This window comes from Triturus cristatus, chromosome 4_1, assembly GCF_964204655.1.
Source record: "Triturus cristatus chromosome 4_1, aTriCri1.1, whole genome shotgun sequence".
Lineage (NCBI taxonomy): Eukaryota > Metazoa > Chordata > Amphibia > Caudata > Salamandridae > Triturus > Triturus cristatus.
The window spans coordinates 989,503,425-990,656,857 of record NC_140585.1 but is presented as its reverse complement, the minus strand read 5'-3'; positions in this window follow the sequence as shown (position 1 = coordinate 990,656,857).

Sequence of the window (1,153,433 nt, the reverse complement as noted above, 5' to 3'; positions counted from 1 at the left end):
CTTCATATTTGAGGGATACCACTGATTTTATCACTATGACACATGATATGTACGAGGAGGATTACCATCTGTTAAATGGCATTGAGGCCACTGAATTCTAGGCTATCAAATATAGTGATGAGACAGATGAATATCGATATTTCTTTTTGGCAAGAGCACACTGAAGAATGCTCAGTATACAGAGGTTATCATGGAGATGATTAAGTTATGTTTGGCGAATAATATTTTCATGTTTAAAGGTGAGCTATTTAGACAACTTAGAGTAATGACCATGGGTACCTGGTACTCAATGATTTATTTGTTGTTTGTTGGGTAGGGAAGAGCTAGCCACACAATCTATTGCATCACTTAATGCAAATGATATCAATCTCAGATTTACTGGTAATATGAGTGAATATACAATTGAGATTTTAACCATTCAAATGGAGGTGGTAGAAGATCCTTTGCAAAAGAGTCTGACCAGAAAAACCGCTGCCGGAAATAGCAAATTTAAATACTATAAATGACCATTTCCACCATTGAAGTGAAGCATTCCATATGGAGAACTCCACTGGCTTGTTGGAATTGGAGCTCTGATGTAGTGTAACAGAAGGAGAAAGATATCACGTGCTAAAGATTTAAGGAACGTGGGTGCCTGGCTGGTATTCCTTGTAAAGCAGTAGAGAGGACAGATATCCCATTAAGTGGGAGAAAAAAGACAAAAAAGAAGGAAAAGTCTTTCACAATGATAATGATGACAAACAATCAGATTGCTTTTTTCCCGTTTTCAAAAAACACTTGAGAATAATGCAGAGTGACATGATACGAGGACATTTGATTAGTTCTTGACCTCAGATTACCACAGAAAATAACCCTTCCTATGAGACAAATTAGTGGATGGTTTTTGCCACGTGCCTAAATCAAGAGGGTAATTTATTTTGGTGTATGCAGTGTAACATATGGAACCATGCATAAATAGACAAACATATAGGGTATTGTCTGATAACAATGTGAGAAAGTTCAAGAAAAGAACAACCACTAATTCCGATTCTGTTGCCTGCCCAGTTTGTATTTTGTAGGCCTCACCACATTTCCTTTGAGTAAATTAATATTTGAACAGCTATGGGCCATCAGGAGTCAGGAGTAAGGATCATATATGCCTAGTTAAATTTAATTTTAAAGTCCCACGGCAGAATGCCCAAACTGTTGGATTTCTTTTTCTGATACAATAAGTTTTATTAAATCCATGGGTGGGGAATTTTTCCTTGACTCTGAGGAGGTAGGCATCACTTTATCTCATAAATAAAATCCAATGAGCATGAATATCGTGGAAGGGTTATGGCTTAATATCAGATCCTGAACAATGAGTGTTGAACTTTTTGTGCACTGTAAATTGCAAAATACTGTAACATACCTCACATACCAGTAGAGAAGCTGAAAGACAGCATTATATGCCAAAGGATCAAATGTCCAGTGATTCAAAATATATGTATATGGGGAATGATTATATTGGCACAAAAATTAATTACATACAAGTTTGATGCATAAGTTTGGTGCATAATACCAGTGATTATATTTGCAAATAATATCAATTGATTCACAATATATATGAGTTCCCATTTGGATGAGTTACGTAATTGGCTGATCATTTATTAATTGCAAATAGGTCTAAAGAATATCATCTGCATATATGTCTCTCCGGGCCCATTATATGTTCCCATGGTGTTTCCTTGAGAAAAGAAATGATGTGAAAAAGCTTGCCATTTTATTATTAAAATTATTTAATTTGCTAAATTTGTTATGTTGTTCTAGTTTCATCAAATTTTGAGGCATATGTTTCTTCCTTTAATAAGTTCTGTGTAAAACATAATATTTTCATATTTTTTTGCATTATGTTCAACTATGAGTAGTATTTTTACTATATCAGTTAGAAATATGTGACATGTGAAGTAAACATCACAATTTCTATGTTTCTTGGTTTTGAGCAAGGCTGCTTGAGCTTAAGCACATTAACCAGTATGTGGAGATGCATTGTAAGGCAAAATGGTACTAGGGCATTGCTGATGTCATTGGAATGGGGGGGCTTGGTAATGTTCTAGAAAATGTTGTTAATGTTTCATTAGGCTGGAGGTTACCAACGTGTGTAGAAGTGCATTCAATAAAGAAGATACATGAAGGAACTTACCGTTACGTACCTGTTTACTACACAGTTGCTTGCTAAATTCCTGCATTACTTGGTTTGGAGAGAGTGTATTTTTCCTTTACTGCCGCCGTTTGAGAAATGTTTACATGAGTAAAGACGGCTGCTTGTTCTCACTTGCATGACACATCAATCGTGCAAGGTGCTTACAGTCTGGTATGTGCAAGCAACTGAATGGAATACTTTTTTTATGTTATCATTCTAATTAAATTAAGCTACATCTGTTTATTAACTATGCTTAATAATGATGAAATCGCGCCGTGTGACTTAGTGGTCGCCATGGAGTGGAGGACTCAAGGTAGTGACCCAATAATGTAGTGGGGTTGATAAAGTAGGAAGACTGCTTTCACAAAGCCCCATTGTTTTTCTCCATATTGTGCTTGTGCACAGATGATGTGACATATATAAGTATCGAGCCCACCCACACACCATTAGTGCAAGGATGTATGTGTGGGGCACTGGCGGCCAAACAAATAGACACATCTCTTACTCATGACCTAATGCATAACTGGGGCCGGTGCAAGCACAATGCACTCCTGGGATAAGACTGTGTTTATTGTTGTGCCTGCTGTCGTTATGAAGGCTATAAGTATTGGTGTACATGTAGTTGTTCCGTCCCCTTATTCAGAGATAGGAATGAATCAGCCAGTTTCCATGTAACGACCCTTTAAGGCCTGTCATCAGCAGACCCTCCTTCCTCACAGGAACTACCAGAGGGGCGTCAATGCACACTGAAGAGGGCAGGTTATGCAGCGCTGCCATCCCAGCCCTGCGCTACACGAAGGTCCCATTTGTGAACTGGGACCTCAGTGGCAAACTGCACAGTGCTTATTGCACCTGTTTTGTGGCTCTGTGCCTCAAGATCCACAAATGATATAAGCAGACTTCCATATATCTATTGTCCATATGTACTGCATGCCTCAAGACATTCTTTTTTAGGTCTGGGGTTTGACAATGCTATTGTTCTTGAAATAGAAGCAAGAACTCTACTGCCAACCTATTGAGTTTCTGTCAAAAATATGAGTTTGGGCTCCATGCTCCTGAGATCCCTCACTGAAACGTCAGTATAGTATTGTTATTCATGTCACTACTACATCCACACAGTAAAACATTTCACAGGCTGACTTCACAGCAGATTTTTCTCAGAACTTCTCAGTCCTTGTCCTCATGTGTTCCAGGTTCATGCAGCAGGTGCACCTCCTGATGCTGACCGCTCAGCATTCCTCTCAACCGTGCACGCGGATGCGGGTGACGGTCACCCTCAGTGGTGGATCCCTTGATGTCCTTCCAGAGCTTGCACCACGAGTTGGCTGGAGAGGTGGGAGTCAGCAGTCCGATAACACTCAGCAGTCATTCTTTTTTTTTGTGTTGAATTTTTTTTATTGAGTTTTATAAGACTAATACATCAGAGCATAAATAACAATAAATAAAGAGAAAATAAATCCATGTTGAGAGAAACAGGGTACTGGTGAATAAATACGATATAAATATGCATTTAAACAAATAAATACTAGTTGAAGTAACAATTAGATCAAAACATAGAATGATACATAATAAATAAATAACCTATAAGAAAAAAGAAAAAGGGGGAAAATCTAGAAAATGAAAGTGCAGAAAATATAAATGAATAAAACGAAGAAAAAGTAATTAGATAGAGACAGAAGAACGCATCAACGGATGAAACAAAGGATAAAAGAGGGTAAAAGCTGATTAATGTGCTTGGGTAAAAGTGGAAGCAGGGGATTCAGTAGTATTTGATTTAAGAAATGGAGACCAAATTCGGAGAAAAACGTCAGCTTGGTCCTGAAGATTATAAATCGTGCGTTCATGGGAGGCTGTTTGCATCATTGCCACCAACCAATCTTCCTGCGAGGGAGGTAAAGATGATTTCCAATGACGTAGTATACATATTTTGGCAGTAGCAAGTGAGGTATGAAAAAGGCGGAGTTGTGGTTTCGAGAGCTTTGGGGAGTGACGTAAATCATGCAAGAGAATGTTAGTTGGCGTGAGTGGCAATTTTAGGGGCATAGTGGAATTCAAAGTAGTACCAATGTAAGTCCAATAAGATTGGATACTAGGACATTCACAAATGATATGAGTAATATCACAACCTGAATTGGCACATCTCCAGCAGTTAGAATGAGAGAGAAGACCAGCTTTGTGTAATTTGACTGGGGACCAATGCCAATCATGCAGTATTTTGAAAAGAGAAAATTTGAGCCTTGATTCACGAGCTCCCTTGTTTAAATTCTCTAGAATCAAATCCCATTCAGTATCAGAGAAGGAAATTGAGAGGCGAGATTGCCATTTACGCTGAAGATCATGTGAAAGGGATTTAGAAAAAAGATGAGATGAAAAGATTTTGTATATACCAGAAGTAACACCTTTAAATTTCCCCCAAATGTGCAAATAGGATAATATAGGAGAGTCTTGCAGTAGCCACGGTGATGACCCCATATGGGTCTTCAAACATTGCTGAAGCTGAAGGTATTTAGAAGAGTGATGTAGAGGAAGATCAAATTCTACCCTGAGCTGAGAGAATGGCTTAAAATCCCCATCATGCAGAAGTTGATCCGGATAAAGGATACCTGCAGCTCGCCACTCAGGCCAGGATAACATACGACCATTGATACGAATACCCGAGTTATTCCATAGGGGAGCCTTGATATGAATTCTCGGATTGGAGCCTAACAACCTGTGACTTCTCTGCCAAGATTTATGCATGGCAGATAATATCGGGTTTTTCGGGTCGAGACGACTAGTACCACTACCATACAAAGGGATAAGATTTGATTCTGAGGATAGAAGATGTCGTTCTGTTTGAACCCATTGTGGTAAGTCTTTGATACCAGGTAAAAAATATGAGAGTTGGGAAATATGTAACGCCAAAGAGTAGTGTTCAATGGATGGAAGGCCAATTCCGCCAGATAACTGATGAGCCTTTAACTTAGTTATAGCAAGGCGAGGCTTAGCAGTACCCCAAATGAAGGTTTTAATCTGGGCATCTACTGACCGAAGTAAGGATAAGGGAATCTGTAGGGGAAGCATACCTAAAATGTATATAAATCTCGGGAGAGTAACCATTTTAACAGCCTGGGTTCTACCCCAAAGAGAAAGACCCAAAGCCTTCCATTTATCAAAATCCCGTTGCATTTGGGAGATAAGAGGAGACAAATTATCTGCAACCATGTCTTGTAACCCTTTATTAACTAGGACACCCAAGTATTTGAGGCGTGAAGGCTGCCAGTGAAAAGGAAATCCAAAAATAGCTGCTTTTGTAGTACCGTTAGAAATGGGTAAAGCCTCACTCTTGTCCCAATTAATCTTGTAACCTGAAAAGGAAGAGAAATCATTAATAATTTGAAGAAGAGAAGGGATCGACCGAGGAAGACGAGTAAGGGTGAGTAAGATGTCATCAGCATACAGGTATATTTTGGAATGTCCAATTGGGAGGGGGATACCAGAGACCTCATCAGATTGACGAATGGTAGCAGCCAAAGGCTCCATAGCCAAAAGAAACAGAAGGGGGGATAATGGACAACCTTGGCGTGTCCCTCTTTTAATCGTAAAGGTGTCAGACAGAAACCCACCACAATTCACTTGGGCATAAGGATGATTATAAAGTAAGCGTACCTTATCAATAAATTTCGTACCTAAACCAAATCTATCCATGACCGTGAAGAGATAATTCCATTCGATACGATCGAACGCTTTTTCTGCGTCAAGTGAAAGGGCTAACGCATCGTCTGTAAGATGTTGAGCTGACCACAGTGCATGGGCCAGAGAACGCAAATGGTTCCGGGAAGAACGTCCCGGTACAAAGCCTACTTGGGAATGGTGTATCAAAGAAGGCAAGACTTTACGCAAACGAGACGCAAGGATACTAGACAGGATTTTAATATCAGAGTTCAACAGAGAAATAGGACGATAACTGCTGCAAAGCTGGGGATCTTTACCCGGCTTTGGAAGCACAACAATGATAGCTTTGTTAGAAAGGGGGCCTAGTGAAGAGGCATTATCCGCCTCCTGGAATGCGGCATGTAGAGTGTCAATAATATTGTGACCTGCCCATCGATAAAATTCAGGAGGAAATCCATCCTCTCCAGGGGCCTTGTGATAGGGCAGGGCCGCGACCGCACTAGAACCCTCATCCCTAGTTATGTCACCCTCAAGAATGGCTCTGCCATCCGCTGAGAAAGAAGGAAGATGCACCTTTGCAAGAAATGCTGTCATCTTATCCGAATCCACTCGATTATCAGAAGTGTAAAGGGATTCGTAAAAGGAGGCGAATTCATTAACAATGTCTTGAGGCTTTGTGCACAAGTGTCCTTGCGCAGATCTAATGGCCGGAATGGCCATAGACGCCTCCCTCTGACGCAACTGCGCGGCTAATAACCTTCCCGCCTTTTCTCCTTGCTCGTAAGCTCGACCTTTCATTTTCTGTAAAGCGTATTCTGCTTTAGATGTAAAAAGACTGTTTAAGGCCATTCGGGCTTGTTCGAGCGATTTACGATTTTGTAAGGATGGAGAAGTGATGTATAGGCGAGAATAGGTTTGTATGTCATGTTCGAGCTCAACTTGTCTCCTTGCATTTTGCTTATTAGCGATTGCTGCATCACGCATTAATTGTCCCCTTAAAGTAGCCTTAGCTGCAGCCCAAAGAGTCCTGCTGGAGGCCACGGACCCCTGATTCGTAGAAAGATAAGTTTGAAGGTGTGATTGCAGTTGGGATTTACCAACAGGAGTCTTGTGTCGCTGAATATTCATACGCCAGGGCTTACTTCCAGGCCTAGAAAGTCCCAGCTCAAGGGAAAGGAGAACCGGAGAGTGGTCAGACAGTGCCGCTTCCAGAATGCAGGAATCGGTGACCAGCTGAACTGCGTTATGTGAGATGAGGAAATAGTCAAGACGAGAAAACGTACCATGAGCCGATGAAAAGAAAGTATATTCCTTATCCGTTGGATGGCTAAAACGCCAATGATCAACCAACCCAATATCTGATATGATGTCACCTAACAAAGCTCTATCTGACGCATTGCCCCTATCTAATGGACCAGTTTTATCTAGAATGGAGTCTTGCGTCACATTCCAGTCTCCACCAATCAAATATTGCGATGCATTAATTTCAAGCAACAAGCGGGATAGTTGAAGAAAGAATGTTTTTTTGGTACCCGTGGGGGCATAAACAGACCCTACACAAATGTGGGACTCACCAATTTTAAGTTTAGCAAATACATAGCGGCCATTTACATCTGACCATGTTTTAGAGACAGTGACCGGAAGGGATTTGCGAAGAAGAATTGCAACTCCACACTTGCGGAGGGGACCTGCGTCCGTGGATTCATCTTGTTGAATGCTGCTATGTATAACCTTGCCCACCCAATCTCTACAGAGTTTATCTGATTCTAGAGCATCCAAATGGGTCTCTTGAAGCAAGGCTACGTCTACATGCTTAGTCTGCAGATAAGAGAGTACTTTCTTCCGTTTTATGTAATGGGTGAGACCATGTACATTCCAAGTAATTGCATTAAGAGAATGTGTTTTTGCCATTTTAGAATAATGCAAATATCAGGGACAGAAGAATGAAGCACAAAACAATGTGTTAAACCAAACAAAGGAAAAAGAAAAAGAAATGACAAAAAGAAGGGGAGACGAAAATAAAATAAATGGAAACGATACTCTGTTTTAAGTGGGATACATGAAGGAGACAATAAGAAGAATAATGAAGAAAGGAGATGAGATTTAGAGAAGTGATACAATAATAAAGAAAACTATAAAATATTGAATAGTAGTAGGGAGAGATCAAGAAACCGTAAACTGTTACCCGCGGGTCTGGGCGCACTAGAGCGCCACCGCGGGAAAAGACCCCACAGAAAAAGAGAAAGGATTAGGAAAGTAATAATGATATAGAAGGAAAGCCCAGAAGAGCATTGTGAAAAAGAACATAAGTACGATAGAAGGGTAGAAAGAGCAAAAAAGAAATTGAGAAGCAGCATTACTTAAAAAGAGAGATCTAGTAACAATTAAATGTGAAGTAACCTAAGAGCATAAGGCATACAATGTGCATATAAATAAGCATAGACCAACATGCAAGCGTGTAAGTAGAGTAATAAAACTGTAATCAAACAATTAGGCGCCAAGGCACCCAAGTAAATGCATAACCAGTAAAAAATATATGCAGTAAATTGTAACATGTAGAGCAATGAATACAGGAAGAAGAAAGAGTAATATTATAAGGCAGAGAAATAACAGAAAACAGAGTGAAAGAGAAAGGAAATAAAGTAGAAAGCTAGTGAGAAAGAGATAAAAAAAGGCAAGCAGACATTATAAGAACAGCAAAACATGTCAAAAATGCGGTAATTAATTAACAATAGAAATAAGACTCACAAGGAAAAGGAGTCTATAGTTTACTGCCAATAGGATTGAAGATAGCAACTTCCAGGAGAAAAAGAATTATTCAGTCCGCATCTGAAGGAGTTTTAAGAGGAGAACGGGACTTGTCTCTTTGCAAATCTTGTGAGAATGTAGCAGCCGAAACCGATTGTATTGCAGATTTCCTATCTTCCTGTGAGCGATGAAGTCGTTCAAGGTCCCTACCCCGAGGTCGAGGGCTACTGGGAGGGCGCCTGCTGCGATCTGACAATGGAGTAGAAGACTTAGAGGGTGATTGGGACTGAACTTGCTGAGAAGATGTAGTGAGAACCTCCATCTCTTGAGGGTGAAGACAGTCCAGAAATTGCTGAAGATGCTCTGGGTCAAAAAAGTCCTTAGAGACTCCATCTTTGGTAACGCGAAAACGTGCAGGCTCAAATAGGCCATATTTGATGCCTAATTGGCGTAATTGAGGTCGCATGGAGAGAAAGGCTTTCCGCCGCTCATTGGTTTCCTTGGAGAAATCAGCTGCCATGAAAATGCGATGGCCTTCAAAGGAGAAGGAGCCTTGAAGCCGAGCAGCAGACAGTATTTGTCTTGTTTGTTCATGGCGAAGAAAACAGGCAATAATCGGCCGTGGGCGCGCAGCAGAATCACCACGGGGAGGACCAATTCTATGAGCCCGCTGTATCTCCAGAGGTGGATTGAAAGAAATGCCAGTCAGCTTTGGGAGTATGCGACACAGAAATACACTGGAACTCTGCCCTTCAATGCGCTCTGGAAAGCCAAAAAAACGGATATTGTCCCTCCTACTTCTGTCTTCCAAATCAATGAGTTTACTATGGAAGAGTAAAAGGTCCCGGTCTTGATTTGGAAGGGAGTCCAATCGATTCTCCACTGCCAGAACTCTAGAGTCAAGGGATTCAACCTTCGCATTAAAGCTGGTAAATTCTGTTTTAATTGATTTAGTCTCCTCAGCTAATGATGTAATTGTAAGGTTCATGTCATCTAATCGACGACTAACCTCTGATATTTCGTGCAGAATACGTTGCAGAGTCGCCGCCGACGCCTGCCCACCATTAGAGGCCGAAGCCTGAGGTGAAGCGGAAGGAGATGAGGCATTGCCTTTTGTTGGCATATTGGTGGACTGCTTGAGAGCTTCTGCAAAAAGAAGTGGCTTAGAAGTCTTATTTCCTTGCTTAGGAGCAGACATTTGAGGAGAATGTTTGATAAAAACTTTGAAAATACGTAAGGACGTCTTGCTGTGAGGAAATGCTTATAGGTAATCACAAAAAATACCGTGAAGTACCAGGACATGCAAAAGTAATACAATTAATAACTGTATATGTATGATATTAATATGCTAATTACCTCAAGAGGAGCTTATGTCACATTTCTAGACACTAAAATGTAAAAGTACATCATATAGAGGAGAAATCACTGTTTAGTAACCCCCAAAAACCATGAGCACAGTATCATTACATTTGTGGATATAGTATCAGCTGCCGCTATGTTCAAAGGCACGTAAATAGAACTGAGATAAGATGAAACAGCGCTTATGGCGATGGTAAACACAGTTACATTTACAGCAAAATAAACAAGACTGCAGAATGCAAGGTAGTCATGGACCATATCAGAGCAGAGAATACACAGCCTGACTGAAAAAGTTGACGAGGGCACTATAATGGTATTGGAAGAAGGCACACTCTTATGTGAGTCACACAGACTGCGCTAGAGAAAGCCATTTCCATGAAGCACCAACTGTAACCAAAGTCAAAGGGCGCGAAACTGCAGCTGTAGCAAAGGTGAGACAACTCCTGATGAGGCGCACAATGACTGAATGAGGCGGGTGGCATAGGCGCCACAACAAAATTGTAGAAGGAATGAATCCTACCAGTAGCAGAGCATCAGCACGTCAAGAACCATGACTCCTGTCAGGCGGTATTTCTGAGAGAAATATTGCAGCTGGCAAATTGAAGGAGGTGCGGTTTCATGAGGAGGCAGATACTCAGCAGTAGCAACGGAGGCGTGTCTTCATGAGGAAGGCGCTCGACAATAGTAACGAAGGCGCGGCCTCATGAGGAGGCAGGCGCTCGTCGTCAGCAATGGAGGCGCGGCCTCATGAGGAAGCAAGCGCTCTTCAGCAGCAACAAAGGCGCGGCCTCATAGGGGGGGGCAGGCGCTCTTCGTGAACAACAGAGGCGCGGCTTCAGGAGGAAGAAGAGGCAGCCTAAGGAAACACGTCAGGCAGACTGCGCCGGACATGCATCTCCACACAACCCCGTCAAGACGGTCAGTACTAGGGAGACTTCGCCGTCACATCGCTGGAAACACGCCCAAATCTTGCCCACCACCTTCCGGCTGCCGCAGGGCAAGAAAAGAGGACTCCAAAGCCGACGTGAGGTAAGAAATTTCCGTTAGGGGTCCATCCCGTGGCGGAGCTCACTCGTCAGGCGGCCATCTTCCTGCGTGGCCAGACCACGCCCCAGCAGTCATTCTAACAGTAACAATATGAGCATTGTGGTTTCTCTTTCCAGGTACAATTTGACCCACTCTGTCTGTGTTAAAGTAAGAATGAGAAATGTAGTTCTTTTTAAGTGGTGGACCTTATGGTCTCGTATTAGGCTGAGCTCATCGGCATACTCAGCCTATATAAACACAGTGTAACAACTATTATCTGTGTTTGTTTCATAACAGAACAATGACATAAAGATGTGGTACTGTGCAGTCCCACATCTTCATAATGCTTGATCAGCCATAAAATAAAATGCAATCAGGGACCCTCTTCAGCCAGGAACTTGGAACAGTTTTCTGGCTAGGGCATTTGTACAGATGGTCTACTCTTCCTGATACTTTTCACGTCCAGCCACCAACAGGGATTCCACTTCAAGAAGGCAGTCACATGGCTGTGACATAAGGACTGTGCGCGTAACTTTCTTTGCTTTGGCAAAACAGAGGGCCTGATTTAGTTCTTGGCGGATGGGTTACTACGTCACAACCAGTGGCGTAACGAAACTTGAGGGGCCACCGCGCAAAGTGCAGGGAGGGAGCCCCATGCTCCGGACCCAGTCAGGAGCTGGCCCATCCGTGCACAGTGCAGGAAGGGGCCCTCTGGTGCTCAGGGGCCATTTCGCACCACGGGGCAATTGTTATTCCACTGGTCACAATAGTGACAAATATCCCATCCACTGAAAAATAAATCCAATTGGATTTAATGGGATATATATTTTAGCGGACAGAATTTGTGATGGAGTAACCTGTCCACCAAGACCTAAACAAGGCCCTCAGAGTTATATAAATAGCCTATTTTGTTTCTTGTTAGCAGATCGTTTCTTTAGACACGTCAGAAGACATTACATTTGTGGACGTGATTGGCACCATCTTTCTGCAAAAATGAAGCCCAGAAAAAGAACTTATCGTCCAGATAATGAAATCCAGTTCAAGAGCATGAAGGACAACACCAAAGTAATAACTTGCAATGAGCCAAGTGAGGATAGAGATCACTCAAAAAGAGTGGTAAAAAAACTATTTTTTCGTACCCAGACACTGTCTAGGCTTTGTAAGTAACAGGAGCCATTATTACCAATTTTGATGACCTCTAAAAGAAGAAAGGCCATAGAACCAATAGAACTCGTCACCAGTGCAGGCACTATTACACTATACTATAACACACTGCAGAAACTGGAATGCATTTTAAATGCACGTCCGCAGAGAACAGGTGCTCAGTAACAAGCAAACCAAATCCCCAAATCCCAGAATTAGTGTGTAAGCGGCTGCAAACATAGACATGCCTATTTGTACACGCATGTGTTTGTATGAATTAGCACATTAAACCCAGATATATTTGTTTTGCCAGTGCTTATCTTCTAAGTTCTCAAAAACATCTTACAACGATTCGCAGGAGACGCGTGGGAAGGAGCATGATAGCAAAATCGTGAAAGCCACTACTCCATGTCTCAAAACATGAAGCTGAGGTTTCTGGCCAGAAGCAACAACAGAGAGCGTTTGAAACAAAAAACACTAAAGCATTGAAACCTAAACTAAAGTACTGGGAGGTCTCTTGTTCACCAACGTCAGTGCCTTTCAATATCACATTTCAAAAACCTATTAGGCACATTTAAAACCATCTAAATATCAACTGAACCGTGTATCTAAGTTGGAACATTCTATACAGGAATATGTTTAGGAGTTCTGTAATTTGAAGCATTGGTAAAAAAAAACACAGACAGCTGTCAAGGGACCACATGTGAAGAAATCCACTAGCATTAATGTTATCTGGAAAAAAAAACATAGCGCAGATGCATTTTCTGTAAGTCATTCGGGTGTGCTGTAGGCAACACAATGTTTAGTCGTGAATAATATGTATTACTCCTCATTTTATATGTCTTTATTTACTTATAAGGGACGAGTAGCCAAAATTCTCATGCAGCAACCTTTGTCTCCTAAATTCCTCCTTGATAGTTCGAAAATCTTCTACCAACCAACTAAAAGTAAACACACGGGTCAGTTTACATTGCCATCTCTCGTCAAGCAGTTTTATTACAAGCATCTTTCTAATAGTCTTGGAACATTATTTCACAAAATACATGAAAATATCAGGTAAATTAGAGAAACAGCATAGCTCGCATAATAATGCAAGGCAGACATCTCTTCTTTGGTTGCAGTATTTTCAAAAAGTAGAAACAAAGAGGCCACACATCCAGGATCTTGTAAGGCTTCATAATCTACAGGTTACAAGTATGAATATATGTTTTGTAATAGTATCGTGGGAAAGTGAAGATAGAAATCCCATTCATATTGTTGCAAGCCAATTTAACAAGAAGGGTAAAGCTGTAATAAAATAAGTAACCCTAGATTAATACGTTGGTGGTCTTACCTCCCTGATGTCTTTCAAAATGTAGATACACTTGCTAATGTTATACTTTCACACGTGATATTAATTTAAAATGTTACGCATTTGTCTTACTACTATATGTATAGCACAACCAATGTATAAACTCAGAGAGCTGAGAAATAACTAGACATGCAGCCTTGATCACATAGCGCTTTGTGTGAACATGTGCAGAATATATACAGGTGGATGCAGTAGTCTGATTGCTATGTCTATGGCAGTGAGTAAGTAATTTTACTACATCTTTTACTATGCAATTACAGCGTCATGCGTGTCATTTTACTGCAAGGAGGAAATCAAGCAATTAATGACATGGCAAGATTATGAGACAACAGAAGGAACAGACTAGGTTCATAATGAAAGCAAAAAGTCCTCTGGCGGCTCAATTTCAAAAAGAAACTTCAGTTTGAAATGTAAAATGCAGACTTCACTCCTGTATATGTGTATAAATCCATCAACTTGTGACGATCCAGCCGCACTCTCTCCGCAAATCCAACAAAGGTAACACATGAAATCAGATGTATTTTTGGTTATACATTCATAAGGTTTTTTTCCTTTTCTTTTTTCAGTCGAATATATTGGACAAGTTGTCCCAGAGCAATTCATAATGACATAGACCCACTGGGGCTGAATTTAGTGCATTTGTTAGCATTTAATAGGACTTGCAATGCATAAGCAATCCAGTTGTATTTTTTTCAATTTTTGTACTTAGCCATGCATTATAAACATGTTCCAAAATGGCTGCCGGTTTTACCTTTAGAATTAGTGCAGATTGTATGCCTCTTTCTATTTCTATTATGTTTGAAACTTTATTTAATACCTGCATGGTGAACATAGCAGTGTCGCAAACAAGGCTTTCAAGCCGAAACTCGTAGACGTTGCCTGCCTGTGCTTTGTGCTTATTAAAATAATTTTCGCTTCCACGGAGTGCCATCTCCTGCTTGACTTTGCTGGAGTTGTCTTGCATATATAGCGTCCGGGCGCGGATGCCGACAAGTACCTACTGCGATTTGGATGCAAGCCGCATGTGTTCCTTAGTCTCCGATTGAAGACGGCGTGCCCCCCGCGATCGATCTGGTAGCAGCACAGCCCTTAAGGTAAGTCGGGGCAGGAAGGGGCCGGAGGGCTTACACTCGTCTCATTCGGCCTGGGAAACTATGCGCTAACTAAGTTTCTATAGCGGGAGCCGTATAAGACCGGTTTCTGTGCATTTCCGCATACCGGTTCTTATGTGGAAGTAACGATACGGATTGGACTGGGTTCCATCCACAGTACGTCTATTCGCAAAAGCGACATGGCAGAAGAAGAGATTAATGCCAGACTCAAATCGGCTGAGGGACTATTCAGAGATGGACCAAGCAATAATAACACAGCAGGAGCATCACAAATAGACACTGCTGATAAAGATTCCTTTAATTCACTCAGCGGTTAATTGAAGAAATTCACTAAAATAGAAGTTTCGAAATGGTGGGAGATACAATCCCTAAGGAGATACATCGAGGTGGGCAGAGCACCACGCGGGTTAAGGATAATGATAACCCCCACATATGAAAATCCCCATCTGGTATTAATCAAGGAATGGGCAGAATTGAATGCCGAAAGCTCTAAACAGATGATATTATTGTTAATAAAGTATGCTACTATTGACAGCGATAACATTATTCAACAGATCAAGGATGTTTCAGTCCAGCTTAATCTGCTAGCCGACAAAGAAGTTGTTGAAAAATTTATGAAAGACATGAAAGAACGAATTAAAAAAGATGAGGATATCATAACAGCAAGCAAGGCGCACAAGTTCCAGCTCGATAGAAGGGACTATGAAACAGGAAGGATCTATACCTTCTCGCGAAAGTACGACAACATATAGAGGGAGAGAATGGAAGTGACAAACAAAGTTAGACAAGAAGTATCATTGAGTGATTTGAGCTCAGACACAGGGTCTGAATCAGACAGGGAAGGTGCAACTGAAAATCTGAAAATCACGTCAGTCCAAGAGGAATTCGGTTGTTTATGCTTGGGACGCTATACAAAAAATCCCCCAATACCCCAACAGAAAAGAGGAAGAGGAACGCGAGGAGGGGCGGCAAGGGGAAGAGGAAATGGAGAAAAGGAGGGAGCAGTGACGAGGAGCCAAACCAAGATGTAGAACATGACAATATGGTAATAAAACTCAGTCAGGCTGTATTAACCACAGAAGACACACGCATTCTAAATTTGGGACTCTCATACTGCCTGAGTCTAAGTTCAACTATGACCAAACACGTATTGACCTTTATCAGTTTATACGTAAGCTGAAATTAAGAAAGTACTTTAAACAACAAGTTAAGAGTGGCAGCAGGAATATAGCTACTTCTGGGGGCGAACAAGACAATAGATTGTCTAATGTAGACACTAATCTTCTCAATATTCTACATTAACTGGAATTGGAGGGTGGTATAGATCCCTATCCAGTGTCCTCATTAGATGAAAATCCCACATCCACAGTAAAATCACCGTTCACACCTAAATCTATATTCAACCCCATTCTTCCAGTTGATAATATTGACATTTTTAATGACGCCATGGTTGAGGAAATGAAGAACATCAAACAGAAAGAACTCAAGAATAATCACAGGCCTACACCTAGGTAAAGGGAACTCAATGAGGTACTCACCAAGTGGTCATCAGAAACTAATTGTGTTATACGAAACGCCGCTAAGGTCATTTGGCCACTTAAGATGTATGTAGATGAAGCCAATCTCCAACTGAAAGACACCTCATCTTATATAAACATAACCATTCCATTTGTAAACTTTATATCGATCAAAAGATCATAAAAGCCGCATAAAATACATTTAGACAGGTAATAAAAACATTAAAAAACAAATAATTTAAAATGGACCAAGACAGAGTATAAATAAGAGCAAGACATTATTTGAAACTAAGACGCTTGATCCACATTGCTTGTAAAAAACGTGAAACAGCAAAAACTACAACAGTCCTTTTATCACTAGCTAAGATGCGATGGGCTTCAATACATCTTGTGAATCCTAGACTTTTACATAAAGGAATAAGCCAGTATTTCCTAGGAGCTCTATATGCGACACAGAGAAATAGTACATGTATTAAGGACTCAGTCGACCTTCCACAGGCTGGGCAAGTTGTTTCTGCGTTTTTTGACCAGTTCTTGGTAAAATCCCTGAGTGGTAAGGTGCCCAACCTGAATTGAATGTATAATTTCCTCGCCAAAGGTGGACACAATTCATTCAGGAAAGGCTCAAAGACATACTGGTCTTTAATAGATAAAAATTGCCTTGAAAGACTACCGAGTGTTTTACTTCCCTGTAGTACACTTAGCCTATGCTGTCTATATGCCTGGACCAGTTTTACACGAGGAAGGGTCGAAGAAAATACACCAGGATTAGTCCAAAGTTCAGACAAGCCAATCTTAAAGCACATTTCCTTGATATAGACAAGCCAAGGAAACTTCTTAGAAGTGCATAGTGCTAGTATTGAGCCAAGATCACTACAATAAAGTCTTAGCTCCTCAGTGAGCCACACTCTTCGCCAATACGTTAAAGGACGTAAGCCAGCTTCTTCGTCTATTGGTCGAATTGCCAGATCAAGACGTAATGGGATTAGAGGGGTACTTTGCGGTAGTCCCAATAAAAGTCTAATAAACTTGTTCTCGAGTAGAGAAAGACTTTTCATCTGGGAGTGGCCCCACAATTCTGCCCCGTATAAAGCTGCATTTCTCACTTGTATTTTATAGATTTCTGCGGCGGGGCCAGGAGCCTTGTATGTAGCGTATCTAGAAGTTCTTAGAATCGCTCCAGAGAGTTGGGCAAGCCGCATAGCTGCTTTATCTAATTGAGGAGCCCAGGAAAAAGACTCAGAAAGTGCAATTCCCAAATATTCAAACAATGAAACCTTTTCTAGGGTCGTTCCATTGAGTGTGGGATTAGATCGTGTTAAACTAGCTGGATTAAAAACCATATATTTGGTTTTCGAAATGTTTATTTCGAGCCCATGGTCTACACAGAATGCTGAGAAACTGTCTAAAATACGTTGAGCACCCATCTGGGATTTAGATAACAATAAAGTGTCATCTGCAAAGAGCATAACTGGAACCTTTCTACCATTGAGTCTAGGGGAGTCACCATTATCCGTCCTGTTGATATGAGATACCAGTGCATTAACATATAGGCAGAACAGGGTAGGGGCTAGTACGCATCCCTGCCTGACACCTCTGTCGACTGGAAAGCGCGCTGTTAGTTGGCCTGCCTTCCCATATCTGACCTGAGCATAGTTACCAGTATGCAATCTAATAATCATAGCTAATAGGTCCGGGGGGACTCCCATCTCATGTAGTACAGCCCAAAGTTTAGCTCTCGGAACCATATCGAAGGCTGATTTCAGGTCGACAAATATCAGGTAGAGACTGCCACCCTCCACTGATACTGTCTTCCAAAATAGTAGTTGCAGCCTTAAAAGTTGATCAACAGTTGACACCCTTTTCCTAAATCCCGCCTGTAGGTCACTCAGAATGTTCATCTCTTCCATCCATAAATGCAGATGATTAAGTAATATTCTTGCAAACAACTTTTGGGCAACATCTATTAGGCTAATTGGCCTGTAATTTACAGGAAGCAAAGGTGATCCCTTTTTGAATATGGGAAATATTTCAGCTCCTAGCCACGTATCTGGGATACTCATACCTTTCATAATTGCGTTAAATATGGTCCATAAATATGGTACCCATATGGAAGGTTCTTCTTTATACAAATCCATAACATAACATGGGGAGAGTATGAAAAACTAAGGAATAACTTCTACGATGACCTACTAACATGGCGTGATCTTGGTTTAATTACACTGGAGGAATCCAGTTTCCTCAAAATAAAATCTCCTAGGGTAACTATTTTGTATCTCCTTCCCAAGGTGCATAAAATAGTGAATGTCCTCCAGTTAGGCCCATCATCTCTGCAATAGGAAGTCTGTTGGAAAAAGTTTCCAAATATGTAGATTTTTAACTGCAACTGATGGTTAGGGATTTACCATCCTGCATACAGGACACAACAGGCTTCCTAAAGCAAATCTTTGATATTCACTGGGAGGCAGATTTCCTAATTGTGTGCCTTGATATCAACTCCCTTGATACGAGTATCCGCCACAAAGATGGACTGAAGGCTGTCGTACACTTCTTGGACTGTAGGCCTAGACAATTTGTAGATCACAACAAAATGTTGATTGCAATGATTAAGTGGTGTTTAACTTGTAATATTTTCCTTTTTGACAATAAACTGTATAAACAGCAACAGGGGACAGCTATGGGTACCTGCTTTGCCCCCAGCTATGCAAGTTTGCATATGGGCTGGTGGGCGGAGCAGGTGCTCCATGGGCCAGAAATGGAGAAGTGGTCGCCACACATTGTGACGTGGTTGAAGTACATTGATGACCTTTTCATTCTTTGGAAAGGCAATCTATCTTCTGTGATAGAGTTTGTTGAGTGTATTAACTCCAACAGCCTAAATCTACTGTTCACAAGCAGAATCAGCGATACTGAAATTGAATTCTTAGAAGTGAAAGTAGAAGTAAAACAACAACATCCATGTATCACGATTTACCACAAACCAACAGGAGGCAACACAACACTACATGCTAACAGTTCACACCCACAACCACTCAAGAATAGCATCCCCTACGGTGAGCTATTACGGGCCAAAATAATCTATGGCTCTAACAGGGAATACGAGTAGGCAGAAAGAGAAATCTGTACTAGACTAAAAGCCAGAGGTTATCAAAGCCATGTTTTAGATCATGCTAAAATTAAAGCTAGCAAAGATTTAGAGGAGGGAGGGAAGGTGAAGCCTGTTACAAGGTTTATCACCACCTATAATCAACATCATAAGGAATTGAGGAATGCCTTAAACAGGCACTGGCATTTGGTCAAGCTAGATTCCGTTAAAGGTAAATACATGTCTCGTAAAACTGATTTAACATATAGACACTCCCCGACAATAGGAAATAAACTGGTTAACATCTACATTAGCACACAGCAACAGTGGATCAAATCTAACAAAGGGTTCAAGAAATTAACAAAGTGTAAGGCATGCATGCATGGCAAAAATGTAATAGAGGTAGCAACCTGTTTCGGTGAGCACTTAAAAATTTCGTAACCAATAAATTGTAAGTCAGATTATGTGGTCTATTGGAATGTCCAAGCCCTAAAGGTTATGTTGGAAGCACCAAGTTAGAGTCACACAAGCGGGTCTTACAACATCTGCGTGCTATTAAGAATGCTGACATAACATATCCAGTAGCACGTCACTTTATGGAACACCACAATAGGGATTCTTCCAAGTTAACTTATTGTATCCTAGATCAAGTTGTCAAAACACTGAGAGGGTGTGACAGAGAGAAAACCCTGGGACAACTTGAATGCAGCTACATTTTGAGAATGGGTACGAAGGAACTGCTAGACATGAACATTGCTGAGGAGAGGTATACTTTTCTATAAAAAGGCGCCCATTCGATGTTATTTCTGCAGAATGTTTATAAATTTAGAGCTCTTTTGTCTCTGAACCCTTTCTCTGGACCTTGATACGTAATGGTCTGTGCATTTCTGTAACATGTCTTTTAGAGGTTTTTTAATTGTTTAATTTCAACTTGCTTTGTTTGTCACCAAAACAAGGGTTCTAACACTATATGTCTTTTTCATTTTTGTTGTAGGTTATCCAGATGGATTACCAAGATTAGACAGCGAAAGAGCTAAAATATCAAAAAAATTTTGTGATCATTTTTTCATTTTATTGTTATTTAACTTTTTTTTAGCACACGCATGATATTTTGCTGCACATTTACTTCAAATGGAATAACTTACGGCTATGGTTAGAATTGGCTTATCATTGGTAGCAGTCGTTTGGTAATTTTAGGACGAGATGTCCCTTGTACATGCATGGATGATTTTACCCACTGGGGCTGCAATTCTATTATAATCTTAAATCTGTATTTTTGGTTATACATTCAAAGTCTTTTTTATTTTCTTTTGTCAGTCGAATATATAGGACAAGTTGTCCTAGATCTATTTATTGTGACATAGGCCCACTAGGGCTGAATTTAGTGCATTTTGTCAGCATTTAATGGGACTTGCAATGTATAAGCAATCCAGTTGTATTTATTTACATTTTTTGTATATAGCCATGCATTATAAACATGTTCCAAAATGGCCGACTGTTTTACCTTTAGAATTAGTGCAGATTGTATGCCTCTTTCTATGTCTATTATGTTTGAAAATTTTATTTAATACTTCCATGGTGAACATAGCAGTGTCGTGAACAAGGCTTTCAAGCTGAAACGTTGCCTGCCTTTGCTTAGTCCTTAATAAAATCATTTTCACTTCTACTGAGTGCTGTGTCCTGCTTGAGTTTGCTGAAGTTGTATACATATATATATATATATATATCCATCAACTTGTGACAATCCAGCCGCACTCTCCCTGCAAATCCAACAAAGGTAACACATGAAATCCAGATGCTGATTTAATTTTAATTTTTCATTAGAAAGCAACGTCCAACACAGGACACCAAAGCGTTTTGCTTATGCCTTCAACCTGGGAAACCCCATAACCCGCAACAATTGTGTTACTTACCTGATCCTAGCTCTTTTCCTGTCAACAGCATCTAGACTGCCTACCTCACCATTGTGTCTCAGGGAGGCAGCCATGTTGGAGCTACATGTAGCCTTATATTTCCAAATGTATTACACTACATTCTATTTGTCAATCCATATACAAGCCACATTTTAAAAGATTGTTTTCGCTGTCTCCACATACAGATCCAATTTAAAAAATATTTTTCAATGGCTCCATATCATTACCATTTATCAACTCATATATCTAGCTTATCTCATGAAACGCCATATTATTAAAAATCGAGCGCTGGTGCATACATTTCGGGTGCATCACTCAAACCACAAGTTTATATTTTTCAGTATCTGGAACCTAATTTTCAGCATTTGAGTATCTATATCTATCACATCTGCTGTTGTTTCCCATTGAGATGCCCAAACAACCACTATATATTGGTCTCCGCATGGGACCAACTCAATGCTTAACATTCTTTGTTGTATCTCATTGCTATTGCACAAGTCACCTAAAGTGCAAGTGCATACTTATAAACAATTTTCCACAGGTATCATCCATCCCTCAAATATGGTGCAAATGCTTTTCTTAAAAAAATATCTCTGGGCTCTCATTTCTGCCACCTAAAGTGCAAAATGCATAATCGGAAACAATTTCTTTAAAGCGTCAAACATGTCACAGTTAAAGTTCCAGTGCTGTTTCTAAACAGATAACTCTATGCTTTCATTTCTGCAAAAATACATCTAAGATATGGATACATGTTTGTAAACATTCTTTTTAAAATCTTATCCCCTTTGGTGCTCATGACTGAATGGTTCTATCATGAGTACCAGTGCTCCTGTGCTCATGACGGAACCATTCCGTCATGTACAGTGCACACTAGCCACACAAAATCCATCTGCTGCAGACAGCAGAGGCATTTCCTTTTCTTTATTTCTGCCTTGGGAGATGGGGAAGAACTTCCCCAACCTCCAGAGGATTTTTTTTCAATGTAATGATTATCGCACTCATTGCGCACTGACGCCATTACATCGAAAATGAAACCAAAACTTAGTTTCAGTTTTAGTTTCATTGTTTCGGTGCTCATGGGGCTATCTCAGCATGACAGGGGTATTGTTGGAAAGGGTAGAATCTCTCTTTTCCAATAGTACCCTTCCCTAGTGGATCCTAGGTTGGGGCTTGATCCCCGAGCAGGGATCCACCCACTAAGCACCAGGGAGGATGGAGCAGCCCTAGGCAAGGCCCTTTGCCCCCCTCAGCAAAAGTGAGGTATCATTTTTATCTTGAGACCAAGGGGAACTCTATGTGGTAGGACATTTGTGCCCGCACATTGATCCCAAACATAAATGTTGCGGGATCCACACAAGCCATACATCCCTGGACTCCCCCAGGTGTCTAGATTCCAGAAATGTGTGGGCTTGGTAGGTTTCCCTAGATGGCTGCCAAGCCCGGGATCAAAAACACAGGTGCCCTACTTGCAAAACCGGGTTGTTTTGTGATAGATAATTTTGAAGTCTCCACAATACATTTTGGGCCCTTCCCTGATGTCGGTACTTGGCCCACCCACACAAGTGAGGTATCATTTTAATTGGGAGACCTGGGGGAACGCTGCTTGGCAGATCATTTGTGTCAGAGCAGTGATCCTACAACTTTCCCACACAGAAATGTGAGAAAAATGTGATTTTTTTCATCTAAATTTGAGGTTTGCACAGGATTCTGGGTAGGAAAGCGTTGGGAGAACCACGCAAGTCACACTTCCCTGGACTCTTCCGGGTGTCTAGTTTTTGAAAATGTCTGGTATTGGTAGTTTTCCCTAGATGGCCGCCAAGCCTGGGATCAAAAATGCAGGTGACTCGCTCATAATGCAAGGTCTTTTTGTAATCGATCATTTTGAAGTCTCCACAGTACGTTTTGGGCCATTCCATGTCACAGGATGTACCATTTTTATCAAGAGACTTTGGGGAATGCTGGGTGGGTGGAAGTTTGTGGATCCACACAGATTCCAGAACTTTCCATCACAGAATTGTGAGGAATTTATTTGTTTTTGTTTTTACAAAGTTTGAGGTTTGCAAGGTATTCTGGACTATAGAGCCTGATGAAAGCCACACAAGGCACCTCATTCTGCATTCCCCTGGATGTCTAGTTTTCAAAAATGTATAGGCCTGCTAGGTTTCCTTAGGTGCTGGCAGAGCTAGGGTCCAAAATCCACAGCGAGAAACATTGTGCAAAAAGGGTCAGTTTTCACTGGAAAAATGTGATGTGTCCATATTACATTTTGGGAGTTTATTTTCATGGGTTCTAGGCTTACACAAGTGAGGCACCATTTTAATTGGAAGATTTTGGGGAATGCTGGGTGGCTGGATCTTTGTGGCTCCCCGCAGATTCCAGAACTTTCCATCATAGAAATTTGAGGAACATGTTTTATTTTGCAAAGTTTGAGGTTTACAAGGGATTTTGGTTAACAGAACTGGATGAGAGCCACACAAGTCACTCCATCCTGGATTCCCCTAGATGTGTCATTTTAAAAAAATGTGTGTGTTTGCTAGGTTTTTTTAGGTGCTGGCAGAGCTAGGGTCCAAAATCCACAACTAGGCACATTGAGAAAAAAAGGTCAGTTGTGATGTGTCCACGTTGTGTTTTGGGCCGTTTTCTGTCGCGGGTACTAGGCCTACCTACAGAAGTGAGGTGCCAATGATATCGGGAGACTTTGGGGAATGCTTGGTGACTGAAAGTTTGTGGCTTCCCACAGATTCCAGAACGTTCCATCATAGAAATGTTAGGAAAATTCGTTTTTCGTGACATAATTTGAGGTTTGCAAGGGATTCTGGGTATTGGAACCTAGTGAGAGCCGCACAAGTCACCCCATCACGAATTCCCCTGGGTGTCTTGTTTTAAAAAATGTATAGGTGTGCTAGGCTTCCTTAGGTGCCGGCGGCAGCTATCTAGGGAAACCTACCAGACCCACACATTTCTGGAAACTAGACACCCGGGGGAGTCCAGCAAGAAATGGCTTGCATGGGTCCCCCATCATTCTCCTACCCAGAATCCCCTGTAAACCTCAGATTTTGCCGAAAAATTCACTTTTTCCTCAAATCTCTGTGTGGGAAAAATCCGGACTCTGTGTGGATCCACAAATTTCCTCCCACCCAGCATTCCCCCAGGTCTCCCGATAAAAATGGTACCTCACTTGTGTGGGTAGGCATAGTTGCTGCAACAGGAAATGGCCCATATCATACTGTGGAGACTTCAAAATTACCTATAGCAAAACAACCTGGTTTTGGTGGGGGCATCTGAGATTTTGGCCCCGGGCTCGGCAGCCATCTTAGGAAAGTACCAAACCCAAAAAGTTTTTAAAACTAGACACCCGGGGGAGTCCAATGAGGTATGGCTTGTGTGGATCCCCCAACGTTTTCCTACCCAGAATGCCATGCAAACCTCAAATTTAGCTGAAAAAAACCATATTTTCCACATATTTTTGTGTGGAATCACCGTGCCGGCACAAATGTCCGAACCCACAGTGTTCCCTTTAGTGTCCTGAGTAAAATGATACCTCACTTGTTTTCATACCCAGAATGCCATGCAAACCGCAAAAAGGTATAGGTTTTCTAGGTTTCCCTAGGTGCCGGCAGAGCTATGGTTCAAAAACTACAGCTATGCACTTTGCCAAAAAAGGGTAAGTTTTCATTGCGAAATTGAGGTGTGTCCACGTTGCGTTTTGCGCCGTTTCTTGTCTCGGGCACTAGGCCGACCCACACAAGTGAGGTACCATTTTTCTTGGAAGTCTTTGGGGAACGCTGGGTGGGTGGAAATTTGTGGGTCCACGCAGATTCCAGAACTTTCTATCACAGAAATGTGGGGAAAATTTGTTTTTTTGACAATTTTTTAGGTTTGCAAGGGATTCTGGGTAACAGAAGAACCTGGTGGGAGGCAGTCAAGTCACCCCATCCTGGATTTCCCTGGGTGTCTAGTTTTAAAAAATGTATAGGTTTGCTAGGTTTCTTTAGGTGCCGGCAGAGCTAGGGTCCAAAATCCACAACTAGGCACATTGAGAAAAAAAGTTCCGTTTTCACTGGAAAATGTGATGTGCCCACGTTGTGTTTTGGGCCATTTTCTATCATGGGTACTAGGCCTACCTACACAAGTGAGGTGCCAATAATATCGGGAGACTTTGGGGAATGCTTGGTGACTGGAAGTTTGTGGCTTCCCACAGTTTCCAGAACTTTCCATCACAGAAATGTTAGGAAAATTCAATTTTCGTGACATAATTTGAGGTTTGCAAGGGATTCTGGGTAACTGAACCTAGTGAGAGCCACACAAGTCACCGCATCACGAATTCCCCGGGGTGTCTTGTTTTAAAAAATGTATAGGTGTGCTAGGCTTCCTTAGGTGCCGGCGGAGCTAGGGTCCAAAATCCACAGCTAGGCACATGGTGAAAAAAGGGTCTGTTTTCACTGGGAGGTTTCCTGTTGTGGACAATAGACCTTCCCACACAAGTGAGGTACCATTTTTATTGGGAGGCTTTGGAGAGTGCTGGATGTGTTTATAGAATCATGGATTTCCACCCTGATACTCAACTTCTCACCATTGAGGTTATATTTATGATTGATTACGTTTTTTGCAATGTGCATTGCTTGCTATTATTGATAACAGCACCTCCTCTTCTATTATTAGAATTGCAATTGAAATTACATTTTCATCATATTTCGCTATTTGTGGTAATTGGGAAACATCATTACGAGAGCTGTCATTCACAGAGTAATAAGTACCATCTTAAGATGACCCCCACATTAACATCACACTGTGTAGAGTGCACAGAACGTTATCACTTTTGATTAAATGTTATACGTGGCATATTCCTGCTGGGTTTAAATTGTGAATGAATTGTTACTAAAACTGACATTGAAGAAGGCATCATGCCGAAATGCATCTGTCAGTGCTTTTTGACTAAGCCAATAACTACATTTTGTTGATGTTGACCCGCGAGTGCACCCGTAACTGGCTACACTACTGTGGCTGCTGGAGTTTGTTGCTGTTCTGTGGTTCACTACTGCTGGAGTTACACCCACGATGTGAGGGGCGGCAGAAGGTGGAGCATATTGAAAGATGGATACATATATAGACCCATTGAGTATTATGCACATAACAAAATGTTATTGGATCTTACAAAATTCTGTCTGGAAAATAACTTTTTTTTGTTTAACCAGCAGTAATACCATCAGGTAAGAGGCGTAGCTATGGGGGTGAGCTTTTCCCCTAGCTACGCCTGCTTAGATATGGGATGGTGGGAGAGGATGATTTTAACAACACAGTATGCGGATATTATGACACAGAATATTGTCAAGTGGGTCTGTTATATAGATGACCTTTTTGTGGTTTGGAGTGGGGACAGAGGTAGTGCAGAAGAGTTTATATCCAAATTGAATATCAATTAACTCAATCTGCACTTTACCCACAGTATCAGTGATAATTCCATCACCTTTCTAGATGTTGAGGTATTTGTTGCTAAAGGAAGATTGGAAACTAAACTCCATCGTAAACCAACTGCCGGCAACACCATACTCCATTCAACCAGCTTCCACCCCAAACACACCATCTGCAGCATTCCCTACGGCGATATGCTTAGAATCCATAGAATATGCAGCAGGGAGGAAGACTTATTAGAGGCACAGGATGAGTGCAAGAAGAGATTTCTAGAAAGAGGCTATTCCACCTGTATAGTAGATGATGCAATTAAATATACAAGATCATTATCCCGTAACAGCCTGTTAAACAAATCACCACGAGACAACAATAAGACCCATAAGACACTAGACCAATCAAGCGGTAGTCCAAGACTTATCCTCACTTACAACAAACAAAAGGATAGTCTATCCAGTATACTGAGAAAAAATTGGCATCTGATTTTAAGTGACTCCATATTAGCTGAGAAAATATCATGCACTCCTACGATTACCTATAGAAGGGCCCCTAGTACCAGGGACTTAGTGGTTAAAAATAGCCCAGAGAGCAAAATAGCCAGTAACTGGCTAACTAACTGCCGGAGGTTTTTCAAATGTTCAAACTGTAGAGCTTGTTAATATGGAATGAATGAAACCACCTTCATTTCACCCTTTAACGAGAAGCCCCACATAATTGACAAGTGGTTAACCTGTAAATCGGAAATTGCTGTTTATGTGCTGGAGTGCGCTTGTGGACTGCGGTACATTGGCAGTACGAAACTGCAAGTCCACAAGAGAGTGCTACAGTACATAAGGGTCATTACCAATGAAGATCCAAATTACCCTGTGGCACGTCGCTTCAGGGAGGTCCATGAGAAAGAGCTGGACAAACTGAAGTATTACGTAATAGATATGGTGCCACCACTCAAACGAGGAGGTAGCAGGGAGGTCATTCTTAGACGTCTTGAGACCAAATACATCTTAGAATTGGATAGCAAGAGTCCGAATGGTTTAAATACAACTGAGAATCTACACACCTGGTTGTTAAAGGCCCATAGTATTGAGACTAGTTAAAATTCCTTTATAAGTCAGCACAATATAGAGATACCCGACAATTGAAGTATTGAATGGATGAGTTATGGATACAAACATTACCTAATAGGATATTAATTAGTTATTCCCTTTGCTGATCCCCCTTCCTACTTACTTTGTTTCCCCATTCCGAGCTACCGAGGAGTTCTGATTTAGTCCTCCTATGGCAAGCTGAACAAATTTTATCACTTGAAGCAATTTATTTATAGGGTTTTTTTAGTCAGACACTACAAAGGGAATACAACCTTTTGTTGTAGTTCTCAGCACTTTTTTTTAGATATTTGGTTTTAACAGATTGTGGGAACAGCAAACTTTATCACTGTAGTAATTTTAAATACAGGACATTTGTAGAAGAAATAAGATTTTATAATGCGAGGTTTGCACAGGTGGAGCAGACCATTCAGGAGAATTATTTGCACATCATATCAATTGTTTACAATATTTTACAACACTCAGTAAATATTGAGGATATCATGTATTCAAACAGATACTATTATGATTATTGCACATGATGCTCAATGCAAGGTCAAGGTATTTAAACCGATATTTTTGCGTAGTTTGCACATTTTATCAATTGTTTACAATTTTTTACAAAATTGGGGTAATTATTGTAGATATCATGTATTTATACAGATAGTGGTGCACTTATTGCACATGCTGCACAAGTCAAAGCCAATATTTTATACCAATTTTATTGTGAAATTATGCACAGAAGAATCGATTTGGGCCAAAGAATATGAACATTATACTGCGCTATTTTGCACATGTAAAGTGAACTGTACATAAGATTATTGATTACAGTCATCAATTTCCTGTATAGCTTGTGATATAACTGTGATAATGCTGTTAAGTAAACAAACGGGCAGTCTGTTTTCAGTTGTTACTTGCACTGGCACTTTAAATTGTGGGGGAATTATGGGTACGTCATGTGATCAAGGTCTCTAGGGGCTGAAACGCATCATGGTGGCTGAGCACGTTTTTAAATAAAGAAATTGCACGCAGTTAAGAGGTGTCCGTTCCCTTTCTGATTCCGGTGGCAGGGAATCGAGCAGAAGTGGTATGATGGATATATATACATATATATATATTCACCAAAAAAACAACAGTTGCATGGATGTTACAGTTAAGCTGACATTGCACTCATACAAAACCAGAGAAATTCAGCAGTTAAAGTTAGCTGAGCTAAATATAACTTGCACCTCTGCAATGTACTGCTTATGACCTCACATATTACATCACTCATGACATGGTCAGTGACATCACTGATAACTTCACTGATGACATCGTCCATTGACTGAGAGTGTTTTTAATATATACCAAGGTATATTGGTGAATCAGTGGATGTTTAAGTGCCTGCATAGATGATTCAGTAGGTGTGTGACTGACTGTCTAAGTGGCTGAATGGGTAGGTGAGTGGGTGTGTGAGTGGCTGTATGGGTGATTGATTGGTTGTCTGAGTACCTGGATGGGTGGGTGTATGAGTGTCTGTGTGGGTGGGTGAGGGGGTGTGTGACTGCCTATATGGATAACTGAGTGGGCGAGTGAGTGGCTGTATGGGTTAGTGAGTGCATCTGTGAGAGGCTGTATGGTTGACTGAGATTGTGCATGGCTTTGTTGGTGAGTGAATGGATGTGTCAGTGGTATTTGGGGGTGTGACTGCATATGTTAAAGGCAGTATAGGTGAGTGTTGGATTATATGAGTGACTATGTGTGAGTGAGTGATTGTGAGAGTGGCTGTACAGGTTAGTGTGTGCTAGTGTCAGTGACAGTATAGGTGAGTAAGTGTGTGTTAGCATATGTATGAATTAGTCAGTGGGTGTGTGTATAACTGTATAGGTGTGTCATTGACTCTATGAGTGAATGAGCAGGTGTGTGAGTAGCTCTATCAGTGACTGTCAGAATGTGAGTGTCTGTAAGGGTATATAAGTCGATATATCAATGGCTGTATTAGTGAGTGAGTTAGATTATGAGTGACTATATGGGTGACTGAGTGGATGTGTGTGTAGACCTATGAATCAGTGAGTGGGTGTGTAAGTACTGGTATGGGTATGTCAATGGTTTTGAGAATGGTAGTGTGGAAGTTGGAGTGGGTGTATGGAAGGTTATATTGGGGTGTGAGTGGGTGCATCAGAGATTCTCTGGATCATGTCATCAGTGATGTCATTTGAGATATCATCAGTGATGCCATCAGTGATGTTGTCAGTGATGTCACAGTGATGGCCATTAGTTCAGCCAACTCTTACTGCTGAATTTATCTGGTTTTGTATGATTGCAATGTCAGCCTCACTTAACTATAATGCCCCTGTATGTATATATAACTTTCCCTGTCCTCTCTCTAAGGAGACAACTATTATCCAATGGGACTCAGCTTCTTTGGTATTTAGATAACACCCGGTGAAAGCTCAATGTTTGAACGATCCAGCACAATACTGGCATTGAGGAAGGCAACTGCCGAAAAGCATCGCCAGGTGCTGTATTTGAGGACAATGCGTTATTTTGCTGTGCCATATGGTGTGAATAAAACTTGATGCAGAGGAACTCATGCATGTGTAGCGGGATTGGTGTTTTATATATATATATATATATATATATATATATATATATATATATATATATATATATATTACCCGTAGGTAGTTATAGTTAGGACCCTGTTTCCATAGGAAATCCGCAACATTCTATTTGGAATAACTTTGACGCCGGTCGACGAATCCTCGCTAAATTTTCCAAACTAATGGGGCGCTACGCTCCGCTCCTACCCTGAAAGTCTCGGGGGGATTCGTCAAGCGGGGGCTGAGAAAAAAGGGGGGTCCCAAAACGCGTTTTCCCCATGCATTTTTCTATAGGACCTTTAGACACAGCTACAGCCCGAACGGCTGAACAGAATTACTTGTAATTTGGCAGAGAGGTAGTCCGCAGGTCAAGGATGTGCCTTTTGTAGGTCTGGTGTAAATTTGTTCAGTAGTTCCTGAGAAAATAGCATTTAAATCAATATATATATCTGTAAGCGCTTACCGTAAGCTTACCGTAAGCTTACCGTACGTGTACGGTGCCGTGCGCGAGCTCAAATCTGATTGGTTGTCACATGACTGTAAACATTCGAATCGAACGAAATCAGGAAGTGTCGGCCGCCATTTCGTGTGTTTCACACAGAAAAAAAAAGGGAGATAACGTGAAAAGGGGGCAAGGAAGAGAGTTACAGACCCCCTAACATTTGAAAGGGGGTCAAAGAAGGACACAAAAGTACAAAAAAACCATTTATTAATTTTTAAAAAAAAACGCGGAGTACGCATACGGTAAGCTTACCGTACGCGTACGGTAGAAAAAAAAAATAAAAAAAGAAATAAAATTCAGATTTAAGTGTTTAGATATTAGGGGGCTCTAAAAAGAGCCGTTGTGTTTATGAAGTGATTTTTTAGTGGTACCTACAAGTAAGTACCGATGCAGAGTCTAAGGTTCAAGAGGAAGACTCTGTTCCCTTCATCGGTGAAGTGTACATCATCTCCTCTATAAATGTCTTGCATGTCGTAACGCAAGTTGTTGTGGTAAATGGAACCCATACCATAGTCTCGGAGGAAAGCAGAAACAGATTTGTTGACGTGCTTTCTTGCTTTGTCAATCTGCGGACAAAAATGATTGGACCAGTTCCATTTTTGCCTTTGGCATATGTTAGAATACACAAAGGCAGTTTTAGGGAAAAGTGAAAACAGTTGTGCAAAGGTCTCCTTTATAAGCATTTCCAGACCTACCCCAGTCAAAGTGCCTAGGTCATTGCCACCACAGTGCACTATTATGAGGTCAGGGTGTTGGATTTGCATGAAGGATTTCACCAATGGCATCAATTGGTGCCACTTTAATCCTCTCTGACCAATCCATTTAATGTCTACATTTGGCAAAGCAAGGTCTCTCACCATACCTGTTTTCTCTGCATACTTTTCACTCCAGAAGACAGAGCTGTGCCCTACAATCCACACTGTGAACATCTTCAAAGGAGATCTGGATGCACTCGGGAGGTGTATTTCAGTAGAATGGGAAAAAGAAATGAAAGACAGTTTGGAAATGGAGGCATACATATTTTTTTTAAATAAAAAGAACTCATTGGCTGTTTCATACCATTCTACACTAAAAACTAGGCTGTATGTGTCAATTTATAGAAGCATGTTTTGTATTGGTACAGAAAAATGTGTTACCAAAGAACATTACTATGGATTTGCTGTTAGGTTAGAAAAGTCAAGCACTCTTGCTCTTTGGAAATGAAACATTGTGTGGTGAACTTCTGACCTGACTTCACACAGCAGTGTTCCATGAGCTGTTGCTATGGTAGCAGGCAGAAGTCAAGTTGGGGGAAGGGTACTAGGCAGAAGTCAAGTTGGGGGAAGGGTACTTTTGGAAAAGGGTTGGTTTTCAACCAATAGAAATGTGTGATTACATTTGAAAAAAAGGGGGAAGCACTGAGATTTGAAATTAACATGTATATATGTGGAAAAAGAGAGGGAAACATTGCCATTATCTGGTTCTGCTGAGAGGAGAGAGGTGTACAGAACAGAGATCCTGGCTCTGATAATCTGCTGTTTGAGTGCCACATTTCTTTCACAACTAACTAATTTTAAAGGTGAGTTATGAGTTTGAGAGGGGATGTATGTGGTAAATTAAGAAATTAATAATAGAATTGGAATTCCTTTTGTTGAAGTTGTGTTTATCATTTTGTGTTTTGGGACTCTTAGCACACACCCGGCTGCTTATCCTGTAGAATCATGCATAGTATTCACAACCGAGTGGGGTTTGAGGTTGCAGTCAGTAATGCAAATACATTCAGCATCACTAAGGCTGGTTGCCCTTGCTGGAGTGTAGTCAGTCACCCAGGTTACACATGTTCCTGGTCTCAAAAAGCTGTATGGACATGTGCTGTTTTCAGAATCTGAAAAGTGGATTGAAAATGTGTCAGACTGTAAAAGTACTTATCACTTGCCAAAAAAAGAGTAGTAAGTGTGCTTTCAAATTGGCAAATAAATTTCGTTTTCTGCCTAATATCAAACCATGACTCTGTGTGCAAAGAGGAATTGTTGACAGACATTTATTGCGTATTACTCTGGTAATTTTACATTTGCATTAGTAGGAAAGGGGCAGCTATTTTTCTGCAGAAGCAGACTCTTAGCACACACCCAGCTGCTTATCCTGTAGAATCATGCATAGTATTCACAACCGAGTGGGGTTTGAGGTTGCAGTCAGTAATGCAAATACATTCAGCATCACTAAGGCTGGTTGCCCTTGCTGGAGTGTAGTCATTCACCCAGGTTACACATGTTCCTGGTCTCAAAAAGCTGTTTGGACATGTGCTGTTTTCAGAATCTGAAAAGTGGATTGAAAATGTGTCAGACTGTAAAAGTACTTATCACTTGCCAAAAAAAGAGTAGTAAGTGTGCTTTCAAATTGGCAAAGAAATTTCGTTTTCTGCCTAATATCAAACCATGACTCTGTGTGCAAAGAGGAATTGTTGACAGACATTTATTGCATATTACTCTGGTAATTTTAGATTTGCATTAGTAGGAAAGGGGCAGCTATTTTTCTGCAGAAGCAGACTCTTAGCACACACCCAGCTGCTTATCATGTAGAATCATGCATAGTATTCACAACCGAGTGGGGTTTGAGGTTGCAGTGAGTAATGCAAATACATTCAACATCACTAAGGCTGGTTGCTTTTGCTGGAGTGTAGTCAGTCACCCAGGTTACACATGTTCCTGGACTCAAAAAGCTGTTTGGACATGTGCTGTTTTCAGAATCTGAAAAGTGGATTGAAAATGTGTCAGACTGTAAAAGTACTTATCACTTGCCAAAAAAAGAGTAGTAAGTGTGCTTTCAAATTGGCAAAGAAATTTAGTTTTCTGCCTAATATCAAACCATGACTCTGTGTGCAAAGAGGAATTGTTGACAGACATTTATTGCGTATTACTCTGGTAATTTTACATTTGCATTAGTAGGAAAGGGGCAGCTATTTTTCTGCAGAAGCAGACTCTTAGCACACACCCAGCTGCTTATCATGTAGAATCATGCATAGTATTCACAACCGAGTGGGGTTTGAGGTTGCAGTGAGTAATGCAAATACATTCAACATCACTAAGACTGGTTGCTTTTGCTGGATTGTAGTCAGTCACCCAGGTTACACATGTTCCTGGACTCAAAAAGCTGTTTGGACATGTGCTGTTTTCAGAATCTGAAAAGTGGATTGAAAATGTGTCAGACTGTAAAAGTACTTATCACTTGCCAAAAAAAGAGTAGTAAGTGTGCTTTCAAATTGGCAAAGAAATTTCGTTTTCTGCCTAATATCAAACCATGACGCTGTGTGCAAAGAGGAATTGTTGACAGACATTTATTGCGTATTACTCTGGTAATTTTACATTTGCATTAGTAGGAAAGGGGCAGCTATTTTTCTGCAGAAGCAGACTCTTACCACACACCCAGCTGCTTATCATGTAGAATCATGCATAGTATTCACAACCGAGTGGGGTTTGAGGTTGCATTGAGTAATGCAAATACATTCAACATCACTAAGGCTGGTTGCTTTTGCTGGAGTGTAGCCAGTCACCCAGGTTACACATGTTCCTGGACTCAAAAAGCTGTTTGGACATGTGCTGTTTTCAGAATCTGAAAAGTGGATTGAAAATGTGTCAGACTGTAAAAGTACTTATCACTTGCCAAAAAAAGAGTAGTAAGTGTGCTTTCAAATTGGCAAAGAAATTTCGTTTTCTGCCTAATATCAAACCATGACTCTGTGTGCAAAGAGGAATCGTTGACAGACATTGTTTGCGTATTACTCTGGTAATTTTACATTTGCATTAGTAGGAAAGGGGCAGCTATTTTTCTGCAGAAGCAGACTCTTACCACACACCCAGCTGCTTATCCTGTAGAATCATGCATAGTATTCACAACTGAGTGGGGTTTGAGGTTGCAGTCAGTAATGCAAATACATTCAACATCACTAAGGCTGGTTGCCCTTGCTGGAGTGTAGTCATTCACCCAGGTTACACATGTTCCTGGTCTCAAAAAGCTGTTTGGACATGTGCTGTTTTCAGAATCTGAAAAGTGGATTGAAAATGTGTCAGACTGTAAAAGTACTTATCACTTGCCAAAAAAAGAGTAGTAAGTGTGCTTTCAAATTGGCAAAGAAATTTCGTTTTCTGCCTAATATCAAACCATGACTCTGTGTGCAAAGAGGAATTATAGACAGAGATTTATTGCGTATTACTCTGGTAATTTTACATTTGCATTAGTAGGAAAGGGGCAGCTATTTTTCTGCAGAAGCAGACTCTTAGCACACACCAAGCTACTTACCCTGTAGAATCATGCATAGTATTGACAACCGAGTGGGGTTTGAGGTTGCAGTGAGTAATGCAAATACATTCAGCATCACTAAGGCTGGTTGCCCTTGCTGGAGTGTAGTCATTCACCCAGGTTACACATGTTCCTGGTCTCAAAAAGCTGTTTGGACATGTGCTGTTTTCAGAATCTGAAAAGTGGATTGAAAATGTGTCAGACTGTAAAAGTACTTATCACTTGCCAAAAAAAGAGTAGTAAGTGTGCTTTCAAATTGGCAAAGAAATTTCGTTTTCTGCCTAATATCAAACCATGACTCTGTGTGCAAAGAGGAATTGTTGACAGACATTTATTGCGTATTACTCTGGTAATTTTACATTTGCATTAGTAGGAAAGGGGCAGCTATTTTTCTGCAGAAGCAGACTCTTAGCACACACCCAGCTGCTTATCCTGTAGAATCATGCATAGTATTCACAACCGAGTGGGGTTTGAGGTTGCAGTCAGTAATGCAAATACATTCAGCATCACTAAGGCTGGTTGCCCTTGCTGGAGTGTAGTCAGTCACCCAGGTTACACATGTTCCTGGTCTCAAAAAGCTGTTTGGACATGTGCTGTTTTCAGAATCTGAAAAGTGGATTGAAAATGTGTCAGACTGTAAAAGTACTTATCACTTGCCAAAAAAAGAGTAGTAAGTGTGCTTTCAAATTGGCAAAGAAATTTCGTTTTCTGCCTAATATCAAACCATGACTCTGTGTGCAAAGAGGAATTATAGTCAGAGATTTATTGCGTATTACTCTGGTAATTTTACATTTGCATTAGTAGGAAAGGGGCAGCTATTTTTCTGCAGAAGCAGACTCTTAGCACACACCCAGCTGCTTATCCTGTAGAATCATGCATAGTATTCAACACCGAGTGGGGTTTGAGGTTGCAGTCAGTAATGCAAATACATTCAGCATCACTAAGGCTGGTTGCCCTTGCTGGAGTGTAGTCAGTCACCCAGGTTACACATGTTCCTGGTCTCAAAAAGCTGTTTGGACATGTGCTGTTTTCAGAATCTGAAAAGTGGATTGAAAATGTGTCAGACTGTAAAAGTACTTATCACTTGCCAAAAAAAGAGTAGTAAGTGTGCTTTCAAATTGGCAAAGAAATTTCGTTTTCTGCCTAATATCAAATCATGACTCTGTGTGTACACAGGAATCGTTTTTAGATATTTAATTTGTGATGGTGTTATTGTGATTTTCACTTGTAGGAAAGGGGTACATGGTATTTTAAGATTTGAAAAGATCATAAAAAATATAGTAATATATTTAAATAAAATAAAGGATTTTTTTTAGTTTTTTTCAGGTATTGCTGAAGAGCAGTGAACAAAGTTTAAGATGCCTACAAAATCCAGACTAAGGAAAAACCACAAAAAAAATCTATATTTGAAGACAACTGGAGGACCTAAGTTAGTTGGAGATGCTCATGTTGGGAAAAAGAGAAAGTCTTCTGGTAAACAGACAAACGATTTTTTAAACAATATCTTCAAAAAAAGGAAAAATGTACAAAATGTCTGTACTGGAAATAATGTTTTAAATAGAAAACAACAGGAAAACATTGAGCATTTAGTTAATGCAAATATACCTTCAGAAACAATAAAGATTAACTTAAAAAGAAAAACAGCGTTTAAAGAGATTCGTAGAAAAATGTTTCAGAGAAGAGTTATGTCCAATTTGATAAAGGATGTGAAGAAATAGAAGAAAAAAGCAAAATTTTACAAGAGAAAAAAAGAAATTGAAGCCATTGTAGCAAAGGCTTTAGAATTAAAAAGGAAACAATTCATTTTAATTTTGAACAGGATGCGTACATTAGATAAAATGGTCAATGTACTGAAATCACAAAGCAAAAGGAAAAGACTAGTGAAAAGAACAAACTTTTGTAAAGTGTTTTTAGGAGAATGGATGCATAGTTCAAGTAGTGAACCTTTTTTTAATGAAGAGAGTTATCTTCAAAGTAATAGTTTGCTGCATGCAGTTGACACCAGAGGTCGTGCTTATGAAGTGAAAAATGGTTGTATAATGCAGAAGGAGAAAATGGTTCCAAGAGATGAGGAACAAGTGATGGCGGATGAGGCTATGGGGAGACGTCCTAAAGCCCCAGTGTATACTTGGAATTGTAGTAGTATTTGCACTGTGCGTCAGGAATCTATTGATAAATTTCATGAGTTTCTAAGAGAATATAGTAAAAAAAGTGTTAAACAGAAGATTAAGGTGCTTCAAAGTCTAGATCCATGCAGAGTGAGAGAGAATACTGGTTTGCAGGGACATTCTCTGGCTTGTCTATCTAGAAAAGTGTGTAAAAGTGTTTTTCATCATTTTAGGATGCTGGCTGTTCATCATACTGAAATGAGAAAGTTTATGAGACGATTGTATTTTGCTAAAAGTCCAGCAATAAAGTTAGATGAATTGAATAGGGCTCTGTTCCGTGGATCAGTATCAGATGTAGAGAAGGTTACTGATGAAATTCAGTTTAGTTACTTTGGTCCAGAACAAGACAGTGCAGGTAATGACACAGTTATTGAGGAAGAAGTGGAAGAGAATGTAGAACCCTCTGTAAGTAAGAAATTTAATGATCACATGACAAAAATTGCAATAATCTCTAATGAAAGACCAAATATTACTTGTATTTGTTGCCGCAGAACTCATTATAAAAAACAAACCCGGAATGTTGATCTCTATAGAAAAAGTGAAAATGAAGATAATTATAAGTGGAAGGATTTTGCCACATATATATTTCTTGAAAATTGTTTTGAATTGGGTGAAGATCAGCGTATTTGTAAATACTGTTATAATAAGTTAGAAGAAAATAGAATGCCGACCAGAGCTGTACATAATAATTTAGAATTGGATGCTATTCCTGCCGAACTTTCTGAATTAAATACATATGAGTCTATACTTATTCAATGTGTTCATCCGTTCCAGACCATAGTACGTATGGAGCCCAAAACTGGTCAATTACCTCCTTCAGATTTACTGAGAGGTTTAAAAGGTAGAGTGGTGTATTTGCCCTTGGATTTGAAAAAAAACATGGAAACTATTGATGCAGATACTTTGGAAACTGAACCATTAGTTATTCTGGTTAATGGTGTACCTACAAAGAATAAGAAGATTTGGCAGGAGCTGGTAGATGTACGGAAAGTACAAAGAGCAAATTTGTATTTGAAAAGGAATAACAAATGGTATGAATCAATTTATATAGAAGAAGAACAAGAAGATTTACAAGAAGACACAGAAACACCAACTGGACAAATTGAAAAAGTGGACAAGTCAAAGGAAGAAGAAATTTATGAACATTTTAGCATACATCCTCTTCATTCAAAAGAAGTTATGGGAAACACTATTGATCTGTTTCAGATGAAGAAAGCAAAAAGGACTCCCGTGAGTGTATGGGAGGAGAGCTTGGAAGCTCGATGTTTTCCCCAGCTGTTTCCTACAGGAAAAGGAGGACGATACGATGAACGTCCAGAACAGATTCCAGCTTCTGAGTATCGGACTACAAAACTATATGCAGAAGATCCAAGATTTCGACAAAGTATTCCTTATTTGTTCCATCTTTTATTTGAAAGCGACTTGTCTGCATTATCTTATGCAGTAAATCACATTTTAAAAAGTGGAGTACATTTACAAAATGTGTCTGCTAAGGATTTTATGGAGAAAGTGCAGCACCGAGATGATCATTTGGAAACACAACTGATCAATCTGATGGCTTGTCAGCGTGGGACAAATGAATATTGGTACCGACGCCATGGTGAATTAAAATGCATGTTACGGAATTTAGGAACTCCAACATGGTTCCTTACCCTAAGCTGTGCCGAGTACGCTTGGGATGATTTACTGGATTTTCTACGAGAGGCAAATTCAAACATTAAAAACATCGAATACAAGACAGCAGGAGAACTGTGCCCATTGGATCCGGTTAATGTTTGCAGATATTTCAATCATAGATTTGAGGCCATGATGTGCTTCATCTGCAATAAAAAAAATCCACCTCTTGGAGAAGTTGTGGATTTCTTTTGGAGAAAAGAGTACCAGGCAAGAGGTGCTCCTCATATTCATATGCTGTTGTGGATCAAGGATGCCCCAAAGTTTGGAACAGATACTGATGAAGCAGTGTTATCTTTCATTGAAGAATATGCAACATGTGCTATACCAAAAAGCACAGAAGAGAAAAAGTTAAAGGAGCAAGTTTTACGTTTCCAAAGTCATCGGTGTGGAAAATACTGTCGACGGAAATACAAGAGCAAAGATAAATTCTACACTAAATGTCGATTTGGATTTCCTAGACCTGTTCTTTCAAAAGGAAGAGTAAACAGTTTTATGTCAGCTGTGAGACATACTATTACAAGAAAATCACCTAAGAATACCTACAACCTAAAAAGAAAAGAAGAATCAAAAAATATAAATGACTACAACCCAGTCATTTTATCCATGTGGAATGCTAACATGGATATACAGTATGTAGCTGACAATTCCATTGCTGTTGCTCGATATGTAACGTCTTACATTACTAAATCAGAAAAAACTGAATTGAAAGAAATGTAGGAAGAGATTTCTCACGAGAAGACTGTCAGTAAGAAGCTATACAGTTTCAGTTTAAAGATGTTATCGCATCGAGAAATTGGATCCTACGAATGTTCAGATAGGTTATCTTCTGCAAGTCTCTACTCGAAATCAAGAAGAATAATTTGGGCAAGTTTAGGCCTTGCAGCAATGAGAAATCGGGTACGGAAATCTGTTGGAGAAATTGAATATTTGGCCGAGAATGACCCAGAAAGTACAGATATTTTGAAATCAAACATGTTGGACACATATTACCCAAAGAGATGTCTTCATCTAGAGAACATGTGTCTCTATGAAGTGCTGCAGAACTACATTTATTCACGGAAAGCCACAGAAGACATCAACAATGGAAAATATAAAGTCATTGGTGAGGAAGGATGTTTGGTGAAGCAAACAAAAGGAAGTTTGATTAATCACAGGAAGCTCAGTTGCGAAACTACTGACAAAAAGGAATTTTACTACTTGGCTCTTTTACAGCTGTTTAAACCATGGTGTTCAGAGGACGAACTACTGGGAGAATTTCAAACCTATGAAGATTCCTTTAATGCTTGCAAAGACAGCATGGAATGCAGTACTTTCACAAATTATGTGCAAATGTTAAATGAAGAAATTGAACAGGAAACTACAATTGCAGCTGAAGTAGCTAGAGACAGTTCTCAAGACAGCCAAAGTTCTGGAACACTCAGTCAAGATCCCCTAGGACAACCAATCATTGAAAATGAAGCTGCAATAGCTATGACTGAAGTGGAAACTGCTATGAATCAAGCTCAAGAAGAATTAATAGACTTACCAAATTTGGAAAGACAACTGAATGAAGAGCAGCAACAAATTTATGAAGAGATCAGAAACAAAATTGATCACGGATTACTACATGAAAAAAAAGAGTGCTCATGCACATCATTTCAACCAATCAGGATGTATGTAAGCGGACAAGCTGGAACTGGAAAAAGTTTCTTAATAAAAGTCATCAGAAGCTCCCTACAGCAAAAAACGGATTCAACTTTGTCTTGTGTGGTTACTGCTCCAACTGGGTTAGCAGCATATAACATAAAAGGAATCACCTTACATCGTTTGCTAATGTTACCAGTGGAGCATGAGAACAAAATACAATACCACAAGCTAACTGGAGAAGCATGCTTGGAAGTTTCAAGAGTATTGAAGAAGATGCAAGTTCTCATTATTGATGAGGTGAGCATGGTATCAAACTTAATGCTTGCCTTTGTGCATTTAAGAATGCAGCAAATTCTAAGGACAGACTATGACGTGTTATTTGGTGGAAAACATGTTATAGTTTTTGGGGATCTTCTACAGCTTACTCCAGTTAAAGGACAACCAGTGTTTAATACTGTGACACATGAAGACACAAAGAAGTCATTGGGAAGCATTGGTAATGCAAATACTTGGTCCTTCTTTGAGTACAAGGAACTTACTACTAATATGAGGCAAGCAAACGATGAAGAATATGGAAGTATTCTGAAAGATATCAGAATTGGACTACTCACTGAAGCTGGCACGAAAGCATTACAGAGTCGGTTGCTACATAATTTATTCCCAAAGGAAGAAATAGTTGCAGAGAAAATATACAAGAACATTGCAGAAAAGAAAAGTGTCATCTGCTTAATGCCAACTCTACGTGAATGCTCAATATTCAATGAGGAACTTTTGAAATTGGAAAAGGAAGAGATTAGGAAATTGGAAGCAGTGGACAAAATTCAGCATGAAAGAATTACTATTACATTAACAGGCAAACTGAAAAATAAATTGGATTCACTAGAGAAGAACATTTCCAAAACTGCTGGATTAGAAAAAAATCTATATGTTTGCATGAACTGTAGAGTATTTTTAAGGAGAAATTTGGATGTTGAAAAAGGTTTAGTGAATGGAGCTATGGGAAGAGTTGTGGGTTTTATTAATTACCAGAAAAAAGATGGAATTGAATGTTTAAAAATAAAATTTGATCAGATAGAAGAAGTTATAGACATTTGTCGTTGTACAGTTCATTTCATGCTTGTGAAAGACTTATATGTACGTAGGAAACAGTTTCCGTTTTCTCTAGCATATGCTGTAACTATTCACAAGTCTCAAGGATTGACTGTAGATTGTGCTTTTGTGAACATTGGTTCAACTGTGTTCAAAGAAGGTATGGCTTATGTTGCTTTGTCACGAGTGAAAACATTATCTGGTTTATTTATGATAGACTTTGATGACTCAAAAGTTAGTGCTGATGCAAATTGTGTAAAGGAGTATAATAGATTAAGAAGAACCTATGCTCCTCATTTAGGTCAGTATCCTGTGTTGGAAAAACGTGTTGTTTCTCGGAAAAGGAGAATTGAGAATGTCTGTAATGAGGATGTAGAGAAGAGAAAAAAAAAGAGGAGTGATGTAATTGCAAGCAAAAAGAAAAAGGAAAATGTTGAAGAGGTTGTTGGTTGTCATTTTGAAAATAGCTCTGGTGTCAACTGCTACGCTAATGTAGCGCTGAATGTTGTATTTTATCTTGAAAGTTTGCAAGAGCAGATAATAGTAAATCAGAGAAAAAGATTCTGTTCTGAGTTGAGTCTCCTTTTTGAAAAGCTGAGTAATGATAAAACTAAAATAGAAAGTGCTACTGAAATTAGAAAACTTTTAGATGTATGTTCAGGATGTACACAGTTTTCTCAAAATGTACAGCAAGACGCACAGGAATTCTTGATGTATTTTCTTCAGGTACTGGAAGAAGAAGGGGTACAAATTGAAAATATGTTTGGTGTCTCTTATAAATGGGAACATAGTTGTGAAAACTGTTTCAATACATGTGGCTCTAATGTTGATTCTGAAAGGTTTATTTATTTAACATTGCCAGAGAGTAAAACAGTCACTTTTGCTAAATTAGTTAAAGATGCTAATCATAGCATGGAATGCGGTGAGTGTAAATCTGACATGTTTTCAACGTTAATTTTAAAGGAATACGGAGAGTATGTAATTTTAATGATGCAACGATGTAGAGCTGAGGGTTCAAAATTGGATACTTTAATAAAGAAGTTTATAGGACAGCAATTATCAATTTCAGGAAAAACTTTTGTAACAGTTGCAATAATTTTCCATGATGGACCTACTGTAACTTCTGGTCATTACACAGTTTATCTAAAATGTAAAAAAGGCTGGACAATGTGTAATGATTGTCAATTGGTTTTTAAGCAACGTTTGCCTTTTGATTTAGCAAATTCCTATCTAATCTTCCTGAAACCTAAATTTTAGAGAGAATTGGCAACATCTGTACAAAACAATTTTACCATTTTATTGGATTACCATTGGAATTTTCAAATAAAAAGATTTTTCAAATTACCATTTGGCCTAAAGGAAAGGTAACTAATTGTATTGTGGACTTATTTAATTCCTAATTAATCTTTCGGAAACCAAAATTTTAGAGAGAATCGGTAACATCTGTACAATTTAAATTTTGGAATTTTATTGGATTACCATTGGAAATTTAATCAAAAAAGATTTTTAAAATTACCATTTGGCCTAAAGGAAAGGTAACCAATTGTATTGTGGACTTATTTAATTCCTAATTAATCTTTCGGAAACCAAAATTTTAGAGAGAATTGGTAACATCTGTACAATTTAAATTTTGGAATTTTATTGGATTACCATTGGAAATTTAATCAAAAAAGAATTTTAAAATTACCATTTGGCCTAAAGGAAAGGTAACCATATGTATTGTGGAGTTATTTAAGATATATTATTTTTGTGATTATGCTTCTGAAACAAAAAAGTCAGACGGTATTTTTTAGAAATAGTTATTGTTATTAGATGATATTTTTTTTGAATATTTTGCATTTCTATAATGTTATGTTTAAGTGAGAAGAGATTCTGGGCTTTTTTAAAACAATCTTTGAGATTGTTATTTTTGTAAGTGATGAATGCAATTGCTTTCACGATTTATAGTGAAATGCAATATATTCTGAAAACAGCAAAAAAATGGCAAAAAATTGTTTTTTGAAAATATGTAAATACGTATACTGTATTATAAAATGTTTTATTAAATATTAATACTTTTTTCTTTTTTTTTCAGATTGAGAAAGAAAATTTTCGAAAAATAAAACCATTTTTACAAGCAATTTCAATTAAATTTAAATTGATAATTAAATTTTTGGGTGGGTCAGGTAAGTCAGAAATTAGATGGTCCCTTTTTTCCACTTCTCCTCAAACTGATTTTCAGTATTTCGTTATTAATCCCTCAAAAAAAGTTTTAAAGAAAAAATTAAAAAAAGTTGAGAGGTAAGGTTGGCTCTTAAATGAGCCGTTGTGTTCATGCAGGGACAGAGGAAAGGAAGAATGGGAATATTAGCTGGTAGGACAAAAGTGCTGGTCTATTCTGTTGTTAATTAGGGGAACACTGGTCTCCCCACGAACAATTAGACCATGGCAATTTGAGCACCGCATTGTAACCCTCGCAAATCGATGGTTAGTTTCCAGAGGACCAGAAAAAGGTGAATCTGCCCCCACAGATGAAGGGCTCAGCTGAGCTGCCGAAGATGGACTCGGCTGAGCTGCTGTGGATGTGCTTGCTCGACTTACTGAAGGGTTTCCTCTAGTATGTCAAGCATGTGTCCTAGGGTGTACATCCTCAAGGTGTCTTAACATAGTTTGATTCCCAAAGGAATACTTCTTGTTAGGATTACCTCTAGAAAGTACACGCTGGCACAGCTTGCAAGTCACTAAAGCAGCATTTACTTTTTTCTCGCCCTCAGGAAAAGTAAAATACTCCCATATAAAAGAGCTCTTCTGTTTCCTCCTTCTCTGCCTGATGGTGGTGCTGCTGGCCTCACTCTCAGAAGAGGAGTGCTGGTCTGCCATCGTATCCCAAAGACAACTCAGCTCCTTCTCCTAAGGGATCACAAGCAGAAATGAGGGGAATGGGTGTGGTGTAGGAGAGTTCTAGAACTGAAACTACTTTAAACCAATCAAAAGTTTTGTTTCTTGATCACATGACCCACCGTGCGCGTATGTTACGCTTACGGAGCGCTTATGGAGCGCTTACGGTAAAAGTACGCATGCGCGTATAAAAGACACGCGCACGCGCGCATGCGTATAACAGGCTCGCCCCAACACTTCCGCGTAACGTGCACGTGTAGCGTTTGCGCTTACGCGCCGCGTACGCAGTACGCACAGCTGCGTAAATTGCGTAACCATACGCAAAAAGAGTAGAAATATTACGTACATTACGCAAACCGTACGCTTACCGTGAGCTTACCGTACGCGCACGTTAAAAAAAAAAAACAAAAAAATGGAAAAAAAGAATCACTATGTTATACTAATATATCTTACCTGTTTGGTAAAAAAAAAATGAGAAAAAATAAAATATTGCAGAGTTTTTAAAATTTAAGCATAGTGTTTAAAGAGAATATAAAGTAAAAAAAAAAAAATGTAAAAAACCTTGCAAATTAAAAAAAAAAAATCACACGTTTAATATTAGAATTTGTATTTAAAAAACCATACAAAATCACTGAAAAAACCATGGGTTTCACACACATTATAGGTAAGAATTAGCATTTAAAAAACCGTACAAATTCACTGAAAAAACCATGGGTTTCACACACGTTATAGTTAGGAATTAGCATTTAAAAAACCTTGCAAATTCAGTGAAAAACCATGGGTTTCAAACATGTTATAGTTAGGAATTAGCATTTAAAAAACCTTGCAAATTCAGTGAAAAAACCATAGGTTTCACACACGTTATAGTTAGCTGGACATTTCACTCGTAAAAATCCATTGAAATTCCCCCGTTATAGTTAGTTAAGCTAACTATAACTCGCGCACCCGCAATCCACTGCTGATGACGTCACATATTACATCACTCATGACATGGTCAGTGACATCACTCATGACATCACTGATGACATCTCAAATGACATCACTGATGACATCATCCTTGTGACAGAGTGGCAGACCTCCTCTCACCCTAATATAACCTTTGAAACACACATTCAAAAATAGAGACTAAAATTTTCCAAAAAATGGACATACCAATACCAGTTACAACAACCTCTTCAGTAATTCTAAGATCCACATACACATCCACATATTCACGAACAGTCCTGTACAGTCACTCATACATGTACTCATTCATCATATGTACTCATACACCTATACATCCTGCTACACAATGCCACTCATCCACAGACTTACTGACTCACATACTCACTCATGAAAATAAAGAATCAAACATAGATTTATTTGCATATGCAGTTATACACACACCACCACACTTACTTCTACGGAAACTTACACATACTTAGTCTTTTAAACAATCACTTATAGAAACACATACTTATTCATACAGGAACTCTTTCAATCTCTCACTCTCACATATACTCACTTATATACACCAATAGTCACATATACTAGTTTAAAACATATGTAGTTACTCATAAAGACACTATTGAGACAGTCATTCACTCACTAACACACCCATACACACACTCATCAACCCACACAGTCCTGCACACATGTTGTGTTCAACACATACAACCAGTGAGTCACTCATTCATGCACCTGTGCACTACGTAATACCCCCCACCGAACCATGCAGACACTCAGACTGATACTCAAAAAACCACCTAATATCCTATATAAACACCCATGTAGCTGCTCACCAACCCATGCAGCCACTTATACACAAAGTGAGAGACTGATACAGATAATTACATATTTAAACATTACTCAGTAAGCCATATATTCACTAAGATACACTTAATCAGTCAGTTATACAATCAATTTTTCAAAAACAAATCATCCATTTAGACACTTATATACCCATGTATTCTTCCATCGTCCGTGAGATATACATATATAAAACATATTTAATTTTCAGAAAAATACACATTCACTGGATGATGTGATCAGTGATGTCAATTGAGATGTCATCAGTGATGTCATGAGTGATGTCACTGACCATGTCATGAGTGATGTAATATGTGACGTCATCAGCAGTGGATTGCGGGTGCGCGAGTTATAGTTAGCTTAACTAACTATAACGGGGGAATTTCAATGGTTTTTTACGAGTGAAATGTCCAGCTAACTACAACGTGTGTGAAACCTATGGTTTTTTCACTGAATTTGCAAGGTTTTTTAAATGCTAATTCCTAACTATAACATGTGTGAAACCCATGGTTTTTTCACTGAATATATATATATATATACATATATATATATTCACTGAAAAAACCATAGGTTTCAGGGACGTTATAGTTAGTTGGACATTTTACTAGTACAAAATAATAGAAATTCCCCGTTATGGTTAGTTCAGCTAACTATAACTCGCGCACCCACAATGCACTGCTGATGACATCACATATTACATCATTGATGACATGGTCAGTGACATCACTGATGACATCATTGATGACATCTCAAATGACATCACTGATGACATCATCCAGTGACAGTGTTTTTCTATCAAGAGTAAATATGTATTATATATATGCCAAGGTGTATTGAAGAATAAGTGGGTGTATAAGTGTCTGGATTGAGGATTTAGTAGGTGCGTGACTGACTGTTTAAGTGAGTGATTACATGTGTCTTACTGAATGCATGGGTTAGTGACTAAACTGTGTAAATGTCTGTATTAGTCTGTCTCTTGTTGTATAAGCTGCTGCATTGGTTTCTCAGTAGCTACATGAGTGTCTATATGGGTTATCGATTGGTTGCCTGAGTATTTGTATGGGTGCATGAGTGTGTGCTTGGGTGGGTGGAAGGTGTGTGACTGTGCATAGATGTTTGAGTGGTTGATTCACAGTGTATATGGGTTAAAGAGTGCATGTGGAAACAGCTGTATGGGTGGGTGAGTGTGTGTATGGGTGTGTTGGTGAGTGAATGGATGTCTCAGTGGTACATGTCCAAGTAACTACATATGTAAAAGGCAGAGGATGTGTGAGTTGAAGTATATAAATGACTATACGTGAGAGTCAGTGATTGTGAGAGTGGCTGTATGGATGAGTGTTTACTTGTATAAGTGATTGCATAAGAGAGTCTGTATGCATTTGTTTTTGTTTGAATAAGTGATGTGGTGTGTGTATAACTGTATAGGTCAGTAAATGGAAGTGTGATTGATTCTTTGCATGAATGACTACATGTGTGAGTAACTCAGGATGAGTGGTGGTGTGTGAGTGCATGTATAGGTGTATGAGTGCTTATGATCTTGATGTATTGATGAGTGACTGCATGTATCTGTGATTGCATGGGTGAATGAGTGGATGTGTGTGTAGACCTAGGAATCAGTGAGTACATATGTAGTAACTGGTATTGGCGTGTCAATGGTTTCGAAAATGGTAGTCTGTATTTTACAGTGAGTGTATCAAAGGTTATATTAGAGTGTGAAGAGGTGCATCAGATCTTCACGTGGATGATGTCATCAGTGATGACATCAGTGATGTTATTTAAGATGTAATTAGTGATGTCATCAGTGATGTCACTTAGTATGTCATGAATGATGTAATATGTGACGTCATCAGCAGTGCATTGCGGGTGCGCGAGTTATAGTTAGCTGAACTTACTATAACGGGGGAATTTCTATGGTTTTGTACGAGTGAAATGTCCAACTAGAACATCCCTGAAACCTAAGGTTTTTTCAGTGAATTTCTAAGGTTTTTTAAATGCTAATTTCTAACTATAACTTGCCTGAAATCTATGGTTTTTTCAGTGAATTTCAAAGGTTTTTTAAATGCCAATTTCTAATTTTAATGGTCATTAAATCTATGCTTTTTTCTGTGATTTTAAAGTATCATCCCATTCTCAACCTGGTGAAAACTACAGATATCGCCAGTTTTCCAGCGATAGCTTCCGCTAAAAAAATCGCCATAAATGAGAGCGACAACTAACGCTAATAATATGCAGAGTAGGCATTCCCGTGCAAAAATAACTTGAAAAAACCACTTCCCAATATTTTCAATGACCAGCTAAATCTGCGATCCAAAAACAGGCGAAAAGCCGCGTTAGCCGTAAGAATTTAACACCTGCCTTTTACTGGTGTAAAGTAGGACGACTACCTACAGTATAAAACGGAGCCCAGCCCAGAGCCACGTCTGAAGACCAAAACATGTGATAGAGCTACTGATCATACAGCTCCGACACCCAAGAAGGCCACAACACCCACCACCACCACCAACCCCAGGACCTCCCCCCCGGAACCATCCCACTACCACTGAGGCAGCGCAGAACAGGACAGCGGACCTTCCCAAAACAGCATGGCCCCTCAGCCACACAATAGCTGAATGTTGGGAGATGTGGCAACCAAGTATATGGGAAGGACGCAAGTCACCCATCAATAACAATGCACACAATGCCAAGTGTAGTGGTGATGTGCTAGACAGACCTCACTATGCAGAGCACAGACCTCTCCATGTGTATCTATACTGCTGGTGTTTGTAATGTTGTGGACAGTGGACGCAACCATGTTACCTCAGGCAGTGGGAAAGATCTCGGTCATGTAGCTGTGTTGTCCTCTCCTGTAAGCGGAAGCGGAGTGGGCTGGTCCAACGTAAGCCACTCCAGAGTAGGAGTGTGAATAAATAGGCCAGGACTCTGGGTGTGGTTCACTTCTGGGAAGGCCAACGTGTCTGCCACTGCGGCAGCCCTCACCCTGCCACGAGGCCACTGCCGTGACCACCGCCTTCCGCGACACAGGCCCCCTGGAACCAAGCGGCACAGCACCACAGAGTTACGTCTGTACAGACTACTGCCTTCGATGTACACTGCGGACAGAAGGGCTCACAATTCAGATTGAGTTGCGATTCCAGATGACGCAGTCCAGAAGGCAAGAGACATTGCTCCCAGTGCAGCCTGCCCGGACCACGCATCATCGCAGACTGCGCACACGCTGAGTGCTTCAGGTGCCACTAACTCAGTGCACCACAAATCAGAGCCATGTGGCCTTATTGAGGTAGAATTAATTGGACAAAATACATTTCTCCCAGTGCGGACCGCCCGGATCATGCATCATCACAGGCTGCGCTCATGCTGAGAGCTTTAGGTGCCACTAACTCTGCACCACAAGTCATCGCCACGTTGCCTTATTAAGGCAGAATTCATTATGCAAAAGACATTGCTACCAGTGCGGCACGTCCTGACCACGCATCATCTCTGACTGCGCACACGCTGAATGCTTCAGGTGCCACTAACTCTGTGCAGCTCAAGTCAACGCCACGTGGCTGTCTGTCCTTGCTGATCGCTGCCTCCGGCCTACACTGTGGTTAGCAGGGCTGACAATTCAGATAGAGTCGTGATTGCAGATGATGTAGTCCAGTAGGCAGCAGACATTGCATCCAGTGCCTCCCGCCGGACCATGCATCATCGCTGGCTGCGCACACTCCGAGTGCTTCAGGTACCACTAAGTCTGTGCAGCTCAAGTCAATGCCACGTGGCTGTGGGCCCTTCCTGACCGCTGCCTCCGGCCTACACTGCGGTCAGCATGACTCACAATTCAACATTAGTATTTATGCAAATTGTGTAAGAGACTATAATCGCTTAAGAAGACCAAATGCTCCCAATCTGTGCAGCTAAAGTCAATGCCACATGGCTGTGGGCCTTTGCTGACCGCTGCCTCCGGCCTACACTGTGGTCAGCTGGGCTCACAATTTAAATTCAGTCTTGATTCATTAATTTCAGAGTCCAGTAGGCAACTAACTATAACGTCCCCGAAACACACACATTACGACAATGTAATCCATACATATTTCATCTTTTGTTACCTACACTTCGGTCAGCAGAGCTCATAATTTACATTGAGACATGATTTATTAATTGCAGACAGAATTGTACTCTATGTCCTCGGATTTTGTCAAGAGGAAGTGACAAAAAGCATTCCTTGATGTCTGTGCTGACTACTGCCTTCCATCTACATTGCGGACAGCAGGGCTCACAATTCAGATCGAGTTGCGATTGCAGATGATGCAGTCCAGTAGGCAACAGACATTGCTACCAGTGTGGCCCTCCCGGACCACGCATCATCGCTAGCTGTGCACACGCGGAATGCTTCTGATCCCCCTACCTCAGTGCACAACAACTCATGGACCCTTTATGATAGAATCTTTTCTGTATGATTTCAGATCTGCTGACCCTACCTCAGTGTACCACAGTGTCATTAACCCTTTACGATAGAATCTTTTGTGTATTATTTCACATCTGGTGCCTCTACCTTAGTGCAGCACAAGTCATGGACCCTTTATGATTGAATCTCTGTGTGTGATCCGATAATTACTGTTGTACTTGTTGGCAGCACCAACCATTTCCTGAGGGCTGCTTACACTCACCCCACACGCATCCAGCACAGACATCACTGGACATGTGACCCTGGTAATAAAAAGGGGCCGAGTGCACGTGGCCTTACCTTATCTAACTGTGTCCATGTGTTCATTATGTATGCATGATGCTGCCCCTGGACCCTACCACATTACATTCTGCTGTGGACACCGCTTGCAACCATGTTACCTCTGGCAGTGGGGAAAACTTTGGTTATGTAACTTTGTCTCGGTCATTGTATAAGTACATCGGTAGAGACTGGATCATTAGAGTACTGCAAGGAGAGTGTATAGTGAATTTAAAAGTGCTTCGGAATTGCGATTGGATAAGTACATATGTTGGCGGAGCCTAACCACTGAGCACAAGCTTTGCTCTAATTGACTGCCCTCCATGTGCCAAAAACGGAAATTTGGGCTTTGCATGGCCCTGTATTGCTACAGCTGCAACAATCCACTGAATGTGCAATAAACATTCATATCCACACAGATATGTCATGTGCACGATCTTTCATGTGTGGAAGTATGGATGAATGTAGGGTCAGTGATTCCCCCTACCTTCCATGTTGGCCATGTTTTGGGACTTGGGTCAAAGGGTGACACATTTGCGCTTGCGGCCCGGGTGGCGGCAGCACTACAAGAAGGACACCTGCATCAGTTGATTCCTCATACAGCCCAGGACGGAACCACGTCCAGAGCTCCGGAGTCATTTTTCACAGACTCACGCAGGACTGGCATACGCCAGGCCAGCCCATTCCGCTTACGCATACAGGGAGGTACAACAACGCTACATGGCCCAGATTTTCATTGCAGTGATCTGCTGCTCACAGCAGGTCTAGTTATCATTACGCCACAGTCACTCCCTGATGGCTGGTTTACACCCATCAAGCACAGGCGTCACAGAACACATAACCCTGCCAATAAAAAGGACCAGGCGCATGTGCTCCACGCCATTTTCATTTCAGACTTGGTGGCACCGGATGCAGTGCTGCTGGCACAGGCACACCGCTAGGCCTGGGCGGTAAAATCCGTTCCGCCCGCGGAATTTGCGGAATTTGGGTAATTTCGCGTTCCGCGGAGAACGCGAAATTGCCCAAAAATCTGCATTCCGCGACTTCGCGAAATTTTTGGCTTGTTCGCGTTCTCAATATGCGTGTTCGCGAGATATTTCAACCCGAGCACGCAAACAGCGATCGCGAACAGGAAAAAAGTATCGCGAACAAGCAATTCCGCGTGTTCGCGGAATTTCTGCGTGTTCGCGGAGATTTTTTACCGTTTCGCGGAGATTTGCGTAACGCGATTACGCAAATTCCGCCCACCCCTACACACCGCCACGGGACGGTGACTTTCGGTGCACTGAGGTAGGGGCACTGTAAGTACAGAAAGGGTGTGCAGCCTGCAAATGATGGCCGTCCCGGCGGTCCGGACAGGTCAGGTTTTGAGTGCCCTGCTGGACCACAGTGTAGGCCTGAGCCATCGAACAGCAAGGGCCTACCGCCATGTGGCATGGCCTCACTGGTCACAGAGTTAGTGGCACCGCAAGGGCTGAGCAAGTGTGCAACCTGCGATGATGGCTGGTGCACTGGTATGTCCTCTGCCATGGTAAAATCAAGACACAGCACCAAATGTGAGACCTGGTGGCCTGCTGAGCGGGGCTGCATGATGTGGAGGGTGCCTGTCTGCAGGCCCCGGGCTTGGGGCTTGCAGTGGCACATGGTGGGCCCTCTTTTCTACACGCAGGTGGCGGAAGGTGAGCAGTGAGGCCTGGGTGCGCGGGGCGGGCAGACACCTCTGGGCGGTGGGAGTGGATGGGGTGCAGCGGCCTGGGTGCGCAGGAGCAGACAGACACCTCTGGTGAGTGGGAGTGGATGGGGTGCAGCAGCCTGGGTGCGCAGGGTGGGCAGACACCTCTGGGCGGCGGGAGTGGATGGGGTGCAACAGCCTGGGTGTGCAGGGGCAGGACAGCGATTTAGGCATGTGCAGTTGTATGTACTCTGCCATTACTGATTCTATACTATGTTTTAGATGAGTGAGCTTGAGGGCTGCAAGTGGTTGGAGACATACCGGTGGCGGAAAGGTGAGCTGTAAGGGTTTTGTCCACAGTGTCAGCACTCACTCTCCCTCTCTATCTCTTCCTTTCTCTCCCTCACAGTCTTTCTCTTTCTCTCTTCCTCTCTCTCTCACTTTCTCTCTCTTCCTCTCTCTCACACTATTTATCTCTTTCTCTCTCTCTTCCTCTCTCTCACAGTTTCTCTTTTTCTCTCTTTGTCTCTCTCGCACTCTTTATTTCTTTCTCTCTCTGGTCCTCTCTCACTCTTTCTCTCTCTCTATCTCTCCTTTGATGGGCGCATGACGCACAATCTTATCTAGCTTTTTGTCTTGCAGGCTGTTATTCACAGATTGTCGAGGGATGACACGCCATGGCTGTACCTACTTTTATTTTGTTGTTTTGTTTAAATAAAATGTGTTATATGTAAATCCATCGATGACTGAGATTCTCATTTGCCCATCCTCACATGCATCTTTTTTATTATAGTTGTGCGACGTCACCCAATTTGTTACGTTCCAGATTTCGGAAGGTTGCTGTCACATTTGTTTGTCGGGTGGGGGATCAGGGAGGAATGGCGGACAAGGGGCTGGTGGCGAGGGGTGTCAGGGCACTGTTGGGTGTCCGAGGTGCAAGATCGTTGGCTCCATTGCATCTGTTGTCATTCAGGTGTGGCTGCGGGCTGGGCTCCCTTTCATGTTGCAGGTTGTAGTCCGACTTTACACCAGGTCAGAGCACGTCCAAACTTCCTGGTGCTAACGCACCTTATTGCCTGTTTTGTACTCTCTTCGCCGATCTTGCTGGTGGTTGAGAAAGTTGCAAAGTGGCGTGTTCGCTGCTTTTTGCACGGGAACGCCTACTCTGCATCTCATTAGCAATATTTGCCCGGGCTCATCCTTGACGATGCTTTTTGAGGCTGCTATCACTGGTAAACTGGTGATATGGGCTGTTTACACCAGCTTGTGAATGGTGCGCTAAATTTATCACCATTTTTTCTGCGATAAAGTGCTATTAACTCAGAGATGTGTCCTTGAGAATATGCTTCTCTGTGTTTTAAAGACCTGAGAAGTACTCGAGTGCCGCGCTGAGAGCCACACACCCAGTGCGTTCACGCTTCTTATTTACTAGGGGGCTGCTCTAGGGTCCCGACTCCAAACTTTTTTGAAAAATAAAAAGCATTCACTTTCATTAATTTACATTTGCCTGGGGAGCCCATCCCCCAAGGCATGCCCACATCTACATATTTTTTATTTTATTTTTCCAAGGAGAGGGGGGCAGTGTGGCCCCCCTCCCAGGCCACTTCTGGCCCCAGGGACCCATCCCCTGGGGCCTGGCCTCTCTGTTGGTGATTGTTGGGGGAGCCCCAATGCCCCCACGGTCCCACCGGCTCCCCGACTCCTGAGGGAGCTGGCATTCCTTTTGGGCAACAGGACCTGCTAACATACAGATCCCCTTGCCCAAAAGCAATCCTGCTTTGCTTCATTGAACCGAGAGCAGGTTTTCCTCCTCTCGCTTCAATGAAGCAACCAGGGTTGGCTATGACAGTGTGCGAGACATGCTTCCACCCTCTCATACCAAACAACAATATCCTCGGGGTGAGCTCCCTGGGACATTGCAAGAACCGGCCCTGGGGACCGCCACATGAAGGGCTCCAGCAGGGGCGCCGCGCAGCCCTCTCCCTCTATTTTCAAAACTCTGGAGGGGTGGTGTTCCCCGGGGCTTCGGGGAACCTGCAAAGCCCCCCTGCATATTTAATTAAAGCCCCGGGGAGTGGCGATCCCCGGAGCTTGGGGGGGCATCGAACACCCCCCAAAAATGACAAAACAAGCCCTGGGGAGGTGACGGTCCCTCGGACTGAGGGAGGGCCATGTGCCCTCCCGCTCCTAATTTACATAGCCCAAAGTAGGTGGTGGTCCCTGCGTCTGCAGAGGCCCGCAGGCCCCCGCAATATAATTATAGGATTGCCCCCAGAACCTGGCCCACCCGGGGGCTCATTTAAATGAAGTAGGTCAGCCCCCGCTTTTTTTTTCCCGTCCAGATTCACTCACCCAGCGCGCATTCTGATGTTTTTATTTTTAAATAAAAATAATTTTTGGTCCTGGGGGTCCTTGTGGGACCCCCGTGAGCAGAACAAGGGGGTCAGGGTGTTTCTACCCTGCCCCCTTTTCTTCTCCTTTAACCCCTTGTGTGCCCATGACGAGCTGGACTCGTCATGGGCCGCGGTTGCGCTGTGCCCATGACGAGTCCAGCTCGTCATGAACCCTGTCCGCTAATGCAACGGCCGGCACAGGGCGGGGAAAGGGCGTGGCACACAAGGGGTTAATCTTTTTTCAACTGTTTTCTTGTGACTCGGTTTTACCGAGTCACAAGATGGCTGCCAATAATTCCTGGTTTGGAGTGTTGGCAGCCAATCACAGTGAAGTGCATGGTCAGGAGGGTGTGCGAACCCACCGCTGCCCCAGATATCGAAACTTTAATTTTTTGAATTTCTCAGCAACTACCAAATGGATTTACACCATTTAAAAAAAAGGCGCTTTCTGAATCAAGCACTACCTTTTTGCCAAATTTGGTGTAGTTCCGTTCAGCAGTTCGGGCTGTAGCCTTGGCTAAAGTTTCTTATGGGAAATTGATTTTTTTACTCTTATTTTTTTAATTTCTCAGCAACTACTGAACGGATTTTCACCATTTAAAAAAAAAGGTTGCTTTCTGAACCAAGAGCTACCTTTCTACGAGATTTGGTGTAAAATCAGTTCAGCAGTTCGGCTATAGCCTGTCTCAAAATTTTCTATGGAAATTAACACATGAAAAACTTGTTTAGGGACCCCCTTTTTTCTCACCCCCCGCTTGAAGAATCACCCTAGGATAGGAGCTGACCTGGATAGACTTTGTTTTGGAAGAATTTCGCAAAGATTTGTCAAACGATGCCAAAGTTATTAGCAAATCAAAAAAAAAATGTCCTATGGAAACTAGGTTCTAACTATAACTACCGACTGGCGACCACCGTATAATATCTATCTATCTATCTATCTATCTATCTATCTATCTATCTATCTATCTATCTATCTATCTATCTATCTATCTATCTATCTATCTATCTATCTATCTATCTATCTATCTATCTATCTATCTATCTATCTATCTATCTATCTATTCACTGAAAAAAACATAGGTTTTACAGACGTTATAGTTAGGAATTAGCATTTAAAAAACCTTAGTAATTCACTGAAAAAACCATAGGTTTCAGGGACGTTATAGTTAATTGGACATTTGACTAATATAAAACCAGAGAAATTCACCAGCTATAGTTAGTTGAGCTAACTATAACTTGCGCTCCTGCAATGCACTGCTGATGATGTCACATATTACATTATTCATGACATGGCAGTGACATCACTGATGACATCACTGATGAAATCTCAAATGACATCACGGATGACATCACTGATGACATCATCCAAGTGATAATCTGATGCACATACTGATGCCCTAATATAAACTATGCTACTTGCACTCTAAAATACAGACAACTATTTTTGAAACCATACACACAAGAATGCCTGATACTACATAGCACCGACTATTTCCTTGGTCTATACACACATCCAGTGTCCTACACATACAGTTACTCATCAATGCAAAACAAAACAATTCAAATACCATTTCTGCTGTCAACAGTGTAGACTATTCAGTGTTCCTTTGCACTTGCAAATTACATTTGGTCATTGTACTAAACCTACAAGTCATTTCAAAAAATGTCTTCAAAGAAGTATACTAAAAACATAATATGTATATTCCAATAAACGTTGTAGTTACTTGACTACTGGATTCTATAATTAAACAATCAGCACTCGATCTGAATTGCGAACACTTCTTTCTGCATTGTAGGCCAGACTCACTATTCATTAACACCTGACAGCCATGTACCGTTCAATTAGAAAGCATGGACTTGCTTGCAGCAGATCAGAAGGGGTACACAGAAATATTATCAAACTTCAACTTCTGACATCCTCAATCATACAATCAAGACCCCATTTCACTGTTCGGACATGCTGTACCACAGTGTACTCCACCGACTAGTGTCAACCAAGCACAATAATAATATGCAACACCGAGTCTGATGCACCTCAACTGAGGGAGTTCTATGAAAACCAAGCAACAAGTAATATCGGACATCTTCCATTCTAGGATCAAGACACCATTCCACTGTTGGGACCTAGAGTTGGTTGCACCTGGTTGAACAGAGTACTTTCATCTCCACACTGAAATGCAGTTCTAACATCCTCCATTGTGGGATCAAAAGACCGTTCCACTGTTGGAACCTACAGTTCGTTGCATCTGATCAGAGGGGGTACACAAAAATCATCACACACTTTAACTTCTAACATCCTTAATCACAGAATCAAGACCCCGTTTCACTGTTTGGACCTGCTGTACCATGGTGTATTCCACTGACTGGTGTCAACGAAGCAGAATAATCATGTGCAACAGTTAACTACGGAAGCACAGTGTCTGATGCACCTCAACGGAGGAAGTTCCATGAAAACCAAGCAACAAGTAATATTGGACATCTTCCATTCTTGGATCAAGACACCATTCCACTATTAGGACCTAGAGCTGGTTGCACCTGGTCGAAGGTGGTACACAGAAATAAACACAGACTTTAACTTCTGACATCCTCAATAATAGAATCAAGACCCTGTTTCAGTATTTGGACCTGGTGTGCCGCGGTGTACTCCAGTGACTACACTCAACCAACCCCAATAATCCTGTACAGCAGTTAGCTACGGAAGCACAGAGTCTGATGCACCTCAACAGAGGGAGTTCTGTGAAAAACAAGCAGCAGGTAATATCGGACATCATCCATGGTGGAATCAAGACACCGTTCCACCGTTGGGACCTAGAGTTAGTTGCACCTGGTCGAAGGGAGTACCTTCATCTCCACTCTCAGATGCAGTTGTAACATCGTCCATTGTGGGATCAAGACGCCATTCCACTGTTGGGACCTAGAGTTGATTGCACCTGGTCAGAGGGGGTACACAGAAATTATCACAGACCTTAACTTCTGACATCCTAAATCATATAATAAAGACACAATTTCACTGTTCGGGCCTGCTGTACGCATTGCAATTTCAACTTCATGCATAGCAATGGCTGCTTCATTTTCCAGTATTGCTCATCCAAGAAGATCATGACTACATGGACAGCTAGTTTCACTATCTTGAGAACTTTCATGACTAATTTCAGCTGTAATAGTCTTTTTCTGTTCAACTTCATCATTCAACATTTTAAATATATAGCAAAAAATGTACATGCAACACTACTATTACATGTATTACAAGAATCTTCATAATAGTCAAAGTCTCAAAATAATTCACTTTCACTACACCATGGCTTAAACAGTTGAAGAAGGGCTAAATAGTAAAATTCTCCCTTATCTAAACTTTCACAACTAACTTTCTTGTGGTTTATGAGATTACTCTTTGCATGTTTTACTAAACAACCATGACATCCAACTACTGCATATTTTCCTTCTTTTACATTCTCTTTAACATTTCAAGCTGTAATGTTGAAGTACTTCATACAGACATAGCTGTTACAGAGGTTGACTCCTTTTCGGTTAGTACGTGTCCAACATATTAGTTTTAAGATTGTCTGTACTGTCTGCTTCATTTACTGCTAATTCTTCAATTTCTTCAAATCATTTCAAGACTCCATTTCGTTTGCAGGCAAGACCTAAACTTACCCAAATGATTCCTCGTGACTTTGAATTTAAACTTGAAGAGCACAATCAGTCTGAACATTCATACAATCCAATTTCTCGGTGGGAAAGCATTTTCAAAGTAAAGCTGTACAATTCTTTACTAAGGCTTTTCTCTTGTGTAATTTCTTCCCACAGTTCTTTCATCTCTATTTTTCCTGATTTTGTTATGTACGATGTAACATAACATGCAACAGCAATTGAGTTATCTGCAACATACTGAATGTCCATGTTAGCATTCCACATTTTTAAAATGACTGGATTGTAATCGTTGATATACTTTGACACTTCTCTTGTTTTTAACTTGCAGTTATTCTTTTGAGATGTCCGAGTTATTGTGTGCCTTACAGAAGAAAAAAAATAATGTACTCTTCCTTGACAAATGACTGGACAGGAGAAACCAAATCGACATCTGGTGTAAAATCTTGCTTGAAAGTTGTTTTTTCTTCTGCAATACTTTCAACAACTGTGACTTTGGAAATGTAAAACTTGCTATCTCAAGCTTCTATCTCCTTCTTCTCTCTGTATCTCACATGTCACATACTATTCAATGAAAGAGAATACTGTTTCATCAGAATCATTTCCAAATTTAGGTTCATCCTTGATCCATAGTAGCATATGTATATGAGGTGCACCTCTTGCTTGATACTCCTTTCTCCAAAAGAAATCGGTAACCTCTCCAAGAGCTATATTCTTTTTATTGCAGATAAAAGACATTATAGGTTGAAACCTATCATTACAATATCTGCACACATATACAGGATACAATGAACACAGTTCACCACGAGTCTTTATTTCAAAATTATTTATATTGGAATTCGCTTCTCTTAGAAAGTCAAGCAAATCTTCCCATGCATACTCTGCACAGCTAAGTGAGACAAACCATGTTCTTGTACCTACGTTCCGTAACATACACTGGAGTTCTTCATGATGACAATACCAATACTCATTTGTTCCACGTTGACATGCCATCAAATTGATTAAGTGTCCTTCTAAATTTTCATCTTTTTCTTCTTGAAGTTTCTCCAAAAATTATTTCGCAGAAAGAACTTATTGATGAACTTTAGTTTTAAGTATGTGGTTCACTGCATACGACAAAGAAGACAGATCACTTTCAAACAAAAAGATGAAATATGTATAAAATCTAGGTTCTTCAGAATATAATCTGAAATTTCAAGTGGTCAAATAGAGAAAGTGGACAAGTCAAGGACTGAAGATATTTATGAACATTACACAATATGTCCTTTGTATTCAAAAGAAGTAATAGGAAGCAGCATTGAGTTATTTGAAATGTAAAAAGCACAGGGAACTCCAATAAGTGTATGGGAGAAAACCTTGGAAGGTCATTATTTTCCACAGCTGTTTCCTACAGGAGAAGGTGGACGGTATAATGATCCACCTGTACCGATTGCAGCTTCAGAATATCGATCAACAAGATTCATCTTCTAAACTAATTACCTGTTCACCCACATTTACAGTTTTTTAATAAATATTGTTCTCTATAGGATATAAAGTAGCCTTTTCAACTTTATTAACAGCCACAAAATCTTTGCATATTTTCCGACTTTTTGTTACTACAACATTTACTAGAATGACTACTGCCTAATTTTCCTCTTTCACTCCAGCAATAGTTTCAATATTTTTCTTAAAATCCAAAGGTAAGTACACCACTCTTCCTTCAAACCTCTTTGCAAGTCTGTTGGTGACAGTTTACATGTTTTAGGCTCCATCCGAATTATAGTTTGAAAAGAATTAACACATTGAATTAGAACAGACTCATATGTATTCAATTCTGCCAGTTCCTCCGGAATAGCTACTAATTCTAAGTTATTATGTACTGCTCGAAAAGGCATTTTGTTCTCTTCTAATTTGTTATAACAATATTTACATATACGTTGATCACTACGTAACTCAAATTGACCTTCCACCAACAAGTAAATTGTAAATTCTACCCACTTACCATTGTTCTCCTTTTCACTTTTCAAATACAAATCAACATTCCTACTTTGAATTTTATAATCAGTACGTCGACAACAAACACAAACATAGTCTCGTATTTCACACCACACTACATTAAGCATTCCAATTTCTTCTTCAATCTGGTGCTAATCACTTTCCCATCTCCTCCAACATCTGTAATTGTCAAACTTTCACGTTCTATGAACTGTTCCTCTGAACCAAAATATCGCATTTTAGTATCATCACACTTTTTTTGAACAACTAATAAAGAAGCATATAAAAGACATGTACTCAGTTCACTTAAAAATAATGCAGAACTTTTTACATAGTACACTTTCCTCACAAACTTCTGCATTTCTGAATAACATACTGCTAACATCCTCAACTGCTAAAAAATACTTTTACAAACTTTTCTTCAAAGACAAGCCAGAGAATGCACATACTTCTCAGTATATTTTCTCACGTGACATAGATGTAGTCCTTATAACAACTTAACGTTCTGTTTAATACTTTCTCTTCAAAATCACAATGAATAACTTCTGTTTTAAATTGAAAGCACTATCCACTATACTTTCAATACGCTGTTTCTCTTTCAATTCAAAAACATTCCTTTTATATTTGAAGCATTCATTCATTGAATTCTGAATCACTCTAGATCGAAAAAGTCTCCGACAATCTTCATGCGACTCCTTTTGTCTCCGAGTAACAGATACTATTTCTTTATCATCTTTCCTTTTCCTGGTATTTGAAATTGAACTCTGCTTCACCTTACTTGAAAAATTCCTATTTTTCCTCTTGTGTGATCCTTTTCTCATCGTGTACTTATAGTAGAACAAAGTTTTTCTGTACTACTCCCATTTTTTCCAAATACAAACTTTTGCCTTTTGCACAAATATACATTTTTCCTCTCTTTTCTTTTTTTTTTTTTACTTCTTCTTGGCATTTCCGAATTTTAATCCAAATGAAATAATTTTCTGAAAAAAAAAATAGATTCAATTATTTTTCACATTTATTCACTATGTTAAAATTATAACCTACAATTACAAAACTTCCACTAACGACTTCCACACCCAGTGCTGCAACGTGATTGAACACGACAGAGCAGCATTAACATGACAAGTAGTGCCATAGAACATACAGAAAGTATTTATTTAATTATTTACAAACACCTTTACAATTTATATGTCACTGCACTACCTCGTACTTTTCACCTCTCCGCCGCACCCCACCACCCCACACCACTCTCTCTGCACCCCACCCCAGACAACTTTATAGATAGTATTTTTCAAATTTTTTAATCTATGTACTTAAGATGACATTATCAACCAAAAAGCACACACAAAAATTACCATATTAGCCTACAATTTTATCTACAACTTTCCAAACATAACACTGCCCCCAAGGTTTTAAGTGCGGAGGGGTGTCTGTGGGTGTCTGAGCAACAGCACTTTATTTTAGGTGGCCTCGAAACAGGTCTTTATGGGGGTCTACTTTCGGGTCTCGCAAACCTCATGCCTTTTTTTTTTCTTTATTGCACTGCAGTGAGACTGTGAGAGCATGCACATTACTCACTACTTATAAGTGCAGACATCATGCCAGGTGGCTCGCATTGTAGGAGAAGGGAAACCCTTTAAAAAGACACTTTTTCTCTCATAATTTCCATTTCCTTTTTGCAACGCAGCAGCAACATCATCGTGGGGTAATTAGCAAACACACCACCAGGCGTGCATCGCCCATTGCCCCGGACTCTCTCAAACAGCTTCCCGAGCGCACACACACAGCCGCACCTGAGTACTTCACAGGTTTTCAAAAGATCATTTTTTGGTAAAGAAAATTCAGTTCTTTTTCACCTCTTTTTACAGCCCCTACATCCCCACTCTGCCTATTGCTGAAAAAATTAGGCTCCCCCGAAATTTCGCTCTGGGTGCGCCTCTTCAAACGACCACAAGCAAGCAGCTCCAGCACGAACTTGCTCTGACCTCACACATTCTCTTGTTTTAGGGCTACAAAAACACACGCTTTGCTTGCCTCGCTTAGTTTTCACACCCCCTCTTTAATATAAAAATAATGAAAAGCTTTCCACTTACTTTTATATTCCTATACTGTACTTCACATGGAAATATAGAAATCAAGGTTCTCACCACACCAAATTACCTCTCTGGTATACTTTCTCAAATGCAAGAAATACAGGTATTCAGTATCTGTCAGTCACAGCCACTTTTAAACAGTGTACCTATATACAACTCGACAAAACGTTATGTTTCTATATTAACATCTTACACTTAAAAGCTCCTTTACATTTCTTTCGCTATATGTACCTTTCTTTAAAACACCACCAGAGAATGATGGTGAAGAATGCTCCACAAAGAGCAACTCAAAGCTTTGTCATTCTTTATAAAATAATCTGCCTGTCAATGCTTTTCCCAAACCTTTTTGACCCCTTAACAGGCTGGATGGATGAGTATAATACGTCCTATTTAGGATCGGAGGCGGACGATGTCCGAAAATAAGAACGTATAGTTGAATAAAAGGCGAGTAGATGCATGGCCAGATGCATCAATGCATATATACATAGATGGATGTATCAATGTATGAATGGAAGGATAAATGGATACAGGGACCAGTACTTATGATAGACTGGTGGACTGATAGATGCTTAGGATTGGTTATGGGACAGATATATCTATGGATATATAGGCGTATGGCTGAATGAATGACACAGTGCTTACATTAGGCGAGTGCGCTCATAGATGCTTACGATAAGTGCAGGAACAGATGTATGTATGTATATAAGTAGGAATGTATGCATCAATTAAAAGATGGTTGGATGGTGCAGTGCTTAGCATAGATGAATGCTGGGCTTTAATTGGGCCGGGTCTGAGGATCAGCACTTATTTTCAAGGAGCCTCCAAAAGGGTCTCTATCAGGCTCTATTTTCAGCCCTTGCAAACATAGTAAATTTTATTTTCAGCCCTTGCAAACATAGTCAAATTTTTTTTATTGCACTGCAGTGAGAGCATGCACATCGATGTACGCATGCTTATTTTGCTCACTACTGAGAACTGGAGACATCACGCTATGTTACCCACGTTGTATAAGGAAGGGAAATCCTTTAAAGAATGTTTTTTTCCAAACGTGGGATAATTGGAGAGGATTTTCTAAAGCACACAAGGAAACATGCAAATTTGCGAGTAAAACATATACCATGCCATAGGGCACTTTATAAGTGCTCCCATTGGTACTACATCACCTTTATTAGCTCAACATCTGCACGTTACTATATTCTGTGTTTTAATCAGAAACATACCCACCTCCCCCACACCCACAACCACCCACGCCCTTCCTTAACCATACAAAATCAAAAAGAAACCCCCACCATTCAAAGTAGCACCACTATACCCATACACAGGCTTAATTTTGACAGGTGTGTGCCGGAACACTTATCAGCAAAAACTATTCAAACATTGCAGATTGGCGGGTAACACATAAACCATCCCATGGCACTGTTTATAAATGGGCCCAGTGAAACTACCTTTAGTAACTACACATGCCCACGTTACAAATATCTGTCTTATAATCAGCAACATATTAACCTTACAAAATCAAACAACGAGCCCCAGCACTCCCATTGCTGCCACTATAGCCATACATAGACTTAATGTCTACAGGTGTCTGCAGGAACGCTCATCAGCAAAAGCTATTAAAACCTGCAATTTTGCAACTCACACATACACCATACCATAAGACGGTTTATAATAGTCACAGTACTACTACACCACCTCAACACCCGCCCTTGCTTAACTTTACGCAATAAAAGAAAGGGCCCCACAAACGTAGAATTGCCACTATAGCCATACAGAGGCTTAATTTCAACAGATGTCTCCCGAAAAGCTCATCAGCAAAACGTATTAAAACATGCAAATTTGCGGGTAAAACATATACCATGCCATATGGCACTTTATAAGTGCTCCCAGTGGTACTACATCACCTTTAGTACCTCCACATCTCCACGTTACTATATTCTGTGTTTCAAACAGCAACATTATTACCTCCCCCACCCCCGCCCGTGCTTAACAGAACAAAATCAAACAGAAATCCCTCCATTCCTAGTAGCGCCACTATACCTATATACAACGTTAATTTTAACAAGTGTCTGCCGGAACACTTATCAGCAAAAAGTATTCAAACATGCAAATTGGCGGGTAAAACATAAACCATCCCATAGCACGGTTTATAAATGGGCCCAGTCGAACTACACCACCTTTACTGGCTAGACATCTATATGTTTCGAAAGTCGCTTAAACACTCTGTAGAGTGTATAGCAGAGCATGGGGAGAGTAAACAAAGTTCTAATTCCCAAACTTTTGATATACAGTCCCTTTACTGTATCCATATTAAAGATATTAAATGGAATGAATAAATTGGCGAGTGTCTCAAAAGGGATAGTGAAGCTCACCATCAGTAAAACACGAACCACTTCAACACCTACATATATCCGCCACAGCGACACAGCCTGACAAATAGTATCACTTATAATCACATGTAGTTCTCTAATGTCAACAAAGTCATACAGAAAATATACAGCACATTTAATTTTTTTTATCTCTCACACATTTATAAAACATCTCTTCTAAAGAAGCACTCCCCAACTACTTCTATTCCATAAGAACAGACAATAATTAATATGTTTACTACCATATATTTTAGTATATCTACCTTTTTATTATTCACTAGTCAGAAACTACAAAAACTATTAACTATACCCAAATGCAAACCAGAAACCATATTCTAATTATATCTCAACTTAGGATCACATGATTCAAACTATGCGTACATATAAAAGGAACGTATCACTTTTCCTATCTCCATCTCCTCTCCATGTAATCTCCAAACACTGTGTACACAGCCCCACTGTACAACAACCTACCCTGACTTACATACAAACCTACCTCTCAGTGTCAAAAATAAGACCACAACCTGCCCACACAACATTTCTGCATTTCGTGGTATCGCTTTTAACTTAATAACACATACGTCTCCTACCGCCACCACCCACCCCACTATTTCCACAAAAAGTATCAGTTGCAAACGTGCAACATTTTCTTTATCTCCCCAAATACATTACAAACTCAAATTAACGCTGTACCTCATTTTCAAAACAATACAGTCCTATAAAGATGACAAACTACACTTCTTCTCTGTGAAAAATTCCTAAACATATATAAAATACTTATATTACAACAGCTCAAATTTTATGCATATTTCATAACCAATATCAAACACCACACTTTACTAACACTATATTACATTGAAATAAAAAAATATTTTCAAAATTAAAAACATCACCTCAAATACTTAATCAAAACTATAAAACACATAACCCACCTTGTTCATTTCTAACTCACCTTTGTAGTTGTTATCCAGATTTCAAATGACACACGCATACAATTCTCTCTTTCTCACATAGTACATGTAAAGCTCCGACTTCATCAAGAATGAAACCAGGAATGGCACAATTTCTCTGTCGCTCCACACATAAATACATGTAAAGAACAAATCAGAATACTTCATTCCTTCAACGACATTCCAAAACTTACCTCCATTGGTTAATTTTGAATTTTCCTTCCGAAAAGCTACTTATTATTCCGCGCCACATACAGGTCACAAGTTCAACCTATTTTATCACCACACTTTCTGGAACCTTCTACAACACCTGCAGGTTAAAAGTAATTTTTTTTTTTAACCTAACGACATACTTTTGCAACATTTTATCGAACATTTGACGGCATGTGCACGTTAAAAGTTCACAATAGGGGTCAGTAGTTCATCAGCTTTATTCCCAACTCCAGCAGCACCTCACCTTATGACCCCAGCACCATCGGACCCGTAGGAGTCAGTGCTTTCCACTTTCCAAATACCAAATTCATTTCATACACACAAATTTACCTTCGCACTCCCTATATAACACCCCCTAAGCACCATACACAAGTTACAATGTTCGAAACAAAAGTTCCTCCAAGTAGCTATAACTACATGCTAACACTACTTGCACAGATGTGGCACAGCAGCCAGAGCACATGACTTCACAGCATATGACACACGGTGTGGGCTCACGCTTTCATCTCCGAGTCCGGTAGCAGCTCAGCCTAGGATCATGAGACTCTACACACTACCTCACATATTTTCCGTACCCCAGAACTTTCAGACCAGTACGGGTCAGTAGTTCGTCCTAGTAGTTATAAACACATGCTGACACTACTTCCACAGCTGTACTGCAGCGGCCACGGCACATGACTTCACAGCATAAGACACACAATTTAGACTCACGCTCTAATCTGCGAGTCCCGCACTACCTCACCTTAGCAGCATCACACTCTAGGCAATACCTCACTTAATTTTCGTAGCCTAGCACTTTCACACCGGTATGTATGATTAGTTCACTCCGCACCCCCTCTATAGCACACCCTAAACACCCCACAGAGTTTAGAGTGCTCCTACCCTCCTATTTCCCACTTTTTCCACCCTTTTTTTCCCTTACTCGCTTCAACGGAATCACAAAATTTCGGCCAGCACTTCCTCCTTCCACGAGCCTCTAGACAATACCTCACATATTTTCCGTACCTAGGACTTTCACACCACTACGGGTCAGTAGTTTATCCTAGTAGGTATAAACACATGCTGACGCTACTTCCACAACTGTACTGCAGCAGCCAGGGCACATGACTTCACAGCATAAGACACACAGTGTGGGCTCACGCTTTAATCCTCGAGTCGTGCACAAGCTCACCTTAGAAACATCACACACTAGCCAATACCTCACTTAATTTTCGTAGCCTAGAACTTTCACACCAGTAGGTATGATTAGTTCACTTCGCACCCCCTCTATAGCACGCCCTAAACACCCCACAAAAGTTACAGTGCTCCGACCCTCCTCTTTCCCACATTTTTCACCATTTTTTCCCTTACTCGCTTCAATGGAATCACAAAATGGCGGCCAACACTTCCTAGTTGCAAACGCTCGCAGCGCTCGCAGCCAATCCACAGTAAGCTCATGCTCATAACGCCTCAGCCAATCAGATGGCAGAATTCCCAAATATATATATCTGTAAATTTCGATACTTCTCAAAAACTACTGAACGAATTTACACCAAATAAACAAAAGCGTGCTTTCTAGACCAAGACCCTGCTCCCTGACAAATGTGGGGTAATTCCGTTCACCCGTTCGACCTGTAGCCTTGTCTAAAGTTTCCTATGGAAATTAACATTGAAAAAATATGTTTTGGGACCCCCCTTTTTTCTCGGCCCCCCCTTGACAAATCACCGCCAAACTTTCAACATAGGAGCTGATCTCAACAAAGAATTTGTTTTGAAAATTTCCCGAAGATTCATCAATCGGCGCCAAAGTTATTGCGAATAGAACGTTGCCATTTTCCTATAGTAACTAGGACCTAGCTATAACTACCTACTGGCGACCGCCAGTTGGTAATATATATATATATATATATATATATATATATATATATATATATATATATATATATATATATATATTACCTACTGTCGCCAGTAGGTAGTTATAGTTAGGACCCCTTTCCCATAGGAAATCCGCAACATTCTATTTTGAATAACTTTGGCGTCGGTCGACGAATCCTCGCGAATTTCTCAAAATAGGTGGGGCGCTACGCTCCGCTCCTACCCTGAAAGTCTCGGGGGGATTCGTCAAGCGGGGGCTGAGATAAAAGGGGGGTCCCAAAACGCGTTTTTCCCATGCATTTTTCCATAGGACCTTTAGACAGGGCTACAGCCCGAACGGCTGAACAGAATTACTAGAAATTTGGCAGAGAGGTAGTCCCTAGGTCAAGGAAGTGCCTTTTGTAGGTTTGGTGTAAATCTGTTCAGTAGGTCCTGAGAAAATAGCATTTAAATCAATATATATATCTGAGCCAGCTTACGGTACGCTTACCGTAAGCTTACCGTACGCGTACGGTGGCGTGCGCGAGCGCGATTCTGATTGGCTGTTAGATCTTAGTAAACATTCGAATCGGCCGAAACCAGGAAGCGGCGGCCGCCATTTTGTGTGTTTCACTCAGAAAAAAAAGAGTGAAAACAAGAAAAGGGGGCAAGGAGGAGAGTTACAGACCCCCTTACATTTGTGAGGGGGTCAAAGAAGGACAGAAAAGTACAAAGAAAACATTTATTGATTTTAAAGGAGCGTTCTTGTGAGTGCTGGTGTTTTTGCCACGAGCTTGGGATTCGGAATCCGCACGGTTTCTGTCACCGTGCATGAAAGCACCCGATCGCGAGTGCAGGGACTAAGACGGAGTGAGAGCAGGATAAACAATTCCCTTCACCGCCGAGAACTGTAAGTTGCAACATTGTATCATCGGTCCGGTGAAGCTGTATCGGAAACGTAGCAGCTGGCGCTTCAAAGATGAAACTGACCCGAAGCGCGGGACAACAGTATACGAGCTTTGAGGACGCTCAGTGAACTTTCTCGGCAGATCGAAAGAACGCAACACACGTAAACCAGCAGCAAACACAAGCTTTATAATATGTTTGATGAAGAGGCCCGACGCGAGGCAGCCACAGAAATTTTTAAAAAACATAAAGACTCGCCAAGCAGCGAAGGAGATAGCGGAAATACACGTACAACAGCCAATGGCAGCAACCTCCTCAAAAACCAGTTTTCCCAACTAGAGAAACTATACGAAAGGGAAACCCGCAAGTGGTGGGAGGCAACCTCACTTCAGAATTATATTGAAGTGGGGAGGATCCCGCGGGGGCTTAGAATTTACACGGTCCCCGCGTATGAAAATTCAAACCCGTTACTGTTGGAGGAATGGGCACAACATACGGCGGAATCATCAAAAGGGATGCTAATCATCCTCATTAAATTTGCTTGGAGTGACAGAGAGCAAATTCTGTTGGAGATCGAGGAATTGGAAAAACGCATTACTGAAAATTCCGACACCAACAAACAAAATGAACTTCGTGAGGATATGAAAAAGCGTCTAAAAGTCTACGAACAAAAGATTAAACAACGGAAGCAGGACAAATTCGAAAGAGACGAGCGAGACTATTCACAAGGTCGTATCTTGACATTTGCAAAAAGATATGAGCAATCAAGAAAGCAGTTATTAACCGATAAAAGCAAACTTGCTGTTGAACATAGGGAGACCTCGGAGTCTGAAGTCACAGATCAGAGTGAGGACGAAGGATTGAGAGAACGCAGAACCTCAAAACCAACACGCAGTGCTGGCCCTACATCGGCACCTTTTTTAGAGGAATTCCAGGTAATCAGGGAAACGTGGAACAAAGGAGGAAGAGGCAAACCACCAGAGAAGTCGCAACAGAGACAAAGAAAAGCAAACGCAGGACGAGGAGAGGAGGGTGGCGCAAGCAGCAGCAACGCATCGCCGAGAGTAACTCGGAGCAGAAAACAATGGAACAAGAGATAAATACCGAAACTCTTACCGTTGTGAACCTCACATCAAGGAAACTGAGTAAAGCAGAAGAGGAAACGTTACAAGTGGGTCTGAGTTTCTGCCCTATGAAAACGTCAGAATATACACAAACAAAAATTGATGTTTTTAAATTTTGCAGAAAAGTTAAACTGCTTAAGTTCTTTAAAGGTAAGGAACGCACCACTCTGGACAGAAACGTAGGGGATATACGGAGAGAAGACAATCTGACAGCGAGTGATGTGGAAACCTTGGCAGTCCTGCAGGACCTGGCAGATGAAGGAAATCCGACAACATTGATTCCACCGTCCACAAGACGTGTAGGAGAAGAACAAATCAATCCCGGCAGTCCCTTCAAACCACAGTCAAAATTCTGCCCGTTAATGCCAGCTGACGCCATCGACGTCTTTACTGATGCGATCACAAAGGACCTCTTAAGGCTTCGCCACACAGATAAAAGAAACAGAAGTGGGAACAACATCACGGAATCACAAATAAAAGCAATTATGGATTTGAAACAGGACAAAAACATTGTGTGCAAACCATCCGATAAAGGAGGGAATGTGGTTTTATTGACCAAAGACTACTACATTAAAGAAGCAATGACACAGTTGAATGATGGGACAAGCTACATTCGAGTGACAAGAAGAGTGTTCGAAGAAAGTGTGAACACATACAGATCATTACTAAATAGATGGTATCATAGAGGAATGCTTAACAAGGAGGAATTTGCCTATCTGGAGTGCAAACATCCCCGTGTACCAACTTTTTACCATCTCCCGAAACTGCACAAGAATGCAACCTGCCCACCGGGTCGTCCCATTGTTTCATCGATAGGAAGTTTGACGGAACACATGTCAAGGTTTGTGGACTTTTTTCTTTTTGATTTTGTTAAAGAATTGGCTTCGTACACAAGAGACACTAAGGACTTTTTAAAGCGAATTGATGAACTGATCTGGGATGAAAGCATGGTAATGATAACACTAGACATCTCGAGTCTGTACACGAGCATTGATCACCTCCAAGGACTAGAGGCAATCAAATGGTTTCTAGGAAGAAAATCTATGAACTTATTTGAACACAATTGTATGATTATTGAATTTGTTGAATTCTGTTTATGCAATAATATATTCCTCTTCCAAGACCAACTCTTCAAACAGATACGCGGTACTGCGATGGGCACCTGCTTCGCCCCCAGCTACGCGAACCTTTTCGTGGGCTGGTGGGAGGAGCGGGTGGCCTGGGCAGAACCGGTTAATGCAGAATGGAACACTAGAGTTGTGAGCTGGAGCAGGTACATAGATGACCTATTTATCATCTATAGAGGTACCGAACAATCAGCTAGGGACTACATTGATATATTAAACACCAATATATTAAACCTGAAATTCACAGGAGTGGTGAGTAAAGAAAGTGTAGAATTTTTGGATCTGAAGGTATTTCCTGAGGGGGCAGACTGTGCACGGCGTTGCACAGGAAACCAACCGCGGGAAATTCCGTACTACACGCGAGTAGCTGTCACCCGGGGAAAACTATAACAAGTATCCCATACGGGGAATTGTTGAGAATCAAAAGAAACTGTACACGTCCATGTGACTATACAGTAGCAGCAAGGGAAAGCATGAACAGATTCAAAATGAGAGGGTACAGACAGGAGACTCTGGAAGAAGCCATGCTAAAAGTAGAAAAGAAATCCAGAAAAGAGTTGCTAGATGAGAACAGTACGATCAAAGACAGGAAAAAACAAATGGAAGGAACTAAAAATAACTTGAGGATGATCACAGATCACTCTGGGGATGCGGGAGCAATTAGAAAAATCTTTGTTAAACATTGGCACATCCTGAGATCAGACCCAACAATAGGGGAGGATCTGCCGAAAGCTCCCTTACTCACTTTTAGACGAGCTAAATCCCTACGCAACACACTGGTCCAAAGCCACTGCGAGAGTGACAGTAAAGTTCAACATTTTGGCAAACTTGCAGGTTTCTACCCATGTCTTAAATGTAGGGCATGCAAGAATAGCAAAAAAACACTGGAGTATAAGGTACCTGGAATGAGGGAACCGAAGAAAATCAAAACTCTAATGAACTGCAACACTACCCACACGGTATATTGTTTGATATGTCCGTGTGGGTTGAGATATATTGGCAGTACAATTCACCAGACAAAGATCAGAATTTTAGAACATCTCAGGGCCATACAAAATAGAGATCCCACCTATCCGGTGGCACGGCATTTTGAGATGTTCCATCAAAGTAACAGAGACCTTTTAAGCTTCTTTTGCATGGACCAAGTGCCCAATAATGTGAGAGGTGGTAACAGACTGTTGCAACTAGGCAGACTGGAATCACGACACATTATTGATAACCAGACCAAAAGACCAGGTGGCCTCAACAGTGGGGAAGAAATGGCTGTACATTTATAATATTCTCTACTCTGTAAGGTCTTGTGTCTTTTTGTTTTTTTTTGTTTTTTTGTTTTTTGTTCTAAAAAATGAGAGATCATCGGGTTAATTATTATGAGAACATATAATAGGATGCAAAGCCCATCCAGGGCATAATTGTAAAGTTTTCTGTTTTTTATGCAACCAATGACTATATTATGTTTTTTGTAGTCTGTTACAGCCCATCCAGGGCAAAATGTCTATGTTTATTTGAATATAATGCATATTACGAACCCATCTTAAGATGGATGACACCTTCACTGAAGCAAGTGTAGTTGTCCCTTGTTGATGTCTCCTAATGTAAAGATATTTAAATCTGTGGAAAACTGGCGCCGGCCTCTATTGACAAAGGCGGCAAGCCGAAACGCGTCTAGTGTGTGTGTTAAACCTTTCAAATAAATATCTGAAAGGAGCGTTCTTGTGAGTGCTGGTGTTTTTGCCACGAGCTTGGGATTCGGAATCCGCACGGTTTCTGTCACCGTGCATGAAAGCACCCGATCGCGAGTGCAGGGACTAAGACGGAGTGAGAGCAGGATATATATATATATATATATATATATATATATATATATATATATATTACCTACTGGCGGTCGCCAGTAGGTAGTTATAGTTAGGACCCCTTTTCCATAGGAAATCCGCAACATTCTATTTTGAATAACTTTGGCGTCGGTCGACGAATCCTCGCGAATTTCTCAAAATAGGTGGGGCGCTACGCTCCGCTCCTACCCTGAAAGTCTCGGGGGGATTCGTCAAGCGGGGGCTGAGATAAAAGGGGGGTCCCAAAACGCGTTTTTCCCATGCATTTTTCCATAGGACCTTTAGACAGGGCTACAGCCCGAACGGCTGAACAGAATTACTAGAAATTTGGCAGAGAGGTAGTCCCTAGGTCAAGGAAGTGCCTTTTGTAGGTTTGGTGTAAATCTGTTCAGTAGGTCCTGAGAAAATAGCATTTAAATCAATATATATATCTGAGCCAGCTTACGGTACGCTTACCGTAAGCTTACCGTACGCGTACGGTGGCGTGCGCGAGCGCGATTCTGATTGGCTGTTAGATCTTAGTAAACATTCGAATCGGCCGAAACCAGGAAGCGGCGGCCGCCATTTTGTGTGTTTCACTCAGAAAAAAAAGAGTGAAAACAAGAAAAGGGGGCAAGGAGGAGAGTTACAGACCCCCTTACATTTGTGAGGGGGTCAAAGAAGGACAGAAAAGTACAAAGAAAACATTTATTGATTTTAAAAAAAATCATGGGGTACGCGTACGGTAAGCTTACGGTAAGCGTACGGAAGAAAAAAAAAATTAAAAAAGAAATGAAATGCAGATTTAAGAGTTTAGATATTAGGGGGCTCTAAAAAGAGCCGTTGTGTTTATGAAGTGATTTTTTAAGTGGTACCTACAAGTAAGTACCGATGCAGAGTCTAAGGTTCAAGAGGAAGACTGTTCCCTTCATCATTGAAGTGCACACCATCTCCTCTATAAATGTCTTGCATGTCATAACGCAAGTTGTTGTGGTAAATGGCACCCATACCATAGTCACGGAGGAAAGCAGAAACAGATTTGTTGACGTGCTTTCTTGCTTTGTCAATTTGCGGACAGAAATGATTGGACCAGTTCCATTTTTGCCTTTGGCATATGTTGGAAAACACAAAGGCAGTTTTAGGGAAAAGTGAAAACAGTTGTGCAAAGGTGTCCTTCATAGGCATTTCCAGACCTACCTCAGTCAAAGTCCCTAGGTCATTGCCACCACAGTGCACTATTATGAGGTCAGGGTGTTGGATTTGCATGAAGGATTTCACCAATGGCATCAATTGGTGCCACTTTAACCCTCTCTGACCAATCCATTTAATGTCTACATTTGGCAAAGCAAGGTCTCTCACCATACCTGTTTTCTCTGCAAACTTTTCACTCCAGAAGACATAGCTGTGCCCTACAATCCACACTGTGAACATCTTCAAAGGAGAACTGGATGCACTCAGGAGGTGTCTTTCAGTAGAATGGCAATATGAAAAGAAAGACAGTTTGGAAATGGAGGCATACATATTTTTTTCAAAACAAAAAGAACTGATTGGCTGTTTCATACCATTCTAGAATAAAAACTAGGCTGTATGTGCAAATTAATAGAAGCATGTTTTGTATTGGTACAAAAAAATGTGTTACCAAAGAACAGTACTATGGATTTGCTGTTAGGTTTGAAAAGTCAAGCACTCTTGCTCTGTGGAATTGAAACATTGTGTGGCGAACTTCTGACCTAACTCCACACAGCAGTGTTCCATGAGCTGTTGCTATGGTAGCAGGCAGAAGTCAAGTTGGGGGAAGGGTACTAGGCAGAAGTCAAGTTGGGGGCAGGGTACTTTTGGAAAAGGGTTGGTTTTCAACCAATAGAAATGTGTGATTACATTTGAAAAAAAGGGGGAAGCACTGAGATTTGAAACTTACATGTATATGTGTGGAAAAATAGAGGGAAAGTTTGCCATTATCTGGTTCTGCTGAGAGGAGAGAGGTGTAGAGAACAGAGATCCTGGCTCTGATAATCTGCTGTTTGAGTGCCACATTTCTTTCACAACTAACTAATTTTAAAGGTGAGTTTAGAGTTTGAGAGGGGATGTATATGGTAAATTAAGAAATGAATAATAGAATTGGAGTTCCTTTTGTAGAAGTTGTGTTTATTATTTTCTGTTTTGGGAGAAATTTAAATGTGAGGAACATGTAAAATAATATGGACAATTTTTTCATGATAAATTAAGGTGTACTGGTAAAAATAAGGAATACTTTAAGGGTTTGAGGTTGCAGTCAGTAATGCAAATACATTCAGCATCACTAAGGCTGGTTGCCCTTGCTGGAGTGTAGGCAGTCACCGAGGATACACATGGTGGTGGTCTGAAAAAGCAGTTTGGACATGGGCTTTTTAAAAAAATCTAAAAAGTGGATTCATAATGTGTCAGTCTGTAAAAGTGATTTTCACTTGCCAAAAAAAAAGAGCAGTAAGTGTGCATTTAAATTGGCAAAGAAATTTCGTTTTGTGACTAATGTGAAAACATGACTCTGTGTGCAAATAGGAATTACAGGCAGAGATTTATTGCGTTTTGCTCTGGTGATTTCACAGTTGCATTAGTAGGAAAAAGGGGGAGCGATTTTTGGGGGGAAGAAGCAGACTCTTAGCACACACCCAGCTCCTTTCCATGTATAATCATGCACAGTATTTAGAAGCGAGTGGGGTTTTCAGGTTTCAGTCTGTAATGCAAATACATTCAGCATCACTAAGGCTGGTTGCCCTTGCTGGAGTGTAGGCAGTCACCGAGGATACACATGGTGGTGGTCTGAAAAAGCAGTCTGGACATGTGCAATTTAAACAATCTAAAAAGTGGATTCATAATGTGTCAGTCTGTAAAAGTGATTTTCACTTGCCAAAAAAAAAGAGCAGTAAGTGTGCATTTAAATTGGCAAAGAAATTTCGTTTTGGGACTAATGTGAAAACATGACTCTGTGTGCAAATAGGAATTACAGGCAGAGATTTATTGCGTTTTGCTCTGGTGATTTCACAGTTGCATTAGTAGGAAAAAGGGGGAGCGATTTTTTGGGGGAAGAAGCAGACTCTTAGCACACACCCAGCTCCTTTCCATGTATAATCATGCACAGTATTTAGAAGCGAGTGGGGTTTTGAGGTTTCAGTCTGTAATGCAAATACATTCAGCATCACTAAGGCTGGTTGCCCTTGCTGGAGTGTAGGCAGTCACCGAGGATACACATGGTGGTGGTCTGAAAAAGCAGTCTGGACATGGGCTTTTAAAAAAATCTGAAAAGTGGTTTCATAATGTGTCAGTCTGTAAAAGTGATTTTCACTTGCCAAAAAAAAAGAGCAGTAAGTGTGCATTCAAATTGGCAAAGAAATTTCGTTTTGGGACTAATGTGAAAACATGACTCTGTGTGCAAATAGGAATTACAGGCAGAGATTTATTGCGTTTTGCTCTGGTGATTTCACAGTTGAATTAGTAGGAAAAAGGGGGAGCGATTTTTTTGGTGCAGAAGCAGACTCTTAGCACACACCCAGCTCCTTTCCATGTATAATCATGCACAGTATTTACAAGCGAGTGGGGTTTTGAGGTTTCAGTCTGTAATGCAAATACATTCAGCATCACTAAGGCTGGTTGCCCTTGCTGGAGTGTAGGCAGTCACCGAGGATACACATGGTGGTGGTCTGAAAAAGCAGTCTGGACATGGCCTTTTAAAAAAATCTGAAAAGTGGTTTCATAATGTGTCAGTCTGTAAAAGTGATTTTCACTTGCCAAAAAAAAAGAGCAGTAAGTGTGCATTCAAATTGGCAAAGAAATTTCGTTTTGGGACTAATGTGAAAACATGACTCTGTGTGCAAATAGGAATTACAGGCAGAGATTTATTGCGTTTTGCTCTGGTGATTTCACAGTTGCATTAGTAGGAAAAAGGGGGAGCGATTTTTTGGGGGAAGAAGCAGACTCTTAGCACACACCCAGCTGCTTACCATGTGGAATCATGCACAGTATTTAGAAGCGAGTGGGGTTTTGAGGTTTCAGTCTGTAATGCAAATACATTCAGCATCACTAAGGCTGGTTGCCCTTGCTGGAGTGTAGGCAGTCACCGAGGATACACATGGTGGTGGTCTGAAAAAGCAGTCTGGACATGGGCTTTTTTAAAAAAATCTGAAAAGTGGTTTCATAATGTGTCAGTCTGTAAAAGTGATTTTCACTTGCCAAAAAAAAAGAGCAGTAAGTGTGCATTCAAATTGGCAAAGAAATTTCGTTTTGGGACTAATGTGAAAACATGACTCTGTGTGCAAATAGGATTTACAGGCAGAGATTTATTGCGTTTTGTTCTGGTGATTTCACAGTTGCATTAGTAGGAAAAAGGGGGAGCGATTTTTTGGGGGAAGAAGCAGACTCTTAGCACACACCCAGCTCCTTTCCATGTATAATCATGCACAGTATTTACAAGCGAGTGGGGTTTTCAGGTTTCAGTCTGTAATGCAAATACATTCAGCATCACTAAGGCTGGTTGCCCTTGCTGGAGTGTAGGCAGTCACCGAGGATACACATGGTGGTGGTCTGAAAAAGCAGTCTGGACATGGGCTTTTTTAAAAAAATCTAAAAAGTGGATTCATAATGTGTCAGTCTGTAAAAGTGATTTTCACTTGCCAAAAAATAAGAGCAGTAAGTGTGCATTCAAATTGGCACAGAAATTTCGTTTTGGGACTAATGTGAAAACATGACTCTGTGTGGAAATAGGAATTACAGGCAGAGATTTATTGCGTTTTGCTCTGGTGATTTCACAGTTGCATTAGTAGGAAAAAGGGGGAGCGATTTTTTGGGGGAAGAAGCAGACTCTTAGCAGACACCCAGCTCCTTTCCATGTATAATCATGCACAGTATTTACAAGCGAGTGGGGTTTTCAGGTTTCAGTCTGTAATGCAAATACATTCAGCATCACTAAGGCTGGTTGCCCTTGCTGGAGTGTAGGCAGTCACCGAGGATACACATGGTGGTGGTCTGAAAAAGCAGTCTGGACATGGGCTTTTTAAAAAAAATCTGAAAAGTGGTTTCATAATGTGTCAGTCTGTAAAAGTGATTTTCACTTGCCAAAAAAAAAGAGCAGTAAGTGTGCATTTAAATTGGCAAAGAAATTTCGTTTTGGGACTAATGTGAAAACATGACTCTGTGTGCAAATAGGAATTACAGGCAGAGATTTATTGCGTTTTGCTCTGGTGATTTCACAGTTGCATTAGTAGGAAAAAGGGGGAGCGATTTTTTGGGGGAAGAAGCAGACTCTTAGCACACACCCAGCTCCTTTCCATGTATAATCATGCACAGTATTTAGAAGCGAGTGGGGTTTTGAGGTTTCAGTCTGTAATGCAAATACATTCAGCATCACTAAGGCTGGTTGCCCTTGCTGGAGTGTAGGCAGTCACCGAGGATACACATGGTGGTGGTCTGAAAAAGCAGTCTGGACATGGGCTTTTAAAAAAATCTGAAAAGTGGTTTCATAATGTGTCAGTCTGTAAAAGTGATTTTCACTTGCCAAAAAAAAAGAGCAGTAAGTGTGCATTCAAATTGGCAAAGAAATTTCGTTTTGGGACTAATGTGAAAACATGACTCTGTGTGCAAATAGGAATTACAGGCAGAGATTTATTGCGTTTTGCTCTGGTGATTTCACAGTTGAATTAGTAGGAAAAAGGGGGAGCGATTTTTTTGGTGCAGAAGCAGACTCTTAGCACACACCCAGCTCCTTTCCATGTATAATCATGCACAGTATTTACAAGCGAGTGGGGTTTTGAGGTTTCAGTCTGTAATGCAAATACATTCAGCATCACTAAGGCTGGTTGCCCTTGCTGGAGTGTAGGCAGTCACCGAGGATACACATGGTGGTGGTCTGAAAAAGCAGTCTGGACATGGCCTTTTAAAAAAATCTGAAAAGTGGTTTCATAATGTGTCAGTCTGTAAAAGTGATTTTCACTTGCCAAAAAAAAAGAGCAGTAAGTGTGCATTCAAATTGGCAAAGAAATTTCGTTTTGGGACTAATGTGAAAACATGACTCTGTGTGCAAATAGGAATTACAGGCAGAGATTTATTGCGTTTTGCTCTGGTGATTTCACAGTTGCATTAGTAGGAAAAAGGGGGAGCGATTTTTTGGGGGAAGAAGCAGACTCTTAGCACACACCCAGCTGCTTACCATGTGGAATCATGCACAGTATTTAGAAGCGAGTGGGGTTTTGAGGTTTCAGTCTGTAATGCAAATACATTCAGCATCACTAAGGCTGGTTGCCCTTGCTGGAGTGTAGGCAGTCACCGAGGATACACATGGTGGTGGTCTGAAAAAGCAGTCTGGACATGGGCTTTTTTAAAAAAATCTGAAAAGTGGTTTCATAATGTGTCAGTCTGTAAAAGTGATTTTCACTTGCCAAAAAAAAAGAGCAGTAAGTGTGCATTCAAATTGGCAAAGAAATTTCGTTTTGGGACTAATGTGAAAACATGACTCTGTGTGCAAATAGGATTTACAGGCAGAGATTTATTGCGTTTTGTTCTGGTGATTTCACAGTTGCATTAGTAGGAAAAAGGGGGAGCGATTTTTTGGGGGAAGAAGCAGACTCTTAGCACACACCCAGCTCCTTTCCATGTATAATCATGCACAGTATTTACAAGCGAGTGGGGTTTTCAGGTTTCAGTCTGTAATGCAAATACATTCAGCATCACTAAGGCTGGTTGCCCTTGCTGGAGTGTAGGCAGTCACCGAGGATACACATGGTGGTGGTCTGAAAAAGCAGTCTGGACATGGGCTTTTTTAAAAAAATCTGAAAAGTGGTTTCATAATGTGTCAGTCTGTAAAAGTGATTTTCACTTGCCAAAAAAAAAGAGCAGTAAGTGTGCATTTAAATTGGCAAAGAAATTTCGTTTTGTGACTAATGTGAAAACATGACTGTGTGCAAATAGGAATTACAGGCAGAGATTTATTGCGTTTTGCTCTGGTGATTTCACAGTTGCATTAGTAGGAAAAAGGGGGAGCGATTTTTTGGGGGAAGAAGCAGACTCTTAGCACACACCCAGCTCCTTTCCATGTATAATCATGCACAGTGTTTAGAAGCGAGTGGGGTTTTCAGGTTTCAGTCTGTAATGCAAATACATTCAGCATCACTAAGGCTGGTTGCCCTTGCTGGAGTGTAGGCAGTCACCGAGGATACACATGGTGGTGGTCTGAAAAAGCAGTCTGGACATGGGCTTTTTTAAAAAAATCTAAAAAGTGGATTCATAATGTGTCAGTCTGTAAAAGTGATTTTCACTTGCCAAAAAAAAAGAGCAGTAAGTGTGCATTCAAATTGGCACAGAAATTTCGTTTTGAGACTAATGTGAAAACATGACTCTGTGTGGAAATAGGAATTACAGGCAGAGATTTATTGCGTTTTGCTCTGGTGATTTCACAGTTGCATTAGTAGGAAAAAGGGGGAGCGATTTTTTGGGGGAAGAAGCAGACTCTTAGCAGACACCCAGCTCCTTTCCATGTATAATCATGCACAGTATTTACAAGCGAGTGGGGTTTTCAGGTTTCAGTCTGTAATGCAAATACATTCAGCATCACTAAGGCTGGTTGCCCTTGCTGGAGTGTAGGCAGTCACCGAGGATACACATGGTGGTGGTCTGAAAAAGCAGTCTGGACATGGGCTTTTTTAAAAAAATCTGAAAAGTGGTTTCATAATGTGTCAGTCTGTAAAAGTGATTTTCACTTGCCAAAAAAAAAGAGCAGTAAGTGTGCATTCAAATTGGCAAAGAAATTTCGTTTTGGGACTAATGTGAAAACATGACTCTGTGTGCAAATAGGAATTACAGGCAGAGATTTATTGCGTTTTGCTCTGGTGATTTCACAGTTGCATTAGTAGGAAAAAGGGGGAGCGATTTTTTTGGTGCAGAAGCAGACTCTTAGCACACACCCAGCTCCTTTCCATGTATAATCATGCACAGTATTTACAAGCGAGTGGGGTTTTGAGGTTTCAGTCTGTAATGCAAATACATTCAGCATCACTAAGGCTGGTTGCCCTTGCTGGAGTGTAGGTAGTCACCGAGGATACACATGGTGGTGGTCTGAAAAAGCAGTCTGGACATGGGCTTTTTTAAAAAACTGAAAAGTGGTTTCATAATGTGTCAGTCTGTAAAAGTGATTTTAACTTGCCAAAAAAAAAGAGCAGTAAGTGTGCATTCAAATTGGCAAAGAAATTACGTTTTGTGACTATTGTGAAAAGAAATGTAGTAATATATTTAAATAAAATAAAGGATTTTTTTTTTAGTTTTTTTCAGGTATTGCTGAAGAGCAGTGGACAAAATTTAAGATGCCTACAAAATCCAGAGTTCAAAAAACGCACAAAAAAAACCTATATTTGAAGACAACTAGAGGACCAAAGTTAGTAGAAGATGCTCATGTTGGGAAAAAGAAAAAATCTTCTGGTAAGCAGAAAAAACAATTTCTAAAAAATATATTCAAAAGAATGAAAAATGTACAAAATGTCTGTACTCGAAAGGATGTTTTGAACAAAAAAGGAGAGGAAAAAATTGACAATTTAGTTAATGCAAATATACCTTCAGCAACTGAAAAGATTTATATAAATAGAAAAACAGCGTTTAAAGAGATACGTAGAAAAATGTTTCAGAGAAGAGTTATGTCCAATTTGATGAAGGATGTGAAGAAATATAAGAAAAAGACAAAGTTTTATAAAAGAAAAAAAGAAATAGAAGCCATTGCAGCAAAGGCATTAGAATTAAAAAGGAAACTATTCATTTTGATTTTGAATAGGATGCGTACATTAGACAAAATGGTTAATGTACTGAAATCACATAGCAAAAGGAAAAGAGTAGTGAACAGAACAAACTTTTGTAAAGTGTTTTTAGGAAAGTGGATGCATAGTTCAAGTAGTGAACCTTTTTTTAATGAAGAGAGCTATTTTCAAAGTAATAGTTTGCTGCATGCAGTTGACACCAGAGGTCGTTCTTACGAAGTAAAAAATGGTTGCATAATGGAGAAGGAGATAATGGTTCCAAGAGATGAGGTGCAAGTGATGGCAGATGAGGCTATGGGGAGACGTCCTAAAGCCCCAGTGTACACTTGGAATTGTAGTAGTATTTGCACTGTGCGTCAGGAATCTATTGACAAATTTCGAGAGTTTCTAAGAGAATATAGTAAAAAAAGTATAAAACAGAAGATTAAGGTGCTTCAAAGTCTGGATCCATGCAGAGTGAGAGAGAATACTGGTTTGCAGGGTCATTCTCTGGCTTGTCTATCTAGAAAAGTGTGCAATAGTGTTTTCCATCATTTTAGGATGCTGGCTGTTCATCATACTGAAATGAGAAAGTTTGTGAGACGGTTGTATTTTGCCAAAAGTCCAGCAATAAAGTTAAATGAATTGAATAGGGCTCTGTTCCGAGGAACGGTATCAGATGTAGAGAAGGTTGTTGATGAAATTCAGTTTTGTTACTTTGGTCCTGAACAAAACAGTGCAGAGAAGGACATAGTAAATGAGGAAGAAGTGGAAGAGAATGTAGAACCCTCTGTAAGTAACACATTTAATGATCATATAACAAAATTTGCAATAGTCTCTAATGAAAGACCAAATTTTACTTGTATTTGTTGCCGCAGAACTCATTATAGAAAACAAACTAGGAATGTTGATCTCTACAGAAAGAGTGAAAATGAAGATAATTATAAGTGGAAGGATTTTGCCACATATATATTTCTAGAAAATTGTTTTGATTTGGGTGAAGATCAGCGTATTTGTAAATACTGTTACAACAAGTTAGAGGAAAATAGAATGCCGACCAGAGCTGTACATAATAATTTAGAATTGGATGCTATTCCTGCTGAACTTTCTGAATTAAATACATATGAGTCTATACTCATTCAATGTGTTCATCCGTTCCAGACCATAGTACGTATGGAGCCCAAAACTGGTAAATTACCTCCTTCTGATTTACAGAGAGGTTTAAACGGAAGAGTGGTGTATTTGCCCTTGGATTTGAAAAAAAATATGGAAACTATTGATGCGGATACTTTGGAAACTGAACCATTAATTATTCTGGTTAATGGTGTACCTACAAAGAATAAGAAGATTTGGCAGGAGCTGGCAGATGTGCGGAAAGTACAAAGAGCACATTTGTATTTGAAAAGGAATAACAAATGGTATGAATCAATTTATATAGAAGAAGAAGAAGAAGAAGATTTACAAGAAGACACAGAAACACCAACTGGACAAATTGAAAAAGTGGACAAGTCAAAGGAAGAAGAAATTTATGAACATTTTAGCATACATCCTCTTCATTCAAAAGAAGTTATGGGAGATAATATTGATCTCTTTCAGATGAAGAAAGCAAAAGGAACTCCCGTGAGTGTATGGGAGGAGAGCTTGGAAGCTCGATGTTTTCCCCAGCTGTTTCCTAAAGGAAAAGGAGGACGATACGATGAACGTCCAGAACAGATTCCAGCTTCTGAGTATCGGACTACAAGACTATATGCTGAAGATCCCAGATTTCGACAAAGTATTCCTTATTTGTTCCATCTTTTATTTGAAAGCGACTTGTCTGCACTGTCTTATGCAGTAAATCACATTTTAAAAAGTGGAGTACATTTACAAAATGTGTCTGCTAAGGATTTTATGGAGAAAGTGCAGCACCGAGATGATCATTTGGAAACACAACTGATCAATCTGATGGCTTGTCAGCGTGGGACAAATGAATATTGGTACCGACGCCATGGTGAACTAAAATGCATGTTACGGAATTTAGGAACACCAACATGGTTCGTTACCCTAAGCTGTGCGGAGTACGCTTGGGATGATTTACTGGATTTTCTACGAGAGGCAAATTCAAACATTAAAAACATTGAATACAAGACAGCAGGAGAACTGTGCTCATTGGATCCGGTTAATGTTTGCAGATATTTCAATCATAGATTTGAGGCTATGATGTCCTTCATCTGCAATAAAAAAAATCCACCTCTTGGAGAAGTAGTAGATTTCTTTTGGAGAAAAGAGTACCAGGCAAGAGGTGCTCCTCATATTCATATGCTGTTGTGGATCAAGGATGCCCCAAAGTTTGGAACAGATACTGATGAAGCAGTGTTATCTTTCATTGAAGAAAATGCAACATGTGCTATACCAAAAAGCACAGAAGAGAAAAAGTTAAAGGAGCAAGTTTTACGTTTCCAAAGTCATCGGTGTGGAAAATACTGTCGACGGAAATACAAGAGCAAAGATAAATACTACACTAAATGTCGATTTGGATTTCCTAGACCTGTTCTTTCAAATGGAAGAGTCAACAGTTTTATGTCAGCTGTGAGACATACTATCACAAGGAAATCACCTAAGAATACCTACAACCTAAAAAGAAAAGATGAATCCAAAAATATAAATGACTACAACCCAGTCATTTTATCCATGTGGAACGCTAACATGGATATACAGTATGTAGCTGACAATTCCATTGCTGTTGCTCGATATGTAACTTCTTACATTACGAAATCAGAAAAAACAGAATTGAAGGAAATGTGGGAAGAGATTTCTCACGAGAAGACTGTCAGTAAGAAGCTGTACAGTTTCAGTTTGAAGATGTTATCGCATCGAGAAATTGGATCCTACGAATGTTCAGATAGGTTATCTTCTGCAAGTCTCTACTCGAAGTCAAGAAGAATAATTTGGGCAAGTTTAGGCCTTGCAGCAATGAGAAATCGGGTACTGAAATCTGTTGGAGAAATTGAATATTTGGCCGAGAATGACCCAGAAAGTACAGATATTTTGAAATCAAACATGTTGGACACATATTATCCCAAGAGAAGTCAACATCTGGAGAACATGTGTCTCTATGAAGTGCTGCAGAACTACATTTATTCACGGAAAGCCGCAGAAGACATCAACAATGGAAAATATAAAGTCGTTGGTGAGGAAGGATGTTTGGTGAAGCAAACAAAAGGAAGTTTGATAAATCACAGGAAGCTGAGTTGCGACACTACTGACAAGAAGGAATTTTACTACTTGGCTCTTTTACAGTTGTTTAAACCATGGCGTACAGAGGATGAACTACTGGGAGAATTTCAAAGCTATGAAGATTCTTTTAATGCTTGCAAAGACAGCATACAATGCAGTACATTCTCAAGTTATCTGCAAATGTTAAATGAAGAAATTGAACAGGAAACTACAATTGCAGCAGAAATAGCTAGAGACAGTTCTCAGGACAGCCAAAGTTCAGGAACACTCAGTCAAGATCCCCTAGGACAACCAATCGTTGAAAATGAAGCATCAATAGCCATGAATGAAGTGGAAACGGCTATGAATCAAGCTCAAGAAAAATTTATAGACTTAGAAAATTTGGAAAGACAACTGAATCAAGAGCAGCAACAAATTTATGAAGAGATCAGAAACAAAATTGAACACGGATTTCTACATGAAAAAAAAGAGTGCTCATGCACATCATTTCATCCAATCAGGATGTATGTAAGCGGACAAGCTGGAACTGGAAAAAGTTTCCTTATAAAAGTCATCAGAAGCTACCTACAGCAAAAAACAGATTCTACTTTGTCTTGTGTGGTTACTGCTCCAACTGGGTTAGCAGCATATAACATAAAAGGAATCACTTTACATCGTTTGCTAATGTTACCAGTGGAGCATGAGAACAAAATACAATACAACAAGCTAACTGGAGAAGCATCCTTGGAAGTTTCAAGAGTATTGAAGAAGATGCAAGTTCTCATTATTGATGAGGTGAGCATGGTATCAAACTTAATGCTTGCCTTTGTGCATTTAAGAATGCAGCAAATTTTGAAGACAGACTATGACATGTTATTTGGTGGAAAACACGTCATAGTTTTTGGAGATCTTTTGCAACTTACTCCAGTTAAAGGACAACCAGTGTTTAGTACTGTCACACATGAAGACACGAAGAAGTCATTGGGAAGCATCGGAAATACAAATATTTGGTCCTTCTTTGAGTACAAGGAACTTACTACTAATATGAGGCAAGCAAGCGATGAAGAATATGGAAGTATTCTGAAAGATATCAGAATTGGACTACTCACAGAAGTTGGCAAAAAAGCATTACAGAGTCGGCTGCTACATAATTTATTTCCAAAGGAAGAAATAGTTGCAGAGAAAATATACAAGAACATTGCAGAAAACAAAAGTGTCATCTGCTTAATGCCAACTCTACGTGAATGCTCAATATTTAATGAGGAGCTTTTGAAATTGGAAAAGGAAGAGATCAGGAAATTGGAAGCAGTGGACAAAATTGAGGATGGAAGAATTACTGTCACAGTAACAGGCAAACTGAAAAATAAATTGGACTCACTAGAGAAGAACATCTCCAAAACAGCTGGATTAGAAAAAAATCTATATGTTTGCATGATCTGTAGAGTATTTTTAAGAAGAAATTTGGATGTTGAAAAAGGTTTAGTTAATGGAGCTATGGGAAGAGTTGTGGGTTTTATTAATTATCAGAAAAAAGATGGAATTGAATGTTTAAAAATAAAATTTGATCAGATAGAAGAAGTTAAAGATATTTGTCGTTGTACAGTTCGTTTCATGCTTATGAAAGACTTATATGTACGTAGGAAGCAGTTTCCGTTTTCTCTAGCATATGCTGTAACTATTCACAAGTCTCAAGGATTGACTGTAGATTGTGCATTTGTGAACATTGGTTCAATTGTGTTCAAAGAAGGTATGGCATATGTTGCTTTGTCACGAGTGAAAACATTATCAAGTTTATTCATGATAGACTTTGATGATTCAAAAGTTAGTGCTGATACAAACTGTGTAAAGGAGTATAATAGATTAAGAAGAAGCTATGCTCCTCATTTAGGTCAGTATCCTGTGTTGGAGAAACGTGTAGTTTCTCGTAAAAGAAAAAATGAGAATATCTGTAATGAAGATGTAGAGAAGAGGAAAAAAAAGAGGAGTGATGTAATTGCAAGCAAAAAGAGTAAGGAAAAAGAAGAACAGGTTGTAGGATGTCATTTTGAAAATAGCTCTGGTGTCAACTGCTACGCAAATGTAGTGCTGAATGTTGCATTTTATCTGGAAAGTTTGCAAGAGCAGATAATAGTAAATCAGGGAAAAAGATTCTGTTCTGAGCTGAGTCTCCTTTTTCAAAAGCTGAGTAAAGATAAAACTCAAATAGAAAGTGCTACTGAAATTAGAAAACTTTTAGATATATGTTCAGGACGAACACAGTTTTCTCAAAATGTACAGCAAGATGCACAGGAATTCTTGATGTATTTTCTTCAGGTACTGGAAGAAGAAGGGGTTCCCATTGAAAATGTATTTGGTCTCTCTTATAAATGGGAACATAGTTGTGAAAACTGTTATAATATATGTGGCTCTAATGTTGATAATGAAAGGTTTATTTATTTGACATTGCCAGAGAGTAAAACAGTCACTTTTGCAAAATTAGTTAAAGATGCTAATCATAGCATGAAATGCGGTGAGTGTAAATCTGACATGTTTTCAACATTAATTTTAAAGGAATACGGACAGTATGTAATTTTAATGATGCAACGATGTAGAGCTGATGGTTCAAAATTGGATACTTTAATAAAGAAGTTTACAGGACAGCAATTATCAATTTCAGGAAAAACTTTTGTGTACTGTTGCAATAATTTTCCATGATGGACCTACTGTTACTTCTGGACATTACACAGTTTATCTTAAATGTGAAAAAGGCTGGACACTGTGTAATGATTCCCAATTGATTTTCAAACAACGTTTGCCTTTTGATTTAGCAAATTCCTATCTAATCTTCCTGAAACCTAAATTTTAGAGAAACTTGGCAAGATCTGGACAAAATACCATACCATTTTACTGGATTACCATTGGAATTTTCTAAAAAAAAGATTTTTTAAATTATCATTTGGCCTAATGGAAAGATAACCAATTGTAATGTGGACTTTTTTAATTTTTAATGAAACTTTCAAAAACCAATAATTTAGAGATAATCGGTAACATCTGCACAATTTAAATTTTGGAATGTTATTGGAGTGCCATTGGAAATTGTTTCAAAAATGATTTTAAAAATTACTATTTGGCCATGCGGAAAAGTAACCAATTCTATTGTGGACTTATTAAATTATTAAAAAAAAATTCTTGAACCAAAATGTTACAGAGAATCGGTGAGATCTGGACAAATTAAACTTTAGAATTTTATTGGATTACCGTTGGAAATTTAATCCCCAAAATTTTTTTAAATTACTATTTGGCCTAAAGGAAATGGAATCAGATGTATTGTGGAGTTATTTGAGATATAATATTGTGATTATACTTCTGAAACAAAAATATCAGACGGTATTTTAAAGAAATAAGTATTGTTTTTTGATGATATTATGCATTTCTGTAATGTTAAGTTTAAGTGAGAAGAGATTCTGGGCTTTTTTAATACAATCTTTGAGATTGTTATTTTTTTTTTGCCCGCTGTTAAATGATGAATGCAATTGCTTTCACAATTTAAAGTGAAATGCAATATATTCTGAAAACAGCAAAAATAAGGCAAAAATATTTTTTGGTAAATATGTAAATACGAGTACTGTATTTTAAAATGTTTAAAAAATATTAATACTTTTTTCTTTTTTTTCAGATTGATATAGAAAATTTTCGAAAACTAGAACCATTTTTAAAGCAATCTTTTTAAAAAAAAACAAATGAATAAATATTTTTTTGAGTGGGTATGGTAAGTCAATAATAATAATTGTAGTGTTTCAAAGTCCTTGTAATGTAACTATTGATTTTTAGTGTTTTTTTAAAAAAAAAAAAAAAAATTACGCGCACCGTACGCGTACGGTAAAAAAAAAAAAAACGTTTTTAAAAACATCTATAAAAAAAAGATGAAAGATAAGGTTGGCTCTTAAAAGAGCCGTTGTGTTCATGCAGGGAGAGAGGAAAGAAAGAATGGGAAAATTAGTCTCTGTGACAAGTGTGCTGATCTATTTTGAGGTTCACTAGGGAAACACTGGTCTCCCTATGACAAATTAGATCATGACAAGAGGCACATCGAATATCAACCCTCAGAAATCGAGGGTTAATTTCCAGAGGGCCAGCAAAAGGAGATGCTCCCCCCACAGATGAAGGGCTCACCTGACCTGCAGAAGAAGGAGTCAGCCCTGCAGATGATGGTCCAGGCTGAGCTGCTGTGGATGTGCTTGGTTGACTTTCTGAAGGGTTACCTCCAAAAAGTCGAGCATGTGTCCTTCTGTGTACATCCCTGAGGTGCCTCATCATGGTATGATTCCCAAAGGAATACTTCCTGTCAGGATTACCTCTTGAAAGTACACGCTTACACAGCTTACAAGTTACTAAGGGTGCATTTACCTTTTGCTGGCCTTCAGGAAAAGTAAAATAATCCCATACATAAGAGGTCTTTTGTTTCCTCGCTCTCTGCCTCAAGGTAGTGCTGCTAGTGCTAGCCTCACTCTCAGAAGAGCTCTGCTGGTCTGCCATCGTATCACAAAGACAACCCAGCTCCTTCTCCTAAGGGATCACAAGCAGAAATGAGGGGAATGGGTGTGGTGTAGGAGAGTTCTAGAACTGAAAGTAGTTTCAACCAATCAAAAGTTGTGTTTCATGATCACATGACCTACCGTACGCTTACGGTACGCTTACGGCAAAAGTGCACATGCGCGTAAAAAAGACACGCGCTTGCGCGCATGCGCATAACAGTCACTACCCGACACTTCCGCGTAACGTGCGCGTGTAGCGTACACGCGTACGCGTCCCACGCGGAGTACGTGCGGCTACGCAAATTGCGTAACTATACGCAACCAGCGTAGACAAATTACGGGCGTTGCGTAAACCGTACGCTTACCGTAAGCTTACGGTACGCATACTAAAAAAAAAGGAAAAAATGTACTGGAAAAAATTATAACATGTTTATTTTATGAAATATATTTAAAAAAACATATTAAAGAATTTTAAAAATTTAATCATAGTCTTTATAAAAGGTTAGAACATTAAATTAAAAATATGTTTAAAAAAATAGAAGAAAAAAAAAATTAGCATTTAAAAAACCTTGCAAATTCACTGAAAAAAACGTGGGTTTCACACACGTTATAGTTAGGAATTTGCATTTAAAAAACCTTGCTAATTCAATGAAAAAACCATAGGTTTCACACACGTTATAGTTAGGAATTAGCATTTAAAAAACCTTAGAAATTCAATGAAAAAACCAAAGGTTTCACACACGTTATAGTTAGCTGGACATTTTACTCGTAAAAAACCATTGAAATTCCCCCGTTATAGTTAGTTAAGCTAACTATAACTCGCGCGCCCGCAATGCACTGCTGATGACGTCACATATTACATCACTCATGACATGGTCAGTGACATCACTCATGACATCACTGATGACATCTCAAATGACATCACTGATGACATCACTAATGACATCATCCTTGTGATAGAGTGGCAGACCTCCTCTCACCCTAATATAACCTTTGATACACACATTCATAAATAGAGACTAAACTTTTCAAAACAATGGACATACCAATACCAGTTACAACAACCTCTTCAGTAATTCTAAGATCCACATACACATCCACTCATTCACCAACAGTCCTATACAGTCACTCATACATGTACTCACTCATCATATGTACTCATACACCTATACATCCTGTTACACAATGCCACTCATCCGTAGAGTTACTCACACACATAGTCACTCATGCTAATAAAGAATCAAACATACATTTACTTGCATATACAGTTATACACACACCACCACACTTACTTCTACAGAAACTTACACATACTTAGTCTTTAAAACAATCACTTATAGAAACACATACTTATTCATACAGGAACTCTTTCAATCTCTCACTCTCACATATACTCACTTATATACACCAATTGTCACATATACTAGTTTAAAACATATGTAGTTACTCATAAAGACACTATTGAGACAGTCATTCACTCACTAACACACCCATACACACACTCTTCCACCCATACAGTCCTGCACATATGCTGTCTTCAACACATACAAACAGTGAGTCACTCATTCATGCACTTATGCACTACGTAATACCCCCCACTGAACCATACAGACACACAGACACTCATACTGATACTCAAAAAAACAACTAATAACCTAAATAGACACTCATGTTGCTGCTCACCAACCCTTATACACAAAGTGAGAGACTGATACAGGTATTTACACATTTAAACATTACTCACTTAGCCATGTATTCAATAAGATACACTTAATCAGTCAGTAATACAATCAATTTTTCAAAAACAAATCATCCATTTAGACACTTATATACTCATTTATTCTTCCATCGACCTTGAGATATATAAAACATATTTAATTTTCAGAAAAACACACATTCACTGGATGATGTCATCAGTGATGTCATCAGTGATGTCATTTGAGATGTCATCAGTGATGTCATGAGTGATGTCACTGACCATGTCATGAGTGATGTAATATGTGACGTCATCAGCAGTGCATTGCGGGCGCGCGAGTTATAGTTAGCTGAACTAACTATAACAGGCGAATTTCTCTGGTTTTATATGAGTCAAATGTTCAACTAACTATAACGTCCCAGAAACCTATGTTTTTTTAGTGAATTTCAAAGGTTTTTTCAATGCTAATTCCTAATCATAATGTCTGTAAAACCTATGGTTTTTTCAGTGAATATATAGATATATATACACTCTGAAATGTGCCTCATGGCACACAACTGTTTGGGGGGCAAAGTCCACTTTACTCCTGAGGGACTTTGGGGGCCAAGAAGCCCTCCTGATACCTCCTGTAAGTCCTACACAGAGGAATTCCAGAGCGCTGATTGGAGGTCCAGCTCCCTTTCTTCACCACTCTGCAAACGTGACTTCTAGTTAAAGAAGCATTTGCAATGTAATAGGTCTCGCATTTGCGAGAGTTAGAGCTATTGGTGTGAATGTAAAAATTTTTTACTAAGGCTTTTTGGAGTGGAGTGGATGTACGTTGTGTGTAGTGCAATTATGTAGTATATTGTACAGTGAACTTATGTGTGTGAAAAGAATGTGGTATTTAGTTTATACGAATAATGTGAAGTGGAATTACACGTTATGGAGAGTAATTATGTGGTGTGGTAGTCTGTGTTGTGAAGTGGTAACCTCAGGTTTAGTCTTCCTCGTTTTCCATAGAAGCTAAACTTTAAACTCAATGAGGCAAAAAAAAGAAGCAACCACAGCAGAGGTATGAGCAGGGCCACTGGAACTATGTGACAGTTCAGCTGCATCAATTTTCGGATAATTATACATTTTCCACATTTGCCACATAATCATCTGCTGTATAATCCGCAGAGTTGAACAAAAAAACCTTATTTCTAGATCAAACGGCTCAAACGTTACCAAAAATGCAGCAACAAGTGTTACAGCGTGGTGGAAAGCCCTTTACAAAGCTAGAATGGTCACCTGTTACTTATTGTTAAATGTGGGTGTTAAATTGGTATTAATGGTGCACAAACCACTCTTGCTTCTTTCTGCAGCATTTTTGCCTTTTCTACACCTCTCTTGTTTCTTTCTGCAACTCTCTTTTCTCTTTTATCACTTCTGTTGCTTCTTTCTGTACCTCTGTTGCTACTTTAGCACTTCTCTTGCCTCTTTCTGCACTTTTCTTGTATACTTCTACACCTCTCTTGCCTCTTTCTGCACCTCTCTTGCCTCTTTCTGCACCTCTGTTGGTTCTTTCCGCAACCCTTCTGCCTCTTTCTGCCTCCTTTTCCCTCTTTCTGCACCCCTTTTCCCTCTTTCTGCACCTTTCTTGCCTTTTTCTGCACTCCTGTTCCCTCTTTTTGCACATCTCTTGCCTGTTTCTGCATCTCTCTTGCCTCTTTCTGCACTTCTGTTGCCCCTTTCTGCATTCCTGTTGATTCTTTCTGTACTTCTCTTGCCTCTTTCTGTAATTCTGTATTTCCGTGATTTCTCTTTGTACTTCTCTTGCTTCTTTCTGTATCCCTCTTGCCTCTTTCTGCCCTTCTCTTGCCTCTTTCTGCACTTCTCTTGCCTCTTTCTACATTTCTGTTGTTTCTTTCTGCACTTCTCTTGCCTCTTTCTACACCCCTCTTCCCTCTTTCTGCACCTCTGTTGTTTCTTTCTGTACTTCTCTTGCCTTTTTCTGCACCCCTCTTGCCTCTTTCTGTAGCTCTGTTGGTTCTTTCCTCATCCCTTCTGCCTCTTTCTGCCCCCTTTTCCCTCTTTCTGCACCCCTTTTGCCTCTTTCTGCAACTTTCTTACCTTTTTCTGTACCCCTGTTCCCTCCTTTTGCACATCTCTTGCCTGTTTCTGCATCTCTCTTTCCTCTTTCTGCACTTCTGTTGCCCCTTTCTGCATTTCTGTTGATTCTTTCTGTACTTCTCTTGCCTCTTTCTGTATTTCTATATTTCTAAGATTTCTCTTTGTACTTCTCTTGCTTTTTTCTGTGTCCCTCTTGCCTCTTTTTGCCCTTCTTTTGCCTCTTTCTGTGCTTCTCTTGCCTCTTTCTACTTTTTTGTTGCTTCTTTCTGCACCTCTTTTTCTGCACCCCTCTTGCCTCTTTCCGCACTCTTCATCCTTTTTTCTGTACCTCTTTTCCCTCTTGCTGTACCTCACTTGCCTCTTTCTGCAGTTCTCTTGTCTCTTTTTGCATCTCTTTTGCTTCTTTCTGCACCCTTCTTGCCTCTTTCGGCACCTCTGTTGGTTCTTTCCGCAACTCTCCTGCCTCTTTCTGCACCCATTTCCCCTCTTTCTATATCCCTTTTCCCTCTTTCTGCACCTTTCTTGCCTTTTTGTGCACCCCTGTTCTCTCTTTTTGCACATCTCTTGCCTGTTTCTGCATCTCTCTTGCATCTTTCTGCACTTCTGTTACCTCTTTCTACATTTCTGTTGCTTCTTTCTGTACTTTTCTCACCTCTTTCTATCTCGCCTCTTTCAAATAGGAAGTGCAATCTGTCAAGTTTAAAGATCTGCATGCTCTCGTAACTGAGGTATATGTCTACTTGTATATATATTCTCACATGTGTTATGCATCTGAAGATGATTGCTTAAAAAAGCGGGTAGCTTGTCTTATTGGAGATCAAATCTTCTCAGTTCTGCTCTGTCATTCATTTGCCCAGGCAGACATGTCATATGTATATACGTGTTATAGAGCCTCTCAAATATACTATTGAATACCCATGCACCTTGTATTATGATCAAAAACAAATATATACACCTTTTTGTACACAAATTTACAGAGTATGCTGTTTGAAAAACAGTTATTCAGGTATTTATATGTTTATTTTTATGGAACATGTCACTAGGTAAAAGTAGAGAGACACACATGCATACCTTCACAAACTTGGTCAGACTTACAACAGTGATATGGTTAGGATTACTGTTTTACATTAGGTAGGCCTAACATTCTGAGCAGTTGATGAATAGTAAACCTTCATGAGAAAAGTGAGGTTTAAGACATCTTGGGAGAAGGATTAGTGATTAAGCTACTTTGTATGAGTCTGTGGAAAGGTACAGTTGAAGTAGGCCTCTTTCTGCACCTCTGTTGCTTCTTTCTGAACTTTTTTTGCTTGTTTTTGCACCTTTTTTCCACTTTGTGGACTTCTGTTGCCTCTTTCTGCATTTGTCTTGCTGCTTTCTCTACCTTTCTTCCTCTTTATGCACCTCTCTTGCTTCTTTCTGTCAGAACTGGTAAATATTGTTGGGTTCCTCAATAGCGGTACCCTCAAAAAGCCCACCTTCCACCATCTTCGACTCAAGCTTAATTGCACTGAGGATCAAAGTGGCTAGATGGGGGAAGGGTACTGCAGTGAGTGAGACCTGGAACAAGACGTCCTGAGTTAGCTGTCCTGATATACCGTGTGAACTCTTGAACTAAACTATCATGGTTAAATAACAATAACATGCCTGTATAGAAAAGCAGGTTACTTATGAAACAGTCGTCACTCTAATACCTTCTTCACAATGAATAGAATTGCTGTTCCTATAATACCCAAAACAAAATATAGCAATATAGACTCTATGATTAATCTAGTACTTGCATAAACACTATGCTCCAGAGCGAGTCACACTTTCATATAAGAGAGTCTATTAGCTTTTGTTACACTGTCTCTTTCTTAAATTATGATTTGCATGTAACACTGTTAAGAATCACAGCACTAATTCCAACAAGCGTTTTTATAATGCACAACAGGTTTCAAATGCAAGGTTCGTTTCAACTTGTAATGTGAATATTATCTATGCACATGCCCAAGAAAGCGCTTCAGCGCGATGTGCCACGATCTAAATACAAATGTTCAAGAAAGGGTCTCAGTGCGTTGTGCCAAAGTCAATAAGCAAATGCTCAAGAAGCGCTCCAGCGCGATGTGCAATGTTCAATATGCAAATGCCCCAAAACACGCTTCAGCGCGATGTGTCACATTCAAAGATGCAAATGCCCAAAAAACGCTGCAGCACGATGTGCCAATATTCATTAAACAAATGCCCAACAAATCGCTTTGACAAAGAGAGCTCAAGTCAGCATGTTGTTCCTCTAAGCAAAATGGAACGATCCTACCTGATGGTGGTCAAGGTAAGGATCTACAACCTGCATTAAGTCGTCAAAGATCTTCTCACTGAAACCGGAGATCTGCTGCTGCTGCTCATGCTCAGAGTTCTCAATAACCAGCAAAGAGAAGAGGGTGTGGCTCCTATTTAAAGGCTTTCTCAAGCAGTTTCAAGATGACAGCTCTCAGGTAAACTACTGGAGCTGAGAAGGGCCAATAGTCCCTGGGCAGCAGACTATGAGTTTGAAGTCTGCAACAGTCTGTAACAAGCATTTGTACAAACAAGTGACAGTGTACACAATAAGCACTGGCAAAACCAATAAATAAGCACTGGTAATAGCAATAGAAAATACTAAAAGACATGTGATTGGCAGAATCATGACACTTTCTGCACTTCTCTTGCTTCTTTCTACACCTTCCTTTCTTTATATGTTCAACCTATGTAGGCATAGTTAGAAATTAGCATTTAAAAAATCTTAGAAATTCACTGAAAAAAACATATGTTTCAGGGATGTTATAGTTAGTATTAGCATTTATAAAACCTTAGAAATTTGCTGAAAAACCCACTGGTTTCATTGAAGTTATAGTTAGGAATTACCATTTATAAAACCTTAGATATTCACTAAAAAAACACAGGTTTCAGGGACGTTATAGTTAGTCTTATATTTCACTCATACAAAACCAGAGAATTTCAGCCATTATAGTTAGCTGAGCTAACTCTAACTCATGCCCCTGCAGTGCACTACTGATGATGTCACATATTACATCACTCATGACAAGGTCAGTGACATCACTGATGACATCTCAAATCCACTCATAGTCACTCATACACGCAGTTACTCATTAATACAACCACTGATATATGCACTCATATACCCATACAGATATTCACACACCGCCACTCATCCATAGAGTTACTCACACACCTAGTCAGTTACCCAAAGAAACAATCACAGTGCCATTTACTCATTATACACACACCACCTCACTTATTCATAGATACTAACACATACTTACTCTCTTATACAATCACTGACACAGGCACACATTCCTCCATACAGCCACTCTCACAATCACTCACTCTCACATATATCCACTTATACTCTCAAACACTCACATATACTGTCTTTTACATATGTAGTTACTCACACATGTACCACTGAGATATCCATTCACTCACCAACATAGCCATACACACACTCACCCACCCATGCAGCCCCTCACAAATGCACTCATGGACTGATACACCCAGTGAATCACCCACTCACACATCCACTAAGGCACCCATATAGGTACTCAGACAACCAATCATTAACCCATAAAGACACCCATGTCGCTACCCACCAAACCATGCAGCCACTTACACACCAACTGACAGACTGATACAGACATTCAGACAGATTGGTCATTCGCCCATGCATTCACTAAGACATGTTTAATCATTCACTTATACACTCAGTCATGCACCCAGTAAATCATCCATTCAGACACTCCTGCACCCACTCATTCTTCATATAAAACATTCTTAAACTTTTTAGAAACACTCAGTCACTGGATGATATCATTTGAGATGTCATCAGTGATGTCACTGACCATGTCAGGAGTGATGTAATATGTGATGTCATAAGCAGTGCATTGTGGGGGCACGAGTTATAGTTAGCTCAGCTAACTATAATGGTTGAAGTTCTCTGGTTTTGTACGAGTGAAATGTCAGCCTAACTATAACGTCCCTGAAACCTGTGTTGTTTTCAGTGAATATCTGAGGTTTTTTAAATGTTAATTCCTAACTATAACGTCCCTGAAACCTGTCACCCCTATTTCAGTTTACATTGAATTCGAGATTGCACTTCAGTAATGGGAGGGTGCCCGACATTGCCATAAAATGTGTACACTTGCTACGGCATGCTCCTTAATTTAGTGATCTTGTCAGAGTAGGGGTTTGGAATTTCTGAGATTTCGTCCTCATCAGGGAGTGACCTTTTAGAGGACATGATCTGACTTAAGGTCTCAAACATGCAGGACCTCAATTCCTGATGAAGGATTTTTTGCAGGCTTCGTTGTCTATGTTAGGAGTAGGGGCAGAAGCCTTGTCTAAGTCAGAGTCAGATATGGTATATAGGAAATGTTAACTTGTAAAAAATGGTGGTAAAGCCCTTTAATGAAAGATAATTAGGGAGGATTTCCCTTAATAATAGTGACAAGGTTTATAGATGAAGGAATGTCAAGAGAATAATGCCTCTCTTATTATAATTAATTTTGTTAGAGAATGTTGAAAAGGCCAGTTAAATTAGGATTTCCTGCAAAAAACCCTTTTTTTTATTAATAAGTTTGTAAAATAATAACTACTTGCGGATGTAATCCGAAATAATAAAAGGTAGCGATGCACAGCCGTGTTGGAGTGCGCGGCCTGCATCGGTGGAAAGAGGTGAAAAACTGAAGTTAAATGAAGACATTAGGTAAGCTCATTATGGCATGAGGAATTAGAACAAGGATGAAATTGAAGAATAATCGTTTACACAAAAACAAAATATTAAGGTTCGATTTAACATCTGAAAATCTTTAAATATATTCAAACATTAGAAATAGTATATACGCTGAAAGAAAAGGCAGGTTAATCTGGTCAGTCATGCAAGGATGGGACTAGGGAAGGGGGTGCAGGGAGATCTCCAAAAAATGGAGATCGGTATAGAGGCAGTACGAAGGGGGGGTGGGGTTAAGCCACACACAAGGCAACTTCAAAATAGAGATAAAAATGAATAATGGCAATGAAGGAAAATTAACTTATCTGCTTGGAGCCGCATTTAAAAGAGGAATAATGCATAATGTCAGCCTCCATGTCTTTAATGAAATCCAGATCCTCTAGTTATGGTAATATGAGAATCGCAATTCTCCCTCTTCTCTCTTTTACTGCAAAGAGGGTGGTTATCCAAGCTCTTATCCTCTCCCGCCTGGACTATGGCTACTCCCTTTACTTGGGAACCCCAAAAGATGCAATAAGTAAACTCCAGGTCATACAGAACTCTGATTCCTGGTTACTGTACAGTATACCCAGATACCAATCCACCATAAAAGCCCTGAACTTCCCAAAGTTGGCTCCCTGTGGCTGAGAGGATCAAATTTGAATCTCTCTGTATTGCCCACAGGGAGCTTTCAGATAAAGGGCCACTGATCTTCTGTTCTCTGCTCTATTCCCCTGGAAAAACCTTGCGATCCTCTAATGCACACCTGGGCAAAGTACCTAAGGTCAGAAGGGAAAGATTCGGAGGGCTCTCCTTTTCATATAATGGGGCCAGGCTGTGGAACAGTTTCCCTCTATCTCTATGTTCCATAAATAAGCTACTGCCCTTCTGGAAAATGCTCAAAATATTTTTCTTTTAGAACACCTACCGTCAATAGAGGAAAAAATAATTCTTTTGAAGATTCTGTTCCGCACTATCAGCAATGTTATGCCTACAGGTAGCTATGCGCTCTACAAGTGCTTTATAGTCTAGAATAGAATAGATTGGGACCAATGCCACTGATGTAGAATTTTATAGAAACTAAATGTTAGCCTGGCTTCACTCTGTGTTTTATCACGGTCATCTATAATGGAGAGTCACTCATCATCCTCAATGTCAATACTTAGTCTTGTTTCCCATCATAGATGGAGAGACTTTGCATTTAGTTGTAAGAAAAGAATGCGTATAGACGTTAGATGTAGCCCAGATATGATTTCTCAGCATTCTTACCATTATATGATGAAATGTAGGAGTGGATCTACTTTGGGTATATTTGGATGGATACCAAGAGTGACCTTGAGACTGCTGGAGATTTGTAGGTACCTCCATTGCTGTCATGGCTGTTGCCGAACTTCTGTGCAAAGGTGGAAAATGAGATTATGTCATTGTTTTGTATAAGATGCTCCTGATATCGTATTCCTTTGTCTGGCCTGAGGGACCAGCCTATTTCTTCCCTCCATTGCGTATTGTCTTGTTCCTCCAGATGGGGCATAACGTGTGCCCCTACAAAGCATATGACGTGGACTTCAGTATAGGCCTGGGCAAAATTTCCGTTCCGTTCGCGGAATTTGCGATAATTTGCCATTTCTGCGTTCCGCGGAGAGCGCGGAAATGTCAAAATTTCCGCATTCCGCAGCTTTGCGATAATTTGGTTCTTGCTCGCGCTGTAAAATAATACATTCTCGCGCGCGTGCGATCGCCTTACCTGAATCTCCGCGTTCGCCGACAAGTTTTCCCGATCCGGTCGCGTTCTCCATGAGTTGTTGTATTGTTTTAGCCATTTGCGCTGTCTCGCGACAGTTCGCGTCCGCAGTGACGTCATGCGTCGCACGATCACGTCTTTTTTCTCGCGATCATGCACCGCGAGACAACTGAAAACAAGATGGCCGCGCCCGCAAGCAACCACATGGGTAAGTTGGTGACCCGCAACCATGCAGAAAATCTCGCGAACATGCCGGAAAAAAACTTCCGCATCTTCGCGATATTTCCGCTTGTTTGCGGAGATTTTTAACATTTTCGCGATAATTTGCGAAAGTCGCTTCCGCAAATTCCGCCCACCCCTACTTCAGTATAGGATTAGAAGCATGTTGCGTTTGGGAGAGGCCAGTGTAAAGGCCAGGTCGTTATTATTCATGAGGAGGTGATGTTTAAGATAATATTAGTTTTATAGTAATAACAGTGGTATATGATTGGCAGGCAAATCTCGTTAACTTCCGTTTCTAAAGTCTGATCTGCTCAGCAATGAGCCTGATTTGTCATTCAATGTTGGATACCAGGTTGCTTATCTTACACTAGTGGTTGAATTCTAGCTTGTGAAGTTCCAGATAAAGAAAGGACTGTGACATACCAAGATTCATTTGTGCTGTGTGTTCCTAGATAATTTTTCAGAAATATGTACTAAACCTCTCAATTTACTACAATCAAAGAACAAAAGTATTAGCCAAATGCTTACTAATGGGGAAAAGAACAAAACAAACTTAACGGTTTAGCAGTGCGAAAGTTGCGTTATAAGTAGGTTTTAATTCTTGTCTGGGCTTGGCTCCAGTTCATCGCAAATGCACGTCTGTTGAAGTTAAATCAAAAGAGGAAGCCAGACTTTGGCATCACAGCTGCAATGAAAAGTGGATCCATATGTTGTACTCGGAGAAAAATCTCTTCACAGGAAGACATTCCAAAACACATTATCATGACACATGCAGACAAGTTCATTCCTTTTAATTCAAGTGTTGCAAAATTGCTGTATGCTGTATTGAAGAGGGAACAGAGAGTCGGCAGCTGCAAAGTGCAAAACCTGAGCGTAGAGGGAGATCTGTTTTAATCAGTTTTTACTCCACATGGCAATAATTGCACAAGAATCCCGCATTAATATGCTTAGTGACTTGAAGGCAAAACAACGAACATCTAGGAGCAATTCGACCTTCTCTGCAGCCATGGTGGAAATTCTGGGATCTCTATTAGCCACACTGATGAAGCACTGTCTGATTTCTGTGTACTACAGCCCCTCTCCCAGATCAAATAATTGCAAAGATTTGCCATACTACATTGTGGACCTCCATTAGAACAACTTTTCGTGCACTCATGATAATCAGTCTTACCACTCGTATCAGCACCAATAAAACACTTTTGATATAATGGGCACCCACTCCATGGATTATGAGGGATAGCTCACAGCAGTGATGCTATCTGTTCCAGACATGGACTTTGGTTCCTGGTTAGTCACAGCTCTCCACAGCCTCAGAAACAGTAATCTGTAATGGCAGAACGGACAGCTTTAGAACCACCTCCTCATTTTCCATATGAACCTGGATAAAGTGGTCTGGCAACCTGCATTTACGAAAATAATCCATGAATTAATTCTGCATTGGTACCGTCATGTGACCAGCTCCCAGGATCTCTTTGAATTCCAATCCCTGGTAAACTCTCTTGTGTCAACATGCACTTTTACATAAGCTGAAGTCTTAATATCTACAATAACATTGTTACTCAGTCAAACTAATTCTTGTTCAGCTAGGTTGATGATTTGGCTTTCATATTTTTGGACAACTACAATTTTTGGATTCTATGGTGCCTACCATTCCAGCCATAGTCCCGTATCCTATTTCCTCTGTAGAGCATAGGCTATATGACTAAAATTACCTGTTCATAGAAACAAATCAGTTGAGTTCCTGAAACTTCTAATACCCCGGGAGAAACTGCGTTTAGGAGCAGCTCTGCAGAAACATCTGATAAAACTTGTGAATGCTAATATTTTGGGCCTTTTCCCCTCTATGATCTGACTCTTAATCCCAGCAGAACCATATTCACATATGATTATTCATATTTTAAATGCAATTTCAGTTTTTTATGCATCAAGTATTATAAGATATGGCGTCATATGTACAAGCCCCTATCGCCACCACAATGTCACCTATAGTGACGTTGTGGTGGTGATAGGGGCTGCGCCTTATGTACAAGGCAGTGTTAAGCCACTTAACGTGGCTTATCGCTGCCTTCTACATAAGGCCCCCTTTCACGCTATTGTTAGCTTGAAAGGGGTGGGACCCGCAACACCCATTCATTTTGACGCTGCCTCCTATGTATAAAAGTGGCATACATAGGAGGCAGCGCCAAAATTAAGACCAGGTAAAAACTTAAGATGGCGAAATGAGGAGAAATGCATTATTTCTCCTCGTTTTTGCTTTTCCCATGTGTGCTGCTTTGTGCAAAAAGCTAAATGCCATTGTTTGTTTATGTACAGGAAGGTGTCCCTTCCTTTACGTAAACAAACTTTTTAAAAACATGCAATTTTGTCACTTTCATGTGTGCTGCATGAAGCAGCGCACATGAAAGTGACAGAATGGCATTTTAGGATTGTTTATTTGCAGGAAAGGACACCTTCCTACACATAAACAATCCTCCCCTGCACTCAGACACCCTTGCACCATGTTGCAAGGGTGCCTGCTTTGGCACTAAGGGCCATATGTATCACAATGTTCTTTTGTGATTCTCAAAATGCGATTTTTTGCGAATCAGTATTTGAGAATCGCAAAACGCTATGTATGTAGGATTTGCAAATCATTTTGCGAATCTTACATATTCCTTAATTGCGAATTGCAAATTGCAATTCGCAATTAAGGAATACCTCCCCATTCATTCCTATGGGCCTAGAGGCCCATATGAATGAATGGGAAGACATTCTCAATTTGCAATTCTCAATTAGAGAATCGCAAATTGAGAATGCAATTTCAAGGGTGCCAGGGTGTCAAAAGGACACCCTGTTGCACCCCTGAAATGTGCATGTATGCACATGTGGCACACATACATGCCCTAAGAGCATGGATGTGTGCCACATGGCACTTTGAAAAATGCAAAAAAGTGAATTTTTCAGAGAAATCGCAAATTACCACCAACTTGAAATTGGTGGTAATTTGTGATTCCTTAAGGCCAAATTGCACTTTTTCTGTGCTTCTTACATTGCATTTAAAGAATACCAATTTGTGATTCCTTAAATGCAATCGCAAAATAGGGAATCACAAATTTTTCGATTCCTTATTTTGCAAGGCAGTTTTTCTTTAATACATACCACTGAGCCCAATTGCGATCGCAAACGCCGAAATTCTGCAAATTTCGGCGTTTGCGATTGCAATTTGGAATGATACATATGGCCTTAAGTTGCTAAACTTAGCGCCATCACTGGGGAAAATGCAAGGCTGCACCACATTCTTGTGAATATGGTGCAGCCTTGCGGTTCAGCAGTGGCGGAGAGAGTTGTTAAGCCAGGAACAATTTAAAATGTAACTCAATAATAAAACTAAAACCTTCACTTCCAGTGTTTCCTCTTTACCCGCACTAACAATTTTATGGAAACCACACACAAACACTCACTTTTATCTTGTGGAGCTCTTTTGTTGTACCTTTAGGAGAGGAAAAAAAACACTGCCAGATATATTGAATGTAACCTCTGAAGGAAGCAGCTTTCCAGAGGTATCCTCAATATGGTAGCACATCAACAGCAACCATAAACATGAATATTAAAGAATCCTGAAGCAGAAGGCAATATCCTCTACTGACGTAGGAGGATTGTCAATTGTGCCTAGCCAACCTTCTGCAACTACCAGCATTAGAGCAACTTGCACAGAGTTTCACAAAATGGTTGTTCAGTGTTTTAATTGCTATCAACTTGTTTAAAAAGAAAATGATGACCTTATCAGATTAGAGAACATGAAGGGACACTGTTCACAAATCTTTTTTTTGGTTTTGTTTCATTGTAAAGCACGCGCATATGTGCTAATGTTATATTTGTCAAACACACTGGAAGCTCGTCAAGTGACAGAAAAGCAGGAAGATGTACCATCAGCCAACAATCTCTGGATATCACTTTTCATCAACTAGAATTGAAGTCTAAATGATGCTTGTCCCAAGATGCCATTTGAACATTTTAAAAGATTGTTTTCTTGTTGAAGAAACAGAATATTCTCTTAAGTTAATTTTTCTCATTCTTTCTTTATATAAACAGAAATATATAGTTAGGTACCTACATTACTTCAATAAATCATTTCTTGGATCTATGATAATTGAAAGAAAACATACACATAAGTTAATGTTACACGATATAGATTACAATATAAACTTTCTGCAATATAAATAGCTTAGTTAATAAAGAAACATTACAGAGCTGCAAATCTCTAAAGTAATTAAACATGCATCTTAAACATTTCATTTGAAGTTTTTTTGCTGCTCTCAGGTTTCATTCCGGGACACTTTACACAATGTACTGTATGAAGTCTCATCTTTGAACAGCATGGAAAAAGCAATCTCATAGATTGTAGATAAAAATCCCAGACTTGCACAGTATACTACTGTAAAAATAATCATACTATGCATGCACTCACTACAAAACCGTTAAAAATGTATTTAACGTCTACCAACATGAGCAGATGGGCCATGGACAATAAAAAAGAGTTCATGGGCCCTAAAAACAAGAACTATTTCATTAGATCCAACATTAACTGTAACACAAAATTTGTTGTTTACATCCTGGAGGGTGTTTGCAAATGTCAATATGTGGGCAGTACTATCAGCACCCTCAGAGAGAGAATTGGGGAGCATGCAAGAGCTCTCAAGCAGCAGGACCCAAGGTACCCCATGGCGCTACACCCAGTGGAATGGCCCTACCAGGGCTCTCATAAACGTTCCACCTTTTATGGAATCAACTTAATTGAACCCAGCCCCAGGGGAGGTAACAGAGAATTATGACTCAGACACACAGAGGCTACTTGGATTATGCGTCTGAGGTCAGTGGAGCTCGGTCTGAACAGCGACCACAAGATGCAGTACTCTTTGGGTGACTGATATAGGATGGGATTCTGAAATCTTAAGGTATTTTGTTCTCTGTTTGATTACATAGTGGTCTTTAATGACACTTTTCTGGATTATTTCCATGAGACTGGTGTTAGCTGCTGCAATGTATTAGGAATATTAGCTACTGTAATAATTCAATAGCAGATTTTACTATTACTCAACCTGTTTGCCACCGATTTTTCAGTTTTCAATATCCATTTAGGGGTTGTATCCTGTATACTCTGTTTGTCCCTTGTAACATGTATATGTTGTATTGATTAGAACATGATGATCTTCTCCAACGAGACTGTATATAATGGTATGTATCTCTGTTCCAATCATGCTTTGGCGTGAATATTAGATCAACCTGTCAACTCTAACTTCTATCCAATCATGCTTGCTCTATTTTCATTCTATCCCCACTTATGGGATTTCATTTTTGTGGTTTGCATTGTATTTTCTGTGTCCTGTGTTTACTTTGACTCACATACTCCGTTTTGACATTATCCTATGACGTACTTCAATTGTAGTGCTCTCATCTGGAGTGATGGACCCACGAGGTTTGAATCATAGCCCTAAGAGCTGGAAGAGCTAAGAGGTGTATAGGGACACATCTCTCTTCACAACCTTGACTTTGCTACTTATACCACTCTCGGCTATTAAAATTCAGAGGAATTGTCGTACTTTTGACTTGCATGTTCCGATGAGGTGGCATGAAATGTTGTATCCCACTTTATTCTACTCTTCTCGATATATCGCTGATTTGGTTTATCCCACTCTCTCCTATTTTCCTTGAAGTACGCACCTATATACATTACGTCCATCAACTTTAAGATTCTAAGTAGACATTGTAGTGTTGTGAAGTTATATGTAGTCCTTCATGAAAAATGATAGCTACCATTGTGTACGACATTCCAGAAATTGAAATTTGTCCAGCTTTAAAGTATGACATTTTAGATGTAATGTACACATCTAATCCGATCTACAAATTTGGGCCAGTCATGTTCTGGTTTGCATTTCTTATCAGGTTGTCAAATGGTACAGTTTTTGAATCCGATAATGTTAAATAGATGAACTTTTCAGAATTTATATTAGTAGCAGATGTAAAAGAGCAATCCACACAATTATGATTCCATTTGTAGCTTAGACCAAATAACTCTTCAATACTCACTTGCTCTTCTGAAGTCCAAGGATAACAATAATAAACTCTTGTTCATCTTGTTGAGAATTCTGGGGAAATTGTACGGAACTAGTGATTATATTTACTACATTTTGTATTCCTGAAGGAGAATGTAATACAGTCCTATCACTACGTAAATGTTGCAGCAAACAATACAGTTCTGAGCAGAGCCTGCTGTTTCTTTAATGCTCTATTGCATTTACCTATTGTGGCAAATGAAAGGCAACATTCAGAACTACATTAGCATAGCAGTTAATACCATTTGTATTTTACACTGAAAGCCTACAATTTCTCCTTCATTTTTGTTGTTTTTCATCTTCTTCTTATCCTCATCTTTATCTTTCTTTTGCAGAACATTCACCAATTTCTTACTAAGTTTCCATTTCTGTTTCTCATAAATGGGATACTCTCCTAAATGAGGAGCATATACACTTCTCAACCGATTATACTCTCTAAGACAACCAGTATAAGCACTAACTTTGTTTTCATCAAAATCAAGTAAAAACAAACTGGACAAAGTTCTAACTCATGACAATGCAACTTATGACATACCTTCTTTAAATACACTACTACCAATGTCAACATTATCTGCATCTACACTTGAACCCTGAGATTTGGGGATAGTTACTGCATACACTAGAGAGAATGGGAACTGGTGCTGCCTCACATATAAATCTTTGACAAGCAGAAACTGTACAACACACCGGCCAATCTGTTTCACACCATCAATCTGATCAAACTACATATTCAACTTAATTTCTATTTTGAAAATTAAGAAAATCAATTACTTTACCCATCGGTCCATTTACTAAGCCTTCCTCCACATTTACATTTCACCACAAAATTACTCTACAATTTCTACAAACACATAAACACATTTCTAGTCCAGCAGTCCTAGAAATAGATTTTTCCAAAGAATCAAAATTTGCTTGCAGTTTTTCAGTCAGCAGTATTGTTACACCTTGGTGCTCCATTTTGTCAATAGCTCAAAAAATTCCTTTTTTTCCACTTTCAGTAATTTTTCATTGGAATAACTGCACTCATGAAGTGTAGGTATTAAACACAGTATTGATTTATCAACTTCAATGAAATTGAACATGAGCTGTGCTGTTGTTTTCTTACAAGAGAATAGTTTTTTGATAAGTCAACTTTGTAAGATGCTCTTACTTTCCTTAGTAGGTACTCCAACTCTAATGTCCTTTAGAACATTTCCATATACCTCATCATAGGCTTGACACATATTTTTCAACAGTTCCTTGTATTGGAAATGCAGCCATATATTTACCTTTCCGATACTTACTAGTAAATTGCATGCTTGTTCATGCACAAGGGTCCTAAAAACAGATTCTTATTTTACAAGGGTTAGCTGCAGAAGATCACCAAACCCAATTAAATGCTTTCCTCCACAGATAACTTTGTACTCTGTTCTTAAAATGTGTTGTATTCATATGTGAATAAAAGCAAGCATTATGTTTGAGCCATGCTTACCTGATCAGTGATTAAAAGTTTCATTTTCTTCAAAACTCTTGCCAGCACATGACATGCTTCATCAGATAACTTCAGGTATTCCAGTTTATTGACATGCTCCACAGATACCATTAGTAGTTAAGTAGTCGATGTAGAGTAGTTTCTTTAGTATTGTATGCAGCTAATTCTGTTGGTGCTGTCACTACACACAACACATTTGATTCTGTTTTACTCTGTAAGTTCACATTCAGCACTTTAATTAAGAAGCTTTTCCCAATGCCAGCGTGACCATTAATGTATAACAAATTGGTTTTAAGGGAGAACAACTACATTCTTTCTTGTCATTGAAAAATTAATGTTCTACTTTCTTTTTTACTTCTATATAAATGTATTTATTTTTATTGCTGAGTTGTACAACTAACTGTTCAAGATCTTCAGTTTCCTATCTAGCTTCTTCCATTGCAGTTTCCATCTCATTCATTGCTATTGCAGCTTAATTTTTAGTAATTGGTGTTCATTGAGGATCTTGACTAAGTGGTGCAGAACTTTGACTGCTTTGAGAACGTCCCCTAGCTACTTCTGCAGCAAGTGCTTCTTCTTGTTGAATCTCATCACGTAACATTTGCATATAATGTTGGAAGACTGAACACTGAATACTGTCTTTCACAGCATTAAATGAATCTTCATCTCAGTCTTCCCGATTTTGTAATGTTTGAAGTGACATATCAAGCAACAGCATTAGAGTTGTCTGCAAATAATTGTATGTCCATATTTGCATTCCCCATTTTTCAGAATGACTGCATTGTAATCATTAATGTATTTGGACGCCTCTGTTCTTCTCAGGTTGTATGTATTTTTCAGTGTTACTGTATGTCTAACTGCACACAAAAAGCTGTTCACTCTTCCTTGTGAAATAATAGGTCATTGAAATCCAAAATGACATCTTGAGTAAACTATTCCTTTAGATCTATTTCTTATATGGTAGTATTATCCACATCTATGTGTTTCAAACCGCAGTCTTAGGCCTTTGTCGCTAGTATGTAAAATCTTTAGTGTATGATTACCTAAAATCCTTTACAAAAGCAATATGGATTTCATTATAAAACATGCCTCAAATTAAAAAATTTAAGTAGTTAAAGCATTTATAGCCCAAATAAAATTAACAATCTCAGCGGGTGCTACGTCCCAGTGATATTGGAGCTCAAGTCACTCAAGGTTGTTTTGTTTGGCCAATGCAAAAAGTGGCATCACTAGGCAAAACCAAAAGCTTTGGGTACGTGGGCATGCAGTATTATGTCATGCAAGCATGAATATAATTACATTATACGTGAGCATGCATCGGTAAATTGCAAGAATTACTACAGGGTGGTTTTGAAGCCCCCGGTATTTTACAGTCAGGCCAGTCATACATCTATCTCAGAGGCATTCACACCTGAAAGACTGGCAAGTAGGCCTGGTACATCCAAATACCAGGGAAAGTGTGCATGGGAGCAAACACATATAATGTAGGTTGAAAACAGTACTCCTCCCAAGACAATGAAAAATAAAATGTTAAAAAGAATCAGCGATGCAGGTGAAACACGTTAATCTATGTGACATGTTATTTGTGGGGATCTCCCCACTTGGTGTGTGGGGACAGACCCCTTTCCAAAGTGCAAGGTGGGTGTATAAAATCATTTTGTGCCAGATCATGTAAGAAGTTCCCACAAAAAGTGTTACTGCAGCAGTAGACGATCAGCAGCTTGTGTTTTATAGCCTTTCATATTTGTTTCTTGCGTGGTTCGTAGCATCCTTCCAGCTACCACGTAAAACTTGCCAACTGATGCAAGGGACTCGTAACATACTGTTCTATGACAGAGAGCACACACTCATCACTCTCTTTTCCAAATTATGGAGAATCTTTTATCCATAACGGCATGTAAATATGAGGAGCACCTCTTGCTTGGTACTCTTTGTGCCAAAAAGATCAGTTACTTCACCAAGTGAGAGATTACTTTTGTTACAGATGAAAGACAGCCTGACTTGGAATCTGTGGTTAAAATCTCTGCAAACATTAGCTGGTTCCAAAGAGCAAAGTTCTCCTACTGGCTCTACATTAATGTCCTCAATATTTGAATTTCCCTCTCTCAACAATTTAAGCAGATCATCCCAAGCATATTCAGCACAACTAAGTGTAACAAACCAAGTAGGTGCTCCTAGGTTTCTCATAATGCATTTGAATTACCTTGACGATGTTACCAATACTTATTTGTTCCCCATTGGCATGTCATGAAATTCATTAAGTTATGCTCCAAGTTTTCATTTTTTTCTTGAACTTTATCAACAAATTCCCTTGCAGACAAAGTTTGAAGGTTTGCTCCTGTCTTCAATATATGATTCACAGCATAAAGAAAGTCTCCACAAATAACTTTTAAACGGAAGATGAAATATATATGCAATGCACTGATGAAATTTTGGATCCTTTAAGCATAATCATGTTGAGCGTCATTCAGCTGCTGGTATCTGTACGGGACGGTCATCATACCGACCACCTACTTCAGTTGAAAACAGTTACAGAAAACAAAACACCTCTAAGCTTTTTCCCAGACACTTAAGGGACTTACTTTTGCTTGTTCATTTGAAAAAAATCAGTAGCATTGCCAATTACTTCTTTAGAATGTAGAAGGTGGATTCTATAGTGTTCATAAATTTCTTCTGATCTAGATCGATCCACTTTTTCAATCTGTCCACATGATGGTAAGGTATCATCTTGTACGCAAATTTATTTTTCAGCAACATCAACATTTCTATAGTAAATATTATTTTCAACATGGTGTAATGTTGATTTTTTAACTTTATTAACATCTACTAACTCTTGCCAATTTATTCCTATTGTTTGTTGGAACCCCATTTACTAAAATGGTAGGTGGTTCTTCTATCCCTGGATCTACTCCTACAGTTTCAATATTATTCTTAAAAACTTAAGGTACATACACAACTCTTTTTTTTGGTCTTCTATGAAGTTCACTTGAGGCAATTTACCTGTCTTTGGCTCCATACAAACAATTGCTTGAAAAGGATGTATGTACTGTATAAGAATTGATTCATAAACATTAAATGCTTTAAGCTCTTGTGGAATGTATACCATTTCTAACTTGTTATGTATACCTCTAACTGTCATTTTATAATTTTCTAATTTATCATAATAGTACTTACAGATAACCTGCACTGTAGACAAATTAAATCTTTCCTCAAGAAATAAATATGTATCAAATTCTTGCCACTTATCATTGTTTTCTTTGTTGAATTCAGAGTACACAACTGCATTCCAAATTTGCGTTTTGTAGTGAGTGCTTCGACAACAAATATAAACACAGTTTGGTCTTTCTGAGGAAACTGTGTTAAACTTTGTAATGTCTTGAGGAAAGTTTTCAGTTGTAATTTCTGTATCTTGTTTCTCTACACCTCCAGCTACCAACTCTACTTTTTTTGTTGTGTTATATATCCACTTTGGACTTGGACCACGAGGAATATATACTATTTTTGATTTACACGGACAGGAAATTTAATACACATACCTGTTAAATGTGATTGTTGGTGAGTATCTTTCTTTCTAAATATCAGGTTGTCAAACTTGTCTCAAGAAAGCACAGAAAAACCACTCTCATACAAGGCAACCTGTAATGACACCCTATTCAAGGTTACATAGACTGCAAACAAAATAGAAACCCAGCTTTCATTTTATTTAGTCTCCTTACCAATCATACAGCTCTTCTGAATGGTCACATTGCTTAACACTTTGTTTAATCCTCTGAAGAGAGCCCGCTGCGCTAGTGTGTTTAGGGGTTCTGCGAATTCCCAAAAAGATCTGAGAGTGTCACCGCTGCGCCCCTGTGTAACCTCACAGAAAATCCACGGATCGGCCTGGTAAATTGAGATCTTTTTTTAAAACTATTCCTACACACTACCACTTATATACCACTTCCTACAAATCCCAAAATTTAGACCCAAATAAAACTTATTAATTATTTTGTTTATAAACAATGTCTCCTTGCATTAACATTCTAGCCTTTTCTCTTCCTTTCACCCATACTCTTGTAGCTCTATTTTCAAGGTGACCAACAATGAAACATTCTCTGTTACGAGTAGGTCAAAAGTTCACAACTGTCTCTACAGCAGCATGATAACTTCCAAGGCAGATTTTGCAGATGTGGCTGAGTATATACAATTACAAACATATTTCTCATAACCAATCACACATGTTATTTTAAATTTAGTGCACAACCTAGTAGTAGTCCCCACCTTACTTACACCATCCAATCATATGTAATGTGTTAAACCTTACTTGCTAGAATAATTTTTAACTGACATCATTTTGAAACTGCCTCATTCAGCTGCAGACTTCTCCTGTGTGCTACTCCTCCATCCTTCAAAATGATTTGAGTGTGGATTGTGGGTCACAGCTTTGTGTTCTGGGTGAACATGTTTGCTTGAAACAGAGGAATTGACAAGGACCTAGGTTTGCCTAATGTGGATATTAATTGGTATGGCCAGAGAGGGGTTAAAGTGGCATCAATTGCATCCAGTGGTTAGAAGCATTATGGCGTGGCAACATCCATTCCAGATGTCCTGATTGTGCACTGTAGTGGCTATGAACTGTGCACACTGACAGGAGTAGGACTAGAAATCCTAAAGAAGGATACCTTTGAACAATTATTGCAACTTTGCCCTCACACTGCCTTGGTGTTTTCTAACAAATGCCGGAGGCAGAAATGGAACTGGTCTTCTGAATGTTTTCCACAGATAGAGAAAGCCAGGAAACATGTTAATAAAACTGTTTCAGCATTCCTCAGGGACCATAACATGGGCTCTGTCTAAAATAATAACCTGCGCTTCAACATGCATGTAATATACAGGACAGATGGTGTTCACTTCAAAGATGAAGACAACAGAGTGTTTCTGAATAACTTGAAACTCTGCATTCGCTCGTATATGTAGTCATCATATACTTACAATGAACACAAAAGCTCCCCTAAGAGCCACCCCATGTCCCAAACAAGTGTTATTTTCTACTGTAAATCCTCTTTTTTGTAAATGTCTGTGACGAGGTCTGTATAGGTATGTAAATGGGTGTTACTGTATTTCTAACAGTATTTGAAAGGTGTGACAAAGTCTGTAAAGGGTTTTCGATGGGTGTAACAGTGTCTGTATGGGTTTGTCAATGAGTGTGACAGTAACTGTTTAGGTAGATGTATGAGTGTCACTGTGTATATATGACTTTTTGAATGTGTTTCACAGTGTCTGTATGGGCACAGTGTCTGTATGGGTTTGCAAATGGGTGTGACTGTGTCTTTACTGGTTTTTTAATGAGATGACAGTGTCCATATGGATTTGGAATGGGCGTGACAGTCTCTATGAGTATATGAACGGGTGTAACAGTGTCTGTGTAGGTACATGAATGGGTGTGACAGTGTCTGTATGGGTTTGTAAATGGGTGTGACAGTGTCTGTATGGGGTTGTGAAAGGGTGGTATAGTGTCTCTAGCAGCATGTGACTGGGTGTGACAGTGTCTGAGTATGTGAATGGGTTTAAAAGTATATGCATGGGTTTGTAAATGGGTGTGACAGTGTCTGGTTAGGTTTGTGAATGGGTGTGACAGTGTGCCTATCAGTATGTGAATGAGTGTGAGAGTGTCTGTTTCGTTATGCCAATGGGTGTGACAGTGTCTATAGGTTTTTAAATGGGTGTGACAGTGTCTGTATAGGTTTGTGAATGGGTGTGAAATTGTGAACAGGTATGAAAGTGTCTTTGTTGATATATCTGAATGGGTGATACAGTACCTGTATGGGTTTGTGAATGGGTGTTCCAGTGTCTCTATGAATTTGTGAATGGGTATCACACTGTATGGGATTTTCAATAGGTGTAACAGTGACTGTATAGGTTAGTGAATGGGTGTCATAGAGTCTCTATGGGTATGTAAATGGGTGTCACACTGTCTCTGTAGCTCTATGAATGGTTGTGACAGTATCTGCATTGGTATAAGAGTGGGAGTGTACATTTCTGTATGGGTATGCAACTGGATGTGAGAGTATCTGCATGGGTATTTGAATGGGTGTGAGAGTAAAAATTAATGTATTTTTTACTCTTGCTAACTCAGTAGATCCCCATTGTCTGTATGGGATTTTCATTGTGTGTGACAGCAACTGTTTAGGTACATGAATGAGTGGCACGGTGTATGTGTGGCTTTGCAGTGTTTCTATGGGCTTTTAAATGAGTGTGACTGCATCTTTACAGGTAACTCATTGAATGCTTTCCAGCCTCTGGACCCTTGACCTTTAAATCCTTCATTACCTCTGTTGAAGCAGGTTCCCTTCTTGATCCTTGTCATCCTGCGGTGCTCGGCAAGCTTGATCCATTCTTGCTGGATTTACTCACTCAGCTGTTAAATGCCCCCCTCTTTAAAGGCATTGTTCGAAGAGTATGGAAACATTCAATGGTTATGCCTTAGCTTAAAAAAAAAACCTGGACCCATCTTTTTGGATGAATTACAAACCAATTTCTCTCTTGCCTACTTTGTCTAAAGCCTTTTAAAAAAATGTGAATAATCAACTCACACTGTACACCGAACACAACGGTTTGCTTCATCCTTCCCAATCAGGCTTTAGAGCCAGCCATTCTACAAAGTCTGCCGTATTGGCCGTAACAGATCTGTGAAAGCAACCATTGGATAATGGTGGCACCACCACACTGATTTTACTAGATATCAGTGCAGGGTTTGACACTGTGAACCGCAATATTCTTCTGCAAAGGCGAGAAGCTGCTGGGGTTCAGAACTTGGCTCTGGCTTGGCTAAGCTCATTCCATCAGGATCGGTTCTTCCATGTGCATTCCCATCAGAAATGGTCCAAATTATACACTCTATCATCTGGGGTTCCTCAGGGCTGCACCCTCAGCCCTCTTCTTTTTAACCTTTATGTAAGGCCTTTAGCTGACTTTTTGGAACAATACAGCCTCACACTTCTATCCTATGCCGATGACACCCAGATAATTGTCTCCTTTTCTTCCCAGGAGAATAAGAGTTCAGTGACACTGAACAACTGTCTTACTCAAGTCTGCTCCTGGATGAATTACGACTTTCTAAAGTTAAATGGAGACAAGACTGAGGTGCTGGTGCTGGGAAACCTTTCCCCTTTGTGGGGCTCGCATCAAAGGCCTGAGGTGATGGGCACTCTACCTGTTCTTATCCCACTAGTCAAAAACCTAGTTGTCTGGCTTGATGCAAATCTTTCTATGAGTTGTCAGATCTGTAAAATGGCTGCCACCTGCTTCGGCATTTTGAGATGGCTCAAAAAAATCATAGGGCGTCTTCCATTTTCTGCCCAACGAACTTTCATTCAGGCCTTGGCGATCTTGAGGCTCTGCTACAGAAATATCTTGTATTGTGGAGTCTTCAAATAATGCAGAACACAGCAGCAAGATGTCAACTGCATCGTCCCAAGCTCTATTCTACCGCTAACCTGCTCCGTGTACTGCACTGGGTCCATGTTGTACACAGCATCCAATTTAAGGCGCTCTGTTATGTACACAAATGTATTTCATACTCTGATCTCTCTTACTTAAGACATTTGGTGCTGCCTTAAACTCCTAGTAGTTCTTTACGCTCTACCAACTGGGACCTTGGAGTTGTTCCTCGAGTAAACACAGCCAGACAGGGAGGTCGAGCCTTCTCTTTCTTAGGCCCCAAGTTATGGAATTATCTCCCGACTGAGCTGAGATCATATTGCTCGTTCTCTGCTTTTCACAGAAAATTCAAAGCCTGGCTCTTTTAATCCCTGCCATCTATTGCAGTTGCTTCTCTGTTTCTGATACCCTATTGTAGCATAGCACTAGGAAACCTTTGTTAGGGTAGCCATGTGCTGTACAAATCTGAATAATAATAATAGTAGTAATAATACTAATACAAATAATGATAATGATAATTGTAATAATAATAATAATAATAATTTGGCAGATATTCACCACTATGTGCACTATAAAACAAACTAACACGCTCATTGGCTGATGTCATCAGTGATGTCATAAATGATGTCATGGAACATGCCAAGAGTGATATAATATGTGAGTTCATAACCAGTGCATTGTGGGGACGCAAGTTATAGTTAGCTCTGCTAAGTATAACTGGTGAATTTCTGAGTTTTTTATTAGTTGAATACGTTAATATAGTCACAGACACTCCAGTCCACAGGTGTCATAGTTCAAACAGCATTATTTCCCCATGACACGTTTCGGCTCAAATGATCGAGGGTAGCCACTCTGTAGTTATGGTCAGGATTCCCACGGATAGGAATTCCTCTGATTTTTGCTCGCTAATAACGCTTCACCCCGTTGATGAATATACACAAAACTTTGCAGACCTACTTCTTTTTCTACATTGGTGGATGACGCAATGTTTTCATGGTGATTAGTTAAGGGGTTGCAAAGAAAAAAGGGGTTTCAAAACACATTTTTACATCAGTGTATTTTCAATAGACTTTTTACAGAGATGTAGCTGGAAAACGGCCAGTCCGAAATTGGTCAGGTATATAGTTTGATGTGTTTAGATGATCCTTTTCGGTTCTAAAGGTAAGTAGGGTAATTATTGTAAATCTATAAAGGCACTAAATTTTAGTGATATCCTAGACTGTGGTAATCTGCGATAATTTTGCATTACTTGTAATCTGTTTTTTTCCTCCTTACTCCTTTTTGTACTGTGATTGTGCCCTTGTGTTAAGTCCGCCTGCTCTGCCCCTCTGGTTCCCACCACTGCGTCCCCTGTGGCCCCCCGCTCACCAATTCGCCCCGCTCCCGCCTCCCAGCTGCTCCTCCCTCCCACCTCCCCTTCTTATGGTGGCCGCTGTGCGGCCGCGCCACTGGTGCGCTGAAGGCGCGCCTAAGGCAAGTCCGTCTGCACCTGTTCGAGCCTGGACCGCGCCCAGCGCTAGACCCCGTGGCCCACGCGTACGCCACAATGCCCAATACCGCTAGGATGCCAGCACCCTCCACGCAGTCAACTCTGGCCGATCACATATCTGCTTCCAGGCCACCCCGAAGCGCATCCAAGGACCCTTCTACTGCCGGAACTGCAGCTACACCAGCCTCCATGTCCCCCACCACGCCCACCAGGGTAGGCCGCAACAACAACCTCCGATGCATACTACTCAACACCCGCTCCGCCCGCAAGCACGCCATCGAACTCTGGGACCTACTCGACTCTTCCTCCCCGGACGTTGCCTTCCTGACGGAGACCTGGATGAACCCCTCCTCTGCACCGACATCGCCATAGCCATCCCGGACAGCTACAAAATCACCCGCAGGGACTGCACTAAAGGAGCAGGAGGAGGACTCGCCATCGTCCACAGAAACACTCTCAGAATCTCGACCAGCACTGACGACACCCTCAGTACCGTCGAACACCTGCACTTCCAGATCCACATCGACCCCAACATCACACTGAGAGGAACGCTCATCTACAGACCCCCTGGCCCCCGGCCACAGTTCAGCGACTCCATCACCGACTACGTCAGCATGCACCCCCTTGCGTCCACGGACTACATCCTCCTCGGTGACCTGAACTTCTACCTCAAGAACACCAACGACAGCAACTCCACCACCCTGCTCGCCAACCTCGCCAACCTCGGACTCAGACAGCTCGTCATGACCCCCACCCACTCCGACGGACAGACGCCCGACCCCATCTTCTCCGCCAGCAACCACGTCACCTTCAGCCACACCACAGAACTCCACTGGACCGACCACCGCTGCATCCACTTCACCTTTGAGAAGCCCACCAAGCACCACCGCACACTACGGGCCCCCCACCGCTGCTGGAGCAAAGTCACCAAAGACCAGCTGAACATAACCCTTGCCTGAAACCCACCTACTGACACCGCCGACACCGACACGGCTGCCCACAACCTCAGGCAATGGATCGAGGACTGCGCCAACACTCTCGCCCCAATCAAGAAACCCTCTAACAGACGCACCAACAGAAAGGCCACCTGGTTCATCACCGACCTCCAGGCATCCAAGCAGGCCTGCCGCAGGCTCGAGAAGAAGTGGCACCACAAACAGACGCTGGACAACAGTGCAGCCTACAAGAGCGCCACCCACAGACACCACCAACTCATCCGAACCAACAAAAGGACTTCCTTCAAAGAACGCAATGACAACAACACACACAACAGCAAACAGCTCTTCAACATTGTGAAGGAACTCTCCAACCCCAGCGCCAACTCCGACATCCCGCCATTGCAAGACCTCTGCGACTCCCTAGCCACCTTCTTCCACCGCAAGATCGCAGACATCCATGACAGCTTCAACAACCAGGCCCTCCGACAGATACCGACACCCCAGATTCACTGCCCCGAAGCCACACCGACCCCCTGCTCTCCTGGACCCTCATCAATGACGAAGACACCATCAAAATCATGAACAGCATCCACTCCGGCTCACCATCAGACCCCTGCCCGCACCACATCTTCAACAAAGCAAGCTCCACCATCGTACCCCATCTCCGCAAGATCATCAACAACTCCTTCGAGACTGCCACCTTCCCGGAAATCTGGAAGCACGCCGAGATCAACGCCCTACCGAAGAAACCCAAGGCGGAACCCAAGGACCTCAAGAACTTCCGGCCCATCTCCTTACTCCCGTTCCCGGTGAAAGTTATCGAGAAAATCATCAACAGGCAACTGACCTCCTTCCTCGAAGAGAACAACATCCTGGACCCATCCCAATCCAGATTCCGCAGCAACCACAGCACCGAAACAGCCCTCATCGCCACCACCGACGACATTAAAGTCCTGCTGAACAAGGGAGAAACAGCGGCCCTCATCCTCCTGGACCTCTCGGCCGCCTTCAACACCATCTACCACCACACTCTACGCACACGCCTTCACAACGCAGGGATCCGCGACAAAGCCCTGGACTGGACCGCCTCCTTCCTCGCCGGCAGAACCCAAAATGTCCACTTCCCTCCATTCTGATCTAAAGACACCAAGATCATCTGCGGCGTACCTTCAACGTCTACATGGCACTGCTCGCCGAGATCGTCCGATCGCACGTCCTCAACATCATCTCATACGCCAATGACACTCAACTCATCCTCTCCCTCACCAAGGCCCCCACCTCAGCCAAAATCAACCTCCACGAAGGGATGAAGGCCTTCGCCGAATGGATGAAGAACAGCCACTTGAAACTGAACTCGGACAAGATGGAGGTCCTCATCATCGGATCCACCCCTTTGCCTGGGACGACTCATGGTGGCCGGCTGCACTGGGAGCTGCACCAACACCCACCGACCACGCACGCAACCTGGGAGTCATCCTGGACTCGTCACTGTCCATGACCCAGCAAGTCAACGCCATCTCCTCCTCCTGCTTCAACACCCTCTGCATGCTTTGCAAGATGTATAGATGGATCTCCACCGAAACGAGAAGGACGGTCACCCAGGCCCTCGTCAGCAGCAGGCTGGACTACGGCAACGCCCTCTACGCAGGAACCTCAGCAAAGCTCCAGAAACGACTACAACACATACAGAACACCTCTGCACGCCTCTTCCTCGACATCCCCCACCACAGCCATATCACATCCCACCTGAAAGGCATGCACTGGCTCCCCATCAACAAGAGTATCACCTTCAAACTCCTCACCCACGCTCACAAAGCACTCCACAATGCCGGACCAGTGCACCTCAACAAACCACCAGCTACACTCCGCTGACCTCGCCCTTGCCACCGTCCCCGGCATCTGACGAGATACCGCCGGCGGCAGATCTTTTTCCAACCTCGCCACCAAGACTTGGAACACCCTCCACCTACGACAGACCCAGGACCTGCTGACCTTCAGGAGACTTCTCAAGACCTGGCTGTTCGAGCAGTAGCAGCACCCCCACCAGCGCCTTGAGACCCTCACAGGTGAGTAGTGTGCTTTACAAATGGATTGATTGATTGATTGAAAGACAAGGCAATATATGATTAGCTAATGACTGCCTCTACAAAAGTAAAAGGCAGCTGTGTTGATTTTACTATGCTTTGCTTTTGCTCTGGGATAGAGCCGTAGTTAAAGTCAAGTGTTGGGTTTAGTTTTTTACCCTACCTATTATACTTTATTAAAGTAATGATAGGTAGAGGAATGTATTTATTATTCTATATATTTTTAAAACGTTCACAGAGTACTGCAAAACCATCTAGGAAGTACCTTAAACAATTTAAATATGTAAAAATATTAAAAATATACTCTATGGGACAGATGTATCAACGCATTTTGCAATCAAAAACTAGCCGATTTACAAAATATGCCCATTTGCGATCTCCAAAATGCGTTTTGCAATGTATCAAGCTTTAAGAAGTCACAATATGGGTAATCACAATTATTTACGATTACCTAAATTGCGAATGCAGTTAGGGAATCACAATTTGCGATTCCCTAAATGCTATTCTTGTAGCCATCGCAAATTGTGATTTGCTGTAAAGAATTGCTTATTACCACCAACTTCAAGTTGGTAGTAATTTGCGAGTTCCGAGAAAAATTTACTTTTTTGCATTTTTCAAAGTGCCATGTGGCACACATACATGCCCTTAGGGCATGTATGTGGGCCACATGTGCACACATGCACATTTTAAGGGTGCAACTGGGTGTCCTTTTGGAACCCTTGCACCCTTGAAATTGCATGCACAATTTGCGAGTACCTATTGGGTACTCGCAAATTGCGCATGCAATTCCCATTCATTCCTATGGGCCTCTTGGCCCAATAAAAATTAATGGGAAGCCATTCCTTATTTGTGACTCGCAATTTGCGACTCGCAAATAAGGAATGCATAGGAATTGCTATTTTAAATGCGAAACGTACATACATTCCATTTTGCGAGTCCTTAATAGCGAATCGGTAAAATTCGCAATTAAGGACTCGCAAAATGCAATTTTGATACATCTGGCCCCAAAACACAATAGTTCCCAAATATAGTGTAACACAGTGTATTTTCCAATTTATACATATTTATGTTCTAAAAAGAAAGGAGCACTGCGGTACTACATAGAAAGTACTGTGCTAGCTACAAAGGTTGAAAAATAAATGTAATTTGCAACAAATACAAGGTGCTACACTATATTTCACAAATATAGTGTATTATACTGGATCTGCATATTTTTTATATATTCCTTTTTTTATATTTTCCTGCAACTTCTGCAGTACTTTATAGGTACTAGCTCAGTACTACGTAAACATTTTACAAATATATAGAAATATATAAATACATTTTCATACCTATTACCACTTAATAAAGTGGAATTTGGAAGGGAACAACAATACTATTTGCTGCGTATATCTAAGACACTGAGCCAGAATACAGCCAAAGTGTGGTTACCATTTCAACTGTGTTTAATATTCAACATGAACTTCGCTACCCATTAGTAGTATGGTATAGGGGTAATGTTGAAAATAACACAAGCATCCTCCACCTATGGTGGTTGTATGTAGGATAGCAGTAAAGATGCTTCCTATTCTTCTGAGCTATTGTGCAATTACTTTTATAGCTCCAACAGTGTACCCCTTATATAGCCATGTGTACAAAGTAACGGACTGGACTCTCCTTTCAGACCTCTCTCTCAGATGATGAGTGTGCATAGTAGGATGTGTGGGGGTACTGACTTCTCTGCTAAGAACTCTCTCAGTAATGATGGGTGTGCGTAGTTGGTTGTGGAGAGGGACTGGGCTCTCCTTTTAGACCTCTCTCTAAGATGATGGGTGCACATAGTAGGGCGAGGACAAGGACTGGCCTCTCCTTTCAGACTGCTCTCACAGATGATGGGTGTGTGTGGTAGGGTGTGGGGAGGGACTGGGCTGTCCATTCGGACCTCTTTCTCAAATGATGGGTGAGTATAGTTCTGTTAACCCTTTCGATGTGCATGGCGGAGCGGTTCCATCATGGGCGTCGGTTGCGCGGTGCACGTGATGGAACCGCTCCGTCATGGCCCCGCTGCGCACAGAACCTTCAGCACAGTGCGGAAATCCGTGCCATGCTGAAGGGGTTAAGGGAGGGATTTGCCTCTCCTTTCAGAACCCTCGCTTAGGTGACAGGTGTGCTTAGTAGGGTGTGTGGAGGGACTGGCCTCTCCTTTCAGACCTCTCTCTCAGATGGTGGGTGTGCATAGTAGGGTGTGGGAAAGGACTGGCCTTTCCTTTCAAACATCAATCTCAGATGACGGATGTGTGTAGTAAGATGTGTGGAAAGACTGCCCTCTCCGAAGTGACCTCTCTCTATAATGATGGTTGTGCATAGTAGGGTGTGGGTAGGGACTGGGCTCTCCTTTCAGACTTCTCTCTCAGATGACAGATGTGCATAGTAGAAAGTGGGCAGGGACTGGCCTCTCCTTTCAGACTGCTCTCTCAGATGACAGATGTGTGTAGTAGGGTGTGGGGAGGGACTGAGCTCTCCTTTCACACCCCTTTCTCAGATGATAGTTGTGTGTAGTAGTGTTTGGGAAGGGACTGGCCTCTGCTTTCAGACTCCTCTCTCCGATGACATGAATGCATAGTAGGGTGTGTGGAGGGAGTGACCTCTCTACTAAGATTTCTCTCTGTAATGACAGGGGAGCGCAGTAGGGTGTGAAGAGGGACTGGCCTCTCCTTTCAGACCTCTCTCTCAGATAATGGGGGTGCATAGTAGGCTGTGTGGAAGGACTGACCTCTCTGCTGAGACCTCTCACTGTAATGATGGGTGTTCTTCATAGAGTGTAGAGAGGGACTGGGCTCTTCTTTCAGACCTCACTCACAGATGATGGGTGTGCATAATAGGAACTAGATGCTCCTTTTAGACCCCCTCTTTCAGATGACGAGTGTGAGTAGTAGGGTGTGGAGAGGGACTTGCTTCTTCGCTGAGACCCCTCTCTCTCAGAGGACTGGTTTGCACAGTACACTGCAGGAAGGGACTGGCCTCTCATTTCAGACCCCTCTGCCAGATGAAAGGTATGTGTAGGACAGTGTTGATGGAATGGCCTCTCCTTTCAGACATCTCTCAGATGACAGATGTGCATAGTAAGGTGTGTGGGTGGGCTGTCCTCTACTTTTAGACGTCTCTTTCACATGACTGGTGTGTAATAGGGTATGCGCATAGACTGTCCTCTCCTTTGATACTTTTCTCACACACATGATAGATGTTCTTTCAGACATCTTTATCAGATGATGGATGTTTGTAGTAGTATGTGAGGAAGGACTGGCCTCTCTTTTCATACCTCTCTCTCAGATAACGGATGCTCGTGCTAAGGTGTGGGGAGAGACTGGCTTCTCCACTGAGACCCCTCTATTCTATGATGGGTGTGCGTAGTAGGGTGAACAAAGAGTCTTAACTCTACTCAAAAAAGCTTCCCAAGCTAATGGGTGTAAATAGTATACTCTGATAAACACCATCTCCACTAACACTCCTTCCTATAGTAACAAGTGTGCATTCCAGAGTGTATTCAAAGATCATCTATTCCTACCTGATTTTCATGATCCTGTGTGAGTTTTGCGAGATCGTAATTTTTTTTTTAAAAGAACCTTCTACTTATCTCAGTACTTATGTCTTACACACTTCCTCTGAATAACAAGGGCTACAATATGCATTTCTACTGTAAGAATGTATTTAGTAACTCACACACATCTTTTTACTATTCGTTATCCCGCGAGAGTCCACCAAGATCATAAATTGCTTTTTAAACAATATAGAGTTATTTTCATCACAGCAGTTATGCCTTCGAGACCTCCTCTCCAAATCTATGGGGAGAGTATACCTTTCTGCTGCCCCATACACATCTTTTTTACTTCATTTCCTGCAATTTGTTGCAGTAAACAGTATTGGTGGCCATTTTATTTCTAAAACTCTAACAGCCAGTCAATCAGATCTCTCGCTCCTGCAAGACCCACAGGAGCCTCTCTCTCTTAGAAAAGTGGGAAGGCTCATAGAAAAATTGGGCGTCTCGCCCAATCATAGGGCTCCATTTTTTAATTCATGCTTTCACAAGGCGGTTTTGTTATTTGGCTCCTAATATCTCAAGAATTATTGAACAGATTCACACCAAATTACAAAAATCAGAATCTGTGGACCAAAATCTAACTTCCTGCTGAATTTGGTGAAATGCTATTCAGCAGTTTTTGCTGCAGCCCATCTTAAAGAAGTCTTTGGAAAATGCATAGTTGAGTTTGTGTTTTGGGGCCCCCCATTTTTTCTCAGCCCCTACTGACTGATCTAGGTCATTCCAGGAAGAAGATGAAGTGGATAAAAAAAAATTGGGAAAGTTTCTTGAAGATTGGTCAGACGGGGCCAAAGATATCAGCTTACCAAAAAACACTCAGCCTATTCAAAATCAGACCTAACTAAAAACACCTAGTAATGAACATCACTAGATAATATATGTATATTATGTACGTCTGGTCACCAGTAGGTAGCTATAGTTAGACCATGTTTCCATAGGAAAAGCATTTTTTTGACTTGCCTATTTCTTTAGCGCCATTTGACGAATCTTAACCAAATGTTCCAAATTAAAGTGATTCTTGTTGTGCATGGAAAGTTTTGGGGTGATCCATCAAGCAAGGGCTTAGAAAAAGGGAGGTAAAATAGTTTTTTTCCAATATTAACCTCCCTAGAGATTTTAGATACGATTACAGCCCAAACTGCTAGACAGAATTCCACCAAATGTGGCAAAAAAGCTAGCTTTTGGTCAAGAAAGAACCCTTTTTGTTATTTGTTGGAAATCTGTTCAGTAGTTTTTGACTTATTAATAAAAAATGGTATACATAGGGGCGCAGATCCTCTGAGGAGCCAACAGTCACCGTGCTGAAATGTGATTGGTTGTCAACACTTCACCCAGGGAATGTTGACAGCCATCTTGGGATTGTCAAGCAGGCAGGGAAACACACAAACCAATTGCCTTTACAGACATGGAGCTGCATTTTTAGCAGTCCCCTGTCTGTGAAAGCGATGCCGGCTCCCGCAGGTGGTGGGGAGCCAGCTGACACCACCAGGGTTTAAGGCTTCCCCCATGGTCCACAGGCTGCACACAGGGTGCCCTGGGGAGCATCCAGGAGACTTGGTCAGGCCCCAGGGGTTAAAGTCCCCAGAGCTGATATTGGCCTGAGGAGTGGGGCCACACAGCTCTTCTCCCCATTGAGGTAAGGCAGGGAGCAGCTCCCCTCCCACTTTTATTAATATATTTGGTCCCAGGCAGGTGGTGGTCCCCAGAGCCCAGGGACCTGTGTAGCCCGAACATAAGTTTAAGTTAGCCCCAGGGAGGTGGTGGGCCCCTCCATATATGAGAGCCCCAGGAGGGGCAGTCCATGTGGCCCCCCCTCCTTTGCTTAAAATAAAGCCCCGGGGAGGTGGCGGTCCCCAGGTCTAATAAGAGGGAAAATAGAGGGCACAAAAAGAAACAGAAAAGGCAAAACAGGGAGCAGAAAACTAGCTGAAAAGGCAAAACAGCGGTTTAGGAAAACAAGGTGGAAAGACAAAACAGAGCTGAAGAGGGCAAAACAAAGGGGAGAAAAATGAACAGGAAAGGCAAAACAGAGTGCAGAAAATGCAAAACAGTGCAGAAGAGGGCAAAAAAGAGAGCACTCAGACACACACACCCACTCACGGGCCAACTCAGAGACTCATGCACCCACTCAAAGACCCAATGAGACACTCATTCACCCACTCACAAACTGACTCAGAGATTCATGCACCCATTCACAGACCCACTCAGACACTCACACACCTGCTCACAGACCTGCTCAAACTCTCACACCCATTCACAGATCCACTCATACACTCACACACCCACTCACAGACACACTTAAACTCATGCACCCACTCACAGACCCACTCAGAGACTCATGCACACACTCACAGACCCACCCATGAGACTCACACACCTACTCACAGACCCACTGAAACACTCATACACCCACTCACAGACCCACTTAAGACACTCATGCACCCACTCACAGACCCACTCAGAGACTCACACATCCACTCACAAACCCACTCATAGACTCCCACTCACAGACCCACTCAGAGACTCACCCACTTACTCAAAGACCCACTTAGAGACTCATGCACTCACTCTAAGACCCACTCAGAGACTCATGCACCCACTCATGGATCCTCTCAGAGGCTCACACACCCACTCACAGACCTACTCAGACACCCAGACACCCACTGAAAGACCCACTCAGGCACTCTCACACCCACTCACTGACCTACTGAGACACTCATGCACTCATTCACACACTCACTCTTAAAGGTTAGTGGTTACAGTTAGGAATTACAATTCTAAAAACCTTAGCAATTCACTTAAAAAGCCAAAGGTAACAGGGACTTTATAGTTAGGAAACTACATTAAAACAAACTTAGAATGTCACTAAAAAAACAAAGGTTACAGGGGCGTTATAGTTAGGGTCAGATTTTATTCACACATGAGTCAAATTCAGCAGTTATAGTTAAGGGAGCACTGCTTATGCCATCATATAATAAATCACTCATGACATGTTCAGTGGAATCAGTGATGACATCTCAAATGACAGAGAGAAAGAACAGGAATGCACTGTATTGCTTAAATTCGGTGCTTTCCTGCTGTTTCACCTTGGCTTAGGGCAGCGCAGCAAGGTGCCATGCAGCCCCGTCCTTCACAAAAATTCCATGAATAATCCCCATGTTTTTCTACAACTACGAGCACCTTAGGACTCTCTTTACTGAGGTAACAAAAGAAGCACTTGTATTGCTGTTATATTGACTAAAGCTCGCCTTTTAACAAAATTAAGAGAAAATGCCAGTTGTAGAAATTGGTTCAATTGTCCTAGTGTCCTGAAATTAATATAATGCTTTAACTCAGACACTTTTGTTGTGTTTTGGGTGCAGTTGGCATCAAATGTGACCTAAAATAAGTACCGATAAAGGGATTTAAAAGGGCTGTGTCCTTGCTCCTGGACGATTTAATTCATACATGTATCAGACCGAAATAATGCATTAGTAAAATCTCATGGATTCCTGCCAGTGCTAAGAAAATTACGGATTCCGCTGATTTGGTCAGGGAAACTGCAGTGCTGCTCTTGCAATTCCCATTAACCCCGCACCCACTGTAGTTACCGGCACCTCGGGTATTTATTCATTAGGTGGGTTTAAGAGACAGAAATCTATCGACCTAGCAGTGAGGCTCCTCGGATATTTTTTACAGCAGAAAATGTCGTCAATTTCATTTTATGTAGAACCCATAATTGAAAAGTGAGTATTCTAAAATCTTCATTTTCTATGCCATAGTTTCTCTAATATAATAATGACATTTATAAGGCTCTGACATTAATACTAATTGTCCTATTTGTAGATGCAGTAATAGTACTTATGGTCTCTTTAATTGAACGAACTATCTTATATCAGACACATTACTCTCCCTCTAAGTGCAAAGCCATGTAAGAACACTGGCAACACATGAGAATCAATAAGTATAGAAACCGACTTGTCTCAAAAATGGAACTTAATATCATATCACAGCAATGGGTTCTGACCTAAGGCACAGTTATATTTTTACTGTCTTCGCAGTCCTACTAATTATGCTCTTACCACCTTGACTATGAACTATCTTTCTTTAAATGATACAGCAAAGGGGGTTTATTCCAGATATTTGCATCCAAGGGCTCGGCACATAGTTGTGTTCAATAAAGTACTTTCAAGTGGTCACGAAGTGATGTATTTAGCACGATGGAAAAAAACAGAAATGAATTAATAATCAGTTTATTGAAGACGAGGCAAATACAATTACAGCATATTCTAATTATTTGGCTGCTTATTTAGCAATCAGCATTTATGGTTTCAATAACTAACCTAGGCTTTAGTGTCAATAAGCATGAATGCTTCCTTTATGTAATTGACTGACGTGGTTTGCAACAGGTGAATTCTTTAAGGCTTCAAAGCTACACAAAGGCTAAATAAATCAAGTTGTATTATTAACTGACTTCATTCACATTAGTAAAATAGACGCTTTTCGGATGTGACACACAGCAGACACACAACACCTACCAGAATGCAATATTTGCGTTTCCAGGGTGAAGCCAGTTGTGTTTACAAGGCCCATCTTTATTTTGAACAATGTGTTAAACTATTGAGTGAAGACTCGTATTCATTTTTGACATTTTTGGGTATCAGTTGCCATGTAAGCATCCTCTTTGGTTAATGTAAGCATCCTCTTTGGTTAATGTAAGCATCCTCTTTGGTTAAATACTATACACCATGCTTGGTTTGCTTTAAATCAGTTGCTGTAAAACTATGTATTGATCTAAAGGGCTCAACATTTTATTTGAGCTCATGAATTTTAGAACGGCAAGATGGAGTTGATTGTTGCAATTCAGTTTCTTATAAACATTTGAATAAACTACAACTTCCTTAGGGGCCAGGTGAGAAAAATTGCTTCCAGCTGCTCTGTGGAGCGGAGTTGTGGGCGGTAGCCAATTTCACCCCCTTCCGATGCATTCCATATATGGTAGCATTCATCCATTGATGGGGTGAGCATCAACTTCGTTGTCTGGGACATACCATGGTGGATCAAGACGCCGTATTTACAGTGCATCCCAATCAACTGCAGCAGCCCCGGTGGCAATCTTGGACCTTAGGCTGGTTCAGAAAAGCAACCGTTGTGAAAGGCTGTGAACAGTCAGAGCAGCTTGCATGGAAGCACAATCTATTTGTTGTAAATTGGGCACTCGGATTTCCAATATAGCCCACCTAGTACCAGCAACAAATCAGAATTGCTCTCTGCATTCGGATATTCAGAGTATCTGAAGCCACAGCAGCCTTCTTGGACTACCTCAACTAGTCCTACTGTTAATGATGAACAGCTAGTAGCCCAGGGTGCCCTGTGTAGCTAAGCGGTGGCGGTTCCCAGCGGAACTGAAGTGCAGTACAGATTCACTGGCTTTCCCTTCTGCCTGCTGAAACGTGCAGTTTCTGCGCTTTTCATCCTATATGGAACTGTCTTACCTAACCCAAGTATATGCAAAGGAAAAGGATGGAAGTGAAAGAAATAGTCCTTTAGAATGTGCGTTACTCGACCTAAAATCTGTTTATTAATTGAAGCGTGTCATTCAAAGTGGATTGTAGAATTACACCAGAAACTTAGAATCGTTGAGGAGGAGGCATTTCTTCTCTTTCTGGGCTTACGAGGACCCCACAGCGCCACGGATTTACAAAGGAAGAATAAGCAGACCTGAATTTTAATATCAACCCAAAGAGTCAGACATTCCAACGTGTGGAATTTACCCTCCCCAGAAGTTATAATGCAGTATAAAGGCATGCATATAATTCCCATTAAAGGAAATTGCCTTTCTCCTGTCCAGGTAGCCATCAAATAGGGAAGCAATGGCCATAAGTACTTCATTCAGGTGTAAAATCTGGTTCTCTGGGAGTCAAAACAACACAAGAAGCCAGGATAGTATCAAAATAGAGGTTCAGAAAAGCACAACTGATTCCCCCCAAGAAAGACTTCTGCATTTAGAAAAGGTCTGAAGAAACATCTCTTCGAAGAAATCCCGTGTCCTAGACCAAAAAGGAGCCTTCCAGTTCCCATGCCCCATCTGGGCTCAACACAGAATAGGTCTCTCTCTTCACTCATCTCCAAATATGTTGTGCACGGTTTTCAATTGTCTCCCTAATCAATTGCGTGTACAGCACTTCCTCGCTCTATCGATAGGCCTTTACTTTCTGAGCCACAACATAGCTCTCCTATGCACACAGAGGCCTACATTGCCTGGGCTCAAGGCTTCAAGGACTTTTCTCTTTTTTTCCAATGTTTTCAAGTGTTCCTTTTCTCTTTTTATATAAACAATTCTGTTCTTGTTGTTTGAGTATTGTCAATTTTTGACTTACTAAGTGGTGAACTACTTTTCTTTACACCTTGGTATGTGCCACATCATATGCACTATGTTTTGGGTCCATAGGGTCTCGAACTACACTTCCCAATTTTTTATTTGCACGTGACATCACCTCCTGTCCCGATCCTGTCAGCCCCCCATTTCCTTTGTTTTTCCACTGGGGTCCCACTGTGATACAGGATTAGCTCCGGCTCTAGTAATTGTAATTCCACGGTCCCTGTTTGCATTGTTCTGCCAGGGCTCTCCATGAGCTGGTATGCGTTATTTCTTATGTGCCATGGTTTGGGTCCACAGGGACATGTACTACATTTCCCGATTTTCTATCTATGTGAATATCATACGCTGTGCTCCCCTTCCCTTGCCTTTTCACTGGGGCCCTCCTGTGCTGCAGGTTTACTTCCTGCCGACCTCTCATTTGCTCTTCAGTGTGCAGTGTAATTCCATGCTGCTTTTTCGCAAAGCTAAACCTGCCAGGGCTCACCTTGAGCAGTTTTCTGCTTCAAATTAGCCAGATTCCCCTGCCTCTTCCTTCAGGTAATTTTCCTGTTTCGTTTGGCTCTGTGTTGGGCTCGGAGATTGATCGCTCATTTCTCTGTTTTCTTTATATCTCCGTAGGAGCCTTCGGTGTATCTTGGCTGAGACGAACGGGCATATTAACAAGGGCCAGCGATAATTATCGCTGGCCCTCACATAGCGGTAGAAATATTATCGCCAGCTATCGCTGAAAATTATCGCCATGATAACGCTATATTAACAATACTTAGCACTATGGCGATAATATTTCAGCGATAGCGTTGTTTACCATGGAACATCGCTGGTTTTCCAGCGATGTTCCATGGAAAACAGCGATAACATTTATGATACGACCCTGTGGTCGTATCAGCATAATCCACCTACCATTATTAGTATGCCTTAGTCTGGAATTTAACAGACGTTAAATTCCAGCGTTAAGGCTGAGGTAGCGCGATATTTTTTATCACTGCACCTCCTGGTTAGTATCGCAAAGCTGCATTCGCGATATTTTCATGTGTTGTTTTCACAGCCACGCCTTCTTTGCATCTCATTAGCGATGCGAGGCGAGGCTGTGAAAAAACGGGCTCTACATCAAAGAAACACGCGCCAGCGTGTCTTTGATGATATTGCGATATAATTGTCGCCATTTATCGCCAGAAAACGGATGCTACAGCGGCGATAATTATATCGCCAGCCCTTGCTAATATGCCCCTTACTTTTGTGTACTGAAATATCTTTGCTCTATTCTTATAGTAATTTAGAGAAGCTTCATTTTTGGTTTGTTTTCTTTACTTCACTGCAGCCGCGGTCGGTAGTAGGAGTAACTGCAGGGCGGTGACGTGGGGAGGGGGAGGGACAGGGTGGGGGGTAGGAAACTATGGATTACGGAGGTTTACAGGTAAGTTAACATATAAATGAGTAAAACGAATTTTGTTGCGTGCACTGCATTGGGGATGCAGTGCACGCAACGAAATTCGTTTTATTCATACAAAGGTGGCGCTGTCTGGCTAATTTAATTATAGTTAATTATTAATTCAATATACTTTAAAAATAAGTATTACCTGTCTCCCAACCCCTTCTTATAGCTTATGGGCCTGAAATAGTCTGAATTGTAGCACTTGTAGGAATGTGATGGTTAGTAGTTGTGCTATTACCATCACTGGCTGCATGGTAAGGGCAATTTGTGGTGCAAGCTGCAGTGGCCTACTGAGCCCTGGCACTTACTTTATTACAAATTAAGCACTGACTGCAACCAGTTGACTACCATTGGTGTGCAGTGTTTTTTGGTGTTATTATCCTTTACATCTTTCAGAATAAATATTCCTTATTCCCTAATTCAATTTTTATCATTTTAGTGTCATTTTATTTATAAAAAGATTTTTTTTAAATCTAATTCGGTTAGGGATTTTTAGTGCTTGTTTTATTTGCTTTATTAATATTTTGGCACTATGTAAATACTTTACACATTTCTGATCTGTGCCATTGTTACTAGGGGATTGAGCACATGGTAATTTAGTGACTTTGAGGGTCCACCCTGACAATCTTTGTGATTATTTCTTCAGATGCGTAGTCACCCACCCCAAATGATAATCACATTTCTTACACTGGACTTTCGAGATTTTCACGGCCTGGGCTCAGAATATTACTAGGCTAAGTTTCAGAAATATACTCCTGCCCAGTAACTGAGATCTTCTGATGTGTTGTTGGTAAAGGTCCCCAGAAATTACACAGCCAGACTAGGCAAATGAGCATTTTCTCTAGTAGTGCCAAAGACCTGGAATGCATGCTGCTGCATCATTGGATCGGATTGCAACTATTAATCTTTAGGAACATACTTAGGACCTGGGGGCATATGTATGAAACCAAAATGTTAGTCGCAAACACTGCGAATCGCAAAAAACAGCGTTTGCGACTAAATATTCGCAATTTCATATGTATGACACACATTCCTAGTGCAAATTAAGAAATCGCTAAATTAGCGATTTCTTAGGCTGCGAAACTCCAAAATTGCGATTATGCTTGCGATTTCTTAAATTGCAATATTCTCAATTTGCGAAAGTCGCAAAAAGGATATCGCAAATTAAGAAATCGCAAGCAAATGTAAGAAAAATTCGCTAATTGCGAAATAACGAAATTCGCAAAATAAGAAATCGCAATTAACACCAAGTGCATGCAGGTGGTAAACAGGTGCAAGGTACTTAAACCACCCCACAATGCAACAGAACAAACCACAATGGCAGCACTGTTTGTGATAGCCGGGAGGCTGCGTATTCGGGCTCTTGCACAGAGGAGAATGAGACAGGAATGTATATTCAGGCTGCGCATCACTCTGTTCCAGCACACTGAAGAGGACATCCATGACAAGTACAGGCTGCACCCACAGACCATATTGGACCTGATTGACGAGCTGAAACCCTACTTGGAACACCCTACACGCAGGACACAAACAATTCCCACACATGTGTAGGTCCTGTGCTCCCTGCACCTCCTGGCGTCAGGGAGTTTTCAACGGGTCATAGCGGAGGTTGGTGGGGTGTCACAGAGTGCACTTTCGCGCTTCTTTCATGCCTTTCTAGATGCAATGCTACAGAGGCTCTCACATCACATATACTTCCCCACCACCCAACAGGCATTACAGCAAACAAAACTTGACTTCTACCAGATTGCACGTTTCCCCCACGTCATTGGCTTCATCGATGGGTCCCATGTTGTCATCACACCCCCATCAGCAACTGAATATGTCTACAGAAACCGTAAATGCTACCATTCCCTCAATATACAGATTGTGTGCAACGCAAAGTATATCATCAATGACATCGTATCCAAATACCTTGGCAGTACACATGACTCTTTCATCTTTAGACACAGTGGAATACACAGACGTCTGAGTGCTGGAGAGTTTGGGGAGGGATACCTGCTAGGTAAATACATGGCACACATCCATACATCCACTACATCACTGGAGGGTGGGGACATTGACTTACCTATTGTGTCTATCCCTGCAGGTGACAGTGCCTATGCAGTGCGGGACTTCATCCTGACCCCGTATCTGGATCCAGCCAATGCAAGTGGGAGGAGATACAACAGGGCACACAGATCTACACGCTGCGTCATTGAGCGTACGTTTGGAATCCTTAAGAGCCTGCATAAAAGTGGAGGCGCACTGTAGTACAGCCCTGAGACCTGCTGTAAAATCGTGGCAAGCTGTGCAATGCTCCATAACATGGCTATGAGGAAAGGCACCTGAATTGATGTGACCGATACAGACACATCGGATGACGATTGCCCTGCCCCCCCTGGCAGACCAGCATCAGGAGTCGGGGCAGCTGCTGGACGCCAGAGACGAACTGAGATCACACAAAACTACTTCTAGGTGAGCAATGATGACATGAGACAAAAAATCTTTCTAATGTGTGCTGTGTTTATTCACACTTCACAATCATTAAAAGTGTAGCTTTACCCAGCACATGTTATGCACACAGTGCAGGTACGGCACAAGTAACTGTGCAATTTGCATAGTTGGGTTACTTCACCCTTTTTTGATTCATTGTCACTGGACAGTTCACCTCCTTCGGTGACGCATTGGTGGTGTTTGGCATCCAGGCTGAGTGCCCTCCATGGTGTTCCTGGGTCCTGCACCCTGTCTCGAACTGTGCCGTCTTTCTCCAGGCAATGTAGGAGTGAGGCTGCTCCTTCTGAAGGTTTCTTCACTCTCGCCAGAGGCCATGAGAGCGCTGCCACCTGAGTTGGCCGTCTGCAGCTGCTCCACTGCACTGGTGACCTGTGCTAGCCCTCTGGCTATGTCCTGACAGCAGTGCGCCATTTCCACCTGCATTGTGACACTTCTGCGTGTCAGAGTGCTGGTGGTGGTGCAGAGGCGGTTCACGGCCTTGGTATATGTGTGAAGGCGTGCATTGGCACGTCGGGCTGCCTTCTCACTGGCGGCTTGGTTGTGCCTCAGAGTGTCACACAGGTCACGGATGGCACCTGCCATGGCCATGATGCCATCCCCCATGTTTTGCTGATCTTTGTGAATAAGGCATAGCTGCCTATTTATTGAACTCAAAGATTTACTTTGCAGGCGCTGTTCCTGCAGCATGCTGTGTTCCAGCCCAGAAAATATGGTTTCCTCCACTTCAGTGGCAGTGCTGCTCCTGGGCCTTGACCTGCGTGTATCCTGTGGTGGAATGCTTGGCCTTGGTGTGTCCTGACTGGGCATGTGTGACACACCCTGACTCCCCTCTCTTCTGTCACTGTCCTCCCCTGTGGCCGGTATGTCATCCTCAAATGGAGGCAGTGGGGGCACATGTGTGCGCTTCCTGCGCAGGATTGGTGTGTGCTCCGTATCATCACTGGAGTCCTCAGGATATGCAGGCTCCTCTCCCTCTGCACTGTCCTCACGTGCCCTGGATTGTGCTGTGGATGTAAAGGGGACTACATGAGTTTGTGTCTTTGTCTGCAATTTGCACTCAAAAAAGTTTCTACAGTTTGTATCGGCTAACTTCTGACACTGTATCATTCACTTATCCCCAACCCACATGTTGCATTAGATTTCCTATGTCTCATGGACACACTGTCAGACATATTACTACAAGTTCCATGATGCATTGCTGGGTGTGCTGTAAGACTTGGACTGGAATGACATTTTGTGAGGATATTTAGCGCATTTGGGAAAGTGTGCATGGGATGGGGATCAGTGCAGATTGATTTTGCATGCATCTTACCTTGGCTGCTGGATGCAGAGTCGAAGCTGTCAATGTCAGCCACACCACCGACGCTCTGAGGCAGGAGAGTGGACACCACAAGCTCCTCGTGGGGTGTTGGCTGTGCTGCTGTGGATGGTCCTCCCCCGGTCTGGTTTGCATCCTTTAGTCTGGCTGCCACCCTCTCTTTCGACCTCTGGCGCATATCATACCATCGCTTGCGCAATTCCTCGATGGTGCGATTGGTCACTCCCACAGCATTCACCTTCTGTTGAATGTCCAGCCAGATTTTGCGTTTCCTTGCTTCTGGGACCCGCAGTGCCTTTTTACAAAAAAGGAGCTCATGGCTGCATACCATCTCCTCTATGAGGACCTCCTGCTCCTTGTCAGAAAACTTGTGTTTTCTCTTCCTCTTCTCTGCATCCTAGCCCTCATGTTGCTTGTTGGACTCCATTGGTGTTTGTTCTCTCCTGGGATGCCTCCTCACACTCTCCAAACAGCCTCTGGGTGTGGCTCAGGTAAGCAGGTGCAGGAAATCACTCCCACTTCCTGTTTGTGATGTCATCAGGCTGCACCTGTATTGCAGATTTCAGTTTTTGCGATTTCTTAATTTGCGAATTTCGCAATTAAGGAATCGCAAATGATGTTTCTGAGACTTTTTTACGATTATTAAGAAATCGCGAAACATTTGCGATTTTTTTTTTTACATACCGATTTGCGAATCTCAAACCTCAAATCGCAAAATATCGCAATTTGAGATTCGCAAAACGGGAGTGTCATACATATGCCCCCTGGTATTTTAGTCAATAGGGAATTAGGATATAAACGCAGTTACATTCACAACAATCTTGGTCCAGTTAGTTCCAGGATGCCATTTTTTGTAACAGTGCGCTCTACAATTTGTCATTGCATTAACTTCTTCTTAGAAAAGTCTTTCTATAACAGATGAGTTTGAACAGATAGGGCTTGTAAGAAATTATGGTATTCTCAAGAGTCTCTTGGAGTAAATTTCTGAAACCAAAATTCATGACCGTATCCTACAGAGATGAAGTAAAGTTTGATACATAAAGGGGTATATTCATCAGAACATATGCAAAACATCACCAAAAATGTTAACGCAACTTTACACATCGCAGCCTATCGCGGTAAAATAACCCCGTGTCAACGTGGAATTCACAACAAATGGTGCCCCACATGGCCCCATGACCTTCCACTGACCCCCGATACACTCCGATGCACTCACCTTAGACAGCGACATGGACGGCCATATCCTGTTTGATGACCAATGACATGGCAACCAGAATGCGGACTGTACCCTTCCTCTTCCACAGTACTTGTCATGCCCGGATGGACTCTGGCTGGCCCCTCGCGGGCCCAGATTGTGTAGTGTGCTTGGCATTGCCCTGTACCGCTCCAGCTGCAAAACTGTGCTGAATGTGCAATAAACATCCAGTAACGCACTGCTGTGTTATGTCTTTCATCATTTATGTATGAATGTGTGGATGAATGTGGGGACAGTGATTTCCCTTGTGTCAATGATGCCCATCCTGTGGGATGCCAGTCAAAGGGTGCTACATTGCCTATTATGTTCCAGGTGCCGTAGACACTACAACAGGGACACACGCATCAGTCACTTCCATGTCCGGACATGGACTGAACCATGCCCAGAGCCCACGAGTCATTGTTGCAAGCCCTGCACTGGTCCGGTGTACGGCAGGCCAGACCACTCCGCTCACGTTCCGAGGGGGGCCCTCATTGCTACCCATCGCATGCATACTTGCTCGTGATGTGCATATCACTGGTCTAGTTGTCAGCATGTCACAGCCACTCCCTGAGGGCAGGTTTGCACACACACCACACCCATCCAGCACAGGCGTCACAGGCCATGTGACTCCGCCAACATAAGGGGCCGACGAAATCACATCCCCTCTGCCGGTGGTGACTGGATGATGGACGCTCCACGGTTCTCAATCATAAAGGGCCCATGAGTTGTTGCGCACAGGGTTAGTGGCACCCGAGGCCTTGCAGCTGTCATGGGCCTACCACCACTTGGCGCTGACTGGAGTTGCACAGGGTTAGTGGCACCCGGAGCGTTGTGGCCGGCACAGGCACTCCGCCACGGGACTGCGACTTTGGGTTCACTGAGGTACGGGCACCTTAAGTGCTGAGTGGGTGTGCAGCCTGCGATGATGCCCCATCCCGGCGGTCCAGACAGCTCAGGTTCTGTGTGCCCTGCTGGACCGCAGTGTAGGCCAGTGGGAAGCGCGGGCCTAATGCCACGTGGCGTCGCTTCCGGGATCAGAGTTAGTGGCACCTATTGGGCTGAGCGGGTGTGCAGCCTGCGATGAGGCCGGGTGCACTGGTATGTCCTCTGCCATGGAGTAATCAAGACCCAGCACTAAACATGAGACCTGGTGGCCTGCGGAGCGGGGCTACATGATGTGGAGGGTGCCATTTCCACATGCCCTGGGCTTGTGACTTGCAGCAGCACGTGGTGGGACCTCCTGTCTGCACGCTGGTGGTGGAAGGTGAGCAGTGAGGCCTGGGTGTTCATGGGCGGGCATGCTCTGATGGGCAGCAGGAGGGGCTGGGGTGCCTCTGCTTGGGTGTGCATGGGCGGCCAGGCGATGTCGTCTTGTGCAATTGTGTGTACTGTGCCAATCATGTATCTAGACTCTGTTTCAGATGACGGGTCTGTCTCAGATGTGTGACCTGGTGAACTGCAATACATACCGACAAGTGGTTGGAGAAACACCGGTGGCAGCAGGTGAGCAGTGTGGCCTGGGTGCGCAGGGGCGGCACTGTCACTCTCTCTCCCCCTCTCTTCTTCTCTCTCTCTCCCCCTCTCTTCTTTTCTCTCTCTCCCCTCTCGTCTTATCTCTCTCTCTCCCCCTCTTTTCTTCTCTCGCTCTCTCCCTCTATTCCTCTCTCTCTCCTTCGCTCTCTCTCTGCCCTTTGATGTGCGCAGGACACACCTTCTCATCATGATTTTTGTCTTGCAGGCTGTGACCTACGGATTGTCCCTAGGGGAGCCACCATATGTCTTCATTTAATTTCAGTGTTCATTTTAATAAAGTTTTATTTGCTGCTTCGAAAGTGAATGTGTAATGGTCATTTTTGTGACAACACATGCATGTCACCAGTTGTGATTGTGCGACATCATGCGGATTATTTTGTACATGTTTAGGTGTAGCTGATGTGGCATGTCTTTGGTCGGGGGGGTGCCGGGGAGGGGGGGGCCTGGGGGTGGTGGCGGCCGGTGTTGTTGCCCTTTCGGCCCTCCGGGCTGCATGTTCAGTTTCCCGGGTGCATCTAATGTTCTTCAGGTGTGACTCTGGGCTGGGCTCCATTTTGTGGTGCAGGCTGTGGTCCGGCTTTGCACCAGGTCAGAGCAGGTGTTATTTTCCTGCTGCTAACGCACCCTATCACCTGTTTTGTGTTCTTATCGCAGTTCTGGCTGGTCATTGTGAATGTTGTGGAGTTATGTTGTTGTGGCTTTTGGCACCGGAACGCCTACTCTGCATCTCATTAGCGATTGTTGCGGGGGTCATCTGTGGCGATGTTTTTTGTGGCGGCTATCGCGGGTATACTGGTGCTGTGGGCTGTTAACACCAGCTTGTGATTGGGGCGATAAGTTTATCGCAACTTTGGCTGCGATAAAGTGCCGTTAACTCGGCGATAGAGCCTTGTGAATATGCCCCAAAGAGTTTCACTGACAGCCTCAAATATTGCAAGCCTGATTTACGAAGAGTCTGTACACTCGTGATGGATCCTCTGCAGTCTTGGCAGGATCCCTGCGGTGAGAAACTGGAATACGGGGATCCCACCACGAGCGCAGAAATGCCCAATGACTGCAGAGCCTCAGTCGCAAGTGTGGAGATGCTCAGGTTCACATGCTTCATTAATATGAGGTATATGTCACACCAGGGAAAAAATTCATAGTAGCCAGTTCTAGAATCAGGCCCAATCTATATGCTATGTGTGCTATCCACTTTATTGCTGATTGTACCTCTGCACACTGTACTACTGCTTGTGCCCTGCCCACTGTCCACCTTGCTCAAATGAGAACTTATTGTTATTATAATTTTATTTTTACGTTTTTGCTCAGCTGGGGCGGGGCAGGGCTGCTCTGCTCGCGGAGCAGGGCAGGGGAGGAGTGGTTTGCCTACTCCAAGTACACAGGATACTTTCACCGGCTGTCTCGGGCCGGTCAAACCGTCATGCGCCCTTTACATGTTTTCCATATAGCCTGCATTACCGCCTGCATGGAGAACATGCCCAGCCTCCCATTATCTGTCAGAGTGCCGATCCACAGCGCTCAGGCCAATCACAATGCTAGATTGCATCACTGGGATTGGCTTCCAGGAGGCCGCGAGCCAGTGCTTCCTGCTTCCTGTCCTGGAAGTAGACAGAAGAGGACTGAGAGGAGGTGGAGGCAGAGGCAGACAGGTTAGTGTAATTAGATTTTTTTTTCACTCCTTTCCCCGATGACCTGCCCCCCCACCGTCATTAAATACCTGCCGCCTTTGTGTCTATTTCAGTCTGGACAGCCAGGCACCGCTTACTCTTTACACATTTTACTTACATGTGCAGTGGCGTCATTCGCAGTTGCATAAATACACATCTTTCTTTATTTTGAATATTACGAATGTCAGCTTCGTGGTAGAGTGGAATAACCGCACAGGCCTACAGGGCAAAAAAGGTATGAAGCATGAGCAAGTGCCCAAAATAGCAAAACCACAAAGCTTAGGAGTGGCCTAATCAGACGTAACCTCATTAAATGCAGTGACGAAACCTGCTAAAAGATACATTATGTGCATCAATCATTGTCTTAGTGCCTTTGAGCCCCATTATCCTAATACTACCCCTTCAATTATACCGCATAAAGTTCTACTGTGGAAAAAAATAAACATTTGCCTTTGGCACATCTTCCCCTATTAAAACATTTGCTAACTAATTAAGTAAGATATCTTTCTACACCTTTTTCAATGAGAATTATGTAACATTTAAGAATAGTATTAAATCTGGCTCTAAACGTGTTTACCATATACTTTATAATTCATTCCGTCAAAGTTTTGCCTGGAGCACAATCCTATTATAAATTTATTCTTCAGCACAAACCTGGACAGACGTGTCAGGGTGATTAACAGTGAACACATCCAAACTATAGCAGAAAAGTGTAATGATAGGGAAGTTGAGAATATGCGCGCTGCATCCACGTTTGTTGATATATAAGGTGAGATCAGGGCCATTTCTAGGTGTTTTGCCGCCCTAGGCAAGAATTGAAAAATGCCGCCCCCTCCCTTTTACTATCATCACTCTCTCCCCCGTCATCCAGGCTAGAAGAATTAATGCATTCGATATTCCCAAACTCATGTTTTTTGCCTCCCTCCCCCTTTTGCCGCCCTTGGCGGCCGCCTAGTCTTGCCTAATGGTAGAAACGGCCCTGGCGAGATCAGTAAAAATAGCTATTAAAGAAAAAAAGAGAGAGACTAGCAGTTATCATTAAACACAGGCGTGAGTTATAAAGGTGCAGTTGCGTAACTGCGATTTCTATATGACAAAAAAATTGAGAAGACCCTTTTTTGCACCCATGGGAACGATTGAAGTGATGAGAAGGCTCCTTCAGATTACGTCAATGACACAACCTTCTCAGACCAGGCATAGTAAGTCTTGGTTTTGAGACTTTTAACTTTTTTTACTTTCATTATTTCCAGTAATTTTCTTGATTTGCTCCAGGTCATATGTGATCCAATTGCAAAACTCATGTTGTTTTAAATGGAAAGAGCTGATAAATAATCAATGATTTAGATGTCATGGAGCAGATTTTACAACCAATCCTTGGTTCCAGAAGGAGTCAGTTCCGTGCAAATTGATCAGACGAGAATATGCATCCTTAGCTCGTGTAACAAGTCGATTTGCTTAATGTAATATGGACTTACGTGTAGTCAGTGCTGATTTGGAAAGGGCAGCCAGAAATGTATTTCCTCAATTTTGTGGGGGGTAGAACTAGGGTTTTGGGTAGTGATTTAAATTCCTTTGATAAGATCATCGGTTTGATGTTCGCAGTCAATTAATCTGGGAGAGAGCTAGTTTGCTGACTTTCATAATGTGACTTTGTATTTTACTGTGGAAAGGTATAATGAATTCCAGGGAACAGATAAACATAACCTAGTTAAAAGATTGACCCAATGCATTTGATTGATGCAACCAAGGTGGTATGTTATAGGTGAGTCAGTCCCAGGAAATAGCAAGAGAAACCCGGTTTTGGTGAGGTTTGGTGTTTGTGAGGTAGAGGTCATCCAAACGGCAGCTTGCACATAAGAGAGATTGAATTGACAACATTCTGTTTTCTATACGAAAACAAATAGCTCCTTGAAGTGGGCAAATCCATAACACTTAACTACATAATTGAATTAGATGTTCTTAGAAATGACTATAATTATAGCATCAAAAGTTACAAAAATAACTGGTGCTTATACGGAAAAATGTCAAGCATTCTTATCAGCATTTAAATAAATGGTACATAGATGCCTCTGGAGAGAACCCCTGGTTCACAGCGTTCAGAAATGTATTTCTAAATAACAAGCATTCACACATGCCAAAAGACCTCACAGCAATATACAAAACATCTCCAGGAAACGAGCTTGTGATTGAGTTTCCAGTCTCCCAGATTGGTGGATGCCCTGCACCCAGTGGCGGCTGACACATTGAAGAGATGGTTGCCAGGGTGTAGGGGGCATGGGGGAGCGCGAGGGTAGACTTTAATCATTTTAAAAAAGCACTTACCTGGAGCTGCAGCCACCTTCTGCGTCGCACCTCTGTATTCTCTTCCTGGTCCCAGGCTCCCAGGATACACTTGGGCAGACTCCCTGTGCAATCCCCACGCTGCTCTCATTCTATGAGAGCACTGCGGGGATTGGTCTGAGCGGGCTGAAAAGACACTCTGCTCAGACCAGGGAGTCTATAGGGTTTCTCCAGCGGGCTGTTCAATGCAGCGGGACTGGAGAAACTTACGTGCCCATATGTGTTTGGCAGGCCTGAGACGGCCAGTCAAACACTTATGCACACTTAGAGAGTGCATATAGCACTCCTCCTCTTCCCTCCCATGCCCCGGCCCAGCCCCACTCTGAATGCACTGGCTCAGAGCCAGCAAATGAAAAATAAAACGATTTAGGTAATCCTTTTATTTGTCACCTGCTGGCTCGGAGCCACTGGGGCAACGATCCTCTGCCATTGCGTAGAAGCCACCCCTGCCTGCAGCACCCTGGTGGAGACTGCCTGCAGCATCCTCACCTGCCTGGCAGGAAACTGTGAAAGTTTTTTGACCAAGTCCTGAAATTCACTTACTTTACAAGTAAATGCTGATTGGGCCGGCATATTTTTGGGCTCTCGTCATTTGATTTTGCTTTTCATAAACAACCCCTGTGCATCAGGCCGTTTGTTTTCTCTGCCTGGGTCCTCCATGAATCGCATAGCCAACTCAGGCAGGGGAACTAGTGTAATTGGCCCAAATCTAACTGGTGGAACCACTGATGAGCCAACGGGTCATAGGTTTATGACTGTGAGTCCTACTGAAGCTTTACCATCAGAAACTTGGCTGTTCTCTCACCTCTAAGCGGGGGGACTGGAGGGGTGGGGCTTATGCGAGTTTTATAGCAGCAAGAGCTCTGCCAGTTTGTATCAGAGATCCCACTCCACTAACATCTAAATAGCCCACTAAGTCTGTACCAGCTGGCACTTTATAGAATGAGTGAATAAAAACACGTTGAATCAATCAAAGTATTCACATGTAGGGCTACATAAACAAATGTGTGCTTAGAAAAAAAGCATGAATCAATGTATGACAATGATAAGGCCTTAAAACAGTCAAACAGCTGTTCCTGCTTCCCTGTTAATTCTTCCAGTGCCTAGTGCTGATTTCTCTTCCATTGTTCAGTCCTCCGACCATAGCTATCTGTTTCACCATTCAGACCCTCACCTTGAAACGATTTACACACACGCACATGGACACACACACACACGCGTGCGCACACACACACACTCTTAAATGTCACCAAACACCATAATGAGAGAAGTACTGAAAACCTGGAAAGAAAATAGTCAATTCTTCTAATGACTACAAAACATGGAGGGGGAAAGGCCACTGTATTATCCACCACTAATTGTCCTTCCACTCCTAACCTGTGGTAGTCTACTGTTAGAAATGGGGTTTCTGGTTGGCTAGGATATGCACCAAAGCCAGGCAGAACCCACCACTCTGTTCAGGGTAAGGAAGTTACACACCCAAGATAATCTCTGCTCACCCCCTTGATAGCAGTCAAGCTTATCCCAGATGCAATGTGTAAAGTGTTTGCACAACACATACACACACACACAGTATCACAATAAATACACCAGAAAAGAGACACCACACAGTAGTATATAAAAATACATATCAGTATTGCATATAAACATAAACCAAAACCACACAAACTAATAATCACGTTGCCAACCAGGCAATTGTCGTAACATCACAGTTAGTGCAATAAGATAAACATCATTTGTGTATTTTTAACTGACCATAGTAGGTTATGTATACTTTCGGATATGCACTTTATAATGCAGCTTCAATGTTTTGTTGTACTTTTATGGATGTTTTTTATGCATTTAAATAAAGACTACTTGACCTGGATAAAGACTTATATGTTGCACACGTTATAAAAATACTAGGACTGTACATATCATGCAGGTTCTGAATCAGTACTCATTATCTTGACAAAGCAGGCATCCAAATGACATACATATTAGAACATCTGAGCATGGAATGCAGTAGTTAGGTGAGGGAGAGAAAACATGTGAATCACCAAACACTATCAATAGTACACAAAGTACAAAGTGACACCATAGGCATATAGGTTGTAACAGTCCTGTACCTCTATAAGGTCATTCATTATACCCATGCTGTGCGCTGTGGTCCTTGCATTCCTATTCAGAGTCTTACAGTGATTTATAATTGCCACAGTTTCCAACTACGGCTTTGGGCTGTCATCAGGGGTTCTCTCCAGGTTTCCCCTACCAGTGGGAAAGCAGCCACAATGCCTCCACATGGTACGTCCCAAGAAAAAGGGTAGGGGCAGTTACACACTGTCCACATTGGCAAGGAGACCTCATTGTGTCCCCTGCTTATCAAACCCTTATAGGCAGCTTCCCATGAACGTGCAGTGGACCTGCCACCAGCACAGTAACTCGGCCTCTCACTCGGGTCCACCTGGAGACCTCCTGGGCCCTTCAGACCCCAGCTGGATCCCCCACAGAGCCGCCCGCTTAGTCCTACTCACCCCCACCCATATCTTGATGCTGTGATCGGCAGGGGTGACTGGTTCAGGCAGTGGCATAACGAACGTTCAAGGGGCCCCCCTGCAATATACACGGAGGGGCCCCGCTCTAGATTTATTCCGGAGCTCTCAGGCATAAGTACTGTGCCGAGGGGGGCCCCTCACACCGCGGGGGATGCGGGGGCCTGTGTTACGCCCCTGGGTTCAGGGTTCGGGACCAGCTCTCCATGAGGCATCCCTCAGCAGCCCAGGCACTGTGGCGTCTCTTCCTAGGGCATGGATTTGTTTTACGCTGGAGGGGTCTCACAAGGGAGATTTCCTCTGGGTGGTGATGATGGCGCTGATCAGGTGCCCGGCCCTTCACTCTGCAAGGTGGCACGTCACGGCCTCACTGTCTGGGGGCTGCACTGGGGGAAAACACAATCCGCCTCTCCTAGAGGAAGGGGAAAAGCGATCGACATTTTGTTTCAAATTGTATTCCTAAATATTGCATACTACTCTTTCTGGTACTTTCCATTTAATCTGATTTACATGCTGTAACTGCTGTAATCTATGGTTTTTGAAAAAAGCACAACTCAACCACTTATATGTTATGTAAAGAAGATGTACTGATTCTGTAGTATGATGTACATTTATATATGATGAGGAAGACATACATTTATTGTTATATATAGTTTCATGAAAAACATTTTTGCACTGTAATTTGTTTTCCTTTTTTTCTTTTTTGTTATAAGTTAATAAAATACATTTATACAGACACAAGCACGCCTCTAGATCTAACTATGTGTATACAAATACATATAACTTACACCCCCATGTAAGCATTATGCTTCTTAAAACTGATGTACAAGGAATAAATCCCTGTATATCTGAATCCATTTGTACATGTACAGAGTAGTTTATTTTTTTATTATTATATTTTTGATAGCTGATTTGTATTTTTTTATTTCAATATATCTGACCTAGAAACATACATGCAAATATAATCATGTGTTCCCATATGCATTCACATGAATCCCAACTCTACACAAAGTATAGACCCATATATCTCCATATTTTTCAGACTCATGACGATGTCTATAGATAAATATCTATATATGCATGTAAGCATGTAAAGATGCATGCATATTGCATATACACACATATGAGCACTAAATCACAGACTTTCTGGTTTTAAACTGGTGCAGTGCCACAAAGTGCGGCAGGCTAATAGTAGATAATTGATGGTTTGCTGTGGTGTTTACGCAGTGTGTAGCTTTTTTCTTGATTGTGCGCCTATAACAGAGAGACGTTGGTCTGCTAAACCTGGTGTCTTTCAGCAGGATGCTGTTGTCTATGGAGGTCAGTTCGATCTTTCATAGAATTAGGGTTTATTGCAATACTATTTCTTCCAGATTTCTGTTTTCTAGTGACCTCCTAAGAGTTTTCCACTTGTTGTTGGCATGTGTTTCAGCAACAAATCGTAGAAATTAATGTAATCTTCTTTGGCTGTTTTCTGTAAGGCAATAGGTATTGATACTGTGTATGTCATTATGAGGGTGACGTGTTGCTTGAGCTCCATGGAGAGCTGCGTGCCATAGGTTATGGATGGTGAAACAGTAAGCTGGCAGGGATTGTAATTCCAGCCTTGTAGATAACATCAGACTTATATTGTAATTACAAGATCCACCTCTGTATTTCCTAAATAGTGGTGGAACTGGTTGCAGTCCCACACGATCAATAATGCCTCGCTTTCTGTGTGTGAATATTGTTGCTCTGTTGCTGACACTGACAGAGGTCGACTTGTATAGATGACAATATTTCCTGCTTCTGAACTGTGTGTGTGGCAGCCAACCTAACAAGGCTGGCATCCACAATGATCTTTGTCAGGCATTTAAAATTGTGTGTTCCTCCAGGACAGTGTTTACCTTGTCAAATGAATTTTGTTGCCATTCAGAGCATATCCAAGCTGTTTTAGCGGTGATTGGTTGTGTTAGTGTTTCAAGCTATAGTTGCTAAATTGTATGAAAAACACGTTTTGCAAATCTCAAATTGCGATTTTTAGGGAATCGCAATTAGATAATCGCAAAATGCAATGTATGTAGGATTTGCTAAATATTTTGCGAATCCTACATATTCCTTATGTGCGAATCTCAAATTGACATTCGCAAATAAGGAATACCTTCCCATTCATTCCTATGGGCTAGAAGGCCCATAGGAATGAATGGGAAGACATTCTCAATTTGCGATTCCCAATTAGAGAATCGCAAATTGAGAATGTAATTTCAAGCAAATTGAGAATGGAATTTCAAGGTTGCATGGGTGTCAATAGGACACCCTGTTGCACCCATGAAATATGCATGTGTGCACATGTGGTGCTCATACATGCCCTAAGGGCATGTATGTGCGCCACATGGCACTTTGAAAAATGCAAAAAAGTTCATTTTTCAAAGAAATCGCAAATTACCACCAACCTGAAGTTGGTGGTAATTTGCGATTCCTTAAGCCAAAATCGCACAACTTGTGTGCTTCCTACATGGCATTTAAGGAATCGCAATTTGGGATTCCTTAAATGCATTTGCAAAATAGGGAATCGAAAATGTTGTGATTCCTTATTTTGCGAGTGGGTTTTTGTGTGCTACATTGCACACTGACTAAATTGCGATCTCAAACGCTGAAATTCTGCAAATACATATGGCCCTAAGTCTTTACTGAAAAGTAATTTGTTAAACCCAGAAAACGTCTTGTACCCAGTGCATTTTTGCACTTCTGGTATCTTTATGGCTAAGATCTTCCTAGTATCAGGAACTCTAAATCCTAGTCACTGCACATATGCCATCACAAGTTGCACAGAAGAAAGTACAGGTTTGATCATGGTGGTTTTAGAAGCGGGCAGATTGTCCCGCTAATGTTCAGAATTGGGTTTGTCCACAGGGAGCTGTCACTTCTGGACTACACAAAACGAAGATCCAGACCAAGAAGGGTAAGATTAACGTCCATATCCTGAGCTTTTGACACGTCAGTTTGGGAGTCTGACAATATTAATTCCTTAGTAAATAGAGATCCAAAAAGTTCAACTTTTTCAATCTCCCATTGACATTTGTTATTGTTTAGCATGTGGCCTTCTGTGCTCAACTTTTTCAACACATCTGTTACACTATTGATGTAGTGTTCGTGTTTGTTTGATAAGCACGTTTATGTCATTGCCTATGTTTAGCACTCCCGGCAGTCCAGGCAGGATTTGTTTGACTTTGCTCCGGAATGTTGGCTGCTGAAGAAATGCAACTAGGTTGTTATTGCTTATGAGACTTCACCCAACTCTAGCCAATGATACCAAAATATTAGGTTGAGCTTGGTGAAAATTGCTGATCCGTTTGTTTTTAAATTTGGTTGTCAAACACTGGTGTTATATGTCTTTCTTGTTGGATAGCCTTATTGGGTTTTCTTATATCCACACAAAGCATAATTTCATCTGGCCTCTTTGCCTGTGCTGCTACTACCACTGAGGACTCCGTGATTTAGGTCCTGTCACTTTTTCAATTGTGTTACTTTTTTCATCACTACAGGTCGTGTTCTAGCTTTTCCCTCAGTCGGAAATGAATCCAGCAGTGTGGTATGGCTATTGGTGGTACAGATTAATTAAGATGAAGCCCTGCATGTTTTGAATTTGGTTTTCCAATTCCTTCAAACAATTCGTGGTGCTTCCATAGTATTTCTTCAAACAGTTTTTCCTCCATAAAAGGTGCAATGTTGACAAGGTTTATCGCTCTTGCTGTTCTGAAACTTAAAAGTTTCCTCTAATATGGTTGTGTGGGAATTTCCTCAGTATCTCTGCTAGAGCTGCAGTGGTGCTTGACTGGCATATGAATATTCATATTGGCCTGATGCAGGCGATGTTTGTTTGTTGTTGATGCCCATGGGAATATGGTTACTTATGCCTCTGTGTGTATTAGTGCATAGAATCTCGCCCCTTGTATTTTCACATTACAAATAGGTAGCGGATGAACTGTTGTAGTTCAGTTCACAAACATGATGTTTCCAAACAAAATCATTGTTCTTTGCAAATGGGGTCTTTTCATCTTGGTAACGCGCTCTGTTTCCACATCACCTACTTTTGGCATGACATTTATTATTTTTTGACATGTCCTTTTCAATGTTCTGTGATATGTTTATGAATATTGACAACACTTATTGATTGAATAGTCTGTTGGTAAGATTGTGTATATTTATATCTATGTTCATATATTATTTATTGGTATATCCATGCTAGATACATTTCATCATAATCCAGAAAGACATATGAAATAAAATGAAGAAACATTGTGAATTACATAATTATATAAAAAAGGCTGTAAGCAAAAACCCGAGAATTATAGACCAATCAGCCTAATAGATGTGCTACAAAATATGTACGATAGGCAATTACTGAATATGCTGAACGAATGGATAGAGACGAATAACATAATGTCCCAGTACCAGGCAGGATTTAGAGCTCCCACAAGGACAGTGGACCAGGTCTTCAGACTTTTATGTATGATCTGGAAATACATTAAGGTAAAGGGGGGGCACATTTACATGGCATTTTTTAGATTTAAGAGCTGCCTTCGACCTTGTACCCAGATGTTTACTGTGGGACTCCCTAAAAAAACTGAAAGTTACAGATAGAAAGGCTTCACCGTGACAACTATACAAGAGTCCGCTGGGGCCCGAATAGTGAGCTTACGGAACCAATACCAATAGACAGAGGGGTGAGACAGGGGTGCGTACTCGCCCCCACCCTGTTCTCACTCTATATTAATGATGTAGTCGGCTTCCTTCAAAAAACAGAAAATGACCCCCCTAGAGATGAGTGGAAAACTGGTTCCAGCGCTGCTATTTGCTGATGATACTATCCTGATCTCGCAAACACATAGGGGACTGCAAAGCCTACTGAATGATTTAATAGATACTGCGGTATTAAAGGTCTGGAAATAAATACTAGTAAAACCAAGTACATGGCTATAAATCCCTGCAAAGGCACAAGAAAGGACTTTGAGATGAACAACCAAAAATTAGAAGATGTCCCTAGCTTTACTTATCTGGGAATATTGCTTGACTCGAAGCTCTCATGGAAACCGCAGGTAAACCAATCAGCGCTACAGCTTGCTCAGGGGGCAGGGGTTGTTCTTAAAAAGTACGGCTCATCATCAAGCAAACCCTTGACACCGGCACTCGAGCTATACAAATGCTAGGCCGATACAGCTGCCTTGTATGGATCAGAATTTTGGGGAATTAATGACACCACACAACTAGTAAATGGGGAAAACAAGTTTGTGAGGAAATGATCGGGGCTACCACCATCAACGCCACTTATCCCAATGTTCTATGATCTAAACATGAAACGCATAGGTCAAACTGCAACACTGCGACCATTGCTTTATTGGATCCATCTCTGCACAACACCAGAGCTAATGGTATATAGAGAGGTTGTAAGAGAACTCTAAGCCATTGATAGTTGCCTTACCTTTCCATGGCTAAGATTTGTTAAAAAATGGCTCACAGAACTAGGGGGAGTCATTAGGACCACCACCACTCAGGAAATTCCCACTGCCGAATTAGGCAATGGGAATCCCAATCTGTCCGCGGCGGACGGAAAATCCGTCCGCCATGGTTCCACGAGGCTGTCCTTTTCCGCCCGCCTTGCGGAAGCAAAACACAGGGCAGCATTGCGACGGTGCCTTGCAGGCACCGCCGTAGGGTTTACGATATCCCTTTCCCACTGTCTTTTCGCAGCGGTCATCCCACAGTGAAAAGGCAGACGGAGGCTGTATTCGGGGGCCCATTGCGGGCCCCCTCTGTGGTAGGGGGTTCACCGGGGGGGGGGTACCCATGGTACCCCCTGCATTTCCCTGCACTGCGTGGCAGGCACCACGTGGTGCCTGCCACATAGTGCAGGGAAATGCAGTGCATGCCATTTTAACATTGCGCACAGTGCTGCAGCCTACAGCACCGTCCGCAATGTTAAAGGCCCTGGATTGCACCCGCCAGTATGGCGGGCACATTCTAATTGCAGTGATGGGACCGCCACATGTCTGATGGGCGGTCCTGAACACCGCAACGATGGCGGGCGGACACTGGCAGTTCATTGGACTACAATTGTCAGAATTCAAGCAGCTTCCCCAATCAGTTAAAATGGCCACTGTAGTGTCTTTACTAGGGTGTCCTAAGCTCATAAAATGGCCCATGGCACGTACAGAGCATGCTTGATCATCTCTTAAGGGTCTTTCCTCTAATTGTGAGATCCTTTCTCTATTGTTGTGCCCCAGTCTGTTTATCTCTTTTTTAGAAATGTTTACATTTTTTTTATTTATATAACTGTACAATGGTTGTGCATCGCACTGTTGCCTTTATTTACATAGGCCGGCAGCCGCTGAGGGGAGAGGAGTACTTCTGCTGTCTTTGTTATGCAGACGAACTCCCTTCAGGGTCCACGCCTGCAAGATGACTCCAACAGACTGCTGCTGATGGGCATGTTACCGCTCACAGCTTGACTTCCTCAGTGAGAGGTGTCCTTCGCGAGCCAGTCTTTGTGTAGAGTCGGCTCATGGGTTTGTTTTTTCCCAAGAAGCTCCAGCTGCTATGGCAGTGGGGCACGGGCTCTTTTTGAAGAAAGTCAGCCTGCAGCAACAAATGGTGCAGGCCTGTCTTTGAAAGAAAAGACCTGTCCACGGCGAGGAGGTATTTCTCGGCCTTAAGGAGTCGAGGGAAAACACCAAAAAGTTATGTCGGGTACGGCGGTAGTAGGACCTCCGATTCGATGCAGTAAGAGAGGAGAAGTTAGATATGAAAACAACCAACCTCCTTCCCAGGGTTAGGAAAATACATTGGGAGACATTGGGAAGTTACACAATAACCTGGTTAAATGTGTCAGTATCAGGGTAATAGGGGATAGTATTCTTATTTTCTTTAGGCGAGGGTGGGATATATCAAGGTAAAATAACACACAGTAAGTATTAGTATTATAAGAGCTGTACTTATCTTGTGAGCAGCAGCAACAAAGAAGGGAGAACACTGCGTGTGGGGGGACTTAACAGCCTATTAGAATAGTATTGAAGTTCTATATCCTTCAATTGTTGCTGCTGTGAGCTGGCAATAAAGGAGATTTGCATAATCTTAGCCTCCATGTCATGCCATCAAATTCTACTTACAATTTGGAAAGTGCTATTTCTGCAAGACACAAAGCATGCCTGTAGGTCATCAATGACAGAACTAAAGGAGTCCACCCACTGTCAATGTAGTCAAGCGAACAGGTCTCCAACTACCTCAAACACAGAAAGGCACTCCAGATGTTCAGAAAGAGCTGATCATTCATTCTATACATCAGGGGCCCTATTACATAAATGGCGCACTTTCCCTGTTTGCGCCATGGAGCACCTTCAAATAGGTGCACCGGGCGCAAACAGGGAAAGTGCACCCTAATAGGTTGAATGCGCTGTCCTCAGGGCAGGTGCAAAATTGTGCTGCCCTGGGGGAAGTGCATTTAAGTGAAATACGGAGCTTATGCTTCAAAGCCGCTCTGTGTTTCACTGTGTAGGCAGGACCCACCTGCACTTTAAAGAGGGGAGAGAGATCCCCTTGCAGGCGGTGCAGTGAGTTACTGCATCAGCCTGCAAGGTAATTCTTGGGGGTCAATAGGAGCCCCTTGACTCCCTACAGAGGCCTGCCATCAGGGGGCGCACTGACAGTGCACCGCTTGTTTGTGGCGCACTGTCAGTGCTGCTCTTGCCAGTTTTTTTACAGTGTCCTTAATATGGCACAGGTGCAGAGGTGAAGAGATTCTCTCATTTGCATCGGGGAGTGAGGGAGCACCCTCTTGAGATAATGCTGGTGCATAACTGTATTACAGAAGGGGTCGTACAAGCATCTGAGGCCCCTTCTGTAATACCAAAGTATCCCGGGCCTGTACAAAGTGGGAGCAACCGCCTGTAGCACCCCTAGTGCTCTTATGTAATACGGACCTAGGTGTTTGTGTGCCGCAGTCGTTGCCATTGTCTCCATCCAGTCCTCAAGAGTGGAAGCTGCTGGTGTCGACCAGTTCTGGAAGAGGAATCATTTTGCAGATGAAAGGGCAGTGTCCATCCATGTCTTCTCATGTTTGTCCTGGGTTTCATGCAGCATGGCGAGGCCTGCAACGGGATGAAATCAATACTGCAATTGTCCTTGGTGACTCGCCATATCTACGTCCAGTAAGGTAGAATTGTGGGACATGACCAGAAGATGTATACGATATTGCAAACCGGTTGTTTACACAGGCGTGCTCGCACAATAATAAGAATATGACAATTAGAGACAGAGTAAAATGAATACCGTGTCCGCTCACATAAAGGCATGGAATAAAGTGGTTTGTTTAATTATTGTGATAGAAAGTTCTAAGTTTTTTTACTGTGCGTCCATCAACATTTGCAGTTTTAGCAGCAGCGTTTCTCAAAGTTTAAATGAAATGTGATCAGCAGTGTTTTAATGCCATGATGAATGAGCTCTTGATAAGGCATAAGGTGGGTGCTGCAATTTTGCTACTAGTAGTAGAGAGGATTGATTGGTGACCCTAATGTTAAGATTTCCAGGGACAGGAACTGCTTGTCGAAGAATATTAACAGTTTACATTTATAGTTTCTTTATTTCTTGTATTAAATTACCAGTTGCATAATGTTGCACATTCTGGCAATCAGAAGTAGCTTGAACTGGAACAATGGGAATTTACAATGGTAGTAAGTTGTCCATTGTATGTAAAATTCGGAAAAGTGGAAAGTAGACAGGATATGTGCTAACATCATAAGTGTTCCATGCAGTCCTTTTTGCAAGAAATATACCCAGATATCGTAAATGAGTGAGAAATAAAGAATTAGCCACCATTCATAGGGAGGAATATGCCAATCCTGCTTATGCGATTTTATTGAAGTAAAATGAATCCAAGAATGCATACATATTTCGCTGATTTATCACATAAGAAAAACCTAAATATATTTTAAGACTGGGAAACTAATATCCGTTTGTAATCATTATTGATGGCTAAAAGAAATATGAAATTTGCAAAATGAGATCACAAGACATCTCTGAACTGAAAGTAGAATTAGAACCATTGCATGTAAAAGATAGTATTCAACAAGTGGGAATAGATATTTGAAAACAGAGCAAAATACATTTTGAAAGAAAAAACTAGATAACTATAATGGGAACCTGAAGGACAACACACGGAGACACATTTATATGTGTTAGGTGCCTTCAATTTTTAAATGTGTATTTTAACAAACGTTATTGATAAGGGAGAATGAATCCTAAACATTGAATGGATTTTTAGAATTAAGTAACTCCTGTGTTAGCAGTAGAATAGTTTATTTAATGCAACTCAGAAAATCATTTAAACAGAGGAGGGTATGGGGCTATAAAAAAAAACAAGAGGTGAAAAACAAAGAGTAAAAGCAGACAGTCGGATGGTCACATGGCTGTCAAGAAATCAAAAGAACAGAAACAAAATGAATACACAAGTGGTTGTAGTATTACTAGTTACACTTTGGATTGAATATTAATAGTTAAACAATTGTCTGTTTTAAGAATATGTCTCTGATTGTTTGCATCCAGAAGAGAAATTGGCTTTCCTAATTTGAGAATCTACTTATTTAAAAACACCCCCAGATTAACTTTTTATGGATAGCAAATGAATTAATTTGAATATCAGAATAGAAGAAAGATCAAAAGTGGCAAGTGTTTTTTCAGTTCTGGGTATGGCAAAAGTGTTAACTTTAGAACTATTAAAATAAGACAACATTGAAGGGTATCATTGCCTTGAAATAATAAGAAACGATGAATGAGCCAATTTTTAGGCAAGGGCAGTGGATTCAAATGCGAAATAAACAATATTCCTATCAATGTGGATAGTATTTATACTAATACATTTCATAATATAGCACCCAATGATCCCAAATAAAACAAAGGGATGCACCAGACAATCAATCCTCAAGAGATTGCAGTGGAATTAATAAAAGTGGATTCCGCCTATATAATCAAACATTGGATAGAGGTGAAAATGCCATGCCCATGAATGCAATAGATTATTGGATTATTTATCACAAGATTTGAGAAAACCTTCGATTCCTCCTGTTAACAGAAACATTTCATGGGTTATGCTACTGAAGAACTTACTGGTTATCGAATCAAATAACTTTACAGGGAGAGAAATTCTAAGTAAGGATGTATAGAAATATGTGTACAAAAGATTTCTACAGTATCTATGCTTTGCCATCTGGTAATAGTACATACATCTTTACAGCAGCAACGAGGTCGACCCGCTATTTCAAGCCTTTAGAACCTTGCATTACTCATAAAACATTTGACAAACTTTGTTGACACTTTTTTGCAGGATTTATCTAGTTTATGACACAAAAAGGAACTGAACAGAATCGGTGATAATACATGATATGCGTACATTCATTACTGGTGCTTCATGTGGGCTCTTTGTATGAAATCTTACCAATTAGCACTGAAATCAGTTTTTAGAAATTTTTCAAAGATAGAGCAGCACATGTTGACTCTCAAACAGAAACGTAGTTGAAAATTAAAAATAAATTGCAACAGTAATGATTTATTAATTTTCCACAGTTAGGGCTTTACGAAAAACACATGGTACACCATTTGTGTAATTTTTTCTGTCTTCATGCACTATCCAAATGTTAGCTTACTGATAGAGGGAGTAGCTTTGAAACTCAGTACGCCATTTGGAATCAACATGTGTTATTAAGGCTCAACGGTATTGATGATTTCTCCCTTATAACAACAGCAAAATTAGAACTGAAAAACAAACTGATATACTGAATGATTTAATATTTGTGCAAAGATTGACTTACAATGACATTTACTATCCTATTTAACGGGTAGTTCATGGGAATTTAGATGCAACCTGCCTAAAAAACAAAGCAGATATGAACATTACTGCATGGAAGTGGTAAAGAGGCATTGCCCAGATGTCTTGGTAACACCTGGTAGATTTCCTGTGCCCATTAGGTATACCAAACTGCCGGGCAGAGTGGAGAAAAAAGTAAGATTTTCCATGAACCCTCTCCTACAGATTACCTGAAGAAGGATCCCTTTCGAAACTTCAAACATGCCTGCCAAGCAATGAGCGGTTATAGGTGAGTTCTTTTTACCCTTTCCCTCAAATCAGAACACACATAAGACATCTGAATTACTCTTATTAGAGTCTTTTCTAATTCATGGGAGCCTGCAATGTCTGTAGAGAAGCCTGACTTGAATTTCCTATTTTCTTATTAAAGTCAATTTTTGATGTCTCTCATCACCTGTAAAAAATGTACTAAAGTAACTGCTACACTGTAATGAGTTATTGCAGTGGAGGTCTTTCGTTGCAATGCTGGCAGCCAGCAGTAGAGAAAAGGCTTATGTTTAAACACTTAAAACATGAAATGGCTTTTCTTTCTTCTGAAATCCTTTTTTTTTTTAAATAAAGTGATCAGCATAAAGGAAACATTTTTATGTTAAGGTTGTCAAAGTTGTTTTTCAAATGTGCAATTTCGGGTAACAAATAATTGGTGCACACTAATGATTTTTGTGATGAATACAGTGGCAACCATGAATGAATGATACTGCACCTAAAACAATTTGATTATAATGCTGGGAAGTGTGATAATTAACATAGTTTAGCTATGTCACATTTTCGTGAAGGCACCATTTAAAATAGCACTTTGTACTGTTTTGCTAATCATCCTCCAGCACATTCCCTGTCCTAAAAAATTTCCCCTGCGAGTCGTTTGTCCGAATCAATTGGATATTTTCTTTGGGAGCATGTATTGTGAATTAAACTTTCAATCATGTTCCTGATGTATCTTTGTGAATGAAACTTCCGCAGGAAGTTTCATGCAGGCTTGCTAGCACACTTGTATAAGCATCTTTGTAGGGGAATGTTTCATATTGTATTTAACATCTCCGGACTGCTGTTGTTTTGGAAGCAAATGGAAGATTCCTAACTACTTAGAAATGGGTTAGTGCTATAAAACATTTAATAGTGATCACTCTTCTGATTTTTCCAACATGTGCTATCGCTAGTCATACCATGTTGAATCTGCAGGTTTGCTCATGCGTATGAGTAAAATATGAATAAAAACCCCTGGCTTTGGGGGTGGGAGAGAGACTTTTCGTTTTTTCCAAAAACTGTGTCCAATTATTTAGAGATATTTCTGTTCCCTTCATTTTTATATTTTAGGAAGACTTTACTGCTTGTTGGATATAAATGATTTTTTATTTCGATGTACTCTGTGTCTGTGCCTTCACACATTTTTCCGTCTCACCTTTTAAGATGTTTGTAATAAAACTCTTTAACTTATTAACAATCTGAAAATCAGGCATTGCATGGTCGCCAGTCTCTATATGATTGACTCTGCTAATTTGCTGGACCTGATGTCGCAAAAGTTGGTGACTTCTAACCCTAGATCAAGAGTGTTGGAGCTGAACTGCAAGAGGTAAATATTGGGGGTGAGAATATGGGGGTCTGGTTCCCACAAATCAACTGTGATTTTCGAGTCTCTAATGCCCAGTTCAAGGATGAAAGTAGTTTTTGGAACTTTGCCATACAATCCAGTGCTGGATATTCCTGAGAAGTGACTGGCTGTGCGTGCCTGAACAATTTGGAGTGAAAGTATGAATCGGGAGAAATGATTTTGTGAGTACACATTGAAGAATGGGTTAGTGAGACGGATTTTTGTTTCTGTTGTGAGTTGTTTGGGTATACAATGATGATCGTGGGTTCAATTTGAGGATTGCTCACTGTTGTGCTGATGCATTATTCTTATTTGTAGACACATTCTAGGAACTATTGGTCTATCAGTTGGTTTCGTTTGGTTATCAGATTCGTCAAAAATCAAGTTTTCAAGATATATTGACTGTACTTGCCTGTAGTTGTGATTTGTAGAGTGGGGCACCACCTACACATTGATAGGGATTCTAAACTAACAAATATCCTTTTTCTGGATTGTGTGTTTAATTTGAGTCAGTGAACTTCACTCGTGTGCACAGAACAAGCTCAAGTACTAGGGTAGATTATCACTGGACGGGAGTCTGTTAAGTGTGGATTTAAGTATTTTGTGGACCATTTCGGTACTTGATTTGGATTCTGTACTTGATTCTGAATTTTGCTTTTGTTTCTGAAGGTCCATAGGTTATGATTAAAATATTTTACTTGATTTACTTTTTCGCTTTAAGAGCTCGTTTTAAAACTTTTTATTGAGATAAGTGATTTGAAGAAATATCAAGAAAGATGGAAGAAAGGGACGGCAAATAAAAAGGGGCTGAATGTAAAGTAAGGGGTGTTACAAGTGATTTGGAAGTTACAGCAGAGACAGTTTTGGAATTCCCTTAAAGAGAGGTTCATGGAGGAAATAGTGCTCAAGCTGATGTATATGCATTTACACATAATTTTCCAAAGCTACACGGGGATCCTGCAAAATGTGTGATGAAGAACATAAGTTGAGACAAATTTCTCAAATGTTGTGGTCAGATTTGAATTCATTATTTGAAATAACGGTCCTGGGAGATTTGTGGTTGGAATGTAAGGCTGGATGGCTTACACAAGAACCAGCTAGGATTAGTCCTAACAATGCACCAGCTACAGAGGTAGCCAACAAATATATGGCTATTATTAAGTATTTGAAAAAATTAGTCCCTAAGAAGCATATTATTATGAAGTCATGGGCACGGATGCCCCTATCTATATTGGGTAGGTCGGCAATTTTCAAAATGGTGTCACTCCCTCGCCTTCACTACCAGCTTCAGAATCATCCTTTCAAATACCGCCCGCCTGGTTCCGACAGCTTAACTCCAGACTGAGCCGCTTCCTTTTGAATGATCAGGCCACTAGACTTGCGCTGAAAATATGCTTTCAGTCTACCTACTGTGGGGGGATAGCGACCACAGGCATTCATTCATATCATGCAGCATCTCATCACTTGGTGCTGAAAGATTGGTGGTAAGGGAATAGACATGAACCAGCATACCAGGTGGAATGGTGGCTCATGGGCAGCACATTACCGCATTTGCTCCTACATACTCCAAAAGAGCTCCGACGACTCCCGTCACCTACGTGGGTGGTTTTCAGAGTATGGAAGGAATCGCTGCGTAGAATGGGATGGTGGGAAAGACTGACGAGAGAGACGCCTCTCCGGCAGAGGGATCTTACGCCACAGGTGTCTACCCTGTTGGGGTTTCGGGAATGGGATGCCATAGGTATCTCTACATTGGGAGATGTGATGTGCAGCACCGTCCTGAAGTCCTTTCAGGAGCTCAAGAAGGAATTTGAGATGCTACATACTCAATTCTACAAGTACATGCAATTTTGCCATGCTCTAACACCGTGCATAGCGAACCTGGAACCTATCCCCGAGTTGAAACCGATAGAGGCTAAGGTTTCAGGGGCGATTTGGGAGACCACAAGACGGCAAAAATATACCAAACCATGGTGACGAATCTCTCTACGACCCTGGACTCACTCCGGGAGAGATTGCAGACAGACCATGGTCCCCTTGATAATAATGACTGGACGGAGACTTTAGAATCCCCGAGGGGAGCCGCAATAGCATCATGCCTAAGACTTATTCAGTTTATATACATACACCGCGCTTATTTTACTAAATATAGGTTTTGGAGGGCAGGCCTGATAGCTTCCCCTACGTGTCTCCACTGTGGCAGCGTGGAAGGCATGTTTATACACACCATTTGGGAATGCACTGTGCTTGGCCGATTTTGGACTGGGGTCATGACCTGCCTGTCGGAAGTACTGAGATGGGCAATATCCCTGTCTCCGAAGCTTGCTCTATTACATGTTGCTGAAGAGATTGGGGGAAACCTGCATAAAAGGCATCTGTTTTTCTTGGGCCTCGCCCTGGCTAAAAGGGATATAGCTAGGACATGGAAAGACCCAGCCCCTCCCAAGCTGGGAGCGTAGAAGGCGGGTCTGGATTGGTGCATGAGTCTGGAACAACCTATATTTAAGGCACGGGGTTGCCCGCAGAAACACTTCAAAATCTGGAAACGTTGGGCGGTCTTTCGTGGTCTCATTTTGGAACCCCCTCCACCACGCATTACTGATGTGGAAACCTTTTGATGACAAATCATGGGGAAAAGAAATGATACAAGGGCCTGCGTTGTATGTGATTTGGTTTGAAAGGTATGATAAACGGACTACTGCATTGTACACTGCACACCTGGTTTTAAGTTATGGGTTGCTGTTCACAAGCCTGAAATGTTTAATTTTGTATTCTGTAAATGTCATATGGAAGTCCCCAGCCTGGTTCTTACAATACTGACTAGTACTAATTGTATTTCTTCTGCTGGAAATGTAGCTGTCTTATCTGCTGACTTAATAAAAATGTATTTTGAAAAAAAAGAAGCATATTATTGGCTTAAGATTTCAAGAACTTCAACAGAGCCAAAAGAGTCAGTGCATTCCCTTTACGAGATGCTATTCCATATTTATAAGAAACACAGTGGAGTTGAAAACACATAGAAAGATGGGGTAGTGGTTTTATATCTACTTTCGTGAATGGATTGAGGCCAGCAATTAGCAATCATATTCAATGGAATGAATGGTGTTGGCAGACAAAGAGCATCAATGATATCTTGATGTTAGTGAATATGCACAATTCAGAACAGAATGTGCAGAGTCAGAAAACATTTTGAAAGCCAATGCCAACAGCTTCAGTAATGCATCAAAACTAGAGGAACTAGATGTCATATAATGCAGGTTACCAATTCATTGATTCTGAGTGAAAAGTTGGGTGAGACTAGTTCACAATGACAGTGTCTGAGTGGGAAGGAGGATTTCATGCTTTTAGCAATCCTAGAGGAAGACCAAAGTATCCCATACTTTGATGGAGAAATCTATGGCCATCCAGTTTCATTTTTGATTGATACAGGGGCTACCCCTTGCATGGATCATTCTGCAGATGTCCCAAACCTCCCTCTCTATGGAAGAGAGTTTTAGGAATACGGAATAAACAAATTGTTAACCAGGTTTGCAGCAAATGTTCCAGTCAAAATTGGCCAGATGGAAAATAAGCACCAGTTTATATTGTGTGACTCAAGTCCTGTGAATTTATTAGGAAAGGACTTGTTATGTAAAATGAATTGTGTGATATATTGCACACTGGATGGTGTTGCAATATAAGCACAAAATGAGTACTCTATGTTAAAAATGAGTTCATTAGAATCAAGAGTCAAATTGTTTCCAGTTTAAACCAAAGAAGCCCTGCCTCTGGATTTAAGGCATAAAGTTAGTGCAGTGCAAAGTTGCCCTCTCTTAACACATCAAAGACAACTTGACAATAATGATACCTGACACATGAATGACGTGCATTTTGCACATGATTCTCATGTGACACTGTGATCTGTGCATGCCTGAGAACACCATTGTGGAAATTCTTTACTGTAGAATCTATGGTTCCTCACATAGAATGCATACTAAAAGTTGAAAGAAATGCATTTGAATGTTTATTTAATAAAAAAACATCCTCGAATGAAGAAATATATAATAATGACGTAGGGATAATAGATTGATATGGATTAATAAAGGGAGCAATATGTAATAACAAATGTTTAAGCTTTATTGCAACTAAGAGATATTGTATTATATATAACATGTGCTATATTGCAAGAATGAATATTAGTAATGTGTAGTTTATTTCCAACCATCCTCTTCACGTTATTACTGAAACCTAATGCATGATCCTCAATGTGCGTAAATTTGTCTGTTCAACTCATAGAGTACAATGTGAATCCATGCAGAGATTGAAATTAATAGAATGGGCTTCTATTGATAATGCAACCAAAGGGGAGTTTCTGATGGACTCTATAACTTATCATTTGCCTGTCTGAGGAGGAGAGATGACTTTGGGCTTTCTTGAGGACTTTATGCTGAACTTCGTTTGCTAAACCCCTTTCTGCACACCCTATACAGAACCTTCCTCGGACTCCGACCCAAACAATTTCTCAAACTTTATTTCCCCTTGAATGGACTCTAAAAGAAATTCCTTTCTGTCCCTTTAATTCCCCTAAAAATGTGCTTTAGACTGATACTTATTTCCGACCTATCTAAGTCTCTTGACATAGCTTCCGAAATGCTTCTGCTGGTGTCATGTGCCTTATCCATATCATTTACTATAGATCTGCTTGACCCTGAACTCTTAACATTCTTATGCCTTGGTTTGTGCTTCGACAATTTAGATTGCTAATGTATAGAAAGGACCCTCTGAAATTATTCTCTGAGCATCAAATATCAATGTTATTGTTATGCATTGCAGCAACAGAGCTGCTTGTCTGAATTTCATTCAGAGGCTTGACCTCCCTGGTGCTATTTTATTCCTCTACAGTATGGTCTTAAGAATGATTTACCTGATTGTAATAAACACCCTTGAACTTGGCTACCGATTTCTAGTCTTTATTTTGTAGCCAAATTGATTGCACTGAAAATTGTGATTTGAATTGATCGGACTAGAATTGCTATCTCACTTTCCCCTAAGTGTGACTTACAAAGATTCATCGGAGGACCAAGTTAGAACGTAAGTAAGAGTTTATGATCCAGTAGAAGTGGAGGTAATTCCTCCACCACAGCATGGATCCAGTAATGCAGGATCAAAACTGCTGGATCACTGTCAATGATGAGGTATGTGATTTTTCTGGTGAGGAGAATGTTTTTGTTAAAAGAGGAAAGCCAGTCAAAAGAAAGTCAAGCCTGATGTAATATTCTCCAGAAAGTGACAGTACAGACTTACAAAAGAGGCAGAAGAAGGAATGAAGTCAGTAATCAAAAGGGGATTAGGTGGGGAATCCTCTGGGAGTTACTTGGTAGTCCTTGTAACTCTCCTGTAAATTAAAAAGACAAATGGCAAGTGGAGAATTGTACAGAATCTCCCAAAGTTTAACAAGGTACAGGTCCAATCTTACTTCACAGACAGCAGGACAGGCCTCAAGTAGAAGGGCAGTAGGGCAGTCCATCTACTGTAGCATTCACAGGTACAGAAGTATACAGAAGAGTGGGTCAGAGAGTCCCCTTTTTATTATTGGTTCCCACTTTCAAGTGAAAGAAACCTCTGGAATCCTTCCTCTACAGAAGGGTCTGGAATGTTCTGCCTCCTTGTCCTGGTCCTAGACTGTCTGGGGACACAAAAGGTTAGTGTTAAGTCCTCTGGGTATGAGCTTGGCCAGTGCATTTTAAGTGCAAATGTGATAGGTGATAGGTGACAGCTCCACTTCTCATCAGGCCAGGAGTGCCCATCCTTCCAAAACCCAGACCCTCTATTGTGGTAATGTCTGGTATGAATACACAAAGGGCAACTGTCAACTACTCCTAGTCATATGACTCAGGAACATGTTGCAGGCACCAAATGGTTAGAACAAAAAAGGTCAACTTTCTGAAAGTGGCATTTTCAGAATTGTGACTTAAAATCAAACTCTACCATCAAAGATTGCTTTAAATTACAATTTCACAAACACCTAACATGATGTTCCTACCTGCTCACTCACAAAATTTGTCACTTATAAAATGTAAGTTGATCACCCAATGTTATCCCATGGGAGAGGTAGGCCTTGCAGTAGTTAAACATGTAGGAAATTTTCCCTACCAAGATTTGTAAAATTTATAAGTACGTGTCCATTTTTTTAAATACAAACAACCCTGCCCTATTGGGTGCTGAGAGCCTACCATCTGGGTGTCTTATATGAATTAAAAAGGTAGGTTTGGGCCTGGAAAGAGGTTCATTTTTCCTGAGTGAAATGACAGTTTAAGCTGTACACACAGGCTGCAATGGTAGGCTTGAGATGTTTTAAAGGGCTAGGTAGTATTTAATTTACGGGCCAAATGGCACATGTAGTGTCATTTTACTAGGGATTTATAAGTAAATTAAATATTCCAAATTAATATAAGCAACCTCTACCATATTTTAAGAAGAGAGTACAAGCCCCTTAGCATTGGTTTGCAGTGGTAAAGTGTGCAGAGTCTTACTGCCGACAAAAACACATTCAGCAAAACAGGAGCAGTGAAGGCAAAGGGTTTGGGAGATAACCAACCTAAGACTGACAAGTCTAACAGTAAGTCATCTATCTTAGCCACCATATTAAAAGGATGCAAGAAAATTTCTGAAGAACGCATTTCTGAAATGATGAAATTGAGTTGGTCAAGTACCCAGAGGGAGGTTCGGATGTTTCTTGGAATTATTGGATACTGCTGTCAGTGGATTCCTAACATTACCTTTATAGCAAAGCCTTTAGTAAGACTGACATGTAGTGATGCCCCAGATCCAATACCATTTGATGATGAATGTGCTGATACATTTAAAAAACTGAAAGAGAGTTTGTGTCATGTGCCCACGCTTGGGATGCCTGGTTACAGTTTATTGTTTTTCCTATTTTGCCATGAGAGAGATGAATGTGTGCTTTTGATTCCTGCTAAAAAAGCACAGTGGTTTAATGCACCCAGTGGCATATCTTTCTGCTGTAATTCTACCAGGTTGTTTGAAATTGGTTGTAGATGTTTGCCTAGCTATTGAACAGAGTGAAGGAATTATGATGGGTCAATGTCCCTCATTTGGACGAAATCCTTTTGTCAAGAACGAGGATGCAACACAAGACAAATAGTAGACTGACTCGTTATGAGCAGATCATACTTGCAGTAAATCATATTTCCATTTGCAGATGCAGTGCCTTAAACCCAGCAACACTGTGTCGCATTTCAGTCAAGAGCTATGCGATAGGGAGAATGATGATGAGATTCATTGTACTGAGGCTACCGAGTTATGCACAAAACCAAGACAAGATTCACCCTTGCAGATGGCTGATCTGACATTGTTTGTTGATAATTCTTGCTTGAAATACCAATATGGAGCATTGAACGCTGCCTCTGCAGTATGCTGCATTGCCAGTCGTGCCAAGTGTCATGCATCAAAGGATAAACTGACGCAAATTAAGGCATCTTCCCTCCTGCACTTTATCAAATTGTCACTCAAAGTAAAGTGCTCATTCCGAGCTCCAGGTGATTACTGAAGCTACTTATAGTCCACATTCTACTGCAGGCCCGTCATTGGTTAACTGCATCCTTTGCTGACTGTGCGGGCATTTAGTTGCTGGCTGGGGTTTGAAAAGAGTTGGTTATGATGATTACATCGGAGGGCTGTGACTGGGGCACAGAGCAAACAGCAACAGGAGCATTTACAACTCAAAGTAAGATGAACAAGCATTTACAATGCAATGGTCTCGGCATTGTTACAGTTACAGTTATTGGCATTGCTCATGACATTATTTTTGTTTTTGTTTTTAAAACATCTCTCTCTCTCTCTCTCGCTCTCTCTCTCTCACACAAAAATAAGTCTTATTTTTGTGAGAGAGAGAGAGATGTTTTAAAAACAAAAACAAAAAAAATGTCATGAGCAATGCCAATAGCTCTAACTTTAACAATGCCGAGACCATTGCATTGCAAATGCTTGTTTGAGTTCCCATGATGTGAAAACAATTTACCGAGATGGGCATCCCCATCCCGACGTTAAAATATTACTGAGATGTAGCATTCTTTATGCATATTGCCAGATTAGGGTGCAACAGTAGTCGACTACACCGGAAAGACGTTTTGAGGATGTAAACACTTCTCAGAAGACAAGCTCTTTGACTACAGCCGACCTGCAATAGTGTGCCAAATGGCATGACATTTCATGCTTGTGTTAACAAGTACGATCATCGTGTCTAACACTGGGAGCCAGGGTGCAATGGGGAAGGGTGGTGGCAGACATCGCCACCTCACGGTCCCGTAGCATTGTTTATAGTCCATCTTTTCTGTGCAGACCACCCAAAAGCCTCTGCTCAAGGTGTCCTCTGCTTCCCACTCAGGAAACAACATGGCCATCCCTGTAAGGACTGCAGCTTTCCCGTCCTAACATACCAGGCACCACGGCTTCCGCCCTCCAATACCGCTCAGGACAAATTCATCCACTTCTCTGGACACCGACACCACTGCACACTGAGATGGCGAATGTACGTGGGGAGGATAACGTAAAGCGCATTCAGAATGAGTCGCTAGCGTGCGACTAGACACCGAAGACAGACAACGAAACGTCCTATAAAGCCTGTGAATCCTACCTCAAAAGACCGCTCGATCGCCATATTGGAACAAAGCTATTTCACACTAGTTTCATTTGTATGTATATATTTTTGCGATTTAATATTGCGCACTCATTACCCAGAGGTGATAGAGCGCTTTATAAAGGCGTATAAACTGATTTAAACAAAGGTGTTACACTTTCTACAATAGACAAAGAGCATCAAAGTGCCATGGGATATGAGATCAAGGCAGAGAGGTAAGCCTTAATGCACCGATCATTGTGGAAACTCCGAAGATGAGGCGTGTGGAATGGAGAATATAGAAATGAACTGAAATGTATTTAAAACAAGCATTAACAAGCAAACCACTGCCTAAGCACACCACTGCCTTTCTCCAAGGCGAAGCAGAAATGCCTCGGAGAAAGGCAGCGGCGTTTCCGGATTCGGGGTTGTGTTTTGCTTTTCTCTCCTCTTGCCATTGGCTGGAGGAGATAATTAGAAAAGTTGAAAAAAACACGCCCCCGAATCCGAAAAGGACGGGGCCTGTTCGGAGTGACGGACCTCTTCTCCAATGGCTGGCCAGCATTCAAGAGGCCAGCCAGTGGAGAAGAGGGGAGAAGAGGGGCGGGTTCAAGCCCCTCTTCTCCAAGTCATTATGTCTCACGAGCGAGACTGCGCAAGCGCAGCCTTCGCTAGCCGAGACCTAAAAAGGAGGACGGTCTGGGTTGCGAAGTCCCATGTGGCAGAAGAACTGTAAGTGTTTATGTGTTTTTGCCAATATAATCAGGTGTGCTCATACAGCAATGCCTGTGTTACTGTAGATTTCATACTCAGCTCGTACTCCAGCAATTCTCAAGTGGTTAAGCAGAAGTATAGATTGAGAGTAGCCTTCCTGGGGCAAGTATCCTTCCTGGTGCTGATTACAGGCTGAGAATCTCAGCAGTATTCATGCGTCTGCAAATTGAAACTTTGTTCATGTTACTTAGAGTGTATTTTTCTGTTTACTTTCCCATTTCCTTAGAATACTTTCCCTAAGGGAAGGGTATAAACTAACTAAATGCATAACAATTTCGTGGTTATTTTTCTTGTCGGGCATGCATCAGAACAATTTCTGTAATTTGCTCTCTGTTTATTTGTTTTAATGAGAATAGACTGTAGAGCTTGTCTCCCTCAGGATTGAAGGTTTTTGTGGCTTTTCATTTCAACGTGGCCTTGCCTGCCGACACTGCGTGCCAAGGCAATCTCTGTGCAGACCATAGCATTGGGAGTAGTTTGTGCATGCCTGTTTGTGTGGGTGCTCCAGGCATGTGTGAAATGCATTTCAACAACTGATGTATTCCAGAAACTGTATGCACACCTTATATATTATTGTGTCCCTGTGTAGATGGTGTCAGTGAGAAGTACGAATGGGCTAGTGGGCTACCAATAACATAATGTGCATTTGTACAGAAGTGTATTTTGGCGCTGATAACAGATGTTTATTGTTACTGAATGATACTCATTTTATCGACCTCAGAAAAATGAAAGGCTGAGTGGGCCCACCAGGATTTGCAACTGTGGCCATGAGGTCGAACACAGGTCCCTACAGTGGAAGCACTAGTCCACTAAGCCACGAGACCCAGCTTGAATAGACAGGAATGCATTTCATGCCTGCTTATATTTTGGTCAGAAAAACTGCTGTCAGTATTTTAAACTACAAAATCCTAAGGGCATTACCATGTTAAAATGTACAGTATGCAACTCCTACGTGTTCTTAACCCCTTCCATGCTGGGCGGATTCCCCTGCTGTGCTGATCTTTTCCTGCGCGGGCGTGGTCACGACGGAACGGTTCCGTCATGAGCACAGCTCAACCGTGGCTCATGACGGAACCGTTCCGTCATGAGCACCGAAGGGGTTAAACTAAGGAAAAAGAACATTTATTTACCATAGTTTAAGATGTAAAATGTGACATTTTCAGCAAGTTCTGGCTTTTCAGTTAATAGTGCATAAAAACTACCAGTACCAGAAGACAGGATAGTTTTGGATAGGAAAAGTCATGACTAGCTAAACATGTTACAGATTATAGGGCTTCTCCTGAAAGCTGTGCAGGATGTCAGCTCAACTGCCATGACAAGTTAATGCTGCTGCTGTTCGGACACCAGGGAGAATTCAGCCCTTCACACTCAAAGTGAGCCGTACAAGTTATACATGTGGTAGGATCAGAGTAAGAATAGAAAAAGAATTTGAAAAGAAGTGTGTTGTATGTTGTTGTTTACAAACCACGTGCGTGTCACACATAAGGCACTGAAATGTCACACTTAGTCATCCTGAAAACATGAAATTAAGCAAACTAACAGCTATACATTTCTGAAACATTAGAAAAGTCTACTTTACCGAATGTAACTTCCGCACAAGTGGCAGAGTTGGCTCCTCGCTGCCTATCAGAGAATTTGAATGTGATGATTTACCTAGACAACCAGTATCGTTTGGTGTTCATAATTATGGACAGCTAAGGTCACAAAGGACATCCCATAAAAAAATGTGTGTTCATGTTGGATTTGTAGAAAGCCATACTAAATCCAAAAGAAATTGCTTTTGTTAGGTTCATAGCCAATAAAGACTGGCACAGATATGATTATTCTTGGGAATAAATAAATGTATACCCTAACAACGTATGCGAATACATCGCATGCCATTACAACGCGGTCGTTACAACAACCGCGTTGTTAGAACACATGCCATTACATCGCAAGTCATTACTATGACTTGCTGTGGGGGGTGCGCTGGACTCAGGAATAGTATTATTCACTATTCCCACTACAGTTTGTGCAACAGCAGGAAAGGTGTTGGATTCTAAATCCAACACCACTGCGCCCCCTACAGCAAGTCGTAGTAATGACTTGCGATGTTACGGTATGTGTGGTAACAACGCTGTTTTTGTAACAAGTGCATTGTAATGGCACCGCATTGTGGAGACAGTGTTGTAAACGCTGTTTCCTGAAATGAATATGCAATTTAGGTGGCAAAATATTGTACATTATAAGAAGAGTCCATTGTATGGCTTGGGAGCTAATTCAGAACAAATTGTAGACAATGTGAATTGTTTCTTTTTGAATTTTATGCAGCCTTTGAGTAAATTGTGGGATTTTCAGGAGGATGCCCAAGAAAATGAGCAGAGAAAATGAGAGATTCAAGGTTACACACATTATTATTAAGATTTGTATATCAATGCAGAACATGAGTATGCACTTCCTAATTCGATGCTACATCCTATGTGGAAGTATCTGCACAATTAAATGCACTAAGGAAGAGATAATCTAGTTAGGATTTTCAAAAGGTACTGCGGGAATACATGATTTCCAAATGCTGCTGAGAATATCTGCAGCTGATGTTTGACATGCAACTTAAAAATTTAGGGGAAAAGAACAGTCACTATCATGAATCATGTTGGCAAATCAGAAGGCCCATTTCGAAGACTTCAAGCAGATTTTTATTGAGATGCAAAATTGTAATGGCTTGAAGTATGTTTTAGTAATTAACTGCTTGTTTTCCAAATGGGTGGAAGCATTTCCCACAAGGAGAGCAGATAACCATACAGTGTCAACATTCTTGGAGGAGTTGATACCATGATTTGGCCTTCCAACTTCTATTGAGACTGATCCTGCTGCATATTTTATAAACAATTTTTGTAGCATAATTTGTAAAGCCTTCAATATCAATTAGAGATTCCATTGTAGTAATCAGCCACAATCCTGCTGGTCCTGTGGAACGGGGAAATGACACTCTTAAGAACAAGCTGAACAAAGTGTGTGCTTCAACTGGTTTGAAGTGGCCTCATGCTCTTCCTCTGGTTTTGATGAGTATAAGAAGTACTCCTGAGAGAAATACTGGTTTAATGCCCCATATAGTAATCATGGGCATATCAATGAGGCTTGCATTTTACCTTTAGCTGCACTAGTTTTAATAACTGATGACATTGTGCTAAATTACTGCAAAGGTCTGGTTGATATGGTGAAATCTGTTTTTCACTAGGTGAATGTGGTAAGAGAAGCATACAAGGATATTCCATGTTATGGATTGAGTCCCGGGGATTGGATTGTAATCTGATAGCACGTCTGCAGGCATGCTTGAATAAGGGCTGGAATGGGCAATACCAGGTGATCCTGACAACACATACTGTGGTTAAGTGTGCAGCTGTGTCACAATAGATCCACACTGCTCAAAATCCAAGCTCAAACTTTTAGCATGAATCCAGAGGGCAGAGGGGTTAGTATTCTGAAACTTAAACTGGTGAAGCCTATGTGCAAACATAAACAGAGTAAAGTTTCAGGTTAATGAAAGCCCTGATGAAGAACCTGAAATTCCTGATGTCCAGTTTCAAAACAGTGATAGTAAAGAAGTGCTACAGTGCAAAAGACAAAGGTATGAGTGAAAGAAGTAATCTCTGATCTGAGCAGTGAAACGTTGCAGCTAAAAATCAGAGTTACTGAGATTCCAAAGGAAAGAAAAATGTCACTGTGAACAGAGCAGACAGAGACAGAGTTGATCAAAGTGCAAGCTCCTGCTCAAGTTTGACTTCGAGTCTGAGCACAAGTCAAAGTTCTTTAGAGAATAGAGCGATAAAGACTGTTACTGAGTAATAAAAAGCCTAAAAAGATCTTCCAATTTGTAAAAGGCAGCATTGTGAGACAAAAAGAAAACCAATTTTATTCAGAAACTAGTAGGAGTGAATCACTAGATGCATAAAAGGGCATCAAGAAAGATAATAATACAAAATATTTCTCATTTGAATGGGCGTGTTTAGCTACAGTTTCGAAAGAAGAAATTGAAGATGACAAATCATCGGTGAACCAGCGGCAGTACAGTTTTGAAAGTGAATCAGAAACTGAGTTTGAAACAGAAGAAGAAACACCTTAAATGTGCAAAAGAGGCTGTTGAATAAATGTGAAATCAAAAACTGATTACTAAGTGGCCTTGCTAAAAGACTTTAAAACTGACTTGGCAAACTTAAGGAAATTCATTTAACAATGTTTTATAAATTTTTGTAGCATTTCCTATTTTTTAGAAACCTAAAAAATCATTAGGTAGAGTCTGAATCTGATGAACTTTAAACAAACCTTCTTAAATTAACATACAAACTTTTGAAAAAATATCAGAGAAACTTATCCTTTTTTTGTTTTTATTGTTTTAATGAAAGAAGAAGAACATATTATTGTTTTAAAGAAAAGGTTAATTTTTTTATTTTTTAGCATACCACTTTTTTCTTTGAACAGATGATGGAATACAGCAGATGCTGTAAAATCGTAGGGTTGATGTTTTTAGTAATACTGATAGTTTCAGTGGGACTGTTGTTGTGCTTACCTGGGATATGTGTCAGGTCGTGTTAATGCTAATGTTTAATGTGTCTTTTGAGAATTTGCATATTAGGGAATATGATTGAGAAATCAACTATGGTAAGTTTTTGAGAGTGATTGCGCAAATCAGGCAAGAATACTAACCTTATTAAAGGTTACATGTGGATAGAGAGGAACTTGATTTCATAAGAGAATATAATGAGAAAGAAGTAATAGTGGCTAGAAACTGGGAAGAACAGAAAATTGAGTTGGAAGAAATAAAGGAAGAAGAGGAATTTAGATCATCAGGTTTGCATCCTAGATTGAGAATGGAGTAAGAAAGAAGAGGTGAGTTAGGTATATTAAGACGTAGCTCCACAAAGAGAAGCAAGGTAGAATTTGTAAGGGAGTGTGTCTGTGACAGAACTCCTAAAGTTAGCGGAAACTATTTACTTGGTGAAGAACCTATTACGAGGGAATTTATTATGTTTGTGTGAAGATTGCTTATTTTAATCTGCCAAGAAATTGGGCTGGCTCATGCTATCTTGCTTTAGTGGTTCCTACTGTTTACCATATGGATGAAATGAATGATGAACATAATTTGTGGAGAGTTTTGGACATGTAGTTTTAGATATATTAGGTGTTATTCCTTCTAAAAGAGTGGCAATAATTGATGTGAAAATTAGGTTTTGTTTACAGTGGTAGGTAAGCTTGTTGTAAATATGGCAGGGTATTTTAAGCTAGTAAATATAGAAATTGTAGCAATTTGGGCTAAAGCTATGCAATATCATCTTGCTTTAGATAGTGTTTAGGCAAAGGAATGAGGAGTCTGTAGTGTGATCAAGACAAAAATTGCTGTACATATATACCAGATGATAGTAGAGCTAGTGATTGTTTTGTTACTAATATGACTAATATGACTAATCTAACTCATGAGATTGGGTCTTTGGAGGAACCTGGTTTATGGGAAGCCATACGCTCATGGTTTAGTGAGTTAGAGAAGAGTTTTGGTGAGTGGTTAGGTAATATAGGTGCCGGTGTTTTTCAGTCAATCCCAATCCCTGTAATAATCATAATGATTTGAGCAATTGTTCTTTTCCTATTACTACAATTGTTAGAGTGAGTGCATGATTAGTAGATATAAAAATAAATGTAAAGGTGAAAATAGATAGAGGAAAAGGTAAAGGATGTTGGAAATGGAGACTTTTGAAGATCATGACTATAACCAGTTAAAGATGGCGGAGGAAAAGGCCAGAGGACAAGAGAGAGAAGAAGATGTCCACTGTTTTATGGCTTATTAATAAACGTTACTAATGGGCTTTAAGTGATGATAAAAAAATATTCAGAGGGGGGAAGGGTGTTGATGTTCTTTTCAAATGTGCAGTATTGGGTATCAAATAATTTGGTGCATACTAAATATTTTTATGATGAATATAGTCATAACCAATGAGTTAATGATGTTGCACTCGTAACAATTTAATTAAAATATGGGGCTGGTGGGATAAAGTTTTTAAATGGCAGTTTCTAGCATTTTGCTCATCTTGCCCCTTCTCATTCCCCATCCAAATCAATGTCCCCCTGCAAGTCTTCTCTCCCCAAGTTTTCGCGGAGCATAGGATACAGTAATACAATTGGTTATTTTCCTTAGAGAGCATGCATTGTGATGAAACATTCCATTGTGTTTCTGATGTATCTTTCTGCAGGACTCTGCCACTGGAACTTCTGATTCAGGCACAAGTGTAAAAATATTTGTTTGAGAATGTTTCGTATTGTATTTTACGTCTCTGGACTGCTGCTGCTGTGGAAGTGAATGGAAGATTCCTGACTACCTTAGAAACAGGTTAGTGCTATACAACTTTTAATGACAATCACAATTTCGATTGGTCCAATATGTGCTATCCCTAGTCATGCATGCTGAATCTGCAGTTTGCTCTGTATTTATATCTAAAAAATGTATTAAAAACATCTGGTTTTTGGGTGAGAGAAAAGACTTTTAATTTTCACTGAGAACTGTGTTTGATTATTTAGAGAATGTTCTTTTCCCTTATGATGCTGTATGTATTCCTACTTTGACTAACACTTAGAATTTAGAGACTTTACTGCTTGTTAGAGTGAAATGATTTCTGACTATTTACTCTGTATCTGAGCTTTCATCGCATTTACTGCATTTCCTGTATCACTTTAAAAAACATATTTGTAATTAAACTCTTTAACTTATTAACAATCTGGAACTCAGTCATTGAGTGGTCTCAGTCTCTATTTGGTTTACTCACTTACTTTGTTGGGCCTGAATTTGTGAAGGGTGTTGACTCTTATTGCTAAATCAAGGGAGCTGAAGTGCTAGAGGTAAATATTGGGACTAAGAAAATTATTGAGGTTGGGGCTCCCACAAAGTATGTATTTTTCCATAGATTACTACATGTAACTGCTTGTTTCTAAAACATCTGAGATACAGATTCTATTTACTTGACCTACATTAAACTGATTTTAATATTTGTTTGCAAAAATTACTAACTGATGTTTGGTGTGTTTACATTTACAGTTCAGATTCTACTTGTATTCCTCTTGTCTGCAGTGAACATGAAAGAGCAAGACACCAAGGAGTTTAATGATTTGTGGGAAGGGTGATGGAGTGACTATACATTATAAGGAATTTCATACTCTTGGCCACATATTAAAAGGATATTGCAGATCACCTCAGAATGTTATCCCTTATATGATAGGCTAACACAAAACAGAATATGTGCAAATGATAGTAGTAAAAGTGAGACTTATTGTGGCAACAGCAAAATTAAAAAACATATAGAATATGAGGAAAGATCATACTAATAATTTGGCAGCTAGAAATGTGAAATCCTTAGGGATGAGAAACAGAAGCTGTATACTGTAGCTAACACAATCCACAATGTGGTTCAAGCTGATGTTCCTCCCAGAAGCGAATAATCCCTCTCTACCTGAGACAGAGAACCATGCCCAACAGGCAGCCTTATTAGATAAGGAGCATGAGAAGTTGGCTTACTGATACAGAGATAGGCTGGGAAACATAACATGATAATCTGTGCTGTACTGCAAACACTTTTAGGTGGAAGGCAACACTATGAATACATGAAAAACAGAAGCAATCTGCAATTCTTGTATGAAAATTAGGCTCACTATCATAAAAGTATATTCTAATAAAAGGTCTAACAATAACATATAATAACATGCAAAAGCAGCACAATAGATGGGGACAACATATTATTATTGATAAGACAGAGGCCATACAATACACATTAATGTTCACACAGATGACAGCATAGTAAGGATATGGAAATTTGTGAAAATGTAGCATATTAAACCCCATCTCTTTGAATGCAACCATGAACTCAGACTGATGATTAATGAATTACATTATAAATGTTACTTAACTATAACAGCACCAAACAGTATTAACACTGTAAATGGTTTACAATCAGTGATAGAAATTATGCAATGGCTATGTCATAACTGAATAGAAAATATTGGATTCATTGAACCTTCTTTCTTCTTTTTTGTTTTTCTTTCTTCCTTTCATTCTTGACCAGGACAGTAGAGGGTTAAAAACGAATGATGATCTGAATAATACAGTAGATCATGTGAGTGATATTTAAAACCAATGTGGAACATTTTGTTGCATTACTGAAGCTTAGAAAAATGATGTGAACACTGTGTTTTCGTACTTCACAAAAAAAGACTAATTCGCCAAATTAAAAAAATCAAGCAGAACAAAAAAATCAGCAGCAGAGCCAAATATTCAAACTAAACCACACATTTGGCTGCATGCCTGAATTTTTGATGTTGAAAGATATCAGCTGTTGTGTACCTTGCATGCCATGCCTTCCTGCACTAAAACCTGCATTGCGAATAAAATTATCAAAATTTAAACCCCATAGAGTCAAAAGAGAGGGGCTGACAGTAAGAATCAGTTTGGAAAAAAGGGCCTTGTCATATTGGGTTGGGAATGCACTGGCTATGAGGCCATCTCTAAGATGATTTGTAACATGTATAATTTTATCTGTTTCATTAAGGGTGAAATCATCAGCATTGCATTTGGTGTGTGTGTTACGTTTTGCATGGCTTTTGTGCAAGCTATGGATTAAGCTCCTAAACATAACTTGCAGCCTTTTTTGTCTTTTGGGTTTTAGTTTGTATCATAGCTGCACTTTAACTGTAGATTTTTGGTGAATTTCTGAGTTTTTTAAACATGTTTAGATTTTGTAACCAATGCCAACCATATCTTCAATGTAACCTGTTTCACTGTATTTGGGGGTTCATTAATCATATACAACATCTAAGAGTGCCCTGATCCAACACTCAGCAATTGTCAATCTCCATCTGTGCATAGTGATCAGCTGTGCACAGCAGGAGTAGACTGACCCCAGGGTCTGGCCTCCAGGAAGGCTCTGTGCCCAATCTGCAGCTAAGGGTGGCCAACTCTAAGCACATGGCTGGCAGTAGGGGTTGGCCAGAGGGCTAAGTTATGTTATGTGTGCATTCTTATACACAACTGGCACATTTAAGTGGTCTTAGCTTATTTGCGTCTTCAATATTATTCCTATTTTAACTGTGGTTGTTTTTAGTGAATTTTATAGATTTTTCTTCTATTTGTGATCACCAGCAGCACACTGACTTTGGTCAGGCCCTGAACACGAGAACCAGGCTCACTCAACCGAAACCTGTGGCTCTGTGCAGCATCAGCTGTGTACACAGCAGCGTCCTGAGCTCAGTATGCTGAGGCGGCTCAATCCCCACTGTGAACAGCCTTCAGCTATTTGCAGAGAGCGTTGTGCACAGGGCCTTTACCCACCCACCTGTCCCCTCCCAACCGCAGCAGGAGTTGGCTACAGGGTCTGTCTGCAAGACATGTGAGATGGCCAACCACCAGTGGCTGCCCAACTCATACCATGGACGGCCTTTGCCCATCCATGCACAGCAAAGATTGGCTGCAATGCTCAACCTGCTGTGGTTGCCCAAACCCCCCTGCACACAGTCACACTTTTCACGTGGGTCGCACTCCGCTGGTCTTACTAGCAAGTAGCCCCATAGGATTCTGGATGATCGAGTAGCAGCGGCGAGTACACCTATGCTACAAAGTATAACCAATAAATGCCATCCCTGGACACGTGTTTCGAGGTAGTTGCCTCTCGTCAGCAGGGAGCAGGTCTGTGTGCGGGGTGCCGTAGACTGCCAAAAAATATTAGGTTTAAGTACCTTTCATGGCGGCGCGCGGGTACGGTATCCAGGCTCGTCAGCCAATCGCTCAGGGAGCTTCAAATACACTTTTCACGTGGGTCGCACTCCGCTGGTCTTACTAGCAAGTAGCCCCATAGGATTCTGGATGATCGAGTAGCAGCGGCGAGTAGACCTATGCTACAAAGTATAACCAATAAATGCCATCCCTGGACACGTGTTTCGAGGTAGTTGCCTCTCGTCAGCAGGGAGCAGGTCTGTGTGCGGGGTGCCGTAGACTGCCAAAAAATATGAGGTTTAAGTACCTTTCATGGCGGCGCACAGGTGCGGTATCCAGGCTCGTCAGCCAATCGCTCAGGGAGCTTCAAATACACTTTTCACGTGGGTCGCACTCCGCTGGTCTTACTAGCAAGTAGCCCCATAGGATTCTGGATGATCGAGTAGCAGCGGCGAGTACACCTATGCTACAAAGTATAACCAATAAATGCCATCCCTGGAGACGTGTTTCGAGGTAGTTGCCTCTCGTCAGCAGGGAGCAGGTCTGTGTGCGGGGTGCCGTAGACTGCCAAAAAATATGAGGTTTAAGTACCTTTCATGGCGGCGCGCGGGTACGGTATCCAGGCTCGTCAGCCAATCGCTCAGGGAGCTTTAAATACACTTTTCACGTGGGTCGCACTCCGCTGGTCTTACTAGCAAGTAGCCCCATAGGATTCTGGATGATCGAGTAGCAGCGGCGAGTACACCTATGCTACAAAGTATAACCAATAAATGCCATCCCTGGACACGTGTTTCGAGGTAGTTGCCTCTCGTCAGCAGGGAGCAGGTCTGTGTGCGGGGTGCCGTAGACTGCCAAAAAATATGAGGTTTAAGTACCTTTCATGACGGCGCGCGGGTGCGGTATCCAGGCTCGTCAGCCAATCGCTCAGGGAGCTTCAAATATACTTTTCACGTGGGTCGCACTCCGCTGGTCTTACTAGCAAGTAGCCCCATAGGATTCTGGATGATCGAGTAGTAGCGGCGAGTACACCTATGCTACAAAGTATAACCAATAAATGCCATCCCTGGACACGTGTTTCGAGGTAGTTGCCTCTCGTCAGCAGGGAGCAGGTCTGTGTGCGGGGTGCCGTAGACTGCCAAAAAATATGAGGTTTAAGTACCTTTCATGGCGGCGCGCGGGTGCGGTATCCAGGCTCGTCAGCCAATCGCTCAGGGAGCTTCAAATACACTTTTCACGTGGGTCGCACTCCGCTGGTCTTACTAGCAAGTAGCAAGGGGCCTTTTGATGGATCATCAGACACATTGTTAATACATTAATTTATAGTGATAACAGCTTGATCGTCAAAGAGACCATAGACAAACAGGATGAAATGCTAAGATGTGTCTTTTATTCATGCTCAGATGCCAACCTCACACTAAACACAGTCACATATGAGTTCCATATGGATCACTTAAACGTCTATGAATGTGTTTCCTCAGACAAGCCCCTGATAAGATGAAAGCACCCCGGCACCCCGTAATGGCGGTGATGTTTGTTCATTTCCAGGCATGGCAACTTACTGTGCAAGATATGTTAACATTTACGCAACCATCTGCGCTGTTTTGAGACAACTTACAAAACAAGCAAAAAATCTTTAAATGGATTGATGAATTTGCCAATGAGACAATCAAGAAAAGGGTCAGTGGAGCAAACATGGCATACATGAACCTCCAACTGTGAACAGAAATCATTGTGGGCACTAGCCCCATCAGGCAAGCTACTATCCTAGACCAACATGAGTAAGGTGACACCAGACATCAAATTGTATCAATATATATCAGCTGTAGCTGACTTAAACAAGCCTACTTGCCACTGGAAAGACGGTCATATGAAAATGATCACTTATTCATTAACGACGAACCACTCACAATCACAACAGCTCATTAGGCGCTGCTGACAATATTTGGCAAACCCAAAGCAAATATGCCATCTTGAATTGAACAACTGGAAATCTGGGTACAAGAATACATCTATATCATAAAACAGAAGCCGAGAAAGAATGAAAATCCAGCAGACTAGTTGTGTTCCGGTCTCTGACCCTGTCTCATTTGGACTATTCTAATGTTCTTTACCTAGGCTTACCTGAATATCTGACACCCCATCTTCAAGAATACTGCAGTCTAACTTCTGTTCAAACTTAAGATATGTATGCCAGTGTCTGGTTTTCGAAAGTAGCTGCATTGACTGCCTATCAACAAAAGAATCATCTTTAAAGCTCTGACTATTGCTTACCACACTTTATATGATAAGGGGCTCAAGTATCTAAAGACCATTTATAAGTACACCGTGTGGTTAATTTTCATTTAATCTATACCTACAAGATTGCATTAGTAAAATAAGCTGCCTTACACTCCTTCTGGACTAAGCCTGAAAGCTGCTCTCCACAGCTACCACTTAGAGAGCTTTCTAAGGGTGTCTAAGACCACTACAATAACCATAGGGGTTATCTGGATCAGTGAAAGAGGTCCACTTACATAAGTGTACATCATATACAGAGCCAGCCTCTCACAATGGTTTGCAGCGTTTGGGATTCAAGCCTGCATTGTTTTACCAGATAATCTTGGTGTTTATTAATTGAAAAACCATCACTAATACTAGGCACATATAATACAAGCTTAGAATAAATAAGTTCTACTGAACTTAGGGTTGGGTAGTTAAGGGTCTAGCACAACCCTTTCTCCAACCTCAGAGAGTTTAGTACCCACTAGGTTAGGTAGGTACAACACCTCACTACAGCTAGTATGTCTTCTAAAGGAGAAGCCAGTGGGTCTCTGCCTTCTAGATACAGTTACCTCAAGTTCCAGGAACTGAGGACCCTGTGTTCCTCTAGGAAGCTTAAGATGTGGAAAGGCCCTAATACTCAACACCTCCTAGAGGTGTTACTGTTGGATGACCTACAGAAAGCTAGTGGATCAGATGAACAGGACGGAATGGGTGGGCAGGGGACAGAAGATAGGTCAGGAGGGAACCCCTTTTTGACCTTAATTCTAACCCTTACCAGGAGGAGTCTCATTACTCCCACCTGGAGAACTCAGCTCCCCCAGAGGATAGTGAAGATGGCACAGAGGGTGCCCCTTGGAGTGGGTCTACCTTTGTTCCTTCTGGGAGGGTCCAGAGTAGACCAAGGAGGTCTAGATCCTCCTCTAGAGAATCCAATGCTTCAGGACATTCTATAGGGACCTCCATATCTAGTAAGAGGGACAGCTCTTTGGACAGGGAGTACCAACTGCTTGAACTTGAGAAAGCAAGACTTAGACTCAGGCAAGATCAGTTGGCCCTTGACAAAGAGTCCCTAGAAGTCCAGAAAGCTAGGAAGAAATCGGGACTAGAATCCCATGGTGGCAGCACCGGTGTCCCTAGAATCAGAAAAACGTTTTTGACCATAGGAACCTGAACAAGATTGCCCCTCCTTACAAGGAGGGGGATGACATCCATACATGGATAACTGCTTTGGAGAGGGCCTGTAAAGTTCAGAGGGTCCCTCAAGAGAAGTGTGCAGCTGTCTTGTGGCTCTCCTATGCTAACAAAGGTAGATATAAGCTCCTCACAGTTAAAGAAGAGGATGCTGACAATTACTCAGTACTGATGAGTGCTCTCATAGATGGGATTAGCTTAACAACTGAACAGTATAGGATTAAGTTCAGAGACACCCAGAAGGCACACACCCAGGACTAGGTAGATATTGTGGACAGTGCTATTATAGATCTAGAAGACTGGCTTCATGGAATCAAGGTACAGGACAACCAAGGAATGTACAATTTGATTATGAGGGAGCAGATCCTTAATAATTGTCAGAACCAGCTTTTGCATCAGTACCTAGTGGACTCCGATCTCAACTCTCCCCAAGAATTGGGAAAGAAGGCAGACAAATAGGTTTGCACCAGGGTTAAGCAGAAAAATCATGGATATGGAGGTGACTAGAAGAAGCAAGATTCTTCTGAAACTCAGGATAAGGGTGGGGACAAGGTTAAAGATAAGAAAGAGTCTTCCCAATGGCCCCAAAAACACGCATCCGGGAGTGAGTCCCAAAATTCCAAATAAGGCACAAATAAACCTTGGTGTTACTTCTGTAAGGTGAAGATCTATTGGACAAAAGATGCAGGTTGTCCAAAGACCAAGGAAACGACTCCTACTACCACTGCCCCTAAGGCACCTGCTCTCCCTAGCACTAGTACAAGTGATAATACAGCAAACAAGGGATTAGTGGGGTTAACCCTGGGTACTGAGATGGGTTCTCATTTAGTTAGGACTCCAGCTCAGGATGTTTTAGTCTGTGATGTTGGCATGGATCTTGCCACCTTACTGATAAGCCCTACTAACTTGGGCAAGTACAGACAACAGCATTTAATTAATGGAAAATAAGCAGTGGCTTATAGGGATTCAGGGGGCAGCGTCACTATGGTAACAGAGAAACTTGTATCCCCTGAACAGGTCATACTTGGACAAGTGTACCAAGTCACCAACACCAGCAATGTCAGGACTGGCCATTCCTTGGCAGTTGGGAACCTCAGCTGGCGAGGGGTAACTGGACCTAAGAGGGTTGTGGTATCTCCAGCCCTACCTGTAGATAGTCTGTTGGGCAATAATCTGTCAAACTTCAGCCTGGGCTGAAGTGGAGTTTAGGACTCATGCAGAGATGATGGGCATCTCTGCAAGTGTGTTTGCTGTCATCAGGGCTCAGGCCAAACAGCTCTCCACTGACAAACCACTGGACCCTGAAAAAATGGACTAAGTTCTTCCCAAGAGAAGGAGCAGGAAGGGTAAGCAATTGCCCTCCTCACAAACTCTCAGTGAAGACCAGCCTCCTGAGAGAGTTGATCTCAGCCCCTGTAAAGGACCTGTCCCAGAGTAACTTAGGCCTGACCAGGCAGAGTTCTTGGGGGCAGGAGCCCGTTTCAGGGAAGACTTGAGTTTAGAGCAGCAAATCTGCCCCTCTCTTGAACCCCTCTGACAGCAAGCTGCTGCTGAGGAAGCAGGGAATATCTTTTGGTCCCATAGGTTCTATTGGGAGGATGGCCTTCTATACTCTGAGGGTAGAGACCCCAAGCCTGGTGCCACAAGGAGGTTGGTAATACCCCAGACGTTCAGAGGTTTCCTACTCTCCCTAGCACATGACATTCCTCTTGCAGGACACTTAGGACAAAGCAGGACTTGGGACAGGCTTGTCCTTCACTTTCACTAGCCCCATATGTCTGAGGGCACAAAGGAGTTTTGTCACGCCTGTGCTACTTGCCAAGCCAGAGGTAAGTTAGGTGGCACCACAAAGGCCTCCTTAATTCTACTTCCAGTGGTTCGGGTCCCTTTTGAGAGGGTAGTAATTGACATTGTTTGTCCCTTGAACCCTCCAACTGCATCTGGGAACAGTTACATACTAGTGGTGGTGGACCATGCTATTAGGTACACAGAGGCTATTCCCCTTTGGACCACCACAGCTCCTGTGGTGGCTAGGGCCCTCATGGTAATCTTTTGCAGAGTGGGCTTCCCTAAGGAGGTCTTAACTGACAGAGATAACAACGTCATCTCAAGTTACATTACTGCAATGTGGAAAGAGTGTTGAGTGAACTATAAGTTTACCACACCCTACCATCCATTATGCAATGGGCTTCTTGAAAGGTTCAACAAGACCCTCAAGGGTATGACAATGGGACTCCCAGAAAATGGGATGTCTTACTACTCTGCCTTCTCCTTGCCTACAGAGAGGTTCCTCAAAATGGGGTTGGCTACAGCCCATTTGAGATTCTGTTTGGACATCCAGTTAGAGGTCCACTGTGCCTAGTAATAGAGGACTGGGAGCAACCTCTCAAACCTTCTAAATAGGACATTATGGACTATGTCCTTGGCCTGTGTTCTCACATGGCTGAGTACATGAAGAGGGCCAGCAAAAACCTGGAGGCCAGCCAAGAACTTCAAAAAGCTTGGCATGACCAAAGGCTGTCTTGACTGTTTACCAGCCAGGCCAGAAAGTGTGGGTATTGGATCCTGTGGCCCCAGCAGCATTCCAAGATAAGTGGAGTGGACCCCACATCATACATGAACAAAAGGGTGAAGTCACCTACTTGTTCGACCAAGGGTACTTCATGTGAACCGCCTGAAACCTTTTGTTGACAGGGCTGACATGGGCTTGGTCATGGCAACTGATGAGGGACAGGAGGAAGAGAGTGACCCTTTGCCTGATCTCCTCTCTCCGAACACTGATGATGGGTCAGTAGATGGAGTGGCCTTGGGAGGCAGCCTAACTGACCAGCAGCAAACTGATTGTAGGCAAGTCCTTCAACAGTACAGACATATGTTCTCCCTGACACCCAGTCAAACCCCCTGGTGTACCCATGAGGGGGACACAGGTGACAGTCTGCCTGTCAAGAGAAAAATCTACAGACAGCCTGGCCATGTCCGGGACTGCATCAGGACAGAGGTACAAACGATGCTGGTATTGGCGGAACCTCACACCAAGGGCGGTAAAAGAGAGATGAGGTTTTGTGTGGACTACAGAGGCCTCAATGCAGTCACTAGGACTGATGCTCATCCAATTCCCAGGGCAGATGAACTCATAGAGACTTTGGCCTCAGCCAAGTTTCTCAGTACATTAGACCTGACAGCTGGCTACTGACAAATCAGACTAGCTGAGGATGCCAAGCCAAAACCAGCATTCTCAACCTGTAGTGGGCATTATCAATTTATTGTGATTGTTTGAAGAATGTACCTGCCATATTTCAGAGGCTAATGAACAAAGTCTTAACATGTCTGGAAGCCTATAGTGCAGCCTATCTAGATGATTAGCTCCACCTGGCAAGATCACCTGGTCCACACCAGAAATGTTCTTGAGGCCCTGAAAAAGGCAGGCCTTACTATCAAGGCCACTAAGTGCCAGATAGGGCAGAGCAAGGTTGTGTACTTGGGCCACCTGGTAGTTGGAGGCCAGGTTCAACCACTGGAGAGCAAAATACAGACCATTGTGGACTGGGTTTCTCCCACTACCCAGACTCGGGTCAGGATTTTCTTGGGCTTGACTGTGTACTATAGAAGATTTGTGAAGAGATATGGGTCCATTGTGACTCCCCTGAATGATCTCACATCAAAAAGAATGCCCAAGAAAGTTCAGTGGACAGTAAGCTGTCAAAAGGCATTTGATGACCCGAAGTAGGCCATGTGCACTGCTCCCATACTGCAAAGTCCTGACTACTCCAAAACTTTCATTGTCCAGACAGATGCATCTGAGATAGGGGCAGGTGCTGTGTTATCACATATTAATGGAGAGGGCCAGGATCAACCAATAGCTTTTATCAGTGGAAGGTTGACCCCAGGGAGAAATGTTAGAATGCCTTTGATGGTGTCTGAGACTTGAAGAAGCTGAGGCCATACCTGTTTGTCACCCACTTGATTTTTCAGACAAACCACAAGCCCCTCTTATATCTTAAACAGATGAAGGGTGAAAACCCCAAACGTTTGAGGTGGTTCATTGCCCTACAGGGGATGGACTATACAGTGGAACATCGACCTCGGAGTAACCATGCCAATGCAGATTAACTTTACAGATATTTCCACTTAGAAAATGAAGACTCAACTGTGCAAGGTCAGTCTCATCTCCTTCATGTGGGGGGTAGTGTAGGAAAGTACCTTTGCCTGGTGCTATGCTGTTTCTGAGTAGACTGACTGGGATCCTACTAATCAGGACACCAGTCTCTCTGCTTTCTCCCCTAAATTGTTATGGCAAGTACATAGGTACATCCCAGATTGGATACTGGGGTACCCTTATAACGCCCTAGTATATGGTACTAAGGTACCCAGGGAATCATTCACACTGTCACTACAGGCCTGCCATTGCAGCCTGTGTAAGCTGGTGTTAACACCACATACAAAAGGTATAGGTTCCCTATATGTAAGTTCACTGCACTTAAAACCTATAAGTCATCCCTACAGCAGGCCTTTTCAATCCTGAAGGCAGGGTACCTGTTTCTGAGTGTGAGGGTGCCCCTGCATGAGCAGGACACCCCTACAGCCTTCGGAGTCCATTTTCCCAGGTTGTAAGTGAGACACCCATCTAACATATAGAGGGGCACAGTGTCATTACGCAATGACCATCTCAAAACTGGCTTAATTTACCCTGTCATGTTTGGTACCAAACATGTTGAAATCATACCACCACACCATAAACGGACTGGGAGATATGATTCCAAGCACTGTAAAGGCCCTCCGTTAGGCCCTCAGTGCTCCCGGTACCAGTCTGCTAGACCCGGACAGCACAACATGGCTGCTGCCGACCAGAGACACGATTCTGCCCTCCTGCTGCTGACCCAATCTTGAGCAGGAGAAGGCAGAACAATAGGTATCCTGTCACAGGGAGGTGTTACCACCTCTCAGACAGTGTTTATTGTATTTGGTGCCCTCCTTGCATAATCCAGTTCAAACCAGCTCAGGGAGCTGTTGGTTCCTGCTCTGGCGCAAAACTGGACAAAGGACATGGGAGTATCCTCCCCAATGTCCAACCCCTCCCCTGAGAGGGAACCTTGAATTATCCCAACCCTTTCCTTAGGGTACTTAAGGGCTTACCTGAGGGTGGGTCCCTAGATTCGTCGTGGAACATGATTTATTTCAGACACCACTTCAACTTCGACTGTCTGGGCACTCTGGACTTTGCTGGACTTTGCTCTGGACATCAAGGCTGCAACCAAGAAGACTCCTGCTGCTCTTGATCTCTTCACCCTGCTTGTCTGCTGCAACTTCGGTTCCTGTGCTCAATAAACAAAACCTTCCAAGGCCTGTGGGCATCCAAAACACCTGAAGGAATCTGTCTTGAAATGAAGGAGTCACTTCCCTGCATCTGCATTCACTGCAACTAAGCTGACCGGTCTACTGATCCTGGGCTTCCATGGACTCCAAAAGGCTTAGCAACACAGGTTGTGATTCTTCACATCCGATGAGGCCTGCCCTGTCCTCTCACCAAGTTTGTGGCCAGTATCCCTCATCGGAGCTGCAGGAACTGAGCTCCTGTGCACTGCGTCGACTTGCCGCTGCAAAGGCTTGTTGGCTTCCTTCCATCAAGGTCTTTGGGCTCCAAGTAGCCCCAACCTCAAGCATCTCCAGTGACCAGAATCTTTGACCATACCACATCGCTTGCACAGAGGCCTGCATCTTTTGGTGAGCTGCTTGAGGTCCTCTTGTGACTTCAGTGCCTCCAGCCTGTGACACCTGTTGAGGGTCACCTTTGAATTCCTTGGGTTCCTCTGATTGCTCAGGGCCTGACCTGACTTGCCTACTTATGGTGAGTTCCCTGGACCTTGCTAGTCCCGACACTGCACCTTCTTCGCTTTGCCCATTGTTTGCAGTTGCCAAGGCTTGTTGGTGCCCCCAACAAACACCGACCCCTCAACTCTTGACATCCAACGTGGGACAGCTCGTGAATGGCTCCTGGTCTTCCACAGCATAGCCTGGTCCTCACAGCTGCAGCTCCAAGGTCACCGCCATCTTCCCTGCAACACCCGACATTGGTGGGCACTCATCTTCCGTGCCCCCTGGTCACTCCTGAGTGATCTAGACTCTGTCCCCTCTGCTTGCAGGTACTCCTCACCTCAAATCCACCTTTGGATTCCACTGGACACTTTAACCTACCCCAGCAGTGGCATCTTCGTGAAGTCCTCCATTGGGTTTGACTGTGGTTTCCGACACCCCTTCACACCTATGAACCAGGTTTTTCCGGTGTAGGTAACGTGGGTACTAGGTTATCTACGGGTGGGGTGGCTCTCCAACCTTCTGTCTTCCACTGGGTTTCTTCAGGGTCCACTGATAAGGGTCCTCTTTCTTTAAAATTGCAACCGCGACTTACACATTGATTTGCACATAGATCGTGGTTGTGTTCCCACACTGCACACAACCTCCTTTGGGCTCCTAGATACTCACCTTGGGTGGTTGCTTGGGCCCCCAAGACTTTTATATCCTCTGGGTATATTCTTGACTCGAGTCGTGGTTCGCATACCACTATTTTAGTATATGGTTTGGTCTTCCACTGGCGAGCACTGTGTATTCTGTGCTACTTACGTGTTTTCATTGCACAGTATTGTGTGCATTGTGTATATCTCCAGGTAGGATCTGTATGTGTTAGTTAGTGTCTTGTAATAAATACATATTTTTATAAGTACACTGTGTAGTTCTTTTGCCTTTAATCTATACCTACAGGATTGCAGACCGAAAAGTTCCACTGTTTGAACTCTGTCAAATATGCAAGTGTACAGTCAATGGTTTGACTTTGTGAGTACAGTGTGAGTGGTGTGCCTGTGTATTTGCAGCATAAGCAGTGTGTCTGTTCACGTGCTAGATCATCATGGTGACTCTGAGCGCTGGGTGAGGGGTGTATCTTTGAGAGTGCAAGTGGTGAGCGGTGTGCTTGGTTGAGTGCAGGGTGAGCAGTGCACCTTTGTGGATGTGTGTGTGTCTACGAGTGCAGGGTGAAAAGTGTGGCCTTGGGATTGCAGAGGGAATGGTGTGCGTGAATGTGTGCGGGGCTATCGGTGCCTATGTGAGTGAGGGGTGTGCCTGTGTGAATGCAAGGTGGGAGGTGTGAGTTCAGGGTGAGGCACATCAATGCTAGATCTATTGGCATTGCCAACATTATTTTTATTTGTGGCAAATTAAAACAGAGAATATTTTCAAGCACAAGTTAAATCACGGAGGAAGAAGAAAGAAAAGAATTCCATATAAAATGTTTACATCATAGAAGAAGAAAAAACATTTTTAGGATTGTAAAATCCAATTTGCATGTGATACAAAGAATGAAAAACATACAGAAGAAGAAGAATGAACAAACTAATAGTTACAACATCTGCACAAAAAGAGAGCTGCTAAAGCTGAATGTTGTCTTCTTATATATAGACCACCAATAAATCATATATACTTTGAAAGTAGCAATGTTGTCTACTGGAAAACCTTTTGTTTCTTTATCATACATCATTACCCAAATGCCTTCCACTTACAATCAAAAATTGGTGAGGGAGAGTCCTTGCATTTTCGGCAATGATCAACCTCCCCATAAAAATTGCAAAACAATACCAGTGCATTTTCATTGTAAACTTTATCTGGTAACCTAAGAAAAAATGCCCATAACAGTTCATGTTACATCCACGCTGCCAATTTAAGATGAGTAAGTAAAGTTGTGAAATATTGGGAATGGGGTGAACATGAGAGCATAATGTATTTACCAGACAATTCAAACCATGCTGCCTTCAATGAGTGCATTAAAGTAAATGAAAAGCATTGCAGCTGTCAATTTCAGACCCCATTTTCCAGTTGAAAAAATTACAGTTTATATACATTTAAGTACAGTTGAATAAAAAATCTGTGTTTTAAGAATGTAAATTTGATCTAGGTATAAGTCAAGCATGTTGTTAGCTTTCATGCTATTTTACATCTTCATAATGTAATCTGCAAATACTTATAAAGGGTGGTTCTGGGAAGGCTGAATTCTTGTTGTTGTTCTATGAACAATATAAATATCTACCCTGGAAAGAGACCTTGCACCTGAATGCTACTGATTCTTTTCTATTGATTAGTTGTGCTATGGGAGAAGAATTCTGGGAGGAGTGTATAAATTAATCTGTACTATACTAGTAGTCTACCCCCTGCCTTGCCGTCACCACTGTACTCACCCAAAGAGTGCGCTTAACTGTTTTTAAATATTTAGATGAATCCTCTTTGAACAGATATTGCAGCTGTTGCCCATCTGGTATTAGATCTCATACTGAGGGGCTGATTCCGATGTCGGACGGACTTAGGTCCGTCCGACATCGGTCAGGAGCTATAACCGAGCGACCTGCTGTCGTCTGTTATGGCCCTGCAAGTACGATGCGACCGAACAGGGTTCGGTCGCACTCGTATACTTCACAATGCAAGCATCATTCCGAGCGGAATGCATGCTTGCATTGTGAAAAGCAGGGGTGCAGTTCATCCCTGCATCCTGTGGCCGGCACCCCAAGGTGCCTTCTACTGGGTGCAGGAATCCACAGAGGGGCAATATATGTGCCCCCAGGCCGCCATTCGGCAGTCTCGCACCCATGGGGGCCCTACTGTGGGCCTCAAAGACAGTTTCTGACTGCCTTTTTGTGCCGGAAAGACCGGCACGAAAAGGCAGTGAAAAACTGCCATTGTACTCCCTCGGTCGTAAAGAGGCAGCCGGGGGAGTACTGAGGGATTTCCGGACGGCGGACGAGCTCTCCGAGCCTGTCGTCAGCCATCCGGAAATCCAGTTGGATTCCTTTCCGACCGAGCCCATCGGAATTTTACATTGGCTATAACCATAGTAGGCATTTTTAACTTGTGACCTATAAGTCTCTGGTATAAAGTATACATTGTACCCAAGGCCTGTAAATGAAATGTTATTGGTAGATTGCAGTTCACATTGTGCCACCACTGTAGGGACAGTACAAACCATGACTACAGGCCTACCACTGTAGCCTGTTTGTGCAGTTTTTAAACTGCCATTATGACCTGCCAAAATAACCCCTTTTGACGTGCCTGAACCCGCCTTTTAAGTGGTAATATGTTACTCTTAAGTAGGCCTTAAATGGCCACAAGGTACGATATTGAAAAGTAGACCATGTAAAAGTAGAATATTAAACAGTAAGCTATTTTCTCTGTAGCAGGGTTAACTTCTCCATAGGAAAACACCTGGATGTATTAGTAAAGTTAATAAAGCAAGAACTGCCTAGGAACTAGCTACAAAGTTAATTCTTGGACTTCTTAAAATATTTATTATGAACCCAATTCATTGAAATAATCAGATTTGAACTAAATATTTTACAAAAGGTAGTTTTAAAAAGTCACCTTTCACTTGCCTGAAACCTCTATAAGTCCATGAGCATGAGCTTCCAACTGTCACCCACCCAACTGTCACCCATGAGCTCAATAGCTCTTTAATGAGATGTGAACTTGTTCCCAGAGCTGAAACAAAGTCGTTGGGTAGGGGGAGGTACTCTATTCCCCTGACAGGATGACCATCACAAATGTACACAAAAGTGGAAGAATTGAATTATTATCAGCCGCTTGTAATTACTCCTCATCTAAATCCCTTGTTAGTTTACATACCATGCCACCATAGAATGGACTCAGCTATATGCAATCAATCTTAACCCTGCTCCAATGGGAACAGTCAAGCCCGAACTGCCAAGCCAGGTTCTCACGGCACTGGAACACAAGAAACTGGCTTGGCGGTTTGAGCTGGACTGTTCCCAGGAGGAGCAGGGTCAATGCTTATGTGGCTATGGAGATTAATTCAAGCATTCCATCCATCACCTTGTTGATGTTGAGTATGATCATCTGGGCATGTAGCAAACACCTGGGCCTGTCCCATCTTTTGTCCCTCTAGCCACCACTGCACCAATACATTTGGGAGAGGAGCTGCCCCCAGAACTGGTTTTGAGTGGCCATAGAGGAGGAGACGCTCATTTTCCTAACTACACCTTTATGGCAGGCAAAAAGGAGCTCTTCCCAAGGGATGAGAGGTTTTGCCATGTTGGATTTAGTTAGAGAGGGGCACTCTGGGATTGTTTGCAGTAGTGTACACAGAAAATGCTGTGAATGTGGGCAGGGTTGCCCTGGGAGCTATTTCACTATTGGTTTGGGATGGGCCAGAAGTCACCCCCCACCCACAAGCTAGTGACAGGCATAAATGTGGCACCGCTGGGCACCATCTTCAGAACACTATTGGACCTGTGGAAGACAGAAGAAGGACCACACCTACTGTTGAGACCTGTGAGGAGAACTCCAAGGAGTGAACCTGATCCAATTTGTATCCAGGGGACAGTTGGCTGACCTAAAGGGACAGAGAAGCTGCAAGAAGCCCAGTTACCTGGAAGAGCCTAGCTGACCAGTTTCAACTGGGCCAGCCCTGGACCCTGCTGGTGGTTTCTGTTGGAGTGAGTCCTGAACTCCAAGAGCTGTAGCTGAGGTCTTGGAACCCTTGGCTGGTGTCACACTATAGTCACCATGCCTAAACCTGGAAACCAGGGACTTTACTAGCTTTTTTCCTGGAGAACAATTGAGGGCCGGGAGTGTCAAGCCAGCTGATCCACTGAGGGTTCATTGCCAGTGGGCTTCACTACCCTGAAGCACTCGCTAAGTTCTTCTCCTCAGCAGCAAATCCATATCAGCGAGCCCATCGATCCTTTCCTGGATACAGCTTTCATCCTTGCCCTGTTGAGGAAATTCCACTTCCAGTGCCTTATACAGTTTGGGCAACACCCAGCTTTGCACCAGTCAAGCCCAGAGACAGGTTTTTGATTCTGCAGCATATTCTGCATTTCAGGAGCATTTCCCCACGTCCATCAGGCCATGACAGATTGTTCAAAATGTAGCCTGTCATGGAACATTTGTTTGTCAAGTTTCCAGAGATTTAAACTCCTCAAATGAATGTACCTATCAACAAATCCTTGATCCTCTATAAAGGGTGACTGCTGTCCATCAGTACATACCAAGCTAAAGAGCTTGTTATGGCATCAAGCTATACATGTTGTGTGAGAGCTCAACTGTCTCTGTATTTAGCCTGAGAGTACACACTGGGAAGCATTCCACTATGGCTCCTCCTGGTTACCCTTCCAGGCTAGGAAATGCATGGTTTTTGGAAAGTTTGCAGTTTACAGGGCATTGTGGGTAAGAAATTACTGTGGGTTTCATGCAAGTAATACCACCATGGACTCCGCTACCTGTCCAATTCTCAAAAATGTCTGGGTTTGGTAAGATTCCATGCGTGGTGGCCGATCCCAGGCTCAGATATTGCAGCTACTTCCATTACAAAACAGGATTATTTTAACAGGAACTGTTGATGTCTCTATGTTGAGTTTGGAGGCCTTTGTGGAAATTCTGGGTGGTATAAATTTCATGGAAACTCCCAGCTTCTGGAGCTCTCCTACAGAAATATGTGGAAAATGTGTGCTTGTAGCCAAAGCATGAGGTATGCAAGGCATTATGGGTAGGAAACAGTGCTAGGATCCATGAAAGTGACTCAACCCTGGACTGCCTTAAGTGTCTAATTTAAAAAAATATCTGGATTTAGTAGGTTATCTTAGGTGGCGGCAGACCATGCCCCAAAATCCATAGCTACCCATATCTATAAAATTAGGCCTTTTTTCTTACGGAAAACATGATGTCTCCACATTGCTTTTTTGGGACTTCCGTGTTGCAGGCACCAGGCCGAGGGATCCAAGTACTGTTCAATTTTTCTTTGAAGAAGAAGTGTGGGAACACAGAGTAGTAGAATATTTGTTATTAATTTCTCTCCATTAATGGTTTCCAAATGTAGACCAGTTTGCAAGAAAATTCATAGTTTGAAAATTGCCCTCTGAATCATATGATAGTATGGGTAACCTCAAATTCAGAGGCATAAAAATACCCACGAAGTCCGTAGGTCACAACACGCCCATTCTGTAGTGGAACGCAATGGACCTGATTTTGAAGCATGCCATCAAGAGTCTCCTTGGCATAGCTGGGTTCTCATTTTTTGATGTGATATTTGATTTGGAGGACAAACTTAGCATATCCTCTCACTACCCCTTTTTTGATAATTAGCACTTCACACTTAGCCTTCATAACTTTTTTTTCACAAAAGATATCAGGCCAAATGTCTCTCCTTTTTTCCTACATCTTATGAATTCTAAAGGTAATCAGGGTTTGTGGATTACCCTGGTGGAACCAAGTGAATAGCCGAACTATAACAACATTTGATTTTTTGGGGTAAAAATTGGAAAAAGTGCTTTGCAAGAAAGCATATGGCTTTTTCATAGAAATGGCATCAACAAACTGTTTACTGTGCTGAGATTTACTATCTAGCCAGCTTACAGGAACAAGCAGAGTTGTAAAAGAAAACCTTTTCTACATTCGTTTTTGCATTTTTCTAACTGATAGCCAATTTTTCTTTTTTTTATAGGTTTAACCTACTTGCAGCTCGATTGTGGATAAGGTGTGAAACCCATGGGGGAAACCGGAAAAGTAAACATTTTCTGAAAACTAGACAACATTTCTAATTTAGCAAGGAATTACTTGTGGAGATTGCCCATGTAGTCCCTAAAGAAACTAATCATATAAATAACAAATAAAAGTAGTTGCTGCCAATGTTGTCATCTTTAATTTGATGCCCCGGGGCCATCTAACAAATGTAACATACAGTTACATACATAGGACATTTCTGGTTGCAACATTCAGAACCAACAACTTAGCTTGAACTAGATATCAGGTTTGCCTTCTTCTTACTCCAACAGAATGTACATACCTTAACTCTAAAATAAACTTAAAAAGCATCTACTTATACCCAGCCCCTAATTTAGGTTCCACCTCCTTCCTGGCAGACATAAAGAAAGACATACTTCCAGTTTGTTTCTGTCTCACAACCTACCTTCCCTTTAGGTGACTGCTTTTTTTCCTTTCTTTTTATATTCTCACCCTTTACATTCCTCATACCAGTGGCAATTGTCCCTGATTTAATTAAGGAATCCCATCCTCTGGTTTGGTATTAAAATGCAGCTATGATTGGGGTGTGGTGAGTTCCTCATACCCTAGGGTCCTGGTGCCACTGCACCTGCTACGGCATCTATAGGTACTGCACTGGCCTGTACTACCCTTGAGGCTGTGCCATACCCAGAACAGTTCTTTCTGGTCTGTCAGGGTATGTGAGTTTATTCAGTTGAAATGGTGATGCTCTAGCTGTCCACTCTATCTCCCCCAGCTCTCAGGCCTTACCACCTACTATTGTTCCCGCCCTGCAGTTTGGTCTTTATAATCCATTTGTTCTTTCAGTGTCTGATGCACAGTGTAAATCTGGGGGAACTCTCCTGCCCTGAAAGAGCTAAACCTATTTTACCCATGCATCGGATGGCCAGCACCCTACTAGGCAGAGACCTGGGTTTTACTATGGTCTTCAGGTGCTGGAAGCTTGGGAGAAGCTTGGGAGAAACTGGGCAGTCACTAGACCTTCCTTAACAGATAGCAGCCTAGATCTGTATTCTCACTGGCGGTGCAGTTGCCGCTACTGATGTTTCATATGACAACCCAAAGCATTCTGGGTGTTGGAGTTTTGCATGTGCTTCCAAGCACCAAATTTGATTTTTACACCTGTTGGTAATGATTTATATGTTAAAGACGCAGGACTGGATGCGGTATCTGTGATGCATGGAGTGTCCCCCTAGGTGGACCCGCTGAATTCCTGTACAGCTTGTGTCTTGTGTGATATTCCCCATTTTATTTTGCTTCCTCTGCATGCAGGATGTATATTAAGCAAGGATAGTACAAGGCTAGAGATACAGTTTCTGTGCTTTCTCGCTATGAAGTTAACACGTTTTCATTGTCAGTGACACTGCATTTTTACATTGGAATGCCATCGCAGGTGTTCTCTGCCTGAAAACGTGGACAAACCTCATTAAAACGGAAAGAAAGAAAAGAAAATAACCTGGGATGTGTAATTTATTTAGAAAAGCTGCTTATTTGGTTCTCTCTTGATTTGTCACTAACATGCATGAAACAGAAATTTAGCAAGGAGGTCAAATAAATGCTTCTGGTTGAGACAGGGTGTTAGCAACCATGTGTGTATCAGGTTCACCATACTGCCTGTTCAACCCGTACTCATCACTAAAAATATATACTTTCTCGATCCTTTTATCTACCTTGGATGCTTACAGGGTTATATATTTACCTGTTTGGTGAGCCCAGATAGCACAGGCCTAAAAGCTACTGCTATACGAGCAGAATATCATTGGTTTGAGACCCAACACCCTCTGCCACAATATTGAAATCATTCAAAAAGTTTTGGGAGGAATGCTTTCAAAGTCTATCAGTGGCAATTGCTCTAGGTAGCATTACAACCCATCGTTTTTCTTCTATTGTGCCTCTCTTGAAAAAGCCTCACCCTATGCAATTCAGTGCCATAGCTAAACTGGTCTGCAGTTGCTTGTGGTTCCTTCTAGCGGAGGTCTCACTTGGCAGTTTGGGATGTACTATTCCTATGAGGAGCTGAGAAAGTATTGATTTGCATATGACGTACTTTTGTCTGTAGTGGCATGATGGGTGAAAAATGATGGACTAGAATGTGCCTGAGCGACCACCAGCAGCTGTGCTTAATTCAAAGCATTCCATCCATCGCCTTGTTGTTTGTTGCCTTATAATTTATAAATTGATGATCTGATCGATAACTGCGTGGTATGTAGCACTACAATTAAAGTGAAGTGATAATGATTTCCTCTAATACATATCCGAAAATGTTTCTAGAATAGCTGTCATGATGCAGCTGTGGCTGCTTGACTTCTTAAAAAAATCACAGATCAAAAGATGATTTCTGAAAATGGATCTCAGCTAAGTGAACAGTTGCTACTTTCATGTGAAAATATTCAGTTTAGTCCTTATTTTGATGCCAATGGCAACATGCTGTTATGAGCGCCAAGAGTGCACTCCTGTTTCTGTTCTACGGAAACAAATTGAAAGCCAAAATCGAGTTTGAAATTAGAGTGCTTTCCGGTCTCAGTAAGTGCTCGATTTGACTCCTAAATACTGTTCATCTCCATGATCTGATATGTCTGGTCAATTACAAGTACATCTGTAAATCAATAAGTCAGCCTGAGGGAGCTGTGGGGCACACTTTCAATTTCTTTTTTTATTTTGAAAAACAAAATCACAAAGTTTAATTTTCTTTTTGAAGATGAAAAAAAACGCAATGATCCCCTCGCCATGACAATGTTCTTCCATGGCCAAGGGTCATTGAAATGTTTTTACGTTTACTTACTGTTATGTTTTGGATTGCGGCAAGTGAAGTAAAAACTTCCCATTTGTTTGCTCATTCTAAATAGGGCGAACAAAACTATACCAAAGAGGATGATGGACGGCTAAGTGAGCAAGGGACCCACATCTGGGCATACCCTGCCAACTTAGGGCAAACAAAACTATACCAAAGGGGATACCAAAGGGGATGATGGACGGAGCGCTGGAGCAAATCAAACACTTGCCCCCTTTCAACTGATCTGGGTTTAATCCATCATCATTCTTTAGCTCACTCCACCACACCAGTTCAGACATGGCCATATGCAAATCAGTCTGACCCTGTGCCTCATGGGAACAGTCCAGCCCGAACTGCCAAGCCATGTCTTCCCTGGACCAGAAACAAGCATCCTGGGACCGGTTTCAGGTTCATAACCCTCTTCAGCCAGGCTATCTTGAATCCTCCCTTGATGCTTGGTTCCAGTCCAGGGAGGACCTGGCTTGGCAGTTCGGGCTGGACTTTTCCCATGAGGCACATGGTCAAGACTGATTTGCATATGGCTGGGTTCAAACTGGAATGCCATGGTGAGCAAAAAAACGATGGATTTAGGCCCAGATCTCTACTGGGGTGAATGTATGACATTGTTATGCATTCTGTCGATCAACTGTTGTTTTTGCATTCTAAATAGGGGGCACACAAAAAGTAATACTTACTCAATCGAGCTTTTGGAGGAGTATGTCAGCTGCGGAGATGAAGAAATCTCCCCGCTGACATACCGAAGGTCCGCCTGACTCTAAATGAGATGGACGCACCTTCAGTATGGCAGAAAGGATACTCTGTTGCCTTTATGACAGCGCATCGTTAACACCATACTCTAAGTCTAGGCCTCTCTTTGCTTCAAGTGCCTATGTTCTCATTTCAGTAGAAGCATCACTTGAGGCCTAATGTTTAGATCTTTGACTCTTGGCATGCAAGTTAAGGGCTGATTTTCCCTGTGACTATGGTCAAGTATCTGCTAAAAGATCTTTTCAGACTCTAGGCTTTAGGATTGTTGTAATCAAAGCCTGGCAGATTTATTCAGATTTTGTTGCAGGAAAGTATCCATGTACAGCAGCCTCACCAGGAGCAGCCTGCCTGCTGCATTCACACTGATGGAAAAGCTAGGGGCAAAGCAACAGGGGGGATGCATAAATACATAAACAAGATATAACAAGGTTGACTGGTCAAAGTGTCTCCATTGTACAGTGCTCACCTCTTAGAAACATGCTTCTTGATTGGTAGCCCCAACATGTAGTGTTACTCAATTTAACGCAGGAAACAGCATCTTTTCAGTGCCTTTTAGGGATACAATGATTACCAATATTGCCCCTTGCGATCCACGTGGAAGAGTTTTTGAGGGGCTGATTTTCAGCTCTTGTTTCATATAGAGCTGGTCCTGAGTTTACTCTGTGATAGAAAATGTTATTTTTCTTATAGTTGGGATTCATCCTGCTTTATAGTCCTCTCTTGCTCTGGCTCAGTGCTGATCGCTCTTTAATGTTTTGATGTTTTACAAGTTTAAGGCAATTCTGTATAGTCTGCCCAGTCAGCCATGGAAGTCCCAAACCAGTCTTCCTGTCGCAGGCTTTATTGCAGCATGCTCTCTGTAACTGTCATTACATTTTGATCTTCCTCCTCTCCTCTCTTTGATTTGACTATGTATTTTCATTGAGGGCTAATGATTAAACACTCATCCATTTAGTCTAAGGGTTAAGAGTGCCATTGCAGCCACAAGCATTTGTCTGCTTAAAGGACTGTTCAATAACAAAGAATGTCATTGTTTTCCCAGTAAGTGAAAGAGTCATTGACTTTCATATTAAGAAACATCCTCTACAGTGATTTTTTTGGGAACCCTTTGCATGGGCCCTCTTGTTTTTTCTTGGGTTAGTACACAAATTAGAGAAGGTCGAGGTTTTCAACTATTTAGGGATTACCTTCGACAAACATCTCAATTTTAGTGCACTAACGACTGAAAAATGCAAACAGCACGTGAGCATCATGGGCTCAATCATGAATCGTGCCACGAGATTAGGTAGATGGTCAGTGCTGGAAATATTGAATTTATATAACTCAATTTGTTGTTCTAAAATTATGTATGGGAGTGAGGTCTGGGGATTTAGAAATGTGGACCCTATACAACTAGAGGAAAACAAGTTCCTTAGGAGGATCTTGCAGGTTCCCCAAAGCACACCGGCCCATATTATTCACGAGGAGCTAGGGATCCCGTATATCTCTGACAGATTAAGTTTTAGGCCGTTACTGTGCTGGATTAAAATCTGGACCAACCCCGAAGCAAGCCTAAGCAGAGAAATAATAACTGACTGCATTAACAGGGACAAAGGTCATAAGATTCCATGGCTTAAATATGTTCAAGATAAACTGGAGTGGCTGGGTTGTGCAAAATACTTTAGGGAACCATCGGCAATAACACCGCAGCTAAAGGGCACGTTAAAGGTAGAATACATGAGGCGGATAGCCTGTGCCAGGGAAGATAGTGAAATTCTGAAAGGGTCAGTGAGATCTCATATATTAACTAAATCTGTTGTAGGTCTCGAACCCTACCTGGCACTAATCTATAATAAAAATGATAGATTTTTAATGACCAGATTTAGACTGGATCTTTTACATCATATTTTAGCAGTTCCCGCGGGGTACACGAAAGAAATCGGTACAAAGGGTCCCTGTGGCTGCGATCTGGGATCTCCACAGGATACCCTACATTTTGTATTCTTTTGTCCTTTTTATGAATACCCGCGGGTTCTTTTTTTAAAAACCATCCTAAGAGCGAATAAATTTACCCAGGTTAGAGTAGCCCTCTTATACTTAAAACTGGCCGTGGAACCCTTCACATTGTTCTGTACTGTAAATTTTTTAAGACTAGCCGTGAAACTGAGGAAATCTAGAGGGGAGATATAAGTGAGTTTGATTGCCGGGCGCTGTAGGCATCCGGATTAAAAGGCCCCCCGTATGATAGTCTTACATTGTACACAGAACAGGAGATGATTCATGGAGTTGACACAAATGATGAATTGCAATGTTTACAGTACTTGGGATGTTATAAGAAGTTTGTTTTAATTAGGCTACGGCTTATTTTTAACGTGATTGATCTTATGTGTACTACGATCCTGTATTTTATTCACTGTCATAAGGTTGGTATACCCTACCTGCACAGATTTCATCGCACTGCACTTTATAATTTTTAATATGAAATTTAGTCTAAATCCTGAGCCCAATTTTGCTACTGATATCCTGGAATGGTCCATCAGATATGTTTTTAAAAAAAATATTTTAAGATGAATTGTTCACATTACTGTATTTGAAATGTGTAAATATATTGTTCTTTTATGGATGTTTTAATATCCGAATAAAGATACTTTTGATGATGATGACTGGTCAAAGTGTCTCCATTGTACAGTGCTCACCTCTTAGAAACATGCTTCTTGATTGGTAGCCCCAACATGTAGTGTTACTCAATTTAACGCAGGAAACAGCATCTTTTCAGTGCCTTTTAGGGATACAATGATTACCAATATTGCCCCTTGCGATCCACGTGGAAGAGTTTTTGAGGGGCTGATTTTCAGCTCTTGTTTCATATAGAGCTGGTCCTGAGTTTACTCTGTGATAGAAAATGTTATTTTTCTTATAGTTGGGATTCATCCTGCTTTATAGTCCTCTCTTGCTCTGGCTCAGTGCTGATCGCTCTTTAATGTTTTGATGTTTTACAAGTTTAAGGCAATTCTGTATAGTCTGCCCAGTCAGCCATGGAAGTCCCAAACCAGTCTTCCTGTCGCAGGCTTTATTGCAGCATGCTCTCTGTAACTGTCATTACATTTTGATCTTCCTCCTCTCCTCTCTTTGATTTGACTATGTATTTTCATTGAGGGCTAATGATTAAACACTCATCCATTTAGTCTAAGGGTTAAGAGTGCCATTGCAGCCACAAGCATTTGTCTGCTTAAAGGACTGTTCAATAACAAAGAATGTCATTGTTTTCCCAGTAAGTGAAAGAGTCATTGACTTTCATATTAAGAAACATCCTCTACAGTGATTTTTTTGGGAACCCTTTGCATGGGCCCTCTTGTTTTTTCTTGGGTTAGTACACGAATACCCTGTGATGGGTAGATAGTTGCATTTTTACCTATACTCTTTAATGGAAATGTGTACTTTAAATATTGAATCTACCACTGTATGGGTTGTGATTCGACTGGTCTTCCATTTCTATTTGAATTGTGAAAGGTTGGGTTGTGTGGTGTGTTCCTTTGTCTTCTTATTTCTCAATGATTTCCTTGAATGATTCCTAGTTGATCCTCTTCTAGATGGACACTGTACAAACGCTTGTCATACTAGAGCTGGAGACTTCTGCATTATATGAGCTCAGTGGTTCTGGCCTGTTCTCAGCTATGTGAAGCAGTAGGGCCCATCCTATGTTGGGCTTCCTGATCGTGTTCTAGAGAGAACTCTTGGACTTTCGATTGGGTGGTGATTAGTGGTACTCCAGCACAGGTCAGCATGGGAAGCAGGCCAAAACCTTCTCCAACATCAGTAGTACGATAGTACCTAAGAGTAGCTGATGCAAATAGGCTGTAACGGAACAGTGAATCCCAAATGATTTCTAAAAAAAACAAGAAGCGAGAATCTTGGTTTTGAGGTATCCTGTTATAAGTTAGTTAGTCTGGCAACTCATCAACGTCCTATAAAGTTCAGAATTGGTATGGTGGGATCCTTCCAGTGGGAAGCTTTTAGAGTTGGTTTGCTTCTCAGTGGGCATTCTGTTGTTACATGCTTTGTAGAGTACTTCTTATTGCCTCTTCTCCTGGGGGATCTAGGGTTTATGCTCTCTTCATACAATGTAAAAGAGCTTCCCTTTGTGTTTTATCACCACTTGTGACACCATATGTCCCAAAAGTAAATCCTCAAGGTTTTACTTTTGTGACCTTTTTTTCTGGTGGCTGTTTCACCAGTTCTACTAAACAGTACTTCTTGTTATCTAATTTTGATAATGAAGGTTTGGATGATTCCTGACTCTTTTTGGGTACTGTTTCAAAAGGACAGCTTCCATTTTTAGAAGGTCATGGAGCTCTTCTTTTCTGTGGCCTGATTTTCATTTACCATCATTCAAAATTCTGTCTTCTTTCACTTTGGTTGGTACAAGTTGGCTTCTGACTATGTACACTCCGTTTTATGAGCCTCAATGGGTCAGCTCCTTGTCTTCCCTTCTGTTTTTATTGTTTTCGGTGGTATTCCCTTTGGATTTTTTTCTGAAGGACTTGGGCATTGCAGTCTCTTTGGCATTCCTATTTTCCTGTTCACACCTTTCCAGTGGCAAGGGGGAGCAGAGCCTCTCCCATGTTTTTATTCATCAAATTGTGGCCTCATGGTGCCCCTGTCTACTGGCCTCAGAATAAAATCACTTTCAATGGTTCCAAATATCATTTTGGCTTCTGGGTATTTTCAATGTCTTTCTATCATCACTGTGGTCAGTTTTCTCTGCTAGGGTACATCCTCATGACGTTATGGACTAGGTTGAAGAAGATGAACTATGAAATAATGCATCTTCTACTTACTAGTAACCTTCATAGAGTCCTATTCTTTCTCGTCACAGTCCTAGATGCCAGCCCTTGCTAGTAAGTTGGTTTTGACCACAGGGCCGCTAAGGTGCTTTCTATTCAGGAAGTAAGATAGGTAAAGTCTTTCTTCATGACTTCTGGAGTCAAGTTTGGGACTGGATATAAATATTTCTTTTTAAGTTTATTGTAAGGGCTAAGGTAGATTAATCCTGTCTGTGTAAAGAAGCAAAAAATCATTATGTACGGACTGTGATGAGGATGACTGGGACTCAGAGTAACGAAGATTACCAGTAAGTAATTGTTGCATTCACTAATGCCTAAGGTGGTGAAACAACCCTGCTACAGCTCTTAACTATTTAAGATACCATTCATTCAAAAGTTGTGGCACAAACCATGCATTAAAATAGCCCTTGAACTGCTCTCTTAATGTAATAAGTCCCCTTATCTTAATGGTCTTAATGTCTGGGGGAACAGCAAGTACTAGGGCACATTTCTCTACAAAATTAGTGATACACAAACTGAACAAAAGTGAACTCTCCACTATAACTGCTGATCTGGCAGTAGCTGTATTTTGAGGTTCACTGATAGAACATCGATGACATAAATATTGATGTTCTAAATATCTAAAAAAAATATAGACTACAAAAATATCGACTCCAATACCTAAACAGGTAAGTACAAAAATATTGCATCAAAAATATTGATGTAAAAATATCGATTTACATAGATATATAAAATAAAATAATATATATTAAATATTAATATTAATTTTAACGAGATAAATCAAATCTAATATACATTTTATCAAAATATAACACATAAACTTAATTTAAAAAGAGATAAACACACAAACATAATAATTTATATATATATATATATATTATTTTTTTTCACTGAAAAAACCAAAGGTTTCAGGCACGTTATAGTTAGGAATTGGCATTTAAAAAACCTTAGAAATTCACTGAAAAAGCCATAGGTTTCAGGGGCGTTATAGTTAGCTGGACATTTCCCTCGTACAAAACCCTAGAAATTCCCCTATTATAGTTAGTTCAGCTAACTATAACTCGCGCCCCCGCAATGCACTGCTGATGACGTCACATATTACATCACTCATGACATGGTCAGTGACATCACTGATGACATCACTGATGACATCTCAAATGACATCACTGATGACATCACTGATGACATCATCCATTGAGTATGTGTTTCTGAACAGTTTTAATATGTTTAATATATATAGTGAAAGGCCTGTTGAAAAATAAGTGGGTGTACAAGTGTGTGAATGGATGATTTTCTAGGTGCGTAACTGACTCTATAAGTGAGTCATTAAATGTATCTTACTGCAGACTAGTGACTAAACTGTGTGAATGTCTGTATGTGTCTGTGTGTTGGTGTATAAGTGGCTGCATGGTTTTGTGAATAGCTATATGAGTGTCTATATGGGTTATTGATTGGTTGTCTGAGTATCTGTATGGGTGCCTGAGTGTTTGTGTGGGTAGGGTGTGTGTGACTCTGTGACTAGATGTGTGAGTGGGTGATTCAGTGGGTGCATGTTTTTAAGAGTGCATCTGTGATGCACTGTATGGTTGGGTGAGTGTATGTATGGGTGTGTTAGTGATTGAATGTATATCTCAGTTGTACATGTGTCAGTAACTACATATGTGAAACGCAGTGTATATGTGTGTAAGAGTATATAACTATCTATATGTGAGAGTGTGTGATTTTGGGAGTGGCTGAATGCGCCATAGTGCAAGGATATCTGTGTCATGTGCTGTTTGTTTTTTCTGCAGGAAGACACAGAATTTGTTAGTATTTTTATGAGTAAGTGAACTTGAGTGTTTTTAACTGTATAGGTGAGTAAATTTTACTGTGATTAATTATTTGCATGACTGACTAGATGTGTCAGTACCTCAATGGATGGTTGGCGGTGCATGAGTGTCTATATAGGTGTATAAATGCACAGAGTGACTGTAAGTATGAGTGGCTGTAGAGGTGAGTGAGTGGACATGTATGTAGACCCAAAAGTCAATTAGTGGGTGAGTAGTTATTGATATTGGAGTATCTATGGTTGTCAAAATGGCAGTCTGAAATTTTTAGTCGGTGTATCAAAGGTTATATTAGGGTGTGAGAAGATGCACTCATTTATCACATGGATGACATCATCAGTGATGTCATTTGAGATGTCATCAGTGATGTCATCAGTGATGTCACTGACCATGTCATGAGTGATGTAATATGTGACGTCATCAGCATTGCATTGCGGGGGCGCGAGATATAGTTAGCTTAACTAACTATAACAGGGGAATTTCTAGGTTTTTGTATGAGGGAAATGTCCAGCTAACTATAACACCCCTGAAACCTATGGTTTTTTCAGTGAATTTCTAAGGTTTTTTAAATGGCAATTCCTAACTATAACGTGCCTGAAACCTTTGGTTTTTTCAGTGAATTTCAAAGGTTTTTTAAATGCCAATTCCTAACTATAACGTGCATGAAACCTATGGTTTTCTCAGTGAATTTCAAAGGTTTTTTAAATGCTAATTCCTATCTTTAACTTATCTCTGAAGACGTCATGTTTAATGATTTTGATTGGATTTGTATATTTTTCAAATTCAGTGTGTCAAATTCATTAATTTTGTTTTTTTTATAGACTTTTTTATCACCATTTTTTAAACTTATTTTTTCAATTAATTCTTTTAAAAATTAAAAAATATTATTTGAAGTTAATTGCTTTTTCAAACATATTTTTTTATATTTTTCAAAATATTATTTGAACTACATGTGCAAAACTTTATTTTATATATATTTTTTTAAATGTTTTTGGATCCGCGCACCCTAAGCGCACCTTTCACGATTCATACGCGATAGCGTCCGCGCATGGTATGCGTCGGGTACGTGGTTAGTGCGCGATCGCTATGCGACCGGTACGCTACTCCCAGCCTATACGCGACATGTTCGATGTACGTAACGTGACGTTTACGCGCTTCCGCTATGCCTCATCTGCGTCTATGACGCGGTAGGTGCGCGGATCCCGCGATGTATTTAATATTTAAAAAACATATATATGTATTTCATGTGAATATTAATTGAAGACAAACTCTAAACTAGTCTTAAAACTAATATATTTTCACATCTAATCCTATAATTTTTTTTTAATTCAATTTCGCAAATGCGCGCTGGGTGCGTGCTGCGTAAGCGCACGGTGCGCGGATCCCATGTGACCTCCAAAAAAAGAGATTTGATTGGTTCATTACACTTCCTCTTCTAACTACTGAAAGACCCCACCCATTTCAATCATTCTTCTTTGAGCTTCTTTAGAGGAACATCTCATCTAGAAGAAACTTTTTGGGGAAGATTTCCACAGCTGCAATTTTTCTCGCACAACAACCAACATCTGAATCAGACCTTTCGTCCGATGAGGAATTTGTTGTGGAACCTCCACGCCAAGAAAGATACACCTCTGTGGTGTGAAAATTGTTTTCCTTCCCATAAGGACAAAACAAAACTAACTCCACTAAAGTGACATGTAAAATATGTCAAAGAGTGCTTTCCAGAGGAGATCCCTCAAAAAAATACTCTTGTGGGACGGCGAGTATGCTAAAACACCTGAAGACTCTGCATCCCGTGAACCTGGCCAGGCAGGAATGCAGAAGACTCCGACAGCAGCCTGAGCCAGCAGTGGCAAGCACTTCTGCAGCAACTTCTGCAGCATCACCATCAACCACTCACCTGGACATACGTCCTGAATTTGGAAAACTGAAAATAAGTTACATTAAGTGCAGCAAACTGCTATGTTACGGCGAGCAGTCAATTGACCTTATCTGCCGAGCACAGCAAAACCACAAGTGCTAAACTTGTGTTTATTTATTTTTTGGAGAAGTTAACTGTTTTGTTCTTGCTGTTGTCTTTTTTTCCTTTTGAAAAAAACAAAAATATAACAAAATTGTTCCAAAAAGTACAAAAAAATTAAAAAAGAAGAAAAAAAAAAGTTCTTATAAGAACTAACATTCCTGGTTTAAAAAAAGAACTAAATTTCTTTGTTAGTGTGTGAAAGATTAGATGAATGTATGAGTAGTACATAATTTACTGAATGAATGCATTAGTAGCGTATGGTGAATGTATAAGTGCAGAACTATGAGGAAGTGCTGCAGCATCACACAGTAACCTCTTTAACTGCAGTGTGCTGTAGTACTTCCGAAGCACAGGGATGCAACATATGTACATAAATGTGTTGCAAGTCTATGCTTCTCTCTGCACGGCTGCTTAAACTGCAGCCACGTAGTGACACAGGCACCCTTGCACCATAGTGCAAGGATATCTGTGTCATGTGCTGTTTGTTTTTCTGCAGGAAGTGTACCTTCCTGCACAAAAACAATGAGAAAATGCATTTTTCTCCTTCAATGTATGCTGAACATTTCAACATGCATTGAAGAAATAAAAATGTGGATAAATGAAAACAATTTTCCTTGTTGTGCTTTCCTACACCAATTTTAGAATGGTACAGCATTCACACACATATCGAGATTTATGATTTCTGATAAATCTAGACATATGTCTTGTTCTATGAGGATTCAGTGCAATCATGCACAACAACACTTATAGAACACCCTATCAACGCAAAGTGGGCTGCATGATGAGGTTGTATTTACATGGAGTATAAAAAGTGCACAGAGTGCCATTTCCTCTCTTTCTAAATATGAAACACTATCTTACACAATAACTATTTTACAAAAACTGTCATATTTCCGTTTTTAAAATTCGTAGTGAATGATAAAAGTAAGCACAGAGTTTTGTCTGCAAAGATGTTCAAAGAAGAATGATTGAAATGATTGCAGTGCTTAAATAGATAAAACGGTGAAATATTATGAACCCCTCAAATCTCTTTTTTTGCAGGTCACATGATATCTGATTATGGTCAGATTTCAAAAATACATAAACAGAGTGTTTTTAGAAACGTGTTTCAACTTTGTAGCTTCTTGCAGGCCTCTTCATTCTGCATATTCAGACTTAGTTAAACTTACCTTTACAGTAATATGAATAAAAAATGGTATTCATTTTTTGCTGCTTTTCGATCTAATATAAATTGTTAAAAATTGCCTATTTTAAATTTTGGATCTGTGAAAGACAAGAAAAAAAAATTATTACATATAATAATAATTTTTTTACAACACAACATAATGTCCACAAAGTAATGTATTTGCCTTTTTTGCTGTTCTCAGAATATATTGAATTTCACTAGAAATAGTGATTTCAATAGTACTCATCACTTAACAGCGGGCAAAAAAAAAACAATCAGAAAGATTGTTAAAAAAAAACCAACATACTATTCTCAGCAAAATACCAGAAAATACAAATCATACATATATGAAATGCTTACAGATTACAACATTTTATAACTTTAACTTATAAAAACTGTAAATGTTGCCGTATTAAAATAATCACCGAACAAATGACCACCAAAAAGTCCATAATTAAAAAAAATACCTTTCCTTGAGGCCAAATGGTATTTTAGCACTTCTTCTTTATGTAATTTGTCCAATGGTAGTCCTATTAAATTATAATAATAAATTCCTCAGAGAGTGAATTATTTTCCTAAAATTTTGGCTTTAAAAATATTAGGTAGGAATTTGGTAATTCACTAGGCAAACGTTGTTTGAAACCAACTGGGCATCATTGCAAAGTGTCCAGCCTTTGTCACATTTTAGATAGGCAGTGTAATGCCCAGATGTGGTGGAAGGAGCATCATGGAAAATTATTGCAATTGCTACAAAAGTCCTTCCTGATATTGATAGTTGTGCTGCTACAAATGGTTTTATTAAAGTATCCAATTTTCTTCCATCAGCTGTACAACGTTGCATCATTAAAATAATGTATTCTCCATATTTTCTTAAAAATAATGTGGATAACATTTCTGATTTACATTGGCTACACTCCATGTTTTGAATTGCACCTTTCACTAATTTATTGAAAGACACTGATTTATAGTCTGGTAATGTTACAGAAATCTCTCAGCGTCTACATTGGTGGTGCATGTATACATGCAATTTTCACAATAATGTTCCCATTTGTAAGAAAGGCCAAAAATATTTTCTATTTCTACACCTTCATTTTCAAAAATTGAAAGCATATACATTAAAAATTCCTGAGCATCTTGTTGGATATTTTGTGCAAATTGTGTAGAACCAGAACACACATCCAAAAGATTACGAACATCTGAAACAGATTGTATTTTACTTCTATCTGTTGTCAATTTTTCATAAACAGAATGCAACAGAGAACAACATCTTTTTTGCCAATTCTGCATAATTTGTGCTTGCAAACCTTCCAGATAAAAAACAACATACCACTACATTAGCATAGCAGTTGACACCAGAACTATTTTCAAAATGATAACCAACAATCTCTTCAACAGTGTCCAATTTCTTTTTACCTGCAATCCCAACATTATCTTCTTCTTTTCTTTTCTTGATACCTTCAGAACAGATAGTCTCTAACCTTCTTTTTTGACCAACCATTCGCTTTTCAAATACAGGATATTGACCTAAATTTGGAGCATACACCCTTCTTAACCTATTATACTATTTTACACAGTTTGCATCTGCAGTAACCTTTGTCTCATCAAAATCAATCAAAAACAAACCAGATAATGTTCTGACTCGCGACAAAGCAACATATGCCATACCCTCTTTAAATACAGTAGATCAAATGTTCACCAATGCACTGTCTACACTTAATCCTTGAGATTTATGAATAGTCACTGCATATGCCAAAGAAAATGGAAATTGTTTCCTATGGACATATAAATCTTTAACAAGCAAAAAACGAACTGAACAACGACCAATTTCTTTAACTTCATCAATCTGATCAAATTTAATTTTTAAAAATTCAATTCCTTCTTTTTTCTGATAATTCACAAAATCCACCACTTTACCCATTGCACCATTAACTAAACATTTCTCTACATCCAAATTACGCCTTAAAATTACCCGACAGTTTACACACACATACAGTGTCTTTTACAAACCAACAGTTTTAGATATTTTTTTTTCTAAACAATCTAGTTTTGATTTCAACTTACCCGTCAAAATAATAGTGATTCCTTCATGTAGTATTTTATCGATGGCTTCCATTTTCACAATTTCTTCATTTTCCAATTTTAATAATTCTTCGTTGAATATTGAACACTCACGCAGTGTCAGCATTAAGCAAATCACTGACTTTTTTTTAGCAATTTCCATGTACACTTTTGCAGCAACTGCATTTTCATTTGGAAAGACATTGTAAAGTAATCGACTCTCCAAAGATTCTTTCCCTTTTTTTGATAGAATTCCAATTCTTATATCTTGAAGAATAGTTCCATATTCAGCATCATTTGCCTGTCGCATATTTGTTGTTAGTTCCTTGTATTCAAAATTACTCCAAATGTTCACATTACCAACACTGCCAAGAGACTTTCTGGTATCTTCATGTGCAAGTGTTTTAAATATCGGTTGTCCTTTTACCGGTGTTAGTTGGAGTAGATCTCCAAAAACTATGACGTGTTTTCCTCCAAATAACACGTCATACTCTGTTTTAAGAATTTGCTGCATTCTTAAATGCACAAAGGCAAGCATCAAGTTTGAAACCATGCTCACCTCATCAATAATGAGAAGTTTCATTTTCTTCAGCCCTCTTGAAAATTCACAACAAGCTTCTCCAGATAGCTTGTGGTATTCCAATTCATTCTCATGCTCTACTGGCAGCATTAGTAAACGATGTATGTAATGTTATGTGCTGCCAACCCAGTTGGAGCAGTGACAACACAAGACAAATGTGACTCAGTTTTTTTTTGCAGATAACTTGCAATTACTTTAATTAAGAAACTCTTTCCTGTTCCAGCTTGACCACTCACATACATTTGGATAGGTTGAAATGATGTACATGAGCATCCTTTCTTTTCATGAAGTAATCCATGCTCAATCTGCTCTTTCACTTGCTGATATATTTCTTTCTGTTCAACATATAGTTGCTCTTCCAAGTTTCCTAACTGTATTGCATCTTCTTGTGCTTGATACATTGCTGTTTCCACCTCATTCATTGCAATCTCTGCTTCATTTTCAACAATTGGTTGTCCTAGTGGAACTTGACTCAGTACAGCAGAACTTTGACTGTCTTGAGAACTGTCTCTAGCAATCTCAGCTGCAATTGTAGCTTCTTGATCAATTTCATCATTCAACATTTTCACATATTTTGCAAAAGCACTGCATTGTATGCTATCTTTACAAGCATTAAATGAATCTTCATAGCTGGGAAAATCTCCAAGTAATTCCAGTTCAGAACGCCATGGTTTGAACATTTGCACAAGGGCTAAATAGTAAAATTCCCTTTTGTCAGCAGTGTCGCAACTCAGTTTTCTGTGATTAATTAAATTTCCTTTCCTTTGTTTCACCAGACATCCTTCGGAACCAATCACTCCATATTATCCATCGTTGATGTTCTCTGTAATATTCCGTTTAAAAGTGTAGTTTTGCAGCACTTCATAGAGACACATGTTCTCAAGATGATGACTTCTCTTTCGATAGTATGTGTCTAACATATTGGTTTTCAAAATATCTGTACTTTCTGGGTCATTTTCTGCTAAATATTCAATTTCTTGAACAGATTTCAGTACCCTATTTCGCATTCCTTCAAGACCTAGACTCATCCAAATGATTCTTCTACTTTTGGAATATAGACTTGCAGATGATAACCAATCTGAACATTTATATGCTCCAATTTCACGATGCGATAACATCTTCAACCTGAAACTGTATAATTTCTTACTTAGAGTCTTCTCGTGAGAAATCTCTTCCCACATTTCTTTCAATTCAGTCTTTTCTGATTTAGTAATGTAAGACGTTACATATCGAGCAACAGCAATGGAATTGTCCGCAACATACTGAATATCCATGTTAGCGTTCCACATGGATAAAATAACTGGATTGTAGTCATTTATGTATTTTGATTCTTCGCTTCTTCTTAAGTTGTAGGTGTTTTTCGGAGACTTTCTTGTGATGGTATGTCGTACAGCTGACATAATACTGTTCACTCTTCCTTTAGCTAATACAGGACGTGGAAATCCAAAACGACATTTGGTGTAGAACTTATCCTTTGACTTGTACTTTCGTCGACAGTATTTTCCACACCTATGGCTTTGAAATCGTAAGACTTGTTGTTTTAAGTTTTTCTCTTCTCTACTATTTGGATGAGCACATGTAGCATAATCTTCAATGAAAGACAAAACAGTTTCATCTGAATCTGTTCCAAATTTGGGGGCATCCTTGACCCATAACAACATATGTATATGAGGAGCACCTCTTGCTTGATACTCCTTTCTCCAAAAGAAATCCACAACTTCTCCAAGAGGAGGATTCTTTTTATTGCAGATGAAAAACATCATAGCTTCAAATCTATGATTGAAATATCTGCATACATTGACAGGATCCAAAGAGCACAATTCTCCAGGTGTCTTGTATTCAATATTTTTTATATTGCAATTTGCCTCTCGAAGAAATTCAAGTAAATCATCCCAAGCATACTCAGCACAGCTTAGTGTAACAAACCATGCAGGAGTTCCCAAGTTCCGTAGCATGCATTTCAGTTCTCCATGTCGACGGTACCAATATTCATTAGTCCCACGCTGACATGCCATCAGATTAATCAACTGAGATTCTAAATGATCATCTCTCTGATGCACTTTATCCATAAAATCCTTTGCAGTTACATTTTGAAGATGCATTCCAGTTTTTAAAATGTGATTTACTGCAAATGAAAGTCCAGACAAGTCACTTTCAAACAGAAGATGAAACATATAAGGGATACATTGTCGAAATCTTGGATCCTCTGCATATAATCTTGTTGTCCGATATTCAGATGCAGGAATCTGCACAGGACGTTCATCATATCGTCCACCTTTTCCTGTTGGAAACAACTGCGGGAAACAACGAGCTTCTAAGCTCTCTTCCCATACACTCATGGGACTTCCAGTTGCTTTTTTCATTTGAAACAACTCAATTGTATTCCCCATCACCTCTTTGGAATGAAGTGGATGTACACTGTAATGTTCATAGATCTCTTCACATCTGGACATGTCCACTTTTTCAATTTGTCCACTTGGGTGCCAATTCCGATCCGGTAAAAAAATTCCCCGTCCGACTCGTATCCGGATTTTTTTCCGTCCGAATCGTCAAAGTAGCGTACAAACTGCCAAGTACGATTCGAACGGAAAAAAGTCCATACGAATCGCATTGGGAAGATTTCCCCACACGTCCTCGGGTCGGGAAAAGTCACCGACACGTCCCCGGGCGAGAAACCCACCGTGCGGAAAAATAAAGTCCGACTGCGCAAGTACGATCCCTCCCGTCCTCCCCATTTCACAACCGTACGCAAAAAACACCGTCCGAACCGAACTCCCATAGCAACCATGGAGACATGTGCCCGCATACGCGCCGAACACCCCACCACCCCCCCGCCCGCGTATGTACGCCCCGAACCCCCACCCGTGTATGTACGGACCGAACCCCCACCCCAGCAGAGTATGTACGCCCCGAACCCCCACCCGTGTATGTACGCACCAAACACCCACCCGTGTATGTACGCCCCCGAACCCCCCCCAGCCGTGTATGTACGCACCGAACCACCAGCCGTGTATGTACGCCCCCGAACCCCCCCAGCCGTGTATGTACGCACCGAACCACCAGCCGTGTATGTACGCACCAAACCCCCACCCCAGCCGTGTATGTACGCACCGAACCACCAGCCGTGTATGTACGCCCCCGAACCCCCCCCAGCCGTGTATGTACGCACCGAACCACCAGCCGTGTATGTACGCACCAAACACCCACCCGTGTATGTACGCCCCCGAACCCCCCCCAGCCGTGTATGTACGCACCGAACCACCAGCCGTGTATGTACGCACCAAACACCCACCCGTGTATGTACGCCCCCGAACCCCCCCCCAGCCGTGTATGTACGCACCGAACCACCAGCCGTGTATGTACGCCCCCGAACCCCCCCCAGCCGTGTATGTACGCACCGAACCACCAGCCGTGTATGTACGCACCAAACCCCCACCCCAGCCGTGTATGTACGCACCGAACCACCAGCCGTGTATGTACGCACCAAACACCCACCCGTGTATGTACGCCCCCGAACCCCCCCCCAGCCGTGTATGTACGCACCGAACCACCAGCCGTGTATGTACGCCCCCGAACCCCCCCCAGCCGTGTATGTACGCACCGAACCACCAGCCGTGTATGTACGCACCAAACCCCCACCCCAGCCGTGTATGTACGCACCGAACCACCAGCCGTGTATGTACGCCCCCGAACCCCCCCCCAGCCGTGTATGTACGCACCGAACCACCAGCCGTGTATGTACGCACCAAACACCCACCCGTGTATGTACGCCCCCGAACCCCCCCCCAGCCGTGTATGTACGCACCGAACCACCACCCGTGTATGTACGCCCCCGAACCCCCCCCAGCCGTGTATGTACGCACCGAACCACCACCCGTGTATGTACGCCCCCGAACCCCCCCCAGCCGTGTATGTACGCACCGAACCACCAGCCGTGTATGTACGCACCAAACCCCCACCCCAGCCGTGTATGTACGCACCGAACCACCAGCCGTGTATGTACGCCCCCGAACCCCCCCCCAGCCGTGTATGTACGCACCTTACCACCAGCCGTGTATGTACGCACCAAACACCCACCCGTGTATGTACGCCCCCGAACCCCCCCCCAGCCGTGTATGTACGCACCGAACCACCACCCGTGTATGTACGCCCCCGAACCCCCCCCAGCCGTGTATGTACGCACCGAACCACCACCCGTGTATGTACGCCCCCGAACCCCCCCCAGCCGTGTATGTACGCACCGAACCACCAGCCGTGTATGTACGCACCAAACCCCCACCCCAGCCGTGTATGTACGCACCGAACCACCAGCCGTGTATGTACGCCCCCGAACCCCCACCCCAGCCGTGTATGTACGCACCAAACCCCCACCCCAGCCGTGTATGTACGCACCGAACCACCAGCCGTGTATGTACGCACCAAACCCCCACCCCAGCCGTGTATGTACGCACCGAACCACCAGCCGTGTATGTACGCCCCCGAACCCCCCCCAGCCATGTATGTACGCACCGAACCACCACCCGTGTATGTACGCACCAAACACCCACCCCAGCCGTGTATGTACGCACCGAACCACCACCCCACCAGGGAATGTACGGACCGCACCCCCACCAGTGCATGTACGGACCGTACTGACGCCAAAAAAACACGTACTGAACCCGGACAAACCATATTTACACAAGGAGAGTCAAGTAGAGTTTCCCCACACCACCAAACAGGCCCAACAACCCCACAAACATCACATACACTCACCTGCAACTGCCAAACTGCCAAACAGAGGCCCAAAACTCAATCACTCCTCATAACACACCCACACAAATTTCAAACACAGCCACACCCACAAATGGACCAATAAAAATGGACCACACACACAAACCATGAGCCTTTGCAACAGACCCACTGCTGCCAGAGCCCACAGACGACCCACACCACCATACTTGAACCTCACACTTGCATACCTTCACACAACCACCTACACAAACACCCCCTCATCACATTCACACACACACCTCCACTACCACACCCACACACCCACAGCCATCCACACCCACACCCCCACAACCATCCACACCCACACCCCACGCCATGTCCACCACCAAGAATCCAAAGTTCACAAAGGAGGAGCTGGAGATCCTTGTCGACGAAATCCTCAGAGTCGAGCCACAGCTCTTTGGGACATTGGTCAGACAGACCAGCATATCCGAAAAAACCGCCATGTGGCAGAGGATCGTCGATTCTGTGAATGCTGTTGGGACAACCAGAAGGACCAGGCACGAGTGCCAATCCAGGTGGTACGATCTGCGGAGGACGGTCAAGAGGAAGATGACTGACAATCACAACCAGGGGAACATCACTGGAGGAGGGCCGCCCCCCAGACCGGTACAATACCATCCCTGGGAGGAGAAGGTGATGTCCACGCTGGCGGTGGAGGGACTACACGGACTGCCAGGACTCCCAGACCCTGGTGAGTACACAAACAACTCACCTCACATGGGGGGGATGCCATACACAATCAATCATGCATGCCACCCCCCCCAAGCCACCACCGGACACAACAACACTCCACAAACACACACATGCCACTGGCGCCTCCATGCCCCATGCATCAATCAGGGCCATGCCAAGTCACAGGCCACACAAAACACCAACACAACACAGGATGTGGTCGATGCTGGGAGTGGGGGCAGCAAAACTAACATTGAGCAACTCACAAGCACACAACAATGCCCTCAGCCCATATGGCCCAGGGCACAGCCATACAAACTGTGTGTACCCACACAGTACTGTCTTGCCTGCAAATGATGGCTGCCATGCAGGATGCCATGGGTCTGAAGGCACAATTTGCACATAACAGCAGACAATGAAGATGCATCGCTCTGATAGAGTCTCAGCACACACCGCCACAGCAGCAGCCTACACTCAGACACACTGCCCAATGGGTGCCCGGAGAACAGGGACTAACTCACATGAACAAGCCAATGGCCATTCAAAGACCGGCTAACTGTGTGTGCCCAGGAAGCTGGCCTGAGGTGACAGAGAGTGACAAAGAGAGGGAGGGAGAGGGGGAATGAGAGGGAAGGAGACAGAGGGGGGACACAGGGAGACAGACAGAGGGAGGGAGTAGGGTGACAGAGGGAGACCGACAGAGGGAGGGAGGAGGGTGACAGAGGGAGGGAGGAAGGGAGACACAGGGAGACTAAATCACCCTTGGGTGGTGTGGCCATGTCCACTCGTCAGCCGGTGGACTGTGTGCATGCAGACCAGGTCTGGCAGTGCCTCAACCCCCCCTTCCGTAGATGAAGACCGGTCCATGTGTCAATCTGTGCACGAGTCCATCCGTGCTGCAGGCACAGACCTAACCACACACCCAGTATACCCACCCACCGTGTCGGTAAGAACCCTGTCACAAATGCTTCAGTCCCCTACCTGCAACATCAAATTGCCTTGCCAAAACACCATTTGGCCACGTACAGTGCAACACGTAAGGCGCCTCTGCATGGCTCGCTACGCCCGCACACCACACTGCTGACTGTGTACCCAAATAGATGCATCAACTAAGATTGTGTCTCACACATGCGTAAAGCCCTGACAGCTGTGGCCAAGGGACATAGCCATGCACAAGTGCACTGTGAGAGGAATGCAGGACAGATCCAACTACCCAGAGGAAGAGTGCCAAATCAGAAATGCATGCAACATGGATGCCACATGTGACACTGTTAACATTGTCTCTCTCACACACAGGTCAACGTCGACGAACACCCCCCAACACTGGGGGGGAAGTCACACAGGACCAGGCTCCGCGGGATGATGACCCCACCGCCAGCGATGACTCTCACCACTCCGTGGATGACCCAGACCAACCTGGCCCCTCTGGTGTCCAACCACCTGCAGCACCTGCGTCAGGTACAACTGTGCCAACCACCACCCCCATTCCTGCCACATCCCAGGAGACGTCCAGGAGCCCTGCCCGCACACGACCACCCAGCCAGTCTGCCCAGGAGGGACACGGTCCTCCGGGCACCCAGGAGGAGGCAGGCGGCAACGCAGATGCCATCCCTCAGGGGTCCCGGAGACCCGATGCACCCACAACGGCAGGCCAGGTGCACGTGGGCAGGGGTGGCGGGAGTGGAGGACGGCGGAGGCGCGAACCTGACCAGGCAGCTCAGGACCCGGTAGTGTCCCAGGTCAGCAACATCCTGGATACATACCGGCGTGACACCAGGGGCATGGACCAGATTGCGTCCACCCTCAATGACATCAAGGGGACCCTCCAGGAGATGAAGACCCTGCAGTCCCAGCAACATGCCTGTCAACTGCAACACCAAGGAAGGATGGAGGATAGACAGGCTGAGCTCGTGGCGGTGCAAACCCAAATGACCGGTGTACTCCGTCGGATTGCCGACAACATGGGCAACCCTCCCTGTGGCACCAGGCGAAGGCCATTACCAGACACAGGGAGGGATCAGGAGGAGGAGGATTCATCCGACGGAGCGTCACAGACATCGTCACGGACTGCTTCCGAGGGTCCCCGCAGGAAGGTGGGTCGTCCACGAAAAAGACTGTGAGAGTCAGCAGAACATCACCATCTCCCAGGTCACCTGGCCTGGCACCTGGCCCTCTGGCCCAATAGCAGCACATGACATTCTCTGCCACATGGACTTGCTGGTCACTGTCTGACCTATGTTGACGAAGACTGTGGCATGGACTCTGACATTTTGCTACGACAAGGATACCAACTCCCCCAGTGAACTTTGGATTCTACACTCCCGCTGTGCACCTCTTGTCATCCCCACAAACCCGTACCCCACCACAAATAAATTAATCACACTTACAAGATGATGCCGTGATTCTACATTATTACAATACATGTGTGTGTCGTACAGTCAAAGCATGCCTGATCTCAGAATTAACTCCAACCATCCAAACCGTGGGGTCGCAGTCTTGCCCAGGACACACATGGGTCCCAATGTCTCATCTGATACAGACATGGAGTACCAAACTCACCTGTGCTGGGCCCAACCAGCTGAGTGGTTCCCGCACAACTGTGGCTACAGACACATTCAGGGGAGCAACAGTCATGCGCAGAGGTCAGGGATCATGTGGAGTGACCTGGCTTGCCGCTCCCAGGTATGTCTAGACATGTGTCCCTACAATGTGCAGCATGCTTGCGTCAGGCGGATGTTGAGAATGGTGGCTAGGCCAAGGTTGGATGCATGGAGATGCCAGAATGCAGTTTAGGATCACTGTGCCACATGGTTGTGTTGGGGTTGTGGGCTGCATCATGAGTGTGGGCGTGGATCTAGAAGGTCATCCTGCAGCTGGCTGTGAAACATTCCCCCCATCCCGTTAGGACGTTGATGTGGCCTGGTTGCCCGACGCAGTAGCAGAGCTGTGCAGATGCACTCCGGATATGGACAAGTACCATGGGAGTCGTGAGGCACATGTCCGTAGACTGCAGGGTAGGATTCGACACGGATGTTGTAGTTGCCCTGGGGGATGGTCTCTCTTGCCTTGAGGTGGATGGAACTGTGCATCTTGTGCATAATACAGTTCCCACTCCCTGACAAACCCCTAGCATCTTGTCACTCTACACATAGACACATATGCACCACCTATGAAAACTATGCCAGACCTGCGGCACGCACAGTGGCAACAGGGCACCATTGACAGGGAAGAGGCACCTTGGAGACAGAGGGACAAATTTATTAGTCATGTGTGTTGGAATGACAATGATACTCTGTCAACACATACACAGGTCATGTGGATGAACATGTGGGAGCAACACTGGCACCCCCCATTGCAACACAGATGCTGGCATCCCATTGACCTGGCACACAAGTGACGGATAACAGCTAAACACCCCCTGCTGCCACGGAGAGGCCGCTATACACCATTGAGGCCCTGATGGGGCAATCACACACCATGTCAACCCGGTGCAACCTGTATGTTTCCGAGGCCAGTGTTACACACAATGATGGCCTCATCACAATCCCCAATCCCCTGCCACATGACAGTCACCAAGTCTGAGCATGGCTCCAGGTGAAGCCTGCCCCATGTCATGTTCCCCATGTAGGATCACCATGTATGCAAATGGAACACACATGAACCGGAGAAGTGCACACAGACTACAAACAATTCACACACCCAAAACGACGTGAGGCATCCCTTACCCTGAGGAGATTTCAATACTTGCCCGTGCATGTGACGCTGAATCAGCACATGTTGCTGTGTTCATGAGGAGTAGCAGGAGCACAACAATGCCACCAGCAGACAGCATGCACATGGACCTGTGGAAGAGAGACACACAAGGATTCAGCACAAAGGAGCACATCCGCAAGCATGTACTTAACACGTATCATGTTGTTAACATGACAGGTGACAATGATGACCCTCAGACAACATCCTTCCATTGCGCCATCACTTGAGTGACACTTCAATACACACCACTGACTCACTTGGCAGACATGCAGATGGACACACACATTGCAACACATACCACACACGGCCCAATGCGTGCACACTCAGACACTGGAACTCACCACTAAGCAAAGAAGTTGCGTATGAGCCGACTCCGCATGTCCTCCACAGCCTCCTCCTCCTCCACATCACTTGCCCCGTCACCAAGCCCTTCATCCTCCACGGGTGGATGGTCCTGGTCATCTTGATCCAGTATGAGTGGAACAGCTTCCTCCACTGCCATGTTGTGCAGCATGCAGCAGACGATGATGATCTTGCACACCTTCACCGGGGCATATGGGAGTGCTCCGCCGGTCTTGTGGAGGCACCGGAATCGGCTCTTCAGAAGTCCAAACGTCCTCTCAATGACTCTCCTGGTCCGCCCATGTGCGTTGTTGTAGCGGTGCTCGGCAGCCGTGCTGGGGTTGCGGACAGGCGTCATCAGCCATGGCATGTTGGGATAGCCAGCGTCCCCTACAAGGAAACATCATGGACAGAAGTGTGTCAGCACAGGCAGTGAGATTGGAAGATGACGCCAAACACTGAACTGCCAGAGTCTACCCACCAACAATACATGCTCGCTCGTTCCGCAGCTGCAGCATCATTTCTGGCACCCTGCTACGCCTCATGATGAAGGCATCGTGTGCTGATCCTGGAAAGCGAACACAGACATGTGAAATCACCATGTTGGACAGACACACCACAAGGGCATTAATGGAGTGATAATGTTTGCGATTCCTATACACCACCTCCTGTGCCTGTGGTGGTACCAACGCAACATGTGTCCCATCTATGGACCCAATGACATGGGGCATCCCTCCCAGGGCATAGAACTCACGCTTGACATCTGTCAACTGCTCACGATTTGGGAATTTAATGTACTCATCCAGGTGAACCAACATGGCCTCTAAGAAATCATGCAGAACACGGCTGAACATCGTCTGGGACATGCCCCCGACATCAGCAATGGTATGTTGGAACGTACCCGTGGCAAGGAAATGTAGGGCTGCCATCACCTTCAACTTGGGTGTCAGTGCACTTGGATACCTGTGGCGCGGGAGGAGTTGTGCTTCCAGCCGGCCAGTCAACTCATCAATCAACCGTTGGCTGAATCTGTAGCGGCGTATACAGTCCCGTTCATGCAGGGCAGCAATGTCTGGCATACGTCGAGGGAGAGGCGGAGCCCTGCAGTGAAATGGAAGGAACACCTAAGAGTGAGCACTGTACAACAACATCGTCAATGCACTGAGCACATGTTACACAGCCAATACACATATGCCACGTTGTGAGTCAGGTCTGTGCCACAGTTCCTGGACACGTACGCCAGTCAGGTTACACTCCTACCAAGGGACAGCCACTAACGGAGGGGGGCAAGATCACGATGACATGGCATGAGACTAGCTGTGGGCCAGTGTAAGTGAACATGCACACGCATCACAGGATTCACAGACATCCACACATGTGCAGAAGTAGTATGCGTATGGTACAGACAGGTAGTTGGATGCGATATGCACTGGTCACATGTCATAGGAATAGGACAGGCCACACACATTGCCTTTGAGGAGTACATGTCGAGACAGAACATACATAGGGAGCATGTGGATATGTACTTGTGTTGATACTCCGTGTAGTTGGATACATACACACCTCATGGCAAATCACATATGTGGGCTGGTGTGCGGAACAGTGTGCCATGCCCATCGACACACAGACACATGTTGGCAGCAGCAACTGCTGACGCATTGAACCACACACCTACAGCAAAATCATGGAAAGACATGCCACACACATGACATGGTTGCAGCGTGCAACGCAGCCATACACGTGTCATGTGTAATATTCCGTGTACCTGGCATCAGGGGACAGGTGCGGGTGTCCGTGACTGGGACATGCAAGTGACTCATGGCTCCACTAGTGTGTACGACATGCACACATGTCAAAGGAGTGCAGGGGATGTGTGGTACAATGCGCACCATCACACACGACATGTGTACACAGCTCATCGTACATGTGCTTTGCCCACACCTCAGGGGTAAAGTGCCACATCACATCCTGACACACCTGTGTCACACACAGATGGTATTGCACAGACAATGCATTGGTGTCCACCCTTGGCAATACCTGTCCGCTCCATTCCTGTCTGTGTGCCGCCTGTCACCACTGACAGTTGTTATACGCACCGTACATACGCTCGGAGCGCGTGTATAGGGTCCCTGGGCCAATATTGCCGCTGGCGTATGCGTACGCCACAGTAGTACGGACTGTACACGCGCTTGTGCGGTCCGGATCACAATATGGGCGCTGGCGTATGCGTACGCCACAGTAGTACGGACTGTACACGCACTTGTGCGGTCCGGATCACAATAAGGGCGCTGGCGTATGCGTACGCCACAGTAGTACGGACTGTACACGCGCTTGTGCGGTCCGGATCACAATAAGGGCGCTGGCGTATGCGTACGCCACAGTAGTACGGACTGTACACGCGCTTGTGCGGTCCGGATCACAATAAGGGCGCTGGCGTATGCGTACGCCACAGTAGTACGGACTGTACACGCGCTTGTGCGGTCCGGATCACAATAAGGGCGCTGGCGTATGCGTACGCCACAGTAGTACGGACTGTACACGCGCTTGTACGGTCCGTACTACTGTGGCGTACGCATACGCCAGCGCCCATATTGTGATCCGGACCGCACAAGCGCGTGTACAGTCCGTACTACTGTGGCGTACGCATACGCCAGCGCCCTTATTGTGATCCGGACCGCACAAGCGCGTGTACAGTCCGTACTACTGTGGCGTACGCATACGCCAGCGCCCATATTGTGATCCGGACCGCACAAGCGCGTGTACAGTCCGTACTACTGTGGCGTACGCATACGCCAGCGCCCTTATTGTGATCCGGACCGCACAAGCGCGTGTACAGTCCGTACTACTGTGGCGTACGCATACGCCAGCGCCCATATTGTGATCCGGACCGCACAAGCGCGTGTACAGTCCGTACTACTGTGGCGTACGCATACGCCAGCGCCCTTATTGTGATCCGGACCGCACAAGCGCGTGTACAGTCCGTACTACTGTGGCGTACGCATACGCCAGCGCCCATATTGTGATCCGGACCGTACAAGCGCATGTACGGTCGGTATCACTGCTTGTGGGGTGCCCTAGGGCGTGGAACGCACCGTACCTGTGTGTAAATGTATGAAAACACATAGGGGACACATGAGGGACAAGTATAAGGGCCTAAATGCCTGATGGTTGCCATGGAGACTGAGTTAAATTTTTGAATTTGAGCACCAGGTGCACAGCAGAAGTCAGTTTGAAAGAATCTACATTGTTGCAATGTGGATGTTGACTTGACATCATTATCAAAACTGAAACCATGCAAAGCCACACACTGGGGTAGGTTTGAAGGGATTGGATGAAACGTAGGATGCTAATGTGACTGACCAATCAATCTGTACTCCTATACATGAACAGGCCAGCCAGGCATATATAAGGCAGCCAGGTCCCATGAGAGAGCACTTGCCTGCACATCCATTCATCCATGACCACTGCTGCTGATAGTGATTCCTCTGGCACCATGTCCAGGACTGTGGAGAGGTCACAGCCATTCACCCAGGAGGAGAACCTTGCCCTGATAGATGTGATCCTCCCACAGTTCCAGAGCCTGTATGGTCGACCAGGGGTTCAGGTGAGTGCAGACTCCACTAGCTTAGACTGTGCCCCTTTTGTGTGACAGTGACTTCTGGCATTGTGTCCATGTGTGACAGACATGCACTGTTGTTTGGAGTGGGTCCCAGGGTGTGGAAGGCCTCATGTCACCCATGCAGAGCATGCTGTGTTTCCTGTGTGCACTCCTCACTTGCATAGTGCCTACTGTGACAATGAATGCAAGGTGCATGCCACATTCTGCCTGCATACTCCTCCTGGGGATGTTGTTTCCACAGTCCTGATGTGATCCTGTGTTCCCCCCAGTGTGACAGGTGTCAGTACCCATGGATGTGTGTTTGTTCAGTGTACCTGTGCTGTGAGTGTCCAAAGGCCGTGTTCGTCCCCTGCACATTGGTGTGTGTGTTAGTCCCCTGTCATGTGGGTGAGTGCATATGGGGAGTGTTGCACACAAGCAGCATGAGGGATGGATATGGCCTGGCCATCGGATGTGAGCAGGGAGCAGTGCTGTGTGCATGCCGTGCTGAGCCAGCCCCACACCTGTGACACCCCCGTCTACTGGCACATGGGCAGAGTGAGGTGTGTACCCGCAGTTGGCAATGCCATGTGATTGTCCTGTACCTGTGTGTGTCTGTGTACTCTGCTGAGGTAGCATCAGTGTGCTGGGGCAGGTGACTGCTGTGAGGTGCTGTACATAATCCTGGTGTAGCCTGTGAGGCACAGTGTGATCCCTGGTCAGTGAGTGTGTGGTACCCCTCATGCCACCCGTGTGCTTCCACTGGCACGTAGTGCATTTGGCCTTCCACAGTGGATAATGTCCCTATGACAAAGGTGCAATTAGTTGCATGCATACCATGGCCTGTTCATAATGAGGATTGTTCTATATGTGTGTCTCTGTGTCTTTGCTCATGTGGATTAATGTATTCTCTCTTTTGCATCCTCACAGGTAGGCGCCATTGCCAAGGGGGAGATCTGGAGGGAAGCCGTCAGTGCCGTGAGGGGTACAGAGGGTCGGAGGCGGAGCCTGTCTCAGGTGAGGAAACGCTGGCAGGACATCCGGTGCTGGACGAGGAGGATTGCACGGCTCCTGCTGGGGGACTCACCTGAGAGCCGTAAGAACCGTGGCCGCCGTCGTCTGACCCACATCCAGAAGCGTGTGCTGGCGGTGGTCTTCCCCGATATGGACAGGCGCCTACAGGAGAGGCAGCAGCAGGAAGGGGGTAGGTACATGTGTGTCAGTTGTGTGTCCCCAGCCAATGTAAGTGTGCAGTTGCATGGATACACTGCCAGGGTTTGATTGTGCAGTGCGTCAACTTCTCCACAAAGTAGCACAGTGCTGTTCTCACTCCCTCCCTTCCCCTCCTTGCAATGTGTTCCCTGGTCTGTCGCCACTCTTGCACAAGGTTATTTAGGCAGGCAGTTCATGCAGGTGCCCTATGCTATCAGCATCATGTGTGGGGGTGATGTGCCACAGGTATGGGGACCTTGCGTGTGCCATGGCCAATTTCAGTCATTGTGGTGTCCATGTCACTTGGCACTGATTGTGAATCACGACATAGGGGTGTGTCTCCAAAATGTACAGCCTTCCAGCATGCATGTCCAATTGTGTGCCCTCTGACATGATGTGCCTGAGTGGGAGGCCTGCTAAGTGCAGGGACGGTTGCTTAATTTGCAGTCATGTCCATCCTGGACCATGGAGGAGTGTGGGCACTACTGTGCCCTGGGGCACCTCTTCCTAGGTATCATGTGCGTCATCCAACAATATGGCCATTCACTGTGTCTTTGCCATGGGTTGCGTAGGGTGGCATTGTACCCTGGGCTCAACTGTTAGGACCTACAGGTTGCTACATGTGTCCACTGTACAGGGGGACCCATTTTGCTTGTGCATACTCACAGTGGGCATTACCTGTGTGTGTTGTTGAGACAATCTGATGATGTTTGCCTGTCAATGATGTGTGGACATGGCCACCAGGGGCTGTGTGTGTACAGTCATGAATTAGTGGAGGCCATGTGTTTCCATCCCAGAGTAAGAGGTGTACATACTTTCTCCGTCTCAATGAGATTGTCTCAGGTGTGGGTGGTTTGTGCGTACAAGGCCTACATGTCAGAAGCTTCATCCTCCTTGCTGGGTTTAGTCTGTGTGTGATGTTTGACTGGACATACGCTCAAGGTGCAGTGACCCTGTCATGTGTGGCCTGGTTTCATGTATTGCCTTTGCAGCATGCGGCAAGAGTAAATGGATATGATTCATGCTCATCCCTTTTTGACGACGCAGTGTGGTGCAGGTGCTGTGCACATTTGTCCCCAGAGGCTGACTCCTCTCTAAAATTTCAGGTGCAGTGATTTGCTGTTGTGTCATGATCTCCATTGTGTCTCAGTGGCATGGTGGGTAGAAAAACTGTGTGTTCCATGGCCTACATGTGTACATTGTTTTGTAGGTGTTACTCCTGTTGCTTTTCAGGCTATGCAATGTGACCTATGTATATTTGACTCATGTGACATAAGTGTACAGGTGTCTGATTTTCTCCTGTCTCTTCACCTTGCCCACAGCATCGCCGGGGGACACGGAAGGAGACACTAGCACGGACCGGGAGGAGAGATTGAGCACTAGTGCCAGCAGTGCTGTCCTGTCTGGCACATGGAGTGGCACGGAGGCCGAAGGGAGTGAGGCGGAGGACCTGTTGACTGCCAACACAGACTATGACGCAGACGGGTCCGAGGCTGAGCTCCCAGAGGTGGCGGAGTCTGCCCCCCCAGCTGATGGCAGCCCTCCACATCCCCCCGCCACCTCAGGTTCCATCACCGGCCTCCCACATGCTCGTGGCCCTTCCCTCCGTGCTCGGTCCCCACATGTCTCCTTCCTGCCAGGCACCGCACCCCCTGCCCCTGTCACCACTGCTGCGGTGAGTGCGGAGTCTGTGGACATCCTGAGGCAGTTGCAGGTTGGTCAGACTGCGATGCTAAATGTCCTCCATGCCCACACCCAGGTGCTGACCCAGATGGAGGCATACATGGAGGGCATGTCGGCTGCGCAGTCTGACCAACGGCAGTTGCTGAGGTCCATAGACTCCACACTGACTGCAGCACTGGATCTCCTGCAGCGCTGCGTAACACCCCCTACCCCTGCCCCATCCACAATTCCCACTCCCGTGCCTGTCCCACGCACATCCAGACGTCAGCGTGCACGCACCCCAACAGACACAGGCACCACACCACCAGGGAAGTCGAAGCGCACACCTCCTGTCACGCACACACAGGGTGAGGAAGGCACTCCCACTGGGTCGGGGGGGAAACGTAGAACACGCAGCCACAGTGGGAGTCCGCATTCCACACAACCCACTCCCTCCAAATCCACTCCCCTTAGCTCTCCTGGCCAACAGTCAGTGACAGCATCATACACTGCGAGTGTGCCCCCCAGCCCCAGGATGACACCACCCCGCAAGCGGTGGAGGCGGGACCCGGCCAGGGGAGTTGAGTCCCCCACCCTGTCCACACCCTCCCCCAGTGGCGCTGCGACCCATCCCTTTGCCCCCCCCCTCCTTGGGGCCTGTGGTTGGATTGGGTGCGGGGGAGTCGCTGGGGGAACTTGCCGACGTGTGCAGCGCCATTCTGTCCTCCACCTTTGGCGCTGGCACCCCCCCTGTGGCAGATTCATCCCTCCCTGCACCCACAACACCTACCCTTTCCCCTCCTGTCCCTGCGGTGCCTGTTTCCACCCTCCCCCCTGATGCCCCCTCTTCTGTGGATGAAATGGACTTGTGAACTGTGCAGGCAAGCTAGGGGACACACGTCCCGATGTGTACCCCCCCCCCCCGGACATTGCTGCTGGGCTGGCCCATGGCCCTTGTACATAGTGGACATTTTCTCTGATATATTTTCCTGCTGAATAAAGCCTTTTCTTTTTGTTTTGCACACTGATGCTTTCCTGGACTTGCTGTTGGTGCTGGTGCTCCCTGCGTTGGACTGGTGATAATGTGTTAGGGGTCTGTGAAATGTTGGAGTGTGCTGCTCATGGGGTGTACCCTGCCATCTGCGTGCCATCACAAAGGTCTCTGCAAATGGTATTTGGTCATGTTTGCTCTCACTGTATGGTGACATTGTCCCAAGGTGTGTTCCATCCTCTGTGGCCCAGGCCATTTTTCCTGCAGGGTGTCTCCCAAATGCTGTGCTGTGCTGTGTCTACATTTCCTGGATGTGTGAGGGTTGCCGTTCAATATAGCCATGCTGGCTCAGCGATGGCTCCGCCTGCATCTGGGGTATCACCCTTGTAGGTCACTGAACTTGTTGATGGGGTATATTGTCCGATGTCTGGGCACTGCTGGGAGTGATAGGTACACACCCCTCCTGTGTCTGGGCACTGCTGGGAGTGATAGGCACACACCCCTCCTGTGTCTGGGCACTGCTGGGAGGACCCTGCACCCACCCCTCCTGTGTCTGGGCACTGCTGGGGGTGTTTTGCACACCCCATTCTTATAGCAGGTTCGGTGCGTACATGCACGGGTGGGGGTTGGGTGCGTACATACACGGGTGGGGGTTCGGTCCGTACATACACGGGTGGGGGTTCGGGGCGTACATACTCTGCTGGGGTGGGGCTTCGGTCCGTAGATACACGGGTGGGGGTTCGGGGCGTACATACTCTGCTGGGGTGGGGGTTCGGTGCGTACATACACGGGTGGTGGTTCGGTGCGTACATACACGGCTGGGGGGGGGTTCGGGGGCGTACATACACGGGTGGTGGTTCGGTGCGTACATACACGGCTGGGGTGGGGGTTGGGTGCGTACATACACGGGTGGGGGTTCGGTCCGTACATACACGGGTGGGGGTTCGGGGCGTACATACTCTGCTGGGGTGGGGGTTCGGTCCGTACATACACGGGTGGTGGTTTGGTGCGTACATACACGGCTGGTGTGGGGGTTTGGTGCGTACATACACGGCTGGTGGTTCGGTGCGTACATACACGGCTGGGGGGGGTTCGGGGGCGTACATACACGGGTGAGTGTTTGGTGCGTACATACACGGGTGGTGGTTCGGTGCGTACATACACGGCTGGGGGGGGGTTCGGGGGCGTACATACACGGGTGGGTGTTTGGTGCGTACATACACGGGTGGTGGTTCGGGGCGTACATACTCTGCTGGGGTGGGTGTTAGGTGCGTACATACACGGGTGGTGGTTTGGTGCGTACATACACGGCTGGGGTGGGGGTTTGGTGCGTACATACACGGCTGGTGGTTCGGTGCGTACATACACGGCTGGGGGGGGTTCGGGGGCGTACATACACGGGTGGTGGTTTGGTGCGTACATACACGGCTGGGGTGGGGGTTCGGTGCGTACATACACGGGTGGTGGTTCGGTGCGTACATACACGGCTGGGGTGGGGGTTGGGTGCGTACATACACGGGTGGGGGTTCGGTCCGTACATACACGGGTGGGGGTTCGGGGCGTACATACTCTGCTGGGGTGGGGGTTCGGTCCGTACATACACGGGTGGGGGTTCGGGGCATACATACTCTGCTGGGGTGGGTGTTAGGTGCGTACATACACGGGTGGTGGTTTGGTGCGTACATACACGGCTGGGGTGGGGGTTTGGTGCGTACATACACGGCTGGTGGTTCGGTGCGTACATACACGGCTGGGGGGGGTTCGGGGGCGTACATACACGGGTGGTGGTTTGGTGCGTACATACACGGCTGGGGTGGGGGTTCGGTCCGTACATACACGGGTGGGGGTTCGGGGCGTACATACTCTGCTGGGGTGGGGGTTCGGTGCGTACATACACGGGTGGTGGTTCGGTGCGTACATACACGGCTGGGGTGGGGGTTTGGTGCGTACATACACGGCTGGTGTGGGGGTTTGGTGCGTACATACACGGGTGGTGGTTTGGTGCGTACATACACGGCTGGGGTGGGGGTTTGGTGCGTACTTACACGGCTGGTGTGGGGGTTTGGTGCGTACATACACGGCTGGTGGTTCGGTGCGTACATACACGGCTGGGGGGGGGTTCGGGGGCGTACATACACGGGTGGGTGTTTGGTGCGTACATACACGGGTGGTGGTTCGGGGCGTACATACTCTGCTGGGGTGGGTGTTAGGTGCGTACATACACGGGTGGTGGTTTGGTGCGTACATACACGGCTGGGGTGGGGGTTTGGTGCGTACATACACGGCTGGTGGTTCGGTGCGTACATACACGGCTGGGGGGGGTTCGGGGGCGTACATACACGGGTGGTGGTTTGGTGCGTACATACACGGCTGGGGTGGGGGTTCGGTGCGTACATACACGGGTGGTGGTTCGGTGCGTACATACACGGCTGGGGTGGGGGTTGGGTGCGTACATACACGGGTGGGGGTTCGGTCCGTACATACACGGGTGGGGGTTCGGGGCGTACATACTCTGCTGGGGTGGGGGTTCGGTCCGTACATACACGGGTGGGGGTTCGGGGCGTACATACTCTGCTGGGGTGGGTGTTAGGTGCGTACATACACGGGTGGTGGTTTGGTGCGTACATACACGGCTGGGGTGGGGGTTTTGTGCGTACATACACGGCTGGTGGTTCGGTGCGTACATACACGGCTGGGGGGGTTCGGGGGCGTACATACACGGGTGGTGGTTTGGTGCGTACATACACGGCTGGGGTGGGGGTTCGGTCCGTACATACACGGGTGGGGGTTCGGGGCGTACATACTCTGCTGGGGTGGGGGTTCGGTGCGTACATACACGGGTGGTGGTTCGGTGCGTACATACACGGCTGGGGTGGGGGTTTGGTGCGTACATACACGGCTGGTGTGGGGGTTTGGTGCGTACATACACGGGTGGTGGTTTGGTGCGTACATACACGGCTGGGGTGGGGGTTTGGTGCGTACTTACACGGCTGGTGTGGGGGTTTGGTGCGTACATACACGGCTGGGGGTTCGGGGCGTACATACCAGGGTGGGGTGGGGGTTCGGGGCGTACATGCACGGGTGGCGCTTGGGTGCGTACATACACGGGTGGGGGTTCGGGGCGTACATACCAGGGTGGGGTGGGGGTTCGGGGCGTACATACACGGGTGGCGCTTGGGTGCGTACATACACGGGTGGGGGTTCGGGGCGTACATACATGGGTGGGGGTTCGGGGCGTACATACACGAGTGGGGGTTCGGGGCGTACATGCACGGGTGGGGGTACGGGCCGTACTTCCACGGGTGGGGGTACGGTCCGTACATACCCCTGCCCACGCTCTGCGTGCCTGGGTACGGGCCGTACCCATGCCTTTGGTGGGTGGGTACGGTGCGTCCCACCATTGTTGCGGGGCCGTGGGGTCCGCACCGTACACAGGCCTTGGGGGCGTGGCTACGGGTCGTACCACGCGTACCCCTACATGACCCCAGCAATGCTGGTACGAGCTGTACCAAGGCCTTTCTGACGTGGGTACGGGCCGTACCGCTATTGTTGGAGTGACGTAGGGGGACGCGTGGTACGTTCCGTACCCACGCTCTTGCGGCCTGGGTAGGGTACGTACCGGTTCGCGTGACCATCCACTTCCGTTGTGGCGGACGCTTGCGTTGCTGGCCTCGCCCCCACCCCCTGGAAGTGACCAGGCCCTGATGGTCAGGTATGTCCAGGCCATGTGTGATTTGGTACCATGTGTTGGTGTTGTGTGTCCTGCCCCTGCCCCCCCCTTTGCCCCTGGTTGTTGTGCTGACCTTCTGCGGCGTCTGCGTCGGTTCCTGTACGCCAGGTGGACTGCTAGGAGGGCAGGGATGGCACGTAGGTTCGGGTCCATGTCTGTTCGTCGCGTCCAGCTGCTCCTTGCGTGTGTCGTCCTGATTTCCCAGCAGTTTTTGGCAGCCGGTAAATATTTTCCGTGCGGGATGACGTCGGTTCGAATCGTACTTCCTGGTTCGTGAAACGTAGGCTGGATGCGTACCGACGTCACGTCGGCTCCTTTCAGGATCGGAATTGTGTTTAGTTTCTGTTCGGTCGGTGTTTTGTTCGATTCGTACGGAAATGGTGTTTCCGTATGAATCGTACTTGCATTTTCGGATAGATTTCGCACCGGGTACGAGTCGGACGGAGAAAAGGCTCCGTCCGACGGTTCGTACCCGGTTTTTACCGGATCGGAATTGGCACCTTAATGTTTCACTATCTTCTGCTTAATCTATTTCTTCTTCTCCAACAAACACATTTCTATAGTACTCATTATTTTTTAACAGATACAATGATGCCTTTTGCACTTTTCTAACATCCACTAACTCTTGCCATATTTTCTTATTCTTACTAGGAACACCATTAACCAGAATGACTAGTGGCTCATTTTCTGCATGATCTACACCAATGGTTTCAACATTTTTCCTTAAATCTAATGGTAAATACACAACTCTTCCTTTCAATCCTGTTTGCAACTCTGATAGAGGTAATTTACTTGTTTTGGGCTCCATACGAACAATAGCCTGAAATGGGTGAACACATTGTATCAGAATAGACTCATACGTATTTAAATCTATCAGCTCTGGAGGAATAGCAACCAACTCTAGATTATTATGAACAGCTCTAGCAGGCATTTTATTCTCATCTAATTTATTATACCAATATTTGCAAATACGCTGCTCATATCCCAAATCAAAACAATCCTCTACCAGCAAATAAGTTGCAAATTCCATCCACTTATCATTATCTTCTATTTCACTCTTTAAATACAGATTGACACCCCTAGTCTGATTTTTATAGTGACTTCGCTGACAACAAATACAAGAAACATTTGGTCTTTCACCTGAAATTACCTTAAACTTTGTGATTTCATCCTCAAATTTTTCTGTAATTACGGGTTCTACATTGTCTTCAACATTTTGTTCTACTAATGTGTCAGTTTCTTCACTCTCTTGCTGAGGCCCAAAGTAACAAAACTCAATATCCTCACAGACCTGCTTCACATCTGATACTGACCCACGCAAAAGAGCACTGTTCAACTCACTTAACTTTAGTGCTGGACTTTTTGCATAATAGAACCTTCTCACTAACTTCCACATTTGAGTATGATGTACTGCCAGCATTCTGAAATGGTGAAAAACAATTTTACAAACTTTCCTAGAAAGACAAGCCAGAGAATGACCTTGCAAACCAGTATGTTTTCTCACTCTGCAAGGGTCTAGTCCTTGCAACAGCATAATCTTTTGTTTTACACTTTTTTTACTATAGGTTCGTAAAAAACTACATAATTTTTCAACAGATTCCTGTCGTACACTGCAAAGACTACTGCAATCCCAAGTGTACACAGGGTTTTTAGCACGTCTCCCTAAAACCTCATCAGCTATCACTTCTTCTGCATTTCTTTCAACCATTTTCTCTTTCTCCATTGGACAACCATCACTAACTTCATAACCTCTACCACTGGTGTCAACTGCATACAATAATTTTTCACTTAGTGAATAACTCTCTTCATTAAAAAAAGGCTCTGAACTAGAACTGTGTTTCCATTCTCCCAAAAAAACATCACAATTTTTTTTTTATTAATAATTCTTTTCCTCCTACTTTTGGCCTTCATTACATATATTGGTTTATCTAGTGATCAAATTCTGTTTAACAATAAAATAAACAGTTTCCTTTTTACTTCAAAAGCCTTCTCCACAATGCTTTCAATATGCTTCTTCTTTTTATAAAATAAAGCTCTCTTTTTATATTTCTTCACATCTTTCAGCAAATTATTCACTACCCTCTTGTAAAATATTTTTTTGCGTAATTCCTTATACTGATTTTGTCTTCTTTTACCATACTTTATCTCCTTTGACTGAACATTTGCTTTTTTACTTTTCCTCCTAATTTAATTTTTTTTCTTACTTAAAAAAATCTGTGAAACTGGAGCATTCTCTACATTTTGTTTGCTCCTACAAACATTTTTAATAAATTGCTTCGTGATCTTACCAGAAGGTTTTTTCCTTTTAGCCACATTATCTTGTACATTCAATACTTGCGGTTAATGTTTCTTCAAATAATCCTGCTGTCTCTGCTCTTTTCTTTTTTTCTGGCATAATTTCTCTATTTTAACGTTGAAAAACAGTATCTGTAAAAAAGAATCACAAATAAAAGTATATTAATAACTTGCAAATTTATACTATTCTATTACTGTACAAACACATTTTATATAAAAACTGACTAAGAAACTATGTCCCTGAACCACAAGTGTGACGATGATTAAAACACTAAATACATAGTGCATACTACTTTGAAGCAGTTCATGCCCTAAAGCCTACCTCACTAAAAGACTACATGCTAACTGACTGAATGATTACAATACTATAAGGAAACAAACTGAGTGAGTGACAGGGTGTTTCGTAGAAGTGTATGAATACTGACATGGATATTGATGGTGTGAAAAACAAGTGTGTAGGTGATTAGAGACCTACATGCATACTGGACATATGTTTCAATCCATCCATATGTTAAGGCCTGTCTCACTCCAATACTATTTGGATACTGATTAAATGATTAGAGTACTGCAAGGAGAGTGCCTGGGTGAGTTTATAAGTGTTCGGGTTTTGGCACACTCAATGGATTACTCCATGGTGCTGAATGGGTCACTAGAGGACTCCAAGGGGAGTGACAGAGTATTTGCTAGAAGTACTTGGATACTGACTAAATGATTAGAGTACTGCAAGGAGGGTGCCTGGGTGAATTTATCAGTGGTTGGGTTTTGATGCAGTCAATGGATTAGTACATGGTGCTGAAGGAGTCACTACAGGAGTGCAAAGGGAGTGACAGGATGTTTGCTGGAATTGTATGGATAATGACTGGTGAATCGCAGGTATGAAAGACAAGTGTGGAGATGGTTAGAGAACTACGTGCATAGTGGATAGGGGTTTGAAGCAGTCCATATGCTAAGGCCTGGTCACTGAATGAGCACTTGGGTACTGACTGAATGATTAGAGTACTGCAAGGACACTGCCTGGGTGAATTTATAAGTGTTTGGGTTTTGGTGCACTGAAAGGATTAGTACATAGTGCTGAATGGAACAGTAGTGTTGTACAAAGTCAGTGACAGGGTGTTTCCTGGAAGTGTATGGATATTGACTGGGGAATTGAAGGTGTGAAAGACAAGCGTATAGGTGGTTAGAGGACTGCATCCATACTGCATAGGCATTTAAAGCAGTCCATGTGCTAAGGCCTGGCTCACTGCATGAGTACTTGGGCACTGACTGAATGATTAGAGTACAACAAGGAGAGTCCCTGGGTGAATTTATAAGTGGTAGGATTTTGGTGCAGGGGATGGATTAGTACTTGGTACTGAATGGGTCACTAGAAGAGTGCAAAGGCAGTGACAGGATGTTTGCTGGTCTGTATGGATACTGACTAGGGAATTGAAAGTGTGAAAGACAAGTGTCTAGGTGATTAGAAGACTGCATGCATAGTAGATAGGGGTTTGAAGCAGTCCATGTGCTAAGGCCTGGCTCCCTGCATGAATACTTAGGCAGTGACTGAATCATTAGAGTACTGGAAAGTGAGTGTCTTGGTGAATGTATAAGTGTGTGGGTTTTGGCACAGTGAATGGATTACTACATGGTGCTCAATGGGTCACTAGAACACTGCAAAGGCAGTGACAGGGTGTTTCCTGGAAGTGTATGCATGCTGACTAGGGAATTGAAGGTGTGAAAAACAACTGTATAGGTGGTTAGAGAACTACATGCATACTGCATAGACATTTGAAGCAGTGTATTTGGTAATGAATGGTTCACAACATAAGTACTTAGAAACTAACTAAATCATCAGACTACTTCTAGGACAGTACCTGGGTAAAAATTTTAAATTTTCAGTTCTGGTGCAGTGAAGACAATACTACATGGTAGTGCACTTTAGTGTCAAAGCATGATTCATTTTTTCAATGCATAAGCAAACACTGCCTTCTAATGCTACTAAAACTTGACAACATGACAGGTTTAAAAACACTTATCTGCCACCAAATACATAATGTTACCAAATGCTTCTCTCACAGTGGTTCCCAAATGCACACAAACTCACAGTGTGATTCTAGACAAGCAACACTATCACTAGGAGTTTACCAACCCTCATTCACTACAGTGGAAGTGGTAAGGGAACTGCACACAATCTACATATTCCTCGACTGCAATACCTGACTCATTTAATCAACGCATAAGAAAAGACTCGCTTCTAATACTACTAAAACTTGACAACATGACAAGTTTTAAAAAAGTTTTCTGTCAGCAAATACACGATGTTACCAAACACTTCTCTCACAGTGGTTCCCAAATGCACACAGACTCACAGTGTGCTTCTAGACAATCACCACTATCCCTAGGAATATACCAAAACTCATTCACTACAGTGTAAGTGGTAAAGGAACTGCACACAATCTACATATTTCACGCCTGCACTTTAATGTCAATGTCTGACTAATTTAATCAACGCATAAGCAAATACTGGCTTCTAATGCTACTAAAACTTGACAACATGACAGGTTTTAAAACATTTATCTGTCAGTAAATACACGATGTTACCAAATAGTTCTCTCACAGTGGTTCCCAAATGCACACAGACTCACAGTGTGATTCTAGACAAGCACCACTATCCCTAGGAATATACCAAAACTCATTCACTACACTGAAAGTGGTAAAGGAAAGGCCCACACTCTACATATTTCACAACTACACTTTACTGTCAATACCTAACTCATTTAATGAAAGCATAAGCCATAACTGTCTTCTAATGCTACTAAAACTTGACAACATGACAGGTTTTAAAACATTTATCTGTCAGCAAATACACGATGTTACCAAACAGTTCTCTCACAGTGGTTCCCAAATGCACACAGACTCACAGTGTGATTCCAGACAAGCACCACTATCCCTAGGAGTTTACCAAAACCTATTCACTACAGTGAAAGTGGTAAAGGTACTGCACACAATCTACATATTTCACAACTGCACTTTAGTGTCAATGCCTGACTCATTTAATCAATGCATAAGCAAAGACTGGCTTCTAATGCTACTAAAACTTCACAACATGACATGTTTTAAAACACTTATCTGTCAGCAAATAGACGATGTTACCAAACGCTTCTCTCACAGTGGTTCACAAATGCACACAGACTCACAGTGTGATTCTAGACAAGCACCACTATCCCTAGGAGTTTACCAAAATGTATTCACTACAGTGAAAGTGGTAAAGGTACTGCACACAATTTACATATTTCACAACTGCACTTTAGTGTCAATGCCTGACTCATTTAATCAATGCATAAGCAAAGACTGGCTTCTAATGCTACTAAAACTTCACAACATGACATGTTTTAAAACACTTATCTGTCAGCAAATAGACGATGTTACCAAACGCTTCTCTCACAGTGGTTCACAAATGCACACAGACTCACAGTCTGACTCTAGACAAGCACCACTATCCCTAGGAATATACCAAAACTCATTCACTACACTGAAAGTGGTAAAGGAAAGGCCCACACTCTACATATTTCACAACTACACTTTACTGTCAATACCTAACTCATTTAATGAAAGCATAAGACATAACTGTCTTCGAATGCTACTAAAACTTGACATGACAGGTTTTAAAACATTTATCTGTCAGCAAATACACGATGTTACCAAACAGTTCTCTCACAGTGGTTCCCAACTACACACAGATTCACAGTGTGATTCTAGACAAGCACCACTATCCCTAGGAGTTTACCAAAACTTATTCACTACAGTGAAAGTGGTAAAGGTACTGCACACAATCTACATATTTCACAACTGCACTTTAGTGTCAATGCCTGACTCATTTAATCAATGCATAAGCAAAGACTGGCTTCTAATGCTACTAAAACTTGACAACATGACAGGTTTTAAAACATGTATCTGTCAGTAAATACACGATGTTACCAAATAGTTCTCTCACAGTGGTTCCCAAATGCACACAGACTCACAGTGTGATTCTAGACAAGCACCACTATCCCTAGGAATATACCAAAACTCATTCACTACACTGAAAGTGGTAAAGGAAAGGCCCACACTCTACATATTTCACAACTACACTTTACTGTCAATACCTAACTCATTTAATGAAAGCATAAGCCATAACTGTCTTCTAATGCTACTAAAACTTGACAACATGACAGGTTTTAAAACATTTATCTGTCAGCAAATACACGATGTTACCAAACAGTTCTCTCACAGTGGTTCCCAAATGCACACAGACTCACAGTGTGATTCTAGACAAGCACCACTATCCCTAGGAGTTTACCAAAACTTATTCACTACAGTGAAAGTGGTAAAGGTACTGCACACAATCTACATATTTCACAACTGCACTTTAGTGTCAATGCCTGACTCATTTAATCAATGCATAAGCAAAGACTGGCTTCTAATGCTACTAAAACTTCACAACATGACATGTTTTAAAACACTTATCTGTCAGCAAATAGACGATGTTACCAAACGCTTCTCTCACAGTGGTTCACAAATGCACACAGACTCACAGTGTGATTCTAGACAAGCACCACTATCCCTAGGAGTTTACCAAAACGTATTCACTACAGTGAAAGTGGTAAAGGTACTGCACACAATTTACATATTTCACAACTGCACTTTAGTGTCAATGCCTGACTCATTTAATCAATGCATAAGCAAAGACTGGCTTCTAATGCTACTAAAACTTCACAACATGACATGTTTTAAAACACTTATCTGTCAGCAAATAGACGATGTTACCAAACGCTTCTCTCACAGTGGTTCACAAATGCACACAGACTCACAGTCTGACTCTAGACAAGCACCACTATCCCTAGGAATATACCAAAACTCATTCACTACACTGAAAGTGGTAAAGGAAAGGCCCACACTCTACATATTTCACAACTACACTTTACTGTCAATACCTAACTCATTTAATGAAAGCATAAGACATAACTGTCTTCTAATGCTACTAAAACTTGACATGACAGGTTTTAAAACATTTATCTGTCAGCAAATACACGATGTTACCAAACAGTTCTCTCACAGTGGTTCCCAACTGCACACAGATTCACAGTGTGATTCTAGACAAGCACCACTATCCCTAGGAGTTTACCAAAACTTATTCACTACAGTGAAAGTGGTAAAGGTACTGCACACAATCTACATATTTCACAACTGCACTTTAGTGTCAATGCCTGACTCATTTAATCAATGCATAAGCAAAGACTGGCTTCTAATGCTACTAAAACTTGAAAACATGACATGTTTTAAATCACTTATCTGTCAGCAAATAGACGATGTTACCAAATAGTTCTCTCACAGTGGTTCCCAAATGCACACAGACTCACAGTGTGATTCTAGACAAGCACCACTATCCCTAGGAATATACCAAAACTCATTCACTACACTGAAAGTGGTAAAGGAAAGGCCTACACTCTACATATTTCACAACTACACTTTACTGTCAATACCTAACTCATTTAATGAAAGCATAAGCCATAACTGTCTTCTAATGCTACTAAAACTTGACAACATGACAGGTTTTAAAACATTTATCTGTCAGCAAATACCCGATGTTACCAAACAGTTCTCTCATAGTGGTTCCCAAATGCACACAGACTCACAGTGTGATTCTAGACAAGCACCACTATCCCTAGGAGTTTACCAAAACTTATTCACTACAGTGAAAGTGGTAAAGGTACTGCACACAATCTACATATTTCACAACTGCACTTTAGTGTCAATGCCTGACTCATTTAATCAATGCATAAGCAAAGACTGGCTTCTAATGCTACTAAAACTTCACAACATGACATGTTTTAAAACACTTATCTGTCAGCAAATAGACGATGTTACCAAACGCTTCTCTCACAGTGGTTCACAAATGCACACAGACTCACAGTGTGATTCTAGACAAGCACCACTATCCCTAGGAGTTTACCAAAACGTATTCACTACAGTGAAAGTGGTAAAGGTACTGCACACAATTTACATATTTCACAACTGCACTTTAGTGTCAATGCCTGACTCATTTAATCAATGCATAAGCAAAGACTGGCTTCTAATGCTACTAAAACTTCACAACATGACATGTTTTAAAACACTTATCTGTCAGCAAATAGACGATGTTACCAAACGCTTCTCTCACAGTGGTTCACAAATGCACACAGACTCACAGTCTGACTCTAGACAAGCACCACTATCCCTAGGAATATACCAAAACTCATTCACTACACTGAAAGTGGTAAAGGAAAGGCCCACACTCTACATATTTCACAACTACACTTTACTGTCAATACCTAACTCATTTAATGAAAGCATAAGACATAACTGTCTTCTAATGCTACTAAAACTTGACATGACAGGTTTTAAAACATTTATCTGTCAGCAAATACACGATGTTACCAAACAGTTCTCTCACAGTGGTTCCCAACTGCACACAGATTCACAGTGTGATTCTAGACAAGCACCACTATCCCTAGGAGTTTACCAAAACTTATTCACTACAGTGAAAGTGGTAAAGGTACTACACACAATCTACATATTTCACAACTGCACTTTAGTGTCAATGCCTGACTCGTTTAATCAATGCATAAGCAAAGACTGGCTTCTAATGCTACTAAAACTTGAAAACATGACATGTTTTAAATCACTTATCTGTCAGCAAATAGACGATGTTACCAAATGCTTCTCTCACAGTGGTTACAAATGCACACAGACTCACAGTGTGATTCTAGACAAACAACACTATCCCTTGCACTATACTAAAACACATTTCTTCATCTAGAGGAAGTACTACATTTTAGTATAGAAACATAACATAACTCCTTTCACAAATTCATAAACAATGTCTGGTTTCTAATTCTACCAAAATATAAAAACTGCACAGTTATCTGTCTGCAAACACATGAAAAACACAAATGCTTATCACAGAATGGTTTCTACATGCACACACACTGTCAATAAGATTGTAGAGATAAAACAGGTACTCCCTACACTTTAGCAGAAGAAATACATTAGTCTGATTAAAATCAAAATAGTCTACATACATCCCCTCACAATTAAATAACTCACCTTTCAAGATGTTTTGTAGATTAAGAAGTATATCAGTCACACACCAGATATCAGTCACACACCAGATTTTCTTATACAGAATCTCTGCACTGTGCACCTGTCAGCAGAACCAAAGAATGGCAAAGTTTCCCTCTCTTTTTCCACACATATACATGTAAACATCAAATCACACTCCTTCCCACATAAATTCAAAAGCAAACACACATTTCTATTGGTTAAACATTTCAACCCTTTTCAAATGACATAAACTTCAACCCTTCCCCCAATCTGCCTTCTGCCCGTTACCATAGAAACATGTCATGGAACACTATGCTGAGGACACAGGTCAGAAGTTCAGCACACACAGGTGCCGATTACGATCCGGTAAAAACCGGGTACGAACCGTCGGTCGGAGCGTTTTCTCCGTCCGACTCGTACCCGGTTGTAAAACTTTACAAACATGGAATTACGATTCGCACGGAAACACCATTTCCGTACGAATCGTAAAAAACACCGACCGACGAAATTATACGTACCAATGTGATCCGGGAATGCTGCGACGTGACGTCGGGACGCTTTCAGGCAGCGTTTCACGACCCAGGAAGTACGATTCGAACCGACAGAGGTCCGGACGGCAATATTTTCACGGCACCCAAAAAGTCCCGGAAAAGCGAAGTACGGCACAAAATGACCAGAGTAGGTGGCCCGGTACGCGCTGACCCCCCCCAGCCCCCGTATGTACGCACTGACCCACCCCCCCAGCCCCCGTACGTTCGAGCCGTACCCCCACCCGTGTATGTACACCCGTGTACGTGTCGTACCCCCCGTGTATGTACACCCGTGTACGTGTCGTACCCCCGTGTATGTACACCCGTGTACGTGTCGTACCCCCTTGTATGTACACCCGTGTACGTGTCATACCCCCGTGTATGTACACCCGTGTACGTGTCGTACCCCTGTGTATGTACACCCGTGTACGTGTCGAACCCCCGTGTATGTACACCCGTGTACGTGTCGTACCCCCATGTATGTACACCCGTGTACGTGTCATACCCCCGTGTATGTACACCCGTGTACGGGTCGTACCCCCGTGTATGTACACCCGTGTACGTGTCGTACCCCCGTGTATGTACACCGTGTACGTGTCATACCCCCGTGTATGTACACCCGTGTATGTGTCGTACCCCCGTGTATGTACACCCATGTACGTTCGAGTCGTACCCCCCGTGTATGTACACCCGTGTACGTGTCGAACCCCCCGTGTATGTACACCCGTGTACGTTCGAGTCGTACCCCCCCCCGTGTATGTACACCCGCGTACGTGTCGAACCCCCCGTGTATATACACCTGTGTACGTTCGAGTCGTACCCCCACCCGTGTATGTACGGTGTACATACACGGGTGGGGGTACGACTCAAACGTACGGGGGCTGGGGGGGTACGACTCGAACGTACGGGGGCTGGGGGGGCTGGGGGGGTCGGCGCGTACATATGGGGGACGGGAGGGGGGGATTCGACTCGTACATAGGAGGGCTGGGGGGAGTGTTGGGCGCGTATGCGGGCACATGTCTCCATGGTTGCTATGGGAGTTCGGTGCGGACGGTGTTTTTTCCATACGGTTGTAACATCGGACGCACGGGATGGATCGTAATTCCACGGTCGGACTTCACTTTTCACATTTGTACAGTAAATCGTCCGTGGACGTGTCGGACACATTTTCCGACCCGAGGACGTGTGGGGAATAATTCCCAATGCGATTCGTATGGACTTTTTCCCATGCGAATCGTAATTGGCAGTTTGTACGGCACTTGTACGATTCGTACGGTAAAAAGACCGGATACGAGTCGTACGGGGAATTATTTTACCGGATCGTAATCGGCACCACAATGTTGCTAATCAAGACAGCAAGTGTGCTTGACTTCTCAACATATCAGCTTATCATATATAATGTTCCTTACAATAAGTTTTTTTAACCAATAAGAATAATGCATTTAAAAAACAGAAATATGCACCCTACCTTTCAGTGTAGAAGGTTGGCAAACAACCAATGATTTCTTGTCTTTTTTCAAACTTGCATCTTAGCCACCATTTTAAAAACGTCTTACTTTCTAAACGGCCATTTCATTTAGAGAGACCATCTGAGTGCATCCAGACCTCCTTACAAGATGCTTACAGTGTGGATTGTGGGACACAGCTACATTTTCTGGAGCCAAAGGTATGCAGAAAACAAAGGCATTCAAAAGACCTAGGTTTGCCAAATGTAGACATTAAAGGGATTGGACAGAGAGGGTTAAAGTGGCACCAATTGATGCCATTGGTGAAATCCTTCATGCAAATCCAACACCCTGACCTCATAATAGTGCACTGTGGTGGCAATGACCTAGGCACTTTGACTGGGGTAGGTCTGGAAATGCTTATGAAGGACACCTTTGCAGAACTGATTTCACTTTTCCCTAAAACTGCCTTTGTGTATTCTAACATATGCCAAAGGCAGAAATGGAACTGGTCCGATCATTTTTGTCCACAGATTGAGAAAGCTAGGAAACATGTGAATAAATCTGTTTCTGCTTTTCTCCGAGACTACAGAATGGGGTCCATTTACAATAACAATCTGCACTTTCATATGCAAGAGATGTATAGGAGAGATGGAGTACACTTTACTGATGAAGGAAACAGAGTCTTCCTCAACCACTTTAGACTCTGTATAGGTACTTACTTATAAGTACCAAAAACTCTGAATGAACACAACGGCTCTTTTTAGAGCCACTCAAGAACAAAACACTTAAGGTTAATCTTTATCTCCCAACAATTTCATTTTTTTCCCTTGGATCCGCGAACCCACCGCAAGAGGATCCGCGCATCCAACGCAATAGGATGCGCGCACCGTGCGCACATTTCGCCGTATTTTTTTTTTAAAAAGAGGCCCCAGGGGGTCCTTCTGGGACCCCCTAAGCACCTCTAGAGGGTTAGAGTATTTCCACTCTGCCCCCTTTGTATGTTTTACACACTTTTTCCCCTTGCTTCTTCAGCCTCGCTTCTACCGAGGCAGAAAATGGCCGCCAACAGTTCCTGATTTCGAATGTAGAGAGACACTTGACAGCCAATTAGCATTCAGCGTGCGATCGGGAGGGTGCGCGCTTGGTTCGGGGAGGGTGCAATTCGGTGCAGGTAGGGTGCACGGATCCTCCGAGGCCATAGATATATATGTACTTTTAACTCTAATTTTCTCAGGAACTACGGAACGGATTCACACCATATATGCAAAAGGCATGAGTCCGACTTGGGGACTACCTCTTTGCCAAATTTGGTGTCATTCCGTTCAGCGGTTCGGGCTGTAGCTGCGACAACAGATCCTATGGGAAATTGCATGGGGAAAACGTGTTTTGGGACCCCCCTTTTTTCTCGGCCCCCACTTGACAGATTACCACAAAACTTTCAGGGTAGGAGTGGAGCGGAGCTGGCCAAAAGTTTGGAAAATTTCGCGAGGATTCGTCAACCGGCGGCAGACTTATTGGGAATAGAATGTTGCGGATTTCCTATGGAAAATAGGTCCTAACTATAACTACCTACTGGCGACCGCCAGTAGGTAATATATATATATATATATATATATATATATATATATATATATATATATATATATATATATATATATATATATATATATATATATATATATTGAACCAATCCTGAATTCTGAGCGCATACAAATCCAGGCGCTGACTCCGTGGGATGATAGATCAAAGAAATACTTTATTTCGCAAGGATGCCAAGACGCGTTTCGACGGGAAAACCGTCTTCTTCACTACATCTGGTCCCTCTACAGTGTTAGTTTATATCTCCGAAACGAGGCACATTCCACCATGGTTGCCACAGCAACTGTATACATAGACATAAAAGAAATAACAGGTATGTCTTAACCATAAAACAAAAAATTCAATACTGAATTGAAATACACATCGTATTTTTGACTTGTGAAACATTAATGCATTGTAACAAAAAGAGCACTATGGTTTAGTTTGACGTTTAAATGAAATGCATAAGTCATAGTAATGCAATGATTTGTGAAATACAATTTGTCAAACAAAGTATTTGCTTTTACTTTTACTTTTGAAGTAAAGCCCAAGTGGGCAGACAAGCACAAATGTTGAAAATAGAGCGTATATGGTAAAGGTGTATGTGCCAAGAAAAATTAAAGGATTAGGAAAAAACGAGAAGAAAAAAGGAACCATGTGTTAAGGATCAGAGTTCAGGAGCGGGATGTGTGCACAGTTGGCATTCCCTAGTTACTAAAGATGTACATTAAGTGCTTCGTCAGCATTCATCCCATTGGGGATCTTGCTATCCAGAAGTATGATGTATTTAGATTCCAGTCGTCTCAGACATAATTGTCTGTTCCCTCCCCTGATGTTTTTTGCAATACTGTCAATGACAAAATAGGATATTTCTTCTATTTTGCCCTCATGATGTAGATTGATGTGTCTCGCTACCGGATATGTCGGGTCATCATTTGTGATGGCCCTGAGGTGTTGTAATATCCGGACATGTACTGGATGTATCGTACTCCCCACATACAATTTGTTGCAGGTACAGCGGAGGACATATACTGCAAAATCCGTTTTGCAAGAAAAACTCCCTCGGATCTCAAATGGGGTTTTTCTAAGGGGAAGAGAAATGGTTCTTGTGTTCACACCATACTTGCAGGCTTTGCATTTAGAACACTTCTGAAAGCCCCTCTGGGGTCTGAGCCAAGTGCCCCCCTTGGTGTGTATAGGTGCATTATTAACCAATTCCTGATGCATGCTCTTTGCTTTTCTGAACACCAACTGGGGGAATTTGGTACAGATTGGTCCTATGGTGGGGTCATTTCGTACTAGGTGCCAGTGTCTGTAAAGAATCTTTCTTAGATTCTGGTGATAAGTGTTGTAACCTGTGATGATTCTGGGTGTGTAGTCTATTGTCTTCTGTGATTGTTGTGTGCTATCCTTGAAAATAAGTTCTTCCCGTTTAAATTTCTCACTTTTTTGTTGTGCTGATCTGAGTGTTTTGGTATCATAACCTCTATTCTTTAGCCGTGTGAAAAGACTGTCTGTAGATGTCTGAAGACTGGCTGGGGTGCTGCAGTTTCGTTTCATCCTCAAGCATTCTGCATATGGGATACTCTCTATGAGTTTGCGAGGATGGAAACTGTCAGCATGAAGGATAGCATTCCCTGACGTTGGTTTCCTAAACGTCCTAGATTGTATTTTCTGGTTCTCTATATACAATTCAAGATCTAAAAAGACAATAGATTTTTTGCTGGTAGTGCATGTGAACTTAAGATTAAGAGAGTTTTCGTTAATGTCAGACACAAAATCAATTGCACTTTGTTCAGTGCCCTGCCATAGGATAAAAATGTCGTCTATATATCTTTTATATAGAACGACATTGTTGGTGAAGTGACTTGCATATTTTTTCATGAGTACCTGCTCCTCCCACCAGCCCATATGCAAATTAGCATAGCTGGGAGCGAAGCAGGTACCCATGGCAGTCCCTTGTGTCTGCTTGTATAATAGCCTGTCAAAGATGAAGATTTTATTGTCCAGACACCACTCAGTCATATGTAATAACATGACTGTGTGGTGATGTAGCTGTATATATATATATATATATATATATATATATATATATATATATATATAGTTACTCAAAATTAATTAATCAACTATTATCTTTCATTTATTTTAAAAGTTTAAAAATGATATAAAAATATATATATATATATTTATATATATATATATCAATAATTTAAAATATAAAAAATGCTATAATAAATTAAATCATTAAACTATTAAAAATTATTTAAACTTACATTTTCCAGTACAATCAGTGAAATAGTAGGGTAAGTGTTGAATAGCGGAATAATTAAATTTACTATTCCCACTCCAGTGAGGTCAACAGTAGGGAAAGTGTTGGATAGTGAGGGGAAATAATTACTATTCCCACTCCAAAGAATGCAACAGTAGGGAAAATGTTTAATAGCAGAGGAGTAAAAGTTACTATTCTCACTCCAAAGAGTGCAACAGTAGAGAAAGTGTTGAATAGCGGAGGGGTAAAAATTACTTTTCCCATTCCAAAAAGTGACACAGTAGGGAAAGTGTTGGATAGCGGAGGGGTAAAAATTACTATACCCACTACAGTGAGTGCAACAATAGGATAAGTGTTGGATAGCAGAGGGGTAAAAATTACTATACCCACTCCAGTGAGTGCAACAATAGGATAAGTGTTGGATAGCAGAGGGGTAAAAATTACTATCCCCACTCCAGTCAGTGCAACGATAGGGAAAGTGTTGGATAGCGGAGGAGTAAACATTTATATTCCAACTCCAGTGAGTGCAACAAAAGGGAACGTGTTGGATAGCAAAGAGGTAAAATTTAGTATTCCCACTCCAGCAAGAGCAACAGTAGAGAAAGTGTTGGATAGGGAAGGGGAAAAAATTACTATATCCACTCCAAAGAGTGCAACAGAAGGGATAGTGTTGGGTAGCAGAGGGGTAAAAATTACTAATCACACGTCACTGAATGCAAGAGTAGAATAACTTTTGGATAGCGGATGGTTAAACATTTTTTTTCCCACTCCAGTGAATGTAACAATAGGGAAAGTGTTGGATAGCGGAGGGGTAAAAATTACTATTCCCACTCCAGTGAGTGCAACAGTAGAGAAAGTATTGGATAGCGGAGGGGAAAAAAATTACTATTCCCACTCCAGTGAGTGCAACAGTAGGGAAAGTATTGGATAGCGGAGGGGAAAAAATTTACTATTCCCACTCCAGTGAGTGCAACAGTAGGGAAAGTGTTGGATAGCAGAGGGGTAAAAATTACTATTCCAACTCCAGTGAGTGCAACAGTAGAGAAAATGTTGGATAGCGGAGGGTAAAAAATTACTATTCCCACTCCAGTGAGTGCAACATTTGGGCAAGTGTTGGCTAGCAAAGAGACAAACATCACTATTCACATTCAAACAGTTAAAAAAAATTACAATTTAAACAAATCCATAGAAATAAATAAACAATATTTAGAAATGAAAAATCAAATATATTAAATATGTAAAAAGAAAAAATATTATAATATTTATTACATATAAAATAACCTACAAATAATATATAATATAAAATAATACATGTATAAAAAAGTACTTCTTTTAAACTAGAAAATATTTACAAACAAATAAATTAATTAATACATAAATGTATTTATTGTATTTCCTACACTATAACACCACACACATAACAAAACACTTCAGCATTATTAATAACCCCCCAAAATTAACATAATTAATAATCAATTTAAAAAATAGTATTATTTAAAAAAACTAATAAACATTAATTGACTACACACACACTAACACTATGATATCCACAATACACACCTAAATTAAACTCTAAAATAATGAAAGACATTTAAAACTTATTTATAAATTAAAAAATATTGCTATTACCAAATAATAATGAAATAATTAAAATGTATTTAATACCCATGCGTTACCCTTTTTAAAGTAAAAACAACAGACAAAAAAATTAACAATTACCCAAAATAAATATAAAATAATTAATATTAATTAACAAATATATATTAATAAATTCAAATTACTTCCCACTCTTTACTCTTTTAAAAACAAAACACACACGTAAAATTAATTGCACAATTACCATAATTAATTACCAATTAGTAAATTAAAATTATTAACATCCAATTATTAATTCATCAAATAAAAATAAATTACTTCCCACCCTTAACTCCTATAAACACCAGAAGACACACCTAAAATTAATTACACAATTGCTATAATTAATTACCAATTAATGAATTAAAATTAATTAACAACCAATTAATAATTAATTAATAATAAATAATTTTACACATTTAACACTATAACATCTCCATCAAGTAAACAATAATAAATAAAAAATATTAAATACATTTAATGTAATTTAATTACTTCCCACCCTATTCCCCTATAAGCCCACAACCAGCTACGGAACTAAAAATGCAAAATTCAAGTTAAAATAAAATTAATAACTACTTAAAATGTAACACATATATTAAAAATAGAAACAATTCTTATACAAAAAAACATACAACACATAAAATATATACTAAAATACATAACATTAAAAAACAAACAATATTTTTAACAACTTAGGTGCCGATTCTGATCTGGGTCGGAAAGCTCTCCGACCGAGCCGGATTCGGAGTGTTTTCCGACCGTGCTGGACTCCTGCAGTCCGACCGAGTGAGTACGATGCGGCCGCATGCTGTCGGACTCGGTTTGGTCGGACTCCCATACAAGTCAATGGGAGCCAGTCGTACAACGCGTACATGGGCTCCCATTGACTGAATGGGTACGTCTCACACAAGGGCGCCCCCTACAGTGGGTACGCGTCGGTGCCATCCATACCGTATATGCCTGTGTTGGGGAGACCCTTGGGTCTCCCCCTGTGTACGAGTCGTAAGGCTGCGAGTGACGGGGGTCCGACGCGGACTCCCAAAGGCAGTTTTCCGGACGATTTGCGAGCTGGAAACTTCGGCTCGATCCGGCTGTCCGACATGTGCATCGAACTGGCTCGATCGGACTTCACCTCCATTGCACGGCACGGTTCGCTTACGGACGAGGCGTAAGGAGCAGTTCGTACCCGGAAACGAGTCTGTCGGCGAATTTCACGTTGCTCGCATCATACTTGCTCGCTCATACAGCTGTACGAGTCGGTCAGTAAACATGCGTATGGCTCGTACTTTTTACAGCCATATCGCGTTCGGCGCCCTTCCGAGCGAGATTGGAATCGGCCCCTATATTTTTGCAAACAATATTAAACACTTCGATATTTTTAAAATATTACTTACCTTAAGTCGATATTCTTGACCATGATATTATTGCTGTTGATATTTCTGACCCACGATATTTACAACTCAATATTTGTGCAATTCAATATTTTTCATTCGATATTCTGTCTCTGCACCGCATTTTTACCCAAGTGTCAGTATGGAGCTGAACAGTAAAATATAATAATGCTTGATTGATGCCCCAAATATGTACTTTCTGCCAAAGTACTACCCGATATTGTGTGTCAAATGCAGCAGCAAAGTTAGCAAAACATGCATAAAATTTGCATCCTTTTTTAACCACAGTTTACTTGTTTAATTTTTAAATAATTTCAATATTATAATGTAAACAAGCATTTACATGACCAAAAGGCCTTTGTAAGCTGGGTTGTTGGTTATTGTTTATTATGAGTATATGCAACAAACAGAAACCTAAATGTGGTGGCCATATGCCTACAATCTAAGTTTTAAATAAAAAAAATAACCATTGCCTATATTTTTAACAGTGTAGGTACTTCCTAACACAGAGGTGTAGTTAAAATATTTATAGAAACCCTTTATGGCTTTAACGCACATCTTAGAAAAATATGAGTCTTATCGGTGCAAAGAAAAGGTACTATTGGTTTTGAGCAACTGTGACCGGAAGACATCATTCAAACAGACAAGGATGGTTGAACAACAAAGGATAAAAAATGGAAAGAAAAATGAATTGACAAACTAAATTATTGCCTGTTCAGCCCTTGCACTAAAGTGCACTTCATTTTAGATGCATGTGCACATGTTATTAGGCAAATGCTTTCACTAAGAAGCTAAAAGAGCTGATGGTTGAAGTGGTCTGGCTCATTGGCCATGCTGAATGCTGTGCTGAGCAGAAGCAAAATGTGAACGAAATATGAACAGACCAATTGATGAAGTACTCCCAAAGCTACTGGGTGTTGGCACCTTGATTTTTGGTGGATGCAGACAATGAAATAAGATATCATTTGTTGGCTCATTTCGGTCACAGTGCAGCCTCTCTTTTTGTTTGGGAAGTGACTACTTGATAGAAGGAGTAAAGGAATATGAAAAATAAAAATGCTAATAAAATAAATATTTGAATATATATTACCCTGATTACCCTGTAATTATAGTTAGATCAGCATTCCCATAGAAAACATATTTTTCTGTTGCTAGTAAGGTTGACACTGTTTAAAAAATCTCCATGAACCATTCCCAAAAAGTGCTCTTTTTTAGCTAGTTTGTGCACAGAAAGTTTCGGGGTGATCTGTCAAGCGGTAACCAAGAAAAAAATAGGGGGTCCCAAAACACAAAATCTTCTTTAAGAAGCACTATTGCAAAAACCGCTGATTGAATTAACACCAAGGGGTCGATACCGATCCTGTAAAAAGGCCCTACGAATAGTCGTACGGAGCGTTTTCTCCGTACGACTCGTACCAGGTAAACTCATTTCACAACCTAGAAAGTACGATTCGTACAGAAAGCCTTTTTCTGTACGAATCGTACAAAAGACCGTACAGCAAAAAAATACCCACGATTCCGATCCGGAAATGCTTGTACGCGACGTCCGTACGTATTTCACCAGCGTTTTCCGGCCCAGCAAGTACGATTCGTACCGACGTCACTCCGTACGGCTCTTTGTTTACGGGAGCCAAACACAGCCAGAAAAGCAGAGTCCGACGCGAACCGCTACGCCACGGAGCCCAGGTACGCGACGTACAGACTGAACCCCATCGTACGTGTCATCCCGGTCCTCTTGGCCTACGACCTGGTGCACCGCACCCGACGCACACGCCGTAGAAGGTGAGAACAACATGCGTGGGTATGGTGCATACCACACGTACCCCTACGGCGCCATGACAACAGTGGTATGGACCGTACCCACGCATGAATGCGTGGGTACGGTGCGTACCACACGTACCCCTACGGCGCCATGACAACAGTGGTAAAGACCGTACCCACGCATTAATACGTGGGTATGGTGCGTACCCCTACGGCCCCATGAGTACTCAGGTACGGATCGTACCATACCACACGTACCCCGTTACGGCAGCAGGAACATTTGGATACGAGGCGTACACACGCCAGGAATGTGGGCATAGAGGACTGGCCCAGCATGTTACCTCCAAATTGTTGTGAGTGTAGGTCCTGGCCAGCAGTGTACAGCTCCAAGGGGGTGCGTGGGTGGGTGCAGAGGCCTCCCAGCAGTGGACAGACATATGAGGGGTGGGTGTAGAGGACTCCCAGCAGTGCCCAGACATATGAGGGGTGAATGCATATCACTACCAGCAGTGGACAGACATATGAGGGGTGGGTGCATATCATTACCAGCAGTGGACAGAGATCTGAGGGGTGGGTGCAGAGGCTTCACAGCAGTGCCCAGACATATGAGGGGTGGGTCCATATCACTACCAGCAGTGGACAGACATATGAGGGGTGGGTGTATATCACTACCAGCAGTGTCCAGACATATGAGGGGTGGGTGCAGAGGACTCCCAGCAGTGCCCAGACATATGAGGGGTGGGTGCATATTACTACGAGCAGTGGACAGACATATGAGGGGTGGGTGCAGAGGACTCCCAGCAGTGCCCAGACATATATGGGGTGGGTGCATATCACTACCAGCAGTGGACAGACATATGAGGGGTGGGTGTATATCACTACCAGAAGTGTCCAGACATATGAGGGGTGGGTGCAGAGGACTCCCAGCAGTGCCCAGACATATGAGGGGTGGGTGCATATCACTACCAGCAGTGGACAGACATATGAGGGGTGGGTGCAGAGGACTCCCAGCAGTGCCCAGACATATGAGGGGTGGGTGCAGAGGACTCCCGGCAGTGTCCAGACATATGAGGGGTGGGTGCATATCACTACCAGCAGTGGACAGAGATATGAGGGGTGGGTGCAGAGGACTCCCAGCAGTGCCCAGACATATGAGGGGTTGGTGCATATCACTACCAGCAGTGTCCTGACATATGAGGGGTGGGTGCATATCACTACCAGCAGTGGACAGAGATATGAGGGTAGGTGCATATCACTACCAGCAGTGTCCAGACATATGAGTGGTGGGTGCAGAGGACTCCCAGCAGTGTCCAGAGATATGAGGGGTGGGTGCATATCACTACCAGCAGCGTCCAGACCTATGAGGGGTGGGTGCAGAGGACTCCCAGCAGTGTCCAGAGATATGAGGGGTGGGTGCATATCACTACCAGCAGTGTCCAGACCTATGAGGGGTGGGTGCAGAGGACTCCCAGCAGTGCCCAGACATATGAGGGGTGGGTGCATATCACTACCAGCAATGGACAGACATTTGAGGGGTGGGTGCAGAGGACTCCCAACAGTGCCCAGACATATGAGGGGTGGGTGCATATCACTACCAGCAGTGTCCAGACATATGAGGGGTGGGTGCATATCACTACCAGCAGTGGACAGAGATATGGGGGTGGGTGCAGAGGACTCACAGCATTGCCCAGACATATGAGGGATGGGTGCAAAGGGCTCCCAGCAGTGCCCAGACATATGAGGGGTGGGTGCAGAGGACTCCCGGTAGTGTCAAGACATATGAGGGGTGGGTGCATATCACTACCAGCAGTGGACAGAGATATGAGGGGTGGGTGCAGAGGACTCCCAGCAGTGCCCAGACATATGAGGGGTTGGTGCATATCACTACCAGCAGTGTCCTGACATATGAGGGGTGGGTGCATATCACTACCAGCAGTGGACAGACATATGAGGGGTGGGTGCAGAGGACTCCCAGCAGTGCCCAGACATATGAGGGGTGGGTGCAGAGGACTCCCGGCAGTGTCCAGACATATGAGGGGTGGGTGCATATCACTACCAGCAGTGGACAGAGATATGAGGGGTGGGTACAGAGGACTCCCAGCAGTGCCCAGACATATGAGGGGTTGGTGCATATCACTACCAGCAGTGTCCTGACATATGAGGGGTGGGTGCATATCACTACCAGCAGTGGACAGAGATATGAGGGTAGGTGCATATCACTACCAGCAGTGTCCAGACATATGAGTGGTGGGTGCAGAGGACTCCCAGCAGTGTCCAGAGATATGAGGGGTGGGTGCATATCACTACCAGCAGCGTCCAGACCTATGAGGGGTGGGTGCAGAGGACTCCCAGCAGTGTCCAGAGATATGAGGGGTGGGTGCATATCACTACCAGCAGTGTCCAGACCTATGAGGGGTGGGTGCAGAGGACTCCCAGCAGTGCCCAGACATATGAGGGGTGGGTGCATATCACTACCAGCAATGGACAGACATTTGAGGGGTGGGTGCAGAGGACTCCCAACAGTGCCCAGACATATGAGGGGTGGGTGCATATCACTACCAGCAGTGTCCAGACATATGAGGGGTGGGTGCATATCACTACCAGCAGTGGACAGAGATATGGGGGTGGGTGCAGAGGACTCACAGCATTGCCCAGACATATGAGGGATGGGTGCAAAGGGCTCCCAGCAGTGTCCAGACATATGAGGGGTGGGTGCATATCACTACCAGCAGTGTCCAGAAATATGAGGGGTGGGTGCAGAGGACACCCTGCAGTGCCCAGCCATATGAGGGGTGGGTGCAGAGGACTCCCAGCAGTGCACTAACAGCAGTGGACAGAGATATGAGGGGTGGGTGCAGAGGACTCCCAGCAGTGCCCAGACATATGAGGGGTGGATGCATATCACTACCAGCAGTGTCTAGACATATGAGGGGTGGGTGCATATCACTACAAGCAGTGGACAGAGATATGGGGGTGGGTGCAGAGGACTCACAGCAGTGCCCAGACATATGAGGGGTGGGTGCCGAGGACTCCCAGCAGTGCCCAGACATATGAGGGGTGGGTGCATATCACTACCAGCAGTGTCCAGACATATGAGGGGTGGGTGCAGAGGACTCCCAGCAGTGTCCAGACATATGAGGGATGGGTGCATATCACTACCAGCAGTGGACCGACATATGGGGGTGGGTGCAGAGGACTCCCAGCAGTGTCCAGACATATGAGGGGTGGGTGCATATCACTACCAGCAGTGTCCAGACATATGAGGGGTGGGTGCCGAGGACTCCCAGCAGTGCCCAGACATATGAGGGGTGGGTGCATATCACTACCAGCAGTGGACAGACATATGAGGGGTGGGTGCAGAGGACTCCCAGCAGTGCCCAGACATATGAGGGGTGGGTGCATATCACTACCAGCAGTAAACAGACATATAAGGGGTGGGTGCAGAGGACTCTCAGCAGTGCCCAGACATATGAGGGGTGGGTGCATATCACTACCAGCAGTGTACAGACATATGAGGGGTGGGTGCATATCACTACCAGCAGTGGACAGACATATGAGGGGTGGGTGCAGAGGACTCCCAGCAGTGCCCAGACATAGGATTGGTGGGTGCATAGCACTACCAGCAGTGAACAGACATATGAGGGGTGGGTGCAGAGGACTACCAGCAGTGCCCAGACATATGAGGGCGGGTGCATATCACTACCAGCAGTGGACAGAGATATGAGGGGTGGGTGCAGGGGACTCCCAGCAGTGCCCAGACATTTGAGGGGTGGGTGCATATCACCACCAGCAGTGTCCAGACATATGAGGGATGGGTGCATATCACTACCAGCAGTGGACAGACATATGAGGGGTGGGTGCAGAGGACTCCCAGCAGTGCCCAGACATATGAGGGGTGGGTGCAGAGGACTCCCAGCAGTGCCCAGACATATGAAGGGTGGGTGCATATCACTACCAGCAGTGGACAGAGATATGAGGGGTGGGTGCAGAGGACTCCCAGCAGTGCCCAGACATATGAGGGGTGGGTGCATATCACTACCAGCAGTGTCCAGACATATGAGGGGTGGGTGCATATCAGTACCAGCAGTGGACAGAGATATGGGGGTGGGTGCAGAGGACTCACAGCAGTGCCCAGACATATGAGGGGTGGGTGCAGAGGACTCCCATCAGTGTCCAGACATATGAGGAGTGGGTGCATATCACTACCAGCAGTAGACAGACATATGTGGGGTGGGTGCATATCACTACCAGCAGTGGACAGACATATGAGGGGTGGGTGTATATCACTACCAGAGGTGTCCAGACATATGAGGGGTGGGTGCAGAGGACTCCCAGCAGTGCCCAGACATATGAGGGGTGGGTGCATATCACTACCAGCAGTGGACAGACATATGAGGGGTGGGTGCAGAGGACTCCCAGCAGTGCCCAGACATATGAGGGGTGGGTGCAGAGGACTCCCGGCAGTGTCCAGACATATGAGGGGTGGGTGCATATCACTACCAGCAGTGGACAGAGATATGAGGGGTGGGGCAGAGGACTCCCAGCAGTGCCCAGACATATGAGGGGTTGGTGCATATCACTACCAGCAGTGTCCTGACATATGAGGGGTGGGTGCATATCACTACCAGCAGTGGACAGAGATATGGGGGTAGGTGCATATCACTACCAGCAGTGTCCAGACATATGAGTGGTGGGTGCAGAGGACTCCCAGCAGTGTCCAGAGATATGAGGGGTGGGTGCATATCACTACCAGCAGCGTCCAGACCTATGAGGGGTGGGTGCAGAGGACTCCCAGCAGTGTCCAGAGATATGAGGGGTGGGTGCATATCACTACCAGCAGTGTCCAGACCTATGAGGGGTGGGTGCAGAGGACTCCCAGCAGTGCCCAGACATATGAGGGGTGGGTGCATATCACTACCAGCAATGGACAGACATTTGAGGGGTGGGTGCAGAGGACTCCCAACAGTGCCCAGACATATGAGGGGTGGGTGCATATCACTACCAGCAGTGTCCAGACATATGAGGGGTGGGTGCATATCACTACCAGCAGTGGACAGGGATATGGGGGTGGGTGCAGAGGACTCACAGCATTGCCCAGACATATGAGGGATGGGTGCAAAGGGCTCCCAGCAGTGTCCAGACATATGAGGGGTGGGTGCATATCACTACCAGCAGTGTCCAGAAATATGAGGGGTGGGTGCAGAGGACACCCTGCAGTGCCCAGCCATATGAGGGGTGGGTGCAGAGGACTCCCAGCAGTGCACTACCAGCAGTGGACAGAGATATGAGGGGTGGGTGCAGAGGACTCCCAGCAGTGCCCAGACATATGAGGGGTGGATGCATATCACTACCAGCAGTGTCTAGACATATGAGGGGTGGGTGCATATCACCACAAGCAGTGGACAGAGATATGGGGGTGGGTGCAGAGGACTCACAGCAGTGCCCAGACATATGAGGGGTGGGTGCCGAGGACTCCCAGCAGTGCCCAGACATATGAGGGGTGGGTGCATATCACTACCAGCAGTGTCCAGACATATGAGGGGTGGGTGCAGAGGACTCCCAGCAGTGTCCAGACATATGAGGGATGGGTGCATATCACTACCAGCAGTGGACCGACATATGGGGGTGGGTGCAGAGGACTCCCAGCAGTGTCCAGACATATGAGGGGTGGGTGCATATCACTACCAGCAGTGTCCAGACATATGAGGGGTGGGTGCCGAGGACTCCCAGCAGTGCCCAGACATATGAGGGGTGGGTGCATATGACTACCAGCAGTGGACAGACATATGAGGGGTGGGTGCAGAGGACTCCCAGCAGTGCCCAGACATATGAGGGGTGGGTGCATATCACTACCAGCAGTAAACAGACATATAAGGGGTGGGTGCAGAGGACTCTCAGCAGTGCCCAGACATATGAGGGGTGGGTGCATATCACTACCAGCAGTGTACAGACATACGAGGGGTGGGTGCATATCACTACCAGCAGTGGACAGACATATGAGGGGTGGGTGCAGAGGACTCCCAGCAGTGCCCAGACATAGGATTGGTGGGTGCATAGCACTACCAGCAGTGAACAGACATATGAGGGGTGGGTGCAGAGGACTACCAGCAGTGCCCAGACATATGAGGGCGGGTGCATATCACTACCAGCAGTGGACAGAGATATGAGGGGTGGGTGCAGGGGACTCCCAGCAGTGCCCAGACATTTGAGGGGTGGGTGCATATCACCACCAGCAGTGTCCAGACATATGAGGGATGGGTGCATATCACTACCAGCAGTGGACAGACATATGAGGGGTGGGTGCAGAGGACTCCCAGCAGTGCCCAGACATATGAGGGGTGGGTGCAGAGGACTCCCAGCAGTGCCCAGACATATGAAGGGTGGGTGCATATCACTACCAGCAGTGGACAGAGATATGAGGGGTGGGTGCAGAGGACTCCCAGCAGTGCCCAGACATATGAGGAGTGGGTGCATATCACTACCAGCAGTGTCCAGACATATGAGGGGTGGGTGCATATCAGTACCAGCAGTGGACAGAGATATGGGGGTGGGTGCAGAGGACTCACAGCAGTGCCCAGACATATGAGGGGTGGGTGCAGAGGACTCCCATCAGTGTCCAGACATATGAGGAGTGGGTGCATATCACTACCAGCAGTAGACAGACATATGGGGGTGGGTGCAGAGGACTCCCAGCAGTGCCCAGACATATGAGGGGTGGGTGCATATGACTACCAGCAGTGTCCAGACATATGAGGGGTGGGTGCAGAGGACTCCCAGCAGTGTCCAGATATATGAGGGATGGGTGCATATCACTACCAGCAGTGGATAGACATATGGGGGTGGGTGCAGAGGACTCCCAGCAGTGTCCAGACATATGAGGGGTGGGTGCATATCACTACCAGCAGTGTCCAGACATATGAGGGGTGGGTGCCGAGGACTCCCAGCAGTGCCAAGACATATGAGGGGTGGGTGCATATCACTACCAGCAGTGGACAGACATATAAGGGGTGGGTGCAGAGGACTCCTAGCAGTGCCCAGACATATGAGGGGTGGGTGCATGTCACTACCAGCAGTGTACAGACATATGAGGGGTGGGTGCATATCACTACCAGCAGTGGACAGAGATATGGGGGTAGGTGTATATCACTACCAGCAGTGTCCAGACATATGAGTGGTGCGTGCAGAGGACTCCCAGCAGTGTCCAGAGATATGAGGGGTGGGTGCATATCACTACCAGCAGCGTCCAGACCTATGAGGGGTGGGTGCAGAGGACTCCCAGCAGTGTCCAGAGATATGAGGGGTGGGTGCATATCACTACCAGCAGTGTCCAGACCTATGAGGGGTGGGTGCAGAGGACTCCCAGCAGTGCCCAGACATATGAGGGGTGGGTGCATATCACTACCAGCAATGGACAGACATTTGAGGGGTGGGTGCAGAGGACTCCCAACAGTGCCCAGACATATGAGGGGTGGGTGCATATCACTACCAGCAGTGTCCAGACATATGAGGGGTGGGTGCATATCACTACCAGCAGTGGACAGAGATATGGGGGTGGGTGCAGAGGACTCACAGCATTGCCCAGACATATGAGGGATGGGTGCAAAGGGCTCCCAGCAGTGTCCAGACATATGAGGGGTGGGTGCATATCACTACCAGCAGTGTCCAGAAATATGAGGGGTGGGTGCAGAGGACACCCTGCAGTGCCCAGCCATATGAGGGGTGGGTGCAGAGGACTCCCAGCAGTGCACTACCAGCAGTGGACAGAGATATGAGGGGTGGGTGCAGAGGACTCCCAGCAGTGCCCAGACATATGAGGGGTGGATGCATATCACTACCAGCAGTGTCTAGACATATGAGGGGTGGGTGCATATCACTACAAGCAGTGGACAGAGATATGGGGGTGGGTGCAGAGGACTCACAGCAGTGCCCAGACATATGAGGGGTGGGTGCCGAGGACTCCCAGCAGTGCCCAGACATATGAGGGGTGGGTGCATATCACTACCAGCAGTGTCCAGACATATGAGGGGTGGGTGCAGAGGACTCCCAGCAGTGTCCAGACATATGAGGGATGGGTGCATATCACTACCAGCAGTGGACCGACATATGGGGGTGGGTGCAGAGGACTCCCAGCAGTGTCCAGACATATGAGGGGTGGGTGCATATCACTACCAGCAGTGTCCAGACATATGAGGGGTGGGTGCCGAGGACTCCCAGCAGTGCCCAGACATATGAGGGGTGGGTGCATATCACTACCAGCAGTGGACAGACATATGAGGGGTGGGTGCAGAGGACTCCCAGCAGTGCCCAGACATATGAGGGGTGGGTGCATATCACTACCAGCAGTAAACAGACATATAAGGGGTGGGTGCAGAGGACTCTCAGCAGTGCCCAGACATATGAGGGGTGGGTGCATATCACTACCAGCAGTGTACAGACATATGAGGGGTGGGTGCATATCACTACCAGCAGTGGACAGACATATGAGGGGTGGGTGCAGAGGACTCCCAGCAGTGCCCAGACATAGGATTGGTGGGTGCATAGCACTACCAGCAGTGAACAGACATATGAGGGGTGGGTGCAGAGGACTACCAGCAGTGCCCAGACATATGAGGGCGGGTGCATATCACTACCAGCAGTGGACAGAGATATGAGGGGTGGGTGCAGGGGACTCCCAGCAGTGCCCAGACATTTGAGGGGTGGGTGCATATCACCACCAGCAGTGTCCAGACATATGAGGGATGGGTGCATATCACTACCAGCAGTGGACAGACATATGAGGGGTGGGTGCAGAGGACTCCCAGCAGTGCCCAGACATATGAGGGGTGGGTGCAGAGGACTCCCAGCAGTGCCCAGACATATGAAGGGTGGGTGCATATCACTACCAGCAGTGGACAGAGATATGAGGGGTGGGTGCAGAGGACTCCCAGCAGTGCCCAGACATATGAGGGGTGGGTGCATATCACTACCAGCAGTGTCCAGACATATGAGGGGTGGGTGCATATCAGTACCAGCAGTGGACAGAGATATGGGGGTGGGTGCAGAGGACTCACAGCAGTGCCCAGACATATGAGGGGTGGGTGCAGAGGACTCCCATCAGTGTCCAGACATATGAGGAGTGGGTGCATATCACTACCAGCAGTAGACAGACATATGGGGGTGGATGCAGAGGACTCCCAGCAGTGCCCAGACATATGAGGGGTGGGTGCATATGACTACCAGCAGTGTCCAGACATATGAGGGGTGGGTGCAGAGGACTCCCAGCAGTGTCCAGATATATGAGGGATGGGTGCATATCACTACCAGCAGTGGATAGACATATGGGGGTGGGTGCAGAGGACTCCCAGCAGTGTCCAGACATATGAGGGGTGGGTGCATATCACTACCAGCAGTGTCCAGACATATGAGGGGTGGGTGCCGAGGACTCCCAGCAGTGCCAAGACATATGAGGGGTGGGTGCATATCACTACCAGCAGTGGACAGACATATAAGGGGTGGGTGCAGAGGACTCTTAGCAGTGCCCAGACATATGAGGGGTGGGTGCATGTCACTACCAGCAGTGTACAGACATATGAGGGGTGGGTGCATATCACTACCAGCAGTGTACAGACATATGAGGGGTGGGTGCAGAGGACTCCCAGCAGTGCCCAGACATATGATTGGTGGGTGCATTGCACTACCAGCAGTGGACAGACATATGAGGGGTGGGTGCAGAGGACTACCAGCAGTGCCCAGACATATGAGGGGTGGGTGCATATCACTACCAGCAGTGGACAGAGATATGAGGGTTGGGTGCAGGGGACTCCCAGCAGTGCCCAGACATTTGAGGGGTGGGTGCATATCACCACCAGCAGTGTCCAGACATATGAGGGATGGGTGCATATCACTACCAGCAGTGGACAGACATATGAGGGGTGGGTGCAGAGGACTCCCAGCAGTGCCCAGACATATGAGGGGTGGGTGCAGAGGACTCCCAGCAGTGCCCAGACATATGAAGGGTGGGTGCATATCACTACCAGCAGTGGACAGAGATATGAGGGGTGGGTGCAGAGGACTCCCAGCAGTGCCCAGACATATGAGGGGTGGGTGCATATCACTACCAGCAGTGTCCAGACATATGAGGGGTGGGTGCATATCAGTACCAGCAGTGGACAGAGATATGGGGGTGGGTGCAGAGGACTCACAGCAGTGCCCAGACATATGAGGGGTGGGTGCAGAGGACTCCCATCAGTGTCCAGACATATGAGGGGTGGGTGCATATCACTACCAGCAGTAGACAGACATATGGGGGTGGGTGCAGAGGACTCACAGCAGTGTCCAGACATATGAGGAGTGGGTGCATATCACTACCAGCAGAGGACAGAGATATGACGGGTTGGGTGCAGAGGACTCCTGGCAGTGCCCTGACATATGAGGGGTGGGTTCAGAGGACTCCCAGCAGTGCCCCACTCCCAGGAGGATGGATTTCATTCACACACTGCATGACACACCACATGTGGGTGTGAGGAGATACAACACATGCATACCCACCCATGGCGGATGGCCACCAAAACACACCCTGATTTAATGCCAACAGACTGTATAGTCATGGAAATGCATACTAAAATAAGTTAGCCAAGGGGAAAACACACTGTCACGCACATCACAGGAGTGATAGGAATGTCCAGGTGCTGTTCCAGCCACCCAGATGTTGTCTCTCATGTAAGGAATAGGGTTCACTGCGACTAGATACAATGCCCACAATTGTCAGGTGCCCAAATACCCTGCATTACACGTGCCATTTGTGTGTTAGGCCGTGATTACACACATGCATAGTGCTGAAAAGAGGCAATTGGTCCCTGATGCCATTCCTACATACACAAAACACAAGTACAGTGACTGGCAAGGATGGCACAGACGATTCAGCAGGAGACATCGGTGAGCATGCATGGCCATTGTTGAAGGGATCCGTCACCAACAAAGGATATGTTGACACAGGTCAGCACAACAATTGTGCAACTGTTTGCAGGGAACATGTCAGGTGCCACAGAGGAAGGAACACTTCTTGGGACAATGTCTCACAATCCAAAGGAACACACACTACCAATTAATATTTTCACAGACATTGTGATGGCACACAGATACCATGGTCCACCTCATGACCATCATACTAAAACATTTCTCAGAACCCTGACACATTACCAGAACACCAACTTCATGGGCCTCATCACCAACATCAAGTACCTGAAATGCAATAGTGTGGAAACTAAAAGAAAAGGCTTTATTCAGCACACAAAAAACAAAATTGTTATAATACACTATTTACAAAGGCCAATGGCCAGTCCATAGTTCGATTCCAAGGGTGGACGTATGCGACTGTGTCCACCCCTACCTTGCCTGCACAAAGTCACATCAAGGTTTGTCGACCGGGGGGGGGCATCATCAGTGGGAGTACCAGGCACTGCAGGGACAGGAGTGGGTTGGGTAGGTGTGGTGGGTGCAGGGCCGGACTTATCCCCCACAGGGGGTGGTGCAGCGCCAAAGGTGGTAGTGAGCAGCTCGCTGCACACTGCTGCCAGGGCGTCCAGAGGAACCCCTGCACCGGAAGGAACACCAGGGCCAACGGAGGGGGGGGTTTCTGAGGGATGGGGTGCAGAGCTCTCGGGGGAGGTGGTGGACATGGGAGGGACTCAACTCCCCTGGCCGGAGACATCCTCAACCGCTTGCGGGGTGGTGTCACAGTGGGGCTGAGGGACAGACTAGCCATGTAGGTCACTTTGGGTGACATCTTGGCAGGGGAGCTAAGGGGAGTGGATTTGGAGGAAGTGGGTCGTGAGGACTGCGGACTCTGACTGTGGCTGCGTGTCTGCCATTTGCCCCCAGACCCTGCGGGTGTGACTACATCCCCCTGAGTGTGCGTGCCAGGAGGTGTGCGCTGTGCCTTAGTTGGGGGTATGCTGGATGTGTCTGTTGTGGTGTGTGCCTGTGACTGTCTGTGTGTGCTGTGGACAGGCATGGGAGAGGGCAGTGTGGCTGGGTCCGGGGTAGGGGGGGACGGAGCGTCGCAGGAGAGACACTGCTTCCGTCAGTGAAGAGTCCATGGACCGCAGAAACCTGCGTTGCTCATTCATTGTTGATGACATGCCCTCCACGAACGACACCAACTGTTTGAGCAGTCTAGTGTGTTCATGGAGGACATGCAGCATCGATGCCTGACCAACCTGCAACTGGTGCAGTGTGTCCACAGACTCTTCACTGAGGGAAGCAGGGGTGACAGGGGCAGGGGCTGCGGTGCCTGGTCTGACGGAGACACGGTGGGACCGTGCACGGACAGAAGGGACGGGAGCAACTGGGAGGGCGGAGATGGCAATGGAGGAGGCGGGTACAGATGGTGGGATGCTGCCAGATGTTGTTGCATCCTCCGCCTCCTCAAGGATGTCAGCCTGGGACCCGTCGGTGTCGTATATGCTCTCGCCTCCAGACAGGTCCTCCGACTGACTCCCCTCGCCCTCCGTGCCATTCTCTCCTGCTGACTCCACAGCACTGGTGGCACTGTCGCTGGGTCCCTCCTCAAGGTCCATGCCGGTGTCTCCCTCGCGTGTGGTTGATGATGCTGTGGGCAAGGAGAAGAAACCAGAAAGCATCAGTCACCTGTATACATCTGACACATGAGCACAAGAACAATTGGTCACAGTGCATATCAGGCAATGCATCATGAGTAACAGCTTGATTACTCCGCACATATGTAAGCCCTGTACTGCCCAGTTGGCAGACCCACCATGCCACTTTGACACCAGGAAACTCAATACACAAAAGGCCACAACTTGAATGAGCAATACACTGAGAAGCTAGTGTCTGTGAACCGGTGAGCACAGCAATACAATTAAGTCATGACACCTCTTGTTTACCCTGAAAGAAACAGGAGTGGTGCACTCAAGGTTAACTAACATACCTCAATACTCAAGGTGTCACCACACTCAGAGACCTGTAAGTCCCTTGGACCACAAAACGAACAAATGTTGGTACCTTGGGACTCACAAAACTTTAACCAATCTACATGTTTGGGATGTGTCAATAGGCCATTTTGCGAAAAGAACACTGATGTGCCTGCATGCAAGATGTTGCACAAGGCAGTGCACACAAAAGTACATTGACACTGTCATTGAAGAAGCTGGCACCTTTTCGGACGAGCCACTGTTAGAAATAGATGGTGTTTCAGAAAGTACATATACATGGGCCCAAGGTGGTCTGGACGTCTTGACACTCGTTAGTTTGTATCACCGACAACTAATGAGTCTCACAAAATCAAGACCACCGTGGGAATATGTATATGGAGAATCTGCAACAACATTTATTTATAACAGTGGCTTCATTGAAAAGGTGCCAACTTCTTCCATGACAGTGCCAATGTACTTTTGTGTGCACTGCCTTGTGCAACATATTGCATGCAGGCACATTAGTGTTCTTAACACAAATCAACAAATTTCCACATGTGAAACATGAACAACTGTTGACAAGTGCTGTGAGTGCCAAGGTACAAATCATGATGAGTAACAACTTGAATCATGTCAGTTGTCACCAGGCCATCCGTCACCTGATTACACGGGTTGGCTACACATATGACCTACTGCCTGTCATCTGGAGTGGCACACCCAGGACAATGCATAAGCTAATGGGCCTGCAATTGGGTGGTAAAAAAGACCAGCTGTACTGTGGGGACAAGCCTGAATGTACACACAGATGTCAGCACACATAGTCCAAACTGCGTTGCATCTGAACCACACACGTGCCAAAAATGTATGAGCAGGATTATTGTTGCTAAAAAAATGACACAGGCTGCAAAGCACGTACATTAAGCACTGGCCAGCATCACAGGGGCACTGCCCAGTGTATTTTAGTCCAGGCAATTCTCACACACAAGTCAGACCTGGCACTGAAAAATCAGAGTTGCACATGTATGCCTCTCCCGCACCCCCCTCCCCCAATACCTGAGTCAATGTGATTTATACAGATCAAGAAGTGACACCTCTTATTCAGGGTTACAACAACTGTGCTTGCAAAATTGCTTTATTGACACCACATCACCTCGTGGGGCTGACAACACATATTTGTGACAAACAACCATCAACAGATAGTTGTGAATAGCCACACAGGCACTGCCCAGTGTGAGTATGCACAAGCAAAATGTTGTATCCTTGTCCAGTGGACACATGTAGCACACATCAACCAAATAAAACTAGGCCAGGGAACAATGCCACAGAGGCAGACCTATGCAGCACACACAGAGAATGTGCACAGTGTTGGATGACACACATGATTAGGAGGCCAGGGTGTCTCAGGGGACTGTAGTGGGCACACTGCTCCATGGTCCTGGAATGAACTGACTCTACCATGTACAACCGTCATAGCACTATGCATATCTCACACTCACACTCATGCAAATCATGTCTGAGGCCACAACATTTCTCATGCATGCTGCAAGGGTGTCCAGTTGAAAGCTCACACTCCTATGTATAGAATCAGCATCAGTGACAACAACTATGGGCCCCCTACATAGTGAACCGCTCATGGCACAGGCAAGGTACCAACACAAGTCACAGACCACCCTCCCACATGATTCAGAAAGCAATGTGCACTTAGATGTACTGGCACCCTAGATGACCATGTGCAAATGTGATTACACACACACCAGGGGACACATGTCAAGGAGAGGAAGGGATGAAAAAGATCCCCAGGTGACATTTGGGAACAGAAAATGCACTGCACATATGAACTCTGGGAGTGTATTCATGCAAAATAGCACTTCCTAAAGCTGGCGACACATAACACAACAAAAAGCCATGTACCTACCCCCTCCTTGCTGCAGTCTCTCCTCTAACTGCCTTTCGAGGTCAGGGAAGAGCACCGCCAGGACACGTTTCATGTGGTGGGTCAGGTGTCGGTGCCTGCCGTGGCGGCGAGGTGGAGAGAGCTTGAGCTGGACCTGGGCGATCCGCCGGGTCCAGCACTGGATGTCCTGCCACCTCTTGTGGACCTGGACCAGCTGCTGATCACGCCCCCCGCAGTCCTCACGGCCCTGACGAAGTTGGTCCAGATGACCCCCTTCTCGTAGGCAGTTACCTGTCAGGATGACAAAGTGACACAACATCAATACACCTGCTCCATTTCCCAGAGACACACATTAGAACATCTTTGAAATGTTGAACAGGGCATAGGATGCTGACAGGAATAGCCTCATTCACAACATGCAATTGGCCTGTGTGCAAGCGCCAATGCAGTACATGGCATTGAAAGTCTACAGGTGGCATGAGGGGTGCAAAACACTCAATGAACATGCCACACACTGTGCAGCACATGCAACAGCAGGCTGATGGGCAGCACGTGCCATGCAGTCACATGTCCCACTCCACTGACGCACTCTCAGCAGACTAGACAGACACACCCAGCCACTGATCACTGGCCTGTCATTGACTACAGTAGATACAACCCTCACTCTGAACATGTTCCATTTGCCAGGGGGGAGTCACAGGTGTCGTGCCAGCTCTGCAAGTCAGACACAAAGCACAGCTCACTTGTCACATCAGATGGTTAGATCAGTAGCCTTCAACATGCAGCTGTGGTGCAACACTTCACATAGACACTCACCCGCATGACAAGGAACATTCACACATGCCAATGTCCATGAGGGCGTACACGTCATTTGGACACTCTCACCACAGGTCCATCCAACTCATACACATCTGTGGGTACAGTCACCTGTCACACCGGGGGGACCACTGAATCACCTCAGGACAACATGAATAAAAGCCCCCAAGGATTAGCCAGGCTGAATGTCTCATGCACTATGCAGTGAAAGTCACTGTAAGCACCATGCAAGTGAGGAGTGCACACAGGAAGTACATGATGCATTGCATGAGTGACATAAGCATGTCCCCCCCCCGGGATACACTGTGAACAACATTGCATGTCAGTCCCACCTGGACACAATATTGACAGTCACACAACAGGTGCATAGGCAAAGGTAGTGGACTCAGCACTCACCTGCTTCCCTGGTCTCCCATACAGGCTGGTGTACTGTGGGAGGAGGACGTCCAGCAGGGCCTGATTCTCCTCCAGGGTGAATGGCTGGGCCCTCTCCACAGCACGAGACATGGTCCAGGGAAGCAGAGACAGCAGCAATGTTGTCGACAGGAAAGTTGTGCAGGCAAGTGCCCTCTCATGGCTTCTGGCTGCCTTATATCTGTCTTGCTGAGGGCCATTCATGTTGAGGAGTTCATAGTGATTGGTCTGAATCATTCGCATCTTACGTTTACTCCAATCCCTTTAAACATACACCAGTGACAGCATTTGGATCGTTCAAATTTAGAGCATCATGTCAAGTCAATAACCACTTTGCAACATTGTATTTTGTGGCCAACTGACTTTTCCAGGACACCTGATGAAAAAATTTGAAGAGAAAACTCGGTATCCATGACAACCTGCATGCATTTAGGGCCTAATACTTGTCCCTTATGTGTCCCCTATGTAAATTTGAAAGCCACACACAGGTACGGTGCGTTTCACACGTACTCCTACGGCACCAGTTGCACAGTGCGTTTGACACGTACGTGTAGGCACTGGTAGTACACGTACGTGTACTACCAGGGCCTACACGTATGAGTACAACTAGTGCATACACATACGTGTACAAGTACGTGTACGCCCTGGTTGTACACGTATGTGTAGGCACTGGTAGTACACATACATGTACTACCAGGGCGTACACGTACTTGTGCACGTACGTGTACGCACTAGTTGTACTCGTACGTGTAGGCACTGGTAGTACACGTACGTCTACAACTAGTGCGTACACGTACGTGTACAGGTACGTGTACGCACTGGTAGTACACGTACGTGTACAACTACTGCGTACATGTACCTGTACACGTACGTGTACGCCCTGGTAGTACACGTACGTGTAGGCACTGGTAGTACACGGACGTGTACAACTAGTGCGTACACGTATGTGTACAAGTACGTGTACGCCCTGGTAGTACGCATACGTGTAGGCACTGGTAGTACACGTACGTCTACAACTAGTGCGTACACGTATGTGTACAGGTACGTGTACGCACTGGTAGTACACGTACGTGTACAACTAGTGCGTACACGTACCTGTACACGTACGTGTACGCACTGGTAGTACACGTACGTGTACAACTGGTGCATACACGTACGTGTACAAGTATGTGTACGCCCTGGTAGTACACGTACGTGTAGGCACTGGTAGTACACGGACGTGTACAACTAGTGTGTACACGTACGTGTACAAGTATGTGTACGCCCTTGTAGTACGCGTACGTGTAGGCACTGGTAGTACACGTACATCTACAACTAGTGCGTACACGTACGTGTACAGGTACGTGTATGCACTGGTAGTACATGTACGTGTACAACTAGTGCGTACACGTACCTGTACAAGTACGTGTACGCCCTGGTAGTACACATACGTGCAGGCACTAGTAGTACACGTATGTGTACTACCAGGGCGTACACGTACTTGTACACGTACGTGTACGCACTAGTTGTACTCGTACGTGTAGGCACTGGTAGTACACGTACGTCTACAACTAGTGCGTACACGTACGTGTACAGGTATGTGTATGCACTGGTAGCACACATACGTGAACAACTAGTGCATACACGTACCTGTACACGTACGTGTAGGCACTGGTAGTAAATGTACGTGTACAACTAGTGCGTACACGTACATGTACAGGTACGTGTACAGACTGGTAACACATGTACGTGTACAACTAGTGCATACACGTACCTGTACACCTACGTGTATGCACTGGTAGTACACGTATGTGTACAACTAGTGCATACACGTATGTGTACAGGTACATCTACGCACTGGTAGTACACGTACGTGTACAACTAGTGCTTACATGTACGTGTACAAGTACGTGTACGCCCTGGTAGTACACATACGTGTAGGCACTTGTAGTACACGTACGTCTACAACTAGTACGCACGTACCTGTACACGTACGTGTACGCACTGGTAGTACACGTACATGTACTACCATTGCCTACACGTACGGGTACGCATTTCACACGCTTACAATGGTGATACAGCCGTACACATGCCAGGAATGGAGGGCTACGAGTCGCACACAGATGTCCATCAGGTACTTGTCATTGCATACTTTCATGTGCAGGCCCTAGGTGTGTTAGCCAGTGATCTTGCACAGGTCCTCTCATCTAGTTGCACAATTGATGTGTTCTAACCTGTGGACACATGTCATGTGTGATGGGGCACGATGTGGCACACATCACCTTGACACTTGCTACATGTGTGTCTGTAGTCCAACTGTGTCATGCATAGCAGCAGTGGGTGGCACAGTCATCAACACCCGCACCTGTCTCCTGATGCCAGGGACAGGGACACTTTATCAACTGACCTGTCACGATCAGCGCGCCCCTTTGGGACTATGTCGGCTGTGTGTCATGTGTTTACATAAGCTTCATGTCAGTGTCCCGTCAACGGCATCTGCTGTTGCTGCACCCAACAAGGGTCTGTGTGGAGATGGGCATGTAACACATCTATGCACAGCATGCCACATGTGGATTCCCAAGGCTGTATGGTCTGTGTGCATGGGACAGCATATATTTTCAGTCATACATGTGTTTGTTGTCTCAATGGCTGTGTCTTTGTGTTGTCACGTGTACCCCTTCATCGCACAGTGTTTGACATGTACATTTGACATTCCATGTGACCTGTGCATGTGCCTTGCAGTCAGCTGTCTGGATGAGATGACATCCTACAAATGCAGCTATGTGGTTGTGTGTCACTCCGGTGATATCTGTGGCTCTTCACTCAGACTGGCCCCCAAATCTTTTCAGGGCATGTCATGTTGACTTGACAATCAACAGGTGTATCAGGAATTTTGTAGGAGTGCTAGCAAGCTGCCATCTGGGTCCTGGATGTGTTGCACACACCCGACTCCATAGTTACCTGAAGTGTACTAGCAGTGTAGCATGTGCTATGTTCATTGACATTGATGTTTGCCGACTCTCAAGCTTCATTCTTCAAAACTATGTTTTGCAGGACACCACCTGTCCCAAGACTAATGCCAGACTTGGGTGCCATGAGGGAACGTGCCTGCATCCGCCGTTTAAGATTCACTCAACATTTTATTGAGGACCTGACAAACAAGCTGGCACCACACCTCCAACCGCAACACAGGTATCCTACTGCGCTGACCCCCAAGATGAAGGTGATGGCAGCCTTACATTTTTTTGCCACAGGTACGTTTCAATTGACCATAGCTGATGTGGGTGGGATGTCCCAGACTATGTTCAGCCGTGTCCTGCGTGATGTTTTAGCAGCCATGTTGGAGCACCTTGATGAATTCATCAAATTTCCGAGTCCAGAGGGGTTGAGGGATGTCAAGGGGGATTTCTATGCCCTGGGTGGGATGCCCCATGTAATTGGGTCCATTGATGGTACACATGTGGCTTTTGTACCACCACAGGCACAGGAACAAGCCTATCGCAACCGCAAACATTACCACTCGATAAATGCCCTTGTGGTGTGTCTTGCTAACATGCTGATTTCCCATGTCTGTGCACGTTTTCCAGGATCAGCTCACGATGCCTACATCATGAGGCGTAGCAGGGTGCCACAAATGATGCTGCGGCTGCACAACGAACGAGCATGTCTTGTTGGTGGGTATAGTCTTTTTGTCCTATGTGTTGCGGTATCTTTGTCTCTTACGGCATCTCGTGACCCACTTATTTACATGATGTTTCCATGTAGGGGACTCTAGCTATCTCAACATGCCATGGCTGCTGACACCTCTCCGCAACCCAAGAACAGCTGCAGATCACCGGTACAACAATGCACACGGCCAGACCAGGCGAGTGATTGAGAGGACGTTTGGACTCCTGAAGAGCCGATTCCGGTGCCTGGACAAGACAGGCGGGTCCCTCCCTTATGCCCCGGAGAAGGTCTGCAAAATCTTCATTGTGTGCTGCATGCTGCACAACATGGCAGTTGACAAGGCTGTGCCACTCATCCTGGATCCAGATGAGCAGGAGCATCCACCCGTGGAGGATCAAGGGCTTGGTTACGAGGCTAGTGATGATGAGGAGGAGGGGGATGATATCCGGAGTCAGCTCATAAGCAACTTCTTCTCATAATGGTGAGTCACTGGCTATGAGTGTGCAAGCTTGTAGCGTTGAGTGGCATGTGTTGCAATGTGTGTGTCCAGCTGACTGAATGCAAAGTGACTTGGATGTGTGTTCTGATGTGTCACTCGAGTGCTGATGTCATGCAACACAGTTTTGCCGAGAGACTTGATTGGCAATTTACATGTGTCCAACATTGTTCCTGTTTTGTACACTTCCATGTGTGCGTTTAGAATCTTTTTTTGGTGACTTCTTGTGTGTCTGTCATTCCAAGGTATTTGGCACCTGTTGTCTGGTTGTGTCATTGTTGTCCTCCTGCTATTCCTTGTGTGGATTGCAACGTGTGCTGAATCAGCGTTCCATGCACGGACATGTGGAAATGTCAGTTTGGGTAAGTATTGCAGCAAGGCTTTTTGGTGGTGGTACAGGTTGTGAATGTGTGGTGACTGCTTCTGTGCATGTTGTGGTACCATGCATACATGTCTTCTCACCATGGAGCATATGACATGTAGCATCACTCCCATGACATGATAGTCAGCCTTCTTGACAGTCATCTGTAGTGGAATATGGCGCCTGAAAAAGGCCTCAATGTGTGTGTATCTTGGCTCTGAAAAATTGCAGATGCTACGGGTGGACATAGTGGGGGACATCACAACAACATGCTCTATGGGGAATTGCAGCCTCTCCGTGTGCAGCAGGATGTGTTTTGCTCATCCCCTTACCTTGTGTGCCAGTTCAATTGGGATTGACATCATCCGTGTTGTGAAGGGGGGGTCCAGCGTATGTCCCACATGTTCTGTCAACTGATCTGTGAGTCTGTTAATATGGAGGCATATCCCTTTGTGTGTGTATGTGGAATAAAGGTGTTCAGCACAATCCAAAGTGCCTCATCTCGGTCACTGCAGATCTCTTACCAGTTTGCATGCATCATCTATGGCATAATTGACAAAGATTGAGCATATGAGTGTATGTGTACTTTGGCAACACGCATGCAGTGCTTCATGGCTAATGATCTCTATTGTGTATGACGTACCTGGTTGTGTATGTATTTGTGCAGGTTGCTGCCCACAACGGGACGGGAATGCCTGCTGATGGTGTGTCTCCTTTGCGCATCTCCGCATTTTGTTGCCTGACACAGTGGCTGTCATTTATGGTGATTGATCATACACTTTCTGGGAGTGACCCATGAGTGAGCTGACACTCCTTCCTTGACATACACCTGTTGCACTGTGCCTTGCAGACCTCCTTGTCTTGGTGTGTTGATTTTTGCATGATTTCTAACCCCTTCCGCCTGCTGCTGCCTCACCTGCGGCCCGCCACTCCGAGTGCCCTGATTGTGCAACCCCCACGCCTCAGAAAGGCTCAGCCCTTCCCCCCCACCCAATTGTAATGCAGCCAGCAGCTTTTCTGTGCCACTGTAGCTCCAGTGCCGTGCCAAAGGCTGGACCGTCTGCGCCTGCAACATGCACAGTGCACGACCCTCTAGTCTTTGCATGACCCACGTCACACAACAGGCTCATGCTGCAGCCACTCTCCAAGCAATGTCCTCGTGACAATCCTCCTCCTGCCATCAGGCAACCCCTAAGCACACACACGACACCTTCGCATGCTGAGTGTGCTACTCCAACTGCCTACACAGCGCTGCCCAGCCTACCAGACCCTGTCATTACAACGAGGTTATGTGCCTCCTACTCCACACCCGCTCCATCCACCAGCACGCCATTGGACTCTGTTACCTCCTCAACACTACAGCCCAACACATCACCTTTGTTAGAACTGGGAATCTCTAGTTGGCACAGGTATGCACTTGCGACAAGCAGGGACTCTCAATTCTAAGTCAGAGTAAGGGTGTTAGAATTGGGAATCTCTAGTTGGCACAGGTATGCACTTGCGGCAAGCAGGGACTCTCAATTCTAAGTCAGAGTAAGGGGATCACCCTTTCAAATAACCTCTGCTCACCCTTTAGGTAGCGTAGCGCCAGCAGTCAAGACTATTCTCAGGGCGTCATAGGTTAAGCATTTGTGAACACATACAGTAATACAATGACACACCACAAATGGACACCAGTCAAGGTTATATCAAAAATAGGTTTCTTTATATAAGGCTTAGCACAAGACCAGAATAACGATTAAAATGACCACAGTATTATTTTAAAGTTCAATGTTCTTGTAAAAAGGCTTAAAATGCAAAAATAGGCTTCTTTTACTCAACTCTGCTTCTTGTCAGGCTTAGTACGGTTCGTACCTGGGTGTACGACTCGTCTGCATTAAAAACAAAAAAAGTACGAGTCAAACAATCGGTGCGGACTCCGGGGTCCGGGACGTGCACACTGCGGTGCGAACAGAACAAAGTACCTTAAGTTCGTGGGGTCCGCGACGGACAGTGCGGGACAAGTTGATGGGTCCGGGTCGTAGTTCGGCAGCGTATTCAGATGCTGGTCCGGTTGCGGCGTCGGGACGCGGAGTTGGTACGGGACCTTCAGGGATACGTGCGGATGGCCCATGTTAGAAAAGGTAGACGGACCGGGAGGGTCGGCCGGGGTCAGGAGGAGAGGTCTCCGGGGAGAGCCGTCTCCAGTGATCGTACAGACAAGTAACTTCCCCCCCACAGACAGATATCACACACGGATAAGGTTCAGTGTTCTTTATAAGCACTTATTTAAGGTACGGTTGAATGGTACAAGGAGGTCTGGACTCAGGGGTCCCCTCGATTATAGTCTCGCAAGGTAGGGAAGGGGGTAGCGGGACAGTCTATTTACCAATCAGGTAGTTCGGATGAGATGATGATGAGCTCACAATCCTCGAGCTTGGTGGTACGGGCCGCGGCAGCGCCAGCAGGTCCCGGTGTGGATGGTCAATACAACGGGCCGCGGCAGCGCCAGCAGGTCCCAGGAAGATGACTGTTGCAGAAGGCCGCGGCAGCGCCAGCAGGTCCCGGTGAGGATGGTCGTTACAACGGGCCGCGGCAGCGCCAGCAGGTCCCAGGAAGATGAATGTTGCAGAAGGCCGCGGCAGCGCCAGCAGGCAGGACGATGGTTCACAAGAGCGGGCTACGGCAGCGCCAGTAGACCGTCAAGGTTGAGTTCACTCGGTGTCTCTCGACTCCAGGATACAACTGCCTTCCTGCTCCGGAGCTGCCTCAGTTATAGGGCTGGTGCCCTTTGATGTTCGGACCCTCGCACTTGGAGGTCGGAGGGTCCGGGATGAAGGTGTCCAGACACCCAACAGGGGGTGGAGCCAGTGCCTGGGGGAGCTGGGGGCGATCGGCACCTGGCGGGGGAGAGCCCTTGACACTTCGTTCTCCCATTGACCTGCCAAGTGGTCCGCTCACCTCCTGGGTGGATGGTGGTGCCGGGATGTCGGGGCCGGCCAGGCCCGGGGTTAGGGTCGAGGGGAGGCCAGGCAGCCGCGTGGTGCAGGGCCCAAGATGGCGGCTTGGCCCGGCCGGGGAAGCCGGTGGGGCTGGACCCCGTGATGAGTAAGGGTCCGAGGGCAAAGGGTCCGTCGGGAGACGGAGTACAGGTGCTTGTCGCGGGGTTATGCCAGGTGGGCCGGAGTCCGGGCCCTGTCGAGCGGGGAGGGAGCAAGCCGTCTGTGAGGCCTGTCCAACATGCGTCCCCCCCAGCTGAAGGCGGGGAGAGTCACCCATCTCCTTGGGGACTCTCTTCGTCGAGGCGGAAAAAGCGGGACAGGCCATCCGCGTTGGCGTGGTCTTGGCCTGGTCGGTGCTCCACGGTGAAGTCCATTCCCTGCAGGGAAATGGACCAGCGCAAGAGTTTTGGGTTCTCCCCCCGCATCTGCATCAGCCATTGCAGGGGTCGATGGTCGGTTTGTACCCGGAAGTGGGTACCGAAGAGATAGGGTCGGAGCTTTTTGAGGGCCCACACTACTGCAAATGCCTCCCTCTCGATGGTGCTCCAACGCTGTTCTCGGGCCAGGAGACGTCGACTGATGAAGGCCACCGGCTGGTCATGACCTTCGGGGTTCAACTGAGAGAGGACGGCTCCGATGCCGTGGGCGGAGGCGTCGGTCTGCACCACAAATTCCCGACTGTAATCGGGGGCCTGGAGCACCGGGGCGGTGCACAGGGCGGCCTTCAGCTCCTCGAAGGCCGCTTGACAATCAGGAGTCCAGTTGACCCGCTTTGGTTGATTCTTGGATGTGAGACCCGTGAGGGGCCCCACGATGCTGCCGTAGTCCTTCACGAACCGCCGGTAGTAGCCGGTGAGCCCCAAGAAGGCTCGGACCTCGGTCTGGGTGACGGGGGGCTGCCAGGACTGGATGGCAGCAATCTTAAGTTGTAGTGGGGCCACCAGCCCGCTCCCCACTTGGTGCCCAAGGTAGGTCACAGACCCTTGGCCAATCTGGCACTTGCCGGCCTTAATGGTGAGGCCGGCCCGCTGGAGGGCTTGTAGGACCTCTTGGAGGTGACGGAGGTGGTCGGACCAGTGGCGGCTGTATACAGCGATATCGTCCAGGTAGGCAGCGCTGAATTCTTCAAGCCCCGCCAAGACCTGGTTCACAAGGCGTTGGAACGTGGCGGGGGCATTCTTCATGCCAAAGGGCATGACCTTAAATTGATAGTGGCCATCGGGGGTAGAGAAGGCTGACCGTTCCTGAGCCCTGGGTGTGAGGCCGATCTGCCAGTAGCCCGCCGTTAGGTCGAAGATACTAAGGTAGCGGGCGGCCCCCAGCCGGTCGATCAGCTCGTCTGCCCGGGGGATGGGATGAGCGTCGGTCCGGGTGACAGCGTTCAAGCCCCGGTAGTCGATGCAGAATCGCAGTTCAGGTGCGGTGCCGGGGGCAGCGGCTTTGGGAACCAGTACAACCGGACTGGCCCAGGGACTGTCCGAGGGCTCGATGACCCCGATCGTGAGCATCTTGGCCACTTCCTCCTGTATGCAGGCCCGTACCCGATCTGGTACGCGGTAGGCCCGGTGCCGGACAGGGGGACTGTCCCCGGTGTCTACGTCGTGCAAACACCAGGGGGTGACCCCGGGGGTGAGGGAGAACAGGGCAGCGAACTGCAGCAGGAGGTCCCGGCAGTCCTGGCGTTGCTCCGAAGTGAGGGCGTCAGAGAGCCGGACCCCGTCCACGGAGCCGTCCTTCTCCTGAGTCTTCAGGAGATCCGGGAGGGGCTCGGAGTCTTCTTCTGTGCCACTGTCTGTAGCCATCAAGAGGCTCAGTTCGGAGCGCACAAAGTGTGGTTTGAGCCGGTTGGTGTGGAGGACCCGAAGGGGGTTCCGGGAGGACCCCATGTCGATGAGGTAAGTGACGGGGCTTTTGCGCTCGACCACTTTGAAGGGCCCCGTCCACTTATCTTGCAGGGCACATGGTTCGGTGGGGGACATCACCCATACTTGCTGCCCAGGCTCGAATTCAACGGAGGAGGCATTGTGATCATACCACCTCTTCATGTCCTCCTGGCTGGCCTCGAGGTTCGCCTTGGCCATCTCCCTGAAGCGCCGGGTCTGGTTTCGTAAGGCCAGGATGTATTTGAAGACGTCTGGAGGGGTCGTTAGGGGGGCCATCTCCCAACCTTCCTTGACTAGGCTGAGGGGCCCCCGCACAGGGTGCCCGTATAGGAGTTCGAAGGGGCTAAAACCGAGGGACTTCTGGGGAACTTCCCGGTAGGCGAAGAGGAGGCACGGGAGCAGTACATCCCACTGGCGACGGAGAGGCTCTTCCAATCCCCCAATCATCCCTTTGAGAGTGCGGTTAAAACGCTCCACTAGTCCGTTCCCTTGGGGGTGATAGGGGGTCGTGAATCGGTAGGTGACCCCGCATTGTTGCCAGAGGGACTTCATGTATTTGGATATGAAATTCGTACCCCGGTCGCTGACGACTTCTCGGGGGAAGCCGACCCGGGAGAAGATCCCCATCAGGGCCCGGCCAACCACCGGAGCGGTCACTGTCCGTAGGGGTACCGCCTCGGGGTAGCGGGTGGCATGGTCCACTAGTACCAAGATGAACCTGTGTCCTTGGGCTGTGCGGGGGTCCAGAGGTCCCACAATGTCTATCCCCACCCTCTCGAACGGGGTGGTGACCACAGGGAAGGGTTGTAGAGGGGCCTTCAGCTTCCGGCCACTCTTCCCGCTGGCTTGGCATGTGGGGCAAGATCGGCAGTGGTTCAGGACGTCATTCCTCATTTTCGGCCAAAAAAAATGGGTCACCAGGCGACTGTACGTTTTGTCCTGGCCCAGGTGTCCAGCCAGGGGGACATCGTGGGCCAGGTTGAGCAGAAAGTCTCGGAAGCGGAGCGGTACCACCAGAACTCGACCGGCCCCCAGCTCGGCGATTCTTTGCTCGCTGTAGAGCAGGTCGTTATCCCAGTAGACCCAGTGGGTTCCGGTGGTGTCCCCGGCGTTTTGGGTGCTGGCTTGTTGGCGGAGTCCCTCGAGGGAGGGACAGGTCTTTTGTTCCTGGCGGAACTGTTCTTGGGTGGGCCCCCCTTCTTGCCGCCACTGAGCCAGATCCGGAAGGTCCTGGTGTGGCGCGTCTTCTTCGGTAGTCGGGTCCGGTAGGTCGGACTCGCCGTTGTCCTCTACAGGGGCAACCGGGGGCGGAGGTGCTGGCCATTCGGTTTCTTCTGATCGGGGGGCGGCACGGGCGGCCATGGATCGGGTGGTTATGCAGGCCCAGTCCGGGAGGCCCAGCATCCCCAAGTGCTCTCTTCTCTCGACGGTGGCCCACGGGGAACTCTCGAGGTCATTCCCCAGGAGGCAGTCCACGGGGGCATCGTCCCGGACCGTCACCTTCAGTAGGCCGGAGACCCCTCCCCATTCAAACGGGACGCAGGCCATCTTACACATGCTCTCAGAGTTGTCTGCCGAGCGGACGGGGCAGAGAATGTTCGGTAGGATCTGCTCGGGCTTCACCAGGTGACAGCGGACGGCCGTCACGCTGGCGCCGGTGTCACGCAAGACCTCGGCTCTCTGTCCATTAATGGTCACCCACTGACCGTATTTTCTGGTGTTGGCGGGTAGGGGGGCCCGCGGAACCATGTCTCTTCCCCCTAAGCATGCCAGGACCATGGCGGCCGGTTCCCACCCTTGCTGGGCCGGCTCATACTCTTCGGGTCCCTCCGATGATTGCTCTTCCCCTAGGGCAGCGGCAGCTACCTGGCGGGGCTTGGGTGTTTGGTTTAGCGGGCAGTTCGGATCATTGGCGTAGTGGCCTAGTCGCTGGCACCGGTGGCACGTGACGTTGGCTCGGTACCCAGGCCGCAACGGGGGGTTGCCCCGGCCGGCCGGAGCCGGGGTGCTGGCCACGGGTGTTGCGGGCAAGGCGTCTCTCCCTCGCCCCTGGCCCCCTCCTCCTCCCCGAGGACGGTGCTGGCCTTGGTTGTTTCTGTTCTGTTCGTGTGGCCCCCTCCGGCCCACTCGGGTGCTTTCCCATCGGTCAGCTTCGGCGGCGAGCTGCCGGGGGTCAGTCAGCTTACTGTCGAGTAGGTGCTGCCTGAGCTCGACGAAACAGTTGTTTGACAGGTGCTCCCATACCATAAGGTTGAAGAGTTGTTCGTAGGTGGTGACCTGACTTCCCTTGATCCAACCCTCGAAGGCCCGGCTGAAATAGTTCACGTACTCTACCCAAGTTGTACCTGGGATCCGGGTGCAATCTCTGAACCTCTGGCGGTACATCTCGGGCGTGAGGCCGTAGCGGGTGAGGAGGGCAGCCTTCATGTGGTCGTAGGACGACATTTGGTGATCGGGGAGCTGCAGCAGGGCATCGCGACCCTCGTTGATAAATCTCCCCCAAAGTCCGGCTCCCCAATCACTCCGGTCGATCCGGTGGGAGGTCATTGCGATCTCATAGGCTTTAAACCACTGTTGTATGTCGTCTTCTCGGACATACTCGCGGACCACATCCTTGGGGATGTGAACTTTTTTCTCAATTGGCCCCGGGGTGTGTGGTCGCTCAGGCACCCCCAGTTCCTTATTCTGTTTGCGCAGTTCTATTTCCGCCAGTCGGCGCTCGTGCTCGAGCGTTATTTTTTTCTCTTCCAGCTCTCTCTGTCTCTGCTTTTCCTCTCGTTCCTCTCGAAGCCGCATATGCTCGAGGTTGAGTTTCTGTTCAGCTAACTTGAGTTCCCCATCCATCTTGAGTCGTGCCATCTCTAATTCGTGTAATCTGACTCTGTCTCTTTCTCGTATCTCCTCCTGCGAGAGGCCCGTTCCCCGCTCCTCGGGAGCCGTGGCGTTCCCCTCTGGTGTGATGCTGTTTTGGTCTGGTGCGACGCTGCTTTGGTCGGGGGGTCCTGCGAATCCAGTTTCTGTCCATGACTCAAGAGCGCGCTTTAGATCATCCTTGGTACTCAGGCCGGTGGTAGCAATGCCAAGTTCTATGCAAAATTGTCTCAGTTCGTGGTGGTTGTATTCTTCTAATTTCTCCATTTGGAACTTCTCGGTGGAGCTGCTATCTTTGGTCGACATCGTGCTTTGTCGTGGGGTGAGCTACTCTCTGTACGATTACGCGTTGATTCGGATCGCGCCGCTGGCCACCAATGTTAGAAAAGGTAGACGGACCGGGAGGGTCGGCCGGGGTCAGGAGGAGAGGTCTCCGGGGAGAGCCGTCTCCAGTGATCGTACAGACAAGTAACTTCCCCCCCACAGACAGATATCACACACGGATAAGGTTCAGTGTTCTTTATAAGCACTTATTTAAGGTACGGTTGAATGGTACAAGGAGGTCTGGACTCAGGGGTCCCCTCGATTATAGTCTCGCAAGGTAGGGAAGGGGGTAGCGGGACAGTCTATTTACCAATCAGGTAGTTCGGATGAGATGATGATGAGCTCACAATCCTCGAGCTTGGTGGTACGGGCCGCGGCAGCGCCAGCAGGTCCCGGTGTGGATGGTCGATACAACGGGCCGCGGCAGCGCCAGCAGGTCCCAGGAAGATGACTGTTGCAGAAGGCCGCGGCAGCGCCAGCAGGTCCCGGTGAGGATGGTCGTTACAACGGGCCGCGGCAGCGCCAGCAGGTCCCAGGAAGATGAATGTTGCAGAAGGCCGCGGCAGCGCCAGCAGGCAGGACGATGGTTCACAAGAGCGGGCTACGGCAGCGCCAGTAGACCGTCAAGGTTGAGTTCACTCGGTGTCTCTCGACTCCAGGATACAACTGCCTTCCTGCTCCGGAGCTGCCTCAGTTATAGGGCTGGTGCCCTTTGATGTTCGGACCCTCGCACTTGGAGGTCGGAGGGTCCGGGATGAAGGTGTCCAGACACCCAACAGGGGGTGGAGCCAGTGCCTGGGGGAGCTGGGGGCGATCGGCACCTGGCGGGGGAGAGCCCTTGACACTTCGTTCTCCCATTGACCTGCCAAGTGGTCCGCTCACCTCCTGGGTGGATGGTGGTGCCGGGATGTCGGGGCCGGCCAGGCCCGGGGTTAGGGTCGAGGGGAGGCCAGGCGGCCGCGTGGTGCAGGGCCCAAGATGGCGGCTTGGCCCGGCCGGGGAAGCCGGTGGGGCTGGACCCCGTGATGAGTAAGGGTCCGAGGGCAAAGGGTCCGTCGGGAGACGGAGTACAGGTGCTTGTCGCGGGGTTATGCCAGGTGGGCCGGAGTCCGGGCCCTGTCGAGCGGGGAGGGAGCAAGCCGTCTGTGAGGCCTGTCCAACAGCCCAGATCAGCTTGCAGAGTCCGTGGCGTCGGCGTTCGAGCCGTACCTTCGGTGTGGATGGGCGGCTACACTTCTCGGTGCCGTACAGCGTACGGGGAGGATCAGCGTACGGCGGCTTCTCGGCTCTGAGTATGGCACGGTGCAGTACGTTAGCAGCGTACGGACCGTACCTGCGGGTCGATGGAGCTTGGGTCCGGCGTACAGGGTTCGGCAGCCAGTGTTGTACGTCTCGAATCAGCGGGGAAGGTTAGGTGCAATGCGGCCGGGAGGGATACGGCGCGTACTAACGCTTTTGGATCAGCGTAGACGCACGGTGCCGGGCGGCAAAGACACGGCTTCGCGGCGGATGTGGTACGATGCGTACTGGGGCCAAATCCAGCGGGAAACAAGCACAAATCGTCCAGGCAACTCAATTTTGGAAGGCAGATGAGTCCAATGGTCCTGGGACTCAGTTCAGGGGGCAAGCTCTTCTTCCAAGCCCTTGGAGATAGTTGAAAAACAAAGTGCAAAGTCTCTTTCAGTCTTTTCCTCTCCTTTCTCAGCAAGGCACCAACTGCAGGCCAATCCCCCAGGTCAGGGAAAGTTACTCCTCCTTCAGCTTCTTCCAGGTCCTTCTAGTCAGGCAGAGTTCCTTCGTGGTTCAATCAGGATCTGATTTCTTAGGAGCAGGGCTCCTACATTTATACCAAGTTTCTTTTGTCTTTACAGGCCAGGGGGGCCTTTGCATAATCCCAGTCCAGTTCTTTTCAGTGAGGAGCACTTTGTTGTTGGGACTCTGGCTTCTTCTTTCAGCAGGCAGGGCAGAGACATCAGACGCTCCCCAGGGGGTGGAGCCAGCATTGTGGTGGCAGAGCACTGCCCTATTCAGAGTCAAGGTGCACTCCTCCCATCCATCCTGGTGTAATCTCTCTATTCACCACCTGGTAGCCCCAGCCTGTCTCCTGGAACTTCCCAGCCCTGTCACTCAAGCTACACACAAAGAAGATAGCCCTCCCCTCCAGAGGCGGACTGAGATGGTTAGGAACGCAAAGGCTAACTTTCTAAAAGTAGCATTTGCAAACCCAGGATATTAAAACAACCTTTACTAAAAGATGTATTTTATTATTCTGAGTACAGGCATACTAAACATGAATTTCTACCATGCTTCCTGAGCCTGCTAGTATTATAGAGTGTTATAATCTAGCAGCCCATTCTGGCCTATGGAGAGCAGGTAGCCTTACAATAGTGAAAAACGAAAATGGCTGTAATTCACTATTAGGACATGCCACACACCTCAGGGCATGTCCTACCTTAGCCTTACAATGCACCCTGCCCTAGGGCCTATCATAGGGGTGACTAATATGAAGGTAAGGGAAGGTTTTGGGACTGGCAAGTGGGGACACTTGCCAAGTCAGCATGACAGTACCAGACTGCATGCAGGTTCTGCAATGGCAGACCTTAGACACATTTTACCAGGCTGCTTCTGTGGGTGGCACAAGCAGTGCTGCATGCCCACTAGCAGCATTTGGATATACAAGCCCTGGGCACCCCTGGTGCACTCTACTAGGGACTGATAGTAAACCAAGTAAGCCAAACATGGAAGTCAATTCACATAATACATTTTACCATAGGTAGAGCATATGCACCTTAGCACTGGTCAGCAGTGGTAAGGTGCCCAGAGTTATAAAACAGCCAACACCAGGTCAGAAAAAATACAGGAGGAAGGCAAAAAGTTTAGGGATGACCCTGCAAGAAGGGCCAAGTCCAACAAAGGGGATCACCCTTTCAAATAACCCCTGCTCACCCTTTAGGTAGTGTGGCGCAAGCAGTCAAGACTATTCTCAGGGCGTCATAGGTTAAGCATTTGTGAACACATACAGTAATACAATGACACACCACAAATGGACACCAGTCAAGGTTATATCACAAATAGTTCTCTTTATATAAGGCTTAGCACAAGACCAGACTAACGATTAAAATGACCACAGTAATATTTTAAAGTTCAATGTTCTTGTAAAAAGGCTTAAAATGCAAAAATAGGCTTCTTTTACTCAATTCTGCTTCATTTCAGGCTTTGTACGGTTCGTACCTGGGTGTGCGACTCGTCCACACTAAAAACAAGGAAAGGACGAGTCAAACAATCGGTGCGGACTCCGGGGTCCGTAACACGCACGCTGCGGTGCGAACAGAACAAAGTACCTTAAGTTCGTGGGGTCCGCGACGGACAGTGCGGGACAAGTTGATGGGTCAGGGTCGTAGTTCGGCAGCGTATTCAGATGCTGGTAGGGTCGCGGCGTCGGGACACGGCGTTGGTACAGGACCATCAGGGATAAATGCGGATGGCCCGGATCAGCTTGCAGAGTCCGTGGCGTTCGGCGTTCGAGCCGTACCTTCGGTGCGGATAAGCGGCGACACTTCTCGGCGCCGTACAGCGTACGGGGAGGATCAGCGTACTGCGGCTTCTCGGCTCTGAGTACGGCACGGTGCAGTACATTAGCAGCGTACGGACCGTACCTGCGGGACGATGGAGCTTGGGTCCGGCGTACAGGGTTCGGCAGCCAGTGTTGTACGTCTCGAATCGGCGGGGAAGGTTAGGTGCAATGCGGCCGGGAGGGATACGGCGCGTACTAACGCTTTTGGATCAGCGTAGACGCACGGTGCCGGGCGGCAAAGACACGGCTTTGCGGCGGATGGGGTACGAGGCGTACTGGGGCCAAATCCAGCGGGAAACAAGCACAAATCGTCCAGGCAACTCAATTTTGGAAGGCAGATGAGTCCAATGGTCCTGGGACTCAGTTCAGGGGGCAAGCTCTTCTTCCAAGCCCTTGGAGATAGTTGAAAAACAAAGTGCAAAGTCTCTTTCAGTCTTTTCCTCTCCTTTCTCAGCAAGGCACCAACTGCAGGCCAATCCCCCAGGTCAGGGAAAGTTACTCCTCCTTCAGCTTCTTCCAGGTCCTTCTGGTCAGGCAGAGTTTCTTCGTGGTTCAATCAGGATCTGATTTCTTAGGAGCAGGGCTCCTACATTTATACCAAGTTTCTTTAGTCTTTACAGGCCAGGGGGGCCTTTGCATAAACCCAGTCCAGTTCTTTTCAGTGAGGAGCACTTTGTTGTTGGGACTCTGGCTTCTTCTTTCAGCAGGCAGGGCAGAGACATCAGACGCTCCCCAGGGGGTGGAGCCAGCATTGTGGTGGCAGAGCACTGCCCTATTCAGAGTCAAGGTGCACTCCTCCCACCCATCCTGGTGTAATCTTTCTATTCACCACCTGGCAGCCCCAGCCTGTCTCCTGGAACTTCCCAGCCCTGTCACTCAAGCTACACACAAAGAAGATAGCCCTCCCCTCCAGAGGGGGACTGAAATGGTTAGGCACGCAAAGGCTAACTTTCTAAAAGTAGCATTTGCAAACCCAGGATATTAAAATAATCTTTGCTAAACGATGTATTTTATTATTATGAGTTCAGGCATACTAAACATTGAATTTCTACCATGCTTCCTGAGCCTGCTAGGATTATAGAGTGTTATAATCTAGCAGCCCATTCTGGCCTATGGAGAGCAGGTAGCCTTACAATAGTGAAAAACGAAAATGGCTGTAATTCACTATTAGGACATGCCACACACTTCAGGGCATGTCCTCCCTTATCCTTACAATGCACCCTGCCCTAGGGCCTACCATAGGGGTGACTAATATGAAGGTAAGGGAAGGTTTAGGGACTGGCAAGTGGGGACACTTGCCCAGTCAGCATGACAGTACCAGACTGCATGCAGGTTCTGCAATGGCAGACCTTAGACACATTTTACCAGGCTGCTTCTGTGGGTGGCACAACCAGTGCTGCAAGCCCACTATCAGCATTTGGATATACAAGCTCTTGGCACCCCTGGTGCACTCTACTAGGGACTTATAGTAAACCAAATAAGCCAAACATGGAATCCAATTCACATAATACATTTTACCATAGGGAGAGCATATGCACCTTAGCACTGGTCAGCAGTGGTAAGGTGCCCAGTCATAAAACAGCCAACACCGGGTCAGAAAAAATACAGGAGGAAGGCAAAAAGTTTAGGGATGACCCTGCAAAAAGGGCCAAGTCCAACAACCTTCATGACAGTAACCTGGACAAAAGCATCCTCAGCACATGACGTCTTCATTGCCATCTCAGACGGATCCAAGATCCCCCGCAGGGACGCCAACACCAATCCCGGGGGCTGAATTGCTAATTATTCACAAGTACACCCTCAGAGTCGCAAGTCCGGGTTCACAGCAACTCCCTAGCAACCCTCGGAGTAACACTCATCTACAGATCTGCAGGCCTACATCCACAATTCCACTAAGCCATCAACACGTACATCTGCATGCAGGCCCTCATCTCCACAGGCTACATGTGGCTGGGGGCCAGTAACTTCTTGCTGGAGGGGACACACACCACCATCCATCATTGGTCCATCAACATTTGAATCCACGTCTCCAACAAGCAACACAGTGCCACTCACCCCGCTACCGATCCCTCAAAGATGCCTGATGTAAGTCGCCACACACAAGCTGTGTGGGACACTCAAAACAACACCACCGCCACACCCTGCAAACTCACACACTGGATCAGCAACTGATCCATCAATCTTGCCACATTGACGGACTTTCCTGTGAAGCACAACAACAGTTAAGGTACCTGGGACAAGGCAGACCTACTGGACTCCTACAGACCTAGCCGCACTCTTGTGCAAACCTTGCAACACAAAGAGACATCATTTTCCTTACAGCCCTGGAAAACACCACACACAGCCATCACCATATCATCAGCAAGGCCAAGTGGAGATCCTTCAGATAGTGCCGAGACACCCAAACACATGACATCAAGGAGCTCATCAGCATTGTGAGTGAACCGACAGCAGATCTCCATCTAAGACACCCCACCCTTGCAAGGCAAATCCCATCCCTTGCTACTTTGTACCACTGCAAGCTCATGGCCATAAACAACAGCCTAGGCACACAGAGGCAGACAGCACTATTATCCGCTGGACAAACCCCCCTCAGGTTATGGACTCCCGTCAGCAGCAAGTACACAACCGGGATCATGTGCACCCTCCACTCTGGCTCTCCATCAGGCCCCTTCCCACACAACATCTCAACCACATCATTTGCCATCCTTGAGGCCCACGTCCTGCACGTCATGAATGTCTCCTTTGAGTTAGCCACATTCCATGGCTGCAGGAGGCATGCAGAGCCCCAGGCCCTTCTTAAACAACGGACGGCAGTACCGCAGGATCTCCTGCTACATCAGCCTACTTCCCCACCCAGCAAATGTCACCAGGAAGACACTCAACAAGCAACTGACCAATTTCCTACATGCAACCAGCTCCAGCCAACTGGCACCAGATCGTTTTACACAGTAATCACACCACTGCAACCATCATCATTACCAACACCAACGACTACTTTGCCCTGCTCAACAATGGTAAGGCCACCACCCTTGACCTTTCAACGCCATTCTACACCATGTGCTACCACACTGTCAGCTCACACATCTCCAACACTGGTATCCAGAGGAGGGCCCAGGATTCAATCAGGAAGTAGCTCTCCAGCAAGGCACAGGGAGTATGCCTCCACCCTGCAACATGTAATACACTGGGGTCATCTGTCCCATGCCACAGGGCTCTTCTCTCAGCGTGATGATCTTCAATGTCTCCATGACCCCCCTCTCCACCATCACATGCTCACACAACCTCATCATCATCTGGTATGCCATTGACACCCAGCTGCTCCTCAAACTCACCAAAGAGCCAGCCATTGCCAGATCCAAACTTCAAGAAGGCATGAGATCCGTTGATGAATGGCTGAACATCAGCCATCTGAGGCAGGACTTGGACAGGACAGAGGTCATCATCTGAGGATTGTCCCCTTATGGCTGGGTCAACTCCTTGCGTCCCACTGGTCTGTGCACCGCACCAGTACCCAGTGGCCACGCAGGCAAGCTGGTGTTCATCATGGACCCATCGCTCACAATTAACATGCAACTCACCAACATCTGTACCTCATGCTGCTCCACATGCTGCTGATGACCCCCAGATAGATCCACTCCAAGGCAAGACAGACCGTCCCCCTGGTCCAGGACACCAGCCGGCTCAAATACAGCAATGGCCTCTACAGAGGACAACAGCAAACATGCAGGAGAACTTATCCACATCCAGGGTGCATCCGCACACCTCATTTGCAACATCCCCCGCCCCAGCCACATCACCGTCCACCTGAGAGAGGTACAATGGCTCAATGTGTGCTGCAGGATCACCTTCAGACTCCTCAACCACACTCAGGAGGCAGTCCACAACCCCAGACCCAAACCGACCTTGGACGTGTGTCACCCAACACCCCGTTGGCCCTACTCCATGCAGCCCACCTTGCCCTGGCCACCATTCATCACATTCACATAACCTCTGCATGCAGGAGATAGTTCTCCCACCTTGCAAAACAGACCTGGTACTCCCTCCCCGGGTACATCAACATGACCCATGACCTCTACACCTTCATGTAACTCTTCCAAATTGGTCTGTCAGAGCAATATAGCAAGCCCCCCCTCAGCAGCTTGAGGCCATCACGGGTGAGTGTTAGGCTCCATGTCTGTATTTTGTGATGCATTGTGAGCCATGTGTGTCCTCGACCGGACTCAGATCCAAGTGTATGGATGGCTGGAGTTAGTTCCACACTCAGGCATACTTTAACATATTCCCACACATAGGTTGTGGACTCATGCTAAATGACTGCAACATGAAATTTCAATTATTAATTTTTTTATTTCGATCTCTGGGGCGTGATTTGTGCACAGAAAATGGGGAAATGCAGGGACCATAGAATCCAAAGTTCACAGGGGGAGATGGGATCCTTGGCATTTGAAGTCATCAGAGTCCAGCCCACAGTGTTTGGCATCATTGGTCAGACTGTGACCAGCAAGTCCATGTGGCAGATGATGTCAGTCAATGGGGTGATACTGTCGCACATGAAGGCCAGGTGCCTGGCCAGGTGACCTGGGAGATGTGGATGGCCCGCTGCCTCTCACGGTCTTTTCCGTGGACGACCAACCTTCCTCCGGGTACCCTCAGATGCAGGCCTTGACGATGTTTGGGACGCTCCGTCAGACGAATCCTCCTCCTCCTCCCTCCCTGTGGCTGGTGCTGGTCTGCACCTGGTGTCACAGGGAGGGTTGCCCATGTTGTCGGCGATCCGACGGAGTGAATGGCTTATGTCCCTTTGCACCGCCAGGAGCTCAGCCAGTCTTGCCTCCATCCGTCCTTGGTGTTGTTGTTGACTGGCGTGTTGCTCGGCCTGCTGGTTTTTGATCTCTGTGAGGGTCACCACTACCTGGCTGATCTCCCTGGTGTCACGACGGTATGCCTCCATGATGTTGCGGATGCGTGACATACTGGTCCCTTCGGCTGGCTGGTCAGGTTCTCGCCTCCGCCTGCCTCCACTCCAGCCACCCCTGCCCACATGAGCCGGGCCTGCCATTGTGGGCACATCGGGTCAACGGGACCCCTGAGGGATGGCAGTGGCGGTGTTGTCTGCCTCCTCCTGGGTGCCCGCGGCACCTTGTCCCTCCTGGTTAGACTGGCTCTGTTCACTGCAGGCAGGGCTCCTGGGTGTCTCCTGTGATGTGGCAGGAATGGGGGTGGTGGTTGGCACAGATGTTCCTGAACTAGGTGCTGCAGGGGCTTGGACACCAGAGGGTCCAGGTCGGTAGGGGCCATCCGCGGAGTGTTGAGAGGCGTCGCTGCTGGTGGGATCCGGTTCCTCCCAAGCCTGTGACTGTGATTCTTCCCCCCATTGTTGGGGTGATGTTCATCACGTTGCCCTGTGTGTGAGAGAGAGACAATGTTAAAGCTGTTTAATGCAAGTGGCACAGTTTCTCCAGGTAGTTGTATGTGCCTAGCATTCCCCTCAATGTTCACTTGTGTATGGGTATGTTGCGGGGGACAGATTCATATGTTCTCCTGAGTCTTTGACATGTCCATTTGTGGCTTGGGTGATTCTTCGGCTATGTATTGGTGTTGTTGTGTTACATGTCCTTTTGTGGCAGTGGGTAAATCCATTGCCTGTCCTGGTGGTGTCTGCTTGTGTAAGGGGTGTGTGTGACAGGGCCTGCTGGTGGGTGTAGTGTGATTTGGCACTGGGGCTCCCAGGTGATGTAGCTGTCCCCCCATGGAGCATGCTGCCATGATAGTGAGTGTGAGTTCCTGTCCTAGATATCTGACCTTGTTGTGTTGGTGTTTGTGTTTGCACTGGTCACAGGAGGGCCTTGTGCTGCCTACACCAGGGCCAAGTGTGAGCTATCTTGTCAGTACTTTCCCAATCCGTGGGCATTGCGCATGATGCATGGGTATGTAGCTGGGCCATATGGGATGAGGGCAATTGTGTCTGATTTGGAATTCAAACATGCGTTTTGGTGCACCCACCCTCCCAGCATACGGGACATCCATTCTTGGGTTGGTGCTTCGTGTAGCATGGGACATAGCATGGCCTTGCTTTCTCAAAGGAGCATACACATGTTATTGGCATTTGCGTTGTTTGTGACTGTGGTTCTGGCGGGTGAGGGCTTGGGGGTAGATGCGTGCATTTGGTGTAGTTGGGGTGTGGATGCCATTACCCCCATGTTATGTAAGTTGTTTGTGTACTCACCAGGCTCTGGAGGTCCTTGGAGTCCATGTACTCCCACCGGCGGAAGCATGGCCATCACCTTCTCCTCCCAGGGATGGTAAAGTACTGGTCTGCGGGGCGCACCACCTCCAGTGATGTTGGTCTGGGCGTGCTCTTCATTCATTTTTCTCTTGACCGCCCTCCGCAGATCGTACCACCTGGCTTGGCATTCATTCCTGGTCCTTCTGATGGGTGCAACAGCATTCACCCTCTCGACAATCCTCTGCCACAGGTGTGATTTTTCAGCTATGCTTCTCTGTCTGACCAATGTTCCAAACAGCTGTGGCTCGACTCTGATGACTTCGTTGACAAGGATGTCCAGCTCCTCCCTTGTGAACTTTGGATTCTTGTCGGTGGGCATGGTGTGGGGTGAGGGTGTGGATGGTTGTGGGTGTGTGGGTCTGAATGTGACGGTGTGTCTGTGAATGTGGAGAGGGGGTGTGTGTGTAGGTGTATATGTTTAGGTGGATGGGTGCAGTGGTTTGTGTGTGCTCTGTAGCAGTGGTGAGTCTGTTGCAAAGGATCATGGTTTGTGTGTGTGTGGTCCCTTTTTATTGGTCCATTTGTGGGTGGGGCTCAGTTTGAATTTTTGGTGGGTGTGTTATAAGGGGTGGTTGTGAGGTTGCCCCTCTGTTTGCCTGTTTGGATGTGTCCAGGTCAGTCCTTTTCATTTTTTGTGCAGTGTAGACATGTTTTGTGGTGTTGTGCGAGTCGAATAAGCCCTCCTTGTGCTGTTTTACAGTGTCCGTGGTTCAGTACGGTACAGGGGTACGAGTCATACAGCCACAAACCCCCATGCGTTGTGTATGTACGGCACGTACACGGACATTGCTATGTACGGTGCGTACACCCCGTTGCTTCTGTACGGTGCGGGTACGTAGACCGCCATCGCGTATGTACGGTGCATACCCACAACATCGCATACCCGCAACATCCGCCGTACATACGCGATGTTGGGGGTACGCACCGTACATTCGCAATGGGCTTACGGTGCGTACATACGTGCTGGGGGTACGCAACGTACATTCGCACTGGGGGTACGGTGCGTACCTACGCGCTGGGGGTACGCACCATACATTCGCGCTGGGGGTACGGTGCATACAAACTTCGCTTCATGGCGGGTAAAGTCATTCCCCATGTACAGGACATTTTCCGTACGAATCGTAAATTGTAACACCGGTCCGGATCGTACTAGTACGGTCGGACTTCATTTTTACGATTTGTACGGAGAAGTGTCCGGGTCCGTCTCGTACTAATTTTCCCACTACAATTCGTACGGATCGGGCCGATCCGTATGTACTTTTTCCCGTACGGATCGTACTTCACGGGTCGGACGTGACTTGTGCGATTCGTACAGAAAAAAATACAGATACGAGTCGTACGGGAAAAAAAAATACAGGATCGGAATCGACCCCCAAATTTGGCGGGAAGCTAAAGATTGGTGCGCAGATTGTGCTTTTATTGTTTGATGTAAATCTGTTCAGTAGTTTTTGAGAAATTAAGGTTAAAGAATATTTGTGTATTTGTACAGTTGGGTTCAAAGGACTACCCTGCCCCCCTAGGCCCCATTGGGGGGAGGTCCAGAGGGCCCCCTGGAAAAAAGTGAAAAACAAATTGCACTTTTTGGCGTAATCTGAAAAAAAATGGCAGCCCAGGGCCTCATTCTTAAATTACGGATATGGGATCACGCAGCCATTTTTTAACCCTGGGACCACATTCTCCAGGGTCCGATTTCAATAATTAGGTGAGGAGAGTATGTGGCCCCCTTACCTGAGCCAAATTGGGCTCCAGGTACCCTATCCTCTTGGGTCCAGAGCACTTTTTAAGGGAACAGGGGCAGGGAGACACACTCCCTAAACCTTTAAATGGCCTTGGGGACAAATTCCCCATGGTCCCTACTTTTATAAAAAGGCAGGGGGGCCACATGGTCCCACCGCCTGAGCCTTTAATTTCCCTGGTACCCCATCTCACATACTCTGCCCCCGGGCACAGCAATTTCCATGCCCACGTGGGCTAGGAAACTTGGGTTTTCTCCCACCTAGCGGGAGCATTTTTATAACTCCTACCAAACTAAAGCAAAAACAAAGGGGGTCATAACGATGGCGGATGGACGGCATTGTGCCGGGATTTGGGACCACCTGCCAATAATGCTACGGTCCCGCCATTCAGATGATCGCGTATCTCTGACATTGCAGCCAGCAGCACCCGCCACAATGTCCAAAATGCACAGTTTGGATTTCCCTGTAGTACGTGGAATGCACCACACGGTGCCTGCCACCTGGTGCAAGGAAATGTAGGGGGTACCATAGGTACTCCCCCAGTGCACACCCACCTCGCCAACACAAGGGTGGCCCGCTATAGGGCCCCAAATGCAATCCCTGCCAGCCTGTGAATGGTGGTTACACCGCCATGCACCGGCTGGTGGGGAGGCAGCACCGTAGTATGGCAGACAGTGCCTGCTAGGCACCGCCACCTATTGTTGATTCAGGGTGGGTCTGCCAGACAATTGTAACGGTTGCCCGTGGTGGACCCGTGGTGGGCGGTGTGCTGGCAGACGCAAAACACGTCCGCCACGGGTCCGCCACAGCCAATTTGGCTGGCAGAGAAGTGCTTTACGATGGCGGTGAAACCGCCATGGGAAGGCTGCTGGTGGTGGTTTCACCACCATCGTAATAACCCCCAAAGTCTGCACCCTGCAGGCAGGAACTTAATAAATGCTCCTGCCAGCTGGGAGAAGACTTGTTTTGGGCATTGAAACAGATCAAGATATTGCTCCTGCAAAGAGTGAGCAGCATGAGGGAAAAGATATTGGGTTGCAGGGACCCTGGGGCTTCCTGTGCGGCCCCCAACATTGGGTATGGTGGGTGCCCTTGGAGGGGACCAGGGCACACACCTATATTAAAATCAGACCCCGGAGAATGGGGTACATATGGCCAAAATAGGCTTGGGAAGGGGAAGGCTGCACAGGTCCTCTTCCCTTTAAAGACCATAAATAGATCTCGGGGATGGAGTCCTCAGGGTCTAATAAGGCTCAGGGATGGGAGCCATGTGGTCCCCCTCCCCTTTAAAAACACACATGGTCGACGGTTTCTCCTTTTAAATTGTTACTGACTATGCATAGGTTCCGAATCACCTACAAACTCTGCCTCCTTCTATATTAGTAGTATGCAACAGTGTTCCTGTGATTTGTTAGGTTGATGGACAGTGTTTTTCTTTACAACTGCACATGGCAAAATTATCTGAAGCTCTTGATGGAGGTGTATGCATCTTGTGATTTATTGGTGCACAGTCTCTTCTGTAATGACAGTCCAAGGTGAGTGGGTTCTTTCTCGTCGTCTCCTGGTCTGAGAGCAGTTGCGGCTCCTTGATATAAGCCGATTTGGAGTTGCTGCGCACGCAATGTAATTCATTCTATATATTTATTTATTTATTTACCCAACTCCGTTCGTCAGTATTCCAGAGTTTACAACCCCCCACCCTGCCCCTCCCCCGCCCCACCTCACCGCCCCGCAGCACTCCTTCGAGGAGCCACCACTGTCTGAGAGCAGAGTCCACGGTTCTCTCTTTTAATTGCTACTGAGTATGCAATGGTATCAATTCACCTACATGCTCTGCCCGTTTGGCCTGCCCCTTCCATGTTAGTAGTATGCAATGGTGTTCCTACCATTTTCCAGGCTGAGGAACATTGTGTTTTATCTATAATTGCACATTGAAAAATGATCTGAAATCCTTGATGGATGTGAATTAATTGTTGATACATTGAAGCGCAGTCTCTGCCGTAGTGACTCTCCGAGATAAGTGGGCTCTTTCTTGTCGCCTCCAGTTCTGAGAGCAGAGTCCATGGTTCTCTCTTTTAATTGCTTGCAAGTATGCATAGGCAACAGAGCTGGGTCCGGGTGAGTTGACCACAGGACCTAGCTGCAGGCCAGGTCCGTGTACCAACACCCTGTTGTTAACGGCCAAAGACAGTGTGTAGTGTAGGATTAGCTGGCTGTCTGGGGTTTGCTGCAGGGCCTGGCCGCGGTCGAAGCCCTGAGGTCAACCCCCACTGCTCACGGCAGTATATGTATGGTAATAAAATATTACTTTACATTTTAAAAATCTAGAAATTGACAAAAAAAACAAAGGTTAAAGTAACATCATAGTTAGGTGTGATAAAAAGATCTGTTTTTGTTTTTAAAAAAACATAGAAATTCACTGAAAAAAAACAATGGTAAAAGTAACATTACAGTTAGTTGAATATTTTTCAGTGACAATATTATCATTTTGAACAAAAAAACACAGAAATTTACCAGCTATACAGAGCTAACTATAACTTGCGTCCCGTCACGCACTGCGTAAGATCTCACATATTGCACCACTAATGACATGTTCTATTACATGATTTATGACATCACGGATGACATCTCAAATGACATCATTGATTACATCACTGAAAAGTTTCATGCATATTCATCAAACAGCGCACAAATAATTCAGAAAACAAAAATGCATTTCCTATAAAAAAGTTCAGTGCCAACAAATATGGACCCCCAAATGACTGAACAGGACAGGGCACAGTCAAGGTGCCAACACATGTCACAGACCACCCCCACACATGATGCAGAAAGCAATGTGCACTTGGATTAACTGGCAGCCTAGATGACCATGTGCAATAGTGATTACACACAGACCAAGGAACACATGTCAAGGAGGGGAAGGGAGGAAGAACAGCACCGGTTGACTTGGGGGAACAGGATATGCACTGCACATATAAACCCTGGCAGTGTATCCAGGCGACTGAGCACTTCCAAAAGCTGGTGAAACACAACAAGCACACATGTACCTACCCCCTCCTTGCTGCTGTCTCTCCTGTAACTGCCTATCCATGTCAGGGAAGACCACCGCCAGGACACGCCTCATCTGGTGGGTCAGGCGTCGGCGCCCGCCGTGGGGGCGTGGAGGTGAGTCCCCCAGCTGGACTAGGGTGATCCTCCGGGTCCAGCACCGGATGTCCTGCCACCGTTTTCGGACTTGGGCTAGGCACCGACTGCGTAGGCATTTACCTGTGACGATGACAAAGTGAGACAACATCACTACACCTGCTCCATGTCAGAGAGATACACATTTGAACATCTTTGATATGTTGAACAGGGCATAGGATGCTCCAAGGAATAGCATCTTTGTCATATGGACATTGGCCTCTGTGGAAGCCCCAATGCACTACATGGCATTGAAAGTACACAGGTGGCATGAGGGTTGCGACACACTCCATGATCATGGCACACACTGTGCATCACAAGCAACACAAGGCTGATGGACAGCACCTCCAAGCAGTTACATGCCCCAGGCCACTGACGCAACCTCAGCAGAGTACACAGGCACACACAGGCACAGATCAATCACCTGCCTTTGGCAACAGCGGATACAAACCTCACTCTGCACATGTGCCACTTGCCTGTGGGGTGTCACAGGTGTGGGGCTAGTTCAGCAAGTCAGACACACAGCACAGCTTACTTCTCACATCAGATGGGTAGAGCTGTTGCCTCCTCCATGCAGCTGTGGTGCAACACTTCACATAGACACTCACCCATATGACAAGGAACATTCACACACATCAATTTCCAGGGGGCATACACATCACTTGGACACTCTCACCACAGCTCCACTCAACTCACACACATCTGTGGGTACAGTCACCTGTCACACCAGGGGGACCACTGAATCACCTCAGGACTATAGACAAAAAATGCCACAAAGGATTAGCCAGGCTGAATGTGTCATGCACTATGCAGTGAATGTCACAGTAAGCACAAAGCAAGCGAGGAGTGCACACGTGAACTACATCATGCTCTGCATGGGACACATAAGCCATTCCCCCCCTGGAACCCACTCTAAACAACATTGCATGTCTGTCACACCTGGACACAATGCCAGAAGTGACAGTCACAAAAAAGGTGCACAGTCAAAGGTAGTGGAGTCAGCACTCACCTGCTCCCCTGGTCTCCCATACAGGCTGGTGTACTGTGGGAGGATGACATCCAGCAATGCCTCATTCTCCTCCTGGGTGAATGGCTGGGCCCTCTCCACAGACCATGACATGGTGCCAGAGGAATTGATTGAGATACAAGGAAACCCTATCCACAAGGAGCCTGGGTATTATGTGTTATAAGGAAACAATGGCTCGTGTGGATTAATATTTATCAATATAGTATATAATCTATGATAATAATCCAAAGAAAGAAAAAGGGTTAAGAGGGATGTCAGAAGAAAAGGCACAGCCATACACATTAGATCTTTTCTGTAAAGAATGTTTATATTTTATATAGCAAAAAAAGAAGTTTCATAAGAAGTGGACATAAATGTACAATATAGATTGACAATATTGATACGGTTTACAAATAGTGTCCCAGTGGAAGAAAATAATAAACCTAAACAAACAAATGACATAAAGTGCAACATACAAAAAAGGTTTCCATTTTTCTTTACAAAGGCAATCATAAACAATTAGTAATTCAAATTAACAACACTCAAGCATTCTAAGTGTCGATTAAGTGATTTGCCTTTCACGTCAACGGCGTTTCGACCCTATTCCAATTTAAAGGGTCTCGTCAGGACAGTCTAATATAGGGACACCTTAACGTCCAGAATGGATCTAACGTTTCAGTGTACGGTGACACCGTGCTCAAGGTGAAAATAAAATACTCACAGGAACCCAGCCGGGTGCCCTGTGAGATAAGACTCACGAAGAGGCAGTGGCCCACTATTGGTATGTTTATTCTTGACTCTGCTCAGTGCGAGGGTCTATTAGTATGTACCACCCACGAAGGCTGCAAACGCGAACTGCTGAATAGCTGTCGCTTCGTGTTCAAGAGTTCGATCAACTCTTTTCCTTACTTCCGGGTATACGAATGTCCCGTGAAGTGCTGCCGCAGGCGAACAGTGTTCTGTCTGCTAGGTGCCAGAGGAAGCATAGACAGCAGAAGTGTTGTCAACAGGAAAGTTGTGCAGGCAAGTGCCCTCTCATGGGTTCTGTCTGACTTATATCTGTCTTGCTGAGGGGCATTCATTTGGAGGAGTACATAGTGATTGGTCAGATTCATTCGCATCTTACGTTTACTCCAATCCCTTTCCACATACACCAGTGACAGCATTTGCATCGTTCAAATTTTGAGCATCATGTCAAGTCAACAACCACTTTGCAACATTGTATTTTGTGACCAACTGACTTTTCCAGGACACCTGATGGAAAAATGTGAACTGAAAACTATATCCATGACAACCGGCATGCATTTAGTGCCTAATACTTGTCCCTTATGTGTCCCCTATGTAGTTTTCAAATCCACACACAGGTAGGGTGCGTTTCACATGTACCCCTACGGCACCAGTTGCACAGTGCGTTTGACACGTACGTGTACACACTGGTAGTACACATACCTGTACGTGTACTACCAGTGCCTACACGTACGTGTACTACCAGTGCCTACACGTACGGGTACGCACTGGTAGTACACGTACGGGTACATGTACTACCAGTGCCTACACGTACGGGTACGCACTGGTAGTACACGTACGGGTACGTGTACTACCAGTGCCTACACGTACGTGTACTACCAGTGCCTACACGTATGGGTACGCATTGGTAGTACATGTACCCGTACGTGTACTACCAGTGCCTACACGTATGGGTACGCACTGGTAGTACACGTACGGGTACATGTACTACCAGTGCCTACACGTACGGGTACACACTGGTAGTACACGTACGTGTAGGCACTGGTAGTACACGTACGGGTACGTGTACTACCAGTGCCTACACATACGGGTACGCACTGGTAGTACACATACCCGTATGTGTACTACCAGTGCCTACACGTACGTGTACTACCAGTGCCTACACGTACGGGTACGTGTACACTGGTAGTACACGTACCCGTAGGTGTACTACCAGTGCCTACACGTACGAGTATGCACTGGTAGTACACGTACCCATACGTGTACTACCAGTGCCTACACGTACGTGTACTACCAGTGCCTACAAGTACGGGTACGCACTGGTAGTACACGTACCCATACGTGTACTACCAGTGCCTACATGTACGGGTACTACCAGTGCCTACACATATGGGTACGCACTGGTAGTACACATACGTGTAGGCACTGGTAGTACACATACAGGTATGTGTACTACCAGTGCGTACCTGTACGTGTAGGCACTGGTAGTACACGTACGTGTAGGCACTGGTAGTACACGTACGTGTGTACTGTCCGTACCACGTGTGCTCCTATGGTACCACTACTATAGTGATACGGACCGTACTTGTACGGTCCGTACCACGCGTACTCCTACGGCCACACAACTCTAGTGATACGGACCGTACACACGCCCTCAGAGCGTGTGTATGGTGCGTTTCACTCGCTTACACTGTTGATAGGATGTGCACACGAAAAGAGTGGAGGTCTCAGACTCGCACAAGGATGTACATCAAGTCATTGTCATTGCTGTCCTACATGTGCAGGGCCTAGGTGTGTCAGGCAGTGATATTGCACATGTCTCCTCATGTATTTGCACAATTGATGTGTGATGACCTGTGTACACATGTCATGTGTGATGGGGCACTATGTGGCACACTTCCCCTTCACGCTTTGCACATGTGTGCATGTAGTACAAACTTGTCAAGCACAGCATCACTGGTATGGCACAGTCAACACCACCCGCAACTGCCAGGGACAGGGACACTAACAACTGACATTTAACGACCAGCGTGCACCGATGTGACTATGTCATGTGTGTGTCATGTGTTCCCATGAGCTTGCTGTTGGTGTTCCGTCAACTGCATCTGCTGTTGACGGAACATGTGTCTGTGTGTAGATGGGCATGGCACACCATGCCACATGTGGATTTCCTCGTAACGTGTGTCTGTATGCATCGAACACTATATTTTGACATGAGGACATATCTGCGTCGTCTCAATGTCTGTGTTTTCTGTTTTCACGTGTACCCCTTCATCGCAATGTGTGTGATCTGTACATTTGTCATTCCATGTGATCTGTGCGTCTAGCTTGCCGTCAGATGTCTGTATGAGATGACATCCTTCAAATGCAGATATGTGGATGTATGTCACTCTTGTGATGTCTCTGGCTGTTCACTGACACTGGCCCACAGCTCGTTTCAGGGCATGTCATGTAGACTTGACAATCAACGGGTGTAGCTGGCTTTTCGTAGGAGTATCACCTGGCTGGCATACGTGTCCTGGATGTATTGCACAGACCAGATTCTGTATTTAGCAGATGTGTATTAGCAGTTGAGCATGTGCTCAGTTCATTGACATTAATGTTGTTATGTTCTCACTCTTCGTTATTCATTCCAATTTTCTGCAGGGCACCGCCTGTCCCCAGACCAATGCCAGCCTTGGGTGCCATGAGGGAACATGACTGCATACGACGTAACAGATTCACCCAACAGTTGATTGAGGACTTGACCGCCAAGCAGGCACCACACCTCCAACCATGACACAGGTATCCTACTGCGCTGACCCCCAAGATGAAGGTGATGGCAGCCCTACATTTTTTTGCCACAGGTACGTTTCAATTCACCATAGCTGATGTTGGTGGCATGTCACAGACGATGTTCAGCCATGTCCTGCATGATGTTTTAGCAGCCATGTTGGAGCACCTGGATGAATTCATCCATTTTCCGACTCCTGAGGAGATGACAGGTGTCAAGGGTGATTTCTATGCCCTGGGAGGGATGCCCCATGTCATTGGGTCCATTGATGGGACACATGTGGCTTTGGTACCACCACAGGCACAACCGTAAACATTACCACTCTATAAATGCCCTTGTGGTGTGTCTTGCTAACATGCTGATTTCCCATGTCTGTGCACGTTTTCCAGGGTCAGCACACGATGCCTACATCATGAGGCGTAGCAGGGTGCCACAAATGATGCTGCGGCTGAACAACGAACGAGCATGTCTTGTTGGTGGGTATACTCTGTTTGTCCTGTGTTTTGCGGTATCTTTGTATCTTACGGCATCTCCTGACCCACTTCTTTACATGATGTTTCCATGTAGGAGACTCTGGCTATCCCAACATGCCATGGCTGATGACGCCTCTCCGCAACCCAAGATCAGCTGCAGATCACTGTTACAACAATGCACACGGGCAGACCAGGCGAGTGATTGAGAGGACGTTTGGCTTCCTGAAGAGCCGATTCCGGTGCCTTCACAAGACAGGCGGGTCCCTCCCATATGCACGGCAAAGGTCTGCAAAATCTTCCTCGTGTGCTGCATGCTGCACAACATGGCCGTGGAGAAGGCAGTGCCATTCATCCTGGAGCACCATGAGCAGGAACATCCACCCGTGGAGGTTGAAGGGCTTGGTCACAAGGCAACTGAGGAGGAGGAGGAGGATATCCAGAGTCAGCTCATACGCAACTTCTTCTCATAATGGTGAGTCACTGGGTCTGAGTGTGCACTCTTGGAGCCTTGTGTTGCAATGTTTGTGTCCAGCTAACTGTATGCTAAGTGACTTAGATGTGTGTTCTGATGTGTCACTCGAGTGATGATGTCATTCCACACATTTTAGCTGAGACACTAAATTTTCAATTCGCATGGTGACAACATTATTCCTGTAGAGTAAATGACCATGTATGCGGATAACAAGCTTTTAGCTGACTTCTTGTGTGTCTGTCATCCACAGGTTTGTGCGCATGTTGTCTGGTCGTGTCATCGTTGGCCACCTGCTATTCCTCATGAGTATTAGAACGTGTGCTGAATCAGCGTTCCATGCACGGACATGGGGAAAAGTAATTTTGGGTGAGGATTGCAGCAAGGCATTTTGGGGGCGTTACGTGTTTGGAATGTGTGGGGACTGCTCCTGTGCATGTTGTGTTACCATGCATACATGTCGACTCACCATGGGGCACATGACATGTAGCATGACTCCCATGAATTGATAGTCAAACTTGGTGACAGTCATCTGTAATGGTTTGTGGATTCTGATGAAGGCATCAATGTGTGTAAAACTTCCCTCAGAAACATAAGGGATGCTACGGGTGGACATAGTGTGGGACATCCCCATAAGAGGCTCAATGGGGAATTGCAGCCTCTCCGTGTGCAGCAGGGGGTGTTTGGCTCATCCCCTTAACTTGTGTGCCAGGCCATTTGGATTTACAACATCTGTGTTGTGAAGGGGGTGTCCAGTGTAGGTCCCACATGTTCAGCCAAATGACCTGTGAGTCTGTTCATATTGATGCATTTCCCTTAGTGTGAGCCTGAGTAATAAAGGTGTTCCTCACCCTCCAAGGTGCCTCATCTCTGTCAATGCAGGTCTCTTGCCACTTTGCATGCGGCATCTCTGGCATAGTTGTCAAAGATTGTGCATATGAGTCTATGTGTAGTTTGGCAACATGCATGCAGTTCTTCCTGGGTTAGAATCTCTATTGTGCATGAAGTACATGGTTGTGTATGTATTTGGGCATGTTGGTCCCCACAACGGGCCGTCCACGCCTGCTGAGGGTGTGTCTCCTGTGCGCAGCTCGGCCTTCTGTTTCCTGATCCTGTGTCAGTCAACTTTGGTGATTGTGCATCCATTTTCTCTGGGTGTGCCATGGGTAACCGGACACTCCTTCCTTTACATACGCCTGTTGCAGTTGTCCTTTTTGACATCCTTGTCTTTGTGTGCTACTTCTGGCATAGTTTCCAGGACATGCCGCCTGCTGCTGCGGCCCCTGCAGCAAGGCCCCACAAAGTAGTGGGATTCGGCAACACACACACCTCAAAGATGCTCCTCCCTGCCTCCCTCCACCCATTCATTTGGCTGTCATCATCTTGTCTGTGCCACTGTTGCGGCCACGCGGTGCCAAAGGCAGGACCGTCAGCACATGCAACGTGCACATTGCACGACCCTCATGTCCTTGCATGACCCACATCACACTACAGTCTGATGTTGCAGCCACCCTCCAAGCAATGTCCATCCGAAAATCAACCACCTGCTCTCAGGCATACCCTAAGCGCACACACGACACCTTTGCATGCTGAGTGGGCAACTTCAACTGCCTACACAGCAGTGCCCCACCTTCCAGGCCCTGTCACACCAACCAGGTCATGTCCCTCCTACTCCACACGGGCTCCGTCCACCAGCAAGGCCATGGGAGTGGGACTCAAGCCTTCAGCATGTAGTATAGTGGCGTCATCTGGCACATGGCCCAGGGATCATCTCTCAGCGTGTCAATCTTCAATGTTTCCAGGACCCCCCTCTCCACCATCACATGCGCACACAACCTCATCATCATGTCGTATGCCATTGACAGCTAGGTGCTCCTCACCCTCACCAAAGACGCAGCCATTGCCAGTTCCAACATTCAAGAAGGCATGAGGTCCGTGGATGAATGGCTGAACATCAGCCACCTGAGGCTGGACTTGTACAGGACTGAGGTAATCATCTGAGGATTGTCCTAATACAGCTGGCTCAACTCCTTGTGTCCCACCCGCAGGGGCCCTACACAAGCACCCAGTGGCTATGCACATAAGATGGTGTGCATCATGGATTTGTCACTCACATTTGCCATGCAAATCACCAGCATCTTTACCTCATGCTGCAACACCCTCTGCATGATGCACATGATCCACAGATAGATCCACTCCAAGGAAAGACAGATCATCCCCCAGGTCCACGACACCAGCCGTGTCAACTACTGCCCCGCCCTCTACGGAGCAAGTACATCCAAACTCTCGGGAAACTTGTCCACATCCAGGGTGCATCTGCACACCTCAGCTTCAAAATCCCGCACCCCATCCACATCACCGTCCACCTGAGATAGCTGCAATGGATCACTGTCTGCTGCAGGATGACCTTCAGACTCCTCAACCACACTCAGGAGGCAGTCCACAACCCCAGACCAACCTTGCCCTGGCCACTATTCTTCACATCCACCGTACTCCAGCATGCAAGACATAGTTCTCACACCTGGCCAAACATACCTGGTACTCCCTCCCCAGGAACATCCACATGAGCCATGACCTCTACGCCTTAATGATACTCTTCAAAATTGGTCTGTCCGCACAGTATTGCAAGCCCCCCCTCAGCAGCTTGAGGCCATCACGGGTGAGTATTGTGCGCCATGTCTGTATTGGATGATACATTGTGACCCATGTGTGTCCTGTACCAGACTCAGATCCCAGGCTATGGATGGCTGGAGTTAGTTCAACACTCAGGCATAGTTTGACATTTCCCCACACGTAGGTTGTGTACTCATGCAAAATGACTGCAACATCTAATTTAAAAAGATGTACTTTTATTCTAGGTGGGGGGCGTATTTAGTGTTGAAAAATAGTTGCTATACAGTGTGCATAGAATCCAAAGTTCACAGGGGGAGATGGGATCCTTGTCATTTGAAGTCATCAGAGTCCAGCCCACAGTGTTTGGCATCATTGGTCAGACTGTGACCAGCAAGTCCATGTGGCAGAGAATGTCATTGAATGAGGTGCTGCTGTTGCGCATGAGGGCCAGGTGCCAGGCCAGGTGACCTGGGAGATGTGGATGGTCCGCTGCCTCTCATGGTCTTTTCCGTGGACGACCCACCTTCCTCGGGGGACCCTCAGATGCAGGCCTTGACGATGCTTCGGATGCTCCGTCGGACGAATCCTCCTCCTCCTCCCTCCCTGTGGCTGGTGGTGGTCTTCGCCTGGTGGCACAGGGAGGGTTGCCCATGTTGTCGGCGATCCGACGGAGTGAACAGCTTATGTTCGTTTGCACCGCCAGGAGCTCAGCCAGTCTTGCCTCCATCCGTCCTTGGTGTTGTTGTTGACTGGCGTGTTGCTCGGCCTGCTGGTTCTTAATATCTGTGACGGTCTCCACTACCTGGCTGATGGCCCTGGTGTCACGCCGGTATGTGTCCAGGATGTGGCGTATGTGTGACATACTGGTCCCTTCAGCTGGCTGGTCAGGTTCTCGCCTCCACCTGCCTCCACTCCCACCACCCCTGCCCACACGAGCCTGGCCTGCCGTTGTGGGCACATCGGGTCTACGGGACCCCTGAGGGATGTCATTTGCGGGGTTGTCTGCCTCCTCCTGGGTGCCCGGAGAACCTTGTCCCTCCAGGTCAGACTGGCTCAGTTGTTCAGTGTGGGCAGGGCTCCTGGGTGTCTCCTGGGATGTGGCAGGAATGGGAGTGGTGGAAGGCACAGATGTACCTGAAGCAGGTGCTGCAGGGGCTTGGGCACCAGAGGGTCTAGGTGGGTTGGGGTCATCCACGGAGTGTTGAGAGTCTTCGCTGCCAGTGGGATCAGCTTGTTGGGGGGAGATCCATGACATTGCCCTGTGTGTGAGAGAGAGACAATGTTAAGGATGTTTCATGCGACATCCATGTTTCATACATATTCAAGTTGGCACAGTTCCTCCAGGTAGTTGGAAGTGCCTAGCATTCCTCTCAATGTTCACTTGTGGATGGGTATGTTGCGGGGGACAGATTGATATGTTCTCATGAGTGTTTGGCATGTAGATTTTTGGCTTCGATGCTTCTTTGGCTATGGATTGATCTTGTTGTGTCACATGTCCATTGTGAGAGTGGGTAAATCCATTGCCTGCCCCGGGGGTGTGTGCTTGGGTAAGGGGTGTGTGTGACAGGGCCTGCTGTTGGGTGTAGTGTGATTTGGCATTGGGTCTCCCAGGTGATGTGTCTGTCCCCTCATGGAGCATGCTTGCATGACAGTGAGTGTGAGTTCCTGTCCTAGATATCTGAGCTTGTGGTGTTGATGTTTGAGTTTCCAGTGGTCACAGGAGGGCCTTGTGCTGCCTACAGCAGGGCCAAGTCTCAGCTACCTTGTCAGTACTTAGCCAGTCCCTGTGCATTGAGCATGGTGCATGGGTATGTACCTGGGCCATATGGGCTGGGGGCAATGATGTCTGCTTCTGAGTTGAACAATGTGTTTTTTGAGCCCCACCCTCCCAGCATCACGGACATCCAGTCTTGTGTTTGTGGTTCGTGTAGCCTGGGACATGGCATGGCCTTGCTTTGGGAATGGGGCATGGACATGTTAGTGGCATGAGCATTGTTTTTGTGTGTGGTTGTGTCAGGTGAGGGCTTGGGGGTAGTTGCGTGCATTTGGTGTAGTTGGGGTGTGGATGGCATTACCCCCATGTTATGTAAGTTGTTTGTTTACTCAACAGGCTCTGCCTCTCCTTGGACTCCGTGTACTCCCACCGGCGGAAGCAGGGCCATCACCTTCTCCTCCCAGGGATGGTAATGTACCGGTCTGCGGGGCAGCCCACCTCCAGTGATGTTGCTCTGGGCGTAGTCCTCGTTCATTTTGCGCTTGACTGCCCTCCGCAGATCGTACCACCTGGCTTGGCATTAATTCCTGGTCCTTCTGATGGGCGCAACAGCATTCACCCTATCGACGATCCTCTGCCACATGCGTGATTTTTCTGCTATGCTGGTCTGTCTGACCAATGTTCCAAAGAGCTGTGGCTCGACTCTGATGACTTTGTTGACAAGGATGTCCAGCTCCTCCCTCGTGAACTTTGGATTCTTGTCTGTGGGCATGGTGTGGGGTGTGGGTGTGGATGGTTGTGGGTGTGTGGGTGTGAATGTGACGGTGTGGGTCTGAATGTGAAGAGGGGGTCTGTGTGAAGGAGGTTGTGTGAAGGTGTGTACGTTAAGGTGTATGGGTGCAGTTGTTTGGGTGTGGTGTCTGTCAGCAGTGGGTCTGTTACAAAGGCTCATGGTTTGTGTGTGTGGGCCCTTTTTATTGGTCCATTTGTGGGTATGGCTGGGTTTGAAATTTTGGTGGCTGTCTTATAAGAGGTGATTGTGAGTTTGGGCCTCTGTTTGCCTGTTTGGATGTGCCAGGGCAGTCATTTAGATGTTTTTTCTACTATAGACATGTTTTATGGTGTTGTGCGAGTCAAATTGACCCTCCTTGTGCTGTTTTACAGTGTCCTGGTTCTGTACGAGTCGTTTTAGCGTATGTAAGGTGCGTACATACGCGATGTTGTTGTACAGTGCTCACATATGCAATGTTGTTGTATGGTTCGTACATACGCGATGCTGGGGTACAGTGCTGGGGTACGGTGCGTCCAAGTACGGGGCTGGGGTACGGTGTTGGGGTACGGTGCTGGGGTACGGTGCTGGGGTACGGTGAGTACAAGTACGGGGCTGGGGTACAGTGGTGGGGTACGGTGCATACATGTACGGGGCGTGGGTATGGTGTTGGGGTACGGTGTGGACATGTACGGGGCTGGGATACGGAGCATCCAAGTACGGGGCTGGGGTACGGTGTTGGGGTACGGTGCTGGGGTACGGTGTGTCCAAGTATGGGCTTGGGGTACGGCGCTGGGGTACGGTGTGTCCAAGTACGGGGCTGGGGTACGGCGCTGGGGTACGGAGCATACAAGTACGGGGCTGGCGTACGGTGCTGGGGTACGGTGCATACATGTACGGGGCTGGGGTATGGCGCTGGGGTACGGGGCTGGGGTATGGCGCTGGGGTACGGTGCGTCCAAGTACGGGCCTGGGGTACGGCACTGGGGTACGGTGCGTCCAAGTACGGGGATGGGGTACGGTGGTGGGGTATGGTGCATACAAGTACGGGGCTGGGTTACGGTGGTTGGGTACGGTGCGTTCATGTACGGGGCTGGGGTACGGTGGTGGGGTACAGTGCGTATACATACGGGGCTGGGCTACGGTGGTGGGGTACAGCTCGTACACGTATGGGGCTGGGGTAGAGTGCAGACATGGGGGGGTACGGTGCTGACATATGCGGGGGGAGTGGGGTGCTGTACGACTCGTATCCCGGGCACAAGTTTACCCGGAAACGAGTGGTACGGCATTCGCTCCGTACAGGGCCTTTTCCATGCTCTTGTGTTTTCGGAAGGGCGGTACAGATCGTACTGGCGCTTCAGTTTTACGATTTTTATGTAAAACTGTCCGGGTACGTCTCGTAGACTTTTCCCGAAGCGATTCGTATGTATTTTTCAGGTGCGAATCGTACTTCACCGGTTGTACGGGACTTGTACGATTCGTACGTAAAAAAATACGGATACGAGTCGTACGGTAATTTTTTTTAACGGATTGGAATCGGCACCTTTGTGAAATTTTAAAAATAAAAAATTACATGTTTTCTAGTTTTCAAATTTATACTTAAAAAAAAATTCAAATACACCAAGTTTAACCCCTTCTGTGCCACAGCCTTTCCCCCTCCTGTGCCGGGCGTTACATTAGTGGGTGGGGTTCATGACGAGATAGTCTCGTCATGGGCACAGCGCAACCGTGCTCCATGACGGGACTATCTCGTCATGGGCACTGAAGAGGTTAATTTTCAATCATAAAACTAAAATAAAATTCATATTTTTTTAATTCTCATACCTCATACAGAAACAAAATACAATTACATCCCAAAAATCGTTTTTTTTATATTATTTGGAAATTATTTTATTCTAACAATTTTTGGGGGAATACATTACAAAAATAAATGCAATTTAAAATTTGGAAAAATAATTTATTTCAAACAAATATACTTTAAATTTCTCCCCACCCTTATCCCCTACATACCCAAAATCCAGCTCCTAAAAAATATACATCAACATTTTTTTAAATATATTATTTCCTAAAAATAGAAATAAAAACTTTAAAAACTACAAATAACATCAACAAAATAAACATACATAATATACACATAATATACTTCAGAATAAAATTACAAAAAAATCGATATTATGAACAACTATATTTTTAACATTGACATTTTCAAATTCGATGACTTATAATTACACAAATTTGGATATCAATCACTTCGATATTCTTTTTCAATGATATTCTTGACTCGATATCCATGTCAGTCAATATTTCTGCTTTGTTATTCTGTCTCTGCACCATTATTAGCCTATTTGTTTATTTCCCTAGCACATTTTCTATCACATATTCATTCAAAGTGCTTTACAAAATTACATGATGTTGCTGCACAATCAATGCATGCCAAAATAATAACTTAAAATGTCGAGAAGAATAGAAAGAACGTAAAAACAAAATGATGCTCAAAAATCCAAAGGAGATAGATCATGACAATATAGTTTACCTTCAGAATGAATACATCTCTTGCAAAGGATGCCAATTCATAAGGAGCTATACCTCCAACCTTGCTTGCCATTTGATTGTGCAGAAAACCGGTCCTGAAGTCAAGCGCGCCAACATCATTAGAAGCTGTCTGGATGAGTTGGAAGCTATTTGCTTCCATCATGTCATATATTTTAGGTCAATCTGCCCCCAAGGGGCACAGAAGCCACAAGACCACTATGGATCATTTTACTTACAGCTTGTTGTTTTTCGGGAACGGCCTCTTGGGCAAGGGTCGCTCCCCTTTAGGGGGTACATGTTTTGGCTGTTTCTGCACCTTTGTGGAAAAATCGGCCATATAGACGTATCTGTCCCCAAGGGGGGCAGAAGACACTAGACCACCAGGGATTATTTTACCTGCTCATTGTTGTTTTTAAGGAGCGGCCCCTTGGGCAAGGGTCACTCCCCTTTATAAGGGACATTTATTTTGTCCATTTCTGCCCTCCCTTTGGGGGACGTTTGACCACATTTCTAGGCCCATCTGCCGCCAATGGAGGCAGAAGCCACTAGCCACCAGGTATTTATTTAGTTGTATATGTTGGGGAGTTGCCCCTTGGGGAAGGGTTATTCCCCTTTATTGGGGCATGTATTTTGGTCATGTCTGCCACCCTTGGGGACAGATTGGCCATATTTTTAGGCCTGATTGGCTCCACAGGAGGGCAGAAAACCATTAGACACCAGAGAATGTTTCTGTGTGTGTGTAATTTGGAGTTCAATTCATAGTCTGCGTTTACTTGGTGTGTGTGGGCTAGTGCTTGGCTGGCAGTGTGTGTGGACTGGTGCTTGGCTGGTGGTGTACATGAAGTGATGCTTGGCTGGTGGTGTGCGTGGACTGGTGCATGGTTGGTGGTGTGCGTGAAATCACCCTTTGCTGGTGGTGACTGTGGATGGTGTTTAGCTGACTTACCTTCATTCATCCATATTCCGGTGTTTACATTTCTCCTCCCCCGCCCCGCCTCACTGCCCCATGGAACTCCCTCCACGGACCGCTACTGGTTTTAGGGTGTAGAGTAGATACAGAAAAAGTTTTGTCCATACATTTATTTCAGTTTTTTATGGATGATGTTTTTTTGGAGGCGATTTTTGATCAGACTTATTTGTATGTTGAACAGTATTTGAGGGGCAACAGTCCCAGGCTTAATCCCCACTCTAGAGCTACCCGATGGACTCCCACAAATCGGAATGAGTTGGAGAAGTTGTTGGATTTAACTTTTTTGATGGGCCTGATAAGGAAGCCGTCACTGTCTTCATAATGGTCTAGCGGTCCCTTGATGGCAGCGGCTATATTTCCTGCAACCATGAATCGGAATCAGTATTTGCTTCTTCTTTGGATGCTTCATTTTGTTGATAATGCTTTAGTGTTACTGCAAGATCACTCTGATGGATTGTGACAGTCTTTGTAAGATTCGGCATGTCCTTGATCACTTTGCAGATCAATTTTCAGAGATCTCTGTTCCAGAGAAAGAAATTGCTGTGGATGAGTCTTTGGTCCGGTTCAAGGGCCAATTGAATAGGAGTGTCTGTCTGAGAGTAGTACTGGATATCTATAATTTCAGAGAGTACAGTGGAAGGGATTCCCTTATTGACCCCCTGGTTGTCCGTACACTTTTGGAGTTACTGATAAAATAGTTTGAGAACTTGGTACAGGATCTTTTAACAAAAGTCACCATTCATACATACATAACTTCTACACTGGTGTGCAATTGTTCAGGTATTTGTTCAACGGGGGACACTGTTGCTTATGGCACATTTTACTCCAATGGTAAAGGTTACCCAAAAGAGCTTGTTCGTAAAAAAACTTGAGAAGGGACAGTGCAGCGCCTTGCGTAGCGATGAACTTCTAGCTGCTGTGAAATATTTAGACAAGAGAGATGTCTACATGCCGATTACCATCCATGATGAAAGTACTTCACCTGTGACTGTTTGGGGTCAGGCTACTGAAGTGTACAAACCTGTGTGTATTTTAGACTTCAATAAGCACATATGGGGTTTAGATAAAGTAGATCAGTGGTTGGAGCCTTACACTGATGTTTGTAAGGCTTATATTTGGTATAAGAAGTTGGCTATCCATTTTCTCCATTTAGCAACCTTCAATCATTTTGTTGTATTCAAGGATTGTTCTCCAGATTCAAAGATTACATTTCTAACAAATGAAAAGGAGCATACAATTATATAATCAATATAGCTCAATTGACAGCATTAGGACAAGTTCCATATAATACTGAATCAGCAAGTAACATCCATTAACATTCCTCTGGAGCCTCGCATGTGTATTTCAAATCTGCTTCCAATTGGTTTGAGTTTTCTTTTTTGTTAAATAAAATTGTGATGGCGGTGTGCCTGAACTGGTGCTTGGCTGGTAGTGTGTGTGGACTGGCGTTTGGCTGGAGGTGTACATGGACTGGTGTTTGACTGGTGGTGTGCATGGACTGGCATTTGGCTGGAGGTATGCGTGGACTAGTGTTTGACTGGCAGAGTGCGTGGACTGACGCTTGGCTGGCAGTGTGCGTGGACTTGTGCTTGGCTGGCGCTGTGCATGGACTGGTGTTTGACTGGAATTGTGCTTAGACTGACACATGGCTGGCAGTGTGCATGGAATGGTGCTTGGCTGCCAGTGTGTGTGGATTGGCTTTTGGCTGGCGGTGTGTTAGTAGTGACTTGCTGCTGGTCACTAGACACACTGCTAGCCAAATGCCAGTGCACACACTTTGTCAGCCTTCAGCTGGTGTGATTGTGGTATCAGTCATGTGAGTGCACGAAAGTGATGGTCCATGAATGCCACTGTATGTTGATGTGAGTGTTGTAGTGTGCTGGGCCCACAGCTGGCGATGTGAATGGTCTTGTGTGTCTCACATATGAAAGGTGTTTGAATAGCCTTTGAAGCAGTTGCTGAGTCATTATTAGACATCCAAATTATCCATCACAAAATGACCTGGTTTGGAAGGAGATCACCTGGATTTTTGGTCCCGGGCACGGCAACCATCTAGGGAAACATACTAAACCCAGACATTTCTGAAAACTGGACACCTAGAAATCTCAGTGTTGAACTGATGCTTTCTTCAACCCTATTTTGGTCATCCCACTGCCAATAATGTTTTTTTAACATCTTGGTCGTCAATAATGGGTTAGACGGTGGATTGTGCCAAATAATTTTCAGACCTATGGCTATTAATTACTTTTTAATTTATCTAGGCCAGCTGATTTTAAGGAATCTGTCAGCCTTCATCATGTCCTTTAGGGCAATGGCATACTGGGCAAGTTTGGGTTGTTGCCATATCCTCCCCAAAACAACAAAGGGCAGAGCCTAGCTTTATCTGCTAGAGTGTTCCTACCCATGTCAATCATCAATGGCTTTAATAAGGTGGCAGCCGGACTGAGTTTCTCAAAAACCTTTTTTCGTATCTAGTCAGGAAAGATATGTTTGAAAATCCCCATATTTCAGATCCATACAGTTTGTTTTTGACACTTAACCACGAGCGCCAAAACTCCCAGGCCGCTTGCGAGCCTGCGCTAGATTTCTCACACCGCTAGCAAGCACCCACAAGACTTTGCGCTTACTCGCACGCCTTCCGGCCGCTACAGCACCAATCTAGCGTTCTTGGAGCAGATTGCGATCAAAAACGAAGCAGTCGAGCAGCTTTTAAGCTTGAGAATGCAGCCAAGAGGCATTTGGAGTGGATTTTCTTCTCAAACTGGCCTTTGGAGTTGTTTTTTTGTGTGAGAAAACATTTTTTCCAGAAGGAAGTGCCCCAGAGACTCCAGCTTCCTGTTCTTGTCCAGCAAGCTCCTCCCAGTGCTTTGTCCCTCTCCTGGTAACCTTTCAGTGGGATTTGGAGCTGGAAAGGAACACTCTTCTTATCTGCTGCAATTATACCATTGGATTTAAGGCTTTGTTTTTGAGATGTCACAAGTACGGCTAAATAACATAATTAATTATCTCTCATAAATTAGCCACACTTAGAAACTCTCTATGTTCACTACAAACACTGACAATAACACTTTATGCAAAGGACATACACAGCGCGAGACACGCACAGCGACCCGTGTCCGCCTTCAGTGTTGTCAGTTTCTTTTTCCAGATGCTACTCACACCGGCACTGATCGAAGACACTCAGAACACCAAGGTATTTAAACTCCCAAACTACAACGGCCCACATCGACGGAGTTCCGATGCAGGTGCAGTAGGTATGGGCAGAGAGCCGCATACCTTGACAAAGTAAGTGGGGTGTGCCAGGGGGATGTTTCTCTAACGAGCCGGCAAGCAGAGACAAGCTCTCACGCTGCCGGGCTTCATGCTACACACCTCTTTGTTTTTTTCTTTTCCTCAAAGCACGCAGTGTGTGACAATAGGTCTGACCCCCCAAGGAACTCATGGGGATCATTTCTTAAAATTTCAGAGTAAGAAAAACATCATTCTGGTAACTTTTATCACTCATGCCAAACAATGTTTATGCCCTAACGCTATTGAGCCACTGCACAGTAGCGCATAATTCGACGACATCTTTACCCAACGTCACGTTCCCCCCTCACAATCGCTCATTTACTGCATATGAGCACGGACACGATGCTACTCAATCACATAAATTAGTGTGTCAAAAGAAGCCATTTATTTCAAATGTCTGTTTGTATGTCTTTGTCTGTCTTTTTTATCCGAAACCGGTATTGAGCTACTAGAGGAAACCATCCTCTTCCAATTATCGCACCTTAGCGCGTGTGACACATTTTGGTCTGAAAACACACAGTTAGACCACCACTAATTACTACTCACATAGGTCCTGATTAAAGCCAGTTTACATTGAGACCTGGCTGAAACATGTTGACCACACAGGACATTGGAGACATAAATTACCTCCAGTAATATCCGCTTCTCTGTTTTTTAAGGCTGCCAAGGGCCCAATATTAAAATAGTTCTTTGAGCATATGGGGCCCTTTGGTCAGTTTTTTAACTCACATACTTTGTACTTTCACTGCACACAACCTGCTCCGCTGTAATCAGGCGTTGAAGCACTCCCAAGGTGCACTCGTGACCTTGGGTGGGACCCAATGATGAAGCATGCCACCAACTAGGTTGGTGGGTGAGGGTCTTCCTGAACAAAAAACAAATGTTTTTCCATTTGAAAACATACATATAGAGCTTCTACTCTGTATCTAGTTCCCATTGATCTTTGCATAGGCCACTATATGACTTTGTTGTTCACGAATCATTATGCCATATGGCCATATGGCCAAGGGCCATTTTGTATAGTTGGTGGCCACCGTAGGCCTGCATGTGTTCTTTGTTTCCAGGCCTACTGCTTGTTGTTGTTGTGACCATGTGGTTGGCGGACACTTTGTGTAGCCACCCTGTGTGCTTTCCCCATAGGACTACATTTCTTCTTTGCTCGTGGCCATGTACCCTTGCTGGTTGTTGTGACCATGTAGCTGGCACCCATTTTGTGTAGTCAGCCAGTGTGCTTTCCACAGAGGCCTTCATTTCTTCCATGTTTGTGGCCATGCCCCCTTGCTGGTTGTTGTTGGAACCATGTGGCTGGTGAACATTTTGTGTAGCAAGCCAATGTGCTTTTGCCATAGGCCTCCATGTCTTCTCTGTTTGTGACCATGCCTCCTTGCTGGTTGTTGTAGTGACCATGTGGCTGGCAGCCATTTTGTGTAGCCAGCCAATGTGCTTTCCTTGTAGACCTGCATGTTTTCTCTGTTTGTGGCCATGCCTCCTTGCTTGTTGTTGTTCTAATCATGTGGCTGGTGGCCATTTTGTGTAGCCACCCAGTGTGCTACTGCTTTCGCTACAGGCCTGCATATCTTCCCTTTGTTCCCCATCTCTCCTTGCTTGCTGTTTGACCATGTGGCTGCTGGCCATTTTGCGTAGGTATCCAGTGTGCTTTTGTCATATGTTTACATGTGTTGTTCTTCTTTCATTATGTTGTGACCATGCCTCCTTGCTTGTTGGTTCACCATGTGGTCAGTCAGTGGCCATTTTGCTAGATTTCTCACACCGCTAGCAAGCACCCACAAGACTTTGCGCTTACTTGCACGCCTTCCGGCCGCTACAGCACCAATCTAGCGCTCTTGGAGCAGATTGCGATCAAAAACGAAGCAGTCGAGCAGCTTTTAAGCTTGAGAATGCAGCCAAGAGGCATTTGGAGTGGATTTTCTTCTCAAACTGGCCTTTGGAGTTGTTTTTTTGTGTGAGAAAACATTTTTTCCAGAAGGAAGTGCCCCAGAGACTCCAGCTTCCTGTTCTTGTCCAGCAAGCTCCTCCCAGTGCTTTGTCCCTCTCCTGGTAACCTTTCAGTGGGATTTGGAGCTGGAAAGGAACACTCTTCTTATCTGCTGCAATTATACCATTGGATTTAAGGCTTTGTTTTTGAGATGTCACAAGTAAGTTGAAAAACTAGTGTATAAGGGTGGTGTTAGTTTGACTGGGAGCATGCACATGGATTTATTTGTACTTTTGTTCATTTTTTTAAATGTATTGTGGTGGGTGGCCTGCAGTTTTAGAACGGGCCTATTTTGATTTGTGCATGAAATGTATCTTCTTTTGTAAAGGAATAATGTTGCACAGTTCAGTACATTTTATTCTCCATTGATTTAATCCACTATGTGGCCTAGGCTACCAATGGAACTTCAAGCTAGTTGGCCCTGTACTATTGATGAGTGCATGAAACAACTTTTTCGGTGGTGTCTGTAGAACTGAAACATCATTTAGGCCATGGATGGCATTGGAATAAAATACAAAAAGTGTTTTTTTGGGTTCTCAAATTATTTTCCCCTGTAAACATTGTTTAGGTGGGGTAATGCATTTGGAGGATGTGTGTTGTTGTGAACATGTATAGTCGTGTTAAATTTCATTTTTGGCATTGCTGAATTAATGCTGTGTTCTCTGTGTCACATTGCCTCTTTTGTTTGGCCACTGTGTGTGTGTATGTGTGTTTGGCATAGGCCACTATATGATAAGTATCAAGCGAGAGAGAGAGGAAAAAGCATGCGCTAGTTCACTTCCCCTGTTGAGTATGCGAAGATCAATGGGAACTAGCTACATAGTAGAAGCTCCATGTGTATGTTTGTAAATGGAAAAACATTTGTTTTTTGTTTAGGCAGACCCTCACCCACCAACCTAGTTGGTGGCATGCTTCATCATCGGGTCCCACTCAAGGCCCTGAGTGCACTTTGGGTGTGCTTCGATGCCTGATTAAAGCGGAGCAGGTTGTGTGCAGTGAGTGTGCAGTGAAAGTACAAAGTATGTGAGTTAAAATACTGTCCAAAGGTCCCAGATGCTCAAAGAACTATTTTAATAGTGGACCCTTGACAGCCTTAAAAAATTAAGAGGTGGATATTACTGGAGGTAATTTATGGCTACAATATCCCGTGTGGTCACCATGTTTCAATCAGGTCTCAGTGCTAAACTGGCTTTCATCAGGATCTATGTGAGTAGTAATTAGTGGTGGTCTTACTGTGTGTTTTCAGACCAAAATTGGTCGCTAGTGCTAAGGTGCGATAATTGGAAGAGGATGGTTTCCTCTAGTAGCTCAATACCTTTAATTAATTTATCTTTTCTTTACCCCCTAAACCGCTAAAGCACAAAACACATAAATTAATTATCTCTCATAAATTAGCCACACTTAGAAACTCTCTATGTTCACTACAAACACTGACAATAACACTTTATGCAAAGGACATACACAGCGGGAGACACGCACAGCGACCCGTGTCCGCCTTCAGTGTTGTCAGTTTCTTTTTCCAGATGCTACTCACACCGGCACTGATCGAAGACACTCAGAACACCAAGGTATTTAAACTCCCAAACTACAACGGCCCACATCGACGGAGTTCCGATGCAGGTGCAGTAGGTATGGGCAGAGAGCCGCATACCTTGACAAAGTAAGTGGGGTGTGCCAGGGGGATGTTTCTCTAACGAGCCGGCAAGCAGAGACAAGCTCTCACGCTGCCGGGCTTCATGCTACACACCTCTTTGTTTTTTTCTTTTCCTCAAAGCACGCAGTGTGTGACAATAGGTCTGACCCCCCAAGGAACTCATGGGGATCATTTCTTAAAATTTCAGAGTAAGAAAAACATCATTCTGGTAACTTTTATCACTCATGCCAAACAATGTTTATGCCCTAACGCTATTGAGCCACTGCACAGTAGCGCATAATTCGACGACATCTTTACCCAACGTCACGTTCCCCCCTCACAATCGCTCATTTACTGCATATGAGCACGGACACGATGCTACTCAATCACATAAATTAGTGTGTCAAAAGAAGCCATTTATTTCAAATGTCTGTTTGTATGTCTTTGTCTGTCTTTTTTATCCGAAACCGGTATTGAGCTACTAGAGGAAACCATCCTCTTCCAATTATCGCACCTTAGCGCGTGTGACACATTTTGGTCTGAAAACACACAGTTAGACCACCACTAATTACTACTCACATAGGTCCTGATTAAAGCCAGTTTACATTGAGACCTGGCTGAAACATGTTGACCACACAGGACATTGGAGACATAAATTACCTCCAGTAATATCCGCTTCTCTGTTTTTTAAGGCTGCCAAGGGCCCAATATTAAAATAGTTCTTTGAGCATATGGGGCCCTTTGGTCAGTTTTTTAACTCACATACTTTGTACTTTCACTGCACACAACCTGCTCCGCTGTAATCAGGCGTTGAAGCACTCCCAAGGTGCACTCGTGACCTTGGGTGGGACCCAATGATGAAGCATGCCACCAACTAGGTTGGTGGGTGAGGGTCTTCCTGAACAAAAAACAAATGTTTTTCCATTTGAAAACATACATATAGAGCTTCTACTCTGTATCTAGTTCCCATTGATCTTTGCATAGGCCACTATATGACTTTGTTGTTCACGAATCATTATGCCATATGGCCATATGGCCAAGGGCCATTTTGTATAGTTGGTGGCCACCGTAGGCCTGCATGTGTTCTTTGTTTCCAGGCCTACTGCTTGTTGTTGTTGTGACCATGTGGTTGGCGGACACTTTGTGTAGCCACCCTGTGTGCTTTCCCCATAGGACTACATTTCTTCTTTGCTCGTGGCCATGTACCCTTGCTGGTTGTTGTGACCATGTAGCTGGCACCCATTTTGTGTAGTCAGCCAGTGTGCTTTCCACAGAGGCCTTCATTTCTTCCATGTTTGTGGCCATGCCCCCTTGCTGGTTGTTGTTGGAACCATGTGGCTGGTGAACATTTTGTGTAGCAAGCCAATGTGCTTTTGCCATAGGCCTCCATGTCTTCTCTGTTTGTGACCATGCCTCCTTGCTGGTTGTTGTAGTGACCATGTGGCTGGCAGCCATTTTGTGTAGCCAGCCAATGTGCTTTCCTTGTAGACCTGCATGTTTTCTCTGTTTGTGGCCATGCCTCCTTGCTTGTTGTTGTTCTAATCATGTGGCTGGTGGCCATTTTGTGTAGCCACCCAGTGTGCTACTGCTTTCGCTACAGGCCTGCATATCTTCCCTTTGTTCCCCATCTCTCCTTGCTTGCTGTTTGACCATGTGGCTGCTGGCCATTTTGCGTAGGTATCCAGTGTGCTTTTGTCATATGTTTACATGTGTTGTTCTTCTTTCATTATGTTGTGACCATGCCTCCTTGCTTGTTGGTTCACCATGTGGTCAGTCAGTGGCCATTTTGTGTAGGTAGCCAGTGTGTTTTTGCCATAGGCCTGAATGTCTTCTCTTTGTTCCCATTCCCAATGCCTCTTTGCTCTGTGTTGTTGTTGATGATCACATGGCAATGGCAGGCAGCCATTTTGTGTGTCACAACAGTGTGCTCTTCTGACATATGCTTCTATGCATGGTTTAGCACAGTTTAATAAATTAAAACGTATATGCTTGAGGATAATGTCACTTATTTATAATTATTATTTACATTTTTTTCAATTTGAGTTTTCATTTTTTTATTTTGTAATTATTTTGATATATTATTTTTAACCATTTTCATAACATCTGGCATCAATAAATCAACCCCATGTCTGCTAAGGATGCACAACAGCAATCATTGTCTAAGGATTATTTGATTGTCATTTGTCAGCTTTACCTCCTTGAGTGCCATATATGACATGATGCATTGCACTTAAAGCAAGCAGTTACAGATGTAATGTTTTGTTGTTGTTGTTGCTCTTTCTAATCCTTCCTGAGTGTACAGTCACCATGAAAGTTTATGTTGGTGTAGTTTTCTGTTTTATGAATGAACACTGTATACTATTGGTAATTATTTGTAATAACTTAAGTAACCACACTAAATTGTTTTTGTTACTACTTGAACTGCAACAATGCCACGTTTCACTGAGGTTTTTCTTGTTTCTTTTCTTTTAGATTTGCAAGAGAAGAGACATCACCCACAGTACTACCAGACAGACGGCCTTTACATGATGTGACACATGACTGACTATCCAACACCGTCATCTCTTCAGCTTGTTGTTAAGCTAAGTCCCACTGCCAAGTGACAGCTTCAAGATGGCCCAAAAGAAAGGTGCTACCAAGAAAAAGCTAGTTGGGAGCAGAATAAGCAGACTTCCACCACTGGCGTGCCAACCACAGCCTTTTTCAGGCAAGTTGTGCCTGCTGCACCGGCCTTGGACAAGCAAGCTGAGAGCAGCACTCTTGCATTAACAGCACCACCTCCCCAACCTAAGCCCATGACCATGTCTGTCAGTGATGCATCCAGTGCAATCATGTTGATGCCAACGAGTAGTGATGTTAAATTGGATTTGTCCCTTGCAAAGTAAGATACAATCTTTTCAGGAACCACATCAAAGTGGACAGCAGCCACTGCCAGCAATGGATTTGTCTGAAGTTGGAACAGAACAAGAGGTTGAGCTTCTGTAAAAGCAAAGTGTTGAACCTCCTCTTTTAGAATCATTGGCTCCCACATCCCCAGCAAAGAAAAGGAAGGCCACTTGCACCATTTTCTCCAAGTACCACTTCTGATGATGATGGTAGGGATATGGAGTGGATCTGGACAGAGACCAGGAGACAACAGGAGAGGCAAGGGAAAAGAAATGTTCCAGAAAGACATGGGGACAGATTTACAAGAAACTGACACATCTGTAGAGATGCATCAGTATCCCTGCACCAGACTGCAATACTCTTGCGCCACCATGGATGCGGCTTATTTACAATACGGAGCACCATGGCACAAGGATTGACAGATGCGTCAGAAATTGTGATGCATCTGGTGGCCCAAAAGTCACACATTGCTGGAGTCATATCTCAAGCATGACGCAACTCCTGCAATGCATGTTGTGGCCTATACTTATTGTACTGTGTCACTCCTTATGCCTGCTTCAAGCAGGCGTAAGGTTTTGACGCAGTGGCGCCGTAGAAGTGGTGCAGTGAAATCTTATATATTTCACTTTGCCACTTTTATGAGGCTTTGGTAACGCCCACCCTCCATACATTATACCTGACACAGGTATAATGTGAAGCATGGCTTTACAATGTGATGCATCTCCCTAGATGCATAACGTTGTTAATTGGCCGCATTGTTCACACTGCCGCTGCATCCCAAAAGCGACGCAACCGCAGTGCAAGTGTCGCAAGGGGCTTGTAAATCTGCCCCTTAGACTTATGGAAGGGGATGAAGAGGAAGATGACGATGACGATGGCGAGGTAGTCATGGTGGAAGGTGACACAGAGGAATCTAACATTGCTATTCAACCAGCTCTGAGGCATGTGGCACAGGTAGCACGCCACCAGCTCCCATATTTGCAAAGCCTAAGCTGAGACCAGCACCAATACCTGCCTAAGGAGAAGCAGAATGGCAATCGGCGACATGCTCACCTACCTCCAGTTCGTCTTCAGGCATTGGCAGTGGCCCGGTAAAAAAGTACTCCTCCCCAGTACGGAACTTTTTTACAGTTAGCAAAGAGGGGAAGCCCATTACAGTATGCACCATTTGCCACACAAATGTTCGTCGAGGTAAGCCTGGTACACATTATGGTACTGGAGGCCAGACAACTCATAAGAAAAAACACCACACAATCAAGTGGGAGCAGCACCTTAAAAAGATTGCTGAACGTTGTGGTGGTGGGGAGAGCCAGAGTACATCAGCTACAAGTCCAATTCGGGGGGAAGCGGATGATGATGAGGAAGAAGAGGAAGACATCTTCTTCACACAAAGCAGCCCTGTCTTGTAGCAGTGTGGCAGCAGATTCACCCACCTCAGTGACTTCACTATGGCACAAGAAGACTCAGAGTGAACTGATGGAGATACCGCAGCATACAGTGACTGCCCCACCAGCACGACACACATTGAGTCTACCACTAGCTTCTACTTCTCAAAATATGCCTGTGTTAGTGCCCCAAGAAAAGAAGAAAATCCAGGCTACTATCACAGGCATGTTTTAGACAGGGGGACCCTATGAGAGAAGCCACCCAACCGCACGTTTGTACAATGGGAAGCTGGCAAAAATGTCAGCGCTGGAACTCCTCCCTTTTTGATTTGTGGAAGGAGTGGGAGTTTTAAGATTTTTGGCAGCTATCTGCCTAAACTGGAAGGTACCAAGTAGGACCTATTTTGCCAGAGTGGCTGCACCAGCACTGCATCCCGATGTGCTGCAATTGGTTGGACAAGCTTTGCAGCAAAGTGTTGTTCATACCATCCACCTGATGACAGACATATAGACGAGTCATTAGGCGACTGATTACGTGTGCATCACTGCACACTGGATATCTTTTGTAGGGGTAAAGCAAAAGATATCTTCAGGTCTTAGCCCTGAAGAAAGTTTTAAGAGCGTTTGGCGTCAAGGATATTTCAGAGGCCTGTGTCTGGCCCATTGAATCAACCTGGTGGTACAAGACTTCCTCAAAAAGGAAGACATAGTCAGCAACATACTGACCACCTGCAGAAGACTCTGCACCCATTTCAGCCATTCCTTTAAAGCCTGGAAGCAGCTGTGCATTATTCAGCATATTAATAGAGCACCAGTTAAAGCCCTGATCCAGGAGGTGCAACACGTTGGAACTCCACCTTTTACATGCTGCAACATCTGTTTGAGCAGTGCAAACAGATCAATGACTATGTCATTTAAAGAGGAGGGGATGCAGTTGGGAAAGCTATGACTATGGATACGGTCAAATGTTCCTAGTCAAATGCCTGACACAGAGGCTACTCCTTTTGAGGTTTTCACATGGGAAGTTAGCAAGGAGGACAGTACGATGGGCCAAGCTATCCCTTTGCTGCATCTCCTACCAGGTAAAGAAGGCATCTGAAAGGTTCACCCCTGCAGGTGTGAATGAAAACACAGAAGCACATGCCTCGGTTTAGAGCTTAGTCCTGCGCTTGGCTTCTAATAAAAGGCTGCAACATGACATAATCAGGTCCAAAGAGTACATTTGTGCCACACTACTTGATCCATGGTACAAAAAACATTCTGCCCACTTTCATCCCTTTTTCTGAAGGGGATGTTTTAGAGTACAAAGGGTGGATTGGATTGTAGAGCAAGCTTGAGACTAGGAAGAAGAACAGATGGAACTTCAAGTCCCACCCCGCAGCTCTTGTGTGCCACCTTAAACCTCTAGAGAGGGCAGTCTTGTCTCACAGTAGCCAACAACACCATCTACCAGAACACCATCAACAACAGCAAAAGAAGTACCAGACCCAACCTCTGCATTGTATTGGTTTCAATTGGCAGGGCTCAAGTCCAGTGCAAAGGCAATGGCAAAACAGGTAGAGCAATTAGAAGCACCAATGACCATCCACAGGATGTTCTAGAAGTATATGGATGATCCATAAGAGGTCTATGTGGATCAAAATCCATTGATGTATTGGTATGGCAAGATGTGCCAATAGCCAGAGCTCAGCAGGCTGGCAAGAAAGGATTTGGCGTGTCCTAGAGCCAGTGTGTTTGCTGTATGTGTGTTCAGTGCATCTGGTACGGTCGTCACAGTGAGTAGGGCCAGTCTCTCACCTCAAAATGTGGCGAGAATGACTATGATAAAAATGAAACAACATTTTATACCATACAATTACACCGTTCCTGAAACACCAGCACAGGAGGAGGAAGAGGATGATTGGTCCAAAATGTGTTCGCTGACCAACTTCTGGGTGAACCACCTGAGTCTGAGGACGAATTCTACTTCTCGGACTAAGTATGCCAGTCTCCTCATAGAACTTTTTTAATTTTCTCATTGAACTTAGTTTTTTCTTTGCAAAACAACAAACAAGAAAAATCCACTAGATGAACATTATTATTTTTGTGTCAGATTCATGTTGCCCCACATTTGTTTTATTAGTCACATATATATTTCCGGATTGCAGTTGGAGCAGTGTGCATTGAAGAAGCACCCATAATTGCTTCATGATATTGGGGACGATGCCTGCCCCCCTTGCATGCCTATTGCCTAATGCCTATCTTTTTTGCATCGCTTAGTACTAAAACGGCTGCCCCATAAAATCATTTATTATGTTCAGGACTGCCTGCTAATACCAAATTTGAATGTCTTGCCTGCATGAAAGATGATTGAATGCCTAATACCTGAACTACTCGTGCTTGCCTTGGAGGTAACTTCAACTATTGCAAAGGTGAGTGACTGCATGAGTGATGATTTAAGTTGATGATTCATGTGGTGGCAGACACTCAGTGAGGGTGTGTATTGAAATGTAATAGGGGAAATTTCTTGAGGTGACTATTGATTTGCATTGCTTGATGCTTGAGTGATGGGCGCTCATTTTTTTGCCCTGTAGGTGCTGATCAGCCCTTTCACACTTAGCCAGATTTAATTAATTGCAGGGGTGTTCTCCTTTTTTCTGGTTCTCCAGACACCAGAACAGTCACTTTAGGAATCAAACAAAAACCTATGCAAAATAATGCAATTCAGTTTAATTCTCTACTTGTTCTTCAACAGCAGTGCACTGCACTCCACAATCTGTCTTGCTCGGGCCCTTGAGATTCATGATGATGATGATGATGACTGGTCTGTTACCGGGTTACTTGGAGTCACTAAACTCTGTTGGGGTAGCATGGAAGACTGGGAACAGCAGGACTACCTTACCAACAGCAAGAAGCATGAAGTTATCGAGTATCGACTTCAGTTTAAAGATAAACCAAGAGTCTGAGGCCTAGCACTACTCAGCTATTTGTAATAGAGAGAGGTGTATTTGTGAAATGCCGCTCTGTGTGTGCGTGTGTGTTGGAATTGTGGCAAAAGTGAAACTCTGAGTCCCACTCTTGTTTTTCTTACCCTGCCTCCGAGTCTTCTCATCTTGATACATTCCTTATGAAGGGTACCTCCCTTCTGTCCTTCGCTTTGACTCTAAAATACAGTTTCTCTTTTCCAATCCACAGGCCTTCTTCTAGTCTCCTTTACGAATGAAAAGTGAAAGCTATCTGAGCTCAACAACACTCCCGCTTACCTAATGGACCAGTGTAGAGAGGCCATAAAGAGTGGACATTCCCGAGGAGAATACAGAGGCACCACCAAATTTTGCAATACAGTATAATTTTTCTTTTAACAATCATATTAATTAAGAGAAGTGGGTGGGAGGGTGGGTTCACTCCCTAACCTAGAAGACAGAACATTTAGAACGTATCTAGCAGGAATACCGGCACCTCGTGGTCCTTAAAGAGGAGGAGGAGGAAATCAACGGATATCTCCTCGCAAACTGTACGAGCTACATAGACAAAGTCACAGAGAGAATGTGCTACTCAGGGATTCAGTATAGTGACAGAAGAAACAGTCTGCAATGGCTTCTTAATTAATCAGCCAAAGCGGGTGCCTGATAAATCGATTAGGTAGCAGCACCTGCCTAGCAGAAACTATAGACTGAATCACACAATAATGTACTAGTGTAAACTTTACTAAACATAACTTACCTCTGAGTGTGAGCAGCATGCTATTCTGATTTTTTTTGTAGCATTATAGAAAACAAACCCAACAAATAATTAATACTCACTGAGCCCCTGAATCTCGACGCCTAGCAGGTTCTGCTCCCGGTCGAGAATGTCGGCCCTGCGTTGTCTCAGCTGCTGGGCAGTGCATTAAACCTCGCTGGTGCGCCGCACCCACCGGAGCACCAGTGCTGCTGATGCTCCCACAGGGAGTAGCTGCTACTGGGCCTGCTGCCAGCATAGAAGAGAGGTGGTGCTGCACATAAAAAACTAAAGCTGCCACCTACTCTCCAAAGATCGCCCAGGGCTGCACACCTGGGCAGCGGACCTGCCCACATGGAAGCTGCCACTCTGGTGCTGGGTGGGAAAAAATTAAACTTAGAAGGTAAAGAAAGGGAAAGGAAAGAAGAAAGAAATATTGAAAGAAGGGGAAATAAAGTATGTAAAAAAAGTCACAAAAATGTAAAAGAAAATGTAATATACAGGAACACAAAGACACACACTATAGTAAAAAGTAAATTAGGGTTAGAAAAGTAATAAAGGAGGAGGACCACAAAGTTTAACTAAAGATTAAAAATTAGACCCAGCACCATAACAGAGAGCATAAAAACAAGATGGCGACACCCATGCGGACCATGTGGTGCTGTTCGTGTGTGATTTAGAAATAGGAACACACTTCAGGACCACCTAGTGGTGTTCCTGTGCGATTTTGGAGTGCACAGATGCACTCAGCATTCCCAACGCAATGCGAAAGGGCGCACAGTCAAACTCCGCCCAATCGGGAAATCCGCGTAGCGCAGCTGAGTTCTTTTGTGATTCCACAAAGCGGGACTGTGCAAACTCCGTCCACCCCTATGGGAAATATGAAGCACTGGTAAAAAGTGTTTCCTGAAGGAGGTACTATGCTCTCTTGCTACAGCACTCATGGTCTTCCTATGCTTAAGTCAAGAGTCTGTAGTTCCACCTGGGGTTTTCCATGAGAGGCTGGAAGACAGAGTAACACCTAGGTAACTGAAGACATCTTGCCTCTTGAGTAGTGTATTCCCTAACTCGAATCTGACTCTGAATAACTTATGTTTTTTGAAGGACATCAACTTAGTCATAGCAGAATTCATCTTGAATCCACATTTATCGCAAACTTTCTCAAAGTGGGATAATGCATGCTGGAGCCCAATTGGTGCCTTAGAGATCCATAAGGTGCTGTCCACAAATAGCAGTATAGGTATCTTTATGCCAGCCAGGGAAGGGGCATCAGTTTGAGTACTAGAAAAAAAAGAAAAATATCAATAAAGAATAGGGAAAACAAGGCGGATGCCAGGACGCAGTCTTGGTGTTCTCCTTTATTAATAGGAAACTTACTTGGCCCTGGCTACCCTGGCAAACCTTGGCATAGGTTCCCTCATGATTACAAATCAGTAACCTCAGGAGGTTCTTAGGAATACCTATGTTGCTCAGCACCTAAAGCCTTTTACATAGAACCAAGTCAAAAGCTGATTTGAAATCAACGAAGGCAACATGCATGCTTTACTCTGTCGATCACCAGAGTCCTCCAGTACAGAAGGAAAAAGCTAAAAACATACTTCATCATGGATATAGTTTCTGAAAACTAGCCTGGAATGAGTATATGATATCATTTTCGACAGTACACTCCTGTACTTTGTCCAAAACTAGACGAGCAAAATTTTTTCATATGCAGTCAATCAGACTGATTGGCCTATAATTACACGGGAGCAATTTATCACCTTTTTTTATATATCGGGATGACCTCTGCTTCCTTCTAGGTGTCCGGTATTGTGGCTCTGCGTACAATGGCATTTGACAAAGTGAGGATATACCAGCACCAGTTTGATCTATTCTGCAGAAATATGTCTTCGGAACGCCATCCAGTCCTGGCACCCTGCTTTGTCAACTACATTCAAAGCAAGGGAAACATAAGCTAGATCAAACTAAAGGTCAAATGCGACAGAAGGATCCTCTATGCAAAAGGCCCTTGATTCTTCATCCATTCTGGTAAGAGAGGGAGTAACCAAATAAAGATTTGCAAAATGATCAACTCAAGCCAAAGGAGCTATGTTGTGTTGTGGTATAGGGGCTCAGGCATCCCTTCCCCATTTCACTAAGGCCCAGAATCAAGTTGAATTCTTGGTTATACAGGCTGATTTCAGGCCTTGCCACTTTTTAACATCCAACTCTTTTTTGGCATGGAAATGAGACGATTTATACATATTCCTTGCCAGAAGTATTTGCTTGATATCCTTCGTTTTCAATACCTGGGCCAAACATCTACATGAGGATCTACACTCCATATTGAACCAGCTATTAGCTCTCGGAAGGCTCCTTCTGGATCTGTTTGTGGGGGATGGAAACATTTAACAAATGTTTCTAAACTACTTATTTTATACATGCCAATTATCGTCTCACTACTTAGTGCATAGAAAGAGATTTCAGGTAGTTCCAATAGTCAGTATTGAATATCGTCATTTATTTTCAGAAGGGTATCTGGGGACTTCACAACCTGAGACCGTTTCTTTTGCTTTGGAATCCCCAACACATGACAATACAACACTAAACACTACTTTCTGTCTTTTTGAACCTTGTATTGTCCATTTCTTTATAAATTCTGCAAGGTTTGCGAAACCTTTAATTTTATATATATTATATATATATATATGTCCAAACGAAGTCTGACAAATAGAGCTCCACAGCCTTTCGAGTCGGGGCCGGTCACAGGTGTGTCAGACACCTCATAAATCCAAACAAAGCACACGCCAACCAACAGCAGCGTGAAACCGGCCCCACCAGCGTACTTATAAAATCTTTTATTCCGGGCAAAACAGCATGACGCCTTTCGAGGTCAGATACCTCTTAATCATATGCACAGTTGAAAGGGTGGGATCGTCAGCTATTTCAAACGTAACCTAAACATTGAAAGAGGACTAATGTCCATTCATTTAAAGAGGCAGTCTGTTTTTACATTTTCAATTCATTATGTGTCGTTACGGTATCGAGTACTTATTTTATTCTTTTGTTGAAATGCAAGAAAGTTTCTTTTCAAATACTTCAAGTTCACCGTAACTTTAGTACTTTATGTATTTCCTTACGCTATTATCGGACTACACAGCCCACAATGCCTCTTAATTTCTCTCCAATGTTCAACTTTGCAAAACTTCCCAAATGTCATTGTTTGCCAAATGCTTCCAAAGCCTTTACTTGGTCAAGTACCTTGTTATGGCTGCATCCGATGGCCACAATGACACTGTAGAATTCCACAACCACCCTAGTTTCAACCCGTTCTTCCTTGCCTCAATGGAGTAGAATTCAACTGCAAAGTTGAACATTGGAGAGAAATTAAGAGGCATTGTGGGCTGTGTAGTCCGATAATAGAGTAAGGAAATACGAGGCGTGGCGATGGGCGCAAGCTTTTCACCAAGTTATGCCTGCCTCCACATGGGGTGGTGGGAAGAAATGGTTTTACACAGAAATTATTCGGACATTCTCAACAATAATGTAAAATGTTGGTGGCGTTACATTGATGATTTGTTTTTAATATGGGATGGGACTGAGTTGGAGGCGAAAACATTTGTTGACAAGCTAAACACAAATAATATCAATTTGAATTTCACATATGAAATTAGTGCTTCTAAAGTTACTTTTTTAGATGTTGAAATTTATATACATAATGAAAGGATTGAAACTAAAATACATCGTAAACCCACGGCAGTCAACTCAGTCCTCCACGCAACTAGTCTACACGCCAAACATTTGATTCAGAGTATTCCCTACGGAGAAATGATCCGGCTAAAGAGAATCTGTAGCACTAAAGAGGAACTACTAAAAGCTCAGCACAATAGCCGTATAAAGTTCTTACAACGAGGCTATTCTAAAAAATGCGTCGAGGCAGCCATCTCCAAATGTGCCACACTAGATAGAGAATCTCTTCTCAAAATTCATCCTGTCGAATCATCCAAACACACACCTAACTCAGCAGCCACCCACGAAAAAGCCAAATTCCGGATGGTATTGGGTTACAGTAAACAAAGCCCAGAAATCAATAGGATTGTGCAGAGAAGTTGGCCTTTGATTAGAAATGATCCTATCTTAGGCCCTACTTTACCTACAAAACTGTCCATTACAAACAAAAGGGCACCAAATATGCGCGATAAATTAGTGCAAAACAATCCAACGGTGAAACTTAAGGGCAACTGGCTAAGCCAACGTAAGGGCTTTTACAAATGTAGCAATTGCAAAGCCTTCCAATGTGGCATTAACACACTTACTTACAAGACTGCATTCAGCGACTGAGATGTTATCATCAACAAAACACTTTCTTGCAAAACTGAGTATGTAGTCTATATCCTTGAGTGCTCTTGCAAGCTTCAATACGTGGGCAGCACCAAGCTGCAGGGGCATAAAAGGATATTACAACACATTCGAGCAATAACTAACAATGACCCTTCATATCCGGTAGCTCGGCACTTTGCTGAATATCACCATTCAAATCCCAAACTTCTAAAATACTACATAATTGACTGTGTGCCATTTAATAAACGCGGGGGCAACAGAGAAAAGACCCTCAGGCAAATGGAGACTCGATATATTCTAGAACTAGACTCCAAAAGCCCCAATGGCCTCAATGCAACGGAAGACATGTACACCTACCTGTAAAATAATTATAAACAACTAACAGTACATGTCAGCACCCCAATACCAAATGACTTTGTCGCCTTTTATGAACCTCACTATATACAACACATCATGGGCACATAACAGACATTTCTGTTGATTTGCAGTCTACCTCAGTCTTGGTGTACACAGAATCTACATAAGGACGCATTTACGCAATGTTAAGGTAGAAACTAGCAACCTCACGACCCTCAGAAGTCCCCTTCTGGATATTAAAACCCAAATATCCTGTTCTTAACACACACATTAATTTTAGGTCTGATCTTCTAGGTGTCCTTTTAAATCATCAAATTTTTGTCTAAGGCTTTTTTCAATATTTAGGATGATTTGCACCTTTTTGCACATAACTTTCTGCACTATTTTTATCACTTTTATTGTGCACCGGGGGTCAGTTAACATGTTACAAAGTCCTAAAAACACAAGCAATACTCGTTATGATAAAATCCACACATGTAAGGACAAAAAGACACAGACATGGTATTTAAATCATAATTGTGTATTCAATGACATTTGGATTTCAAACAAACCTGCTAATAATATCCATGAGGTTTTATCCATTTCATTGATCTTTTTAAATTGCTCTTTTTTATATAACTGTAATCATGGGCTTTTAAAAAAACTGAAATTATTGGTTTTTAAAAAATACATACGTGTGATAAATGTTATTTATACATATTTATTTATTTATGTATGTATTTATCATATTTTTTAACGAGTTACGTATACTACATGAAATTATGAATTACATCAATATACAGACTGTGGTTTGCCCATGATCTCCACGTGTGGACACGGTATTTTACCGAGATGTTAAATAACCAACCCGTAAGGAAATTTGTATATAGGCACTTAGAGCACTGTCACTTTAAGACAGACCGGAAGTTAAAATCATGCAAAAAAATAAAAAAATGTATATATACCATCAGGTGACTTCATGGCGTGTCATGTGATCAAGGCTCCACAGAGTCGAAACGCGTCATGGCAGGCATACCTTGAGCTAATAAAGAATTATTGTATGCACCGAATTGTGGTCCGTGCTACTTTCTGTGGATCTACAGGCGCTTTCCAGGGCGTAGGCGAAGGAGTGCTTTGGATCTATATATATATATATATATATATTACCTACTGGCGGTCGCCAGTAGGTAGTAATGATTACAACCTATTTTCCATAGGAAAAGCATTTATTGTTTTCCCAATAACTCTGGCGTCGTTTGACGAATCATCGTAAAATTTTCAGAACTGGTGGAGCGCTCCAGTCAGCTCCTGCTTTGAAAGTTTCGGGGTGATTCGCAAAGCGGGGGTCGAGATAAAAGGGGGGTCCCAAAACGTGTTTTCTTCATGTTATTTTCCATAGGAAACTTTAGCACGGCTACAGCCCGAACTGCTGAACGGAATTATACCAAATTTTACTAAAAGGTAGCCCTTGGTTCAGAAAGAGCCCTTTTTGTTGAATAGTGTAAATCCGTTCAGTAGTTCCTGAGAAATTCAAAATATAGAGGTTGGAAAATCAATTTCCCATAGGAAACTTTAGACACAGCTACAGCTCAAACTGCTTAACGGAATTACACCAAATTTGCCAAAAAGGTAGTGCTTGGTTCAGAAAGCGTCCTTTTTTTAAAATGGTGGAAATCCGTTCAGTAGATTTGAGATATTAAAGGAAAAAAATCTTTATATATCTGGGCGGGACCGAACTACATAAGCTCAAGCTTAGTTATAATTGGCTGCCAACACTTCAATCCAGGAAGCGTTAGTAGCCATCTTGGTGCAATGCTTTTAAGCTATCGCCTTGAGACGCAGCGCATGCGCTGTTCACTACACAAACAACACTGCACTGCCCTAAACCCTAAAACACTACCCCTGCATGACCCCTACACTGCCCAGACACCACTGCACTGCCCTAAACCCTAACACACCACCCCCTGCACAACCCCCTACACTGCCCAAACACCACTGCCCTAAACCCTAAAACACCACCTTCTGCACGACCCGCTACACTGCCCGAACACCACTGCACTGCCCTAAACCCTAAAACACCACCCCCTGCACAAACCCCTACGATGCCCGAACACCACCGCACTGCCCTAAACCCTAAAACATTACCCCAGCACGACCCCTACACTGCCCGAATACCACAGCACTGCCCTAAACCCTAAAACACCACCCCCTGCACAATCCCCTACGCTGCCTGAGAACCACTGCACTGCCCTAAGCCCTAAAACACCACTCCCTGCACAACCCCCTACACTGCCCGAAGACCACTGCACTGCCCAAACCCCTAAAACACCACCCCCAGCACGACCCCCTACACTGCCCGAACACACTGCACTGCCCTAAACCCTAAAACACCAACCCCTGAACGACCCCCTGCACTGCCCGAATACCACTGCACTGCCCTAAACCCTGAAATACCACCCCATGCATGACCCCTACACTGCCCAAACACCACTGCACTACCCTAAGCCCTAAAACTCCACACCCAGCACGACCCCCAACACTGCCAAAACACCAATGCACTGCCCTAAACTTTAAAACACCACCCCAGCACGACACCCTACACTGCCTGAACACCACTGCACTGCCCTAAACACTAAAACACCCCCCCAGCATGACCCCTACACTGCCCGAACAGCACTGCACTGCCCAAAACCCTAAAACACTACCCCAGCACGACCCCCTACACAGCCCGAAGACCACTGCAGTACCCTAAACCCCAAAACACCACCACCAGCACGACCCCCTACACTTCCCGAACACCACTGCACTGCCCTCAACCCTAAAACACTACCCCAGCACGACCCCCTACAGTACCCAAAGACCACTGCACTACCCTCAACCATAAAACATGAGCCCCAGCATGACCCCTACACTACCCAAAGACCACTGCACTGCCCTAAACCCTAAAACACCAACCCCAGTATGACCCCTTACACTGCCCAAACACCACTGCACCGCCCTAAACCCTAAAACACTACCCCAGCATGACCCTCTACACTACTCAAAGACCACTGCACTACACTAAACCCTAAAACATGACCCCTTACACTACAAAAACACCACTGCACTACCCTAAACCCTAAAAATCTAACCCCAGCATGAGCCCCTACACTACACAAACACCACTGCACTACCCTACACCCTAAAACACTTCCCCCTACACTACACAAACACCACTGCACTACCCTAAACCCTAAAACACTACGCCAGCAGTATCCCCTCCACCACCCAAACACCACTGCACTACCCTAAACCCTAAAACACTACCCCCAGCACGACCCCTACACTACCCAAACACCACTGCACTACACTAAACCCCATATACACTACCCCAACACGACCCCCTATACTACACAAACACCACTGCAATACCCTAAACCCTAAAACACTCCCCCCAGCACCACCCCCTACACTACCCAAACAGCACTGCACTACCCTAAACCCTAAAACACTACCCCCAGCATGACCCCCTAGACTACCCAAACACCACTGCACTACCCTAAACCCTAAATCTACCCCCAGCACGACCCCCTATACAACCCAAACACCACTGCACTACCTTAAACCCTAAAACACTACCCCCAGCATGACCCCCTACACTACCCGAACACCACTGCACTACCCTAAACCCTAAAACACTACCCCAGCGCAACCCCCTACACTACCTAAACACCACTGCACTTCCCTAAACCCTAAAACACCACCCCCAGCACGGCCCCTTACACTGCCCAAACACAACTGCACTGCCCTAAACCCTAAAACACTACCTCAGCATGACCCCCTACACTACCCAAAGACCACTGCACCACCCTAAACCCTAAAACACGACCCCCAGCACGACCCCCACACTACTCAAAGACCACTGCACTACACTAAACCCTAAAACAACACCCCCTACACTACACAAACACCCCTGCACTACCCTAAACCCTAAAAATCTACCCCCAGCATGAGCTCCTATACTACACAAACACCACTGCACTACCCTACACCCTAAAACACTTCCCCCTACACCACACAAACACCACTGCACTACCATAAACCCTAAAACACTACCCCCAGCATGACCCTCTACACTACCCAAACACCACTGCACTACCCTAAACCGTAAAACACTACCCCAGTAGTACCCTCTAAACTACCCAAACACCACTGCACTACATTAAACCCTAAAACATTACCTCCAGCAGTACCCCCTGCACTACCCAAACACCACTGCACTACCCTAAACCCTAAAACACCAACCCCTGCACGACCCCCTGCACTGACCGAATACCACTGCACTGCCCTAAACCCTAAAACACCACCCCCTGCACAACCCCCTACGCTGCCCGAACACCACTGCACTGCCCAAAACCCTAAAACACCACCCCCTGCACGACCCCCTACACTGCCCGAAGACCACTGCACTGCCCTAAACCCCAAAACACCACCCCCAGCACGACCCCCTACACTGCCCAAACACCACTGCACTGCCCTAAACCCTAAAACACCACCCCCTGCACGACCCCCTGCACTGCCCGAATACCACTGCACTGCCCTAAACCCTAAAATACCACCCTATGCATGACCCCTACACTGCCCAAACACCACTGCACTGCCCTAAGCCCTAAAACTCCACCCCTAGCTCGACCCCGTACACTGCCCGAACACCAATGCACTGCCCTAAACCCTAAAACACCACCCCCTCCACAAACCCCTACGCTGCCCGAACACCAGTGCACTGCCCTAAACCCTAAAACACCAACCCAGCACGATCCCCTACACTGCCCGAACACCACTGCACTGCCCTAAACCCTAAAACACCACCCCCTGCATGACCCCCTGCACTGCCCGAATACCACTGCACTGCCCTAAACCCTAAAACACCACCCCCTGCACAAAGCCCTACGCTGCCCGAACAACACTGCACTGCCCTAAACCCTAAAACACCACCCCCTGCACGACTACACTGCCCGAAGACCACTGCACTGTGCTAAACCCTAAAACACCACCCCCTGCACGACCCCCTGCACTGCCCGAATACCACTGCACTGCCCTAAACCCTAAAATACCACCCTATGCATGACCCCTACACTGCTCAAACACCACTGCACTGCCCTAAACCCTAAAACACTACCCCAGCACGACCCCCTACACTGCCCGATCACCAATGCACTGCCCTAAACCCTAAAACACCACCCCCTGCACGACCCCCTGCACTGACCGAATACCACAGCATGTGCCCTAAACCCTAAAACACCACCCCCTGCACAACCCCCTACGCTGCCCGAGCACCACTGCACTGCCCTAAACCCTAAAACACCACCCCCTGCACAACCCCCTACACTGCCCGAAGACCACTGCACTGCCCTAAACCCTAAAACACCACCCCCAGCACGACCCCCTACACTGCCCGAACACCACTGCACTGCCCTAAACCCTAAAACACTAACCCCTGCACGACCCCCTGCACTGCCCGAATACCACTGTACTTCCCTAAACCCTAAAATACCACCCCATGCATGACCCCTACACTGCCCAAACACCACTGCACTGCCCTAAGCCCTAAAACTCCACCCCCAGCATGACCCCCTACACTGCCCGAACACCAATGCCCTGCCCTAAACTTTAAAACACCACCCCAGCACGACCCCCTACACTGCCCGAACACCACTGCACTGCCCTAAACCCTAAAACGCCACCCCCAGCATGACCCCTACACTGCCCGAACAGCACTGCACTGCCCAAAACCCTAAAACACCACCTCAGCATGACCCCCTACACTGCCCGAAGACCACTGCAGTACGCTAAACCCCAAAACACCACCTCCAGCATGACCCCCTACGATGCCCGAACACCACCGCACTGCCCTAAACCCTAAAACATTACCCCAGCACGACCCCCTATACTGCCCGAATACCACAGCACTGCGCTAAACCCTAAAACACCACCCCCTGCACAAACCCCTACGCTGCCTGAGAACCACTGCACTGCCCTAAACCCTAAAACACCACTCCCTGCACAACCCCCTACACTGCCCGAAGAATACTGCACTGCCCAAACCCCTAAAACACCACCCCCAGCACGACCCCTACACTGCCCGAACACCACTGCCCTGCCCTAAACCCTAAAACACCAACCCCTGAACGACCCCCTGCACTGCCCGAATACCACTGCACTGCCCTAAACCCTGAAATACCTCCCCATGCATGACCCCTACACTGCCCAAACACCACTGCACTACCCCAAGCCCTAAAACTCCACACCCAGCACGACCCCCAACACTGCCAAAACACCAATGCACTGCCCTAAACTTTAAAACACCACCCTAGCACGACACACTACACTGCCCGAACACCACTACACTGCCCTAAACACTAAAACACCACCCCCAGCATGACCCCTACACTGCCCGAACAGCACTGCACTGCCCAAAACCCTAAAACACTACCCCAGCACGACCCCCTACACTGCCCGAAGACCACTGCAGTACCCTAAACCCCAAAACACCACGTCCAGCACGACCCCCTACACTGCCCGAACACCACTGCTCTGTCCTACACCCTAACACACCACCCCAGCACGACCCCCTACACTTCCCGAACACCACTGCACTGCCCTAAACCCTAAAACACTACCCCAGCATGACCCCCTACAGTACCCAAAGACCACTGCACTACCCTCAACCCTAAAACATGAGCCCCAGGATGACCCCTACACTACCCAAAGACCACTGCACTGCCCTAAACCCTAAAACACCAACCCCAGTATGACCCCTTACACTGCCCAAACACCACTGCACCGCCCTAAACCCTAAAACACTACCCCAGCATGACCCTCTACACTACTCAAAGACCACTGCACTACACTAAACCCTAAAACATGACCCCTTACACTACAAAAACACCACTGCACTACCCTAAACCCTAAAAATCTAACCCCAGCATGAGCCCCTACACTACACAATACAACTGCACTACCCTACACCCTAAAACACTTCCCCCTACACTACACAAACACCACTGCACTACCCTAAACCCTAAAACACTACCCCCAGCACGACCCCCTACACTACCCAAACACCACTGCACTACACTAAACCCCATATACACTACCCCAACACGACCCCCTATACTACACAAACACCACTGCACTACCCTAAAGCCTAAAACACTCCCCCCAGCACTACCCCTACACTACCCAAACAGCACTGCACTACCCTAAACCCTAAAACACTACCCCCAGCATGACCCCCTACACTACCCAAACACCACTGCACTACCCTAAACCCTAAATCTACCCCCAGCACGACCCCTATACAACCCAAACACCACTGCACTACCTTAAACCCTAAAACACTACCCCCAGCATGACCACCTACACTACCCGAACACCACTGCACTACCCTAAACCCTAAAACACTACCCCAGCGCAACCCCCTACACTACCTAAACACCACTGCACTTCCCTAAACCCTAAATCTACCCCAGCACAACCCCCTATACTACCCAAACACCACTACACTATCTTAAACACTAAAACACTACCCCAGCACGACCCCCTACACTGCCCGAACACCACTGCTCTGCCCTAAACCCTAAAACACCACCCCCAGCACGACCCCCTACACTACCCAAACATCACTGCACTGCCCTAAACCCTAAAACACCACCCCCAGCATGGCCCCTTACACTGCCCAAACACAACTGCACTGCCCTAAACCCAAAACACTACCTCAGCATGACCCCCTACACTACCCAAAGACCACTGCACCACCCTAAACCCTAAAACACGACCCCCAGCACGACCCCTACACTACTCAAAGACCACTGCACTACACTAAACCCTAAAACATGACTCCCTACACTACACAAACACCCCTGCACTACTCTAAACCCTAAAAATCTACCCCCAGCATGAGCTCCTATACTACACAAACACCACTGCACTACCCTACACCCTAAAACACTTCCCCCTACACCACACAAACACCACTGCACTACCATAAACCCTAAAACACTACCCCCAGCATGACCCCCTACACTACCCAAACACCACAGCACTACCCTAAACCGTAAAACACTACCCCAGCAGTACCCCCTACAGTACCCAAACACCACTGCACTACATTAAACCCTAAAACATTACCTCCAGCAGTACCCCCTACACTACCCAAACACCACTGCACTACCCTAAACCCTAAAACACCAACCCCCTGCACGACCCCCTGCACTGACCGAATACCACTGCACTGCCCTAAACCCTAAAACACCACCCCCTGCACAACCCCCTACGCTGCCCGAACACCACTGCACTGCCCAAAACCCTAAAACACCACCCCCTGCACGACCCCCTACACTGCCCGAAGACCACTGCACTGCCCTAAACCCCAAAACACCACCCCCAGCACGACCCCCTACACTGCCCGAACACCACTGCACTGCCCTAAACCCTAAAACACCACCCCCTGCATGACCCCCTGCACTGCCCGAATACCACTGCACTGCCCTAAACCCTAAAATACCACCCTATGCATGACCCCTACACTGCCCAAACACCACTGCACTGCCCTAAGCCCTAAAACTCCACCCCTAGCACGACCCCGTACACTGCCCGAACACCAATGCACTGCCCTAAACCCTAAAACACCACCCCCTGCACAAACCCCTACGCTGCCCGAACACCAGTGCACTGCCCTAAACCCTAAAACACCACCCCAGCACGACCCCCTACACAGCCCGAACACCACTGCACTGCCCTAAACCCTAAAACGCCACCCCCTGCATGACCCCCTGCACTGCCCGAATACCACTGCACTGCCCTAAACCCTAAAACACCACCCCCTGCACAAAGCCCTACGCTGCCCGAACAACACTGCACTGCCCTAAACCCTAAAACACCACCCCCTGCACGACTACACTGCCCGAACACCACTGCACTGCGCTAAACCCTAAAACACCACCCCCTGCACGACCCCCTGCACTGCCCGAATACCACTGCACTGCCCTAAACCCTAAAATATCCCCCTATGCATGACCCCTACACTGCTCAAACACCACTGCACTGCCCTAAACCCTAAAACACTACCCCAGCATGACCCCCTACACTGCCCGATCACCAATGCACTGCCCTAAACCCTAAAACACCACCCCCTGCACGACCCCCTGCACTGACCAAATACCACAGCATGTGCCCTAAACCCTAAAACACCACCCCCTGCACAACCCCCTATGCTGCCCGAGCACCACTGCACTGCCCTAAACCCTAAAACACCACCCCCTGCACAACCCCCTACACTGCCCGAAGACCACTGCACTGCCCTAAACCCTGCACGACCCCCTACACTGCCCGAACACCACAGCACTGCCCTAAACCCTAAAACACTAACCCCTGCACGACACCCTGCACTGCCCGAATACCACTGTACTTCCCTAAACCCTAAAATACCACCCCATGCATGACCCCTACACTGCCCAAACACCACTGCACTGCCCTAAGCCCTAAAACTCCACCCCCAGCATGACCCCCTACACTGCCCGAACACCAATGCCCTGCCCTAAACATTAAAACACCACCCCAGCACGACCCCCTACACTGCCCGAACACCACTGCACTGCCCTAAACCCTAAAACGCCACCCCCAGCATGACCCCTACACTGCCTGAACAGCACTGCACTGCCCAAAACCCTAAAACACTACCCCAGCACGACCCCCTACACTGCCCGAAGAACACTGCAGTACCCTAAACCCCAAAACACCACCTCCAGCACGACCCCCTACACTGCCCGAACACCACTGCTCTGCCCTAAACCCTAAAACACCACCACCAGCACGACCCCCTACACTTCCCGAACACCACTGCACTGCCCTAAACCCTAAAACACCACCCCCAGCATGACCCCCTACACTACCCGAACACCATTGCACTGCACTAAACCCTAAAACACTACCCCAGCACGACCCCCTACAGTACCCAAATACCACTGCACTACCCTCAACCCTAAAACACCAACCCCAGTACGACCCCTTACACTGCCCAAACACCACTGCACCGCCCTAAACCCTAAAACACTACCCCAGCATGACCCTCTACACTACCCAAAAACCACTGCACTACCCTAAACCCTAAAACACGACCCCCAGCACGACCCCTACACTACACAAACACCACTGCACTACCCTATACCCTAAAACACCCCCCTACACTACACAAGCACCACTGCACTACCCTAAACCCTAAAACACTACCCCCAGCAGTATCCCATCCACCACCCAAATACCACTGCACTACCCTAAACCCTAAAACATTACCCCCAGCACGACCCCCTACACTACCCAAACACCACTGCCCTAGCCTAAACCCTAAAACACTACCCCCAGCACGACCCCCTACACTACCCAAACACCACTGCACTACTCTAAACCCTAAATCTACCCCCAGCACAACCCCCTATACCACCCAAACACCACTGCACTACCCTAAACCCTAAAACACTACCCCCAGCATGACCCCCTACACTACCCGAACACCAATGCACTACCCTAAACCCTAAAACACTACCCCAGCGCAACCCCCTACACTACCTAAACACAACTGCACTACCCTAAAGCGTAAATCTACCCCCAGCGTGACCCCCTACACTACACAAACACCACTGCACTACCCTAAACCTTAAAACACTACCCCAGCACGACCCCCTACACTGCCCGAACACCACTGCTCTGCCCTAAACCCTAAAACACCACCCCCAGCATGACCCTTTACACTACCCGAACACCACTGCACTGCCCTAAACCCTAAAACACTGCCCCAGCATGACCCCCTACACTACCCAAAGACCACTGCACTACCCTAAACCCTAAAACACGACCCCCAGCATGACCCCTACACTACTCAAAGACCACTGCACTACACTAAACCCTAAAACATGACCCCCTACACTACACAAACACCACTGCACTACCCTAAACCCTAAAAATCTACCCCCAGCATGAGCTCCTATACTACACAAACACCACTGCACTACCCTACACCCTAAAACACTTCCCCCTGCACTACACAAATACCACTGCACTACCATGAACCCTAAAACACTACCCCCAGCATGACCCCCTACACTACCCAAACACCACTGCACTACCCTAAACCCTAAAACACTACCCCCAGCACGACCCCCTACACTTCCCGAACACCACTGCACTGCCCTAAACCCTAAAACACCACCCCCAGCATGACCCCCTACACTACCCGAACACCATTGCACTGCACTAAACCCTAAAACACTACCCCAGCACGACCCCCTACAGTACCCAAATACCACTGCACTACCCTCAACCCTAAAACACCAACCCCAGTACGACCCCTTACACTGCCCAAACACCACTGCACCGCCCTAAACCCTAAAACACTACCCCAGCATGACCCTCTACACTACCCAAAAACCACTGCACTACCCTAAACCCTAAAACACGACCCCCAGCACGACCCCTACACTACACAAACACCACTGCACTACCCTATACCCTAAAACACCCCCCTACACTACACAAGCACCACTGCACTACCCTAAACCCTAAAACACTACCCCCAGCAGTATCCCATCCACCACCCAAATACCACTGCACTACCCTAAACCCTAAAACATTACCCCCAGCACGACCCCCTACACTACCCAAACACCACTGCCCTAGCCTAAACCCTAAAACACTACCCCCAGCACGACCCCCTACACTACCCAAACACCACTGCACTACTCTAAACCCTAAATCTACCCCCAGCACAACCCCCTATACCACCCAAACACCACTGCACTACCCTAAACCCTAAAACACTACCCCCAGCATGACCCCCTACACTACCCGAACACCAATGCACTACCCTAAACCCTAAAACACTACCCCAGCGCAACCCCCTACACTACCTAAACACAACTGCACTACCCTAAAGCGTAAATCTACCCCCAGCGTGACCCCCTACACTACACAAACACCACTGCACTACCCTAAACCTTAAAACACTACCCCAGCACGACCCCCTACACTGCCCGAACACCACTGCTCTGCCCTAAACCCTAAAACACCACCCCCAGCATGACCCTTTACACTACCCGAACACCACTGCACTGCCCTAAACCCTAAAACACTGCCCCAGCATGACCCCCTACACTACCCAAAGACCACTGCACTACCCTAAACCCTAAAACACGACCCCCAGCATGACCCCTACACTACTCAAAGACCACTGCACTACACTAAACCCTAAAACATGACCCCCTACACTACACAAACACCACTGCACTACCCTAAACCCTAAAAATCTACCCCCAGCATGAGCTCCTATACTACACAAACACCACTGCACTACCCTACACCCTAAAACACTTCCCCCTGCACTACACAAATACCACTGCACTACCATGAACCCTAAAACACTACCCCCAGCATGACCCCCTACACTACCCAAACACCACTGCACTACCCTAAACCCTAAAACACTACCCCCAGCAGTACCCCCTACTCTACCCAAACACCACTGCACTACCCTAAACCCTAAAACATTACCTCCAGAAGTACCCCCTACACTACCCAAACGCCACTGCACTACCCTAAACCCTAAAACACTACCCCTGCATTATCCCTACACTGCCCAGACACCACTGCACTGCCCTAGACACTAAAACACCACACCCTGCACAACCCCCTACACTGCCCGAACACCACTGCACTGCCCTAAACACTAAGCCACCACTCCCTGCACAAACACCTACGCTGCCCGAACACCACTGCACTACTCTAAACCCTAAAACACTACCCCAGCATGACCCCCTACACTGCCCGAAGAACACTGCTCTGCCCTAAACCTTAAAACACCACCCCCTGCACGACCCCCTACACTACCCGAACACCACTGCACTGCCCTAAACCCTAAAACACCACCACCAGCACGACCCCTTACACTGCCCAAACACCACTGCACTGCCCTAAACCCTAAAACACCACCCCAGCATGACCCTCTATGCTACCCAAAGACCACTGCACTAACCTAAACCCTACAACACGACCCCCAGCATGATCCCTACACTACTCAAAGTCCACTGCATTACACTAAACCCTAAAACATGACCCCCTACACTACAGAAGCACCACTGCAGTACCCTAAACCCTAAAAATCTCCCCCCATCATGAGCCCCTACACTACACAAACACCACTGCACTACCCGACACCCTAAAACACTTCCCCCTACACTACACGAACACCACTGCACTACCCTAAACCCTAAAACACTACCCCCAGCACAACCCCCTACTCTACCCAAACACCACTGCACTACACTAAACCCCATATACACTACCCCCAGCACGACCCCCTACACTACACAAACACCACTGCACTACCCTAAACCCTAAAACACTCCCCCAGCACCACCCCCTACACTACTTAAACAGCACTGCACTACCCTAAACCCTAAAACACTACCCCCAGCATGACCCCCTACACTACCCAAACACCACTGCACTACCCTAAACCCTAAATCTACCCCCAGCACGACCCCTATACTACCCAATCACCACTGCACTACCCTAAACCCTAAAACACTCCCCCCAGCATCACCCCCTACACTATCCAAACAGCACTGCACTACCCTAAACCCTAAAACACTAACCCCAGCACGACCCCCTATACTACCCAAACACCACTGCACTTCCCTAAATCCTAAATCTACCCCCAACACAACCCCCTATACTACCCAAACACCACTGCACTACCCTAAACCCTAAAACACTACCCCAGCATGACCCCCTACACTGCCCGAACACCACTGCTATGCCCTAAACCCTAAAACACCACCCCCAGCACGACCCCCTACACTACCCGAACACCACTGCACTGCCCTAAACCCTAAAACACCACCCCCAGCACGACCCCTTACACTGCCCAAACACCACTGCACTGCCCTAAACCCTAAAACACTACCCCAGCATGACCCCCTATACTACTCAAAGACCACTGCACTACCCTAAACCCTAAAACACGTGCCCCAGCATGACCCCTACACTACTCAAAGACCACTGCACTACACTAAACCCTAAAATATGACCCCCTACACTACACAAACACCACTGCACTACCCTAAACCCTAAAAACTCTACCCCCAGCATGAGCCCCTATACTACACAAACACCACTGCACTACCTTACACCCTAAAACACTTCCCCCTACACTACACAAACACCACTGCACTACCATAAACCCTAAAACACTACCCCCAGCATGACCCCCTACACTACCCAAACACCACTGCACTACTCTAAACCCTAAAACACTATCCCCAGCAGTACCCCTACACTACCCAAACACCACTGCACTACCCGAAAACATTACCTCCAGCAGTACCCCTTACACTACCCAAACACCACTGCACTACCCTAAACCCTAAAACACTACCCCCAGCAGTACCCCCTACACCACACAAACACCACAGCACTACCCTAACCCCTAAAACACTACCCCCAGCACGACCCCCTACACTACCCAAACATCACTGCACTACACTAAACCCCAAATACACTACCCCCAGCACGACCCCTACACTACACAAACAACACTGCACTACACTAAACCCCTAAAACACTCCCCCCAGCACCACCCCCTACTCTACCCAAACAGCACTGCACTACCCTAAACCCTAAAACACTCCCCAGCATCACCCCCTACACTACCCAAACAGCACTGCACTACCCTAAACCCTAAAACACTAACCCCAGCACGACCCCCTATACTACGCAAACACCACTGCACTTCCCTAAACCCTAAATCTACCCCAGCACAACCCCCTATACTACCCAAACACCACTGCACTACCCTAAACCCTAAAACACTACCCCAGCATGACCCCCTACACTGCCCGAACACCACTGCTCTGCCCTAAACCCTAAAACACCACCTCCAGCACGACCCCCTACACTACCCAAACCCCACTGCACTGCCCTAAACCCTAAAACACCACCCCCAGCACAACCCCTTGCACTGCCCAAACATCACTGCACTGCCCTAAACCCTAAAACACTACCCCAGCATGACCCCCTACACTACCCAAAGACCACTGCACTACCCTAAACCCTAAAACACTACCCCCAGCACAACCCCCTACACTACCCAAACACCACTGCAGTACACTAAACCCCATATACACTACCCCCAGCACGACCCCTACACTACACAAACACAACTGCACTACCCTAAACCCTAAAACACTCCCCCCAGCATCACCCCCTACACTACCCAAACAGCACTGCACTACCCTAACCCTAAAACACTTACCCCAGCACGACCCCCTATACTACCCAAACACCGCTGCACTTCCCTAAATCCAAAATCTACCCCCAGCACAACCCCCTATACTACTCAAGCACCACTGCACTACCCTAAACCCTAAACCACTACCCCAGCATGACCCCCTACACTGCCCGAACACCACTGCTCTGCCCTAAACCCTAAAACACCACCCCAGCACCACCCCCTACACTACCCGAACACCACTGCACTGCCCTAAACCCTAAAACACTACCCCAGCATGACCCCTTACACTGCCCAAACACCACTGCACTGCCCTAAACCATAAAACACTACCCCAGCATGACCCCTACACTACACAAACACCACTGCACTACCCTAAACCCTAAAACACTCCCCCCAGCATCACCCCCTACACTACCCAAACAGCACTGCACTACCCTAAACCCTAAAACACTAACCCCAGCACGACCCCCTATACTACCCAAACACCACTGCACTTCCCTAAACCCTAAATCTACCCCAGCTCAACCCCCTATACTACCCAAACACCACTGCACTACCTTAAACCCTAAAACACCACCCCCAGCATGACCCCCTACACTACCCAAACACCACTGCACTACCCTAAACCCTAAAACACCACCCCCAGCACTACCCCTTACACTGCCCAAACACCACTGCACTGCCCTAAACCCTAAAACACTATCCCAGCATGACCCCCTACACTACCCAAAGACCACTGCACTACCCTAAACCCTAAAACATGACCCCCAGCACGACCCCTACACTACCCAAACACTACTGCACTACCCTAAACCCTAAAACACTACCCCCAGCACCACCCCCTACACTACCCAAACACCACTGCACTGCCCTGAACCCTAAAACACTACCCCAGCATGACCCCTTACACTTCCCAAACACCACTGCACTGCCCTAAACCCTAAAACACTACCTCAGCATGACCCCCTACACTACACAAACACCACTGCACTACCCTAAACCCTAAAACACTCCCCCCAGCATCACCCCTACACTACCCAAACAGCACTGCACTACCCTAAACCCTAAAACACTAACCCCAGCACGACCCCCTATACTACCCAAACACCACTGCACTTCCCTAAACCCTAAATCTACCCCAGCACAACCCCCTATACTACCCAAACACCACTGCACTACCCTAAACCCTAAAACACTACCCCAGCATGACCCCCTACACTGCCCGAACACCACTGCTCTGCTCTAAACCCTAAAACACCACCCCCAGCACGACCCCCTACACTACCCGAACACCACTGCACTGCCCTAAACCCTAAAACACCACCCACAGCACGACCCCTTACACTGCCCAAACACCACTGCACTGCCCTAAACCCTAAAACACTACCCCAGCATGACCCCCTACACTACCCAAAGACCACTGCACTACCCTAAACCCTAAAACATGACCCCCAGCACGACCCCTACACTACCCAAACACTACTGCACTACCCTAAACCCTGCAACACTACCCCCAGCAGTACCCCTACACCACCCAAACACCACTGCACTACCCTAAACCCTAAACACTACCCCCAGCACGACCCCCTACACTACCCAAACACCACTGCACTACACTAAACCCCATATACACTACCCCCAGAACGACCCCTACACTACACAAACACCACTGCACTACCCTAAACCCTAAAACACTAACCCCAGCACGACCCCCTATACTACCCAAACACCACTGCACTTCCCTAAACCCTAAATCTACCCCAGCACAACCCCCTATACTACTCAAACACCACTGCACTACCCTAAACCCTAAAACACTACCCCAGCATGACCCCCTACACTGCCCGAACACCACTGCTCTGCCCTAAACCCTAAAACACCACCCCCAGCACGACCCCCCACACTACCCGAACACCACTGCACTGCCCTAAACCCTAAAACACTACCCCAGCATGACCCCCTACACTACCCAAAGACCACTGCACTACACTAAACCCTAAAACATGACCCCCTACACTACACAAACACCACTGCACTACCCTAAACCCTAAAAATCTACCCACAGCATGAGCCCCTATACTACACTAACATCACTGCACTACCCTACACCCTAAAACACTTCCCCCTACACTACACAAACACCACTGCACTGCCCTAAACCCTAAAACACTACCCCAGCATGACCCCCTACACTGCCCGAACACCACTGCTCTGCCCTAAACCCTAAAACACCACCCCCAGCACGACCCCCTACACTACCCGAACACCACTGCACTGCCCTAAACCCTAAAACACTACCCCAGCATGACCCCCTACACTACCCAAAGACCACTGCACTATAATAAACCCTAAAACATGACCCCCTACACTACACAAACACCACTGCACTACCCTAAACCCTAAAAATCTACCCACAGCATGAGCCCCTATACTACACTAACATCACTGCACTACCCTACACCCTAAAACACTTCCCCCTACACTACACAAACACCACTGCACTACCATAAACCCTAAAACACTACCCCCAGCATGACCCCCTACACTACCCAAACACCACTGCACTACCCTAAACCCTAAAACACTACCCCCAGCAGTACCCCCTACACCACCCAAACACCACAGCACTACCCTAAACCCTAAAACACTACCCCCAGCACGACCCCCTACACTACCCAAACACCACTGCACTACACTAAACCCCATATACACTACCCCCAGCACAACCCTACACTACACAAACACCACTGCACTATCCTAAACCCTAAAACACTCCCCCCAGCACCACCCCTACTCTACCCAAACAGCACTGCACTACCCTAAACCCTAAAACACTAACCCCAGCACGACCCCCTATACTACCCAAACACCACTGCACTTCCCTAAACCCTAAATCTACCCCAGCACAACCCCCTATACTACCCAAACACCACTGCACTACCCTAAACCCTAAAACACTACCCCAGCATGACCCCCTACACTGCCCGAACACCACTGCTCTGCTCTAAACCCTAAAACACCACCCCCAGCACGACCCCCTACACTACCCGAACACCACTGCACTGCCCTAAACCCTAAAACACCACCCCCAGCACGACCCCTTACACTGCCCAAACACCACTGCACTGCCCTAAACCCTAAAACACTACCCCAGCATGACCCCCTACACTACCCAAAGACCACTGCACTACCCTAAACCCTAAAACATGACCCCCAGCATGACCCCTACACTACCCAAACACTACTGCACTACCCTAAACCCTGCAACACTACCCCCAGCAGTACCCCTACACCACCCAAACACCACTGCACTACCCTAAACCCTAAACACTACCCCCAGCACGACCCCCTACACTACCCAAACACCACTGCACTACACTAAACCCCATATACACTACCCCCAGAGCGACCCCTACCCTACACAAACACCACTGCACTACCCTAAACCCTAAAACACTAACCCCAGCACGACCCCCTATACTACCCAAACACCACTGCACTTCCCTAAACCCTAAATCTACCCCCAGCACAACCCCCTATACTACTCAAACACCACTGCACTACCCTAAACCCTAAAACACTACCCCAGCATGACCCCTACACTGCCCGAACACCACTGCTCTGCCCTAAACCCTAAAACACCACCCCCAGCACGACCCCCCACACTACCCGAACACCACTGCACTGCCCTAAACCCTAAAACACTACCCCAGCATGACCCCCTACACTACCCAAAGACCACTGCACTACACTAAACCCTAAAACATGACCCCCTACACTACACAAACACCACTGCACTACCCTAAACCCTAAAAATCTACCCACAGCATGAGCCCCTATACTACACTAACATCACTGCACTACCCTACACCCTAAAACACTTCCCCCTACACTACACAAACACCACTGCACTGCCCTAAACCCTAAAACACTACCCCAGCATGACCCCCTACACTGCCCGAACACCACTGCTCTGCCCTAAACCCTAAAACACCACCCCCAGCACGACCCCCTACACGACCCGAACACCACTGCACTGCCCTAAACCCTCAAACACTACCCCAGCATGACCCCCTACACTACCCAAAGACCACTGCACTATACTAAACCCTAAAACATGACCCCCTACACTACACAAACACCACTGCACTACCCTAAACCCTAAAAATCTACCCACAGCATGAGCCCCTATACTACACTAACATCACTGCACTACCCTACACCCTAAAACACTTCCCCCTACACTACACAAACACCACTGCACTACCATAAACCCTAAAACACTACCCCCAGCATGACCCCCTACACTACCCAAACACCACTGCACTACCCTAAACCCTAAAACACTACCCCCAGCAGTACCCCCTACACTATCCAAACACCACTGCACTACCCTAAAACATTACCTCCAGCAGTACCCCCTACACTACCCAAACACCACTGCACTACCCTAAACCCTAAAACACTACCCCCAGCAGTACCCCCTACACCACCCAAACACCACAGCACTACCCTAAACCCTAAAACACTACCCCCAGCACGACCCCCTACACTACCCAAACACCACTGCACTACACTAAACCCCATATACACTACCCCCAGCACAACCCTACACTACACAAACACCACTGCACTATCCTAAACCCTAAAACACTCCCCCCAGCACCACCCCCTACTCTACCCAAACAGCACTGCACAACCCTAATCCCGAAAACACTAACCCCAGCACGACCCCCTACACTACCCAAACACCACTGCACTTCCCTAAACCCTAAATCTACCCCCAGCACAGCCCCCTATACTACCCAAACACCACTGCACTACCCTAAACCCTAAAACACTACCCCCAGCACGACCCTCTACACTTCCCAAACAACACTGCACTACCCTAAACCCTAAAACACTACCCCCAGCACAACCCCCTACACTACCTAAACACCACTGCACTACTCTAAACCCTAAAACACTACCCCAGCACAACCCCCTACACTACCCAAACACCACTTGCTCTACCCTAAACCCTAAACACTACCCCAGTACGACCCCTACACTACACAAAATCCACTGCACTGCCCTAAACCCTAAAACACTAGCCCCAGCACGACCCCCTACACTAGATAAACACCACTGCACTACCCTAAACCCTAAAACACTACCCCCAGCACGACCCGCTACACTACACAAACACCAATGCACTATCCTAAACCCTAAAACACAAACCCCAGCATAACCCCCTACCCTACCACAACATCACTGCACTACCCTAAACCCTAAAACACTGCCCCAGCATGACCCCCTACACTACCCAAAGACCACTGCACTACCCTAAACCCTAAAACACTACCCCCACATGACCACCTACACTACCCAAACACCACTGCACAACCATAAACCCTAAAACACTTCCCCCAGCATGAACCCCTACACTACCCAAACACCACTGCACTACCCTAAACCCTAAAACACTACCCCCAGCAGTACCCCCTACACTATCCAAACACCACTGCACTATCCTAAAACATTACCTCCAGCAGTACCCCCTACACTACCCAAACACCACTGCACTACCCTAAACCCTAAAACACTACCCCCAGCAATACCCCGTATACCACCCAAACACCACAGCACTACCCTAAACCCTAAAACACTACCCCCAGCACGACCCCCTACACTACCCAAACACCACTGCACTACACTAAGCCCCATATACACTACCCCAGCACAACCCTACACTACACAAACACCACTGCACTATCCTAAACCCTAAAACACTCCCCCCAGCACCACCCCCTACTCTACCCAAACAGCACTGCACAACCCTAATCCCGAAAACACTAACCCCAGCACGACCCCCTACACTACCCAAACACCACTGCACTTCCCTAAACCCTAAATCTACCCCCAGCACAACCCCCTATACTACCCAAACACCACTGCACTACCCTAAACCCTAAAACACTACCCCCAGCAGGACCCTCTACACTTCCCAAACAACACTGCACTACCCTAAACCCTAAAACACTACCCCCAGCACAACCCCCTACACTACCTAAACACCACTGCACTACTCTAAACCCTAAAACACTACCCCAGCACAACCCCCTACACTACCCAAACACCACTTGCTCTACCCTAAACCCTAAACACTACCCCAGTACGACCCCTACACTACACAAAATCCACTGCACTGCCCTAAACCCTAAAACACTAGCCCCAGCACGACCGCCTACACTAGATAAACACCACTGCACTGCCCTAAACCCTAAAACACTACCCCCAGCACGACCCCCTACACTACCCAAACACCACTGCACTACCCTAAACCCTAAAACACAAACCCCAGCATAACCCCCTACCCTACCAAAACATCACTGCACTACCCTAAACCCTAAAACACTGCCCCAGCATGACCCCATACACTACCCAAAGACCACTGCACTACCCTAAACCCTAAAACACTACCCCCACATGACCACCTACACTACCCAAACACCACTGCACAACCATAAACCCTAAAACACTTCCCCCAGCATGAACCCCTACACTTCCCAAAGACCACTGCACTACACTAAACCCTAAAACACTACCCCCACATGACCCCTATACTTCCCAAAGACCGCTGCACTAGCCTAAACCCTGAAATACTACCCCCTACACTACCCAAACACCGCTGCACTACACTAAACCCTAAAACACTATCCCCAGCACAACTACACTACACTACCCTAAAACCTAAAACACTACCCCAAACCCTAAAACACTACCCCAGCATGACCCCCTACACTACCCAAACACCACTGCACTGCCCTAAAATCTAAAACACTATCCCCATTACGACTCCCTACACTACCCAAACACTACTGCACTACCCTAAACCCTAAAACACTCCCCCAGCACAACTCCCTACACTACCCAAACACCACTGCACTATCCTAAACCCTAAATCTACCCCCAGCACTACCCCTTAACTACCCAAACACTACTGCACTACCCTAAACCCTAAATCTACCCTCATCATGACCCCTACACTACCCAAACACCACTGCACTACCCTAAACCCTAGAAAACTACCCCAGCACAACCCCCTACACTACCCAAACACCACTGCACTACCCTAAACCCTAAAACACTACCCCAGCATGACCCCTACACTGGCCAAACACCACTGCACTACCCTAAACCCTAAAACACTACCCCAGCACAACCCCCTACACTACACAAACACCACTGCACTGCCCTAAAGCCTAAAACACTACCCCCAGCATGACCCCCTTCACTAAAAACACCATTGCTTTACCCTAAACTCTAAAACACTACCACCAACACGACCCCCTACACTACACAAACACCACTGCACTACCCTAAACCCTATAACACTACCCCAGCACGTCCCCTACACTACCCAAACACCACTGCACTACCATAAACCCTAGAAAAGTAACCAGCACCCCATTCCCAATCCCCCTTACCTCTCACTCCTTGTAGTTCCTTTCTGCTCGTGGTTCCTGCATCATGTCATCTCTGAGGGGCGGTGCACGTCGTTGTGAGTAAACGTAACAGCCTCTGTTTCCGTACAACGACGTGGATCATCTAAATTTTGTTAGAACTCATGGTCATTTACCATACATACCTTTACAACAAAATTCGTTGTAAAGGCATGCTTGGTAAATGACCATGCGTTCTAAAAAAATGCGTTGTAATGACTTCGCGATGTACAACGCATGCGTGGTAATCCATGCGTTGTAATGGTACAGCGAAGTAAAAAAGTCATTGTAATGGCTGTTTACCGATCAAAGCTGGCCCCTGTTCTTCAGTGAGTCATTTATTTGATAAATTAGCAGGAAGGAATGTGTTTTTTTTACCAAAAAGTGCATTCCCGGGTGTTGTATTGTGAAAGTGTCCGCGTGGCCTGGTTTCACTTCTGGGGAGAGAGTGGAAGAGTCTGTTTGGATCTAAAGGGGTTCTGCTGTTGGACAAGCCGGCACTACGCGTCATCAGAAAACACAGCTAAAGGAAAGCGGTGTCCCCGAAGTGTGGAGCAGTGTCATGAGAGGTCAACAAGTGTGCGCTCCACCGCAGTATGACCTTACCGCGTGACCCATGTGCCGCCTCCAGTGTATGGAAGGCAGAAGTGGCATCCATCGCAGGTCCTCTTGTAGCACTAATTCTACATTTTAGACCTAAGGGATTTTAACCTTGTTGTTCCTGCCAGATCCAAAGAGAAGATCGTGTGTTATTTGTATTTGTAATTGAACTTATACCGCGCAACTATCACCCAACGGGTATCTTGGCGCTCGGACTGTGATGGAGAAAAACTTCTGAACTAACAAAGTGTGTAGCAGCAGTGACAGAAAGAACGAAGGAAGATAGAAAGCGGATACCGATCGAGGAAATGGGAGATTAGGAGGCCATATGCCCTCCCCTGGGAAAGAGCCAAGTCTTCAAACTTCGCCTGAAATCCATCAAGGAGTTAGCCTGTCTAATATTCAGGGGGAGTTCATTCCAAAGTCGCGGGGCCACTATACTAAAGGCCCTACCTCCCATCCTGGCCTTCTTGATCCTACCAGTGTTTAGCAAGAAGGCATTTGATGAACGGAGAGTCCTTTGAGGCTTGTACCAGGATATTTTCTCCTGTAGAGTGATAGGGCCAAGACCGTGTGCCGCTCTGTAGACAATGCACAGGGATTTAAATTTAGCCCTTTCCACCATGGGAAGCCAATGAAGTTCTTGAAGTGCCAGCGTGGTTGAGGAGCCACGTTTCCTATTCAGCGCCAGTTTGGCTGCCATAGACTGGACCCTCTGCAAACTCTGATAGATGTAAAGAGGAGCTCCTAGATACAGAGAGTTGCAGTAGTCCAGCCTACTTAAGATGATACTACGAATCACCACAGGTCTTTTCTCCACAGGCAGGAGAGGTAGAATCTTCCGTAGGGCTTTCATGAGAGCACAGCACACCCCCACTGTTTTTTTAGCTTGAGTGGCCATCTGTAGATCATTGTCAAACATGACCCCCAGATTCCGCACCGTTGTCACTGGAACAGTGGGTTCCCCATCTGGGGCCATTCTGAACTCAAAAGGCAAGTCTCTTACTCCCGCTGGGGGGCAGTAGAGCACCTCATTTTGCCTCCGTTGAATTGCAGTGAGTTAGCCCTGAGCCAGTCCGAGGTCTGACGCATACACTTTTGGAAATCTTCCATATTCAAAGCTCCTTTGCCCTCCAGTGAGAACACTAGTTGGGTATCGTCCGCGTAGTTAATAAGATCGATCCCATACGCTTTGATAATAGAAATTAATGGCTGCAAATAAATGTTGAAGAGGATCGGGCTGATAGCCGATCCCTGAGGAACCCCATGTTCCATCAAGGTCTTACCGGAGGTAAAAGGGGGCAAAGAGACCACCTGTTGTCTCCCTGTGAGATAGGATTGTATCCATCTCAAGGCACATCCCTTCACTCCCAAATACTCCAGCCTATTCAACAGAATTTGGTGGTTTACCGTATCGAATGCGGCTGACATGTCCAAAACTGACGAAAGGCCTCTGTCAGCCCGCATCCGAAGGTTATCCAGCACCGTGACCAGGGCTGTCTCCGTTCCGTGACCTGGTCTAAAGCCAAACTGGCTCTTATCCAGGAGATGGAACTCCTCCAGATACCCAGAAAGAGATCTGCTCACTACCTTTTCAATAATCTTTATAGGAAAAGGCAGCAGAGAGATGGGTCTGAAACTAGCAGGATCTCCTGGGTCCAGAGAGGGCTTCTTTAGCAGTGGTCTAACTACTGCCAGCTTCCAGGTTTCAGGCACCACCCCTTCCTCCAAAGATTGGCAACATATCTGCCACAGCCGAGGGAACAGAGCCGACGCATGCTCTTTCAAGATCTTATTGGGTAGGGGGTCTAATGGAGACCCGGACCTCACATTCTGTGCATAGTTGTTAAACAACTCATTAGTGAGAGGTATAAAATGCTCCAGTGAGGTTGCCATCCCTCGTTCTTCCTGAGACATGTGTCCATTATCATTTAGAGGAGAGGGGCTGCACATATTTAACCCCCCTACAATTTTTGCGATTTTCTCCTCGAAATGAGATGCGATTCTGTCGCATAGCGCCTGTGACGTGACCACTTTATTTCCCACACTAGTGGGATTAGAGAGGTCTCTAATGATCTTAAAAAGGGCTCTGGTGCTATTTGGTGCTGACAGAATGGAGTTGATGAAAAAGTCCGTCTTGGCCTTAGCCATTAACTCTTTATACTGAGCTTGTACCCTTTTATAGGCCACTTTATCCTGCTCAGCCTAAAGCCTGCGCCATTTCCTTTCCGCCTGTCGACAGGATCTACGTTTTATGCTCAGCTCTTCAGTGTACCATGGTGCAGAATGTTTTAGTCTGGCCTTCAGGTGTTTCAGAGGAACATGCTGATCTAGTACACCGAGGATATAATTCTGATACAGACGATAATTCACGGCCACTGACTCATGCGGATCAAAAGGAGGCAAATTTTGAAAAAGTGGCTCAGCCCTGCTCCTCATGAGTTTTGCCCATTCTCTCCCCATACGATGAGTAACAGGTGGGGGTCTAGTGGTTTTTCCATCAGGTATACAGATCAGAAACTGGATCAGCGAATGATCGGTCCAAGTCTGGGGTAGAATATTAACCACCTCAGTTTCGTTGAGATCAGCAAACAGGAGATCCAGAATGTGCCCTCCTTGATGGGTAGGTTGCTGGACCAACTGATGCAGGCTAAGACTCTCACAGGTTTCCATGAGATCTCTTAGGTGGCCATCTAAGGCACCATTCTCCCACATGTTGAAATCCCCCAGGAGCAACATTCTTGAGTGAGTCAGTGACTGGGCCGCAATAACATCCAGGAGCGCTTGGTACTGTGTGTTGGAACTTGGGGGTCTGTAGCAGACCATCCCTGTAAGGAGCCTCCCTCTCTGTTCTTGTAGGGAGAAACCCAGTAGCTCGATACCCGCCACCTCATCAACCTCAAACGGGGCAAAGCCCCAGATATCCTTAAACATCACCCCGACCCCTCCACCCCGTCCAGTAACTCTGGGCTTGTGAAAGATCTTATAGCCCTCCGGGCAAGCAAGCCCTAGTTCTACCGAGGAGTCGTTACTGCACCATGTCTCCGTGAGGAATAACACATCCAAGTGCAGATCTTCCACCATATTAAAGACTTCCTGATGATGTTTTGCCAAGGACCTGCAGTTAATCAGGCCACACTTAAGGACCAGGCTGGTCTGTGGCGTCACAGTAACTTTCTTCCCCCCACTAACCTTGTTCCTTATGACTAATAGTTGCTCCCTAGTATATTTAACTGATCTTACCCCGATTCCCGCATCGTGGCTGGTGCTGGGTGCAACCGAGGCGCGGACGGGCGCAGACGGGCTTGCCTCTGGCGCGCCAATGGCGCGCCCGCTGCGCGCGCGCGCTGCGCGCTTGCATGGCCCCTCCTAAATAGAGGGTCTGCTGTGTCGAATGAACCACTAGAGCGTCAACAAAAATGGCGGCGCTGAGGTGGCACCCGGAAGTGAGGACAATAATTTCTCAGCCGAACGTTGCCGGTGCTCTATCCCTCGCAAACGCGAGAGTGAATCAGATTTTTAAAGTGCGGGTAAGTGCATATATTTTAAAATTCTGTAACAGTCTTCAAGCTGCACACAGTTCATAATTCATTAAAAACTTCTCCCAACCCCGATAAAAGCCCCACAGATAGTGCAATACAGAGATCGCAAGCGCGCTCTCTTATCAGCCCAATCAATCCGTATCACAGCGCAACACACATTAGTTAAAAGCAGTCTTAGGACTGCGCGCTTGCATGGCCCCTCCTAAATAGAGGGTCTGCTGTGTCGAATGAACCACTAGAGCGTCAACAAAAATGGCGGCGCTGAGGTGGCACCCGGAAGTGAGGACAATAATTTCTCAGCCGAATGTTGCCGGTGCTCTATCCCTCGCAAACGCGAGAGTGAATCAGATTTTTAAAATGCGGGTAAGTGCATATATTTTAAAATTCTGTAACAGTCTTCAAGCTGCACACAGTTCACACAGTTCATAATTCATTAAAAACTTCTCCGGAGGCGGTGGGACAGTGAGGAATCCATAGGCAGATACTGTATCCACCAGTAAAAGCGTTACCAAAGGTAAGTAACTTGCTCTTCTGATGGATACTTGTGCCTGTGGATTCCTCACATTTTGAACAGAATCCTCAAGCCGTACTTACCCGGAGGAGGGTGTCCACCTGACTAGACCAAAAAATCTTGCAAAACAGATTGAGCAAAATGGCCATCCCTCCTAACCTCAGAATCCTATACTAATCGAATAATTTTTAGTCGAAATTATATTGAAAATAATACTTTAAAAATACTTTTATTAATACATTTAGACAAACACTTAAAGGAAAACTTTATTTATAATTAATTTAAAGTTATTTCATACTTTACAAATTATGCCGAAGTCGCGACCCCAGCACGACTTTTCAAGTCAAGTCAAGTTCCACTTTATTCGATTAATTAAAATCATAAAAGCATTCTACAACAAATACCAAAGAATTCATCTAAAACAGTATTAAACAATTCATAAATTTAAAAAACAGAATAAAAAGGCATTATTTGCTTAAAATACATTACAAATGCACTCAAATATGCGATAAAGATGGATACAAATTTCTATTGTTCTTCCAATCTTAGCCTTAGTCTCTTGCATCTAACAGATGCGGCCAAAAAACTAGCAGTACAGTACATAATTAATGGAGAAAGCAACATCTGTAAATATAACAATGCAGGCTTATACTGGATAAAACCCAGGTCCTTCAAAATAGATTTTAAATATCTAATACGAGGTTCATGATAGAAGGAACAAAAAAACAAAAAGTGGGCATTATCCTGAATAGAGAAACCATCGCATTTGAATGGAGACGATTCCTCAAGCTTGCACCAGTCTTTCTCATCCCACAGTACCGTATAAGTTTGATTAAACCGAAATTTGGATAAAAGCCATCTATGAAAAGGGTTGGTTACCGTTATTAAATAAGGAGCCAGCACACAAGATGGAGTTATCAGAACATGGGCCCTCACAGAGGGTTTACATAGATCGTGAGCTTCGCGCTCGGCCATGCGTATTCTCAGAAAATTTGTTTTCACCCACGGCAGGTCAGCTCTACACAGGGCTTCCGGTCTACTAAAGATTTCAGGGCGTCCCAGAAGTGCTGTCGTAGTTTCAATGTAAGACAGCCACTGAATATCCCTCCTGTGATCAAGTTGGAGACAATCTTTGATGATCCGATGATTAAGGCTAAGGTTTGGGTTAAGCCAAAGCTTTATCCACATCAAGAGTGGAGCTAGATTGATTATGTCTAGGATGTAGCCCATCCCCAACTCAAGGTGTACTGAGTAGGTAGCAGTTGACTGGGGTAGACCCAGCAATGAGCGAAGAAATTTATTTTCCTCAGTCTGGATATCTTTAGAATTAACGTAACCCCAGACAGCTGCACCATATCTAGCAATTGCGATAGTCTTAGCTTTATAGACGGCCATAATAGCCTCCATAGGTTTCCCCCCCAATCTCTTAGCAAAACCCAAAATTGCAGCATATGAACTTCTAACCGCATTCATTTTAGATGTTAGCTGCGGTGTCCAGGTTCCCCTTTGGTCAAAAATCACACCCAAGTAGGTAAAGACTTTGACACTAGTAATCACCTCTCCATCACAAAAAAAGGTTTTTTCTTTACGCTTACCACATCCTACTGACATGGTATGTGATTTGCTTTTGTTGATCACCAGGTCGAGACTAGTCATAAAATTGCCAAAGGCGTCAAGTAGCTTTTGTAGGGCAACTGGGGTCCTAGCTATAAGTACCGCGTCATCGGCATAGAGGAGCACCGGAATTGGTGCACCCCCCATGCTCGGGAAATCCTTTGTGGCAGACGTTAGGTAGCCCTCCAAAGAGTTCACGTAAAGCGTGAACAACATTGGCGCCAGGATGCATCCCTGGCGGACCCCTCTAGTGGATCTGAAACTCTCGGTACACTTTCCGTCGGTGGTCATTCTGATGCGGGCCCTCAGATCTTTGTGGAGCTCCACCAGAAAGTGTACCAAGGGACTGTCGAGGCCCATCTCCAGCAGCATTGCCCACAGCTTAGATCTATTAACAAGATCAAAAGCTGTGGACAGGTCCATGAAACCAAGGAATAAGCTGCCCCCTTTTGCTCTCGTGTATTTGGACAGTATGAGGTGGAGATTGAGGCATTGGTCCTCAGTACTCCTCCCTGACCTAAAGCCAAATTGTGCCTCGGACAAGATGTTATTCCCCTTAGCCCACGCAGAAATCCTCGCCAGGACAGCCTTACCTAAAATTTTTACCGAGGAGTCCAAAAGCGATATTGGTCTATAGCATTTTGGGTCTCCTCTCTGCCCTTTTTTGAATATTGGGACGATTGTAGCTAAGGACCAGGACTGAGGGAAACCCACTATTGCAGCAGCGTTAAAAACTCTAGTTAAAATATTTGCCCAAAACAGCGGATTTGCCCTGAACATGTCCGCTGGCACTCCATCGGGGCCCGGGGCCTTGCGACCTGCTGTCTCCTCTATGGCTCTAAGTACCTCACTGGTTTCAAATCTCACAGGCTCCATGGGGCTCTCATGTGCTGAGTTTTGAACACCTGTAAGTAATGGGGAATTTATTATTGTCCAAAACTCAGCGCTATTTTTTAGAGTGGCTTTATCCCTTAAGTCCTCCCAAGCTTTGCTTTTTAATTCATTTTTACGCAAAGTAGTGGCCGTGTTATAATCCTTTCTTAATCGCGCCACAAGCTCCTTATCCCTTGGGCGAATATTGAGGGCTATTTTAAGGCGGTTATGAGCTTTACTGCAATTTTTATCAAACCAGCCTTTAGCCGGCTTTTGTTTGGCCCCCTGCCCTTTGGCTGAGAGACTGCTAGACACAAACCGGCAAATATCTTCAAAGGAAGATATAATATCATTGTGCCCAGCTGACGGAGTGGCACACACAATTAACTCTTCCGCGACTGAGTTGGATAAAGTTAAGAAAAATTTTTCCGGTACAACCGTCTCCCATTTAAGTCTTCTCCCCTGATCTTTTTCCTTTACAGGCAATATAGTCCGATGGAGAACAACAGATTTCGACAAGAAAGCACTATTTGTTAACACCAATCCAACAGGATTATGATCACTCATAGGCATAGCAATTGCATTATATGAAATCACATAATTAAGAAAATATCTCGAGACAAAAATAAAATCAATTATCAAATCGCTAGCCCTTCCCGTGTAGGTGGCAACCCGAGTACTATTGTCATAAAATTCAGGTTCAAATAGCTCATTTTCCTGCAGTACATGTTCAAGTGCCCGACCCTTCTGTGTGTGTTCTAAATGAGGGGGGGACACGCTGTCTGGCCCGTCTGATTCCACCATAACACAATGTGAGCACAAATGAACATTAAAATCACCCATTAAAATGAATCGATACAGAGTGGAATGCTTGTCTCCGTAGAGAATTAAAAAATCAGATAACCAATTAAAATGCATGGATTCTGGATTGCTATTAGGAGCACTATAACAGTTAACCAAAAGTAGTTTACCACCATCCTCTAAAGTTAACTCCAGAATAATAAAATTCTTGGAGGCGCAGTCTATCGGGATCAATTTGCCTTTTAAATTCCCCGAAACCAGCATCATGAGACCTCCTTTGTTCCGTCCGGCAGGAGAAGGCAAAGCAGGGACAAAGAAGGATGTGAAGCCATCTATCCAGTAATCACACTCCAAGTCCCAAGTCTCTTGCAAGGCGATAACATCGTAACGCTTTACAAAGTTTTCCCAATTGGGGTCTCCCTTCTTAGCCCGCAACCCAGCAATGTTCCAAGATAACAGTCTAACCGTGTCCCCATTGTCAATAATAATCTCTGGTGAACTGTTCTTGACCGCCTCAGAAGAAGGTACAAGGACCGCTGGTGTGGGGGTTGCTACGGCGGCGTCCTCTGTACCCTCTCCCTCACCCCGTCAATCACAGAGGTCGAGGCCTGAGAGCACATTAAATCTGTTATATGTTGTAATGGGGGGACCAAATGTACTAGGGTTATCACGGCCCTGCAACGAACTTTGATGAGCCCAACTTGACCCTACCGGGGTGAATGGATTTGATCTTAGTCTGGGCAAGGAGGGAAAATTGGCCTGGTTGTAGAAATACCCAAGCGGACGAACTCGGATACTGTTACTGTCCTCCAACAGGGATGCTGCCCGTAGGAGGACTGTGGCCACATGTTGTGGGTATTTAAAGTTCACAACCACGCAATCCCCTCTACATGATTTCCTTGATGGGCCAATCCAGTTCACTCTCCTCGTCGTAATAATATCTCCAGCATGTTTAGAAGGGAAACCACATTTAGCACCTAACCAGGCCACCACTTTGTTTTTAAGCGAATCATGCGCTTCCTCTTGCGGCTCAGAATTACCTGAGCAAAACGACGGAACATTTGCAAGTACGATGACATAAGGGGCGCAATCCGGGGGCAAATTAATAGTATTGATGCGCCTACATTGTGCAGCATTAGTGTTATATAAGGGGCCAGGTCTCTGGAAGCCCCTAACCTGATCAGCATCCAAGTCTACTGGTGGGGGATGGATGGCTGGGGGAACAGTAGGGTTGTTAACCGGGCAACTAGCCGGAGGGATCGAGGAAGGTGGGTTGGGGGCTTTTGTGGCACTTTTTCCCATGACTTCGGGGCTTGCTAAACTAATTTGAGGGGGTAAGGGATTCACCTGAGAAAGTTTAGCCAACTGTTGGTCCAAAAGACCTCCTAGTCTTTTAAGCTCCGCATTTGCGGTGTCCAATTTGACTGTAAGACAGTCAATGGAAGCCTTAAGTTTTAGGTCAACAGCCGCCTCTATACGTTTAATTAGCAAACCAAACTGCTCTGGGCTCAGTGTAATACTGGGTTCCTTTATGATCTCTGCATTTGGTTTGGATTTGGGGGAGATGTAGCTATCCGGCAGGTGATTTTCCCCTCTTCTCCTGTGGGCGGTCTTACCCCCCCTCTTGCTTTGCTGCCTTCTGCATGATCTAAAGGGTCTCTTTCCCCTAATATCTTCCAATACTTCTGCCTCTTCCTCAAAGTCAGAGCATAACGTATCATTCATTGTAGGGTCCATGATTACAGTATCAGGCTCCCGGTGGATGGAAGCTACTATAGTACTTATTGGCTCGGTAGCGTTTTGTTCGCCTAACGTGCAGTCCACGCTTCTTTCGCCTTCTTGGGAATCCTCCAGTGTAGCAGCTCTAGCTGGAGGGAGGGCGTAATCTAGAGCGTCTGCTTTACCCAAAGAAGCCCTTCTATCATCGTTGATTTTTGTCACCATTTTAACGAGGAAATTATTCATGGAACCAGCCCCCGTGACCACCTTGTTTTTCTTAGAGCCAGACATAATAGGATATGGGCCGAGATTAAATGTCAGCTATAACTACTGACTTGCTGCCTGCAAGGTCTCACAGCCTTAGACCCAGGCTACTCCAGGTAATAATGCGCGGATTAACTCTCACGGGATCTTGGAACAGTTAATATCTCTACTCTTGCATGACAGTTGTCAGAGACCAAAAAGTCACGAGCAGGCTCACAGATGTTACGAGATCCAAATTTCAGCCAATATACACTATCACTAACCGACTCCACAGCAACACTCATGGAGCAAGAATATGGGAAACAACAGCAGTACCTGATATGGGGCAGATGTCCTGATGTCCGAAGTCAGAGGGATGGCCCAGCCCTGCCTCCTTCTGCCCCTGACGGCCACAGACGGTCCGCCCTTTGCCCGGGCTTAGCCCGGCGCGGTCCCGCGCGCGACCCGCGAAGCGGGTCTGCCCGGTCTCTTGAAGCGTCACCTGGCGCTCACAGCGCGTCAGCTGTACGCGCCGCCGCTGGGGCTGCCGGGAGATTGAGTCCCGGGGCGGCGACGCGGTGGTTATGCTCCTCTGCTGCTCGTTGGCCCCCAAAAATGACTCCTGGCGGTGGCGGCGTAAAGCGGGTAAGTATTCCTGCTCTCCCCCCTGCTCCGCCGGTCTGCCCGGTCTCTTGAAGCGTCACCTGGCGCTCACAGCGCGTCAGCTGTACGCGCCGCCGCTGGGGCTGCCGGGAGATTGAGTCCCGGGGCGGCGACGCGGTGGTTATGCTCCTCTGCTGCTCGTTGGCCCCCAAAAATGACTCCTGGCGGTGGCGGCGTAAAGCGGGTAAGTATTCCTGCTCTCCCCCTGACTTTTCAAAATGGCTACCGGAATGCGAGCAGCCATCGTGTAGGATGCGTGAAGGGTGCGCGACTTCTGTATATTATAAAAAAAATTAATGAAAATAGTTTTCCTAACTAAAAATGATGCACCATTTTTTAAAATATATATATGTATATATATATATATTCAATGAAAAAACCATAGGTTTCAGGCCTGATATAGTTAGGAATTAGCATTTAAAAACCCTTAGAAATTCACTGAAAAAACAATAGGTTTTAGGGGTGTTATAGTTAGCTGGACATTTCACTCGAACAAAACCATTGAAATTCCTCCGATATAGTTAGTTGTACTAACTGCATCTTGCGTGCCCGCCATCCACTGCTGATGATGTCACATATTACATCATTCATGACATGGTCAGTGGCATCACTGATGTCATCTCAAATGACTGATGACATCACTGATGACATCATCCAGTGAATGTGGTTTGGTTCGTTATTTAAATATGTATTATATATATATAGCAATTTGCATTGAAGAATGAGTGGATATATAAATATAAATACCTGGATGGAGGATTTAGTATTGACTGTTTACTTGACTAATTTATAGTGTCTCACTAAATATATTGGATAGTGACTAAACTGTGTGAATATCTGTATCACTTTGTAAGTTGTTGTGTAAACTGCTGCACCAGTTGGTTACTAGCTACGTGAAAGTCTATATTATTTATTGATTAGTTAACTGAGTATTTGTATGGGAGAGTGAATGTGTGGTTCGGTGGGGGGGGGTGTGACTGCCCAAAGATGTGTGAATAGTTGATTCAGTAGGTATATGAAGTTAAAAAAAACTACATGTTATAACAGTTGTTTGGGTGAGTGAATATCTTTATGGGTGTGGTGATGAGCAAATACATATCTCAATGGTACATGTCCAACAAACTAGGAAAATAAAAGCCAGTGTATGAGTCAGTTGTCGTATATAAATAAGTATATATATATGACTCAGTGATTGTATGAGTGACTCTATGGATAACTGGATACTTGTAATAGTGTTTTTATAACACACTAAGTATGATTTATTATCTATATAAATAGATGAAGTGGTGTTTTTATAAGTGTATAGGTAAGTAAAAGTAAGTATGATCCATTGTTTGCATAAGTGAGTAGGATGACTTCATAAGTGATTAGAATGTGTGCTGTTGTGTAATGTCGATATAGGTGTATAAGTGATAGTGTTCTATTGATCATTGACAGCATGTATGAGTGAATCTATAGGTAAGTGATTAGATGTGTGCATAGATCTAGGAATCACTGAATGGGTGTTTAGAAACTTGTATTGGTGTGTCAATGGTTTTAAATCTGGCACTATTTTACAGTGACTGATGAAAGGTTATACTAGTGTATGATGAGGTGTATCTGATTGTCACGTGGATGATGCCATCAGTGATGTCATCAGTGATGTCATTTGAGATGTCATCAGTGATGTCACTGACCATGTCATGAATGATGTAATATGTGACATCATCAGCAGTGGATTGCGGGCGCGCGAGATGTAGTTAGTACAACTAACTATATCGGAGGAATTTCAATGGTTTTGTTCGAGTGAAATATCCAGCTCACTATAACACCCCTAAAACCTATTGTTTTTTCAGTGAATTACTAAGGTTTTTAAATGCTAATTCCTAACTATATCAGGCCTGAAACCTATGGTTTTTTCATTGAATTTCAAAGGTTTTTTAAATGCTAATTCCTAACTATATCAGGCCTGAAACCTATGGTTTTTTCAGTGAATTTCAAAGGTTTTTTAAATGCTGATTCCTAACTGTATCAGGCCTGAAACCTATGGTTTTTTCAGTGAATTTCAAAGGTTTTGTAAATGACAATTTTTCATGTATTAATTGTTATACTGATGTTTTTGATACTGATTTACTACATTTTTTAAACTATTTATTTTTAGATTTTTTTTATTACATTATTATTACATTATACATTACAATACAAAATATACTTTCTCAGAATGAATTACTTTAGTTTAAATACTTGGCAAATAGGCAACAGACTTTTAAGTACAGTAGTTACAGTTGTTGCAATGGCCAACACAATTTAAACACAAAGCAACATTGAGCTCAATGTGAATTTCTAGTTAAATGCAATTAGATACTTTATGGATTACTTTTCTAACCACAGGACTGGATCCTAGATTTAGTCCTTGGACATCTCCTGTAAACAGCTGAGTAAAAGCGTTTTGGTTACAGTAGTTATTTTTAAGGAATATTATTGTATTTTAAAAGTTGACACTTAGAAATTTTTTCACATAGAATCACCAATGTTATCCTATGGCAGAAAATTCACTTAGCAGGTAAGTAGTGTTATCGTTACTTTTTCTTACTCAGTGGTGGATCCTGGATCCAGCCCTGGCCAACCTCCTGTAAACAGTTGAAAGAATGTGTTTAAGTCATACAGACGATTTTTTAGGAATATTTTTAGTTTGTGAAAATAGACACTTAGAAACTTTTCTGCTGAAAACCACACAATGGATTCCTATGGAAGGAAATACAAGTTACTGGTAAGTACGCTTAAAATTACTTTTCAGGGTCAGTGCTGGGCTAAAATATGCAGCACTGGGTTCTCTCCTGATTACAGGTGCGTAAATCGGAATTCGTAGTTCGGCTGATTTTAGAGGAATATTTGTACGTTTCATAAATGAACACTTAGAAAATTTTCTGCTGAAAACCACACAATGGATTCCTATGGAAGGAAATACAAGTTACTGGTAAGTACGCTTAGAATAACTTTTCAGAGTCAATGCTGGGCTAAAAGATGCAGCCCAGAGTTCTCTCCTGATAACAGGTGAGTAAATCAGAATTCGTAGTTCGGCTGATTTTAGAGGAATATTTTTAGTTTGTGAAAATAGACACTTAGAAACTTTTCTGCTCAAAACAACACAATGGATTCCGATGGAAGGAAATACAAGTTACTGGTAAATACGCTTAGAATTACTTTTCAGGGTCAGTGTTGGGCTAAAAGATGCAGCACTGGGTTCTCTCCTGATTACAGGTGAATAAATCGGAATTCGTATTTCTACTGATTTGAGACGAATATTTGTACGTTTCATAAATGAACACAAAAACTTTTCTGCTGAAAACCACACAATGGATTCCTATGGAAGGAAATACAAGTTACTGGTAAGTACGCTTAAAATTACTTTTCAGAGTCAGTGCTGGGCTAAAAGATGCAGCCCAGGGATCTCTCCTGATTACAGGTGAATAAATCGGAATTCGTATTTCGGCTGATTTTAGACGAATATTTGTACGTTTCATAAATGGACACAAAATATTTTCTGCTGAAAACCACACAATGGATTCCTGAGGAAGGAAATACAAGATACAGGTAAATACGCTTAGAATTACTTTTCAGGGTCAGTGCTGGGTTAAAAGATGCAGCACTGGGTTCTCTCCTGATTACAGGTGAATAAATCGGAATTCGTAGTTCCGCTGATTTTAGAGGAATATTTGTACCTTTCATAAATGGACACAGAAAATTTTCTGGTGAAAACCACACAATGGATTCCGATGGAAGGAAATACCAGATACTGGTAAGTACGCTTAAAATTACTTTTCAGGGACAGTGCTGGGCTAAAAGATGCAGCACTGGGTTCTCTCCTGATTACAGGTGAGTAAATCGGAATTCGTAGTTCGGCTGATTTTAGAGGAATATTTATACGTTTCATAAATGAACACTTAGAAAATTTTCTGCTGAAAACCACACAATGGATTCCTATGGAAGGAAATACAAGTTACTGGTAAGTACGCTTAGAATAACTTTTCAGAGTCATTGCTGGGCTAAAAGATGCAGCCCAGAGTTCTCTCCTGATAACAGGTGAGTAAATCAGAATTCGTAGTTCGGCTGATTTTAGAGGAATATTTTTAGTTTGTGAAAATAGACACTTAGAAAGTTTTCTGCTCAAAACCACACAATGGATTCCTATGGAAGGAAATACAAGTTACTAGTAAATACGCTTAGAATTACTTTTCAGTGTCAGTGCTGGGCTAAAAGATGCAGCACTGGGTTCTCTCCTGATTACAGGTGAATAAATCGGAATTTTTATTTCGGATGATTTTAGACGAATATTTGTACGTTGCATAAATGGACTCAAAAAATGTTCTGCTGAAAACCACACAATGGATTCCTATGGAAGGAAATACAAGCTACTGGTAAGTACGCTTAGAATTACTTTTCAGAGTCAGTGCTGGGCTAAAAGATGCAGCCCAGGGTTCTTTCCTGATTACAGGTGAGTAAATCGGAATTCGTAGTTCGGCTGATTTTAGACAAATATTTGTACGTTTCATAAATGGACACAAAAAATGTTCTGCTGAAAACCACACAATGGATTCCTATGGAAGGAAATACAAGCTACTGGTAAGTACGCTTAGAATTACTTTTCAGAGTCAGTGCTGGGCTAAAAGATGCAGCCCAGGGTTCTTTCCTGATTACAGGTGAGTAAATTGGAATTCGTAGTTCGGCTGATTTTAGACGAATATTTGTATGTTTCATAAATGAACACTTAGAAACTTTTCTGCTGAAAACCACACAATGGATTCCAATGAAAGGAAATACAAGTTACTGGTAAGTACGCTTAGAATTACTTTTCAGAGTCAGTGCTGGGCTAAAACATGCAGCCCTGGGTTCTCTCCTGATAACAGGTGAGTAAATCGGAATTCGTAGTTCGGCTGATTTTAGAGGAATATTTTTAGTTTGTGAAAATAGACACTTAGAAACTTTTCTGCTCAAAACAACACAATGGATTCCGATGGAAGGAAATACAAGTTACTGGTAAATACGCTTAGAATTACTTTTCAGGGTCAGTGTTGGGCTAAAAGATGCAGCACTGGGTTCTCTCCTGATTACAGGTGAATAAATCGGAATTCGTATTTCTACTGATTTGAGACGAATATTTGTACGTTTCATAAATGAACACAAAAACTTTTCTGCTGAAAACCACACAATGGATTCCTATGGAAGGAAATACAAGTTACTGGTAAGTACGCTTAAAATTACTTTTCAGAGTCAGTGCTGGGCTAAAAGATGCAGCCCAGGGATCTCTCCTGATTACAGGTGAATAAATCGGAATTCGTATTTCGGCTGATTTTAGACGAATATTTGTACGTTTCATAAATGGACACAAAATATTTTCTGCTGAAAACCACACAATGGATTCCTGAGGAAGGAAATACAAGATACAGGTAAATACGCTTAGAATTACTTTTCAGGGTCAGTGCTGGGTTAAAAGATGCAGCACTGGGTTCTCTCCTGATTACAGGTGAATAAATCGGAATTCGTAGTTCCGCTGATTTTAGAGGAATATTTGTACCTTTCATAAATGGACACAGAAAATTTTCTGGTGAAAACCACACAATGGATTCCGATGGAAGGAAATACCAGATACTGGTAAGTACGCTTAAAATTACTTTTCAGGGACAGTGCTGGGCTAAAAGATGCAGCACTGGGTTCTCTCCTGATTACAGGTGAGTAAATCGGAATTCGTAGTTCGGCTGATTTTAGAGGAATATTTATACGTTTCATAAATGAACACTTAGAAAATTTTCTGCTGAAAACCACACAATGGATTCCTATGGAAGGAAATACAAGTTACTGGTAAGTACGCTTAGAATAACTTTTCAGAGTCATTGCTGGGCTAAAAGATGCAGCCCAGAGTTCTCTCCTGATAACAGGTGAGTAAATCAGAATTCGTAGTTCGGCTGATTTTAGAGGAATATTTTTAGTTTGTGAAAATAGACACTTAGAAAGTTTTCTGCTCAAAACCACACAATGGATTCCTATGGAAGGAAATACAAGTTACTAGTAAATACGCTTAGAATTACTTTTCAGTGTCAGTGCTGGGCTAAAAGATGCAGCACTGGGTTCTCTCCTGATTACAGGTGAATAAATCGGAATTTTTATTTCGGATGATTTTAGACGAATATTTGTACGTTGCATAAATGGACACAAAAAATGTTCTGCTGAAAACCACACAATGGATTCCTATGGAAGGAAATACAAGCTACTGGTAAGTACGCTTAGAATTACTTTTCAGAGTCAGTGCTGGGCTAAAAGATGCAGCCCAGGGTTCTTTCCTGATTACAGGTGAGTAAATCGGAATTCGTAGTTCGGCTGATTTTAGACAAATATTTGTACGTTTCATAAATGGACACAAAAAATGTTCTGCTGAAAACCACACAATGGATTCCTATGGAAGGAAATACAAGCTACTGGTAAGTACGCTTAGAATTACTTTTCAGAGTCAGTGCTGGGCTAAAAGATGCAGCCCAGGGTTCTTTCCTGATTACAGGTGAGTAAATTGGAATTCGTAGTTCGGCTGATTTTAGACGAATATTTGTACGTTTCATAAATGAACACTTAGAAACTTTTCTGCTGAAAACCACACAATGGATTCCAATGAAAGGAAATACAAGTTACTGGTAAGTACGCTTAGAATTACTTTTCAGAGTCAGTGCTGGGCTAAAACATGCAGCCCTGGGTTCTCTCCTGATAACAGGTGAGTAAATCGGAATTCGTAGTTCGGCTGATTTTAGAGGAATATTTGTACAATGGTGAAGGAAGGGGGCGGGGCCTGAGGTGACGTGTGCAAACACGCCCTGTGGCGCGTTTTAGGTTGGGGAATTAATTCCTCTTCAATCCTGAGGTACCCTAGAGGCCAACTAGCCCACCAGGTACCTCCAGTATGCGCCAGGGGGCTGCATTGCAGAGAGGTGTTCAGAGGCCACGCCCCTTTTTACAACACTCTGCAACGCAGCTCCGTGGTGCTTACTGGAGGTATCTGGTGGGCTAGTTGGTCCCCAGGGACCCTCAGGATTCAAGAGGAATTAATTCCCCAACTTAAAACGCGCCACAGGGCGTGTTTGCACACGTCACCTCAGGCCCTGCCCCCTACATTCACCACTGTGCAAACGTGCCCCGTCGCGTGTTTTAAGTTGGGAGATTACGTCCCCTTGAATCCTGAGGTCCCCTGGTGGCCAACTAGCCCACCAGGTACCTCCAGTAAGTGCCTGCCCCCTATTTTATTTTTTTTTTAAACTGTGGAGGGGGGCCGTGTGGCCCCCCTCCCAAGGCCTTAATTTGCCCCGGGACCCCATGCCCCGGGGCATGGCCCGTTTTTTTGGGGGGGAGGGGGGGCTGCCTTGCCCCCCTCCTGTGGCCTCTTTTGGCCCCGGGGACCCCATCCCCGGGGCCGTTTTTTAAATTTTTATTTTTATTTTTTTTTATTTTGGGGAGGGGGGCCGTGTGGCCCCCCTCCTGGGCCACTACTGGCCCCGGTGACCCCATCCCCCGGGGCCTGGCCTCCATTGGGGACCGTGAGGGGGTCCCCAATGCCCTCACGGCCCCGCCGGCCCCCTCCTGCGGGAGCCGGCATTGCTTTTCCACATGGGGAGCAGCTAGCATGCTGCTCCCCATGTGGAAAAGCAATCTGCTTTGCTATTTGGAAGAGAGAGCAGGTTTCCCTGCCTCTCTTCCAAATAGCACAGCAGTTTGCAATGGCAGGGTGGGAGCCGTGAGGCTCCCGCCCTGCCATTGCAAACAGCAGTGTCCCGGGGGTGGGCACCCCGGGACACTGCAGGAGCCGGCCCTGGGGGGTGGCGGTCCCCAGGGCCACGACAAGGCTCCAGGAGGGTGGTGGTCCCCGGGGCTTGGGGGTCCGTAACGGACCCCCTACTTTAAATATGTAGTGCCCCGGGGAGGTGGCGGTCCTCGGGGCATGTGGGGGGGCTCGAGCCCCCCTGCATACATTAACTTTTGCCCTGGGGGGTGGTGGTCCCCGGGGCTGGGGGGCCCCTCTGGGCTCCCCATGACTATGAAAATAGCGACTCGATCTGAATTGTAAACACTGCTGTCTGCAGTGTAGGCCAGAGAGCGGTCAGCAAAGGTCCACAGCCACGTGGTGTTGACTTGAGCTGTCTTGTTTGCCGTACGCAAAGCAACCAAAACCGTATGCGGACCCTGTGATGATGCGTATGCGTGGTGCGGACAGAGCGCACTGGAGCAATGTCTTTTGCCTACAGGACTGCGTCATCTACAATAGCGACTAGCTCTGAATTGTAAACACTGCTGTCTGCAGTGTAGGCCAGAGAGCGGTCAGCAAGGGCCCACAGCCACGTGGTGTTGACTTCAGCTGCCCAGTTTGTCGTACACGAAGCAAGGAAAACCTGCTGTCTGCAATGTAAATTAAAGGCAGTAGTGAGCACAGTCTTCCATGAATACTTTTTCTCACCTCCTCTTCACAAAATACAACAACATCAATTACTCAAACTCTGCAACAAATAAATCAAAACAATTTGAATTACTATCTCTGCTGTCCACTGTGTACACTGTTTTTCAGTGTTCTTTACCACTACCAAGAAGAATTTGGTCATTGTACTAGACCTATAAGTCATCTTAAAAAATGTCTTCAAGCAAGTGTACTAAAAGCCTATTGTGTATATTTCAATCAATCAAGCTTTATTCGACAGTTGAGTCATAAAAGCACATTACAATCATAACACAAAAACATATAAACTACCTAAAATTTTTAAAACTAGAATTAAATTCCTATTACAACCGTCGCAAAAGCTAAAAACAATCTAAAAACTATACATTTGTTCTCAGAATAAAGTAACACAGTTTGGTGGAATTACTGTTTGTGCTTCCAACCTGAAATGAGCTTTAAATGAGACTTGTACAATTGTGGATGTTTACAAGGAATTACCATCATGTCTCAATGCTTTGGTCCATATGCCCCAGGCCCACCCTAGGAACTTAGCCACTGCTATGCAAATAGAAGGAGCAGTGTCAGTGCTCAGGATACGAAGGGCTATGGTATAGTTCCTGATACCCAGTGATCTACAGACGGGTTTTATCCAGGTTTTCCGGGGTGCCGCATACATAGGTCAGAAAAATAACAAATGTTCTACAGATTCACGTTCCTCTGTACATCTATAACATTTGTCACATTTGTTTTGGTGACCCCCCCAACCAGCGGTGAATTCTGCAACCGGTAGGGTGCCCACCCGTAGCTGGAAATACAACTTGCGATCAGAGGGCCTCTCTATTATATCCCAGTACCTCTCAAGCGATGAACTAACTTTTAGATCGAGCAAGCGACCTCTTAGATGGGAGGAAAGACCTTGCGTTGTTTCTATCATAAAAACCCATTCCCAATATATAGCTTTCAGCTTATCCTTAGGAGGGAAAATAGCGTTTTGTGGGTCATTCCATAGTTCAATCAATCCTATACTGCCCAAGAGGGACTTAATACTACGCAACCAGTGTATATTGTGTGATAGATCAGATTTTAGTATATCACTAAAGCCGCTCTTGTAATGTATAAGTTCATCTGTACACCAAAGCCGGCGCCAATAAAGTATTGGACGTAGCTTCACGAGGTGTGCTAGTGGCTTTTTCCCTAAATCTAGCAGTAAAGGGCGCAATGGAGTACTAACAGGAAGGCTTGTAATCTTGCGTAAAAACGCATTTTCAAGCACCGTCAGATTATTCAAATTACTAAAGCCCCAGAGCTCAGACCTATATAAGCATGTACTCAATACCATTGTCCCATAAACTTCAAGGGCTGGTGAAATTGGTTTTGTACATGAGCTTTTAAATCTGGCTAGAAGAGCACCTGACTTTTGTTTATGTAGTAGTGCGGCTCGATCCAGTTGGGAATCCCAACGCATATCCTTCTGCAATGTGATAACCAAGTATGTAAAAGAGGTTACCTCCTCCAGGGGCAGATCATTCATAAGAATTCTTCCCCTGAATGATTTGTGTGCGTTGAAGGACATAAACTTAGTTTTTTCGGTGTTAACTACCAGTCCCCTCATTTTGCAAAACTCTTCGAAACGCCTGAGTGCCTTCTGTAGACCACTTGGGGTCTTAGAAATGATCAACGTGTCATCCGCAAACATGAGGATGGGAACGCGTGATCCAGCCAAAACGGGAGCGTCAGTGGGGGTCTGTGAGAGAAAGTCGGCCACCCCGTTGACAAAGAGCGAGAACAGGGTCGGCGCCAAGACGCACCCCTGCCTCACTCCCCTGCCAACCGGGAAGTCTTCCGTCACCTCCCCCACATCCCCCCAGCGGACCCGAGCTACATTACCCTCATGCAAGCGAATGACTACAGAAAGAAGTTCAGGTGCAAGTCCCATTTCTCTCATAACTTGCCAAAGTTTAGTTCGTGGAACAAAATCGAAAGCCGCTTTTAGGTCCACGAACCGTCTTCCAATAGAAGATGACAAAGCGGAAGATTTGGTCAATAGTGCTTGTCCGCCGGCGAAAACCTGCCTGCATAGGGCTTAGAATTTCCTGATCTTCTGTCCATGATAGAATCTTATGTAGGAACATACAGCCCACACTCTTCTGTATTGAATCTATTAGGCTGATTGGCCTATAGTTGGCCGCAATAGACTTGTCCCCCTTTTTAAATACAGGGACTATTTCTGCTCCCTTCCACGAGACGGGAATGTCAGCACCCTGGGCGATTGCATTTGCAAGGCGCATGATATACCTGCACCATACCTGCGCCAATAAACACGTCTGCAGGGATTCCATCCATGCCGGGAGCTTTGCCCCTGATCACTTTATCTAGAGCCTGTTCCACGTCTCTTTGAAGAAATATTGCTTCTTCATAATACACATGGCAGTAGGTAACACCGGAGTTTACTTCGTCACTGGGAGCTGCATACTGGGGTTTGAAATAGTCAACCCACGCGTTCTGAGCCACATTGTTCTGAGGGCGCTCTGGTAAGCCCCCCCTATCCCATTTGTATATTTCAATAGACGTTGTAGTTAGTTGCCTACTGGATTCTGTAATTAAACAGTCAACACTCGATCTGAATTGTAAGCCCTGCTGACCACAGTGTAGGCCAGAGGCTGTGGTCATTAACGACTCACAGCCTCGTGCTGTTGGATTCGGAAGCACGGAGTTGGTTGCAACTGATTGGAGGGGGCACATACAAATCATCACAGACTTTAACTTCTGACATCCTCAATCACCGAATCAATACCCCGTTTCACTGTTCCAACCTGCTGTACCGCGGTGTACTCCACTGACTGCAGTCAACCAAGCCCAATAACCATGTGCAGCAGTTAGCTACGGAAGCACAGAGTGTGATGCACGCCAACTGAGGGAGTTCTGTGAAAAACAAGCAGCAGGTAATATCAGACATCGTCCATTTTGGGATCAAGACACCATTCCACTGTTGGGACCTAGAGTTGGTTGCAGCTGGTCGAAGGGACTACTTTCATCTCCACTCTCACATACAGTTCCAACATTGTCCATTGTGGGATCAAGACCCTGTTTCACTGTTCGGACCTGCTGTACCGCGGTGTACTCCACCGACTGCAGTCAGCTAACCTCAATAATCATGTGCAGCACTTAGCTATGGAAGCACAGAGTCTGATGCACCTCAATGGAGGGAGTTCTGTGAAAACCAAGCAGCACGTAATATCGTACATCGTCCATTTTGGGATCAAGACACCGGTCCACTGTTGAGATGTAGAGTTGGTTGCACTTGTTCGAAGGGAGTACCTTCATCTCCACTCTCAGGTGCAGTTCTAACATCGTCCATTGTGGGATCAAGACCCCGTTTCACTGTTCAGGCCTGCTGTACCGTAGTGTACTCCAGCGACTGCAGTCAGCCAAGCCCAATGATCATGTGCAGCAATTAGCTACGGAAGCACAGAGTCTGATGCACGTCAATGGAGGGACTTCCGTGAAAACCAACAAGCAGCAGGTAATATCGGATATCGTCCATTCTGGGATCAAGACACTGTTCCACTGTTGGGACCTAGAGTTGGTTACACCTGGTTGAAGGGAGTACCTTCATCTGCACTCTCAGATGCAGTTCTAACATCATCCATTCTGGGATCAAGACCCCGTTCCACTGTTTGGACCTGCTGTACCACGGTATACTCCACCGACTGCAGTCAGCCAAGCCCAATGATCTAGTGTAGCACTTAGCTACGGAAGCACAGAGTCTGATGCACCTCAACGGAGGGAGTTTTGTGAAAACCAAGCCGCAGATAATTTCGGACATTGTCCATTCTGGGATCAAGACACTGTTCCACTGTTGGGACCTAGAGTTGCTTGCACCTGGTCGAAGGGAGTACCTTCATCTCCACTCTCAGATATAGTTCTAACATCGTCCATTGTGGGATCAAGACACCGTTCCACTGTTGGGACCTACAGTTGGTTACAGCTGGTCAAAAGGAGTACCTTCATCTGCACTCTCAGATGCAGTTCTAACATCGTCCATTGTGGGATCATGACACCGTTCCACTGTTGGTACCTGTTGAACTACTGTGTTAGTAGTATACCTAGCACTCCACGGTGCTGGGCCTCAGGCTGGGCGCTGTCTGCCTGTGTCGCAGTAGCCAGCGTTGATCTCAGGAGCCGTCCGAGCTCGCAGACCTCGGCCCAAAAGCTTCCGCCGGCATGTGGTGGGCCCTCTTCCACATACGGCGGTGTCGAAAGGTGGACTGTGAGGCATTTGTGTGTCACAGCGGTCATGACGGTTTCTGTGTACCAGCAGGCTGAGTGCATTATTCCCACAGCCACCTTCGCTCACAGCGTCAGCCTCGTGGCGGTGTAAGCTGTAAGCTGTGCAGATCTGACAGACATGTTCGCCATTCCGGAAGAGAACCACACCCAGAGAAACGTGCCTGTTATTCATACCCCTACGCTAGCCTTGCGTACGCCGAGCCAGCCCACTACGCTAAAGATTTGGGGGTGAGGGGGCACGTACTCGCTATGTTTTCGTAATCTTCCGTACTGACTGTACAATCATGGGTGCGTCCACTGTCCACTTCACTCAATAGACCATCAGTGTATGTTGACATGTACATGTCTGTGCTCAACACTTTGCATTGTATACTTTTGTAATCGAGAATCACTTGCCACCTTCGCACATACTTTGCTCCCATCTCTCCCCGCATTCTGCATTGTGTGGCACTGGTGCTATGTTTGGTGTGTGTACATGGCTAGCCACGGTTCCCACAGTACGTAGTATTGTTGTGTCTGCAAGGTGTACATTTTGTTTGTCATGTTGTATGTGATTATATAAGGTAGCGCGTTTATTTACGAGCAGTGATGTCTCCCATTTACATATCGCTGTCTTAAAGAGGATACCGACGTTTTTCTCACAGGTGTAAAGTGGGACCACAATGGCAGTCATTCATTACTATGCAAGAATGTTCAACAGCACGACGCTTCTAAGCTTACAACCCCCAATCTTGCGTGCTGACTCCCACAATCAGACCAACATTCAAACAGCTTTCTAACGGCAGTTATCTGCTTCTTAATAACATGGACTGCTACACAATGTGAGCAGGCATACCGAATGTCCTTACTGTTTCAAACTGGATAACTTCCTCTGGCAATCTCTATTCCCACCCACACAAAGTAACTCCCAAAGTTCAACTTGGCCTTCAATACCTACTTTGAAAACAGATTTTATTAAACGGAGCAAACTGAAAGCGCTTTTGCTTCAAACAGAAGTGTCCCTCTCTTCTCCAAAAGTAGTTTATGAACTGTAGATAGCACGAACTACAAGTAAAATACACTCCCTTTTAAATACAAACCTCCCACTACACTTTGTGAATTGTTACACAATTTTCAACACATCTGACATTTAAGGTCTGGCACACTTTTTTAACACTGTCTCCTCTGGCCTTCTCACAGGCTTTCAAACTGTTTTTAGTCTAATACCAGACTTCATTCATTCCATCATCTCTGGAATAACAGCAACAGTGCTCATAATTCTCGGTCTGTTTGCGGCCATCCTACTACTATTTTAGCTTGTTAAAAATGGCTGCTCTCCCTGTGGTAACAAGCATGTCCGACAGAATTAGCCTCTACGCAAAGCTACATCAATACCGTGATAAAATGGAACAACTTATCGGCTGCCTGCCTCTATCTATTATCGGAGCCAGCTACAACATGACATTTATTTACACATATACAATCTGCGTGCAACCATCTTTTAATTGCAAAACATGCCTAATCGACTGGCGAATGGATCTATGCCTTGCCAACATCCGAGCAAAATTCTCCCATTATCCAGCAGGTAATGGAGTATCTTTAAAACCATGAACTTGATTGTTTGGGCAGTGGAGCAATGGCGGATGCAGCGTAAAAAGGTATCCTGGTGAAATGGGATTTCTGTGCAGCCGTGAACGATCTCCTGCAACGTGCAACCTTTGACAACATCGCAGATTGCCTACCAATTCAAATTGCCGCTCCAATATTCGAAGAACATTACTGTCCCTTCGAGGATATGAATTGGATCACTTCACTTTTCTCACACGATGGCTACAACTGCCTCTTGGAACATTATGCATCTCAAGCCACTGAAGAATCTCCGGACTGCAATCTCCAAGACATGTAAGAAATTCACTTTATTCTTGGATTGATTTTTTCCAACTTTTTTTACTTTTTCCTATTAACTTTTTTAATACACTTCAATTGAACTATTTTCATATAATAACTTTCTAAGTATGCTTAGGCATTTGAACTGTGTTCATTATTGGCCCTTACCTCTCCACACTAACCAGGGATGGATGATGTATGGCCTAAGCAAATACGCTATTTACTTGCTAAATTATCCTAAACCCGACATCCATTTTGAAACCATATCTATTCTTTGTACACAATTCTCTCTACCTGCCTGTTATCCACGAAGCCCTTTCACACAAATTAGCTCATCCTCAGCCTTTGCTCACGAGCTGGCGATCAAGTTAAAAAAACACAGCATTGTTTAGGAACTGGTTGGCACAGTGCGGTAATTGTATCCTACCTTTATTTTCATTCTACAATTTACAGTCATTCATGTCTTATAGGTATTGTTTATGTCACATGGAACTGTAACATGTAATGTGAAATTGACTGATGCAGGAGCTTAGGTTTGAATACAGCAGAAGCAGTTGGAGTTTGCCTCAGCTGGATGCCTTAGCTCTTGCACCAGTGGTTCCATTTATGGCACTTAAAAAAAGAAACTTTTTATATAACTTGCATATTCCATCGCTTTATCCCACACAGACACTTTCTTAAACACACCTGATTTCACCATTTGTCTTCTGTGGCATTGCAGCATTCTGCATAATATTCTTCACAATGATTTCTTTATTCCTGCTTGCTAAAACACTCCATTTGAGTCTTCAGACCGGTAGGAGTGAGCAGTTTGCTTCCCACTCCCGCTATAGTCTAAACCCATACTAACACCACTTGCACAGCTATGCTACAGCGGCCAGTATGCTACAGCGCCCAGAGCACATCAGTTTACAGCAATCAGCTCACAGTTTCATTCCCTAGTGTACTGGCACCTCACCTCAGCACCATCTCACTCTGGGCAAAACAGCACTTTCACACTGCTAGGGGTGAATACTTCACTTCACACTCCCTCTATAGCACACCCTAACTACCCCACACAGCTCACAGCGCTATAATCTAAACCCATACTAACACCACTTGCACAGCTATGCTACAGCGGTCAGTATGCTACAGCGCCCAGAGCACATCAGTTTACAGCAATCAGCTCACGGTTTCATCCCCGACTGTACTGGCACCTCACCTCAGCACCATCTCACTCTGGGCAAAACAGCACTTTCACACTGCTAGGGGTGAATACTTCGCTTTACAATCCCTGTGTAGCACACCCTAACCACCCCACAGAGCTCACAGCACTATAGTTTAAACCCATACTAAGACCACTTGCACAGCTATGCTACAGCTGTCAGCATGCTACAGCACCCAGAGCACATCAGTTTACAGCAATCAGCTCATGATTTCATCCCGAGTGTACCGGCACCTCACCTCATCACCATCTCACTCTGGGAAAAACAGCACTTTCACACCGGTAGGGGTGAATACATCGCTTCACAGTCCCTGTGTAACACATCCTAACCACCCCACAGAGCTCACAGCACTCCTACCCTCCTCTTTCCTACTCTTTTTGCCCTTTTGTCCCCTTACTCGTTTCAACAGAATCACAAAATGGCTGCCACCACTTCCTAGTTGCAACCGCTCGCACCGCTTGCAGCCAATAAGCAGCAAGCTCGTGCTCATAACCCCTCAGCCAATCAGAAGGCACAATTCCCAAATATCTATATCTGTACATTTTGATATTTCTCCAAAACTACTGAATGGATTTACACCAAATAAACATAAGTGTGCTTTCTAGACCAAGACCCTTCTCCCTGCCAAATTTGGGGTAATTCCGTTCACCTGTTCGACCTGTAGCCTTGTCTAAAGTTTCCTATAGAAATTAACATGGAGAAAACACGTTTTGGGACCCCCTTTATTCTCGGTCCCACCTTGACGAATCACCCCTAAACTTTCAACATAGGAACTGATATGAACAAAGAATTAGTTTGGAAATGGAAAATTTTATGAAGATTCATCAAACAACGCCAAAGTTATAAGCAAAACAAAAAATGCTCTTCCTATAGAAACTTGGTCTTAACTATAACTACCCTACTGGCGATCGCCAGTAGGTAATATATATATATATATATATATATATATATATATATATATATATATATATATATATATATATATATGTATATATACATATATATATGCTCTTTGATGAGCCGTCAACTGCGCACTCGTGGACGGGTGCTTTACAAACGCGATGGGTGCGTCCGCGATATTTATACAAGCTCTGTTACATTGCCAATAAACTCTAGCAATTGCCAACATGAGTACTGTTTCTTTTCTTTTTGGGAAACAAGGAAACGGAGCTTTGCACAGTACAAATAAAAATTCCTGCTGGATAGAGATATCTGACTTTTCTCTAGTGGCAGTTTTGATGCCATAAAGGGCATGTTGGAAAGAACAGATCTGTATTATGTGGATAGCTAAGTGGAGTAGTAAAGCCACACATTAGAAACAGATTAAATGTATGTGAGACAGGTGCTAAGGAGAGATGAGGGGCCCATTTGCAAGGATGTTAGTGAGGGAGTCAAAGGAGGTCATAGTGTGCAATTGTAAAGCACCCGTTCACCCGTAGGCATCTTGGCGCCAAATTGATGGTCGCACTGGCTTCCACCAGCGCTAAAAGGCTGCAATGATGGTTATGTGGCAAGGTAAAGTAATACTGTGTCTTTTTTCTCTCTTTCTTAGTCTTTTTGGAGAGCGTATGGATTTCGCAAAGGAAAGGTAAGGTGACTTCGTCATTATTGACTGTTATACACTTCACTCATGCACACACCCACCTACACTTTAAAACCAACAACCTATCTGCCTTCTACGTAGGATAGTGTTTTAAAAGGATAGTTTTAGGCACTAGCAGAGATGGCATATCGTTGGATGAATGCTGCCCAGGCCCTAAGTCTGCTTCTGGAGTCCAGCTCTGAGGCAGGATCAGAGACTGAGACAGCAGATACTGAGACAGCATCTGAGGAGAGGACAATGGAGCCGAATCTGGGAGTGATTTTTCAGTCGGTGCAGTACCATCCGACGACACATATTCCACAATTCTGAAGGAGACGATGTCAGTCGTGCTGTCCCTTTGCCAGCACAGTCTGTGTAGCAGGACACCATTAACAGGTTAGAGCAACCCAGAGTGCAGGCACGTGCGGCTGCAAGCACAGATGGAGTGCTGTCTTAGCAGCCTCCCAATTTAGTTCAGCCCCAAATTCTGCCTTTCACTGGTGATGCTGGATGTAAAGGCTAATTTTTTGTCAATTGACTATGTCCATTTCTTTTTGGATGTTGACTTCCTTGACGAAATTGTGCAGCAAACAAATTTGCGTGCCGAACAATTTCTGATTGAGCAAGGAGGCACTCTTGGGCCTCATTCTACGGTGTGCAAATAGGCTCCCACTTCTCTAGGGGAGTTGAAGATATTTTTGGGCCTCACGCTTAAAATGGGGTTAGTACATAAACCTACCTTGCTATCCGACTGGTCTACTCGCACAGTTTGGTTAACCCCATATTCGCACCATACATGAGCAGAGATTGTTTTTTGCTATTGAAGCGCATGATGCATTTCAATGACAATTCTGCTGCATTGCCCCGGGACCATCCTGACCATGACAGGTTGTTAAAAATTCGGCCTGTCGTGGAACATTTGTCTGCCAGGTTTCCAGAGGTTTATACTCCTGGAAAAAATATAGCCATTGATGAGTCCTTGATCTTGTATAAAGGGCGGCTGCTGTTTAGGTAGTACATTCCGAGCAAATGCGCTCGCTATAGCATCAAGCTGTACATGCTGTGTGAGAGCTCGACTGGCTATATGTACAGCTTGAGAGTGTATACAGGGGAGGACACAACTCTTAACCCTGTAGGTTGCCCTCCCACGCTAGGGGTCACAGGAAAGATCATATGGGAGCTTGTCCAGCCACTTCTTCACACAGGAATAACCTTTATGTGGACAATTTCTATACAGGAGTAGAGCTGTTCAGTGAGCACTGCAAAGCTGGCACTGTGGCTTGCAGTACAATTTGTTGTCGCCGCAAAGATATTACCGCAGGAGCTTGTTTGCAAGAAGCTCCAGAAATCCCAGAGCACTGCGTTGCATTCCAACGAACTGCTCACAGTCAAGTTCTCAGATAGGCGTGACGTGTACGTGCTCACTACCATTCATGCTGAGAGCACTTCCCCTGTCACGGTTTGGGGTCAGATGGCCGAAGTCCACAAGCCCACCTGTATACTTGATTACAACAAGTACATGGGCGGAGTGGACAAGAACAACCAGGTTCTTCAGCCATACAATGTGAGTCATAAAACTCGCACTTGGTATAAGAAACTGTTTACCACCTGATCCAGATGGCAACATACAATGCATATGTTGTTTATCGTGAGACCACCACAGGAAGACTCATGTCTTTCCTTGACTTTCAGTTGTCTGTGATTGAAAGTCTCACTGCTACAGAAGCAGCAGCCTCCACTTCATGTGTTCTGGAGGACGGGGCAAGGCTGCAGGAGTGACACTTGCTGATAAAATTCCTGCAACACCCAAAAAGGAGCGACTATGTCGTCGTTGTAAAGCGTGCTTGATGCAAGGAAAGAGGCAGGAGACTTCTGTTTGCTGTTTCCAGTGCCCATTTAAGCCTGCCTTCTGTTTTCCTACGAGTGAGGCACCATTCTTATCGGGAGACCTGGGGGAACGCTGGGAGGTAGGAAATTTGTGTCAGCCCAGTGATGCCACAACTTTCCCACACAAAAAGGTGTGGAAAAAGTGATTTTTTCAGCTACATTTGAGGTTTGCAGGGGATCCTGGGTAAGAAAACGTTGGGGGATACACGCAAGCCATACCTCCCTGGAATCCCCTGGGTGTCTAGTTTTCAGAAATGTGTGGGTTTAGTAGGTTTCCCTAGCTGGCCGCCTCGCATGGGGCCAAAAGCCCAGGTGAACCTCCTTGCAAAACCATCTTGTTTTGTGATAGGCAATTTTGATGTCTCCTCAATACGTTTTGGGCCCTTGCCTGTCGCGGGTACTTGGGCCTCCCACACGAGTGAGGCACCATTTTTATTGGAAGACCTGGGGGAATGCTGGGTGGTAGGACATTTGTGTCAACCCAGTGATGCCACAATTTTCCCACACAAAAGTGTGTGGAAAAAGTAATTTTTCCAGCTAAATTTGAGGTTTGCAGGGGATTCTGGGTAAGAAAACATTAGGGTATCCACATAAGCCATACTTCCCTGGAATCCCCCCAGTGACTAGTTTTCAAAAATGTGTGGGTTTGGTAGGTTTCCCTAGCTAGCCACCGAGCACAGGGCCAAAAACCCAGGTGACCCACACTTGTAAAACCAGGTTGCTTTGTGATAGACAATTTTGATGTCTCCTCAACACGTGATGGGCCCTTGCCTGTCGCGGGTACATGAGCAAAAGACACATAATTGATGGACGTAATGCAGAGCAAATCAAAACATTCACCCCCAGTCAAGAGATCTGGGATAAATCCATCATTATTTTGCTCACCATGCCACCCCAGTTTTAGACTTGGCCATATGCAAATCAGTCTTGACCCTGTGCCTCATGGGAACAGTCCAGCCCGAACTGCCAAACCAGGTCCTCCCTGGACCCGAAACAAGCATCCTAGGACTTGTATTTTGGCTAATTTCTGGGTCCCCTCCAGCGGAATCCACAAACCCTGGGTACCTTTAGAATCTCCATGATGTTGGAAGAAAAGGACACCAATTTGGCGTGGATACCTTATGTGGTCAAAAAGTTACAGACGCCTAATCAGGAACTACCCCAAATAGCTAAAAAAGGGGTCAGCACTGGGGGGAAAAGGTTAAAACTAATATAGTTCCATGGATTTTATGTGGATGAATCACTTCCTTTATTTTCCCTCCTCCTAAGGGAGTGTTACTATTTTTTCTGAACCCAGACTGAACAAACAAAGACATATTGTTTCACTTAATTGTCCCCTATGCTACTGCTCTGCCATGGTTTCCTCCTTTGTAACATAACTTAATTTAGCCTGAACTGTTTTAGGTGTTTGACCTGGCTTTGACTTCAGTTTGTCAAATCCTTGACTTCAAGTGACTGCTATCCTGTAGGAAGTCTGGTTTTCTTCAGAAATGCTGTTTATATAATCGGAAAACTGTACATATATTTACCTCCACATTATAATTTTGAATACAAAATATGTTAAATGTTTTTTTCTTTCATTTCTCCTCAATGCCTTATTTTATGCATGAATCACTTGCTTTCATTGTTCTTCACATCTGATTGTCTTCATTCAACCGTATATTTTCCTCTGGAACTGCATTTTTTATGAGATAAATGTTTCAATGTCCAATGTATTTAGGCATTTATTTCTATTAAACACTGTCAGCCCAAACAATGATACTTTCAAATCCAGATGTTTCTTCTCTGTTTTCCTGAATGTTAAACTCTGTTTAATTACCTTGGCTTCACAGTGTAGTTGTCACTAGACTTTATGTGATCAACAAAACAAGAGCTTTCAGAGTACTATTGAGAGAGGGTCTTAGGGTCCGCCCACATACTGGTTTTCCTGAGTACAGAATTGTATTATTAGGATGAAGTTGTGTGAGACCACTGAAAAGAGTGCTTGTATTGTACTCTTTACCTTGTGGCAAAGTGTATACTCAATACAGCATGACTGAGTTGGTTATGGGGCATGCCAATGACAATGGCTATAGAAAAGATTTGTTTATTCTGAAATGTTATGATGAAGGCATTAGGTCTGATTGGTTTATTGTAAAACGCATATGTTAACATCAATCCATTCAAGGGTGAATAGTTCTTACTCTGTATGAAAGCCTACAGAGAAGAATTTAGTAACCTGGAATTTTACAGATTATTGTTGTATAAGGGTTTTGGTGCTGGTCACCCCTGTGACAAACCAAGGACATGTAAGAATTGCTTCTATTAGGAGAGATAGGGCCATATGTAGGTACCTAAATACCGGTCGGTAACGGCCGAAATTCGGTAAATATCCCGTTACCGACCGGTATTTAGTCAAGTGAGATGTAGGAGGCCAAAAACCAGTTTTCGGTAAATATGAAGCGGTAAATACCGATTCAAAATTACCGATTTCTAAAATACCGATTCATATTTACCGAATACATATTTACCGAAGTGGTAAATATGAAGTGGTAAATATGAAGTGGTAAATATGAAGTGGTAAAACTGAAAAAGACATGTAGGTAAAATCGGTAATCCATGAAATTCGGTAATTAAGAGTCGGTAATTAACACAGTTTGAAAGCAGGTGGTAAGCATCAACAGTGCATATAAGCAATCCCAAAATGCAACAGCGTGGCCAACATGGCTGCTCTGTATGTCATTGCAAGGCGCCTACGTCTACAGGCAGCAGGTCTGAGGATTTGGAGACGGGAGGAACGCATCTACAGACAGCGCATCACACTCTTTCAACAGACTGACGCAGAGATACATGAAAGGTACAGGCTGCACCCACAAACCATCATGGACCTGATCAGGGACCTGCACCCACTCCTGGACCAGCCAACAACAAGGGCGCAGCCATACCACCACATGTGCAGGTGCTCTGCAGCCTACATCTACTCGCATCTGGCAGTTACCAGGGGGTGATAGCTGCGGTGGGCGGTGTATCCCAGAGTTGCCTGTCCCGTTTCTTCAGGAAGTTCCTGGATGCCATGATGCAGAGAATGCACCACTACATCAGCTTCCCAAACACACAGGCTGAACTGCAGAACACTAAAACTGACTTTTATCACATGGCACAGTTCCCCCATTTCATTGGCTGTATTGATGGCACACACATCCCAATCTGCCCACCAGTTGCCACTGAGCACATCTACAGGAACAGAAAGTCCACCCACTCCATCAATGTGCAGGTAATCTGCGATGCAGGGAACATCATCACTGATATTGTTGCGAAGTTTCCTGGGAGCACCCACGACTCATACATCTTCCAGAACAGTGGGATCTACACACGACTGCTTGCCGGAGAATTTGGAGAGGGATACCTGCTAGGTAAGTAACAGTGACGCCCCATGAAACCTGGAAATCATAGTGTATTGAGGCATGTGACTGATGGTTCCCTTTTACTCACCTAGGCGACAGTGCATATGCCGTGCGGTCATTCATCCTCACTCCCTACCTACACCCAGCAACCCAGAGTGAGAGACGATATAACGTGGCACACAAATCTACACGCAACGTGGTGGAGCGCACGTTTGGACTATTGAAAAGCAGGTTCCGCTGCCTCCACAAGAGCGGAGGCGCACGCCAGTACACACCCATCATCTGTTGCAAGATCATTGCCACTTGTGCAATGCTGCACAACCTTGCCACGAAGAGAGGTACAGAGGTGGAACTAACAGATTTTGAGGACAATGAGGATGATTCAGGTCAGCCAGAGGCCAACGCTGCTGGATTGCCAACAGCAACAGATGGGAGAGAGAGACGGGCAGAGATCACATGCAACTATTTCTGAGTAAGTAAGGGGACACAGCCAGTTGTTGTATGTCATGACGTAGTTTTAATGCGGCACTACGCCACAACACCAAGAATATGCCATTCTGGCAACAATGCGTATTTACAAGTAGTAAGTCCAGGGTTACATCACCCAATAGTCTTTGGCTATGCGGTGATGCATTAATGCTTGCGGCCACGCGCCACAGAGTGGGATGGCACAGATTGACCCTCCTCACTAGTGCCAGCCCCAAGCCGCCTGCTGCTCCTGCGGGTATCTGGGAACGGGGGTGTTATGCTGCTCCTGCTGCTGGTGTCGATGCTTTCAGCAGCATCCCCTCCACCAGTTGTGGCCGCCTGACTAGTCAATAGCACCTCAAGTGCACTTGTGACCTGCACCATCCCCCGAGAGACGTCGCTGCTGCAGTGTGTCAGGCCCTCCTGCATAGCCACAGAGCGCCGGCAGAGTAGTGACGTGGCAGTTGCCAGCCGGTTGAGTGCCCTGGTGTGACTGTCCCTCCTCTGCCGTTCCCGGCGCCGTGCAGCTCTGTCAGCATCATATTTGCTGCACAACAGCTTGATGGACTGGGACATGTCCTGAATGCCCGCTGCCATGTCACCCATCCCCACCGCCATGGCGCTGATGTTCCTGTCCATGTTGACAAAAGTGCTTTTCAGTCCCCGCATATGTCGCTGCACTGACATGACTGCCTTCATTTGCAGGCGCTGTTGCTTCAGCATGTTGCCCTCGAGCCCCGCGAAGACCCCATGGCTGTCGACGTCTGCTGGTGGACTCTGCACCCGCGACCTGCGGTGCCGTCTTGCACCCGTGTGTTCTCCCTGTGAGGTGGAGGGCACAGTGGCATGGCTCCCATCCTGGGGCATAGTGTTTGGCTCCGGGCCCCTGCTGTCGTCAGATGAGGTGTCTAACGCTCGCAACCTGGCAGCAGCACGCCTCCTCGACCTCACAACTGCAGGCGGTGATGTGGCCAGTGACTCAAACATGAGTGGCGATGCTGGCTGTGGTAGAGGTGACGCTGGCTGTGGTTGAGGTGATGCTGGCTGTGGTAGTGGTGATGCGGGCTGTGGTGGTGGTGATGCTGGCTGTGGTAGTGGAGATGCTGGCTGTGGCAATGCTCCCTGGGCAGAACTTGTGCTGGCCAGAGCTGACCTGTCTTGCCGGTGTGCCCTCTCTCCTGTAGCTTGTGCAGTCCTGCGCGATGTTACATCTGTGGACAGAAATGCAACATCAGCTCAGTGTACCTGAAGCCCTGCATTGCTAGCATCACAATAAATATATTTAACACTCTCACATTGTCCTCTGCCTGCTTTTGGCTAATGTGTGTACCATGCATTGTTGTTCTGTGCTATTCAGTTCATGGTTGGGGTTTCCCTGACTACATCTCCCATAATGCATTGCCTGTCTGCACTAACACATGGACTGGAGTGGGATACTCATTTCACAATGGGGGATGTGGGATAGGGGTGGGGGGGCTACATTGCTTTGCATTCGTCTTACCTTGTTGGGTGGCGGCTCTGGCAGAGCTGTCGGCATCCCCAAGCCCCACGACACTCTCGGGCTCTATTGTCGACTCCACCAGCTCCTCCAGTTCGGTGAGGGCAGGTGCCCTGTTAATTCCACCTCCTGTCCGGCTGGCCTCCTTCTGTATTTCCCCCATCTTCCTCTTTGTGACGATCCTCAGGTCGTACCAGCGCTTTTTCAGTACCTCTATGTCCCTGGGGGTCACTCCAACAGCATTGACCTGCTCCTGGATTCTCAGCCAGATATTGCGCTTCTCTGACTGTGGCACTTGCAGGGACTGCCTCCCAAACAGCTTCTGGTGCTGCTTCACCACCTCCTCCACTAGCACCTGGAGTTCCCTGGGGCTGAACTTCTGCTTCCTCCTCCTTTCCCCTCCATCTCTCTGTGTCCTCTGGCTGGACATAGTGATTCTGAGCTGCACAATCAGGCACTGGCTCCCTGCCTCTCCTCTGCACTCCCAGCCTCTCCAGGGTCTGTTGATTGTGTGCACCTGCCTGGGTGTGGCCACTTCCTGGTTGGGTGGGGTGTGGTTGCACAGGATTGGCTGTTTCATCCAGTCATGTGTTTTCGTTTTTCCGATTCGGTAAATACCGAATCGGTATTTACCGATTCGGTAAATACCACTTCGGATTTTACCGATTCGGTAAAGTCCACTTCGGAATTTACCGATTCGGTAAATACCACCTCGGTATTTACCGAATCAGAAAATTCCGATTCTTGAATACCGAATGTTACCGATTCGGTAATTTTTACCGAATTAATACCTACATATAACTTACCGATTCATAAATACCGATTCGTTAAAGTTCGTTATTTAAGAATCGGTAAATTATATTTACCTACATGAGGCCCATAGTGTTTTGTTTAGCCTATTATAATGTTGTATACCTTTGTAATTTTAAGTTTGTGTGCCTGATGGTTGTCTTGTGAGAAAGTTTACCCTCAAACAATTGGCCTGGGTTGAGCTAAAAGTGTAATTCATGCATTGGAAACAGTTATGTTGATGCCATACGTTTTATCTGCTTATTATAAAATATTATGAAAAAGGAAGTAGACCTAGCTTTTTTATCGTGAAAGTCAAATGTTGAAAACAATAGACCCTTACCAAGTGGGCTAGTGCTACATTGTGTTACAGCTTATAAACAGGCATTTTGTTATATGTAATCTCACAGATCAACATAGTAGGCAAGAGCTCGGGCCCTTCTGGTGTAGACAGATGAACGGAGCAAATTGGAGCCTCATTTCACCGCAAAATGGGCCATTATGGACATCGGAGGACAGGGTGATACCTCCCATATGCTGCATGAATATTTTTTGTCTCTTTTTGAGACTATTGTGAGGTCTCTCTTTTTTTCTTCTTTACAGCAGCCATTCTGGATACTTTTGGCTTATGTCTGAGGAGGTTTCTTGTTTTCCTACATTCTTTGCTGTGCCTCTCCAGGAGGTTTGTTGACTTGCTTTGCTGCAAACATGGTTTTCTCCTGATGCTGTACATGTCTCTGGCTTCCATGCTGTGTTCTACTTTGCTTATTTGAGGGTCATTATGCGGAGGTAATTTTTCCCTCTTAGTTCTTATGCAACGCTCTATTTTTCCAGCACCAGAGGCGGGAGGTTGTTATCTCGACCAGCCCTTCTTTACTGTTTTTTTGGGGGACAGTCTCCCTGTACAGTTTGTGGGCAGACTGAAGCAATTCAAGGCGTCTCCTCTTCACGCAGCCTCATATTCACAACATTTGTCATCATTTTGAAAATCTACTACCTGTCCATCGAGGTGTAATCCATCTACATCGAACATGCCATCCTCATCCTCTTCTTCTGCTAAAATTGGTGCGGCCGTGACCTTGTCTACCCACTCGAGAGTCAAACAGGACCCTCCCTCTCCTGAGAAATCATCTCTCTCTCAGGCGTTTGTTGTGCCGTCTTTACCCGTGCTGTCATCGACTCTCCCCTGTGTTCATCCTCATCCAGTATGTTTCTACAGTTGTCACTGTTTTACATGTATTGCCTTTCTTTTTTGATCTTCTCCTCTCTTTCCTTCCCTTTTCTTTGCTTTGTTCTCTTTTGTCTTATATTTTTCTCATGTTTTTCTTTTTCAATGTCATTGCTTACAGTATTTCTTGTCTGACTAGAACGACTTTGTGTATATCGAAAAATGGAATTGGTGGTGTTTGTAAGGTATAGGCGCCAAAAGGAAAATCACATAATAGTATGTCCTTGATTAAGTAAATGACGGTGCTATAAGGTGAGAAGTACCACCCTTCTTCCCAGAATCATGGGCCTAGACCCAGTCAAAACAAAAAGCAATCCCTAGCACTCGTACTGAAAATGAATATTTTAGAAGTATTACGAGTTTTCACAAAAACAATTTCAAAAAACAATTTCAATTTCAGTAACCTGACAAATCAGGGACCCAATGCTACACCACTATCAAGTGGTCAACCCTCTAAAAAAGAGGGTATGAAAGAGAAATTCATCAGACTAGAGAAACTAAGACTCAATGAAATGTCCAGATGGTGGGACGCAGCGACTTTAAAACAATATTTGAAAGTGAAAAGAGTACCTAGGGGTTTAAGATCGCAAATAATACCGACCTATGAAGATCTTGAGGCGGACTTATTAGCAGAATGGGAGAAAGAACTTAATAACAACTCGAACAGATTAATGGAAATATTAATAGAGAACTGTGAGAGAAAGGTGGCTCAATTTCAGAAAGACATAGAAAAACTAGAAACTGAAATCAGAGACCTCAACTTACCAGAGGTCATGTCCAAGAACTATGTAATTCTAAATGACATTATAGATCGACACGTGGCGGATATAAAACAACGCAAGATGAGAAAAATAAGGAGAGATGAACGAGATTATTTGAGTGGCAGGGTATTTACTTTTGCCAAAAAGTATGATCACCTGATGCCCAAAACGATACCTGTCAAAACAGGAGATGGTAAATCAGTTAACTCCAGTACCACCTCATTAGACACTGAACATACTAGTGAGAGTGAACCAGAAAGAACAGATGGCACTGGTAATGCCTCTAGTAATGAGAGTAGTTTTTTATTGGAGGTGAGAAGGATAAAAAAGGGGAACATAGAAAATCGCAGACCAATCCAGGTAGAAAAACAAGGAGGGGCAAACGAGGGGGCAAGAGAAATGGAGCGCCCCGGAGTGAGGACCAGATCATGGAATGTGAGGAAATAAATGATTTATCTGTGATAAATTTAAGTGATGTTGAACTCACGGAGGATATGTTGTCTCTATTATCTAAAGGGATGAGCTTTTGTCCAAACAGCATTGGCGATATTTGTGAAACCAAAATTGATCTGTTTAAATTCACGAGACGCATCAAACTGAAAAAACATTTTGAACTTAACAAATTTGTGAATAAAGATTTGCAGCAAAATCTTGGCTTATTAATATCGAATGAACAATCAATACAAGATGTACTAGACACGAGGTTACTAATGTCTCTGACAGATTGTGAAGATGAGTTTGTAACATCAGACATGATTATGAGGGATTTAAACATAGACATGGATTTTAGCATCACTAGCAAACTTAAAGAAAAATCTAAATGGACACCGACATTAACAGCTGGTAACAACATAGACCTTTTTTATAAATTGGTTACCTTGGATTTAGACAAGCATGACATTAAAAACACTGCTTCCCGTACAAAAAAAGATAACATCACACATAAGGAAAGAATAGCACTCAGAACACTTAGTGATAATAGGGATATAACAATCAGAGAAGCTGATAAAGGAGGTAACATGGTGATCATGCGTAGCACTGATTATGAACGTGAGATCCAGACTCAATTGAATGACAAACAATGTTATGAGACTTTATCAGGTAATCCCATTTGGACTTTAACTAACTATATTAATAACCAACTAAAACGATGGCATGGATTGGGGTTACTGGATGACAATGAATTAACCTACCTAAGGGTTGACCGACCCAGATATCCCTGTATATACACTGTACCAAAAGTACATAAGAATCTTCCTTTTCCGCCAGGAAGGCCAATCATTTCAGGAATAGGTGGACCTACAGAAAAGATTTCAGAGTATGTTGATATTTTCTTGAAACCACTAGTTACCAACTTGGCTTCGTACATTAGGGACACCAAGCACATCCTGGGCACCCTAGCTGATTTAAATTGGGATGACACTATGACATTAGTAACACTAGATGTTACGGCTCTGTACACCAGTATCAAAAGGGATATTGGTTTAACAGCAGTAAAGAGAATGCTAAACAGAAGGGCAGCTAGCTCATGGAATCACACAGAAATGTTAAATGAGATGATAGAACTTATTCTTGACAACAATGTATTTCTGTTTAAGCAACAATGGTACAGACAAACACAAGGAGTTGCAATGGGCTCCAGATTTTCCCCCTCGTTTGCCAACCTTTTCATGGGTTGGTTTGAGGAGTTGAGAATCTGGGGCTCATTGGGCTCAAAATGGAATGATTCAATACTGTTCTGGGGTCGATATATTGACGATTGCATCATGATTTGGACTGGAACCCAAATAAAACTTGAACGTTTTTTTGAATTTCTCAATGACAATGAAAGTAATATCAGATTTACTATGGAATATAGTAAGACCAATATCTCCTTTCTGGATGTGGAATTCTATATTCAAAATAACAAAATACATAGTAGACTATATCGGAAGGCTACGGCATGTAATTCCCTGTTACATGCTAGTAGTGCACACCCATACCACCAAATACGTTCAATCCCATATGGAGAACTAACCAGAACAAGACGCAACTGCAGCAGTGATGCAGAATTTCAAATCCAAAAGAAAGGGGTACTTACAAGATTCAAAAAGAGGGGTTACAACAAATCACTATTGACCAAAGCAGAACAGAAAATAGACAGAAGTACACAGACGGACACCTTAAAAGAGAAACCTAAAACCAGGGATTCTAATCAGACAATCAGATTAATTACCAGCTATAACAACTGGGCGGGAATCCTGAAGAAAAGCCTTAAAAGACATTGGCACCTACTCACAGCAGACAACACACTCAGGGAGTTCATCTCAGAGATACCGACTATCACTTTCAGGAGAGGGGTCTCATTGAGGAATTTACTTAGCCCGAGTTACCCACAACCAACAATCAAGACAAATTGGCTAAATAGACACTCAGAGGGCTTTTACAAATGTGGTCATTGTAGTTCCTGTAAATGGGCAGATGACCGTAAATCCTACTTCATGGGGCCAAGGGGCAGAAGATTTAAAATACACACGAATATCAATTGTCTTACGAAATTCGTGATATACATAATTGAGTGCAAGTGCAAACTACAATACATTGGTAGCACAATCAGACCATTACGCGAACGTATAGGGGAACATACAAGGGCAATCAAACAAGCTGACATGAGATACCCCCTTGCAGCACACATGTCAATCTGCTCTGCCCAGACACCTAACCGCACTTTCAAATTCTATGGAATTGAACATGTCCCCAGTAACCCGAGGGGGGGTAACAGGGAACTTACGTTGAGACAAAAAGAGGCCTTATGGATTTTAAAACTGAACAGAGTGGAACAGGGTCTTAATATTGATCATGAGCTACACTATTTTTTAGGTAAATAATCCAGCAAGTGGTATTCATAGTGGTTTTCTATCGGATAGGATGATTTTCTAAGCTTCCTAATTAATCGTAACCAATCAGATATAAACCCACAACGACCATATTTAAGGTACACCACCGGTTCTAATCATCGGTAGAATTTACTCTGACCCCATGTATACCTTAAATATATGACAATATGGTTATGCTTTGTAACATGTTTGACATGAATGTTTTTCTCATTGAGCTGTCTTCTCTTTCATGCTCTCAATTAAAGTACATTCAGGGTCATTATCTCATGACAATGTTATTTATCTTCAAAATTGCTAATTATGTTTTAATAACTACCATTTTCGCTGATATTGTATTAATTATTGGTGCTCTATGTACTGAGTCTAATAGATGGAGAGAATTGTTGGCTTTTATACTATATCGCCGACTCTCACGGATCACTTCTATAAGTATTCTTGGTAAAACCACACAAACACTCACCTAAGTTTACTCTTATTTTGGGACTTTATTCCTGTCTCAAAATGGCCGCCGGTTTAGATAACACACTCTAGTCCTTCCTTTATTTTACTCATAATGTTATGAAACGTGATGTTGTTCGAACTAACGTGAGAACGAGGGCACGTCCGATTTCCTTAAAAAGAGAAAGATTTTGCCATACATTCACGTACTCGGGAGCCTTAGATACCTGGAGAAGCTGGCGTCACGTTCGTTAATGTTTCTACTTGAAACGGTAAGCACACTGTGATATGCAAGCTTATTAGATACACGAAGGATCGGAGCATGGTCTAACCGGACACCCACTACTCCGCATGTTAGAAATTTGGTTTTAGAAATTATGGGAACTCATACAGCCAGTATTGGTTTAATTGTCATTGACCCGTAATTTTAACAAGCGAGTTTTTATTCTTACGTTTGTCACTAGAGGTAGCATACCGCTTTTTTGCCCGTTTACGACAGCATACTCGTTTCCCTATATATAGCCATATTCGGGATAATAGGTATAAATACTTGAAGGACAGATAAGATTCGAGCATATTGGCACTTTATTTAAATATGGGCACAACTGAGTAGGATATGGTTCTCAGTAACTGCTTACGTCGTTTTTAATGACTTGTCGGTTTGATTTGATGTTAGTATTTACTATTTGTATTCCTCGATACCATATACTTTGCTACGTGCCATTAGACTGCTATGTTAGTTTTGCTTGACCCTCGACATATATGAATAGTTTCCTGATTTTGGAACTTTAAATTTTGCAGTATTGAATGGGAAACCACTTATGAATCGAAAGCAGTTTTACTTTGCTGCCAAGTGACGCCACCACTACTGACACCATTTGGCGGTTTGGAATTATCACCGCCTTATAAGTAGGTCACATATTACTTTATTATGTACCTATTAAAATAATTGTTTTGAGCGCATTTAACGTTATCGTTCTTGTCCTCTGCTTATTTTTGATTTGTGGTCAATTACTTTTTTTAGAAACATTATTCAAGCAAGAAAGAGGTAGATATGGTTTATGTCTGTTACGCCGGTTATCACATTAAATACACATTCTAGCACGTGGTTTGCACTGCCTTTACGATTCCGTTTGTTCACCGGGCCATTGGTCATCTTCAAAAATACTAGCCACAATCACCTCACTTTATATATAAATTTTTGCCTCTTCCATTATTCTTACAATGGTTCCTCCTTTGTGTTATCACACAAATGAAACATTATTGGTCAAATCATATGCACAAATAGCACTGTTTACTCTCTCCATCTCAATTAGGGTCATAGTTGATTCATCTAGCTTTTCAGCTATACTGTTAGGCCGTTCAAATTACTTCCAAAGTATATTATGTATCTGAATAATGGCTAGCTCTTCACTTTTCTTTGGCTAGTTCCACCTGTGGGTGTTTTATTGTTAAATGCTCTGATGCGTTCTTATTTAGGATGTACGCTAGTTCTTTTTATTCTTTCTGTAAACACAGCCTTGAAAAAGTCGCGGGACTACATTCCCTTGTGGCGACGAAACACGTGTTGGCTGACTGAAAATACTGTGAAGAATAGAAACCAATAAACAACGAACTGGAAGAGTGAAGAAAGACTAACTCATTCTTTTGCTAATGTGTTTTGAAATTGTTTTTGTGAAAACTCGTAATACTTCTAAAATATTCATTTTCAGTACGAGTGCTAGGGATTGCTTTTTGACTTTGTGTATATATTTCTATGTGTTGTTCCATTCAGAGTTATTTCTTGGAATATTAAAGGAGTAACTAACCCTATAAAGAGGCAGAGAATTTTGTCTCATTTGGCTAAGTATTCTCTTGACTTCGTTTTTCTCCAGGAAGCTCACCTTACTGAACATGAGGCGTTGAAACGTAAGCAAGGTTGAGTAGATTCTGTTTTTGTCTTTCCTCCCTTAAATAAGAAAAATTGTGTTATTCTCCTGTCACAAGAACTTAAAACTGCTAAATGTTTCTCAAGAATCTAATTTTGAAGGCAGATGGCTTTTTGTTAAGTTAATTGCTAATGAGACCCCCTTAACTGATTGCAATATTTGGGGTCTACCCAGGTGATTATTCCTTTTGGCCTAATATTTCCATGAAATGTGTGCAACATGCTGATCACTTTTATATTTTGGGTGATGACTGTAATCAAGTGATGGACCCTTTTATTTATCATCACTCCCTAGTTAAAAATATTCCCCCAAAAATGCACAAATAATGTCATTCCTTTATTCCTCAACGTCTTTTGGTGGACTCATAGAGACTGTGCAATCCTTCTAATAAAGAATTCTCCCCTTCTCATGGTTCCCTATCCAGATTATATTATATTTTTGGCTCTAAATTGCTCTATTGAACCAATTGTGATTTCTGATCATGCTCCTGTTATTACAGATTTCAATTTAGTCCTGGTGCATTCCAAGTTCAATAGATGGAGGTTCAATAATTTGTTTTTACTTGACCCTACTTTTTCTTCTTCCTTTTTGGCTTTTTCGGAAGAATTTTTCGAAATCCATGCATACCCTACTATCTCTCCACAATTAACTTTGGGATACTTTTAAAGCTTCTGCTCAAAGTCATATTATTGATTTTTTCTCTCGAAAAAAGAAATCTCTTGCTCCACCTAAATTGCGAGAGCTTATCCTTGCAAAATGTCAGTTTAATAAGGTATTCAGAGATAAAGCTTCCTCAATTTTAGTCCATAGCAGTGCTCATTATTGTGGTGGTCGTAATAAAATGGGTAAGCTTTTGACTAATTATGTGAAGATCCGTAAGCAAAGCTACACGTTAGATTCAGTAAAAAATTATATAGGGCTACCTGTCTTCAAAGATTCTGGGATTCTTGCGGAATTTGATAAGTACTCTTTAAATGCCTGAATCTCCTTCCCTGCCTTTTAAGATTGAGGCCTATTTGAAAAATTCCAGGAATTCCCTTAGCAAACATAGAGACTTCTCATCCTTAGAATCGGTCATTTCTTTACCAGTGATCCTTTGTGCACAAAACAAATCCCCTGGTCCTTACGGCTTCACGGTCACATTTTTTCTTCACTTCTCTCGTCTTCTTCCTAGAATATCTCAACTCTTTCAATTTTTCTCTGTGTCTGGTTCCATTGGGGGCTCCTTCCGAGAGGCTGCTATTTGTCTTATTCATAAGGAAGGTAAAGATCTGTTAAGTCGTGGTGTTCGTGAGGGTTGACCTTTATCTTCTCTTGTATTTATACTTGCTTTGCAACCTTTTCTATACCATATCAGGAATAACGCTGACGACATCATTCATTTTATTTCCACTCCTGAGCGGTCTGTTCCGGTTCTTCTTCAGCAAATTGGCACCTTTTCATCAGTTTCTGGATACATGATTAATTCTGACAAAACTGAAATCATGCCTCTTTCTAAATTTACTTTTAGACATTCTTTCATTGCCACGAGATTCCACTGGAATACTTCCAAAATTAAGTACTTGAGCATTTGGTTCGCCCCTTTCATTAATGATGCGCTTTCGGCGAATGTCAATGATTGTCTAGATAAAGTCGCCAAACTTTTGTCCTACTGGAATCCCCTCTTTCTCTCCTGGTGGGGTTGTATGGACTATTTCAAGATGATGATTTCACCCATAATTCTATATACCCTTTCCATGATCCCTGTTAATATTTCTGCTATATTTTTTATTAAATTAAACTTTCTAAATTTCTTTGGATCAGTAAAAGAGTCAGAATTTCTCTGGCTTCTCTTAGGAAGGCCAAACAGGAAGGTGGAGTCAATTTCCCTGATTTTCAGTTATGTCAAAAGGCTTTCTGTCTCGGGCAACCCTCTAGACGGCTTTCTATGTTGCAAACCTCATTTACCCCTTTATGGCTGGATATTGAATGCTCTTTTTTAGCTCCTTTTCTTCCCTGCAAATGTATATCTTTCTCGGCTAAACCTTCATCATTTCCTCTTCTCTTTTTAATCACACCTACACTATCCTAAAACCGATTTTTTAATCACAATCTGTAACTCGTGAATCATTCCAACATTCTCCTCTCTGGTACAACAATCGTATTACCATTAATAACAAACCATTATTTTGGAAAGCCTGGAGGCAAAGAAGAGTTATTTGGACAAAGATTTATTTTCCAATAAATATCATCTCTCCTTTTCACACTTTGAACTCTTATTCAAGTGCCCTCGTTCCTTTTTACCTGAATATCTCTTTCTTATAAATATTCTTGTTGATCTCCTTTAACCATTACCAAGTGCTTCCCCTTCTTCCTCATCACAATCACCTCATTGTTCAATTCCTTATTCTGTTACTAAGGTTTCACCTATTTATAGACTTCTTCGCTCTTTATTGCATGTTAGATCCAAAAGTTAGACTGCAACAGCTTCTACTTCTCAATCTTTGTTCTTTCTCCAACATACATTCTACCTTACCCCCTCCTTACTAGGTAAATTCTCCATGGGCTCCTCTCTTAAATGTTGGTCCTGCAACCATAAATTTGGTGACTTTATGCATATGATGTTCCACTGTCCTCCTACAGCCTCTTTCTGGGAAAAAGTTTGGTCTCAGTTATCTTTAATGTTTCCTTTAAGTTCTCCTTTAACTTCCTTGATACTCTATATTGGGTAGTCTTTCTGAAGGAATCCACTCACCACATAGTAACTTACAGTTATTAGATCTCATTCTTGCTCTTTCCTGCCAGCAAATCTCTATTAATTGGAAATGTCCGTCAAATATTTCTTATAAAGCCTGGTGGAATAATAGTTGTCATTACCATAAATTAGATACTGCCTTTTCCTCTTTTTACTGTCCATCTGCTAAAAGAGCTTTATATTGGTTACCTTTGACATCCTTTTTAGATGATGTAGCTCATCAGTCTCCTATTTGTACTTTATCTGAAAATTTTAAACCACCATGATTTCTCTGTCATGGGTATTAATTTTGCTATTCCTTGTTTTGATTTATTACATTATATCATATCGCTATTTTCTTTTCAGGTAATTTTCTACGCTGCTGTTAACTTGGTCTTCCTTTACGCATTCCCCCTCCTTCCCTTTACTCTTTTTTCCCCATCATATTTCAAAATTGTTAAGCAGCTTCAATTCTTTATGATATTTTTTGTTGATTTCATTCCTACAGTCTATACAGGTTCCTGTATATTGTTTCAGTCATGTTATTATTTCTTTCATGAGTACCTTAAGAAAACGTAGTATACATGAGTTATGGTGATAAGCCAATGATAAAGGGTATAGGCCTGATTGTTTGCTATGAGAAATTACTATAGAGTTAGCAGGTCTGTCATATTGTTTATGAAAAGTAATTTGTTAAAGCCAATAGGCCTCTAACAGTGGATTGTTATCATAGTGTAATATAGGCTGTAGACAGGTGCTTTGTTGCTATGAGAAGTTACGATAAAGGCAGAAGGTCTGACATATTGATTATTAAAAGTATACATTAAAGTCAATAGACATTTAAGGGTGGATTGTTATAAACCCACAGATCGATGTTTTGCTGTATGCAATCTCATAGATTACAGTGTTAGCAAGGGAACTGATGTTGTTTACTCCCTCAGAAAAAGCATCGGTATAGAAGATTTGCACTGTGAGAATCCTAGTTAGATCCTTTTAGGAGAGATAGTATCTTGCTTTCCCAACTGCAATTCTATATAATTTTATGATTGTATGCTTGATGATTTACTTGGGGAAAGTTTAAGCTTAATAGAGTAGGTCTGAGTTAGTTATAGAGCCATGTCATTTATAATAGCTATAGGCCCTATTGATTCAATTGCAAAACATATTTCAAATCATATAGGTCTGTCATCATCATTATCAATATCTTTATTCGGTCTGATTAGAAATAGACAATAAAAGTATATAGAAATATCCCACATAAAAAGGGTATATATTCATAAACAGCGTTAAAATTCAACGGTACATCAAATAAGTATACTTAAAATAAGCAAAAAGCGCAAGTCATAAATACATTTTAAAGCACCATTGCACTCGAATAGAAAATGGCCCTGGTTTGAAAAGAAAGATGGGAAAGGAGAAATAACACAAACCTCAAAATGGGTCAACTATGCGCTCCTACTATCCCCAAAATTAAACCAAAACATCTCAACCGGGCTCCATCTGCTAAGCCACGTTGCACATAAAATTCTGATCAATTATCTTGTCATAGTTTTCCTAGCCCTGATGGCTGCTTTCAAAAAGGCGCAGACACAGTAAACAGTTTCAGGTAAACTTAGGAATTATAAGTGGAGGAGAGCTGGTCTAGAGCGTTGGTAACCTAGCCTCCGTAACAGAGGTGTCAGAAAGTGCTTTTGTGCTGAAGTGTGCAATTTCCAAAAGAACATAAAGTGCAATAGTGATTTTGCAGAATGATTGTCACAGGGACAAGTGGATACGATGGAGTCTATTAGGATGGCGGTCGGATGGCTGCCGCTGGGCTGGCGGTGGTAACTGCTGGGCCAGCGGCGGTCATCTGCCCGCGATCGCAACCCAGAAAACCGCTGGTCCCATTAGCATGGCGGTGACGGCCGCGACAGTGAGATTTTCCACCCGCCACTTTTTCACCGGTAGCAGTCCGCATGCTTGCCTGGCGGGCGGAGCTGGAGCGCTAAAATGGGGCCGGTGCGGGGTCAGGCTCTGCTGGCATGATTATGATGCCGGCGGTAGCTAGCCTTTCCGCGGTGGTGGAGCCGCCATGGAAAGGCATGCGGCTAATGTCTCAGGGGGCCCATTGCGGGCTCCCAATGTGTTTGGGGGGTTTGGGTTTACTGGGGGTACTCATGGTAACCCCCTACATCTCCCTGTACCAGGTGGCAGGCACTGTGCAGTAACTGCCACGCAGTGCAGGGATATGCTGGACATGCTTTTTTAGACATCGCAGCGGTGATGCTGGCAGCAGCAACCACCGCAATGTTAAATGCCGCGATCCTACCGCTGCGGTTGGATTACGACTGCGAAGCATACTAATTGGACCGGCGGTTATGCCGCGGTCCTAGCGGGTGGTGTTTCCTGCTACCATGGCGGTCGGAGTGATTTTCCGAGCGCCATCCAAATAGACCCCTAAGTCTCCCTCTGGATCTAAACATTTTTTTAAAAGTAAGGACCAATGAATTAACCCTGCTCTGAAGTGAAAGAGAAGTAACCGCTTCCATCTTGACAGTCCAGAGATAGGTACAGGGAAGGTTCATCTGTGTGTAAAAGACTACAGTAATTCCGAACCAAGGGTTTAGGTAACTCAATTTTCAATCTTGTGTTTGCACAATAGTCCTTAAATAATGTATTCACCTCCTCCCTATTGTTTTGTGGTATACGGCTGGGATCAGTGAACCAGGAGGATAAACCCAGGGATACAAAATTGTCCCGTATATAGCTTGATAATATACTTGGGTGAAAGTTTAAGCTCAATCCAGTAGGTCTGAGTTTGTTATGGAGCAAAGTCAATTATAATAGCAAAAGGTCTGATTGATTCAATTGCAAAACATATTTCAAATGATATAGGTTTGTCATGTTTATTGTGAAAAGGTTATGACAAGGGAAGTAGACCTGATTTATTTAATTTGGTATGTGGATAGCTTTTGAACTGTGTTAAAGCATGCAGTCAGGTATTTTGTTACATGACATCTCACAGATTACCCTCGTAGGGAAGGATTTGTTGTGAATTACCTCCTTTGAAAAAACCTAGCGGTAGAAGATTTGCACTGTAATAATTCTTGCTGGAATCTCTTCTGACGGTCTGAGAGGCATAGGTTCCTGCCACAACCTTGAGATAAAAAAATAGTTACCTAATACACACATCCATATATAGGCCTTACCTGTGGACTTGCGAATCATAATTAAGATTTTGATTGCCAGCTGCCAGGGCAGGTGTGCAGCCCGCAGGCCAACAGAGATTCGGGCACCACTGTGTGTCTGAATGTCGATTACTGAATCAGGCATTCACAGCGGAGATTTGCATATCGGCGCTGAGCCGCTGGGAGAGAGGCATACTGTGAAGCATCAAGAGGGGACACTACATCTTTAACAAAGAGGAGGGGTCAAGACTATGCTCCAAAGGGAGTTGACATTGTTGTATTTAAAAGACTTCCCGGTGGTATTATCCTCTTAGTGAAACTGGCATTGATAAAGGCCAGTCAGGCTGAAACTCGTCTGCCATAGCGTTTCATGTTCACTGAGTATATGTACGAACATCTTGGTTTATTAAAGCCCACAAGGTAATCGACTACAGCTGTGTCAACCCCATTCTTTGTGTGAATGGAGTGTTAGAGTTGATATATATATGTACAGCTAAACAGAGGACATTTGGTCATCCCTCTTCTGTATTGGTCTGTCTGGGTGTCATTTACGTTAAGCTTTCATCCATGACTGCTTACTGTATGGATAATGGTTCAGTTTACATCAATCTTACCCTGTGAATGGCAGTATTATCTCACCACGTGCACATCCACTGAAAACGCGTGTTTTTCATTGTCAGGGCTGGATTAGTCAGTCATTTAGTTTTCAAGTGTCTTCTTTTATAGTTCCCCTTACACTTCTTTGCTTGTATCGTTTTTAATTAAAAGATTTCTTAAGCAGATACTACAGCTCCCCAGGCAGTGCTGGCGGAAGTGGCGGTTCCTCCACTGAGGTGGAGGAGCGTCGCCCCACTGATCTCCGAGCAGTGAAAAAAGGAAAAAATAATGATAATACCATACCGTTATTATAATTTTCTTTTTTCTATTGCAGCGGCTCCATTCTTTCGCGGGGCGGGGCTGGTCCCTGTGACGCCAGACTGCAGGGGAGGAGTGGCAACACTCCAAGTGTGCATGGCATTTTGAACGGCCCTCTCGGGCTGCCCAAAATAGACATGCGCACTTGTATGTTCTCCTTCCAAGCTGCATTGCAGCCTGCGTGGAGAACATGCCCCAGGCTCTCAAGCTTGGTCTGAGCAACGAAATATGGCGCTCAGACCAATCACAACGCTACACTGCGTCATTGTGATTGGTATGGGGAGCTTGGAAGCACTGGTGCTTTCTCCTGCCAGAATCCAGACAGGAAGAAGACAAAAAGATGAAGAGGATGGAAGGGGAATAGGCAGCAATACCAAACATACCCAGGTAATTGTTTTTTTTTGTTTTACCTTTTTAATTTCCTTCACCTACCCCCGACCACCCGAGTCCTGTAGCAGCCCCTACTGGCTGACTGGCCACTTTTTTGCTGCTCATTTCATCTGCAGTGCACTGTATGCTATGTGGCTACTCCATTTAAGCCATCTGACCATTGAAGAATGCTACTGTATATAGTGCATCATTGTTTTATCATTCCAAGATGGCCAAAACATTGGTTCTAAACTTGGTGGCCATGCTGGAGCTCTAAAACAATTGTAGGCTATGTACAGTAGCACTTCGAGATGGAAACCTGCTGCTATGTTTAGTTTCCTTATTGCAATCATATGCACTCTGTGTTTAGATTTAGATGCAGTATGTTTTCTTTTTACTACATGTATTCATGTAACTTATCTTGTGTGTGCAGTTTAGTTTGTGTGTTTTTTATTGTTATTGTATCAGAGGGTAAATGGGAGAATGAGCCAGTGGCTGGACGGCTGGTTGGATGCATGAGTACAAAGATGTGTGACAACGTACATATTTGATGATTTATTGAGTGTCTAAATTCATCAATGGCACTAAATTTACTTTCATTCATAAGCCAGACTTATTTTCTTTGCCAATTCTTGTTCATTCTTGTTTTATTTGAGGATGAAGCACTCTTCCTCCCATTGATCCATCTTTCTGTTACACCATCCCATTTTCCACCATCCGGTTGATGCTTCAGAGAAAATAACGACTTGTGCACTGCACATTGATTTATTTGTGTTCTTTCCCATAGCATTTTTCGGCTTGCAGCTGTGTTTGATTCCTTACAAAATTGGCTCTTGTTTGATATTTTTTTATTTCGGATTTTGCAACTCACCAAGCACTCATCTAACAGTTAATTGCGTCTCTTGAGGATTCTCTCTTTTTCCATTATGTGATGTCCTTATTCAGACAATGGGCCGACTTACCCGAGACAGGCAGGCGGTTTTTAGGCTCTTTGGCACCCATACTGGTGCTCTCTTTGTATTCTTGCAGCCGTTGGCGCTGTTTCACCTCAGCAAGAAATGAGGTTCATGTTTAATCTACGCAGGGAAAATAGGAATAATGATTGATATTGCTGCCACAAAAAAGTTGCAAAACATAAACTGCGTGTAACATGGTGCTGAAGAGAGCCAATATGCAAAGTAGCGCTATATATGTTAGTAGACTTGTTGCTACTTGCTACATTTCTACCAGCTTTCCTAAACTGTTTTTTTTTCTCTCCAGCAATTCTGACGCGTGAGCCTTTGCGCGGACATGCCCTGTCACAAAATGATCACCTTCTGGAAGATTCTGTGGTCTGTATCACATGAAATTTACTTCGGGAGTGTTATTACTTGATGGAAAGAATTAAACAAGTAGCAAAAACTATCGGGAACAATGTTAAATCAGGGGAATGCAACACAGAAGTGTCTTCAAAATTAATCTTTATTTGCCGGTAACACCACTTTGAGACACAATTTACAGGCACTTTCCATTACTCCCTATAAACTCTTTGAGGTATACCAAGGGCCTGATTTAGACCTTGGCGGAGAGGGTTCTGCATCTCCTCATTTAGAGTCGGGCAGGCCTTCAGCTTGTCAGCACCAGTGAAGGACACTTAGGGGGTTATTTATGAGAACCTTGGGTCACATTTGCACCATGTAGAGTGGTATATGCATGACGCAGGGTTCCAAACAGCTGTATGAGTCCACGCAATGCTACCCTGCATGGCTTTGAGTGGCCTCATAAATCCTGAATGAGGGGACCCAGCGCAAATCGCTGTGTCACCTTACTCTGCGCTCGGGAGGAGTTCCATGAGCATTGCAGAGTGTGCTTCCATGCAACACCCATGGATTTTGACGGTGCTCCAGATTTACAAAATCATGTAAACCTGGGGAATCGCTAAATCCTTATGCCTCCCGAGGGTCAGGCGTAACGAGGAAACATATCTTTATTTCTCCTCGTTTTTTACTCTTTCTATGTGTGCTGCATTCTGCATCACACAAAGATTGAGAAAAATGCCTCTAAGGATTGTTTCTGTGGAGGAAGGTGTCCCTTCCTGCAGAAAAAAAACTTCTGTATGTAACAGAGGCACCCTTGCAACATAGTGTAAAAAAGGTGCCAGTGTTGGCGCTAGGCTGTCAAAACTGCGCCAGTGCATGAAGAAAGGACAGGAATGTACCGTAATGCATAAATACCGTGTTCTTTGACTTTGGTGTAGGGCAGAGCAACAAGGTGACTTGCTGCGCTGCCCTACACCAAAATCCCATAAATGAGAGCCTTAAATTACTAAAAGAAGTTTGTGAACTAAACTGTCTGCACTGGGCTTTTAACTAAAGCGAAGAAGCTACTGGGATTTGAAATCTGTAATCAGACATACACATAAACAGAAACATTCATTTGCTATGGACAGTACAGCACTGCCGCTCCCACATGTTTGGAGCAGACCAATGAGCTCTGCCTAGATTGAATCCGTACTGGTGGGAATCATTTACAAGTGAGTGCACCCCCTTGCAAATCAGCCCCTGGCTCATCTTGTTTTCTGATGCCTCATAATCAGAGGAGATTTGGGATCACGCCTATGTATGTGTGAGATCTGACCGAATACCATATTGCGTCATATTATGTGTGCCAATTGATTCTATAATGAGCAAAATCTTGTGCATATCCTATGTGTAGAATTACCTAGAGGCCCTGTGTGCATCTTTGTGAACTTTGAACTTTTTCAAGCAAAATAGGTTGACAATATTACCAACCAGTATGTTGGCTACATATACATTATTAGTTCCCATCGTGTTATCACTCAGATACTCAATCTGACAGCAACCCATTTGAGACAGAGTGGTGTAAAAACACATGTTGGCTGCAAAGTAAGACCTTACATCAGAGAGCATTTTAGAAGGAGTGGGGAGCATGACCTAGAGAAGAGGTTGATCACAGAGTAGCACCTACCTGAATATTTATGTTTTATTTTTTGCTTACATACTCCCAAAAGAAGCGATAACACTGACCTCTATCAACATGAGCACTACCACTTAACTTCCTGAGTGAAGCTTAACATGGCTTTGAGAACTAGAAATATACATTTGTGATATACAATAATGAAAATTGCAGTATGTAATTGCTATTGCCATAGTGGGAACCCTCAGACATCTCAAGGGAAAAAGGTTTTTACTCTCATCCATGTCACTCATAATGCTATGTGTCACTGCTGTGCTGTCACTCACAAGACTTTATGTGTTCACAAAGCATTGAAGGGTTACTGTTTGGAAAACTCAGAAGACACCCATTCCCAAATGGAAGTGGTGCAAGCAGGACGTATCCAATGATTTGGAGCAGCATTTGTTGTGGGGTTGGGGCTAGATAACACAGCAGGTCCAAGTGATCAATTCCACCGGTCAGCTATATGCCAGTATATCAACTACCAAAATATATAAAATCAAGGTATCTACAAGTGGAACAAAACATAGTAAACCTATACTTAATTTAGAAAATCCAACTTCTCATTGTGGTTGTTCTGGATTTTTCACCTTTTGCTGGACCCTATATGTTTGCTGGCTTTATAACTCTCTGCACTTTACCCCTGCTAACCAATAGGAACGTGATTGTGCTCCCCATTTTGCATTGGTTCAATTGGCTCATTCCTGATTGACACATTTACCTTGCCTGTAAGTCCCTAGTATATGAAGGAAAAAGGGCACCCAGGGCCTGGAAGGTAGATGCCACTTGTGCACTTCAGAACGTATTGTGTGATTCACTATAGAGGCAGTGCAAACATGACTTTAAGCCTAACCTTTGTAGCCTGACTGTTGCAGTGTAAACATGCACTACAACCTGTCAAATGAAACCATTTTTGACAGGTACAACCCTTCCTTCTAAATATTAGGAAGTCACCCCATGTAAGGTGTTTAGCTACCCAGTAGGGTGCATGGTATTTAAATGTGGGACATGTTGAAAATTATTAATACCATGTCCTTACAGTGACTGGGCCCTAAAAGCCATTATTTTCACAGCGACAGGCCTAGCTGTCTTATGTAGAAAACCAGAGTAGATATTAAAACGTGAATACTACATCTCTGGAATGAGCTAGAAAAATAATTAAACTATTATTTTTAATAGTTATATAAAATTGAATTGAATGGTTGTCTGATTTTTTATAAATATTAAGGAAAAGTGACTTTTATGGAGTTGCCCTTTATCCTTCTATACTGTCTGAAGGCTAATTAGCATACGTCTCTACCTGCTATCGACCTGTACTCAGCCTTGAATAGGTATGAAAAGGTTTAGGAAATGCCTCCCGAGAGCAAACAATAAGCAAACCTGAACTAGCAGAGGTGACGCATCTGAACACCACAAAATATGGATGATGGGGGATGTATGCATCCTTTTTGACATTACAGTACCACATTCTTCTTATAAGGTCTATTGAGCCACATGTAACAACTGGGGCACACTTGAATGGGTGAGAACAGGATGCAGCTATATTTCTTGTTTATCCACTGTGTGGTTTCCAACCAGACCTGTGTCTATGGGTATGTTGTGGTAGGTAGAGTGCCTGCATCAAACTTGATTTGAGTGTTAAATATGAGATGACACTAGACTTAAAATAATATGCTTCCTACACACTTACGACCTCAAAGCCCAAGTTTAGCATGCCCGAGGACTTTCGCCATCCTTGTTTTTTCCTGACACAGCGTAATTTTGGCCTGTCTGCAGTAAGACAAACAGGAACCGCTGAAAAAGTGAGTAGGATTAGCTCTTATTTATTTAGGCAATTTGTAGAGCGCGCAAATACCCTTGGGTGTCTCGGCGCTACGGACAACTGAGCGGAGCAAGGACTGGGAGCGGGTGCTTTATTGGTTAAAAAGCCAGGTTTTTAGTTGCTTGTGGAAGGAGAACAGCGTGGGAATTGTCTTGATGTGAAGGGTGTGTGTGTTCCATAATCTGGCCGTGGTGATAGTGAATCTTCTGTCACCCCAAGAAGCTTTCTTGGTTCTGGGGACCGTCAGTAAATTTGCGGCTGATGAGCGAAGGGGTCTACTTGGCATGTAGGAACAGAGAGTTTTCATCAGGAACTCAGGTCCTGTGTTGTGAATTGCCTTGTAGGAGATGCATAGGGCCTTGAACTTTTTTCTGCTCCTGATAGGTAACCAGTGGAACTGTCGTACCACCTTGGAAATTGGTTTGAACTTGTGGATGCCTGACATAATCCTTGCCACTGCATTTTGCACCATTTGCAACTTGTTAAGGACTCTTTCTTGGGTGTTGATGAGTAGGCCATTGCAATAGTCTACCTTTGACATAACCAGCATGCTAATAAAAGTCCTGCCGGCGCTAGATGGTAGGAAAGGTAGCAGTTTTTTTATCATCCTGATGGTTTAGAAGGATGACGAGTCAACTGTGTTTGCGTGGTGCATGAATGATAGCTTGTCATCAAACTTCACACCTAGGTTTCTGACCTTTGTGACGGGGGACGGAGGTGAGCCTAACTCTGATGGCCACCAAGTGGGGGACCAGTTAGGGGAAAGGTTACCAAAGATCATCACCTCTGTCTTATCTGAGTTTAATTTGAGGCAGTTGTTTGCCATCCAAGTGCTTATTGCAAGCATTCTCTCTTGGAAGTTTGCCGCAACTGTCTCTCCATCATTATGAACCGCTAGCACCAATTGTGTCGTCGTCGGCGTATGAGGTTAGTCGCATGTCATAGGACTTGATGATCCTCGCCAAGTCCGACACGTATATATTAAACAAGGTCGAACTCAGCGATGATCCTTGTGGCACACCGCACGTGAGTGCAATTGATGGAGAATTGAAGTTGCCAAGACTTACTAGTTGGGTGCGGTTAGATAGAAAGGAGGCCAGGAGGGCCTTGGCTCTGGCTGAGACAAAATGGAACTTTAATCCCCATTGATGAGGGCATGCACACAAGAGGACTGGGCTATTTATTTGTGATCTGATAGAGCCCAGAAGAACTGGACTTGTTCCCTTTTGCACCAAGAAAAAAAGAAAGAAAGTCAAAGGTTCAGTTGGCTGACCTAGGACACAAAAAGCTGCAATAGGCCTTTTTCTGTAACTATCCATCTGACTAGTGGCAACTGCACCTGGACTGGACCCTGTTGTTGGCCTTTGTCTGACACTCTATGAGTCACTGAGTACATCCCCGAGGACAAAGGGGGCTTAGAAGTGAACTCCTGAGGTTGGGTGGGACTTAAAAGACCAAGGGACCTATTTATATATCGCAAGGCAGCCCATCACTCTGCCAGGGCAACAAAGTAAATGATTCTGTCACTCTCATGGAGATGCTGCCAGTCAAATATAGAAATGACCACCAACCTGCTGTCATTTCTAAATCATTGGCAGGTACCGTAGTGATTCCAGATCCTGTCAATGCTTTTCACAGTTTGGTGCAGGGCTTCATCAAAATAACAGAGCCTTTCACCAAACTGTTTTCTTTTTTATTTTCAAAAAGAAAATCCAGTGGCAGGATTTTATTTTTGAAAATAAAACAGATAAAGCCAACCTTACCATGAAAGTCATCCCTCATGGTGAGGGGGGCATTTTGTAATTTTTACTGTCCCTTACCACAAGGGTTTGCCTGGCGGTGACAGGCTATAAAAAAACAGCTATATATCCCTGCATCCTAATTGGCCAGAAGAGCATATAACTAGTTCTCCAATGACCCTTACTTCATCTGGCCTTCGGAGAAGTATGACTACGGCAGTAACAGAATAGACACCATCATAGCCAAACCTATGGTTCTCCACATTTAAATCGGGCGTGCAGGCCATTATGTTGGCGAGGAATGAACACCATCACCATTGCATTACCCTCTCCGGCAACATCTAAATCATCCCCTAACTCAGAAGGCAAAATGTTGACTAGGACAAACCTGGTTAGTGTATCCGACTTGAGGTCCATCATGGTCAGCTGCAAATTATGCCTAGATCCATTCTACCAAGACCATTGACAATTATTAATGTTGTGCTCTCCTTAGTGCTTTTTCTCCTTAAAAACTCTTACCTCCGGTTCTCCTTATTTGTTTTTGCCGTTTTGGTGTCATTTTATTTATTACATTTTACTCTATTTTTCTTATTGGGTTTGGGATTATTATTGCCTGATGTTTTGATTTCATTACTGTTTTGGTACTGCATACATTCTTTACACATTGTGCTAAGCTAAGTCTGTCTGCCCTGTGCCTAGCTAAGAAGGTGTTGAACTGTGGTTAATTTCATGGCTTTGGGAGTTCACCCGGACAAGCGATATGAGTATTCCTTAAGATGGGCCGTTGACCACCCCAAATAATAAAACAACTTTTTACACTTACAAACATATGCTTACCTTGACAGTAATTTTGTAGTGAATATGTTAGTTAGAATGCTTTTGCGGCACAGTATTTAAAACTCAATATTCAGGTACTGTCTAGATGGTCTTCTCCATTGTCTGTCTTCTTGAGGTATGGTGATGTATAGCGAGTCCTCGCCCTCTAAGGTTCAAGGGACGCATTGCTGGTGCATGTAAATGTGGAAATAGTAACAGAGATTTGTTGAAGCAATCCCATCTTCACCTCTGAATTCAGAGCTGTGTACAATAAAGTATTACAGCCAAATCCCATCTCATCAATATTAATTAATTATGCTATGACTTTAGTGTGATTAGTACCGTGAGTACATGGCAAACACCTGCCACTCTCACAGTAGGATGCTGCACAAGAGCTGGGCCCACCTTGTGAAAGCTTTGCTGTACACATGTGGCCCAGTGTATCAGCTGGAAATAACACTAATTACCTTTTAACTCTTTCCAGTGTCTATCTACTGGAATGGTTGGCTTGTACTAGGAAACAGTGGGAAGGTCGCTTTACGGACAAGAAAGATAGCGGCAATATTGTTGATAGGCCACACGCTCTATCACTGCTGTTCAGCAGAGCATCTATATGATGACAGTGCTTTAAATGGAAAAAAATAAGTGCAGGTACTCACCAAATTGATTTGTGGACGAGTGGTGGGTTTGGGGGCAGGTCTATGGGCGGTGCTAAGGGGTGTGTCCAGGAGCTCATATTTAATTTTATTGAGATTTTCTTGGTGTGCAAATGTGCATAATGATACAGAAGCCTTCCTGTTTTCTTCATTATCACATATGATCGTATATTCAAATACACAAGTTCAGGATCTATGCTGTACAGTCAAATCTTGTGTTAGATTTAATGCACTATAATGTTGCTTCATTCATAAAACAAAATAGGCCATATATAATGTACACATGAGAATTGACTTGCTTCTTAGTTCACTAGTGGCATTGTGGTCATAGTGGGAGCTCAAAAGTTTCTAACTTCACTATCACTTTTAACCTCTTCTGTGCCCATGACGAGATAGTCTCGTCATGGAGCACGGTCGCGCTGTGCCCATGACGAGACTATCTCATCATGAACCCCACCCACTAATGAAACGCCCGGCACAGGAGGGGGAAAGGGCGTGGCACAGAAGGGGTTAATAAACTCCTCTCAATGTGATGATATAATCTTATGTACCAAGGTAAAATGCTTCCACATGTTAAAGAATACACTTTTTATTTCAATTGTAATGTTTACAAGGCTCGATTTATCTAAGGGTGCTTCAAGCCAAGCCAGACTCTTGATTAGACTCTGACTTGCTATCCTTGTTTATTTGTTGGTTTGCCCACCTCTGCCTCTCCCAGAGTCACTCCATTAACCCTAGAGAAAATAGCCTCTTTAAAACAAAATACAGTTGTGTTGAGACACTGCAGATAAAGCATATCTGCACTGGGGAGAGAAAGAGTGGCCTAGTACTTGCTATAAGCGAGCCCTTTTACATGCACTTCATGCCGGACTGTGGTAATACAAGGCTTTTTGGGATGGAAGCTATACATTTGCTGTGCTGAACACTGCAGACAACACTAATGCATGCAAAATCACGCACAGTGACACACAAGCACTTATGCACAATGAAGCTTGAGAAAATATTCTTGCTTTAAAATAGTGAACCTGATTATCATTGTCAACATTTGATAATGGAGGAACAGGCTTCATTGATTGCTTACTTGCCTTTACTCTCTGAATTCAGTCTTCTACTGGCAACGACCCATTTCAACAGTCAACTACTTTCAATACTTTTGTTTTTAGAAATGGTTACATTCGCTGGCCTCGCATTACAAAACCTTGATTCCCACCCTCTCTGCCTCAGTGTCTCTGTCACCACCTCTTCCCTACAACCTTGCTCCAGACAAGTGTTGGCATACTCTGATGTACTAGCACGTCACTTCGGGGGGGGGGGGGTTGAGGGGGGTGCTGATTCTTCCAGCTATCAGCAGAGTAAAGATGCAGGGGCTCTTAAAAGGGGTGAAAACACAACAAAGCCTCGCGTTAGCAAGTCAATGACCTGTGAAGTACTCGGATGCGGCTGTGTGTGTGCCCAGGAAGCTGTCTCACCCCAGGCTGCAACACATGACAGGGGGCGGGCGGTGTGAAGCCTTTTGATTCCAATGGGCGTTGCGTGCCTGGGTCTGCTGCCGAATTAGCACAGTGCAAGTTATCACTTGATTATCAGAGTGCTGCATGAAAACAAGCTGACTCGTTGTCAGCTGTGTTGCTCTTCTTTCAGCACATACCCATTTCCTTTCTGCGTTGCTGCCCCGTGAGTACAGGTACTCTGTCTGGCCAAGGAGAATTTTCGGTACTCAAGGGCAGAAAATTTAGAAGTGCCGGGACTTAGTACCGGTGAGTACCGGCCCATTTAAAGCACTGTATGATGATACATGTCACCGGTCAATATGGGTAGCTTGGTGGTGTACTTACCATTCAAGCCTCTCTCTCTCTCTCTCTCTCTCTCTCTCTCTCTCTCTCTCTCTCTCTCTCTCTCTCTCTCTCTCTCTCACTCTCTCTCTCTCTTTCTCTCTCTTTCTCTCTCTCTCTCTCTCTCTCTCTCTCTCTAGATTTTATCAGGATTTTTTTTTTTTAATTAATTATTCTTCTTTTTTTAAATTTGAAATTGAGTGGTTCTCCTCTAACCTTGGCTCCGGGTGTGTGAGGGTGTAGTTAGTAGATTGTAACATTAAATTAAACATGTGGCCTCTACTTTATCCTTTAGCAGATGTAATCAGGTCCAAGAGTGATAAGACAAGAAAATCACATAACGTGTGAGCTTTTCCAAGAGTGAGGAAATGAGTAACCAATGTTTAAAATTTGCCTTTTGTCCTCATGGGTGGTCTCAAACAGAGAAATTATATGAAACTGCATGCTGAATTGCAAAGAGTGGGTGGATTGGAGATTGTACAGACATGAACCTCAGCTGCACCCATGTGTAGGAAACCATCCAAGAAATATGTTAGCAGTTTATTTGTGCGAGGTTTGTAGAAAGATGCCGTTATGTGATCAGTTGTCAATGTTGATGAACCATTTAGGCACTCCTTAGAGGAAGACAAATTGCACAATATTTACAAAAGTTGCAAATGAAAACTGGGAAATCTGGAAATTTCTCATGACGAAATAAGTCATGTTGACATATTTAGGTTGGCCTGGTCGGCAGTGCACATGCGCTGTCACTTTGCAACGATCTTTGGTGCCTACAGAAAAAAAAACTATTAAAAAAGGGCTTTTAGCCTGCCCATTGCCTTCGATTTGTTGGCATAATTATCACACTTCTTTGCATTCTAATTTGGTAGATCTTGCAGTGCTTCACTTCTCTTCAATCTGTGGTAATCGGACCAAGTGCAATTGATTTCACTTCATTAGTGTCCTTACGCTGCTCGTGATTGAAGTACTATTTCTTTTTTTTTGTTGCATTTTTATATAGTGCAACCAGACAGCCCACCCTGAAGGTGTTAGAGCACTTTACATGAGCACCACTGAAATTAGACAAGTTGACATTAATTTTTGGGAGACATGGGGAGATTAAGTGATTTGCCCAGAATCACAGGATTTTGAGCCAACGCCAAGACTGGAGCCTGGTTTTCTGAAAGCCCCACAGGCCATAAAACTCCCCTTCATCCCTGCCAAGCAGTCAATCAATCATGTCATTTATAAAGCATGCTACTTACCCATGAAGGTCTCAAGGCGCTGGGGGGGTGGGGGGTGCTGCTACTGCTAAAAAAACAGGTCTTGAGGAGTCTTCTGAAGGTCAGCAGGTCTTGGGTCCTCCGTAGGTGGATGAGGAGTGTGTTCCAGGTCTTGGCGGCGAGGTGGGAGAACGATCTGCCACCGGAGGTCACTCCTCGGATGCGGGGGACTGTGGCGAGGGCGAGGTCGGCGGAGCAGAGCTGGCAGGTGGGGGTGTAGAAGCTAAGTCGTCTGTTGAGGTATGCTGGTCCGGTGTTGTGGAGGGCCTTGTGTGCATGGGTGAGGAGCTTGAAGGTTATCCTCTTGTTGACGGGGAGCCAGTGCAGGTCTCTCAGGTGGGGTGTGATGTGGCTGCAGCAAGGGATGTCGAGTATCAGGCATGCCGAGGCGTTCTGGATACGTTGAAGCCGTCTCAAGAGTTTGGCTGAGACTCCTGCATAGAGGGCGTTTCCGTAGTCCAACCTGCTGCTGACGAGGGCCTGGGTGACCGTTCTTCTCGTTTCAGTGGGGATCCACTTGTAGATCCTGCGGAGCATGCGCAGGGTATTGAAACAGGAGGAAGAGATGGCATTGACCTGCTTGGTCAAGGAGAGGATGGAGACGAGGATGACCCCTAGGTTGCGTGCATGGTCAGTGGGTGTTGGAGAAGTTCCCAGTGCGGTCGGCCACCAGGAATCGTCCCAGGCCGAAGGGGTGGATCAGAGGATGAGGACCTCTGTCTTGCCCGAGTTCAGTCGGCTGTTCCTCATCCATTCGGCGACGGCCTTCATTCCTTCATGGAGGTTGGTTTTGGCGGCGTGGGAGTCTTTGGTGAGGGAGAGGATCAGCTGCGTGTCATCGGTGTAGGAGATGATGTTGAGGTTGTTCAGTCGGGCAACGTGGGCGAGCGGTGCCATGTAGATGTTAAACAGCGTAGGGCTGAGGGATGATCTCGGTGGCTTTGGAGCGCAAGGGGGGAAGGCGGACGCTCTGTGTTCTGCTGGAGAGGAAGGAGGTGGTCCAGTCCAGGGCCTTCTCTTGGATCCCTGGTCGTGGAGGCGTTTTCGTAGTGTGTGGTGGCAGACGGTGTCGAAGGCGGCTGACAGGTCCAGGAGGATGAGGGCCGCTGGGAACGGGAGCAGGGAGATGGGCCGGAAGTTCTTGAGGTCCTTGGGGTCCGCCTTGGGTTTCTTGAGTAAGGCGTTGATCTCGGCATGCTTCCAGCTCTCTGGGAAGGTTGCTGCCTCGAAGGAGATGTTGATGACTTTCTGGAGATGGGGTGCGATGGCTGTGCTGGCTTTGTTGAAGATGTGCTGTGGGCAAGTGGGCATGGGTCTGACAGAGATCCAGAGTGGATGGTGTTCATGATCTTGATGGTGTTGTCTTCGTTAATGTTGGTCCAGGAGGGTATGCGGTTGGTGCGGGTGGTGGTCGTGGGGGCGGAGGTCTTAGTGGTTGTCGGGCGGTCGTGGCGTTGAAGCTGTCGTGGATGTCTGCGATCTTGCGGTGGAAGATGGCACCAGCGAGTCGCAATAGGTCTTGCGAAGGTGGGATGTCGTTGGTGTTGGAGCTGGGGTTGGAGAGTTCCTTCACGATGTTGAAGAGCTCTTTGCTGTTGTGTGTGTTGTTGTCTAGGCGGTCTTTGTCCAGTAGCGCAAGCTCACTCCAAGATGAGATGTATTAGTAGTTCAGCTGCATTCCACTTCCATTCCTTTACAGCACTGGTACTCAGTTCCTCAATGCAATTAATTTTTCACCTAGAGGCGGTAGGTCTCCTGGGATGGACCGCTGATCAGGTACATGTCACCATTTGAGAACTGAACAGGAATATACTAAGCACAAACAACAACTGCCCCTCCCCCCAACCGTCACACCCCCGTCCTTGTTTGCCCATCCTTACCTCAACCCCTGTTTTTGCTCCCCCTTTCTCTGCCTATGGCATCAGAGTGCTTTTGTTTCCTTTACTTTGAATATGGCTGAAAATTAAAGTGCTAGACGCGTCGTATTGCACTTTTAAATTTACTTTCAGCCATGTTGATCTGCGGCCACGCAGCTGTGCAATATGGCAGAAATCAAGAAAAATAAAAGCGCTATTGTGAGAAGTTGGCCTGGTATATGCTGTCCGCTAGTTATAGTTGGCAACTTGTACCAGTCCAAACAACCCTTATTGATGACTAGGTTTAAAGACAACCTTTATTGAAAGCTATCCTAGTGGTAGCTATGGAGAGCAGCCTTCAGGCTAAGTCTTGAAGGAGTGTAAAGCAGCTTGGTTTACCGTATTATAACCTTCTGAATGGCTAAATGAAAGGAGAACCACACAAGGTATATATATATAAAATATATGTATTTATTTCTATACACTCTCTACTAACCTCGTTATGAAGTTAGAGAGCAAGGTACACATTCATATAGTTATTAAACAACAGTAAATAGCACAATATACAATGGACCCCAGGGGGAGACCAAACCATATATTAAGAAAGTGGTATAAGAACCACGACTTGACTAGACCCAGTGTCTAGAGCACGTAGAATTGCTGGGACCCCAAGGAACCACCCAAGGTAGTGACACAGGAGACTCACGGGGGACGTGTGCAGTGTGAGAACACAGCCGCAAGCCCTGCACTATTCTACGGGAAAGTCGCGGTTGGAATTTTAACGGTTTAGTACACTTAGGACTTTGAGCAAACCCCTTTAGACTTACGGGGTTCTAGGGCCAACACCCATGGGATCACCGGAGTACTCGAGTTACCTCACCCAGGGAGGCCGGGTGCAAAGGTGTCAAATGGTGTCGGGAATCGTCGTTGATTTCAATGGCAACCTGCTGCAAAGTGCTGCTGCCGGGAAGGAGAAAAGTGTCCGGTGTGATCCAAACCTGGATCGAAGATCAGAAGAACCCGAAAGCAGAGGGGACAGAGTGTGGGTCACTTGCCAGTGACCAGAGGCACGATAGACGAATGCCCATCGATGTCAGGTGCTTCAGGTGCGAAGAGGTGAAGCTTGACTCTGCAGCCACGAGGACCAGGAGACGTCGACGACAACCAGGAACTGTATTCGAGCTATCCCACAAAGGATGTCGAGTGCTGCGGTGTCGGTGCTCGGATTGAACCCAACAAGCCTTGGCAACAGCAACCCATGCACGAAGAGAAAAGATGCTTCAGTGCGGACCAGCAAGGTCCTGGGGACTCCCCAAGCAATGGAGAGTCAGGGCACTTCTGGAGCAACCAGGTAAGCCCAATCAGAGTTAGAGTTGTCTTCACAGGGACCCACCAGTCGACGGACCAGGGATCGCGAAGGGACCTCGAGATGAATCACACAATACCAGCCCACGGGACACTTGGTGAGTGTAGGCCAGTAATCTTCAGTGGAAACACTGCTCAGGGTGTGGACTACAAGTAGGCCAAAGCACAGCCTCAAGGATCGATGAGAAGCATATGCACTTGCAAATGTGCACGATGTCCAGGTGTTCCGGTTCCACGGTCACCACGAGGGCTATGTGTCTCAGCTTTGCTGGGAGCTCGGGTCAGCCTCTGGGAAGTCTGGGAACCCACCTCTTGTGTTACAAATTCAGATGCGTCTTAGGTGCCTGCCTTGCAGGGGAGTAACTCCTTTACTCCAAGGGAGATTCTTCAGTCATCTTGCGCTTTGTAGATCGTCGAAGTTCCAGGATTATGTATCAGAGTTTCATCTAGGTATATATAAAGTCCTGTAGCCAGGGGTTCCTATCTTATACCCAAGGAAGGGGTGGGACAAACTCTAGGAACCCATCAATGGGAGGGCCAGGAAAGAGGGGTGGCTACACCCATTTCCTTTGTCCAGTTCTGCATCAGAGCAGGGGCTGGTAGCCCCTGCAACTAGTTTGAGCTGGACTATGGACAGGGACACCAAATGTGTTACCAGTTCTGACTTCAAAGCACTCTTGGAGTGCACCCACCCAGCCCCAATACACTAAAGCCTGTCTGGGAGGTGGTCACACCTCCCTGTGACATGAAACCTATTGTCCAGGCCTCCCCTGCCAGAGTTTCGTCCAGCAGCAGGAGGTTATGTCTCTGGCTGGCAGCATTAATTTTGTGATGCCAGGGCTCTGTTAGCTGGTACCGGCTGTCATGGTTCTCCCTCTAGAAGGGTGGGATCATACTCCCACACCTGTTACGGGTGTGGGGGTATGATTCCAAGGTATTTGACACCAAGCACAACATGTTTCCATACAGCCATTCCAAAGTTAGCATTTAACGTTTGGTTATAATGCACTTAAGAGTATATGGTTTGGCTGCATCACAAATAACCTCGGAATAAAGGTTTCGAAGGCTGCAGAGGGGCTCTGCTCATGCATGGGCACCCTCTCTCATAAAACCCAGCACCTTGCCTTCAGAATTGGTAAGGCCTGCCATAGGGGTGCCTGATAGGTTTATATGTGAAGTGATATGGAGAGATATAGTCAACCCATATCTCAGTAAGGGGTGCATGCACCACCTTACACAGGCTGCTGTAGCAGTCCTGTTGTGTCATTTTGGAAGGCTTCTCAGGGGTGGCATAATACATGCTGCAACCCCTGGTAGGCCTCTGGGGTACCTATGCCCTGGGTATATAGTATACCATATACTAGGGACTTATAAGGGTACCCCAGAATCCAATCAGGAATGTACCTAAAGTACTGGTTATCAATTTAGAGAGGAAGCAGCAAGGCTGGGGTCCTGGTTGGCAGGGCCCCAGCAAGACTAAAGTCGAAAAACAGTGAAACATCAGCAAAAAGTGGGGGTAACTATAAGGAGCAGATCCTACTCTCCTACAGCTATGATGTAATCAAAGTTGGCATGTATCATTGCACTTTTCTTTCTTTACTTTCAGCCATTTGCATAGAACCACACTGCTGTGCAACATGGCTAAAAAAGCATTGGCAGGGCCAATAAATTTCGTGTAGGTCAGACCTCTTGGCTTCACCAATGCTTGGTTATTTTTCTATATGCAACAAGTACTCTTTCAGTCGACATGTATTGTGTAATATATTTTAATGGACGTTTCAATATTTTGCAATCTAAATTGCTTCATAAGTATTCCCCTGAAATTGACAGATTTTTCTGGAGTAGCTCAAAACAAGGGAAATACTTTGCTATTGACTTTTACAATTGAGAGAGCTGTGAACTGGGGAGCTCCCAAGATTGTGTTGTAATTCTCACAGTTAACAGCCAAAAGTGTTAAATCTCAGAATTACTTGGTTAGTGTCAGAAGTGGAGTAAGAGGTAGCAAGCCCTATCACATAACACCATGTCAAAATTAGAACTCAAAGGCTTACATTGCTTTTACAAGGAAATTAGTTACTGGAGGGGTGTGGCGTACCATCCTGATGCTGCAGCACCAGAGGAGAGGGGGGAGTGGTAGGCCCAGCCAAGTGCTCATGACTGTTTGGCCGGACCTCTGGTGCCGGCCAAACCATCAGGCACACTTAGCCTTTCTCCACCTAGCTGTGTTGTACAGCTAAGTAGAGAAACGAGTCTGTGTCTGAGCGCCGAACCGAGGAGCTCAGAACAATGCCAGTGCTGCTCACATGCTGGGAATGAAAAGGCGATCCTTCACCACTGGAAGGTATATCCCATTCAGCACTCCACTTTGTCTTCGTCTTTTAATGAAACGTAATCAAGTATAAATGTTCAATCGATGAAGCGAAATTTTTCAATGTGCGCAATTTGCGCTTTTAACTGTTGATGACATCGTACTCGGGTCACAGGGTTAGTTCCCAATGCATTTCGGGGCGTGCCCTTCTTCAGGGGGATCCCCCTATAAACAGAAATGCGGCCTCTTAACCCCTTCGATGCTCATGACGGAATGGTTCCGTCATAAGCATCGGTGCCTCTGTGTTCATGACGGCCAGGGGCACGAAATCCTTCTGCTGCAGACAGCCGAGGGATTTCTATTTAATGCATTTGACCTTGGGAGCTGGGGAAGAGCTTCCCCAGCTCCCGAGACCCCCTCCCTGGTTTCTGTGCAATGAAGATCAGCGCGCACGTCGTGCTGTCTTCATTGCATAGAAACCGAAACTGAAATGAGCCTTTAGGCTCATTTCAGTTTCCCTTTGTATGTGCTCAGGGGGCTATCTCAGGGGGAGGGCAATCCCCAAGCAGGGATCCACCCACTAGACACCAGGGAGGGGGGAGCGGCCCCTTAGGCAAGGGCTTTTGCTCCCCCAAAATATTTTTAGTGCCATTTAGTCGCGGGTACTTGGGCCTCCCACACGAGTGAGGCACCATTTTTATCGGGAGACCCGGGGGAACGCTGGGTGGTAGGAAATTTGTGTCAGCCCGCTGATGCCACAACTTTCCCACACCAAAATGTGTGAATAAAGTGATTTTTTCAGCTAAAATTGAGGTTTGCAGGGGATTCTGGGTAAGGAAACGTTGTGGGATCCATGCAAGCCATACCTCCCTAGAAGCCGCCGGATGTCTAGTTTTCAGAAATGTGTGGGTTTGGTAGGTTTCCCTATGTGCCGGCAGAACTAGGGTTCAAAAACTACAGCTAGTCACTTTGCCAAAAAAGGGTCATTTTTCACTGCAAAATTGAGGTGTGGCCACGTTGCGTTTTACGCCGTTTCCTGTCGCGGGCACTGGGCCGACCCGCACAAGTGAGGTACCATTTTTCTCGTAGGACTTTGGGGAACGCGGGGTGGGTGGAAATTTGTGGATCCATGCAGATTCCAGAACTTTCCATTACAGAAATGTGGGGAAAATGTGTTTTTTTTGTCAATTTTTTACGTTTGCAAGGGATTCTGGGTAACAGACCATGGTGGGAGGCACTCAAGTCACCCCATCCTGGATTCCCCTGGGTGTCTAGTTTTCAAAAATGTATAGGTTTGCTAGGTTTCCATAGGTGCCGGCAGGGCTAGAGTTCAAAAACTACAGCTAGTCACTTAGCCAAAAAAGGGTCATTTTTCACTGCAAAATTGAGGTCTGACCACGTTGCGTTTTGCGCCGTTTCCTGTTGCGGGCACTAGTCCGACCCGCACAAGTGAGGTACCATTTTTATCGTAGGACTTTGGGGAACGCGGGGTGGGTGGAAATTTGTGGATCCACGCAGATTCCAGAACTTTCCATCACAGAAATGTGGGGAAAATGTGTTTTTTGTCAATTTTTTTTGTTTGCAAGGGATTCTGCGTAACAGACCATGGTGGGAGGCACTCAAGTCACCCCATCCTGGATTCCCCTGGGTGTCTAGTTTTCAAAAATGTATAGGTTTGCTAGGTTTTCCTAGGTGCCGGCAGGGCTAGGGTTCAAAAACTACAGCTAGTCACTTTGCCAAAAAAGGGTCATTTTTCACTGCAAAATTGAGGTGTGACCATGTTGCGTTTTGCGCCGTTTCCTGTCGCGGGCACTATGCCGACCCGCACAAGTGAGGTACCATTTTTCTCGTAGGACTTTGGGGAACGCGGGGTGGGTGGAAATTTGTGGATCCACGCAGATTCCAGAACTTTCCATCACAGAAATGTGGGGAAAATGTGTTTTTTTTGTCAATTTTTTACGTTTGCAAGGGATTCTGGGTAACAGACCTTGGTGGGAGGCACTCAAGTCAGACCATCCTGGATTCCCCTGGGTGTCTATTTTTCAAAAATGTATAGGTTTGCTAGGTTTCCCTAGGTGCCGGCAGGGCTAGGGTTCAAAAACTACAGCTAGTCACTTTGCCAAAAAAGGGTAATTTTTCACTGCAAAATTGAAGTGTGACCACGTTGCATTTTGCGCCGTTTCCTGTCACGGGCACTAGGCCGACCCGCACAAGTGAGGTACCATTTTTCTCATAGGACTTTGGGGAACGCGGAGTGGGTGGAAATTTTTGGATCCACGCAGATTCCAGAACTTTCCATCACAGAAATGTGGGGAAAATGTGTTTTTTTTGTCAATTTTTTACGTTTGCAAGGGATTCTGGGTAACAGGCCATGGTGGGAGGCACTCAAGTCACCCCATCCTGGATTCCCCTGGGTGTCTAGTTTTCAGAAATGTATAGGTTTGGTAGGTTTCCCTAGGTGCCGGCAGGGCTAGGGTTCAAAAACTACAGCTAGTCACTTTGCCAAAAAAGGGTCATTTTTCACTGCAAAATTGAGGTGTGACCACATTGTGTTTTGCGCCGTTTCCTGTCGCGGGCACTATGCCGACCCGCACAAGTGAAGTTCCATTTTTCTTGTAGGACTTTGGGGAATGCGGGGTGGGTGGAAATTTGTGGATCCACGCAGATTCCAGAACTTTCCATCACAGAAATGTGGGGAAAATGTGTTTTTTTGTCAATTATTCATGTTTGCAAGGGATTCTGGGTAACAGACCATGGTGGGAGGCACTCAATACACCCCATCCTGGATTCCCCTGGGTGTCTAGTTTTCAAAAATGTATAGGTTTGCTAGGTTTCCCTAGGTGCCGGCAGGGCTAGGGTTCAAAAACTACAGCTAGTCACTTTGCCAAAAAAGGGTCATTTTTCACTGCAAAATTCAGGTGTGACCACGTTGCATTTTGCGCCGTTTCCTGTCGCGGGCACTAGGCCGACCCGCACAAGTGAGGTACCATTTTTCTCGTAGGACTTTGGGGAACGCGGGGTGGGTGGAAATTTGTGGATCCACGCAGATTCCAGAACTTTCCATCACAGAAATGTGGGGAAAATGTGTTTGTGTTTGTCAATTTTTTACGTTTGCAAGGGATTCTGGGTAACAGACCATGGTGGGAGGCACTCAAGACACCCCATCCTGGATTCCCCTGGGTGTCTAGTTTTCAAAAATGTATAGGTTTGCTAGGTTTCCCTAGGTGCCGGCAGGGCTAGGGTTCAAAAACTACAGCTAGTCACTTTGCCAAAAAAGGGTCATTTTTCACTGCAAAATTCAGGTGTGACCACGTTGCATTTTGCGCCATTTCCTGTCGCGGGCACTAGGCCGACCCGCACAAGTGAGGTACCATTTTTCTCGTAGGACTTTGGGGAACGCAAGGTGGGTGGGAATTTGTGGATCCATGCAGATTCCAGAACTTTCCATCACAGAAATGTGGGGAAAATGTGTTTTTTTTGTCAATTTTTTATGTTTGCAAGGGATTCTGGGTAACAGACCATGGTGGGAGGCACTCAAGAGACCCCATCCTGGATTCCCCTGGGTGTCTATTTTTCAAAAATATATAGGTTTGCTAGGTTTCTCTAGGTGCCGACAGGGCTAGGGTTCAAAAACTACAGCTAGTCACTTTGCCAAAAAAGGGTCATTTTTCACTGCAAAATTGAGGTGTGACCACGTTGGGTTTTGCGCCGTTTCCTGTCGCGGGCACTAGGCCGACCCGCACAAGTGAGGTACCATTTTTCTCGTAGGACTTTGGGGAACACAGGGTGGGTGGAAATTTGTGGATCCACGCAGATTCCAGAACTTTCCATCACAGAAATGTGGGGAAAATGTGTTTTTTTTCTTCAATTTTTTACGTTTGCAAGGGATTCTGGGTAGCAGACCATGGTGGGAGGCACTCAAGTCACCCCATCCTGGATTCCCCTGGTTGTCTAGTTTTCAAAAATGTATAGGTTTGCTAGGTTTCCCTAGGTGCCGGCACGGCTAGGGTTAAAAAACTACAGCTAGTCACTTTGCCAAAAAAAGGTCATTTTTCACTGCAAAATTGAGGTGTGACCACGTTGCATTTTGCGCCGTTTCCTGTCGCGAGCACTAGGCCGACCCGCACAAGTGAGGTACCATTTTTCTAGTAGGACTTTGGGGAACGCGGGGTGGGTGGAAATTTGTGGATCCACGCAGATTCCAGAACTTTCCATCACAGAAATGTGGGGAAAATGTGTTTTTTTGTCAATTTTTGTACGTTTGCAAGGGATTCTGGGTAACAGACCATGGGGGGAGGCACTCAAGACACCCCATCCTGGATTCCCCTGGGTGTCTATTTTTAAAAAATGTATAGGTTTGCTAGGTTTCTCTAGGTGCCGGCAGGGCTAGGGTTCCAAAACTACAGCTAGTCACTTTGCCAAAAAAGGGTCATTTTTCACTGCAAAATTGAGGTGTGACCACGTTGGGTTTTGCGCCGTTTCCTGTCGCGGGCACTAGGCCGACCCGCACAAGTGAGGTACCATTTTTCTCGTAGGACTTTGGGGAACGTGGGGTGGGTGGAAATTTGTGGATCCACGCAGATTCCAGAACTTTCCATCACAGAAATGTGGGGAAAATGTGTTTTTTTGTCAATTTTTGTACGTTTGCAAGGGATTCTGGGTAACAGACAATGGTGGGAGGCACTCAAGACACCCCATCCTGGATTCCCCTGGGTGTCTATTTTTAAAAAATGTATAGGTTTGCTAGGTTTCTCTAGGTGCCGGCAGGGCTAGGGTTCCAAAACTACAGCTAGTCACTTTGCCAAAAAAGGGTCATTTTTCACTGCAAAATTGAGGTGTGACCACGTTGGGTTTTGCGCCGTTTCCTGTCGCGGGCACTAGGCCGACCCGCACAAGTGAGGTACCATTTTTCTCGTAGGACTTTGGGGAACGTGGGGTGGGTGGAAATTTGTGGATCCACGCAGATTCCAGAACTTTCCATCACAGAAATGTGGGGATAATGTGTTTTTAAAAAAATAAAAATTTATGTTTGCAAGGGATTCTGGGTAACAGACCATGTTGGGAGGCACTCAAGTCACCCCATCCTGGATTACCCTGGGTGTCTAGTTTTCAAAAAGGATAGGTTTGCTAGGTTTCCCTAGGTGCCGGCAGAGCTAGGGTTAAAAAACTACATCTAGACTCTTCGCAAAAAATGTGTAAATTTTCAGTGTGAAAATGTGGTGTGTTCACCTTAGGTTTTGAGCCACTTCCTGTCGTGGGCACTATGCCTACCCACACAAGTGAGGTACCATTTTTATCGGGAGACTTAGGGTAGTTCAGATTTGTAAAGCAACTGTTATTACCTATTGATTTTTGATGCATTTCTCCCTTCCAAATGAAAGACGTGTAAAAAAAAAGTCATTTTGAAAAATGACCAATAATTGTCATGCAAGTATGAGTATTCCCAATTTCGAAAATGTGCAAATATGCACTGTTTCTAAACTCTGTAATTTGTTCCCATTTCATAAATACATAGGTGTCTTTCATACCAATTTTTCCATGTATACATTTTCACACTATAATTGCTATATACCCGGAACTAAAAAAAAAACCATTACAAAATGCTGCTCAGTTTTTTACTCTGGGTTCGTTGGGCTCTTGGTGAACCTACAAGTCCTATATATCCCCACAACCAGGAAGGTCCAGCGGATGTAACGGTACATTGCTTTCTAAGAGATGTCATAATTAGAAGAAGTTACAGGTGAAAACGTTGACACAAAAGGCTGCTTTTTTCAACTAATTTTTAATTTTTCCTATATTTAACTGTTAGTTTCTATAAAGAAACCTTGATGGATCTACACAAATGACCCCTTGCTGAATTCAGAGTTTTGTCTACTTTTCAAAAATGTATAGCTTTCCAAGATTCATTATTGCTTTTCTACCCATTTCTACCATTATCTGGAAGGAGGTTGAAAGCACAAAAAATTGCAAAAATAAGGTATTTCCCAGAAAAATGTCAAAACTGTGTAAAAAAAGTTGGATTTCTGACAAAAATCTGTCATTCCCAAAAAGCTGGAGAAATGGTGATTTCAGCCCCACAAACCCTTTTTTGATATCATTTGCAGAGAAAAACCCAGACGCTTTCATTTGCAGCCACTTTTCCCCATTTTTCACAAAAAAAACAAAATTTTGCTGTATTTTGACTAAATTCTGGGAACCCTTTAGGAGAATCCACAAACCCTGGGTACCTTTAGAATCCGCATGATGTTGGAAGAAAAGGACGCAAATTTGACGTGGATACCTAATGTGGTCACAACGTTACAGGGGCCTAAGCACGCACTACCCCAAATAGCCCAAAAAAGGCTTAGCACAGGAGGGGAAAAGGCCTAGCAGCGAAGGGGTTAATGATATCGGAGCCAGAATGTGAGGACTTAAAAGTAAAGAAAAACCATGGTGTATTAGTCATGCAGTAAATGAGTCAATCCGTGTTGTATGCATATTGCAATCCCATCTGATTTTCTAGCTGTAAGTAAGTACAAATTGCGCAAATTGAATAACTTCCCTTCATCGAATCTATTCATGAATTCATATACTGTAAGATTAAACAGCTATGATTGAACATTTATACTTGATTACGTTTCATTAAAATACGAAGACAAAGTGGAGTGCTGAATGGGATATACCTTCCAGTGGTGAAGGATCGCCTTTTCATTTTCACGTCACATCCCTTTGATCAGGGGACAGGATCCCATAGCACCCGAAGAATTTTAAAAGACATTAATCTGATTACCAAGATTAATAAGGAGTGCGACCGACATTATAAATTAAATATTTTCACATGCTGGGAATAGCATTCCCAGCATGTGAGCAGCACTGAGATTGGGAGCTGGGAGCCTGCGCACTGTGCAGCAGGCTCCTGACAAGGAGGCTAGGATCGGGAGCAAGGTGTCGGCAGTTGGAGCAAGTAAGTTTTATTTTCTTATTTATACTTGTTTTTTTGTGTTCCCCCGCCTTACCACTTCGTAGTATGAGTGGCCGCTACTAGCCAAATATAAAAAAGTGTTCACGCCTACTGCCTCTTTTGCCTACCTCAGCAAATTTATTTGAACTCTGTCAGCAGAGTCATTTAATGTAAAGACCACCACGACAATGTCCATTGCATTTCTCCCCAGGTTTAGAATCAATTAAGCTGCAGTTAAATGTAGACTTTCAACTTGTAAGATATGGTTCCATCCAAAAAGTCTAAATATATCTTGCATTCTTATGACAGGTATTTAAAGCAATTAATAAATCAAAACTTCAGCAGACCTAAGCAGGAATTTTCAGTGAAGAAGAAACATGTCTGACAAATCTTTATGCCATGAAACTGTTGGTGAAATAAGTGATGAGAAAGCTGGAGGGGCAAACACATGATTTGAGATAGTCTAGGCGGCGAAGCAAATCCTGTTGCTTGATCAACTCATTCCATCTGTGAAGCAACAATCTCGACTTTACATGGCAACTCAAAGTTGGGGTAAATGCAGTACAAAAGTCTAGGAAGAACACTATTTAGCAGAGGGTTCCAGAGGTTTTTGGATTTATTAATACAGAACACTCCTTCATGGTTAAAAAATGGTATTTGCATGAAAGTCATGTACCTGAAAAAAAGAAAATGCCAAAAGTAAATATTATGGGGCCGATTTACAAACATGTTGAACTAGCTTTGCCTCACAAAAGTCATGCACACCAGCACAAAAGGGGTTTTTGAGGCTTTCATTTTTAGCGCAAAGCTTGTTTTGTGCTTCAAGGTTGCATCAGAGTAAAGTCAAGTAGTGTTTGAGCTGCTTTGCATTCCTCTGTGTCAAGGAGTGTTACATGGGTGGTACACGGGCATTCCCATGAAACCGCTATGGTTTTGATATAAAACCCTATCTTCTAACAACAGCAGATATGGCTTTGCACCAAGAAATAAAATCCCTTAAAAGCTCCGGAACAACCGGAAGATAGGTATAACGATATGACATCTCACCCTTTTGTATTTTAAATGTTCTATGTCTCTCTCAGAGCTCTTCAATGAGTTGGATGGGCCTTTGAATATTCCGTCGCGGTCGGCTGGGTCGTAATTGACTGTGAGGATGCTCGCTTCTTAGATCACGGGTCTCCGAAACCCGTATGGGTTCTTCGTGATTGTTCTCTTCTTGACTTGACACGTCCGTGTCCCAGTCAGGCTTCCGATTCCTAGTGTAGGCTGTCGGGTTGCATCTTTTGATGTGCGTCACGTTTCTGGTCGTTCTTTTGCTTCCAGACTCAGCTGTAATCATAGTTCCTTTCCTTTTTGTTACTTGTAGCTGGTGATCATGATAACGGCTATCTGGTTTGGATTTCCTTTCTCGTCTCACCAGAACTCAGTCTCCTTCTTGGATATCAGATGTCTTTGCGTGTCTGCGGTGGTCTGCATATTCCTTCATTTTCGCCTTCTTGATCCGATCCAAATTGACCAAAGCCTTGTGGTCCGATGTTGTGATTCTGGACTGCGTGATGGCATCTGTGGTTGGTACCTGGGTGCGAGGGGTCCGGCAGAGCATCAGTGTGGTTTGTGGTGCTGTGTGGTGTGGTCCTGTATGACTGCAGTACTTCATTTAGTGCTGGTTGAATATCACGGTGGGTCAGTTCAGCTTGTTGGACTGTCTTTTTGATGATAGCCATGAATCGCTCCACCATCCAGTTTGCCTGGGGCCACAGGGGAGTAATTTTCCGATGCTTGAAGTTTAGGTGTCTCGCGAATTCTGCAAATTCTTGTCCATTAAAAGGTGGTCCATTATCAGACGTCACTACCGCGGGGATTTCCCATGCGGCAAATGCTTCATCAATCACAGGTATGACAGTGGTCGCTTTGGCGGAAGAAATCTGGTGAGCAATGGGGAATCGGGAATATTCATCCATAATGACGAGGATGTACTTTCCTGACTTCAGTGGGCCAAAGAAGTCGATGGCCACATGTTGCCAGACACTATCTGGTAAGTCCGACATCTGCAGGGGAATGTGTGGCTCTTCTCGCCCTACCAGTTGACAGTGTGGGCAGCCTTGTAGTGTGGTCTCCACCATTTGATCAAGGGAGGGTAACCAGACACGCTCTCGCAGCACTTTCTTCGTGGCTGCTACTCCTCGATATCTTTCATGTGCTAAATTTACAATTCTTTGTCGCAGCTGGCTGGGAATGACGATTGTCCAACCTCTTAGTAATAGTCCATTGCCACGGATGGAGAGTTTGTCTTTGACGTGTTTGAATGCCCTGAGTTCCTGTGTGTTGATGGCGTCACTTATCTTCGGTTCTTCTATGTGCGGCCAGGAGCCCGTGCGAACACGATACATGATGTCTTGGATAGTGACATCGTTTGTAGACGTGCCAATGATGGCTTCTAATGGAACAGCCAGTGGGCAAGCTCGAACAATGACTAAATGGAGATATTCTTCCTCTACAGAGTGTCGTGCTCGTGTCAGAGCTTGGGGATGCCATGAGATGTAGTCTGCCGGATTCTCCGCCTTCCCCGGTTTGTGAATAATGGTGTACATGTAGTCTTGCAGGCGGATGCCCCATCGTTCGATGCGTGGAAGGGAGGCATCTTTTCCCTGGGGTTCCCAAAAATGATTATCAGCGCTTGGTGGTCGGTGATGAGTGTGAAGTGCTTGCCATACACGAAGAGGTGAAAATGTTCACACGCCCATACGAATGCCAGGCTTTCCTTTTCCGGTTGGAAGTATGCCTTTTCGGTGTCGGTAGGACTGCGGCTAGCATATGCAACAATGTGGCGTTGGTCTGCTTCATCATCATATTGCGCTAGAATCGCTCCTAACCCAACAGGGCTGGCATCTACAGTGATTTCTGTCTTTCGCTTGGGGTTGAAATACTCCAAGCTGATGGCTGATCTCACCGCTGCCTTGATTATGTTGAAAGCTCGATCACACGTGGCTGACCATTGAAACCTTTGTTCTTGTTGAGTTAGTTCCCTCAGGGGGTAACTGATGGTGCCGTAGTCTTTGATGTAGCGGGCACAGTAACTAGCCATACCCAAGAACGAGCGGATGTCGCTAACATCTGGCGGCTGCAGAGTGTCTGATAGGGCTGACACTTTTTCGGGGTCTGGTTTCATGCCCTCTTTTGAGAATATGTGGCCATAGAATTTGAGAGTCGATTTGTGGAACTCACATTTGTCCTGATTGAGTGTGAGGTTTGCATTGAGAAGGGCGTGGCACACTCGGTCCAACGCTTTGTCGTGATCTTTCTGGGTTTCTATATACACCAAGATGTCGTCGCTGTAGTTGAAAACATTGGGGATGTCTTGTATGACCCGCGGAACAGCCTCTTGGAAAATCTCAGCAGCTGATGAGATCCCGAAATTGAGGCGTTTGTACCTGAAAAGTCCTTGGTGTGTGGTGAAGGTGGTGATGTATCGTGATCGTTCATGCAGTTCGAGCCGGTGGTACCCCTTGTCGAGGCCAAATATTGAGAAAACTGTTGCCCCGTTCAGGCGTGTGATCATGTCACTGATGTGCGGGCCTGGGTGTCTCGCTCTTTCGATGGCTGTGTTCGGGGCTCGCATGTCTACGCACAGGCGTACTTTGTTGTCCTGGCCTTTCTTGGGCACAACCACGACTGGCGACACCCATGGGGTGGGTCCCGTTGATCTTTCTACGATGTCTCCCTTTAGTAGATCTTGGAGTTCATCATCTACCGCTTGTTGTAAGTGAAATGGCACTTTCCTGTGATGCTGTGCCACTGGTGTCAATTTCTCATTGATGTGCAACTTGACCTTAAAATGAGCTAGCTTTCCTAAACCGTTAAACAGCTTCAGGAACTTGTTGGCAATGTCTGACGAGTCGTCCACTTTGTACAGGATCTCGACCAGCTTTAGGCGTTCCACTGTTGGTAGGCTGACAAGACAGTCTGCCACTTCAGGTCCTTCAATCACATGAATTTGTGCTTGAATTTTCCTGTCCTTGTAGGTCAGTGTAGTACGAAATTGTCCTACACAAGGTAATGGTCCTCTGGACATCCACGTGTATACCCGTACTGCGGCTGGCTCTAATTTCGGTTTCGGGTTCATGCCTTGGTATTCAGTGGCGCAAATGTAGTTGAGTGATGCGAATGTATCGAGAATAAACTTGGCAGAGTGACTTCCTTTTCGGATATTTACTCGCGGGTACTTCTTCAGTCTATCTGGGTCCGCCACCGTGCAGATGTATTCATCGCTGTCTTGTGAAATGGGTGTAAGAGAGGATGATTCTCTGGATGTTGACCGTTGAGATCGATTTGAGCTGTGTGACTGTGTACTGGATTTTGATGAGCTTGTAGAGTGGTCTCTCCATCCCTGTACAGCCCATGTGTGATGGCGTGCTCCTGTGTTTTGTTTGGTCTGTCTCGTCTCTGTGCACCTGGCTAGGCAAGCGGCTTCAAAGTGGTTGTGTTTTCCACATCGGTGACATTGTTGACCAATGGCTGGACATTGACCCATGTGTGGGTAATCTTGGCTGCATCGGTAACACTGTGAGGGGTGCCTACGGGAGTGACTGTTCTTTGTCCCTCAGTGGGGTGACTTCGTACAAGGTGATCTCGCGAATCTTCCCGAGGTGCGACAGTCTGGACGGTGCCTCGGTTCTGTGTGAGATTACACACGCAGAGCTTGTTCTTTTTTTTTTGGTTTTGCTGGCCTCCATTTTCTTCGCGTGTTCTTCCGCTTGATCATTAATGCGAGTAAGTTCCTCTATTTCGTCTAGAGTGTAGTGCTTCTTCAGTAGTCGGCGGCGTAGTGATTCAGATTGACATCCGTCAATGATTCGTAGACGTAGTGCATCTTCTGTAGTGAAGTTGTCAAATTCACAATAACGAGCTAGACATTTTAGACAGGAGATGAAGTCGCCCATGGGTTCGTCTCGCTCTTGGGAAGCGAGGTTGAATGTGTACCACGTGTAGTCTAGATTTCGCTTGGGAAGAAACTTCTTGTTCAACGCTTCTCTCACGTCCTCATATGATGCAGCGTTGGCCGGAGGTAGGGCTTTGATGATTTGTCCGACATCTTTGCCTACAAGATTACGTAGGGCTATAAGTTGCCGGTTGGAGTCACGGACGTGTGACCCCTTCATGAAGTCCTCGAAGTCGTCAAGCCAACTCTTCCATGCAGGGCCCATGCTACTACCAGACGTCAGTGGTAGTGGTTCAGGGGGGCGAAGGTATGATACTCCCCTGGGTATCAGTCCAGGAGGCGGGGCACCATGTGCTGTACTGGGCACAGCTTGCTGCGTTGAGTCAGGGTCCAACATGGTGGGGCGCAACCTGACTCTAGTGGGCCGTAGAGACGTTCGCAAAAGTTCAGTATCACTTTGGCAGGCTCCAGGGATCTTTTTAGTGAACTGCCTGACCTTACGATGTCCGCCGCGTCAGAACTAAGCTTGTCTAATGCAGAGTGCCTGATTTTAAGATGGCCACCAGGGGGGACTCATGCAGGTGCTTCAATTCCATGTTTTATTGGGCATTGTGAGCTTACCCCAGTTTGCAGGCTGCCTCTCTTGATCCCACCCTGTCGTCGCCAGTGTTCTATCCCGCAAAGTAATGGAAAAACATGCGGAGACGGGATGCGGGAGTAGTTTTCTTTATTCCCTCGCTTCCTCCGATCCTCTCTACTGCTTTCGCTTTTCCCCGCGGCTCCTCCCTTTCCTCCCTCCAGCTATGCCTGACTCCGGAACAACCGGAAGACAAGCATAGCGATATGACAACTACCATTTTGGTTTTTCACAGAAGGCACTTACTCATTTTGTTATTCACAGAAGGCACTTACTCATTTTGGTATTCAAAGATGTTAGGAGTCCTAACTTTAGGACTCCTAAATGCCTTCTGTGAATACCGGAAATCTGAAATATAGGATTTTTCTCAGTTTAGGAGTAGTAAAGTTAGGACTCCTAACTTTAGTACTCCTAAATGCCTTCTGTGAATACCGAAAGTCTTAAAGTTAGGATTATTCTCAGTTTAGGAATAGTAGTAAAGTTAGGACTCCTAACTTTAGGGGGTTTAGGTGTTCCTAAACCCCCTTCCCTCCCTGACACTTTTTTACCTCTTGAAAATGATATCTCCCTTGAAGATATAACTGCTGCTCTTAAATCTTTAAAAAAGGCCAAAGCCTCGGGATTGGATGGTTATTCAATGGAACTTTTCTTAACTTTTTCCACAGTTCTTACCTCAAAATTACTGGACCGTTTCAACTCATTCATCTCTAACTCTAAACATGTGACTCTTTTTTAGAATCCCTTATTGTTGTTATTCCCAAACCAGACAAAGATCCTTCCTTCTGTAAAAACCTTTCGACCCATCTCACTGAGTAACTATGATTGTAAACTTTTTGCAAAGATTTTGACTTCCCGCCTAGAAAAGATTATCCCTCATCTTTTTAAACCAGATCAAGCTGGCTTTGTTAAGGGCCGGCCTGCCTCTGGCAATGCTAGCATGTTTTCAAATATTCTTGCCCTTGGAAAAAAGAACTCCTCTCCCTTAGCTGCCCTCTCACTTGATGCTGAAAAAGCTTTTGACCGAAAAAATTGGCATTATATGCTCACTACTCTTAACTGGTTTGGTTTCGGTCAGAAGTTTATTTCTTATATCAGGTTGCTATATACTGCCCCACGTGCATGTGTTTTTGTCAATGGTCTTTTTTCCTCATATTTTCATTTGCAAAGAGGCACCCGTCAGGGCTGTCCCCTTTCTCCATTACTTTTTCTTCTTTGTTTAGAACCCTTCCTTGAGCGCTTTAGACATAACCCTAACATCACTGGTTTTAATCTCAATTCCCATTAAATTAAATTTTCTGTAATGCAGATGATATTCTTGTTTACATGTCCAATCCCTGTAATTCTCTTCCCCATTTTTTACAAGAGATTGCTTTGTTTTTCACTGTCTCTGGTTACAAACTAAATTTCTCCAAAACTGAGATTTTACCCTTAAACTCTTCATGGTATCGTTATATGTTTGATACAACCAACTTCACTTGGTGCCCCTAAATGATTAAATAATTAGGAACATGGTTTCATCAAATATTCCTTAGACTTTAGCCCTTAATTTTTTGGCTTTAAAACTCAAACTTACCAATGTATTATCCTCTTGGTCCCCATTTTTTTTATCCTGATGGGGCAGACTTGACACGATTAAAATGATGATTGTTCCCCAGGTGCTTTTCCTGCTCTCAATGTTACCTTTTAAAATTCCCTAATATTATTTCTCTCAGATTAACTCTATTTGTACCAAATTCTTATGGAACAACAAACAAACTCGTATTGCTCTATCTAAATTAACTCGGCCAAAATCTGAGGGTGGTGTCCGCTTTCCCGATTTCAAATTGTATCATACTGCTTTTTTGATTCGTCAATATTATGCTATGTCTAGATACTATCAAGATTTTCCTTTGCCAACATTGGTTGCTGTTGAACGTTCATTGTTAAATTACTTTTGTTTTCAGGACATTACGCTTATGACCAATTGCACTTTCATTTCCAAATACCCTTTATTAAAATACTCTCACCATCTTCTACATACACTTTTCTTCCAAGGTTTTGATCCATATCATGCCTTCCGAGCCTCATCCCTATGGTTTAACAAACATATTAAGTTCTGTCACAAAAATGTCTATTACAAGCACTGGAAGGAAAAGGGTAATATTTATGCACATCAGTTGTTGGTTAATGATTCGCTCCTATCCTTTCCCCAGTTACAAGAGAAATTTAACCTTCCTGACTCTTGTCTTCATCAATATAATACACTATTTCCTGTCCTCCAAATCTCAAGACTTGAATTCCAACCTTCCCATATTTCTCTTACTCCTGTGTCTACCCTATTTCGAACTCCTCTTGACCCAACTCCAAGTGCTTCTTTTATATATAGAACCTTATCCTCACCTACTACCACTCAAAATAAATCTCCTATCGAATTGCTTTGGGAACAAGACTTATCTCAAACACTCTCTGTCTCTCAGTGGGACCGAATGTGGCAAAAGATTTTTAAGACTTCCAAAGCTGCTAATATTACACAATCCCTATATTTTATTTATAACATTGTTGTAATTACTCCCCTTTTTCTAAACAAAATTGACCATTCTATCTTTCTATTATGTTGGTCATGTCTTTCCGCTGAAGGATATTTGATGCATTTACAATATTATTGTCCCAAGGTTTATGAATTTTGGAAAGCTATGTGGTCGAAATGTTTATTGATGTTTACATGTGATATACCATTTGCTATTCATAATATCTTTTTAGGTACCATGTCTACGGACTTCGATCACCTTCCTTCCAAATCTCTTTCATTTGACCTCTTTATTGCGATTTCCTTTAAAGTTATATTAACATGTTGGAAAGATAACTCTAAGATATCCTTTTTGTTATGGTGGAATTTGATTTGTGATGAGCATAGAATTGCTCCTGTCTCTCATTCTTCTATTTATTTAAAGATAAAATCTGATTTACTATGGTTACCTTTTACTACATTTCTATCCTCACACTCCTCTTTCTTATAACAACCATTTTCTACTCTGATCTTTTAAATCTTCCCTTCTCCTTTCTCTCTTCCCCTCTTTCTTCTTTTCTTTCTCTCTTCTCCATTCTTTTCTCAATCTCTTTCATATATAAAATCGTTCAAATATAACATCTTCTGTAATGGAACACACTCCTTTATTACGTTAATATATTTTCTTTTTACTCTTAATTTTTCTCTCCTCCTACACATTTCTTTCTTTCTTATTATAATATTTGTTAATGTCATTATGTATTGTTTTTGCGCAAAGATACTTACGTAATATTCTAAATTTGTGTTCATTCTTTCAATAAAAATTACCTAACACAAAAAAAATACCTTTGCATCTGAAAGTAGTAAACTATTAGTTCTCCAATTGTTGGATGAAAATATTCAGTCTGAGACTATAACATATATGCTAAATTCCATAATGAAATTGCTGTTGAGGAGTATTACCAGATATCTAAAACATTGATCTAAATGATATCCCTAGTGTGACAGGGTTTTTTGCAACATGAGTACTTACTTTACCTAGTTAGTCAATCAATCAGCATTTGTAGAGCACGGCACTGTCCCCCCTGGGGGTGTCAGGATGCTGGGGTGTGAGGCCTCAGTTGAAAAGACAGGTCTTGAGGAAAGGGCAGAAAGAGGGAAGAAACTGGCAGAAAAGGCAAAACAGAGGGCAGAAAAATGAGCCAAAAAGGTGAAACAGAGCAGAAGAGGGAAAAACAGAGGGCAGAAAATGACCCAAAAACGAGCAGAAAAGGCAAAACAGAGGGCAGAAAAATGAGCAGTAAGGGAAAACAGAGCAGAAGAGGGCAAAACAGAGGGCAGAAAAATTAGCAGAAAGGCAAAACAGAGGGCAGAAAAATTAGCAGAAAAGGCAATACAGAGCAAGAAATAAGCAGAGCAGGCACAACTGAGGGCAGTAGGTAGACAGGCAGTAGAGGGTAGCGGACTGCAGGCAAGCTGAACAGAACTGTCACAGGGGGAGCTGGCAGGAGGACCTAATAGATACTTATTACCTCACTAGGGGCCTGATTTCGATGTTGGGTGGAAGGAATTTCTGGGACCGACCAACTCCCTGTCGGAGGTTCCAACTAGCTCATTGGATGTGACCAAACTCTGTTCGGTCGCATTCCTACATTTCACTATGGGTGCATGCATTATGGCAGTAAACCAACCATAATGCATGCTCCCAGAGTGAAATGGGAGGTGTGGTTCATACCTGTACCCCGTGGCAGGCACCTCAAGGTGCTTGCCACAAGGTGCAGGGATCAACAGGCCTCCAACCGGAGGCAGTGCACCAAAGGGGGCCTTGCTGGGAGCCCCTAAACAAGCTTTCCGATATGGTTTCCATGTCAGACAGGTTAGCATGGAAACCATTTTGGAAACCGTGCATTGTAATCTCAAGGGATAAAAGTCCCGCCCTTGAGATTACTGGCCGAATTCCGACTGGCCAACGGGCTCTCCGAGCCCATTGGAAGCCAGCCGGAATGACCGGCCGGTTTACTTTCCAACTGCCTATATCTTAATTAGGCAGTCTGAAAGTAAACTGAGGAGCCCATTAGGATGCGGCTCAAAAGGCTCTGACCGTCAGTCGGAGCCTTCCTAGCTGCATCGTAATCAGCCCCAAAATTCTTAATACCTCATTAACATGTAAATATAACACAAATGAAAAAATGTAAACAGCCACAGAATGTATCAGATTGTTTCTCCGAGTATAATAAAATAAGAAAGCTTTTAGCTTTTTAGGGACCCCTCTAAGTATCTTTAATAATCACGCATCCCAAGTTAGCACAGTTGTTCCAAATTTGTAGATCTACAAAAGATTTAAATCTAGAGAACATATTCCTATAAATGCCTGAGCATTAGTTTATGCAGAAAGGGAGCGAGCTAGCTAGGCAAAAACTGTTTTCATTGGCATTTTAAAACAACAATGACAGATGCTTAGATTAAAGTATCAGAATGAATCAGAATGAATGGTCTTCTGACTGCCAAAAATCCTGGTGAGTGGTGCAGATGTCGTGGGTTATCTAAGTGTCATCAAACTTTGTTCATTGAACGGACGGCGTGCGTTTTATAAATGTTTGCGCACAGAGTTCAGAGAGGTTTTAATGTAGTATTGTGTTTCTTGTACATCTGTATTTCATCAGAAAAAAACAACAGATGAACTGGTCAAAGAGCGCTTTCTTACCAACCAATTTGCCAGTTAATTGCCCTCCGCTATGCAATAGATGGAGAAGGTGGGGCTGACTTAAGGTGATCAATCTAAAACATGATGGTCCATTTTTATATCAAGTGTCTGTAACATGATGTATAACCACTGGAATTTGTGATACGTTATATTTTCATTCGTACAACCTGAATGTCTTTCTATCCAGTCTTAAACACATAACATGAACTGCTGAAAATGCAATTAGCCATTGTTTGGTGTCATGTGTGTTGTGCAACTTCGGTCACATTCATAAGGACCCTGCCTCATTTCCTCCACCCAATTCCCACAATCCTGTTACCTTCTATCCTTTCTCCTAGTATTTTTTTCTATCTATCCTGGCACAATCCTTTACCTTACTTTCCTAAATGCAATCAAACATATTTTCAGATTTACATATGTCAGATTTTTTTCGGTTTTCATTAAAAAATGTTAAAATATTTTAAATGTTTTTATTTAACTGTTTTCATTAAAATGAGTTTACTGTGAAATGTGCTGAAGTGAAATGACAGGATACATGTGTAGCTTAAAATGTATGTTTGTATATAGGTATGTATGTATGTCGTATATATGTATGTTCTTTAAGGCAAATTTACACAATAGGCTGCACGTTCGTGCACTTGTTTGCCATAGGCAGCCTTGGAATGTCATACTTTAAATTGCTTCTATTTTCAATGATCTTATTAGCTCCAATTAACCCCTTTAGCTATTTTAAACAAATTTATAGTGGTTTTAAAGCTCTAAACCTACAAGCAACTTAATTCGACATGCTGCAGTCGAGGAAAAACAATAATGAGAATAAACAACGGTAGCAACACTTTACAAAACTACACATTTAAATGCTGCACAAAACTATGCATTATTAATAACAAAATCATACTATAAATTTCTAGATCATATCTGATTATAGAGCCCAAACATATATATGATAAATTGAGATAGAGCCATTTTCTAGTTGTGGTAGACAACATTAGAAGACTAGGTAGAATTTGGCTTTAAGGATAATGTCAATTTAGCCAGGTGCGGCCAAAGATACTTAACATAATGCCTTGGGAGATGATACTTCAAACTTGTGATATTGCTGTCCGAAGGGGCGCTCCAATATGACTGAGCATAAGACATAAGTAAGATGCACAGCTTTATTGGCTCGTTGTCTTTTGAATCATGACATCCATTTAGAGGATAGATGATCATGGTGTCCCATGGACTATTGATAACTGCTAGATGGAACTAACTCCTACAAGAATTGATCTGATCATGCCAAGGGCAAATCCGTACTATAGACAAGGTACTTTGTATCACTGGCGATAAAGTAGCAGGAGCTGGTGTCAACTAAGAAGGGCCTCATGAACTGGAGGCAAAGCCCAACCTAGGAGAAAAACACCTCAGAGGCAGAATTGTTAAAGACTGAAGGCTAAATATTCTTTAGTAGAGATCTGGCACTAAACAGCACTGGATAACCTTGCAAGGTAGAATTCCCGAACAGAGCAGGAACAAAACAACTGGAATCCATAAAGGTAAGAGAAAAGTAGTGAGAATCATGTGACAAATCATAAATTCCAAATGGGTGAAGCACATGCTGAAAAATGCTCCAACTGTGTTGCATAGCACAGTCAGAGAGTCCACAAGGCCCTACATAGGACAAAAAGGTAGTAGGGAAAACAGGATCCAAAAATAGCAAGAATGAAATGTGCCATCCATCTTAGTCTGTGAAGGCTTTGTGGTCAATATTAAGGAGGTACCATCTTCCATTGATATAGTGAATCTTTAGTAAAACCTGGACAAAAATTGGACAGCAAAGATTGTGCAGAAACAGAGACAGGAGAGGCATTGCCAACATGGTTGGATTGTATGGGAGAAATGGCAGAATGGCTCTGCCATGAAAACGGAAGCTAAGTGCCTTCTTGATGCCTGTTAACGCCCTTGCGTCCCTACCAATACACATTCCCCACATACACCTAAGGGGCTATAGAGACAGGGAAGAACAATGGTCCTGTCACCCTTCACCCCATGCTGAATAAGAAGAAAATTGATGAGTGGAAATCTTTAATTAATCACAACCAGTGGACTGTGCCTATTGGTGCAGGATCAAGACTGATTAGGTGACTGTCTTGGAATGGCACATTGGGTGACAACTAATGGTCTGGAATGCTGCCAGAGCAGTTGCTAATGGCTAAGATGTATTCAAGCATTCCTTCCATCACCTTGGTGTTTTTGCAGTAGAAGTCCCCCATGATTAGACATTGGCTCTGATGAAGTGGGCTTTGGGAGGCTTTGACATTGTCTTTCGGTGAGCTCTTGGGGGCAAACATCCACAAGGCCGACCGCCGCACACTAAGCAAGACAATCACAGGTTCACACCACCAGACCTGTCAAGTGTCAGAAAACCTTATGTCTCCAACCATGCATGCAGCAAAATAATTTCTTCCTTTTGAACTACAGTGCCACATGCCACAGTTTGGAATGCTCATAAAATGAATAATGACTTGGGTCTTCTCTTCCATTAGTGGTGACCCATTTTTCTTTATCTTGATATAGGACACTTTACTTTTTTTTAAATAATTCTGAAAATGAAATACGTCAGACTCTTTCCTCTTTGCGATTGGGTTATCAGCTTCTATGAGAAGCTGGTAACAAATCAGTGGTTTTCAGCCAAAATTGCGGTCCCAAACCATTGATAAATAGCATTCCCAATGACAATTCAGAAGGGGGTCTATAAAAATGCCTCTTACTTCATGTGATTTGGAAAGCATTTCTGAACCCATTTTGCGATTTAACCTGCTACCAAGTCACCAAATAGGTCCTGGCACAATTAAAAAAGCCATTTAGCAGTCACAAACCCTGTGACTTAGCGAATCACACACTTTATGACTGCAAATTGCCCTTCTGCATCTGGCTCTATAAGTGCAGAGTGCTCACACTGCCGAGAGTTAGCATGTGCAGGAATAGAATATTAATGAAGTACTTGAAATATCTTTTAACTATTTTTTTATTTTCATGAAAACTATTTTTTTAATAAAATTTTTCTTTTCAACACACATCGCCCTGTGAGAATTAGAAACAATGATTCATATACCAGACTTTCTTCACCACTTAAATATGGATAATAACATTTTAAGTTTAGGAGAGCACATAAGTGTGTGTCATGCTTTGCAAATGTTTATAGCTGACAGCTAAGCATGTTTTCAACTCATATATGTTTATATATTCTTTTTCAATAGCGCAAACCTAGCCAAAAGGCAGTGTAGTGCAATACATGTTCAATGGCAAGCCTAAAATGAGCAAATAATAGAATAAAAACTCAGTTATGGATGTTGTTAGAGTCCTCACCTGTTTCTTAAATTGGAGCAGCATTGGGGCGACTTGATGGGTACAGAGATGCTGTTCCAGATTCTGAATACATAGATGAAAACAGCATCTTGTCTTATTTTTGTTTTATTCCCTTCATAGTCTGCAGCCTGAGATTGTCCTTGCTGGGTGGTGCTGAGAATTACCTTGATGGTGAGCAATATAAGCAGAGGTGCTGGTTGTGATGGCTTTGTAAATGATGCAGCTAGTTTTGAAAATGGTGTGGGCTAACAAGTAGAGTCAATGGAGTTCCATCAGGATGAGGATGTTGTGATCATATTTCTTCAAACCCTGGATGAGATAAGCTGCAGTGTGTAGGATGCCCCTATTACAAATCTGGAAATATGTCAAAATCCGTAGGTGTTGCATGGGAACACCCACACTCCATCCATGGAACATTTTCCTACAGCAAAGTAGAGCAAAACAGCGATTTAGGCTGCATTGCGTTTCTCTTCATTTATCAAGCCATTCAGGGCTAAGCAAGGTGGCCTTTAGTAGCTTGATAAATGGCACTTACTAGTTGTGTCGCACATGCCCTCTGTTGAATGGAGCAAGTGTGATGTACCTGCATGATAAATATGTTCCGCAGTTAAAAAAAACTCAATTGTTGATCCATGTCCCCTTCTAGAAAATGAGCATAACAGTAGAACTGTGAAATGATCAAGCCATAGGTTGCAAGAAAGGATGTTATTAATTGTCTTAGTTCCTATAATATTTGTAATAAAGACAATAAATAAAATGCCTCTGTAAGCTTTTTTTTGTTCTGTGCCTTTGATGCCTATATACCTTTCACTGATTTACTGGGAAAATTCATTCATATTCCAATCACATTCAGTTCAATTAACTATAGTCCCATTCCTTCACTCATTGGCTCAGTTGATAGAATACTTACTCTGATGGCCCAATGGAGTAAGGGTCGTCTGATAAGGAGCTTTACACCTTCCACACTCTTTAGCGTAAAACCTGTCTTTATTTGACAGGAAAACAAATAATGATCTCCACATCCTGGGAGAAAACTGCCAGCATGTGCGGGCCATTATTATTTTTGTTTTTCGAAACAAACTCCAGCTTTGGGAGATGAAAACCAAAAACCTTTTCAAATGTTTCCCGGGTGGCTGTCATGTCTAATGGTACCATCTATTAAACATTTCCTGCATAGACAGGAACCACCTTGACAGCAGCTCCTGTCAATGTAGAAAGTAGTCTGCAGGTACAGGGGACACCTCCAAAGTTAGTGGGCATTGGTCCATTGGGATAGTGGAGGTATTGTCCTCCCCCAAGTGGATGAAATTACCTTAGTCCCTCACACCCTAAATCAGGCTAATAGGTTTTCTTACTGTCCTGAGATCGGAAATAAGCCTCTCAATTTTAGTGTGTTGATGACTTCACAAGAGCCCATATGTAATTGATTCTATTCTGATAGGATCACCCTAAATATCAGATGTCACCATGCCATTGGGATACAACATTTCCAGTTATGGTAGTTGCTGTTACAAATCATTTTTCTCAGGTATATCAGAACCATTTCTGATAGCATGGAGCATTTTGGTAACCCTCTACAAAGGTTCTGATTTTTATCATTAGCCACATCTTTATTCAGGCTATTTCTCCCCCCCCCCCTCACCCCCCCCAGAGGGAGAGGATAAATAGCTGCTTCCTGCAATGCCTGCTCCTGCAGCATGCTGGAAAGCTAGCTGGGGCTGCAGGGAACCTGGGAATCTTCCGCGGCCCCCAACGTCTGCAGAGTGGGTGCCCTGGGTGGGCACCGGGGCACCGATCTTTTTTAAAAGGGGGCCCTGGTAGATGGGGTCCCAGCAGCCAAAGTAGGCTCGGGGGAGGCGAGCAGCCTCTTTCCCTTTAAAAAAAGATACAATCACAGTTCTTCTTTTTTACTGCTGCTGAGGAAGCAAAGGCTCAAAATCACTTAAAAGCTCAGCTACCGTTTGGCCCACCCCTTCCAATTAACAATATATAACAGTTTTTTTAGATAAAAAAACTCCACTCCGCCATGCACTGCTTATGACCTCACATATTACATCATTCATGACATGTTCTATGACATCATTTTTGACATCAATGATGACATCTCAAATGACATCACTGATTATATCATCCAAGCTACTTTTGTACACATTACTTTATAAATTGATATGGCATTAGAGGCCTGAAAGTTAGTACAAAATAGCTCAGAATAATTTTAAGCATCATTAATGTCATCACAACTCCTAGAGGCGTAGCAAGCATGTGTTATGTGCAACATTGACCTTATGCCATACATTCATGGGTAGCCTAGTTCACATTAACAACCAATCACAGATATATGGGAAAACCTCATTACACTTGCTGCTCAATAACTATACAACTGTTCAGGGAAAGCCAAGTTATTCAACATACTCAACCAGTGTTACAAAATTAATGCCCAACTACAGACAGCTTTTATCTGCTTCAAACCTCTCACTGTCCCCAAACCTACATTGATAAATTAAGTTGATATGAGTAGAAAAGTGGCTATTGTAAACAATGTTTACTCAATGGAGAGAGTTTACTCTGTACCACATTGTTTGCAGACAGTGAATCTCTCATGAGAAATACAACACAGATTATTAAAAGTATCTACAGAGAACAGTGTTCACTCTATGCTAAATTTCTCTAGAGAAAGACTACTCACAGTAAACACCCACGGCCTGAACATACTGCAGGTCATACTACCTACAACCTTCATACTCTGCTGAAAACCCTACAGATAGCCCACTTTCTGTAGCTAATCAAGCACATGTACATAGGTAAGAACCTGGTGCACACAGTCTTCTGTCCTATGTGGGGATTGTCATGCTGAGACGAATCTTTCGAAAAACTCAAGGCTGCTTACAATAGTTAGTATCTACTACATAGACTCTTTGCGATGTTTGAAACTTTTTTAGCAAAACCACACTACTTGTGTCCAACATACTGGACACTAGTCATCAACTGTCCCCGCACACATAATTTTTCCTGTACAGAAAGAGTCATAACATAATAAATACCTCTACACACCTATGACCCATTAGGAGCACAAGCATTTTGTAAACAATTACACACATTAGCAAGAACGAGGCTGTACAAAATTAGAGAAGTTGTGTGAAACTTACCTGCCACTATGTAAAGTAAAAAGCAAGCTAACACACACATTGAATGATTTCATCAGTGATGTCATTTGAGATGTCATCAGTGATGTCATAGAACATGTCACAAAAATAAAATAAATATATATATATTTTAGTATTATGATGGCACTGACATATTCAGCTAAGTATATCGTCACTTTAACCTCTGTTTATTTTCAGTGAATAAAAGCAATATACATATTTATATATTTAAAAAAATTCACTGAAAATGAACAAAGGTTAAAATGACGTTATTGACGTTATACTTAGCCGAATATGTCAGTGCCATCATAATACTAAAAAATATATATACATATATTTATTTTATTTTTTTCACTGAAAATAAACAAAGGTTAAAGTGACTTTATTGATGTTATACTGAACTATAACGTGTGCCCCGGCCATGCAGTGCTTATGGCTTCATATATTACATCACTCATGACATGTTCTATGACATCACTGATGACGTCTCAAAAGACATCGCTCATGACATCATCCAATGTGTGTGTTAGCTTGCTTTATAATTTACATAGGGGCAGGTATATATGCACAACTTACAGAAAGGAAATGCCGCATACTTTCAGGCTATATTAAATATGGTTTATAGCGTGCTTGCAACACAAACTGACAAACGCATTTCAGCCCCCTGGCCTTTATCAATGTCAGTTACCATTCTTTTTGTCTCACATTTTATCATGTATCAATCTCAATGAGCAGCTGAGTTTGTACAGACATAGATGATGGACCAAGATGTTGCCCTATACATATAACCGACTAATGCTGTGGGCATTTTGTAATGTGCAAATTTAACTTCATCATTGCAAAAGATGGAGAAGAAATTATTCAAAAACATATTGCCATATTTCATTCCTCAAGTCTCCAATCACCGTCTTCAATTCATCAAATAACCAGTTTAAATTTTCATCATTCAACTCTAGAATTTTGCCCTGAATGGCCTTATGTGGTAATTATTTGATATCACATGATTCCCATCATATTACCACTAAACGAAAAGGGAATGATTACATACAATTAATTTTGACCCACTGAAGTTGCATCACCATTCAACTACTATATATACAATTATTCATTTGTAGTCGGCTTTCTATTTCAAAATGCTTCCTACTGCAATACAGTTTCATTGCATGTCCTACTTAAACCTTTTAATTCATAATAATATCCCTACTTTGCTTGTTCCCGCAATTGTGCCCTAAATGGACTTTTCACAATAGGTAGGGCAGGTGAACGAAATGTTAAAAATAGTTTACCATAAAGGAAAGGGGGCAGGGTAGCAATACACTTACCCCCAGATGTTGTGGTGGGGTCCCACAGAGACCCTGCTGGGAGTTAAAATGTTTTTTTATTTTGCCACAGGGGCTTATGTTAAATTTGATGGTGGGGGCCACCCGGACCCCCGGGAACCAGCACCGTCCTGAACTATAAGTAAAATGAATAGAGAGGGGTCGTGAGGACCCCCCAGGCCCAGGGACCACCATTTCCCAGGGCTATTAATTAAATGAATTTAATTAAAGGGAATGAGGGGGCTGCACAGACCCACCTGGGCCTTGGGGACCACCATCCCCCAGAGCTATAAATGGAATGAATAGAGGGGCCGTGTGGACCCCTCATGCCCTGGGGATCATCACCACCCCAGAGCTATAATTAACTGTAAAGAGGAGGCTTTGCGCCCCCTCTCCTGGAGCCAATAATTGCCCTGGGGACCACCACCCACAGGGCTAGATCTTGCTCTTGCTAAGTCCCGGGGTGCCCTACCCTGGGACATAGCTGTTTGTTTTAGCTTTCCTGCCATGCCAATGCAAACACTCCAGCAGCGGGAGCAGTGAATGTTCTCCCACCCACTGGAAGCAGAGGTTTAATTTCTTTCCCTGCCAACAGACTGCAGGGGAAGAAAAGGAAAGAGATGAAACTGCAGTGTACCCTCTAATTATTTTCTGTGTACCTGCTGACAGACCCACTTATACACTTGCATACACACTCACAGACCCACTCACACACTCATGCACCCTCTCACAGACCTCCTCAGAGACTCACACACCCACTGACAGACACACTCAGAGACTCACACACCCATCGACAGACATACTCAGACACTCATGTGCCCACTCACAGATCCATTCAAGGACTCATTGACCCACTCACAGATCCACTGAGAGACTTACACACACACTCATAGACCCACGCAGAGACACACACATTCACACACTTATGTGCCCACTCATTGACCTACTCAGACCCTCACACGCCCACACAAAGATCTACTTAGACACTCATGCACCCACTCACAGATCTACTCAAAGACGCTTGCATGCTCTCATGGACCCGCTCAGACACTCATCCATCCACTCACAGATCCACTCTGTGACTCACACAACCACTAACAGACTCACTCAGACCCTCATGCACACACTCACTCACCCAGTCAGAGACAGTTTACATTTAGGAAATAAAACCAAAGATTACATGGATGTTATAGTTAGGAAATAGAATTTTAACAAACTTAGAAATTCACAGAAAAACCCAAAGGTTCCTGGGACGTTATATTTAGGCTTGCATCTCACTCGTACAAAACCTTAGAAATTCAGCAGTTATAGTTATCTGAGCCAACTATAACTTACGCCCCCGTAACTGCTTATGACCTCACATATTTCATCACTGATGGCATGCATGGTCAGTGACGTCACTGGTGATATCACTAAAGACATCATCCAGTAAGTGTAAGTGTTTTCTAAGAGTTTATGATTGGTAAAGATACATACTAAGCTACTAGAAAATTGTAATTAGTATACCAGGTGTACTAGTAATGAGTGATACTACTTCTAACATATATTATGTGAGTAGCAGTGTGACTGTGAGCATCTGTGTGTGAGTTATGTTATGTTATGTTATTAAAAATTTATAAAGCGCACGTACGCCCGAGGGCTTCTTGGCGCTGGAAAGATAAAAAACATAACAAAGGGTGAGTCTGCCGGAAGCGTTATTTCAAGTAAGCTTTTGTGAAGAGGTGAGTCTTAAATGCCTTTCTGAAGGCAAGGAGGTCTTTACTCTGTCTGAGGGCTAGTGGCAGAGAATTCCATAGGGTAGCTGCTAGGAAATGGAAGCTGCTGCCGCCTTGTCGTTTTTTCTTAAAGCGAGGTACTTCAAGAAGGTCTTTGTGGGCAGATCTTAGGTTCCGTGAGGGAACATATCTTCCGATCAGCTGTCTGATGAATAGAGGTCCCTTGCCTTGCAGAGCCTTAAAGATGATGCACCCGGCTTTGAATTCGGCTCTTTGAGCCACGGGTAGCCAGTGCAGGCTCTCTAGGCCTGGTTTAATCGATTCCCATTTGGGTACTTTGCAGATCAGCCTAGCGGCCTGATGAGTGGGTGTCTGAGGGCCTGCATGTGTGTGTGAATAGGTGTGAGAGTGGCTGAATGGGTGCTTTTGAGCAAGCGGCACGTCTTTTAGATTCAATTTCAGCGAAACACAGATTCGCGAGTATTTTGGATCAGAGGGCTCACTTATGACCAGATTAACGGTCATCGCTCTCTTAACCACCAGGCATTCATTGCTGAGATAAGTGGGAGGCTTTTCAGCAACCACGTGTTTTTTTTTTTATAACTCTTTTTATTAAAGAAACATCGACTACAAGGCATAGTTTCATAGGAACACCGCTTAGGTAATTGCAAGCACAAGGATTCAGCAATGCATAACATACTTGTACAGTTGGAGTTACGGGGACGGGGAGACATCTGCGTCGTAGAGTCTGGGGGGGGTACATATTTCACCTCGGTATAAGTTCCAGGGGGTCCAAATTTTGGACCATTTTCGGGGGCAACCCCTTGCAATGTAGACAGATTTTTCTCATTGCATGCACCGATCAAGGTCCTTTTTCCAGTCTTTTATTGCAGGTGCCTGTGAAGCCCCCCAGTGCTGCGCAATGTTCCTCTTGGCAATCATGCAGGCAAGTGTCACCCAGTGTATGGCATAGGCATTGAGGTCCGTGGGTTCCCAGATATTTAGGAGGCATCTAGGAGCTTCCGGCCGGATGTCAGTCTCAAGGGTTTCACTCATGATGGCATGTATCTTGTGCCAGTACTCCTGAATGAACCTGCAGTGCCAGAGGATGTGTATGAAAATACCTGGCTGGGAACACCCACGTCTACAAGACCCATCCGTGTGTCCCCCCATATGTACCAATTGGGGCCCCGTTATATATGTTCTGTGTAGGATTTTTAGTTGCACCAGGCGGAGCCGGGCCGAGATTGCTACTGTTTTGGGGGACGAAATCGCTGTCTGCCACCCTTCGTCATAGAGTTCTATTCCGTCCTCTGTCCATTTCTCCCGCAGTAGGGTCAGGGGGTCATGCATGTTATTAATTATCTTCCTGTACGTCAGGGATATGGCATGCTCCGGGAGGTATCCATCAAGGAGTCTGTCCTCCAGCGGGGAGTTAGCTGGTAAGGGTCGCCCCTTGGCAATGCGGCCTGTAGCGCATGGCGGACCTGAAGGTATCTGAACAACTCTGAGTCAGCCATTGAGTTTTGCGTCTGGAGCGTGCTAAACGACTTCACTCCATCTGCCGTCCAAAGATCTCCGATAGTGGAGATACCGATGAGGTCCCACTTATCAAAACCTTTTGAGTCGCCCAGGTATCCTAACTTTTGTGAGTCCCAGAGCGGGGTAGCTAGCGTTAGTTTGTTTGCCCAGCCCAGTGATTTTGTCGCAGCGTGCCATACCTTAACCGTGTGGTAGGTGGGCTCCGTCAGCGGGATCTTGCCAGGTACGGAGTATAGTGCTCGGTTGTACGTCCCGCCGGGGAGTAGCCAGTGGTCCATACGGAATCCAGGGGCATCAGGGGGGCCATAAGTGCCATGATTAATGGCTGTGAGGTGAGCCGCCCAATAGTATTTTTTAATTTCAGGCAGCCCAATTCCACCGTCATACCACCCAAGTGTGAGCTTTGTTAAGGCTATACGTGGCCGTCCACCCCAGAGTAGGTCCCTCTGTAGGCCCTCTATCTCCCCAAAGTATGAATTGGGCACATTATCCGCGGCGTTCTGAAGTGCATATAGAAAGCGTGGTAGGGACATCATTTTGAATAATGCTGCCTTGCCCAATAAGGAGATAGGGAGTGTTTCCAGTTTATAATGTCGCTTTTAAGGCGTTGCAAGGGTGGGCCCAAATTGCGGGAATATCGGAGTGTCGGATCTAGGGAGATAAATATGCTCAGGTACGTGAAACCGTCTGTGGCCACCGATATCGGGCAGTTCCGAGGCAACTGAGGGGAGTTCCCACTTAGAACATATATGAGAGACTTCTGCCAATTGATCCGGAACCCGGAGTATCGCCCGAAGACAGTTAGAATGTCAAACAGTACAATAAGGGATCTCTTAGGGGAGGCGAGATAAAGGAGGAGATCGTCTGCGTACAGAGAAATACGGTCCTCCCATCCCGGCGCCCATTGTAGTCCACGAATAACCACGTCGTTGCGTATCCACGCTGCTAGGGGTTCGAGGGCTAGAGCGAATAGGAGAGGGGAGAGGGGGCAGCCCTGTCTGGTGCCACGACCCAGCACAAAGGGGGCGGATTGTCTGTTATTTACGACCACCTGCGCCATGGGGTGAGCGTATAGGAGTTTCACCCAACTGATAAAGACCGGGCCAAATCCAAGTTTTGCTAGTACTGCAAACAGGTAATTCCATTCGATGGTGTCAAAAGCCATAGTAGCGTCTAAGGACACGACAATGGCGTCCTCACGTATGGTTGGGGCCCTGCCCAGTACCCCGTGCACACTGCGGAGGTTAAGTGCAGTATTGCGCCGAGGCATGAATCCGGATTGATCTGGATGGACAAGGTCCCCTATGACCTTGATCAGTCTGTTAGAGAGTACTTTAGCTAGGATTTTAGGCTCGGCGTTAAGTAGGGAGATGGGCCTATAGGAGGAGCAATCAGTTTTGGGCTTCCCTTCTTTGTATATGGTGACGATGGTGGCCAGGCGCTGGTCTAACGGTAGTATTCCCGTCTCCAGGCTGGAGTTATACATGGACTGGAGATAGTGTCCCAGTTTGTCAGGGCGGAGCTTGTAAAGCTCGATAGGGATACCATTGGGGCCAAGAGCTTTACCAGGTCGCAGCGTCCGAATTGCCAGAGAGAGGGAGCTATCTAGAAATTGGCGACTCGTATCTGGCAGGGTAGGGAGGGAGATGTCTCTGAGTAGGTCGATAGAATCCTCAAGTGTGTGAGGGGCCACCGAAGTATAAACCATTTGGTAATGGGCTGCAAATTGGGTAGCTATGGCTTGAGGGTCTGTCACAGGGCTACCGTCGGTCCCTTGGAGTTCAGGCACCAGACGACTAGCACGCTCTCTCTTGTCTAGCCAGGCTAGCAATTTCCCCGCCTTGTCACCCCAGTCGTATATACGACCCAGTTTTTCTTGTCCCATTATTTTGGCGCGCTCTGTGACTAGGGCTCTATACTCGTCCTGGCAGAGTCTTAGTTCGTGTAGCGCATCGGGTGTGGGGTTTGAGTTAACAGTCTGCTCCAGGCGGTGCACCCTATGTTCGACATCGGAGATGTCTTTCAGTCTGTCTTTCTTTGCACCCGCTATTAGGGAAAGGGCCTGCCCTCGGACCACAGTTTTGAACGCTTCCCAGAGTGTTTGGGGGGAGTCAACCGTAAGCTCGTTTTCTGTAAAGTAGTCATCCATGGATTTGATCAGATCCTTTTGTATCTTGGGGTTTTTGAAGTGCCATGGGTTGAGGGGGGCAATGCGTCCGACTTGCGCGTGGTCCAGGACTATATGAGTCCAGAGGGGGGAGTGATCAGAGATACCCCTGGGCAGATGTCTGATCTCGTGAACGTTGGCAATCTGGGATGCGGGGGCAAGAATATAGTCTAAGCGGGAGAGGCTGCGATGCGCATGAGAATAGAAGGTGTGTTGTATTTTATCCGGGTGGTAAGCTCTCCATACATCTACTAGACCCAGTGCGTCCAGAAAGCTAGAGAGCGAGTGTGCCGCTGCGGGTAAGAGACGCGGCGGGTGCCTGTCCAACTCGCCGGAGACGACAGAGTTAAAGTCCCCGCCCATGACAAGATGACCCACTGGCAGTGGGAGTAGTAAAGCACTAAGGTCTGAACAAAAAATGCAGAGTGCCTGTCGCCCATCAAACCAAGTGAGAAAAAAGGAAAAGAACCAGCAAGAGAAAGAACGTGGGGGGGAGGCTTCAACCGTTCCCCGATCCTCACTCCCAATTGTAATCACATCGGAATCAGTGTTCAGGAGGGTCAGACTGAGCAATGTCTTGTAATGTCCCAAGGAAGCACATGTCCCCGCATTAGGCGCCACAGGGGAGTCTCCCAGGTCAACGCCACACACACCGGGAAACAGCGACACCAAGATCACATCATTGTTTCAATGCCCCCGCCTCCCGCAATTCAGCTGCCCGAGGGGCCGCTCCTCCCTCGGTCTCCTCGGCTGCCCAGCCAGTCAGATGCGGCCTCAGGATGGTCGAAAAAGTGCGTTTCTCCCTCCGCCTCGACACGCAATCTCGCCGGAAAGAGCATGGCATATTTGAGGTCGATGGCCCGTAGGCGTTTTTTGACATCTTGGAACGTGCGGCGACGCATCTGCACCCCGCGGGTAAAGTCAGGGAAAAAGGTAATAGTAGCATTATCCAGGCGGAGCGGGGGGGCAACTCTGGCAGTCTGGAGGATAGTGTCCCTGTCGCGGTAGTTTAGCAGACGGGCCAGTATGGGGCGGGGTGGCGCCCCTGGCCTCGGGCGGCCCCCTGGAATCCTGTGTGCCCTCTCCACAACAAAGAGCTTGGAGAGTCCCTTAGGTTGTAGTTTAGTCGTGATTAAGTTCTCGATGAATAGGTCAACGGCAGGGCCTTCCATTTTTTCCGGCACCCCCAGGACGCGGATGTTGTTACGCCTCATCCTTCCCTCATAATCATCGAGCTTGTCTTCTGCGAATTTACGGAAGGCCTGCAGCTCCGCAACTTCGGTTTGAAGCTGAGAGGTATCGCCCATGAGGCTCGTGGTGGTGGTTTCAAGCTGCTGCACTTTCTCTCGATAATTGGCGAGGTCGGCCCTGATGAGCGTCATCTCTGAGGAGAGAGTGTCTATGGACGTGCGAATGCCCATAATGGCTGTCATGAGGTCCTTCATAGTGGGCTCAGAAGGCGTCTGGTCTGCGCCACTCTTGGGCATGTCTCCCTGCGCCCTCTTGTCGGGTAGGTCCGTCTTTGTGCAGGCGTAGCGGTCTAGCTTGCTTTGCTGAGATGCCCTGGCCCCCTTAACTCCAGACATCTCGATGCCCCCAGCTAGCCCCGCGGAGGTGGATAGGCAGTTATTAACCAGGGTGTCGCTAGAGGTCAGCGTGCGCGGATAAGGTCTCTCCACAGGGGTCACTCCACTCTGCCCACGTGGGAATGGCGGCTAAAAATGGCGTCTGTCAATTATCTCTGCCGCTCACCCCCGACCAGGAGAGGCCCACGTTGTGGCCGCCTACACTTGCAGGAGTTCGTGAAGGGTATTGCCAGGTTTTGGAGTGCTTGCGCACCCCTCAGTCTCTATGTACTCGTTGCGTGAGCTTCAGGGCCAGTAGGGAGTCGCAGCGCGCCGGGTCACCAGAGCCCCGGGGAGCCGTGTCGCTCAAGTTCCAGGAATAGGCCACTATCGGCGCCGAGTTCGAAGGCGCACCTCCGATAGCTCCCGTGCGGGGCACACAAGCACTTCGCAACAGGCAGCAGGGAGCACAGGAGGGAGCGCCCCAGTCCGCAGTCCCCCCGCAGGCGCACACCAACGCTGTACCTTGGTGAAGGGATCGTCACTTTCTGCCCGCGGGGCACACTCCACTCCGGCGATCCCCGGCAGTCCTCAACTGTCGAAACGAGTGGGGAGGGGAGAAGTCACCTCCTCGATGCGGCGGGCGAAGTCCCCTCAGCGATGCGGCGGGCGAAGTCCCCTCAGCGATGCTCGTCTCCTCCGAAATGTCCCCAGTGGGTGTCGCGGTGGGGGGGAACGGCGCCAAGGAGCGATGCAAGGCGCGCCCCTCACCCTCAAGAGGAGATCTAAGAGCTGGCGCCGAAGCGCCGCCGTCCTCCAGTCGCCGCCCCGGCCGCTTCCGGTGAGTCGCGGCCGCACGCACAGCCACGCAATGCCGATGTCCGGGCCCACCTCAGTCCCGGGACGCGGGAGTGCCTCAGGGCCCAAAGCAGCGGGAGCTGTAGCTCCGGGATGGAGGCAGCGCCGGGGCTCCACCAAGCAGTGGCAGGGATCGCCAGCCTCAGAGCGTCTGTTTTCAGTGCAGGATGTCAGGATATATTGCAGGATGATGTATTGAGAGGAGGTTATCGGCGGAGCCGAGGCACTACGCGTCCATCTTGCCTCGCAATCAGGCCACGCCCCCCCGCCACCACGTGTTTTGATTGTGGATCATAGTATAAAGTCGAAACATTATTCCCATCACTTTCGAAGGGTTCTTCTTCTCTATACCAAATGTCCTGAAGATGGTCTAGCGGATATGGACAACTTTAGACCGATACGTAAACAGTTACACCTAGTTTTGTATTATTGTATTGAAGGTTATGTTGTGCGTATAGTTGGGTCACATTTCCCTACGAATATTTGGGAAAGATGTTCACAATTGAAATATGAAGTATTTGTAACATCAAATCATTGTAACTTCTGGTTGCATTGTGTTTTCTATGGAATATATTTTTCACCTTTTTGTACCCTTTGCAATTTTGGGTCAATATAAATTTACTCTTTAAATACATATACCTGTGTTATAAATATTTCTTTGAAGATCTGTTCATACGGAAATAATTAGAATTGTATCCAAAGGAACTGAATGACAAATGACTGGAAAGAGTTTGTTTACATTGAGTGCAGAAATTATTATGAATATATGGATTAGTAAATCCCTTGTAGGCTCACATACCTGCTAATATTTGAATGTGTGTATACGCAGATGTGTTAGTAGCTGTGTGGGTGAATGAGTAGCTGTGTGGGTGAGTGAGTGGCTGTATGGGTGGGTGACTGGGTGTGCAAGTGATTGTATAGGTGAGTGAAGGGGTTACAGAATGGCTGTATACGTGAGTGTCTGGCTGTGTAAGTGGCTGCATGGGTGAGTGAGTGGCTGTTTGTTCAAACACAGAACTCCCAGGGCACATAAACAGTTGCTAAACCTCTGCCCTTCACACCACCTCCTAGATGTTTGGACATTACACAACCCTAAGGGCTGTGATTTTACATTTTTCTTTCCACTACATTCCAGTGTCGCCCATAATGACTATCTGCTGGTAGATATTTCACTTCTAAAGTCCACCTCTAAAGCTAAAGTTCATCCAATCCTCGTATCAGACCATGCTGAAATCTCAATGTGCATTGTTAACCTCTCTGACAAAGGAGGGAGTTAGACCTGGAGCCTAGACCCTTAAATTCTAGAAAACGACACTGACATTGCGAACATACACAATTAAATAAATCTCTTCTTCAGGGAAAATGCATTTGAATGCCTTATAAGAGGGCAAATAATTAAACAAATGTCCCAAAAAATTCATGAAAATTAGAGAACTCTTCAATCATTGGGTGCTGAAATCAAAAATAAAGAAGAAATGTTTAGACAATGTAATAATAGATCCCTACTTTAGGACATAAAGCAGCTAAAATACACCTAGTCAGTAAAAGGGCCTACCTCAGTATATACGGCCAAAATTCCAGACAACTCTTACTGGGTAGCAGAGCCCGTGAATAACATCCTTCCTCCCTCAAATTGAATAACCTCAACAACCAAATTACTCATATTACGGACCAAGATTGCGCCCAAAAATGTCTTAGCAAAGAGATTCTTAAAGCTTCTTCTAAGAATTTTATAGGAAGCTGTACACTTCACAATTGTCACAGAATAAAACAAAATGCCTAGAGCACCTTAATTCTGTCCCTACTACTTCAGTGTCTGAGGAATAAAGGGCAAGCCTGAATAAACCAATTGAAATGGAAGAGATTCTTCAGGCAATAAAAGCTATTTGTTTAGGGAAGGCACATGTTCCCAACGGCATTCCCATTTTTTGTTTTTAAAACTTACATTCTCAGTCATCAAGTACCTTAAAAATCCGTTGATCATTTTGCTCTGCATGGCAAGGTGTCTAGCATGGCCACCGAGGCCACCATAGTGGTTATCCCCAAAGAAGGCAAAGTTCATTGGGACCCCAAAACCTTTTTTCCTCATCTCTTTTCTAAACATGGAAGCTAACATCTTTGCCAAAGTCCTAGCCAACAGTCTAGAAATCTTATCCATAACTCTCAAATGGAATATGTCAAAGAGCACTTTGCAAGAGAAAACATTCGTACATTCGGCCATATTACAGAAATGGCCCGCTTTTTCTCACTACCAACTGCAGCGATCACACTTGATGCTGAAAAGGCATTTGATAAAGTGTCCTGGCTTTTTCTGCATATGGTACTTGAGTACCATAATTTGGGCGACTCATTTATCAAGATGATGTTGGCTTCCTACGTGAATCTCAAAGCATTGATTAGGATTAACGGCTGACCTTCACATATTTTGATTTACACCAAGGTACAAGACAGGAATGCCCTCTTTCCCCCTTACTCTTGCTACTTATTATTGACCCCGTAGGTAAACTACTTAACGCTGCCCCTGGAAGCAAAGGTCTCCAATTTGGTGCCAATATATAAAATGGTTTAGCATACCCGGATTACATCCTTATCTTTGCAGAGGACATTGAAATTAAAATCCCATGTATCATCAATGTCATGCAAACATTTTCAGAGGGTTCCTGGATATACCTTAAATAAAGACAAAACCAAGGCATTTCCTTCAAACCCACTAAACCTCCCTTCCCATTTAGGTCCAAATGTCTTAAAAATCCAGGGATTTAGTTCTGTTAAAACCTTACTGACACACTACTTGTTAATGAATCACAGACAATCACTAAAGTTAGAGATTCCCTGACCTCTTGGTAGCCCAAATTTATCTCTTGGTGGGGTAGACTTCAAACACTCAAAGTGATGATAACATTCTGCCACCCATGCTATGTTTTAAACTAACCCCTCTTTTTTCAGGAAATAGATAAAATCGCCTCAAAGTTTCTTTGGAGCGACAAGAGAGCATGGATCTCATACAAGTCCCTCAGGAAGAGTTTCATGCTGGAAGCCTGTAACCTTACAAATTGCAATTGGCTTGTCATGGTGCTCTATTGCTAATCCCATAAGCACCAAATGCCCCACTGTGGTTGATGATTGCAGTGGATATATATTTCCCTTTTAGTAAATCTTCTTTAATCAAAATGTTGAAATGTATCCCGCCTCAATAACACTGTATACTTACGGATACTGCAAAAGCGGTGATGTCATCATTGATGTCAATGACCATCTCATGAGTGATGTAATATGTGAGGTCATAAGCAGTGCATTGCAGAGGTGCAAGTTATAATTAGATGAGGTAACTATAACTGCGGGATTATTTTGACACTGTGGCCCTATGGAGGTGGTGGTCCCCGGGGCATGGGAGCTCCGTGAGGCCCCCGTATAATAATAAATAAACCCTGTGGAGGTGTTGTCGCCTGGGCATTAATAAGCCTCAGGAGGGGGCATACACCATCCCCCTTTATTTACAAATTGCCCCTAGGATCTAGCCCACCCAGGGGCCAATTACTAAATTACTACAGAGACACGGGTGCTGTCACTGACAATGTCATGAATGATGTAATAAGTGACGTCATCAGCAGTGCATTGCGGGGGCGCGAGTTATAGTTAGCTCAACTAACTATAGCAGGGGAATTTCTATGGTATTCTATGAGTGAAATGTCCAACTAACTATAACATCCCTGAAGCCTATGGTTTTTTCAGTGAATTTCAAAGGTTTTTAAATGCTAATTTCTAACTATAACGTGCCTGAAACCTATTGTTTTTTCAGTGAATGTCTAAGGTTTTTTAATGCTAATTTCTAACTATAACGTGCCTGAAACCTATGGTTTTTTCAGTGAATTTCAAAGGTTTTTAAATGCTAATTTCTAACTATAACGTGCCTGAAACCTATTGTTTTTTCAGTGAATTTCTAAGGTTTTTTAAATGCTAATTTCTAACTATAACATGCCTGAATCCTATGGTTTTTTCAGTGAATTTCAAAGGTTTTTTAAATGCTAATTTCTAATTATAATGTTCATTAAACCTATCTTTTTTTCTGTGTTTTTTAATTATCAACCCATTCTCAACTTAGTGAAAACTGCAAATCTCACCACTCTTCCATCGATACCTTACGCCAACAAAATCACCACAAATGAGAGCCACAACTAACGCTAATGAAATGCAAAGTAGGCGAAAACACCACTTCCCCATATTTTCAACGACCAGTCAAATCTGCAATGCAATCCAAAAAGCAGGCGATAAGCCGAGTTAGCAGTAACAAATTAACATCAACCTTTAACTGGTGTAAGGAGGTCAACTATCTTCTCTGTGAATTGGACCCAACTCACAGCCACATCTAAAGACCAACACGTGATAGGGCTACTGATCATGCAGGTCCAACACGCAACAAGACCACAACACCCAGCTCCACCACCACCAGAACCTCCCCCCCGCACCACCCCCTACTACTACCAAGGCAGCGCAAAACAGGACAACGGACCTTCCCAAAACACCATGCCCTCAGCCACACAATAGCTGAATGTTGGGAGATGTGGCAACCAACTATATATGAAGGAGGCAAGTCACCCTTCAACAATAAAGAACACAATACCAAGTGTAACGCTGATGTGCTGCACAGACCTCACTATGCAAAGCACAAACCTCTCCATGTGGAGATATACTGTTGATACTTGTAGTGTAGTGCACAGTGGACACAATCCTGTTACCTCAGGCAGTGGGGAAGATCTCGGTCATGTAGCTGTGTTGTCCCCCCCTGTAAGCGGAAGCGGACTAGACTGCTCCAACGTACGCCACTCCAGCGTAGAAGTATGAATAAATAGGCCAGGCCTTAGGCGTGGTTCACTTGAGGGAAGGCCAACGAGTCTGTCACAGCGGCAGCCCCCACCCTGGCATGTGGCTGCCGCCATAACCGCGGGCCTCCTCGACACAGGCCCCCTGTGAACCCAGCGGCACAGCACCGCAGACTTATGTCTGTACCAACTACTGCCTTCGATCTACACTGAGGACAGTAGCACTCCCAATTCGGATGCAGTGGCGATTGCAGATGTCGCAGTCCAGTTCGCAAGACACTTTACTTCCAATGTGGCCCGCCCAGACCACACATCATTGCACGGTGCGCACACACTGTGTGCTTCAGGTGCTACTAACTCACTGCACCATAAATCATCACCACGTAGCTGTGCGCCCATCCTGACTGCTGCCTCCGCCCTACACTGGGGTTACACGGTTCACAATTCAAGATTAGTAGCGACGCAAATTGTGTAAGACACTATAATGGGTTAATAAGACCACATGCTCCCAATCCGTGCAGCTCAAGTCAACGTCACCTGCCTGTGGCCCTTTGCTGACCGCTACCTCCGGCCTACACTGTGGAAGACCGACGACACCTGGTGCCAACTAACCCTGTTCAACACAAGCCAATCCCACATGTGTAAGTGTGTCCTGAGTCCTGAATTGCAGCGACCACAGCACCAGACTCCCTTAGATCAGTGAGGGGTATTTCCATATGGAAGGCCGGCGACACGTGGTGCCACTGAACCTGCACTACGCAGGCCGGTGGGGCCACCAATGTATACACGTGGCTGTGGGCCCTTGCTCACTGCTACCGCTGGCCTACACTGTGGAAGACCGGCAACAAATGGTGCCACTAACTGTCTTCAACACAAGCCGCTCCCACATGTGGAACTGTGGCCTAAGTCCTGAATGGTAGTGACCCTAACTCCGTGAGACAACCACAGCACCAGACTCCCTTCGATCAGTGAGGCATATTTTCATATGCAATGGCGGTGACTCGTGGTGCCAATAACTCTGTTCAACACAAGCTGAACAATTCCACATGTGGAACTGTGTCCTGAGTCCTGAATGGCAGTGACCCCAAGTCCATGACAGCGACCACCGCAGCATACTCCCTCTGGTTAGTTAGGCATATTTCCATATGCAATGACGGCGACACGTGGTGCCAATAACTCTGTTCAACACAAGCCGAACAATCCCACATGTGGAACTGTGGCCTGAGTCCTGTATGGCAGTCACCCCAAGTCCGTGGCAGCGACCACAGCACCACACTCCCTTCGATCAGTGAATCATATTTCGATATGCAAGGCTGGCAACACGCAGTCCTACGAACCCTCTTTAACACAAGCTGATCCCACATGTGTAACTGTGTCCTGAGTCCTGAATAGCAGTCACCCCAAGTCTGAAGCAGCGACCACAGCACCACACTCCCTTTGATCAGTGAGGGGTATTTCCATATGCAACTACAGACTCCAGTAGGCAACTAACTATCACAGTCCTACACCCTACATATTATCCTTTTAGTATCCTCGCTTCAAGATTTTTTTATATATCAGTTTTAGCTTTACTACAATGACCAAATTAATCTTCAAATGCAAACTAACAGGGAATAGCAGTCTACACTACAGGCAGTACAGCTCGCAATTCCAATTTTAAATGCTAATTTCTAACAAGACTGTACTCAGAAAATACACCACTTCGTCAATGTATTCTATACTTATTTCATCTTTTTATCATACGCCTACACTGCACTCAGTAGGGCTCACAATGCAAATTTTTTCTTCATTCATTAACTACAGAGTCCACAATGCAAGTAACTATAACAGGCCTCAAATCTACATAATATCCTTTCAGTATCCTTTCTTCTTGAACATTTGTTATATCAGTTATAGCTTTAGTACAATGACCAATTTCATTTTCAAGTACAAATGAACACTCAGCAGTCTACACTTCGGGCAGCAGACCTCACAATTTGAATTTTGGACACGTGGTTCCAACTAACACTGTCCAACACAAGCCAATCCCACATGTGTAACTGTGTCCTGAGTCCTGAATGGCAGTGACCCAAGTCAGTGGCAGCGACCACAGCAGCATACTCTTTGATCAGTTAGACATATTTCCATATGCAAGGCCGGCGACACGTAGTCCCACTAACCCTCTTTAACACAACCTGATCCCACATGTGTAACTGTGCCCTGAGTCCTGAATAGCAGTCACCCCAAGTCCGTGGCAGCGAGCACAGCACCAGACTCCCTCTGATCAGTGAGGCATATTTCCATATGCAAGGCCAGCGACACGTAGTTCCACTAACCCTCTTTAACACAAGCCGATCCCACATGTGTAACTGTGTCCTGAGTCCTCAATGGCAGTCATCCCAAGGTCATGGCAGTGACCACAGCACCAGACTCCCTCTCATCAGTGAGGCATACTTCCATATGCAAGGACAACAGCAAATGGTGTCACTATCCCTGTTCAACACAAACCGATCCCACATGTGCAACTGTGTCCTGAGCCCTGAACGTCAGTGACCCGAAATTCATAACAGCGACCACAGCACCACACTCCCTTCGATTATTGAGGGGTATTTGCATATGGAAGGCCGGCGACACGTGGTGCCACTGAACCACCACTATGCAGGCCGGAGGGGCCACCAACGTATGCATGTGGCTGTGGGCCCTTGCTCACCGCTACCTTTGGCCTACACTACGGTCAGCACGCCTCACAATTCAGATAGAGTCCTGATTCCACATGATGCAGTCCAGTAGCCAAGACACATTGCTCCCAGTGCGGCCCGTCCACACCAAGTATCATCACAGGCTCATACAGTCTCAATACTTCTGGTGCCACAAACCCTCCTTAACACAAGGCGAGCCCACATGTGTAACTGTGTCCTGAGTCCTGAATGGCAGTGACGCCAAGTCCGTGGCACCGACCACAGCACCACACTCCCTTCGATCAGTAACGCATATTTCGATATGCAAGACCGGCGACACGTAGTCCCACTAACCCTCTTTAACACAAGCCAATCCTACATGTGTAACTGTGTCCTGAGTCCTGAATGGCAGTGACCCCAACTTCGTGGCAGTGACCACAGCACCAGACTCCCTTCAGTCTTATTTGTTGTTCTTTTCTATAAATAATTTCTTTACATATAAGTCTATACATGACTAAGATTCTTCTTTGTCCAACCGCACAGGGACACTTCCAGGCCCTAGAAGGTTGTTGGGGGTATGATGGTAATGTGGGAAGAGGGTGCGTTACCTGCTGATGTGGGGAGAGGCAGCGTCACAGGGGTATCTATCACAGAAAGAACTCTGATATGTTTTCACAAATGCCTCGGACAAATGCCAGCTGACGGACTGAATCACAAAATGTTTTTCCAATGCTTATGTAGTGTGAGTTATAAACAGTTCGCACACAGGCTCGCAGAGGGCCTGCTGCGGCCCATCCGCTCGACTCACAGATGCAGTACTACAAGCCGTCCACGTTATTGTAGCTATCCCTGCCCTGTTCCGTCGTACGCCACGCCAAACCACGCCACTGCGATTATGTTCCGACGTTGGCCCCACATAGCTTCCTGTCGCAGGCATACTCGCTGTTGGTGTGCAGGTCAGTGGTCTAGTTCTCAACATCTCACGGCCACTCCCTCAGGGCAGGTTTGCACACACACCACACCCATTTAGCACATGCGCCACTGGCCTTGTGACCACGCAAATATAATAGATCAACAACGGCACATCCTTTATTGCCGGACGCTCCTCGTGTCCCAACCATAAAGAATTTTATGAAAATAAGTGCAGAAGGTTAGTCGCACCCTGATCTGTATAGCCATCAGGGGCCTACCACCCCCTTGGCACGGACTTCAGATGCACAGGGTTAGTACCACCTAAACCTCATATGGCCATCAGGGACCTACCACCATGTGCACACATTTGAGTTCCACAGGCTTAGCAGCCCCAAAAGCCGATGTGGTCTCCGCCATCGATGACTCAGGACTCAGCGACATGTGTGAGATCTGCCGGGCCACAGAGAAGCTGATGTGGTCTCCGCCAATGATGACTCAGGACTCAGTGACATGTGTGAGATCTTCCGGGACGTGGAGAAGATGATGTGGTCGCCGCCATTCAGGACTTAGTGACATCTGTGAGATCCGCGGAGAAGCTGATGTTGTCTCCACCATTCATGACTCAGAAATCAGCGACATACCTGGGATGTGCGGAGTTTTGACGGGCACGTGGAGTGCCCACTGCTGCACTCTCCGGTGGCACCAGGTAATTATTTGCTCATGGATGCGCAGAGACGGCATTGTCTGTCTCTCTCTCTCTCTCTCTCTCTCTCTCTCTCTCTCTCTCTCTCTCTCTTCCATCTTTTCCTTCTATCTCTCTAACTCTCTCTCTTCCTTCTCCCTTTCTTTCCCTCTCTTTTTCTCTCTGGCTTTTTTTTCCTTCTCTGTGTTTCTCTGTGCCTCTCTCCTTTGATATACCCATTACACACATCCTTATTTTGTGCTTTATTTTCCAGGCTATGTCGTTGACATCCATGGAGTGTTCCGCCTTCTTGTTTTCTATTATTTTTGTTACATTTTGTTTATTAGTTTATCATTTATATATATGTTAATGAATAAGTAAATTTTGCAAATAGTTTTTCGTTTATCGTTTACATATATATTTATAATAAAATAAAGATTAAAAAATAAAATTAATAATGTTTTTGGTTGTTCTCTTAACTGCTGTGTGACTCTTTCTTGTTCTTATTGCTGTTATTTGATGGTGTTTTATTTTGGGGCACTTATCGTGGGAATACTGGTGATGTCTGCAGTTTACACCAACTTCTGAATAGTGTGTTAGATTTATCTCAACTTTACTTCCATAAAGTGCTGATAATGAAGACTAGCTGTTCCCGTACAAAAAGACACGAGGTGCACCTTTGCGATTTATTCTAAATACTAAAGTCCTGTATTGAATTGCACTGAGGTAGTGGCTGCACTTACAGTGTACACACAAAAGAAATTAAGAACTCTCATTGTATTTATATTCATTGAGAATAGTGCGTTAAGTGCTGGATCTTGACGAGATACACTGCTCAGTTCATATATTGTTCACAACTTTCACACCAACTGCTATGCGAAACAAATTACGGCGATAAGCCACGTTAGCACCAGGTATTTTACACCTGCTTTCTGCTGGTGTTAAGCAGGACGACTACCTGCACCATGAAACGGAACAGAGCCAAGAGCCACATCAGAACACCCACAGGTGCCATAGAATCAATGAGCATGATGCAGGGATACCCGTGAGGGCCACAAGACTCATCGCAACAACTCCAGGACCGCCAACGCCCCCCAAACCCACGTCTGAGCAAGTGTGTCCCTGTGGTCATTGTCTTAGCATGATAGGCACGAGCCCTGCAACATCACAGTGTGCTGTCACCTCAGCATTGGCAGTGAGCCTGGACATGTAGCTATGCACACACCCTCCTGCATGCACAACCGGCATGTGCGGGTCTGGAGTACACAGGTCAGCGCAGGGGTGTGCCTATCTGGCAAGGGGAACAGGGAGTCTCGGACATGTCCATGTACAGGAAGTGTGGTAAGTGTGTCTCTGTGTTCTGGTGTGGCCTGCCACAAAGGTCGCAGCACGCGATGTTGTAAAGTGTCATGCACCACCTCCAAACGGCACTGTGATGGTGTAGTTTGAATGTAGCAGGACATGCGCGAATAGGCATTACAATGGTGTGCCGTACGAGTGCACGAGATATAACAGCGCACCATAGAAAAGTGTGGGGGCTCGTGGGAGGGAGAAGCAACTGTTTGGCAATGTAACACACAGTGAACTCGCCCATGTGCCACGTGCTGGGCATCTCATCCATGATAACCACGGTCGCAGACATCCCACAACACCAACGACCGGCCTTTGCACACATCCTGTATCAATGCAGTGTGTTTTTCACTTCTATGCTCGTTCAGTGGTGTGATGTTGGCGGGTTGTGTGACTTGTGCTCCTTGTTGGTGTATTTCATTTTGGCCATTGTTTGTCGATACTTGTGCTGTACTTAATTGTGCATGTGTGCCATTCTGCCCATCTCCCCCCGTCCCCCCACTCCCTGCTTCTTCCTCTTTCTGGTGCTGTTGTGTCTATAATTTTGTTGCTCCACACATAAACACATGTAAAGAACAAATTAGAATAGTTCTTTGAATCTTTTAGGTTTCAAAACTTCTCTCTATTGGTTTCTTTTTAATTTTCCATATAAACCGTTTTTTTAATATTCAACAACACATAGAAGTCAGAAGTGCAACGTATTCTATCAACACACTCTTTAGAACATTCAACATGTGCAGGGTAAAAGTTAATCAATTTTTTTAAACGTAACAATATTTTTTTGCAACATTTTCTCGAACATTTAACAGTACGTGCAGGTTAAAAGTTCACGATTGTTTTAAGTTCGAACAGTGCCTTCCAAATGCAAGTAGCAGCTGTGGTTTAGTTGAACAAATTTTATTCTATGATATGTACTCTACGTTGAAACTGCTTTTTCTTAACCAATCACAAAGATGCTTTTCCACAAAACGAATGTGCACCCTACTTTTAAAAAAGAATGCTTTTCAACTCCCAATCACGTATCATTTTGTATGTAAAAAAAAAGTACTTCCCCATCTTTAAACATATCTCTTATTCTACCAAGAACCTGCATGAGCTACAGACATCTTTCCATACCTTCCAACCATACCTTCAAAATGCTAGTGTGGATCGTAGGACATAGCTATATTTTCAGGTGCAGAACACAGATGTATTGACTTAGACCTAGGTTTACAAAATGTGGACATTAAATGGTTTACACAGGGAAGATTGAAGTTGCACCAATTGCTACCTTTGTTTAAAACCTCTTTGCATCTTCCACACCCTGACCTCATGATTGTGGTGGAAATGACCTAGGCACATTGACTGGGGTAGGTTTGGAAATGCTTATGATGGACACCTTTGGACACCCCAGCTCAGCACCATGTGACTCTGGGCAATAGCTCACTTAATAGCTCACATAATTTCCACATCGGCCTCGAGGGACTTCCGACCCATAGGGGTGAGTAGTTTGCGCTTTACAAATACCGTATTGATTTGATATGCGTAAATTTACCTTCGCACTCCCTGTATAACTCCCCCTAAGCACCATACACAAGTTACAATGTTCAAAACAAAAGTTCCTCCGAGTAGGAATAACTACATGCTGACACTACTTGACAGATGTAGCACAGCGGCCAGAGCACATGACTTCACATCATATGACAGACAGTTTAGACTCACGCTTTCATCCCCGACTCCGGCAGCACCTCAGCTTAGCACCATGAGACTCTAGACAATACCTCACATATTTTCCGTACCTCAGGACTTTCAAACCAGTAGGAGTCAGTAGTTCGTCCTAATAGGTACAAACACATGCTGACACTACTTCCACAGGTGTGCTACAGCGGCCAGGGCACATGACTTCACAGCATATGACACACAGTTTAGGCTCATGCTTTCATCCCCGACTCCTGCAGCAGCTCACCTTAGCAGCAGCAGACTATGCAATACCTCACTTAATTTACGTACCCAGCACTTTCAGACCGGTAGTATAAGTAGTTCGCTTCACACCCCCTCTACAGCACACCCTACACACCCCACAGAGGTTACAGTGTTCCTACCCTCCTCTTTCCCACATTTTTCACCCTTTTTCCCCCTTACTCACTTCAACGGAATCACAAAATGGTGGCCAACACTTCCTAGTTGCAAACGCTTGCAGCCAATCAGCAGCCAGCTCGTGCTCATAGCGCCTCAGCCAATCAGAGGGCAGAATTCCCAAATATCGATATCTGTAAATTTCGATATTTCTCAAAAACTACGGAACGGATTTACACCAAATACACAAAATCATGCTTTCTAGACCAAGACCCTTCTCCCTGCCAAATGTGGGGTAATTCCGTTCAGCCGTCCGACCTGTAGCCTTGTCTAAAGATTCCTATGGAAATGAACATTGAAAAAACATGTTTTGGGACCCCCTTTTTTGACGAATCACCCCCAAACTTTTAACATAGGAGCTCATCTCAACACAGAAGTGGTTTTGAAAATGTCACGAAGATTCATCAATCGGCGCCAAAGTTATTGCGAATAGAATGTTGCCATTTTCCTATAGTAACTAGGTCCTAACTATAACTACCTACTGGCGACCGCCAGTAGGTAATATATAGATATATATAATAATATAAACTTTATTGCGTGATTTAAAAGTAAACCATTGCAAATACAAACATTTAAAATTCGAGGTTAATTTAAGACGATAATTCCATAAAAAGTTGATATGTATGGATAATAAGGTAAAACTTCAGTTTAAAAAATCATATTCAAAGGAGCCAGAAGCAGCAAGTGAGGATTTAGCAGCATTATTCCAATGGGGGGTCGCAGACTCTGGACAGCTCAGTATGTTTTTTTGCAGCGCACTCCATAAATCTTACTAGGGCACAATTTAATTGGATGTATGTCGTTACAACGCACACTTTTACAACGCATGCACTTACAACGCATTTTTTACAACGCACAATCCATTACAACGCATGACATTACAACGCATGACACTACAACGCATTTTTAAAAACTACCTTTACAACGCATTCCATTACAACGCATACTACCATTACAACGCATACCATTACAACGCATAATATTAAATTGCATTTAAGGTAAGTATTAGATAGTATAGGGGTAAAAACTACTTTTCTAACTCCAGGGGGTGCAACAGTAGGGTAAGTGTTGGATAGTATAGGGGTAAAAATTACTATTCTAACTCCAGGGGGTACAACAGTAGGGAAAGTGTTGGATAGTGTAGGGGTTAAAATTACTATTCTAACTCCAGGGGGTGCAACAGTAGGGTAAGTGTTGGATAGTATAGGGGTTAAAATTAATATTCTAACTCCAGGGGGTGCAACAGTAGGGTAAGTGTTGGATAGTATAGGGGTAAAAATTACTATTCTAACTCCAGGGGGTGCAACAGTAGGGTAAGTGTTGGATAGTATAGGGGTAAAAATTACTATTCTAACTCCAGGGGGTGCAACAGTAGGGTACGTGTTGGATAGTATAGGGGTAAAAATTAATATTCTAACTCCAGGGGGTGCAACAGTAGGGTAAGTGTTGGATAGTATAGGGGTAAAAATTACTATTCTAACTCCAGGGGGTGCAACAGTAGGGTAAGTGTTGGATAGTATAGGGGTAAAAATTACTATTCTAACTCCAGGGGGTGCAACAGTAGGGTAAGTGTTGGATAGTATAGGGGTAAACATTACTATTCTAACTACAGGGGGTGCAACAGTAGGGTAAGTGTTGGATAGTATAAGGGTAAAAATTACTATTCTAACTCCAGGGGGTGCAACAGTAGGGTAAGTGTTGGATAGTATAGGGGTAAAAATTACTATTCAAACTACAGGGGGTGCAACAGTAGGGTAAGTGTTGGATAGTATAGGGGTAAAAATTACTATTCTAACTCCAGGGGGTGCAACAGTAGAGTAAGTGTTGGATAGTATAGGGGTACAAATTACTATTCTAACTCCAGGGGGTGCAACAGTAGGGTAAGTGTTGGATAATATAGGGGTAAAAATTACTATTCTAACTCCAGGGGGTACAACAGTAGGGTAAGTGTTGGATAGTATAGGGGTAAAAATTACTATTCTAACTCCAGGGGGTGCAACAGTAGGGTAAGTGTTGGATAGTATAGGGGTAAAAATTACTATTCTAACTCCAGGGGGTGCAACAGTATGGTAAGTGTTGGATAGTATAGGGGTAAAAATTACTATTCTAACTCCAGGGGGTGCAACAGTAGGGTAAGTGTTGGATAGTATAGGGGTAAAAATTACTATTCTAACTCCAGGGGGTGCAACAGTAGGGTAAGTGTTGGATAGTATAGGGGTAAAAATTACTATTCTAACTCCAGGGGGTGCAACAGTAGAGTAAGTGTTGGATAGTATAGGGGTAAAAATTACTATTCTAACTCCAGGGGGTGCAACAGTAGGGTAAGTGTTGGATAGTATAGGGGTAAAAATTACTATTCTAACTCCAGGGGGTGCAACAGTAGGGTAAGTGTTGGATAGTATAGGGGTAAAAATTACTATTCTAACTCCAGGGGGTGCAACAGTAGAGTAAGTGTTGGATAGTATAGGGGTAAAAATTACTATTCTAACTCCAGGGGGTACAACAGTAGGGTAAGTGTTGGATAGTATAGGGGTAAAAATTACTATTCTAACTCCAGGGGGTGCAACAGTAGGGTAAGTGTTGGACAGTGTAGTGTAATATTATGCGTTGTAATGGTATGCGTTGTAATGGTAGTATGCGTTGTAATGGAATGCGTTGTAAAGGTAGTTTTTAAAAATGCGTTGTAGTGTCATGCGTTGTAATGTCATGCGTTGTAATGGATTGTGCGTTGTAAAAAATGCGTTGTAAGTGTAGTGCGTTGTAAAAGTTGCGTTGTAAAGGTTGTTCCCCAATTTAATTTAGTGTTCCTAGGATCGAAACACGCCAAAACTGCTGCTCTACAGCTTCTAATCATCTCTCTATTCCAGTGATGCTTGAGTAAAGCCCGTCGCTCTGTCAATAGTAGAGGACACAGGCATATGATGTGTATAATGTCTTCTTTGGGAGACCCACAAAGTCGGCACTGTACTTTTCCATGTTCTCTTTTCCATTTTGGCCGATGTGTCAACAGATTGATGACTCCCAGTCTCAGTTTTAAAAAACTTAGTTTCGTCCGAGCACTAAACAATGTGGTAAGGTACGGCTGTGGGATTAGTAAGGCATAGGATTGAAGAGTCATCCACCCATGACTTCTTTTTGCGAGGCTGGCTTTGTCTTCCACTCTTGATAATTGTTTAGTGCTGATTTTCGCTAGCCTTTTGAATTCCTTCTGACTGGCATGCAGGATCCAGAGGTCATTTAGGCACAGAATTTTTAAGCCTTTTGACCAATATTCGTGTCCTGCTCGCCATAAGTTGTTATCAATGCAGGCCCACAAATGGTAACCTAAACTTCCCTCCTTTGATAACCTCAACTTGTGACAGCACACGAGGAAGGACATGGCTCTAGCCAGTCGTTGTTTGCAGATGCCAAATTCCAACCTGATTTGTGCAGGTGATGTATGATTTGGTAATTTAAACACGGACCTGTAGATATTAGTGATTATTTTATCCAGATGGTCACTGTCCAATCCTTTTAAGGCTTCACTGCCATAAGTTAGAGTGGGAATGATTTTTGCCTGAGCCACCTGAAGTGTGGGTGCAAGAGTAGGGCCTTGAAGTTTCTTTTGAATTAGACTGATTGCAAAGGCAAGTGCCGTGCCCTTCCTTTTTTGCTCTTCTAGTTGGGATTTATATTTTCCGTTGTTGTTAAAAGTGACACCAAGGTACCTTTGGCAGTTGGATTCGACAATGCGTTCGTTATTCAGAGCCCAAGACAGCTTCTTTGCTTTCCTTGAATGCACCGCTAGAATTTTCGTCTTCCTGTTGTTAATGCGAAGCTCATTATTGTTGGAGTAGTCGGAAATAGCATCCAGAAGTCTTTGCATTCCGATCTTTGTTTTACTTAACAGTACCACGTCATCAGCATATAATAGGTTTGTCAGCGGCAACCCGGATAATTTAGGAGCGTGGGAGTTGACCTTATTGAGAACTTCGGGAAGGTCGGCTAGGAATAGATTGAAAAGTATTGGGGCCAAGACACATCCCTGTTTGAGGCCTTTTTCTGTCGAAATCTGGCGAGACAGTCTTGAGCCGTCCCCGATCTTAATTCTAACCCATGTATCCTGGTGCAGGAGTTGTATGGCTCTTAGAAGGGCCTCTGGAATGTTGAAACTGGACAGCTTCTGCCATAATTTGCTTCTGTTGACATTGTCAAAGGCCGCTTGATAGTCGATAAACCCCATATACAGTGAACAAGAGCAGAATTTAGCTTGGTCAATTAGGCATGAGAGGGACATGAGATTGACTGAAGTTCCGGTGTTTATTGTAAAGCCTGTTTGATTCGGGGGAATTATGGAGTTTTCCACAGCCCATGACCTAAGTGAGTTTAGCAGCACTCCCGCAAAATACTTTGCTTCGTTGTCAATTAGTGCAATGAGGCGGTAATTCCCAGGAGATTTTTTGTCCCCGCCTTTAAAGATTGGTGCAAGGATTGATCCACGCCAGGAGGGCGGTATGATGTTGTTTTGGAGACATGTGTTGAAAAGGGGGCTTAGTTTCGCAGCCCAAAAAGTTGGATCTTCCTTGAACAAAGCTTGAGGAATTCCCCCAGGGCCAGGCGCGCCATCCTGACGTCCCTTTTTTATTATTTTTTCAATTTCGCCCTTCTGAACTAGCACTAAGTTAGCGCAGCTCTGGATTGAATGAATTACTTTTATTGGTGTCATTTTGTGGTCGAGCTTTTTTGAAGAGTTTGAAGAGTTCTGATGAGATTCTGAGACAGTCTCTGATTGTAGTAGTGTGTCCCTGAAAGGGGGATATTGATCATTAATGCGCAATTCCTGGTCATTGAAGTGGGAAGAAAGATATTCAACCCACTCTATTTCGAGAATGCTCGAGGAAGTGACTTTGGAAGAGCGTCCAGATGTACTATTGATTGTGCGCCAAAACCTGGCAGAGTTGTTTGATTTAATATCATACTGTAATTTGACCCAAAACAGGTTCCATTGGTTTTTGCGTAGTTCACGTTTAACTTTCTTAAGATGATTACGTGCCTCTCTCAGTTTTTTTATTTTGCTGGGATCCGATGGGTCAGTTTTTAAAGCCCGCCATGAGCGATTCATTGCTCTTTTTGCAGATAGTATCTCACCGTTTGAGCGCCGCGTGTTCTTTTGATTAATTTGGCTTGCATGTTTTGTTGGTTTCGCAAATCTATCCGTAAGTTCGGTAGCAAATATTGACCAGTTGGCACATATATTGCCCGAGCGCGTTTGGCGCTCAATTATTTGTTTGGCCTCGGCTGATATGGGTTGAAGATTCTTAAGGGAACATTTGATGCGTTTGAGGTTAATTGTGAGGCTCTCAGATGGCAAGTCCCTTACCTTTTTATATTGTGTGAGGCCAGTCCTCAAAGTAATTTCTTGCGGGCAATGATCACTTTCTAATCTGTTACCAAGACAGTATCCAGCTACTTGATGGAGCAAAGAGATGCTGACAAAGGTATAGTCGATTAATGAAGTGCCTTTTTTCGATAGGTAGGAGAATCGAGGTGGCTTGTCAGCAGGATAACGTCCGTTTAAGGCTCTTAGACCCAGAATTTCGAGGTTACCTTGTAGAGAACTTCCGTGAGAATCCTCCTTATGCCAACCCGGCTTGGCTTGCGGTGGGATCACCCAGATGCTATCGTGTGATTTGGTGACCTCATTTTTATGAAGAACTGACATTAACCACATGTTAAAGTCACCAGTGAGTAAAATTTCTGAGTTTGGAAAACCTGTTTGCGCTCTTATTACTGATGCCGATACTTCATCTGCAAAGGATTTCCTGGATGCTGTATTTGGGCGAACATAGACGTTCATGAGTGTTACCCTCCATTTTTGGCCATTGTTCACGATAAGAGAGATTCCCACACATTGGAGGCGATTTGATGAGGCCGGCAAGTCCCAGGAAGTGACTGCGTTTTTTGTTGATATATAAACTGCTAGACCGCCACTCCCCCTTCCCGGACGATTCAGTTTGTGCGCTGGAATGTGGTGGATTTTGAAGCCTTCTAGATGATGCGGTGCCATGAGCCATGTCTCTTGTAATAAGAGTATGTCAAAACCCCGAAGGTAGGGAATGGTAGTGTTGTCCTCAAGTTTGTTCGTGAGGCCATTTATGTTCCATGAACAGATTTTTAAAGGAATCTTATCGTAGCAGTCCACCCTGCTAGGATGTCAGCGTAAAAGACGGGTTGTATTCAGGGCGCCGGCCAGCCATGACCAAGAACCCACCTCGTCCAGATTCCTATTTGTTGTGCACCCATCTTCTTTTGCTTTCCTCGTTGGGTGGGCAGAGGTGGGAGTTTTATTACATGCTCCCCTAAGGACGGAGTAAACTGTACCCCTCCCTACGCTTCTATTTACAGCACCGCAGCTTCCCTGTAAAACGTGTGGGTAACCCTCTTCCCTTCCCGGTTGTATCAGTATTCCCCATTGTTTGAAGGTGTCGATTGACCCTAAAATTTTGTTCATTGCTTCATCAGTTTTCCAGGTGATTTTTGTAGAAACATTTGATTGGCCTTGACATGGTGCGATGAATTCTACCGAGATTATGTCTTCAGAGGTAATTTCATCAGACAGACCTAACGCTTGTATCAGCTTTAAAACGTTACCCCGATTTAGGATATCGTGGCTGCCTTTAGACTTGTATTCTGGATAGAAGAGGGTAGAGTGGTTGTCCCCACTCCGAACTGTGCTATTTGGCCTGGGCATTACCTCTGTTTTATCCATGAATGGTAACTGCGCTATTTTTATCAAAGGACCCTTGAAGGGGATCTCATTGCGCAAAGTGTCAGGCTTTTCATTATTTACATGACCAAAGTTCCAGTTTTTATTTACTGGGAGTGGGCCCTGTTGATGATTGGCACAGGTTGCTGCATCTTCCAGCTTTGAGATGGGGCCTCCAAGCGGCCTTGTCGCAAGACTCGGAACATGATTCACGTCTATTCCGTTCTGCTTGATGTGTATGTTGGGGGGAGCCAAGTTGGTGGTGGTTTTTTGTTCTTTTGCATCAATGGGCAAATATTTTCCCGAAGGGACCGTTGGTGGTTCCTTTACTATTGGCGGGCTGAAAGTGAGGCTCCTCCTTTTGTCACAAACTTGATTGATTGGTTGTGCTTCCGTTGTTGTTCCTGGGACAGAGGGAGTTACTTGCTCGACATCTCCGGAAACACCAGGTGGTCCACGGCTGTTAAACATCGGGTAAAGGTTTAGGACTTGTTTGCCCCTTTTCATTTTATTGCGTCCTTTCCGCTTTCTCTGTCTCTTAATTTTCCCCGCAGGGTTTACCTCTTCTTGTTCAATTGAAGAGAGAGGGGTGGAACTGGCTCTACTAGTAACCTGCTTCCCTCTCGTGCCACCACTTTGCGCAGTGTTCTCTTCGGGTCGTAGGGAGTTGTCAATTTCTTCCACACTTGGTCTTAAATTAAAGACTGTTTTAGATTGACGAGCTTCGCTTGGATTTCCTGGGTCTGTATCGCTACCATTCCCAGAGGTAGGTGTAGCTTTTGCTATTTCTTTTAAGTCTGCTACCAGCTTATCCATTATGCCTGGAAGCGAACTGAGCTTCTCCACAATAGGTAAGCAGTCGCATCCTTGCTGCGGGCGATCTACAGTTTCCTGGGCCCGTCTGATCAGGCTGTTTAGATTTGAGATCCTTTCGTCGATTTTGGCAACGTATACGGCAAGTGTGTTTAAGAGGCTGATTTGTATGTCCATTTTGTCAGCCTGAGAGAGCATAGCGTCTGCTGACTTTTGAAGGATATCAAGGGCGGTGGCCCATGCATTTTCTTGCGAGGGTACCTCACCTTTGTCCTGCCTTGAGTTTGCTGGTGGCTTGGGAGAGCCAGGATTTGAATTCCAATATGAGTTCAACATTTTTGCCCATTCCGTCGATTCGAGATAGGAAAGCTCCTTCATGACACCCTCAGCGTCTTCTGTGTTCGTTACAGTTTCATTATGCACTGATTCAGATTTGCATACACAGTGAGAAACCTGTTGGTTGCAACCACCCCCCCAGAGAAGGTGCCTAGCTTTTCCGTCATAAGGGAGGTGTTAATACCCTTAATAAAGTGAAGCGCAGATTCTCTGTTTTGACTGCACGGGATGGTTAAGCTAACTTCAGGAAGCGTACGGTTGAGATTTCCCAAAATCCTGTTGTTTTCCGCCACTGATTCAGTGTCAGTTTCCTTTATGTTGAGGTCAACACTCCTTGGACCCCCGTTTACTGAGCGATCCTTGGAAATAATCACCAGTGGGCTTAGGGGGGTTGGGAGCCCGGTGATGTTCTTGTTGCTAGAAAAAACCGCTGACCCAGAGTCCTTTAAGTAGTTCAATTTTGTTGTTATCTTCGGTTGGTTCCCAACAAATTTACTGGCCCTTGTATCAGAATGCTTCTTCAAGGCCTGGGACTCGATAACAGTTGTGGTGTCGGTGTCGCTCAGCAACAGAATAGGTGACCGACTTGGGTCAGAGACTATCCTCTCGTTTCTCCCTTTGCTTTTCTTTTTCCTTTGGGGAGCCGTCGTCCTCACCCTGCCAGATCTCATCTCAAGGCAACAAAGTAGAGGGGGACTTGACTGAGGAAAAGCTCACAGGACTACTGCCGGACTTCTGGAGCGACAGGGCTTTGATCAAGTACTACCGGCCAAATGAGCGCTGCACGATTTCCGCGCCCTCAAGCTCTATCACTGGCTAGTGCGGCTACGTCCCAGGTCAGATCTCCTCTGCCACATCTGCAATGGGAGCAGCCGTATCGGCACTGTCTGTTCCACTCCAGAAGTGATCCCAGCGCCCACCAACGGGAAATCCTACGAAATAGAACAGCGCTGAACAAATCGAAATGATTTACTATGACTTCCAAAAAAAAAAAAAAAAAAAAAGCGTTGTGTAAATGTGTGATTGAGTTACTGCTGTTAACTCAGAGGGCCTTTTGTTACTTGCAGTTCATAAAATGCAAACTTTTCAATATAGCGCAGTCACTTATGTTCAGTATTAGCTGGTGTCTTGGAATTGGTATGACTCCCAAAGACAAACAACGGGCAACAAAGCAATGCCCCTCAGCTGCGCGCGCCTTACTTGCTGAATCTCCCAGGACCTGGTATCAGCGTGCAGCCTCCAGCGTCGGTCTCAGTGCTTGGTGAAACATTCGATAGTTTAATCCCGACCTCAGCGGGCTGAGTGATCAAAAAAAAAAGGGTCTGTGCTCCTTTAAGGGCCTTAAGGCAGGCAGGCTTCGCCCAGCCTGTGTCCTTCGCTGCCTCGTCTTTCCCTCCTAGCTCCCGGGGAAACAATCCTTCAACTGGGGAGCCACAGACAAACCGCCAACGAACCGCCCTGGGGAAAGGAGGGACGGTCGCCGTTGCCCCCAGGCCGCTCCTCCGGCTCGCTCCCCGGAATGTAGGCAGAGTAAGCTCCTGCGCCTGACTCCCCGACCCCCCGTCGGCCGGCCGATCTGATCCGCAGGTAGGCTTGGGTGTTGATTAGTTTGCCGCTGCTCCAACACCGAATCCAGTCCAGTCGCCAGTCGCCAGTTGCCGCTCCACCAGGCTCCACCCGCTTCCGGCAAAAAACCTCCACCTCTCGTATGCTAGCGGAGGAGGGTCTATATATATATATATGTATATCTGCTGCAAAGGTCCTTGCTGATGCAGCCGCGCCATGCCAGAAGAACAATGCCCGCACCCCAGGTAGGTCCAAAACAATTTATTTGAATAGCTGACGCGTTTCGACCAGAAGGTCTTTGTCAAAGCTGGGAACTACACATTGTGGCACAGGATTAATAACATACAGTGAGACACAGTGGAGGGAAAAGAAAAAAGAACATAGGAAAAAGACTTTGGGCACAAAAGACATTTTTAACAAATACAAAAACTATATTCCCTTGGACCCAACTGTCAACCAATGCATAACAATCAACCACACATTGTATAAAAATGAATACCTACAAAACCCAATCGGCAATTATAAGCCACACCGTAAATTAAAAAAACACATAAATGTATTCAATATACATCATTAACAGTCATCAATGTATATGTTTAAAAAGCAGGTAAAAGCTGTCCCTAATACATAAAAACAATGCTAATCGAAAATCAAAACCAAAAGAGACAAAAAGCAAGTGACAAGTTAAAAAATCATCAGTAAAACATTAATTAGATTTAATCTATATCGCAGTCATTTCATATGATTTTTTTGACGCAATAGTTCCTCGAATTTAATATCACAATGGCGTAAAAAAAAAATATTTTTTCCATCTCATCAGTCACAGTGAAAAAAGACCAAGGTGCCGATCACGATCCGGTAAAAAATTCCCCCGTGCGACTCGTATCGGGTCTTTTTACCGTACGAATCGTCCAAGTGCCGTACGAACTGGCAATCACGATTCGCATGGTAAAAAGTCCATACGACCCGCACCGGGAATCATTCCCCACACGTCCTCGGGTCGGAAAATGTGTCCGACACGTCCTCGGACGATTTACCTTACAAACGTAAAAATCCAAGTCCGACCGAGGAATCACGATCCATCCCGTGCGTCCGAGCCTACAACCGTATGGAAAAAACACCGTCCGCACCGAACACCAATAGCAACCATGGAGACATGTGCCCGCATACGCGCCCAACACTCCCCCCAGCCCCCGTACATCCGACACGTACCCCCCGTATATGTATACCCCCACCCGTCTATGTACACCCCAGTACGTTCCAGTCGTACCCCCACCCCAGTACGTGTCGTACCACCGTCTATGTACACCCCCCCACCCCTGTACGTGTCGTACCACCGTCTATGTACACCCCCCCACCCCTGTACGTGTCGTACCACCGTCTATGTACACCCCCCCACCCCTGTACGTGTCATACCACCGCCCATGTACACCCCAGTACGTTCCAGTCGTACCCCCACCCCAGTACGTGTCGTACCACCGTCTATGTACAACCCCCACCCCTGTACGTGTCGTACCACCGTCTATGAACACCCCAGTACGTTCCAGTCGTACCCCCACCCCAGTACGTGTCGTACCACCGTCAATGTACACCCCCCACCCCTGTACGTGTCGTACCACCGTCTATGTACACCCCCCCACCCCTGTACGTGTCGTACCACCGTCTATGTACACCCCCCACCCCTGTACGTGTCGTACCACCGCCCATGTACACCCCAGTACGTTCCAGTCGTACCCCCACCCCAGTACGTGTCGTAACACCGTCTATGTACACCCCCCCACCCCTGTACGTGTCGTACCACCGTCTATGAACACCCCAGTACGTTCCAGTCGTACCCCCACCCCAGTACGTGTCGTACCACCGTCAATGTACACCCCCCACCCCTGTACGTGTCGTACCACCGTCTATGTACACCCCCCCACCCCTGTACGTGTCGTACCACCGTCTATGTACACCCCCCCACCCCTGTACGTGTCGTACCACCGCCCATGTACACCCCAGTACGTTCCAGTCGTACCCCCACCCCAGTACGTGTCGTACCACCGTCAATGTACACCCCCCACCCCTGTACGTGTCGTACCACCGTCTATGTACACCCCCCCACCCCTGTACGTGTCGTACCACCGTCTATGTACACCCCCCCACCCCTGTACGTGTCGTACCACCGTCTATGAACACCCCAGTACGTTCCAGTCGTACCCCCACCCCAGTACGTTCCTTGCGCACCCCCAACACAACCTTCTAAGTACGGAGCGCACCCCATGCCCCAACATCACAACCGCATGTACGAGTCGTACAAAGCCACACACAAGGACCAAATCGTACAACCAAATGGCCCATGTACACACCGTACACACGCTCAAAACGCACGTACACAACAAGGACAAAACAAAACAACTCAACAATACACCATTCGCAAGGCACACAGCCACTAAACATGGCCAACAACCACTAAAATAACACAATCACTGACCTGCAACTGTCAAAAACAAACAGAGGCCCAATACACCACCACTCCTTATAACACACCCACCCAAAATTCAAACACTGCCACACCCACCCATGGACCAATAAAAAGGGCCCACACACACAAACCATGAGCCTTTGCAACAGACCCACTGCTGCCAGACACCACAGAACCAGACTACAAGCGACACCACATCTTACACTTGCACACCTTCACACGACCACCCTCACAAACACCCTCTCATCACATTCACACACACACACAACCATCCACACCCCCCCCCAACATCCACACACCCCCCACACCCACACCATCCCCACCCACACCCCTCACCATGCCCACTACCAAGAATCCAAAGTTCAGTCACCGAGAGTTGGAGGTCCTTGTTGATCAAATCCTCAGAGTCGAGCCACAGATCTTTGGAACATTGGTCAGAAGCACCAGCCAGGCAGCCAAAACAGCCATGTGGCAGACCATCGTCGATGCTGTGAATGCTGTTGCGGACACCAGGAGGACCAAGCAGGATTGCCAGAACAGGTGGTACGATCTGCGGAGGAGGGTCAGAGCCAAGAGACAGGAGGAACACGACCAGGCCAACGCCACCGGAGGAGGGCCCTCCCGCAGACCCGTACAGTACCATCCCTGGGAGGAGAGGGTGATGGCCATACTGCCGGTGGAGGCAGTTGAAGGAGTAGAAGGACTCCGAGACCCGGGTGAGTACACAAACAACGCACCTCACATGGGGGGAACTGCAACCACAACCAAAATTAATAACAGGCACGCAAACACCACAAGCCATCGCATTACTCAACCACACTCCATGAGCAGGCACATGCCACTGCTGCCACCATGCCCCATGCACCCAGCTGGACAATGTCAAGTCACAGGCCACAGAAGACAACAACACATGACACGGTAACCCGGATGGCGGGAGTGTGGGCACCAAGAATCACATAGTGCGACTCCAAAGCAGACAACAATGCCCTCTGCCCATATGGCCTAGGTCACAGCCAGACAAACACTGTGTCCCAACACAGGAATGACTTGCCAGCAAATGGCGGATGCCTTGCATCAACACATGGGGGTGAAGGCACTGTTTTGCACATGCCAGCAGCTAATGAACAGCCAACAGTGTGAAAGAGTGGCAGCACACACCACCACAGCAGCAGCGCACAGACACACAGCAGACAAAATGGGTGCCTGGAGATCAGAAACAAACTCACATCAACAGGCCAAGGGCCACTCAAAGATCTGCTAACAGTGTGTGCCCAGGAAGCTGGGCCAAGGTGACAGAGGGTGACACACGGAGGGAGGGAGAGGGGGACACAGAGGGAGGGAGAGGGGGACTGAGAGGGAGGGAGACACAGGAAGATGGACAGAGGGAGGAGGCTGACACACAGAGGGAGGGAGAGGGGGACAGAGAGGGAGGGAGAGGGGGACAGAGAGGGAGGGGGACACAGGAAGATGGACAGAGGGAGGAGGCTGACACACAGAGGGAGGGAGAGGGGGACAGAGAGGGAGGGAGAGGGGGACAGAGAGGGAGGGAGAGGGGGACAGAGAGGGAGGGAGACACAGGAAGATGGACAGAGGGAGGAGGCTGACACACAGAGGGAGGGAGAGGGGGACACAGAGGGAGGGAGAGGGGGACACAGAGGGAGGGAGAGGGGGACAGAGAGGGAGGGAGAGGGGGACAGAGAAGGAGGGAGACACAGGGAGAGCAAATCAGTCCTTTGGTGTGTGGGAATGTCTGCTCGTCAGCAGGTGGACTGCGTGCATGTAGACAAGGGTGCCCAGTGCCAGAACCCCCCCTCTTCATCATGGCAAAACGCAGGGCCATGTCACAACCTGTACACGAGCACAAGGACAGCCACCTGCATCATATGAGTGTGTGGATCCACTCCATGTGCACATGTACAGTGCTACAAGGAAGGCGCAAACGCATAGCTCGGCACACATGCACACTCCACTGCTGACTGCAGTCACACTTGACGCAGCAAGTAAGACTGTGCCACACATAGTTAAAGGGGCCAAATTGGTGCCCAAGGGACACACACATGCACAAGTGCACTGTGAGTGGAATGCAAGACAGATCCTAATTCCAAGAGGAAATGTGCCAACTTTGTAACGGATGCAACATGGATGTTGCATGGATCAAAAGTAACATTGTCTCTCTCACACACAGGTCAACGTCGTGCTGCACCCCCCAACACTGGGGGGGAACACTCACAGGACCCGGATCTGCAGGAGACCGATCCCACCGGCAGCGACCACTCTCACCACTCTGCGGACGACCCCGACCGACCTGGCCCCTCTGGTGTCCAACCACCTGCAGCACCTGCGTCAGGTACAACCGTGCCAACCACCACCCCCACTCCTGCCACATCCCAGGAGACACCCAGGATCCCTGCCCCAACACCACAATGCAGCCAGGCTCGCCAGGAGGGACACGGTGTCCCGGGCACCCAGGAGGAGGCAGGCGACAACGCCAATGCCACCCCTCAGGGGTCCCGGAGACCCCATGTGCCCACAAGTGCAGGCCAGACGCAAGTGGGCAGGGGTGGTGGGAGTGGAGAGCGGCGGAGGCGCGAGCCTGACCAGTTGGCTGGGGATCCGGTATTTTCACATGTCCGTAACATCCTGGACTCATACCGGCAGGACACCACGGGCATGGCCCAGGTTGTGTCCGTCCTCGAGGGGATCAAGGTCCAGCAGGCCCAGCAACATGCGGAGCTAATAGCCTGTCTACAGCTACACCAACGGAGGATGGAGGACAGACAGGCTGAGCAAGTGACGGCGTCCCAGGGGATTCACGCTGAACTCCGTCGGATGGCCGACACCATGGCCGACCCTCCCTGTGCCAGAAGGCGGAGAACATCACCACCCACAGGGAGGGATCATGAGGAGGAGGAGGAAACATCCGACGGAGCATCCCAGACGTCGTCACGGCCTGCTGCTGAGGTACCCCGCAGGAAGCCGGGTCGTCCACGGAAAGGACCGTGAGGGTGGCTGCTACATCACCATCTCCCAGGACACCTGGCCTGGCACCTGGCCCACTGGAGCAACAGCATCACAGCATCAAGAGACATTCTCTGCCACATGGCCCTGCTGGTCACTGGCTGACCAATGTTGACAAAGACTGTGGCATGGACTCTGAGGATTTCCAATGGCAAGGACACCAACTCCCCTACTGAACTTTGGATTCCCTAATCCCGGAAAGGCCCTCACTTGGCCCCCCCCCCCCAATAATAAATCACACTATTATGAGTTGATGCCTGCTGGTAGCATTATTACCTAACATGTGTCTTGTACAGTCTAAACATGCCTGAGTCATCTGTTCACTTCAACCATCCACACCCTGGGGCCTGAGTCTGGCACAGGACACATGGGTCACAGTTTTCTAGGCAAGACAGACATGGAGCACCATACACACCCGTGATGGTCAGAACCAGCTGAGGGGGTGGCCGAACAACCGTGCTGACAGACACATTGAGTACAGCAACAGTCATGCGCAGAGGTCAGGGATCCTGGCCCGTGTCCTGGGGGGCACCCAGGTACGTGTAGACAGGTGGCAGAACCATGTCCTGCAAGCTTGAGTCCGGTGGATGCAGAGAATGGGGTCATGGACAACGTTGGATGCATGGGGATGGCACATGTCACAATACCCACACAGTCATGGACATCATGCCCATTACACAGTCTCAGCACACACACACAGCTTGCATCTTGCCACTCGACACATTGACACATAGCCACAATCAGGGAATACCATGCCAGACATGCAGGATGCACCGTGCCAACACACCAGCATTGACTGAGAAGAGGCACCTTGGAGGCATAGGGACATCTTTAATAGTCATGTGTTTGGGATTGCAGAGGCAACTTGAAGTACACATGAACACATCATGTGGAGTAACATGTGGCTCCAACACTGGCACCCCACTCTGCAGCACAAATGCGTGATAGCCATGGAACTGGCACACAAGTGTCGGATAATAGCTAAATACCCACTGCTGCTCACGGAGAGCCTGCCATACACCATACATCCGCTGATGTGGAAGTCCCACGCCATGTCAAGACAATGTTAACCGTATGTGTCCGAGGGCAGTGTCACACACATTGATGCCTTCATCACAATCCACCATCCCATCACTGATGACTGACAACCAGGCAGCCCATCTATTCAGGTGTACCCAGCTGCATGTCGTGTCCCATGGGGATGCCACATGTCTGCAGAGGACCCAAACCCCGACCGGGGCAGTGTGCACACATCGTGAACAACTGCCACACCCAATACACCCCAGATGCATCCCTTACCCCATGGAGACTTCCAAACGTGTCCGTGCCTGTAACGCTGAGTCAGCCCACGATGCCATGTCCATGAGGAATAGCAGTGCCACAACAATGCAACCAGCAAACGGCATGCGCAGGTACCTGGGGAAGAGAGACACACAAGAAGTCAGCCACAAGAAGCACAGCCACTTGCATGTGCATGTACTCGACACATGTATGTATGACAACATGCTAGGTCACAATTATGTCTGGGGAAATACTACCATCACTGCCACCATCACTCCAGTGACACACCCACACACACCTCTGACCCACGTGCCATACATGCAGGTGGAGACACACATCACAACGCATGCCACACGTGGACCAATGCGTGCACACTCAGACCCTGGTACTCACCACTAAGCAAAGAAGTCGCGTATGAGCCGAGTCCGGATGTCCTCTTGAGGCTCCACATCCTCCACATCACTAGCCCCATTGCCAAGCCCTTCGTCCTCCACGGGTGGATGGTCCTCGTCATCTTGATCCAGGATGAGGGGCACAGCTCTTTCAACTGCCATGTTGTGCAGCATGCAGCAGACCATGAAGATCTTGCAGACCTTCGCCGGGGCATATGGGAGTGCGCCGCCGGTCTTGTGGAGGCACCGGAATCGGCTCTTCAGCATGCCAAACGTCCTCTCTATCACTCGCCTTGTCCGGCCATGGGCGGTGTTGTAGCGGAGCTGGGCCGGCGTGATGGGGTTGCGGAGAGGTGTCAGCAGCCAAGGCATGTTGGGATAGCCAGCGTCCCCTAAATGGAAAGCACATGGATATCGTTAGAACTGGCGAAGCGGTAGTGCTGCTCGGCCAAACAGAATACAGGACAGACAGACTGTACCCACCAACAACACATGCACGTTCGTTGCGCAGCTGCATCATCATATCAGGCATCCCGCTACGCCTCATGATGTAGGCATCGTGTGCTGATCCTGGAAAACGAGCACAGACATGTGAAATCACCATGTTGGACAGACACACCACAAGGGCATTGATGGAGTGGTAGTGCTTCCGATTGCGGTACGCCACCTCCCGTGCGTGTGGTGGTACCAAACCTACATGTGTCCCATCTATGGACCCAATGACATGGGGCATCCCTCCCAGGGCATAGAAACCACGTTTGACCTCAGTCATCTGTTCAGGGGTTGGGAACTTGATGAAGTCATCCAGGTGAATCAACATGGCCTCCAAGAAATCATGCAGCACACCGCTGAACATGCTCTGGGACATGCCACCAACATGGGCTATGGTATATTGGAAGGTACCCGTGGCAAGGAAATGTAGGGCAGCCATTACCTTCAGCTGGGGTGTCAGTGCCGTAGGATACCTGTGCTGCGGTTGCAGGTGTGGTGCCAGTCTCGCCGTCAGCTCCAGAATCAACGGTTGGGTGAAGCGGTAGAGCCGGATCCTGTCATTCTCCTGCATGGTGGCCAAGTCTGGAATTCTTCGGGCAACAGGAGGCGCTCTGCAGTAATTTGGAAGTGACAAGGAAGAGTGAGTGCACTACGAGAACAACTCATGTCTACTGAGCACATGTAAATCTGCCAATACACACATGCCACATAGGGAGTCAGGCATGTGCTACATGCCCAGGACACGTATGGATGCAAGGTGACACTCCTTCCAAGACCCAGCTACACACGGTGATTGAGAACCTCCCCATGCCACGCCATGGGAATAGCTGTGTCCCAGTGCAAGTGAACAGCCCGACGCAAGACAGAAGTGACATACACACACACATCAGCAGAAGTAGGATGCCGATTGTAGAGACTGGTAGCGGAACACCGGAGCCACAGGTCACATGACATTACACTAGGCCTGCCCACACACCTTGCCATGAAGGTGCACATGTCATGACTCACCACACATTCCTTGTGAGGATGCTGACATGGCCTTGTCACGCTACTCCGTGTCCCATGCATACATGTGCACCTCACATCAGATACCACATGTGGCATGGTGTGCGGAACAGTGTGCAATGACAATCTACACACAGACACATGTTGGTTGCTGCAACGGCTGCATCTTTTGAGGGTGCTACAACATCAACCTGATGTAAATCCCGGACACATAAATGACATAGTCACATTGTGCACTGTGGGTAGTGACAAGTCAGGTGTCATGACCCCTGTACCGGGCATCATGGGACACTTCCGTGTGTTGGTGTCCGTGCCATGCCAGTGACGCTCACCCCAAGTGCGCAGTACGACATGCACACATGTCAAAGGAGTCAAGGGCATGCCTGGCACACATTGCACCCTCACACAGTACACCTGTACACATCTCATCATACATCTGGTGCCTCCTCCACTCAGGAGGCATGTTCCACATCACAGCCTGTCACACCTGTGCCCCACACATGTAGTAATGCACAGACGATGCCTTGATGTCCATTCCTGGACAAGTATGTCCATCCATGGACAAGTATGTCCGCCCTATTCCTACCTGTGTGTCGACTATCACCACAGTGATGTGTACAAACCGGCGTACTGCTGCTAAGAGGGCCTGTGTATGTTCCCCAATCACTGTGGGAGTGCTGCCGTATGTGTACCCATTGTGATGGCGAGCGTACAGGCATTTGTACGGTCCGTACCACAACGAGTACGCATACGCGTGCAGACCCATAGTGATAGTGAGCGTACATGCGAGTGTACGGCCCTCTCACTATGGGTCTGCACGCGTATGCGTACTCGTTGTGGTACGGACCGTACAAATGCCTGTACGCTCACTATCACTATGGTTCTGCACGCGTATGCGTACACGTAGTGGTACGGACCGTACACTCGCATCTACGCTCACTATCACTATGGTTCTGCACGCGTATGCGTACACGTAGTGGTACGGACCGTACACTCGCATGTACGCTCACTATCACTACGGGTACACAGACCCATAGTGATAGTGAGCGTACAGGCATTTGTACGGTCCGTACCACGACGAGTACGCATACGCGTGCAGAACCATAGTGATAGTGAGCGTACAGGCATTTGTACGGTCCGTACCACTACGTGTACGCATACGCGTGCAGACCCATAGTGATAGTGAGCGTACATGCGTGTGTACGGTCCGTACCACTACGTGTACGCATACGCGTGCAGACCCATAGTGATTTTGAACGTCGGCATGCATGTACGGGCCGTTGCCATGCATTTGGGGTGCCCTAGGGCCCGGAAACGCACCGTACCTGTGTGTGATTCTCCTAATTACATAGGGGACAAGTATTAAGGCCCACATGCATGCTGGTTGTCATGGCGACCAGGTTCAAATTTCGATTTTGTTCTGGAAGGTGCACAGCAGAAGTCAGTTGGAATTCTTCTACTTTGTTGCAATGTGTTTGTGGGGCTGACATCATGCAGGAGAATGAAACCGATAGAGAACCCACAGACTGCTAGGTTTGAAGGGATTGGTGGAAACATAGGATGCAAATGTGAGTGACCAATCACTCTGTACTCCTGTGCATGAGACTGGGCAGAAGGCCACATATAAGGCAGCCAGGTCCCATGAGGGATTACTTGCCTGCACAACTTTGCATTTGTCGACCAAGCTGCTGCTACTGATTCCCTGGAACCATGTCAAGGGCTGTGGAGAGGACACAGCCATTCACCCTGGAGGAGAACATGGCTCTGCTGGATGTGATCCTCCCACAGTACCCCATGCTGTATGGGCGACCAGGGTATCAGGTGAGTGCATAGGCCACTGCCACAGACTGTCCCTATGTTGTGACTGTGTCTTCAGGCATTGTGACCCGGTGTGACACACATGCCATGTACTGTCGGGGGGGTACCAGGGGGGGGGTGCCTGATGTCTCCCAGCAGTGCCCTGAGACAGGAGGGGTGTGTGCAGAGTCCTCCCAGCAGTGCCCTGAGACAGGAGGGGTGGGGACCTATCACTAACAGCAGTGCCCTGAGACAGGAGGGGTGGGTGTGGAGTCCTCCCAGCAGTGCCCTGAGACAGGAGGGGTGGGTGTGATGCACAGTGTGAGCCTTGATCATTGATTGTGACATTGCCATCATTCCACCTGAGTACCCACTATGGCACGTACTGCCTTTTCCCTCACCAGAGGATGATGTCCCTATGACAGAGGTGCAATGCGTTGTCTGCATTACATGCCATGTAGTAACCAGCTATTATGTTCACATATGTCTCTCTGTGACATGTGGCTGGTGTATTGATGTGGTGTCACTTGTACTTCCTCACAGGTAGGCGCCTCTGCCAAGGAGCAGATCTGGCTGACCGCCGTCAGTGCCGTGAGGCGTGTGGATGGTCGGAGGCGGAGCCTGTCCCAGGTGAGGAAACGCTGGCAGGATATCCGGTGCTGGACGCGGAGGATTGCACGGCTCCTGCTGGGGGACTCACCTGAGAGCCACAAGAACCGCGGCCGCCGCCGTCTGACCCACCTCCACAGGCGTGTGCTGCCGGTGGTCTTTCCAGACCTGGAGAGGCGCTTACAGGCGATGCAGCAGGCGGAAGGGGGTAGGTACATGTGCGTTTGTTGTGTGTCACCGGCATTTGTAAGGGCACAGTGGCATTAATTCACTGGCAGGGTTTAAAGGTGCTGTGCCCATCCAGTTTGCCCAAGTGTAGCGCTGCGCCCCTGCCACCCTTCCCCTCCTTGCAATGTGTTCCCTGGTCTGTGTGTAGTCACTCCTTCACAAGGTAATGTAGGCTGGCGCTTTGTCCACGAGAACAATGACTGTAGCATCATGGGTGGTGGTGGTGGGTAACAGGTTGTGGGACCTTGCCTGTGAACTGTCAAGTTCACTGCATGTGGGTTCCATGTCAGTTGGCACTGATGCTGGCTCCAGACATGGGAGTTGGTCTCTCATGTGTCATGCCTTACAGCGCGCATGTCCTATGTAGTGGCCTGTGACATGATGTGCATGAGTGTGCGCTACGCATAGTGCAGGGATGGTGACGTGTGTAGCAGTCATTCCCATTCAGCCATTCAGTAGCATGTAGTTGCGTGCCCAATACTGTCCCCTGGGGCACCTTATCCTCAGTGTTGTTTGTGTCATCATCAACGTGGACACTCTCACTGTCTACAGCGTAGGTTGTGCTCTGTGCCATTGTCCCCTGTCACCATGTATATAGACGTGCTATTATGTACAGGTGTCCACTGTGCAGCCTGACCTGATTGTCCCTCTTCATACTCACAGTTGCCAGTGCCTGTGTGTCTTGTTATACTCATCTGAGGATGGGCACTGGTACCTCATTATTTGTACAGGCGCACCTTTGCTGTTTTGCGTCCAATCTAGCCTTTTGCCTGCCACTGTGTTTATCACCCAGACTATGAGATGTTGGTGCCACCTGTGTCTCAGCAATTAGCATCGTGTGGGGGTTGCTTGGGGCGGGCAATGCCTATGTGTCAAATCCTGATTCCTAATTGCTGGGTCTGGACAGTGTGTGATGTTACTGGACACACACGCAAGGTGCAGTGACCGAGTTATGTTGGGCATGTTTGCAGCATTACCTATGCAGCATGTGTCTCAAGTTCATGGATATTGTCCCTGGTCATAGGTATTTTCACAAACGCTGTGTGGTGCAGAGGCAGTGCAGGATTGTCCCCAGGGCCTGGGTGCTATGTCAGACTCCGTTTCCTGTCATCAGCTATTGTCTCATGCTCTCCATGGTATTTCAGTGGCATGGTGGCTCAACCAACTGTGTTTCATGCCCTACATCGGTACCTTGTTTTGCAGATGTTAGGGATCTGCCTCTTCAGGCTATGCAATGTTGACTATGTAGATTGGACTCATGTGACAGATGTGTACAGGTGTCTGATTAATTTCTGTCTCTCCACCCTGCCCACAGCATCGTCGGGGGACACAGAGGGAGACATGGACACGGACCAGGCGGAGGGACCGAGCACCAGTGGCAGCCGTGACATCGGGGCTGGCACATCGAGTGGGACAGAGGCGGAGGATAGTGTGGCCGAGGACCTGTCGACTGGCACATCAGACTACGAAGCTGACAGGTCCGAGGAGGATGTCTCAGGGTTGGCGGAGGCTGCACCAGCAGCTGACAGTGGAACAACACCTGCCACCGCCCCCTCAGTTCCCACCAACCGCCTCCCACTTGCTCGTGTCCCTTCCCAGCGTGCCCGGTCACCGCATGTCTCATTCCTGCCAGGCACCGCACCCCCTGCCCCTGTCTCCACTGCTGCCGCCAATGCTGAGTCTATGGACATCCAGCGGCAAATGCAGGTTGGTCAGGCTGCGATCCTGAATGTCCTCCATTCCCACGGGAAAACCCTCACCAACATCGAGGCATTCTTGGAGGGCATTCATTCTTTGCAGGCTGACCAACGCAACTTGCTGAGGTCCCTAGACTCCACACTGACTGCAGCAGTGGGTCTCCTGCAGCGCGACCTCCCCCCACCTACCCCTGCCCCATCCACACTTCCCACTTCCATGCCTGTCCCACGTACACCCAGACGTCGGCATGCACCCACCACAACAGACACAGGCACCACACCAGCAGGGAAGGTCCACCGCACTCCTCCTGACACGCACACACAGGGTGAGATAGGCACACCCACTGGGTCGGGGGGCAAACGTGTGACACGCAGCCAGAGTGGGAGTCCGCATTCCACACAATCCACTCCCTCCAAATCCCCTCCCCTCAGCTCTCCTGGCCACATCTCCCCCAAGGACTCCTTCATGGCCGCTCTGTCCCTGAGCCCCACAGTTACGCCACCACGCAAGCGGTCAAGGAAGTCCTCGGTCAGGGTGGTTGAGTCTCCCCCCCTGTCTCCACCCTCCCCCGGTGGCGCTGCAACCCATCCCTCTGAACCCCCCCCCTCCTTGGGGCCTGAGGTCACTTCGGGTGCAGGGGACTCCCTGGAGGACCTTGCTAAGGTGTGTAGTGCCATCCTGGCCTCCGCCTTTGGCCATGACACACCCCCTGTGGTTGAGTCCTCCATCCCTGCACCCACAACGCCGCCCCTTTGCCCTGATGTCCCTGCGGTGCCTGTTGCTTCCCCCCCCCCTGATGCCCTCACCAGTATGGAAGACGATGGCATTTGACTGTGCAGGCAAGGTAGGGGACACACATCCCACTGTGTCCCCCATGCAGCTGGGAATAATTGACTGCCCTATGGCCTTTGTTGACTTTGAACTGCCGTTGATCCACGGACATTGTGCTCATGCTGATTAAAGCTTATTTTTTTTTTCATTATCACACTCCTGCTATGGTGGTATTGGTGTTGGTGGGGCTGCTACATTGTTTTGGGTGGTGTTTAAGGCTTTGGGTGTGTGGGATTTGTAGTAGTGTTCTGCTCTTTGGGGCCACCCTAGGATCTGTGTGCCATCACAAGGTGTTGGCTAACTTCCTTAGGTCATGTCAGCAGTTACTGCATGGTTCAATTGTCCCAGGGTGTATTCCTTCCTCTGTGTACCCAGTTTCTTCCCTGCAGGGTGTTCCCAATGTTTAGCGCAGAGCTGTGTGTACATGAGCTGTGTGTGTGACGGAGCCCTTCTACTTTGGCCATGCATGCATGGCCATGTCTCCACCTGCAACAATCGTGGCATCCTTGGTGATCACTGTACTTGTGTGTGGAGTCAGTTGACATGAGTTCATGGGGACATGTTCCCTTGTAGGCAGTATGGATGTGGGTAATTGTGGCATCACACACATGTGTTACACCCCTCCTGGGTGTGGACACTGCTGGGAGGACTCTGCACCCACCCCTCCTGGGTCTGGACACTGCTGGGAGGACTCTGCACACACCCCTCCTGTCTCAGGGCACTGCTGGGAGGTCTCTGCACCCACCCCTCCTGTCTCTGGGCACTGCTGGGAGGACTCACCACCCACCCCTCCTGGGTCTGGACACTGCTGGGAGGACTCTGCACACACCCCTCCTGTCTCTGGGCACTGCTGGGAGGTGTCTGCACCCACCCCTCCTGGGTCTGGACACTGCTGGGAGGACTCTGCACCCACCCCTCCTGTCTCTGGGCACTGCTGGGTGGACTCACCACCCACCCCTCCTGGGTCTGGACACTGCTGGGAGGACTCTGCACACACCCCTCCTGTCTCAGGGCACTGCTGGGAGGTCTCTGCACCCACCCCTCCTGTCTCTGGGCACTGCTGGGAGGACTCACCACCCACCCCTCCTGGGTCTGGACACTGCTGGGAGGACTCTGCACCCACCCCTCCTGTCTCAGGGCACTGCTGGGTGGACTCTGCACACACACCTCCGATTTCTGGATATGTGCGCTTGGCACATACACGGTGGGGTTACGCACACTGCATTAGAGGTGAGGGTACGTGTCTACTGACACTGGTGTGGTGGGGGTACGCTCCGTACGTCCGCGGGTGTGGGTACGGGTCGTACTTACACTGTTGGGCAGGGGGGTACGCTCCTTGCATTCGTGGGTGGGGGTTCGAGTCGTACTTACACTGTTGGCATGGGGGGTACGCTCCATGCATACGCGGGTGGGGGTACGGGTCGTACTTACACTGTTGGGCAGGGGGGTACGCTCCTTGCATTCGCGGGTGGGGGTACGGGTCGTACTTACACTGTTGGGCTGGGGGTACGCTCCGTACGTCCGCGGGTGGGGGTACGGGTCGTACTTACACTGTTGGGCTGGGGGTACGCTCCGTACGTCCGCGGGTGGGGGTACGGGTCGTACTTACACTGTTGGGCTGGGGGTACGCTCCGTACGTCCGCGGGTGTGGGTACGGGTCGTACTTACACTGTTGGGCAGGGGGGTACGCTCCTTGCATTCGTGGGTGGGGGTTCGAGTCGTACTTACACTGTTGGCATGGGGGGTACGCTCCATGCATACGCGGGTGGGGGTACGGGTCGTACTTACACTGTTGGGCAGGGGGGTACGCTCCTTGCATTCGCGGGTGGGGGTACGGGTCGTACTTACACTGTTGGGCTGGGGGTACGCTCCGTACGTCCGCGGGTGGGGGTACGGGTCGTACTTACACTGTTGGGCTGGGGGTACGCTCCGTACGTCCGCGGGTGGGGGTACGGGTCGTACTTACACTGTTGGGCTGGGGGTACGCTCCGTACGTCCGCGGGTGTGGGTACGGGTCGTACTTACACTGTTGGGCAGGGGGGTACGCTCCTTGCATTCGTGGGTGGGGGTTCGAGTCGTACTTACACTGTTGGCATGGGGGGTACGCTCCATGCATACGCGGGTGGGGGTACGGGTCGTACTTACACTGTTGGGCTGGGGGTACGCTCCGTACGTCCGCGGGTGGGGGTACGGGTCGTACTTACACTGTTGGGCTGGGGGTACGCTCCGTACGTCCGCGGGTGGGGGTACGGGTCGTACTTACACTGTTGGGCTGGGGGTACGCTCCGTACGTCCGCGGGTGGGGGTACGGGTCGTACTTACACTGTTGGGCTGGGGGTACGCTCCGTACGTCCGCGGGTGGGGGTACGGGTCGTACTTAAACTGTTGGGCTGGGGGTACGCTCCGTACGTCCGCGGGTGGGGGTACGGGTCGTACTTGCACTGTTGGGCTGGGGGGTACGCTCCTTGCATACGGGGTGGGGGTAGGGTCCGTACATATCCGTCCCCACGCTATGTGATGTTTGTGCGGCCCGTACCCAGGCCTTTGCCACGTGGGTGCGATCCGTCCCGCCATTGTTGGGGTGACGTGTGTGGGCGTGGTCCGACTCGTACCCACGCTCTTCAGGCGTGGGTACGGGACGTACCTGTCTGGTTGTGTTGCCGGTTCGCGTGGTGACGGACTTCCGTTGTGGCGGTCGCTGGATTATCAGGACACGCCCCCACCCCCTCGTGGTGACCAGGGCATGGGAGTCAGGTATGTCCAGGCCATGTGTAGTGTGTCACTCATGTGGTTGTTTTGTGGCCTGCCCTGGTAGTGCCACCCCCACCCCACCCCACTTTCCCCCCTCCCTTAGTTATTCTGACCTTCTGCGGCGTCTGCGTCGTAACCTGTAGAGGAGGTGTACTGCTATGAGGGCAGGGATGACTCGTAGGTTCGGGTCCATGTCTGTCCGTCGCGTACTGGTACTCCTTGCTCGCGTCGTCCTGTCGCGTACGGGTCCTCCTTGATCGCGTCGTCCTGTCGCGTACGGGTCCTCCTTGGTGGCGTCGTCCTGTGTGTCCGTCACGTACTGGTCCTCCTTGTTCGCGTCGCCGTCTGTCCGTCGCGTACTGGTGGTCCTTGTTCGCGTCGTCCTGATTTCCCGGCAGTTTTTGGGTGCCGCAAAATATTCACCGTGCGGGGTGACGTCGGTGCGAATCGTGATTCCTGGGTCGTGAATGGCTGGCTGCGTGCGTCCCGACGTCAGGTCGGCGCTTTCCCGGATCGCATTGGTAGGTGTTTTTTGTTCGGTCGGTCTTTTTTACGATTCGTACGGTAATGGTGTACCCGTGCGAATCGTAATTCCATGTTTGTATATTTTGACGACCGGGTACGCGTCGGACGGAGAATATGCTCCGTCCGACGGTTCGTACCCGGTTTTTACCGGATTGTGATCGGCACCTAAGTAAGTAAAAACATTTTTAAAAACAAACAAAATTAAAAGTCGTTTTGACAAATTAATTAACTAGCATGTGCCTCACCTTGAAAAAATGAAAAGAAAGTGTATATAAATATACATGTATATATGTCAGGTGAGAAACATGGAAAAAACATCACAGGTGAGAAATTGCAAGTGCAAGTGAATAACACCCAGGCATGATAACTTAAAGCACTTTAAAATGAAGAATTCACCACCATATTCATAAAAGAGAATTTAGCAAAATTGGTTCATTGGTCAAGTGATCATTATGAGAATTGGTGGCATTGGGTTAGAGAGACAGAGGACCCTTCTAGGGATCGAGCGGTCGACTGGAGGGGACAGCAGGGGGATAAGGCAGTTAGAGAAACATCTGCACATATGGGGTAGAGTGGAATGACAGACAGGGACTGGCTACCTCAGGTCAAATGGTGCTACCCTAAGTGTACATGAAGCTGTTCGTCCTGGTTCAAACCTCCCGGGTGTTTGGAGTTGAGGCTGAATATGTACTTGGATTCTAGTCTTCTCAGTACTCATTCTCTGTCTCCACCCCGACTTTTCACTGGGATCCTGTCAATTCCAAAAAATGAGATTTTTAAGTTCTCAGGTTTAGTGGAGCTATGTACAATGTTGCAGTGTCTGGCCATGGGATATGTGACTTAATTATTCCTGATTGCCCTTAAGTGCTCCAAAATACGCTTTTTCACTGGAAAGATAGTGCTCCCAACATCCCTCAAACCACATGCACACACAAGGACATAAACAACAAATTCTGTGTTAAAATGAATGAATTGGCGGATATTGTATTGCCCACCATTCGGAAGAGGCACTTTCTTGACATTGGTACTGATGGAACCAGCCTTGCACTTCCCACATTTATGGAATCCTGGGAGCTCCCTCAACCACGTGCTGCTGTGTTTCTGACTGAGTTCCATTAAGCTGTGTACCAACATATCCCTCAGAGAGTTACTCCTGCGGTATGTGATATTTGCACTTGGAGTGACCAGTTTGCCAATAATAGGGTCCAGTTTAACTAGGTGCCAGTGTCTCCTGATAATGGCCAGGACCTTGGCATATATGTATATCTATGTGTGTTTGTGTATGTATGTGAAAATGTATACTCGTCTCCTGCTGGTTATCTTGCCATGTCCATCTAGCGAGGTCGGTGCAAGGCAATGGAGCACAGGATCACCGTATAAACGAAAAGCAGCACCCGCGCTGCAGCGCAAGTAAGCAACTGCACCCCAGTAATGTAATCTACAAGTATTTTATTGGCTGACGAGTTTGAACCTACATGGTCTTTCTGGAAACCTGTGAAAACATATATGTATGTTTATATATGTGTATATATACATGAAGATGAAGGATCACAAGAAAACAACAGCCATCCAGGGCAAAAATCTGGATCCCACAGGATACAATGAGTCACAAAGAAATAAAATATCCAAGAAAGAAGTGACTCAAACAGATAGATTCACCAAAGAACAAAAATATATTTCCACTATAACGTTTCAGCTTCCGCCTTCCTCAGGTAGTACAAGATGGTTTGCTGTGTGGCTGCACAGATGACAGCTGAATTTTCAAAAAGCATCATGAGTGAAGATTCCATTTGGAATGTGGAATCAATGCAGTCCTGAGAGCTCTTGAGATATGCAGTAATCAGGCAGTGTTGTCAGTAATGTTCAGTCCATCTGGATGCAGTGATTTTAAACGGTACATCCAGAAGTTTTCCCTGAAGTCCAGTAGTTCTTCCTTTGAAACATGTTCCACGGGGAAAATCTTCAAATCTGACAGTGAATGATCCACAAGGTTAAAATGATTGGCTACAGGCTGGTCAATTTTCTTATTAATTATTGCAGATTTGTGGTTCCTGAATCGTGTACGGAGGTCATTCACTGTTTGGCCTGCATATTGCTTTTTACAGCTTTGCCGTTGGCACTGAATCACATAAATAATGCATGTTGAGCGACATGTAAGATGCTGCCTTATTGCATAGGTCCTTCTCGTAACAGAACTAGTTACAGATGATGTTTGTAAAAGATATTCACACGTGATGCACCTTTCAGAGTCACAGCAATGAACCCCTGCATTTGTTACAGCTTGCTTGAGTTCAGCTCTCACAATAAGAGATCGTAAATTTGGAGCTCTGCGGTAAGCAATGACTGGTGTTTTGGAAAAACCTTTTGCAATTTTTCACAAGTGGACAGTAAGGGAAATGATTTTTGCATTATATTTCTGTAGTTAGGAGCTGATGGATGATAGTCAACTAGAAATGGAGTTCTGTCACTTTTGTTTCTGCCGTTGGTATTCCAAATAAGTGCTTCTCTGGGTGCTGCGCCGACCGGTCCTCAGGAGCGGGTTGATGATTGAGGGGTCCACCTCTTGATCTAACCAAGCCTGATTGCCTTAATGGCACAGGTCAGCGGAAGGATCAAGCGAGGGAAGGAAAGGTAGGGAACGCCAGGGAGGGAGATCTGTAACGAAAAAAGAACAGAGCATACACCAGTAAGAATCACCATAAACATGTACAAGTAGCGATACTGTTTCCTGGACCTGGTATCTCCCCTAGCCCCTATACCTGTAAAGGAAAATAACATCCATTCATAACATGGTGATGGCAATGTAAAGTTGAAGGTGGGTTGAAAGGTGGGCAGACTGTGCTTGTGGTGGGAGGGTTTTTCTGTAGCAAATGACAAATGAACAAAGGTCAACCCCCACAACAGGACCCTTCTCTGAACAATGAGGTTATACTGCAGGAACCAGCACCTACCCTCCACTTGACTCCACCGTGCTTCACAGGGGTAGAGCGTAGCCCTCTACCACTCGTGATAACCCCTGTTAAGATAGAGCCATAGAATACACCAGTTAGACAATACAACAAGGTACGGCTTCAATCACTGTATGCCCCATCAAGCAGTCACCACACTCTCCTTTCGTGTTCCAGCAATACTGATAACGTAATTTGTACCCAGTGGTACGTGAAATCAAAATATGGCCAAGCGCCAAGGAGCTTCCTTGGTTTGAGTTCCCTGGTTGCACAGAACCGTGCACTTGTACCAAGGTCTGTTTCAGGCTATGCGCCCCCACCCCGCCGGCCGACAAAGCAGGCCGATCACATCCCTGGTGAGAGCCTCGCTCTCCCCGCCTGCCGATAAATGCAGGCCGAACAAACCCACAAGGTTACTATGTAAGCCTTCGTAGGAGCACCCGCTCGACTACGGAGGTTCGAAAAGCAGTCGGTGCAAGCACCCTTACCGTACTCTAGGCTACGGCCTGGAAACAAGGATCGGACAATGAAGACGCATCCACACGGGAAATTCCGACATCGGGAGGCCGGTGACTTCCTGTTTTATGCGTCTGGGCACGTAGTCTCGCGAGACGCGCTACGCCTCAGGGGAACTGTAGTACGGGCGGCTCCGTGTGCGCGCTTCGGTGTTGCGCTGCCAGCGCTCGTCCCGGGGGGGGGGGTTCATAACACTGGGTAACTGCAAAGACTTGTCAATTTGTTGCTGTATGATATGCAGAGGATATCCTCGCCTTTTAAATAATGTAGAAAGCTCCAGTAGATGGTCTTTACAGGTTTCCTCATTGCTCAGGAATCAGGACTGCATTGGTTCCACATTCCAAATGGAATCTTCACTCATGATGCTTTTTGAAAATTCAGCTGTCATCTGTGCAGCCACAGAGCAAACCATCTTGTACTACCTGAGGAAGGCAGAAGCTGAAACGTTGTAGTGGAAATATATTTTTGTTCTTTGGTGAATCTATCTGTTTGAGTCACTTCTTTCTTGTGTATATATATATATATATATATATATATATATATATATAATTGAGACAACTGGAATCACGCCTCATCATTCGTTTCAGAACAAAGACCCCATTTGGTCTCAATGGGGGATGAAGAACTGCATATACATCTTTAATTCCAATGGCTTAATAAACATGGGGTACTATACCCATAATAACATAGGTCTGTTTATCTTCACACTGTAATTAATAATGGTACTATATCCATTAACAATAAAATTACTCTACTTTAGAATCATTAAATCAAGGATAAAAGACACAAACTATGCCATTGAGAATTGCTTTGCGAACTTGCAAAAAAATCCTGAAACTGAAACAAACTTTGATTTTGAAAACTACAGATCCCATAATACCCAGCGAGGCAATGAACACTATTTAAGGGTGAAATAGAAAAAGGACTCACTTAACCCTGATAAAGAGCATTTCTTGCTCGAAACGTTGGTGGTGGTGTTTGGCAGCGATTATATGCTTAAATAAATAAGCTTCACTAAACCTGCTGTGTCCTGGAGTGCGGTGTAATCCTTGGTGTGACATAGATATTCGAGGTTCGTCTGACCTCGACACCCGCTAGTAACGAGCGCACCAGCTCCAGACAGTTTGTTGACAAAAAAAAAATATATATATATATAGATATGTATGACCTACTGGCGGTCACCAGTAGGTAGTTATAGTTAGAACCTAGTTTCCATAGGAAAAGCATTTTTTGATTTGCTAATAACTTTGGAGTCATTTGACAAATCTTCGTGAAATTCTCCCAAAAAATGTCTATCCAGGTGAGCTCCTATCCTGAAAGTTTGGGGGTGATTCGTCAAGTGGGGGCTGAAAAAAAAGGGGGGTCCCAAAACGCGTTTTCCCCATGTTAATTTCCATAGGAAATTTTGAGACAGGCTACAGACCGAACTGCTGAACGGAATTATCCCAAATATTGCAAAAAGGTAGTGCTTGGTTCAGAAAGCGACCTTTTTTTTAAATAGTGTAAATCCGTTCAGTATTTGCTGAGTAATTAAAAAAATAAGAGTCAAGAAATCAATTTCCCATAGGAAACTTTAGGCAAGGCTACCGCCCGAACTGCTGAATGGAATTACCCCAAATGTAACAAAAAGGTAGTGCTTGGTTCAGAAAGCGACCTTTTGTAACATGGTGTAAATCTGTTCAGTGGTTGCTGAGAAAATCAAAAAATACAAATATCGATGTCCATGGCCGAGGAGGGTTCGTGAACCCTCCCGTCTTGTGACTCAGCAGAACTGAGTCACAAGAAAACAGAAAAACAAAGGTGAAAAATAAGAAAAGGGGGCAGGGTAGAAACACCCTGACCCCCTAGGCCTGCTCAGGGGGTCCCACAAGGACCCCCCAGGGCCAAAAAAAAGCATTTTTTAAAAACAATTCGGCAAAATTAGTGCTGGGGTCGCAAATCCCACCAATTTTGTTTTTTAAAAGTGCGGCCTCCCGCGCTTCATTTAATTGGTCAGTATGATTTTAGAAGCCCATCGCGAGCCTGTAATCTGGACCCAGTATGCGTATGTACTCAATGGTTTCATCTGCCAGCTCGGCATGGGCTGAGCCCAACACCAGTCCTTTTTCTGAAGGGTAGCAAGAGACCGAGTGCATCTGCTCATAAGATCAGTGTGTGGTCTGCAGAGCACGCAAGAGCCCAGCGGCCCGATTCTCCTCTCAAAAGTCGAGATTGAGTCCACTCTTCAGAGCCCAGACTGAGTCTCAGTGCACTCAAGCTCCCAGCTTAAATCTACACCCAGGAAACTAGTTTGAGTTTGCACGTAAGAGTCCAGTTTCTCTGCGGTTCATGGGGCATACGCGTAAGGAGAAAGATAAGGGGAGATACCAGGGAGAGCAGACGATAAAATGAAACGAGAATAAGCGATGAACAGAGACAGCTGGAAGAAGAGACATAAAGTCAGAGGGAGCTGAGGGGCGGAGGGGTGGTATGGGGACAGAGGCTGGAGGGTTCTGGCTCTCTTGAAGGCCGCGTCCTTGAGTACCCAGTACAATGCTTGGCCTGTGCGTGTGAGAGCCACCCTGGAAGTTCTTGCTGCTTGTACCCCGGCTCCAGTCCAGGCTCTCAGACGTGTCTTTGATGGAGAACTGCATCCCCGGAGCTCGGAGGGGGCACCGCCGGCGGCCACAAAGGCCCTATTGAGAGAATGCAAATCCATGACTAGCCGCGACACCTAGACAATGGGCCCGCTTGGCCATGCCCAGCATTGATTAGGGATATGCTGCCCAGACTTCCAGTAATGCACCCCTCAACAGCGTCCAGCATCAAATGGATGCCCAAACAATGCAACAATGCACCCCTGAAACTGAGCTAGGTAGCAGTCAGAAATACACTCCTAAACCCTGGCCCTGAGAGCAATATCACCCGTCTCTGCACACAATCATCCAACAATATACCCCTCAAGCATTTTCTAAGGACCAGACACTCAAATGTGGAGTGTAAGAAAGGGCAATGCCCCACCCCCCAAGATGCCAACAATGACCTACATCTTTGAGTCTTCAAACCTCAACCAGTATCACATCCCCACATACAGTCCAAAGTAAAACCACCCAGGGTCAGGCAGCAGAGTGTGCAGAAGAGCCAAGAAGAGACCCATAAACTGTGCCTAGCACCAGCTAGAGCTGTGCCCCCAGCCTGTGTCAGCATCAGACAGCAAAACACCCCCAACGTTAACCAGAGAGTCAGCCGCTCCAGCGGAAATCCAAGTCTGCGAGCAGAGGTAGAACTGGTCAGATGAGTGGAGACAAAATGGAGGCGGAGCTGGGGTGAGCACCGAGGCAGAAAAAGAGAGTGTCTGCTTTAGAAGGATTAAGATATAGATAGTGACTTGACTTCAGGCCACGACAGCAGAGAGGCAAGTACAGATGCACTACTGGAGAGAGGTGCACTAAGAGAAGAGCACACCCTGGAAGCTGTCAGCATGGGAAAAGAGTGTGATCATAATACAATACAGTAGAAGATACAATAGTGGATGTGGAGACAGGGAATCTTCTGGGAAAAGGAAATGGTGCGGTCAAACATATAGGAATATAACCAGTCCCCTACAGCTCCCCTGTGACCTGGGGGGGACAAGAGTCCTGAAGTGCTGGATGATTCAGCGTGGCAACAGAAACATTGAGATTTGCTGGTAGTTATTGCGCTGCCACACACACAAGCCACAGCACAATGGACTCAGGTGCTTCTAGGAGGAAGTCTTAGCTCGAGCAGGACTCACCGACTTTATGTTGTAAACAGAAACATTACATTCAATATTAAAGACACACCAGCTGTACAAGATTTAACAATCCCGTCAATGGGATCACATATTTCACAAGTTCTTCCAGGGTGACCATGTATACGACATACATTGGTTGTGAATGGGGAACTTAGGCTGCTCAACGTGTTTAAGGGCTCTGCGTACAGAGACAGAGAAAGCTCTATTTTATGCGATGGTGATTAGGCATAGAGTTGTTCATTAGGGTCTCCAGACTTCTTGGCTACTAAAGAAACAAGCATTTGCAATGCAATAGGTCTCTCATTCATGCGAGTTTAAGCTATTAGCATTGTAAAGTTCAATGCCTTTTATTTATGTTTTGGGTTTTGAAACATAAATAAAAGGCATTGTTAATTACAATACTAATAGCTTAAACTCTCGCATTAATGTAGCACCTAACTCCCACCTCTACTCGTTAGTCCCTGGTAGCGGTACACCAGCCTGTGTCAATGACTAAGTATCCTGGTCCCTGCACCGCATTTTAGTTTTAACTGTAGTCAGTCGGAAGTCAGACGAAGGAGTGCTGTTGTATTATTTGGTGGTTCTATACATAGGAGGTTGTCCCTCCTTCTGTCCCTGATTGGCTCCTCGCTCGGCGCACAGCAGTATTCCATGTGACTGCCTGGGAAGATGAGGCCTTAGTGTTGAATGAAGGGTAAGGAAGGGGCTGCACTGTGCAGGGGGGCTGCACTGTGATTGCCTGGGAAGAAGAGGTCTTTGTGTTGAATAAGTGGGGTGGCTGCACTGTGACTCCCTGAGAAGGTGAAACGTTGTGACAGCAGGGAGGGACAGAGAAGGTGAAACGTTCTGACAACAGGGAGTGACAGGAGTGCAGTTTACCAGAGGTCTCAGCTGGGTGCAGCATCCAGAGTAAGCGTGAGGGGGGCGCATAGCACAGCACAGTCACCAGGAACGAAAATTCAGCTTCCAAAACCAGCACAGCTGGGCACCAATCCAGCAGAGCACATTACCGACTATAGCGAGGTCGGATTCAAAGCCCGGCTTTGCTGCCTCATGACATTGTTGGACCCTGGACAAATAGATTAGCGCATTATGCTTCCATCTTTTTTAACAGTTGCCTATGTGGAACCCTCAGAGAATAAACACCAGTATTTGCCTAGAATGCAACAGGGTACAGAACACTGCCCGTGAGGTGATAAGTAGATGGCTTGCACCAAAATAGCTAGGATGTTATAACTTATTGTGTTGACTGCAAATAGAATATGTATACACGTAAAGAGAAAGGTTGATGCATTTATAGTCATACATAGAAAGCCGAGTTTTTACATGTAAATGTATATATATATATATATATATATATATTCACTGAAAAAACCATAGGTTTCAGGGACGTTATAGTTAGTTGGACATTTGACTCATATAAAACCAGAGAAATTTGCACGTTATAGTTAGTTGAGCTAACTATAACTTGCACGCTCGCAATGCACTGGTGATGACGTCACATATTACATCACTCATGACATGGTCAGTGACATTACTGATGACATCACTGATGACATCTCAAATACATCACTGATGACATCACTGATGACATCATCCATGTGATAATCTGATGCACATACTGATGCCCTAATATAAACTTTGATACACGCACTCTAAAATACAGACCACTATTTTTGAAACCATACACACAACAGTGCCAGATACTACATACCACCCACTATTTCCTAGGTCTACACACACATCCAGTCACTTATACATGCAGTTACTCATCAATACAGTACTATAATATGCACTCATACACCTATACATACAGTCACACTCCGCCACTCATCCATAGAGTTACTCACACACCTAGTCAGTCATGCAAAGAATCTATTACATACCCATTTACTCATGTTTACAGTTATACACACCAACTCCATTATTTATACACACACCACATCACTTATTTATGCAGATACTAACACATACTTACTGTCTTATGCAATCACTGATACAAGCAGACACTCATTTATACACCCAATCTTCAAATAACTTACTCTCACGTATAGTAATTTATATACTCCAACACTCACATATACTGCCTTAAAACATATGTAGTTACTCCCACATATACCACTGAGACATTCATTCACTAACCAACACACCCATCCACACTCTAACTCACACATACAGGCCTTCCCAGATGCATTTTTGAATCCATACAACCAGTGAATCACCCAGTCAGACATCTATGCACATAGTCACACACCCACCGACACAGACACTCAGGCACCCATACAGATACTTAGACAACAAATCAATAACCCATATAGACACTCATGCAGCTGCTCACCAACCCATGCAGCCACTTATACACCAAATGAGACACTAATACAGACTTTCACACAGTTTAGTCACTAACCCATGCATTCAGTAACACATGTTCAATAACTCACTTATACAGTCAGTCACGCACCTACTAAAAAATCCATTCAGGCACTTGTAAATCCACTCATTCTTCAATACACCTTGGCATAGATATATATGAAAAATATTTAAACTTTACAGAAACACACATTCACTGGATGATGTCATCAGTGATGTCACTGACCATGTCATGAGTTATGTAATATGTGACGTCATCACCAGTGCATTGCAGGCGTGTGAGTTATAGTTACCTCAACTAACTATAACATGCGAATTTCTCTGGTTTTATATGAGTCAAATGTCCAACTAACTATAACATCCCTGCAACCAATGTTTTTTTCAGTGAATATATATATATATATATATATATATATATATATATATATATATATATATATATATATATATATATATATCCAAGAAAGAAGTGACTCAAACAGATAGATTCACCAAAGAACAAAAATATATTTCCACTACAACGTTTCAGCTTCCGCCTTCCTCAGGTAGTACAAGATGGTTTGCTCTGTGGCTGCACAGATGACACAGCTGAATTTTCAAAAAGCATCATGAGTGAAGATTCCATTTGGAATGTGGAATCAATGCAGTCCTGAGAGCTCTTGAGATATGCAGTAATCAGGTTTTGTTGTCTGTAATGTTCAGTCCATCTGGATGCAGTGATTTTAAACGGTACATCCAGAAGTTTTCCCTGGAGTCCAGTAGTTCTTCCTTTGAAGCATGTTCCACGGGGAAAATCTTCAAATCTGATAGTGAATGATCCACAAGGTTGAAATGATTGGCTACAGGCTGGTCAATTTTCTTATGAATTATTGCAGATTTGTGGTTCCTGAATTGTGTACGGAGGTCATTCACTGTTTGGCCTACATATTGTTTTTTACAGCTTTGCCGTTGGCACTGAATCACATAAATAATGCATGTTGAGCGACATGTAAGATGCTGCCTTATTGCATAGGTCCTTCTCGTAACAGAACTAGTTACAGATGATGTTTGTAAAAGATATTCACACGTGATGCACCTTTTAGAGTCACAGCAATAAACCCCTGCATTTGTTACAGCTTGCTTGAGTTCAGCTCTCACAATAAGAGATCGTAAATTTGGAGCTCTGCGGTAAGCAATGACTGGTGGTTTTGGAAAAACCTTTTGCAATTTTTCACAAGTGGACAGTAAGGGAAATGTTTTTTGCATTATATTTCTGTAGTTAGGAGCTGATGGATGATAGTCAACTACAAATGGAGTTCTGTCACTTTTGTTTCTGCCGTTGGTATTCCAAATAAGTGTTTCTCTGGGTAACTGCAAAGACTTGTCAATTTGTTGCTGTATGACATGCAGAGGATAGCCTCGCCTTTTAAATAATGTAGCAAGTTCCTGTAGATGGTCTTTACAGGTTTCCTCATTGCTGCAGATGCGTCTTATTCTGAGTGCTTGGCTGTAGATGATGCTCAGTTTAGTGTGGTGTGGGTGACATGAAGTCCAGTTTAGATACAAATGAGCATCTGTAGGCTTGTGGTACAGATCAGTTGTAATTTTGTGTTCATGAATGGTGAGTAGCACATCCAGAAAAGGGAGATGAGGCTTCTGTTTAGTATTGCTGCTGGTAAATTTGATAGTAGGATGGATATTGTTGATATAAGCTATAAATTGTTCCAATGTTCTACTTCCTGCATTCCATATTATAAATATGTCATCAATGTATCGTAGCCATACCAGTGGTTTGATGCTAGAAGTAGCAAGTATACAGTTCTCTAGTTTGCCCATGAAGATATTTGCATAGGATGGAGCCATCCGAGTGCCCATGGAAGTCCCTTGTATCTGCAGATAGTGTTTACCATTGAATGTAAAATTGTTGGATTTAAGGATAACTCTTGCAAAGTTGGTAAGCACATTTGTTGATGGCTTTTTCACAGTTCTTTTATCAAGAGCTTCAGATAATGCCATAAGCCCATCCTCATGTGGTATATTGGTGTATAATGATGTAACATCAAATGTAGCCAGAAGAGTATCATTATCAAATGTGTAGGTTTGTTTTAATTTTTCAATAATCTGAAGGAAGTGACTGGTATCTTTAACAAATGATGGAAGTTCCTGTACAATGGGCTGGAGGTGCAGGTCGACAAATAAAGATAGTCTCTCAGTGGCTGTGTCATTGCCAGAGATGATGGGACGGCCAGGATTCTTCATTTTGTGAATTTTGGGAAGCATATAAAATCTCCCAGGTCTTGGTTTGGGATGAACAAGTATATCTGCTGTTGTTTCCTCAATAAGGTTTAAGCTCCTGAATCTTACAACCATGTTCTTAATTTCTTTGTTCAAATCTTCTGTGGGATCAGTTTCCAACGGTTTGTAAGTGTTGATATCCATTAGTTGTCTCATTCCTTCCTCAATATAATCACTTACTTTCATGGCAACCACTGCACCACCTTTGTCTGCCGGTTTTATAATGACATCCATTCTCTGTTGAAGGAGGTGGAGAGCTTTTCTTTCTTCTCGGGTGATGTTATCAAAAATCCTTTTAGGTGTTGATTCCTTGATAAGTTTCTTGATGGATAAAATGTATGTATCAAGGACAGGATTTCTACCACATTGTGGAGTCCATGATTTGGGATGGCGGAACTCCTTAAATGGATCTGGAAGGTAGCTTGGCAGATCAACATCAGATATTACATCACTGTATTTAGACACTTATTTACCCATGTCTTCTTCCATTAATTTTTAGCTATACATATATTACAAATAGTTTTTTTTCAGAAAGACACATATGTCATCAGTGATGTAATATCTGACGTCATCAGCAGAGGATTGCCGTCGCGTGAGTTATAGTTGCCTGCACTAACTATAACGGGGGAATTTCAATGGTTTTTCACGAGTGAAATGTCCAGCTAACTATAACATGTGTGAAACTTATGGTTTTTTAAGTGAATTTGCAAGGTTTTTTAAATGCTAATTTCTAACTATAATGTGTGTGAAACCTATGGTTTTTTCAGTGAATTTGTATGGTTTTTTAAATGCTAATTTATGTATTTTTTTTTTTTTAAGGTTTTTCACTGTGCGCGTACCGTACGCGCACGGTGCGCTTCGTGCACCGCACGCCCACGTTACGCATTTCGCAGAATTTTCCCGTTTCTAACGTACGCGCAACCCGCGATTTTTCGAAAAAAAATTCAAAGAAATTTTGGCACTTGGGGGTCCTTCTGGGACCTCCTGACAAAGGCTAGGGGGTCAGGAATTGTCCACCCTGCCCCCTTTTCACGTTCTCCACCTTTGTATTTCACCCCCTCAGACTGCGAGAAACAAAATGGCGGCCGACACTTCCTGGTTTCGACCGATTCGAATGTTTACTAAGATCTAACACCCAATCAGAATCGCGCTCGCGCACGGCAGCGTGCGCGTACGGTAAGCTTGCCGTACGCGCTCGGAGCGCGCCTATAGATATATATATTGATTTAAATGCTATTTTCTCAGGAACTACTGAACAGATTTATACCAGACCTGCAAAAGGCACATCTCTGACCTGAGGACTACCTCTCTGCCAAATTTCTAGTAATTCTGTTCAGCCGTTCGGGCTGTAGCTTGGACTAAAGGTCCTATGGAAAAATGCATGGGGAAAACGCGTTTTGGGACCCCCCCTTTTTCTCAGCCCCCACTTGACGAATCCCCCCGAGACTTTCAGGGAAGGAGCGGAGCGGAGCACCCCACCTATTTTGAAAATTTCGTGAGGATTCGACAATCGGCGCCAAAGTTATTCAAAATAGAATGTTGCGGATTTCCTATGGAAACACGGTCCTAACTATAACTATCTACTGGCGACCGCCAGTAGATAATATATATCACTTAAAAAACCATAGGTTTCACACATGTTATAGTTAGGTGGATATTTCACTCGTAAAAAACCAATGAAATTCCCCCGTTATAGTTAGTTCAGATAACTATAACTCGCGCGCCCGCAATCCACTGCTCATGACGTCACATATTACATCACTCATGACATGGTCAGTGGCATCACTCATGACATCACTGATGACATCATCCTTGTGATAGAGTGGCGGTCGCGCGAGTTAAAGTTATCTGAACTAACTATAACGGGGGAATTTCATTGTTTTTTTACAAGTGAAATATCCACCTAACTATAACATGTGTGAAACCTATGTTTTTTTAAGTGAATTTGCAAGGTTTTTTTTTTTTTTTTTTTGAAAAACCTTTATTGACATTGCAACCAAAGACAAGTATGGGCCTACAACCCTCGGGGCCGGCCGCTAAGCAGTTAAAGTAACAGCAAGCAAATCTTAATCACACGCAGCACCTCGGGAAGCAGATTCTCCATGCTAGTATACTCCAGTCCAGCGAACAGCCCAAAGGGGAAACCAGGATATAAAAGGTTTTCATTTTACAATAAGGGATAGAAGGATCAGGTGCCAATCAAGTTCTCAGCAGCGAAAAATGGCAGGCAGAGTAGTGAACGCCAACAATGAACAGCAATCTATCAAGTCAATGGCGCAGAAACAGGAGGTTCAGGATGTGGAGGAATGTCACGGGCCGTTTGCGCCTGCAGTCCCCTGCCCAAGGACCCAGAAGACATCACGGAAATTGATGCACAAAATAAAAAACAATGATTGGCAACGAAGGAAACCTACCGTACTGACCCCAGAAAAGAAAGACAAAGAAGAATAAGAGAAGAAAAAGGAGGCCATAGGAACAAAGTAAAGGACTAAAGAAGCCCCTCCCCCAACCCCCCACCCTGCACCTCTGCAGATGACTACGGCCCCCCCCCCCGCAGTGTGCCTGTCGCCCCAGAACCAGACCCGAAATATAGGAGAAACAGAGAAAAAGGGGAAAGAGAGGAAACCCCCCCTAACAGAGAAGGGGAGAGAGTAGTAATAAACTGGAGGAGGGCCTTCAACCATGCCCCTGGCTTCTCCCTCCCGCACAATATATTCCTCCCCAAAACAAACAGTAAACAACAAAAATTCGACCATGTCTAAGAGAAATGGGGAGCATTATTCACAGGCTACACTATCAGTTATGCCGTGAGAGCACACAACCCCCAAGCCCGCCCGCCTATTAAATGACAACCTCTGAAGGATCAGCCTTATCCTTGGCCACGCTTTGCGAATCCACCAATGCATACCCAGCGACCTGCAAGGTTTTTTAAATGCTAATTCCTAACTATAACGTGTGTGAAACCTATGGTTTTTTCAGTGAATTTGTACGGTTTTTTAAATGCTAATTTATTTATGTACTATTATATTTTTATATATTTATTTTACAATAAACTACGTATTAAACATTTTTTTTGGGGGGGGGTTTCACCGTGCGCGCACGGTGCGCGCACCCCCGCGATTTTTAAAAAAAAAAATTTAAAAAACAAATTCTGCCTTCGGGGTCCTTCAGGGACCCCCTGACAAAGGCTAGGGGGTCAGGAAATCTCTACCCTGCCCCCTTTTCACATTCGCCACCTTCCTTTTTCACTCTCGCACTGAAAACAAACAAAATGCCGGCCGACACTTCCTGATTTCGACCGATTCGAACGTTGACTAACATGTAACCACCAATCAGAATTACGCTCGCGCACGTTAGGGTGCTGGCACGGTGCGTGCACGGTGCGCACACGGTGCGCGCTTATAGATATTTATATGCTTTTAAAAGCTATTTTCTCAGGAACTACTGAACAGATTGACACCAGACCTGCAAAAGGCACTTCCCTGACCTGAGGACTACCTCTCTGCCAAATTTCAAGTAATTCTGTTCAGCCGTTCGGGCTGTACCTTCGACTAAAGGTCCTATGGAAAAATGCATGGGGAAAACGCGTTTTGGGACCGCCTTTTTTCTCGGCCCCCGCTTGACGAATTACCCCGAGACTTTCAGGGTAGGAGCTGAACGGAGCGCCCCATTAGTTTTGAAAATTTCACGAGGATTCCGGAGGTTTACAGGTAAGTTAACATATAAATTAATAAAACGAATTTCGTCGCGTGCACTGCATCCCCAAATGCGATGCTTACCTGTAAACCTCCGGAATCCATGGTTTACTACCCCCCACCCTGCCCCTCCCCCTCCCCACGTCACCGCCCTGCAGTTACTCCTACTACCGACCACGGCTGGCGTTCGCCAGTAGGTAGTTATGGTTAGAAGCTAGTTTCCATGGGAAAAGCATTTTTTGATTTGCTAATAACTTTGGCGTCGTTTGAAAAATCTTCGTGAAATTCTCCCCCAAAGAAGTCTATCCAGGTTAGCTCCTATCCTCGAAGCTTGGGGGTGATTCGTCAAGCGGGGGCTGAGAAAAAAGGGGGCTCCCAAAACATGTTTTCCCCATGTTATTTTCATAGGGAATTTTGAGACAGGCTACAGCCCGAAATGCTGAACGTAATAACCCCAAATTTGGCAAAAAGGTAGTGCTTGGTTTAGAAAGTGACCTTTTTTTAAATAGTGTAAATCCGTTCAGTAGTTGCTGAGAAATTAAAAAAATAAGAGTAAAAAAAATCAATTTCCAATAGGAAACTTTAGGCAAGGCTACAGCCCGAACTGCTGAACAGAATTACCCCAAATTTGGCAAAAAAGTAGTGCTTCGTTCAGAAAGCGACTTTTTATTAAAATGGTGTAAATCCGTTCAGTAGTTGCCGAGAAAATGAAATAAATAAAGTTTCGATATCTATGGCTGAGGAGGTTTCACGAACCCTTGAATCCTGAGGGTCCCTGGGGGCCAACTAGCCCACCAAGTACGTCCAGTAAGCCCCACAGAGTTACGTTGCAGAGAGGTGTAAAAAGGGACGTGGCCTTGGACCACCTCTCTGTAACGCAGCTCTGTGGCGCTTACTGGAGGTACCTGGTGGGCTAGTTGGCCCCCAGGGACCCTCAGGATTCAAGGGGAATTAATCTTCCAAATTAAAACCCACCAGGGGGCGGGTTTGCACAGTGGTGAAGGGAGGGGGTGGGGCCTGATGTGACTTGTGTGTACTTATACAATCACTCCACCAAAACCCAATCACTTATAAATTCACCATGCACTCTCCTTGCAGCACTCTAATCATCCAGTCACTACCCATACACTCATGCAATGACCCATGCACTAACTCATGCACTGCTACAATACCCTGAGCAGTACCCATGCAGTCCAGCAATTGCCCTGTCACTACCCATGCACTCCTCCAATCTCCCAGCGAGCACCATGTACTTATCCAATACCTGTGCCAAAACCCAGGCACTTATAAATTCACCATGCACTGCCCTTACAGTACTCTAATCTTCCAGTCAGTACCCATGTACTCATGGAATGACCCAGGCACTAACACATGCACTGCTACAATCCCCGGTACACTACCCATGCAGACCTCTAACTACCTACACAGTGCTGATTCACTCCTCCAATTACCCAGGTTGTACACATGTACTCTAGAAATCCCTCTGTCACTACCCATGCACTCCTCAAATCACCCATCCAGCATCATGTACTTATCCAATCACTGTGCCAAAACCCAAGCAGTTATAAACTCACCATGCACTGTCCTTGCAGCACTCTAATAATCCAGTCACTACTAGGCCTGGTCGGTAAATTCCGTTCAGTTCGCGGAATTTGCGGAATTTTAGTAATTTCGCGTTCTGCGGAGAACGCGAAATTGCCCAATATTCCGCTTTCCGCGACTTCGTGAAATTTTTGCTTGTTCGCGTTCTCAAAATGCGTGTTCGCGAGATATTTCTCCCCGAGCACGCAAACAGCGATTGTGAACAGGAAAAAAAGCATCGTGAACAAGCAATTCCGCGTGTTCGCGGAATTTCTGCGTGTTCGCGGAGATTTTTACCGTTTTGCGGAGATTTGCGTAACGCGATTACGCAAATTCCGCCCACCCCTAGTCACTAGCTACCCATGTACTCGTGCAATGACCCAGGCACTAACTCATGGCAAATACAGAGGAGGTCATGCTAATTACAGGGGTACCCCAACGCATAGTGTTCCCTAGTGTATGTACGTGTTTTCACTGTATTCTAAGTGCCTTTTAGCATAGCACTGACTCCGGTCCTGGTTAGTCAGAGTCAGTTACCACCAGTACCCGTCACTAAAAGATTGGGGGCACAGGAGGACTTTCTGCTCCTCTGTTGGTTCTTTCTGCACATCTCTTGCTTCTTCCTGCACTTTTCTTAATCTTTCCAGACTTCCGTTGCCTCTTACTGCATTTGTCTAGCTTCTTTCTGCACTTTTCTTCCTCTTTCTTCAGATGTCCTAACTTTGTAGGCAAAGTTAGAAATTAGCATTTAGAAAACCCTAGAAATTCACTTAAAAAACCGTAGGTTTCAGGGACGTTATAGTTAGTTGGACATTTCACTCGTACAATACCATTGAAATTCCCCTGTTATAGTTAGTTCAGTTAACGATAACTTGCACCCCAGCAATGCACTGCTGATGACGTCACACATTACATAATTCATTACATGGTCAGTGACTTCACTGATGACATCACTGGTGACATCCCAAATTGCATCACTGATGACATCATCCACATCAAAATCTAATGCACCTCCTCACAATCTTTAATCATTCTTGTTGGAGCATCTTTAGAGAGACATCTCTTTTCCTACAAGAACCCTTTTTGCTTGTTATTTTGGTGTTTTTCAAACAATATCAAACAAAATGGCATCTGGACAGCAGCAGCAGCAGGAGGAAGTATCTTTTGAAGAAGAATTCTTGCAGGAGACACCACGTCCACAGAGGCCGGAATCTGTTGTGTGGAAATTCTTCACTTTTCACCTGGAGAGAAGAAAATAAATGCGAGAAAGGTGACGTGCAAAATTTGTGACCGAGTCCTGTCAAGAGGCAGTGAAAAAAAATGGCACTGCTTCTATGTACAAGCATCTCCGGACCACACATCTTCTCAATCTTGCTCGGGAGGAAATGAGGCGAGCTGCTTTGAACCCCTCACCTGCTGTGGCAAGTACATCTGGAGCATCCTCAGGAACACCTGCAATGGACATTAGGCCAGAATTCGCCTTTCTCGAGCAACACTGCGTGAAGTGTAAGAAACTTATATGCTTCAGTGAGCAGAAATCGTTGTTAATTTTTTTGTTTCTTTGTTTTTGGAATGATAAGTAATTCCAAATGTTTCCTGTTTTATTTGTTCTTTTTTTTGTTCATTTTTTGAATAAACACCCAAAAAAATACAAAATTGTTCCAATTTTTAAAAAAAAAATACAAAAGAAAAATGAAGAAAAAAAAAAGTTTTTATCAGAACTACCATATCTGGTTAAAGAAAGAACTATAATTGCAAGGTAATGTGTGAAAGTTTGGTTGAATATATGTATACAACATGATTGACTGAAAGAATTAATTAGTAGTGTATTGTAAATTCATAGGTGAAGATTTATGAGGAAGTACTGCAGCGTGACACTGCAAGCTCTTTAGCTGCACTGCACTGTGGCACTTCCGAAGCACAGGGATGTGACATATGTACATGAATATGTTGCAACTCTGTGCTTCCCTCTGCACTGCTGCACAAACTGCAGCCATGCGGTGACACAGGCACCCTTGCACCATGGTGCAAGGATGTCTGTGTTGTGTGGAGATTGTTTTTGTGCAGGAAGGGACACCTTCCTGCACAAAAACAATCAGTTAAGGCATTTTCCTCTTTCAATGTATGCTGTGGAATGCAGCATGCATTGAAAGAGGAAAAAATGAGGAGAAATGAAAACAATTCTCCTTGTTGCGCCTTGCTACACCAACTCTAGGATGGCGCGGCATTCACACACATCTCCAGATTTACGATTTCTCATAAATGTGGAGATGTGTCTTGTTCTATGGGTGTTGCGTGAGAACACCCACAGCAACACCTATGGGACGCCCCTTCAACGCAAAGTTCTGTGTATGAAGGGGTCGTATTTACAAGGAGAGGAAAAACCACGCAGGGGGGGCTTTTTCTATCCTTGTAAATATGAAGGAGTGCCTGGCGCCATCACTACGTTACAAAAAGTGACGTACTGGTGGCGCAGGGTGCTTGTAAATCTGCCCCATAAGTGCTTAGGTATTGGCAGACTGATACAATAAGAACATAGTGCTGGATGGGTGATTGAAGAATTGCATGAGACTGACAGGAGGTATCCTACGCTGCATGGGTACTACTTCAGTATATAATGGAGTGGACCAATGGAATGTATCGGCTTAGAGATTTGTAGGGATTATGCACAGAATATTTTATGTGCACTTGTTTTGGTGCCTAGGTCATTTTATAAGAATACCACTAGTAACTGGAATGATGACATTGCTGCAAACAGAGTGAACACTTAATTTATAAGTGCTTACGTATTGGTGGAGTGATAGGATGTCAGAACCACGCAGAGTACCACTGTCTGAGCACGCTCAATTTGCTCTTTGTTTGGCAAAGATAAATTGCATAAAGAGTTTGGTTATTACCTGTACCGGATTCCTAAACAGTTAAGACGACTCAAGATGGCTGCCGGTGGTCAGCGATCTAGTGTTTTGGAACAGGAGAGCGATCAGGAACATCCAGGTGTGGCGCGCGCTGAAGTACGCACTTCACCTGAATCCTAGGACGAAGAAGGAACGACGGTTGGAGTGGCGCGAAGTTTAGTCAGGGACCTACGTCGTGCTAACTTCATCGCGCTACAACGTACAACAGAGTTACAGTGGAGCGCTAGTAGGCGCTGTCAGTAAGCTATTATTTGGGGTTTTGTTGTTAGTATTTTGGAGCAGTTGGAGTCTGAAGTTTGGTGCACTACTTTGTCTTCTGAGAGGAATAGTGGTCTTTGCACAGTTGTATCTAGTCTTCACGGAGATGCTTAGGAAGTATCCCAGTAGTGGTAGAATTTGTAGGAAACATAGTAGCAACACTATCGATTTCACCAGATAGTAGCGATAGGATTTACGGCAGCGAATGTTTATCCTTATAGTTTTTTGAGAAAACTAACACACACAATTAAGGAAAGTAGCATGGGTGTACTCAACACTTCATACACACCTCGTAAAAAGAAATAGTTATACAGGAAGAAGAATACCCAGCTAGGAGTGAAGAATTACTAGGAATCTTCTGTAAACCTTGTAGGTAAGGCACAGCAGAAGAAGATAAGGAAACGATTGAGTAATAGATGTGAAAGTAATTTGAAAATCTGAATTGTAGTTACAGACAAGGCAGTCAATACATACACAGAAGAAAGAAGAGAGGCACATGTCACCGTGGAATTGGGTAGGTGAAGAGTAGACAGGGTTAAAACTAAATGTCAAGTTAATATTTAAAAGTATATTTGCAAGTGGTAAATTGAGGTTGCTTTACAGTTCCACAGAAGACCCTAGCTGATACAGAAGTAGAAGAGTGAAGGAGGAAAGACTACGAAGACCCAAGAACGGAACCTGAATTCCAGAAGTGGCTGTCTCTTCTCTGTCCCATCCCCTTTCCCTCCTGTGGATTCCTACCAGGCGGTGTATTAAACCACGTGCTGTTGGAAGCCATAGTGGGGCATTGGGAAATTGCGTCTATTCTGCTCCTGTGCTTTCGAGGACTAGAAGTCCTTCTGACAGAGTGAAGTGCCCACGCTGAAATTGCACCTGAGCAGAATGACTGAGGGTCTAGATTTAAAGAAGCTAGGAGAAATACTAGAAGGAATCCAGAAAGAGTTAATAGTGGTTAGAGAGGAGAATAGAGAGCTAAAACAAGATTTAATGACTTCTCGGAGAGAGACTACTGAATTGACCCTTAAGATGAATAGTTTGGCATCTGGCACTAGCTTCAAAGACCACTCTTTGCAAAGAGATTACACTAGTGATCCTTCTGCCTCATGCTCTAAAGTTACAACCCAAGTGATTCATTCCTTGTCCCCAGTAATTCCTTTAGCCCCTCCAGAGCGTTTTAATGGGGACCCACAGAAGGCACAAATGTTCCTGACCCAATGTACCTTGCATTTTATGTGTCGCCCTGCTGTATTCCCTGACGCACAGTCGCAGGGGGCATTCATACTTTCCTATCTTAGTGGAGATGCTGCGTCCTGGTCAATGCCACTAGCCACCAGCAATGACTCCACTTTATATGATCTTGATGAATTTAAAAAGAAGTTCCTCAGAATTTTTGATCGGCGAAAAGCCTCATAAGCCACAGATAATGAACTGCTGGAAATCAAGCAAGGGAATCGAGATTTGGTTGCTTACTTGGCCCAGTTTAACAAGTTGGTGGTGGAGACAGAATGGCCAGAGAATAAAAGAGCAGCAGTATTTTACCGGGGGTTGAAGGGTGGACTAAAGGATGAGCTAGCTCAAGTGCCGAATAGACCCACCGAAATCTCTGCACTTATTGATTTGGTACTGGAAATAGATTTTCGTCAAAGTGAATGGAAAGGAGAGAAGAGGAGGGATTTTCGTTCGAGCACACCAAGGTTTGATCGAACAAGAACAGAGAATATCAGGTCTAGTGATCCACAGCATGGTACAGAACCAATGCAAATTGGAGCTATCCGTGGCCCTCTTTCAAAGGAAGAAAAGGAAAGAAGACGTGCAAATAAACAGTGTTTATATTGCGGAGGTAGTTGTCATTTCCTGCGCAATTGTACAAAGAAGCCAAAACAAACGCTGGCGGAAAACGATCAGCACCATCAGTAAGTGGAGTTGGACTGACGGGTGCCAAATTGGAAACAACTCCAAGAGACCACTCTTTAGCAAATACACTACAGTCATCTTTCCCACACCTTATCCTGATGATGACGTTGAGATTTCGGGAGGTCACCTTGAAACAAGTCACAGTAATGGTGGATTCTGGAGCGACAGGTAACTTTTGTGATCTTAAATTTGCAGGAAAGATTGGACTACAAGCTATAAAGAAAGAGAGGAGTGAAGCAGTGCGAGCTGTAGATGGAACTAACCTGTCCTCAGGTCCAATAGTTAGCCACACAGAAGTGGTGGAGTTGCAAACTGAGGAAGGCCATTGTGAAAACTTGCAATTTAACCTAATAGATGCTCCACAATTTCAACTGATACTGGGGCTACCATGGTTGACGGAGCATAACCCGACAATAGACTGGAGTTCACGATCCATCATGTTGGACTCAGAATTTTGCAGGGAACATTGTTATACGCCAAACTATCAGAGGAGTGTGGAAACACCTGCTTTACACCTGTGTGAAGGAAGAGGGACGATTTGTGTGATTCAAACCACCGAATTGCCTACAGCATATGCGGAGTTTCGAGATGTTTTCAGTGAATCTGAAGCTGAAAAGCTTCCACCGCATAGGGATTTTGATTGTAAAATCGAATTAGAGCCGGGATCCAATCTTCCTTGTAGCAGAATTTACGCTTTAACTGAGAAGGAAGATCGACATCTGAAGGAGTATCTGCAGAAGTATCTCAGTAATGGATTCATCAGACCTTCACAATCCCCCGTCTCCTCACCTCTATTTTTCGTTCCTAAAAAAGATGGAGATTTGAGAACTTGCATAGATTATAGGGCAATAAATCGTATAACAGTTAAAAATCGTTACCCTTTGCCCTTAATCTCCGTGTTACTAGATCAAGTGAAAAATGCGCAAATCTACACAAAATTAGACCTGAGAGGTGCTTATCACCTAGTTCGAATAAGGCAAGGAGACGAGTGGAAGACTGCCTTTAGAACTAAACATGGCTTGTATGAATACCAAGTTATGCCCTATGGGCTTTGTAATGCCCCTGCTGCATTTCAATACTTTATCAACGATGTGTTGAAAGAATATATTGATCAAAACACCATAGTGTATATTGATGATATATTGATATACTCAAATTCCGAGGAAGAGCACTTGGAACACGTGAAAGGAGTTCTGCAAAAATTACGAGAGAACAGTTTGTATGTAAAACTGGAGAAATGTGCCTTTAATGTGAACACGTTGGAGTTTTTAGGCTTTGTGCTTTCGCCCAATGGAATCACCATGGATAAAAACAAGATTAAGGCAGTAACCGATTGGGAGTCTCCGAAATCGGTGAAAGAAGTTCAAAGCTTTATAGGATTTGCAAACTTCTATAGAAGATTTATTCAAGACTTTTCTAAGAAATTAATTCCCTTAACTAAATTGTTGAAGAAAGGAGTCAAGTTCGATTGGACCTGGGAGTCCGAAGAAGCCTTTGTGGAATTGAAGAAAGATTTTACCACAGCCCCTATCCTATTGCATCCGGATCCTAGTGAACCATTCTATGTGGAAACAGATGCCTCCAATTTAGCATTGGGTGGTGTTCTGTCTCAAAGACACAAGACTACGGGACAACTGCATCCAGTGGCCTTTCGCTCTCGAAAATTAACCTCTGCAGAAGTAAATTACACAATCACCGAAAAAGAATTGTTGGCCATTAAGGATGCGTTTAAAGAGTGGAGACATTATTTAATGGGTGCTCGTCACACGGTCATGGTCTTCACTGATCATCGAAATCTGAAACTTTTAAAATCTGCTAGAACATTGACCCCCAGACAACTTCGTTGGTCATTGTATTTCGCTGATTATGACTTTGTGATTACGTTTAGACCTGGTACACAAAATGGAAAGGCAGATGCTTTGTCACGTCTAGGCACAGAGAATGTCCAAGAAGAAATTAAAGATCAGCCAATAATCGCTGAAGAGAAAATCCTTGGCGCAGTGTTGTGGGGAGACATGGAAGAATCAATATCAGACTCGTTGGGGTCAGAAGAAATCCAGAAATGGGCAGACCTGGATCCAAGAAGAGAGTTTCTTGGAAATTTGCCATATCATGATGGAGCCCTCTATTTGCCCACAGAAGAGTTGCAACAAAGAGCCTTAAAGGAGTGTCATGATCATATTTTAGCCGGGCATAAAGGCATTAAGAAAACTGAAGATCTGATAAAAAAACGCTTTTGGTGGCCCAACATGACCAGAGATGTGTATCAGTATGTAACCACTTGTGACATCTGTGCACGGGGAAAATCAGAGAGGCAGGCCCCCAAGGGGTTATTGCAACCAATGCCCACACTACCTTACCCCTGGCATTCAGTGACATTAGATTTGATAGTTGAGTTGCCGTCCAGTCAGGGATATGACACGATTTTAGTCTGTGTAGATGCTTTCACAAAGATGGCTCATTTTGTCCCTTTAAAAGGAATGCCTACAGCTGCCAAGTTAGCAAACACTTTTAATCAGACTATTGTGAGGGCACATGGGATCCCTAAGGTTTTAGTGTCTGACAGGGGCTCCCAATTTCTATCTCATTTTTGGAGAGCTTTCACTAAAAAACTAAACATCGAGACCAGGTACACCACTAGCTATCCTTCCGAGACAGATGGCCAGACTGAAAGGGCAAATCAAGAATTAGAACAGTATCTCAGATTATGCCTATTAGACCAAGAGGGAGATTGGCCAGAGTATCTTTGGGCAGCAGAGTTCGCTCATAATAATGCGAGGAATGTTTCCACTGGATACTCCCCATTTTATTTAAACTGTGGTAGGCATCCTAATCACTCAGTACATTTCCAAGAAGTGGAGGTTCCTGCAGTCAAAGATCTGGTTGAACACATGACCCAAGTGCATAAATTAGCAACTAGGAATCTCATTAAGGCTAAGGAAAGTTACAAGAAATATGCAGATTGTAAGAGAAGGAAAGAACCAGATTTTCAAGTTGGAGAAAAGGTTTGGTTGAGTACCAGAAACTTGAGGCTAAAAGGGATTCGGAAGTTTCAGCCCAGATACATAGGCCCATATGTAATAGAAAAAAGATTAAGCTCCCTAACCTTCCAGTTAAAACTACCTACAACACTTAAAATACACCCAGTATTTCATGTGTCTTTGTTAAAAAAAGATGACTCACGGTTTAAGAACAGGGAACCCCCCCTAAGCCAATTCAGACTGAGGGAGGAGAGGAGTTTGAAGTCAAGCAAATTTTGGATGCAAAGAAGACAAGGGGTCAAGTCTACTATTTGCTAGATTGGAAGGGTTATGGTCCAGAAGAGCGTTCTTGGGAGTTAAGTTCTGAAGTGCATGCTCCTCGGCTAATTAGGAAGTTTCACAAGAAGTATCCAGACAAACCCAAACCGAGAGAGCCTGCTTTGAGAGGGGGTACTGTCAGAACCACGCAGAGTACCACTGTCTGAGCATGCTCAATTTGCTCTTTGTTTGGCAAAGATAAATTGCATAAAGAGTTTGGTTATTACCTCTACCGGATTCCTAAACAGTTAAGACGACTCAAGATGGCTGCCGGTGGTCAGCGGTCTAGTGTTTTGGAACAGGAGAGCGATCAGGAACATCCAGGTGTGGCGCGCGCTGAAGTGCGCACTTCACCTGAATCCTAGGACGAAGAAGGTTCGACGGTTGGAGCGGCGCGAAGTTTAGTCAGGGACCTACGTCGTGCTAACTTCGTCGCGCTACAACGTACAACAGAGTTATAGTGGAGCGCTAGTAGGCGCTGTCAGTAAGCTATTATTTGGGGTTTCGTTGTTAGTATTTTGGAGCAGTTGGAGTCTGAAGTTTGGTGCACTACTTTGTCTTCTGAGAGGAATAGTGGTCTTTGCACAGTTGTATCTAGTCTTCACGGAGATCCTTAGGAAGTATCCCAGTAGTGGTAGAATTTGTAGGAAACATAGTAGCAACACTATCGATTTCACCAGATAGTAGCGATATGATTTACGGCAGCGAATGTTTATCCTTATAGTTTTTTCTGAAAACTAACACACACAATTAAGGAAAGTAGCATGGGTGTACTCAACACTTCATACACACCTCGTAAAAAGAAATAGTTATACAGGAAGAAGAATACCCAGCTAGGAGTGAAGAATTACTAGGAATCTTCTGTAAACCTTGTAGGTAAGGCACAGCAGAAGAAGATAAGGAAACGATTGAGTAATAGATGTGAAAGTAATTTGAAAATCTGAATTGTAGTTACAGACAAGGCAGTCAATACATACACAGAAGAAAGAAGAGAGGCACATGTCACCGCGGAATTGGGTAGGTGAAGAGTAGACAGGGTTAAAACTAAATGTCAAGTTAATATTTAAAAGTATATTTCCAAGTGGTAAATTGAGGTTGCTTTACAGTTCCACAGAAGACCCTAGCTGATACAGAAGTAGAAGAGTGAAGGAGGAAAGACTACGAAGACCCAAGAACGGAACCTGAATTCCAGAAGTGGCTGTCTCTTCTCTGTCCCATCCCCTTTCCCCCCTGTGGATTCCTACCAGGCGGTGTATTAAACCACGTGCTGTTGGAAGCCATAGTGGGGCATTGGGAAATTGCGTCTATTCTGCTCCTGTGTTTTCGAGGACTAGAAGGCCTTCTGACATAGGATAAGTACATAGTGGTAGATAAGTGATTAAAGAAGTGCATGGGACAGACTGGACGATTCCTACACTGCATGAGTAATAACTGGGTATTTAGAAGAGTGTATCAATAGTATGTAGCTAGTTAGAGGTCTGCTTGGATAGTGCACAAACTATTATAGATGTACTTGTGTTAGTGGCTAGGCCATTCCATAAGTTCATGACTTGTAACTAGAATAATTACAGTATTACAAACAGAGTGTATAGTGAATTTATAAGTGCTTAGGTATTGGTGGAGTAATAGGATAAGTAGATAGTGCTGGATGGGTGATTGGAGAAATGCATGGGACAGACAGGAGGATTCCTACACTGCATAGGTACTAACTGGGTATTTAGAAGAGCGTATCAATAGTTTGTAGCTGGTTAGAGGTGTGCATGCACAGTGTACAAAATATTGTACCTGCACTTGTGTTAGTGGCTAGGCCATTCCTTAAGTATATGACTAATAACAGGAGTAATTTCAGTGCTGCAAAGAGAGAGCATGCTAAATGTATTAGTGCTTAGGTATTGGTAGAGTGATAGGATACGTAGATAGTGCTGGATGGTTGAATGGAGAAGTGCATGGGACAGACAGAAGGATTCCTAGACTGTCTGGGAATTCTCTGAGTATTTAAAAGACTGTATCAAAGCTATGTAGCTGATTAGAGGTCTGCATGCATAGTGCACAGAATATTGTAGCTGTACTAGTATTGGTGTCTCTGTGGTTTCGAGAATGGTAGTCTGTATTTTAGGGTGTGAGGAGGTACATCAGATGATCAGGTAGATGATGTCATCAGTGATGTCATTTGAGATGTCATCTGTGATGTCATCAGTGATGTCACTGACCATGTCATGAGTGATGTAATATGTGACGTCATCAGCAGTGCATTACTTTAATCCAAAAAGCTGGCAGCCATATTGGCCTGGTCACGATGTGAAAATTGAGGAATTGATACAATAAAGAAAAGAAAACAAGTGTTAATATGCACACAATGTCATTTCAGCATATCTTGCCCCGTGACCGCCATACCTTTATGTTCCTCAACGCAACTTATTTATAATAAACATACTTAGATTTGCAAACATCAACATAAACAATGGACTACACATTACTTTAAAGTGAAAGACTATCGTCCATATTAATCTGGGCACGTTGCGTATTATAATGGTTCTGACACGGAAGAAAAGGAAAAAAAGGGGTTTTAATATACACACACTATCCCTAAATAAAGTTCTAGCGATTATAGTTCCATTCCATTCACAGCTCATTTGAGATGTCATGAGTGATGTCATGAGTGATGTAACTGACCATATCATGAATGATTTAATGTATGAGGTCATTAGCAGTACATCGTGGGGGCATAAGTTATAGTTAGCTCAGGTAAATATAACTGCTGAATTTCACTGGTTGCGTATGAGTGAAATCTGAGTCTAACTCTACCGTCCCTGTAATCTTTGTTTTGTTCAGCAAATTTCTAGTTTTTTTTAACGTTAAGTAAGATGCATATCAAAATGGATGGTGGGGAGTTGGAAGCAGGTCCTGGCATTCTGTCACTGGCCTTCCCGCCTTCTCTGAACAGTTAGCTTGCTGCCCCATCCACCTCCTCCCTATCCTCTGTTGTCTGAATCCATGGACTAGCCTCCTCCCTCCAGCCATGCATGGTGTGATTTGCTGCCACTGCCCTCCATTTAGCATGATGTACCAGTCTACTCCTCCTGCCCCCATTGCCCAATTCTATGCCCCATCATTGACCTCCTGCTTAGCCTCTGTGCTTAGCTTTTTGCCCCTATTCTCCTTCCCCCTGCCCTCCGATATCTTTGTGCATACCCCTGCTCCATCCTTTTTGCCCACCATGTTCCATGGACCTGCCACTCCTATCTACTCTGAGTGTTCTGTTGAGCTGCCACTCCCCTCCCACCTGCCTAGCATTGTCAGATGACTGTAACCTGTCCCTGCCACCTCTACCCTGCCTGTCCACATTCCATGCCCCTATCCCCTTCCTCCTGTCCTCCATGGTCCATTTTACTGCCCCACCCTTCTGTCCTCCCTGGTCTGTTGTGCTGCAACTGCTCCTCCTGCCTGCCCCACGTGGTCTGTTTTGGGGACCCTTCCCCTGAACTCTCTTGTCTGTACCCAGGTCCTGACCCTCCCTTCTATCCTCCATTGTCCTTTGTGCATGCCCCTGCACCCTCCTTCTTGCCCATCATAGCCATTGTGATGCCACTTACCCTCCCGCTTGCCATGCATGGTCTTCTGTGCTGCCACGACCCCTCCCAACTTCCCTGTATTATCAGCTAGCTGCCCCTGACCCCCTCCTACCTTCCCTCAATGGTCTGTGTGTATGCCATCATAGTCTCACTGTTGCTCTCCATGGTGTGTCTTGCTTCTAGTGCTTCTAGTGCCCATCCTGCCTGACGTAATATGTGACGTCATGTGACGTCATCAGCAGTGCATTACTTTAATCCAAAAAGCTGGCAGCCATATTGGCCTGGTCACGATGTGAAAATTGAGGAATTGATACAATAAAGAAAAGAAAACAAGTGTTAATATGCACACAATGTCATTTCAGCATATCTTGCCCCGTGACCGCCATACCTTTATGTTCCTCAACGCAACTTATTTATAATAAACATACTTAGATTTGCAAACATCAACATAAACAATGGACTACACATTACTTTAAAGTGAAAGACTATCGTCCATATTAATCTGGGCACGTTGCGTATTATAATGGTTCTGACACGGAAGAAAAGGAAAAAAAGGGGTTTTAATATACACACACTATCCCTAAATAAAGTTCTAGCGATTATAGTTCCATTCCATTCACAGCTCATTTGAGATGTCATGAGTGATGTCATGAGTGATGTAACTGACCATATCATGAATGATTTAATGTATGAGGTCATTAGCAGTACATCGTGGGGGCATAAGTTATAGTTAGCTCAGGTAAATATAACTGCTGAATTTCACTGGTTGCGTATGAGTGAAATCTGAGTCTAATTCTACCGTCCCTGTAATCTTTGTTTTGTTCAGCAAATTTCTAGTTTTTTTTAACGTTAAGTAAGATGCATATCAAAATGGATGGTGGGGAGTTGGAAGCAGGTCCTGGCATTCTGTCAATGGCCTTCCCGCCTTCTCTGAACAGTTAGCTTGCTGCCCCATCCACCTCCTCCCTATCCTCTGTTGTCTGAATCCATGGACTAGCCTCCTCCCTCCAGCCATGCATGGTGTGATTTGCTGCCACTGCCCTCCATTTAGCATGATGTACCAGTCTACTCCTCCTGCCCCCATTGCCCAATTCTATGCCCCATCATTGACCTCCTGCTTAGGCTCTGTGCTTAGCTTTTTGCCCCTATTCTCCTTCCCCCTGCCCTCCGATATCTTTGTGCATACCCCTGCTCCATCCTTTTTGCCCACCATGTTCCATGGACCTGCCACTCCTATCTACTCTGAGTGTTCTGTTGAGCTGCCACTCCCCTCCCACCTGCCTAGCATTGTCAGATGACTGTAACCTGTCCCTGCCACCTCTACCCTGCCTGTCCACATTCCATGCCCCTATCCCCTTCCTCCTGTCCTCCATGGTCCATTTTACTGCCCCACCCTTCTGTCCTCCCTGGTCTGTTGTGCTGCAACTGCTCCTCCTGCCTGCCCCACGTGGTCTGTTTTGGGGACCCTTCCCCTGAACTCTCTTGTCTGTACCCAGGTCCTGACCCTCCCTTCTATCCTCCATTGTCCTTTGTGCATGCCCCTGCACCCTCCTTCTTGCCCATCATAGCCATTGTGATGCCACTTACCCTCCCGCTTGCCATGCATGGTCTTCTGTGCTGCCACGACCCCTCCCAACTTCCCTGTATTATCAGCTAGCTGCCCCTGACCCCCTCCTACCTTCCCTCAATGGTCTGTGTGTATGCCATCATAGTCTCACTGTTGCTCTCCATGGTGTGTCTTGCTTCTAGTGCTTCTAGTGCCCATCCTGCCTGACGTAATATGTGACGTCATGTGACGTCATCAGCAGTGCATTACTTTAATCCAAAAAGCTGGCAGCCATATTGGCCTGGTCACGATGTGAAAATTGAGGAATTGATACAATAAAGAAAAGAAAACAAGTGTTAATATGCACACAATGTCATTTCAGCATATCTTGCCCCGTGACCGCCATACCTTTATGTTCCTCAACGCAACTTATTTATAATAAACATACTTAGATTTGCAAACATCAACATAAACAATGGACTACACATTACTTTAAAGTGAAAGACTATCGTCCATATTAATCTGGGCACGTTGCGTATTATAATGGTTCTGACACGGAAGAAAAGGAAAAAAAGGGGTTTTAATATACACACACTATCCCTAAATAAAGTTCTAGCGATTATAGTTCCATTCCATTCACAGCTCATTTGAGATGTCATGAGTGATGTCATGAGTGATGTAACTGACCATATCATGAATGATTTAATGTATGAGGTCATTAGCAGTACATCGTGGGGGCATAAGTTATAGTTAGCTCAGGTAAATATAACTGCTGAATTTCACTGGTTGCGTATGAGTGAAATCTGAGTCTAACTCTACCGTCCCTGTAATCTTTGTTTTGTTCAGCAAATTTCTAGTTTTTTTTAACGTTAAGTAAGATGCATATCAAAATGGATGGTGGGGAGTTGGAAGCAGGTCCTGGCATTCTGTCACTGGCCTTCCCACCTTCTCTGAACAGTTAGCTTGCTGCCCCATCCACCTCCTCCCTATCCTCTGTTGTCTGAATCCATGGACTAGCCTCCTCCCTCCAGCCATGCATGGTGTGATTTGCTGCCACTGCCCTCCATTTAGCATGATGTACCAGTCTACTCCTCCTGCCCCCATTGCCCAATTCTATGCCCCATCATTGACCTCCTGCTTAGCCTCTGTGCTTAGCTTTTTGCCCCTATTCTCCTTCCCCCGCCCTCCGATATCTTTGTGCATACCCCTGCTCCATCCTTTTTGCCCACCATGTTCCATGGACCTGCCACTCCTATCTACTCTGAGTGTTCTGTTGAGCTGCCACTCCCCTCCCACCTGCCTAGCATTGTCAGATGACTGTAACCTGTCCCTGCCACCTCTACCCTGCCTGTCCACATTCCATGCCCCTATCCCCTTCCTCCTGTCCTCCATGGTCCATTTTACTGCCCCACCCTTCTGTCCTCCCTGGTCTGTTGTGCTGCAACTGCTCCTCCTGCCTGCCCCACGTGGTCTGTTTTGGGGACCCTTCCCCTGAACTCTCTTGTCTGTACCCAGGTCCTGACCCTCCCTTCTATCCTCCATTGTCCTTTGTGCATGCCCCTGCACCCTCCTTCTTGCCCATCATAGCCATTGTGATGCCACTTACCCTCCCGCTTGCCATGCATGGTCTTCTGTGCTGCCACGACCCCTCCCAACTTCCCTGTATTATCAGCTAGCTGCCCCTGACCCCCTCCTACCTTCCCTCAATGGTCTGTGTGTATGCCATCATAGTCTCACTGTTGCTCTCCATGGTGTGTCTTGCTTCTAGTGCTTCTAGTGCCCATCCTGCCTGACGTAATATGTGACGTCATGTGACGTCATCAGCAGTGCATTACTTTAATCCAAAAAGCTGGCAGCCATATTGGCCTGGTCACGATGTGAAAATTGAGGAATTGATACAATAAAGAAAAGAAAACAAGTGTTAATATGCACACAATGTCATTTCAGCATATCTTGCCCCGTGACCGCCATACCTTTATGTTCCTCAACGCAACTTATTTATAATAAACATACTTAGATTTGCAAACATCAACATAAACAATGGACTACACATTACTTTAAAGTGAAAGACTATCGTCCATATTAATCTGGGCACGTTGCGTATTATAATGGTTCTGACACGGAAGAAAAGGAAAAAAAGGGGTTTTAATATACACACACTATCCCTAAATAAAGTTCTAGCGATTATAGTTCCATTCCATTCACAGCTCATTTGAGATGTCATGAGTGATGTCATGAGTGATGTAACTGACCATATCATGAATGATTTAATGTATGAGGTCATTAGCAGTACATCGTGGGGGCATAAGTTATAGTTAGCTCAGGTAAATATAACTGCTGAATTTCACTGGTTGCGTATGAGTGAAATCTGAGTCTAACTCTACCGCCCCTGTAATCTTTGTTTTGTTCAGCAAATTTCTAGTTTTTTTTAACGTTAAGTAAGATGCATATCAAAATGGATGGTGGGGAGTTGGAAGCAGGTCCTGGCATTCTGTCACTGGCCTTCCCGCCTTCTCTGAACAGTTAGCTTGCTGCCCCATCCACCTCCTCCCTATCCTCTGTTGTCTGAATCCATGGACTAGCCTCCTCCCTCCAGCCATGCATGGTGTGATTTGCTGCCACTGCCCTCCATTTAGCATGATGTACCAGTCTACTCCTCCTGCCCCCATTGCCCAATTCTATTCCCCATCATTGACCTCCTGCTTAGCCTCTGTGCTTAGCTTTTTGCCCCTATTCTCCTTCCCCCTGCCCTCCGATATCTTTGTGCATACCCCTGCTCCATCCTTTTTGCCCACCATGTTCCATGGACCTGCCACTCCTATCTACTCTGAGTGTTCTGTTGAGCTGCCACTCCCCTCCCACCTGCCTAGCATTGTCAGATGACTGTAACCTGTCCCTGCCACCTCTACCCTGCCTGTCCACATTCCATGCCCCTATCCCCTTCCTCCTGTCCTCCATGGTCCATTTTACTGCCCCACCCTTCTGTCCTCCCTGGTCTGTTGTGCTGCAACTGCTCCTCCTGCCTGCCCCACGTGGTCTGTTTTGGGGACCCTTCCCCTGAACTCTCTTGTCTGTACCCAGGTCCTGACCCTCCCTTCTATCCTCCATTGTCCTTTGTGCATGCCCCTGCACCCTCCTTCTTGCCCATCATAGCCATTGTGATACCACTTACCCTCCCGCTTGCCATGCATGGTCTTCTGTGCTGCCACGACCCCTCCCAACTTCCCTGTATTATCAGCTAGCTGCCCCTGACCCCCTCCTACCTTCCCTCAATGGTCTGTGTGTATGCCATCATAGTCTCACTGTTGCTCTCCATGGTGTGTCTTGCTTCTAGTGCCCATCCTGCCTGACCTCCATGATCATCTTGCTGCTCCTGCCCTGCCCCCTTGCCCCTAGCTCTCTGTTTCCATGTGCAGACCCCTATTCCCTCCCTCCTGGCTTGTCTGTTCCATTGTAATGCCCATGATCCGTCCCTCCTGCCCTTTATGGTCGGTTCTGCTGCAGCTTTCTCTCCTGTCTGTCCATTATGGTCAGCTAGCTACCATTGCCTCTTTCCCCACTGTTCTCTGTTGTCCATGTGCATGGTCCTGTCCCCTCCCTGTTGCTTTCTATGGATTGTTGTGCTGCACTCCCGTCCCGCATGCCCTGTGTGGTGTATTGTGCTGCTGCAAACCCTGATGGCTGCCTTGTAGGGTCAGTTTGGTGCACCTCTCCATGTCCCTCCTGTCCTCTGTTATCCAAGTCCATGTCCCTACCCCAATTCCTCCTGCCTTCCATGAACCAATGTACCATACTTGCTAACTTCTTGAACTTGGTAAGAGGGAGATTTTGAAAAAAAAATGGGGTATTGATTTTCCCCTTTGACTTACATTGAAAAAGAGGAGATTGTAGACAGAAGACAGATCAAATAAAGCCCATTTGGGCTTAAAAACATTGGACATTTCCTGGCTGAATTGGGTCTGTTGGCATGTATGGTTGTACTACCTCTGCCTCTTCCTTCTGCCCACAATGGTCTATTATAATGCCACAGCCTCTCTTGCCAGTCCTGTATTGTTGGTTTGTTGCCCCTGCCCCCTTTCCACTGCCCTCCATAGTCTGTTGTGCTGCCACTGCCCTTCCTGCCTGCCCAGTGTGGTCAAATTGTTGCCTCTGCACCCTCCTACCTGCCTTCAATTTTCAGTGTCCGTGCCCCTGGCCTTTGCCTCTCAACAGTATCCTAATGAACAACTAGATTGCTAACATTCTATATTTATTACAAAAGTGTGGAACGCCTGACATCATCTTGATGGTATTAAAACTGTAATACCTAGAGCATTTCCTTTAGAAAATACATATATGAGAGGTTCTTAGTTGCATCAAAATTATGGTTAGTGGTCTAAAAAACTAAAATGAGAACATATTTTCTGAGTTTTCAAATACCGACAAAGCACTTTTAAATTATTTGTTATCTTTATTTTATTAATCCAATTGAGCGCTTGATTAAATGTTGCACTTAGGGGAGAGGATGTGGTGTTACTTCCAGAGCTGCAGACTTTGCAACTGGGGAACCAGGTTGGAGTTTCTGCTTCAGCTTGACATTCTGTGATTCTGGTCAAATCACTTAATCCCCCCATGTCTACAACCAAAATGAATTTGTTCTTGTGTGATGTAACCAATGCTCATGTAAAGCACTCCAATACCTGACAAGTCTGCACTATATAAAACTCTCATTGGGCTACATGTGGGCTACATCTGGGTGATATTTGTGCTACATTTGGGCTCTTTTTCTCTGGTGGCCATCTTGGGAGGTTTATTTGTTATGAAGTTTCCTAATTTCCTCATTTACTGCAGTCTCCTCATTAGATCACTGTGGTAAAGCTACTGCTCATCACGGAAGTCTGCTGCTGGTATTAAAAGTGCATGTTTCAGTCTGCATGTCAGAGTTTTTTAATGAAATAGAAGAGGATTTGAGAAGTCACTCAAAATGTGCCCTAATTTTTCTTTCTTCAGCACTAATCATACTTTCTATGGCAAAATGAACCCCTCATTGTGTTCCTTTTTAAATTAAATGTTTTAAGTGTTACCAGTTTATTCCAATCAAGATGGCTTCTGGTGTGCCATACTTTTGTCATAAGTAAGACAGTAAGCACTCTAGTTGTTCTTAAGAACACTCTGGGACATTCTGTAATTGAGCTATACTTGGGCTACATCTGGGTGATATTTGTCTTACATTTGGGCTCTTTTGTCTCTGGTGGCCATCTTGGGAGACTTATTTGTTATGAAGTTTCCTAATTTCCTCATTTACTGCAGTCTCCTCAGTAGGAAATACTTTCAGTTTTTTACTTTGGTTCCATCAAGAAGGCATTCAGATGTGTCACACATTTGCCATAAATTCAGAATGTTAGCACTCTAGTTGCTAATTAGATCACTGTAGTAAAGCTACTGCTCACCAGGGAAGTCTGCTGCTGGTATTCAAAGTGCATGTTTCAGTCTGCATGTCAGACTTTTTTAATGAAATAGAAGAGGATTTGAGAAGTCAAAATGTGCCCTAATTTTTCTTTCTGCAGCACTAGTCATACTTTCTCTGGCAAAATGAACCCCCTCATTTTCTTCCTTTTTAAATTAAATGTTTTAAGTGTTACCACTTTATTCCAATCAAGATGTCTTCAGGTGGGCAATACGTTTGTCAGTCAGTCAGTCAGTCAGTCAGTCAAAATTACTTTATTCGGCACATATCAAGAGCCATAAAAGTGCAAAACATCACAATAAATACAATATATATTACAATTAAAATACACATGTGCACATGATTTAAAAATACTACATTAAAATAGGACAAGGTCGAGTTGCTCATGAATCACAATCAATTTAAAAAAAAAAAAGACTAGGACCACTTGATTTTTTTCCTTAATCTCATCGCAATAGTCAAAAAATTTGCAATGTTAAAAATCTCCCAAGTAGTACTTAGCAGCTGGAGATACAAAAGGGCAGGTTTGACTTGTCTGAATCCCTTGTTCTTGATAAGAGGGATGATGAATTTTCTGCGGAGAGGGGACAAGTGTTCACAAAAAAAGATAAGATGAACAGTATCCTTAAGGGAGTATCTGTCACATGAACAGATCTCTAAGTCCCTGTCCTTCATCCAACCTGCAGAATCAGTGAACAAGAGATGGTATTTGTTCAGTCTAAACCTTGTCAATAAAAAGCGATGATTCATATTATTCACAATGGTCAAGTAAGGTTCTATGCTGCATGTGGTTTTTATTAGCTGATGGGCTTTGACTGTAGGTTTCATTAACTCCTTTTCTTCTCTGGCTAAAGTGGTTCTGCGCTTGTATATATCTTTTACCCATTTAAGGTCTGCCTTTGATAGATTGTTGGGGTTATCAAATATGTCAGGGCGACCTATATCGTCACTTAAGTTCTTGACGTAACGAAGCCATGGAATAGCCCTTCCGAACTCGAGTGATAAACAGTCTGTTATAATTTCACGGTTTAAATCGAGTTCCGGATTTAGCCAGATTGATAACCATTTTAGTAGGGGAGCTAAAGCTATCCGATCCGTTAGATAACCAACCCCACATTCTTGATGTACAATATAACCCGAGGTGGCCTGGGGAAGTGATAGAATGGATTTTAAGAACTTGTCCTCTACCACCTGAAGTTCCTTCACGTTTTTGAAACCCCACAGGTCCGCACCATACATGGCTATGGAAATGCATTTAGCTGCGTAAATATTCAGTATAGCTTGCATGGGTTTCACCCCCAGTTTACGAGCAAAGTCCAGAACGCCTATAATGGATCTAGCAAAAGCGTTACGTTTTGCAACTAATTGAGGGGCCCAAGATGATTTGTCGTCAAAGATGACCCCCAAGTATGGGAAGCTGGTGATTCTGGATAAAACATGGCCCTCACATAGCATGGTCTTTATTTTCTTGGGTTTACACCCTACAGTCATGAGGTGAGATTTAGAGAAGTTCACGCTTAGGTCAAGTCTTTTCATGAAGTCGGCAAATGTGTCTAAAAGACTTTGAAGCCCTACTGCTGTACGCGCTAACAATGCAGCGTCATCTGCATATAATAGTGCAGGAATTTGATACTTTCCGGCCTTGGGAATATCCTTACAAGACTCTGTTAAGGCAGTGGCAAGGTCATTGATATAGAGTGTAAAAAGGAGGGGAGCTAAAATACAGCCCTGCCTTACACCATTAGAGATTCCTATCTTACCGGTGCAGTTACCCAATCGATCGTATCTGACAGTTGCAGAGAGATCTCTATGGAGATCTGCCAAAAAATAGACAAGATTTTCGTCTACTCCCTGCTTGAGGAGGATTTCCCACAATTTCGACCGATTCACTCGGTCAAAAGCCGAGGATAAGTCCATGAAGGCCAGGTATAACGTCCCTTTCTTAGCTATAGTGTATTTACCTATTAAGAGGTAGAGATTCAAGCTTTGGTCTACGGTGCCACGGCCCTTACGGAACCCGTATTGTAGGCACGAAAGGGTGTTGGAATCCTCCAGCCAATCTGTTAATTTACCCAGAACTACGCGCCCCAGGACTTTAACTGCGGAATCGATGAGTGAAATGGGGCGATAGCAACTAGGGTCCCCTCTATTACCCTTTTTAAAAATGGGTATGATCACAGACTCGGACCAAGTGTCCGGGATGCCTGCGACACAGACCCTATTAAAAACGTTCAGCAAAACTGTAGACCAAGTCTCAATGTCTGATTTAAAAAGGTCCGAGGGGACGCCATCGGGACCCGGAGCCTTATTGCTCGTCATCTTACCGATGGCCTCAACCACCTCGCCCTTAGTTACGAATAAAGTATATTGTTTAATAGTGGGAAGAGGGGGATTTAATCCACCATTCATACCCACTTCGTAGACTGACTTAAAGTGAGAGTGCCACTGGTGAACTCCAATACCGCAGTCTAATTGAGTATTACAGGGATCGCGAAAGAAAGGTTTATTAACAACAGACCAGAACTTTGCACTGTTGCGAAGGACGTCAACGGAAGAAAGTTCCTCCCAAGCGTCCTCCCGGATCTCCTTTTTCCTGATATCCAAGGTTCTAGTATAATCTTTCCTGAGTTGGGCTATGTTAGACCGGTTCAAAGGTTTGCTACTCAAGGCCGCCCTCAATTTTCTATTGGCCAAGGAACACTTACGTTTGTCATAAGTAAGACTGTTAGCGCGCTAGTTGTTCTTTAGAACACTCTGGGAAGCTGCAGCAGAACACAAAGGAATCAACTGACAGTCTCTGCCCTTGTTGGATGTTCATGTTTTACTGAGAATGTCAGACTTCATTCTCACATGACTGAGAAAGATAAAGTGAATTTACAGAAAATATGCTCTCAGTTTAGCTTATAGATCACCTTCCAAACCTCTGTGGGAAAAGCATGAGAAAATAGTTTTCTCTCAAACATGATTCATGATATCCCAGCAGAAGGCTTTTTCACATGGTAGAATCACCTTAGAACACACCACAATTCCTAAAATGAGTATGGTACCATCAACAAATGATTTATAATGTAACTAAAGTCTTAAAACCTTCTATTAACTGCAATGCTTTTTAATGAGGTGCTATCATGTATATTGGGCCCAAGATGGCTGCCAACACTTCTTGGATGAAGTGCTGACAGCCAATCAGATCTCACGATGAGATGTGTGGTTAGGCTCCGCCCAGATATATATGTTTCTTTTTCCATTAATATTTTAAAAACTACTGAACGGATTTACACCATTTAACTAAAAGGCACGACTCTGAACCAAGGGCTACCTTTTTGCCAAATTTGGTGTAATTCCGTTCAGCAGTTCGGGCTGTAGCTGCGACTAAAGGTTCCTATGGAAAATTGCATGGGGAAAACACGTTTTGGGACCTCCCCTTTTTATCAGCCCCCGCTTGCTGAATCACCCCAAAACTTTCAAGATAGGAGCGGACTGGAGCACCCCACGAGTTTTGAAAATTTCGCGAAGATATATATATTTATCTGAAGAAAACATAGGTATCAGGAACTTATAGTTAGTTGGACATTTCACTCGAACAAAACCATAGAAATTCCGGCATTATAGTTAGTTCAGCTAACTATAATTCACGCCCCTGCAATGCACTGCTGATGACGTCACATATTACATAATTCATGATATGGTCAGTGACATCACTGATGACATCACTGATAACATCTCACATGACATCATTGATGACATCACTGATGACATCATCCAATGACTGTGTGATTCCGTAAAGTTTAATTTTGTTTTATATATATGCCAAACTGTATTGACGAATGAGTGGGTGTATACGTGTCTGTATGGAGGATTTAGTAGGTACGTGACTGACTGTATATGTGAGTGATTAAATGTGTTTTACTGAATGCATGGGTTAGTGACTAAACTGTGTGAAAGTCTGTATCAGTCTGTCTGTTGTTGTGTAAGCTGCTGCATGGGTTGGTGAGTAGCTGCATGTGTGTCTGTATGGGTTATTGATTGCTTGGCTGAGTATTTGTATGGCTGCCTGAGTGTGTGTGTGGGTGGGTGGGAGGTGTGTGACTCTGTGCATAGATATGTGAGTGGTTGATTCACTGGGTGAAAGGGTTCAAGAGTGTATGTGGATACAGCTGTATGGGTGGGTCAGTGTGTGTATGGGTGTGTTGGTGAGTGAATGGATGTCTCAGTGGTACATATGCAAGTAACTACATATGTAAAAGGCAGTATATGTGAGTGATGGTGTATATAAATAACTATATGTGAGAGTCACTAATTGTGAGTGAGATTGGCTGCATGGATGAGTGTGTATTTGTATCAGTGATTCTAGAAGAGAGCAATTATGTGTTAGTATCTGTATGAATAAGTGAGGTTGTGTCTGTATAACTGCATAGGTGAGTAAATGGAAGTATGATTGATTCTTTGCATGACTGACTAAGTGTGTGAGTAACTCTGGATATGTGGCAGTGTGTGAGTGTCTGTAAAGGTGTATGAGTGCATATGATAGTGTTGTATTGATGAGTGACTGCATGTATGAGTGACTGTATAGGTGAATAAGTGGATGTGTGTGTAGACCTAGGAATCAATCAGTGTGTATTTAGTAACTGGTATTGATGTGTCTATTTTTTCGAAAATGGTAGTCTGTATTTTAGCGTGGGTGTATCAAAGGTTATATTCAGGTGTGAGGAGGTGCATCAGATTTTCACGTGAATTATGTAATCAGTGATGTCATCAGTGATGTCATTTGAGATATCATCAGTGATGTCATCAGTGATGTCACTGACCATGTCATGAATGATGTAATATGTGATGTCATCAGCAGTGCATTACGGGGGTGGAGTTATAGTTCGCTGAACTAACTATTACGCCGGAATTTCTATGGTTTTGTACGAGTGAAATGTCCAACTAACTATAACGTTCCTGAAACCTATGCAATTTTCAGTTAATTTCTATGGTTATTTAAATGCTAATTTCTAACTATAACGTGCCTGAAACCTATGGTTTTTTCAGTGAATTTCTATGGTTATTTAAATGCTATTTCTAACTATAACGTGCCTGAAACCTATGGTTTTTCCAGTGAATTTCAAAGGTTTTTTAAATGACAATTTGTAAGTCTAATGTACCTCAATCCTATTATTTTTATATATATATATATATATATATATAAATATATATATATATGTTTATATAAATTCAATGATCCTGGATCCCTTGAAGCATACTCCACAAGTCACACAGGTACAGACCACAAAAGTGCGCCGTAGAAAGTTTTAACGTGCTTAATTTATTCTTCCATTTGTCAGCATGACGCGTTTTGGCTGTGAACACACAGCCTTGATCACATGACCCCCCGGTGAAGCACATGATTTATATACTGTGACAGATTGGATAATCAGAGCTACGTGACGGTTAGTGCAAGGAGCTAAACAAAATACTTACAATTAGACAAGTAAATGTTTAAAATTCATAAATACATAATTAACATAATAAATACATTATCACTGTTAATTATATAAAAAGTGAAAAAATACAAAATGTATAAAACCCATTAAGTATTAAAAAGACTAATCTTTTTTGCATAAGCAGTTTTAGTAGACAGCCTAAGTCTGGAGTCTAATTGTAGTCAAGTGACCTGAATTAATGCTCCTACATATGAATTGTCCTATTGCATTGTCCCAGTCACGCGTATAAATAAAGTGCTAGTGCTAAAATGCAAAATTATTTAAACAAACTAATAAATTGAAAAATTAATAATGATATTAAAATTCATATCATATCCAATTTGTCCCATGAATAAAAGAAGCAAAAATAGTGGCAAATAAAATTCATATAATGCATGATCCATTTCCTCGATTCAGAACAAATGTACTACCCATTAAGATCAACAAATATGATCACAGTAATTATGCTAAAAATCATCACATAAAGATTCATAGGATAAATATAATCATCAAGAATCGTGTAAAACATGACTGACCTGAGCTTCCTTAAATAAATATTTTGTAATCAATTAACAATGCAGTGTAAAACATGCCTAAATGCATTTGATAAAATCAAAAGACATAATTCATATTTAACCCATCAAAGAACTATAAAAAGTTATGGAGATCTTCCCCTGTATTCAGTCCTTTAGGGATTCTTGTATCTAATAGAAGAATGTATTTGGACTCCAATTGCCTTAACTGTTTCTCTCTGTTTCCGCCTCTTAAGTTTTTTTTGTACAGAGTCAATGACAAAGTAACATAAATCATTTAGGTTTTTGTTGTGCACCAATTTAAAATGTCGTGCTACTGGGTAACTATCGTTTGCATTGACTATTGCTCTAAGGTGTTGAAGGATGCGATTAAAAACTTGTAATTTAGTACTTCCCACGTATTTCAATTTACAAGTGCATTCCAATACATACACTGCATAGTCTGTATGGCATGACAGAGGCTTCTGAATTTTGATAGGATTATTATCAAATACACTGCAATATTCTGTAGTATTCTTGCCAAATTTACAGGCCCTGCAAGAAATACATTTACGGAAACCTGTTTTCGTGGATAACCAGTTGCTAGGGTTAATTACCTCAGGGCTAGAATTTACCAGAGCATCCCTCATCGAGGGAGCTCTTCTAAAGGTGATCAGAGGTTTATCAGGCAAAAGAGGGGCCAAAGTAATGTCTGTTTTTAACAAAGGCCAATGTTTAGTTATACATATAAATTTAAAAAAAATTGTGAATAATTTTTAGTAGGGAAAACTATAATCATTCTTTTAAAAAAAAAATATTATACAGAAGTCGCGCACCCTTCGCGCACCCTACACGATGGCTGCGTGCATTCCGGTAGCCATTTTGAAAAGTCGCCCTGGGGTCGCGACTTTGGTGTATGAAATATCTTTAAATTAATTATAAATAAAAGTTTTCCTTTAAGTGTTTGTCTAAATTTATTAATACAAGTATTTTTAAAGTATTATTTTCAATATAATTTTGACTGAACATTTTTCGATTATTATTGGATTCGGAGGTTAGAAGGGACGGCCATTTTGCTCGATCTGTTTTGCAAGATTTTTTGGTCTAGTCAGGTGGGCACCCTCCTCCGGCTCAGGTACAGCTTGAGGATTCTGTTCAAAAGATGAAGAATCAACAGGCAGAAGTATCCATCAAAAGAGAACTTTACTTACCTTTACTAATGATTTTTCTGGTGGATACAGTATCTGCCTGTGGATTCCTCACTGTCCCACCCTCCTCCCCGTTGTCCACCTGTTTCTACCAAAAAGATGCTTTCACTGTTTGGCATGAATGCTTTTAATATGTCTTAATCATTCTTCTGTTTTAATATATATATATATATTTAGTACACTATGTACACATGTGAAAATGTGTCGGTCCACCTGTTTACCTCGGTGGCACGGAAAAAATGGGTGGAACTGAAGTCAGCACACCAACGAGGTCCTCTTATGGCTCCTATGACATCATACGGTGTTGCGAGTGGAGTCGTGCTATTATGACATCATCGTCAACATGGGAGAGCTAGGAAAGAATTTCTGCTGAATGCTGGTGCAGGGGATATTCACCTACATGTTCAGGCTAGGCCTTTGGGAGCAACTGTTACCACTCCAGAAACCGAAACCAGTGATCCGAGGGCAGAGGCCCTGCAGATGGCACATGAGGTGGGGAGCCCAGTCGTGGGCACCGGCAGGGCAGCGAAGTGAGAAGCACCACTGCCCACAGAAAAGGTAACAAGGGCACTGAATAACACATGATCTTCTCTTTGTATCTGGCAGGAACAACAAGGTTAAAATGCCCTAGTTCCAAATAGTAGAATTAGTGCTACAACGGTCTTCAAGAGGACCTGCGATGGATGCCGCATCTGCCTTCCGTACACTGGAGGCGGCACATGGGTCACGTGGTACTGTCATACTGCGGTGGGACGCACACTTGTTGACCTCTCATGGCACTGCACCACACTTCCGAGACAACGCTTTCCATTAGCTGTGTTTTCTGATGCCGTGTCACGCCGGCCCCGTCCAACAGCAGAACCCTTTTAGATCCAAACAGACTCTTCCACTCTCTCACCAGAAGTGAAACCAGGCTACGCGAACACTTTCACAATACTTTTCAGTAAAAACAACACATTCCTTCCTCCTAATTTATCAAAAAAACAACTCACTGAAGAACCGGGGCCAGCTTCGATCGGTAAACAGCCGTTACATCAAATATTTTACTTCGCGATCCCATTACAATGCATGCATTACCACGCTTGCGTTGTACATCGCAAAGTCATTACTACACATTTTTTTAGAATGCATGGTCATTTACCACGCATGCCTTTACAACGAATTTTGTTGTAAAGGTATGTATGGTAAATGACCATGAGTTCTAAAAAAATGTAGAAGATCCACGTCGTTGTAAGAAAACAGAGGCTGTTCCGCTTCCTCAGAGACGACATGAAGCAGGACCATGAGGAGAGAGGATCCACGAGGAGTGAGAGGTAAGGGGATTGGGAATGGGGTGGTGGTTACATTTCTAGGTTTTAGGGTAGTGCAGTGGTGTTTGAGTAGTGTAGGGGGTCGTGATGAGGGTAGTGTTTTAGGGATTAGGGTAGTGCAGTGGTGTTTGTGTAGTGTACGGGGTCGTGCTGGGGGTAGTGTTTTAGAGTTTAGGGTAGTGCAGTGGTGTTTGGGTAGTATAGGGGGTCATGCTGGGGTAGTGTTTTAGGGTTTAGGGTAGTGCAGTGGTGTTGGTGTAGTGTAGGGGGTCATGCTGGGGGTAGGGGTTTAGGGCTTAGGGTAGTGCAGTGGTGTTTGGGTAGTGTAGGGGTCATGCTGAGGGTAGATTTAGAGTTTAGGGTAGTGCAGTGGTGTTTGGGTAGTGTAGAGGGTCATGCTGGGGGTAGATTTTGGGTTGAGGGCAGTGCAGTGGTGTTTGGGTAGTGTAGGGGGTCGTGCTGGGGTGGTGTTTTAGGGTTTAGGGCAGTGCAGTGGTGTTCGGGGAGTGTAGGGGGTCGTGCTGGGTGTGGTGTTTTAGGGTTTAGGGCAGTGCAGTGGTGTTCGGGCAGTGTAGGGGGTCGTGATGGGGTGGTGTATCAGGCTTTAGGGCAGTGTAGTGGTGTTTGGGTAGTGTAGGGGGTCGTGCTGGGGGTGGTGTTTCAGAGTTTAGGGCAGTGCAGTGGGGTTCGGGCGGTGTAGGGGTCGTGCAGGGGTAGTGTTGCAGGGTTTATAGCAGTGCAGTGGTGGTCAGGCAGGGTAGGGGGTCGTGCAGGGGATGGTGTTTCAGGGTTTAGGGCAATGCAGTGGTGGTCGGGCAGTGTAGGGAGGTCAGGCGGGGGTGGTGTTTCAGGGTTTAGGGAAGTGCAGTGGTGTTCGGGCAGTGTAGGGGGTCTTGCTGGGGGTGGTGTTTCAGGGTTTAAGGCAGTGCAATGGTGTTCGGGCAGTGTAGGGGGTCATGCAGGGGTGGTGTTTCAGGGTTTAGGGCAGTGCAGTAGGGTTCGGGCAGTGTAGGGGGTCATGCTGAGTCTGGTGTTTCAGGGTTTAGGGCAGTGCAGTGGTGTTCGGATAGTGTAGAGGGTCGTGCTGGGGCTGGTGTTTCAGGGTTTATGACAATGCAGTGGTGTTCGGGCAGTGTAGGGGGTCGTGCTGGCTGGTGTTTCAGGATTTAGGGGAGTGCAGTGGTGTTCGGGCAGTGTAGGGGGTCGCGTTGAGGCTGGTATTTCAGGGTTTAGGGCAGTGCAGTGGTGTTCGGACAGTGTAGGGGGTTGTGCTGGGGCTGGTGCTTCAGGGTTTGGGGCAGAGCAGTGGTGTTCGGGCAGTGTACGGGGTCATGCTGGGGGAGGTGTTTCAGGGTTTAGGGCAGTGCAGTGGTGTTCGGGTAATGTAGGGGGTCTTGCTGGGGGTGGTGTTTCAGGGTTTAGGGAAGTGGTGTTCGGGCAGTGTGGAGGGTCTTGCTGGAGGTGATGTTTCAGGGGTTAGGGCAGTGCAGTGGTGTTCGGGCAGTGAGGGGGTCTTGCTAGGGGTAGTGTTTCAGGGTTTAGGGCAGTGCAGTGGTGTTTGGGCAGTGTAGCGGGTCATACTGGGGTGGTGTTTCAGGGTTTAGGGCAGTGCAGTGGTGTTCAGGCAGTGTAGGGGGTCGTTCTGGGGTTAGTGTTTCAGGGTTTAGGGCAGTGCAGTGGTGTTGGTGCAGTGTAGGGGCTCGTGCTGGGGTAGTGTTTTAGGGTTTAGGGAAGTGCAGTTGTGTTTGTATAGTGTGCAGCGCATGCGCTGCATCGCTAGGCGAGACCTAAAAAGCATTGCACCAAGATGGCTGCCAACACTTCCTTGATTGAAGTGTTGGCAGCCAATTAGAGTCAAGCTCGTGCTTGTGTAGTTAGGTCCTACCCAGATATATAAAGATATTTTTCCTTTAATATCTCGAAAACTACTGAACGGATTTACACCATTTAAAAAAAAGGTCGCTTTATGAACCAAGCACTACCTTTTTTGCCAAATTTGGTGTAATTCCGTTTGGCAGTTTCAGCTGTAACCGTGTCTAAAGTTTCCTATGGGAAAGTGATTTTTTTACCTCTATTTTGTGAATTTCTCAGGAACTACTAAACGGATTTACACCATTTAAAAATGAGGTCTCTTTCTAAACCAAGGGCTACCTTTTTGCCAAATTTGGTGTAATTCCGTTCAGCAGTTTGGGCTGTAGTCGTGTCTAAAGTTTCATATGGGAAAATAGCTTTTTTCTCGGCCCCCGCTTGGCAAATCACCCCGAAACCTGCAGGGTAGGACCAACGTTTTGAAAATTTTGCGAAGATTCGTCAACCGGCGCCAAAGTTGGTAAAGAAAAAACGCTTTTTGAATAGAAACAAGGTCCTAACTATAACTACCTACTGGCGACCGCCGGTAGGTAATATATATATATATATATATATATATATATATATATATTACCTACTGGCGGTCGCCAGTAGGTAGTTATAGTTAGGACCGTGTTTCCATAGGAAATCCGCAACATTCTATTTTGAATAACTTTGGCGCCGATTGACGAATCCTCGCAAACTTTTCAAAACTAATGGGGCGCTCCGCTCCGCTCCGCTCCTTCACTGAAAGTCTCGGGGGATTCGTCAAGCGGGGGCTGAGAAAAAGGGGGGGTCCCAAAACGCGTTTTCCCCATGCATTTTTCCATAGGACCTTTAGTCCGAGCTACAGCCCGAACGGCTGAACAGAATTACTTGTAATTTGGCAGAGAGGTAGTCCGTAGGTCAAGGATGTGCCTTTTGTAGGTCTGGTGTAAATCTGTTCAGTAGTTCCTGAGAAAATAGCATTTAAAGCAATATATATATCTGTAAGCGCGCTCCGTGCGCTTACGGTAAGCTTACCGTACGCGTACGGTGCCGTGCGCGAGCTCAAATCTGATTGGTTGTCACATGACTGTAAACATTCGAATCGGACGAAATCAGGAAGCGTCGGCCGCCATTTCGTGTGTTTCACACAGAAAAAAAAAGGAGGATAACGTGAAAAGGGGGCAAGGAAGAGAGTTACAGACCCCCTAACATTTGAAAGGGGGTCAAAGAAGGACAAAAAAGTACGAGAAATACATTTATTAATTTTAAAAAAAAATCGCGGAGTGCGCGTATGGTAAGCTTACCGTATGCGTACGGCAGAAAAAAAAATAAAAAAAGAAATAAAATTCAGATTTAAGTGTTTAGATATTAGGGGGCTCTAAAAAGAGCCGTTGTGTTTATGAAGTGATTTTTTAGTGGTACCTACAAGTAAGTACCGATGCAGAGTCTAAGGTTCAAGAGGAAGACTCTGTTCCCTTCATCAGTGAAGTGTACACCAACTCCTCTATAAATGTCTTGCATGTTGTAACGCAAGTTGTGGTAAATGGAACCCATACCATAGTCTCGGAGGAAAGCAGAAACAGATTTGTTGACGTGCTTTCTTGCTTTGTCAATCTGTGGACAAAATTGATTGGACCAGTTCCATTTTTGCCTTTGGCATATGTTAGAATACGCAAAGGCAGTTTTAGGGAAAAGTGAAAACAGTTGTGCAAAGGTCTCCTTCATAAGCATTTCCAGACCTACCCCAGTCAAAGTGCCTAGGTCATTGCCACCACAGTGCACTATTATGAGGTCAGGGTGTTGGATTTGCATGAAGGATTTCACCAATGGCATCAATTGGTGCCACTTTAACCCTCTCTGACCAATCCATTTAATGTCTACATTTGGCAAAGCAAGGTCTCTCACCATACCTGTTTTCTCTGCATACTTTTCACTCCAGAAGACATAGCTGTGCCCTACAATCCACACTGTGAACATCTTCCAAGGAGATCTGGATGCACTCAGGAGGTGTATTTCAGTAGAATGGGAAAAAAAAATGAAAGACAGTTTGGAAATGGAGGCATATATTTTTTTTTAAAATAAAAAGAACTCATTGGCTGTTTCACTCCATTCTACACTAAAAACTAGGCTGTATGTGTAAATTTATAGAAGCATGTTTTGTATTGGTACAGAAAAATGTGTTACCAAAGAACATTACTATGGATTTGCTGTTAGGTTTGAAAAGTCAAGCACTCTTGCTCTTTGGAAATGAAACACCATGACTCTGTGTGCAAAGAGGAATTGTTGACAGAGATTTACTGCGTATTACTCTGGTAATTTTAGATTGGCATTAGTAGGAAAGGGGCAGCTATTTTGCTGCAGAAGCAGACTCTTAGCACACACCCAGCTGCTTATCCTGTAGAATCATGCATAGTATTCACAACCGAGTGGTGTTTGAGGTTGCAGTGAGTAATGCAAATACATTCAACAACACTAAGGCTGGTTGCCTTTGCTGGAGTGTAGTCATTCACCCAGGTTACACATGTTCCTGGTCTCAAAAAGCTGTTTGGACATGTGCTGTTTTCAGATTCTGAAAAGTGGATTGAAAAAGTGTCAGACTGTAAAAGTACTTATCACTTGCCAAAAAAAGAGTAGTAAGTGTGCTTTCAAATTGGCAAAGAAATTTCGTTTTCTGCCTAATACCAAACCATGACTCTGTGTGCAAAGAGGAATTGTTGACAGAGATTTATTGCGCATTACTCTGGTAATTTTAGATTGGCATTAGTAGGAAAGGGGCAGCTATTTTTCTGCAGAAGCAGACTCTTAGCACACACCCAGCTGCTTATCCTGTAGAATCATGCATAGTATTCACAACCGAGTGGTGTTTGAGGTTGCAGTGAGTAATGCAAATACATTCAACAACACTAAGGCTGGTTGCCTTTGCTGGAGTGTAGTCATTTACCCAGGTTACACAGGTTCCTGGTCTCAAAAAGCTGTTTGGACATGTGCTGTTTTCAGATTCTGAAAAGTGGATTGAAAATGTGTCAGACTGTTAAAGTACTTATCACTTGCCAAAAAAAGAGTAGTAAGTGTGCTTTCAAATTGGCAAAGAAATTTCGTTTTCTGCCTAATATTAAACCATGACTCTGTGTGCAAAGAGGAATTGTTGACAGAGATTTACTGCGTATTACTCTGGTAATTTTAGATTGGCATTAGTAGGAAAGGGGCAGCTATTTTTCTGCAGAAGCAGACTCTTAGCACACACCCAGCTGCTTATCCTGTAGAATCATGCATAGTATTCACAACCGAGTGGTGTTTGAGGTTGCAGTGAGTAATGCAAATACATTCAACAACACTAAGGCTGGTTGCCTTTGCTGGAGTGTAGTCATTCACCCGGGTTACACATGTTCCTGGTCTCAAAAAGCTGTTTGGACATGTGCTGTTTTCAGATTCTGAAAAGTGGATTGAAAATGTGTCAGACTGTAAACGTACTTATCACTTGCCAAAAAAAGAGTAGTAAGTGTGCTTTCAAATTGGCAAAGAAATTTCGTTTTGTGCCTAATATCAAACCATGAGCCTCTGTGCACACAGGAATTGTTTTTAGATATTTAATTTGTGATGGTTTTATTGTGATTTTCACTTGTAGGAAAGGGGTACATAGTATTTTAAGATTTGAAAAGATCATAAAAAATACAGTAATACATTTAAATAAAATAAAGGAATTTTTTTTTAGTTTCTTTCAGGTATTGCTGAAGAGCAGTGAACAAAATTTAAGATGCCTACAAAATCCAGACTAAGGAAAAACCAGAAAAAAATCTATATTTGAAGACAACTGGAGGACCTAAGTTAGTTGGAGATGCTCATGTTGGGAAAAAGAGAAAGTCTTCTAGTAAGCAGACAAAAATTGTTTTTACAAATATCTTCAAAGAAAGGAAAAATGTACAAAATGTCTGTACTGGAAATAATGTTTTAAATAGAAAACAACAGGAAAAAATTGAGCATTTAGTTAATGCAAATATACCTTCAGAAACAATAAAGATTAACGTAAAAAGAAAAACAGCGTTTAAAGAGATTCGTAGAAAAATGTTTCAGAGAAGAGTTATGTCCAATTTGATAAAGGATGTGAAGAAATATAAGAAAAAAGCAACATTTTATAAGAGAAAAAAAGAAAGTGAAGCCATTGTAGCAAAGGCTTTAGAATTAAAAAGGAAACTATTCATTTTAATTTTGAACAGGATGCGTACATTAGATAAAATGGTCAATGTACTGAAATCACAAACCAAAAGGAAAAGACTAGTGAAAAGAACAAACTTTTGTAAAGTGTTTTTAGGAGAATGGATGCATAGTTCAAGTAGTGAACCTTTTTTTAATGAAGAGAGTTATCTTCAAAGTAATAGTTTGCTGCATGCAGTTGACACCAGAGGTCGTGCTTATGAAGTGAAAAATGGTTGTATAATGGAGAAGGAGAAAATGGTTCCAAGAGATGAGGAACAAGTGATGGCGGATGAGGTTATGGAGACGTCCTAAAGCCCCAGTGTATACTTGGAATTGTAGTAGTATTTGCACTGTGCGTCAGGAATCTATTGATAAATTTCGTGAGTTTCTAAGAGAATATAGTAAAAAAAGTGTTAAACAGAAGATTAAGGTGCTTCAAAGTCTAGATCCATGCAGAGTGAGAGAGAATACTGGTTTGCAAGGACACTCTCTGGCTTGTCTATCTAGGAAAGTGTGTAAAAGTATTTTTCACCATTTTAGGATGCTGGCAGTTCATCATACTGAAATGAGAAAGTTTGTGAGACGATTGTATTTTGCTAAAAGTCCAGCAATAAAGTTAGATGAATTGAATAGGGCTCTGTTCCGTGGATCGGTATCAGATGTAGAGAAGGTTACTGATGAATTCAGTTTAGTTACTTTGGTCCAGAACAAGAGAGTGCAGGTAATGACACAGTTATCGAGGAAGATGTGGAAGAGGATGTAGAACCCTCTGTGAGTAAGAAATTTGATGATCAAATCAAAAAATTTGCAATAATCTCTAATGAAAGACCAAATATTACTTGTATTTGTTGCCGCAGAACTCATTATAAAAATCGAACCAGGAATGTTGATCTCTACAGAAAAAGTGAAGAAGAAGATAATTATAAGTGGAAGGATTTTGCAACATATATATTTCTGGAAAATTGTTTTGATTTGGGTGAAGATCAACGTATTTGTAAATACTGTTATAACAAGTTAGAAGAAAATAAAATGCCGACCAGAGCTGTACATAATAATTTAGAATTGGATGCTATTCCTGTGGAACTTTCTGAATTAAATACATATGAGTCTATACTCATTCAATGTGTTCATCCGTTCCAGACCATAGTACGTATGGAGCCAAAAACTGGTAAATTACCTCCTTCTGATTTACTGAGAGGGTTAAAAGGAAGAGTGGTGTATTTGCCCTTGGATTTGAAAAAAAATATGGAAACTATTGATGCAGATACTTTGGAAAGTGAACCATTAGTAATTCTGGTTAATGGTGTACCTACAAAGAATAAGAAGATTTGTCAGGAGCTGGTAGATGTACGGAAAGTACAAAGAGCAAATTTGTATTTGAAAAAAAATAATAAATGGTATGAATCAATTTATATAGAAGAAGAAGAAGAAGAAGAAGATTTACAAGAAGACACAGAAACACCAACTGGTCAAATTGAAAAAGTGGACAAGTCAAAGGAAGAAGAAATTTATGAACATTTTAGCATACATCCTCTTCATTCAAAAGAAGTTATGGGAGACACTATTGATCAGTTTCAGATGAAGAAAGCAAAAGGAACTCCCGTGAGTGTATGGGAGGAGAGCTTGGAAGCTCGATGTTTTCCCCAGCTGTTTCCTACAGGAAAAGGAGGACGATACGATGAACGTCCAGAACAGATTCCAGCTTCTGAGTATCGGACTACAAGACTATATGCAGAAGATCCAAGATTTCGTCAAAGTATTCCTTATTTGTTCCATCTTTTATTTGAAAGCGACTTGTCTGCATTATCTTATGCAGTAAATCACATTTTAAAAAGTGGAGTACATTTACAAAATGTGTCTGCTAAGGATTTTATGGAGAAAGTGCAGCACCGAGATGATCATTTGGAAACACAACTGATCAATCTGATGGCTTGTCAGCGTGGGACAAATGAATATTGGTACCGACGCCATGGTGAATTAAAATGCATGTTACGGAATTTAGGAACTCCAACATGGTTCCTTACCCTAAGCTGTGCTGAGTACGCTTGGGATGATTTACTGGATTTTCTACGAGAGGCAAATTCAAACATTAAAAACATCCAATACAAGACAGCAGGAGAACTGTGCTCATTGGATCCGGTTAATGTTTGCAGATATTTCAATCATAGATTTGAGGCTATGATGTGCTTCATCTGCAATAAAAAAAATCCACCTCTTGGAGAAGTTGTGGATTTCTTTTGGAGAAAAGAGTACCAAGCAAGAGGTGCTCCTCATATTCATATGCTGTTGTGGATCAAGGATGCCCCAAAATTTGGAACAGATGCTGATGATGCAGTTTTATCTTTCATTGAAGAATATGCAACATGTGCTATACCAAAAAGCACAGAAGAGAAAAAGTTAAAGGAGCAAGTTTTACGTTTCCAAAGTCATCGGTGTGGAAAATACTGTCGACGGAAATACAAGAGCAAAGATAAATTCTACACTAAATGTCGATTTGGATTTCCTAGACCTGTTCTTACAAAAGGAAGAGTAAACAGTTTTATGTCAGCTGTGAGACATACTATTACAAGAAAATCACCTAAGAATACCTACAACCTAAAAAGAAAAGAAGAATCAAAATATATAAATGACTACAACCCAGTCATTTTATCCATGTGGAATGCTAACATGGATATACAGTATGTAGCTGACAATTCCATTGCTGTTGCTCGATATGTAACGTCTTACATTACTAAATCAGAAAAGACTGAATTGAAAGAAATGTGGGAAGAGATTTCTCACGAGAAGACTGTCAGTAAGAAGCTATACAGTTTCAGTTGAAAGATGTTATCGCATCGAGAAATTGGATCCTACGAATGTTCAGGTTATCTTCTGCAAGTCTCTACTCGAAATCAAGAAGAATAATTTGGGCAAGTTTAGGCCTTGCAGCAATGAGAAATCGGGTACTGAAATCTGTTGGAGAAATTGAATATTTAGCACAGTTTGAACCTGAAAGTACAGACATTTTAAAAACAAACATGTTGGACACATATTACCCAAAAAGAAGTCATCACGTTGAAAACATGTGTCTCTATGAAGTGCTGCAGAACTACATTTTTAAACGGAATGCCACAGAAGACATCAACAATGGAAAATATAAAGTCAGTGGTGAGGAAGGATGTTTGGTGAAGCAAACAAAAGGAAGTTTGATAAATCACCGGAAGCTGAGTTGTGACACTACTGACAAAAAGGAATTTTACTACTTGGCACTTTTACAGCTGTTCAAACCATGGCGTTCAGAGGATGAACTACTTGGAGAATTCCAGAGCTATGAGGACTCATTTAATGCATGTAAAGATACTATTGAATGCAGTACTTTCATAAATTATGTCCAAATGTTAAATGAAGAAATTGAACAGGAAGCTACAATTACAGCTGAAGTAGCTAGAGACAGTTCTCAAGACAGCCAAAGTTCAGGAACGCTCAGTCAAGATCCCCTTGGACAACCAATCGTAGAAAATGAAGCTGCAATAGCCATGACTGAAGTGGAAACGGCTATGAATCAAGCTCAAGAAGAATTAATAGACTTACCAAATTTGGAAGAACAACTGAATGAAGAACAGCAACAAATTTATGAAGAGATAAGAAACAAAATTGATCATGGATTACTACATGAAAAAAAAGAGTGCTCATGCACATCATTTGAACCAATCAGGATGTATGTGAGCGGACAAGCTGGAACTGGAAAAAGTTTCTTAATAAAAGTCATCAGAAGCTACCTACAGCAAAAAACGGATTCAACTTTGTCTTGTGTTGTTACTGCTCCAACTGGGTTAGCAGCATATAACATAAAAGGAATTACCTTACATCGTTTGCTAATGTTACCAGTGGAGCATGAGAACAAAATAGAATACAACAAGCTAACAGGAGAAGCATGCTTTGAAGTGTCAAGAGTGTTGAAGAAGATGCAAGTTCTCATTATTGATGAGGTGAGCATGGTATCAAACTTAATGCTTGCCTTTGTGCATTTAAGAATGCAGCAAATTCTAAGGAGAGACTATGACGTGTTATTTGGTGGAAAACATGTCATAGTTTTTGGGGATCTTCTACAGCTTACTCCAGTTAAAGGTCAACCAGTGTTTAATACTGTGACACAGGAAGACACAAAGAAGTCATTGGGAAGCATTGGTAATGCAAATATTTGGTCCTTCTTTGAGTACAAGGAACTTACTACTAATATGAGGCAAGCAAACGATGAAGATTATGCAAGTATTCTGAAAGATATCAGAATTGGACTACTCACTGAAGTTTGCAGGAAAGCATTACAGAGTCGGTTGCTACATAATTTATTCCCAAGTGAAGAAATAGTTGCAGAGAAAATATACCAGAACATTGCAGAAAAAAATACTGTAATCTGCTTAATGCCAACACTACGTGAGTGCTCAATATTCAATGAGGAACTTTTGAAATTGGAAAAGGAAGAGATTAAGAAATTGGAAGCAGTGGACAAAATTCAGCATGAAAGAATTACAATTACATTAACAGGCGAACTGAGAAAAAAATTGGATTCTCTAGAGAAGAAAATTTCGAAAACAGCTGGATTAGAAAAAAATCTATATGTTTGCATGAACTGTAGAGTATTTTTAAGGAGAAATTTGGATGTTGAAAAAGGCTTAGTGAATGGAGCTATGGGTAAAGTTGTGGGTTTTGTGAACTACCAGAAAAAAGATGGGATTGAATTTTTAAAAATAAAGTTTGATCAGATTGAAGAAGTTAAAGTCATTTGTCGTTGTTCAGTCCATTTTTGCTTGTGAAAGACTTATATGTACGTAGGAAGCAGTTTCCGTTTTCTCTAGCATATGCTGTAACTATTCACAAGTCTCAAGGATTAACTGTAGATTGTGCTTTTGTAAACATTGGTTCAACTGTGTTCAAAGAAGGTATGGCTTATGTTGCTTTGTCACGAGTGAAAACATTATCTGGTTTATTCATGATAGACTTTGATGATTCAAAAGTTAGTGCTGATGCAAATTGTGTAAAGGAGTATAATAGATTAAGAAGAACCTATGCTCCTCATTTAGGTCAGTATCCTGTGTTGGAAAAACGTGTTGTTTCTCGGAAAAGGAGAATTGAGAATATCTGTAATGAGGATGTAGAGAAGAGAAAACAAAAGAAGAGTGATGTAATTGCAAGCAAAAAGAAAAAGGACAATGTTGAAGAAGTTGTTGGTTGTCATTTTGAAAATAGCTCTGGTGTCAACTGCTACGCTAATGTAGTGCTGAATGTTGTATTTTATCTTGAAAGTTTGCAAGAGCAGATAATAGTAAATCAGGGAAAAAGATTCTGTTCTTTGCTGAGTCTCCTTTTTGAAAAGCTGAGTATTGATAAAACTAACATAGAAAGTGCTACTGAAATTAGAAAACTTTTAGATGTATGTTCAGGATGTACACAGTTTTCTCAAAATGTACAGCAAGATGCACATGAATTATTGATGTATTTTCTTCAGGTACTGGAAGAAGAAGGGGTACAAATAGAACATTTGTTTGGTCTCTCTTATAAATGGGAACATAGTTGTGAAAACTGTTTCAATACATGTGGCTCTAATGTTGATTCTGAAAGGTTTATTTATTTAACATTGCCAGAGAGTAAATCAGTCACTTTTGCTAAATTAGTTAAAGATGCTAATCATAGCATGGAATGCGGTGAGTGTAAATCTGACATGTTTTCAACGTTAATTTTAAAGGAATACGGACAGTATGTAATTTTAATGATGCAACGATGTAGAGCTGATGGTTCAAAATTGGATACTTTAATAAAGAAGTTTACAGGACAGCAATTATCAATTTCAGGAAAAACTTTTGTAACAGTTGCAATAATTTTCCATGATGGACCTACTGTAACTTCTGGTCATTACACAGTTTATCTAAAATGTAAAAAAGGCTGGACAATGTGTAATGATTGTCAATTGGTTTTTAAGCAACGTTTGCCTTTTGATTTAGCAAATTCCTATCTAATCTTCCTGAAACAAAAATTTTAGAGAGAATTGGCAACATCTGTACAAATCAATTTTACCATTTTATTGGATTACTATTGGAATTTTCTAATAAAAAGATTTTTAAAATTACCATTTGGCCTAAAGGAAAGGTAACCAATTGTATTGTGGACTTATTCAATTCCTAATTAATCTTTCGGAAACCAAAATTTTAGAGAGAAGTGGTAACATCTGTACAAATCAAATTTTGGAATTTTATTGGATTACCATTGGAAATTTAATTAAAAAAGAATGTAAAAATTACCATTTGGCCTAAAGGAAAGGTAACCAGTTGTTTTGTGGAGTTATTTGAGATATATTATTTTTGTGATTATGCTTCTGTAACAAAATTGTCAGACGGTATTTTTTAGAAATAGTTATTGTTATTAGATGATATTTTTTTTTAATATTTTGCATTTCTATAATGTTATGTTTAAGTGAGAAGAGATTCTGGGCTTTTTTAAAACAATCTTTGAGACTGTTATTTTTTTTTTGCCCCCTGTTAAGTGATGAATGCAATTGCTTTCACGATTAATAGTGAAATGCAATATATTCTGAAAACAGCAAAAAAATGGCAAAAAATTGTTTTTGGAAAATATGTAAATACGTGTACTGTATTATAAAATGTTTTATTAAATATTAATACTTTTTTCTTTTTTTTTCAGATTGAGAATGAAAATTTTCGAAAAATAAAACCATTTTTCTAGCAATTTAAATAAAATGTAAATTGATATTTAATTTTTTGGGTGGGTCAGGTAAGTCAGAAATTTCATGGTCCTTTTTTTCCACTTCTCCTCAATCAGATTTTCACTTTTTCGTTATTAATCCCTCAAGGACTTTGTAATGTGGTAATTGTTTTTTAGTGTTTTTAAAAAAAAAAAAAAAAAAATACGCTTACCGTACGCGTACGGTAAAAAAAAAGAAAAAAAAGTTTTTTTTTAAAAAAGTTGAAAGGTAAGGTTGGCTCTTAAAAGAGCCGTTGTGTTCATACACGGACAGAGGAAAGAAAGAATGGGAGTATTAGCTGGTAGGACAAATGTGCTGGTCTATTCTGTTGTTAATTAGGGGAACACTGGTCTCCCCACGAACAATTAGACCATGACAATTTGAGCACCGCATTGTAACCCTCGCAAATCGATGGTTAGTTTCCAGAGGACCAGAAAAAGGTGATTCTCCCCCCACAGATGAAGGGCTCAGCTGAGCTGCCGAAGATGGACTCGGCTGAGCTGCTGTGGATGTGCTCGGTCGACTTACTGAAGGGTTTGCTCCAGTATGTCATGCATTTGTCCTAGGGTGTACATCCTCAAGGTGTCTTAACATAGTGTGATTCCCGAAGGAATACTTCTTGTTAGGATTACCTCTAGAAAGTACATGCTGGCAAAGCTTGCAAGTCACTAAAGGAGCATTTACCTTTTTCTGGCCATCAGGAAACGTAAAATACTCCCATATAAAAGAGCTCTTTTGTTTCCTCCTTCTCTGCCTGATTTTGGTGCTGCTAGCCTCACTCTCAGAAGAGGACTGCTGGTCTGCCATTGTATCCCAAAGACAACTCAGCTCCTTCTCCTAAGGGATCACAAGCAGAAATGAGGGGAATGGGTGTGGTGTAGGAGAGTTCTAGAACTGAAAGTAGTTTAAACCAATCAAAAGTGTTGTTTCTTGATCACATGACCCACCGTGCGCGTACGTTACGCTTACGGAGCGCTTACGGTAAAAGTACGCATGCGCGTATAAAAGACACGCGCACGCGCGCATGCGCATAACAGGCACGCCCCAAAACTTTTGCGTAACGTGCGCGTGTAACGTATGCGCTTACGCGCCGCGTACGCAGTACGCACGTCTACGCAAATTGCGTAACCATACGCAAAAAGCGTAGAAACATTACGGAAAAAAAAAAAAAGGAAACAAAGAATCACTATGTTATACTAATATATCTTACTTGTTTGGTTAAAAACAAAAGGTGAAAAAAATATATATTGCAGATTTTTTAAAATTTTACCATAGTGTTTAAAGAGAATATAAAGTACAAATTAATAGATGTTAAAAACCTTGCAAAAAAAAAAAACCCACGTTAAATATAAGAATTAGCATTTAAAAAACCATACAAATTCACTGAAAAAACCATGGGTTTCACACACGTTATAGTTAGGAATTAGCATTTAAAAAACCATACAAATTCACTGAAAAAACCATGGGTTTCACACTTGTTATAGTTAGGAATTAGCATTTAAAAAACCTTGCAAATTCAGTGAAAAAACCATAGGTTTCACAGATGTTATAGTTAGGTGGACATTTCACTCATAAAAAACCATTGAAATTCCCCCGTTATAATTAGTTAAGCTAACTATAACTCGCGCACCCGCAATCCACTGCTGATGACGTCACATATAACATCACTCATGACATGGTCACTGACATCACTCATGACATCACTGATGACATCTCAAATAACATCACTGATGACATCACTGATGACATCATCCTTGTGAAAAAGTGACAGACCTCCTCTTACCCTAATATAACCTTTGATACACATATTAAAAAATAGAGACTAAAAAATAAAAAATTAATGGAACCAGTTTCAACAAACTCTTCTGTAATTCTAAGAACCACATACACATCTACTCATTTACCAACAGTCCTATACAGTCACTCATACATGTACTCACTCATATGTACTCATACACCTGTACATCCTATTACACAATGCTACTCATCCATAGAGTTACTCACACACATAGTCACTCATGCTAATAAAGAATCAAACATCCATTTACTTGCATATACAGTTATACACACACCACCACACTTACTTCTACGGAAACTTACACATACTTGGTCTTTTAAACAATCACTTATAGAAACACATACTTATTGATACAGGAACTCTTCCAATTTCTCACTATCACATATACTCACTTATATACACCAATAGACACATATATTAGTTTTAATCATATGTAGTTACTCATAAAGACACTATTGAGACAGTCATTCACTCACTAACACACTCATACACACACTCATCCACCCATACAGTCCTGCACACATGCTGTCTTCAACACATATAGTGAGTCACTCATTCATGCACCTATGCACTACGTAATTTCTTCCTCCAAACCATGCAGACGCTCAGACTGATACTCAAAAAACCAACTAATAACCTATATAGACACCCATGTAGCTACTCACCAACCCATGCAGCCACTTATACACAAAGTGAGAGACTGATACAGATATTTACATATTAAAACATTACTCAATAAGCCATGTATTCACTTTGATACACTTTATCAGTCAGTTACAAAATATATTTTTCAAAAAAAATCATCCATTTAGACACTTATATACCCATTTATTCTTCCATCGACCTTGAGATATACATATATAAAACATATTTAATTTTCAAAAAAACACACATTCACTGGATGATGTCATCAGTGATGTCATCAGTGATGTCATTTGAAATGTCATCAGTGATGTCATGAGTGATGTCAGTGACCATGTCATGAGTGATGTTATATGTGACGTCATCAGCAGTGGATTGCGGGTGCGCGAGTTATAGTTAGCTTAACTAACTATAACGGGGGAATTTCAATGGTTTTTTACGAGTGAAATGTCCACCTAACTATAACGTCTGTGAAACCTATGGTTTTTTCACGGAATTTGCAAGGTTTTTTAAATGCTAATTCCTAACTATAACGTGTGTGAAACCCATGGTTTTTCCAGTGAATATATATATATATATATATATATATATATATATACACATATATATATATATATATATATATATATATATATATATATATATATATATATATATATATATATATATATATACTTCTCCTCCATTTGCTTCGGTATGCCAACCACCTCCAAACCAGAGGGCGCGTCGACGAACGGACCTCCCAAGCACGGTTCGATAATGTCAAACAAAACTTCCTCCCAAAGCAGGAAAGCCGACGCCGTGTCTTATGCGCAGAGTTTTCTTTATTAGTCAGCTAAATCGTTAGACGCGTTTCGCTTATCCAGCAAGCTTGTTCAGTAACAATCTCCATAAAGTTTTTCCGCCATTTTAAGTGCTTAGTGCATGCGTGATACGTGTAAAACTACTAAACAATAAAGAGTGACAACAGACTCGTAGTTCCATCGTAACAAAGGACTTATAGGCAACTCAAAACGGAATTACATAAATTCATCTCATATTGATCCAATCAGTCTGCCCTTTTCATTAAAGTCACTAAGAATTCTAAAATAAAAAATTGTTGACAATATTTAAGTATAATACATGTTATAGTGTGAAAAGGGAAGATAATCAAATTGAACTTGGGTGAACATCAGTACCACTCATAAATACACGCTATGCCCCAGTGGGCTAATCTCCAAACACAGTGACCCTACATAAATTGCAATCGCAGTACTAAAGAACCCAAGTTATACATGATTCAGCCCAAGTGGGCAAATAACATCGTTCTGAGCCCCCAAACATGCCCATTATACGTGCAGTCTACTGCAATAGACAAGTCTGTTAAAATGTGAACGTGTACAAATAATAATAACTCAAAACTTTCAGGAAATGGCCGAAATAATCGGCTGACCCGGGGGGCTCTCAGTGTTCTTATGCACCTTAGGTATTAAATAAAAAACAGGTGTCGTTGGATTGTTAATTTTTAAAAACAACATTTCATCATTGCTGATTAGACCACGCATATACCAGTCCAATAACAAATTGTTATATTTATCGTGACTTGCAATCATTGCTTCCTTGCTTACTCTTACATAATTTGATTTGTTATTTAGCTGTTTATACGCTTCCTTGAGGTATTGATCTTTACCCCACAACACCACGTTTCCCTCTTTATCAGCATCACGAACAATACATGCATCATTACTTGACAATTTTTTTACTAAAGCATAGTATTCTTTGTCACGCTGGGTATATGCTTGTTTCTTCACTTTTAATGTGCGGCACAAATTCTTAACATCATTAACCGCTAGGTCATTGAACATATCTACAGAATCCCTGCTTGTTAGTGGCGTGAATTTAGAATTTAACTTAAACTTGGTCGGTGCGCTCTGCTCTATAATCAAGTTCTCATTACAGGCTAAACCCAGTGCTTGCTGTAGAGTGTTGGGCACTTCCTGGCATACCTGAGCATCACTGTTTGAGTCATTATTTAAATCAGCCATTACTAGCATTAAGTTCATGTCATTGACAGCTAAATTACTAGATTCATTTGCCACTAGATTGCTACTTTGTCCAGCCGGACGTTTACGAGCAACTGCAAAGAATTTCTTCAATTTTAGCGATCTAGTAAATTTGAAGATGTCAACTCTAGTTTGTACATAGTCGATATCGGCTTTAGGGCAATAAGATAAGCCCAATTTGAGAATGTTTTGCTCTTTATCCGATAGCACAATGTCCGTAAGGTTAATGACTGTGGCAGCATTGCTCTGTTCTATTTGTTTGATTTCGTCGTCCTCTTGCAGTTGTTGCTTGCATTGCTTTGCCCCTTTGCGCCACCGCTGCCTCTAGCTCTTCCTCTTGGAGGCCTGGCGTTTTTTGGGGGGAGTGGTCGTAGGTTGAATCGTCTTTCCTCCCTTAAAAAATCAAATTCATCAATGACTGATGGGACCAATTCTCCAGAACTGGGCCCCTCCTCCAAATCTGTATCCAGTTCAGAACTTTGTAAACTACTCAGTTCAGATTGCTGATCATGTGATCTTCCACTGGCAACATTGAGTCTTTGCTTCTGCATATTATCAAACTTTTTGGCAAACGTATAGATTTGCCCACAGTCGTAATCAATTTTGTCGCGCCGGAACTTTTGCGCCTTCCTCTCCTTAATCATAACTTCCAATTTAGACAGACATTCCTTCATTTCTGCCTTGAACTTGGTGATCACATCCTGATCTGGTTCTTTGTCAAGCATTTGCAGAATTTGCTCAATTTCCTCAAGTATTTTGGCACGATCTATGTCAACGTACTTGACAAGGATATGTTGCATTGTGCTCGAGGCATCTTGGTTGTTTTCCGCCCATTCTCTCAACATATTAGGATTGGGGTCTTCATATGTGGGTGCCACCAAAATCCTGAGACCTCTGGGAATCCTTTTAACTTCCAGATAATGTTGAAGCGACTTGGATTCCCACCATTTGGACAGTTCCGAACGCTTCAATTTTTCCAGCCTTCTCAAGCTTGCCACTACGTCTGAAACTTTTGCAGTGTTCACCGATGCAGAGCTATTATGCGCGGAGGGCACATTGTCATCAAATATCGAAAGTGCCGCCTCCTCCCTCTCCTGTAATTCTGTAGCTGATATTGTAAATGAAATGATTCAATAGGGATAAATTCCAGCGCAAAGAACCGCCAATATCCTCTATTCACAGTGAATGAGATTGCCTCTTTACTCATTGGCTTTCCCTCTTCCCATCTGAATCCAGCATCCGCTTACCTCCGTGAAGTAGTCAGGTTCCTCGGGTCCTCCGACTCGGAGAATACTGCTACTGCCTCGGAGAAAACTGCACGTTGCTCGTTGGCATCGGGATGCCCGTAGTTTCAGACGTAGTGGCAAGATTGAGAAGGCTGGAAAAATTGAAGCGTTCGGAACTGTCCAAATGGTGGGAATCCAAGCCGCTTCAAAGTTAAAAGGATTCCCAGAGGTCTCAGGATTTTGGTGGCACCCACATACGAAGACCCCAATCCTAATATGTTGAGATAATCGGCAGAAAACAACCAAGATGCCTCGAGCAGAATGCTACATATCCTTGTCAGGTACGCTGACATAGATCGTGCAAAAAAAAATGAGGAAATTGAGCAAATTCTGCAAATGCTTGACAAAGAACCAGATCAGGATGTGATCACCAAGTTCAAGACGGAAATGAAGGAACGTCTGTCTAAATTGGAAGTTACGATTAAGGAGAGGAAGGCGCAAAAGTTCCGGCGCGACAAAATTGATTACGACCGTGGGCAAATCTATACGTTTGCCAAAAAGTTTGATAATATGCGGAAGCAAAGACTCAATGTTGCCAGTGGAAGATCACATGATCAGCAATCTGAACTGAGTAGTTTACAAAGTTCTGAACTGGATACAGATTTGGAGGAGGGGCCCAGTACTGGAGCATTGGCCCCATCAGTCATTGATGAATTTGATTTTTTAAGGGAGGAAAGACGATTCAACCTACGACCACGCCCCCCAAAAAATGCCAGGCCTCCAAGAGGAAGAGGCAGCGGCGGCGCAAAGGGGCAAAGCAATGCAAGCAACAACGGCAAGAGGACGACGAAATCAAACAAATAGAACAGAGCAATGCTGCCACAGTCTTTAACCTTACGGACATTGTGCTATCGGATAAAGAGCAAAACATTCTCAAATTGGGCTTATCTTATTGCCCTAAAGCCGATATCGACTATGTACAAACTAGAGTTGACATCTTCAAATTTACTAGATCGCTGAAATTGAAGAAATTCTTTGCAGTTGCTCCTAAACGTCCGGCTGGACAAAGTAGCAATCTAGTGGTAAATGAATCTAGTAATTTAGCTGTCGATGACATGAACTTAATGCTAGTAATGGCTGATTTAAATAATGACTCAAACAGTGATGCTCAGGTATGCCAGGAAGTGCCAAACAATCTACAGCAAGCACTGGGTTTAGCCTGTAATGAGAACTTGATTATAGAGCAGAGCGCACTGACCAAGTTTAAGTTAAATTCTAAATTCACGACACTAACAAGCAGGGATTCTGTAGATGTGTTCAATGACCTAGTGGTTAATGATGTTAAGAATTTGTGCCGCACATTAAAAGTGAAGAAACAAGCATATACCCAGCGTGACAAAGAATACTATGCTTTAGTCAAAAAATTGTCAAGTAATGATGCATGTATTGTTCGTGATGCTGATAAAGGGGGAAACGTGGTGTTGTGGGGTAAAGATCAATACCTCAAGGAAGCGTATAAACAGCTAAATAAATCAAATTATGTAAGAGTACGCAAGGAAGCAATGATTGCAAGTCACGATAAATATAACAATTTGGTATTGGACTGGTATAGGCGTGGTCTAATCAGCAATGATGAAATGTTGTTTTTAAAAATTAACAATCCAACGACACCTGTTTTTTATTTAATACCTAAGGTGCATAAGAACACTGAGAGCCCCCCGGGTCGGCCAATTATTTCGGCCATTTCCAGCGCACTGGAAAATACTTAGAAATATGTTGATTTTTTTCTAAATCCCTTGGTCAAAAAACTCCCGTCTTTCATACAAGATACGGGTGACTTTTTGCGGAAGATCTATGACATACCTTGGGAGCCAGATTACTTATTGATGACCATTGATGCAACAACTTTATATAAAAGCATCAGGCATGTAGATGGTCTTAATGCTATCCAACATGATCTGGGTTTTAGGCCTTTGCAGCTATGGCACTATACCCAGATGCTATTAACTATGACCGCTACCTGCCTTGGCAATAATTATTTTCTATTCAATGGAGAACTGTTTCACCAAGTGTGCGGGACTGCGATGGGCACCTGCTTCGCCCCCAGCTATGCAAATTTGCATATGGGCTGGTGGGAGGAGCAGGTGATCCAAACGCAGTTTCCTAAGGAATGGCAGGATAATGTAATGTTTTGGTGCCGTTATATTGACGACCTTTTTGTTGTATGGAAGGGCTCTCAGGAAAGTGCACGTGAGTTTGTTAATGGATTGCAGGTCAATGACCTTAATTTGAAATTGACTTATGAGATCAGTACAACTAGCGTCAATTTTTTAGATGTGACTGTATACATTGAGAGTGACAAACTAGAGACGGAACTCTATCGTAAGGCTACAGATGGGAATACCCTACTCCATGCGACTAGCTTTCATCCCAATAATTTAGTGAGAAGTATCCCTTATGGTGAATGCCTTAGAGCTATGAGGAATTGTAGCAACAACGAAGATCTCAATGCAGAATTAGCGTGTCTGAAGGGTCGCTTTGCAGCCAGAGGCTATCCCCGGGTTTGGGTGGACACAGCTATTTGGAAAGCCCGCAAAAGAGAGGAAATACTCTTTAGCCGTGAGAATAGATCTGGTATGCAGGACAGTGATAGTGAGAGCAAATGCAGATTAATTACTGGCTTCAACACACAAGAAGGTAGTTTACGAAAAACTTTGCAAAAACACTGGCATATCATTGTGAATGATCCCATTCTTAAGAAATCTGTGGGACGTAGACCACTGATAACCTTCAGAAAGGCCAAGACGCTTAAACAATCTTTGATCAGTAACATGCCCCCAGCGACACAAGGAAAAACAGCTCAAAATTGGCTTAGTAGGAAGGAGGGATTTATCAAGTGTGCTAAATGCAAAGCATGTGTCCATGGTAAAAACACCTCTACTTACATGGGGGGCCTTTCGCCATATGCGACCAAAATAAAGGGGTATTACTCCTGTAAATCAGATTTTGCTGTATACGTACTTCGCTGCCCGTGTGGCTTGCGGTACGTTGGCAGCACAATACTCCCTGTGCATAAGCGAATCCTAGAGCACCTGAGAGCCATTAAAAATGGGGATAAAACCTACCCCATTGCCAGACACTTTGATCAATTCCATGACAGAAATATTAAAGGACTTGAGTACTATGTAATCGATGCAGTCCCAGTGAGCGAGAGGGGAGGAGATCGAGTTAAAAAATTGAGGAGATTAGAATCAAATTACATTATTAGGCTCAATACTAAGATCCCTGAAGGTCTCAATATTGAAGAAGACTTTCACACACATCTATAAAGTTATTGCGACTTTACTCCCTATGCCTGAAATAACTTTTTAGAATGAATTTTAAAATGTATTTCCTGAAAGTTTTGAGTTATTATTATTTGTACACGTTCACATTTTAACAGACTTGTCTATTGCAGTACACTGCACGTATAATGGGCATGTTTGGAGGCTCAGAACGATGTTATTTGCCCACTTGGGCTGAATCATGTATAACTTGGGTTCTTTAGTACTGCGATTGCAATTTATGTAGGGTCACTGTGTTTGGAGATTAGCCCACTGGGGCATAGCGTGTATTTATGAGTGGTACTGATGTTCACCCAAGTTCAATTTGATTATCATCCCTTTTCACACTATAACGTGTATTATACTTAAATATTGTCAACAATTTTTTATTTTAGAATTGTTAGTGACTTTAATGAAAAGGGCAGACTGATTGGATCAATATGAGATGAATTTATGTAATTCCGTTTTGAGTTGCCTATAAGTCCTTTGTTAAGATGGAACTACGAGTCTGTTGTCACTCTTTATTGTTTAGTAGTTTTACACGTATCACGCATGCACTAAGCACTTAAAATGGCGGAAAAACTTTATGGAGATTGTTAGTGAACAAGCTTGCTGGACAAGCGAAACGCGTCTAACGATTTAGCTGACTAATAAAGAGAACTCTGCGCATAAGACACGGCGTCGGCTTTCCTGCTTTGGGAGGAAGTTTTGTTTGATATAACTTTGGCGTCGTTTGATGAATCTTCATGAAATTTCCCAAACTAATTCTTTGTTCATATCAGCTCCTAGGGGGGAAGTTTGGGGGTGATTCATCAAGGGGGGCCAAGAAAAAAGGGGGTTCCCAAAACGTGTTTTCTCCATGTTAATTTCCATAGGAATCTTTAGACAAGGCTACAGGTCGAACGGGTGAACGGAATCACCCCAAATTTGGCAGGGAGAAGGGTCTTGGTCTAGAAAGCACGCTTTTGTTTATTTGGTGTGAATCCGTTCAGTAGTTTTTGAGAGATATCGAAATTTACAGATATCGATATTTGGGAATTCTGCCATCTGATTGGCTGAGGCGGTACGAACACGAACTTGCTGCTTATTGGTTGGGAGCGCTGCGAGTGGTTGCAACTAGGAAGTGTTGGCCACCATTTTGTGATTTTGTCAAAGCGAGTATGGGGAAAAAAGGGGGAAAAAGTAGGAAAGAGGATGGTAGGAGCACTGTAACCTTTGTGGGGGTGTTTAGGGCATGCTATAGAGGGGGTACGAAGCGAACTACTCATAGCTACCGGTCTGAAAGTACTTTGTACGGAAATTAAGTGAGGTATTGCGAAGAGTCTGATGCTGCTAAGGTGAGCTGGTGCGGGAGTCAGGGATGAAAGCGTGAGCCTAAACTGTGTGTCTTATGGTGTGAAGTCATGTGCTGTGGCCGCTGTGCCACACCTGTCTAATTTGTGTCAGTAATATTTTATACGTAGTAGGAGGAAGTTTTGTTTGGAACACGGCAATTTGTATATGGTGCTTAGGTGGTGTTAAACAGGGAGTGCGAAGGTAAATCAATACGGTATTTGTAAAGTGCAAACTACACAGTAAACGATAATTGATTGGAAGATAAGAAGCAATGGGTACTAAAAACTAGGGTGCAGATTAGTTGCGTGAAAAAGCATGTTTGTCATTGGTTAATAAAGAGCAGTCTAAACGTGGAGTACATACGATAGGATGAAATGTGCAAAGCTCAACCAGACGTGCTACTTGGAGGTACATTTGTAACTTTAAACAATGGTGAACTTTTAATCTGCAGGTGTCGTAGAATGTTCCAGAAAGTGTGGTGATAAAATAGGTTGAACTTCTGACCTGTGTGTGGTGCGGAATATTAAGTAGTTTTTCAGATGCAAAATTTAAAAAAAAACAATGGAGATAAGTTTTGGAATGTCGATGAAGGAATTAAGTATTCTGATTTCTTGTTTACATGTATTTATATGTGGTGCGACAGAGAAATTGTGCCATTACTGGTTTCATTCTTGATGAAAGCGGTGCATTAAATGTACTGTGTGAGAAAGAAAGAATTGCATGCGTGTGTGACATTTGAAATCTGCATAACAACTACAAAGGTGAGGTAGATATGAGCAAGGTCTGTTATGTGTTCTGTAGTAGTGATTAGGTATTTGGGGTGAGATTTTTAAGTTTAAAAGTATTTTTTATTTCAAAGTAATATCCTGTTAGTAAAGTGTGGTGTTTCATATTGGTTATAAAATATGCATAAAGTTTGACCTGTTGTTATATAATTCTTTTATATATGTTTAGGAATTTTCAAAAAGAAGAAAAGTAGTTTGTCATCTTTAAAGGACAGTATGGTTTTAAAAATGAGGTAGAGCGTTAATTTGAGTTTGTTAATGTATTCAGGCGAGATAAACAAAATGTCCCACGTTTGCAAATTATACTTTTTGTGGAAGTAGTGGGGAGGGAGGTAGGAGATGTATGTGTTATTAAGATAAAAGCGATAAAACAAAAGCCAGAAATGTTATGTGGACAGGTTGTGGTCTCATTTTTGACAGTGAGAGGTATATTTTAATATAAGTCTAGGTAGGTTGTTGTACTGTGAGGCCGTCTACAGTGTTTGGAGATTACATGGAGAGGAGATGGAGATAGTAAAAGTGATACATTCCTTTTATATGTATGCATTGTTTGAATCATTTGAATATTGGTTGAGATATAATATGAACATGGTTTCTGGTTTGCATTTGGGTATAGTTAATAGTTTTAGTAGTTTGTGACTAGTGAATAATAAAAAGGTAGATATACTAAAATATATGGTAGTAAACATATTAATTATTGTCTGTTGTTATGAAATAGAAGTGGTTGGGGAATGTTTCTTTAGAAGAGATGTTTTATAAATGTGTGAGAGATAAAAAAGAAATGAAAATGTTCGGTATATTTTCTGTATGACTTTCTTGACATTAGTAAAGTACATGTCATTACAAGTGATAGTAAATGTCAGACTGTGTTCCTGTGCTGAATATACGTAGGTGTTTAAGTGGTCCAGGGTTTTACCGGTGCGCAGTTTTACTATCTCTTTTGAGACACTCATCAATGTTTTCATTTAATGTAATGTCCTTAATATACATACAGTAAAGGGACGGTATATAAAAAGTTTGGGAATTACAACTTTGTTTACTCTCCCCATCCCCTGCTCTACACTCTACAGTGTTTTAACGACTTTAGTAACATACAGATGTATAGCTAGTAAAGGTTGTGTAGTGCCACTGGGCCCATTTATAAACCGTGCTATGGGATGGTTTATGTTTTACCCGCCAATTTGCATGTTTGAATACTTTTGGATGATAAGCGTTACGGAAGACACCTTTAAAAATTAAGCCCGAGTATGGGTATAGTGGCGCTACTAGGAATGGTGGCGGTTTCTCTTTGATTTCATATGGTTAAGCAATGGCGGGGGTGGGGGAAGTGGGTATGTTGGTGATTAAAACACAGACTTTAGTAACGTGCAGATGTCTAGCTACTAAAGGTGATGTAGTACCACTGGGACCATTTATAAAGCGCCCTATGGCATGGTATATGTTTTACCCGCAAATTTGCATGTTTTAATATGTTTTGCTGATGAGTGTTTCGGGAGATATCTGTTGAAATTAAGCCTCTGTATGGCTATAGTGGCGCTTCCAGGTTTGCTGGAGCTCTTTGTTTTATTGCGTAAAGTTAAGCAAGGGCGGGTGTGGAGGTGGTGTAGTGGTACTGGAATTATTTATAAACCGCCTTATGGTATGGTGTATGTTTTACTTTGAAAATTGCAGGTTTCAATACCTTTTGCTGATGAGCGTTCTGGCAGACACCTGTTGAAATTAAGGCTATGTATGGCAATAGTGGCGCTAACGGGAGTGCTGGGGCTTGTTGTTTTGATTTTGTAAGGTTAAGCAAGGGAAGGGGTGGGATAGGTGGGCATGTTGGTGATTATAACACAGACATTTGTAACATGCATATGTGTAGCTAGTAAAGGTGATGTAGTGCCACTGGGTAAATTTATAAAGTGCTCTATGGCATGGTATATGTTTTATCCGGAAATTTGCATGTTTTAATACCTTTTGTTGCTGGGCGTTCCGGCAGAGACTTGTTCAAATTAAGTTCCTGTATTGCTATAGTGGCTCTACCAGGTTTGCTGGAGTCTTTCTTTGATTTCGTAAGGTTAAGCAAGAATGGGGATGAGGGTGGTGTAGTGCCACTGGGCCCATTTATTAAGCGGTTTATGGTATGGTATACGTTTTTCTCACAAATTTGCATGTTTTAATACCTTTTGGTGATGAGTGTTCCTGCAGACAGCTACGTAAATCACAAAACATTTCTGTGGATAACAAATCTTCATGCTGATAGACACTCTTGCACTGTGGTAGAAGGCTGCCAGCGTTGATGGCAAATTATGAAACTTGGTGCCATTGTACATTTAAATGGAAGCTTGGACCGTTTCTTTGTTACTATGGTGCAGTGAAGGCTTTAAGTGGGAAAAAACTGGGGGTGCTCTAAAAGGGGTGGGGCAAACCTGTTAAAGGGGTGTGGGCTTTCCAAGTCGGGGTGTGGTCTACATGAAGATAACTAGCATTGTGTGCTTAAGAAAATCCCCTCGAATTATCCTACGTTCGGGAAACACGCACTTTAAAGGATTGCCCTTCCTCCTACAACGTGCCTCACGTAGCATGATGTCTCCACTTCTCAGTAGTGAGCAAAATGAGCATGCGCACATCGATGTGCATGCTCTGACTGCAGTCCAATAAAAAAAAAAAAGAAAACTTGACTCCCTTGGCGAGGGCCGAAAATAGACCCTGATTGAGACTCGTTTTGAGTTTTTCTGAAAAAAACTGCCAGTGCTCAGAGCCGGCCCACTTAAAGCCCTGCATCCATTCATCCTAAGCACTGCGCCATCCAACCATCTTTCAATTCATTCAGACATTCCTATCTACATACATACATACATCTGTCCCTGCAGTTATTCTAAGTATTTATCAGCCCACTCGCCTATGGTAAGCACTCTGCCATCCATCCAGTTATACGCCCATATATTCATACATACATCTGTCCCAGAACCAATCCTACGCATCTATCAGCCCACCCGTGTATCCTATGTACTGGTCCATGCATCCATTAATCCTTCCATTCATCCATATATCCATCCATCCATCCATCTAGCTATCCATTCATCCATCTGGCCATCCATCCAGTCGCCCTTTATTCAACTATCTGTCCTTATTTTCGTGCACTCTCCGCCGGCGATCCTAAATACTGCGTATTTGCCTCATCCACCCAGCCTCTTAAGGGGACGAAAAGGCTGAAGATAATCATTGAGAGGCAGATGAAGTTTCTGATAAAGAACAAGAAAGCTTTGAGTTGCTCTTTGTGGACCAGAGTTCACCACCGTTTTCTGGTGGTGTTTTAAATAAAGGTTGATGTAGGGAAAGAAATGTAAAGCAGCTTTTCAGTGTAGGACGATAATTTAGAAAGATAACAGGGCATATTATAAAGGATAGCGTTAAAATATTACCGCTTTAGCGGCAGGAAAGTGCCGCTAAAGCGGCGATAATGGGCTTGATAATATGCCCTGGTCAATTCCCATAGCCGGCCAGGTTGTGGTGTGAAGCTGGGCTTCTATGGGAATTCACAAGGGCATATTATCAAGCTCATTATAGCCGCTTCAGTGGCAGTTTCCTGCCACGAAAGCGGCGATCATTTTAACGCCGTTCTTGATAATATGCCCCTCAGTGAGCCAGCAAAGCGTGTGTTTTCGTAGCACTACAACAACACCCTGTAAAAGGTGAGAGCAGGGTTGTGTTGGAGTTGGTTGCGTGTGGTCGTCTCCAAAGGCGCAACCAGAGCGAAATTTCGGGGGAGGCTAGTTCTTTCAGCAATAGGCTGAGTGGGGATGTAGGGGCTCTAAAAAGGGGTGAAAAAAAACAGAGCATCATTTACAAGCAAATGGTCTTTTGAAGACCTGTGAATTACTCGGGTGCGGCTCTTTGTGTGCTATTGGGAAGCTGTCTCAGGGAGTACGGGGCAATGGGCGTTGTGTGCTTGGTGGTCTCTCTGCTAATCACGCCACGATGATGTTTCTCCTGCGGTGCAAAAAGAGAAGGAAAATCATGAGAGAAAATGGCTCTCTTTAAAGGATTTCTTTTCTCCTACGACGTGACTCAACAGGCATGTCTCCACTTTTTAGTAGTGAGCAATGTGCATGGTCCCACTGTCTCACTACAGTCCAATAAAAAACAAAAACAAAGGACTACCTTTGCGAGGCCCTAAAATAGAGCCCCATAGAGATCCGTTTCGAGGCCCCCAAAAATAAACTGCCGGTGCTCAGACTCCTTCCCCTCCAATTAAAGCTTTGCGTGCAGTGTTATGTTTGAAAAGTTGTAGATAAAATTGTTAGGTTAATAATGGTAATTTTTCTGTGTGCCGTTTGGTTGATAATATCATCCTAAATATATAGATTACAATTTTTAAAAATATTATCTATAAAGTTGTCTGCAGTGGGTTGCAGAGGGAGTGTGTGGGGTGGTGGGGTGCGGTGGAGAGGTGAAAAGTACGAAGTAGTGCAGTTACATGCAAATTGTAAAGGTGTATGTAAATAATTAAATAAATACTTGCTGTATGTGCTATGGTACTACCCGTCATCCTACTGCTCCCCTGCCGTGCTCCATCACGTTGCAGCACTACCTCTGGAAGCCGTCAGTAGAATTTATGTAATTGTATGTTATTATTGTAATATATTGAACTGATGTAAAAATAATTGAATCTATTTATTTTTTTCAGTAAATTATTTCGTTTGGATAAAAATTTGAAAATGCCTAGAAGAACTGAGAAAAAAAGACAAGAAAAGAAGCATTTATATTTGCAGAAAAGAAAAGATTTTGAGTTACAAAAAAATGAGAGCACTACACAAACAGTTTCTTCTGGTAAAAACACTAGACAATTTCTGAAAAAAATATTATGAACATTTAATGAAAATAACATCACACAAAGGAAAAAGAAGAATTTTTCAAGTAAGGAGAAGGAGACTTCAATTTCAAATACAAGGAAAAGAAAACATGATGAAGAAACAGTATCTGTTACCCGGAGACAAAAACGATTTCAAGAAATTCTTCAGAGACTTTTTCCAACTAGAGTGATTCAGAATTTAATGAGAACATGCTGCAAATATAAAAAGAAAGTGCTGCAATTCAAACAGAAGCAGAGTATCGAAAGTATAGTGGATACTGCTTTTACTTTAAAACAGAAGTTATTCATTGTGATTTTGAAGAGGATCAAAGTATTAGATAAAGTAATCAAAGTGTTGAAAGAGAAAAGTAGAAGAAAAAGTCTTGTGAACAGAAGCAACTGTTGCAAAATCTTTAGTGGACATTGGAAACATACTTCTAGTAGTGATCCTTTTTTTAATAAGGAAAGTTACTTCCAGGAAAATAGTTTACCATTTGCAGTTGATATTGGAGGTCATTGCTAAGAAGTTCAGGATGGTTTTCCCCTTCCAAAAGAGGAATTGGTTGGTAAAAGTGCAGAAGAGGTAATAGTTGAAGAAGTGCAAGGGAAACGTACACAAGCTCCTGTGTATAAGTGGGGTTGTAGAAGTATTTGTAGTATTCGACAGGAATCTATTGACATAATGCGAAATTTGCTACGAGAATATACACAGAAAAGTAGAAGATTAAGTTGTTGCAAGGACAAGATCCATGTAATGTAAGAAAATATACTGAGAAACATGGGCATTCTCTGGCTTGTCTTTCAAGAAAAGTGTGTAAAAGTGTTTTTCATCACTTGAGGATGTTAGCAGTACATCTTTCAGAAATGCGGAAGTTTGTAAGGAAACTGTACTATGTAAAAAGTCCTGCATTATGTTTAAGTGAACTGAATACAGCTCTTTTATATGGTTCTTTATTAGAGGTTCAAAAAAGTGTGATGATATTGAAATGCGATATTTTGGTTCGGAAGAGCAGTCAATAGAAAGTGAAAGTTTGACAATTACAGATGTTGAAGGAGATGGGAAAGTGATTAGCACTGATCAGTTTGAAGAAGAAATTGAAAGCTTTAATGTAGTGTGCTCTGAAATACCAAACTATGGGGCATATTAGCAAGAACCTCGTTAATATTTTTGCCATTTTAGCGGCAGGAAACTGCCGCTAAAACGTCGATAATGGGCTTGCTAATATGCGTTATAGAATTCCAACAGAAGCCCAGGTTAGATGTGCAGGACATCTAACCTGGGCTTCTATTGGAATTCTATCACGCATATTAGCAAGCCCATTATCGCCGTTTTAGCTGCAGTTTCCTGCCGCTAAAACGGCGATAATTTTAACGGGGTTCTTGCTAATATGCCCCTATGTTTGTGTTTGTTGTCGACATACTCATTATAAAAGTCAAACTAGGAATGTTGATTTATACTTGAAAAGTGAAAAGGAGAACAATAGTAAGTGGGAAGAATTTGCAACTTACTTGTTGGTGGAAGGTCGATTTGAGTTAGGTAGTGATCAACGTATATGTAAATATTGTTACAACAAATTAGAAGAGAACAAAATGCCTGCTAGAGCAGTACATAATAACTTAGAATTAGGAGCTATTCCGGAGGAACTGGCAGAATTGAATACATATGAGTCGGTTCTAATTCAATCTGTTCATCCTTTTCAAACTATAATTCAGATGGAGCCTAAAACAGGTAAACTGCCACCAACATACTTGCAAAGAGGGGTGAAAGGAAGAGTGGTGTACTTACCTTTGGATTTTAAGAAAAATATTGAAACTATTGCTGGAGAGAAAGAGGAAAATGAGGCAGTAGTCATTCTAGTAAATGGTGTACCAACAAAGAGTCGGAAAATATGGCAAGAATTTGTGGATGTTAATAAAGTTGAAAAGGCTACCTTATATCTTATTGAGAACAATATTTATTGCAAAACTGTAAATGTGGATGAACAGGTAATAAGTTTAGATGAATGTGAAATTTCAAGTGGTCAAATTTAGAAAGTGGACAAGTCAAGGACTGAAGAGATTTATGAACATTACACAATATGGAGAACCAACAAGAGAGGAAGGGATCCACACGACTAGTCCCCTCAAGGATTTATTCAAAAACAACAAAGTCAGTGTAAATCAAGTCAATAAAGGGGGCACTACTAATAAGAGGAGCACTGGTCCACAAATTCCGAACAAACCGATATGTTGTTGAGAAGAGTGTAGACCTCAATGAATATTACCCATTTGGTATAAAAGCCCTCACTCGCCAACCTGGTTGGTGACATGCTTCATCATCGGGCTCCACTGGGATGACCGAATGTCATCCCAGTGTGCTACAACGCCAGGTTACTGCGGAGCGGGGTTCTTGTGTGGTGATAGTGAATTTAAAATATCCAATTAAGTCAAAAATAAAACTTTAATAATTTTGCTAATTGGAAAAGACTAAAAGGGAGTGAAGGTCAAAAAATAGAAGACCTGTTTCACTCCACGGCGGTCAACATGTTTCTGCCTCTGTGAGTGTTCGTCAGGCTTTCATCAGGACTAGAGTGGATGTGCGGAGCCCCGGTGGTATGAACGCGCTAAGGTTCACCCTACCGTGGACTGCTGTGTGAAAAATTATTTACAGTGAAAAATCCGCCAAAAAGTATATATAATGGGGGAGAGGAACGAGTTTATTCTGACATTGAGAAAGACATACAAACAAAAAGACAAAACATAAGAAGAGTCATCAGTGTTTGTGGCAAACTCGTACTGTTATACTCAAGGGTTTAGAACAATGGTGCTCAGAGAACGAAGGAGTGCCACTAGGTCTACCTCAGGTGCCGAAATAGTGAAAAAATGTGCACCTAGGTGTATCCAAGTATCAGTGTAGGATAAAGCCATTGGCTCGATATCCTATCGGATGTGACTAAAGTCATATATCGGAAAGCACGTGGAATTATGCAGCGTGCCACTCTAAGTACGGAGAAATGGGGAGGGCTAGGGAATGGCTAAGCAGCCCCCAATGCTTAATATACAAGAATTTTAGTAACATCTTACAAAGAGGCCAATCCGTTTGATGCCTCAAGGATCCCGGGAGGGGGGTGGGAGCAAAATGGCACACCCTGTGTAAAAGAGAAGGGAGATAAAAAGAAAGAAAAAGAGGGCGGGTCACTAACTCGGGTGGAGAAGTGTGATCCCGCATACCTTCAGGGACAGGGAGCAGTGTGAATAACTTACGCCCTTGCTGCTCAGCACCCGTGTGTCACCTATACAGCCTCTCGCTGCCGGGTCCGGATAGTAGAGATCCGTGACCGGAGGCTCGTATAAGAAGAGATTCGAAAAGTCCCCGGTTGGGCTGACAGTGAGAGCTCAGACGGGATTGGGCAGATTCGCCAATCTCCGTTACTGATTGGATGTAAAGAACATCCAATGGGAATTTTGAAAAGAAAGGAGTCGTTCCCAGTGCTGAACGACGCGTGAAATAGAAAAAAGAGGGCACAATACTTTATTGACAGGCTCCGTGTGGAACACTCATTCGACCCAAACAAACCACACGAAGAGCGTGCAAGGGGGACTTGCTGTTATAGACCGGACCACATATTGATTAAGGCAAAGTACTGTACATGCGTGCCCATATAGAGTATTATGATGTTTAGCTCTGCTCGAAACATTTAATCGGCAATCTGGCGTGTTCAAGTGGTGCCTGACTACTGCGTAAGTAAATAAAGGACAGGGGTCAGAATAACATGCTGTTACCCCAGAATGTCACAGATAGAATATAAGGTATTAGTCCGAGGTATATTATCAAGCAGTGTATCAGAATTGCTGGAAACACTTATTCGGCAAAATTGCGTTTTTCAATAATGCCTGACGGGGTCTCCCTGATCACATGAGTAAGTAAAGGACAAAAGTAGACGCTGCGCCTCCAGTTGACCATAGGTAGATTATAAAATGTTAGTTCAAGGTACATTATCATTCAAGCCATGAAGGTTCGTACCCAGACGGTAAACCCATCTCTGCTCTTTTTCAAAGAGGGTCTTGGGGATGTTTCTGCCTGTCGAGATCTCTTCAATAATAGTCCATTTTAAGTCATTTGTTGTGTGATTGACAGATAGAAAATGTTCGCTCAGTTTAGTGGTAACACGTTGTTCTGCTTGGGTTTTCGGATCAGATAGAACCCGCTCATCAGAGCTTCACTAACCCAGACAGAATGCTACCCCTTCCCTAGGGCCTATTTACAATAGTGCAACCACATATATCTACCACCTAAGGACAGGGAATTCCTACTATACATACCAAGACCTCTTATAATCGGCGGCCTCGCGATCCCATACGGATCCAGACCTCTCTGCCCATACGACAGTATCACAAGTGGCGGCCTCGCGATCCCATACCGATCCAGACCTCTCTACCCAGACGGCAGTCTCAGCACAATCGGCGGCCTCGCGATCCCATACGGATCCAGACCTCTCTGCCCATACGACAGTATCACAAGTGGCGGCCTCGCGATCCCATACGGATCCAGACCTCTCTACCCAGACGGCAGTCTCAGCACAATCGGCGGCCTCGCGATCCCATACGGATCCAGACCTCTCTGCCCATACGACAGTATCACAAGTGGCGGCCTCGCGATCCCATACGGATCCAGACCTCTCTACCCAGACGGCAGTCTCAGCACAATCGGCGGCATCGCGATCCCATACGGATCCAGACCTCTCTGCCCATACGACAGTATCACAAGTGGCGGCCTCGCGATCCCATACGAATCCAGACCTCTCTACCCAGACGGCAGTCTCAGCACAATCGGCGGCCTCGCGATCCCATACGGATCCAGACCTCTCTGCCCATACGACAGTATCACAAGTGGCGGCCTCGCGATCCCACACGGATCCAGACCTCTCTACCCAGACGGCAGTCTCAGCACAATCGGCGGCCTCGCGATCCCATACGGATCCAGACCTCTCTGCCCATACGACAGTATCACAAGTGGCGGCCTCGCGATCCCATACGAATCCAGACCTCTCTACCCAGACGGCAGTCTCATGCGACAGTTCATCCTATGATCACCATAACATACAAAAAGGGACTATTCATCAGATCACACAAGGATTGCCAGTTCGAGTATAGCCTGTTCTTAGGTTCGAGGGGCTCCTCTTTCCCTTATTCAGTTACCACTTACCTGATCAGGGTTAACATCTGTTCATGTAGCCGCAGCTGACTAGAAGAATAGGCTACCCTCTCATACAAGAACACGCAGCACATGTTGGTTCACTACAAACTGGGTACTTTATTACTCATTACATACGTAATCACATAACATTACAATATAACACATAACCTGCAAAGAAAAGTGAAAGATTAAGTTGTACACTCTAATAAGAAAGGGTCGACATCACCTTAGTAGTATGTAGCCTGCACTCAGTGGTCATCTAGGTTCCCTTCTCGTCTGTGCCTCGGCTCGCCTGGAATCACCCTTCTCCGAGTCACTGGGACCTCTTCCTTATCGGCTACTCTCTCCTCTCCGGCTATTCTGCTAGGAGAGCATCTGTCTCTCGGTTCTTCTCCGCCTTCAAGATGGCGTCTGTCTTCCCTGGAATAAGTAGTAGCTTTACTGCTAACGGCTAGATGCCGCCTACGGACTGAACATGTAACTGCCTCAGACTTTCACTAATATAGAGGTGCGTTTTCTCATGGAAAATTCCGGCCTGTAACCTGCCGCCCACCAAATTCTTGTGCCTCCCCGTACCAAGGACACGTTCCCAGCCGGCCGGCCTGATGTAGTGTCTTCGGCATGAAGAAAAATACAATCCTTCGATAAGGGCCGGCCTGAACCGGTTCTCTCCAAGCGAATAACACCTCATAACTAAAACATTACATTTGACCTAGAAGCATGCCAAGCTGCCGGAGCAGAAAGAAAGATGGAGTCTCTCCCGTTTGAGGCCTACCAGGCCTGAATTCAGCATAGCTCCATGAAATACCCTCACTACAGGACAGGTTATCCCTAATACTAACGAATCTATCCCCTAGGCTATGTGTGCAAGCCCTGATCTATGGGGAAGAGCACAGGATCATGTCGAAGTGCCTAGTAAATAGGCTCCATTCACTACTCTAACCCTTAGACTTGAATGGTAAGAGACTGAAGTCACATTTAATCATCTTTTCCTCACAAGAAGGCCGGGAAAATCGAGCAGAACACACGTTTACACCTGATATTGCTCCGGTGCTCGCATATCCGGAGTTTGACCTTCCTCGTCGTCATCCCTACGTATCGTAGACCGCAAGGACATGTAATTAGGTAAATTACATTAGGTGTATTGCAGTTTGTATGACCTCTTTGGGTCCAGACCTTGTTGGGTTCAAGATTTAGGGTTTTAGTGTGTGAGGTCAGATGGCATATGCTACAGTCAGAGCAAGGAAAATGTCCAGTTACCTTGGGGAGGCCCCATACTTCAGTTATAGTTCTTTGTGAAGTATCAGAATGCATCAAAGGGCGTGTGTGTACGAGACTATTGCGTAGGCTCTGAGCACGTTTAAATGAGAAGAGCGGTTTTTCCCACTTACGATTGATGCTGTTAATTATCCCCCAATGTTTTGTGATAGTCTTCTTCAGTTGGTTGGATAAGGTGCTATAGGTGGTGACACATGTTAGAGGGATGGAAGCAGTATCTTTCACATGGTCAGTTAGGAGTACTTCCCTGGGTTGATTTCTCGCACGCTTATAGCTTCTGGAGAGGAGAGGGAAAGGGTACCCTCTGGCTATCAATTTAGTAGTCAGATCATGAGATTGGGCCTTGAAAACACTCAAGGCATTGCAGTTCCGTCGTAGGCGGAGAAATTGTCCGTAGGGCAAATTCTCCCTCAGTGTGCGTGGATGGAAACTCGTGAAATCAAGGAGATTATTCCTCGAAGTAGGTTTGTAATAAGTCCTAGTCTGAAGTGAACCTTGTGTCTTTGTGATCACTACATCCAGGAATACAACTTCAGACTGGTCATAGGTATATGTGAAGTTCAGGTTTGGATTCAAGGTATTTATCCACATGAGGAAAGTCTGGAGGGCGTTGTTATTGCCATGCCAGATCAATAGCACATCGTCTATGTATCGCTTCCATAAGCCTATGGAAGAACGATGTGGATTCGAAGCAGGGAGGATAAACTCTTGCTCAAAGGCATACACGTACAGTCCAGCCACACTGGGAGCGAAGGTACTCCCCATGGAAGTACCTGTGGATTGGAGATAGAGACGTCCCTGGTATTCAAAAAAGTTCTTTTTTAAGGCCAAAGAGGCACATTGAATAATGAACTCCTTTATAGTTCTATACTCCCAAGGAGTGGAGTCAAGTGATTCCTCCAGGACCCTGATGGTTTCGTCCTGGGGGATGCTCGTGTATAGACTTTCTATGTCTAATGTCACCAGTACGGTATTTTCTGAGCACGTAATGTTGTTTAGTAGTTTCAGTAAGTCCTTAGTGTCCTTAAGGTAAGTAGTGGATTGTTGAACCAACGGTTTCAGGAAGTGGTCGCAGAAACGTGATAGGGGTTCCCAGAGAGAGCCGATCCCCGAGACTATTGGGCGTCCAGGGGGAGGGAATCTCTCTTTATGGATCTTTGGGAGTGTGTAGAAGTATGGGATATTACCTGGGCCTTCAGTTAGGAATCGTGCTTCGGCCCTGGTGATGACACCTTGTGTCTGTGCATCTTCAACAAGACTCATGATCTGACTCTTTAGATCGCCGGAGGGATCATTAAGGAGTGGTGTGTAATTCCGACGGTCGTTTAGCAGTCTCAGGCACTCTTGGTTGTAATCGGCAGAGTTCAGTAATACAACTGCACCCCCCCTTATCTGCAGGTTTAATGGTGAGATTAGGGTCCGCACGAAGAGAGGTGATGGCTCTGTATTGATCTGCCCTCAGGTTCTTAAAGGTAGTGGGAATGTCTAGATTCTCAATTTCTGCAAGCACAGCTCGTTCGAAAGTTATGATTTCCACAGGAATGGTATGTGGAGGGGGGATAAACGTGGATAGTGGGCGTAGGGGAGTATCCCCTACATCAGAATCAGCTTCGTCTATGGTGCGTTCCTCGAAGAAAGCTTTTAGTTTCAACTTCCTGAAGAATGATGCAAGTTCACAATGGAGACGGAATTTATCGGGACGGGCTGATGTAACAAAGCCCAATCCCTTTTCTAGTATGGACCTCTCTTGATCTGTCAGTATTTTGTTCGATAGATTGACGATCAAGCTGTCGAGGTGCTCGGTCCCGCGGCCAATTGTTCCTGTGCTTGCTTGCTCCGGGTGTGATTGCCCACTGGGTCGTCTTGTACCCAGTGTACCCTTTGGTTGGGCCCTCTCCGCTGACCTTTTCCCCTTTGGCCTCTTTCTAAAAAAGGGTTCTGTATAAAGGGATTAGGAGGGTACATTGGGGACGCATAGCCAGGATTCCAACCCAGATGCGGGTTAAATGGATAATGGAATTGCATGGGGTGTGGGCCCATAACCCCTTGTTGTGGAGGAAAATTGGACCATGGTGCTTGGTTAGAAGGGGGGCGTGTTCTTCCTCTTTGTTTGCCTCTCCTTGCTTGTCTGAAACTATTGTTGCTGGAGCCACTGCTGTTAGAAGAGTCATCATCTGTGCCATAGGAGTTGGTTTCAGTTCTACGTAGGGCAACGAAGGTAGGGTCAGCATAAGGGTAGATTTTATTAAACTCGAATTTTTTCAGATCTTTCTGAAATTGATTCACCTTGCTTTGTGTAAGATTTTCTTTATATTCGTTGATGTCTTTGTTGAGTTCGTCAAGTCGTTTTTTAAAACCCGTGAGGGTGGTCTTAAATTGTGTCTCTGTCTGAGTAATCTCGATCATAATTGCCTCAGACAGTCGGACGGCTGTTTTAATAATTAAGACTAGCCAGTCTCGAGTGCAATGCCATGCTATTATTGCCCAATCTTTTCTGAAGGTGGCATCCTCCAGAAAGATGCGTGGAGCATTGGTTACTAGTAGGCCCCTTGGGGCTGTATTAGTCCTTAAGTATTCCGTTAAGATTGTGCCATGAAGTATCGTGCGAATCCGATTTTTCTTCAAGTCAGAGAGTTGTTCCCATTCGCTTGCATATGTTACTGTTTGCGATATGGAGGGGTCTGCAAATAATGAGGGGCGTGCTAAAATAGCATCCACCTCAGAATCTGAGAAAGTGAGACCGAGGGAGGCCATAATGACAAGAAAGGGGAGAGTCCCGGGAAGAAGGAGAAAAACCACCACCTGAGGTCAGGGGGGCAAGTAGACTCTCACAGCTGTGCGCTGCTGAACTACAGAGAACCAACAAGAGAGGAAGGGATCCACACGACTAGTCCCCTCAAGGATTTATTCAAAAACAACAAAGTCAGTGTAAATCAAGTCAATAAAGGGGGCACTACTAATAAGAGGAGCACTGGTCCACAAATTCCGAACAAACCGATATGTTGTTGAGAAGAGTGTAGACCTCAATGAATATTACCCATTTGGTATAAAAGCCCTCACTCGCCAACCTGGTTGGTGACATGCTTCATCATCGGGCTCCACTGGGATGACCGAATGTCATCCCAGTGTGCTACAACGCCAGGTTACTGCGGAGCGGGGTTCTTGTGTGGTGATAGTGAATTTAAAATATCCAATTAAGTCAAAAATAAAACTTTAATAATTTTGCTAATTGGAAAAGACTAAAAGGGAGTGAAGGTCAAAAAATAGAAGACCTGTTTCACTCCACGGCGGTCAACATGTTTCTGCCTCTGTGAGTGTTCGTCAGGCTTTCATCAGGACCAGAGTGGATGTCCGGAGCCCCGGTGGTATGAACGCGCTAAGGTTCACCCTACCGTGGACTGCTGTGTGAAAAATTATTTACAGTGAAAAATCCGCCAAAAAGTATATATAATGGGGGAGAGGAACGAGTTTATTCTGACATTGAGAAAGACATACAAACAAAAAGACAAAACATAAGAAGAGTCATCAGTGTTTGTGGCAAACTCGTACTGTTATACTCAAGGGTTTAGAACAATGGTGCTCAGAGAACGAAGGAGTGCCACTAGGTCTACCTCAGGTGCCGAAATAGTGAAAAAATGTGCACCTAGGTGTATCCAAATATCAGTGTAGGATAAAGCCATTGGCTCGATATCCTATCGGATGTGACTAAAGTCATATATCGGAACGCACGTGGAATTATGCAGCGTGCCACTCTAAGTACGGAGAAATGGGGAGGGCTAGGGAATGGCTAAGCAGCCCCCAATGCTTAATATACAAGAATTTTAGTAACATCTTACAAAGAGGCCAATCCGTTTGATGCCTCAAGGATCCCGGGAGGGGGGTGGGAGCAAAATGGCACACCCTGCGTAAAAGAGAAGGGAGATAAAAAGAAAGAAAAAGAGGGCGGGTCACTAACTCGGGTGGAGAAGTGTGATCCCGCTTACCTTCACGGACAGGGAGCAGTGTGAATAACTTACGCCCTTGCTGCTCAGCACCCGTGTGTCACCTATACAGCCTCTCGCTGCCGGGTCCGGATAGTAGAGATCCGTGACCGGAGGCTCGTATAAGAAGAGATTCGAAAAGTCCCCGGTTGGGCTGACAGTGAGAGCTCAGACGGGATTGGGCAGATTCGCCAATCTCCGTTACTGATTGGATGTAAAGAACATCCAATGGGAATGTTGAAAAGAAAGGAGTCGTTCCCAGTGCTGAACGACGCGTGAAATAGAAAAAAGAGGGCACAATATTTTATTGACAGGCTCCGTGTGGAACACTCATTCAACCCAAACAAACCATACGAAGAGCGTGCAAGGGGGACTTGCTGTTATAGACCGGACCACATATTGATTAAGGCAAAGTACTGTACATGCGTGCCTATATAGAGTATTATGATGTTTAGCTCTGCTCGAAACATTTAATCGGCAATCTAGCGTGTTCAAGTGGTGCCTGACTACTGCGTAAGTAAATAAAGGACAGGGGTCAGAATAACATGCTGTTACCCCAGAATGTCACAGATAGAATATAAGGTATTAGTCCGAGGTATATTATCAAGCAGTGTATCAGAATTGCTGGAAACACTTATTCGGCAAAATTGCGTTTTTCAATAATGCCTGACGGGGTCTCCCTGATCACATGAGTAAGTAAAGGACAAAAGTAGACGCTGCGCCTCCAGTTGACCATAGGTAGATTATAAAATGTTAGTCCAAGGTACATTATCATTCAAGCCATGAAGGTTCGTACCCAGACGGTAAACCCATCTCTGCTCTTTTTCAAAGAGGGTCTTGGGGATGTTTCTGCCTGTCGAGATCTCTTCAATAATAGTCCATTTTAAGTCATTTGTTGTGTGATTGACAGATAGAAAATGTTACACAATATGTCCTTTGCATTCAAAAGAAGTAATAGGAAGCAGCATTGAGTTATTTCAAATGAAAAAAGCACAGGGAACTCCAATGAGTGTGTGGGAGAAGAGCTTGGAAGCTCATTGTTTTCCACAGCTGTTTCCTACTGGAGAATGTGGACGATATGATGACCGACCTGTACGTATTCCAGCTTCAGAATATCGGTCAACAAGATTATATTCTGAAGATCCTAGATTTCGACAGTGCATTCCATACATATTTCACCTTTTGTTTGAAAGTGATTTATCTTCTCTGTTGTATGCAGTGAACCACATACTTAAAACTGGAGTTCATCAATCACTTCTTTCTGCGAAAGAATTTGTAGAGAAAATTGAAAAAACAGATGAAAATTTAGAAGCACAGTTAATCAATTTGATGGCATGTCAACTAGGCCTGGGCTAAAATATTGTTCCGTTCGCGGAAATTGCGATAATTTGAAATTTCCACGTTCTGCGGAAAGCGCGAAAATGTCAAAATTTCCGCATTCCGCAGCTTGGCGATAATTTGTTTCTTGCTTGCGCTGTAAAATAATAAATTCTCGCGCGCGCACGATCGCCTTACCTGAATCCCTGCATTTGCCGACAAGTTTTCTTGATCCGGTCGCGTTCTCCATGAGATGTTGTATTGTTTTCAGCCATTTGCGCTGTCTCGCGACAGTTCGCGCAAGCAGTGACGTCATGCGTCGCGCGATCACGTCTTTCTTCTCGCGGTCATGCACCACGAGACAACTGAAAACAAGATGGCCGCGCCCGCGAGCAACCACATGGGTAAGTTGGCGAGCCGCAACCATGCAGAAAATCTCGCGAACATGCGGGAAAAAAACTTCTGCATCTTCGCGATATTTCCGCGTTTGCGATAATTTTTAACATTTTCGCGATAATTTGCGAAAGTGGATTTCGCAAATTCCGCCCACCCCTAATGTCAACGTGGAACAACAAGTGTATGTTACGGAACTTAGGTACACCAACATGGTTTGTCACACTTAGCTGTGCGGAGTATGCATGGGAAGATTTGCTTGAGCTTCTAAGAGAAGTGAATTCCAATATTAAAAATGTTGAAATAAAGACTCCTGGTGAACTGTGTTCATTGGATCCTGTAAATGTGTGCAGATATTTTAATCATAGGTTTCAAGCTATGATGTCTTTTATCTGCAATAAAAAAAATCCACCTCTTGGAGAAGTTACCGATTTCTTGTTGAGAAAGGAGTACCAAGCAAGAGGTGCACCTCATATACATATGCTACTATGGGTTAAGGATGCACCTAAATTTGGAACTGATTCTGATGAAACAGTATTGTCTTTCATCGAACTTTATGTGACATGTGAGATTCCGAGAGAAGAAGGAGATAGAAGCTTGAGACAGCAAGTTTTACGTTTCCAAAGTCACCGTTGTGGAAAGTACTGCAGAAGAAAATACAAGTCTAAAGGAAAATTTTACACCAAATGTCGGTTTGGTTTTCCACGTCCAGTCATTTGTAAAGGAAGAGTAAATTATTTTTTTTCTTCTGTTAGGCACACAATAACTCAGAAATCTCCAAAGAATACCTACAACTTAAAAAGAACAGAAGTGTCAAAGTATATCAATGCCTACAATCCAGTCATTTTAAAAATGTGGAATGCGAACATGGACATCCAGTATATTGCAGATAACTCAATTGGTTTTGCCCGTTATGTTACATCGTACATAACAAAATCAGAAAAAACAGAGATGAAACAATTGTGGGAAGAAATTGCCCAAGAGCAAAGCGTCAGCAAAAAATTGTACAGCTTTACTTTGAAAATGCTTTCCCACAGAGAAATTGGATCCTATGAATGCTCAGACCACTTGTGCTCTTCAAGTTTGTATTCAAAGTCTCGAGGAATCATTTGGGTAAGTTTAGATCTTGCCTGCTCACCGAATAGAGTGTTGAAACCATTAGAAGAAATTGAATACTTAGCAGCAAATGAACCAGACAGTACAGACATTCTTAAAACTAATATGTTGGACACATACTATCCGAAAAGGAGTCGACATCTGGAACAGCTATTTCAACATTACAGCTTCAAAAGAAATGTTAAACAGAATTTAAAAGAAGGAAAATATGCAGTAGTTGGATGTCATGGTTGTTTACTAAAACATGCAAAGGGTAATCTTATAAACCACAAGAAACACAGTTGTGAAACTCCAGATAAGCGAGAATTTTACTATTTAGCACTTCTCCAACCCTTTAAACCATGCCATAGTGAAAGTGAACTACTTGGAGACTTTGACTGATACGAAGATTCTTTTAATGCATGTAAAGATAGCATTGCATGTACAATTTTCCCTACATATTTAAAAATGTTGAATGATGAAGTTGAACAGTAAAAGACTATTACAGCTGAAATAGCTAATGAAAGTTCTCAATATAGTCAAAGTAGTGGTCAATGTAAACAAAATCCACTTGGACAACCAATACTGGAAAATGAAGCAGCAATTGCTATGCATGAGGTCGAATTTGCAATGTAACAAGCACACGAGGAGAATATTACATTGGAAAAGTTAGAAGAACAACTAAATGTTGAACAGAAAGAAATATATGTACAAGTGAGAGAACAGATAGAACATGGTTTGTTGCATAAAAAAAGAATGTGTGTGTTCATCTTTTAAATCTCTTCTGATGTACATCAGTGGTCAAGCTGGGACAGGTAAAAGTTTTTTAAATAAAGTTTTGACCAGATATTTTCAAAAAACTTCTGGTTCACATTTATGTTCTGTGGTAAAAGCTCCAACTGGATTAGCTGCACCCAATGTTAAAGGAGTTACTTTGCATAGATTACTAATGTTACCAGTTGAGCATGATAGTAAATTACAATATCAGAAGTTGTCTGGAGAAGCTTCTCATGAAGTGTCAAGAGTGCTGAAGAAAAGGAAACTATTAATTATTGATGGGGTGAGCATGGTCTCAAACTTAATGCTTGCTTTTGTACACTTAAGATTGCAAAATGTATTTAAGACAGATTATGATGTTCTCTTTGGGGGAAAACATTGAATTATATTTGGAGATCTGCTACAACTAGCACCTGTTAAAGGAGAACCAGTGTTTAAAACTCTTCTACATGAAGACACAAAGAAATCTCTGGGAAAGCCTTCCTCACACTATTTGCGATTGCATCCACCAAAAAAACTGCACACGGTCTTACATTGCACATCACTCCCTCCCCTTTCTTCATAGCGAATGCCACTATCACCATCTGTCATAATGGTATCATCCTCATGCAGGAATCTGACCATAATCTTCACATTCTGGACAACATCTTCCCGATCATCAAAGCAAAGGTTGCAAGCCCCTATCCCACCACACCAACTAACCATTCCCCCAACTATCGGATGGATCCCCTATCTGATTCCGCACCTGGACCTCCCCTAGCATTATCCCATAACAATCAAACTCTCAGCCCTGGTATAGCCAACACCCCGCTAAGCAACCTTCACCTACATAACTCATATTCGGCACCCAGCACCATCACAATCTCTCCTATGCCTACCTCGCCTTACACTGGCACTATCTTGCCCCCAGCGTTCACACACTCCCGCTCGCCTACCACTAACACCCCCCATCTCCTAAAGGAAACCATCTCCTACCCCACTTATAGTACTCCTCCTCCACTTCCACTATCATACCCAACAACCGCTCGGCTGACCTGGCCCCCATCGCTCCTCGCAAACCCACTCCTGATCAGCATGCTGTCCCATCTTCCTCCCCCCTGCAACACGAAGCCCACAGTCCCGCTGCCTTCCGCTCACATCAACACCCACTCCCATCCCCTATGTACTCCCCCCCAGCCATTGTCGGCCACTCAGATACACTGCCTTATACTAAACCAGCTACGTCGAAAGTACGCATTAATACCCAGACACCTCCCCTCTCAAACACGACAACCCATATATCAGATCACAGACTGGACAGGATACTTATATCCCTACACCAAATCAAAGAGGACATCCAATCCCTTCACGACCTGATTCGGCAACCACACAAACCTCTAACTAAATACACTCATCAGCAACGCACTAGCCCCAGGTCTCAGTCACCCCCAGATGGAAAACAGTACCTTACCCCAATGCCCCATCACGTCCCAACAGGATAACATCCCCCATCTCAGCGAATGATCTTACCTCCCTACTTCGCTCCTACGCACCCTCACCCCCTTCCTTGGCACTATACAGACAGACGCACTGCAAAAAAGTGTCCTTTATCAAACCCATCCAACCCAGTGCCTCTTGAGTCTCGAGACGACAGAATCCTAGAGGTATTGTTGAAAACAACCTCAACAGAGTACCCATCCTCCACAACCACAATACTACTCCCTCCACAACCCAGCTCAAATGTATCCTACTAAACTGTAGATCTGCATCGCGTCATGCCACGGACATAGCTGACCTCATATTAACCATGGAACCCGATCTCATAATTTTGACAGAAACCTGGCTAAATGACTCCTCCACACCCATCTTAGACATAATAGTTCCCCCTAACTATTACATCTCTAGACTCGACAGACTAAATAGACCAGGGGGTGGCATCGCCTGCATTCATAGAAACTACCTCTCGGTGAACCGCATCAACTCACCGACGCTTTCTTCATATGAGTACCTCTGCCTAGACATCACAAACAATAACAAGCCCCTATGCTCTCTACATTCCTTTTACCACCCTCCTGGAAACAATCCCATTTTCATCGAACAAATAATGGATATCATAGCCGCAAATGTCGGCCAACAAAATATGCAAATCTTCCTGGGGGACTTCAACCTCCACTGCAATGATCCGGAAGACCCAGAGGTCAATAGCCTCAAAGCCTTTCTGTCAGCCCTTAATCTGGCCCAAATAGGTGACTGCCCCACCCATGAAAAGTGCTCCATCTTCGACCTAGTAATTGCCAAAACAGACTCTACCCAGCTGAAATCGATCCTCCCTTGCGACTGGTCTGACCATCACATAATTACTTTCCACATCAAGAAGGTAGCCAAGCCACTCTCTATCCAACCGATGAGAACGAAAATTTGGAAGAGGAACCTAGAAAACATTACCTCTGCCTCTCTCACAACCGCTAGTCACACCCTCACACCCCCACTGGAGGGTCTAAAGGACGTACATGTTCTAACCAACCACTACTTTCACTCTATGAACCAGATTCTTGACAACTTAGCCCCACTACAACTGAAAAGAACCACCACAAAAGGATCAAACCTATGGTATGATGGTAGGCTAAATGAAGACAGAAGAGCTCTAAGAACAGTTGAAAGACAATGGAGAGCTGCTCCGTCAGCAGCCCACCTTAAATTGCTAAGAAGTAAAAGAAATTCCTATTATAGAAAGATCAACAATTAGACCAAGCGAAGAATCGTCCCAAAAGATTATTCGAAATTATCAAAGCTCAATCCAAGGGTGTCTCCCACTCTCCCCAAACTGATCCCAAAACACTTCCCAATTGTGAGGATCTTGCATCCTTCTTCTCAACTAAGACTGAAAACTTAAAGGCAGTCCTACATAACAATCTATTATCACATAATGGCCCACAAAGGAGTGATGCACCGATCACACCCAGTATCTCGATAATAAGCTCCCCAAAAGCTCGTACTCAAAAACATGGCCTCCTGGACCAACTTCAGCTTCTACAATGAAGAAACCATTTTAAAAATGATCACAGCACTGAACCCTTCCAATCACTTCATAGACCCTCTCCCAGCAAACCATTTAAAAACCTTCATGCCACTGCTAGTGCCCCTATGGACCAGGATTATAAACACTTCTCTTTCACAGGGAATCATCCCAGACATCCTCAAAGTTGGTCAGATATCCCCCATCCTAAAAAAACCATCAGCGGACCCATCTGACCTGAATAACTATCGCCCAATTTCCAACATCTCGACCCTTTGCCAAATTGCTAGAAAAATGTGTCCACGAGCAGCTCAGTAAGCACATAGATCACTTCAACCTGCTAGATCAATTCCAATCAGCAGTGCATTGCGAGAGCGCAAGTTATAGTTAGCTCAACTAACTATAACAGACGAATTTCTCTGGTTTTATATGAGTCAAATGTCCAACTAACTATAACGTCTCTGAAACCTCTGGTTTTTCAGTGAATTTCTAAGGTTTTTTAAATGCTAATTTCTAACTATAAAGTCAGTGAAACCTATGTTTTTTTCAGTGAATATATATATATATATATATATATATAAACCAAATCCAACTCGTCAGAAGCTTTTTGATGTACAGAAACTTCCAAAGCAGGAAACGGACACCAGTTAGTGCTGTTGCTGTTTATTCACGTGCAAGAAATGCCGCCATTAGTGCTGTTGCTGTTTATTCACGTGCAAGAAATGCCGCCATGACGCGGTTCGGGCTCACAAGCCCTTGATCACATGACATGCAATTTACTTTTTTTCCCTTTTTAATGTGCTAGTGCAGTGGTTAACCATGAAGACAGACTATGGGTCTGTCTTCCAACATATCGATTCACGACATAATGCCAATTGTCACAAGATTAATTAACACGATGTTGCAATTTATAAACAACTACATGCACTGTTTGAATACATTGAAATATATAGCGTAATTAATCTATTCTTCCCAAATAACAAGACATTAAATACAGATTATGGATATCTGTCTTTGTATTGTTCGGTTTGTGGCTTAATGCCAAAGGCAATAGTTGTTTATATTGCTGTATAAATATAAACAATTTCACTCTCTGTATAAATACCATAAAAACAGTAAAAAAATACAGCGGTATAAATGTGCTGATATCATGATCCTATGGCATAAACATGGGACAGGAAATAGATAAGCAGGCGTACAATTTGTGGGTGTCAAAAACATTTTAGCACTCAAAACCTATTGTATTTTATTTGAAATTGCTCTTCCTTACTATATCTTACAAAAATTTATTGACCCATGTTAAAAAATTCAGCGATATTTTGTGCTAAATCATATATTGTACAGTGCTAAAGACATGTGCAACACCTGAATAGCTAAAGTGCAAAAAGTGCTTAAAAATTGATTTGGTATAGACCAATTATAAATCGGTGCTTAAAAGAACCATATTACTTTTTTAGCAAGAAAAGGAAAAAAATTTGATTTAAAATTGGATTATTAGGGAATCAGCTAGGATGTTTTGGGGATACCACAATTAATGTAACTGGAGTGATGTATATAGGCCATGTGGCTGATGTTAACTGCCAATTGTCCGGATTGATAAAATCCATTAAGAAGGCAAATAAGACAATATGTTTTGCTTAATTCTTCTAGAGCCAAGTATATAAGTCTTCCGTTGTATTAAGGCCATTCGGATACTTACTATCAAACTCTAAAATATATTTGGTCTCCAGTTTCCTCAATTGGGTCTCTCTGTTGCCCCCTCTCCTTAATGGTGGTATAGAATCCACAACATAGTACTTGAGGTCTTGTACTAGGCTGTTGTGGACTTCCTTTATGTGTCGGGCCACAGGATAGCTTGGATCTGCGTTTGCTATAGCTCTGGTGTGTTGAAGAATTCGCTTGTGGACTTGTAGCTTAGTGCTACCGATGTACTTCAGTCCACAAGCGCATTCCAACACATAAATTGCATACTCTGATTTGCATGTCAAAGATTTGGAGATTGTAGTTGGGGCTGATTTGAATGGGGTTGTAAAAGAGTTTTTGTTTAAACCCAATTTGCAGGCTTTACAAGAGAAGCATTTTTTAAACCCTCTAGAGCTCATTAGCCAGTTTTTGTTAGCAGAGATTTCCGGACTACTTGTGACTAAGTAATCACTGGACGATGGAGCCTTTCTATACGTAATGACTGGATTGGCCGACAGGTGTTCGCCAATTATAGGATCTGTGCGCACAATGTGCCAGTTTTTCCTTATAACACGGCTAATAATATCTCTTTGCTTGTTGTAGGTCATTATTAGTCTGGGATCGGAAGGCTCTTTTGTATTTTGGCTAGAAGTTATGAACGTTTCTATGTTAGGAAGAGGCAAAAGCAATTCCTCTCTGCTTAGATCATTGGTTTTATTTATAGCCGCAGAGATTGTACGTATAGAATAACCCCTTGCTAAGAAACGATTTTTACATTCTTCTTGTGCTTGAGTCAGATCCTCATCTCTGCTGCATATCCTGCGTAGCCGCAGCATTTCTCCATACGGAATGCTATGTATAGTGTGTTTCGGGTGGAAACTCGAGGCATGTAGAATGGTATTGCCCGCTGTAGGCTTGCGATATAATCTGGTTTCCAATTTGACATTATGTATAAAAACCTCCACATCTAAGAAGCAAACCGAATAATCACTGATATTGTAAGTGAGCTGCAAATTGATATCATTCTCATTGAGCATGCTAATGAATGATGCTGCACTTTTCCTGTTGCCATGCCAAACCAAGAAAAGGTCGTCTATATATCTAACCCATTTGATTACATGTTTGTTGACTATGTCCTGATACAGGGTATGAACTATTTCCTCCTCCCACCAGCCCATATGGAGGCAAGCGTAACTAGGTGAAAAGCTTGCCCCCATAGCCACACCTCGAATTTGCTGGTAGATTTGGTTTTGGAAGAGAAAATAGTTGTTGTTTAGGCAAAATTCAGACAAGGTTAGTAACATTTTATTGTGATTGAGAAACTGAATTGGTCGCCTGTCCAAAAAATGTTTAAGAGCTCGTATACCATCATTATGGTGTATGCTTGTATATAAGCTTGACACATCTATAGTAATCAATAGAAAATCTTTACACCATTTAAGTTCATGGATTTTTGTTAAAAATCTGTAGTGTCCTTTATGAATGATGGTAAGGCTCTGACATGTTCCTGCAGAAATGAGTCAATATAGATGGAAATGTTCTCCAACAGACTTTGTTTGGCCGAGATGATGGGTCTGCCCGGAGGTTTATTGATGTTTTTATGGATCTTTGGGATGAAATATATCACGGGTGTGACAGGATAGTCTTTTTTCAAAAACTTATATTCATCCATGTTGATTAATCCTGCGCTTTTCCATGCCAAGAGACGTATAAAAAGCTCATTTTGTGCTGCCACCAATGTTAGTTTGTTACTTAATTTGTAGCATGATCTGTCATTGAGTTGCAGCATGGCCTCTTCTAAGTATAGTTTTTTGGACCAGAGCACAACATTACCACCTTTATCAGAGTTCCTTATAATAAGGGAATCATCCTGTTGAAGTTTTTTAATCAGTTGGTGGTACTGGTGCTGGTGTGCTTTTTGATAGTTGGAGATTTTCTGAGTTTTGTGATTAAGCTTTTTAATTTCATTCAAAACTACTTCATGGAAAGCGTCAATAGAATCACGTGGGAGGATAGGGACAAAGGTTGATTTTAGTTTGAGTTCCAAATTGATCGTGGCATTGGTTGTAATGGTTTGCTGCTCCAAGATTAGATTGATGTTTTGCGAATCTAATGTTGGGGAATTATCAGATTCGAGAGCTTGCATATCGCACAAGAGAGCGGTATCTGCTATTGTTAACCCTTGCGGCAATTCATTTGTTAACAGATTTGATAGTGGAAGAGAAGTTTTAGATTTTTGCAAATTGTAAAATTTCTTGAGTTTCAATTTCCGTATGAATTTATAAACATCAACTCTTGTTTGTGCATATTGGAAATTGGATTCCGGACAATATGACAGTCCCAAGGAAAGCAGTTGTTGTTCGGCTTCACTTAAGGTAATGTCTGAGAGATTGATGACTGATCTTTCGTTAGGCGCTTATTGGGCTATTTCTGTCTCTAATTTTTTCTTGCCGATTTCATGTTGCTGAATTGGGGACGTACTGAGTCGCTTGTGCCTTGCTCTGCGTCTTTGCGTTTGAGATTTGTCCTTTTCCACCTCTCAAGTTTGTGTTCCTGGGGCATAAATTGAAACACCGTTCCTCTTGTAAAAAAACAATCTCTTCACTCAGGGAATGTTTTGAGATGCTGGAGGTTGTTGCTCCCCTGCTTTGTTCCACATCAGATTCGCTGTCTATCGCAGAGCTGAGATCAGATACAGATGATGCCGTTGGTATTTCCGTTCTTTGCTCCACTCTGTTACCAGGGTTAGTATGAAATCTGACTGTTTTACGCGGTAACTTGACAGCGTCATATTTGCGGGCAAAGGTAAAGATCTGTCCTCTCTCATAATCAAGTTTGTCACGTTGGAATTTATATGTTTTGCGTTTTTTTATGATGTCTTCTTCCTTTTTAAGTCTTGTGTTCATTTCTTCTCGAAACTTAGACTGATCAGTGCTGCTTTCCAAGGCCATGATTTGTTCGTTAATCTCATCAATTTTAATTTGTAATTCTCCTCTGTCGCTATCAGCATATTTAATGAGGCTACACATTAGGTTCTTAGAGGCCTCCAAATTGCTCTCCGCCCATTCTCGCAACATGTTCGGGTTGGGTTTTTGGTAACTTGGAGCGAGGGGAACAACCTTTACAACGCAACTTTTACAACGCACTACACTTACAACGCAATTTTTACAACGCAAAATCCACTACAACGCATTCCATTACATCGTATGACACTACAACGCATTTTTAAAAACTACCTTTACAATGCATTCCATTACATCGCATACTACCTTTACAACACATACCATTTCAACGCATAATATTACACTACACTATCCAACACTTACCCTACTGTTGCACCCCCTGGAGTTAGAATAGTAATTTTTACCCCTATACTATCCAACACTTACCCTACTGTTGCACCCCCTGGAGTTAGAATAGTAATTTTTACCCCTATACTATCCAACACTTACCCTACTGTCGCACCCCCTGGAGTTAGAATAGTAATTTTTACCCCTATACTATCCAACACTTACCCTACTGTTGCACCCCCTGGAGTTAGAATAGTCATTTTTACCCCTATACTATCCAACACTTACCCTACTGTTGCACCCCCTGGAGTTAGAATAGTAATTTTTACCCCTATACTATCCAACACTTACCCTACTGTTGCACCCCCTGAAGTTAGAATAGTAATTTTTACCCCTATTCTATCCAACACTTACCCTACTGTTGCACCCCCTGGAGTTAGAATACTAATTTTAACCCCTATACTATCCAATACTTACCTTAAATGCAATGTAATATTATGCGTTGTAATGGTATGCGTTGTAAAGGTAGTATGCGATGTAATGGAATGCGTTGTAAAGGTAGTTTTTAAAAATGCGTTGTAGTGTCATGCGATGTAATGGAATGCGTTGTAGTGGATGTTGCGTTGTAAAAATTGCGTTGTAAGTGCATGCGTTGTAAAAGTATGCGTTGTAACGTCATACATCCTGGAGCGAGCATGATTCGGAGCCCACGGGGGATTCTGCCCACTTCTAGATATTTAGACAGCGATCTGTGTTCCCACCATTTTGCTTGCTCTGTTTTCATGAGCTTCTCTAGTTGTTTATATAGATGTAAATGTGCAGATATTTATATAGCGCAAATCACCAACCGGTCTCTAAGCGCTTGCTTAGGGAACCCGTCCTGGTATTCCCCTGTGAGATAACCCAGCAGGGCATCCACAAGGTGAAAGCCAGGCATCCCGCCGCGAGGGGCCATTGTGGAGATTAAGCAAGCTATTGCCCAGAGTCGCAGAGTGTGAACCCATGAATCGAGTATGCACTGGAGCGAGAATTATCGAGTCCATGGACAATTTATGGACTCAAGACCCAGCCGAGCCGGGAATTGAACCCTGGTCCTGGGCTGACCTCTGCTTCCAGGTCTGCCTACTCTAACCAGTGAGCCACACTTCTCCACTTCAGATTTGATGGTTGGCTATGTGTTCCTGTGTCCGATGTTGGTATCTGAGTTTGGGAGTTGGGGCTCTCAGTAAACATCGCATCTGCAGCTTCCTCCCTGCTGCGTAGCATGTCGGCCGACATTTCAAATTGCAATAAAGTTATTCTTTTGTGCGAGTTTCGGTAGTTGCCTTACTCGCAGCACACCTCCCACCAGACAATCTTGGCGTCTCCTACCTCATGCGGCGCTTCTCAGACTCGTACGCGTCCTACGACCCGGCCGGTTCCGCTGCACCGCAGTCAGTTTGGGATTTTCGCCGTCTGGGGGTTACAGGAACTATTTCCTCACGGAAAGAGATTGCTTCCGGTTCATGAACCGAAATCGGCTTTGGCGTCCTGTTACCACATCACTGGAGGGGGTCCGCTAATCCAAGTAAGCCGCCTTGGAAAATATAAACCAAATCCAACTCGTCAGAAGCTTTTTGATGTACTGAAACTTCCAAAGCAGGAAACGGACACCAGTTAGTGCTGTTGCTGTTTATTCACGTGCAAGAAATGCCGCCATTAGTGCTGTTGCTGTTCATTCACGTGCAAGAAATGCCGCCATGACGCGTTTCGGGCTCACAAGCCCTTGATCACATGACATGCCATTTACTTTTTTTCCCCTTTTTAAAGTGCTAGTGCAGTGGTTAACCATGAAGACAGACTATGGGTCTGTCTTCCAACATATCGATTCACGACATAATGCCAATTGTCACAAGATTATTTAACACGATGTTGCAATTTATAAACAACTACATGCACTGTTTGAATACATTGAAATATATAGCGTAATTAATCTATTATTCCCAAATAACAAGACATTAAATACAGATTATGGATATCTGTCTTTGTATTGTTCGGTTTGTGGCTTAATGCCAAAGGCAATAGTTGTTTATATTGCTGTATAAATGTAAACAATTTCACTCTCTGTATATATATATTATCTACTGGCAGTCGCCAGTAGATAGTTATAGTTAGGACCGAGTTCCCGTAGGAAATCTGAAAATTCTATTTTGAATAACTTTGGCGTTGGTTGACTTATCTTCGTGAAATTTTCAAAACTAATGGCGCGCTCCGCTCAGCTCCTACCCTAAAAGTGTCAGGGTGATTTGTCAAGCGGGGGCTGAGAAAAAAGGGGGGTCCCAAAACGCGTTTTCCCCATGCATTTTCCTATAGGACCTTTAGTCGAAGGTACAGCCCGAACGGCTGAACAGAATTACTTGAAATTTGGCAAAGAGGTAGTCCTCAGGTCAGGCATGTGCCTTTTGCATATATGGTGTCAATCTGTTCAGTATTTCCTGAGAAAATCAAAAGTAAAATCACATATATATCTGGGCGGAGCCTAACCACACATCTCACCGTGAGATCTGATTGGCTGTCAGCACTTCATCCAAGAAGTGTTGGCAGCCATCTTGGGACCAATATACATGATAGCACCTCATTAAAAAGCATTGCAGTTAATAGAAGGTTTTAAGACTTTAGTTACATTATAAATAATTTGTTGATGGTACCATACTCATTTTAGGAATTGTGGTGTGTTCTATGGTGATTTTATCATGTGAAAAAGCCTTCTGCTGTGATATCATGAATCATGTTTGAGAGAAAACTATTTTCTCATGCTTTTCCCACAGAGGTTTGGAAGGTGATCTATAAGCTAAACTGAGAGCATATTTTCTGTAAATTTACATTATCTTTCTCAGTCATGTGAGAATGAAGTCTGACATTCTCAGTAAAACATGTACATCCAACAAGGGCACAGACTGTCAGTTGATTCCTTTGTGTTCTACTGCAGCTTCCCAGAGTGTTCTAGAGCGCTAACAGTCCTACTTCTGACAAACGTATGGCACACCTGAAGCCATCTTGGTTGGAATAAAGTGGTAACTCTTAAAACATTTAATTTAAAAAGGAACAAAACGAGGGGGTTCATTTTGCCATAGAAAGTATGATTAGTGCTGCAGAAAGAAAAATTAGGGCACATTATGAGTGACTTCTCAAATCCTCTTCTATTTCATTAAAAAATTCTGACATGCAGACTGAAACATGCACTTTCAATACCGGCAGCAGACTTCCCTGGTGAGCAGTAGCTTTACTACAGTGATCTAATAAGCAACTAGAGTATTAACATTCTGAATTCATGGCAAATGTGTGACACATCTGAATGCCTTCTTGATGGAATCAAAGTAAAAAACTGAAAGTATTTCCTACTGAGGAGACTGTAGTAAATGAGGAAATTAGGAAACATCATAACAAATAAATCTCCCAAGATGGCCACCAGAGACAAAAGAGCCCAAATGCAGCACAAATATCACCCAGATGTAGCCCACATGTAGCCCAATGACAGAAGTGTGCAAAACACTTATTTTATGTGTATTTGCAGTTTTATATAGTGCAGACTTGTCAGGTATTGGAGTGCTTTACAGGAGCATTGGTCACACAAGATCAAATTCATTTTGGTTGTAGACATGGGGAGATTAAATGATTTGACCAAAATCACAGAATGTTGAGCTGAAGCAGAAACTCCAACTTGGTTCCCCAGTTGCAAAGTCTGCAGCTCTGGAAGTAACACCACATCCTCTCCCCTAGGTGCAACATTTAATCAAGTGGTCAACTGGATAAAAAAACATAAAGATTACAAATAATTTAAAAGTTCTTTGTCGCTATTTGAAAACTCAGAAAATATGTCATCATTTTAGTTTTTTAGAGCACTAACCATAATTTTGATGCAAATAAGACCCTCTCATATATGTAATTTCTAAAGGAAATACTCTAGGTATTACAGTTTTGATTACATCAAGATGACGTCAGGTGTTCCACACTTTTGTAATAAATATAGATGTTAGCAATCTAGTTGTGCATTGGGATACTGTTGAGAGGCAGAGACCAGTGGCACGGACTCTGAAAATTGAAGGCAGGTAGGAGAGTGCAGATGCAACAATTTGACCACACTGGGCAGGCAGGAAGAGCAGTGGCAGCACAACAGACTATGGAGGGCAATGGAAAGGGGGACAGGGGCAACAAACCAACAATACAGGACTGGCAAGAGAGGCTGTGGCAATATAATAGACCATTGTGGGCAGAAGGAAGAGGCAGTGGTAGTACAACCATACATGCCAACAGACCCGTTTCAGCCAGGAATTGTCCAATGTTTTTAAGCTCAAATGGTCTTTATTTGATCTGTCTCCTGTCTACAATCTCCTCTTTTTCAATGTAACTCAAAGGGGAAAATCAATAACCCAGTTTTTTTTCAAAATCTCCCTCTTACCAAGTTCAAAATGTTTGCAAGTATGGTACATTGGATCATGGTAGGCAGGAGGAATTGGGATAGGGACATGGACTCGGATAACAGAGGACAGGAGGGACATGGAGAGGTGCACCAAACTGACCCTACAGGGCAGGCATCAGGGTTTGCAGCAGCACAATACACCACACAGCGCATGCGGGACAGGAGTGCAGCACAACAATCCATAGAAAGCAATAGGGAGGGGACAGGACCATGCACATGGACAACAAGAACAGAGGGGAAAGAGGCAATGGTAGCTAGCTGACCATAATGACAGACAGGAGAGAAAGCTACAGCATAACAGACCATAAAGGGCAGGAGGGACGGATCAGGGGCATTACAATGGAACAGACAATCCAGGAGGGAGGGAATAGGGGTCTGCACATGGAAACAGAGGGCTGGGGGCAAGGGGGCAGGGCAGGAGCAGCAAGATGACCATGGAGGTCAGGCAGGTTGGGCACTAGAAACAAGACACACCATGGAGAGCAACAATGAGACTATGATGGCATACACACAGACCATGGAGGGAAGGTGGGAGGGGGTCAGAGGCAGCTAGCTGACCACACAGGGAAGATGGGAGGGGCCATGGCAGCACAGAAGACCATGCATGGCAAGCGGGAGGGTTAGTGGCAGCACAATGGCTATGATGGGCAAGAAGGAGGGTGCAGGGGCATGCATAAAGGACCATGGAGGATAGAAGGGAGGGTCAGGACCTGGGCACAGACAAGAAAGTTCAGGGGAAGGGGCCTCACAACAGACCGCACAGGGCAGGCAGGAGGAGCAGTTGCAGTTGCAGCACAACAGACCAGGGAGGGCAGAAGGGTGTGGCAGTAAAATGAACCATGGAGGACAGGAGGAAGGGGATAGGGGCATGGCATGTGGACAGGCAGGGTGGAGGTGGCAGGGACAGGTTACAGTCATCTGACAATGCTAGGCAGGTGGGAGGGTAGTGCAGCTCAACAGAACACTCAGAGTAGATAGGAGTGGCAGGTCCAAAACATGGTGGGCAAAAAGGATGGAGCAGGGACATGCACAAAGAGGGCAGGGGGAAGGAGAATAGGGGCAGCAAGCTAAGCACAGAGGCTAAGCAGGAGGTCAATGATGGGCCATAGAATTGGGCAATGGAGGGCAGAAGGAGTGGACTGGTACATCATGCTAAATGGAGGGCAGTGGCAGCACATCAGACCATGCATGGCAGGAGGAAGGAGGCTAGTCCGTGGATTCAGACAACAGAGGATAGGGAGGAGGTGGATGGGACAGCAAGCTAACTGTTCAGAGAAGGTGGGTATTAGGAGCTTTATTGTTTTTAAAATGTGTGTCTGTGCGAACTACTTAAAATATGAACAAGTATGCAGCATAATCTCACTTTTATTCAGGAAGAAGAGGACGTTTGTGACTGTGACTCTGGGCTCACTTGGCAGAAACACCCCCTGACCCTCCACCCCATCGCAAAATGTAATGCCCATGAAAAGGGTAGGTGGACGCAGTGTTATATAGAACATAGTCCTGGGAGCACGATTGAAAATGAAAACTAGATATAGTATATGGTATAAACTATGCACCAAAAAGTGTGATATAAGATGAACCGGGGCGTGAATTATAATATGCAATACATTGTGCGCAATGACAGATTCATTGGAGAGCGCGAGATAGCACAGGCACTAGCGCGTGCTATGCGATATGCGCCTTGGAGTGTAATATGCACAGGGCAGTGTTGTGTAACCTAACTAGTCCCTAAAGTTGTAATATAAAATATGTGCTGGGGAGTGTAACGTTGCATATGCACTGTGACAAAGATATGGATCCCAGATTGTAATATGTATGGCATAGCACTGTGCGTTATAACATAGGCATCGAGGAAGGCACGTTAGATGGGGCAATATAACCCATGTGAAGGCAAGTATGGCATGACATATTCACGGGGTGGTGTTACAGTGCACATGGGCTAGAGAGTGTCATAGCATATGCACTAGCTGGTGAAATACAACACAGAGGTGTGAGGCACTCGGTGGGCACTGGTGGGTGTAACACAGCATTGGGCTCAGCCAGGAGCACGCTGTGACTCTCAAGTGAGGTTCATCTCCTTTCCAGAGAGTAAAATAAAAAGTATTACACATCCGGCGGTGGATGTGTGTTTTATTAACCGTGAGGGGGGTTTCTTGCATAGTTTGGTCGAATTTTTGTCGAATCCCCTTTGAATGGCTTGGTGTGCGTGTATATTAAATGTGCCCGTCAATAGCTACCTATGTTTGTATAAATAAACGCCAAGGGTGTCTACTTGGAGAATACCCACCGGCGGGGGCATCGGGATTAGGCATGGTAGGGCGTCAGACACGTCAGAGCTTCACTAGCGGTGTAAATACATTCCATGTGGATTCATTCTATGCATATTCGTCTTTTAATGAATATCACGCAAATCGTCATGGTGATAGGTACATACGGTTTGTCCAGCATGTCCTAGGTGTTTCTATAGATATATATTTTTTTTAAATAATAAAAAACAAAGGCCAGCCCTGGGGGACGGGGTCCCCGGGGCCATAAGTGGCCTGAGGAGGGGGGCAATGCAGCCCCCCCCCTAAAGAATTTTTTTTTAAAAAAGGCCATGACCCGGGGGTTGGGGTCCCCGGGGCCAATTAAGGCCCCTCCTTGCAGCACTCTGCAAATGCGCCCCCTGGCCAGTTGTAAGTTGGGGAATTAATTCCCCTTCAATACTGAGGGTCCCTGAGGGCCAACTAGCCCAACAAGTGCTTCCAGTAAGTGCCAGGGAGCTGCGTTGCAGACAGGTTTTCTGAGGCCACGCCCCTTTTTTCACCTCTATGCAATGCAGCTCTGTGGCGCTTACTGGAGGTACCCAGTGGGCTAGTTGGACCCTAGGGACCCTCAGGATTCAAATGAACTTAATCTCCCAACAAAAGACGGCCACAGGGCGTGTTTACACAGTGGTGAAGGGAGGGGACGGGGCCTGAGTTAACGTGTGCAAACAAGCCCTGTGGTGCATTTTAAGTTGGGGAAATAATTCCCCTTCAATCCTGAGGGACCTTGGGGGCCAACTAGCCCACCAGGTGCTTCCAGTAAGCGCCACTGCACTGCGTTGCAGAGAGGTGGTCTAGGCCGTGCCCCTTTTTACATCTCTCTGCAATGCAGCTCTGTGGACCCTAGGGACCCTCAGGATTCAAGGGGACTTGATCTCCCAACTTAAAACGGCCATAGGGCGTGTTTAAACAGTGGGGAAGTGAGGGGATGGGGCCTGAGGTGACGTGTGCAAACACGCCCTGTGGCGCGTTTTAAGAGGTAGTTTTAATCCCCTGCTCTATTATATACTAGGGGCTTACAGAGGAGGTCATGCTGATCACAGGGGGACCCCAGCGCATAGTGTTCACTAGTGTATGTAGGTGTTTTCACTGTATTCTGAGTGTCTTTTAACATAGCACTGGCTCTAGGACTGGTTAGTCAGACTCAGTTACCACCAGTATCCGTCTGAAAAAGTTGAGGGTACAGGATGATTTTGCAACAAGGCTTCTTTCTGCTCTTCTGTTTGTTCTTTCTGCACGTTATCCTTCTTCCTGCACTTTTCTTCATCTTTGAGGACTTCTGTTGCTTCTTTCTGCATTCCTTTTTTTTCTTTCTGTGCGTTTTTTCTTCTTTCTTCACATGTCCTATCTCTGTAGCATTTAAAAAACCTTTGAAATTTACTGAAAAAAACATAGGTTTCAGGCAAGTTATAGTTAGGAATTAGCATTTAAAAAACCTTAGAAATTCACTGAAAAAACCATAGGTTTCAGGGGCGTTATAGTTAGCTGGACTTTTCACTCGTACAAAACCATTGAAATTCACCCGTTATAGTTAGTTCAGCTAACTATAACTCGCACACCCACAATGCACTGCTGATGACGTCACACATTACATATTACATCACTCATGACATGGTCAGTGACATCACTCATGACATCACTGATGACATCTCAAATGACATCACTGATAACATCATCCTTGCTGATAGAGTGGCAGACCTCCTCTCCCCCTAATATAACCTTTGATACACACATTCAAAAATAGAAACTAAAATTTTCAAAACAATGGACATACCAATATCAGTTACAACAACCTATTCAGTAATTCTAAGATCCACATACACATCCACTCATTCACCAACAGTCCTATTCAGTCACTCATACATGTACTCACTCATCATATGTACTCATACACCTATACATCCTGTTACACATAGTCACTCACACTAATAAAGAATCAAACATCCATTTACTTGCATATACAGTTATACACACACCACCACACTTACTTCTACAGAAACTTACACATACTTAGTCTTTTAAACAATCACTTATAGAAACACATACTTATTCATACAGGAACTCTTTCAATCTCTCACTCTCACATATACTCACTTATATACACCATTAGTCACATATACTAGTTTAAAACATATGTAGTTACTCATAAAGACACTATTGAGACAGTCATTCACTCACTAACACACCCATTCACGCACTCATCCGCCCATACAGTCCTGCACACATGCTGTCTTCAACACAAACAGTGAGTCACTCATTCATGCACCTATGCACTACGTAATACCCCCCACCAAACCATACAGACACTCAGACACTCATACTGATACTCAAAAAACCAACTAATAACCTATATAGACACTCATGTAGCTACTCACCAACCCATGCAGCCACTTATACACAGAGTGAGAGACTGATACAGATATTTACATATTTAAACATTACTCACTAAGCAATGTATTCACTAAGATACACTTAATCAGTCAGTTATACAATCAATTTTTCAAAAACAAATCATCCATTTAGACACTTATATACCCATTTATTCTTCCATCGACCTTGAGATATACATATATAAAACATATCTAATTTTCAGAAAAACACACATTCACTGGATGATGTCATCAGTGATGTCATTTGAGATGTCATCAGTAATGTCATGAGTGATGTCGCTGACCATGTCATGAGTTATGTAATATGTGACGTCATCAGCAGTGCATTGTGGGCGCGTGAGTTATAGTTAGCTGAACTAACTATAATGGGGGAATTTCAATGGTTTTGTACGAGTGAAAAGTCCAGCTAACTATAACGCCCCTGAAACCTATGGTTTTTTCAGTGAATATATATATACATACATATATATATATATAGGCTCTTGACTGAGTGGACTGGAATTAAAAACAAAGAAGAGATCTTTCACTTTCATAATAGAAAAAAAATAAAGGATTGAGATTTGAGCCACTGGCCCTCATCATTGTCCATTGTTTTGGCAACAGTTTACACACGTAATGTAACCAAAACCTAAACATTATAATTCTAATGAGTGCCCATTGTTAGCCTGCACTTTGAGGAAAACAGTTCAATCCAAATTCACCAAAATAAACATGTACAATAAAAAATACATAACAAGTAACATGTATTGGATCACATTACAATTTTATCCACTAAGTATTCTCTCTCTATGATTTATACAGCTAAACAGGGCCTTTAAAAGTATCTTCCATCTGTCATGGCTATGTTACTGCCAGTGTCAGTGTCAACAAACACAATCATGAGTGGTTCAAGCCATTCTTAGACTTTGGCATTAAATTCTTACAGAATGTTGACATGTATGAGTGATTTCTACATAGAGAACAATGCAATTGTTGTATGCAGAAGAGTGTCTTGAAAAGCGTCAGTACAGGTGATACCAGTGACAACCTTGTTTCTACCCCTTGAAAGAGACTGAGTGTGCAGTGATGAGCATATTGTCTGTAGGTTGACAGCTAGTCCACATATCTGTAATTAGGTGAGGTTGTTGCAAAGCACTCTCCTTGATTACATCAGCAACTAATCCTAGCACTTGATAGTGCAGTTCTGGTAGAGCAAAAGGTAAAAAACAGGTCTAGCTTGGAAAATTCCATTCTTGCTTTAAATATCCTCACAAATGAATGTATGTATGTGTGTATGTATGTATGTATGTATGTATGTATGTATGTATGTATGTATGTATGTATGTATGTGTGTATATATGTATGTATGTATAAGGTATAAATATAGTGCAATCCTAGCCAAAAGGCAGCACAGCCCTGTACAAGGTCAGACAAGTAGAAAGTCAACGAGTAAGAGGGGAGGAATCTGACTTGTGGACAGTTAATGCATTGGGATGTAGTGTTCTTTAAAGAGGTGAGTTTTCAACTCTTTCCTAAATTTAAGAAGCCTTGGTCCGTCCTTATGGCTATGGGGATGTTGTTTCAGATTCTGGGTTCATAGATGGAAAAGGCCTGCTGTCTCGTTTTTTTTTGTACTTCTTAGTATGCAGTCTGATGCTGTCCTGGCTGTTGGTGTAGCAAGACCCTACAGAGATGGTGAGCTTGTCTGCAGGAGAAGCTGGGGTGCAGGCTCTGATAGCTTTGTAAATGATGCAACTTGTTTTGAAGATGGTGAGAGCCAACAATAGGAACCAATGGTGCTCCACCAGGAAAAGGGTGATGTAATTCTATTTCCTCATGCCCATGATGAGACTGCAGTGTGATGCAGTGTGTGCAATTCCCCAAAAGGATGCCAGTGTGGAGTCTGGGAGGCCTGCAGAAGGACATTACCAGCATCTAGATGCAAGACCATAAACAGCAGTTCTGAAGATTAGAAGAGATATCTGATACCAGGCCATCTTTGTTGTTTTGGTAATGTCTTCCTTGAGGTTGAGATCGGCATCCAGGGTGAATCCAAGTGACTTTCCATTGATCGAAAGATAGGGTCAAGGCTGTCAAGGTTCATGACATTGTGCCAGGTGTGTACAGTATCTTGCCTTTTGTTTTTGTCAAATAACAGGAATTTTGTCTTGGTTGGGTGAGCTTCAGATAGGTGCTGGCATTGAGGTCTAGTTGATGTGCAAACAGTGTTTGAGGAAAAATTATGTCTGAAGCAGAGGTAGCTTTCAAGTTGAGTTGTGTATTGCAAGAAATTGGGCTATTGGTTGAGGGGGATAGAAGCCTCACTCAGGCAACAACCACAATCCTTGTCAGGGTGAAACACAAAAGTCACTAAATTAACCTGTGCCTATCCCTCTGGTAGCTTGGCTCAAAAGCAGTCAGACCTAACCTAAAGGCACTGTGTAAAGTATTTATGCAGCTCACAAACAGTAAAAAATGAAAGCACAATACTTGAAAAATCCCCAAACATGTTAGAATAGCAGAGTAATATTTAATAAATAATATGATGCCAGAGCCAAAACAATTCAATTAGTAGAACTGGAGAGATTGAATTTTAATGTTTTTAGTGAAAATAAAGCGTAAAACCACAAAGCGCCACTCATAGTTATTTCAACACCATTGAGTAAGGACAGGGCACAAGTTCAGGCTGACCACAACGGAGATACAAGGACCAGGTTAGTCCCACTGAAGAGTTAGCTTCTCAAGTCTGGCACCAAGAGGTCAATTCTCATTGAAGGAGGCCAGTAGGAGCAGGTGTCATGGTTGGTCGTCAATGTAGTGCGAGGAGCAGGTTGGGCGTCGCATACGGTCGTTGCTGTTGTCAGTAGAGCCGGTTGGGTGATGTGGACAGTTATTGCTGTAGCTACACATTGGCAGTCACCACAGGCTGTCATTGCTCTACAGTGAGCTGCACCTCTTGTTTTGCCGGTCGTCTCTGGTGGGGGTGAGACCAGGTTTAACAGCAGCTTCATGTTGGCAGTCATCACAGGAGGCAGAGTCTTGGCACAAACGGTCCAATTTGCGAGGAGTTGGACTTCAGTATTTTCCTTTACTTCAGGTGGAGTACACTCCGGTGCCAGCCGAGGGTCCAAGACCCGGGAGCATCCTTTTGGGATCAGGTCTCCCTCTATCAGAGGCCTCAACAGTTTGGAATTCTCACCCCTCATCTGCAATAGCCATCTGAGGGGGTCTATGGTCTGTTTGAACCCAGACGTGAGTGACAAACACATATGAGCTCAACTTCATCAGTGACCAGGCCACTGCAAAGGCTACCCTTTTAATTGCACTCCACCCATTCCCTAGGAAGTAACCTCCCATAGATAAAGGCTACAGGTTGTTCCAAGCCCTCAGCCTTCAACTGTTTGAACAGGTTCCCAGGGCCATGCTCAGATGCGTCTGCCTGTATGATGAATCCTTTGAAAAAGAGGGGTGCTTTGAGCACGGAGGTTGTTCACATGGCGTCCTTTAAAGTGTCAGAAGTGTTCTGGCACACCCCTGTCCAGATCACCTACTTGAGCTGCTTCTTATAAGCCAGATTTGTCTAGGGCCAACAATAGTGACATACCCTCCTGTAATAACCGATAAGGCCTAGGGAGGCTCTCACCTCAGTCTGGGTCTTGGGGAGTTCCTAAGCCAGGATTGCCCGAAATTGGGCCTGGAGGGGCAGCACCTTGCTTCAACCGACATACTGACCCACGTAAACAGATCCCTGCTCTACATGGCTTTTACTGGCCAGGATAGTCAGAACTTACTTATGCTGGCCTGAAGCACTTCCTGGAGGTGGAACAGGTAGTCTTCCCAATTGGATTTGAAGACAGCAATGCTGTCTATATAGGCAGTATTGAAATTCTCCATCCCAGCCAGTACCCGGTTGACCAACCTCTTGAAGGTGACAGGGGCATTCTTTGAAGTAAAGGGCATCACTTGAAATTGGAAGTGGCCCTCTTGGATGGAGAATGAAGACCTCTCCTTAGACAGCACGATTAAGGCAATCTGCCACTACCCTAACTTCAAGTTAAAAGTACTCAGTATCTCCTAATCAGTCAATGAGCTAAATAGCTCAGGGCATGGCGTGAGCATCAGTCTTAGTGACTGTGTTGAAGCCCTATATTTCAGACAGAAATGTAACTTTTATGTGGCACCCATTGGGATGGCCTTGGGTACCAGAACCAATGGTCTGGACCATGGGTTGTTTGAATGCTCAATCACCCCAAACTCTAGCATTTTGGATACCTCACCCTTCATGCTCTCCCTCACTTTGTCAGACATCCTGAACGTTTTTGGAATGCTGTCCATGTCAATGGTGCTCCAAGTGGTCAACCCTGCCATAAATGGGAATAGTAAGACAAACTGCCCTAGCAAGTAGCAACAGTTCTTCTGTTGTTCATGGTAAGGTGACAGGAGAGGACAACTTCTTCCATTGATCTATTCTGCTCCTTGGAAGATAGGAGGTCGGGAAAGGTTCACTCTCATCTTTGACCCCATCATCCATCATCAGAAGCATGGTTACCTCGGACCTCTCATAGTAGTGCTTTAAGTGGTTGACATGCAGGACCCTTAAGGGGCTCTTGGGGGTCTAACAGGTAAGCGACCTTCCCTGGTTCTACTTTACCTCGCAGGGCCCAGTCCACTGATCCTGCAAGGCTAGGGGTTCCACTGGCTCCATTACCCTCATTTTCTGACCAGGCTGAAAGCTCAACCAGAGTGGCCTTCTGGTCATGTCAGAATTCCATTACTTCCTGGCTGGCTTTAGGTTCTCAGTGGCTTTCTTCCCAAAGCACTTCATCTGAGTCCTGAGATTCAACATATAACTGACTACATCTAGGAGGGTTTCTTGGGAGCTTGCTCCCACCCCATTTTCACAAGACTGAGAAGCCCCTGGACAGGGTGGCCAGATAGAAGTTCAAAGGGACTGAATCATACTTCCTTCTGTCAACCACCCTGTAAGCAAAGAACATGATTGGAAAGAATAGGTCATACTTGTACCTCAGCGGCTCTGACAGGCCCATGATCAGGCTTTTGAGGGTCTTGTTGAGCCTGTCAATAAGCCCATTGGTGTGAGGATAATAGAGTTTGGAGAACTTATAGGTTGCTCAGTACTCATCCCATATTGACGTCTTGTACGCTGACATGACATTAGTGCAATGGTCTGACAACACCTCTTTGGGGAAACCCGCCTGGGTTAAGATCTCTCCCTGCTCTTTGCAGACCTCTGCCTGGGTTGGCCCCCCCTTTAGTTTGTTAGTTGGCCAACTCAGGTGGGTCCCTTAGGACAGCAATGTCCTCCCCTGTATGTTCCAGAGTCCCACCCTTTGGCTCCACCTCTTACTATGCCCCTGCCCTTTCTTTTTTTGGAAGTTACCTGGGCCATTTTCCAGGCTCTGGGTAGTTTTCACTTTCCTCTCAGGTGGCCATGGAATGTGTGGTCAGACATACCCACTCAGTCAACCATAGGATCTCTGAGTCGGACCGGAGCTCACTGTCTTTCTGGGGTGTGTGCTCTAGGTCATTACCAATAAGACAATCCACAGGCATAGCTGGACTCACAGCAACCTTGATAAAACTGAGAATCCCCCACCATTCCAAGGGAACCGGAGGTACAGGATAGTGGTGCTCGTGATTGTCAGCTTCCACAACTTGATGAACTACCTGCTCTGAGGACCCAAGATGATACCTGACATAAGTCATGTGGACTCCTGTACCTCTCGGAGCTTCCACCGTCTTCCTATTGATGGTGAGCCACTGTCTATACCTTTTTTGTATTGCTAGGCATGTGAGCCTTGGGTGCCAATGCTGTGTCACCCAGGGACACTAGGGTAACCTCTGCACTTCCTACCATACTAACAAGGGCACCTCCTCTCCAAGAGCTACACTGGCCATCCTTGTTGACAGCCCACCAGTGGGTGACTGCTACCTTTTAGGACAGTGTGAATTCCCCTTGGCATGCCTGTACCTGTAGTACGTATACCATATGGGAGAAAAACATCCTGAGGATTTCATCTGAGGATACCACCTTTCTTTTGATCGGGTTGGGACTGGGACTCCTTCCACTGAGAACTGTTTTGGGGCCTTTAGAGATCTATTCATTTTATTTTGGTTCCCCCTCTTTATTCTTGTAGGGACCATGTCCACCATTTTGACGACCCCCACCAGATACCTTTGCGTGGATGATGGTGCTAAGCCAGCAGTCTGCCTCCTTTGCAAGCTTTCTGAGGTCAGTGAGATTGGAATCTATCAGATGTTGGCACAGCTCTAGAAAACAAACACTGCTCTCTTGCAATCAAATTTAACGGCTGATTGTAATCACTCACATCACTGCCCGTTATCAAACCATCCAGTGTCTTACCAAAAAAATGCATGAAATCCATCCAAGACAGGGATGCAAGACCATGCTTCCTGACAAGGGCTTTCTTCATGAGCGTGTATGTCCTGCTGTCACCCTTCCCTTGGGCCAGTGGTGAATCCCTCCCATTATTGGGTACTTGCCTCTAGAGACAAGCACCACAATCTTCCACCAAGACCTTGTGCATCTACAGAACTACTACACATGCCTCAAATCACGTATCTATGTCATCCCACACAGCAAAAGGTAGGCACCAGATCCTTGGGAATGTGATCAACTTTCCTGTTTCCACTGGACACTGGATACGGGATACTCGCAGACACCTTTGCTGCTGGACCCTGAGATTTGTTTGGCTCTAAAGTCCAGCTTCAGACACTCTAAGGCCCTGTCAGCCTCAGCCATCCTCTTCTCTGCAGCTGCTTTATTTTCATTTGCATTCAGATTTGGTTTGGCCACTGGCAGTCTGAATTCCCTCTCTGCCCTCCTATCCTTCAGTTTGTCAGAAGACAGGTTGCAGGAGAACACACTGCTGTCCACTCTGGATCCAGAAGTGGACCTCCCTCTTGTGGATCATCCTCTTTTTTCTTGGGCAATAGTTAGGAGCGTCTTTCCTCCGCCTTTATTTCCTGTTCCTCCTCTACAACATCGTCTCCCTCCTCCTACTCATGTGCTGTAGATAGCAGCTAGATGACCTTCTACCAGGTCCTGATGGGATTCTGGAGCTTCTGCATCTGGATGTGCTCCATTTGGAAGGGTAGCATGCTGTAACTCTTGGGGAAGCAGGCTTATACATTTCACCCTGACAAATGTGAATGAGATAACAATGGAAGACGTCTGGCTTAAATCCCAAATAAGTAACTTTGTTATATATACAATTTTAGTTAAAACCAAAGGTCTTGGCTAACAGAGACCTAAAAAAGCCATTCGATCTGGCATTGACTGCTAGGATCTTGCCTTTGAGAAAGAAGGCATGCAAGAAAAAAGAAAGATAGCAGGGTAGAGTGAAATAAAGAGAGAAGGCCAGAAAGAAAGACAGAATCTAAGAAAGATGGCAAGAAATCGGGAATGAAAGAAAGAAACAATTAAAGACCTGCTATATTGTGTAGTGGGCGGAAGCAAAATGTGAACGACAAAACAACAGACCAACATCTGGAAAGGGCTGGCTGAAACACCCTTTAATTAACGTATTTTATACATATCATATTAGTATAATTTAAAGGTCTTGGCTAATGCCAGACCTAAAAGGCACATCTCTTGACCAAACCAGAAAAGATAGATAATATCTGATTCACAGAAGGAAGGTCATCGCTCAGTTGTACAACTCACATTAAAGCTCAGCAATGTATTTTCCTTCACTTTTAGAGTCGGCGACTCCAACAAGTCCACTTATCAAACAAGTTTTGGCAAAGCTAATAAACCACAACTCTAAAAAGCTACACTATTGACCTTGTCTATGCTTCCTGCCAATCACATGCATGCACATGCATCAAAACACATGTGCAGACAAGACTGTGAATTTTGCAATTGGTTTTCTAATAAAGTAAGTCTATTTCAACATGGTCATCTATGTACTACTAAGCGAACACGAGGAGATGATGGACGGAGCGCTGAAACTTTTCAGACACTCACCCCCAGTCACAGATCTGAGTTGAATTGGTTATCGTTCTTTAGCGCTGAAACTTTTCAGACTTTTCAAACTTTTCAGACACGAACCCCAGACACAGGATGCTTGTTTCCGGTCCAGGAAAGACATGGTTTGGCAGTTCAGGCTGGACTGTTCCCATGAGGCACAGGGTCAAGACTGATTTGCAAAAAGCTGTATCTGAACTGGGCAGGTGAAGTGAGCTAAAGAACGATGATGGATTCAACCCAGATCTGTGACTGGGTGTGAATGTCTGAAAAGTTTCAGTGCTCTCGTCCATTATCTCCTTGTGTTTGCTTTGTTCACCTATGTACATGCATGCATACTGAGACATGCACACATATGCAATGTGAAGTGCACATATGAGTAGATGGTGATGCATAGCACCTATTTTAATTGATCATTCTAACAGGGTGGACAGTTGTGCTAGAACAGTAAATTAAAATCTTCAATATGTCAAAGAGAAGAGTGTGCAAAGCACTAAAATAGAAGCTACTGGCCCGAAGGTGCCCCGAGGAGATAGAAACTGAAAGTCCATAGCTACAGCTGTTAATGCTATGACTATGCTCTTGGAATGTTCATGGGCTGATCCATCTACTGTCTGAGCCCAATACAATATTATTTCTAAATTATTTTACAATATTATTACTTCAAGAAACATGGAGCGAACATATGACTCCTTTGCTTGGGTTTAATGAATATAGTCTCCTGGCAGTGCGAACTAATAAATCAGGCCGTGCAAAATGTGAACTGTCGTGCTACATTGCGGCTGAACTAAATTTAGTAGTGGAAGTTATGGATTTTGATCTGGGTTGGTTACAATGTCTTGTGTTAAATAAACCGAATCTAGTCTAATTATACAAGGGGTGGGAGGAATTTGCGTAGCCGCACTACACAAACCTCCGTGAAACGCTAAAAAATCCCTGCGAGCACGCAAAAATTCCGCGAAAACGCGGAATTGCTCGTTCCACCCGTTTGCGATGCTTTTTTCCTGTTCACGAACGCTGTTTGCATGCTCAGGGGGAAATATCTTGCGAACATGCATTTTAAAAGCACGAGCAAGTAAAAAATCCTGCGAAGCCACGGATTGAATTTACCGCCCAGGCCTAAATTATACTCAAAGTCTATCTAAGTGCCAGAAAAAATAAGTTTACACAGCTGTATATCTTGCAAGATATTTTAAGTACATTAATAATCCATCACCCTGAAGCAGGCCTTATTGTCTCTGGTGACTTTAATTTGCATCTGATTCCGTTTTCCTCTGTAAAGGCTAAGACTCATGGAATTGCAAAAGAGTGTTGTGATATTATGTCCGAGGCTGGGTTTAGTCCGTTAAAAGAAAAATCTAGGTGCATCCCCACGTTTAAAAATTCTAAACAAGGATCAATTATTGACTATACGTTTATTTCAGATAACTTAAGTTGAAAACTGTCTGAATATACTGTAATCCCTCAGCCCACAAGTGATCATAACCCTCAGATCCTAACATTTCTTTTTTGGTGAAGTGTTATCCTAGACCTAACAAATTTCCCAACATGGCCCATTTCTCATATAATCTGAAGAGGTTAGTCTGGTATACAGCTAAAGATGAGGACATTACACAACCTGCTAAAAGATTAATAAAGGAAGGTGAACTGTTTGAGCCTGGGGATGTCAATATGATTAACAAATGAAACTTTATTACAACGTTCTGCGGGGGAGATTTTCAGCCCAACAGGTTAGAAAAGTAAGTAATCCTAAGTTATTTAAGATAAGGAAATCACTTAATAGAGCTGGTCAGGAGGGTACTGCTCATAGATTCTATCAGTCCTACTCTGTGTATAAAGAAAGTTTGAAGGAACTTAGAAAAGTTCATGAACAAGTAGTTTGGGAGGCTAAATTTAATTATCAAACAGGGCTTTGGAACAGTTTTCTATCTGCCTCCAAACAAAACAATGCAAAAAAATTTGGGCAGTAATTAACAAGCTTGAAAGGGGAGGCTGCAGGGAATTTTGTGTAAATATATCGCACACCAGTTAGGTAACTTTTATTACTAATTTGTATGGCACAGCGGATCAGGCGGTAAATAAACTGGATATGCGCTTTGGTTATGGGGAAAATAGTATATCAACCATCGATATGGAGAGTGGTGAGTGCCAGGGGATAAATACCACAGTCAAACTTTGTGATTCTAGTTTTGATTTGAGCCTTAATTTAGAATGTATAAGCTGTAATCAAATATTGACTTTGCTATTTGGGCTTCGCGCAAATGGTGCTCCTGGACCTAATGGGCTACCTAAGGCCCTGTCTCGTGCCAATGTCGACATGTAGGCTGGAATCTTAAATAAATTATTCAATGAAGTATTGACTTTGGAAATTGTGCCAGCATCATGAAAAGGTAGCATATTGCAGCCTATTTATAAAAGTGGCCCAGTTGCCGATGCCGCTAATTACTGTTTAATTTCGTTGACTGATGTTGATGCAAAGGTCTTTGCCTTCATTTTGTTGAAGGAATTGGAAAAGTGGGCAACGCAAGAAAGCATCATTCCATTTAACCAAACTGGTTTTCGAAAGGGCCAATCAACCACTACCAACCTGTTGGCACTCACTTTAATTGCTGAGCGGACTGTCTTAAAAAAAAAACATTTATATATTGCTTTTATTGATCCAAAGGCATCCTTTGATTCAGTGCATCGAAATTTGTTATGGAAAAAATTGCTTGGCTGGGGCATCCCAGGGAAACTGTTGAAGGCTATTATTGGCCTACAAAGACTTATAACCGCCTTTGACGATCACATACAAATAAAAGGCCTTGAACTGAATGCTAAAAAAACTAAAGTCATGAAAATTGGATCTGTAAATCAGAAGTTCAATACATGGAGGGCCGGTGCAGGCCCAATTGAAGTTGTTAAAACTTATAGATATTTAGGAGTGGTGTTTGATAACAGAGTTTCTTTCAAATACCATTTTAAGGACCTAAGGGCAAAAACTGTGATTTGAACTCATGCTTTTAAGTGCTTAAAGAAATCGTTAAATTGTTAATCATATTAAAGTCATGAAAGCCAAGTTGCAGCCCACCTTTCTATATGGCTCACCCATTACCAGAAGGAAAGAGGCATAGCTCCTAGATCTATTGGTGGTTAAGGTCTTCAAAGCAACCTTTGGGATTCCCAGATCAGTAGGCCAAGCAGTAATAAGATTAGAGTTTGGTCTCCAGAGACAGTGCCTGGCATCAGAAGGAGCATTTTTGAAATGTATGTTCTCTATGTTCTCATCAGCTCCTGCATCCCTAGGGAACAATTGCTGGTTAGAAATAGACAAGTCTACTTATGCTGTCAAATGGAGATCCCACATCTTAACCTCCCTAAGGGATATTGGTCTGCAAATAGCACTCCAAGGGGGAGTTTTACTAAGCTTTTGCGGTGTGTTTGCATCACAAAGTGACGCAAAACAACGCAAAATCTTTTTTTTTTATTTACTTTCCAGCGCTAAACTTTTTAGCGCTGTAGATAAACGTAAAAGTAATGCGAAGCAGCGCATGGTGCTGCTTTGCGTTACTTTGCGCCATGGGGGTGTACCAAGGGTGGTGCATGGGCGTTCCTATACAACCACCCAAGGTTTCTCATGCTAAACCCAATTCACTAAAAACAGTAGATTGGGTTTAGCGTGAGAAAACTGCACCCTTTTCTACTAGGCGCAAGGAAGGAGAAATGCTTTCATTTCTCCTTCTTTTTCCGACTTTGCATGCGTGCTGCACTGTGCAGGTATATATATAAAATATATGTATTTATTTCTAAACACACCTTACTAGTCTCTTTATGAGGTTAGAGGTGAAAGCACATATGTTACACATCAAATATCACAGTAAATTAGCACAATATACGATAGGCCCTAGGGGCGAACCAAACCATATTTTTAGAAAGTGGTATAAGAACAACGACTTGACTATACACAAGGCCTAGAGCCTGTAGAATCGCTGGGACCTCAAGGAATCACTCAAGGCAGTGACACAGGGATCCCACGGGGGACGTGTGCAGTGTGTGAACACAGCAGCGAGCTATGGTAGCTTCTATGGGAAAAGTTGTGGTTAGAATTTTAAAGTGTAAGGACACTTAGGAGTGGACTAGGAGCAAACCCTTTTGGACTTAGATGGTTCTAGGTCCAACACCCACGGGAGCACCAGAGTACTTGTGTTACCTCACCCAGGGAAGCCGGGTGCATAGGTGTCAAATGGTGTTGGGTCGCGTCATCGTTTTCAATGGCAGGAGACTGAAAAGTGCTGCTGCCGGGAAGAGTAGAAGTGTCCGAAGAGATCCAAGCCTGGATCAAAGATGTGAAGAACCTTAAAGCAGAGGGGACAGAGTCTGGGTCACTTGCCAGTGTCCAGGGGCACGATAGACGAATGCCCACCGATGTCGGGTGCTTCAGGTGCGAAGAGGGGAAGCTTGACTCTTCAGCCACGAGGACCAGGAGGTATCGAGGACAACCAGGAGCTGGATTCGAGCGGTCCCATAAAGGATGTTGAGTGCTGCAGCATTGGTGCCCGTATTGGACACAACAAGCATTGGCAACAGCAACCCAAGCAGGAAGAGGTAAGAGGGGTGGCTACACCCATTTCCTGTGTCCAGTTTTGCACCAGAGCAGGGGCTGGTAGCCCCTGCAACTGGTTTGAGCTGGACTATGCACAGGGACACCAAATGTACCCCCAGTGCAGACTTCAAAGCACTCCTGCAGTGCACCTACCCAGCCCTAATCCACTAAGGCCTATCTGGTAGGTGATAACAACTCCCTGTGACAGGAAACCTATTGTCCAGGCCTCCCCTGCTGGAGTTTCGGTCAGCAGCAGGAGGCCAGACCCGTGTCTGTGGCGGGCAGCATCCATTTTGTGATGCCAGGGCTCTGTTAGCTGGTACCGGGTATACCGGTGCTGTTATGTCTCTCCCTCTAGAAGGGTGGGATCATACTCCCACACCAGTGACTGGTGTGGGGGTATGATTCCAAGGTATTTGATACCAAACATAACATATTTCCGTGCAGCCATCTCAAAGTTAGCATTTACCGCGAGGTTATAATGCACTTAAGAGTATAATGGTCAGGCTGCATCACAGACAACCCCAGAGAATAGATTCCGAAGCCTGCAGAGGGGCTCTGATCATGCATGGGCACCCTCTAACATAAAACCAAGCACCCTGCCTTCAGGATTGATAAGGCCTGCCATAGGGGTGACTGATAGGGTTATATGTGAAGTGATAGGGTGAGATACAGTGAACCTATACCTCAGTAAGCGATGCATGCACCACCTTACCCAGGCTGCAGTAGCAGTCCTGTGGTGTCATTTTGGAAGGCTTCCCAGGGGTGGCATAATGCATGCTGCAGCCCCTGGTAGGCCTCTGGGGTACCTATGCCCTGGGTGCATAGTATACCATATACTAGGAACTTATAAGGGCACCCCAGAATCCAATCTGTGGTGTACCTAAGGTACATGGAATCAATTTAGAGAGGAAGCAGCTAGGCTGGGGTCCTGAATAGCAGGGCCCCAGTCAGACTAAAGTCGAGAAACAGTAAAACATCAGCAAAAAGTGGGGGTAACCATAAGAAGCAGATCCTACTCTCCTACACTGTGTTAAATGTAAGAGACTCTGGATACCCCAACCAGCCTTGGTTACCGACACCACTCCGTAACCCTGTCACCCCTGCAGAAGTGTGGTTTAATGAGGCCCATGGTAGGACCCGGAGAGTCATGGAGCAGCCTTTTGGAATACTGAAAACCAGATCCCCCTGTCTGGATTACACAGGAGGAGCCCTCCAATTTGCACCATGGAAGGTGTGCAAGATCATCACAGCTTGCTGCATGCTCCACAACCTGGCTATACGGAAGGAAATACCTCTCATGCAGGACGATGGAGACCAGCAGCCGCCAGCAACGGATGATCCAGGACTGGGCCATCATGACAGTGGTGATGATTACGATGGCGGGGATTTGAGACAACAGCTTATCCACAACTTCTTCAAATGAGTGTAAGTCTGCAATGGGAGGGGGTGACTATCCCCAAATGGTTGTTGTTGTGTTGTTGGTGGACAATGTGTATGTATGCTTGTGAGTGTCGGATAATTGTCCTAATGTTTTTTCTAAGATGGGTCTGTTAAATGGGCAGATAAACATGTACAGTGCTATCGTGAAGCCTAGCTAGTGTTCACACTAACATTCTTGTGCTTCAGATTACATAGTATAAAACATTTGACCACCTTAGTCCTGGGTTCCGGACTCTGTTCTATGTTTCTCTTTACCAGGCTGCTTTGCCATGTCAACTGCAGAATTGTGACCTCACCAGGCCCATGATGCTGTGACATACTCCAACATTGAACTGTTGTGGAAATCCCTGGGTCACACTTCCTTCGAACCTGATGGTTATTTCTTTTTACTAGTGAGTATTTTGTTACAGTGTGATGTGATCTGACTTTGGGTTAAGGCGCCAAGTTGAATCTGGAGAATAAACCTGTGCTCCACATTGAGGTGTGCCTTGTCTGTTTTCACACATCCAAAGATTATTTTGAAACAAAACATGTACCATGATAATCTGGTTTGCTAAAGATGATTGTTGATTGTGCTTGCAAATGGTGATAGTTTTGTCCACAGTAGACTTAAATTGAATCAGTACCATGTACTACCGGTTGTGTGATAACCTGGTTGTGTCTATCTATCATGCTGTGACAAGGTACATTTACTCACAAGCTATTGGTTGACATTTTGGAAGTAATTTCTTACCAATGTTGTTGACACTTTCTTCTTTGTGATTTTGTACATCATTTCAATCTGTACATTTGGTATTCAAAGTCAAGACATGAGCAAGTATTTAGTGAAAAGGATTTATTTTAGTGCCTGATGTGAGGAGATCATTCCACACAATTGCAGAGTGCTCAACAAGAAGAAAACCAAAGTGCAGATAGTGGTTGGTAGGGTTTGTAGAGGAAGACTTCAAAAGTCCACAGTTATGTGAGTCCAAAATCCAACTTAGACCCTCCATCCAATGTGGGGCAGTCAAAGGACAGTCAACAAAGTGAACGCTTGGCACACAATGGAGGATATCAGGGGCAGTTAGTGAATCCCTGGGGGTGGTGCATTGCCGGCTGTCTCTCAGGGATTCTTCCTCGGACCACCCTGTCCACGTTTTGGTGCCGGACCCTCATTTGCAGGCAGCTGCGGTGCTGGGGACTCTACGCCAGAGTCCACATCCTTCCCTGTGGCTTGTACTGTTGTTGATGCACCGGATGTTGTGGGCACACAGGGAGGTGTGAAAATGTTATGCGCAATCTAGCGGAGGCAGGTGACAATGTCCCAGTGCACCGCATACAGGTCATCAATTTTAGATAGGAAATCGCCCAGTCATTAGTTTTGAGCTGCCTGCAGCTGTTCAATGTTCCTGAGGATCCCAATGACCTGGACAAATTCTCCCTGGCTACCCTCGTAGGCGTTGGGAATCCGGGAGAGGTTTGGGTGCTCCTTCCGCAGCACCAGCTGCATGATGGCCCAGGTCCCCATGGCCCCTCCCACCTCCCCTGCCAACCCGAGCAGGTCCAGTTGGTAGTGGAACAGTCAGCACTGAGCCTTCTTCCTCGTTGACAAGGGTGGTGTTATCTGCCAACTCCAGAGTTCCCTGTGTTGCTGTGCTGTCAGTGGTGGCTCAGGCTGCTGTGTCTGTCAGGGTAGGGGCCAGCTGGGTGTTGTCTGCTGAGGCTGGAGTGGTTGCAGTGGATCCTGATGTATCCGCTGCTGGTGCTGTGGGCTGACCCAAACCTGATGGGCTAGGTTGTTCCTCGCCATCCAAGGACTATTGAGAGACATCGATGCCTGAGAGCTCCTGGTCGACCAGAGTCTGAAACTGTCTGTCCAGGTTGGTTCCATGGGTGTTCCCAGCTCACCCAATTGGTACATAAAAGACACAATGATTGATGTGAATTCCCACTGCCCCTCAAATAATACCCATTACATAGGGTACTGAACCTAATGATGGGTTAAAGTACATATATTGGCCGCCTTTATCCATGATGCTGGCGTATGTTTTTGGAGGACAATGTAATTCAGACAAGATGGGAATTGATAAACATGTCCAGCTATGTGCATAAATGGGCAGGTTGTGTTTAGTTCACATTCCATCTCCAAAGACCTTGACTGGTTTGTGACACCCTGTGAATGACATGGGTGGGTTGGTGTTTTCCACATCTGTACGTTCACTGTGACATATGTACTCTTTATCTCCAAATGTTGGTATTTTTCATGCCTGTGTACTGGGCTTAGTCCATGTCTTTAGCAGTCACATAGATGTGGCTGCCTACACACGCACAATCTGTTTATTTACCCAGAGATTTGTGGGAATGGTGTGAGTGAGGTGCTTCTTGTTCTCATCTCATTTTACATAAGCGAATGGTTGTGAGGAGCAAAATGTGTGACTGCTTAGCTTTGCGCCTAGACAGATCATGTATTTTGTACATTTACTTCATATTCAGAAGAGATCACAAACTGTGTTTTCTACCATTTTGTGGCAGACTACTTTAATGAACTGAGATTTGATTGCTTAGGCTCTATTTGTGAAACTTACACTCCTACTCCCACCCAGCCCAACCAGGCCACCAGGAAGAGTGTTGTCCCGACAATACTGGTAAGTGTACTTGCAAGATGGCTGTCACAGGTGGATGGTGTTTATGGCACAAAGGCAAATTTGGTAGTTGTGATAGGTTCAGACTGCAGTCCCAAGTGTCAGCCATCTTGCTAGTACACATTCCCTCACTTTCGGGTAGCCACAGGCCCAGATGAGCTGTTTGGTTTGTGTGGGTGGTGGATTGTTTGCACTGACTCCATCTCCCATCAGGTCCTGTCCTAAATACTCCTTCCTGCCCAGGGCAAACAGCCCAACAGGACTTAAGTTACCTCACAGTGTGACCGAATATATCTGCAGGATGACTGACACTGGGCACTGACGTCTGACTTTACAAAAACTCCACTCATGGACTTGTGCTCCAAACACCAGTCCTCAATATCAGGCTTTTTAGCAGTACATTTCCACTCACTCTCAGGAAAGCATGGTTCCAGGTAGGCTTTTGGTGTTGGGTGGGAGGAGGAGTGCTTGCAATGGCCAGATCTCCAATCAGGCACTGTTCTACACACCCATACCACCATGCAAATACAGCACCCCTAGAACGATGCTATTCTGAGAGTGAGTGGATGTACTGACAATGATGGCTGACACTGGTGCCTAGTATTTGGAGTACAAGGCCCTGTTGGTAGTTGTGGTAAAGTCAGACACCAGTACCCCGTGTCATGCATCCTGCTAGTAAATTTGGAAACACTGTGGGTAAGCTGAGTTCCTGTTGGCCTGTTTGTGCTGGATGGGAATGTGTATGTTAGACAGGGCCTAATGTGACTTGTACCCTTTCCAAATGTTCCTGCTCCCTCCAGACCAAGCTAACTCCTCTGAGACTATGGCTAACTGCCAGTGAGGGGAAGTGTACTAGGAAGGAGGCTGACACTGGTGCATGGTGTTAAACTTGAATCCAAATCCCAACAAGGCTAGTGCACTTCCATTCACTGTCAGGTATCCATAGGCCTAAATGAAGTGGTTAGGCTGGGTTGGGGTAGGAGTGTTTGCCATTACCCCAACTTCCTACCCAGAGAAAACTGACCATATTGCATAATGGTTTCCTGACAGTGTTGGAAATGGATTATCAAGATGTGTGACACTTGTGCCTGAAGTCTGAGGTGGCCTAAAAACCCAACAGGGCCTTGTTGTCCACACACCAGTCCCCATTGTCATCTATCTTGCCACTAAACGCCCCCTCACTGGCAGGTAAGCATAGTTCCAGGTGGGCTTGTTGTGCTATTTGGAATGAGTAGTATTTGCACTGAGTACATCTCCCATCAGGCCCTGTCCCCCACACACTTTCCCAGTCAGCCCAAACAGACCACCTGGAACTATGCCTACCTCACAGTGAGTGGCAATGTACTATCAAAATGTCTGACACTGGTGCCTATTGTCAGAGTTGACCACAAATCCCATCATGGCCTTGTGCTCCAAACACCAGTTCCCAGTGTCAGCCATTTTGTCAGTATATTTCCTGTCAGGTAAGCAGAGTTTCAGGTGGGCTGTTTGTGCTGGGTGAGAAGAGTGTGTGAAGAACAGGGCCTAATGGGAGATGTCGTCAGGGCTAACACTCCTCCTCCCACCCAGCCTAAACAGCCCACCAGGAAACATGCTTACCTGACAGTGAGTAGAAATGTACTTACAGTATGGCTGACACTGGTGACTGTTGTTTGACTTGACTCTAACACCCAACAAGGTCTTCTGCTCCTGACACCGTGCAGCAGTGTCAGTCATCTTGCTAGTCTACTTCCTCTCACTGTGAGATAGGAATAGGCCCTGAAGAGTTACTCTGGATGGATGGGAGGAGGAGTATTTACAATGGTTATAACTCACATCAGGCCCTGTCCTACTTACACCTTCCCACCCGTCTCAAACAGGCCAGCATAAACTATGCTTACCGCACAGTGGTGCAAAATGTACAAGCAGGATGTTTGACACTGGTGCCTGTTGACTGTAACACACACCAGGGCCTTCTTCTCCAGACACCAGTCCCCAGTGTCAGCCATCTTGGCAGCACATTGCCACTCACTGTCAGGAAAGCAGAGTCCCAGGTAAGCTATTTGGGATTGGTAGGAAGGTGTGTGTCTGACAGAGCCTGATAGGAGTTGTAGTGACAGCAAACACCCCTCCTCCCAACCAGCAAAAACAGCTCATTTGGGCCAATGGCTACCTGATAGTGAATGGAAGTGTACTATCAAAATGGCTGACACAGTTGAATGGTGTTTGGTGCACAGGACCTTGGTGGGAGTTTGCTTCAAGATAACTACCATACACCAGTGTCATCCACCTTGCCAGTACACGGCCCCTCACTGTGAGGTAAGCATAGGCACAGAGGTGTTAGCACGGCTGGGTGGGAGGATGAGTATTTGCAATGGCTACAACTCCCATCAGGCCTTGTCCCACACACCATCCCACCCAGCACCAAAAGCCTACCTGTAACTCTTTTTCTCTGACAGTAAGTGGGAATGTACTGTAAAGATGTCTGACACCGATGGCTGGTGCCTATTTGTCCACATCTCCCAGCGGGGCATAGTTGTCCAGACACCAGTCCACAGTGTCAGCCATTTTGTCAGTATATTTCCACTCACTTTCATGTAAGCATGGTTCCTGCTGGGCTGTTTATGCTTGGTGGAGTGTCTGCACTGACTTCAACTCCCATCATGCCCTGTCCTCCACACACCTTCCCAGCCAGCTAAAACAGCACACCTGAAACTATGCAGACCCTGACAGTGAATGGGAATGTACTGGCAAGATGGCTGACACTGGGGCCTGGTGTTTGTAGCACAAGGCCATGATGGGATTTGGCTTCAAGTTCAACACCATGTAGCATGTCAGCCATCTTACAAGTACACTTCCCCACACTGTCATGTAGCCATAGGCTCAGATGAGCTAGTTGGGATGGGTATGAGGAGGAGTGTTTGCTGTCACTACAACTTCCATCAGGCTTGGGCTCGCACACACCTTCCTACACAGCTCAAACAGCACACCAGATAGAGTGACGATCAGACAATGAGGGGTAGTGTTCTATCAAGATGTCTGACACTGGTGCCTGCTGTTTGACTTGACTGCAACACCCATCAAAGCCTTGTGCTCCAAACACCAGTCCCCAGTGTCAGCGATCTTGCTAGTACATTTCCACTCACTGTGAGTAAAGCATAGTTCCAGGTGGGCTTGTTGGGCTATGTGGGAGGAGGAGTGTTTGCAGTCACTACAACTCCCATCAGGCCTGTGCCCACACCCACCTTCCCAGCCATCCCAAACAGTCTACCTGTGACTTTGATGTGAGTGAAAATGTGCTGGCAAGATGTCTGACACTGGTGACTGGTGTTTGGAGCACAAAGCTTGCTGTGAGTTTTTAACAAGTATGTACATGATAGGCATTTTATGCATTTTAATTTTCATTGCAGGTATGTTGTTTATCAATATGACGTACATATCACATGCTCATTTACTCTAGTTTGTTTTTGATTTCAAAACAGTCATTTGTATCACTGTGTCCTCTACAGCAATGTCTATGGAGGTGTAATTAGTAACTTCGTTTGAATGTGGAGTAGGTACTTACCAGACTCTGGTGCTTCTGGTAGTTCATAGATGCTCTCCAGCCGATGGATGGCATGCACCTTCTCCTTCCAGGAAGTGAAGTTCACAGGTGCTGCAGGAGGGCCACCACCAGTCTGCTGACATTGAGCGTGTTCTAACGCCAACAGTTTTTTTACCCTCCTTCGCACATCATAGTACTTACTCCTGATATCATCCATTGTGCGCGGTACAGGTGCTTCAGCATTCACCTTGTTGAGTATCCTGTACAACATCCTATTTCTCTAGGAAAGGGTTGTCTGTTGGACTAGCTTCCCAAATAACTTTTGCTTTACTCTGACTATTTCATCTACAAGCACTTCCAACACCTTCTCTGTAAACCGTGGCTGCTTCCTCTGGGCTATGGTGAGGGTGATGGTGAATATGAATGTGAATGTGAGGGTGAATGTGAAGGTGAGGGTGAGTGTGAAAATGAAAAAGAGTGTGTGTTTGTAAGAATTGTTTAAAAATAAAATCTGTGCATGTTTTGTGGTGTGTGAAGTGTGAGTGCATGAGGCAGAGAGCAGGGAATATGTGGAGTCTCCTGTGACCTAGCAGCAGTTCTGTTAGATCAAAGGATCTAACAGAACTGTTATGTTTTTGACCCTTTATATAGGTGGATTGGTAGGTGTAATTAATATTTGAACTTTTTCTGGGGTATTTTGGCAGTGCCAATGCTTGTTTTAATTGTTTTCATTAATTTCCAATTGCCATTTGTAACACCTACTGCCACGGTTCAGAAACCGCGTCGGATGCATCGGCATCTGTTCATGGGGTAAACAGAGTCTGATTTGTAAGAGGAATGAGTCAGTCACATCAGGTTTGTTTCGGGTAGGATGCAATGTATCCAAATCCGTTGTTCAGGAAGCTTGCGGTTGAGTAGTTTGGAAAGCATTCCGAAACCAATTCCTTTGGACTGCTTTCCAGACGACATCGTAATCGGGCCCTTAGTGCCCTTAGTGTGAATTGTGATGATGAGATGGTACAAGAAGGGTACTCTTCTTATTGCTTTTGTGTCTATTGCTTGTGAGATTTGACTCAACTTCCTGATTTTCTTTGTATTTAGGTTTAGAAGACAAGGTTTATTTGTTTTGTAAAGTTAAGCGAGAAAAGTTTTGCAAATGGTTTTCTCATTCACAGAGAAGTCATGCTGTGATTGGCCAGTCGGCTGGGGAGTCATTCTGGAATTGGTGAGATAACACCACAATGCTGTGCTGTCATTGGTTGGTTGCTGGCAGAGTGACCGATGCTGTGATAGGTTGGCTTTTAACAAAGCCACACTTTCATTAGTCGTTGTTCTCTATTTAATTTTGTGTGATTTTTCAATTGCTTTGAGTAAAAATAATTGGTGCTGTATTGGAAAAGCCTAAAATTCTATTGGACATTCTACTGAGGGTCAGAACTTGCCTGCTGAGTGACAAGGGAAATGTTACAAGGGGCAATTGACTTAAATAGACTATTTTCATACAATGTAAATTAAATTAAGGTACTTGCTCAAAGAAGCAGCCAGATGTGCAAATGAAGCACATGATAGATTAGAATAACTAGCTGATGAACTTGAAGTTAACATTAGTATAATGTGAAAATAATTCAAATATGTATTTGATTCACAAAATTAAGGAATTGGTTTGATGACTTTAAGAGCTCACACTAAAGATTTAATTGAGAAGAAAATGGAATAGAGTGTTTTGAAGAAATACAGAGAAAGATGTCCAAGAGGAACATTAAATGAAAGGAAGGTTAAAGAAATAGAGATTAAGGTGAGGGGACCAGCTAGAGATTTGGAAGTGGGACTATGAAAGATTTTGGGAATTTCAATTAAGAGAAGTAAATGAGGGAAGGTTAGTACATGTGCCATGGACAAGATCAGATCTTTATACTTTTATTATAAACTTTCTAAAATTGCGAGAAGATCGTGAAAAGTGGTACAAGGAGCTTCATAGTTTGACAATGATTTCACAGATGCTGTGGACTGATATGAATTCATTATTTGAGAATGGAATCTCTAGTGACTTGTGGTCTGACTGTAAAGTTTCTGCCGCTCCAGCCAACTGAGCAACTATCTAGAGTTGCTCATAATAAAGCTCCTTCTCAGAAGGTAGCTAATAAATATTGACAGGCGATTGAACATTTAAAAAGAAATTGTCTAAATAGGATATTAATTGACAAAGATTTTGAGAACTTCACAGGAACCGAAAGAGTCCGTTCATGCTTATTATTAGAGGCTCATATAGATACACAGCAGAGTAGATGATCCCAAGAAAGATGGTATCAGTGGTTTTGTTTCTGTTCTGTTATGGATCCAGAAATGATGAGCCATATACAGCAAAGGGAAATGTGTTGGTAGAGAGAAAGTATAGATGATATCTTGAAGCTGGCTAAATACAGTTGTGAGTAGATTGAGATGCTAAACAGAAGAGAACCAAGAATATGCAAATCGTTTCCAAGACAAAGCAATTTGAGAGGAATTCCTGGAGTTAATGGATAGGTTCAGCCATGGGTGATGTTTAATCTGGAAATGCTGGGGTGTATAAAATGACTAAACTTCAAGGTATAAGAGTAGGAAATGAGTCAATGCAAATGCAAGGTGCCAGAAAAGGAAGGATGAAAAGTTCTGGAATGAATGCAAATGTTGAAGAAGTATAATGCTTGTCACTTATGTGGTTCAATCGGGCTGTGGAAATGGAAATGTAGAATAACCAAGATAAAATCAAGATTCAAATTGTTACTCAGATGCTGAAAAATATATTGCTAATGTTCCCAACCCAATCGACTTTTGTGCAGAGTACGCATGATCAGAAACCATTTTGCCGATATGGAGGTAGTTCAAAGTGGCCCATACATTTATGGTGAAGTCAATGGCCATCCCATTGAATTTTTAATTGATACGACTGCTACTCATTCTACAGTTCTTTCTGTGAAAATCCGAAACCTGCACCTTTCGAGAAGAGTAGTCCAAAATGTAGGGCTCATTAATAAACAAATAGTTAATCAGATTACAGCAAATGTCCCAATTGAAATAGGACAAATTGAAAGAAAAATCAGTTCATGTTATGTGATTCAAGTCCTGTGAACTTGTTGGGCAGGGACTTGCTTTGGGAAATGAATTGTATGATTTACTGCATACCAGATGGTATTGAGATTGGAACACAAGATGAAAATTCCTTGTTCAAAATAAAATCACTCAATTTGAGGGGTCAATTGTTTCCAGCTTTAACACAAGATTACCTACCTCTGGATTTAAGACATGCTGAAAAGAAGAGGTATGGCATTTCTCTGAAAAAGAGATAGGACTAATTAAAAGTGCTGAAATTCAGGAAATGAAAAGGCTGTCCTAAACGGAGTTTGGGGTCCCCAAACAGAGCCCCCGTATATTTTGGCCCACTGCAGGGTGGTCCCAGGGGCACAGGTAGTGCCCCCACACACATCCATGCACCATGTGCCAGACACCAAGAGGATGTGCACAAAGTTATCTTTGACACTGTGGCTTGTACTGCGGTCCTCTTCCTGGGCTGCCGTACTAGCTACAGTGTTCAAGATCACTCTCCTACCGCCAACACAGCGGTCACATCCTAATTTGGCAGTCGGACCACCACCTGTCGGTAGGTCTCCTGCCCTGCAAGATAGCGGTAGGCGGTCCAACTCCACAAAATCGTAATGATGACCTTAGTTTTATTGTACAGATACATTAATTTGAATTAACAAATAATTGTATTTTATTGTAAATGTTGCAGCGCGGAAACCCTAGCAATGGAGAAACAACCCGGACCAGTATCCTCCCTTCGTCACAGACCCGACGTCACACTAACTCATTCACACATGCAGTCATTGGTGGGGCCCATAACACCAACACTCACACGTTAGTTCCACACCGGTCTGCGCTCACAGGAGGGATGAATGATTCAAGCACCGGAAATGTGAGGGGAACACCTTATAACCTATAGGGAAGGAAAAGTAATTTACAAATATACATTAACACCCTTTCGCCTACAGATCCTTAATCCCAAAACATCAAGGCACTCCTACCACTTCGGTCGATCGGACCAAATTAGTTGGATTGGTTGATGGTGATTTAGAACCAGATAAAAACACATTTTAAGACTTCAGAATCTATCTTTTAAATGAAACTCATAACTCATGAATTCTCGTTCATCAATAATTGTTTATCTAAAATTTCATAATGATTTAATTCGCATTTGTCTCGTCAAAGTTTAAGAAAGTTTATATCAAATTTATTTGTAAATCGCAGAACATCATATTTACCTAATCTGGCTATTTGGAGTCCTCTAATTCATTGGCTCTGCATAATTTGTCGTAAATTGTCTGAAAGCAGGCCAAAGTTCAAAGTTCTTTGCTCAGCACGCTACAGTCCCAAAGATCAGAAAAGGACCAGAGACGTGCAAGCATCTATGATTGCCCATAGATTTAGGAAAGTTCGCAGTCATCAAATGATCGGGCAGCATCTGGACCTTCAAGAATTCTGGAGAACGAGCAAAATGAAGCAAGGCAACGTAAAGCGACGTGATCCAAAAGTAAGAGCGAAGCGAACACCCCCTCTTTATTCTATTACTTCTTTTATAATTCAGTGAAGTCAAGAAGTTACAATATAATATTTTAGGACAGTCGTGATTGGCTGGTTAAGATCATTCGATGTCAGTTATACGTTTTCAGTTCAGTTCGAGGGGTGATGTCATGAAGTCGGCTTGTTCCGGTTTATTGTAAGGTTGATTGTTCGCTGGACTTGGCTGATGTCCCGCTCTGTCCTTGTTTGAGTACATGGTGAACAAAGGTCGTGATGAGGTTTAGGAGATTTCTCGTGCCTGCGCAGCTCACTCCACGCCTCGTGGAACTGTGGCCACATCGTCGTGTGGTGTCAGCGGCCATCTTTGATTTCGGCCTGAAATGCTAACTTAAGCAAAACAAACACAAAAGAGTAAATAATATATAGAAATAATGAATCTAATGTTAACCCCTTACTAATCACTCTATGTGCTTGTATTTATCTAGCGTATAGCAACATTTAAAGCCATTATCTTCACCTTTTCGGTCCTCCTCTTGGGCAACATTACAAAAGCAACATATATCATGCAGTATTTTAATTACCACATATACTACTGTTAATATGCGTACTGATTTTAGTTATACAGGTTATTTTAGCCATGCAAATGCAAATCCCACGTGTAATTTGAATGTTAATAATGTTGGTTAATAAACATGCAAACTCGTTTAATAATGTAGTTAATAGATTATTTAATTAGTATTTTCATGCAGAATAGAGGAGGTATACAACCTTTTGCACTACCCGCTCCATCATAAATATTAAAATACTTTTTTATTATAGAAATGTGGGGGGAAATGATTTATTACATTTAAATTCAATAATGTAAAGATTTTGTAAAATTAGTTTTAATACATATTTTTTATTTAAAAAGAATGGAAAATATTAACTTTGTGTTATACATTTTATGATACTTTTATGTTTTTTTATATTGAAAATTAGGATGTTATTGTTAAAAAATGTTTTTTTGTTTTATTTTTAAATGTGTTTAATAAATATACAAATGTATGTGTAATTAATTCATGAAAATAGAATGAATATGCATGTATTATCATGTATACTTTAAGATTTATTTTTATATGTATATGTCATAGCTTTATTTATTTTAATACAAATATTAATAATATCATTTCTAATATTTCAATTATCAGAATCATTTCTGTTGTTGGGAATTTATATTTTAAATATATAATTTAAATATAATATAATTTGTATTCATAATAGAATCAGGAATATAGTTTTATATGGTTTTTATTTATTATAATATATTTTTTCACATTTGGATTTTGATATGTTTCAAAGTGTAGGAATATTAATAAATGATAATAAATATATATTTTTTAGAAATAGTGATGAATGTATTGATTATTCGTTTGGGTTAATGTGTCTTCTATGTACTTTTTATTTTATCATTTACATAAAAGTTTATGTGTGAGTATGGAGAATTGATTGTGTATGTAAACCTTTTAGTGTTCAACACCTTCTCCAAAAAGGTTTATTTTGGAGTGGGAATAGTAAATGTCAACCCTTTAGTGTCCAACACCTTCCTCAAAATGGATTATATTGGAATGGGAATAGTAAATGTTGCCCCTTTAGTGTCCAACACCGTCCCCAAAATAGGTTTACATTGGAGTGGGAATAGTAATTGTCACTCTGTTAGTGTGCAACACTTTCCCCAAGTTGGCTTATATTGGAGTGGGAGTGGAAAATAGTGCCCTTATAGTGTCCAACACTTCCCCAAAATAGTTACATTGGAGTTGGAATGGTATATGTTGCCTCTTTACTTTCAAACACTTTCCCAAAATTGGTTTACATTGGAGTGGGAATAGTAAATGTTACCCCTTTAGTGTCCAACACCTTCCCCAAATTAGTTTAGATTGGAGAGGGAAGAGTAAATGCCCCCCCTTTAGTGTTCAACACTTTCTCTAAAATGAATTATGTTGGAGTGGAACTATTTCATTCAACCATTTCAGTGTGAAATTACTTTGTTAAAATGTATTTCTATTCAGGGGTCAATTCCGATTCCGGCCGCAAAACGAACCGACCGACACGGACCCGGACCGAACACCGACCGACACGAACCAGCGCCGTACGACCTGTGCAGTATGATGCAACGCGTGTGAATTACAACCGACACGTACGGAATACAAGCCGTACGAGCGAGTCGTAGGGAAAATAGTGATCCGGCCGGAAAACCGACACGAATATCACCGACCGACACGAACCCAGAATGAAGCCGACCGACCCGTACCCGCGATGTACAATTTGCGCAGTACGATGCAATGCATGTAAAACCAGACCGACTCGCACGGAGAACAAGCCGCACGACCGACACGCACAGACAACCTGGCACACAAGCAATAGAGACCGCCGCGAACGACGCATACCAAACACAGAAGATAGGCAGCGTGAGCGAGGCGGAGAAGCCCGCACGAGACAACAGCAGCGTCCGTTTCCGTCACATTAACGTCTCCTTCATGCCTACAAAACACAAAGGAAAAAAGACAAAAAAAGGACCAAACAAGCAATGACAAAGCCAATAAATACCAAAATAAAAAATGGGACAAAGACACACCCACCACTACAACTATTTAAAGGACTACAATCACTACCATCATCCCTTGCAAACAGGAGACACAGCCAGCAGGAAACATCAGTACACATCAACCACAGACACACTCACAACTCAAAAACACATGAGCTCCACACTGTGTGGAGAAGGGAACAAGAGGTGCGGGATTTTAGGAGCTAGCAGCCTCCAACTATGAATGTTTAACCACAAAAGAGCTGCTCCTAAAGTGATAACCACTATAAGGTTTGAGTTTTATTGTGAGTGAGGACATCTCACAAAAAGTGACGGACTGGTCTCACACACCACCTGGTGTCATGCTTCATCATTGACCAGTCCTCGCCCTCTAAAACCTTGGTTTGATAGAGGGTGGGCACACACCTGACGAAAGGGATGCACTTAAAAACTAAGTGGGGGCCCGTGTATAAGTGAGTGAGATTAAAAATCATTATAGTTATCCTCATTGTGTTTTTTTAATGTGAGAGGTAACTATATAATGTTTTAAAAGCAGGTGACGGTATGTGGGGGAATTATTGTCCCCTAACCGTTGTGTTTAGAGGTCGACATGTTTCAGCCGTCTTGGCCCAGGAGGGTCCAGGGCATTCATCAGGACCTAAATATGTAAATGGGGGCTCCGTTCTTACCAAAAGTGGCAAGAGTGTACCACTGTGTGGGCGTGATCAGTGTCACACTCCACAATTGGATGAGTCCTAGATTCAAGCCTGTAAAAGAAAATGTAGGGAGTGAATAAAAATATATATAACAACAGACCGTAGTAGTGGCGAATAACTGAACTCAATACATGCACTGATCCAGTTTCTGTGTGAGTGACTACTCATGTGACATGTGCCACTCAATTTGTGTACATGATGGGGATGCAAAGGTGAGAGCACGTGTCTCACTGTTCTTACCCTAAAAACCAAAGCTACTAGCCCCATGGGAGGAGGGGAGGGGAAACCCCTGTTTGTCAGAACCTGTGGGAAAAAACATATAGATCACAGCTGGTGTGAGTATTATGGTTTTTCAAGTACAAACATACAGAGCATTCATCCTCAATTGTGCTTATGGTGGACTAATTGCCCCAAAATACTTTCATTCAATCCGTTCTCATTCACACCCTTACTGCCTCAAGGAACGTTTCCTGCGTGGATCCTAGGCGACTGCTCCCGTTCCTCCCCGGTGTAGGACTGGGTGGAGAGCCGTTGTGCTTTTATAGTCAGCTCACTTAAGTAAATTGGTTTTAAGTGGTGCTAGGTGAAATCAGGTGCGTGGCTTCCTGTGTCCCTGGAGGGGAAGCCTGATTCATCCATGGCCGTACTGTGCACATGCTCAGTGTGGAGCAGTAGGCTGAGATGCCGATAAACCTGGAGCCCTACTTTCTGTGTCCTGAAGCGCGAGTGCCTGGTCCCAAAATGGTGGAGTTACGCGCATGCTCTGATTAGAGAAGTAAAGCGCGTGACGGAATCACTGAGGGAAAGTGCGTGGTGGTCCGTGCCCTATGCGCCAGTGCCTAGTTTAAATTGGGAAAAGTACACGCATGCTCTTATGTACTATTGGTGCGTGACTGCCAAGGCACCCGATGTAGCAACGGGTGGGCGGTCAATTACTGTGATGCAAGGTGAAATTCTACCTAGGTCTTTTTGACTGCCCAGATGGGCGAGATTTTGCAGAAGGGGCAGAGGTACACTTCTGCTCTCTGTGTGACTGGTGCGTGACTGCGAAGCACCCGGTGTGTGAACGGGTGAGCGGCTGATTGCCCAGAAAAAAGGGGGGTTATTCCACCCAGAGTCTAGAGTTGCCCAGATGGGCGATGTTGTGCGTGTACTAGCGGGCAGTTTTCGGTTGGACTTGCTCTGATGCACTTGTGCAAACAGGTATTCCAAAGGAAGATCATAATAAGGGTGATAAGGGTGAGGATGTCAATGTTGGGTATTAGCGCTGAGTGTCAGTGCTAACTTTTCTATTCATGCGTTAAGCCTGGGTGAGAGGCGGTTCTAGCTGGGGGAGGATGACTATGGAGGGCATGTGGCCTATTGGCCTCACGACTTCGGCTTGGTTTAAAAGCCAGCTAAGTGTGATAATTTCAGGTATGCTCAGCCCATTTAAAGTAAACTCATTTAAAACTGAGGGCACTGCATGTACTGATGGTTTCACAGTTTCATGTGATGGTATACCAGATACACTCAGTCTATGTGTTAGTGTGAATAAATCTACTGGTGGTTTTTAGAGGTTTCAGCGCCCCATTTGGAGCCATGGTATTTCATCGTTGAGCCCTTTGTCCTAGGTTCGTAAACGGAACACCCAGCGTTGTTCTCTTACATGTAGGGCTTTAGTAAGGTCAAACTTTCGTTTTTTCATTACTTCCAGAATGGTCCATTTCAGGTCTGTGTCTTTATGGTTTTTTCAGTAAAATGACGAGTTAGTTTGGTGTTGGTCTTTTTACACCGAATGGCGCTCCGATGTTCATTGATACGCACTTTGATTTTCCTGGTGGTCATGCCCACGTATTTGAGGTCGCATGGGCAGTTCAAGAGGTATACGACGTTCTCCGTGTTGCAATTAATGAATTCTCGCAGTTGCCAAGGGATCCCCGTTCCTATGTCTACCTCCTTGGTATTAGAAGTGAGTGCGCAGGATGTGCAGTTCCCACAGGAGAAGTGGCCGACAGGCCGTGGTTGGCTCCACAGGGTTTGTTGTTCCTCTTCTCCAGTCGATGGTCTCTTTGCGTGTACTAGTTCATCGCGCATACTCCTATTCCTTCTAAGGGCAAATAAAGGTGGCTGCCACTGGTTTCCAGCGCTATTGAGGATGTGTCAGTTTTTTCTCATGATATTTTGTACTTTGGTTGAGATCGAAGTGTATGTCGTGACGCATACTGGTCTTTTGGTGTCTCCTTTTGTTATATCCTCTAGTAGTGACTCTCTTGGATTGTTTTTGACATGTTTCCTTGCTCGTCTCACCATTTTTCTCGGGTAGTGGCGTTCTAGAAGTTTATTTTCCAGTTGTTCTGCCTGCTCCTCAAAGGTTGTTGTATTCGAGCAGTTCCGTCGGATTTGGAGGAACTGAACTACCGGGAGGTTTTGTCTCAGGGCCCTTGGATGGTAGCTCTCATAGAGAAGTAAACTGTTTTTATCGGTGGTTTTGTTATGAACCTTTGTTGTGAATCCTTCTTGGGTTATGGTAATGTCTAAATCCAGAAAAATTGCGTGGTTCACATCTATCGTGTGTGTGAATCTGAGATGGGTGTCCTTGGAATTGACCCATTGGACAAATTCTGTTGCCTCTTCCTTGGTTCCGTGCCATACAATCAGCACATCATAAATAACGCGTTTCCACACCTTGAGGTGTTTCAGGAATGGATTATTAGGATTGTAAATGTGGTCTTCCTTAAATTGTTGGACATAGAAACATGCCATGCCACTCACAACTCAACCATCACACAACTCACACACCATCAGCACCTCATACAAAAGCACACACACATACACCCAGCAAAACCAACACCAACCCACCCTCACACACACATCCCTCACCACCACCACCCATCACCATGCCTCCAAAGAAGAATCCAAAGTTCACAGATAGTGAGTTAAAAGTGCTGGTAGACGAGATCATCAGAGTAGAGCCACATTTGTTTGGTACATTGGTCCAAAGGGCCCCCATCTCACAGAAAACCAAGATGTGGGCAAGGATTGTAGACAAGGTGAACGCCCAAGCACCAGCAAGGCGCACAAAGGATGACATCCAGAACAGGTGGTATGACGTGCGCAGGAGGGTCAAAAAACTCATTGAAAAAGATCACGCCCTGAGTCAGTGCACCGGCGGTGGCCCTCCTGCCAAACCAGTCTACTTCAGGACCTGGGAGGAGAAGGTGCGGGACATCCTACCACCAGAGAGCGTCCATGGCCTAACAGACATCCCAGAACCTGGTGAGTACACAAACAACATACCCTAGATTGTGTGGCAAGGGGACAGTGAACCCATGCACTGCAAGCAAAGCTACACTAACCAATAGATAAGCAGCCCAAGATGTGTATGCCAGTCAGACAAACACAATACCTGCCATCTCATAGTGACTGGGAACTGTGTCATGACATGCACCAACCTACAAACAAATAGAGCAAGCCGGTGGCACTAAGCCAAATAGATCCTGCCAGACAGTTTGACACCATAAACACACCACCTCACAGTGCAGCTGACTGTCAGGAAGGAATAGTGGGGATGCAGGTGAAGTGAGTGTAGCCAAAAGCATTATGGGGCCTGTAGTCACAGATAATGCTCCCCCTCCTGATTGGCCCATCAAGACTTCTCAGAAACATGCCCACACCACAGGGAGTGGAAAATGACTGACAAGATGGCTGACACTGGCTACTGCTGTGGGGAGCACAAGGCCCTGCTAGGGCTTTTTTTTTGCAAATCAGAAGCTGGACACCACTGACTGACATCCTGAAAGACAACTTGCATGCCCTACAATGGAAGCACGTTTCATGATGGGAAGGAGGACTGACAGCCCTGACCATACTAATCAGCATGGGGAGACCCCCCCTCAACACAAACTCCACACAACTCACCGGGTACAATGCATTGACACACACCTCATTGAAATATCAGCAAAAGACACCCCATACTGGGTGCTTCTGTGTGAAGCACAGTGGCACACTTTGGACTTGTAGCCGAACAAACACCAGGATGTCACAGTCAGCCATCTTGCCATTGCTGTCACACCCCCTCACAGGGAAGCAGAGTCAAGAGGGAGGAAGTATGGGCATGCAGGGAAGGGGGTGTAGCCAAGAGTATGATGGGACTCGCAGTCACAGACAACCTACACCCACCACATGGCCCAGCAAGATCAAACTGAACCATACTTGCCTCACAGGGAGTGGGAAGGGACTGACAAGATGTCTGACACTGGGCTCTGTTGTGGGGAGCACAAGGCCATGCTGAGAAATGGCCAACAACAAACCTTCAGGACTTCACAGTCAGCCATCTTGCCATTGCTGTCACACCCCCTCACAGGGAAGCAGAGTCAAGAGGGAGGAAGTATGGGCATGCTGGGAAGGGGGGTGTAGCCAAGAGTATGATGGGATTCGCAGTCACAGACAACCTACACCCACCCACATGGCCCAGCAAGATCAAACTGAACCATACTTGCCTCACAGGGAGTGGGAAGGGACTGAGAAGATGTCTGACACTGGGCTCTGTTGTGGGGAGCACAAGGCCATGCTGGGAAATGGCCAACAACAATATCAAACTCTGTCCGTGACAAGCTGGGAAAAAGCAGTGTACAGGCAGGCATCTGTTCGAAAAGTAGAAAATGTCATGTTTGTGAACCAACGATGCATGTAGAAACATAAATCAAATTGTGTGTCTCTTCCAAACACAGGGGGTGCTGGGCACCCAGCACCAAATGATGAGGATACCCAGTCCCAGACTCTGGTGGACACTGAGCTCTCTGGTCTGACTCTCTCACTGTCCTCTTCTGATGCCGACGAACAACCTGGCCCCTCCGGTGTGAGCCATCATGCAGCACCAGCAGCATCAACATCTTCCCCCCCTGTACCCATGCCTCCAGCATCTGGACACCGACAGGGCACCCCCGCCAACATAGATAGACCAAGGACAATCAACACCCACAGCACAGGGACACAGGACCCCCCGGAAGCTACAGCAAACACCACCAGAAACACCACCAAAGGGGTCCCAGTGTCACCTGTGCGTCCCACCACTGGTCCTGCCCATGTGGAGACGGGTGCTGGGAGGGGTGGGAGGCACAGGGCGCACCTTGCAGAGGGGTCTGGACTGCATGATGACCCCCACCTGGCATGCATCTTAGATGCGTACCAGGATAGCACCAGAGGATTTGGCCAGGTAGTGGGGAACCTCAAGGACATTCAACATGAGCAGGTCGCCCACCATGCCCGCATGGAGGCCAAGTGGAATGACATTACTGCGGTGCATCTGGACATACTACAATGCCTCCGCCAGATCAACACCAACCTGTCCACACCCCCCTGTGTGCCCACAACATCTGTCACAACACCATCTGCCAGCACCACAGGGAGGGAGGAGGACTCTGGCGGAGAGTCCCCTGCACCGCAGAGGCCTGCACATGAGGATCCACCCCCCAGAAGAAGAGGGGTCATCTGAAGAAGGACATGTGAGAGGCAGATGTCCAGCACATCCCCCAGGGCCTCTAAACCTGTTCTGCACAATGTCCTTTGTGCGCAACCCGTTCACCTTGTCCAATCACACACAACTCGCCCACATGATATGGAGGGTTCATGTTGGGCCAATGTATCAGATGGACATTTCATCTACCAGCACTTCAAACTCCAATGTGAACTTTGGATTCCCAAACCAATGTACAGCACCCACAATCCTGTGCACTTCCCTCACACATGTTTGTAAATAAACTCACCAGTACACCATACTTGCCTCTGTTGTGATTCAAACTTGTCATGTTCAGAGAGATGTCGATCTGCTACACAACACAGTGCATGCCAAATACTGCAACAATGTGACCAAAGTAAGGTGAGTCATGGGGATGTGACACATGTGAGGGAGACACACCACTATGGCAACACAAAACATACTCACCATGGCCATGTTACTCATAACACACAATGATGTTGACCTGAAACGCATTGGCATGCACAGACAGAACACCAACCCCAGTCAGTGGTAACAAGTCCACAGGTGAGGTAAGCAGATGTCACTCAGATGTAGGAAGGCAGACAACGCACATAACAAAGCGTAGCACAGGTTCATTACACATCAGCAACATGTTTATTTCACAATAGTTGCACGGTAATTCTACGTAACAGTGGACACACGCTCTCAATGTGTTGGAGAATGGAAGTCCAGGTATGTGTGGTACATCAGTTGATGGAAATTGTCAACTTCCACACTGGTGTTGGCTTCTGGGTGTTGGGGTTCGTGTTGACCACACAAAAGGCAAAGTACGCTGGGAAGGACAGACAAGATACAGTCAAAAGCACAGAAGAACAGGAGAGAAATGCAATACACATGCACAAAACATGTTGCAAGACACCTACACAAACACTAGTTAGCAGTACTACCCTATTGTGGAGTGCACACCAGCTGAATGGACACATAACAGCACGCATCCAGTCAAGTGGCATAAAGACACACTCAGACAGCAACAGAGCTGGCACAACACATTCCAGGCTACCTCCATACATTCACATAACAACCCTGGAAACTCACATTCAGGTGAAGAAGTTGTTAATGAGCTGTGAGCGGCGTCACCATCATCTTCATCATCACTGGCATCTTGGCCCAGGCCGGGATCCTGAACAGGTGCCGGACGTTGGTCATCGTAATCGTCATCCTGGATGAGAGGCACCTCCTTCCGCACCACCATGTTGTTTAGCATGCAGCAGACAAGGATTATTTTGCACACCTTTGCAGGCTCATAAGGGAGGGCCCCTCCGGTCTTGTCCAGGCAGCAAAAGCGGCTTTTCAGGAGGCCGAATGTCCGCTCTGTCACCTTCCTGCTCCGACCATGTGCCTCATTGTAGCGCATCTCGGCTGGTGTCACAGGGTTCCTGAGGGGTGTCAGCAACCACGGCATGTTGGGGTATCCGGAGTCACCTACACACACAAAAATGAACAAGTAGCTGAGTTTTGTACGAGTGCGGAATACAACATTGACAAACACACACAATGAGAAACAGTCAGTACACACCGACAAGCCAGGCATGCTGAGTTGGCATCTGTGACATCAGCGTTGCAATGCGACTACTCCTCATAATGTAGGCATCGTGCGCAGAACCAGGGAACCATGCACACACATGTGTGATTGACATGTCAGCAAGACAGACCACCAGAGCATTGATTGAATGGTAGTGCTTCCTGTTCCAGTATGCCTGCTCATGTGCCTTTGGTGGTATCAGGGCAACATGTCGCCCATCAATAGATCCGATGACGTTCGGCATCCTCCCCAGTGTATAAAAGGCATCCATTATTTCAGGGAGTTCAGCTGGGCTCGGGAACTTGATATACAGGTCGAGGAATTGCAACATCCCCTCCAAGACATTGCGTAGCATCCAACTTAACATCGTTTGCGACATCCCACCATCAGGAGCCACAGTGTACTGGAAGGTACCAGTAGCAAAGAAGTGCAGGGCTGCCATCACCTTCACCTCTGGGGTCAGTGCTGTAGGGTATGTCCAGCCAGGTAGCAGATGTGGCACCAACTGCTCCACCAACTCCGCAATCAGTGGCCTGGTGAAGCAGTACCGTCTGATGCAGTCGCGTTCCTGCATGGTTGCAAGGTCTGGGAACGGCCGATGGACAGCTGGTGCCCTGCAGTACAGAGATGCACAAAGGAAGATTGTCACTACATCCATCCATGTGGCCATGACCATGATCAATATCACAGGCTAGTTCATGACATTACACAATGTACTGAGGTGTGTGCTGTTGGTCATGGACACATATGTCACCTACAAGACCACCACCTCACATCTCAATTCCACATGTCCACATGAGTCCCATGTAGTGCAATGGCCAATCATCTGGCTGTGTCACCCAACCCATGTGCTGCTGCAACGTTCCACACCACAGTGACAATTGAAGCCTCAGGTCTCCCAGGCATCACAGATCTTTGCCATGCAGAAACCCAGGCTCCCTGTATTGCCACATCAACACAGCAATGGACAAGGCGTAGCACGTACACACCACAAGGCAAGCGTAAGTCCCACAGGCAGTGGCCATTGTTGTTCCTGCCGGCCCTACATGTACGTCTCTTAGACAAACACCCCATCAAGGTTGATGCATATGCAACATGGATGTGGAGACTGTCACCCATTGGGAACATTTGATCAGACACATCTGAGACACATCATGCACACAGACTGTGTGTGCACATCAGTATTGTGGCTACAGGTCTCACTGTGACATACATGCCATCACCCCAGGACTCAGCTGCACATCACAGTGGTAATGTGCACAACACACAAAGGATACTGCCCCCATGTACATGTGCACAGCCTGGGAGTGGCTGCACAAAGTGCCAGCCAAAAAAACATATGTGGTCCCCCCTAACACCCAGGGAATGCAGCCTTACATGCCATGGGACACTGTGTGGCCAATGCTGTAGTGTGGTAGGTGTGCACAGGTGTCCCTGGCCAGTATATGTGTGTTGCATCCGTATAATAGTCACACTAATGAGGTCCGACGCACTGCACGGGTCATGTCCGAGCCGTGCGTATGCTTTGTCATTGAATGCAATGAGGTCCGACGCTTGTGACAATGCATACGCATTGCACGGGTCATGTCCGAGCCGTGCATATGCTTTGTCATTGAATGCAATGAGGTCCGATGCAGGTGACTATCATGCATACGCATCGGACACGCATGGTCCGAGACAGGCGTACACCTTGGCCATTGAATCGTATGGAGACGGGTGCATGTGTATATTCAAAATAAGCGTTGTACAGTCAGTTGAACGAGCCGGGCGCACCCATTGGCTCCGAACTGTCATGGAGACGGATGCGGATTCAAAACTTGTACGAGTTGTGCACTGGAAATTCAGTTGGATGGCTATAACAATGTTGCAATTTCAAGTATTCCATGAAGGTGAAGATTTGAATAATGCAGAAGGCGTGTACGAGTCGTACTTTTAAATGGATTGGCCAGATTCATAGAATGCAACCGTGTTGGACCTATCACTTGGGACACATGGCACAGAGTCTGCCTCTGCAGCACAGATATAAGGCTGGCTGGCCCCCAGGGAGCTCACTTGCCTGCACTACATGCTACTGGACCACATCCCTGCTACCACTGCTGCTGTCTATGCTTCCTCTGGCTCCTGCTATGGCACGTACTCTGGAGAGGGCACCAGCCTTCACTGGGGAGGAGAACCAGGCCCTGCTGAACGGGCTCCTTCCAGAGTACAGCAAGCTCTATGGGAAACCAGGGGAGCAGGTGAGTGTGCAGTCCACTGCCTTCCTAATTATGCATGTTGTCTGACTAGCAGTACTAGCAGTGTATACACCAGTGGCAAGCATTCTCTTTCATCCCCCAAAGTGTGTAGGTACATGTAATGAATAGGTTTCCAGCTGCTAAAGTGCATTATTGCAAGCTTAAACTATCCAGGCATTGTTAACATGCCAGACATGCAGGCGATTTTTCCTTCCCCATGGTTGCACTACCTGTGTAATTAATTTCCCTTTGTGATGATGACATGTATATCCAAATGTGTGCTGCACAAATTTGGGGCATGTGTGTTAATGTACTTTTCACTTTGTACTCCTCACAGGTTGATGCCCACCAGAAGCAGGAGATCTGGCTGACCATCGCCTGGGCTGTTCCTTCTGTGGGGGTCTCCAAGCACCGGATCCGCAACTGCCAGAAGAGGTGGCAGGACCTTTGGGCTGGACCTGGAGGATAGCTGGAGTCCAGCTGAAGCTGTCACCTCCACGCAGGAGGGGCGGACACCGGACCCTGACTCCCCACATGCTCCGTATCCTGGTGGTGGTCTTCCCGGACCTGGATAGGTAGCTGAAGGCCAGACAGCAGCAGGAAGGGAGTGAGTCCATGTCTGATCTGTGTACTATGTCTGACATGCTAATAGCAGTCTTTTGTCCTGGTCACAGTTCCACATTACGTAGGTGTTGTAGTCCAAAACTCAGGTCCCTCAATTGTCTGATGCACCCTCCTCATCTGTTCCACAGGTGTTGCCCCTCCAGACTGTTGCTTGTGTCACTAGGGCACTGTGTCCCTGCAGTCAGCTGTGCTTCAGCTACCGGTCAGCATCAGTTCCCGTGGCTCTGTTGTGTGTTTCATGGGTGGGTCAATTGTTTACACAATGCCTGAGATCTAACATGTGATCTGTGTGTGCCCTTGAGATGTGTACCAATTGCTGGTCTGAATCGCAACATGTGTCTGGGGTATTCCAAACAAACCCATGCAGCAGGGGACTCCAATTTTTGGGCCTCAGGAGTATGTATATCTAGTATGTCACACTTGCTTAGCCACCTGACTACAGTCCAGGGCCAAACACTGTTTCACGTAGACCTGGCCAGTCATGCCTCCTCAAGGGCATTTAGAAACACTGTGTAATCCCACTCCTGTGTATGAAATTGCAGGTTGTGCTTGGTGACATGTGCCCTCAGGTGTCTGCCTCTGTGGCATTAGGGTGTGGCTTGTTGTTACGTACAACTGGGGTGTCCAATGTCCATGATTCAGAGTGCCAGCATGACATCTGCGATGTGACTGTGAGAGACGAGACCTGTGTGACATATAGGTGTGTGATCATCTGACAGCGCACAATGGTGTATGCAACTGTGTCCTTCATGCAGCTGGGTTACATGCATTGCAGACTGTGATGTGTTAATGGACAGGGATTTGTGTTTGCAGAGACTCATATGTATGATTTGCATGATGGGCAGCCACAAGACACTGTTCCAGGTCTGTGACTGTTCGTCCTTGCTTAACAATATCTTCCGTTATTTCTAATTTAGCAAACCTGCACTGTCTGTTGAACTTGATATTAGGGACCTCGCAGCACTAGCTGTGTTACGTTATTTTAAACATTTGTACTGTTAATTGTGTTGTACTGCTTTTAAAAACATATTTTACCTGATGCCTGCTCTGTTTTTGCACTTTTCCGCTCTGTTTTAACTAGCTGGTCCCCGTTCCGCCACGGCTTGTGCCGGTTGATGCGGAGGGACGTGAGGCTATTTCCGGGACGCTTTGTGGTGACGAGCGATCCCAAGTTCTTTCTAGCTTAGTGCCTCTGGTTAGCACTCTAGTTCCCACACGCCCCGCCCATTCCGCCTTCTTAACGCGGGTCAGGGCGCGGGCGCGCGCAGCCACAAGACACTGTTCCAGGTCTGTGACTGTTCGTCCTTGCTTAACGATATCTTCCGTTATTTCTAATTTAGCAAACCTGCACTGTCTGTTGAACTTGATATTAGGGACCTCGCAGCACTAGCTGTGTTACGTTATTTTAAACATTTGTACTGTTAATTGTGTTGTACTGCTTTTAAAAACATATTTTACCTGATGCCTGCTCTGTTTTTGCACTTTTCCGCTCTGTTTTAACTAGCTGGTCCCCGTTCCGCCACGGCTTGTGCCGGTTGATGCGGAGGGACGTGAGGCTATTTCCGGGATGCTTTGTGGTGACGAGCGATCCCAAGTTCTTTCTAGCTTAGTGCCTCTGGTTAGCACTCTAGTTCCCACACGCCCCGCCCATTCCGCCTTCTTAACGCGGGTCAGGGCGCGGACGCGCGCAGCGGCGCGCCGGCGGCGCGCCGAAGGCACGCCAAAGGCAAGCCCGTCTGCGCCCGTCTGCGCCCGTCTGCGCCCGTCTGCGCCTGATCGCCGCCAGACGCCCAGACCCTTTGAATAAAGCCGTAAGCTCTAGTTGTCAATATGCTGCGCTATACATGTCAGGAGCTCCATATGCTAAACCCTTTAAGATTTTCTACTCCCAGAGCACATCAACCCCTTCCTGTGGTTCATGAGAAACCACATGTCGTAACTAATAGTAAAGAAAGGACTAATATCTGCTCTCAAGTCCATGACATCCCTTGTATGAAGGCCACTAAAATTGTCTCGAATTCGCTGTCGGCCCTATACCTAAATGCCAGGTCTATTCCCAAACATGCGATCGAGCTCTGGAGCCTTCTAGATGACGAGAAACCTGGGATTTGTTTCATTACCGAGACTTGGCTCCATGGTTTCTTTACAGCAAGTATAGCCACTGCGTTTCCTCTACAATATTATCTGACTCGACTTGACAGAGAGTCAGGAGGAGGCGGCGGTATTGCAGTAGCTACGGTGGCCCCTACTGCGATCCGAGTACTAGAATCACTCTCCTCTATTCAATTAGAGATCTTGATCTTCACAGTGGATACCCCTGGTGCAAAATCCTGGAATGGGGCACTGATATATAGACCCCCGGGCCCTAAGTCGCATTTTGTTAATCAGCTGCTTGAATATATTGCACCCCATGTACTAGCAGCTGACAATTTCATCCTTCTTGGTGATTTTAATTACCATGCGGAACTGGCACAAGACCCTGACTCAGCCCACCTTACTGAGGCAATGCTTACACTAGGATTGACACAAAGGGTGACTGGACCTACCCACTCCGCGGGCCATACCTTAGATTTGATTTTTACAAATTCTTCTAAATTAAATATTAAATCTTCATGCCCGGTATTATGGACTGATCATTCCATTCTTAAATTTAGTATGCCCATAACTATGCAATGTAACAACAGCCTAAAGAATCGCATGTGGATACGATCATGGCGCAAACTCTCTATGGACACCTTTCTATCTCATTTTGGGCCTCTACTACAGGGTGAGAAAGTCGATGCAGTCGACTCTGTTGTTAGTGATCTAGAATCTTCCATTTTGACGACCCTTGATAAAGTTCTTCCCCTTACAAGCGTCCTAGAAAAAAGCAAAGCTTCACCATGGTTTACCGATGCATTAAAAGCAGATAAGCAACAATGTCGCGCCGCTGAACGTCAATGGAGAAAATCTAAAACCGACAAACACCGTAGGGAATATACTATCCTCCATTCGATATATATGAACAATATTAAATCAGCAAAAAAGGTTTACCTCACCCAGCGTATCAATAATGCAGCTCACTCGAGTAAAGAGTTATATAAAATACTGAAGGAATTTACTGCTCCCCAGGTCGAGCAACCTTCTTTTACGCCTACCCAAGAATGGGTTGACTCTATTGCTCTATTCTTTGACAATAAAATTAAAATCATATATGCCTCATTTCCCTCTCAGGCAGAAGATTTCGGTTGTCATAATACTAACGTGAGTGAACCTAGCCCTCCGCTAGAATTAAACAAAGCCCCCTTATTAACTGGGTTTGATCCCATAACAAAAACTGAAGTCAGCGAATGCTTGGGACGGATCAAGTCTGGTTCCCCAGCCGATCCCTTCCCCCCCCGTTCCTGTGCTAAAATTTTACCCTGATTTGTGGATATCCTAACTATTGTTTTTAATTTGTCTCTGAATCAAGCCACATTTCCGCATAGGTGGAAATTAGCACAGGTTAAGCCTATCCTTAAAAAACCCCTTGCCGACCCCAATGTACCCGCAAACTATCGTCCTATTTCTTTACTTCCTTATTTTGGGAAGGTACTGGAGTTTTTAGTCAACAAACGTCTCACCGCCTATCTTGAAACTCATAAGCTCCTTGATTCTTCTCAATCTGGCTTTCGTGCGGCTCATAGCACGGAGACCACCGTTATTGAAGTACTGGACAACATCAGACTGGCTTTGGACCGTCGAGAATCTGCAATCTTGGTCCTCCTGGATTTATCTGCAGCATTCAACACCATCTCCCACACTATTCTCAAACATCGTCTGTGGGAGATTGGTGTCAGAGGGAGGGCCCTTGACTGGTTCGATAGTTATCTTGCAGACCGATCCACTGCGGTTTCCGTGGATGGGATCGTTTCTAGCTCTTATCCTGTAACAGTGGGGGTTCCGCAGGGCTCTATTCTCAGCCCTATGCTGTTTAATGTATATTTAACACCTTTAGCTGATATCATCAGGTCTTATGGTTTTGACACACTATCCTATGCCGATGATACTCAGCTGCTAGTGACCTGTGACACCGACCAGTCTGATGTTCAAACCCATTTTAAGAGCTGTTTGATCCGTGTAAATGAATGGATGAGTCTAAACAAGCTCCAACTGAACGGCAGTAAGACTGAAGTTATCTTATTCGGGAAAGCTGAACAGCTTTGGACTAGCTCTTGGTGGCCATTAGAATTGGGCACCTGTCCCTCCCCCAAGTCCGCAGTCCGCAACCTAGGCATCACGATTGACAATTCTTTATCTTTGAAGACCCATATAAACCAAGTGCTTGTGACCTGCTTTGGGATTATGCGTATGTTACGCAAGCTCTTTAAATGGCTACCCATTGAAGCAAGAAAACCCTTGGTCCAGGGTCTCATCGTTAGCCGCTTGGACTATGGCAACGCCCTTTTCACTGCACTCAACCAGGATTTAATTTCCAAACTTCAAATCCTTCAGAACACGGCCGCAAGACTTGTTCTGAATCTTCCATCCCGCACCCCCTCTGCCCCCACATTAAAAACTTTGCACTGGCTCTCGATCCGCAAAAGAGGGCATTTCAAACTTCTAAGTCTCACACATAAGATAATGTATGGCACTGGTCCTCTTTACCTGGCAAAAAAACTCCAATGGTATGTTCCTCGATGCCCCCTGCGGTCCAGTTCCAGACTTTTCCTTGTCCAACCTCGCATTCGGACAGTCCGCAATGGAGGTCGGTCCTTTTCATACCTGGCCCCTTTGCTCTGGAACAAACTTCCTCTGGATCTGCTTTCTATATCTGACCATTTACTCTTCCGTAGAAAGCTGAAAACTTGGCTTTTTTCCCAATAAATGTTGTGGTATGAGCACTTTCAGTCACCCCCGGTTTTCTCTGTCTTGGTTGCTAGCGCCATGAGACCTTTGGTGATTTGTGCGCTATACAAAAATCTTTGACATTGACATTGACATGTGGGTTCTTCTGGGTCCTGGATATGTTGTTTGCATGGGATGGGCAAGTGCGCCGGTAATCTGCAGAGTTAGCTTTACCCCTGAGCTAGGATTGTGAGTCAGTGCATATTGTTGTTGTCTGGATGCTCTGCCCCTGTGACAGGAGACAGTGTTGACTGACTTTCAGGGCATCCCAGTGTCATGGCATTTAACTTGCTATGAGTGATCCTGCATTGTGTTCAAGTGTGCACCATGCACCCCATTGTGGCATTGCCCATCAGGACATGAGTACATCATAGTGTGTGTTGCTGGCATGCATCCCAAGCATGTGAAATGAGTCTCTGCCCATCCCTTCATCCGGACACCTGTACTGAGTCAGTAGCAAGAGATGTGCTGGGTGTATAGTGACATACTCCTACATGTTCACTTGGATGTACAACTAATGTGTGGGTGGTGCATGTTGGCACATTGGGGTGTTAGCATCCAACATGCAACAGACATATGTGTGAAAGTCAAGGAGGGATATGGGTGCCATGGTTGATGTTGAGAATGACAATTGTCTTATCCTAAACAGTGTTGGCACTTTGAGCTGTGTTCAACTGATGATGCCAGGGCTTGCCCTGTAATGTGATGTACTCACTGTGGTGTGTGCAGTTGGTGCAGATGACTGATGTTGTTCTCTTACTTCCTATTCCTATCCTCATACATCCACGGCCACAGGAGGGGACAGCTCCACGGACCAGGAGGAGCCACAGAGCCTTACAGGGACAGAAGGACAGAAGGAGAGGAGTCAGGTGGACCCAGTGGCACGGAGGGCGAGTGGAGCCACACAGAGGAGTCGTCAGCACCATCCCCCCCAGCTGAGGGCCACATCAGCTCTGAGGATGACTCCCTTGTGGAGGCGGGTGTCAGCAGCCACCAAACCCCAGCTAGTGAGGCTGTCCCCGCCACCGACACCACCACCCCCACCCCCACCCCCTCCCATCGGCTCCCATCCCAGATGTCCCTGTGGGCTCCCGTGTTCGTGAGCATGTCTCCTTTGTGCCAGGCACCGCACCCCCTGCCCCTGTGTCCCCTGCTGCCCTGAGTGAGGAGTCTGTGGACTTACTTCGACAGACCCATGTAGGGCAGACGTCGATGCTGAAGGTCCTCCATGCACACACAGGTCTGTTGACACAACTGGTGTCATTCATGGAGGGCATTTCCTCAGCCAATCAGTCCATGACCTCCTCCCTGACAACAGCAGTGTCCCTCCTCCAACAGTCCCGCACCCCTCCTACCCCTGCACAACCCACGATTCCTAGCACCCTACCTGTCCCAAGCACAGAAACCCCAAACCAAGGTCTAGACATGCACACAAGCAAGTGCAGGGGACTGATTCCACACTCACAGGGGCTGGTTTGCAGACACACACACAGTCATCCACAACCACTCTGCAGTCCTCCAAGACCTCTCCCTCCCAGCCCCCTTCCCTTGCCTCACCTGCAACCCCATCCCCCCAGAAGCTCTTCCTCTGTGACCTTGGCATCTTCCCCACTGACCCTGCAGATCCTGATTACAAGGGGAAGAGGAAGTCCCCACACACAGAGGGGAGTGCCCCTCACACCCGGACACCCTCCCCCAGGTGCAGTCAGACAGAGACCCCCACCCGCTAGTCCCCCCGGCGCCAGAAGAGCAAGACCCCCCGCCACCACGCAGCTCCAAAGCAAAATCTCTGTCCTCCATCCCCCAGGCCACCACTTCAGAGGTTCCCCCGCCACTCTCTGCCCCAGGTTCCCCCACCCACAGATACACCATCCCCAAAATGCTAAGGCCATCCCCCTCGAGCACTTTCTCCTCCACACCTGGTCAGACAGTTAGTGCCACTGATGTGGGGACCGTGTCTTCCCCCTGCCCTGCTAACCTCACCTGTCCCCCATTCCGCTCCCATGGATGTAGGTACTGCTTTGGAGTCCACGACCACCCCGTCTGACTTGGGCACTGCAGTGGTTAGCCATTCCACTCCATCTGACCTGCCCACTGGAGCTGTGCCGACACCCCCACCATCTGACTTGTGCCCCACAGTTGTGACAGCACCCACCACGTCAGTCAGCTCCACTGCAGTTGCAAGTGTCTCGCCTGCATCCCCCACCTCTTCACTGCCTCCTTCTGCTGCGCCCTGATCCTGTCCCTGCAGTGCCTGGCCTGCCCCCATGTATGCCCCTCCGAGGGGATGACCCCAGTCCTTAGCAGTGCAGGCAAGCAAGGTGTGACAGTTGTCACTCTAATTCACTACTTGGCATTTGGACATGGACTGGCCATTGGCCTTTTGTTTGCACAGACGTTTAACTTTTAAAATGCTGAATAAAGCTTTTTTCTTTCTCCCTGTGAACTAGATTTAGCTGTACATTATGTTGATGATGTTTAACATGCCCTTGCACCTGTGATGCTTTGTTTACAATGTTGAATTATGATGTGTTGCTGTGAGGTACTCCCTGTGGTCCATGAGATATGTATCCTATTCTGGTGGGTATCCATGTCATCCTTTGCAGTTACCTGGGTGTGTCAGGATCAACTATTTGTGGACATCGCTCTGTGATCATTTCATTTGCATGGTCACATCTCTGGCTTGCACCCCTGCACATATGATGTGCTTACCATTGTCCAACTTGTCACTTGCACATACTTTGTGCTCATCAACACTGGACCTACAGGTGTGGGCATCATTGTAATAGGAGCAACTGGGTCCTCTGTGCAACTTGCTAGACATATGTTTTGGGTATGTGCAGATGACTTAGGGGAGAATCACGTACCCAGGCTGTTGTGACCAGAGCCTTCATTGTGTGGTAACTGATGGCTGACTGACCAAGTGTTCTGCAGACATGAGTGGGATTGCGGTGAATATGTTTGGCACAGCTGGGCTCCCGCAGGAGTTGGGTCCCCTCAAGTAAGTGTGTTGTCCAGTGACATGGCCTGGGCCCATGGTGTGTGTTGTATGAGCATGTGTGTGTGTCCACATCCCTGTTCATACACAGACAGTGTTCCCTTGATATGTTCCTGTTGTTGATGCCTGCTGAGTGGTACTGGGTTCATCCCAATACTTATCCTATGGGCTACCAGATGTGTGGGTGCATAACACACTACTGTTAATTGGTGTTTCATCATTGGGATTTGTCAGTTCTGAGTGGTGATGATGTTCTCAGACACAGGTGGGACACAGTCAGGGTTCCTCAAGGCACCTGTTTATTTGCTAAATCATGTAGTTGTCCCTAGGTGGTAGTTTTCAGTGATTGAGACATTTTTATGTGTGTGTGACTGCTCCCACTTGTCGGGCTCATGGCTGCGATGCTGGCAGGTGTCAGCGTGTGTGCCTTGTGGTTCTCCTTGGCATCTGCATTGTCCTGGGACTGTGGCAGGGATTCTGAAGGTTATGGGAGCTTTGAGGTCATGGCCATGTACCGCATACTGTGCAGTATGTCTGTCATTCCCCAGGGTTGTATACTGTCCTTGTGTGATGTGTCTGTGCACCTTAGTTCCTCCCAACATTCCTGTGTTTGTCATGGGTGCATGTGCAATCACACCTGTCCATGTGGGCTTCACAGATACACATTGTTGCAGTTCTGGGTGTGTGGTGTTGAGGGTGGACTGATGTGAATGTTTGCATGGTTGGTCCCCTAGCTCCCGTTTGTCCATGGATGAGGGGCCATGCTGAGTGATTTGTGTTTGTGTATGTGTGATGTACGTTTGTGGCACAGGACACATGTCTGGGTTTCCCAGTTTGTACGACATCTGCCTTTAGCATCACAGTGGAGGTGTCATGCAAGCTTGTGTCACCCCAATGTCTGTTCCCTGGGGGTAGTGGTTTTGTGTGTCAGTCTCTTGCTGTGTTAGTTGGTGTTCATTCCAGCTTGTGTCACATGTGTCTGTTGTGCTCCCTCTCATCTCCCAATGCCTGATTGCCCACTGAGGGTGTCCCAATGATGGTTTACTTTTGTATGACACTGTGTCCACATCTGTGTCACTGTGGTTCAGCCCCCCTCATGTGTTGTGTAGTTGCCTGGGGATACTGTGACACACAGCCACACACACATGCTGTGTCAGATGTGGAGTGTGAGTTTGCCTATTTGTATTTGTGCATCTGCACCAGTGCATTGGTATTGCTGTTGTGGGCCTTTGTCTGGATGCTGTTTCTGTGATTTTGCATGCTGTCCCTGTGAGTCATATCACATCATTGTGCACATTCATCCTGGTTTTTAGGTGCCATTGCTGGCATGGAATGTGAGTTTGGGAGCTGACACCTACAGTCTACACATGTTGTTTTGATTGGTGTGTCTATTTTCGAGATGTGTGCATGCTTGGTGATGGTCACTTCTGTTGTTGTGTCATTGTACACTGTATGCATTGTCAGCCCCCAAGTGTGGTGCTTGTTTGCACATGGCCGAGAGTGTGTTATATTTTCACAGCACTGTTAGCCTCACCACATCTCTGTGTGTATGGGACACAACCACTAGTTTGACCCAGAGGTGTTTGATGTGTTGGGAGCAGGGATCATACATGCTGTTTGTTATTTGCAGCTTGGACCATGATGACACTTACCTTTTGGTCACTGTGATGAGGGGGGCTTAGTCCCCATCACCACAATGCTCAACATCTGCTGCATTTTGGAAGCCCACACTTAACTTCTGTTCTACACAGTGAGGGGGTGTTCTTTTTACATTACCACAGTGCTATGGTGATGCTTGCCTTGTGTATGTCACACTCATGTGTTGGTCACACGTGTGCTGTTACTTACATTGTATGTTCGTAGCCATAATCACTGTTGTGGGCATTTGTCACAGACTACACACTGTTGACATGATGTTAGGGGGGATGTATTTTGCAGACATACCTGATGTTGGAGTATGCTGGATGTGTTGCGCATCACCCATCCTATGGCTGGGGGTGGCAGGGGTGATGGGCAACATCAGCCCTATGGCTGGGGGTGGCAGGGGTGATGGGCAACAGGTCCCCTATGGGTGGGGGTAGCAGTACTGATGGGCAACATGGTCCCTATGGCTGGGGGTGTCAGTAGTGATGGGCAACATAAGCCCTATGGCTGGGGGTGGCAGTAGTGATGGGCAACATAAGCCCTATGGCTGGGGGTGGCAGGGGAGATGGGCAACATAGGCCCTATGGCTGGGGGTGGCAGTAGTGATGGTGGACAACATAGTCCCTGTGGCTGGGGGTGGCAGTAGTGATGGGCAACATATGCCCTCTGGGTGTGGGTGGCAGGGGTGATGGGCAACATAGGCCCTATGGCTGGGGGTGGCAGTAGTGATGGGCAACATAAGCCCTATGGCTGGGGGTGGCAGGGGTGATAGGCAACATAAGCCCTATGGCTGGGGGTGGCAGTAGTGATGGGCAACATAGTCTCTATGGGTGGGGGTGGCAGGAGTGATGGGCAACATCAGCCCTATGGGTGTGGGTGGCAGTAGTGATGGGCAACATAGTCCCTATGGCTGGGGGTGGCAGGGGTGATGGGCAACATAGGCCCTATGGCTGGGGGTGGCAGTAGTGATGGGCAACATAGTCCCTATGGCTGGGGGTGGCAGTAGTGATGGGCAACATAAGCCCTATGGCTGGGGGTGGCAATAGTGATGGGCAACATATGCCCTCTGGGTGTGGGTGGCAGGGGTGATGGGCAACATAGGCCCTATGGCTGGGGGTGGCAGTAGTGATGGGCAACATAGTCCCTATGGCTGGGGGTAGCAGTAGTGATGGGCAACATAAGCCCTATGGCTGGGGGTGACAGGGGTGATGGGCAACATCAGCCCTATGGCTGGGGGTGGCAGTAGTGATGGGCAACATAAGTCCTATGGCTGGGGGTGGCAGGGGTGATGGGCAACATATGCCCTATGGCTGGGGGTGGCAGGGGTGATGGGCAACATAAGCCCTATCGGTGGCGGTGGCAGGAGTGATGGGCAACATCAGCCCTATGGGTGTGGGTGGCAGTAGTGATGGGCAACATAGTCCCTATGGCTGGGGGTGGCAGTAGTGATGGACAACATAAGCCCTATGGATGGGGGTGGCAGGGGTGATGGGCAACAGGTCCCCTGTGAGTGGGGGTGACAGGGGTGATGGGCAACATCAGCCATATGGGTGGGGGTGGCAGGGGTGATGGGCAACAGGTCCCCTATGGGTGTGCGTGGCAGGGGTGATGGGCAACATAAGCCTTATGGGTGGGGGTGTTAGTGGTGCTGGCCATGCAACCCCTATGGTGGGCTGTTGTTAGTGGCCAGGATGTGGATCCCCTGTGTGTGTGTGCCATTTTGCGGGTATGTGTTGTTTGTTTATGTGGTAGGTGTCTGATTTACCGCCTGCACTGTCGGCGTCGGTTCCTGATCGGTCATAGATGTAGAGTACTGGTATGCCCTGCGCGATGGGATTCATGATGTGTTTGTGTCGTACACGCTGCTTGTTGCTCCGTCTCGTACCCGCTGCAAGCTGCTCCGTCTCGTAGCCGTGTATTGAGTTGTGGCGCGAATCGTAGCTGATATGCTTGTTTTCGGATGCTGTGACGTGCGGTACGTGGCGACCCGTCCGGCGTGTAGGAAGTACGCATCGTACTTGTCATGCCGGAAACGCCTATGGATACTGCTTTCGGGCGACTCGGTTCATCGTTAGGAGTTACGGCTCGGACGGAGAATGAAGCTTGAATCACAGCCTACGTGTCGGTCGTATTTTTGGCAGTTATACGCATCGTACTTACTCTACAGGACGGACCAGCTCCGGGTACGTGTCGGTCGCAAAGTAAGGCTACGTACAGCTGTCCGACCGGCTATCGGAATCGGCCCCGTAGTAGGAGTAGTTTGTCATTTAATCAATATTGTTTAAAAAGATAATTAACATAGTAATTTGTTGTATATTTGTAACAAATAACATTATTATTTACATATTTTTATAAAATAAAGATATATACCACTTTTTTCTATTTTTCTTACTTTTATTCCAAGTTTATGCACTGTATATTTGTGCATTCTTAAGATATATTGTTATAGTTATAAAAATCATTTATATATTGATAAATAAAACTATTTTTTGTACAATTTTATTGTTAGTTAACAATGTAAAATAAATATAAATAGTATTGTATGTTGTAGAATTTGCAATTCTTTTTTATAATGTTTAACCTTTTTTACAAGTTAATTAAGTTGTTTTATATACCTATTCCTAATATAATTTTACATAAGTTTTAAAGCATATTTCAAATGATTGTATATTTTTAATACTATTATTTAACCCCTTGTGTGCGCACGATGCCTCCCGGCTGTCGTGCCTTACGGTGGGCGTGTGCGCACGACGGCCGGGAGCCGTCGTAATCGTGCACGTGTTTATTTCTCCCGCACAGCGGGAGAAATAAACCCGCACACAAGAAGTTATTGTATAATTTCTAATTTTCATAAAATGTTTAACATATTCTACGTTTATTCATTTTTTACAATTAAATTTATTTTAAAAACATTTTCAAACTTATTTTCCCATTCATTTCTATTCGGAGATAGACTTCTTTATTAGTTTTATTAAGCTGTCATTTTTGTTACTGCTACCTTCTATGTTATAGTCAATTTGTGTCATTTTTAGTCTATTTTTTCCAGGATCCAAGTTGTGCGAAGTTGCTGCTATTCATCGGGACAGGAAAGCCCTTTTTAAAGGTTTTTGTTTTGTTTTCAGGGTGGGGGGAATAAATTGGGAGTTCTAGAGGTTAGTTATCATGTTGTTTGTGGGCTTTTAGTAAATATAAGGGATGATTACAATGCATTAGGAAACGGCTCCATCCATCGGTTGGAGCTGTTTCCTAACGCATCGTAATCAGTTGGTCAGATTCCTTTCCGACCGACCCATTTCGAGGCTGTCGGTCAAAGAGGAATCCGACCAGTCATTCTGACTGGCCTCCAATGGTCTCGGAGTGCCCGTCTGCCAGTCGGAATGACTTCAGTAATCCAAGGGTGTCTCTTTCCGCCCAAAGAATTACAATGTCGGATTCCAACAGTCTTTCTGTGCTGGCCTTCCTGACACTAAAAGGCTGTCGGAAGTCAACTGTGGGGGTCCCCAGCAGGGTCCCCATGGGTGCACAGACTCCGGTTGGTAGCCGAGGGGGCACCTATGATGCCCCACCGTCGATACCAGCACCCCGTGGCAGGCACCTTGAGGTGCCTACCACGGGGTGAAGGGATGAACTGCACCTCTTGGTTTTACAATGAGAGTATGCATTCCGGCCGGAATGTACGCTCCCATTGTAAAGAATAGGAGTGCGACCAAACACTGTTCGGTCGCATCCTAATTGGTCAGTCGGGACAGCCAACAGGAGGTCGGGTGGTCCCACGACCGAAACACTGTCGTAATTAGGCCCATAATTGTAGTAATCGCTAGTGTGTTGGTTTAGGTTTTTGGGTAGTGTTTTAAGTAATGGATTGATATGTTATGTTATATTGTGTTATGTTGCTAGGTTTTTTAATGATTAACTGTGATGTATATTTTTTTATTGTGCTTTTTTGTTAATGTGTTTTCTGTTTTACTTTGCAGGTCTTTCTTTACAAACGCGTCCTATGGGCATTTGGATTTAGCATATTTTTTTCAGGAATTCTGTTTTGATTTCTAAAAAAACAATATTGGTTTACGTTGATTTCCTTTTTTTGTGGTTTCCGGCAGTATTTCTGCGGTTTATCACTTTTAAATTTTTTAATGTTTTGACTGCTTTGACTGATATCTATTGAATTTGTTTTATTTGAATTTTTTTTGTGGGGCTTTTTTTTTTTTTACAGTTTTCAGTGGATTATACTTTTTCACTGCAAGGATACAGAGGAGGATCTGCAGCTACAGAACAGTAAGCCATATTTAATGTATTTATTTTGGGTGGGAAATGGTACATTTTAACATTGATGTAAGTGTCATGTGATTGTAATTTGGTATTGTGTATTTTATGTAGGGGTGGGCGGAATTTACGCAAAGCTCAGCAAAACAGTAAAAAATCTCAGCGAGCACGCAAAAGTTCCCCGAACACGCGGAATTGCTTGTTCCGCCTGTTCGTGATGGATTTTTCCTGTTCGGGAACGTTGTTTACATTCTCGGAGAGATATATCTCGCGAATACGCATTTTGAAAGCGCGAACAAGCAAAAAATTCCACGAAGCGTGGAATTTTTGGCAATGCCGCATTCTCTGCGGAACGCGAAATTAACCAAATTCCGCGAGCGGAACGGAATTTACCGCCCAGGGATAATTTTATGTCTTGTAATTATTTTGCGCAACAGAATAAGGGGCATATTTATGAGCCCCGTTTTGTGGTGCAAGAGCGATTCAATTCAAAAATGAGATTTATGAAGGCACACAAGGCCACCTTATGTGGCTCTGAGTGGGACCACCAAACCAGTGGCAGTGTGGCTACCGCCGCACCAGTGGTCCGACCACAGTATTATGAATTGGGCAATCCGACCGACATAGGACCGCTCTACTACCTGGGATTCACAATCCCTGGCAGTCTTGCCACGGTCTGAGGCCCGCAATGCGCTGCAGCACTTCAAAGCCCAGTCACAGTTTTTTTGCCATTGAGCCTGCCATCAAAGTTGTGGTGGTGAAGAAACTAAGGGGTCCCTACAGGACCTCCTGTTGCCTCAGGGTCAGGGGCTGCATGAAAGAGGGCACATGTTGTGCTGCTCTGCATGCATGCACCTCCATTTCCTACACAGCATGGGCTTAATAGTCCATGCAGTACAGGAACATGATGTGGCGTCCCATTGTGGTGCCTTTCTATGGCTCGGATATGAGCCTTGAAAGGCACCACCATGGGACCGTCGACGCGGACCATCCACCAGCATTAAAATCATAATCGAAGGGTTGTCTCATTAGGGGTTTGGTGGTGTGGCAGTGGGGCGCTGGTATGGCGGCTGAGTGCCAAACTCATAATCAAGCCCTTAGTGCAAATTGTTGTGGATGTTTCCAAATGTTTTGATTGAAACAATAGTAACAGTCTTGTATGGTTGTGTGTGAGTAATCCATTTAAATGGTTTCAATCAAGGCTTGTCTTTTTTGTGGGTAGTCGTTATTTGTTTATGTTTAATGGAGTTTACAAGTTAATAGTATGTGCTACTTTGTTTAATTGGTAGCAGAGCATATATGAATGGTATATTTGTGAAGGGAGACGGAACAGCTATTCTCTTTAAAGATTGCTACACTTGTCTCTCTGAATGGTAATGCCAACAGGGTAATGTCAACAGAGGATCATGAAATTCTAGTATTTCAAATCTCTAGAGGAGATTGTATATTGCTCGGGGAGCAGTAATTTATAAGCCCCCAGGCTACAAACCTGAATTTAGTGCCAAACTATTTTCTCAGCTGCTTCCTGCATGTTTGAAACGTAACTATTTTTTAGTAATAGGGGATTTTAATGTTCATTTTGAAAATATGGACATTTTTGGGTGTTAACGATTGGAAAGTGATATGCAGATGTTACAACTCAAACAATGGGTCAGAGATCCCACTCATACTGCAGGGCATACACTTGATCTCTTATTTTTCAACATTGAGTCCACTATTATTTCTGGTATTGTGCCTTTAACTTGGACCAATCATTTTTTAATCTCCATCTCATTTACACTACCTATAGGGGGAAAAAAACCTGCATACACCCTCAATAAATATAAAATGGTTGTGGAATCTTACAACCCAAAATCTGTTTGCCCCCATTTTTCTTTACTGGAACACACTGTACTGGGGGCACTCCCTGAGCAGGTAGAGATATTAAACCTAGAAATAAACTCAGCATTGGATCAGTGTGCCCCCCTCCTCCGGAAAGAAAGTAATCTAACTAGGAAATCTCTATCAGAAAATTGGCACTTGCCAGAACTAAGATTGATGAAAAGAAAATGCTAATCTGTGGAACATAGTTGGAAAAAAACCAAAGAGAGTGGAGATAGATTGTTATACAGAGAGGAGCTAAAGAAGACTCATAAAACCCTTAAACATACAAAAAAAATGCACTTTGTAAAAAGAATTTAAGAGAATAGCAATTCAACTAAAGAATTGTTTAAAATAGTGAAGGAACTTTCCAACACAGTTTCCCAATCATTGACTCCTTCAGAAGCTAACTGCAAGAAAGTTAGCAACTTTTTCTATGATAAAGTTTCCCAAATCTACTCCATATTTGAAAATCAACCGACACTGGAGGACATTAATTGGGAAGCTCCAAAACCCTACCCTGAAGTGCCCTCTCATTTAGGAAACTTTGCTCCTCTTACGGAAGAGCAAGTAGTGAAGGTAATGACTGAGGTAAACCTGGGCTCCTTGTTAGATCCGTGCCCACACTTCATCTATGCCCGGTTAACACCTGTCCTATGTTCTTAGTTAACACACATTTTTAAGCAATCATCAAAAGCAGCTATGTTCCTTATGCTTGGAAATGAGCTATTGTATTTCCATTGGCAAAAAAAGCACATCCCCCCAACTTCCTTACGCATCTAAGGTTTTAGAGAAACTGATTACCAAACAACTTGTTGACTATTTAGAGACAAGCGATCTCTTGACTCCTTCACAGACAGGTTTCAGGACTATGAACAGTACGGAGGCTACACTATCAGTAGTGTTGGATAATATTAGGGTATTCCCTTGGTGGACAAGGGTAAAGCTGCTGCCCTTATCCTTTTTGACCTATCTTCAGCTTTTGACACTGTATCTCACAGCATTCTGATGAAAATGTTATCTGAAAAAGGACTCCATTCTAAAACCCTTCAATGGCTTAGCTCCTTTTTAAAAAACAGAACCCAGAGCATACAGCTAGGGTCTTTTTCTTCTAACCCAAAAATGATCACAAGTGGAAATCTGCAGTGAGCATCATTGAGTCCCACCCTCTTCAATGCTTCAATCAATCAGGGTATTGTAAGCGCGCTACTCACCCGTGAGGGCCTCAAGGCGCTGAGGGGGGTGGGGGATCAGCAGATCTGTTCAGTCGAAGAGCCAGGTCTTGAGAGACCTCCTGAGGGTGTTCAGGGAGGGGGCGTGTCTGATGTTTACCGGGAGCTCGTTCCATGTTTTGGCCGCGTTTGGGAGAAGGATCTTCCGCCTGCTCTGTGGATGCATGGGGTTTCAGCCAGTGCAAGGTTGGAAGATCGAAGGTTCCTTTTGGTACGTGGAAGTTGATTCTGTCATTGAGGTATTCAGGTCCGGTGTTGTGTAGGCATTTGTAGGCGTGGGTGAGGATTTTGAAGGTGACTCGTTTCTCCATGGGGAGCCAGCGGAACCTTCGTAGGTGTTGGCTGATGTGTTTGTGCCGGGGAGTGCCAAGGACAAGTCTGGCAGCAGTGTACAGTATTGTCTGGACTTTGCGGAGTGGGGACTTGTTTATGCTGGCATAGAGCGTGTTTCCATAGTCTAATCTGCTGGTGATGAGTGCGTGGGTGACTGTCTTCCTTGACTCAGGGGGGATCCACTTGAAAGTCTTGCGGAGTATGCGGAGGGTGTTGAAGCAGCTGGAGGTAACAGCGTTGACCTGCCAGTTCATGGTGAGGGATGAGTCGAGTATGATACCAAGGTTTTGGGTGTGGTCCGAGGGGGTCAGTGGGCTTCTGATGGCGGTCGGCCACCAGGTGTTGTCCCATGCTGAGGGGGTGGTTCCAAGGACGAGGACTTCAGTCTTCTCAGTGTTGAGCTTTAGGCAGCTGTTGGCCATCCAGACTGTGACTTCCTGCATCCCTTTTCGGAAGTTGAGTCTAGCGGCGGCGGGGTCTTTAGTGAGGGAGAGGATGAGCTGGCTGTCATCGGCATAGGATACGATGTTGATGTTGTGTTGTCGGACAATGGCGGCGAGGGGGCCATGTAGACTTTGGAGAGTGTCGGGCTCAGTGACAACCCATGTGGGACTCCGCATGTGATATTCGTGGGATCGGAGAGGAAGGGTGGCAATCTGATTCTTTGGCTTCTTCCGGTGGGGAATGATCAGATCCAGTCTAGGGCTGTTCCTTGTATGCCGGTGTCATGTAGTCTGGCCATGAGTGTGTGGTAGGAGACGGCATCGAAGGCTGCTGATAGGTCGAGTAGGATGAGGGCTGCAGAGTGGCCTTGGTCCAAGAGGGTGCGTATGTCATCCGTGGCGGCAAGTAGGGCGGTCTCGGTGCTGTGGTTTCTCTGGAATCCGGATTGGGACGGGTCGAGGATGGCGTTGTCTTCGATGAATCATGTCAGTTCCCTGTTGACTGTTTTCTCTGCAAATTTGGCTGAGAAGGGGAGGAGCGAGATGGGCCGGTAGTTCTTGAGGTCGGTGGGGTCAGCTGTGGACTTCTTGAGCAGGGGCCTGACTTATGCGCATTTCCAGTCATCTAAGAAGGTGCCTGCTTTGAAGGTGGTGCTGATGGTGTGTTGTAGTTTGGGCGCGATGGCGGTGGCGGCTCTGTGGTAGATGTGAGGGTAGCAGGGGTCTCTTCACTGGCCATGATCGGGAGGAAATGGGGCTTTAATGTTTGGGCTTATGCGGATGACACTCTGCTGTTGATACCTATAGCAGAATGATATGAGGACACTAGAGATAATCTGATCAACTGTCTCTCAGAAGTCGCCAATTGGATGACAAACCACTGTTTGAAGCTGAATGAAGAGAAGTCTGAAATACTTCTCTTTGGAAAAGCACACCTAGTCTGGGATGCATCTTGGTGGCCTCAGTTGTTAGGCATTATACCAGAACCTAAACGGGTTGTAGGAATTCTGATTGACAATGCACTAACCATGCAAGACCAAGTAAAAACACTGTGTGGCAAATGCTTTGCCATGCTAAAATTATTAAGGAGACTTTTTGTATGGATCCCAGCCAACTGCAGACAAACCATTGTTCAAGCCTTAATAACTAGCAAACTGAACTATGGGAATGCGTTATATGTTTGTATGGCTGACTACCTATTCGCCAGACTACAGGTGACCCAGAAGGCAGCAGCTAAACTGGTCTGAAACAAGAATAAACACAGCTCGGCTTCTGAGTGATTGAAAGTGCTACAGTGGCTGCCTATGCCTCAAAGAGCTAAGTTTAAAATTTTGTGCTATGCGCATAAAGCCCTATACAAACTCAGTGCAAACATCCTGCACGACACAGTTGACTTTCATGTCCCTCAGTGAGAACTGAGGTCTTGCAATTTTGCTCTTGCTAAAACCAAACGCAGAAAGTCAGATCTGGAGGTCGCTCTTTTCCATTCCAGGTGGCCATTTATTGGAATAAACTTCCTTTACCCCTACACCTTACCGACGACCATATGGGATTTAGAAAAAAACGGAAAACATGTGGCTATTCAGGACTTAACTGCTCGTGCCTTGACAAGTGTCTTCACAATATGGGTTAGCTATCTTAGAGCCATGATATCTCTCTGGATGAGTGCTGCGCTTTATAAGTAAATTACATTAAATTAAATTAACAGTCTTAGCCTGTTGTGAAGCTTACTATATCTAGTAGGAAACACCTACACAAGAGTTGAATTACCCACAGTACATATTGAAGTGAAGCATAACACATTGAAACATAGGAATAGTATTGCTTTTCGATTTCAAGATAACATTTATACTAAAATGATGAATTAGTATTCACATATTAATATGGTTAAAATCTATTTCTATGCACTTTCCTTCATTCTTATGCATATGAGGGTGTTATGTGTGCACAGGTTCCTGATTTAGTATGGGTTGTCATGCACAGTGTTTGTTATTATAGTCAATAATTATGAATTTCTGTCTCCTAACTTGTCGAATTTCAATGTGTCATTAGAGGGTTTGCATATCTCTGAGAATGAGGAATCTCATGGTATTAAGTATGATAACTTTGTGAAAATGTTTGCACTAATGAAGAATGGAACAAAAATTTTAAATGGGGGTATGTGTGTGATTCGAATGAAGTAGAGCATGAATTTATAAAGGAAGTCAATGAGAGGAGAGTAAAAATTGAAGTGATTGGAGAGATGAAAAGGTTGCAAGGGAACAAATTAAAGTAGAAGATGAATTTAGATTGTCACATCTACATTCTATTTGAAAATAGAACAAGAAAAAAGAGGTGAAATGTATACGGTGCGTTGTGAACTTCTTAACGGTGGCAACGCTGAACATGTTGGAGAGGGTGAGTGTGAACTGAGTTATGTTGTAAGAGGTGGCTATTTCGGAGATGGAGAGACAATTTTGAGAGAATTTTATTTTCTGTGGGTGGGATAAGAATGGTTATTTGAATTTGAAGTGTAAGTGGGTTGGATCTTGTTATCTTACTTTGGTGTTTCCAAGATTTTATCATATGAGTGAAATGGATGATGCAGTTGATTGGAGGTGAGTCAAAGGAGGGTTTGAACAGATAGCTCTAGATATCTTAGGTGCTATTTACCTCCTGTTTATGCGGCAATGAACAACATGAAAATTAGTAATTTATCTACATTGATAGATGGACTTGCTTTTAGCACAGGTGGAGCATTAGCTTAAATAATTCAAAACAAAATTGCTATTGGAGCTAGGGTGATGCAGAACCTCTTAGCATTAGATATCCTTCTTGCAAAGGAAGGTAGTGTTTGAAACGTATTATAGGATAGGAGATGCTGCACTTTCATCACTGATAACAACCCTATTATTAACTCTTATATCGCAAACCAGTGGCGTAACATTGGCCCCCGCTGCCCCTGTAGGGTGGGGGGGCCTGTGCTCCAGGGTGCCCCCTCAGCACAGTACCCTGGCCTGTGAGCTCCTGAATGATCTGGGGGGTGGCACTCCATGTACTTTGCAGGAGGGGCCTCAAGTTTTGTTATGCCACTGTCGCAAACTTGACTAATATCTCTTCTGAACTGTAATCTCTTGAAGAGCATGGCTTATTCGAAGCTATAGGTTCCTGGGTTAGTGAGCTAGCGATAGGTTTTAGTGAATTAATTGATAGTTCTGATGGGGAGACCTTACGTATTATACTAACCCGTATAATAATTAAAATTATTTGTGCAATTATTTTGTTTCTTTTGTTAAAAAATTCTGGGTGTCTAATTAGAAATTGTGGGTGTAAAAAGAAAAGAGACTGACTATATTTTTGCTCATTTCATGATGAATTTGCAGTTTTTCATATTTACTGTGCAAGAATTGTTTATACAAATTCACCTTGATTTGGGGATTAGCCAAAAGAAGACTTTCCTCTTCTACTAGGGATGTCGCACGATTTTCTTATGATGTTGCTGCCCATTGAAAGTTAGAATCATTTTTGATTTTTACATACTCTTTATAACTTTGCATCTGAGAGCCTTCATGACATTGATTCTGCATTGCTTATTTTGATTTTTTTAATAAAACCCTTTAACTTTTCATTCAGTTATTGAGTGGACCCAAATATTCAATGAACTGTCTTACTTTGCTAATTGATAGCTGATGATATGACACATTGCCTCATGAAATGGACTTTTAATACCATCTCTAATACAATAAACTGAGGGATAATTGAATGAGATACATTTTTGTGGTGTCCAAATTTTGGGGTACAATTTTTTTCCTGCACCTCAAAGTACTTATCTCTGATCAGGACATTCTAGAGAATTAGAAAATAGATAAGTAACAAGGGGAGCAAGGTGAGAAGCATGGGGGTGGAGGGAAGTGATTTGATTTAGAAAGAGGAAAAAGGGGCTGAGAGAAAGGAAAGGGAAGAAAGCCATAAAATGGAGAGCAGAAAATTGAGATGGGTAACAAAGCCATATAATCAGTAAGGACTAATGGTTCGATCTAAAACCCGCTCTACATAATGTTATGAATTTAAAACATTAGATCTGCTTACATACAGCATTAACCAGACATAAAAATCTTTTTCATGTGTTGCCCAGATTTATTTTCCTAAAAAATTGCCTTTTCTCAGACCACAAACAAGGATTGTACATGAGCAGACACACATAATCTACCTTGGCTACTTTCTGGGAAGACCTGAAAAAAAAATGGAGTTGCTGACTCCATCTAAACTACATTTGCCACACTTTTGACATGGTACATCACCTCATCTAGGGCTTCAAATAGCATGAAAAAAGTGGGGGGTATTTAAAAGGGACATAGCTATAGACTAGGCAACTCTTCCAAAGACATGGCCTAGGTAACTATGGGTGTGGCTTAAAACATGTAAACTAAAATCCAGCATGCCACCTGACCAGTATTTGGCATCTTTCTATAAGTTTTAGTGTTGCTTCCAGACTTGTCATACACCAAAAAGCATACTGAAGACAGGGCAAGCCTGGCTTTGCCAGTGGTTGTTACCTGCATCAGGTAAATGAATAAGAACAATTATTTTGTTGTGAATAATCATAATTTTTAAAGTCTGAAAACATAAGACAGTGAATTAAACAGTGCTGTGGTTTGTGAAGGGGCGGGGCCCTTAGGGATGCCTTGGACACTCCCTATAGGCCTTTTTCATCTGCAGTCTCTCACTCTTGCCCCTTTTCTTCCCGCATCATTCTGAAATCCTCCGTATGTATATATATATATTAGTTTCCTACAACTAGCATTGGCCCATTTGCAAGACTATTGCACAGTGCGCTTTGCAGATAGGCCTGGTATGAACATGCATGTAGTCTGCTCACCCACTGACAATCAATGTGAAAATCGCCAACTGCCTTATGACTCAACACATCGCTATCTTGCATTAATTTGTGTCGGGGAACGTTCCATAGATAGAGCATGGGCCTTCCCATGCATCCATCTATAGATTTTGACACAAACACAAATTTACTAAAGGCAGTAAACCTGGGATTGGTCCAAAATGGTGTGCCTACCCGAAGGCTGGCATAACCAGTAGAACAATCTTCATTTCTCCTTGTTAATTCTTATTTCTATGGGTGCTGCATTGTGCAGCACACATAGAAAGAGGAATATACCTTCAAGGATTACTTTTTGTGCAGAAAGGTATCCTTTCCTGCACATAAACAGGCATGCCCATAACGCAGGCATCCTTGCAGTATGGTGCAGGGGTGACTACATTGGTGCTAGGTTGCCTAAGTGCTTCAGCCAGGGGCAAAGTGCTCGGCCTGCCCCCGGGGCATGGGGGTGCAGCCAAGCGCTTTGCCAGGGCCGGTTTTCAGCCGATTTTGTTACAGGGCCGATTTTGCAACTATTCTGCAAAAACGGCCCTGTAACAAATACGGCCCCAAGGGGCCAAAACCGGCCTTCACCCGTGCGGCGCACCGGGGGATTGCCCGGTGCCCGCTACGGCCAGTCCGGGCCTGGCTTCAGCACTAAGAGAGAATAGAAGAATACCGTATCTTAATAGTTATGGCGCATCTGCTCGATGCCTTTGACGCAACGCAGCATAGCTGTGTTGCATTGCATGAAAGGTTTTTAAATCTGGCCCTATGTGTGAATTATATGTTGCATGAAAAAACTACAGAAACTCAACATGTTGAAAAAGCTAATACTCCAAGAGAATGTCAGATTAAGTTAAATATGTTAAATATAAAGGGATATTGTATTGCAGGCATCGAATACTGTGAGGATGTTTAGAGTCACAGTTGAGATATCGATCAGTCTTTTTGCTTGTTAAAATAAGGACATTGATATAGAGGCCACACCAAGCCCTAACCTCATCTTATTCCAATGACTGAATAACACTAAAATCCAAGGCATCATCCTGGTTTAGATTTATTTCTACTTGAAACTTCTGCATTGCCCCTGTTCTGATTTTCTCTTCAGTTCTTTTTAAAGCATTTTATATGGTTTCACCATTTCTCTACAACTTTCCACATCTCATCAAATCCTTACTTTTTACTAGCTACAACTTTGATGATGGCCATATTTCATCCTTTAGTTTTAAAATCTCTCTGACCAGGGCTTCTTTTCCCAAGGTTACTGCCCACCTGCATTATACCTCTAAATGCCACACATCCACCTAAAGTAAAAAGTAAAAAGTATCACCCCACTTCCATCTGGCTTCACGTATTCAGACACACCCAACTACTTTGAGAAGCGAGGTTTCTTAAAGTGAGTCTGTCTCTAACGTGACCTTTGACCCACAGTTAAATTAAGTGAACAGAGTGCCTTCTATGCCATACAAACCTTACCCACATCTTTCACGGTTAGTGCAGGTCACCATCTCCTTGGTTATATCACATCTTAATTTCAGCGGTGAATCTCACCTTTCCCCTACTCTCAACTGATGTGAAGATTACAGCAAATCCAAATGTCACAGCCAGAAAATCCCTCCATATATGCATGGATGACCACATATTTCCAGCCATGCCAGCCCTTCAGTTGGCTGCATGTGGCCAGATCCATCTCATTGAACAGTTTCTGCAGCAACCACTAGACCACTCCTGGTGTCTAAACAACCTTGTTCAAATGCCATGCCCTTAGCATCTTGCTTTTTAGAAAGTCTCAGATAAGTGTAACCTTATTCTCAGACCAGATGGCCAATGTCTGAAGCTCACAACTAGCAAGAATGGGCTGATGGTGCATATCTTCAAAACAAAAACTAACTTTCACTTCTCTACCACACTCCATGCATAAGTGGAGCTACAGGTTCACTTCAACATAGTTTGAGAAACCCTAAAAATGTCATAAACAACACCGAAAATTCACCACAAACTCCCACACTCTACGAACCAAGTATAATAAATGTGGTAGCCTCTTACCTAATGACTCAAAAGATGGTATGTATCTTCAAGCAAGACTAAATTTATCTTACATCCCTGTGCTTCACTCTGAGTGAATGTATTTCCATATGTACCACAATTTCGTCTTGAACAGCCCTCCAGATCTCATGGAGCACACTATAAACTGTCCACACAGATCAAACAATAAGCCCACACTTCACCAACCATGCAGCACAATTGGGGCTGCCACAGCACTGCAGCTCTTCAGACCTCTTGAAGGGTATGAAGCACAAGTGCCACCATACAATAAATAACTGCTATTATTCTGAGTTTACTTCAAAACATTGCACGCACAGTTGAGAAAACCAATCATTCATTAAATACAAAGGACAACATTTTACAGCAGATGGCATTCTGCATTCTGTTTTGTATTACATTTCCTGTTTTGTTGTGGTGTGTGGCAAGAGACCAGTCAAAAAGTGCATTTTACAGAGCACGAGAAAAGAGTGCAGGAAAATGCCTAAACTAAAGAGTTTTATTGCATTGATGACAAATTCTATAAATATGTACATGAACGAAAAGTACATTTTAATCATGCATATCATTAGAAAAATATGTTTTCATTAGTCTAAGATGAATAGCTGAGTTATTCCATCACGATCTATTAGTATTATTTGTTGCCTGCTCTTTTGCAGCACACAACAGTTAGCTAAGCTGTATATGTGACGACTTAGCAAGACCTAACTAAATGATCATTATTTTGTTAACAGCTAAGTAACAACCAAAATCAAAGTGAGCAACCATTTACCACCAATGAAATACCAATGAGGATGCAGAAATATTTGCTTTCCATACTCAGGGCCCTATTCACAAAGGTAAATTTACACATGTAGATTTAGGGCCTTATTACGACTTTGGTGGTCCTTCAACAGATGGTGCAATCCACCATCCAATGTAGGACCGCCAAAGCCGTGGTGCTGCTGTCCGCCAGATTAGGAGTTAAATACTGGTCTTTTAGGCAGCCCTGCAATGGTCTAAGGTGGTAGTCTGTCTGGCTCATCAAAGAGCCTGAGATGCAGACTGCTGCTTTTGGAGCGCCGACTACTCCTTCCTGCTAGGTGTGGCACACAGTTCTCCTGACTTGTTGCAGGGATTCTGCTCATGCACAGAACTATGCACAGGAAACCAGGACCTCAGTGAATTGTGGTGTACCAAAAAACTCACCCCAGTACCCAGAACTCCTATCCCACTAGCATCATGGTCTCATTCGTTCTCTGTATCATCTCGAAGCTACCAATGATTAGACAACCCAGAACAAGCGACTTACCGTACTTTCAGGAATGGTGGGAATCAGAAAGACCGTTTCGTTATTATTCTCATATCAGTCAACAACAAGAGTAATCAGAGACACGGTAAAGTTTAAAATATTTATTTTCAATTACGTGCTCTAAGGTGCAGTACTTTGGCTAATATAAGTAGGCAAATGATTAAAAACAAAACCATCAGCATTGTTACAATTCCATAGAAAATGAAGGGAGAAATCATATTATAATGATAGTGAAAACAGGTCCCATAATACCTTGTGTAACACCCTAGCTTCACTAATAAGCTAGTTTTATATAATAATAGAAGGTCTCTGGGTTACCCGCCGAAGACGCTGGAAAAAATAGAATGAAAAAATGCCGGTATCACACCAAATATTGTTTGGAAGGAGGTAACGAGGCCGGAGCCCACAACTTTGAAAAAATGTACCAAGCCAGTTGTTGACGAGGCATTGAACATAGTATGAATCAAAGGGGAGATCAGTATTCAAAAGGGCATGCACCTCGGTGCGGGTGTTTGCCACGTGAAGGACAAATGTTTCACGGGCGGACGTCAGAGCGACTTTTTTTTGAGACAATAGAGCCCTGCTCATCTTGTTGAACTCTGCTTTCAAGGTTGGTATGGAAGGCCAGATGGAGATATCTAGTCTCCGATGCGGGGGTGGGAAAAGGACATTCTTACAACAGACTACTCGTTGTGAGACAGTTACAATGTACGGAATCCCCACTAGCATCCTGCAACAAGCTTCATTATTTAAAAGTAAATAACTACCATTAGCTAATAATGTGAAAGTGGGTGTAATCGCTGGCACAGGCTTTCCCTTCAGAATGCAAGCTAAATTTGACACCTGAACGTTGCATGCACCGTGCAATTGGATGTTCCTACAGACTACTCACCGATCATGTGTGATCAGGTGTGGAAGTGCATTCTTCTCCTTTCAAATAAACCTCTTTACCTTCTCTCAGGCACCTGTATGTAAATGGGAGTGACCAAACTTCATGCAGGAAAGCAGTACCCAATGGTTCGTATCTGCCTAGGGCATAATGCTTCATACATGAACTGAACTTAAACAATGGAAATGGTAAGGTGATTAAACCATGGATAAGCCACACAGCTGAGTTCGATTCGGCCACAGAGAATGGCAAAGGTTCTAACTTTTCAATATGCAATAATGAGTATGTCATCGGCATCTTGTGATTGTGAGCAAATGACTTAATCCGCACTCCCACGCCTTGTCCCCGACTCCCGGCACGGGGAGCTCCCAGGAACCATAGTCCCGGTCGGGGGAGAAGCGCCGGAATGCTCCCCCCACTTACCGTGACACAGTTTGTTTACCCGCACGCTGGGGTTTTGAATTTAGCACCACCATGGTGATTTTTGAACATGGCGGATGCCTGAGACTTGGAGGTGAGGATTGAGACCCCGAGCTTGCAAGTGTGCCCGCACCGTCCAGCGTACTGCCCCCAGCAGCTGGTCTCATCGCCGCAGGTGGGGTTTTGCCTGTCTCGCCCCCCCCGGAGGCCCGAACCACCGGGCGCTGGGATCGGGTGGTCCTGGTGCAGAGAGGATGTGTGGGGGTCCACCGAAGCTGCAGAGCCTATAGCCGACTGAACACACGGCGTGGAGGATTCGCTTACCTGCCCTGCTTCGATCAGCTTCGATCAGCCTCGCACTCAGACCCAGAGCGGTCTGTGCTGGTACTCTCCTGCTGCCCGCAGACTGAAGACGGTGTGCGGCCTGGATTCACAGCTGTAATCGCGGTTGTGGCCCTCTGCCCCTCTGCCCTCTGCCTAGGAACCGGACCGCGTTGCTGGCGGTGAGAGGCGGTGAGAGGCGGTTGCGGGAGCATAGGTGGGTGAGGCCTGACACGACCACAGTGAGTATACGGAGAGTGTCTTTTTTTGAGGGAGAGGCTGTTGCTCTCGCCCCCCCCTATTGTTGATGAGCCTGACGCCTGCATTTTGCGCTCTGCTAGATTCCAGGATTTGCACTATTCCTAAACTTCTTCTCAACGGCTTCCAAAGGTGCTAAATCCCTAAAATCCTGCTCTAAAGTGTTATTATGATTTGGGAAGGTGGAATTTATCAAGTTGTTTCCTTTTGACCTCCCATCATTTCATGAACTTAGAGAGGATGAATTTGCGTGAGGGCAATGGAAGATTTGTACAGCACTCTGGCAGCATGGTGGGGACTTTGGATCAGTTTTTAATTAGAGCCAGTTCTGTCCTTGCTCACGAGATAGCACTGACAGAGCGTCATGTCTCTCTTGGTTTACAAACAGCTAAACGATCGTCTCTGGGTGCCCTGGCCTGTGCTCGTACTCCTGATCGCTCATTGATTGCAGTTCCTGATTCTCCCATTATAGAAAGTGACCCTGGATTGTCACAAAATGAACCATCGGAAAAACAAGACGGACAGGGAACACATAATACTACGCCATCTGTTGAACTGGTTGAACTGGTTGAGACGGTTACCGTACATACCCAAAGCAGTCCACCCCCACGTATTGCCACAAGATCTGGACCTCATGGTAAAACTAACTCCTCTGCCGTACCCCCAGATTCCTCACAAAAGAGGAAGCGGGGAGGAGGCTTACAGAGACACAAACCAGCAAAAATTAAAAAGATGAATAAAAATGGAGAAACTGTAGCATCGCCATCTTTAACAACGGTGTCTTCACAGCCAAGTTTGCCACGGGACCCGACTCTAGATTTTCTGGGCGATTCCTCTGACAAAGTTAATGATGGTATGTGGTCTAAATTGGGTAATTTAATTGCATCATCTCTCTCCCCAATAATGCATAGGTTGTCTAAAATTGAGGAAAGACTAACCGATTTTTAACTGAAGGTCATGAATAATCTTTCCAACCTAGAGGGTCTTTTAGCCTCCAGAAATAGGTTAATGGTTAGTACATCTAATGAGCAGAGCAACGTGGTACTTGGAAACTCCATTCCTCCTAAATCCCTCGCAGTAAGGCAAACACCATCAACATCGTTGGAACCTGAGAGGAATGTGGATGTTGCGGACAATCATGATGTTGGTTTAGTGCATGTGGGTTTTAAAAGGGCTGAGCAAGGGTTTAACCCTAGTGGTTTTTGTAGTCAAGGAGGGGAGGAAAGTGGCCCGTGTGTTGGGACTGTGGGTGGCGAAGCACCGAGCTTGATACCGGGGCCTCAGCACTGAAAACCGCAAATAACGTTTAAGGGTGTGGATAATAGTCTAGCCTTGGAGGGCTCTCAGGTCTTGCATCTTCCCCCAGCTGCTGCCCCGTTGGTAGTGATTCTGCAGAATGTCCCGGTTTTACAGGAAGGACAGGTAGAAACTACCGATCAGCTGATGGCCAAAACCATGTACTGGCTTACAACTAAATTGAAGGATGTCGGTGTTTGGGATCAGGACATCTGTAATCAGATGATCAAGGCTAGACGTTCTGCTTGGATAGGACATTCTAGGAAGAACGTGAGTGGGGACTGCATAGTTGCTAACTTTAATAATGAGCAGGTTGTGAGATTTCTGCTGGATCGTATAGGGAGTACTAATTTAGAGGATCATTCCAATAAAATCTCTCTTTTGCCATTAGGGTTCTTTTATAGGCCCCGTTTTATTTGGAAAGGGTGGTCAACACCCCGTGTTTTAAATTACTGGAGAGCACCGCAGGGTCCTACTCAGAGACCACCCTATCTAAATTTAGTTAACAGATTTGCCCCATTGTCCGGTTTAGATGGTTGTGATTGACTACAACCTTTAAGTCCCCCACTGTTGGAGAATATCATTGTTCGGTCTTCCCCTTCTCCTGAGATTAACTTGCATACTGAGCTTGATACATTAATCTATGCAGGGAGGAGTATGAGCCAATTAACTAAAGCCAGGGAGGCTAGTACTGTCAGATGCAAGAAAGGATCTGCCACGGTAGCTGAAACGGATCCTTCTAGCTATCCTCAGTACGAATGCCTTCATATAATGACATAGAATGTTGCTGGGGTTAGGTATAAACTGCAGGATGTAAATTGGCTTACAAGCATCCAACTCTGCGACGTGGTTTTATTAAAAGAGACTTGGCTCACAGATAATCTCTCCGTAAACGGGTTCACGACAATTTCAACAAATGGTATCCCCTCAAAGGCAGGTAGCACTAGTGGGGGTTTAGTAGCGCTTATATCATTGTCTTCTAGGCTGACTTAAAAAAAATCTTACACAAAGGCGCCAAATTTCCAGTTTTTTTTTTACAGCAGATGGATTACAGGATATTATAGTGATTAATTTTTATAATAATGTATTTAATGCTTCGAGACATGAGATCATCATATCTTTGGATAAGGAGCTGACGGACTTCATGAAGATTGTAGGTCCGGATTGTTCCCTAATTTGGGCGGGAGACTTTAACATAGAACTATGTAACCTTTTAGCGGGATTCAATGTGGCTATGAAGAGGAATCAGGCAGTGTCTCTGCACACTTTCCACATAACAATTATGGTGAAAATATTATCCTTGTTATGTCCAAGTATAACCTAGAAATTACAGAGAAGGTTATAAAAGGGAGTGGACATGAGGATAGGGGTAATATTTAGACCTTTGAAGGAGTAAGATCATCCTCATGTGTTGATCATTTCATCACTTCAATAAGTCTTAGGTCCCTAATAGATGAATGCTCTGTCTCCCCAAGTTTATTGAGTGATCATCATCCTGTGCTGATAACCTTAAGATCTTCCCTTTTAAAAAATTCGGAAGTAAGTACCCACGTTATGGATATAAAAACACAGTGTGAGAATGGGATCTCAATTAAATGGGTTGGCATTGTCCCAGAAGCTTTTACAAATAGGATCCTATTACAAATTAATGATCATGTTATAACCTGCCTTGATAATTCCTCAAATAGCTTGGACATAATTAAGGCTTTTTTAAGAATTTCTACAGCAATTTCTGATGATTTGCGAAAGAATCCTAAATCAAATGTTTCGCATTCCCCAAGATGGTTTGATAATCAATGCTCTAGTTTAAATAGAGATTTAAAGTCTGCACTAAAAACCATCCCGCGCAATAGGGAGGAGGTCAGTATTCTACGGAAGTCATATAAAGAAGCCCTTATCCGTAGAAAATCTGAAATTAGGGATAATGCGTAGGAGAATCTGATCAAAGCTTCCAATCTTAGAGATTCGGCCCTTTTTTGGAAAACATTGGACCAGCCTTTCTTTAAAGATGTCCAATCAGTAAAAATTGACACGGTAGTGACCCCAGTGGATTGGTTAATCCACTTTGAAGCAATTTTTAATGAAACGGAACAGGGTTTTTTAAATAAATAGGATACGGTCGTTATATTATTAGAAAACACCAAAATAAGGAGTATCAGTCAAGACGAAATTAGAACAGCCCTTAAGAATAGCGCTTGTGGCAAAGCGGCTGGCCCCGATGGAGTCCCAATTGATATATTTAAATACAATATGGATTTTTGGGTACCCGTTTTGTACAAATTTTTTAATGCAACAATTGAGGGGGTGGTACCTGCCACTTGGGCAGAGAGTCTGATAGTCCCCATCTTTAAAAAGGGGGATAGGAGTAGTGCCAATTGCTATCGCCCAATATCTTTGCTTGGCTCTACTTCTAAAGTTATGGGCAGAATGCTGTTGGCCAGGCTAGAGCAATGGGTAGGAGAAAAAAATATCTTATCTGTAGCTCAGTATGGATTCAGACGAGGTGTTGGGATGGTCGAACAGTGTCTGAATTTAGAACTAATAATAGGAAAATACACCTTCGCTAGGGAAGGATCCTTGCACCTTTGCTTTGTAAATTTGACAAGTGCTTTTGACTTGGTGAATCATTCAAAGTTATGGGAGACGTTGGGAGGGATGAGAGCCCCAGAGGATATTATTAGTTTCTTATCCCAAATCTATGCTCGTCTTTCTGCAAAGATACGCTATGGAATACATGGGGAATGCCCGAAGCACTTTAATATTACACGTGGAATAAGACAGGGCTGCACTCTGGCACCTCTTCTGTTTTCACTTTATATAAATGGTGTTGACATTTTACTACAGAATTTGGGGGTAGACGTCCCAAAGATTGGTAAGCGGGCAACACCTCTATTATTGTACGCCGATGATCCCGTCTTAATTTCGAGGACAGCGAACGGCTTACAGACCCTGATGGATAATTTTACTAGTTTTATGACGGAAAACCATTTAAAAATCAACCTGAATAAGACTCTGGTTATGTCCTGTGGTAAAAGGAAAATTAAAACAAAATCACATTGTATTAACGGGACATTAATAGAGAGAACGTTTTTATTTTCTTACTTAGGGATTCTTTTTAACAGCAAGGGTACTTGGAATACACATATAACTCTATGCAAGTTGAAATTTACGAAATTGGTGGAGGCTATTTTTAGATTCTCCCAAAAAATTGGTAAAAAACCTGTACGGGAGATTCTCAAGCTATACAGAGCAAAATGCATCACCGGGAGTTGTTACGGGGGAGCACTATGGGGCCAGACGGATACCTCGCCATTACAAATTCTTGAAAACAATTTGTTAAGACATTTGTTAGCCGTATCGGCCTCTACCCCTACCATTATTGTGCACAGAGAAACTAGAACACCATATATACACGATTTGATTAGCATGGCAGCTTTAAAACTGTGGCACCGTATCTGGACTAGGGAAGAAACTCATTTTATGAGGGATATCATTTTAGACTGTTTGTCCCAAAACCGATGCAAGAAAATACCTTGGTTAAGTTATATTAGTGGTCTCTTAGATAAATGCAATTTGCCCCTGAACGGAAATCAACCTGAAGACATACAACATACTAGTAAGGTTGATTTGAAAAGGAGACTCCTGAATGTTAGGACAACCTAAAGAGATGAGGTTTCAGGTTCTAAGAAAACTGCTATAACTTATCTTAAGGGACCAAATGCCATGGGTCTGCAGCCATACCTCATTTTTGTCACTAATGTACAGCATAGATTCTACCTAACCAGACTACGGATGAACACATTACACCATCTTTTTGCCTTTCCTAAAAGGGGCAAGTGGTGTGCTAATCTTCCAAACTGCCCGTGTGATGGTAGATCCAAACAAAGCACACTTCACTTTTTTGCAATTTTTATATAGAAATTAGAAAAATTTATCTCCGTCCAATTTTTAAAGATAATTGCCTGTACTCCTATAAAACTGCTTTTAATTATTTACGGAACTTGGATAGAATACTAGTCTGCAATGCAGTAATTTGTTATATAATGTCAGCAAAAAAACAAAGTAATTACCTCGTTGGAACTATGAATTACTATAGGTTTATATGTATTTTTTTTGGTTATAAATGGATTTTACTGTATTTTATAGAATGCTTTTATGGACATTTTGTATGATCCGAATAAAGCTTGATTTGATTTGAGTATGTCGCATTCTTCATGGACATGAACTGTTGTTTATCAGTCAGATTAAATGGCAGGATTAAAGATGACATGTTCATGTAGTCCCAGGGAACAGTCCATGCAAACTGCATTATGGAACGCAATTGATTTTGACCATGGAATAAAACAGACATATCATCCTGAACAATATCAACTACAGATTAAACAATGTTATCTAACGTGTAAATTCTGGAAGAAAGGGTGTTAATGCTATTATCAATGACAGCTAGCACTTTTTCTAAATTGGCTTGATCAATAGTCCTTAATCGGGAAGCAGCTTCAATTTGAGATAATTTCCAAACTAAGTTGTAAATAGGATACATCCATCTTTTGGACCTGCCACTCACAGGGCCCCTAACAAACATTCAGATCAACGGTGTCATTTAATTTGGACAAATGAAGTTTAACAGATGCCAAGGTGGAATGTTGCAGCCATGCTTGACATAACTTTCCAACAGAATAGGTTGTAACAGAATGGACAAATCGGGGATCTAACCTAACCTGTGTATAGCCGGGGTGCAGACCCAGAAAATGATGTTGACAGAAATCTGAGCTTTTCTGCCATATCAACCACCCTTCAGAGTCTAGGTTGGAAATGTTGAAGGATGTATTAGTAACAAATGACCTCAAAGCATCAAGGGACAGATCTGTGTGATTATCCCATTTCGGATAAGCGCCCAGATCAGGAATAGTAGTTGAATTAATCTTTTTAGAAGTAGCCAATCCAAAGCAGGTGGTCTGAAAAATGGTAGAATTCAAAAACTGCATATGGTTCGGGATAAGGCATGATAAGACAGGCCAAACTCCTTATTGTTCTCCACCTTATCGCGGAGCAGGTCACCAACTCGAGGTAGCCAGCAAACTGCCGGAATCTGAAGTGCAGCATCAGTTGTAGAGGGCAAGTGTTCCTTTGTAAGACTGTCTCTGGTCTCTTGTAGATTCTGTAATACAGCAGAATGATCATCTACATCAAAGGGAGCGGGCGACGCCGCCATATCTAGACCATCAAGGTCTAGGTCTAGGACAAACATCTTTATGCCAAAGAGCATTTCGTATGGGGTCCGCCCACCCAGAGACCTTCTAGGGAGATTATTAAGTGCACGCTGAACGCTATTCAAATGGGCCAACCAGTTCCTGCCAGTGCCTAAAACCCTAGCTGTCAGGGATTACTTTAAGTCACGGTTCATTCATTACACAACGCTATTGCCCTCAGGCCGGTATGGAGACGAAAATTTGACTTGGACCCCCAAAGATCTCATGGCATCCTTGTACGCCTTAGAGGTCAGAATGAAGGGTACCACATGCAAACATTTCCACAAAGACACGCAAATCCCTGATGACAATTCGAGCATCAGCACTCTGTTGTGGCCAGAGCCATGGAAAACGTGTTCACGAATCCACTGCAACTAAGATATACTTATACGCAGTATCAGAGGAGGAAGGACCCCAGTGATCTAAATAGAAACACCCAAGTGCTTTATTAGAAATATACAACTGTGTTTGTGGCGGACGCGCACTAGTCAAAGGTTTAATCTGCTGGCAAATGTCACAATTAAGGACATAAGCACGAGTCTGTTGATACAATCTGCGCCACCAGTAACGTTGTTGTAAGAGAGTAACAGTCGCTGAAACGGCAGCATGTGCAGAAGCCATACCTTCGTGAGCGGCTGGAAAGTCTGCAGTCCGCGTTGGGAATCAATCTGTCACCAACGTCGTTAATTCTCACATAGGGAACTACGGAAGGACTTAAATAATAAGAGTATTAAGAAGGGAAACCCCGAGGGTAATTATCACCCTTCTCTGTTGCAGCAATTGCTGCCAAGATGTCATCATCAATCTTAGTTTTGGATATTGTAACTGTTGCTACTAAATATGTTGCCACTGCTATTTTTGCTGCTTCGTCAGCTAAACTGTTTCCAACAGCGTGGACACCAACTCGTTGGTGCCCAAGAGTATGAATTACATTCATGAGCGACAGATGCTGTTTAAGGTCTGCGACTCGAACCCAAAGCATTTTATGCTTGATTGTGCTACCTTTGGAAGCACGATACTCATTTTGAGACCAAAAGAATAAATTGTTGTTGTAAGACTGAACACAGTAAAAAGAGTCACTCACTATAAGAGTAGTCACACAAGGATCAGCAAACTCTAGTGCAAGCACCAGAGCATGAAGTCTGCCAACTGAGCCGTACAATCACCCAATGACTGCGTGTGCAAGACATCAGATTTGAATTCACCATTCACAAAAGTACCGGCCACAATTGCGCAGGCTGCCGAATAAGCATGTTTAGATCCGTTGTCGGTTGCGCTGAACCGTCAATGTAAATGACACAAAGGTAATCCTAAAGCGGGCGCAAGGACTGAGGAGCCGGATGAACAAATTCATACTGCAAATACTCCTGAGTCTGCAATGAGGCATCAAAGATGTAAGTGATGTCAAAGAAGTGGCCAATTGTATCCACTGCGGGTGCAAAGCTTTAGAATTTGGTACACTGTCTTTTGTTACTGCCTCTAGGGCAGGATACGGTGTGACAACCAAGATGCGTTTCCCTTACGACAGCGCTCTCTCTTTCAGAATCGCCATCTGCACTGCAGTCAAAACTTTTTCGACAGTGTAAAAGCGCATTTCAGCCGAAGTGTACAAGTGTGACTTGCAAGCAATGGGTACTGTGTCGCCCTCATTGAACGTTAAGTACATGAAACCCACCACGCCAGGCATAATTCTTATTACCAGGTTTGTGTGGTTATCTCGTGTCAGTAAGTATTTCGAAGCAAGAAGATCAGCCTGCAAAGATTGCAGGATAGCTGAATGTTCTGGCGGCCAGCTCGATTCGGAAAAAGTAGGTTGTACCAAGGCATATAGCGGCTTGATACGCTGGGCATAATCGGGAATGTAAGTACACCCGAAGTTCAAAAGTCCCAGCAAAGACTGTAGTTTTTTCAGAGTTGTTGGAGCGTGCAAACATGCGCATTTCTCCAGGAAGTGAGGTGCCAAACCTTGACCTTCGTTCATAGCCAAAAAACAACACTGTGTACTCTGCAATGTGTGATTTTGCAAAGTTAAATTTGTAACCGAAGTCCGCAAACATGACAATGATGCGGTCAACTCGACACAGATGTGGCCATAATTAGTCATCTGTGAGATAGATATCATCAAAAAACGAGTACGCATCAGGGTCTATGCTCTCTAACAGAGAGACTACACGTGCGGCAAAGACACCTGGACTGTTTTTGTAGCCCATGGCTAATCTTTTACACTGTTTCTTTTTGCCGCCTGAAGTAAAGGCTGTCCATTGACTACTAATAGAGGACAGGTTATGGCTATAAAATCAATAGGAGATGTCAAGTGTGGTCTTAAACCTTTTTCTCATGAGACTATCTACAAGGGCAGAACTATGGGTATTCTGTACTGCGCAGGTCCAACAATGAGAATTCAAATGCCGGAAATCCAAAAATAGGCGGTGTGACCCATCAGGTTTAGTTACAGTGAAAAGAGGATTGATCATGGGTGACACACATGTTTCAATTACACCATGATGTTCCAATTGGTCAAGGATTTCTGCAACGTGAGATCTAGCTTCGCGGCGCATGGGATATTGGGGTTGTGGCTGGGGCATAGACTGTAATGGAATCTCATGGCTTGGTGACAACTTATCCCACCCAACCTGAGTACGGTACAACGCTGGAGCAAGCACCTGTGCCCACTCTTCAGCAAAGTTCTGAGCTTGCTCCTTCGGCACAGTGTGTGCGAAAGATGGGAGGATTACCTCCTCCCCCCTAGGAGCGGCCAAAACGAAAGCAGGGGGCCAGTCCGCCTCTGCTAACAGTATGTCATATGTAGAGGTCAGATTTTACCAAAAAATCCCTTTTATGGTACGTTGTATGTCACCTTCAATTAAAAGGACTATGTCATATAGTCTGTCAGGGGGAGCCACTCTAGTGTCAGCAGTTTCTACAGTAATAAATGTGTCAGTTGCTGTCGCCTTCAGATATGGATGCAGTGCTTGCCGCACTATTGTAACCTATGCTGCACTGTCTAGTAGCGTTAGTGCCCATGTCAGGTTCCGAAGCTGCGTTCTCAATATCTGTGGCATACCTCGCTGTTAGTGCAGCAACCTTCTTCTTCTGAAACAGGGGTCGTTGACGTGCAAACTTTTCCTGCTTGCTTCTACCGTCAGGCTGGCGGGGCTGCTCACGTCCTTGTTGGGCACCCCGACCTTTGCCACGTTCTCCTCCACCAGACTGTGAGACCGATGTTTCCTGTGAAGAACGAGGAGAACGTTGTTCAGGAACCTGAAATCTATCAGGAGACCTAATTCTAGTGCGATCACGCAAATCATATGTGCGTTCAGTAGTCGCTTGAACCGGCGACATGGGACGAGACCCCTGTTTCTGTTGCTGCTTCCCCTGTTTCTTAGTTTTCCAATTTTTTTTAGGAAAAGCTGGACGGTCGTCTTTAGAAGACGTTACCGTCTTAGTTTGCGGTTGCGTTGTTATTTGCACAAATGGCTTAACCCCCAAACTATTGCGGCCAATGGTCTTTTAAGCCTCCGCAATAATCCTTGGTAACTGCCGGGGTTTATCCACGTCGGCGACGAGGCTCAGCTCATTCGACACTTGAAAGTTAACCGCATCTCCCTTGCCATTAGCAAGGATGAGCTTGGCCACTAATCGAACACGCCGACAAGCCTCATTCCTAACTCAACTGCCGCCTCCGGACTGTGTTGATCCTGAACATGCTTGATCACGGAGGGCAGGACAGCCATAAACAGCGTGTCGAAGCACTTCGAATAGACTGCTGCAAACACTTTACCCCAGTTATCTACCTCTGGGACTAAGTCTTTCTGCAAACTAATGGTGAGGATCCTGAGTTTTTCCACAGGAGTAGAATTCGGAAATACCGCTTCCAGCTGATCAAATTTCTCAGCAAGCCAATAAGGCATTTCATCCTTACTTTGGAGGCGATTGCCCATAACTGAATTAACCATAACAGGACTAATAGTAATCCCGGCCGGTCCAGCTGGTTGCGCCGTAACTCCAGGTGCCCCCAGCTGGACATTGCGAGATACGTATTGCACTAAAGCCCTATGTACCGTAATCAAGGCGGTATGGAGCTGACGTAAGTCATCCACCGGGGCTTGCAAATAACGTTAATGTGGTGTAAACCTGGCCAATACTGGCCAAGTAGCCCCTGGAATGGACAAGGGACCCAAATGAACTGGTGTAACCGTGTGGGGAAGGGCGCCATTGAACCAAATTCGATGCTGCCAAGCAGAAATGAGAATTTCCTGCGTCCTATATGGTGTATAATTAGCCGGGACTGCCGTAGGAGTGTATGTGTGAAACGTATTATCATCCGCATTCACCTCCGGCAAAGTAACCCAAGAGTAAAATAGCTCATAGGGATACGATGCATCGGCACTCGCTACAAAGATAATAGACATCCCATCGTCAGGCACCCCGAACTGCATCAAATGACGCTGGAGAGGTGCGCGACTATGCGCTGCAATAGCGACTTCGGCCATAAGGACACAGAGAAGAAAAACAATCTATATAGACAGTAGCACAAAAAGGGTATTAGATAAAATGAAACATTTTTAATTGTCAAGCTTGAGAGAACCTATATATCAACCATGTAGGTAGGATTAAACCGTCACTCCCGTCAACCGGAAACAAGAGTGAGGGTATTGTGGACTAATATAAGCACTACTAAGGCGTCTCAATCATAAGATCAAAATGTTAGGTGCGCCATGTTGCAGGGATTCTGCTCCTGCACAGAACTATGCACAGGAAACCAGGACCTCAGTGAATTGTGGTGTACCAAAAAACTCACCCCAGTACCCAGAATCCCTATCCCACTAGCATCAGTGTCTCATTCATTCTCCGTGTCATCTCGAAGCTACCAATGATTAGACAACCCAGAACAAGCGACTTACCGTACTCTCAGGAATGGTGGGAATCAGAAATGCCTTTTCATTATTATTCTCATATCAGTCCACAACAAGAGTAATCAGAGACACGGTAAAGTTTAAAAGGTTTATTTTCAATGACGTGCTCTAAGGTGCAGTACTTTGGCTAATATAAGCAGACAAATGATTAAAAACAAAACCATCAGCATTGTTACAATTCCATAGAAAATGAAGGGAGAAATCATATTATAATGATAGTGAAAACAGGTCCTATAATACCTTGTGTAACACCCTCCCTTCACTAATAAGCTAGTTTTATATAATAATAGAAGGTCTCTAGGTTTGAATGGGAAACCCCATACCTCAAAGATCAGCTTAGGTGAATCACATCACAGGATCAGCTCTGCTCTCTGTGTCTGGAAAGGTTTTCTCCAAGAGTGTCTGAATCATGCATGCAAGTGCAATATTAAAGTCACCCGAGTTTCAGTTATTTGCAGCTGTGTGCCTGTTGTGTCTAGAGCATGGGTCGATCAACCTGAATTCAACAGCAATACATTGTTATTTGACATTGATGGTTTCTGCACAGAGTGTTCAGACTAAGGTCGCGGTGCACGTCTAGGTATGTGAACAACAGACCGTTCTCATGTGAAGAAAATCAAGCAAGCAGTCTTACTTATAATAACAACTATCTATGGTGTTGTGTGCAAAAGCAGCAAAGCGGCAAGATGGTGTTTAACTTCTAAGGCGCTTATGCTAACATAGCAATGTATGGAGGGAAATCTCTATCTTCACTACAGACTGCTGTGTGATCCTTGATCCCAGGTCATTGTAGCCCTCCTGTCGCAGTCTGACCACAGCAGTGGTAATGCTGTGGGTGGTACCGCAGAGGGGGGGTGGGTCCTATGGACCGCCAAACTCATAATAAGGCCCTTAGTCTACCCCTGCGCCTAGGAGTAACTTTACACATTTTGCTATTCACCTTTTCTAAGTGTAAAGTTACTCATAGTTGTAGACTTACAATAGGATTTACAAGAGTAAAGTTACTCCTCTTAACTTTTTAAATAGAAACCGGAAGGGGGGGGGGGGGCTCTTCCTGCAGTAAAATATAGGAAAATGCATAAAGTTTATTAAACAAAAAAAATGCGTGTTAAGTAATACTTTTTTTAAATATATTTGTTTAATTTAAAAATGATATCACAAAAGAATAATTGTATTTAACATACATTAAAATATACTGAAAGTTATGTATAGAATTCATTTCAAACTAATAATTATTTAACCAAAGTTTCAAGTTTATTATAGTTTTAATATTAAAATAACTTTGTTATTAAATGTTTGAAAAATGCATGATTTAATTATGTAGTATTTATTACTTATATACATACACACATGTATATGCGCACAAACATATATATATATATATATACATATATATATATATCTGCATATATATGTGTGTATGTATATATATATATTTTCTCATATTATACTTTAAAATGTTTGCAATAGTTTTGTTTGCTGAATTTTCTGTTTGTCATAAGAGATGAACCAATAGATGGCTATGACAAAGCACGTCACGTTCGCACTGCCTCACTTTCAAGATAGAAAATAAATGTAAAACAATTTTTGCAATGAGAAGCTGTTTCGCTCCCTTTCTTCCTGATGCTGGGATGCGAGCAACTGCTCTTGAAATTGCAGGATTGAGTGGAAGTGTTGGATGCAATATATATAATACAATATATAATATATTATGATATAATATATATATAACCATACACACACGTGTGTGTGTGTGTGTATGTTTATATGTATATATTCCAAAATTATTAGCGATCACTCAGAGTATATTGCTTTTCACCAGAAGTTGGTTTTAATCCAGTTGCACATTTTGCTTGCACAGCAAGCTTGGTCACACACTGTATTGTGGGTAATGACTTGCAATACATAGAGTATGGAAAACAAAGAAGGACATAGAAATTTACCTAAATATTGCATCCATTTTGTAACATGCAGTCTGGGGTTAAAACAGTAATATTTAATCATACAGATGTGCCCCATGTGCGAATCATGCGTAACCTGTAGAGCACAGGTCATATATGCAACACAACATTAATGTATGATTAGATTAATGTATAACAAAATAAGGTCAAGATGTTGCAGGCTCTAAAGGGTAATCAAAGTATCATCATGTTAACGCTCTTGTAGTTCTGGGCGTAGTTGAGAGTGTATGTATTAATTAATACTGGCATGGTGCCTTACCCTCAATCGCTGATTCACTCAATCTGCACTGGTAATGTACTGTCTGCTTCCACTATTAGAATCATAGTGGTTACCCTTCGTGCATCTCACATGGGGTAAGTATTACGGGCTGAACAGATATCCTGAAATCCTTGGGGAATCCCACTATAATCTGCCCAGTGCTCCATATCAGATGCCTGTCTCTATGTGACAATGTATGTAGTCACCAGCACTAGTGTCAATCTATAAATAAGCACTGTAGAGCTATTTAGCTCTACAGCTAAGAATGGGCGGGGGACAAAAGGCATCTGGTTGATAAGTCAGAGTATCTGTAAAAAGTCTTGTTTTTGGCCTAGTGCCTGAATAATGAAGCAAGGGTTTCCATACTATTCTGTTGTAAGTTCAAACCCTCTACCAAAACCCAGTAGTGCACAAAAGGATAACTAAATAGATATTGTGAATTGAAAAAAAATGAGGTGATCTGCACTCAAGTTTTGACCCAAGGTTAATAGAGATAGTAAAGTAATGGAAACAAATCTCTTATCTGTGGGGTCTTGCCCTCCACCGTGATGACTGAAGAAAAGGTTAGAGGGGTCGTTGGAGCAGGTCCTCTAAGCCAGCCCGTTCCTTTTCTCCTGTGATAAAAGGAAAAAGAGAGATACATCCATGAGTTGCTCTGACAGTGTGGGTTAAGATCCTATTAAAATTAAGCACAACATTTACTATAGTGGGTAGCATACATGATTTAAGACATGATTTAAGACAATTTACATATTCATTGCTGTATACAGACAAAAACAGGGAGAAGACTTAACAAATGTAAACATTATTCATGTAAGTGTATGCTCATTTCCTCACCCTGGTTAAGCACGTCCGGGCTTTTGGTTTGTAAGTTAATTATTTGCCAGGATTCTTTCTTTTGTAGCTGCAATACTCTTTTCCCTCCCCTGTGGTTCTGCTCAATCTGTTCTATGGCAAAGAAAATGAGGAATATATATATATATATATATATATATATATATATATATATATATATATTACCTACTGGCGGTCGCCAGTAGGTAGTTATAGTTAGGACCCCTTTTCCATAGGAAATCCGCAACATTCTATTTTGAATAACTTTGGCGCCGGTCGACGAATCCTCGCGAATTTTTCAAAATAGGTGGGGCGCTATGCTCCGCTCCTACCCTGAAAGTCTCGGGGGGATTCGTCAAGCAGGGGCTGAGATAAAAGGGGGGTCCCAAAACGCATTTTTCCCATGCATTTTTCCATAGGACCTTTAGACAGGGCTACAGCCCGAACGGCTGAACAGATTTACTTGAAATTTGGCAGAGAGGTAGTCCTCAGGTCAAGGAAGTGCCTTTTGTAGGTTTGGTGTAAATCTGTTCAGTATTTCCTGAGAAAATAGCATTTAAAAGCATATATATATGTGGGCGGAGCCTAACCACACATCTCATCCTGAGATCTGATTGGCTGTCAGCACTTCATCCAAGAAGTGTTGGCAGCCATCTTGGGACCAATATACATGATAGCACCTCATTAAAAAGCATTGCAGTTAATAGAAGGTTTTAAGACTTTAGTTACATTATAAATCATTTGTTGATGGTACCATACTCATTTTAGGAATTGTGGTATGTTCTAAGGTGATTTCACCATGTGAAAAAGCCTTCTGCTGGGATATCATGATTGAGAGAAAAATATTTTCTCATGCTTTTACCACAGAGGTTTGGAAGGTGATCTATAAGCTAAACTGAGAGCTTATTTTCTGTAAATTCACATTATCTTTCTCAGTCATGTGAGAATGAAGTCTGACATTCTCAGTAAAACATGTACATCCAACAAGGGCAGAGACTGTCAGTTGATTCCTTTGTGTTCTACTGCAGCTTCCCAGAGTGTTCCAAAGAACTACTAGAGCGCTAACAGTCCTACCTATGATAAACGTATGGCACACCTGAAGCCATCTTGCTTGGAATAAAGTGGTAACTCTTAAAACATTTAATTTCAAAAGGAACAAAATGAGGGGGTTCATTTTTCCATAAAAAGTATGATTAGTGCTGCAGAAAGAAAAATTAGGGCACATTTTGAGTGACTTCTCAAATCCTCTTCTATTTCATTAAAAAATTCTGACATGCAGACTGAAACATGAACTTTCAATACCAGCAGCAGTTTTCCCTGTTGAGCAGTAGCTTTACTACAGTGATCTAATGAGCAAAAAGAGTGCTAACATTCTGAATTTATGGCAAATGTGTGACACATCTGAATGCCTTCTTGATGGAATCAAAGTAAAAAACTGAAAGTATTTCCTACTGAGGAGACTGCAGTAAATGAGGAAATTAGGAAACTTCATAACAAATAAGTCTCCCAAGATGGCCACCAGAGACAAAAGAGCCCAAATGTAGCCCAAATATCACCCAGATGTAGCCCAAGTATAGCCCAATGACAGAATGTCCCAGAATGTTCTTAAAAACAACTAGAGCGCTTACTGTCTTCATTATGACAAAAGTATGGCACACCTGAAGCCATCTTGATTGGAATAAACTGGTAACACTTAAAACATTTAATTTAAAAAGGAACACAATGAGGGGGTTCATTTTGCCATAGAAATTATCATTAATGCTGAAGAAAGAAAATGAGGGCACATTTTGAGTGACTTCTCAAATCCTCTTCTATTTCATTAAAAAATTCTGACATGCAGACTGAAACATGCACTTTTAATACCAGGAGCAGACTTCCATGGTGAACAGTAGTTTTACTACAGTGATCTAATGAGCAACTAGAGTGCTAACATTCAGAATTTATGGCAAATGTGTGACATATCTGAATACCTTCATGATGGAATCAACGTAAAAAACTGAAAGCATTTCCTACTGAGGAGACTGCAGTACATGAGGAAATTAGGAAACTTCATAACAAATAAATCTCCCAAGATGGCCACCGGAGACAAAAGAGCCCAAATGTAGCCCAAAATCACCCAGATGTAGCCCAAATATAGCCCAATGACAGAAGTGTGCAAAACACTTATTATTTAGTGTTTTTGCAGTGTTATATAGTGCAGACTTGTCAGGTATTGGAGTGCTTTACATGAGCATTGGTTACATCACACAAGCACATATTCATTTTGGTTGTAGACATGGGGAGACTAAGTGATTTGACCAGAATCACAGAATGTCGAGCTGAAGCAGAAACTTCAACCTGGTTCCCCAGTTGCAAAGTCTGCAGTTCTGGAAGTAACACCACATCCTCTCCCCTAAGTGCAACATTTAATCAAGTGGTCAACTGGATAAAAAAACATAAAGATAACAAATAATTTAAAAGTGCTTTGTCGCTATTTGAAAACTCAGACAAAATGTCCTTATTTTAGTCTTTTAGAGCACTAACCATAATTTTGATGCAAATAAGACCCTCTCATATATGTAATTTCTAAAGGAAATGCTCTAGGTATTACAGTTTTGATTACATCAAGATGATGTCAGGCGTTCCACACTTTTGTAATAAATATAGAATGTTAGCAATCTAGTTGTTCATTGGGATACTGTTGAGAGGCAAAGGCCAGGGGCACGGACTCTGAAAATTGAAGGCAGGTAGGAGAGTGCAAAGGCAACAATTTAACCACACTGAGCAGGCAGGAAGGGCCGTGGAAGCACAACAGACTATGGAGGGCAGTGGAAAGGGGGGCAGGGGCAACAAACCAACAATACAGGACTTGCAAGAGAGGCTGTTGGAGGGAAGATCTATTACGGGTCAAGGAAGCTAGAGGCGGTCCCCAGAGCCCCGGGAGCCACCACAGAACTGAGCAGGAGAGTGAGTCAGGGACAAAAGGGGCACCTTAATTTGAGCCGGGGTGCCTAGGAACGCTTGCTCCAAAAATGAAGAAAACAGACATATGAGACATGGAATTGGTGGCAGAATACAATGGCAGTTTAATGAGAAGATACAACTTCAAAGAAACCGCAGAATAGAGACATAAAGTACAAAATACAGAATCCAGATAATCATACAGCTGTCATGATATTCTCTGTATCTCAATTAATGTACTGACAGAGAGAGAGAGAAAACACATCTATAAATGCATCATGAGAAACAAGTTACACCAAGGAAAATGTTACCTAGGAACACTCACGTTTACTCTTAGAGCAAGCATTCCTGCAATTACAATACAAAATCTTTTAAATGCAAAAGTAAAGAGAACAATGGTTAAACATAACATGACATTTCATATAGGTAAAATAGAATAAGATACTTCAAGCAAAGCAGAGCAAGACATTTTAAGCAAAGGAAGACAAGAGCTCCCAGCTCTTGGGGAAAACCTGCACAGCCTGTTAACCTACATACAGACGGCGAGGTAGTCCGTCGATATCTGTGGGTGCTCCCTTTTTATATCATTTTGTGGGCTCCTTTGCACGCTACATCTACCTACGTATGCTACCCAAAAGCTTCGTCTGCAGATTTTACCAGACATTTCGTCATTTACCCACTTAATGCTGACAATGGACTGGGTGAAAAGGTCAGTCTCTCAGGCCAATCGCTTATCGTAAGTTCCATAGAGCAAGCAGAAAATAATGGGTATTGTACGGGAATTCAATATATTCATGTACAAAATCTCCTCAGTTCGCCTAACTTGACGCTCTGCGGTTGCCACTTCCTTAAAAGCGGGAAACCTGCCCAGGAAGCAAGTACCAGTCCAGGATGCAGCCTACTGTATGTCGACAGCTTCAGTGGGATGTTGAACTTTGATACCGAGCACGGAGCACTCGGGTAGGGTGGGGGCTACTAGTTTGGAGCAGAAGGCCTCGCAGACCTGCCTTCAGACTGCTATACACTAAAATTGCAGAGCTATGGTCAATTTAACAAAGAGGCCTACATATTGAACAGAAGGGCCTACACAGGGGTTTTATGCTGGCTGAGTGGTAAGGATGTCTCAGGATAATTATATAGCAACACAGGACCCGCTGGTCAATTTAATACGGCCTACAAATGCGGCTGGCAGGGCAAGGACAAGGGTCTCATACTTCAGGTGTGGACAGAACGGGCCAGGGGCCCCCTGTGATACAAAATCTACCCTCCTTCAAGGCTGTGGCAATGTAATAGACCATTGTGGGCAGAAGGAAGAGGCAATGGTAGTACAACCATACATGCCAACAGACCCGATTCAGCCAGGAAACGTCCAATGTTTTTAAGCTCAAATGGGCTTTATTTGATCTGTCTCCTGTCTACAATATCCTCTTTTTCAATGTAACTCAAAGGGGAAAATCAATACCCCAGTTTTTTTTCAAAATCTCCCTCTTACCAAGTTCAAAATGTTCGCAAGTATGGTACATTGGATCATGGAAGGAAATGGGATAGGGACATGGACTTGGATAACAGAGGACAAGAGGGACATGGAGAGGTGCACCAAACTGACCCTGCAGGGCAGGCATCAGGGTTTGCAGCAGCACAATACACCACACAGGGCATGCAGGACGGGAGTGCAGCACAACAATCCATAGAAAGCAAGAGGGAGGGGACAGGACCATGCACATGGACAACAGAGAACAGAGGGGCAAGAGGCAATGGTAGCTAGCTGACCATAATGGACAGACAGGAGAGAAAGCTGCAGCATTACAGACCATAAAGGGCAGTAGGGACGGATCAGGGGCATTACAATGGAACAGACAAGCCAGGAGGGAGGGAGTAGGGGTCTTCACATGTAAACAGAGGGCTGGGGGCAAGGGGGCAGGGCAGGAGCAGCAAGATAGCCATGGAGGTCAGGCAGGATGGGCACTAGAAGCAAGACACACCATGAAGAGCAACAGTGAGACTGTGATGGCATACACACAGACCATGGAGGGAAGGTGGGAGGGGGTCAGGGGCAGCTAACTGACCACACAGGGAAGGTGGGAGGGGCCATGGCAGCACAGAAGACCAATGGCTATGATGGGCAAGAAGGATGGTGCAGGGGCATGCACAAAGGACGATGGAGGATAGAAGGGAGGGTCAGGACCTGTGCACAGACAAGAAAGTTCAGGGGAAGGGACCTCACAACAGACCACACGGGGCAGGCAGGAGGAGCAGTTGCAGCACAACAGACCAGGGAGGGCAGAAGGGTGTGGCAGTACAATGGACCATGTAGGACAGGAGGAAGAGGATAGGGGCATGGCATGTGGACAGGCAGGGTGGAGGTGGCAGGGACAGGTTACAGTCATCTGACAATGCTAGGCAGGTGGGAGGGGAGTGGCAGCTCAACAGAACACTCAGAGTAGATAGGAGTGGCAGGTCCATGGGACATGGTGGGCAAAAAGGATGGAGCAGGGGCATGCACAAAGACATCGGAGGGCAGGGGGAAGGAGAATAGGGGCAGCAAGCTAAGCACAGAGTTTAAGCAGGAGGTCAATGATGGGGCATAGAATTGGGCAATGGAGGGCAGGAGGAGTGGACTGGTACATCATACTAAATTGAGGGCAGTGGCAGCACATCAGACCATGCATGGCAGGAGGGAGGAGGCTATTCCATGGATTCACACAACAGAGGATAGGGAGGAGGGGGATGGGGCAGCAAGCTAACTGTTCAGAGAAGGCGGGTATTAGGAACTTTATTGTTTTTAAAACGTGTGTCTGTGCGAACTACTTAAAATATGAACAAGTATGCAGCATAATCTCACTTTTATTCAGGAAGAAGAAGACGTTTGTGACTGTGAATCCGGGCTCACTTGGCAGAAGAACCTCCTGACCCTCCACCCCCTATCGCAAAATGTAATGCCCGTGAAAAGGGTAGGTGAACACAGTGTTATATAGAACATAGTCCTGAGAGCACGATTGAAAATGAAAACTAGATATAGTGTATGGTATAAACTATGCACCAAAAAGTGTGATATAAGATGAACCGGGCGTGAAATATAATATGCAATATATTGTGCGCAATGACAGATTCATTGGAGAGCGCGAGATAGCACAGGCACTAGTGGCAGCATGTGCAATGTATATATATGTATATATATATTCACTGAAAAAACCATAGGTTTCACACACGTTATAGTTAGGAATTAGCATTTAAAAAACCTTGCAAATTCACTGAAAAAAACATAGGTTTCACACATGTTATAGTTAGCGGAAATTTTACTGATAAAAAACCAATGAAATTCCCCCGTTATAGTTACTGCAGGCAACTATAACTCACGCGACCGCAATCTTCTGCTGATGACATATGTGTCTTTATGAAAAAAAAATATTTGTAATATATGTATAGCTAAAAATGTATGGAAGAAGACATGGGCAAATAAGTGTCTAAATACAGTATTAGCATCAGCAGAGGATTGCGGTCGCGTGAGTTATAGTTGCCTGCAGTAACTATAACGGGGGAATTTCATTGGTTTTTTATCAGTAAAATTTCCGCTAACTATAACATGTGTGAAACCTATGTTTTTTTCAGTGAATATATATATATATATATATATATATATATATATATATATATCAAAAAATCAGTCCCGATAAAGACGAAGGCTGTCTGCTGGGCGGTCCGTGTGGGGGTAATCGGCAACCCCAATTATGCAACACCATACACTTCTCCTCAAGGAAGTATACACGGACACCAAGGATATTTGCAGTTATCAAATTGGTTTAATGGACTGCACAAACAACGCGTTTCGGCTTTCGCCTTGTTCACGTTACAATGACGTTTTTTTGTGTAAAGTTAAATACAGTTCATGAACACAAAATAAACAAAATAAACAACAGACTCTTAGCACCAGAGAATGTGTGGAGTGGCGAATTGGTAAACGTGGCGGCCATCTTAGCCTAGTGCAGAAAATCAATCAAAGGGTATCAATTACCCAGTAGCATTTCAAAAATTGCACTACATGCATGAAAGTTAGTAACAAAATTGTATCAATTTACAAAATAAACATATCCAATGCCGAATTACATTAGGGTAGCGATTGGAATCGCGCTGTCATGTTATGAATATAACATAAAGACGTGTATTAAGCCCTAGTGGGCAAACTTCCATAAATGTTTCTAATGAAATAATAAGCATTCACAAAATTATATAACTTCGTAAAGGATATGCCAACAATCTCGCCCCAGTGGGCATACTGAAAGAGTAAATTGATGCTTGAAATATACATCGAAGTTCTGCAGTGCCACAGCATAATTCAATACCATTCTCTGAAAACGAAATAAAATAAGATTTAGTGTATTACAAAAAAGAGAACCACAGTAAACACATGATGGCAGCTCCATATTCTATTTGTGTAAGTGTACAGAGAGTTCTTCACTTGAATTCAATCCTCTAGGGAACATTGTATCGAAATCTACGATGTATCTAGATTCCAATTGTCTCAGATGGAGTAGTCTATTGCCCCCACGTACAGTGTCAATCACAGCATCAATCACCACCATTTTTAACAATCCTTCATTCTGTGCATGTTGTTCAAAAAAATGTCGGGCAACAGGATATTGTTTGTTGTTGTGGCGTAAAGCCCTTATGTGTTCTAACACTCTCTTTTTGGCGCGATGAATGGTGCTGCCAATATATGCCTTATTGCATGGACAAGTTAATGCGTAAACACAGTACATTGTATTGCAGGTTAAAGCTTTTTTGATAATGAACTTGCTATTCATGCTGGAAAATTGTACCTCCATACAATCCACGCTGTTTTTACAAGCCTTGCAGTTTTTGCAACAACGGAATCCTGGTCTACCAACAATCTTTGAAGATGTTAAGCTCGATATTACATTGGGACTTAGAAGTCCCAATGTAATATCGAGCTTAACATCTTCAAAGATTCAAGGAGGAATTGGAGCAATATATTGAGAAACATGAACAAACAGTAAGACTTAGGAAGCAATCCAAATTTTTAAGGGATAAGGAGGATTATTCGGAAGGACGTATTTTTACTTATGCCAGGAAATACGATAGATTCCAACAGGAGGAACAATTGGATTTGGCAACAAACACAAGCAGCCTATCGTCGCTCGCCTCAACTGAGCCCAGTGATGGAGGAGGAGAGCAGGGAGGCACGAGACCGCAATGCTCTTTTTTAGGAGAAATGAGGCTGGCCCTCCAACAAAAGAATTGGGAGAAAACAATGGGGTCCCCAGTAAGAAGCAATCGGGGAAGAGGCAGAGGGCGTGGCAATACCCAAAGAAGCAAACGAGACGAGGCAAGCGGAACAGCAAATCCAAGTTCCAATACAAATCGGGTGGGAACAACGACCAGAAGCATGAGGCAGAAATGGAACTAACTGAAAACACGGATAATGAGACACAAGATTTGGAAGTAATTAACCTATCCAAAAAAGTTCTTACTGAAACGGAATTGCAACTCCTAAAACGGGGTCTGAATTTCTGCCCTACTTACACCATGGATCTGGCGGAAACAAGAATAGATCTCTATAAATACATACGCAAAATAAAATTAGCCAAACTTTTCACGGAAAATTCAAAAATGGCTCAATATGGCAAAAAAAGTGTAACCCCTGAAATGGAACTAGCAGCAAAAGATGCGGAACATTTTGTCACACTGATGGAGTTGGAATACAGCCCTGAGCAAGAAAAGCAAGATGTGCGAGAATATTGTACTCAATTGGGGGCGGGGTGTAGCTCAAAGAAACCCCGATCCAAATTTTACCCGCAATTGACACCTGGCAATAAAATCGACTTATTTCACGAGTGTGTAATAAAAGATCTTTATAAGCTAGATTACTCCAAAAAAAGAGACAATTTAACCTTTGAGGAGCGTAAATCGCTGATGATATTAAAGAAGGATGAGACCATTGAAATAAAGATGGCTGATAAGGGAGGTAACATCATTATCCTGGAGAAAGAGGCATATATGCGGGAAGCATATTCGCAGCTGAGAAACCCTGAATATTATGAGAAACTTAAATTCAACCCTACTAAGAAATGGAAAGAGGAATTGGACGCGAGACTGGACCTATGGAAGCAACAGAATTTGTTGGATGAGGAGGAAGTGAAATATCTGAAGATGCCACATCCTAAAATGGCGACAATATATTTTCTACCGAAGATTCATAAAAATCCCACGAAGCCCCCAGGGAGGCCGATAATATCTGCGAAAGGAGCACTATTGGAACCAATGGCCAACTTTCTAGATGTTTTTTTATTACCATACGTCAAAAACCTAACGTCGTACCTTCAGGATACAGGGGATCTTCTCAGACATCTACAAGAGACCCCATGGCAAAAAACATATAAATTGATCACAATGGATGTGGTATCGCTATATTCAAACATCCGCAATGACATTGGGATGAAAGCATGCGAATATTTCTTGCAAGAAAGAAATATACAATACACAGACCACAACAAAATGCTTTTGCAAATGATCAATACCTGCTTGGAGCAAAATACATTTCTGTTCGGTGAAGAGATCTACCGCCAAGTGAAAGGTACGGCCATGGGTTTTTCATTTAGTCCTAGCTACGCCTGCCTCACCATGGGATGGTGGGAGAAGATCTGGGCTTGGAAAAGTGAAAACGATCAGTATGTAAATAAGACCATTACATGGCTCAGATACATCGACGATTTGCTCCTAATATGGGATGGGACTGAGAATGAATTCGGTGAATATTTTAAAATTTTGAACAACTCTCACTTCAACCTCAAATTCACATATGACATCAGCAGTGAACGGGTGGTGTTTCTCGACACGGAGATCTACATCGCAAATGAGACAGTCCATACTACTCTTCATCGCAAAAATACAGCGACAAACGCCGTATTACATGCAGAAAGTTTTCATCAAACAAGTTTAATCAAGAACATCCCATACGGGGAATTTCTCACAATTAAAAGAATATGCTCCCAAGAAGAGGAATGGATACAACATCAGGGCAATGCCACACTGAGATTCAGAAAGAGAAAATATAATCGTAAAATCATTCAAGATGCACTGCAACGCACCAGCAAAGTGGAAAGAACTGATTTGATCAAAGAAAAACAAAGTACAGACGAGGAAAGTAACAAAATCAGGCTCATAACAACATATAGCACTGAAAACCTTCAACTAATGAAAATACTGCGCAAGAACTGGCATGTATTACATATGGACCCCACAGTATCCAAAATAGTGGGAGATCATCCGAACATCACCTACAGACGAGCTAAAAATTTACGAGATCAATTAATGCATAGTCACTTTCAATATCAAAAGAAATCGGATATATGGCTTAAGCCGAAAGGATTTTTTAAATGCACCAGCTGCAAGGTCTGTTTGATCGCACAAAACAAGAAGGAGGTGAGGATGGCAAACAAACGGATGTGGAGGATTGACCAACTAATCAACTGTAAAAGTCAATTAGCAATTTATGTAATGGAATGCCCATGTGCTTTAAAATACATCGGCAGCACAAAATGCGAATTGAAAAAACGCATTTTAGAGCATGTACGAGCTACTATCAACTCAGATCGAAGCAACGCGGTAGCCAAACATATGGAGAAGGAGCATGGTGGAGACTGGAAACAGTTAAAATTTTATGCGTTGGAGACAGTAGGAACACACCCTAGAGGTGGGGATCGTGAAAGGATCCTAAGACAGAAGGAATCACGCCACATTCTAAATTTTCGAACTTTGATGCCGGATGGCTTGAACCAGGATGAGGAACTCCATTATCACTTATGAACTGCTTGAAAAGATGCTCCATAATGAGACTAATGTAAAATGCCCAGCAGAGTTGTTATTTTTTGTCTCCCTATGGCATAGTTGTCACTAGATTCACGCTTTACACCCTTTTTATACTTAAAAAATATGGTTTTAACTGAAATTATCCTGTAACAAATTTTCCTAAAAGATATGATGGTGCAATGAGTGACAATAGATAATCATGGAAAAAAGAAAAATATCAAACAGTATAACAAACCTAGTTTAAAAAAGATTTTCTTTCCACGGGAGATGACGGCCCACTAGAGGGCGTGAACGTTATATGAGGTGATCAGTAAAATGTGTGTTCACATATCGACATATACCTCCATTCATGATTGGTAGACCCACTAGAGGGTTAAACATATCTTATTAGATCAATTTGTAAAATCTAGTCAGATAGAATTGATTACCCACTGGGGGGTGCTATTTATTAACAATCAGGCATTGCCGAAAATATTGGTAGAATATGTCGTTCCACTCTTGCAATTGAATCAATGATTGTAATGGGAAGATTGCTATGGATTAATCCCTTAAATGTATTGAAATTGTCAACATGAGATTATAATGTGACCTGTATTACGAAAGAATTACAACGAACTACATGTACCACAATGCTTAGTTGGATAGCACAGGAAGTGACACGATGTATCACATGGGTGTGTTTTGTGTGTTTTTTGTTTTTTGGTGTTTGTCTATAAAGAGAAAAAAATGCGGTTTGAAAACTGTTAGAACTCGTGAGCAAGGTTTCAGGGAAACCGAAACGCGTAGAGTTGTTTAATAGGAGCATTGGCTTGCTGAATATGAAATAAAAAGATAACTGATTCACTGCACACCTGCCTCTGGTCTCGTGAGTGCGCGAGGAATCCCGGTTGGGACAAAGGAGGAATACGTAACGACTTGGCTCTGTCGTACCTTGAACGCACCGCCTAACGAGCGCCCAGGAACCTGAAAGGGGGCCGCTTTTGGAAACATATATATATATATATATATATACATATAAATATATATATATATATTACCTACTGGCGGTCGCCAGTAGGTAGTTATAGTTAGGACCCTGTTTCCATAGGAAAACCGCAACATTCTATTTGGAATAACTTTGGCGCCGGTCGACGAATCCTCGTGAAATTTTCAAAACTAATGGGGCGCTACGCTCCGCTCCTACCCTGAAAGTCTCGGGGGGATTCGTCAAGCAGGGGCTGAGAAAAAAGGGGGGTCCCAAAACGCGTTTTTCCCATGCATTTTTCCATAGGACCTTTAGACACAGCTACAGCCCGAACGGCTGAACAGTGTTACTTGAAATTTGGCAGAGAGGTAGTCTACAGGTCAAGGAAGTGCCTTTTGTAGGTCTGGTGTAAATCTGTTCAGTAGTTCCTGAGAAAATAGCATTTAAATCAAGATATATATCTGTGGCAGCTTACGGTGCGCTTACCGTGCGCTTACGGTAAGCTTACCGTACGCGTACGGTGCCGTGCGCGAGCGCGATTCTGATTGGCTATTACAGCTTAGTAAACATTCGAATCGGTCGAAACCAGGAAGCGGCGGCCGCCATTTTCTCTCTCGCACTCTGAGGGGGGGAGGAAAAACAAAGGTTGAAAACATGTAAAGGGGCATGTTTGACAGCTCCAAACCACCTAGCCTTGATCAAGGTGTCCTAATAGAACCCCCAAGGCAAAAAATTCAATTTTAATTTTTTTCGAAAAAACGCCGATTACGCTTACCGTACGCGTACGGTAAAAATTTAATATAAAAAAAGAATCTATCCACACTGTCCCACCCCCGTGTGCAAAAGGTGCCCGCAGGGCACCTTTTGTGCATTGCATTTAACATACAAGGAACAATTAATAGATTACATTTCACAACGAAGCGCATAATATTTCCTCCGTGTGCGGACGGTGCGCGAAGGGCATCGTGAGTACATGGCCCATCCAGCGTAACGTGGGCACGCGGTGCGCGTAGCGCACCGCGTGCCCACCGTGCGTGCACGGCACTAACTGCGTAAAGTTACACATGTTATGTTATAGTTAGCTGGACATTTTACTGATAAAAAACCATTGAAATTCCCCCGTTATAGTTAGTGCAGGCAACTATAACTCACGCGACCGCAATCCTCTGCTGATGCTAATACTGTATTTAGACACTTATTTGCCCATGTCTTCTTCCATTAAATTTTAGCTATACATATATTACAAATATTTTTTTTTCATAAAGACACATATGTCATCAGCAGAGGATTGCGGTCGCGTGAGTTATAGTTGCCTGCACTAACTATAACGGGGGAATTTCAATGGTTTTTTATCAGTAAAATGTCCAGCTAACTATAACATGTGTAAAACCTATGGTTTTTTCAGTGAATTTGCAAGGTTTTTTAAATGCTAATTCCTAACTATAACGTGTGAAACCTATGGTTTTTTCAGTGAATATATATATATATATATATATTGCCTACTAAAAGCATTTATCGATTTGCCAATATCTTTGGCGCCGTTTGACGAATCTTTGTGAAATTCTCAAAACTAATGGGGCGCTCCGGTCAGCTCTTGTCTTGAAATTTATGGGATGATTCGTCAAATGGGGGCCGAGAAAAAAGGGGGGTTTCACCATGTTAATTTACATAGGAACTTTTGTCAAAGCTACATCCCGAACTGCTCAACGGAATAGCACCTAATTTTGCCAGAGAGCTAGCTTTTGGTCCAGAGTACACTCTTTGCTTTAAGTGGTGTAAATCCATTCAGTAGTTTTTGAGAAATAAAAAAATAAAAAATATCGAGATCTGGTGACCACAGTGGATCCGTGAACCCTTCCGATCACGGGCTTCATTTTGATTGGCTGCCAACACTGTAAACCAAGAAATGTTGGCAGCCGTCTTGTGACTCTGTAAAATCACACAAAAAAAGGTTTGAAAATGGTTAAAAAAAAAGAAATGTGCGCAAGGTAGAAACACCAAGGGGTCCATTAGGATGTAGGGCAGAAAAACACCCCGACCGCCATGGAAGCGGAAAACCGCCCGCCGACCCCATGGGAAAACCGGCAGACAAATTAGCATCAACTGCCCAAAAAATACGACCACGGCGGTATGAGGCCCAGAATAACTGCCCGTAGCGGGCAGAGATGGCCAAAATTCATCCGCGGTGGTCGGAATCGTGGCGGGAAAACAACAACCCGCCACAAGTATAGCGGAGACACCGCCCCGGAATTAGTATATCCCCGACGGTCCCGCGGTACGTACCGCCGTCTCCGACCGCTGCGGTCGCACAATGGGATGAATGGGAGAACCAGCGGAAGAGCTGAAGCTCAGCCACCGCGGCGGACGAACCCTCAGAAATATGGCGGACGAAGTCAAAACACCATAAGAAGGTCAAAAAGTGCACACAGAAAACTAGACATGTCTTACATCTTGAATAAAAAAAAACTCCTCTTGGGGAAGTGATTGACTTCTTTGTAGTAAAGAGTACCAAGCCAGAGGTGCTCCCCACAGTCACATGCTGTTGTAGGTAAAAGATGCCCCAAAGTTTGGAACAGACAGTGATGAGTCTGTCTTGTCTTTTATTGAGCAGTATGTAACTTGCTTCATCCCAAGGGAGAGTAGTCACAACATATTAAGACAACAAGTTCTAAGGTTCCACAATCACAGATGCCTAAACTACTGCCAACGAAAATACAGAGCAAAAGGGAAATTTTATACAAGATGTCGTTTTGGATTCCCATGACCTGTCATCTCACAAGGAAGAGTCAACAGCTTTTGGTTGCAGTCAGACATACACTTACAAGGAAATCACCCAAAAATACATACAACCTAAAAAGAACAGAGGCCTCCTAGTACTACAACCCTGTGACTGAAAATGTAGATTGCAAACATGGATGTACAGTTTTGTTGCAGAAAACTCAATTGCTGTTGTTCAGTACATTACATCTTATATAATAAAGCCAGAGAAAACTGAGATGAAGAAGATGTCGGAGGAGATTTCAGCAGAAAAAAGTCTTACAAAGAAATTTCACACTTTTAGTTTGAAAATGCTTACACTCAGAGAGATGGACTCCTATGAATGTGTAGACCGGTTAAGCTCAGCTAGTTTGGTTTTTAAATCTAGAGGAGTCTATGGGCAAGTTTAAGGCTTGCTAATACTCGCAACAGAGTACTGAAGTATTTGACTGAAATTCAATATCTTGCCGAATTTGAGCCGCACAGTACAGATACTCTAAAGATGAACATGCTTGATACGTACTATCCAAGAAAAAGTTCTCATCTGGAAAGGATGTGTCTCTATGAAATACTTAAACATTATACTTTCAGAAGTAATGTCAGTGAAAACATAGATGTAGGTAAATTTGCTGTGGCTGGATGTGACGGATGTTTGGTGAGACATAGCAAAGGACATGTAGTCAACCATCAAAAGCTAAGTTGCCAAAATGCTGACAAAAAAGAGTTTTTCTATTTACAGTTGTTTACGCCATGGCAAACTGAAAGTGAGCTACTAGGAGAATTTGACTGTTATGAAGACTCATTCAACGCTGTGAAAGACAGCATTGATTGCTGTGTGTTTCCAGGGTATCTTCACATGTTGAAAGAAGAGATTGAACAACAAGAAACAATTGCTGCTGAGATTGCAAGAGTTCTCAGAGCACTCAAAGTTCACCACCTGGAAGTCAAGATTCTCTTGGATAGCCAATCATTGAAAATGAAGGTGCAATAGCTATGAATGAATTGTAGAATACAATGCAGCAAGTAAGACAGGAAACTGTGGATCTTGAACTACTAATACAGCAATTGAATGCAGGTCAGGAAGGAAATTTTGAAGTGATAAAAGGTCAAGTAGAATATGGATTTCACCATGAGAAAAAAAGTGTGCATATTGTACCAGGTATATTGCACATAAGTGGTGAAGCTGGAACCAGAAAAAAGCTTCTTGATTAAAGTACTGACAAGTTATCAACAGAAGACAACAGATTCCAATTTGTCGTGTGTAGTCACCCCACCAACAGGCTCAGCTGTTCATAATGGTAAAGGGGTTTTCCTTCATCTAGTATTAATTGTTGTTTATTGAACATGACAACAAATTACAATACAACAATTTATCTGGTGAGGCTTGTCATGAAGTGTCAAGAGTATTAAAGAAATTGAAGCTACTAATTATCTATGAAATCAGAATTGTTTCTAACCTAATTCTAGGGTTTATACATTTAAGAAAGAAGCAAATATTAAAAACTGACTACGATGTATTTTTTGGAGGAAAACACTTAATAGTCTTTAGAGACCTGCTATAACTAACTCCTGTAAAAATACAACCTGTATTCAAGAAAGTACTTCATAATGAAACAAGGAATTGACTAGGAAGTATTAGAAATGTAAACATTTGGGAAAACTTTCAATGAAAAGAGTTAATCCAAAATATGCGCCAAGCATCAGATATGCATTATGCACATATACTAAAGGACAATAGAGTGTAAGTACTCACAAAAGACGGAAAGACAGTATTACAAACCTGTCTCCTCAAAAATTAGTTTCCAAATATTATTTCAGCTGCTGAAGTAATGTACAATTTTGTTAAGGAATAGAAGTCTATTGTATGTTTGATGACAACTCTTGAGTAGTGTATTAAATTCAGTGAACAATTATTGCACCTGGAAAATGAAGAGAATGTCGAAATTAGAGCAAATGATAAAATGGAACATCAAGGAGATACAGTGCTACTAACAGAAAAACTGCAATTGAAATTGGATAGTTTAGAAATGTCTGTGTCAAAAACTGCAGGATTAGAAAAACAGTTACATATCTGTAAATATTTCGTGTAATCATACGTCAAAATTTAAATGTCGAAGAATGGCTAGTGAATGGCGCAATGGGTAAAGTTATGAAATGTATTAATAATCCAAACAGAAATTAAGTGGAATACCTAGCCAAAACATTTGATGATATTGCTGAAATTAAGCAGATTGGCAGATGCTTTGTGCGTTTCCTACTTGTGAAAGACTTATATATCCAGCTAAAGCAGTTCCCAGTGTCTTTAGCGAATGCAGTAACTCTTCACACATTGCAAGGTTTAAGTGTAGATACAGGTCTTGTTAATATTGATAGTAGTGTTTTCAAAGAAGTAATGTCATATGATGCTTTGTCGCAAATTAGAACATTGTCTGGTTTATTTCTGATTGACTTTGATGAGAAGAAAGTAAGTGCTGATGTGAGCTGTGTAACAGACTATAACTTGTTAAGAGTTCAATATACTCCTCATTTAGGCCAGTATCCTGCATTTAAAAAAGGTACACTTTGTCCAAAGCTGAAAATATCAAAGCAGTCTATCTGAGTTGAACAGAGAGATTAACAAAAAAAATCAACAAGGAGGAAAGAAAAGAAAACTACAGCACAATGAGGAAATACAAGGCTATTACATTGATAATAAATCTGGAGTTAATTGTTATGCAAATGTAGTGGTAAATGGACTATATCATTTACCTCATTTTACAAATCCTATTAAAGAAAAGGTAGATAAAAGAATGTATTCACAACTATGTAGGTTACTTGAAGAATTAAGAAGGGGAAGCAGCGTTTACATCGCATGCGGCAGAGCGCATGCAATTACAACGTGGTGGTTAAAATGACTGCGTTGTTACAACGCTAACCATTACAATGCAAGCTCATTTCTACGACTTGCTGTAGTATAATTTACTATTCCAACACCTTCCCTACTGTTGCGCAGGCTGGAGTTGGAATAGTAAACTATACTGTTCCTAAGTCCAGCACACCCCCTACAGCAAGACATAGAAACGACCTGCGATGTAATGGTATGCGTTGTAACAGCGCGGTCGTTGTATCGACCACGTTGTAATTGCATGCGTTATACCGCATGCGATGTAACATCGCATATTCATTAAGAAGTGACAAAAGTATTACACTTTCTGCTAGTGGAATAAGAAAACTCACTGATATATATGTACTGGACCAGTAGTGTTTTCTCAAAATCTTCAGCAGAATGCTGAAGAATTTCTAATGGTAATGCTAGGACTATTAGTTGAAGAAGATGTGAATATCAATGAATTATTTGGTTTAATTTATAAATGGGCCAATAACTGTGAAGATTGAGAATTAACGTCTAGCACTGAAACCAATTCAGAATGATTCCTCTACTTGACATTACTAGATTGCAAAGCTGTGCCCTTTGAAGATTTAACTACAAATGCCCATCAAGATATAATCTGTCCAAACTGCAGATCAGAACTTAGGTCAACGTTGTTTCTACAAAGGTATGGAAAATATGTGATAGTCATGCTACAATGGTGCAGAGTGGATTGTACGAAATTAGGAACTGAAATTACAAATTCTAAAGCTGCACAAATTTTTGTCTCAAAAAGAACTTTCACAATTATAGCAATCATATTTAATGAAGGAGTTATTATAACCTCTGGACACAACACAATACATTTAAGATGTCAAACAAGATGGACAGAGTGAAATGACATACAGATGACATTCAAATAAATACTACCTAAAAAGCTACCAAACACATATCTGCTATTTCTAGAACGAAGTTCTAAGGAGAACCTAGGATAAGAAAATGTGGCATCGTGTTGACATATATATGGATGATGTGTTTCTGAGACATTTTTAAACCCATTAGGGGTGTCGTCTACAGCAAGGTGTTAGAATTGAAGGGCTCTTTAACATCGGGAAAGGAATTTATAAAACATTTGAGGACTACATTGTGTTACTACAGATAAAAAGTAAATGGAACTGCTATAATACCAGTAGCCTTAAGTTGCATGTGAAAAGTCTCTTCACCACCAAAAGAAATGACCCCTTTTGTTTCGGCTACAGCAACTTCTAGGTAGTACTATGGTGCTCATTACGATAGTGGTTAACCCACCACCAACAGGCTGTCAGTGGCGGGTTCACCGCCATCGTGAGGACATTTTCCGCCACCATATTATAATGACGGGCGGGTCCGTGGAGGTCGGAAACACAAACTGCCACACATTCGACAGGCTCCATGAGCCTGTGGGTGCTGCGGAGGCCTCTTAATCCCTGAAATGGTCGCGATGCCTACCAGGCACCACCGTAGGGATTACGATGGTCCATCCCTGCTAGCCTTTCTAGGGTGCTTACCAGCCATTTAAAGGCTGGTGGGAATGGACAATGGTGGTTTTATGTGGGCCCCCCTTTAACACGGGCCCTTTCATTTTAGCATGGGGGCACCAACATTTCCATGCACCATGTGGCAGGCACACCATTGTGCCTGCCACGTAGTGCAGGGAAATGTGCAGTTTTTACATTGCAGCGGGTGCTGCAGCCAGCAGCACCCGCCGCAATGTAAAATATGGGAAGTGTGACAGCTGTGGTGGTGGTCGCATTGTAATCTGCCCTGTGGGACCACCTCCATGTAGGCACTAGCCATGTACTCATTCCATTATCTGTGTACCACTCTTGCTTTCATTCATTCATCAATATGCCAATCATCTAGTCATTTTCAATTGCAAGCATTATACACATAGTTACACACACATTCAGATTCTGTCAATTTTTTTTGTTTATTTGGGGAAGTTTGGGGTTTTTGTTTTGTGATTTTTCAACTTCTTAATTTTTATTTTCATTTTGATGCAAACATGTATTTCAACTGGCAGTGGAAAAACGTGAAGAAGCTCTAAAAAACATGAGGATACTGCAAGGACCCAAAGACAAAATCAACATTTGTGAGTCTTGCAACTGTTGCGGAAGCTGCCATGCTCAGCTCACCAGGATTAACCACAAATCCACAGTCCATACAATAAGTGGCCATCCGACTGCAATCATGTGCGATATCTTGAGACTGTTGTGGAACTTAAGAAGGCACTCTTTGTCCAGGAGTTGATGCACTTGCTAAAGATGTAGATATATGTTCAGCCTCTCATTGTATCTTTGCAGCTTTAAATCGGTTGTTGTGGAAAGTGTTCAGATGGTAGAGCATTGAAGTTGTTCCACAAGAGTATTTTTTATTTGTACCACTCGACAACATCTTCTCACAAATTGTGCATTGCACTATTTTTGCCCCAGTTTTGGATTGTCCAGAAGGAATTGTGAAGAACTCCCATGCGATGCTGCTTTTTTCTGTGGAGGTCCCTCATCTTCAGAGTCTTCAGAATGCAGTTCCTGGACTTCCTGGTTTTCCTGTTGTTGCGGTTTTTCCCCCTGTTGTTGTTCTGTTGCTTGAGTGGCCATTTCTTTAATAAAGTTTTTTAGGTTCCACCAGAAAATTACAGACAACTGCTCTCACTGAAGTGTTCTCAGAAAATGAACCAGAAAGGTGAATGGGTGTGTTCTTCCCAATGCTATAGTTGAAAAATGTATCATCCAATCATATTTCTTTGTTTCCCTGTCACATGATCTTCGCGATGATTGGCTTCATTGCGAAGACCGGAAATAGAACAGAATAATATTTTGTTTGAAAATAACATAAATGTTAGTTGACTGATATTAAACCCCAAATGAGTATCATACAATGTAATATGTATAAATATGTGTTCTACACTTTACTAAAAACACACATTCATCGCGGTTACCGAGGTCACCGCGATCACACAAAACACCAAATAAAAGGCTTTTAAATGAAAAAAATATTCTAAAAGTTAGGTTTAAATAGTATATCAATAAACAACTTGTGTCAAATATTAATTAAAATATGTTTTGAAAAAATATGAACACTTCACAAGTACCGATGACGACGCGGTCTATAGAGTCACCACAAATATATAAAACATCACATTGAATACGTTTTTTCACAAAAAGCATCACACAAACTCAAAACAACCTCTACATTAATAAACAACTATTGTCTGCTATTGATTAAAGTCTGTCTATATAAATGTTTAAGATTTTCTCAAAAACATGCGCCTTACGCAGTGTCACCATGGATATATCACGACATTGTCGGTAATATAAAAAATGTAAAGAAAAAAACAACGCTTAATAATCTCCTGAAGAAAATCCAAGCTTATAAAAATACCCTTATAAGTCATTTTAGATAGAAAATACAATTTACAAACCTTAAAAATTATAGGTTACATGATTGTTATAGTTGGGAAATAGAGTTTGAAAAACCTAGAAATTCAGTGAAAAGAACAAACGTTACAGGGACGTTACAGTTTGGCTGACATTTCACCTGTACAAAACCATTTACAGCTGAGCTAACTATAACTAGCACCTCGCAATGCACTGCTTATGACCTCACATATATCATGTCACTCATGACATGGTCAGTGACATCACTGATAAAATCACTGATGACATCTCAAATGACACCACTGATGACATCACTAATGACATTATCTAGTGACTGTGAGTATGAGTGTTAAATATATATAACAAGGTGTATTGATGAATCAGTGGCTGTAGGACTACATGTATGGATGATTCAGTGGGTGCGTGACTGACTTTATAAGTGAGTATTTATAGGAACTTGAAGGCATATGCGGTGTGCATCCTGACCGCCTCGGGTGCACGTTAGCATCTGCACCCGGACATGTAATATTTTCCAACTACAAGTGCAAATTGTTTAGAGACGCCGCTCCCGTGGAAGGGTTTTAATTGCAAATAACATAGCGCATGTAGACAAACAAACGTCTACACGTTTTGGCTAAACTAGCCTTGTTCACAACGGTTTTGCAGTGAAAACAGAAAGCATTTGTGCACTCAAATTATACATAGACATGTAAAACGATCTAAACGCAATCATATGAATGCAGGATATGTGTTGGCCATCTTTCAACATGTTCTGATCCATTGAACAATATTGAGAGTCATGTATGAATAGAACTTACAAATGAATAGGAAAGGAAGTAATGCCACAATCCAATTATTAAATAATAATAATAAAGTTCATTGCATATTGGCATGGTAAAATAATTCCATGGCAAAATCTTTTTTTTTACACATAACATAATGCATTTACATTAAGCATAGTTTCATATGATTAAGCCCCATTGGCATGCAATCTGATCAACCTAAGTCAAGTTCACCATTTTCAACATCTGTAAAAGTAAGACTAAAAAATATAGAAAATATAAACACAACAAACAACAAAAAAATAAAAGATATTTTAGCTCTCTTGCATTTGTGTCACAGTGTTCTTCTTGAACAACCTGAAAATGAGAACACAAAAGAAAACATATAAGTACATTGCTGCTGTAAGAACTGTAAATAAATAAAAAACAATTAAAAACATTTCACATCTTTATGAGTGTCTGAAGACAGACCATATTGAAGTAGAGGGATTCTAACAGGATACACAGATTCATAGAAAGGTGTTAATCTCTATGTCAATATTCAAACCTATGGGCTCCTTAGTGCCCATTCTTAGGATGTGCCTACACTCAAGTTGTATGAGGGCTTTCTCTCTATCCCCTCCCCTGATTGATTTTTCAACCTGGTCTAAGACACTATAGGTGAGTGCTGAGGGATCACTATTGTGGTACTCCATACAATGTCTCACCACTGGATAACTGATATCTGAGTTTTGTATTGCTCTCAGGTGTTGTAGAATGCGTTTGTGGGTTTGTAGCTTTGCACTCCCTAAATATAATTTGGGACAGGGGCATGCCAGCATATACACTACAAATTCTGATTTATGGTTCAATGATTTTGAAATAATTATTCTTTCCCCCAAAAATGTTTTTTATCTCTGGTAGATTCTTACCATGTTGACATGCCTTACATTTTGTACATTTAACCACATTTGATTTGTGACTATATAGGTTTTTACTAACTTGTTACTCATCGAGGGTGATCTGCGGTAGGTTATATTGGATTTTACGCTGACCTCACCTCCTATCATTGGATCCCTTTTAACCAGGTGCCAATGCTAATTGAGAGCTTGCCTAAGTTCTTTGTGTTAAGTATTGTAAGTGGTAATAAATCTGTTAACCGTACCCTTTGTCTTACTAGATTGGTTTTATTTGAACAATAGTTTACTTTTATTCACCATGCTGACCTCACACACTTAGGGGCCGATTACAATGTCAATTACAAAACTAACCACACATTTCTTAGAAAAGAGACACCGAGTGGAGACCTAAAATGGGTGTAGATAGAGAAGCCTAACCTCATAAAAACAGGTACATACATGAGAATCACAATCCGAAAAAGATAATAAAGGTGGGTGTATAGACTGAACAGCAGCCGAAAAGGATAGAATTATGACATTCCATAGCACCAACTCAATAGTAGATACATAAAGAAAGACCATGATTTTAGGAACAGGACTTTCCAATACTGTAACATACCTGTTGAGACTCCAGCAAGACTGAGGAGGATTAATAAATAGCGATCTGAATTAGCTACTTTAAATATGATATTTTAATACAAATGAAAGGAAGAGAAGTTCAATGGAAAAAAATGAAAGTCACAAGACATTGAAAATAGGGGTACCATTTAATGTAATAATCACTCCCTATTACTGGAGGGTGACCCGCAAATTTTAATATGGGGTTGGGGGGCAGCGATGATAGGATAGATCTGCACTCTAGCTCCCAGTATATGGACTAAAGAAAATATCCAAATTAAACACTTGAAATAAGGGATTTAAAAACAAACAAAGGAGGGAGAAAATACATTGAAGAACAATGGAAGGTCACAAGATATAAGAAATTTGGAACGATTAGCCGTAATAAAACAGCCCGAATAATTGGACTGTGATCCGCGATCTCCAATAACGGAAAGGCTGATATCCATGAGATAGTAAAAATGTGCGCTCTAGCTCCTGTGAGGTCACAACATGCTCCATTTGATAAACATGAATAGAAGAGACTTGGGATATAATGGCGGCCACAGCATATACTGACACACAATGGAGGGTAGCGAATGCAGAAAGCTAACGGCACTCCCGTGATGAAGTAAGTGTATCAAAGGATAGAATGGAATTAAATGCAAGGCTTATCCTCAGATAACCAAAACTGAGACAGACAGGAGGGTCCAGAGGGGCCAAAGAATGTTCATTCAACCTTACTACATTTGTGATTAGTGAGGTGAGGCACTAAAAATTAAATAGACAAAACGCATAACTTGCAGATGGCTTTTGTACTGATGAGAGGAGTGAGATGTATAAAATAAAAGAGGAGGGCGAGTGAATCTTAGAAAATTGAGTATTCCAGCCCAACCGCTTCTTTTAAGAAAAGAGGTGACAAGAGGAAGGGATATGAAAATAAACATGGAGGGGAAGGAAACAATTGCCTAACATGTTTTGAATAGATAAGAGGTGGGTAACAAGAACCCTCTGCAACACAAGAAAAAATAACAAATCCAAATTAAATAAAGGGAGAGATGTGTGATAAGACTTTTTCAGAATAACAACATTATATCTTACACAGAGTGTGACAAAAGGGAGACATTCCCATCACTACCCCGGTTTTAGAGTAAAAGAGATGAAGCTCGGCTGAGAGGAATGTGTGTTGAAAAAGTAAATAATGAACAACAAGCATATGCATGAACACTTTGAGGAGAATGCACCCCTATGGGCCAGGGCACGAGGAGAGTGATGTTAATCAGGTGACTTTTCATCTAAAATAAGAATTGAGGACCTGGTAGTGGCTCCTCAACAAAAATTATTCTTCTAAGAGAAATTATTTTCTTTCAGATTGCTCTGGAGGAGAGATGCATTACTATTAAGTAAGGAGATGGTATAAACAAAAGTACCCCATATATGCCTGAGGATACAAGATATTCAAAGTAGGTGGAGTATGAATTGTGCACAAGGAGTTTTGATTCCAGTCCTGATGAAGGCCTCTGACCCTACGGGGCAACTTGGAGGCAAAAACAGGTCAGAATAAAGATTAGGTTGACATTCCCCAAGGTAGTTTTAGATTTCTTTGTGTTGTGAGGATCCTATATGCAGACAGGGCAGAAGAAATACTTTTGACTGAGAAAAGAAAAAAAAAAAATTCACTCCACTCTGTACGCTGGTCTCCATCAGAATGTTGATGCGTGTCCTATGATGAAGCATGACACAACTTAGGGCCTAATTAGGATGTCGGTCTGTAAGCCTCCGACAGCCTGTCGTAGGCTTACCGACTGACATCCCTGGTTTGAATTACAATGCAGGCGGTCGGAAGTCAATGCGACGGGTCATTCCAGAACGGCCACATAATCCCTTAAGGACAACATTTACGCTGTTGGGATTAAGATGTTGGTTTCTGACAGGCTTTTCATGTTGGGCTTTCTGACATGAAATGCCAGTTGGAAAGTGATTTAGTGGACCCCTAGCAGGGTCCCCTTGCCTCAGCAGCCTCCAGTTGGAGGCTTGGGGAGCACCACGAGGTACCTGCCACGTGGTGCAGGGATTAACATAAACTCCAATTTCTCTTTGAGAGCTTGTGCAGTGGCTAGTCTCAGACCGCAGCACAAGCGCCCCTTGGAGAAATGGTACTTTGCGACTGCATCATATGTTGTTCCATCGTAATTGCGGAGTCATTCCACATCTGCAGCAATGTCGGTCATAGGCAACTTTGATCGACATGGTAATGAGGCCCTACGTGTGTGAGGGCAGTAATATAACACCAAAGGGTTTTCCATGGGTTAAATCAAGCAGCTACTACAGAAGCATACAAATCAAATTCCCCCTCCTTTCTTATGTGTGGATAAGTGTTTTCATTAGGGAGGACGAAGGGAAGTACTTCTCTACTGCCTGTTTTGCGTGTGTGTGTAAAAGCTGTATACTAACATACTTCTCTATATGTAATCATATTTTAAGAAAGCCATTTGTGAATTATATTACCCATTTTCGCGATGACGCCGGTAGTTGTGATGACATCAGTATTCATGAAGATCATGTGACTATATAAGAAAGAGATTTGATTGGACAAGACAGTTTTTATTTATTTTAATTAGAAGCCCCCACCCATTTCTGTGTTCTTGAATCTTCCAATCATTTTTGGAGAACTCTGAAAAGCTTGACTGCGATTTCCCTATTGCTCTATATTTGATGGTTCGTATTGCTATTTCAAAATGGCAACAGGAGGAGGTGCCAGTGCAGGTAGTGGAGCAGGAGGTTGATCAAGAAGAGAAGAGTGATGAAGGTTCTGTCCCATCGCTTGGAATCTTTTTTACAATTCCCTCAGGAGAATATATGGCAGTGAGAAACTGGTGAAATACAGCTTGTGTTGCAAGACCCTCTTTAGAGGTAAAAATAAAAAAAAACTCCAACAGCTTAAAGAGGACAAGGAATGAGAGAGATGGAGAGGGACCCTTTACTTCTTCAGCTGCCCCATCTTTCTGAGGAGAAAGAGTTCCCAGTGAAGTAGAGAGGCATCGTCCCCATATAGCACCTGAATTGAGGCATATAGGCATGTATTGCCTGAACTTCAGCACACCGCTAAGAGCTGGAGAGAAGTTGAATTATGCCATCTTTGAAGTTGCAAAGCAAAACAGATATAATTTTTATTCATTTATCCTAATTCTTGCACTATTTGTGTGCCGCTTGTTCCAATTCCCCCTCGTTGCCATTTTATTGCATTTAAAATACCCCAAAACATACAAAATGTTAGAAAATGGAGAAAAAAACATAGTTTTACAAAAAAGAAGAGTGGCTGTATAGGTGTGAGAATGGTTATATGAGCGGCTGTGTGGGTGAGCGAATGCGTATGTGAGTAGCTGAATGGGTGTGCGAGTGCTAGTGTCAGAGGTTGTATGGGAGAGTGAGCGGCTGTGTGAGTGGCTGTATGGGTGAGTGAGTGTGACTGTGAATGATGGCATAGGTGAGTGACTGGTAGTGTGAGTGGCTGCATGAGTGAGTGAGAGGGTATGTGAGTAACTGTATGGGTAAACGTGTGATAGTGTGAATAGCTGCATGAATGCGTTACCAGCTGTGTGAGTAGCTGTATGAGTGAGTGAGTGAGTGACTGTGTGGTTGGTTATATAGGTAATTAAGTAACTGTGTGACTGAGTGTATGGGTGAACAAATGTTATATGAGTGGATGTATGGGTGAGTGAGAGGGTGTGGGAGTAGCTGTATGAGTGAGGGAGTGTTAGTGTTAGAAGCTGTATGGAAGAATGAGTGGTTGTGTGGGTAGGTATATAGGTGAGTGATTGACTTCTGTCACTGGTTGTATGAGTGAGTGAGTGGTGTATGAGTAGCTGAATGAGTGAAAAAATATCTTGTGGGAGGGGGTATGGGTGAGTAAATGCTCGTATGAATGCCTGTATGGGTAGGTTAGTGTGTGTGTCAGTGGTTGCTTGAGTGAGAGAATGCATGTGTGAGTAGCTCTATGGACAAGTGAGTGCTAGTATGCGTGGTTGTATGAGTGAGTGAGAGGGTGGTTAGGTACCTGCATGGGTTAGTGTGTGCTAATGTAAGTGGTGTTATAGGTGAGTAAGTGGGTGTATAAGTAACTGTGTAGGTGAGCGAGTGGTCATGTAAATGGCTGTATGAATGAGTGACAGGCTGTGTGAGTACCTGTCTGAGTGAGTGGGTGTGTGATTGGTTGTACGGCTGAGGGATGAGCTGTGTGAGTTAGTGTACGGGTGAGTTGAAGATTGTGCAAGTGGCTAAATGGGTGAGTATGTGGCTTTGTAAGAAGCAGTGTTGGAGAGTGAGAGGGTTTATCAGTATTTGTATGGGTGAATGCATGCATCTGTGAGTGATTGTATGCAAACATGTCAGAGGTCATATGGGAGAGCGAGTGGTTTTGGCAGTGACTGTATGTTTGTGTGACTGGCTGTATGGCTAAGTAAGTGCCTGTGTCTGTGGGTGTATGGGTGAGTGAAGTCATGTGTGAGTGGCTGAATGAGTCAATGAGTGGGTATGTGAGTAGCTGTATGGCTGAGTAAATCATTGTATGGGTGGCTGTATAGGTCAGTGAGTAGCTGTGTGAATAACTGTATGAGTCAATGAGTCAGTTATGTTATTGACCTCTACTGTCAGTGGCTGAATCAGCGATCTACTGATAATATGAGTGACTGTATTGGCGAGTGAGAGGCTGTGTGAATAACTGTATGAGTCAATGAGTCAGTATGTGAATGGTTGTGTAGATGAGTGAATTGATGTATCAGTTTCTGTTTTGAGTGAATGGTTAGGGTATGGTCTTGTCTATGAGCGAACTATTAGATATGTGAATATCTGTGTGGGTGAATGACTGCTTGTGTGGGAGGTTGCATGGGTAAGTGACTGGTTGTATATGTGCCTGCATGAATATGAGCCTGAATGATTGAGTGAGTTGCTATGTGGCTGACTCTAAATCTGTTCTATTACATAGACCTTTATATTGTAAAATAGGCAAAACAAACTAATAGGAAGTTAACGCAGGAGCACTTTATGATTACAAATACTTTCCATTTATATACCTGACCAATATGTCTGTGGTTGAAAAAGTGTTTAGACACATCTAATGATAATGAACTGCAGGTGCTATGAATAAAGAAAAAGAAGAAAAGATATGTTAGTATTTGATCTTCAATACTACAGAATCATACCAACATACATTACTTATACTGTAAAACTGTATTACAACATGGTGTAAATATTTTCCCTTTTTTATTGTTCTCAGCTTTCATACTTTCTCACAATAAATGGTGGTTTGTATGAAGCATCATCCCCAAACAGTGGGGACAAATCAATCAATGGATTTAAAAAAATAGCTGCACAGTAGATAACTATAATTAAGTAACACTATGCATTACACTCCCTACAATTCACTAATTAATTCCTTTTCTTGACCTACTACAATAATGTAAACAGACCTATGTTAAAAATATTTGTTTTAAAAATGATATCTGTTACAATATTACAAATAAATATAAAGCACTCTTCAATTGTGGAGATCCTTTTGAAAACATCACCCCCAAAGAAGGCCAAATGAGGCTTAAATAAGGGTGATCTATATAACAACATCCCATAGTGTAGTTTTGTTTCCAATAATAGTAGGCAAAAGCTTGGTTGATTAAACAAAAAAGGGTCATTTTTAGTTACAAATGCAGTTTTTGCTTTTAACTTAAATCTACTGTCATTGGATTTTGTCCATTCAGTTTTTGACTTGAATTACACAGTGCAGTATTTATATATGGTAATAACTCCTCTGTGGAAGATGAAAGGACTGTTGAATTTTGAATAAGAGTTTAAAGAAATAACCCCAATAGGCCGAATAATGTCTACTAGTTGATGAGCCACATAGAAGAAACACTGTATGGTACTTTTTTCCCAAAGTTCCTCCCTAGAACTTTGGTTAAAGAAACAGAATATAAGAGTTGGTAAATTGTAAGGAAGTTTTGGTTTGAGTTTTAGGTAGATGTTATTACATTCTGTGCACCCGGTTTCATTCTTTAAATAGACAGTGTTTTGTCCAGAACTTATAATAATTACTTTGTGAAAGATGATAGCTGAAGTAAAAAACAAGTTCTTGCTGAAATTGATACTTGTGTAGCTTTGAAGTTTGCAATTAGAGTTTCCAATTTCACACCATCTGCTCTGCATCACTGTAGCATTACTATAAGGTATTTCACAGTTCTTGTTAGATTTAACATCGAGATAACATCTGATCTGCAGTTTGGGCAGGTCATGTTTTGGTTTGCATTCTTCAACAACTTGTCAAAAGGCACACCTTTTGAATCTGGTTAAATAGATAAACCGCTCAGAATCTATTTTAGTGGTAGATGAATAATCACAATCTTCACAGTTATGGTTCCAGGTGTAATTCATTCCAAATAAATGAAATATTTACATTTTCTTCTTTTGAAACTTCAAACATAACCATAATGAATTATTGTGTGTCTTGTTGGCTGTTGGTCGAAAACATTACTGATCCACTACATATAGCTAAAAGATCTGGAATACCTGAAACAGAATGTGTCACAGTTCTGTCAATCAGTAAATGTTGCAGAAAGTGATACAGTGCAGAACACAATCCCTTATCTGCTTTTTGTTCAATTTGGTTGACTAGGTGTGGTAAATGAAACAGTACATTGAAATCAACATTTGCATGGCAGTTGACACCTGAACTGTTTTCCAACTGGTAACCTACAATATCTCTGTCATTTTCCAGTTTTCTCTTCTTAACACCTTGTACTTTGTCTTTATGTCCTTTCTCTTCTACAGCATCTATACACTCTTTTGTAATCTTCCACTTTGGACAGGTTATCCATTCCTCATAAACTCATAAACAGCGTATTGGCCTAAATGGGGAACATATTCACTTCTTAACCAGATGTACTGTTTTACACATCTTGCATCGGCACTAACTTTCTTTTCATCAAAATCAATTAAAAACAAACTGGACAATGTTTTAACTCACAACAATGTTATATATACAGTACTTACAATATTTACAAAAGCTGCATCTACACTTAAACCTTGTGTTTTATGGACAGTTACAGCATATCCTAGAGAGAGTGGGAATTACTGGTGCGGCACATATCAGTCTTTCACTAGCAAAACACGTACAACACACAGCCTACCTACTTTACGCCATCGACCTGATAAAATTTTATGGGCATATATTAAACCTCATCTCTATTTGGGAAATTAATAAAAAAATCAATTACTTTACATGGTGCACCATTTAATAACACTTCCTCACATTATTTTGCTGCTGCATCAACACTTTTTTAATAATGCAGTTTTTGAGACAGACTTCTCTAAAGTATCCAATTTTGCTTGAAGTTTATCTTTGAGTGGTATTATGACTCCCAGATATCCATTTTATCAATAGGTCTAATTTATAAATATGTTCTTCTTCCAGACGTAGAGATTGTTCATTAAACATGGAGCACTCTTCAAGTGTTGGGATTAAACAAACTACAGACTTATTTTCTTCAATGAAATTGTGCATTAGTTCATCTTCTGTAATATTAGAGGGAAATAGTTTCTTCTTACGTTGACTTTTCAATGCATGTTTCCCCTCTTTTGTTAGGACTCCTATTCTAATGTCCTTCAGTATTTCTGCATAATTTACATCAGAAACTTGATGCATATTTTTCACTAGTTACTTTTATGAAAAGTTTAACCAAATATGTATATTGCCAATGCCTCTCAGAGAATCTCTTGTTTCACTATGCACAAGCATTTCGAAAACAGGAGTTCCTTTTGCGGGGGTATGCTGCAGTAGGTCACCAAATACAATCATGTGTTTTCCTCCAAAGAGCACATCATGGGGGCATTAACAAGCCAGGCGATAAAATTATTGCCGCTTTAGCGGCAGAAAACTGCCGCTAAAATGGCGATAATGGGCTTGATAATATGCTCTATGCAATTCCAATTGAAGCCCATGTTAGATGTCCTTCACCTGCAAAGTACAGAGTTTCCCCTGCACAAAGCAAAGTTATCCTTTTAGAAAAAACTCACCCCTTTCCCGTGCACCTGCACCACCACATGTGTGTTTGATTGTAATGTAGTTTGATATATATGTTTTTTGTGTTAAGATAATACGTGAGTAAATATGCTTGCAGATGTTGTGCATTCTTACAAGTAAATTTCAAGCTAGAATACCAAACTGTTGAAACATTGCTGCCAATTATGGACCGCTTTGCAAACTTGACTTTGAACATAATCGTCAGGCTGTTGGCAGAAACGTACGCGCACCCGGTTGGTTTTACAGGACTTTTTGGTAGAAGTGCGCATCCAGTACCAAAGACGGCTCATCGGCTTGGCGTCTTTGCTACCGGTAAAGATCCCGCCTCGTCACACGCTACGTTCGCGTTGAACGTGAATGAGCGTGGCGGCCATCGTGGGTGTGGCATTACTATTTAATGCCACACCTACCTTCTAGAAGGCACTTAGCCTTCCTCTCGTTCCACAGAAGAACCTGTGTTTCAAGTCTCCTTAATTGGAAACCGACGCAAAGGATCTTCAGGCATTCGGTTTCACTATCTTGCATCTGCACGACTTCTGGAGGCTTCTTAGATTCCAGCAAGAAAGGAACAAAAAGAGAGATAAGTACAACATTCTCTATTTGGCGCCCATTGCAAGACAGCAACATTTTGTGATAACATTTAGAGGATAATTCAAGACTATTTTTGGACAGTTTTTTTTCAACATTGAAAAAGCGCATTTTAGCAATTACTAACAAGGACAAGAGAATTGCTCCAAGAGTAGTGTAAGAGAAAACTTTCTTTAGAAGAAGAAGACTTAGAAACCCTTTCATTGATAACTCCAACTCCTCTCTAAAGAACCTTCAGTTTGAACATTCAACCCTCACAAGAAATACTAGGACGTTATTTTTACCAGCTCATGATCGCAGGTAGGAGTCTTGGTTAAAGAGTATAGTGAAGTAGAGTAACAGGAATAACTTATTGTTTAATGCTTTATACTCTGTATTTAGTAATCCTCTCTTGTTGCCTCGCAGGTCGACAAAAGGAGCCCACCTAACATTCAGTATCCAGCCCCCCTCCCTAATCCCTATTACGTAACTCAAATGGGCCATATTCAACACTGGTTATGAAATAGGGGACAGGGAAGTTGGTCCATAGCGTCTCTGCGAAATTCAACTATGCACAAGACAAAGTAAGAGTGCATGGTTGTTCTGACACAAGGTGCTTGTAAATAAGGCCCCCGAGTCCTCATTTTCCCTATACTCTTCTTCAGGCCCAAAGAAACTAAACTGGACATTATCACAAACCTTTTCTACCACACCCACTGTACCATGCAAAAGAGCCCTAGTCATTTCTCCTAAACATAAGGCAGGCGTTTTGACATAGTAAGGCCTCCTAACTAATGTTTGCATTTCCGAATGGTGTACAGCTAATATTCAGAAATGATGAATGGTGCTTTGGCAGGCTCTCGTTAATAGACATGATAGTGCGTGTCCCTGTAAATCAGTATATGTGCTTATTTTGCATGGATCCAATCCTTGCAACGTAGCTATTTTCTGCTTCAGACTTCTTCAGGGAAACATATGACATATGTAGGACATTTCTCAATATAGCAATAGGTACATAAACTGCTACAATTCACTACATGTGCCTGTCTGCACCTTACCTGTACCTCTTCAGCTATCACTCCTCTACATTTCTAGGTATCATCATTTCTTTGGGAATACAATTACCATCCTTCATCTCATAACATCGTCCAGATTCCTCAACTGTGTGCACAAATGCGTTCTCTTGGAAATAGCTATCTTTGTTAAATAAAAGCTCAGTACTAGACATATGTCTCCATTCACAGCAGAAAACTTTGCAAAAGTTACTTCTATTGACAAGTCTTTTCTTTTAACTTCTTTTTATCGATTAGCACTATTTTATCAAGTTTCCCCATTCTGTTTAGAATAACAATAAATAGTTTTCTCTTGGGAGCAAAGGCCTTATCAACTACATCCTCAACACGTTACTTTTGTCTGAGTCCGTCTCTTTTTCTTTTATAGTTCTCCATACTTTTTATAAGATTCTGAATTACTCTACTACTGAACATTCTAAATCTGATGTTCTTAAGCTGCACCTGTCTCCTGGTTAAAGAGTCTTCTTTTTTTTAGCTGAGGTTCCGGATGTCCGCAACATATTTTAAGAAATGTCTTTGTTCTCTTACCAGTTGTTTCACCACTTTCTCTAAATTGTGCCCCTTTCGTTTCTCAATTGTGAGGCTAAAGTATCTTTGCTTCTGTTTCTTTCTTGTCTCATTTTTTTTGATGGCATTGTAACTGTTTGTAGTTCAGTAGAAATTGATTCCTGAGAAGGGGAAACAATAACATTCAGCTTTCCATTATGTACTACCTGATTCCATAGTTTAAATATATAACTAATCACATAAACAGTTGTGCAATTATATTATAGATAGCATTACTGTCTGCAGTAGTAGTCTTGACCTAAAAAGGCACAGATACCTTCTACACCGGATGTATGTCATTACATCGCATACTAATACCACGCGTGCCATTACAACGCGGGTATTACTACGCGATGTCAATGACAAAGAAATGCCATTACATCGCAAACTTTTACCACCAGTATGCTTTCACCATGCATGCCATTACAACGCAAAGGCATGTCTGGTAAAGCTATACTCATGGTTAAAGTTTGCAAGGTAAGTGACTCTCCACTACCCCTGCACAACCCTGCCCCGACCCCCAGTCCTCTTCCTACAATTACACTACACTACCCTGCACAACCCCCTGACACTACCATAAAACACTACACTACACAAACACTACAACACTACCCTAAACCCTAAAACATTACACTACACAAACACTGCAACACTACCCTAAAACCTAAAACACTACACAAACACTACAACACTACCCTAAATCCTAAAACACTACACTACACAAACACCACAACACTACCCTAAACCCTAAAATATTACACTTCATAAACACTACAAAAACACTGCAACACTACCCTAAAGCCTAAAATACTACACTACAGAAACACTACACAAACACTACAACACTACCCTAAAGCCTAAAACACTACACAAACACTACAACACTACCCTAAACCGTAAAACACTACACTACACAAACACTACAACACTACCCTAAACCCTAAAACACTACACTACACAATAACTACAACACTACCCTAAAAACTAAAACACTACACAAACACTACAACACTACCTTAAATCCTAAAACACTACACTACACAAACACTACAACACTATCCGAAACCCTAAAATATTACACTACACAAACACTACAACACTACCCTAAAGCCTAAAACATTACCCTACACAAACACTACAACACTACCCTAAACCCTAAAACACTACACTACAAAAAACACTACAACACTACCCTAAACCCTAAAACACTACACTACACAAACACTACAACACTACCCTAAAACACTAAACAAACACTACAACACTACCCTTAACCCTAAAACACTACACAAACAAACACTACAACATTACCCTAAACCTTAAAACACTACACAAACAAACACTACAACACTACCCTAAACACTAAAACACTACAACACTACCCTAAACCCTAAAACACTACACTACACAAACACTACAATACTACACTAAACCCTAAACCACTACACTACACAAACACTACAACACTGCCCCTAGCATGACCCCCTACACTACCCAAACACCACTACACTACCCTAACCCTAAAACACTACAACACTACCCTAAACCACTACCCACACTACTCCCTCCTACACTACCCTAAACCCTAAAACACTACAACACTACAACACTACCCTAAACCACTGCGCACACTACTCCCACCCCAAGCAGAATCACCCTTACCTCTCCTTCATTGTGGTTCCTCTCCAGCGTCGCCGTCTCTGCTCCTGGTTCCTGCTTCACGTCGTGGGGTGATGCACGTAGTTGTGAGGAAACGGAAGAGCCTCTGTTTCCTCACAACGAGGTGGATCGGCATTACATCGCATGTGTTGTAACAGCGCATGCGATGTAAAAACACACGTAGCAAGGGTTTCCCTTCTACACCAGTTGGTAAGTATGAAAGACGCTCTATGTTTTGGAAACATGTATGTCAGAGGCATTATGGATGGTATGCTCTACGCAGTACTTGGCATAGGGGTCTTCAAATGCATGATTAGGTTTCTAAAACTCAAAAAGACATCTCTCATCTTTTAAACACAAAGCACCATGCTTTGTAGACTAAATCCAGTGAATCTCAGAGGTGACATGTGTGCCGTAAAGCATACATTTGCCATTTGACAAACAGCTAATTACATGCCAAGTGAAGCTGCAAGTCTGACTGCACAGACAAGGTCTCCACTAGCAGGCCTCACCCATGTTTAAGGGGTTTTTTGTCTGCATGAGTGAAAAGATTATGTCACGACTTGCCTACATATGTGAGTGACATGAGCTGTTTAACTAAATGTGTCAGTATGTGATGGCCTGTTTTAGTACCTCTATAACTCTCTAAATGCATGTGTATGTGTCTGAACAAATACAATAGTGCCTGTGTTAGGGAATACAAGGATATGTGCCTGTGTCTGCAACTGCTTTCCATACTCATGAATACGGAAAGCTAAGTGTATGACTGAATCTTTAAGTCCCTCTCTAGCCGTGTCACTGGGAGAAAGAGAAGCTCTATGCTTTTTTGAACATGTATGCCTGTTGCTTTTTGGGTGGCATACTCTATGTAGCAATTGGTGTAGGTAATGTAAATGCACAAGTAACTTATTGAACTCAAAAGGACACCTCTCATCTTTTAAACACAAAGAACAATGCTTTATAGCCTACCTACACTTTATCTCAGAGGTGACTTGTGTGCATTAAAACGTGCGTTTAGCACTTGACAAACAGCTTTTACATGCCTGGTGAAGATGCAAGTGAGACTGCACAGACAGAGTCTCCACTAGTAAGCCTGATCCATGTTTAAAGGACTATTTGTCTGCATGGATGAGGAGGTTCTGTCACGACTTGCCTACATATCTGAGTGAGTGTTGGGTTGGAGTACACTTGTAGCAGTGCCAGAAGATGTTTAACTAAAAGTGCCAGAATGTGACAGCCTGTTTTAGTACCTCTACGGGTCTCTCAATATGCATGTAAGTGGCTGAACAAATACCTCAGTGCCTGTGTTAGGGAATACAGGGGTATGTAGGTGTGTCTGCAACTACCTTTGATACTGCTACATACAGAAGGTGTTTCTTAGTATGTGTCTGAATCTATAAGTCCTTCTCTAGCTCTTTAACTGGGTGAGAGAGAGGCTCTGTGCTTTTATGAACATGAATGCCAGATGCTTTATGTGCAACATTCCGTCCATCATCTTGTGTGTTTTGCTGTTTTGACTGTTTTGCTGTTCGCCCTATGTGGGAAGGGTATGCCCAGAAGTGGGTCCCGTGCTCACTATGCCACTGGAGTCAAGCTATCCTGACTGAAGAGGGTTGAAACCCCGAAACCGGTCCTAGGATGCTTGATTCCGGTCCAGGGAAGACATGGCTTGGCAGTTCGGGCTGGAATGTTCCCATGAGTCACAGGGTCAAGACTGATTTGCATATGGCCATGTCTGAACTGGGGTGGCGTGGTGAGCAAAATAACGATGGATTAAACCCAGATCTGTGACTGGGGGTGAATGTTTTGCCAATGTGCAACATTCTGTCCATCATCTTGTGTGTTTTGCTGTTTGCCCTATGTGGGAAGGGTAAGCCCAGATGTGGGTCCCGTGCTCACTATGCCACTGGAGTCAAGCTATCCTGGCGGAAGAGGGGTGAAACCCCGAAACCGGTCCTAGGATGCTTGATTCCGGTCCAGGGAAGACATGGCTTGGCAGTTCGGGCTGGAATGTTCCCATGAGTCACAGGGTCAAGACTTATTTGCATATGGCCATGTCTGAACTGGGGTGGCATGGTTAGCAAAATAACGATGGATTAAACACAGATCTGTGACTGGGGGTGAATGTTTTGCCAATGTGCAACATTCCGTCCATCATCTTGTGTGTTTTGCTGTTCGCCCTATGTGGGAAGGGTATGCCCAGATGTGGGTCCCGTGCTCACTATGCCACTGGAGTCAAGCTATCCTGGCTGAAGAGGGGTGAAACCCCGAAACCGGTCCTAGGATGCTTGATTCCGGTCCAGGGAAGACATGGCTTGGCAGTTCGGGCTGGATGTTCCCATGTGTCACAGGGTCAAGACTGATTTGCATATGGCCATGTCTGAACTGGGGTGGCGTGGTGAGCAAAATAACGATGGATTAAACCCAGATCTGTGACTGGGGTGAATGTTTTGCCAATGTGCAACATTCGGTCCATCATGTTGTGTGTTTTGCTGTTCGCCCTATGTGGGAAGGGTATGCCCAGACGTGGGTCCCGTGCTCACTATGCCACTGGAGTCAAGCTATCCTGGCTGAAGAGGGGTGAAACCCCGAAACCGGTCCTAGGATGCTTGATTCCGGTCCAGGGAAGACATGGCTTGGCAGTTCGGGCTGGGCTGTTCCAAGGAGGCACAGGGTCAAGACTGATTTGCATATGGCCATGTCTGAACTGGGGTGGCATGGTGAGAAAAATAACGATGGATTAAACCCAGATCTGTGACTGGGGGTTAATGTTTTGCCAATGTGCAACATTCCGTCCATCATCTTGTGTGTTTTGCTGTTCGCCCTATGTGGGAAGGGTATGCCCAGATGTGGCGCCCGTGCTCACTATGCCTCTGGAGTCAAGCTATCCTGGCTGAAGAGGGGTGAAACCCCGAATCCGGTCCTAGGATGCTTGATTCCGGTCCAGGGAAGACATGGCTTGGCAGTTCGGGCTGGGCTGTTCCAAGGAGGCACAGGGTCAAGACTGATTTGCATATGGCCATGTCTGAACTGGGGTGGCATGGTGAGCAAAATAACGATGGATTAAACCCAGTTCTGTGACTGGGGGTGAATGTTTTGCCAATGTGCAACATTCCGTCCATCATCTTGTGTGTTTTGCTGTTCGCCCTATGTGGGAAGGGTATGCCCAAACGTGGGTCCCGTGCTCACTATGTCACTGGAGTCAAGCTATCCTGGTTGAAGAGGGGTGAAACCCCGAAACCGGTCCTAAGATGCTTGATTCCGGTCCAGAGAAGACATGGCTTGGCAGTTCGGGCTAGACTGTTCCCATGAGGCACAGGGTCAAGACTGATTTGCATATGGCCATGTCTGAACTGGAGTGGCGTGGTGAGCAAGCGACCAAACTAAAGATGGATTATACCCAGATCTGTGACTGGGGGTGAATGTTTTGCCAATGTGCAACATTCCGTCCATCATCTTGTGTGTTTAGATGCTTTATGGGTGGTATACTTTATGTAGTACTTTGCATTGCAGTGGCGTAAGAAAACTTAAGGGGGTCCCCCTGCAAAGCACAATGATGGGGCCCCCCAGCGGCCCGGCCCCCCACCTACCACTGCCCACCAATGAGTTATCACGAATCTGCATCACACATGGGAGTCACAGAGGGCAACGAGAAGGGTGCGCGGGGCTTTTTTATGGGGTCTTTATAGCCGTACAAATGAGCTGTGACCCCGCCCGACAGAATGTGCATGGCATGTAAAATGTCACCCTCTTACAAACAGATGTTAAAAAAATAAAAATAAACCTTGCTCCTTAAACACAAAGTGTCTTGTGTGTGAGTGCACGTCAAAATAAGTGCACTGAGGTTTGTTTACATGATCCTCTCGGCAGATGTGATCATAATGAGTGATTACGGGTGTCTGGCCATGCAGGTTATAGAGCAAACATACAGGATCCTCATCAGCTAATTCGGACGCTAATCATCGCTTCTCATGTTTAAACCGCTCTATCTGCGCTCTTAATCCCAGCGCAAACGTTACAGAGTAACTGCGTTATCTTGGGATTGTTTCACTCAGCGCGCACCACACGTATTGTTTTACAAGGTTATCCAGCTTGCATGCTCCCATGGTGCATATGTAGGACTGCTGAAGGGTTATGTTGGGTGGGGGGGCTCTACACAGTGTAAGAGGGCAGCTGCAGGTGCCCACGTGCCATAGGAGGCACCTGATGCAACAGGTGCCAGCCCTCTTTCTCCATCGGTCTGTTCAAGTACCATTCACATTTTGTTTCCACCCAACAGCATGGGTGCCCACCTCAATCAATCAATCAATCATTTGTAGAGCGCACTACTCACCCATGAGGGTCTCAAGGTGCTGAGGGAGGCTGCTACTGTTTGAACAACCAGGTCTTGAGAAGTCTCCTGAAGGTCAGCAGGTCCTGGGTCTGTCGCAGGTGGATGGGGAGGGTGTTCCATGTCTTGACGGCGAGGTGGGAGAAGTATCTGCCGCCGGTGGTCATTCGGTGGATGCGTGGAACAGTGGCGAGGGAGAGGTCAGAGAAGCGAAGCTGGCGGTTCGGGGTGTAGAAGGTGAGTCGTTTGTTGAGGTATGCTGGTCCGGCGTCGTGGAGTGCTTTGTGAGCATGGGTGAGGAGCTTGAAGGTGATCCTCTTGTTGACGGGAGCCAGTGCAGGTCCATCAGGTGGGCAGTGATGTGGCTGTGGTGGGGATGTCAAGGATGAGGCATGCGGAGGCGTTCTGTATGTGTTGAAGTCTCTTCTGGAGTTTGGCCGTGGTTCCCGTGTAGAGGCCGTTGCCGTAGTCCAGCCTGCTGGTGACGAGGGCCTGGGTGACCTTCCTTCTGGTTCCGATGGGGATCCATCTGTAGATCTTGTGAAGCATGCAGAGGGTGTTGAAGCAGGAGGAGGAGAGGCACCGGTTCTCTTGTATTGTGAGTGTTCCTTTTTCCTGATCAGGTGCACATTTACCTAAAACAAGCACCCAGCGTCAGGGCAGATGGGCCAATCTGTTACTTTGCACATGCTTTTTGTTTCTATTCTTTGCCTCTTGGAATTTTTAACTTCCATGTTGCAGTAATTCAAAGTCAATAGTACATTTCTCTTTGTGCCAACAAAAATCATATTTTCCTGTGATAGGTATTAACATTAGGAGGGTTTCTATACCTGTTTAATTCCACCTTCCTGCTATGAAGCAGCAATAATGTTCTATTAAAAGTATACATCATATTTAGGCAGCATGTCTCTTTATATTTCTGGCATAGAATTCCGATAAAAAAAAATATAAAACTAGCTATCATATCAGCTTGTCATGTCAGGCCTATTGTCTTTGCCAATGCTTGTTTCAGCATAGCTATGAATGAACTACAGCCACCAACCTCCAACATGCTGTGACACGTGTCACACTTTAAAATGGGCTCCTACCCGTCTCTACTGTATAAATGCCAATACATGCATAAAATGTTCATGAATGGACCACAAATGAATGAATGCAAAATTAATATCACCGGCAAAGCTCTCAGTTTTCATAGGTGAGTAACACATCCAGTACAGATTTTTGTTTTGCATTCTGTGACTTGCAGTCTTGTTATGAAGGAGCATTTTAATGTTTGCATATTTCAGTTCCAGTAGGAGACAAAAAGTATATACTAAAAACAGGGCTACATTTTCTCTCATATAGCATAATATTGAGTGAACAAAATTGTTTAACAACGCACAAAGGGTACCCACCATGCATTAAAAATGTGTAGCACACAATTCCGTTTAAAAATGGTGCCAACCTGGAATTAATGACAGCGCGGGTTAATGATTTTAACATATTTCGTGTCGTAATTTGCGCCCATTTTATCTTCAATAGCTCGCAGCTGAGTCTTATTGGACAAGATTTACTTCAGAGGTGCTCTTGCGCAAAGGTCTGAAAGGGGGAGGGGTGAGGTTTACACACCTCCGTGCAAAGAGCCTCGGGCAGCTCCAGACATATAGGAGTCATGGACTCGGGACTAGATGTGTGCTGAGAGCAAGCAAGTGTTGAATAGAGTGGGGTGCAGTGTACCTCGGGTACTATCTGCTAAGAGGTGAAGAAGGCCGGGCAAAAGGAAGGGGCTGGACATACTGGGGGAACAGGAGCATAGCTGTAAGTACTGCAGCAGGTGCACTGGTCTTAGGGGCCCGGAATTCAATTTTTAGATGTATTTTACTATCCACCTGGCATACAGATAGGGGAACATCTTCCACTCTCGTACCAGGGCCCCAGGGCACCCCAGCTACGCCACTGGATGGGGAACTGGTGGAAATAAGTAATGGGGCACGAAAAGGGGACAATTTCCCTATCGCTAAGTGACAGTGCCAACACACAGGGCCGTTAGGTAACTGCAGCAGTTGTCATGGTTATTGGGGAGTACATAAGCCCGACTATTTTATGCCACTTCTTGCACCTGCCAGCACAATATGCCACTGACACCGTACTGGGGCACCCACGCCTCTTCCAAGGGCAGAGAGCGGCCACTCACCTGCACCTGCTCTGACGATCCCGGAGGCCGAGGCTCCGTAGCACAGCCGCCTGTGCCATAATTATTTGCAGTGCGTCTCTGCAGCACTGCCTCAATCTAGCCAGCCACCCTAAGGCTCGCAAAACAAACTCCCCGCACGGGCTGTGCTCCAACAGCAGGATATGACGTCCCAAGCAATGACGTCAGGCTGATAGTCAGAGGCTGCGCCGGGGGAATTGAAAAGTGCAATAATGATACTTTGTGGCAAGCAGTTGGGTGAGGCTGTCAGGAGACTGCTGCAAGCCCCAAGCTTGCTGGAGCAGAGCAGCACGCTCAAGCCACGTGCGCCCCTACACTGGTCCTAACTTTCATAGCGCCCCATGTGAAATAGTTTCATTGAGCAGCTCCAAAATGAAAAAACAGATGTGCTCACATATATTACATAAAATGTTGAACACTGTCAGCAATCTGAAGAAATGCCTGTTAAGGGAACTCCCTGTAGCAAACATAGATATAACTAAACTGGTTTATAGTGGTGCTTTTTAGTTGACCACAGTAAGTATATGCACTGACAAACAAAGTGAGCAAGCCAATCATTTAATGTTTAATCGCTGGGTGAAGGGGGGCATTTTAAAAATAGTCCAAAAGCATTGTTGTTATTTATGTTTTGAAAACAAAAATAAAAGGCATTGTTATTTGCAATGGCAATAGCTCAAACTCGCGTAAAAGCAAGACCTATTGCATTGCAAATGCTTGTTTATCTTTGGTTCTGTGTAACTCTCATTTCTCTCTATAGTTTATTACTTGCCTACTTCACTTATATTTCAACATCATTTCTATCTCAACACCCTTACTCCTCTCATCTCTCTCTGTACTGCTCGGTTTCTCTTACTCAGGGCTACAGTTACAGTCTAGCTAGAGAAGTGCAAATGTATAAAGAGGAAAAGAGGGACAAAGCAGGGGACAAGATTTTGACAAACAGAATGGTGAAAATCCTTAAAGCTGCGCTTTGATTTTCACTGTTGCAGCAAAAACACCAGTAGTAAAGGTTTATATAATTTTGATTACGAATAAGCAGCAACTAAAGGTACAATTTGAAGCACCACATGCATATGATATTTTTATTATTATGCATTAGTCCAGTAAATATCTATGGTATGTTTTTTTTTTTTTTTTTTGCAATGGGAGCAACAAACTGGTTAGATACTGAGTTCCGCTTAAAATGTTGTGGTTGTAAGTGAAAGAAATCTAGCTCCAAGCTCCAAAGGAAATGGCTTTATCAATGCTTGTTCAGTCTTTTTCTGGTACTATTTGGCTGGGGAACCCAGGCAGCTTGAGCCTTTGGCTGATTTTGCATGCTCCGAATCGATTTCTGAAGGTTTGACATATAATTTAATATTACTTGGCATTATGGCGGCTAGACTGGGCGGCAAAGAGGTAATTAATGCAAAGTTGTGCCAAACATGGGGCCCCAAAATATATCTTACACACAGGCACGCACTCTCACACATCTCGGTAGCACCAATAGCTAACACGCCTAAATGTAATTACATGCTAGCGGTCACACACATATCCACCTGCTGGTCCCTACTTGCAGACACACACACACATCCAGGTCCCTGCTTGTAGACACACACACCTCCTGGTCCCTACTCGTAGACACACAAACTTCCTGTTCCCTACTCGCAGACATACACACCTCCTGGTCCCTACTCGCAGACACACACACCTCCTGGTCCCTACTCGCAGACACACAAACCTCCTGTTCCCTACTCGCAGACATACACACCTCCTGGTCCCTACTCGCAGACACACACACCTCCTGGTCGCTTCTTCCAGACACACATGCACACACATATATACAGGGCCTTATCCCTTCTCGCAGATACACACACCTCCTTGTCCCTACTGGCAGACATACTAGCACACACACATACACACCTCCTGGTCCCTACTCACAGACACACACACCTCTATGTCCCTACTCGCAGACAAATATGCACACACATATAAAGACATCCTGGTCCCTACTTGCACACATCTCTTGGTAACTAGTCGCAGACACACATACCTCCTGGTCCCTACTCACAGACACACACACCTCCCGGTCCCTACTCACAGACACACACACCTCTATGTCCCTACTCGCAGACACATATGCACACGCATATAAAGACATCCTGGTCCCTACTTGCACACACCTCTTGGTAACTAGTCGCAGACACACACACTTCCTGGTCCCTACTCACAGACACACACACCTCCTTGTCCCTACTCCCAGACACACACACCACCTTGTCCCTACTCACAGACACACACACTTCCTGATCCCTACTCACAGACACACACCTCCTTGTCCCTACTCACAGACACACACACCTCCTGGTCCCTACTCACAGACACACACTCACATTGGTTTCTGCCTGCAAACACAGTCAGGTGTACAATTCACTCCCCATGTTCATGACATTTACCCCTCCCTGGGAGCCAGACTGGGGTAACTGGACCCCTCTTCTGCCCATGAACAGTGTCTCCCGGGCCTGAACGTCCAGTTAAAATAGGGTAAAGAGACATTAAAATTTCTGTCTCACGTCCAAACATTGGCCCTGGCTGGTCCGGCCTGGAAGCAAGCAGCAGTGCAGCCGCCATTTAAATATACAGGCTTACCCTGCTGTCAGGTGTGGCTCAGCGAGCTGGAATGTAAAGCGATGAAGGTTGCCAGTGTCAGGAGGTGGCAAAGTGTGGCATAGGGCTGCCTATCGAGGCCGAGGGGAGACTTTAGGAACATCTTCAAATTGTATCTAATTCGTCGCAGAGATGATCAGCCTGTTTCTAAGTGCTCTCGGCTGTGGCTGAGACTGGAAGTGCCGAGATTACCATGTTAAATGCCTTTTCAAAAAATGCAGCACGCTTGCTTTCAATCTATAAGTTAATGTGTTAGGTGGAGCGTTTGGCCTTGAAATGGCGTGGGAGAAGTGGCTGGGGAATAAGGACATCTCCTCCTCCCCCTTCAGATGGCCCTGCCCACCAGGATCATATTTACGTTTTCGAGGTCCTGGCAGGACTTTATTTAAAATATTCACACACAGACTTTTCTACGATAAACTGTGCATAGTAATAAAGCCCTGCATTTGACCACAGACAGTGAAAGGGTTAAATAGATCAGGTGATCGTTCATGAACACAAGAGAGCACACTTTTCTTATTTTTACATTTAAATCATTTAGATTTCCGGAACACGGAGAAGAAATCACGTGCACAGAATCACGAAACTATAATCTGTGAAATAGTGTTCATTGGCCACTGCGCCGCTTGTGATGAGTGTAATTAGTAGGAGTGTACAGTGTGCTGAGGGGGCCCCTGTAGCTCGGCCCCCCCCCGCGCAGAGGGGGCTGCTGGGGCCCTTGTTACGCCCCTGTTGCATTGGGGCCTGGAAATGCATGAGTAACTTATTGAACCTATTGAACTCAAAAGGACACCTGTCAATCTTTTAAGCACAAAGCACAGTGCTCTAAGGCGTACATACAGTATATCTCAGAAGTGAGTTATGTGTACTAATACGTGGGTTTGACCCTTGAAAAACAGGCATTAGATGCTAAGTGCAGCTAGCAGTGAGAATGCACAAACAGGGACTGCACTAGCATGGCTGACCCATGTTTAAAGGACTATTTGTCTGTATGGGTGACGAGGTTGGGTCAATACTTGCCTACATATCTGAGTGAGTATGGGAGTACACCTGTAGCGGTGCCATTAGATGTTTAACTAAATGTGTCAGTGTGTGATGGTCTGCTTAACTACCTCTCTGGCTCTCTTAATGTGTAGGTCACTGGCTGAACAAATACCTTAGTGCCTGTGTTAGAGAATCGGAAGGTATTTAGATGTGTCTGCAACTGACTTTGGATCTCCTGCATATATAAGTAGTTTCACAGTAAGTGACTGAATGTATAAGTGCTTCTAGAACTGTCTCGCTAGGTGAGAGACAGACTCTATGCTTTTTTAAACATGTATGTCTGTTGCTTTAGGAGAGGCATGCTCTATGTAGTACTTGGAATAGGGGCCTGCAAGTGTGCAAGTTGAGTACTTATTGAACTTAAAAGGAAAGCTCTCATCTTTTAAACACAAAACACTATGCTTTATTGCCTACCTACAGTGCTTCTAACAGGTGACTTGTGTGCAGTAAAATATGCGTTTGGCACTTTACATTCCAAGTGAACCTGCAAGTGAGACTGCACAGACAGGATCAGAAGTAGTTGGCTTGACCCATGTTTTAACACTGCACATTTAAATATGCCTATGACTCATTCTACACATCAGAGTTAATATATGTTTAAACAGCAGATCGTACTAGCTAAGCACGTACAAACCTGCCCTAAAATGTACCTGCACCTACCCTAAAGGGTATCTAATACATAGCTGGCAAGTTTCACAGATTCAAGCGTGATCTATACCTACAGTGCATTTTCTTTTACTTTCAATTCTGAGTCTTGTACGCCTCTTTTAAAATATACTAAATAGGACTACAAGTCCCAGAATTGAAAGAAAAACATTCCTTGTGAACAGCAGCACATCATATATAGACTTGTAAATCTTTCCACATCTTCTAATACATAGTTAAGTATACGTTTAAACCTTAATGTACATTTTATTTTCTTGCAATTAGTAAAATAGCAGATGTACAATATATAATTCCAGGGCAACACATTGTGAAGCAACTTCTCACACACCTAATCAACACATCAGACAAACTGTTACATACTTATACACTAATACTCACCTTTAAAAAAATATATAAAACCACTTATACTACCACTCCCATGTCATCACATGTAGTTAGAATATTTTTTCAAAAATATTTCATACTATCCTTTAACATTCTCACAAACACATATACCTTTCAAGCATATTTTTTCCAAATTAAATGTCATTTATGTCCAGAAAATGGAGTTTGTTGATCAAATATATCAAATATATTTTTCTCTCATCAGATACATAAAATACTCTCAGGAAATGTCCAAATTCAGCATAAAAATGGGACACCACTCTCATACAAAGTAACCATTAATGGCAAACCTTTCAAATTTGCATTTTCTGATAGTGTTCCCCAATACACTCTTAGTACAGTCTCCATAGCAAACCACTCTTCAGCATCGTTAAAGAACTCTCCAACCCAAGTGCCAGCAACAACGACATCACTCCCTCGCAAGACCTCTGCGACTAACTCGCCTCATTCTTCCACCGCAAGATCGCCGACATACACAACAGCTTCGGCGCCCACATCACGCTCCCAACCACCGAACCAACACCCTCTACCACCACCCTCCGCACCTGGAGCCCCGTCAGCACTGAAGACACCACCCACGTGATGAACACCATCCACTCTGGCTCCCCAGCTGACCCCTGTCCACACCACATCTACAACAAAGCCGACTCCATCATCGCACCCCAACTCCGGAACATCATTAACTCCTCCTTCGCATCTGCCACCTTCCCAGAAAGCTGGAAACATGCAGAGAGATCAGCGCCCTGCTGAAGAAGCCCACCGCGGACCCCACGGACCTCAAGAACTTCCGCCCCATCTCGCTCCTCCAGTTCCCCACCAAAGTCATCGAGAAGATCGTCAACAAACAACTAACCTCCTTCCTTGAGACAAACGACTCCCTCGACCCATCACAGTCAGGTTTCCGGGCAAACCACAGCACCGAGACCGCCCTCATCGCAGCTACCGACGACATCAGATCCATGCTCGACAACGGGGAAACGGCTGCCCTCATCCTCCTCGACCTATCGGCCGCATTCGACACTGTCTGCCACCGCACCCTTACTACACGCCTCCACCATGCCGGTATCCAAGGAAAAGCCCTGGAATGGATCACCTCCTTCCTCGGCGACAGATCCCAGCGAGTCCGCCTTCCTCCCTTCCACTCAGCAGCCACCAAGATCATCTGCGGCGTTCCTCAAGGCTCCTCGCTCAGCCCCACCCTCTTCAACGTCTACATGAGCCCCCACGCAGCCATTGCACGCCAACACAACCTCAACATCATCTCCTATGCTGACGATACCCAGCTGATCCTCTCCCTCACCAACGACCCCGCCACCGCCAGAGCCAGCCTCCAGGAAGGAATGAAAGAAGTCACGGAATGGATGAAGCACAGCCATCTGAAGCTGAACTCGGACAAGACGGAAGTCCTCATCTTCGGACCATACCCCTCTGCCTTGGACGACTCCTGGTGGCCCCCTGCTCTGGGCACCGCAACCTGGGCTTCATCCTGGCCTCCTCCCTCATGATGACCAAGCAAGTCAACGCTGTCTCATCATCCTGCTTCAACACCCTGCGCATGCTCCGAAAAATCTTCCGGTGGATCTCCACCGAAACCAGAAAAACGGTCACCCATGCCCTTGTCACCAGCCGACTGGACTACGGGAACGCCCTCTACACAGGAACCACAGCCAAACTACAGAAAATACTCCAGCGCATACAGAACGCCTCTGCACGACTCATCCTGGACATCCCCCGCCACAGCCACATCTCCGCCCACCTAAGAGACCTGCACTGGCTCCCCGTCAGCAAGAGGATCACGTTCAGGCTCCTCACCAACGCACACAAAGCCCTCCACGACATAGGCCCCAAATACCTCAACAACCGCCTCACGATCTACACACCCACCCGCCAGCTCCGATCCGCCAGCCTCACCCTCGCCACTGTCCCACGGATTCGCAGAACCACCACCGGGGGAAGATCCTTCTCCTACCTAGCGGCCAAGACATGGAACTCCCCCCCCCCCCCCCACCTACGGCTGACCCATTAGTCCAGTAAATATATATGGTATGTTTTTTTTTGTTTTTTTTTGCAATGGGAGCAACAAACTGGTTAGACACTGAGTTCCGCTTAAAATGTTGTGGTTGTAAGTGAAAGAAATCTAGCTCCAAGCTCCAAAGGAAATGGCTTTATCAATGCTTGTTCAGTCTTTTTCTGGTACTATTTGGCTGGGGAACCCAGGCAGCTTGAGCCTTTGGCTGATTTTGCATGCTCCGAATCGATTTCTGAAGGTTTGACATATAATTTAATATTACTTGGCATTATGGCGGCTAGACTGGGCGGCAAAGAGGTAATTAATGCAAAGTTGTGCCAAACATGGGGCCCCAAAATATATCTTACACACAGGCACGCACTCTCACACATCTCGGTAGCACCAATAGCTAACACGCCTAAATGTAATTACATGCTAGCGGTCACACACATATCCACCTGCTGGTCCCTACTTGCAGACACACACACACATCCAGGTCCCAGCTTGTAGACACACACACCTCCTGGTCCCTACTCGTAGACACACAAACTTCCTGTTTCCTACTCGCAGACATATTTATTTATTTATTTATTTTAGCAACTTGTAGAGCGCCTGGTGACCCGAGGGCATCCCCGCGCTGTGAAGATTAAAACCTGCTGAGGGGGATAAGGGCGAAGGGTTTATTTAGGAAACAGGAGGGTTTTAAGTTTTTTCCTGAACGTCAGGTAGTTGGGCTCCAGTCTGAGGGAGCGTGGGAGGGAGTTCCAACCAGTGGACGCTTTTACAGAGAAACGTCGGCCTCCGGTACGTGTTCTCTTGAATTTGGGGATGTTGGCCAGGTGCTCGTCCTCAGACCGTAGAGCTCTCGGTGCTGTGTAGGGGGTGACCAAGCCGCTGAGAATCGCAGGTCCCGATCCATTGATTAGTTTATGGGCCGTGCACATGGCTTTAAATTCCACCCTTTGGCGGACTGGGAGCCAGTGCAGAGCCTTAATAGCGGGTTTGGCGGATACTCTGGGAGGTACGCTCATGATTAGGCGAGCTGCTGCGTTCTGGGCTCTTTGCAGTCTCGCTAAGGTAGCTTCCGGCGCACCTAGGTAGACCATATTGCTGTAGTCTAACCGCGACATTATGAGGCCCTGAACTAGTAGTTTCCTGGACACGGGCGGTAGGAGAGGGAAGATTTTGCGGATAGTCCGCAGAAGCCCAAGACAGGTCCCGGCCGTTTTGGCCGCTTGGGTCTTCATTGAAAGGTCGGGTTCTAGCCAGACTCCGAGGGTCTTGATTTCGTGTTTCGGGGAGGGGATTTCCCCGAACACGTCTGGCCAGATCGCCGGGGGGATGGTCGCCCATTGTTTGCCCATGAGCATCACTTCGGTTTTGGAACCGTTGAGTTTCAATGACGATTCGCACATCCACCCGTGAATTTCGGTGAGACAGTTTGGTAATTTGTCTGGGTGGTCGTCTAGTTGGGATAGGGAGACGACCAATTGTGTGTCGTCCATACACACCTCCTGGTCCCTACTCGCAGACACACACACCTCCTGGTCCCTACTCGCAGACACACAAACCTCCTGTTCCCTACTCGCAGACATACACACCTCCTGGTCCCTACTCGCAGACACACACACCTCCTGGTCGCACATGCACACACATATATACAGGGCCTTATCCCTTCTCGCAGATACACACACCTCCTTGTCCCTACTGGCAGACATACTAGCACACACACATACACACCTCCTGGTCCCTACTCACAGACACACACACCTCTATGTCCCTACTCGCAGACACATATGCACACACATATAAAGACATCCTGGTCCCTACTTGTACACACCTCTTCGTAACTAGTCACAGACACACATACCTCCTGGTCCCTACTCACAGACACACACACCTCCCGGTCCCTACTCACAGACACACACACCTCTATGTCCCTACTCGCAGACACATATGCACACGCATATAAAGACATCCTGGTCCCTACTTGCACACACCTCTTGGTAACTAGTCGCAGACACACACACTTCCTGGTCCCTACTCACAGACACACACACCTCCTTGTCCCTACTCCCAGACACACACACCACCTTGTCCCTACTCACAGACACACACACTTCCTGATCCCTACTCACAGACACACACCTCCTTGTCCCTACTCACAGACACACACACCTCCTGGTCCCTACTCACAGACACACACTCACATTGGTTTCTGCCTGCAAACACAGTCAGGTGTACAATTCACTCCCCATGGTCATGATATTTGCCCCTCCCTGGGAGCCAGACTGGGGTAACTGGACCCCTCTTCTGCCCATGAACAGTGTCTCCCGGGCCTGAACGTCCAGTTAAAATAGGGTAAAGAGACATTAAAATTTCTGTCTCACGTCCAAACATTGGCCCTGGCTGGTCCGGCCTGGAAGCAAGCAGCAGTGCAGCCGCCATTTAAATATACAGACTTACCCTGCTGTCAGGTGTGGCTCAGCGAGCTGGAATGTAAAGCGATGAAGGTTGCCAGTGTCAGGAGGTGGCAAAGTGTGGCATAGGGCTGCCTATCGAGGCCGAGGGGAGACTTTAGGAACATCTTCAAATTGTATCTAATTCGTCGCAGAGATGATCAGCCTGTTTCTAAGTGCTCTCGGCTGTGGCTGAGACTGGAAGTGCCGAGATTACCATGTTAAATGCCTTTTCAAAAAATGCAGCACGCTTGCTTTCAATCTATAAGTTAATGTGTTAGGTGGAGCGTGTGGCCTTGAAATGGCGTGGGAGAAGTGGCTGGGGAATAATGACATCTCCTCCTCCCCCTTCAGATGGCCCTGCCCACCAGGATCATATTTACGTTTTCGAGGTCCTGGCAGGACTTTATTTAAAATATTCACACACAGACTTTTCTACGATAAACTGTGCATAGTAATAAAGCCCTGCATTTGACCACAGACAGTGAAAGGGTTAAATAGATCAGGTGATCGTTCATGAACACAAGAGAGCACACTTTTCTTATTTTTACATTTAAATCATTTTGATTTCCGGAACACGGAGAAGAAATCACGTGCACAGAATCACGAAACTATAATCTGTGAAATAGTGTTCATTGGCCACTGCGCCGCTTGTGATGAGTGTAATTAGTAGGAGTGTACAGTGCGCTGAGGGGCCCCCTGTAGCTCGCCCCCCCCGCACAGAGGGGGCTGCTGGGGCCCTTGTTACGCCCCTGTTGCATTGGGGCCTGGAAATGCATGAGTAACTTATTGAACTTATTGAACTCAAAAGGACACCTGTCAATCTTTTAAGCACAAAGCACAGTGCTCTAAGGCGTACATACAGTATATCTCAGAAGTGAGTTATGTGTACTAATACGTGGGTTTGACCCTTGAAAAACAGGCATTAGATGCTAAGTGCAGCTAGCAGTGAGAATGCACAAACAGGGACTGCACTAGTATGGCTGACCCATGTTTAAAGGACTATTTGTCTGTATGGGTGACGAGGTTGGGTCAATACTTGCCTACATATCTGAGTGAGTATGGGAGTACACCTGTAGCGGTGCCATTAGATGTTTAACTAAATGTGTCAGTGTGTGATGATCTGCTTAACTACCTCTATGGCTCTCTTAATGTGTAGGTCACTGGCTGAACAAATACCTTAGTGCCTGTGTTAGAGAATCGGAAGGTATTTAGATGTGTCTGCAACTGACTTTGGATCTCCTGCATATATAAGTAGTTTCACAGTAAGTGACTGAATGTATAAGTGCTTCTAGAACTGTCTCGCTAGGTGAGAGACAGACTCTATGCTTTTTTAAACATGTATGTCTGTTGCTTTAGGAGAGGCATGCTCTATGTAGTACTTGGAATAGGGGCCTGCAAGTGTGCAAGTTGAGTACTTATTGAACTTAAAAGGAAAGCTCTCATCTTTTAAACACAAAACACTATGCTTTATTGCCTACCTACAGTGCTTCTAACAGGTGACTTGTGTGCAGTAAAATATGCGTTTGGCACTTTACATTCCAAGTGAACCTGCAAGTGAGACTGCACAGACAGGATCAGAAGTAGTAGGCTTGACCCATGTTTTAACACTGCACATTTAAATATGCCTATGACTCATTCTACACATCAGAGTTAATATATGTTTAAACAGCAGATCGTACTAGCTAAGCACGTACAAACCTGCCCTAAAATGTACCTGCACCTACCCTAAAGGGTATCTAATACATAGCTGGCAAGTTTCACAGATTCACGCGTGATCTATACCTACAGTGCATTTTCTTTTACTTTCAATTCTGAGTCTTGTACGCCTCTTTTAAAATATACTAAATAGGACTACAAGTCCCAGAATTGAAAGAAAAACATTCCTTGTGAACAGCAGCACATCATATATAGACTTGTAAATCTTTCCACATCTTCTAATACATTGTTAAGTATACGTTTAAACCTTAATGTACATTTTATTTTCTTGCAATTAGTAAAATAGCAGATGTACAATATATAATTCCAGGGCAACACATTGTGAAGCAACTTCTCACACACCTAATCAACACATCAGACAAACTGTTACATACTTATACACTAATACTCACCTTTAAAAAAATATATAAAACCACTTATACTACCACTCCCATGTCATCACATGTAGTTAGAATATTTTTTCAAAAATATTTCATACTATCCTTTAACATTCTCACAAACACATATACCTTTCAAGCATATTTTTTCCAAATTAAATGTCATTTATGTCCAGAAAATGGAGTTTGTTGATCAAATATATCAAATATATTTTTCTCTCATCAGATACATAAAATACTCTCAGGAAATGTCCAAATTCAGCATAAAAATGGGACACCACTCTCATACAAAGTAACCATTAATGGCAAACCTTTCAAATTTGCATTTTCTGATAGTGTTCCCCAATACGCTCTTAGTACAGTCTCCATAGCAAACCACTCTTCAGCATCGTTAAAGAACTCTCCAACCCAAGTGCCAGCAACAACGACATCACTCCCTCGCAAGACCTCTGCGACTAACTCGCCTCATTCTTCCACCGCAAGATCGCCGACATACACAACAGCTTCGGCGCCCACATCACGCTCCCAACCACCGAACCAACACCCTCTACCACCACCCTCCGCACCTGGAGCCCCGTCAGCACTGAAGACACCACCCACGTGATGAACACCATCCACTCTGGCTCCCCAGCTGACCCCTGTCCACACCACATCTACAACAAAGCCGACTCCATCATCGCACCCCAACTCCGGAACATCATTAACTCCTCCTTCGCATCTGCCACCTTCCCAGAAAGCTGGAAACATGCAGAGAGATCAGCGCCCTGCTGAAGAAGCCCACCGCGGACCCCACGGACCTCAAGAACTTCCGCCCCATCTCGCTCCTCCAGTTCCCCACCAAAGTCATCGAGAAGATCGTCAACAAACAACTAACCTCCTTCCTTGAGACAAACGACTCCCTCGACCCATCACAGTCAGGTTTCCGGGCAAACCACAGCACCGAGACCGCCCTCATCGCAGCTACCGACGACATCAGATCCATGCTCGACAACGGGGAAACGGCTGCCCTCATCCTCCTCGACCTATCGGCCGCATTCGACACTGTCTGCCACCACACCCTTACTACACGCCTCCACCATGCCGGTATCCAAGGAAAAGCCCTGGAATGGATCACCTCCTTCCTCGGTGACAGATCCCAGCGAGTCCGCCTTCCTCCCTTCCACTCAGCAGCCACCAAGATCATCTGCGGCGTTCCTCAAGGCTCCTCGCTCAGCCACACCCTCTTCAACGTCTACATGAGCCCCCACGCAGCCATTGCACGCCAACACAACCTCAACATCATCTCCTATGCTGACGATACCCAGCTGATCCTCTCCCTCACCAACGACCCCGCCACCGCCAGAGCCAGCCTCCAGGAAGGAATGAAAGAAGTCACGGAATGGATGAAGCACAGCCGTCTGAAGCTGAACTCGGACAAGACGGAAGTCCTCATCTTCGGACCATACCCCTCTGCCTTGGACGACTCCTGGTGGCCCCCTGCTCTGGGCACCGCAACCTGGGCTTCATCCTGGACTCCTCCCTCATGATGACCAAGCAAGTCAACGCTGTCTCATCATCCTGCTTCAACACCCTGCGCATGCTCCGAAAAATCTTCCGGTGGATCTCCACCGAAACCAGAAAAACGGTCACCCATGCCCTTGTCACCAGCCGACTGGACTACGGGAACGCCCTCTACACAGGAACCACAGCCAAACTACAGAAAATACTCCAGCGCATACAGAACGCCTCTGCACGACTCATCCTGGACATCCCCCGCCACAGCCACATCTCCGCCCACCTAAGAGACCTGCACTGGCTCCCCGTCAGCAAGAGGATCACGTTCAGGCTCCTCACCAACGCACACAAAGCCCTCCACGACATAGGCCCCAAATACCTCAACAACCGCCTCACGATCTACACACCCACCCGCCAGCTCCGATCCGCCAGCCTCACCCTCGCCACTGTCCCACGGATTCGCAGAACCACCACCGGGGGAAGATCCTTCTCCTACCTAGCGGCCAAGACATGGAACTCCCCCCCCCACCCACCTACGGCTGACCCAGGCCCATCTCTCCTTCAGGAAGCAACTCAAGAACTGGCTCTTCGAGCAGTATCAGCACCCCCCTCCCAGCGCCTTGAGACCCTAGCGGGTGAGCAGCGCGCTTTACAAATTGATTGATTGATTGATTGATTGAACCACTAGAACCCATAGGTCACAAGTTGCACTACACTCTAGAAGGGATATGCTAGTTGTAAAATTAGCTGCAGCAGGTGCAGTTTGCAGTACAGAAATAAAGGCATAATCAGGTCTGCATTATACTTTTTTATTTTTCCTGCAGCCAATCATAGATCTAGTTACTTATACTTTCAACACACTACCTAACTCTATACACCTCCATATTCACAGCATCCAATCAAGTATGTTTTTTAAACCAGGAACACACTTTCATTCGAACTGCCTTTCATTTTGAAAACTGTCTCATTCAGCTCCAGTCTTCTCCTGTCTGCTGCTGTTTCTTCACTTCAAAATTGTTAGAGTGTGGATTGTAGGCCACAGCTATGTCTTCTGGGCTTGAGAGGCTGCTAGAACAAAATGGTATTGACAGGTACTTGGGTGTGCCTGATGTGGACATTACTTGGGTTGGCCAGAGAGGGTTGAAGTTGCATCAATTGCTGCCTTTGGTTAAAAGCATTGCGGATTCCAAACCCCTTGACCTCATGATTATGCTCTGTGGTGGCAATGACCTAGGGACACTGACTGGGGTACAACTGGAAATCCTCATGAAGGAAACCTTTGTACACTTAATGACACTGTTCCCTCATACTAGCTTGGTGTACTCCAACATATGCCAAATGCAGAAATGGAAGTGGTCTAATCAATTATGACAACATATTGACAAAGCGAGGAAACTTGTTAATAAAATTGTTTCTGCACTCTTCAGAGACCATAACAAGGCTCTCTCTATGACAATAACCTGCATTTTCATATTCATGGAATATATAGAAGTGATGGAGTTCACTTTACAGACAAAGGCAACAGTGTGTTTCTCAGCATCCTGGAACTCTGCATCCAGTCTTATGTGTAGCTGTCATATACATGCAATGAACATGAAGGCTCTTCTTAGAGCCACCTTAGTGCCCAAAATATTGTTCATTTTGTTTATAAATATCTTTCTTTTTCAATGTTTAGAAATATTCGTGAAGACGTTGTGATATTCGCAAATACGTTGTGAAATCGCAAAACAAAAGCAGACAATCAATAGCCACCAGCATATTGAAAATGTATAACTATATAATGATTCTATCACACTAGATATATCACTATCTAAATAACTTTATAAAAACATATATGAGTCTCTGAATGTGTCTGTGACAGCATAAAGGAGTGTTTGAGCGTGATCAGTGACTGGGTGCATGAGTGTGTCAGTGAGTCTGTGAGTGGGTGTACAAGTGTCTGGGTGGGACTGTGAGTTGGTGTGTGAGTGTCTGAATGGGTCTGTGAGTGGGTTCGTAACTATCTGAGTGAGTCTGTGAGTGGGTTTATCAGTCTCTTAGTTGGTCTGTGAGTTGGTGCATGAGTGTCTGAGTGGGTCTGTGAGTAGGTGAGTGAGTGTCTGAGTGGGTCTGTGAGTCAGTATCTGAGTCTGAGTGGGTCTGTTAGTGGGTGTGTGAATATCTGAGTGGGTCTGTTAGTGGATGCAACCGTCTCTGACTAGGTGTGTGACTGGGTGCATTAGTCTCTAGGTGGGCCTGTGATTGGATGTGTCAGTGTCTGATCGGGTCTTTGAGTGGATGTCTCAGTCTCTGACAGTTCTGTGAATGGACATGAGTCTCTGAGTGGGTCTCTGAGTGGATCTCTGAGTGATTGCATCATAATATGAATGGAACTGTGAGTGACTGTGTGAGTGGCTGTATGGGTCTTTGAGTGAGTGCATGAGAATCTGAGTGGTGATCTGAGTGAGTGCATGAGTGCCTGAGTAGATGCATAAGACTCTGAGTAGGTCTGTGAGTGGGTGTGCGAATCTTTGAGTCAGTCTGTCAGTGGGTGCATGAGTGTCTGACTGGGTTTGTGAGTGGGTATGTGAGCATCTGATTGGGTCTGTGAGTGGCTGAGTGAGTCTCTAAGTGGGTATGTCAGTTGGCATATCTGTCTCTGAGTGGGTGTGTGACTGTATACAGGAGTCTCTAAGTGGGCTTGTGAGTGGGTGTGGCAGTGTCTAAGTGGGTCTGTGAGTGGGTATGTCAGTCTCAGACAGGGTCTATAAGTGGACAAATGAGTTTCTCAGTTGGTCTCTGGGTGGGTGTATGAGTATCTGAGTGGGACTGTGAGGGACTGCATCAGAATATCAGTGGGTCTGTAAGTGACTGCATGACGCTCTCTGAGTGAGTGCATGAGAATATGAGTGTGGCTTTGAGTGAGTGCATGAGTGTCTGAGTAGACCTGTGAGTAGATGCATCAGTCTCTGAGTAGGTCTGTCAGTAGGTGTGTGAGTCTCTAAGTCGGTCTGTGAGTGGGAGTGGGTGCGTAAGTCTCTGAGTGGGTCTATCAGTGGGTACGTCTGTCTCTGAGTGAGAGGCTGAGTGGGTGTGTGACTGCCTAAGTGAAAGTAAATATAGGTATATAAACATATATTTTTTTTTTAAATCAAGAATTTGTCATAACGTATATTCATGAGTTTGGTGCGGTGTTGCACGAGGACTGCACAAATGCGCGCAGAGAATTTGCAAATAACATGAGTGGGAAAAAAACATTCTTTGGACAAATGTTACTCATAAGGGGTTCCTCACACGACCCTATATTCCTCCAATGGGGTCAGGCCATATACAACCTGACCCTTCTGCCACTTTCTACCATTTGGTTTAAGCCCCGGGGACAGCTTGAATGAGATAAAAAGAAGGCCGCAGCTCTCTGCTCAGGTTCCAATCAGCCAATCACAGCATTCTTCTTGGAGCACGCATTCACTCTAAAATCCCAAAACATTGGGATTCACTGAGATCGCAGATATCCAAATGTGAATTTCCTTTAATTTCTCAACAGCTACTCAACAGATTCACACCAGATAGCTGAAAGCATGATCTGCAAACCAAAATCTACCTTCCTGCCAAATTTAGAGTAATTCCTTCCCTTGGTTCGGGCTGCAGGCGTGTCTAAACTCCTATGGGAATTAACATTGGAAATGTACTTTTTTTGACCCCTCCTTTTTCTCAGTCCCCACTTGATGGATCACCCAAAAACTTTCCTTGCACACCAATACTTATTATGACACCTTTTTTAACATTTCATGAAGATAAAAGATATAGGCAAGTCAAAAAAAGCTTTTTCTATTGAAACTTGGTCTTGACTATAACTATCTACTGGTGATCGGCAGTAGGCAATTCATATTCATATTGTTGTATAAATGTTTGGAGTTTATGTAAATATCTTTTAAGTGCGTTTTTATGTATTTGGTTACATTTTTATTTGGGATGATTTATAATTTATTTGGTGATGTAATGTAGTTTCTTTTTGGTTAAAACACGTTTATGTTGTTTAATGTTTGTTTTAATGTTTTGTGTAATGTAAAAAGTATTTCTTTTTATGTTTATTAATGATAATGTAATTATTTTGGCCATTTTATTGTTGTCGATATTGTGTGAGGCAATATTTTTGAATAATCATATGTTATGTTTATTTAAAGGTCACATTTTTTTAACAATATCTTTATTTTCTATAAAAGTTAAAAATTATATTTTTAACAGTGATATTTGTGTTCTTGATATTTATGGTTTTATTAGTTAAGTATAGAAAAGTGAAATTTTTGTAAATGATATTTAATTTCCCATATTTTCATATATCAATATTGTGTGCATCAATATTGCGTTGTTGAACCAAAAGCAATAAGAAGAAAAGAAGAAATGAATGATTGTTTTTAAGAAAATTTGTGTTCATTGTGATTTTTTGAGCCTCATGAGCTGTTTTTGTTATAATAGAAAATGGAGTATAGCAAATACTGCAAAACTATTGGTTTAATTGTTTTATTTACAAGATTAATGGTCTTAGTTAGCCTGTTGTTGTGCTTACTATCTCCAGTGGGAAACGTTTCCACAAGAATTGAATTAACCACATTACATAATGAAGTTTAGCTTTAGGTTTAAGGATTTATAGAGCGCGTAGCTACCCTTAGGCATCACAGCACTGTATGAGACATGACAGGGGAATTCCAGCGGGTAAGTTCTAGGGAAACAGCCATGTTTTCAATCTTTTTTTAAAGGTCATTTAATTCTTGATCATTCGTAACTCTGGGTCCATGTTGTTCCATATTTTAGGTATCAGGTGTTTGAATGACCTCCCGCCCCATCTCGATCGTTTAATCCTGGTGGTGTTCATCAGAAAGTTTGATCCTGATCTGAGATGTCGACGGGGTAAGTACTGCGAGGCCAGTTCTCGTACCAGCGAGGGGCCTTTCCCTAGCCAGACAGAGGGACTTGAATTTGATCCTGGCTAGGACTGGAAGCCAGTGTAGTTCCTTAAGGTAGGCTCTAACTGACTGATGCCTTGGTATTTTCAGAAGCAGTCGGACTGCTGCATTCTGTACCACCTGTAGTCTGTCTGTGACATATTTAGGGGAACCCAAGTAAAAGGAGTTGCCATAGTCAAGCCGTGACACCACCAAGTCCTGAACCACTGTCTTCCTTGAGTTTTCAGGAAGTAGGGTCAGAATGTTCCTCATCATTCGGAGCATCCCGAAGCAGGAGCTCACCAGTTTTTTTGCTTGGGTCTCCATCGTAAGATTCTGGTCCAGCCACATCCCAAGATTTTTTATGGAGTTTTTGAGGGTGGAGGCCGGGTGCCCCATTTAGCTGGCCAGGGGATCTCAGAGTGCAGGCTGAAGTTGCTGCCTAGGACCATAAGCTTGGTTTTGTCCCCATTCAGCTTGAGGCTGCAATCGGCCATCCAGGCTCCAATTTTTACAAGGCAGGGGGCTAAATGTCTATGGTCTGTGTTGAGAGAGTCTGAGATCGAGACCACTAGTTGTGTGTCATCAGTGTATGACACAATGGAGAGGCAGAATTCCTGTACTAAGTGGGCAAGTGGGCTTAGGTATATACTAAAAAGGGTCGGACTTAGGGAGGACTGAAAAGGAGTCTGAGAAGATTCCGGCTTCCATGCATTGGAAAGATCTACCATCCAGGAAAGAGGCCAGCCGTTTGATGGATGTACCTCTGATTCCAATCCCCTTCATTCTGTTGATCAGCACGGCGTGGTCTACTGTATTGAAAGCCGGCCTAAGGTCCAGAAGCACGATTGCAGCAGATCTTCCCTCGTCTAGAATGCTTTTTAGCTTTTCGGTGACAACAATTAAGGCTGACTCGGTACTGTGTTCTGGTCGAAATCCCATTTGTGTCGGGTGTATAATACCGTTGTCTTCTAGGAATTGCGAGATAGTGTGATTCACATGTTTGTCAGCTATTTTGGCCAGGATTGGAAGTAATGAGATCGGATGGTAGTTTGCCAAACACGCTGGGTCAAGTTGAGGTAGAGGTTTTACAATGGCACGCTTCCACTCTTTAAGTACTGTACCACTTTCAAGGGATAGGGAAATGAGGTGATGGAGTTGGGTTAAGACACTTTTCCCACCTTGAGAGAGAATATGAGGTGGAGCCGGGTCTAGAGGGGGCCCTGATTTGATGTTCTGTAGCAGGGACCCAACCTCTTACTCACTTAGTTCGGGGAAGGTGAGCAGAGTAGGGGTGGGCGAAGGTGGTGACTGTTCTGTAATCCCGGGAGGATCTGGGGGGATGTTGGGGGCTATGGTGACTAATGGTGCAATACTGATATTAGGGTGGAGAGAGTTATAAATGTTTTCTACCTTGCTCTTGAAGAACGAGACTAGCTCATTGCATCTCTCTTTTGAGCATTGGGAGGCAGTTGTGCTTGAGTCGATTGTAGAGAGGGATTTTACAACTTTAAAAAGCTCCTTTGAAGAGTTGGAGGACTTCTCGATTTTTACTTTCAAAAAGGCAGCTTGTGCTTTCCTAATTTCCTTATGATATTGCTGGATAGCTAATTAGTAGGCTGTTTTAAGCTCGGGTCATACGATTTTCTCTAATTTCGTTCTAGCTTCTGGCAGCTTTTCGTTTGAGCGACCAGCTCCCGGTTGAACCAGGAGGATCTGTTGGAGTTTTTCGGTTTTATTGGGCCTGGTTTCTTGAAATTCGTTTATCCAGGATACCCAGTTTTTATGGGCTTTTTTTAGATCTTTTCTTTCTGGTGGGTAAGAAGCCTCAAGATCTGTTGTCCAGGTTCAGGAGCCTGTCTTGGCCATTTACATCCCAGTACAGGGCAAACTTTTTTTGGCTCTGTAGTTTGGGGTTTTAGAAACCGGATTGGGATGAAGAAATGGTCTGTCCATGGCATGCGTATGGGGATTAGTGCTTCCAGTCTAGAGTCATTAGAAAAAATGGGGTCCAGAGTGTGGCCTTTTTCGTGAGTGGGCCAGTGTACCAATTGAGTGATCTGTATGACATTCAAGCAAGCTACACATCTCTTAGTCAAAGGATTAGAGTTGTCGTCCAGGTGGATGTTGAAGTCGCCTAGGACAGTAAAGGCGCTTTTTCCTATTATTAAGCTGGCCAAAATGTCTGCGGTGGCTTCTAAGAACTATGTACACAACCCTGGTGAAACATAACACATTGAAACTTAGGGAAAGTTTTGTTATTGGATTTCAAAATACCATTTATCCTAAAATGATACATTAGTATACTGATATTATAACGGTTAGGAACAATTTGTATGCACTTGTCTTGCTTCTTCTACAGATGAGGGTGTAATATATGCACAGATTCCGATTTCTTATGAGTTGTCATGCACCATGTTTATCAGTATATTTAATAGTAATTTTTTGTCTCATCACTTGTCGAATTTCAATGTGCCATTTGAAGATTTGCCCATCTCAGAGAATGAAGATTCTAATAATGGTACTAAGTGTGGTAATGTTTTGAATTAAACTGGGGTATATGTGTGATTTGAATGACGTAGAGCATGAATTTATTAAGGAATACAATGAGAAATGAATCAAAATTGTGAGAGATTGCAGAGAGGAAAAGGCTGTAAGAGAACAAATTAAAGAAGCAGAAGAATTTAGATTGTCAAATCTAGTTTGAAAATAAAACAAAAAAGAAGATGCGAAATGTGTACGGTGCATTGTGAGCTTATTAAAGGTCGCAAGGCTGAATATGTGGGAGAGAATGACCGTGAAAGGAGTTATATTGTAAGTGGTGATTACTTGGGCGATGGAGAGATGATTCTGGGAGGAATTTTTTATGTGGGTAAGACTGCTTATTTTAATTTGCTTCATAGATAGGTTGGATCTTGTTTTCTTGCTTAGGTGTTTCCTAGAGGTTATCATACGAGTGAAATTGATGATGCAGTTAGTTTGTGGAGAGTAAAATGAAGCTTTGGACAGATAGCTCTAGATATATTAGGTTCCATTATTCCTTCCATAGGTGTGGCAATGCATGATGTGAAAACTAAACATTCTTTTACATTGTGGATAAACTTACATTCAGCACAGCTGTAGTGTTAGCTTAAATAATTCATAACTAATAGATATCAGAGCTATGGCAATGTGAACTGCTTAACATCAGAAATATCTTCTTGCAAAGGAAGGTGATGTTTGCAAAGTACTATAGGTTAAGAGATGCTGCACTTTTATCCCTGATACCAGCCCTATTATATATCCTTATATCACAAACTTGACTAATATCTCTTCAAAAGTTCAATCTCTTCAAGAGCATGTCTTATACGTAGCTATAGGTTCCAGGTCAGATAGGGAAAGGTTTTAGTGAATGAATTGATAATTCTCGGGGGGACCTTACATATTATACTAACCCCTATAATAATTATAACGATTTGTGCAAACATTCTGATTGTCTAATTAAAAATTGCGGGAAGAAAATTTAGATGGAACTGACTAAACTTTTTGCTCACACTACAATGAATTTGCAGTTTTCGACTTTTCTGTGCCAGAATTGTACATAAATACCCCTTGATTTGCAGGTGAGCGAGAAGAAGAATTTCCTGTTCTTCTAGGGATGCTGTCCGATTATTTTATGATTTTGCTACCCATTGAAAACTAGAATAATTTCAGATATTTACATACGTCTGAGAGCCTTCATGGCATTGATTCTGTATCGCTTATTTTGAATTTTTGTCATGTAAACCTCTAACTTTTCATTAATCTAGAATTCAGTTATTGAAAAGACTCTATTACTCAATTAACAGTTTTACTCTGCTAGTTAATTTTTGGGGAGGTGCCATAGAGTGGGGACATATTGCCACATGAAATTGAGGTTTAACACTGTCTCCAATCCAATCAACTGTGGGAGAAACAAATGAGGTAAATGTTTGGGATGGCCAAATTTTGGGATAAAGTCCCCCCCCCCCCCTGTAAGCACTTTTCGCCCACTAGGATCTTCTAAATTAAGCGAAAATAAAGAAAAATGCGGGAAGCAAGGTGGGAAGCATGGGGTGGAGTGAAGCAAAAAGGGTGTATAAAGAGGAAAACGGGAGCGAGAGCAAGGATAGGGGAGAAAGCTATAGAATTGAGAACAGACAATTGAGATTGGAAGCAAGGCCATTCAATCAGTAAGGGACAATGGTCTGATCCAAAGTCCACTCTGCATAATGTTATGCTTTGGACAGATTAGATCGGTCTACATACAGCATTAACCAGACATAAAAGAATTAGATTTTGCGTAGATGTATTTTCCTCAAAGAAAATAGCATTTTCTAAGACCACAAAACAGGATTGTACCTAACCAGAAGAGCATAATCTTCCTTGGTTGGGATGGAAAAGGTGAGGAGTCTTTAAAAAGGACATGGCTAAAGAATATGCATCCTTTCCAAAACGTGTGGTCTATTTTATGAAGAGTGCGGCTTAAAACATGTACACTAAAATCCACTGCTTTAATACATGCCACCTGACCATTATTGGAACCTCTCTATGAGTTTTAGCATTGCATCCATATATGTCATACACCAACACTCACCTAAAACAAGCCATATCTATAGGCTTTGCCAATGCATGTTACCTTTATCAGGTAAATGAATAACAACAATGATTTTGTTGTGATCAATTATAACTTTTAAAGTCTGAGAACATAATACTCTGAATTAAACAGTGCTATGGTTTGTAGAAGGGGTGGTGTCCTCAGTGGTGTCTTAGACACTCTGTTCATGCCTTTTTCGTTTGCTGTCTCTCACTCTGTTAGATACTTATGCCATTTTCTCCTCACAGCATTCTGAAATCCTCTACCAGCATATCAAATAGTTTCCTACAACTAGCATTGACACATATACCAGACTATCGCACTGTGCACTCTGCAGAGAGGCAAGGGATGGATGTGCATGTAGTCTGCGCACCTCTGTGAGAATGTGAGAATCTTAAACTGCCTTATGCCTCAGTCCCAGAGCTCTCAATCAAGCCCATGATAGACACCCACCCACAACATGAACTCACTCAGATGCACTGAGGCACATCTGTTCATGGGATGTGCAATGGGTTCAGATTTGCTAACATTTTTGTTCGCGGTTGCATCACTTTTTAGCCTTTTTAGGACGGTTTCAAATCTTATTTTAAAATGAGTGCTGGGTCTGGGACTTGGCAGGTCTCCACCCACTTTAAGCCCTGACCTCATCTTGTTCCAAAGACTAAATGACACTAAAAATATATGTTTTTTAACTTTATTTACAAATATAATCTCAGGTAGACAGTACATTGTCAACAAGTAACGACCAATAAATAGCATTTCATATGCTCATTGCTTTATTATGTTAAAACCTTAAATCCCAACATTTCATATTTCAAAGCTATAGATCTAAAAATCTAAAAAGCAAAAGGGTAAAATGTATGAAAATATACAAATGTGGAAAGGTTTTTCCAAACGCACTGCTCTTCCTTAGGTTTTCCAGACATTCTCCCCATTTTCTCTCTTATTTAAACACACCTTCTATTCCTTACTCCAAATTTCTACAAATGTTTTCCAAGCCCCTACTTTTACAGAATAACATTTTTCCTTATTTCTAACTTGGCTCATCTTTGATTCCCAATGACTAAATCTAGGTGGCTCTGACATTTTCCATCTTTGCAGAATAAGGAAATTAGCCAATAGAGATGAAATAAAAACAAACTGCTTTTGTCTAATTGGTAAGTCGATGTTAACAATTCTAAAATAGAGCCACCAGTGCTTTGGGAACCATATTTGTCAACAATTTCATGTTAACCCACTGGAAGATCTTATCCCAATACTCTGCCAAAATTGAGCAAGTAACACAGATGTGTATCCAATCTCCTATCGGATGATTAGATCTAAGGCATTGCCCTGATACTGAAGGGAAAACATTTGGTAATTGCTTTGGGGTGTAGTATAGCTGCCATTTCCAAAAAAGTGCCATACATTTGAAGATGGCCTATTGTATAGTTTTATGAGACTATTCATTATACACTTTCCATAGTATTGCTTCCACCCAGTATCCTGTGGATGTCTGTATTTTCTGAGAGGTACTTGGAACTATGGGCCTGATTATGATGGCGGATGGACTTAAGTCTGTCCGCCATCGTCCCGGGGATTGGGACTGGCCTCCTTTATAGCGGCTGTCCTGCACATGCCATTACAATGCGACCGCCACTGTGGTGGTCACATTGTGCATGTTTACCATTGCGGCGGGTGCTGCTGGCTGCAGCAGCCGCCGCAATGGTAAAAATGCATGCTGTGCATTTCCCTGCACTACATGGCAGGCACCACGCTGTGCGTGCCATCTGGTGCAGGGAACAGTAGGGGGCATCATAGGTGCCCCAAGTGAAAATACAACATGTCCCTGCACAGGGGGGGGGGCCGCAACGGGCCCCCAAAATACATCCCCGCCATCCTTTAAATGGTGGTTGAACAGCCATAGACAGGCTGGCGGGGATGCAGTATCCAAATCTGGCAGGTGGTGCATCCTAGTCACCACCACCATTTTGTGAATGCGGGGTGGGTCCGACAGGCAATCGTAATGATTGCCTCTGTCGGACCTATGGTGGACGGGCTTTCCACACGTCAGGACACCGCCCGCCATCCTGATCTGGTAGGCAGAAAAAGGCCTTATGATGGCGGCGAACCCACCACGGGCAGCCTGCCACTAGATCGTTCACTGCCATCGTAATCAGGCCCTATGTTCTCTTAAAGTTCTTGCTGAAGGATTCGATACCAATTACCTGCCCCCAATGTTCTGCTCACATAAAATGTATGACAAATCGCAATTGGAAGTGTACTATCTGAGAGTTGTAGATTTCTTACTAAACTTTATAACTGCATAAAGGAAAGGAATAGCGATACAGGGAGTTCTGTTCTCCCTATTTTTAATTGATCCCAGGTTTTCAAACTCCCCTCAATCATTAGATTCTTTACTTTACTTGCTAGACCCCTATCCTTTTCCAGCTCTTTATAGTCTGTATAGCACTTAAACATCGCAACATCGTATCCGAATATCTGGATGTATTGAGAAGAATTGGTATTCTTTCTTGATTTGTGCAAATCTTTCAAGAATTAAATGCAGGACCTTATTTCCATTAGGTTTGGGTAATCTGGGGATCTTAATAAATGGTACTAGCTGAATGTTATTTTCTAGTAGCATTTGCTGAAGATAAAAATTTGTTTCATTGCCTGGTGACGTAGCTGTTTGTGGGCTCACAAACGGATCCAGCTCTATCAGAGGGGAATGCCATGACAGAAGGGGTGGTGGCGGGGCAAGTTGAGGAATTAACTGGATCTACTGTTTAATGTGGTCACACTCCAGGATGGTATGAAATGTACAAGTGTACTAGTTGTAATGTATGCATATGAACCAACGATTTGCTGTTTGTTTTGTAAATTATAAATAAAGCATTAAAAAAATAAAAAAATAGTAAATATGGTAGCCTCTAACAAACCACCCAAACGATGGAGTGTGTCTTCAAGCATTGCTCTATGAATATTTTATCTCTGTGCTTCACTCCGAGCACTTATACATTCATTATTACCACACCTCATTTTGTGCAGGCCTCCGAATGTCATGGACTACACCTAAAATCTTCTACACAGACTACACTATATGCCCAAGCTTTACCAACCATGCACAACAAATACGGCAGCTACAGCATTGTAGCTCTTCTGATTTCTTTAGGGGCATGAAGCACAATTGCCACAATGCAATAAATAGCTGCTGTTATTCTGAATTTAGTTCATAACAATACACAAACATTTAAGAAAGCTAATCATGAATTAAATACAAAGGACAACATTTTACAGCAGATGGCATTCTGCATTCCGTTTGCATTAAATGTTCTGTTTTGTTGTGGTGTGTGGCAAGAGACTAGTCAAAAAATTCAATTTACCCAGCAAAAGAAAAAATTTCAGCAAAAGGCCTAAAGTAGAGAGATTTATTGCCTTGATGTCAGATGCTATAAGTATGTACATGAACGAAAATATACTTTTATTGTGCACGTTATTAGAAAAATATGTTTGTATTAGTCTAAGATGAATAGCTGAGCAACCCATCAAAATATATTATTATTATTTTTGCCTGCTGTTCGCTTTTGCTGCACGGTAGTTAAGCTTTCTGTGTGACCGACTTTGCAAGGCCTGACTAAACAATCAATATGTTGTTACATGCTAAGTATTAACAAAAAAATTACAGTGGGTGACCCATTTACCTACAATTAAATATCATGATTCACAACTGTAAATTTGCACATGCAGTTTTACTCTATCCCTGCACTTAAGAGTAACTTTCAATGTTTTGCTATTCACCTTTTCCAAGTGTAAAGTTTTTCCTAGTTGTAGACGTACAATTCTCCTACAATAGTTAGTGCAAAGTTACTCCTCTTAACTTTTCAAACAGTGACAGGGGAGGATATTTTCCTGTTGTAAAATAGAGGAAAATGTAGTCAAGTTTATTATACTTAAAAAGTGCGCATTAAGTAATTAATTGTTTAAAATATAATTATTTAATTCAAAAAGAATATCCTTAAGAATAATTGTATTCAACATACATTAAAACGTATTGAAAGTTATGTGGTCCACTCCAGGTGGAATATGATGAGGTGGGTAAAACACTTGGAAGAGAAGGGGGACGGAAGCACACTGCTTCACCTCCAAGCAGAGTTTGCCCCTTAGCTTCCTGGTAAATGCAGTTTAGTTTAAATGCTTACTTGAATTTTTGTTGAAGTGTTTCACCAAAGTTGGTGCAGGTTAGTGCTGTTAATCTCTAGACACATATGTTTCTGGATATTATCCTTCATCAGTAGAGACAAAACGAATTCATCTGAGGTTGCTGAAAAAGCTGCCACAATCCTCTCAGGTCTCTGTACCTGTCCCTGGCACACTGGTGCGTCTCCAAGAGCTCGTAGGCTCAGTGGCTCAAGGGAGCCCCTTTAAACAGAAGGGGGATGGGAGCACACTGCTATACCTCCCAGAACAGTTCACCCCTTAGCATCCTGGTAAATGTAGTTCAGTTTAAAAGTTGGTGCAGGTTAATGCTGTTAATCTCTAGTATAGATACATGTGTTTCTGGATATTATCCTTCATCATTAGAGATAAAAATAAAATTCATCTGGGGTTGCTGAGAAAGTGGCCACATTCCTCTCAGGTCTCTGTACCTCTACCTCTTTGTCCCGATGATGCATCGGGGCTAACTGAATGCTGGGATATAGGCAGTGTGCGCACACCCTCCTCCTGTTTGAAATGGCTCCCTTGAGCTAATGAGCTGACGAGCTCTGGTTGATGCACCTGCGCCCAGCGAGTGGTACAGAGAACTGAGAAGACTTTGGGCAGCATTTCCAGCACCCCCAAAAACAATGTGTTGCTCTCTACTGAAGAAGGACAACTATCCTGAAACACGTGTCTAGAGATACACAGCACTGGCTGCCCAACAAGGGTGACAAACTAAAGCCTGACACCGAAGTCAGTGTTCTCATGAACTGCATTTATAATGATGCATCGGGGCAAACTGAGTGCTGGGATGCGAGGCAGTATGCACTCACCCGTCTCCTGTTTGAAAAGGCTCCCTTGAGCTAATGAGTTGACGAGCGCTGGTTGATGAACCTGCCCCCAGTGAATGGTACAGAGACCTGAGAAGACTTTGGGCAGCATTTCCAGCACCCTCAAAAAGAATGTGTTGCTCTCTACTGAAGAAGGACAACTATCCTTTAACACGTGTCTAGAGATACACAGCACTGGCTGAACCAACCAGGGTGAAAACTAAAGCCTGACACTGAAGTCAGTGTTATCATGCACTGCATTTACTATGATGCATCAGGGCTAACAGGCAGGATAGCTTGAGTCCAGTTGCATGGAGAGCACGGGACCCAAGTCTGGGCATACACGTCCCACTCAGGGTGACAAATGCAAAAATAACAATTGATGGACAGAATGCAGAACAATGTCAACACATTCACCCCAATACAAAGATCTGGGCCTAAATTCATCGTTTTTTTGCTCAACATGCCATTCCAGTTTGGACCCAGCCATATGCAAATCAGTCTTGACCCTACGCCCAATGGGAACAGTCCAGCCTGAACTGCAAGGCCAGGTCCTCCCTGGAATGGAAACAAACATCCTAGGACCGGTTTTGGGCTTTCAGCCCTCATCAGCCAGGATAGCTTGACTCCAGTGGCATGGAGAGCACGGTACCCAAGTCTGGGCATACCCGTCCCACTCGAGGTGACAAATGCAAAAACAACAAGTGATGGACAGAATGCAGGACAATGTCATACATTCACTCCAGTAAACAAATCTGGGCCTAAATCCACAGTGAGCAAAAGAATGATGGATTTAACCCAGATCCTTGTGACTGGGGGTGAATGCTCGCATTGTCCAGCATTCCATCCATCAATTGTTTCTTTTGCATATGTCGCTCTAAGTGGGAAGGGTATGCCCAGACGTGGGTCCTGTGCTCACTACACCACTGGATTCAAGCTAGCCTGGCTCATAAAGGGTGATGCCCTGAAACCGGTCCCAGGATGCTTCTTTCCGGTCCAGGGAGGACCTGGCTTGGCAATTCGGGCTGGACTGTTCCCTCAAGGAACAGGGTCAAGACTGATTTGCATATGGCTGGGTCCAAACTGGGGTGGTGTGGTGAGCAAAAGAATGATGGATTTAATCCAGATCCTTGTGACTGGGGGTGAATGTTTGCATTGTCCAGCATTTCGTCCATCAATTGTTTCTTTTGCATATGTTGCCCTAAGTGGGAAGGGTATGCCCAGACGTGGGTCCCGTGCTCATTGCATCACTGGATTTGAGCTAGCCTGGCTGATGAAGGGTGATGCCCTGAAACCGGTCTCAGGATGCTTGTTTCCGGTCCAAGGAGGACCTGGCTTCGCAGTCCGGGCTGGACTGTTCCAGCAAGGAACAGGGTCAAGACTGATTTGCATATGGTTGGGTCAAAACTGGGGTGGTGTGGTGAGCAAAAGAATGATGGTTGTAACCTAGATCATTGTGACTGGGGGTGAATGTTTGCATTGTCCAGCATTCCGTCCATCAATTGTTTCTTTTGCATATGTCGCCTTAAGTGGGAAGGGTATGCTCAGACTTGGGTCCAGTGCTCCCTACACCACTGGATTCAAGCTAGCCTGGCTGATCAAGGTTGATGCCTTGAAACCGGTCCCAGGATGCTTGTTTCCGGTCCAAGGAGGACCTGGCTTGGCAGTTTGGGCTGGACTGTTCCCGCAAGGAACAGGGTCAAGGCTGATTTGCATATGGCTGGGTCCAAACTGGGATAGTGTGGTGAGCAAAAGAATAATGGATTTAATCGAGATCCTTGTGACTGGGGGTGAATGTTTGCATTGTCCAGCATTCCGTCCATCAATTGTTTCTTTGGTACATGTGTGAGTCACCACATATGTGAAAGGCAGTATATGTGAGTGTTGGAGTATATAAATGACTATATGTGAAAGTGAGTGATTGTGAGAGTGGCTGTATGGATGAGTGTGTACTTGTATGAGTAATTGTATAAGAGAGTAAGTATGTGTTAGTAACTGTATGAATAAGTGAGGTGGTGTATTTAAAAAAGTATAGGTGAGTAAATTGGAGTGTGATTGATTCTTTGCATGACTGACTAGGTGTGTGAGTAACTCTATGGATGAGTGGCAATGTGTGAGTGTCTGTATAGGTGTATGAGTGCATATGATAGTGCTGTATTGATGAGTGACTGCATGTATGAGTGACTGTATAGGTGAATTAGTGGATGTGTGTGTGTGTAGACCTAGGAACCAGTGAGTGGGTATGTAGTAACTCATATTGGTGTGTCTATGGTTTTCAAAAATGGTAGTCTGTATTTTAGAGTGGGTGTATCAAAGGTTATATTAGGGTATGAGGAGGTGCATCAGATTATCATGAGGATGATGTCATCAGTGATGCCATTTGAGATGTCATCAGTGATGTCATCAGTGATGTCATTGACCATGTCATGAATGATGTAATATGTGACGTCATCAGCAGTGCATTGCGGGGGCGCGAGTTATAGTTAGCTCAACTAACTATAACGGGCGAATTTTTTACAAGTGAAATGTCCAACTAACTAAATTGCCTGAAAAAAACACAGGTTTCAGTGACGTTATAGTTAGTTGGACATTTCACTCGTACAAAATTCGCCCGTTATAGTTAGTTGAGCTAACTATACCTCGCACCCCCACAATGCACTGCTGATTACGTCACATATTACATCATTCATGACATGGTCAGTGACACACCAAGTTCTTCCACCTCTGCTCCTTCCTGGAAAGTTTTGGCATCCAATGGGAGACGAGAAAAAGGGAGATCCAAAAATGCGAAATCCCAATGCTTTTTCTATAGGCTTTTTAAAGACGGACTACAGCAAAAACTGCTGAATGGAATGCCACCAAATTTAGCAGGGAATTCTACCAAATTTGGCAGAAAGATAGGTATTTGTCCACTAATTGTGCTTTGGTATCCGCTCAATAGTTTTTGAGGAATTAGGGGTAAAAAATAATAGTATATTTTGGCAGTTGGGTCCGTGAAAGTCTCAGACACTCATGCATGAGTGCAAATTTAAAAAGAGAGTGTTTTGATTGGCCCAGGGAGCTTTATATTCATGCAGGCAGGGAAACAGATCTAAATATTGTGCCTGCCTACAGAGAGCAGCATTAAAAGCTTCTCCTGCAGGCGAGAGCAATGCCAGCTCCCGCTGTATGTTAAGGTTGTTGCCACAGGGCCAAAGTCGGCTGAGGGAGAGGGCCGTATGCCCCCTCCTCATGAAAATTGCACCAGGTATTGGGGGAATGGGTCCCAAGGGCCGGAATCAGGATGGGGAGGAAGGTTGTGAGCCGTCTCCCAAACAAGCATGGCAGGACCCAGAAGATGGGGTACCCGGGACAAAATCAACCTGCAGAGAGGGGCTATGTTTTTTTCAATTAATTTCAAAGGTTTTTTAAATGTTATTTTCTAACTATAAAGTCCCTGAAACCCAAGGTGTTTTCAGTAAATTTCAAAGGTTTTTTAAATGCTAATTCCTTACTATAGCGCCCCTGAAACCTATAATTTTTTTAGTGAATTTCAAAGGTTTTTAAATGCTAATTTCAAACTATTACTACAGATGTAGGACATTTGCGGAAAGAGGAAGAAAAGCGCAAAAAGAAGCAAGAGAAATGCAGAAAACGTTAACAGAAGTCCAGAAAGACGAAGAAAGGGGCAGAAAGAAGCAAGAGATATGTAGAAAGAACCAACAGAGGTGCAGAACGAGGCCTTGCTGCAAGGTCATCCTGTGCCCTCAACTTTTTGCTGACTGGTACTGGTGGTAACTGACTCTGACTAGCCAGGCCCGGAGACAGTGCTATCTTGAAAGACACTTAGAATACAGTAAAAATACCTACATACACTAGGGTACACTATGGGTTGCGTTACCCCTGTGAATGGCATTACCTCCCCTGTAAGGCCCTAGTACATAATAGGGCAGGGGGATTAAAACTACCTCTAGGTCAGAGGTACAGATAGAGGCAAGAGAAGTGCAGAAAGAAGCAAGGTGCCGAAAGAGGCAAAAGAGGTGCAGAAAGAAGCAAGTGAAGTGTAGAAAGAGGGAACAAAGCTGCAGAAAGATGCAAGAGAGGTGCAGAAAGAGGCAAGAGAATTGCTAAAAGAAGCAAAAGAGGTGTAGAAAGAAGACAGAGAAGTGCAGATAGTGGCAAATGAGATGCGGAAAAAAGCAAGAGCAGTGCAGAAAGAACCAACAGAGGTGCAACAAGAGGCAAGAGGGGGGCAGAAAGAGGCAGGAGGGGTGCAGAAAGAAGGAAGAGAAGTGCAGAAAGAGGCAAGAGAATTGCTGAAAGAAACAACAGAGGTGCTGAAAGAAGTAAGAGAAGTGCAGAAAGAGGCAAGAGAATTGCTGAAAGAAACAACAGAGGTGCTGAAAGAAGTAAGAGAAGTGCAGAAAGAGGCAAGGGAGGTGCAGGAAGAAGCAACAGCAGTGCAGAAAGAACCAACAGAGGTGCAAAAAGAGGCAATAGAGGTGCAATAAAATAAAGGAGGCGTTCACAAAGAGGCAAGAGAGGTAAACGTGGTGCAGAAAGAAGGAAGAGAGGTGTAGAAAGAGGCATGAGAGTTGCACAAAGGGGGAAGGGGGTTGCAGAAAGAGGCAAGAGAGGTGCAGAAAGAAGCAAGTGAAGTGCAGAAAGAGGCAACAGAGGTGCAGAAAGACGCAACAGAGGTGCAGAAACAAGCACAAGAAGTGCAAAAAGAGGCTCATGAGGTGCAGAAAGAAGCAAGAGTAGTGCAGAAAGAGCCAACAGGGTGCACAAAGAGGCAAGAGTGATGCTGAAAGAGGTAGGAGAGGTACACAAAGAGGCAAGAGAGGTACAGAAAGAAGCAGGAGTGCTGCGGAAAGAAGGAAGAGAAGTGCAGAAAGAAGTAACAGAGGTACTGAAAGAGGTATGAAGGGTTCATAAAGAGCAAGAGAAGTACAGAAAAAGGCAAGAGAGGTACATGAAGAGGCAAGAGAGGTCCAGAAACAGGCAGGAAAGGTGCAGAAAGAGACAAGAAAAGTGCAGCTAGAGGCAACAGAGGTACAGAAAGAGGCAAGAGAGGTGCAGAAAGAGGTAACAGTGGTGCAGAAATAAGGAAGAGAGGTGTAGAAAGAGACATGAGAGTTGCACAAAGGGGAAGGGGGTTGCAGAAAGAGGCAAGAGAGGTGCAGAAAGAAGCAAGTGAAGTGCAGAAAGAGGCAAGGACATTGCTGAACGAAGCAACAGAGATGTAGAAAGCAGCAAGAGAAGCGCAGAAAGAGACAAGAAAGGTGCAGAAAGAAGCAAGAGCAGTGCAGAAAGAACCAACCGAGGTGCAAAAAGAGGCAATAGGGGTGCAGAAAAAGGTAGGAGGCATGCACAAAAAGGCAAGAGAGGTACAGAAAGAGGCAGGAGGGATGCAGAAAGAAGGAAGAGAAGTACAGAAATAAGTAACAGAGGTGCTGAAAGAGGTACAAAGGGTGCAGAAAGAGCAAGAGAAGTACAGAAAGAGGCAACAGAGGTACAGAAAGAGGCAAGAGAGGTACAGAAACAGGCAGGAAAGGTGCAGAAAGAGGCAATAGAAGTACATAAAGAAGCAACAGAGGTACAGAAACAGGCAGGAAAGGTGCAGAAAGAGGCAATAGAAGTACAGAAAGAAGCAACAGAGGTACGGAAACAGGCAAAAGGGGTGCAAAAAGAGACAAGAAAAGTGCAGAAAGAGGCAACAGAGGTACAGAAAGAGGCAAGAGAGGTACAGAAACAGGCAGGAAATGTGAAGTAAGAGGGAACAGGGGTGCAGAAAGAGGCAAGAGAGGTAAACAAAGAGAAAAGAGAGATGCAGAAAGAGACAAGAGATCTACAGAACAAAGCAACAGATGTGCTGAAAGAGGCAAGACAGGTGAAGTAAGAAGGAACAGAGGTACAGAAAGAGGCATGAGTGGTGCAGAAAGAGAGAAGAGAGGTGTAGAAAGAGGCAAGAGAGTTGCACAAAGAGGGAAGAGGGGTACAGAAACAGGCAAAAGGGGTTCAGAAAGAAGCAAGTGGCGTGCAGAAGGAAGCAAGAGAACTGCAGAAAGAGGCAAATGAGGTGCAGAAAGAGGGAGGAGGGGTGGAGAGAGAGACAGGAGGGGTCAGAAGGAAGCAAGACAGGTGCAGAAAGAAAGAACTGCAGAAAGAAGGAACAGAGGTGCAGAAAGAGGGAAGAAGGGTACAGAAAGAGGCAAGAGGAGTACAGAAAGAAGCACATGAGGTGCAGAAAGAGGCAACAGATGTGCAGAAAGAGGGAAGAGAGGTGCAGAAGGTAAAAGAGATTTGCAGAAAGAGGCAAGAGAAGTGCAGAAAAAGAAAGAAATTTGCAGAAAGAAGCAACAGAAATACAGAAAGAGGCAAGAGAGGTGCAGAAGGAAGCAAGAATGGCTTGCACACCACTAGTGCTAATTTATCTTTCAGCAATAACTAACAGGTGACCATTCTAGGTTTGCAAAGAGCCTTCCACCCAGCTGTAACACTTGTTGCTGCATTTTTGGTAACATTTGAGCCGTTTGAGTTAGAAACAAGGCTTTTTTTGTTCAAATCTGCATATTAGGGAGCAGATGATGAATTGTGTGGCTAATGCAGAAAATGTGTAATTGTGCTAAAGTGGGTTCAGCCAAACAGTCACATAATTTCAGTGGCCCTGCTCATACCTCTGACTAGGTCCACAAGTGCTCCTCAGTGATTCCTTCTTTTTTTGTCTCACTGACTTCATAGTTGAGCTTCTATGGAAACGAGGAATACTAAACCTGAGGTTTCCACTCCAGAACACAGGCTACCATACCACATAATTACTCTCCATGACATATAATCCCACTTTACATAATTCCCGTACCACATACTTTCTATCCACGTAATTTCACTGCACAACATACCAGATAGTTTCACTGCACACAACGTACATCCACTCCACTCCACTCCAAAAAAAACTTAGTAAAAAACTTTTGTATTTACAACACCAATAGCTCTAACTCTCGCAAATGCAAAATCAATTACATTGCAACCACTTCTTTAACTAGTAGTCGCGTTTGCAGAGTGGTGGAGAAAGGGTGCTGAGACTCCGACCAGCGCTCAGGAATTCTGCTGCTTAGGACTTACAGGAGGTACCAGGAGGCTTCTTGGCCCCCAGAGTCCCTCAGGAGTAAATTGGACTTTGTCCCCCATCCCGTAGTCTGCCAGGAGGTGCGTTTGCAGAGTGGTGGAGAAAGCGGGGCATGGCCTCCGAAGACGTTTTAGCAATCCCACTGTGCGGGACTTACTGGAGGTAACAAGAGGGGTAGTTGGCCACCAAGGACATCCTTGGGGGCCAACTACCCCTCCTATTACCTCCAGTAAGTCCCACACAGCAGCATTGCTAAGTTTGAAGAGCAGGCCACACCCCCTTTGCCTACCACTCTACAAACGCGCTCCCTGGCGTGCTCTTGGATGGGGATTGAAGTCCCCTTCAATGCTGGGGGTCCTCTAGGGGCCAACAGCCTACCTCTTACCTCCAGTAAGCCCCACACAGTGGGATTTGTGCGAGGAGGACAAAGGCCACGCCCCCTTTCCCCACCACTCTGCAAACTCGCCTCCTGGTGCATTCTAAGTTGGGGTCTTAAGTCCCCTTCATTCCTGAATGTCCCTGGGGGCCAACTAGCCCACCAGGTACCTCCAGTAAGTGCCACACAACTTGATTGCTGAGAGTGGTTCGAGGCCACGCCCCCTTTTTACACCACTCTGCAAACACACTGCTGCTCAAGGGATGAAGGCCACTTGTGTCCTGAGGTCCTCATGACACAAGAGGACATCATTGCCCCACCAGCAGTGCGCCAAGAGGCGTGTTTGCAGAGTGGTGTAAAAAGGGGCATGGCCTCAGACCACCTCTCTGCAATCCAGCTGTGTGGCGCTTACTGGAGGTACCTGGTGGGCTAGTTGGCCCTTAGGGACCCTCAGTATTCAAGGGGACTTAATTCCCCAACTTAGAACGTGCCGAGGGGGCATGTTTGCAGAGTTATGCAGGGAGGGGGTGGGGCCTCTTGCGAGTTGCCTTTTTTAAAAACTTTTTCTTCAAATTTCATTGCCTTTGGGCAAGGGGAGCTGCTAAGATGCAGCTCCCCTTGCCCAAAACCAATTCTGCTTTGCTTTTTGGAAGGAAGGTCAGGTTTCCTGCTTTCGCTTCCAAAAAGTAAAGCAGTATTTGCAATGGCAGTGCAGGAGCTGTGCTCCCGCCTTGCCATAGCAAACAGCAATGTCCTGGGGGTGTGCAGCCCGGGACATTGCAGGAGCCTGCCCTAAATGTTATCATATTAGATTGTGCCTTCTCAAAGTATTCCTCACTACTATAGTTACGTCTTGCCCTGAGTAATTGGCATGCCAACAGTTTTCACCCGTACGCACTTAAGAACAGTATTCACTATGGAGAATAACTCAGGGCAAGATGTAACTGTAGTAGTGAGGAACACTTTAGAAGACACAATCTAATATGATAACAAAACACAAAAAGATTTGTAAACATGTTTAAATATGGCCCCTATGTGTTTAAGGATGAACACAGCTTATGAATTATATTCAACTGTAAAAATGTTGCATTGAGGCAAATGCATTTGTAATGAGTATACATATACTTTTACAAGGGAGCAATGGAACAATGATTTGAATTATTTAAAATATCTTTAATCATGTACTAAAGGCCACTCCAAGATGGCGACTAAACACAAAGATGTTTTAGATTGTTCTTCCACTATGTTGACACCAATTTTGCTAAAGGAAGTTATGTGATACATGGTCAGTGTTGTGACCAAGGTGCTTGTGATCACGAAACGCGTTGCAGTGACTGTCTTTGCCAAGACAGGCAAAATAAATGTTTTTACTTGCACTGGAATGCCGTGGAGTCCTTTATCTGGAAGGAACCGTCAAAAATTATATATATATAAGCACCATTCACATGGTTCATATTCGCATACTTCAACTTTTAAGAGCAATTAAGAATAATGATAAGAATTATGTGGTAGCTCGTCACATTAATGAAGAACATAAGGGAAACATGAATGATCTTGTCTATTTTGCGATAGACCAAGTCCCTAAAAATTTGAGAGGCGGTGATAGAGAAAGAAAACTCCGTCAATTAGAATCAAAGTATATACTCTTGTTCAACACCAAAATTCCAAATAGATTGAATATAGAAGAGGATTTATATGTACATTTGTTATAATCAAAAATTCTATTTCCATTTTCATTTAATTTTAATTTTAAGCTGAATGTGGATTTTAAATTTTAGAGGAAGTAAGAAGGTTCAAAAAAACAATTATGTATAGTAGTCTGAGGAAGTGACAAAAGAATAACGAAGTGTGTTGAATTAAGTTATTAGCCAATAATAATTTTTACCATGAAAAGATAACCAAAGGAATGTTTAGTGCGTTTTTATACTATATATGAAATTATATGAAAAATAAGGTATTCACTAGCACATTATTGATTTTAGTAGTAATATTTGCACATTAATACAAGGAATGTACTCAGTATTAGCACAAACACTCTCTCTTGACGGTTTGAAATATAGTAATATTGATTGATTAGTAAATAATTTTCACTATAATTGCTATTTTGCACATGAGATCAGAGGTACTGTAAAGTGTGTAGCAAATTTGCACTTGATATCGTATGTACTGTAATGCACATGCACTTTAAGATATTTTCTATATTTTGATACAGTATTAAATCAACATCATTTTGATTTATTGGCAGAGTTACAGACAGGATTTGACTTAAATTGGGGGCAATAGCCTGATATTCTGTTGCAAATGGACACTGTGACCAACATTAAATTTGATTGGATGAGATGATGCATAACATACCATGAGTGACATTGGAAATTGTTCGCTACTTTGAGATTTTATCAAGGAATAGCAACAGAAATGTCGAAATTAAATTTGAACTATGATCAAATAGTGAAAATTTATTTTGAGTAATTATGGTATGAATTTCATGAATAATTAAATTTTAGCATATCTAACATGTATTTTATATATGTTGGTCTGGTAGTGATGTTTAACCACTGGATTAATGAGTTGGTCTCAGAGAAGCACAATGATGGTGATCGCATATGCATAGTCTGTCTACCACATCTATTTGGCAACTATCACGTGACCTTCAATCCACTGTTTAAATTTTTTTGATTTTATGTGACTTCCCATTGTGAGAAAGGCAGGTGTGCTGAAACGCGTCAAGCGGATTAAATAAACAAGAGCTGAATGTTGAAGCTTACCCCTGTGTCGGAGTCTGATTACTGGAGTAGGAGTCGTGAGTGGTTGAAAAAAAAAAAATATATATATATATATATATATATTCACTGAAAAAACCATAGGTTTCACACATGTTATAGTTAGCTGTACATTTCACTCGTAAAAAACCAATGAAATTCCCCCGTTATAGTTAGTGCAGGCAACTATAACTCACGCAACCGCAATCCTCTGCTGATGCTAATACTGTATTTAGACACTTATTTGCCCATGTCTTCTTCCATTAAATTTTAGCTATACATATATTACAAATATTTTTTTTTCATAAAGACACATATTTCATCAGCAGACGATTGCGGTCGCGTGAGTTATAGTTGCCTGCACTAACTATAACGGGGGAATTTCATTGGTTTTTTACGAGTGAAATGTACAGCTAACTATAACATGTGTGAAACCTATGGTTTTTTCAGTGAATTTGAGAGGTTTTTTAAATGCTAATTCCTAACTATAACGTGTGTGAAACCTATGGTTTTTTCAGTGAATTTGTACGGTTTTTTAAATGCTAAGTTACTTTACGCCATTCGTGGCGTGCGCGCCCAGTTAACGCAGTTCGTTGCGTGCGCGCACGGTGCGCTTCGCGCACCGCGCGCCCACTTTATGCAGTTAGTGCCGTGCACGCACGGTGGTCACGCGGTGCGCTGCGCGCACCGCGTGCCCACGTTATGCGGGATGGGCCATGTACGCACGATGCGCTTCGCGCACCGTGCGCACATGGGGGACATATTATGCGCATCTTTGAGAAATGTATTCTTATTAATTTCATATCTGTGAAAATCCATGCACAAATGGTGCCCTTCGGGCACCATTTGCACACGGGGTAGGGAGAGTGTGGATAATTTAAAAAAAAATTTTTTTTTACCGTACGCGTACGGTAAGCGTAATCGCCGATTTTACAAAAAAAAAAAAAAATTTATTTTTGGGGCTTGGGGGTTTTTTGGGGACCCCTATATCATTGATGGGTGGTTAGGATCTGAAGAAACTGCCCCTTTAGACATTTTTGGGCTTCATTTTTGCTGCCCAACTCTCAGAGCGAGAGAGAAAATGGCGGCCGCCGCTTCCTGGTTTCGACCGATTCGAATGTTTACTAAGATCTAAGAGCCAATCAGAATCGCGCTCGCGCACGTCACCGTACGCGTACGGTAAGCGCACCGTAAGCGCACCGTAAGCTGGCTCAGATATATATATTGATTTAAAGGCTATTTTCTCAGAATCTACTGAACAGATTTACACCAAACCTACAAAAGGCACTTCCTTGACCTGAGGACTACCTCTCTGCCAAATTTCAAGTAATTCTGTTCAGCCGTTCGGGCTGTAGCTGTGTCTAAAGGTCCTATGGAAAAATGCATGGGAAAAACGTGTTTTGGGACCCCCCTTTTATCTCAGCCCCCGCTTGACGAATCCCCCCGAGACTTTCAGGGTAGTAGCGGAGCGTAGCGCCCCACCTATTTTGAAAAATTCCCGAGGATTCGTCGACCGGCGCCAAAGTTATTCAAAATAGAATGTTGCGGTTTTCCTATGGAAACGTGGTCCTAACTATAACTACCTACTGGCGACCGCCAGTAGGTAATATATATATATATATATATATATATATATATATATATATATATATATATATATATATATATATATATATATATATATATATATATATATATATATGTAGGCTCACAGGTTACCCTCCAGGTTCAGGGAGCACTCTAGAAGCGACAATGCCATGTAGACTCGGCAGTCCTGAGGTTGCAGCCTTGACGCGTTTCGCTTTCTTGCTTTCTCAAAAGGCCGTTCTCTTCTTAACCCGGCTTAGCGCGTCCCATTCAAGTACGAAGATGCAGCCTGCTGATAGGCTGGAGGTTCCCACAGAATTGTGGTACTTGTAGTGAGTCGCTGTTGTATCCTGGATGGATGCCAGGTACGGAAGATCCCTAATGCCTGCCCATGATGGACCCACAGGGCTGGGGAGTCAATGTTTCGGCATCGGTTCTCCCAAATGAGTCGGGCGATTTCCCAGCTCGTTGGCCCGCTCAGAATCCGGCGGTGGTGCTTCCCCCGCGGCAGGGCATGCCGCGTCAAAATGTAGGCTCACAGGTTACCCTCCAGGTTCAGGGAGCACTCTAGAAGCGACAATGCCATGTAGACTCGGCAGTCCTGAGGTTGCAGCCTTGACGCGTTTCGCTTTCTTGCTTTCTCAAAAGGCCGTTCTCTTCTTAACCCGGCTTAGCGCGTCCCATTCAAGTACGAAGATGCAGCCTGCTGATAGGCTGGAGGTTCCCACAGAATTGTGGTACTTGTAGTGAGTCGCTGTTGTATCCTGGATGGATGCCAGGTACGGAAGATCCCTAATGCCTGCCCATGATGGACCCACAGGGCTGGGGAGTCAATGTTTCGGCGTCGGTTCTCCCAAATGAGTCGGGCGATTTCCCAGCTCGTTGGCCCGCTCAGAATCCGGCGGTGGTGCTTCCCCCGCGGCAGGGCATGCCGCGTCAAAATGTAGGCTCACAGGTTACCCTCCAGGTTCAGGGAGCACTCTAGAAGCGACAATGCCATGTAGACTCGGCAGTCCTGAGGTTGCAGCCTTGACGCGTTTCGCTTTCTTGCTTTCTCAAAAGGCCGTTCTCTTCTTAACCCGGCTTAGCGCGTCCCATTCAAGTACGAAGAGGCAGCCTGCTGATAGGCTGGAGGTTCCCACAGAATTGTGGTACTTGTAGTGAGTCGCTGTTGTATCCTGGATGGATGCCAGGTACGGAAGATCCCTAATGCCTGCCCATGATGGACCCACAGGGCTGGGGAGTCAATGTTTCGGCGTCGCTTCTAGAGTGCTCCCTGAACCTGGAGGGTAACCTGTGAGCCTACATTTTGACGCGGCATGCCCTGCCGCGGGGGAAGCACCACCGCCGGATTCTGAGCGGGCCAACGAGCTGGGAAATCGCCCGACTCATTTGGGAGAACCGACGCCGAAACATTGACTCCCCAGCCCTGTGGGTCCATCATGGGCAGGCATTAGGGATCTTCCGTACCTGGCATCCATCCAGGATACAACAGCGACTCACTACAAGTACCACAATTCTGTGGGAACCTCCAGCCTATCAGCAGGCTGCATCTTCGTACTTGAATGGGACGCGCTAAGCCGGGTTAAGAAGAGAACGGCCTTTTGAGAAAGCAAGAAAGCGAAACGCGTCAAGGCTGCAACCTCAGGACTGCCGAGTCTACATGGCATTGTCGCTTCTAGAGTGCTCCCTGAACCTGGAGGGTAACCTGTGAGCCTACATTTTGACGCGGCATGCCCTGCCGCGGGGGAAGCACCACCGCCGGATTCTGAGCGGGCCAACGAGCTGGGAAATCGCCCGACTCATTTGGGAGAACCGACGCCGAAACATTGACTCCCCAGCCCTGTGGGTCCATCATGGGCAGGCATTAGGGATCTTCCGTACCTGGCATCCATCCAGGATACAACAGCGACTCACTACAAGTACCACAATTCTGTGGGAACCTCCAGCCTATCAGCAGGCTGCATCTTCGTACTTGAATGGGACGCGCTAAGCCGGGTTAAGAAGAGAACGGCCTTTTGAGAAAGCAAGAAAGCGAAACGCGTCAAGGCTGCAACCTCAGGACTGCCGAGTCTACATGGCATTGTCGCTTCTAGAGTGCTCCCTGAACCTGGAGGGTAACCTGTGAGCCTACATATATATATATATATATATATATATATATATATATATATATATATATATATATATATATATATATATATATATAATCTACTGGCGGTCGCTAGTAGATAGTTATAGTTAGGACCTATTTTCCATAGGAAATCAGCAACATTCTATTCCCAATAAGTCTCGCGCCGGTTGATGAATCCTCGCGAAATTTTCCAAACTTTTGGCCAGCTCCGCTCCGCTCCTACCCTGAAAGTTTCGTGGCGATTCGTCAAGCAGAGGCCGAGAAAAAGCGGGGTCCCAAAACGCATTTTTCCCATTTAATTTCCCATAGGATTTGTTGTCGCAGCTACAGCCCAAACCGCTGAACGGAATGACACCAAATTTGGCAAAGAGGTAGTCCTCAGTTCAGACTCGTGCCTTTTGCATAAATGGTGTGCATCCGTTCAGTAGTTCCTGAGAAAATTAGAGTTAAATTTACATATATATCTATGGCCGTGGAGGAGCCGCGCACCCTGCCCGCACTGTAAGCGCACCGTGCTCGAACCGAGCGCGCACCCTCCCGATCGCATGCTGAATGCTAATTGGCTGTCGAGTGTCTGTCTACATACGAAGCAAAAACTAAAGGAAATGATGGACGGAGTGTTGAACATTGCAAGCACTCACCCCCAGTCAACTGATCTGGGTTTAATCCATCACCGTTCTTTAGCCCACTCTGCCACCCCAGTTCAGACATGGCCATATGCAAATCAGTCTGACCCTGTGCCTCATGGGAACAGTCCAGCCCGAACTACCAAGCCATGTCTTCCCTGGACCGGAAACAAGCTTCCTAGGACCGGTTTCTGGCATTTCAGCCGTCTTCAGCCAGGCTTGCTTGAATCCAGTGGCAAAGTGAGCAAGGGACTCACGTCTGAGCATACCCTGCCAACTTCTGGCGAACAAAGCAAAAACTAAAGGAAATGATGGACGGAGTGTTGAACATTGCAAGCACTCACCCCCAGTCAACTGATCTGGGTTTAATCCATCACCGTTCTTTAGCCCACTCTGCCACCCCAGTTCAGACATGGCCATATGCAAATCAGTCTGACCCTGTGCCTCATGGGAACAGTCCAGCCCGAACTACCAAGCCATGTCTTCCCTGGACCGGAAACAAGCTTCCTAGGACCGGTTTCTGGCATTTCAGCCGTCTTCAGCCAGGCTTGCTTGAATCCAGTGGCAAAGTGAGCAAGGGACTCACGTCTGAGCATACCCTGCCAACTTCTGGCGAACAAAGCAAAAACTAAAGGAAATGATGGACGGAGTGTTGAACATTGCAAGCACTCACCCCCAGTCAACTGATCTGGGTTTAATCCATCACCGTTCTTTAGCCCACTCTGCCACCCCAGTTCAGACATGGCCATATGCAAATCAGTCTGACCCTGTGCCTCATGGGAACAGTCCAGCCCGAACTACCAAGCCATGTCTTCCCTGGACCGGAAACAAGCTTCCTAGGAAACCAGGAACTGTTGGCGGCCATTTTCTGCCTCGGTAGAAGCGAGGCTGAAGAAGCAAGGGGAATAAGTGCGTAAAACAGATAAAGGGGGCAGAGTGGAAATACTCTGACCCTATAGAGGTGCTTAGGGGTCCCAGAAGGACACCCTGGGGCTCCCTTTTAAAAAAAAAAAGGCGAAATGCGCGCACGGTGCACGGATCCTATCGCGTTGGGTGCGCGGATCCAAGGAAATATTTTTTGAAAAAAGACAAGAAATCATTGGTTGTATGACAACTTTCTACACTGAAAGGTAGGGTGTATATTTCTGTTTTTTAAAGGCATGATTCTTATCGGTTAACAAAAACTGATTGTAAGGAACATTATATATCATAAGCTGATATGTGAAAAGTCAAGCACACTTGATGTCTTGTTTAGCAACATTGTGTGCTGAACTTGTGACCTGTGTGCTCAGTGCAGTGTTCCATGACCTGTTTCTCTGGTAACAGGCAGGAGGCAGATTGGGGGAAGGGTTGAAATGTATTTCATTTGGAAAGGGTTGAAATGTTTAACCAAAAGAAATGTATGTTTGCTTTTGAATTTATGTGTGAAGGATTGTGATTTGATGTTTACATGTATATGTGTGGAAAATGAAAGGGAAACTTTTCCATTCTTTGTTTTTGCTGAGAGGTGCACAGTGCAGAGATTCTGTAAAAGAAAATCTGGAGTGTGACTGATATCTGGTGTGTGACTGATATACTTCTTAATCTACAAAACAACTTGAAAGGTGAGCTATTTAATTGTGAGGGGATGTATGTAGACTATTTTGATTTTAATCATACTAATGTATTTATCCTGCTAAAGTGTAGGGAATACTTTTTTTCTCTACAATCTTATTGACAGTGTGTGTGCATGTAGAAACCATTCTGTGATAAGCATTTGTGTTTTTCATGTGTTTGCAAACAGATAACTGTGCTGTTTTTATATTTTGGTAGAATTAGAAACCAGTCATTGTTTATGAATTTTGTGAAATGAGTTATGTTTCTTTACTAAAATGTAATACTCCTTCTAGATGAAGAAATGTATTTTGGTATAGTGCAAGGGATTATGTTGTTTGTCTAGAATCACACAGTGAGTCCGTGTGCATTTGGGAACCACTGTGAGAGAAGCATTTGGTAACATTGTGTATTTGGTGACAGATAACTCTTTTAACCCCTTGCATGCCCGCCCCTTTCCCCGCCCAGTGCCGCGCTTTGCATTAGCGGGCGGAGTTCATGACGAGCTGGACTCGTCATGGGCACAGCGCCACCGCAGCCCATGACGAGTCCAGCTCGTCATGGGCACTGAAGGGGTTAAAACCTGTCATGTTGTCAAGTTTTAGTAGCATTAGAAGCCAGTCTTTGCTTATGCATTGATAAAATGATTCATGCTTTGACACTAATGTGCTGTACTTTAATATGTAGATTGTGTGTAGTCTCCTTACCCCTTGCACAGTAGTGAATGAGTTTTGGTAAGCTGCTAGGGATAGTGTTGCTTGTCTAGAATCACACTGTGAGTCTGTGTGCATTTGGGAACCACTGTGAGAGAAGCATTTGGTAACATCGTGTATCTGCTGACAGATAATTGTTTTAAAACCTGTCTTGTTGTCAAGTTTTAGTAGCATTAGAAGCCAGTTTTTGCTTATGCTTTGATTAAATGAGTCAGGCTTTGACACAAAAGTGCAGTCCTGAAATATGTAGATTGTGTGCAGTTCCCTTATCACTTCCAAAGTAGTGAATGATTTTTGGTAAACTCCTAGGTACAGTGGTTGTTGTCTAGAATCACACTGTGAGTCTGTGTGCCTTTGGGAACCACTGTGAGAGAAGCATTTGGTAACATTGTGTATTTGCTGACAGATAACTGTTTTAAAATCGGTCATGGTGTCAAGTTTTAGTAGCTTTAGAAGCTATTCTTTGCTTATGCGTTGATTAAATGAGTCATGCTTTGACACTAATGTGCTGTACTTAACTATGTAGATTGTGTGCAGTACCCTTATCTCTTCTAGACTAGTGAATGAGTTTTGGTAAACTTCTAGGATAGTGTTGCTTGTCTAAAATCACACTGTGAGTCTGTGTGCATTTGGGTAAGGATTGTGATAGAAGCATTTGGTAACATTGTGTACTTGCTGACAGATAACTGTTTTAAAACCGGACATGTTGTCAAGTTTTAGTAGCTTTAGAAGCCAGTCTTTGCTTATGCATTAATAAAATGAGTGATGCTTTGACACTAATGTGCTGTACTTAAATATGTAGATTGTGTGCAGTACCCTTATCTCTTCTAGACTAGTGAATGTGTTTTGGTAAACTCCTAGGATAGTGTTGCTTGTCTAAAATCACACTGTGAGTCTGGGTACATTTGGGTAAGGATTGTGATAGAAGCATTTGGTAAAATCGTGTATTTGCTGACAGATAACTGTTTTAAAATCGGTCATATTGTCAAGTTTTAGTAGCTTTAGAAGCTATTCTTTGCTTATGCATTGATAAAATGAGTCAGGGTTTGACACTAAAGTGCAGTACCATGTACTATTCTCTTCACTGTGCCAGAACTGAAAATTTAAAAGTTTTACCCAGGCACTGTCCTAGCAGTAGTTTGATGATTTAGTCAGTTTCCAAGTACTCATGTTGTGAACCATACATTACCACATAGACTGTCAAATGTCTATGCAGTATGCATGCAGCTTTCTAACATACTATACACTTGTCTTTCACATCTTCAATTCCTTAGTCAGTATCCATACAGTCCAGCAAACATCCTGTCACTCCCTTTGCACTCCTCGAGTGACCCATTCAGTACCAAGTACTAATCCATTCACTGTGTCAAAAGCCAACCACTTATAAATTCACCCAGGCACTCTCTAATCATTCCGTCAGTTCCCAAGTACTCATGCAGTGAGCCAGGCCTTAGCTCATAGACTGCTTCAAATGCCTATTCACTATGCATGCAGGCCTCTAACCACCTACACAGTTGTCCTTCACACCTTCAATTCCCCACTCAGTATTCATATACTTCTAGCAAACACCCTGTCACTCACCCAGTGTGTCTCCTTATAGTACTGTAATCATTCAGTCAGTTAGCATGTAGTCTTTTAGTGAGGTTGGCTTTAGGGCATGAACTGCTTCAAAGTAGTATGCACTATGCATGTAGTGTTTTAACCATCGTCACACTTGTGGTTCAGGGCTATAGTTTCTTAGTCAGTTTTTATATAAAATGTGTTTGTACAGTAATGGAATAGTATAAATTTGAAAGTTATTAACATACATTTATTTGTGATTCTTTTTTACAGATACAGAACAGGAGTGTTTCTCATCCGTTTGCACTCGTACAAGATTGTTTGGATGAAGGGTCCTTAGGTGTTTCATCATACTTGCCATGCCGTACGAGTATTTCTTGTTAGGATCCCCTTGCAACAGAACTCTTTTACAAATCTTGCACGTGACCAAGGTGGCATTGATCTTTGTTTGCCTTTCGGGAAAAATAAAACATTCCCACACCACTGAAGAAAAACGTTGTGGGCGTGGTGCGTCCTCCAAAAATTCATCCTTAGATTCGGTGAATATTTTAAAGCGACAACATTTACAGTTTTTGTAAGTTAAGCTTATAAAATGTTGTTACCCGTAAGCATTTTATATATCTGTGATTTGTATCTTGTGGTATTTTGCTGAGAATAGCATGTTGTTGTTTTTTTAACAATCTTTCTGATTGTTTTTTTTTAGCCCGCTGTTAAGTGAAGAGTACGATTGAAATCACTATTTTTAGTGAAATTCAATATATTCTGAGAACAGCAAAAAAGTCAAACAAATTACTTTGTGGAAATTATGCTGTGTTGTAAAAAATGTATTATTACATGTTATAATTTTTTTTTCCTTTTCTTTCACAGATCCAAATTTTAAAATAAGCAATTTATATGAATTTAGATTGCAATGAAAATCTGAAAAAAATGTATACCCTTTTTTATTGCTATTACTGTGAAGGTAAGTTTAACTAAGTCTCAATATGCAGAGTGAGGAGGTCTGCAAGAAGCTACAAAGTTAAAACACGTTTCTAAAAACACTCTGTTTATACCTATGTAATTTTGAAATCTGACCATAATCAGATATCATGTGACCTGCAAAAAAGAGATTTGAGGGGTTCATAATATTGCCCATTGTAGCTATTGAAGGACCGTAATTATTTCAATCATTCTTCTTTGAACATCTTTGCAGACAAAACTCTGTGCTTACCTTCTATCATTCGCAAGGAATTTTAAAACTGGAAATATGTCACTTTTTGTAACATAGTTATTGCGCAAGACACTCTTTCATATTTACAAAGAGAGGAAAAGGCACTCTGTGCACTTTTTATACTCCATGTAAATACAACCTCATTATGCACACCAGTTTGCGTTGAAAGGGTGTTCATAGAACAAGACTCATGTCTAGATTTGTCAGAAATCATAAATCTCGATATGTGTGTGAATGCTGCACCATTCTAAAATTGGTGTAGGAAAGCACAACAAGGAGAATTGTTTTCATTTCTCCACATTTTTATATATTCAATGCATGCTACAATGCTCAGCATACATTAAGGAGAAAAATGCCTTTACTGATTGTTTTTGTACAGGAAGGTGTCACATGACACAGATATCCTTGCACTATGGTGCAAGGGTGCCTGTGTCATATGGCTGCAGTTTAAGCAGTCGTGCAGAGAAAAGCATAGATTTGCAACATATTTATGTACTTATGTTGCATCCCTGTGCTTGGGAAGTACTACCGCACACTGTAGTTAAAGAGGTTACTGTGTGATGCTGCAGCACTTCCTCATAGTTCTGCACTTATACATTCACCATACGCTACTAATGCATTCATTCACTCAATTACGTACTACACATACATTCATCCAAACTTTCACACACTAACAAAGAAATTTTGCTCTTTTTTTAAACCAGCAAAGTTAGTTCTTTTTTTTTTCTTCTTTCTTCTTTTATATTTTTTGGGGGGTTTTCTGAACAATTTTTAATTTTTTGGGGTTTTTCTGAAAAAAAAAATCCCAAAAAAAACAGGAGGAACCAAGCAATGAACTTCAGGGGACAATATTTTTTTTTTTTTTAAACTAGCAAATGTGACTTTCTTGCCGGCGGCAGATCAGATCGATCGACTGCTCACTGTAACACAAAGTCGCATTGCACTTAGTGCAGAGCACTTTTAAATATTGAAATTGAGGACGTATGTCCACGTTTTTGGCTGATGGGTGCACTCTTGAAGTGCTCGGCTGCGATGAGGTGGAAGGCGCAGGAGAAGGAGTGTTTCTCATCCGTTTGCACTCTTCTCGTGCAAGATTGTTCGGATGATGGGTCCTAAGGTGCTTCATCATACTCGCCGTGCCGCACGAGTATTTCTTGTTAGGATCCTCTCGCGACAGCACTCTTTTGCAAATCTTGCACATGACCAAGGTGGCATTGGTCTTTGTTTGCCCCTCGGGAAAATTAAAAAATGTCCACACCACTGAAGAAAAACGTGGTGTGCATGGTGTCTCCTCCAAAAATTCATCCTCAGATGTATGAGGAGATGCAGGTGATGCCTGCTGCCCTGAAGCCATTTTTGGTAGAAAACATTTAGAGCTAAGTGTAAACTTAGTCTAAAAAAATCTTCTTCTCTGCAAAGAGATGCTCCTCCAAAGAAGGTCAAAGAAGAATGATTTAATTGGGTGGGGTCTTTCAATAGTTAGAACAGGAAGTGTAATGAACCAATCAAATCTCTTTTTTTGCAGGTCACATGGGATCCGTGCATCGTGCGCATACGCAGCACGCACCCAGCGCACATCCGCGAAATTGAATTAAAAAGGAATATAGGATTAGATGTACAAATATATTACTTTTAAGACTAGTTCAGAGTTTGTCTTCAATTAATATTCACATGAAATACATATATATGTTTTTTTAAATGTTAAATATTTCGCGGGATCCGCGCACCTACCGCGTCATAGACGCAGATGACGCATCGAGGAAGCGCGTAAACGTCGAGTTACGTACATCGAACGTGTCGCGTATAGGCTGGGAGTCAGGTACCAGTCGCATTGCGATCGCGCACCAAACACGTACCCAACGCATACCATGCATGGATGCTATCGCGTAGGCATCGAGAACGGTGCGCATATGGTGCGCGGATCCAAAAACATTAAAAAAAATATATAAAATAAAGTTTTGAACATATAGTTAAAAAAATATTTTGAAAAATATTAAAAAATATGTTTGAAAAACCCATTAAATTAAAATAATAATTTTTTAATTTTTAAAAGAATTAATTGAAAAAATGAGTTTAAAAAATGGTGATAAAAAAGTATTTTAAAAAAACATAATTCATGAAATTGACACACTGAATTTAAAAATGTAGAAATCCAATCAAAATCATTAAATATGATATCTTTAGAGATAAGTTATAGATAGGAATTCGCATTTAAAAAACCTTTGAAATTCACTGAAAAAACATAGGTTTCATGCACGTTATAGTTAGGAATTGGCATTTAAAAAACCATAGAAATTCACTGAAAAAACCATAGGTTTCAGGGGCATTATAGTTAGCTGGACATTTCCCTCGTACAAAACCCTAGAAATTCCCCTGTTATAGTTAGTTCAGCAAACTATAACTCCTTCCCCTGCAATGCAATGCTTATGACGTCACATATTACATCACTCATGACATGGTCAGTGACATCACTGATGACATCACTGATGACATCTCAAATGACATCACTGATGACATCACTGATGACATCATCCAGTGAATGTGTGTTTTTCTGAAAAGTTTAAATATGTTTTATATATTTATAGTGAAAGGCCTATGGAAGAATGAGTGGGTGTATAAGTGTGTGAATGGGTGATTTTCTAGGTGAGTAACTGACTCTATAAGTGAGTCATTAAATGTATCTTACTGCAGACTAGTGACTAAACTGTGTGAATGTCTGTATGTGTCTGTGTGTTGGTATATAAGTGGCTGCATGGTTTTGTGAATAGCTATATGAGTGTCTATATGGATTATTGATTGGTTGTCTGAGTATCTGTATGGGTGCCTGAGTGTTTGTCTGGGTATGGTGTGTGTGACTCTGTGCATAGATGTGTGAGTGGGTGATTCTATGGGTGCATGGTTTTAAGAGTGCAACTGTGTTGGACTGTATGGTTGGGTGAGTGTATGTATGAGTGTGTTAGTGATTGAATGTATATCTCAGTTGTACATGTGTCAGTAACTACATATGTGAAACGCAGTGTATATGTGTGTAAGAGTATATGAGAGTGTGTGATTGCGGGAGTGGTTGTATGGATGAGTGTGTGCTTGTATTAGTAATTGTATAAGAGTGTCAGAATTTGTTAGTATTTTTATGAGTAAGTGAACTTGAGTGTGTTTAACTGTATAGGTGAGTAAATTGGACGGTGTTTAATTATTTGCACAACTGACTAGGTGTGTCAGTACCTCAATGGATGATTGGCGGTGTGTGAGTGTCTATATAGGTGTATAAATGCATATGATAGTCTTGTACGGAGTGACTGTAAGTATGAGTGACTGTACAGGTGAGTGAGTGGAGGTGTATGTAGACCTAAGAGTCAATGAGTGGGTATGTAGTTATTGGTATTGGAGTATCTATGGTTTTCAAACTGGCCGTCTGAAATTTTGAGTCGGTGTATCAAAGGTTATATTAGGGCATGAGAAGATGCACTAATTTATCACATGGATGACGTAATCAGTGATGTCATCAGTGATGTCATTTGAGATGTCATAAGTGATGTCATCAGTGATGTCACTGACCATGTCATGAGTGATGTAATATGTGACGTCATCAGCAGCGCATTGCGGGGGCGTGAGTTATAGTTAGCTGAATTAACTATAACAGGGGAATTTCTAGGGTTTTGTACAAGGGAAATGTCCATCTAACTATAACGCCCCAGAAACCTATGGTTTTTTCAGTGAATATATATATATATATATATTTTTTTTTTAAAAGAGGTCCTCATGAGCTGCTTTTCACCTAAACTTGAGAACTACCCAGAGTTCTCTGCTTCTTTTTTGCATAATTTATTCATCACTCTATGCCTGAAAGGATATTTTTTTAACTTATACTGGGTGCTCCCTTGTGTCTGGACAAAGCTATACCTCTCTGAAGAGCTCTAATTAGAGCGAAACACTGTGTCAGGGGTTGCTTTTACTCATTTCAGTTTGGCTTGGTTGGTATTTTTTCCATTTGAAAGCTGTAATATTGTGCCTGGAGTGGTAAATGGCTTTTGTCATTTTACAGCTCGGCAAGGACAGCACTGTGCTAGTCCTATGCTTAAAGACTTTGCTGAAGAAATGGCAAAAGACTTTGTCCTTTTCTATCTCGGCATGGATGGCACTGTGCTAATCCTTTGCTTAAAGACTTTGATAGAAAAGCAGACATTTGAGGTTTGCAGATCTAGAGTGTCGCTGGTGTTGAGAGTGCTCTATACAGGAGCTGCTTTCCACCTAAACTTGAGAGCTACCTAGAGTTCTCTGCTTCTTTTTTATATATATATATATATATATATATATATATATATATATATATATATATATAGTTTTTTTTAAGAAGTCCTTAGGTTTTAATGACTGGTCGCTTGGTAGCGTTGTGCATCATGGGACTTGTGGTTAATTAAGCTGCCAATTTAAGCCCACAGTGGGTTCCGCATAAAAGTCAATACCTGCTGCTGTCGAGTGCTTCTTCGCTGCAGAGCACCTTGAAATAAAATTAATTATGCGACGGCTTCGGTCGCAGAAGTAGCACCACCTGGATAATGAGGCGGGAGCCGCTGAAGAATGGGGCCGTGACAACGTGAACTTTTCGAGTTGTGAACACGGCGCAGCAGCGCTGAAAATATGAAGAGCAGCTGATCATACCGGGGCACACTGGAGTGCTTGTTCTACACAGTGAATCCACTAATCACTGTGATTTCCCTTTTAAAAATATTGACTTTTATGCGGAACCCACTGTGGGCTTAAATTGGCAGCTTAATTAACCACAAGTCCCATGATGCACAACGCTACCAAGCGACCAGCACTACTAAAGAAATGAGCACATGAGACTGTGAGAAAGCCGTTATGACCGCAAGCAGCAATCACACCCAAGAAGAAGGAGCAGACAGCTCTGAAACGCGTTGGTGAAAGGAGGTGAATGACGGATGAAATGCTGCCTTCAAGCAATTGAATAAAGTATGTTTACGTACCTGCTGCTGTCGAGTGCTTCTTCGCTGCAGAGCACCTTGAAATAAAAAAAAAAATATATATATATATATATATATATATATATATATATATATATATATATTACCTACTGGCGGCCGTCAGTAGGTAGTTATAGTTAGGACCTATTTTCCATAGGAAATCCGCAACATTCTATTTGGAATAACTTTGGCGCCCGTTGACAAATCTTCGCAAAATTTTCAAAACTTTTGGCCAGCTCCGATCCGCTCCTATCCTGAAAGTCTCGGGATGATTCGTGTAGCGGGGGCTGAGAAAACGGGGGTCCCAAAACATGTTTTCCCCATGCAATTTCCCATGGGACCTTTAGCCGCAGCTACAGCCCGACCTGCTGAACGGAATTACACCAAATTTGGCAGAAAGGTAGACCTTGGTTCAGAGTCGTGTCTTTTGCTTAACTGGTGTAAATCCGTTTAGCAGTTCCTGAGAAAATCAAAAGCAAAATCACATATATATCTGGGCGGAGCCTAACCACACATCTCATCGTGAGATCTGATTGGCTGTCAGTACTTCATCCAAGAAGTGTTGGCAGCCATCTTGGGACCATTATACATGATAGCACCTCATTAAAAAGCATTGCAGTTAATAGAAGGTTTTAAGACTTTAGTTACATTATAAATCATTTGGTGATGGTACCATACTCATTTTAGGAATTGTGGTGTGTTCTAACGTGATTTTACCATGTGAAAAAGCCTTCTCCTGTGATATCATGAATCATGTTTGAGAGAAAACTATTTTCTCATGCTTTTCCCACAGAGGGTTGGAAGGTGATCTATAAGCTAAACTGAGAGCATATTTTCTGTAAATTCAAATTATCTTTCTCAGTCATGTGAGAATGAAGTCTGACATTCTCAGTAAAACATGTACATCCAACAAGGACAGAGACTGTCAGTTGATTCCTTTGTGTTCTACTGCAGCTTCCAAGAGTGTTCTAAAGAACAACTAGAGCGCTAACAGTCCTACTTATGACAAACGTTTTGCACACCAGAAGCCATCTTGATTGGAATAAAGTGGTAACTCTTAAAACATTTAATTTAAAAAGGAACAAAATGAGGGGGTTCATTTTGCCATAGAAAGTATGATTAGTGCTGCAGAAAGAAAAATTAGGGCACATTTTGACTTCTCAAATTATCTTCAATTTCATTAAAAAATTCTGATATGCAGACTGAAACATGCACTTTCAATACCAGCAGCAGACTTCCCTGGTGAGCAGTAGCTTTACTACAGTGATCTAATGAGCAACTAGAGAGCTGACATTCTGAATTTATGGCAAATGTGTGACACATCTGAATGCCTTCTTGATGGTATGAAAGTAAAAAACTGATGTAGCACAAATATCACCCAGATGTAGCCCAAGTATAGCCCAATGACAGAATGCCCCAGAGTGTTCTAACGAACCACTAGAGTGCTAACAGTCTTACTTATGACAAACATATGGCACACCTGAAGCCATCTTGATTGGAATAAAGTGGTAACACTTAAAACATTTAATTTGCAAAGGAACAAAATGAGGGGGTTCATTTTGCCATAGAAATTATGATTAGTGCTGCAGAACGAAAAATTAGGGCACATTTTGACTTCTCAAATCCTCTTCTATTTCATAAAAAAATTCTGACATGCAGAGTGAAACATGCACTTTTAATACCAGCAGCAGACTTCCGTGGTGAGCAGTACTTTACTACAGTGATCTAATGAGCAACTAGAGTGCTAACATTCAGAATTTATGGCAAATGTGTGACATATCTGAATACCTTCTTGATGGAACCAAAGTAAAAAACTGAAAGCATTTCCTACTGAGGAGACTGCAGTAAATGAGGAAATTAGGAAACTTCATAACAAATAAATCTCCCAAGATGGCCACCAGAGACAAAAGAGCCCAAATGCAGCACAAATATCACCTAGATGTAGCCCACATGTAGCCCAATGACAGAAGTGTGCAAAACACTTATTTTTTGTGTTTTTGCAGTTTTATATAGTGCAGACTTGTCAGGTATTGGAGTGCTTTACAAGAGCATTGGTTACATCACACAAGATCAAACTCATTTTGGTTGTAGACATGGGGAGATTAAGTGATTTGACCAGAATCACAGAATGTTGAGCTGAAGCAGAAACTCCAACCTGGTTCCCCAGTTGCAAAGTCTGCAGCTCTGGAAGTAATACCACATCCTCTCCCCTATGTGCAACATTTAATCAAGTGGTCAACTGGATAAAAAAACATAAAGATAACAAATAATTTAAAAGTGCTTTGTCGCTATTTGAAAACTCAGAAAATATGTCCTCATTTTAGTTTTTTAGAGCACTAACCATAATTTTGATGCAAATAAGACCCTCTCATATATGTAATTTCTAATGGAAATGCTCTAGGTATTACAGTTTTGATTACATCAAGATGACGTCAGGTGTTCCACACTTTTGGAATAAATATGGAATGTTAGCAATCTGTTGAGAGGCAGAGGCCAGGGGCACGGACTCTGAAAATTGAAGGCAGGTAGGAGGGTGCAGAGGCAACAATTTGACCACACTGGGCAGGCAGGAAGGGCAGTGGCAGCACAACAGACAATGGAGGGCAGTGGAAACGGGGGCAGGGGCAACAAACCAACAATAGAGGACTGGCAAGAGAGGCTCTGGCAATATAATAGACCATTGTGGGCAGAAGGAAGAGACAGTGGTAGTACAACCATACATGCCAACAGACCCGTTTCAGCCAAGAAATGTTTTTAAGCTCAAATGGGCTTTATTTGATCTGTCTCCTGTCTACAATCTCCTCTTTTTCAATGTAACTCAAAGGAGAAAATCAATACCCCATTTTTTTTTCAAAATCTCCCTCTTACCAAGTTCAAAATGTTCGCAAGTATGGTACATTGGATCATGGTAGGCAGGAGGAGTTGGGGTAGGGACATGGACTCGGATGACAGACCTTCTCCGGGGCATAAGGGAGGGACCCGCCTGTCTTGTCCAGGCACCGGAATCGGCTCTTCAGGAGTCCAAACGTCCTCTCAATCACTCGCCTGGTCTGCCCGTGTGCATTGTTGTACCGGTGATCTGCAGCTGTTCTTGGGTTGCGGAGAGGTGTCATCAGCCATGGCATGTTGGGATATCCAGAGTCCCCTACATGGAAACATCATGTACATAAGTGGGTCAGGAGATGCCGTAAGAGCCAAAGATACCGCAACACACAGGACAAACAGAGTATACCCGCCACCAAGACTTGCTCTAGATGGCGTGCTAACATTAGAAAAGTGTAATTTACTATTCCAACTCCAGTCCACTTAACAGTAGGGAAGGTGTTGGGATAGTAAACTACACTATTTGTAATGTTAGCACGCCATCTAGCGCAAGCCGATGTAAAGACTTGCGTTGTAATGGCATGCGTTGTAAATCCACTTGCGTTGTAACAGTTTAGTTGTAATGGCAGTGCGTTGGTAAAGTTGCGTTGTAAAGGTTGTTCCCCTATATTGTTGTCCTAGATAATGTTCCACCACTGCTGCCTGATGATAGGGAAGATTGGCAATCTTTGAGAAATAAGTCCCTGCATTTAGTAAACACAAAGTCAGGCATAAATAATAAAACTCTATATTCTGAATTTAAGATGGCGTGTAGGGTTAGGTGGGTAGGGTCAAGTAATAACTTATTGGCGGGGGATTGCATAGTGTTGACCTTCAGGTCGCCAGGGCTAGTAAGATCCATACTAGATGGGACGGTTGATCAACCTATAAACGAGGCTTCTTTTATCGACCCCCCAGATTGCAACCCTATTTAGTGGAAGAGAACAGGTCACTAAGGACAAAACAGAACCCGCAGTTTCCACCTTGGTTTCCTGAAAATTTCTTTGAGCCATTAAGTGGTCTCAGAGACATAGACATAGACTGACTAAAGCAGAAAACAAGCATATTAGAGGATAAAATCCATGTTTCCAAGACTACTCTTAATATATGAGGTAGATCTAAAGAGAGTGGACCTCTCGCTGGCCCGTCACAATCTTTGCCCCCCGCAGCCTCAGCTACTCTTTAACAAATGTTTGGAAACAATAGATGCTAGCACAATCGAAATTATGCTGATCTCTAGTAGGTACTCACACCTTGTTGAACATTTTGCAGTTGAACCTAACCCTGCTAGTGATCATAATCCTCTTACCGTTTCTTTGCGTTTTGTGGCGCAAAAGGGTAAGGTTTCTGAATATTTAACAAAATATAATCATAATCATGGGATAAGGTTAAAATGGGACACAGTCAATCATGCTTTTGAGGAGTCTATTATTATAACAAATCTAACACAAGTAATGACCTGCCTAACCGAAACATCACAGCCAGATGTAATAATACTACATTTTGAAACAATTTGTGATGACGTGGCGAAAAACTTGCACAGATCAATGAGAAAGGGTAGTACCCCAGAAATAAGATGGTTTAATACAGAGTATTCCACAGCGCAAAAAATTTGAAGAAGGCTCTCCATGTAGTCCCCCGGGATAGGGATGATATAAGGGCAGCCAGGCAGACCTATAAAAAGATAATTGAACAGACAAAGGACGAACTGAGAAGGCAGGCTTGGGATGACCTTGAAAGAGCAAGTGCCTTGAAGGATTCCAGGGGTTTCTGGGAGGTGATAAACCGCCCACTCTTCACTAATGAGTCAAGGGCCATGGATACTAACATAACAAGAGTGGCCTGGGAGACCCATTTTACTAAAATATTAAATCCAAAGGGTGTCCTATTAGGCGAATGTGAGGAGGAAATAAGTATTAATATAGAAACCGCACATCAGTTTAGCCCATCACTTTCACTGGGCGAGGTTGAGGAGGCATTGAGAAAGGGTATTTCGCTAAAAGCTCCAGGCCCAGACGGCGTGCCCCTGGACTCATTCAAAAGTAATTTACAAATTTGGGCTCCGCTGTTACTCAACGTTTTTAAAGCAGTAATTGTGGGCCGTATCCCATCGTCGTGGAATCATGCTGTGGTGGCACCAATTTTAAAGAAGGGAAACAGAAGTGACCCCCACATGCTATAGACCTATTTCTTTAATAGACGCATCATGCAAGCTGCTGGGGCGGGTAACCCTTGCATGGCTGGAGACATGGGCCAATACTTCTGGCCTTAGAGTAAACACCCAATTTGGTTTCAGGAAGGGAAGGGGAACCACAGACCAGTGCCTCAACCTGTCGATGGTCATGGGCAAGTACATGAAGGCACGGGGTGTTTTGATCTATTTGGCCTTCATGGACTTGTCCAGCGCCTTCGATACGGTTTGCCGTGATAAACTGTGGTCATTAATGGATGCCATGGGATTTGAGGAACCGCTTGTTACTCTGTTGCGCAGACTACATGCATCTACCACTGTAGCTATCCGGTATGACCCAGGGGGAGAGAAGACTAATTTAATTGCTTCAACTGAGGAAGTGCGCCAGGGTTGTATATTAGCCCCTTTCTATTCTTGGTATATACTAATGGCTTAGAGCATTTCCTGCGTCAACAACAATTGGATTTTCCAATGATTGCAGGCAAAAGGGTACCTTTATTGCCCTATGCGGACGATACTGTCCTGATGACCTTAACAGCGAACAGTTTACAAAAATGTCTGACTGCCTTTAGTGAATTTATGACAGGACTAAATCCTCTATTATGACCTGTGGTGCAAACAAAACTAAATCACGCAAGTATACAGTAAATGAAATATTTATTAATAAAGTGCCAACTTTTACCTATATGGGGAATCTTTTTAATAATAAATTGAGCTGGGACAATCTGATCATGATGAGGCTTCAACAAATGAATAGAACTTTAGAGGGGCTTTTTTCGTTTTGCTAGCAAACTAGGGCACAAGCCGGTAGCTGAATTGAAAACATTGTATAAATCTAAATGTCTGTCAGTGGCCATCTATGGGGCAGGTGTGATAGAGATCAGGGTGTGTATAATATTCCCACTGCCACGGATAGAGTAATCTCACAGTTACTCGCACATACATACATCATACGCTAGGGCCCATTTCACTACACTAACATACGCTCATATACTCTACCAGCAATAAACCTGTGGAAAGAAAACTCTTAATCACCCTGCATCTATATCGAGGTCGATAAGACCTGGTTTTTGTGACTGTCCTTAAACATAATCTATACAACATATACAGCAATGATCAAAAATGTAAACCCAATAATTGACAAGAAAGAATATCCAACACCATGTTTAAAATTATATTGCTTTATCTAAAATTAGTCAAAGGAAATCAATCAGAGTAAATCATTTTCTCATAGTTACCTATTCTAGCTAAATGTCAGAACGGGTCAGGACAAGTCTCTCGGTAAATGTCTCTCAAGACGAAGTCCCTTCAGCATTGATCCTCAGCAACGCAGATTCGGTACGCGGCAAAGGCAAAATGGCAAGTGGCAAAAAACCCTCTCTAGGCTAACATTTCTTATAGTGTCTAAAACAATGGAAAGATACATTGGAAACATAGAAAAAGTTGTAATGTCCGCCGGACCTGCTGAGCAGAGCGAGAAGGAAAGGATGTAACATCGCTACATTTGAAAATCTCCGCTCAGGAAAAGTTCACATAATAAAGACTACGGAACAGGAACCAAGAAATAAAAAATGTATCTTGTTAGTTCTACTTCTCCTCGGCAATCGAGCCACAGTTCAGAGTTTTTCTCTAAGGCTCCTTTCTTTCCCAAGGCTGCCAAGGACATTTTCATTTCACTTGGAGATCTCCCAAAACTGCTGCTGTCCTCATGGAAAGTTTTCAAACAAGCAAGCAAGGACCATGGTCAGTTAGCTTCAGGACCATTTCCAGCAGGGGTCTCCCTCGTCACAGTTTTCATATTATAAATCCCAGCCAGGCTTACAAATCGGCCATCTTTTCTAGGCCATCATAGGCCTCAATAGACCATCTTAATTAAAAGAAACAAAAACAACGTTACCACAGCATAGTGATTAAACAGTGTTAACCCCACTAATACCCTTATGTGTATGCATTTATCTAGCTCTTGCAACATAGAAAAGCATTAATTCGGAAAGCGTTTTGTGCTCAAAAATAAACAGCACATAGCAACGTTTAAAAATGAAAACACGCACATTATAATTAATCAGCACGTTTATGCGTACCCTCGTGTAACTCTCTCTCTTGTTAAGACAAACGGATTGATTAATATAAACACACTTGCACAAGACAAATAATTAATTATTAATTAATAATAAAATTAATATGACAAATAGACATGCCAGAGCTTCAAAAGCCAGCGAATTTTCAAACAGAAAACTCTGCTCCAGCAATCCCCCCTTTGGTGATTTTATCACCAAATAAACCCAAAAAAAAAATTAGTGAAAATTTAGTCCCATTTTAGGAGAAATCGGAAATGTCTTTTTCCCCTTACACAACATTACACACCAGTCACTCTTTCATCATCCCTTTTTGTCTCTAAGTAAACACTCTCCCTTAATTCTTCTAATTCAATTTCTTGAGGTTCTCTTTTCAACCTCTTATTTTTCTTTTCTTTATTCAATTTCTTCCCCCTCCCCTGTTTTTACAACACACACACACCAATCTTATTATCAATAAAGCAATAATTATACAAGTTAAAGGAAACAATATTCTACCTATAATAGTACTACCTATTTTTGCAATAAAATCCTTAACAGCTATCGTTTTATTAGCTATTTTAGTCCATAAATTTTCAGCTTCAAGTGGTACTAATTCTTCATGCAAATCAGTAATATTTTTGATATAGACCTTCAGGTCTTTGCTTTCGTCTGGAATGTAAGTGCAACAATGTTGAACTTTCAGCATTCCACAGACTCCACCCTCCTTGGCCAATAGAATATCAAGGGCAAGTCGATTTTGCATAGACATGGCACGTACGGCACTTAATTCCGTATTCACCAAAAGAAACCCTCCAGCGGTATTTGTCGATAAACGATCAACCACTGTGGACAGTTTCCGAATTCCATAAGCATTCAAAGAAATTCCCACTGCTGGAATCAAAACCCCAAAAATGTCACCCACTATTTCAGACCAAGTTTCTCTCTTAAAACGCATTAGTAAATTAATATGTTCTACATCTGTTATTTTATCTATATGAAAAATCTTTGGAAAAACCAGGCCCACATAACACGTGCCATACCAATGGTCAGGCAACTTGTAATAAGCCTTATTCCCACAAACATAATATACTCCTGGAAAAATTGTATCTTCTCCACCTCTGAAACCCCAACCTGTTGCAATGAAGTATGTATCATGGCACTCACTAGTCCCAACAAAATATGTATCATATTGGGATTTCCTTCTTGTAATACAAAGTTTACCTTTCTATGGTGCATCTAAAGCTAAAGTTGGACTAGCCCCATTCTTCAACTCTTTTCCCATCTCAATGTCCCAAATTGTCTCACTCACTTTATATTTTCCTGCTTTTTCCTGCATGTTCAATCTCCTTTCTTCTACCATATCCAGGAAAGCTTTCTCCTCTCCTTTCAAACTGCAAGTTAAATTATTCTTAAAAATGTAATCTAATGTTAATCCTTTTTCTTCAATAAAAATCTCACCAAAAGTGTTAGCTTCTTTAGCTGGATTCAGCTCTTTGTTCATTGGCAAGTGCCCAAAAATACTATCTCTGTTAGACATCTTATAATCTACTTTCCCTAACAAATAAAAAACACTACTTAAAATACTACAGGAAATACCATATGTAGCTGGTAAATGATGATAAGTAACACCCTCTGAAACGGATGCAGGTAATTGCATACAGACGTAGCAATCCCTTACTTCCATTGTTTTCACATATTCATATAACAATTTTGAAAAAACATTACTAGAAAAGTTATTAATTGACCTATCTTTGTGTATGTAAGTATTACTAATTCTAATTGGAACTACTTTTTGCGAATTCTTCTCTACATTTGTCACATTCTCTGTATGCATCTCAAACTCTACTTTAAAAGTAACTAATAAAACTAAAACACCCCATAGAAGCATTAATAATCCAGTACAGCAACAGCACATTCTACACCACCTTTTAAAGAAGTCACATCTATTTCTATTATCCTCTATGTTAGTCATTTTACTACTTTAGTTTAGCCTCTACTACTCCACTACTGTTGGAACTTCTTCAATTCTTCAGCAATTCTTCAGCTTTCAGTTTTTCCAAATGATCTTTTCGTTCACTTAATCCAAGTGAATCCTTCCTTTATTCAGTTTGGATACTTGTCATTCTTCACTTCAATTTCTTCAACATCAAATTGTATTAGATCTCCGACATCAAAATCCTCAGTACTCGACTCTTCTCCAATGTCAGTCAAGAGTACTTTCAGAATTTCACCAGTATCTTCCTCAACCACTTCTCTCAAGATCTCTTCCGGATTATCTCGAGTCACTGTTTCTTCTTTTCCTCCTTCAGACAGTGCCACATAAGACCATTCCGGTGATCTGTACTTTTGGTTGGGTCTTCTTACTCTTTTTATTTCCACTGGTTCTTTTGACTCCTTTGATTCTTCTCCTTCAGCTTTTGAACTTTGACTCGAAACTTCATTCACTTGTTCAGCTTTCGATGTACTTGCTCCTATTATTTTGTATCTCAGCCTCTTAACTCTGTTGTTAGGCCAACGATCTCCTCTTAACACCTTTTTCGGCTTTATTTCTTTATTACTTCTTTCTCCAATCCAAGTTCTCTTTCTCAGAACTCAACCCTCTGTTTGTTCATTTTCATCATCTGTTTCAAGTGCCTCTTGTTTCCGTTTTCCAGCAGCTTTCTTCTTTTCCACAGATTTTTTCACCACTGTTTGAGATCTCCCTACTTTTGTCCCTCCTCGAGTCTCCGACACGCAATCTTCTTGCTGGCTACTTGTCCCTTCACCTGGCTCATCAAGAATGTTCCCTACACCTCCTCGGGGGTCTTCCGCAATCTGTCCCTCTCTATCTTCTTCTGACCCTACTTCTTCAAGTATAATCTCGAGTGGTTCTTCAATCTCCTCCTCTTCTGATTCAGGAGTAGTCTCTGTGAAATTTCTTTTTTCTTTTCTTTTTCCTTCACTGCTTTTTGAAACTTCAGGCTCTCTTACAGAATCTGATCTCTTCTCTGATACTCGCAGTGGTTCATTCGAAGCTTTTCCTACTTCTTTCCCCACTGATTCTGTATCTTCATCATCACTGGAATCTGACTCTTCAAAATACTCTTTACCAGTCCCTTCTTTTGGGTTTGGAACTCTCAGAGTATGACTTGCATGTACCCAGTGTCTCACTCCAGCACACTTTACTGCAGTCGTCGTAGTCAGAATAACTTGTCTTGGCCTTCCCCACCTTGGAACCAAGCAATTTCTTCTTCTGTGAACTTTTATCCTCACCCAGTCTCCTGGACTCAGATCATGGGCTTGCTTCTTCTCAAGTGTGGTAGCTTCTTCTCCAACCTAGTGAAACACAGAATGAACTGCGTCAGCCAGGCCTTTACAGTAATCCAAAATCATGTCATCAGTTATTGTCACCAACTTATTGACAGGCACGAATGCATGGCGCATTGCACGTCCCATGATTATTTCGTGCGGACTCAAACCAGTAGTTCTATCTGGAGTAGATCTCATAGTCATCAAAACTAGAGGTAAAACGTCTGGCCATTTCATGCCAGTGGCTAAGCACATTTTTCCAATCCTATTCTTGATTGTGCCATTAATCTGCTCAACCACACCAGAAGCCTCTGGTCGGTATGCACAATGTAGCTTCTGCTGTATTTTCAATGCTTCACAAATCAAACCCATAAGCTCATTTTGAAAGTGTCCACCTCTATCAGACTCAACTGTTACTGGAAACCCGTACCTAGGAATCAACTCCCTTAACAGTAACTTTGCCACTGTTAATCCATCATTTCTTCTAGTCGGGTAAGCTTCCACCCACCTTGAAAACAAACAGACTACCACTAAAACATACCTCAGTCTGTTTACTTGGGGCATTTCAATGAAATCAATCTGCATTCTTGTAAAAGGACCTCCTTCTCTGCCTATTGTCCCCAGACTCACCACTGTCTTTTTTCCAGTGTTAAATTGCTGACAAACTAAACACCTTTGACAGATGCTTTCTGCAATTGTCCTGAACTTTGCATTGTACCAGGTCTGCTTGAACGACCTAACCATCGCATCCCTCCCCAAATGTCCCTGGCCATGATACATCCTTGCCATTGACGACAAGATGGAGTTGGGCATTACTGGTCTGCCATCTCTGTAGACCCAAACATGGTCTGTTTCTCTTGGAGCACATCCTGCCTTAATCCAATCTTTTTTCTCTTCCTCTCCTGCCTCATCTTGCAACTGTTTCACTTCATCCCAGGTTTCTAAGACATTAGTAAACATCACAGAGAGTAAAGACATTTCCCCCTCTCTGTCCCGATTGATGGACTGATTTGTCTTGGCACAGTATTGCGCAACATCGTTGGCATAACGGTTTCCGACCGTTATAAAATCCTCCCCTTGTCCATGGGCAGCACATTTTACAACTGCTAACTCCTTAGGCAGCTGTATCGCCTCAAGCAATTTACCAATCATTTCAGCATTCTTTATTGGAGTTCCACCCGATGTCAAGAAACCTCTTTGTAGCCAAAGCTGGCCAAAATCATGCACCACTCCAAATCCATACTGACTATCAGTCATTACAGTTGTCCTCAAATCTTTCCCAATTTCGCAAGCTTTTGTCAATGCCACCAATTCAGCAACTTGCGCAGATTTCACTCCTTTCAATGGTGATGCTTCCATGACCTCTGAAACTTTGCATTCCGCATATGCTGCACATAACACACCATCATCATTTCTCAGGCATGAACCATCCACAAACAACACATGATCACTCTCATGCAAGGGAAGATCCCTTATGTCTGGTCTCGGTTTTGTACAGTACTCAAGCACATCCAAACAATCATGATCATCTTCCATCTTCACACCCACATTTTCAATATCTGGCAAAAGTGTCGCTGGATTCACATTTACACATCTCTCGAGAGTCACATTTGATGCTCCCAGAATCACTTTTTCATATTTAGTCAACCGACTATGTGACATGTACTGAGTTCTGCTTCTTGTCAAAAAAATTGCCACATTGTGAGGTACGAATACCCTTACAGGATATCCCATTATGATTCCCTCACTCTGTTCCAGGCTTCTGCATGTTGCTGCCACAGATTTCAGACAACCTGGTAAACCCACAGCTACAGGGTCAAGTGTCGATGAGAAGTACGCAATAGGCCTTCTCAGTAATCCATGTTTCTGAATTAACACTGAAAGTGCACATCCATTTCTTTCACTGCAGTACAGCTCAAATTCCTTTTCGTAGTCAGGCATACCCAAAGCTGGAGCCTCACACATTTTACTTTTGAGCTCTTCAAATGCTGCCATTTGTTCTGCATCTAGATCCAATGGATCTGTCATTTCACTTTTTGTCAGTTTAATCAGTGGCTTTGCTATCAAGGAAAAATTAATTATCCACTGACGACAATAACCCACCATACCCAGGAACATTCTCACTTCTCTCTGAGTTTTTGGAGCTTTCATTTCTCTGATTATTCTGATCCTGTCATCAGTCACTTTTCTCAGACCCTTTTCAATATTGTGTCCAAGATAATGCACCTCTTTCTTGCAAAATTGCAATTTGGCTGGAGATACCTTTAACCCTCCATCTACCAGATGATTCAGTAAAGCTATGGTATCTACTTCACAAGCTTCACGTGTCTTTGATGCCACCAGTAGGTCATCAATATACTGCACTAGCACTGAACTCTCGGGCATGATCAAACTTTCCAACGATTTTTTCAATAACTGATTGAATATCGAAGGACTCTCCGTATACCCCTGTGGGATACGACACCATGCTAAGATACGCTGGCCAAACCTAAATGCAAAAATCGGCTGGCTATCATGATGCAATGGAATTGAAAAGAACGCATGACACAAATCAATCACTGTATACCACTCAGCATCATGTGGAATTTGATACAGGATCACTGATGGATTTGGCACAATAGGACAACATGCCACCACAATTTGATTAACTTTTCTCAAATCCTGTACAATCCTAAATTTCCCATTGGGCTTTTTTAGTCCCATTATCGGTGAATTACACGGACTACTCAGTAGTTCTCTCAGGACTCCTTGCTGAATCATTTTCTCAATTATAGGAGTTATTCCTTCAATTATTTCTGGTGTCATTTTGTACTGAGGAATGTTAGGATATGTGATTCCCTCTTTTACTGCAATTTTCACTGGATCTACATTATTCATCAATCCCACATCCTCTCCAGTAAAATCCCAAACTGTCCTTTTCACTGTGTCTCTCAGCTCTCGAGGCAAACCTCCGGATTAAACACAGCAAATGCACCAATTAACTCACTTTCTCTATTCTCTAGAGTCACTCGGTACAAAACATCTTCATCTGGTGTCTCAAAGGCTATTCCATCCGGTGTACAAAAAATTGTACAGTTCATTTTGCACAACAAGTCCCTACCCAATAGGTTCACTGGACTCGTGTCACAGACAATGAATCTGTGCATGTCTGAAAATTTCCCTATCTGTACTCTTACAGGTTCAGTAAGACGTGTTCTGATTTGTGTATTGGCTACACCAACTACTTGGATTGCTTCATCCGAGAGAGGAAGATTTCTAACATCTGTTGACCTGACAGTTGATCTTGTCGCACCTGTGTCTACCAAAAAAGTAACACTCTCCTCATTTATTTTCCCATCCACAAATGGTCCTGCCTGGTCTATTTCTAGAGTTGCACCAAGTATGCACTCTTCTTCCTCTCCTCGGCACCGTCAAAAATCACCCTCAGATTCACTCCCTTCACTCTTTAACAAGTACTGTTGTACTTTGTTAGAACGTCTTGGTTTGTTTACCTGCTCATCATTGTAGAATCCTGAATCCTGATTATACTTTTGTAACCCTCTATTCTGCGGCAAGGGCGGTTTTGGCTCTTGACTCTGCTGTCTCACAACTTTCTGTTGTTGCTGCTGTTGATTATTTCCTTCGTTCTGCACCTGTTGATTTAAGGGTTTATTTTCATTACTTACTAATGGTGGATTAGGACATTCCGATCTCCAATGCCCCAATTGGCCACAGTTGTGACAAGGAAACTTTTTTTTCGCTTCCTCAAGACTTCCCTTTCCTTTCCCTGCATATCTAGGTCTATTCCCTGCATTGTTTCCTGGATTATTCGCTTGTTCCACTAACTGTGCTTCCTGTCTTTCCGCAACTTTCACTTGTGCCCACATTGCTTTCTCTTTCAGCTTTCTTTGTTTTGCTTCAATTTCATCACTGAAGTATTTTGCATGCCTCAGGATCTCATCTACTTTCTTACTCTGCCAATCCACTGTGTGCTCACGAATTCTCTCACCAAATTCAGGTCTAAGGCCATATACAAATCTGTATACAAAATGACTCAAATCTTTGTCACCCAGGTGTTCATCTCCACTGAATTGTTTAAATGCCAGTATCAGCCTCTCGTAAAAAGCATGAACTGATTCTTTCGCTTCCTGTTGTGTTCGATCTATCTTTACCCAGTCTGTCTCTTTTGCAGGAACTTTACTCTTCAGGTATACCATCACCTGATCATACTTTCTCATTACCTCTGGATCTGGTGCCCCTGTTCTTGGGTCTCTTGGATATTCCTCAGTAGGCCAACTCACAACTATTTTACACTCAGTCCACAAGTCTGCTGGAACAATTATATCAAACAGACTATTCAGGTCAACCCACAGCACTTTTGACAATTTCACAAACCTATCTACCTGCCTATACCACTCGACGGGCTTTTCTCTCAATCGAGGGAAATCATTCGTAAATGATAAAATATCCTGTCTGGTCCATGGAACATGTACATATCCTCCTCCAGGTATTTCTCTCATAGGATAATTATCCACTGGTTTCTCCTTTTCTCTCACTGGAAATGCTGAATAAGTTGTTCTATCTTCAGCCTCATCTCTTTTCTTGTACCACCTATCCTTCCACTTTTCTACATCACCCCATCTACGCAATAATGCTACCATTTCCTTAATCTGTCCTGTTCTACCAGTAGCATTCAAATTCTCAATATCCTTCTCTGTAAAATCCATCCTGTAAGTTCTTTGTAAAGCTTTCACTTTATCAATGTCAACTCCCTGCTCATTCGCTATTGCTCTTAGCCTGTCATGTGTATTTCTTGCTCTCCAGGTAATATTCTTACACATGAACATTAATTCACCATCATGATGACTCTTCAAAATTTCTGTTGGAACTGTTCCTGTAACAAGCTCTTCTAGTTCTACACGTAACCTAGCTACATCAATTACTTGTGAATCTTTATCCTTTTTCTGTAGAACCTTCATCCAATCATTCAAATCTTCCACTGTTATTTCAGCAGTTTTTCTCACTGGAACCACTCTCTTTTGCGGTTCTAAAATTGGCATCCCTGAACAACTAGCTTCACTAGCATCCAATATTTCACTACATGTGTCATGTCTTGATTGTCTCAGGTCACTTCTTTCTGCTCTTTTGCCTGAATCTCCTGAAGGACCAACTGAATTTGTCAGATTATTCCCAACATATGGAATCACCAGTCCATTCTCACCTGTCCTCTGTTTGTCAAACACAGGCATAACCGGACCTATTGTTACAGGCACCGTAACAGCTTCTAGATTCTTCGTTAACTCCCTAATCTTCTCTGTCAACTCTGTTGTAGTTCTGGCTAATTGTCTGGCATTCTCATCAAGGTAATGATCACTTCTTACCTCAGGTGTCTCATTTTCTGTCTCACTAACACACACTGTATCTCTTATCGGAGAAACAACTGTTGTACTTTTATCCGGTTCTGGTCTATATGGAGGTGGTCTCTTGTAAATCATGTCATTCAAGACCTCATCCTCATACTCATTAACTCCATATTTTCTCATTTCTGACTCAGGAACCCTTTCTGCTCCTCCTTCAACTGTTCTCATCGGATATAATCCCTCTGACATACTAACATCTCGCCACCTTTTCATTCGATCATGATGAGTCTCACGATCATGTCTCCTCCCAAACATGTACCTATAGTACCCTCCAGATCTCTGTTTTTCTCTCTCATGTACTTCCTCTTCCCATTCCACTAAAGCCTCGAACTGTGTAGGTCTCGGTTTTGGGTCTAGACATAGCATCTTTTCCCGTAAATTTCTCAACACGGCTAGATTAAATGAACCATGTTCTGGAAATGCTAGAACACCATCTTCTTTAGTATACCTAACCCAATTCTCCAACCATATACAGGTATGAAACCCATGTCTTGCAGCCATGAAGGATGCAGGTGTTTTCGGTGGAGGTAACAACTCACCCTCTCTTGTTTTAACATCTTTGTCCTTGCTAAACCACTTTTTAATTTTACCAAAAAATGTTTTCTTCTTTTTCTCTTCTTGGTAATACATTTTAGCGTTTACCAAAAAAAAACTCTCTACTCTTTCCGTATTATAAATATACAATACGAATTTTTCAACCAATTGCAGCGCGATTCACACTAACGCACCAATCCTGGAACGTCTACGTCACTAAATAGCCCTTCCAATCCTTGCGCGGCTCACACTAACGCACCAATCCTAGCGCGAGCATTATTCTGATCTACCATCCAATCAGAGCGCGGTCTTTCTGACGTCAACAGTCGCTGCAGTCGCTTGTCTCCTGTCTACCCCTCCTTTACAAAATCTTTTCAGTAGACTTCGTGTCAAAATTTCTACAAAATCTATTAGTTACAACATAAAAAACATCTCCATTGTCCGCTTCGCTAACCACAGAATAGTAAAGAGTGTCTATTTCTCAAGAGTCAACAACCTTTCATACATCTCCTAACCGTTTCCTCTAGGACTTGTCCAAAGAGTCTTACAGTCAATAAATGTATATGCATCCACGCACATTCATACAAGAAAATATAGTACATGCACACAGAATCCTGCTTCCCGAGAACAGCGCACAATCTGTCCCACTACAGAATTATAACATACATCAACTAAGCAAGCTTTCTTTGCCCAGTTCTTCAAACAAGCTCAGAAAATACCTATTACTCCTCCCACGATAAGCTTTAACGGAAATCCTTACGGATCCCTGGGACTTAAGACCAGAGTTTCACAGATAACCTTCACTATCATACACACTCCTTATATACCAGAAATATCTAATAGTAACATACGACGATGTCACTGATTCCGAACCCAGACAATGTGACGCGCAACTTCAATTGTCACACGTTATTCCTCACAATTCCGTCTTTCCCGAGAGCAGCATATACTTCCCTCTGCCCTACTACGAAACTGCTACAGCTTCCAAGTTCCAGAAGCACTACATATAACTCAACATTACGACTCCAACATATAGTATTAGTACATATACCAACATGAACCAATAATCAATAATCAATAAACTAATGTACAAGCAATCTTATCAGATCAAGACAATCATCAAAAACCATCCTCTGCTACCAGGAAATTGATAGAGATCAGGGTGTGTATAATATTCCCACTGCCACGGATAGAGTAATCTCACAGTTACTCGCACATACATACATCATACGCTAGGGCCCATTTCACTACACTGACATACGCTCATATACTCTACCAGCAATAAACCTGTGGAAAGAAAACTCTTAATCACCCTGCATCTATATCGAGGTCGATAAGACCTGGTTTTTGTGACTGTCCTTAAACATAATCTATACAACATATACAGCAATGATCAAAAATGTAAACCCAATAATTGACAAGAAAGAATATCCAACACCATGTTTAAAATTATATTGCTTTATCTAAAATTAGTCAAAGGAAATCAATCAGAGTAAATCATTTTCTCATAGTTACCTATTCTAGCTAAATGTCAGAACGGGTCAGGACAAGTCTCTCGGTAAATTTCTCTCAAGACGAAGTCCCTTCAGCATTGATCCTCAGCAACGCAGATTCGGTACGCGGCAAAGGCAAAATGGCAAGTGGCAAAAAACCCTCTCTAGGCTAACATTTCTTATAGTGTCTAAAACAATGGAAAGATACATTGGAAACATAGAAAAAGTTGTAATGTCCGCCGGACCTGCTGAGCAGAGCGAGAAGGAAAGGATGTAACATCGCTACATTTGAAAATCTCCGCTCAGGAAAAGTTCACATAATAAAGACTACGGAACAGGAACCAAGAAATAAAAAATGTATCTTGTTAGTTCTACTTCTCCTCGGCAATCGAGCCACAGTTCAGAGTTTTTCTCTAAGGCTCCTTTCTTTCCCAAGGCTGCCAAGGACATTTTCATTTCACTTGGAGATCTCCCAAAACTGCTGCTGTCCTCATGGAAAGTTTTCAAACAAGCAAGCAAGGACCATGGTCAGTTACCTTCAGGACCATTTCCAGCAGGGGTCTCCCTCGTCACAGTTTTCATATTATAAATCACAGCCAGGCTTACAAATCGGCCATCTTTTCTAGGCCATCATAGGCCTCAATAGACCATCTTAATTAAAAGAAACAAAAACAACGTTACCACAGCATAGTGATTAAACAGTGTTAACCCCACTAATACCCTTATGTGTATGCATTTATCTAGCTCTTGCAACATAGAAAAGCATTAATTCGGAAAGCGTTTTGTGCTCAAAAATAAACAGCACATAGCAACGTTTAAACATGAAAACACGCACATTATAATTAATCAGCACGTTTATGCGTACCCTCGTGTAACTCTCTCTCTTGTTAAGACAAACGGATTGATTAATATAAACACACTTGCACAAGACAAATAATTAATTATTAATTATTAATAAAATTAATATGACAAATAGACATGCCAGAGCTTCAAAAGCCAGCGAATTTTCAAACAGAAAACTCTGCTCCAGCAGGTGTATGGGGATATTACAAAAGTAATCCCCAGTAGTTCACCTACCCCATTTTGTCATTCGGAGGTGGGCCTAGAATATGTGACAGACAGAATCAATATCGCCCCCTTGCTTTTATGGGGGAAAATCTGGACCTCAGAAGACTTATTATTCTCAAGAGGCATTCTAAGGGACTCAGTGCTTAATTTGTGCCGGTGCTTTCCGGTGCTTAGCTCCGGCACTTAATTATCAGGGCCGGGTCTACGCATCTGCTGCGCATGTCACAGAATGAAGTCTTTTAAAATGTACCTTACTGTACTCGGTGCAGCCGCAGCCTGTTCACGTCTCCCGAGTGAGAGTCACGGCGGTTAACAGTGTTGCGGCTGCCTGTGAGACGTCTTAATCAAACTGGTTAGCCTGCCCTTAGGCAGTGAGGCTGCCTGAACCCAAGAGAAGATTAATTAATTAATATATATGTTGATAAGGCTGGGCGGCCCTTAGTTCAGTGCAGTGTTGAGTAGACAGTTGCAGTTTTGCCACTTGCCGGTGGGCGGGCCGACACACACTGATTTATTTGGGCGGGCTGGAGTTCGGTTCTTCTGAAGGAGGTAGGGCTGTGCGCGCAGCGCGCTGTTGCGTACGCAGATTTTTTTCACTTGGCCACGCCCCAGCATAACCACCGTCCGCAGCTCACCATGAGTCATCCTCGACGATGTCGTTGAAGTCAGCCCAATCCGACCGATGACGACTTTGGGCAGCCAGCAGCATGTGCAGGCATCGCAGCATCGATCAGCCAGTAGTACAGTACTACTGTGACTGTCTGGTAGCAAGCAGCACCAGGCCGCCGCCTAATTGAACTAATCTGTTATTAACCCCTTCCATGCGGGGCGGATTCCCCCGCTGTGCTGAGCGCTGCTTGCGCGGGCGTGGTCATGACGGAACGGTTCCGTCATGAGCACAGCTCAACCGACGCTCATGACGGAACCGTTCCGTCATGAGCACCGAAGGGGTTAAACTGACCAAAGGCAGAGCAGCCAGTGTGTGTCCCTGCCAGCCGGCCCACAACGAGTAACGGTAAGACGCTAAGCAGAAAACAACTAAGTTACAGTACTAGTAGCTAAGCTAACTATTCCAATATACTGATAAATATGCTGTGCCAAAACCAACGCTGTTTTTTTTTTTTTGCTAGCGTGTTGCCGTGGCGGTCCGGTTGTACCTAAGATCACCGGCGTGGTGGGAGACAGCTCGCCTTCGGCGCCTCCATAAGAGATACGATTAGCGGTACAATCTCGATATAGGGCCTGCCGGGTTTAAGACAAGTATGTAAAAGGTCAAGGCCCTATCCGCCCAGGCCCCAGCCCCTGGCTTGCTGACTTGCCCTTGTCCAAACATCGCAGCTGGCGTGCAGTGGGGCACAAATTAGTTTCCAAGTCGACGAGGAAACACAGTTTGGATTTACATTTTCACTTTCTCACGTGTGCTCACCGCCACACTCAACAAACGGCTCCGAGTAACTCGGGGCCTTCCCTAAAAGATTGGCAGGCACCGGCATTCCCTCTGCCTTCCATCAGCATTACATTTATAATTTTAAAAAACGGCAATTACAGCAGCCAGAGATCTTACAATACCACATCGCCCCAGACAGTACATGAAATAATCGGTCTAAATCCATGTCACACTCTTAAAATAGCACTTGCCAAGCTGGAGTTATTTGACCTGCACCCTGTCTGGTTTTAGGAGATGAAGATAAGTCCTCAAAGGTAAAAGAGCCTGCAGTTAGCCACTTTGAAAAAAGTTCTGAGACGCCACAGCTGGAAACAATTCTGTGAAAAACACTACAATCTATAAGTGTTTCACTCCCCCCTCCGAACAGAAAGGGTTAACTTAAGTCTCCCCCTTTCTATTAATGACTGGTCTTTTATAATTAACCCTTGCACGGTATATAGGATTCCAGGAGGAAAGGTTTGTGACAGTGAATATATCACAGCCATGCTGGAAGCACCATCCTCGTTGAAAGGGATTTCAGGAAATGAAGGCCTTACAGTTTTTATGACGCAGCTAAATTACCAGAGCATGACAATTAGTAGACCATCACCCAGGGGTAATAATTGAAGGGCAATTACCTAACCAGCTTTGTTTTCTTTCCGCTAGCACAGCTATTTAGCTCACTGTTTTCCTTTGTGAATATTTGTTATTATGCAGCATCAGAACCAGTGAACATTTAAAAGTTCCCTTTTGGTGGAATTAATTTGAGGGTACATTACACTGCTGTTTCTGTTCATTCGTAAACGTGCACAACACTCACCTTTCTGAGACGCTAGTTGAACAGTACTTTAGTTACCGGTGCCCCGATAGCAGGGTACCAAAACAATTATGTATGCGTCTAGGAGTTACTAAAATCATAAACTGATGATGATGGTCGATCGGTCCTGTAAAATAACACTCCGTCGGCCGTCCAAATTTCTGAGGCGTGCAGGGTCACACTTAAATCTTAACTGAAATAAACGACTCGAGCACATGGCATGCGCTCCAAAAGAATTGTATTAAAGAGGAGTTTGCGCTCACTGGCTCAAATGCTTGGCAACGAGACATCTTTAACTCCGTTTGAGAGGCGCATGGGCACGTCGCTGTCCCTGATACAGCTGCAGTCTTGAGCACTTCTGTGAGATACTCCTCACAGCAGTGCCACTGAAGATTTAATTTATTATAACACAAAACTGAGAGGCCCATTGTTGGGTGTGCCTTGATAACCTGCTCGATAATTCTCCAAATTTAATTCTCCATATTTATTACACACAGAGGTGTTGTCGGATTTTATTTTGCGCAACAATGATAGCCTTGTTTTGCCCATAAACTGGGGCATTACATTACATTCCGATTTTGGTATTTAGCGCAGGCAAAATTCGCAGGTCCTGGGATTTTCTTTGTATATTTCCCCGATAAACTGCTCCACGTTTTACCGGCTGGAATTTAGCCTGGCGATGTGGATGTCGCGATAAATCCCCACAAATCCTAGCCCTGCCACTGATATGTGCAGTTACAAGTTACCACACAGTGCAAATTGCAACCTGCAATTATACGAGACCCCTGTTACTGCAAGGCGACACCTTCAACACTAGCTGAGAGATGTCTGTTATTGGAAGACAGATTCATTCTTACTGTGATGTTAGAGAGACTAGCCTGTCATTGAAAAACAGGTAACTTCCTCTTTAGGCACATCCTGCTAAACGCCCAGGCACCCAAGTTGCCCAACTGAATAGTACTGTGAGACAGTAGTATATTGGGCGAGAAGCAGAAAATTACCAGAATCAATAAATAACAAAAAGAGTAAAGACTGCCTTATTAGTAGAGCTCTGCTGTCTGCAATGTAACACAATAACTTAAATACGACAACAAAATAACCCACTTCACTTACACAAATTGTGCTCTTATTAATGCTCTTATTAACAACCCGACTGTTGAAACTAGTGGTGTTGCAAACCTTCTCCCCCAACTGCAACTTATACCATCTATCACCACTACTCCCTCTTCATCCATGTATCCACCTATACCAGGCCACACACAGTTTTCATAACTTTCAATCTCTTGCCCCTGCACCTTCTGGGGTGTCTTATTTGTTTGCTCCCCTCACGCCTGCTGGGCTGTTTAGACCTTCACAATGCTTAGACAACCAGGAAACCCCGATTGGGTGTTTTCCTGCCCCACTACAACATAAAATCACCCAACGTCACAGATCCTTCTAGCACCAGAGGGTCTTCCCCTAGATGCTTACCACCTTTTCTCTTAAATTCAGCAGACACGCTTATTTGCCATGAAAGACAAATGCATACCATTCAAAGAGAATTCCTCTACCATAATGTTGCTGTGTGCAAGTACTCTCTGACACCATGCTATCCTCAAAAGACCATCTTCTCCTCTGTTTAATTTCTTTCTCGCTCTGCCTGAGGCCACATACTTACTGGTCCCTTTCTACACTTTTCTCATGCCTGACCACCAGTGTGTTTCATTTGTAACAAATTACCTTCATCATTTTTAGCAGCACCAGTTAGACAGTTGCACTGTCTAAATTGTAATCACTTAAGTGTATAACTAAGACTCCAAGCCAACCTCTTCCCAAAAACATATCCACCAAGGACAGTGATTGATCATATTGCACATAGTCATGTTCCCAGTAGGAAATTGTCTTCTGGCTGATATGTGTTCCCGAGCGAACTTTGCAGAGGTAGGGAGGAAAGGGTAGACAGCAGAGAGAGAGAGAGAGAGAGAGTGAGAGAGAGAGAGAGAGAGACAGAGGTAAAGAGGGGTGAGCCGTGAGGTCAGATACCAAGAGAGAGAGAGATGATGGAGCAAGAGATGGGTGAGGAGAGAAGGAATGATATATATTGAAAGACAGGGTGTTGAGGGAGGGATAGCAGGTAGAGCAAAATTAAAGACAATCAGAGTTAGAGGTAGACAGGGGGGTGTGGGGGGTTAGAGAGAAAAATAGAAGCGAGTAAAAGAGAGAGAGAGTACTGAGGACTCTGCTATTATGCTCCCAAACAGGGCGTTGCTCGTCTGTGATTGTTCAACAACTTTGAGCGATGTTTGTAAGTTTTAGGACAGACAAGTTTGTGGTGAAAATGTACTCTATTTTGCTGCATAGAAAAATATTTCTCTAGTGTGGCCTGCAACAAAACTCTAGTCCAAATTATCTATAATACTTTAGGCCTTGGATTCTGTTGTAATCAACTTGCATGTGCTAGATGTAGACTGTAGAATGCTATGACCTCATGAATTGTCTGGAGTCATTGGGACTTTAGGTGTGCTGGGGTTGTGAGCTGGATCTGTTTGTGGTTGCTCTGAATGAAGCCTTCTGCTGGACTTCTCATGTGTATGGCTCTTATTAGATTCCTACTCCCAAATGGCATTATATTGAAGTTTATCTTTCATATGTGTAAGTTTGATGTGTTAAATAAGTCTCCACAGGTGCTCACGCCCGAGCATAGATGTAAAGTTATCCCTCACTACACCTAATAGTAGCTACAACACACAGCTGTTACAGGAAGCTCAACAAAGAATCCCTGCCAGCACAGCATCTCTGGGATAGGCTCGGGAATCGGGATAGCTTGCAGCTGTTACACTCTTCTTACCATTAAACACACAGGCCTGGCCTACATGCTGCCTGCAAAGTGCCCTTGAGGCCTTGCTTAACCCAAGGCACGGGTCTGCTTTTCCTATCTGGGTAATTGAGTTTCCCCATTTCGAGGGAGGCCAGCTCACCTCGCCAGCCCATTCCTGAGATTGCCTGAAGATAAAGTTCCAACCATACCGAATGTGACGGCAGGAGTAGGGTCCATATTAGCAGTGCCAGTTGAAGATGTGGGTGGAGCTAATAGAGTAAGTGGGTGGAGCTAGTGGAGGGAGTGGGTGGAGCCAGATTAAAGTAGGTATGACCTCCAACAAACATTTTAGCACCGGCACTTCATATTTTTACAAATTAAGCACTGAAGGGACTGCATGAATCTTGATAACGCAATGGCGATTCCATGGCTTCGTTATGTGAAAGAAACCTTTTGTAAGATGGGCCTTGAAGATTTTTACAAAAATCCAGAATCTATTCAACCCAATGTGAAGATGGTTATTAAAAATCCTTATTATACATTTCTAAGTTTGTCAAATCAGGACAATAACACAGTGGATCGTGCTCTTTTCAATCGGCAACAATTTTATCTGTCTTTCACTACCCAGGTCTACTCACGTTTCCTAATGACCAGAGTTCGTTTAAGCACATTGCATTTTCTTGTGGCTTTTCCAAAACAGGGGGGATGGTGTGAGAGACTGACCCCCGCGTAATAATGTAGCCAAGCAGAGCACAATACACCTCATACTTTTTTGCACACTTTATAAAGATCCAAGGGACCGCATTATTATGCCTATCCTAAGAGATATTCGTCCGTGTTCTTATAAAGAGGGTGTTAACCATCTGAGGTCACTATCTACTGTCATTATCTGCAGCTCTGTGCTTAGTTTTATTAAAACTGTTTTTTAAATTAGGAAACGCTATGAACTGTGAATTCTTTTATTTGAACCTGTTTAACTCAGAATTAACTTCTGTATGCTACTTTTATGTTTTTTATGTATTTTATGTATTTTTGAACGTATGATCTTTTTGTAAACTTTTATGATTTACTTGAATCGAATAAAGTTATTTGACTTACTGACAGGTGTGCGAGCGACTGCAGTCGTCATGATGGGGAAATTAGGTAGTGGAGGGTGAGAGCAGTCGAGAACAGTGTCAAGAATGCTGTTTAAGGCCCCACCAGTGATCCATGGGATGTGATCCCATTTCAGGAAGTTAACCTTGAGATGTGCCAAAAAGACCTGTTGTGCCACATTCCACGCATATATGTTGCCCAACAGGAGTAGGAGGCCATCAAGTTGGCCCTCAACAAGGACCTATCGACCTTCGGGTCTATTTCTTTGGCAAGGCATCTCAAGAGAATTCCAGGACGTATCCAGATTAGTGTCTCATGGGCAAATCCAGAATACGTAGTGCTACAATGTTGCCTATGTCATTGTTTCTGTAAGCAAACATCTTCACCGCCCGCTACACGTGTTTCCTGGAGGAATGCAATGTGGGTGTTGCACAGCCGTACATATTGTTGGGCCAGGTGTCGCTTACGCGCTGTCCCCACTACCTGCGCATTCCAAGTGAGTATTTGTAAGTGAGTCATAATGAGCTAGGAGTGTAGGGTATGTACACAATACAGTGCTGACAGATAAGAAAATGTAATCCCCAACTCCCATCCCAGGGTAAGAGCAAGAATGGCGGTTACCCAAACAATGAGCTAGTAGACCCATAGTGTGGGACTCTGGAATTCTAATGGCGCAGCCTCATTGAGGTCTCCAGCTAAAAAGGAAGTTGTCTATTGGGAGGCAACAGGTGATGTGGGCCAATACCCAACCTCTAAAGCTTTAGGGGAATAGAAGAGAGAATGCAAGGCAAACACACACCTCTATGCCCACCCAACTAATTTCTACGTCTTGAGGTAAAGGATGCAATGTGCAACAGTGTCATTGAAAATGTGAGTGCCCTGCATGGGGGACAGTAGGGAGGGAAACATCTCAACTGATCAAATATGCATGTGACTGCAGTATAGTATGTTGAAACCAGCGGATCTGTGGTTTGTGGGGTAACACCCAGTAGGGCCGTTGATGAATTGCTACTCAGCGAAGCAACGGAGCCAGATTTTGACTGTGATTCATCTGTAAGCTGTAGTGGAAGGGGGGAGCAGTGCTTCAAGGCTAAATGTGTTACAGCCATGCTGTTGCCATTCATGCACTGGGGAGGGAGCACCCTCCCCACGCTGCACTACAACACCTCGGTTCCACTGTCTTCTCAGTCACCTCCCCTTCTCCGTGCTGGATCAGTGTGTTGGAGTGGTCGGGTGGATGACTCAAAGTGGTGCTGTTCCCCCCAGTACCAGGCGTCTGCAGGTTTGGTGAACAAGTAACTGTTCTGGTTAGCTATTACCTTGAGCTTTGCTGGTAATATCAGTGAGTAGGTGAGGCCCATCTACCTCAAATGCTGCTTGACACCCAAGAAGGATGCCCTCCAACGCTGCACAATCGATGTGTAATCCGGGAATACTAAAATACGTGCATTGCCATATTGTAGTGGAGCTGTAGTGCAGGCTGCTTTCAAGATGGTTTCCTTGCCCCTAAAATTAATTCAATGGATCACCGCTGTTCGGAGAAATGATCCCAGAGGTGGCTTGTGTGCTGGAACCCTGTGTGCTTGCTCCACTTGGTAGTGGGCAGATAGTGTCAATGGAACTATTACCTGGGACAGCCATTGTTCAAAGAAGGACATGTGTCTCTTTGCTCCTTCAGGGAATCCAATAGCCCAGAGATTAATGGGGAGAGAGTGTCTCTTGGAGTCCTTTGCCCTGTTTTCCAGTTCACGAACCATGGTCACCAAATAACGGACCAGACTCTCAAGGTCCATAACAGTAGGTCGCAGATCATTAAGTGCTCTGTCTGGGTGACCCATCCTGAAAGCTTCTTGTTGTCCTCTCGGAGTAGGCTCACCTCAATCACCACAGCATCGACTCTGGTGCACAGATCCTTGTTGGTTTTAGCTATGGCTGCCAGAGTTTAATTGAACTTTTCGGCCGGGGGGGGGCTCATTCAGCTCCGGGAATCACGCTTACTGGCGTCCCTGTGAATGGGTCCGATGGCCTCCATGCTTCCCCATGCTATACTCCCATGGGGGCACACCAGCAATTAACGGTGGCTCAGGCAATAGGGGGGGAAATAAAGAGTGACAAAACTGCCCCCACTCACAGAACATGGTGGGCTGTCAGTTCACTCCAGCAGGCAGTTCAAGGAGATTGGCCCAGGGTGGGGTGCTCCTTCAAAGCTCGATCAAGGGTGTTAGCTGACACAGCTCAAGTATTGGCCCTCCTCCAGTGGTTGTCTTGGGCCAGCGTACAGGTGGCAGTAACATAATATCAGTCTCCAAAGTAAGGACCCACCACACCACTCGTCGGAACAAGGGGCAGTATCTGGAGTGCAGGGCACAAGCAGACCTGAGCCACAGTCATCACACGATGAAGCATGCCATTGGTCCCATTTTGGCAGAGGGAATATGCCTACAGGTGCTGTTCCCCACAAAGCCATGTGCAGGAAGGGGTGGGGGTAGATGATGATGGCCCTATAGGGGAAAAGGCAGCCTTCCCAGACAGCTCGCATTGCTTAAGTTCTGAAATATGTGTGTAGCCCTGAGCTTCTGAGTCCCCAGTAAGTGACCTAGGGCCTAGCAACCTCTAACTATAAGCCACCTGCAGAGGAGCGGCCCTAGGTGGGATCCGATTCGTAGCCACCTCTCATGGGCCAACAGGACCAAGGGGGTCAGGCTCAGGCATAGGCAGCCAGTCCTTCAGTGCCGTCCTCCTCCTCAAAAACATAAAACCAGACACGTGTACAGCGATGGACACACAGCCAGGGCCAGTGTTCCGCAATTCCATCAATGGGAGTTCATAACAAGCGAGGCGGCTGTCGGCTTGAAGCACTTCCTCTCCAGGCACTGCTGATCAAGGCACAGCGTCCCACGAGCACCAGGGTCTGATCCCAAGGCCACCACTTCAGATGGGCCCCAATGCCTCAAGTGCTGTTGAGCCTGCAGCACATCCAAGCACTGATGCTGTCTGCAGCAGTTATTTACCAGCAAAGGTTGCCTTGCAGTTCATGCCACCCACTGCATCCGTGTCTCTGTAGCTATCCTCCTCTGTAGCTATCCTCTGAGGGCAGGTCAGCATCGGCAATGCACTCCAGGAATGGGGTTGCCCATTGCCCACACTCCGGGGAGCATCCGAGGGGTATCAACCGGCTTCTGCTGTGTCAAGCATGGTGGTGGCCATCTTGGGAGCAGGTTCCATTGGGTGGCTGCTTGTATCCTTGAAAGTGGATCTCAGCCTTTCGGATGGGCAGCTGGAGAGATTAGCATTATCCAACAGCCTAAAGCTTGCAAAGGTGTACCTGGACCACCCATAGCCCATCAGGTGCAGTGCAGAGCGAGCTCTGGCGGGCAGCAGCACACCACACAATGCTCCATGGCTACCGGAGGTTGCAGGAAGGACTGAGGCCAGTAATGCTTGGTGACCCGAGCTTCTGAGTCCCCAGTAAGTGACCTAGGGCCTAGCAGCCTCTCATTGCAAGCCACCTGCAGAGGAGTGGCCCTAGGTGGGATCTGATTCGTAGCCACCTCTCATAGGCCAACAGGACCAAGGGGGTCAGTCTCTGGCATAGGCCACCAGTCCTTCAGTGCCTTCCTCCTCCTCAAAAAAATAAAATCAGGCACGTGTACAGCGATGGACACACATCCAGGGCAACTGTTCCTCAATTCCATCAATGGGAGCTCATAACAAGCGAGGCGGCTGTCGGCTTGAAGCAGGTCCTCTCCAGGCACTGCTCAGCAAGCCACAGCGTCCCACGAGCACCGGGGTCTGGTCCCAAGGCCACCACTTCAAGATGGGACCCAATGCCCCAAGTGCTGTTGAGCCTGCAGCACATCCAAGAACTGATGCTGTCTAGAGCAGTTATTTACCAGCAAAGGTTACCTTGCAGTTCATGCCATCCACTGCATCTGCGTCTCTGTAGCTATCCTCCTCTGTGGCTATCCTCTGCAGGCAGGTCAGCATCGGCAATGCACTTCAGGAATGGGGTTGCCCATTGCCCACACTCCGGGGAGCATCCGAGGGGTATCAACCGGCTTCTGAAGTGTCAAGCATTGCGGTGGCCAACTTGGGAGCAGGTTACATTGGGTGGCCGCTTGCATCCTTGAAACTGGATCCCACCCATTCGGCTGGGCAGCTGTAGCGATTAGCACGATCTAACAGCCTCAAGCTTGCAAAGGAGTACCTGGGCCACCCGTGGCCCATCAGGTGGAGAGAGAGCTCTGGCGGGCAGCAGCACATCACACACTGCTCCATGGCGACCAGAGGTTGCAGGAAGGACTGAGGCCAGTAATGCTTGGTGACTTCAATGGGCAGGGGTGAGGTGCAGGCAGTCTCTCTCCCGCCCCAGATCCAACGTGGGATGACATTGCCCCCAGAGCCAGCCTCTAAAGCTGCCCAGCCCTTAGTCACCTCAGGCCTGTGAAGACCTCAACAGTGGCCTGGCCCTCAGTTACCTCATGCCCCTGCAGTCCTCATACAGGTGAAACTGCCCATCTAATCTCAACAGGGGGAAGAAGATAGGGCCACACAGGGAGAGCCCATCACATCTCCCTCTGCGGGCCCTCTCAGAAAGGCACCACATCTGCCACTCCACGCAGGTTCCCACACAGGCAAGGTAGAAAACAAAGGATTGTGGCAGTTCCCAACCCAGCAAAAGCAATTCTTGGGGCCCCTAGGTACACTGCTCCCTACAGGTAAGGTGATTTGAGCTGCAAATATTGGATGGATGGGGCCTGATTCTGGCTCGAGGCTCGGAGCTGATCTAGATTGCAACCACCATCTTACCACAGTCAGCCTCGCTCCTTCAGGCAAGAACACTTGCTAGTCCCAAGGCATCAGTGGCCCATTCAGCCACGCTGACATTTTATTCATCTGCTCAATTTATATTGAGAATGGTAGTTTGATTTCTAAGATTATAAGTGAGCAAGGACCTGTCTCTACTGGGCCCTCATTTTTGTGCTTGACACTGTTATCTCAGCAAAAGAAATCTTGAAGCCAAAAACAAAAAAATAAAAATCTGAGGGAGAGTCTTACAGACTTTATTTAACTAAGGTCATTGTGGAGGGGACCTGGGGCAAGATGGAGGAGGAAAGGTAGGAGGAGGATGATGACCACTAGGAGGAGAAGGATCAGGAAGTAGACCGCTATGTTGGCTAGGTTGACCAGAGCCACCAGGATAAGAAAAACCAGAATCAGGGAGACCTAATCCACAAAGACAGGGTTGCCAATGCCAGAAGAGACCAGGAATAAACAGACAAGGAAAAACAGGCCAAGCACGACAAGGGGTACCAAGACCAGGTATATTTAATTATTTTATTTTATTATTTTTTTATTTTATAGAGCACAACATATGCCTGAAGACGTCTTGGCACATAGGGCCTTATGTAGGTGGGCTTGCATTTACCACTTCATAAATACTGAATCATACCGATTCGGTATTTATGAAGTGGTAAATGCTATGTAGGTAATGAGTCGGTAATTATTACCGATTTGTTAAAATTCGGTAATTACCGAATCGGTATTTACCGATTCGGTAATGAGGCATACCTTCCCATTGATGGGAAGGTATGCCTCATTACCGAATCGGTAAATACCGATTCGGTAATGGGGGGAACACATGCAAGGGTGGCAGGGTGTCACAATGACACCCTGTTGCACCCCTGAAACGGCCATGTGTGCACATGTGGCACACATACATGCACATAGGGCCTTATGTAGGTGGGCTTGCATTTACCACTTCATAAATACTGAATCATACCGATTCGGTATTTATGAAGTGGTAAATGCTATGTAGGTAATGAGTCGGTAATTATTACCGATTTGTTAAAATTCGGTAATTACCGAATCGGTATTTACCGATTCGGTAATGAGGCATACCTTCCCATTGATGGGAAGGTATGCCTCATTACCGAATCGGTAAATACCGATTCGGTAATGGGGGGAACACATGCAAGGGTGGCAGGGTGTCACAATGACACCCTGTTGCACCCCTGAAACGGCCATGTGTGCACATGTGGCACACATACATGCCCTAAGGGCATGTATGTCTGCCACATTGCACACTTGTAGGCGCTTTGAAATGCATTTCCACATCCATTCTTCATTTACCACCAACTATTAGTTGGTGGTAAATACCGACTCCAAACATCACCCACACATTCCCCCTACATCTCATTTCTGTATTCGGAATTTACCGAATCGGTAAAATTACCGAATCGGTAATTTTACCGATTCTGTAAATTCCGAATACAGAAATTGTCCCCCTACATACCAAAAGCCTAAATACCGGTCGGTAACGGTATAATTACCGACAATCGGCCGTTACCGACCGGTATTTGGCTACCTACATGAGGCCCTAAGTGTCTACAAAGAGTAAGATACCATAATTAAGGGGGAAATATAACTACATAAAACATAGGAATAGCCAAGTTTTGAGCTGTTTTTGAAAGATCAGCAAATTTGTTTGATTTCTTAAATGCTCAGGAAACATGTTCCAAAGCTTGCAAGTTGAGTGGCCAAAGCTAATACCATCCCATGAGGCAGTGTAAATTCTTTGGACTCTGACTGTTCTGGAGAGAGCAGAGTGTAGGCATGTTCCAGGAACATACTATGAGAATGTACTCCTAAAGTAGACTGAGCCAATACCATGGAGTGCCTTATTGGCAGTACACAGTGCTTTAAATGTCCCTCTCCTTTTTAAAGGGAGCCAATGAAGCTCCTCCAAGCCTTAGAAACAGAGTCAAATGTTTTGGTGTTTTTGATCAGCCTGACAGCTGCATTCTGCACCCTTTGCAATTGCTTGAGGGAGCTTTGTTGCATGCCCGCGTACGGGTATTGCAGTAATCTAGTTTAGATAAGATCATAGAAATAACAACAATTTTCTGCAGTTGATGGAATAAAAGGCAAGATGTTCTTTAATGTTTTTAGCTGATAAAAACAATTGGAAGTGAGCTTGTTACATTGTTCTGAAAATGGTGTAAGTTTAGAATCAAAACTTATACCCAGATTTCTCACATTGAAGACTGGAGTAGGAAGAGATCCTAAACTCTGTGGCTGCCATGTGTCCCTCCAAAAAGGAACGCCCTTCCCAAAAAGGAGTACCTAATTTTATTAAAATTCAACCTGAGACAATGTTTGTTCATCCAGCTGACCATGGCTTGCATACAGTTATTAAACCTTTGTGCCACCTCCTTGATGTTACTCTTAATAGACACAACAATCTACATGTCATCAGAGTAGGAGATGGTTCAGAAGCTGAAAGATCTTATGAGTCTTGCAAAAGGTGCTATTTAAATGTTAAATAAGGTAGGACTAAGTGACGATTCTTGTGTGATGCCGCATGGTAAGAAAAAAGGATTAGAGACCAAGGGCCCGATGTAGGTAAAACCGAAATACTGAGTTCTTAACAGCGATTTTTACCGAATCGCTATTAAGAACTCGGTATTTTCGATGTAGATAAAAAAAAAGCTAAAAGTTAGCAAATCGGAAAAAATCGCTAATAAAAATACCGAATTCTCATTACCGAGTCGGTATTACCTATTCCTTAATACTGATTCGGTAATTAGCAAATCGCTAATTTGTACTTCAGGCAATCCTGTGCTTCCTGATGACCTTACAACCAGGAAGTGGCCACCCATGTAGCTGCACTGATCCTGAAGCTGTTGGAGAGTCAGGGAGCAGGAGCAAGAGTACAGGAGCTGCACAGCTAGCACCTAGCTGATACACAACAACAGAACCATACACTCACAGGAGAAGGGGAAGGATGCTGGAGAACGAAAGCACAAACACAAGTTCATTGAGAGGGAGTTGGAGGTCCTTATAGAGGAGGTGGTGAAGGATCACGACCAGCTCTTTGGCAAGAAATCACTGCACATCCCTGAGGCACAGAAAAGGAGGATTTGGCTAGTGATCCAGCAGAAAATCAATGCAATTGGTGTCACCCATCGCGCAATAGAGGACCTCAAGAAGCGATGGTATGATCTCCGGAAACGTGCCAAGGAGAGGGTGGCCGACCGGATGAAACAAGCCAGGAAGACAGGTGGGGGGACATCAACAGCGCCTGCACTGACTGTATTAGACCAAATGGTGGAACCCACCCTCTAGCCGGAGAGCGTCAGTGGCATCGGATACGTGGACAGTTCAGCCACAAGGTCCAACAGACAAGGTAAGATGTATGCACAGCATGCTGTGCCCCCTCCCTAACCCCAATCCCCCTGCAAGAATCCCACTCCAGACCATGTTTTGCCTAAAATCAGCAATGCATCATGGGAGATGTAGTCCCTATAAACTAATAGCACATCAGTCAGTCCACAAAAAGCATATGCATGTGACAAAAATCAATACATTAGCAAGCGGGGGACAGACAGCGGGATTGGCAGTCATGAAATTTATTTGAAGGCAAATGCTGCCAGACAAGTGAGTAATAGTACATTCTGTATCCACAGGCAAAACATTGCGCAAGGCTGCAGAAGGGGAGACAGGAGAGGCTTCCAGGGAGCAAAACACACTGGAGGAGAATGTCCTATCACCTGCTGATGCCACACCACCATCACCGCCGCCACCACCACCATCACCACCACCACCACCACCACTACCACCATCACCACCACCACGTGCCAGGAGGTATACAGTGGGTAGCCTCCAGGTGATGGAGGGCACAGAGGATGAAAGCCAGAGAGCACAACAGACCCTGCTGGATGATAGACAGGCATCTGTAACACAGTCCCCCATGGAGGTTGGCAACACAGGTGCACGTAGATGCCAACAAAGGGCACACAGTCCTGAGGCAGAGGAGTCCAGTGTCTTCTCCGGTCTGGAGGGGCAGATGCTTAAAGTGCAGCGCCTGCAAGGAAAAACAATGAGGGGAATGCAACACCAGATGGTGGCAAACAATAGACACATCATTGACATGAAGGAGGCCATATACTGCCTCAACAACACCGTGGCAGAGAACATGAAGGAGATGTCTGATGTTGTGCGGCTGTTATGCAGCAAGATTGATAGTGACCGTGGTGCAAGGCGCAGGGACAGACAGAGACTGGAAGGGCACACTAAGGCAGTTAACAGGCTGTGCAATGCCACCCAAGCCCTCAGTGGCCATGCAATTGGAGATGGCCAAGTGCAGCCGTGAAATCACTCAGGGGTTGGTAACAGTTACCAGTGCTTTGGAGGTGCTTCAGACCAACCAAATTGCTCCCACATGGTCGGGGGATGGGGCTGAGAGTGATGAGGCAACAAGCCGCAGCAGCATGACACCCCCATTACAGGAGAACAGGAGGCGCAATGGTAGGCACGGTTCGGCCGCAGGACACAGCACTGGCGAGGACAGTGTGCCTGCTGAATGCAGCAGTGCTGCGCGTGGGCACAGGAGATAAGCACTGCCATCTCATTCCATTGTGTGGTGAGTGATGTAACCCATTGGACACAATGATGGGACTAGGGATGTTGCATGGTGGAGTAACTATGCCATGTTTGGCCTGACCAGGTACTGTGAGGCCATCATAGTGTTGCAGTGTGCTGTAAAATTGCCTGACTGAAGGTCAATTAAATGCTGTTACACAATTGCAGTTACTACCTTTGTCTCATTACTTACTCAGAAATAGTTGTGTGTGATCTCTGCCCGTCTATGTCTCCCATCTGGTGCAGCTGCGACGCCTGCAGCACAGTGCTGTGGCTGGGGACATTCCTCATCCTCATCCTCTGATTCACTGATTTCCACAGGTGTCCCCCTCATTGTGGCAAGGTTGTGCAGCATGGCACATGCAGCTATCATTTTGCAGCAGACCAGGGGCCGGTACTGCCATGCACCTCCACTTTTGTGGAGGCAGCGGAACCTGCTTTTGAGGAGTCCAAAAGTACGCTCAACCACATTACGCGTAGATTTATGTGCCACATTTTATCTCCTTTCACTTGGGGTAGATGGGCTGAGGTACAGAGTCAGGATGAAAGCACGCACCGCATATGTGCTATCACCTAAGTGTAAAAGAAAGGAAAATTATTCACAGTCAGCAATCGTTGCATCAAATGTATACTTCAGGGTGTGTCCAATGGATTTACCTAGCAGGTAGCCTTCTCCAAATTAACCCGCAGCAAGACGGGTATAGATCCCCTGTTCCTGAATGTGTAGGAATCATGCGTGCTCCCTGGGAATTTTGCAACTATGTCAGTGATGATGTGAGAAGCATCACATATAACCTTTACATTCATGGAATGTGTGGATTTGCAGTTGCGGTAGATGTACTCAATCGCAGTGGGGGGGAAGATTGGTATATGTGTTCCGTCAATGCACCCTATGATGTCTGGGAACTGGGCCTTCTGATAAAAGTCCATCTTGGTCTAATGCAGTACTGCCTGTGTGCTGGGGAATTGGATGTAGTGTGGCATCCTTTGCAACATGGTGTCCAGGAATGTATTGAAGAAATATGACAGGCAATTCTGTGAGACTCCACCTGCCACAGCTATTAGCCCCTGGTAACTGCCGGATGCCAGTAGATGCAGGCAACAGAGTACCTGTACATGTGGAGGTATTGCGTGTGCCCTTGGTGTCTGGTGCTCCAGGATTGGGTGCAGGTCCCGTATCAGGTCCAGGATGGTGTCTGGGTGAAGCCTGTACCTCTCATGGATTTCAGCCTCTGTGAGTTGGAATAAGGTGATGTGCAACCTGTATTCGCGTCCCTGTCGTTTCCAGATCCTTTGTGCTGCAGCTCGTATCCTTAACCGCCTTGCTATGACGTAGAGGGCGCCATTGTGTTCAGGCTGATGCATTCTGGGGCTGTTTATATGCTGTGCACCTGGTTACCACCTGCTTTGAGTTCGTGGTAATTTGCGACTCTTAATTAGTGATTTTTTAAGGATTCGGTAATAGCGAGTTTATGTACATTGCTTTGCGATATTTTTTAGAGATTCCTTATTTTGCTAATCGCTAAATAGTGAGTCGGTGTCCCATTTCCGCTAAATAAGGAATCGCTAGTTGTTTTCCGTTGTTTTTAGCGATTCCTTATTTAGCGATTCGATGTTTCGGCCTCTACATCTCACATGGGTTGATAGCGATCGGTAACGCTGAAATTCTGCAATTTTCAGCATTACCGATCGCTATTTGGCCACCTACATCTGGCCCAAAGTCTCCTAACCTGACCATTTGCTCTCTTTCTGAGAGAAATGAGTGGAAGAGATTGTGGGCAAAACCACCAATTCCAATTTCCTCTAGACTTTGCAACAGAATCGAGTGGCTCACAGTATAACAGGCTGCGGATAGGATAAATAGGACCACGGCAGCCTTCCCTCCATCATCCAAAATATTTCGTATAGTGTGTCTACCACAAATGACAATTTGGAACTGTGAGCCTTTCTGAAGCCAAATTGGGATCCATCCAGAAACTCATTCTGATCGCGATATTCTGGTACCACTCTGTTCACATGTTTTTCCAAAAATTTAGCATGAAAAGGAAGACGTGATATGAGATGATAGTTCTTTTCCTCATTATAATCCAACATAAGTTTTTTAAGCAGTGGTAAAATGGAGGCTATTTTCGAGTTTGTTGAAAACATGGCAGTGTTTATGATGAGAGTCAATAAAGGGGTGAGGGGAGAAGACAGAGTGCTAACCATCTCGTGAAATATTTTAGGGGAGCAGGGATCTAATGGAGCACCCAAGTTGATCTATTTAACAAGATCCAGTGTTCTCTCACTGGAAAGAGAAGGAAAAGTAAGGAGCTTTGAGTGATTAGAGACTTCCAACACACTGACTATAGAGGGGGGACCAAGGTTTGTAGTTGTAGCGAATTCCTTGTTAATGGACTCAACTTTGTCTTTGAAAAGGTCTGCAAAATTATTTCAGCATTTTTGGCTAGGACTGTCGAAGTACCAGCAGTGAACATGCAAGAGCTTGAATCATTTTAAATAGTTCTCGACTCTTGTTTTTCACCCTGTTGATCATTTCTGTAAAAAATGTAGGGGATCATTTACAAGCCCCAATCACCACCACAAAGTCACTTTTAGTGACATTGTGATGGCGATAGGAGATTCGCCTTATTTACAAAGGAGTTTTAAGCTGGTCAACAAGCATTAAGCAGCACACATAGAAGTTACAAAATGGGACCTTCCTAAACAATTTTCCCCTCAACATAGGCACCCTTGCACTATTGTGCAAGGGGGTCTGCGTTGACACTAGGCAGCTAAATTTAGCACCAGCGCAGGGGGATACGCAGGGCTACACCATGTTCTTGAAAATATTGTGCAGCCCTGTGTTTTTAAAGTGACTAAGCGTGTCGTTAGCCTTCTTGGCTTAATGACACGCTTCGCCACTTTCTTTTAAAAATGCCCCCTCGTTTTTTCATTCTTGATCTCATTCTTATAGCCCTGGATTCAGTGCTTGTATTTTTCTTTATCTCTCTGCTTTCTACATTCCTTTTCAGTTCCCTATGTTTGGGAGAGAACCATGGCATACTAGCACTAGTTCTGAAACTTTTAATCAACTTTACTTGAGCCAGTTTATTAAATGATAGATTAATCCAATTATAGTAGCAGGCGGCAGCACTATGGAAATCGCCAACCAGAGATGACTGGGATCAGTCTAAAGTCATGGTCAGCTCATCCATTTTAATTTTGTTCCAGGCCCGTGCTAGTCTGGCCTGGCCTAAATTTTGAAATACTGGTTTGCCTGAGTGTAAGTGGAAACTAAACCCAACCACCATGTGGTCAGACCATGTAAGAGGAAAGATATCTCCACGATCTGGATGGTTAGTAAAAATGCCCTCCCAGATATGACCAGGGGAATGGGTGGCAATGTTAACCAGCTGAGAGAAGTTGTAGCTGGTAAAATATTCGGTCATGGTTTTACTGTCGCTGTTTAAATCTTCCAGATGGAAGTTGAAATCGCCATAATTGTGCAGTCTGCAAACTGAATACTAGTTTCAAGAAACTCAACTCATTTAGATTCTCTATGAAAGTTGCTTTAGGGACTGGGGGTCTGTAAATTAGTAACCCATAAAGCATGGATTTATTCTCCAACTCACAATTGAAGGATAGCACTTTGCATTCCTGTATTAAAACCTGCTCTCCGGTAAGCTTGAGGTGTTCACTGTAAATAACCACCAAACCCCCACCTTGCTTTCCCAACCTGTTCAATCTAATGATATTATAGCCTGTGGGAAGGATGGTGGCTATATCAGGGTCTGAAAAAGTATCAACCCATGTTTCTGTTAAAAAGGCGAAAATCAGCTAATTCGAGTCAAGATCAAATACTTTGAGTCTATGTTTAATGGCTGAAAGAGTATTCAGCAAAATGCTATTAACTTTAGAAACCTGACTAAATCGGATGTGTGGGTGAGCTCTAAGAGAGTTCTGGTTAGGCACAGCCCTTGACAATAACAGCTTCATGTCACAAGAGAAAAGACAATCGCTACATACATAATTGTTCTAATTTAAACTGAAATTAAATTTAGTGCATTGGGATGGAAATGTACCAACCGTGTTATGTTGAAGTAGTAAGTCTCTAGAATATGTATAAAAACAAGCAGGAGATCTGGAGCCGGTCGCCATCCAGCCGTGTACGGGCGCAGATGGGCTTGCCTTTGGCCCACCAGCGGTGTACCTGCTGTGCTAGCACGCTCTGCCTCTGGGTTTGAAGGCCAGCATGGGAGTGTGGTCAGGCATGACCAGATGGCCAAGCACAAGTCAGCGCTCTAATTTTAAAACAATCAGTCAAATAATGAGTGCTAAACTGGGGTCCAGCAACCCCTGCCACCTAGAATCAGGCTCCACTAAATAAGACGCATACTGGTAACAAAAAAGCAAACTAAATCAACACTGGGGAGAGAAAGCATAAAATACAAATAATCAGGTCAAGTCTATTTTGCAGGGCAGTTTAAAATATAATACAATACAGGCAACTTCTAAAAGAAGACATACTGGTGTCTTCACAAGGAAAGAAAATATGGTTGTTGCAATGATCAGGATTCCTCCTTAGCAGACGCTGCGTGAATGTCCTCTGCCTCTGAGTTTTAAAGGCCGGCATGGTGGCGTGGCCGGGAGTTCAACCTGAGAAGGATCAGTAGGACAAGGAGGAAGTGGAACAGGGCGATCAGGACCCATGGACCACGGCACGAAGGAACATAAGGTCCATGGGTAGGAGGAACAGAATGTACTGGGACAGGAAGACCAGGATGGCTGGAAGGATCTGAGTGCACTAACCAGGACCAAAGAGATGAGAAATAGCAAGGCCAAGAGCATTAGACCTATATGGACAGAACAAAGGGGACCAGTACCAAGGGAACAATGAAAAGGAGGACCAGAGACTGGAGGGCTAGGACAGCAAAGATCAGATCAATGAGGAACAATAGAACAGATGCAAAAGATCCAGGATTGGGAAGACCAAAACCAGGAAGGACCAGGGCTAGCAGGACCAAGAGGAATAGGAAAGACCAAGAATTCCAGGCCTAGTAGGACCAGGATCAGAAAGTTCATCAGGGTCAGTCTCAGGAGGAACCTAAACCAAAATGACAAGGACTATATGGACCAGGGTGACCCGCAAAATGGGGGACTGAGTAATAGCAGACCCAAGAAGACCATTATTTGGCTGACTATTACAGAGGGGACCAGGGTCAGCTAGACAAGAACAATGTGGAACAGGCAAACCAAGAGGTCTAATAGGACTAGGATGGGGAAGTAGGACCGGACTAGAAGGGCTAGAGAACCCAAAGCCAATGGTTCAGGCAACATGAGATCTGATCCAGGAAAATCAGACAAAGGAGTACCAGGATTAGGACAGGGTCTACATGGACTAGTGAGACCAGGAGCAGACAGATTTAGGAACAGGCAAACCATAAATAAACCAGGGAGCAGGGCCAAGAGAACTGAGGAACCAGAATTAGGGTGAGGAAGATTAAATGGATGGAACAGAATCCTGAGAAAGAGGTGACCGAGGATCCAAAATGTGAGAAAATGTGGTTTATTATATGGTGTGGTTGTGCAAGCACACTGTGTAATAATCTCAAAAACCGGCTTGGGTTTAGACAGGCTCGTTTGTAAAACTATAACACAACCCTAGGAGCTGTGACTTCAGGAAGTCAGGCTTTCACAAAGGAACAAGTGCAAAATCATGTAGAATACCAAAATGATTGGACAAGAAGGAAACACAACACAAAGGAAATCTGGCACAAATTTATAAAAATAGATCTTATTTTTATGACATTTTAGATACCAAATGATCAAAATCTACTAGAGGATTCCAGAGAAATAAGTTATTGAGCAAATCATGAATTACAACTTTTTAAACTCAAAATGTAAACAGGAATTGGCAGCTTTCATGATTAGTGGTTACTTGAAACTTTTGAAAACTTTACATAAAGTTGTGAGCGGCTACTCTGGCAGAGACCAACTCTGGCAGAGAGAAATTCATAGGAGCCAGTGAGGCTTAGCAGGACAGTTTCCTTGCAGTCAAAGCAGCCTCCAGTCCAGGTCGAGGCTGTATGGGCAAACTGACAAAGATACCAATGGAGAGGTCCTGATGCAAGGGATACAGTATGCTGAGAATGCTGGTTATGATGATCTGGTGAATGGAAGTCTTCCTGGGGCACTCCTTAGTCCACGAGCAAGGCAGGCAACTTTGTTAACACAGGTCTATATCCCTCGAAGACCAAGTGAAGTCCATTCAAAACCTAGGTGTCACTGGTCTCTGGTCATAGCGAAACTAGTGGGTACCTTTAACTGAAGTTAGTTTTCGTCTTGGGTGACCAATCTGCACTTTGACCATTCTCCCGAGTCCAACAGACTCAGTGCAACTTTTGAGTGTTGGGGCTCAGTCTCCTGGGCTGGCCTTTGGTGTTCTGAGGAGACTAAGCGTTTGTGGCTTCCAACTCACCAAGGAGGCTACTTCAGCTTCTATGCCCCTAGAACTGAACCAGAAAGTCAGCCAAATGACAGTTGGAGTTCCCCTCTTCTGTCGGGGGCTCAGGGGATGACTTTTCCTCAAGCGGTGCGCCACAGGCAAAGTACTCTCTTTGCTAGCCCAGGAGTAGCAGATGCAGTCCGATCTTTGGTGCAGCCTTGATGCAGCCTCACTTTGCCAGGTCCATGGAACAGCAGGACAGTCCATCTTTGGTCCTCCCTCCAGTACATATGTGTTCTGAGGGCTTGGTGGCAAGGGTGCCACTTTTATGTCAACAACCTACCCATAGGGATGCGGTGACTACTAGCGAATAAGCTACCAGGTCCCACCTGATGACGACTTCCTGCAATATGTGGCAACTAGCTATCTTAGAATGCAATATTCTGCCTACTCCCAAGATGGTAGAAACCTTCTCTCAGTGTGTGGAGTTTGGTAGCCTACCCTAGAGGTGTGGTTACCTAAGGGCTACACACCCACAGAAAAACTGGCTTGACCACTGTTTCTCACTCTCTATCTGTGACACCAACCTGTCTACCAGATCAAATGTGTGTCCATCATTTTCTCTTCAAAGGCAGATTCCCCTTTGAAGTTTGTGTTTTGGGCTCACAACCCATTTAGCTTCATGCCAGGTCGAGGCAACACCTCTTCCAACCTCAGACCTCTATTATGTGCTTTCCTGGGAGTCATTCACACTGCTCCCCAGAAGGGCAGAAGGCTGTCTAGTGGCCAGCAGCTGTAAATGGCCACAGGAAAACTTGGGCAACAGAGTGACAACTTCTAAAGGTGCTTTATGCTGAAAAGTTACATTAAATGTGACTTGGGCATTAAGTAATTTTTAATGTAATGATTCTTTTGATACCTTGAAGTACCAACTTTAGTAGCCCCATTCAGAAGCTAGCACAGCTGAATTGTCAGCATGTATCCCTGTACTTGCCAATGGAGCTACAAGCCTTTCTTTTGTAAATATGGCAATTTGGGGGGTTTACTATTAGGACATATAGAAATGCATGTCCTACTTTTTAACATACATGTCCCTACCATAGGGATCGATAAGATTACTTAAGGGCTGACATCTATATTAAAAATGAAGGTCTAGACTTTTTCATTAGTTTAAGTGTCAAAGTTGAGTTAGCAGCTTAAAACTGCCCTCCCAGTCTGAAGTTGCAGGCTGGGAGACATGATTTACTTTGTCACACTAATGATGGCACCATACTCGCAGCAGCCCATGATGGATACTTTAATTTACAGGCCTTCGGTCTCGGTGGTACCATGTTTTACGGGGTTAGAAGTAAGTTAATGTATGCCAATTGGGTATAAGTCATTTAAATATATACTTTTAAGGGTCTGAGCACAAAGACCAAGACACAGAGGGCCACGACACGAGAGGCCAGACAAAGGAGACCAGCAGAATCAGGACTATGCTGGTCTACAGCACAGGGTGACAAGAATCAGGACATGGTGACCACGGCCAAGAGATCAGAAAGGAACAGGGCCAGGATGAGCCTAGACTGGGAGAAACTGGATGGGGTAGAATGGGCCAAAATGGGCAAAAGACAAGATTTATAATGACAAGCATGATGGGCAAGAACAAAAAGTACCAGGATGGCCAGGACCAAAGATACTAGGACTAGGATGGATAGGTGGACCAGGTCTACAAAACCTAGACCCAGGAGAACCCAAAGTGTAAGGACCAAGGGACTAGGTCTAGCGGGCACAGAAATGTGAGAAGGCCAAGGACAATGAAAACCAAGAATAGGAGACCTATGGCCAGTAGAAAAGGGAAGGTGACACCAGGTACACAGGCCACCAGGGCTAGACAAATAAGCTCTAATAGAAGAAAAACAAAGGACCAGTGGAACTAGGATCAATGGGACCAGGAAGATCAAGGCAAAGAGGACCATAACCTGGACTATCGGGACCTAGAGGACCAGGGTGAGGAGGAAGAGGACAATCAGGACAAAGAATATCATGATGACCTCTGCTGCAGAACCAGGTGGGGGTTAGGAATAGGATGGCCAGGGGGATAAGGAATAGGATATCCTAAACAGGAGTACCAGAACAAGGCGGACAAGGATGTATGATGATAGAAAGCAAACAAAAACAACGAATGCCATTACATCGAATTTTTTACATCGCATGCACCGTTACATCACATGCATTTACCATGCAAACCATGACATCGCTTTCCCCTTCACATGCATGCAAAATACCTTTTCAACGCACACAAATACCACGTATTCAATTACATCGCAAAATTCTCCTTAACGGCCCCCTAAACTCTAATATAGGAACCTACCAAACACAGTATGACCACCTGACACTACCCTCAACCCTAAGCCCTAAGCCCTAACCCATAAAGCCAAAAATAGTACCGTACACTACTATTAACCCTTAGCCCTAAGCCCTAAGCCCTAAAGCCAAAAACAGTACCCTACAGTACACTTAACCCTAGGCCCTAAGCCCTAACCCATAACGCCAAAAACAGTACCCTACACCACTCTTAACCCTAAGCCCTAAGCCCTAAAGCCTAAAACACTACCATATACTACTTCCTCAACCCTAAGCCCTAATGACTAAAGCCTAAAACACCACCATATACTACTTCCTCAACCCTAAGCCCTAAACCCTAATCCCTAAAGCCTAAAATTATACCCTCCACTACACTCCCCATCAACTACCCTAAACCCGAAAACACTACGAGTCCAGCGTCGTCCTTACATGTCTCTCGTCGTGGTTCCAGCGTTGTCTCCCCGTCCCGGCGCACTACCTTCCCGGAGCCCGTCCTGGTAAACGACCTGTCGGTGTAAAAGCATGCGTTGTAACGCTGCATGCGATGTAATGGCATGTGTAGTGAACGTACGTGTCATAACGTTGCATGCGTTGTGACGGCACGCGACGTAAACGCATGCGTTGTAACGCATGCGTTGAGATGATTGTTCGCCGGCGGACAATAGTCAGTTTGTGTAGAATCACATAGATAATCAGAAATTACCAGTAGGGCCGGGGGAGGAGGCTTAGCAAGGAAGATTAGAGGGGCAGTACCAAGGGTACCAGAAGGACCCGAGCCCGTAGGACCAGCACTAGTGCAAAGAGCACTAGAAGGATCAGGAGCTACAGGCCTGTGAGCAGGCCTATGATTGCGAAGGGGACGAAGGCCACAGAACTGGGCCAAGAATACCAAGTGGAGCAGAAAGACCAGGACCTGGAGGAAACAGGAACATGGTGAGGACTATCAGGAGGGTCAGAACTGCCACAGCAAGAATGATAAAGCATATTGGACCTGGCTGGCCAGGAGGAGCAGGACCAAAAGGACCATGCTCAGAAAGACCCAACCAAAGAGAACCAGGACCAAGCTGACCCAGCCAGTTGGTGCAGTCACAGAAGCACTATGAGGACAAGGCACAGGGACAGGAGAACCAGGATGATCCAAACCAGGAGGGTAATGGCTAAGAGGGCCAGGTCTAAAAGGACCAGGCCAGAAGAGGCCAGTTGAACCAAAGGGACCAGCAGGAGCTGGTGTACCAGGAATTGGATGAACAGGGTGAGAAGGATCAGAAGCACAAGGTCAAGGGGATGAGGAAGAAGCAGGACCATTAGGACTAGGTATACAAAGACGCAAATAAGGAAGACAAGACACAAGGGGATACATTCTAGTCAGTATAAAACTAGGAAGAGAACAAGAACTGTTAGGAGCAGGAATAGGTAGACAAGTGCTAGGCAGACCACATCAAGAGTGAATAGTAGTAGAAGAACTGTACCTGGAGGATCAGGAGCAAGCAATTACAGCACGCAGGACAAGAGCTATGGGGCGCAGAGCAAGGAGGACCTGTAAGATCACAATCAAGGTACCCATAAATAAAGAGACCCAAAGGCCAAGGAGGAACAAGACCTGCCAATGAATACCATGGAAAGGAGGAAAGGTAAGACCAGGACAGAAGGGGTCAAGATGAAACAAGACAAGATGACCAAGCCAGGTGGCTAGAAACAGCAAGCCCTGAACAGGACTAAGAGGATGAGTTACTGCAGAACCGGGATGACAAGGAGCAAGAGGACAAGAGTCAGGAGTAGCATGATAAGAAATGACAAGAACCAGGAGAAATCGTAATTTCAGGAGCTGTTGAATTTGCCATTAGAACCAGGACCAGCTGGAGGAAAATTAGGTGGATAAGAAGGATCAGGATAAGTAGAACAGGGCTGGGAGGACCAGGTGGTCCAGAACCAGGTGGACCTGAACCTGTAGGGCCACATGAAGCAGGAGGACCACAAACTGGTGTAGCAAGGTCAAGGTGATGAGAATAAGGTAGATCACGACAACCAGAGGCACAAGAACCTATGGGTCAGATCATGACAAAGATGACCAGGCCAAGCTCAATAGGATGAAATAAGAAAAACATGGTGAAGGGCATAGTGGGCCACAAGATTCAGGGTATGGAGGATCAGTAGGGCCAGGACTAGGAAGCCTAAGAAGGGCCAGTTAAAGGAAGGGCCAGGACGAGGAAGTATTAGGAAGCACCATCGCCTGAAGAACAGCGCAAAGAGGGTCTAGAACGGGAACACCAGATTTAAGAGTTCAGTATCAGGCCTTGAAGAAGATGAAGAGGATCAAAACAACCAAGAAAGGGAAGTCTTGGAAGAGAACCAGTAGGAGAAGCAACATCAGAAGGTATAGAAGGGCCAGAAGGAGAAGGAATAAGACGGAACACAGAGGCTATCCCTTTTGTAAACTGTACTTATTCATGCTTCTTATGCTGTCAATCCCTAGATACCCCACCTTTTTCAGCTCACTTACAGAGCTCATGGTAGGTGTTTCTGCAACATTAGCGCACACAAAGTGAACAAAAAGTCAGTAGTGTTACACGCTGAGCTCTAAGTGATATCAAATGCTCTCTAATAATGCCACAGTGGTCTGAAGGTGCATCAGTGATCAGGGGGACTTGAACTTGGTGGATGGGTCTAAATGTGGATGGGTGAAAAGGAGTAAGGATGGTGAAGGATAGCAGAAAGAGCTAAAGTCAGCAAAAAAGGTTTATGGCTCAGAAGGTGTTCAAAGGACCATGACAATCAGCAGAGGGGAGCTCAGGATAATAAGTAGCCTCCAAAGAGCTGAAGAGGGTGTCAGAAAGGCTACTGATAGATGATTACAGATGGCCACATGGACTTTGAGTAACAAAGGGCTCTGATTGCCTGCGTTGGTTTCACTGAGAACCAAGCTGAGTGACGGTAGCTTCAGCATCTGACGAGTAGTCTGTGAAAATCTGAGGGCAAGTTGTGTTTGGAAGGTCAGCAAATAGGCACTGTGTATCATGACCAGTGCAATGTAGTCTCAGTTACTCCCAGACCTTTACTTTCACATTCATTGAGTGTGTATGAGTGGTTGGTTGCATACCAAATGTGTATTAGTAAGAATCTGTATGTGATGAATATCTGAATGCTAGGACCATTGGGATGCATTTTGGATAGCCCCTGGTTTAGTATTGGACGTGATGGAAAGTATAAATAGCTTCCTCAGACACTGGAAGTGTATTGACTATATTTGTGTAGCTGTAGGGTGGAGATATAGACACTGAAGTGAAGGAGGATGGAGAAAAAGGATGACAGAAACTCCTTGTTCGCAAAGTGCTGTTGATTAGTTCTTCTTGGGCAATGAAATTTAATATAAAAGATGGGTAGGTCAACACTTTCTGTTGTTAAAAATGAGGACGTTTCTAATCAGGGCCTGCCCTTATGTCTGTGCCTGATGACTGCTTCAGGAAGGCAGACTATATCCAGGTGTTGAGATCTCTTGCTTTATTGTGCCCATGTTTTGGATATTCCTGCTTGAAGCCAGGATCATTGCCATCCCTGTGAGAGCCTTCCCTTTGTACAAATGCTGTGTCCACGCTATGGCTGAAAATGACATTTGAAAGAGAATCACCTCAAAAGAGTTCAGAAACCTTCATGGCTCCACTTTGCCTGTCAGAAAATTAATATAAAAGTGGAACTGTAAAATGATCGCTCTGTAGGTTACAAGAATGGAAGTTATGAAAAGTCTCTTTTTACTCACAGTGTCCTATTCCCTACAAAATTTGTAATAAAGTCAATGAATAAAATATCACTATCAATGTGTGTTGTTATTTGTCTTTGATGTCTATATGCCTTTCTCTGACTTACTGGGTCTATTCATCCATATTCGTTGACATACAGTTCAATTAGCTATAGTCCCATTCCCTCTCTTTTAAAGAAGTTGTTATCCATGAGTTGTCCATATAGTAGGATTTGGTTGACTCCTCCAGATTCTTCCAGATCCTTCCATCCATAAACTTATTCAAGAACATTCTCCCTATCCTGATAGAAATAAGAAGCAATTATCATTTCTGGTTTGTAGCACAGGTGACCGTGTCTCCTCCTCCGGCAATGGCGGCTCGGCATTTCTGAGCTGTGCGGCACAAAGCTCAGTCCTCCGGCGACAGGTGGCAGGAGGCAGGCGTATGGAAATATCCAAGGCGTTTTCAGTGTGCTGGCGTGCCTGGTCATCAGGGAGGCTGCGATAGTGGGAAGTTTACTGGCAGGAGCCTAAACATGAAAGGAGCTGAAATGAAGCCCTGAAGTAAACAGAGGATCGAGCAGCAAGACAAGACAAGAGAATGCAAGGAAATTTGAATCAGACCTGAGTTAGCTGGGGTGGGAGCTGCCCTGCTGGAAAAGACGCTGTTTTTTTGAGGAGGTGAGGTGAACTTGCACTGAGAGCCATGGCCCTTTTTTTGATGCTTTTGTTTTGCTTCTGCAGCTTAAAGGAAACCAAAGAGCCGAGTTAGTGAATTGAGGGGCACAATGTTTTTATATCTTTTTTCTCTTCCCCCCTCAAATTTTTTTAACGCAATAGGTTTTGCAATCAAGGGCCCCTCAGTTTACAGCTTGCAAAAAAAAGAAAAAGTTTACCAGGAGGTCTTTGAAACACTTGCTGTGTGCATTTAAAGGGAAAGGCAAAGATGGGAAAGCACCATAAACAGATCAATCTTGGTGCTAAGGTTGAGTCTATGGCAGGACTAAAAGCCAAAACTTGCTTGGCACAAGCAAAAGTGCTTTCTTCAGTGGTTACAGCCGAACATTCGGACAACCGCCCCAGCCTTAACTCAAGCTATGAGAGCTCGGAAGAGGAGCCCGCTGGGCTGTTTTTGGTAACTGAGGTTCCCGCAGGCCAGTCGCAGATGGAGGATCCTGGTATGATTGAGAAAAACCAGGCGGCTGACCCTATAGCAGGATCTAGCAAAGATGGGGGTAAAAACACAAAAGACTTTCCGCTATTTTCAAAAAAGGCGGCCCCTCTCAAATTCACTGCCCAATCATCATGGCCGACGGAGGAAGTGGCAGATGGGATAGAAGACATCAACAACAGCCTGCGACAGATTACACCTTCAGCTTCATCTGTACTATTATCGGCTCAGGTTGTTTTCCTACCCAACACAACAGCATAAGAAACCAGCCAAAGCTGTATGGTCCAGGCAGCACCTCCCTCTTCAGGGGTCACTCCATTACTCCATACCCAGCTCATTCAGACTCCGGTAGTAGAGTCATTTGAACTGTGAGCAGGAGGCCTGGCCCAGGCACAGCAACAGGACCCGCTCCAGCTGCCCGTTGGCAATAATGCTGGACCACAGGGTCATCCCTCGGAGGGTCAGAAGGAGGGAAAGAAACTGCTGATCCCTGAATCTATAGAAGCCTCAATGGATACCTCGTCAGATATAGCTCCTACTAAACAGATAGATATTAAGACCCTGTTAAACCTGATCCTTGAGGTGATAAGAGAAATGAAGAGGTCTCAAGAAAATGAAATAGCCTCTCTTCATCAGCGGAAAAATTGAAGAAGCAGTGGCTTGCCTCCCAGTTAAAATTCAAGAAGCCGAGTCAAGGATTGCCCAGCTAGAGGACCAAATGAGCTCCATGCTCTCGAGGAGTAAACTAAGCCACCAAGGATGTAAAAATTTTCAGAGAATAAACTTGAGGCACTTGAAAACCACTTGCGGCGATCGAACTTGTGAATAGTGGGGGTTCCCGAGGGGAGTGAGGGCTCCCAGGTGTTGCAATGGGTGAAATCCTTTATCAGGCTGAGGGTATTGCCTGAGCATAATGGTGACCCAACAGTCACAAGGGCCCACAGTGTCCCATTTCATCCGTTGCCTAACTCTAACAGTCCACGTTACATTCTGGTCAACTTCACTGACTATCGAATTAAGGAAAGGATTTTGGCAAAGGCCATACAACAAAGACAATTCTCGATTAATGAAACTTCAAATTGTCGTTAATTTTCCGACATGTCAGCAGCAGCTGCACGTAGGCGCAAAGAGTTTGTCAAACTTCTCTTCCTCTTTAAAGCTCAAGGTGCTCAGGCGTCTATAACCCAACAATCCAAGCTACGTGTTCTTGTGAGGGGGAAATTTCATATGTTCTCAAACTTAAAAGACGCCCAGGGTCTTTTTAAGGAGATCTCCGCTTCTAAGTGAAATGATTTGCTAGATAATGTTTACATGTTTACATCGAAGTTCACTATTGCTGGGAGGGCGGGTCACCCGGGGTGTAGGTCCATAACACCCAATAGAGAAGTGGGGGAGTGAGATGTGATTAGTGTGGTGGTCCACATTTCGGGAAGGGGGTGCTGTAGGGGGGTGGCTTTAATGAAGGGTATAGCAGTAAAAAGACCAGCAGCAGGGGCAACTGGGGAAAGGTCATCAGGATTGTGGGATTTTTCTTGTGCTATCCTAAACTCTATAGAAATTATAAATAAGTGCTGTATCTTTTCAGTCAATGTTAATGGGATACTAATCAAACAAAAGTATGGAGGACTTATCAGGTGTTTAGCTTCTTTTTCGCCGCAGGTAGTATTTCTTCAAGAAACTCACTTAAAAACTAGTTCCCCAAAGCTTTTTCTCCCTAGAGCATTTTCTCATGCTTTTTATGTATCAGCCGGGCTGGCCAAAAGAGGGGGAGCTATTTACTTTTGTAGAGGTCTTCCGTGGGATTTTGGTCAAGTCCAGGGAGACCCCTTTGGAAGGTGGATCTGGATCGAGGCCAAATTAAACGGTACAACATTAAACTTTGTAAATGACTAGGGCCCAGAAGTGGACGATACCACAGCACTATTGAGTTACTTAGGGGGATACCAGAACAGATAATTTTGGGTGGGGACTTTAATTTCATTCAAGATTTAAAGAAAGACACCTCCAATAAGAACAAGAAGCAGTTAAAGCCTAAAACCAAAAAAGTCCTAGATGCTTTAAAACAGGAGCATCTCCTGCTAGATCCCTGGTGCCTAACTAATCAGACTGATTGTAATTATACATGCTATTCTCGCCAATTTCATACGGCTTCCCGTATTGATTTTTTAAAAATATTGCGATCCTTGAAACATACAGGTACTGAAATAGGGGCAAATTCATTCCCTGATCACTCCCTTGTAAAGCTTGAGTTGGAAATTGAGGAGGGGAGGAGGGAAGGAGGATAAGATCCAGGTGGCAGATTAATTGTCTACTCCTTCAGGATCCCCAATGGGTAGCCGACATAAAAGAATGGATACTAGAATACTTTAGGATTAATAAAGACACGGCAGAGGGTTTCTCTGTTTGGGGGTTCAAAGTAGCCTTACTTGGGCAGATGATTGCTTTTACAGCCGCCCAGTCTAAACAACAACGTGAAAAAATAGCCAAACTTCAGGAGGCTGTGGACAGCGCCTTGCACCTGAGAAACACCCCGTCGCAGGGGAAGCTGGGAGCCAGCTTGAAAGGGCGAAACAGGGAATTCTTTTTAATTGAAGAAATAAATAGTTCTGGGATACCAACAACGTGTGTACGAGGACAGCCAAATGGTTGGTAAATTGCTAGCCAGGGCAATTAAAACCAATCAAGAAGAAGCCTTGATTTCCAGAATTATTGATCCAAAGACCAGGGACACAATAAATAATAAAGACGGCATAGCTGAAGTCTTTATGGAACACTTTTTGCAGCTATACGCCACCAGATATGAGGCAAGATTGGACCAAATCCAGGAATATTTTGAGGGGGTAAATCTTTCTAGTTTGTCAGAGTTGCTAGTGGAACAAATCCAACTCGACATATCAGAAACAGAAGTTTTTAATGTTCTGAAATCTATTGCAGGGCAAAGGCCTTTGGAACTGATGGGCTGCCAAAACTTTCTCTAAGGAATTGACTCCCTTCTTGGTGAAGCTATTCAATAATTTTAAGTTGGGAGGCTGTGTTCCCTCAAGTTTCAAATAATCTATAACTGTCAGCTTTGTGAAGAAGGGTAAAAATCACAAGGATGTCAATTCATACAGATCGATCAGTCTCCTCAATGCTGATTATAAGACTCTTATGAAAGTATGGGCCCAGCGCTTCACCCCTATAGCCCAGGAACTGATTCATAGTGATCAGTCCGGGTTTGTTGCGGAATGTCTATGTCCTCCAATACTGGGTTCTTAATTCAGGCTCTCAATTATTTTATGACCAATAAAACTCCAACGCTCATCATAATGATGGACGCCGAAAAGGCGTTTGACCTGGTAATTGGCACGCACTTTTCTTCGGTCTGGACAAATTTGGTGTCCATGTCCAAATTACAAAAATTTTGAGGAACATCTATCAGGGTGCCTGGGCCCAGGTGGTGATAAATGCCAATCAAATTGGGACAGGTAATATCATTGTGGGACCAGACAAGGTTGTCCGATGTCCACCCTACTGTTCACCATTTTCATCGAGCCCCTGGTCATAAGAATTCGTGGAAATCCGGAAATTAAAGCTCCAATAATGGAGATGGTGAAATTAAAACTCTTCGCAGATGACATTGTTTTATATCTGAGCCCCAAGAACCTGAACTCAGAAGACATTAATAGAATTCAGCCAATTTGAATTAATAGGGGGTATAGAATTAATCAACATACAACCGAGATCCTAACATTAAATGTTGATTGTAATTTTCTTCCCTCCAATTTCAAATCTCAGGCTTTGAAAGCGGAACCAATACGATTTCTGGGTATATATGTCTCCAATCACTATGAACAGTTGTTCAGCTTAAACTACTTAGCAATGTGGAATAAAATCAAAGTATTGCTCGATAAGTGGTCTTTTTTACCCCTAACACTAATAGGTTGTGTAGCTCTTATATAAATGTCTGTTCTTCCCCTACTAGTATTCCTTTTTATAAATGTACCTTTGAAAATCAATTCCAACTATTTTAAAGAGCTGGAGTCAAAGTTCAGGGAATTTGTCTGGAGTAGGAAGGCTTCTAGGGTCAAGTTAGCTATAATGCAGTTAGAAACTAATCAGGGTGGTTTAGCATTACCAAAAATCCGAACTTACTATGAGGCACCGATTCTGGATCTTAGACCACGCTTATTGGAATCAAATGGTTTACTAGACAATTTTCTCTTTGACAAAATGGTTCAGGAATCTGGCTTGCAAATTGTGATATTTTTAAAAACATTTAAATTGCCGAAGAAGACCAGATATGTAATGTAATGTAATGTAATGTAAATGTAATGTAAAAATGCATTTATAAAGCGCGAACTGTCACTCCGCGAGGAGCCTCCTGGCGCTGAGGGGACGAGGTAGGAGAAACTAGGAAGAAAGGAAGGTGAGAGAGGAGTTAAATTAATGCAAAGCAACGGTCGTCTGGGAAGTTGTAGATCCAGGTTTTTAATGCTTTCCTGAAGAGTAATTCCGATTCTTGCATCCGTAGGTCAATAGGGAGTGCGTTCCACGCTTTGGAACCAAGGTAGGCGACCGTTTTCCCTCCTTTAGTGGTGAGTTTAAAGTAGGGAGGCTTTAGCAGATTAGCTGAAGAAGATCTAAGAGTCCTAGTGGTGGTGTGGGGAGAGAAACGGGCTGAAAGGTATCTGGGGCCAGCCCGGCTAGTGGCTTTGTGGGTGATCAGAAGAATTTTGAAGAGGATTCGTTTATGGATAGGGAGCCAATGTAAGATGTTAAGTGCTGAGGATGCCGAGGATCTGCGTGGGAGTCTAAGCACCAAACGGGCAGCAGCGTTCTGTGCTATTTGTAATCTTTTTATTGTGGCTTTGTTAGCTCCTGCCAACAGGCTATTGCAGTAGTCCAAGCGCGAGAGGACAAGGGCAACCGTTACAGATTTCTTGGCCGCCAGAGGAATCAGATCAAAGAATTTTTTCAGGGATCTCATTATGCTAAAGCAGGTACCCGCCGTCACCAGAGCGTGGGGGAGAAAAGATAAGGAAGAGTCAAACTTGACCCCCAGGTTTCTGGCCACTTTATCCGTTTCCGGTGGAGGGGGGGTACCTTCCGGCCACCAAGAGTCAGGGATGAAAGTCACGTTCGTGCCAATGGGTAGGATTTCCGTTTTATCAGTGTTGCATTGTAGGTGGTTGTTCTTCATCCACAGTATGACCTGGGAGAGACACATTTGGAAATAGTTTTCGGCTTCGTTATTATTTTTGTCCAGGGAGACAATCATTTGGGTGTCGTCAGCGTATGAGGTGACTTCAATTCCAAAGGATTTTATAAGGAAAATGAGGGGGGCCATGTAAACATTAAATAACAGAAGGCTCAAGGAGGAGCCCTGAGGGACACCTGTGATTATGGTCTTCTCTGTGGAAAGGAAGGGGCCTAGCGCAACGGTTTGCCTGCGATTGGTAAGAAAGGATCTGATCCATGCCAGGGTGGTGCCCGTGATACCGCCGCGTTCGAGTCTAGCGAGAAGGATGTCGTGGGAGATGGTATCGAACGCGGCAGAAAGGTCTAGGAGGATCAGAACAGCTTTCTTACCCGAGTCAGAGAGGGTTTTTAGTACCTCTGTGATCTCTAGAAGGGCCGACTCCGTTGAATGTCGAGGACGGAAGCCGGATTGCTGAGGATGAAGGATATTGTTAGCTTCAATGAAATTTGAAAGTTCTTTAAGCACAAACCTCTCAGTTATTTTGCTCAGCACCGGAAGCAGTGAGATAGGCCGTAAGTTAGAGAGGACCGATGCGTCCACGTTTTCTTTCTTTTTGAGAGGTTTAACCAGGGCAAGTTTCCAGTCTCTGGGACAATGCCTGTGATTAGCGAGGAATTGACTATTTGATTTATGACTGGGTTGATAATATCAGTGAGTTTATGTAGAATCCTGGGGGGACAGGCATCCAATGGGGATCCTGAATTACAGGTCATTATGGCCTTGAGTGTGGAATCCAGTGAAACTGGTGTAAAGGTAGAGAAATTTAAGAAAGCTGAGGCTGGAATGGGGGCTTCCATCTCGCTGCTGGAGGGGGTAAGGGAATTTTTTTTTGTATTTTGGAGATCTTCTCTTCAAAGTAATTGGAGATATTGTTACACAGAGTTTGTGAGGGGGAAGGTTTTTCTGTAGCCCCTTGGGATTCGTGAAGGAGTTGACAATTTTAAAGATAGATTTCTGATCAAGTTTAGACTCCAGTATAGCTTTTGAGTAGTATACTTTTTTGGTGGTTTTAATATGGACATGGTAAAGTCTTCTACAAGCTTTATAGGTTCGCCTATCCTCGATAGTGTAGGACTTTCTCCATTTACGTTCTATTTGTTTACAATGATACTGTTCTTTGGCTAGCTCAGGAGTAAACCACGGTGGTCTCTGAGTTTTTGGTTTCCTTTTTCCTTTTCGGTTTTGAAGCTCTAGAGGCGCTAAGTCATTGCAAACATTGGAGATCCAGGTATGGAAGAGGCCCGAGTCTTGGTCGGGGTTACCTGTAAGGATTGGAGTGCATGCTTGAGCATGAGACCAAAGTTTGGGGTTATTTATGAGTTTAGACCAATTGCGACCAGGTTTGTAATTGAGGGGGGAAAGGTCTGGACTACCTATAGTTGAGAAATCTAAAGTAAGTGGAATCAAATAATGGTCTGTACAAATAAGTGGGATGGGAGGGGTAACCGTAAGAGCAGGGAAATTGGAGCAGACACCATCTAAGGTGTGGCCAGCCTGGTGAGTGGGGTGCTCCTCAAGTTGTTTTAAAGAAAGGAGATCAATTATTTGAAGAAAGTTGTCCGTCCCAGGGGATCCTTTAGATTCTAAGTGGAGATTGAAATCCCCTAGCATTGTAAAATTGGCATATTTGAGAAGTGGCTGGCTTAAGGCATCACCTAGAGAGTCTATAAAAGTAGTGCTATTTCCAGGCGGCCGGTAGATGAGGACCCCTGAAAAGGACAGTGAGGCGTCTAGTGAAATACGGAAGCCAAGGCTTTCAGCGCCTTTAAAGGAGGCTAGATCTACAGTGGAGCAAGGTAGGGAATCACAGATGATAATGGCTAGACCCCCTCCTCTCCCTTCTGTCCTGTCCTTCCTGTGGATAGTGTAATTAGGGGGGAGTGCGATAGCTATGTCCGGATTGGAGCAGTCTTTCAGCCAAGATTCTGTGATGAACAGGAAATCGAGCTGCATATCTAATATTAAATCTCTGATATTTTGGCAGTGTTTACTGAGAGACCTTGCGTTGATAAGTCCTCCTTGCAATTTGTGATTGCGGGTTGGAAGGTGAGTACTCGTCTCATTGGTCACTGTAGGGGCGCTATCCAGAAACGCATGTCTACACTTGTAGCATGTATATGGTCCCCATAATTTGTTCGGGGCAACTTGATGGTGGCATTCCCTCCTAACATTAAGTGCCCTTAAGGCCACAGAACTGTATGTTAGTGCAGATGCTGTATAGGCAGGGTTTTCTGCCTTTGGCACGTCCTTGGCGCAGACGGACGCAGACGGGCTTGCCTTTGGCGCGCTCGTTCTACCATGGAATTTATCCCCGGTTCCCGGAAGTAAGGGGGAGGGGGGGAGGAGTAACCGCCCGAGGTCCACCCTCCGCTCAAACGGCACTTGCCGCGACGGACCAGGGTGCAGGGCAACTTCCCAAACAACGTACAGGTATGTTTGTTTCGAAACTGCCCTCCACAGAGTTCTCACAGATTCATAAAAGCTTTTTTAGCGGTTAAAATAAACAGTTTGGTTTTAAAATATGTGCAAATGTGCAGTTAAAGCAGATTTCACCAAGTCGCGAGCAGCGCAGCTAGCAGCACTCCACCGCAACCGCTGCGCGCTCGTTCTACCATGGAATTTATCCCCGGTGCCCGGAAGTAAGGGGGAGGGGGGGAGGAGTTACCGCCCGAGGTCCGCTCAAACGGCACTTGCCGCGACGGACCAGGGTGCAGGGCAACTTCCCAAACAACGTACAGGTGTGTTTCTTTCCCCACTGCCCTCCACAGAGTTCTCACAGATTCATAAAAGCTTTTTTAGCGATTAAAATAAACAGTTTGGTTTTAAAATATGTGCAAATGTGCAGTTAAAGCAGATTTCACCAAGTCGCGAGCAGCGCAGCTAGCAGCACTCCACCGCATCCGCTGCGCGCTCGTTCTACCATGGAATTTATCCCCGGTGCCCGGAAGTAAGGGGGAGGGGGGGAGGAGTAACCGGCCGAGGTCCGCTCAAACGGCACTTGCCGCGACGGACCAGGGTGCAGGGCAACTTCCCAAACAACGTACAGGTATGTTTCTTTCCACACTGCCCTCCACAGAGTTCTCACAGATTCATAAAAGCTTTTTTAGCGGTTAAAATAAACAGTTTGGTTTTAAAATATGTGCAAATGTGCAGTTAAAGAAGTTTTCACCAAGTCGCGAGCAGCGCAGCTAGCAGCATTCCACCACGTCCGCTGCGCGCTCGTTCTACCATGGAATTTATCCCCGGTGCCCGGAAGTAAGGGGGAGGGGGGGAGGAGTAATCGCCCGAGGTCCACCCTCCGCTCAAACGGCACTTGCCGCGACGGACCAGGGTGCAGGGCAACTTCCCAAACAACGTACAGATATGTTTCTTTCCCCACTGCTCTCCACAGAGTTCTCACAGTGTCCTAAAAGCTTTTTTAGCGGTTAAAATAAACAGTTTGGTTTTAAAATATGTGCAAATGTGCAGTTAAAGCAGATTTCACCAAGTCGCGAGCAGCGCAGCTAGCAGCACTCCACCGCATCCACTGCGCGCTCGTTCTACCATGGAATTTATCCCCGGTGCCCGGAAGTAAGGGGGAGGGGGGGAGGAGTAACCGCCCGAGGTCCACCCTCCGCTCAAACGGCACTTGCCGCGATGGACCAGGGTGCAGGGCAACTTCCCAAACAACGTACAGGTATGTTTCTTTCCCCACTGCCCTCCACAGAGTTCTCACAGATTCATAAAAGCTTTTTTAGCGGTTAAAATAAACAGTTTGGTTTTAAAATATGTGCAAATGTGCAGTTAAAGCAGATTTCACCAAGTCGCGAGCAGCGCAGCTAGCAGCACCCCACCGCGTCCGCTGCGCGCTCGTTCTACCATGGAATTTATCCCCGGTGCCCGGAAGTAAGGGGGAAGGGGGGGAGGAGTAACCGCCCGAGGTCCACCCTCCGCTCAAACGGCACTTGCCGCGACTGACCAGGGTGCAGGGCAACTTCCCAAACAACGTACAGGTATGTTTCTTTCCCCACTGCCCTCCACAGAGTTCTCACAGATTCATAAAAGCTTTTTTAGTGGTTAAAATAAACAGTTTGGTTTTAAAATATGTGCAAATGTGCAGTTAAAGCAGATTTCACCAAGTCGCGAGCAGTGCAGCTAGCAGCACTCCACCGCGTCCGGAGATGGTACAAGACTTTTCCTCTAGACTGCAATCCTTTTTTAAACAAGCCGGCTCTTCAGGATTCCACTATTTAAAGTTAGTGGAATGTAAAACTCTCTTTTTCCAAATACACTCTAGCCATCTTAAAAGATGGAATTGGGGAACTTTTTTATCAACAATAAAGTAATTTCCTGGCAAAAGGTCCAAAATAGATAGGGTGACCGGAATAAGCTCGGCTTTTTGTAGCATGTGCAGATTGTACATTTTATAAATAGGTCTAATCTATCATTAAGCGGTGCTCCAACAAAGCAGGTGAGTGCTTTATACAGAGGCAAATTAAGGGGGGTTGGAAACTGGTACTCTCAGCTGAGAAAGTGTAATGAGCCCCCCCTGATGGAGGAATTCCTGGGAAGAGTAATACGAGAAACAAATTGCTCTTTCTCTCGCCAGGAGTGGCAGTCTATAGCCCAGTTAGGGAGTAAGGCATTAAGAGCAGCCAAACTTTAAAATGATGGCTTTTCTATCTCGGTGGCTGGCATATTATACCCCCGGAAGTGGAAAATAGATGTTTTCGATGTCAGGCAGAAGGTGAAGGGGCTTGGCTCCACACATTCTTCACGTGCCCAAAACTTGAGTTATTCTTCTCGGCTATAAGCCAGGCAATTCAGAAGAGACTCGACCCAGAGGCTGAGGTAACTTTCTTTGGCATTTCTAGAGTAAGGTCTAATTTGGCAAAAGCAGAAGAGACCTATATGGCAATTTGTTCTCTAGTTGCTCGTTCTCTAATTCTCCAAAATTGGAGGTTAGAAGATGTACCTTCGTACTCTAAATGGCAAAACAAAATGAAACGAACCATGATGTTTGAAGAAGCATATGCTAAGAGGGTAGGTGCAACAAGAAAATTTAACGCTGTTTGGAAGTTTTTTGAGAATTCTGAAATTATGGTGGAAATATAAACTCTATAGTCATTGCACTTTAGGTCCGGGGAGCACTATAGCACATTGCACTTTTTGTGGCGCGCTCAAGATGCACTTTAAAAAAGGCACTTTTACACTGCAGCATCTACGCAGGTAAATGTTTGCACATTTGTGATTGGGTATAATACTGTTTTAAGTAGTGCTCTATAGTTAAGGATATAGGTGATTACGAGTTTAACTAGCCCTGCTCTACGATGATTTTAGGTAAATGTAAAGGCCCCTGAACAATCTCAGCATAATTATCTCTTGTCACTTTAGCACTCAAGCACTTTAGAAAATTAATGAGTAAGATCTGTTTACTTTAAAATAATGTAAGACATAGCCAGACTTCTGTTGCTTTCTATCTTCTGTTCATGTCTCTGTATTTAATCCATGTTGGTTCCATTTGAATAATGAACAAGAGTTATTGATCGAAAAATGTCAGTTTTAATTCCTGTTGATCACTGTGATTATTATGTATTTTATGCCCTTTTGCTCTGCTCAATAAAAAATTTGAAAAAAAAAGAATAACTTCCTTTTATTTCCCTGGCTATTCCTACATGAGAAAAAGAGAGGCAGTGGTCATCTAATGTAGCCTGAATGTTTCCCAATCTACAATCTCATTTTTTTCCTTTATAGGGTGGAGTTCAATGGAGGGCCCAATACTTCTGATTCCCTGCTGATGGGGTTCCAGCTAAAGTAAACAGTGCTAACATCCCCTGATTCTGATTGGGTGATAACCCTGCTGGCTTAAAAGCCTGGCTGAGGGGACCGTGGCCAGGAATGGAGTAGAACGCTGAAGCCGCAGTTCTGCTCCACAGCGACCTAAACACTTGCTAAAGCTCCCCATATTGGATGATTTCTGCTATCTAGGACACCTCCTGACCCTGGAACCGCGGAGAAAATGAGCCTTGGTGATTGCGTAGATGGAGACCTCCCAGCTGTCATCTTGGATCTATGCTCCACAGTGCCAGCTTGTCTCCCTGACCCGAAAGAGGTGCAACACAGTGCTCAGCAGCTGGGTGGTGTGGAGCGCATAGAGACCTGTGAGTGGGCAAAGGCCATAGAGCAGTCCCCCTGCACTAGACCGATATTACTAGTGAGTGAGGCCCAGACCTGTCCTAGCCCGCTCTGCCAGTGGAAGTGCTGAACACCTATTGTAACTTTGGGCCTGCATGAGCTAGTCCTCCTCAGTCGCTCCCACCTGGAGATTACCAGAGCTGGGTTGCAGTGCAACAAGGTGAATGTGCCAGTGCCTTGGGTCAACACCAGAGCCACTGTGCTTCGCTTCCCTAACACCCACCAGAGGCCCTGCCAGCAGCACAATACTGTAGACGATGGAGGAATGCTGGTGAGAAGAGACAAAGCACCACCAATAGAAGGCTTTCACTTTCTCTGAGAGTGGTTAGCACTATACGTTGAGAGGCATAATCAACCCCCCCATGACCATCTTGACCATCTGCCGGTCCCAGGCCTGCCTGGCTCCTCAAGTGGTGGCTGATGCACAAATACCTAACAGGGGTGCCCCCCCTGCATAGCACAGACCTGCCTCTGTTTAACACCGTGTGTTAGGGAAACAGGTACCAGAGAGAGGACTTTGCACCAAGCTCTCACTGCCCCGAGTCACAGGGACCGCTGACCCTTTTCTTCCACTCTGGCACCCATTGTGGTAGAAAAATGATCAAAGGGAAACATCGAAAGGAAGGATCTGTAGCTAACATTTTGGGCTATAACGCAACAGGGCCAGCCTCCAAGTAGGACGCCGTGCCTTTAAGGACATGGGAGACGCCATTGTCTACCCCATTACACAAGAATACCTGGACGGCTTCCTTAGCAAAATATATTCAGAAATTTTCTGTTTCAAATCTGAATTCAAAACATGCCTCCATGAGGTTCGTAACGAGGTCGTAGAACTGGGCGACATGGTGGACAACTTTGAACACTGCCCGGACTGCAGATCTGAGGACCAGGCTTTGCTATGGCAACAGATCCATAGCCTAGAGGATCAATACCTAAACCTATAGATGAAGCAGGAAGATTTAGAAAATAGGAGTTGGCGAAACAACATCCACATCCAGGGCATAATGAGAGGAACAGAGGGAGATGACAATATGTCCTTCACTCATGATTTGCTTCAGGTGTTCTGAGGACAGCCTGATGCACCCCCACTAAGACTTAATAGCACACAGAGGACTATGTTTGGCCGACCTTCACCAAGAGTGCTCCGACATCCTCATTCGTGTTCCTTTGTTTGAGAACAAACAATCAATTAGGCACATTGCCAGAAGCAAGCCAGACCTAGTCTTCAGAGGCTCGACTATCCAGCTCTTTCAGGTCTTGCCTCCCACCATGCTAGAGACTTTCTACTGGTCACTGACTTCCTTATAGAAAAAAAGTGAAATACCAGTTGGTGTACGTGTTTAGCTTAAGCTTTTCACAGACAGGAAAAACCGCATTGATCTGCAGAGGCCACAACCCTACTAGGCATTCCCCTGGTGGAGACCACCACCAACATCACCTCAAACTCACAGGCATCATGATCTGGATGACACAGCCAATGGCACACTGTGGGATAAATCACTAGGTCTCCTGGACCTAGACCTAGCTCCCCTGATAGAGCCAAAGCAGACATTATTCCCCATATACAGAACATGAGCCTTGGACAATGTTCCCTGCCTTCGCAGCCTGAACTGTTAAGGCCTGTTCCATGAGATGATTTAAATGATCGTTCTATATGTTTTCTGAGTGGGACTGAGCCCTAGGGCGAGTTTGTATAGCAGGGCAATTGGAAGGGAATTCTACTTGGCATGCTTGGTGAAGCTGTTCTCAGCCACAGGGTCCATCTGCGACCCCAAAGGGGTGGGTTTTGCCCCACATCATCCCTGAATTCAGTAGGTCACACCTCTGGAGGGGAATGTGGGGTGCATTCTATTCCCCATAAGCCAAACGGAGATGTTGAGTTCAGCCATGTTGGCTGCAGTTTTAATTTTATTTCTTGGTTGTTATGGGTTGTTTACCCCAAAGGGAAATCCGAAAGGAAACCCTGTAGGCTCATGCAGGTCTGGCATCACTACAGATGTCTATGGGGAGGGTACACCCCTGACTATTTTAAACATATGCACAACTAACTCAACCAAAGACATCTTTGTACATTCCCTGCAAAAGGCACAAATGAAAGACATTCAGAGGATATTATAGTGGGATCCGTCACTAGATGCAACTTCTGTCATGGAGCAAAGGAGATGTTGGCTCTCCTTAAAAAATAAATCAGTGCTCTTTGCATGGCTGACATCTGGCCCCATATGTAGCCTGATAATCAGGACTACTCCTTCTATTCACATGTTCACGCCTCATATTCTAGAATAGATTATGTATTTGTCACTCATGAAATTCTCTAACAGCTATGATCAGTTGAAATTTTAAACATCTCAGACCACTCTCCTGTAGCACTCCACTGGCCTAACAACCACTGCCTCTTGCATAGCTTCACACTGTGGAGAATGCAATCCCATATCTTGCGGGACCCAGTAAACAGAGATAAGGTAGTGACATCAATTAAGGAGTATTTCCAGAATTCCGCTCATCCCCTTTGTTCTTGCCATACTCTCTAGGATGCCTTTAAGGCCACGGTACAGTGTTCCCTCATCACGCTTGAGATTGATAGGGCTAAGCAGTCACATCTCCTGGAGCAAACCCTTACCACTGAAATATAGGCACTGGAACAACAAGACAATCATACCACAACTAGGGCCACTCATTGGAAACTGACCTTTTTTTTGGCCAGCTAAGGTCCCATAGAATGTACCGGTGTTAAAGGCATCATGATAATGTTGTGTGAAGCGAACTGGGCAGGCAAAGTAGTTTCAGAGAAACTAATAGAACATTGTCATGCACACAAATATGAGCAAAAGGCTACTGCAAAATGTTATTGTGCAGAAATAAGGCAATGTAAGAAAATGTGCAGCATTGCTACATGGGCCTAACTCAGGCACATAACACTGGGCCTTCCTGCGGGTTGTACTAGGTAAGCTTGCAATGGAACTGCAGATGGTCAATAAGGATTATGGTGGACTATACATCTCCATCTACGTCCATATGCCTTAATGGACAGTGTACCCCCCATAAATATTAAAAGGGATACAACACAGGATTGCCCAATCTCCCCTCTTTTCTTTGCCCTTTGTAGTTGAGCCTCTGGCCATCAAGATCAAATCATCTCCCAGTATCTTGGGGATTCAATTTGGAGTTGGCACACATGAAGTTCACCTATTCACAGAAGACCACCTCTTATCCATAACAAACACCTCCAAATCTTTACTGAAAGTAGTTCACCTACTCAATGCGTTTGAACAGATCTCAGGCCTCAAGATTAACACAGAAAAATCTCAAGCACTCAGCCTTACTATCCCAGGCAAACTAGTTCCCTCCTTGCAGACTCTAGACCCTTTCTGAAGACTCCCAGCTCATTCTGCTACCTTGGCCTCCCACCTCAATGGTTGGACTATTGCCAACTGGCCAGCCCTGCCCAGCCCTGAGACACACGATCATTGAGGAGCTATGGAGAGGGAGACCCCTATATATATCCTGGTTGTGTTGCCTAAATGTGGTCAAAATTATTGTGCTATTCAGGGTGTTCTACCTGTTCTAAATTCTGACCACATACATTTCCGAGGTGGAAATTAGAGTGCTTCAAAACAAACTGCATATGTTTATCTGGGATGGAGCAAGACCTTGCTTTTCCAACAAAATCCTGATGAAGACAGTGTTGCGGAGAGGATTAGCATACCCAAACCTGGTGGAGTACTATTGGGCAGCTCATCTCTGATATGTGTCAGAATGGGTGGTCAGAGAAACTGAAATGCATCGTTCCATATGGATCGAGCGGTGGCATGCAGATCACTGTGGAAGTAGGTCTGGCTCCCAAGAAATAGTTGTTCTAGGAGTGCATGCTTAAATACCCCCAAGAAAACTGTGCTGGACATTTGGGACCACATCACTACTAGGAGGGGCTTTACAAACTTTACCTCCCCTAATACCCTATTGGCAAACTCTCTTGAACCATAGGTATGATTTTTTAAAGATTGAACAAAAAATGCACTGCTTGGAAACAAATAGCGCTTAGGGGTTACTTGAGGGCATGCTGGTCCAGGGCAAATTCAAAGTTCAGGCTGACCACGATGGAGGGGAGGCCGGCTTCTGGACTCACACAGGTCCTGTTGAAAAAGTACCTTAGATAGAGGAAACATTAACATTGAAGACTTGTTGCGTCAGTTAGGATCCCCGCAGACAATGAAGGCTTTGTCAACGAACCCCTATATGATGCAGGTACTGCGTCATCATCAAGCGCACTGTCTATCATCATTGAGCTGCACAGTCTTTGCAATTGATGTTGTCAATCGGCTCCTGCGTTGGTGTCGAAGGGCAATGTCAGTTCCAGTGCAAAGTTGAGACTGCATTGATTTTGATGGTTCTATATAGCCGAAGTCACCTTTCAAGGCCCAAGGACTGGATTGGCACCTCTTGGCAGGGCAGGACACCCAATGATAGAATTCATGTGCTGTTGCAGGGTTCAAGCAAGTTGTTGATGGCCATCTTCAAAACAGGGGGCAAGCCAGCAAGCCCTTGGAGTCACTCTTCATTGCAGTGAGTTGGGTCCAGTCCTTGTCCTCAGCAGGGCAGAGATCAGCAGACAGCAGGCCAGCACAGTAAAGCAGAAAAGCAGTTCTTCCAGAGCAGCAGTCAAGCAGAGTGGCGATCCTTGTAGGACAGCAGACCTTACTCCTGGCAGAGTTCTTCACAGGTCCTGTAGTATACTGTCTTGGTGGGGTCAGGGTCGAAGAACTTATACCCAGTTTTGCCTCTGAAATGGGGATGACTTAAAAGCAGGCCCTTGAAATGCACAGGTCCACCTTGCTCCAGATTATCAGTAGGGGGTTATCAGCCCTTTGTGTAGGAAACTGGACATTGCCTATTCAGGTGTGTCAGCTCTCACTCTCTTGTTGCCCAGGAAGAGATATCAGACTGCATATGAATGCAAATGAGTTGCCTGTCACAACCACCCTTCCTTTGTTTGTGGCTGTCTAGAGGGGAGGCACAAAGTGTGGCTGTCACCCTGCCCAGACATTCATTGGAGACAGGCTGCAAGACACACAGAGCAGTGAGAATAGAGCTATCCGATTTATGATATTTATATTTATAAAGCGCAACATATGCCTGAGGGCGCCTTGGTGCTAGTGTCTGCAAAAAGTTAAAATGCAGCACGTGAAAACAGTATCTTTATAGGGAATGGAAAAGGCCATGTTTTAAGATGTATCCAGAACATCGTCAGATTCGACTGGCATATAAGATTCCAGGGGAGCTGATTCAAAAAGCAGGCAGGTGGAATATACTAAGCTTCTGCCACCCCATGAGGACTTATGGATTGTGGGAATCTTCACTGTTTTGGAAGTTGGTGAATGAATGCATCTTCTGGGTGAGTAGCAGGAACATTTGTTCTAAAGGTAATCAAGGCCAGTAAGGTGGAGCGCTTTATGCACCGTACACAGAGCTTTGAAAACCACTCTCTTTTTTTAATCAGGAGCCAATTTAACTCTGGCAGAACATTAGAGACAGGGTTGACTTATTTTCATATGTAAAGGGCATGGCAGTAGTCCAATCCCAATAGGACCAGGGAGCTAATGACCATTATCTGTAATTTGAATGGAATAAAGTGGAGAATTTTGGTCTGTTAAGTGAAGGAAAGTTTTGAGTCAAAAATTACCCCTAGGTTTCTCAAATTAGGTACTGGAATGGGAAGAGGACACAAGGTCTGTGGCCACCAGGAGTAGCTGCAAAAAAAGGTGTCCCTGCCGAGGAGAAGCACCTCAGTTTTTTCCAGAGGCAGTGACTGCTCTTCCAGCTGGCCACTGCTCGCATATAGTTATTAAACCGATGCACCACATACTCAATGCTGTTCGTTATGGACGCTACTATTTGCATATCATCAGCATAAGAGATGGTTGAAACGCCAAAGGATCTTATATGCTTTGCAATGGGAGCCACACATATATTAAATATGGTGCGGCTAAGTAATGACCTTTGAGGGACATCACAGAGTAAGGAGAAAGCATTAGAGATGAAATCTCCAAACAAGACAGATTGTTCTCTTTCTGTAAGGAAGGAGCATAAGAGATTGTATGCTGGTCCGCCAATTCCTATCTCCACTAGTCATTGCTGTAGGACAGAGTATCTCACTGTGTCAAAGGATGTGTATAGATCTAATAGGACCACCGCAGTCTTATTTCCATTGTCCATGATTTTATGAATCTCGTCAGTGGCCACTACCAGTACTGTTTCCGTACTATGGGCTTTTCTGAAGCCAAACGGGGCTCCATCCAGAATCTTGTTCTGATTTAGGTATTCCAAGAGAGTAATGTTCAGGTGCCTTTGTGAGATTTTTGCTGGCATGGGAAGGGATTGAGATGGGACGATAGTAGACGAAATTTTCACTTTTTAAAAGAGGGCTTCAGTAAGAACTTAACAGTTGTTTTTGTCATGGCGTGAATAGTAGCTGAAAGAACTCAAAGACACTAACTCACACGTTTAGAAAATGAGAAAGGATGTGCTCATAATTTAAAAAATAGGGGCATATTATCAAGGACAGCGTTAAAATTATTGCCGCTTTAGCGGCAGGAAACTGCAGCTAAAGCAGCGATAATGGGCTTGATAATATGCCCTGGAGAATTCCAATAGAAGCCCATGTTCACACCAGAACATGGGCTTCTATTGGAATTCTCTGCGGCATATTATCAAGCCCATGATCGCCGCTTTTAGCGGCAGTTTCCTGCCTCTAAAGCGGCAATAATTTTAACGCCGTCCTTGATAATATGCCCCATAGTTTTTCTACAAAACCAACATCTGCTTTAAAACTCTGGAGTAAATCTGTGCTGAGGTAATCGTGTTAGATACATCCGGCGTGCTTCATCCTTTCAAACAAGCTCAAATGTAATAAATAATGGAATAGAAGGCGTTCATCATTGAAAAAATGGAGGCACTGCCAAAAACTTCATTGGAAGCTCTGAGAGGAGACCCACACATCTAACACTGCATTTGGCGACCAGTGTTTCCACAATCCTCTGCGCTTTGATCAGAATAGAACAATTTTTAAACAAAAATACGGGCATGAAGGCTTTGTTACAGGACACTATTGAAACCGATTTACCAGTAGTTCTGAGTCCTGAAGAGAACTACTAATCAACGTTGGGTTCGAAATGCATTGACAGCTTGATACCTAGGGAGTGTGCCTCTGTTCAAAATATTTATAGGCTGACAGGGAATGATTGGTGCAAAATAAATTAAATGGCCAGATCCCTGTGCTAGGCCTCAGACTAAAAGAAAGGTTAAGGTAACACTCCTAGGTTAAAAGCCAATTCAACAGGGGCTGAGTAAGGACATTCCACTTTGCGCCCCCTTTGGTTTCTTCTAATTTCAGAACTGGTATATCGTAGTTACATTTTTTCTGTCATGCGTTTTCATGTTGTGCTTACCAGTTCATAGTAGTTTCAATGCTTTGATGTCTCCTTGATGTGGGAGATGTAATGTATGATTTTGTGCTTTGTTACATGAAGAACTTTCTCCTCTACTACTGACAGTTATATGTTGAATGGATAATTTCTGAAGAATAATGTGAAAAATTAAAGGATGATTACAATAATTAAGTTGTGTGATCACAAATTGAAATCATTTTGTTGTTCACACTGAGTCAGTACTGGTGCTCGTTTGTTTCTCGGATATGATAGTGAGCTAGCCTTGCTAACGTTAAACAGCCCCAACCCTTTGTTAGTTATTGAACACTTTCTAAAAGTGGCATTTCCAAAACAATTATATCACATCCAACTTTACCAGTAAAAGGGATTTATCTTTACTATTCCAAAGATATGAAACATGATGCAGCTACTCCTTTCTAATCAGGAAATACAGCTTGTATCAAGGAGTTCCCAATGCTAGCCGATGAGAGGGGTAGGCCTCACAGTAGTGAAAACCAAATGTGGGTGTTTGTCTCTACTAGGACATGCAAAATATAAGCCTATATGTCCTACCTTTTACTTACACAGCACCCTTAGGGCTAACTAGGGCCTACATTAGGGGTGACTTATGAGTAATAAAAGGGGAGTTAAAGGCTTGGCAAGGTTTCAAAGGCTACTTGTGTGGGTAGCACAACCAGTGCTGCAGGATGACTAGTAGCATTTAGATTACAGGCCCTGTGTATATGGTGTACCACTTTGAAAAGGACTAATTGTTTTGTTTTTTAAACCGGTTTCGATTTTAGAATGAAGTCATGGGAATGTCGGTCTGTTGTCCCTTACATGCCACCATTACCTTTGATCACTGCCAATCACAGCAGGTCACTATTAAATATTAATTAGCAGGTCATTGTGTCACCCCCCTGCAATTTAGTATTTTGTGAGTGACCTGTTAGCACATAGGTACGTTTGCAAAATACTATTCCAGTTACAAAACATTTCTACTCTTTAGCAAGCATCTGGATAAATAGTGAAATCCCCTAGCTATTGGCAAAGCGCTGCACAAACAGTTCAGAATCTCTACTAATTAACCGGTGTTCAGGTAAGTAGTGATCTCTGCGATTAGCAAATCACCAGCCAAATAGTAAACAATCTCTACTACTTAGCCGGCGGACAGGTATATAGCAGAGAAAATACACCATTTACTCTGTGACTCACTAAACAGCCACCAACTTAAAAGAAAGTTTAAGATTAGTTTAGAGAGTTAGGCTTTTCTCAGCGGGCCAGTTATACAGTTAAAATTTGGCTAAGGGCCTGGCTAGTAAAAGGCATAGGGTTAGCGCTAGGCATAGGCTCATGGTTAGGGTTAAACCCTGATTAAAAGCTAGCATTAGAATTAGGTACAGGGTTGAAGGTTTTTGCTTAGTCTTGGGGACACGATACAGGGAATCCCTCTGTCTCTATAACAATAACTTCTCTTTCTGTAGCACATCACATCACATCACATTTTCTCTCTCTCTCTTCCCCTCCCTTTCTCTCTCCATACCAACTACGCCATCTGTCTTCCTTTCTTCTCCATCATTCCTCATATGGTAACAGCATGTATAAAATGTAATTAATGTCTAACTACTGGCTCAGGAATGTACGACCCCTTTAAAACAGTTTGCAGATGTATTCATTCATTATTTACGATTCACTGCCTTTTATAGTTTTATTCCAGCCAGTCTTTTGTGAGAAAACCAAGTTGTTGGCATGTTATTTGGAATACTTAAAGTGAAATAAATATTCAGTCGACTCAATGAAATGGGGCTTCAACCAGAGAGCATGTTCAATGTTGGATTCCTTGATACAATAGACTTTGACTGACTGTTGTTAAATGCTTTTTGTTTCTTAGTTCTCTGCGAATATTATTAGGGAGAGGAGTTGGCCTAAGGGCTAGGGCGGTCCACCTCCACTCGGGAACTGGGTTAGAGTCTCGGCAATGACGCACATCCTGTGATTCTGGGCAAATCACTTAATCTCCCTGTGCCTATCAAAAATGAATGTGTGTCCTCATGTAATGCAACTGGTGCTATGTAAAGCGCTCTGATACCAGATTCAGGTCAAGTTCGCCCTACATAAAACTCTTTAACCTTAAAAAATATATATATATATATTAAAAATTGTGGACCATTTCTAAGGAAAAGAAGAATCTTGAATAATAATCGAACTTGAAATTGATCTAACATATGAAAGAGTCGCGCAGTGGAACAGAAAGAAAAATGGTTTACCTGCAGAGCAAATAGGTGTATACTCCTTCACCAAACATGAGTTTGGTGTACATTGTAACACACAACGCATGGGCAAGGAGTGTGCCACTATGCAGGGGAGATGTGTTTCAAGTCCTACAACGAGAATGCACCTATGCCTCTTGGCATCTACGTTTCAATGCATATGGGGCTGTTTGGCTAAGTACGATATCCGCTGTGTTGCAAAGAGTGATTATGATACGATGTTCATGTGAATTAGTGCTGATAAAGACACAACTCTTCATACTGTACGTGATGCAAAGGCATGATTGTGTTTTACTGTATGTGCTGGTAGCCATTGATATCAGGCTATTATTCAACCTCAAGTTATCCTGTCCTTCAAACTATTTGCATTCTTAGCCCCTCCACTTATTTCACCACTTTCGCCACTCTCCCTTCCGTCCGCTCTATCATCCCCACTCTTCCTACTTGTCTTCCCCTGGATTCCCCTGTTCTGTCTCTTCATCCTCCAAGAAACTCCCCCTCTTGCTCCTCTTTCCTCTCCAACTCTTTTCATCGCCCCCACAGCCCCTTTACTTCTTCCTCCCTTCTTACCTTTCTCCTGAGTTCACCCTCATTCTTTGCTTCCTACCCTACTCCAGCTCTCCCTCTGCCCTCTGCCCTCCCTGTCTCCCCCCTCCTCAGCTCCCTCTCATCACCCGCTCCTCCAAGCTCTTTCTCCACTTAACTGGACTCTAACCCCCTACCTCTCCTCACGCCTAATTATTTCTTCTCTATTCCTGCCTATCACTTCTGTCCCTCATTTTGAGAGATACTACCTCTGTAATGTCCTTCTCTGCTTACTCACCTCAATTTACCTCCCCCCTCACTAATCACTTTTTTCTTCAGATCTACTCGCTTTCATCTTCCTTTTCTCTAAAGTTCCTCCCTTCCTTATACCGGCCTTAGACCCTCTTCCTTCCAGTCATTCCTGCTGTTCATCTGCGGTGATTCTTGTTTTTTTTCTTGTCCACTTTTGTCATCTTTCTCAAAATAAAGAAATCTCGAAAGATGCCTAGGTAATATAAGAAGCTATCATAATAGCCTTACAGGAATCCAAAAGATTTTGGGAAAGACGCCTCACCCACAACTTTTGTGGCATTCTTCATCATTGGTGGCTCCCCACACCTCTGTAGTAAATATCACCTTAGTGGACTTAACCATTGCTGGGAGTTCTTATATAAATTCTTGCTGGATTATTTGTAGAGATCAAGTTAAACAATAACAATCTCTAACGGTAAACCCGAGGATTTTCCTTTATTGTTGGGTACCCTTGTCATGATTAAAGGAAAATGTATCAGGCCTACGATGAGATTCAATGGTTCAGCTAGCCAAATTTTTGTGCCAACATGTTTCTGCCATCTTAAAAGGTCATGCAGGGCTATAGCCTTCTTCAGGGCTCCCACATTCCCTGCCTGTCTATGCATTCATTCCAGGCAGCTGTCATGAGGCCAAATGCTCGCATACCTTTTTGTGTTGAAATTTTTTATTGAATTTTATAAGACAAATACATTAGAGCATATGCAATAATAAATAAAAGAGAATAATTACATGTTAGAAGGAATCATGGAATAAGAAATTGATAAATAAATACGATATAAATATGCGTTTAAATAGATAAATACAACTTGATGCAGCAAAGATATCAAAACCCAGCATAATATATAATAAGAGTGAGCAATAGGGAAAAAAGAGAGAAGAAAAACATAGTGGGATAAAGAGTGCTGGAAATATAAAGAAATAGAACAAAGGAAAAATAATTAAATAAAAGCAGAGGAGTACCACAACGGAGGAAGCAAATGATTGTGAGGGAACAGGGAGAAGAGAAGACAAAAGACAGAAAAGTGAAAGTTAATTAGTGTGTTTGAGTAGAAGTGGAGGCCGGAGGGTCAGCAGCATTTGATTTAAGAAATGGAGACCATATTCGAAGAAAGGTGTCATTTTGATCTTGAAGATTATAGATTGTACGTTCATGGGAAGCAGTTTGCATCATGGCCACCAACCAATCCTCCTGTGATGGAGGCATAGTTGATTTCCAATGACGCAGTATACATATTTTGGCAGTAGCAATTGAAGTATGAAAAAGACGGAGTTGTGGCTTCGTGAGCTTTGGGGAATGACGTAAGTCATGTAGGAGAATGTTAGTAGATGTAAGTGGCAATTTTAGGGGCATGGTGGATTTCAAGGTAGCACCAATAAAAGTCCAATAGGGTTGAATACTAGGACACTCACAGATGATATGAGTAATATCACAACCTGAATTGAAGCATCTCCAGCAGTTAGAATGCGAGAGAAGACCAGCTTGGTGTAATTTGACAGGAGACCAGTGCCAATCATGCAGAATTTTAAAAAGACAAAATTTAAGCCTTGATTCACGAGCTCCCTTATTTAAACTCTCTAGAATCAAATCCCACTCAGCATCGGAAAAGGAGATGGAGAGACGAGATTGCCATTTACGCTGGAGATCATGTGAAAGAGATTTAGAAAAAAGATGAGATGAAAAAATTTTGTATATACCAGAAGTAACACCCTTAAGTTTCCCCCAAATGTGCAAATAGGATAATATAGGGGAGTCCTGTAGGAGCCATGGTGATGATCCCATATGGGTCTTTAAACATTGTTGGAGTTGAAGATATTTGGAAGAATGATGAAGGGGAAGATCGAATTCTACCCTGAGTTGAGAGAATGACTTAAAATCCCCATCATGTAGGAGTTGATCCGGATAGAGAATACCTGCAGCTCGCCATTCAGACCAGGATAACATACGGCCATTAATACGGATCCCCGAATTATTCCACAAGGGAGCCTTAGCATGTATTCTGGAGTTTGAGCCTAATAATCTGTGACTTCTCTGCCAGGATTTATGCATGGCGGAGAGTATCGGGTTTTTTGGGTCAGAACGACTAGAGCCAGTACCATACAGAGGAGAAAGATTTGATTCCGAGGATAGAAGATGTCTTTCTATTTGAACCCATTGTGGTAAATCCTTGATGCCAGGTAAAAAATATGAGATTTGGGAAATATGTAACGCCAGAGAGTAGTGCTCAATAGAAGGAAGACCAATTCCGCCAGATAATTGGTGAGCCTTCAACTTAGTGATAGCAAGTCGCGGTTTCATAGTACCCCAGATGAAAGTTTTAATCTGGGCATCTATTGATCGAAGTAAGGATAGAGGGATCTGCAAAGGAAGCATACCTAGAATGTATATAAACCTCGGAAGGGTAACCATTTTAACCGCCTGAGTTCTGCCCCAAAGAGAAAGGCCCAAAGCCTTCCATTTGTCAAAATCTCGTTGCATTTGGGATATAAGAGGAGATAAATTATCTGCAACCATGTCTTGCAATCCTTTATTAACGAGGACACCCAAGTATTTAAGGCGTGAAGGCTGCCAATGAAAAGGGAATCCAAAAATGGCTGCTTTGGTGGTACCGTTAGAGATGGGCAAAGCTTCACTCTTGTCCCAATTAATCTTATAACCTGAAAAAGAGGAGAAATCATTGATAATGTGAAGAAGAGAAGGAATCGACCGGGGAAGACGAGTAAGTGTGAGTAGTATATCATCAGCATATAAGTATATTTTAGAATGTCCAATTGGAAGGGGGACACCAGAGACCTCATCCGATTGACGAATGGTGGCGGCCAAGGGTTCCATAGCCAGAAGAAACAAAAGAGGGGATAGTGGACATCCTTGACGTGTCCCTCTCTTAATAGTAAAGGTGTCTGATAGAAACCCACCGCAATTTACCTGAGCAGAAGGATGATCGTATAATAAGCGTACCTTATCAATAAATTTCTTGCCTAAACCAAATCTATCCATGACCTTGAAGAGATAGTTCCATTCGATGCGGTCGAACGCCTTTTCTGCGTCAAGTGAAAGGGCTAACGCATCATCCTTAAGATGTTGAGCCGACCATAATGCATGGGCCAGAGAACGCAGATGATTCCTAGAGGATCGACCCGGTACAAAGCCTACTTGAGAATGGTGTATCAAGGAAGGCAAGACCTTACGCAAACGCGAAGCAAGGATGCTGGCCAGGATTTTAATATCAGTATTTAATAAAGAGATGGGGCGATAGCTACTGCAGAGCTGGGGGTCCTTACCTGGCTTTGGAAGCACAACAATAATAGCCTTGTTAGAAAGAGGTCCAAGTGAAGATGAACTATCCGCCTCCTGGAATGCGGTATGCAGGGTATCAATAATATTGTGACCTGCCCAGCGATAGAACTCAGGGGGAAATCCATCTTCACCAGGGGCCTTGTGATAGGGCAGGGCAGTAATCGCACTAGAGACCTCATCTCTGGTTATTTCACCCTCTAGGATGGCTCTGCCCTCCGCCGAAAGAGAAGGAAGGTGTACTTTTGCAAGAAATGCTGTCATTTTATCCGGGTCCATTCTACTATCGGAGGTGTAAAGAGATTCGTAAAAAGAGGCGAACTCATTAACGATGTCTTGAGGTTTCGTGCACAGGTGACCTTGCGTAGATCTAATGGCCGGAATGGCCATGGACGCCTCCCTCTGACGCAGCTGCGCGGCTAATAACCTTCCCGCCTTTTCCCCTTGCTCGTAATGCCGGCCTTTCATTTTCTGTAAAGCGAATTCTGCTTTGGATGTAAAAAGGCTATTTAAGGCCATTCGGGCTTGCTCTAGTAATTTGCGGTTTTGTAAAGACGGAGATGCGGCGTATAAGCGAGAATAAGTTTGTATATCAGATTCGAGTTCACTTTGTCTCCTTGCATTTTGTTTATTGGCAATTGCTGCATCACGCATTAATTGCCCCCTCAAAGTAGCCTTCGCCGCGGCCCAAAGAGTCCTGCTGGAGGTGACAGACCCCTGGTTAGTAGAAAGATAATTTTGAAGGTGAGATTGCAGTTGGGCCTTACCAGCAGGAGTCCTGTGGCGTTGGATGCTCATACGCCATGGTTTACGCCCAGGCCGAGAGAGACCCAGATCAAGGGAAAGGAGAACCGGAGAGTGATCAGACAAGGCCGCTTCCAGTATGCAGGAGTCTGTAACGAATTGAACTGTATTATGAGAAATAAGGAAATAATCAAGACGAGAAAATGTACCATGGGCCGAAGAAAAGAAAGTATATTCCTTATCCGTTGGATGGCTAAAACGCCAATGGTCAACCAGTCCGATATCTGATATGATGTCCCCCAACAAGGCTCTGTCTGACGCATTGCCCCTATCTAATGGGCCAGTTTTGTCTAGAATGGGATCTTGCGTCACATTCCAGTCTCCACCAATCAAATATTGTGAAGCATTAATTTCAAGCAGCAAACGGGAAAGTTGAAGAAAGAATGTTTTTTTGGTACCCGTAGGGGCATAAACAGACCCTACACAAATGTGAGACTCTCCAATTTTAAGTTTGGCAAATACATAACGGCCATTTACATCTGACCATGTTTTAGAGACAGTGACCGGGAGGGATTTGCGAAGGAGGATTGCTACTCCACATTTGCGGAGAGGGCCTGTGTCTGAGGAATCGTCTTGTTGAACACTACTATGGATAACCTTACCCACCCAGTCTCTGCAAAGTTTGTCCGACTCCAGAGCATCCAAATGGGTCTCCTGAAGCAAGGCCACATCTACATGTTTGGTCTGGAGATAGGAGAGTACTTTCTTCCGCTTTATGTAATGGGTGAGGCCATGTACATTCCAGGTGATCGCATTCAGAGAATGTGCCTGTGTCATAGTAGAATAGAGCAAAAATCAGGAGGAAGAAGATAATATAAAGCACAAAACAACGTGATGAACCAAACAAAAGGAAAAGGAGAGAAATGACAAGAGAAAGAGGAAACAGAAAGAATATAAGTGGAAGTAGTACTTCTAATCTAGATAAAATGCATAAAGAAAACAATAAAAAGATAAAGACGAAAGGAGGTAAGATTTAGAAAATAGTACAGTAATAAAGAAATTATGGAATAATAGCGAGTGAAGAACAAGAAACCGTAAGACTGTTACCCGCGGGTCTGGGCGCACTAGAGCGCCGCCGCGGGAAAAGACCCCACAGAAAGAGAGAAGCAATTAAGAAGGCATTAGTAATATAGAAGAGAAGCCCAAAAGAGCGATATAAAAAAGAACAAAAGAAGATAGAGAAAGCCAAATAGAGGTTGAGAAGCAACACTACAGAAGAAGAGAGATCCTACAGTAATTAAATGTGAGGCAACCTCAGCGTATAAAACATATCATACACATATATCAAAAATCTATACCAATATGCATACGAGCAAATAAGGTGATACAACTATAATCAAACAATTAGGCGCCAATGCACCCGGGTAACTGCAAAACCAGTTGAGAATATGCAATAAAATTGTAGCATGAAAAGTGAGAAATACAGGGAGAAAAAAGAATAGCATTATAAGGCAGAGATATAGCAGAAGGCAAAGTGAAAAGGAAAAGAGGTAAGATTAGAAGTTAATGAGAAAAGAGGTGAGAAAGAAAAGGCAATCAGATATTATAACAGCGAAAAATGCCAAAGATATATAATAATGGTTTAACAATATAAACAAGGCCCATAAGGACCGGAAGTCTACGATAAACTGCCAATAAGTCAAGAAGTGATTTTTCCCACATGAGGAAGTATTATTCAGTCCGCATCCGAGGGGGTTTTAAGAGGAGAGCGGGACTTGTCCCTTTGTGAATCTTGTGGGAATGTGGCTGCTGAGACCGACTGTATTGCTGATTTCCTATCTTCTTGTGAGCGGTGAAGTCTTTCAAGGTCCCTACCACGAGGCCGAGGACTACTAGGAGGGCGTCTGCTGCGGTCTGGCAATGGAGTAGAAGACTTATAGGGAGAATGGGACTGATCCTGCTGCGAAGATGAAGTGAGAACTTCCATATCTTGAGGTTGAAGACAGTCCAAGAATTGCTGAAGATGCTCTGGATCATGAAAGTCCTTAGAAACTCCATCTTTGGTGATCCGAAAACGTGCTGGTTCAAATAGGCCATACTTAATGCCTAATTGACGTAATTGAGGTCGCATAGAAAGAAAGGCTTTCCGCCGCTCATTTGTTTCTTTAGAGAAATCAGCTGCCATATGAATCCGATGGCCATCAAAGGAAAAAGAACCTTGTAACCGAGCAGCAGCCAATAATTGTCTTGTTTGATCGTGACGGAGAAAACAGGCAATGATCGGTCGTGGTCGCGCAGCAGGATCATTGCGTGGGGGGCCAAGTCTATGAGCCCTCTGTATCTCCAGAGGTGGAGTGAAAGAAATGCCAGTCAGCTTTGGAAGTATATGACACAAAAATGCACTGGAGTTTTGTCCTTCAATGCGCTCTGGAAAACCAAAAAAACGGATGTTGTCCCTCCTACTACGATCTTCCAAATCAATGAGCTTACTATGTAAGAATAAAAGGTCTTGTTCTTTGTTTGGAAGGGAATCAAATCGTTTCTCCATTGCCAGAACTCTGGAGTCCAGGGATTCAACCTTCACATGGAAGCTGGAGATTTCTGCTCTAATTGATTTAGTCTCCTCAGCCAAGGACGTGATTGTAAGGTTCATGTCATCTAACCGGCGACTAACCTCAGTTATTTCATGCAGAATACGCTGCATAGTTGCCGCCGACGCTTGCCCACCATTAGAGGGCGCAGCGTGAAGGGCCGAGGAGGATGCATGGCCTTTCGTTGGCATAGTAGTAGACTGTTTAAGAGCTTCTGCGAAAAGAAGTGGTTTAGGAGACTTATTTCCTTGCTTGGTAGCAGACATTTGAAGAATAGGCTTGATGGAGACTTTGAAAATACGTGAAGGCGTCTTTCCGTGTGGTGAAATACTTATATGTGAGCACAAAAAATATGGCAAAGTGTCGGAATATACAGAGCAGCACAATTAATAACTGTATATATATATGATGGTAGGACACTGGCCCCCCCAAAAGAAGAAACCCATGTCTCACCTTCAAACACTGAAATGCGAAAGCATATTTTCAAAAAGTGGTATCTGTGCAATAACAAGGCATCAATTATCGCTATAGTCAAAAGGGCGCAGAAATATAACAGTAATAGAATGAAAAACAGCGTATGTGCGCTTATGGCGGTGACAGACAAATTTGCGATTATGACGGGACTAAATTAATCAATATTCCAGAATGCAGATTAGTCATGGACCATACAGGAACAGAGGGCACAATTCCTGACTGAAAAAGTTGACAAGAGCGCTATGACGACATTATGAGGAGACACAGTCTAATGTAGGTCAGTCAGTCTGCTCTTAAAAAAGCCATTTTCATGAAGCACCAGCGTAAACAATAGTCAAATAGCGCAAAATTGTAGTTGCAGTGAAGATGAGAGGAAACAACTCTCAAAGGAACGAAGGTTCCGTTTTTTGTAAATTTCAGCTGAGCTTGAGGAACCAGAACTTCCCATTACAAGAGAGCCATTGACCATGTAAAGGATGAAGTGCACAAATCCTGTGCGAAATGCGCGTCAAAGGTGCTACAACAGTAGTATGGAAGAAATTAGCCCTACCAGTAGCTGACGAACAGCGCGGCAAAAAACATGGTTCCTGTCAGAAATTCCTGAACTCTGAAGGAGGCGTTGCTGCAGGCATGTTGAAGGAGGCGCGGCCAGAGTGAAACCAGGCAGGCGCCCGTTGTCAACGTCGGGGGCGCGGCTTCATGAGGAGAGTGAGGCGGCCTGAAGGAACACGTCAGGCAGAGTGCGCCGGGCAACATCACCACAGAACATCGTCGAGGCGGTCATCAACAGAGAGCCGTTGTCATGCCTCCGAAACTCGCCCAAAGCCTGCCCTCCATCTTCCGGTTGCAGCAGGGCACGAAGAGGAGATTCGAAAGCCGGTGGAAGGTGAGAATATTCCCTTAAGGGCTCATCCCGCGGCGGAGCTCATCCGTCAGGCGGCCATCTTCCTGCGTGGCCAGACCACGCCCCGCTCGCATACCTTTTGAAGTTTCATTAACACCCTAACAGTGGGTGGGTTCTGAGTATTCCCAAGTATATTACGATAGCTTCTTACATAATCTAGACATCGTTAGTGATTTCTGTGATCGCAGGGAGGTGATACTTAGGTTTTTGTCCTCTCTCTCTCTTCAGTGTGATTTCATCTTTCTTAATAATAATTTCCAAAGGTTGCTGCAATGCTTCAAAAACACAGCGCAGTGTATTACAAAAGAGCTGCCTCTCCTTTTACTGCTTGAATGGAATATTATTTAAAGTCGAAGGGGACAGTGATTTTTTTGCTTCTTGCCAGAGAGGACATTGTACGAAACTGAATGCTACCTTGTATGCATAAACTGATTTTAAAAAATTCAATTTTAAAAATTCAAGCTTGTGTAATACACAAAGGCGCAATTTGTGAAATAACTTACAAAAGGAGAAAATAAATAATAGAAGAGGTCATTATGGAATACATCTAAAGAATACCGAGGTACAGCCTGTTTGGCTTGCTACAGAATGTGTTGCCTAACAAGAGCAGCAAAGCCTCTGTTAGTTGGACTGTGCACTGGAGATTCCAAAGACTCTTAGCAAGCATTAGTAAAACCAATGGATTTTGGTTTTGCATAAATGAAACCACTTCATTTATGGAGAGGTTTCTGTATTGGGTGGATCAGTGAAATCAAGAATGAGCCGATGGAGGGATGGATGAACTGGTGAGTGCATAAACGCATGTATAATTGGAAAATTGGGTGAATGGCTTGATGATGGGGTGACTGCATGCACGGAGGGGTGGGTGAGTGGATGAAAATAAATAGATGGATGAGCATACTGTTGATGTTTCCCCTGCCTGTTGCAGTCCTTACTGTGCTTTGCACATTCACTTGCTAATACTAAGTGCACATTCAGATTTGCATCATCACTCACCAATCCTGAATGCATGCCTCCACCTTTCCCTCCATTCAGTAACCCTTAGTTCATGTTTGTATGTGAACCATCTTTCATTGATCCTAACGCACGTTCAGATGTGCAACATCACTTAATATTCTTTACTGTGCTGATCTGCCTATTACACAATACACATTATTGAATGTAACGTTTTGCTCCACCCCTCAATAAACCTTACTACATGCAGGTGAGACCCACAGTGTGCAGTGCCATGGCCTGTAGGGAGACTCAAAGGCAATCATTGCAGAGTAAAAGTAGCCAAGCGCTGGTGGCTGGGCCTTGGTGCATGCTCTGTGGCTGTCATGCGCCATTTATAATTATGTGTTTGGCGGCCAATATTCTGTGGTCCAGCAGAGGAAGTTCTCTGCCCCAGTTGATGCCAGGCACTCTGCATGTGAATGAGCAGGCCAGCAAGCAGTAGGGAAGCCACCGGGTACTTTGAATGGAGTGAGAAGCTATCCCAATATTTACGTAGACGCAGTGAAGCCCAGGAAATCACAAAAGGGTCATCTTTCCATTTCAGATGACAGCGAGATAACATTCATGGGGCATCTTTCTTACAAGAGGAGATTTCCTATTTAATCCAATGAGAAAGCTGCAAGCCCGTCACCCATGAGTCATACATTAGAAATACTATGTGCCTTCCAAAAACATATCTTGCTGCCAACAAACACAACTTTTTACAAAAGGATTGATTGAAATACAGAAAACTTTTAAAACATTTTGCCCCATCACCAATTTCAGCTTGAAAGAACTGCAGAAATGATACACACTCATGTAATGCCGATGAAAGGATTGGCAGCCGATTGACCCAATGCCTTAAGGTGGCTCACTCATACTAGACACTGGCTGACGAGGGCAGACCCAGAGCCCCTCTATCTGTGATGCTTGTGTTGTGTGCTCAGTGCTGTGCTGAAATGAGGTGGGCCTTGATTCCGAGTAGGTCACAAAAGGGTGAGATATTTAGGCTCAGATTTGTAAAGGCTTAGTAAGGTTTACAAAGCCAACATAGAGATTATTTGTACCGCTTTGCGAGACTTTGCAAAGATATTTAACGCAAATGCGTTGTATTACATTTCGTAGCAGTAGACGTTGCGTAGGTGGAGTATGGGCATTTCAGTGCATCTACCCGTGTTATTTGATGTAGTCCTAGATATACTAAAATCAGTAAATGTGGGATTGCGGCAAAATGGTACACCTGTTTATTCCTCCTCATTACTTCCTCTTTCTATGGGTGATGCATATGGGTCCTAAATGACACATAGAAAGAGGAAACATTACCTCTTAGGATTGTTTTTGTGTGGGAAGGCATTCTTTCCTGCGCAAAAACAATCCTGCCTGTTACTCAGGCACCCTTGCAGCATAGCGCAATGGTGCCTGAGTTGGCTCTAGGCAGCCTCAAGTGCCTCAGCACAGTTAGATAGTATCTTAGTATATGGCACTGTTCAGCTCTCTCCTGTTCATGCAAAGCAGCACAGAAGCTTTGGTTGCTGCCCTGCGTTGCATGAACATGTAGTAAATATGCCCCTAAATACTTTAATGCACACACTAAATACAAATACCCCGGATGAGTTATTTTTTGGGTGCTGTAAATACCTTTTATTCCAGGTTTTTCACTTGGAATTGAGTCATAACATGCAGTATTAGTATGGAATGCACCAAATATTTAGGGCCATGATGTATGACCATTGGAAATTGTGATTCGCAAATTGCTGCAAATAGTGAGTCACAATTTGCGAGTCGCAATTTCCAATGTTCAACGGTGTCTGAGACACTGCTAGCGATTCCCAATGGGGTGGCAAATTGCATGCCTCAAGAATATTAATGAGGCTGTTGCAATTTGCGACCCCATTGGGAATGGCGGGCACTCCCAGGGATGGTGGCCTGCTGGGGTCAGCAGACCTCCATGTCTGGGGCTGCTTTTAAATAAAGCAGTTTTCTTTAAATGCAGCCTGTTTTCCTTACAGGAAAACGAGATGCATTTAAAAAAAAAATAATAACTTTTCATTTTCTTTTTTTAAGGGCAGGCAGTGGTCCAAGGAGGCAGTGGTCCCTTGGACCACTGCCTGCACTTAAAACATGTTTGTTCATGCCTTCCCAAAGGGGAAGGGGTCCCCTGGGCACCCCTTCCCGTTTGCGAGTGCTTTACCACCCAGAAGGGGGTAAACTGCAAGTGTTTTTCGACCGTAATTGCGGTCACAAAACATTCTTACATGGCTTGTGGGGTCGCTATTAGGAAGGGAATGCCCCTTTCTAATAGCAAGTCGCTAAACACTATTTTGCGAGTCACAAATTATTTGTGACTCGCAAAATATTTGCGACTCGCAAGTAGTGTTAGTACATGGCTCACAGGATTTTTGCATGCGAAAATGGGTCGGAAACCCATTTGCGCATGCAGAAATCCATCGTACATCTGTGCCCTTAATGTCTTGCCTTTTTTTCAGGCCCATTTCCAGATAAATGTTAGCAGGATTCACCTGCCGAAATCTATTAGGGAAAAACAGAGTGTGAGATATTTATTTCACAACTCTGAGTTCCCATTCCTGCGCCAGCTCCTAATTTTAAACAAATAGGAATTAAATTATCCATTGGTAACTATACCTAAAGTTGCTTTAGCCAGACCCAAACACAGACAATAAAGGGAAAATAGGCCATGTTGCAGAAAATATGCAATGAGGTATAAGAGCATGGCAAATTAATTTGCAGCATTTAGCTGTCTTCCTGATACTGAATGGGAAAATAAATTTTGCTCCATTCCATGCTGTAGAGATAGTTTTGCACCCCTGCTAATTCACAGTTAAACATATATAAACCAAGCATAATGCTTGTAAATCCATTTCAAAAGTGAAAAAGTGAATTTAATAAACGTATCCTAGCCTTGGAATAATCTTTCGCATAAGGGACTATGAAGTGATTTTGCACAATTTTTACAACCTTTGTACTAAAAGTAAAGCAGCCTTCTTTTGCCTCAAACCTGGCCAGTCTTTGAGTAGGGAAGAACATTTTCATAAAGACATCAAAACTAGTATGTTCTGCCCTATTGTATTCGCATTAGCATCAAACATGGGGAAATGGATGAGCTATTTTTGAACTGGGCAGCATTTCTGTCAGTCACATATTGGAAAAATTGTAAAACATAAACCACATAGTTCTGCTTCTAAATTATTTGCATGTGGAATGCCGTTTTATAAAAGAAGACTTGTTATCCATGTATTCCCATTATTACAAAAACAACAACAAAACTTTGCACAAATTATGCTGATTTTGTTAGTAATGAACTTTAGTCACAACATTATTTTATTAGGTAAACAAAGTAAAAAGCGAGAAAATCACTCTATTTTTTTGCCGCGGGGGGGAAATATTTTTTGTTGTATGGACCAGAGAAAATATGGTTTAATCTATCGTGCAATAACCACACGCCACATTGTTGTATTAGTGTAAAAGGCCATTCATTAGGACAGGGTTGCTAACATTCTATTGAACTTTATTAACATGAACAATATCCCAACATTATGAATCTTGACATAGAACCAGACAGTTCCATTCTCCCTGCACCATTCACAACTCGCCCGCTTTCAATTCACCACTAAGTCCATATCCTTTTCTTCATTCTTTCCCCATTCACTCACTGACCTCGTTCCATATACCGAGTCACTCCAGCACTAGGCCTACAAACATCCTCCCTTGAAGATCCTTCCCTTGATTGTCACATCCCATGCACTGCCTTCAGTCACCTGTGCTCCCTTCCCTGAGGAGAGGATATGCCCGCATTTGAGTCACCAACCCCCAAAATACTGCCAACGAGGAAAACCCCGTAGGTCGGTTTCCTGCCCCACCTCTCGAAAAAACATGCACCTCTCGCCTCTCAGCAATAAGACATTTGGCACCAAATTGATTTTTCCATAAAGTGCTCACCAAATCCCGAGATTCCATCATGTAACATGCATTTCCCAAGTGCGAAAGTTGCACCCCATCATCCCTGAAAAGACCTGGCTCCTCTTCTTTAATCCTCCCATGTGAAATGACCTTGATTTCATGAGCCAGGCAGAAACCCCTCCGTGCCCTGCTCATTGTTCTCTGGCCCTCATCAATCGCAGCATGTCCCAAGGTCCAGCCAAACCCTGCGCAGCACAAACTCAGTCAAGACCACACATGTTTCTCTTGATCTCCTCCAAGTCCCCCTGTATATGTTGGAGCAATGTCAGTCCTAACAAACGAACCAAGTCATTTGCACCCATATGAATCAGGAGCATGTCCGGGCAATCCCTCTGCGGACCCAGCTTCATCAGCCAGAGCAACAATGCACCCCAACGCATTCCCCCTTAACCCCACCAAAGCACCTCATGGTGGCTGCTCCGCAAGTCCAGGTTCAGTCCATAGACATGCTAGTCCTCATGCTTCACTGCCCAGTGCACAAAGGAATGTCCAACAATTAAGGTAGCCGCCTTAGTCCCTGGACCACTCATGCACCCTGAGGCAGGAAAAAGAGGCAATTAGCTCAGACACCTCATCACCCACCCCCTCTCACCAGAAAATGGCCCCACTCTTTTCTCATATAGCACTCACAGCACCTCGACCTCCACCTGCCAATCTGATGAATCCATCCCCAAGACCACCCCAAGCATGCTACAGCCATCGCTGCCCCAATCTGAAGGAATGCGTACTAAACCTAGTTGGGTCCCTACCAAGTCTGTACAAAGCCATGCACAACACCACCAACAACTGAAAGGCATTGACCCTGCTGCCATCAGCATGAAATGAAATCACAGAAAACACCTGCCGTTTGTTTGGAAACCATGGTATTACCGCGCAGGGCTGACCTCCATGCTGCCACTCTCACACAACCACACAGATTTTTCACTGCCCACCTGATCTGTTTTAGACTGCTGCAGCCAAATAACCAACATCCCCTGCTCTAAGTGCACCTCTTCATAAAACACACTCCCTTGTGGAGCTGTACCCAAAAGCTCCAAAACCTAGAAAGCCCCCAAAAATGTCCTGGTCATACATAGTCGAAAAACCACAACCTCAAAATGATTGTAGCAACAATGAGGCAAAACGGCCAACAACGCCCGCAATAGCTCAAACGTAATAGCTTCCCACACCGCCACCCTCCCCACACCCTCTCCCTGCCCCACCCATTTAGAACCCATCACAGAATCTCTTCCTTGGCAGGGTCAAAACCCAAATGCAGCTTGCCATAGAAATAGATTCCTGCCAATTTGCCAACAACAGTAGTAGGTGATAAATCTTTGCCAATACAAGATAGAAAAAACACTCAAAACTCCCTGCTCAGTGCTCACTCTAGCTACATCATCTCCAAACGATGGCCTGAAAACAACCCAAATTCAGTGGCATAGCTAGGTCTCAGGCCACCTGGGGCGGCCCCTGCATTTGCCACCTGTTGGTGGCCTAATCGAAGAGCGGAGGGTCTGGCGATTCATGTGACCGCAATGGCTGCAGGCAAGAGTGGGGAGCCGGCTGCTGCCCCCAAAACTCGTGCCGCCTGTGGCGGTCCACCCCCACCACCCCTCTAGCTATTCTACTGCCCAAAAACTCCTCCTGGTGGACTCCACCAGTGACCTCTCGACCAGTCCCACAACTCTCACTTCCCATAGGCCCAGTTGTCTGCCGGCAATTGTCTTGAAATTTTCCGCTCCTGGCACCAGCCAGCGAAAACTTTACTACTGAGTACAAGAAAAGTAATCAGCTATAATATTTCTGGTCCTGGTACATGCTTTACCCTGAACACCACATTAAGCCGCAAGCCGCAACCGCCTCAACACACTCAAATCCCTTGCTCGCTGCCTATTCACCAGATCCACCACATTCATGTTGCCCACATGGAACAGTGCTGTCTTGTTCATCAACTCATCGCCCCAGACTGCCAAAGCCACCAACCACATGAAAAACTCTAAGAAAGCAATACTCCGACTCCGACTCAACCAGTGCACTGGCCACGCTTAAGCACACCACCCCTGTCCCAGAAAAGACCAAAACCCTGGGCTCCAGCCACATCCAAGAATATCTAGACCTGCCAAACTGTATTCACCTCCAATAAACTCAAGGTCACACAGTTGAAATGATCCAACAATTTACTTTACTTTTACTTTAGACTCATTTGTACGGCACACAAATCATCCCCAGGGGGATCTCTTGGCGCCTGAGAAGCAAAACCATGTATGCAATGAGATCTTTAAAATAGCCAGGTCTTGAGCATTTTTTTAAATTGAGATAGATTGGGGCAGGCACAATTTTTTTCAGGGAGCCCGTTCCAATGTCTAGGTGCCAGATAAGAAAACGCACCTCCACCCATTTTGGCTTTCCTTATTCTCTGTGTGCAGAGCAAACTGTGGTTGCTGGATCTTAGTTGTCGTACGGGTTGGTAGCATTCAATTTTATTAGTCAGGTAGGCAGGGCCAGTCCCGTGAAGGGACTTAAAGACCATGCATAGCAACTTGAAGATAGCACGTTTCCTGACATGGAGTCAATGTAATTTGCTCAGGAGAGGTAGGGAGGGGGTTCATGCTGATTTATTGAGGGCAAGACAGGCTGCCGTATTTTGAACAACCTGCAGTTTAGATAACAGGTCTTCCCTAATTCCTACCAGCAAAGAGTTTCATAGTCAAGTCGACTGACTAAGAACAACTGAATGAGGGCCTTTCTGACATTAAGCGGGATCCAGGGGAAGATCTTTCTGAGCATCCGCATGGTCCCGAAACAGGTGCCTGACAGTGTCTTAACCTGTTCTTCCATAGATAACTTATTATCTATTCTGATGCCTAAGTTCTTGGCCCACCCTCTTGGGGAGGGAGCTTCTCCTAGTTCTAATGGCCACAAGTCAGAGGTCCATAGTTGTTCTGCCTTACCAAACAGCAATATCTCCGTTTTGGAGGAGCTAAGTTGCAGAAAGTTATTCCTCATCTAGCTTGCTATGCTTGCCATACAGTTTATGAACTTGACTTTTGTTACTGCAGGGTTATCCTCTATGTGAACTATCAGCTGCGTATCATCAGAGTAGGATATGGTTTCAAACCCACAGTTTCTGATGATTGAGGCCAATGGGGCCACATATAGACTGAACAAAGTGGGGCTCAATATAGATCCTTGTGGAACCCCCTTATCCACCGCAGTCGTATGTGACACAAAGGAGTCCAACTGGACGCATTGTGTTCTGTCTGACAGATAGTTCTGAATCCATTTAAAGGCCAGTCCTCTGACACCAATCTCTCGGAGCCTGTTCATCAGGATACGATGAGAGATGGTGTCAAAGGCTGCCGACAGATCGAGTAGCACTAACATAGCTGGAGTGTCCCTATCCAATGACATCCTTAACGTGTCAGTGACCTCCAGTAAAGCGGCCTCTGTGCAATAGGATGCACGGAAGCCTGACTGTGATGAATCTAGTACTTTGTTCTGTTCTAGATAGCCAGAGAGATGTCGGTTAATTAGTGTCTCCATGATTTTAGAACAACAAGGAAGAAGGGAGATCAGCCTGTAGTTCTGTAGATCAGTAGGGTCTGCTAGTGCCTTTTTGAGCAAGGGCTATATGCGTGCATTTTTCCATTTACGTGGAAAAGTAGCCGTCACTAGTGAGATGTTACAAATGTCCGTAAGCGCGTCCGCTAGGACCGGGGTTAGTTCAGACATAACCGCAGGTGGTACCGGGTCTAATGGAGAACCCGATTTCGCCTGAGATATTAAAGCGCCCACCTGTTCACCAGTAATATCGGGGAAGAATTCTATGCTCGGGGAGCAGGGGCTTTCCTGGAGGGAGGCTCTCTCATGAACATCCTCTTCAGGCCCGAAGGAGCGATAGATCACATCGATCTTATTAGTGAAGTGGGTCGCTAAGTCCTCGCATAGTTCCTGTGTGGAGAGGTTCCACTACAAGTTCTGGAATGTTGGTAAAGATGGTGTCCAATACATGACCCGCCATGTGTGTAGGACTAACTACTCTTGAGGAGAGATCGAGAGATTCCATAGCTGCAAGCAGGCAGGCTGATTCTACATTAGCGAGGGCCTCCAGATGGTGGTTAAATTGCCCTACGAGTAGGAACTTATCTGTTTGCAGCATATATGGGGCCAGCCTATCTAGTAGTGCTGTGCAAAATTCTCTCTTGTTTCCTCCGGGAGGTTGATACACTAAAGCTCCCATCCATTCAATCATTTGGGCTCTGCACTCTGAAGATCAACAGCTCTAGATTGGGGGTGGATGCAGTGTCAAGGGTCTTAATATGACAAGGGGGACGCATGGCAATTGCCAAACCTCCACCCCTCTTTCCTGATCTGTCCAAATGGACAACAGAGTATTCCGCTGGGAATGCCATTGCCAATGCTGGTGTAGCATCGTTATTCAGCCATGTCTCAGTAAAATGACAGATTTCCGGTTTGGCGTAATCTTACTTGTCCCAAATTTCTGCCACGTGTTTTGGGATAGATCTGACATTAAGATACAGCCCCTCGAAGGGTACAACTAGCTCCCCCCCAGTCTGCTTCTCTGTCCCAGCAGACTGTCCTTTACCCGAAAGAGTCAGAGTGTAGGGCGCACAAGGTTCGTATAGTTTCTACTAATGACCAGCCACAGTGAGGGCAGTTCCCTGCTAAGAGGGTCTCCACTACTTGAGGATTGTTTCTCCCCCCACGACAGGATGATACGCATCCCAATTGCAACAGCCTCTCTCTAGAGTAGGACATCCTAAGCGCAGGACACACCTGTTGGAGCACTGGCAGCATCTCCTGGCAGCCGTCAGCGTTCAGGCGTGGACGGGCGCAGACAGGCATGCAATAGGCACGCCACCAACATGCCCGTTGCGCGCAGCCGCAATCGCTGTAGTTTTTATGCCCCCGGGTGAGTCGACAACTGGAGCGCTAACCGCTGCCAATAGCGGCCCGCGAGTTCCAGGAAATGAGACTCTCTCCATTCAATCAACCGGCTGCCTGGTTGCGGTGGACCGGAGAGCTGCGGTAGGACTGCGCATGAAACACGGTAGGAATACGTTTTCCCAAAGTGCGCAATGCATAAAATTTCTAAAACAATTGATTCTAAAAAGACATTAAATCACGAATGGCAAGAGATTCAGCATACAGGTGCCTACTTATCTGCTGCGCGGCCGCAAGCGCTGTAGTTTTTATGCCCCTGGGTGAGTCGACAAGTGGAGCGCTAACCGCTGCCAATGATGGCCCGCGAGTTCCAGGAAGTGAGTTTGCAGACTCTCTCTACTCAATCAACCGGCTGTCTGGTTGCGGTGGACCGGAGAGCTGCGGTAGGACTGTGCATGATACACGGTAGGAATACGTTTCCCCAAAGTGCGCAATACATAAACATTCTAAAACATTGGTTTTAAAAAGACATTATATCACGAATGGCAAGAGATTCAGGTGCTGGTGCCTACTTCTCTGCTGCACTGCCTCAAGCGCGGAAGTTTTTATGCCCCCGGGTGAGTCGACAACTGGAGCACTAACCGCTGCCAATGGCGGTCCGCGAGTTCCAGGAAGTGAGTTTGCAGACTCTCTCCACTCAATCAATTGGCTGCCTGGTTGCGGTGGACCTGAGAGCTGCGGGAGGACTGCGCATGAAACACGGTAGGAATAAGTTTCCCAAAGTGCGCAATACATAAAAATTCTAAAACAATCGATTTTAAAAAGACATTTAATTACGAATGGCAAGAGATTCAATATACAGGTGACTACTTCTCACCTCAATGTCTGCCAAACAAACAGGTCAGCTCGCACCACCAAAGAGATTCACACTCTGTGGTGCAGCAGAACTGCCCCCAACATTGCCATGCAGTGTCATCTGCAAAAAGTCCTCCCTGCTCTTACCATCCGGCACTCAAATTTCAGGAAACCCAGAATCTTCTGCACCGCCCTCAGCTCCATCTTTGTCGCCCCAATCACATGTGTTAGAGAGCCCTGTATCTCCACCACTTTCTCCCGCAGCAACTGGGTCACCCACTGCACCGAGTCTAGCTCGATACCCAAGAACATCAACACAACACTAGGCCCCTCTGTTTTCTGGGGAGCCAAAGGCCCCCCAAAATCCTGTGCTAAGGACTCAAAATGCCACAACGCCTGACACAGTTCCCTGAGGCTTGTGTGCCAACAAACATAAAATTATCTAGGTAGTGAGACACTACATGGTGGCCAATCCTTTTGCTTGAAACCCACTGCACAAACGTGCTGAAAAGTAAAGAAAAGGCACAAGAAAAGCACAACCCATCGGCAGGACTTTGTCCACATAAATGGCACTCCCAATTTGCATACCTAGCAAAGTCAAATCAGCTGAATGAATGGGCAGCAATCGAGAGGCTGATTTGACATCACACTTCACCATTTCATCCTCCCGCCCACACTTCTGCACCAGATGGATAGCATCATCAACAGAGGCATACAGCAACCTGGTATCCTCCTCGGCAATGAAATACTTGACAAAACCACACTCTGGCCAGGATAAATGGTGAATCATCGTGAATTCCTGCCCGCTTTTTGGGCACCATCCCCAGCAGAAATAATAATCAAGTCCGGCATGGTCCACTCAAAGAATGGACATGGTATTCTGCTCTCAGCCACCTCTCTGTCTAGTGTTGCTGCTACCACCTGTAGGAAGGTGGAATCTGACTGCATGGTTGCCCTCACTTTTTTCCTGGTGTTTTGTTGGTTTCTGACTTAGTTTTGCTGGAAACCTGCTATTCAGGTCCCCAGCCTATCTGCTTTCTCTTCTAAATTGATTCCATGTACTTTAGGTACACTCCAGATTGGATTCTGGGGTACCTTTGTGAGTCCCTAGTATATGGTATACTATGTTCCCAGGGCATAGGTACCCCAGAGGCCTACCAGGGCTGAAGCATGTATTATGCCAACGCTGGGAAGCCTTCCAAAATGACACCACAGGTCTGCTACTGCAGCCTGGGTAAGGTGCTGCATGCACCCCTTACTGAGATATAGGCTCACTATTTCTCTCCTATCACTGCACACAGAAACCTATCAGTCACCCCTATGGCAGGCCTTATTAATCCTGAAGGCAGGGTGCTTGGTTATATGTGAGAGGGTGCTCAGGCATGAGCTTAGCCCCTCTGCAGCCTTCGGAATCTATCCTCCGGGGTTGTAAGTAGTGCAGCCTAACCATATACTCTTAAGTGCATTATAACCCAACGGTAAATGCTAACTTTGGACTGGCTGCACGCAAATATGTTGTGTTTGGTGTCAAACACCGTGGAATCATACTCCCACACCAGTAACTGGTGTGGGAGTATGATCCCACCCTTCTAAAGGGAGAGACATGACAGCACCGGTACATCCGGTATCAACTTAACAGAGCCCTGGCATCACAAAATGGATGCTGCAGCCACAGACACGGGTCTGGCCTCCTGCTGCTGACCGAAACTCTGGCAGGGGAGGCCTGGACAATAGCTTTCCTGTCACAGGGATGTGTAACCACCTCCCAGACAGGCTGATGTGTATTGGGGCTGGGTGGGAACACTCTCAGAGTGCTTTGAAGTCCTGCACTGGGGGCACATTTGGTGTCCCTGTGCATAGTCCAGCTCAAACCAGTTCAGGGGCTTCCAGCCTCTGCTCTGGTGTGAAACTGGACAAAGGAAATGGGTGTAGCCACCCCTCTTTCCAAACCCTCCCATAGGTGGGTCTCCAGAGATAGTCCAACCCCTTTCTTAGGTATAAGTAAGGGACCCCTGGCAACAGGAATTTAGATATCCCTGGACGAAACTCTGAAGCTGAATCCTGGAACTTCAACGCTCTACTAAAGACTAGAGGACTGAAGAAATCTCCCTTGGGGTCAAGGAGTGACTCCCCTGCTTGGCAGGCACCAATGAAGCATTTTGCCGGTCTGCATCTCCGAAGCTCCCGCCGGACTCCAAAGTATTTGCAGCCCAGGAAGAGGATTTCCAGACATCTCAGAGGCTGACCCGAGTCCCCAGCAGAATTGAGACCCTCAGCCCTCGTGAGTAGCGTGGGACCAGAACTCCTGGTCACCGCGCACATTTGCAAGTGCATTGACTTCCTGACGTCTCTTGAAGTACTGCCTTAAGTTACTTTTAGTCCTCACCCCGAGCACCATCTGCACCGAAGATTGTGAGCCTACACTCTACGAGTGTTCCGAGAGCCTGCTTCTTGCATTTCCGCTTGAGGCTCCTTCGCGATTCCTAGTCTGTTGACTGGTGGGTCCCTGTGAAGGCAACTCTGATTTTCCTTGGGCTTCCCTGGTTGCTCCAGACGTGCCCTGACTTCCCACCATGTGGTGAGTCCCTCAGATCTTACTGGTCTGCACCGAAGCATCTTTCTCCTTTCTGCATGGGTTGCTGTTGCCAAGGCTTGGTGAGTTAAATCCGGACCCCGACACTGCAGCACTCGACATCCTTTGTGGGACAGCTCGAATCCAGCTCCTGGTTGTCCTCGAAACCTCCTGGTCCTCGTGGCTGAAGAGTCAAGCTTCACTTTATTCACGTGAAGTCACCCGACTTCGGCGGACATTCGCCTGTTGTGCCCCTGGTCACTGGCTAGTGACCCAGACTGTCTCCTCTGCTTTCAGGTTCTTCTCGACTTCGATCCAGGCTTGGATCTCTTCAGACACTTCTCATCTTCCCGGCAGCAGCACTTCTTTGCCAGCTCCCATTGAAAACGACGACACGACCCGACACCATTTGACACCTATGCACCCAGCTTCCCTGGGTGAGGTAACACGAGTACTCCGGTGCTCCTGTGGGTGTTGACCCTAGAACTTCCTAAGTCCCAAAGGGTTTGGTCCTGACTCATTTCTAAGTGTCCCTAATCTTTAGAAATCTAACAGCGGCTTTCTCCATAGAAGCTAACGGGAGCTTGCGGCTGTGTTCTCACACTGCACACGGCCCCCGTGGGCCCCCTGTGTCACTACCTTGGGTGGTTCCTTGGGGTCCCAGCAATTCTACAGGCTCTAGGCCTTGTGTCTAGTTAAGTCGTGGCTCTTAGTATATGGTTTGGCTCGCCCCTCGGGCCTGATGTGTATTTGTGCTATTTTACTGTACTATTTGAAGTGTAACTTATGTGTTTTGACCTCTAGCCGCATAAAGAGTCTAGGAGGGTGTCTTTAGAAATAAATACATATATTTTATATATATACCTGGTGTGGTTGCCTTTCATTTAGCCATTCAAGAGATTATAGACTGGTAAAACAAGATGCTTTACATTCCTTCAATACTTAGCCTGAAGGCTGCTCTTCATAGCTACCACTAGGATAGCTTTCAATAAAGGTTGTCTTTAACCTATCATCAATTAGGGGTTGTTTGGACTGGTACAGGGTTCCCACTATAACTAGTGGACAGCATATACCAGGCCAACTTCTCACACCACCTACAGGAGTTCCCTAGCTCACTTCAGATTGTCTGCCCACAGATGCCCCCTATGACCCTGGTACCCCACCAAAAACCCTTCAGTGAATCACCATTCTAATCACAGAGCCACCTCCCTGTCTGGGTACATGGAAAGCCAAGGTACCAAATGCCTCCACCTTAATTGTGGCAGCGCCCTCAGGCCCAGACTGCCCCCTGCCTCTAGTGGCCTTCCACTGCTCTGAGGTTCCGACGAGCCACGAGAAGGTACTTCCTTTGGTGATCGCGCTCCTTCCAGCATTGTCTATTTGAACCGCTCATATGAGCTCATGGAGCGATAACAATTAAATTCTAAAGTTCTTAAGATATACAAGTGGTATATTTTTCTACTCCCATAACAGGGAGCAAAGGACATTGTTTGTGACTATCAGGCATATGTACATTTATTCTCTTACCCATTGAGGTGTAACAGGGATCGTTTTTTGGTCCTGAGGAAGAAAGCCAAGGGGATTGCTTCTGAAACATGTCGACCTTGTAGGAGGTGACGCATTATAGTACACAATCTACACCTCCCCACTTTTACTATTCTCAGCCAGTATTTTCGTTCCACTAGTCAGAGAATTTTTAACCATCTCACATTTTCTTTTCACGATCCCACACATTACACATACTCACCAATCACTGAATAAAGTGCTCTTGCATCTACGTAAGTCGTAGCACGCCCCGTCCCATAGAGGGGCGGGAAGACCCCAATGATGAAGCATGGCACTGAATCCGGTTTCAGTGTGTGAGGGGTATTTTACAATTTTTTGAAACATTGCCCTTCCCACAAATTGAGAGAAGGAGCTCTGATCCTTTTGCACCATTTTTCACGTATGACTAAACACTTCAAATAAAAATAAAAATAGCAGCACACACATGGGTGCATATATATTCACATAATACATGGTAGAATTCCCATGTTGGATAACAGTATCAAGAGGAGGACGATTCTACCTTTTTCCTCTTAACTCCCTCCTTTGATTTTTTTATTGAGTGTAAAACACTGCATGATGGGGTGCCATTCCCCGCACTTCGAACATACATATTTAAACCTATAGGGGTGCCAGTAGTAGAACCACTTATTGAAGTTCCAACATGCCCCAGTGAAGGGTCTTGTTGGCTTCTCTGCATATCCCACACCCAGTAGAGCAGGAAGTGGCTGAAAAGACCGACAAGTCACACACTGGTCTTATGCGTTAAGGCCAAGGATTGAGTGGATGACATCCACTGCGTCCATACCTCTGAATCCACCTCCCCCATGGGTTATCCGGGTTGAGACTGATCTTACCCCTAAATTCCTTGTCATGCTCAGCCAGGCATAACCCTCGGAATGCATCTGAGCTTTGCGAATAATGCCCATGCACTTCAGTAGCACAATCAGCTAATCCAAATGACGCTCACAATATATGCTAGCATAAATCAAAAAGGCTGAGGTCCAATTCTCTATATTTATGAGAACCCTCTGCCTTCTGGTCAGTTCCCACTCCTCCTCTTTGGACCCCTCCTTGGCCTGAATTTCTTTATGGAGGAGTTTGGAGACATAAACATATTTGTGCTTCCAAATTCTATTTTGGCCATTTCCAACAGATGGGACCACAAAGGCATTGCCAACCCCATGTAAGGTAGTTTCTTTTTATGTTTGTCCTCCTCAGTCTAATGCTTCCCCTCTGCCTCGCTATGCCCAACTGTACCATCTGTTTGGACCCAAGTACCCACTACCTGCTTGCTGCCATCAACCCATTCAGGCACCCCCTGGGCTGTCCCTACGTCTGTCAGCGCAGCCCGTGAGTCATCTACCACTCTATCCCGCATACCCACCAACCTGCAATACCCCAACTCTAGAGATATCAATATCCCATGCTGCCCACCAATGGCCTTTACCAATTGATATGGTTCCGTCCACTGACTTTTCTTCATGCCGTCTGCCAATTTAGTCTTGGCACTCCCTTTGCCCACACTTGACATCTGTAAAACACCAACTTCGCCAGTTGTTAGATCCTTCCTCCCAAGCCTCCCCACAGGCACATCCTCATCATCACGCAACTCCCCTTCTTCCCATTCATCACCATCGTCAAGGATCAGCTCTCCATCACCCACTGCAGCCTCACACTTAGGCTCCAACATCACTCCCTTCTGTCCTTGTACAGACACACCATGCTGAGACAAACATGGTTCTGGCAGGACTCCCTGTGCGCAAGCCCTTAATGAAGGGCAGACCACTGCGGACCCCCCTGCTGCTTCGGGCCAACATCCAAGGGCTGTTTTGTGCCTCACTGGCATCTCCATCTGTCTCCTGGCCTCAAGTGCCGGTTTTGTGCCTCCTTCCCCAACAGGCTGCTCCAACCTTGGGGTTACCTTGCACCACCGGGCCCCCAAGTGCCCTGGCAACCACCCTACCTACCTCCTGCTCCCAGTCTTCGAGTACCCACACCCACTGTCCCCCAGTCTGTGGGCCCACCATGTGCATCTACCACCTGTGGTTCCTTGTCCACAGGGGCAAGAGCAGCTACCCTCTATCTGGACTTACACATCCTAGCCCAGCGCTTTTCTGTCTCCTGAATGAGCAGATGCTGCTCACATATACATGCCTTTAGGTCCACACCCTGCCACTTTTTTTGCTGTGGTCACTAGGGCCCAAGGGCCCCTCACCCCTGCAGAGTCCACTGCCATTGTGACTTGATGAGAAGGGGGGGTCTCCTTCCCCTCAGGCTCCTCTACCTGGGACAAGGGACCCAGGCTCAACCAACTCACATTTTTGAAGAGGCCCAACCACTGGCACGGGGGGCCTTGCCGAAAGATCTAAAGGTCCAGCCCCCTCCCCCCGGGAGCTCCACAACATTTTTCTTGCCCCCTGTTGGAGCATGCAACCGCACGTCCTCCAAATTCAAAGGCACCTACCCCTCACCCTCAGGCATTTGAGTTCTCTTCTCGGCAGAGGAGAGATGCACCGGGAGGCTCTTCTGCTGGACCCGCACTTGCTGCATGCCACAGAACGCATCGCACACTTGCTGCTGCCCGTCCCTGATTTCTTGGCTGGTAGCACCTCAGTCAAGGAAGCCTCTACAGGTGCTGCCACACCACCCGACACAGAACGCCTCGGGTGCCTCATTCCGACCCCAGCCTGGTCGAGTGCCCCACGCCTGAGCAAGTCGGCCCTACCTGTTGCACCCAGTGTCAGGAGTGCCGCCCGGACCACCTCATTAACAGGCGTCGCCTTGGCTGCTCCACCGGCCTGCCACGCAGTAGACAGGTAAGTCTACACTACCCTGCTAACCTTGCTAACAGCCTCCCTTCCCGGTGGTGCTTGGCGTCGGCCTTTGCTGAAGCCTACATAACCCCACAATTAACTCGCCCCTTTCCTCTGACTAACCTATCCCCACCTTGTCCTGAGGACAGCACAAAGCACCCCGAGGGAAGACTGGTCTGCGACCTTCAATTCCCCTGAGGGCCGACATTGCATAATGCAACCTGAAAAATGGAGCAAAGAACAATTTACTCCATTTGTGTACCACTACAAAATTTGCATTGTTGGTCTCACAACCTAGAGATATATAATCGAGGGTTTGCATATTAGACAAATTGTAGCGAAAAAATTGAATTATAAATTTTTAGGCAAACGGACGAATCACTAAACATTTTTGGCTGGCGTTGTCACATGTCCGTGGTGAAAAGAAAGACCGTGTTTTGTGCAAACACCTTTCACCGCCGTATGTTAAACAAGCTAATTTGAGGCGGTGGTAAAGTTTGACATGAATATTTGTGCATATTCAAATAATGATACCACAACAACACAACAGGATAGTACAATACGACATAACACCGTCAAATTATTACAGCACAGCAACAACAAATCATTCTAAAACAGAAATGCAAAAAAAACTTGAAAAACATCAACACCATACAACACACCAACAAAATGGGTGAAAACAATACAAAGACAGCAGCGTGGTAGCATCAAAACAGAACTCAACAATACACAATCACTTCAGTAAAACACAGCAGACCAATAGAACACGAACATAATGCAACACAAGAATACACCAACACAAAACAAGAAAACACTGGTTCACAAATGTTCTTTGTTAATTTTGTGTTGCTGTGTTCTAGTGTTATTGTGTGGTGTTACTGTGTTATTTTGTAGTTGTCATAGCTTATAGTGTTACATTTTGTTGGGTGCACACCATTGTGACAGTGTTGAAGTGTGTTATTTTGGAATTGTGGTATGTCAAGACGGAAATATCTTCTCAAGGTGTGCGGTCATTTTCCCCCGGCCCTGAGTGCCCAAATGCAAGTATCTGGAATTCTGGTTTCTGATTTTGGCCCAAATTGCACACTCATCTAGTGTGTGCACAATGTCTGTCCCTTTACATAGGTGAGGTTCTGGACCTATCCTGGGACTAAGGTTGCCCTTATTTTATTGACAGTGAAGGACTGTCACTGTCATGGTTCAGCATGTAAAACAGTGATGGCAGCATACTGTTTTTTTGTGAATAAATGTCACCAGACATCTTTCATCTGTTGTGGAAGCTTACCAGCCAACTCATGTAAAGTTCCACTTGTATGCTTTAACCCAGGCACACATATTCTGAATATATGTTATGCATATTTGTACAAGTAGCCTGTATTGTGCATGTATTGTGAGTATAAGTGAGCCAGGAAAAATGGAGGACTGATGGATCCATTTTGGATACTCCTGGCCTGTTCCTGTGTACACAATGGAGGTAATATTGTTCTCCCAGACAGTAGAAGTCAATTGCGGACATTCTTGATTCAGAAATTTGATTACACCTTTTACTGAGAGGAGCTACGGATTTGTCTTTTTCTACTACTGCTATTTGGTAGATGGTAGGGTGAAGGGTGAGACTACTGTCCCTGTTGTTCAGGGTGAGAGGGACCCTCTAGATGAGGCCAGTCTTTTGTCTTTATCCTGATCACTGCTCAGTGTGGTTGATGATAGCCGGGTGCAGAAAGTTCACAATTCTTTCTGCCTCTGCTCTGAGTCCTCCAGGCTAGAGATATCCCTCCTGTGAGGAGCATACCTTTTCACAAGAACTGTGTCTGGAGAGCAGCCTGGAAAGGATATTTGAAAGAAGAACCACACAAACTGGGTGCTGTGCAGTCAGTGAATCTATATTTCATATCTACTTCAACTACATAAAAGTGGAAGCCACTGACCCACTTCTTTCAGTTCCACGTTCTCTTTGACCAAGGAAGGAAGAGCTTTGGAGAGTACTCAGAGGACTGCTGCACAGCCAGAGCAGGGGCATTTCTGAGAGCTGTCTTCATAGAAGTTAGGGACATCACCTGAAATCTTGCCTAGCAGCATGATGGTGTTCACCTGACCTGAAGCAACTAGAAGCCGCACTATCTGCTGAGTAAGGTAAGGAAGCTCCCAACCCTGCAGGAGTCGTGACTGTTCAGGGAAAGCCTGAATCAGCGAGACCTAAGCGCTGTTGGAGCCTGTCAGTAAAAGGAAGATAGAGGAGAGCAATCTCTAAAATCCAGGAATGATGAGTGCTAATCTCGCTGATATTGCAGTCCTGGGTCAAAATCATGAATCTGTGGTCAATTCTGCCACTATGTCAAGATGAGAGACTGGGCCTGCTATACGTAGCTCACAGAGTTTCGTTACCAGTCTACAGGAGTGCCACAAAAGCCATTCTTACTCATCTCCACAGAGAGTTTATGACTTCTGATTGGAGAAAGGGAGTGGATGTGGAGTTACGGACTCAGATGTCAACTGTGGAGCTGGGGAACCAGGTTCGCTCCCGGCATTGCTTCAACATCGTGTGATTCTGGCAAATCACTTAGGGCCATATGTAGGTAGAACGTGTTTTGCGATTCTCTAATTGCAATTTTTAGGGAATCGCAATTAGAGAATTGCAAAACGGAATGTAGGTAGGATTAGCAAATAATTTTGCGAATCCTACATATTCCTTAATTGCGAATTGCAAATTGCAATTCGCAATTAAGGAATACCTCCCCATTCATTCCTATGGGAAGACATTCTCAATTTGCGATTCTCAATTAGAGAATCGCAAATTGAGAATGCAATTTCAAGTGTGCCAGGGTGTCAAAAGGACACCCTGTTGCACCCCTGAAATGAGCATGGGTGCACATGTGGCACACATACATGCCCTAAGGACATGTGTGTGCACCACATGCCACTTTGAAAAATGTAAAAATATGCATTTGTTAAAGAAATCGCAAATTACCACCAACCTGTAGTTGGTGGTAATTTGCGATTCCTTAAGACCAAATTGCACATTTTTGGTGCTTCTTACATTGCATTTAAGGAATCGCAAAATTTGCGATTCCTTAAATGCAATTGCAAAATAAGGAATCGCAAATTTAGCGATTCCTTATTTTGCACGCAGATTTGCCTTCCTACATACCACTTAGCAAAATTGCGATCGTAAACGCCGAAATTCGGCGAATTTCGGCGTTTGCGATCGCAATTTTGCTTTCTACATATGGCCCTTAATCTCCTGGTGGAAAAAAAAAATCTTTAAATAAATAATGTAACTGGCACTTGTGTTAAGTGTCCTATACCTTTGAGTAACAGCAGGCTATACAGGGAAGAAAAGGATAGGAAGAAAAGAGAGAAAACAGTGATGCGAAGCACATCACACTTACTTTGGAACTGCTATAGAAGTCGGCAATAACACAATACCAAATTCTAAAAGAATCTTGTAACAATCATATCATGTACAATTCTTTTGCCTAATTGCCTCAGATAACAAGCCCTCTGACTCAGCCCTTTCTTCTCTAAACTTTAATGCAGTCTCTCATTGAGATCTCAAAGCAAGTTCCAGTCTTGTAAATCCAGGGGAAATAAGCAATTTTACAAGCCTGACGACGAGAACAGGAAAAACAAAATTTACCAAAAAAAGCCAAAAACATGATAGAGCAAAATTCACACACAAAATAGGTACAAATATACAAGGCCTTGAAAATCGTAATTATCATGAGAATTATCTGAGTAGACAAGATAGTGCAAAAGTAGGATGTCAAAGTTCCAATCCGATGCTCCTAACAGAAGACAGTGGCTCCAGGATGATCCTCTGACAACTGCCAAACAAGAACTGCTTTGGGAAGTGACAAGACTCTGAATTCAATCTCCCAAAATAAGATCGCAACCCATGATGGCAGCTGTAATAAAGCGGGGTATAAAACAATCGACTGACAACTGTTCTAGTTTTAACTTTGCTGGTTTATTGATTAAATATATGTTAGATAGTCACAATAATGAAGGTGTCTCCTTAATTCTCCGTCTTCTTCATCTTGTAGATGATTAGGAGACCAGGACCACCGGAGTGTTATGCGCCCCTCGGAGAAAGGACCAAAGAACACTGGTAAGCGGACTGGTTTGTTGTTTCTTTTTCTTAGGGTAGTCTCTGGGGGAGAAAATGTTGTGAGGGTTAATAGTCGGGTTCCAATTACACCAAGGATACCAACACCCAGTGTATTTTTAGGTGCACATGCTTTAATTTTAGGGGCCATTCAAAACTGGTATTTGCCAAGATCTCTGCCTTTAAAATGAATATTTTAGCCTTGTGTCGTCAGTGTCCTGTGTTGTGGAGCAGAACCAATGTACTTCCTGTTAACCTTCTATCCTTGAAGGTATTTAATGTCAGTCGTGGAAAGTAATGAAAAGAGGGGAAAAAAAAGAAAATAAAGCTTCTTGAATTTCTGAAGTGTTTTATTGAGTTATGGTGGGAAACAAGAGAAAATAGAGTGCTCCCAAAGTGACGTTTCACGCTTTCCCCAAGGGTTTGGTGACTGCCTCCCATATCTTCCAAGGAGACATTCCCATACCTGGTGAAGCCACGCTCCTCCAGCAGCGTGGCTGGACATAATGCGAGTCCAAGTCCGGTGACCCCCCGCCTCTGTGGTGTCTTCTCTCTTTCTGCTGCCTCCCTGGATCTCAATGTCCTAAGGGGAAGGGACCGAGGAAGTCTTCTCTTTGCGGGCCTCAACCTGTTGCCATTCCTCCTTGCAGCTTCTGTTTTCCTTCCTTTCTGCCATCTACTCGCCATCTTCTTGGGACCTAGAATCCCTTTCACACAGGTCGGCATCTGACGTCAGTTCCTCTGTGCCTGACTTTGCTGCCTTGGCTGTGGAAAAAAGGTAGATGACTGAAAATTGGCCTTCACTCTGCCCGAACCATACAATGGAACATGCTTCTCAGGGTCCTCTATGGATACAGTGTCCTCCCTCTCCTCCTGACAGCCGCCATATCTGAAATTCTGCTTTCCACAAGATTCCGATTAGTTTTGATTTTGTAGTGACATTCATGGTTGCGCAAGCAAACTGTCCTTCAATCCTGAACATCCTCATAAATAGCTTCCCAATTGCGGTAAGCATTTAAAAAACTCTATTTTGGCTGGTTATTTCCTGTAACTCAATAATTATTAACACCGCTCTCTAGTGTAATCATAATAGCGAGTTCACCACTATGCCAAGAAGAGCAAATACGGCTGGCCTCCCTGTATGACTGCGGCTGACTGCACTGCTAAGACCAAGAAGTGTTCCAATGATGGTCCTTGATCAAGAAGAGCAGCTGCAGATGTCCAGTGTGCCACTGTGACCACCCCTTTTTGGGTGGAGTGGCCAACCTGCAGTGTTCCACCATGTGATACAGAAGCAGGTGGGAAGGCGAGAAGAACCTGCCCCATCCCACGGGGACCCTGATACTCCAAATACCTGTGTTAATGCCAGGGGACTTGGGTGGTGGTCGATCACTGCGCTCTTCCTGGAGTAACAGAGGCTTCTCCTGTGAATAGTGTGTCTCCTCCCAGAAGCAGGAGCGAGTGATGGCGCATGTGTTGTTGGTTCCCCATAGGCCACTATTTGAACACGGTGACCCACAATTGGGGAGACTTTAAAGAGGACTACTCTGAAGTGAGCAATGCTTATGCGGAACAGGGGTAATCTGCACCTGAGCCTTGATTTGTACTGCATAGACACTTTAATCCTAGGGTTACCCGGCCTACTCTTAACAGTTGAGGGACAATTATTTCTTGGGAATGGATGGGCACTATTCCAAAGCACAAGAAGCATACCGCTAGTTCCTCTAGTTATTTCTGTGTTTTCTGTTTAGTATTCCATTTTAAGTATGCGTGATAAAGTACTTTTCTAAAGTAAAGCACTGAGTTAGACAATCAGTTTTAGAGCTGCGAGGTGATTGTTGAGTTGTGAATTTGCGCACCTTCCCAGTGTCTCCCTTAAAAAAAAGCCAGTATCTCCCTTAAAAGCTTGGTATCACTGATAGTTACAATCAAGCACTGAAGGTTTTGTACATGGGCCAGTTTGCAGAGCAATAGTAGAACTGTGTCTGGCAGAGTGAAGCAACCATAGTTTCTGCAGCTGAGGCACAGTCGGCACTGCTTGCCCTGTGACCCCCTCACATGGGGGCTGACATGGTGTATTGTGTTGGTTTTTTGTGTTGCCTTGTTATGGTATTTCATGAACTTATGAAGTGTGTTACTGTGCTGATTTGTGTGGTGCCGTTGTGTTCCTTTTGTGTTGGTGTGTTGTTATTTTGTATTACTGTGATGCATTTGTTTTGGTGCTGATCTATTGTATGTTGTACTATTGTGCTTTTGCCTTGGATTATAGCATTGCATTGTGTTATATTGGGCATACTTTATTCTAGTCTGTTTTAATTGCTTTGTTCTATCTTATTGTGTCCTATTGCGTTTTGTTGTGTTATTTTGCTTTGGGTCAGTCTTTTGAGCCGTGCCCTCTAGTTACTTTAGAGATATCAAGACATGCGCATTCTTTTAAAACTCCAGTGACAAAACACGAAGGTGATAACATACTACTGCTCCATCTCTTAAACTATCTAAGACACGGTCAACCTAACACTGTGCCAGAGACCATGCTTTAAATTAGCACCTCGAGTGCCCACTAGACGTAACTAGCCCATACTTTTTTCACTTTGTGCCTGAAATGATAGGGGAGCTTATTTTATGGAAAAAATATCAGAAGGGTAGCATTTTAAAGATCTGAATATTCACTCTTATCATAATTAATTGTTGGGAAGGCAGCGGATAAGAGAAGCATTTCTGCAGCTAGGCGCTGTATCCGTAACACATGCTTGACCAGGAGTGGTTCACTTATTCCTAAAGGCGCCTTTTGCAGCTTTTAGGAGGTGGCCTCCAATTAATTTGTGTGTTTCCTGTTTGCACTTTTATTTTACTTTGATAGGAGGATATGACGTCTGTTTCAAGGACCCACATTTTGTCAAAAGGAAAATATTGCATTCCTGAGCTTATCTGATAAGTATTCCACCACACCTCTGAAGCTACAATTAACCTTTATTAGCACACAGTGTGGAATGCTGAGCCAGACTGATAAGTGATTTATTTACTTCTTTGTTGAATCAATCAAGAACATTTCTATTAAAAATATTTTACAGAGGAACATATTTGGCTCATAAAAAGGCGTGTGATGGGTAGTGCGCATAGTAAATACTGGTAGGAGTAGAATCTTGGTAATGTGTCATCAGAACTGCAGGGGCGGTATGCCTGCACAAACATGACAAATCGCATAGACTAGAATGGCTAGTAACCCCCGTGGCATATATTTACACTTGCAGCCGGTGATTTTGAAGATATGTAGGGCCATCTTATCAAGAAAGGCGCAAACATTATCGCCACTTTAGTGACAGGAAACTGCCGCTAAAGCGATGATAAGGCGCTTGATAATATGCCCTAGAGAATTCTAATAGAAGCCCAGGTTCTGGTGTCAAGGACATCAAACCTGGGCTTCTATTGGAATTCTCTACAGCACATTATCAAGCCCCTTATCACCGCTTTAGCAGCAGTTTCCTTACGCTAAAGCGGCGATAATGTTTGTGCCGTTGTTGATAACATGGCCCATAGAGTGGCAAGCACTAATGTCACATGGTAAGGAGATTCAGGTAAGAGGCTCTAACAGGTAGAAGGCACGGACCATGGAAGTGGCTTGGGTGACCACTGCAGATTTCCATTTGCTGATCTGAAGGTTGCAGGTTGAAGTGTTTCGTAAGGGTGTGCCCGAGAGGTGCTTGATGGCTAGATTGCTTATAGATGTCAACACTGGTATTAGTGACATTAACCCCTTCCCTGCTCATGACGGAACCACTCCGTCATGAGCCACGGTCGCGCTGTGCTCATGACGGAGTGGTTCCGTCATGCTGCGGCCGTTGGCGGCCGCTCCGCCCACGCGGCGCCTTTTCCCCGCCTGTGCGGGCGTGTAACGTAAGTGGGCGGCGCCCTGACGGAACCACTCCGTCATGAGCACAGCTCGCCCGTGACTCATGACGGCGTGGTTCCGTCATGAGCACAGTGGCGTCGCGCTCACCAAAAAAAACCCCAGCGCCGCGGCGGAATTCGCGTCGTGGCAAAGGGGTTAAAAATGGCCAAGTTATTGCCATTTAGTCAACCAATTTGTTGTTAATATATAGAAGGGAGCATGTGAAGATGTGGATTGAGGAGAATCCAGTTTGCTAAGATTTTAACTTTGTCCAGTGCTCTGTAATCAATTATTTAGTAGGCAGTCTTTTGCAATTATCCGTTCAATACCACTCCTAGTACTCGAGGGTTAGGTCGCTGGCATCGACTACTATGCTTGGTATGCAAGACTCAAGTAGAGAAACGGAACAGATGTGAGCAGACGGCTTGTAAATCTGACTGTGGTCAGTAAAATTTTGCTGAGTATTAAGGGCTGTTAAAAACCATTTCCCTTCTCTGTGCTCCCTTACCTTAGACTCTGACCCATAATTGCAAGGTGGGCAATTAACAGACGTTAACACCCTCATTAAAAACTGTTTGCTATAGTTAACTTACTATAGGGTGCAAATACACGTAAGAACATTGGGACATTTTTACAAGCTCCTATCGCCACGGGAACATCACTTTTTGCGTTGTTCCCGAGGCAATAGGGGCTTCGCCTTATTTACAAGCCAGCATTAAGCCACTTAACATGGCTTAATGCTGCCTTGTAAATAAGGCCCCCTTTCGCGCTATGCTTAGCATGAAACGGGTGGGAAGTGGGTGTTGCAGTGGGTGTTCCACCACAAAACCCATTTATTTAGGCAGCCCCCTATTTACAAGGCAGCGTACATAGAGGTAGTGCCAAAATTAAGACCAGGGAAAACCTGGTCTTAACTTGGCAAAACGAGGAGAAATGCTTTATTTTCCCTCGTTTTTGCTTTTCCCATGTGTGCTACACACTGCCTCATTCTCAGAATCTGGCTGTTTGCAACCCAAAAAAAAAAGCTTTTTGACATGTAAAAAACATCAAACGGCTATTCTACAGAATCAGTTTGGGTTTGCTAAACAGTATTTGGAAGGGGCATGTTTAGGATGTCCATTCCAAATATCAATTTGCAGTAGTATGTAATAATGTTTTGCGACCAAATTACAGTCTGCTATCAGAATGCCAAAAAAAGATTTTTTAAGAGCACGAAGTTGTTCCGTGAACCAAATGTTTCAATTGTTTCTTTTGAAATGCAACCCGTTTCCTTTAAAGAAAAGAGGCTGCATTTCAAAGGAAAAAAATAGCTTTATTCAAAATTAGACATTGACATGGTGGTCTGCTGATCCCAGCAGACCACCATCCCTGTGATGGTTAGCATTCCTAATAGGTCACAAACTGTGACCTACCTCATTTAAATTCACAAGGTAGGTTGAATTGTGACCCACTGGGAATCACTATTCCAAAAACGGAGGATTCATGCATTAGAAATCCTACTTGTAATTCGCAGAACATGGCAATTAGGAAATCACAATTCCTAATGTTAGTACAGCTGGCCCCCAGTTCTTTGCATACATATTCACAAATGTCAGTGAGACCGCTCACTTTTTTCAGCTACATAGCAGACTGATTACATACTTTCAAAGCCTCATTTAAATGAAAAAAAAATTAAAGCTGTCAGGACAATGTAGGGGTTTCTTCAAGAGTTTCATCCGGAATACCCAGGTAAAACATACCATCTTTCATTCATGAAAATATTTTACAGAAACATGAGTTAGCATCCAGCATCTAGTCGTTCAGCCTTTGGGTTTGATGTATGTAAGTAAATTAAAAACGAAAACTGAGAATCCACACAGTAGGAAAACAAATCATGGAAAAGCAATTTTAAGGAAAGATAATTTTAAGGAAATACAATACAAATTAATCAAAACTTAAAGAAAACATTTTAAAGGAGAGATACTTATATGGAAAAATCAAAAATTACATTAAACTGGAGTGGAGTTTAGAACTAGTGATAGGTTTTTGGGTTCAGGGATGGGTAATGTCAGGGTTTTTTAGGGGTTATGGATGGATGGAGTTCAGTCATAGAAGGGTTTTTAGGGTTTAGGGATGGGTCGAGTTTAGGGGTGGTGAGAGTTTTTTTAGGTATCAGGAATGAGTGAATAGTTTGGGGTGGCGAGGGGTATTTAAGGTTTAGTGATGAGTGGAGTTTAGGGGTGCGGGTGTTTTTAGGGTTCAGGGGCGGGTAGAGTGTAGGGATGTTGAGGGGTTTTAGGTGATGGATGGGGGAGTTTAGGGCTGATGAGGGTTTTTAAGGTTTAGTGATGGGTAGAGGTTAGTGGTGGTGAAGAGTTTTTAGGAATTTAGGGTGTGGGGGTGAAAGAGTCAGCGATGGGTGGAGATTAGAAGTAGAAAGGGTTTTAAGGGTTCAGGGATGAGTAGAGTTTGTGGTGAGAGATTTTAAGGAGGCAAGGATTGGTGGGGCTTAGGCATAGAAAAGGGTTTTCACAGTTCAGGAATGGGTACAGTTTAGGTGCAGTGAGGGGTTTTACAGTGCAGGGATAGGTGGACTGTAGGGGTAAAAATGGTTTTACAGGTTCACGGATGGGTGTAGTTTTGATGCAGTGAGAGGTTTTTAGGGGCAGTGATTGATGGTCTTTAGGGGGTTGTGAGAGGTCAGAAATGGATGGTGTTTATATCTGATGAGGGGTCAGAGTATTCAAAGCATCCAAATTAATTGTTTGACTATGTAAAAGATATACATCTGACATAATGTCCCCTCAAGTAAAGCACTGAAATAAATACCACAGACAAAACTGTTTCTGCAAGTAAGATCTGCAACCATTGCATTTACATATTAAAAAATAAGCATGCATAAGCCAATTTCGACCAAAATGACATGCTAGTTATTGGTTTCCATGAAATGGTAAATGCCATTCATTCGGAAAAGTTTCATTAAACAGTTTATTTGAAATGGTTTCCCAATAATGCTATTCCATGAGATTGTTTTTCTATTAAATTAAAAACAGCCTATGGGTGCCGATTAGTACACAAAGCTGTCAAAAGTAGAATTAATGTAACCATTTTTTTTTTTAATTCAAATCTTTTTTATTAATTTAATGTAACCATTTTGGTCATTTATAATTATATAAAGCAATCATTTGAGAGCCACTCCTTACTGGTTTTATTAGATTATTGAAAGTTTCATTTTTCTGTTACTTGGACAGATTTGTAAGAAATTTTTTTTTGCTGTAAAATGTTATGAACTCAGAGAACAATTCAGTGAGGAGTGTGGGTTTGCTCCACATTCAGGGGTTAGAATCTCCACACACGGGATATCTAACACTGAACACTCATACTACCTGAGGGAAATAGGGTTATGACTCATAAATTATCCCTCCAAAAACCAGGATATATGTGCTACTGTGGCATGTCCATACCTTGCTGTGTTTAGGAGTGTTAAAAATAAAATACGTGTGGGAAATAACACACCGGAAGCCTAATGTCTAGCAAGCAAGCATTTAATGCAAAATAGAAAGCAGCAGAGTAAAAGACGATAGCTATTTCAACTGACCAAGTCTCTCTCCAGAAAACAGTGAGTTAGAGCATAGTTAAAAAAATAATCTTAGAAACTTAGGCCATTTATATGCTTTTTCTCAATATCAGCCTATGGAGCTTAATCATGTGAAAGAAACTTGTTACTCTCAGTGGAAACTTATCTAATGGGCAGGTGGCAGGATCTTCTCCCCGAGGAAGTGCTGGTCATACTCGAGGAGAAGATGTCATTCATACTAGGCACATTATTCTTCAATAGTCCCACTTCCACTTTCCAGGTTTAAAAGTTAGGTTGCACTGTGCAAAGGTACAGCTCTAAGCCTTAGGCGTCCGGGCCTATTAAAGCCACAAACATTAGTACACATACTTAGTGCCACAGGAAACTCCAAACTACTATAAAACAGTATCCATATTTCATTAAAATTATTGACACATTCAGGAACATGTATGCAGTTATTAACACTGTATTACATAGGAGTATATGAACATGATACAGACAAGATTTAAGTTTTCACACAAGAAAGGATCACTTAACCATCTGGCCTCATTTAGTCACTGCATTCACTCTGTGATTGATCTGCCCATACTTACTGTCAGTCATTTGACAAAGCTGGATTTGCTAATAGCAAATCCAAATATATCTTGACAACTCACCTGCAATTTTATAACTGTAGAGTTTTTCTCTGTGTGACAGATGATCCATGGAGGACAAACCCTCAGTTAATTGCTTTGCACCATGTGACTGGACAGGCCTATGTATCTGCTTACTTCCTACTCTCTTTGAAACAGTTACAGAGTTCAAGTTGTAATCCAATAATTTTTATAAGTGTGGTATTTAATTCACTCTGGATATTGTCCTTTGTTCCTCTTCATTGTTTGCCACGCTTCTGGTTTTGTGGTCTTTGTCTGGCAGCTATTGTTACGGTTAAGACAAGCCGCAAATATAGTTGACCATTTTGAGAGTCACATGCATTGCAAATGTGGGGTTAACAGGGAGCAGATCAGTATGCTTAGTGTGTTTTTAGGCTTCATCTGCAGAGAGCTTGCGCTGTGCTGGTGAAATATATTGTATGTAATATAAATATTAAAAGGGGCTTACATCCCACCCGTGCTTTCCTTGCTTTTCATTGGTTCCTGTGCTGGCCACTTACTCTTATTCTATTAGTTAAAGCATACTGCTTCCTGTTGTTCCTCATTTTGTTCCTCGTGAGCTTCTCTTTATTTTTCCATCGCCAAAGTACTATTTCCATCTTCTTTTCTGGAACTATGTTTTTAAGGTTTTCACCTGCACAGCGGTTATTATTTTTAAACTGCTGGTATTTCTGTTCCGAGGCTTAATTCGCTTGTCAAAATGTTTTGCCATCTGATCTGGTGTCTTCCATCTGGTTTCTGTTTCACTCACTCTGTAAATGTAATTTCATGCACGAGGCTTGGAACGCATCGTTCTCCAAGCCTCACTTGCTGCCCTTAGCCCCGCCCCTGGCTTTGACATTGAGCCATCATTCCTTTGCACAAACTCATTCAGATTCTGACTAGCTGGGTACAGTAATCACTGCGGAAACCAATGCACCATCCACAGTTGGGGCAGATACCGGCCCTGGGGTCAGTTTCTTTGTGTTTTACGGAGGGTCTCAACCTGTCTTGGTAGTAGGAGGGGCACTTTATATTCTTTTGTTCAAAGTCTCTTATTGCACTTTGTGTAAGCTGCTGGGCACACTCACTTTAGCTGTACTTCAATGTGTTCACGTTCCCTAAAAATGTCCTTAAAAACAGATTTTTGGATATGACACTCTTGGGCTTGTACAACAAACATAACTGATTGCAGCCACGCACAAACTCTTTCCAACAAACAAATTAAGAACGGCATTACAGTGGCTCACTTTTTAGTCATTGTCAGACTGTCACTGACTTCCAGGTATTTATCTCCTATATATTTAATTTATACCATTGTGACACTGCTGAGCCTGTTGTTACAGCTCAACCTGCTCTTCTCTGCCTCGCAGGCTGTGCTGGATGGTGCTGTGGTGGCAGGCTGACAGGGCTGTGGCAGTAGTGAGACAGCACTTTGGCGCAGTGCTGTTGTAGCACTAGCCCTTTATTCTTTTCCATGGTATGGGCTGCAATTGATGTGAAGTGGAAAGAGCTGGTGACCGCTGTGGTTGCGGTTATGTTGCCAGGGACGCTGCTCATTCATATGGCAGAATCGCCTGGATCAGTTGTGAAACCATCTCCAGAGCCTCAGCAACAGCCCAGGCAGACTCGTCACGGCGAGCAGAGGCAGTAGGGACCGCAGTGCAATACAGGCACCAGCAGATGGTCTCCAGGGGCACTAGCACCCTCATCACCCACAACAATGCCACCTACACCTCGCCTGCGCTAATGCAAGGGCCGGACTGGCCGTATCGGGCACAAGGCATTTCCCCGGAGGGCTGCCAGGGTGGGGGTCAGGGCCGTTTTGTGATATGGGGCCGGCAATATCGGCCCCCTGTAACAAAATAGTCTGAGACCGGCCCTAGCAAACAGCTCAGCCGCACCACCCCTTCCCTTAGGGAAGCCGACCGAGCAGTTTGCCAGGGCCGGTTTCAGTTCCCAGTCTGGCCCTGGCTCATGCCCTAATAAGTAAGGGGACTGTGAACACCGCACCCCATTCACCTTCAACAAACATACAGGACAACATGGAGCATTTTGTTTTACTTCATTTGCCTCACAAGTGACCTTTCAATGGATACTGAAGCTCACAAGGTTTAATGCAATCCACATGCTTGACGTCACTCTAGAATAACTTCTGACTGGTTAATTTAGGCAAAAACATTTTTGGGAAAAAAAACTGGTTTCCTAAACATTTTTTAGCAGCGCATTTATTACAGCCCCTAAACCACATCTCCAATGCAAGACTACCGGAAAAGAAAATTCTTTCTGTCGCAAAATCTTCCCTGCTTCCTTAAACTGTCTCTTGAGGATGCTTGGTGTATTTTAATATATTATTTCTTATATTACGCTTTATGCACTACCTGCAAGGCCTAAAGTACCTCATTGCTCCGAGGGTTACAGTCCAACCCTCAAAAAGACCCTTCCTTTAAAGTGTTGAATGTAATTTAGCAAAATGGTGTCTGGCAAAGTGCTGTGTATACTGGGCTCTTGTTGGGCTTAAGTGTGCAGATTGCTGCCCACTATCCAGTCCACTGGATGAATCACTACTTCTATTCGACTACTGGTATTTGCTGGATTTTGAGGTTCCATGCGGCTCCTTGCATTTATGTGCTGCTCGCATAGTGCAATCATGGTAGCTAACAGGTTAGTATCAGAAGTTGCTTTCTTGGCAATTAATATCAAATAAACAGTTTAAACTGGTAATTCTGAAGAGAGTAAGTAAATTATATTATTGTTGAAAGGGAAGGAGTGGATGATTCACTCACTGACAGTGAAAAATCATTATTCCTTATAACAGCCCTTCCCAGCTTACAAACTACTAGAACAGCGTCAGCCCGAAGCAGCATTTTTCCAGCAGAGTTGGTGAGTGATTTTTGTGTTTGGAGAGGGATCACGTATTAAGGTACTGTTTAAAATGAAGGAAAGAGATGACTTTCAAATCTAAGTTGCTATACGATGTTACATAGCTAAAACATGGTCTGGCAAATTTACACTGTTCAATGATGTAATTTGTCTGTGATTCTCCAAGCAGCTGCAGTGGTCCGAACAAGTGTAAAATCATGTACGATATGAGTAGAGTGTGGTTACGCAATCGTTTTGCCGTAGGACCAGCTTACAAAGCAACAGTAGATTAGTGCCTTTCCATTTCAGGTGCTTTGCAGCAGTTTCAAGATCTTTTTAGAGCTCCTCTTCTTGCTCAAATGGATGTCATTTCTCATGTTTATCTGTTTTCATGGTTGATTTTACTTGTGATAAAGTGTCACTCATAGGCGCTGAGTGTCACTCATAATTACACTGAAATTATGAAAATGTCACACATAAGCAATCTGAAACCTTGGCAGCTATGAAGCTAGAGTTTTCATTGCTCTCGAGTGACGCTCTATTTTCTACCCATAGAAACTCTTTTTACAAATGGATTTCTAGTGCACTCACATTGCAGACAAGATTTTTTCCATCCTCCATCAATATGTTTAGCACACATCGAAAGATTTGTGTGCATGTACTTGCAAAATGTCAACCGTGGATTGTCAGACCTGAGCTCCTCTTCAAGTGACATTCTATTTAATGCCTCAAGACTGATATGTAGGCCCCTGCGAAATTACGCTGGTGTGTCATTAGCGGCAAAATCATAGCACCCAAACAACTATGGTTGCCACCTTTCCCAAAGTAAAATATCAACCATTTGTGCTACAAAAGGCCAGACATGATATTTAATAGAACTCTAAATCATCTGTTTTTATTTAAAATGGCCCTTTTGTTTTGGTTTACTTTAATTATCCATCTGGGTTCATTAAGTCATCTCTAGAACACATTTTAACATGCTTTCTTCTTCTAATTACTGCTTGTGCGGAGACTTGGCTCCCTCCTGTGTGACAGAGCACTATCCTGTACCGTGCCTCCATGCAGTTCTTTATTTAACAGCCACAGAGAGTACTTTCAGCCAAGATATTGTGTGGTCTACATCCAGTGGCACAGTAAGAGTGCAGTTTGCCCTGTGGGGAACACACAAATTTAGTCCACATTCCCTGGTTTTACAGTACAAAAAGCAGCCTCTAATTGAGGCGCCGTCATCTCCTCACCCGCCTGTGCCCCAGTGTAACTGGGCCTTCTACACTATTGATAACGAACTCCCCAAGGTCGCCTGTTGCTGCATCACGAGCCGGTGGTGATGCCCATCCATAGTCACAGGCTTCTTTTTTGCACACCACTGTAAACAGAATAGTTCAGTACAATGTATTCACCTGATGCAAATAAAGCCTACAGCTCCCATAATGAGTCTATCTGTAGGTCGCCAGCCAGGTTCTCCCTGTTTGTTTTCTTCCATCTGCTTCTTAAATAAAATAACATCGACATACCAGGTGTATTAATTAATTGGTGTCGGCCACCCATGTTATTACTCCAATCACCATGAAAGTTCCTTTCTTGTGTTATGGAGGACTATCAACGACACATTTGGAGAGGAAGAAAACACTAGAAAATGGCAAACTAGAATTGCTTTACTTACTTTACTTCTGCTGGATAATTTTACACTGTCATGTGCATTTTTTTTGAATTGACATTTTCATTGTCGACCTCTTCAAAAGCAAAATTTTCACCAACCACCAACGCAAATGTTTTTTTGCCAGGAACTCATTGCAATGATAGGGTACATTTATAAAGATGCTTCGTCGCGAACTCTTTCATGCACTGTAATTACTTTACCAATTATTCACTGCAAATATTTTCTTTCCAGTGTAAATGTAAAAATGTGTTGAAACCATATGCATTAATCTATATAATTGTTTATAAAGGTTAATTCCACTCATTTTACCAAGCCATTCTGGAGAACATACTGTAGCATTTGCTAAAGATTCAGACAATAACTCGCATCCCTTATGCACCTGTTGTCTTATTCACAATAGTCACCTGCTGTGCTTCGTAAAATTGCTGTTAGATGCTGCCTGATTTTGTTTACAATGTGTGTTCTCCTGCGGAGTGTACTAACAGCTATCGTTAACATGTCATCTCCCGAATAGAGCGCTTCGCTCTGCGGGGTTAAATTTGGCCATCGTCCCCCGCTTTAAAAGAGCTAGAATGGGCGGACGCTCCTTTTCGGTGCTAGCCGCTTCACTCTGGAACACCCTCCCCCCCTCACTCCGCTCCATCCCTAATCTTCTTCCTTTCAGGAAATGTTTGAAAACCTTCCTGTTCTCCACGGTTTAGGTCCTTCAGCTTCATTTGTGATCTGTATTTTCTCCGTCGTTATGTTGCACCATCTCCTCAGCGCCAGGACGCCACTTTGCTGCGGCATCTGTGCGCTTTACAAAAATAAATAACATAACATAACATAACATATACATTAATGCTTTGCTATTTTTAATTCACATTTTTTATGTCTCCCGTAAAGACAGCTCCCTTTCTTTTTCATCCTTTCTCTGTCTTTCTTTATCCTTCATCCACTTTTCTTTCCTTTCTAATTCTTTCTTTCTCTCTCTCACTACTTTTCTTTATTTACCCCTGTCTGCCTTTCTTTCTCCCTCCCTGTCTATTTCTCTAATGCCTTCTCAATTTCTCTCTCCCTCCCTATCGTTCTTTTCTTCCCCTTTCTCTCTATTTTCGTTCTCCTTTTCTTTATTACTCCCTCCCTTACTTCCAATCCTCTTTTTATACCTCCCTTCTCTGCGCTTTTATTCTTTCTACTGCCCCTTATCTTCAACCTAACTCCCATCATCCCTCACTTTCTCAATTCTTTCCGAACTCCTTCCCCTTTTCTCTTCCAGCTTTGGTCCCTTTCCTTGACTTCTTCCTTTTTTTTTAGATTTTACCCTCTTAAAACAACGCTCTATGGCTCCAGAGACATATTTATTTTAGAAATGTATGAACCCTTTGTTTAACTTGCAAAATATATATTGCCAATTATCCTAGTTATGGGTGCAATGAATGCTTGGTTTATCATCCACTTTATACCTATTCTCCCCATAGCTGCACTAATTTCAAGCCTACATATCAGGTACATGTATTGTTATCATAGTACTACTCACTTACCTAATCTGCCCACTTTATAAAAAACAGCAACCACACAATATATTGCTTTTCTTAAAAAACAAGTCATAACATTTCAACAGACTTTCTATAAATTATATTGCGCTACTATTCACAAAACTACAATTTACAACAAAAAACAAATTATTATTAATCGCATAGGAGAAACCAAATGCATTTACTAATGCTTGTTTAAATATACTATGTACTTCTCTGATTCCCTAATTCAGTAGGGTCCATATTTGTTCAAAGAGAGCGGACTTGGCTCTACCCAACCAATTTGGATGTCACATTCTTTCTTTTCACTCTTTATCCATTTTGCAACTGATTTAAAAAAAATATGCGACAAACTTGCCTTTCTTCCTAAGATGTTTACCTGTTTGATTCCCTCTCCCAGTTTTGACTTTTCCACTGGCAACATCCAATAACCATTTTTGGTTATCAGTGACACTTGCAATTTATGATAAAATATTTTAGTGCTCTTCGGTTTGTGAATAGAACGCATCTTTGCGGGATTTCGTAGCAAGCTGTTAAAAGTTATGATTCATTCTTTCGCATGAGAATAGGTATTTCGACTTTTGTCTCCTTTTCATTTTTCAGATATCGGTGTATTGTTCTAGTAAAACTCGATCTCCGTCATTTTTCTTTTCACTCGTATTTTCCATGCAGCTATATGTCCTGAAATATTTGGTCTTCTTTGGTGGAATGTGAAATTCAAGCACTTTCATTCCCCAGTCTCGTCACCGGCTGTCAACTTTCCATTTTCTTATTCATATGAAATTGTCTCTGGCCTTGGGCTGTATATCAGTGAGCTGCGTTCCTCTACTCATACTGTCACACCTAATTCGTCCTTTGATTTCCATTCTGTTCGCACTGTTGATAGTATTCGATCAATTATCTATGTGCACAATTCAGCTGAAATAACGCAATGTGTCAAGCCTAACAGTGCAACACAAATAATCAACGTGAAAAATGGTCTAGGTTAGATGTTTGTGTCAATAGAAAGCGAGAGCAGTAAAGTTGTAATTAAAATAATTGAAAACTAACAACCATGATTTGCTTTCTCATTACATAACATTTTACCTTGCATACAGCGTGTTTAAAAACAGTTGCCTGGTAACATTGGTGCTTCTAAAAAGTAGCCTCTTATTTACAAAGTGGTTGGTAATGTCTTGCCTGGTGGGTATTCCACGTTTACTTCCTGTGGGAAAGGTCACAGAAGCTGCATTCCCATAATTTTAAAAGTCGAAAAACCGCAGCTGATTCAATATTTTACTTGTCATGTTCATTAATAGTGGCATTTGCTTGTGACTGTGCGACGTCAGGTGAGCATACAGGCCCAGTCATATAGTAGATGTCACCTGAATACCCCTGCAAAAGTAGGGAAGTGAACTTGGATTAAATAACTCATATAACACGGTATACCTTTTTAATATTTTTATCCAGAATATCCCTCCAATTGGGCATGCAGGCTGCTGTGTAACATGCTTATCTACGTCTTTATGCGCAATGCTATCTTTTTAGGGTATCTACATGTGCTGGGTAGGTATATCACTGTCGCTGGGAGTGTCGGTAAAAGGCACTTGCAGCTAAAACACTCATGTGCACACAGGCTACTGTCAGAGGACATTACCCCCTCATAGGTCCTCCTCGTCCCAGTCCTTACAATGTGAGGCAGTCCTGCCTCACGACAGCCTAATTCAAAACGCTAGTGTTTCTTTTATTATTAGGGCTCGCGTCCTAGCGTTGCAGTGCGTAGCACTGCTCACGCAGGCGAGAGCCCTTTTGTTTGGGGTTTGAAAATGGAGCCTGGAATCGCACACGCTCGTGCGTGTGCTTTTCCTTTTGTGGCCCGCTATTGGCCTTTGCATGCGTATTTTTATTAAAGACAGCACGCAATTGGCCAAAGGCGGGCGCATTGTTCCGCCCATGGCCTACTAGTGTCTGTTACGAGCACCGGCTGTCATGTGGTTTCAATTATCATGCACAGACAGGGGCGCGATAATTGAAAGCACATGTCTCACTGTGGCGTGCGTGCGCGCACCACTTGCAGAATTGTTCTCTTTTTGGATCCATTTCACAGGGAAGCAACGAAATCTAAATCTTTGGACAATTACAGCCCTGGTTGAAGTCGCAGGGCCGGATGCCCACTGCCACGAAACATGGCATATCCTTTTTGGGCTGTACTTGTCAGGGCTCAGGTGCTTTTTACCCACACTGTATCTTGTACCTTTTACTTCACAATTTCATGCACTGTCATATACATTCTAAAGCAGTATTTCTGTTATCCAGGGTTGTTAATCCACTCAGCACCATCAATGTACTGGTGTATCTCGTGTCCCTATTTTATTTTTATGTGGTTGTTGTGCACACAACTGTGGCACACATATGATGCATCAAGTTTCACTGATGCACATGCCTGTTGTCTATCCTGTGTTTCTTTTCTAGGTATCGATCAGGAGCGGCGATTACTATTACGCTGTAACCACAGTGAGGGTATACAGGTTTCTGCCCTGATCTACTTGGAGGGTATTTTTATTTTTACTTTTATGTTTCACGTGCACCTTCATTTTAGTTCTGGTCCTGAAGAAGCGCACACGACCGTTATGGCGACAGAAGCGCGAAACATGTCGACCTATGACCTAAGACACCTGGGCAAAGTCTATCACCAGGGGAATATTTTATTAAGCAGTTAGACTCTGCTAAGGGTACATCTGTTCTACATTGGCTGCATGATGATCCCTTTCTTAACCTTTTTACACAATTGCACGCACTGTTTTCACCCTCCACTGAGGACCCACTCACCACACACCCGCATGCAACATCCGGCAGTCCTCAAAAGATCTCTGATAAAGTGACCCTTCGGGGGGCCCGTAGGGGATTGCAGCGCCGGCCCTACGAGGAGCACTGCCCAATGATGAAGCATGACACCCTTCGGGGTGTGTGAGGGCATCAGAGGACAAAGAGTGGTCTTCCATTAGCTGAGTGGGTCCTTCACCTAGGATCTTTTTTCACTCTTCTTTCTCTTTTTTCTTTCTTTTTGGGCCTGGGTGACATTTTGCGCCTGGCCGTAGGAACAGTGTCCTCTTTTGCGTTTAAATATTGTTACAGGGAGCATGGACACTGGACCTTAATTAGCTCTCCGGTCCCCTCCCCTCTTATTTGTGATACATATTAAGTACGGCGGCTCAGCCGTGGGACCTACTTGTTGCCTTTTTCCTCTTTCATTGGTTCACGAACCTTCACTACATTGTTGCTGGTGCATTGTTTGTGGACGCATATGTAGCGATGCGACCCGGTTAGACAGTGTTCAGATGGCATAGCACAATAAGCCTTACGAGATGTGGGTTTATGGGTTTTCTTCGACCTTGATGTCCTGTGTAATCCTATGTTCATTAAGGATAGGACATGGTCTTTTTAAACAATTTAGCACTGAATGATATGAAATTTTATTTATATACAAAGTGTGTAGCAAGGGTATGTTCAAGATCTAGATCCCCTTCTGTTCTGCTATGTGTTCATTATTACGGAGCACGCGTAGCGTGGGCACCCCCACGACTATGCATAGATCAGAGGTTATTACAGGACAATTTTTTTCCTGCACGGCAGTCCAACGCCTGATACAGGCGCTTTGTAGTATGTGTGACAACTCACATTTTTCCCCTCTGGACATTGCTGGAAGTGACAGATAGATGAGGTTTTTTAGATCAGGGTGTAGCGGAACATTTTTCCGTCTACACGCATGCGCCCCTTTGCACTTCAGTTGCACATGCGCAACTCGTTTTCAGCTTCCGGTTCCCCCGGTAAAGGTAACCGCCCTAGGCCTCTCCCCTTTACTATTTTTAGCCGCGTTTGCTGCTACTTCCAAGTTGTTAACCGGCAGCCGCATGGATGGGGTTGGCCATTATGGGCTACGACCTGGGAAGAACCGTGAGTTGACTACCAGTCTCAGTTATTTTTTTAAAACGGAGTTTGTACTGTCAGCTACTCATTGATTAGTTGATATGTTAGTTACAGGCTTAGTATTCATATCTTTTTGTTTATTCCAATAGCTCGCGGACAGCCCATGCTTCTAGTTTGTGGAGCGACCGTCTCAATATCACCTAGTAAGAACTCTCTGCTCCCTACATGTGGCATATCCTTTTTGGGCTGTACTTGTCAGGGCTCAGGTGCTTTTTACCCACACCGTATCTTGTACCTTTTACTTCACAATTTCATGCACTGTCATATACATTCTAAAGCAGTATTTCTGTTATCCAGGGTTGTTAATCCACTCAGCACCATCAATGTACTGGTGTATCTCGTGTCCCTATTTTATTTTTATGTGGTTGTTGTGCACACAACTGTGGCACACATATGATGCATCAAGTTTCACTGATGCACATGCCTGTTGTCTATCCTGTGTTTCTTTTCTAGGTATCGATCAGGAGCGGCGATTACTATTACGCTGTAACCACAGTGAGGGTATACAGGTTTCTGCCCTGATCTACTTGGAGGGTATTTTTATTTTTACTTTTATGTTTCACGTGCACCTTCATTTTAGTTCTGGTCCTGAAGAAGCGCACACGACCGTTATGGCGACAGAAGCGCGAAACATGTCGACCTATGACCTAAGACACCTGGGCAAAGTCTATCACATGGGGAATATTTTATTAAGCAGTTAGACTCTGCTAAGGGTACATCTGTTCTACATTGGCTGCATGATGATCCCTTTCTTAACCTTTTTACACAATTGCACGCACTGTTTTCACCCTCCACTGAGGACCCACTCACCACACACCCGCATGCAACATCCGGCAGTCCTCAAAAGATCTCCGATAAAGTGACCCTTCGGGGGGCCCGTAGGGGATTGCAGCGCCGGCCCTACGAGGAGCACTGCCCAATGATGAAGCATGACACCCTTCGGGGTGTGTGAGGGCATCAGAGGACAAAGAGTGGTCTTCCATGAGCTGAGTGGGTCCTTCACCTAGGATCTTTTTTCACTCTTCTTTCTCTTTTTTCTTTCTTTTTGGGCCTGGGTGACATTTTGCGCCTGGCCGTAGGAACAGTGTCCTCTTTTGCGTTTAAATATTGTTACAGGGAGCATGGACACTGGACCTTAATTAGCTCTCCGGTCCCCCCCCCTCTTATTTGTGATACACGGCTAAAAGAGTGGCCAAGAGGCTGAAAATGAAATCGCTAAAGAAAATCTGATGCTTGAGTGATTGTATATTTGAATTTCTTTTGTGTGCTTAAGGCTGTGGTACAGCACATAAAATACTGTTCTGTGAAAAGAGGCGGCCAGACAGCAGGAGACCCACAATCCGAGGCAACGCTTTGTGTTTGATGGGCACCGGCTCAAGTCGAACCCCAATGAGTTAGCACCCTTTCAGATTCAAATGGGAGGCAAGAAGATGTCAACAAGCCACTGCAAACAAAACACAGCCTGGTGTCTGGGAGCTGCTACTGTCCACTAGGAGCGCGGCGTTACTTACTCTGAGGCTGTTTACAGTGTGTCACCCCTGGCAATCATAAATCGTGTCAGGGACGACTGAAGTTAGTAGAAGTGTCTGGCAGCTGTCTTTGAACAAGACCACACCCCTTTTACTGGTCTATGCACCAGCCAACTCCATAGCTCTACCAGGGAGACAACCACATTTACTATTACGTTTTTTGCTAAATCAGAACCACACCACCCTTCCTTGTAACTTCACTTAAGTGTCCATAATATTCTCATCAAAAAGTAGTTGATGCAAGAGAGGCCACTTAATACAATTGATGATAAACAATTTTATTTTATTTTCCAAAAAATCCTTCAGCCAACGCGTTTCGTCCTACACTGCTAGGACTTCTTCAGGGCTGAAATTTACAAAAAAGCACCACATAAATGACTTTTCTTATTTTAAAACGTATGACATCTGATTCTAATTTAAAGAGCAAGACCTCATACAAAATACTTTACATAAAGAATCTCGTGTGGCTATACAAGTATAAGAAACTGAACCACAAAATCATTAAAAAGCATTTTTCCTTAATTCATAATATTTAGACATAAAATATATAGCACATTATTGCTTCCATATAATTTATGTAGTTCACCAACTCCAAAGTGACTACAAAATAGAACAACATTACACACAGGGTACTTTCTTTTAAAAATTCACGAGTATCTATCAAAAGATCAAGATAATCATGCACAAATTTATAGTCTCCCTGTACATAAAATTACAGGATATAATCAGAAAGAGAGAGGTAAGAAAAAATATAAAGCCCCTCCTTTTTAGAATAAATTAAACGAGTCTAAAGAAGGTAGAGGCTCATAGTTGATTTTCACCAAGTGAGGTAAGCACATTACAACTCGAAAGAAGAGAGGGCATATGTAAAGAAAAAGCCCCATAGTGACCCAATTCACTAAAGTGTGCTTGTACAGCATGCATACATATTTCACTAGAAGCCCCCATAATTCACAAAACAACGCATTACATACCAAACAAATGATCTGTGCACCAGGTATCAGCAATAATAATACCAATCCAATACGACATATTCAAAAATCTCCAAATCAGTGATAATTCTGTAATGGATAACCAATTGGACAACATCAGACACCTAATTTGTGATTCGCCATATAGGAGCCATAAAGATGATAATAAAACAAAACAAAGATACATTTGGCCTACCTCGGCTGCTCCACTTGTCGCCTTGTTGAGAATGGTCAATGACGACAATATCAATTATACGTGGATGGTTTCCTTCCAATCCCAAACAAGGATCCAGTATGATAGCCAGACAAACGATGAAAATGCATCAAAATGCCATATTACTGTGGTCTTTTGGTGGATATCTTAGTGGGTATTTCCCACCCCACAGCGGGAGAGTGCTATATACAAAAATATATTGTAACTAAATGGCCCAATGGACATCAACCCATATCCTAGCAATTTCCACTGTTGTCAAGTGCTCATATATAAGAGTATAATCTTCACCCTCAAAAATGAATTTAGTTACTGACCAGTGTCAAGGAATTAACCATAGATATCAACTATAATAGCACATGTATTTAATAGTATTCATTCTAGAAAAAATGAATTACCCTTAAATACTTAGTACCCAGTGATAGAATAAAGTATTAAATCTAGAACGCAATATGTTCCAGAGGCTTCCTAGGTCCCTGGGAGACTCGCACATAGCATAAAAATCCCCAAACCTCTACGAATCAATTGAGAGACAGTCGCTGCTTACTAAAGCAGGTTCATATGCACAAGGCAAAAAACTAGCGGAGCACGGGGCATGTGTTTCACATAGAATCACTATGCTACTATCAATAGTCATAGAGTGGACACTAACGCTGCTGACTGAAATGAAATCATATATATGCATAGCACGATAATAAAGAATCACAGGGCATATCTCCCACCTAATATCTCTACTACAAACAATCACGCAGGATGTTCTAATATGATACGACCAAAATTTGTATCGTCAAAAATCAACTACCAGGGCATGAAGACCAATAGTAATACAAACAATCACACAGGATATTCTAATATTATACGACAAAGTTAGTATCATCAAACCTCGACTACCGCGATGTAAAGCCCAATAGTAATACAGAAAATATTTTAAAAATATATATTATGGTGACACAGAGTTATTGTCCGCAACTCACCCATTGTAAGAACTCCTCTATTTGCCACCGCTAGTACTTCCAAAAAATAGTTACAAAACGACTTCAAAAACGCGCCGCCATTTCAAGATGAGAACGTAGAACGCATTAGCGTAATGACGTCATGGGAGCCTCGTTTTAACAATATGTCCTGGGAGAAAACTGAGCACCATCTTTAAATAGTATCCTGATGTCTGGAACACGTATATAGAAGTTAACTATTGGTACCAGACAAGATGTTTGCCTCCTATATTAATAGTCATTTATCAATTTTCTTATGAGTTTAAACGAAAAATTACCATATTACCAAAAATTACTATATAATTGTTGTAATGCCAAAAGGTGTAAATGCACAGCAACTATATTAACCTAACGGACTCCCCCTTTATATGTAACCGTTATATTTACTAAAGATAATAAAATATCATTACCTATTTTGTTAGATGCATTTTATAGAAATATTATCACCGCATTATAAATAAGCAGCATATTACTGTACGGTGCAGCAAATATAAGCCCCAAAAATACATAAAGGGGTATACAAACTCCCACGTCAAATAAACACATGACGCAACATCAATGCGTACCATAGGAGAGCCCACAAGAACTAATCTAACACAAGAAAAATCTTAATGTGTTGGTCCACATTAGCATCCCAGTGATCATATTGTATACAATGAAATCCTAAAAGGTGGCCAGATAAGTCAAAGATGCCATAATATTCTGGCAATTGAAATCTGTTCGGTAATTACAACTCAATAGATTGACAACACAGATCATCAAAAATGATCTAATCCAAAACATTTCATTATATCTAAAGGAGCGATCATTGGATATGTCTTCCCATAGAAGTAGGGGAGTTTCAAAAAACAATATATACAATTGTATACAAATAAAACTATTTGTATGTATGCAAAAAACTTGCCATACTAAAAAAGTGCCAAGAAAAGAGGGATAATAGAAAAAGGAAGAAAAGAACAAAGAAGAGAACATGTGGCAACATAATCTATATTTCCATTTTGATAGATAATGGTAAAGTTAATCCAATATTCAGAACCCTTCAATAAGGACATATAGCAATTCAGTTAGAAACTTGTAGATGTTATTTAACAGCATATATATATATAAATAAATAGACTGTCACCCACAATATATTTCAATGCATATATATCCCTGACCATATATTCATTATACATCAAACAGGATTTTCTGAATTTCAAAATTAGGGGATAAAATCATACGAAGAGCCCTCCGTATGTAGATGTTTAAAGATGATAGTGCATCTCATCATCCGTGTTGTGCCCCAGTTCAATACATCTCAGTCGACAAATCCATTTAGCTTCCCCACGTCTCAAGGACAATTCACGGTTCCCACCCCGTGCTGGCATCGGGACGTGGTCAATCCCATGGAACCACAGTCCACATTGACCCTCATGATGTTCCCCCATATGATAAGTCATGGGATATGGTAAATCAATATGTTTTAATGCCCGTATATGTTCTTTGATACGTATTTTTAAGGGCCTCACTGTGCTGCCGACATAAATTTTGTTACATTCACAGCCCAATATGTATATAACATTTTGTATTGCAATTTATGAAATGACTAATAGTGTATTCCTTATTAGTATTGTATTCAGAAACTCTTCATTTTGTCCTTAGCCAAAGCACACACACTACACATATGACATTTGAAAAAACCCACCGGGGCCGTTGCTAACCATGAGCTGGTAGCAGTTTTTTTCAGATAACGGGGGCATAGCATATTCCTCAAGTTTCTGCCTCTACGGAAAGTAACCCTAGGATTTATGGTCAGATGATCTTTAAGGCTGGGTACAGCATACAAAAGTCCCCAGTGTTTTTTTTAAAATGGTAAATATTTTACTATTATTAGTATATTGTGTGGTAAGCGCCAAATAAGGATTTGATTCCTTTGTTGATTGTTTATTGGATTTCTTAAATAGTACATTGGTTCTTAATATGTTGTGGATCCTAGCATCAGCTTTTGTGAGAATTCTCTCATTATAGTCCCTTGATCTAAATCTATTTTTGACTTCTATGATGTTCCTTTCAAATTCACCCTCAGCGTTACAATTACGGCGAACCCGTACCATCTCTCCATTTGGAATATTTCTAATCACAGAATGTGGATGTGCACTGGTCGCATGTAAAATGCTATTACATGATGATGGTTTACGAAAAATAGTGCTATGAATGCTACCTTTCTCCACATAAAATTTTATATCGAGAAATTCTATCTCAATCGCACTACATTGCATAGTTAGATGAATATTGTAAGGGCTGTCATTCAAAAGTTTGTGGAATTCAATTAATTGGCTCAGAGAGCCCTTCCAGAGTAATATGACATCACCAATTTACCTCCCCCAAAAGACAATCATGTCTATCCAGGGGGAGGCATGTTTGCCCCAGGCATGCTCCCTCTCCCACCAGCCCATGAAGAGGCAGGCGTACGAGGGAGCAAACCAGGGCATATTATCAAGCCCATTATCGCCGCTTTAGCGGCAGTTTTCTGCCGCTAAACTGGCGATATTTTTAACGCTGTCCTTGATAATATGCCCCCTAGTCTTTTACCTCTCAGAGGAGGTAGCCAACACATCCACGTGACCTCGGAGTATGGCAGATTCACACTACACCCTGACACTGGGTAGCAAGGGACATTACACCTTAATAAGAGATTTTTCGAACACATATATACTGCTCTGCAACACGAATACTTGATTCAAAGGTGCGTCTTTGGTGCTAGTCACCTGCGTGTATTGTTTCAGATTTTAAAAAAACAAAAACAAGAGAACTATCACTGTCCACTCCACTGATCACGTATAGTCCAATGTCTATAAACTGGTATGCAACCGTTGAACCCAGAATAAGCCATTTTGTTTTGGAATGTCCACCACGAAACAGGGCACACACACTTCTATTTGTACTATTATGGGCACATGCATTCACACTTTTTAGGTCTCGCTGAGCCCAGCGCATGCGCTGGCTCGGAGAGATATTTTGTAAGGGACTTTTTCAAAGTGCTACCGCTGGCATAGAGCTACAGTGCACGAGGCGTGCACGCGCGCAAAGCAGCCATATGGCTTTACGTCGCTGCCATGCGCTAGGCCAGCCAGCAGCACTAGTGCGTCATCGCGATCACTTTCGCTTTCACAGCGATCGTGATCGCGATGACTTTCGTGGCCAATGCATGTTTCCCTTGCAGCACACACCCTGGGCTACGTGTCTGACCTCTGTCACAGGCTCTCGATTCACTGGGTATTTTTCATGTGAATTACACGAAACCTTTGGGAACGTTAATCATTGACAGCACAAGCACATAATAAATAAGCATTTATTTCGTAAAGCGCTTCATATCGCAATGCAGCACACACCCTGAGCTACGTATCTGACCTCTGTCACAGGCTCTCGATTCACTGGGTGTTTTTCATGTGAATTACACGAAACCTTTGGGAACGTTAATCACTGACAGCACAAACACATAATAAATAAGCATTTATTTCGTAAAGCGTTTCATATCACAATGCGGCACACACCCTGAGCTACGTATCTGACCTCTGTCACAGGCTCTCGATTCACTGGGTGTTTTTCATGTGAATTACACGAAACCTTTGGGAACGTTAATCACTGACAGCACAAGCACATAATAAATAAGCATTTATTTCGTAAAGCGCTTCATATCGCAATATTGCACTCCATTGTAATGGCACTCAATTTACAGAGCTCTGGCCGACGGGACGCTAAATCCGCTGGGGTTTGAACTCCTGACTTGCTGGCCCCAGTAGGTGTCAGAGGCGAGCACTGAGCTCACTGAGCCATCTAGCAGTCCATACATGTGTCTTACCACAACTTTGTGGAGGTTGTGATGTAGAACTCTCTGACACTGAGTGAAAGAGCGCTAAAATACGGCATTAAGTCTCAAAAGACGTTATTTTGTACAACACTGATGATTGTCTAGCATAGAGTTGAACTGGAAAGTTTTGATGTGAGCACTAAACCCGCAGTGTTGAGGAATTTCTTTTAAGAGCTGAACCCTTTTTAAGCCTGGCCTTTCAAACTGCGTTAGCTGTCACACCAGGCTATTGTTTTTATTTCTCCCAAAAATGCATTCATAATACACCTACTATATAAATGCACTTACATTTACTTGAAAGGGCTTTTGACCAGAGGATTCATCCACTAGTCCAATCGTCGATCACATTTTGCCCGCCCACCATAGAATACAGCATGGGGCAATGGGTCATGTCACTTTGCCCATTGTCTCCCTTCACTCTGAGTGAATACACAGAGCCTGTGTACTACGTTCATGTCCACCAAAACATAGTTTGTGGTGAAACACAAAAGCAAGGGCCAAAATTGGCTAGATTTCCTTAGCCCCAAGGAATGCTTGGTAATTGCCTCCCCTCCTCTGGAGAAAAGGAGAACAGGCGGTTTCTCACTCCTCTTCCAGAGCCAGTGTTATGAGTCAGACAACCCAGGTAGAGATGCTTCTATCTACAGGGTTTATTTGTATCTGCGCGGGCCTCACCCTGATGCTAGAAAGCCGCAGACGCACAGCAACTGGTGTTTATAATGACTGATTATTAATGATATATAATCAGCACACAAATGAGTATCACAATGATGGGAACTAGTACTGTTGTCTCAGCAGCCATAAAGACCCAAAGCATCTTCTGCAGAACACCCCTACTTATTATCTGTAATAATCAGTGTAACCTCTATCTAACTTTATAACTATATTGTTATTAGCCTCCTCGTTTCGGTATTGACGGAATAATTAGCTCCTTCCCTCACTACCTTATGTTAAGCAGTGTATTATCTCGGCATACCTCGAGGAAGCTTTCTGGATTACCGTCGTATTTTGGCTCTTCGGTATTCTCCCCAAACAACCAATCTTCGTTTCTGTCCCTCCGAAATTCTTATCTCCCTTTATAGTTTATCCCCTAGTGAATGTCTATGCAAAGGGGCTTTGCTGGGTGGATGTTCACTGTGCAGCTTCCTGCATCCACATCACCGTGTGAAAAATGCATCAGTTAAAGACATATCCGAGAGGCAAGCAACTGTATCAAAACATACTTAATTCTACGACCTTGCAATGTTGAGCACTATTCAAAGCTTTCCGAACAATACAACAGTTTTCTTCTTTATTGCGTTCCTGCTATTTGTGTTAGTGTGACTGATGTCAGCCAATTTATGAAATAATACAGCAATCTCGTACACCCTCTTAGTTATTATCATAATTCAAAATATAGCTTTCTAGGCCCTTAGCCTTTCACAGACACACTCTAAAGGATTTGTGCGGTCATGTTTATCATACAGTTATGCCCAATTTATATGCAACATACACATGTTATCAGAAAAAGCCCTCAACATGTGTCAAGTTCCTATCTCTTCAGTGACAAAGCTGGTTCAAAGTGTGTTTTTTAATTGTATTTATTTTGCATATTGACTTTGAATAACAGCTGAGATACTGGGAGTAGGCCAGGGTCGCGGATTAATATCTGACCTGTAAATGGCATTGAAAGTAGATTCAAAGTCTCCTCTCCACAAAGTGAGACAGCTATGGGACAAATATCTAATTGGATAAGGAATGGGAAAAACATGCACTGTAGTACAGCTTATTTTAAGTAATGTAAGGTTTAATCTGTCTCACTTTCACTACCTCATGCCCTTTCGACTATATAAGACATACCCGGATAGCGCATCAAAATGCAGAACCATTGGGGTAAATATTTTCACGTGGTGTGGAATTGTACAGTGTTAATAGAATACTGGAGCGTGGGAGTGACATCTCTTCGGCGAGTCACTGGAATGTTTATAGAGGTGACAATGAGACACTGTTTATTCGGTCTTATACCATAATCCAACAAGCATTGGCATAGCCAATAGGTCTCGCTTTTGGGACCTTCTAAGTATTTAGTTATGCAACACAATATCCTTGGTGCAACAACATCAACTGTTGCATGGCTAAACACTTATAAGTTCCCAAAGGCGAGACCTATTGGCTATGCCAATGCTTGTTCTCTCCTGTTTTGATGTGAGGGAAATATGATGAGGCAGACTGTTATATGTGATAACCTGCTTTTCCTTTGTTTATCTCGTGCTTGCATGCACAAGACGTAACAATCATTATTTGCGAGTTATTTAAGAACATCCCCACTTTGTTTTATAATGTCTGTCTCAGTGCACATCCCTCGTTTACGGAGTCTGTCTTCTAAAAATAAAGATAAACAGGTATCTTGTTTTTGTAGCAAGGGGACAGGTTTAACGTATATCAGCTGGGGATCAGAGTGTAGTGGACACCCATGCTGATCAGGTTTCAGACGTAACAATACGAACCTTAGCAGGGGCTTTGTCAGTGGAAAGTTTGAACCCCCCCCCCCCTTCCCTCCAAACAGTCCTGTGGTTTATTCTCATCCCCTACTCGACCCTGCTCATTCATTTCGTTTCATTCTACAGCTGGCTTGTTACCGACATTCCTTTCTGTGACGCAGCTCCTGCTGCAACGGATCTCTGTAGTCTCTTTATGAGCATGGCTGCTAAATTGTGTATGGCTGAGCCTGCTGCTTTCCATTCCCCACGCCTGCATCTCTCTCCTTCCACAGGCTCCGGTTTTCAAACACACTCGTCTACTTCCTTAATTACTTAAAGGGCCACAGCATCGGACTGTAATGTGGCAGAGCAAGGAGATTATTACATGGTTGGTGCTTCGATAACAAAAGATTAAGAAACAACCTTAAGGCACCACCTATTGCCGATAGTATTGTGATAGAAAAGACCAACAAATTGCCATTTATACGTTTTTGGCAAGTGCTCTAGAAGGCAAATGTATATGCTGCCTGCAGTGCTAAAAATCCTCACCCTGTTCCTGGTCATCGATGTGGCACATTAAAGCATTAGTAGGCAGGAGTTTTACGGTGCTGCCTTCAGTGGGTGCTAGGACTCATCTCGGGCTTCACACATACTGCTGCTAAGGCAGAGGGAGCACTAAAAGTAAGCCTGGGGCTCTGAAAATACCAAACATACCAACAATTCAAGGTAATGCTCATGACAGGAGCATACCAATGACTCACCTACAGATTGCTTTGTTGTTTACATTTATAAATGACTTAGGAGGCCCGCACATCAATCTTCTGTACTGGTCGCTGCATTACTGAAAGGCAGTTTACCTTTTTTAATGAGGAGAGAAACCCTTATCCCGGTTGCATAAAGGTTGCTTCTAAACTAGCATGGGGTCAGATGCGGCAGGAAGGAAATAACCTAGCTGTCGGTATACACAAAATGTGGATCATGCTTTTTACACCATGCCCGCTAAGATGTAAGATGTACATAGATGTTTCCTACTGCTATAGAAAAGTGTCTTGCTTGTGACGTATATAACAAGCATTTGCAATGCAATAGGTCTCGCATTTGCGAAAATTTGAACTATTGGCATTGTAAATGACAATGCCTTTTATTTTTGTGCTTTGCAAACCTGCAAGAGGTGCGTAAACACACACTTTGTACATATAGTCGTTGCTTAGGAGAAGCAATGCTGGCGGCAACTGCACCTCTTTTACTGCCAGCCTTGCTTCTCATAAGCAAGGACTATCAGTTTAAAGTGCGTGTTTACACACAGATTCCAGGTTTTCATAACACAGAAATAAAAGTAATTGTCATTTACAATGCCAATAACTTAAACTCCTGCAAATGCGAGACCCATTGCATTGCAAATGCTTGTTATTATATGAGCCCCTCCCTCTCAGATGAGGTATATATAGGAATTCTACTGAAAAATGAGTAGGTTCGGTGCATACAAGGAATGTAAGAGTCCTTTTACCTTTGATTTGTATTGCCATTACAGATATCAAAGGAAATGAGTCGTAAGAACAGTGACTTCACTGCCAACAGTTGTAGAAGCATCTTCTCCACCCTCTAAATCCAAATCTGTTTTTGCATTGATTGATTGCCATTGCTGAAGGATGCTCCAAGTTGAAAACTAAAGCTGTAATTTGGAAACGTAAACTAAAGAAACGTACTCCTTCCTTGACACAAACCGCAAGTCCTATTTCAAACAGGCAATCATTTTCCTATATAGGATGTCTAGATCTTGAGCCTCATTCCCCAGTCATACGACTCATGTTGCTTTTCAAAAAGAAAGTTCTCTATCATATGTTCCAGCGTCAAGATGTCACTTAGGCCAGTGTCCTCCTCAATGGTTGCCTATATACAGGCCCTAGAGTGTGAACAGTAGCCCTTTCAGGTCCAACCGGCTTCCTCTTAAAGTAGCGCAATCTAAAAATGTATACAAAGCAGTACAAAATAATACAACATTATGTACGTTGTTCTACAATCTATCATGTTGAAATTCATTTTGATAGAGCCTCCAACATTAATTGCTGTTGATGCAGATATTTTTCATCCTACTCATACAAATCACTGTGAGCTTGACAAACTGAAGAGTAGGGAGATCTTAGCATTAGCATTTTCGTAAAGGTGCAATGCAGTAGGAAGCAGCTCAAGACCTAGAACATCTGCAAAATAAAAGATTTGAATTAAGAGGCTAGGATATTGCTGCCATTGGCCCATTAAATGTAATGATTTTGTAAAGCACGCTTCTACCAAGGTAGGCGTCTTGGCACTAGTGACAGAGGCCCTAAGCATTGTCATTAGTTAAAAAAAAAGCAATGCAGACTTTTGAGGAATACAGGTAATTGGTCTAAAGAAAAAGCCAGGTTTTTAAATCCTTCTTAAATTTCAAAAGGTTGGATTGAGATCATAGGTGTTTAGGCAGTAAATTCCACCATTTTGCTGCCGTATAAGTAAAGCTTCTCCCACCCCAATGGGCCATATAACCAACCTTCAGGGAATGCTGCCCCCAGCACTTGTTTATCACAACCTCCAATCTACTTTGGGCATCTGGGGCCTTATGTACATAGGAATTTGCTTTAATAAACCCTCTGATTCTGTAAATCACAGTGCTTTCAAACACTGAAACCTTCTTTGAAATGTTTTAAGCCCTTTGCTGAATCATTACATTGGGTTTAGGAAATCACAAGGAATCGGAATTTGCATGGAGGCATGATAAGGGAATATATTCCAAATGCAGATTGCTTGTGGTATGTATTAATATTTTGAGACCGAAATCCAATAAAAGACATTAATACTTTAGAATCGCCTCATTTGCAAACGAGAAGAGGTCCCCAAGAGACCCTTTCCCTTTTTTGACATGGACAAAACATTTTTTAGGAGCAGGCATCATTCCCTCGTAACACTGCCTGCTCCTAAAAATGGTTGTAAAAGATTTAATTTTCTTTTATAAACACATCATATTTTCCTTTTAAAAAAACGAGCTGCATTTAAAAAACTAAAGATTGCTTTATTTAAAAGCAATTACAGACATGATGGTCAGCTGACCCATGCCTCTGATGTATCCAATCGTACTGGGATGCAATTTGTAACCTACCGTGTTAATAATTATGAGGTAGGTTGAACACTAAGCAACTACCGTTCAGTATTTTGGGAATCAACCTATTTGTATAGAGTTAGGTGCGCAAAATACAAATGCATTCAGTAAAAGACGGTGCGCAAATTGAGAGCACTTTTACCAAATCCATTTTTAGCACCTCAGGCCTCTGGTGCCTTGTGTGAGAATATGCCCAAAAGCTGCATACAAAGGGGCAGATTTACAAGCTCCTTACGCCACTTTTGCGTTACTATTAACATGGGAAAAGTGACGTAAAAGTGGCGCAAGGGGCTTGTAAATCTGCCCCAAAGTGTTTCTTGACTGGTCCTTATACCATTAAATGTTACATACCAAACAGGTGGAGTCTCTGGGTGAAATAATATGGAGGAAATAAGAAAAGGAATGAGGAATAATCCAGAGGATTGGCACCACAATCACCACTCATCCTGATCATTCCTAATTTCTAAGGGGGCCCTCTAATTCTCACTGATAATAGGCTGGTAACCCTCCCCTCTCAGAGTTACTAGTACACCTGTATCCGTAACTCCAGATGGAATTACCGGCCGCATTACTGGGATGAATGCTGCTGCTAGCACCGGCATTATGTTAACTTCTACTTCCCATTGAAACATCTTCCACAGCTGGCTAAAATATGTGCATCTGCTTTCTGAAACTGAGAACGCTGGCTTCACACACACACCTGCGTGTGAGCTATTTTCCCAATGTACCCAAAATCCCCTTGCCCTTCTAGAACTTACACATATATTGGCACAAATGTTACAGGTCACATTGATTGCTTATTTGAGCACAGTTAAAATTAGTTACACATAAGTGATTTCAAGTACCTACAGCTGTGGGTATGGCAGAGTGACAGAACGTTCTTGCAACTTAACTCCACATTGTTTTCTCCTGCCAAAGCATAGAAATGCAGTTGCATAATGCTGCTGCTGGCTGATAACAGCTTCAAAGAGGTGGAGAGGATGTGGTGCAGTGGCCAGAGCTGCAGACTCATGAGCTGGGGATCCGGGTGCGAGTCATGGGGGCAGCGCAGCATTCTGTGATTCTGGCCAAATCACTTAATCTCCCGATGCCCATGGACAGTGCCTGGATACCTTCACAGGTGATAAGCAGCGCTATATAAATCTACAAACATGAACTCTAATTGTGTAGGTGAATTTGATACTGGTGGAAGGGTTAGGCTGGTCTTTAGGGTGATCAGGCAGTGACGAGCGGCTGGTCTGACAGGTCAGTGAGTGGGCCAGTTTTTAGGTCTCACCTATACAGCTCATGGGCTGTGCTGCAAAACAAATTGTTGACTGGGCTTGCAATCAGCATACCGTTAGTTGTTTATTTTATCACTCTCATTAGCAGTCTTTTGTTTGCTTAGGTCCTTTAGGCTTCCTTTCCTTTCTTGTGATAGCACCTCCCTGGAGCATGGACCAAGTACATATGTTCTCCTCATATATGTTATTCCTCGCCGTTTTGCAATGCACTATTTTTTTTATAAGTGTTTCAGTAGTATTCCTGAATGTGAAATGTGCTGTCCTACTTTTAACATAGGCATACAGATTCTTATTCATGCTGCTGTCATCCTAATTGCCATTGCTATTGATGCCTTAATTCCTTACACCCACAACTGCGCTACTCTATGCCACTCCACTCTACACCACTCCAGTCCACGATACTCTACACCACTCTAATCTAGGCCACTCCACACCACGCCACTCCACTCTACATCACTGTATGCCAATCTAGTCTATTGCATCCCACACCACTCCACACAATGCCACTCTATAGCACACTACGACACTCCACTCTACTCCAAGTCACGCCACTCAACTCCACTCTACGCCATTCTACTCTATGCTACTTCACTCCTCTTGATTCTACCTCACTCTATGCTACTCCTTTACACCTTAAACCACTCTAATCTATGCCATTCCACTCTATGCCACTCTACTCTACTCCACTTCACCCCACTCTATACTACTCTACTCAATGCCACTCTACACTATGCCACTCTACTCTATGCCACTCCACTCTATCCTACTCTATGCCACTCCACTCCACTCATGATGCTTCACTCTATACCAATCTGATCGATATCACTCTACCCCACGCCACTCCACTCCAGTCTATGGCACTCTATGCCACTTTTGAAGTTTATAGCAGGCTGGCAACACTAGAATAGATTCATCTGTACTGTCTTGTGTTTTCTCCCTTTTTAAATTGTGTTTTTGTAAAATATTTTTTTACTGTCAGATTAACGTTTGTGCTGTTTTGTGGGGAGAGGGTTGATTCATGTTGCAATTGATAATCTGGATTATAAAGCCTCCACATTGTTTTTTTTATTCTATGTTTTTAACATGTAGAAATATCACTTTACAGCAATACTTATTAGTATTTTACAATAATGGATTGCTGTATCCTACCCTTTAAATAATTAAAAGTGCTGTGCAAACTCAATGTGGATGTGGTACTGATTTATGATTGCAAATTTATGAAGTATGAGAGACAAGTGTTGTCTGTTGAGTGCAAGACCCCTATATGCATGACTGGTTTTCCCAAGGGGAGAAGTATTTTTAATCTATGAAACCACACTCTTCGCCACTCTATTCTATGCCACACCACTCCACTCCACTCAACTTCACTCCACTCTACACAACTCCACTCTACTCCACTCTACTCTACGCCACTTCATTCTACACCATGCCACTCTGTGCCCCCCTCTACACTACGCACTCTACTTTATGCCAATCTACTTTATGCCACTCCACGGCACTCTAACCAATCTATGCCCCTTGCCACTGTATGCTACTCCACTCTACACCATTCCACTTTTCGCCAACCAACTCTGCAGCAGTCTAATCTATGCCACTCTACTCTATGTGACTCCACTCTATGCCGCTCTATTCTATGCTACTCCACTCTGATCTACACCACTCTGTCACTCCATTACACCTTAAGGAACTATACTCAATGCCGCTCCACTCTACTCCACGCCACTCTACTCTACTCCACTCCATCCCACTCTATGCTACTCTACTCAATGTCACTCCACTCCACTCCAATCTATGGCATTCTATGCCACTCCACTCTATGCCACTCCACTCTATGCCACTCTACTCTACGCCACTTCACTTTACTCCATGCCATGCCACTCTATGCCACTCTACGCCACTTCATTCTGCATCACTCGACTCTGCGCCACTGCACTCTACTTCATGCCACTCTACACCACTACACTCTATGCCACTCCACCTTATGTCACTCTACTCTACACCACTCTTTGCTTCTCTGCTCTCTGCCACTCTACTTTATGCCACTCCACTCCACTCTACGCCACTCTAACCTGTCAACATTACTCTACTCTCAGCCACTGTATGCCGCTCTATTCCACTCTGCTCCATGCCACTGTACGCCAATCTAGTCCATGCCACTTTCCTCAAGGCCCCTCTACTTTATGTCGCTCCACTCCACTCCATTCCACGTCACTCTAAGCACACCACTCTATGCAACTCCACTCTACTCCACTCCCTTCTTTGCCACTCCACTCTATACCAATATACTCAATGCCATTTTAATTTACGCCACACCACTCCACTCTACTCCAGTCTATGCTGGTCTCCGCCGCTCTATCCAACTCCACTCTACCCCACTCCACACCACTCCACTCAATGCCACTCTACGGCACCATATGCCGCTCTAAGGTATGCCCCTCTGCTGTACATCACTCTACTGTAGGCCACAACACCATTTGATTCCACAGTACTCTATTCTACTCTGCATCATTCCACTTTGTTACATGCCATTCCACTCTATTCTACTCTACTGTCCACCACTCAGCTTCACACCACACTAAGCCACTCCACACTACGCTACTCTAATTTTCTCTCCTCTCCGCCACTCTCCTCTATGCCTCACCACTTACTTTCAGCCAAACTCGACAGCAGCCACTCTGTTGTACAACACGGCTAAAAGACATTGGTAAAGTGAATAGCGCTCAGATAGGTGAGACCTATTGGTTCTGCGGGTGCATGTTTTGAAGGGCCTCTTTTATGGTCTGCTGGGCAGTTTTTTTCTATTGATTTCTCTGACATTACCACAAGCATTGCCTGTAGCAATCACAAATGCATGTAATCCCCCATAATACCTGTACAACGTGTAATTACAAACTAAAAACTGCCCATTTACAAATGTAGGCCACCTTTTTCACTGTCTGGTTTGCTACTGAGGGGCACTTTTATTTCTGTTTTCTGTCCCAGTCCGACCTTGAATGGCAGTGGACCTGCATGCAATTGCTCCTTGTATTGATGCGACAAGTGCAATGATTTATCGATTTTTCTGGTAGATGGCCAGTGCTTCTGTAAGATAAAGGCGGGGCATGTCTGTACTTGAATCTTAATGCATCTCATACTTTTTACACAGGTGCTGAGGGACCAGGTTGACATCTGGGACAGATCTATTTTCGCAGTATCTGATATAGATTTATTTTTATTTTTTCATTTTTTTACAGAGTTTTGTATAGCACGAACTTCACCTGAATCGGGTATCAGAGTGCTTTACATAGCACCAGTTGCATTACATGAGGACACATTAATTTTTGTTAAGCACGGGGAGATTATATGATTTGCACAGAATCAACACAGGATGTTCAGTGTCATTGCCGAAACTCGAACCCAGTTACCCAGATTCGAGGTCGACCACCCTAGCCGTTAAGCCAACTCCTCTCCCAAAGGAGTTCAGTGTGAATGTCACTGCCTTTAAATACCTCATAACTAATATAACAACTGCCATTAATTCTGATGGTGGACATCATGGACTGAAGAACTGCAGCTCACTGACTTCCCCCAAAACATTTAAAACAACCAATGTAGCACAAGATTGACGCTCCTTTCCCTATGTTCCTTACGAACATATGAAAAATAATGCAGTGACAGACACAGACACATTAATTTGGACAAGTTCTCATAGTTATCGCAACTATTTTTTTCTAATAGATTAATTTGATTATCGTCAGTGATCGACACCCCTGTGAGTGACATGACTTCGGGTCCATCCCATTCCACACTTTAGAAAGTTTCTGTTGTCCTAGAGAAGGATTTCACAGTTTTTACCAGCTGATGTCAATGAATCCTAGAATAGATAAACAACACAGTACAAAACAATCAAATGTATAGATAAAAAGGTTTTCCAGAAAGCGAGAGTGAGACACACAAAGAAATTATAACTGAAATCTTAAATTATCTCACCTGGTGGGAGTTTTTAAACTTCTGATGATCCTCCTCCAGCCATGTTCTAATTCTACAGTCAGATGTCATGACCTATAGATTTCAGATTATTTCTATCCCTAGCAGCAAGATGGCTCTTGCCGGTATTTCACATCTTATCGTCAACGTCCCAAGTTCTGACTGAACATCCCTGGGCCTTCAAATTTATTTAAAGAATGGAAAGGCTTAAAACATAGATTGTACTCTATCTAGCGTGGCATATGACCCCATAGACGTGAACACACAACACCACACCGGTTTTCATGCAGTAAAAGTTTTACCAGAGCAACAGAAGGTCGGATGACTTTCACAAAAGGGGATGATGTACTTCAGGCCAGAACAGTCAAGTATGGTCTGGAAATTAGTTGCCTTCCAGATCCCTACACAGATTTGTAAGATACTTTGATTTGTATACATGTTAGGCCATTAGTTGAGTGGTGCTGAATTATTCGCAAACATTTATTTTGATGAAATTGGACTGTGTACTTACAGTTACTTTTCTCCATTTTCAAGGAAACCAAATAGTGAAAACAGGAATGAAAGGTGTAACTCTTCGAAGTGCGTTTTATTTAAGCATAATCCAAAAATAATACAGAACTAATGCTATAATGGGTATACTTCTCTTTATACAATATTGGGTTATTAATTTGGTGGGGCTACCCCTATCAATTTATATTAAAAAAAAGATAATCTGATTAGGTTACAACACAGTTCGAAGAGAAATGTAGTATAACACTTGTGTGGAGGCAAAGCCAATCACTCAGAGAAACATTTGTTAAATTCAAACCGCATCAAACAATATTGCAGTAAGGAACGCATCACAATAATGTTTCCGAACCAATTTGGGAAAGTCAAGAAAAAAATAATAAGCAAAATAACACAAAAAGCATCAAAAATGGCTCAGAATGTTGGGAAGATGTGGGGACTATAAACGGTAATGTGAACTTCAGTAATAGATGTGGCCTACCTCCAGCTATGTTGACCCCGGGAGACACTGAACTGGCGATGAGCTATGACTGACAAAAACTGGAGTGAGGAAGAGACAGGTGTACTGCTTGGGAATTAATACATTGGTTCATATATGCATGTGTGGATAGAAACTGACCTTAATACTACAGTGCGAGTGTATGTTGTGGTTAACAATGCACTTTTCTACTGTGACATAAAAAAATAATGAAAGGTATTCCCAAAAACGGATATTGTAGAAATAGATTTTTAAAGTTGTAAGGTGAAAAACAACAATAAACGGCAAAGTGTAAACAAACGGCAATGTTTGAGGTAGACTACAGCAGTGGCGGCCAGCATGGCTCGCGGGTAGTGGCGGATGCATGGGAGCATGCAGGAAGGGTGCAAGGGGGTGCGAAGTGCAAAAAAGGAAATAAATAAAAAATAAACACATACCTTGCTGCCGGGTCCCGCATCTCTGCTCATGCTCTCCTTGTCGGATTCAAGGAACAGGAAGCGCAACCAGGCTCCCGATGCAACACTGTGAATTGTAAGCACCCAGGCTCCCCTGACCAATCACAACCCTGCAATGCAGCACTGCAGCGTTGTGAAGGGTCGCGGGAGCCTGGCTGTGCTTCCTGTTCCTCGAATCCGACGAGGAGAGCAATGAAGAGTTGTGATTGGTCTGAGTGTCCTGGTTTGACGCTCAGCCAGGGAATGGGGGCCTGGGCATGTTCTCTATGCAGGCTGTAATGCAGCCTGCATGGAGCACAGGGAAAGTGCGCGTGACTGTTTTGGGGAGCCCAAGAGGGCCGGCCAAACAGTTATGTGCACTTAGGAGTGGGCAAACTACTCCTCCTCTGCCCTGCTCCAAGAGCAGAGCAGCCCCACTCACCTGCCAGCCTGCAAAGCAGCACGAAAACCAGTGCTGACAGAAACATAAAATGATAATAACTGAAAGTTTTTATCATTTTATTTTTCCTTTACTTTACACTGCTTAAAAGCAGTGGGGCGATGCTCCTCTGCCATAGCGGAAGAGCCACCACCAGACTACAGCCTAGGCTTAATTTCAGGTTGATCGAAATGGGGCAAGGGTCACAGTGGCAGCTCCTGGTCTTATGGGCGGTTCTGTGGCGTTCCCATTGGTGCCTATGAGGCACCGCAATGCAAACATCAAAGGCAGTAGCTGCATGGCGTGGACTGCTGCAGTTCATGCCGTGCAGTTACTGGGGTGCATGCAGACAGGGGAGTCCACGTTGTGCCCCCCTGTGTGTATCCACATGGTGTGAGGCACCCCTTTCTTTTCTCTCTGCCATGGTTTTCATGGCCATGAAAATTGTGGCATAGAGGAAACTCGTAATATGCTTGGTGGGACCGCTGCGGACCACTAAGCATATTGCAGCCTTAGGACCGTCACCCAACCGCCAGGGAACAGTAGTTTTCTGGCAGTTGCAGCGGTACCAGGGTAGCCTGACCACCCTAGTTGTAACAGGGTGGTCAGGAGATCGCCACTGTGAGTCTGTCGGTCCATGGACCACCAGACACATAATAAAGCGCTTGATCAGGAAGGAGGAATAACATGCTGTAGATGTCTGAAATAGTTAGCATAGAATCAATGCCTAATCTTGCATGAAATTCAAAATGATGATAGCATGCAGCTGCACAAACTCACAAGAGTCATTCCGGTCCTCACAGTGTGGGCTAAAAAACACACACATACACTCAGACACAAACACACACGCTCACGCACACACACACACACACACACGCACGCACGTACAAACGCACTCAGGCACACATACACACACCCCCTCATGTTTTGAGGTACAGTTGCAGAAGGGAGCTTCATCAATAGGTAAGAGCAATATGCTGTTGCTGCATGTAGTAAACTCCATAATATTTCAACAGTCTTCAAGCAAGGCTGAGGGACAGACATTTGGTATTTCCCAAAGCGCAACAAATAATACCATATTAAAATTATATATAAGAAATACAGATCAGGACAATCAGAAAATCCGTAGAGCGCTTAACTGCATCTACTCATTTCTTTAAGTAACAAATAACATGTGTAGTTTAGCATAATAAGATTGCAATACTTATTTGTCAACATTTATGAAATTTAGAATCAGTGTTCTCACTCACTACATTAATTTTGTTGGTGATCTATTACGGGGCAAGAAAGGTAACATGAAGGTATCCAAAAGTATACTTACTTCTGCTATTGAAACACAATGTAATTGGTTATACTAAACTTTATCAAAGGAAGTTAAAAAAATAACAAACATATTTACAATGTTACTTACTAATTTACTTAGAGTCACAGTAGAGCAATTATAGCTCCAAACCAAAAGAAAAAATGGGTAACCACCAAAATGACAGCAAAACGATTGGATTAACTTGTCTTTCTGAAATGTTCTACAAAAAACACAAAGGGCCTTATTACGAGTATTGTGGTCCTGGGACCGATGTAGTCAACGGTGGAGGTCCACCCTAGTATGAGTGTGTCGGTGGGACCGCCACAAGACTGCCGCTGCAGCAGGATCCTTGATCCCGGCAGAGGCGGCGATCTGACAATGGCCTGAATATGCTGGCCATGCCGATGCAGGCACCAGCAAGCATATTCCGACATGAATATCCACCGCCCTTTTAATGGCAGGGACTCAGCCATGAAAAGGGTGGAGGATATGCAGGTAAGGGTGCCCTAGCAGGGTGCCTGAACGATTCTGGGCATAGGGGTGCATTTGCACCACAGCTCTGCCCATCCTGGACTAAAGTCGGAATCCGGTGGGTGGGCTCACCACAGCCTTGGCAGTCCTCCTGGGACCAGGGCTGTCCCAGCTGAAGACCATCAAAGTCTTAACTAGGTTTCGACGGATCATATAGACTTTGGCAGTCTTTCTGATGTATTTTTTCCTTACCCAAGTCCACTATGTAATAAACTTCAGTCCCGCAAAGGGAAAGCATACTGCTACTTCCACAGAAGGGAGAAAACCTAAACATCAGGACCATTGATATTTTGATTTTCAGAAACAAACTCCAGCTTTATTGCAAATAAAATATGCAGATATTGTTTTAAGTGTAAGCAATTTGTTGGTATCAGTCCATACGTAGGGCCTTATTCTGAGCTCCAAGGAACAACAACTGCGCTAAAATGGCGAGTTTCCACCTGCACTGGGATTACACCTGCATTATGAATACTGTGCTGTGAACCTTTCTCCACATGATAGTCACCATGTAAAACTTGGCTGCATTTGTTGGGCAAATAAATATATATTTCTGAGCCTTGCTCCTGGGAGTGGAAGTGAAGCATACAGTATTATTATGTTATCCACTTTATCAGGTGTGGCATGCAGTTATTCTGCACCTGGTAAATTTGTCACCCTCTGGTTTCAATTAAATGTAGTAAATACATGAAATATTGCAAATTGAAAAATCCAAAATACACATTTACAAAAAAGCTATAAACTTAATATAAATTAACAAATAAAAACATATAATATAGCAGATAACGTTTTAACAATTAATGCTATAAGATTTATTCAACCAACATTATGAAAACTATTGAAATAAAATATGTATTACCCACTCTAGTTTATGCAACAGTAGGGGATGTGTTTGACCACATAGGGTTTAGATTTATTATTCCTACTCCAGTCACCACAAAAATAGGCAAAGCATTGGATTTTAGAGGGATGAAATTTACTGTTCCCACTCCCGTCTATACAACAGTAGGGAAAGTGTTGTTCTTTGGAGGGGTTTAATATCTATTCCCATTTGAAACAATTCAACATTTACAATTCCCACTCCAGTCTGTGCAACAGTAGGGAATGCGTTGGTTTTCAGAGAAATAAAATGTACTATTTCCACTCCAGTCAGCACAACAGTAGGAAATGTGTTGTACTTTTGAGTGGTAAAATGTATTATTCCCACTCCAGTCTCTCCATCAGTAGGAAAAGTGTTGGATTACGGAACGGTGAAGTTTGCAAGTCCCACTCAAAATAGAGCAACAGTAGGGAAAGCTGAACTGTAAAGATAATTTAGTTGTTCCCACTGAAGTATAAGCAAGAGTAGGGAAAATACTTCACTTCAAGCTCATTTCATATATGAGTAACCCCATGAATGTAGAAAAAATATTAAACTCTTAATAAAAATAATAGATTAATAAAACACACACACACATTCTCCTGCTGTTAGGCTAATTATAAACTGTTTATGTTTATAATTGCGGCACTGCGGAGTGAAGCAGTGAGCCACGGCAACACAGTTGATATGGAAATGTTATTTGGTTGTATGCTTCCTTACGCCCCTACCTATGCCATTCGGTTACATCACAAATCTCTAATGTCAAAAATCTACCTTGGTTGTCATGCAAATGTTTTGGATGATATTACATTGAAAAATGAAATAAACATCATTTATGAAAAAAAACCACACACAAACACACACACACACACACACATATATATATATATATATATATATATATATATATATATATATATATATATATATATATATAAAACATAAAACAAGAATCAATTGACATTATTATTCAATACAAAATGAAGGCTCAATTATTAAATAATAATTATTCAATTATTAATTACATTTCCACCCTGTACCCCTACAAACATAGCAGTCTGCACCTAAATTATATAAACAAAAAATAAATTATTCCATGACTAACATGTTTAGAATAAATCAAATAATTAAATAGCAATTAATAAAAAATTGTTAAGTAGCTGATATTTAATCAACTTCCCACCCCAGACACTATAAGCCCTGCATTCGGCAACTAAAATGAAATGAAATTAAATAAGAATTACACAATTTACATATTTAAAATTCAATTAAATGATATATTTACTAATAATAATTAATAGTTGATCAATTATTACTTCATTAACTTCGCACACTATATCCCTACAAACCCAGCATCCTGCTCCTAAATTATAAGTAAAATGAATGAATATTCCTTATTTTACATAATCAATAATCAACTAAATAATTAAATAACAATTAATAATAAATTGTTAATTAAAATATTATTTAAGTTCACACACTACACCCCTGCAAACCTAGAAGCTTGCAACTAAAATATAAGTAAAATAAATAGATATTGCATAAATTACATAATTAAAAATCAATTATACAATTAAATTAGGACTATTAAATAATAATTATTTATTATATAAGTAACTTCCCACCCTATCCCCCTACAAACCCATCAAACTGCTATCACTCTATAAAAGACTATTAAATTGTATTAAAAATTCCAAATCACAATTACAAGCTATATTTTAAAAACACTTAAGAAGATTTATATAAACAATTGTAATCCATTAAATTAATATATCAACTAAAACACATTCAAATAATTATAAAAGTATATTTTTAACCACAATATCAGTGAAAACGATATAAAAAACATCGCTAATATTTACAGCAAAATCACTTACCTCAAAAAATGATATTCTTGTCAACGATATTTCTGTGTCATAATATTTTGGTGTTATGATAGTAATTCTGTAGTATTTCTGGCTCCCGATATTTTTAAGTAGATATTTTGTCCAAACATTTTAATATGATCGCTACAAGGAGCTTTTTGTATGTTGGCCACATGTTTTAGCGTTGACACTACTTCAATTTATTTAGCTTTTTTTTGTTTCTGCCTTTAACTAGCAAACAGTATCTAGGATCCTGCAGATAGATTGAAATATCCAAGCCGCCAAGCTCTCAAGACAAGCATGACGTCGACTGGAAACCTTATAAGTGGTGAAAAGGAAACTTGGCAGAACCTCCTGCTAATCAAATGTAGAATTTTATTTATATTTATCAAACTGACACTTTTATAGACAACAGGAAATTGCCAATTTGAACGGGCATTTTGAACTGAAGCGTAGTGTATTGTAAATCTCTCTGAAAGGCACCATGCTATAATGAAACTATTACAGCACAAATAACGTCTTTCATTACCTTGATGACTAGAGTATTCCTTTTCCAAGTGTGTTTCTATGCCCTGCAAAGGACCCTGAAAGATACAGTGCTCCGAGCTCACCTTTCTGGCTGCAGCAGAGAAAACAAATATCTCACGCAGATACTGATCATTCATACTGGGTTCCAAGCTCGAGAGAAAATAAAGGTGGATGAATAATGTGAATATATTTTCTACTGTAAATATACTAATTTAAATTTGCATACAAGATTCTCAAAGTAAACATTTCGTGCTTGCCTTTGACATTCATTTAACAAGGAAACATTGTATCAACTTTATACCAATATTTAAAAAAATGGGAAAGGATGCCACCAAATTCCCATTGCCACACATGAAATTGTTAAATGACACAAAACAAAATCAGACTTTCACAAATGTCATCCTATCTTATAGGAAGAGAGGAAAAAATTATTTGGATCAATGTTGAAAAATTATAAAAGTCTTCAAACAAATCTAAGGGCCTTATCATTTGCATTATTATGTGTTTCGCGGTGCATGAGTGGGACTGGCAAACCTGTGTATGAACCGCCCGCCAGATTAGGAGTCTTATCCTGGTCTTGCGGGCGGTTCTTTGGTGTTCCCAGGGCAGTGCCTATGAATTAGGCACCGCAATGGGAACATCGAAGGGAGTACCTGCACGGCATGAACTTCTGCAGTCCATGCCCCGCAAAGCATATTGCAGCCTCAATACCACCTCACACTGTCAGGAATATCTCATCCCTGGTGTTTGTGGTAGTCCCAGTGCAGCCTGACTGCCCTGGTAGTAATGGGGCAGTCAGAAGACCGCTACCACTGCGCCCCCATGAGTCTGGCGGACCATGGACCGCCAGACTCGTAATAAAGCCCTTAGCATTTGGTGGAAGAGTTACTCCATCGCAAACATGACAGATAATACTTCTGCCTTATTATAATTGCGATAGGATATAATGCACTTGTCACAAAGGGAACAAGATTTCTGTCATGGTTAAAATGATTTAATCCCTCTTCCCAACTCTATATCAGGTCTTAAGTGTTTTTAACTTTTATACTTTTAAGATATGAATTCACTTGCCCAAATGGCAGTATTCCTAAATTTAAGACAGAAATGGTTAGAGACAATTTGTGCTTATGTAAATTTGTTGTCTAGTTCTTGATTTGTTTTAAATTATTACCAAAATAAAGTTGGCAATTGCAAATGAGTGCAATATAGGGACTGTTAGTTGTTCATGAACATCAGGAAACCTGAAAAATGAAATTAAGCATTCTGATTGGCCCCTTAGAAAATATTTTGGGCCCCGGGGCATGTGGTCCCAGGAGCCGAATACTGCTTGGGGACAGGGTCCAGGTACACCCTCCCAATAGTCAGTGAATTGGACCCCATGGAATGGTGCATGACCCCCTCACCAAGCTGATTGTGGCCCCACAGACCTCATACCAAGGGAACCAGCTTTAAATATGAAGAGGAGGGGCACCTCACAGTCCCCTCCCTGAGCCACTTAAGGACCAGTGACCCCCATCCCCGCGGGCTCGGCTCACCAAATGTGCCCTTGGGAGCCACTCCCGCGGCACAGTTGCCCTGCGCACAGAAGCACATGCAGGGACTTGTCATCATTGATAACATCACTGCAACATTTGTAATTACATCATTGATGAGAAAACTATGCATGGTGGGAGCGCAAGTTACAGTTATGTTAGGGCATGAGTTACAGTTACTAGAGATAACTATAATTTTTGAATTTAATTGTTTTTTGTTAGTTTAAAATCTTACATTTTCACTGTCATTTTCACCTAACTATAACATCACTTTATCTTTAGTTTTTTCAGTGAATTTCTAGAGTTTATTTTAATGTAGACTACTATTTTATTACCATATGTAAAGCCAAAACCCAAATATGGGTTTAACTTACTTTAAATATACTTACCTTGTGGCGTTTTTGTAAAGGCGTATATAAGTTGGAAAAGGAATGCATGGTAAAGGCATGCATGGTAAAGGCAAGAGTTTTAACATCATACAACCTCATGGGAAGGGTGTGAACAAGTACCTTTATTTCTTTGTCAAGGTGGGCAACTACCAAAGACCCTACTAGCCTTGGGCAAGGAACTAGGATACAAAATTCACCCCGAGGTCTAGAGACTAACAAACAACACCCTTTATAATTGGGTATGGTGTGAGGGCTACCCAAGACTCTGCACTTAGGCAAGACTGGGGTTAGTAAAATACCTCTGACCATTGGGCAAGTTGGAGTGAACACAAAGCCCCCACCTTCCTTCTGCAATCCTGGTCTTCCAAAGACCCCTGACACAGATGGCTAGTAATACCTCAAAGACTTTACATCTTTTAACTCTTTCACTGCCTGGAGTTTAGGCACCAATATACCGAAGCATTTTTTTAAAAATACATCAGGTTGTTTGAGCACAAGTACTACTTTGTCTCCTGGTTCACCAATGCAAACTATGGGGCTGATTATGAGTTTGGCGGTGCTACACCAGCTCTCTGCTAAAACAGTACTGCCAAAGCACAGCAAAAGCAGCGTGAGGTCAGCCTGCTTTATTACGAGTTGAACTCATGTAAGGTGGACGGTCCTTTGCCTTTCCCATGGCAGTGCCTGGAAAACAGGCACCGCAATGGGAACAGCAAGAAAAGTTCCAGCACGGCATGGATGGTGACGTCCATGCCGTGCTGGAACTTTGGGGAAATACAGACAGGGGAGCACATGTTGTGCCCTCCTTGAATATATGCCCATGGTGGGGGCATGGGAGCCCTGTAGGGCTCCCTTTGTTCCTGCACAGCCAGGCTTTACATGGTGGGGCTCCCGCCATGAAATGGCTGGCAGTGCAGGAACTCTTAATATGCTCAGCAGGACTGCGCCAGTCCTGCAGAGCATATTACATTGTGGCACAACTCCTCCACAGCCAGGGAAGGACTGTTCCCTGGCGCAGCCGGTGGTCCTCTGACCCAACGACTTTTAAAGTCGTAATGCTGCAGACGGACCAGAGTGAGAGCGGGAGTCTTACGACCGCTGCACTCGTTATCAGGCCCTGTATATTTTTTGGGCCATTCAGTAAGGACTCTATATTGGTCCAAACCTTGCATCAGTTTCTCATTGCAGTTGAATGATATAATAAACAATGCGGAAATATCTTCTATTTTTTTAAACAAAGTAGCTCACTATTTTGTTCCATTTCACAAATGGATGAAATCCAAAACACAGAACAGTATCATTTGATTGCAGAGATTAAGCTTGTGATGACATGGAAAGTATACAAATTATATATTTTCTTATTCAGTATGAACTAAGGAATCTATCGGCAGAAAGTTCTGCCTGGTTGTCAAGTAAAACACACTGAACTAAGTTTTGTCAGGTCGTTAGTACTTTTTTCACAACATGATAATTTAATAACATTGTAAATCACTGCTCAATTGATGGCTCTGGGTATAATGGCATTTTAAACACGCTAAAAGTAGTATGCTTGTCTGTGACACACAATGATGTGCCTCAGACAGTATCCAAATGTTGTTTGGATTTTAATTTAACCAAAGAAAAATCCAAACTGTGCTTAGCTTCTTGCACAGATATTTGCGTCTAGAACCGAGCTAGACAATTATTTTGTTCTTGACCTCTGAAAAATATCCAAATAGCAACACAGGAAGTCTATATACTGGCATGGGTGACAGCATCCAAGGTGCCTTTTCCACCTGACTGAAAGGAAAGTAGAATCGGGTAAGCCTTGTTGCTCCTCCATTCAGCAAAGTTATCATATCACTTAGTCAGAAAAATGGAAGTCACAATTGTCTAGAGGGTGGACAGCATGGCCCCAAAGGGATTAGTGAGTCATCTTGATATGATGAAAGTAAGGTTCCACTGAAACTCTTAGAATTGAAACCAAAATGTCAAGAGGGGGGACATAGTCCACTCATTGTCTCACATTGCTGTCGTCTTCAGATTCTTCTTTCTGTATACAGCCCTTCTCAGTTTTTTAGAGCTTAGTATACACCCGTTGGATGTGGACAAGAGACAAGCTAGTTAGAATTTCAAAATGCTAGATACATGGATTCTACAGTGCTGCTGAAGCCTCAAGCTTTGCTGCTGGTACCTGCTCCAAGAGGGACTAGCCAGAAAATCCTATAGGCCAAAGATACATTTTTTAACATTGCCTCACAACTTGTCTTGATTATGGACGATCTTCCTCCTGGTCACACTTCAAGCTCCCATTTTCTTTAGCCATTTTCTAACCACAGGTATATGCTAACTCTCCTCTCCTCACATTCCAAGGTAGCTTATGTTGTACATCCAGTTATTGGGCTTACCAAACAGTTAGACATGCCATGTGGCTTAGTCAATTATTGTAGTTGCAGTGGCGGCTCGCTGAGGGAGTGCTGCGGGGCAGTGAGGCCGGGCGGGGGAGGGGTAGGGTGGGAGGTTGCAGACTCCGACGTACCGCGGAACGGAGTAAGGAAAGTAAATAAATAAATAAAATAATTTACCTTGCGCGCTGCATCGCCAACTCGTTGGTGAATGATTATATTGATCAAAAAGTGTGCTTTGTAGTATACTCTTACCTAGAGAAAGCAGTAGGGCTGGTGAGATAATGTGGGATAGGTGCTGTGCTTGCAAATTGTGACATAAAGTCGCTGTTTTGGCATGTACCAACACACCCAGAAGATATTCATCTACTGGGTATGAATTTTAATGAACTGACTTACATAGGCAAGGCCATGCCCAGAGGATGATCTGTAGCATGTTCAGTCTTTGATAGCTTTAGCAGATTCCTCGAATAGACGAAGAAGAGGAAAGTGAGGTCAGAGTTTCTGCTACACTATCTTGCTGGCTTCTTTGTGGAGACAGCAGACGAGTATGGTGAATATGAGCAACTATCAATAGTGTTTGAATAATACACAGTGAGGTTTGATGTTCCACTCTCACCAGAAAAAAGAGCCTGCTTATGAAATTGAGCCCCGGTTCCTGTGATCGATTGGTCCTGGTGGAGAAGCCAGACAGGGTTTGCTGTTGGTCCTGCTGGAGGGCGGCAGGATGTGCTGAGTTCACAGGGCCACTATAGTTGATATAGCGAAGCAACAATAGGCTCTGCTTCTGTTGACCACGGTGCACGTTTAAACATTCTCCTCTCCTCACGGCACACAATTTAGTGTGATTTGTGGGCCTATATGGAAGAGGTGGACAGGACTTGAGTTTGCTCCTGACAGCAGCGGCCATCCTCTGTTAAGGCGGAGGAGTGCTGCCCCACTGCTAAAAAGGAAAAAAAGGAGAATAGAATGATAATAACACTATGTTTTTATCATTCTATTTTTCCATACTGAGACCGTTTTAAGAGGTGGGGCAGGGCGGGCCAGGCTTTCATCACCAGCGGGGGAGGAGTGGTTGGGACAGTTAAGTGCATATGATGGTTTGGACGGCTATCTTGAGCCGGCCAAACAATCATGCACACTTAGCATGTCCTTCCCCTGGCTGTATTGCACAACCTGGGTGGAGAACATGCACAGACTTCAACTCTCTGTCTGGGAGCAGAACCAGGGTGCTCAGACCAATTACAACACTGCTGTCATGCTGGTGACAGCAGTGTCGTGATTGACTTAGGGGAGTCTGTGTGCTTCATGCTTCTGGGAGGAATCGAAGAGGACGGAGGAGAGGCTGCCGGCTGGCAGGTAAGTGAAAAAAAATTTCTACCACCATTCCCCCACCACACCCATACTATTCGGTGGCAGGTGTCACTGCCTGACAGAAGACAGGACTTACTAGATTCACTGGAGGACAATAGTTCACCAGCAAAAAAGGTCCAAACACTTTGACCGCAATGTGCATTTAAGCAGTCTCCTCTCCCTGTTGTACAGGGCACTTGAAGGATGCACCTGACCAAAGCCCGGGCTAAGCACGCTATCTTCCAGAGTCACCAAGAGGGCTGGAGAGACTAGACTGAGCACACTTTCTTGGCTCATCCAAGCAGGCCTCAAAACATTGTGGAGAGGCATAAGGCTTTTACTCCTCCTCTCGATATTACTCCAGATAAAAAGCTTTTTTCCTTGCCAAGTATTGCCATGTTTATGTTTTTGGAGAAGGCTGTGGTTGTCTTAAACTGAAAATTTGCCCACACCATGTTATGTATCAATGCCACAGAAGAAGCTGAGCAGTGGATGTGTAATGATTCCTCAAGCGTATGCAGACAGGTCAGAAAATGATCTCATTGTTAACCAAAGGCTTGTTTCATCTTTGGTGTTTACCCTAGGAAAACCAATTAGAAGAAAGGCCAGTAAATGCAATCAGAAAAAGGAATCTCGGAACAAATGTGTGAAATTCAGTTTTTGCATTTCCAAAATAGTGAATCTTAAGAAATCGCTATTTAGGAAATGCAAAATTGAATGTACAAAAGTAGAGATTTCGGAATAGCAATTCTTACTCTGTAGGATTCGCCATTAGGAAATCGCTATTTAGGAAATGCTAAACCATTCATTCCTATGGGCCTAAGGCCACATGTACATGCCTTTTTAGCAGTCGCAAAAGTCACATCGGTTCGTATGGGACCGATAAAATGGCCTGTAACATGTATCAGCCCTATATTGTGAGTTTGTAACCTGTTACAGACTCGAAAAATAGAGTTTGCAAGTTGCTATTTGGAAGTTGAGTGCCAGGGGTGTCCTTTCTTAATAGCGAGTTGCAGGGGGATGTACGATTGTTTTGCTACCAGAATGCGGCTGCAAAACAATCGCAGTTTACCACCTACTTCAAGTAAGTGGTAAGCCAGTCGCAAACGGGCAGTGCGTCAAAGGGGACCCCTTCCCCATTGTGATTGGTAGCGAAAACGTTTTTCCACTGTCTACTTTAAACAAATTAAACAGAAACTTTTCATTTTTCTTTTTTAAATGCATCCTGTTTTCCTCTAAAAAAAATGAGCTGCATTTCAAAAAACTGCTTTATTCAAAAAGTAGTCACCCCAGCAAGCCAACATACCTCTGAGTGCCAGCCATTCCCAATGGGTTGCAAATGGTGACCTGCCTCATGAATATTAATCAGGCAGGTCTCTTGCGACCCATTTGGGAATAGCAATCAGTGTTGGAGACACTGTTGTGCATCAGGTGTTGCTACTCGCAATTTGTGAGTCGCAAAACTTGCCATTCGTACATGTGAGCCTACAGGCCCATAGTTATGAATGATTTTGCCTTTCCAAATGTGTGATTTTCTATTAGCAAATTTGAAAATACAAAATGAAGGGTGATTACGGCCCCTTGATGCACTACAAATAAAAGTGGTGCACATGTAAAACGCACAAATGCCCTAGGAGTAAGTGTGTGCTTTATGGCACTTTTGAAAAAGCATTTTGGGTTGCTTTTTTCAAATTACACATGGGTACCATCGACTTGGAGTTGATGGTAATAGCATTTCCTAAATGCTCATTTGTCATTTAGTAAATGCTGTGTAAATGTGCTTAGAAAATCGCAAATAGTAAATCCCTATTTGAGATTCCCTATCTGTCTTTGTACATATGGAAAGGCAATTTAGCATTTCTTAATGGACTGAAATTGCGATTCAGTCCGTTTAGAAATGCTAAATGCTTTCGTACATATGGCCCCTAGTTGTTTCAATTTTAAATGCGTTTTTAGGAAAATTGAATTTTTGATCCAACCTGTCTTGTACAAGTTTGCTCAGAAACTGTTGTCAACTCAATAATGTTTGCCTCAGATTCTTAATCATAAACAGACTATAAAGATGCATGATCAAGTTGACTGATAATCTTTTGAGACAAAGTTTGAATTTCTTTGGTGCTTGGTCTCTTTGCTGTTATTTCACCTATCTCTATGACTTCCAATTCAACTAGGACGTCTTTGCCCTGATTCCTCAAAATCAGAATGTTAAGTCTTAACTATCTAACTCTTCTGTGTTCTAGTGACGCCCTTGTAGGTGACAACAGTATTAACAATGAATTCAATGATTTGAATCCTGCTGTATTGCAACTCCTCCCTCAGAGAGCTGGTGCTAAAAACATACCTCTTCTAACGTGTGAGACTTATTCTCGACTCAAAAAACAAATCAGGCCCTTGGTTAAAAGCACACTGTAAAAATCAGTGAGCAAACTGTGTGACTCATGCTCATACCAACATGGTAAGAAAGGCTGAGCGGGTGTGAAAGTCATCTTTAGGGGACTATACTATAATGATTACTTTTAAATGCATTGACGTAGTTAGGAAACGTCTTGATCATCTGAGTAATAGGACAGGCATTTAGTTGAAATGGTCACCATAGGCTACTTTTATAGAACTTATACTTTGGGTGAGTTACTATTTCCTTTAGAGCTTTATATCCTTCAGTGACCAATGCTGTACTCACTGATGGGTATGCCACATTTATGATTCCAGGTACCCCTTCACCTTTTGAAATCCTTTGCATTCTGAAAGAGTCAAAGGGGCTTGCATATCTGAGCTGCTCTTTCTATTATTGCTCTGCAATGGAAACAAGCATTTGCAATGCAGTAGGTCTCACATTTGAGAGAGTTTAAGCTATTGACATTGTAAATGACAAAGCCTTTTATTTATCGCTTTTGAAAACCCACAAGCCTTTGACCTCCAATTTTCTTGCCTGTTTATCCTGCACACCCTGCTGGAAGCAAACTTCTTTCTGGTCTAGGAGCTGCATTGGAGGTCATCATCAGAGATTCCGAGTCTCCTAACAGCATGGTAAGCCTGACTGGAGTCCAGCACACAGGGCGGAGTCACAGTGCCAGTGGAGCTCTGTATGCCACCTCACTGGACTGCATAGCACCCACCTTTCTTCCAGGGGATACCAGGCCCCTTTGGAGTTGACGGAGGACATATGCCTCAGGCACCCCACCTGTGACATGCAGTCTGCACCCCGTGACTTCCCACTACTGCTCCTGTGCCCTCTCCTGCCTCACCATCCACTTGCCTTGTAACTCCCTTGTGCATCCCCACATTTCTCTTTAAGCCCTGTGTCTCCCTAGTCCTACTTCACCACTTGTTCATATTCCTCCATCCCATTGTGCCCATGTGGCACCTGCCTGTATATCATGTCTCCCTACCCATGCCCCTGCCCCTGTGCTGGCCTGCTCATACTCCTCTGCAACCCATGCTCCAGCACTACGCTGTTTCTTCAGTCCCACATGTAACTCCAGAGTCACCATTTCTCCTCTGCCACCTGCGTCTTCCATGGCCCCTCCACTGTGTCTTGGGCTTCTGTGCCTCCCATGCTTACTGGATTTCCATCCCCCAAGCGGCTTCAGTCGTCCCTCCATTCCTTTTACCACTTGGTGCTTCTCATTGTACACTCCTAGCTCTGATGCTAGACTGAGGCAGGTAACTGACATCCACAGCACCAACCTCACCCACTTTCTTGGATCTCCAAGGAAAGATAAGCAAAGGCACATGGTTTTGAGGCTAATTGTTTCTGATCCAAATCCGACCTGGCAACCAAGATATCATAGTAAGGATGCAAAACAGGCAGGTGTTCGAGATTTCTGAGTGCTGGAGCAAATATCAGCATGTCTTAAGGATTATTAATAGTGTTAATTCAAACATGTACATGTTTTTTGTGAATGACTGTGAAAATCTGAACATGCAGCAAAGATTACAGAAAGACGAGGTACATTTTTTAATTAAGGATTACTGAGGAACGGGGCAAATATGAACATGCACCAAGGATTACTAAGTGATGGGGGAAATTGGAAAATACATTAAGGATACCTAACTGATGGTGCAAGCAATTCTGATTTATGGGTAAAAATTATCCTCAATATTTATGAGTGATGATACAAATTCAGACACACCTTAAAGATGTCTGACTATTTCTTGAAATTTCAGCTCACACCGATTATGGCTGAGTGACGGTGCACATTTGGTTATATACTGGAAATTAGTGAGTGATAGTGTGAATCTGAACATGCACTAATGATTACTATATGATGTGGCAAATCTTCATAGGCACGAGAATCACTAGTGTTATCCTGAACACACACTAATGATAAGTGATGGTTCAAAGAGATGGCCATGGGCCAAGACTTTTAAGTGATGATGTAAATCAGTTCCAGCACTCGAGGTTTCGATGTACAAATCCGAACACACAATAAAAAGTGAATGTTATTGCAAATCTAAGCATGTAAGGAGGTTAACTGAGTGATGGGCTATATTTAAACACACACCGATAACTGCTAAGCAACGGGCACATCTAAAAATGCAGTAAGGATAAAAGTGCAATTGCATCTCTAAGCATTCTTTTGTAATGTGTGCGCATAATCGTGGTAATTATTGAAATGTTACAAGTATGTTTTACGAAATGTCGCCAATTGTGCAGACTCATGGTGTAATGCATGGAGGGTGCATCCCTGAGGACACATTTTGCAGTGTTCCAAGTTTGAATATATTTCACTGTTGCAGATTCGTGCGGCGTTTCTGAGACAGATTTGCCGCCCCTGTGGACAGGATGGGAGACCACGAGAAGTCAGACATACTAAGCAGTGCCAGCCAGCCACCCTCACGCTGTGCCCAGACTCACTGTGTGCATCCTCAGATGAGCTTCAGGTGCGAGGACATGCTGTAGCCGGGGTCGGTGCACTTGCGCTTTTTCTGGGGCAGCTCCGGGTAGCTCAGTCCCTCCTAGGCTTCTCTTCCCTTTTCTAAAGTTCTCTCTCTCTCTTGATTAAAGTCTGGGGATATATAAAAAAAAACACCGCTGCACACATGAGCACCGATAGTGCAATGTTTTTGAATTACTTCCTTATCCGGCTGGTTACTGGTGTGGGTGCCGACTGTGGACCTAAAAGACGTAAGTAAAAATAATCCCCAAGGTAGAGATGACCCAGATCCCTGTCTGAATCCGGTCCAGTGCTTGTTAGTTCAACCGCAGAGTGCTAAGTTTTAAGTTGAGATTCCTTCTGCAGTCCGCGAATAGCACCTGGGGTTTCAGTCACCCAGCTCAGTGTCAAACAGCACTGTTTTCAAAGAACGAGAATACAGTGGCCTAGATATGTCCTTGCATAAACTGCAGGGTAGACATTAGGAAATGTATATAATTTCTCTCTAGTTAAACAACAGAAGAGTGACAAGGGAAATGGAGAAAAAGAGCGCGGGCAAAAACCAAAAGGATTTGTTAAAAGAACCCTCACTCACCAACCTAGTTGGTGACATGCTTCATCATCGGGTTCCCACCAGAGAGGCCGAGTGCCTCTCTGGTGTGCTGCGATGCCTGAATTACAGCGGAGCTGGTTTTTGAATGTGAAAGAAAGTGAAATTAAAAGGTAAATGATTTTAACCAACAACCAATTTAATCATGGCAAACCAAAGACCAATAAAAACAAGTGAGTTGGACAAGAGCCGGTTGGTTAGGTTAACCAGAGCTCAACCAATTTACGATAAGGTCGACATGTTTCTGCTTATCATGCCCAGTTGGCTAAGCTTTCATCAGGACCACAAGGACCTCCACGGCGGTATGCGCACGCTAAGGCGCACCCTAACCTGTGGAGATCAGATGGTAAAACTTACAGTTCTACCGAAAAGCCATCCTACTATTCCGGGGCTAATAACGTTCATGTACTTGGTACTACTAACGTCATGGGTCCGAGAGGGGGGTAGTGAGCTATAGTATTTCCATGCTCGCACACTCCCGCGATCAACCTGGATCTGTCCTGCTCGGCCCGGATATACGGGCCGAGCAGGACAGATCCAGGTTGAGCCAGGTTGATCGCGGGAGTGTGCGAGCATGGAAATACTATAGCTCACTACCCCCCTCTCGGACCCATGACGTTAGTAGTACCAAGTACATGAACGTTATTAGCCCCGGAATAGTAGGATGGCTTTTCGGTAGAACTGTAAGTTTTACCATCTGATCTCCACAGGTTAGGGTGCGCCTTAGCGTGCGCATACCGCCGTGGAGGTCCTTGTGGTCCTGATGAAAGCTTAGCCAACTGGGCATGATAAGCAGAAACATGTCGACCTTATCGTAAATTGGTTGAGCTCTGGTTAACCTAACCAACCGGCTCTTGTCCAACTCACTTGTTTTTATTGGTCTTTGGTTTGCCATGATTAAATTGGTTGTTGGTTAAAATCATTTACCTTTTAATTTCACTTTCTTTCACATTCAAAAACCAGCTCCGCTGTAATTCAGGCGTCGCAGCACACCAGAGAGGCACTCGACCTCTCTGGTGGGAACCCGATGATGAAGCATGTCACCAACTAGGTTGGTGAGTGAGGGTTCTTATAACAAATCCTTTTGGTTTTTGCCCGCGCTCTTTTGCTCCTTTTCCCTTGTCACTCTTCTGTTGTTTAACTAAATTAACCAGGGGGAACAAGAGTGATTTTCCCTCACCCTCTCTTTGTTTTTGTTATAATTTCTCTCTAGCATGTCAAAAACAAAAAGAAACAACTGCACCAGTGGTCAAAGGGAATTAAAAAAAACATTTGCATCGGGGCGTGGCCAAGATTGCGGAGTTAGTGGACGTGTCCTGCTCGAGCTCTGCACCTGCCGGGCCTTTAGCATTTTCCTAGAGCACCCACAGTCCCCTACCTGGAGGTGAGGGTCGTCGCAGCGCTTTAGGCCGAGAGAGGAAAAGTGTGTGCTTGTTGGTGAGGGCGGGGCAACCTTGACATTCCTGCGGCCCCCGTGCCTCGCGACCTTGAGGAGCTGAGGTGGTGACGGGGGCCGGTTCGAGCGCTCACACAGGCCATGGTGGTCAGCGGACCTCCTCGCCGAGCTCGGATGGGCCCCGCAATGGAAGGGGACGCCATGCCTGTTTGCCGGTCCACGGCCACACCGAGACCGGCTCCCGGGCCTGTGAAGCGGCCTGCGGTGTGGTGCAAGGCCGCGGTGGCAGACCCACCTGGCACCCTGTGGTCTGGAAGGCCGGGTCACTTGCAGTGCCTAAGCCGGGACGAAGCCCTGCAGACGGGCGGGCCTTTATCGACTTGGTTGGCCCGGACCCGCCCGCCCGGGAGGCACGCTCAGTCAAGGCGCGGCTGCCCTGCATCGGCAAGAGCATTGGAGGGCCTATGCAGGAGAGGAGCCGGGCGGTCACGAAGCTGAGCTACGCACCACTCTACCGGTGAGCCACACAGGGAGATTGAAACCCGGGAGGCTTGGGACTTGCGGTGGTGTGCTTGCGACCTCCTGCTGTGCCTCTGTCCTTGCAACAAAGATGTGCGCGACCTCCTGACATCTTGGGACCCTAGGTGAAGGACCTGGGCTGGGCAGCTTTGCGGCCTATAGTGCAGTGAAGGCACTGGGATCACTCTCCCCTGGTAGGGCCTTTTGGAGTCGTGCATGCGTGCGAGAGACCTGTAACTCTCAGCAGTACCTGGAGTCACTGACACTTAGCACCGCTCTTGGGTGGCTGCAGCTGGGCGGATCTACTGGGTGCAAGGTCGTCCTTCAGAGTTTGGACCTCAGATACACCGGAATGTAGGCAGTCCCCAGGGGCAGCGCATCGGCCATTGACTACATTTGACGCATGGCGAGTGGGGCCACCAGGGCTCGGCCCTGCTGTAGTACATCGATTGTGCTGCCTGCAGAAAGTCTGACTTCATTAGATAGCACCTGAGGGTGCGGGCGTGCTTACTCGCTCGTCTGGACGCCATCTGGAGACCACGCATTCCTTCCCCCTGACGCTGCTTCTCTCTGCAGGCGAGACAGCTGTAGAGCCCCACAATATCAACGGCTAAAGATGAAAAGGACCGTTCTGTCCGGGATCTTCTCATGAAATCGGCTGGGGACTCTCAAGGAGCTGGCCAGGTCGCATCTGGGTACAGGTCAGAAGGAGCTGTCACAAGGGAACTTCTGGACGCCCTGTTCGCTTCTCAGAGGGAGAATATCTTGGCCATCAAGATGGACCTGTTGGCGGATCTCCGGGAAGTACGGAGAGATGTGGACGCAGTCAGTGAACGGGTGGCCGCATTGGAGGACTTCTCCACGACCCGGGACAAAGAGATCGCTGCACTCCAACAAGAAATCCTACGGCTGCGGGACCATCAGCTGGACCTCCAGTCACACTCTGAAGACCTGGAGAAATGGTCGAGGCGGAACCACATCCGTATCCGTCCTGTCCCAACCGGAACAGAGGGGGAAGATTTGGAAGGATATTTCAAAGACCTCTTCGGGGCAGTTCTGAGCGCAACGGCGGAATCCCCCGTCAAGATTGATCGATGTCATCGAGTAGGCCCCCCCACCAGCCAAATCGCCCGCTTTCGATATCCTGTTGTGCGTGCATGACTTTAAGGTTAAAGAGGAGATTCTCAAGGCAGCCTGCTCCTGTCAACCTCTACATTTCCGTGCGCACACACCACAGCTCTTCCAGGATCTAGCAGCCAGTAACCTTAAAAAAAGAAGAGTTTTTCACCCCGTGACCAGCCACCTTAGATCAAAGAGTATATCCTACTTCTGGGGGCACCCATTTCGTCTCATTTTCCGTCTCAACGGGAAGCACCACAAAGTTCACTCCATGGCCGAGGCTTGCAAGGTGCTTAATATAAACCTTGATGATCTGACTGCCCAGCCTGGTGCTTCCCGGACGGGATCTCCCAGTCCCTCAAGACATGGTCCCCGGAGCGGCCTTGATCACCTTCGCCCTGACCCGGTTGCAATGATCAAAGAGCATTCAGCAGTTCTCCGTACAGAGAGGGACACTTTGGACTCTAATGACTGGGAGTAACGTATGTGTGGGTTCGTTTTCTCCCCTCTGGGCCCTGTGGGAGCGGGGGACTTTTCACTTTACTAAATGGGGAGGTCCCTCACTCTCTTGGCAGTCTCCACTTCTTTCTGGCCCTCTGTCGAGATGGACTCTATGTGTTGGCCTTTGTTGTTGGTTTATGGTTTTGGGGTTTGTTTACATTGTCCTCTCTCTGGTGAGCTCTTTACTTTTGGCCCTACTGGTCGTGTTCGTCCAATCACACATGCACGGGTGGTCCCTTTCATGGTCTGTCCTTCTCTATCGGCGTCTTAGCGTTAAACACATCATCCTGTGGTTCTACGTAACCTGATGGAAGTTAAGGTAGTTATGTATAATGTCCGAGGCCTTAACAATCCTACCAAGCAGAGGGCAGTACTCTCCTTACTTGAACATTCAGAGGGGGATATATGTCTTCTTCAAGAAACCCATCTGCTCCACAACGAAATTCACTGTATGCGACACAGGGGGTTCCCCCTGCAGTTCTGGTCTTCAGGGACAAGTAAGAAGGGCGGGGTGGCCATCTTGTTCTGCAAACACTTTAGAGGTTCCATAGTGGGTTGTGTGGCAGAGATTAAGGGGCGCCTCTTAGCGCTGAGGCTTCAAACTGGCACCTCTCATCTCACGGTAGCCTTAATCTATTCCCCAAATGATCATCAGGAGAAGTTCCTCACTGGAGCACTGGCCGAGGTTCTCCACACGTCTGATTCCTTGGCAGTGGTGGGCCGTGACTTAAATTTAGTTATGGATGCAGGGATGGACCGTTCGAGCCCAAGGACTGGTGGGGCGGGAGCTTTGTCGGGAAAGGGTAAGGAGTGGTTAGAGGACAGTGGGATCAGGGATGCATGGCGCAGCCTCCACCCCAACAACAGGGATTATACCCATTACTCTGCAGCCGAGAAGTCCTACGCTCACCTGGACCACTTTCTTGTCTCCCAGGTCCGTGGGCATGCAATCAAGCATCTACTATCGAAGCTCGGTCCCTTTCAGACCACACACACATAATGCTGACTCGATGTCTGTTCCCTACTCCCTCTTCCCCCACACACTGGTGCCTGCGAGACTCCTTACTGCAATCTCCACAAGTGGTCGAAGACCTTCGGCGTACATTGAAAGATTACTTAGCACTTAACGGTGATGGCTCTACGGCTTTAGCCTCCGCTTGGGAGGCTCTTAAGTTGGTCTCGAGAGGGGCCTTAATTGCTAAAGCGGCTCATGACAATTAGGCCTGGGCGGTAAATTCCGTTCCGCTCACGGAATTTGCGGAATTTGGGTAATTTCGCGTTCCGCGGAGAACGCGAAATTGCCCAAAAATCTGCGTTCCGCGACTTCGCGGAATTTTATGCTTGTTCGCGTTCTCAATATGCATGTTCGCGAGATATTTCACCCCGAGCACGCAAACAGCGATCGCGAACAGGAAAAAAGTATCGCGAACAAGCAATTCCGCGTGTTCGCGGAATTTCTGCGTGTTCGTGGATATTTTTTACCGTTTCGCGGAGATTTGCGAAACGCGATTACGCAAATTCCGCCCACCCCTAATGCCAATAAGACTAGGCAGGTCAAACGAGAGGAACTCAAATCTAAAGTTAAAAAACTTGAGACGATCCATAAGTGCACGTGCTCCTCGTGGGTCTGGCGCCAATTGGAGAAGGAGCCGCTCCAGTTGAAGCGATTGGACCTCGACAGGACTGAATATGCAGTGATTCGGTTGAAACATAAATTCTATGTGGGATCTAACAAGGGCGGTTGCATGCTAGCACACTGCCTCCATAGTTAACGACAGGCACAGGCCGTTAAGATGGTGCACGGAGAACAGGGTTCAATAAGGTACAGCGCTCCGAAGAAGAGGCGCTCTTGTTGGCGGTTGATGCTGAAAAGGCATTCGACTGCGTGCATTGGCTGTACTTGTTTGCCACCCTGGAGCGCTTTGGTTTGGGCGCAAAATTACACAATTGGGTAGCAAGCATTTACAGCAACCCATCTGCTGCAGTCAGGGTGCATGGGATTCTCTTGAGCGGTTTTGCGGTGGGGAGAGGCACCAGACAGGGCTGCCCCCTCCCCCTCTGCTCTTCGCTCTTTATATGGAGCCCTTTGCTCAGAGGGTCCGGGACAACCCACACACCCAGGGCATCCCTTTTGGGGCCGACTGCCACTTAATTAGCCTTTATGCTGAGGATGTCATTTTTTCGGTGGCACAACCCTTGACCTTGCAGGCCATTGTAGATGACCTGCACGCCTTCGGTCGGGTTTCGGGATTCAAAATGAACCTCCAGAAAACACAGGTTCTTAACCTTACCGCAACACAAACAACGGTGGACACTTTACATGTCCAATTTGCCTTTGATTGGGTGACGGACGGCATAACATACCTGGGGTTGGTCCTTCATAAGAGTCTAGGCAAGACCACGGAAGTGAATTGTGCTGCTTTACTCTCGCATCCGTAAAGATCTAACTCAATGGCAATGTTTGCCTCTTTCGTGGCTCGGGAGACAAGCCGCGGACAAAATGAATGTTCTACCGCGCGCCCTATATCCTTTCCAAACCCTCCCCTTATTGCCCCCACCGAATGAGCTCTTACACATACAAAAGGAGATTGAGCACTTCATTTGGGGTACGGTCTCTCCCAGGTTGCAGAAGTCCCTGTTGCAATGCCCTGAAAAGGAAGGTGACTTTGCGTTGCCGAACATCACTAGGTACTTTCAAGCCTTGCTATTGTGCTTTCTTGTGGAATGGAACCGTTCAATGACGGAAAAACACTGGGGAATTATGACCAGACGGTGGCTGGCCATCACATCTGGAGGGTAGCTTGGCTACCTAGACCGTCCCGACCCTGGGCACTATACTCTTCGCCGGTCACTCGACCCTCAATGTTAGTATGGGATAGAGTGTCCAAGCGGGCAAATCTTGCAACGTTCCCTTCGCCTATGTCCCCCATTTTTTTGAATCCCGAATTACCACACGGGATGGATAAGAGGTCGGATTCGCGGTGGTTAGCTGGCCGCTGCAAGCGTTTGGGCATTTGTTTGACCTCCAGGGGCTTACCCCCTTTGAGCAACTTCAGGCAGATTACGGCCTCACTGATTCTGACCGCTACCTTCACGTGCAAATCTACACTGGATGTCTGGGTCTCTAGTATGTTCTTCGGTTATCAGACCAATGCTCCCATTTGAAAAGTGTTTTTTTCTGAAAAAAGATGATCGTAAAGTTATCTCGGAAATCTACAGGTTTCTATCCCGGGGCCCGAGTGGGGTTCCGATGGCCGGACAAAGGCAGTGGGAGGCAGAACTCGGTCAAACCCTGTCGGACAAGGAATGGGAAGATATTTTTTATAGGACCCACCACACTGCACACTCCACGGGCCACACAGAAACAATGTTCAAAATTGTATCTTACACTACACCATGGCTCGTTTAAATAAATGGAACTCACAGTGCAATGGTGTCTGTTGGTGAGGCTGTGGGAGCCCGGGTACCCTCATTCACCTGCTGTGGAACTGTCTGAAGCTCACAAGATATTGGGACAAGATCCTCAATGAAATCGATAAAGCTTTCAACACTACCATACCCAGGTTTCCTGCATACACTATTTTTGGATTGCCCAATGCCCTGACTTTTCTCTCGCATTCTACCAAATGCAGACAGATTTACCTGGAGTTGAATGCTGCACATCGGGTACTTTTATCTGGATGTGAATGAGACAGGATTCCAGACCACACACAATGGCTTCACCAGCTATGGTCCCTTTTGGTCATGGAGAGAATCTCCATGGCTACCCTAGGGGACAAATACAAATACGCTAAGATATGGGCTCCCTTTATTTCCACCCTCTCTACAGAGTTTCGGGAACTGACATGCCCTGATTCCGGAAAGGGAGGGGAGTGGTTAATACCTAATAGCCTTGGATGGGTTCTTAGGACCAAGAGTTGGTGGTAACTTTCACACTGGACCACATTCATGCGCGTAAGTGCGCTGACTGGCTCACCTGGAGAGGGGTGGGGTGGGGTTGGTGGGAGGCTCTCGGGTTTTCTCATTCTAATTTTGTTAATGTTTCTCTTTTTGTGATTCTTAATTTCCTTAAAAGGCAGACTTTAACGCCCTGGGCTTGCTATAATGAGTCTTTGGTTCATCAGGCACCGGTGGGCTCAGCATGCTGCTGACCCTTTCCAATGCTCCACCTCCATGGCGCCTGGATCACTTAATGTTTCTTCTTGTAGAACGCGGCCGGCCCAGTATGGGTTGTAGGCGGTATGCTGTGTAATCTATCTATATGTACAGCTTGTAATTCATCGGCTCTTATGGGCTTTCATGTCTTTATGCAGCCGGCCCATTGGGTTGTAGGCACCAATACTTTGTATTGTTATGCTATGAGTTCTGCTAATAAAATCAATCTAATTCTATAAAAAATATTTGGAATGCAATAGGTCTCGCATTTAAATGCAAGACCTATGGCATTGGAAAGAAGTGGCCACCATTGTCCTGGCTGTTTAAAAAGAGAAAGCGCACATGGTGTGCTGAATGTAAGCAAAGCATGCCGGGCCTGCAGTGAGAGAAACTCAATAAAGAAAATAGTGCTTACAAGACTAAATAACACATACCGTGTAACAACCGAAGTAAAAGGGCCAGTCAACATAGGAGGTCACAAATGAAGACAACGTGGTACTAAGGAGGAACAAACACGCCTATTTACGAATCAGAAACCAGCATTTATGAAGGACAATAACACAAGCCAATGACAAATATGGATGGAGAGTGGGTGGGGCTTCTATTCCATACTCCACTACAACAAGTCTCGCAGAGCAGGGCATGCACCCTGACTCTAGGCTCAACCTACAAAGGACTGGGGCTACCAACATCCCAGTAACTAAATTGCAGTACAGGGCAGGGTGTTTCTTGGTCACATATTTTAGTAACAATAATTTCAATGCTGCCAGGGCCCAAAGTTTTCTGAAATTATCTCCAAATTTGGATCCTTTAATGGATAATGGGCTCAACTTAAATATGCTCCTTTCCTCAATTATTCCTGCAGGTGATTTAGATATCAAACTAGATAAATTGACAAGGCATTCTGACAATTTGGAACATTCTTTGTTTAATGAAATGTAGATCAGCTTACTATCATTAAAATTATATTGCCAGTATACTGAATTACATGAGCAGTTGTACAAACAGATTTTGTGTTACCCTAGCTCAGTATATTTATCTAATGTTTTTAACCCTCTTCCATCTCCCCCACTATTCACTCCCCCACCTGCATTTTCTGCTAGAGGTAGTTCTAGCACAATTTACTATATTGTCTCTTTATATTTCTTGGAAGGAATGACCTACATTCTATGATGTGGTGTCCATTGATTATATCAATCATAATCTGTTGACAAGCAGAATTATTTGAAGGATTCATCAAAATATTTTTTTGACAAAATTCCATGTATCAGAAATATTATGAATGAGGGTAGAAGGTTGCATTGGAATGTAATTGATCCTCCAACTGTCCTGATAGGTTTAATCATCATACCTTTTAGGAATGTCAAGCTGTATTTGAATAATTCATTAGAATCTTCTTGTAGATTTAGTTCAATATTCACTTTATCTCCAGACAATTTAGAGCTCCGCCAGATATTTAATTCTTTGCAGGATGGCTTGATAGGGCTAGCATGCAGAGATAGTGCCATTGTAGGACTGCATTGGACTTCACCTTTGGCTCGGTAAGACTTGGGCTTAGGAGGAATCATGCAGGCGTTGTACTGAGTGCCTGTATAAGGTATATTTGGAGATGGCTTCATTTTAGGTTGCTGCATAATGGTGAATTGCATTTTGGCAATATGCTCCATGTATTGTATTTATTAGGTTGACTGTAAACCTCAGAAAGGTGTAATTGAGATATGTGTCCTGAGTTGAAGTAAAAATAACTGGGCTAATATGGACCTTTTACCCATTTATTATGCTTTGTGGTTGCTCATGGGGTAAAACTGCATGCCAAGTAGGCATGGCTAGCTTGCCAGTTTCAAATATGTGTTCCTATTACAATTGCACTCTTTTGACTGATAAGCCCCATTCCACTAGTAACGTTCCATTGGTTTGAGGTGTTGAGATGGTCAAGCCAAACTGGAAAGAGTGGTCGAATAAGGAGCTGTTCAGGGTAAGCATAAACAGATGCTTAAGATGTTTTGGATGGTTATTGGATGTCCCACAAATTGATTGTAGATGGCTTTAAAGAGGCATGTGAATTTAGCATCCTCACTGCTCAATGTTTTACAGTACACCTTGGTAGAATCACGAATCATGCATGTTTGACAGGCTGAATCCAGAAATATGCATGGCTTATAAAGACTGTCAGAGCTACTACTGCAGAGGATCTGGGTCTGAGTTTGCATTGGTTATTAAATCCTGGTCTATGACAAGTATCTTCTGGGTGGATTAGGAGTTAAAGAAGTACCAGCAACTCATCTCTGATATAGCCCTAATGGTTTGTTGTCGAATGTATCAGTAGTGCTTTGCTACCTTGAAACTCTAAGGTGATACGGTTGCTTTTGGCCCGTTCTGCCCTATTCAACTTTGTGCAAATATTATATGTGCTTCCTTAGTGGCTAGCTCTTTTATTTTGGTGAGACAGTCTCAATATTATGAAATTGTGGGTGCATGTGGTGCCTCACTGTACATCCAACATGATGCTGGCCGTAGATAAGAGTTCAAGCCTCTCATGGTCTAGTGTTCAGTTTCTAAGATGACTGTCATGAAAAATATCATGAATGTAAAGTTTTGGGTCAGTGCTGTACTTTTTCTTTTCTATAAAGTGGCTCTCATTTGCAACCCATGGCCCTTGTTTCGGGAGAAAGGCCATGAAAGTGGTTCGTTATACAGTGCCATCCCATTCTATAACTCCTGTGGTCCCGATATCATAAGAGGATTACAAAGCATACAGGTGGACAACAGCATCCAAGACCACATTAGTCAGTTTCCACCAGTAATGACCATGGACAAAATTTGTCAGAGAGGATTAGGTAACATGGAACTCCAAGTAGTCCCCGGTTGATGGTACTTTCTTCTTTGGGGAGCAGCTGCATGGAGGTGCTTTTATCACAATGTCATCTTGTGTTACTCTGGTCTCAATAGTGCAGATCAGTGTGATTCCCAAGAATCTTGTGTTCCAGCAAGAATGGGGGTGAGCTATGGTTCTTCACCCTCCATCATTAGCGGAAACTGATTAGTGCCAATGAATTAGTAACCCATGCCTCAGACTAAACATGCCACTCTAAAATGATAGTTTGATTTTTCATAGTGCGTGCTACTGTAAGTCGCAAGGATGTGAATGAAAAACACTGCCTCTTCCACGGGTGAAAATGTTGTAAACCTAAAAAGGATGGAATACTAATTTAGCCTACCTCGAGACTAAACCAAGAACTCATCAGTAAGCACGTAACTCACTGTGCTAACTTATTGAGCCTCTTAGTGTCTTAGAAGAATGATTGTATATTTAACTAGAAAGTGGAGAAATGGCAGCTCTGAAATCCTTTAATTTGACATCTCAGCTATGGTAGTATGTGAGAACTATCCAATGCCCTCTGGTATAATATTAGTACTGCTTGCTTCCTAATTACTGAAAGTATCCTGCCAATTATCAGACAAGGGAAAAACCTATTGCAATTACCACTCTCATCAATGATTGAGTACAACATTTAAATATGATTTAGTTTTGCAGCTTATTCTTCTGAATAAAACATTTGCCGGAACAAATGCAGACTTCAGATCACAGGAAAATAAAATCCTCCATAAATGGTCGAGTAATAAAAGGTAGAGAATAAAATCGTAAGTTTGCCCATGCAGGGTCACTTTTATGTTTACAGCAAATTTCAAATTTTTATGGAATTTTCAAATAATTTTATGATTACTCTCATAAATGGTGACACTTATAATCTTCCAGGACTGCTCACATTGAATTCCACAAAGAAAATGAGGTCAAATTCTACTTTTGCACATGCACCATTGTTTTGTCTCTTTATAGGGAACACATTTTTCCGAGTGGGCAACCCCTTTCCCAACATCCTTGTTACACATTGTGAAAGATACATCCTATTACGTCAGTTCCAAGAGCAGACTCAATATTATATCAAAGTCCGTGTCCATTTATGAAGTGCTCCAAATGCATGCTTTTCACAGCCAGCAATAGAATCATGTACAGCCATGTCGCTGAGCTCACCTGGATGAACCACTCAATCTTCCACTGCACCATCTCAGCAGCTCTTACCACTGCCACAAAGCCACCCAGCACCACACACAGGAACTGGACCAAAATATCCGAAAGCCAAGTGACTGGCACCCCCAACACCTCCCATCCCGACACCACCACCAACCTTGAAAAGGCAGTCAAAAATGTCAACTCCTGGAACACCGACTGTGCCAATAAAATTGCCCTCTTCGAGGCTACCAAACTCAAGAGACCCACCAATCATACCAATTTGTATACCCCAGAAATGAGAACCCCCAAACATGCCTGCAAGCGACTGGAAAGAGTTTGGCCCACCTGCAAATAGCCATCAGACCACGCAATCTTCAAGACAGAACTCCACCACTACCACCAACTCTTGAAAAAGACAAAAATGAATGTCCTTGCTGACCTCCTCGAAACCAGCTCCAACTACACCAACAAACCCTTCAGCATTGCCACGGAGTCCCCAAAACCCTAAGCTACGGAGAACATCATCACCCCTTCACAAGACCTCTGCAAAAGCCTGCTGGATTTCATCCACGACAAGATATCCACCATCTGCAAACACGTTTTACCCCAATCCTCTACCGGCAGCACCCTCAGCTGGCTCGCCCCCATCGACATATACCCAAAACCCCAGATCACCACCTGGGACCAGCTCACCTCACAGAGCACCTCAGCCATCATGTACTCTGTCCACTCAGGAGCACTCATGGACCCATGTCCCCATCACATGTTCAACCTTGGAAACCAGGCCATCAGCAAAGAGCTTACCACTCTCTTCAACACATCCATCACTTCATCCACCTACCCAAAGGAATGGAAACACACTGAAGTCCAACCCCTCCTCTCAAAAAAAGTTCACAGACCTCAAAGAGCTCAAGAGCTACAGGCTCATCTCCCTGCTCTCTTTTCTCACCCAAGGTCCTCAAACGCCCTTAACCGTCAATTCACAGACTACCTAAAGACTGACGACCTTCTTGACCCATCCCAATCAGGCTTCCATTGTAACCACAGCCAGGAAACAACACTAATCGCAGCCGCAGATGACATCAGTACTCTCCCAGACAAAGGATAAACAGCCAGCCTGATCCTCTTTGACTTCTCAGCAGCCTTTGACTCTGTGTCCCACCACACCTTGATCAAGAGGTTCCATCAGATCAGGATCCAAGAGGATGCCCTCAAATGGACCGTATTATCAGAGAGTCCACCTTCCACCTTACATCTCAGTCCCACGAACATCATCTGCGGTGTCTCCCATGAGTTGTCCCAGAGCCCTACCCTGTTCATCTCCTACATGACCCTCATGGCCAACATTGCTTAGCCTCTAACCGCAGTCTCATCCACAACAAGGGCCAACTTCAGCCTGTGCATGACCGATATTGCCCACTCAAAGCAAGATAACTGCCCTAAACTTAACACTGACAAAACAGAGGTACTGATCTTCGGGAACGACACCTTCATGTGGAACGACTCCTGGTAGCCTGCAGAACTGCAACCCTCTCCCACTCCAACATACCAGGTCAACTCAGTATCCTACTCCTGCTTCCTCACATTTGCATGCTTCAGAAAATCTTGAAATGGCTCCCAGTCAGCACCAGACACACCATTACCCAAGCCCTCATCACCAGCTGCCTGGACTACAACAACACTCTCTATGCCAGAATCATCACACCCCTACTGAAAAGACTAAAGGCATAGAGTATTCAGCAGCCAGACAATCAGGGACCGACAAACATCAACCACCGAATGAGGTTCCACCAACCCTCCAAACCCCTGTGCTCTACCTCCCATTCCCTCGCCCAGGTCCCTCGCATCCGCCAAAGGAAGAGTGGTGGACGTTCCTTCTCCTACCTGGCTGCAAAGGCCTGGAACGGCTCCCGCCTTCACCTATGGACCTCGCCTTCCTTGCAAGGATTCAGAAAGGAACTCAAGAGCTATCTTTTTGACTGATTCCACCAGAGCAGCAGAACACTCATTAGCAGCAGGGTGATTAGCAGCACTATAAAAAACCTGATTGATTGATGCAGCAGGTTTCATGGCACTGGGCTCAGCGTGTATCTGAGTATCAATGCCACTCAAATTACTCTGGCTTCTCTGTGCTCATAAATCATCTGAGGGGATGATCTCTTAGCTGGGCTTATTCAGTTACCGGACCTATGCAGTTGCATTTTTAAAAGGGATAAAGATAAACTGTTCAACTAGCTGTTCCTAAGACAGTTGTGTATACATAGGATGTTATTTGACGTGCCCAGTTCAAGTTGAGATGATGTAGAGCCCATTTCTTTGAGGTCAGCTACTGTTTGGATCAAATATAAGGAAGGTAATACCAGTAGGAAGACGTGCTGCAATGCATTTGTTTCCTTACTATTTCTTGCGTTATTTCCCCTCTGCTACTATTTTGTCTTGGAGGTTTGCTACAGCAGTTGGAGCTCCTTCTGGAATCCTATAATTGAGAACAGCTATGTTTTACTTGCTGATTTCAGGGGAGTCTGGTGCCTTGGTAATTTCTGAAGAATTAATGTTAACTATCAATCAAGAGTTATAACATTTCCAAAGAGGTTTTTCCAATTTGTGTGGTTTTCCTTCTAACTGGGACCCTCTTATGAAGACACTTGACTCCTTATATGTATACTGTATGACACATGGTGGCATCATGGCCACTAAGAGGAGTCACCCTTTCTTTGTACAATCTAGAAGGGAACTCAACAAACCATCTCAGCATCCAGTCCTTGACATCTCCCATCTTGGAAACGTATGTGCTCCTGCACATGACAGCAGTAACGTTTTTTCAGCAAAGTCCACTACATGGAATGAGTTCATGCGTAGTTACAGCCTACCTGAAATGCCCACTAATCTGCACCTTACCATAAATTTGACAATGAAAAATTTCACAATATAGCGAGAATTTATATGTTTTCAATTCCTATTCGAGAGGGTATGATTCCTCTGCATGGAGGAAAATGAACGTCTGAGCCATTGCCTTAAGAAATATGACCCCTTCACCCACTTCTTGATGGATCTTCACCAGCTCCAATTGCTGGTCCACATCATCTTCAAAAAATCCTGGTGTGTGTTGGCAAACCCACAGCTAGACTCCATCAGACAGGAGGCAAAGAATTGCAAAAATGAAAAATCAAGGCAATAGGCCTTCTCCATCTAAGCACATAGGAAATGAAAAAACAACACAGTATCCACCAGGACCGCTCAACCCTGATTCGATTTACAACAGAGATTACTACTTTGAAGCACATGATGTGGCATAGTGGCTAGAGCGGACAACTTTGAAGTTGAGCAACCAGGTTCGAGTCTGGTGGGAGGCTCAAACAAGAAATCTTACTTATCGCCCCCTTTTAAAGGTTATATCGGCAAAGCTCCTGCCTACTCTAACATACGGTAGTGAGGCGCTAAGTGGGAAAGATACTGTGATTATAAACAATGCAGTTTCAAAAACTTTTAAATCCCTTTTTCATCTACCAAATAATGCTTCACCAGCACAAATAAGGCTGGAGTTTGGTCTAAATAACCAGTGGTACGCAAGAAAGGGCCAATTTATCAAAGTATGTAACAGGATAAAAAATGACCATGAAAATCAAATGTCTCAGCTACTATGGCAAGAATTAAATAACAACAGAAAATTACAAGCCTGGAAATATTTAATTATAGCGCTGGAAGAATTTGACGTGATGTCAATCTGGAATACCACAATAACCAAGGAATCATTCAAAAAGGCAATTAATAAGATAATAAATTATTTATCAAATGTACGAGATAAAGACATATTTGCAAAAGGAAAACATGCTTGACCAATAATTAGTGGGTTTACAAAAAAGCAGATTCAACCATACTTAGAAATACCATGGTCATTAAAAAACAAACAAATCTTTATAAAGGCAAGGATTGTTTTTTTTTTGTCTTCATATGCCACCAAGGTTCTATATGTGCGATCAATAGGTTAACAAGCGATATGCTGCCTCAGTACATACCAACTGGAAGGGACAGACATGGAGCGAGGACCTCGTCCCACAGCGATAGGGCTTGACATACCTGCGATCACCATAACGTAACCTTAAGGGGGATTTTGGAAATCAGCCAGAATACTGAAAGAAGTATCAAAGCACTGCTTATACCCAGAAATGGGATAGATGGCTTAATCATTGGACCTGGGGGAAAAAAAAAAAAACCCCAGTCTCTCAATGATCCCATTTCAGGAGGCGCCAAAAAGATCTTTTATCAGAATTCCCTATTCTGGCCAAGTCCAGCTTGGAGACCTGCAGGGCAGAAGCAAACCATTCATTGACAGAAGGGGTTGAAGAATCCTTCCACTTCTTGCATATCTCCCTTCTAGCAAGTAGTATAGCGTAGAAGACTAACTTTTTCGCCAATGTGGAAACCCCCTCTAAGATTCCGAAAATCACCAACTGAGGATCTAATATTATGTTGAAGTCTACTGAGGACGACAGAATCTTGCAAATGGCTTCCCAGAACTGCGACAAAAGAGGGCACTCATAAAACATGTGGATATCCGAGGCTGCCAAGAGTCCACATCTAGCACACACCACCATATTCCCCTGAGTCAATTTAGAAAGTCGGTGGGGAGAGTAGTAAGCTCTGTGAATAATATAAAGGTGGTTCCTGCGCAACCACGCCGGTTTCACAACATCCCACATCATTCTACATGATGTACTCCATAGCTCTTGCAAGTTAGTGTTGCTTATATCTGGCCCCCAAACCTCATCTGGTAACAAGAATACTCCATCCATCTCCTCCAAGATCAGATTATACCAAGACGAAATCTCCTTCTTAGCAGGGGGTTTGTCAATCAACAAAGTTATAAGGGTACTATTACCACCTAATGGGAACTTGCTTCTTCGAGGGGGCTGTGCAGTATAAGTTCGAGACCAGCTGGACATCTGCAGATATTTTAGCCTAGCTAGGCCTGGGCCAATCCTCCTACTCAAACACTCCCAGGAAAGCAATTCCCCCTCAACAAATAGGTCTCCCCAAACCTCCATCCCTGCCTCTCTGATAGGTAATGCAAGTGAATCTCCCAACCAGGGCGGATTGTCGGGCAGATCCCATAAGGGAGTCCTGCAGCCATAGTACCCTATTTTAATAGCTTTTAGAACCTGGGCCCAAGTCCTTGCCATTCCCAATAGAATTTTCAATTTAATTTTTTTAAAGAACTTGGGATCACCACATTTTAAAAGGAATCCGAACTGGCTAACCCCCTCTCCACTAAGCAAAGTGGTGTATAGAGTTCCCACCCCATACTCTAATGGTTTCTTTAATAGCATCCTGGCATGAGATAACTGGAACGCCCAGGCATACACCTGGATGTCCGGGGCAGCCAACCCCCCCTTTTCCCTACGCCTCCTTATCTTTTTCCACGAAATTCTTGGATGATGTTTATTCCAAATAAATGTGTTAATTTCAGCCTGAAATGTTTTAATAGAAATTGGATCAAAATACAGGCGGATAGTGTATAAAAGAAAAGAAAGCTTTGGCAAGACAGACATCTTGACCAAGTTAGCCCTTCCTAATAATGACAATGGAAGATGGAACCAAGACTGAAGTAACTTACGGCAGTCCTTAACTATCTTGGAAAAATTAGTATTGACAATCTGGTCTATATCTTCTACAATATCAAGGCCCAGATATCTCAACTTCTTTCCTGGCCGAATACCAGCAATACACACACTCTGGTCCATACCCCAGGTCATCATCTCGGTAAGGGTGCCGGCCAGGAGTTGGTCTAAGGGTGCCGGCCAGGAGTTGGTCTTTTGATCGTTCCTTACTCTCCCACCCAGACGATGTTCTCTTCCTTAAGTCTGAGGTGAGCCATTTCTTAAAGATAAATGTAGGATCGGCAGGCATCGGAATGGTGTGGGACTCTCTGAAAGCATTTTTGAGAGGCCTTATTACAAATAAAACGGCTTACAGGAGGAGGGGATATAGGGAGGCCGTGACATCAGTGGAAGCAAATATTGCTAAGATCCAGACCCAATTAGATCTAGTAGCTGATTATAATACAGAAGCGGTCCGCTCTTCTTTGTCTGAAAGATTACTTTCCTTAAAGGGCCATCTAGCTTCGATCCTAAATCAGCGGATACAAGAAAGGTGGGAGGCCAGCAAACTTGCACACTTTCAGTATGGAGAAGGAGAGGGGAAGCTATTGGCATGGAAAACCAAAACGGACCAAGTCCGGAATAACATCGAGGTGATTAATGCCAATGGCTCCCCACTCTCCCGAGATGACGATATTAGATCTGCCTTTAGAGAATTTTTTCAAAATATCTATTGTGAAGACAAGAACATCAGCTTAGTTACCATTAAAGATTGGCTCAGCAAGATCACCCTTCCAGCGCTTTCTGCTGAGCAAAGCGAGATGTTAGATGGTGAAATCTCGGAGGAGGAAGTTATTAAGGCCATACATAATGCCAAAAAGGGGAAGGCGTCTGGTACAGATGGCCTACCGGCCGAAATATACAAAATACTGGAGCGGGAACTTGCCTCCTTCCTGGTTTTGCTATTTAATAATATTCTACTGGATGGTGGTCGTCCTCCGATGTCATGGGACAGTGCGTCCATTACAGTAATTTTAAAACCGGGGAAACCACCCACGGCATGTGGCTCATATAGGCCAATCTCCATACTGAACGTAGATTATAAAATATTTGCTTCAATTCTGGCCACTAGATTAGCTCTTGTTGCCCCAAACATCTTACACCCTGATCATAAGGGGTTCGTCAAGGGTCGGCAGCTATATGAATTAACCTTTGACTTAATAGGGGCTATTGACTTGGCAGTTTTGGAGTCTCTCCCCCTGGCGGTCCTTACCTTGGATGCCACCAAGGCCTTTGACAGAGTCAATTGGTTGTATCTGTCGGAGGCCCTGGCAAAGTTCAATGTGGGAGCAGGGTTTCGCCGGGCAATTGGTCTTTTATATCAGAACCCAAGTGCTTGCGTACTGGTCAATGGCAATTTATCTGATCCCTTTAACATTTCGAGGGGTACACGGCAGGGCTGCCCCCTCTCCCCGCTTCTTTTTCATCTATACGCTGAACCATTTGCCCAAAGTCTGAGGGATAATGTTAATATCAAGGCGTTTGCGTACAGGGGTTGGGAGAGAAAAGTGGCCCTGTACGCTGATGACATCCTAATTTTTACATCTGACGCCCATATGGCTCTCCCGGAAATATTCAAGCTAGCCTTGGCATTTGGGGAAGTATCTGGTTATGAGATCAATGCCACAAAAACAAAGGCAAGGATTGGTGTATTACCTGGACTATGTCATCTCCCTCCATGGATAAAGTCGGAAGGGGACACATTATGTAGATTATGTAAAACCAGAGAGGAGAACATTACTCATTTATTATGTATCTGCCCCGAACTGCAAACTGAAAGAAAAATTATACTTAAGATACTTTTTAAAGCGCGAGGAGTAAGGTCATGTAGGCAAGCGTTGATAATGTGTCTACATTCTAATGATATAATTAAGAATTCTGCTTTTATAAAGTTTTTACTAAGAGTAGGAGCCAAATTGGAAGATCACAATTAAGAAAACACTAGCACAGTATGAAACTTTGTTTACATTATGAAATGAAGATTTGACGTGGAGGCAATAGGGAGAAGAGATTAAGACAACTGGAATCTAAAATGATCATAGAATTAGACAGTAAGACTCCCAATGGATTAAACAATACGGATGAAATGTACCACTTTCTGTAACTAACATTGGGTCTTACAATAGCTACAGGTGTCTTGACAATTGATTTTAAGCACACAGTGAGTTGTTTAGTCCCTTATTTATTTATTTATTTATCTACTAAAGGACTGAGTTATCTAAGTGTGTACAATGTCGGTATTTATCTTTTTTAAACAATGTATAGTTCTTTCAATATAGCCATAGGTGATTGTTTTTTCCACTTCGTATGTATTATTGGAAGCATCAACTGGTTTTAGTCAGATTTTAGCCCGGTTTTTAACTTTGTTAAATGTGGGGTTTTTACTGTCTTTTACCTTGATCTTTTTTAGGGTTGCTTACACATATTATTGATTATGTATTTTGCACATTCCTATTTGCACTAGCACTTTAGGATGATCCACTTTGGATCAGTTTATTAGCACTCTTTTTCCATATAAGTGACACTGCTACGATTGATCTGTTGACAGATAAATTGAATGGGCAACAAATGTACAGCATTGAAGCAGTTATGTAAAACGGAGTCATGAGGATATTTTCCAATACGAAACTTAATTCTAACCAATTGAATTGTTGCATTGATTTACCAATCCTTTGGTTTAAAACACTATATATACAATCATTACTAAAAGTTTTTTTATATAGACATTTTATAAAAACTCTATTTCTTAATATATTTTATAGGTTTTATAACTATTTATATACATTATTAGTACTGTACGATTGTGTTATATAATGAATTGACTCCAGAACAAGCATTCAAGCAGTTAAGTAGTCCATGTTACAAAACAGACTAAAGACAACAATTACGTTTTGCAGTGTGTCTTCTATGTTTACACGTCATGTGATGTCAGCACTCTAATCACTGTGAAGTATTTAAAAATAATGATGAGCAGGCTTCAAACTGACTTGTGAGCAAGGGCTTTCGTAGCCCGAAACGCGTCAGGTTCGAGGTTTAAGAATAATAAACTCCATCTAACCTAATTTCGCTGGGTCCGCGTCTCTGTTCGCCATTGCTGTGGAGGTGCAGGGATACTATCGCTTTTATATATATATATATATATATATATATATATATATATATATATATATATATATATATTTATAACATGAAATTAAATTTAACTGTTGCAACTGGCTTACAACAAATTTGATGCCGCATTTTTTATCGTGTTTTAGTTGTTTTATATTGTATTATATATTATATGTATAATGTCGCATTGTAAGATTTTAAGTAATCAAGCAATAAAGAATTATTATTCCTGATTAGATTTACGACAGAGCTGACTACTTTGAAGCACATGATGTGGCTTAGTGGCTAGAGCGGACGACTTTGAAGCTGAGGAACCAGGTTCAAGGCTGGTGGGAGGCTCAAACATCCTGTGACTCTGGGCAAATCACTAAATCTCCTTGTGCCTAAAAATGAATGTGTCCATCTGTACTGTAACTGGTGTTCGTGTGAAGTGCTCTGATACCTTTGGGTCAAGTTTGTGCTATATAAAACTGCAACACCAAAAAAAGTATATAGCAATGCTGTACATTTCACATCTGCTCTCCGAACCCAGCTTTTTATTTTACTAGATCTTTAATTTTGACATTGTACAGCACATTGCCGCCTTTAAGGTAGGTTTGCACTAGACAAATGCCATATGCATGCAGATACACATATGTACATACATGGATACAATTCTGCACCCACATTGGACTTAGCTGTGCAAAAAGAACTGGGCCATGATAGCTCCACTGCACCATCTTCAGTAGTGTCTGCAAGGTGCTTAAGAGGCTTGTCCCACAACATTAGATACAACATCCCATACTAGGTTGCTTACTGTGAAAAGTCACCCTCCATTTATTTGCCAAGTACAACTTTATATAGGGCTTGATTTACATCTTGACAGATTGTGTCCCAGTCGCTTTTTCGACAATCTTCATACCCGCTGACTTGGCAGCTGTATTTAGATGCAGGTGGTTGGACGGACCAAAGACCATCAGAGTGCTGCCAGCTCCGACAGGTATGTTCACCCGCTTCGATGCGCAATGGGATAAAGTGACTGTCGGAGGGGGGACCACCAGTGTGTCCACCGAGCCAATCATGATGTGCCTTCCCACCGATGTGACTGTGGCAGTAAAACCTCCAGAACTGAGTTGGCGGATTTGAAGGGATATAAGCCAGAAATGTCACCTTTTCTCACATTCACACTTCTTTTTCAACCATGGAGCCGATCTCCCAAGTCCTGCCTCTGCTGCTGCTGCTTGATGACAAACAAAAGCAACACTGTTGTGGATGGAATTGGCGGTAAGCTCCACTTTTATCTGTTACCTTTTGACTTGTCTATGAACATTTGCACTGGACTCATGCATTTTTAAATCCCTCTTACAATCAATAGCATACCAATGTGTAATCGAAATGTCTGTAATTTTGCTGATTAAAACATTTAATGAAATACAACTAGGTGATCAAATTGCATGTATAAATTTGTTACAAGCTGCCTTCAGAAAATTGACATTTGCACAAAAATGGATATCAAATGAAACATCAAAATGTCACCATACAAGTGTGTTTAAAGAAATTTTGAAAATGTTCACATTAAAACATATGCAACACACATCATTGGGATAAGTGCATTGTAACCTGGTGTAACAATTGCACTAGACAAGGTGTAACCTTTACATTATAAATTATCAGTAAAATCAATACCAGTCCCAAATTAGAAGTATTCAACATATACAGCCATGTAACATTTCCCTTTGTCTAATGCAAGTCCTGTACTGTATCCAATTTCAATTGTGACAATATTTTATAAGGTGTAATGCATATGTGCTCATACTGATCCGCAAGCAAGGTGAAACAAACACATCTGTAGAAACAAATCTAAAATAATCGTAACATCAATTAGTTTATGCAAGTGACCTTTACGGTGATAAATGGCTGTACCTATATTCAAATGACCATCACATACTATGTTAACGAGTGTATGCACTCAACAAAGTTGACATGGCAAAGAAAAATGAGTACATCACATTTTACTTAGAAACATTGGTAGTAATGTAAGAATTGCAAAGAAAACCTAATGCCAGAACTAATTTGGTGAAATCAAAAGTATGGATTTATTCAACAAAATGAGATCAGTGTCTCAAAATAAAATTAAAGCCAAATGGCAGGCCATAATGATCCAACTTGTGAACTGTTTTGCAGTGGCACAAAGATTGCCTCCTAATACGTTGCCAAAGGTATCTTCCTCAGGAAAGGGCATCTAGTGGGCAAAGCATACACCTCAAAGATCTTACTTGGGAGTGGAGGTTGGGTTTGGGTGGGGGTTTTCTTGGGTTTGGGTGGTTAGGTTTGAAAGGGGTGCTCTTGGGTTTGGGGAGATGTTTTTGGGCGAGGTGCTCTTGGATTTGGAAGGGGGTTTGGGAGGGGGTTTACATATGGGAGGGGTACTTTTGGTTTTAGTAGGGGTGTTTTCTGTTTGGGAGGAGTGGGTTGGGATAGGGAAAGGGTAGGTTGGGATGTGGAAGGGGTGGGTTGGGGTGTAAAAATGTAAAAATTGTATATTTGTGTTCAGAAGGGGTGGGTTAGGGCAAGAGCAAAAAAGACATCTTCTCTAAGAAAATGGGTAGGATGTTCAACAGGGAGTTGGGTGTGGGAGGTAGAGGGAGTGGTAGTGTCTGAGGTGCATGTGTCTGTTGAGGATGCAGGTACCTGTTGGTCTGTTGTATGTCATTTACATCTGAGGGTGAGTTGCATCATAGGTGTCTAATGTTTGGATGAGTGTGGGTTTTGGAGTTTTATGGGTATGAAATCTAATGTGTGTGTGTGTGGATGGGTGTGCTGTGGAGGTGCTGGTTGTGGTTGTGAGGCATGTCTGTGGTGGTGTCTGTGGTGTCTGTAGATGTGCTGGTGGTGGGGGTGGTGAATGTGGGTGTGGTAGTGACTGTGATGTCTGTTAATGTGCTGGTGGTGGGGATGGTGCTTGCATGTGTGGTGGTGGCTTCAGTGTCTGTGGGTGTGCTGGTGGTTGTACATGTAGGTGCGGTGGTGGGTGTAGTGGCTGTATGTTTGGTAGTGTGTCTGTGGTTTTTGCTGTCTCTGTACTTGTTTGTGTGTATGTGCTGCTTATGTGTGTTAAAGGGGGTGCGTGAAAAGGTGTGCGTGTGCTTGGCAAAGGGCTGGTGATAGGGCATAGGGAATTGGGATGGGAAAGGGGTGGGAGGTGGGGCACAAGGTTGGGATGGTTAGAGAGCTATGGTCAGTGAGGAGGCCAGACCTTGAAAAGACAACTGTAGGCCACTATCAAGGTCTTCCTGGTAAGGTACCATTTGTTGCATATGGTAGATAAACCCCTGGATGGCATTCAGTAGTGCAATGTGGCCTACAGCAATGCTGTGGAGGAGGTCAATAGACTCCTCACTCAGCGCATCTGGGGAAAGGGGCTGGGGTGAGGTACCTGGTCCAAAGAAGACCACAGCCCTTTTGGGGGGACGGGCTCGCGTAGATGGATATTTGGGTGGCGTGCAAAGGTGCAGGTGGAACTGGAGCAGGAGGGTCCACCACCACTAGGGACTGATCACTTGGGGAGGCCTCTGAAGAAGATGTCGAGTTGAAGCCCTCCATGCCAGTCCCCTCACCATCCATGGCACTGTGTCCTTTGGTGTCAGTGGTCTCACCAGGTGAGACTCAGGGACCAGCTGCTACCACGCCTACGTGGCAAATGTCTCCTTTGTCTGCTCCGGATGATGCTGAAAAGACATATACAATCATTTTATTGTAACTGTGTGAATAGAACTGATCAATAACCTTGCACACAAAACATTTTCCTAGTTGCCATATTGCACCTGCTACAAGGCTCACAAACTTCGGCTCTTCAAGTCATCATTTCATGCATGTAGGGAACATCTTCTAAAACCATTTTGTCACAGTTTAATAATTCCCCATGATAGCTCCAGCATCATATATGATCTTGTTCTTAACCATATTCATTTTTCTAAAGGAATTGTTGCACACCTCTGAATGGTTGGCCTTTGTCCTCCAGAATGGTGAACTTATGTCACCAATAGTGTTGAGACAGAATAGCGAGTTGGAAATATTGTTATTCAGAAATATTGACAGCAAGAATATTGTGGTCAAGAATATCGAATTTAAGGTTAGAAATATTGGTTTTAAAAATATTGAAGTCATTAATATTGTTTGAAAAAATATAGTTGTTTAAAATATCGATTTTTTAATTAGTGTTATGTATTTTATTTTATATTTTAAATATATGTGATGTATTTATTTGCATAGGTATTGCTTATGTTTTTTAATATGTGTTACATTTTTAATAGTTATCAATTTTATTTCAATTAAAGTTTGTGTTTTTTTAGTTCCATAGTGCGTTGCGGGTTTATAGGGGAATAGGACGGGAAGTAATTTAATTATAATGGAATAATGATTATTTTTTTATTTATTTAATTTAGATTTTATAGTGTTAATTGTGGGAAGTAATTTATTTGTAGTGAATCAATAATTGGTTATTAGTTAATATTAATTACTTATTTAATTGATAATTAATTATGGTAATTGCGTGATTATTTTTAGAACGAGTTGTGGGGTTTATAAGGGTAAATGGTGGAAAGTAATTTATTTTTGATTAATTAGAAATTCGTTGTTAATTTATATTAATTAATTGATAGAAAATTAATTATGGAAATTATGTAATACATTTTAGTTGCGGGTTGTGGTGTTTATAGGGGTAAACGGTGGGAAGTAATTTATGTTTATTTAAATAATAATTAGTTGTTAATTTATATTACCTAATTAATTGATAATTAATTATGGTAATTGTGTGATTTTTTAGGTGTGGGTTGCGGGGTTTATGGGATAAAGAGTGGTAAGTAATGTATTTTTAATTAATTAATAATTAGCTCTTAATTCATATTAATTCATTGATTGGAAATTAATAATGGAAATAGTTTAATTAATTATAGGTGCGGGTTGTGGGGTTTATAGGGGTAAAGGGTGGGAAGTAATTTATGTTTAATTGATTAATGATTATTTGTTAATTTATACTAACAAATTAATTGATCATTCATTATGGTAATTGTGTGATTTTTTTAGGTGTGGGGTTTATGGGATAAAGGGCGGGAAGTAATTTATTTCTAATTAATTAATAATTGGTTGATTATGAATGTTAATTAATTAATTAATATTTTATTCGTTTAGTTGTTTTTTTTATTTTGTGTGTGAGTTTTACTTTTTTAGGGGTAAAGGGTGGGGAGAAAATTCATTTTACTTACTTTACAATTAGTTTTTATATATTATTAGCTTTTTAACTGAAAATAAGTTTTAGTTGTGTAATTAATTTTGTTTAATTTTACCAGTGGTTTGTGGAGAGCATAGGGGTAAAGTTTGGGAAGTTTATTATTTTTTATGAGTTTTCATTTGTTTTTTAATTAATTGCGTTGTGTTTAAAAATTGCTATAAGTGTCCAGAAAGTCCTTTATTGGCGGGACACTGATACTATGGCTAAAAACAGACAGACTACCAGAGTCAGAGCTGGCAGGACAATTCAACCTGCTACAGTTAGTATGTGTAGTGTGAGGGGATAGTGTAATAAAAGGTCCTTTAGCCATAGCATCAGTGTCCAGACAATAAAGGACTTTAAGGACACTTATAGCTATTTTTAAACACAACGCACACCACTCTACTCACTACACTTTGACCCTACCACCTCATCACATAGAGAATCCCGGTTGAACAAACACAGAAGATCTACGGCACAGAGCCCCCCTATGGGGTCCGTCGGGCATTGCAGTGCCGGCCCGACGAGGAGCTGCCCTATGATGAACTATGACACCCCTTGGGGTGTGTGAGGGCCCTTGCTCCTATTGGAGCTCTCACCTTCCCTATTAGTGTTCCCTCTCCATACCTGACTCTCCGTGGTTCTTTGTACCCAACCCCCACCTCCCCCCATACAATCCAACCCTACACGGCCCACCCCCCAGAGGAACTGCATACCCTTTTTTGTACCTATACCCTTGCAAATGTCACAACTTGGACGTGAGAGGGCCTGACTTGTTGGTAAGTACAATTTGACATAATACATTCGGGTAATATCAAGATGAATCATCTGAAATGATGTTACATATTTTGGCTCTTCTCTTTTTGTTCTGTTTAGGAGACTCTTCCTATCCGACCATGGTTTCTGGCATCCAACAACGCCAGGTGAAGTCTGCTTCAATGAGGCCCATGGAAGAACACAAAGGCCAGGGGGTGGGCTTTCGGGCTCTGTCAGGAGAAGACTGGTGGAGCCCTACTCTACTCTACTCACCCGATAAGGTATGCCAAATCAATATGGCCTACTGCATATTGGACGACAAAGCCCTGCAATGGAACATCCCTTACATCGCAGAGGATGAAGACCGAGAAGAGCTGTTAGGTGAGAATCCTGAAATGCCAAATGAAGATGATAGTGGTGGTGCAGAAGGAGTTTACTTACGTCAGGATGTCGTTGACAACTTCTTCACATGGGTGTAAGTGTCTCTTTACAAATTATCACCTTAACTTTTAAACCAACTATTGATGTATGAGGAAAAAGTATGTGCTGGACATTTTTTAGGAAGGGCAAGTTTAGGGAAATCCAGGCCACAGGTCTTTGTTGATCAAATTTTTGACACATTGACTTGTGTATTCATTTTTTTTTAGCTCTCGTGTTTTGCTACATGTGTCCTCAAAAAGATGACTCTGTAATGTGTCTATTTTAATATGTTTTATTACTAACCTTTGTGTTTTACAATGTTTTAGGTATCTTCACCTTGTCATCTTCATTTGGACATTTCAAAGTTGTGACTTTTGTAGTTAAATAGTGCTGTTTCAAAGTACAAAGTGACCATGGGTAGTTCCAGTGTATGACATACACAGACTTTGTATGCACATATCTTGTACTGAGACAACTTGCACAGTGATTGAATGATGTTTTGAAGATTGCATTTGACTTGATTTCTGTTGTGGCACCAAGTCAATATGTGCTGCTTGATTTGCTCTAACCACATGTGTAGTCAACCAAAAGCATAGTTATACCCCTTCATATTGGCCAAATGCACATTTTGTACTAGGTGTTTAAAAATGTTGATCTGTCTCATCATTTTAGAAAGAACTTCTTGTAGCATTCCACTTAATGTTGGTTGTGACATTCCCCCAGATATTGCAACAGTGTATTTGACTGATCCCCTGGCCAAAAAATGTCCTGCTAAGATGTATGACCATTGGCGGTATTGTTGTGCAATTCCTAATGTGAGGCAGAAGATCTGGCTCCAGCTGATAAAATAATCCCATAATATTTTGCCTACTGAATCAGATTCTTTTGATTATAGCCCCTTCTTCCAGGGTTGCGCTGAGTGTTTGTGTTATGTATTTTAAGTTCAAAAAGATTTTATTAACAAGAAAGAAAAGGCGTCACACCATAATACAACAAGCTGAATACATATCACATCAAAAAAGAATTACAATACAGTAAATAATTTAGGCTTTTTGTTTAAAAATAAGGAAAATTACACATACAATGATATAAACCCTTAAGGACCGGAAAAAATGGAAGCAATCAGGGGTATTTAAGGAGGCTTTAAAACTTCTTGTTGGGCTGGACAAAGTTGAAATGAACGAGTAACACTAGCATCCAAATACATTGTAATAGGCGACCATAAAGCTAACCTTTTTGGTGCTAAATGCAGAGGGTATACAAAGGAGGTATCCAATCTGTGATTATGGCAGACGGCGTACCACCATGCCCTATAGGAAATCTTAGAAAAGTCTTTCCAATTCGCTGTAATTTGCTGGAATGCGACTGCTAGCAATAAATCAACAATTTTAACATTAGACGAAATGTCCTCCCAGCAAGATGATAGACTTCCTAGAAAAACATGAGTATAAGAAAATGGAAAAGCAGTACCAAAAATCAAATTAATTTGAGCCCAAATTCGCCTCCAAAAAGTAAGTACAATAGGACAGGAAAATACCATGTGAAACAAATCAGCTTTAGCAGAAGAGCAAGTCCAACAAGTATCAGGAACTGTAGCAAAACTTTTGCTCAAAACATTAGGTGACAATAAGAGCCTAATATATACAAAAAACAAAGTTTGCGTCGTATTTGCGGCTCTAGAAGATTTACGAAGTTTGACCCACAATTTGTCCCACAAGGATACTGACCAAGAGACTGCAAAGTCTCGCTCCCAGGCTTCTTCAGTTGGAGATTTCTGTCGAGCTCCACCAGTACCATGTAAAAAATTATATAATGTAGAAGCTTTGGGTGTTGTGAGTAACAAGCTTCTTAGTTGTGAGGAAGGATCTGGGTTGGTTGAAGTAGTGGGTGCTGCTGTTAAAAAAGAGAGAGCATCCAACACAGCGTCCTTAAGAATGAGATATTGACGCATGAAGGAGGTAGGTAAGTGAAATGTAATGCGGAGTGAGGAAAAGGGTTTAAACTCTGAATTAAAAAAGAGTTGAGAAACCCAAGTATAACCTCTACGATGCCAAGACTTCCAATAGAATGGCTTACCCTGAATGAGCAAACCTCTATTGTGCCATATTGTAGAACTAAAAAAGGAGTCCATAGTATTATGTACAGATATTTATATAGCGCAAATCACCAACCGAGGGAAAGGGAACAAAGGCGATAAAAGCTTAGAAGTCATTTTGATAATGGGTGTAGATAGAGAAGGACAGGTATTCATTAAATGAGAAGGGGGAAAGAAAAAGGCGCTCGGTTGCAGTCCATAGGGGGCAGGCCTCCTCACGATCACGCAACCACAAAGAGGCTTGACGTAAAAGAAATGCTTTGTGATACGTCGGGAAATCGGGAAAATTAACTCCACCTTCCGCCTTGGGACGGGTTAACCTAAGTAAAGACATTCTAGGTTTTTTCTTGTTCCAAAGGAAAGAGGAAAGAATAGAATTAATCTTCTGGAAAAACATTTTTGGGATAAGAACTGGAATATTACAAATGGTGTACATAATGATAGGTGATAACATCATTTTAATAGTATCAAGTCGACCCCACCAAGATAGATAGAGAGGGTGCCATTTAGCTGGAAGGTCTGACATTTTTTGTATACACTTATCCATGCACAAAGATACTGTGTCTGAAAGAGAAGATCTGATATGTAAACCTAAATAACGAATATGATTAGGGCCCCAAGTAAAGTGGGAGGCTGTAAAATCAGATTTGAAGGTGTATTTTGTAAGCGGCAAGATCTCACACTTATCATTGTTTAATTTGTAGCGCGAAATGTCAGAATAAGCTTGCACTTCAGCCATAAAGGCAGGAATTGAGTCATCAGGTTGAGACATGAAGAGCAGAATGTCATCCGCATACGCTGCTAGCTTAATATGCGATCGGGGTGTTTGAAAACCATGCACTTCTGGATTTTGTCGTAACTTTGAAAGAAATGGTTCCAAAGCCAAATTTAAAAAGAAAGGTGAAAAGGGACAACCCTGTCGCACCCCTCTCCCCAAGTCAAAAAAAGGAGATATCAATCCATTGACACAAACAGCCGCTCTTGGATTGGAGTACAAAAGAGAAATGAGGGAAATAAAATTGGGACCAAATCCAAACCAATTGAGCGTATAAAACAGGTATCTCCATTCAACTCTGTCAAACGCCTTCTCGGCATCCAACGCTATTGCAGCCAGAGGATCTTTAACATGCGAGGATTTTGACAACACATTAAACAAGAGACGTGTATTATCTGTTATATAGCGGCCCTTGACAAATCCAGACTGCTCTATTCCTAACAGATCCGGCAGAAATGAGTCCAACTTCAAGGCTAAAGCCTTAGAGAAGATCTTATAGTCAATGTTTACCAAAGATATGGTTCTATAATTCTTACAATATTTCGGGTCTTTACCTTCTTTAGGAATTAAGCAAATATGTGCGTCTGAAAAGGAACCTGATGAGCGTCCTGATGTACTGAAAGAACATATTAACGAATGTAATTTAGGCATTAAGAGTTTGGAAAAATTAGAGTAAAACTCGACAGAAAAACCATCCGGGCCGGGTGCTTTGTCACGCTTAAGAGAATGAAGGGCAGTCGTCAACTCTTGCTGCGTTAGGTCTGATTCCAATAAAGATAAGTCTGGTGGAGTAATCTGGGATTTGTGAATGGTAGAGAAAAATTGTGAAAGGGCATGATCTGTGGGCTGCGTTTCAGAAGCGTAGAGGGTTTTATAAAAAAGAGAAAATTCATGCAAAATGTCCCCATCTTTAAACTTCTAATTTAAATCTGCATCATAAATAGATTCAATGTTCAATTTATTGTGCTTAGCTTTCAAGTAATTAGCCAAGATTTTCCCAGCCTTGTTTTTCCCCCCATAAAATTTTGCACTGGATTTTAATAAATAAAGGGACGCATCATCTGTAGACTTCTTGTTAAATTGCATTTTGGCCTTAATAAGAGCATCTCAAAACTCACCTTTTCCCACAATAACCTTTTCTCTTCCCTCTTAGCCTCTACCCTCAGTTGTTGGTCTACAATCACAGCGCTGGGACGCTTCCGGGCAGCCATGCGCTATATAAATCCCAAATTCATTCATTCATTCATCTAAACAATCCTTTGAGTGTGGAGGTGTAGTAAGAGTGCTCCAGTCTCTTGATGTCCTGAAGTAGGTTTGTAACCTGTGTACGTGCGTTCTTACGTTTCCTTGCAACAAAGGTTAGTATAAAGTCCCTAGCAGAAGCCTTAAAGGCATCCCACAGAGTAGGAATGGGCATAGAATCCGTTTGATTAATCATGTAAAATTCCTGAAAGAAAGAGGTAAAGGAGACGGTAAATTTTGGGTCCAGTAGAAGGGAATTATTAAAGCGCCATCTCTTCGGACCGTCGGATTTGGGTAAAATGTCAATGCCAATGGAAACCGGAGCATGATCTGATAACAAAATAGGGCCAATCTCTGCATGGGTAAGAGTCTGCGATACGGTATGGGAAACAAAAATATAATCAATTCGTGATTGGGAATGATGCGATGGGGAATAAAAAGTTAATTCCTTGGTGGTTGGATTGCATAGTCGCCATGCATCAAGGAGTTTGTGTTGGGCTATGGCATGGACAAAGGATTTATGAAACTTATTAGGCACAAAAGGGACCTTTGAGTGCCTATCAATAAACGGGTCAAGAACCTGATTACAGTCCCCAGCCAAAATAAAGTTATCAGTAATGCAGTGAGAGATTTGCTTGGCAAAGGTGGGTCAGAAGGAAGGGTCTCCACATGTGGGGGCATAAACATTTAGGAGAGAGACTGGAACACTCTTTAAAGATAATCTAACATGTATCCATCTACCATGAGTGTCCGACTCTTGAGATAAGAGTGAAAATTAGAGTGTTTTGCGACAAAGTATCATCACTCCATTGCGTTTGCCATCTCCAGGAGAAAAGAAAACCTCTCCCACCCAACCCCTCTTTAACTTTATAGATTCAACATCCGTGAGATGGGTTTCTTGCAAGAAGACAATATCCGCATTTAATTTGGGCAAATGAGTCAAAACTCTCTGTCTTTTGATGGGAGAATTTAACCCCCGTACATTCCAAGTTATCAAATTTAAAGACATAGTCTAAGAAAAAATTGCTGAACTAATAACATGAGATAAAAACCAAAATCTGATAAAGAAAAGCTCAAAACAGAGAGAAAGAAAAAAGTGATAATTAAGCCGAGAGCAAAAAAGAGAAGAGGATAGAAGCCATACAGTAAGAGCCAAGAAAAAAGCAGGAAATCAAATAGAAATGATAATATAGTGACGGCAGAAAAGAGAAATAGTACAGCTGAATAAGAAAAGAGTTGCAGCAAAATGATGTGAGACGTAGAAATAAGAATAAATGACGAAAGGAAATACAGCAAAAAGCATTCAGAAAGAATAATAGGAACAATAAAAAGGCATACGCGAACAAATTGTGGAATACAATGAGCAAATATATCAGGTGCGACACAAAAAACAACAATTAACACAACAAAAAACATACCTAAAAAGGGAGATTGTGGAGGAGGGGGAGGTGAGACCACGAGGACAAACGAGGCATCCGAGCAAGGACACACGGGAAACCAGGGAGGAATCACGCCAAAAAGAATATAGGATCTGTGGAAATGAAGAACAATCAATTAAAACCAATAGGTAACGAAAGCAAGATACGCGGCTTCAACTGAGTCAAAGCCATATCTGGCCATAGCATTCAAACAACCAAAATGTAAGAAAAATAAGCCAGAACATTAAAAGAGAAGACTTATGCAAAACCTGAAAAAGTAACGACAAGGCAGTAATAGAAGCAAAACATTAAGACTTGGAAAAAGATGTGGAGGCTGAGGAGTCCATGCTGACTGGTCTGCAAGAGTTAATGAAGCTCTGTAATTTCACCGGATCTTCATATGTAATGGTCTTGTTGTTATAGGTGACCTTAAAGAGGCAGGGGTGGAAAAGTCCATACCGAGCTCCCAAAGAGCGAAGATCAGGCCTCATACTGAGGAATGCCTTACGTCTGTTAGCGGTAGCTTTGGCATAGTCCTGAGCGAAAAATAGCGTAGAACCAGACCATGTGATTTTCGAGATGGCTTTAGCCGCTGACAACACCTTGATCAAATCAGTATACTCCAGGAAATATAAGATTACGCCTCTTGGCCGTTGGGATTGTGCATTAGGAAAGGCGACTCGGCCCAATCTGTGTGCACGTTGAACATTTAGCACGGTACCCTCCGGGAGGTGAAGCAATTGAGGTAGGAAAGATCTGAAAAAGGAGACAGCGTCCGACCCTTCAAGACCTTCAACCAAACCATAAATTCGCAGGTTATTACGTCGATTCCGGTTTTCAAGGCCCTCCACTTGACGCTGGAGCTCAGAAACTTGGGAATGGAGTTGAGAAACACTTGCACTCGAGGTCTTAAGTGAAGAAACACTATGCTCAACTGCCAAGACTCTGGCGTCCAACTGAGACCAATTGTCTGTGAGGACCTGCAAATTAACATTTGTCTCCTCCATAAATGGGCGGAGAGCTCAGATTTCCTCCAACAGGAGCTCCATGGAGACCGGCGAGGCTGATTTAGGCGGAGAAGGGGGGTCTTTTTTCAATCGCTTCGTGACAGACTTCCCTTGCAATGCAGAAGGAGAATCCATTGCTGTTTCAGAGGATTGTGACGCAGACGACAAAGTATCCTTGAATTTGGAAAATTCTGTAAAAATTCTAGAGTTTTTAACAAAAGATTGCTTCACGACAGAGGAACCTCTGGACCTGCCCATCAATTTTAATGAAGGTGATGAAAAAACTGTGAAAAATAAAATGACAAGTCCAACTATGACCTGCGCAGAGTGTCTATTAGTAATTCCCCCTCATAAGGGAAATCTCATTCTCTTGTGGACATCTGTAAACCACAAACGACGATGGCCAGAAGCCAGAACCTGTTGATGATGGCAAGTGGTAAAAAGGCTAAGTAACATAGCAATAGGCATATGAGCTGAAACTCCTCACGAACATCATAAAATGGCTGCCCAAAAATAAATCAGCTCACCCTGGAAATAAACATGGAACTGGAAGTACATGTAGTTGAGGAGGAAGAGGTACAGACAAAAAAGTACCTAATTCATAGCCCACATCGTCTGCTTATAGTCACCGGAGGCACTAGACATCACGAAGCAAGCTGCGCTGCCTGAGGGCTCCGTTCGCGGCAGGAAGACAAAATGGCGGCCGCTGCGGAGCGTTGTTCGTCAAGCGACTAATGTAGAGGCGAAAAGCAGCTTCTCATCGTGCGCAAACAAGTAGAGATCTTCGCGCTGCAGCCAGCATACCTTTATGCCTCATTTCTCCCCTTTCGACTTCAACGAGGACAGCGGAAAGCACGTTTACTCCGAGGTGAGCCCGGGAGCCTCACTCGGACGCCGCCATTCTCCGTGGGCGTTAGCCACGCCCCCCGTTTGTGTTATGTATGATTTGTTATGTTTAATACAAATTTGACAGAACACACTGTTTTCAATTTAATGAAATACTTATTGGTTACCTTTCTATATTTGTATTTTTTTGTCATGGTAGAAATTAGTGAGAAACATTACCTACTTGCAATTCATTTATGAATGAACAAACCGTTGGTTGTTTATATTTTGAAATGTATGATGGAAGGAAAAACAATTGAATTAATACAGAAAACAACTACAACACCAATCTTTGATTTTATTTGTTTTTGCTTTTATTCAACAAAACCAAAGAAAGTATAGATGGATGTAGACCAAAAAACAAGCAAAATAAAAAAGTCAGTCATGATCAATGAAAGCATTATTGTTGAGTTAAAATTATTCGAGGTCCAAAGTCCAAAACACAGCTGGCCTCAGAAAGATAAATGTGACCAGCAAATAGTTCAGAGTGATGGTAATCACACACTGGACATTTGGTTTGGTTTCTATTTTGGTGGTGTTGGGGGTCTTGCCATCCTCTCCTGGTGGTCCATATGAATGTGTGCGCCTGCTGGGGCCTTGCGGAAACACAGTTACAGGGATTGAGAAGGGTGCAGGTGTTGCCTCATGTGAGAGGGCCTCCTTTTCTGTAGCTGAGGCAGATATAGTGAGGCCAGATGTAGGTGGACCACAGAAAGGGGAGGATGGTGCAGGAAAAGCCCTGCACATATTGATGTAAATGTCCTGTAGCTCCCAATTGCGGTAACCCAAATTGAAGTTCAGATGTTCCATCTGAACACTGTGCTCCCCCTGCAACTGCTTCATGTCCTGGAGCTCTGTAAGCACCTGGTCCATCATGTCTTAGGACTGTTCGAGGGTTCCCAAGACTTGATTGATAGTGGTCTGGGTGACAGTGACCCCAGTGGCCTCACTATGCAGGCCCACACATTTCCACCCATGAACCCTACCCCTACCTGTGGCCTTGAGCCAGTGTGCGCCATTGCACTGGGTCCTGACTGAACTGAAGGTGGTGGCAATGTTGTCTCACCACTGACCAGGACTGGGGAGCACAAGATAGGTGCTATGCTGCTTTGGACACTGGAAGTGCAGGTATCCGTTCGCTCAGGTGTTGTATCAGATGGGGCGGGAGGTGTAGGTGTGGACCAAGGGAGACGAACTGGAGTCGTCTGCCTAGGCAAACCAGATGGACCAGGCCACTCCTCTTCATTCAGACTTTAAGGAGTTGAGACCTTCATGGAGGTTTGATCCTGGGCTGGAGCGGATATATCCTGAGACACAGATGTTTTGCCATATGCTCTGGCTGTTGGATCTATAATGAATGTAACAAAAATAATATGTAGTAAAAGTGTAGATGACACATCTAATGAGTTTTAAACAAATATATTGTAGCAACCTAAAAGGTCAAAAGAATTGAATATCATGATTCGACCTTTCAGTGGAAATGTAATTATTGCACAAACAGTTTATGTTTGATACAAAACTTCTTCAAATAAACAGGTAAGAAGATGTCCTAAATTGAAAAAAGATAACACAGTAAGTATACATGAAATGTACCAACCATTTAACACAACACAGTGGAGAGGAGAAATGTGAAATTAACCATTCCAAGGCCTAGCAGGCTAAAAAACTGGCATTTACACAACATAGATAGATGTTTAGCATTCGTCATCATAGAGCAGAGTTCAGTTTTCACATATGCCACTTTTCTTCAGCATACAATTTTACATGCCGTACATTTTTAAGGTCAACGAACATTGATTTGTGAAACTAAAGACATCGGTTCAATTATATGACAAGAAAAGGACAACATACAGAATTCAACACAAAAACAATTTTCAAAAGAGAGCATCAACTGGAGACTGATCAATAAATGAAACTTTACCATAGGTGAAATTACGATATTAAAGGGAGAATGAGCAAGATTACATGACAATACTATTATCACAGAACAGAAAACAGGCCTGATGAAAGTTGTAGTTATTTTAATGAAATATTCCCAACACTTGCATAATTGTGACTTGAACATACCTTGTGTAAATCTGCAGTGGAGGGAGAACAGCCGTTTACTGTGTGAAACACATATATATTTTTTGTTGAATTAATCAATCAATAAATAAACTTTATTCAGCTGTGAACACAACCCTAAAGTTACGCATAAATACACATAAAATCAGATAAAATGTTAAAATCTGAGGCAATTAAATAAATACATCCTCAATAGCCAAACATTACTACAATAAAAACACTTAAAATCCAAACTAATCACACTTATCACAATTTAAAAAGTGCATAGTGCCCCATGAACGCACAGCAGCACGAAGGAATCGGTTTATAGCTATACATGTCTCTTTGTCCAAACGTTGCTGGAGGAAATTATAGGGGGGAACACAGTGCCTTAAATTCCACAGTCTTACAAGCAGAACAAGAACCCTGTTAGTGTATAGTTTGTAAAAATTGCAAAGAAAGAGAAAATGAACTATTGATTTTTTGGAAACATTATTACACTGGCAGGCTCTCAAGGCAAAATTCGGCTAGTACCTGATGGGAAAGCAAAGTAGGTACTTTACTCTATCAGCCTTCATCTGAAATAGAAAGAGCACTCCCAGTTCCCTCATTTTTCCATAGGTAACTATCTGAATAAGCCCCTGCATTTATAGACAGTTTATAAAGGTTGTTTTCTGGGATTCGTCCCTAACCTTTTTAGCATGCAGCTGAGCTAACAGCAGTGCCGACACGTATTTTTTATCAATAGCAGCACTTGAAGCTATATCAGGAACTCTGTGAGAGAGTTATATCCCATCAAATAATTCTTTAACATACACCAACCAAGGAATAGAAGAGCCCTTATCACATGCAAGGTAGTCAGTAACTGTTAATGATGCTTCCTCGGTCCTCCAGATGGAGCGCCACAGTAGAGGGAGTCTAGTACAAATAAAATCACTTTAATAAGTTAGACACAACTCACTGTGACAAATAAAGTGTGCGGAGTATACGGGAACAGACGAAATTCTTCTGCAAAAGGGATTTTCCTTCCTCTGTTTGGCTGTACAATCAATAATTCCCCAAACTCCCGCCCCATAGGAAACTATTGGGCACGTTGTGCAGCGTAGATTTGTAACAAAAGGATCAATGACCACCCACTAGAGGGGTGCAGAAGACTGAGACGTGAACCCAATGACCTGGACAATTATTTCCTGCCTTGTGAAATATGTGGTACCCAAGAATCTGAGAAACCAAAAGTGATACATAGATAAGAAAAAGGATTTTGTGCTTAATAGGGTATCTGAGCCAGCTGCAATTTTAGGGACCTGAGATCACTTTGGGACGCACGTATTTATAAGTGACTTTGAAAAATTACTTGATAAACTGAGGCTAACCATAAAGCTCACTAAAGTGTGGACTAACGTACGCAAAGCCATTGTAGGGACCGCGTTGTTCCTGTACGACAACGTTGGGAGAGGGATACCATTTATCTTTGGAACATCAGGGGTGCTAGATGCCAACTGAGTACAAAGGTTGTTGATGTATACAATAAATAGTAATGGCACGAGTATGCACCCTTGACATACACCGCGCCTGATCTGAATGACATCTGCCATTTCACGGATTTGGCCATACCGTACCCTAGCTTTGGGATTTGTGTGAAGTTCGGCCAGTATGTGTATAAGAGCCTCATCAAGTCCCATCTCACGAAGAAGTTGCCATAGCCTATGTTTATTAATGCAGTCAAAGGCCATGGACAAATCCATGAAACCTAGATATAATGGAGACTGGTCAGCCACTGTGTACTTACTAATCACTAGGCTCAAGTTTAGACACTGCACCACAGTACTAATACCAGCACAGTGAAAACTGTATTGACATGTATTCAAAATAATATTGTCTGTAACCCACTCTTTAATCCTGTTACAAAGGACCGTTCCAAATATCTTTGCTGGAATGTCAATCAGAGAAATAGGACGGTACAAGTGAACTTTGATCGTTCACCTTTTTAAAAGATTTTCACAATAGTGGAGTTTGCCCATGAACGTGGTATAGAAGAGCGGCTTGGGCTATTAAAAATGTTAGTTAACAAAGAGGCCCATATATCCAGATTAGATTTTATTAAATCAATAGGAACTCTGCCGGGGCCCAGGGATTTGCCACCTGTGCTCTGTTGAATAGCTGTGACCACTTCATGAATAGAAACCCGTGAACATTTGGGAGGACCTGGTCTGATGTTGATGGGAGATTAGGGGCAGTAACTGAATAGATCTTAGAAAGATGCTAGACCCTTGCCTCACTATCTATATGGCAACAAATAGTAGTGGATATCTGATCCAGAGAGCGCATGCTAGTTACGGCTTTCCAGAAAGATTTGCTATCCTTTGAGTGAACTTTATATGTTATTGTATCACATTTGTTTTTTGTTATTTTGATTACAAACACTTACAAGCAACTTAATGTATTGTGTGAAATGTGATGACTATTGAAACCTATTATCTTAAATACAACTCAATACATTTAAACAAACAAGCCAACAAGATGTTACTGCTATATTTAGGTTTCTATGAAAATTGAACTGTTCGCAAGACATTAGCAACAGCTAACTTCAAAGCAAACAGGATATTTAGGTTTAGTGACACATTGAAAAGTATAACTTACCAGTCTCTACTCCACCAGGAAATCCTGTCAAGCCTTTAGAATGTAAGATCTGCAAGACCTTCTCCTCCCAGGTCATGGGATGTAAGGGGGGGACTGGAAGTACCACCACAAGTCACTCTCCCCCACAGGTCGTTCCACCTCTTCCTAATTTCCTCCTGCGTGTGCAGGTTGTTTGCTACAGCAATACCTCTTCCGACTATTCTGGACCACATTTGCCTTTGTTGAGATAGGAGTGTCTTTGGATTTGGGCTCTAAACAATTTTGGCTCTACTATTATGATTTCATCCACCATGACTGACAATTCTTCCTCAGTGAAAGATGAATTTTTTTGTCCTGGCTTTATCCAAATAAATCTGATGAAATCAAATGAATTAAACACAAGGAAACAAATGAAAGAAGAAAAAGGGACAAAAAACCAGGGAAAAACAACAAACTGCCCTGAATCCAGTGACCAAAAATCAAGTTTCAAAGGTTGTGCTGCTTTGGAATGGCAAAGGATCATGGTCTGAAATGGAGTGTGTTTTATAGTGTGTTATGCGGGGAACAACCTTTACAACGCAACTGTTACAACGCACTACACTTACAACGCATTTTTTACAACGCATAAGCCATTACAACGCACAACACTTACAACGCATGACACTACAACGCATTTTTAAAAAATACCTTTACAACGCATACCATTACAACGCCTACCATTACAACGCATAATATTACACTACACTATCCAACACTTACCCTACTGTTGCACCCCCTGGAGTTAGAATAGTAATTTTTACCCCTATACTATCTAACACTTACCCTACTGTTGCACCCCCTGGAGTTAGAATAGTAATTTTTACCCCTATACTATCCAACACTTACCCTACTGTTGCACCCCCTGGAGTTAGAATAGTAATTTTTACCCCTATACTATCCAACACTTACCCTACTGTTGCACCCCCTGGAGTTAGAATAGCAATTTTTACCCCTATACTATCCAACACTTACCCTACTGTTGCACCCCCTGGAGTTAGAATAGCAATTTCTACCCCTATACTATCCAACACTTACCCTACTGTTGCACCCCCTGGAGTTAGAATAGTAATTTTTACCCCTATACTATCCAACACTTACCCTACTGTTGCACCCCCTGGAGTTAGAATAGTAATTTTTACCCCTATACTATCCAACACTTACCCTACTGTTGCACCCCCTGGAGTTAGAATAGCAATTTTTACCCCTATACTATCCAACACTTACCCTACTGTTGCACCCCCTGGAGTTAGAATAGTAATTTTTACCCCTATACTATCCAACACTTACCCTACTGTTGCACCCCCTGGAGTTAGAATAGTAATTTTTACCCCTATACTATCCAACACTTACCCTACTGTTGCACCCCCTGGAGTTAGAAAAGTAATTTTTACCCCTATACTATCCAACACTTACCCTACTGTTGCACCCCCTGGAGTTAGAATAGTAATTTTTACCCCTATACTATCCAACACTTACCCTATTGTTGCACCCCCTGGAGTTAGAAAAGTAATTTTTACCCCTATACTATCTAATACTTACCTTAAATGCAATTAAATATTATGCGTTGTAATGGTATGCGTTGTAATGGTAGTTTTTAAAAATGCGTTGTAGTGTCATGCGTTGTAAGTGTAGTGCGTTGTAATGGATTATGCGTTGTAAAAAATGCGTTGTAAGTGCATGCGTTGTAAAAGTGTGTGTTGTAACGTCATACATCCGTGTTATGCAGGTGCGAAGAATGATCCAAAACACTTCATATGTATGATGCTAGCTATCAGCCTACAGTGACAGGAATATTCCAATGTTGAGCACGTCCCACGTCGGATTTTCTCTGTCTGCACCCCACCACTAGAAGACCGCCAGCACAACTGTAAAATCTAAATCGGCTCTGTGCAATCCCGCTGCCCTGACGGTGACGGAGTACTATTTGCCAACATTGGAGTCCACTGCATCAGCAACGGTGAGCCACGCACGCAGCCGGAAACACTCAGTCGACTTAGATGCAGAGTCAGCCCGCATCCATCTCAATAGGGCAGACGGACTGCCATCAGCTTGACAGAGTACTTGGGATTACCACCACAGCTAGACAGTGGAAGTATCATCAAGATCTAAATCAGGCCCATAGTTTACATTGCATAAGGTGTACCATAGTCCTTTTTTCTGTTGGAATTCTGCCACATTACGTACAGGAGGCAAATGAGATCTTTCAAATTTTGAAATGACTCAAAAGACATAACGTCAGCTCATAAAGTGTGCCACCACAATTTTGGAACCACAAGTTCTACGATTATTAAAGATCCAGAACTTCATATTTAACCCAATTTTACCATTGCTTCTGGCTCTAAAACATTAGACCGGTAAATGTATAACTAGTGTATTTGGCTTACAGATTTTATTTACATATACTCACTGAAAAAACATATTTAAGGATTTTTATGGTTCAACAAATACAAAGGGCCCTGAAGTTTGCCAGTTATAGCATGCAATGCAAAATGCGCATTGCATACCATAACTCGCCCCACCGTGCTTTGATCATTTAAGATAACCTTTTTTTGTGAATGCTTTGGCTAATGGACAGGTGTTCTAAGCATGGCAGGAGAAGGACATCTTAACCATTTTATATCCACCTGAACCTTTAATTTAGATTTATATCTGAAAAACTACCACTCATTTCCACCAAACCAACAAAAGGACACTTTCTGAGTAAAGTTTCACGCCAAGTTTGGTATAAATCTGTTCAGCTATTTAGTTTGGAGGTATCTGCACAAATCTGCAAGAAAAATGGCAGTCGGGACCTTTGCTGACTACACCAAGTGATTACCAAATATTGTGCAAATCCATCTATGGCTGAAAAATACATAGCTCAAAATTACCATAACTACACACTGGTGACCACCACTGCACGCTGGCAAAGGCCTGGCCATCCCTTGCTGAGTATAGCCATAGACTGTGCATAATGGGTGTTGGCTGCCCACATTGGGTTGTTCACCTTCTGAGATTTGTGCCCTCATGTTTGGGTGCTTTTATTGCACTAATGCAATTATGTGGCACATTATTTGGCAGTATTAGTTTCATGGGTTTGAGGTAGAACAAAAGATTTTTGTGAAATCTGCAAATTATGTATATTGTGTGGCAAATATGTTAAATGCATAATGAAAGCTACAACCAATGAGTCACTAAATTTCACTGGCCCTCATCATTTTCGATTGTTTAACAAAAAATGTATTTGTACAAGGTAAACAAAATCTAAACAATTCCAATCAATGCCCACTGTAGCTGCACTTTGAAGAAACAGTGTTTAACCCCTTCCCTGCTCATGACGGAACCACTCCGTCATGAGCCACAGTTGCACTGTGCTCATGACGGAGTGGTTCCGTCATGCTGTGGCCGTTGGCCGCCGCTCCGCCCACGCGTTGCTAATTCCCCGCCTGTGCGGGCGATTAGCGCAGTGGGCGGAGACGTGACGGAACCACTCCGTCATGAGCACAGCTCAACTGTGGCTCGTGACGGAGCGGTTCCGTCACAAGCACAGCGCCACCGCGCTGCCCCCAACCCCCCCCCAGCGCCGCGGCTGAATTCCTGCCGCGGCGAAGGGGTTAACCCCTTAACTGCTGGGCATTTCCCCCCCCCCAGCCCCCCTCCCCCAGTGCTGAGTCCTTTTTTGGCTATTTGGGGTAGCTCGCAATTAGGCCTCTGTAACTTTTTGACCACATAAGGTATCCATGCCAAATTTGCGTCCTTTTCTTCCATCATCATGGTGATTCTAAAGGTACCCAGGGTTTGTGGATTCCCTTGGAGGGGATCCAGAAATTAGCCAAAATACAGGTAAATGTTGGGTTTTTTAGGAAAAATGGGAAAAAAGCTACAAATGAAAGCGTCTGGATTTCTCCCTGCAAACGGTATCAAAAAAGGGGTTGTGGTCCTGAAATAACAATTTTTCCAGCTTTCAGGGACAAGCAGACGTTTGTCAGAAAACCAAACCTTTTTATACTGTTTTGGCATTTTTCTGGGACGTAGCCCATTTTTGCTATTTTTTGTGCTTTCAAACTCTTTCCAGTTAATGGTAGAAATGGGGATGAAAGCAATAATGGATCCTGGAGAGCTTTACATTTTAGAAAAGTAGACACAATTTTGAATTCATCAAGGGGTCATTTGTGTAGATCCTTCAAGGTTTCTTTATAGAAACTAACCATTGAAGATAGGAAAATCTAAAAATTAGTTGAAAAAACCAGACATTTGTGTCAACGTTTTTACCTGTACCTTCTTCTAATTATGACAGCTGTTTGAAAGCAATATACTGTTACATCCGCTGGACCTTTCTGGTTGTGGAGATAAATAGGACTTGTAGGTTCACCAAGAACCCGAAGAACCCTGAGCCAACAACTGAGAAGCGGCTTGCAATGGTTTTTAATTATGTACCGGTTATATAGCAATTAATTTGGGTAAATACAAACATGGAAAAATCTGTATAAAACAAAACTATGTATTTCTGAAATTGGAACAAAAAATAAAGTTTAGAAACAGTAGATATTTGCACATTTTCGAAATTGTGAGTACCCATACTAGCATGAGAATCATAGGTCATTTTTGAAAATGACATCTTTTTTCTACACTGTCTTTCATTTGGAAGGCAGAAATGCATTAAAAGTCAATAGGTAATAACATTCCATTTGTAAACTTTATTTCGATCAGAAGATCATAAAAGTTGCATAAAATACATTTTAAGAAACACATTTAGACGCAGATAAAAACATTAAAAAAAGGTTTTAAAATAGACCGGGGCAAAATATACATAGCAGCATAAGATTATTTAAAACTAAGACGCTTAATCCACATTGCATGTAAAAAACGTGAAACAGCAAACACTACAACAGTACTTGTATCACTGGCTAAGATGCGATAGGCTTCAGTACATCTTGTAAATCCTAAACTCCTACATAGAGGGATGAGCCAATATTTCCTGGGAGCTCTATATGCAACGCAGAGAAACAATACGTGGATTAGTGTCTCGGCCGACCTTCCACAGGCTGGGCAAATTGTTTCTATTCGTCTCGACCAATTTTTAGTAAAGTCCCTAAGTGGTAAGGTGCCCAACCTAAATTGAATGTAAAGTTTCCTTGCCAGAGGTGGGTGCAATTCATTCAGGGATGGCTCAAAGATATACTGGTCTTTATTTAATAAAAACTGTCTTGAAAGACTACCAAGAGTTTCATTTCGTTGTAATACACTTAGCCTATACTGCCTATATGCCTGGACCAGTTTTGCGCGAGGAAGCATCAAAGAAAATGCCCCGAGATTAGTCCAAAGTTCAGGCAAACCAATCCTGAAGCACATTTCCTTGATGTAAACAAGCCAGGGAAACTTCTTAGAAGTGCTTAGTGCAATTATTGAGCTAAGGTCACGACAATAAGATCCTAGCTCATCTGTGAGCCAAAGTCTTCGCCAATATGTTAAGGGACGTAGGCCTGTGTGACGGGGCCGGGGACATGACTGAGGAGGGCTCACTTGTTTGGCCATATTGGTCACATGACCCCTCTATATCACTTTATGTTCTTACACAGGCTGGCGAGGAACGAGAGCAACCGCAGGACTGGATTTACAGCCCTCAGCCAGACTGGACTCAGAAAGAGGTACCGGGTGCCTTTAAGACGGAGATCCCATGCGACGAGACTCCTCCCCTGGATGACGCGTCCTGTAGCGGGACTTCAAAGGAGAACAGGAACAGGAAGTTGACGGACGGCGTTTGCCCGGAGTTGGAGAGTGAGCTGGAGTGGAGGAGAAGAGCGACGGTGAGCGGAGAGGAGTACGGGACATCGGAGGAGAACGAGTTGGAGTGGCGGAAGAGGAGTAGAGTGGAGCGGACGGCGGAGCCGAGAGCCGAGACCGAAGAGCCTACGGGAGCCGAGAACGACAAGCCAGGAGGCCACCGATTCCGCGAGGCGCCCTGCCACGTTCCCAGGGGAGGAGTGTGGCTGGAGCAGGTACGGGGGAGAGTCGCAGGCTGGGCGGGGAAGGGGAAGTCCTCTTAAAGAAATCACTGATAACCTCGAAAAACCCGCCATCACCCCCTATTCCCAAATCCCCTCCCCTGAGCACTTAGACACCAACTAGACTCTCGCTGCACGGTGTCCCTCACTCCTGGACCCTTCATTGATTATCGCTGGGCGACACCGCCTAATACGTGATTTCCTTTTTTTTCTTTTGGGTTATACCGGGGAAGAGAAACCTGTCCAGAACGACGAACGGGGAGAAAGGGACGACGGGAACACCTGCAGTGACTCGACCTACCCTGAACACGTCAGAGCAGCCCCCTGTTCACTGGATGAGAAAGACTGTTATACTTGGCAATAAACCTACTTTGAAACCCCTTAACCTTCTTGTGCAGCGTGTCTGTCACCCCGAACCCACTACACTGGTGTCAGAAGTGGGATATCGCCATCTGGATGGACAAGATGGACGCCCTCATCCAACACCTCGTGCAAGGGCAGGAGAAATTGGAATGGGCTATCCAACGACAGATGACGTCAGCCCAAGCGGACAGGGAGGTGTTTCAGACCACTATCAATGCCCAGCTGGAACACCTGCAGAAAGCAGGCACAGCCCCTCCCCTCTCGATGCCCCTAGAACACCGCCCCCCCCCCCATGTCCCGAACCCGTCAGGGATCGCTCTACAGAAATATCTTCCTGGGGATGACCCAGATGTATATTTAATGAAGTTTGAACGAGCCGCACGAGCACTGGGATGGCCCGAAGATAAGTGGCCCTTCTTTTTGGCTCCCCTACTAACAGGCGAAGCTCAGTTCGCATACCAGGTGGCTAACCCCACAGGTACCGTGCCTTACTATACGATCAAAGAGATCATCCTGGATCATCTAGGACTTGATGGGGAAGCCTATAGAGTGCGTTTCAGAAGGGAACATGGATTGCCTGGGGAGAATCCCAAGATGTTGTTCTTTCGGCTCAAGATGGCAGCCGACAAATGGTTGAAGCCATTGATAAGCACCAAAGAGGAGGTAATGACGAAAATATACCTCGAGCAATTTATGGAAGCGTTGCCATATGGCACCCAAAGGTGGCTGAGACAACATTCTGGACTAACACCTGAACAGGCCATAGACATGGCCACCAACTACTCGAGAGCCCAGCCAAGAGCAGCGGGATGGGAAGGCGAGAAGGGACAAAAAGTGGGGAATCTCGGAAAAGGGGATAAGAAATCCAAGGGTACGCCCGAGCCTCCTAGACCCCGACCAATACGGGTGGAGGGTCCACCGGTCAGGGGACCACAGTGCTTTGACTTTGGGGAATGGGGGCATATTGCCAGACTCTGTCCAAGGAAGCGTACAGCGGAGGAGCCGATGGAGGTCGGATATTTGCCCAGGTCCATCTTATATTCAGCAGAGTTGGGGCATTCTTTTTATGTAAGTTTAAACCTGAACGGTAGGGTGGTTAGAGCGTTGCTTGATTCGGGCTGTCGGCAGTCCGTAGTACAAAAACACCGCCGGACATAGTGTGAAGGAAAAGACCACGGACAACATAACCCACTTCTTCTATTGGCCGGGAGTATATAAGGATGTCTACAATTATTGCATGCGATGTGAGACCTGTCAGAGGAAGAATGCACATCGTCCTCCTGCAGCCCCGTTACATCCCTTACCTTCCATTGGCACGCCGTTCGAAAGGGTGGGGATGGACCTGATCGGGCCCTTACCGAAGACATCAAAGGGGCATGTGTACGTGGTGGTTAGAGCGTTGCTTGATTCGGGCTGTCGGCAGTCCGTAGTACAAAAACACCTGGTCCTCCCTCATCAGTATGTACCTGGGGCAGTCGTACACATCCGCTGCGTACATGGTGACGTGAGACCTTACCCTCTCGCCCAGGTAACCCTTCATCCCCGAGACAAAAAGCCGTGTACCGTGAAAGTTGGGGTGGTGGAGTCCTTGCCCGAAGAAATGCTACTGGGGGTGGATAATCCTGAGTTTCTTTCCTTGTTCCCGGGATCTAGTTCAGAGCCCCCCTTGAGGACTGGGGTAATAAGGACAGCCCTCATGTCTCCCGAACCATGGGTCCTAGACCGCAGTTTTTGGTTTGCACAGGCCAACGACACCACACTATTTAATGCATGGGAAAGCGCCCACATGTCCGACTCCCAGGGGACAACGCAGTACCCTCGTTTCCTCATAAAAAGCGGGCTCTTGTACAGGGAGGGAGCAGAGGGAGCAAAACCCCAGCTACTGGTTCCAGTGTCCTTTAGGGAGCAGGTCCTCTTCTTTGCTCACGCGCATCTTACAGCCGGACATAGTGTGAAGGAAAAGACCACGGACAACATAACCCACTTCTTCTATTGGCCGGGAGTATATAAGGATGTCTACAATTATTGCATGCGATGTGAGACCTGTCAGAGGAAGAATGCACATCGTCCTCCTGCAGCCCCGTTACATCCCTTACCTTCCATTGGCACGCCGTTCGAAAGGGTGGGGATGGACCTGATCGGGCCCTTACCGAAGACATCAAAGGGGCATGTGTACGCGCTGGTGGTCGTGGACTACGCCACCCGGTTCGTGGAAGCTTTTCCACTGCGGACCCCGACTACCAGCCTCATAGCGGAGAAGTTCGTCGAGCTGTTCTCCAGGGTTGGGTTCCCGAAAGAAATCCTTACAGACCAAGGCACCCCTTTTACATCCAAGCTCATGAAAGAGGTCTGCAAAACCTTGGACATACACCAGTTACGAACTTCCGTATATCATCCACAAACGGATGGCCTCGTGGAGAGGTATAATCAAAGCCTAAAGAACACCCTTAAGAAAATGCTCACAGCAGAGGGACGTGACTGGGACCGGTTGTTGCCTCTGGCATTATACGTCTTGCGAGCACAAAAGCAGAGTAGTTTGGGCTTCTCGGCCTTCGAGCTCCTATACGGGCGACAACCAAGGTCCCTCTTGGAGATCACCAAAGAAGTATGGGAATCAGAGGGAGAAGACGAACAGAGGTCCCTGCTGGACTACACCAACCAGCTCAGGTCCAAGCTAGGAAAGCTAAGGACCCTCGCCTGTTCCAACCTAGAACAACAGCAAACCCGTCAAAAAAAGTACTATGATCGGGGAACTAAGCTACGGAAGCTACAGAAAGGTGACTGGGCCCTACTGCTCCTACCGGGAATAGCCGATAAGAGAAAACAAGAGTGGAGGGGTCCATATGAGGTCGTGGATACCATTGGAGACACGACCTACAGACTGCGGTTGCCCCCTACCAAAACTCAAACGTATCATGTGAACCTATTAAAGAAATGGATTGGACCGCCACCGAAAACAGCCCATCTACTTATTCCCACAGGTGAGAGCCCGACTTCCAAGATAGATGAGCTCGTCGTGAATGAAGGACTATCCCCACACCAGAAGAAGGAACTCAGGGATGCGCTAATACCATACAGAGACATCTTTTCGGATCTCCCTGGTAGAACTACGCTGGTGGAGCACAGCATTGAGACCCATCCAGGCAAGAAAGTAAGACAAAGACCCTACAGGATCCCGGCGGCCCGAAGGGAAGCCATACGTAACGAAGTACGCGACATGCTGGAGTTAGGTGTGATCCAGCCTTCACGGAGCGATTGGGCCTCGCCGATCGTAATGGTCCCGAAACCCGACGGGTCCAGACGTTTTTGTATGGATTTCCGCGCATTGAACGCCATCTCTACATTCAATGCATATCCGATCCCACGAGTGGACGAGCTCATCGAGAAATTAGGCGACACGGTATACATCACCACGCTAGACCTAACGAAGGGGTACTGGCAGGTACCCCTTAGAAAAGAGGACAGGAAGAAAACTGCGTTCATCACGGAAGAGGGGCTATTCGAGTTCACAGTCCTTCCATTCGGGCTTCATGGGGCGCCTGCCACCTTCCAGCGTTTGATGAACACCCTACTTCAGCCCTATGCTGCCTTCTGTTCCGCATATCTGGATGATATCGTCATTCACAGTACACAATGGGAAGGCCACTTACAACATGTTCAAACAATCCTGGCGGCACTCCAGAAAGCCGGCCTCCACGTCAATGCAAAGAAGTCTCGAGCTGCTTTCCATCGAGTGAACTACCTGGGTTTTGTCTTAGGTGAGGGGACCATCACCCCCCAAGTGGAGAAAATTAGAGCCATCGAAGGTGCCCCTTTCCCACGCTCCCGTAGAGACCTAAGAGCTTTCCTAGGGTTTATAGGCTACTACAGACGGTTTATCCCGGGCTTTTCTGCTGTAGCCGCCCCCCTGACCAATCTACTAACAAAAACGGCCAAAAACCGAGACCTAACAAACCCCTCCCCCGAAGCTGAACAGGCTTTCTTCGATCTGAAAAAAGCCATAACTTCTCAACCGGTCCTCGCCTCCCCCGATTTCACCAAACCCTTCATCCTTGCCACAGATGCCTCAAATGTGGGGGTGGGGGCTGTTTTATCGCAGGAGGGGTTGGACGGGCTGGAACACCCTATACTGTTCGTCAGTAGGAAGCTCTTTCCTAGGGAGATGAAATACCCCACTGTGGAACGAGAGTGCTTAGCCATCAAGTGGGCTGTCGATAAGTTACAATACTACCTGGAAGGTAGGCCCTTCGTGCTATACACGGACCATGCCCCGCTACGATGGATGTATCAGAACAGAAGCCTCAATCCCCGTGTACTGCGCTGGTTCCTGTCTCTGCAGCCTTATTCATTTACGGTGAAACACAAGAAGGGAAGGGACAATGGCAATGCAGATTTCGTCTCCAGAGTCTTCCCTCTCCCCGAACGGGAGACGCAAGGGGGGGAGGTATGTGACGGGGCCGGGGACATGACTGAGGAGGACTCACCTGTTTGGCCATATTGGTCACATGACCCCTCTATATCACTTTATGTTCTTACACAGGCTGGCGAGGAACGAGAGCAACCGCAGGACTGGATTTACAGCCCTCAGCCAGACTGGACTCAGAAAGAGGTACCGGGTGCCTTTAAGACGGAGATCCCATGCGACGAGACTCCTCCCCTGGATGACTCGTCCTGTAGCGGGACTTCAAAGGAGAACAGGAACAGGAAGTTGACGGACGGCGTGTCCCCGGAGTTGGAGAGTGAGCTGGAGTGGAGGAGAAGAGCGACGGTGAGCGGAGAGGAGTATGGGACATCGGAGGAGAACGAGTTGGAGTGGCGGAAGAGGAGTAGAGTGGAGTGGACGGCGGAGCCGAGAGCCGAGACCGAAGAGCCTACGGGAGCCGAGAACGACAAGCCAGGAGGCCACCGATTCCGCGAGGCGCCCTGCCACGTTCCCAGGGGAGGAGCGTGGCTGGAGCAGGTACGGGGGAGAGTCGCAGGCTGGGTGGGGAAGGGGAAGTCCTCTTAAAGAAATCACTGATAACCTCGAAAAACCCGCCATCACCCCCTATTCCCAAATCCCCTCCCCTGAGCACTTAGACACCAACTAGACTCTCGCTGCACGGTGTCCCTCACTCCTGGACCCTTCATTGATTATCGCTGGGCGACACCGCCTAATACGTGATTTCCTTTTTTTTCATTTGGGTTATACCGGGGAAGAGAAACCTGTCCAGAACGACGAACGGGGAGAAAGGGACGACGGGAACACCTGCAGTGACTCGACCTACCCTGAACACGTCAGAGCAGCCCCCTGTTCACTGGATGAGAAAGACTGTTATACTTGGCAATAAACCTACTTTGAAACCCCTTAACCTTCTTGTGCAGCGTGTCTGTCACCCCGAACCCACTACAGCCTGCTTCTTCATCTATTGGTCGTATTGCCAGATCAAGACGTAATGGGATTAAAGGAGTGCTTTGCGGTAGGCCCAATAAAAGTCTAATGAACTTATTCTCTATTAGAGACAGACTTTTCAGCTGGGAATGGCCCCACAACTCTGCCCCATATAGAGCTGCATTTCTTGCTTGCACTTTGTAAATTTCTGCGGCAGGGCCAGGAGCCCTATATGTGGTATATTTAGAAATTCTTAATATCGCACCAGATCATTGGGCAAGCCGCATAGCTGCTTTGTCTAGTTGGGGAGCCCAGGAGAAAGACTCTGAGAGTGTAATTCCTAGGTATTCAAATAATGAGACCTTTTCTAAAGTTGTTCCATTGAGTGTGGGATTAGGTCGAGTTGTATTAGCTGGATTAAAAACCATGTATTTAGTTTTCGAAATATTTATTTCGAGCCCGTGGTCGATACAAAATGCTAAAAAACTATCTAAAACACGTTGGACGCCCATCGGGGACTTAGATAGCAGAAGGGTGTCATCTGCAAAAAGCATAACTGGGACCTTTCTACCATTGTGTCTGGGGGAGTCACCACGGTCCGTCTTGTTGATATGGGTTATCAGAGCATTAACATAAAGACAGAACAGGGTAGGGGCTAGTACGCATCCCTGCCTGACTCCTCTGTTGACTGGAAAGCGCGCGGTTAGTTGGCCTGCCTTGCCATATCTGACCTGCGCATAGTTGCCAGTGTGCAGTCTAATGATCATGGCTAATAGGTCCAAGGGGACTCCCATCTCATGTAATACAGCCCAGAGCTTAGCCCTTGGAACCATATCAAATGCTGCTTTCAGGTCGACAAATATCAGATAGAGGCTGCCACCCTCCACTGATACTGTCTTCCAGAATAATAATTGCAGCCTTAGAAGTTGATCAACAGTTGACACCCTTTTCCTAAATCCTGCCTGTAAGTCACTCAAGATGTTCATGTCTTCCATCCAAAAATGCAGACGATTGAGTAGTATTCTAGCAAACAACTTTTGTGCTACATCTATTAGGCTAATTGGCCTATAATTTACAGGAAGCAATGGTGATCCTTTTTTGAATATGGGAAATATTTCGGCTCCTAACCATGTGTCTGGGATACTCATACCTTTCATAATGGCGTTAAATAGGGTCCAGAAATATGGAACCCAAATTGAGGGTTCTTCTTTATATAGGTCCCCAGGGATTTTATCAAGGCCAGGTGCTTTGGACGTGGAAAGAGTTTTGATGGCACCCTCCACTTCTGAGGCCGTTATTTCATTAAAAGGTTCAAATTGGGCTAACGGGAGGGGGCCCTCCACAGCAATCAGGTCATCTCCAATAGAGTACAAAGACTTAAAATGAGCTTCCCAAGCAGATGCTGCAATATTCGGGAGAATCGGGGATCGTTCGTCCTCATTACCTGTATTGGAGGGTAATAACAGTTGCTCTACAATTCTGTGTTACCCTAAGTCTCCCGATCAAAATAGTACCTCACTTGTGTGGGTAGGCCTAGTGCCAGCAACAGGAAATGGCTCAAAACGCAACGTGGACACACTTTATTTTTACAGTGAAACTGACATTTTTTGTAAAGTGCCTAGCTGTAGATTTTGAACTCTTGCTCTGTCAGCACCTAGGGAAACCTAGCAAACTATACATTTTTGAAAAATAGACACCCAGGGGAATCAAGGATGCGGTGAATTGGCTGGCTTTCACCAGGTTCTGTTACCCAGAATCCCTTGCCAACCTAAAAATTTGTTTAAAAAAACCACTTTTCCGTCACATTTCTGTAGTGGAAAGTTCTGGAATCTGCGTAGATCCACAAGATTCCACCCACCCCGCATTCCTCAAAGTCTTCCGAGAAAAATGGTACCTCACTTGTGTGGGAGGCCCAAGTACCCGCGACAGGAAACGGCCAAAAACGCAACGTGGACACACCACATTTTTGCAGTGAAAACTGAACCTTTTTTTGCAAAGTGCCTAGCTATAGATTTTGAACCCTAGTTCTGCCGGCACCCATGGAAACCTAGCAAAACTATACATTTTTGAAAACTAGACACCCTGGGGAATCCAGGATGGGGTGACTAGGCTGGCTCTCACAAGGTTCTATTACCCAGAATCCCTTGCAAACCTAAGAAATGTCCAAAAAAACACATTTTCCTCACATTTTTGTGGTGGAAAGTCCCGGAATCTGCGTGGATCCACAAAATTCCACCCACCCCGTGTTCCCCAAAGTTTTCCAAGAAAAATGGTACCTCACTTGTGTGGGAGACCCAAGTAGCCACAACAGGAAATGGCGCAAAACGCAACGTGGACACACCACATTTTCACAGTGAAAACGGACCCTTTTTTTGCAAAGTGCCTAGCTGTGGATTTTGAACCCTAGCTCTGCTGTCACCTAGGGAAACCTAGCAAAACTATACATTTTTGAAAACTAGACACCCTGGGGAATCCAGGATGGGGTGACTAGGCTGGCTCTCACCAGGTTCTCTTACCCAGAATCCCTTGCAAACTTAAAAAATTGTCCAAAGAAACACATTTTCCTCTCATTTCTGTGGTGGAAAGTTCTGGAATCTGCGCGGATCCACAAAATTACACACACCCTGCGTTTCCCAAAGTCTTCTGAGAAAAATGGTACATCACTTGTGTGGGAAGCCCAAGTACCTGCGACAGGAAACGGCCCAAAACGCAACGTGGACACACCACATTTTGGCAGTGAAAACAGACTCTTTTGTTACAAAGTGCCTAGCTGTAGATTTTGAACCCTAGCTCTAGCGGCACCTAGGGAAACCTATCAAACCTATATATTTTTGAAAAGTAGACACCCAGGGGGATCTAGGATGGGGAGACCTGGCTGGCTCTCACCAGGTTCTGTTACCCAGAATCCATTGCAAACCTAAAACATTGTCAAAAAAACACATTTTCCTCACATTTCTGTGGTGGAAAGTTCTGGAATCTGCGTGGAGCCACAAAATTCCACCCACCCCGTGTTCCCCAAAGTCTTTTGAGAAAAATGGTACCTCACTTGTGTGGGAGGCCCAAGTGCCCGTGACCGGAAACGGCCCAAAATGCAACGTGGACACACCACATTTTCGCAGTGAAAACGGACCCTTTTTTTACAAAGTGCCTAGCTATAGATTTTGAACCCTAGCTCTGCCGGCACCAAGGGAAACCTAGAAAACCTATACATTTTTTAAAACTAGACACCCAGGGAAATCCAGGATGGGGTGGCTTGGCTCGCTCTCACCAGGTTCTGTTACCCAGAATCCCTTGCAAACCGAAAAAATTGTCAAAAAAACACCTTTTTCTCACATTTCTGTGGTGGAAAGTTCTGGAATCTACATGGATCCACAAAATTCCACCCACCCCACGTTCCCCAATGTCTTCCAAGAAAAATGGTACCTCACTTGTGTGGGAGGCCCAAGTACCCGCGACAGGAAAGGGCCCAAAAAGCAATATGGACACACCACATTTTCGCAGTGAAAACTGACCCTTTTTTTACAAAGTGCTTAGCTGTAGATTTTGAACCCTAGCTCTGCCGGCACCTAGGGAAACCTATCAAACCCACACATTTCTGAAAACTAGACACCCAGGGAGGTTTCAGGGAGGTATGGCTTGCATGGAGCCCCCAACGTTTTCTTTCCCAGAATCCCCTGCAAACCTCAAATTTAGATGAAATAATCACTTTTTCCACACATTTTTGTGTGGGAAAGTTGTGGCATCAGCGGGCAGACACTAATTCCCTACCACCCAGCGTTCCCCTAGTTCTTCCAATAAAAATGGTGCCTCACTCGTGTGGGAGGCCCAAGTACCCGTGACAGGCTAGTGCCCAAAACGTATTGAGGGGACATCAAAATTGCCTATCTCAAAACAACCTGATTTTGCAAGGGGGTCACCTGGGTTTTTGGCCCCGTGCTCAGCAGCCAGCTAGGGAAACCTATAAAACCCACACATTTCTGAAAACCAGACACCGGGAGGGTTCCAGGGAGGTATGGCTTGCATGGATCCCCCAACGTTTTCGTACCCAGAATGCCCTGCAAACCTCAAATATAGCTGAAAAAATCACTTTTTCCACACATTTTTGTGTGGGAAAGTTGTGGCATCACTGGGCAGACACAAATTTCCTACCACCCAGCGTTCCCCAAGATCTCCCGATAAAAATGGTACCTCACTCGTGTAGGAGGCCCAAGTACCCGCGACAGGCAAGGGCCCAAAACGTATCTATACTACCTTTACTATTTGCCTTCTACCTTTGCAATACTCCTGGGAAAGCGCCCCTACCGTAAGCTGCTCTAACCCGTTTGCGTGTCTGTCCTCATCAGAGTCCTGACTAATCCTGTTGATTTGTCGAGACCCTATACTAATGCCTTCCATCTCTAGTTACTTGAAGCATGAGAAAACATTACTGTCACATGCTGTCAATGCTCTCATTATGCTAAATCCAACTCCTTCCAGTTTGTGGATGCAAGTTGGGGGTGCCCGAGTATGCCACAAAGTCATTCCTTGAGCTGAGCTAGCATATCTACCTTTGAAACTAAGGCAAACATGCAGGAAATTTTCAAAAGCTTTCTAAAGCTAACACCATAAACTATTAAGAACGGTTGAATGTGAAACACGGGTACTCTGTGACAACGTGGTGTATGTTCTGTCCACCAGTATGTGCAGCGTGGGGAGTATAATGCACTTGTCAATTGGCGAACAGCACAACTGCCACGTTCTCAAAGCAGAAAAAGTTGTTGAGAAGTCCATGATTTCCTGAAGTAGAGGAGGAAAAATTCTGCAGCTGCTAGCGTAGTGAAGGAGTGGCCCACAGACAGTAGGTATCTATTCACACCAATTGAAAGGTTAACCTATTGACAGCTCCACCTCAGTCAATTTCCCAGTATTTTGCTTTAGTGTGATACAACATACAGCAGGTAGGAAAACAGAAGGCAGGCTTACTTGGGCACTGGGGACAGTAAACACGAGTCTCCTGCCTCTTTCCCTGCATCGAGCACACTTTACAACAACATGGTCGCTCCTTTTTGGGTGTTGCAGGAATTTTATCAGCAAAGTGTCGCTCCTGCAGCCTTGCCATGTCCTCCAGAACACATGAAGTGGAGGCTGCTGCTTCTGTAGCAGTGAGACTTTCAATCACAGACAACTGAAAGTCTAGAAAAGACATGAGTCTTCCTGTGGTGGTCTCACATACGCATTGTATGTTGCCATCTGGATCAGGTGCGTAAACAGTTTCTTACTACAAGTGCGAGTTTTACGACTCGCATTGTATGGCTGAAGGACCTAGTCGTTCTTGTCCACTCTCCCATGTACTTGTTGTAATCAAGTATACAGGTGGGCTTGTGGACTTCGGCCATCTGACCCCAAACCGTGACAGGGGAAGTGCTCTCAGCATGAATTGTAGTGAGCACGTATATGTCATGCCTATCTGAGAACTTGACTGCGAGTTCTTCGTTGGAATGCAACGCAGTGTCCTCTGGGATTTCTGGAGCTTCTTGCAAACAAGCCCCTGTGGGAATCCTTTGCAGTGACAACTAATTGTACCGCAAGCCACGGTGCCAGCTTTGTAGAGCTCACTGAACAGCTAAACTCCTGTATAGAAATTGTCGACATAAAGGTTATAACCTTTGTGAAGAAGTGGCTGGACAAGCTCCCATACGATCTTTCCTGTGACCCCTAGCGTGGGAGGGCAACCTACAGGGTTAAGAGTTGTGTCCTTCCCTCTATACACTCTCAAGCTGTACACATAGCCAGTCGGTCTCTCACACAGCATGTACAGCTTGATGCCATAGCGAGTGCGTTTTCTCGGAATGTACTGCCTAAACAGCAGCCGCCCTTTATACAAGATCAAAGACACATCAATGGCTATATTCTTTCCAGGAGTATAAACCTCTGGAAACCTGGCAGTCAAATGTTCCACGACAGGCCGAATCTTGAACAACCTATCATGGTCTGGATGGTCCCGGGCCAATGCAGCAGAATTGTCATTGAAATGCAGCATGCGCTGCAATAGCAAAAAACGATCTCTGCTCATGTGTGGTGTGAAGATGGGGGTTAACCAAACAGTGCGAGTAGTAGGGGTGGGCGGAATTTGCGAAATCCACTTTCGCAAATTATCGCGAAAATGTTTAAAATTATCGCAAACAAGCGGACAGCACTCCGTCTGTGCTTGTGGCCGCACGGGCCTGCGCTCTTGGCAGCTCTAACCTGTTACTGGCATCCTTCTGCACAGACTGTGCAGGCAAAGGGACAGCATGACTGCCATCATCTCCTTCAGAATCGCTGGAAGATGAGTCGTCGGATGGAACTGCGCCAACTGAAAAATCACTCCCAGATTCGGCTCCATTGTCTCAGCATCTGCTGTCTCAGTCTCTGATCCTGCCTCAGAGCTGGACTCCAGACCCATATTTAGGGCCTGGGCAGCATTCATCCAACGATACACTATCACTCCTAGTGCCTAAAACTATCCTTTTAAAACACTATCCTAAGTAGAAGACAGATAGGTTGTTGGTTTCAAAGTGTAAGTGGGTGTGTGTGTGAATGAAGTGTTTACCAGTCAATAATGACGAAGTCACCTTACCTTTCCTTTGCGAAATCCGTACGCTCTCCAAAAAGACTAAGAAAGAGAGAAAAAAGAAACACTATTACTTTACCTTGCCACATACCCATCATCGCAGCCTTTTAGCGCTGGTGGAAGCCAGTGCGACCATCATTTTGATGCCAAGATGCCTAGGGGTGAGCATGTGCTTTACAATTGCACACTATGACCTCCTTTGATTCTCTCACTACCATCCTTGCAAACGTGCCCCTCATCTCTCCATAGCCCCTCTCACAAAAAAAATGTAATCTGTTTCAAAGTGTTTCTACTGCATGGCTTTACTAATCCACTTAGCTGTGTACATAATACAGATCTGTTCTTTTCAGCATACCCTTTATGGCGTCAAAACTGCCCCTACATAAAAGTCAGATAGCTCAACCTAGCAGAAAAAAAATGTTGTACTCTGCAGCAGTACCACACTTTACTGCCTCTCAGGTAACTTCAAAGAGACTCATTATAGTTCTTTCACAGTCTCATATTTTCAGCACTGAGAAATATATCTGTAAATAAATATATATATATATATGAATAAACAAAGTGCCCTGAAGCATTGGAGGAGCGCTCGACGATGTTTAGCCATCCAGCTTGATGATGCCGCCTGCTTGTAAAGTGCGCGTTTTCTTTTCTTCTGCCTTTTCTCTGCCTACGCGTTTCAGGGCCACATGCCCCTTCTTCCTGGGCAATAAACAACACACCTGAGCACTGCATATCATTTCCGGAATTTATTAACCATATCCGCTTACCATGGGCGTGTGGATTTGACGCTGTCCCTTGGTGCATTATGGGACATGGAGTCCATTTATGCAGGTAATTAATCTCCTTGTAGTAAGTTCATGCGTGTGTTTAAATTTATATTTACATTACTTGGATCTGAGTGAATCACGCACTGGAAAGCCTGCTTCATTTGCATACAAAACATCTTGCCGATGAAAGTCCTGATGGGTTCAGAGCTCCGGCCTCAGTCAGCTGGGAAATGTGCTTCATCCCAACTAACGATGTTGCATCCTCCCACGGCCGGGCAGCCATGCACAAACATGAAGCACAGCGTCTTTGATGCATACAGAGCCCGCCCCGACCCTGCCTAACCTACTAAGGAATAAAAATGCTTTCAATATCATAACCGAGACATTGAGCCTACTAAGGGAATAATTTATTCACTTCGAGGGACTCCTATTCCCATAATGCTTTGAGAATAATGACTGCACTAAGCCAAGCCCACTGAGGGCGTCTCTCCAATAAAAGCACACTGGAAATCAAAGTGAAAATGTCAATGCCTGGTTTAAATTAAGCCCATGAAGAAGAGGCGTGTAAGCCTCGAAACGCGTCGGGATCATTATAATATATGGCATGCAAGAGGCGAGCTGCACCGGGGCTAAAGATACCTGATGGTAAGAGGCGCTGTTGAGTGCCCTTTCAATGCTTGGGCATATTGTTTATCAATATATATATATATATATATAACAATTAATTCCCAATGTCAGCACGCTCAATACCTGGTGCAGGCAGCAATGGGTTGAATCCCTACCCAATATTTAAATTCAGAAACACAAAGGATGCCGCACTGGAGTGCGGCATCCTTTGTGTTTCAGCCCACAAACACCGCACTGGCAAGAAAAACGATGTGAGGCCCAATACCTTGAAAGTTGCTTTATTTCTAGAGTCTTTTCAAAGCGCCTGTTTCTTAGGGTCCCAGTCCATACAGAGGGAAAATAGCACTATACCACGAGTGCGGGTTCAGATTATTCTGGCCTTTTTCTTTTCTCCCCACTTTTTTCCGTGGTTCCTGTCTGCCGCCACCGGTACTCATGATAGGTGGTGACGATAGGTGCTGAGGAGGAGGACTGGGATTTATCTTCGCTCCCGCAGTATTGGGTGGTTTCTGGTAGCGGGTGCAGGACAGAAAACCAAGCCCACAAATTAAAATACTGCCTGAGCGAAGATGGACCAGGTAGAGGGGACACCTAGAGTAGGGGAAGAAGGGATTCCTTCTATGCAGGATTTGATGGTTGCGATCACGTCCCTTCAGTCAGAAGTACAGGGCTTAAGGAAGGAAAATGTGGGATTACATCAGGAATTGAATGCCCTTAGAGTCAGGGAACGTACATGGGGTAAAGGAGCAGGCCCATCTTCTAAGGTTCAGGGGCCTGTGTTACAGCCAGCTACGTTTCATTTTGACCGTACAGCTAGTCAGGGGGCTGTTGTTGGTAATCCTCTTGCTATTATGGTTAATACTCCGGTTCCTGTCCCCCTGGCAGTCCCTGAGTGATTCACTGGAGATTGTAATGAATATACAGCATTCATGAATCAATGTCATCTACATTTCATGTGTTGTCCCACAGCTTTTAGGCTGCAAGGTTATATAAATGATGCTGTAAAATATGTAGATTATGCGGAACATTCTATGACAGCAGTATTTCTATTCATTTGAGAAAGCAACAGCTTTTTGGTAAAATCTGCAATTTTTGCAATTTATGTCACACATTGAGTGACAAATACAGTAATATTTTACTATGCAATTACTGCTGCAGCCCCAGATTCACCTACATCCGCTGACCTTCACCATTGACCTTTTTTATTAACAATGTATTTGGGGAAAGTAAGGAACGCCTAAACATTCTAATTCCGATCAATGGCCATTGTTAGTTGCACCTTGAAGCAAATAGCTTTTTCAAACTAATTTCCTCCAAATACACATGTAATACAAAATACTAAATGGATAGCATGTGTAATATGACCCTACAATATATGGGAGCCTGAAATCCGTGTATAAAAACCCATCTCTGGTTTCCTTATTATTTAATTTTTTATTTAATGGATTTGTAGAGCGCCTGAATCACCCCCTGAGGGGTATCTCTGCGCTTAGGACAAGGCTGCTGGTAGGCTGAGTAAAAGGAGTTAAAACAAAGTGGATTTAAGAAGTTTCTTAAAGCGTAGGTAATCAGGACAGAGCCTCAAATTAATGGGCAGCTGGTTCCAGTAGAGGGGAGCGAGGTATGAGAAGGATTTACCACCTAATCTTGCTTTCCTAACTCTGGGGATATCTTGAAGTGATTTGCTTCCAGATCTGAGAGTTCTTGAGTGAGCATAAGGCTTAATCTTCCTTGAAATATAGGATGGGCCTTTGTTATGTAAGGCTGTTAGACCTGGCACCTTGGCGTGAGTCTCCCTTCCACTTTTTGTCGCTGTGCCTCATGTGTTTTGCTGGTGTTAGCTGCTCAGAGCACTGTGATACTGCCAACCAGTGCCACAATGCAACGGCTCCCTATTTAAAATGTATATGTTGGTTGGAGTCCATGATTGGCTTATTTGGTTTACTGTCAGACCCCAGTAAAGTGCACCAGGATTGCCCAGGGCTTGTAAATGCAAATGCTGCTGGTGGGCTTGCAGCACTGGTTGTGCCACCCACAGAAGCGGCCTAGTAAAATGTGTCTAAGGTCTGCCATTGCAGAACCTGCGTGCAGTCTGGTACTGTTATGCTGACTGGGCAAGTGCACCCATTTCCCAGTCCCTAAACCTTCCCTTAACTTCATATTAGTCACCCCTATGGTAGGCCCAAGGGCAGGGTGCATTGTAAGCATAAGGTAGGACAAGCCCTGGTGTGTGTGACATGTCCTAATAGTGAATTACAGCCATTTTCGTTTTTCACTATTGTAAGGCTACCTGTTCTCCATAGGCCAGAATGGGCTGTTAGAATTGTTACATCCTATGAGCCTAACAGACCCAGGGAACATGGTAGAAAATCGAGTTTAGTATGCCTGAACTCAGAATAATAAAATACATCTTTTAGTAAAGTTTATTTTAATATTCTGTGTTTGCAAATACCACTTTTAGAAAGTTGGTATTTGCTTGCCTAACCATTTCAGCCCGCCTCTGCTATGATGTGTATCTGCCTGTCTGGTTTGTGTGAGTGACAGGGCTGGGGAAACCCAGAGGGGCAGGGCTAGGTAGCCTGGTGGTGAATAGAGAGATTGACATCCAGATGGGTGGGAGGAGTGCACCTGGACGCTGAATAGGGCTGTGCTCTGCCACCACAATGCTGGCTCCACCTCCTGTGGAGCGGCTGATGTCTCTGCCCTGCACCCTGAATAGAAAGTCAGAGTCATGTCAACAAAGTGCTCTGGAACTGGTTTGGACTGGGCAAAGGCCCCTCTACCCCAGAGGAACAAAGGATTTAGGGGTATAAGTATTGGGACCCTGCTCCCAAGAAATTAGATCCTGCTTGACAAGAAGAACCTCTGCCTGAGGAGAAGGAACTGGGAAAGCTGTAAGGAGGAGTACTGTCCCTGACCTGGGGGATTGGTCTGCAGTGGTTGCCTTGCTGCTGAAAGGAGAGGAGAAAAGACTACAAAGACTTTATTTTAACTTGTGCTTAAAAGATCTCCAAGGGCTTGTGCTGAGCTTGCCCCCTGAACGAAGTCCCAGGACCAGTGGACTTCACCCCCCAGCTCCCCAGAGTCTTTTGGAAGTGCCTGCTGCTGTTGTTGGGCCTTCTGAGGGACTGCGTGTCGCAAGAAGCTGGAAGCGCGACTCGAGAAGGAAAAGCGTGCCGCCGTCGGAGCTGTTGTCGTCGCATCTCGCAAAGGGTGTCGCCGCTGCAGCATCGCATCGAGCGGAAGCGTCTCGCATCATTCCGGAAGTATCCCGCAATGCCGAAGAAGCGTGTCGCCATCGCAGCCATCGTAGCTGACGCATTGCACCGCATCAAGAGAAGAGTCTCGCATCGAGGAAGAAGCATGTCACCATCGCAGCCATCGTAGTTGTCGCATTGCACCGCATCAAGAAAAGCGCCTCGCATCCACGGAGAAGCGTGCCGCCGTCGGAGCTGCTGTCGTCGCATCGCGTAAAGGGGTGACGCCGCTGCAGCATCGCATCGAGCGGAAGCGTCTCGCAAACGTCAGAGAAGAGTGCCGCTGCCAAGGCCGCTGTTGTCGCATCGCGTAAAGGGGTGACGCCGCTGTAGCTGACGCATCGAGTCGCGTCTTCTCGCAACATCGGAGACGCGTAACGCATCTGGAAGATCTTCACGTCTTTATTTCTTTGCACCAAAAACTTCGTCGCATCAGCATCGCTGCAACACTTTCGTTGCCCTGCATGTCGCATCTAAGGTACATTGACTTAAAGTGTCGCATTTGAGAACTTAAGAGGACTAAGCAAACTTCTACCATCTAAAGTAACAGTATTGTGTATTTTTGTCGTTTAATGGTCTTGTGGTAACTCTATATAAAGAATCCTTATTTTTATTATAAAAACCTGTGTGGTGTCCATTTGTAGTGTTGTCACTTGGTTACTGTATGTGTTCACAAATGCTTAACCTATAACGCTCTGAGATAAGCCTTGTTTGCTCGCGCCAAGCTACCTAGAGGGTGAGCAGGGGTTGTTTTAGGAGTGTAACTCCTTACCCTGACTGGAGGAAAGGTTCCCTGCTTGTCACAAGTACCCACCTGGGCCAACCAGAGAACCCGGATTCTAACAAAGGCTTTGTAGACTGTGCAGCAAACCTTGAACTTTACGCGCTTGCGAATTAGAAGCCAATTAAGTTTTTTAAGTGGAGGGAGGGACGGGGTTTTGAATGGGGTGTTTGTAACAAGTCGCGCAGCAGTATTCTGAACCACTTGTAACCTGCTGAGGGATGACTCATTGGCAGAGACCAGGAGAGCATTGCAATAATCGAGACGGCTCATGACCATGGTCTGGATGAGAGTTTTTCGCGTATAGTCAGGCAGGAGAGGAAAAACTCGGCATAACAGACCTAACACATGAAAGCAAGTGCTAGCTGTGTGAGTGACATGCTCCTTGAAAGTTAACGCACAATCAAGGCGAATGCCCAAGTTTTTGACTAAGATTTTGGGATTAGGGCCCGAGCCAAGCGCTACCGGCCACCAATTCGGGGACCAAAGGAGAGAGGCGTCTCCAAAGAGCATTATCTCTATTTTACAAGCATTAAGCTGTAAAAAAAATACTTTTCATCCATTCTGCAATAGCAGCGATTCCTCCCGAAAAGGTGGACACGGCCCGGGAAGAAGATTTCTCAAAAGAGAAAAGAAGCTGAGTGTCATCGGCATAAGAGATGGGCAGAAAACCATGGGACCTAAGAAGGTTGGCCAATAGGGCAATATAGATGTTAAACAATGTAGGGCTCATACAAGAGCCCTGGGGAACACCCTTGGTCAATTCCATTGTCTTTGACCGGAAAGGACCTAGATTAACAGTCTGAGTGCAATCGGACAGGAAGCTGGTCATCCACTGCAAGGCCATTCCACTGAGTCCAATCTCCTTCAGTCTCCTCAGCAGAATCGGATGCGACACCGTGTCGAATGCTGCGGAAAGGTCTAACAGCACAGGAATGGTGGAGTGGCCACTATCTAAGGTCATTCTGATGTTATCAGTGACCTCAAGTAGGGCCAACTTCGTGCTGCAACTGGGCCTAAAGCCAGATTGAGAGAGTTACAGTCAGCTATTGTTTTCGACATGGGCAGATAGATGTTGATTGATGTATTTTTCTAAGATTTTGCTGAGATGTAGTAATAGAGAGATGGGGCAGAGATTGGACAGTTCTTCAGTGGAGGGCTTGGTATTTTTTCGAATGGGGAGGACCTGAGCCGCCTTCCAGGCCCGTGGAAGATGTCCTTCTTCCATGGAAAGGTTTAGTAAGGTGCCTACTGGTGAGGATAGTTCGTTGTAAAGGGAGGAGGCAACTTTTGCTGGAATAACATCCATGGGAGAGCCATATTTGACCACACGAAGTAAGGCAGTGCCACCTCATTTGACATAGGGGGAAAACTGTCAAGCAATTGTGGGGTGGTAAAATCATTAGAAGTAGGAGCAGATGTAATCAGTTGTTGACTCCCCAAGGGGGCGATCTTATCATAAATAAGATCTCTGTTTTTTTTAAGAAATACTGAGCAATGTCGTCACAAAGAGCTTGAGAAGCAGTCTCATGATTTTTGCAGGCCTTAGGACAAGTAAAGGATTTCAGAATCTGAAATAAGGTTTTCGGTGCGTTCTCTGCTTTAGTTAACTGATGGGCAATGAACGATTTCCATGCTCCTTTTATATTCTTATGATAGCAGGAGAGAGCATTCTTGAATATATCTTTGTCCCTGAGTGCATGGGACCCATGCCAACGTCTCTTTAAGTTTTTGCACTTTTGTTTTTCAGCACGCAGCTGAGGAGAGTACCATGCTGATTGAGGGCGCCTGGGTGTGTTAGAAAATGATTTAAGGGGTGCCAGTAAGTCGATGGTCCTGGTGATCAGTGAGTTAAACCTAACTAGTCCCTCCTCAATAAGGGGGTGTTTGGCTTTGGTTTCCCAGGAAGGTAAGAAAGCTGCCAAGAAGTTAACAGGCACATTGTGATGTCTCTACTCATTTTCATATAGAAATGATGTAGTTACTCAACTGTAATAAGTTATTAGAGTTGAGTTCTGACATCACAATGCCGCCAGTCCAAAGCAGTAGCCAGGGCAAAAAGCAAGTGAAGGAGCATAATTCCAGCTGTAGTATAAACAAGCAATGGCAAAACCAATAGATCTGGCGTAATATCCACACAAATCGCACTTTGCTATAGTAATCCCTGGTTCTGAAGGAAACTACGCTGTGCGGATATGCTCTTTGTGAAAGAACAGTGAAGCTAGCTAATAGCTGAAGTGGGTTAGCTCAATAGACCATGTATGTGCTATGGTGGGAGGAAGAAAAATGTGACGAGCACAAGAATAGATGAAGATGGCTGGTTGAAAGCCCTGGTTGTAAGTATACAATGCATGTAATTTTAGTAAAATATAAAGGATTTGACTTACGCTTTCTACTGATGTGATTTTCTTTAAAAAAAAAATCAGCAGAAATTAAATATTTATGGCAACATGTTTTATTTCCATGCTAGAGGGCATTAGTGTAAAGTTAGAATTCTTTATTGTTTCTATACAATCCCCGTTCCTCTCTACGGTCACGGAACTCCTTGGTGACTTGCTAGGGGCTACTTTATCCTATAGATATATTTCGCCTTCTCTGCATTCTACTGAAATTTAAAAACCATTCAGCCGTTGGCCACGTGATTTACGATGCCCCCAGAATCCAGAACCTCTTGATGGGAATATTAAACCATATTACCCAGTTACCAAATTATATATCCCCTCTTTCTCTATGCACACACACACAAGATAATGGATTGTAGGTATTACACTTAAATAGTAAACATTCAATATGAACGAAACTTAAAAGAATATTAAAATATATTAGAACGGAACAAAACTTCTGAAATAAATGTATACGTACTTACCAAGCTGAAATTTTTGTAATCCCAAATCAATTATCCAAAATAATGGTAATGCGAAATTGAGTCACTCAAAATAGTGACATATTGCTGAAAGAATAACCAGCTGGTTAACATGGTTTCACTACATTTTGGAGCACTTGAAGATAGTAATTCTTTCTTCTATTGAGTATCCTAATTATTAAAGACTAGATAGATTAGATAAAACGTGGGGCCTGTGCAAAGGCAATTAAGCAAATTGCACTCACTGGGGTATATTCACAAGAACGTGTGCTAAACATCACCGAAAAATGTCAACGCAACTTTACACATTGCAGCCTATCGCGGGAAAATATTCCCTTGTCAACGTGGAATTCACAACAAGGCGGTACCATGCTATAGTCTGCCGAAACCGCGGACAATGTCCGCGATACAACCACCTAGATGGAGATAAAAACACAAATCACAACACAAAAAAACATGTGATGGGCCAAAGCGCGATAAGAAAAGAGTGACAACCAGCGCAAGGTCAGCAATACTCATGCCTAATGCGGGAAAATGCACAAGAACAGCACACGGAAAATGCCACAGAAAAAAATACATCAACAGCGGAGCACCACGGATGCACCCTGACTCACTGCAGAGGACAACATGTACACCACAACATCCAAGCACCGTGGAAGAACAGAACTGACAGGCACACCGCATGAAAGAGACCAGTGAGAGACAAATCAGAGCCGCAGGAGCGACTTGCCCACTGTGCTGCATACGCACATAAGCATAAGTGCACCTCGACATTGACAAGATTCCGGTACAGACAGCAACCCCTCCACAACAGAACACAGGACACAACTGGTTTCGTAAATGCACAACATGGCAAATCACATCTGAAACTGCAGGAAAATGTAACATGACAATATACAAGTACAACCTGTAACCTGCAAATATGTTTTAATGACACATGCAGTGCAATTGGACATCTCCTATTGTCCCATGATTGCCATGGACGTCCACAATGTGACGTGCTCATGAGAAGTAAGTGTCAATGATGGAGTTCCTACGGGCCATTCCTGCCGCAGCTGCGGTGGGATGTGGGTCACCTACCCCATCATCACCATCATCGTCCGGTACCTCTGGAACAGGGATCCATGGGGCATTGATGAAAACACAGATGTTGTGCAACACACAACATGCAACGATCATCTTGCACACGATGTCCGGGCTGTACAGGAGCTTTCCACCTGTGCCGTCCACCTGTGCCGTCCAGGCACCTGAAACATGACGCCAAATGTGCGTTCAACGATGTCCCTGGTGTGTATGTGGGCCACATTGTACTGCCTCTGGGCGAGTGTGTCCGAGTCTCGGAGGGATGTCATCATCCAAGGGCAGAGTGCATATCCTTGATCACCTGTGACAGTGCAGGCAGAAAAGAGTCAATACTTGGTTCAGCAGGATGTGATGGCAGGCCCACTAATCCAGTGATGCCTGTGCTGGCTGTGTGTGGGGAGAGTGTAAGCCAGCCCTCAGGGAGTAGCTGGTGCTGGCAACAACACCAACAGTCATCAGGCGCTCAGTCATGCAATGTCAGTACAACAAGAGGGAATGACTCGAGTCGCACAGGGCTAGTGGCCCCGGATGCACAGCAGCCAACACGGGCCCACCGCCATGGGACGCTGACCTGCGGGAGACTGGGGTAGGGTCCTGAGCAGGGCCTCGCATGTGTCATAGGTGCCTTCCGTGGAGTGTCACAGGGAGAATGGGAGGCCTACCCCAGGGCATGATGCAGAGGGCACATGCCAGCTGTTTCCGGCAACATGGTGGATATGAATGCCTCAGACCCATGTCAGACACCAAGTCCGTACCTGCGTGTTGCTGATGACAACCCGCAGGCCACAGGCTCAGACACCAATGATGTTCCACCGGAGGATGACGGTCAATCATGGCGCACAGGGTTAGTGGCACCACTTGTCGCTGGCTTGCATTGAACAGGGTTAGTGGAACCATGTGTCGCAGACCTGCGATATGGAATTATGCCTCACTGATCGAAGGGAGTCTGGTGCTGTGGCCGCTGCCACGGCCTTGGGGTCACTGCCATTCAGGACTCAGGACACTGTTCGACATGTGGGACCTACTGGGCCGAAGAGGACGCTGGTGGAGCATGCTAATAAGTAAGAAGTGATGTGGACCAGCGTCGGGGGGGCCAGCGATGGTCTGCGGATGCTGCAGAGGTCGCGGGTCTGGGGCTTGGAGCACCGGCACGTGTTGGGCCCTCTTTGACACACGACGGTGTCGGCAGGTGAGCAGTGCAGCCCTGGTGCGCTCGGGCGGGCAGCCCTGGTCTGTGTATCAGCATCCTGGGGTGCAGCAGGCGCACAGGGTCGCAGGCCCCGCTGCTCATGGCATAGGCTTTGTGCCAGGCCGCGCGGCACCGCACTGTCAGTGATGTTGGCCTATCCCGGGAGTGAACCATGCTCTGAGCAACGGGGTTTTTTACCACACCCTTGCGCAGCCCTGGCATACTCAGGGACAACCCACTATGCTCATGCACACAAGGGGGATGCAGCGTACGACACTTCCGCTATCTGACCCACAGCCTGGGGTGACATGGTTGCGTCCACTGCTCACTACTCTCCAGTCACCAGCAGTTGTGGTCTACAGGGACATGTCTGTGGTTTGCATAGCCATGTCTGTCCTGCACATCCATGCCTCACTTCTCTTTGTGTACATTCCCATTCACTGGTCACTTGCATTCTCGCATATTGCTGCATTCCGCATCTCCACACGTTCAGTTGTTGTGTGGCTGTGATGCCATGAAATGTCTGTATTGGGTGCAGGGGTAGCCCAGGATGACCATGGAGTGGTGTTGTCATGTCTGGTAGGTGGTCGTGTAGTTCGACATGTTGCATGTGGTTTGGTAACGTGTGCAGTCCCACAGTTGTGCGTTGTGTGTTGGTGGCTTTGAGGTGTGTGATGTGCCATCCTGGAAGCGCTGGTTGATGATGGCCTGTCGGAAGATGAAGGAATCATGCACACTGCCTGGGTAGTTGGCGACGACATTGGTGAAGAGTCCCCGGTGGTCCACTATTGCCTGCACATTGATGGAATGCTGATGCTTTCTGTTGCGGTAGTGGTGTGCAGTATCCGCAGTGGGCACAAGTGGGACATGTGTGCAGTCGATTGCCCCCAACGCAGCCCGGAATCCGGCAATGGCGTAAAAGCCTTGCTTTGTCTCCAGCTGTTCCTGCGCAGTGTTGGGGAAGTGAAGGTACTGGGGTATGAAGCTGAGGATGGCATCCAGGACAGGTGTGATGAACTTTGATAGGGCTGGCTGTGAGACCCCTCCGACTATGGCGAGAAGGTACCAGAGGCCAACAGGTGCAGCACAGCCAGCAGCTTTGTCTGCGGAGGGATGTTGGTTTGCCGCTATTTTGGGACCGTCAGCCTGTGCGCGATGTGGGTCATGATGCGGAGGATGGTTGCCCTTTTGAACCTGTAGTGGGCAATGACTTCCTCAGGCTTTAGGTCTGTGAGAGTGGTGCATTTTTGGTAGGTCAGCTGTCTTATTCTGCGCTGCCTCTGTGGTGGTCCGGGGGGGCGGGTCCGGGTCCTGGGGGTAGTGGCAGTCCTGGGGGTGGTGGCGGTGGGTGTTGGTGGCCCTGTTGTGGCTCCGAGCTGCATGATGAGTAGCTCCATGGCGTCGTTTGTTCTTTCGGTGTGGCTGGAGATAAGTCCTTGTGAATATTCCCCACTGTGTTTTGTACCACTACGCTACCCTAAATCCCAGGATGAGGAGCAGCAAGCACACTGTGACTGAAATGCAGGTGAACCTGACATGCTGTTGTAGTGTGTGGTGTTCAGGACTATTGAAGCACACATTCAAACAGGATGCACTTGTGTAGCAGAGCTAGCTGGCCTGCATGTAACTTTTTAATCTGGGCAGCTCTGTTTGCAACCCTCAGACCAACAGCTTTTGTAATGCTGCACCTTGTTGATCCCTTTGTTTCTCAAGTATTCGATTCTGTCTCTGTCTTTTAGTGTAATCCCTGAACACTTACTAATTTAGTTCACCAAGAAACATTTCTGTATTAAACTTTGAGCTACTGCCTTCTCTTCCCCTATTTAACTGTGTTGAAAGGCAGGCCGGGTGATGTGTTAGCATCTACCTACACCAGATTTAGGGTGACCAGAATTGTAAAGCCAAAAACCGGGACATTTCCCAAAAATAGAAGAAGGTCTACATTTTCCTTCAACCCAGCACACAGAATGACAGTGCTCCTTAGCAGAGAATTAGTAGAGGCAGGAAGAACATACAAACAATTTAATTTATGAAGCCAGTAGCACGCCTGTTAATCAAAGTGCTTTCATAAAACAGTTGCTAATCATCCCTGCTTTGCAAAACATAAAAAGATACTGCCCAGCGTTTTCACCCGCCCCTCTCTAAAAACCGGGACATGAGCTTAGTTTCTGAAATCTGCCGGGACAGCTGGTGAAAACCCGGGACTGTCCGTGCAAATCCGGGACACCTGGTCACCCTAACGAGACTGCAAGGCAAGCATCACAGAAAGTGAGCACTGGCAAAATCATGAACAGGTGTGTTAGCCCAGCCAGTGCATAGGCATAGCCAGGGTGCCATGGGTCCCAGTTAAAGCAAGGAAAATAGACCCCCACCACTGGTTGCCTGACATTGCCACCGCCCTACTGCACAAATGATTTCTATCCCCATGCGCATTGGCTGGGACACCCAAAAGGGTATTTTTACTCAGTAGTAGCCTGTAGCGCAATACAATGTGCTCGATTTTTATGTCCGCACCCGTCAAATAAAGGTTGCTTTAATAAATCTGCCAGTATGTTATATGGTACCAATCAGACAATCCCCAGCACAGGAAGCTGGGCAAAGAGAAAGGATCTTTCATTTAACTGAATAGTACCTTGTTGTATTGTACAAAGCACCTCTTGTTAAACAATAGAACACCTCTTTTCAAGTTTAGGGGAAACCCCTGCTTTACAGAATACATCTCTTGACAGTATGAAGACAGCTCCCTGTTAAATGAACGAGGAACATCTTTCAAGAGAGTGCATTTTTTTAAAATCTATGTAAATTTCCTAATTATAGAGGAGGCTTCTTGATTCCTCAATATGGCGCCAGTGTCCCCACTCCAGCTCTACCAGTGTGAGGCCCGGAATGCTTGCCTTCCGAATATGTTAGCATAATAGAGGCTCCGGGCTCCATAAAGTAAGTGGTCTGCTGCACTCGTTGTAAATGAACCTCTGTCCTGCCTTTTGCATTGCCCTTAAAAGGATAATCTGTGGGACTGCTGTCCCTCATGAGATGAGTTACACTAACATGAACTCTTCTGAGGATGCAAAGTTAGGATTATAGTTGTATTTCTGCTAGGACCGGTGCTCTCTTCTCCAGGTCCGGTGGTGGGCCCGTCACATATGGCCACTACCTAGCCAATCATTCAGGACTGATAAAGAGGCACTGTAAAAAGAGGACTTAATCTGTGGACAGGAAGGGACGCAAATTTAAGACAGTCCCTGAACTTGGTGTGCTTTGCAGGAGATGATTTAGACAGATCTTAGCTTTGGTCATCCAAGATGGGTTCACTGGTAGGGTGAGGTGGAAGTCAGGTGATAAACAGTTCGATAGGGTGGGAGGAGGGCTGTCCTTTACAACATGTTTATGGTTTGTCTCAACAAAACCTTTTTTTCTGCCTCCTTCTTTTCAGGAAGAGGCCAATGTTTAACTTTATTTAAATTAAAGCATTTATTTAACAGGAAGGTGAAATGCACCAACCGCATGATAGTAAGCCACTGTAAGACCATCTAACCACAGCTCCTGGATCTTTTCACTGCCCAATCTCTCCACAGCCCCTTCCCCTCTTCCATAACCTGAATACTCTTCACAATCACACATCATCACAGTCTGGGTATCTCTTCAGGGGGGCATACTTCAACAGCACATGTATCTCCTCCCTGTCACATCTCTTTATTTCTCGATCTCTTACCAGCAGCTCATCCAACATTGCACTGCCACATCTCTCCACTGCCCTTGAACTCTTCACTTTCCCTTCTATCTACTTCTATCTTCTACGACTGCATCTCTTCACTGCACCATCTCTCAACATCGGACCCTGCATTATTTCACTACCATGTTCTTCGACAGCAAATTCTCTCCATATTGGGCAATCATTTTTCCACAGTCCCTGAATCTGTTCATTGTCATATCTCTCCACACCCTCTACTTTTTCTTCACTTCCCCATATCTATATAAATCCACCATTTCACAATGCTAGATAGCCCCAACATGTCTTATCAACTTTCTCCACAGACCCTTCATTTTCTGGACCTATCCCATCTCTCAACAGTTCCTCTCATTTCTCACAGGCCCTTATGTTTCCAAACCGCCTACTTTTCGTTCACAACTCCCCTGTCTCTTCACTGCACTCTCATCTCTTCAAAATGGGTCTGTTTCATCTCTTGTCAAACTCTAATTTCGCCCAGACAAATAGTTTGATCAGAATCGCAGTATTTAATAATTACAGCTTCTAAATGTTTTCAAAGCCCTGCATCTCTTCACAACACCAGTATCTCAATGTAATCGGGCAACGATTAACAGTCCCACATCTAGCCACAGCTCCTGTATCTCTCTACAGGCAGCACATCTCAGAAGCAGCATCTAATCCGTGCCATAACTCCTCTCCAAATCCCCAGCACATTTTTACAGCCGAAGAACTGCTCACAATTGTTCTTCTCTCTGAAGTCACATTTATTTATAGCCAGTGCATCTGTCCACAGCCTCAGTATCTCTTCCCAGGCCTACCTTCTCTCCAAAGCATCTCTCGACAGGGACTGCATCTCTTCATGAATAGGGGCTATGAAAGGCATCAGGGTTTGGACATTTTTTTGTTTAATGCAGACTAAGAATGGAGAAGAACTCTTTACATGAAGTGAAGTGGGCAGTCCCGGATCTCAAGGAAGACCCTGATCCCCCAGCTGGCTCCATTTGATCAGAAAATACCCATTCTCCATGTGTAGCTGGTGGTGAGGAGCATTAATAAGCCGTTCATCACCTGGGAACTGGCAGGCTCCTTGGCACCATAGAGCTAGACCTTCCAAATTGAGGACTCCTGGCATGGGTTGAGAGAGATGATGTGGATTTCAGTGTTCGGTTTCTAGGGTCACTAACTTCACACTTAAGTGGACTCCATTCAGAACATTTTATTTCTGTTGTCGCCCCATAGATTCACCTTAGCTTGTTTTATACTGCTAATATGCACCTAAACTCTTGTTAGTTAATTCACTTCTGCTGTGCTCATTACTTTTGCTGGGTGATTGTGTCAAGCAGTCGTTTTCTTAAAAGGAAAATCTATCTTCTGACATCTAATGTTACTGTGAGCACTCGTGGTGTCTGTTCCTCTGGAAATATAGATTCTGGCATAAGAGAGTCATAGTTAGCTTTTTCACAATGAAGGGAGCAGCAAAGATGTGGCCATGAAAGCCCAGATTTACAATATTATCATACAATGCAGAGCACCACCCAAAGTTGCTGTGCTGCGTTGCGGGAGAGGAAAAGAGCAGGCATGTGCCATAGCTGCTAAGATACGGCTCGATCCTGCTCTCTCTCTGGTGCAGGCGCACAATCAGGCTGCTGAGCACCACACACACACATTAGAACCATACTGCAATGGTGTCTGTGTGAGTCTAGCATAGGTTTTGTACTGGAAGGGTACACTTCCAGGACAAAATACTATGTCTAGACAAACTCTAAAATGTTGCCCTCTTTGGGTGTGTGCTGTACAGCGCAGCACACATGCAAAGTTGGAAAGTTAGGTAAAGTAAAATAATTTCACCTTTTTAGCTCCTGCTTCAAAGTGGTATTATTTTATGTTGCAAAAACCCTGTTGACTATTGTTCCTAAATATGGTTTTGAGTAAACAACCATGGGTGGCTGCCTGGAAATGCCCATGTCCAACCAATGGAATGCCCCATTGGTGCAAAGTAAAGCACAGCAGTGCAAAGCACTTCTTTGCGTTACTTTCAGGCACCTTTTGACAGTAAAACAAGTTTTGCGCCGGAAAGTAAATCCAAATAAATATATCGCACAGGTTGGTGTCACTTATGTGAAGCAAACCCAGCACAAAACATAGACCTTGGAATTTCTCTGAGTTAATTTGAACTTCAGATAGCACAATCTGAAACAGAGATTGTGAAGTAATCACACTTGACACTCCGTGTAGTCTAGAAGTCCATTTATTAGGTCAGGTTTGCAAATAATGCGAACAGTTCAACAACATACAATGTCATAACCAAAATCTTATCATATCCTTGCCGTATCCCAGGGCATTCTGCACAGTGCCATCCTCTGTACACCCCCTCCTCCCGCTGAGGAGTGGGTAGGCCCCATCTGAATCCCCACCCTCCTACTACTCTCCTGCCGTTATTTCCCTGCAACCCCTTCTAATCATGGCATCCAAGAGGACCCCAAACACTGCCACCGCCTTGCTTACAGCTGCTGGGTGGGTGGGTGGCAACAGGTAAGCCGGTCGTGCAAGGGGCATATCCCAGAGAGAGGCTAACCCTCTCACTGCGCTCCTATATTAACCCTCACCTAGTTGGCACCTCGCCCACCTCTCTCTTATCCTATCCTGACACATCATTCCCCCTTCATGAAAGATCCCATGGGAAGACTAGGCTGCACCCTTGCTTCCCATGGGACCCTCCAGAGGCAAAAACCTACCCATTGTTTCTGACTAGTGCTGTCTACAATTCATGGGTTAACTAATTCTGGTTTTTATATAGAAACTTACACTGAGCCAGAGCACCAGCTCATGAAGTGATCCTCGGAGTGCTAATTTGAAATTGGTCTCTGCCACTGTTTTCGGCTTGCTGGTGTCTTAAATAGTTGAAGAGCTGTAGCAGCATGAATTTACCAGTTTAGACAGTGTAAAAAAAAATTGCCTTGTGAACGGGCTGCTTTGGGGAAGGATGTTAGCAACATATGTTAACAACTCTAAAGTAATTACAGAGGACAGCAAACCACAAAGCAATAACATAACACAAAGTAAAATAACAGCAAAACCATAACAGGGAATAACACAGTAAATTAATAAAACATAATGCAATCAGCAACCACAAAACATCACAAATATAACAGTGTAATAATGCAGTAGAAACAATAATTACATAAAGAACGACAGAACACAGTGCCGCCTAAACGTCAAAACTGGCAAGCAGCAAAATGCAACACAACAGCTATGAATATTTAATCTTGTCACACATGTCCACTTCCACAAATTGCTTTTATAATACAGTGGTAAAGGGTATTTGTACCAAGCACTGGCTTACCACCAAGCACATTCATGAGGGCCAGCCAAAAATGTCTTATGACCCGGCTCCTTGTGTTAAGTATAATGCGCTTACTGTCTGTTATTTGGGGTTCTATTAAAAGATGTTGAGTTTTTGTCCCTAAGAGGACATTGACACATGATGGAAAGTCAAGCCTTCCTTGAATTGTTTGTGGCAAACCGCTTTGGCTCATTTTGTCTTCATGTCTTAAAATTACAACCACTTGCCACTTTGTGAAAACCTACTTTATTTCCAGAATATATAAAAAATGTGACAGCACGTTTACCAACACTCTTTCGCATCGTATCAAATGTTTTTAACATACTGTGGGGCATAAGTACAATGGAAATGGCAGAGTGAGGTGTTATCCTTCCTGGCTTAAAGCCTCACTCCGCCACTTCAGAAACGCAAGGCTGCACGATATTTACAAGAATATGGTGCAGCCCTGTGTTTCCCCCTCGAATGGCGCTACACTCAGCAGCCTAGCGCCAACGCGGGCACCCTTGCGCCACGGTGCAATGGTGTCTGCATGCAGGGGAAGATTGTTCATGTGCAGGAAGGTCCCCCTTCCTGCACATAAACAATCTTTAAATGCCATTTTGTTACTTCTATGTGTGCTGCTTAATGCAGCACACATAGAAGTTGCAAAATGCCATTGTTAGAAAATTATTGTTTATGCGCAGGAGGGGGGACCTTCCAGTCCATAAACAATCATTGGCCTTTTGCTGTTTTCATGTGTGCACAACCCTACACACATAAAAACAGCAAAAACGAGGAGAAATGAAACATTTCTCCTTGTTGCGCCAGGGTAAGGCCAGGTTTTCTCTGGTCTTAATTCTGGTGCTGCCTCCTATTTACGCCTCTCTTGTAAATAGGGGGTAATGCCAGAATCAGTTGGTGTTGCAGTGGCACGCCCACCACAACGCCCATTGCCCTCCCCTTTCACGCTAAGCATAGTGTGAAAGGGGGCCTTATTTACAAGGCAGCATTAAGCCACATTAAGTGTCTTAATGCTGTCTTGTAAATAAGGTGAAGCCCCTATCGCCACAGAAATGTCCTAAAAAGTGATGTTCCTGTGGCGATAGGGGCTTCCAAATATATCCTTGAGTTTCATTAACTTGGGTACTCCCTGGCTCCGAAACGCTCTGAACTTCATCCCAGGAAAAAAAGGACACATCTTTAAACATCCTTTTGACCTTGACTTTGAATGCCCATGTTTAACACATTTTAGGAAAGTAGGATCTGCTTTTATGGTTACCCCCGCTTTTTTGCTTGGTGCTAAGCTGGTATTGACTAGTCTGACTGGGATTCTGCGGATCAGGACCCTGGCCTATCTGCTTTCTCCCTTAAATTGTTATGTTCAGTACTTAGGTACATCCCAGATTGGATACTGGGGTACCCTTATCTGTCTCTAGTATATGGTACTAAGGTACCCAGGGCATAGGTACCACAGAGGTCCCCCAGGGGCTAAAGCATGTATTATGCCACCCCTGGGAGACCATTCAAACTGCAACTACTACCCTGCCATTGCAGTCTGTGTAAGCTGGTGCTTGCACCACTTACAAAAGATAATGGTTTCCTATATCTAGGGCCACTGCCCCTAAAACCTATAAGTCACCCCTATAGCATGCCTTTTTAATCCTGAAGGCAGGCTGCTTGGTTCTAAGTGTGAGGGTGTCCCTGCATGAGCAGGACACCCCTACAGCCTACGGAGTCCATTCTCCCAGGTTGTAAGTGAAGCAGCCATATACTATATAGAGGGGCACCTCGTAATTACGCAATGACCATCTCGAAAACAGCTGCAATGAATCCTTTCATGTTTGGTATCAAACATGTTGGAATCATACCCCCATACCATAAACAGTGTGGGAGGTATGATTCCAAGCACTGGAAGAGCCCTCTGTTCGGCTCTCAGTGCGCCCGGTACCAATCTTCTAGACTCGGACAGCACAACATGGCTGCTGCCGACCAGAGCCACAATTCTACCCTCCTGCTGCTGAGTCAAGCTCGAGCAAGGGAAGGCACAACAATAGGTATTCTGTCAGTCTGCATGAGGGGCACATTTGGTGCCCCCATGCATAGTCCAGTTCAGACCAGCTCTGGGAGCTGCCAGCTCCCACTCTGGCGTGAAACTGGACAAAGGACAAGAGAGTAACCTCCTCCCGGTTCAAACCCTTCACTCAGGGGGTCCCCTGAATCTTCCCAACCCTTTCCTTGGGGTACCTAAGGGCTTTCCTGTGGGTGGGTCCCTATATTCGTCGTGGGACAAGGTTCAATTCAGATATCACTTCTACTTCTACCATCTGGGCACTCTGGACTTTGCTGGACTTCATTTGAGCTCAAATTCATCCCCCTTTCAGTCTGCTGCATCGCCTGTGCCTGTGCACCATACATGAACCTTCCAAGGCCTGTGGGCATCCAAGACACTTGAAGGAATCTCACTTGAAGTGAAGGAGTCACTTTGCTGCATCTGCAGGCACCGCAACCAAGCTGACCGGTCTGCTGATCCTGAGCTCCTATGGACTCTGAAAGGTTCTGCAACACAGGTGGTAGTCCTCCACAGCTCTCAAGGCCTACCCTTCCCTCGCACTAAGTTTGAAGACAGCATCCCTCGTGGGAGCCGCAGCAACCAAACCCTGTGCACCACGCACCCTTGCTGTTGCAAAGGCTTGTTGGCTTCCTTCCACCAAGTTCTTAGGGCTCCAAGTAGCCCCAACCTCAAGCATCTCCAGTGACCAGAATCTTCATCCAGCCGGTATTGCTTGCACCGTGGACTGCATCTTTTGGTGAGCTGCTCAAGGCTCTCTTGCAACTCCAGCCTGTGGGTCCTGTTGAGGGTCACCTTTATTTCTTTTGGGCTCCCCTGATTGCTTGGGAATTGCCCTGACTCCCCTGCTTGGGGTGAGTCCCCTGGGCCTTGCTGGTACCGACATTGCACCTTCTTCAACATCCACTGTTTGCAGTTGCTAAGGCTTGTTGGTTCTTCAGACAGACAACAACCCACCAGCACAACGACATCTGATGTGGGACAGCTCATGCACGACTCCTGGTCTTCCTCAGCATCACCTGGTCCGCACAGCTGCAGAGTCAAGGTCACTGTCAACTCTCCTTCAACTCCCGACATTAGTGGGCATTCATCTTCCAGATCTCCTGGTCACTCCTTAGTGACATAGACTCTGTCCCCTCTCCTTGCAGGCACTTCTCATCCTGAATTCACCTTTGGATTCCACCGGACACTTTCTCCTTCTCCAGCAGCATCACTTTCCTGAAGTCCTCCATTGGGTTCGACGGTGGTTTCCAACACCACTTGACACCTATGCACATGGCTTCCCTGGTGTAGGTTACATGGGTTCTAGGGTATCCATGGGTGGGGCGGCTCTCCAACCTGCTGTCTTTGACGGGGTTTCTACAGGGTCCACTGGGAAGGGCCCTTAATCTTTCAAATTCCAACAGCGACTTACACGTTTATTTGAATGGAGACGCAGTCGTGTTCCCACACTGCACACGCTCTCTGTGGGGACCCTATCTATTCACCATAGGTGGTTCCTAGGGTACCCGGCACTTCTACATCCTCTTGACACTGTTTTTACCTGAGTCGTGATTCTTATACCACATTCTTAGTGTATGGTTTGGTCCCCCCTGGGGACCACTGTGTATTCTGTGCTATTTACTTGATTTCTAGGCAAAGTATTGTGTGCATTGTGTTCATCTCCAGGTGGGAGACATCTAAACGTATTAGAGAGTATAATGTAATAAATACATATTTTTATAAATACCTTGTGTGGTTCTTTTTTACTTAATCTATACATATATGATTGCATTCAGGTGAAACAAGCTGCTTTACACTCCTTGTGGACTAAGCCTGGAGGCTTCTATCCACAGCTACCACTTAGAGAGTTTATGAGGTTGTCTAAGACCTCTTAAATCACCATAAGGGTTGTCTGTACTGGTGCAGGGTGCCCACTTACATTAGTGGATATCATATACCAGGCCAGACTCTCACATACATCTATCCATCTTTTTAACCTCAGATCTCTAAAACTCTTGTTTTCTCCCTGAACACTCTAAATTCTCCTATGACCTGCACCTAAACCGAGCAAACAGAAGTCCTCTTCTCCTTCATCATCTAGATGCAAGGAGGAGCAGCCTGACTCCAGGGCTTGCATTTCCATGAGGCAACATAAGGCAGTAGCTTTAGCGTGCCATCTAGTAAGTTTACATACATTTTTGTCTGGCACACTGAAAATCCTTGCAGTGTTTCAGACCCTCCCTTCTACCTTCCATATTCTTTCCCTCATCCCATTTGTTTCATCCCCATCATACAACATACACCTCATCTTTGAAACCGCACTCATGTTTTGCCTCTGCCTGATTTCCAGCTTTTACTTACTTGCCTATTCTAACTTTACTATCTCGTCAAGATTTATTCCATAAATACTTTTCAGACTATTAAAACACTCATCCTTACTCTACTTCCTTATGCTTCAACTACTGCTTCTTTCTGCTTTTTGGTCCAACTGCTGATCCCCTTTGGCAAACGTGTATCAGTTCATCCGGGCCGCAGCTCATCCCCTTACACTCCCCCTTTTGAGCCCACGTATTCCCTGCACCTATCTTAGAGTGTCTCCCACTCTAGCTTCATTTCCATTTCCAGAGTGTTGTATTGAAGCTCACTCATGGTCCAGCTCCACCCATCTCTTGTCAACTCTATGACCACCACTGCTCTCTCCGCCGTCCTGCTCCATTCCTACTGACGTCTTCACCACCCTCCCCTCACAGGGCTTCGAGTCTTTTCAGTTTATAAATCCTTGCATTCTTTGCACCCAAAATCTTGCTCTCCATGGCTTTGGCTTGCGTTGCTGCCCATACCCTCACCTTACATTCTATTCAGCACAGGGAGGGATATTTGGCGCCCCTGACAACATGTCAGATGATTCTCTGAGTTTTTTCTCTCTCCGAGCAACAAGGTCAACTTTAAGGACATTTTCTGCAATCTAGCACCTTCTTTGCCGTTTTGTGGCTGAGGCAGCTGCCCAAAGTGGCAGTAATGAGGAACTGGCCCTTTTCTGTCTTGAAACGTCATCTCTGCTTCCCAAGCATGTGCCCGCCCTGTGCAAACGGTTGCATGTCAGAACAGGATTAACAAAAACATGTTCTGACTTTTTTTGTGGTGTCCTATATATCGTTTACAAAAATATCACTCCATTGGTTGTAGATTTTCTACAATTATCTGCAATGGGGCGATATTTTTGTAAACGATATTTGAGACCAGGCGTTATTCAGGCATAAATATTCTGGTAGCACGCTATTGTGAACTTTCTACTTCACTAACGCTGCATCTTGCGTTTCGCGCTTTTGTGCTTTAGTATCCTTCGTGAAGGTTTGAAATCTTTGGTGATTGTGATGCACAAGCTTGAGTCAATAATAAATACATTCATTGTCTGTAATTGCAAAAGATGGAATAGCCTGGAATCAAGCCCCACAGTCCATAATGATAAGTAAAGGAAAGAGCCATTATAATCAATCGGTGTCATGAGCATAGCTGGATAAATACTGGACAGGCAAGGCAGGTATCTCTATGTTCTGCTAAAAATAGAAACCTGGGACCTGCTAAGGTTACACTTATTTTGAAGCTTATTTTCAAGCTGAAAAGACAAATCTGCAAGCCAAACGAGCCCTGGGTTCAAGTTGTAATGTTTTCTTTTTAGCCATTTTCTATGGCTCCTTTGTCATATATGCTCGAGTAGTTTCACTAATTCAATTTTTTTTTTTTTTTAAATCCAGTGTTTGTGTTTAGCGGCCAACTGGGCATTCGTGTTTTACTGTATGCAGTGCTGCAACTGTCTAACACCTTGAAGCTCAACAGCTTCAGAAATGCACAGGGATGTCACCAGGAAGCCAGATCCAGGAAATGCTCCACTAAAAGTCAAATACACAAGATTCTATTTTTGTCAGGCGGTAGAATTCATCTGTGGTGTTTTTTTCTTGATAGCATATCCAGGGCTGATCTATGGGAAACATTTTCACAGGCCAGCTCTCACCATTGTACTGAGAGCACAGGGCTGAATGTAAACAATGGCTTCTCTTCCTTTCTATTCATAGATGCTGGACCTGCCTGTCTGCACAGCACAGACCACATTGCTGATGTTTACTCTGCAAACAGACACGGGGGATCGTGTTAAAACGGCCCCTAACAACCAAGAAGGGCCTTATTCAGAAAACTCCTGAAATAATAATGTAAATGAAAGAGGGGGTTCTCGCTTCCCCTCTATTTACAGGGTCATATGCGGAGCAAGGTCATCGAACACTGGCAATACATTTGTAAGCTCTGGGGCAGCGTTTATTAAACAGCAGAAACATACCTGCCAAGTCACAGGGTGCCACTGTGTGAGACACAATATCAGCTCCCATCACACGTTCACCCGGTGAGGAGCCGATTTCACACAGTGATAGGGAAAACGTGCTGAAAACGACATAAAATAGGGGTTCTCTAGCTCGTCTTCTGAGACTTTGAACCGCCGACGTCCATTAAGGGGTGTGAAAACACCCCAGGACTTCGGCACCAGCCCCAGCAAGCTTTTTTTTGGCAGGAGGACGGTTTGATGGGGGGTGGGGTTCACATGTGCCTGTATGTTCTTCTCGGCAGGAGTCCCTGACCCTTTTAAGGCTCCACCCCTCCTCACACGGTGAGATTGTTCTTCAAGTAGGCACCTATGCAGAAATAATATTGGCTCTTTTTTTGTATAACGCCTACTGGTACAGAGACCTTTACTTAACAGTTTCTATTAGTCAGCTTAATAGTTCTCAGTTTATTCACTTCAGAAGGATAAAATACTGCGTCTATACCCTCGGGATTCAACCTCATGGCCAACATGGAGAGGATGTAGCCTTACAGCTAGAGTAGTCAACATTGAAGCTGGTGAACGGGGTTCGAGTCTTGGCAGAGATGCCTAACATCCTGTGATTCTGGGCAAATCACTTAATCACCCCGTGCCTGGTGCCTAACAAAAAGGAATGTGTCCATCTGTAATGAAACAGGTGCTCATGTAAAGTGCTCTGATACCTTCGGGTCGAGTGCCTGCTATATAAAACTCTACAAAAAATCATGCTGACCCCTAACCATTCATTGTCACCAAAGGTTTCACATGTATAATAATTTTTGAAATTCTGCTGGAGGACCGAAGTCATGTCTTGCACCTAAAGGTGTATTTAAATCCCTGTGCAATTTAACCAGTCATCCTCTTGAAATACAGATCGTTCATAAGCCCCATATTCTACAAACGTGCGGGTCAAGATGTAACTTTGGCGCAGCCCTTTGATTATTCCTGTAAACATTCAGTGCATGTACACCTAACCTAATCTTACGTTATTTTGCAGTTTTGCAGCCGGTTAAACATGTAGATTTTGCATGGAGAGTTGGTGCAAATTTTTTTTTTCAATGTTCCTTCAGTGTAAATGTCAGTGTAAAATTGCTGGGCACTCATGCAATTTATAACATTTTACAGCTATGGGAATAGCCCATTATCTTGGACATTATGGGCAAGTTGTTAAAAGACTGGTAGCAAAAAGTGGTCCCAAATTGCGTAACAAATGTTTGCTATTGATCTTTAATTTTGCAATAGGACCTGTGTACTAATACGTGTTATCACAAAATGTTTTGAGGTTGGGGATCAAAGAATGACCTGTATAAATGGTGCTTATAGGGCAGGTCACTTGTTTGTGACCCCCTGTGATTGGCTACAAACATAGGGACAGTGGACTGCAATGAGCAGCACAGGGCCAATTCCTGTGCTTGCATTCCCAAATGGGATTTTTTTTAAGTAGCCTGTGATCTTTAAATGAACTGATGCTGCTTAAAAAATAAAAGTGTCCAGTTTGGGAAAACATTGGACATAACAGGTAGTGTTCCTCTACAGAACTGCCTGTTCCCCTGAGACTTCCTACACAAGTTAGGGGAAGGCATATTAAAGGACCACCTCCACCTTTGTGAAGCACTACTACTACTAATGCATACCATAGCAACTTACACATAGAGGGAAAGCCCCTTTCATACCTCCTCCTATGTGTGATTCATAATGGATTGCAAATGCCATAACTGCTTGTATATCGGAACCACACTGCCATTTAGCACGCATACCTAACAACACGGTCCAAACCACACATTTTTCATTGGTACGCATTTCTTTGCTACACAAGTTGTTACAACGATTTGCCTTAGGGAAAGCGCTGGAGTTTGCATAGTATAATTTACTATTCCAACTCTTGTCCGAGCACCAGTAGGGAAAGTGTTGGATTTAAAGACCAACATCAGTCCAACAATGCTTTCCTTAAGGTAAGTCAATGTAATGACTTGTGTGGTAAAGGATTGCATTGTAAAGACGCATTCATGGTTCAGAGTGCATTGCTAAGGCACAGCGTGGTTCGAGACACGTTGTAAAGACTGTTTCCCACCATTTTGCGAGTCAGAAAGGCTTTTACAAGTTACAAAATGGGGTTACTACAAATAAAAAAGCACTTTTTGATTCCTAGCCCTGTGAAATTTGGAAATCCGAGGGTTTGTGACTGCAAACAAATTATGCACAGGTATTGGGAAGGTAACATTTGAATGTTTATGAAGGAAATGGAGGCCAGCATGACAAAGGGCCCAATTTATATCTTTGTGGTATGTATACTCCATCGAATGGTGAAAACGTATACGTACCACCAAGACTGTGGTCCCCCTACCAAATTTATATACAGGCAGACCTTAGGTTTAATCATGGCAGAGACTGCTCCGTCTCCACCGTGATTAAGCCGCATCAATGGCCCAGTGGAGTAAGGGCTATCAGAGGCAGACCTGTAATTCTACTCACCCAATTTAGGCGTCAGAATTAGAAGTCAGTTTTCCCTGCCTTTTACCACCAGGAAAACCCTGGCTGAAAAGGGCAGTGAAAGCTGCTAAACGCTTCCCTCACCACGAGAGAGGACTTTCATGGCGAAGGGGTGAAGATATATATATATATATTTTTTCAAAATGAAAATCCCGCTTTGGGAAAGAAAACAGTTTGGTGTAGGACTCTCTCATGTTGACGCAGCCCTGTACTAAATTGCAAACAGCTTTGTCAGGAACCACTTTGATGGCGCTTCTTACAAGTGCTTTAGAAATGGCTTGGCAGTCATTTTTTAGATTTGGCAGACAGAGCAGTCTTGGCCTGGCAGATGTTAAGTCCTTCAGCAGGCCAATGGAGATTACTCTGACCGCCAAAGCATACATAGGGCTCAAAGTCTTTGTAATAAAAGTACAGTACAATTAAGTAAGCATCCATGGGAAAATAAGATACGTGAACTTCAAAGAAAATGACAACCACCATTTGTACGAACCCCATAACATGTAAGGCAGATCATTACAGAACATAACTTTTTCTTTGTGCATAACAATTATATATGGAAAAACCTAAAGATAAATCAGTAGAGATGAAAGCCACTACTATACTGTCTGCTTGAAAAAAGTGCATATATTCTAAGTGCTGCTCTGAAGTGCCCCTCAACCTGTAACAGAGAAAGGCAGCCAACAACAGAAGAAATAACAAAGTAGCCACTTAAAGAGCATCTACTAAATGTGCTCCTGCATTGGTTATAAGATAAACAACAGATTTCACCAGCAATAAGGTAAACTAGGAAACGATTACATGGTGGCAGTATCAAGGAAAACTACAGCAATCATAACAATTAGCTTAGTGCCTTTCATCAAAATTGGATTTTAGGTAGGCATATATTAGGAGGGACAGATATTTTATGCATGACTAAAGCTTAGACACTGCAGAGTTAAGCTTGGTTTAAGGTGCAAGGTACTTAAGAAAACACCTTGACATGACGTAAATTTCAGACCGATCACAGAATCCATTGCTGAATGAGCCCCACACACATAAACATTGCTATTAGTCTGAGGTATCACCCCTTTGATTCAGTTTGCAAAACAAATTAAGGAAACTGGGCCAAAGCGGTATTACAATTGTGAGTTAGTAAGGAGTTAAGGTTTGCTACTGTTGTTTCAGATGCTCATAGACATTGTACGAAATACAATGTGTTCAGATCTTGAAATAAAAAATTAAATACACTTGTGAAGAAAGAATTTGTCACCACTAATAATCAAGGCCGGACTGGGAACCAAAACCGGCCCTGGCAAACTGCTCGGGGGGAAGATGGTGTAGCGGAGCTGTTTGCCAGGGCCAGTTTCTGCCGATTTTGTTACTGGGGGCCGATATTGCAGCTTTGGTGCAAAACCGGCTCCCGGCAACATAAAAGGCAACCAGGGGCCCACCACTCTGTCGTCCCACTAGGGAAATACACGGTGCCCGCTACAGCCAGTCCGGCCCTGCTAATAATCATAGATTGAACCCACTCTGATGTGCAACATCCTGGCCTAGGTTTTCTAAACATTATTCATGTGTGCTCAAATAACGCAAAGGGTAGGTATGAGACAGAAAAGGCAGTGCTGACCACTTTTTGAGCATAGAAATAGTTGTACACTAAAAGTAGATGTGAAATGGGACAAAAAGAACCCTGCATTCTGTAGAACAAAACCCTCATAACCTATGCTGGCATAAAATGGCAGCAACATCGCAAACACCCTAGCACAGAGGTTTTCAAACTTTTTGATGCAGAGACCCCTTGGTCAAACATTTTTAGAGGCAAGGGACCCCCTTAAGACAAAAATTTCTAGAACCTAGAACCTGATACTCCTCATCATCGACGACTATCAACAACCAAAAATGCCCCCAATCACCAGAGCAAATAATTTTTACGGTGGGGAAATAATAACAGTATTTAGGAAACCAAAGGTCAGTGAGCATGGGGGTGTAGTCAAAGGTGAAACTAACAACAAAGGGCCTCATTTATGAGGAATTGGCGTAGGGTAGCGCTGCAAGTTATTTTGCTACGCTGCCCTATGCCAAAGTGAAAGGGAAGGAATGCACCGTATTATGAAATATAGTGCATTCCTGTCCTTTTCCCTAGCATTGGCCTCACAAATTGCTGCCTAGCACCAACATAGGCAGAATTGTTTGTGTACAGGAATGGGCATCTTCCTTCACAAAAACAATCCCGAGAGGCAATTTCCTCTTTCTCTGTCAACTGCAGAATGCAGCACACAGGGAAAGAGGAAAAAAAGCATTAAGAAATGAAAACATTTCTCCTCATTACACCCTTCACTAGGTTGGCGTCCATTTTGGAGCTGCCCCAGCTTTACGTGATTTTGTAAATATGGGGCAGCATCAAAATCCATGGGTATTGCATAGGGACCCCATGCAAAGCCCATGGAACACCTCCTTGGTGCAGAGTAAGGCAACGGTGTGACTTGTGCTGCTGTGTCTCACTCCATATCTGTGAGGCCATGCAAAGCCATGCAGGGGGACTTTGCAGAGCCTCATAGGTATGATTAAGATGCTTGCGCCACCGGAGCATCAAAATGTGATGGTCTGGCAATGCAAGCCTCTCATAAATAAGCCCCAAAATATTCTTTACGTTTTTTAGGACTTTCACCATCAGGAATATGCATAAAATAAAGGGCAGTGTAAATGAAGAATAAATGTAAAAATGTGTTACTCAGTGGGAAAAGTGCTGTAGTACATTATGAAACCTCTATTAGTTAAGGCACTGCAGAGGTCTGTGTGTAACCAGTGAGCTACAGAATTAAATCTTGATTGGTGCAGTGGAGAATAGTGATGTGTATTTTTAATGCTATGAGGTCACAACCTGTGACAGAAAGCACTGTGAATATGTAAGTCAATATTTTATACTTGCATTATACAAAGTGTAAGATAGAATGCTGCAAAACATGCAAATAGTTTAACGGTAAAATGGTGCTTCCAAAATGTAGATTTTAGTAATACCAGAGCGTATGTAATGCAATATATATTTTTTTTAAATGACTGTCCCTTCAACACCTCTTTAGGGGTACTAAGGGCTGTGTAAATGCAGTTAAAATTAAAAGCAAACACTTCCCAGCCCAGTTGTTAACTCTTTGCACTTCTACTCAAAAATCTAAATTCTTGTCATCACAAAGCTTGGAGTGATTTGATCAATTAAAGCCAGAACCGCTCCCAAGCATCCTTTACACTTGCAGATTAACTGATAAGGCACATTTGCATTTCATTCATGCAAGTAGCTGATAACGATCTAAATTAACCATTCCAGGAGAGATGTCTTTTTCCAAAAGGAAAGCAAATGTTTTGGATTGCAGGGACAAGTGAAGCTGAGGAATGCATGACCCCTTTCCCAGGACTCCACGGCCCCCCTAGGGGATGCGCCCCACATACTGAAGACCTCTGCCCTATGATTTGACAAAGCTAGATCAACTAAAGCCGTATTACTGCAGCATGATCTGACTTTCCATGGAATCCTGCCACCATGTGAAAACAGGAGCAACTAACGGGAAAAGGTACACTGTGTGATAATTCTGTGTGAAATATGTGTTATTTCTGCAAAACAGCACATAGTGTATGATTTACCCTTGGATAGTTGTCTGTGACTGAAACTTTGTTCTGGCGAGAGTGCCTAGAGTATAAAAAGCCCACACCTCCAATTGCTTCCGTTGTTCTCTTTTGCATAATAATTGTGTCTAGCTTAGTGCAAGCAAAGCATTTTTACAGCAAGTGTGACCAATGACATCATTATCATGCGTTAATTATCAAATATAGTGCCGCACAATTTCTTGCTGTTTGAGCAGCTGCAGATTTCAGCATTATGTTGCACAAATATTGGTAAATCTTGGTTCCAGTGCCTTCCCTTTGGGCACTAGGCATAGTTAGGCAGACAAATATTGGAACACTGGTGAAGACTGAAAAAAACAGAGACCAGATTGAGGTCTTACATATTTTGGGGGGCAGAGGGACTTTAAAGATGAATATTCTCATGGTGTCCACAGACCAGGATATTGACCATGAATGGAGCATTTTCCAACTAGGAACAACTAGATCAATTAATCGTTCAACATACATCAGCAATTCTAAACCTGTTACCCCAAAACAGTAGAGACAAGAGATTAACCCCTTCGCTGCGGCGGGAATTCCGCCGCAGCGCTGGGGGATGCGGGGGGCAGCGCGGTGGCGCTGTGCTCATGACGGAGCCACTCCGTCATGAGCCACGGTTGAGCTGTGCTCATGACGGAGTGGTTCCGTCATGACTCCGCCCAGTTGCGTTGTCCCCCCGCACAGGTGGGGAAATAGCGCCGCGTGGGCGGAGCAGCCGCCAACGGTCGTGGCATGACGGAACCGCTCCGTCATGAGCACACGGCAACCGTGGCTCATGGCGGAGCGGTTCTGTCATGAGCGGGGAAGGGGTTAAGTACCTACTGGCTCTGATGAAATCAGATGCCACACTCGTTCATAATCCAAACACTTGATTAAATTAAATTCCAGACTTAAAGTTACAATTACTGGGGACTTGGACACATAACCAGCAGAAACTGGTGATCTCATGAAGCCTTGCAATTATCAGGAATGGTTAGTAATCAGTCCAGACCTCAGAGATAGGGACACATGACCCAGAGCTTGTGGGGATTCTCTGCAAATGTAAAGTACACAAGGACTGATGGGAAAATCAGAACAAGCTATGAACATTCAAACAGCATTGTAAACTGGGTTTGACAATTTAAGAGGTTCCAGAGTCTTGTATTGTGTTCAGCTTAAATCATAGATGCATCCTGCCATAGAGACATCGACCACTTTCATTAATGTGCGTGAATTATTCTTATTTTCTATTTTACCACCAGTTGGTTAAAAGGAAAGCATCCCACTAAGAGTTCTGATCAAATGATAAATTCCAAGTTTGAACTTGGAGGTTGCTGTATGAAATGTCCTCAACTAAGGAAGTGGCTAGTATTTGCCCATCTGCTCTCCAAATAGGACATGACCTCAGCTACTTACCCAGCACCTGCACAATAGTATACAATCTCTACTGTATAGTTGGCCATAGGCCAAATAGTAGAGAGGGTGTACAGTTTTACCATCCGCCTCATAAATAGTGTGAGGAAGGTCTATATTTAGCCGGCCATGAAGGAGAAAATGATTCCAGGCACTGGTAGGGTGATGGCCTTCTTGTAATGGGGATTCGGCATATGTAAATCATTTGTGAGCACATGCACATACAAATGTTCAATAGTTTTTACAAAGGTAAGTGCATGAATTAAGGTACGTTGTTTACAGATAAAAAACATGTTGGATAAAACATTATGATACTTTAAAATCCAAAATACGAAATGTATGAATCAAACTTTCAGGAGCTTCAGGATCTGGCATGAAGATACGTTGCACTGCAGTCTAGGAGTATTTGGCTGTATGCAAAGAGTAAAGCGTATGGATTTAAAACATGTTACATAAATATATTGTTCACTCATGAGAAAATAGCTTTTTAACCTACATGATTCTCCTTTTGATAGTATTTTAGGGCTGGACTATTTTTGGGTTTCTTATGGAAGGCCTTGTGCTACCCTTAGGCTTCTTTTTAAGGAGGATTATGCTTTCTTAATATTTCTGACCTGGCAACACAGTAGCAGTTGAGAAGCGGCAGGAAACAGGGAATGCAGGGAGATAGGCGATATCTGGGTCCCAGAGGGAGGTACACATATATATGGCAGTTGGTGCTTGGGTGCACATGGCTTTGGGACACTTGCAGGAGGTAAATTGAGTGAGGCACAGTAATGGCGTTCTTCTGTGGGATGAAAAACTAAAAGCAGGAGACAGGTGTGTAATGAATCTGGGTGATTCACAGGTTTAGATGCCTGTGAATAAACATTCTTTTTCATACTCTTCACCTAGCAGAGTGGGTTTCAGGAATGGATGCCAATTGGTTCCTGGTTACGAGTGTCCCTTTCAGCCATACTGACATTCCAGGCACCTTCACAATGTATCTTGGGAATCGTAGTTTCACATTTTAACACAATAGAAAATGTTTTAGGTAGGCAAGGTCCTATCTCCACTGAGCCCTCATTTGCGTCCTTGGCAGCGCTGTCTCAGCAAAGGAAATCCAATAAGTTAAATCTCAGTGACATGTTTAGAGACTGGGCCTAACTAAAGTCATGGTGGTGGGGGGAGGCTGGGCAAAGAAGGAAGGAGTAGGACTAGTAAAAAGATGATTGACAGTAGGAGACTAGCAGAAAGAAGGTTCCCACCATCCTCACACATTTTCTTTGTTTCCCTCCTGACATTTACTCACAATTCATTCTAATTTGGTTGCAGGATGGAAGTCTATGAGATCTGGACATGCTAGGCTGAAACTACTTATTATGAGGTGGCAATGAATTATGAGAATAAGGCTGATATTAATGGAATGAATTGTGATTAAATGTTGGGCAGGGAAAATCATTCTGTTATTAATTTGGATGGATTTTAGTACATGCTACACTGGTTTATTCTAAAATGGAAACCTTGATATTAGAGCCCTCAAGAAGCGATCAGTTTACCAAGAAAAACCTTCCTTTTTAGTACAATAAATTCACCCCTAAGATAGGCCCTTGACAGCGCCAAGGGCAGGGTGCAGTGTATTTAAAAAGTTGGACATGTACTTTTAAGTTTTACATGTCCAGGTAGTGAAAAACTCCTAAAGTCGTGTTTCACTACTGCATGGCCTATGTCTCCTATAAGATAACATTGCAATTGCCTTATTACATTTTATAGGTGTAATTTCCAAATGCGAAGAGATAACTGGTTCATATTTTGTGTCTCTGGAATCCTAATTTAAAATCCTAACTCATGGTGAAATCAGATGTTATGGTGAAATGCAACTTTTAGAAAGTTGGTATTTTCTTGCCTTAGCCACCTGGTGCCTGCAGCTTGTCTCTGGTCACATGATGGGGTGTAGTTGGTAGGTAGCAGTTGGACTTTGTGAATTCCTCTTAGACAGCCACACACAATGGGAGCTTAGGTGTGACTGGATGGCCATCACTCGCAGGATGGGAGAAAGGAGCTGGGCCCAGCCTCACTTACACCTGAATAGGCTGTGTCCTGTCTCCGCACAAAGGGTTGCATACCCCCTGTAGTTAGGCTGGAGCCGGGCAGGGAAGGCAGGGAATCTGTGTACTTCAAAAGCATGCCTCCAAAAGCTTCTCCCCCACTTACAAGGCGCAACTGTGTATAAAAGAAGGACCTTAGCCAACACCACTTCAATAAACTTCTGTACCTGCCAGGGAGAAGGACTTCTGCTGAAGGACTGCCACTCTGCTGAAGTGCAGTCTGCTGCACTCCTGCTCTGCTGTGCTGACCTGCTGCGCTCTTGACTGGGTGATTAGGACTACACCTACATTTCTTGAATCCTGAACCCAAGGCTAGTTGGCTGGCCTCCTGATCTAAAGCGTCGGGGACATAATAGGCTTCCAACAACCTTGCATCTGGACCTGGAATCTGCCATCTGTGAGTCTGCCTTGCCAAGTGGTGCCACCCCATCTTGGACCTCTGGAAGTAGGCTTAAGGTGCTTTGCCAGGCTTTGGGGATCCAGCAGAATTGACAAATCTCCTCTGCTGTGCAGCGCAACCCGGAGCAGAACCAGCACATCTCTGCTGCTGCATGGATTGGACCCCTTGCAAAGACTTGCATGGCAGCCCGCCTTGACGTCTGAACTGTCACTTCACAACACATGCTTGGTGTAGGCCCTCGCATCTCTCATCAACAGGATCCTAATCTTCCATGCAACAGGACCTCGCACCACAGCATCGTCACATCTCAGACCAGACGCATCTTGGCTGCGTGACTTATCTTCTACACAGATCCATGCAATGCTCTGCAGACCAGGATTCATGGAACTCTGTTCAGCTGGCCTAGCTGGGTGCTTATAGCCAGCCCGCACGCTATTGTGGTCAGCCTGAACTTGTGACTTTGTCCTAGTCAGTTGGTGCGTTATGCTTTTTGGCGCTATTTTTTCTAAAAACTTACAAATTCAATATCTCCATTCCTACTAAGTAATTTCAGTCCTGTTTTATTTAATAAAGTCTGCTCTATTTTTCTAACCTGGTGTGGTTCCTTTTTGTGTGGTGTTTTCACTGTTTTATTGTTTGAAGTGCTGTGCAAATACTTTACACATTACCTCTAAGTTAAGCTTGACTGCTCTGTGCCAGCTACCAGGGAGTGAGCACAGGTTAATTTGAGGTTTGCTGGTGCCTTATCCTGACTTGGGTTGTGATTGCTGCTTGACCCGGGCTCACACCTCAGTCAACCAGTAACCCAGTTTCTAACTGAGGACTATATATATGTTTTTGAAATGTAAAGCACAAATACTTTTTTAGATGCTGTTTTCATTAAAAGTTAACATAAATGAAAATATAAAGAATGGTCTACAAAAATTATTTAAAATGAATGGAGATTAGTTCCCTACTAACAGAGTAATTTGAACCTATAACTAATCAGCCAGATCGGTTACTGAGATAGTAGGTAGTAAACAGAGCAGGGGTTGATGTATCTTTAGCCCAAATTTGAAGTAATGCATATAAGTAGTGCTTGCATCTAGCTACAGAGTTTGCAACCACAAAAGTGCTTATCATTGTGTACAAGTCCCCTTTTACAAGTTAGTAAATTATTTCAACTGGTAAAATTGCTTTTGCCATTATTTTTCAATTGTAAATAGGAGGGATCATAAAAAGGGGTTTTCCCCTTCTCTTTCCAATTTTGAAACAAATGTATAGATAGTTTACAAGTGTAATTGCTGTCACAAACTATTGATGAGCTAATGACCCCTGAACAGGCCATTTACTTTGGAAATCATTGGCAGCAGCAGGAGGGAGAGGTTTTTCAAAGCAGAAACCTTTTTTTAGCAGCTCAGGTCCCTTTAAGGAACACAGGCTGCTTTAAAGAAACAAAAGAAAAAAGGTTTTCCATTTTGGAATGCATAGGCATGGTGGTGTGCTGTCACTTGCAGGCCACCATGCCTTTGATTGCAGACAATAACAGAGGTCACACATTAGCACCTGTGTTATGAATATTAGTTAGACCGATCTTTCTACAACCCCCTGCGATTTAGTATTTTGTAACCCAACCTAATAATGCATAGGTCGGTTTGTAAAATACTATTCCATTTGAAAAAAAGAGTGTGTGCATTTTGTGACTATATTTTATGAATCAAATAAAAATGAACCAGGATCCTAACTTTCATAACAAAATGTATGTAAATGATATCCGCTCCTTATTTGCAGTTCTACTTGGTGGTGAGTACCTGTTGAAATCTACAAAGACATAGTAACACAAAATTGTAAGCTGGGTGAACACCAGCCGGGTAAACAGTAAAGTTTCTCTACTATTTGCATGGCTACTGGCCAAGTTGTGCATGCAGTCGGCTTTTTAGTGTGCCACCAGGTGAATAATGAAGTTTATTTTCTATTTGCAAGGTCACGGGCCAAACAGTACATTATTTCTGCTATTTAGTCAGCAGCAGGGTAAATATTGAAATTTTATTTTTTTGCTATTTGCCTGGCTACCAGTGAAATAGTATATAATTTTGGCTATTTTAACAGGAAAATAATTATGTTTATTTGTTATTTTGCATAATTGGCTGCAGGCCAAATTATAAATAATGTCTTCTGTTTTGACAGCAGCTGGGTAATGAATGAAGTTTTTTTTTGCAGTGTGCTTCACTGCTGACCAAGTAGTATATACCCTCTTCTATTTAGCCAATAGCTAGGTAAAGAGTGAAGGTTCCTTTTTATCTGCATGACTGCCGGGTAAACAGTGCAGAATCTCTACTATATAACCAGCAGCTGGGTAAATAGTGAAGATTTTTCTGCCATATGCACAGACACCGGCCAAAGATGCTGAATCTCTGTTATTGAAGCTGGCTATTTTCAGAACCTCTGACCAAACAGTAAATAATGTATACTATTTCGTCAGAGGCCAAGTGAATAGAAGAGAAAAGTCACTAGTTACCTGATGGCCTGCTACATAGCTGCTAACCTCACCTGAATGCCCTCACTCAACCTTGGTTCTCATCACATGATCGTATCAAACCTTATAAAGTGCATGTGCACCCCAATTGATTTCTTGGTGCTGCTTGAGTTTTAGGAAGTAGAAGCTACTTTAGAGTTTAGTGGACTTTAAAACACAAAGGAAAATCAAATAATTCTTACTGGCGTCCATAGATTTGGTACATGTACTCAGAAAACAAACTTCAACAGCTAAGATCGAGAGTTGCAAAGACAAATGCATTTTTAAATTTTAATAAAATGATGATATAATATTTTATCAAAGCAGAAAGCATATATACATCAGAGGTACACTGTTGTAATTGTGTTAATACCAGCTAATAGCCAAGGATTTTTTGTTAGCAAAGTTAAAAAACACTTTATTTAGCCTTTGACAACGACATCAATCTTCAGTATTTTAACCTTAGCCATAGAAATGTCAGTACTGACGGGATACTAATTCTACCTGTTACTAATTAACTTTACTCTAGAAGAAGAAATATAAAAAATATGATATATAACACCATCAGTAATGGCATCATGCCTCACTTCTTACAAATGTTCCGTTTCTTCAAACTAGTTACTGATAGTAGAAAAAAAGGCAGGAGAAGCCCTAGGTTAGTCGTCCCTCGGGTGAACTTGACATCTCCAGGTGGTCAGACTCATCACTCAATTTAGTTGCAAGAAAATGCCCACAGGTCACTGCTACTTAAAGTGTCGAGAGTTCAACTGGCTGATGACGAAAGCGCAATCTATCAATGAATACTTGACATCAGCATTCCTGTGTGACAGCAATGATCAAAAGATACTGTAAAGACGTAAGAACACTCAGAATGTGGTTAAAGTCAATCTGACTCTCACGTAATCATCGCTCATTTATGTTTACATATTTTCTAGCACAACACACCTGGAGTTCAAAATGCCTAGTGAGTGTTTTAAAAAACAGTAACATATTTATGGATTTGTAAAGGTAGAATGGGTACTTATAGTTTTATTTTGATGGAGATACACAATTAAAAGTTAAGAACAAAGAGAGCAAAGAGAGAGTGTGTCAATGAAATCAGTGCACCAAACTATGTCACATACATCACATTAACAAATCTGCTGCCCCTCTGTAAACCACACGACCTACAAAAATGCGAGGGGCATCGATTTTGCACAGCTTCGTCCAACGGCACCCACTGACCATCCGCCATACCAGAATTCCATGATTTCATTACAAGACCGGAGGCTGCCATTATGCATTATCTTTTAATGCAACTTCAAGTACAGCCACTTTAAAGTTACATCATAAGTAAAACTTCTAGAACAAACAAGTGTATCTAGGCAACAGCAGCACAAGGATCAGCCTCTTTTAAATGCGGCTTCAAGTCAGATAAGTTGCCTTTCTCATATCTCCTGTCCTTCTCCTTTGCTTGCTTATAATTATACTAAGATTTCCTAATTCGTTATTTGCTATTACTTGCTTATCTATTTGCTATTACTTGCCTATCTATTCCTATAAGATTTCGTTTGATATTGCCATTGTTTGATTTATTATGTTAAGTTTGTATGTGCCTACCGCTGTTGTTATCGACATACACCAATCCTTCGGGCTTCTTCTACTTAACCAGTTAATAACGCCCTTCACAATACGCTCTCTACACCCCTTTTATTGCCAGTAATTTCAACCCCCTTCGTGGAGTGCTTTCAAGTCGCAACCCCCTTCGTGGAGTGTTTTCAAGTCGCATGATGCCTACCTCTGCCTCCCTCCTACCTTCCCGCCTCATCGCCATTACCTCGCAAGCGTTTTTCACTCACCGGATGCTCCCCGCACCACACTGCTAGCTGCGTAACTCCTTCTGACCCCATTCGGCCGCCGCAGCTGCAACGTTCAAGCTGCGGGACGCGCCACACCTTCGCCTCGCCTTCCACTCCACACGCCAGTTCCTTCACCGTGCCTTCCACTCCAGCGCTACCCTCTGCATGAATTAAATTAAAAAAAATAAAAAAAGAGGCGAAAGACAACGCGTTCGTCTTGTTGATCCCACATTAGAGGAAAGTCGCTAGCAACGACTCCCTTCTCTCTAAAACGTCCCTTCCACACAATGCTGTTTCCTAGCAACTGCTTTACAACAACTGATTATCGACAGTTGGCAGCTTCAGTTTCCTACCGGTCCTCCTTTATCCTACAACCTTACAATTACCTAGACATTTTCCCTGTCAAGTTATAACCGCCTTTTATTACCCCTTGATTACTTCAATTCAAGTGACCAAAAAGAAAAGGGGGAAGATGTCTGATTCAAACGATTCTCAGACCCTTACACCTGCTCCCTCTAACAAGGAAGAGCTTATCAAACAACTGATTCACAAAGAGATTCATTCCTGCATGAGGGAGACTATTGATAAGATTGTTGCAGGTAAGAGACCCCCCGCACTCCTCGGAGCGCAGTCTAATTAACCATCTAAAATCGGGGGTAAAAGAACCAAGAAATGCAACAACTTAGATAATGAGGGCAGTATGGGAGGTCAAAGCACCTCATTTATATTGGGAGGACCACGCGCCTCAAAACCTGAAGGAGGACTAAGCTCCTCAAATGTTACGGGAGGCCTAAGCGCCCAAAAAAGACTTTGTGCCTATAACGACACACCTCTCTTGGATGCCCTAAGCGGCTCACAATACCCAAATGGCAATACAGACCCTCTCTTGCCTAACAAACCCTCTAATGAGTCACTTGACGAATATATACTGGACCTGGATCAAACTGATGATGATAGTGACCCTGATTTCTCGGAAGAGGAACTCCCCTCCTCATCTAGAAAAATTATTCTTGATCCCCTTGGCGGGGAAATGTTTTCCCCTGACAACATACAACACCCTAGAAGCTCCTAGTGGTGGCCCCAAAATCATGTAGCCAAATTTATTAAGACATGGATCAAACACCTATTGGAAAGAGAGGCAAGAAATATTCTTAGGGCAGAATGCCCACGCCCTGTCATCCAAGACAAATATTGCCTTACTCTTAACCTAGATCCAGAACTTATTAAATTCTTATTTAAATTGGGCAGAGACCCTAGGAAAGGTTTTGAACGCTCCCTCAAAACTTGCCAGGATCGCATGCTTGACATGCTCGAGCCCTTAGGCCGTATGATCGATCTAATTGAGGAGAGCTATATCAAAGGTACTCAACCTAACATTGACCTCCTACGGGGATGGAGTCAAAGGGCTCTTATCCTCCTGGGTAATGCCAACGCATCTCTCAATACTGAGAGGAGGAAAATAGTCCTTTCTAAAATTGACCCTAAACTCTGCGATATGGCAGAGAAAGAATCCTCCTCTAATCCTAATGGACTATTATTCGGAGAGGATATGATTAAAGACCTGGGGAAGTATGTAGCAACCTTTACGGCTCTGGATAAGGCGCAAGCCAACATGCGCAGAGTTTTCAACCCTAACGTTTTTGCAAGGGCCGGCAGAAGGGGTCGTTCTGCCGGCCGCTTCTTTCAAAGACCCTTTTCAAGATCAAGAGGTTTCGGACGAGGTTACCAACACAACTCCTCATTCTTTCCTCAACGAGGCCGTTCCTTCCGTTCAAGAAACTTCAGATCGAGAGGCATCAATAATCCAAATTCAACAAGTGAGTACTCTTTCTCTTCTCTCTTCCTCTTTAACTCAAAAAGTAGGGGGTCGCCTAAAACTTTTCAGTCACGTTTGGGAGCAAATTACACACGACCCTTGGGTTTTAGAGACACTACAAGGTTTCAGAATAGACTTCACGGAGAAACCCTCCCAGACCTCAACTCCCCAACTATTAAACTTGACCCGAGAACAACACTCTATTATCGACGAGGAAGTAACTTCAATGTTATCCAATGGTGCAATTCTAGAAGTTCCTTGGATTTGCAGGAATTTCGTAAGCAATATCTTCCTCGTGGAAAAAAAGGACAAAGGGTGGAGACCTGTAATAAACCTAAGGGAATTCAACAAGTATGTCACTTACAATCATTTCAAGATGGAAGGTATCCATCTCCTCAAGGACATGCTTTTAGAGAAAGACTGGCTAGTCAAATTAGATCTAAAAGACGCCTACTTCACCATTCCTATGGCAGAGGAATCCCAGTCCTTTCTTCAATTTGGTTGGAACAAGCATCTATACCAGTTCCAAGCCCTTCCCTTCGGCCTATCTTCGGCCCCGTGGTGCTTCACCAAAGTTATGAAGGCAATTACCACGGTCCTTCGAGACAGAGGTGTCCGCCTCATAATCTATCTAGACGACATTCTCATCATGTCTCAAGACAACTCCCAAATCCTGAAAGACTTAAAAACTACTGTGGATTTGATAGAAAGCACAGGGTTTATTATAAACAGGGAGAAATCCATCATGACTCCCTCCAGGTCTCTAGAATTCCTAGGCTTCACGGTAGACACCGTGAAGTCTATGCTTTTACTTCCCCGAAAGAAGATATCCAAGATTCGCAAAGAGATACGCCACGTCCTAAAATCAAACCTCCTAACCTTAAGGGAACTAGCCAGACTTCTGGGCCTCCTCTCATCATCTATCCAAGCCATCCTTCCTGGCCCACTTCATTACCGAGCCCTCCAGAGACTCAAAAGGAGAGCTCTGCGTTCCGGCCTTTGGTACGGAGACAAAATTCACCTGGACCCAGAGGCCAAGGAGGAACTGACCTGGTGGCTTGAGAATTTGAACGCATGGAATGGGAAGGCCATTTTTGGGATTTCACCGGACCTCATTCTGGAATCGGATGCAAGCCTTCATGGCTGGGGTGCCTGTTTTCAGATTAAGAGCACCGGGGGTTCATGGTCTTATTCGGAGAGTTTACACCATATAAACTTCCTGGAGCTAACCGCCGGGCTCTATGCCCTAATGAGCTTCATGGAATCCCTTCAAGGGAAGTCAGTCCTCCTCAAGATGGACAACATATCAGCTGTTGCTTATATAAATCGCCTTGGAGGAACAAGGTCTCCAGACCTCTCCAACCTGGCCAAAGAATTATGGATGTTTTGCTTGAAACACCAAATTTCTCTAAAAGCAGAATACCTGCCCGGCCTAAAAATGTCTGTGCGGATTGGAATTCAAGGTTCCTCGTAGATAACACCGATTGGAAATTAAATCCAATTATATTCAACAATCTAGACCATGTTTGGGGTCCACTAGTAATAGACCTCTTCGCAAGCAGACTGACAACCCAACTTCCAAGATACTTCAGCTGGCTACCAGACCCGGGGGCTCTAGCAGTGAACGCCTTTCTCCAACACTGGAAAGACATTCGGGGATATGCCTTTCCCCCCATCGCGATGATCCAACGTGTCCTCCAAAAGCTGAGGACAGAACGGTCATCAATAGTCCTGGTGACGCCATTTTGGCTGTCCCAAGCCTGGTTCCTGACAACATTGGAATTAGCTTACGAAAAACCCTTTCTACTTCCAGCTTCTCCAGAACTCCTAAAAGACATAAACGATTTTGATCACCCCCCTCGTTCTGAATGGGACTTCGAACCTTCTTGCCTGGAAAGTGTCAGGCGAGCCAATGGAATCACTGGACTTTCGGCGCAAGCTTCTTCTCTCCTCCAAGAATCCTGGGCACCTGGTACACACTATAGGTACAACGGAATCTGGAAAAGATGGGTTCGTTGGTGCCTGGAAAGGAACCTGGATTCCGTGGAGGACCCTATTGTGCATGTAACCAATTTCCTGGTAGAACAATTTGAAAGAGGTCTTTCCTACAGATCCATTAACTGTTATAGATCGGCCATTTCCGCTGGTCATTCCCTCCTTAATGGTCGAACTATTGGCAAAAACCCTATTATTTGTAGAATTATGAAAAGTATCAGACTTAAGAGGCCTCCAAAACCTAAATATGACTCCCTTTGGGAGGTAAGATTACTTCTTGACCTTTTTTGTAATTGGCCGGATAATAATTTATTAAGCAACAAATTTCTCTCGATCAAACTAGCTTCCCTCCTTTGTCTAAACCACTGTTTTTTCTTTCCCCTTCAAAGGGTGATAAGTACATTTCCTAACTTTCTTTCCCTTTTCAGATAATTCGTCTTGATTGAACTCTTCTTCATGATCCATTGTAACGGCAGATACCTCCTTCCTCTATTCCATGGAGTGGCCTTTTCGAGATGATGCTAGCTTCTGGACTTTGTTGCCTCTGAGGAACTGTTTCTTATTTTCCTGTGTTCAATGCATTTAAAAGAGGCTGATCCTTGTGCTGCTGTTGCCTAGATACACTTGTTTGTTCTAGAAGTTTTACTTATGATGTAACTTTAAAGTGGCTGTACTTGAAGTTGCATTAAAAGATAATGCATAATGTCAGCCTCCGTGTCTTTAATGAAATCCAGATTCTCTGGTCATGGTAATAGGAGAATCGCAATTCTACACCTCCGTATTGTCACCTGTTATTACCCAGCTGTCAACAGCAGAGGGTAGAAAAACCTTTTATTACGTATCGTAAGATTTTCATTGGCTGCACCACTCGCCATTCAGCTTACCGATGTCAGTCACCCCATCACATCATCACCATCACATCTGCACACCAGGAGAGGGCGTACCCCAGCCAGTTGCTAATATAAAAGACAATGAGTTAAGGGCACTATATGTCCCTAAAAGTAAAACCCAGAAGACCAGTACACCACATGCCTCTTTGATCATTTCCTTTCTGATTATAGCACATCTCGATGCTCCGCTGACACCCTCTGTTCTTTTGTTCATTGTTCAACACGTCCCATTCGAGTCACCTTCTTATGACCTTCTTTACTGTTGTTTGCTTCCTTTGGATATTAGTTGCCTGGTGAACACATGGTGTATATGTCACATTAGTTTTCCATTCTTGTCCTCAGCTGACCATCCAATCTGCTGTTCATTAACATCACAGAAAGCTGTGTTATCGCATTCAGACTAGCACTCCTGCTTTTAACTTCCTCGTTTTACTCTTTATCTCATCACATGAACCACCTGTACTCTTCCTGGCATTTCTGGTGGCCACATTTGTGCCTACCTTTTCTTGAACCCTATTCATTTTCTAAACCTTTTCTTGAGTCTTTTCTTGGTTATTTATCTCCCTCTCCTTAACCTTCTGTACCCATGTGATGTCTGGACTATTCACCACATCACTCACTCTCTCACTCTGTCTCCTTTTAACTTCTTTTAGATTTTAACCTCCATCTTTTCCCTATTGCCCCTGTCTCCTCACTCCTATATTTTTATTGGTTAACACAAGTGAATACTTCTTCGCAAAGTATTTGTTTTTATTGTAACTTTTGATTTCTTTCTCCCTATCATAGATGGTGTTCATTACCACCTTTAAATCTCTCTTTCTTCTTCACTCCAACACTGCCTCCCACGTTAATCTGAAGTCTCTTATGTTGTAGGTAGTTGCCATAGGCTGTAGGTATTCTCATTCAAGACTCTATATGTGCCTGCTCTCTTTCTCCCACACCCATATTCGTAAAGATTGAATGAAGATGAAAGAAATCCTATTTTTTTGTCAGACCTTGATAATCTCTTTGCGCTCCACTCAATGTTGCTATCTATCTCAAAGCCAAACAATATTTGTAGCGTTTCATCACTTGTCTCTATTTCACAACCACTGTCTTTTCATTATTTTTAATGAACCTCTCTCTTTCCTTAGCCTTTGTACTGCACCTCTGTCTCTTCTTTAACTACTTAAGATTTTGCTTCCCTTTCACTTTTAGGAATAAGCTTCACTCCTTGGCTCCATTAATGCACTCTTCCTCTCTCTATACAACTTCCCTCTTCTTATCCTCTTCCCTGCCTAAAAACCCACTTCTATTATTTTCCCGAATTTGGAATCTTACCTTCATCTTTGCCTTAAAAGGTTCATCCTACTCCCTCTATTCTCTGCCTTCATCCCGTCGCCTGCTCTTTTTTGATATTGTACCTTAATTCATTCATTCTTTACCCTTTCCTTTTCCCTTGGAATCGTTCCTCAGTTTTTCAAACATGCTCCCATTCTTTCAATTCTTATTTAAAAAAATAAACACTTTACCAGTTCCTTTCTCTTTATCTAGTTTTCTTCCGCTTTACTCACATTAACGATCTGGATACGTTTCGTCATCATATTGTCTATTCAAAACTCTGTTTGTATCTTTACTTTAGTTCTCATCTTTCTTAATTTCAATCTGGCGTTTTTGTTCTGCTCATATCTTTTTAAACAGCCCCCCATTTTTAAAGAAGATAACGTTGTAAGAGACATGACATAATGGTGTTGTTTTAGTCACTAATCAATTTTATAGTATGTGTTGAAAAGTTGTTTGATATAACTGTTATTGTTTATATGGATTGTACATACATTGAAACCTCCAATCCTTATATAAAAGCTACCTTTATTTTACTTATTACAATAAAAATGTAACATCTCTAGTCAACCATCATAACTAAAATACTTAGCTGCTCAACTGTAATACGGTATTACAGTTGAGTTCTGACATCACAATGCCTGCTGCCAGCAGGCAAGGTGACAGGCAAGTCACACAGCATAATTACAGCTGTAGTTTAAATAAGGAAACCACAAGCTGTCTTTTCCTTCTTTTGATCTGATTTCCTAAACAAACAATGATCAGCAGAAAGGAGATTTTGATGGCAAAATATTTTTTTTAATTATAGGTTGTTACAAGAAAGATTGGATCTATATATATTTCTATACATTCTAAGCTACAACATTTTTTAATCTGACATATTAAACTGTTTGTTGCAAATGACTAACTGCTTTTTGGTTTATGTTTCACAGGACATATTGCACATTTTCCCCCAAGTTTACAACCATACAATCTCTTTCATATGAATGAGCAAGGCACTACGGATTTAAGCGGTTTGTGAGAACGGCGAGGGTGTAATCATGCATTACAAGGAGGGCTCTCGGTTTTATGGTATGTTTTTTTCAACATTTCCGTCTGTATGTATGCATAATTATTTTTTGTCAACTTTATCTATATTTATCCATATTTATGGGTTTTGTGAAAAAAATCATACTGAAACTGGTATATTCCCACATTTATTTAACCCATAAATATGCAGTCATGTTTGAATTCCTGCGAGGTTTCAGTCATATGAACACCCACAGGAGATAAATCAATGCACTTATATGAAAATATGTACATTGCAGTATCAGCCTTGTGCATATCTACTGCTGTTTAAGCCTCTTTACTAAAATTCCTTTCTTTTTTAACACCCTTACTTATCAATCCTCACAGTATTGGCAAAATGTGTTTAGAATCACTCAAAAAGTACCCGATTTCTGTTTTATCCACATTTAAAAATAAATCCATCCAAGAAAATAAATATTCCGGTCATTTATCTGTAAAAATCAGTAAAAATGGAAAACAGGGAGCCTTAATTATAAGGAATAAAACATCCTCTGCTGTACGGTAAAAAGTTATTGCAGGCCACTTCTGAGTTCCATGATTTTGCAAAGGAACTCAGCCTCCGGCATCTATCTTATATTTGGTCACAGAACTCCTTGGTGACTTATAATATCCTTATAATGTACCATGGGGTACTATCTCCCATATTTAATAATCTATAAACTGTATTTGGTTTGAAACACTTCCCCCGAGTTAACTCGATTCTCCTAGATTTCTTGACTACCTTTGATACAGTTCACTACTTCCCCCTTTCTCTTACTTTTTTTATAACTTTTAGCCTCTGGGATTTTGTGGTGTTCTACCTATCTTTTTGATCAGTACTATTCTGTAACATGAATTAGTTTTCTTTCAAATTTACTAATTGGTAATTATGGTATCATCTTGTGGTTTGTTTTTCAGATTGCTTTTTATTCTGTATTAACACCACATTCTTCATCCATCCTCAAACTATGTATTATTTTTGTCCCTTATCTTTCAATTAGTGATCACATTTCTTCCATTGCATGCATTCACATATTGCAATTCTATAGTGATCAAAGGGTTGCTCCCTTTTGACTTTCCATGCTGCAAAAATGTTAATTATTATTTTTATATTCTCTCATTTGCACAACTGATCTCTTCTTCTTCCCCCTACCAGTTTCAAAGCCATCCTCATTCAGTATCCACTTCTTGCAGTTTTTGTTTGCCTCATTCACTGCCTGTATCACTCTTTGAAGTGGTTATCTCTTTCACTATTTGTCAGAGCTGGCAGCCTTAGGGTGGTCTTCCTCCAAATGTTTGGTTTTTCTCTTCCGTTTTTGCTGATCTCATTTGTGTTGGCCTTATATCTCTGCGTACTTTAGCACTGATAACCAGTGCTAACGTTTGTTCACTCTCTACTTTAAATGTGGTGAAATTTGTCTACACCCAATTGGCACATTTAATTTACTTATTAGTCCCTAGTAAAGGGGTGCTACATGTACCCAGGGCCTGTAAATTAAATCCTACTAGTGGCTCGCAGCTCATAATGTACTACCCTCTTAAGTAGCCTTTTCAACAGTTCATCTGCCTGACATAGCAGCCTTTATATGCAGTTTCAACTTCCATTTCGATCTTGCATAATAAATTTTTGCCTGGCCTAATCCATCCTTTTAAATACATATTTGTCACCTCTAGGAAAAGCCCAAAACAGCCCATTGGGCAGGATGCAGTCTATCTGAAACTTTGGACATGTACCTTTAACCTTTACATGCCCTTGTAGTGAAAAACTCTCAAATTATTTTTTCACTACTGCAAGACCTGCCTCACCCATTGAATAACATTTGGTTAATTTAGTACATTTAATAAGCAAAACTTTCATTTTGGAGCAGGTAGGAATATTGAGTTTAGTGTCTAAAGAATTGTAATTAACAACCCTCTTTAATGGTAAAGCCGGATTTTAAGTTGTTATTCTAAAAATGCCACTTATGGAAAGTTGGCCTTTTCTTATACCAACCATTTGGTGCCTTCAGGGTCACATGAATAGGTGTCGCTGGCATTTGGTCTATGTGCATTGCTTCCAGACAGTGAGACAAAGGAGCATAGGTATTGGCAGTAATAACCATCTCTGACTTGATGAGGGGCAAGAGCTGTCAGCTACCGCACTTGCACCTCACAAAGGCTCTGTCTGAGCACAATGACAATTGTGACCCCAGACTGGGAACAGGGCAGGGAGGCAGGAAATTCCAAGCACCTCTGTGGGCTCCAGAACCTTCTCCTACTTCAATGTAGGCACCAGATATAAATAATGGACCCTTATATTCAACTCTTCAGTACATCTCTGGATCTGAGAAGACTCAGAAGGACTGCTGTGCTGCTCTGCAAGAAGGACTGCTACTCTGCTACCCTGCTGCCATGCTGCCTGAGTGACAGGAGCAGACCTGCATCTTGAACCCAGGACCACCTGAGTGACTCCAAGGACTAATTGACTGGCCTCCTGATTAGAGCCTAAGGGACAGAAAAGGCTTAATCTCCTGTTAACCAAGCACCTGGATTCTGTCTGCTGTGAGTCCTACCCCCCAGGTGGTGCCACCCAAGTTCTGGACTTTTGGAAGTGAGCCTGATGGAGCTCTAAAAGTCGAGCTGTGGTCCTGTGTCATAACAAACACAGCACAATGCATGTGCATGCCAATCCGCTTTGGAACTGCCGCTGTGGGATGCATCACCGATGCAGGACCCCGCACCTCAGCCCACAGTCTCCTTGGAACCGCCGCTGCATGACACATCCTCGGTACACAAAAAGATAATCACAGTGGAAACATTTTTAAAGGAATAAAAAGCATACATTTGTTAGTGATTCGTACAGATTAAGGACAACACCTATTATATGCATGTATGACCATAATTTAATCGATTATACAAAGATTCAGTCAAAAGGAAGATCAGCAATTCAAATGAGGGCCAGATACATCACAATGTCAACATATTTAAATACATATCGGTGTAAGAAACGTGATAAGTGCAAGATATTTGGGGTAAGTGCAGGACGTTGTGAGGGAGGAAGGTTGTGTATAATAGGAACATCCACAGTTTGTTAAAGAGCCTAACCTGCCACTTGAATGGCAACAGAACTTAAATTTAACAACACAAAAATTAGAAAGCAGTTGTACAATCACTGACAATCTCCTGTGTTGATCGAAGACAGAAACATGTCGACGTTTCGACCCCTATTAGAACCAGCAAATTGGTTTGCTTGGAGGCGGGGTCTTCATCAGGACCAAGGGAATGGGCTTACTCCAGTATCAGCAGGATAAATCAGGCTGGAAAAATTGAGGGAGGGCCAAGGAGTGCTCCAAAAGGTGTAGTATTCCAACACTCGGTAAGTGAGTCTAAGAACGGCAGAATGAATCAGCGTGAACAGAGATCCATTAATGACCAAAGCTCAAGGGCCGCGTCGAACAGTCTGACAGCTAACGCTGTTCGACGCGGCCCTTGAGCTTTGGTCATTAATGGATCTCTGTTCACATGTTTCTGTCTTCGATCAACACAGGAGATTGTCAGTGATTGTACAACTGCTTTCTAATTTTTGTGTTGTTAAATTTAAGTTCTGTTGCCATTCAAGTGGCAGGTTAGGCTCTTTAACAAACTGTGGATGTTCCTATTATACACAACCTTCCTCCCTCACAACGTCCTGCACTTACCCCAAATATCTTGCACTTATCACGTTTCTTACACCGATATGTATTTAAATATGTTGACATTGTGATGTATCTGGCCCTCATTTGAATTGCCGATCTTCCTTTTGACTGAATCTTTGTATAATCGATTAAATGATGGTCATACATGCATATAATAGGTGTTGTCCTTAATCTGTACGAATCACTAACAAATGTATGCTTTTTATTCCTTTAAAAATGTTTCCACTGTGATTATCTTTTTGTGTACCTACCTATACCCGAGTCCAGTGGTCTACCGGGTTACCCCATTGATACATAACTCGCATGACACATCCTCGACACAGGCCTCCACATTGTGAGTCCCTCGCCGTCAGCCTCCTCAACGATGACTCAGGACTCTGCATCGCAGCCCCACAGCTTCTTCAAAACCACAGGTGCGTGAAGTATCTTCGACAAAAGACTTCGCATTGCAAGTCCCTCATCAACGGCATTCTGAACAGTCATGCAGGACCTTGTCTAACAGCCTTGCAACTCCTTGAACCGCCGCTGCTTGACACATCATTGATTTGGAATCTTACAGCACTCTGCAACCAGGATTTATGCCACTCTTAATCAGCGAACCAACATTTTTGTCCCTTTATATGTTCTCCACTTTATCTCGGTCTGCCTGTACTTGGAACTTTGTCGGGGTCTGGTATGACCAGTTAACCACAGTTAGAGCTTTGTGCTTTTAGGCACTATTTTCACTTAAATCTTGAAAACTGTATATATGTGGGTCTACTGATTAGATTTTTGTGATTTTGGTGTCAAATAATCTTTTACATTTTACTCTATTTTTCTAAATTGGTGACGGATTTTACTTGTGTTGTGTTATCACTTTTTTACTGTTTGAAGTGCTGCATAAATACTTTACACATTGCCTCTAAGTTAAGCCTGACTGTTTGTGCCAAGGTACCAGAAGGTTAAGCACAGCTTAACTTGGGGTTTGCTTGTGACTTCGCCCAGACAGAATCTATGGCAACTGCTTGAGTGGGGTTTCACTGTTTCCAATGTCCAACACTCTTGTCTTTGCATCATTTTCCAAATATTGTTTCTAAATGTATTTGTGTATATTTTCCTTACCATGTATCTCTTGATACTGTTTATTCTACTGCTTCTAACTTGCCTTCTGCCTTTTCAGATAACATAATGCTCCCATTTATTCCGTATTGTGCTTAATCGCAATACTGATCTTTCTCATTATTTGTCCTCTTCACCAAACACTGACATTTCTGGCCCCTTTCTCTGATCAATCTATGTTTAATATATGCTCAGTCTGTCTTTTTGTTTAAGAGTATTTCCTGTGTTCATGTTCCTGATCTTTATCACTCTTCTATATTACTTCTTCGATGTATTTCCATTTTTAGGTCTGGCTTGACTGTGCTTTTATCTACAATACTATTTTTACCAATTATTTAAAATATACATAAAATGGACTGTGGCTAAATCCAGATATCACCTAGGGAAACCTTGCATTGGAATACATGAGAGACTAGTTTACATCTCAAACAAATCAGGGCACATTAAATTATGTATTTTATAGATGAATTGTATACAAAATAACAATAAATTGTTTGTTATAGCAATTATCTATTTACAAAGTGAATGGTACATAAGGAAGTAATAGTCACAATGTTATTTATTCTTTAACAGTACACTTTACACGTTCCTAGAGGAGACAGATAGAGAAAGTCCATATGGTGCGAAACAGAGGTAGAGACACAGAGAAGTCCCCAACTCTAAACTTTCAATGTATTGTGAATCAGGATCAAAGTACACTGATACCTATCGTGGTGCCCACCCCTCACCACCAAGATGGTAGAAGCGGTGTGCCCAAACCAAGATCATATGTGTATTACAGCAAAAACAGCTGCCACCTCACAAAACGTGTGAAACTCCCAACCGAAATTTCTGGATCCTAAGTGTACTTCTCACAGTAGGAAAGGACCCTTTAGTTAGGATCGGCATCACGTAAGCATGTTGGTATGCAATTGATGTGCAAGCCAATAAGATTTCAAATGTAGAACTCTCAACACCCAGCAGTGGTTACTGTGTATAGCTTCAAATCCTTCAGTATGGGTCAAAGGCATCCCCACACAAACATTTTACTCGTATTCTGAATAACGCATCTCAAATATATGGATAAGTGCAACCGGATCTTACCAAAGAAATAGTGAACCCTCACCTTATTCACAATTTAGATGGTGCCCCATAGCAATATCTGTATGCCTTGCCAGAAAAAGTCAGATAAAGTATTTTGCAACAATTGCATTATGTTAATGTTGACCATGCTCACCAGACCCTATTGGTTTATATCCCTAGAAACTTCCAGACAGGACGGAAAGCACAATAGAATGGTGTGATCCTTAAGGAATCGCTTATACTCTTAAGCATTAACAGCAATGCCTCACATTTGAACCAAGAGATCCTATAACCAGAGTATCTCGAGAACAGTGACATGAGTGCCAGAAAAAAATATGTGTGATCCAAAAATGCTACTATTATGTACTCCGCATAATACATTGCTTTTTGTTTGCTCTCCTGTGTTGTAATGTCCCTGATGTTCTGTGAATTTCGAATTGCTGCTTTTGGAAATAGCTCAAAGGGAGATGGTAAACTAGACATAGATGTCTAGTACCTCTCAGCCCCTGAAAGCTGACTGTCTGAAGCCCTCCACAGTTCACTGAAAACATAGAGACTTTGTACAGTCATTGGACTGTTGACATATACTCTGGAGCTGAACCAGTTTAAAGCAACATTCAAAATAAGTAGTCCTATTTGACACAATGGAAAGCTTTACCAGCATCTAACTATAATTCTAGCTTCTCTTCCATATTGTCCTGACCTGCCACAGTAGGTGAAAAAGGGTATGAAGACGCTTAAATGATGCCATTCCCGGAATTAAGTGAACCTGAACAGCTGTATAATAAGGAGGTTAATTGTCTTCAGTCTATTAGCTACAATTCTCACCACAATTTTCATATCTACATTTATAAGAGAAACGAGTCTGTGCCTGGAACACTAAAGGGGGTCCCTACGAGATTTGGGAATTAAAATGATTATTGCAATGTTGAGAGCAGACCACTCCTTTCAGAAATGTTCATATATACTTTACATACGAGAGAAATAAGAACAGTTTTAATACCTTTATAAATTTCAGTAGGTAGGCTACCTTCCCAAAGATCTCTCTCCACCACCATATCACCTATGGCTCTAGTGATTTCATCCTTAGATATATCATCTTCCAGAATTGACCCATTTTTTCCCAAGAATCTGGCCAGGGTATGACCCACAAGGAATTCTGATTCTTCCACAGATGTGTTTTCTTGATCTCATATTTACAGTGTCTTGTGAAAGGAGGCAAATACCTCATTATGTCTAGGGATGTGTAAGCCGCTTTTTTGAGCATTCCTGAATGCATGTAAGGCCCTGAGTAGTTGCATTGGTTCAAATGTGCAGCTAGAAGACTCCCATCTTCTTAGGGTTGCTTGCACAGTGCTTGCGCTGTGCTCATGAAATACATAGTTTTAAATATATTTTAAAAGGGACTTACATCCCACCTTCACTTTTTATTGGTCCGTATGCTTGCCAGTTTACTTTCTTCCATTTCTATTGGTTGTAGTCTGTTCTCCTTTCTGTGTCTCTCTTCAGTTTCCAGTGGCCTAACTACTCATTCCTATTTGCATTGATGGTTCGATTTTTTAGGGTTTCACAATGCTTCTTAAATCTCTTGTATTTAATATATCTTAAAAGGGGGCTCTTATCAGTTCCCCATGCTGAATCACTGTGTTCTTTTTTTTTTTTTTATCTTTTTATTGAAATCAGGACAAGAGATCGAATCGTCAATACATTTGAAAGTACAAAATAATTTATACATTATCATATCAATATATCTTGCAGAGCATGGATATAGATGTCAGGGTTAAGTTTCATAAACGAAAGGTTCATATTTGTTCGATAGCAGGTATAACAGACAAACAGAAAAGTAGAAAACAGACCAAAAAAAGAGAAATGGGTAAATAGCCCCCTTTTCATTCTCAGACAGGTAAGTGAGGACCCCCAAATTCTGTCTAGCTTCTGTAGAGATTTGACTGCTCTAATTTTAGCGAGAGAGGATTCCATAGTATAGATTTCTCTAACAAGAGTCCACCATTCCATCATATGTGGTGGATTGCTTGCGATCCAAGTTCGAGCTAAAGTCAATCTAGCACAACCTATTAAGATACTGAAAAGGTCTGATTGTGAGTCTGCTGGTAGGTTGTTGTAGATCTGGATACCAAGCAATACGTTATTTATGTTAAGTGTTATTGGTCTAGACAAAATCAGAGCCATTCCTTGTTTTACATTAGTCAAAAATTCCGAAAGTCGAAGACACGTAAACAGCATATGTTCTAAGCTTGCAGCTAAACGATCGCATTTGGGACAGCTAATCCGTTGGTTATCAGTACTATTACTATACCACTTGGAAAGTCTTTCGGGAGTGTAATATAGCTGACAGATAGTTTTATAATACTGTAACCTCAAGCTACAAGAATGAATTATGCGATTTATATTACAGAAAGCAGAAGAAATTTGATTAGAAGTAATATTTAAGCCTAGTCGAGAGCTCCATTTCGCTGCTATTTTCCCACAATCGTCTGGTTTATATAAGATTAAGACACCGTATCCAAAACTGATAAGTGACCTATCCTTGTTGGAGTAGAAACATTCCCAAATATCAGAGTCAGGAATATTTAAGAGCTTCATTTTCCGAATGAGATAGTCATGAATCTGTATGTATTTGAAGCGTGATGTTTCAGGTAGTTTGTAAAGTCTGCTAAGAGTCTCAAAAGTCAGAAGGCCATCATTGCCATATAAATCGCCAAGTGTTTTTATTCCAGCATTTTCCCAGATTTTAAATGACCCGTTGTGAAATATTCCTGGGAGACCTGGGTTCACCCATGGAAATAATTGGGGATGATAGAACGTCGTATTGCATTTAGTCAGGATCGATTGCCAAATTTTAAAACTGTCTTTGACAGTCTTAAATTTAACTTGTTTAAAGTAGTTTGGATCGTTCATTTTTGCTAAGAACATATTAGAATCCTCACCCAGCGAAAGTTGATAACAAAAACATGTATTCTTATTACGAATAAACAGGCTACGGAGGCGGCTGAGAAAAGCTGAAAAAAAATATAATCTAAAATCAGGAAAGTTAAGACCTCCTTTGTGATAGGGCAGTTTGAGTAGGTTAATTGATCTACGAGCCTTTTTATATCCCCATATATATAGCTGCTAAAGATCCCATCTAATTGTTTAAAATAAGAGTTGTTGACATAAAGTGGTATAGGCCTAAATAAGTATAAAAATTTGGGTAGTATGCTCATTTTAATTAAGTTAATTCGACCTATGATGCTAAGAGGTACCTTATGCCATTTTTTTAAATGCTAGAGCTGTTTCTTTGAAAAGATCCTCATAATTAAGAGTGATTATTTCATTAATATTAGAAGAGATTTTGATGCCAAGATAAGTAGCTATTCGACAAGTACCTAGGACCGGAGTAGGCGACCTATAGTTCAAGATAACTTGTGTCTTATGTGTGTTAAGTTTGTAGCCAGACACAGACCCGAATTTATTAGCCTCATCAATGATACCCAGTAAAGCTTCCGATGCATTAGTAGAATAGACCGCTATATCGTCGGCATATGCCGTAATTTTTAACGAAGTCTGGCCATATGCAAAAGGAATAATTTTAGGATGAGCTTGTAGAGCTGCTAAAAAAGGTTCCAGAGATAGCGCGAATAGCAAGGGTGATAATGGGCACCCTTGCCGTGTTCCACGGGAAATTGGAAAACTGAGCGAGATTAACCCAGCATACCTAAACTTAGCCTTTGGGGAGTCGTATAAAGCCTGTAGCCATTTGAGGAATCACTGTGTTGATTCGCTTTTCTGTGGAACTTTTTTTTTGTTATCTTCTCCTGCCTGCATGCATTTATGATACTTCTAATAAAGCTGTTCACACTGTTTAAACCCCATTCACTGTCAAGATTAGATCTTTTCCCATGGAAAAGGAGGACAGTTTCTAACAGTTTGCTGGAATACTTTCTTTTTATTACCTGGTTCTGTAAAGCAGATTATTTAGCCTTAGACTGTTTGTGTCATTTTCTATTAATTCCTTAATACCTTTCTTTGCACTTTGCAGGCATTATTGCATTTACTTTTTCAACTTAATCTATTTGGTCATTATTATCAAATTCTAAATCTTGTAACAAACATTGCATGTTAAAAATAAAGTTAATATACAAGAGCTATGCTACATTTTACTACTAAACAGGCAACCATAAGTGCAGTTACCTTGCAGACAACAGGGTCATGATTTGAGTGATGCAGCAGGTGCAGTAGCACCGGGCCCAAAGGATGTCAGAACTCCTCTAAACAAATAATATTGCTATATTTTATTGATAACAGGCAGTCACAATTGCAGTTACCTTGCATTTAAAAGAGACTTGCTTTGAAGAGTGCAGCAAGTGCAGTGGCACCGGGGCCAAAAGCTCTTGGGATCCCATTAAACACCTTTAAAATGCTATATTTTAGAATAGGACATGTTACAATGCACACATTTACAATGCATGCCTTTACAACACGGTTTTTACAAAGCGACATCCATTACAACGCATGATTTTACAACACATGCCATAACAACGCATTTTTAGAAACCACATTTACAACGCATTCCATTACAACGCATACCATTACAACGCATAATACTTTTAGGGCAACAGTAGGGTAAGGGTTGGATAGCGTAGGGGTAAAAATTACTATTCCAACTCCAGTGAGTGCAACAGAAGGGTAAGTGTTGGATAGTGTAGGGTAAAAAGTACTATACCCACTCCAGTGAGTGCAACTGTAGGGTAAGTGTTGGATAGTGTAGGGTTAAAAATACTATTCCCCATTACTTACCTTATAATGCATTGTAATGGTATGCGTTGTAGTGATATGCGTTGTAATGGCATGCGTTATAGTGGCATGCGTTGTAATTGGCTGCATTGTAATGGCATGCAATGGAAAGGCTGTTGCATTGTAATGACTGCGTTGTAAATGTAGTGCGTTGTAATGACTGTGTTGTAATGGTTGTTTTCCATATTTTACTATGAATAAATAATAATAATAATAAGGTATTTGTAGAGAGCACAGCTACCTCGACTGAGGTGTCCCGGCGCTATATTGGACAGCAACAAAGCAGTGGTGGCGCAGATCTAGTCTTTACAACTAAAAAGTCAGGTCTTTAAGGCCTTGCTAAATTCCTGTTCAGAGTGCATCCTACATAGTTGAAAAGGCAAGTCATTCCAGCATTTAGTAGTTCCCACCTCAAATGTCCTACCCCCCATTCTTGCTGTAGCAAAACGGGGGATGGAGAGGTAGCGTTTATGGTTGGACCTCAGTGATCTGCCCTGCTGGTAAGGACGGAGTCTCTTCCGCAGATAGTTGGGGCCTCTAACCTGGTAGGCCCGAAACGCAAAATTCAGGGCCTTGAATTCAATTCTTTTGGCCACCGGGAGCCAATGGAGTTGTCTAAGGTGCGGGAAAATATGCTGACGGAGAGGGACCTTTCAGACCAATCTAGCGGCCCCATTTTGTACTATCTGAAGCCTTCGGATCAAGCCGCTAGGCATGCCCATGTAGAGTCCATTAGCGTAGTTGAGATGTGTTAGATCTGGGGGTCTCTAGTTGGCAGAGGTAGGCACCAATGTCCAAATAGGGACCCTTGCTTCTAGTCAGGGTAAGGGGGATACACTCTTTGGATAACTCCTGCTCACCCCCTTGGTAGCTTGGCACGAGCTGACAGGCTTATCAAAGGCAATGTGTAAAGTATTTGTACCAACACTCACAGTAACACAGTGAAAATACCACAAATCGACTCCGCACCAGTTTAGAAAAATAAAGTTTTTTTAGCTAGACTACACAAGACCAAAATGACAAAAATCCAACATACACAGCACCAAAATAATCCACAGTTTCGTCACTTTTAGCCCAAAGTAGCTGTAGATGCGACAAAAGTTTCCAGCAGCAGCTGCAGCATCAGAAAACAAGCGATGCGTCACTCCTGAGACCCTGGGGAGGCGATGGAACAACCCCGCTGCACACAGTGGGCGGGTTGCGTTGAGTCCGGTCTTTATGGGGAGCGATGCCATACCTTGTATGGATTCTGGTTTGCAGGTTCTCCGGTAGGAAGCGTCTCGCACAGGCACGCTGCGATGATCTTCGGGACGGCGACGATCTTCGGTGCAGCGGCAATGCGCGCCGCCGCATTGATCCTCTTCTGTCGTTGCCCCTCGATGCGTTGGCGTGGGACTCTGCGACGACGTTCGCAGCGATGGGATGCAGTCTGCAGGCAAGCGGTGCGACGGGCCTCACAGCGCCGACAGGCTCTGCGACGATATTCGCAGAGACAGGAATGTTCCCGCACCGGGGCAATGTGCTCCGCAAGCGAGCAACACGTCGGGTATTGCAGCGGCAACAGGTGCTGCAACGATCTTCGCGGTGAAGGGAATTTTCTCACACTGTCGATGATGCGCTCTGCAAGTGAGCGATGCGTGCAAAATTGTAGAACTTCTCTTCTTCTTCCTTACCAGCTCCCCAAACAACAGGAGGCAACCTCCAGAGGCCCCACAACTGGATCAAGCACTCTGGGCAGTTCGGAACTCACACAGCAGAGTTCAGGGGGGAAGCTGGGAGTGAAGCCCTTTTGTTCCTGGGACTTCTTAACAGGAGGCCAGCTCTCCTCAGGCCCTTGCAGATCTTGTCAATCAGAGGACACAGCAAGAGCAAAGTCCTACCCCTCTCCTTGGCAGAATAGCAACTGCAGGCCAGCCCACAAACACACAGCAGGGCAGTCCTTCCTCTTCTGTCTTCCAGCTTTTCTCCTTGGCAGAGGTTCCTTCTTGATTCCAGGATGATCTAAAGTTCTTGGGTTTGGGTCCCAATATTTATACCCAGTTTCTCTTTGTTCTCTGAAGGCAAAGAGGCCTTTGCCTAATCCAAAACAGTTTGAGTCAGTCCTGGAGCACTTTGTTGACAGGATTCCTTCTTTCCTTCAACAGTGCAGGGCAGAGACATCAGACACACCACAGGAGGTGGAGCCAGCATTGTGGAGGGAAGGCACAGCCCTACTCAGGTCCCAGGTGCAACTCCTCCCAACCATCTACATGGAGATCTCTCTATTCAGCCCTGTGCTGACTCACCCTGTCTACTGGAATTTCCCCAGCCCCAGCCCTGTCACTCAAACTCCAGACAAGGAATACACCTAGCAGAGGCAGGTTTGGATGGTTAGACAAGAAAATACCTACTTTCTAAAAGAGGTATTTTCAAACACAGAATGTTAAAACTAACTTCACTAAAAGATGTATTTTATCATTCTGAGTTCAGGCATACTAAAGTCGAATTTCTACCATGTTCCCTGAGTCAGTTAGGATTATAAAATGTAATAATCAAAACTACCCATTCTGGCCTATGGGGAACAGGTAGCCTTGCAATAGTGAAAAAACGAAAATGGTTGTAATTCACCATTAGGACATGCCACACACATCAGGGCTTGTCCAACCTTATACTTACAATGCACCCTGCCTTTGGGCCTACCATAGGGGTGTCTGATATTAAGAAAAGGGAAGGTTTAGGGACTGGCAAGTAGGTGCACTTACCCGGTCAGCATGGCAGTACTAGATTGCACACAGGCTCTGCAATGGCAAGCCTTAGACACACTTTAACAGGCTGCTTCTGTGGGTGGCACAACCAGTGCTGCAAGCCCACCAGCAGCATTTGGATTACCAGCCCTGGGCTCTCCTGGTGCACTGTACTAGGGTCGGACAGGTAAACCAAACCAGCCAATCATAGATAACCAATCATAATAACAATTTATACAGCAAGCATATGCACTTTTAGCACTGATCAGCAGTGGTAAAGTGCCCAGAGTCCTATAGCCAACAACCACAGGTCAGGAAAAACAAAGGAGGAAGAAGCAAAAAAGGTTTGGGGATAACCCTGCAAAAAGGGTTATTTCCAACAGGATGAGAGGTTACTAAGGCATGGACTACAGTTTTATGAGTTATCTCTGGCAAGAAGTCAATGAACTTTCTCATTGTTTTCATCTTGCCAAAGCAGGCCGCAGATACGTGCTGAACATGAGTAGCGAGGGATAAGTCATTGTCCCATCTGACTCCAAGATTCTTAACCAAGTGCTTAGGTGCCGGAGCAGGTCCCAGTTCGGCTGGCCACCACAGGGGTGCCGGGGGTGGGACTGCTTGGTTAAAGAACAGAACCTCCATCTTATCTTTATTGAGATTTAAAAAAATTACTGTTCATCCAGATGGAAATGCTTTTTAGAGATCGAAAATGCTTTTTAGACAATCTCCGAAGGAGTCAAAGACTGATGCCGATACCCCACTGAAGGTGAACATCAGTTGGGTATCATCCACATAGGATATCACCTTGATCCAGGTGTTAGCAAGGAGCTCCGCCAGTGGTGTCAAATAGATATTAAAGAGCAGTGGGCTCAGGGCCGAGCCCTGAGGCACCCCTGATCATAGTGGTTTTGCGGGAGAGGTAAAGGGGTGGGCAAAGACCTGTTGTTCTCTGCCATGAAGGTAGGACACGATCCAGTTCGGTGCCGTCCCCCGAATGCCAATTTGCTTAAGATGATCAAGCAAGATGAAATGAGACACCGTGTCAAATGCCGCTGACAGGTCGAGGAGTACCAACATGGCCGCAGAACCTCCATCCACTGCCCAGCGAATGGAATCAGCCATCTCAATCAATGCAGATTTAGTGCTGTAGCTGGGGTGGAAGCCCGACTTGGAGTCATGCAGTAGCTCATTGGAATCAATGAAGGCAGCAAACTGTTGATGTGTTAATTTCTCTAGGACTTTTGCGGGGGCCGAGAGCAGAGAAATTGGCCTGAAGTTACTGGTGACTTCAGGGTCAGCGTTAGGTTTTTTCAATATAGGGAGAAGAAATGCCTGTTTCCAGGCAGGTGGAAAAACCCCAAGCCTGATTGAGGAATTCCAGATGGCATTGAGGGGTGTATTGTTTCGCTGGCCAGGGATCACCAGGTGACCCGGATTAGCATTTCTGAAGTTCGACCAGGGAAGCATCCATGGAGATCATAGTGAACTCAGAAAACACCTGCTGGTTCTGGCTGTCGTCACGAGAGATGTCCACCCCTTCAGGGAGGGTTGCCGCCGGGAACAAGACATAGATCTGAGAGATTGTTTCCTTTCCTCAAAGAAATTCGAAAGACTGTTGCACATCTCCAATGATGGGATAATCGGGTGCAAAAGTGCCGAGGGGTGGCAAAGGATTTCACGATCCTAAAAACTTCCCTAGAGGAGATCTTAGCACCAGCAATGCGTTCGGCCAGGAAATCTCTTCTCTTACTAATGAGGAGTTTGCTGTACTCATTCAGCGCCGCTCGATAACTAATTTTGTCCTCCGAAATATATGATTTTCTCCACTTATGCTCCAGTGTTTTACAGTCACTTTTTTTGGCTCTGATGTCCTCGGAGAATCAAAGAGCGGAAGGGGTTGCCCTTGAAGAGCTAATGGGCCTCAGTTGCGCCATTTTATCCAGTGCTTTCCTGAACCAGGCATTCAAATTAGCAATGCTGTCATCCAGGTTTTTGGAGAGTAGGGGCTTGGAGTCCCTGAGAAGTGGAGTTAGGGACTCAATAGAGACCCCACTCCAGTTCCTCCTCAATTCCTTCGGTAGAGAGGTAACCTTAGACCTAACCTTCCGGAGTAACTGGAAAGGGACCAGAAAGTTATCCGACCAAATCACCGGAGAGGGAGTATTCACTATAACCTCCTGTAGATTAGAGCAGATGAGGTCCAGTAAATGGTCAGCTTTACGTGTAGAAGTGACCAATTAAATCAGGTTAAAACCAGCAAGCGACGAAATAAAATTCGCACTATGATAGCAGGAGGGATCGTCGACATGCAAGTTAAGGTCACCCAGTACTGTAAAGTTAGAATATCGGGTGCAAGCCTGGGTGATATAGTCAGCCAGAATGGGGGAGGAGCTATGGCAGCAGTCCGGGGGTCTGTAGAGAAGAAGCCCCGCAAAAGAGGTAGAGGGGGAAAGTTTAATGCAGAAGGGGAGTCCTTCAATACTCCCTATCTGTCCAAAATTGAAGATTGACGTCTCCCAGGTGTCTTTGTGGATAATCGCCAGACCACCCCCCTGTCTGTAATTTTGCCTATTCGCACAGACTATACCATAGCCCAGGGTAGTCACAAGTGCACTTACCTTGCAGACAACAGGTTCCAGATTTAAATGGTGCAGCAGGTGCAGGTGCAGTAGCAGTTGGCCCAAACGTTGTCAGAACTCCTCTAAACACCTTATATTACTATATTTTACTACTAAACAGGCAGTCACAAGTGCAGTTATCTAGCAAGCGCAGTAGGTGCCGTGGCACCAGGGCCAAAAGTTGTCATAACTCCAGCCACGGCCCGTATAGGGCGTGCTACCGGGGTGGTGACGTGGGGCGGGGGAGGGGCAGGGTGGGGGGTTGTAAATTGTGGCATACGGCCGATTTCAGGTAAGTAACGAAAAAATAAATAAAACAAATTTTGTTGCGCACGCTACATCGCATTTGGCGATGCAGCGTGCGCAACGAAATTTGGTTTTTTTTTTTTGTAACTTACCTGAAATCATCCGTATGCTGCATTTTACAACCCCCCACCCTGCCCCCCCCCCCCTCACCCCACGTCACCGCCCCGGTAGCACGCCCTATACGGGCCATGGCTGCATAACTCCACTAAACACCTATTATTGCTTTATGTTACTAATAAACAGGCAGTCACAAGTGCAGTTATCCAGCAAACGCTAGGGTCATGAGTTTATTAGGGCAGCAGGTGCAGTGGCACTGGGGCCAAAAGCTCCAGGCACCCCACTAAACACTGATTATTGCTTTTTGTGTTTTTTTAATTAAAAAATCCACAGTATCAAAAATACATATAAACATATATCTCCGATCTTAAACACAGTAAACAATTTCAATTCATTTTCCTGCATAACCATAAATATCGGTCCATCATAGATACAATTAATACATCCCAAAGTGTCATACCTCAAAAGTAAATACACAATACAATACAATACAAACATTTTAAGACTCCTTCCCTTGGATACACCCTGATGTCAGTCCGCCATATAGTCAATCATTGCCCCCCAGACAAGGATACCAGTTTTTCGTTTTCTGGGCACTTTAACAGAGTAAAGACTAAACTCCATATTAAAGGTGTTAAAAACTTGGCCTGCCACATTTCAAAAGATGGAACATCCCGCTGTAGCCATAGGGATGCTATAGATATCCGTGCCACTGCTGTGGCCATGAAAATCAAATAGCGGAATTTATACATTGACATCCCTTGAGATGGATTCCCCCCAATCACTAACCATCATGGAGGCGGATATTTTTATAGAAATTCCAGTAACTTCTGATAAGAATTTTTCCATAGATCCTATCAAAGGAGTCAGGGAGGAACATAAATAAAATATGTGAAGGATATCAGCATTATCTGTACCACACTGAAAACACTTCCCATCATTTTTACTCCCCCATTTTGCCATCTTCGCAGGGTTGTGATATAGATTAAATAAAGTTTTATAATGTTGGGTTGTTAAATTAGCTGCCAGGAGAATCTCCCCTGCAGTATCTATCGATTCCTCTAAAGAGATCGATTGGTCCCCCAACCAACTTCCCCATTTAGAGTTATACTTCTCTAGGTCATCTAATCTTACTGCTAACAATATTTTTTAAAGAGAGACAATGTTTTCCTGACGTCTGATAGCTTCTACAATCTCACAAGATGTCATAGTGATTGGCTGTTTACCTAAAAAGTTCCTTATTTGTAGGAATTTAAAGAATTGAGTTTTAGGTAAATGGTATTTATCCGCCAAACATGAGAAGGACAAGCAGACCCCGCCAGCTTGATAGAAATCACCAATTCGACTAATTTCTTTTGATCTCCAGTTAGCTGCCACATAATCACAGGAAATCAAAGGTATTAATCCTACAGAGGCCGTGGGTGTATACACAGATATTGCTGGAATCTGTAAATTCTTTCGAACAGTATTCCAAACTTTAAAAACTGCTGCAAGAACCTTAAACCGGGTTCTTTTATAGTAGCTGCCATCAATTCTCCTAAATAGACACTTATTAACCTCTGAGCCCAAGACCATCTGATAGATTGAGGGGCCCTCAGCCGGATTATTTACCTCCTCTCCAGTCAATACAATACATATGTTTGATAGGATGCATGCGTAATAATACAAGGTAAAATCAGGAACCGCCCATCCACCTCTCTCTCGAGGGAGGGTCATGAAGCGGGCAACTCTAAGTGGTTTCCCAGGAGCCCACATATATCTAGCACACAGTGATTGCAGATATTGAAGTTGCCCGCGGGTTATTTCCAATGGGACAGCTCTAAAGAAATACATAACCCTGGGCAGAACGTTCATCTTAAGAACATTCAATCGACCCACCAAGGAAAGGTGCAGACTCTCCTATCTCTCAAGTGATATTTTCACTTTGCCTATAAAATCCCCCCAATTAACCTCCACAAATTCCTTTAAGCAGGCCCGAATCTTAATGCCTAGGTATGTAACTTCTGTGACTACTCTGGGATCATTAACCAAACTTTGATTCATACATAGAACTTGGGTTTTAGATGTATTCAGCTTATAGCCTGATACAGAACCAAACTCCTGTGCCAGTTGTTCAATTTCAGGTAAAGCCAAGACCGGACTAGATGTTATAATCACAATATCATCAGCGTACGCCAAAACACAGAAGCAATCCTGATGAACCAAAAAAGGTATGATTTGGGTGCTCAGCTCTAGCATATTTATGAAAGGGTTAACCCCTTCGCTGGTAGGCCTTTCCCCCCGCTGTGCTAAGCCTTTTTTTGGCTATTTGGGGTAGTTTGTGCTTAGACCCCTGTAACTTTTTGACCACATAAGGTATCCACGCCAAATTTGCATCCTTTTTTTCCAACATCATGGGAATTCTAAAGGTACCCAGGGTTTGTGGATTCCCCTGGAGGGGACCCAGAAATTAGCCAAAATACAGCTAAGTTTTGTTTTTTGGGGGAAAAATGCAAAAAAAGGGGTTCAGATGAAAGCGTCTGTTTTTTTCCCTGCAAATGGTATCAAAAAGGGGTTGTGGTGCTGAAATCACCATCTTCCCAGCTTTCAGAGACAAGCAGACTTTTGTCAGAAAACCAAAATGTTTTACACAGTTTTGGCATTTTTCTGGGACATTGCCTATTTTTGCTATTTTTTGTGCTTTCAACCTCCTTCCAGTTAATGGAGAAATGGGTATGAAAGCAATAATAGATCCAGGAAAGCTATATATTTTGGAAAGTTAGACAAAATTCTGAATTCAGCAAGGGGTCATTTGAGTAGATCCTTCAAGGTTTCTTTATAGAAACTAACAGTTAAATATAGGAAAAATTGAAAATTAGTTAAAAAAACAGCCTTTTGTGTCAACGTTTTCACATGTAACTTATGACAACTGTTTGAAAGCAATATACCGTTACACACGCTGGACCGTCTTGGTTGTGGGGATATATAGGACTTGTAGGTTCACCAAGAACCTGATGAACCCAGAGCCAAAAACTGAGCAGCAACTTGCAATGTTTTTTTATTATGTACCGGGTATATAGCAATTATTCTGGGAAAATGTATACTTGGAAAAATCGGTATGAAAGACACCTATGTATTTCTGAAATGGGAACAAAATATAGAGTATAGAAACAGTAGATATTTGCACATTTCCGAAATTGGGAATACTCATACCAGCATGAGAATTATCGATCATTTTTCAAAATTACTCCTTTTTTACACATTGTCTTTCATTTGGAAGGCAGAAATGCATTGAAAGTCAATAGATAATAACAGTTGTTTTTCAAATCTGAATTACCCTAAGTCTCCCGATAAAAATGGTACCTCACTTGTGTGGGTAGGCTTAGTGCCCACGACAGGAAATGGCTCACAATGCAATGTCAACACACCACATTTTCACAATGAAAAATTAGGCTTTTATTGCAAAGTTCCTAGCTGTAGTTTTTGAACCCTAGCTCTGCCAGCATCTAGGGAAACCTAGCAAACCTATACATTTTTGAAAACTAGACACCCAGGGGAATCCGGGATGGGGTGACTTGACTGCCTCTCACCAGATTTTGTTACCCAGAATCCCTTGCAAACCTAAAACATTGTAAAAAAACACATTTTCCTCACATTTCTGTGGTGGAAAGTTCTGGAATCTGCCTGGATCCACAAATTTCCACCCACCCCACGTTCCCCAAAGTCTTCCGAGAAAAATGGTACCTCACTTGTGTGGGTAGGCCTAGTGCCTGTGACAGGAAACTGCGCAAATCACAACGTGGACACACCACAATTTCAAAGCGAAAAATGACCCTTTTTTGGCAAAGTACCTAGCTGTAGTTTTTGAACCCTAGCTCTGCCGGCACCTAGCAAAACCTAGCAAATCTATACATTTTTGAAAACTATATACCCAGGGGAATCCAAGATGGGGTGACTTGACTAGCTCACACCAGGTTCTGTTACTCAGACACCCTTGCAAAACTAAACAATTGTCAAAACAAACAAATTTTCCTCACATTTCTGTGGTGGAAAGTTCTGGACTCTGCGTGGATCCACAAATTTCCACCAACCCTGAGTTACCCAAAGTCTTCCAAGAACACTGGTACCTTCCTTGTGTGGTTAGACCTAGTGGCCGCGACAGGAAACAACGCAAAACGCAACGTGGACACACCACAATTTCACAGTGAAAAATTACCCTTTTTTTGGCAAAGTACTTAGCTGTGGTTTTTGAACCCTAGCTCTGCCGGCACCTAGGGAAACCTAGCAAGTCTAAACATTTTTGAAACCTAGACACCCAGGGGAATCCAGGATGGGGTGACTTGATTGCCTCTCTTCAGGTTCTGTTACCCAGAATTCCTTGCAAACCTAAACAAATGTCAAAAAACACATTTTCCTCACATTTCTGTGGTGGGAAGTTCTGGAATCTGTGTGGATTCACAAATTTCCACCCACCCCGCATTCCCCAATGGCTTCCGAGAAAAATGGTACCTCACTTGTGTGGGTAGGCCTAGTGCCCGCGACAGGAAATGGCGCAAAACGCAACGTGGACACAACACAATTTCACAGCGAAAAATGACCCTTTTTTGGCAAAGTGCCTAGCTGTAGTTTTAGAACCCTAGCTCTGCCGGCATTTAGGGAAATCTAGCAAACCTATACATTTTTTAAAACTAGACACCCAGGAGAATCCAGGATGGGGTGACTCGACTGCCTCTCACCAGCTTCTGTTTCCCAGAATCCCTTGCAAATCTAAAAAAATTTTTTTTAAAACACATTTTCTTCACATTTCTGTGGTGGAAAGTTCAGGAATCTGCATGGATCCACAAATTTCCACCCACCCCACATTTCCCAAAGTCTTCCGAGAAAAACAATACCTCACTTGTGTGGGTAGGCCTAGTGCCAGCGACTGGAAATGGCACAAAACGCAACGTGGACACACCACAATTTCACAGTTAAAAATAACCCTTTTTTGGCAAAGTGCCTAGCTGTAGTTTTAGAACCCTAGCTCTGCCGGAATTTTGGGAAACCTAGCAAACCTATACATTTTTGAAAACTAGACACCCAGGAGAATCCAGGATGGGGTGACTCGACTGCCTCACACCAGTTTCTGTTACCCAGAATCCCTTGCAAACCTAAAAAATAGTTTTAAAAAAACACATTTTCCTCACATTTCTGTGGTGGAAAGTTCTGGAATCTGTGTGGATCCACAAATTTCCTCCCACCTCGCGTTCCCCAAAGCCTTCCGAGAAAAACGGTACCTCACTTGTGTGGGTAGGCCAAGTGCCGGCGACAGGAAACGGCGCAAAACGCAACATGGACACACCACAATTTCACAGTGAAAAATGACCTTTTTTCGGCAAAGTGCCTAGCTGTAGTTTTAGAACCCTAGCTCTGCCGGCACTTAGGGAAACCTAGCAAACCTATACATTTTTTAAAACTAGATACCCAGGAAAATCCAGGATGGGGTGACTTGACTGCCTCTCACCAGGTTCTGTTACCCAGAATCCCTTGCAAACCTAAAAAATTGTCAAAAAAACACATTTTCCTCAAATTTCTGTGGTGGAAAGTTCTGGAATCTGCATGGATCCACAAATTTCCACCCACCCCGCGTTCCCCAACGTCTTCCGAGAAAAATGGTACCTCACTTGTGTGGGTAGGCCTAGTGCCCGCAACAGGAAATGGCGCAAAACGCAACGTGGACACACCACAATTTCACAGTGAAAAATGACCCTTTTTTGGCAAAGTGCCTAGCTGCAGTTTTAGAACCCTAGTTCTGCCGGCATTTAGGGAAACCTAGCAAACCTATACATTTTTTAAAACTAGACACCCAGGAGAATCCAGGATGGGGTGACTCAACTGCCTCTCACCAGTTTCTGTTACCCAGAATCCCTTGCAAACCTAAAAAATAGTTTTAAAAAAAACTAATTTTCCTCATATTTCTGTGGTGGAAAGTTCTGGAATCTGCGTGAATCCACAAATTTCCACCCACCCTGCATTCCCCAAAGTCTTCCAAGAAAAACGGTACCTCACTTGTATGGGTAGGCCTAGTGCCCGTGACAGAAAACGGCGCAAAAGGCAACATGGACACACCACAATTTCACAGTGAAAAATGACCCTTTTTTGGCAAAGTGCCTAGCTGTGGTTTTTTAACCCTAGCTCTGCCGGCACCTAGGGAAACCTAGCAAACCTATACATTTTTGAAAACCAGACACCCAGGGGAATACAAGATGGGGTGACTTGACTGCCTCTCACTAGGTTCTGTTACCCAGATTCCCTTGCAAACCTAACAAATTGTCAAAAAAAACACATTTTCCTCACATTTCTGTGGTGAAATGTTCTGGAATCTGTGTGGATCTACAAATTTCCACCCACCCCACGTTCCCCAAAGTCTTCCGAAAAAAATGGTACCTCACTTGTGTGGGTAGGCCTAGTGCCCGTGACAGAAAACTGCGCAAAAGGCAACATGGACACACCACAATTTCACAGTGAAAAATGACCCTTTTTTGGCAAAGTGCCTAGCTGTAGTTTTTGAACCCTACCTCTGCCAGCGCCAAGGGAAACCTAGCAAACCTATACATTTTTTAAAACTAGACACCTAGGGGAATACAGAATGGGGTGACTTGACTGCCTCTCACCAGGTTCTGTTACCCAGAATCCCATGCAAACCTAAAACATTGTAAAAAAAACCACATTTTCCTCACATTTCTGTGGTGAAATGTTCTGGAATCTGCGCGGATCCACAAATTTCCACTCACCCCGCCTTCCCCGAAGTCTTCTGAGAATGGTACCTCACTTGCATGGGTGGGTCAAGGCCCCTTGACAGGCAAGGGCGCAAACACTATTGAGGCAACATCAAAATTACCTACCACAAACCAACCTGGTTTTGCAAGGGGGGTCCCATGAGTTTTTAGCCCAGGGCTCAGCGACTATCTAGGGAAACCTACCAAACCCACACATTTCTAGAAACTAGACACCCGGGGAGTCCAGCAAAGTATGGCTTGCGTGGGTCCCCTAATGTTTTCCTACCCACAGTCCCCTGAAAACCTCAAATTTAGCAGGGCTAATTTTTTTTGGGGGGGGGGGTGGGTGCATTGGTATGCCCATTCTGGGCAGCCACAACCCCCACGCATAAAAAAAACCTGCATAATCTTTGGTGTCTAGTGGGCTTTTTGCCCCCGGGGGCAGATTGGGGGCTACTGACCCCATCTTCCCCTCGGGGGCAGAAAGGCTGTAATTGCTGCAGGAGGGGGTAGGGGCATAGACATGCCTGTTTTGGGCAGCCCCCACCCTAATTGGGCAGAAAGCATACTAGATGCCAGGGATTTTTTTTGGCAAATTTGAATTAGGGTGGGGGCTGCCCATAACGGGCATGCCAATGCCCCAACCCTAATTAAAATTTGCCCCAAAAAATCCCTGGTGTCAAGTGGGCTTTTTGCCCCCCCGGGGGAGCAGATTGGGGGCTACTGCCCCATCTGCCCCCCAGGGGGGGCAGGAAGGCTGTAAGTTTTACAGGGAGGGGGAGGGGCATGGGCATGCCCATTTTGGGCAGCCCCCACCCTTATTCAAATTTGTCCAGAAAAAATCCCTGGCGTCTAGTGAGCTTTTTGCCCCCCCGGTGGGGCAGATTTGGGGCTAATGCCCCCATCTGCCCCCCCAGGAGGGGCAAAAAGTCCACTAGATGCCAGGGAGTTTTTTGGGGAAATTTTAATTAGGGTGGGGGCTGCCCAAAACGGGCATGCCAATGCCCCCGCCCTAATTAAAATTTGCCCAAAAATATCCCTGGCGTCTAGTGGGCTTTTTGCCCTCCTGGGGGGCAGATTGGGAGCTACTGCCCCATCTGCCCCCCGGGGGGCAAGGAAGGCTGTAATTTTTGTGGGGGAGGGGTTAGGGGCATGGGCATGCCCATATTGGACAGCCCCCACCACAAATTATAATTTTAAAAAAATCCTTGGCATATAGTGGGCTTTTCGCCTTTAGGCTCATTTCAGTTTCACTTTCTATGTGCTCAGGGGGCTTTCTCAGCCCCCCCGGGCACGTAGTAAGACGGGAGAGGTGTCATTGGATATACTCTTATTTTAATTCCTTTGAACAATTGAGGGGATTCAAAGAAATAATCAAGTCGCACAAGCTTGTTATGAGGGTAAGAATAAAATGTATACCCTGGGTCTTGCAAATGTAAACTACTCCAAACGTCTATCAGGCCATGATCAGTCAATAAATGATAAAGAGCCTTGAAGACCCTAGGTTTCCTGCCTTTATAATTCTGTCCACAGGATTGAAAATCTATGTTACTGAAGTTGATGTTGAAATCGCCACACAGCACTAAAGGACTGGGCCATAATGCAAGTTCCCCATTTAGATATTCAAACACGAGGGCCTCGTCAAAGTTAGAACCATATACGGTACAGAGGGTGAACTTCACACCCCCCAGCACACATCCCAGTATAGCCCACCGTCCCTGATTATCAACCAATATACGTCCTGTTGCTTGGATTGCTGGTCTAGCTAGAATCGCCAACCCCTGGTCATAGTTGATTGCTTTGAGGCTGCTAATAGTACATAACCCATTTCTGACAAGATCTTCTGTTTTCCCCATGATATGTGGGTTTCCTGCAAACACACTAGGTAAGACTGAATCACACAAAGCTCTGCCTCTTGTTATAATTCTTAAACCCACATACATTTAACATACAAATTGGAAGTCCTACCATAGCCATAAATCCCACTTGAATACCAGCAATTGCTCAAATCTGAAATAACTTATTTTCAGAACTCTCAAATCTTCAATGATACTGTAGATTATTTTTCTTTTTTTATCCCCACCTCCCCCCAAATCCTCCTCCCGGCTACCTACCCCCCCACCCATTCTCCCAAACCACCCCCACCCCATCAATGAGGCTTTAGGACTGATAGTCCTAGTGATGTCGCACTCCTGTGCCCCGGATGAGCCTCCCACACCTATATGGAGCCCCATGTGCACAGATAAGCATTAACTACATCTTTCTAAAATAAAAAAACTGAAAAAAATAGTAAACATCCCCAAATACTGTATCGACAGACAGAGTACTAAAACTTTCTTTTATCCTTATGACAAAGAAGAAAATGTCGCACATACGGTGTCATAACTTATAACATAGAAACCAGAAAGAAAAAGAAAGAAGGACATATTCATCTCAGATCCAACCAGTCAGGTCTTTACAAAAAAGCCAATCTTATACACCTAGCAGCTTATACCCCGTCATATAATGACACAAAAAAGAAGAAAAAACTTTGCTTTCATAGGCATTGCAAAAACTCTTTAGCTTGTACATTGGAGGTAAAAAATCGTGTGTGCTCTTCATGCAAAATTTTTAACTTGGCTGGATTTAATAAAAAGGCTTGGGCCCCTTTGGCCTGAAATGGTGCAATAAGCTGGCGCAATTGCCAGCACTTTTCAACCGTTTGGTGGCAGTATTCTGGCCTAACAAAAAACTCCACCCCTTTCCCAGCTCTCTTTCTATCAGGACGAGCAAGCTCAAATACAGCTTCACGGGCAAGGAAATGATTAAGAGAGATCAGACTAGCTCTGGGTCTAGTTTCTGTTTGACCAGGTCATAGACGTAGTGAACACGGAAAGCGATGTGCCCTCTGTACCTTTCTCTGCCAATCCCACTGCGTAAGTTCAGGGAAGGCCTCAGTAAACAAGTTAATGATAAACTTGCGCGGATCCTGTCCTTCCGCCCCCTCGGGAATTTGTAGGACTCTCAGGCTGTTTCGGCGAGATCAGTTCTCTAAATCAGTCAGTTTCCACTGGGTGTTATCTTTCATAGTTCGAAGGTCTCAGTCAGAGCCTTCTATGCCTCAAGTTCGTCCTCCAAGCAAGAAATACGAGCTTTGGCTTCGTTGAACCTTGTAGTGAACTCCGTACAGGTCTTGGCTATACGACGTACTGAGCTTTGTAGTTTGCGACATGAGCTTGGGGCCCTCTGGCTCTCTACACGTGTCTCCTCCCTATGAGTCATGATATTTTGATACAAGCTAATGATACCTCTTCGGATGGTTTTGCCTTAAGTGAGTCCATGTGTTGGCAGTCCCTGGTGCCAATGCCTAATTCTGTTGAAAAGGAGTAATCCCATTGAAGAGCATTGTTGACATTATTACCATCTGTCTGGTTGGCTCCTTCTCTTGCCTCAGGTTTCTTACGTATTGTCCGAGGGCTGTTATCTGATGAATCCCCCCGTGTCTTCCGGCAACGTACTGCTATAATCACTTCCTCCACCATCAAGCAGACCAGTCTGCAACATTGCAATTGCCTCTAGATCCTCGTTAGAAGAAGCCGAGTGGTCTGAAAGGTAGAAAACGTTTTCCCCAGAATCTACCTCCTTCATAGAGATTTTAAAACTTTGACTCTTTACCAGTATTTGGGCCACATTTTTCAATGTTATTAGTGCTCGGTGTGTGTATTGCCTCCACACCACAATTAGTTAATGCAATTGCAGATATAGATGAGTTGTTTAATAAAATCTGTGGCGAGTCCATACACAGTCATCCATCACTTGTTTGCGCACCATCCCGAAAAGGTAAATGGGCAGAGTCCAACCCCCCAACCCAACTTGGGGAGAGGTAGATTCTCTCTCTGCGTGCTCCTGTCCCTCCAAAAAGTCAGACCCCTTCCCATCTCCTATATCTAAAACAGGCAAGTCCATCTGGGAGGGCTGTGGTGATTTTTTTTTCCTTCTCCACTGAAAACAACAGGGGTATAGTATGCTTACCGAAGCTGTCTTTTACAGTCTTATCCCCTGTTGTGCTGGTATCATTCTTGTTTGTTCTTCCATTGGAATTTGAAACATTCCTGCCAGCAGCCGTAGTAGTTCCTGTGACCGCGGAGTCAGCTAGAGTGCGTGTTCTTCCTCTTCCAGCCTTAGGGGGCATCATGCGCCGAGCACCACTTTCCCCTCTCTGGCTTCCATTGAATGTAGGTTCCGTGGGACGCCACCACAGCCAGCTCCTAACACTGGCGCCAGATCCTAGCAGCAAAAGCAGCAGCCGCGTAGCCGAGCATACCAGGAGCAATCGTCTTGACCCTTATCCGGCAGCACCGTTCCGTAAGTGCCTTCTTCCTCTTTCAAGTTCCATAGAAGTGCGGGAGTCCGAGAGCAGCCAGCTCACTCGTCCGAGCTGGCGGACGCCATCTTGCCTCAAACACTAATTATTGCTATATCTTACAACTAAAAAGAAAGTCACAAGTGCAGTTACCTTGCAGACAACAGGGTCATGAGTTGAATGGTGGATTAAAAGCGGTGCCATTCAAATCAACTCTCTTTTAAATGCAAGGTAACTGCACTTGTGACTGCATGTTTAGTAGTTAAGTTTAGCAATATTCTGTGTTTATTGCGGTCCCTAGGACTTTTGGCCCCGATGCCACTGCACCGGCTGCGCCATTCAAATCAAGCCCCTTTTAACTGCAAGATAAATGCAATTGTGTCTGCCTGTATAGTTGTAAAATATAGCAATATTATATCTGAAAGCTGCTGCAGGCACTAAATTTGGGATATACACTTTGAAACTCAAAGGAAGCTACTGGTTTGCGCTGGACATTGAATCTTAATATACTTACATCCCTCAATCCTCAATCAGAAGGCATACGAGTGACCACGGAAATATTGAATACAGTCACATCTCCGGTAAACTGATTTCATTGCTAAACTGTTAAAACTTGCCGTTAAGCAAAATGACTTTGACTTTGATGGTACCTACTGGTCAAAAGTACATTACTGGGGGCTTCATTTGCCCCAAACTTTGCGATTTTCTATGTCAGTAAATATGAATGCAAATTTATTCTGGAACCTTAGAGAAATATCTCTGTTACTAAAGCCATTTGGGCACCAGCCTGTACCACAAACTGCATGAGTCATTATCCCAAGGCAATCAAAGATAAGCTGCCATTTGGTAAAAGTTTGTAGATGTGCAGGAACTGCACATGGAGGGAAGGCTACTTTAGAGAAGTGGAAATCTTGGCTAAGAAACTCCACAATATAGGCTACCCACACAAACTAATTAAACTCTCCATGAAAAGGGACTGGTATTGCTACTATGAACATTTCCTCATCCATGAAGCTAAGAAATAATCTGAACTACTGGCCTGTGTAACACTTTCTGCACTTGAAGTAAAGCCACCATTAAAATCATCAAGAAGGACTGGATATTAGTGTAATCAATTGGTCTTTCACAAGAACTCCCTATGTTTTCTTTGAGGAAGAGTAAACATTTAAGAGACCAGCTTGTTCATGCTGAAATCAAAAAAAATCTCTGACCTACCATCAATGTTAGGTCAACCCAAAATCCCTGCCAATTTTAGCTGTGACATTGCATTAGGTGAAATTCCACCACTAACACCAAAGAGCTCAAACATGGTAAGATTAATTACATTCTCAGAAGCCAAACAAATTGTAACTCCAGCAATGTTATCTAATGGACCTGGTGCTCCTGCCTTAGGTCAAACCACACACAAAATAAAAACCAGAGTGGTCCAACATTGAAGTAGGATCAGATTCTCAGTAATGTCAGCACCACTGGTTTCACATTTCTGTGAAAAGAATTATACTGCTATACTGAGAATGATATACAGTGGCAACTTATTCAATTGGTATCAAAACCTCTGAGGGGTGGTGATTTCCAAGCTCTACTAAAACAGAGTGCCGTTGGATTCTCAAATTTACCTGTGTGGAAAATGGTCTGAATACCATGGAGAAACATAACTTGGTAATATACACATAAAGCCTGTCTGACCTTCAGTATGGGTTTCGGCCCTGCCGGCGTACTATCGGTCAAAATTCGAACCTTTACCTTTTAATCAGTAAATAGACCAAGGTCAAGAATGGGGCAATCCATCTGGCCTTCATGGACCTAATCTCTGCATTTGACAGAGTTAATCATTCTAAACGTTGGTCAATGATGGCCCAGAAAGGTGCTGACCCTGTTTTAATTAATATTTTGCAGGATCTGCATAAAGATGTATCTCCTAGTGTTAGGTTTGGTCCTAACGGGGAATGTACTGAGCACTTTAAATTGCGTTGGAGGGTTCATCAAGGCTGTTTTTAGCACCATTTTTATGTATTTTTTATATCAATCAAATAGAACAAGCCTTGACGGACCCAGTTGTGGCTGTCCCTAAAGTAGGCGGCCATTTTATACTGGCCCTGCTCTATGCAGATGATACAGTTTTAATTGCTCAAACAACCAAAGGATTACAAAAACGTCTTAATCTTATTATTGTTTTTATGAATAGTCTTGATCTGACTACAAACTTCTCCAAATCGCATGTTATAAAGTTTGGTCCACCCAACACGAAAACTATGAAATATGTTGTAGACGGAAATCACATCACCAAGGCAGACAAGTTTAGATATTTAGGGGTTTAACTGTATTCTGGACTAAATTGGCATTCGCTTGTAACTCAAAAGATTTTTTCCTTAAATAGAGTGGTGTTTAGTATCGGCGATTTCTCTCGCTGGCTTGGGTGCACACACATAAAATCGGTTCTGGAAATCTACAGGGCCAAGTGCATCCCACTGGTGAGCTATGGTAGTGGAATATGGGGTCGGGTTGTCTCAAACCAAGTGGCAGAAAGCGCATTTTTAAGGGGCCTCTTGGGAGTTCCACAAAGAATTCCCTATGAGATTGTTTATGAAGAACTCGGCCCGGATTAGATTTTTGACCAGCTTTGACCCCTCCCTTTGGCACTCAGTTTGGACAAAAGAGGAACTTTGTTTTAACAGATGAATACTACAGGATTATTTAAAACTGAATAAACCTTCTTTGATTCAGTGATTGGCCTCTATGTCGCATACTTTGAGATCTCTTGGGAGGCCTGACCTGTTTGACAACCCGAGTAGCATAGTCCGCTCTGATTGTAAATCGGTTGAAGACGCATTTATGGACAAGGCGGCAGCAAATCGCAAGGATTCTGTTTTGCTGAAACTTTCAATGCGACACGCTATCCTAGAAAAAACCGTCAGCAATGTAGAATCCTATCTGAATTGGAATATGACACGACACCAACGCCGCTTGTTGACTTATTTAAGGCTGAACTTATTCCCCCGAGTAGTTCTTCTCAATAATGGTTGTTTCAAGGACTCAGATTTGCTCTGCTGTAACTGTGATAATACTTTGATCAATGACACATTAAATATTGTTATGATTTGCCCAAAATACAATAATTTACGACTTAAGTTTTTGCGACCAATTTTAAAATCATCAAGTCAGTCCGGCTTTACTGTATTTACAGTTTTTAAATTCTCCTACAATCTGTTTTTCTCTTATACGTTTTCTCTTGGGGGTTTTAAAGTGAGTGTGAGTATGGCAATGATAATTTTTGTTCTTTTCAGTTGACTTGCCTTTTATGATTTTACTTGTAAAATCGAATAAAGATTATGACTTGATTTGACACATACAGTCTGGTTTAATAATTGAACCTCATTAATGATAACCCACCACTGTGTTGTTGTGTACAAATAATATTCATAATTCCTGACTGTACAACATTGAATAAAGTATTGTAATCATAAAATGATTTACTGTATCATATGATATTTGGAATAGTATTCACCTTATGTTACCTGTCAAAAGCTCGAATGTTATGAACCTTTAACTCACACAATGTACAATAGCGTTGTTTAGGGATCACTTACCATTACATTGGCAGTTATTTTGCTGCCTGCATCGTAGCATTTTCAGCTGTCGGCAAGTCAATGCCCTGCATGTTGATGGCTCTCATGACTTGTACTTTGCTTTGAATATGCAAAAACATATTTGGACAAATATGCTATGAACATGTACTGCATCACACATGACTACTTTGTCATGATATGCCGGGCTCATTGTTTGTGCTTTTGATATGACCCTGGGCAACCCATTCTGACACATGGTGGATTGTTACTAACTCTTTTTGTAAAAGCTGACTAGTTTTTGAGCAGTCTCCTTTCAATTTTCTGACATTGGTACTCACTGCTCAGAATTTCAAACATAAATAAATGTTTTTTTAGCCTCTTCTCGAGGTTTTCCAAATCCCTGTTTGACTTTATTAAGTGTTTCTGTTAATCTCCAGTCCAAGTGTACCTTGTACATTGGAAGATTTGTTCAATTTCTATCATTATCCATCTTGACATCCTGGTAGCTCCCAATGCACATCCTGATCTATTCAGATGGATCTATGAATGCTGATGGATGCACACATGGCCTCTTCACTGCTGACTTTCTCACAGCAAAGTAAGTGATTACACCATGAGCATAATGTGTCTGCATGAGCATTCATGGAGACGCTGACCTGCCCTGTTTTAAATGTTAACCCATGTTTAATTCTTCATTGAGACATTCATGAATTTTTTTAGCGACCCTGCCTAAACTCTTTGTAACTAATACTGTCACTACTGGAGAACTGAGTATTTTTACTCTATCTCTAATTAATTCTTCCTTTGTAGCAGTGACGGCTCACTCAGGATCTGCCTTCACCTGGGTAGCCACACACCACTGGTTGCAACCAACCTGTATTTTTCTGATTCGTCTATTTAATTTTTATTATTGCATATTTACCTCTCTGGATCCCTAGTGAGTAATTAAGTTTATGAATTCCCTTTCACTTCTTGACCCACTTTTGATCCTGTTATCAACACTTGGTTCCTGTTTTCTGATTTGCAGGGTTTTAGCTGTAGCTCTAGCTCTACCTTCATGCAATAGTCCTGATGACGATCTTCAATCCCCTTAGACTCAAAATGCTGTCAATATTCACAACAACATGTGCACCCAAAACAAATGCCTTGTATAAATGTCCAAATGTTTGAGATCCTTGAATTGGAAATATTCTGCAAAGTCTATTATTGTTCTATTGCCCTCTTGTATTATAAACACCATTGTTGTGTTTAAGTGTAATCTACTGTGTGATCACCTGAGCACAAAGCACGTTTTATGTTTTGTATACTGATGTACGGTTGACAAAATTGGATGTAAAAGTACATGCAAGTTGATCTGGCCGAAAGAATATATGTTTGGTCATTGATGTGATACTTGATCTGTTACCTTGCATCAATTGTATTTGCAAATTGCTTGTTCCACTAGGAAAATGTGTTCTTTAACATGTCTATACACCACTGGTTCCAGGTGGTTATTGGGCCACCCCTGTTTTATACAATGATTTTGGATAACAAAGTATGGCACAAAGACAGTGGGAACCAAGCAGAAGTATCCATACTTCTGTTAACATCTATGATAAAAAAGAGCCCTAAGGAAACCATAAGGTTCAGGCCTGCACTGGTGTCTACCAGAATTCCCATATTGAATCAATGTGCTTTTGACTCGTATGACATACACCAATGTAAGTTAATTTGAATCACTCAAAGTCCCGTTCTGAAAAGCAATTTAGAAATACATTTTATCACAATTAATGGCCCTATAAAAAGCCCATGCAAGACATCAATAAGATAAACCAAGAGCATGCAGATCAGTAGTGTAGCAAAGCTTTGAGTCGTACCCATGTCAGTTGTCCTGGTACCATGAGAACCAAGAACTATGAGTCCTTCAGTTGTGGTCTAGATTTTTCACTGGGAGGAGACAAGCCCCATGCTCTGTGCTTCTCAATGTTCACCAATGTTTGTTGACTGACTCCAGCCTTGATCTTTCATCCAATTGTGAGGTTTCTGCTCTAACACAAGCCCCAGTATTCAGCACATCTAGGGCCATCCTTGGTTAGGAAATATCCATAGTCGATTAATCCATTGAATTTAGGGTTTTTTCGAAGTCATCCAGTTTATCATAGTCTCTGGTTTTGTCTTCAATGGCCACCCGCATGATTTCAGGTTCCGAAGTCCAAACCTGATTTCATATTTCTTGCCTAAATAATATATGATTCCTGTTGAATGGGTCGGAGGCACACTAGAATTTATCAAAAGCCTCTTGTGCGATTTGGCATACAGATTCTTTTCTGTACACAAATTATGATGAGCGTTTATAATCAGATACGCGTAACAATATTAAGCAACTTACCCCCACTATCACCACCCTCGCTTAAGTCCAGGCCCCAGTACAATATGTACACAACACATATTTATTTTGAAAATTACATTTTTATCCATTTTCTTCCCCAGAATCATCACTCTTTTCTAAATCTTTCAGGGAATCTAATAAATGATCGCATTCACAAACTTTTTCAATTGATCTTCTTCATTTCCTCATATCACTATACAATACTGCACTCTCATACCCCACCTAACAAACCAACTCCACTTTCCTATTTGCTACCCAGGGATCCCTGGGCACCTTCCAGTTCATAGTTATTTCACATCTTGCAAGTACAAAACCTAAATTGATAAATCATGTAGTATTTTTACACTTTGTAGGTCTTGGTAATACCCAAACAGATAGACCATAGGACTTCACTCAATTTATCTCTTTGTTGCCTCATTTACACAGAATATTACTTCCCTTCCGTATCCCACTAATAATGCGCATGACCATGCCATGTGCAACATTTCTGCACAATGTTCACCACATCTTGGGCATGCCACATTTGTTTGATAAATTTGAGCTATTTTCACTGAGTTAGTCCGTTTGCATCTACAGCTGTTGGTATAGGTACAATAAAGCAAGCTGAACAAGCAACTAAAATAGCAGTGAGCTTTTATTATGTTATGTAAATTTGTAGAGTGCACATCACACCTCCAAGGTATTCCGGTGATAAGAAAAGTGTAAACTGTCCTATCTGGGGACTATTGGAAAAAACAGGCTTTTTTTCCTTCTAGATTTCTAGTACCGTGCATGGGGCTTCAAAGTCAGGGAGGGAGTCATCACACACAATAGGAGACAGGCACAAAAAGGCATAACCCAAGCCCTGGCTCTTCAGATCTGGAGGACAGAGGACAGCAGGAGGTTGGTGGAGCAGCAGTGTCTGCCAGGGGTGTAGAAGCTAACATGGTAGTTAAATGGGATCTAATGTTAAGCAGTGCTTTGTATGTGTGCGTGAGTAGTCTGAAAGGGGAGCATTTGTGGATGTGGAGCCAGAGGATGGTTTTGAGGTTAGTTGAAATGAGGGTGCAGGTGGAGGGAGTTAAGTCTGGCTCCTGCATTCTGGATAATCTAGAGCCTTTTGGTGAGTTGAGTGAAGATGTCAATAGAAAGTGTGTTGTTGTAGTCTAACTTGCTACTGATTAAAGCTTGGGTGATAGTACAATGGGTGTTATCCATATTAATGACACAGGCACCCATGCAGTGGAAAGTGTTGCTTTTTATGTTTATGGTGCACAACCAAAAAAGTCCAAAGCCTTTAGTAATTTGACACTCACAAATGTGACTATTCACAGTGCCTTTTCTGGTATTAGTCAGCAGAAGTCACCACACTAACTCATACCACTACTCCTAATGTGCAATGCCAGATAGTGTAGAGATGCACTATTTCATTTATAATTGTCTTCTCCTGAGTTGAACAGACCCATTCCCATTACTATCTACCTTTAGTATCACCCTTCTAGTGTTGTGCAAATTAGCAATGACGGATCACTTTATCTCCTGATGTACTCCATAGAACTGTGACGTAAGTGTTAGAGCGTAGTCAAATAAATACAGATTTAGAATGCTGAATTTGTGGTTACAAGCAGGGGAATAAAGACATGCTATACTAAGCTCCATGTGTTTAATAGTCATTAGTGGGTACCCAGGCTGGAGAAAACGCTACAACTGGCAACAGGACAGGGGATAAATAACCCAAAGATCAACAGTGCTCTCCCAGACAGTTTGCAGTGGTCCAGCAAACTGTTTGTGCGTGCCACGTGTGCCTCACTCCAAGTGCAGAATCCACATAAGGAGTATGTAGAGTCTAGGCAGGGCCGGCTCTAGGGCGGGGGCACCGGGTGCTGACTTCAGGGGGCGACATGTTTGAAAGTTTATTTTGGTGTTAGAAGCATTTGCTGCCGCGTTCCTTGCCTCCAGCAATTTCCAGGCAACAATAAAAATGGCAAGATAACGCCGGTGATTAATGTTCTTCCTGGAGAGAGATCAGAGTTTTGTCTAGTTGAGGTGTTGACTGATCATAAACAGAGGATTAATATGCCTGCTGCAAAGAATGTGTACCATGCAGATCACAAAGTGCATATAATCATAATGTAAATAGGTCAGTGGTTTACTGCGTTTGTAAGAGACAACCTTTGTTACTTGCAGTTTATAAGTCAAAATTCTAATATAGAACAGTGAATTATTAACTGACATCTAAAAACTGCAGGCACCCTGCAAAGCTTAGATTAGAGCATAGATTAATGTTGCAAAAAGGGTTCATTTGGGTAGAAATTGATTCTTATTATTAAAGAGAACCCCCAACTATGGTGTTTCCTTTTCAATTCTCAGTTTGTGCTTATCCAGACCAAGCACTCCTAAACTATACTGCCTAACAGTATGGATGACATGTCACCGGTGAGCTAAGGTAGCGGAATATGGGATCATGGTCGGGTTGACTCAAACCAAGTGGCAGAAAACATTTTTTTAAGGGGCCTCTTGGGAGTCCTCTGGCTTATGTAACATTTTCAATACACTGATTTTGGACGCATCCACTTTTTGCTGATGTTTCGCTGTTTTTCGACTTCAGTCTGGCTGGGGCCCTGCTAACCAGGACCCCAGCCTAGCTGCTTCCTCTCTAAATTGATTACCAGTACTTTAGGTACACTCCAGATTGGATTCTGGGGTACCCTTATAAGTCCCTAGTATATGGTATACTATGTACCCAGGGCATAGGTACCCCAGAGGCCTACCAGGGGCTACAGCAAGTATTATGCCACCCCTGGGAAGCCTCCCAAACTGATACCACAGGTCTGCTACTGTAGCCTGGGTAAGGTGGTGCATGCACCCCTTAATGAGATATAGGTTCACTATATCTCTCCATATCACTGCACATGTAAACCTATCAGTCACCCTTATGGCAGGCCTTAACAATCCTGAAGGCAGGGTGCTGGGTTTCTTGTGAGAGGGTGCCCATGCATGAGCAGAGCCCCACTGCAGCTTTCAGAACCTTTATTCTGGGGTTGTTTGTGATGCAGCCAGACCATATGCTCTTAAGTGCATTATAACCAAACGGTAAATGCTAACTTTGGAATGGCTGCATGGGAAAATGTCGTATTTGGTGTCAAACACCTTGGAATCATACCCCCACACCAGTAACTGGTGAGGGAGTATGATCCCACCCTTCTAGAGGGAGAGACATGACAGCACCGGTATACCCAGTACCAGCTTAATAGACTCTGGCATCACAAAATGGATGCTGTCAGCCACAGACACGAGTCTGCCCTCCTGCTGCTGGACGAAACTCCAGCAGGGGAGGCCTGGACAATAGGTTTCCTGTCACAGGGAGGTGTCACCACCTCCCAGACAGGCTTAAGTGTATTGGGGCTGGGTGGGTGCACTCCAAGAGTGCTTTGAAGTCTACACTGGGGGCACATTTGGTGTCCCTGTGCATAGTCCAGCTCAAACTGGTTGCAGGGGCTACCAGCCCCTGCTCTGGCGTGAAACTGGACAAAGGAAATGGGTGTAGCCACCCCTCTTTCCTGACCCTCCCATAGGTGGGTCCCTAGAGTTTGTCCCATCCCTTCCTTGGGTATAAGATAGGAACCCCTGGCTACAGGACTTTAGATTACACCTGGACAAATCTCTGATACAGAATCCTGGAACTTCGATGATCTACAAGGCGCTAGATGACTGAAGAATCTCCCATGGAGTAAAGGAGGTACTCCCCTGCAAGGCAGGCACCTAAGACGCATCTGACCGTTTTGCATCTCCGAAGCTCCCGCCAGACTCTGAAGAATTTGCAACACAGGAGGTGGGTTTCCAGATTTCCCGGAGGCTGACCCGAGTGCCCAGCAAGGATGAGACCCATAGCCCTCGTGGGGACAGTGGAACCGGAACCCCTGGACACAATGCACATTTGCAAGAGCATAGGCTTCTCGTCGATCCTTGAGGCTGTACTTTAGGCTACTTGTAGTCCACACCCTGAGCAGTGTCTCCACCGAAGATTACTGGCCTACACTCACCGAGTGCCCCGTGGGCTGGTATTGTGTGATTCCTCTCGAGGTCCCTTCCCGATCCCTGGTCCGTCGACTGCTGGGTCCCTGTGAAGACAACTGTAACTTTAATTGGGCTTACCTGTTTGCTCCAAATGTGCCCTGACTCTCCATTGCTTGGGGAGTCCCCAGGACCTTGCTGGTCCGCACTGAAGCATCTTTTCTCTTCCTGTGTGGGTTGCTGTTGCCAAGGCCTGTCAGGTTCAATCTGAGCACCGACACCGCAGCACTTGACATCGTTTGTGGGACAGCTTGAATCCAGCTCCTGGTTGTCATCGACGCCTCCTAGTCCTCGTGGCTGCAGAGTCAAACTTCACCTCTTCGCACCTGAAACACCTGACATCGGTGGGCATTCGTCTTTCATGCCCCTCATCACAGGCAAGTGACCCAGACTCTGTCCCCTCTGCTTTCAGGTTCTTCTGATCTTCGATCCAGGCTTGGATCACACCGGACACTCTTCTCCTTCCCGGCAGCAGCACTTTGCAGCAGATCGCCATTGAAATCAACGACGATTCCCGACACCATTTGACACCTATGCACCCGGTTTCTCTGGGTGAGATAACTTGAGTACTCCGGTGTTCCCGTGGGTGCTGGCCCTAGAACCCCCCTTAGTCTAAAGGGGTTTGCTCAAAGTCCTCTCCTAAGTGTCCTTAACTTCTAAAATTCCAACCGTGACTTTCCCATAGAATAGTACGGGGCTCGCGCCTCTGTTCTCACACTGCACGCGTCCCCTGTGGGTCTCCTGTGTCACTACCTTGGGTGGTTCCTTGGGGTCCCAGCAATTCTACGTGCTCTAGGCACTGTGTCTAGGCAAGTCATGGTTCTTATTCCACTTTCTTAATATATTAACTAACTGTATGGATGACATGTCACTGGTGAGCTATGGTAGTGGAATATGGGGTTATGGTCAGGTTGTCTCAAACCAAGTGGGAGAAAACACATTTTTAAGGGGCCTCTTGGGAGTTCTCTGGCTTATGTAAAATTTCCTCTTGGGAGTCCTCTGACTTATGTAACATTTCCTATACACCGATTTACACAGGTATGATTGATTGTGCAATGTGTGTGTGATGCAAAGTGCTCTGACACCCTACACTGATGCTATTTAACTAATTAAATGCACCTGAAAGAGAGTGGTTAAGGAAACTTGAGGGGCACTGTTAAAAGGTGGAGGTGCAGGAATCCATGTTGGTGGTGGTCACACCTCCAACATGGATGGGGGCACTAACAAGCATTATCGTACCGGGTGCCACCAGCGCAAAAGCCGGCCCTGGGTCAAGGTCACTTGTAGAAACAAGGAAACACAAGAAAAAGAAAGTAAAACCACCCATTCATGTACTGCAAGGTACGGCATCAAATGCCTGTTTACTCAGTTTCAGCACAGCTGCTGATGTGGTACTGATATCAGTGAACGATAACATGAATAGTAAGTCAGTCCCCTTTATTGTTTAATGGTTTAGAAAATCTCAAAACCATGAAAGTACAACTACACATTAATGAGGATGTCCATCCTGTTGCTAAAAGGCACAGACAAATTGCATTCCATTTACAAGAAGCTGTTGAAATTAACTTGAATCATTAGTCAAAACATGATATCATTAAACGTTACACTTGTCCAATGCCTTGAGTTTCTCTCACAGTGGTAGTCCCTAGAAAGTGGCAGTGCCTAGAAAGTACAAAGAAGGAGCTGTATGCATCTGTGTTGATATGTGTCAATCGAACATGGCAATTGAGCGAGAACAACATGCAGGTCTGTTATTCGCTGACATGATAATTCAAAGGAATGGTGCAAAGATCTTCTCTCACCTTTATTTGATATCAGTTGGAACTCTAAGAGAGCTGTAGGTATATTACAATCTTTTATGCACATATTGGCCTGTTCGATACAAAAGACTACGTTTGGATGAGCCATCAGCTGCAGTGCTGTATCAAGATGTCATTCGGCATATCATACAGCCTGTCATGAATGTGTTTAATTATAGTGATGACATATTGGTTTTCGGAGCTAGACAAAAAGAGCGCAATAAAGCTCTCACACAAGTGTATTGTTTACTTGAAAATGCAGGTTTGACTTCGACTGCTGATAAATGTGAGTTCCACAAGACAAAGCAAAAATTATTTGGCAATATCTTTTCTTATGGGAGTATGACACACAATCAAGAATACAACTACACAATGTGTGCACCGTCCAGGGAAAGACCAAAACCATGGTGAAAACTTCCCAAGAGGTGCAATCAAGCACCCCAGCTGCTATTTTGTTAGAACAAATTGTCAACTTAGACAAAATAGTGACATGTTAAAGCAAAACAGACAGTGAATACCAGAAGTTCAAAAATGCCAAAGGTGAACTGTTCGTTTCTCAAGAAGGCATTATCTTGAGAGGTTCGAGAATTGTTATTAAGGATAGTATGCGACAACAGATAATTGAAGTGGCCAATGAAGGACATCATGGAATCATTGCCACCAAATGAGCTCTCCGAGACCGAGTCTCTTTTCCTCAGATCGATGAGAGAGTTTAAAGAAATTTGAAGGCCTGCAATCTATGCAACTGCCTTCCATTGAAAATCACTCAACACAACTTAAACATGTCAGAGTTGCCAAAGCATATTTAGGAAAGAATTGCCATTGACTATTTCGGTCACCTTGACAATGGACATCACCTGATGCTGATTGTTGATGAATAGTACTCTTAACTCGTTCCGTGCTCATGACGGAACCACGCCGTCATGAGCCACGGTTGCCGTGTGCTCATAACGGAGTGGTTCCGTCATGCTGCGGCCGTTGGCGGCCGCGCCGCCCACGCAGCGCTAATTCCCCGCCTGTGCGGGCGATTAGCGCCGTGGGCGGAGTCATGACGGAACCACTCCGTCATGAGCACAGCCCAACCGTGGCTCATGACGGAGTGGCTACGTCATGAGCACAGCGCCACCGCGCTGCCCCCAAACCCCCCCCCCCCCCCAGCGCTGCGGCGGAATTTCCGCCGCAGCGAAGGGGTTAAGAAAGCTGTTCAGTGTGCTTTATTGAAAAAAAGGTTCGACCATAAGACTGCTTTGAATTCTACTCTTTGAGCTTACCGTTCAACCCCTACTTAACCACAGGGGAAAGAGCTGCAACTTTGATGTTCAGGGTAGCCATGATGACCAACTTACTTCAAAGGACCCACAGAAGATAAAGTACTGAAAAAGAAACCTGTATGAAAGACTTGGATCGTAAAAGGGAAATTAAGGCGTATGCACACAAGCGCCGATATGCAAAAGACTAAAGGAGATTAAGTGCTTGTTCGTCAACCTAAAAAATGGAAATCTGATTCCCCCCTTGATGCTGAGTCATTTCATGTTATGACCAGCAAAGCACACATGGTGACTGGGGAGTCCTGGGAAGTCCATTACGCAAGATTACTCACATTTCCGACATGTGACTGAACACTCGTCAGGCACTGATGTCAATGTAGACACTGGGTCAGAAAGGACAATTGAAGTCCCCCTGACTGCTGTTGTTCCTACATTGGCAACGCAGATAATGGAGACTTCGACTGCTCCCCAATTTCAGAAGACACGATCGGGAGATTGCCATGAATACTCATTGAAGAGTTATGATTGTATATATATGTAAACTATTTTAGTTTTTTCATTTTACAGAGGGGGATATGTAGCGTCGTGTGAGTCAGCAATGATGGAATCCTTTTGGCTCCTGATGGACTCCATAGAACTGTGATATAAGTGGTAGACCGTAGTGAATTGAATGCTGGTTTAGAGTGTTGAGTTCATGGCTACAGGCAGAAGAATAAAGATGTGTTATACTAAGCTCCTTGTTTGGCATAGTCATTAGTGGGTACCCGGGCTGGGGAGTAAAATACACCTTTTGCAGCACAGCATGCCATGGCAGGGCAGAGACTCCAGTATTTCTCACCATGTTCGAAAACCTTCAGTCTCTGAGGGCAGCAATCACCTATGTCCTGGTCGGGACTCTTCACCAGGTCTTAATCTTCAGACAGTCGCGGCAGAGTCAGGCTCTCCTCACACCATCCTTTTAAGTCACTTCTGCTCATCTCTAGTCTCACTCACTACTAGACATGATAAGCAGGACACCCCCCTCCCCCCCCCGGCAGTAAGACTTCATCCATGTGCACCTTCAATCAAAGCAATGTATCGTGAAGGGAGGCCTCATATCTCATTTGGGTTTATCTTTGCATCGGACCTCTGCAGCCACATAGATGGTGATGGACTCCTTTGTTCTGCAGCTTGGTTGAGCAGAAAGGAGTCAGCCCTTGCATGTTGGTGGTCACTGTCCGCTGCAGACCCCTGTATCACACATCAGGATGGCATGCTTTTGGTGGTTTTTACAGATTAGAGGCACAAAATCCTTTAACAGCATTAGAGGAATCAAGCCATGTTCCTCAGCATCAAGATTCACCTCTCTTTGCTTTGTTTATTCAATGCTGCAGGCCTTTAAAAAATATTTTATTTAGAACTGAAAATACAAGCAGGACCTCCCAGGTCTTGTTTTTTCTATTGCATATACAATGTATTAGCAAAAACAGTTAGGTAATATGTCAAAATAAATTACGATGAAACTGGTCTACTTCTGAACGAGCATAGGGGACAGCTGTAAGTGAGAAGCTTCATTGCAACTCTCCTTTTGTGAGACTCCATTCCAAGATGGCCCCCAACCATATTCTGCAAGATCGCCACCAAGCATCAACTCAGTTTCAATATGTCCCTTTCCGGGACCAGCCAAATCCTGTCAGGTGTTTTCTGTTTAGAGACCACACCCTTCCTATCAAATAGCTCTTGTTCTACTCGTATTTAAAGAGCATCAGATCAGTTTACCCGTGACTTTCTCCTGTTTTTGGATCCTTCTCTCCTGCTCAGCTACAGCTCCTGGTCAGTTCCAGCCCCTGTTCTACTCTAATCTTGCTGTGCTCCAGTTCCTGCTCTACTCGGGCTTGTGCTCTGCTCCAGGGGCAGCAGTGGAGGTATGTCGCCACAATGCTCTCAGAGCCAGAAATATCAAATGATAATAACCTTGTTATTATAATTACATTTTTCGCTACAGGGCTAGGTAAGGGTGGGTAGGACTGGGGTCACAGGGGGAGGAGTGGTTCATGCACACTCTATGGGCCCGATTCTGATGTGGTTAGGAATGGTTTCCGACCGACTCGGATCGGGAGAGTCCGACCGACCAAGTACTATGCATCTGGATGCTTCCAGATACAATTTGGTCAGACTCCCATTGACTTCAAAGGGGAGCCTCTGTTCCAACTGTATGCATAGGCTCCCATTGAAGAAGGGGGTGGGTAAAATCGGGCACCCTGTGGTGGATACCCACTGGGGCCTGGCACACTGTGCATGGCTGGTAAGGGGGGCCCATGGGTACCCCCACAGGCCCAATTGGGAAGGCTCCGGGTGCAGGGGGGCCTGATACAAACCCCACAAATTCTGATTCCGACTGCCGATTCGAGTCGGCGGCACGATTCGGAAAGGCTGTCGGAATCCAGCATCGTACTCAGTCGTTAGGAAACGCGACCTGTAGAGACGTATGATTCTGCTCCGTACTGCTCGGTCATTCCAAATGCCGTTGGGTTTGGATTGGGATATTCCTAACGCTTAACCCGCATCGTACTCGGTTGGTAGGAAACCTTTCCGAGTCAGTTGGGAAGACACGTTCCCGATCTGATTCGGGTGGAGCAAATGCTGTTAGGTGGCCTTCCTAACCGCATCGCAATCGGGCCCTAAGTGTGCATGACGGTTTGGCCCAAATAGTCATGCGCACTTCGCAGGTTCCCCACCAGGTTGTAATGCACAGACTGATGGGAAACATGCACAGGTTTCTGGTTCCCTTCTGAGCGTCGAGCCACAGCACTCAGACCAATCACAATGCTGCATTGTAGCATTGTGATTGGCTTAAGGGAGACTTTGTGTGCTTCCGGGACCGAAGCTGAGGAGAAGGAAGCCGTGAGAAGGGACTCAAGCTGAGGAGAGACAACTGCAATGAAAATGTGTGGTTTTTTGTTTGTTCCTCCGCCCCCTGCCCCCACACCCCACCACCCCTGTCAGCCACCACTGCTCTGCTCTAGTACTTCCAGCTCCTTAGCTGCTGCAGTCCTTCCTGCCCCAGCTCTAGTAGTGCTGATCTCACCTATATCCAAAACATCTCCAAATGTTTGTGCCTTTTCATTTTTTCCAGAGGGTATTCTCTCTGTAAACCATATTTCATCTGAGATAGAGAGTGTGGCTTATGGAAGTTGGTGATCCGTTATCAGTGCTTCAGAAGAAGAAGAGAAGGACTGACTCGTACATCCCCTTCCTACTTTGACCTTGTTTATATATGCAGACATATGGCATTGAAGAAATGATTCGACTTGACAAGAACAAAGCGCTCCTTTTGGTTTGTAACTACCATATGCATACAAACACATATTGCACTATTTCAGTCCTCAAGGGCAGCGTCCATGACTGTGCTGTACCTATCACAGATTAATGGGATGTGTGCCATGCAGTTGTCCCTGTTGTACCACTTTTGGGTGTGGTTGAAGCTGGCTCAGGAGTTTTCTGTGCTGCACCTGTTTTTAGAATCAGAGGATGCACCTGCCTGTACTGTTGCTGTTGCGAATGTGGAGTAAGTTTGTGCTTCATGCTGGGGAAGTTTACCTTGCAACTATCTGTGCTGTACTGTTGGCGATGTTGGATACCCTTGTCACACAACTGTTGGTGCTGTGCCTGATCTCTGTGCCTGTAAAGCGTACACTGTGCACGCCTGCCCTGTATCAATTCTGTAGCAGGGCATCTTGCCCTTGAGCCGCCTGTGCTGTCCCTTTTCAGTGAGTGTCACTGACTCTTGAGAACCCCGTTTCCTTCTCAGCAGTTGCTTTAGTTTGTTTTGTCTTGTTGTGGTTTGTATTTTCCTGACCTGTAAATTATCCGGAATGAGGAAAGGGTGTGGAGGAAGTGCACATCAAGCACAACTGGTCCAGGGAGGGAATGAGTTGGAAACTGGTTTCTTTCACTGTTTAAGTCTAGTTCTAGTGGCGACACAAAACACACATATTTTACTTTAGTTCTTATGATAATATTTGTTTTTGCTTTTCTCCCATAAGCAGTATTCTATTGACTCTATTTCTGGTTCCTGCCTTCACCGTAATGCTAATTTATGTCTAAACTGACTGCCTTGTAGAGGACGTGCGATTTTACCTCGCAGCACACAGGTAATAACAATCTGAACCCCCTCTTTCTATTTATGAAGTTCTAGTGCTCATTGCACCCTAAGTTAAAATAGTTTTTATTTACAGAATAATTACTTCTCTCTTCTTATCCTGACTCCCTCTCCTGGCGTAGCATATGAAACACCAGGGGCCATATAATTATCCCTTCCTCAGTGCTGTGCTGAAGGTGAAAGATCTGTGCATTTCTGTTTCCCTTCTGTAGCGCACACATTAACTTGAAAAATCTCTGAGGTAGACAGCAGATCTCAGAAACACAGGGCAGTAATTGCTACTTGGTGCTTCCAGGCTCTACTGTCAGCCGCACATGGACTCATTTGGATATTTCTTTTCGAATTAATATATACGGTGTAGACAGGAAGACACAATACACAAACTGCTTCTGCATCGGCACAACACAAAGAATGTTCTCATGATATGGCCCCAGATCTATATCATAGATATGGTGCATTGGCCTGGTCTGCACCATGGTGCACCTTTAACAGGGTGTACCAAGAGCAGACTGGTCACTCTGCCCTATCATAATGAAGGCGCTGCCCTATGCACAGCCCCAAACTTGCACCTGCCCCAGGGGAGCACCTTGGTGAAAGGCAGACATACTATTTCATGCGGCTGGTCAGCCTTTCCGTTTGCAGGTGGCACCGGGCCTGCCGTTCAGACTGAGACGAGTGGCTGCACCTGTCTGCTGGGAGATGCCTGGGGGTCCATAAGAATATATTTTCTCCTGATGCCACACCGGGCCAACTCTCTCACCATTATTATCCAATGGACCTTTTTCACCGACTGAGAGGTCAAGGGAGTTAGCATTCAATCAATCAATCGCATTAACTTTGTAACCCATTGGCACACAATGAGGGCCAGGAATCAGTGACTATAGTTAAGAAGATTTATTGCAATTTAGCAGTCAGATTCAGATGAACAAATCTCATTCCCATGCTGTAAAAATATGGAATAACAACTGGGTAACCCAACCTCCTAAAGAAGTTCAGGCGTAGTTCAGTCACAGCAATACAAAAGATCAATAACAGAATTTGATGCTCAGAGAAGAGTGTCTGGTTCTCGCTTCTATACATGTGTGAAGTCTAAAACCATCTACATGAAGTACAAATTAAAGAAGATTAACGATTTTTCCCAGGCCAAACATGGGAAAGGTATTGGCCTCAGTCACCTGTGACTCTTTGCAGCAGTGCTGAATGGAAACCTTCAGTTATAACTCTGGCTCTCCATGTTCCTTGTCAAGGTCTTCTTCTCAGACTCTCTCTATCCCTAATACAGTGGTACATCTATTCTCAAACTAACAAACCATGAGAATGTACCTGCAAGGAAAAGACACCCAAGCAGAATATGGAAAACAGCATTTCAGGCAGAAAGAAATACGCGCCTGACAAGTTATCATAGTAAATCAAACAATGGGGCAGATTTAATATATGTGTCCATATTCAACCATCAGGTTAAGATTTCATAAATGTAAAATAACTTTGAGTATACATCTTTAAATGTGACTAAGAAGTACATTTAAATGCAAAAAAAGAAACATTAGTGCACACACTACATAAGCCTTTTTGTTCTAAAGAAAATATATTTAAAAGTGTGATGATGGTTTTACTCCATCAGCTTAACAATAAATGTTGCTTAATACGGTTAAGACGCACAGTGTATATATGAGTATCTAATGCTACAGTGAATGCACTTCAACAGTGAGGTCAAGGGCAATACTTTACATTAAAAACGTTAGGGCACATGTATGTGTTGAAAATTGTGCATATATATTGCGTATTTATGCTTTTAAGAATGGAGGCAAAATTACGCTGCTCCACTCACTTCAAAGAAACGGTCTAGGGGTGAACTGACTGTGTACCTCCACTTTGAGTTGCACAGTAAGTGCCCCTCCTGAATGCTCATTTGCCTCTCTTCCAGCATCAATATACGGGTAGGTTCAGAATCAAAGTGTTTCCTCTTTTGTATGGGGCCAAACACGCCTGTGCAAACGAGGGCACGTCCCTTTTTGGGTTGTGCTGTCACTATATGTATGCCAGTGCAATCGGTATTACAGAAGGAGCTATACAAGCATCTGTAGCCTGTTTAGTAATACCCAAGTTCCCTGGGGAAGCATAGAGCAAGTGCACACAATTGTTCCCAAAGCAGCAGCTTGTGCTTCTAATAGCACAAGGACATTGCTCATGAGCTCAGAGTTATGGGTCAGACCCTGCACACCTTCAAAGTCCTCTTGTACTTGCTGCATTACTGCTCTGGTGAATTTGAGAAAGCGCATGCCTTTCCCCAGCCAGTGGCATATCTTTGGTGCATAGAACGCGTCTGTGAGCTAAACCCTCACTTCTGAAATCTGCTGCTAAGTGCAGGTCACCAATTCGAATTGAAGCAAAACCAGAGCAGCCTTCCATCCATTCAAAATTGGAAAATTGAGCACCATTATTAATAGAACCTTCTATTTATAGCCTTTAAAGACTGCAAAAACTAAGAAGTTAGTACAAAAGTCCCCAAAGTCAAACGTGTGAGAACAAGTAGGGTGAGCTTAATCTACCCAGCAGCCGTAAAATTGAATAGCATCTGAGAAGACATTCCAGGATACACAATCACACGGTGCTCTGAAGACACCTTAAGACATTGCTGTGTCAGGTTTTGATCTTGTTGCTTTTTTAATTTTATTTTTTGGTACCGTTTCATTAGGCCAGCTCTTAGGTCTCGTCAGATGTCCAATTGGTGTTTAGACAAAATATTGGAGAAAAAGCATTGTGTGGGCAAAATATAGTATCAAGAATATTGAGAATAAAAATATCATTAAGGAAAGTTTTTATAGGTAAGAACATTTTACATATATATACCTTGATGATATATATACCTTCAAGGTATGTAGATGTGGAGTTAAGAATGATACATCTATACTTGCATATGCGCACTTACTTTTTTGATACAATATCTGTCCACATGATATTTCTATTTCAGATATTCTTTCAATGACCCATCCTAAAGGAGTCATGGTAGATGTCTCTTGCTTCTAGCGCCCATGAAGGTACTCAGATGCCTTTGCTGGGTCTCTTCAGAACCTCACAAATGGAATGGAAAATATGAGATTCGGTCACTTCCTACATCACCAGCAAATCCATGATCATTATCCAAAAAGCTTCTCCTCCAACGAGACCCCCATCCAGCTCCTCCTCATAACCTACACAGCTGTCGGTACCAAAAGTTAGATAATAGCTCAAGTGCCATGCCCTGGCATGTGGACCACACACAGGCTTGCAAAGCTGTGCCAAGCATTTCCCAAAGAACAGCAGCCGAACCATGGGTTAAGAGTGGCTGCCTGCTAAGTCCCTGTCTGCTAGATGACACAGAGCCTCGGGCTCAGCTTGGCGGGTAAACACGCTCGCCGGTAAAACAGAGCCATGCGTTTAATTTGAGGTAATTTTCAGGAGGACATGGTTCGTGTCAGGGCTCTGGCAAATGTCTAACGGGAATTCCCTTAATGTCATGCCACTCTTTGAAAACCACAAACAGACTGACGCAACGTGCTGCAGAAAGAAATGGGCGCAGGCCTTGCAGTGGAGTGAACAGAGGAAGGTGCCGGGCCGTCCCGGTGTTGGCAGTTCTAACCGTACTCAGTGCAGAGTGAGCAGCCGAGGGGCCATTTTAAATGCAGGTCTACAATTCTGCATTTCCCAATCGGACTAGCTTCTCTCTGCCCTGCCGTCAGCATCCGAGCTGATTCGCAAAAGAAAGCTATCCCAACTAAAATGACAAATACGGACCAGGTTTCCGGGACCATGAAATCCCATGGCTGGGCGGCGCTGACTCCAAGGGTGCCTCAGTCTGTCTGAACTATTGCAATCTGCCCATCTCTACCCCTTCGCTCTCGTGATGCAATGTCTTGTCTCACAGGGGAAGGTAACATGCGACTGCAAAGACTTCTACCGGATCCTGAACTAGGAATCGCTAAACTAACACTCTCAAAGCCGCCTGGTCTATCCTTCTGACTTTGCCAATGAATGTTGCCAGCACTGGTCAATGTCAGCAAAAAGAAGAAAAAAAGTGAGGAAAACAAGCATTGGCAAAGCCAATAGATCTCGCCTTTAATATATTTTTTACGTGTTGCCTTTGTATAACGTAATGGGTTTATTAAATGTTTGAACGGATAAAATATGAATTATCGTTTCAAGAATGCGTGATTGAATGTGTCTGGAAATGAATAGATACGCTGCAAAGAAGAACAAATGTCTATTGGTTCAGACATGTTCATCAAGAGCACATTAAATTGGTTGCGTAGTAAAGAATGGCTTGTAAAATGCCACGTGTTAGGGTGTACATCAGTTTAGTAGCTAATGAGTGCATTTGTTCCTTTTACAATCGTGGTGTTGTATTTACACTGTAAAGCCTTGTAGCCAGGGTCCCGCTGGAGCTAGGCACGCCAGTTCTAAAAAACAGGTGCTGAGACAGGTCCCTATCAGGCTCTTCATTTTTGTTCTCACCATGGGTGTGAAACAAATCTTCACGGGGGGAGCACTAACTTTGTTATGCATGCTGTCACGAAGGAGCCAATCAGAAGATAAGATCACTTGCTAGTGACCAGAAAGGGCATGCCATGGGGATCCGCAGGAGGGATGAAGGGCAGAGCGCAGGCTCTAAATTTAACAGGTCTGCAGTGATAAAGCCTCTGCATGGGCTTGTGCTGACAAGTAGTACTAGCTTCTAGACAATTTTTCCAAACCAAAATAAATACAAGCAAGTATTTTGCAAAGAGTTTTAATTATAATGGAGGGGTATAGGTATTTCACAGTATCATAATTACAGGATTGAAGCATTACCACTATTACTTACCACAAAGTCATTGTTGTTACTCATTTATCTTCTGCAGCTAACAACCATTGATCAAGCCAATAGTCAGTGGCACGGTGATGCCCTGCGAACTGTGAAACATACCTGCAAGGTAGTTGTGCTTCACGTGTTTTTTCAGCATAAGTAGGGTAACCTTGTATTTAAATGTTTTGAAGAATAAAAAGGATGTCCTTCCTTTCACATTTTGTTTAAAGTAATGTGTTGTATGCAAAAAGATCAAAATTGTGTGAAGCAAATTTATTTGCAAAGTGTTTATGGTGTAGAGGAAAGAATAACAGGCAGGGATATGAAGAGGTAAGGGCAAGGAGCATGAATCAATTTACAGAGAAGCAGAGGGAGTACAAAGAGAAAAAAGTGGTATTTTCGGGTGACGGAAAGTTTCAAAGGACTAGAGAATGTTAAGAAAAAAAGAACGGAAATGTGTACATTGGGGATCAAAATAAACTGCAATAGTAGTGGGTACAGAGATGGAATATCAATGCAATCACTCATCCAAAAGTCCTGAAAGAACACAGAAGTGAAGTAGAAGGAAAGGGACTGTTGTCTTGAAAGGAAAGGGGTGAAGTTAATTGCACCTGGACTGAGAGCGCAAATGTTAGTTCCACAGGAGCAAACAGCAAGTAAGAACCAAGGAAAACTGTTCAGAATGAGTGGCAGCCAAGTTAAGAAGTACATGGGAATATGAATTGTTAGTTGTAAATTATCAGATAAGATCACCATGTGGGCTTCAAGGAAATGGACAACCAGAAGGATGGTGTAAGAAATCGAAAAGGTATGTATGTGTGGGTCAGAGCAAGAAACAGAGGAGGAGGGATAAACGTGTAAAAGAACTTATGTACTTGCTTTGGCAGTTAGCAAATACCAGAGATTCCACAGTTAAAAGTCAATGCAATAATACAGAGCTGAAAACCAACAAAAAAACAGGGGCCACTATGGCGAGTAGAACAAGCATTTGCAATAGGTCTTTCAGTAATGTGAGACGTAGTGTGTTAGACCCGGCCTCGTAGCATGGCTCTTCCTGTCCTCGCACTACCTAACCTGGTACCAGGGACCCCAAGCACACGGCCCAGCCGATCCTTCCCACCAGAACACACACACGCGACCCGGGCCTCCCCGTCCATGGCCTCTCTCCTTTCGGCCACCCCGGGCACGCGTGCCCACTTCGTGCACCAAGATGGCCGCCCGGCCCCAGCACAACCCGGGCCTAGAGGCGCCACTCCGGCTGGAGGACATCACGCTTCCAGGGGATGAGAGAGGGAGGAGCAGTTTCTATCGCACCTCTGAACTCCCCTGGGACGAGGGGTTTCGATCGGCCCTCCGGCCTCCCTGAGGGCTGGCTCCACGCCTGCTGGGTGTCTGGGACTCCTCCCGACCCGGCCCCGAAAGGATCAAAAGACAATGGCAGGAAACCTCGACAAGCGACCCCCAGGTGACAAGACCCCTGCCTGCACAGACCCCGGACATCAAAGAGGGGTCGACCTATAACAAGGGGTGCTCTGGGACTGTCCGGCAGATTCGCCTTGGAACATCTGAGCCCTGCTGAGTGACTCGCGGCTCCCCAAAGATCGAAGACCTCCGAACTGGTACCTGAGCCTGCTGAGTGACTCGCGGCTCCCTGAAGATCGTAAGACCTCCGAACTTGTGCTTGAGCCCTGCTGAGTGACTCGCGGCTCCCTGAAGATCGTAAGACCTCCGAACTTGTACTTGAGCCCTGCTGAGTGACTCGCGGCTCCCTGAAGATCGTAAGACCTCCGAACTTGTGCTTGAGCCTGCTGAGTGACTCGCGGCTCCCCCAGACTCTCTTTGGTCCCGCCGGACCCCATGACGACAGCGTATCCCCCAGCTCGAGGATTGTGAGCTGTGCGCCAGGTACGCTCCTGCATTTGATCCATATACCCCCAAAGACTGTCCCGCTACCTCCTACCCCCGCCAAGACTCTGTGAGCCCACGCTCTGCTTGTAAATATCTGCCTTGCTGATCATAAAGATCCTACCACTTCGATTTGATAAAGCTTGAATCCTAAGAACCCTCGGTGTGGTGTCTCTTTGTCGTGTGGTGCCAAGTGTACGATCCTAGATACGAGATTCCTCCCCTGCGGAATCTCCCGCCAGTGCCCGGCTACGATACTTTGAGGGTGGGTCTCAGGACAGTCAGGGCCCCCTCCGGGCCCCTCTGAGGTCGCCTTCTAACATAGTGCATTGCAAATGCTTGCGTAGTGAGCCAGGAACCCGCACTGCATGTCTAGGTGCAGTTCCGCAAACTGCTCCTAGAGGTCCCTAGTGAGCAAGGCACCAGCACTGAGGATCTATTTTGGTCACATATGGTACTGCACCCTGCAGAAGATATGGTAAATCCACCCTACCCATAATGCATTGCATTCAAGACAGTACTACGAGTGCATTGAAATAGCTACGTCCATATATACAATTAGTAGCTTTGAAATGTGACAAACAAATTATTACATTAATTTCGGATTAGGTTGTACTCTGTGTGGAGTTGATGAAGGGAAATTTGTAGACGGTCTCATATAAATGTGAGATGTTCTAGTGAGTGAAGTAACCACTACCAGCCTAGTTTAGGACCAAATGTGCGTCTTGCCTGAAGTCTTTTAAGAAAATAGTGCCTTGAGCCTGTAATTAAAACCTAGAAAGTAACAACACATGTAACAGGGGGTGTCCTCATGGGAGGTTACAAGAAGAGACAAGGTGGCACTAAGGAGGGACTACTAAGTCTATTGACCAATGAAAAGCCACCATTTACTTTTTTTTTTAATTTGTTTTTATTGAGCAGAATAAAGCAACATACATTAAAGTCAGCATCCCTTAACATCGATATATATTATGATATAATTAATACATCATTTTAAATTATAGAGGAGTAATCATCTTCATCCTTCTCTTGTACTAAATTGCAGATGCAGTTAACCTCAGAACCCTGAGAATATCATTGATATAGTTAAGGTAAAAAAAATATCATTTGACAGTGTAATTTAGACGATCAAGTAAAGTGCAAATGCAAGTGCAGATATATACTCCCATTCTCGTAGAAAAGGAAATGAAAATACCATTGATGACCCGGGAGTATGATTCATAAAAGAAAATCAGAAATGATCTGTTGTAATCTACTTGTGGTTGGATTCCTTCTTATTGATCATAAACATAATCCAAATAATTATTCAACACCAAATTGTCCCTGAAGATGTCCTTCCATTTGATCAAAAAGTTTCCAGATTAACTCAAATTTCTTAATCACCCTTTTGGCATATGCTTCTTCAAAGGTTCTCACGCGTTTCATTTTTTTATACCATTCAATAAGCGTTGGGGTCTTGATTGTTTTCCAATTCTGCAAGATCAATGAACGTGCCACCAAGAAGGAAATTGATATAAACATTTCACCCCCTTTTGTTAACACCTGATTTGATCTTTGTTTTAATAAACCAAATAATGCTACCTCCGGTTCTGGTTGTACAATGGTTCCTATTGTACGGCTAAGCCCAGCACATAATTCCAGCCCAAACTGCCTCAAACTAGGACATGTACCGGCAATATGTAGCCAACCGCCCTCACCGGCTTGCTGACATCGAAAACAGGTATTTTCCACATCCGGATAGATTTTATGGAGGGCCTGTGGTGTATAATAAGCCGACCATCGGGACAAAAAGCCATCCTTTTAAAGTTGGCAGCCCTGAGTAGCTTGTTGCCATTCTACGAAATTGCTTGCCATTCTCTAATTGAGAGATTGCAGGCCAATTCATTTTTTGTTTTTTCTAAGAACTTAGTAACAATCAAAAGCTCCCCTTGATTTTGAAAAACTCTATACCAATTTCCTATGCCTCTCAGTTTAATTCTGAACAAGGACGCAAGAACTGAAGGGGTGCCTGTATTACCTAAGGGTGCATATTTATTTATCCAGGATCTAACCTGAAGGAAACTAAAAAAAGGAGCCTATTCTGCGTGCCACATCTGGGCTGCACCTCCTCCCAGGTCATGCATCTGCCTCCTAACAGAAAATGACCTAACTCTTTAAAACCTTTTAACTCCCAAAGTTTAATATGACTACTATGAATAAAAAGGCCCAAACTTCTAGCCTCTGACAACCCCAAATATTCAAATCCCGTTGATTTTGCTTTTTACAAAAAAAACAACCGAAGTCTAGAAGAGAATTCTTGTAGCATCTTATATCTTACTTTATTAGGAAATTTTGCTGTTTTTAAAAACACCGGAAGCTGAGTCCCTGCTGCATCAGCCATTTTCCTCATAAAAAAACCATCCAAAGATGCCCTATTATCAAGCAGACCAACTAGAATATCCATAAATGCTGCCTCATAATAAGTTCGAATATGGAGAAGGGCCAACCCCCCCCCCAACTTGTATCTAGCTGCAACATTGATAGTTTTACTCTTGAAACTTTTTTATTCCAAATAAACTGGCGAAAAAGTTTATCCAATCCTCTAAAATATGCTGCGCTAACTTTAATCGGGACATTGGAAAAAAGAAAAATTAATAAGGGTAGTACTGACATCTTGATCAGGGCAACCCGTCCTATCAAGGAAAGAGGGAGGAAGCCCCATTTACCCAATAAATCTTTGATCTTACTCAATGTAGCTTCATAGTTTACCTTATAAAGATCCGCATATCGGTTTGATACATAGATTCCTAAATAGCGGATCGGTTCAGGGGAGCATGCTTGTGTTTCAAAATATCCGGAAGAAAATTACAACAAACGTTAAGTGCCAATATTTCAGTTTTTTTGTGGTTAATTTTATATCCTCCAATTGCTTCAAACTGAGCGAACTCCTTCAAGATTTGATCAACATTATGCTTTTCTGGTTTAGGGTAGAGTATCACATCATCAGCAAATAATTTAATTTTGGACATCCCCCTATAGGAGTTTTTATATCTAAGTTCTCCTTAATCTTTACTGCTAAATGCTCTATAAAGAAAGTAAACAGGCGATAGGGGACACCCCTGTCGGGTCCCATGTTTCATATCTATTAGACCGATAGATTTAGAATTTATCCTAATCTGGGCCTGGGCTCCTTGATAAATATTCTGAAGCATGATAATTATTCGATCTGGAAAACCACATTTTTCAAGACCATAAAATAGTGCTCCCCAATTCACAAGGTCAAATGCCTTTTCGGCGTCAACCATCATTATTATTGCAGGAGTTCGATGAGTATTAAAATAGTCAATTGCTTGAATAAGAAAACTTGTATTTGAAGACATTGATCTGCCTGCTATAAAGCCTGATTGATCCTTGTGAATTGCACACTGAGCCATAGATGTAAATCGATTTGCCCACATTTTCATCTAAATTTTATAATCTACATTTAGGAGACTAATTGGCCTATAAGAGCCAACTTCCCTAGAATTTTTACCCTTTTTAACGAAACTAGCTATTGATGATTCCTTAAAGGCTGTTGGACTTTCCCCTCCTGCACTAACAAAGAGAAAAAGCTCAAGCATAAAAGTAAGTAATTCTGCAGAGAAAACTTTTTAAAATTCGGTCGGCAAACCATCATTCCTGCAAGCCTTACCTCCAGGCATCGGAATGAAAGCCCTGGAAATTTCTTCTACCGAAAAGTCAGCCACTGAGGCCTCTTTTTGACCTGTTGAAAGTTGAGGGAGAGCTAGCTCTCCAAAATAAAACTGTATAGCATAATTACCTACCTGGTAGTCAGTTGAGGAAAGGTCTTTATAATGATCTATAAAGATTTTAGAAATATTATCTTGTCCCGAAACTAGATTCTTGGTTCCAGGAATTGGCACTTCATTAATTACTGCCGCTTCTTGTTTAACCCTAGTTGACCATGCCAGTAATTTCCCTACCATCTGGCTTTCCTCATAATTTTTTTGCTGATATGCTTTAGTACTGGATGTCTCTTCCATGATGAAAAATTCCCTCAATTCCCGTTTGGCCCTGTTAAATTCCTCTCCGGTTGCCTGACCCCTGATAGAGCAGCCTCTCCTTTTATTTGTCAAAGCCATCTCCACTGCTTTCTGGAGTTCTTCAATTCGGGCTTTACGCTCTCTAACTTGCACAGCCATAAAAGCTATCATTTGTCCTCTAATTGCTGCTTTAAACGCCCCCCAAACTGAGAAAAGACTTGCTGTTCCTCTGTTAATTTAAAAAAAATCCCCAATCCATTCCTTCATATCCCCTACCCACCGTTGGTTGGTTAAGAGAAGTCAATCCATCTGCCACCTGGATTTCTCTCTAGCCCCCAATCCAAAATCAATTTCTATTTTTATTAAAGAATTGTCTGAGAAAGAATTAGCCATGATCTCCGTTTTTGAGCAACTCAGAGAGCGTGATACTAGAAAGAAATCAATACGGGAAGCTGACCTAAATTGGCTGGAGTAATAAGTAAACTGTTTTGCTGCACCATGAGCCCTTCTCCAAGGATCCACCAATTGATGATCCTGTTTAATAAGATCTATCAACTTCTTAGTCCCAGGTTTCATCTGCCTTTTAGTCTTATTAGATATATCTAATTGCAGATCCTGAATACAATTGAAATCTCCTCCTAAAATGATAGGGCCTAGCGCCGTTCTTGCTCTATCATTAATACTTTTGAGCGCCACAGAGTCATCCACAACGGGTGCATAATAATTGACCAAATTCACCAAATTACCCTCCATCTTTACCTGCATCCAGATCCATCTACCATAAGGATCTCTATCAACTTGAACAATTTCACAATTTAAACCTTGTCCAAGATAGATAGCCACCCCATTTACAAAGGACAGGGACAGAAGCCAATTAAAAAGATGGGTGGAAAGTGGGCGGAGCTTTATGCACATCCTGAATACAGCATATCTCGAAGAGACAGTGCAAGCGCTGCCTAGGGGAGATCTAAAAATAAACAAATTAACTTGCAGCAACAATGCAGGCAGTTAGTGCAAAAGTAGAGAGAGCTATAGAACAAGATATGCCGCTGGCGGAGAAACACCCCACGTTGCTCTACATGAGGCAGACAGTACCTTTGCTCAAGTCTGCTGTAGTCCTTGCTCTGCAACACTGTCTACCCGGATGTTTGCTTGAGCAGAACCGTGCTGGTTTGGCAGTCAGATATGCAGTTTTGCTATTTTACCTGATGCCATGCTTTTCTACTGTGTGAAGCACACTTGTTGGGCAGGGGGAGCTATACAGTCATATGACTTGTATAGCACCAAACAAGTGGTCTTTCCACCACTTCAGGGCACTTTTAACAGTGTGCGGACACCAAATGTTTCAAATGTCAAAACTGGAAAAAGCCTGTTTTCAGTCTACAGGTGATTTTACCAGATTAATTTTAGCAGTTTACATGTCCAGCTTCTGTCTCAGGGCAGGAAAATGAAGTTTGTGGACCAATATATATCAGCCTGGGCAATGGAACTGGGAGCAACAACAGGAGAGGAAGTTCAAAACCAGAGAAGGAAGAGTGCAACACTTGAGAATGCAAATAACACAAGCTCGTAAAAATGCGTGATTCCACACTTATGTAATCATCCAGATTTGCAAAAGAAACAGCAGAGCAAGAATGAAGGACAAATTGCAGTGAACATGGCCAATGGGGGACGAGGATGGGAGGGAAGAACCAACATGGAACATGCAACATGGACAAAGAGAAAGAAAAAATAAAAATAGTACCTGAATCACAGCGGGGGCAGTGGAAGGACCCATATCAAAATGAAGCAATCAGGAGCTGGTCCCTACTTCACATGAAAGAGGAAGTGGAGCAGGCCAATTAGGAGGCAGCAAACAAGAGAGAACATGAGGCTAACTAATGGTAAGCAGTGGGTGGGATCTAAGCCCTTTGTAGTAAACAATATCTCATGCTAGCAACAGCTCATACTTGCTATCTTAGTTGAGACCTAAAAATGGGTATTGCCAATGCTGATCTCATCGGCCTAAAAAAAGGGCAAGTCTGATATATGTATAAATACATTCATCACCATGCATGCATGTTCATGCATTATGATATGGTGGTATATTTGTTCAAAAGGAGCACGAAAATACATTTAAGCAAAAAAGTGGCCTGGTAGCCCTCCAATAAACAAACAACAAAAAAAGGTGACACAAGGGCCATGGAAGCAACAGAAGAACTGCAACGAATGGGTTTTTGGAAAGTAAATGCTATCAACAAGCAACAGTGAGCAGGGAGGGCCAGTGGAGCACCATCAGAGATGGGTGAGGGATTAATTTAAAAAAAAGCTGAGTAGGGAGGGGAAGGGAAAGTAAAGGACGAGCTGGGGATAGGGAGAGCAATACAGTGTGAGGGAGCAGGATCTGAAGGGGGAAACAACACACAATATGGAAGAGGAGAGAGCAAGAAAACACATAAACTTCCATGGAGTTCGTATAAGCAGTGAAAGGGTACAAGTTATTCCACTTAGGAAATAGTAAACACGATTCTACAGAGGAGGGACAAACACAAGATGTAAAATAAGATTATTGAATAAGGAGCATGCAAACAAGACTGAAAATGAGGCCAAACAATGATAACCAGAACACTGATCAAAATTCTACTCTGAGTATTGTTATTGTACACAATAGGCCTTTTGATAACATACACTTAAAGCTGTTTGTAGGTGAGACCTAACACCACGTTACAGGAAAATCTCGACAGCGTGAATGTTTGTAGAAAAGGGCATATCCACAATGGCTTACATTGCTAAGCAATGAGATTTACCCAATAAGAGACATTAAACATAACCTTTATTTCTATTATGTAAGATTTTAGAACGATGCCTTCAAGATAGTTATTGTGTAAACTGTGTGAGAATAAGCATTTATCACAGGCTATTAAGAAAACAAAACTAGCATACTGGCATAAAGGATCAACTCCGCTTTAAGTAGGTCAAGTACTCTCTTTCAGTTAGTCTCCACTCTTGTTTTTTTTGCCAAGGTGGTCATCTAGGGTATTTCAACCTGCTCGGTCTGTAGAGGCTCTTTTCTCTTGCCATCTAGGTAGGGTCGTCCTTGCCATGTTGACAACAATTGTTTCACATTTGCCTGATATGTTGCTTGACTGCCACGCCATTGTGGCCAATTAGCATTATTTTTGCTTTGCAGAAACGTACCCCCAAAGTAGGGGTTTATTTCTGAAGAATCATTGATGAATTGCCCTGAAGCACCGGGAGTATTCTCCTTACACATGGGTACCATTGTTTTGTTTCCTGCCTTACTGACATGGCTGCCATTTCTGTCGTGAACTGAGTCAGAAGGGTTTTAAGGCCTCCTGACTCTCTGATGCTGGCAGGCCTATGGGTGATATGGCTTACGGTAAAGGCTGTGTTCTGTAGCCAAGCTGACAGAGGCCCCATCTTGGGAAACCCAGTATTTCTCCACCTCTAAAGGAGCCAGTGAAACCATGGATTTGGCGGGGCAGGAGACGCAGTGATTTAAGGCAGTTCACCCATCCTGCAAAACTTTAAATGACCTTCAAAATATCTATACAGTAAGTTATATCAATGACAGATGTGTCAATACAACCCTCTGTCCCCCCCCTTTCATTCAGATCCTTTCCCTCTACTGAAGCACTGACATATCTTGGAAGATTAAAACCCATTGTCAAGCTTCCCCATGACCGAGCTGGGTGTAGCTTCCTTTCCCTATGCTCCACACAATATTTTAACTCATCATTACAACAGTGTCAATTGCTCAACTCTTTCAAGTGTGAGGTTACAACAACATTATTCTAAATAATTAATTTAGATCCCGCATAACTGATTTGATTGCACAATAGTGTGGCCATAAGCCAACTTAATTAAAAGATGGCCACCACCCATTTACAAGCATGCCTGGATATACGTAGCCTGCTGGATACTCACAATTCTGGCTTCCCAATTTTATATGGACCTGAAAACACACTACAGGAAATCAGGGGAAACATGAAACAAATTATAGACAGGAGACGTTTGGCCTTGCTTATCCAACTACACCTGGCTGTGGTATTTGATGTTGTCAATAATGTAAACTTACTAGGCAGATGGCTGTCTTGTGTAGCATGGGACACAATTCAGCATGTCAGTAGTTTTCCTCCTTTCCCCATCATCACCATTACCCTAGAGCAGTGCCTAATTAGCACACAAAAATGCGCCAGTCCACCTATTTTAAAGCCGAAGCCTATCAGACAGCACAGCTTCCTGGCTTGCTAAAGACATCCAGGAGATATTTAGAAAGCTTCCCTGTGAATGTATTTCGTCTGTGCTTACCATTGGCTTTGTGGTTTGTAACTCGCATTTCCTGACTTCCTATTTGATGGGTTTATTTGTTTTATGCTGTCCAGCATGAGTTCTTCCCTTCCAAGGAGCAAAGCCCTTTCACTCTACCTCTCCTGGTATTCTTCCATGAGTGCTCCTTTCTGTAAGCAGACCTGTAAATCTTGTTCTTATCTGGTCATATTTGCTGAGCATTCAAAGAAAGAGATCAAATGTCATGCTCTGTCTTACAAGGGATCTTGGTGTTTACCTTTCTTTCTCTGACTACAAAGTGAGAGGATTTATGTGACAATTGTGTTGAATATTGTAGTAGAAAGGTTTTTTTTCTACCACACAACAACATTTAAATGAACTGTGCAGGTATTTTAGAATATATCAGAATTAGGAAAGCACAAATGAAGCAAATATTTTGTTAATTCTGAATTGTGTTGGAAACAAATACTTTAGAATGATCAAAACAAATCCATATACTAGGTGAAGCCATTTCCACACATTATCGTTTTTGCACTGTGTCATTTTATTAGCAAAACTGTACATTTGTGCAAATGTAGTGGTAATTTCAATAAAAAATGAATTGTCTGAAATGACAGTGCGCTATCAAACCATGCATTCTCCATTCTATGCCATTCCACTCTAACCTGCACCACTCCATGCCTCTGCACACTACTATGCACCACTCCACTTTCCGCCACCCCACTCCACTGCCCTCTGTGCAACTGTGCTCTACTCCACTTTGCTCCACTCTACGCCACTGCACTCTATGCTACTTTACTGAATGCCTCTCTACTCTGCATCGCTCCACTTTATGCCTATGCACTCTAAGCCATTCTACTCTATACCACTGCACTCTTTGCCACTGCACTCTACACCACTCCAGTCTATGCCACTCCACTCTATTCTGCATAACTCCACTTTATGCCACTCCACAACACTTCACTCTACACCACTGCACTCTATGCCACTCACTCTATTCCAACACTGCACTCTATTTCACTGCACTCTATACTACTTTACTCTATGCCCTTACACTTTACACCACTCTACACTATGCAACTCCACTCTACCATACACTACTCCACTGTATGCCATTTCACCTGACTCTGAAACAATCTACTCTATTCAACTGCACTCTACACCACTGCACTCTATGCCACTCTACTCTAAACTACTGCACTCTACTCCATTGCTCTCTATCCCAATGTACTATACGCAACTGCACTTTACTCTGCACCACTGTACTCTATGCCACTGCTCTCTATGCTACTCTACTCTACGTCACTGCAGTCTCCGCCACTGTACACCACTGCACTCTACAACACTCAGGGGCCTATGCATCAACAATGCCATTTGCAATTCCTTATTAGCGAAAAATAAGGAATCGCTAATAAGGAATAGCAAAAGGCTATGCATGTAGGAATCGCTATTCAAATAGCGATTCCTTAATATTCCTTATTACCGAATCGGTAATACCGAATCGGTAATAAGGAATACCTACCTATTCATTCCTATGGGCTTGGAGGCCCATAGGAATGAATGTAAAGCCAGTCTGTATTAGCGATTCGGTATTACCGAATCTCTAATAGCGGGAGCACTTTCAAGGGTGCCAGGGTGTCAAAAGGACACCCTGTTGCACCCCTGAAAATGATATGTGCACATATGTTGCACACACACATGCTCTAAGGGCATGTGTGTGCGCAACATGAAACTTTGAAAAATGCACAAAAGTGCATTTTTCAAAGTTTTTGCAAATTACCATGCAGTTCATGTTCATGGTAATTTGCTCCCCCTATTAGCGAAATCGCTAATTTTTTAACTTTGATGCATTGCATTTAAGGAATCTCACTTTGGGATTCCTTAAATGCAATTGCTATTTAAGGAATCGGTATTTAAGGAATCCCTATTTAAAGAATCGCTATTTAAGGATTCCTTAAATAGCGATTTCTGCTTTTGGGTTGATGCATTGGGATTGGGTATTTTTTACTTAATACCGGGAGCTATTACCGAATCGGTATTTTACCGACTGGATTTTGGGTTGATGCATGAGGCTGTCAGTTCCTTAACACTGCACTCTGCTCTACTGAACTCTACGCCATTTTACTCTGCAGGTCTGCCCTCAATACCAATGCTCTCTACTCCAATGCACTCTGCATTACTTCACTCTATGCTACTGCACTCTAGGCTACTCCACTCTGCACCACTCTACACCCCTTCACTCTCTGCTACTATATGCCGTTTTACTCTACTCTGCACTAGTTCACTTTATGCCTCTGTACGCTAAGCCACTGCACTCTAAGCAACTGTAGTCTGCACCACTCCACTCTGCACATTTGAACTCTATGCCACTGCGCTCTAATCTACTCCACTGGTTTCTACAACACTGTATTATACACCCCTGAATTCTATGCTGCATCTATCTAAGCCACTGAACTCCATGCCACTATACTCTGTAACACTCTAAGCCAATGCACTCTGCACCAGTCCACTCTACGCCACTTTACGCCACTTTATGCCACTACACTCTACTCTACTCTGCGCCATTCTACTCTAATCCATTGCACTCTGTGCCACTGCACTCTACTCTGCACCACTGTACTCAACACCAGTACACTCTATGCCACCTTAATCGACACCACTCTACTGTACGCTGCTGCACTCTATGCCAATGCACTCCATGCCTCTCTACACAACTGCACTCTACGACACTCTACTCTGCAACACTGTAGTGTATGCCAATGAACTCTACGCTACTCTACTATGCAGTACTGCATTCTATGCCAATGCACTCAACGCCCCTGCACTCTATGCTACTCTACTCTGCATCACACCACTCTATGTCACTGCACTCTGCAGAACTCCACTCTACACCACTGAACTTCATGCCATAGCACTCTATGACACTATACTCCACTCTACAGCACTCTATTCCATTCCACTCTGCACCACTCTATGCCACTGCACTCTATGTCACTCTAATCTACTCTGAGCAACGGCACTCTATGCCACTGCTGTCTACGCTACTCTTCTCTACTCTGCACCACTCCATTCTGCACCACTCCACTCTATACCACTGCACTCCACTATGCAACACTCTAATCTTTTGTATTCTATGATGCTGCTGCATTCTATGCCACTGCACTCTACTCCACTGTACTCAATGCCACTATACTCTGCAACTCTCTATGCCAAAGCACTCTACACTTATCTACTCTGTTCTACGCCACTGCACTGAACGCACTCCATGCGACTCCACTCTATGCCACACCAATACATAACACTCTATGCTACTCCATTCTAAGACACTCTACTCCATTCTAAGCCATTCCACTCCACTATACTCCAAGACACTCTCCTTTATGCCACTACCTTTTAGGCATGCTGAACAGCAGCCATGCCAGTGTACAACATGGCTACAACACATTGGCAAAACCAATAGCTCTTGCAGAGACATATTGCTTTTGCAGTGCTTGTTTAGAAAGCCATCACTGGTGCCCTCTATCCTGATTGCTACAAATGGAGCTGCGCACAGTCAGAACATTTGGTGCTCGTGCCGGCCATGTGAGTGAGAGGACTGGCTGGTGGGAGTGAGTTTACAAAGGGAGGCAGAGGATAGGATGACTCCTGGATTAATGTCTGTTTTAGAGCCTCTAATGTGCGGATCATTTCCCCATGTTCAACAAGTATTTATCATATTAAGTTTAACAAGTCTATTTCATTTGTGTTTGTTTAAGCTTACCACATATCTAACCCATCTTAAAATTCAACTTAAATCTACTGAAATGCTCTCACTAGCAGTGTGTTAGCTGTCTTAAAAAACAGATGCCAAACACCGGCTCCCTTTGCAACCACTCTTAACTGCCCAACTGGATGTTTTTGCAAGACCCACCCCTAACTAAGGAGCCCATATCTGCAACCAGCTTGTCTTTGTGTGGTGGGATTACCGCATTATTTGAAAAATATGGGGCATCTTTGACTCATGAGTAAATGCAAGCTTACCAGCAGAAGATTTCAATCAACAATGAATTCGCTTTTATAATCCTTTTCTAGGAGGAATATTGTCCTATGAATGCATAGGCTTGCAGAGCATTCCGTTTTTTTTTTATTAATTAGAGTGGGTTTAACCGCTGTTCAGAGAAATAGTGCAAATACCGAAGCAGCACTCCAGCTGGCCTGTTTTGATTAGGTTTTGGAGCCGTTAATAAGGTTGTGTCTGATTCATTCACAATTATGAGCTGAATTAATTATTGAGATCCTCATTAGTTATAATAAGCTGGGCTTGTTTGTCTGATGAAGAGGTTCCCACAACTGAGCCTGAAGGAGAGCAGCACAGTGAGAGTCCATACTTGAATGATAGTTTTACAAGTATAAATGGGTATTCAAAGCGTTGTGTGTTTTAAAGTATTGGGCCTGGTGTACCAGTCTCTTTCATAAACTAGTGGTATATGTGAAACCATTCTGCATGACAACTACATAGGCTATTTTGTTTATTTAATTGTTCTTTTTTTTTCTAAATAGCTATCCATATTATCATGTCAACAGGGGGTCTTAGTACATCCCTTCTACGTGGAATTTATTTTTAAAGTCTTAACGTTCTTTACCATTTACATAATATATAATGCTGGTCTAAAGATGAATTTACATATCAGCAACATAAGATGCAAACTAGCATGGGTGAATATCTGAATGCGGTTATATCGATCATATCCTAAAGTTGTAAAAGAATTCACGAATGCACATCAAAATTACCATTTGTTGGACACGAGAGGAATATGGATATATATATATGGTAAATATTTCGCACATGCTAATTTGGGTAGAAAAACCAACAGATCCCTATGCCAGGACTTAAACTATCACACTGAGATTATTTTTAGAAAACAAACATAAAAACTGGGACTGTGAACCAAAACCGGCCCTGGCAAAGTGCTCGGCCGCCTCCTTACCCCCCCCCCCGGGCGATGGGGGTGTCGCCGAGCTCTTTGTCAGGGCCGGTTTTCAGCCGATTTGGTTACAGGGCCGATTTTGCAAAAATCGCCCTGTAACAAAAACGGCCCCGAGGGGCCCAAAACCGGCCCGCACCCGTGCGGCACATCGGGGGATTGCCCGGTGCCCGCTACAGCCAGTCCAGCCCTGACTACTATAACAAACAGAAAGCAGTTCTGACCATATCGAGAAGTATTATTGTATGCAACAAATCAATGTGTTGCTTCAGTATCTAGCCCTTTTAGATCGAAGCCTACCAGACAGCGCAGCTGTCTGGTTTGCTAATTACATTTTGGGGACATTCTGAGAGCTTCCCTGGGAATGCATTCCACACGTTGTTTACGATTTACTTTGTGGTTTGTAACTTATATATGCTTGTTTACTATTTGCTGGTTCTATTTGTTTTAGGCTGCCCAGCTCAAGTCCGTCCCTTCCCCAATATTATTTACTGTATTCATCCACTAGTGCTCACTTTATGTAAACAGGCCATTAAATCTTGTTCTTACCTTGTCACATATGCTGTGAATTCAAAAACAGAGGTCAAATGTTAGAGTCTCTTTTCCAGGGAGCTTGGTGTTTTGTTTCTCTGACTTCAAAGTGAGAGGATTTATGTGACAATCATGTTGGCTCCAGGAAGTGCTTGAGGAAGGCTGTACAATGTTATTGTTTTTCTAGCACTCAACAACATTAATTTAAATGTCTCTAAATGAACTGTGCAGATATTTCAGAATTACAAAAGCACATATGAAGCACATTTTTTGATAATTCTGAAGTGTGGTGGAAACAAATATTTTAAATTGATAAAAAAAATCAATACACTAGGTGATGATATTTCCACACATTATCGTTTATGCACAGTATACTTTTATCAGTGAAACATTATGTCTGTGCAAATGTAATGGTGATTTCAATTGAAGATGTGTTGTCTGTAATGGAAGTGTGTTACCATACCATTCATATTCCACTCTGCACCACTCCACTCTACTCTGCACCACTCCATGCCACAGCGCTCTGTGCTGCACCACTTCACTTTAAAGTATGCCAATGCACTCTAATCCACTCTGCACTACTCTATTCTATGCCACTGCACCTTATGCTACTTCAATCTATGCCTCTCTACTTTGTATCAGTCCACTCTATGCCAATACACTCTATGCTGCTCTACTCTATACAACTGCACTCTTCGCCACTTCACCCTACACCACTCCAGTCTAGGACACTCCACTCTACTCTGCACAACTGCACTTTACGCCACTCCACTTCACAGCACTGCACTCTACACCAACGCACTCTATGTTTCTCTACTCTACCCTACACTATTCTACTCTATGCCAATGCACTCTAAGCCACTCTACTTTACACCACTGCACTCTTCACCACCACACTCTTCACCACTGCACTCTACACCACTTCAGTCTAGGCCACTCCACTCTACTCTGCACAACTCCACTCTATGACACTCCACTCAACTCCACTCTTCACTTTAAGCCACTGCACACTGTACCAATACATACTCTGCCAATGCACTCTACTCTGTAACACTCAACTCTATGACCCTGCACTCTATGCCAATCCACTGTAAGTCACTCTACTCTATTCTGCACAGCTTCATCCTATGGCACTGCACCCTACACCACTTTATGCCATTACTCTATGTCAATCCACTGCATGCCACTGCACTCTACCCTGCACCAATTCACTCTACGCCACTTCGCTCTATCCCGCACCACTCTATGCAACTGCACTCAATGCCACACTGCTCTGCACCACTCCACGCCACTGCACTCTATACTACTGCACTCTACGCCACTGCACTCAATGCCACTCTAGCCTAAGGCATTATACTCTACGCTAAATGCTCTCTACACCAGTGCACTCTAAGCAATGCACTCTATGCCACTCTACACCACTGTACTCTTCGACACTACTCTGCAACACTGCACTCTATGCCATTGAACTCTGTGCCACTCTACTCTGCAGTACTGTATTGCTGATCAATGCACTCTACAACACTCCACTCTATGCCACATCACTCTGCAGCACTCCACTCTACATGACTGCACTGTATGCCAATGCACTCTATGGCACTACTCTGCATCACTCTACGCCACGCCACTCTACTCAGCACCACCTTATTCCACTCGACTGTGCAGCACTCTATACCTGTCACAAAGCCACTCATCTGAACTCCAGCTTGTTCCTCTGGGGAGACGACTGGACCCACCACCCCCTGAGACCTTTTCTGGACAGCAATGACAATACTACACACTGAGCCCAGAAAGGTCGCAAGGTAAAGGGGGTTGGGAGAGAGAGAGAAATAAGAAGAAACAAACCGCACTTGACCATGGTGCACCTGGTTCTCAGGATTCCAATGGGCTTTTTCTGGGTTACTTTGTCAGGAGGCTGAATAGGCTGTGCAGTGTCATGAGTCCTTGACTATCTGTTTGAGAACAATAAACAATTAGGGTGTAACATTGGACCCACCTAAAATCCTACATTGTATCCTTATCATTTAGAACAGTCTTAAATTACGTAACATAGCACATGCTTTTCAACAATATGGAGACGGTTTTCCTTTTAATCTCTACAGGATTTTGTCACTGGACTCTTCCAGTGGTGCAACACCAGCCCCCCTCAGCCCCCGCAGGTGCAGCAGGGCCCCCAGGTTCCAGGGGGCACCCTCCGGCACTGTAGCACAGGCAGGCTTGAGAGCTCTTGACTGGGTCTGGAGCATGGGGGGACCCCCTCCAAGCACTTTGCAGGTGGGAACCTTCTAATTCTATTACGCCATTGAACTCTTCTATATGCTATACACACCTAATATGCTTTGCTCAATATGCTAAAAAGGAAATAAAATATCACTTAATGAACACACAGATAAATGACACCACCTTATGTCTCTAATGTGAGCTCCAGGCTTTTGCTTACCTAGTCCTATATTGTAAGCCAGTTTGTGTGAACCATTTTTACACCTGAACACAGTTTCTTTTACAAATTGTCCAACAGTTTTTTTAAGCAAGCTTTGCTTTTCCAAAGTCTCTAGTTCCAAAAGAATAATAATATTAATATTAATAATTACCTTGAATTGTCTTTCAAGCCCACTAAATGCCAGGACACCGAAAAATACCGGTAACACTTTAAAAAAATGTATTTCACAGATTCCTCCTTCAGAAGATCTGGTATTGTTGGTGGCATTGCCAAGGATATGGGGGCATGACTGAAGGCTCTGGAGATGATGGGGGGAATTAGGCTGACTGGAATCAAGAAGAGGAGCCGAAACATCGCCTGGAAGCTGCTGATGCTAACATTGGGGATCAGCTAAGAGTTCAGACGAGCAGAGGCCAAGTGTCCTGTGTTCGGTCTAGCTTCTTTAAATAGAAATGCACGTGGTGGGCATGCCCCCGGCTATAAGTGTTGACAGTTCCTCATGGGGTCCGCAAATACTGCCACAAGTGTGTCCCAAAGGAAAGCACGTGAGACAAACCACAAGTGTTACCCATTAAAAACACATAAGGGATAATACAAGGAATAATACTGTTTTTATGCATGTTAATGTATTCACATAATGCCAGCAGTCTATCACTTGCCACCAGGGTTAATGTGAGCAATCTATCACTTACCACCAGAATTAATGTATATACACATGTGAAGATTATACAGGTTGTGCATGTCAGTGTACAAATAAAACATGAGAAACCTACTACTAACAATGTCTATCTATCTAGCCAATGTAAAAGCAACCTGACTGGACAACAAAGGGATATATCAGTGAACCCTGCAGGAGGGGTTATGCACCAATGTGCACTGAGGCAGCAGTACCCAGACCCATGACAATGCCACTGCACGCTATGCCACTCTACTCTACAGCACTGCACTCTAAGCCACTCTAAGCCATTCTACTCTACACCAATGCACTCTGCACCATTGCACTCTAGGCCTCTGCGCTCTACTATGCAGCACTCTAATCTATGCCACTGCATTCTACGATGCTGCATTGTACACTACTGAATCATATGTTGCTGCACTCTATGCAACTGAACTCTGTGCCACTTTACTCTGCAGCACTCTATGCCATTGCACTCTACATCAGTTCACTCTACTCTACACCACTCCACTATACGCCACACTACGCAACTCCTCTCTATGCCACTCCAATACCCAACACTCTATCCCACTACACTATTATACTCTACACCACTCTTTGCCATTCCACTCTACAACATTTCACACCACTCTCCTATAAACCACTAACTTTTTAGGCATGCTAAACAGCAGCCACGCTTGTGTATGACATGTCTAAAACACATTGCCAGTGCCCATGGTTTTTTAATAGGCTCCAGCTATTAGCTTTGCCAGGGCTTGTTACTTGTGAGAGGATTAAGAAACTATAAGGAGGTGAAAGTTTCAGTAAAGTAAAGAGGGCTCTGAAAATCTTTTTGCTCCCTAATCCTGCTGCCATCTTACTCGCCCTGGAGATGAGGAGTAGGTAATGTAATTCCGTGTTTAGCAGAGGGCACGCAGGGGACGGCAGATGTTACCCGTGGCTAGCCCACCTATGCAAACTGAGTTGAGTTTGAACTCACCTAGTTGTCCAAGTAGACTATAAAAATAAAGCATGGAAAATGCATATTGAGACTGCATTTATAACAATGGAACCTTCCTTGATTAAGATTGTGTGTAAATAGTGTCCTTTCTTCCATGTAAGTCAAAAAACGGGTTGAAGGTGGGGAAATAATGTCAACCAGCCTTTGCAGGCCGCACCATCTATTTATTGACTGCACCTGAGCTGAGATCTCTCTCTGTCAATCAAACAGTGTGTTGTTTTAGAAGAAAACCTCAAAAACAGATTTCCTTTTTCATCATCACAGTAAAATATTTTATAGCACATGTAAGTATTGAAAACGAAAATGACATGAAAACTTCAGTAAAGCAGCGGATATTACTAAATTCTTCCGGTTTCTTAGTAACTTCACAGCCTGTTACCTAGTTATTATTCGATATTTTAAAAACAAGATTAGCAAAAAAAAATCGTTTTGCAGTTACAAATCATATGCAATCAAGGAGCTTTATGGATGGCTTAAACCCTTAAATGCTCTAACAGTGGCTCACCTTTAACCACCATCTCAAAATCACATCACATGTTTCAGGTCAGGAAGCAAGGTTAAAACAATAATACAATCAGCTGAACTTAAGTGATGTTTAGAATCCAATCAAAAGCGATCTTTGTGATTAATTTTTCCATTAATTTTGTAACGACTATTTTTCTGGAACCGCAATGAGGTCCTCGACACCTCAATTTCTTAAAAATGTTCATTTTAAAACGTTTAGAAAACTACTAAAGCAAAGCACCCTTGGAACAGTGTGCACTACATGTCCTTAGATTAGCTCTGTGTGAGCCCATGCACATGATTGCATGACTTTATCTACCTTACTTCTCTACTCGCTGTCGATGTCATTCCTCCCTATTCTTCTGTTTGTCTAACTCAGGAGCATTTTGGTCTCACAGGCCCAGATTTACAAAGGTTTTGCATTGGGTTTGCGTTAATTTTATAATGCAGACCCGATGCAGATTCCTTTATAAGGTTTTCAAATTGGTATTTGCTTTTGTAAGAAAAAATAATGTAAAATGTACGTCAAGGGGGCATTCCATGGGTGGTACATGGGCATTACCATGCAACCACCCATGGTTTTTGGACGCAAAGCCCTATCTGCTAACAATAGTAGACATTGTTTTGCACCAAAAGTCAATGCCGCTATAAAGCATGTACTAAATGAGAGGAATGATTTTATTTCTCCTAACTGTTCCCACTCGCCTGTGTGCTGCACACATCAAAAGTAAGAAAAGTTTTAAAGTTAATCTAAGCATAGTATTTTGTATTGTAAGAGTACCTTTCCAGTACAAAACCTGTGCAAGACTCATGCAGACACCTTTGAATTATGGTTCAAAGGTGAGTGCGTGGCATTTGGCAGCCTGATTGTGGGTCAGTGGTAGGGAAAGCAGGATAGCGCCATTTCTGTAGATATGGTGCTTTCCTTACCTGCTCTCTCCCTGTCACACAACGCAGTATTGCAACTTTGGGTGCTGCGATGCATTGTGTGAAAACTTTGAAAAATTGGGTGTTATTATTAGTAGACATAGCCTTTTCTATGCTGAAGTGAGACCTTGCTCTGCCATGCATTGGAGGGACACTTTTACCTCTCTTCCTCCCTTTTCTCCATCCCACCCTCTTTAATCCCCACTCCACACATTGTGTCAGCTTGCCCCATAAGCCCCAGTGCTGACTCTGCCGCCTGCTACTCTATCAATAGGTCGCCATTTTTTCCACCATTCTCAAATGGCCCCCACACTAGTGCATGTGCCACCTGCTTGGCAGGAGTCTTTCAATTTTTTAATTTTTTTTTTACAAAAGCACTGTTGGCGTATCACTGGGTAAGCAAATCCCTCAATCAGGATTTATAAAGCACAACTAATCACCCAATAGGTTATCCAGATACTTGTAGGCCCTGGAGGCTTATTAGAAGAGCCAGGTTGTGAGGGCCGTTTGGAATTCCGAAAGTGAGGTGATGGTTTGGAGATGCGTGCGGAGTTTGTTCCAGGTCTTTGCTGCGATGTGGGGGAAGGAGCATACTCCACTTCTGCTTCGATAGATGCAGGGAGTATGGGCAAGTAAAAGGGAGGCGCAGTGCAGTTTTCTCGATGGTTTGTGGAAGTTCAGGCAGAGGTTAAAGTAGGCAGTCCTTGGTCTGCCAATTTCTCCATTGTGCCTGCTCTCGCATTTCCAGAGTACCTGATGGCTGCTGACACCCAATGCCCCACTCCCATTTTGCTCACCAGGCTCTCCCCTCTGCTCTCCACTCTCACCGTGCACTTCTGTTTCATTCCTCACTCCCCAGCATCCATTCTCTTTGGGCCCGTTACCTCATACCCTGCAATGCCTGTTTGCCCTCCGTTCTCCCTTCTCTCCCAGGCTGTGGCAGTGTGAGGGAGGAGAGAAGAGGTAGGCTTGTCAGAGTAGCAGCTGAAGTCTGTGCGAAAAGTATCTATCAAAGTTTCTTGTGTGTGTGTGCATGTCTGTGTGTTCGTATATGTTCACATATGTCTGTGTGTGCTCTAGTGCATATCTGTGTGTTTGTGTGCACTTGAATGTCTATGGGTGCTGGTGAAGTGTGACTGTTTTACCCACTGCCTCCACCAGTGAAGTGTTGCACCTTGCACAATGGCAGTCATTTCTTGCAATCTACTGCCCCTGAGTAAATCAATGATCGGTTATTCTAGCAACAGGCAGGCACTGGCAAAACCGAGGTAATTCTTTGTAAAATGCAATCACTGACTCAACGATGGTAAACCCTGGCAACCAGCAGGGCCCTGGCACAATGGTGGTAATTCCTGGTGCAGTTGCATAGAGTTAATACAAAAGAAATTCAAAGCCAATAGCGCAGCATCTCAGAGCCAAGACCTATTGGCTTTGCCAATATTTGTTAAATCAGGTCTGCCACAATACCCAGTAACATTATTCCTCTGCAGCAGTAAACGTAGTCCATATTGTAGCAGCCAACCAAGAAATCTCTAACGGTCCTGGTACCATAATCCACAATTGATGACCCTCTCTGGCAGAGATGTAGTTGCTTCACAGGCTATTATTTAAGTGAAGAGTCCAAGCAGGCACTGGCATGGGACAATAACAAATATTTGCTTTCAAATTGATTACACTGGAACTATATAGGCACAAGGGCTTTCTACAAGAAATTAGTTATTTTGGGGTAATTGATGAACTGGTACGTTGAAATGAATTCATCGTTTATTTTGTTACAGGACTTTTATTAAATATCTTCCTTTAATAAAGCACAAGCATTAAATATGTTGAAAAAACAAAAGCAAAAACTTTAAGAATTAAAATAAAAGAATACAATGTTTAGTGAATCTTTGCACCTTCACACTCAGCATCGCTGGAACCTCCTTAACAAGTCCCTCTTCTCAAATGGTCTTAAGGCTTTGCCTTTCCTTGGTAAAGTAAGCTGCTTTTTTAACATATAAAAGTTGTTTTTTTCCTTAAGTTATACCTGTTTTGTTTTCTCTAATATAAATATGAATAAACATAAGATCTTTTAAACGTCCTCGGGGTTTCTATTTCACTTGAAATTGCCGGGGCTAGATTTTCTCTTGATTCATACTTGGCCCTCAAGTGGTGATTGTTGACCTCGAATCTTAAGTGGGAGTTATGGGGATTGCTGTTTGGCAGCGGACACACCCCCTGAGCATTGTGGCTGCCAATTCACCTCTAGTGGTCATGCCTCTGCAATGAATAAACAACTCCCCACCTATCACATCATTGCAGTGCACTAGCTGAGAATACATTGTCAGATACCGACCCACGCAGATGAGTTGACCGGAGGTGAGGGGGCGTGAGCTTACAACCGGAGGGTAGACTGGATCTGGAGAAGCCGGTATGGACTCCAGGCGGCGGCTCAACATCCTGGGATAGATTCTGGGCAAGCCACGCAATATCCCCGCCTAACAAATAATAAAAAATCTTGAAACTTTATAATGTAATCTGGTGCGCTTGCAAAGCGCTCCAATGGGCAAAGGTCCCATTTTGTGAAACTGCAAAAAATAAAAAAAATTCTATAACTCTCGTCTGTAATTGCTTTAATGTGATTTTTCCTCCGCAATACAGGAATTCCGAAACAATTTAGTAGCTTTCCAGGAATCAATGCATAAATCCGACAAGCACAACTTTGGCAAGAGATTCTCAAGGAGGATTTTCTCATTCTGAAGTGTCCAGCTGCACAGAACAGCACTGCTCTGCCGCCTCTTCCTTCCATGGGTAGTAGGGTGACCACCATTACGTACACTGTTTCCAGCTCAGGACTTTTGTTTACAGCCTAATATTAGCAGACTGTTGTTAGCTTCCATTGACTTATATAGACTAGGACTCCCGAAATCCATGAATCGGAAGGGTCCAGTTTTGAAAAATAGACCGCGTCCATAATGACCTGGAGTGAGGCGGTCACCCTGGTGGGTGCCGGGTAAGTAACCTGCAGGTGACAAGAGGCCTCTGTTTCCGTGCTGTCAAGTGTGAAATCCTCAGCTAAGAGCTTCATCAACTTTGACATTTTTCAGAAATAGGCCTTTTTAGTTTTTTTGTGTAAGGTGTACAATAGATATATGGAAACAGGGTTAAGGCGGGATGAGCATGCTGCTTAACACAGGCGCAGGACCTTACACGTGAGTCATGACTGATCCCGGGTTGGTGTGCTTGGCCAGAAGCTGAGTGCTACGCAAACAAATGATGGACGGAATGATGAATAAATCATACATTCACCCCCAGTCAAGAGATCTGGGTTAAATCCAGTGTTCTTTTGCTCACCATGCCACCCCAGTTTAGACCCAACCATATGCAAACCAGTCTTGACCCTGTGCCTCATGGGAACAGTCCAGACCGAACTGCCAAGCCAGGTCCTACCTGGACTGGAAACAAGCATCCTGGGACCGGATTCTGGGTGTAACCCTTCATCAGCCAGGATAGCTTGAATCCAGTGGTACAGTGAGCAAGGGACCCATGATTGGGGGACTACCCATCCCACTTAGGGTGAAAAGTGTTACGCAAACAAATGATGGCCAGAAGCTAAAGCACTTGAAGTAGTGATGCAGGGACATGCTACAGCAGTTCCTCTCCATGATAATTAGGGAATCTGTGCCAATCAGAAGGACCACTAATCAACTGTCTGTGCACAAACTTAGGGCCTTATTTATGAAAAGTGTTGCATCGCTGCGTAAAAAAAGGGATGCCACACTTTTCAGTGCGCCCCTTGCTTGCGACACTATAGATGTGCTGCATTTACTGCACGGAGCTCCTTGTCACAAGGATTTACAGATACGTCAGTATTCCTGACATATTTATCAGCACAAAAGTGGCGCATTTTCTGGGTTGTGTCTGAAAACACACACAACTCCAGCAATGTGTCCTTTCAAGCCTTTGAATAAGCCTGTGTCAATATTACGCCTGCTGTGAGGCAATCGTAAGAATTTGACGCAGTGGATTCCTAGAAGTGTTGCAGTGAAATCGCATAGATTTCACTGCAACACTTCTGTGTGCCTTTTTTTGTGAGGGAACGCCCACCCTGTATACATTATACCTGGCACAGGTATAATGTAGTGCAGGACTTTACGAAGTGACGCATCTGCTCAGATGGGTCACTTTGTAAATATTTTGCAGTGTGGTTTCGCAAATACTGCTTCTGGATCCCTAGTGTTCGTACATTTGTGCTAATCTACTATTATGTTACCTCAACTGTGAACTCAACTGTTTTGTTATTTTTCTATGTAAGTGAAACTTAGAGACATGCTTCATGTGGCTTTTATTGTTGTGTGAGGGGTGGAAAGTTAATTCTAAGTTACCAGGAAGCTAGATTTGCGATATACGGTCAAGAAATATGACTTCTTTAAATAATATATAATAAATAGAATTAAATAGAATAAATATCATCAATATGTCAATTCATTCAAGCTGCACATAAGCTAAAACATGCAGAAAAACAGACGTATAACCTTGGCCATAGAACAGAAATATTGTGGTAAATGTACTAAGAGGTAGGTCACAAAAAGTGATTGCAAATTGCATATTGACTTTTTGAGAACTGTCCCTACTTATGTAATGTGCCCTATACACTTGAATGTTGCATCCCAAAGTAGATGCAGAACAACCTGCCAAATGAATATTAATTAAGAATTGTGCTGTTTGCGGCTATGGTTGGCTGCAAACACATGAATGATGTCCTGCAAAGAAAAGAAGTTAATGTTTACATTACCAATTGGGAAACCTTTTTATTTTCAAATTATTAGTGATTATCAGTGTGGTGGTCTTCCGACCACCACACTAACACCACCACCTGTTTCAGGGAACCGACGTTCCCTGGTGGTGGCACAGCAGAAGCCCAATGTAACATGCTGAGGGGGACTGGCGCAGTCACGCTGAGCATATCATGAGTTCCTCCACTGCCAGTCAATTCACGGCGGGCTCCCTGCCATCGAAAGTCTGGTGGTTGAGGAAGAAAGGTGGCCCTATAGGGCCCCCATGACCCCCCACTATGGGAGGCTTATACCCCCTGTCTGCTTGCACCCCCAATTCCAGCACGGGATGGACATCACCATCCATGCCGTGCTGGAACATTTTTGCCATTCGCATTGTGGTGCCTGTTTTTCTGGCACCGCCATGGGTAACGGCAAAATGACCATCCGCCTGCACGAGAAAAACTCGTAATCAGGCGGGCAGTCTTTGCGCGACTTTGGCACAGCCGTGCCGGCAGAGAGCCGGCACAACTGTGTCAAAATTATAATCAGGCCCATTGTGCCTTAAAGTAACTCATGTTGCTTTAAAAATAAGGTTTCTTCAGTGGAAGCAGGCAGCAGTCTCCTTTACCACTGCATACTCCACCCCAGATAACCCAACACCATTCCTCATGAACAGCTTTTCAAATTAGTCACAACACCAACTTAAGGGTAAGTAACTCACCAATGGTTTGCAACTGCTATTATTGATGCAAACCATTGATACATGCTATACCCCTTTCATGCCTTTTGTGGGTACCATTAGGTATGAGTCACTAAACCCATTTTGTGAGCCATAAAGGCTTGTCAGATTTACAAAATGGTTTAATACATAGCTAACAGCCATTTTGCTCTTTCAAACTCTGTTGTGTTGTGATTCTGAATCACAGAGTCTGTAATCACAAAATGCCTTTGTACATCTGGCTCTTGGTGTAGATTTCTAGAAAGTGAAATATAATAGAACAAGCAAACAAAATATAGATATTAATAAATAAGATGTGCCACATTTTCTAAAGAATCCAAACCATCAATATATTTAATTCCTGGACCTCAAATGTGTTTAGTTATTTCACTTTAAACAACACTTCCTCGAAGCGGTAGCTAATTAGAAGAAATGTTCCCATTTCCCCAGAAAACCCATGTTATCCATGTGTGCTCAAGTTCAAAGCATACTTGCCATGCGTGGGATCCTTCTACGTTTGTCCAGATATTGGAATTCGCATTGGAACAGTATGCTTCCAGTACAAATCCTAAATGACACATCACGCACTATACTCTGTTGTAAGACAGTAACAACAGGCCAATCTTTAATATATATGGCTCCCCGTTGTGTTTTTTTCTTGTGCAACGGAGCAAATTTGATTGTTGTGCTGTAGTTCTCAATAATTCAGGTTTAAGAATTTTCTTCATTCCGAAACTCATAGCAATAGTAAACTTGCAAATTATACCAGGCATAGCATTCCAGGGGAACTGCAGAGTGAGTCAAGTAACGTTTGTAAAGGCTGCTAATTCCCCATTGACAATTTTTACAAAACAAATTAATAGAGCACAGTAAGTATTGAGGCTGATGTCCATTTTGATCCTCCGTAGGCAACAGTTTCCTTGACAAGAATCCCATTTCCATTCACCTTCATCAAGTTTGTGGGTCATCAAGTCTCCTTCCCACCAAGCAAGGGGAATTATTCCAGCCATCTCCTGAAATAAAACTCTAACTATATTCAGGGTGGCAAAAGGTCAGGTAGGAGTTTGAGAATTCCCCAAAATATACAAGATTGAAGGTTCTCAATAACTTTCATCTATAACTTATCATGTTTCTCATCTTTAACAGAATATTTGAAAGTTATCTCTGTGGTTCCCATCTGTAGTTAATTTGTAAAAAGATAGGACCCTGATTTTGATGTCCGAGCTACAGCTTCGGTTTCAATTCTGACCACCGTATTGTGAATACGGCGGTCAAAATTGAAACCAGCTGGTCATTGTGTTGCGCCCTGTTTCCGACCACAGCGCAAGCTCCCATAGAAAAAGTGTGCGACCGCACCATGTGCAGTCGCATCCCAATATTGAGGTCAGGACCGCCAACCAGAGGTCGGTCAGTCCCGATTCTGCAATGGTGTCAGACAGACGTGAGTTCGCCCAACGCCGTAATGAGGCCTTAAGTGTCAGGGCCCTCGTTAAGAGCTCAAGGAAGCTTGCACCATCCACTGCCCCTACCAGCGCTGCCCATTACATTACCAACACAACTACTAACCATCACACTCCTGCAAGTGCGACAATACATACTATTCAAGGCCCCAAAAACTATAAGAAAGGCGTGAGTAGCAATATTAGTGATTTGTTAATGTATATTAAATTCATAAACAGCTGTTGTTGTTCTCACACCCACATTTGGCAGACAGCTCCACAATATGGTAGACACAAGCGCTGATGCAAAGAATTAAGTGCCAGTGCAGAGCCTTGGAAATCACAAGCTCAAATTAAGCACTGGTTCCCATGTAGAAGCCCTTCCCTGTGAACCTTATTACATGTAGGAATGTTCCAGCAAAATACCTACATATAATCCACTCATAAACCTTGCCAGGAGTTAAGTCATGGCTGTTCCTTGAACCTCCTAAACCATAACCAATGCATGAGGCCTACCGTTGCATAAATCTACTAGTGGTGAATTACACACTAGGAAAGCCATTTAAGGGAGACAGATGTACTTTTGAGTATTTTTCGACTGTGTTTTTTCAGCGGGTTTATCCCCAGGCTTTTTGCTTTTTGGCCTCCTGTTTTTGACACTGTTTTTGTTGGTTTTAGGACTATGGGGATTTTACCACTACTGTTCAGTGTTAAAGTGCATATGCTCTCTGTGTAAATTGTGTTTATGGATTGATGTTTTCATGAGTGGCTAGTTTGACTTACTACTAAGTCCCTAGTACAGTGCACTGTGTGTGCCCCTGGCTGGCCTGTAAGTGAACTGCTGCTAGTGGGTCTGCAGCACTGATTTTGCCACCCGCATAAGCAGCCCTTTCAAAGGGGTGTCAGACTTGCCACTGCAGTGTCTGCGCCTAGTCTCTGCTGCCATGTCGACCTGGCAAGTGCACCCATTTGCCAGGTCCTAACCTTCCCTTTTCATACATGTAAGATTCTCCTAAGGTAGGCCCAAGGTACCCCCGTGGGCAGGGTGCAGTGTATGTGATAGGTAGGGCATGTACTAATGTGTGTGTGACATGTCCTGATACAGTGTATTTTGTTTTTCACTATTGAAAGGCTATCTGTCCCATAGGATAGAATGGGAGTTCAATGATAATATATTGTATAACTTCCCATTGGCACAAGATGGAAAGATGGATTTTAGTATGACTGAACTCAGAATATAATAATGCATATTTTAGTAAAGATGATTTTTATATTGTGTGTCTGAAAATACTATTTTTAGAAACTTGCTGTTTTTCTTGCTTAGTCATCCTGTGTGCCTCTGCTGGTTTGTGGATTGACTGTCTGGCTTTGGTAACAGGGGCTGGGGATGTGCATTCACTTTAGACAGCTACTGGGGGGGTTGAGGTGTGTCTTGTCTTCCCTGGATGAGTCAGGGCTGGGCTGCATAGAACTGGGCTGCATTTAGAGTAGGGGGAGGAGATTTTCTTTCACCTGAATGGGCCTGGTCTGCCTTACACAAAGTTGTCTCCACCTCCTGCCGGGAAGATGGACCAGAGAGGACATAACTCGTTTGAACTAAGCACAGGGACTATCTGCCACCAGAGAACAAAGTAAAATGCTGTATAAATATTGGGGCCCAGACCCCAGAACTTTAGATTACTTCTGGACTGAAGAGGAACCTCTGCCAAGGAGAAGAGCTGGGAAAGCTGAAGAAAAAGTACTGCCCCTTTGCTGTGTACTGTCTGAGGTTGGCCCGCTGTGGCTGTTTCTGCCAAGGAGAGAATAAAGCCTTTGCTGTGTGCTGTGTATCCTGCTTGAGGAAGATCTCTAAGGGCTTGAAGTAGAGCTTGCCTCCTGTTCTGAAGTCTAAGAGACACAAAGACTTGACTACCAGCTCCCCTGAAATTCCTTGCTGGGAATTCTGACCTGCCAAGAGGTGCCTGTTGCTGTGTTGGGCCTTTGGAGGTCGTTTCTGCTGTTTGGAGATGGAAAAGAGACGTGACTAAGAGAAACACGATGCATCCGCACCCTTTCCAACACATCGCCGTTGTCCCGCTGAAGAAACGGATGCAGCGCCTGCCCGCTGCTGAAGAAATCGCCAAACGATGAATCCTATGCACCAATCTCTGAAGTCCAAGATCAATGCCCCGATTCGGACGCAGGCCCTGTATGGCTGCAATAAACAACGCATTGTAGGACCGCAGCTGGAGAAACCAATGCAGCGCCGTTGCTGCTGCCACCAAATTAAGAACCAACATATCTCCGATCTCCACGCATCGTACTGGGGCACCAAGTCTACAAGAATGCCGGGGCCACAATAAGAATCTGATGCACCACCTCCTCACACAGTAAGAAACCGATGATCACCTCCCCCACATGGCAGTAAGGAACCAGCGTATCACCTTCCCTGAAGTAAGGAACCGATACATCACATTCCCTGAGCATGAGGAACAGACACATCACCTTACCTGTTTTTGTTTATGATTGTGATGCATCCAAGGTACTTTGTGTTGAAAGTGTTTCATCTATAGTTTGCTACGGACAGAACTGTTTTTGCTTTCTAAGGATTACATTTTAAGTACTGTATTGTGGATTTTTGTCTTTATAGTCTTGTTTGGTTTAGATAATGTTTACTTATTTTTCTAAACTGGTGTGGTATCTATTTGTAGTGTTTTCACTGTATTACTGCATGTGTGCACAAATGCTTTACACTCTGTCCCTGAGATAAGACTGTCTGTTTGTGCTAAGCTACCAAGGGGGTGAGCAGGGATTATTTTAGAAGTGTATCTCCCTTACCCTGACTAGGAAGTAAAGTCTCTACGTGGACAAAGGTGCAAACCATTGCCAACTATAGACCCCCATTTCTAACAAGTATAGATAAAGGGTAACAGGACTAACTTGAACAATTTACATCTGTAAAAGACTTTGAGACTCTGCCTTGTGTTTCCTTCCATTTTATCATTAAACATTTCCTGGCTACAATAGCGGTCTAATAAATTAACCTCATAAACATTACTATTTCTGATGGGCTCCATCCCTGTGCCATTAATTTGAATGATAATTAAGATATATCTTGGATAGCAGGTGTTATTATAAAATGATTGATCTAGTGGAATTGCACCAAAAGTTGAAGAAAAGAGCAGGACCCAAATTAAGAAAACATGTTTAAATTAATTGTTTCTTAAATCAAATGTCTACCTAACAGTCAATTAACAACAAACAAATACATATAAGACTTGAACCACACCTCATTTGCCTGACAATCTACTTTCATAAGCATTTTATAAACATAGGTATCTTGCGGGTAACAGACCAGTTTAACTATTTAAATGTACGATAGACACCAAAGAAACACACTATTGCAATTAATGCCTTGTGGTGAAATCACCACACTGCTTGCCCCTCTTACTCAAATCCTGTATTTAACTTAAAAAAATAGTCCTGCTTTTATCTTTTTGGGAAGAGGCTCTCTTGTTATCACTGCAGAAAGGGTAGGATGCATCCAGGATTTGAAGCTATAATTGGCGTCTGTCACTTGCCCCTTTGTCGTGCAGGTTTTTGTGTTTTTCATTTTCTTTCTGGATTCAAGATGCCTCACCTATTCCTGCTTTGATGTGTTTTTGGTGTCTTTATGAGAGCTACATCTCAACCCCTACTTGTTTCCTCCAACCTCTTTTCCCTTCCTTCTCATACCTAATAGTTCCTCACCTATTCTGCAGCCTTGTGTAATGCCACAGCATAGAGCAGGGAGAAAATGTACTGTGCACAGTACAAAGCCTACATAACTTCTTTTGTACGTTGTCTAAGAATACATACCACCAGTCAAAGGTAAACGTAGCATATCTCAACCTTAGGCTGAACATTTTACTGAATATCTTGTTTATTCCAAGTCATTAATGCTTTAAATGTTAACATTTAGGGCCTAATTACGATGTCTGTGAGAAGCTGGCCTGGTATATGATGGTGCCCACTAATTTAAGTGGGCATCTTGAACCAGTCCAGACAACCCTTATTTTGATTTAAGAGGTCTCAGACAACCTTAGAGAGCTATCCAAGTGGTAGCTGTGGAGAGCAGCCTTCTACCTTAGTCTTTAAGGAGTTTAAAGCAGCTTGTGTTACCAGAAGGCAATCTTATAGTATAGATTAAATGAAAAAGAACCACACAAAGTATTTATAAACATATGTATTTATTATATAACTCTCTCTATTATGTTACAGTATCTCCTACACAGAGATAGACACAAAGCACTCAATACTTTATCAAAGAAATCACAGTAAATAGCACTAATACACAGCGGGCCCCAGGGGGGGACAAATCATATACTAAGAAAGTGGTATAAGGACCACAACTCGAGTCAGGACAATGTCAAGAAGACGTAGAATTGCTGGGGACACACAGAAACACCCAAGATAAGTAGATAGAGACCCCACAGAGAGCTTGTGTAGTGTGTGAACACAACTGCATGCTCCGTACATGTCTTTGTGCAAGTTACGGTTGGAATGTTAAAGATTAGGCTCCCTTCCCAGTGGACCCTAAAGAAACCCTTTGGAAAAAAGAGGGTTGGAGAGCCACCCCACCCGTGTATACCGTGGTTCCCAAGTTATTTATCCCAGAAGAGCTGGGTGCATAGGTGGGAAGTGGTGTTGGAAACTGCAGTAGAACCTAATGGTGAACTTTAGGAAAGTGCCACTGCTGGTAGAGGAGTAAGTGTCCGGAGGAATCCAAATGTAGAGTTTTGAAAAGGAGTACCTGGAAGCAGGGGGGACAGTGGGTATGTCACTCAGGGGTAAACAGGAGACTTGGAAGATGGATGCCCTCCCATGTTGGGTTCTTCATTAAAAATAAGAGTGACCTTGACTCTGCTGCTGCGGGGACCAGGCGATGCTGAGGATGACCAGGAGCTGGAGACAAGCTGTCCCGCGAAGGATGTCGAATGTTGAGGGGTCGGTGTCTGGCGGGATCATCAACAAGTCCTGGCAAATGCAATTCATGCAGGGAGTCAAGAAGGGGCACAGTTGGGACCAGCAAGGTCCAGGAGTAAGGGCAGGACCCAAACAATCAGGGGAGCCCAGGGAAAACAAAAGTGATCCTCAAATAGACCCACAGGCAAAAGGCACATGAGTTACAAGAGGACCTCAAGCAGGTCATCAAAAGAGGCAGGAAACGATGCACACGATGCTTTGTGGCTGAAGATTCTGGTCACTGGATGTGCTTGAGGTTGGGGCTACTTGGAGCCCAAAGACCTTCTAGCAAGGATATCAACAAGCCTTTGCAACTGCAAAGGGGATGCTATACCCAGCGGTTTGGTTATTGTAACCCCCCCAAGAACTACTGGCCTCAACTTGGTAAGAGGGTAGAGCAGGCGAATGCAGGGGAGTGACTCCTTCACTCCAAGGGAGATTACTTCTGTTGTCCTTGATGCTTCACAGGCCTTGGAAGGCTTGTGTATGATGCACAGGCACAGACGATGCAACAGACTGGAAGGGAGATGAAGTCAGGCCCAAACGAAGTCCAGCGAAGTGCAGAGTGCCCAGGCAGTAGAAGTTCAGTGGTTTCAGTTCTGAATGTTATCCTACAACAAATCTAAAGACCTACACCCAGGTAAGCCCATAAGTACTCTAGAGAAAGGGTTGGGAAGATTCAGGGGACCCTCCCTGGGGAGAGTCTGGACAGGGGGGAGGTTACTCCCATGTCCTTTGTCAAGTTTCAATCCAGAGCGGGAGCCAACGGCTCCCATGACTGGTTTGAACTGGACTATGCACAGAGATACCAAATGTGCCCCTCATGCAGACTTTCAGGCGCTGGCAAGTGCACTCACCCAGCCCTAACCCACTAAATTCTGTCTGAGAGGTGGTCACACCTCCCTGCCACAGGATGCCTAGTGTTCTACCCTCCCCTGCTCGAATTTGGCTCAGCAGCAGGATGGCAGAAATGTGTCTCTGGACGGCAGCAACCATTTTTTGCTATCTGGGAATAGAAGGCTGGTACTGGGAACATTGAGAGCCTAATGGAGGGCTCTTCCAGTGCTTGTAATTATACCTCCCACACTGTTTATGGTGTGGGGGTATGATTCCAACATGTTTGATACCAAACATGATAGGGTTTGATGCAGCTGTTTTCAAGATGGTCATCGTGTGAGTACGAAGTGCCCCCCTATATAGTATACGGCTCCTTCACTGAAAACCTGGGTGAATGGACTCCGTAGGCTGCAGTGGTGTCCTTCTCATGCAGGGGCACCCTCTCACTTAGAACCAAGAACTTTGACCACAGGATTTAAAGTCCTGCTATAAGGGCGACTTAAAGGTTTTAAGTGCAGTGATCCTTAGATATAGTAAACCTATATCTTTTGTAAGTGGTGCATGCATGAACTTACACAGGCTGCAATGGCAGGCCTGTAGCTCCATTTTGTATGATCCCTTATGGGTGGCATAATACATGCTCCAGCCTCTGGGGGAACTCTGGGGTACCTATGCCCTGGGTACATGGGTACCATATACTAGGGACTGACAAGGGTACCCCAGTATCCAATCAGGGGTGTACCTAAGTACATAACACAACAGTTTAAGGAGAAAGAATATACACAGGGGTCCTGATTAGTAGGATCCTAGTCAGACTAGTCAAAAACAGCATCACATCAAGCAAAAAGTTGGGGTAACCATAAGAAGCAGATCGACACTGTTTCGGACTCAGGACCGGCCAACCTCAGGTCGGCGGATCTGACCTTCTGATTACGATGCGACTGAACACTGTTCGGTCGGATACTCACTGTTCTCTATGGGAGCTTATGTTACGGCTCTAATCCGTCCGTAATACTAGCTCCTACAGAGAAATGGGGGTAAAACACCGCATCCTGTGGCAACCTCCCATGGGGAGCCTGCCACACAGTGCATGGATTTAAAGGGGGTACCCTAGGTAACCCGTCAGCCACCAACCGTAGGCCGCGGAGGCAATGGGGCCCTGCTAGGGGCCCCCAAAGTCGCTTCCCGACAGCCTTTCCATGTCGGAAAGGCTGACACCGAAAGGCCATGTGAAACAGATATTGTAATACCAATGGTGGAAACACCAACTAAAGGGGATTTTGACTTGGTTCCAACAGGCCGGATGACTCAGAGAGCTGGTTGGAACCGAGTCAGAATGACCTGCCATTTTACATTCCAACTGCCGACATTGTAATCGGGCCGTAAACCGACTGTGTCGGTCAGAAAGCTTCTGACTAGACGTATAGTGATCATGCAGTGTTAACGTGTTGGATGGGTATAGGGAGTAAGGCTAAAATCTCTCCTATAAGAGGCTTCCAGCCATGTTTGGCAACAAAAAATGGTTATTACATTAGGCGGGATAAAATTGATCACGCTACATTCCTTCCTCCCATTTTGTGCCAGACTAAGGCAGAGGTGGAAGTATGTTTAGATCCCTCTGCCGAGCTAGCTCAGATTACAACAGATTTTTCCATTATTACTACTAATATTAAGCAGTTCTTAAGTTGTAATACTCGGGCATCCAAAACTCAAACAAGGTGCTGGTTTGCCTCTAATTGTGTTATAAAATGAGAGAGGGCCCAACACTCAAGGTGACGGGGCACTGTTAAGTAGCAATGAAAACAAATTTGCACTCAGAAAAATTATTGTGTTATCAGCACACCTCTCACTACACCCCGTTCACTAGCCGCACCTCAGGAACAAGCAAAAACCAATAGTCAGACTAGTATCACAACAGTATGGTAACCTTCAAGTTTTAATGAGTTATTTCATGGACACCAATCATGGTTTACTTCTTCACACCCACATAGATTAAAAAATAATAAATAAAGCCTCACAATCACATTAAAAACATTAGACCATCATTGTACAATGACATATTAAAATTAGGCTTAAAACATATTTGAAAAAAACATACCCCAAACAAATACAAAACAGGAGAATCCTAAGACCACAAACACTTGTCTGTTTAATCAATCAATCAATCTTTGATATTTAGTCAGTACCGTTCTGCTCAATATAATATGCCTGATACATTATGTATTATCTCAATTGACATCTATTGTTTCTTGAAGTTACGGCAAGTTAGTAAATGTAGAGCGTCAGTGCGTTGCGGTACGAATCCAAATTTGACCACCTTCCTCAGTATAACAAGTACTACCCCATGCAGTACAACACAATTACAAAAAAACAATCTCTGTCACTTGGTGGTCTTTGAGGAACCATACATCGGGGTTGCCTAATTTCCTCCGTCTACTTTAAACAGCAACAACATCTTTAATGTAGCTTATCATGATCTATGCTTATTACTGTTAAGGCTTATCTTGCCTCCTCATCGTTCGGTCCCCTGGCCTTCCCTTAATGGTGAAAATTGTGTTGAAACCAGTGTGCGTTTCATTTCATCAAAAAAATGATAACACAATAATTGTTCTGAAGAGAAAGTTGTTTTACTTGACTTTAATTGTACCAAAGCTCTGCTCAGTTGCATAAAGTTTGCATATGAAAACCCAGAGAGGTAACATTAATTAAAAATGCCCGAACACAGTATAAGAAGTCCATTGAAGTTAGAAAGAAAACTATTAGAGAGGTACCTTGGTAAGCACTGGTAGAGGTTAGTGCTTTAATAAACATTAGGACCCTTTAGAAGGTAATAAATGAACCACACTTCTGTGAACCTTCTGACCTCTTCTTGGACGTTCATATACATGAAGGGTCTTGACTATTATTATGCCATATATTCTAATCATGTCTCTTGGTCAAAATAGTGCTGGGAAGCCTAATTTTCACGGTGGCCCTTTGGTATTCAATTAGGGGAAGTGGAGAGGGTAGTGAAGGAAAGCAGCATGGGTAAGGCATTGGGACCAGACCGGGTCCCCCATAAACTATTTTGTGAACAGCTAGACCTATGGGCATCACTACTTACCAATGTTATAATGCGAATGCCAGGGTGCACCCCCCCCTCCTCTTGGAGGAGCTCTGTTATAATTGACACCTTCAAAAAAGGAGATAAAGCTCTCAAAAAACCATAGGCTGATCTCCCTCCTGGATTCTACTGTGAGGTCATAGGGTACATACTATCACACAGAATGGAGGAATGGGCACACTTAAACAATATCCTCTCAGATACTCGGTATGTTTTGAAAAAGGGGATGGGCACTGTTGAACAATTCCTGAGCCTGAGTCTTCTGATAGGAAAATATACAGCGGTGAGAAAGGGCTCAATCTTTCTCTTTGTTATGAATCTCTCAGCAGCCTTTGACTGCATTTCACATTTTAAACCGCGGTCTATTATGAAGGATTTAGGTGTAGAGGATGGGTTTATACTAAATTTAAAATGCTACTTGCGCCAATGCTTATATTTAAAAAGGGTAACATTAATTTCGATGCTATGTTGTAAGTCAGTCTGCACACTTAAACTTGCACATTTTCAAAAACCTTTTCCTTTGTTACAATGTTTTTGAAATAGGTAGAAAAGCTATTTACATGACATATTAATAATTATGGGAAATAAAAATCATTAGTCTACATGTTTTTTTGATTTGTTTCAAAAGTGATTTTTAGTACATGTTCTGCTTTTTGAGAAGGAAGTTTATCCTGGTGCTTTAATTCCTTTCCCCAGAATAAGCGTTTTCCTTGAACAAGTACCTCTAGGACTGCCATGCTGGGATTGCAGATATTCATAGAACTGGCTGCATTATGATTTGATTCTAGAGAGATGAGATGAGGTTGATTTTAGGAAGAGATCAGGGATAGAGGGTCAGAGAGGGAGACAGAATGTGGGAGTGTGTGTGTGTGTATGGGGGAGTCTATGTATGTGTAAGGGTGTCTATGTGTTTGAAAGAGCAAGAGTGAGAACAAATCGGAGGCCAAGATCGGTCCTGCTATTTTCTAAAAAAAAAATATCTAAAATTGAAGAACAAAGCAATGGTAGCTTACCTTCACCAGAAATGTCTAACTAGGACACAAACTGGATCATGGTCTTGCATAAAATAGGAAGGTCATATGCACAAACTCTAACTTGATTCACTTAAGAAGATTAACCATTAACAGTTGGATTCACCATACAGAAAACTGTGTCAACCAATCTCAAGGCAGAGAGCCTGATAAGAAAGAACTTAACCTGGCTGGAAGGTTTGACTCTTGCTTCCGCAGTTTATTCTCTGGACCTTAAAGGCATCTCTGACTGCCAGAAAAACAGGCCTCTTGCAACTGGGAGAAGCATGCCTACTTTCAAACATTTCTTTGTGCGAGAAGAGCGTGCAAGTATCATGCCTGCCCAACACATGTACCCAGCAAGTTATGGTGACAAGTGCTAGTGACCATTAGACATCAGGAGAAGAAAAACTGCCTTCCAACATGAGACTTGTTATATTTATTCAATTCCAACATGGGCCATTTGGGTGAACATGCTGGGACAGAATTCAGTCCTAAGAACATCTCAGCAGGATTACAAAAATCTTTCAAACATGGCTGCTACATTGGGAGCAGCTGGCATTTAAAATGCATCCGTCCTAACTTCTCTGCTTGTAATTGAAGGTTTTTCAAGGGAGTGGAGCTCCTTAACTTTTTGTGACGGGGACAACAAACCTTCTTGGCCATCACCCAGCATCTTGGGTGAATTCAAATTTGAGAGTAATCACACAGAAGGGGGACCCTGAAGGATGCCTAGACAGGGGAACAGCGGAAATCAAAAGTAATCAGCCAAGAACAACCCACTGCCTGAAAGTAGTTTATAGTAAAGCTATATATCAAGGATAAGACTAGGGAACAGCAAAGTCGCATCCCCCAGGAGCAAAAATACAGTGTGCTAACAGCCAAAAGGCGGCAGATGCTCAACCGCTAATACCCAGATATCATCATTATTAGAACATATCTATCAAATCTATTGTACCAATTCTCAAGGTATAAAATAGAAAATTAATAAATATTCAATAAATATTCCTCAAAATACAATATACAATCAGAAACATGGTTATACATATAGTCGAAACCCAGGCGCAAAATACATACACGTAACTCATGCTCTCAACAGAATCATACTCACTCATTCATGCAATCACAGTATTCACAAGGGGTCCGCTGCATCAAAACCAATAGTCTCCACATGTAAATCATTGAAGGTGTTATACATAGATTAAGCCACAAAGTGCTTCATAATTCTTCCATCATGTCGGACAATCACCATTTAGACATATATATTTTCATTGGGTGAAATTATAAGTTTTTTGAAGCTTCATGTAAACCTCGAAGGAGGCCAAGACATAATGGTATTGGAGGAGCCATAAAGATCAGGGGACAGCAGCGCCAAAGCGCGTTTCGGTGAAGGACCCCGAATGTGGGTCACATCTTCTTCAGGGCTCAATAAACAAGATGCAGGGGAAACTGCAGGTGCCTGGGATACCTAAAAAGGTAAAATACTTGAGCTATGGCATCGCCATAAACAAAAATGATCAAGCAACACTGACATCAGAGGGGGCTAATAGAGCAACAAATCCCACAGGAGATATGCAAAAATGGAGACGTGCATAGAAGCAGGCAAGAAAACTTTATACCCCACAACCTATAGAAAGCGTGTGTTGACTGACATGAGACAAGGACAAGATATTGGTTACAAAGTTCCTCACCTAGGAGCTAGTGCTGCAGATCGGCGCATATAAATTCTCCCTGCTTCCACGGTCAGAGTAAATCTACAGTCACACACGCAGTCACACATCATACGCTAGGGCCCATATCACTAAATTCACACTATTACTCTATCCACACTGAATATAGGAGAGAAAACCTAAACCAATCTGCATCTACAATGAGGTCAATGCGACCTTAATGACATTGCCTTGAGTCATGATTTTGAACATAAGAAATACATTTGAAACTCAATAAATGACAAGGAATAAACACCCAACACTGTAATTCAAACAAATGCTTGTTTATCTAAAACTAATTCAAAAATAAAGTCAAACATTAGCAAAACCGTTATTCTCATAGTTACCTATTCTAGCTAAATGGGACAGGACAGGTCTCTCGGTGAAGTCTCTCGAGCCGCCGTCCTCAGCATAGGAAACGTCCAAACGCGATGAAAGAATGAACCAGCGAACGAACAAATGAATGAACGAGGACCCTCTCTAGTCTAACATATTTATAGGAAAAGTAGCAAAATAAAAATAACAAACAAATGTTAGATATCCATTGAGCCACTGAGCAGAGCGAGCAGGAAAGGAAGTCTTTTGGTTACATTTAGAAAACCTCCGCTTAGGAAAACATCACAAAAATAAAAAGACGGAAGAAGGAAACTCGAGTTTGCAAATGTTTCTTTCGTAAATGCTCTTCCTTGATATCTTAGCAGAGCCACCGCAGCATTGTCATTGTTCATTGTGGCTTTAGCCTTGTCCAGGGACAGTTGGACTCGTTCCCGGAGCTGCTGTCCTCACGAAAAACTTTCTAACCAGGCAAAGGCTGTGGTCAGGTGACTCTCGACCATGTTCAGCAAGGCCTCTCATCAAAATTCGATCACTCGAGCGCAGGCTGTAAACGGCAGCCATCTTTATTTAGGCCAAAACGGGCCATCTTAATTAAAAGAGACAAAAACAACGTTACTACATCATAATGATTGTACAGTGTTAAACCCCTCTAACACCCTTATGTGTATGTACTTATCTAGCCTTCTGCGACACAATAAAGCATTAGTACACATTATTTGAAACGCACAAACACATAACAAATAGCATTTGTGAATAAAACCGCACACTATTATTAAGCAACATATATGCATCCCACGTGTAGTTTCTCTCATTAGTAATATTGGTTAGTCCGGACAAAACAAACTATTAATTAGTCGTTACAAATGAATTATTTAAATCATAACATATAGACGAAACTGGAGCTTAAAACCCGATAAATTTTCAACAGAAAACTCTGCTCCAGCAATCCCCCCTTTGGTGATATCTTATCACCACAAAAACCACCCAAAAAGAAAAATGTAGTCCCAATTTTTAGGAGAAATTGAAAATGTCTTTATGACACAACATTAAACACCAGATTCTCTCACATCATCCCTCCTTGACTCCAAGTACACACTCTCCCTTAATTCTTCTAATTCTATTTCTTGTGGGTCTCTCCTTGACCTCTTCTGTTTCTTTTCAGCATTACTTCTAATTATTCTCTTTTTCCCTCCCCTGTTTTTACAACACAAACACCCCAATCTTAATATCAATAAAGCAACAATTATGCATGTCAAACGAAATAATATTTTACCAATAATGGTACTACCTATCTTAGCAATAAAACTCTTAACAGCAATTATCTTATTACCTATTTTAGTCCAGACACTTTCAGCTTCAAGTGGTACTAATTCTTCATGTAAATCAGTAATATTTTTGATATAGACATTTAGGTCTCTGCTTTCGTCAGGAATGTAAGTGCAACAATGTTGAACTTTCAGCATTCCGCAAACTCCACCCTCTTTGGCTAATACAATATCAAGGGCAAGTCGATTTTGCATAGACATGGCTTGTACGGCAATCATTTCCGTATTCACCAAGAGAAACCCTCCAGCGGTACTTGTCGATAAGCGATCCACCACTGTTGACAGTTTCCGAATCCCATATGCATTCAAAGAAATTCCTACTGCTGGAATTAAAGCACCAAAAATGTCACCCACTATCTCTGACCAAGTTTCTCTCTTAAAACGTGTTAGTAAATTAATGTGTTCTACATCTTCTATCCTATCTATATGGAAAATCTTTGGAAAGACCAGGCCCACATAACACGTGCCATACCAATGGTCAGGCAACTTGTAATAAGCCTTGTTCCCACAAACATAATACACTCCTGGGAAAACTGGATCTTCACCACCTTTAAAACCCCATCCTGTTGCAATGAAGTATGTATCATGACACTCACTAGTCCCGACAAAATATGTATCATATTGGGATTTCTTCCTGGTAATGCATAGTTTACCCTTCTGTGGTGCATCTAAAGCCAAAGTTGGACTGGCCCCATTCTTCAACTCCTTTCCCATCTCAATGTCCCAAATTGTCTCACTCACTTTACATTTCCCTGCCTTTTCATGTATGTTTTTTCTCCTTTCCTCTACCATGTTTAGAAAAGCCTTCTCCTCTTCCTTCAGACTGCAAGTTAAATTGTTTCTAAAAATATAATCTAAGGTTAATTCTTCTTTTTCAATAAAAATCTCACCAAAAATGTTAGCTTTTTTAGCCGGATTCAGCTTTTTATCCATAGGCAATTGCCCAAAAATGTTATCTTTGTTAGACATCTCATAATCTATTTTCCCTAACAAATAAAAAACACTACTTAGCACACTACATGAAATTCCATACGTAGCTGGTAAATGGTGATAAGTAACACCCTCTGAAACGGATGCAGGTAATTGCATACAAACGTAGCAATCCCTAACTTCCATTGTCTTTACGTATTCATACAACAACTTCGAAAAAACATTACTAGAAAAATCATTAATTGACCTATCTTTATGCACGTGAGTATTACTAATTCTAGTTGGAACTACTTTTTGTGAACTCTTCTCTACATTAGTCAAATTCTCAGTATGTATTCCTAAAGCGTCTATTGTAACTCTAAAAGTAACTAATAAAGCTAGTACACCCCATAATAGCATTAATAATCCAGTACAGCAGCAGCACATTCTACACCATCTTTTCAAAAAGGCACATTTACTTTGATTATTCTCCGTGTTAGCCATTTTACTACTTTGGCAGTGTCTTTTGACTTAGCCTCTTCTACTCCACTACTGAATTTTAGAACTCTAGATTATTTCAAACAGCTAATTTCAAACTCTTTATTTTCACTTTTCTCCAAGTGACTCCTTCAGTTCACTCAATTTGGATTTTCAGAACTTTTCACTTCTTCTTCAGCAACATCAAATTGTATTAGATCATCAACAACATCCTGTGCATCCGACTCTTCCCCAATGTCAGTCAGGATAACTTTTAGAATTCCAACAGTTTTCTCCTCAACCACTTCTCGTACGGTCCCCTCTGGATTTCCTTGACTTTCTGCCTCTTCACCTTCAGACAGTGCCACATACGTCCATTCCGGTGACCTATACTTCTGGTTAGGTTTTCTTATTCTCTTGATCTCCTCTGGTTCTTTTGTAACCCTTTGTTTTTCACCTTTTGTTTGATTCTGACTGGACACCTCGTTCACTTGTTCAGCTTTCGATGAACTTGCTCGTGTCAGTCTGTATCTCAGTCTCTTTATTCTGTTGGGCCAAAAATCTCCTCTTACAACCCTCTTTGGTCTCACCTCTTTATTATTTCTTTCTCCGATCCAAGTTCTCTTTCTCAGAACTCGACCTTCTGATTTCTCATTGTCACTCTCATCTGATTCTGTCTCATTTGCCTCTTGTTCCTCAACAATTTTCTTTCGTTCCACAGTCTTCTCCACCACCGATTGAGATTTCCCTAATTCTGTCCCTCCTCGGGTCTCCAACACGCAATCTTCTTGCTGTCTACTTGTCCCTTCACCTAGCTTATCAGGAATGTTCCCTACACCCCCTCGGGGGTCTTCCGCAATCTGTCCCTCTCTATCTTCTACTGACCCTGTTTCTTCAGGTGTAATCTCAAGTTGATTTTCAACCTCTTCATCTGATTCAGGTGTAATCTCTGTGGAATTGCTCTTTTCTCTTCTACTGCTTGTTGGAACTTCGGGCACTCTTACAGAATCCGATCTCTCCTCTGAGACTCTCAATGTTTCTCTTGAAGCCTCTCTTGGAAAAGGGAAAGAATCACTCAACTCTCTTTCACCTTCACCCCTTTCAGGGTTTCTCCCCCTTCTCACTGGTTCAGTTTCTGCATCATCACTGGAATCTGACTCTTCAAAATACTCCTTACCAGTACCATCCTTTGGATTTGGAACTCTCAGAGTATGACTCGCATGCACCCAATTTTTCACACCAGCACACTTTACTGCATTTGTCGTAGTCAGAATGACTTGTCTTGGCCTTCCCCACCTTGGAACCAAGTAATTTCTTCTCCTGTGCACCTTAATCCTCACCCAGTCCCCTGGACTCAGATCATGAGCTTGCTTCTTCTCAAGTGTGGTAGCGTCTTCTCTAACCTGGTGAAACACAGAATGAACTGCGTCAGCCAGGCCTTTACAGTAATCCAAAATCATGTCATCAGTTATTGTCATCAACTTGTTGACAGGCACAAATGCATGTCTCATTGCACGCCCCATTAAGATCTCGTGTGGACTCAAACCTGTGGTTCTATCTGGAGTAGACCTAATAGTCATCAGCACTAGAGGCAAGACATCAGGCCATTTCATTCCAGTGGCTAAACACATCTTACCAATTCGGTTTTTTATTGTGCCATTCATCTGCTCCACAACTCCAGAAGCCTCTGGTCTGTATGCACAATGTAGCTTCTGCTGTATGCTCAATGCTTCACAAATTAAACCCATGAGCTCATTATAGAAGTGTCCACCTCTATCAGACTCAATGGTCACTGGGAACCCGTACCTAGGAATCAACTCCCTTAACAGTAACTTTGCAACTGTTATTCCATCATTTCTCCTAGTTGGATAGGCCTCCACCCATCTTGAGAACAAACAGACTACCACTAGAACATACCTCAAGTTGTTTACTTGGGGCATTTCAATGAAATCTATTTGCATTCTGGTAAAAGGACCTCCTTCTCTGCCTATTGTTCCTAGACTCACCACTGTCTTTTTCCCAGTATTGAACTGCTGACAAATCAAACATCTCTGACAGATGCTCTCTGCAATCAACCTGAATTTTGCATTTAACCAGGTTTGTTTAAAAGACCTAATCATTGCGTCCCTTTCCAAATGCCCCTGGCCATGATACATTCTCGCCATTGTCGACAGCATTGAGTTAGGCATGACTGGTCTACCATCTCTGTAGATCCAAACATGATCTGTTTCTCTTGGGGCACAACCTGCCTTGATCCAATCTCTCATTTCCTCATCTCCTGCCTCATCCTGCAACTGTTTCACTTCATCCCACGTTTCTAGGACATTAGTAAACATCACAGAACAAAAAGACATTTCCCTCTCTCGTGCCCTATTAATCAAACGATTGTTTTTAGCACAATACTGTGCTATGTCGTTGGCAAATCTATTACCAAGAGTAATAAAATCATCTCCTTGTCCATGAGCAGCACACTTCACAACCGGTAGCTCTTTAGGCAGCTGTATCGCCTCAAGCAATTTCCCAATCACCTCAGCATTCTTTATTGGAGTCCCACTTGACGTCAAGAAACCCCTCTGTAGCCAAAGCTGGCCAAAGTCATGAACAACTCCAAATCCGTACTGACTATCAGTCATCACGGTCACTCTCAGATTTTTCCCAATCTTGCAAGCTTTTGTCAATGCCACCAATTCTGCCACTTGAGCAGATCTCACTCCTTTCAAAGGCGAAGCTTCCATGACTTCTGAAACCTTGCACACCGCATATGCTGCACTCAGCACACCATCATCAGTTCTCAGACACGATCCATCCACAAACAGCACATGATCACTCTCAGGCAATGGTAAATCTCTTATGTCTGGTCTTGGTTTCGTGCAATAATCAAGCACATCCAAACAATCATGATCAACATCGTCTCCAACATTCACATTATCAGCATCTGGTAACAACGTTGCTGGATTCACATTCACACATCTCTCAAGAGTCACATTTGATGCTCCCAGAATGATTTTCTCATATTTAGTCAGCCGACTATGTGACATATACTGAGTCCTGCTTCTTGTCAAAAGAATTGCCACATCATGAGGTACGAACACCCTTACAGGATATCCCATTATTATACCCTCACTCTGTTCCAAGCTTCTGCATGTAGCAGCTACCGCTTTCAGACAACCTGGCAAACACACAGCTACGGGGTCAAGTGTCGATGAGAAGTACGCAATCGGCCTTCTCAGTTGTCCGTGCTTCTGAATTAACACTGAAAGTGCACACCCATTTCTCTCACTGCAGTACAACTCAAACTCTTTCTCATAGTCTGGCATTCCCAAAGCAGGGGCTTCACACATTCTGCTCTTCAACTCTTCAAATGCTGCCATTTGTTCCCCATCCAGTTCCAATGGGTCTCTCACCTCACTTTTGGTCAACTTAATCAGTGGCTTTGCTATCAGGGAGAAATTACTTATCCACTGACGACAATAACCCACCATCCCCAGAAACATCCTCACTTCTCTCTGGGTCATCGGGGCTCTCATTCCTCTGATAATTTTGATCCTGTCATCGGTCACCTTTCTCAGACCCTTTTCAATATTGTGTCCAAGATAATGCACCTCTTTCTTGCAAAATTGCAATTTGGCTGGAGATACCTTTAACCCTCCATCTGCCAGATGATTCAGTAAAGCTATGGTATCTACTTCACAAGCTTCACGTGTCTTCGATGCCACAAGTAAGTCATCGATATACTGCACTAGCACTGAGCTTTCAGGCATGATCAAACTCTCCAATGACTTTTTCAACAATTGACTGAAAATCGAAGGACTCTCCGTATACCCCTGTGGGATACGACACTATGCTAAAACACGCTGGCCAAACCGGAATGCAAAAATCGGCTGGCTGTCATGATGCAATGGAATTGAAAAGAAAGCATGACACAAATCAATCACTGTATACCACTCAGCATCATGAGGAATCTGATACAAAATCACTGAAGGATTTGGCACAATGGGACAACATGCCACCACAATTTTGTTAACCTTTCTCAAATCTTGCACAATCCTGAACTTTCCATTAGGTTTCTTCAGCCCCATTATCGGTGAATTACACGGGCTACTCAGTAACTCTCTCAAAACACCCTGTTGAATCATCTTGTCAATTACAGGTGTTATTCCCTCAATTATCTCTGGTGTCAGTCTGTACAGTGGGATATTAGGGTAAGTGATTCCCTCTTTCACTGAAATTTTCACTGGATCTACATTATTCATCAATCCCACATCTTCTCCAGTAAAATCCCAAACTGCTGTTTTCACTGTGTGTCTCAACTCCTGAGGCAAATCATCTGGATTAAACACAGCATATGTACCAACAATCTCACTCTCTCTATTATCTAGAGTCATCCGGTACAAAACATCCTCATCTGGTGTCTCAAAAGCTATTCCATCCGGAGTACAAAAATTGTACAATTCATCTTGCACAATAGGTCCCTACCTAACAAGTTCACTGGACTGGTGTCACAGACCACAAATCTGTGCATGTCTGAAAATTTCCCTATTCTTACCCTTACTGGTTCAGTAAGACGAGTCTTAATCTGTGTATTGGCTACACCAACTACTTGGATTGCTTCGTCCGAGAGAGGAAGATTTCTAATATCTGCTGACCTGACAGTTGATCTCGTCGCTCCTGTGTCTACCAAAAAAGTAACACTCTCCCCATTTATTTTCCCATCCACAAATGGTCCTGCCTGGTCTATTTCTAGAGTTGCACCAAGTATGCACTCTTCCTCCTCTCTTCGGCACCGTCAATAGTCCCCTTCAGACTCACTCCCCTCATTCTTTAACCAGTACTGCTGTACCAGGTTAGAACGTCTCGGTTTGTTTACCTGCTCATCATTGTAGAATCCTGAGTCCTGGTTATACTTTTGGGACCCTCTATTCTGCGGCAAGGGCGGTTTTGGCTCTTGACTCTGCTGTCTGACAACCTTCTGCTGTTGCTGCTGTTGATTACACCCCTCGTTCTGCACCTGTTGATTTAAGGGTTTACTTTCATTACTCACTAATGGTGGATTGGTACACTCGGATCTCCAATGCCCCAATTGTCCACAGTTGTGACAAGGGAATTTCTTTTTAGCCTCCTCTAAATTCCCCTTTCCTTTTCCCGCATATCTGGGTCTAATTCCTGGATTGTTTGCCTGTTCCATCAACTGTGCTTTTTGCCTTTCAGCAACTTTCACCTGTGCCCACATTGCTTTCTCTTTCAGCTTTCTCTGTTTTGCCTCAATCTCATCACTGAAGTACTTTGCATGTCTCAAGATTTCATCAATCTTTTTACTCTGCCAATCAACTGTATGCTCACGTATTCTTTCACTGATTTCAGGTCTCAGGCCATATACAAACCTGTAAACAAAATGACTCAAATCCTTATCACCCAGGTGTTCATCTCCACTAAACTGTTTAAAAGCCAGTATCAGCCTTTCGTAAAAAGCATGAACTGATTCTTTTGCTTCCTGATGTGTTCGATCTATCTTAACCCAGTCTGTCTCTTTCGGGGGTACTTTATTTTTCAGGAACACAATTACCTGCTCATACTTCTTCATGACCTCTGGATCTGGTGCTCCTGTTTTCGGATCTCTTGGATACTCCTTAGCAGGCCAATCTACAACTATTTTACACTCAGCCCATAAGTCTGCTGGAACAATTATATCAAACAGACTATTCAGGTCAATCCACAGCACTTTTGACAATTTCACAAACCTGTCTACCTGCCTATACCACTCGACGGGCTTTTCTCTCAGTCGAGGGAAATCATTCGTAAATGATAAAATATCCTGTCTAGTCCATGGGACATGTACATATCCTCCTCCAGGAATCTCTCTCATAGGATAGGCCTCCACTGTTTTCTCCTTTTCTCTCACAGGAAAAGCTGAGTAAGTCCTGTCCACTGAATCTTCCCTTTTCTTGTACCACCTATCCTTCCACTTTTCTACATCACCCCATTTTCGCAATAAGGCAATCATTTCCTTAATCTGTCCTGTTCTGCTAGCACCATTTAGATTTTCAATATCCCTGTCTGTAAAAACCACTCTGTAAGGTTTCTGCAAAGCTTTCACCTTATCCATGTCAACTCCCTGTTCACTCGCTATTGCTCTTAACCTTTCATGTGTATTCTTAGCCCTCCAGGTGATGCTCTTACACATAAATAACAATTCTCCATCATGATGGTTTTTGAGTATATCTGTAGGAATTGTCCCTGCAATAAGCTCCTCCAATTCAATGCGCAACCTGGCTACATCAATTGCCTGTGAATCTTTATCCTTCTTTTGAAGAACTTTCAACCAATCATTCAAATCTTCAGCTGTTATTTCAGCAGACTTTTTCACTGCACCCACTTGTTCTGTCATCCTCTGTGGTTCCAAAATTGTTCCCCCCAAACAACCAGTATTCAATCCCGAATTAGGCTGCACATCTAATCCTCCACTACATGTGTCATGTCTCGACTGCCTCGAATCATTTCCTCCTGTTCTCATTCTTGTTTCCTCCAACGTACAAGTACCAACCAAACCATTCCCAACATATGGAAATGTCAAATTATTTTCACCCATTCTTTGTTTATCAAAAATAGGCACAACCGGACCAATAGTTACAGGCACTGTAACTGCTTCAAGATTTTTCGTTAGCTCGCGGATTTTCTCAGTCAGCTCAGATGTTGTTCTGGCTAATTCTCTTGTTTTCTCTTCACTGACACGATTCTCTCTCTCTCTCTCTCTCTCTCTCTCTCTCTCTCTCCCTTTCCATGAAAGAGCTATCGCTTTTCAGATCAGGTGTCACAACTTCAGTTTTAATAATTCGCAAAGTATCTCTTACAGGAGTAGAAACTGGCGTACTCTCTTCTGGTTCTGGTCTATACGGAGGTGGTCTCTTGTAAATCATGTCATCCAAGACCTCATCCTCATAATCAGTAACTCCGTACCTTCTCACTTCAGTATCAGGCACCTTTTCTGCACCTTTCCTCCCTTCCGCTTCATCAACAGTCCTCATAGGATATAATCCCTCTGACATACTAGCATCTCGCCATCTCCTCATTCGATCATGATGAGTTTCACGATCATATTTCCTCCCAAAAAAGGACCTATAATTGCCTCCACTCCTCTGCTTTTCTCGCTCATGCACCTCATCTTCCCATTCCACCAACGCCTCAAACTGTGTCGGCCTTGGTCTAGGCTCTAGACACATCATCTTCTCTCGTAAATTTCTCAACACGGCCAGATTAAATGAACCATGTTCCGGGAATGCTAAGACACCATCATCCTTAGTATACTTAGCCCAGTTATCCAACCATATACAGGTGTGATACCCATATTTCGCAACCATGAAGGATGCAGGAGTTCTCGTCGGAGGTAGCAATTCACCCTCTCTAGTTATTACATTTTTATCTTTGTCGAACCACTTCTTTATTTTACCGAACAAAGATTTTTTCTTCCTTTCCTCCGGTTGGTAATACATTTTAACGTTTACCAATATTCTCTAGTCCCTTCCGTACAATTGTAGATTTTTGTCCAATAACAGCGCGACTCACACCAACGCACCAATCCTGGAGCGTCTACGTCACTCCTTTTCCTTCCAATCCCTGCGCGACTCACACTAACGCACCAATCCTAGCGCGAGCACTATTCTGAGTCACTATCCAATCACAGCGCGGTCTGAATGACGTCAGCAGTCGCTGCAAACACTTCTGCTCTGTCTCCTGTCACTCGTCTACCCCTCCTTTACAAAGCCTTCTCAGTAGGCTTCGTTTCAGATTCTACAAAATCTATTAGTTACAACATATAAACATCTCCATCGGTGAAGTCTCTCGAGCCGCCGTCCTCAGCATAGGAAACGTCCAAACGCGATGAAAGAATGAACCAGCGAACGAACAAATGAATGAACGTGGACCCTCTCTAGTCTAACATATTTATAGGAAAAGTAGCAAAATAAAAATAACAAACAAATGTTAGATATCCATTGAGCCACTGAGCAGAGCGAGCAGGAAAGGAAGTCTTTTGGTTACATTTAGAAAACCTCCGCTTAGGAAAAAAATCACAAAAATAAAAAGACGGAAGAAGGAAACTCGAGTTTGCAAATGTTTCTTTCGTAAATGCTCTTCCTTGATATCTTAGCAGAGCCACCGCAGCATTGTCATTGTTCATTGTGGCTTTATCCTTGTCCAAGGACAGTTGGACTCGTTCCCGGAGCTGCTGTCCTCACGGAAAACTTTCTAACCAGGCAAAGGCTGTGGTCAGGTGACTCTCGACCATGTTCAGCAAGGCCTCTCATCAAAATTCGATCACTCGAGCGCAGGCTGTAAACGGCAGCCATCTTTATTTAGGCCAAAACGAACCATCTTAATTAAAAGAGACAAAAACAACGTTACCACATCATAATGATTGTACAGTGTTAAACCCCTCTAACACCCTTATGTGTATGTACTTATCTAGCCTTCTGCGACACAATAAAGCATTAGTACACATTATTTTAAACGCACAAACACATAACAAATAGCATTTGTGAATAAAACCGCACACTATTATTAAGCAACATATATGCATCCCACGTGTAGTTTCTCTCATTAGTAATATTGGTTAGTCCGGACAAAACAAACTATTAATTAGTCGTTACAAATTAATTATTTAAATCATAACATATAGACGAAACTGGAGCTTAAAACCCAATAAATTTTCAACAGAAAACTCTGCTCCAGCACTAGCACCCATAGAGTGATAAGTGCCTTTGAAAATATATTTTACCTGAAATAATATCAGTTCAGCATGAACTGACGGGATTGGTTTTCGGATGAGGGAGGGCCCCTTATAGGAGAGAATATGAGAAGAAGATAATATAAGACTATATCTGTAACAGAGTGAAATACCCCATCCCCTAAATTATCTGTTGAGCTTTTACCATCCGATACATTTCCACACTTACCAAGGGGTAAAAATATAATGGCAAGGGGCCTACAAGGGATCAATGGAAATCAGGGATCTGATAGTCCACGAGTCACATACACGGAATGTCCAATACCTGCCAGGCATAATGGATCCACAATTAGTGACTTTGACCTATCAAGCCACAATGTTAGCCTCCTTACAGGAAGTTACCTGTGAGTATCTCTAACAAAAAGGGTAGATGGTTTATAGACACACACACACAGTAGAGTTAGTACCCCATAGGTGCTGCCACCCTCAGTAGATGTGCAACAATTTCTGACACATTTACTACTTCAAAAGTAATGATACTGCTGGCTTCTTGAGATACACCTGCTGAACCAACTCCAGTGGTGCATATGAGTACACCTTTAGCAGTACTTCTAGCTCAACTACAGTGTTTCTATGGATAATGAGTTTGTGTCAATTACATGCTATGTGTAGGCCTACATACTTTCCACATGAACATTCAAAGGTGTCATTTATACTGTTCTATCTTGGACGTACAACAGCTTCATTGTCGATTCGATTAGTTGAGTGTGACAATCTGCTACTATTACATTTTCAGGATTTTAAAATCGGAATAAAGAAACTATTTGATGAACACATGTTTTCGCAATCAGTAGACACAGAATTTCTGAATTGAAAAAGGGCCTACTCACTGGATGAATTTAAGGACTTGGTATTACAAGTTGTTGACCCTCCAGAACCATGAAAATATCTAACAGATTTTGTAGTAAAATTTAGACCTCAGAACAAAGACGGAATTGTGGAAAATCAAATGCAACAATTGTGGAAATAAAATATAACAAATCAGTAGTGCAACAAAAGTTTTACAAACTTGGGGTCTGCAGGCGCCCTTATAAAAGATGTACAATTCAAAGTTTACATTTGTACTGCAAGAAGAATGGACATTTTTTAAAACAATGTACTGTGAAACACAATGCCACAACTACTGTAGCAGCAATAAATGAGTGAAGACATGACTTCACCTGGTATGTGAATAAACCCCCAATTCCAGGAATAAGCAACAAATATATCTCACATTAACTGGCAAATGTTTAGCTGCCATGTTCCAGTTGCCATGTCTTGACATGCAGGGAGGAGGTTTTGATTGAAATGCTGTTGGATGCCAGAGCAACCGGTAATTTTATGGACATGTCCTAGGCCTAGAGTTTGGGGTTACATACCAAAAAGAAAGAGAAGCCTGGAATATTCCATTGATGGAGGAGAATTATTATTGGGATCTAAAATTTCCAGAACTGGAGTTTAATATTTAACTATTTCAGATAAGGTCAAATAACACATCTTCACGGGGAAAAAGGGTAGGATGGTCTTGAGGGAGATGGGTTTGGGAGGTAGAGGGAGTGGCAGTAGGTGATGTGCGTGTGTCTGTTGAGGTTGCAGGTGCATGTGGGTCTGGTGCATGTCATGTAGGTTTGGGTATGGGTTTCTTCCTAGGTGTGTATTGTTCGGGTTAGTGTGGGCATTTCTGTTTTGTGGGTGTTGTTTCTAATGTATGTGTGTGTGTGGATGAGTGTTCTGTTGAGGTGCTGGGTGTTGTTATGGTGCTTGTGGATGTGGTGGTGCTTGTGGGTGTGGGTTTGGTGTCTGTGGGTGTGCAGTGGTGGTGGTGCATGTGGGTGTGTGGTAGGCATGGTGTCTGTGGGTGTACTGTTGGTGGTGCATGTGGGTGTGGTAGGGAAGGTGGCTGTGTGTCTGTGTGGCGGTGGGGGATGTGGGTGTTGGTGTGGTGGTGAGTGTGGTGGGTGACGGTGTGCAGATGTGGTGGTGATAGGTGTGGTTGTGGTATCTGTATGTTATTTGGGATTGTCCCTGTGCTTTGTGTGGTGTTTGTGTTTATGAGTGTGTGCTCTTTGTGTCTGTTGGAGTGGGTGCGTGCAAATATGTGAGTGTGCTTGGTACAGGGCTGGGACTAGGGAATTGGGATAGGGGAGGGGCAGAAGATGGGGCACAAGGTTGGGATGGTTGGGAGGTTGTGGTCAGTCAAGTCAAGTTCATGCATGTAGGCAGCATTTTCAGAAACCATTTTGTCACAGTTTTGTAATTCCGCATGATAGCTCCTATATCCTGCATGATCTTGTCCATTTTATGTCTTTCCAGGAACTGTTCAACACCTCTGAATGGTTCGGCTTTGTTGTTTAGAATGGTGAACTTATATCACCAAAATGGATATAAACCAAAAGAATCTTTGTGCAACGTGTTTTCAAGGCCCAGAAATCTGCCTTATTTTCATTCACAAAAAGTAAAATATGAATCAGTGTGTGTAAAAAAATACCGCAATGTTGTACCAATATTTGTATAAACTGAAAAACAGTTTCTTTTGTTTGGCTTCTTCACAATGGTAACACTCACTTCAAGTAACTAAATAATATTTCAAATGTAAAAAATATTATATGGATTCTGTACTGAAGTAGGTTATCAATATATCACACACTAATGGTCAAATTCCAACCGTTCAGCATAGGGGTGGCACGGAGGTGCAAACACCTGTGCAACCGCTCCGCCAAAGGTCATCACCGCCCACTCACCAGATTACTGCTTTTCAGTGTTCTGGCGGGTGGCAGTTCTCCCTGTGGTGCCCTTCAAAAGGTGGCCCTAACTTTTAAAAAGGCACCTCAATTGAAACACCTCACAAGGTTACTGCACAACATGGACTTGAAAGTCTAAGCTGTTAAAGAACCTATGTGCATGTACACAGGGTGGTACATATTATGTCCCCCTGTGTGCATCCACATATGTTTGAGGCGCAGGGGGGCCTGTAGGACCCCCTTTTTTTCCTTTCTGCTAGGCTTTTCTTGGTGCTGTAATCGCCATGGAAAGCCTGGTTGAGAGGAAACTCGGAATATGCTTGCCGGGATCATGGCGGTCCCGTCAAGAATATTGCAAACTCTGACCTCCGCTCCTACATGAGGAATTTGTGGTTCCCTGGCGGTCCTAGTTCAGTCCAACTGCCCAAGTCGTAATCGGGTGGTCGGACCGCCGGTGCGGCAGTGGCTGATCTGCCACCGCCGCACTCGTAATGAGGCCCTAAGTAGATATCTATGCTGTTAAAATAATTAATAAAAATATTGCTTGGTGGATTGACAATTGACTTCCACAGCATAAGTAAATACATAGACATTTCTAAACCACTTCAGTACAGAGCAAAAGCATTTATACATTTGACTCCTAAATATCGCTAGTTATTTGAACTTTGTTTTACTATTATGAGATTGTCTAACAAAATATGCTGGCTTTCACTTTAGCAAATAATTGGTACAGCAACACAATAAATATTACATACATTGATTCATATATAACTTTTACATCAAATATTCAAATGTAATTCACAAGATGCAACACATTTTACCCTGATGCATTCCTATATTTGCCTAATGAGGGCCTGATTGTGAGTTTTCTAGATGGCATACTCAAACATATATGTGATGAAACATTCCTTCTGCAAAAGTCCCTTTAATTTGCCCATTTTTCTCTATCATTGGTTTATCATCTGGACATAAGAAAGGACATTGAACATTGGTCTGGGGTATGTATTATTCTGTTACCAATGTGTACACATTGCTGTCTGTGTTTCTACAAAAAGTGTATGCCTATCACAATTATTTGTCCAAAAACTGGCTGGCGTACATAAACATTTGTGACGGAGTAAGACATCATTCAAATCTGCCACTTTTTACACGTATTAAGTATGAGGGACTTTGGGGGGGTCAGACTGCGGCATATACGCTTCCAAAGGTGGGAGGACTTCTCAAGCTGGATTTCTAATTACTTCTTGGTTCAGCACTGTAGTTCCTCCCACCTCGTGTGGCAATGGATGCTGCACCGCTTGTAGACCCCCAGGGTCCGCACTTTTTTGACAATGGCCTTCCATATCTACTTTTTCTGATTGGCGCTGACCTGTATTGATATAAGAAAGGGAATGGAAAAAAATGCTTTGCGACTTGTTTGTCTGTATTGATGTAACACAATCTTACTACATTAATCACAAGCATTACTCAAAAGTTACTACACATTACATTTTATTATTCAATCTGCCATAATAAAATACAAATTAAGATTTTTATTGTAACATGATGACTACCCTTAGCACCTTGTCTTTTCCTAAATTGAATAATCCAGGCTAGTGACATCAATGATGCCAGGGGCTCCAACATTATGTATAATGAGAGCTACTTCTCATCAGTGAATCTTATTGTGACATACTGAAGACTACAGAACTTGCTCATTGCAACCAGACACCCTCACGCGCAGCTACTTTGACTTGAATCCTAATTTCCATAGAGCCTGATACTATGGTTTGAACTACATACTAGGACTAAGGGCACTATGAAAAGGCTGCCATGTGTGTCAGTGAGCGCGTGGTCTTTGGGGATATATGAACATGTGTGCGTATGGAGAGGATGTATGTGTACGTGTGACTGAGGGCCTGTGAAATTTAAACTATTTGTGCAATTAATAACTCTCAATTTCATTTGTCTTTCATTAAAAAGCATTCAGAAGCATCATTTTTTCACATCTCCAATCTTGATTTGAGAATGAATTTTTGCCAAGAGTTGGTAGTTCAGTTGTTCACCTCTGTGACTCGTCCTAGCCTGATCAACAAATCTGACTGAGCACTGCTCATTGCCCGGCCCTGCTATCTGAAGCCTGATGATCATGATGTCACATGAGCACAGTCTTCCCTTAACTTTGACATGAAAATATGACCCTGTGCTCATTTGAAAAATAACTTAAGGGTGTGATCTACTCTGAAGGTGTCTGGGAGCTACTGGTAGATCCCAAACAACTTGTTGGAGACACCTGATCTAGGTTGAGTGATATGTGGGATAATACATATGGCAAACATCATTTCCATTTGGTATGTAAACATTCTATCTATGTACAGTGAAAAATAAGATGAATTGTGTTTTCTATTTTTACATGGTGTGAAATTTCAACATTTCACTTGAACATCATACATATACATAGATATATCTTAAAATACACATTGTAGGGGTCCAAACACACAACACATACTAATGTTACAGTGTTCTCTAACCATAATGTTGTTAAAAACTCACTCCATCATTGTTTTATGCAATTTAAACCATAAATGACACTTCACTTCAATCACTACACTTCACTAAGGAACTCAAAAGGACATTCTAGCCTGTGTATTAAAAAAACAGTTAGAGAGATTTACAAATACATTTTAAATATGTACCTATTCCTCTAGTAGCCACGGAGCTTGCTGTACAGGGAAAGAACATCAGTTGACAGCAACTCTTGCTTCTCTGATGAGAAGGCTGGATCCCTGTCACCTGATCTTCCTGGTATCATGCCTCCCAGAGATCTAAAATAGCAGCAAAAGTTGAGGAGGTCTTGTTGGCTGCAGTGTTAAGAGGCTAGTTAGAGTGGTGCATCCATGAACACAACATACGCGATCGTCAAAGGCAATGGCCACATCCATTGGCTGTCCTACATGGCTTTCACACATGTTAGCCTTTTTCTGAGTCCGACGCGGAGTTTAACACCCACTAGGCATTCAACTTCCGCCGCGGTCGACTAATTCCAACTGTCCTGACAGCGAGGTCAGGCGACTGCCATTTTTCTTTGTGGACTATTGAGTTTGTGACTGTTCAGTGCATCACCACCACTCAAAATGGTGGCTACTTTGTTTCCATTTCGAAGATGCAAATGTTCTTTATTCGTTTTTATAAAAAAGTTTCATGTAGTGCCTTAATGAGGTTCGCAGCAAGATTTGTGCGGTGCTGTTTATAAGAATCCGTAAATAATACGATAGCAATATATCCTTTACACATTTAAAAAATTGATCATTTACGCACGTAATGAATGTGTATTTTAAAAACAAATTATACTAAACATAATAATGTTCTGTCTAGTTATGTATGAAAAATGTATATGTATTAAAACTAAATGCAAAGTGCGGTTTCAATTAAAAATATGTTAGGAAACATTTACAACAATTTCTTTTTTTAATGCAGACATATGAACCAAGGGAGAGGGAGTAGATTATAGCCTTAAGTGTTCCGACCATTTCCAGACCTTGCCACCCTGGTAGGATGTGATATTATCAAAATATTCAGATTGAATCGGCAACAAATTCTTGATTTATGTCATCAGCTGCAGCCAGATCGTCTGTCTCAAAATATGAATCCCAAATCAATACCACCAATAGTCAAAACAATGGCAGTACTCATTTCTGGTGCCACGGGATCATTCCAATAGACTCTGGAAGTATCTGGCGGAATGCCACAACCAACCTTCAGTGGTGAGCACCTAGAAGTTCTTTCTTCAATGATGAGACACATCAACAGCTTAAATAAGTTTCCTACAAATCAGGACTTTGCCAATGTCAACGGGGATTTTTACACATGGGCCGCTTAACACGTGGTTGGAGCAATTGATGGCACATATATTGCCTTAGTGCCACCACATGCCAGAGAACAAGTGTACCTCAATGGAAAGAACTTCCATTTAATCAAGGTGCAAGTTGTCTGCTTACCAGATTTGTACATCACAAGCGTGTGTGACCATTTTTTGGGATCTACCCATAATTCCTTTGTACTACAGGACAACAGCATGCCCCTGAAGATGTCACAACTTGGACCTGAGAGGGCTTGGCTTGTTGGTAAGCAGAATCTGTCATTATATTGTTAGTTTCTTATAAAGTGTACTCATCTAAAATTGGGTTACAATTTTATGCTAATCTATTTTTCATCCCATATAGGAGAGCCAGCTTATCCTAGCCAACCATGGTTGCTAGCACCGCTGAGGAATCCAACAATGCCAGTAGAAGTCCACTTCGATGAGGCTATGGAAAAACACTGAGGCCAGTGAAGTGGGCTTTTGGGCTCCTAAATGCCAAATTTCAATGTCTGGACAAGATTGGTGTAGCCCTCCACTACTCACCCTATAAGGTGTGCAAATTCACCATGGAATGCTAGATATTACATGACATTGCCCTGTTATGAAACATCCCATACATTGCAGATGAAGAAGACCATTAAGAGCCACCGGGTGAGGATGCTGAAATACCAAAAGAAGATTATAGTGGTGAAGAAAAAGGCATTGACGAACGTCAAGATCTCATTGACCACTTCTTCACATGAGTGTAAGTATATAATTGCATTATATTTTATGAAATGTTAACCCAACTTTTAATATAATAAAGCTAAAACTCTGTGTTGAACATTCGTTCGAAAGGCCAAGTAAAGTGACATCCAGGGCAAAGATGTTTGTTGATCAAAGTTTTGAAACATTGACTACTGTGTTCATTTGCATTGTTTATCTTTGATTGTACTTAGAAAATGTGTCCTCAAATATATTAATTTGTAAGGTGTCTATTTTGTATTTTAATGTAATTAACCTTCTTGTTTTTCTCTGTTTTAGGACCCTTCACCATGTCGTCTTCATTTGGACAGTTCAAATGTGCGACATTTGCAGTTATATGCTGCTGTTGCAAAGTGCAAAGTTTGTTATGCTTACGAAAAAATAAATAGACCAATCTTTACTAGTTGATGAATTTTTGGCCTTTGTATTTTGTTGTCATGATAGATATATGTGCGAAGCATTACCTACTGCCAATTCATTCCTAAAAAAAAGTTATAATTTGATTGGTCACATTAAATGATAGAAGGAAAAGAATGAATAAATACAGAAAAGGTCTACAATACCAGTCTTTGACTTTGTTAGTCTTACTTTTATTAAACAAAACAAAATAAAACAAAAAAGGAATAGTCAGTCATTGTAAATGAAACCATTATTGAAGAGCCAAACTTGTTTGAAGTCCAATGTTCAAAATACAACTGGCATCAGAAAGATACATGTGTCAAGAAAATAGTCCAACAGAGTAAATGGTAGTCACACAATGGATGAAATTAGGTTCTCCGTCTTTGGGTGGTGGTGGTGGGGGTGGTATTGCCATCCTTTTTTGGTGGTACACATTAATGTGTGCTCCTGTGGGTGGCTGGTGGATCCACAGTTTCAGGGACTAAGGTAGATGCAGGTGTTTCCTGTTGTAGCAGGGCCTCCCTTTATGTGTGGCTGAGGTAGATGTAGTGGGCCAAGATGTTGTTGGACCAGAGAAAGTAAATGTCCTGAGCACACCAGTCAGGGAGCTCAAATTGGAGGGCAGATTCTCTATCTACACACCGTGCTCCCTCTGCATCTACTCCATGTCCTGGAGCTCTGTGAGGACCTGGCCCATCATGTCTTGGGACTGATGGAGGGATCCCAAGACTTGGTTGAGGGTGGCCTGAGAGGCAGTCAACCCAGTGGCCTCACTATGCTACCCCATAGTTTTCCTCCAACGACCCCTATCCCCAATACCTTGTGACCTTGACCCAGTGTGCCCCATCCCACTAGTCCCTGGTTGAACTGTAGGTGGTGGTGTCGCAACAGCAACCAGGACTGGGGGTACAAGATTGTGTGGTCTTGGTTTGGACACAAGAAGTGGAGGTATCAGTGAGCTAATGTGTTGTAACATCTGGGGTGGGAGGTGTATGCCTGCTCCAAGTGAGACTCACTGGAGCCATATGCGAAGGCAGACCAGATGCACCAGGCCACTCTTCTTTATCCAGGCAATCAGGAGTGTAGTCATCCCTAGAGCTTTGATACTGGGCTGGAGTGGAGGTTTCCTTAATGGCAGATGGTGGGCTAACATGCTATGGCTGTTGGACCTATTATGAATGTAAAAATATGGATACATTGCTAAAGCATGGATTACACACACAATGAGTTGTAAGCCACAAATGTAGCAACCTAAAAGGGAAAAGGAAATCAATATTATTATTATACATTTCTGTGGTATTTTCTTCAGTTACAGAAACAGTTGAAATTTCATAGAAACTACTTCACATAAACAGGTAAAAAGATGTCCCGAAATTTAAAAAGAAACCAAAGACATGTACCAACCATTCAGCACAATACAGTAGAGAGGAGAAATGTGAAAATAACCAATCTAAGGCCTAGCAAACTTGAAAAACAGACATTTCCATAACTTAGAAGGATGTTTAGCATTAGTCATCATATTCACAGTGCAGAGTACATTTTTCACATATACCAGTTATATTCAACATACAAATGTACATACCTTAAAATAATTTTTTCAACAAACTTTGATTTACACAAATAATTATGTCAATTCAATTATATAGGACAAGAAAAGGACAACATGCAAAACATCAAGGCATACACATTTCAAAAGAGAGCATTAGGTAGAGATTGATCCATAAATGATGCTTTACCATATGTGAAAAAAAGTTTGAAATGGGAGAATGAGCAGAATTATATTGCACTATGAGTTTCACAAAGCAGAAACGAGGCATCAAGGTTGTTGTAGTCATTTCAATTACATATTCACAACACTTGCATAATTGTCACTTGAACATACCTGGTGAAAATCTACAATACACAGAGAACAGACATTTACTATTTGAAACACATATATGTCATTTGTTGTACAAACACTTACCAGTTCCATTACATCATGTGAAATGTAATAGAGATTGAAACCGGTTATCTTACATACAACACAATACAACCAAACAAACAATCCACACATGATGTTACTGTTATACTTAGGTTTGTATGTTAAAGAAACTTTGCAGAAATACATTAGCTGTATCTTACTTCAAAGTAAGCAGGATATTTAGGTTTAGTGATACCTTGAAAAATGTAACTTACCAGTTTCCACTCTACCAGGGCGTCCTGACAAGCCTTTAGGATGTAGGATACGCAAGACCTTATCCTCCCAGGGAAAGAGTTGTAAAGGGGCCTGGGAGAACCACAAGCAGTCCTCTGGGCCTCCAGGTGATGCTTGGAGGCCAGGGAACACACTTTCCCCCGCAGGTTGTTCCACCCCTTCCTAATTTGCTGCTGTGGAGGCAGGTTGCTTGCTGCAGAATTCACTCCGTCAGATATTCTGGCCCAATGTTGCCTTTTCTGTGCTATAGTTGTCATGTGGCTCCAAACAATTGTGGCTCTACTCTGTTATGTTATGTTATGTTATGTTATTTTTCATTTATAAGGCGCACAGATGCCACAGCCAAGCGGCGTCCTGGCGCTACAAAGGACAAGCAACACAACCATCAGATGTAACATGCTAACCAAGATCGCTAGACCAAAGGAAACAAGAATGTTTTCACCGCTTTCCTAAAAGGAAGCAAGTCCGGAATGGATCGAACACTGAACGGCAATGTGTTCCAAAGGCTGGCCGCCAAGACACCAAATGAGCGTCCGCCCATTCTGGCTTTTTTAAAGCGAGGGACTGTGGCCAAAAATTGACCGGTTGAGCGAAGTGTTCTAGCCGGTGTGTAGTAGGAGATAGTCTGAGACAAAATAGGAGGGGAAGCCAGTTTCAGAATTTTAAAAATCAGGCACAGTACTTTAAATTTTATCCTCTGCCTAACGGGCAGCCAGTGAAGATCAGAAATGGCGCTCCTAACTGAGCAAAATTTAGGCAGACCTATCAACATACGAGCAGCCGCGTTTTGTACGCGCTGAAGGCGTGTGAGCCCTGCTTGATTGGTGCCCAATAAGAGTGCACTGGCATAATCCAATCTGGAAAGAATCATGGCCTGCACTATAAGTTGCCTGGTAGAGGAATCGAAGAATTTAAGAATAGGCCTGAGACTCTGAAGAACGCCAAAACAGGTGCCCGCAACTTTCTTTGTGTGGGGGGTGAATGATAGATTGGCGTCAAGCAGAATCCCAAGATTCTTCACCTGGGTGACTGGGGTAGGAGTTGGGCCAAGCTCTAAAGGCCACCAGTCGTCTACCCAAAGATGGATTTCCTTGCCCAGCACTAAGACTTCTGTTTTTGTGGCATTAAGTTGGAGACGATTGTCGGTCATCCAGCTTGCCACCTCTCTAAGAGCTTGTTGAAAATTAGAGGAATTCAGCGTGGTAGAACCATTAAGAGCCACAGCTAATTGGGTATCATCGGCGTAAGATACCATAGTGAGACCCCATTTATTGGCAACATCCGTCAACGGTCTCACGTACAAATTGAACAGGGTCGGACTGAGTGCCGAACCCTGCGGAACTCCTTGGGAAATAGGGCGGGGGAAGACTCGTAAGGGGGAGTACAAACCTTGAAGGTACGCTCGGCCAGAAAAGAGCGAAACCAACCCAAAGCAGTGCCGTTTACTCCCGCTTCTCTCAGCCTCTGGAGCAGGATCGGGTGGGAAACCGTGTCAAAGGCGGCACTGAGATCCAGCAGGATCAGTGCCGCCGTCTGACCAGAGTCTAGCATAGTACGAAGATGCTCAACCATAGCCACCAATGCTGTCTCAGTACTATGGCCTGCTCTAAAGCCATTCTGGGAGGGATGAAGGATACCTGAATTTAAAAGGTGGCCAGATAGGATGTTATTGACATGAGCCTCAGCGATCTTGGAGACCCATGGAAACAAAGAGATGGGCCGGTAGTGCTCTGGCTTCGCAGGATCTAATGTAGCCTTTTTCAGTACCGGCATAACCATAGCTTGCTTCCATTTTACAGGTACCGACCCAGTACTGAGAGATAGCTTAATGAGACTAAGACGATACGGAAGACACAGCTCTGACAGGTCCCTGAATTGTGCGGGTCTCAGCGGGTCCATTGGAGAGCCCGACTTGACCCTCACTACCAGGGAGTCAAATTCTTCCTGAGAAGGCGCAGGAAGCACCAGTAATGGACTAGAAAAGTCATTCATAGACGTTACAAGGTTAAGAGAAGAAGCAGGGGGGGGGAAAGATCTATAAATCGCATCCACTTTTTCAACAAAAAAAGACGCTAGTTCATCACAATGAGCCTGAGAGCCATTCCCCAACGTAACGGCTTTCCTGCTAGTTAAATCTTTAAGAACCTTAAAGATTAGCTTGAGATTACTCTAATGATTTCATCTACCATGACTGACAATTTATCCTCAGTAAAACAGCTATTTTTCTTCCCTGCTATTCAGAGATTATAAACCCATATAAATTAAATACCATGATGATAAAGAGCTCTGATGCAAAGTTCTGCTGTCCTGGAATGGTAAAGAATCATGGTCTGAAATGCAATGTGTCTTATAATGTGGTATGTAGGTGTAAACAATTGAGCAAATCACATTGGGTGTGTGATGCTAGCATACATCCTACAGCCACATGACTAGTCCAATGTTGAACATGTCCTGCAACGGAATCACTCCACCAGCAACCCGCAGATCAAACAAATCAAAACAAAATCTGAAAAATAAAATAAATACAAAATAAAAATAAATACAATAAATAAATAAACACCACCATTACCACCATCACAACTGTGAAATCTAAATGGGCTCGGTGACGGCAAACACTCTGTCGACGTGGACGGAGAGACAGCCAACAAACATCTAAAAAGGGTGGGTGGGATTACGTCAGCTTGACAGAGTACTTGGGTACTCTGCTGCTGAGTGATGACGGCAGTCCTGCCAAGATCTAAATAAGGCCCTTAGTTACAGGACAGCTGCATCCAGTTGCATACTGGCCTATGGAAATAACCACAGCAGAATGGAGTTATACAGTGGCTGATATACAACTATTAGCCATAAAAGAAGCCTTCAAACTTTGGCACACTACCCGTTAGAAGGCTATCTTACTGTCATTTTTTTGACTGGCCTTCAAAACCATCAGTTTTTAAGTCTGCCCTAGCCAGGATGTATGATATTACAACGCGGGTTTTTACCACGCGTGCAGTTACATCGCATGCGTTACAACGAATGCGATGTTACAATGCTATGCCATTAGAACGCAAGTCTTTACATCGACTTGCGCTAGATGGCGTGCTGACATTAAAAAAGTGTAATTTACTATTCCAACTCCAGTCCACTTAACAGTAGGGAAGGTGTTGGGAAAGTAAACTACACTATTTGTAATGTTAGCACGCCATCTAGCGCAAGTCGATGTACAGACTTGCTTTCTAATGGCATAGCGTTGTAACATCGCATGCGTTGTAACGCATGCGATGTAACTGCACAGCGTGGTAATAACCGCGTTGTAATGGCTGTTCTCCCCCTAGCCATGTCTGCATAGCAGTTATGTTGGTAGAGTTTCTAAGTGGCCATGATATTGTCATACAGATCCGTCAAGAAGCAAAAATAGAAATGCTGATACCCTATATAGATTTGATTAAGTTTGAGTACAATGACATTGTTAGTATAGTTTGGAACAATTAAAAAAGATCAAGAAGAAATTGAAGCCAAACAGATAACATTAGAAAAAAAAGGTTATTGAAAACCTGTATTCTTTAAAACAAGCATTGTACTAACCTATATAAATTGTTCTTAACAAGAACTGCAATGGTGTTACTCAAACCCATTAATAAGCATCCAGGAGAAACAAGACAACTATATTTTGGGCGGCCTTTAATATCCCTTGATAAAAAGATTTTTAGAATAAGTGAAGTATGTGCTCAAGGGAAAAAGTTCACATCTATCTCCAGTTTAAGTTTCACAGCCCCTACCAATCCCACCAAGACCTTGGCAAACTGCGTCATTAGATCTTATGTTTAAACTACCTAAGCTAGGATTCAATACAGTAATAGTGGTAGATAACCTGACCAAGGTGACACATTTTGTCACCTTAAAGAAAGTTGCAATGGCAGCAGAATTGGCCACCATATTCTTACAATATGCTGAGCAACAGACAATCACAATTTATTTATCATTTCTGGAAATCTTTGTGTCCTCAAATGGAAATTGATGCCAGACATTTGCCTAGTGATTACCCACAAACAGATAAGCAGACTAATAGAGTCAACCAGTGCTGCCTTCAGTAGCGCTTGCTTTGCTAATTAGTAAAACGTCCTGGGCATTGGGAAGAGCCTTTGAGCATGGCAGAATTCACATTCAAAAATCTCCACATTCCTCATTAGTATTTCCAACATGTTTTTGTGCTAATTGTGTTCACCCTAGAATGCTTAGGCTTGAGTTAAGCCCTACTCAATTAATTCCAGCCACTCAACAACTACTTTTAAAAAGGATCCATACGTCTACACAAGAGAATTTAGAAGTTGCTAAAACAGGTGTATATTCCATGCTGAGAAGCATACATGACCAGGCTTAGATTGTTGGTTGTCTACAAAGAAAGTGTGTTTAAAAAGGCCGTAATAAGTTCCAACCTACATACATGGGACATTTCAAAGCATTGAAGAGAATCAGTCCAGGAGTATAAAACTATAATTACCAAGTTAGTTACCAGTGCATCTGGTATTCAACATTTCACTATTGAACCAGTTATCTCAGGAACAAGTCTCCTATCACATCCTTTACCTGTTGAAATGGATGGAAATGTAAAATATGAGTCAAGGGCAATCCTGGACTCAAGAAGAATTTTTAGGGGAAATTCTTTTACCTCATCCACTGGAAGGATTACGGCCATGAAGACAGAACCGGGGAACCTGTGGGTCATGTTACTGCATTGTGATTGCTTAGTCAATTTCACATCCTAAACTCAACCAAGCCAGAACCTGTCGAACGTGTTTTCGGAGGGGTGTACTGTCATGCCTGTCTGCCTCATTTATCAAGAAAATTGAGGTGCAGGGACTACTGCACTATTGAGGAATAGAACTGGAAATTGGACTAGAATTTAACCAGAAAAACAAAAAGAATGTTCTCTGGCTATTGCCATATCGAATCAGTCAGTCAGCCTGACCCATCCCATAAATTTCAGATACTATTCATTATGCCAAAAGGTTAAACATAATCTACCTGACCACCTCAATAGTATATGGAGTAGATGCACCACCAAAGTCAGATCAGGGTCAAGTTTGACTTCATTTATATTTATAGGCACTGGTTGTATTATGGTCCAAACAACCAACTGTATTGCACTCACAGAAAGGAATCAACATTTGTAATGATTAAATAATCCAACGCGAATGGAGAGCATGCAGATGCAGAATTGTTAAAGTGGTTCCTTTTTTAAATACAACATAATACGTTGCATACTTATTGACCTTGTTCAATTTTTGTAAATTGAATATAAAATCCACACAAGAACGGCTGGGTGGAAGCTGAAGTAGCACACTGATTGGTTGATTCTGACATTATAATGACCCATGCTTTCTTCAATTGGCAGACTTTATAGAGAATTATAAGCTGCTGTTGATCCTAGAATTTGCATTTTAGGTACTCTTTACAGGAAAATACTTCACCCAGAATTACCAATACCTTGGGTATATTAATGATTACGTCTGTATGACTTTTAGAGAGGAAAAACTGTGAAAATATGTGTATGGTTATCGGCATATTTTCCCCTCATTCTGGCCTCTTTCTCTTGATAAATACCACTAGTTGAACAGTGTCTGGTAAAAATCTCAAACCCGCAGTGTTTCCCTCACAGCTTGTGATGCTGACTCGGCAGGTAATTCCCATTAGCAGCCAAACTGGGATTTACTCCAACCTTGGAATGAGCATCATAATATCTCCCGTTTCCGTGATGGGAGATAGTTTATAACACTCACCTCTCCAATAAATTCAAGACTTTCTTTCAGTTTTACATAGCTGTCTGCATTCCATGCCCAATAATATGTAAGTTTTAAAATTTTAGCTATAAAGTACAAACCTTTGAACATGGTAAAACAACTGTTCACGCTAAAGCATGGGGACTAAGAAGCCATTACCCACATCCATGCCTATTCTGGCCAGTGCAAAATGCTGAAATAGACAATACAATGGGATAGATTCAGCTCAGCTGTATTTACAGGGTCTCTTCTGAAAGGGAAGGATATCATGAAATATCAGAAATTCTTTGCTGTTCCATGCACGAAACCATTGTATTTTGACTCTTTCGAAAGAAAGGTGTAACCGAGTATATTTAGCTCACAGTGCTTGAATCACGTCCTGCAATTCAATCTTCTTGAGAACGGAAGTACTTCTGCACTGATGATGTACATTACATCTTTTTAAAAATGCCACTTTATGCTGTCTAACCTTTTTTTACATGTTACATTTTTTAACTCTATTCTCAGTTTCTTCCCAGCAGATAGGGTTCGGATGTAAAGTGTGCAGAGGAATATTGATTTACAAAAAGTGAATTGAACCTTTGTTAAGTCCTCAGGCTGTATGTACCAGCCCGAGCCTGTAAAGGACAACGTTGACTGTAAGGCACTTTGCAGTATTGCCGAGCTGGCTGCAGGGCTGACAGACACAGGTATTAAATCTATACCTTTGCTGTTCTTCTAAAGTTGGTGTCATGTTCTCTTCGATGTGGAATGAGTTATGTCCAACAAAATTGCCTGGCTATTCTGGGTTTGAAATCAGCAGTTGGAACATACTAGGTGGACTCATTATGCACAGCAATTACTTGTGAAGCGCAGAATAGGCGACATTTGAGCACATCAATCTCAGCACTCTTTGAACTTGCTATTTGTTGTTTTTTTCATCTTTCTATGGAAAAATAACCCAGATGACAGCAGGGTTGGATTGGGATAGAAAATATGCCTCGGCACCAAAATAAACAAGCATTTGCAATGCAGTAGGTCTCGCATTTGTGAGACTTTGAGCTACTGGCATTGTAAATGACAAACCTTTATCTATGTGTTGGTTTTGAAAACATATAAATAAAAGGCATTGTCATTTACAATGCCAATAGCTTAAAATGTTGCAAATGCGAGACCCATTTCATTGCAAATGCTTGTTAACATGGCCATTGAAAGGTGGCGACTGAAAGGTGGCGAGTTAACCCTCACAGGTGTCTGCCACTGCACGGAACGAGGTTTGGCGCTTTTGAAAGTCACTTGATCCGTTTGAGCTTCAAACATCATTGAGTTTGGAATCTGCAAATTATGAAGCAGTTGGTGGATTATGTGGCAAATATGGTAACTCTATAAATGCGAAAACGTTGCTGCAGCAGAATAGCAGTCGCCCTGCCTATACTGAAGCAACATGGTGAGGTAGTTATACCGGAGAGATTTTACCCAGAGGAGACTAACTGCTCACACCACTGAAACCACGCTCAGTAACACATCAAACGAAAACACTAACGCATAGGTCACACAGGAATATGGAATGTATTAATAAAAGTGACTCTCTTCTGGTTTTACATGAAAGCGGCATTACATTAAAATGCACACATAGCGGGAGGAGAACACATATTTATACACACCAAATGCACAGGAGTTCCCCCAAATAATCCAACGACAGCTGATCTCTCATATAGTCATTAGATCATCGGAGTAACCTAGACAAGTTTCCAGGATGCGCATTTACAACTTATTTTAGAGCCATAATTGGTGTGAAAAGAACAATTCTTACAATGCAAGAAGCGAAATCATGGATGAAAAACCAATATCGTGTTGCCGAAGAGACCTAGACTTTTCCAGGCTGTCCAGGTCTGAAGTACTTACTGTGGCACGGCACTATGCCCCGCCCTCCCTCTTTACTCTCCTAATCTCACATCACCTATTGTATGGGAAATCTTATACAAAAGCCCCTAGCCTCCGCCCCCCTCACTTCGTACCCTGACACTTGTGTTGCTATTCGCCCCTCCTTCTTAAGACCGCTTTAACAGTCCCATCTTACCTGCTGTCCATAATACCCGGCCATGATTATTCTGGGAACGTCACTTCCGGGGAGCGGCTTTTTCCGTTCAGTTGCGACTATCTGATGTAACAGCTCATGCTCCGCCTTTACAACCTTAATTGGAGAGACCTGATGTCTGTCAAACTAACGTCACAGATTTCAGACTGAAGACTTCTGCAGTGATTGGGTAGTGAATTTAGAAAGCGCACAATGTTTCGATTGTCAAGAGAAATTCAAAAGTGCCTCGATAAGACCATAACCAAATCACAATGATTCCGATTATAAATCAGCGCAAACTACTACATATTATCTGCCATGGCGAAGAACCTTGTAATAGTCTGTTCACCCTGTGATACTACAAGCGAGAAGGGGCGAGGTGATCATGTCTACAAATTGAAGTTCCGCCTTCTGGACTGTTTCCCGGAAGTAATGGCATTGCTACATATCTATCAATCCACCATCGCCAGGAGCGTGTCATTCTCTGGCACAATCTTTTTGTTACTCTCATACTCTCAGTCTCATTAAAGCTTTAAAAGATTGAGCGCATACCTATCAACCTATCAGCATCTAAAGACTGTAGCTTCCTTTAAAAAATGTTCACTTTTCAAACAAGCAAAAAAGTGCCTACCCAGTAATTAAAGGGCACTGGATAACACAGCGAGTAAACAATCCATTCCGGGTGGGCAGGGCCAAAAGGAGACTGGGCAGTAACAAGGAGGGACTAAAAAGCCCTGTTCACAATAGAAAGCCAGCGTTTAGCATTAACTATGACTCAAGCCAATGGGAAGAAGGGGCGGGGCTTAAACACCCTTCTGAAAGCTGCTCGATTACAAGAAGCCTTGCAGAGCGAGCAGCGCATGAGCGCTGCAACGCAGGTCTGCGAGACCTAAAAATTACTCTCATTAGTGAAAAAGATAGAAATAAATAGAACATGTTCGCAAATTGGGGCAGTTTTGAACTTGTAGAGACATGGGGCGTCATTCACACAAAAGACCGTCACACTCGTGGCAGAGGCCCCACAGTCGTTGGGGAATCTCCGCACTGGGGCACAATTTCTGCAATAAGAATTGTGTTGAAAAGTAAACCTCTTTGAAGAAGAAAGATGCTGAGGCTTGAAGTAGGGTGTCTCAGGTTTATTTTCAGTAGTAGGTATAAACAACTCATCCACCCAACTGTCAGTAAGATAATGATCTCACTGCTCACACACATTCCACAGCTGGCTTAGTCCTGACATTCCAGAACACTAAGCATCATCAGAGTGAAGAACATAGACAAGATGTAATTACAGGAAAAGAAAGCCATTACAACATATCTCCCTCCTTTACCCCTAAACAAAACACAAACAAAACACATTAACATCATGTGACATTAATTACATGACATAGTCCTTTAAATGGGAGGGAAAACAAGTATTCCTCCTTGGCCTTATATTAACCTCCGGAGCACCTTCCCCTTCCATGGCAGAGAGAGGAAAGCTTGATGACACATCAGTATTGCATAGAGCAACACGACCTAGATTCCAAACCCTGTGATCACTAGTTCTAACAGCATTCTTAAACACTTTGACAACTTTTACCGGTTTGGTGAACTTAGATCCAGATACAGCAAAACCAGGTCTCTTGATCCGAACCCAATCACCCACCTTAACCTTCGTTGACTTAACAGTATGACGAACATCATAGTTTTTTTTACTCTTAGAACATTTCAAATCTTCCTGTTCTTGCCATGATGTAGAATCCACCTCACGAGATCTGCTAGACAGAAATTTATTTACCCATGGTGGATCTAAAAAAGTAACAGGGTCCCTTCCACGAAATAAAAGAAAAGGAGACTTCCCTGTAGTGGTATGTGGGGTAAACCGATACACAGACACTCTTTTCAAAACCTCCTCCTGCCAATTAAGACCATTGGACTTTGCTAAAGACACCGTTTCCTTCAAAACCCTGTTGAACCTTTCTACTGTTCCATTGGATTCTGGGTGATACAAAGAACATTTCTTGTGAACAATGCCACAATCACCAAGAAAACTCTCCATCTCACTCGAAACAAGTTGTACCCCATTGTCTGTAAGCAAAGTCTCAGGAATCCCTTCCTTGGCAATAATATCTTTTAGACATCGAATAACCGTAGCAGAATTAATATTCTTCACAAAAATCACTTCTGGCCACCTTGAAAACAAATCCATGACCACTATAACAAACGTGTCAGAACCATCCCCATGAATAGGCCCTAAAATATCAAGAGCAATATCCTTCCAGGGGCCACACGGACGAACTCTTTTTTCCATGGGCTGTGTCCTAGTTTTCAAAACCTTTTCACTAAGAGCACATTGAACACATTCCCTGACTAAATGTTCAATCTGTGTGTCTAAATCCGGCCACCAATAGCTAGAACGCACCCTCTCCTTAGTTTTAGAAATTCCTAAGTGTGCCTCATGTGCCAAATCCAAAACCTCTTTCCTTAAAGACACAGGGGGTACTAATTTGTGACCTCTCAACAACAAACCCTCACAACTTGAAAGTTGGTCTTTTACCAACCAAAAATCTCTCACAGAGTCACTGCCTTGATCTTTATGGTTCCAACCCTCACAGATTAATTTGGAGACTTCTTGAATAGTGTTGTCACACTTACAAGCATCCAACCACCTCTCACGAGAAATAACCTTATAATCTACTCCACAGACAAAGTCCTGTGGAAGACTAAAAGATGGATCTGAATCCTGATCCAGTTTGTCTTGTTGTTCGTCAGGAACTAACCTAGAAAGAGTATCCGCAACAACATTTTCTGACCCCGGAACATGTTTAACAATGAAGTTAAACCCCTGTAATCCAACCACCCATTTTGAAATTCTGGGAGATATCGAGTCAATCCCTTTTTTAGTTAGTACTTCACAAAGGGGCTTGTGATCAGTTCTTACAACAAATGAGGTGCCCCACAAAAACTTTTTTAATTTCTTAATGGCCCAGTGTACCGCAAGGGCTTCACGTTCAATTACAGAATAGCGACATTCAGCTCCTTTCAAACACCTAGATATAAACATGATTGTATTTTCTGGCAGAACACCCCCTTGATACAGGACTGCACCAATACCTTTCAGACTTGCATCAGTAGATATAATAGAGCTCTTACTGGGGTCAAAATTCCTTAAATTTGGAGCATTCTGTAATTTCATTTTTATGTCATTAAATTCCTTGTCACACAAACTATTCCAACTAAACTTCTCTCCTCTCTTTAACAAATTTCTCATATTGAACGTGACCTCAGCAAAATTCTTTATGAATTTATTATAGTATTCAGCCATACCTAAAAATCTCATGAGTTCCTCCTTGGAAGAAGGAACCACAAGATTTCTAATGGTATTCACAAGGTCAGCTTTTGGAACTACACCTTCCACACTAATAGTGTGTCCCAAATAGTCAATTTTGTCGAGACCAAACTTACACTTTTCCTTCTTTACAGTCAAATTGTGAGAGGTAAGCTTGTCCAGCACTTGCCTAACCCTTCTTTCATGTTCAGCAACCGTAGATCCATATACCAAAATGTCATCTTGGTACACACAAATTCCAGGGATGTTAATTAAGACCTTCTCCATGACCCGTTGAAAAACTGAGGCAGCAGAAACCAGGCCAAATGGAAGTCTAATAAATCTAAATGTCCCAAACGGAGTAATAAAGGCAGTAAGATCTCTGGAGGACTCATCAAGTAAGATTTGATGGTACGCCGATGTTAGGTCAATTGTACTAAATACCTTTGCCCCACCTACCATGCTCAACAGCTCAGAAATGTTAGGTAAGGGATATTTATCTACCTGAACGCATTTATTGAGTTGTCTGAGGTCCACACAGAGCCTCAAAGAGTTGTCAGGTTTCCTTGCGGCCACCACCGGAGCAAGCCAAGATGTACCCTCCACCTCCTCAATTATGCCCTGGGACTTCAGTTTATTTAACTCCTTAAGCATGTCTTCCTTGACAGTGAACGGAACATTTCTGACTTTACAGGAAACAGGAGCTGAGCCAGGAAAAAGTTTAATCTTATGACAGTAACCCTTAAGGCAACCTAGCTTGTCACCAAAAACCAGTGGATATTGGCTTATCAAAAGAGCCTGTAGTGAAGAACCATCCACCACCGACTCAACACTTTTTTTTCCTCTCAAAATGATAGGAGGATTGCTGTTCGGGTCTAACATGACACCAAGATCTTTTTGGTGCCACCAGCTAATAATGCTATCACCTTTCTTTGAAACATAAACCTTCCCACTAGCAAAACGTTCCCCGTATTCAATTAGACCATTAAAGTAACCCCTTAACTCAATGGGATCACCTCCATATGCAGTTGGACGAATGTCTGGCTTCAATAGTTTAACTTTCTTGCACAAATTATCCTCAAAGAATCTGCTAGAAATGATAGTAATTTTGGCTCCTGAATCAAACAAAACCTTGGTTCTGTGACCCTCCACCAAGATGAAATCAAGAGGCCCCTCAGCCCCAACCTGGACCACAATTTGTCCACACTCAAAATCATGTTGATCTGATGTGCTGCCATCAGAGACTTCACTAACTTTTTTCTTTAAATTTTTGAACCTGCAGGCACTTACAAAGTGACCCTTCTTCTTACAATGAGAACATGTAACATTTAGTGCAGGACATGACTTATCATTTGCCCAATGTGAAGTGCTATTGCATCTGTAACACTTCCCACCTCTGTTAGAATTCTCACTAGATTTATTTGCACTCATATCTTTAACACGGGTCTTTACGTGAGAGTCACCCTTGTCCGCTTCTTTCCTAGACGCCGAATTTGTATTAATCAGCGACACATCTTTATTAAGATCTTTCTTTATCACCTTTACACATTGTAAAGAGTGTTCTATTCTCTTAGCGACTACTAGAACTTCATCCAAAGAAGGTTCATCTTTCATCCAGAGTTCATCACGTACTTTCTCAGATACACAACCAAGCATAAACTGGTCACGTATTCTTTCATCCGTTAGTGCGTCAAACTTATAACTAGAAGCTAAGCGTCTAAGTTCTGTTATATAATTCTCTATATTTTCCTCATCCTTTTGCATACGTTTGCCAAAATGGTATCTTTCCAAGATGGTGCTAACTTTTGGCAAGTAGTTAGCATCAAGTTTATAAATACACTGCTCATACTCATTGAGACCCGAACTGGAACTGCTAGGGACATCCGGTAAATGGTCAAAGACATCCTGTCCCTCAGACCCCAGACAATGCATCAATAAAGCTGTCTTCCTCTCCACACTTAAAGAAGTACCACAGACACGAGCGTAGCGCTCGAAAACCTTCTTCCACTTGGACCATTTAATGGGAGGGTCACCTGGGGATTGTAGAAAAAATGGGGCTGCAGTGACGTTTTGCATGTTAAGAGGAGATAAAGATGTGCAAACAAAACTGATCCAATAACCAAGTGTCTGGTAGCAAAGAGCTGTGCGTGTCAGCGCTGTTGAGTTGAGGATGATTGGCACACTAAATGTTAAGAAGAAGGCTGAGAGCAATTCCGTTGAGCTGAGCGTGCCAGCACTGTTAACAATAAAGATGACTGACACGCCAAAAGGCAAGAAGATTAGCTGTGCGTGTCAGCGCTGTTCGGCGTTAAGCTGTGCGTGTCAGCGCTGTTAGGATCAAGACGATTGACACACTAGAGTAACGCCGTTAGGCTGTGCGTGTCAGCGCTGTAAAAATAAAGATGATTGACACGCTAAAAGACAAACAAATTAGCTGTGCGTGTCAGCGCTGTTCGGTATTAAGCTGTGCGTGTCAGCGCTTTTAGGATCAGAACCATTGACACACCAGCTATTGAAAAGGAAGACTTTAAATCAGGGCGTTAAGCTGTGCGTGTCAGCGCTATTAGATAAAGGCAATTGACACGCTGGAGGTTGCAAAGAGAGTGCTGTGCGTGTCAGCGCAAAATGAATATGAACACTGAAAGGAGCTTCCACGTTTGTTCACGTAACATGTGTTCAGTAGTAAAGTTATCAAAGACGGCGAAGACTCTCTCTTAAAAAAAACTCCTCAACTGTTTATGACGATGTTTGCTTAGCAACCCATTGTTGTAGCATCCAGCAAGCTTTCGAGCGAATCAGATTACGTTAAAATACACAGCAGCCAATCAGGATACAGCTTCTTATCCACCAATCCAGGAGAAGTTCTGAAATTAGTGTACGCCCTTCATGCGTTTCAGCCCCCATGCATTCCAACCTGTGACGAGGGATATCCAGAACCTCAAGGCGTCATGGCTTCTGCAGGCAGGAGAACGCGCAGTTGATAACGACCAGAGCGCGTGAAGAAGCGTGAGGGCTAGCGTGAGTAATTTGATTATTTCCCAAATTACCGTTAATGAGAAAAGTGCGTGATTAGTGCACTCTTAGTACAAACTATCACAGCTACCTCGTTATCTCAGGGAAGTAAGGTCATTGAATGCTAGTAGAGATATTAGGAAGAGTTTTAGAGATTGCGCAAATGCCGAGCAGAGCGTTCTAAGCAGTAGTTGACAGGAATAATTAAAAAAATGTCTCTAAGCGAAATTTATTAAGTAAGGAACGTTCTTACTTGATGTAAAAGGTCTTCTTTGAAGAGAAGAGATGAAATATTGTAGTTCGCCAGAAATGAGATGGAAGTTGGAGTTGAGTTGAGATCCCAGTCGTCGCCAGTGTTGAAAAGTAAACCTCTTTGAAGAAGAAAGATGCTGAGGCTTGAAGTAGGGTGTCTCAGGTTTATTTTCAGTAGTAGGTATAAACAACTCATCCACCCAACTGTCAGTAAGATAATGATCTCACTGCTCACACACATTCCACAGCTGGCTTAGTCCTGACATTCCAGAACACTAAGCATCATCAGAGTGAAGAACATAGACAAGATGTAATTACAGGAAAAGAAAGCCATTACAACATATTGTCATTGAGGAGATTCCACCCCGAGTGAGGTGACTTTCCTCCGACTGCAGGGCCTCCGGCACAAGTCTGGAGGCCCTTTGTGAATCAGGCCCTCGCTGTATAAGTGTTATATAGAGTATGTTAAACTGCATGGATTTGAGCTTGCTACAGGAAATACAGGAGAAAGCTGGTCCAGCCGATCATAAGCAGGCATTGGCAAAGCCCATAGGTCTCCATATTTAAGATGTATTGGCTTTGCCTTCGCAGAGTGGAGTCCAGTGGCATGGCGTAGAGTGGTGTGGGGTGGTGTAGAGTGGAGTAGAGTGGTGCTGAGGGGCATAGAGTGAAGTGGAGTAGAGTAGAGTGGCATAGAGTGGAATGAAGTAGAGTGGCTCTGAGTAGCTTCTAATGAAGGGCTATAGCGTGGAGTGGCATAGAGTGGAGTGACGTGGACTGGAGTGGTGTGGTGTAGAGTGGAGTGGAGTGTTGTTGAGGGGCGTAGAGTGGAGTGGAGTAGAATGGAGTGGCGTGGACTGGTGTGGAGTGGAGTGGCATAGAGTGGAGTGGTGTAGAGTGGAACAGGGTGGAGTGGCATAGAGTGGAATGGCATAGAGTGGAGTAGCGAAGAGTGGTGTACAGTGCAGTGGAGTAGTGTAGAATACAGTACAGGGGACTGGCATAGAGCACAGTGGCGTAGAGTGCAGTGGTGCAGATTAAAGTGGCATAGAGTGTAGTGGCATAGAATGCAGTTATGTAGAGTGAAGATATTGAGAACAGTGGCGGAGAGTGCAGTGATGTAGAGTGCAGTGGTGTACAGTAGAGTGGTGCAGAGTAGTGTAGGGTAGTGTAGAGTGCATTGGAATAGATTAGACTGATGTAGAGTAGAGTATAGTGCAGGGGCTTAGAGTACATTGGTACAGAGTGGAGTGGTGCAGAGTAGAGAAGTATGGCGAAGGGTGCAATGATGTAGAGTAGAGTGGCGTAGACTAAAGAGGTGCAGAGTGGAGAATAGGGGCATAGAGTGCAGCAGCATAGAATGCAGTGGCATAGGGTAGAGTGGTGAAGTTTAGAGTAGAGTGGCTTAGAGTGCACTTGTGTAGAGTAGGGTGGTGTGGTGTAGAGTAAAGTCAAGTAGACTGCAGTTGTGTTGAGTAGTGTGTTGCTAAGTGCAGTGGTGTAGACTGGAGTAGTGTAGAGTGGAGGAGAGTACAGTGGTGTAGAGTAGAGTGGTGCACTGTAGAGTAGAGTGGCATAGAGTGCAGTGGTGTAGAGTAGAGTAGAGTTGTGCAGAGTGCAGTGGTGTAGAGTGGAGTGCTGCAGAGTAGAGTAAAGTGGCATACAGTGCAGTGGTGTAGAGTACAGTGATGTAGAGTAGAGGTGCAGAGACTGCAGTGGTGCAGAGCAGAGTGGCAGAGAGTGCAGAAAAATAGAATGCAGTGGCGCAGAGTAGAGTGGAGCAGAATAGAATTGAGCGGTGTAGAATGCAGTGGCATAGAGTGCAGTGGCATAGAGTAGAGTGGAGCAAAGTAGCGTAAAGAATTAAGATATAGGTAAACACAGTCTCATCCTCCTGCTTCCATACCCTATGAATGCTCCATAAGATCTTTAGGTGGCTCCCACTTAACACCAGAAGGACCATCACGCAGGCCCTTGTCACCAGCAGGCTAGACTATGGGAACACACTTTACATAGGGATCACTGCACGCCTCCTGAAGTGACTACTGACAATACAGAACTCAGCAGCCTCCCCAGACGGTCACACATCACACCTCACCTCAAGAAGCTACACTGGCTCCCAAAAGATGCCAGTTCAAGAACTTGACCAATGAATACAAAGCCCTACCCAAAAAGGGCCAGCTTGAATCAATAAACGTTTAACCTTCCACCAACCAACCAGACACCTACGATCCACCTCCCTCTTCCACGAAGACACCCTTGGGATTCACCATAGCAACAGCGGAGGATGCTCCTTCTCACAACCGGCAGCCAAAGCCTGGAACAACCTTACCCTGCACAGACTTGGCTATTTGAATGAACAGATCACCATGAAGCAAGCAGAAACTCCAGCACCTTTAGACCCTTACAGGTAATTTGCCACACTTTACAAATCTTTGAATGATTGATCGATTGAGTGGCATAAAGAGCAGTGGCACAGTGCAGAGTAGAGTGGCATAGAGTGCCATGGCATAAAGTGCAGTGGCATGGAATGCAGTGGCATAGAGTCTTGCAGAGTAGAGTAGAGTAGAGACTGAGGACCAGCGCTAGGGGCAAACAGGGAACAAATGCATTGGGGAATCTATGTCATCGAAACAGAATACTGGATGAAACAATTTTGCAGTGTACCCAATAAGGTCCTCAGTACATACCCCTTTTCTGGTCTTGCTCCTCTATTTTAATGCTGTTTTAAACCTGGCTGATTACATATTGATGTGACATCGGTCTTTTGCATGCTAGGGTCATGCAAGCTTCCAGACATTTGGAGCAGTATGCCAATCTAGTTTTCCCTGCATTCATATTTATTGATATGGAACAGCTAATCTGAAGAGGTGATGTTGGTCTCCATCACTTGAATCTAAGCTCCTATAGTCTCTTCAAAATAGAAGGTAGCTTCCAGCAGACAAAATATCCATCTCAGCTTTAGTAGTGGCAAGGAAATATAATTTGTCATTCCTTTTTCAAAGTGTGAGACTACACACGTGTCCCCTCTGTATTGAGACCAGTGGACCCTGAGTACCTGAAAGTATAGGGTAAGTGACTAAACCACATAGATTTGCTCAAATTTTCATTATTTGTGTTGCGTGCTTTGTTTCGCATATGAATAACACACAAATTCACTGCCCCACGAGATGAACTAATGATATAAAAGAGCAAGTTGTTTCCCACTGTCCAGTTGTATAGAAGTGTTAAAGTATTAAAACTACCTACCATTAATTCCCCACAGACTGCTTCCACTAGGTGGATTGGTAAGGTGAGACTTTGTCCTACCTTTAGCATGGGCTAAGACAGAACATTGACTCTTACAGGATCCTGGTTACTGTGCCAAAGGCCTAAGACAGTTTCAGGCTGAAACAAGGTGGTAGGAAAGATGACTCCAGGTACATCTAATTGTATTGGGTTGTAAGAAATGTTTTAAGTGTTATAGGGTGGGTAGGGGTACACGGTGTTAAGGGCATTTTTAGGGTTTCGTTGTCGGTATGGGTATTGGGTTGTAAGTGTGTTTTCTAGGGTTTAGGCGTAGGTAGGGGTATAGGGTAGCAAGGGTATTTTAGGGTTTAGGCGTGGGTATGGGTATTGGGTTGTAAGTGTGTTTTCTAGGGTTTTGGGCATAGGGTGGTAAGAGTATTTTAGTGTTTAGGGATGGGTAACGACATGGGGTGGTAAAGGTATTTTTAGGGTATTGGGGTGGATAAGGGTATTAGGTTGTAAGGGTTGTTTTAGGGTTTAGGCATTGGTAGGTGTATAGGGTGGTAAGGGTGTTTTAGGGTTTAAGGGGAGATAAGGTTATAGGACACTAACAGATTTCTTAGGCTTTAGGGGTGGGCAGGGGTATAGGGGGCTATGGGTACTTTTAGGGTTATGGGGTGGGTAGTGACATGGGGTGTTACGGATGTTTTTAAGGTTTAATGGTGGGTTAGGGTATTGGGTGATAAGGGTATTTTTAAAGGTTTGTGGTGAGTAGTGGCATAGGGTGGTAAAAGTATTTTTTAGGGTTTGGAGGTGGGTATGGTGGTAAGGGAAATTATTAAAGGGAGGGTGGTGGTGCTTTCTCCCAATATATATATATATATTTAAGTAGGGAGGGATTCAAGAGTGTCTCCCACAAATACATATATATATATATATATATATATATATATATATATATATATATATATATATATATATATATATATATATATATATATATATATATATATATATATAGATATAGATATAGATATAGATATAGATATATATATCACTTTTTTCCAGCAGGGCTCCAATTGCAAGAGAACCAAAGGATGGACACAGACCCGAAGTAAGTGCTTGCAGTATTTATTAATCCATATGTCGTCGATACGCGTTTCGGCTCAGGCATATGCATGATAAAGGCATCCGTTGCAAAAAAAACAATGTGTAGTAAAGGCATGCATGATAACTCCTCAATAGGTGTAATGTGCCAGATCTCTGGTACTGAGAAAAAACAAAGATGCCATTGTAAAGACCTTTTCATTTACCCTATCATTAAAACATAATTATGTTTGCAGAAAAGACACCTGCAAAAATTCACTTTAATCAATGAAACCAGGATAGCTAAATAATCACAAAGTCATCTTTAGTGCACACTTAAAAGGAATATTAGGGATATCAAGCTAAGTCAAACCATCAGACAATAATTTAACAATTCAATGCAAATATATTCCTATATCAGTACATCTTCTATTTCAAAGGTGCTTGCTCTAGCACTCTTCCAAACATTTTTTAATTCAGGCTTCTGTTTCACTTTATATTTAATTGCCTGATTAAGACTTCCACGCTCAAAATGTGTTGAAGAAGAACGCATTAAAAGAAGAGGGTGCATTAAAGTCTGGCCCATATTTTTTGTATTTCATTATGTATTTACTGCCTTTACATGTTGTCTTTCTATTACCTCTGTGCAATAGCTTGAAACTGTCAGTCTGCAACAAATGTGCAACATTTTTCTCAGTTAGTAGGTGAAAGACAATCACCAAATAGTTTTTGGATGTAAATCTGCAACAGTAATGTGTGTAACCGGAAAGTAAAATTTAAATAAAGTTTACCACACACAGATTGACAGGTGTTGAAATGTATTCTTAACACTGGTATATTAAAACATAACTTCCTTTTAAGAAATAATGCTAAATAATTACTTTATGCATCTGTAAATCTTTAAGAAAAATATTGTATGTTTTATAGATTCAAATGGAGATTTGTAAGAGCCTAGATAAGTAATTTGAAAAAGCAGAGTTAGAAGGGAATCATTCTTTGCTTGAACATAACTCGGTGTATTTCTAATATTACACCCCCGACTCTCATTTGCAATCTGTTTAATTACTCAAACAGGCAACAGACTCCCAGGACTCCACTAACCTATTTCAGCTCAATTCATTTTCAAAAAGCC